The 1,153,433-nt window shown below is 36.9% G+C and overlaps 1 protein-coding gene, 1 non-coding gene and 1 pseudogene across 7 annotated transcripts; all 3 read left to right on the top strand.

The window, feature by feature from the left end:
- Positions 1–78,461: 78,461 nt before the first annotated feature.
- On the top strand, positions 78,462–78,652 carry LOC123810235. Its single transcript, XR_006784204.1, has one exon. It is a non-coding gene; the product is annotated as a U2 spliceosomal RNA (small nuclear RNA).
- Positions 78,653–240,870: 162,218 nt separating this feature from the next.
- On the top strand, positions 240,871–888,068 carry LRRC4C (leucine rich repeat containing 4C). Of its 6 annotated transcripts, XM_045825777.1 has the most exons (6): positions 240,871–240,931; positions 434,760–434,896; positions 694,258–694,352; positions 770,507–770,587; positions 810,885–810,958; positions 885,417–888,068. In XM_045825777.1, the coding sequence occupies exon 6, from the start codon at positions 885,459–885,461 to the stop codon at positions 887,379–887,381; it is 1,923 nt and encodes a 640-aa protein (XP_045681733.1). In that variant the 5' UTR covers positions 240,871–240,931; positions 434,760–434,896; positions 694,258–694,352; positions 770,507–770,587; positions 810,885–810,958; positions 885,417–885,458; the 3' UTR covers positions 887,382–888,068. The 6 variants fall into 6 exon arrangements, with proteins under 6 accessions (XP_045681733.1, XP_045681731.1, XP_045681735.1 ...); XM_045825775.1 differs by lacking the exon at positions 810,885–810,958; XM_045825779.1 differs by lacking the exons at positions 770,507–770,587; positions 810,885–810,958.
- LOC123810206 lies at positions 621,852–622,834 on the top strand (annotated as a pseudogene).
- Positions 888,069–1,153,433: the final 265,365 nt, after the last annotated feature.

The raw sequence follows: 1,153,433 nt of genomic DNA, 5'->3' as shown, positions 1-1,153,433 counted from the left end.
GTATGACCTTTACAAAGTGTCACAAGGTAATGTTATAAGTAGTGATTGGTGTGACCCTGTTCGCTCTACTGAAATTGCCCCACAGTTTTTATATATTTGAGTCAAGAGACTCGCATACTTTGTTATTCTGAATGCCTTTTTGAATATTCTTCTAAATCAGGTGAGGACAATTCCATTTTGTTAGTTCTACTCATTGTTGTGAAGTAACTATTCAAGAAATTCTGGAAATTATTGAAGAGCTTCTATGTACTCAGGTACCCATCTATGAACTCAAGATACAGGTGTGAACAGCAGAAAGTCAACATTATGTTCAAGTTTAATGAGGAAAGATATCTAGTGACTAGTAAGTGTAAAATATAATTAAAGGACAGTAAACCAGGATAAAGGGACCAGTAATGATTGGGCTGGGTGTGCTATTTTGTGTGTGGATCATGGAAAGCTTTTCTCATGAGGAAGCATTTGAATAGAGGCCTAATGGAAGCATGTGAGTGTTCTGAGGACAGAACATCCTATGCAATATAAGCAGCAAGTACATTTCAGGGCTGTTTAAGGATCAGTAATGAGCTTGGTATGAATCTAATATGTGTACTTGGGAGTTAGAAGTCGAAGCAGTGAAAGAGGTAGGAGGGTGCCCTAAGTGCTGATGTGTTATCTGGATTTCACTATGAATAGGACAGGAAGGCACAGATGTGTTGTGAAGAGAGGAATGATCTGATCTGAGTTAGGTTTTAAAAAGTTACTCTGACATTTATATTTGGAATAAAACCTAGGTGAAAGTAAGGAGAAGGGTTAGAAGCCCCTTGCAAAAACCCAAGTGTGAGAAGACAGTACCTTGGCAGGAAGGTAGCAGGGACAGTATGAAAGGTGAGCATATTCAGAATATATTTCGAATGCAAAACCAACAGTATTTGCTAATGGATTGAAAGCAGGGTGTGAGAAAGAAGAATAAAGGCTGAAAACAAGGTTTGGGCCTGGTGGGATAGAATTGCCCATTAATGAGAGAGAAGACTGCAATTTGGATTGAAAAAAGGTAGATATTGTGTGTTGGAGAAGCCTGAATTTCAAGATCCTTATTAGTATTTTCATTTGCCATTACTGAATAAAATTCTGGACTTCAGGGGTCACATTGAAACTAGAGATTCAAATTTGGTCATCAACATGTGGATGGAACTTAAGGCCATGTTATGGGGTGACAACACCAGGGAGTAAGTATAAGACCAAGAAGCTCTCTGTAGGTGGATCCTGAGATATTCCATCAAGACAAGTTGGATCAATAGGGGAGACCCACCTACTGAGAAGGAGTGGCATTTGTGGCTGAGGATACTCAATAGAAGGAACTAACTCTCTTAGAAGCTAAGTGAAGAAACCTTCAAAATGAAGATCAATGGTGATTTGTTAGAAATTATTTGTATTTGATCTGAGGGCAAAGATCAAGGGGTGGGTCCAGGGGAGCAGAGAGCAATGACATGTGCACTGCTGGATGAACAGTTCTTTCCAGGATTTTTCAGAAAGGAGGGAAGATAAATGCTATGTTTGTTGATAAGAAAGGTGAGACAAGAGAGCATTGGTTTATGTATTTAAGATAATGGTATGAAAACAGAGTTTTTTATTTTGTATGGAAGCTAAGTTCAAATACCTGGTGAAAATCTAGTTTTTACCCCAGTTATTTCTGTTACAACCCTCTTTCCCTTTCCCTTTGCCTTTGGGTAGGTTTTCACTGCAGTATATCCAGCTTGAATAGATTATATCCTAGTTTCTCACCTCCCCAGGAGTCTCCGATATCTTTGGACATTGAATTGGGCAACAAGAACCCAAAGAGCTTTCTGCCAAACAGAAAAATATGTCTCGTGCATTGTGATGTGATCTCTCTCAGCTTCAAAATGGGCCAGCTCAGAACTTCAAGTTGATTAAATTGGAATCAAATGGACTCATAATTCTGCACAGCAGCTTTCTGCACAATGGAGTTAAATTTACTACAACTCAGCCGAGGGTAGCACGTGCCATATAATTTTGTCGCCCATACCTCTTTGGGTGTTGATTTACTGGGATGTGGTTTGCTGTTGAGTGAAATACAAACAAATGTTCCCTTCTACAAAGTGAGCATAATGATGGCACTTTTCGCTCCTTCTCACACATGCACCCTCTCTTTGTCAAACTTTAGTACCACTTCTGAGACAATTAAGATAATTTGGCCATTTAAGTACTAACAGCCACAGCGGTCTTGGAACCACTTACTTTTTTAGTACTAAAATGCAGTATAAAAGAACATTCTTGCTTATTGGAATTTTAATGTCTTTTTATTGGGCTTGAACTATAAAGAGCATTGGAGTTGACTTTGTGTGTGTTCTTAAGTAGATATTGAAAAGCAGGAAGAAAGGAAAAAAGTTCTTTAAAAAGAATTCACTTCAAGTCACTCTAATTTTGAAGCCACCTTTGGGTTGTCTTTTGAAAACAGCATTTTGACTTGGACTCAGAGGCTTGTGGACACCCCGACAGGGAGTTTTTAGGAAGGAGGGAGAAGCTAAAGCAAAGAAAAAGGAGCAGCCTCTAGTCCTTTCAAATTAAGAGTCTTAACCAGAGGGAAGGTGGGAGGGGATAATGGAGGGAAAGTGTTGTCAAGGAACATGTATAAAGGACACAAGGACAAAGCCAAAGTGGGGTAGGATTGAGGGTGGGAGGTGGGGGTGGCTGGGGTTGGGGGGAGTGCTGGGGGGAAAATGGAGACAACCGTACTTGAACAACAATAAAAAAAGAGCTTTCTTTCTAAAGATAAAAAACTGGTTGTATTCATTTTGTGATTGCCATAAGTAATTAATATCACATATTCACGACACACAGCCTTTAACACTGTAGTTAGCTCATTGGAAGCCAGATGAGGTGTGTCCTGTGTTTTAGTTGTAATGAGGCTGTGATGGGGTGAGGAAAGTCAGCCTCCCTTCACCTTCAGGGTGGGCACATGTCCAAGTTTGGGATTTGCTGGGATGAGATTATTCTGGGAATGGACACTCTGAAAAGTTGCTTCGGAACATTCAACATTACTGCTTTATTAGGATAAGACATGAAAAAGCATCTTAGAATGATCTTAGAGTAGAAGTCTCCATCCTACGGTTTAATCTTAGCTGTGTCACTTACTAATTGGGCAAACTCTCTGAGCCTCAGCGGGTTTTTTTCCAGGAAAATGGAGATAATGATCAAAACCAAAACAACAATGATAGCAAACACCTGTAAGGCTAGAGTCAAGCACTGTTCTAAATTCTTTGTATTTACTACCTAACCTCATTCTCAACAACCCAGATAAGAAAATACTCATTTTATTCCCGTTTTGTGGATGAGAAAGCTGAGTAAGATCTCAGAATAGTAGGGGGCAGAGACTAGGTGTTAAACCAGGCAATGTGATTCTTTTACCACACTGTGATTCAACTACGGGTGGAGGGAGCTATGAGAAATAAATGAGACTGTGCAGACAAACCTCTTGCCATGTTTTAGTGCTTAATAAACATTAAATATTGTTGATGGAGTTGGGAGATCCCGTTAGCTTTTCTTTTCTATCAAAATTTAGCAGGCCAATGTAATAATAAACAGAAGTGTTACAATCTAGGAAGCAAAACGAAAAAACGTAAGACCATTATCTAAGAATTTTAGCTATAAAAAATATAATCCATACTGGGATGAAAAAATTGTAATTAAAACAGCATCAGACTATCTCCTCTGCTGTTTTCTTGCTCTTGATGAAATTGCAAGCTTCATTCTTTATCATTGCGCCTTTAAGTTCATAACTGCATTCAAAATCTTCACTGTCATTTAGCTTTGGTAGCTGTGTTGACCTCTCAGATGGCTTAAATCCACTTGTTGTTTCACTTTCTTTGACTTCATCAGAAGTAGCCATTACTTGCTAACTTTTGGAAAGATGTTTTCACAACCAGTAAGATGGGGTTCTATTTCTGTTACTCCTGGCACAAAGGATATTGCACGCTGTCTACCCATTTATATTCATGTTTACAAGTTTCCAGGAAAGTAAGGACATCAACTGCTTCACACTTTGTGTTCTTTTTTCCTTTTATTTGGTTTCTTTAAAAAAATAATATGGGCTTCTTGAAAATGTCATGCTAATGTGAAATAAAAAGCACTGAAGTCAAAATCACCCAATTTGGCCTATTTGTGTAATTATCCATTATCTTCTCATAACCTGACTGTAAACTGAGTGTGCCTAATTAAATAAGGTCCCCTTTAGCTTGGTGGACAGACAAATTTAAAGGAGCCATTATGTGATAGGAAGCCACCTGGAGGTATACTAGGAAATGTGATTTTAAATCTTAGATTTTATTATGTCTTTTTGTCAATCACTTAACAATCCCTGGACCTTTATAGCCTTCATTGTAAAATAGAGGCATTAATGCCTACCTTACAGTATTGTTATGAGGCACTAGATATGTAAATCATCAAAATTTGAGTTCAAATGCCAGTGGTCCAGCACTGGCAAAGCAGTTCTCCAAATTCTTTCAAAAACCCTGTCTATTTCTGGCTCACTGCTCCATCATCTCTAGGCTGTGCTTCTAATACTTTGTGACCCAAAAGGGTTGCTAGAACTCCAGCCATCACATTCACCATCATGCAGCATGTTGTAGAAAGGTTAAGAAAGACAGGTTCCCAAGTGGTGTTCAAGGTAATTTCATAGAAGCTATGTGCAACTAGTAACTTAGTCTTATGGCTACATATAACTGCAGGAAAGAGTGAGGGGAGAGTACCATTCACTTGGACAGTAACATTCCTAGCTAAAAACTAGACTCCTTACTGTGAAGAAAGGCAGCATGAGTGTCTGCTGCAGATGGCAATTACACCTGTGATTTTATCTTTTAACTTGAACTGAAAATAAAAAAAAATGAAAATCTTTACTGAAATGTGTTTCTATTTCAATGCTTTCTCTTTTAGCGTAAACAGGATAATGGATGTGGAAACTCTTAAAAGGAGTAAAATGACTAAATAATTGTAAAGAAGGATGTTTTTATTTCCTTTTTTATAGTGAGTGGCTTTGTAAGTGCCTGTGTATCAGGATATTAAAGAATCACTGAATCATGAGCTAAAGGATAATTTTACATAAGAGGGTCAAAGATATTTAGGAAATACAGCTAAGCAGAACATCAAAGGGAGCTGACATAAACTTTGATGGTTGAAATAGGCACTTTTTGAAACTGGTATAGAGTTATAAATTTATGGAATATGCTTTTTTTTCAGCAGACATGGATGGATCTATTTTGTTTTTTCACAAAACCAATCATTAAATTCATTGAGTATTGTATATAAGGAAAAACAAGATGGTTAACTGAGTATATAATGAAAAATAGCATTAAATAAGTACAATATATTGATATTTTACAAATATGTACTTGAAGATCTACAGAACAGCAGGTGATAGACCAGGTATAGCTTGTTCCCATACTTGGAATTGGCATGCTATATAAAAGCAATTTGTCTCAATACTTCATCTATAAAATATGAATAATCATAAGTTGCTACTTCCTATGATGATTTTATGGTCAAGAAGAAAGTAGTGAATATTGGATAAATAGACGATAGATAGATAGATAAATAGATATGACAGATAGATAATAAATGGATAGATATAGCATTAACAATTTATATATGTTTTGAAAATATTTATATAATGCTTAATAACTGAATATTGCTATAATTTTACTTTGTTCTTCACTTTATGCCTGACCAGTGAGTATGTAAGATATCTGGGTTTTTAACAAATGAATGTCTGAGCCTTGAGATTTTTCTGAATTTTATAGGTGTTGTATGTCTCTTGTAATCTTTGGACTTTCCTCCACAAATTGCTCAGCTGCCCCAGTGCATGCCTATACAATAAATATATGTGGGTGATTCTCTCAAAAACATTTTCAAAGGAAAGAGGAACGTATCTATAGAAAAAATTTGAATATGTTAGAAAGTGCATGAAAAATTTTGACTTGACCTAAAATAATGATTGTACCTTGGAGATAATAATTCAGTGTCTAAGGTTATTGGTGTGTGGGTAAGGAAAAAAGTAATCAAAACTGGAAAACCAAAGTGATGCCCTTGTTTTTATTCTAGTATTGTATCAGCCTGAACGTGCCATGGTCTTAGATGGAGTGGCTTGAAAAAGGCAAAATACTACATTTTAGAGAGTTAAGTCAGGACGGCTTCTAAGAGTGTCTCTGAAAGGGAGAAAGGATTATGCTTAGGCTTGGACAATTCATGAGAAATTTAGCAAAAGCGAATAATGAAGAAGAGGCACATTTAAACAACTCTTTCCTTGTTAGCCAAATGTAGGCATTCATGAGGCAGAACCAAAACAAAAGTTCGATAGGGATGTTAATTTGGAATATCTGGGAAATTCCTACATGTGGTTAAGAGACTCACTCTCTTTTTCACTACCTGTGGCCACGGTGGGCACAACTGAGAACCAGGGGCCATGTCTTCCTTTGGAAATGTCCTCCCCACAGACCAGGGAGAAGGAAGGAAGTAGAGAGAAACCAGGCTGGATTAAACTCATCTGAGTTCTTCCAAAAGAAAAGTGATACTTTTCTAAAAAGCCTAACCAACCATGATCAGCATCACCATGACCATCCTCTAGAGTGGTAAATCGGGCGTTGGCCTGAGACCTGTCTAACTTTTAGGTCCTATCCCTCATCAACTGTGATCCAGCCATGATTTCTGTCCTTAAAGTCCTGCCTCCCCAATGCTTTGTTGGTAATGCTTGTATGCAGGGTTGGGCAAAAGTAGGTTTACAGTTGTGAGTACACAAAACAGTTTATTCTTGTATCATTATTTATGAATTCTTTTATTATTTTCCATATGAACAACTGTAAATCTACTTTTGCCCAAGCCCTGTATTATACCTCTCTTGCTTTTTACTGCTCTCTCATATACCTCTACTTCTAACCTGGCCTCATCCCCAGACCCATCATTCTTTATTCACATTTCCCACACTCAGCATGGTACATGGTCATATTTAACAACAACCCCTCCTGGAAAGTGCTATCACTTCTACAATGGATGATCATTATGGGGAACATCTCTTGGAAGATTTGAACACAGGGATACGATGAGTTCTTGAGAAGTATCTATTGCTCCTGGGTTGCTGCACAAATCTACTAAAATTAAATAGGTATTTGAATAATGTTTTACTTTGGGAAAAACTGATTCTCCCATGTGTTTTCTCCTTTTAAGGAAACACCATTTAACACTATAAGGTACTTGGGAGAACCACTAATCCCATTTAGCAGCTTGAAAAGTAAATTGTACAAAAGGTAATTTATCCTCCTTGAAAAACAAGGCAATTATGCAACCTGGGCAAAGAGACCCAGTCTCATGACTTCTTCTAGTCCATGGCTCTCCACAGCAACACAGTGGGTCCTTTCTTCCCTGCCAATAGTTATGGAGTAATGCATATATGTTTGAGACTATTTCCAACCTAAAGAGAATCAAGTGTCATGTTTTACTATGGTATCTGAGAGGCTTAAACATTTTTTGGTGTGTTTTCCCTCCCAGTGTAATAGAAGTGCTCCCTTGTGGCAATTGTGCCACATATGTCCTATAAAATTTCTTACTCTCTCTCTCACAAAAGCAAAGTAGCATGCATCCCAATTACTAACCAAGGAGATCATCTCCATGCAGGGTCCTTCATGACCTCTACTGGTCTCAGTTAGGAATCCACTTACCCAAAACCATGGCCTAAAGAAATTCATTTTGGCTTCAAATGCTAGTATTCCCCAGAAGTGAAAAGACAGTCTTGCTTTATGCAAATTCTCACATATATAAATCAGAGGGCTTTAAAAAACAGTATTGTATTACACAATTAGAATAATATCCTCTTTCTCTTTTTTGTCCTTCTTTAATAATTACAGAAAAGAAAACACTCCCTCAGTAATCAGTGCGTTTTTAGACTGTATGTTCCTAAGTTGATTGATCTTTCTTACAGTCTGGTCTCCTCATGCATTTTATCATTGTGATAGGGGCTTTCTGCATTTCTCTGATTTCTTTCTATTTTCCCCAAACCATAGCATCAAGAATTAGATGCAGTAATGCTTGGGGATAGCTGCCATTACCTAAGACATCCTTCAGGCAGCAGAAGCTGATACAGCCTAATAACCTGCAAATCTCATGATATGCGAAAACCTAGTTTTCCATTTTTCTCCTTTGATTGTCCTGACAAAGGACTGATTTCAAGGACATTCCTTTGAAGCTGGAATAAATGTTTATAGTCTAAGCTTTGACACTTGATTTTTTTAAAACTAAAAACTTCCCCTTTAGTAACTTAACAGAGTAATAATTTTTATATGGACAGAATGAATTTATAATGGCCAGAAAGGGTAAAATTTTGTGAGGTAATGTGGTTTCAAAAAACATTAAGACAATTTCAGCAACTAGAATTGTGCCTAATAGTCATAAAGCAATAAAAGTTATTTGGTGAATTGGGTGAAAGAAGAAGAGATGAATAATTTTTTTCCTGGAAAGATTTATTTATGTATTTATTTACTTACTTATTTTTACTGTTATTCAAGTACAGCTGTCTCCATTTTCATCCCACTATGGCCCCCGGCTCCACCCATCCCCACCTTCCACCCTCAAACCTACCCCCCTTTGGCTGTCCATGTGGCCTTTCTGCATGTTCCTTGATGGACCTTCTCCCATTTCCCCCCATTATTCCTCTCCTCCCTCCTCTCTGGTTACTGTCAGTTTGTTCTTTATTTCGATTTTCTGGTTATCTTTTGCTTGATTGTTTGTTTTGTTGATTAGGTTCCACTTATAGGTGAGATCATATGGTATTTGCCTTTCACCACTGCCTGGCTTATTTCACTTAGCATAATGCCCTCCAGTTCCATCCATGCTGTCACGAAGGGTAGGAGTTCCTTCTTTATTTGTGCTGTGTAGTATTCCATTGTGTAAATGTACCACAGTTTTTTGATCCGCTCATTTACTGGTGGGTGTTTAGGTTGCCTCCAATACTTGGCTATTGTAAATTGTGTTGCTATGAACATTGGGGTACACAGGTTCTTCTGAATTGGTGTTTCAGGACTCTTAGGGTATAATCCCAGCAGTGGAATTGCTGGATCAAAAGGCAGTTCCACTTTTAGTTTTCTGAGGAAATTCTATATTGTTTTTCTTAGTGGCTGCACCAATCTGCATTCCCACCAACAATGTACTAGGGTTCCCTTTTCTCCATAACTTCTTCAGTGTTTGTTTTTTGTTGATTTGGTTATGATGGTCATTCTGACTGATGTGAAGTCAATCACCAACTTACACCATACACAGAAGTAAATTCAAGGTGGATAAAAGACTTAAATAAAAGTTGCAATACCATAAAAATCCTAGAGGACAATATAGGCAGGAAAATCTCAGGTATTCCATGCAGCAATATTTTTACCAATATGTTCCCTAGAGCAAGGGACATGAAGGAAAGAATAAACAAATTGGACCTCATCAAAAGAAAAAGCTTCTGCATGGCTAAAGAAAACAGCAATGAAATGAAAAGGAAACCAACTGTATGGGAAAATATACTTGCCAATGATACTTCAGGCAAAGGTTTGATCTCCAAAATATGTATGGAATTCACTGGATTCCACTCCAGAAAGACAAGCAACCCAATTAAAAAATGGGCAAAGGGCCTGAACAGACTCTTCTCCAAGGAGAACATACAGAGGGCCCAGAGACATATGAAAGGATGCTAAGCATCACTAGCCATTAAAGAGGTGCAAATTAAAACCACAATGAGATAGATAAATAATTTTTCATTCATTCACTCAATTAACAAATACATAGGGTCCTTTATGTACAAGATACTGTACTAGTTCTACTGTTCTAGGTTCTGGGGATACATCAAAGTAGAAAACACTAAAATTGTCTGACACTGGAGCTCACATTTTAGTGGGAAGGAAAGAAAAACAAATAATAAAAGTTAATTATAATTAATATGATGAGAACAACTAAAATAGAGTCAACAAGATGGAGTATACAGTGTATATATGAACTTTTAAAAAGGATGTCCAAGTCAGGTGGTGAGATTTGAGGAAGCCCTATTTCTGCTTGGGAGGAGAGATTCCATGTTTAAGGGATAGCCAGTTCAAAGGCATAGCAACAAAGCCACTGTGTTTGGAATGGAGTGAGAATGAGAAAAGAGGAGAGAGATAGGATAAATAGATGAGTTTTTGTAGACTATTAACAATAATGTAGCAAGTATTCTAAATAAAATAGAAAAAGCCTGAAGTATTTTGAAGGACAAGGTATCCTTTTCTAGGATGGGCCAGCAGGTTGAGAAGACATGACATCTCTAAGCCAAATATATATATTTGAAAAAACACATTATGAACAATAGAATTTTATCCCTGTAAGCAACATTATAGGTTAAGATCATATAATTCAGGTCTTCCATTTTATAGGTAAGAAAATGACTTAGAGAAAAGATGTGATTTGTTCAAGACCAGGCAGTTGAGTGCTATTGTTTTGTTTGTTTTTATGTTCAATATTGGATCATTATATGATGTGTAAAGAGTCATGGGGAGAAATTAAGTCCTGGGTACTAATTATTTTTAAGCCTGAATTTTTGTGGCATGATACCTCACTTCATACCTATATTTTAACTTGTCTAAAAGACAGAAGATAAAAATAAAGAATATTAGTTCATGGGCTCTTAAGTGAAGGAGACATGATACCCAGTGGCTGAAGTCTGGGTTTCTACTGGGGCTCAATTTTTAAGCCATGATGCATAACCTTTAAGTTGTAGCTAAGGCAGGTGGCTTGACCTCTCCAAAGTCAAATCTCCTGATCTGTGAAATATAGGTATTAATAGTAACATTCTTGTGAAGTTAGAATGAATTAGTGCTCAATAATCTAATCTAAGTTTTTATGTTATCTTAATTATCATTGGATATAGGCCAATCAAATAAACATTTGCTGACATTTATATGTTTCAGGCACTTGGACACAGACATGAAGAGATAGATGTTGTCTTTACTCTCAGAGGAGCCCAACCAGACAAAGGGATGTTGTATCCCCAGTATTCCAATGTACTCGCTGAAGTGTAATAAAAAGCTGCAGGGTGATCAGTGGCAGTGCAAAGAGAGAGAAGGACCATAATACATATATCAATGCATCATATACATTGTTTAAAGCAAAGTAGGGATTAGAAAATTTAATGAGGCAGAAAAGTAGTAAAGTTTGTAATTTCTTAGTGGGAAATAATATTTTGTTAAGAGAAAGAGTGACAGATGAACTAAACCATGAGTGATATTTATACACGTGGAATTAAGGAGGAATATTCAAGATGAAAAAGTACATTAGCAAGGAAATGGGGATGAGAAAATAAAAGTCTTATAAAAATCACACCAATAGTTTAAATGAACAGAAATACAGATTTCCACATCTCACCCCAAATATACGGACTTAGTTGGTATGGATTGGAATCAAAGAACGTAACATTTTTAACAAAGCATCACAATGATTGATACTGGTGACCCATGAAATGCTATTTATGAAAATCTAAACTAGAATGTAGAGTCCTTGAAGGGATTTCTTTAGAAAATCACATTGTAAAGGTAGGTTGAATTTGATTTGTGAGAAGCTTTCTAGCAGCTTTAACCAAAAGCTAATATTTAGGTAATTAACATTTTTTTCCAAAAGACAGTGAAGTGATAATTAGGAGAGAAAAAAACGTTGAAAGCTCTGTTGACACTTTGCTAGACTATAGAAATTAAAAAGAAAAATCACAGCGATTCAGGGCTAACACCTTCCCTTCATGCCATCAGCCTTCCTCAAAATGGTTGTGTTCCTCTGAGACATTGATGGTGCTTTTGTTTCTTGCAGGAAGATGTTTTGTGTCTTGGAGCCTGAGTGTCATGTGGCAGTTGCTACGGTAACTACTTTAAGGACTGTCATCGAGTTACTAAGTAAATAGTCCTGTAAGGCAGATGTCATAGTTGAGATGTAAATTAAGGTGGCCCTGTCCCTGACAGTTTTTCTATTCTGAATTCCACTGATTTCTGTATTTAATAGAGGACTCATTTTCCCTTGCAAAAATCTCACTTCCTTAACTGGAAGAACATCATTTGAATGCACAGTTGATGGTCCCATGTCTTACTTTACTTCTCCATACCTGGGAACTGATTCCAGAAAACCACTCTGAACTGACGATGGTAGATGATTAAGTTGGTGTACAGTAGCCAAATAAAAATTATTTTTGTTGGTTGAGTTGAGCAAATGGTAGTTCCTGATCTTGAAATCCTATAGATCAAAGTCTTCCTTATGGTACTGATATCTATGACTTCCATATCTATGACTTCCAAGTACTTATTAAGGCATCTGAGTAAACTACAAACTGCTGATTAGTAAGTGTTTTGGTCCAACCTCAGGAAACTTCTTTAGGTTCACCTTGGGGTATACATGAGTGACCATCTTTCTGAGCAAGCACTTTACTTTTTAGAACTGAACAGCCACAGTTGACACTTTACTCCCTAAATAGAAACCATGTGGGCCGCCTTCTATTTACTAAAATTGTGTTTGTGTTTCAGGTACTTGACAATAATGTTAATATCAAAATTATTGATGTTTAGCCTCAGTGAGCAGCTAGGCTGCAATGATTCATTTTGAAAGAGTGCAAGCTTCATGCGAACTGCTTTTCCTTCTACATTCTTTAATTTCTACTTCTGAATCAGGCCATAGATTTAGAAAACAATGTGTGTTTGCCTTTTCTATAAATGTATTTTTACAGTCTTACTGTAAGATTTTATATTTTTCTCTTTGTCAAAGGTCACTATAAGAAATAAACACATGAAGATTTGCCCTGGCTGGTGTGGTCAGTGGATTGAGTGTTGTCCTCTGAACCACAGGTTTGATTCCCAGTGAAGGCACATGTCTTGGGTTGTGGGCCAGGTCCCCTGCAGGGAGTGCATGAGAGGTAACCACATACATTGATGTTGCAGTCCCTCTCTTTCTCCCTCCCTTCTCCTCTCTAAAAATAAATAAATAAATAAATAAATAAAATCTTTTTAAAAATAAACACATGAAGATCAATTTACATCTTCAAAAAACTATAAAAAAATACCCATCATGATATACATTTATTTCTCCTACATAAAAAAACCCATGAAATAGTTGTTTTGGATTCTAATAACTAGAAGAAATTTAGCAGTATATAGAATTGGAGTTCATTTTTTATTAGTTCATGACAGTTTTTAACTTTTCACAGTTCCTTTTTCACTGTGTTCCTTTTTCATGCTTACTGAAAAGTTAAGAGTTTAGTTATCTGTAAGTGCAATAGATTTTCTTAGACTGTTTTTTCATTATTTGGTGGAATTAGCTTGCTTCTATTAGTTAAATTCAATTTGGCTGTGAGAAGCAAAGATCCAAGATATATTAAAACAAAAAGTAACCAAACTCCCTTATATGGAAACCAGGAGGTGGCAGTTCAGGCTGATGTGACAGTTTCTCCGCATCACCAGAGACCCAGGCTCTTTCCATCTTTCTGCTCTGACACTCCTAGTTCAAGACTTCCACACTTAAAGTCACTGCGTGGTTGCTAAATGAATGGTAAAGCCCAAGCTGGCCTGTGTTCCAGAATGAAGGGAGTAGAAGGGTGGAAAGTAAAAGACATATTTAAGCTAAGCCAGTCCCCATTTTTTATAGTGCTTTCCCAGAAATTTCATCCAGAAAATTTCATTCCTATTCCATTTGCTAGATCTTAAGGAAATAAGTGCAGGGGAGCCTGGGAAGTGTAGTCCAACACATTGACACACTAATTCCAGAATCCATTAAGAAGATACAAGAGGAGAAGAATTGCAGGACAGACAGACATTCTTTATCCTGACTCTACTGGTTTTACATTTGTACTTTCTTTTTATTTTCTTCCTGCTTTTGAAGCAGGTAGCATCTAAAAAAGAAAATTATTAGTTTACTAACTAATAGTACTAATAGCTCAAATGTGGTGAAGAACTGTGCTAAATATATTACCTAAATGTTTTCATCATTTCAGAAGCATGATGAGGTGGGTTCTATCTTTATCTTCATTTTGCCAATGAATAAGTTGATATATGAGCATTTAAATAACTTGGGGAGGTCACCCAGCCAATGCATAAGAAATATGGGTTCCTAACTCATATTTTTGGCTGATAGGCTCATCTGTTGATTAGTTTATATATTCTTCTGTTCTACTTACAGATGAGTTGATCTGTATTCCCTTACATCCTTAACTGGGAGAGACTTTTTTCCCATGATTGCGGAGCCAAAGTAAAACTTTTCAACATTTCTTCCACCTTTCTTTTACATTTCTCCATACTTGTTTCTTTATTTCATGTAAAAAAAATAGCTCTGGATAACTGGCAGAAAGATAGCCTGAATTGGACATACTGTAATATCATTTAACATATGTGGATTAATGCCTGTGAACCAATCATCTATAAACACTATTGAACACTATTGAACTATAATTAGTGTTCAATATCTGACCTCTCAACATATTGGAAACTCTCTGAGAACAGTGATGACATATGTATTTGTTACAGTTTTGGTTCCAGTTATTAATACAAGCTAACATTTATTTCATCCCTTCATTCATTTAATACAATTTCATTTTACACCTGTTAGGTTCCCAGCACTGCCCTGGGGGATGGTATCATAGCAATGAATAAAATCCCTGTCCTCATGGAGCTGTTTGTCTGCTGTGAGGGTGGGTAACAGGTGGGCTAAGGGCAAAAACCCATAAAGGTGTGTAATATTTCACAGGGTTATAATAATGAGAAAATGAAGGGAAGATAAAGAGAGGAAGTGCTAGGATGGAAAATGGAAGAGATGGCTACGGTTCCTCATTGTGCAGGTGATATTTGATGGAAGACCACAAGGACACAAAGGAGCAAGTCATGTGGATATCTGAGGAGAACATTCCCTGAAAAAGGAGCACTAAGTGCAGAGGCCCCGTGGGGATAGTATGCAAGGGTACACACTCAATAACACATACAAAGGCTATTGTCAAGGACACACTGATACATCGGGGTTACAAGTGCAGACCTTTGAGGGATAAAGAAGAAATCCAGGTGTGTGCTAATTTTTTCTAACCCAAGTCTTCACACAGACTCCAAATCTTATCTTAGAAATAATGTAAGTGGTGCAAAAGCTAAGAAGCAAATGGAAAGCAACTGAGCCTGTGAATCTAACTTTTTCAGGCTCATGTCCTCAGATGAGATTGCCCTCCTCACTAGGAGAATCCTCTTTTGCAATCAAGGGCAATGTGTCCTACTAATTTGGGCAAAGCAGATGAGCATCACCATGTTGGGGGCTTTACATAAAGTCATTATCTTAATAAGTACTTTTTAAAACCTTCCAAGTAAGGTAGTTTCTTCTCTCTTTTACGGATGGCTATGTGGAGATTCTTGTTCCAGGGCCCAAGAAAGTACTAGCCAGCAACATATTACAATTTCAAAGGTCTGATAGCTTGAAAATTAAATGTCCTCAAAATTAAGAGAGTGTTATATAGAATAATTTTCAGAAAAAATAATTTAAGACATAAAACATAGAGATTTCTTTTGTTGTGATATTTTTGAAGTTATTGGTAGCCAAATAAGAGGAAAAGAAAAAAGAAGGAAAATATAGATAGTATAAAAATATGGAATAGACTAAAGAAACACAAAAAAATTAAAATTATGAAGAACATCAAGGTGGGGTTTATAATGGACTTATCAAAGTTTATGCCTAGAGTTGAATATGATACAATGAAGTTACCATTGTATTAAATTACACATTGATTCATTTACCTATCATTCAGTACATATCTATTGAGCACCTGCTATGTATTAGGCAGTATTCTAAGAGGTAGAGATGCACAGTGCATAAAAACAAGCAAGGTTCCTGCTTTCATGGAGCATGAATTTTAGGAACATAACTAAGTCACAATATTGTTAGGCATGTTTTCTACTGAAAATAAAAACAAAGTAAGTGGATAAAAATTGATGAATAGTATTGTTTCTACTCCTCTTCCTCCCCTTCCTCTTTCTCCTTCTCCTTCCCCTTCTTCTCCTCCTCCTCCTGCTTCTCCTTCTTCCTCTTTTTCTTCTTCTAGCATAGACAGAGTACACTTTTCTGAAGAAATGATCTTTGAACAGACACTTGAGTAAACATAAGGGTAAACTGTGATAATCAGAAAAATACTTATGCAGAAGGAACAGTAAATTACAAGGACTCCAGGCAGGGCCATGGCAGGCATAGTATGTGTGTTTGGAAAGGTTGAAGTCTAACTAGTCAACTCTTTTTTTTTAACATCAAAATTCTCTAGAGAAAAGTTAGGGGGAAGCTCCAATTCATGGGGGAATAAATCACATCGGGCCTGTAATATTCAGCTGTAGTTATAACTCCAGATTATGGTGAGACCACAAAGATTATTTTACTGCTATTTATAAAGTTTTGTTTCTCTGTAAATATATTTTTCAAATTTTTATTAAATACCTACTATTTCCCAGGTAGTTTTATGGATTTGCAAATTTGTTAATTCTGTGTTTAGATAGTACAGTAATTAAATACTCATTCAGCTCTCAAGGGGGTTCGATCAAAAGAGTGAAAGATTCCATTTGAGTAGTTAAGAAACTCCACCAGGAGGCAGCACATCTGACTGCCATAGGAAAGAAAGATGATGTGAACCATCCACATAAGGATGATACCAGTATGAACTCCACTGATACCAAAGTCTTCCTGGAAGAGGAACAATTTAAGCTCTTGTGTAATGGGTCTACTTTCCAAACTTTGTTTCAGTAATTATAACACAGTTTGTAATCAATTTCCCAGGTATGTTTGTTGGTACATAGATAAGTGAGTACCTTTTTAGAAATTAATTGTAATGGGGAGGACTACAGCAATTTCTACATAGCAAATATCAAATTTAGAATTTCTTAATTTTACTTGCTTACTAAGTCACAATGTACAACCTTCTAGCAAAATATAGAAATAAAATTTCACACAATTGTTTTGTTTTCTTTGTGGTATCTGAAACTTCTAAAGCATAGCTTGTAATAACAGATGTCAAAGTATAGTGTGAATGTATGTAGTGAATAAAAGAAATAAAAGCCTTTTTGTGTTTTCAAATCAGAGTAGAGTCAGAGAACAAAGCCTTCATTTAATTTATCACTTTTACATAAAAATAATACACAGCTATTGAAGATAAATTTAAAATACTCAGATATCTAAACAAGTAGCATTACCCCTTACTGCTATCTAGCAACAATTGCTAACATTGTTGAATTAATGATTCTACTTACTTCTTTAGGTTTTTTGCACACATGACATCTTTTCTAGTAGGAGTGAAAAAAACTGCTGATGACATGTGTTAAATAGACATCTAAAGGAAGAACAGTTTAGACATATAATGATTTTTCTTTTATTTAGCTTTCATTTCCAAGGTTCATTGTAAACATAGACACTTGTTTTGACAATTGCCCAGGAGATTATATTTCCTTCAGGTTAAATGCAGAGTTGTTGAAATTCAAACATAAGCTCATTCAATGAAGCCTCTTATAATTGGCAGAAATACTGACTTAACTAAACATTTGCCCTGGCAAAATAAATTTGAGCAGGCAGCCAAGTCACAAAATTGCTAATTGTTCTTACTTGACTGAGTATTTTATTTGGCATTTGGTCTTTCACTATGCCTATATATATATAGGCATAGTATATATATATATGTGTGTGTGTGTATATATATATATATACATGGTCAATCTCATGTTCTTCCAATATTATTTAAACTTTAGCTCTCTGAATTATTCAAAAGTATAATTCACAAGTAAAATATCTAATGTTTCAGTTATTTAAAGTATAAATTATAATGAAATATATCAACGAACAAGTATATATATGTGTGTATATACACATACACACACATATACTTAGATAGTCTGTTGATGACTAAAATATGTCATTTGTTATGTACTCATTCAATAAACTAATATTTCTGGAATGCAGATGATAGCCTTAAACACAGGACTTTTGAGATATGGTTCCTATCTTAAATAAATGGCTCTCATCCAGGCATGACTATTCCCCACCACCATGCAAACATTTGACAATGTCTAGGTATATATTTGGTTGTCATGTCTGGTGGGGCCTGGGTGCTACTAATTCCTAGTTGTTAGGGGTCAGGAGTGCTGCTCAATATCCTGGAATGCACAGGACAGGGGCTCAACAATTACCTAGTTCAATATATCAGTTTCGCTGAGGTTGAGAAACCCCATCCTAAAATATTTCCCAACATAAGTGTGGGAGGCAGGCGTGCTATTATATCAATGGAATTAACATAATAATTACCAAGCATAACTATGTATGGTACATATCCAAAGGATGTCTACTTTCCCAGAAAAAAAAAACCCTGAAAGATCTGAGGAAGTGATGATGAGCTGGAAAGGGGGAGACAGGACAAGAAGAAAACACTTCAGAGAATGGCAACAGCTTGAGCAAAGACATAGAAACATCACACTTCAATGGCTTTGTAAGCTTAACTAAGCTGGAGTTCAAAGTGAGTGGTGTGGAGGCCTGTGAAGAATCAATCCGGTGTAGTAGCCAAAGACTCAATTATTAAGATTCAGTTTTGTAAGTTTGGACTCTATGCTGTGATCAGAAGAAATCCACTGGAAAGATCCACGGGATCATAGAGTATCAAATAGTTATTATTTTTTAATGAAATACTCTGGCAGCCAAAGAAAACCGGAACACAACAAAAATGGGTAGGTATGGATGTCAATTTGGCCAATAATTATATAGTGCAAATTGAAAATTCTGAAAGGCTTATCTGTCTCACTAAGAGTGGGGTGTGATGGTAGCTAATGGATAATGGTGATCTCAAAGAGGCTGAATAGATTTGCTTCTTTACTGAATGGTGGGGTGAGATATTAAATATAAATTTTGAATACTAGTTACATGAAACATTGGAAGTAAATTAGTCTGTTCAAGGAAAACACTAGAAGAAGACAGAAGACAGATACTCTGAAAATACTAATTTTTAATTATCAAGCCGAGCAAAAGAGATTAGCTTTTGGATGTTAGAACATGTAGTCAGAGACATAGTGGAGAAAAGGGTGACAGGAAGAGATGGAAAGAGGGTGAGGGGCATTCTGGTTGCTATTTACAATGAAGGTACTACAAAAGAAATTTCATTTTTACTGCAAATCAATTACATTATGAAAGAATTACTTTTAAAACACAGCGGTACCTCGGTACTTGTCAGCCTTAGAACTCGTCAAAGCTGGTACTCATCACATTCCGATGAGAAAAAAATGTTTCAGCATTGGGTGCTTGCACGCCGCTTGTCACACTTGCTAGAACTTGCATGAGTCACAATGCCGCCCTGCAAGAGAAAATGCTTCATCAATCACCGCTTGCTCACCACTCATTGGAACAAATTAATGATGAGTACTGGGATACCACTGTACTTATCTAGAGTAATCAATAACCAAGGAAGGGGACTCAGATTCCAGAATGCAGAACACAATTTCAGGTAAGATGGACAATCAGAGGCTCCACATCTCACAGAGTCACCAGAATTGGGAAACAGACGTCCAGTGCTGAACCTGACATATTAGTGCCTTCAGAGGGGAGACCAGGCCGCTGGCTCCATACACAAGGAGGCTGGTTGTGTACTACCTGTGCAATGCTGTCCTGCTATGTGCTAGAAAGTAGCACTAGGAAAACGCTGACCACTAGCCATTAGGGAAAATGAGTCATTTTTGAGAAACTGGCAATGTAAAACAGCTCTAAGCAAATCTGTACATTCCAAATTTGCATTACTTATGTGATGTGGGAATGGCAGGTTGAGAAATTAATGAAAATTCTAATATAAACTCAGTGAAGCTGGTGACAGCAATGAAGTTGCGGGTATGACATGACACTCTATGTGTGTGGCTGTAAATTTCAAAATACCCCTCTATTAGTCAGCTCAGGCTGCCATATCAGAATACCACAGACTAAGTGGCTTCAACAACAGAAATTTATTTTCTTACAGTTTTGGAGGTTGGAAGTTAAAGACCTATGTGCTATTATAGTTGCTTTACTGGTGAGGTGTCACTTTCTAGCTCACGGATGGTCACTTTCTTGCTGTGTCCTCACATGGTCTTTCCTCTGTGCACAAATACTCTCCTTGTGTCTCTCCCTCTTCTTTTATGTACACCAACCCCATTGGATTAGGGATTAAACTTTATATCATTTAAATTACCTCTTTAAAAATCCGTGTCCAAATACAGTCACATTGAGAATTAAGGCTTCAACATATGCATTTTAGGGAGATAATTCTGTCCATTCACGACCTGTATGGTGGCAATTTGAGTAAAACATTCAAATCACCTATGGAAACTCATCATAAGGGAGAATCAGAAAATACAACAAATAGAATTCACACCCTGTAATCAGAGACGGTGGAACCATCCAGAGGAGACATTAAAATATATGTGCTTAAAAGCTTATACTGAGAAAATAGTTTAAAAGATAAACAATGACTGCAGACATCAGATTCCGAGAAGGATCCTAAATCTTAGCTATGGAGCCTATGAGCTGTGTGATTTGGAGATTGTGAAGGAATACATTGGTAAAGATGTAGGTAAGCTAATGTACACATTAGTAACTTGGACATAAATCCGATAAATTCAATCAGATATGTAGTGTATGTGTAAAGATTTGAAGGAAATCAAATATACTTCAGAAAACATACAAGGGACATTTTAGAAAAAGGAGGATAGAAAGAAAAGAAAACTCCAATGGCTCAGAATTTTCCTGGAATGAAAAAAACATATCCATCTTCAGAATGATTGAGTATGCCACATCTTTGACAGGATGACAAAAAACAAGTCTACACCTAGCTATTTTGCAGTGAAACTTCAAAACTCACACAAACAGAAAAAAAATCTTAAACACAATCAAAGATTAAATATTTATTACAGTCCAAGGAATACAAATGGGAATTAGATGTCTGTCAGGATGGAGACATAAAGCCCAATGGAATGACACCTTTAGAGATTGCATAGAAAATGATTTTCACCCTAGAATCCTACACTTAGCCAAGTGAGAATTAATAAGTGAATATAAATTTTAAAAGTGCTCATAAAATATACTGTGAGAATTAGCAATTTACAGACTCTCACAAAAAAGACGTAGAGAGTGAAACCAGTTAAGAAGAAACCAAACTCCTCCCACACAAAATAAAGGTGATATGGTGAATAAATACTTTAATAAACATGTCAGTAAATTTAAGTGAATTTTGACTATAAAGATAACAGATGATAGATAGATAACAATTTACTAATTCATTGGTAATTTAAGACAAGGTATTTTACAAGGAAAAAATAAGACATTAATGTGGTATAGTAGAGGAAGACATTTAGTGTAAATATACTCTAAAGCCCTATTCTATTTGGGAGGAGTTAGACATATTACCTATAAACTCTTAATCATATATAGACATATACATATATATATATATATATATATATACACACACACACATATGAATGTGTGTATATATATATGCATTTCTCTGGGAGGGAAAGGGAGTAAAAGCAGGGGGGATTGCAAAGTGGGCTTCACCTCTTTTTTTATATTTAGTTCTGAAAAAATAAATTAGTCCAATAAAGTGAAATGTAAACATTTGTCACATCTGTGGACAGGCAAGATTTATTTATTGTAACCATTTGATATATTCCCATCTGAAATAATTAATTATATTAATAAGTTAAAAAATGAGTATTGGTGTCTACTAAAACTACTTTTTTATCCAGTCCCTCTTACTTCTATGTAACATGAGTAAAGTTATTCAATTTCTTTAGGTTTTACTTGCTTAAATTTTAAACATGTACAATACTACAAAATTCTCTACTTTCCACTTTTTTTTTAAACACTGTAAAGTGTATGACTCAGTACTTGGAGAAAATATGTGACCAATGTGTGGTAACTGGTGGAAATAAATAGGCAATAGCAGCATGAAATTAAAGGGGAAGAAAGTTTTTTAAAAGGGAAAAGTCTCATATTTTTCACATGCAGCAAAATGTTCAAATTACTGATATTGACTGTTAGATTTAAATCTGCTTGCAATTTTCCTGAGCAGTTGGGGGAGACTGGTGAGAGCAGAAGAATTTGGGCTTGAGTTGAAGAGGGAAGAGGACAGATAAGAAAATGTTTGCAGTATATTATTGGAAACAAGGAGACAAGGGAAAAAATCACCTGTTTATTTATAGAAGCAAGAGAGAAAACAGGAGTTTTAAAAATGGGAGACGACAAATGTGAACTATTTTAAATAGTTTAGTTGTGGAGGAAAATAGGTCAGTGACTACAGCTAGCTGGAGTGTGTGTGTGTGTGTGTGTGTGTGTGTGTGTGTGTGTGTGTGTGTGTAAAGATTTTGGCATGTTAACAGACTGAAGGGAGAGGTCTAGTAGAAAGGTGGGTGGTGAGAATATACAAACAAAGGTAGAAGTCTCATGGATCGAGGTCCTAGAAGAGATGGGTGGGGCTGGAATCAAGAACACAGATGAAAAGAGATGTCCTTAAGCAAGAGAATCACTTGTTCTGAGATTAGAAGGAAGTAGAATGTGTTGTCAATGATGTGTCTGCCTGTGAGGGTGGGACATTGAGGGAGTTTATGACTCTTTGCTTCAAATTTGTCTGTGAAAGATCTGTGGCAATGTCCTCCACAGAGAAAGGATGTGTAATTTTTTGTTGTTAGTGGTGGTGGTGTGTTTCTTCCCGATCAAGAACAAGGGCTCAGACGTAGACCTACTCTGTGAGGGGTGTTTCCTCGGATGGGAAAAATGAGTTCAAGCCCAACTGTCCTTCTCTAAAGAAGGGTTTTTTGTGTGTGAACAGTCACTGCTGAGACTTCAAGTCACCATACCTTTTCAGAAAGTCATGAAAGGTTCACAGAAGGGAATGATGTGTGAGAGTTACTGGCTAAGCCTTCTGGGAAATAAACAGGAACCAAGACTCCACATTTCCATGTCCTCTACAAAAACAGCTTTCCAAAAATAGATTCCTACAGTCACAGCTGAATGTCATGTTTCTATTATTGTGATGACATGAAATCATTAAACTACTGCCAGTAGTAAAAGTAGTCCTGTCTGGTTATAGAACCGCTCTGTGGCATTCAAAGAAAATTGCATTTTAAATGGCACACAGAGAGCAATGTCCTTCCAAGGGGCATGGCACGGACTGAGGTTGGGCTCCCACAGTAATTTATTCAGTGTCCTCCTTTGATGTTGCTGCTGTGTTCAAGTTCATAGTTCCGAACAGTTGTGTCTCATGGACTGGAGTGCATGAACCCAGGTCATAAGAAGGTTTCTCAGTTTTTCTGAGTCATCTCCTAGATTTTTATGTTTCCTATATTTAAAGTCACTGGAAAAATATTAAAAGGATTTAATATCAAGACTTGATTTCCCCTCTAAATCTCTCAAGGTTCTTTGTCTAGACTTGTCTTTATATCACATATATCATGTAACCAAGATGATGACTTCCTACTGTATGTCAGGCATGCTGTCTCTGTGAATCCTCACAGAGCCAAGTGAGGTAGATATTATGGCCATCGACCAACGACTACACTGACATTGCAAGAATGAACTCAATCTTTCCAAGATCAGTTCAAACTCAAATTCATATCTGAATAAAAAGGAAATTGAGATTTAGTTAATTTCATTTAAGGTGAATTGAATATCTCTTGTAAGCTGTGAGCCTATTTAAAAATGTACAAGAAAGTTTTGGCTTCCTCAGGCATTTAAATATCATCACTGTCCTGAACATAGCACATACCTTTTCCATGGCATCTCAGTCTGTTAAATTAATTAGTTTAATATATTTGAGTCCCCATTCTCTTTGATATAATGAGCTTTTTAAAAGTAATAAGAATGTTGAGCAAACCAGGACAAAAAAATGCCAGTAAAGTTATACAATGGGACTGACGACAGACCATTATATTGGAGGCAGTCACAGTGGTAGACATTTATGCTCCCCAATTTCCCATTGTATTTTGGGACAACACAGCAATGGTTACACTGGATTCCAGGAGGATTTTAAGAAACACATTAGGAAAGTGATCACCTGCCCTGGCATCATTAACATCTGGAATCCAACAACAATGTGTATGACATAGTCTCAGCTCCAAGTCCTGTTCTGCTAACTTGGACATCCATAGTTGAGAGAACTCACAAGCCTCTTTTCTGACAGGATCTGTATGCTGGTCTGTAAGCCTTAGGGTTGCAGCTCTTTGACATACTTGAGTACAGCTGAATCTGCTACCTCAGCATTGTACTAGAATTGATTGGTTAAACATTTTGCAGTAGCTCACTTCCACATGATCAGCAGGAGGCTAGCTCCTTCTTTGGGGGACTGGCATGGAGGGGATAAGTCTGGGATTTGCGAAACCTTACTTCTCATCCTGGCCTGATTTGTGTTTTTACGTCATTGTGGCGCTTAGTATAGTGTAGTACAGTATTTAACTGAAGGAAATAATGCATGGATGGACGAATGAATGAATGAATGAATGAATGATTGTGTATAAAAACAGTGTAGTCAGTTGAACTAATTTTTTTCTCACAGTGCCTCTCCATTCTGATCTGTCTTGATAAGGGCAAAGAGGTAGCAGTAATTAGAAGTCTGCTTCCCAGCTGAAGTCTAACTTTCTTCTCCATGATAAATCCATCTTCTCTTTGATCTGAAATTCAGACTCACTCAGTCATCAAATAATCCCTACCATATCAACAATGGAGTCACAGACTAGAGAATAAGGACTCTCTATATCTCTTGATAAAAGCTTTCAAGTTTATTTTTTAGTTCCTTTTCAGATGTGATAAAATCTTCCTTATTACTACTAAAAATCCCTTGGAATTAAATCTTAAATTTTAATAATAGCTAGCAATTTTAAATGTTCACAATGTACAGCTACTGGGACAAACACTTAGTACAGATTATCTCTTTAATCTTCACAGAAACCAATGAAGTGTTTACTGCCATTATCCCTATTTGATGGAGAGGATACTGAGGCTCACAGAGAATTAATAATTTGTCCAAGATCATCTAATGTCAAGTAATGAAGAGTGAATGACCTGAAAGCACACACACCAGCTGGGACCAGCCTTTTATTGAGGGGAAGACTTACAGAGACAGAGCAATAGCAGGTAAGCAACTTTCTTATTGCCAGGAGCACGGAAAATTGGCGAGCCAGATATCAGACTTGGGAGGACCCCCAAGTCTTGAGCTGTGGGGCTAATAAGCTGCATGGTTAGGGGAACATCAGGCCTTCCTCTAGGATGGCTTGGAGATGAGGTCAAAACTTTGCAGTCCTAAAATATTACAGTCCTATGATGTAGCCGAATTGTAGCTTCCAGTCCTGATCTTCAATCAGGACCCAGCGTTTATTACTGAGACCTCACCAGCCCATGCCTAGATGTGATGAGGGTCCAGGACCCAGGCTTTGTTTTTACAGTGGTATGTTGTTGGAGATTCTTGACCTTTAGCTCTATTCTGTCTCATCAGCATTCTGTCAAGATGTCTGCCTTAAGAACTTAGTTTGTGGCCAGTTTCCATATCTCTGGGTTTTCATTTCCAAATAATCCTGTTCTTTGAGGGGTGGGGAAGTAGCATCTGTCTCTGAGGATCTAGCCTACTGGGTATCCAGGTTAGGCAAATTAATCCTTGCCTATCACCTAGCCATTAAGCGGTCAAACCTTTATTTACGTACTGCAGTCTCATGCCAGAGTCTCCCCTGTCTTAAATTATTTGCAGTAATAACTTGATATATCTATCTATACGTGAATTTTAAGTAGCATTTATAGTTTCTACTACCTACTTTTACTGTCATGTAATATTGTCTGCATTCCTAGTTGACCATGTGAAACACTTAAGTACTATTCACCTATTTCTAGCCTGTATAACTCACCATTTTGATATTCTGCTTCATTAACCACCTAAAGAAGATATGTTGTTAACCATGGAATTGCTAGACTTATTCACTGGGTGCGTTTTGGAGGATAGACAGTGCAGAAACTCTATGAGGTAGGGTTTGTTAGAAGAAATAGTAAGGCCAAATTAAGACTTTATGACTTCTGTGCTGTGCATGCATATATTTAGGAGATCAAGACTCTCTAGTTGTCTCAATGAAAATCCACGTCACATCATACAAAAAACATATATACGTGGACCACACAGTGCTTATTGAAATTGGATTTCCTGGAACCCTCCAATCCTTCTTGATATGTCCTCAACTCTTTGAATGTCCTGGCTTCCTGTATCATGTTTTTGTTTGTGTTTTTTTAACTGGGATTAGCTCAATACTGGCAATTGCGGCGAATGAGGAAACCTTCTCTGAGTGCACCTCTAAAACCTCAAGTAGCCCCAGCAATCCCAATGCAGCAAAGTTTGGAAGGAGCAGAATGAGGAAAACACCTGATGTTTTCCTCTGTCGATATTTCCAGTCCAATGTTGTAGGCAGAATATTAAGCCCCAGCATGTGATAGTTCTTCTAGGCAACAGTCCTATGGCAAATAAATAGAAACTCCTTTAGACCATGAAAAAATGTAGCAGTTCTAAAGACACCTGCACCTTTATGTCAAAACACACATAAAAGCCTAACTGGATTTAAAGATTTCTTGAGTTTTTGTTGAAGGCAGTCTTCTGATTTTGACTCTGTAAACTTGCTTTGGTGCTCTTTTTTCTCTTTTCCTGGCCCTTAGTCCATTTGACTTCCTTCCCACTGACCCGCTCTCTGACTTTCTTTAGATAATGTGAAAATACTGACCTTACAGATGCCAAGAGTGAAAGGGATCTTCACCTTCTCTGAACTTCAAATAGAAACTCTCTTTTCTCATTCCCAGAGGGATCTTTGTAATCTTGTTATAAGTATTTCTGCTGTACTGTAATGTCTACAGACAAAAAAATAATGAGCAAAGCTTCTCATTAACTACATTTTAATGGGCTTTGTTAAAGTCAGTTCACCCCAGTCTCAAAGTGAAAACAATAACAAAATACTTGACTCAGTAAATGAAATAGGTATATAAAAGTTAAGATGATATTTGATCAAAATAATATAATAAAAACAATGTAGAATCTATCATTGTAGTTTCAACTTTTCAAATCTAATGGCTCTTTTGAACAAAAAGCTAAAGGACTCTATCTTTATAAGGTAGACATATACACAAAATAAAATCTATAAGAAAAGTTTGAAGATAATTTTAGAATGTATATGTAATGTATATGGATATGTATATAGACTTCACATTCAAACCCCTGAATTAACTCTGTTTATTACTTGCAATTAGGGTACCTATCACAAGACCGTACTGTTGAGTTACTGGGTTACAGGTGGGTCCAGACCATTATCCATTTTCATCTTTGTGGCAGCAAGGTAGGGTCAAAGGCAGACAAAACTTTATGGTTTTTCTTGTCCTGTTGTGAGAAAACATGACAATTTTCCCCATATAAGTCATAGAAATATGATTTTCTATGTTATCCTTACCATGAAATAATTTGAACACATTGCTAAAGAATTGTTCATTTACTCTTTCTGTAGATATTTATAGAATACCTCCTCTTAAGTATGAACTAGTGTGTTATTGGATATGGGTGTGGAATAAAGGTGACTAAAGTGTGTTATCTGACCTTGAGGAAATCATAGCCTATAAGGGGAGATAGATGCCCAGATAACTAAGTACACTACCATATGCCATCTATATCAACCTAAATGTGAGAGTCAGCCTGATTTTATTTGGAATGAGAAACAGGGTGAGAACACACACCACCGAAGTGATGTGTAACTGACTTTGAAGTTTAAATGGAGTTCACTAGGATGAATGTAGGTAGTATTATTGTTTTTCTGATAACAATTTTTCTGCTACAATGTCTTTAATGGTTATATACTATTACATGGTGTACATATAACAAAAAATAATTTAACTGTCTTATTTTTGGTCATTAAATTAGTTCCATTTTTGTTTTGGCAACTAGAAACAGCATTGACATAGATATTCTTATAGCTCAATCACAGTATTCTTAGAATACAGCTCTAGATGCGAAATTACTGGTTTGGAGAATCAGCACATTTTTCAAGATTAAATATATTTTTCAAGCTGGCATTTTTAAAGAGTAGGCCCTTGAGGTCAGACAAACTTGAATTCAAAATGTAAACATTCCTTTTGTGGGTTATTTGACCTTAGGCAAGATGCCTAACCCCCATGACTCTTAGTTTCTTCCTTTTTTAAAAACTGAGGATCATAATACATACCTTAAAATGCTGTTTTAAAAACCATAGTTGAGGTTAATATATACTTATTAGAGCTCCCTTATACTTTTGACAATAGGTACCAGTTAGTTGCTAAACCCTGGCATTAAAATGGAATCGAAGTATTCTAAATATTTTGGTTGTCATTAACTAATTTCTAACAGGAAATATGCACTGCCTAAATAACTGTGTGGTATAAATAGACTTAGCTTATCAAATGGCTCAAATTTCAAAAATTTTGACTTATTATTGATATACATAACCTCAAATTGCTGGACTGTGGTGAAAAATTTGGTCTGAAAATAGGAATGTTCTAGTACTTAGTGAAGAGACACAAACCAGGAATAAAAATCTTATTCTTCCAATTACCACCAATGTTATTCAATCTCTCAGACCTTGGTCATATCATCTGAAAAAGGAGCATCAGGTTACATTTTCTTTCTGTGTCAAACAATCAAATAAAGAATATAAATTTAAAAAAGATAAATAGATAGATGATAGATGTCTAAATCATTATTTTGACATAAACTATTATTATTGGTCTTTAAATCTACCCTGAATCTTTTCACTTATTGAGAAATATGAGGCATCACACCAAATTTACACTTCTCTCACGCTGCTCAATGCATTATGAGTTTTTCATAGTATATTTATGTATAGGGTGTTGACTTGAAAGATCTGGATTTATTTTTGAACTCCTGTCAGCACTCCATAATTACCATTGCCCAGAAGAGAAATGCTATTTTGCCTCCTGCGTCATCGACACAACTGTCAGCAAATAAGGAAGGCATCGTCTTTCCCATTATCACTGCTAATGTATGAAGCAGAAAAGAACAGCTGGGTGTTTACACACTGAGGTATTAGAAGAACTGGCATTCACTAAAAATCTGTTTTCAATTTCTACCTACCTCTTTTTTGCTTTAAGAATATATTTAAAGAAAAATGTCATTTTTATCCCAAAGCTTATATTCAAACTTCTAATTCAGTATTTTTGTTGATCTCAAAGTCATTTATCCCAATGTCATTTTTCCTCCTTCACATAAAAATGCAAAGTTAATTTTGAATACTTAGTGGCTATTTTACTTATCTACCTTTACTACTGTATTTGCGCTGTGTCCTGTGTTCCCTCAGGTGCTTCATTTCCAGTCTGGTCTCTAGTTTTGCTTAACCTTACAATGACAATGGGTAGAAACAATCTTTTAAAATGAAGAGTTGCAGTGGCTCAATCTTGCTGCAGTAAAAGGGCCATGCTATAGCTTAGCCATTGACTCTTTAAGAAAGTAAAAAATCTGTAAACTACCCCTGGCTGGTGTGGCTCAGTGGATTGAGTGACAACCTGTGATCCCAAAAGTCACTGGTTTGACTCCCAGTCAGGGCACATGCCTGGGTTGTGGTCCAGGTCAGTGGCTGGGTGTGTGCAAGAGGCAATGGATCAAAGTATGTTCTGCACATCAATGTTTCTTTCCCTCTCTTTCTCCCTCCCATCCCCTGTTTCTAAAAATAAATACAGAAAGTCTTTTTTTTTTAAAAAAAAAAAGCTGTAGCCTACATAGTTATGGAGTACTAAAATTAGATAGTATAAGGTAACATTGTTATGTAGGTGTTTTTGGTTTTTGTTTTGTTTTGTTTTGTTTTTTACTCACATGGTAGGATTGTGAAACAGGGCAGACACTTCTTAAAGCAGCTTGACAGTTTCTCAAAATATTAATATAAAGTTCCATGTGATCCTGAAATTCTGCTGGTAGGTATATACCCAAGAAAATTGGACATATATCTACACAAAAAAAACCCATGCATGAATATTTATTGCAGCATTGTTCTTAATAGCCCCGAAGTAAAAACAGTGTGTGCACATCTTATCAACTGCTAATGGATAAATGAGATATGTTATATTGATACATGGAAAACTGTTTGGTCACTAAAAAGAAACAAAGCACTGATAGGTGCTACAACACAGGTAGGCAGACTGAAAACGTGATGGACAGTAAAAGTAGCTAAACACAAGTGGCCACATATTATATTGTTCCACTTATAGGAGAAGTTCAAAACAGGAAAATGCACAGAAAGCAAGGTTGATTACTGGTTTCTAGGAGTGGGAGGTGAGGGAAACTTAGGAATGTTTCTTAATAGGTATGGGATTTTTTGAAGTGATGAAATGTTCTACAATTAGTTATTGGTGATCATTGCACAACTCTTTAAATATACTATAAAACCACTGAATTATGTACTTTAAAAGGGTGAATTTTGAGTATGTGATTTTTACCTCAATTAAACTTTTCTATAAAAAGTAGGGTAAAAATACATTAATAAAGAATAGAAATTGAGAAAGGTGGAAATCAAGGGGGAATTATGAGTAAACAATTTAGGATCATAAGCTTTTCATATTAAACATTCTTTAAGAACATTTCTATTTTTAATGACTTAAATAAGATACATAATTATACAGTTTGACAATTAGAGGAGGTATTTGTGGTCACTGACCCATTCTTGGTGTAGAGGTTCGTTTTCTAGGACCTAAGACCTGAATGTTACTCTAGGAATGAACTACAAACTGGTAGCCTGGTGATGCTAAAGGTTGTTGTCCTCTGCCCTGGGTCCCTGCAGCCTTTACAACTCCTTGCAGTACTCTCCTACAGTAACAGATCCAACTATGATTGAAGATGTCGTTCATGTACTCCTCATTTGGAGGAAAGTGTGGATGTCCAGTTTTTCTCATTGCAAACAGGTTTCAAGGCTTCTCCTAGCTAACTGTGGCAGGCAGGTAATTCACAGACTTGTAGACCACTAACTCTGACAGCCCAGGATGGTGAATTGGAAAACAGGTTAGTCTGAAAGCTTCATGTGTCTTTTTCCTAATGCAAAATTTAGTACACTTAAGGGTATTATAATGAGACCAAATCAAATTTATAGCAGAATGAACAAACGAGAATAACAAATGGGGGTCAAAATGTGCTTTCACAATTCTATATTGCACCGGTTAGATCTACAGTGAAGGGACTTAATGCAAGTTGATGTGTGATTGCTCCAGTTTTAAAAGAATGCAATTCAATTTGTGTCTGGTTTCATTAAGGCTGTCGGGATAGCACTTGAGTAATTCAAAGAGAAGAGACACGTAAAGGGTACTGAGAGTGTGTATGGAAGTGTATATTTATCCCGCACTTTGCTGTTATAATATGCATGGGTCTATAAACTGTCCAACATGCTACACCTGTTACAATTTCATCTTATATAACTGAGATCTAGCAACTTTGCCACTCAACAAAGTAATGCGATCACTCCACATCTGAAGCACTAGAACCATTTGCCATGTGACACATTCCCTGTGTGGTAGAAAGATGAGGGAGTAGACTTAGACCTACAGTCCTGTGATCTGCTGGTTGGTGATGGATGCTTAAACAAAATTGAAATGTGTGTGCTGGCACTTTCTCTGTCAGGGTTTTTCTCTTTAGCCTCACAGCTGTTTATAAAAGGAATATGTTTTTATGAGAAAGGTCCCAGTTGGGGATTAATGCCCAGTCCCTACATGGTTTTACATAAAATAACAGCCATGATCAATGGACTTGATATGTTACCAAGTCATTTTATGGAGCAATTCACACGTATCCTGTCATAATCCTATGAAATATTTATATTATATAGTTTACAAAACATGGAAATTGAGAATCAGAGTGGTTTTAACTTTAATAACCAATGTGTAGAAACAAGAATTGAAAAAGAAAGAATACCAGCCCTGGCTGGTGTGACTCAGTGGATTGAGGGTGGGCCTGTGAATCAAAGGGCTGCTGGTTGATTCCCTGTCGGGGCACATGCCTGGTTTGTGGGCCAGGTCCCCAGTGGGGGGCACATGAGAGGCAACCACACATGGATGCTTCTCTCCCTCTCTTTCTCCTTCCTTTCTCTTCTCTCTAAAAATAAATCAATAAAACCTTTTAAAAAAGAAAGAATACCAAATAACATTTATAAAGCCCCTATTCTAGAACTATTTGAGAAGATTCTAGGGTGTTAACACTTTCAATTCTCCAGAAATCATAAGAAGTAGACTTTATTATCCTTACTCACGGAGAAGAAAGTTAAAGGTCCCAGGTCATAAGTGTAGTTCTTAGCTGATTTTCATTTCAGTACAGTAGATTTTAGAGCTTACATTTTTACTTTAGACTACATATTTTAAACACAATCAGGATATTGGGATGATATTAGGCTTTCACTTTCGTTACGAAAATGGAATCACCACTTGTCTTGTAGACCTTGATTAATTTCTTAATACCATCTTCAACTTCACATTTTATTTGATCCACATATACATTCAAAAGGCTACAATTCACTCTTTGGTCAGGGCACTGGGAAAGCCCAAGATCAAAGATAATCTTGATTAGAAAAGATTGTGGAAAGAAAGGCTGTGCTGTCTTCAAGTGTTCAATATTGTTCCTAGACAGGACCACTTGTAACCCTCCCTGACTGTCCCCAAACACACTTTGGTCACACCTTTACTTAGAGTAAAGACATGGAAAGATAAAGATGAGGTGGCTTTCTAGCAACTAGAAAGACATATGGTCTCCACAACATCTGCTAGAGGATGACAGGGAGGTAAGCACACAGTCTGGTTCTTATTTATTATGGAGCAATAAATAATGTTGTAAGCCTCATTATTACAATTCTATCCCCAGTCCTTTCTAAATGCTGCTCCTTCCTGTTGTTTAACAGTGTATATAAATGATAGGCCATGAGACTCAGCTTCTTTCCAGAGTATTGGAAGCTCTTTCTTTTTAGTATTGACTTCATTCTGAGGCTGTCTTTCCTAAGGGCAGAGAAACAAATGCCAACAGCTCCTAGACCTAGAACCTTTCTACTCACATTCAGGTACTGCACATTTTTACCAGGTGGCAGCCCACACAACCACAGTGAGCAAAAGATGTATTAGTTTGTTAGAGCTGCCATAGGAAATTGTCACAGACTAGGAGGCTTAAACAACAGAAACATTTTCTCAGTTTTGCAAAGCCTCAATTATCTAAATTTTACATGTCAAAGTGGTGGGACCTGGGACCATCAGAGGACATAGGGAAATAGCAACATAACCCAAAACTGGTGGTTAAGGTCTCAGTACAAACACTGGGAAAGCTGTGAGCAAAGTTCTAGGTAGTCAAGGTGATGCTGAGCTTTCAAAGGATGCTGCCAGGGCCCTGCTAGACAATGAAGGAAGCCCTCTTGGTGCCTACTCCAGTTCTGTTGGAATATTAGATTTTTTTGTGATTAATTGTAAGACTCTGCAAGCCCCAGTGGTTGGAAATTTTCAGAACACCCAACAAATGTGTCTTGAATTGAGGCTGCCTCTGAGAAACAGCTTTCTCTAAAACACTGAGCAGTTCATTTTGGCATTTCCGTCCATCTTCTTCTGCATGTGTATTAGAAAAAAAACAGACCTGTAGAAATGTTGACTCAGAGTTGAGAATGGTTAAAAGATACATCTTTTGTTCATCCTCTTTTAGAGATGTTCCTTTATTCTCTTTTCAAGTGTGTGGGAAGCCCTGGCACTCTAATCTTTAGCGTTTTGATGAAAGTGCCATAAAAAGCTTTTCTATGTTTTGTGTAAATTCTTCCCTTAATTGGAGGTTTGAAGGGGGTTAATGATGGCTATTTTCCTGGGTTTGTTTAAAATATGCCTCTCGGTGTAGAATCGCTGGCTAGCTAAGTAGGTTTATTCTTAAATTGCTTAGTGGTTAAGCCCATGGGTTCAGAGCTAACCTGCCTAGTTTGAAATTTTGCCTTGGACATTTACTAGTTTAACTTCTCTAACATTCTGATTACTCATCTGCAAAATGAGGATAATAATAGAATGTACTTCGTAGAATCACTGTGAAAATTCAGTTGGCTAATGCCTGAAAACACTTAGAACCCACAGCAAGCATCTCTGAGCGTTAGGGTTCCTGAAGCTTATCTTAAGGCTCCTTTGCCAAACCCACTTAGAGAGGCACCCTTTTGAAGTCCACAAGGAAGAAAATTTACCTCTAAGCCACTGGTCTGGGTTTGAGTCCTGATTTGCAATTAGAAGATAAGTAATTTTAGACAATGATCACTAGTAGCTACTGTTAACTTCTGTGTGCAGTAGCGAAGATATCAGGTCTCCTCTGTCCTTTTGGTGTAATTAAATGAGATAAACTCTCACTCATCTGCTGCTATCTGTGTTTAAGCCTCTCTCACCCCTTGCCTTCAGGGTGAAGGTAGCTTTGCAATTGGTCTCATGGCTTCCATCCTGACCCATTTACAACTCATTCACTATGCAACTGTCTAAATCATTTAAAATATAAATTGAATGATGATACTTTCTTGTTTAATATGTTCATTGATTTTTATTATTTTTGTAATAAATGCCAATCTTGCAACCCTGGTCTACCTGGCCCTGCACAAGCAATTTATGCCTAAGTCTCCAGGCTTATCTCAAACACTCCCTACTCCCTCATTCACTATGGACCAGTCACACTTGTTATTTTTATGTTTCTGGAAGCTCTTTCCTACCTCAGGGCCTCTGCATGTTTATACTAAAAAAAATCTTGTGATCTATAAAGTACTGGTGATCCTTTTCAAGCACTGCATCTCTACTCAAAGTTGTATCCTCACAAAGGCCTTTTCTTACCATCTGAAGAAGGCAGCCTTCCAGGGTGATCTGTGTCATATCTCATCTCTTCTGTGTATGTCATCATACCTAATAATTACCTTATTTATTTGTTTACTTGTAATACAGTCTTTCTCTTCCCTGACACTTGCAGGTGGACTTGTCTAAATTGGTCATTCTCCTGTTCCACAGTAGCTGTCACATACTAAGTTCAATGAATACCATTGGAAGGAAGGAAAAAAAAAGAATAAAAATCAAGAATGATAGCACATAAAAGTGTCCAATATATTTAGCACTGTTAAAGAAAAATCATGTTATACACCTTAAATATATGATGTTTGTCAATCATATTGCATTAAAGCTGGAAAAACCAAAAGAAGAAGACAAAAAGTAGAGACAAAAGTTCAATACTGAACAGGAAAGTTTTACTGAAAATTAGATAATGCCATTCAGCACAGTCTTGATTCTGGGAGCAAGCTTTTGGGATGGAAAAACAGTATTTCATTTAAAGCCATGAGTCTGAGAACTCTCTTTCCCAGGAACAAATCAGTGTCTCTTTCCAAGGGGTGTTGCTTGACAGTGTTACAGAACAACAGGGGGTGCCCGAGGGTGATGTATGTACCTGAAAGGAACCCCCCAGGTTCGTTATGTCCGCCGCCAGAGGAATGATGTCTCAGTGCCAGAGATTTGTGAAAAGGAAAGGAAATGTTTATTTAATGCTATACAGACTTAAAGTAGTGACCTAATGTCTTCATCAAAATCCCAAAGTCCCTTAAAACACCCACAAACACACACAGTTCTTCCTTCCCCCCTTTACCCAGTCTGGGGTACTGTATCTCAGGAAAACAAATAGAAGTCCATGGCTCAGGCAGCCCCGGTTCTTCCCAGTAATCTGTCTCAGCTGGGAGGCCTCCCTGGGTTCCCGGCACCCTCAGCTGAGTTGCCAGGATCTCTGCTAAAGCCAGGTGGTGGTTCTCCCTTCTAAAGCTGCGGAGGTCGCCACTCTGGCAAAGCCATGTGGTTCTCTCTCCCAGGGCCGAGGGAGTCCCCACTCAGCCAAAACCACATGGTTCTCTCTCCACTGCCCCAGCCGCGTGGTCCTCTCTGCACAATGACTGCGGGAATCTCCGCTCAGCAAAGCCGTGTGGTTCTCCCCTCAATGGCTGCCGCATCTGGGTTTAAATCCCTGAGCCAATCTTCCTCTGCAGCTCCATTTCCGACTCCTCCTACAATCAGTTACACCTGCCAGCACTCATCTCCTTCCAGTTTTACCAGGCTTCCATCGTGAGTCTGGGCAGGCATAGCTCCATGTCATGGAGCCAATCTTCTCCAAGCTCCAATGCAGGCGTTGTAACTCAAGGGACCTGCCTCCCAGTTACGTCTTGGTGGGGAAGTTACTTCCATTCCCCTGGCTCAGAGGATGGCCACAGCTATTTAACATATCTATGCAACCAGGTAAAGGTCATAGATGTGTTAACAGCTCTCAAAGGCCCTGCTCCATTTGTCCCTTCCCCCAACCCACACCTGTGGAGGGGGGAGGTGGAGGACATCCTAATATTTCCTGAACACCTTGAGTTCTGGACCCCATTCCAAATCCCTATTTGGGGTCCCCCTCTTGGCTGCACCCTGTTACAGCAGGATATCTCTAGACTTGTCCATTAGGTAAGTGCTGGGCTGGCTGGAGGTTTTCCACTGTGTATAAGGATGTGGGCACCACCCTAGCTTCTGCCACAGCCATGCTGCATGCAGAAATTAAATGTTCCAGGCAGGATATGGTACCCAGTCAGGTCTTCCCTGGTCTCAGTCAGCTTGCTGGCCTAGTAGGATTTGACTGGACCATTTTTGCTTTATACCTTCTATCGTTCCCTCTATTACCGTGCAGCAAAATGTCTATGTGAACCATCTTCATCTCGTGTGCTCTGCATCATGGCACTTCTATTTCTAGAAGGCCAGGATAGTACTTTCGTTCCAAATCTGTTCTTGAAGACTCTTGTCTCACTGAAATTGCTTTTCCTGTCTCTACCAGCTGGACACTAAAAAACATTATCGCAAGAGGACCTATTTTAGTTTTGCCATCCATCATCTGGAACAAAAATATGCATGGGGCTGTTTCAGAGAGAGAAAGGAAGAGAGAAAGGGAAGGGGAAAGAAAACGTATCTGGTGAAGTGCCTCCTGTTTCTCATAAACGTCACCGGTCAGTGACTTCTCCAAAAGACGTCCTCCCACAGGCTGTCTTGAAGGACAGGCATTTGGGGCTCTGAAGGTTGTGTATACAGATATATTCTCAGCATTACAGATACTCATATTCAACTCTGATCGCTTACCTAATTCCAGGTGTCATTCTAAGATCTCCTCATATATTAGTCTGTCATGGTGTTGAAAGTGACCCATGAATTTGTAGGGATGAGATGTTAATCTGATAATCTGGCTTCAGATGACTTATTTTTAACCATTATAATCAATTCCCCTTCATGACTGTAATTTGGTTGTTTGCCTGTTTCTGCGAGCATGTAGGGTACAGGGATTCTCACACATACCAAAATTAAAAATTGTAATTTTATTTTAAAAGTATTCATCATATAGAACCAATGGCTTCCAAAAAAATGCTTCCTGTTTGCTTCAAAGCAAAAATTTCAGTCTTGTAATTATAATTCTACATCTAACTCTATCCAGTGTTTGAATCCTGGTTACCAAAGCAACTGCCTTTTCCTCAGCCTCTTACATGGGATTTGCAAAATGAAACGGTTTATACTGAAAATGTTCTAGATTTTTTTTATGGGGCTCTCAAGTACATGTGCATCTCCGAATGAAGTCTGTGTAGAGTAGTCACCCCTTTTGTCTATCCAAGTTTCTATCTGCACCCTGTTCCTAGGAAGGCAGGAGGAAAGGAAGATAAAACAGTGCCCGTTGGCTGAGTTGAAGGAGTTTCTGAAGAAATAAAGCCTTCCATGATGTGCTCAGTTATAAGGTGCTGATAAAAGAGATCGGTTTCCAAAGACTGTAGATCAAAATATTATAACATCATATCCTTGGATACATTGTCTATGTGTGCATGTATGTATGTATTACAAGCCTCTGAGAGGTATAGATAAGTAGTTGTTTCGGGGAAAATTGTTGTTATAACAAAGAGTCTCCATTTCAAAGTCCCAAGTATTTAAGTAGAAGCTCCAGCAAATAACACTGGGACAAAAGTGTTTCTGTCTCAACTCTGCTATTTACAAGCTGAAGGACATTAAGTGAGTCACTAGGCCTCATTTGAAGATTATTAAGAAAATGTAAAGGAAATGGTTTTAGTGTCATGCCTGATGGATAGAGGACACTTAGTAAGTGAAAGTTAAAATGCAAGGTGATTTTCATACAAACAATACAGCAATCCTTAGTTTCAGGGTCAAACTTGGGACAGAGCAGCAGAATTAACTCCCCAATTAACTGGTGTGCCAGTACTAATGCCACACGGAGGGACAACACAGAGATGATGGGGAATCCTAATCATTCCCGGTAATCCTCCCTGCATTGGCTCTGTGCACCAAACAGCAAACAATTGAGTCAGTGTCATGAGAAGACCACTTTGGACCAGCCAATCCCATCTTTAAACTTAGCATTGAAGCCTTTTCATCAACCTGTTCATGCTGACTTGATCAGATTAGTTAGGAGGTGGGAAGGTCATGAAGTATTGGACACTATTGTCCCTTCAGGGAGAAGAGTTGGTGTGTCCAAGACAAGGACATACATAAACACAGTCTAGAGGTAGCCCAAGATGCTAGGGTGCCAAGAATGGGTTAAGGAGGCTTTCATGAGGATAGGGTATCAAAGGTAATTTTTCCCTACTTTGGTCTGAAAGTGTTACATCTCACATTTTGCTAGAATTTGGGGTGGGGGGTTGTGCATGTGTAGATGGAGCAGCCAAAAGCATCCTGGGGGCTTGAAGAAACTGAATTTAAAACCAAAACAGCAAATGCACAAAGGCAAACAAACCCAACATGGTTCATGTTTGTATAAAACACTTTTGAATAATTAACAATTTTCAAGTAAACTTGCCAGTACTAAAATCTTTCAAAAAAAAAAAACACAGCACCTTGATATCTGTTTCATGAAATATTTATCAAAATTTTAAAGTTGAAAAATATTAGTTAGGATACCAAGGAAAAGGTTTTAGGTCTTGGAATTTGTAAACAGGTAAATGTTTGGTGGGGATGGGAAGGTTCTTCACAGATTCTTAGGAAGAGACCATTTCTACATCAGAAAAAAAACAGCTTAGATACCATTTTCAAAACTATGGGTTAGCATTATATTCTAAAAGTCTGTTCTAAAAGATTATTTTTCCCCATGGAATAAATACATCTTTTCCTCCCAGAGAAGTAAAATTAGAACCAAGAGGAACAAAGGTTTTGAGAACCTGGTGGAATGGGCATTTCCCATCACGACCTGAAGGGTTAAGCCTGGAGCTGCCACTAGGTGTCACATCGGGATCACTTTTGGGAACACAGGCTCCCTAACTGGTTCTAAACAAGAGGCACCTTCTTGGTTAATTTCCATCCACTACTATTCAGTTTCTTTAAATAGAGACTTTTACTCTGTACATGTCAAATTTTCAGAGTCTTTTGATTTGTCTTACAGGTATTTACAGCCATTTAAACTTTTCACCCCACAACACAGGCCTAGCAGAAGGGAGATTTGGAAAAAGGGAAGTTTGATTTAATGGCACCACGTTGTAGGGGGAGAGAGGTCTCTCTTAGTCTTGTACCCCCATAATCTCCTCTGGTTTCCCCATTCTAGGACAGCTGAAATGAACATGCAGTCTGCCAAATAAAAACTCGGACAAGAATGCAATTGATTGCCACCCAAAATGAGTTCCATATATGGAAATTCTAGAGCTTGCCCTGCTTTTCTGCATCCCAGCACCTCCTCCTCCTCCAATCCCTAGCCCCTTCCCTGTGTGATCTTCCTAACTGAGGTCCCCAGCATTCTTCTCCCTGGATCAGTTGGTTAGCTTAGAAATATTTTTTAAGTAAAATGGTCCAAATTGGAGTGCTAATCATTGCTAACTCCAGAAAGATTGTGATTTGAAAGATGACACTTTAAGAGGGTGATGTTTTGACCGTAAAGAATAATACTTCAGCATAGCTGAAACAGATGGTGGTGAAGGAAAAGGGATGGTAGGAAATCAAGGGGATGGCGATTTCTCATTCCTTGAAATATTTTACAAGGCTACTTATTCCGTTATAGGTAAAGCAAGCCCTGTCTGTGGGTAGGCAGAGATGTTTAATAATTTTTGTAAGCTTTATTTTTTCAGGATTAGATAGGTTAATCCTACCTGAATAAAACAAAATAAGACAAGAAAGTGTGTGGAAAACAAACACAAACAAACAAACAACCTGTTCCTGGAAGAGATATAATCTCTGACAGAGCAAATGAAAGCAAAGTCCTGAGAAAAATGCAACACCTGATAAAATCCCAGATACTCCAGTATAATAAAGCAGCACAAGTTGCTAGGTTTTGGAAACTTGTAGAAAGCTTCATCGTACTATAAATGGAATGTCTTTTTGCTCCCTGGGAATTTTCTGACTTTTAACACATTTCAGAATAATTCATTCATACCTTCTTTCCTTCAGCATTATTTAGAGTACCTATGAATTGTCACCATTATTCTAGGAATTAAAGATATAACAACCAACTAGATCAGGATTCAGTGTCCCACCTCCATGAAGTTTACGTTCAAATAGGCAAAGCAAACATCATAGATTTGAAAAAATAACTTATTTAAAAAATTAGAAGTCTATGAAGAGAGAGCAGGATTAAACACTCTCCAGTCTCACAGGAGACAATGTGGCTTTTATATAACATTTTGTAGAAGGGGATAGGACAATGGAATAAGCAAGCAATTTTAGGCTCACTAGGCTGTATAATCTTGAACAGTTTATAGATACTTGGTTTACTCATCTTTCAAATGGGAATGATGCTGAGGGTTGAGGCATGCATGTCTTTTATCTGAGCACTCCAGGAAGGACTGCTGAGAATGTGACTTGGTAGCCACAATGTGAATTCTGAGGAGCCAGCCACAAGATCTGTGAACATGCTTTGCAGAGTGAAGCCCCAATGAGTATAAAATGTTTGCCCCCGGAATTATCTTGGTGGGTTACAGAGAAGTCATTGTGCCTGAAGTTTCATAAGCACATAGTGGAGAGAGGGAAGATGAGTTCTCTGGGATCTTATAAGAAATTCTATAATATGCTTTGACTGAAAATTTCTAGCATAGATTGCAGCCAGAACAAATGTTCAAGAAACCTACCTAGAAAGTTCCCACTCTACCTGCAATAAAATTCAAACTTCTTACATTAGCCTACAAAATCCTATTAATTTTTACATCCTAAGATAAAGTCTTGCCCATGGAAGTACCCAGAAATGTTTTGTTAAAATAGTTTGCAAACCTATTCAGAAGAGGAATCATGTTATATAAACTTTGCTAGTTGCCCTAAATCCTTTCCCAGACGCCTCTGTTCTTGTTGGTAGAACCTACCTCCCACTACAATGGTTGAAATAACCAGCTCTTTAGTTAGCTACCTGACTCCCTTGCTGCTAAACCTTGGCAGATAACCCAGTTCTGGCTAATGAGGAAAGCAAGAATGTAGAAGAAAGTTTTTTTTTTTTCTAATAAGGAGGCACACCATAAGCCTGCCCATCCCTTCCCATTTTTGATCGTGGTAGTGTAAAGGTGAGCTGCTTTGAGCCGCTGTAGTCAGTCGTTTTTTATTATTAAGGGAGAAACCACCAAAAGCTGAGGGCAGTGAAAATATGGAAAAACTCTAGGTCTATGAAGACATACTTTAACCATCAAATAAACTTGGGAATGACCATCTCTTGACTTACTGTTTTGAAAATTACCAAGTGCCTTACTGTTCAAACCATTGTTTTGAGAATTTTTGTACTTTTACATAATATATGATGTCTGATCCAGGTGTATTTTATTTTGCTATGAAGCTAGTGTAATGTAAAGATAAAAAATACCCTACACTCAGTAAACATTGGTTGAGAAAATGTATCAAGACTTAGTTCTTCAATAAGTAAAGGATCTTAGAATGATGAATATATTTTATGTCCAGAAATCAGGTAGCAACTAAGGCACATAGAGTGGAAGAATAGTATAAATTTAATAATTCAAATATCCATTACCAAAATTGTTTACTGTCATTTCATTATTTTCAGTGTAGGTTCTCATAAATGGATTGTATGTTTTAAGTTAGTGTGTATTTTAAATACCATTCAACATTTTTTCCCCCACAGAAAGTTTGATTCCTTTCTTTCTCAGTTGGAAACAAAAAGAATGGCCTTGAGCTGAAGATGACAGTGATTATAACAGCAGCAGAGGTGGTGGTGGAGATGGTGGTGAATTTACTGTTGTTAATATCGACTCTCCTTTTTGAGCATCCACAATATGCCAGGCATTGTGATGAGGCCTTTGCTTGTCATATGTCACTGTTTTTCCATGAAATAGGTATTGTTATCCCAATCCTGTTCAAACTAAGACCTAGAATGACCATGTGAATTTCTTATTTTGGTCGTTTGATGGGAATAAATCATGGGAGAAGTCACTTGGTAAGGCCAGGAGAAAAATGAGAATCTGAAATGATTGAGAAGAACTCACCACCTACTAGGGCAAATGGTATAGCAGAAAGTGTCTATTGCTGATAAAAAGAAATTTCATCTCCATCTGAAGCAAAAATTCTATGTATATCTTGCTAGTAAGGAGTTTAGGGGGCACCCTACATAGTTCCCTTAAAACAGGTCCTGATTAATGTTTATGAATATTTCTGAGAATAACAGCATACCTGCAAATCCTTTAGAGAACTGAACGCAATGTGTAGGACAAACACATAGATTTTCTTTTCTTATTATTTTCCAGAAGTTATTATTATTTTTTTAGAATGGTACCAGCTGGGTTTCACAGACCAATAAAATGATAAGCCTATCTCTCCAAATGTCAGGATCTACCTCAGGCATTTCTTAGAAATAGAAAGATCCAAATCTGGGCTTTATCTGCTAAAGGGCTTATTTTCTAAAATAGCGTTGTCTTTTATTGTATCCATGAAGAATACTGGTATGTACAGAGTTCTGTAGATGAATCCACTGCCAAACAACAACAAAAATCCTACTTTCTTGTAGTTATATTACTTGAAGTTAAGTATAACTATAATTTGTTTGCTCGGTCAGCAAAATGGTACTTGTATGCATAGAACCTCCTTGATTAAGATACGTAGTTCATCTTCTTATTCTTGAAGTTTAGGCCAGGGAAATAACAGAAGGAATTTTAAGCTGAGGAATAAAAGACTTTAATGTGCATCTTGCTTTTAATCCCTTGGATTGGCTCAAGAAGATAAAGTTGTTTTTATCTTTTCATGAGACATTTAAATTCCTACCTGCAGAAAACGGGATAGAAGTGTATAAAAACTGTTACCATTGAATGACTAATCTTATCTTGTCATTAAATGGATTGTCATTCCCTGGTGAGGCTGAGTTACAATTTCGAAGAAAATCTTCAGATGTGTCGGACAATCACGAGAAGGTGTGCAGTCCATGGATCCATGCATTCATCCTTACATTTATGTATGCGTTCATTCACTCACTATAGAACCGACCAAACCTGAGACCTTCTAGTGAGTGCTGGGTCATTGCTGGTGAACACATATTCATTTCCCCTCTATTTAACAACATGGTCTTGATCTTCCTATGCCCCCCACTATGGCCTAACAATAGACTTTGATGAACGCAACTTGAAAATTGCAGATTGGCCCTGTGTAAATTTACAATCTAGGTGCTTATCATCACACTACTATTCTGTTGCTGAGTATCTTTGGATAAACATTTAATGTTTTTATTTCTCATCTAGAAAATGAAAGAGTCTAGTTCAGTTAATTTCTAACAAATTTTGTTTTGTTTTGTTTGTGTGCTTGTTTTTTTTAATGCTATTCTTTCTGTCTTCTCTTTAAAAGTTAGATGGTAGCTAAAGGTGTGTTTATTTCTTTGAATAAAATATCCCAGATCATCAAGGGACATGTACAACACATGTCACCTGAGGGAGACATGCATTACATTAAAAGCCGTTCATATGGGCTTCAGGTCGAGGTGCTGGTACACTGAGTAGCACATTTTGAAAGTATTCAAGCTGGCATTTGCAAATATCATAAAGTTCATATAGAGCAAATGCAACAGATGTTACTTTGAAAGCTCAGGATAAAAAGGCTGGTGTAAATGAGAAAACCAGGACACCTAGGATAACTCAAATAAAAAAAATTGAGTAAATTTGTGACAGAAAAGTAAATATATATACAGATACACAATTCCCTAATATCCATGGAAAGAAACTTATTATTCCTTTGGTGGATTTTATAGGTAAGTAATAGAGAAGAGGTTGGTGGCATGAGTTTGAGAAGAGAGAATAATTTCCCTCATTTTTATGTCCTCAAATTCCATCTAAATTCTGATGTTTAGCTGAAATTGTTATTACCACAAGACATCTTGGAACCACTTACCCTAAAGAAAATATTTGTGTCTGACATGAATTTGTTATAGTTTTAGTTTATATTGGTGTTATTTTACTCCTTCAATGAGATACTTCACCCACTTAATATGAAAAGTGTTTTCATTCATCTTATTTCTACTGCTGTACCCAGGATAATACTTTGTATATAGCAGATAATTAGTAAAAAATTGATTAGCTGTCCTAGGTAGACTGTTGGCAGAATTACAGCCTCCACAAGATATTACTTATGGTAATTATTGTAAATTATTTATCAATAATCTTTCCATGTATATCATTTGATCACCATGGATACATTATTCAAATACCATTTTTAGTGAACAGCTTGAGGTATATATTTCATAGCTGTATTTAAATGGGATATTATGGGAACTTTATTTTCTAAAATTTACCTTTCTTTCTATGCTTCTTCTGTTATCCTTTTACTTTTTTTTATACTTTAACCTAGGGTAGAATCTTTACATAGTAAAAGCTTATTGTTAGAAAGCTGGAAGAAGCATCTGAGATCTTCCCTTTGAAGCAGATGATTAACTGCTCATCAAAGATAGGCATTTCTTTTCCATAGTACAAATTGTTGGTAGAAATGGCTGCTCTGCTTAGAAGTATTTTTCAGCCTTTCTTGAATCTTATTGGCCATGCACCTCATTTCCGCTAACAGAATTTGAGCAGAACTCATGGATGTCACACCTTGATTGAAATGATTAAGAAGTGTGAGGGCTTCCACTTCTTCTTTACTCTTTTGAAGCCCTGAGAGGTGGCAGAAATACAGAATAATAGGAATTGTATAACTGAGCCATGTGTGAAACTATAACCACCAGATACCCTAACCGTCAATTAGGTGAACAAGATATAAACTTCTTATTTTGGTAAGCCACTGAGAGTCTTGGGAATTCTCTGTCATAGAGGCAAGCTTCATCTTTATCTAGTTTATGGACTTATGAAAAGGCTAGGAAACTGAACCCTGGAGATGTTAGCTGGTTTAAATAAGTCACAAGATGCTGGGAAAACTGGGATTAGAATTTAGAACTTCTGGGATTACTCATTCTCAGGGCCTCCAATAAGTAAAGAAAGAAAAAACAGATGAGGGAAAATTTTTAAAAGAGGTCAAAGACTGAAAAAGGGTCAAAACCTATCTCACCAATGAATTTTTATTTACAAGGAGCCCTTGAACAAAATGAAGGTGAGACTCTTTTCCCCTCTCTTCCTCCTCAAAGGGAGTAAGTCCTCTGCTGGTGAAATTAGGTTGGATGAAGAGGACTAGCATGGTATCTACTATATGTGATAAATTACCTACTCTGATTCTGCATGTACTCCAACTTAAAGAAAGATATGAGAGGAAGCTTAAAGAGATTTACTGATTTTTTAAAAGGCTTGTTTTTCTCACATTTTTAAACAACTCCCTTACCTCGTGGTCCATCCAAGACCTCCTTCCATCCAATATATGTAATTTCTCTTTCTGATGTTTTCTGATAATTCTGCATTTGACTTCATGGACATATTACATAGGTATGTGTCTCTAAGACTATGTGTATCTCTATCACCTTGCTATTGGTAAGATTTATGTGCTAATTTTTTTTGGGGGAGGGGATATTTTCAACCAGAGAAGTTTCCTGTTTTAAAGACAGAGATGCATCTATGTATCTTCTGACTGGACTTTTCCCCAATGTATCAGGAATTTCTGAAACATGCTCTGTGTGACAGCCATAGAGAGAATCGGCATTCTGTGCAGTTACTAGTTCAGATCTTTTGAATGGCTCCATCTATGTAGACTAATTAAGGGTGACTTTTTCAATGGCTAGATTGCGATTACTTATTGGTTTATGTTTTGTCAAGCCAGCATTTGCGAAAAGACCATGCCAAGTTCTGACAAGATCATTTTAGATAGTGTTTACAATGGCAAGCAGGTTGCAAAGGACACGTCCACGCAATATAATTTGTTTTGTTAAACCAAAGAGAAAAAAATTGATGGAGGACTGATACCTGGGGAAATAAAATTGGGAGAGGAGAGATAGAAGGCCCAAAAGTAAAAACAGAAGAGCAAAAGAAAAACTAGGCTTGAAATACATCTTTGCTCACTTCACAGTAGTGTGATGAGGAAAATATCTGAACAAGTGAAGCATCCATTATTGTTTTGTGTGTTTGTCTTAATGTACTCCTTTAGCGATCTCTGAAAAATCAGAATCCCTGGCTGCAGAGGTGTGATTAGCCCCTTGTCCTCCACAGGCGTTGGGCTCAGCACATTTGATAAACCTGCCATTACAGCAAAAGGCATATTTCACCTTTGTATTGCTTATCTGTTGTTGCATAGCAACGTTACTGGAAATGTAGTGACTCAAAACCACACACATTTATTATGTATATTTTTTGCGAGTTAGGAGTTCAGAATGTTTTAACTGGATCCTCTGCTTCAGATCTATCTCATGAGGCTGCAGTAAAGGTCTTGGTTGGGGTTGTTGTCTCATATGTGACCCGACTGAAGAAGGGTTCAGGGCACCTCACTGGTGCCCACAGGTTGTTGGCACCACTGAGGACATTGTGGACTGTGGGGCAGAGGGCTTCAGGTTTTTGCTGGCTGTGGATCTGAGAGCAGCCCTTAATCTTTGTCGCATGAGTCTCCTTAAAGCCAGCAAGGGAGGGCGTCTCCTAGTTAGATTGCCATGATAATCTCATGTCATATAGTTACGTACACTCTGTCACCTTTGCTCTGTTCTGTGGGTTAGAAACAAGTCACGTGTTTTGTCTACATTCGAGAGGATTACATAGGACCTAAAAAAGAGAAGACGAAGATCATGGAATTTACTTCGTTATAATCATAATCACATAATCTCAACACTTCCTTGATGAAAGTATGTCCCAACAGGTCCAGAGAGATAAACTAATTAACCAGATGCCATTCATTGGAGTAACAATAACACCAGGACAAGAATCCGGGATTTCTTAGGATGTTTTAAGCCACTTTTTCTCTTTTTAAAATTTATTAGATAATAACCACTGCAAAAAAGGGTTTGGGATAAGAGGTGCTCATGTTTTCATTCAATAAGTATGCCTTGAATGCCTATTATGTGCCAGACACTATTCCAGTGCTGTTGATAAAGCAATAAAAACAACAAGTCCCTGATTTTCTAGAGCTTACGTGAAAGCGAGAGGAGAGAACAATGAACCAATAAAAAATATTAATGTGTAGAAAGTCAGGTGCTGTGAAGGTAAGCAAATCAAGGTAAAGGGCTACAGGGTCACAGGGTCGTGTTATTTCAGATGGATGACCATGGAAGCCTACTGATAAATTGATTTTGGAGTAAAAACATGAGTGACGTGAATGAAGCCCCATGTCTCTGTCTGGAGCCCAGGGGGAAAACTCCTGAAAAGGATCTGAGTTAGGTATGGATACAGTCATAGACATCAAGCAGATTTTACCTCTCTTAGAGTTGCATATGCCATTGGGGTTAACATCTTCCTCTGATATAGAAGTTAGATGTAATTTCCAAGGTCAGACAGCAAGAAGATGCTGTAGTGTGTCTGGTCTTGTGTCCAAAATCAAGTTCTGTGCCCCAGACAAGGGATGACTTCTTTTAAGCTGCAGAACCTTTTTTTTTTTTTTCCAAATATATTTGATGGATCAATAAATAAAATGGATAAAAGTGGAACTTCTGTGCTTGATACAGAGGCAGGCGGGAGATGTCCAAGACTCATCTCGTCTACCCATTCCAAATCTCCCTGGCTTGAATGCAGTAGCCCCTTCAGGCTGAACCTACAAAGCTCAGCTTACAAAAAGCACCCTGCTAGACCTCCTCTGGGTCCACCCACTCATTAGCATGACCAGATGTCTTTGCTAGTGAGTTCTTTCTAAGGCTCTCTTACTCACAATTTGACAGGGTCACTACAATGTTTGGCTGCCATGATAGGAACTGGTGTTCTCTTTTCTTTTCTCTCCCATTTCAGGATGGTCAATAGGCTGAAAGACAGTTGGACTTAGCGAAATTGGCAGGAGGGTGGAAGGCACTGTGTTCCCTCAGACAAAGAGACTTCTGCTGCAATTATTCAAGTCTCAGGCCAGTAAAAGAGCAAGGAAAGTTCCTTTTGGCATAAATAAAGTAGGAAACCCACAAGAGGCTCTTTGCACTCAATGTAGATTATCTTCCACTCAATGTAAATTATAGAAAATTTCAGTAAACTGTGGATCTGGGGAACTTTGGTTTAGCTATGTCTCCCCTAATTTTAAATAAAAAGAACGTGTGGGGCCAAATGCAAACTAATATTCTTGAAATGAACACAGCACTATTAAGATAAATTTCTACAGAATGCAGAAGAAAAATACTTTGCCCTTAAGGAAAAAAATAACCAGAAAAAAAAAAAAAGAATCCAGGGAGGGGCGAAGACAGATTACCACAGTCAATTACTAATACGGATGAGCCAAGGCCAGCTGATGCTATCACACTTCATCATTCAAATTCTCATTATTGGGATACACAGCAGTGTGTTACTGCAGCAGTACTCTCCTTACTGTGGCAAGAGGCGTTAATTTCTAAGGAGCTGAGCAAGTGACAGTGAGCTTCCGAAAGGGGCTCGGTGCTCAATGATTGGATTGTAATTATTCTGAAAGGGTTTTCATCATCATTACCCAACATTCTGCAGAGGCAGCATGTTTGAAAATAAACCATGGCCCAGCTAGCACCACACCGTTTCAGATTTAAACACCGAGCCTCTGGTTTGCTGATGTATTTTTGTGTATGAGAGTACAGACGAACACAAATGTACTCATTCAAGCATACATCATTTTAAAGTTGTTTAGCCAATGCATCTGCATTTGTGAAGACTAGGAAATCTATGTGAACGGTTCACAGGCCATGATGAATGCAAGGGTGGAGAACATTCATTCATTCCTTGTTTCATTCATTCCTGCAATCTTCATATGTTAATCATCTGGCACTGTTCTCTTACAACAATAAACACGATGAATGAAACCCTGCCCAGAAGGCAGGTCTGAGTTTTTCCAGGGGATGTATGAATTTTTCTTGTGTTTACACCCGAAAAGGACAAGCTAATTGTCTGTTTACTTTGCCAGTTTGCTTTAATTACAAGGCTTTCAAGGCCATTAGCAGATGAAGCAGTTTACATTTCACAAGTAGGTTTGAATTTCACCTCCCTGGCCCTTCACCCCTCTTCCCCTCCACATGGGGCAACAGGGTTAAAAAAAAATCTCTCTCCACTTTTAGGAAAGAAAAATAAATCAAGTGCTCTAGACAAATTCTCAGTAGTGTATCACATCACACAGCTAGTTCTAAACGTCAGTTTTTGCAAGTATATGTAACACGTGTTTATGTATGGTTTAACTGTTTCCTGCTTTTCGGTTGTTTGTGGCCTAATTATAGGACACTGAATACAAGAACTGGCTAACTGCAGTACTAGGTAAATTGCCAAGAAGAATTCAGGTGGGCGAGGCAAGCATTAAATACTGGAGCCATTCTGAGAAGGGGCGCATCAGGGTGGAGAGCTGCTTTGTGAGAATACAGAATGGAGTGGGGGCTAGCCAGGTAGAATTGAACTCCACTGAAGTTTGCGGGAAAGTGTTCGTCTAGGAGTTGATTTTGTAGTTATGTTACAGAACACAACAAGGGGGGCCTGGGACGATATACTATTATTGAAAGAAGGCCCCGGGTCCGTTATGTCCACCGCCCTAGGAAAGACGTCTCTCAATGCCAGAGATTCATGAAAAGGAAAGGAAATGTTTATTTAATGGTATACTAACTTAAAGTAGTGACCTAAAGTCTTTATCAAAATCTTAAAGTCCCTAAAAACACCCACAAACACACAGTCTTTCCTTCCTTCCCCCTTTGCCCAGTCCAGAGTACCGTATCTCAGGAAAGGAAATAGAAGTCCATGGCTCAGGCAGTCCTCTGGTTCTTAGTTAGTCCTCCATCTCAACTGGGAGACCTCCCTGGGTACCCGGCACCCTCAGCTGAGTCGCCGGGATCTCTGCTAAAACCAGGTGGTGGTTCCCCCTTCTAAAGCTGCGGGGGTTCCCACTCTGGCACAGGCACGTGGTCCTCTCTCCCAGGGCCACGGGAGTCTCCACTCTGTCAAGGCCACATGGTTCTCCCTCCTCAGGGCTGTGCATGGCTCTCCTTCTCAAGGCAGCATGGTTCTCCGTCCTAAAGCACCATGGTTCTCTCTTCAGGGCTGCGGGAAGGGAGAGTCCTCACTCTGCTAAAGCCGCATGGTTCTCTCTCTCAAGGCTGCACATGGTTCACCTCCTCAGCACTGCGTATGGCTCTCCTTCTCAGGGCTGCACATGGTTCTCCACTCTGTTAAAGACGCATAGTTCTCTCTTTCAATGGCCACCAAGTCTGGGTTTTAAATCCCCGTGGCCAATCTTCCTCTGCAGCCTCATTTCCATCTCCTCCCACACTTGGCTTCACTTGCCAGAATTCATATCCTTCCAGCTTTACTGGGCTGCCATCTTGAGTCTGGGCAGGTGTGGCCCCATGTCCTGGAGACAATCTTCTCCGAGCTCCTACTCAGGCGCTGTAGCTTGGGGGGATCTGCCCCCAGTCACGTCTTGGTGGGGAAGTTACTTCCATTCCCCTGGCTCAGAGATGATCACAGCTATTTAACATATCCATGCAACCAGCCAAAAGGCTATAGATATGTTAAATGACCATGCCAGAGCTTAGCTGCAAGGCTGTTGCTATGCAAAACAGCTCTCAATGGTCCTGCTCCATTTGTCCCTTCCCCCAACCCACACCGTGGGGGGTGGGGTGGGTGGAGACATCTTAAAATCTCCTGGACACCTTAAGTTCTGGACCCCATTTCAAATGCCCATTTGGGGTACCCCCTCTTGGCTGCACCCTGTAACAGTTACCCATTTCACCTTGACCTCCACTCCCTACTTTTATCTTCTTCTCATTCTAATTTCAGAAGATACCCATGTGCCTATACATCTTCTTCATCTACCACCACCATGGCCTAGCCGATGTCTTAATTAAAATAGCTTCTTAATGGACATCTTTCCCTTTAACCTTTCTCTCCTTAGTCTGTCTGCTGCAATCCTAATGTCGCAGCCAATTTTTAAAATGTAAATAAGATCCCATTATTCTTTCATTTGAACCTTCCCCTGACACAGGAATCCAATCTACTTATGGGGGCTGGCAGTCATTGACCTGGGGCTGTACCCGGCTCTTCAAACACAGTTCCTGTCACCTCTCCTCTATCCATTCCAGCTGCCCTGGACTTCTCTCGTTCCCATAACTCAGAATGTCTTTCCATAATCAGAGCCATTGTCACTGCTGGATAACGTTAAATTTAAAATGTGTGCATAATGATACTTGAGTACATCATGGGATCGGAATTGCTAAGCACATTTTGAATTCTTAGACAGTAGAAAATTGTGTCTACATTGCACACAGCAAGGAGTTTTTGAAGATGTGACAAATGACTCAGCTGACTTACCCAACTTCTAATTAAAAATTTTAGAGAGCCTTACAGTGTACTGTCACTTTCATAATATTTTCAACCCTAAAATCTGTTATTATCAATAATGCACACATGGTGACACTGTGGTCCAGAAAGATTAAGTTGCTTATCCAAGATCATGCGCTTGAGGTAGTGGCAGGGTCAGAATTCAGTCTATGGATTTCTGACTTGAGGATCTGGGAATTTCTCACTTGAGTCCACATTACAGATTTTAGAGAAAAGTTTTAGTTTTAGTTTTAGTTTTTATGTGATATGAAATTACAAAGATACTCAACTTGCTCTGTCTCTAGTAAGATTTCACCTCCAAATCTCAGGATTTGGGGTCTTTTTTGAGTATTATAAGATTGGATGAGTAAGAAATTTCTTTAGCAGTTCCTTTTACATAAGAATTGTGATGGTTGTGAGTTGGTGGGAGGATATGCGTGGAGAAGTTGGCCCCTTACTCTCTATGAGATGCTATTTCTGTCTCTTTGGTCTATGAGTATCATTGCTTTAAACATTAGTTTACATTGATTTTCAACAAGACTCATTACGTGGTCATTTTATTCTGAACTACCTAAAAGAAGTACATCAGAAGTAAATGTTAAACAGTTGGAGCTGTGAACTAAGATTCAAAATGATTATACCTATACTAAAATCGTCACTGTAAACTCTTTTGATAAGTTTTAATAGCCACTAGAATGTTTTTTTTCAGGCAATAGCTCAAAAGGGGAAGAACATTTAAGTAAAAGGCTTTTCTTTTTAAGATTTTATTTATTGATTTTTAGAGAGAGGGAAAGGGAGGGAGAAAGGGAGAAAAACATCAAAGAGTGGTTGCCTCTCATGCTCCCCCTACTGAGGACCTGGCCTGCCCAGGCATGTGCCCTGCCTGAGAATTGAACAAATGACCCTTTGGCTCACAGGCCGGTGCTCAATCCATTGAGGCACACTAGCCAGGGCTATTTTTCTTTAAAAGACACTCATTAATGTATGCTAGATGATCTAGTCTACAGACTAAATAAAAATCCAATAGAACTAAACCTGCTGTTGGACATTAGCAAAGTAGCAAAGTGATAGTGCTTGGTTAGCGTTATGTATTTACCTCATTAGTGGAAGATGTTCTTGGAGGATTAGGGAAGAGGATCAGAGTAGGATAGCTCATTTGTGAGTCTGGGCTCAAGCAGAACTGCTATGGGTATTAAGAATTGACTCTTTTGTTCTACCACTAATTTACTGCAATACTCTGAGGGTATTCATGAATACTGGGAATTGATTCTCAGCATTTAATTGATAAGCTCAATGTCTTCTTTTCTAACTCATTAGGTTAATATCAAGAATGCTTTCCTAAAACAGCCCAGCAGAGCTTGGAGATCTTACATGTCAGCAGTTGGTTCTTGAGTGTAGGGGAATTTCTTCTCTGAGGTCTAGTTAGTGAGACCAGTGATAGTTCAGGGTAACAGTGGAGCATTAAGAATGTAATTTTGTGTGCATTTGGCTTTTATTTTCTGGGAGATCTAGTTTTTTCAGAGATCACTCTTTTCAATATGCATTAGATTTCCCTTCCTCCAGATTGAGTGTTTATAAAACAAATCTCCGAAAAGTCTTCTAATGCTCTTTTTTGCAAGGTCGTGTGTATGCAGCTGTGGGGGAGAAGGTGAGAGTGGAAATCTGAAGACTTACACCAATGGGCAATAAGAAGATATAATATCTTGCTTTCATATAGCCAAGCCAAAGCAGAAACGATTTTTAATGAAAGGGGTTAAGTTATTTGATTCACTGAATGGAAAATATTTTGCTCTGTAGCTGTTGGTATTTTGTAATTTATTAACAACCAACACAGTTAAAAGCTCTTTTCCTCAAAGATGAGGGCTAATAACAATCTGAAAGAGAACGTGCATTGTTGGTGGTTACCAGCTTATAAGGATGTTGAGCAGAGGACTAACTGTTATTTTTTTTCTCATCACCCTAAGTTTATCCAACTTGCAGATGTGGATTATTGCACCACTTTAGCACTAACTATTATTGGACAGCCTTGATTATTGACTCTTTGTCGTGGATATTTTCTGATAGCAAAATCTGTATTGCAATAAGGATAATATTTAGCCCTTGACTAAGGGATCTGTATGTGGGTGGTGTTCCTGTGGAACATGGGGAAATAGAGATGCAATGCTGTGAGACACCGGCTCAGCTGTTGATTGACTTTAATCAGGTCATAGGTACTGGTGGTCACCTTTAAGACTCAGTAAATGACATAATGAATTAAGAACTGCAAGCACTAACACACATATATGTACCCACCCAAATTCAAGTTTTACTCGTAATTTCTTTGGACAGGGAAAGTGGAAGCAGTTGATCTCACTTCCTAGTTCAATTTAAATGTGAGTTGGCCATTTTCTGCTAGGGACCTCAGCATTTAAAGTTCCTTTCTCTGGAGGAGAGGAGGAAAACAGCAAGTTTACACATGATGTCTATTGAATTAAAAAAGTGGTTTTGACTTGCATTGCTGTTAAAGTTACTGTTATTTTGGCTTGTGTCAAATTCTTCACTCAAAAATTACCCCTCTTGATGCCAAGAATAACCTGGGTGGCAAGCTGGGTTATCTTCAATTGATTTAGGAGCACCTGCAGTGCCATGATTTGGCCACTTCCTCCTTTTCTGGGTCTATTTTCTGCCCCCACTTTGCTCAAGCTCTCGTCTTTCAGTTCTTAGATCTCTCTACAGCATTATTGCATGCTTCCTCCCTGCCTGCGGATTCTTACTCAACCCTTAGGTCTCCACTTCAGTGTCACTTCCTTGAGGAAGCCTTTCTTGACACTGCCAACTAGGTTGGGTGTATCTTTCCTAGGTAGATATGCTTGTGCCACAGCTGCTTTCATTTTTCCTATATGGCTCTTAGCAGTGTCTCAATTTAAAAATTGATGTTCATTTTTTTCATTGACTGTGATGTCCAGAAGGAAGGAAAACATGGCTGTGTTGCTACAACCACACAGCAGTGCCAAAGATATAGTAGATGCTCAATAAATAATTATTCAGCAAATGAATGGATGGTGCCCGGACCGTCAACTTAATACCACAGTTGTGGCTGGAGCTCAGTTCTCTAGATTTTAGAAGTCATTCTTTGCATTGAAGGCCACTATTGCATCCTTGCTTCCTGGCAAGACTTCCTACTTTGGTGAGAATTCAAAATGGTTTGTGGTTGTACCAAAAGGGATGTTAAGTGAAGCAGGAACTAAGTCTATCAGTTTTAAGTGAATTTGAAAAAAAAGACAGATAGGAAAGGAATCCAGATGTTGGGAACGAGGTATGAAACTGTTGTCAGGGGTGAACTAGATAGTTAATGAGAAGAAAAGGACAAAATGACTGAAAGCAACCAAAGTCCACTTGGCATTTGCAGATCAGGCCCTCAGGTCAGAAGTATACTGTTTTGGTGGAAAGGTGATTATAAAGTATACGAAGTGCCCATTATAGCTTTAGCCAAGTCACATGACCTCTTTGTCCTCAGTTCTCAATGTTGGAATTTGAGTGTAAGATTACACCAACTCTGAAATCTTCTCCATCTGCAAACCCTGAATTTATTTCTTGAATGGTTTAGCAGCTCACACAAAGGCCTAGATGTCAAGGCCATAACCACAGGTAAGAAGAAAGAGCTTTGGGGAATTCTTATTTCCTACATGTTCGTGTTTTCATGATCTCTCCCTCATTCCTCATGTCCCATGATCGCAAATTCATGTCTTAATTCCAGCTGGACCAGTGGTGTCCAAATTCGTCAGTACAGATCTGTGGATCACTTAGGCAGCTTGCTAAAATGCAGATCCCTGGCCCTTACTTTTGAATAATCCAGTTTGGAAAGTCTGATGTGGGGCCCCATGTATCTGAACATTATGAAACTCCCTGGTAAATCTACAACCATTATCTTATGGGTCAGCATTTAAGAAATACTGACCTTTTTCTTTATATCAAAGGACATTTGAATCAGTTTAACTCTACTCTTATGAGGGGTCAGCAGTCAAAGTGTGTTGGATTATATCCAGGAAATATTCCAGTTTAATAGGCCAATATATTGGTTGCTACTTTTATGCATCAGTGGCACAATGGGCCTGGTTGACACTGGAAGAGTTAATAGAGGACCATGTAATGCACTAAATATGAAACAGCGTGTCTTACAGAAATGCAGACTTTACACAAGGTCCCCTGGCTTATTCCCAACTTGAGGTACATATGGCTTCTTAAGCTACACTCATTCCCACCCCTCACATTTGGCTGTGGCAGTTGTCAAAGTGTTTTTCTTTATTTCTTGTTATGTTACTGTTTGTTATTAAACAGTGACTGCATTTTCCCCCAGACATGACTGTGTTTTAGTGGTGGGCAATGTAACTGCTTATATATAATTGTTAAAGCACTTTGCAATACTTCTGGAGAAATGTGGCTATAGAAATGGAAGTCATTATCGTTGAGCTTAATTAGAATTTCTGGTTTGAGTTTGAGGGCTTGGGATGGAACCCACTTCTGATTGCAGGGAAATCAACATTTCACATCATTAGTGAACTGACTCATCTACATTAAGGCCCTGATTCTGAATCTTGTTCACTTAAGTGTTAAAGTATCATCCATCCAGAGGTGGAGGCAGGGAGGGCGGCACACATGTGCAGGGAGATGAGAAAATGGAGCACTGAGTCTCATTATGTTGGCTTATGATGCTATGTATGATCATACAATGCCTTACCAGGTCAGTTGGTGTTATACTATTGTCCCCTCTAAGGTACTAAAACAAATACCAAACTGGACTGCTCAGGAGTCATAAGTAAGGAAAGCAAGATCTCCGTTCTTTCTCAAAAGGAGTGCATGTTGAACTTGTCTTTGGTCGGTTAACAAAAACACTTCTCCACAACAACAGTTTACATGTCACTCCCAGGTTAGCACCTATAATAAACACAAACTACTCTTTTACTATACTACTCTCTCAGGCAGCCACACCACCCCTTTCTTATAAGTCAAATATTCCAGACAGTGCTCCTGCCCAGGGGACTTGCTGTCTTCTCTGCCTAAAATCTCTTCCCTAGGATAAGGATGGCTCACTTCAGCTCCTCCTTCAGTCCTGGACCAGTTGCCACTGGGGCCTCCCCTTGACTATAGTACTTAGAAGGCACTTTGATCACCCGCCTCCAGCATCTCCCAGCTCCTTTCTTCACTTGTTTAATCTTCATGGTATTTATTACTGTTGGACATAAACTTTACTTATTTATTGATTTATTATCAATTTCACCCCTAAAGCACAAGAGCAGGGATTTCGGCTTGTATTCATTCACTGCTGGTGAGTGGATTCAGTATCTAAATACATTTTTGAGCGCTGGCTGGGTGTCTCCATTGCCTGAAATGTCCTCCTGTACACCAAAAGGTTGCAGGTTCAATTCTTGGTGAGGGCACATACCCAGGTTTTGGGTCCATCCCTGGTAGGGGGTGTAACGAGAGGCAGTAAATCAATGTTTCTCTCTCACAGTGATATTTCTCTCTCTCCCTTCCACTCTCTTTAAAATCGATAAACATATTCTCAAGTGAAAATTTATAAATAAATAAATAAATTCATACCTGATTTGAAGTCACTCCACGAATTTGCTGGATGAATGGATGTATGACTGATGAAGGAACCAGTATAATAAATAAAAGTGAATGCAAAATAATCAACAGGGATTTATCATCAGAAATAAGAGGAAAGCTCCTCTTTAATTGACCTTAACTTTAATTTAAATTTTAATCTAAAGATATTTATCTTTAGATGGTTCTCCTTTTTAGCATCTTATAAAGACCTAGAAAAAGCTTCTTTTTTGTCTAAATATTATCTTGACATCAAGGTGTCTCCTGGCTTTTCCACAAGTCTACTTCTGAAATTACCCAGACTTAAAAAAATAAAAAAAAAAATTAACTGGGCAGGAAATGGCATGTAATCATTTCTAAAATATTTTGTAAATGCCCATTTTGTGTGAGATTTCCATGCAGGCTATGAGAATGCTAGGACATCTAGTTATGAACATTACCTCTCTGCTCTCGTTCCTTGAACATTTAGGTGGGAAAGATTCACAATCGGTAAGTGGGAAGAGAAAATTCCAGCATATTCTAGGAGTGCATAGAATGAGCATTTAACTTTAAAATATGGAAATGCTTCTCATACTGAAACTGGAATGGGGACAGGCTGAGAGGAGTAAAGAGGATCCCAGCAGAAGGGGCATATGTGGGCTGGCAGCGATTGCTGTACATTCAGAGACCAAGAGAAGAACAGAGTTGTGAGAGCTTCAGGTAAAAAGACAAAAAAGTCAAGGTAAGAAGCTGCAGAGGTCTGGGCTTTTAGAATTGTGCTGAAGTGTTTGGATTTTACTCTACCAGCAATAAAAAGCTGTAATAGTCCTTAATGCATTCACCAATATTCTGCTTCTCTTCTTCAGCATTTGGAAAGATTGCATTTCTCCATTCCCTTTGAAGCCAGGGGTGCACTGAATTGCTCTGGTCAATTAAATGTGCTTTACACCCAGGCAGAGCCATACTTATCATTCTCTCTACTGCTCAACGGATCCGGTGACCCCTGAGGCCCCACCAGGCCTGGATCCTTGAGTGCCAATGACAAGCAGGGCACCCCTGCTGACCTACATTAAACTTGTCGTTTGCCTGCAAAATAATGTTGTATTTGATTAAGCCACTGACATTTGGGAATTGTTTGTTTCTACAAAATCATTAGACATTTGGAAATGACAAAAAATTAACAGATGTAGAGTATAGTGAAATGGGTGTTTCAATGATTATTTTGGCTACAGTGAGAAAAATGTGATAGAATAAAAAAAATTAACAGAGACCTCCAGACCAGTTTTGAGGCTGCTACAGTAATCTAAGTGAGAGAAGTTATAGGAATCACGTATATTTTATAAGTATCAGCTAAAAGAAGAGTAGCTAGAAACATGACCTCAGGCATCCGTAGTGGGAATAGAGAAAAACGGGGAGATGCAGAGTATGTACGAGCAGTAAAACCAATAAAATTCGGTGGCTGATAATTTATAAGGATATGAAAGATGAGAAAAACATTAATGAAATTCTCAAGTTTCTGGTTTGTATAAATGCAAGGCCTCAGCAGTATACAGACCATTAAAGAAAGAATATAGTCTTTGGGATGATGAGAGATAATTAGTTCAGTTTCAGACATGTTGTCTTTGAGCTGACTGTCCAAAATCCATTGTAGGTACAGATAGACAATTGCTTCACATTGGAGCGCCAGAGATAGATCTAAACCAAAGATACAGAACTGTGAAGCATTAGGCTATAGATATAGAATGTAGATGGTAATTTAAACCATAGTTATAGATGGGATCACCCTGGGAGTGGGTATTCTCTGACAAAAATACAATTGAACATAATGCAGAATGACCCTGTTTATTTGGTAAGAAAATGCATTATGAAAGAAAACTGCCCGATCACGTAATCTTGAAAAGAAAAGCAGATAAAAAAAACATGCCAGATAGATTTTATTCCAGAGAACCAACACAAGATTTGGGAGTCCAGAATAATACCTCCACTTTGATTTATTATTCTTCTTACATCAGTGCCAGTCACTTACAGAGAAATTTTACATTCAATCTCTAATGATAGAAAATTTAATGATCTACTGTTTTTAAGCTGTGACTTCTGCAAAGGAGTGTATTTGCATCTTTATTTCATTCTGTCAATTGAATCAGTAGCCAGGAAATAAAGTCTAGAATTTTAACTGGAAGTAGACTCTTCTTCTCACTTAATTATTTTGAAAAGACCTTAAGCAATAAGCTTATCCATAGTGCATAGCTCATACATAAGTAACTTGACAAATTCAGCCCACAAAATTAGTTCAATTATGATGTTGCAGCTGTGATAAGTTCAGTTGCCTGTTCATTCAGAACCATTTCTGCGTGTTTGTGTGTGCCTACCATAAGCATAGAAAAATATTCAATGTGATTTTGTCATTGTTGAGGAATAAATTATATTGATGTGACAATCAAGTATACTGCAGTTTATAAAGCAATGGCCAATTTTCATGGCAACCAATTATTTGTATATATTTGGGCATGCAAAAATGTTGATGTCAAAGAAATGTTTATCTAAAAATATGAATTTTAAAATGTGGATATTTTCTGAGAATAAACTTTTTTCATGTTATTTGTTTATATTGGTTTTGGCTCATTTCATAAGACTATGGAAAGGACCTCTGGCATGATAATGAAATAACATGTAAGCATTCAACATTAGGTCATGCGCTGAGATGAGAAAGAGATGCATTCTGTCTTGAGAAAGCAGGAGGTTCTGTGCTTTATGGTGATTCTCAACTTGAATTCTGAAGGATGAATGTGAGCTGCCTAGACACACAAAGGAACACAATTATTTCAGGTAGAAATTTCACATAGAAATGCAGGAGATCTAAAATACAATAGGGTCTGTCCATAAAGCTGATGGTTAAAGTGAATATGGAAGAGTACTAAGTGATGAGACTGGAAATGTTACTGTTTGACAAAATTTCAGGTTAGCTTTAATTTAAACTTAAATTGATCCGTTCCCTCCAGAGTAGGGATTGTGCAATTGATAGGTGTGAAATCCATAGCTTTTACATTTCAAGTTAATTATGTTTCATAGTCCAGAAAGAGATGTGGGTTAGTCCTATACAATCATCACTTAGTAAAAAGAAGCCTTTTTCTGATTCTACATTAATTTGCATTATCAACATTTCTTTCAGAATGAGCTGAGTTTTCCAATTGTCCTGATAGATCATTTAAAATTATTTCAAAAAGGTGCCCTGGAGACTATTCCACCCTGTAGAAGTTGTAAGAACTGCACGTATCTTACACATGTAAGATAGTAGAATGCTTTTTTGAGAAAACCCATAGGAACGGCACCCCAAGTATCTGCCACTAACTAGCTGGGAGAACTAGGGTTTCTAGGCCCGTGTTGTCATCCCCATCTTAGTCTCTTTCTAAAATGCAGAAGTTGAAATAAACTGTACTTAGGGCCCCTTCTGCTTCTTTGCTACATCATCTTATGATTTTACTATTTGTATATTGAATCCCTTTATCATTCTATATTTTGTGTTAGATTCAAGGAATGTGATATCGAAGAAAAAAATACAGCAGAATTAGTCCTCATGGACATGAAGCTTACAACCTGGTTGGAGGAGAAAGATTTTAATGAGATAAACACTGAAATAATCTGGTAACGGGAAATGAGATAAGAGCTGGGAAAGAATAATGGCAACCACTGGGGCTATGAGAGCACACAGCAGGATGAGTCGATGTTGTCAGTGCAGGGACCGAGGGACTGACACGCTAAGCACCGAGGCTTGTCAGGGAGGCCCTCTCTGGAGAAGTGACCTTTGCAGGAAAGGGATGGGCACGAACCTTCTCCGAATGGCATTGTGATTGTGGCTGTTCCTGAGGAGTCAGCAACTTCCTCCAAAGCATATGGCCTTGTGGTTTCTAAAGGTCAGGAAAGCAAATTACAGGGCAATATTTTATGAGTTTGCCGGAGTTGCACAACATAAGATGTGGCAGATATTTTATTTCGCATCCTGAAAATTGATGTGACGGACTTCAGACTTTCTTGATTAAGAACATGAATGCAAAATTGCCTTTTTTTTTTGTAGCTTGGCACATGGAGTATTTCTCTAAATTATTTTTTCCAGATAGTGGGTAAGGCTGTGTACCAGGTCTACCCCTCCTTGGTTAACACCAAGCTAATTTGAGCCACCTCAAAATAATTGCACTTATTCATATCTCGTATCTACTCTGCCTGGTTTGTCAACTGCCTTTTAGCTCCATGGGGCAGGCCTGGACAAGGTTTAGGCAGTTTATTGTCTCTCAAGAGGGTGTCAGTCAGAATTGGACAGTGAGATGAAATGTCTTAACGGCTTTTCCCAGAAGCTGGCCTGGTGATCATTCAATGGATTTCAGAATGACATAAATGAGAACAAGAATGCAGCACACAGGTGGCCTTCCTGTGATAATCAAGACCAGAAACATTTAGATGGATTCATTTACTAATTTTAACTAGGTAAACCCCCCAACTTAAATCTCAACGAGAAATATTTTCTGTCAGTTTTGTTTAGAACTTTTTGCTGTGTGGATTTTGATATACTTGCCGATCATGCAAGTAAATATAGCTAGTATATAAGTGAGTTTGGAAATTAAGCCTAAAAGCTGAGACTTGCTATCAATTTAAGGAGTCAGGACTGTATATTGTATTTGAAATTATAAGGATGGTTGAGAACAACCATGTGAAGTGAATTCTTCATCATATTTGTTTCAGAAATGATCCCACTTTTGAGTTAGTGTGCCTGTTTTTCAACAGGAAGAGTTACCTTATTAAATTAAAAGAAAAATGTCTTCTTTCTGTTTGATCATTTATGAATGAACTGAAAAAAATTCTCAAGTATTTTCTGGTGTTTAATTTTCCATTAAAACTGAATTGTGAGTTTCCTATGTTCATTTTAGTATGAAATTGAAATGAGGACACTGATCTCTGTAGTATTTACTTACTGTTGTTACATAAAAAATAATAAAGCTTACTTTTCAGTTGCTAACTGAGATCTCTTTGCAGACAATTGTCTTGTATCATTTATTGTTATATTTTCAGTCTATTCAGTGTTGAAGGTAATTTATTTTTAATGAAAAATAATGCCAAATGATTTTTTTCACCATGCTATTTAATGGACCAGAAAGAATCATGGTAAATAAAATATTATGCAGCCAAATATTCTAATTGCAAAGTCTACCTTAATTCCCTTATTAACTTATATTCTGTGTGCCTGCCTAGCATGTGTTATAGATTTGCCATGTGAGGCAGATATGTAATTGTGTGACCGCATATAGCACAAGCCCCTGGTGTTTTAAGATACCTAAGTACCCAATTCCTGTGGATTGATGTGCAATTACATGTGGAAGAACTAAGTGAAATTGCTGTAGTCATGAAATATAACTCTTTGAAGAAAAGGCCAACTCGAGCAATTTTCTAGGCTAGGTTATAATTTGAGACATTTTTTAATTGCTTGCTCTCAATGCTTGAAGGGTGTTAAAGAATTAAGAAGAAATGTCATAAGGAATATATTGAAATCTTTTATATTCTCTTAATCTGGAGACTGTTGGAGAATATTTATAAGTAGGGCTTAGAAACGTTTTGAGGGAGTTTTAAGAACTTTCAAGACGATCTAAATTTGAGTTGTAGCTTTGATTTTTATACCCTGTGTAACTAACTCTGAGCAAGTTAGTTACCATCTCAGAGTTCATTATCTTGTTTGTAAAATAGAGATAATAATACTAGTTCATAATATTCATGTGAGGATTGGTGCTTATGTATGTGAAATACCAGCACAGAATTTTGTTATATGTCTCAGCTTTCACTCAAGGGTGGTGTGGGAATGGGAATGATGAGAAGTGTTTTAACTTCTATGATAGCCATTGGCTTTTGTCCTAAACTGAGATTTCCCTACTTTAGACAACTATTAGAGGGTATTTCTGCCAATGGTAGAAATGAACTACCCCACTGAACCATAGCTAATTAAAAGTAGATCTTAGTGATTTTCTTTTTTTTTAAGATTTTATTTTTATTTATTTTTAGAGAGGGAGGGAAGGGAGATAGAGAGAGAGAAACATCAATGTGCGGTTGCTGGGGGTCATGGCCTGCGACCCAGGCATGTACCCTGACTGGGAATTGAACCTGTGATGCTTTGGTTCACAGCCTGAACTCAATCCACTGAGCTACGCCAGCCAGGGCAGTGATTTTCTTAGTCATTTCAGTTCTGAATCTAAAAAGCTTTGATGTCTAATTGAACATTCAATCTTTGAAGCACTTTAAATTTGAATTCCTGTATTTCTGGATCAAATGACAACAAATTTTAAGAGCTGATCCTACCTTCAGCTTACATTTAGTTGATGATAGTTCCCAAAGTTAATGTTATCATTAATCTGACGTTGGAGATTAGAAACAATTCATAGATGAAAAATTTCCTTTTGGAACAAATTGGGAATTCCCACTGCATAAATTCAGCCATAAACACTTAAACATGGAGAAAGATAATGGTAGAGAGCCTAAATGTTGAAAACAGGCATCTTGGTGAAGTCTGCCCTTTACTGCTCATCAGATGTAAGCTATTAGCAGAGTTACTTAAACTAGCTGTGATTTTTGCTATGGCATCTTTTTTTAAAAAATAGAGTTGTATAGTTAAATTCTCTAAACTTTGTGGAGAACTTAGAACAGTGCCTTGCATCTAAGCAGTCAATAAGTGCTAAGGCACCATTAAATGTGAGTATGTTATCCACAGACTGAAAGGATCATCAGTATCTGTCAGGGCCACCGTCCCAACCACAGGATACTTAATTTGCATTTTTAACAGGTAGTAAATTTCTGGTATGGAGAGTAATAGCTGAGAAATTATCTCCTGCTGATTAGACAGTCAAATTACTTGAATCACCTCTCCAGATCCCACTCAGGACATAATTAGTGTTTATTTCTATTTTGCTATTTAGTATGCAAATTCACTGTAGGAGACCATTACAACTGGGGAGTGTATGCCTCATGGTATTTTATTTGTGGTCACTGGGATGAAAGATGGGCTGGTAGTTGGAAGCTCTTGCTTAGTTTAATTTGGTGACACTAGTCTGTACTTTGGCCAAATTATCAGCACAATTACATTAGTTTTATCATTACTGTTAATTAGTTGTGGTTGTCCACAAAGTGTTTCCATTTGTGGAGTTGATTAGGTGATGAAGTGGTTCCCACAGTCTAATTGGTTTAAGCCACACTGGACAAAGGTTTAGAGTCAACAGACTCTAGGGAGGAGTGGTGTGAATAGGTGATAGATTAAGTATTTTTGATTTTCTGCTACATTACTTGATCAGGAAATGTGCTGACCTGCTGGTGCCTGGAGGCAGCCCATGTTCTCTCTTCAATGAATGAGATGTCCAAACGGGAAGGCATCAGTCAGCAGGTACCCCTGCTCAAAGGAATTAGCAGGATAATTGACCTTCTGTGTGGGATTGTTGTGCTGGGAAAGGGTTCTGTCTTCAACCCAAACATGACAACTTTGTACACATGGTTATTTAAAAGATCCAGTCAAATGTTGGGCAACATAAAATGACATTGCTATTGAAGTGTTTTTGTAACATATTTTTTCTAAAAAAATATGGCACCCATCCATCCATCCATCCATCCATTCAGGCAAAATATACCACCTTGGTTTTGCTGCATCTGTTGCATAGTGGTAAAAGTCATGGCATTGCATTAAAATATATCAATTAAGTATTTGTCGTTAGTAAGCAATTGATAAATGCTGGGCATGACACTTAACCATTCTAAACTACAAATCCCTTGGGGGTGGAGTGTAGGTAACATTGGACATCATGCTGCATTAAAGATGAGTTGCAATCACGTCTGTAAAAATGCCTAGCCTAAGGGAAGCATCTTACAATATTGGTTTGCCCTCATTGTTCTGACATGATGTGGCCCATATTTAATTAACTCAATCAGGCTAATATTGATTACATCCCTCAAGCTGTGCTTAAAGCTGGGAAAACAGTGCCCAATAAGACAGACATGATTCTAATCCCGTAGGGTTAGCAAATTACTATGAAAACAAAAGGATGAAGGAAAAACATGCTGGGTAAGCATATTGCAAGGAGACTCTGGCCCACTGTTCAGGGATAGCTTTCTTGAAGTATTTTCAGTCTGGGATATGAAACCTGAGTAGGGGATTTAGCCAAGAAAGAGATGGGGCAGGTTCAGGAAAAAGAGCATTTCTAGTGGAAGGCCCAAATTATAGGTACCTCTGAGTAGGTGAATTTATCAAAAATAAAAATCTCATTTTACTTTATGGTGGCATAAACATGTGCCAATAACAATTCCATGTGCCTTGGGCTGGACACTAAAGCATGAAGTTTGAATGTAGGATTATAAGCGGTTCCGGGGCCAAGAAAGGCCCATTAAGCAGAAACATTGCCATGATAAATAAACTAAGTATCTTCACTATGCATTTGCTCCAACTGAAGGATAGCAATGCAACCTACTCTAGGGACTAGGGAAAATACAGTTAAACATGTATAACTTCATCACCAGGCTTTGGGGACCAAACAGATTTATTAAATGTTTTCTATGTGCCAGCATCTGTGCTAAACACTTTATGTGCATCAACTCATTCTATTTCATGAGGCAAGAACTGTCATTTTGCTTATTTTTGGGATTCATAAATGCAGACTCAAAGTCCATTTATTATTTGTCCTTTGTAACAATCTAGAACTGGATACAAACCCAGAGAGACTTTAGAAACTTGACCATTAACCATTAAGCTAGCTAAAACTACTAGATGTCCAGTGTCCTACAGGTTTGAGCTGAACTGAACTGGGTTAAACATCACAGGGAGAGGAGGACCATTTTTTAGTTTCCATAGAAATTCCAGGTGATGAATGGGAAGTAGCCTGGGCAATGAAGCAAAGATTTCAGAAGGTATGTGACATGGTACGAGTTATTGAAGTTCTCTGAGCAGCCTCAGGTTCTTTTGAAGTGGTAATATTAATAATTTTTACCCCCATCTGTAGGTTATGAGAATGAAATAAGATATTGCATGAAACATATTGAGTACATAACCAGCCACAAAGAGAATATCTCTTCCCATGTCTACCCAACCATTTGAGTTTTCTGAGAGAAGACTCTGTGAGATCCTTCTGAGGGCAATATCCCTGAATGACTATTAAAACTGTGGTGAATGCTGAGGGGGCTCAGCAAATAATACTCCTCTTTTCTGAGCAGGTTCTGAAGTAATTGAACAGTAAGTCAAAAATAAGTTAAAGTGCAGGCATTTGGGAGAATAAAATAATGCCTTTATTGGTGATTAAAGACAGGATTGGGGGACATATCTTAGTTGGAGAACCAGAAGGGAATGCTAAATGAACCCTATATTGGCAGACTTACTGTCCCGTCAAAGGCAAGGCTGGGTGGGCGGGACTTAACCCATGGAGGAGCTATTCTACCTTGAAGAGAAGTGTCTGCAGAAGTATGAAAGTATGCACTTTAGAGAAATTTATGTAGCATGTGAAAATAAATATCACAACATTTTTCAAAATTCTACTAATGACCTCTTTTAGAGGATGTAACAGCAGTACTCTGGAAAACAATCAAAAGCAAGCAAGAAGCAGTCTCTGTGATCAGATCATTTTTGCAAAATCTTTGCTGTAAGATTTCTCACATCTTTACTATATTAAAGTTTTAATTTCGTGTTTCATGTAAAACACATGAAACACGTGGTATACTATTGCTTTACAGCACTGCCGCTTCATTTAGATGGCCTATAGCCTGTGAAAGCAATACGCATAAACCTGCAATCATGATTTCTTCCCGCTCCTTGCAAACCAACGTGAATAAGCCTTTATTTCCTCCATCTCAATCGATGGAAGCAGCAGTAGGTGTTGCGCAAGGATGATACCTGCATCACCTTCCTCTCAACTTTCTGCCTTTCCCTCTCCCCAGTCCACGTGGTTGGCTACCATACTACCTAAAAAGGAAACTGAACTTCCCTTCGTAAATGCAATAATCCTTTCTGCAGTCCAGACCCTTCAAATGTCTCTCCACTTCTAGAATTTCCTCCTCTCTGTTCTTATAGCAATCTGTACAAACTTTTATTAGAGCACTTAGCAAACTGTATGATAGTCATTTGAGTGTCTGTATCCTTTGCTACACAGTGAATTCTGAAGAGGGAAAATACCATGTATCTTTTTTTTTTTATTCTTACCATAGAGCCAGCAATGTCCTGGCTCTATTTAATGATGTTAAATAAGTGTATAAAGATACAAATGACATTCACATTTTTTCAAGCCTTTTAAGACTGATTGGAGATAAATGAGTGGATCTCTGTTTGGACCTGTGGCCATTATTCCTCAGATTGGCAACTCTTATTTGGAATTTTCCAGTTTAAATTGCTAAAGATTGTGAATAAATTGGTGGAAATCTATATTGAACAAATATATTCTTTTACCACAATGTGTTCTATACCTTAATTTATATTTTGATGAATGCTATTATAAAAGTCTCACAATAAGTACATAAGGAAATATTTGAAATGTGAAAATTCTAGTTGTATATTAATGAAAAGAGAAACTTCCAGAAAATATAGACACAGTACAATTCTATTTCCATAAAACAAAAACATGGGTGCACACAGAAATGAGGAGTAAAAAGACTAGAAAGTATCCTGAAACACGGGTGCCCCTGAGTAGAAAGCAATGGAGAAGGTGGGACAGACATCTGAGTCGGTCTTCTATTTCTTTAAATTTTGCTGTGACCCTGAGCACCTGGGCCAATCGATTCGTTCCCTTCTTCAGCTCCCTAATTTGCTCATCAGCCTTGTCCATTCTGCTGTCCACACAGCTATTGAGCTTTTAATTGCAGCAACAACTGTGCTTCTAATTCTAATATTTCCCTTTTTTAAATTTTTTATAAAAGCCACTTCTTGTCTTATGAATATGAGCAGCCTCTTCAGTATCTGAGAATACGATTTTAGTCCTTTCAAAATCTTGTGTTTGCTCTATTAACTGTGTGGTCTTGCATATCGTATTTGTTCCCGGGCATTGAGTTTGATAACTTTCATGGCGGTGCTTTTTTTTTCAAATATTTGGTAATTCTAGATTGCCTACTCATCTTTAGATTGGAAAAGAGCTGCTCTCCGATGCTGATGAACTGGTTGTCCTCTGGTAGTGTTGTGAAGGCCTGAATGTGGGAGGGAAGAATGAATGACAGCTTTTGTTCTGCATGAGGGGGTCCTTTTCTATTGAAGGTCCCTTCTCTTCTCCCACTCACTGCTTTAGGTGGAGGCAAAGATGTCAGTCACCCCTTCTTTGTGTGCTTTTCAGAATACCTCAAAATTCTTTCCTTTTTAATTTTTTATAAAAATTTTATTTGTTCATTTTTAGAGAGGGGAAGGGAGGTAGAAAGAGAAGAAGAGAAATATCGATGTGTGGTTGCCTCCCATGTGCCCCCAACTGGGGACCTGGCCCAGGGCCCACAACCCAGGCATGTGTCCTAGACTGGGAATTGAACCAGTGACTCTTTGGTTTGCAGCACGGAACTCAGTCCACTCAGCCATACCAGCCAGGGTTCAGAATTCTTTCTAAATGATATAGCATGGCATGATAACTAAGAACAGGGGCTCTGGATTTAGGCAGAGTAGAATAGAATCCTGGATCTGTTTCTCACTGACTATGTCAACTTGAGCAAGTTGCTTATATTATCAGTGCCTCTACTTCCTTACCTGTAAATGGGGTAAAAATAATGGTGTCCTTCTCATTGGCTTGTTGTGGGCAAAAATGTGTTGTTAACTCATGTCAAAAGTACCTGGCACACAGCAACCACTCAGAAAAGACTAGGTATTGTTATTCAAATCCTCTTAAGAAAAAAAAATGTTTTCTTTCATTTGAAGAGATTTTAGAATTAGGCCTAGTTGTCTGGGTAAAGTCTACCCACTTGAGGCAATTTTCTTTTAATTGAATGTTTTAATTCTCATTAGCTGCATGTGGAACAAAGCATGCATATATTTCAACATTATATCAAAGCCCAGTTAGACAATGAATAAAGCAGTGTGCTCGGTTTCCCTTCTGCTGGGATGATGATTATGCCTGCCCTGTGATTACATAAACACAAAGCTTTGCAAGATAAGTGGACTCTTCTGATACAAGATTATAGAAGGCCAAACATAATTTTTTGTTACCTCTGCCAATAGTAGCTTTAAGGACAGCCTATCCTGCTTAGGAAAACATCACACAGCTTGGTACAGATATTAACATACAAATATTGGGCTGGCCAAAATGTTTGTTTAGTTTTTTTCTGTACAATGCCTCTAGTAGTGTTTAGTTGTCTTTAATTTTATTCAAAACAATTTTGTTTGATTGCATTGTGACTCTGTCATATCAGTGTGTGTTTAAAAAAAACCATCAAAATTGGTGAATTTTTATGCAGCATTTTATTACTGAAAACAGAAGAAGATACACAACATTTTCAGCATATTATGCTTTATTATTTCAAGAAAAGTAAAAATGCAACCAAAACATAGGTAAAAAGACTTGTGCAGTCTATGGAGAAGGTGTTGTGACTGATCAAACATGTCAAACGTGGCTTGCAAAGTTTCTTGGCACTATTGACATTTTGACCAAAATTCTTTGCCATGGGGCTGTCTTATACCTTGGCAGATAGCAACACCACTGGCCTCTACCCACTGGAAGCCAATAGTGGGAGATAGCCTGCATACTCAAAATATCCAAATCAATAAAGTTATTATTGAAAATTAAAAATGTGTCTTTTATTTAATGGGGAAAAAATTCAGACTTTTTGGCCAACCAAATATTTGTGTTTAATCAATTTGATGTGGCTATTCTTTGTTGTTTCCACATAGCCTTTTTGATCTGCCTTCTTCTGTTTCACTAATATCCTTTTATTCTGCAATCTTCCTCCTCTCTTCCTGCAGTTCAAACTGACCTCCTAGCTGATCTGTGAACTTGTTGGCTTCCTTCCTGTGTAAGGTCTTTGATTTTGTCCTTTTCTGCCTGGATTACACACCCCAGATCCCTGCCTTGCTAAATTACCTCAGCTCTTCAAGCCTTGACTCAAATTTCACCTTCTCCGTAAAGCCCAGTCTGATGACCTTATTGATACTGCAACAGTGGCCCTGACTTCTCTTTCTATTTCTTGCCATAGTTTTGTGTTTTTCAAAAGCCTGTCACCCCATCACACACTAGATAATTCTGTTATTTATTGGGTTTATTGTAATAGAAGCTGTACAGAGGCAGGGCATCTGCTTGTTAGCTTGTTTACATACTCTTAGGGCCTGAAACAGTGGCTGGCCCATGGTGAAGTGTTCACTGAATGATTTGTAAATGACAGAATAAACATACTGAATAATAATCTACTCACTCATACCAAGGATAAACTTATTAATCTATTTGTGGAAGAGGACCATCAAAGTTGACAGTGGTGCCCACTCTACCATCACATTGTGAGATAATAAAGGGATTGAACCATTTTGCTTGCTTCTTTTTTTTTTATTTTAATCTTTGTTCAAGTACAGTTTTCTCCCTTTTACTCCCATTCCCATTCCAGCCTGTTTGCTTCTAATAAGAAAAAATATTTATTCTCTATTCAAACTTATTGGCAAGAGAATTAGTGACACATTACAGTTAAGGTGACAGTACTGTCCTTTTCTGGTCCATTTCCTGGGGTCATGTTGGGTAATTGTGTCCTCTTCCAGCTTAAAAACATCAGGAGCTCTTCCATCCCACAATCCCAGTGATGCTGGGCAGACAGGCATAGGCTTTCTTCCTTCTATTGCTGTGATCTTTCCTAACACGTCTGTTTATTTTTGCTTTGCGTAGATGGATCTGTGGGTTTTACAAAGACTCAATTCAAATAATTAAATCCTACATAAGGCTGAATAAGAAAACAGAAAAATCTGTCCACAAAATGCTAAAATCCTTCCTCTGACTCAGAATCTTGCTCTTCTCAGTCTTTGAGTCATCACGTGGAAGATAGCTCTATTTGTTTAATTCCAAATTTATGGTGCCTTTTTCTGAAATGTGTATGTACAAGAGGGAAGAATTTATTGGGGGAGAAAGATCAGGTTTTAATTTGGAAAACCATAAAAAACTTAAATGGTTTTCTCAACTTAGGATGAGAGAGTGAAAGAGAGTTCACTAGTCACTTATATTGGGTATTATATCTTAAATATTTTATTATTTTTATTAACAATATCGGTAAGTAGTGCCTAGTATAAGAATAACAAGAACAGGGAAAGAGGACAGAAAGTTGTGTGGTGGTCTACTTTAGCTGTATGAAGAAGGAATACCTCTCATGTTTCACTACTCCGAAAGATCTAAACTGACTAAAAAACAAAACATCATTTGAGAAGTAAGAGCAAAAACACTGTTTTTAGTAATTTTATGGAAAAGTTAAGGGTCCCCTATATTTGAGTCAGGCAACCCTATAAATCTTCATCAGCCTCCTTTAATGCCCTACAAGTGAACTAAGTTGAAAATAGCACACTTACTATGCAATGAAGTTTTCAGATAAAATGGCATTCCGGTAACCATATAATCTGTGTAAAATATGTTATTGATAGAGGACTTAAAGTGGAGTCTCCCAGCCCCATTGGCAGTGTGGTTGCAACATCTAGGCTCATAGTGATTAGAAATTCTGGGGCTATGACTGCCCAGAAAGTGTACTTTAAGGTGTATCCTGCAAAGATCTTGGCAGGAACCAAGCAAAGAATCCCATCCAGGGATGGTTGCCATTGGTGTAGGAACTAAGTTTCTAGAGCTTGTGCTGGCCCACAATTCAAGTTTAGGGAAATAAAAACATTTGCACCTCAGACTCACCACACTGGAATTGACATTCTGGACTTTCAAATACAGTTTTTAACACAAATAAAAATGATTATTGTCACTCTATCTTAACCCCACTTCATTATATTCTTTTCAAACTATAGAACCGCTCTTCTTACCTGCTCTTGGTCCAGGATGAGTTTCTCAGTATACCAGCCATTAAATAGATAATCGTGCCATTCTATCTAGTTGTCATCTAACTGAAAATTCTAGAACATTCTTCATTCCAAACTTTTATAGTCTATTTTTCCCGAACCTTTGGGATGCTTCTTCCATAGGGAAGCTGGTCCCAGTGAACAGCTAAAAGCATGTCATTCAATTATATGTTGAAGTATATCTTAAGATGATAATGGCCTGCTTCTTTTTTGTCAATATGATCAATTTGCTCTATAATGTATACAGTTTTGAATGTCTGAATGTTTACCATAACATCATTAGCATCGTCTCTTCCAGAAAGAAGCATGATTTTAAATTCATTTTATATGGAGCTATGCACATACACAACATTATTCTTTTGAAAAGACTTTTTGGAAACTTTATGATTCAATTTACTTTAATTCACCAATGATTTTCTGAACACATACTCTCAACCACCCACTGTGCAATGTCCTAGGGAAAGAAAAATGAGTAAAAATTGGTCTTCTTACCAAGGAATGATAGATTTAAAAATGGAATGTAGTATAAAGTAATAAGAACCATAAAGAAATTAAGTACAAAAATTGTACCTGGTATAGGAAGATGAGACAAGCAAGCTTCTTTTTTCCTCGTCTTCCACATCTAGCACAGTGTCTGATATATAACAATTACTACAGAATTATGAATAAGTTTTGAAGGTAAGGTTTAGCTTGATAGATGTATTAGTTTCCTATGGCTGCTGTAACAAATGACCACGAACTTGGTGGCTTAATATAGCAGAAGTTTATTCACACAGTTATGGAGGCCAAAACTTCAAAATCCATCTGTTTATGCTAAAATCACCATGCTGCCAGAGGGGCACTGTCTCCAAAGGCTGTAGGGGACAACCTGTTCCTTACCTCTTCCATCTTTTGGTGGCTGTTGGTCTTACTGGACTTGTGGCCATGTTAAAGTAATCTCTGTTTTCAAAATTGCTTGCTTATTCCTCTTCTGTATGTGTGTCAAATCTGTCTCTACACCTCTTTTATAAGGGTACTTGTGGTGTCATTCAGGATTTATGTAGATAAACCAGGATAATCTCATCTCAAATCAATTTACTTAATCACACCTGCAAAGAGTCTTTTTCAAAACATTTATGATTTCCAGGGATTAAGATCTGATACTTTTGGGGCCACTAGTCAGCCTACTAAAATGGAGAAAGAAGAAAAGCCTCATTATATAGGTCAAAGGGCCTGTTATTGTGCTAGGCATGATGTTAGCATGAACAATAAAAACTATGCCACAAAATATCATTTTTAGTTAATTAATTTAGTGATGAAGGTGAGTGGTTAAACACAATGGTCTTCCTAACCTAGGACAATCCTATAGCACTTGGTTCCTAGAAATTCATTCTATACTACTTCTAAATCTTTCATAGATTCACTTTAGTACTCAATATCCAAAGTTGCTCAGAGTTTCTGTTTCAATTAAGTGATGAAATCTTTCTCTGTGCTTCAAACTTATTTATTTCTTTTATTAAATGTTGTTTAGTTATGGTTGTTCTCATCCCCCCACCCCTTACTCTCCCCACCCAGCATGCAGTCCTCTGCTCTCACCACTGTCTTTGTCCATGTGTCCTTTATACATGTTCCTTGACTCTTCCCTTTCTTTCACCCATTTTCCCCCTTCCTCCTCCCCTCTGGTCACTGTCAGTTTGTTTCTTGTTTCCATATCTCTGTTTCTATTTTGCTCACTTGTTTGTTTTGTTGATTAGGTTCCCTTATAGGTAAGATCATATGGTATTTGTCTTTCACCACCTGGCCTATTTCACTTAGCATAATACTGTCCAATTTCATCCATGCTGTCACAAATGGTAGGAGTTCCTTCTTTATTTATGCGGTGTAGTATTCCATTGTGTAAATGTACCACAGTTTTTTGATCCACTCATTTACTGATGGACATTTAGCCTGTTTCAACCCTTGTCTATTGCAAAAAATGCTGCTATGAACATTCATTCATTCATACATGTATTCAGTACATATTTATTGAGTCAACAATATGAGCCATGTACTATGTTCTAGGGATGCAAAAATGAAAAAAAAATGACTGTCTAGCTCAGTTGAATGTGCATGCACTTAAAATCTAGTAAATTGAAAATGTGCAATGTGATATGGTAGCTCCAGGTTTGGTGTAATTAAATAGTGCTGTTATGCCAATGACAGTTTTCATCAGAATCTCTAAGGTTAGTGGAGTTTATGAAGTGGCAAGGAGCAGGAAGGAGTCCCAGACAGTTGAAGCACCATGAGAAATGTGCAGTTACCAAGAATAATGAATTTGAGAAGCTACAATTAGCTTGACTCACCTAGAGTAGAAAATTGAATCGCCGATGGAAGATTAAGATGGAGAGGCTGGCATGAGAGGACCATGGAAAACTTTATTTTTCATAGATAGGAACGAATCTTGAATGTTAGAGGCTAAGACAAACCTAATCTTACTACCTCGTTTTACTGATTGGATAGTGGGCAGCGACTTTTCACAGACTGTGCATTTTATAGAGCTACTTTTGACTTTGGTCATTTTCATCTAATTGTGTATAATATTATCCATTTATGAACCACAAGGGCATTAGTTTCATATTGGAATGTTAAATTATGGAAATTTCTTGAAATATTCTCTCTCATATTTGAAAATACTTAGTGGCACAAATGTGTGCATTTTAGAGGTGAATTACCATGTGTACATTTTGTAGATGACTTTTATAGCATTTTTCCTATGCTAACTAGACCTGGGTTCATAAAGCTGTACTTTCTCCTGTGGTGGCTGAAGATATTACTAATGCCTCCCACTGATTCAGGAGTTGAATTTCTCTCATGGCTCTGTGGGCCATCAGCCTATCAAGGACTTCAGAGAAAATAACGGTTGAGATTTGGGTTTTATAGACTGGATGGAGAATCAGCATGAGACAGCAGTCTGGTGTGGGCAGTGATTTGCTATAAGCCTGGGTTTAAATCTGAGTTCTAACATTTGTCACCTCTGTGGCTTTGGAGAAATTATCTCATCTCTCTGAGCATCAGCTCCTTATCTGCAAAGGAGGCTGAGAATGCAGTATGTTTCATCAGCAACTATTCATATAGATATGGAGAGAGTATAGGGAATTGACAAGGGCTAGTGACCTCAACACTCTTTTCCTACCTGGGGGCCTGGAGGGTAAGTGAGTGTGATGGTTATCTGGACCCGTAGTCAAAGAGAACTATGTGGAAAGCACTGGCTAAGTAGATATTCTGCCTAGGAATTCGGCCAGACATGATCCCTGAAGGAATGCAGCCAGGAACATAAATGCCCTGACCTTTTTCTCCTCCTTTCTTTATCTGATGTCCTGCCAGTTTCCCCCACTGACTGAAGCCAGTCAAAAGCCAGTGGACAAAAGAGCTCAAGTCCATGTGAGTTGACACGTAAGGGTGAGGGAAGGTGAAGAGTGACGACTGTATCTGGGCAAACGGAAGCCTCATCCCACGTAGTACCAACTGCTTCTGGGAACCTATGAGAATTAAAAAAGGTAGTTCATGTAAAATATTTTGTATGGGACTTAACATGTTAGCCATTACAAAAATAAGATAAACATAGTTTTCCTTTTCCTTCTAATTTTATTATTTTAAAAAATAGCTGTTAGCATAATTCAGTCTTTGTTAATGTTTAGATTTGTATTTATCTATGTAGATATTAGTTGGGGGTCTTTATTAGAGCCCGAATATGACATTCTTGTGGCAACTGTGCAATGGTTGTTTACAGAGCATGGCGTGGAGAACCAGAGGGACCAGGGTGTGAAGTTGGAGTCCCATCATTTCACGTTTGGGAGACCTTTACAGATTGATTAGCTTCCCTCAGCCGTAATTTTCTGTTGTGAAGGCAGGAGGCAGACCCTCATTCCCTTAGGAGTTTGCTGTGGGGTTCCCCTAGTGCACACTTGCACACCTCACAAATTCCCACCCCGGGTGCTCCCTGAATTGTCCATTTCCTTCCTCCCGTGAATGCCCTGTCCTGGGCAGTTCATTGTGACTCAGGTTATAAGGCAAGAAGATATTTCTAGATTGCCTTCAATGCTGTGCATTCCACCTAAAACCTGAAACGCCTGCTGTGTGTTATCTACCTTTTACATAATTAACCGCAGTGAGGATCCTGCAGCCAGAATTTAGCTGACAATTTGATTTCTGATGAACTAAGTTGAGGAGCAACTAGTTCAACTCTTAACAGAGGGGTCTCCTGTGGAGTTAATGGGTAGCAGAAATTTGTTCAATCAGCAGACATATCTCAGAGACCCAAACTGCAAAGAAATCTTTTATTAGAAGTTGTGTATATGAGCCCTAATGATGGCAGTAAACAAGCACTAAGTTGTCTGCATTGTGTGTGTGTCTGTGTGGGGAGGGGGAGGAGGGCTTCTGGACAGATCGCCATGAAAATATAAATTATGCTTGTGCCTTGGTGGTTGGATTAAGGAATATTTCTATATATTATTTTCCTTATTTGAATTTCCTCTCCCTTTCTTCCTTTCCCTTCCCTTCTCTTCCCTTCTCTCTCTCTCTCCTTTCCTCCCTCCACCTTTTCTCTCTCTCCTTCTGAATATTTTATTTATTTAATAAGGGAAATTATAATAAAATCATTCTACTTTAAATTTTGTTTTAGTGTGAAAAAATAAATCAGAGGACAGGCTCAAGAAACAACAGAAGAAATATAGATTGCACCTGGAGAAAAAAAGTCTCTAATTAAAAAAAAATTGAGATTTACATGAGATAACATAGGAAAACATGTTTCTTCCATGAGAACATGACATAACATCATTTTCTAAGAAACAAAGACTTCTTTTGAGAACTAACTATAAGCTTGGTCCTAGAGTTAAAGTTCAAGCAGGCAGTCAGATTTAGAAACAAATATTTAAATTGTACTACCAATTTTTGCAACTACATAGACTAGGATGGAAAAGAAAATGGTGATTACTTTTTCCTGGGCATGCCAATGGGAAATGGCATTTTGGGGGGAATTGAAATGCAGGTCTGATTTTGGCGGTGACAGGAAAGGAAAGATACTGTAGTTGGAAGGAAGGTCCCAAGCAAAGGCTTGATTGCACCTGGTCAATGATACACTGAATATACACGCAACATCTGTTATGAAATTGATTACTTCTGACTTTTAAAAACTTGTATAAACAAATGTATTTTTCAAGGGTGTTTTACATGTAGCCTTTTAGGAATGGAAGACAGCAAGTTAACATCTCCTCTGTTGAAAAGAGGGTGTAGAGATACAAAATTATATGGCCTTGATGAAAAGTTTAATGACCTAATCTTAGCTCAATAAAGAAGAATCTCTGTGGTCAGGGTGCTGTGCCAGCTACCCTTCACTTCTCTTTTCTGATTTTCCCCTTTGTTTTTGATACCCCTTCATCCAAGAAGCACCAAACGAATGAAATCTGTAGAATGAGGCCAACCTGGCAAAACTCTGTCTTCTCCTCGCCTCTACCCATCCTGCATGTCCTCAGGCAGCTGGGCTCCTTCACGTACAGATTCCTTGAACTGGAATCAATCTCACCTTTCCCAGGACTACGCTGTAACAACATCAGATAATGGGGTTTTCTTTTTCCCCCACCAATCAGATATTTGCCTGCATATGCTTTAGGTAGAGGCCCAGGACTTGTGCTAGTTGTGTCAGAGAGAGATGCTGATCTAGCTCATGCTGTGATGTTATAACCACAGGGATGACAGTAACATCAGCTAGCATAATTATTATGTGCCAGGCCCTGGATTGAGCATTTTGTACAGAATGCCTCATTCAATCTTGCAATTCCCCATTTTATAGATGAGGAATATCTCAGCTATGGTTAGATACTAGTAAGTGATGGGACTGGAATTCAAACACCAATTTGATGAGCTTTTACATGGTGTGTGCTCAGAGGCCAGAGAGCTTGTCTGGGACTGCGTTCTGTTTTTATTTCTTGCGTAGCATACTGATGGTATAAAAATACATAAAATAAAATACCCAGTGAGGTCATTTCTGTTTTTAAGTTTGCATATAATTTTCCAGAATAAGGTGTCATAGACACATCGCTTCTTGGCCTTTTGGCTAAGGTCAAGTGTAGTATCTATTCTTGTCAGTTTAATATCTGATACGTCCTGTATCTGAGGGCATTATATTAAATGGATATTTGGAGCTCGGAAATGGAATAGCAGCTTGCTCCATTCACTCTGCACATCGACCTGGTATGGTAGTACTTCCAGGAATGGTACACCCCCTTGGGGTGTAAGAAAAAAAGGTGTCACAAATGTTACTGGTTATTAAGAATTAAGTCCATACTTCATCCTCCATGCCTCAAAATCAAGTTGGGTATTTAATGCAATTTGTATTTCATTAATGACAAGTAATCTTGAGCATCTTTCTTGTGTTTTTTTTTCTTAACAATCTGTATAGCTTCTTCAGTGAAGTGCCTAATTAGTGTTCTTTGAGTGTCCAAGTGTTTGTTGTGTCTAAAATTTCAATATTCCAAAGCCAATATGTTTTTGTAGGTTTAAACACTAAAAGATCTACTATAAGCATATCTCTGGTACACAAGGCTTTACTTCTCTAATTGTCTCCCAGACCCGGGAGACAGAATAGTCTAAATGGAGCACAGGTTGTATCCCAAGCATGCGACTGTTCTGTCAATTTCACTGGCCAAATGCTGGCCCATGGTGAACATACAGCTAGCAGACCTTTGCTTTGTAGGTAGCTGCATGCACTTCTGACACTGCTGAGGGCATTTTTCTTCATGAGAGCCCCTCTGAGGAATCTGAATGCTCTGGGATTTGTCCTCACCATTCAACAAATGAGGACATCATTTAAGGAATTACTGAAAAGCAGGATATATCTTGGTAAAAATTTTAAAAAAAGGAATAACTTGAGGATGAAAAACACCTAAAAGATAACAACACACTGATTTCTACAAATATGCATTGCAAATTTATTCCCAGTGGGAGAATTACAAGGTAATTGTTTTGACATTGAAATTACCCAAGTTCTGTTAAACACAATAAAGTAAGTATTTGGATGGGACCACACTATCTTCAGTTTGATGAACCCATTTTCTACCATAGATGAGCAGGAGTTTTAAAGTTGGCAGAACTGTCTTATGGGAGTTTCACTTCACAGATGAGATTGTTTCTAGAGAGACTAACTTGCTCTGTGGCCTTGGGCTTGTCTAATAATGCCTGGCTATCTTTCTTTATTTGTTTCTTTGATTTTCCCCTGGATAGTACACTCTTTCAAATGCATCACTTGGAAAAAAAAGTATCTGTTCACAAGACTGGCTCCTCCACTCTGGAAGGACACATTTTTGGGGAGAGGAGATATATTCCAGGATCATATCTTGTTCCATACTAGGTCTTGATTAAATATTTAAGTAGATGAACAGAAGAAATACAATGATCAAGTTTCTTAACTACATCATTTCTTTGCTCCCCTAAACAGTACAAAGAATTAGAGCCTGGTAGAATTATTGGGTTCATGGCTCTTCTTTTTAGCAGCACATACCCTGCTGAAAAGGAATTCTAGATCTTGTCCGAGAAATGTTCACTAGGGTGTATAGCAAAAGGTTGCCTGCCGTGAAAAGGGAATGAGTTAGTGTCATCCCAGAGCAGTCTGGTCAATTAAGCACATGACTTCAGGGGGGACTGATGGAGCTCTTAACCTTGAAAGTTGATTAGAAAATATTATGTTTGGTGGTTAAATTAATGCAGAGGAAAGTTAAATGACCCAGGCTAAGACTAACAATGAGTATATTCTTCATTCATTTAATGAATATTTAATACCACGCCACTATTTTCTGGACGGTGGGGATATATATAAAGAGATACAAAATAGAATCTCTGATTTATAAAAGGTCATATTCTATGAAGGAGGACAGACTCATAAACTCTTAATTATAATAGTTATATTTTTATAATGTTAGGTTTTCCAGTCTTGTCCTATATGAAGGAGGAGGTAGTTTGTTTGTTTGTTTGAGAAGGATACAGTAGTCCCCCTGTATGTGTGGTCTTACTTTTTACAGTTTGTTATTCAGAGTCAACCAGGGTCTGAAAATGTGAAATGAAAAATTTAAGAAACAGTTCACAAATTTTGAATTGCATGCCATTTTGTGTAGTGTGATGAAAATTCATATCATATGGCTCCACTCTACCCAGGACCTGAATTATCCCTTTGTCCAGTGTATCCACACTGGGCATGGCTCCCCACATGGCAGTCACTTAGTAGTCCTTCTTGGTTTTCAGATCAACCATCATGGTATCACAATGTTTGTGCTCAAGTACCCTTAGTTTACTTAATAATGGTCTTAAAGCACAAGAGTGGTGATGTTGGCTTGGGTATGCCAAAGAGAAGCCACAAAGTGCTTCCTTTAAGTGCAAATGTACATTTTTAGTCACGCTTAGTGACTGGATACATTATGAGAAATCCGTCATTAGGTGATTTTATCATTGTGTGAACATCATTGTGGTATAGCCTACTACTGTAATTGTATGTGCTGTACTTTTATATGATTGGCAGCATGGTATGCTTATTTATACCACCATCACCACAACTATATGAGTAATTCACTGTGCAGTGCTGTTCCGAGGGCTATATCACCACCATCTGATAAGAAATTTTTCAGCTTCCTTATAATCTTTTGGGACCACTGTCATATATGTGGCCCACTGTTGACCAAAACATCATTGTACTATACATGACCATATGGAAAAAAATTGTAGTGTATACAGGGTACAACAGTGTTGGTTTCAGGACTTCTGTATATATTTAGAGAATACTCTCAAGTAATGTGTTATTTGACCTTTGAGGATGTGCAGAAATTTTCCAGTAAATAAGAAGAGAAGAAGCCTTCCTTCACGATTAAACATTCAGATCTTTTGCAGTCATTTAAATTTTTCTAAATTATATGGTCCTCGGGAAAACCAAAGTGATATACTGAAATGTTCATGTAACACCAACTGTGTGCCAAAAACTGTCATAGGCAAAAGTCATACAGTGATCAAGGTGCTATTCCCGTATTCATAGTCAAATGTACATTTCAAAAGGAGAGGCAGTCATGGATAGAAAGAATTACTGTAAAAGGGTCAATGGTAAAGAGCCCAATAATAATCACTTTAGGCTCTGTGGGTCACCATACCGTGCCTATGGAGACTACTTGACTCTGTCATTGCAGCATGAAAGAAGTTGTAGACAGTATGTAAATTAATGGATGTGACTTTGTTCCAGTATAACATTATTTACAAAAACAAGCAACAGATGAGATTTGAACCATAGACTATAATTTGTCAGTTTTCAAAACTGACATGATAGAGGCTGGAATAAAGGAAAACTGGATTATTAATTATCAGTAGTTTACAAAACAAATACATAATGGATAAGCAGAACTGGTGACTGTTGCCAACCTGAATACAGAGATAAACCAAGGCAAGCTGAAGTTACCAGAAGTTGGGTTTATTTGGCAATAGCAGAGAAATTGTGTGGTTCTAGAAATGAATGCTGCAGCGAGTTACAGGCAAGTGGGCTGCATTTATGGGCCAGGGTTTCAAGGAGGGGGATGCTCAGCCTGAATCCAGAGACTACGTTCATTGGGGAGAGATTCTTGGTGGGTGTTCAGTGGTCAGGAGGAAGGTCTTGGTCTTCTGTAAATCAGACATTCTGTAAGTTGGTCTCTCAGTTCTCAAGTCCCATTCCTCTAAAGTTGCCTGCATGAGAGTCTCCATTTCACATTCTCCGATTCCATTTGAGATTGAAATCCCTTCGCAGCTTTATTAGTAAAGACATTCAAATGAATTTGTGGTATTATATTTACCCTTTTGGTGAAAAGGTTCAAGAGTGTATCAGTGTCATAAATTGACCAAAGTGTCTGTACATGTGCAATTTTTTCTTGAGAACCATCTGTCCAGTTGTAAACAAAACTTTAAAAGGTAACATGCACGGAATTTTTTTGCTATGACTGTACACTTTGATCAATACATAATTTTTTTCCCCTTTAGGCCTGATTATGTGGAAAATATTGTTATCTCTGTTTTACAAAAGAAGACTTTGAGTTTCCAACTTGCTAAGTAGGTCACTTAGAGACATCAGGGACAGACCTTGAACCTAGGCATTCTCCCTCCAGTCTTAGCCTTCAACCTACTGTAACTCACTAGCCCCATGCTAGCAAAACTTAATATATGCAGTCTTTTTTTATCACAGAAATTAAGACAAAGACACCTGTTTTAAGTGGAAATTATGACTCTCCTTGAATGTACAGCAATGAGGAATTGGGTAACTAGGGAATAACCCATCCAAACAATTAAATATAATGCAGCTTTGAAAATGGTGAGTAGAGTTATGGGTATAGACATGAAAAGATGACTGTTGACAGGTTGTATAAAAGATCAGGCTATATATCAATTTATATTGTATGTCATCACATGTGCATAAAATACTAATGCATTGATACATTGAAAAGATTTGAGAATATGCAAGAAATTCATAACATTGGCTACCCATTGGGTGTGGGAGTACATATTTGACTCCACCCATGTTTGTATACATGTAAGGAAACATGCCTGAATGATTTTTTTTTACTAGTTTAGACAGTCCTGTTTAGAGGGATACAATTATGAATAAGCACTTTGTTTCCCATTGTACATTATTTCCTTGGACTGTGAACTGGTGTTGGGAATGATTTTTTTCTCTGTTCAATCACATTTCAATGGCCATTTGCTGCTTTGGGGCTACCCTGGAAAGCGATCACCATGTACCCTTGCTCACAGCCATTTTATTCCCCTCTGAAAGCTACCGCAGAGCAGTCTGAACATTATACTCTGTCTTGGGCAGCTCCAGTTTATGGTTGCATTCACTTCTGCTCAACATCATTTCCATCTTTCCCTGTGCTCCAGTGAGATACAGCAGGGGTGATAGAGTTGAAATGTCCCTGAATATTCTCTGGTTTGGAAACAGTGATTATTTGCAAATGACGTTGAACAAATGGCATCTTTTTTTTGGTTTTTTAATTCTTGCAAATACTAGAAAATGTGCTTATTTAACTCAAAAAATGTTTTGAACAACTTAATAATTCCCTTGACAATGCTAAAAATGAGGCATGGAAGCTGACTTTATCCAGGGTGTGACAGAATGAACTAATAATGCAATGCATGCCAGCCACAGAAACTTGTCTTGCCTCTCAATTAGTGTTTCTCTCTTTTATTTTTTTAATTTAATTTCTTCAATGACATTTTACATTTAATGTCCTTTTGTATTAATTTCAGGTGTACAGAATAGTGTTTAGACAATCATATGCTTTATCAAGTGTCCCCTTGATATTTCTAGTACCAACTGGCACCGTACATAGTTATTACTGTATTATTACTTCTTAACTTCAGGGGCATATTTGAAACAACTGGAAAGCTTTTAAAGAATTCAGATGGTTCCATATCCAGAGAGTATAATTTTATTAGTCTGGGGTGGGCTCCACTAATAATGGCATGAATGGCTTGAAGGTTTCCCAGGTAATTGTAACGTGTAGTTGAGACTGAGAGCTACTGTTCAAACTCCTTTATTGTAAGGATTACCTTTTACATGAGATATTTTCCAGAAAAAATTTTCCAGCTTGCTGAGGGGCCTGTCTCTCATCTTCAGCCCCAGAAATATCACGGAGGTGATGTTATCACCTGTTATCAGGATTTACCATGTCTGTCACTTTAGTTAGGGTTTAACAAAGTGTTGAAAAAGCTTTGTATGTCAGTAGATATTTGCAGCATTTCCTTTTTTTTTAAATTTACTTATTTATCAGCCCCCGCTTAGTCCCCTCAAAACTGAAGGTCACAGAGAAACAACTATCACCACATACAAAGTAGTTGGCATTCAGAATCCTTAAATTGAAGTTCCTATTAATTATGGCCTACTTATCATTAAAAAGAATGCTTCCTGTTGCTCAGAGGCCGCATGCACTCTCTTGTTTTTAGTTTTGCTTCAATTTTACTACTTTTGTCAAAGTTTAGAATCAGAGTTACTGAAACCTGTTATATTGTGCATTGGCTTCAGAGACGTTATGGTGGTATTTTTCATAGAATGGCAACTTTCCTTCCTTCTCTTGTACTTTTCCCCTATCTCTTCTGCCCTGACAGCAAAATTAAAAGGCTGAGGTCAGAATAAGAAAGGAATATGTCTTATATTTTCTGTAACGCAAACATATAATTTATCCTTATGAAAAAGTTCTATTTTATTATTCTACCAATAATCAGAACATATTTCCTGGCTTTTGAAACGAATGACACAAACACTGCTTTTTGGCACTACAAATGTGGAAATGCTCTTGTTTTTGCTAAACTACAATATATTAGTATAAGTCATTACCATAGCCTCTTAGCACTTTGACAAGTGCATGCTTTTAACACAAAACAACTCCAGCTCTCCAACTTGAATTTTAATGTCTCTCTTTTATATCAAAACACAGAACGCTTTGATTGATTTCCATTTATGAGCCTTTTTTTGTTACCAGAGGTAATCTAGAGTTTATCAGCAAGGCCCACTCAATCTCTCTGCACTTCATCTTTGTGAGTATGCATGAAGCCTGACAGTACATCACAGCCTCTTCCCAAAGAGTGGGATGTCTCTGTCCCATTGTTACAGGTACAGTCAGTGAGTTCACGAGAGCAGCACATACCCAGTAACCACTAGACTTGGTTTCTCAAGAACAGCTCCCAGACCAGCAGCACCAGCCTCCCCTGGGAACTTGTTAGAAATGCAAATTCTTGGGCCTCACCCCAGACATAATGAATCAAAAAGTCAGCGAATGGGACAGAGCAACTTTGTTTTTAACGAGTCCTCCAACTGACTCCACTACTGTGTGAAGTTTGTGCACTGCTCTCCTCTAGACTGGAAGCTCCCTGAAGGCAGGGGTCATGCCTGCCCCATCACCCCTGTATCCCTGGGATCTAGTAGAAAGAGAAATTGGTGAGTAAGTGGAAGAATCTACTATGCTAGAGCAGGACCTGAAACCCTATTACCTGACAGATGACAAATGCCTGCTGATACCTGAAGGATATATGATGGCAAGAAATGAGAATGAGCTACTTTGGGGCTTTCATGAATGTTAGTTTTGTAGGTATACCAAGGAATAATGTAGGGTCTCCAATGTGTTGCCAAATGCTTTTATCTCGTGCATATCTTGCCTTGAACTATATCATTTAAAGAATGATTTGTACGAGATATTTATACCTACACCAATGCTTAAGAACTAGTATTTGACCTAATATTAGACATTAGTCACGATTGGTGAGTTAACCTACTTTCCAATAGTGTAACCGATCCTGTAGAGATGTATAAAGTTGATGCCATTTAGCTGATTGATACAAACAATGGAAGTCCTAGGTTAACATGACTTTCAAAGCTTTTTAAAAAGTGCAGTTGGAGTCTTTGTTTAAGTGAAATTTTACTCAGAAGTGCTATACATCTAATAGTTAAAATAGAGGCTTAAAGCAAGGTGAAGATACTCAGCAGTCTCCTCCCCATTTGGCTGATTGGAGACTTCATGTGGTGGTGGTTGGCAGTCTGGGGCCATTACAGCTCCAGGAAAACACCTTCTGACCGGTGCGGTTTTAACTGACATTGATGCAATGCTTTATATATTGCAGAACAATGTTGGCTTTGAAATCACTTTAAGTCTTATTGATAATACTGATATGTCTACTTTTAGAAATCTGAGTATCATAGACATTATCTCTGAAACTTGCCCTCCTGTGACCCTCCCTGCCCAAATAATAAAAATATTTCTCTTTTTTGCCTAAAGTTTTCTAGTCCACAGACTATTTTATTCCTTAGCAAGTTCATCTGTCTCAAATAAAAAGTGAATCCCAACATAGGTCTCTTTAGGCTTCATGGGAGAGGTTATTGTGAGGGAGGGGCGAAGACTGTTGACGTGGGGAGAGGCGGGCCTTTGCGGAAGGGGGAAAGCTCAGGCTGTGTGATGTGGAAGCATCTCCGAGTCAGGCCGGGGTAAACAAGGCTGTACAGAACTAGGTGTGGGGTGGTGTGATCGATGAGACAGACAGGCAGAGGTGGCCTGATCAGACAGTAAATCAGGACATGTTTTACCCCAAAGTGGGCTTATTCTTGAGTGCTGCCGTTAACGAAAGCCTGTGTGCTGGACCAGGCTGAAGGCGGGGCGGTGTTCAGGGATTTCCACGAAGGAAAAAACCTCAACCAAAGTGTAGTTAACAGATTATGTTCTGATTCATCAGTAGAGACCAAACAGTTCAGCTAATCATTTATGAGGCAAAAAAAATGGGAATTTGGAGAGTCTGTGTCTGACCTTGTCATAGGTTGACTTGGGGGAACACTTAATTCTTATAGCAGCCATGCGGTGAATGGCGGTTCTTTATAGTAAAGTGTTTCTCAGAACACAAAAAAGGTGGGAGGTAGGATTTCCTAGCCGCTGGTTTCCAAGATCACAGGGCTGAGATAAAATTTAACAATTTTTATGTGTGTGTGTGCATGTGTGTGTGCATGTATTCTTAATTACTCTTCAATCAGTGAGAGTAATGAGATTTTTTCCCCAGTTTATTGACAAAGAAACTGAATGTCAAAAGGATGAAACGATGCTTGCCATTACAATGCACAGTCAAATTAGATCTTTGTTTCTGAATGTGGGGTGGATTTCTCGCTGCTGTCACATGACAGAAGATCAGGGAGAAGGCCAAAGGGCCGTCTTACAGATCCGGAGACTGGAATTGCAGAGGTCAGAAAGCACTCTCCTGGAACAAGGTAGTTTGAACTGTGGCCCTAGCTCACTGCACCACCTTCAGTCCCCCCAGAAGAAGGCTGTCACCCAGTTCCCCACTCTCTCCAAAGCACAGCAGCTTTGTTTTGATGGAAAAATAGAGATTCTTACTAAAATGTTATCAAAAGAAAGGGATCCAAATGCTTAATTTTTTTTAACAAGTATTAACCTAAAGCTTCACTCTGACCCGGAACATTTTCTGGACTGACTTGAGGATTCTGCTGGCTGGATTCCTAGGTGCTGGCAACTTAATGGACCTTAGGGTGCTTGAATAACGTACTTATCACAACCTAGTTTTCTAGGTGTGCTTTTTAGTTTTCTCTGAAACTTATGCTTTCTCACCTGCCTATTTTTCTCTAGCCTCCTTAAGATGATCATCATATACATAAATCTCCATCATTCTGTTTTGTTCATAGCCAATTATATTATATAGCTCTCTCCCACCTGGGTCAGAAGGGTCTAGAGTATTATGTCACAGGGAACAAATGCCACATTTTGAATACAGATTTGAACAAGTGTATCATAGAAAGGCACAGCTTAATTGCTAAAATTTGCATTGCTTGCAAGTACTTTGCTGTAAATTAGTTCTACCTCTGTGACCGCTATTCTGATTGTTTTTCTTAACTTAAAAGGTAAAGTTAATTCTAGCTATAAAATCTTGTTTATGAAATTATTTTCTGCTTATTTTTAGAAATTAATTTTAAGTACTCACACAGATAGGGAAGTAGCACTTCATACGTGGATTTTAACATATCTGCATTTTAGGAAGAAAAATGCTGCTGTTCCACACTCCTTTCTTAAAACAAAATAAGCAAACAAACGGGTTCCGAATAGCTTCTGAACATACTCACCAATGGAAGGATTGATTGGTTTACACCTAACAGGGCTTTTAGGGGAAAGCAAAGTGTTCCCGAGATTTAGAAGCTCTCTCTGAAACTGTTCTTTGTTTTGTTTTAAAAAGAAGTTTAATTACAAAGGAAAGCTTCAGTCCTCCCTTGGGGACCAGTATTTCTATAATGAGAATAGTCTTTTCATGTTGTAATTCTTGTATAGACAAAGAATGCTTGTGTTTGAAGCCCACTGGAACTGACTGAAATGCACATATCCCCAGTGGGTTTTCAGAATACCTATTTAGGAAGGAAGATTGATATAGTCCCGAGAGCTGGCATCTGGTACAATTGGATATTTATAGATTAGGCTACACAGAGGTCTTTTAAAAATGACTTCCAGAGATTGCCTTATACATATTTTGTTTATAGGAATATCATGAATCTCAGATATGATTTTCATGTCAGGTTTAACTAACTTCTCTTTTAATGTCCAGGTCAGATTTTGCAAAATGTTTCATTTTTATATGATGTCAGTCCACCCTGCTTCCCTCACCCATCACCTACTGCCACCTTACACAGCAGGCTTAGGGACTTCACTGATTCTCATCTGCAGTAACTATACTGCTGGCCACTCACAAATATTGGGTTGGCCATAAAGTTCCTCCATTTTTTTCCTGTAGGATGGCTCTAGTAGCGCTCAGTTGTCTTTAACATCACTCAAAAATAATTTTGTTAGATTGTATTGTGACAGCTGTCATATAAGTGTGCATTTAAAAAAAAACATCAAAATTGGTGAGTTTTTGTGTAATTATTTTAATACTGAGGATGGAAGAAATAAGCAACATTTCTGGCATATTATGCTTTATCATTTCAAGAAAGGTAAAAATGCAACTGAAACACAAAGAAAAGATTTATGCAGTGTATAGAGAAGGTGCTATGATGGATCGAAAGTGTCAAAAGTGGTTTGCAACATTTCATGCTGCAGATCTCTCACTGCAAAATGCTCCATAGTCAGGTAGACCAGTTGAAGTTGATAGTGATCACATTGAGACATTAATTGAGAAAAATGAACATTATACCACGTGGGAGATAGCTGACATACTCAAAATATCCAAATCAACAAATTTATTGGTGAAAATGAAAAATGTGTCTTTTATTTTATGGAAAAAAAACACATGAACTTTTTGGCCAACTGTATGCATTTTTTTCCAGTGGTGTTCCACCACCATCAATCAGTACCTGAAGCAATTGCAGCTCCTGTATCCAACCACCTGAAGACGTTAAAACTTTCCTGGACATTTGAAGATAAGCCTTTGTTCAAAGCAATTACTATAAGGGGCCAGAGAGTTCACCATAGGCTAGTACCCAATGTATAGATTGCATTTCTCCAAATACAAACTTGTAAGCCCCCTTGAGTTTTGGGGAATAATTTAACTTCTAATATTAGAAATGATTTGTGGAGTTCAATGCACAAAACATAAAAACATGAAAGAATGAGTGAGATATGGTAAGTCATTTCTAGAGTTTGGATATAATGCTTTCATTTGATTAGCTATTTTGCTTCTCCAGGGGCAAGCTCAGGGAAACTGAGAGTAAAGGACAGCTTTTATCTGCCATGGCCCTTCTCACCTCCACGTGCATCCAGAAACCAGAGGCAGCTCCCCCTACTTCTGATAACCATTTGGCATAATTTCTGCTCCAGATTGATGGATTCGCTTATTTTTTTTTAAGTTCTTCCATTCCCCAGCATATGATATTTTACACTTTTGGTTGAAATGTTTGAAGGCTGACAATATTGGCAAACCAAAGTGTTGGTGGGTACCTAGTTTGCTTTATTTATTTTGTTTCCTCCTGTTTTCATGAGTAAGTGTTTATCTACACAGTTCTAGTTATACATTCTGGTTGTGATTGGTTTAAATCTCAAAATGCCCATCCACTTGCACCCTTTCTTTATGTTGTTAATGACAGGGATACACTCTCTCCAGCCATTCCAGGACTCACATGAACTCATCCTCTCCCCAGCATCTGCAGAGATGAACAGAAAATGCTTTATAGACAAATGAATTATTAGCGAGAAAACTGTTTTTGTGTTGTGGAGGTTAAAAAAGATGACCATATAATATAAAATATTACCATTTCCCCAAAATACATGCTATTAGTGTGATATTAGTCTTAAGTAAAGATGCTGTCATTCTCCTTATCTACCCTGTTGTTTAAATATATAAGGTGGTTAAAAAAGGAATTTTAATTTGTGATGGTACATCTAAAGACCACTTTAAGGCTGTCAATTCAAGTCAGATAATATATTTGGAGTGTGACACAAACTGAACCCAGCCAATGCCACACTCAAACTTAGAGCATTGGCTCACGGCAGAGGTGGCTGACATCAAAGAAGCAACATTTCCTGGGAGGCCGTGGGTAAGTGCAGATTCTTAGGCTCAGGAAGTGAGCTGAGCTGGCAGTTGGGTTGTGGAGGAGAAAGAAGTATGCAAAATCGGAAACAGATTTTGGACCAAGGTTGCCTTGGTTCAGAAAGAAATGGGCTGATGTAGGGTGAAATGAATCTGAAACCAAAGTCTCCTGAACTCCAGAGAATGTCAATAGACTTTCAAGTTAATTACTCTTGTATCAGACTTTAAATTTGAGCAACTGTTGTTAGAAAGACAACATTAAAACACAGGGCTGAAAATGCCCTACGTAACTCTCACACCTTTCAAGTATGCCTCCTGCCTTCAGATGCAGTCCAGATTCTTGACATATCCTCTGTCATACCCTTTAGAACTCATGTACTCCCTGTCTTTCTGGCTGGATTTCTGGCATTTGCCATCCTTTTTTTTTATCTGTACAACAGAGACCAGGAATTTCTTTCTTTTTTTAAAGATTTATTTATTTATTTTTAGAGAGAGAAGGGAGGGAGAAAGAGAGAGAGAGAAACGTCAGTGTGTGGTTGCTGGGGGTCATGGCCTGCAACCCAGGCATGTGCCCTGGCTGGGAATCGAACCTGCGACACTTTGGTTCGCAGCCCGCACTCAATTCACTGAGCTACGCCAGTCAGGGCTAAGACCAGGAATTTCTACCTCTGATCCTGTGCACATATTGTTTCCTTTTCCTGGACCACTCTAGAACACCCCTAAAGCCCCCACATAGGAGCATATTTCCAGTACTTGTCCTAGAAGCAAGGAAACCAGAAGCCATATTGTTTATTTATTTATTTGTTTACCCTTGTGGGTTTTCCTCATTAGAATCTAACTCCATAAAAGCAAAAGAGTTTGTGCTGTTCTTTGCTATATATGCACTTCCTAGGACACTACCTGGTACATAAGCAGGTGCTTTATAAGTATTTGTTGAATAAGTGAATGCATAGGTTAATGGATTAATTGGTCAATCAATAAATGAGAGAATTGATAGGTGGATGGATGGATGAGTGTTGTGTAATTAATAAGTAGCTAGATATATAGATAGATAGATAAATAGAGATAGATACAGATATCAATTGAAGCCTTAAAATTGCCACTGATTCAAAGAGCATGAATTCATAAAATCAAATCTAATTCTCCTTGATATGTGGTTGATATTTTATCCAGAATGTTTTCTGGCTTTTTATATAAAAATTGTTCTATTGCTAGAGCTTTAAGATGTACTAAATGTGTGACAAATTAAAACTCTGCTGGTTTAATTCTATTGCAAGGCAAGACAACCATTCAGAAAGCAGTAAACTAGCGGAAGGCATATATGCTAGCACTTTTATTGAGCATCTATTTTATGCCAGGCATTGCTTAAGGGATTTAATGAATCTAGCTCCTCCTTGTCATCATGAAGCATGTGCTGTTATTCCACTTTTATGTAACATTTATGTATGTATGACCTATATGGATCATTAGCATAGTAGCACTGGGACTGAATCCCAGAAAGTTCGTCTGATGTAAACACACTTCAAGTTCTTGACTTGCATATATCAGACTAATTAAAGGAACAGCTAATTAACAACTATGCTTGTTAATTCTTTTTTATCTTACCACATACCATGGATATTCTCAAATGTCTCTTTCTCTTCTTTTTAGCTCTTCGTCACTCTCATTTCTAAATTTCATCCTCTTCGTCTAGAATTTCTGTTTCTTATGGTTTTGTCCCCCCTCTTTCTTAAACGCAAAGGCTCAAAAGAAACTGCTATAGGTAAGATTTTGCAAGATTAGAGAGACTGTTCAGCAGATTTGAAGAAAGAAGAAGCTATTTTTTTTCTTCTTTACAGAGAGAGGAAGAAACTTGTTTAAGTCAATGAGCCGTGGAGTATGAGTGCAGTGAGGGGTGTATACGCGTGTGTTGGCAGAATTGTTTTCCATGGTGTCTCTCAATGAGTTATTGATTTATTGATTTTCATAATGAGATCATTTTATCCCCATCTCATCAGCTTTCAAATGATAGTCGTGCATTACTGAGAGGAATGGACTGGGGTGTTCATGGTGGGTTGTTGTTGTTGTTGTTGTTGTTGTTGTTATTGCTTTGGTAGATAATCTTTCTCTTTATATCCAACTGTTATGGGTTGAATTTAGTAGCCCCCCAAATATATGTTGAAGTGTTAATCCCCATTTTCTCAGAATGTGATCTTATTTTGGAATAGGGTCATTGCAGAAGTAGCTAGTTTGGATGAGATTATACTGTAGTAGGGTAGGGACTTAATTCCATAACTGGTGACCTTGTCCAGGGAAGCAGGAAAGGATCCACCCTTAGAGGCATAAGAGCATAGCCCTGCCAATATCTTGCCTTTGGACTTCTGGCCTCCAGAATTATGACTCAATAGATGTTCGTTGTTTTAAAACAGTCAGTTTTTGGTGCTTTGTTAAAGCAGCCCTAGAAAACAAATATACCATATTTTAAGACCAATTACTTTGGGGCATTACTAACAGTTCCAGGAGAAGATCCTAAAATAGACTCTAAGATGAACACATTCAAGAGGACTCTAAATATTTCTCAAGAAAATCAAGGAACTTTTAGCGAACTTGAAGGTGCTATTGATGTTGGTTCCTCATCTGCTTCCTTCCTGCCTATCTGTTCTGTACGTTCTTCGGAAACCACTCCCCAACCCCTATTCCAACCCCCACCTGCAGAGGCTAGTTGTGAGCCTCAGAAGGGTAGTGCTGCAGTGGAAGAGGGAGCTCAGAGGAGAAAATATATCAGCTAAGTGTTATTGAGATGGCTTTAATCTCTGGAAACCTTCACCCTCTTTGTCCCAGGTCACATCTAAGAAGTGAAAAGTCTTTGCTCTCATGAAAGTTCAGTCCTCTTTCTTATCTCCCAGGGGCTCTGTGATTAAATAGAAGATATCTAAAATTATTTTAGGCTGTCACCTACCTAAAGGGAAAAGATAGTATTGTTGTCTTCCGAGGAAGTACATTAAAAATTGAGATTTTAATCTTGTATTTAGCTTTTCTCTGTTGATCTAATCTTTGGATTAGAAGTTGAAAGTTAGGCAGCTTGTACTTTGAAAATAAATCGTCGGCATTCTCATTTGTATTTCAGGATCTAGTGCTGTGATTTGCACTATCCTCCTACCCACATTGTCTTTTTTGGTATTTCCTAATAGCTATTAATAGAGTAATTGCTTAATAAAAGGAGATTAATTTAATTTATGCAAATCGAGTAATCCCCTTAAAAATAACAAGATACATTTTATTTCATTGTGATCATAAAATTAAAACATGGTCTTGGTAGGAAATTAGAATAAAATAAATAATGAAGGAAACAAACTACACACAATCATTCTACATATTTGTCTTTTCTTTTTCACCTATTTTTTCCTTCAAGGTTTAATAGTTGTGCCTAAACTGGAGTTTTTATTTTCTGCCTTATTTTTTTTACTTGTCATTTTTATAATTTTTCTCCTATTACATGAAATACTCTTTGTAAGCATCATCTTTAATGACTGCATACTATACTTTCATTAGAATATATCATAATTTATGAAAATTTTGCCCATTTTTAGCAAATTTCTTTCAATATAAACTTAAGACAAAATTTTAAAAAATTAGAAATTACTCATTCTAAATATATTCAGCTATAAATTAAGATATATGAGGAATGAACACCTATGTTCAAACTATGTCCATTTGTTGGTAATATTCTGTATAAGCCCTATCATTATTCCTTCTTTCTCTAAGCCTCAGGTTCCTCAGGTAACTAGCCTGGAGATATGATGATACACTCATTTTTCCTTCTTCCTGCTAAACTCTATGGAGGGTACCAAGGTAATTCAGTAATAACATCTATGTTTCAAACACAACAAAATATGCAAGGTAATAACTACAACTTAAAGGCCAACATCCTGACAGTGACCAGAGGGGAGGAGGGAGAGTGATAAAGGGGGAAAGCAGGGGAAGGGACAAATCGAGGAACATGTATAGAAGACCCATGGGCATGGACAATGGGGTGAAGATTGATAGAGTGGGTGGGGTGGGCAGGGCAGAGAAGAGCAACAGGGAAAAATGTGGAACAATTGTAATTGAAAAACAATAAAAAAGAAGAAAACATTATCCTACAAAATTCACATATACAAATATTACTGTAGATTAAATAGTTCAGGTAGAAGCATTAGGGAACTGAACAGGGAAAAGGAGGAATCTGAGTTGGAATTTAAGATTAATTTGCTAAACTTCTTTTCAATTTGAACAGGCTGGGTAGAGAAAGGACTGTGGGAAGCAAAGGTCAGAACTATTATTCTGTATGGAGAATAGCAAGTACATTGTATCTCCTTCAATAAACTTCAAGTTGTTGAATAACTGATACCCTTCTGATTTCTGTAAGGTATTGTTAATGCTCAAGGCATATTGACCTTTGAGCTTCTAAGTCACTTTATAACACATTCATCTATTTTTGTTTCTATAAATCAATGGTATGCTTAACAGGAGTCACTTGGTTTTCTTCCTAAAAACTACTGATACCAATGGTTCTTGTTTTTGTAAATATATAGTAACTTATAAGTGTGTTGGCCTAGCTAAAGAAATATAAGTGAAAAAAGAAAGATGTTTATTTTTTCTGTGCATGCTAAATTAATGCATTGAAAAGGCACAATATAGATGAGTTATTTAAAAATTACAACAGAATTAGTGGTTGGAAAAGAGTCAAATATAAACATTTGGAGGAATATTTTAAAATATAAAAGGACTGTGCATTCAAATTGTTTCAGAAGTATGTCTAAGAACTTACTCCACTCTAGGAAAATTACAACTGGAAAAAGTATGTAATTTATGCAGTTGGTGAATCCATACTAAAAATAAAAATCACCCATGCTTTGCATGAAATGATTGAAAAATGAATACATATTTGTACATTAGACGTTAGATCAAAATGTTTAAAATTTGTGTATAATTTTAATTGAACTAATTTTTAATTAATTTCCCAATCAAGGATGAAAAGTAAATACACAGAGTAAAGGAAATGATTGGATCATGTAAGGATTTGAATTCCAAACCAAGAAGTTTGAACTTTGGGGAATATTTGGAAGACATTGGCTGATATAAGGAAGAGTACTGGCCTGACCAGTAGTGCCATCCTACATGTTGAACAATCTGACAGCCTTGCTGAAGGTGAATTGGAAACACTAGAGTTGGGGAGCATAGGAGAGAGATAAAGCAGGACAAGTAACTTTGTAATGGCCTGAATTTTTGGTATTGAGAATGAGAACAAGAATTAATATTTTTCAGGTGGGACATAGGACTTGACAATTCCTTAAATGTCATGTCAATGAGATGATACCAAAGTTTTAGTCTGGAATAACTGAATGGATGAAAGTCACATAGGAACACTAGAAAAAAAAGTAGGAAGGGCAGTGTTGAGGCACTGAAAGTTGAGTTTTATTTTGGATTTGTTCAATGGAGAGTTTGAATTGCATGCTTCGTTCCTGTTCCCAATCAAAGGCATCTTATCTCCTATGGACAGCAAGCAACTAGAGACAAAATCCATAGCTTGGTAATTGGGACTCATTTACAAGAAGGAGATCATTGAAGTCTTAGGATGAAAGATACAGTCAAAATGGTTTGAGCCAAGTGATCTCAACCTCACAGAAGTTAAGGTTAAGTTGGAACAGTAAGTTAAATATTACATAAAGAGAAAAATTCTGTGATTGAAGACAACTAGAATGTTATTGGTGACCTTTTATCTTTGGGTTAATATAATGAATGATGGGGTCTTCAAGAAGCCAAAGAGAGAGTCTGTTGGAAGGTCGTGAAATGTAGTCAGTGAATAGGAATTTGCCTTAAAAACTAAAAATAAAATAGAAGTAATGATTTGAGAAGGGAATGTTTTAAGAGTAGGAAAGTTCTCAAAAGTATTGTATTGAAAATAAAACTGCAATTGAAGAACTCCCTGTATGTTTGCTCAAGAAATATATTATTCAATTACAATAAAGCACATTTATGCATTAACTAACTTTGAAGTAGTTAGTTAATGTCATGTTATTAAGGTAGTCCATTGGAACAGTATCTTTTAAAATAATTAGATAGATTGAGCTAGGCTCATCAATAAATATTTGCATATGTATATTCAGGACAAAATATAACATGAAAAGAAAAATATAAGGTAAAAGAATATTACCAGATTTGGAGAAGCAATGCTGTCTAGAGGAATACAATATTTTCTAAATTGTTGAATATGTACCATAGAGTTATTACTCGGGACAGAAATAAATTTAATTTTAAATAACAAATAATAGTGGGACACAGAATTACAAAGAAATTCCATTTTGTATTCTGTTTCGTTTCATCTGATCATTTGAAGGAGAAAGTTCCAGTTTGGTGTTAATAAGCCTTCAGCTAGATAACCTCTTTTTATACTAAAAAAGAATGGGTCACTGCCACAGAGCATTTGAGAGTCAATGACATTCAGCAGCAAGAATTTAATAATTTGCTTTAAATTAAATCAATTTTATAGTTATCTTTTATGTACAGAAAATTATATAAATTTTCCAAACACTATAAGATAGTGTCACATTTAAAATGTTTAAATTAAGCGAATGAGGTAATTAAATAAATATTTAGTGGGTGACAGCACTGATGATCGGGATATAGCCTCACAGTAGCAAAAATACTACCAAAATACACGTGCTTGGGGAACATTGGCTTAGAAAAACATTTTAATCTGGGAATTAGAAAACATTTGATCTGCCAACAGTGAATTTGTCATTTTTAGAGAAAGTTATCATTATTTGGAACTTTAGTTTTTATTTGTCAAATAGAAGTACTCATTAAATATGTGAGAAGATCCCATGAACTAATCCAAGGACTAACTGCACAGTTCTCAGCATCAGGTCTCTCAAAGCATCACACATTTGTCAGCATTCCCACTTGTCATGAGAGCTGTGATTTGTCCAAGAAAAACCCATTCTAGGAGAGAATCTCGTCTATTGACTTAACTATTTATTGAGTTCTATGTGGTCTGCATTTTTCTGTCTTTTGAGAAATATACAGACCTGTTCTCTTACAGTTTATAATGTCATGTAAATAAAAATCTAGTTTAATTCAGTTATTAAAACCTATAGATGGAAGTTTTATTCAGATTCATCATATTACTATGCCCAATTAATTTATTTTGGCTGCTAGACAAGTTTAGTACTACCAAATGGAAAGAGATTTTATATTGAATATAAAACACACTTCAAAATTCTCCACTTCCAAGATGTTGTAATTATTTAATTCATCTATGATAACAAGCCTTCATCCCAAGAGATTTCAAATTCAGCAACACAGTCATCTGAATTGTTATCCCCTAACTCATCATGTTGGACTCCCCTAAATTCAGCCAAATTAAATATAAGGTTCCCCTTTTAGCTGTTGTAATAATCAGTGACATAAATAATACAGTCTGCCCATTAGAGGACCTAAGTAGAACATATTTTTGATGTGAGAATTAGGGAGTAAAGGTAACAGATTTTGGGCAGGCCAACAGTGGAATCTTAGCCTGGCATTGGTAGTAGGTAGGACACAGGATAGTAGGTAATATCATGGGGCTACATGATCTGGTCTCACTTATATAATTGGTGCCTATGCCAAGATGCCTAGAATGGCTCTCTCACCCCATGTTATTTCTTCTCAAACTACTTTAGCTGACAGTAGAATCCTTCCAGAAGGCAACCATCCTATGCTAACATTTATCAAACCTCTTCTTGTTTCATGTTTGCTGGTGTTACATGGACTGAAGTTAGTTACATGCCTGCCCAAAGCAGGAATCAGTGTGGGAAGGGCTCCACAAGGGCTTAGATGCTAAGAAGTACGGTTCTTTTGGAACCATTACTACTACATTCTACTATAAATAACTTTCTATCCACATTGACTTTTTTTGACCCACATTGAAAATACATTGAACATGATTCAAGACTCCACAGTCCCATCCAACCATGGCATCAACCTCAGTGTTCACAAGGTTGTAACTTGCTTCAGGTCCAGATGTGGAATGTATCTCTGGTGCAACCGCTTTTGATACGGAAACCTGTGAAAAGGGTTTACTAGGTATCACCTCAGATCTTATTGAGGTCTCACAAAGAGTTTTACTAACTCATTCTTGATCCTGAAGCCATTTCCTAATCTGAGGTTTTTGGGGGGAGATGGTGGAGAGACTAGGGAGTTGACACGTTTTTATTACTATTATTACTATCAAGTAAGTCATGGTTATTTTATATATTTTCTACATTCTGATTTCAAGTAAAATATTTTTTTCATTTTTTATTTCTCTTTTTGTTTTTATATCTTATCATACACAGCTCACAAATGGCAAATGGCACTTTCAATATTCTGTTTCAAAATCTCCTTAACCATATATGCAAATTAATTTGGCATATTTTCCATTATGCGAGTTACTGCAAGTGACAGGTTTGTCAAGAGTTATAACCATCCTTTTTTCACTTTCCAATAGTAGTTTCTTTAGTTCACTTAATATTTCAACTAAAAAGTCTCCTTGCTGCCTATAGTGGGTTGAATTGTGTTCTCATACAACGTCATGTTGGCCACATTCTATTGGACAAATTGACTCATGAGGACATGCCAGATAAAGTTTATGAAAACAGATTTCACCTGGATAAGAGGAGTTACAAAATAATATGGCTGGATTTTCTAATCTACCACATTTTTATTATATGGTTGTTATAATAATGAGATGAGTATGTGTGAAAAGTACTTGGTTGTCTTTAAAAAGCATACCATTCTAGTTTCTTGATTCCTTTTATGTAATAATAATGCTTGGGGTTGTTTTAGATAAAAAAAATTGTTGTTGCCAAAAGCTAAAGTTGAAAAATTATATTACTACTGAGTTTACTGATTATCTCTTGCTGTTAATAAATGAAGGATATGAAGGATATTTTTGGACACCATGATTTTTTAAAAAATATGCTTCATATAATTAAATCTTAGATATTGTTATTCCAAGACTGAACGTGGGCTTTTGTCAATAATTTTATAGCAGTTATCATCAGAAGATGTATCTGGTCTCTCTGACTGGCAAGTCAGACTCTAATGGTCAGAATCTGGAGACAGCTGCCCCCAGGGAGATCTTTGTTCATTTTGATCGCCATGGAGCAATTCTGGGCTATGGTTTAGAGTGATTTGTTTTCCCCGTGTCCTTGAGACAGTGCCTTATTTTCCCTGTGCCCCTGTGTCCCGCGTCCCAAATTTTTGAAAAATGTCATGCTGAGTGAAAAGGGTAATAAATGGAGCATTTTAAAATAAATTTTAACACTGAAATTGCATTTTTATTCATAAACACTCAGTGCAAAATAGAACACCTAGCATTGATGTTAATGACTAAATGTCTGTGTTTATATATAGAATATTACATTTGTAAAAACATTTTAAAAGAAGCAGAGTAGACTTTCAGCATAGAAGAGCTTGTTGTCAGATATTTCCACTTCTGGGCAGATGTCTCTAGCTTTGGTTATGCTCATGGTGAATTAGTAAATGCTGCAGAATGGAGGAAAGATAGTTTCCTAGCCCACTGGTACTGTGGCATGGTGCATGTATAACAGAATTATAGGGTTTATAGAACTTTGTTTATATGTTCTACTGAAAAGTAGTTAGGATGGGTAAGAAGTTTGCTTTAGGAGGAGGGGGATAGAGTTCTAGGCAAGATGTTCTACTTATTAGACATATGAGTATCATAGGCCAGCATCTCTAATGCCTCAGTTGCTTCACCTCTAAGTTTTTTGCTAACCAGAGCCAGAATGATCAATGTAATTCCCAGCACAGCATTTTAAAGTACTAGGGGAAAGTGAAAGTGATCGCAGGTTGGTCAGGTCCATGAGGAAACATAGAAAACATATTACACAGGAGAAATTTGAGGACACTCAGGGAAGATGAAAAAGAATAAATTTGGTCTGTTTTCTTCTGAGGACAAAGCTAGAACCAGTGGTAGAATTTTTAAAAAACATATTATTATAGCTAAGTATAAGAAAAATGTTTATAAATCTAAAGTTGCTTGAGAACAAGAAAAGATGACGTGCTGGGTGAAGAGTTGACTGTCCTAAGGCACTAAAAGAGAAGCTCTATGACCTTTGCCAGCATTTACATTGTTGTGTTGGAGTTTTGATTGGAATTCCTACAGGCCTTCTGACTATTCAATATACTTATGGCTATTTACTTAAGATTGCTATAAAATACTTAGTATGTCCAAAGCATCGTTTTCTGAAACCCATGATATCCTGATTTTAAGAGATGTTGCTCCATTAAAAATACATTTTCCCTTTAAAAGACAATTGGGAAACCCCACCTAGTATAACTCATCTTAGAGGATGACAATGAATATTGGTAGGTTAAAAACTGTTCTTCTAAAGATACCAGTTAAATATGCTTGGCCTGATTTTAACTTACCAGTTTATGAACTTATTTGTTTGTTTGTTTGTTTGTTTGTTTATTGTATCTATCATCAACTTGTGAAACTGATGATTGGTACAAGAAACCAATTTTCTAAATAAATGACCCAAGTTCTTTTTTTTTAATATATAAAATGTATCTTATAAGTTGATATTTGAAGCCATTGCTTATTCTCAAACATAAGACAGGTTGTAGAATTCATTTCATTTAACCTAGCTTCCTGGGATTACAGTGGGGTTGAGAAAAAAATCAGGTGCTAAGATTGCCAATCCTCCTCAGCCTCATTCCAGCTGTTAGTAATGGCTGCAAAGAAACTTGAGAGTAGACTTGCTTCTCAACAGAACCAATAGACCCTAGCTGGGTAGCATATTGGTATTTTTCACCCTACTATATATTAAGGGTACCATGTAACTATATATATGTATATACAGTTATACTACTATATATACTTATATAACCATTCATATATATGTATGTGTATGTATGTATGCATACATATATACAGGTACATGTGCATATATATGTATATATGGGGGTATATAGACACACACACATATATAATGGTATATGTAGGTATATACAGTGGTATAACTATATATACATATACACATTTATGCCAGCAAAAGATCATGTTGTTCCCCTAACTTTTCAGTGGGTTTTTCTAGGTTGAGACTGTTTCCTGCTGTTGCTGACCCCTCCTTTGCTATTTGGTCCTCAGGCAGACTCCTCTTGTTGGCTACTTAGAGCCGTAAATCACTGACCTACTTGGACTTGATTTCTGCCTCCCTTATCTAGGTTGACATATTTGCTCTATGACTCTGCTAACATCTTATTTTCTTAATGTTTTCTCCTCTATTGTTCCCTGTAGCGTGTGGCTAATTCCCTCATGGCAATGTGTTCCAGCCCCATTCTGTGATCTGATCAACAGGGTCAGATAAAGTGGTCACAGTAATGAAGACCCTCATTACAAACACACCTCTAGTTACTCAGTTGTGTTGGCTTATGTTCATTTCTCCATGTGATTACATTCTAGATTTAATTACCTAACCTTTAGTAGTAAGCCTTTAATTGTGTAGTAACGGTTACTGAATAATGAAGAATTGCACAAAGAATCATTCAAAATAAGTATTTTAGATGGAAAAGTACACGAACATATATGTGTTGAGAATTTGTCAGGGGGGCTGAGTATAGAAGCAGCCATTTTCAGAACGGAGAATGATGTAGTAGAGTATGTACTGCTTTTCACTCTTGACCCTTTGCAATGTGATTTTCACAGTATACACAAGTCATAACTTTGTGAAACTGTAAGTACAATAAGATCAAGGGCTGACTTTCAAATAACCAATGGATTCTGTAAAATCATGGGTCCTGCAACAAACAGATGGCACTCTAAAAAAGGTAACTGAAGGACGTTTTTCAAAGGGGACCCATATGAAGACTTCTGGGTTAAGAGCAGCCCAAATGGTGATGGGAAAAGTCCTCCAGGTTAGCAAAAGTAGGGAGCTGCTACTATCCTTAGACCTGATAAAGCAAAGATGGTAACCCTCTGTGAGCTGTAGCTTTAGGTGAGGCCAGTTAGCCTTATAGGGGCCATCATATTTATGAAGTAATATAGCCACTGCCAAACAGTGGCCAGGCAGGGAAGAGCATGAGGAGTGAATGCTTGGCTCTCTCTCCTTCTAACTTTCAATTTTGTGCCAGTACCTCCACTGTTCAGTCTCAACCAGAATCTAGGACGCAGTGGGGCCCAGATAAGATCATCCATGAAGATCTGCCATCTGAGTAGATGTGACTAAGATCAGTGGGGAATGAATCTGAAAAGGCAATCAAAAGATATCCAAGCATAACTCCCAGTACTTAATACCATGTCTGGAACTCAGTAGATACTTGTTGAATGGATGGATGGATGTCTGGGATGGCTGAAAGAATAGATAGATGAAAGAATGAAAAGATAACTGGAATTTACTTGTCATTTCTTATGAACATTTGTCATTTTTTGGCAGTTCCATTTCTGGACCCTTTTGTATGATGAATTTAGGGCTCCTTTTTCTATTACAAAAGCATGAAAGGCCAGATATTTGCTAAAAATTGTCTATCATAAGGCAACTCAGTCCACCTCATGATTTTGACTAAGCCTTTAAACCAGGAGGGGAAATCAGCACTAAATCCAGCATTGGCAGCATTATCCAAGGTGGAAGTAGTGGCAGCCGTACCAGCACCAGCTCCCAGTTTCCCAAGGCAGCACTGGTCTGTGTTGTTGAGCCCAATCTCCTTTTGGTCTCTGCTAATTTTCTAGACTTTCTTTCAGTCTCCTATTGATTCTGTCTGTTTCTTCATAGTCTTCCAATAGATTCCTTCTCTGCCTCAAGCAAACAGCACTTGTTTCCATTGTTTGTATAGAAACACAAAAAGAAAGACTTTTGTGTCTGCTCAAAGGGCCCAGAGATGCCATGTCAAAATTTATCTTCTTAAAACTCTGAAAAAGGATGCTGCTACTACTACATTTTTGAAAAGCTTTTATATAATCCTACACTGGGAGATTTCTAATCGCTAAAACTTAGAATGTAGCATTACAAAATGACACCAATATCTCCAGCCCACTTACACTGAACATTTATTTCAGTAATTGGTGTCTGTTAAGCATAATTGTGTTTGATCTGAGTGAGGTGAGATCGGCTTTTCAAGGGAGATTTAATATGACAGGCCTCACAGGAACCCCTGGGCTCACAATCCTGTAAGTCATGAAGACTGCCTCTGGTTGTACCTTTCTCCCCTAATGTGCATGTGCCCAAACCCAAAACCTTGAACTAAACCTTGAATTCATAAACTCTAAATGCTGACCTAGTCTCTTGAGGCCTTAGGGAGAGGCATTGGTGGCAATAAATTTGGGGAATTCTCTAACAGATTACGGAACAAGACAGCAGTTTTGCCATCTAAGTGGTTAAGGCAAACTTCCTTACCTAATGGGATTACCTTCATTTTAAAGAAATCACCCCATTGTCTAGCTCAAGTGTAGCAAACTCCCCTTTGTGCCTTCTTGTAGAAATAATTTAATTTCTTTAAGTATCTTCTCTACTCTCTAGCTATGTGACCTTAAAGTAGTTACTTATTCTCTTTGCAACTCATTTTTTTCTATCTGCAAAAGATAGTTATAGTAGCTATCTTATAATTGGAATGTAGGATTAAAATGACTTAATGTATGCAGTATACTTAAAATACTGCCTGACCATAATGAGTGTCCTATAAATGTTAACTAATAGATACGTGAATATGATCAGCAAATAACAACAAAAATACAATAAACAATACAGAACATAAAGAACCATTGACACTAATAAATGGTTAGAGTAACATAAACTATACACTTTCCTGGAGTTGAAGACCTCAACTCCATTGATTAAACAATTGATTAAACAATTCATAATGACCCTTATAAGTAAATAAACAGGTCAAAAGAAATAAACAGAGAACAAATACTCAGGAAAAGTACAACTATTCTTTGTGTAAAGATTAGATTTCTATTTATTTTTCAGAAGGCTTCATAAATAGGACACTGTATGATGTAATGAATAATGTCCTTGGCAATATCCTTACAATGAGTGATGAGTTCCACAGGGCTGTTTATTTCTTAACAACCCTCAAACTAGGTCAGTGGCATCACAATGAAGTCTGCTTCACTAAAAAGATGGTGTTCTGCTTCATACCAAGTAGAAGAAGTTCTGGATATGGAAAAGAGAAGGGAAGAAGCAGAGGTGGGAGATTGATTTCCCTTCTCAGAAGAGACAGAAGTTACTCCATGACTGGTGTAAGGACCACCAGACTGGGAAAGATGGAACTAAGTGCATGAACTGGGGCATGAATGAGTTGGTCACCATAACAGAAAATGGAAGGATTATAGGAACACATTAAATATGGCTGGTGGAGAAAGGGATGGACATTGACCAAAATCTACATAAGGAACAGATTCAGCCCTCAGCTCTTGGCTTTTGTAAGAAAGGAGCAAAACACAAACTTTGCATTGCTGTCTCTGACTTTGTTTCCCCACTCCCTGCTTTTAACTTTGGACTAGAGGCCTTTGAATGCTTGGAGTTAAGTCAGAAGCATGTTGGAGGCCTGACAAGTTTTGGGGGCTAAGGAAGTTGTCAAAACAAATGGCCTTCATAATACCAGAGGGAAACCGAGCTCTCCATCCCTCTCAGTACAACGAATGTGCACAATCAGCTAGAAAAACAGCTTTGTGTTTCAGCAGCCCTGTGGATTAGGGAGATATATTGGTCCAGTGAATTTCCAAGGACAGGCTTTTGAAATTTCTCTGCAGTTCTTTGGTTTTTGCATATAAGTCAGTTTCATTTTCCTGGGGCAATGCTTTTATGAGGTACACATCTACATTTAGTAAGGGAATGAGAATTTTAGTGGTGGTAATTTTTAAAATTATTGCCAAAATAGTTTCTTCCTTATCTTAGGTCAGTCACCTTTAGCATTTAAATGTTGACCTTTAACATATGAGAGTTTAGCTGTTATCAATATCTTTCACTATTAGAATGGGTTTTATGATTCATGGAGTCTTTAAATCTCCACTTTTATTTTAAATCCTAGCACTCTGATAATGAAAGTAAAATAAGTTAATGTGAATTTTACTTTAAGTCCTAATAAATACAGATATTTCTTCCACTTTTGAAGTATTTCTATTGGGCCACTTTGTTCATATTTTTAAATAATAATGATCATTGGAGAAGAGAGGCAAAAGAGTTGGTATGTGATGTGTCCTGATTTAATAATGTCACAGCAAGATACCCTATAACTCACTAATGTTTTTGACTTTCTGCCTTACTCAATATTTTTATTAGAAAATACAGTATAATCATGTTAAAGGAAACCAAGCTGACAATAAGATGCATAATCCTACCACCCTTAAAAAGCAATGTATTTTTTACTTGCATGCATAATTTGCATAATTTCCATCATGGTGTACAGACTGATATTTACATTCTACTATTTTCACTTAATATTATATCATAAAATATGCATGATTTTACTTAAACATTATCATTGCCACTTTAAAGCTGGCCTAGTATTTTGTTGTGTGATACCTAACATTTGTGTTGTGTTGTTAAGCATTTGCATCAATAAACCACTCTAGAACTCAAGTGGCTTAAGATAAAACCATATATTTAGTTCTTAATACTGAGGTCAACAATTTGAGCTGAGATTAGCTGGATAGTACTTTTGGCCTCAACTGGGCTCTCTTGAGCATCAGTAGTGAACTGCAGGTCAGCTAGATGACCCTGCTTTGGGGAGCTGGCTTGTTTTCAGCTAGAGTAATGGGGATGCTTGGACCACAAGTTCTTCGTCCTCCATCAGACTAAATATGGGCTTTTTCACATGGTGACTGTCAGGGTTCCAAAAGGGAGGACTGAGAACTTGGGTCGGAACTCTTCAAACTCATTTTCTTGGTTTTTTATTGACTAAAGCAAAACCTGTAGCCAGCCCAGATTCCCATGATTAGAGTACAATTTTATTTCTTGATGACAGAGCTGAAAAGTCACATTGCAGTAGGGAAGACTACTGAATGAAGAGATAGAAACTTGTGGAGATTTTGCCATATTAACTATTTCTATTGAAAACAGCTTAGTTAATGCTGTCATATCTTAGAACATTGCTGGACAAGTCTTAGATCCCTATGGCAAAAAGGGGAGGTTGAGAAGAGTCAGAGAGGAGACTGGCTCATCTCTGGGATGGGAGGATCCTAAAGGGGAACAGGCTACTCTCTGGCTTAGAAAATGAACGTGGAATGCAGGCAAACAGCGTCAGTAACATCTATAAGGAAAGGAGACAAGGCTCTGGTTAAAAAATCGTGATTCAGGAACACGGCTCACGTTACCAGGGAGAAGACTGACAAAGCCAGGAGCAGGACACAGGCCGAAAGGCCCTGGTTATTAGGCTAGTAATTCAGACTAGAACTTACGTTGAAACCTCCAGCAAAATGTGAAAGATGCAGAAAATCTTCTCCTTGTGAATTGCTGAGTGGCTTTTAGAAATGGTTTCTGACTGTGGTATAGTTTAGACAAAACCATTATCCCTCCAAATCATGCAGTAATGATGGAACACATGCCGCTTAATGTAAACACGCAGCCCTGTGCTGGGCAGACGTGATTAGGCTGTCGTCTTCCCCAACTGCAGCAGCCGGAGAAAAACAAATAAGTCAAGTCATCCTATTCATATTTATTAGGGGGCTTTGCAATGGGCCTGATGCCCTATTGCATTTGACATTTTTGCTTGTGTTCTTGGCTTATGAACTGAGGACAAATTTAAATGAATCTATTCATAACCTACAAAAAGACTGATTTTTATAAGGTGACATCACCCCAGCATCTCCTTTTTCCCTGTGTTTCACCAAACACACAAATTCATTAATTCTGAAATCATTAGCATGATTAGATCGTGTTTGCAAAATTTGAAAATACAATATGACAGAGCCTATGGGCTAATAAAACCTTCAGAAAATTCACTTGTTTGCCTTTTAATTTTGTGTTTGTGTACTAGATCCCAACATATGCTAATTCACATATGCACATTAAAAAATATATGCACACACACATACCCATATCTGTGTCTTTCTGTCCACATTAGTGGAAATGAGAGTGCAATGACAACTCGTAACAATCCCAAGTAAGCTGAGTGTACCCTGGCTCCCTTTTTATTTGGATTTAGAAAAATCAGCACCCATGCATTAATTCCCGGGCATGACTATTGCAAAAAACAGACTTTTACAATAGATGCATGTGATAATGTGTGAAAGTCAGGAAGGAACGACAATATGAGTTAACCTATAAAATCAGACTAGGTTCCCTGTCATTCCAGAGAGAAACAGCAGTGTATTTCTTTACAAAATTTCAGAGACAAGAAAAGGGTTTGCTCTATGCCCATCAGTTTGATCCAAAGCTATTACTCTAACATCCTTGATTTAATTATGGAATACAGCAACAGAGTGACAGGGAAAGAGATTAAAAGTCAGCGACCTTCCTGTAAACAATTCCAGGCTTCCCTGCCCACCTGAGAGACAGCATTGACCGTTAGAGAAACACATTCTCCTGGTTCATCCAGCTCTCAGCCTTCTTGTGTGGGTCTGTCAAGGAGATGCCAATTTCTGCCACAGTGCTGCTCTCCCAGAGATGGTGAGATTAGACACTGGTCAGCAAGGCTCAACTTGTTTCTGTCATTGAGAAATCAAAGTCAGGATGTGAAGAACTTACCTCATCAGATGCAGAGGTGACATCTTGATACATTAGCTTACCAAAGAGTTGGCAGGACCATGACGGCTCTTGGCTGTTGGCATCCCGGATTCATTTACTTCCCAAATAGTTAATGTGACGATTTAACCTTGTCTGATGAACTTCTACTTGTATATACATGCAAAGTTCATTGGGCATAAGAAGAGATAATAAGCATGGTATATCTAGTACTTTCAACCTCCTCTCTTGCTCGTCATCTCTCAACTTGCTTGTTACCAAGTCTCTTCTACTAGAGAAATCTTCTGCTATGAGAAATTTTGTATCCGATGCCAGACGGGATAACACTGAATTTGGGCACACTCCTAGGATTTGTTATGGGCAGAGAAATTTTCCATAAAATTGATCATGGCACATAGATTGTACATGGGTACTGATGGGTACTGTATATTTGTATAGAATCAGATATGCACGATCCACACAAGGAAAGGCTGCTGTAGTTGTGCTTCTAGGTAAAAGTCATGTGTATGCCACAGTCACTCTGTGGTCACTACAAGTTCCTCAGTGCCAAGCAAAATGGAGCAGCTTCTCTGTAACTTAACGTTTCAAAAATTCAAGGAGAAAAATTGGAGGCACTGGACTTTCATCCCTCTGGGCCCATTTTAAATACCCAGACATGTGTATTTGTATTGCTTTTCTTCTTCACTGAAGATGAACAAGACAATCAAATTTTGATAGGATAGAGCAAAACCTAAAGAAAGTGGCAGTGCAGAGAGAGTGTTGACTGAAAGCATCGTTGATGAGTCCCTCCCAGGGTCAGGCACACTGTTGTGTGCATCCGCCTTTTATATTTCCCTGGGACCTCACAACAACCATATCAGGTGTTTAATGATTAGTTTCGTTACTTAAACAGCTGCAAGGAGGCAGAGTAGAGGCATTGTGAAGAGTGTATATGGGCTCTGGAAATGATTTGTCTGCTCAGATCATGACACCAACTCTTACTAGCTGTGCAACTTTGGTCCAGTAATTTACATTATCAGCTCCTTGATTCCTTCATTTCTAGAATGTAGATAAAAATAATGCCTTCCTCCTATATTGGTGATGAGGTTTAAATGAGTCAAAACATTAATTTGTTAGCATAACACCTAGCACAGTTGTTCTCAATGTCCTAAACCATCAGCAACTGTGTCTCTGAGAACTTTTTTAGAAAGGCACTTTCTTGAGTCCTAACACAGACATACTGAATCAGAAACCCTGTGGGTGAGTGTCATTAATATGTTTTAACAAGCTTTCCAGTTATTCTGATGCTTGCTAACATTTTAGGACCACTGGGACCGAACACAGTAAGTACTCAAAATGCTCAGGAAAAAAAATGACTCATTCTTTAAAAAAAATAAACAATAGCAGCCGCAGCAATGACAACAACAGCAAAATAGTTCTGACCTTATATATTCAGTATTGAACCCTTCCCAATATTTGGATTCATATCAAGTGACTTAAGAGTCAAGAATAGATGAGATATTGACATGCAGCACTATGAAGAGATATTTTATGCAATGGGTTAATAAAACATGCAAGAAGTAATAATGAAACACTTTGAGCATAGCATTGTGCACGTAGAAAGCTGTAGATACCATGTGTGAATAATTTAATGTCCTCAGTTCTCAAAAAATTAGCTATGATTATTATTATTATTACTAAGCATGCCTTTTGTGCTTTATAAAAAATCAGTTAACCCTCCCAATAACCACATACAGAAAGCACTATTTATTACTGTCTTCATCTTGTTGATAGGGAAGCTGGAGATCAGAGAGACTGCAAAACAAGTCATACCTCCCTCAGGTGTTATGAGTTAGATCCAGAATTCCAACTGGAGAATCTAACTCCAGAGCTAACCAGTTACATGAAGATGGGTGCGTAGGACTGGTATATTTGAGTTACTCTGGAGCAATAAAGAAAACAGGTGTGTTAAGAAGAAACCTTGGAAAGATAAACTGCGAGGCTCTGGGAGAGTTTTCCCCAAGGAGAAGAGGGCATTGCTTTTTGTCTTTGATATGCCCTATTGTGGGGGAGGAAGAATTACAGGTCATACTCTCAAGGACCAGTCTTTAAGAAATAAGCAATGTTGGAGGAGAAAATAAAGCACACCCCAAAGTTGGAGCAAGGATGCCCTCCTCTGTCCTCATTATTCTTAAAGAGATGGAGGGAAGGGCTGCCCTGGCCGGGGTTTGGCAGAAGAGCTGCCGTGAAGGCAAGCGGGCTGTGGGAAGGTGTGACAAGCTGTTGGACCCTTTTAGCAAATCCCCTCCCTGGCCTCAGTTTTCTTAGCTATAAAATGTGCACGCTGAGCTTGATGATTAATAAGGTCTTTCCTTGTGTCATTATACACTTTTAAAATATACATTTTTAGGCAACAGGGTAAAGGTACAATATAAAATAGGAGATGTTTTGAGCTAGTAGAACAGACTCGCTAATATTTTGGGTTTGTCACTTGATTACGTCACAGCTCAATGCCCTTGAGGACCTTGAAGTTGTGACCCTGAGTCCAGAGCATTGTGGATTTGCTTTCAGTTTAATTTCTAGTTTAATTGTTTCTGTTTCCCAATAAAGCCTCTGTTACTTTTCTACACAATATATATGTAAACCATTTCTATTATGACAGTGTCTTCCAATTCATAATTGTTTAAATTGTTTGATTTGTGATTATGTGGGCTTGCCTGAAAAGAGCAGAGTGAGAGCATGAAGCCATTTTTCAGTCCTTGAAATCCATTAGTACATATATTTCACTCTGAATCCCAATCTCATCATTTTCTAACGTAATTTTCTCCAATTACATAGCAGAGAAGGACAAGGTAACGACATGACTAAAAATATCTTTTTGTGGGAATTGGAAAGGGATGAAGGAGGAGGCAGAAGGCACTAAGAAATGCCATAGAAAAATTAAAAACTTTAATTCATACTTACAAGAACAACTGCATTATCCAAAGAAAAGGGGAAATATCATGTAAAAAAATTGTGTTGCCAAGAAAGAGCTCTGAGGTCTAGTTCCTCTATATAATGCACACCTGTGTTTTCTGTTCTAATGTTTTCTGTTTTTAATGTGTTCTAATATGTATAGAACATGTATATTGAGGGTTCATATTTCTCCCCAACCTTGACAATATATTTTATCTGATTTTTGATTATAGCCATCTTAGTGGGCATTAAAGTTGCATCTCATTGTAGTTTAAATTTGCATTCTCTAATAATTTAATGATATTGAGACTATTTTCATGTGCTTAACAGCCATTTGTATATCTTTGACTCAAATCCATTGTCTAATTTTTAATTGGGTAATTTGACTTTTGATCAAGTAGAAATGTTTATTTACATATTCTGCATGTAAGCCTCTTATTGGATGTGTGATTTGCATATACTGTCTCCCATTCTATGGCCTGTCTTTTTACTATCCTTTGATTATCTTTTGAAGTACAAAAGTTACTAATTTTGATGGCTTTTAAGTTTTAAATGTTTTCTTATATTGCATGTGCTCTTGATTTCAGATCTAAGAAATCTTAGCCTGACCCAACGACACAAGGATTTGTTTCCATGTTTTCTTCCAGTGTTTTTTGCATTTTAGCATGTATGTTTAGCTATACAATCCATTTTAAATTAATATTTATATGTAGTTTGAAGTAAGGATCTAAATTCATCTTTTGAATGTGGCATCCGATTGTACCAACACCATTTGTGGTAATACCTATTTTTTCCCTATTAAAATGCCTTAGCAAATCCTCACAAATCAATTGACCATACATGCAAAGATTTATTTCTGAACTCTTAATTCCTTGCCTTGAATTATATCTAGCCTTATGCAATATCACACCGTCTTGATTACTATAGCTTTGTATTAAATTTTGAAAGTGGAAAAGTTAAGTCCTCTAACTTTGCTCTTTTTTAAAAAAAGATTGTTTTGGCTATTCTTTTATTCTGTTTTAAGGAACACTGCTTTATCCCTTAGGCAATGGAAAGCCATTATTTATAGGCTTGTCATTTCTGCCAGACTGTAAGCTTCTTTAAGGAGGGATGTTTGTCTTACTCACTCCTACATCATAGCAGGTAGCATGTTGTACGGCCTCAAAAGATGTTTGTTGAAGCCATAATATTTATATTATGCATAGTGACATTATGATACTCAGTGAAATTATTTCATAAAGGTTGATGAGATTTGATAGGCTGAAACAGAAATAGCACTGGATTGAAAGATGGAGAACCCTGATTCTAGTCCCTGATCTATGATAGACTATTATTTGACCTTGAGAAACTGAGGAGCTACTCTGAGATAATTTCTACATCTGTGAAGATTAAGTCACTGATAATTTTTTCCTAGGATGTAGGATATCTTTACCAATATTAGGAAAAATTATATTTTATGGACTAATTGTTATTCCCCAGGTAGTATATTAAGTGGATAAAAGAATGATAAGGAATAGGCCATGCTCAAGGAACTTGTGATTCAGATCAGGCTGTGGGATATATATATATATTTCATATATATGTATATATATACATTCAATGATTTATTTTTCAACTTTCATAAATATCATTATTATCAGTACTATACTTTCTTTTCTTTTATGCCTTACCTTTGATATAGTTTCCTTTGAAAGTGACGTTCAATTGAACAGAATTCTGCAGAATTCCAGTTATATCTGACAAGTCATCAGCACCTTTATTGTAACATACTTTGAGTTTTCTTTCTACTCAAGCTTCAGGCAGCAAGCTTAGGAATTTAGAAATATTAGCCTTCTTTGTTCCTGGGCCTTAACTTATGTGGCAGGGCAATTATCTCATATGCTGTACTGGAGATTTGGGAAATAAGCACAGGGTTGTTTAAATTCAGTGAGTTTATTTCCTCTGCCCTTTGGTCACATGCATTATATGCAATCTAAAAATGTTAGAGGAAGAGAGAAATGAGATGACTAGCCCAAATATAGGAGCTTATTCCCGAGATCATTTACTATTACAGCAACCAAAAAACAAACAAACAAACCAACCCCCAAACCCAGTTCTCAAAAATCTCAAGTAGGTGGCTCTACTTTTATCATTTGTATTATGATGTTTTAATGAGTATAAAAGTGATATTTTAGTACCAAGTTCCTGTGGTTCGTTAGAGACAATATATGTCTATAAGAGTTTGCAGATGACACAGAAATTGGTTACTTTTTAGTGAATTTTGAAAAACAAACCTCAGTGGGAGGTATTTAATTTTTCTTTTTTCAAAACAGTTATTGTTCTCCTGTGTACATTCAGCCACAAGGCAAGAGTTCTGGAGAGTGTAATTGACTAGAAATACAGGTTACAGCAATGAATCAATTTGTATTACCTGTGAAAGGAAACATGCAATAAGCAAAGTAAACATTTCATACTTAGACTTCATTAGATTCACCCTTAATGAGAGTAATGAATGTTTCTTCTTTCTGTAAAGGAGAGAGTAGAGAAGAGTATCAACATTGCCTTTTCAGTGAAGAGAAATTTGGTATGTTTAATTCAATTTATAGGTTTTGCCCTACGGGTTTTATACCAATATCAGGTCTTTTATTAAATTTAGTTTCTTCAGTCACTAGGGCACAAACAAAGATTCCCAATCAGTTTTATTAGAGACTCACAGAAGGTTAATTGATGTAAATGTTTAGTACTGAAATGTTTAGTCCCAAAACGTATAGTCCCAGGGTTTTACGGATGGATTTCAATATGTTTTGTACAAGTTAATAATTTTCCAGAATGCAATCCACCTGAGCTATGCTGTCTATCATTTTGTAGGTTAGCAAAACTTTTACCTATACAAAGAGCCATCAGAGAGTTCCATGCTATAACGTTAAAATGGAAAGAATCTGAAGGGTTATGGGATACCTGGCCAATAGAAGAATTGAGAAACAATCAGAGATGTTACATGCAGAATGACAGCAGTAATTTTCTCTAGAACTGCTAGAGACATTGTCATCATCGCATGCTTGTCCTGCCCGAGTAGACATTGGGTGTTTATTAGGGAAGGCAGGAAAGCAGAGAAGTAGCCCTGTGTGGTATCCACATCCTGAACCAAGGCTCACTCCGTTCAGCTTCATCCTCACTTCTAGAGCCTGTTGTGCTTCAGGAATGTTGGGAAAATGAGAACAGCTGTGGTAGCTTATCACAGGAAGGATTACAGTTTGGCAGCTACATGTTTTATTTTTTTAAAAATTTATTTTTTATTTTTAGAGAGGGAAATGGAGGGAGAAAGAGAGGGAGAAAAGAATCAGTGTGTGGCTGCCTTTCGCACACCCACCAGGCATGTGCCCTAGACTGGGAATCAAACCAGTAACTCTTGGGTTCACAGGCCGGCACTCAATCCGTTGAGCTACACCAGCCAGGAATGGCAGCTACATCTTGAGAGATCTCTCAAACTTCACACAGTAAAACACTGTTCGTACCATGGTGGTGTTCAAAGGTCTACCCTTAGTCACCACAGCGCATGATACTATGATAGTGACATTTTTGTCTAATTCATCTTTAGGATACTTAGTTTGTATACTGGGCCCATTAGATTGACACAATCAAGCATTCAAAGGACACAGTCTGTGGGAAGAACAGAGGTTATTCAATATATTAGAACTCAAACACAGGCCTGCTACCATTTCCTAGCCCAGTTTTCCTTGCTGTACAGGATGTTCTGTCTTTCCCAGTGGTGTTTAGGGTTCTTCAGTATGTCTCGATGTGTTATGTAGAGTGAAAATAAATCACAACACTACTCCTGGAACACCTGGGTGAGCATAGGTGTCCCTCCATACTTTCTGGGCCTGCAGGAGGCTTCTGAGAGGATCTGTCCAGTGTTTGGCCGCATAACCTGTCCTGTTCTTTAGGGAAAAAAATCATTATGCCTTAGTGGTTAGCAACTTGGAACTTGCCTTGGTTCTAAAACACTTACCCTTTTATATTCATCCTCTTTTTACAACTTTGAAGACCCCATAAGGTGTAAGAATAAAACTATCCTGGAAATTGTAGTCATGTTCCATCACCTGTATTCTTCTTGTGGTAGCCATGGTTATCCTCACACACACTAACTCGAATACATCATTCCTCTAGATAAAATCTTTTAATGGCCTCCTTTTGCCCCTGAAGAGAGTCAAAATCCCCAGGTGGATGTTACAGCATCTCTCTAAAATGTCTTCCTAGTTTGCCTCTCTCTTCCTCATCACATTCTTATTATATGTTCCAGGCAAGCAAAGTGGTCAGAAATTGTCTCCAGGCCTCTTATTCCTTTCCCCCAACCCTTTGTTCTGTTGTCTCTTTCTTCCTCCCTGCAAAGTTTTTATCCCTCTTAAAAAATGTTCATTATAAACACAATAGAACATGGACTAAATTGCTGATGAAACAAATGATCTTGGAAAAAATCATATAGTCTTGAAGATTACCCCTAGAATGCTCCCCATTCCCGTCTCATCCATTGCTGCTGATTAAAGTCTGACTGATGACTTGTCTCCTGGCTTTTCTGATGCGATTGATGGCTCTGAAGTGGTCTTTGTATCTGCTTCTGGATTACTTCATGCTTATTTGTTGCATGAGCACTTTTTCTCCTTTGAAAGGAAAGGATTTTCTCAAGATTTAATGGTGTTTGAATCATATTATCATTCTTGATGTAAATGGCCTGGGGTAATAAGGTGAAGAACCATAAAATGGGAAGGAATATTAATCATCTAATTTTCTAAAAAATAATTCTGTGCTTTGCATATTTATTGAAGCTAGTGTGCCCCTAGATATGTCATGAGGTCAATTAGAGTTAAGAGTTGATTTGAGTGACCACTAGAATGTTAATTCCATAAGGTCAATACCATTTCTCTTTTTATCTTTTTGTCCCTAATAGTTAATGAAGTGTGCTATATTTAGTAGGTTTTTTGATAAAAATTGAAACATTGATAGCAGGTAAATACATTTATAGACATTTGAGTTTTACAGTTGATTTATGGTGAATAAGAGAAGGTGCTTTTGAGATAGAAGGATGAGAGTAAGATCTGATGACTTGGATTTAAAAAAAAATGATTTGGTATTTTTTTCCTGAAAGAGGTGGTAAACCAATAAGGTTTTGGAGCATAAGTACAGCATAATCAAGCATAGATTTAAAAAGATCTTACTGAGTGCTGTCCAGTGAATTGGTCATAACAATGCCAGAATGGATGCAGCAAGACCCCATGAATAGATTTCTCTGGGGGAAAAATGAGGGAAATGGACAGAGAAGCATCTTTTGGCAGTGGAGTTGTGTAAATGGTGTTCAAAGGACCCAATGTTCTTAGGGGAGGCTAAAGAGAAATTATCGAAAAGCAGCACAACAGAGCAAGTACAACACATATTGTACCTTCAAGCATTTGTGGTGGAGGAGCGAGAGAGAGAGGGAGAGGAAAAAAAAACAGGTTCAAAGACACTGAGGATTCAAGGAAATTAACCATCAAGTAGTTGCTATGCTGCCACCATAAATGCGGTGGCATTTAGTTTGGCTATCAAGTTGCTGCTTCAAGTTGGGCTCATTCCCAAATAGGGTTATTACCTTCTGGAGTCACATTCAGGCATCACTGATGAGAAAAAAGAAATCAGCGTAGGTATTAGAGCTGCTTCTGGCTATCTGTGTGAGTTTTGGATAAATCTTCCAATTAACCTCTCTTTCCTGTAAAAGAATGATGGGAAAATGAAAAGCATAGATGTTCAGAATTTGATTGAGATGAAATAGGTTGACAAAGATGATTGCATACTTGAAAGCCACTTAGATAAATAAATAATTAATAATCACTGCTATCAACTGGTAACATAAATACCACCACTAATAATTCTTTATTCAGACCCATGCTATATTCTAGAAACAGACGCAATACTTTCCATACATTAGCACATTTGATGTGTATCAGAAATTTCAGAGAACTCTGGTCACATTGTTACCTACCTTTCTCAAATCTAGAATTAAAAAGATATTTTTGAAGTTATTTTCATGCTGATGAAAAGTGTATTTCATTATTGCAAGCACATGCCACAGGGCATCTCAATAAGCATCATTGTGATGGTGTGCTCTGATGCACTGCTCTACTAATTATAGGTCTGGCTGTCTGCATGTTTAGTAATTTTGTAGTTAGACTAAACAGCAGGATATTGGACTGTCTGAGTAATGCATGAATGCAACACCGGACATTACACTTGGTTATGAACCTGAGGGAGTAATTCAACATTGGCAGAATGAATGGATTAGGGCATTGTTCTCTTCCATCTTCCAACTATTATCCCTGATGAATCTCAGAGTGCATGGCTGTAGAGAGGACCCAAGACTATGCTCTGTGAACCCAGCCTGGCCACACCATAACCTTTTCAAGCTATTGCCTCCAGTGAGATGTGGCTTGTTGACTTTATAACTCTCTGTTGAGCGTTTATGACAATCAGTTTTGTCATGTTCAGCCCTGTCAATATATAACATTGATTTTGAGTGTCCTTGGCACAAAGCATTGAGTAGGCTCTGGGACAAATTCATAGAAAATAAATAATAGATCTTAGAGAGGAAAGCTTACTTTTGCATGGATTGCTTCCTCTGGGACTCATTCTTCTTGAATACTTCATGTTACTAGGATAACAGAGGACACTGATTGAGCTCAGAAATATAAATGTAATTAAAATATACATAGATACATACATATATATACATAAAAAGTAATGCATGTTTATTGAAGTTATAAATATGACTTCAATGTAAGCATGAAATTATAAAGAGAGAAGCCATGATAAACAACAAAAAGCAACAACAACACATAATTCCTTCCCTAACTCAGAAATGAACACTGTGAGATGCATACACCTTGATATATAATTCTTCCAGATGGTGTTCATTTCTCCTTCTCTCTCTTCTCTTTTTTCTCTCTCTCTCTCTCTTTAGTTCTCTCTCTCCCCTCTCCCTCTCTACCTACCTGCCTCCTTCTCTCTTATATCATGCATACCCCTTATACTTTACATGTTTTTATTTCTCCCTATATAACTAATTATGTATAGTCTAATTAGACTAAATTCTCAATGATATACTGCAAACATCTTCCTAAGCCAATTAGCCTACACTAGCTGTTTTAAGAGCTAAGTATTTTTCTTTTAAAAATAGGTATAAGAAAAAACTATTGTTAGATATTTAGCCCATCCATAAAACCTTTTGCTTTAGAATATAACATTCCATTTTCTTATTAAATTTTTCCAAAGCAGAGTATTAATTGCAAATATTTGTATCTACTAGCCCATGTATTTACATTTCCAGGGATCACATTTAAATGAACATTTATTGTACTGTTATTAATCATATTTCTAAAAACTAGAAATATATAATTTCTTTTAATATCCCTAGTGGCTTTGACAAAACATCTGATGTTGTTCTAACATAATTTACAGTCAGTTCAAATGATAGATGGATAATTGGAAGTTTATAAGAAATAGCTAAAAGTTTATGATCCAAAAGTTGTTAAGTTTTACTTCAGGTACACAACTAGGTATATGAGACACTGTATTAAGGAAAGAAACATTGAATCACATGACTCTTAGCCAGGCTTTTATGCACCATTATTTCTTAATCACTATATATTTAGCAATCTGAACTGCACTTACATTTGAAGAGAAGATTGCATGAGCAATGGTCCTCTGAGAACTAGACTATGTTACCTGGGATTAATGATGAGTTCCATGGTTAATGTGCTGAATTTCCTGACCGTGGTGAGGGTTGTCTTGCTCTTACTCACCCAGTCATTAACTGGGATAATGATGGATTTTGTGAAAGCATCATGCTGCCATGACAATAATTGGCAATTTTAAGAGTTATACTACTTCCTTTATCTTGATTCTTTTTTTTTGTACCTACCAATTTGTAATTTTAAAAAAATATTTTATTGATTATGCTATTACAGTTGTCCCATTACCTCCCTTAATTCCCCTCCACCCTGCACACCCTGTCCTACCCACATTCCCCCCTTTAGTCATGTCCATGTGTCATAAGTTCTTTAGCTTCTACATTTCCCATACTATTCTTGTCTTCCCTTGTCCATTTTCTACCTACCATTTATGCTGCTTATTTTCTGTACCTTTTCCCCCTCTGTCCCCCTCCCACTCCCCTGTTGATAACCCTCCATGTGATCTCCATTTCTGTGGTTCTGTTCCTGTTCTAGTTGTTTGCTTAGTTTCTTTTGGTTTTTGTTTTAGGTATGGTTGTTAATAATTGTGAGTTTGCTGTCATTTTACTATACATGCTTTTTATCTTCTTTTTCTTAGATAAGTCCCTTTAACATTTCATATTATAAGGGCTTGGTGATGATGAACTCCTTTAACTTGACCTTATCTGAGAAGCACTTTATCTTCCCTTCCATTCTAAATGAAACCTTTGCTGGATAGAGCAATCTGGGATGTAGGTCCTTGCCTTTCATGACTTGGAATATTTCTTTCAAGTCCCTTCTTGCCTGCAAGGTCTCTTTTGAGAAATCAGCTGACAGTCTGATGGGAACTCCTTTGTAGGTTACTGTCTCCTTGTCTCTTGCTGCTTCTAGGATTCTCTCCTTCATTTTTACCTTGGCTAATGTAATTATGATGTGCCTTGGTGTGTTCCTTCTTGCATCCAACTTCTTTGGGACTCTCTGAGCTTCCTGGACTTCCTGGAAGTCTATTCCCTTTGCCAGAATGGGGAAGTTCTCCTTTATTATTTGTTCAAATACATTTTCTACTTGTTGCTCTTCCTCTTCTCCTTCTGGTACCCCTATAATTCAGATGTTGGAATGTTTAAAGATGTCCTGGAGGTTCCTAAGCCTCTCCTCATTTTTTTGAATTCTTATTTCTTCATTCTTTTCTGATTGTATGTTTTTTTCTTCCTTCTGGTCCACTCCATTGATGTGAGAGCCAGCTTTCATTCCATTACTATTAGTTCCCTGTGCATTTTCTTCATTTCACTTATTGTAGCCTTCATTTTTCATCTAATTTGTGACCAAAATTAACCAATTCTGTGAGTATCCTGATCACCAGAGCTTTGAACTGTGCATCTCATAGGTTGGCTATCTCTAGGTCACTTAAAAGTACTGGTTGTGGGGCTTTCATTTCTATTTGCACCATCTTTTTTTTTTTTCCTTTGGTCTGGCCGCACCAGTTACGTATGAAGAGTGGAGCACCCCAGTTGTTGGGTTGTGATGTTGTATGTGGGGGCGGGGTCCAAGAGTGAGCAATACCGCTTGCACTGCTCCTCTCTCCGTTGGACCTCAGTCCCTTCCACTACTTCCCCTGAGCAAACTGGGCCCCTCTGGTGCCAATTCCCAGGTGGGTGGGCTTGTGTGCCCTGTGGGACTTTCCAGTGACCTCTCCTGTGAGGCTGGGGGTCTCGTCCTGAGCCTCAATCCCTACAGGTGTTTTCAATCAGCACCCCAAGGCTCTATTTTCCAGAGCTGGGGTCTTGGGTTGCTCACTGTGCCTTGCTTCACAATTCCCACCTCACTGGGTCTGCTGATTGCCACCCCTTGGCCTGCATCTGCCAGCTGCCACTTGCGTGTTCAGGGCCTGCCCACTGCAGTCTTGTATGGCCCAGATGCCCGGTCCCAATGCTCTCTGTTCTCCAAGTGGCCACCGAGCCTGGCTGCCTGACTCCGCTTCTTGTACTGGTCTGGATGAAAGCGTCTATTTTAATTTCTTGGTTGTCCGACTTCCATACAGTTCAGTTTTCTGTCAGTTCTGGTTGTTATTCTCTTTCTAAATTGTTGTTGTCTTTGGTTGTGCGAGGAGGCACAGTGTGTCTAACTACACCTCCATCTTGACCGGAAGTCGTATCTTGATTCTTTAGGCTACTAATCAAGTGGGCATTTGGAAAAATTACTTGTTTTTAGCTCCATTATTACAAATGCCATTTATTAGAATATGAACATGCAAGCCCACATATTTAAATACTTGTATATAGAAAGTGAACAAAAATCTACGTAAAAATCTATAGTGACTAGATCTAGGATGTAATTATTTCTTGTCTATGTAGGTTCCAAGGATGTTTTCAGAGAATATTAAATTCTTACAGACATGTGGGATTTTATGTCCAGCATATGGATACTTGTACAAAAGATGGTTGTATAACTACTTTCAAAGATGTGTGTTTATGAGACTGCTTTTGTAGAGAGCCAGATTGTGACACATAGCTTGGGAATAACATGAATCCTTTAAATAGTTTCCTATGTTTTTGTTATTCAAAATCCAAAAGAGATAAAAATGAAGTTGGTTTTTTATCTAGACTCTTCTGCTAATCGAGCCCTCGAACAAATGTTCGTTAGTATTGGGAATGATCTGTGTTGGGTGAACAGTCTCTACCAGAGTTAAACTTTAGTCACAGTTCATTTTCATATCTCATTTTCCTTTCTTCCTGTTTAAGTGTTACTGGTTTAGATTTGGGGGGGGGATAAGTTACCAGTGTCCTCTTCAAAATCACAGTCTAATTTTTTTCTACTCAGATTATTAACTTGGTGAGAGAGAATGATTCTTGAGCAAATTTTAAATCTGAAGATAATCCTACTACTTCAACATCCTGCAAACTATTTTCACTCTCCCAAAGAGGACACCTGGCAACTCTGTATGCAAAAACTGGTTTGAGTAAGTTGCCAACAGTGACTATGGAGCAGAACAATGACAATTACCATCCTTTACTGATGGTGTAGTGTATGCCAAAGCCCCTTATTAGGCATATTGCATTAAATCTCCTTTATTTTTTATCAGACTGCTGCCCCAGGAGGTAGGCATTAATGACCTCTTTTTAGGTGAAGAAACCAAACTCATAATTACTGAAGTATTCTCTTTAGACTCACACCTGGATCAACTCATTGCTTTGATATTTGCATGCTGGATGAGCTTGGTCAAATTACTTCTCTGGGCCTCAATTTCTCTGTTGCCAAAAGGACGATAGCATATATATCTCACAGGGTTTCTGTAGAGATAAAAAATAATGTTTCCAAAGCACAAATATTCACTAATTAGTTGTTATCATTACCCCAAATCATGCAAGTAGTTAGTGTTCAGGAATGGACTACAAATGTAAACTCATTAATTCATTATGGAGTCTCTATAAAGAAAAACTTAAAGATAGTGCACTGTGAGTATCCAGGAACACAGAGGATGCATGAAGGCACAGTGACTTAAATTCATGGAGATTTTTAATAATTGATAAAGCAAATGTAATTTTGATTAGATTGTGGGAATAATGAAGGTAAATTTGGTTATGTAAATGATTGTTCATTTGTATATTCTGCTTTTTATATCATCAAAGTTTTTTTTTAGATGATGAAACACTGTCTTTCAATGTCTTTGTTTTTCTAGTATACCTAACACAGTACTAGGATATTAAGTGCTTATTAAATAATTATGATCAAGAGTTTTTAAATGGGTCTCTCTGAACTACAGAAAGCCTATTGTGGAGAAGAGTTAGCATAACAATCTGAGACAGCTTTTCTTAGAAACACTACATATGAAGTTTACTCTTCACTATACCTAAACTTGAATTTGGAAAGACCATCCACCAGTCTCAGAATTGTAGACTGGCTCACTGTGCCTAAACTGTACATTGTGGTTTATGCTGAATACCTGCTTTTTTTCTGAGAGTCTGGAATTTCGGTGTGTGCCAGGGAGAGAGTGCCTAAGTTATCAGTCCACAATAAGAACCCTGGGCACTGTGGCTCTAAGGAGCCTCTGTGGTAGACAATGTGTCACATGTGCTGTCAGAATTAATTGCTATAGAAATTAAGCACATAGCGTATTCATAGAGAGAGGACTCTTGGAAGCCTGTCCCTCATTCCCTCTGGACTTGGTTTTAAAGACACCTCCTCTGTGCCTCGTGTGTCCTGGTTCAGGAATCACCAGACTTTGTAAAGCTGACCACTCACAGCAGCTGTGGCCTATACATTCGGCCTGTGTGGCAAACCTCCAGGGCATGGAAAAGGATAGGACTGGAGTGAGGTGGGCACAGTGGAGTGGGACGTGTGATTAAAAAAGCCAAAGAACAAAAGTTAGGAGGTGGAGAGCATAAATGAAGATAGAAGAAAGGAAAAGGTTATTAGTGCCTTGGAATGATTAAATAATTCTCTCTTCTCCCTCCAACTTGTTTCAGAAGCAATTAAGTAATAAAGCAAAGGCAGAATGTAGAAGCCAGATTACTATCTTTATTACTTTATTACTTATATAAAGTCTGTGTTTTATTTTATAAAGGCACAATTATAGAAGTCCCATTGGGTTTTCTGTTAGAATTAGACAGATTTACCTATTCCTCAAGATTATCTCTGGCTTCTTCTGTCACCACCTTCAGTTACTCTTATTGAGCTGCTTTCTAATACAAGGAAACAAAAGTAATGGAGAAGCATTATTTCTTACCATTGGAGATTATGGCAAATAGAATAATCTATAATCATTTCAAATGCTCTCCAATTACTAAGCATGATACAAGAAAGGTAGAGTCCAATAGTGTAAAAGCTCAATATTAGGAAGTTGCTACTGGTAAAATCCCTTCTGTGAGAACAGACCTATTCTTAAGATCAGTTGCTTCACAAGGAAGCCCAAGAGACTTCTAATGGAAGTTAGACATTTGAAGTCAGGGTACAGAAAAATATGTTAGTAAATTAGAATACTACAGACAGAAGCAAGGTTTGGGTATAGTTAGAGCATATGGATATTTTTGAACTACCCTGAATAGTTTGAAGTTACGCTGTTCACTTGCAACAATATCAGTGTACAGTCAGCCTTATTAATGAGATTATAGATTGAGCTGTTTTTCTAAAGATCCCAAGTAACAGTGACTTAAAATATGAGTCTATTTTTGATCTCACCTAATAGTCTAGAACAAGTAGAGCTGGGTCTATGATATCAGGAACCCAGGTTCTTTCTAATTTACTATTCCACCTTGCCTGGGGTATTGCCATCTATGAATAGTTAAAAAATGGCTCATCATTTCACGCACATTTTTGGCCGGCAGGAAAGAAGTAAGGTCCCCTCAGTTTAAGAACATTACCTATAAGTTAGAGATTTTATTTTTCTCACATCGGAATGTGATATTAGATGCATCTCTAACTGCAAGAGTGTCTGGGGTAAATCTTTCTCCTTCTCCTTCTCTTTCTCCTCCTTCTCCTCCTCCCCCTCCTCCTCCCCCTCCTCCTCCTTCTTCTTCTTCTTCTTCTTTCTCTTCTTCTTCTTCTTCTTCTTCTTCTTCTTCTTCTTCATCTTCTTCCTCTTCCTCTTCCTCTTCAGTTCTCCTTTTCCTCCTCCTCCTCCTCCTCCTCCTTCTTCTTCATTATTATTATTATTAAATTTTCTGGGAAGCCATGTATCTTGCTTCTAAAAGAGGGAGTCATTACTATAGAAGGGGAGAATTATTACTGGCGAGGGACCAGTGTTTGTTTACACATTCCATAACTTTAGCTATCTATACATCTGCATTTACCTTTCAAACTCTGTACAATTCAAACACATTCACCCACTAATAAAAAAAACCCTACACTCTCATCTAGGATATCCAATTTTATACAGCTCTCTTCAGTGTAATTCTGGATGTGATTTAGATTTTGCCACTTGCATTTGGAAGGCAGGAGTGAAATAGAGTCCCCACTGTCCATTCAGTAGCTCTGTGGGCATAGAGTATTCATTCTGTGGGTGAAGACTGCAGTAGGTACAAAATAGCTCTGGAGTCTACATCAGTAGCTCCACTTTAGTGAATTGTGGCAGCTTCCCTGGCTGTGGCTGTTTTATGATTATGGAATCTTCCCAATACCAGCAGCTTTCAATGATGGCAGCAATTGTGTGGTTCAGGAGGTAGCATCTATAGTAGGGACTTTAAAGTTTCAAAAGCAGTGTCCTCATTATTCAAGCTTCAGAAACTTCCTGGAGTCCAGATTCTGTGTTCTGGTTTTAAGAGTAATTTATTAAACCATAAACTAGACTATTTCTTCCACTTTTTCAATGATTCTATAAGTCATTTAACACCCAGTAATAACTCATTTCTGTTTAAACTAGCTCGTGTGAAGTCTGTTCTTGGCAACTGAAATCTTTTGACAAGTTAGTAGAGCCATCTAATAAATAAATCATTTCGCTTATTTACTCATTGATGTAAAATGCACTCTAGCAACTTATAGTCTCTTAATTGATAGCTGGCATTTACTGACTTAGTGAAATTTTTGCCCAAGTGCCTAGCATCAAAGAGTTCTTCCAACATTAGGATATTTTAAGTCACCAATCACTTCTATATTAAGAATGACTGTATCCTTCTTCTGTAGAAGAAAAAACTGAGTTTTAGAGAATTTAAGCAGATCCTAAGCATGTAAAACTTGTATGCAGTCCAGACAGCATTGTGAATCAGATGATTTGGCTTAACAATTACAGAACAAGAAAGACATTTATTAAAATTATCATTAAGCATACACTGAATTAACTGGGAGTCTGACAAGGATAATGAAAAAGTACAAGCGATTAGGACAGTGTAGAAACAGGTTGGAAGATGGATTGAAAACACTGGGTATGTTCATGGGTGCCACTGAAGTTTCTGTGGGTGGGTGTAGTAACTGAATTAGGTTTACAGTTTTGTAAAATCACTCTGCTGAGTAGAGAATGGTTTGAAGTATGAGTGTGTTCATAGCTGTGGAGACCAGATCATTAGATAGTACATGAGTAAAACTGGGATGGTCATGGTCTGGCTTTGGCAGTAGTGGGGAGAATGGACATAAACACAAAAATGCCGCTGATATGTTTGGGAGGGAGATTCGTGAAACAGTGATGATTAACTTAATATTGGAAATGAGAGGGAAAATCTAGTGGAGGGTGATGTGCGGATTTCTGATTTAAGAAAGTAATTAGGTCATGATGCCATTTATTTCATAGTCATGGAATCCAATTCAGAGATGCACACTCTAGATATAGGAATGGAAAAATAATGAAAAAGAAGTGGAATTCTACTAAGAACTCTGTCACTTTTGTGAGCAAACTTAGTGAGTTCCACAATACTGATTAAAAAAAAAAAAGACTGATCTCTATCTCCCTAAAATCATACTAATCTTGTTTGGCCTCATTCCATTTATTACCCATGGTCAATTTATAAGAATAACCCCATTTTTTCATTTTAATAATACTTTGTGAAGTTGCTCTTTCTTAGGGATGGGAATCAGAATAGCACATTTAACTACTTTGAACAGGTTTTTCTTTGGCTTAAAAATAGATCCTGAACCACAGATTAAAATCAACAGGCCTGTAAGAAACTACAAGTAAATTTTTAACTCCTCTCAATTAGAATATATAACTATGCTCGTTATTATTTAAATTGTATGTATTTAGATCAGTAATAAGTCAATTAAAATAAGACTGTTTTATAATTTAAATTGTTAAAGCATACTATATAAAACATGGCCTGAAATTTTTAAAAATTAAAGATTTGAAACCTCATAGAGCAATGCTTTGCCATATATTCTCACCAATAAGTCCAATGTCTTAAAGATGTTTGTCTATTTGGCAAACTACTCTTTTAGATATTAACTGCTTAGTTTTTCTGTTTTATTATCAAATAACACATTAGTGTCCCACAGAATTGTAATGAACATGATGGTTTTTTAATTAACATACCATAGTAATGTAATTTCAGCCAAAGCAAATAATTCATATTTTACTTAATGAATACAGCCTTATTATGGAACTTTTGTTCCCTAAAATATTGAAAATCAGACATAAGGCCTAAGTGTGCATATATGGTTCATATTGACACACTAGAAAATAAAATTGAAATATTTTTTTACTCCTTTAGTGGGGAATTTGGGGGTTGATATACAAAGATATGGAAACTGTTGATTTAGACAAAAATGTGGCATTGGATTAATTTATTTTTTAATGTTTTATTGTTTATGCTATTACAGTTGTCCTAATTTTTCCCCCTTTGCTGCCCTCCACCCAGCCTGCCCCCTAATTCCATGTCCAGGGGTCGTTCATATATGTTCTTTGACTAATCCCTTCACCTTCTTTCAAACAGTATCCTCCTCCCTCCTCCCCTCTTACAGCTCTCGGTCTATTCCACAATTCTATTCCTCTGGTCTTATTTTGCCCATTAGTTTATTTTGTTTATTAGGTTTCTCTTATAAGTGAGAACATATGATGTGTCTTTCACTGACTAACTTATTCCTTCTTGTTTTCTGCTGTGTAGTATTGTTGTGTGGTAAATGGGCCACAGTTTTTAATCCACTCATCTACTGATGGACACATAGGTTATTTCCAAATCTTGTTCACTGCTATGAACATAGGGGTGCATAAATGCTTTGAATTCGTGCTTCAGGATTCTAGGGTATATTTCCAGCAGTTGAACTGCTGGGTCAAACAGTAGTTCCAATTTTAATTTTTTGAGGCATTTCCATGCCGTTTCCACTGTTGCTGTGCCAGCTTACATTTCCACCAACAGTGCACTGGGGTTCCCTTTTCTCCACATTCTCACTAGCACTTGTTTTTTATGGTTTAATTTAAAAACAGAAACTATTTCTTTGAATATTTTATGAAAAAAATGAGTAGAGAGTTTAAGTTTTGTTTGGTGTGTCTTAAAAATATATTCTGGAAGCGTTTCTGGGTTGTTAGACATATCCAGTTTTATGGGTCCCTCTGTATCTCCAGCTAAGGTGTGGAAACCAAGGCAGAGACAGGGAAGTTCAGACATTCACAAGGAACAAACATGACTTCTTTAGCATCAGCCATGGTTCACCCCATCCAAAATCTGAGTACTTGCTACCATGGGGACAGTTGTGTTCTCAGGAGATACCCCAGAGAACAGTTCAAGGGTTGGCTTTATTACACAATGTCTTTATTTATCCAGGTCTTTAAAATATGGCTGTAACCCCAAAATGAGCATAAGAGAAGCATTAAGACAAATCCAGATTGGGGAACATTCTATAGGACACTTGGAAAGGACTCCTCAAAACTGCCAAAGCCTTGGAAAACAAGATTGCTCTAGCCCAAGACAGCTGCTGGAATCCCAGATATATTGTCATTGAAGACTTAAAGAAGCACAAAAGGTAGAACTGAAAGTAGCTGTCTCTCCAAGCTTATGTAAACTTTCTCTAAGAAGCCTCCCCAGAAATTATATAGCATCTAATTAGAACTCTGACTGGTCTAATCACATGGTCACATTTAATGGTAATGGAACTTGGGGAGTCATTTTGATTCAGTGACAACGTACACAGTAAAAAAAGAAAATCAAAATTCAGCTTTGTATCGAGATTGCTAGTTATCTAAATATTTCCCTTTAAGTTTGTTACCAGTATCATACTAAACAGAAGGAGGAGAGCTTAGAGTTACACTCTCTCAAGCCCATGCTTTGCTAATCCTCACTGAGTTCGATAAGGAGATGATCCTGGAAACATTTTTCAGACATCCAGGGACTCAGCCACCTCCAATCCTGGAGTATAATCACAAGAATGACTATGAGCAATGAAGACCACTCTGTGTTAGTCACACTGGTGAGCATGTCACAAAGCATGGCTTGGTTTGGTCCTCCTAACAACACTGTGTGATAAATCATATTGTCATCCAAAGTTGATAAATAGCTTACAGAGCTTAAGCAACTTTCACAGAAGCACATGGCTAGTAAGAGATAGAGTCAGGATTTTGATCAAGACCTGTGAGATTCTGAAGTTGAAACTCTTAAATACTATACTACCATGATATTTTATAGCTTCTTTTTTCTTAACTGGATAGTGACACTCACTTTCAGCAACTGACTGACAGCACAAGCTTCCATGTTTGAAAGCAACTTGGATCTCTGATAATATTCTAGGATCTTGAATTTTACTTGAGCTTCCTCAAAAAATGAATTTTAGCTTCTCCTGTTCCCCTGAACTTCAGAATTATTGTTTTTTGAGTATTTAGACTTTGAGATATTTGGCTCTTGCATTAGGAAAAAAAATGTGTGTGGGTATGTGTTCATGTGTGAAAATATGTGATTAGTACAGTCCAGTTTTCAACAATTATATAAAGGAATTATTCCTTTTAATTCCCATCAGGAAATGATAATTGATAATTCAGCATTGCACCTTAACTGGTGGTATCTATGAAACACTAAAGCTTACAATAATCCATTCACAATGGCTATTAGAAAATGCAAATTATTATATCTTTGCATTTATTCATGGTTAAGAATCATGATGAATTTATCTCAAATTATGTGTTTAATGCATATTTTAGAAAGATTTCTGATCAAGATGGAGACATACGTAGAAACGCTTTGCCTCTTAGCACAACTATAGAAAGAATTACAACCAGATCTCAAAGCTAATAGTACCCAGATCTGTCAGAAAATCAAGTGGTATGGAAGTCTGACAAACAAAGATTTAAAGAAGACATTCATCCATATGGGTAGGAGGGATGAAGTTGCAGAGATGGGAGGAGAGGCAGTGTGGCATGGAAAGGCAGCAGTAGCAGTGGCAGCAGAATGGATGGGAGGGATACTTTGGAAGCCAGTGATCCAAGCCCCAGACCAGACCACACAGCCCAGGGTTCCAATACCTGTAAGAGAGGTTCCCATTACCTCTGGCTGTAAAAATTGGAGGGGGATGGGGAGGCAGAAGAGACTGACAGATTTTCCCTGCTGAAAGGGCCAGAACAGTTTTGGAATATACACAAGCTCACCCATTCCAGGATCTAACACTGGAGCAGCAGCTGGAAGAGTACCAGTTGCACATGGGAAGGGGCTGAAGTGACTAGAAATGGAGCAAGTGCCAGGTGAAGCACCAGAAGCCAGGCAGTGGCATTGTCCTCTCTCACAGCCCTCCCAACATAGCCACAAAGCAGTGAAGCAGGTTGCTTCACCCTGGAAATTACCTAAGGCTCCGCCCCACACAATTAACACGTGTCTTTTTGACAATAGGCTGCACTATTAAGACAGAGAGTAAAAGCAGCTCTACCTAATACACAGAAACAAACAGGAAAGCTGCTAAATTGAGGAGACAAAGAAAAATGATCCAATTGAAAGAACAGAACAAACCCCCAGAGAAAAGAACTAATTGAAGATAGCCAATCCATCAGATACAGAGTTCAAAACACTGGTTATCAGGATGCTCAGAGAACTCCTTGAGTGCAGCAAAAAAATATAAAGGGATAAGTGAAGGTCACACTAAGTGAAATAAATAATAATCCACAGGAAACCAAAAGAGAAGAGAAAGAAGCTAGGATTCAAAGCAACAATTTGGAATATAAGGAAGAGATAAGCATTCAACCAGAACAAAAAGAAACAAGAATAGGCTGAAGAATCTTTGGGACATCTCCAAACATGCCAACATCTGAATCATAGGAATATCAGAACAAGAAGAGTAAGAACAAGAAATTGAAAACTTATTTGAAAAAATAAAGAAAACTTCCCTAATTTGGTGAAGGAAATAGACATACAAGTCCAGGAAACACAGAATCCCAAACAGGATGGATGTAAAAAGGACCACACCAAAACACATGATAATTAAAATGCTGAAGGTTAAATTAAAGAGAAAATCTTAAAGGCACTAAGGGAAAGGCAGAGAGTTACCTACAAAGGAGTACCCATAAGACTATCAGCTGATTTCTCAGAACAAATTTTGCAGGCAAGAAGGGACTGGCAAACAGTATTCGAAAGTTATAAAAAGCAAGGACCTCCAAACTAGATTACTCTATCCAGCAAAGCTATCCTTTAGAATGGCAGGGCAGATAAAGTGCTTCCCAGACAAGGTAAAGCTAAAGGAGTTCACCATCACCCAGCCATTATTATATGAAATGTTAAAGGAACTTATTTAAGAAAAAGATGAAAACTATGAACATTAAAAAGGCAACATTCACAACTATCAACAACTAAATCAAAAACAAACAAACAAAAAACAAAACTTAAGTAAACAACCAGAACAGGAACAGGATCATTTAGAGGATTATCATCTGGGAGGTGGAAAGGGAAGAATGGGGAAATGGAGCAAGGATTAAGAAACATAATTGGTAGGAACAAAATAGACAGGGGGAAGTTAAGAATAGTATAGGAAATGGAGAAGCCCAAGAACTTACACAAAGGACCCATGGACATGAACTAAGGTGGGTAATGCTGGAGGGAAGGAGAGTACCTGGTAGAGAGGGGCAAAGGGGGAAAAACTGGGACAACTGTAAGAGCATAGTGAATAAAATATACTCACTAAAAGAAAGACAATAAGCTTTGAAGAACTTTATCTGTGTTCAAGTGCCAATTTCCAGTTGGTTTACTTTGCATATTTTGAAAGTTATTGTTATCATTTTTCATTAAAATCACTCAGAATTTTTAATAGTTTAGAAAATGCTGGCTGTGATTTCCTTGGATTTTCTGGACAGTGATTTTACATTACTCTATCCCTGTCACCATAAATCCTACTTCAAGCAAATTTTAAAAACAAACAAACAAAAAACACATGGAATCATAGACTTACAAAATTTATTTTACATATCCTTTAGACAAAATGAACATAAAGATGGAAGTGATTGTTTTGGAGCCACACAACCTGCTTCCAGCCAACTTGGGCATAGAAATCTACTCTTTAAAGAAGTTTAGTAAATTTACTACTAATTAAATGGTTCTCCATATTTTGTGAATCTTGGGAGCTACAGAGTTCTCTGCAAATTTTTGGTTCTCATACCACAAGTATTATCTATAGACAGAGTAAAACATGTCTCACAATAAATATATTTCTGCCCCTTAAATGTTTGTAGAGCATGTTATTTTTCATTGTTTTTCAAAATGTTACTAAATTAATACTATATTTTAACTACAGTAAGACATTATCAACTCAAATGCACTATTTTTTGTACTTCTAGGAGAAGAAAAATGTGACCAATTATAATTTCATGATACCATGGATTGAAAGATGCATACTAATTTAGAGCTGTTAAAATGTGAGATGTGTCAATCTTAAAATAGATGAAATATAGCAATACCATTTTGTCTGTATCATTTTATTGTGATATGGATATAATACATCTCCAACTCTTTCTTCTACACCAAAACTTGGAACTACTAGATCACTTCATACTGTATTATTTGGCAGGACTTACCTCCCTGGTTATGACAAACTTATCTCATGGCACTATGGTGAACACTGTCTTCTGGAAATATCTAAAAAGAACACCCCAGAACACTGATGCGAAAGAATATATGCATCCCTATGTTCATTGCAGCACTGTTTAATATAGCCAAGATTTGGAAGCAGCCCAAGTCCCCATCAGTAGATGAGTGGATAAAAAAGCTGTGGTACATTCACACGATAGAATATTACTCGGCCGTAAAAAATAAGGAGCTCTTACCTTTGGAGATGGACCTAGGGAATATTATGCTCAGCGAAATAAGCCAGTCAGGGAAAGACAAATGCCATATGATTTCACTCGTATGTGGGATCTAATGAACAAAATAAACATACAAAAGATTACCTGAGCACGTGCATACAAAGTGCTTAGAAGGATGCATGGCACACAGCACACAATCACCATGAGTTCTCATCAACACCACCACCACCATTTCCACTCCTACCAGCACTACCTCAAGGGAGATAAACTTGGATAAAAAAGGCAAAGATTGGCTATGAAATCTATATCTTTTCAAAACCCCCAAGGCAATGATTTGGGCAGTCAAGTCTGAGAGACCCAGGATGAAGATGATGTGGCATTTACTTTTTTCCTTTTCCAGACATTCAGTGATAGTCAGGAGGGGTTGAAAGCTAAGAATGGACTTGTCATTCTCATTCTTGAGTAATGAATAGATATTTTGATTTACGTCTGGGCATATGGAAACACCTGACTCTTGAAAGTCACCAGCTTGAAAATTAAAGGAAAAGTGTTGCTAACTACTAGGCTAGCGATCCAAACCCTGGGGAGTTATGCATGCAAGTAAAATCCCTGGATGAATGTTGACTAATATTGGGACTTTATCTTTTAACTACTGTTTGCAGTGTAGTAGGTATGTTCCTAGGGAATTCTAACGAACTTAAAAAATTAAGTTTAGGATTGAAACAGGACAAGTTTGTTTTCATTTTAAGCTAGAAATAAATTAGGAGATTTGATTTTGGATTGTGTAACATTTACGTGGAAGAAGGCGGGAAAGGATCAGCAGTAGAAATAAAACAGTGACATTTAAGGATTTATATTTTCTAGGCACTATGTTTAACATTAATATATAGTATCTTTGTCACAATGACTTTAAGGAACATTAGGGAATCTGACCAGGATCTCACAGCCAGTAATCGGAAGAACGAGTGTTTGAAACCATATCTCTCTGACTCCGATTTTTTTTTTTCTTAATCGCTGCATAATGTAATGCCTGCTTTTAGTTCATGTTTTAGAAGCAAGGGTTAAGCCTCTCTTTGTTGTTTCTGGTTGCACTGTTTCCTGTTTTTGAGGTGATCCCTTGATAATGTTCTTTCTGTAACAATCCACAGAGTCCCAAAAGGTATTACCTCACGTTAAGCTGTGGTTTTCCTTTGGAAAATGCTATTCAACAACTAGCAAGTAATATGTAAGATATTGCTTTGCATACCTGAGAGGTCTGCACAAATAAACCATGGGCACATAAATCAAGAGTTTAAAATCTCGTGAACATCAGAAGTACATGAGAATAAGGAACCTTGCAAAAATATGAATAAAAGTACATATTTTATTCTCTCACATTTTCCCTGGGCATACATCCCACCATTTCAAAGTTGGAAGGTCCATAATCTTTCTTGCCATCTTGTTACAATGGGTAAGGAAAAAAATGGTATCCATTATCTTTCCTTTAGTATGAATTGTCCAAATTCTGGTATTCTAGTATCTCTACAATATCCATATTGCCTGTCCTAACAATGGTTTGGACACCTACTGATACCCTCATTTCTTGTTGAGGAGGCTATCTATTGCCCAAACAACAACAACAACAACAACAACATCAAAACATACCATTTTGGCATGTGGTGGTCCTGAAATAAATAAAACGTGTGAGTAGAAAGAGCGCACCTTCCTTCCCAGCTGTATCATTTAAAGTGACTCTGAAGATGAGGCAGCATTCCCTAGACTTGGCTGTGGTGTGCGTGAATGGGCAGCACAGTGCTGGGCTGGCTGATGAATGCAGGTAAATTGAGAAAGTCAGTGAAATGTTTGTGTTCTTGCTGTGTTCTTAATCTCATTTCATCTACAAGCTTAGTTTTTGATAAGAAAAGTGTTGATCACCATTTCCTCAATAATTTCCCACTTAACTGCTAGTGGATGGGTAAATTGCATTTGACAACTTTTTATAAAATATTTCTCTTCCTCACCTGCTTACAATTATAGGTTGAACAATAAAGTGACTAGTAGAAACAGATAAATAGCACTTTCTGTGTTAACTAGATTTTTTTTGTCAGATTTTGTCAAATCTTCAAGATTTTCTTCATGGACTGCTAAATAGCTAATGTGTTCAAAATTTGCTCAGAAGTGTCTTTATTTTAAGGAGATACTTAAGGAGAAGTATCTTTTACAACCTGGTGGGAAAAGGTGCCCTGATATCAGTAGGCCAGTGTAGCTTCTCCTTAATGCTTTGGTCCATTCTGATGCTTTAGACATGAGGTGTGGACATTTCACATACTGTGGGAAAAAACATATAATTTAGCACCAAACTGCTCATTGGTGAAAAGAGACTTTATTCTTCTTTCAAACATATTATCACTATAATAAACACCTAACCTAGCTATTTTTCGAGACCTCTGGTTCAAGGAGAAGATTTAATGGGAGAAAGGGGTGGAGAAGATCAGCAATAGGTCAAAGGGAAGAAAATACCAAGAAGAAACAGTATCAGAATATGAAAAGCAAAGAAGAAAGAGAGAAACATTAGCACAAAAGATAAACAGAGAAGGGACAAGTCATAGTGCACATAGACTTTGAAGCACACTCACTTGCTAGTTATATGACCTTGGATAAGTTATCTCATCTTATTTTCATTATTGAAAAATGTTCCTGATAATCCCTGATCATCTTCCATGTCATAGTGAGAATTCAATGGCATTTTATTTAAGTCATTTAAGCCAATGCCAGGCAAAGTGTCACTACTTAATAAGTAGAAATTCTTTATTTTACTCTCTGTAGGAAAAACAAAAGCGGTGTGAGAGTTGCAGCAATAGTTGGGAGTGCAGCAATAGCCAGACACTGCTGTCTCTGATAGCATTCAGGGTCAGCTCCACCAGATGCTGCTAACCCCTGAACCAGTCTCTATTTTCATGTTAACGTTGTTCCAACTGAGTATTTAGAAGCCAAGCAGGAGAATGGTGTGACCTGCCAGTCATCCTCCACATGCACAACTCCTCAGAGCTGTGTCTCCATCAGAGCTGATTTTACTGTATGTATTTATCTGAGCTCATGCAGTTTTGTGGCATTTCATTCTTCATGGACTTCCTGGGAGCTGATTTAAGGTGCACACATCAATCAGAGTCTAATCAAGCTCAAAGCCAGCAGCTTCTCAGGGGATGAGACAGGCAACCATTGAGATCAGTTCAATCAAGGTGGCCTTGGGTGCAGAGGCCCCCACCTGAAATAAATCTGGAGAGTGTCTTTCAAATTCAATGAGCACTGATGAAGCAGCCGCCCATGGGGAGACCCTGCCTGTACAGTATAAATACATCTATCCCAGAGCAGTCATAAATAACACTCTGGTTTTTATGCATAATTAACACTGAGTAGTAGCTAGGCTGAATTATAATGACACATTCCAAAGCTACTTTTGTATGTCTTAACTTCAGAATAAAAGAATATAAAATTATGATTATATGCTATTGTGTGTGTGTGTGTGTGTGTGTGTGTGTGTGTGTGTGAGAAAACATATGCATTTTGTTCATAGATGTATTTTATTCAGCACAGGACTATTAAATGTAACTATGTTTAGGGAAAGCACTGGGAATCAAAATGGATCAGTCTTTGGGATCTCATTATTTTATGCTGAGGTCTCTATAATAGATGAATAATAAGGTGAACCAAAATCAAAATTGTTCTTTGTTCTGTGGGACCTACAGACAGAAATGACTCTTCAAAAAAAAACACAAACAAACAAAAACACATGCTTTTTGAAGCTAGCGAATAACCTTGATTCTTGGATGTGGTACTATGAAGTGAAGACTGCTGGGTGAGGAGTCTTTGCTTCATCCTGACGGGCCATTTTCATTTAGTGTCTTCCTGTCTATGTAGAACAGAGGCAATGATCTCTCATCCTGTAGGTCCACTGGCTCCATTAGACCAATGCAGTTTTAAGTGCAGTCTCTGTCACATGTGATTGCTCACATGCATTCCTATTCTAAGGTCATTTGCCTGCTTTTTGTGACACATGAATTAACAATATATTTAATGTGTAATCACAACTTCCCCTTTAGAAATCTTGACTGATAGATTAAATAACTCGTATATAAATATGTACCTTTCCTATGACTCTCCACATAGTCTTGGAGTCTGACAACTTGACCATTATTTTCATTTTAGGAGACAGTTGCTATCTTCAGAAAATGTGGCTCTATTCAAAGTGACTAGAAGAGTATTCACCTGTTATCGCATCATAGACATTGCAACTAAGGTGTTATTAAGATGAAGCAGTAGAGGGCATCAGAAGGCATTCTGCTCAGACAACTAAAATATAAATTTTAGGAGGACTTAGCCATGCAAAAAGAAAAAAAAAATCAACAGGAAGGCCTATCAAGGTAAGTGTATATGTTAATGCAAAGTAATTTCTCTAATCGAAAGCTCAGATAAAAGCAGTGAATCAACTGATTACTGTTTTAGCCTGAATTGGAGATGGTGATCATTTCCTGGAAATGAGCAAGGTGTAGTAATAGAAAGAACTGTGATGTTTGGTCCGACGTCCCATGACTATCATTAACAGCTGTCTTTGCACTAGGCACTTATTCTCTATATTCCTCAGCTTCTCCCCCCAGCAAAAAGGAATGGAGATAGCTGGAACATGTCCCTTTAAAAATGTCTTGGTGATGTTGTTTGTAAATACTCCAGAGTAGTGCTTTTGAACATCAACTCACTCTTAGAATAAACTTCTGGCATCTTTTTGGATGTCGGACTAACAAAGCAGAGTTATAATCACAAACTCTGGACAATAGAAGTCACCATGGCTCCCATTGTAAGTTCTCTGTGGTGATGATGATGATAATGGTAAAGACCAGGTCAGTAACTTGAAAGGAAATGAACACCAACCCTGCCTCATTGGTGGGGAGTAGGAACAGCATGACCTTCTCAATATCTCTAGAGCTCTCATAGAATATCTCATAGGGTTGAGGTGAAAATTGCATTTTTCTAGTCACCTAGGTCTGAGCTCTCTCACTGTCTTTGTTCAGTTTAAGAATAGCTCACTGACAGAGATACAACATCTCTTCTTTGAGCTTACAGGTCCAAATATTGCAACACATATTTTTTCCCTTGTGTTCCACACAAACCATCCAGGTAAAGTCTTTTTTTTTTTTTGTATAGCAGACATTGTTGAAGATTTTTTAAATTTATTTCGAGCAAACAGTGCAGCAACACAATTGAAAATTAAATAGTAAACCTGCCTATTTCTTCAAGTCCTTGCACCTTATTTCTCCCCAAACTCAGGACTTTTGCATTCATGACTGGCCACTCTCTGTTTTGTCTCTCTGGAAGATACTGCTATTTCTAGAAAATACATGATGGAGTCTCCCAGAAACTCCAAAGCAACTTTTCTCACTGTGTTATATACAAAGCAATCTGACCCTCCCCAGAGGCTATGATCAGTTTCAGTTACAACAAGACCGTATCTATTATACATATCCAAATGCAGTAGGAAGAAATGAATTGAGAGAAATAATCTATGACCTTTAACATAATGGTGACATATGGGCCTTTAACATAATGGTAAAGATGTTGAATTTTGTTTTTTATCCAGTTGAGAAGCTTCTAGGGGGTTTTACATAGGGACAAAGAAATGATCCCTAATATATATTTTAGAAGTATCACTTTGTATGTTAAGTGAATTGACTGTGTGAGAGAAGAAGCAATGGAAGCAAGGAAACCAATTAAGAGGTTACTGCAATCATGCAGGCAAGATTTAAGCGTGGTTTGTACAAATGTGGTTATTAGTGATAGAGGTGGTGAGAAACATGAGATTTTAGAAATATATTGAGAATACAACCTACAATATTTTCCTATGGACCACAATAACATGTGAGAGGAGGAAAAGGCTTTTTGAGGGTTTTTAGCTCCATGTACTGGCAAGATGGCATTGCCAATGCCTCCAGTGGACATTGTTGGGGAAAGGCCAGGTGGGGCAATGGGTGAATTCAGAATTGGTTTTAAGATACACTGAGTTTCAGATGTGTATTAGATTTCCTGATACAGATGTTGAAAAGGAATTTGAAGATAGGAATTTAAAGTTCAGGAGATAGATTTAATTGCAGCGATCATATTTACCTAGATGCTATTTACAGCCACTAGTTTGGATGAGGCCATCTATGGAGAGGAGTATAGAGAAAAAAGAAAGGAGGTCCTCAAAAATAAATGCAGAGCACTTTGGTGTTTGGATATCAGGAGAAGAGGGTAGTAGGATGCTGAGATAGAGCAGCAAATATGTAGGAGAACCATGAGAGACTGGCGTTCCCAAAACCAAGTAGGTAAAGTGATTCAAGAAGATAAGGATAACTTACTGACTCAGAGGCTGCTAAAAGATTTGGTAAAATGATGACCCGGATTTAACCATTGAGTTGGTAATCTTGACAAGAGCAAGACTGGTATAATTGTTACAGGGTGCAGCCAAGAGTGGGGGACCCCAAATAGGCATTTGAAATGGAGTCCAGAACTCAAGGTGTCCAGGAAATTTTAGGATGTCCTCACCCCCGCCCTTCAGGTGTAAGTTGGGGGAAGGGACAAATGGAGCAGGGCCATAGAGAGCTGTTTTGCAAAGCAACAGCTTTGCAGCTAACCTCTGGCATGGTCATTTAACATATCTGTAACATTTAACTGGTTACATAGATATGTTAAATATCTGTGGCTATGCTCTGAGTCAGAGGAAAGGAAGTAACTTCCCACCAAGATGTAAATGGCAGGCAGGTCCCGCGAGTTACAGTGCCTGCGTGGGAGCTTGGAGAAGATTGGCTCCATGACGTGGGGCCACACCTGCTTAGACCCACAATGGCAGCCCAGTAAAGCTGGAAGGATGTGAGATTGATGGCATGTGTAGCCAAGTGTGGGAGGAGTCAGAAATGGGGCTGCAGAGGAAGGTTGGCATGGGGATTTAAAACCCAGACATGGCAGCCATTGCAAGGAAGAACCATGTGGTTTTGGCTGAGTGGGGACTCCCATGGCCCTGGGAGAGAGGACCATGCGGCTGGAACAGTGGAGAATCTCGTGCCTTTGCCAGAGTGGGGATCCCCGCAGCTTTAGAAGGGGGAACCACCTTCTAAACAGAGATCCCAGTGACACAGCTGATGGTGCCAGGAACCCAGGGAGGCCTACCAGCTGAGACGGATTACTGAGAAGAACCAGGGGCTGCCTGAGCCACGGACTTCCATTTCTTTTCCTGAGATACAGTACCCCAGACTGGGCAAAGGGGGAAGGAAGGACTATATGTGTTTGTGGGTGTTTTAAGGGACTTTGGGATTTTGATGAAGACATTAGGTCACTATGTTAAGTTTGTATAGCATTAAATAAACATTTCTTTTCCTTTTCATGAATCTCTGGCATTGAGAGACATCTTTCCTATAGGTGGCAGACATAATGAACCTGGGGGTTCCTTTCGGTAATAGTATATCGCTCCAGGACCCCCCAGACCCCTCTTTGTTCTGTAACATAATGGCAGAATTGAAAACCTGATTAGAGTGCATGCAAGACAGGATGTAAAAGAATCAAGGGCAGAAAATGCAAGTAGATACATGTTTGAAGGGCTTTTGCTGTAAAGAGGAAAAGAAATGGGATTGATAATAATTAAAATGAGATGTAGAATTATAAGATATTTTTAAAATTTGGAGTGCTAATTTTTTAATAGAACTTATTGATGATAGTTCAAAAGAAAGTAAAACTTTTTTGTTTGTTTTTTAATTAAAATGAACAATTACATGGAAGCCCTTAAATGGGTAGGAAATAATACTTTTTTTTGCAGTCATATTTGTGTTAGATGTAGGTAAAGTCAAAAAGAAAAGAGAAGCCCTGGCTGGTGTGGTTCAGTGGATTGAGCACAGGCCTGTGAACTAAAGGGTCACAGGTTCGATTCCCAGTCTAGAGCACATGCCTAGGTTGCAGGCCAGATTCCCAGTAGGGGGCATGTGAGACACAACCATACATTGATGTTTCTCTCCCTATCTTTCTCTCTCTCTCCCCCTCTCTAAAAATAAATAAATAAAATCTTTAAAAAAAAAGAAAAGAAAAAATGAGCGGTGCATTATAGAGGTTTAATAAAGGTTGGCTGTTAACATTATCTAGGGACTCACATGTATTATTTATTCACTTTCTAATAAATTCAATACAAAAGTATTTTCTTATGGGACATTAAAGCTGTTGAAAATATGTTGAGGAAGCTTATAAGCCACTGTGGAAAACAGTATGGAATTTCCTCAGAAAACTAAAAATGAAACTGCCTTTTGACCCTGCAATTCCACTGCTGGGATTATATCCTAACAACCCTGAAACATCAATCCAAAAGAACCTATGCACCCTAATGTTCATAGCAGCACAATTTACAATAGCCAAGAGCTGGAAGCAACCTAAGTGCCCGTCAGTAAATGAATGGATCAAAAAACTGGTACATTTACACAATGGAATACTATGTATCAGAGAGAAAGAAGGAGCTCCTACCCTTTGTGACAGCATGAATGGAAGTGGAGAGCATTATGCTAAGTGAAATAAGCCAGGTACTGGGGGATAAATACCATATGATCTCACCTTTAACTGGAACCTAATCAACAAAACAAATGAGCAAGCAAAATATAACCAGAGACATTGAAATTAAGAACAATCTGACAGTAACCAGAGGGGAGGTGGGAGGGGAAATGGGGAGGAAGGAGAAAGGGTTTTCAGGAACAACTATAAAGGACACATGGACAAAACTGAAGCGGGGAGTGGAAGCAGGGGAGGGAGATGGGGATGACTGGTGGCGGGGTAGTGGTGGGGGTTGAATGCAGACAACTCTACTTGAACAACAATAAAATCTTTTTTTAAAAGGACTATTGGCAATTGTCATTCTAGCTTTTGCTGCTGGTATTTGTTCTCTGGAGGAGAAAATGGAGAGAAAACAGCCTGGGGCAAAGTGACTCTTGAGCCTAATTACCTTTTGCATACTGGGTTCCCCATCACTTCACTGAAAACTGGTGGCGGGTGGAGCTGGGGGAAAGACTCAGATACTGAGCACTCAGCACATTTCTCTTCTCAAAGCCACACTTGGATCTGTGCAACTATTGCCCATTTCAGGAACCAGCCTCTATGCTATGGCTTTTTATGTGTTACTTTAATCTGCAGGCAGCCCTGCCTGAAATAAGCTTAACCTGCTATGTAGTGAGCTTGAAATCATGCTGCTCCATAACGAAGGTCCTTGCTGGTGGACACACAGAGTTGGTTGTTAAATTGCAGAGTTTTCAAGGACTTTCTATGAACTCCAGCTGTAATTCCAAACTAGTATTTCAATAAGTCAGACAGGACTTAGAATGGCCTATTTCCCCTGTTCTTTCTGGCAATTTTCTCTAAGTGCTGATTATTTTGTCAAGCCTTTTGAGCGCCACGCTCTGACAATAATATCTGCAGCCTCTGATGGACTGTGGTTAGGGCAGTAAGCGTTGGAAATGAAATGTCTTGTTTATTTAAGAAGAGAGTTGAAAGTGAAATAGGCTTTGATCTGCTTTGGGGAAGACTGAGTAAATGCTAAAGAGAAGTAATTAGGAGTCTATTTTAAAATGAAAAATCAAGTGCAGATAATCCCTATATGCACAGAATGGCAAGCCCAATGATTTCATTAGAACACATGTACACCAGAGAACTAAGGACCAACAATTCTGTAATCAGAGCACTTAACAAAAACAGTAACAATCCTGATAAAAATTCCTAGGGCATTTAAAATATGATTGATTTCTAGTCAATCAGTATTACAGGAACTATAGGATTTTGTGTTGACCATTTAGAATGTGAGGGTCCTTTGATTGAATGAAGGGTAAGGAAGAATTGAGGCTGTGAAGTTATGGAGACTAAGGAAAATGCACAGAACTTGAAGAGTCACACAGTGTACGCTGCCAAGCCAGGGTATGATGAAACTATGCCAAGAAGAAGCATGGAGTAAACAGGCCTCCCTAACATTATTATACTTCTCTGTACCTTGCTACCTTTGGCTCTGCTATTGTACCCTGTGAAATGTGAGCATCCAAGGGAAAAAATCACTCGTGAAGCAACACTACTTTTTTCTTATATTGTTATCATTTAGTAGTTATCAAACACAAAAATGCTACTTTACATTTCAAAGATATACTTTATATCAGAACTGAAGGTATATGACAATTTAGTGAAGGTTTAAAGGTAAGAGGGATTTGTTCTAAACCAGAAGAATGGAGTTTGGATATATAGAATAGATCAATCTCATATATCAAGGCCTAATGATCTTCCCAAACTAAGCTGCAGCATTGTCAATATGCATAACAAGAATTACGTTATAACATGTTAAGAACCTATCTTGATGAATTGGAAATAAAACAGTTTTTTTTTAAAGCCACCTCTCTGTGGGTTATTTTTTTTAAGATTTTACTTATTTATTTTTAGGGATGGAAGGGAGGGAGAGAGAGAGAGAGAAACATCAATGTGCGGTTGCTGGGGGTTATGGCCTGCAACCCAGGAATGTACCCTGGCTGGGAATCGAACCTGGGACACTTTGGTTCCCAGCCCGCGCTCAATCCACTGAGCTATGCCAGCCAGGGCAAAATAAAACAGTTTTAGGTGGTTTAAGCAACTGAGAATTATGAATTACTTCTTTTCCCATGGAGCATTCCTTAGGGACGAAGAGAAAGCATAGGATTTGAAAATCAGGCCCAATTGTGTACAAATAAGAAACCTGTTGTTTTTAAATGTGTAATATTGTGTCATCTCTGATTGTCCCCTTTACTCACCCCCTCCCCTCCCAAATGAATCCATCAACTTAAACAAATTGCTTTCCAAATTGCAATTAAAAATATCAACTCCAAATTCACTAAAAGTGGTTCCTTAACTGAGATTTTCTGTAGCTTTTCTATCTTCTTCAAAGTATCTTTATGTTGCTGCCCTATACCCATCCTGACAAATAAAATCACCCTGAAACATGTGCTTCATGTTTCTGAGAAGCCAGTTCATTTAATTCTATTTCATAGATTAGGAAATGGCCTTGATTAAAATAAGTAGAAAAATAACAATAGAAGGTCAAATGGTCAATTAGAAAGTAAAGAAGAAGATAAATTTAATCAGTTCACTGTAATTGATAGTTTGATGGTTGGTTATAAATTCAAACCACAGGTTTTAGGGCATTTGGACTGGAAATGGCACAGTTTCTCTGTGTCCTTGTCAATCAGCAGTATTGGCATTTTAGGCTAGTAAGGATCTTTGGGAAAGAGTGCACATTTGAGTATCCTCTAGAAATACCACTGGATGCTTTACAGTTTCAAAAACCTTTGACTTATCTGCTAAGGAACCAGTAAAGATCACATTCCTTGAGAACTCCCTTCTCTGAATGTCTTCTGTCTGATAGGGAGCAAGTTTTATGTTCTCTATTCAGTTTCTTACCTTCACTTCTGTTCAGTTGTATATCACTTTGTGAATGGTTATCACTTTGATTTGAACATCTTTCTCTGCAGGCAATTGCCATATTGTTTACTGCAAAAAAATATAAGAAGTAAGTAGCTTGCCCTTTTCCCCAGTGGAAAGTCATTGTGGGGGAATGGGTAACTGGGGGTGGTTGATAGGCATGTACATGGATGGGGAGGCGTGTACAGCAAATGAGGATCAGAAAATGTGGAGGAAAAGATTTGACTCAGATCTATGATTCAAAACCAGATTAACAATTCATACTTTTTATCACACATTTTTGTCTGATGACTATTGTAGTCTTAACTAACGAATAGTTCTAGTCACGCCAATATATGACTCAGTGAACAGTGAAAATGACTTAACATGACAATTAAGTTCTATAACTGGGATTACTGGAGCATTTTCCATTTTAGGAGAAAAGTCGAAATGATTGTATTAAAATCCTTTTAGTTCAAACACACCAATGGGTTTCTTTTTTTTTAAGTTCATTAAGACTGTGACTTTACCATTTTAAGTAGAAAAAACATAAAAAAAGAGACATATTAGTTCCTTTTAAAATCACCTGAAGATGGACTTTTACCTATTTGAATAACCCAGTACTTTCCAATCTGCAGCTTCTTCATGGCTTTCTTAATTTTTACTTATATTAGTTATCTATTACTGTGTAATAATATTACCACAAGCTTAGCAGTTAAAAAAAAACAAACAAACATATATTATCTCACTGTTTCTCTGAGACAGGATTCTAGACTTGGTTTAGCTGCATCTTCTGCTTCAGGGTTTCCCAAGGATGCATGCAGGGTGTCAGCCAGGTCCAGTGTTTCCCCTGGGTTTAACTAGGGGAAAATCCTCTTCCAGCTCACACGGTTCTTGATAGCCTACAGGGGGAGCACCTCAGCTCCTTGCCACATTGCAACGGGCCTATCCATTGCATCTGCTTGTTCCATCAGAGTCTGGAAGGGATAGTCTTCTAGCAAGAGGGATGTTTAATCTCACATAACAAAATCAGGGAAGTGACGACCCTCCCCTTTGTTATAATGTGTTGATTAGGAGCAAGTCACAAGTCTGGCCCATGTTCACAGGGAGGAAAGCGACACAAGGCGTGGGTACCTGCAGGCAAGGACAGTTGGGACTTATCTTACAGTCTTCTGCAACACTTACCCATGAAATGAGAATTAGTAACTCTTGCTTGGTTTATGGCTGTGATCCAACAGAGCCAAGACTATATAAAATAAGAATATATAAAATAAAAGCCGAGAATATATAAAATATATTGCCAAGAATATATAAAATAAAACTAAAAATAATATAATCATTATTTTTTAAAAAATCACCAAATGATTAAACACCAAAAATAAGAGCAAAAATCCTCAGAATAAAGATTATTCCTTTTTATTAAATGACCATATTTTTATTTAAAATTTTAGACTTTTTAAAAATTACAGAGCCATTCAGAGCCTCTCACCATTTCTCAGATTGGCATTTGGAAACACGAAATGAGATTGTGTTCTTTTAATAATTCAAGATAACATGCTTAACTCCTAAAAAGTTGTCTAGATTTACAACTTAAATAAGGAGCAAAGTGAATCTTTAAATGTGAAAATGAACAGAGGCCATTACAGCGAGCAGATGGAATAAATGACTGCATCAGATGTCAAAGAGAAATGAGCAGAAAGTAGGGCACTCAGCTTGGCTCCAAGGCCTTTGGCCATCAAGCTTCCTTATGCAGATGACAAGTTTGGATAAGAGAATGTGTGACTGTAACTGAAGAGAGATTTTTCCCCCCTCAGACTTGAACTCAAATAGATTTTAGTCATGAGGGCTTCTGTGAAGAATGCTTATCTTCCTTTTCATTGTCCAGAATTTTGAGCAATGCTTTTTAAACAGAGGGTTCTTCATATTTAGAGAGGGATATTTCTTCAGAGGTCTCTCATATCCTGCTTTATACCCTTTTAATCATTGTAATCATTGCGTTTCTCATGGTAGACACAAGGCAGGAAGGCTGGGGGTACTTAGGAACAATGGTTTGTCCCAGGCTTATGTGCTTTCTGATGACCTTACCCTATACAAAACAGAACCTAGGGGATTTAAATAGAGCTATAAGAGATAGGGATATTGAGTTCTCTAGGTGATTATGACTTCTTCTGTCTCTATGAAATCTGATAATCTCTTTAAAAATAAATTTGTTGAAGTATAATTAATATACAACAATCTTTCAAAGGCTATCTCATCCTTCTTTCTTTGCTCTTAATATATTATATTGGGTGATAGAGCATGCTTTGCTACTGCCCTAATGTTAAGAAAGAGGAGACATATTCAGTAATGGAGAGGCTAATTGTTCAGAGGGAATGAGAAGCACAACATAGAATTGAACAGAGCCCCAGGCAGGCAAGAGTAATACAGCTGGAGCAGCTCTTATGTGTTAAAAAGCAAAAGGAGAAGCACAGAATCAGAGTATCTCAAAGCCAGTCACCGGAAAAGATACTAAGAGAATAACATTCAGACAATTTCTTGTGAGCATGGTTTGGAAAGTTACAGAGGTCAGTTACAAAAATATAAAGAAGAACAGGACATTAGAATATCATCGATTTTTGTTCTACCCTAAGAGTCTCAGAGGGGTTGAGTTCCGGATGTGTCCTTTGATAAGCCCAAATTTTCTTAATACAAATAGTTGAATAAAATATGTAACTTCTACGGTAATTTAGAAGTTAGAGGGAAAATGAAATTACCTTTGTTATGTTTCTATATGAGTGGAAATCAGATTTGGTAAGACTAATAAAAAATGTATAAAGACTTGATAGTGTATTCATTGTTCGTTTCTTTGCAGTTCAAATATGCAAAGAAGTACAGCTAACGGAAGATGATCTAGATTAGTAAAATCATCAACATTTACGTGTTAACTGTCCCAAGAGATCTGTATAAAGCTGAACAATAGAGATTTTTGGAATTGAAGACGTAGCTGTTTTTTAAAAGCTCATAAAAACATGGTCAGAATGTATAATATTATGCAGGGGGCTGAATATCTTTTTTTTTTTCTTAATGAAAAATAGAGTTAGAGATTCCAACTCAGTCATCTGGGAGAAGCTCTAGAAAGTAAATTTATTACAGAATCCTAGGATATGTCTGATGCAGGTAGTCAAAGGGTCACACTCCAAGAGGCATTGTCTTAGAGAAAATATAGCCTTAAATTAGGCATGAGTTACTTCTCTGGTGGCAGGCCTCTCAGTGACCAGGGATTCTAGAATGTATTTTAAAAACTACCATGTACCAAGTGCTAGTTTACTTGGTATTTTTTATGTCTTTACATGTAAATGGACCTCACTGCAGCTGTTCACAACATATAATAGTATACCCAATTTAGAGCTGAGAAGCTGCAAACACTCAAGCTGAGGAAGGTTAGGTAAAATTTACATGGCGACAGAGCTATCGAGTGATAACATTGTGATTCAAAATTCATTCTGACAGATTTCAAACACTGTGTTCTCCCTCTACACTATGATGCCTCTTAGAATGACTCCCTTATTAACTAATATTAGTGCATTCTGAATTATTATCAGAGGAGATGGTAAAAGGAACCTCCTTTACGGGTAAGTGGTACCTCTAAATCAATGGAGCTTTTCTCATATATCCCATCTGCTGAGTTAACCATGCTTTTATTGGTCATTGATAAGTTCTATTCTATTCATTAAATGAAAGTCTATTGATTGCCAGCTATGCACCAAACATTATAGATACTTGACAGACCAGCAAGGCACACCTTCTGAAACCTTCCATAATTCATTTCTAGCCACTCTGTCCTAGAAAGCCACCATCCAGATCACTGAATTCCCAGCCTCCGTGCCTGGGATCCTGTACAAAGTCACAGAGGCATCATGCCAATGCCCAGAAGGGAGCATTTTCCCATTTTAATAAATGACACAGAAACTCTGTTACTTCTAAATTAAAAACTCATCTGAAATCTGTACATTTCTTCTTGGCTTTCCTTTCAGTTGTTCCATGGCACCATGGCTTCTCAGCTGAGTACAGTAAAATTCTATCACATTATCTCTGATTGTTTTTTTTTTTTCCACTTTTATCCAACCCATTTCCAGCAGAGTAGCATACTGACTTAACTAGTTATTTTTTCAAAGCCTAAATTTACTCTGAGTGTGTTATTACTTCTACCCGCCAACTCTTAGGACATGATTTATACTTCTTACAGTGGCCTACTGAGCCCTGTCTAATCTAGGACCTGACTTTTCAAACTCATTACAAATAAGTCTCTGCACTGTTCACAATGCTTCAGTCATTTTGGCTTCTTTATTTATGATCCAGCAAACAAAGGCCTTTCCTGTTTTCAAGGCTGTGGACCTATTTCCTCTGCCTCCAGGGCACCCTTCTCCCCACCCTTCTTCCTGGGTTCTCGTTCCCACTGAAACTTTCACTGCAGTATTTGTGGCAACTAGCACACTATCAGAGGGAAGGAACTCAATTAACATGTGTAGTGGGAAGGAATGAAAATTAAAGATGTTAAATTTTCACTATAAATCTATACTCATCACAATAATGATATCACAGAGCTTTCTGAGATGAATAAAAAAATACAAAATGTCTCCAGATTACATATTAATCATTATACAGGAAACATTAGAAATTTTCCAAAAACGCTGTTTCAAGATAAAAAAAAAATGAAAGAGGAATTAAAAGTAAACTGAAAGTCTTATTCCAAATATTTCCTCTTTTACAAATTTCCAGCATACTTTGCTAGGGTATTTAAATTGCAATTTATTCACAGATTCATTCTCTTACCTTTTCATGAGTACATTTGTTTTTATCTTAAAAGGAAAAGCTTAAGAAAAGGATTGATTCTGCTGCCAAGGATTTTTAACATGAAGTGGAAAAGTTGTGACGGACAAAAATAAGTCAGAGTACAAAGTTGAGAGGGGAATGAACGTACTGTCCAAGAGATCTATTGATAAAATGCTTTGGGAGATCTGAAAGGGGAGAAAGAAACGCTACAGAAGAGATAGGGGTTAGCTTTATGATTTGACCTCAAATGACAAAGAACTCAAAAAAACAAGGATGAATGTACCCCAAGTAAAAGGACACCATGAGAAAAGTTTACAAGGGATGAAACCTGTGCAAGCTGGCCTTTCCTGGAATATAGGAGTTCAAGGGAAATAGTGAAAAATATCAACAAATGAATACTATTATTATTATCATTTTTATCATACTTTCATTCTAACTTTGAGCTTGGTTATACACAGTCCTGATAAACATTACAAGAAGTTAGATTTTAATTCTCTGTGTAATAAAGGGTAATTAGTATTATTTTTGTGTAAAGAAATGGGGTTGCCAAAACTCTGCTTGGAAGGGAAAAACCTAGATAATCTCTTAATTAAAAGTATATTTTATTTTATTACTATTTGTCACTGAAATATAATTCCCTTCTATAATATTCACCATTTGTAATATGTACAGTTTGGTGGGTTTTAGTGTATTCACAACTACCACCACTATCTAATTCCAGAACATTCATCACCCTAAAAATAAACCCTATACCCTTTGAGCACATATTTCCCATTATTGCCCTCTCCCCCCAGTTCCTGAGGAACACTAATCCAGTCGATGGACATTTGTTTTTTTTCTACTTTTTGGCCAGCATGAATATTGTAGCTATGAGCATGTATGTGCAAGTTTTATATGAGCATATGCCTTCAGTACTTTAAGACGTAGGCCTAGGAGTGTTTGGTGGTCATTATGTAAAAAACAGGATGCATCCCATCCAAAATTTGATTTGCATATCGAGACCGATGATGCCACATACATTCCAACACAGTGTGAAAAGTTGTTTCATAATGAGCTTTCTCGAGAGAGCAGGGCAGACCTCCCCAGGTGGTCTAAAAATTGCTCTGAAGAGAAAGGAAACTGGTTCTCGTGTTTATTGTGATTAAGGGTGGGGCCAATGTGATGGTTCCCAGAGAAGGGAAGGAGGTTCATTTATTTGACTCTCCAAAGAGTGGCTAAGAGGGAATACCCAGGCTTTCTTGTAAGTCTGCCCAGATATGGGGTCCAAGGGGAGTAGACAGGGGTGATAAACACTTAAAGGTTGTCAGTAGTCAAACATTCAATGGAGTCAGATTCTTTATTACAGAGTAGAAGTGCTGGATGATACAGTGATTCTTCGTTCAGTGTTTTGAGGAACTGTCAAACTGTCTCCCACAGTGGCTTCACAGGTTTGCATTACATTACAGCAGCGTAGGGAAGTGCCAAGTTCTCCACATCCTCTCCATAACTATAGTTCTTACTGTCTGTTACTATATTATTATTATTATCATCACCATTATTGTCATCATTGTCTTAGTGGTATTAAGTGATATTTCATCATGGTTTTGATTTGAATCTTTTCATGTGCTATTGGCCTTTTGCATATCTTATTTGAAGAATCGTCTACTCAAAGCCTTTGCCAATTTTTAAATTAGGTTATTTGATTGTTGAGTGGTAAGAGTTCTTTATATATTCTGAATACAAGATCCTTATCAGTGATATGATTTGCAGATATTTTCTCCTAATCTGTGAGTTGCCTCTTCACTTTCTTTGTAATATCCTTGATGCCAAATAAGTTTTAGATTTTTATAAAGTCCTACTTACAATAAACTTACTTATTTTTTCCTGTGATTGCTTTTGCCTTTTGTGTCATATCCAAAAAACTGTTGCATAATCCAAGACCACTAAGATCCAAACCTAAATTTTATTCTAAAATTCTTAACTATTATATTAGCTTTTACAGTTTGGTCCTTTACACATTTAGAGTTATTTTTTCAAAGATTTTATTTATTTATTTTTAGAGAGAGGGTAAGGTGGGGAGAAAGAGAGAAAAACATCAATGTGTGGTTGCCTCTAGTGTGCCCCCTACTGGGGACCTGGCCCACAACCCAGGCATGAGCCCTGACTGGGAATTGAACCAGTGACCCTTTGCTTTGCAGTCTGGTGCTCAATCCACTGAGCCACACCAGCCAGTGCAGTTTTTTCTAAATTGTTTGAGTTAGGGTGTCCAAATTCAGTATTTTCTATGTGGACCTTCTACACCTAAGTAATCTTGATGTTCACAAGGATTATATCTTCATTTTATAAATACTACAATTCCTGTGGTAGTCCTTATTAACCATAGAATATAACTGACCCCTTAAGATCTGCCAAATGAAAGTCACTTAGACCTTTATTTTGTTTGTATTTATAGTCAAGAACTGTCATATTCTTAGACTATTTAGCTTTCTCTTTGATACAGTAATGGGGATGGGTAAGTCACTTTGTTTTCCAAGCCACTTTCTACCATGAAACTAAGTTTGTTATTTCATGAAAGTTACTGATCACAGCAGTGACCAGCAGAGAGTAACAAACTAGACTGAAGTACAGATGCTGGGGTGTAGTTAGTCTTACTCCCAGCTAACTGATTCACTGGTAGACAGTGGTTAGCCTCAAGATGTGCACAATTTAAATTATGTTGAAACAAGACTGGAAATAACTATAAGTCAGGGATCTATAGACTTGCTCTGGAATACTACAAACAATGACTGTCCTGTCCCTAATTGTCATCACATTTTTAACAAGAGTGATTTCTTTCATCTTTCTTTTTCTCTGCTCTAGAGAGTCAGACACTGCTTAAAATCAGTCACATAGCACATTTAATTTTTATGACCAAGAATTCTGTTTTCATACTCCCTCTGGATCCCCCAAATTCGAGTCAGAAAGGCATAATAAGTGGTTTCTCCACTTATTATCTGTGTGATTAGGTTGCTTAGTCCCACCAAGTATGTCCTTGTCTATAAAAAAAAAGGCATTCATACTTTCCTGGTAGAGTGATCGTGAGGAGGAAAGGAGATGAACTGTGGTGCAAAGCACCTAACCCAACAACTGGCACACAAAACACATTAGCTAGTGTAAAAATCATATTGCTATAAGGATAATATGTAATTGTTATTTTATTAGCACTTCCAAGAACAAATTAACCTTAAAGCTTTTTGAAATGAAGATGTTAACCAAAAATAGTGGCAGTTCAAATATTCATGCTAATAAAGCAGAACTAGTTTCCCTGCTCTTTTTGTTTCTACTCATTAGCTTCGGGTCTTTAGATCTTAGGAGTTAGAATGAAAAGGTACATGTCGTTATGAACATTTTAGGCTGATTACTTCCTTCTTATAAAAACAATAACCACAAATTGAGAAAGGTACTGTGAGTTTTGTGTGGACTTAAAGTTTACCCTGGAGGGGTAATATTTATGGAATATTACATTGTTCCCTGGAGGGGAAGATACCCACAGGGTGTTCTTTGACTCACCTTCAGCAAAGGCTCCTTTTTCACTGAGCCACGAAAATACTTTCCAGGTGCAACTCTGCACAACAAACAGCTGGGACTTCTCTACGTTATGCAGAGTTCACTAGTCCAGTCTGGACAGGGAATCCTTGGGACCCTCACATCACTGAGATGTTCAGTTATTGCCACCAAAGCTACGTGAACTCATCATTGGCCTTCTATCACCTGTTTAATGTCAAGGGAACACCTATCTTTACTTGAAGTCAGCAGGAACTCCCAATAAAAGAGGAACATTTGGGCATGACAGATTCAAAGCGCCAGCATCAACCCATCCTTCCGTCTCCATTGTCTGGATTACTCTATCCATTCAGTAGCAAATGTTGAGTAATGATAACTTTCTACTAACTTGCTTTCAAATGGTAGGTTATAAATATTCTCATGGGAGTGAAACAGCTTGGGGAAATGTGAAAGAAAGAAAAAAGAAAGTGTAGGTTTCTTCTGATGCCAGCCATTAAATATATCACATGGGCTTCCCCTTTAAGCATTTAAGATGCCTCGGTTTCCTCACCAACTAAATTAATGAAATTCAGTAGAAAGCTTGTAAGGTCTCTTACAACTCTAAATTTTGTATGTGAGTAATTAAGGAGAAACATCCTTTGTCTTAGCATAAAATTTATCAGATTAAATGACATCAGCATATAGTCTTGGCCAGTAAACACCAACCGAGGGGAATTACCAGTGATGAGTAATGATTTTCAAGAAGTCCTCATTGAGATGGATGACAGGAAGTATCTAGCTAAAGTTCAAGATAAATGACTGCTAATGAATTTAAAAGAGGGCTTAAAGTTACATATTCAAGAGAATACACGAGGCTTTAGGGGTTTTGCCTTGCCTACCCCATGCACTGAAAAACCTCTATAGCAGTGATACCCAAACCCACCCTCACCCCCAGGCCACACACCAGTACTTGTCTGTGCTTGTGAGGAACTGGGGCTGCACAGCAGGAGGTAAGCTTGAATGTAATGCACTAGAATCTTCCCCAAACCATCCCCCACCCCTACCTGGTACATGGAAAATTTATCTTCCAGGAAACCAGTCCCTGGTGCCAAAATGTTGGAGACCACTGCTTTTCTGCTTTAACTACAGTGAAAATATTCCAGAAGAAACTTGGAATAATACCACCACACTCAATCACACTAAATAACATAAAATTCAGAGGCAATTTAAATGTCTTTTAGCTCACAGTTAAATTAATTTCAGTGGGATGAATCCAGAAGACAGTTTTTCTATACCAGTGTGTCGGATAATTACATTCGAAGGAATTTGTTATGAAACTAGAAAATATTTACTTTTTTCCGAACTTCTGAAATCTATGGCACCCATTCAACACTTTATTAAATCCAAGCATGATTTGTACATGTGTATTGTCACCGTTTACACTTGTAAGCTAAGAAATTTGATTCTACTTTTATTCTCACGAGGACCTAGCCCAAGTCTAGTCAAAGGGGTATGACTCCAAAATCTATTAGTGATCACCTCCCACTAATTTGGAGCCAAGAAACCAGTCAAGACAAACATGGGACACCGGGAGAAAGATTATTTCAATTGTTCTGATTTCCTGAATTCTCCCTCCATGATAAACCATTGTCCAGATTACTCAGATGGATTCTTCAGCAAAAGTGTTCTCCTACATTCACACCAAAGATTCACTTTGTTTGTTTTAGGTACTGATACTGCTTCTTCCACCATTGTGACATGGTGCAAAGTTGTTCTTCAATTCTTCTCCCTGTTCCTAGAATGTATATAAAAATGTACCACTCAACATATAAAATGTTTAGCTCAAATGTTCCTGGGAACATGTGACACTCACAAAAGATCTCACCCACAGGATAGATGACAGTTTGCGGGTTATCAAAATGTATTTTTCTTTCTACTGGATGACATTGTATGTATGTGATATTGGAGTAGGGAGTTACCTGTATGTGTTGTGACTTTGGAAAGTCATTTACCCGATTATTTCAAGGTTCTCCTCCATCAAATGGGGATTTTAAAAGCTTATCTATTATTTTTGGTGGTTGTGAGGTTCAGGTGAGAAATAGGTAACATGCAGTTGATTATTTAGTGTATATTACGTTACCACTTTTATAATATGGTTGTAAACAAAAAAAGTTAGAGTTGATAGTTTATTGTTAGATAACTGTGGGTATTTTAGCTCGTTTGATCACTTGCTAACTGTGTGAACTTGGGTAATTGTCTCATTTCCTCTGAGACTGTTTCTGTATATGTAAAATGGACATAAGAATGACTAGGTAATTCTGAAAGTGAAACAGGGATGATGCATGCAAACCACTTAGCCTGATACAGAGTAAGGAGTGAAATATTACCTATTATTATTGACTTGGAAAGCAAGAGAAAATAAAAAGATGTCTATAAACTTCCTTATACAACAAGTTTGAAGCATAGGAGTGACATTTAATGTTTTCAATTAATGAAATGCCCTAGCCATATCCACATCTTGGGGGAACAGGAAAGAGCTGCTTGTAATTCACCTGTATATTCTTTCTGGGCATGCTGACACTTTGTCCAAGGTCATAAAGTGCAAGAACCAAGAGAGTTTGAGTGTCTATTCCTAGGGCCTGTCTATTTGAGGATCCAAGTCAAACTTAGAAAATTAAGTTCTCCCATGGCCATTTCAAGCACTGCTGAAACATAAGAAGAGACACTTCAATAGTTCAATATCACATTAACAGTTCAATATCATATCAACTGTTCAACATTATCAAATCAAACAGTCGAATTAAATCCCTTCCTTTGTACCCTTTCTCATTGTGGCAAAAAGGTCCATTTTATATCATCATTTTGGTTTTTTATAAGGCTTGCATAAAACAGAGAAGTAAAAAACAAACAAACAAACAAACAGACAAACAAAACAGGTGGCACTAGTCCGTTGGAATGGGAAGGTTTAAACCAGGGATTCCTTTGGTGTGGTAATTGTCTCTTGGCTGACAATTACCATGCATGCCAATTAGAGCAAGATAAATGTCTGTCTACGTGGTGAGAACTGAAAAATGGCTGCTCATTTACTATGCATCGTTAGTGTCCATAATTTGTCTGGAGTTTTTTATCTATTGTTTCACTCAGGGTAAAAACATCTAACAAAAAGAGGTATTCCTGAGAGTGACACAAATTAACATGTGAAATATGGGTCAGCATTCACCTCTGACTATTATTCCATCGCCCATTAGCAAACTGGAGATTTCATTACCCTGTGCATCTCCCTGAAGATTTAAGAGAAAAACGAGGAGGGTGAACCACAGAGAAATAGTATAGAGAGGGTGATGATGAAGGGAGCTGTAGGGAGGTGGGGAGACCAGAGCTGCGGCAAGGAAATGTGCATTAGACAGTGAATTATGCTTCAATTTTAATCTTTCCACCTACACTCCTTATGGTCTCTCCATGTGGCTCATTTTTGCTCTGACTTTTAAGTAACTTAAAATTATAAATTTTGTTTCGTAAAGTGACAGCGTTAGATGCCTGTAGAGGGACTCAGAGGTCAGACTGGGTAATTGTTGACCATGTCTGCGGACAGATACAGCCTTCAGATGAATCCTTGTTCTCTACAACTGCATCCTGTTCCCATTGAAGGTCTTTGCTTGTCCACAGGTATTGGCACTGCAGTTCAGGGCCTGAGTGTTTCAGAATCCCAGCAAGTTTGCTCTCTTTTAACAAAGATTTATCATCCTGGAACAAGTAGCCTGTCTTGTATCAAAAAAGGAAACATTCAAAGCACAGAAAGGTTAAAAAAACAAACTCTTAGAATTGCAAACCTTGTTAGTTGGAAAGGCACTGCAGCTCTTTATTTTCTTTTTTTTTCTTCAATTTAGGGATCTGGGCTAGAGAATTTGGGTACATAAATTCTTGTCAGCATATTTTGAATTGGGACATTCATTTTTTAACATAGTACAGTTACAGATGCCAACAAATTCGACCCACACAAATACCTAAAGTCACATATGTGTGAGAATATTGCATGTGACCATATCTGTGAGTATATACTGACATATTGTTGGCACATGTGAATGTTGGGTGCAAATGTGTAAGTGTGTGAGAATCTCTGTGTACACATTCAGGTAATTGTAAATGTGTAGGTGTGTGTATGTAGAAATGAGTGTGTGTATGTATCTGATCTGGGGTTTTAATTCAGCCACTTACTAACTGTGACTTTTCTCAACTTATAATGATAATATGACAATGTATTAATAATGCTTTGTGGAATCTACAGTGCTATACAATTCTGTTTTATTATTATAGATAGCTATATAAGATAAACAATTTTAAAGCTTTAAGAATGGAACAAACTGAGTCTTTCTATTATCTGAATGTGAGTGTACCTGTGTGAGTGTGTGTATATATACATATAAGAGCAAATTCAGTATATATGTGTATATATACACACACATATGTATATATGCATATATATATATATATATATATATGTCAGAATTTTTACATCCTTTCTGTTTTTCCTAATTCTTAAGTTTTTCTTTCCCAATAATTCTGAAAGGTATCTTTTTTTTAATTATTTGTTTTCAAAGATTTTATTTACTTATTTTTAGAGAGGCAAGGGAGGGAGAAGGAGAGAGAGAGAAACATCAATGTGCGGTTGCTGGGGGTCATGGCCTGCAACTCAGGCATGTACCCTGACTGAGAATCGAACCTGCGACACTTTGGTTCGCAGTGAAAGGTATCTTTAATCCCATTAAAAACGAGTTCCTTGGCCAATTTTTTTTACCCTCCTTCTCTATGTCCCCTTCAGCTTGGCACCAGTAACTGTAGCCATTCTTGCTAAGAACTTCCCATTATTATTTTGCAGTTTTGGAACAACATACTCTTCTCTGTTCAGAAAACTGGAAGAAGAGTTGCTTCTGCATATATGAAGGTGTTTCAAACAGGATGGTTCTCATTTCTCAAAACATTCAATGTCATATTCCAGACAGCACATCCCTTCTCAGCTATCTGTTTGAATTCTAAAACAAATTCCCTTTAACAGCAATCCTTTTAGTGAGTTAGAAGTTCTCCTAGTTTTAATGTATCTTTCTGGACCCAGGTGGTGTGAGTACATCAGCACAGAGCAGTTCTGGGCATGGGCAGCTTGCTCTAAAAAATTCAAAACAAACAAAAAGATTTTTAAATAAGGGAGAGGCTCCAGCTTCTCAGGAAAGTTCATCTTGCTTCATGGGTCATTAAATACCAAAGAAGGTTCTTGTATATTTAATCAGATGGAATACTTTGGATTGAGCTGAGTCAATATTAAACCCTTTGATTTCCTAAAATGTCACATTTTGTGTAAATTGGAGGTGTTTAGAAAGAAGATGGCAAGCTGTTCCTGTACTTTCAGTCTCAGGGTGGGAAACCTCTCATCACAAACCTGCAGTCTTTCTCTTCATTTGGACTCCTTTCTCTTGGCTGAGGTAGGAGTCAAGAGAACTGTTGCAGTGAAACGGGTTTTGGTCGAGAGCGGGTATTGAGTGCCATTCAGTTTTAAGCACAATGCGGGCTTAAGTCTGCATTTCTCTGAACCTGTGATTCATTCTTTGCTATATATAAAGGCTTTGTTAAAGTCAGTGTGTATGTGTGTGTGTGCACCTACATACAGAGTTTAAGACATTCTGGCTTTGAAGACCCGGAGAGATGTCAACACTGTACACAGCTGACAGTCAGTAAATGCTTGCTTATTGACTGACTGACCAGTCCCATGGTTCTTGTTTTTTTGTTGTTGTTAGTTTATTTTGGTTTGTTTTTTTTGGGGGGGGGATATACATGCTTTTGAAAATGTGATCAAACTACTTCTGAAAAAAAGCTACATCTGTGCAATACATAGTTATATATAAAATGCCCAGGAACTTAAGGATCTACTAAGGCCTGTTGTCGGTACATGGAGATACTGAACCTCTGAATACAACTCCCCAATCCAATTCAATTCCTTTTCCACACAAGCAGAAACTAAGGCCAAGAAGTCAAACGAGTACCAGAGGCCTGGTGTGAAATAATAAGAAATGGTGAGTCCTGTGGCAAGCAGAAGAGTGAATAACCCTTCTCAAAGTGCTTCTTTACTGCACTTGAGCCAACTGTTGGCAGGTGGGAAAGCAGGCCCAGTGCCATCAGAATTCCTGGCATATCAAGAGAGGTCCAAAACATACTTGTTTGAATGTAAAATGTGTTAATTTTAAATAGTGACAATAACTTCAGTTAGTTTAAAAACACTGGACTTTCCACAGAAAACCTACCCTAGCAGACTATTTCTCGTTATAAGCCAAAAGTTTCTCTTTCTTTTTTCTTTTTAATTAATTAATTTTTATTGTTTTTGTATTACCGTTGTCCCAATTTTCCCCACTTTGCTTTTTCCCCCAACCCGCACACTCCCCACTTCCGCAGTCCATCCCCACCCTGTCATCTCTGCCCGTGGGTCCTTTATGCAGGTTCCTTGACTAGACCCTGCCCCTTCTCTCTCTCTCTCAATTACTGTACTTTATATATGTTCAGATTGTTCCATTCATATTCCAAATATTTATAAAGCTTTATTATATTCAAAGCCCTGAGTCAAGTTCTGTAAAAAGTAGAAAGATGAATGCAAGAGTATTTGATCTCCCTGAACTTAACACAGAGATCTTAATACACCATAGAGAACAGGTGTTTGTGTAGAAACCACTTAGTAACATGGATGTTTGTGTAGATGTTTGTGTAGAAACCACTTAGTAACATGGGGAAGAGCAGTGATACCTGTGATGCTTTGCTGAATTTCTATTGAGCTAACCAAGTTGACCTGGCACGCAGCTAGACGATACCTCTGGTAAAGTTCATAATTGTTCCCAGTTTGTCTGGCCTGAAGTCTACATTAGATTGTTACTGATTTGGTGGTGGAACAGGGCAGGGACACATGTACCTGCCATCATATGAAACTCTATGGAGAGAGACTTGAGGGCAAAAAAGAGAATTGTCTTCAACCCCCATTCGTTCCTTTAACTGTACAACAGTATGGTGGTCCCCCACAGTAGCAAACAGAGAGATTCCCCTCTGGTCAGAATCTTCACAGTAATAGTGGTACATACCTGGATCATTCTGCAAATGAATATATCCAACTAGGGCATGTTTAATACTGACAATGTTTAAATTCAACTCTTCAGTGCCTGTCCTATGCATTATAACCAAAACGAGGATTTGCGAATGGGATTTCTTTGTGCAGAACGAACATATGTATAGGTGAATGTGTATGTGTGTATGTGTGTTTTTTTCTTCATGTTTCCAGTTCATGTGAGTAAATCCACACTTCTCTTTTTTTGCTGAGTTTAGAAACTTGAAGTAATACACAGCCTCTAGTGACAATCTTCAAATGTCCAGGTGGCCAAAGATAACTTAAATCCTCTATATTATCTCTTCATTTTGATTCTCTAGCATAGAACCAGCTCCCCCTCCCCCACCCTTGGAGACGACATGGTGGTGTCAGACTTAGCAGTAGGCAGCGGGAAGCTTCCAGCTGAAATTAGCAGGCTGGGGTGGGGGAGGGGGAAATACGAGAGAAACAAGACTAAGGAAATACCTCACCCAGAGATTTTAGAATCTGGTGGGAAATTAATACTGGGGATGTAAATGAGGTTAGGGAAATTAAAAGGATTAACTGGCTTACAGGGATTTATATAAAAATAAAGAGAAGATCACTGAAAACCTTTGGGATCTGCTCCGCCTCCACAGAATTAAAACTGGTTTTGTTCTGTGTGTGTGTGTGTGTGTGTGTGTGTGTGTGTGTGTGTGTGTGTGTTGTGTTTCTCTTGTTTTGCCTCTACTTCAGACTGGAAAGCACTGGGCCAGAAATCACCAATTGTTCCTGGAGCCTGCGTTTGTTCCTTCTTCTGTGTGCTGCCTCTGCCCAGAGGCTGACACCCGAACAAACTCCCTTGCCTGACTGCTCTGTTGTAATTTGCCTTGTTATTCATGGCGGCTGACTAGAATCCAAGGAAAGGGGCATTAACAGACTTCATCCCTTTTTAGATTTTCTAAAAATTAAAATTGCGGATGCCATATTAGAAATAATTATTTTATGTATAGCTCATCCCTGGTGGCTAGCTATTCTTTATTTGTGAACAAAAGGGTGAAGTTGAAGAATAATTGAGCTTTGGAATGTAGTATCTAAACAATGTTAAACCACCCAAACTTTAGGAAGTGGAGTGTAAGTGACAACCAGGAGAACCTTCAGCGCTTTCAGTGCTGAACCAGGATAGTCTCGGGTAAACCGGGGTGGAAGCCCAGTGACTGTTTTATCCCAGCGCAGGCCTTTCCCTTTCCCATCCCCCACGTGGTGGCTGTCTGTGCTCGGCACCTGCCCCAGTGCACCAGTGTCCAACTTCGCTTCTCTCCTCCATCTGCTCAGTGCGTCAGCTCACCTGAGACTCTAGTAATGCGGCTGACCATCTTTGGGTTTGACGCTTATTTCTTCAGTCCGTGTTCTATTTTTCAGACCAACTTCACTGTAACTAACCTCTGAAAAGGCCCCAGAATTCTTTTTTTTTTTTTTTCAGTATGTCTCGTGAGGACCTAAGCGTGCATAGCAACCCAGCTAAGTCTTGCTCTCATTCATCTACTGGCCCTGGGTTGACTGGATAATCATAAGAATACACCGCTGATTGGGGACAGAGACCAATAATTATGTCAAAAATAGATCCTTCTGTTTAGAAAAAAGGTGCTGGTAACAGGTCATGGTATCAAGGAAGGATGTGTATTTTGTTTCAGTACAATGACAGGGAATGGGTTTGACAAACTGACAATGTTTATGAAAAATGATGGTTATCTATGTATTGATTATGGCTGAATGGTGATAATTTAATGGTCTACTTTTAAATGAACTTTATAAATTTTCATAAATAATTAAAATGAGTAAAGTGAATGCATTAACCATAACTAACTTAGATTATAACCCAGAAATGAAAACTTATTGCAATATATTGTTACACTGTTTTTTTTTGTTTTGTTTTGTTTTTGCTTATTTGTTTGGTTACTAAATGGTAGGTGGCATCTATACTAGACTGAATGAAAAGATCTGGGTTTTTTCATGGGCCAGATATTTACAACATTTTCATATTTTTACTATAAAGTGGCATTGGATCTGCCAGACCTATTGATAAACTATATTTTTGGAAGTTATAGTGAACTATTTCAAGGATTCTATTAATAGCAGTTAATATGGCAAATTTTATGACACCTTATTTATCATAAGGAAAATTTTATAACAATGGTTTTAAGAAAACTAACTGTAGTCAGAGGTTTTAGTCAAACCCCTCTATTTTACACCCTTAAAAGTTTTCAAGGAATTGTCAGTTTAGAGTAAGATTTTCAAATCTGTTGATTATGCAAGAGTGGGGCAAGAGAGGGATTATGCAGAGTGGGCCAAAAATAGGTTTACAGTTGTGAGTACATGAAACACAGAGTTTATTCTTGTATTATTATTAACTATTGTATTATTTTCCATACAAACAACTATATACCTAATTTTGCCCCGCCCTGTATAGTTAGCTGGGTGTTAATTACATAACAGAGAATAAAAAATCTAGCAGCTTTAGCTGCTTCCCAGAACTATGATATATATTACTTCAATCTGAAGACTCAGCTGCACAGTCTAGACTCCATAAGGATCAAGACTTACTTATTTCATCCCTTGCTACCCCAAAAGGGGTACCAGAATTAATCTCCCTCAGAGGCTTGGGATTTTTAAATCTGTAGTGAACTCCTACGTACTCATAAGGCCATCAAGCTGTGGCTTTCTGCAAATCTCCCATTGTAATATATCTCATATGCCTGAGTTATGTGAGTTATGTTTAGACCCTGGATCCCTGCTGGAAGGAACTAGACACCTTCTGTGAATTCCAGTTTAACTGGGATTCTGACAACCTACCTGACTTTGAACTATTTTGCCCACAAGAAGATTTTCTGAAATCATGAGATTTTTCTTTAAGCTGACCAAAGTCAGCTTTTTCTAACCAAAGTAATGATGGTGCAATGTACCAGTATCACCTTTGCCCAGAGAAGGCTTCTGACATGTTTCCAAATAACCAGAACAATCTCCTTAGATATGGATATCACCCTAATTTTTGCTGCCTTTTCTGGAACCTGGCTTCATGGATGACTACTGGACTTCTAAAGTGAAGTGCATCTCTTTAGCCAGTTGAGATTTGAATCCGTTTTACCTGGTTTTAGCTTTTTCCCCTCTTCCCAATGCACTTAGTGAGTGCCCAGCACGTCCATTACTGAGCTCATTTAGATTATGAAGATAGACCTGGAATGACTTATTTTGTGTCAGGCTGCCGTGATTGGCAGAGGAGTACATCCAGAGGGCCTGAGTGATGATGTCAGACCTATAATTTGTTAGCTGTGTAAACTTGTCAAGTTATTTAAACTCTAAGCTGCTTTTTTCTCATGTTTGAATAATCATCCCTGGGAAGTTTGCTTTATAAATTAAAAGAACTTCCATACATAAGTGGTCCTTTGTAATCTCTAAAGCCTTCAATATTTTCTTATTTATTTAGCAAGGATGTAGTGGGTTCCCATGATAGTGAAGGCCACTGACTTTTGCTTGCGACACAAAGATGAAGTGACAGGCTCACAGCCCAGGAATTCCGCTGTCCCGAGTAAAAGCAGCATGCAGGCAGGGGTGTTGGTAGTCGGCAGCTCCTGGAGTACCTGTGGACATTCCTGGGTCCTTGGTCTCATCAGACACACTGTACAAATACCTACTGATTCATTTCAAGAGCATCGACTTTAGGTAGAAAGGCCTTCAGTGTTAAACAGTCTTGTGAAGAGTAGTGACATGCTTTCTGAAAAGTTACTTGGTCTGGGCTGTATCTTGGAAAAACTTCTGCTTTGACAGTTTATATCAGTGTATATTAACATTTTCTTTAGGAGGCCTGAAGTGATACAAGAAGAAGGCAAGAGAGCAGCATAGGGTTTTCAAAGTCAGGAAAAGTTTGAGAATGCAAATGTATTTTATAAGTGTGTTCAAACCTAATAGCTTCTCTCATATGTAACAAGAGTTTTAGAACATATATAACAATATATGAGTTTTTATATAGATGTTTATATAAATATATATATGAGTATATATCCCCAGAAATGTCCTCTCTGTCTCTCTCTATCACTCTGAGGTCAACCTTGTTCAAAGTACTCATATGTTCCTGGCTAGTGTAGCTCAGTGGATTGAGTGTGGGCTGCGAACCAAAGTGTCACAGGTTCGATTCCCAGTCAGGGCACATGCCTGGGTTGCAGGCCATGGCCCCCAGCAACCACACATTGATGTTTCTCTCTCTCTTTCTCCCTCCCTTCCCTCTCTAAAAATAAATAAATAAAATCTTTAAAAAAAAGTACTCATATGTAAAAAAATAATTTAAGCAAGACATTTATCATGAAAATGTATATGATAATGCAGAACTGGGTTTTATATAAGGGGGGTTAATGGTTTAGTACCTCAATCTATGCCTTCTTGGTATTTGTGGTGGGATTTGATAGTAAGAAAGAAAAAGGGATTGTCACCTTAACATGTTCTATGGCTTTTGGTTGGAGATTTACACAGCATTTTTGGTATCATGAAAAACTTCCTCCTGCAATTCTGTCTAAGCTTTTGATACAGCAAAAGAAGGTCAGTCCCTAAGGGTATTATTGAGGGTTAAGATAGAGGCCTAAACATGATCAAATGTAATATTTCAGAAGTCTTGAAGATTTCTTTTGAGGCTGCTTGCCCTGAATGACTCTCCTATTTCTCCCATAGGTTCAATATTTTAACTCAGTTCTCTTGAGGAATAAGCTGCATTCCTAGCACAGCTTGGCATGCAAAAATAATAAATTGAAAGCTTATAGAAGGTGCATCCTACTGTTTTCTGCACAACTCTGCCTTTTTCACTAATGTGCTTTCCGTATTTTAAATTAACAATATTAGCAAAAATTAATTATGTACATTTTACACCTCTTATAATACATGGCAATTTTAAGAGACTTAATGAGCATTGAGTTGCAAAAAATACATACCAAGTTATATTTCTTGAAATTACTCCCTTTATACCCTCCCTCCCTTCCAAGTCCCCAGATTTTCTTCTGAGCTCGGCAAATTCCTACTTGTCCTCAAGAATATATCTCTTCCAGGAACCTGTCTCATCCCTTTCTTCCCACCAAGCTTGGGTTCACCCCTGCATTCCCAGAGCACCCCGTCCACACTTCCATTATTTACTGTTTTGTTTATTCACTCAAATGTTCTTTGTACAAACATACATTGAATGTTTACAATGATCTGGAATTTTGTATATTGAAATTACTTGTTTACAGTAGCCTGCCCAACTGTTTTATAAATGTCGCAGATGCACAGATCAGGTTTGATTTACCTTCTAATCCCCAGGTACCAAACCAATTCCAGAGACAGTAGATATTTAATAAATGTTTGCTGTACTGAGCCACTGATAGAAGCTGTGGGGTAGTCTTCCCAGAGCTAATCTAATTACGAGGGTAAATGAGCCAAGGTACTGTGTGTTACTATTAAATCATTTGATCATTACGATTTGTAAATATAGTTATATTCAAAATTGTCTTGTGTGTTTTTTCTGAATAGGAAGCACACTTGTCGCAGAAAGCTACAGCTAAAAAATGGTAGTAGCCTAAGTGAAAACACTGAAGGCAGTGCTCTCAGGCCTGCATTTGTTGGGGAATATACCTCCTCCAAATCTAGTTTGCATGACCGTTTGATAGGCCCACACAGTGTTTTAAAGGACATAAAAGTAGGCAGGTGTTACGCTTACATGAGCATCCAAGCAGCTTACGGCCATCGACGGCCATACATGCAGCCTGCCTGTGCTAAGCGTATACTCCCCCAGGTATTTGAGTTTGAGGCTTCTGCTCCGTGGTACACAGAAATGCTGCCACATCTGCCACCCGCTGCTTCATCAACACAGCTATTCAATGGTGATATACTTTGCTGGCTTGGCCAATGTTGTACTGCCAAAAATAGGCTTTTGTGTCAATGGTATGAATCATTTCTAAGTTCATATTTCTTTAAGGTTAAAGAGATATTACAATGGTAAAGTATATCTTAGCAGTATATTTTATAATCTCATACATCAATAAAACACATATACCTGAATATACATATATAATGTGTGATGCTGATTCTCATAATGTGATACATTATAATTTTCTCTCATAATCTTGTGTCAACTCCAAATCTTTTCTATTCGCATTAGCAGAAGTTATTTTTAATCTCATACAAATCAATTTTTGTGAAACGATTACTTATTTCAGATCAAAAGATCAGGTGATATAAAAGTACACGTAGAAAAGGAAAAAAGCATTCCAAACAGAAGGGACCACATGAACAAAGATTCAGGAGGGCAGAGTAATTTGGCCTCTCAGCAACTGGGATGTGGAAAGAGATTGGAGTTAAGGACCCATTAAAAAGACTTTGAACAGCACGATGAAGAGTTTGCTGATCATCTGTCTTAAATAATAAACATACTTTGGGAATGGGAGTTAACATTTTGGAGGATAAAGTAGGGTGAGACTAAAGTTGAGGAGACAAGGGAGAGGAACTGCAGTAATACTGGGGGTGGGGGCTGGATTGGCAGTAAAAGTAGAACAAATGGACTCAATTTGTGAAACCATTCATTCCTTTGCAGATAAAATGGGGGGTGTGGAAATATAAAGTCATTTTTTCTAAAGTCTCTTTTGAAAGAAAAATTTCAAAATCTTGGCTCCATCTCCTCACAGATGTTTGTTGATTTTTTTTTAAAAGATAATTACATTGGTATTTGGTTATTTGGATATGCTGAATATAGTTACCAGGTTAGTGAGAAAACACTTAAATATCTATAGTTCCATCACAAAAATAGCTTATCTAGAAAACAGATGGTTCTCCTATTTTAAAGACTGGCATTCCTAAGAGGAATTACTTTTGGTTAAAAGTACGTGAATTCATTCATCACTATACAACATCTCCTTTGTGCTAAGTAGTGTTTTAGAGCGTTTTTAGGCATTAGGCATATAGCAGGGATTAGGAAATTTTCTTTCCCTCATGCACCCTGTATTTTAGATATGGATTTTCAGTATTAACTTCCAATGTGTCCTCTTGCTTTGAAACTAACATTTTAATCTTTATACACTGTAAACGAAGAATGTCACTGCAGTGGCACCTGCATGTAAGGGCAGCAGCAAGCTAAACTAAATAACACCAAACTGTTTCAATTCACTCTTGAGTGACTGTGAAAGAATAAGAAAAAGCCCAATGTCTAGGTTATTAAAGGAGAACATGTGAAAACCCCATGGCCCTCAGAATTATGCAAATTGAGTTAACAATATTTTAATTAATTGTACTGAATGTGACAGTCTGAAATCTTATCCTATCCTTAGGAAAATGCTTAGTATCTTTCCTTGATTGTCTGTTTTGATAAAATAGTTGATTTCCTAAAAGCAAGTTATAAATAAGTAGCATAAATAAATAATTAATAATAAGTATTTGGAAAAGGGTATAATCATTGTGAACATATACAAAGAACTCAGCATTCACATTATTATAATGATTCAACTCATCTTTCTAACCTTTCTTTGTTTGGCTACCTTATTAGTTGTCTGTGTGGTAGGACATGTGAGTGCATTATTTCATAATCTTCTGAGTGCAAAGTTTTGGATTGTTTTTTAATTAGCATTTTAATTGCTCATCAAAGTAATTGAAGACAGAGTCAGAAAATGGAGCATTTTCTAATCCCTTTGGTATGAGTCAATGATAAGTTTTCCCAAGGTCAAGTGCCTTCTGGTTGTACTAATGGAAGGTTGCACTCTGTTTTAGACCCCCTGGCATATGATATGGAATTGCTGGGGCTGGCATCTTTGAGAGCAAGGGATTTCTCTTCCTTCTTCCTTCTTGACTCTTTGCTTTATTCAAAAAAAAAAAAAAAAGGAGGGGGAGGAGGGACTTTATTATTTTACAATTAAAAGATAGCAGACATATAAAATATCACCTGTGATTAGGGTTAAGTCAGATTAGACATTTTCTACCTTAGTTGAGATGTGAACCTGTTGGACCAATGCTGGGCTGTTTGTGAACAAGAGAGATATTTGATAGGGTATTTATTTATTTATTTAGAAAATATATACTGAGTGCCTTCCACGTTGCAAACACTAGGCTGGCAAGGGGCAAGATAAAAGTTATACCTATCAAAGAAAAGAGTAATAATTTTTCTTATTTTATACATGACACAGGGAACTATTCCCACCTTCCACTAAAGTGGAGTATAAACAAATGAAAGATGCGTCTGCCAAATGGTGCTTAGGGGCAAATGCTGTGTGGTACAGGGGCTAAGTGCACAGCCTCTGCCGTGAGGCTGCCGAGGTGCCAGGATTACCATCTACTTGCTGTGTGTGCTCCCTGTGCTCAGTGTCCTCAGTGATGTGATGGGGATTGAGAGATGTGTCTCCGAAGCCCATGGTGAGGATTTGGTAAATTACTGTTTGTAAAGTGTTTAGAACCATATCCATAACATTTCAGTAATTCATTTTACTATTCTTATCTTGACAATGATCACACGATTAGCCCGGATTGATACCCATAGCATGAAGACCAAGATTTCATGGCAAAATTGGTGTTGCTGTTAAAAAGTAAACATGCTTCTCTTAGCTCTGAAAATATGCCCCTGATCATTGTTGCTGATTTGAGCTGCGTAGCTACTCCTTTACAAGGATGTGAAAATTTTCTTATTCATAGATCCATGCCTGCCTTCTGGTGAATGTGACAGTGTATCTTTACACAGAGCTTTAAGAAAACCGGTATGCCAGTATCCAGATTTAGACAGTGAATAAATTAGGCTAGTTTGGCTTTCTGGAAGAACTGTCTACTTTACCAAAAGTGAGTGATGAGAATGAAGGTCACAACAAAACAGTGAAGTGTTACAGAATTGATCCAAACCCAACTGAAAAAATATTAATTCCTTGGATAATTTTGATTGTGTCAATTCAAGTTAAGCACTTTACAGAGTAACAGGAGATAACTGATGAATGAGCGAACAGTCAGTGTGTCCCAAATAGCAGATATGTTTTTGGGGCAACACAACACACTATTCCTGTATCTTTTCTGTCTCTTTTAATTCCAGTCTTTCTGCTGTTCAGGTCAACAATCTTCTCCCCCTACATGCAACCCTAAAAACAAGTACAATATTTTTCAATATGGACAATTGGTAGTCTCTTAATCCTGTGTTTTCACTTTTTTATTATTTGTAAATTGCTGTCTGAATTAAGTCTGCTTGCTATGCCAGCATAGTTTTATGGCTATGATTAGCCACAAATGTTGGCGAGGATGTGGAGAAAAGGGAACCCTTAGTGCACTGTTGGTGGGAATGCAAACTGGTATAGTCACTGTGGAAAACTGTATGGAATTTCCTTAAAAAATTAAAAGTAGAACTATTTTTTGACCCACTGACTCCTTCATTGGGAATATATGCTAAGAGCCCTAAAACACCAATTCAAAAGAATCTGTTCACCGCTATGTTCATAGCAGCACTATATACAATAGGCAAGTGTTGTAAACAGCCTAAATGCCCATCAGTAGATGAATGGATTAAAAAACGGTGGTACATGTACACAGTGGAATACCACACAGCAGAAAGAAAAAAAAAAGGAATTCCTATCCTTTGCAACAGCATAGATAGAACTGGTGACTATTATACTAACTAAAATAAACCAGTTGGTAAAAGACAAATATCATATGATTTCACTTATAAAAGGAATCTAATGAAAAAACAAAACAACTAACAAGCAAAACATAACCAGAGACACAGAAACAGGGAAGAGCCTGACCGCAGCCAGAGGAAGGGGGAGGGGAATAGTGCAAAGAAGGGGAAAGGATCACTCCAAGAACATGTACAAATGACCCATGGACATGGACAGTGGTTTGGAGATCGACTATGAAACCAGGGGGTGGACTGGGCAGAGGAGGGCAAAGAGGAAAAATTGAGACAACTGCAGTAGAATAAACAAGTATAAAAAATAAAGATAAATTTAAAAAGAAAAAAATATTCCTCTGGCTCTTTTCTCCAACCTCATCACTCTCCCTGAACAACTTATGCCTAGAAATTCTAGAGTTGCTTTGCTTAGAATTTGGTTGAGGTGGTAAAATACCTACAGGAATGTTCTCCTAGCCCATAATATTTTCTTGTTATATCTTCATTTAGTTTTTCAACTGTTATAATTTTAATAGAACTCTCTTCATCCCACTTAGATCTTTTACCCTGGATGTGATTTCAGCTGATATTACTACCCTTCTTTCCTTTTGGTTCAAGTCTCCTTCATATTCTCACTTTCAGTTATTAATCTTAATGTATCACTTTGGGGTGAGTGTCATATAAACTGCCTACTAGTTGGATAGTGGTTTGAGCAATATGATAATCTTTGTTTCCGGATAGGAGAGCTTTTCTCTATTTAAATTTGTTGATAGTATTGATAAATTTAGTTTATACTTGTCAATTTTTAAATTTTTAATTACAGAGCCAGTAAAAAGTGGAAAGGGATTTAACTCTGTGTCTCTTATTCTTCAAGGTAGTTCTCTCTTTCCTCTATTTATTTTATCTTCAATACATCAAGTGTGTTTTAAGTTTTATATACTTAGACTGTAGTATAAAGGTATGCGAGTTTGGATTCATCAGGTTTCCCACCCAGATTTTTACATACAGACATGTGAGCCACAGTAATTTCTTGATAGGAAATGCACTGGCGCTGACCCCTGACCCACAGAGAAATTGTGGTTACCCATGCCTAGCAGTTTGTATACTCTGGCAAAGGAACACTGTCCTCATTTTGATGCGCTTATAGCTTCTAAAATGTTTTCCTGGGTCATTAGGTTGATGAAGGAGAAAGAGTTTCATTTCTGTTTTTAAAGTCACAATAAAATATCCCTCCAGTTGTTTTGTTAAAGTAATGTCATCCCCGCTCAACTTTTGAAATGTTCATTTTTTTCAGACCAAAGCCACATCAGTGTGGCCATCGACAGGTTATGTACATACAAAACATGTTGTCTTCTCTGATGGAAAGGGGATATGTACTATTATACCTGGGTTTTTTTCTTGGTGCTAGTAAGTGGCCTAATGACTTGATGTAGATCAAATTCATGTGACGATGTAGTACCATCCAAGGCTTGACAAGTGTTTGGAATACAGCCCACAGAGTATCGTGAACCTCTTTGTATCCCTTAGAACACTTAATCAGCTAACTCAAAATTCTGGACAAACTACAGATATCCTCTCTTACCTGTGATCTGGTTATTTCTGGGGAACTCATAATTTTTCTTAGATTAAGGATTGACTTTGTTATAAGGATAACAATCTAAAACTCTCAGCACCTAATATCGGATAATGTCCATCCAATATTCAGCTTCTCCATATCCTACTTGTGTGTACCACATATCCTAATTAAATACATATATATTATACATATATATACACATACATATGTATTCAGAAAGGAGGATTGTTTCAGTTATGTTAGATATACTAATATACTTAATAAAATGCTATACTAATAAAATTCTAAGCTCATAAAATAGAAGTTCATACAAGTCCTCAGGAAGGCATTCCTGTGGAGAGCTAAGATAACATAAAGTGACTATTGATTCAGTCTATATGGATTGTCTAAGCATATACTATGTACTCAGCACCAAACTAGTGCTGTGGATATATTGAAAAAGAAAGAGTTGATTTTTTTTAAGCTTTTCAATTAAAAATATTGATGCAAGCAAACCTTTATGAGTGAACATATGCAACTTTTGCATAAAAGATTATGTGTTCATAATGTGATTATGATTTTGTCACAAAATTTATTACATATTGGGGAGAGGGAACATGCCACCATTAGGTATAAACAATATAGAGAAGAGATCTATTCAGAAAGAAGACACATTCCTGAGGTCTCTCACCTAGAAACAGATTCTGTACCTCAGGCAGAAAGCAAGGCCTTTAAGGTGTAGACCTTGGTATGTACAATGTAGAAATCTGAGTTTATCTGAACCACAGTGTTATCTTCCTGTCTGGAAAGAGTACCAGAGTACCTGCTTAGCATGTCTTGAGATACAGTTACTATATCTGGAGTGGTGGCTATAGGATAAATCTGAGTTATAGAGTAGAAAACTTCAGATTTTGTGTACTAACTTCTATCAACCAACTATTAAAAATATTTAAATATTGTATTTCCTTTGAGCTTAGTAATGTCTTTTAAAATAGTTCATTCTGCCTCAGCAATGTTAAGGCCATCTAGGATAGGGTTATGTTGGTTTGTTTGTTTTTCTTTTTGTTTACATTATGACTACGGGGAAAAAGAACACTCTAGAACCAAAATGGAGGTGGCAGTGAGCTGGAGTAAGAAAACCTCAAGAGTCAAGCTTCCCATGTTTTTTGGAGATTTCCTTTCCAGGAATTAAAGCTGGAGATTACAAATGAAATTTTGTTAATCAACACACACACACACACACACACACACACACACACACACACTAGGAAACATATAAAGAATGGATCTGGATTTCACAGCTTACAATTTATTATGAGGGACAAAAGGCAAATAAATAAGTCAACAGATATTTAATTATAAATTAAAAATAAATGCTACAAAGGAAAAGTTCAGAGAGTAATGCAAATCAGCCTAATTTATTTTAGGGGATCAAATAATTAGTCTCAGAGAAAAAATGACACTTCAGCTGAGCCCTGAGAGATGAGTGGGGTTTTAGCAAGGCAGAGAACGGAGATCGTAAACAACCCACGTGAAGGATGTGAGGCGGGAAAGATGCAGTGCCTTTGAGTCACTGGAGAAAGCCCATGTAGCTGGGGAGTCCCCAGATAAGGGAAGAGTGTCATGAGCTGGAGATGGCGGAATGGCAGGTGTATTTTTTCCCCGTGGCTGCCATAACAAAGTACTACCAACTAGGTGGTTTTCAACAATAGAAATTTATTCGCTTGTATTGGTGGCTGGAACTCTGAGATTAAAGTGTTGGCTGGGCCAGGCTTTATCTCCAAGTTTTGGGTAGTAGCTGGAAATCCTGGACATTACTTGACTTGCAGCTACAGAACTCCAGCCTCTGCCTTTCTTCCCTTTGTGCGTCTTCACATGGTGTTGTCTCTCTGTGTGTGTCTGTTTCTGTGTCTTTTCTCCTTTTATGAAGGAAGGCACCATTCACATGGGATTAAGGAACTATCCTACTTCAGTGTGACCTCATTTTAATATACATCTTAATTATATCTGCAAAGACCCTGTTTCCAAATAAGATCACAATCACAGATACCAGGGATTATTACTTCAATAATTTGGGGAAGTGGGGAGTGGACAAAATTCAACAGCAGCAGGGTTGATAGGCTCTGTAAAAAAGTTGTCTTATTCTATGGTGAGCCATTGTAGTGGTTTAAACAGGTGCCTGGCACGATCTGACTTATTTTAGATTGTATAATTCCATTTACATGGCATTATAGAGAGAACAAAATTATAAGGACAAAAATCAGTCCTGCAGTTGCCAATGACTAGGGGTAGGGGTCAAGAGTCAACTATAAAGGGGCACTAGAAAATTTGGGGAACAGACAGAAATATTTCATATCTTAATTGTGATGTGTTTTTCAGCATTTATAGATGTGCAGATCTGAAAAGGTCAACTCGTATTGTATATAAAGAATATCTCAATATCAAACAATGAAAATGGATACAGATTGAACCTTGCTCTGGTAGTCTGGTTAAGACAAGGCTGTGCTTAGATTAAGGTGGTGCTATGTTCTTGGCACTGCCATGCAGAGCCTCAGGAATCAGGTGTTCATTTGTGAGGTCCTTCATGGGATAGCTTGCTGAAAATAGCTTTTGGTTACAAGGGAGGTGAAAGGAGATGTTCAGAAGCTGAAGGACCTCATAGGTCCAGAGGAGGGCCTATGTGCAGGTCAGAGGGTGCTGGTTTCACAGAAGAGATGAAACAAATTGCACAGCTTTCCCAAGGGTCCTTACTGTTTAGGATGATTAAAGAGAAGGAAAGTGAAGATGCTTCAGAAGGAAAGAAGCTAGATGAATGAAGCAAGTCACTGTCCCATGTGGAGTGAAGGTCAGTCCGTTGGGGTATATACAGGAGAACTGGGGACTACAGGTCGTAGGGATTCACTCTTCCCCTCCCAGAAGTTGTCAAGGAAGAGCTACCGAAACCTGCACTCCCACAGCTGTGCTTTTGCCATGTGAACTCTCCAAGAAAGACTAATGATGATCTGGAAGTGTTTAATTGACAATGAGGAGGAGGAAATTTGCAAAAACAAGGTGTTGTGGAAGAAGTGAATCTTATCTCTTTTTTAATCTTATCATGCTCACTTCTGTTTATTGATGTATTTTATTTAGGGCAAGAAAACATTTTCTAACTTTTTCTGTTAAGTTAAAAAAATACTTTTTTTTCTATTTCCAGTCTTGCTGATAAGGAAAAATAATCAGTTAATATACTTTCAAGATATTTTACTGCCATTGGTCCATGAAATAGACTACACTCTAACAGGGGACAATGTTGGACCAATGGAATAAGATATAATTTTTTAAGATAATTTATATGAATAAAAATATTTTATAGATACATTAATAGTCACACTAACTCTAGAGGTTGGCATAGCAAAACTCCAGAGTTTAATTCCAGCCCTATGAATTAATGTGATCTTATACAAGTCTGTATAACTTTCTTAGATAAGATATCCCCCTCTATATTCATCATGTGTAATATATTATATATATATGTATATATATATATATTATCTAATTAATAAGTTTTGGTATTGAATTTATTCTACAAAGACCACTTCATAACATCTGACACTTTCACTTCATAAATCCCTACTTCCCTTTTTACTTGCCTTTTCTCGGTCTCTTCACAAGACAATATAAGAGCCATAAGAAGACTTACTGAGCCATAAGAAACACTGAGGTCAGATATTAAATAAATATCTACCTCTTCCTTCAGTCAGTAGTAAGTAGGTTAACAAAGGATGAAATTTCTGAGAGGCGTGATTTCCTCGCTAGCTCTTCCTTGGAAACAATCAAAGGCTTTGCCTTAGATCCAAGTGAAAATAAAGGCTTTCCAAACTTAAATTGAATGAAACTCTTGTTCTTACCCAATCAAATAAAAAAAAATAGAAAGCTAGGTTATCAATAGTTGGGAAGAGGGAGCAAAGCCTAGGAGAGCATCCTCACCCAAATGTTTGTGAAGATACTTTACTTTGGACATTGCCTGCAGCTCCAAAATATAGAGACATTCATGAATAATGGAATGGGAGCATGAGAAAGAACTTTTCTTTATTTTTATTCTTATTCTCCATAAGAAGTGAATGTTCCCAGGATAAGGAAGAGTGAATGGCTCTCTTGATTTTGAGTTTTGACTCAGTTATCAACTGATCCTGTCTCTGCAGCAAAAAGAGTAGACAGCTTTATTCATTCACTCCTTTGATTGATCTAATCTAAATAAATTCTCTGAGTTTTGGGCATTGCTACAAATCTTTCTTCTTCCTTCAAACATGGTGATGTCTTATTGGCATGTGTAATTACATGACACCTTGTGATTCTCTTGCTGGAGAACCTCAAGGTCAAGGGTGTTCTCTGGAAGAAAGTGAATACATACTCCTGGTAATTCTCATATCCTACAACACATACTCCTGAGGGGACAACACATACTCCTGGTAATTCTCATATCCTACAAAAAGCTGAGTGAGCTCCACCAGGGAAGCTATGGATTTAACACTCTGATTCTCCAGGCTGAAAACCTCTCTGTGTGTTTACTCATCATAGAGCGAATAGACAAAGCATGGCCTCTGTATCCTCAAGGCTGAGCTGGACTTGCATCACCTGATTCTCTGCTGGGATAACGCTCTAATAATTCCTCCTGAGCATCATGTTGTTATAAAATGTACATTGTAAAAGCACTACATACCTGTTTGTACCAAGATCAAAACTGGGAAGACATTTGTTCATGGGAATATTTTTTATTTGTGGTTGAAGAATTAAGTCCAGTTCTGCTTCTCATTTTCTTTCCTTCTCTTGTAGTTACACACTATATACGATATGCTAATTTACAAATACATGCTTTCCCATTCTCACGTGCACTACTGCTAGTGGGCTGTTTTTTCCCCCCCTGGTAGAGCCACTTTTGAGTCATTTATACAGTTTTCCAGAGAACACCATCTTGACTCTTACCTAACATGATTTGAGGTACAGAAACGTGTCTCTGATGTCTCCTAATTCTTTAGGAGAAACTTCCCTGAGATGATTGGTATGAGTTCATAGTTTTTTTCCCCCTGTACTAAGATATATGTGTGTGTTTTTTAGATCTTTTTTTATGTAAATGATTTTGCATCTACTTTCCCCTCCTCTCTTTGAAAATACAGACTATGTTTGCACTGCACTTACAGATGCCTGAATTTTTATAAAGAGAAGGAGACTCATGCCCCAATCCCCATTCAGCTGGAACCATTCTAGGGGAAAGTTCCAGGAGAAGGAAGAATGTACAAGTTTTTTTCTTATTACTTTTCATGTCCTACCTTGCCCTACTGTAGAAAAACATACATGACTATTGTGAGTATTTAGCACCTGCTTAAGTCTTATTTCAGTGGCCAATTTCTCTAAAGTATTCTGCTGCACTAATGATTTTAAATTTGCAATAGAATCTACCCCACTGACATCTTGATATTTTTTAATCTAAATAATCTCAATAATATCTTGAACCACTCTCTTAAAATAAATCTGCATGTCCTCATTAACATAAATACCAAAAGATTGACTAAAAATGTCTTTCAGCAGTGTTATTATTACTGTCACTTTTATTGATGGCAGATAACATAATTTATCTATTATAGTGCAATAGTGGAAAAAATATTAGTATTCTTAATCCAAATAGAACCAGTGGAGTCTTGACATGTTCATTTTGTATTAGCTATTAGGAAAAATAGAGAAAAATTAAATTAGAGCAATAATTAACTGTTCAAACATTAATAGTTTCTCTGGCTTCCCAAGCTAGTTTTTTTGTTGTTGTTGTTGTTTTTAGTGTATTGTGCCACAGGATGGCATTTATTTGGCCCCAAGTCACTTAAGGTTTTCCCACTTTAGTAGAATAAGTTGTTCCTGGGCTTGTGGCAGATGGTACGCTGGACCTTGAGTCAAAGAATGTCCAGAGAAGCTTTGGCTCTGCCAAGTGCTGGCTGTGTAGGTCCATTGGTTTCCTCACCTGTAAGATGGATGTCATCCTCTTCCCAGGGAAACAACTTGTTCCAGTTTCCCCAGGGCTTTCACTGCTTTTGACCCTGAAAGTCCCACTGACAGGTCTGACTTCTTTCAGTTTCAAGCAAACCAGGTTGTTTGTTCATCTCCTTTAACCTTTGCCCTGCTTCACAGACTTGTGATAGTCTCTACACATGGAAGCAATTAAAGATATATTGGCAATAAATATTTTGATGAATATCATGGGGGCTTTCAAGATCATCTTCTAACAGAAACAAATATGTTTTCTACCACAGTATATTATCTAAATAAAAATGCAGAACTGTGGACCCAGACAAGAAGCTAGGGTAGGTAAAATAGTTTCAGCTATGGTCAGTGACAGGGATGTACCACCCTCCATTGCTTTCCAGCTGAGGCAGGTTCTCTTTGCTGTAGAGGTTGAGGTTCCTCTGAGACAGCTAGACCTGAGTTGCAATTTCTGGTCACCCATTTACAAGTTGCAAAACATTGAGAAATTTACTTAAAATGTATAAATTGTAGTATATCGTTTGTAAAATTCAGGGATTTTGAAAGATTATGTAAGTCAATGTCTAGTGAGTGGATGACACAGTGCTAGCCTCATAGATTAACTTTATCAAAAAGATGCCTGTCCAGCTTTTATTATAATTAGTAACTGGAAGAACACTGAGTCAGTGACCAACATTCATATGAATTAAGCATTGAAACTTGTGGCCCAATAGAAGTCAAGTCACAGAAAATAAAAAGGATAAGATTTGAAAATAAATGCATTTTCTTTTTTTCTTTAAATATTTTATTGTAACTTTTTTCATTACCATTTTTCCCCTTAGACCCTTTTACACCTCTATCCACTTTCTTCTCCCCTGCAGTCACCACACTGTTGTCTGTGAAAAAAAAAAAAAAGAAAATAGGTACATTTCAAAGGTAAGTTAAGTAACAGGTTGAAAGAAATGGAGTGAATACAAAGAAAAACTAGATGCTAAAAATAAATCCAGGGATGCAGTTAAGAGATAGTTCAGTAGCTCAGTTGCTGGACACTGAAGGGGTTAACTGCTGTTTCAGCTGAGTTTCATTGAGCAGTTCTGCATGTGTTTTTGGTCCGCATAGGAACTTTGGGACTCTATACCTATAAAATACTTTCATCTGCCTTGTTTTACTTGATGTCAAAACAAATCTGAGAGTTATGCATTAGTTTCAGGTGCAAAGTTGAGGCTGCTAGAGATTAATGACCCACCTAGGGAGTTTAGCTTGCAAATGGTGAAGTCTAGATTGAAACCTAGGCTTTGTGACTCTATAACTAATGGCCACTATGTCATAGGGGGCACAGAGTCAATTTGTTGCATATGTCCAGCTTTTCTGACATGCTAGCAATATACCCATGATATACAATATTTCAATAATAAATGGACTCCCTGTCTTGAAAGATAGAGTAACAGCAATTCCTATTTTTTCTTTCTTAAGATAGCACCCTTTATGGATATTTCATTGCTAGTAAAAATCACAAAAATAAAAAATAACAAATAAGATTAACTTTGCAGAACCAACTTAATAATTTATACTAGACTGAAGGGTTCAACCGGCCACAGAATACTAGGACAATTAACATTTATATTTTGTTGACCATTACCAAAGATGCACTATATGTTTGTTCAGTTTTCTTAGTTCTGAAGAATGCCTAATCTGGGAGTTTCAGATAAACTTTTAAAAAATCAATATTCCAGTGAACAATGGCATTACTCCCAACAGGTTATTTCATAGGTTTGTACCTTTGAAATAGAACAGATGGCTATTCTATTAGGAGTGTATACCAGTATACTTCCTATGCCCCAGAGAGGTCATGCCACTCACTCAGGAAAGTAACAACCAGAGAGAAGACTAAAATCCTGGGCTTTTACTATTCATCTTGTGTTAGTTCCATGATTCCATTCCCTCCTTCCAGACCCAATACTTTTGATCCTCCCATATGAAGAAGTAGGAGCATCCAAGACTAATTTGGCAACTTTATCTTTCATTCCCAAGAGTCACCATGTTCCTGTATTTGCAGTAAGTTCATGGGGTCTCTACACGAGGTGGTGGTGGCATTCACAGCCACAGCCAGGGTGCTGACAGCAATGGGAAGTGGGCTTCTCAGCCTTAGTGGAGGAGTAAAGTCTTCATGAAGTGATCACCCTTTGTCTACTTTCTGATCTCTCTCAATGATAGGATTTTGCATGCCTTCATTGACAGCCTGGCCTTAACAAAAATCTAGCCAACATACCTTAAAAATGGTTGTTAAGCCCCTTTTGAAGAACTTGTCAGGCAAAGCTTTGTTACCTAGCAAGTCCCCTCTGGCTACATCTTTTGTTGCCAAACCAACTCCAGTTCTTGCTCTATTTACCCAAAATTACCCAATGATTTTGCCTGTGTAAAAGCATTATGAGTTCAATACTTGAATGCTTGGTACATTTGCACTGCTTATTTTAAGGTGCTATTTTGTAAAATGATTTTTTTTAAAACTCTGAATAGAGGAAACACAGATTATACATCTAGCCTAATGGACAAAGTACCTGAAAGACTAAGGGGGCTAGAAAGGGAACAGGTGACTAAGGAGCATCAAGTGGGTTTCGGGACTGTCTTAGTTTCCTAGGACTGGTGTAATGAAGCACAGATTGTTAGGTGGCTTAAAATAACAGAAATGTTATTATTTCACAAGTCTGGAGTTATAAATGCAAAACCAAGGTTTCAGGAGGTCCATGCTCCCTCTGACAATTCAGAGGGATGGGAGATCCTTGGCCTCTTTTAGCTTCTGGTGTTGGCTGACAACCCGTGGCATTTCTTGGCTCGCAGATGCATCTCTCCTATCACATGCCTGTCCTCTTTCTGTGTCTTCACATTGTCTCCCCTCGTTGCATGTCTGTTTCTGTGTCGAAAAGTCTCCTATTTGCATTTAACGTGATTATCTTTGTTAAGATCCGTTTTCCCAGACAAGGTCATATTTGAGATACTGTGTTAGGACTTCAACATATATTGAAACTATAGTAAGAATAAACTGGAGAGTTTATAACATCTCTAAAAGGGTGGCAGTGATTCAATGCTAGCCAATTGCTTTAATTTTAAAGGGAAATTATTTTTAAAGAGATGTTGGAAATCTGAGGATTTTATGGAAAATATCTGCCAGTTACTCACCTTATTTTGTTATAACTAAACCAAGCATGTGTGAAGGTCTGCCTGAGATTCTGCAAGCACCCGGCATCTCTGATTGCCCTACTCTGTCCATTTCTGTGTGAGAATGTGGCCTCAGTGGGTTGCATAATTCACCTGTGGCCACACACCTGTTAGTGGGAGAGCGAAGCTCATAACATTCTTCTTTTAATTTTGTTTTCTTTGGACAAAACAGCAGTATATCTAATCAAGTCCTACTTTTTTAGTGATCAAACAATCTCCTTTCTTCATTCATTTACATCAAGTCCTGTCTGTTTAGAGATATTTTTAGATGAACTCTTTCTTCAATTTTCCTAATTTTGATAGATAATGATATACAAAGTGAAAAGTATCTATTTGAAATTTTATATATATATAGTTGTTATATGTATAAAATCAGAAAAAAGCTATTTAGCTTTCCAAATATGTGCCAGTCCAATAAATAAAAATACACTTTGTTTTTGCTTTGTTTTTTGCTATTTTTTTCTCTTTTTAAACTTGGGCTCATATTGCCTATGAAGTTTAAACTGCACTTTATGTTGAAATTTTCTCGTCTCTAAATATAATTTAATTGAAGAAGACACAAGTACACGAGGTAATGTACAAAAGGCAAACAATCCCCAGAATATTCTGTGGTTACTGTGAAGAGAACTTGGGACTGATCAAGGAAGCTAGCCTACAAACCTCAAATACAGGTGGATAAGGACAAACCATTGACAGTTACAAAACTCCTGTGGTATTGGATGAAGGAAAGGGTGATAACAGCATCTCAGAGAGTGGCCCTAAGAATTGGAAAACCACTTGACTTCAGCAAAGGCCCCTCCTTGGAAAGATGATGGGCCAATCTGAGAAGAGCAGCTGCAACAGAGAGGGTAATCTGCTAGATGCATGTGTGAGTGAGTGCAAGGACCAGGATGGAGCAGTCTGGGCTGTAAATTCTAAAATTTCAACACATCAAAGTAGCTCTCACTAGATTCAATCTGTTATCAGATTGCTGTGTATTTGCAGTAAATTTTCTGTGCACTAAAAGCAGGAGTTGAGGCCAGAGAGATAGTCAGGGGCCAGATAATGTAAAGCTTGGTAGGTCAGTTAAAGGGGATTTCATTCCAAATGTGATGGGACAGCATTACGGGATTTTAGGCAAGGAGTGACTTATGTATAATAACATCATTCTTCCTCATGTGCGCTGTATAGATTGTAGGGAAAGCAAAGTAGAAAAAGGCTTATAAAGCAAATGACTAGGGAAGAGGCTAATGGCATCAACTGTTATCACTGGAAAGAGACCAAGGTGGCCTATTTTTAGGCACGTTTGGGTGGTTTAGTGGGTAGAACTTGAAGGCTGATTGGAAATGGAGTAGGAAAAGGATAAGATGAAAATTCTGGGCTAAGTAACTACATATATAGTGATGGTAATTAATAGAATGATAAAGTCATAAGAGTAGCTTTGGGGAAGGTAAAAATTCAAGTGTTCTGGAATTGTAATGTTTAAGATGGATACAGATCTAGGGTTCAAGGAAGAGATCAAGACTTTATCTAAATTTTAGAGTCATCAACATATAGATGGGATAGATAAGCTATTTTTATACAAAATGGAGATCTGGTTAAATAATGTGTTGCAGTCAGTTATTTTTAAAAATATTTTATTTATTTATTTTTAGAGAAGGGAAGGGAGGGAAAGAGAAAGGGAAACATAATGTGTGGTTGCTGGGGACCTGGCCAGCAACCCAGGCATGTGCCCTGACTGGGAATGGAACTGGTCACCTTTTGGTTCACAGTCTGGTGCTCAGTCCACTGAACCACACCACCCAGGGTGGAGTTAGTTTTTTAATACATAATCTATTTGGTAAGCTTTACATTAAAATACCTTTATTATACATCATTTATTTAATGACAAAGTGATTTCCATTGTATCTACCGATGGGCGTTTATCTGACTTCAGTGGCCATCTTGGTTTACATATCTGTGCACACATGTGGGTATTTATAAGGGAAATTCCTAGAAGTGGGATTGCTGCATTCAAGCATATGTGCATTTAAAATATTGATAGATATTGCCAAGTACTCCCAATGACAACATATAAGAATGCCTGTCTCCTCGAACCCTCGCCAGATTTCATAATCTTTGCCCAAAAAAGAACTATTTTTTGTTGTTTAATTTGCATTTCACAGAAAAATTAGTGACATTGAGCATCTTCCCATATGGTTTTAAGCTACTTGAATCTCTTTCTGTGAACTGAAATACCTGTCTTATCTTTGTCTATTTTTCCTCTGAGCTGTTTTATTTTTTCTGAAATAGTTTCCTTTATCTGTTGTACACAGTATAAATATTTTCCAGCTTTTTACTTGTTTTTGAACTTTGGCATTTTTTGACAGCAGTATTTTTCAAACATGTTTGTTTTTTCAATAGAAGTTTATAACTTGAGTGATCATAGTCATATATTCAGAATGACAACACTAGAGATGAAGTTATGAAAGTGGTAGGAGTTAATATATTACAATTCTCATTCTGCTGCATATTTGCTGGGTGCCATGGGGACAATCATTTAACCATATGCCTTAGTTTCCTCCTTGTAAAGTAGAAATCAGAATCTCTGTCTTAACTTCAAGAATTTACTTTGGAAGAAATCTATGAATAAATATAATCACTCTCTTTTGGGCTTTAACTACTCTCAACATAGGAATTTATTCATGCAAGGTAGATTCAACAACATATTGAATCCACAATATTTCAAAGATACTAAGAATTTTCAGAATGTCATGTAACCTTTAAAGTTCTTCTTTCCCTAGTCCTTTTCCTTTTTAATCTTCTTTCTTCTCTTCCTTCTTTTTGTCCTCTTCTCTCTCTCTCTCTCTCTCCCCCCCTCTCTCCCTCTCTCTCTCTCTCTCTTTTGATATATGTGACAAGTGTTCTGGTTGCATTATTCAGGAGACAACAACAGTGCACACCAATCTGTATAAATTTTGTAAAACTATGAAGAAAAAGTGCTTAGTGATCACTGAAGTTCTGTCCTCTTTTATCTTTTTTATCTGACACCTGCTTGATAGGTAAATGCACCAATCAATTAAGCTATTTCACTTGGAGTCACCAACACAAATTAATAGAAAAGGGATGTGTTCCTAACTCCCTGTGAAGTAGTCAAACTATGTAATGGAAAGAATGTTTACCTGACAGTTGGCACATCTGAGAGCCAGGTCAGACACTCTTATTAATTGGCTTTACAGTAGTGAGTGATGACTGTGTTATCTTATAAAATAAAAGTTATAGCATTTACTTGTTTAAAACTTAATAAGAAAAAATGTGGCTGTTTCAAATAATAAAGCATTAGTAAGTGAATAAATATAAAATTGGAATCATGAATGGCAGAATCAGTCATAGCCTCATCGTCTGTGAAAACAAAATATGGCAACACCACTAAGTTTTGCAGAGTTCTTAAAAGCATCTTTGTGAAATGCAGTTTGAAGAAATTTCATCTGAATTATCGTTTCTTAATTTCTGCTTAAATGTTAAATTCTGGGACTAGTTGCTACAAATAACTGTAGGAAGGAAGGGAAAAAAGGAGGGAAGGAGGAAACATGAAAGGGAGGGTAGAAGGAAGGAAGGAAGGAAGGAAGGAAGGAAGGAAGGAAGGAAGGAAGGAAGGAAGGAAGGAAGAAAAGGAAAGGAAAGAAGGGAGAAAATGAACAGAAAGATTTCACAGCCTAGTCCCTACCCTAAAGGGACCAGAAAATATTATAAAAATGTTTTCTTTCTTACCTCATACCAGATAATGTATTCATACAATGCTCACAGTAAACAATTAAATCCAAACACCACAACAGGGGAAGAGAAGTGTCAGCCAGATTTCTGGCACTTATTTTGAAGTTTCTTGTTATTTGACTTCACAACCCAAAATTCTGTAGAAAACAAGCCTTACCAAAAAAGATAAGAAATAGTTAATTTCTCTAACACTTTTTCAACCTTTTCTTTCTTATTTTATTGTAATTTATCTTTTAGAGAGAGGGGAAGGGAAGGAGAAAGATAGGGAGAAAAACATCAATGTGAGAGAGAAATATCAATCACTTGCCTCACATAGGTGCCCTGACTGGGGACCGAACACACAACCCAGGAATGTACCCTAACCTGGAATCGAACCAGCAACTTTTGCTTTGTGGGTCAATGCACAACTAGCTGAGCCACACTGCTCAGGGCTTCCTATACATTTTAACCCTCTTTTAGCATCCATGATTGTTAGGATTCCATGGGTTCAACAGTATTGTAGTGTGATACTCCAGGGCCTCAATTCATGAGTCTGATATTCTGCTGAATTTTTCAAGAATTATACTAGGTAATTACAGTGAACATTGATATTTTACATTCATTCATTCACTCATTGTCTATTTATAATATGCTAACTCCTATGCTATGCAGTCCATGGTGATATGAAAATGAATAAGGCATGGTCCCTTGTTTAAATGAAGATCCTGTTAATAAAAAGAGATAGGTAAATATGTAAATTTTTTCACACTTGGGGTAATCAATTTAATATGTTGGCTGTTGGTGAATTTATCATTGTTTTTGCCTATTTCAAGAATCGATGTCAGTAGGAGTCTTAAGCTTTTCACATCTTTTTCTGGCATATGACAGGGCAGAGCATAAAAGGAACATTTTGCTGATAATGCACAGGCACTTTCTGCCAAATAAAAAAAAATGACGTTGCATTAGCAAATGTCTAGGAAAGACAGAGGTGGGAATAACATGATGACTAGCAATAGAAACAGGTGTCATTAAGCTTAGTATTATTAACATTTTTGGCTATAGGTTTGAAAGCACCTGAAGCTAAGAGTAAGTGTGAGGACCCAGAAAAGGGGACATTTATGTGAAGAGTTCCTGCCCTATTCATTGTTTAGCTAGTTTAATGTGTCCACTTCCAAAGACCTATTTACTATAGAGGTCGGCAAGAGGTGCTTCATGCTCTTTATAACCATTGTCTCTCCCAGACAACTCCCTGTTTGTGAAGCAACTGTCTATTTCTCTTGTCTTAGTCCTTGACTTCATTTCCTGCCCATAAGTATATTGGTGTCCCTATTTACTTGGTTTTGAAATGTGACCTCTTGAGTTGTCAATCTTCCAAGGACTTGCCTCATATTCATCCTAGTTTATCCTCCCACTTAGAAACCTCACATGTAAAATACCCTGAGGTAAGGTGTCTCTCAGAGCCAGGCAGGTGTGTTTGGGCCTCTACAAAATAAAGTATATTTTGATTTCCAAGGGCACAATGAATAGTGCCCAATAAGTAATATTTTAAACTATTTATGAAAGCATACCAGATGACCTCATGATGTTTCTTCCCTCTCTTGAATCTATTCACAGATCTGAAAATGTAGAAACAATTGTCCTTTGTGTTTTTTTCTGTATTTTTGTGTGTTAAGCGAAGCATATCAGAAGAACAGGATATGGACAAAATCTTGCCTTTTTATCTTGTCAACCCCTCAACTCTGTTGGTTGACATAATCACAAATGGATCTCAAATAACCTTCTTGTAGCCTCCATGTCTTTATTCCCCAAGAAGTCTGTGAATGTAGCAATTCCAAACGAGTCAAAGTCAAACTATACAATTCTAGGTATCTTTTACTTTGCTTTCTTTATGTGAATACCGTCTCTCATGCAATTAGCATGCTATTTGAAATCTAGTCCTACCTACCTACATGGCTATTCTCTATTTTGTCTTTTTGCTTTAACCAAGAACATGTCTTATTTTACATGTATACTTACTTTTTTGCTTTTATTAAATTGAATGCTGATAATTCCCTTTGAAAATGTCATTTTAAAATTATTAGAATATTAAGGAAATATGTTAAGAAACTATAACCTGTCTTTAAACTGGTGTAATGGTACTTGTATTTATGCAGGTAACATTTCTCACATTAAAAATTAAAGAACTTCATTGATGAAAGATCATCTCTTGCATACTATTTTCTTTCATATTTATCATTTTCCATTTTTATTACAGAAGTAATATGTCTACAAATAAAAGTTTGTCAAAAAGATTATAAGTGAATTACTCAACTCCAAAACCTAATATAACATCTCAAATTAACATTTTGAAGTATCTGCTTTAAATTTTATAAGCATAAAGGGCATATTCTTTTATCTTGCTTTTTTTCTTCTTAAGACATATCCTGAGCATTTCCCCATACTATAAGGTAATCATCATGAACATTGAGTTTTGTGTTTTTATACCTCTTTTATAATTATAAATAGTCATGAGATTTACTTTATACATTGATCACTATGGCTTATCCATGCATTGAAATACTGAAGGATGTAATTATTAGAAACTAGTAGAATAAATTGTTTAGCATGAATGAAATAAAAATACCAGTGCTTGCAGTCTGGCCTTAATTTGGTGATTTGTAGCTCTTTCTCTCTACCTACCATGTAATGAGAAGCTTTTAATGAAGTTGGCAACAGAAACAGAGACGCAAGTCTATGACTGGTAATGCTGTCTGATGACTGTCCAGACCTACAGCCTGGTGTTTGGAAACTGGCCTCCCTTGAGGTTTGTTCCAATTTTATTAGAAGCTGCTCAGCGAAGGCTTAATAAAGGCAGGCAGATCCAGTGGCAAGATGAATGACAGGCAATCTGAAAGCAGCACCGGGAAAGACCTGTGGCAGCCCTGTGTTAACACAATGACCTTATGTTTATTAGGATAAAGAACCACTAGCAAGGTACAGCCAACCAAATCAGTTACATCTATATGTGGGTTTATGTATAACTTATATGCATATTTCTCCTTACCCCTAGGACTCTGTCTATTCAGAGCTTCTATTATTTAAATTGAGATGGTTTTCTAGGTACGAATTGCTAATTTACTTGTTTGCAATATTTAAGTCCAAAGTACATACAGGAAAATACAGTCCATGTGCACAGTGACATTTCAGTCAATAAGTGACCACATTTATGAGATGATCCCTTAAGATTATAACTGAGTTGAAAAATTTCTATTGACTACTGATGTCATAGCCATCCTAACAGTTAGAGTGCAACACATTACTTGCATGTTCATGGTGATGCTGGTGTGAACTAACCCACTCACTGAGCTGCCAATCATAAAAGTATAGCAATGCAATTATGTACATTCTGTAATACTTGATAATAATAATTAATGACTACGCTACGTAGTCATTATGTATTGACTACGGTCAATGTATTTACTATACCATACTTTTTATCATTATTTTGGAGTGTACTCTTTCTATTTATAAAAAATGTTTGCTGGAAACAGCAAGCTGTGTTACACCAGCAGCAGCCTCATACATCTCGTGTTTACAGTGTCTCTTGATTGCATCATTTTCTCTGGTGCTTGATTTGATCTTGTGTTTTTATTTGTTGTTTTGTGCAGTAGCATGCTGTATAGGCTCATAACTCAGAAGCAATAGGCAACACCATATAGCCTAGGTGTATGGTAGGCCAGACCATCTAGGTGTGTATAAGTGTATTCTCTGATGATTGTACAATGACACAATCACCTAACATACATTTCCCAGAACATATCCCCATTGTCAAGCAGAGTATGGCTATAGTTCAAAAGACAATTAGAATAAACCTCTACAGGTCTTCAAAGAATATGTAAAACTATCTGCTTATGGGAAAAAGACTAAAAAAAAAAAGAGGGAAAATTGCCTAACTCCCATGTCAAATGTATGCACATGTAAATAAAAGGCATGTTTATATCAGGATCACAAATATTTAGTCTTCTTAGGACTACTGGATCTTCAAAAAACATGCTAAAGATGATCAGAAGAGAGCTGAGCTTTTTGACTGGCAGGAAGATGTGTGAAGCTGCAAAAGGTCAGAGTAGGATGCAAATATGCCCCTGCCTAATATGTGCCAGAGATGAAAAGTAGCCAAGCTAACCTATGCTAAGTCATCTCCTCAATAATCAAGGTCTTTTCCAGAAATCTAATTCCATTTGATGAATATATTGGGTCAAGGAAGGGTTGCATTAAAATTCAGAAGATATTTGCATTGTGGGTGCATTTTTTTAATTATGTAGAGTCCTCTTACCTTGTCAGACAAAACATTAGACTAGATTTAAGACCGACCAGGAACGGGGAGGTAAGTTGAGAGACTTTCAAATGTGAAAATCTCTGGAGAGTCTGAAACTCTATTATGTTTCTTTTTGAACCTCATTTATCACCAACATACTTATTTGTATGTCTTAACAAATTAAAAGGTTATCCAAGTAGAGTGTAGAAGGAAAACAAGATGATGCATAAAAGGATTTGGTTAGAAATTAAATTGACATATGGCAATGGATTTTCTTCCTGCAGTATGTCAAGAAACAAGCCATGTGGCTGAGGATTCGCTTCAGTGAGAAGAAGCCAGCATGGCCACTGGAAAAATCTATGTTCCGAAAGCCAACAGATTGAGTTTTGTTCTAGCTCAAAAATGTACTACCTGTACAACCTTGTTCAGGGCCTCTGAATATCAATGTTATTAATTGGAACTTATCTTTTATTTAATCAATCAAAAATACATATTGGGCACCTCCTTAGTACCAGGCATTATTCCAACTACTGTAAATTCAGCAAGGCAAGAGGTCTGTCCCCCACAGAGTTTATCATCTAACACTTTTAGGATTATTAAGCTGATTGAGTGAGAGCATGTATTTAAATCTTTTAGCATAGTGCTTGCTGTAGTGTAAGTACTCAATAAATGTCCATTTCTCTCCTATTTATCCAATATACTACTTTGTGAACATTCGTGCATAAGAATAGTAAGCCAACCTAGTGGGACTTTGGCATGTGTTGATTTAATCTTTCTCTGCCAAATGTAGACTTATTAAACAACAGATAAGCTTAGTCCTTTGGTTTTCAATATAATATTCTCTACCTATTGATCACAAACTCAAATCCCTGTAGTGGCCAGGCAGAGAGGGAATGAGTGACTCCAGGTGCCATAAAATGTTTAAAACAGGCTGTGTGGTGGGGGTTGTACATCCAGCAGGATTCAGTTTAAGTCTATAGGGGCTTTTAGCCAAGTGTTGCTATGTGGATAAATGTGTCCAGTATTGCCATATCTCCTAATTTTGCAAGCAAAGTAGGAAATCCAGTTGATTATGTAAAATTTCCAGATTGGGTGGTATAGGAAACTGATTAATACACACACAGAAACATTCATGGAGTATAGCAATTCTGCACACACCTATTAAGATAAATTGATGGGCCATACGTTTGTAACCTCTGCTCTAATAGATATTTTGCTCCTATATTCACCTACAGAATTGGTAAGTATTAAACCCAGATTATGTCAGATCAACACCTTTCCTCTGAGTCCTCCAGAGTTTCTTCATTTCCTACATTAGCTGATGTTCACATCTGGTGAACATCACAATCACTTCCGGAACTTCTTCAAAACATACATTTCTAGAATTCATCCCCCCCACCGCACCTACTAATTAGAATCTCTAGAAATGTAGCAAAATAATATCAACTGTCAAAACACTTTTCCAGATGATTCTGATGATGAGTCAGGCATGGGGACTATGGATGTACAGAATGGAGGATGATTCTTTTAACATGCAAAGTCCTTCAGACACTTATCTTTTATATTTTGTAGCTTGTATTAAGCTACAAAATATAAAATGCTCTGTCAACCTTCCTTTCCAGCCATGAAGGTATCATCATCACTTTCATGCCTGATGCGCCTGCCTGTTGAGCCTACATTATCACACTTCTGCTTTCTCTTACAGAAAACCTTTATTCACATTTCAATCATGAGTTCCAGTGTTCCATCTTCTCCAATGCCTTCTGCATTCTGCTAGGAAAACTTGGGTGTTTCTTCTTGTGCACTTCCAAAAAACTCTGGACGTACCTGAATTAATGATTCTTGTCATGATGCACTTTCATTGTATTTTCCCCATATGTGGCTTCTCACTACATATTGTCTTATTTAGCTTGAGCTGTTATAATAAATACCATAGATTGGGAGCTTCACAAAGATACATTTCTCACATTTATAAAGGCTGGGGGGTCCAAGATCAAGGGTGCCAACAGATTCAGTGACTATTGATGCCCAGCTTCCTGGTTTGCATATGGCCATTTTCTCATTGTGTCCTCATGTTTCCCATATGTCTATTTTCGTAAAACATTAATTCCATTCATGAGGGCTCAATCCTCATGACCTATTTTCTTTCTATAGGCCCCATATCTCAATGCCATAACATTAGGGATTAGAGCTTCGACATATGAATTGGGGCACAAGCATTCAGTGTTCAGTGCATTCAGTGCATGGCAGGTTTCTAGTCATTACTTGATGAAAAAATGGAAATATTCATTTGAATATAGATTTGCAAGCATAATAAATTTTGTGTGCTCATCACTGAGTTCTCATTTTATCCACCTGTAGGAGGATGTTCCATTAAGGAAAAAAAATGAATCAGAACTGATCCATTAGGTACTTAATGTGCAGGGATTGCATTTTTGAATTTTGAATTTGCACATTAGTATTTGAATTAAGTGTAAAGCAAAAAATTTATTTTACAAATAATTTTTAAAAATCCTGCTATCCCTATAGAAAGACATGATTTTGGAAATGGTACAAATTACAAAGTGCCCATGGTAATGCTATACTTTTTTTTAAATGTCCACCTCTTTGTCAAATTTCTGTTCCCAGCGGAAGTTCCCCCTGCTTAAGAGCTAGAAATCTCTATGGAGGCAAGGACTAGACAGTGGCAGAGAGGTGTGCAGAGAATCCTGTGCAGCAAAACTAACAGCAGGAGACATTAACAGTCAGTAACAGTAGCCGGGTACTCAGACAGCTTTATTGATGTGTCATCAGGCTGCGAAGCGAAGGCACCACAGCAGGGGGACAAGGACTTGTTCTCTGTGTCCATCGATCTGCAGTCTCCCATAGAAAACTCCACATATGTCTGAACGTCTTGAGTGGTTTTATTGATGCAGCATCTGCCAGCTGAGCAGGGAATTGGAGTCACCACATTTATCTTTCATGTCATGTTGGCCCTGTCATTTTAGAATTTAATATATACATAGATGATGCAGGAAAGGAGAGATAGTGAATATCTCGCCATATCACTTTGGGTGGGTGGCTATGGAAAATGACAAAATCCCAGATAGTCAAAGCAGTATTAAATCTGCCCAAAGTATATTATATATGGCTGATATTATGAAATTTCTTCAGTCCTTTGTTACTGAAATCCTCTATTGCAGCAGGTGATGATTCTTGACCCAGAGAACTAGTCAGTGGAGCAAAACTGTCATTCAGAAAGATGATACAGAAAGCTGATAAAAGTTTAAGACATGTCTAGTTTGTGAGTAGGGACATTCATGGGGCAGATTGAATTAGGGCATGTCAGTAGATCATAAAATTGTAGGCCTAGGATAAACTTTAAAAGGTTATGCAGTCCATTTTTCTATATCTAAGCTGAAAAATCCTTACATTGGATAGAAAAAAAATTTAGTTTTCAATTTCTTTTCTGTAGTGTATTTGACCATTAAATTATCAGTTATTTCATACTGTATGCTCATAATGTATGCTCAGGTATGATACTAGAAAGAATGTTCTAAAAACTTTATCATAGTTTAATAGGAAGAAAGAAAGCCTTTACTCAGGGTATTTGGGGAGCTCAAAAAAACACTGACCCAAGACTGATTCGGAGTTAGTAGAAGTGTGGGAAACCTTAGCGAAGGCTTTTTGGAGGTTAATAACTACAGGTTTGTAAATTACTCTGTATTTTACAATGAATGTGTCTCAGTAAATCTTTGAAACTATTGATCACAGTGGAATAGCCCTTCATATTTTCATTTCAATGTTTTCTTAAACCTCAGATATGCACATCATTCCTTGCCCTCTCTTAGGAAACTTACTTCCTTATAGATTACAAGGAAAAAAACAAACAAACCTTTTTTTTTGTCTTTTGCCCATCTCTAGATATTAGTCAAACTATGATCTTCCTTTCATGACTAAGTTATCTGTGATGATTATACACATTCCCATCACTCCTGAACCTATCAATACCTGGCTTCTGTCCCACTGATTCTCTGAAATAGCTCAGACCAAGATTGCTTAGGGACTCCAAGGAGCTTTGAGTTCTTATCTAATCTTACTTGTCCACAGCCTATGGAATCCTTGACTACTCTCTACCTTAGGAAGCCTTCTATTCCTGTGGCTTTTGAAACATCTCTCTCCTCATTCTACCACTGCTGTGTCCTTTACTATATCTTGTAGTTTTCTTTCTCTTCACCTGCATTACAAGTGATGGGGATGCCTGCAGTTTTAGTTTTATCCTTGCTTCTTATCTCTCTGTTTTACTCCCACAATATATAGTGTTCTGGGTCTTCAGCTATCCTTAATATTCTGGTAACTCATAAATTTCTGTCTCCAACACAGATATCTTTGTAGAGCTAAGGGTTTTCACCAACTGTATGTTGCATAGCTCCACTTGTATATATTTCAAATCTTTGCAACTCACCCTCCTGGCCAACCCCTTCTCCTGTTTCCTGTCCATCCATAGAATGACACACCCACTCATATTCTGTTTGTCAGACTTCACTGTTTTCTCTCTTTCATAAACCCAATCACATTCCTATTGATTTTACCTCTTTGATGATCACCTACAGCTGAGCAGTATCCATGACTATTTCTGAAGGACTGACAAGTTTTTAAAAGGTTGTGTGTAATCTTCAGATAGCTAGAATCACAAAGAACTGCTAGGCTAGAACCATGCCTGGTGCAAGGGTGGAGAGGCTAGGGACCATTGTCATCAACTGTGTAGAGTAGGGAATGACTCTAACCCAACCTCATAACTTGTTATTATTCTTTCTATACCTATGCATGTCTATGATGCCAACTGGCAACAAGAAAACAAATTTTATTGGTCACCCCAAAATATTTTATTTTGTTGTAACAATCAACATAGTCTGCATTTTTAAAAGAATTTTTTCAGATGTATGCTCTGGCCTGCAAACTAAAGAGTTGTCAGTCAATTCCCAGTCAGGGCACATGCCTGGGTTGCAGGCTAGCTCCTTAGTGGGGGGTGCATGAGAGGCAACCAAACAGTGATGTTTCTCTCCCTCTCTTCCTCCTTTTTGCTCTCCCTAGAAATGAATAAATAAAAATTTACACAAATATTTTTTCAGGGTTATAAATACAAAGAAAATTATTTCTGACTTCCAGTCAAGATGGAGGCATAGGTAAATACAGCTTGCCTCCTCATACAACCATAGCAAAAATTACAACTAAATTACAAAACTAGAACCCAGAATCATCAGAAAATTGAGCTGTTTGGAAGTCCAAAAACCAAGGAATTAAAGACATAACATTCATCCAGATAGATAGAAGGGACAGAGAGGCAGAGATGCATATGGGCGGTCCCACACCCACTAGTAGTGGATACAAATTGGGAAGGATACCTTAGGAGCAAGGTACCCTAGCCCCAACCAGGCCATGCAGCCCAAGGTCCCAGTGCCAGGAAGATAAGTTCCCACAATTTCTGGATGTAAAAACCAGTGGGTGTTGGGTTAGCAGAAGAAACAGGGGAAAAAAACAGGGATTCTCAGGTATCTCCTCTTAAAAGGTCTGCAACAGTCTTAGGACTGATGCAGATTCACTCTCTCTGTGCTCCAGCACTGGAGCAGTGGCTAGAAGAGCAGCAGTTGCATATGGAGAGAAACTGAATTGTCTGGAGTCAGGGCGAGTGCCAGGGGACAGCTGGCCCCCACCCCAGACAAAACTCCAGAGACCAGGCAGTGGCCATTGTCCCTTCTCTGAGCCTTCTCCCAGACAGAGCCACAGAGCAGTGACACTATATCTGAGACTCCACTCCAACAACCTGGTTCACACAGGTTGTCCTGCCCTGGTGATTATCTAAGGCTCTGCCTCATCCAACTTATGGGCATGCTTTTCTACAATAGGCCACACTACTAATACAGGGAGTCAAAGAAGCTCTACCTAATACATAGAAACAAACACAGGGAGGCTGCCAAAATGAGGAGACAAAGAAATATGACCCAAATGAAAGAACAGAAATAACACCAGAAAAAGAACTAAACAAAATGGAGATAAGCAATCTGTCAGATGCAGAGTTCAAAACTCTGGTCATTAGGATGCTCAAAGAACTCATTGGGTACTTCAACAACATAAAAAAGATCCAGGAAGAAATGAAGGCTACATTAAGTAAAATACAGAAAAATGTACAGGGAATCAACAGTAAAGTGGATAAAGCCAAGAATCAAATAAGTTATTTGGAACATAAAGAAGAAAACAAAAACATTCAATCAGAACAGCAAGAGAAAAAAAGAATCTAAAGAAAACAAGGATAGGGTAAGGAGACTCTGGGACAACTTCAAATGTACCAACATTTCAATCATAAGAGTGCCAGGAGAAGAGAAAGAGCAAGAAATTGAAAACTTATTTGAAAAAAATAATGACAGAAAACTTCCCTAATTTGGTCAAGGAAATAGACATAAAAGTCCATGAAACACAGAGAGTCCCAAACAAGATGGACACAAAAAGGACCATATCAAGATACATCATAATTAAAATGCTAAAGATGAAGATAATGAGAGGATCTTAAAAGCAGCAAAAGAACAGCACATAGTTATCTACAAAGGAATTCCCATAAGACTGTCATCTGCTTTCACAAAAAACTTTAAAGGCTGGAAGGGACTGGCAAGTAGTATTCAAAGTAATGAAAAGCAAGGACCTACAACCTAGATTACTCTATCCATCAACACTATCATTTAGAATGGAAGGGCAGGTAAAGTGCTTCCTAGACGAGGAAAAGCTAAAGGAGTTCATCATCACCAAGCCATTTTCTGTGAAATGTTAAAGGGACTTATTTAAGGAAAAGAAGATCAGTACGATGAACATTAAAGTGGCAATAAATTCACAATTATTAACAATTGAATCTAAAAAACAGACTAAGCAAACAGGCAGAACAGAAACTCAATCATAAATCTGGAGATTATTTGGAGGGTTATCGGTTGAGATGCTGAAGGGGGAGAATGGGGAAAAGCTGCAGAGATGAAGAAGTACAAATTGGTGGGTACAGAATAGACAGGAGCGTGTTAAGAACAGTATAGAAAATGGAGTAGCCCAACAACTTATATGCAGACCTATGGACATGAACTAAGTGTGGAATTGCCAGAGGGAATGGGGGGTATTGGGTGGAAGGAGGCAAAGAAAGGAGAATTGGGACAACAGATCTAGCATAATCAATAAAACATATTTAAACAAAGAAAGAGAAAATTATTTCTACCATGAGAATCTCAAGAACTGTGGAATTAGGGAATAAATTAATTTGGAAAATAAGGTTTCCTCAGACTTCCTCATACCCTGTTACAAAGATAGCTAATAATCATATGTAAGTTGACTTTGCTCTGATTAGGGTAGTGCTTTGAACAGGAACTATAGCTTGCTATACAAGTCATGTGGAGAGAAGGGAGTGGTTACTACAAGATGAATTTGGAGATATAAGCTGAGCAAGGATTGTAGAAGGTCCCCGTAGACCAAACAATGGCTTGGGATTTGTTCTAAATGAAATGAAAAGTCTCTAAGCTTTTAAAAACTGGGCCATAATGTATTTCTTTTTTTTAAAGATTTTATTTATTTATTTCTAGAGAGGGAAGGGAGGGAGATAGAGATAGAGATAGAGATAGAGAGAGAGAGAGAGAGAGAGAGAGAGAGAGAGAGAGAGAGAAACATCAGTGTGCGGTTGCTGGGGGTTATGGCCTGCAACCCAGGCATGTATCCTGACTGGGAATCGAACCCGTGACACTTTGGTTCACTGCCTGTGCTCATCCACTGAGCTACGCCAGCCAGGGCTCATAATGTATTTCTATCTACTATGAGAATTATGTTTTTATATAAACAAAATAAAAAACAAAAGAAAAAACAAGGATCAACATATAACTATATCTAAAATTAGGTAGTAATAGACATGAAAAGAAATGAAAAATTTTGAAATACATTTTGAAGTTAGTATTACCACGCTTTTTGATGGAATGGGTGTGATTAGAAAGGATCAAAGATGCCTCCTACATTCAGCAAATGATTGGATAACAGTACTACTTTTCTGAAATCAGTAAGATGGAAGAGAAACAGACTTTTGAGAAGAATCAAGAGTTCTGATTTGTCTGTGTTAATAAGGTGGAGATGCCAGTAAGATTGCTAAGTAAAGTAAGCACCTGTACATACAGGCCCAAAATTGTATTAGTAGTTGTATTGGGATGGCCAAAAAGTGCATTTGGTTTTTTTTTCCTTAAGATGGCTCTAGTAGCACTTAGCTGTCTTTAACTTCATTTGAAACAATTTTGTTAGATTGTATTGTGAGAGCTGTCACAACACCATGCTTTAAAAAAAAACTGATAAAAATTAGTGAGTTTTTGTGTAGCCATATTAATATTGAAGATGGAAGACAATAAGCAACATTTTTGGCATATTATGCTTTAGTATTTCAAGAAAAATAAAAACACAATGGATGTGCAAAGACAGATTTGTACAGTATATGGAGAAGGCACTGTGACTGAGCCAACGTGCCAAAAGTGGTTTGCGAAGTTTCGTGCTGCAGATTTCTCACTGGACGATGCGCTGCAGTTGGGTAGACCAGTTGAAGTTGAGTGCAATCAAATAGAGACTCTAATTGAGAACAATCAATGTTACACCATGCAGGAGACAGCTGACATATTCAAAATATCCAAATCAATAAAGTTATTGGTGAAAATGAAAAAAAAGTGTCTTTTAGTTTATGGAAAAAATGTATGAACTTTTTGGCCAACCCAATATTTCATAGGACGAGTAACCTAGATTGTGTGGGGATTCCCTCTGGGCTGACCTACCTCCTCTGAGATAGAGACCTCAAACCCAAACCTGACAAGCCAATGTGGATGCATTTCAGAATTCTTGGCACAGTCGCATCTGGCTGCTCCATGTTCTAGTCGCATCTGGCTGCTCCATGTTCTAGTCTACCTGCTTGTGCAGCTTTGGCAATCAAGAGAAAAAATAATCAATATTCAGATGCATGCCATAAGTTGTATTTCTAGAGTGTTTCTTTTTCTTTCTTTTAAAGATTTTATTTATTTATTTTTAGGAAAGGAAGAGAGGGAGAGAGAGAGAGAGAGAAACATTAATGTGCAGTTGCTGGGGGTCATGGCCTGCAACCCAGGCATGTGCCCTGACTGGGAATTGAACCTGCGACACTTTGGTTCGCAGCCCACACTCAATCCACTGAGCTATGCCAGCCAGGGTTCTAGAGTGTTTCTGAATGATGTTAGAATGGCATCAGGAAAGGGTCCCAGATCACAAGTATGTTCTGTGATAGTCCTTTCTGAACTTCACTACTGGTCTTTTGTGGTGGATGTCTTGGTAAAGAAGACATATTTTCTGGTAGAGACAGGTTTCCGGTTTTATTGGCTATGTTTGCAAAATTAGGGTGGAGGAAAAGGAGAAGGACATGGTGCTTAAAAGTTGAAGCTCATTGGGGAAGAATGGCTGGTGAAATTGTATGATAAAGAGAAAAGTAATAGAGAGAGAAGAGTTAAAGAGAAAGCGAAGGGAATTTGGTGAAATTCCAAGTTGGGGTGAAAGGTTTAATATTTTGACCTCTAAAGATTACTTTGTAATTATTAGGTGGAAAATTCAGTTGTTATGAAATGTAATTATTGCTTCCTAAGGGATGAGGATTTGGAGAGTGCAGATGGAGGGAAAAACACCCCAGTCTGCAGGAAACATTGCCAACAGGGGAAATTATATAATATACGTACATTGCCACAGTTTGCAACTATGGGTAGGATCAATGCCCAAGTCTAAATGGTAGACCTCCAAGCCAGAAAATCTGAAAGGCTCTCCCTCATCCTATGTTAATTGCAGATTAACATATCTCTCACAGAAGGAAGCTCCCACTTTTTCAACCTTCCCCACAACTACAGTGCAGCCAATGTGTTTACGCTTCAGGGTGGAGTGTTGCCAACTCTCTACCAGGGGACTGGCTGGGTTGCCAAATGGCTAGCAATGTCACATTGCACCTCAATGGTAGTTAATAAAAATGCTGAGGAGGGAGCACTTTCTTTGCAGTGGAGTAAAGTTCCATGCTGTGTTTGTGAATTTCAGGGAAGAAGAACCTTACCTGGACATTGGTGAGATTTTATAATTCTGAAATGCAGTAATTGTGACAAAGTATGTGTGGGGCAAATCAATAATTTTCCAGAAAAACTGAGTAACACTCCACTACACATTGAACCTTTTAAAAAACAATTACTTTCCAATGGTTTAGAGAGAAAAGGAGCCAAAAGCAATGCTCCATCCAGATCCTGTTATCTGCCACAGGGGACAGTAATAGCTTTTATAAATGCTGAGGCCCAGTGTTTCCTACTATTAGGATCACTTTGAGTTTCATATCCAGCTCGTGCACAGACTTCCTGCCCTATCATCTTCAGATGGTTGTTCATCTGATGCTTTTACATGGTCTCACCACTGCTCTCTAGGCTTCCAGTGTCACATTCTTGACTTGGGATTCACAGTTAAATGAACCAAAAATACAGAGTCATTACTTTCTGCCTTTTTATCTCCAGTGGCTTGTGTAACACTGTTTTTTGTTTGTTTGATATTTACAATAGAAATATTAGATGTCAACAAGGAAAAAAGATATGAATAATATTGTGAAGATCTCTGAAGGGGAAAAAACATTCAAACCTGAAATTTTCAACTGTGATTCCCATTGTCAAAAACAAGGGAACAAAAGCAATCAATGGAAAATCTAATAAGTTTTTGTTCTTCAGCCTTTTCATTAAGAAGGGTTGGGTATTTCTTAAATTACTTTTTGTCATAAACAATGACTTTGATGGGTATTTTAACATTTTCACACAATCAACAACTCATCTGGAACTTGTATTAATCCCCAAATTATTATGTGTAAATTATGTGTAATCTATGGCCAGGGTCAAATGTAAGAACTGATAGGGACATCTGATATTATCTAACTCAAGTGTTCTATTTGATAATTCAGCAAGCTTAAAACCAGAAAGAAATTATGCACGCCCAATATTTCCAAGTTCAATGTAAGCAGAGCAGGAGGTGCTTACGTCCAAAGCCAACATTTCCTGCAACAGTCCAGTTAAAGATGGTACTGCAAGTACCCCATAAACTCATATACATAAATTGTAACTTGGACTCAGAAATACTTAGTCAACTAGAATTTTTTTACTTTTGTTTTGTTTGCCAGAGTCCTCTATTAAGTATGTAAGATCTCATTCTAGCTTCCAACGTGGACAGTTTGTGAGCAATTAGAGCAGGAAGTTGTAATTTGCAGGAGCCAACACGGCCCCCCTGAGAAGCTATGATAGTACATTCACGTTGGAGTTCGCTTCTCCATGGTTCCTCTATTGGCAGGTTAGGAGAAAATTGTGTTCACAGTAAGTCTGTAGTTTAGAAAGACATTTAGTGAAAAATCTTTCAATATCCTTATGAATAAGATAGAAACATAAATGATAGATGAGAGTATTAATTGATAGATGCAAAGTATATTTTAAAGTTAATGTTATAACAGTCTTACTGCTCTTAAAGCATGTTTTAAAGAGGAGGAATTAGCTTTCTTCTGTATGATTTCAGAGCATGGTACCAGAACCAATAAGTCAAAGTCAATGATATAACTTGATTGGTCATAAAATATAATAAAATTTGCCCTGTCTGGTGTGACTCAGTGGATTGAGTGTCAGCCTGAAAACCAAAGGGTCACTGGTTCAATTCCCAGCCAGGGCACATGCCTGGGTCACAGGCCAGATCCCCAGTGTGAGGTGTACAAGAAGCAACCACATACTGATGTTTCTCTCCCTCTCTTCCTCTCTCCCTTCCCCTCTCTCTAGAAATAAATAAATAAAATCTTTAAAAAATTTAAAAACATATAATAACATTTCATAATATAACATTCTGGTGAATTATCTGTCACCAGAAGTATGCAGTCAAAGAGATAAACCCCTCCCCCGCAAAAGAGATATAAACCTATATATGATAGAAATTAGAATAATCTAATACAAGAATTCTCAGAACATTTTCTGTCAAGACTTCTTACAATTCTTTAAAATTACTGAAGATCTAAGGAAAGCTTTTGCTTATGTGCATTATATCTATCAACCAAGTGCAACTTAGAAAGTTTTAAATTGTTAATTTTAAAATAATAATAGTATACTTATATGTTAACTAGCTTTATGAAAATATGTATTTTTTGTTGAAACTTAGTGAGAACAGTGACCATATTTTATGTTTTTCTGGTTTAATAGAAGGGGGTAGGTTCTCATGTCTGCTTCTCATTCAGTCTGTTGAGATGTATGGTTTTCTCTGAGGCTTAAAAAATAAACACTTCACACAGGTATGTAGTTTGAAAGGTGGCAGCGATGGTGGTATTTTAATTGTTTTTTCAGGTGATTGTGAATATGTGAACAATCAACAAAGTTTCTTAAAGGGTAACTGCACTGTGGATGTTGAAACCATAGCAACTGAGCTTCTCATATCTGCCGCATTATGAGGCATTGACTGGTCTAGCTTACACTTGGATCTTTTACCCATGCGCGATTTTGTAACTTCTTGGATTGATGTCATTTGGAAAATACAGGTTGACTGAGCTATACAGATCCTCTAAATATTGACAAATTTTGTTATACAATATCAAAAAACACTTTAATATCATCTATCTAATCAAAAATATTTAAATATTGGAAGCTGTCAAGCATAGTGATGGGCAGTCTTTCAAAATTCTGATATTTGCCTAAAAATTCAAGTTATTGACTCATAAATAGTTTCAGATGTTGTTGTTTTAGTTGATGTTGTTTGATGTGGTGGGCTCACTTTGTTAATTTTGGAGAAAATGTTTTGTTAAGTAGCCACATCTGAAAAACTAGTTTCCCAGTTGCTTTTTCAAATGAAAATGGGTGCTGTGAAAAAGCATCTAATTCAGCTTACAATTGTGCAAGTGTTTTTACTCGACACAATGTACTTTATGTAAAAGAAGCACTCTCTTTGTATTTCATTTTTATCACACATAATACTTAAAATGTGTTAATCAAAAGTCAAGATTAAATAAAATTAATAATATCTGCTGCTTCATTAAGGGTGATCTTAAGTGAAATGGACATGGTATGTGAGTTTGAAATACAATGACACTAATTTAGCATATTGCTGAGGCCTTGGTTCCTGCTAAGCATCATCATTCTTACCCACAATTGCTTTTCCCCATCAGTGAAAATGTCAACTCAGTGAAAAAAGCTAATAATGCCTTACTATCCTTATAAATATACTTTTGACCTTGTGAAGTCCTGAGATGGTCTAAGACACCCCCAGTGTTCCACAAACCACATTTGAGAACCACTAATCTAGTGATTAATGGCACAGAGTCCAGATTAGACTACTTTGTTTTGAATTTTGGATCCACTATTTATAAGTTGTCTGACCTTGGGCAACATACATATTTCTGAGTCAGTTTTCTCATCTGTGGAGTGGGGACAGTCATAATAACTATCACACAGGGTTGTGTGAGCAGTTAGGAAAAAATGTTACAGCCCAAGCAGCACATCTTGACTGTACCTGATACACTTTGACATATGTCACCACTATAGTGATAATGACCCAGTTGTTTCATTATAAAAGAGAGTTAGGCTGTGTGGTTTTGACTCGTTAGAAGACAAAATAAATTATCTTTAAAATACTCAGTGCTGAGATTCTATGATTATGTTTGACTTGTGAAAGTTCTCACCGCCATCATCACAAAATTAATATGTAGCGGATACTGTGAGGTGGGGGTTAAATCTCTCCCACCCAAAGAAAGTCAACCCAGATAAACACACCAACTGGAAAAAAGAAGTAGCCAGCATGATGTGGAAGAGCAATTGCAAACCTACCCCTTCCAACCAGTGCGCTGTGTAGAAAAGCCTCCTGTACAAAGTCTAGTGCCGGACTTTTGTCCTGTTCCTAACCTTTTGCAGTGTTCATGAGGGCTGCGAAACCTGAATACCTGGGTTTGAATTCCAGTGGGCTCCTTACTACCAGTGTGGCTGTGAGCATTTACTTAAACACTCTGAACCTCAGCTTCCTCACCTGAAAAAGGAGGAAAACATTTGCATTTATTTCATGAAACAGGTGTGAAGATGCACCTTTATCAAGTGCCTAAACAGTGCCTAGTACAGAGTAGATGTTCAAGAAAATTTCTCTATTTCCTTTGTCCAAAAACCCACCAACAAACTTTAAAATCCTAATGGGCAATACATATAATTCACATTTTTGTGTGCTAGCCTAGGCTTGAGATTTCAAAGGTAAATGAATTCATTATATGTCCTTTGAGATTTTTAATGTCAAAACGTAAAGTTGGCTTTAGAAGAATTGTCAGTGTAGATTGCACAACTACCTGACAGATATGGAAGAAAAAAAGGTGATATTAAAATATTTACCAGTAAAGCAAGAGTACTGATCGTAAAAGTATGCTGGTCCTGAGGGGAGCAGGGACCTGAAACCTCAGTAGGCATTTACCATCCTCTAGTTGGTTCACAGGGGATTTAGCCAAGTAGAATGACCACAGCAGTTTCTCTGGACTCATTCTGGCTATATGCCTATCAGATAGTTCATTTCAGAAGGAATGATAAGCAAGCTCTGAATGGCTGCCAATTGGTTTGTTTTGTTTCTTCTTGATACTAGGAAGGGAATCATTTCCAGAGTGAAGTGAAGAAGTTCAGGGAATTGAGCACAGGAATTATATTCCCAGCTTCTCATGAACTTGTAACAGGCCAAGTAACTTAAAGAACCAGCCTATATTATCTATCACCAAAGACAAAGAGTGCACCCCTGGTGCAACTAACGTTTATAACTCAGAGCCAAACTATCTATTTCATTGTGAAGCTGGGATTATGAGAGTGAGGAAAAAACACCATAACTGAAAATGACAAAATATCATCTTACTCCATTTAACTATAGTTGGGGAGGCTTTGGATCATCAAAGCTAACGTAAAATAAAAGAAGAGAAAAACTGCTGTGCTCCTGTGAGCAGACACTGCAGGAGCAATGTATCTATGGAGCCACCAGCTGAACTAGATCCTCTCCTGTCACTCATCAGAAGCCTTGGGAGGTCTCCTCCATTGCAAAATCCCCTAAGCATTTATCCTCACAGAGGCAGAAAGAGTTCAGCTGCGTTTTTATTTTTGTTTTGTTTGTTGCTGTTCTTATTGTTTTTTTTTTCCTTTTTAATCCCACAAGGAGTCAGAGGTATTGGCATTTAGCAAATCCTCTTTTAATTTGCTCACTGAGAAAATTCAATTGAGACATCATTAAAAGAAAAGAGAATGGCCAGGCACCATTTGTCGAGTCTGTCTTTGAGCTATCACTGCATTTCAAGGGATTAAGTGATGGACAAGATTACATTTTCTTCTTTCTGCCTAAGCTTCTGTAAAAGAACACACAATTCTTTTTTTTTAAACTAAAAACCTAGAAAAAAGATACATCTTTGTCTGTATCTCTCTATAAATTACCTATTACCCATGTGTACCCGCGGAGACCTTCTCTCAGCAGTAGATGGCCAATTAAGCAACACCCTAGCTCTATTCTCAGAGATGACTCAGTTTGGAAACCCCTAGGGAAAATAAGAGTCATGAATGAAGGATGCCAGTTAAAAAAATAAGGATTTCTGAAAAGAGACTGGAAAACAGGCAGAGCAAAAATTGCAACAAATTCTGAAGCCAAGAGGTGAGAGTGAGTCAAAATTCAGACTTTGCTGGTTTTATGCAAGGACTGAAACTCTGGAGTTTCTGTTCACTTACACATAAAATCAGAATAATACTACTTTACAGGTGTTTTATAATTAAATATTCGATTAATATCAAGAGTTTGGCAATGTAAAGACATGTCCTGACACTTGGCTTCTCTTTCTTCACATGGACATGGTTAGGTTCAGACGCTTTTGTCACCGGGCCACCAGGGCTGGAATCTCACATCTGCCGCCTCCCACATGCCTGACGTGGGAGACGGTACTGCACTTCTTCAAATCTCCGTTTGCTCGGATGTAGCTTACTGTATCCTACATAAGAGGGTTTTTGTGAGAACTAAATATAGTACTGGGCAAAAAGTGCTTGCAGAGTTCCAAGGAAAGAACCAGCACTGCATCAATACAGCTCATGTTGTCACTATCTACTTAGGAAGCCGGAGGCAAGCGCTGGTGTGGCTTTTACATCACAAGTATTTCTGAAAAATTGACAACTTTCTAGTTTTTGTATTTTTAAATTTTGTATTTTTGTCCTTGTATTTTGATCAGTAATGTAATTTATAATTAAGGCTGTTCAAAGGAGCTATTAAATATTGCTCTATAAATAGTATAAGCATATATATGTATAATATATATGTTATATATGATATAATACTGTATCATATATAATCAGATGTGATATATGTAATATATTATAATACATAATAGTATATATAATCTTATATATCAGTATAAACATGTCATATATTATATATTTTATATATATAAATTAATTAATTGCAAATACCCCTGCTCTCAAGGCTACTGAAAATGATTACAATTAAACTCTAGTGATTGTTCTTGTTTTTTTGTGGTGGGGTATTAAAGATGGAGAATTGTTTTTTTTATGTCTGTGAATTATACAATAGTTTTCTTTTATATTCATATATTATCCCTATAGTTTCTTTACCATGTCTGCAGCCTCAATTCTATTTCTATTTAATTTGAACTTGTCATCTTTCTCTTCTATTTAATTTCTATTTTGTTTTTCTGTTTAATTTCTATTTAATTTAATTTAATTTAATTTATTTTCATTGTTGTTCAAGTACAGTTGTCTCCATTTTCCTGCCACCACTTTCGCATGCCCCACTCATCCCCACTGCCCACCATCAGTCCTTCCCCACTTTGGCTTTGTCCATGGATCCTTTATACACGTTCTTTGATAACCTTTTGCCTTCTTTTTCTCGTTATTCCCCTCCCCCAGTCCACTCTGGTTACTGCCAGTTTATTCTTTATTTCAATGTCTCTGGTTATAACTTGCTTGCTTGTTTGTTTTGTTGATTAGGACATATAAGTGCAATGAACTTGTCATCTTTTAAGTCATGGTTCAGGCATTTTTTTCTTGAAGTGTTTTCCCCCATCCTACCAAGCATAGCTAGTTTCTCTCTCCTCACTATGTCCAGAGCACTTTGAATCAAACCTCTCGTGTGCCACACCATTTGATCCCATTTTTATTTTAAAGCAATTTGAAATTTACAGAAAAGTTGCAAGTGCAATTTGGAGAACTTCCACATTCTTTTAACCATATTTACTAATTTTATTCATTTTGTTACATTAGTTTTATAGTTTGTGTGTGTGCATAACATGCATATTAGTATTTATTATGAAAAACATATATATATTTAATTATATGAGAATATATTACATTTATCGTGCTTCTTTAGTGCTTGATTCAAAACTATAGTAGTTATCAATTTTAAGATACTTAATGTTGACACAATAATATTATTTTATCTGCAAAAATATTTTTGTCTAATTGTTCCAAAAATGTCATTTATAGTTTATTTTTTAACTTCAGTATTGTATACATTCCAGGATCATGAACAAAAATTGCATTCAGTTGTCATGTCTTTTTGGTCTCTCATATTGGTTTTTAATAGTTTACTTTTGAGTCTTCTCAATTATACATGATTTTCAAAAGCAAGATAATTGTGTATTTTATTATAATTCTTTCACCTCCTAGCATGGTAAATGGTACATAGAATGTACTTACTATGTGTTCATCATGAAGGAAAAAATAAATAAACCAGAAAGACTGGAACAAAAATCGATTTGAACAGATTTGACAGATCTTCACTAAAACAGCAACATTATCCACCAGAACCACAACAATAAACAAACAAAATAATACTACAGAAGATCTTTGGGGTTCCATGAAGAAACATGCTGGGGCATTTGTGAATCATCCCAGCTTTTTATTCTTCCTTTTCTCTCATTAGATGCATATCAGAAGATGGGACTACAAGTGGAGAACAACACGTACACAGGTGAAGTACAGGACGTTGGTTGGCCTCAGGTGCCTGCTGGATAACTCCTGCACCCCTGAGCATTAGCCATATTTATATTCAGGGCCTTCGGAGTGGTGTTTGAAAATTACAGCTGCAACTGTTCAAATGTTAGGTGTTACAAATCTGTTTTATGAAGTTTAATTAAAGAAGATTGCACAAGATATATGAGAATGTCTCAAAGTATTTTGTTGGAATTAGCTGGAAGCATAGCTGTGAGAACCAAGAAGAATGCATGCATTGATATTTGAGCAACATTTAAAAAACTGGAAAGAGAGAAAGGAAGCACAGAGGAAAGAGAGAATGAGACGAGGATGACAACAACTCAGGTTATGACCAGTAATGGGCAGGAACACAAGCTAGATGGAGGCATGTGTTGAGTACAGTTACGAGTCCTCTTAGGTTTCACAGTGGGGTTTAGAATGGTGCCTGGGGATAGAGGAGGGCTAAGCTGTCCAGCATTGATGTGATAAGCAACACTGAGTTATTAAAGGTTTTAAATAGGTGTTTAAAGGTTTTAAATAGGTGATAGGAGTTATTAAAGGTTTTAAATAGGTGATAAGAATGGTGCTTCAATTAAATAGAGGTGAATCTATCTTCTAGGAAGATGTAGTTCATTGCTATTTTATAAAACATAAGATGGGATAAAAATGGTATTTTGAACCCTTACATCAATATTCCATAGTTCATTTACATGGCTGTGATACTGTCCTTCTAATTGATATTTCATAACTATTAAAACTTAAGAAAAGATGGTTTGGGATTATATGTTTAATGGTAAATTGGTTAAGATTGTTGAGATTTTTTTTTACATCCCAAAGCTGAATATCTGCCAAACTACAGGAAAAGAAAGAGAAAAAAAGCATCCTTGTCTTTGTTACCATAGTTACAATGAAGTGCTTTCTCCCCCCACCCCCATTAACTGAAAAACAAAACAACAAAAACAAAAAGGGAGATAAATTTATCTTGTAGTCAGCAATAACTTGGGGGAAGAAAATGCAATAGATTTAGAACTGTGTGAATTTTAATGACTGGCTCATTCTTTCTGAAATGTGTACAAAAAAGGGGAAAAGTGTGTATTTTAAAATACAATAGTGAGGACACAGAATATTATTGTTTTCTTGCTAAATAAGCCCATTAGGGAAGAATCCTGAGAACTATTAGCAGGACACAAGCACCCCTTGCATTGTCCCCCTCACTGTCTTGCTCTTTTGTCCTGAGAAAGCAGGCAAGGCTAGGATCCCATTAATGAGTGTCAGCAAAATCAGATGGATATTTCCAGATTTTAGACCATCCATTGTCACAACAATTTGATATGGTTTTCTAGGTCAGACATTGCCTAATTATCACACCAACTCATTTCTTTGTTGGAGTAGGGGAGTAGTAGGTCTCAACCAGCCTTTCCAATGAGAGCTGGTGATTCTGTCTGTTCTCCCATGGTTTTTGTTATTATCCAACTGATACACAGATAGCCACCTCATTTAGTCCTTCTAACTTCTTACAAGGTAAAATTCAGTATCCCATCCTCTTTTGTCATTCACCCTTCTTTCATTACTCTGACCATATATACACACTGCATTTGAGCTCAGGAGAACTGAAGACCAGCTTATTCAACTGGAACCTGCTTATATACAAGGTCTGGCACAAGTAATGCCCCTGTTTTATTACATTTTTTTAGTAAAAAATCATAAGCATGTAATTCTGTAACTTAACAATATCACACTCAAGCACATTATATGACACTTCAGGTGAAATGCTCAAATTGCTGTCCATGTTGTGCAAGACACTCATGCACCCCTACCAACCACACTCAAGCAGACATTTGTTCTGCCAGGCCCTATATATGCTATGTCCCTTCATTTCTTTCTCTCTTATGCATCAATGTAATTTTGTTAGGACTGAACATATTATGTCCCAGTAATGTCATTGAATATCTTCTTCTCCATTAGGTGGTGAGCTTCTTTATGAGACAATACTTTCCAATAATGTAACCACTTGCCACATGTGATTCTTTAAGTTAGAATTTATATAATAAAATTAAGTTTTCTTCAGTCACACTAGCCACATTTCACATGGTCAATAGTCACATGTAGCTAGTGGTTACCATATGGGGATGAAATTATGTAGAATATTTCTATTATTCCAGAAATTACACTAGGATGATTCTGACCTAGACTTTTACTACTTAAAAGGTGGTCTACCAACCAGCAGTATCAGCTCCTACTAAAAATGCAGAATTTTGAACCCTACCCACAAAACTGATCTGCAAATGATGATGTTGACTGAGACATTTGTATGCACATTGAAGTGTGTAAACCACTTATCTAGGTATAGTTAAAGTATGCAGCCAGTGCTTTTGAATGAATAATAAATTAAATGGATACCCTATTTATTTTTACATACAAGGAAAAAAAAGAAGTTCTTTGAGTCCTGTGATTCAGGATTTGATTGATTTGAGAGAAAGAGAGAGGGAAGGTGGCAAGGAGAGAGAGATAAAGAAATTTTGATTTGTCATTCCACCTATTGATGCATTCATTGGTTTATTCTTGTATGTGCCCTGACCGGGGATGGAACCTGCAACCTTGGCATATTGGTGTGACATTCTACTCAAATGAGCTACCCCACCAGGGCCCATGGTTCAATTTTAGATTAGCACCACCAATTTCTACTTAGCATCCTTATTTCCCTTTCAATGCCACTGTGTTTTTTTAGTGTAAATAAACAGAGGATTAGGCTACTTGAAATATATAGTTGATGTATGGCTGAATGAAGTATTTTACACTTCTCAGCCACTGTTTCGGGGTTCTTATTCATGAAAATATATGAGCATGTCTCCATACTCTCTATCTACTATTTCTTAGCTATTGGTTCTAGGAGTGACAGTCACAGCGATGTTTCCAGGTGCCTAAAGAGAAATACTGAATGATTTATCCAGAAATATTCGTGGGAAGTTAGTCATTGAAACTGACTAACCTCCACTGTGAGGAACTGAAATTTGCTTGAATAGAGAACTGCAGGGTATATCATTTTTTTCCTCTTAAGTGGAAAAAGACATGTCAGGGAAAACTTTTGTTCCTTTGAAAATATTACAGATATTAACATCTAATGCTTTGTTGTATAAATACTTTGCTAAGCTGAATGGACTGCCTTTAAATAGATCATCAGGGGAAAATCCTTGATACCTATCTGTATTGATATTATCACCTTGGTTGATAGAATAGTATAGCTTACAGATGTTTTTAAATTAATTGTTGTTTTTGTACTACTTGATCTATCTCCTTTTGCTTGGGTGGGTACATTGGGTTTATGTGCGTTATTATTGGAGTTTCTAGGTGATGGCCCATTTCCTATATTTTAAGGGAAGATCCCCAAATAGTATTTTGAATATGCATGTGTGTGCATATATGTATGTATAAGTCATTTACTGCGCTGGAAAAATTTTGTGTCTGGACATTATCCTTGTCCCACCCAGAGCTGAAGAGTTGAGAGAGATGATGAGGCAGTAGAGCAGAGAGGCACAAATAAAAAATTCTCCTGCAGAAAGTAGGAATTAATGTAGATGCTTGTCACATATAAGTTTATTAAACCACAAATATTAGAAGATGGTTTTAGTCTCAGCTCGCCTAGCCACTAGCTATGTGAGTGACCTCAGCCATGTCATTTAACCTCTTTTGGCCTTTATTTCCTCAGATGTAAAATGGACATTATAATACTTTCTCATGGGATTGTTATAATAACTACATAATTTAGTATAAGTTAGATGCTTTGTTTCTGACTGATATGAGTGTTCTTATTTATTATTTAGGCTGTGTTCAGTCTGAGCGCAAAGCTCACACTCTAATAGGGGTTGCCCAATCTAGGCATTTACATAAACTTGAAGACGTTCTTTAAATGAGCACCTTTTGAATATGTCAAAGAAACTATAAAGTATGAATAACCCCTTGTTGTATAAAGAAGACTATAAACTGCTTACTATGGTTTAATAGTTAGGGATCTATCATAAACTATTATGATATATACTGTATTTTGCCATGTATAATGTGTACTTTTTTACCCAAGTTTTTGAGGGAAAAATAAGGATAAGCATTATACATGGGCATAGTGATTACATACCATGGATATAATAATCCCACATATAATGTGCACAAAAATTTGGGTGTGCATCAGACATGGTGAAATACAGTAAATGATTAGGCTCTTAGTCTGTTTCATCCTCATGTGGGGACTGGCCGTAACCCATGACTACTCTGATGTAAGGAAGTCCCAGTTCTTTATCCATCTAGATACAATTATTTGCCTAGTTTTTGTTTGTCTGATGTTTACTTAAGTTCTTTTATAAATTCTGAGTTCTTGTGTATATGCCTCAGAAACAACTGCACAGTCCAAGCTAGGGACTCTCACTTTCTGTTCTGCTCCAGAATGCCCAATTAATATTACTGTTTCTAAAACTGCTCTCACCTCAATTCATTATGGACACCTTTTTTATTTTTCTTTTAAATTTACTCTTCAAGTTGCCTTGTTTTTTTTTCTGCAGCGAATGGAGATAAATAAATACCCCTTTGACAGGAACATGTTCTTCCAGCCCAGGAGAACATTTCTCTTTCACCTTTGGCCAAGTCAAGACATTTCCTGTGTGCTTCTGTTAAATGCCCCTTGTCCAAAGGAACTGGTGTCATTCTCATTTCAATATTAGGAAGGTAGCAAACTGTTCCAGTCACAATGACATATATGCAAAAATACATCATTGTATTATCATCGGCTACTTGAATGAATGGCTCTGTGAGCTGAATTCAGGTCTGTGAGAGCTACAGCACAGCCCTTCATTTCAACCAGATGGGACTTTCCTTTGTGAACATGATATTCAAATGCCACCTACCCCAGCTCTGGAATTGTGAGGAAACTAGTGAGAACAGCAAAATTTTCCTGTCACTAAGGAATCGTATAAAAGGCTTTATTGATTTCCTTACAATGGGAAGATGTCATGTTTCTCCAAAGAGAAGAAGCAGGTAAATATAAAAATGACTAGAATCTTTACAGCAAAAAATACAAAGACCATCCAACACTGCTGTTTTAAAGATTAGGAGGGAGGAATGGATATTTAAAAATTGAATTCCATGTGGATCTATGCAAGCAACATACTTTCTTGTGAAACACAGAAAATGGCAAAATTGTTTATTGTGATTTCAAGAGAGAAACTTTCCATCTGTCTTTGCTTTTACATCATACATGGTTACGATCTGTCAGAGACTTTTACTGTCAGTAAAAGTTGGTAAGGATGTATTCAGTCTTCCCAAACTTTCATTCACAGTGAGGATACTTAAAATCCTACTTCCAAGATATAGAAGACCATAGAATGTTCATGGATGTCATTAATTAGCATGTGGTCTACACTGGAAAAGGAACAGAGGCACCTCTGTAATTTGAACTAAGATCTAGTTTGCCAAAATCCTGTATTCTTACTAAAAGGAATTTTAATTAATGTAGTTGTTGTACATGCATTTTATCACTCATTCATCAATTACATATATGTGTGTATAGTCAATGTAGTTAACTTATATATGAGCACACATACAAATATATTTATATGCAGGTGATGGCTCAGGAAGAATGTGAAGAGTGTCTCTGAGTAAGTAACTAAGCTGAGAACTAAAGACGAAGGTTAATCAAGCCAAGACTTAGGGGTCAGAGGAGAGAATGTGCAGATTATTCCAGGAAGAAGAAACACAATATTAAAAGATTAGAGATGTGATTAAGTATAGTGAAATAAACAAAGAATGGCTGAAATCAGGGAGTGAAAGGAAAGAGGAGCATGAGATAAGGTTATAGCAGAGTTTATCAGCTTCAGCACTATTGACATTTTAGGCCAAGTAATCCTTTCTTTTGAGAAAGCTGCCCTATGTATATAAAACATTCAGCAGTATCCCTGGCCTCTATGTATTAGAAACCAGCAGCATTCTCTTGTCCATTTATAACAATCAGAAATGTCTCCAAACATTGTCAAATGCCCTGTGAGTTGCAAAATCTACATCCAATTAACAACTAGAGGAGAAGATCAAAGAAAAAACAAAACCTTACCCTTGTTTGCCTTATCATAAACCTTGCTAGGAATTTAAAGGTTTATTTTTGGAAAATGGAACACCATGTAGGGTTTGAAGTCGGAGGGTGATAAGATTTGTACTGAAGAAAATTGCCCTGATTACACTGTGAGCCTGCGAATTGTTGAAAGATAAGAGGGGATTTGGGGATCAGCAGGGAGATCAGTGCAGTAAGACATGAAAGAAACTACGGTGACTCAGACCAGAGTGGTGGGGAGAGAGAAATGGAGAGAAGAGGGCTATCTGGGTCATGGGTAGAAAAGGCTGAGTTCAGTGAGAGATGCAATGTAGGCATTGGGACAGGAAGGAGTTAGGTGTCCATTCCCGTATTTCAGGTCAGATTTCAGTGTTGGTCTTTTATTTCTGCACCTTTGTCCTGTGTGCCTTTCATAAGCTTTCTGCCTTGTGTCTTTCCACAGTCCTTCCATCACATCCTCTGTATTTACGTGGGTCTCTCACTTGGGCAGTCAGCAGAGATATTAGCATTTACTGAAATAATAAACACTTGGAGTTTTTAAAAATAGATGTTTTTATCAGGAGAACAATAGTTGAGTTGCATTTGGGATTTGTGAGGGACTTATGAGATGGCCAAATGGAGTGACAGAGCAGCGATAGGATGTCGGGTGGACTGACAGTGGAGGAATGGAAGCATTGTCTTATAGGACCTTAACTCATTGACAAGGGAAAAGCTTTTACAATTTCAGATACAATATAGACATGGTGCTCCCTTACTTACTACGCAGAAACCCCTTGATAGAGAAAGAATGAAAAGAAATCTTTTACTGAACACTCTATAAATATACTGGGAAAGCACAAATTGAGTAGTAGATATTTGACTTGAAAACTAGTGGTATGCAAACTTAGACTTGTTTACAAGAATCAGTGCCATCCTGATTACTATGTGATCTAGGGCACATGTTTATTAGAGATGATTTCTCTTATGGTTACCCAATCATTTCTTCTGAAGTCTGTCTTCTCTGCTCTATTTTATCATGCCATTAATTTAATAATTGGAGAAATAAAACACTGTAAGTCTCTGCCAAACCACAGAAAATTACATTTTATTGGATGTTGAACACCCTATCAATTGGATTCTGAAAACCGTATTTGGCATCGCTAGCTTGATTAATGTCTTTCTCCATGTTCTGAGGCTGTGCTGCCCCTTGTTTCTGCTGTGAACTGCCTCTGATAACCACCTGCACCAGGTTGGTTGTGGGCATATTAGAGGTGGTGTGTGCAACATGAATGCCTTGCTGACCTGCCCAGTCACTGAAAATACCCTCAAGCTTGGGTCTGCTTATTCTTGGAATCATGGTTTGTTCATATTCAAGGACCCCACTGCTGTTCTATGAGTGATTCTATGAGTGAATGGAAAATCTATCCAGACTCAATTCCTCCAATAGCCAAAGTGAAATCAGGAAAGTAGCAGACCTAACATTAATAAGTCAAGTTAGTTCACCTCCTGGAACCAAATAAATACAATTCTTCAAACTGCTTTATCTGAAGAACTGTGGAAATGACATGTGAGAGGTGATGGCATCACTTTCGGTAAACAAATGCATGTGGGATATCACATGATGAAAGGCACATGAATAAATATGATCTGAGCCAAAGAGCATATGATTAATTGGCTGGATGGCAGGGATCTTTATGAATAAATGTGTAATGATTGTTTTCACTGTTCCCATTCAAGTTCATGTGTAGTTTCACAGTTCCCAGAATGTGAGTATCCCTTCAAAAACCTAGAGTGTCTCAGACACCTCTATACCTTTTAGTAGCAGTAGTGGAAATACGACGTATTACCTTAGGTTCAGCTGGACAAATGTTGAAGTATTTGGACATTCTCTGTGCTCACAGGTAACTTAGAATTCTATAGGTGACATAGTCTATATAACCTCTTGAATCTGTCTGCTTGCACTGAGTTCTAACTAACTACGTACACTCCTTGGGCCTCAGTTTCCTCATCTGTAAAATAGAGATGATGATGATGATGACAAGAATCCTATTCCATAAAGTTGGGACGATTAACTGGGTTTCTGTAAGTGAAGAATACCTACCACACAGAAAACGCTATATTGGAATTTGCTGTTGTGGGTGAGTAGCAGCAAAACTAACATACTCAGCTATAAGACAGTTCAATGGGCGTTTCACCCAGGCATTTTCTCATGAGGCAGAGAGCCAGAGAAATACTTGAAACCTAGTCTTGAAACTAACAGACTATCACATCTGCTCCATTTTAGTGATCAAAGCAAATCCCCTGGCCAAACCTAGTCAGAGTATAGGCAGGTCACCGCCCCCCCTTCCCCCCACCACCGCCACACACACACATAGTAGAAAAGCACTGCAAAATTAAACTAAGGCAAAGAAGCAGGCTTCTTACTGCTATCTACCCTGTGCCTTTATGTAGAACACTAGGAGGTATATTGAGTTTCTCTTGGGATTATATAAAGTATGTAAATGCATATGTGTCTGTGGGAAGGTTCTGGGTAGAATGGGGAAAATCTCATTACTTTCTCCCATGCAGTTGTGACATCATCCATAGAGTAGAAATCAAATCTTGTGTCTGCTTTGTTTAATGTTTGTATTTACAATAATGTATTGTAGATATTGATGTAGCAATAGCAAATAATCTGACATTCTAACTCTCCACATGTAATGATTAAAGAAACATTGAAGAATCAGAGGCTCTCCTAGGCTCCAGCACTTTCCAAAGATGATGTAACTAGATTCTGAGTCATCTGAAATTAAGTCACTGAAGTCTTCTCCCCCTTGTACCTGACCATGCTCACAGTAATGGTAGGAGGCCCTGCTATTTTCATGACATTGTTGAGAAAACCTATAAGTGGTTGAATATTTAGGCTCTTCTCTCTGAATCTGACCCTCTTACAGGACCTTTTTTGTCCTTAACTTAATCAAATCTACAAGGTCCTGTTCACCCTGAAAGTAAAATATAAACATGTTTTGGGAATCAGGACAAAGACACCTTTTCATTATTTTACTTACTATAGACAAGATAATGAATATTTTAGACTTCGCAGGTCAGACCATTTCTGTGGCAACAACTTCACTTTGATGTAGGTGATATGTAAATAAATGAGCATGGCTGAATTCCAATAAAATTTTATTTACAAAAGCAGGTACTTGTCAGTGTTCGACCCAATGGGCTATATGTTGACAGCTCTTTCCTAGACATACAATCTTATATGGATGTTCTTTTCAAATTATTTTAAATTTAATGAATTAAAAGAGATAGCGGGTAGAGGGTGAGAGAGAGAGAGAGAAAGAAAGTGAGAGAGAATATCCTCTCTTTATTGTTCCACTTAGTTATGCATTCATTTGTTGTTTCTTATATGTTCCCTGACCAGAAATTGAACCTGCAATCTTAGTGTATTGGAATGAGGCTCCAACATGCTGAGCCACCCAGCCAGTGCCAGATATTCTTGAAATATATTTCTTATAATGTTTTACTAAAAGATAGATAGATAGATAGATAGATAGATAGATAGATAGATAGATAGATAGATAAAGGGTTTAGAGGAAGTCCTTAAAAATTTTGCATATGGTGTTCTAAAAAAAATCTTACAAAATAGAAATTTTTCTCACTCTTTCCACAACTAAATCCTATCCTCAGTATGAGATAAACATCCATTCTGCAAGTCTACCTCTTGTCATCGACCCCATATAGATGCAATCATGCAAATGGAACCTTGAGAATTACTATTGACTTCCTTTTATATTCCATACAATGTAGAAGTATTATAAGAATATTAATATCTACTGATATAAGACCACTTGGGCATTTTTCAAAAGTCTTAAAAGTTACAAGAAAGAAGAAATTCCCTGGCTGGTGTAGCTCAGTGGATTGAGGGCAGGCTGTGAACCAAAGTGTCACAGGTTCGATTCCCAGTCAGGCAATGACCCCCAGCAACCGCACATTGATGTTTCTCTCTCTTTCTCCCTCCCTCCCTTCCCTCTCTAAAAATAAATAAATAAAATCTGTAAAAAAATTTAAAAAAAAGAAAGAAGAAATTATAAAATTAATATTAACATGTTTGTTTTCCTTCAATCTCTCAAACCCTGAAACCTAACAGTTTGGAACATAGAGGATAGACATTATGGAAGAAATGTTTGCAGCTCATCTTCTTGTCTCCTTGTAATACAATGGAGTCTCAATGTTTCAAACAAAGTAAAACAACTCTGTCACCTGGGCTCATCATCTTTTGATTCTTGCCATGTGAATAGATTCATGATCTGACATTTGCTATTCTAGTCACAATAGCTTTTGTCTCTGCAATTCAATTTTCACTGTCTCATGAATATAATACCTGCTCCATTATTAGAAGATTTGTAATAACTTATACAGCTGAACCTTTTCCAGATTTCCTGTTCATCTTAATCGTTCCACCCTTCCATCTGAGTATAGAGGATGGCCTTGCAAAAAGGCAAGTACATCCAATGTACGCTCATCAAGTCTGTTTTCTACCACTGTGTGCGAGAGTTACAAGTGGAATTTAGACAGAGAAATGGGAAGCAATACTCAAAGAACATGTGTCATTAGAACTCTTTGGGGAACTGTCCCCGTGGCAGGGTTATTACCTGACTTTCCCTGGAATCCCCAGACTTCTTTTTTCATTGCAGGAGCACCATCTAACACCTCGTAAACCAGGGCCACATCCTAGCAAGCTCCCCATCTCTTCCTCTTTCAAAATCTGTACTTCTTTCAAGTAAACAGCTATGTTTCAGAATGTAATTTGAGAGACACTCCACATCTCAGCAAAATGCGAGCAAATGAGATGTACCATGAGCTCAGTGAATATGTACAAATTCTCTGCCTGGTGTCACCGACATCTTTAGCTTTCTCCTATGCTAGAACATGCCCCATCACACAGATATTGCAAAGACAATATGGCACTTAATTTTCAGATACAGGTAATAGGGGACCAATCATCTCATATAACTTGAGGCCAAATTATGTTCTCAATACATAAAATAATCTCTTGGTTTTCCCACAGAATTGTTTCAGAGGTATTGAACAGTAATAACAGAATTGTAATTTTATACCTGTCTAGTTCATTATCATTTTACTGGAAAACACTTATTTCCTGTATATAAAATTACAAAATAAAAATAAAAGTAGTAAGTGTCGAATAAATGCACATATTAAGTTCAAATTTGTAATTCTGTTAGAACAAAATTTGAAATTAGCATTGATATCTAATTATTTGTTTTATGTTGATTGTATATCAAAAAGGAAATCTGAATTCACCTAGATTAGAGTTCGGTGGTGAAATTTTTAAAATATTTTGTAATGCAATTTTAAGATACATTTTTGTCATTGACATTCAAGTATAGTTGTCTCAATTTTCCCCTGTCCCACCCAAACCCACCTCCCACTCTCAGTCCTCCTCCCCTTGGCTTTGTCCATGTGTCCTTTATATGTGTTCCTTGATGACCCTTCCCTTATTTCCCCCCATTATCCCCTCTGGATACTGTCAATTTGTTCTTTATTTCAATGTCTCTGGTTATATTTTGCTCGCTTGTTTGTTTTGTTGATTAGGTTCCACTTAATTGAGATCATATGGTTTATGTTTTTCATCATTTTAAGATACTTTTTCATAGATATAATAATATAGAAGAGCTTTCAATCAGAACAAGAGAAAAATCCCCCTTTCTTTCTCCCTTCATTCCTCCATTTCTTTCTTCTTTCCTTCCCTCTTTTCTTCCTTCTTCCATTCTTCCTTCCATCCTTTTAAGCCTTCTATTACTCAGCACATCCTATGGATTGCCTACTAGGCACCAGCATTTTTAATAATTTAAAGTAGAATTATAATCATGTAACATTTGATAATTATTTGTGTTTTTAATTAAAAGTCAATGGTTGAAAAATGTACCTAAAACTGAAAATGCAGCCTAAAATGTCTGTCAGATGGGATCAGTGTGGATAGTTGTGTGTTTACTTGTTCTTGCATAACTCGCGCTGACGCCATTACAAGCAATCGCAGAGCAGATGCGCTTAAACCTTCTCAGTGTTGATTGAACATGACACACTTCCATCGGAGTGCTGTGCTCACTCGTAATTTTATGTGAACAGACTTGCTCAGGAATGATTTGAAAAATAAAGACAAATGCAGTGTAACAACTTTGAAAATTGAAAACTCCTGTTAAAAATGCCTAGATCGTATTTAACTATAGACACCAAAATGATAGGAGCCATTTTATTAAAAACTTGGCATTAAATATAACTATGTGAATTGATTTGCAATACATTTTAATGCTGAATATTATTAATTAAATAGATTATTTTGTTAATTTTTGTAATGTAGGACTACCAACCATTTTGGTTTGCCTGGGACTATAGGACTGGGTTGAGGGAGGGAGGTTGGCAGGCTGTTCATTTCAGGGTCGTGGAACTTTCAGTGATAAATGTGGGAAGTTCTGAGAAAACCAGGCAAGTTGGTCACCTTAGTTATTCCACTATACCAGGTAGTTCTATGAGAAAAGGTTTTACAGATCCATGTACTCAGTGCTATGTCCTAAAAAAAAGCAAAAACAAAACCCTGCAATTAATTGCAACAAGTTCACCCAGTCCATTGAGTTTCAGTTCTGTCTATAAATTATATTTCAGGAGAATTTTAAAAACATGGATGTGCAGGCCCACCAAAGGCCCGTCACATCCGAGTCAATACATTTTAAAAGCTCCCAGGTGAAGCTAACGTGCCACAGAGCCGAGCAGCACTCCTCCCGGGCTCCTCCCAATGCCAGTCCACACTGTCAGGCTCAGCTTGGCTCTAGTTCGCAGGCAAAGCACAGCAGTGTGCAAGAATAATCCCCGTCCAGGAACGGGACCTACTCCTGTTGTGTCATTTGTGATCCTGTTGTGTCATTTGCCCAAAACCATGTGAATGAGGTCCCGGTTTCTTTATAATGACTTGTTTCTCTCCTCTGCAGGCCCTCTCCTTGTAGCAATCCTGCATGTCCATATAAGATCCAAGTTCAGCAAACTGTTGTATTAACTAAGAATTCAAAATTTGAGATTTTGGGATTAAAAGAATTAGACTAACTTTCTAGAGAATGCAGATTGTGACTTGTTTTATCTTTTTTTTTCATAACATGAAATATTTTATTTTATTTTATTATTTTATTTTATTTTTTATTTTAATTGTTGTTGCAGTACAATTTTCTCTTTTACTCCCATCCCAACCCACCCTGAAATAGAAAACAGTCTGACAGTGTTCAGAGGGGACAGGAGAGGCAATTTCAGGGGAATTTCAGGGGAAAAGGGGAAGGGTTTACAGGAACAAGTATAAAGGACACGTGGATAAAGAATTGTTTTATCTTTTAACTCCCAGTGCCAAGCACTCAATATTTAATTTATTTGTCAAATCATAGACTCTGTCCTCTTCTGATTTTCCCTGACCAAAAAAATGAGGGGCTTCACCCACGAAGTTCATTTATGTTTTCAACATTCATCAAATATTTATTGTTATTTGCTCTTTGGTCCAGCCTTTGCAAAATGCACTTATAGGGATATTAAAAATATAACCAAGCAATGGTTTCAATGTGATAAATGCTCTAATTTGTCAGAGTAGCTCTTTCTTGATTACTATCATATTTTATATTGTATCAATTATGTTCCACACACTTTTCTGAACACTTATAAAAATCTGTTTTTTTTCTCATTACTAACATGCCTCAGGGAATATTATTATCATCCCCATTTTACAGTTGAAGAAAGAGGGAGCATAAAGAAGTTAATAAAATTGTCAAGGCCACAAAGCTAGTAACTGGGAGGACTGGATTTCAAATACAGACAATCTCATGGACCACGCTCTCAATCATTCCCTTATACCCTCTCCTGTCAGGATGGAAGTTGGCAGAAAACCACATAGAAACCCACCCCATGGCTTTACATTAGAAAAGGAAATGTAGCTGTGTAACATTCCCTCTCCCAGCAGGTTTAAAGATTCTTCCTGGTGAGTAGGAGCAGGGAAGTAAGCCCAGACTTGGGCACTCATGCAGTACACTCTAGAACCACCTCTTCTGTCATTATATTTAGAAAATCACAGTTTGGTGATTGTAGAAGGATTCATATACGTGCTATAGCCCTAATTCCTCATTTACCAGATGAGAAAACAGAATTTTAAGTGAATCAGGAAATAGCTCAGAAAATAGAGCTAACCATTATGAACCTTGAAAAGGAAAATAGGAGGTGGGAGAGAGAAAGACTCAGGCAATAGAATATAGCTATGAGACAGATAGTCTCATGTGTCCTGATGGGATACTTTCAGAAAGAGCTGGAACTCATCTGCTGCTCCCAAGTGTTCCTAGAGAACTACGATGTAGAAAGTGTGGTACTAGCCCACCTGTTTTCTCTAATTCCCATGCAGCTTGCACCGTTTTTCCTGTCTTCTTCCAACATCTACATCTGTTTTTTGCAAGTCTGTTAAAAACAAAGTTTACTGCCACTATATGCATAAAAAGCCAATATGCATGCCGTAATCTCCGCCTTTAGATTTATCAAGAATGTGAAGTATTAGAACAGTGGTGGGCTCCATCTAGACATAGAGAAAGAAGGGTCTTCTTCCAGATTCTGTGCCATGCTTTGTCTCTTGGGACAGAGTCAGCTCCGCGTGTGCCCAGAATTTGTGTGTATGTGTGTGTGTGTGAAAACTTTTTTTAAGAATTAATTTATTTAAATTTTTTTCGATTATAGTTTACATTCAACATTATTTGGTATTGCTTTCAGGTTCAAAATTTTTATATGTTTACTGAAGAGTGTTTCTATTAGATTTTGCCTCTGAATTGTGTTTCTTTATTGGGAGACAATAAATCAGACTAAGGTATCTGGCAGGTGTCCTGCTCTTTTTTATAATTAAAGCCCACTTTTCTTATCCTTGTCCTAGAACAAAGTCTTCTGTGCATATGAAGAGAGTAAACCATTTCTCTGAGGTCAGGGTGAGCATGGGGTGGGAGCAGAGAGAGCCCGTACTGTTGGGGCAGAAAGAAAAGGGCACTAGTACAAAATGATTTGCTCTAAGAGTGCAGAAGGACTAACATAGGGAAGAGATAAATCAAGAGTTTTGCTGATGTTCAGGTAGACATGCATGACCCTATATGGCATGTAACATGGTGCTGTATCTCTCATAATAATTTTTAAAAATTTTACTTTTTTCTTATTTTTCCACCAAAACTTTGTGAGTCATAAAAATGTAGCATTATTCCTTGATAGTGATGAGGAATTTAGATCTATTTGCTAGTTATCTCATTTAAGGTCCCTCGGCAAATACACAGCAGCTTTTGTATTAAACAGTGCCAAACTTTTCTGAATATCGAACAGGGGCTGCCAGAAGTTAATATTCTCTATTGCAGGCAAATTGCAATGCTCACTATAAGCATTAACTCTCAAGTAGAATGTTTGCTAATAATTTGGAAGATATTTTTTCTTAAAAACTCTGGACAAAACGTTGGTTAGCATGTAAGTACAAGAGCTATTTTGGTCCCCAGGAATGAAATGAGGAATTTAGAGGGCTATTGAGTTTGCTGGATTTTCACAGTGGATCAGCAGAAGTTATTTGTTCCAGGATACCAGCCGCTTGTACTCTGTTCCAGGGCTCTCGGTTCAAGAGCTCTGAGCTCTAGTTTTTCATCTATAATCCGGTCCTTTCTGAGTGAGGCACACAGGAATATAATGAAAGCCAAAAAGGCTAGTTGGCTTCAGGGCTGTATCAATATAACCTCAGATTCTAATTTGGAGAGGACTGCATCAGAGCATGTGAATGAGGATTGCACAGTGTTCACCTCAAATTCGATTCACTGAGCAAAACAATTGTTCTCCCATGTGTGGAACAAATGGGTTTTCGAAAGTGAAGCAGAAGTGTTAATCAAGGTGTTGTAAGGGGAGTCACAATAAAATGAAGAGCTTCCTGGGGTGCTGAGCCCTTTCCTCTACCTATCAATACTTGTGTCTGGATCTGACAAAGCAAAAGAGGGTCTCTGTTGAATTACAGTTGTCAGTTTCCAATGTGTTTTGAGTAACTTTTTGTAAACAGAAAGAACATTCTATAAGTTTAAGCAGCATCCATATATCTGAGGACAGGGTCTTGGCCCAGCTACTCAGAATCCTGACTTCCTGCACTAGTTGTAGGTTGTGACTAGGGTCAAGGGGATCGTGATGAAGAGATGTTTATTTCCCATTCCACATCTTCTAAAAAGTACATTTTTAACCCCTGTGATGAGAACAATACAATATCACATCTTGGAAAAAGGAAACTCTTAAATGAATGTGAAAATCGTCTCTCAGAATGCCTTATATTTTCTCCTACAAAAAGCAGCATTTGATTTTTAAAGTATTCTCTTTCAGTCTCTTGTTATGTCTCTCCACATATAGTCACATATCCCATTCGATGTGGATGAGTTTGTTTTCTTTTTAAAAATCCAATCTTTCATGAGCTAGTTTCTATGTCCATGAAAATCATCTCCAAAACAGGACTTCCCATTTTTTGAAATATGAATGTAACCAAAATTAAAATGTCAGGGCCACTTACCTTTTGATAAACTGCATTTGCAGTGGTTTCATGTTGTCCACCCAGCCCGTGTTCTGAAGGGGAAGTGGGTGAAAAGTCTCACTGACTAGCAGGCAGGGGGTGGTGAAAAGCAGGCAATGCGATCCCTGTGTTTTTCCCCAAGTTCCCTGAGCCCAACCTCTGGAGATAAAGCTGAGGAAATGGTGAAAAACAAAACAGGATTTCTGTGATTTCTGCTTTTGTCCATGAAGCTCCAGACAGTCCAGACTCCAATTCATCTCCAATGTTTTTTAAGCTGAGAAAGAAATAGCAAGTGGTGGTGCCAAGCTACAGCCAGTAGTTGAGCTTTGTAGAGGAAGCCCAGGTGACACTCCTGCTAGCTCTCTAGGGTCACTTTATCATTGCATCAACCACAGGGTGACAAAACCCTGTATTTTACGTGATTGAATTAGCTGGGCTGTTTTGCTACAATGAGGCAGGCTTCATGATACTTGAAATAGCCTCAATTTAATCAGAAATTGGACTTTCAGCAAAGTAATGCCATAGTATTAACATTCTCATTATACCAAGAAGCCAAGGTCGTAGTGCTACTGCAGTAAGAATGCCCTTCAGATACTTAGGGGGAAAAGTGGCCCCCATATGTTGACCCAAATGATTAGAATCATGCAAATGCCTCATGTGTGATTTACAGAGAGTTTCAAAGTGATATAGAAACCAAAATAATTATAACTTTTTAAGGCTTTCTTATATACTAATTTCCAAAGTAATGCAACAAATGTGATTATGAGGAGTTCCTTGATCACATCTTCAGTGGTAGAGTTGTTGTATTTCGAGACTTATAAGACAACCCCTAAGTTGTTTCTTGTGTAAGCAAGAGATGTAAACTTTATCTAAATTTGCATAGAGGCATGGTTGGTGCCAATGGGGCCCTGTGCATTGTAGAGAAGTCTGTACATGATTGCTTGAGCAAGAGCAAGGAGAAATGAAAGCCCCTTGCAGCAACTGCCAGAAGAGCTGTACTGCTGTTGCCTTAATGTCAAAGGGACAGGAAATGTGTTAGTTTCTCACATGTGTTATTAGGCTTCTTTATAATTAATGTTTACCTGTTTTTGTGTGGATCTCTGATTGTTCCATAAGGTGAATTCCTAGGACTTTTGATCACATGAGACCTGAGACTCATATAAGACACATTAGCATGCAGCCTTCCCCTGTGACATAATGAAATAAATTACAAAACTATAAGAGAGTTTAAATTATTAAACTATGTGTTATCCTCAGGTTAGCCTTGATTGTTATTAAAGAATAAGAAAGAATTGTATTGAAATTACCAGGCATGCTCAAAAAATTTTGACTATATCTGGACGGTTCCAGACATTTAGGAGGTTCCTTACCACCTTTCTATAGGTATTATTTATGCCATAGTTCCTGAGTCAGTCAAAAAAGATAATATCCTTGTAGGTTTAGCCAATTGGTTCATTTTTATCTAATAGACATCAGTTAAGTATTCCCCATACCCTGTAGTATGGGTGGGATGTTGAAAGCCTAAAGATAGCTGGTGAGTAGTAGTGACACATTTTGGAAGTGTAAAATCCAGTGGGGGGAAATGTGCCTGTGAAATTACACACAGTCTTGAATTTTTATTAAGGTGACAAGATAAATGATAATGGGATATATTCAGAGGTTCAGAGAAGATGTGGATTGCTATGAGTTACAAGGATCAAGAAGAACTTTCTTAAGGAAATGAGCTTTAACTTGGACCCAAGGGGTAGGTGGTACATACTTTTATCCCTATGTATCCTGGAAGAGTCAGGAAAAGGGAAAACCTTGGTAGTAGATTGTAAAACTCTACACAGTGATTGGCTTTTGGAATATGCAGACCAAATGATTTGTTTTCTGTATTTTCTTTATTTCCATAAAACTCTATTTTCTAAATATAGCCCCTCTCTTGGGAGCTTTTTTAATTAACTGTGTTTTGAAAATCAGATACTGTCTCATGTAAAACAAAAATCATTACACTTTAGAAAAAAATCTTAGAATTATTTTGCTTCAGAAAGACCTCATTAGTAACTTTGTAGTATATTGGTACTGTTGTATACAGGACATTATATTTACCCTGCAATTAAGGAGCTGATTTTGCAACTGTATAGGAGTAAAGGCATGTGAGAGATACACAGTTGGACAAGAGGAAATCATATTTGTGTGTGTGCATGTGACTGTGTGTGCATGCATTTGTGGTTGGGGGTAGAAAGAAAGAGGTATATGTCAGACACAGAAGGAATTATGCTTAGATACCTTAAATAAACCATTGACATACAAGTACAAGAAGAAATTTAACAATTACTTATGACCAACTTCTGTGTACTTTCAATGGCTCTTAGGATCATGGGCAATAGGTGTCCCTCTTAAAGCTTATTGGACTGCTGTCCATGTGCTCGGCTTCCCCTAGTCATCAGTGCATCCAGTGGGCTTCATGTTAAGGCAGTCTCAATAAGTTAGTTATAAAATTTATATTTGCCCTGGCTGGTGTAGCTCAGTGAGTTGAGTGTGGGTGTGAAAACCAAAAGGATGCTGGTTTGATTCCCAGTCAGGGAACATGCCTGGGTTGCAGGCCAGGTCCCCAGTCAGGGGGGACGTGAGGGGCAACAACACATTGATGTTTCTCCCCCTCTCTTTCTCCCTCCCTTCCTCTCTCTCTAAAAAAATAAAATCTTTTTAAAAATTTTTATTGGATTGCTGAAGGGATATCCCTCATTTAAGCAAAATCTCAATTCTAGAAAAAGTGAAAACAACACATTTAAAAAGGCAAGAGAGCCAGAAGAAGTGCAAAAGTGAGAGAATCTCTAAGTCAGCACCTATTTCATAATAAATATTAATATGAAATAACGGGGAAGGAAAACTAAGTTTCTTTTTTTAAGTCTTTTTTTAAAGATTTTATTTATTTATTTTTAGAGAAGAAAGGGAGGGAGAAAGAGAGAGAGAGAGAAACATCAATGTGCGGTTGCTGGGGGTCATGGCCTGCAACCCAGGCATGTACCCTGGCTGGAAATCGAACCTGCTACACTTTGGTTCACAGCCTGCGCTCAATCCACTGAGCTACGCCAGCCAGGAGGAAAACTAAGTTTCAAAACCAGTCTCCAAAGCCAGTCTACATGCTTCCTATGTTCCCAAAATAAAACCTAAAAAAAAATGTCCTCTGTAGACAAAGTCTTGCAGTTTCAACAGACTGGTCTTTGGAGACACGAGCTTGGAGCCAGTTCTTCCTCTGTGATCACTGTCTCCTGTGTATGTACATTATATTGTCACTTGAATTACTAATTTCACCATTCTTAAAATCAGAACAGTATTGTCCACCTTAAAATAGTATTAAAAGAATGAGAAGAGTAGCATGTAAAATGTCCTGGCCAATATATGAATCTCACATGTACATTAAATTAACAATTGCTAACTTTATTAAGTAATTTGTGATAAAAAACCATAATGTTTTACTGGTATGAGCTCATTTAGTCATAACAGCAAATCTTGACATATTACTTCCATACCCATTTCACATTTATAAAATTGAGGCATGGAGACATTGAATATCTTCCCCAGGGTCATAGAGCCAGGAAGTAACAGAGCCAGAATTCATAAAGCAGTTTAGTCTCTGCAGTTTGCCTACAAAGACTAAACTCCCAGATACTCAGCTCTACTCAATAAACAGTGATTATCACTTGTTATTATTACTACTTCTAGCCTTGCTCTCATGCTGGGGTATTGTCACATCTGATCCTTTTCTTAATAATATCTTAAAAAAAAACCCTTAATGTAGCATCTTATTTTAGGATTATCACCTTTCAATGATTACTTGTTTATAAGGGACTCCCTTAGACCATGAGTTGCACACAGTTATGGATATTGTCCAAATTCTCCAGGGATTTAAGGTCCAAGTTAAAAATATTTAAATGTTGACATATTAATTTTTCTATAACTCTAGGCAACAAAACAAATATGTGTGCAATTTACGTATGTAATAAAATCTGTGTAAACACATGCTGGTGACCTACTTTCTTTTCAGCCTGTTTTGTTTCTTAAATCTGCACTATCTTTTTACATCAGAAAACGTCTTTTTTTTCCCCTCACCCTTAGTTTCCCACTTTCTGTCAGACTAAACTAATAATCACAGTAGAATGTTGCTCATGTCACACGATATGTGTTTCAGCATTGAACCCAATTGTCTTATTCTAGGCAATGTGTCTCAATGTAATATCCATTTCTTTATCTGAGAAGAGTTTTGGAAAATGTCTTCCCTCTTTTTGTTGCTTTCTATGTGAGAGCTTAGAAGAAATAACATAATGAAATCCCCTGTCAAAATTTCTAGGACATCAATGCACAGTTTACTTCCCTTTGTCTGTCCTCCAGATTTTGCTATATATTATGATGGACTCACTTCTATGAAGAAGAGTGCTGGGTTATTTCCATCACATTCTCTTTGCTGCACCTAATAGTTCACCCCACTGGACGGATATGCACACTAGGAGCTTCTCTGGGCTTATCCTGTACAGATGCGTGCATATATTCATCCAAAATATTAAACAGCCTTTAAAAAGAATGTGGTAGTTCTATATGTTCTGACATGAAAAGATGCTCAAGATATATTAAGTAAGAAAAAAGTTGAAAAACAATATGTTTACGAGGATCTAATTTTTTCAAGAAAAAAAGTAAAACAACTCCATGTGTATGTGTGTCTATAGAAAGATTCTGGAAGGTTGTATTCTAAAATGTTAATACTAGTTACCTCTGAGAAATAAACTAACTTGGATATGAGGGCAATGAAGGACATGGTGAAGCATTCTTTGTTATTTATACACTTTTGTATTGTTTGGTCTTATATACTTTTTAAAAATATTATTCAGTTGTGTGTTTTATAGTATTTCTATCATAATTAAAAATAAACAATTCATATCCTAGCTATGTGTACACATAGGATTCTATGTGTGTACAAAGACCAATGGGACATTTCTGAACTTGGTGATATCATAATCGAATAGAATAAGACAAGCGAAAACCATAATTATAATACAAAAGAAAACATAATCAGTTCTACAAGAAAAGTTCACATATATTAGAGATCAGGAAAAAAATCCATTGCATTGTGAGTATAAGGATGTACTTATACTGCAAATAAACAAATGGCATCTGACTGGGGAGAAAAAGCTTTTAACAGGCAGAGTTGTTTAACTGAAGGATTGGGTCTCCTCTCCTTTCTGTTGTCCGTACCTAGAGTGTGGTAGAGTCAGTTATGAGAAAGAGGAAAGAAGGAAGAAACATATGAAATATAATGGAAAAATCATCAGGTTAAACAGGTTCAGAGCTGTTCAGGATATAGAGATTATCTCATTTCATGCTCTGATGCTCTCCAGAAGAGCATAGATTCCAGTGTGATGCCCCATCATGGATAGGGCACCTAGGAGGATACCTCATCACAGTGCCACCCAGACGCTTCAATTTCATCCTCTTTAATAACTATAAAGTTAATGATCTACCTCAACCCTCATTTTAGCGAGGAAAAAACATTTTAGGAACAGTGAAAATTTTCCTCTGGTATAGATACCTATTCGTATATTTTACTAAAACCTAGTATTCTGAGTTCTTAAACTCTTAGTAGTTTTTTTTTCTCTTCAACAATAAGAGTCAAACAAAAGAAAGAGTTTTTTCAGGTATAGGGCTTAAAGTGTATTTACATATGAGGTGTATTAAGAAATAGCAAACAGCTCAGATTGAATAGAATACATGACTTATATTGGGGAGTCCAAATAGAAAATTTAAGCTTTACCTTAAAGCTATGTAAGAAGATGAAAACAATGAGAAGTATAACCATCTAGGTGCTTCACGGGTGTTAGAAAGAATGACCAAAATCAAGTAAAAGAGATCAGATATAACCTCCTACCGAAAACAGTATTTAAAGTATACCAAATACATGATATAACAGTGTTCGAGATATTGGTCTTTAAGCAACAAAAGGCAGTGATTATTGAGAGACAATGAGAGTTAGTTGAGAGAACCAAGCATGAACTCTATAATTGTCCTAGCTTCCTGCCTGCTGTGATTTTGCAGAGTCTGGTATGAAGAGGGGGCATTCATGCAAAGAGCTGAGACGCAGGGAGAGGAAGAGGACCCAAGTTCTAAGGAACCAGGTGTCAGAGAGAAGAGTGCTCAGTGAGAGGCAAAGACACAGACAGAGAAAATGAGAGAAGAATACCACAAGGACGTGCAGAGGCACCTCTTAAACTTCTCAGCTGACCTGTGAGTGCATGTGAAGAAACTACTGTGGCTGGGGGAAATCATCCTAAGGAAGAGACAGAATGATACTTGGTACTCACCATTGGTTAGGAATAGTTTGGTTCCCACCAGCCAGAGTAAAAAGCTCATAATTCATGGGGCACTATGTGGAGTACACCAAATGGACCTGACTCCACAGGGGCAAAAGTAGCCCCAAATTACACACTGCTCTGTTACCAGCAAGTAGAAATTAAAAGCAAAGTTTGAAAGGATCATATAATTTCTGAAGGACTTCACTGCACCCCAGAACAAAGAAAAAATAGAATTTATTTTAATTTCCTAAGTAACTAGCATTCCTTTCTCCATTTTTTATCATCAAGGTTATATTGTCAATTTATGCATCATGTTATAATTTAAATCTAAATATTTTTATGAACAAAATTGATTAGAAACCAAAAAGTTAACATAGAAATAGTCATAAATGATGGAGATATAGTTTCTCTGGCTCCAGTTTCACAACTCACCTAATAAAAACCATTTGTTTATACTATTTGCCTTTACTTCCAACATAATTAATTGATAAAGAGCTTGCTCTGATAAAAAAAATGCTCAGGCTGAAAGTTGTCTGAACTCTTCCTTGGGGCTTACTTGGAGGTAAAAATGATGCGGCTTTGGCTGCTTGATAAATCTGTCCCTTAAGTACATAAATGTTTGAGAAGAACAAACTCCTTTCCCCATGGAGAGATTTCTTAATATACCCATTGATCCAGACATTAAAAATCTGTGGCCATTGCTGATTCCACTTTAACAACAAAATTTGTCTTGAAAGTATTTCTAAAAGAATTTATATTCACCTCCATGCCTGTAACTGCTACGTGCTTGATGAATTTTAAACTTGGGTCCGGAGGAACTCTGAGGCATACTGTGAATTAAAGGGTAAGATTGTGTTCAACTGCTTATTATTTGTATGGGTTCATACAGTTTATTAAAAGGTCTTGATTTAATTCCTGTAGTAATTGGCCAGAATAAATTGGTATAAAATTAAGAAATAGTGGGTGCTTTCTTGGTTGATTTGGTAGGGTCCAGTGAGCAGAGAAGAGACACGACCAGGGTGAACACAGCCGAGGAGATCATGTGCATTCCAACAGACCAAATGAGCGTTCGTGCGCCGATCAGCTTCCGTAGCGGCTTTGAGAATACACACTCTCAGATAAATAGAAAAGATGCAGAAGTCTATATTTTTAAAATTGACCTTTTTGGGGGGTTGATAAGCATTAGTCAAAAGTCAAGGGTTGTTGAATGTTAATATTTGAACCGAGGTGACCAAGAACAGAGATATAGTCTTGACTTATGCTCCAGACTATCCACAATGGTCTTTCCTGGAGCTTAATCTCAGGGAAAAAATCATAAGGGTGTTAGATCAAACCTATCAGGTGTTTGCAGAATCATTAAGGGCTAGAGAGCTGGCCGCTCTGGCAATCTCTCTCTGTGCTGCTGATCTTACTAGAGCTGCAGGGGAAAGGGAGCCGCCTGGGCACTCCCCCAGGAGAAAGCTTTGAAGAGACAGGGGTCCTAGCTAAATCATCCAGAGGAGGCTTCTGTTAATAGAGTCAGCAAACATCAAGCCATTTAGCTGTGAGTTTCTTCATGCCAGAAGCAATTTCTTTGCCTCTTTCACAATGAAGTTGGGAGGAAATACATCTGTAGTTTGCCAGTTTTGCAGACTTATGTTTCTGTATTGGGTGTGAACCCCTCACAGGGGAGGTCAACCAAATTATTGGTGAAAGTAAAAATTTCATAATTGATAAATGAGGATAGAATATCTTCTCCTTGAGCTGTATGGTCCAAATGTATTACAGAGGCATCTGTGAATGCTAAATGATTCTATTTTTAAAATATAGATATTAATAGTGAAAGCTTAAACTCTCTCTCAGCTAGTAATACAATATTCCTTTTGTTTACTAGTAGAATTATCTTCTGATAATGGTTGGTTTTGAAAACCATTTTTTTTCAAGTCATCCAAGGGAAACTAGTATTTATGGAGTAGCTAATAAGAGCTAGACAGAATCATGGGTGTTTATATTCAGCATTTAAGGCGACCTTAAAATCATGTTCTTTTATCTAAACTTGCTGAAATTAAGTATTTTGCCCAATGAAAATATGTCTGGCAGTAGAGATGAGGAAGTGGGAGGCCCACGTGGGTCACAACGTATGCCCAAGCTCTGTAGCCCTGAGCCAATAGGTCAATTTTTCCTGCATTTGGATCATCTGTATCAAGGCTGCTCTTTGTTAGGAAAGAAATGTATTCCTCGTTAGAATGAGGAGACTAATGTACATGAACATTCCAAAGAACTTTCCAGATGAGGAGATGGTTTTGAAAACACTGCCTTCATCATTTCCATATACCCCTTCACCATTTTCCAACTGAAGCCAGTTTCCAGTGGTGGAGCACAGCTTATATCAGAATCTGTGTGATGTCTGCAAGGTCCCATTTAATGGGAACTGAATGAAATGTATCTTGGGGCAAACCAGGAAACTTTGTTTAAATGGTTCCTAACTCTGCTTTAAAGCTTCCTAATAATACAAGGAAACCCAACCATAGCCAACAAGTGAGTTCTTAAGATTGCATTTTCTTTGGCAGGTAAATGGTTTTCCTTTGTGCTGGAATGGAGGGTAATGGAGAGTAATGGTTAAGAATATGGGCTTTGAAGTCAGGCAACTGAGAATTGTAACCCAGTACAGTCATTTGTGTGACAGTGAGCTGGTTACTTAATGGCTTCAAGCATCAGTTGGCTCCTCTGAGTTCAGGGGGAGAAAATGATCTGCCTGCAGAGATGCTGTGAGAGCAGAACATTACAAGTTTGTGAGGCACTTAGCACAGCACCTAGTACTTAGCTGTTGAGCATTTCCTACTTTTGAGGAGAGAGCTAAGGCTTCACACCTATCACCTCATAGGGAACAACTTCATGAGGTAGGTGTGCTTTTGTTGGCATTTTACACTTAAGGAAACCGAGGATTATAGAAATTTATATAAAACATGGTGGCGGTCACACACTTAGGCCAGGATATGAATTGTAGGTTTCTATCTCCAGTCAGCACCTGAGCCCCAGAGCATGCCCCTATTCATTTTCCACTTGTGATCCCTGTGGCACTACTATGAAGTAAGTAGGTACGTAATTCTCAACATAATAAATTAGTAGTGCAGGCTCTGAGGAGTTAAATGACTTGCTTATGAGCACATGGTTGGTAAGTGGTGCAGCTCGTATTAGGACCAAGGTCTGCATATTGCTATCTTGTCTTTACTAGCAGTGTCCACCTCTTCTTTACCTGTAGAGATTCTTCCTCTAAATGTGCTCTATACCTCAGGTCTCGTTCTACAATGCACATCCCACCCTGTCTCTGCCCACGATTAATCCCTCAGTGACTCCACATCACCTACAGAGTAAAGCCAAACGTCTTGGTAGAACTTGCCTGACTCTGCTTGAACTGAATCCTGCTTCCTTTCTAGTCTCACCTCTTGGTGCACTGCCTGCCAGTACCCTTAGTCACATCCTCTAGCCTAATGCACTATTTGTAACTCCTCATTCTTGCCATGTTAGTCTTCATCTCTTCACGTTTGTTCACACATGGAATACGTGTGCCCATCCCATCCACTATGTGACTTCCTAATCATCTTTCAGAACACTTTCTAAAATCCTGGTCGACAAGTAAAACTGACCACTTCCATGGTGTGACCATCCAAGTATGCCACTGGTGTTGCCACTGGAACCATAATGGATTGACAGCTTTAGCTGTCGTTTTCAGTATCCACCAGGGCTTTTGCTGATAGTCTGTCTTTCCATTGGGCTGCTCCCATCAATGACCACTACTAGCAGAGACCCATTGCTGTGAAACACAGGACTTGTCTAATGGAGAACTGCAGTGCAGGGACTTCCCATTGACCTAGCTCAACCTTTCTTAAGATGGTGCTGTCATTTCAAGTTCTTCCGTCCGAACTTATGACCTTCAATCCTCCTTCACACCTGTCAGACTTCTATTGTACTCTGAAAGCTTTCCTTTCTTTCTCTTGATCTCTCCACCTTTACCATGTGCAGGTATTTCCCCAAATAAATTTTTGAATGTCTATTGCCATCTTGGTATCTGCTTCTTGATGAAACTGAACTCATACAGCTGTGTGATGCACTTCTCTCTTCTGTACCATCACAAATCAATATTGTGTTCATTATTTTATTTGCCTCTTTCCTAATTATATTATGAGGTCATTAAAATCAGAAAAATCATATTACTTATTTTATTTTAGCACTTAGCATATTACTTGGTAATTGGTGGATATTTAGTGAGCATTTGGATAAATGAGTGCTAAGAGTGTGATCTTATCTAACATGAGTTTATTTAGGTCAAAACAAGTGAAACTATGTATTTATTTCTCAGCTAACACTGGCAATCAGTCCGAAGCTACCTGGAGGTTAGCTTAAGGTCACTAATGCTCGGTTAGGCTTGTGTTTCAGAGTGTCTCCATTTAGTTTCTACATGCCCAAAATATTTTCTTGAGTTCAAATGAGTTTTTATGCTTATGAACTTAATTCGACTAAACTTGAAATCTCGTGAATATCTCTCATCACTAAATGAAGCAGTCTTGATTAATCACTCTAAGCATTTCAAAATAATCTGTCAGTTAACCTATATTTAACATACACATGTGTAAAGTCTATATGAGAGTACTCATTAGTAGGGAAGCATATTCTTGGAGAGCCATAGAATCCAACAGTAATTCTTAATATTTCGAGCGAGAATTAGGGTATAGATTGTTTCTATTTGTTACTGCTAATTTCATTACAAACCTGTTCTGAGCCATACAATAATAGAATTTACTAGATTTTCTTTTTTTAAGTTACATCTTGCTCATATTTTTATTTTTGCTAAAGAGTAAAAATAACTAAATACAGTCATATCTTAGTACTCATCAACTTCAGAACTCATCAAACGCTGTAGTCATCACATTTTGATGAGAAAAAAATGTTTCAGCACTTAGTGTTTGCTGGGGACTCATCGCACTTGCTAGAACATGTATGAATCATAGCATACACTGCCCCACAAGACAAAATGTTTCATCACCTGTTGCTTATTCAGTACTCATCAGTTTTGGCACTCATCACAAGTTCTGGAACAAATTAATGTCAAGTACCAAGGTATCATTTATAACTGAATTTCATCTTCACACAAATTATGCTGGTTTGGCCACCTAACTTTGAAATCTTATGTCACTGATTGACTCCAGACAGTTTGGGGTTTTTTTATTCAATTTTTAACACTTGGGTTTTCTGGTAGAAGTTTTGTTATATGTGACATCTTATATATGGTTTGTGTTGTTCTTGTGCCTTTGGTAATGAGTGACTATTAGGTGCATGAAAATTTATTCATTAAAAATGCTTCTATCCCTATTCCAAAAGAGATGCTAAGGATCAAAGCAGTAAAACCACAGACGGACCATTGCACAACTAGTAACTCGATCATCAGTGACTGGAACCAGATCTGCCTGATTTGTGCACTACCTAATCTTAGTTTAGTTGCCTATTGTTTTAAATATAATGTTTGAACATTAATCAGTGAAAATTTTTAATATGAAGTTAAAAGCATGCAATACTCCTCTGAGAACCCTGCCATTTATTCTATAAGCAACATGGAGCCATTTGGGTTTTTAAACAGAGGACAATAGTATAATTTGACATGTTATTAAAAAATGTGAAAAGTAGACAATGTGAACCATGTACAGGATCGTAGATAAGACTAGTAAAAGGGAGACTAGGAAGCTAGTTATTGACAAAGTCTAAGCAGGAAGTGACTAGACTCTGATCCAAGGAAGTAGGGAAGGGTATAAACAGAAGGGGGGATTGGAAAACCTCAGTGGCTCAGTGATATATGAATGGTGGGCCTTTGATCAAACTACTTAGCTATCATGCATCTGTTTATTCCACAGTAAAGTACCATGAATTTTACCATGAACTTCCTCTAAAAATAGTCTATTTTCATGTCCTTATATAGTATATACTATAAGTCTAGGCCCTTTCATAATTTACTTATACATGCAGACCTCATTTTATTGTGTGTTTCACTTATTATGCTTCACGGATATTTCACTTTTTATAACTTGAAGGTAAGACCATCCACCAGCAAAAATATTATGACTTGCTGAAGGCTCAGATAATGGTTAGCATTTGTTAGCAATAAAGTCCTTTTTTCTTTTGGTCTCTACTGGGCACCCCTAAGCCCAGCACACATAGCAGCCCTATGCAGATTGTTTGTAGCTTACATTGTGTGTGCTGGACAGAACACAGGTGGTGGCTGATCTTAGACATGCCAACAGCAATCAAGGATCAAACTACAAGGAGAGGGCACTCATAGCCCACATTGTGGGCACACCTTTAGTACCCAGTTTGGGTCAGGGAGGGGCTGTGCCACTGGATCCTACAGGACGCCTACTACATTAGGCCACACTGTCAAGCCTGGGAGACATAGCAGGTCTACCTAATACATAGGAACAAATGCAGGGAGGCTGCCAAAATGAGGAGGCAAAGAAACATGGCCCAAAAGAAAAAAAACAGAACAAAATTCCAGAAAAAGAACTAAATAAAATGACAGACAAGCAACCTAGGGGATGCAGAGTTCAAAACACTGGTTATAAGGATGCTCCAGCAACTTAGTGAGGGCCTCAACATCATAAAAGAGATCGTCAGAAATGAAGCATACACTAATTTAAACAAAGAACACTTTATAAAGAACCAATAGTAGGGTGTATAAAACTGAGAATAAAATACTTTTTATATAAGCTATGTACGTTGCTTTTTTAGACATAATGCTATTGCATAGTTAATAGATTACAGGGTAGTGTAAACATAACTTTGTGCTGGAAAACCAAAAAATTCATGTGCCCAATTTATTGCCATTCACTTCATTGTGGTGGTCTGGAACAAAACATGGAATGTCTCTGAGATACGCTGGTATACTTCTCACAACAACTCCATTAAGTAATCATTATTCCTGTTTTACAGAGGAGGAAACCGAGGTGCAGTGAGGTCAAGTAAAAAGTGATAGAACTGTGGTAACATAAGATTAAAATAATAGCATGTATTATATGTCAGACACATAGTCTCTGCTGTATGAATGACTATAATTTGTCACCTGGTTTAATATCCTTGAGAGGTAGAACGAAATCTGACTCATATTTATAAAAAGGTAATCTAGAACATGCTGTGAGTTAACCTTTGTTTGGATCCTCACGGACATAGTACAGGTACTGTCTTTTGTGCTAGGGATACGGTGGTGAATTTAGTAAGTCCTGCCTCTGTGACATCTTCCTTCTGCTAGAACAGATGTTCCAATGACGAGGTGATTGAGTGAAGGGAGAAGAGTTGGAAAACTATGTCTAAATTGTTTTCTGCAATGTATTATTTTTTTCTGAAAACATTTGCTCAGAAAGCTGCCATGGGGACAAGACTCTCCAACCTTTCTTTACTTTTATCAGTGAGGACAAGGAAAGCAAATTTGTTTCAGATTCTTTCTTGAGCCCTTTCCTTTTTCATAGAGTTAACTTGAAACTCTTGACTGTGGTAGCCGAACACTAAACTGATTTCTGTTTTTCTGTTAAATCCTTAGCTCTTAATGTAATGCCTAAAACAAAGAGTATTTAAATAAGTTGTACTGAATTAATTAATGAGTGAATGAGTAAATAAAGTCATTTTTCATTTTTTAGGCTATTCATTTCTTACATACCGTAAGATAATTTTTGAGGGAAAACTAAAGTATTTAAGAATTATTAACTGGCATGTGTGCTAAGATTGATGGGTGTGCAAAGAAGATACAACAATTTTAAAGGGGTTCTTAAAAGCCACTGATAACAAGCATTAAGGACAAACTTTTTGGCTATATTTATGTGAATCCCAAAACTATAGCATCTCTTTGAATTTCAGAAGTGTCATTATGCCATGTATTATTAAATATTATATGATGTTTTCAAAATTTATATCACAATAAATTTTGTGAAAATATTAATAGTTCAATATAAATGTATCACTCAATCTTATACTATGTCCAACAAATCATGAGAAAATTGTCCTGTGTTCTTCCATCTCATCCTTATGTGTGGACATAATGCAGCATATACACAATTACACAATACATGTTATTTTGAAATTTTCCCTTTTTACTTGATGTTATTCCATAAGGCGGTTTATACAGCACCGTGTAATTATATGATCATCTTTTCAATACGGTGGCGGTATTTTCCCTGCTTGTCCAACCCCGTGCAGACACCCACTGACTCACCCCGGGCAGAGCTATGGGATTTCATCAATTCTGGATTGTGTCTAAAACATTTGCAAGATAGTACCATCACACTGTAGCATGTTATAGTTGGAGAAAACTTGCCATTTTTACAATTAAATAATTATCTCCACTTAAGGATGAAGACACAGACAGGGAGGGGGCCGTGGGGAGCAGGCTAGCCAGTGAGAAGGACGTGGTGTGCCAGGTGGAAGTTCTTCGGCTGTGCTACTGATCACATGATCTTAGACTAGTGCTGAACTCCTTTCAGCCTCAATTTTCTCGTCTGCCTCACTTACGTTGTACTTTTAGGAGCATCCTGTTTGCCTACTAAGGGGCCTTCCCTGGCTCAAACTAACCAATGGCACCTCCCAGCCAGTCTATATATTACAGAATCAAAATAAAGCAAGTAATGCACTTATGATAATATTAAGCACAGTACACACGTTCAACCCATGCTACCTACTGCTGTGATCGTGATTATGATGGTAACGATTTGTCCCAAGTCTCTCCCTGGTGTGTGACGGGCATGTCCTAAAACTGTTCCTTGGTTTGATGTCACGCAGAGTGAATTATCTCTGATTTCCTCATCCTTTTCCTGGAACTTTTTTCTGCGACAGTTCAGAATCTTTGTAGTACTTTTGTCCAAATGCAGAGAGGTCAGAGGGAGACTAGTTTTCCCCCGCTGCCAAAACACCTTTATCAGAAGGACATGGATTGTCAGAGCTAGAGGAGGATGTGGGCCTGTTCCTTCATCTTCTCCCCCTTCCGCCAAAGCAAGACCGATACTGATAGAACATTCCCAAGCAATTCTTTTTTAAGTGACTCAAGCAGTGCCTCTTGTAATTAGATGATATTTGTCATAACTATTTTATTGGTTCTTGGTAATCACAGAGTGAATTACCGCTATTACTCTCCAACATTCCAATGAATCAGTTCACAGAGGGCTAGAAAGAAGAGTGAATTACAGAGGAGATTGAGTGCTTTCTAAGTAATTAGTTAACTATAACTACACAGGACCTAAAGAATGTTATCATAGTATCAGTTACTCTGTTTTTTTAGCACATTATTAGGCTTCCAGATACTCCCTGAACTTCCTCAGTTAGGTATAAGAGTGACTGGCTCTTTGGCACTCTGCTTATCGCCAAATGATATATTCTAGGGAGTGATGTACAACATAATGCCTATAATTAACAATACTGATTGTATATTTGAAAGTGGCTAAGGTAGTATATTCTAGAAGTTCTCATTACAAGAAAACAGCTGTAACAATGTGAGATGATAGGCGTTAACTAAACTTACTGTGGTAATCATTTTTAATAGATACATATATGAAATTATGTTGTACAACTTAAACCTATGTAATATTACATGTCAGTAAAATCTCAATAAAACTGAGGAAGATAGAGGAGAATTTTAAATACAACTTTTTTGTGTGTCACAAAGCCACCTAGGTTGGCATGTCATTTTCACCACTTATAAACTGTGTGTCCTTGTGCAAATTACTTAACCCCTCTATGCCTCTGTCTCCACTTTTAGATGGTAATAATCATAGTTGCACCCAGGGTTGTTTGCAAACTAAATGAACTGATATAGGTAATTACTAATATTAGTATCTGATGTTCTCAAATAGGTTAGATATTATAGTTGTCATTATTAACTTTATGCCATCTTATATGATATTTTCCTTGCTCTGTAAATTAGGCAAATATAAATAGACTATTTTTAGGTGTTACTAATAGTGAATACGGTAGAATCTGGCCTACTTTACAGTTAAAAAAAACAACACTTCTGAGTTCACCACAAATTAGCTTTTATGATCTAAGTTGATCTCTGAAAATCACTGAAACTAAATCCTTGTAAATTGTAATATAATACACAGTTTGTATTAGTATTGAAGTAAGACTTGACTGTGTTGTATAATATTCAAGTTGCTGTGCGTCATTTAGTAACTTTTGACATTCAAAACATAATTTGCTAATTGTCCCATTTTATTTAGGTTTTTACTTGCTTAATGGGCTAGGAGAACAATTTAGAAAAATCTCAAAGTGAAAGACATAATCTATTTAGTGGATTAAATGCTTCAAAAGAAGGAGGAGAGAACAGGGATAGTCAGTGCAAGTCGTAGGGCGCCCACTTTTAAGTAGGGCAGACAGGGAAGCCTTCACTGAAAAAAAAAGAATAAATTTGAGTAAAGACTAGAGGTTCACCTGGATTAGCAGGACAACATTTCAAGGAGAGGGAACCACAGAAGCAAACCCCAGGGTGTGAGGCACGCCCAGGATTTTAGAGCAGCAGCCAGGAAGGCTTTGTGGTATGAGCAGAGTGAATATGGGAGGGACGTCTGAGAACAGAGACCAGATCATGTGGGATTTTAACAAGCCTTTTAGTGATCTTGGCTTTTATTAGAATGAGATGAAAGTCACTGGAAGGTTTTGAGTGAGACATAATCTGATTCACCTTTTAATAGAATCACTCTGGTTTCTACTTGGAGAATAGACCAAAGAAAGGGATAGAATAAAGTGGGATTCCATTGCAATAAATTTAACAGAACTTGTAGCAGCTGAGACCAATATTTTAGAAGTAGAGAAGGAAAGAGTGCTCATATTTTAGATACCTTTTGGATATATTGCAAAGTTAACACCAGTCAGATTTGGTAATGTATTTGCTATGGGGTATGGGAGAAAGAGCAGATCCAAGATGACTCCACATTTTGGGGGATAAGAAAAAGTAGGATAAAGTTTCCCTTGTATTAGAAGAAGTTGTAGGAGGAGAAAATTGGTGGTGGGAGGAAGCTCAGTTTAGGATATGCTGATTTTAAACTGCTAATTAGCATTCTAAGTGGGACTATAAAGTCGACAGTGGCTTACAAATTTTGCGCCTCATACAGAGGTCTGGGACAAAATAAAAGATTGTCAGTCTCAGGTGTATAGATGATATTTAAAGTCATAAGCCTGGATTAGCTCTCAAAGGGAGTTAGTCTAATAGAAAAGAAAAGATGTTTACAATATGAATCGTGGTACATTGTATTATGACAAGGCTGGGAAAATGAGAAAACTTCAGAAAAGACTACATGTAATCAACTGAGGGCAGAAAAGTAGAGAGAATGATTCTCTGGAAGCCAAATAAGAAAAGGATTTTCACTGAAAAGGAATATCAGATTGGTATAGTTAAAAGCCTGACTGTAGCATTACTAAATGGCTGATTGACTTCAAGATAGAGCAAGAAGCAATTGTACATTATATTTAAATGACCATTATGTGGATAGGGTAGATGGTGAATTGAGGGGGGGGGGAAATTAAAAAGCTCTCACAGCTAAAACATTCTTCCTCTCTTCAGAGCTCAAAGGCAGGGAGATAGAATTAAAAATACTGGTTATAAGTCTCATAATAAATGGCAAGCAATAGTCTGTGGGGATATAGTAGATGAGATAGAGATGAATTTTGTTAGCTTCAGGGGAACAAAAGGTCACATTTGAGCTGGGTATTAAAGAATGACTTACAAGTGTGTTGGCTGGCAAATGGGAATGGACAAAAGGATGGTGATATTTCAGGCAGATAAGATGGCATGAGCAATGCCACAGAGGCATGAAAAGGCGAGCATGTTCGGGAATGAGGAATATGATCATTGGACTAAAATAGAGTGTGCAAAGAAAAATGAAGGTATAATAGCAGTTGATACTCTATAAAAGAGCCTTGATCTACAGTCCAATAGGAAGAAAAATTTGATAAAGAGATATTTGTCCAGAACCAATATTATGATTACTGTCATCTTTTAAAAAGCCTTCTGTGTTCTTGGAACAGTCTCACAGATGACATACTATAAAATGAATATGTACTTGGAGAAATTTATAGAAATATAAATTATTCCCTCTAGGTTATTCTATGAGGTAGATTTTAATTACAAATAATTTTGCTTGAGTTATTTTCTCTCTTCCTTAAGTGTAACGTCATGCTTAATTTCCACTCTTTCCTAGAAATGGTTCTCTGTCTTGCCAGGCTGCAAGATCATCCGGTGAAAGTGGGACCAAATAAACTGGGAACACTGACCCACTGAATGCATGTGAGTACCACATTAATATCTTTTGCTAAAAAGGAAAAAAAAAATTGTCTCATATGTGACTTAAAGAGCCTTGGAGTAGACTGTGGATTAATATGGTAATTGCTGGAACCTTGTCGTGGGCAAGCTCTCTCTGGGGAGAATGAAGTTTGTGTGTGCACCTGGCTCTATTATTTCTCCTTGAAGCACACACATTGCAATTCTGCCTGGAACTACTGTGTCTCTGTTGGCTGTTTGCTGCTGGTAAAACCTTGAAAGCCTGCTTTCTGACCGCAGCTGTGTATATTCCTACTTATTCCACTCCATCACTCCTGCTGAACTCATTATTTATCCTCCCGTGTTCTTTCTCTACCATTCTAATCTACCAGATGCCACATTTAGTGTTATTTGCCTCCTTGAATTCAAAGTTAACCAGTTGCACTGGATTCCCTCTAACCTCCTTGTTCCCGTTAAGCTTTATCCCCTACCATGCTTACCTCGCCAATTGCCAAGTTCATGTATTTTTGTGTAATTATTTGATTGTTTTGTGTATGTATCACTAGCTCAAATGCTCCATGCAGGCAAGGACCATGCCGGTTTGCTGACAGATTGAAGATATTCAACATTTTCATGTGTGATCCTTCCTGGTCCTTAGTGGAATTTGGCCACTTAAAATGTCCCAGTCCTTCCATGGTTGTTCAAAATATCTATTCTTCTTGAATTTAAATCTTCCCTAGACTTCCTCAGTTTCAAATGAAACAACTTTCTGCTTTCTAGAAAAGATGAGGCTATTTGATGTGAATAACACTGATTTTTTTCTTCTTTAGATCTCAAAATAGATCTATCGATGCTCTATTTCCTGTTTGTCAAAATATTAGATTTTAATCCTTACACTTTATATTTCTTTATCAACTTTATTAAATTAGTTAGTCATTTCTGATTTACATTTCTCCATTTTCCTAATTTGCCTCACACAGGTAAAACCAAGCATGCTTATGTTGACCTTATCCTGAAAAAATCAGCCAATTAAAATAACAAAACAAGCCTTCTTTATCTCCCTATTCTGTTTTTTTCTCCTTCTTAGCCTCCTTTTATCCATTTCACATCCTTTATAGAACTATCAATGTACTTTGCCAATTTATGGCAATGTATGATAATTCTGCAAGGGAAAGGGCTTGTTTTTATTTTGTTTAGTATACTGTGCTTTTAGTACCTAGCACAGTATCTAAAATGGTATGGGCTGAATAATTAAATGAGTTAATTTTCATTACCATTTCACTTCCCACTATTTACCCAAGTGTTACAATTTTGCTTTAAGCACTGCTTCAATTATGCTCACCAAGGTTACTAACTATAATAGCTCCCTCCTCTGTTATTCAACCCATAGCCACATTTCGAATTCTCTTATATCCCATAACATAATCTATCTTAATTTTATATGTGCCTCATCATTTTATCAGAGTCTCCACCCCTAGAGGTCAGGGCCATTAACAGGCTTATTCCCTTAACCTCCATAACTCTTCTTGTTTTTAATTTTATTAGTGTATATTTGTCATAAAATAGTATATTACTTTCAGCTGTACAACATATTGATTCAACCTCTATACAACTTACAATGTGGTCACACAGTAAGTCTAGTAACCATGTATCACTATCAAAGGTATTCTGATATTATTGGCTGTATTCTCTGTGATATACATTACATCCCCTTGGTTTATTTATTTTATAGTTTCAAGTCTGTACCTCTTATTTCCCTTCACCTTTTTCACTCCACCCTCCATTCCCTCTCCTGCAGCTGGCAACAATGAGTGTGTTCTCTGTAGTTATGCATCTATTTTGTTTGATTTTCTAGATTACACATATAAGTGAAATCATAAGGTATGTGTCTCACTGTCTGACAGATTTGACTTAGCATAATATCTTCTAGGTCCATCCATATTATTGCAAATGACAATAGTTCATTCTTTTTTGTTGGGAAATATTCCTCTGTATGTGTGTGTCTGACATCTTCTTTATTCATCAATATAAATGGATACTTTGGTTGCTTCCATATCTTGGCTGTTGGAAATAATGCTTCAGTGAAGACAGGGATGCAAATATTTCTTTTCAAATTGTATTAGTGTTTTTGTTTTCTTTGGATAAATACCAGAAAGTGAAATTGCTGGGTCATGTGGTAGTTCTATTTTTAATTTTTTGAGTAATCTCCATACTATTTTACATAGTGCTTGCACCAATTTACAATCCCACCAACAGTGTAGGAAAGTTTCACTTTGTTCACTTTTTTGATAATAGTCCTTTTGACAGGTATGAGCTAATATCTCAATGTGGTTTTTGATTTGCATTTCCCTGATAGTGATGTTAAGCATCTTTTCACATGTCTGCTGGTCATCTGTATGTCATTTTTTGAAAAGTGTTTACTCAGGTCCTGTATTTTTCAAATCAGATTTTTTTATGTTGATTTGTGAGTTTCTTATGTTTTGGATATCTATTATCAGATACATTATTTGAGAATCTCTCCTCTCATTTAGTAGGTTGTCTTTGTGTTTTATTGAAAGTTTCCTGTGCTGTGTAGATGCTTTTCAGTGTGATGCAGTCCCATTTGTTCATTTTTACATTGTTCACCATGCCGGAGGAGTCAGAGCCACAAAGATATTGCTAAAACTGATGTCAAAGTGTTTACTGACTTATTTTCTTCTGGGAATTTTTTGTATGTTTCAGGCCTCACAGTTAAGTCTTTAGTGCATTTTTCTGTCTATTTTTATATGATGTAAGAAAGTTGTCCAGTTTCTTTTTCTTCATTTCTTTGCATATATCTGTCCAGTTTTTCCAATATGCTTATTCAAGAGACTGTCATTTCCCCACATTATATTACTGCTTCTTTTGTGGTAGATTCATTTGACCATATAAGCGAGGTTTATTTCTGGGCTCTCTATTTTGTTCTATGGATTTGCATGCCTGTTTTTGTGCCAGTACCATACTGTTTTGATTATTGGAGCCTACAACTCTTTACAAAGGCTTACTAATGGGTGATTATTAATGAGTTGAATTAATACTTTTAAGTACCGAAGGTCCTCTAAGTTTGCTCTGATCACATAGTATTACCATTAATAAAATAGTTTGTCCCTGAAATTAAAGTGTAAAAATGATAGGATAGTATTTTATAAAAGATTTTAAATCATTTAAGTAATTATATAAAAACCCTATGCTGAATAGATTATTACCTATATGCTTTGTATTTATGATTCTTTTATTTAAATCAGAATATCTATCCACATGTATCTTATACATACATTAAAGAAAGTGTAACTACTCAGGAAAATAATAGCCATTGATTAAACTCTTTTTAAGAAAATAAAATCCTTTCTGAGGTCCTTTATATGCACCCAGTAAATGCCCATCAAAATGTATAGAAAATCTGTAAAAACTGTTTTAGGAACCTGAATACACACCTAGGAATTATTCTACACTCACTTTTCCTCTATCTTAACTTGTGCCTTTCCAAAATAGGTTCTGATTTTATCCTTCTTCCTCTAATTCATTTGGATCAGCAGCCTGATTTGAGTATATTTTCTCCACGTATGATATTCAAAGAGTCTTTTGGTACACTGTTTCCAGCATCACCCATGGGCAGCACACCGAAACCCATGGACTGACTTTCCCAATCATACAACTTGCTCAGGCCTCTGGGATCACTTATGTTCAGTGAAGAGAGATCAGGCCACTCCAGAGTGACGTTTGGTAGCTTGTGGACCAAATGACTTATTGTTAAGTAAATGTTTCTGTTTCTTCTGTTAATTGTTACTTTAAATGGAGAAAAGTATTTATTTAGGAAAATGATGGTATACTTAATTGGCTTTACTCACAGAAGAATCTCTTGAATGTGACCCATGTGCAGACATAAAATTTAAAATTTTTAAATTTTATTGCTTGTATGATGCTCACTTATGTCATTGCTGTTTATCAGGGGCATCTGTCTGCAAAATTTAAATGATTCCCAAAGCCATAACATTTAAAAAATCTAGAATTGGTAACAGTTCATAGAGAGCCAGAAAGGCTCATGGATGTTCATTATTTTAGGAGGTCTCTCAGTTTTTAATGCAGTAAGTTGGATGCCTGTATGGTCTGTGCTTCTTCTATAATCAGCTTGGCATATTCAGCCAGTCTCTGTAACTGTAAATTTATGTGATATATCAGAGGCACTAACTAAAGGGACCCCAAATTCAGTTGCATTCATTTTGTGAGCTCCATTTAATTATTCAGTTGGGTATCCTTCATTTATTCCTTTTATGTTGCCTTCTGTCCTGGGGGCTGACCTGTTAAGGCTAGGCCAGTGGGCAGCAGTCCTTTCTTTGGCCAATGAGATCCCCAGCAAAAGGTAACGAGAAAGAGTAATGATGATATTCCATCCCTAGGATTCCTCTCTGCAAGTTCTTCTGAGGCTGGCTGGCTCCCTCAGCCAAAGGTCTGTTTATTTTTTTTTTCAAAGTTACCTTTATGTATGAAACGTGAAGACACTATCTGTATAAATAGTTTCCCCCACACACCCTTCTCCCTTCTGACCTATCAATAATGACTCACTTTTTCTTACTAGCTCAAAATCCTACTCCCAGGTTCCTCCACACCTGGTATCTCTTTGTAAATAGCCCCATTTTAAATATATACACTCCTCAAATTATCTTAATCTGGGTGTGCCAACTATTTCCTGCCAGAACTCTGGTACAGTGTCTTTCTGTGAGACCCCTTAATTAGCCTCATATAGACTACAACTTTGCAAAATGATCACTCATAGTGCAAAGCAACAAATTCACTTTAAGCATTTAGATCATAGGCATGAACTACTTGTTAATACAGAATGAAGTCTTAGGAAAATAAGGTAAAATATTACACTTACAATGCTTCTGGTTTCTTTCCATACATTTAGATTGGCCCCCACAGCATATTTAGGAATTAAATTATTAGAAGGTGGCATCACTTTCTGTGTACTTCTTTTTCTATAAAGAAACAGCACTAAAATCTGATTTGTATACTGAATCTCTCAGTATATACTAAAGCAGTATTGAATCTTTCAGGATATACAAATCAAACTTTCACCCATTTAATTTTTTTAGAAGGTGTTAGAAGTTAATTGACTATTAGGGCAGAAGTTAAACTATTTTAGACTTTGATAAAGGGATTGATTTGTATAGGTAGCCATATTTACCAAAAGAAGTATAGCTACATTGGTATTGTTGGCATTCAATAAGTCAAGGATTTTTAAAAATGCATTATTTTTATTAATATATTTTTAAAGAAGAGATGTTTAAAAGGAACAGAATTAGATGTCTTCCATCAAAGAAGACCTCAAATGACAAATATGATCCAAATTCAATTACATAAATTAGCCTTGCAACATTTTTTAAATGTCTATGTTAAAGAGAGATACAGTTCTTAATATTAAACCTAATGCTATAGATAATTACCCACCAAACATTTTTGCACAGCATTTGGGTATTTGAAATTTATTTGCTTCTATGAAATTATAGAAGAAATTATAGCTCTATATGAAAGCTTAAGAAATTGAGGAATAAAAGTTTTTTTCTTTTCTTTAATTTTATTTTAATCATTCAAGTACAGTTTTCTGTCCTTTACTCCCCTCTCTCCTCACCTCCCTCCCATTTCCACCCAGGAATAAAGTTTTAATTCTAACCGATAGCCATTGTGATTTTAGTTTATTTTCCCCTATTTTCTTATATAGTTTTAATCTTAGTATACTGTGTGTGCACCCATAGGCCAAGGATTTTTCCAAATTTCTACAGTTTTATAAAAATTATATTTAGATATCTTTAAGAAAGATATTTGCCACAGAGAAAATGTTTAATAAATGTTAGGTATTATTTGATGAACTAGATATTTAATTCAGGTTTAAAGAGAGATTATTTCAAATACAATTGCATTTTTGATATGCACCTACTTCTGTATCATTAATTAGCAAATATCATCAGTTTTAAGTATAATTTTTTTCCAAAAATTTCCAACTCTAAAACTAAAGTTATTCTTATAATAGATAATAGTGCAAAGTAGCTTAATTGTTAGCATGTTTTCTTTTTATGTGATGAATAAAATATACATGTGATGTATAAAATGGTACGGAGTGCATGATACCTTAATATTTTTATTTCTGGGACTAGATGATCAGACACTGGAGACTGTGTGTGTGTGTGAATAGGATTCTGAAGAACTGTCAGACCTCATCACTTAACATGCCATCTAGAAGTCCCTGTTATTTTAAATGAGGAAAGTTGCTACCACAGCCATAAAATTTAGGTAGCAAAACAAAGAAAGCCATTGATTTTACTACTTGAGTTATAGGTCTTAAAAGAAATATATTTATTTAATTTTCCTTTTACTTTTAAATGTTTGAAGTCATGTATATTTGGGTCTACTTATAGAAAAAATGTTTCTCCTTGATTTCTTAGAAAAAAGCATGAAAAATAAATGAAAAGTTCTGCCCGCCCTGAGACATTTTCTCTCTAAGATGAGTGCATAGCGGTCTGAAATGCAACCTCTCCTCCCTGTCATTAGACAAAAATCAACTTCTGTGTGAAACATTAAAGCAAACTGCAGCCTGTCAAAAGAATGCCACTGAGTTCTTCCCACTTACAGGCAAAAAAAAATATTCAGTTACAATAACAGAAATTACATTATAATCTATATGCTTTTTGCTATTAATCCACTTTTGACTGTCTGAAAAGGCTTTAATAACATGTTATGGAAATCATCTATTCAACAAGTAATACCAAAGAGAGAAGAGCTGAAATCCTTTCACTTCTAATTCATCCTCTACAGAATTGACATATATTTTGCTTTCCTGCTACTCTGCAAAGAACCTAACATTTCTTTGTGTATGCAAGATGTATTTCTTGGCAACTTAAAAAAAATCATCTGTGATTCTTATTGGTAACAGCAATGTAATTAACCATCAACGAATACAGATTTTCTTACCGCTAGTGAAGACTAGGTGTTGGATGATACCCTTTAGTGGTCAACACCTGCCGCATTACTGACATAAGCTAGGTTTTATTAGCTTTGCTTACCTTTCTTACCATTTTCTGAAGTATCAGAAATGCACGCTCATTTTGGAAGTATCAGAGAATACAGAAACATCCTCAAGAATCTAAACCCTCATGGTGCTTCCTTGCCAAACATAATCTTTATTATCACTGAAACATGTTTACTAAGATATTTTCTCTGTGCATATAATCTCAATTTTTATTCTACTACCTATTACTTTTTTTTTCTTAACAAGCATGTATGTAAAATTTTTAAAGGTTAGTTTGGTATTTTCTGAAGACTTTATCTTGATTTATTTAACTAATACTCTAAGGCTACAAGTATATAGTGTTCAATTTATATTGTTTGAAATAATGCCAGGATGAACAAGCTCATACCTTTTTTTGTAGCTATCCTCCACTCTTTTTGTAGAATCAGTTCCCCTAAATAAAATATTGGAGTAATAGACACACGTAATTTGACTGTTTTACATCCCTGTTAAATTCAGAAAGTTGTTATCCAGCGAAGAAGGAGAGCGATTCAGTTTTTATTTTTTTAATATTTACTAATCTGATGGATGCTTTCTTAGTCCATTTGGGCTGCTGTAATGAAACACCATAGACTGGGTGACTTAGCAAGCGTTTATTTCTCACAGATTTTTTCTGCAAAATCCAAGATCAAGGCACCGGAAGATTTGGTGTTCGGTGATCACCTGCTTCTTGCTCCATGGACAGCATCTCCTTGCTGTGCTCTTGCATGGAGCACAGTGTGAGGATGCTCTCTGGCTCTCTTTTATGAGGGTATTGATGCCAATTGTGAGGGCTCCAACCTCACGACCTAAGCCACTCCCAAAGTCCCCACTTCCAAACACCATTACATTGGGGTTAGTCTGCAACATCTAAATTTTAAGGTGTCAAAGCATTCCGTCTATAGCAAGTGACAATGCTCCTCTCAGATTACTTTGATTTATTTGTCATTAATTAACATTAATAGTTTTCATGTGTTTATTGTCTATGTGTATTTTTCCTTTTGTTAAGTGCCCATTTATGTCCTTATCTGGGTCTTGTTTATTGAGGACAGAGAAAGAGGAGAGAACATAATGTACAATGTACAGGGTTAGAGAGAGGAAAGAAAGAAGATATTCTCCCCAGAAAGCATCACTGCCTGCTGGAAGTAATCTCTCCCCCTGGAGACTTGTGATGAATTTGGCATTTGTACTGAATACCAAAGCAAACAGGCAATTTAACAAAACTCCTTTCTGACTGGTTCTTGGCATTTATGTTGATTAAAGGAAAAATGACTTAGATTTTGACTTCTGTCTTTTTAACCACCTGTTAGCAGGTGGTATCAGCACTGTTAAAACAGTAAAGATTAGGATCTCTCTACATTAAAATAAGCACTCAAAGAAATAAAAAACATTTATTGACTAGACTAGCTACAGTGTTTTAGTGGTGAATTAAGAATTTACTAACATTATATTCTTTTTTGTTAATAGACATGTAATTTTTGTTTCAGAATATATTTTATGCATCTTTATTTTCACAGTGCCTAGAATAATGTCTGGCATATAGTAGATATTTAATAAATGCCGAATTGTCTCCGGTTTACAGATAATTAAAACTAGCGATCAAAGAAAGTAATTTTTACAATGGTCACACAGCTAGAAAGGGATAGTCTCAGGATTTGGTATCTGTCTGTCTAACCCCAAAATCTATACTTGAAATATTTCATAGAACATGTCTTCCTTAGACAACTTCCTTTTGTTACACATTCTATCAGCAAAATGGACTGGTTTATACTGTGGAACAAATAACCAGCTACCTCGGTGGCTTAAAATAGCAAGGACTCCTTCTCATGCATACCATGTAACAATTGCTGGTAATCCAGGAGTCCTTCTCTTTATTGTCCTAGCTTCAGAACCCAGGATGAAGCAGTAGATATTATACCCTGAACCATTAATGGTTACCAAGGCTGAGGAACAAAGAGAGAGTTTGCTAAACCTTGTCTTGGCTCATTCAAGCTCCAGCTAAAAGTGACATGCGATACATCTGCTCACAATTCACTGGTCCAAAGATCACCTAATTACTTGGGTGTCACGAAACTCCATGGGGGCTTGAGGGTGGGAAAGCCAACCTGGGTGGCTCCGTGGTGTTCACAACAGTTTGAAAAGTGAAAGAGGGCTGCACAGAAGAGCAGAGTCAGATGGAGATGGTGCACAGGAGCAAAAACCAAAAGGCTAAATATTAAACATTTTTTTGTATCAGCTTTACTGGGCCACAATATATCTACTTGCTCAAACTTATTCTGGATGTTTCTGTGTCGGTAATTTGTAGATGAGATTAATATTTCAATCAGTGGACTTTGAGTAAAGCAGGTCACCCTCTGTAATGTGGGCAGCTGTCACCCAGTCAGTTGAAGGAGCAAAGTATGGCCTCGCCTGAGCAAGAAGGAATTGTACCCACAGTGTGTCTTTAGGTCAACTGCTACTCCTCTTGAAGGTCTAGTCTGCTCCTTAAAATAGATGTTAATGTATAGATAGAGAGAGAGAGAGAGAGATAGCAAAGAATATTCTTCATTTTAAAAAGATCTTTTTTAAATAGGTAAAAGATGATATCCATGGGCATTAGTCCAACTTTTAATGTAAGTGCAATCCTTAGGCAGACAGAGTAACAAGGTTAGAAAGAGAAGGATAAAATTCACATGGCCCAACAGGACCACAAATATACACCCACACACAAACACACACACACCCCATGTTGTTCATGCTTCTCTGGAGAACCCTGAGTAATATAGACTCTCATTGACATGCAGAGCACACTTCCTCTCTAGAAGGAAAAACCCAGAGAGGGCATCCAGTTGCTGAGTCCAGCTCAGTGTCTCAAACCCTAAAACAGGCCCTGTAGTCTCTTCAGCAGTCTGGCTATTGCTCTTCTTGGCCTAGAGACCTACAAATCAAAAAGCAAATTATGTCTCCCTCTCACGGTTTGTAAGTAATGATCAAACATTGACTGGAAGAAGCACTTCCTGGGGATTGGGTATGTTCCTGATTAGAAACCGCTCTACGGAGCGGTTCCATGTTCATGGATTCCCTGTACATTTTCTCTCAGTTTATCCTTTGGGGAGAGTCTTTTCTTCATCCTCTTCCTCAGCCACATCTCACACATACCTTCGAGAATATGCTCTCCTAGGAGGGATGAGCAGCTGTTACGACACATTTTTTGCCCAAGGCAAAATGTATCTTTTTCAAATTTCAAGCATTCAGAATCTTTTTCTCAAAAACTTAGCTGACTCCTTGTCTATAAGACCCTGGTAGAATGTATGTTAGCTACAACAGTGTTCCTTTGTAAGGTCGGTTTCTTTGCTTTTGATACATTTCTTTGGTTCCTGTTGAGAGGATGTATTTCACAATACCATGCATTCTTTCCTGTAAGTCAGCCTTCCGACCCAGCTCGGCTCCTCTGACCTGGGCCTTAAGAACCAGAAGTGCTGGGCTGGCCTATACAACCACAGGCCTTACAGGTGATGCCGGGACCAAGAATTAACAGTGAGTCAACACAGGTGACTATGCTATTAACTCAGGTTTCATTCATAAAGATTCAGTCCAAATTCATACGAACCTAGTAACAATAAGAATCACTCAGAACCAATCAGTAAGTACATCACACAAGAGAATTGGGAGATAACAAAACCAAGGCCCAAGAGTCCAGATCAGATCCAGGTCTGGGAGGCAACAGAAGGTGGTCATCATCTTGCAAGGCAGAGTCAGAGGGACAGAAGCTCAGGCGGAACATGCAGGACATCTCAAAGTGACTCACTCTCCAGATGCTTTGACCATGGTCTGAAGTCCTCTGCTTTTATGCTTCATTCAGTTGCAATGTCATGTTGATTTTGCACAATTTCTCATAAACACGTTTGTCTTAATTTGAGTAAGCACATATTTATTTCCTCTGCCTCAATAGACACATGTCGTGTACCTCAGCTCTGCTAGGCGCATGTTTACATGAGTTCTGATAGACATATATTGTTTTACATCAGCTTTGATAGACAACCATTGTTTTATATCTACATCAGTCTCTGAGATCAGCACATGCTACCTGCCATGCTGTACTGAGAATGCTCTAAATATGACTTCGGGTCCTGCTGTCCACAGTTCCCTATTCAAATTACTTCTTTTTCTATCTGGGCTGAATAATGGACTCTTAGGGCCTATTGTGTTTCAGTGGGATCGCTACACCCTTTGTCTCTTGTTTCACAGCCAATGTGTCTAATTGAAATGATTGACTATGCAGCTGGACCCTTACTCTGAGACACCGTAATCCCTCAGGGCTTTTAACAATGGCTGTGATGGTCACACTTTTGATTATATCTTTACTATAGCCTTGGTTTTTAATGAACTTTGTCCCCCAAAATTCTCCTTGTTTTATTATTTTATGCTGCAAGTCTCTGAATTCATAGACTCTCTTTATTCTCTTTAATTACTAATTATAAGCTAGCTAATTATTTTCTGAGCTCATTTCAATTTTTCCTAGTGCTTTGCTAAACATACACAACATAGAGAATTAACATCCTATGTACTAAAGACATACGTTTATTAGTTCTGTGGAATGATTGCCAACCTGTAAGAAGTGAAATCTTCACCAAATGCTTTTCAGTTAAGACAGGTTACCATCTTCTTCGTCTCCTATTATAATTTCTTCACTATTTGTGTCCATTAAGTCAAAATCACTCATTTTAAGTCATGATATGACAGCATTCTTCCTTTGTGTCAATTTGTTTATGAGTCAAAATAGGCTAGTAAAAATCAATTATAACATATCAGTGCCTTAAAATAACAAAGGTATATTTTTTACCTGCACTATGCATCCAGTGTAGATCAGCTCTATACTGTCTCATTATTAGGACTGAAAGCAAATGAAGATTTCATCTTTATGCCTTACAGATGCTAATGGACATAGAGTTAAACAGTAACATGAAAATTATACACTGACTATTAAATCCTTAACCAAAAAGTGACTTGTAACTTCCCCTCACATGTTATTGGACGAAGTTTGTGCATGCATTCATACACATATCCACACTTAACTTCAGAGGGGTAGGAAAGTGTTCCTCCCCATCTGAAACCTATTACATACCCGAGAAGGGAAATAGAACATTGTGGGGAGAATACTAATGATGTCCACATTCTTTTAACTCATTAATACTTTATTTTTGAGAAGAATTGCAGAGTCTAATCCCCAAGAGGGCAACACCATTCATCTCTTATTGATTACTATATCTTTGGCTGAAGGCATGCAAATACGCAGGTACTCAATAAATATCCACTTAATGACACAGGTGTAACAAAATTTTCTTAATACTTATAGAAAGATGCATGACATTTCAGTGTTGTAGAGTTCACTTTACCCATGCCATCAAACACAGTCTCTGAGATATCAATGTCTTTGAATTGCATTGCATTGCAAAATTTATAGAGCTTTTTCTCTTGTATATTTCCTTTCTCTATGCAATGAAAGTTTTGAGTTATGGCCAACTTCCCAGAGAAGAGTATACAATTATTGACAAACTGGATGTATTTTAAATAAGCACAGACTGCAGACTAGATGGAGGGGGTGGTATATGGCATTGGGGTGTACTTTTGATGATGAATCACATCCTTTACCAGAAATTCATTTTAAATGATCTTGTCAAGAGAATTAATGAGCTGCCAGAAACTATCCTAAAGCAATAGCCATAAAAACTCACCAAGTTCAGGATTTTTGTTCACCAACAGCAACTTTATTCTTCCTCTATTTCTCACTCTTCAAATGGGTTGTAACCATTGATCATACAACTCTACAAAGATAATAGTTGTAGTTGAAGAAATAACTTATTCAATGTTAGGACAGGTGAGGAAAAAAGCCAACCATTTTCTGGGGGACAAACATATTCTCATTAAGTGCTACATTAAATTATCAGTAAAATGGTACTCATTTTCTCTCATCCAAAATATGAATACTTGTATGGTACAGTGTAGCCACGGGGAGGGAGAATGAGAGGGCAGAATAAAGAAGGAAGAGGGAGAAACAGAAGAGACTGTTATTATTCTTGTGGAGTATCACACATATCTTTCCTTCACTAACAATAAAACTTCTTGGACATGCTAAACTAGTTTGCAAAGTATTTGATAACTAAGAGTTCCCCAGATGTTGAATTTGTTGTACCAATAAGACATTGTGCTATATATCGCCAGGAAGCAGGAAACAGTGAATATGTTTACATGAAATAGCACAGAATAGAGGATTCCAAAAACACAGCTCGGGCTTATTAGGAACGTATAACCTGTTACATTATCTTCCATTTAGCACTGGTACTAATTTGCAGGGATCCAAATTATATTTTCCATTGCTAATGTAGCAAATTAACACAGATTTACTGGCTTAAAACAATCAACTTGATATGTTACAATTCTGTAGAAGAAAGTCTGACACAGATGTCTCTGGGCTACAATGAAGGTTTCTGGAAGACTACCTTCCCTCCTGGAGGCTTTCAGGAGGGTCCATTTCTTGCCAGTTAGAATTTAGTTAATTGCCATTGTAGGACAGAGATCCCTGTTTCCTTGCTGTCTGTCAACTGAGGGTCATTCTCAGCTTCTAAAAGCCACCATATTCTTTGACTCAGGACTTCTTCCAATCTCTCTAACCCATCCTTCTGCAGTTCTCTTACACTCATAAGGACTCGTTTGATTCCATTGGGCCTACCTGGATAATCCAGGGTCATCGCCTCATCTCAAGATCCTTTAGCTTTAGTCGTATCCACAAAATACATAATGTAACCTATTCACAGCTTCTGGAAATTAGGACATGGACATTTTGGCGGGGACCACATTATTGTGCCTGCTACACAGATCTCAGTGTGATCTCCATGTGTGGGCCTCTCTGAGATAAATGAGTGAATGGAATCATCAGAGCTTCCTGTTAGAAGTAAACATGAGACTAGCAAGTCTTGGACGTGGAGAAACCTAAATGTGGTTTACCCTGTCAACACGGGGGAAATATTGTATGCCGTCCTCACTGTAGAAGTATTGAACATTTACCACGCTTAGCCCAACACTATTCCTAGCTGAGACCCCATAAACCAATGCATTAAGGAATATGCAACCATGATGCTATCTCATTAGTTTAGGAATATAAAAGTACAATGTTTTGTGGACCTGTAAGTAAAAACAATGCACTTTAATTAAAATCTTTACTATGTTGTGATTCTGAATGTGTGGCCATATCTGCTGAATGTGTGCTGCAAATATAAATAAAATGTGGATGTGTGATTAAACTTGACTGAAGTGGAATTAATTAACACAGAGAAAAGAAAAATCAAGCAGTATTTAAAAGGTGTGCTAATTTTGATAAGGTGGTAATGTAGGAATGATAATTAGAAATGTTGTGTGCATTCTTGGGTGTTGAAGTGATCCCAGCACATTCTTGCTTCCAGGATACTAATTTCTGTTCGATATAAAGACACATTGTCTAATAATAGCAGTCTGAAAATAGATGGTACTCGGTCAGGATATCATGACCTTCCTGTCACGAGAGGTCATCAAACTGTGGCTGATGAACTTTTAGTAGGAGTGTCATGAATAGGTTTCAAGCACTACAGAGATGGATTTTATGTAAATTTTGGTAACGTGGCTCTGTTTTCTTAGTCCAATTTGCCAATTCATAGTCTGACAATATCTTTTCTAGCTTTTTATGTCTTGCAAAAATGTAAAAATTAATCCCCAAAATGTATGAAATAAACTAATTGCCATAGTTGAAAAGAGATAATATTAACATTAAATCTGTAGTTTCCTATACAATAATGATAATTATTATTATTATTCAGGCATTTCTTTGGTGATCACTATACACTCTTCACTTGTTAATATTTGCTTTATATAAAGTATTATCCCAGCACTGTGCTTGGCTTTGAGGAAACAGGCAGGCCCAGACCTCATAGAGTTTATGGATTTGGAGGGAGACAGATGGTAAACTAATGAGCAAGTAAACAAAATCAATAATCACAGATTATGTTATAATGGAGAAAAGCAGGATGATGGTTTAAAAAGAATAGCAGGAAGAGCAATTCAAATAAAGTGATGAGAAAGAACTTTCAAAGGGGTTGACATTTAAACTTAAAGTGTAAGAAGGGACCAGGTTCTTTACATAACCTGATGAGTTATTAATCCTTTCAATAACCCAATGAGTTCACAGCTATTGTCTTAATTCATGGAGGAAGAAACTGAGGATTGACGGAGATTTACCTCATGAGATTAAACACTAGAGAGTGGTGACGTTTGGGCAGGGTCTCAAATCTATAATATCCCTGAACCGGACAGAGCTGGAATCCATGACCTTTAGTTCTTAGGTTCCTAAAAAGTCTGCCTTTTTGTGACTGAAACTCAGTACTCACAGGCAGAGTGGTTTTGCACAGGGCCTCGCTGGTTTTGATTTTTTTTTTTTTGCCTGTGGGATAGTGAATTCATGGCTAATTTCAAGAATGCTAAATTTTAATGAAGGCGTTGGAGTCAGAAATATACGACTCAGAAATATACCCTAAAGCAGATGGAGCAAGTTATAATTTTTATTTTAGACATGGATGATGGTGGACACACAGACATGTGGAAAGGCAATCAATTACCCAGTATTCTCTGGTGCCACTTTGGTGTTATCGATACATCATAATTACATGACTCTAATAAAAGTCATTTAGGGACCCAGGAGGAATATAGCTGCTAAAGACCAGCAATATTTTTCCCCTCAGGTTTAACTCATCCCTGAGAGTGAACTTAATGTCAGGGAGCAAATCTTCATGAGGAGCAGACCTATGTAGTTGCCCCAGCTACCTGCCACCATGTAACATTTGGGGAAGCTACTTTGTTTCTCTGAAACTCAGTTTCTTCTTCATGCTCAAAGATTTTCTGACATAGATAGTGACAAATCCGTTAAAGCCAATATCATCTCCATATTTAAAAAGTGAACAGAAACAGGAGTTGTGAATTTAAGAGTCAAGAATCAGCCACGAATTGGACTTTAGGAAAGAATGCCATCTTCAGAGAGGGCTGCTTAAAGAGAATGTAATATACCTGATAGATGCCCAGGGTGTGAGAGAATCATCAATGTTAATATAGATGGTTCTAGAAAATATCATTAATGTAAATTTCTCCCAAAGCAGGAAAAATAGGTCAATTTGTTAACTTCTTTCAGTTTTTTTGTTTATTGATTGATTTTTTTATAGAATGTGAAAAAGAGAGAAACCTGTTTGTTGTTCCACTTACTTATGCATTCATTGGTAGATTCTTGCATGTGTCCTGACTGGGGAACTTAACCCTCAACATTTGTGTATTGGGGTGACATTCTGACCAACGGAACTACCTAGCCAGGGATTGAACTTCTACTTTTGAATGTTTGCTGACAATTCTTTAAATCTTGTTATGCCTTATGTCAGCACCATGTATTTATTTGGCAAACATCACCCTCTCTTTTTTAATTCAGAACACACACACACACATAAATACATGCACACTAGCATTACTTTAAGCTTGATAATGCTATACATCTACCACTGATACATGCATCATTACAATAAAAATTTGCAGAAATGTATTTCACTATAGAGAACAAAAGAGCTTATTCTCATGCATAAGCTCATTGGGCATTCTTACTGAAGGAAAGATCTTTACAAAGGGCTCCTGATCTACAAGTCATAGAAGATTAATGTGATCTTCATGTACTCAACATATTGATATTAAATTATTTCTATCAGACTGGCATTTTTCTAGACATGGGGAATTCAAAATAGACATAAGACATTGTGGCTGTGTTCAATAGATAGGGTTTTGATATGCAAAAAATGTTAAGACCACACAGTTTTTGTTACTGCAATGGCATTGAACAGTGCAAATATTGAGCATCTACTTGTGTGTAACTGTAAGGCAAGAGTTTTACACCTGTTATTCAAGACTATTGCATTTCACAATGCCAAGAAGCACTTCCTATCTTGTATGTCATGTAAATGTGACTGACCCCTTGAATTGTGCAATGTGATGGTTATTATTTATCTTGCTTAATTACCACAAAATCAAATACATAGTTAATGTTGTCCCTTTTTGTTTTTTAAAATTCTTTTATTGTTCTTCAAGTACTGTTGTCTACATCTGTCCCCTACCACTCCCCCCATCCCTCCCCTGATTCCACTTCTCTTGCTTTTGTCCATGTGTCTTTTATAGTTGTTCCTGAAAACTGTTCCCTCTTGTCCACCCATTATCCCCTCCCACCTCCCTTCTTGTTACTGTCAGATTGTCCTTAATTTCAATGTTATTATCCCCTTTTCTAAGATGAGAAGAGTGAGTCTCAAAAACATTAAAATAACAGTTTTTAAATGGCCGAGTTGGGCTGAGATTTAAATCTGAATGATACTAAAACCCCATCATTCACAATTTAAGTACACCAAGGTTCTTTTACAAGTGGAAATGATGCAGCAGAGGCCATTTATAACTTTCTCTTATGAAAACCACGCTGCCTTGCCTCTGCTCTCAGCTATAGGTATAAACACATGCACTAGTCCCAACCACTTTTGAAAAGATGAACATTCACAAGATGGGGGGCAATGTTGAAATTTTTCTTAACTTTCTACTTCTAGAGAGCTACTCAGAAAGTCTCTCAGGAGTAACATACCTCAGTCACAGCTATGTATTTCTGTCTTTTTTTTCTAGCCATATTATGGAAGAAAGAAAAAAAAAGTCTGATGACAGGATTAGATATGCCATTCCAAAACTTTAGAATTTACAAAGGAAAAGTTTGCCTCCTATTGCATTTGCTAGAGGCACATGCAAGATTGATTTTTTGTGTGTGAAACATTACACTTATCAATCCTTGTTTATTTTTTCTAGTATCAGAAAAAGAGAATTTTTCTGTGACTATATTAAGTTTATATAAATATATTTTTAATGATGAAAAACATCAATAGATGTGGATGGGTAGAGGTTACAAGGATCTAAACCACATTAAAAAATACAGAGAACTAGATTTCAGTGTCATGAATCATAATTTTGTTATATTCTAGAATTGGAGATTGAGTATACAGCACCAGTCATGCTATATCCAAATTCTCAGAGATGTCCACCTACACAATTTACACTCTGGAAGATAACCAACAGTTCATTCATCCTAAACTTCTTTTTAATGTTTAATACCTAATGGAGAAAAGCTTTGATATACCAAGAATAAGAGGTGATAATGATGATCCTTCAAGGAAAAATACCTGATTTAAATACAGATTAAAGTAAAGAATATGTGTTAGTAAAAGGTTGATGTAGTTATTGAGGAGGGGAAAAAGAACACCAGCCTAATTTGTCCAAGAGGCTAGTTCCTTCTCTGACACAATCATGTTATTTTGTTTCAAGATCATACTTTTGCCTTTATGATGCTACTATCATTACCTTTATACCACAGAGAAGGTGGATGCAAATATTCTAGTTTGTGTGAACAAACTGGACAAGTGCTATTGGAGTGTTATTACTATTCCTGGGAAACATCTCAAAGCAGGTACTGTCAAGAAGGGTTTGTCTAGAAATAATTGCATGGGTCTCAGAGTTTGCAAACTGAAAACACACGTAGGCAAAAACCAGAGGTGTTACAAGAAACAAGGAGAAATCATTAGTATTTATAATGGAGCCGAATCTCAGGAGAGAAAAGAGATTTGCATTCTTAGTTATTTGATTGGTCCATTAAGAGTAGTCAACTACTAGCCCTGGCTGGCGTAGCTTAGTGGATTGAGCGCAGGCTGGGAACCAAAGTGTCCCAGGTTCGATTCCCAGCCAGGGTACATTCCTGGGTTGCAGGCCATAACCCCCAGCAACTGCACATTGATGTTTCTGATGTCTCTCTCTCTCTCTCTCTCTCTCTCTCTCCCCCTCCCTTCCCTCTCTAAAAATAAATAAATAAAATATTTTTAAAAATCTTAAAAAAAAGAGTAGTCAGCTACTATAGGTAATTATGATGATATGTTTTAGGAGGTTGTCAAGAGAGGTATCAGGCAGTCTGGTCACAGAATGGTTTTCTTTGAGGCCTTAGGCTTGATGGGAAAGCAAGCACGAATGCACCATCCTGATGATAATCTATATAATGTCTAATACAGGACTGATCAGTTACAGAAAGTCTAAAGATTCAAACGTCAAATATATATTAATTGGTTTTCTTCTAGCTTTAAGTTTTGTTAATAATTAAGCAGTAAGGCTGGGAAGAGGTTCCCTCATTTTTTTCCCTAAATTCACTCTTTCCTCAGTACTATGGTGAGACAGTAGAAGCTCTGTGATTAGATAGGTAAATATTTTAATTCTCTTAAGTCTATTAAATACAATAAATCATGATATAGGTCAAGAAAATATTGGGAAAATACTGTATTATATTTAGCTTTCCTCTAAGGTATGGCTTAATTAAATTTAGTCTACTATAGTTACCTAAATTGATCTACTGTTGATTTAATGTACAGATTTCAGGTTACTTGAAAATATACATATATATATTATTTCTTTCTGAATTAAAATGAACATGGCTTAGTAAAGCCTAGCTTTACCCTTTCTTCAAAGGATTGCTTTGCTCTTTTAGACCTCATATTAAATCATATTAAGACATTTTCCTTGAATTTCTTCATATGTGTTGTGTTTTCATAACAGAATATATATATATATATATATATATATATATATATATTAAATAATAGCTATAGACCTTTTTCATCTATATCATCCTCTGTTGGAGTTCCTCCTGCTTTCTCAAGCTCTCCCCATTCTCTTGGGTAAAGTATTAAATAAAGGAGATGCTCCATATGTATTCATTGAATTGATTCATGTTGTCTACTATCTCCTGGAGCACATAGCGCAGTGTAGATCATGCAGAAGGAAGACAATAAATTCTTATTGATCAATGATAGATGCATTCTAAACCAATGTGTGAAAATCTTATCCTCAGTAGAATTGCATCAATATTCTTATCAGATTGTATAACAACAATGTTTTTTTTTATCAGATCTTATTTTGACTGTTAATGTTCTTTGGGTAAAAAATAATTTGATTCCTGTTTTAAACTATATAAAACGAAGGAAATAAGAAATAAAGGAAAATCCTCATGGTTTCTTAAATAAAGAGATGCACAGTTGTCTATTAAATCTTCTGATCTTAATCAAGGCAGGCAGGCAAAGTGGACAGAGGATGTTATCTGAGATCCTAAAAACCCGATAGCCATTTGAGCACTTACCTTTCAGTATCTTTGTGAATTCAGGCAAACCATCAACCCTTTGGAGTTTTAGTTGTCTGTTCTGAATAAATAGTATGATACTTATACGTGTTATACAACATGTTTTTGAGAATTTAATAAACTACCATATGTAAAAGTACTGAAAAGAATGCCTCTCAAAGAAAGGTCAGAAAGTGTCGGTTCCCAGAATTGTTTTTGCCCTTCTGCATCTGAATAATATGATTGGGCAAAAAAAGATGGTAGCTCATTGAAATAGTATGCATGGGGCCAATCTAAACATTTTATTACTAGAAAAGGGCTGTGCTATGTTTGAAATTTCTGTGGACACACCACCCTAAATATATGAGGTCTGTCCAAAAAAAGTCCAGCCATTGTTAATATGACAAGAACGGTTTGTGTGACATTGATATAACCTGACATCAAAGAGAGTGGATTGGAATGTGCACGTGTGAACAATGATGACTTCACTGTGGTAGTCAGTGGGGACAGTAGATACCATTGAGTGAGCCTATGTACAGAGTGGCTGTCACATTCAAAATACCTGAACAAGTAGAGCAATGAATTTGTATTAAATTTTTGCATTAATCTTGAACATTGCTCTGTGGAAACTATTCAGATGATTCAGAAGGTCACAGCTATGGGAACTTCATCATGACAACACACCTGCTCATGCATTACATCTCATGGAGAGTTTCTTGGTGAAATTTTAAATCCCCTGGGTGACACAGCCCACTGCAACCCAGATTTGGTGCCTTGTGACTTCTCTGGATTTTCCCAAAACTAAAATCACCTTTGAAAGGAAAGAGGTTTCAGGCTGTCAATGAGAGATTCAGGACAATATGAAGGGGCAGATGATGGCAATTGGGAGAACTGTGTGAGGTTCCAAGGTGCCTACTTTGAAGGGGACTGAGGTGCTATTGTCCTATGCACTATGTTTCTTTTAGCTTGTATCTTCTTCAAAAAATATCTCTATTTTTCATAGTCCATGGCTGGATACCTTCTGGGCAGACCTCATAAGAATAGAGGCATTAGAAAGTTTCCATTATGTTAAACGCCTGGTTGCTGTGTTTTGTATTGTTGCTTTTTATTTTTTCATAACCTATTCTTTTCATTATTTTTCATCCTTTTAAATGTGCTCTGTATGATCATTGTATGAAAGTGAATTGCATGTTGACTTCAAATATTGTTTGTTGAAGTCTATACTGACGTAATTTTAGTGAAAGCTATAATTCATCAACTCATTTAAAACTACAACCTAGGCATGAGCTGATATGGCTCAGTGGATTGAGAGCTGGCCTGTGAACCAAAGGACTGCCAGTTTGATTCCCAGTCAGGGCACATGCCTGGGTTGCAGGCCAGGTCCCCAGTATGGAGTGTGCAGACTCAACTACATATTGATGTTCTCCCCCTCTTTCTCCCTCTAAAAATAAATAAACACTATCTTTAAAATTAAAACACAACCTAAACTATAAAATGAATAGAATTTTCCATAATGAAAAATTGATTCAAAAGTTGATAATGTCTGAAAAGCTGACCCACAGTAGAGAACATACTCATTTAAGCAGGAAAGAAAGAATGTTCAAACACCACCCTCAAAGCTTCAATGGTGACATTATAGGAATGTCTACATTAAAGTAGTACTATAATATAAGAAAAAGATACCTAAAAAATGTTAGTTACTCTACATGCTATCTCATTTTGCATTAAATGCTAATATGATTATAATTTCAAAAGCCAAATTACACTTTATTCTGCCTCTCTCACATCCTAGTTGTGTGTTCTCCAAATGGCATGGTTAATGCTCCCCTAATACCCACCACAGAACTGTGCTAGGAGTTCCATGAATGTCTGTTGAATCAGATTAGCACATTAACATGTAAATTGTTATACTGTAAAGTTTACAGCCTGTAAATATTATTTTAAAATGTAGGTTTACACAAATTCGTGTATTTTTTAGACAATGGATAAATTAAAGCCAAATCAGTCTCTAATTTATATGCATTTCCACAAACTCATTTTAATAGTTGGAAATGTTATCACTGATCAACAGTTTGAATAGGACACCAAGATGACATTATTGACTTGGAAATTTATGATTTTTGAGAAAATTGCCCAGAAGTTTATTTAGTTCTCAAATAATATTTTTCCCAGATGAATTTTCTTTGGAGATTTTCCTTACAGGTACTAATTCACCACTTTTTGAGTCCTGTTGTTTGTTGACTGTAATGTGTTTAGTTTGACAGACACTCCTAGGTGCCTCTCCAATAAATGAAACTGGACTTGTGAGTCCAATGATGACAAGCGACAAAAACAGTTTAACAATTTATCTCTTTGCCAAGATATTGTTTTTTGAATAAGTATTTTCCATTCAAAAAAGAGAACATGGGTCTGCTGGCCAGGTAGCTCAGTTGGTTTTAGCATCATTCCAATACCCCAGGGTTGCAGGTTCTAACCCTAGTCGGGGCACACAGAAGAATCAACTAATGGATGCATAAATAATTGGAACAATAAAGCAATGTTTCTCTCTTACTCTTCCTTCCATTCTTCTCTCTATCTGAAATCAATTTAAAAAAAAGCAAAGAAAGAAAACTTGCTCTGGGTCTGTGAAATTGCAACTATGTGTACCTTTTCTTTTGAGAAGGTAATATAAATTTGTTTTATTTCACTTAGCGTAATGCTTTCCAGTTGCATCCATGCTGTTGCAAAGGGTAGGAGCTTCTTCTTTCTTTCTGCTGCATAGAATTCCATTGTGTAAATATACCATATTGTTTTTTATGATCTCACTTTTAACAGGAACCTAAACAACAAAATAAGCAAAATATAACCAAAGACACTGAAATAGAGAACAGACTGACTGTTCAAAGGGGAGAGGAGAGGGAATTTCAGGGGAATTTCAGGGGAAAAGGGGAAGGGTTTACAGGAACAAGTATAAAGGACGCATGGATAAAAACTAGGGGCAGGTGGAAATGGGAGGGAGGAGGGATGGGCTGGGTGGGTGGGTTGAGATGGGAGTAAAAGATAGAAAACTGTACTGCAACAATTAAAATAAAATTCAAAAAAATAAAAGTGGTGAAAGCAGAAAAAAAGATGATAATGCCAAATACGTTGTTAAATGTAGTATTCTTAAATACACAAATTTTGTCAAGCAAAAAAAAAGAAGGTAATATAAATTTGTGAAAGGAGTTATTCTCTTTCTTTGTCAATTTAAAGTGAAATTAGACAGGCTTCTTAACCATTTCCTCCACTATCCTTTTCCTTCTTTTACTTGGATTTTAAAAAATCTACACACCTTCATATAAAATCTCAGGGAGCAACATCAAAAATGATGTTTAACAAGTTCTAGTGCCTATTCAACATGAAAAAAAAATGCTTTGTTTTTTTCTGATGTAGTACCTTAACTTGAAGTGTTGTGACTGATAAAAGATAAAACAACACCTATATTTAACATTTCATAACATCTAATCCCAGTTTCCTCTATCTACCCTAAAAATTACAAGATATTATAATTATTTCACAAGATGAGATTAAAGATATTTTTGACCAATTTTCAAAGAAACAACAAAACAATAATACAATGAATCCTTATAACAAATTTAACTAAATGATTTAGAGAAGCAGCAATTAATTGACATTTATGAACTTAAAAATTGTATGGAAGACCCACAATGCAATTTCCAATCAGTCAAGATATTATGCAATATATTCCTGTTGGGAATAAAGAAAAAAGAAGACTCAACTCAGTATAAAAAGAAACTGAATAGAGGAAAGAAATTGTATTTTAAAGGCCACAAAGTTCCACGGTGTTCATTTGACGAAGTCTTTGTTTTGTTGTCACCAAGTTTCATTCTGTTTCTATAATTACAATACACTGAGCCATTATCTTTAATTGTAAAGCTACGCAACCCCTTATTAAACTAAAAAGAAGATAGTAGCTGTGCATAATAAAGAACATGCGAACTCCAATAGCCTGTTTTGATTTCAGAATGATTTTGACACTTCATTTTCTTCCCTGCTTTTGGTAAGTCACTTGAAGGAAAAAAATGCTAAGGATACTCTTTGGTAACTTCCTCATTGCATCATGGTTAGCAGAGACTCTATCTGAAGACAACCTGTTTCTGCATGTCTAGTGAGAGCGGAAAGTAACTCCATCTCTTCTTGCTCAGTGACTAGAGTTTCTTTCACCCAAAGACCTTGAACTGCCTTATAAATGGCATCATTTAATTCTGAAAGGATGATTAAATTGGTAAGGTAGAGGTCACTGATATATTTGCTGACCTCCGTATTTGTCTGCCTGGAAACAAGCCTTCCCCTTTCTCAACAACATACACACAGACCACTGCCACCACTGTCCCAACCTGTCCAGCCTCAGCTTTTATACTGTGCATTTACACTCTGTGTTTCCAGGTTTGGTGCTAGGCACCTGCTTTAGCAAAGCTGGTTTTTTTTTATGGTTGTTGTTCCTCTACTTATTCCATATAACAAAAGTTACCACTCCTTTCTCTAATGTTTTTATAATATAATGTTTATAACTCTGTTTGGACTATATTTTTTCTGCCTTATAAAATATTAACATGACTGTTACCCCTAAAAGATTGTAAGCTCCTTGAATATAAATAATAATAATGGTTTTACCCTTTATCTTCCCTTTTCTATGTGTGAATAATATATACATATAGAACACACACAAATAAAAATGTCTATTACATATGCACACACATATAGCATATAAACATATTTGCATGTATGATCATATGCTATATACATGGACTTTTGAGAGAAAGAGGGAATGCATTTTCTTATATATTAGCCCTGAAAAGCTAATACAATTATTCCAATTGCCACATAATTGATCCTATTTCTGTGACAATGTTGTATTAGATTAAATTGTAAATTTTATATATTTTTAAATTAACACTGTAACACAAGCAACTGAGTTCAAGCCCTCTTCCTTTCTTCCTGAAAAGAAAAATACACCATTTGAATCAATCCACTTGGTAGAATTTTTCAATATTAGGTAGGGTTCACCCTGCAGATACTTGGGTGGTCAGAATTGTATTGCTTTCATTCATTCTTCTCTCCATGTACCCCATCTCTTCATTTTGACAAGCATGAATCCATTTTTCTCCTTCTCCTTCCACATTTAGAATTCATACTGAGAATTTACTGAGAGTCACCATCAAGCAATAACTTGCTGTTTGGAAAAAATGGAAGAGGTGTGCTTCAACCCTAACAACCTTTTGAAAAAGGCCACATTAAATAATTGCACAATTTTACTTTCAGTGTATCAAAACACTCCTGCATGGCCTTCATGGATGTTTAGAAATATCACATTTGAATGTGCACACTTCCCGAAGAGAATGAAAAGCTGAAGTGCCAATTTGTTTTTGCCAACATGCCGGCTACATGGCCCTGATATTTTACGGTTAGCCTTTGGGATTATATTTCATTCTGTGCATTCCATTACATTTTAGGTGTACTGTACTGCACAGTTCACATCACTCCCACACGTTCAAGAGGATGACCTAGACGAGTGTATGTTTCATTGTCATTAATGCATTCACACTGTTTGCAGATTCTGCATGTGTAGGTGTCGTTAGACTGTTCTTATGAGGATAAAAGATTGAGGTGATCTGAGAAATTTGTGACATATTTCAGTGCCTCTGAAAAAATGTTTTGCTTAGAGACACCATTTTTCATAAAAGAAAATTTAAAATATGTTATTATTTAAGAACCACCTCACACAAAGCAGAAAGCCTGCCTATTTCCTGGGGGAATTCTATAGATCCTTCAAATACAGTACCATACAAAGGCTACATACATTTTTACAGATATAGAAAATTCATAATGTCTTAATTCTTTTTTTATGATGCAATTGTAACATTGATACTAAAACCTGATATATAGTATAGGCCTGTGAATTAACCTCATTTACAAAAATGTATGTAAAAAGTCTAAATAAAATAGTAGCAGTGCATTTCAATAGAATATGAAGATAATTATACACAATAACCCAATAGTATTTATTACAGGAATGCAGTGTTCAATACTAGAACATCTTCTAAGGCAATTCACCATATAATCTATCTACCAAGGAAAATTACATGAATATTTCTATAAATCTTGAAAAATACTTCAACAAAATTAAACACCCATTTCCCACAAACACACTCAATAATAAAAAAAAATAGTTGTATATTTTCTTAACCAAGTGAGACATAAATACCTCACTACTAGTGCTATCATCTTCCTTACTGGAAAAATTCTAGAGTTATGCACAGTAAATTCAAGAATCAGGCAGCTATACCGACTATTTCCACATCTATTTGACAACGGATAGAAGATATTACCTATTGGATTTAAGGTAATACAAATAAAAGTGTAAAATTGAAAAACAAAATAAACTATTTGTAAAAGATATAATAGGGTAGCGAGAAAATCCTGGGGAATCAATGTTAAAAATAACTGAAACAATGTAATAATTCAATAGGACAGTAAGATATAAAATTAATATATGCAATTCTATCCAGCAGAAAGAAAGAAGGAGCCCCTACCCTTTGCAACAGCATGGATGGAGCTGGAAAGCATTATGCTAAGCAAAATAAGCCTGGCAGTGAAAGACAAATACCATATGATCTCACCTTTAACAGGAACCTAATTAACAAAACAAAGAAACAAGCAAAATATAGTCAAAGACACTGAAATAAAGGACAGGCTGACAATGACCAGAGGGGAAAGGGGAGGGAATTTCAGGGGAGAATAGGAAGGCTTTACAAGAACAAATATGAAGGACACATGGACAAAAACTAGGGGGCGGGTGGAAATGGGAAGGAGGTGGGGAGGGATGGGTGGGTGGGCTGGAATGGGAGTAAAGGACAGAAAACTGTACTTGAACAACAATTAAAATAAAATTTTAAAAATTAATATACAAAGTTAATTGCTTTATTTATCAATTGACTATTGTTGCATAACAAACCACCCCCTCAAAAAACAAGTATACTTGAAGAAGTGTACAGATATCTATTATTATTGGCTAAAATTTCTTCAAGTCAGAAGTATACTTGTTCTTCCCAAGTTAATGCACAAATGACCTAATCCCAACAAAAGACCAAAAACGATTTAGCTAGTTTCAGGTGAATTGATGCTAAAGCTCATAAAAATATGCACATATAACTCAGAAAAATATTAAGAAGAGTGATAATGGATGCATGAATAAATATGAAAGATGCAATAGAAAAAAATCTAGAAATAAACCCAGTGGATATGATTTGTATTTTATATAAAGTGGCATCTCAGACCGCTGAAATTTTTCATTTATTTTATTATTTTATTTTTATTGTATTTATTGGGGTGACACTGGTTAATACAATTATATAAGTTTCAGGTGTACAAATTCCATAATACATCATCTGTATATTGTATTGTGTATTCACTGCCCCAAGATAAGTCCCCTTCCCTCGCCATTTATCCCTTATGCACCCTCTTCTACTCACCTCGCCCCTCTTTCCCGTTGGTGATCACCATACTGTTTGTGTCTGTGAGGTTGGTTTTTCTTAATTCCTTCACCATTTCCACACAGTCCTGCATGACCGCTTCCCTCTGACAACTGTCAGTCAATTCTTTGTATCTATGAGTCAGTTTCTATTTTGTTTTTTTTTTCTTTTATTCATTAGATTCAATTTATCAATGAAATCATATGGCATTTGTCTCTTTCTGACTGGCTTATTTCACTTAGTGTAATATCCTCTAGGCCCATCCATGCTGTAGTAGAGGGTAAGATTTTCTTTTTTATGACCAAGTAATATTCTACTTTGTAAATGTACCATGGCCATTTTATCTACTCATCTACTTTTAAATAAAAGACACATTTGGATTTATGCTTTTTTATACATAAGAGTGAAAACCAAATGTTTCAGATATTTTGCATTGTTATTCATTTTTAAATCCATCACATAAAGACTAGAAGCAAACATTTGAATTTATTTGTAAATTTGCTGTAGAGGAAGGTTTAACTGATTCAAAATCTGAATTCAAAATATTTTAAATTGGTTACATTTGACTGCATAGTATAAAAATTTTGCAGACGAATGCTAACAAATCAAAGAACCCATAATAAACATGAATAAAACATTTATAAATAATATGACAGATAAATAGCTAAAAATCCCTAATGTAGACCACTATTTTTTTGAAGAATGAAGAAGATGAAAGCTCAGAAAATGGGCAAAAGATATAATTAATCATTTCACACAAAACAGATATAAAAATTGCCCTTAGATGAAAAAATAGACAACTCCATTCATAATAAGAGATATGCAAATTAAAATATACTGAAATATATTTCTCACCTCTTTAAAAATGTGAAAGCTTGAGAAGACACTCTGTTATTATGGCTGTGAGAAAATTAGTCACTTCATATATTTCTAGTAAGAATGTTAAATAACATCCATATTGGAAAGAGTTTGCCACAATCTTACCACACTATGTATGTAGTTGTTTGACCCAGCATTCCTACTTCTAAGGGTTTGCCTTGAAAATATAACTCAAAAATGTGAGAAAATATTGCATGCGTTTGTTAATGCAGAATTTTTTATAGTAGCAAAATATTGAAACAACTTAAATTCACATCAAATGGAGTTCTATATAGCAAGTCCCATTCTCTTCTCAAATAAATATGGATAATATCCATTAAGTAATAAATGGTGATTCCTAGTATATCTTGTTAAGTGGCAAAGCAAACCCAAACTATTATATATAAAAACTCTCATACTGTACATGACATATACACACAATTATATATTTATATAATGTCTATATACATATTCCAGTATAGTAACCTGTCTATATAGGTGTGTGCATTATCTTCATGTGAAAAGAACATTTACTTATCAAAAAGTTAGAAACCATGAGCCAGAAATTAATTGTTGGTTTTCTGCAAGAGATAGCCTGTTATGAGGTCCAAAAGTTAGGAAAGAAGATGAGAGTTCTCCCTAAGTGTATTTTTTATATAATTTTGAGTTTTTCTTTTAATATTTTTTACTCATTTAGAAATAAACAATAGTGGAATAAAAAAAACCACTAAAGTTGAAATAAATAAAAGCCAAAGTCTAACTCTATCAAATACATAGCAAAAGACAATGAAAAATTGAATACAATATTCTGTACACTTTCAGTGGGATTATTATCTAAGTATAAAAATAAAAACACCTTATTTATCAGGTTGTTGTTGGGCCTGAAGTAGCTATTCCAAAGTATTTTGTATACAGAATAGATTTGGTATATATTAGTGTTATACTGGAGAAAGGGTTATAGAAATATGAAATGGTATAAAGTAGAGAAGAAATCCCAGAATTACTATGAACTCATGATCTAAAGTATCTTTTTTATTCTTTATATACCCATTTCCTTAATTTGGTCTAACTAAACATCTTAAAAATCAATGATCCTTGTGTGGGGGGCTCCCCCTGCAAAGCCCCCTGTCCACCAGGGATGAGAATAAGTGTACCAAGACATGATCTGCTTGGGAAGGAAATGTGGCCCATCTCTCAAAGGAGAAGAGCCTTGAGCCTATTCCTCCATGAGCTTTTATTGGGTTCAATTTGCATAGGAAGACAGGCAAAGCTCATCAATCATTGTCAGACATTAAGGATCCAACAATAGATAATATTCAAAGAACTATGAGGGCTTATTCTGAGTCGGGGTCAGACATAGAGAGCCATCAAAGGGCCATAAAACTTTGGGAAACAAACTCATTTTATGCTTGGACCCTCATCATTTAAATGCAGGGTATTAGCAAAGCAGGTTTCACAGGATTTTATGCATTCTTTCTTAGGCCTGATTACCCCAGGGGACCTGCCCTTTCCACACAGGGCCACACTCACCTCTGGCATTGTTTCAGGCTTAAGTCAGGTGGGGGATGCAGCCAAGAGATTAGGAGACTTCTTACAGACAGAATGAGGACTCAGACTGTGTCAAAGCTGAGGAGCAAGGTCCATCACCCCTTTTCTACAGTCCCCTAAGTCCTTACCTGATGGCCCCTTCCTGACCATGCCTGTCTTAGGTCATCCCTCCCTTGAGGAATCTTACCCATCATTGGCTAACCAGTCATCCACCCAGGGCCAAGCAGGATGAAGTAAAAGGGGCAGAGGCAGTGCACCTGCCTGGAAGATAAGCTTTGTCTCCTTAGAGGCTTTTGGTCCCCAGGTCTTTTACTCAGCCTTAGCCATGGGGGGTTATAGCTTCTGAAACCAGGCAGGGTGGTTCCCAACAGATCCTCAGTAAGAATTAGAAAATTATTGCCAAAATTTTGGTTTCTAAATTTTGTCTCCTACTAGAAGGACCCATTAGTCTTTAGAGAAATGTTTCATTCCATCGATGAGTCACGTAAGTACAAGTTGAGGCTGCAACTTTTTGACCCACAAAATAAAGGAGTGTTGAAATTAATGAGCACATTTCAAAACAACACAAGCAAAGCTTAGACTGTCTTAACTGGCCAAATTATAGACAATTTATATATTAAAACAAATAATGGAAACACATAATTTGAAAACAATCCATGAGTCTATATGGATTCTAACATTTTTTAAATGTATGTGAAAGGAAATCTCCTATTAACAGAAGAATGATGACAGCTACTTTATAGACAAAATGAAAGAAATAGAGAGTGGATGTTACATCCATAATAGTAATAATTAATTCAGGCAAGAATTCTTAATGGATGCCAAAACCATGTGACACAAGACTGCTAAGCTACAAGCAATTCACACAATCTCAGGGTATTTCACCTACATGCATACATTTTTCTTTTTTAACTACAAAGAGAAGAAAGTATCTTTAAAATAAAGAAAATCTGCTGTCCAGGACTATGTCACTAATACTAAATTCAACCTTATGCTCTATTTGAGGAGAATTAGATAATTCTACTTCCTTGGCTTGAAAAGCAAGAGTCAGTTTCACCCAACAATCATCAAAAGCAAAAATACCATCCTCAGCTTCCTTATCTTTGCTTTTATTTGGGGTAGGGTTTTAGGATTGGAAAAAAGTGGCTTCTTTTTCTACAGTGCCAAGAAAACAATGATCTGAATAAATGGGAATGGATTGAAATTGTGCCCTTGGGAAGTATTTTATTCCTATGAGCATGATTTCTTTGGGCAGAGAGCCTAATGATTCTCTGTCAGCCAAGGGGACCAGAAAACTCAATGGGATTTGGTGCAGAAAGAAAAAGATCTGTCATGCTGGTGTCATTGACTAGCCACACCCACAATGCACATCATTAATCCCCGATAATCAAGTTGGGGGTCTGGTGAAGTGTTCTGAATATCTCCCTCCTTATCCCTCCCCAAAATTGAGCATTCTTATTCTGTTGAGATATTTTACCAGTTTTAACATCTTCCTCATGTTATGTTCAAAAAATTAATTTAGAACACATTTAAAAATAAAATAAAATGGAAAACATACTTAAGCCAAATAATCAAAGCATCACCAGCAATGTGAGAAGTAGACATTTTGTTTTTCAGTCTTGTAATTTCTCCTGATCCTAAATTTGTTTCCATCTTTTTCCTGTGGTAGTGTTTATTCCTGAGAATAAGACTTTACTAATGAATTGTTGGAGCTTCTCTTTAAAAAAAAAAAGAAAACTGCTATATATGCAATTCCCATGCAGTCTTCTTGCACTTCTGTTACATATAGTTCTCCTACACCGGAAGACGCTTCATTAAGACCCAGATTTATAAAGAACACAAGTCTATGTTAGGAAGAGCCTAATTTGGTCTATAATAATCAGAAGGGATCTGAATTAGAATCATCCTAGCTGTTTTACAAAATAGACCCAGAAATTCATGGCTCAACAAGACAAGCTTAACTCTCAAGAAATAGTACATCATAAATATTCATGCTGAGAACTTCTAGGGATGTGGTTTCATGTGCTTTTAGCTGGTTGCAGAAAGAGAGGCACAGAGGGTCATTGCATGAAGGTTTCCATGGGTCAGGCATTGTTCCAATTTGCATTCCATTGAGGAAAACTTGGTCCTTTGGCCATTCCTAGTGTGAGGGAGGGTGACAAAAGTAATATCACAGTGCAGGCAAAGAAAAAGGGAACTGATTTGGGGATACCTCTGGCAGTCTCTGAAACAGGTTCCCTCACTCAGTCCAGATCTGTAAATGACAGTACTGGGAATATATTCTTTTCAAAATAAGAGACAAAGATGTCCTGACTTTTGAAATGGCTACATCCATATTCTGTAATGAAAATTCCATATACTTGATTCTATGTGAGTGAATATAAGAAACCATAAAGAATACAGAGTGTGATCTGTTATCCATTTTCAGGAACTCCTTAAAATAAATGAATTTCCATCTTAAAACATGTATTTAAGGAAAGAAGCTAATTCCGAAATGTCTCCTGTGCAGGCAACACAGTTCTTGTGCGGCAACGATGGGTCTGCACTTACAATGGCCACTGTTTGTTTCAGGGTCCTAACTGTTGATCTTTTAAAAATCATGCATTTGGGACAAGCAATTGGTTACATATTTTAAAATATTAAATGAAGCCTATAATTATTAACACTGATAGAATTTATACCATAAACATTAACTCTGAACCACTGATAGACATTATCTTGCCGTTTTCACAATCTACCACCAAGGTCTGCCTAGTGGAATTCCAAGTTTTCTATTAATTATAAACTAGACCTCAAAATATATCACTAATTTCTCCTTTTTTCCCTTATTTTGTAAAGCATGAACTCAGATCCATTTAATGTGAAACTCAAAATTAGATTCCTTTTGCCTATATAACATTTTCCCTACTTTTGTATATATCACATACAGCTAATCTTCAGCAATCTGACCCATTCTCCTTTATTAAATATTTGAAGTCAACTTATATCTCACAGAAACAACAATTCTTTTTTGTTAGGAATATTCCATAAGCTTATGCAATATTTAGTTAAATTCTCTAATTATAATAAAGGCAAAACTGCATTGAAAGGTTTAAGGAATCGAGCAGAATGTATTTTTGCGCTGTGTGCCACTCAGCTGTGGAAGCAGAAGTGCAAAGTCTGCCATAGACTTGCCTGTCCACCAGAAAAATGGTCAACAAGCTGTGGATATCACTCAGTCCATCTTTACAGGGAAATCAGGGAGTTCTGATTATCCTGGCCATTCAGTTAGACCCAGGTCAGTTAAGAGAAAAGAGGCTGTAATTCACGGACTTTGGCTCTTTGCCAGGAGTGACAGCTACATACTGCCATTCTTCCATCTCTAGCAGTGTTTCCTCTGAAAGGTAAGCTTTGTTATGTAATCTCTGAACATGGAATAAGGGTTTTTTTCATTTTGGATAGGAAAAGTCATTTCTTGTAGAAGTCTAGAAGTAAATTCTTGATTCACACAATGTTTTGGCACTCACTGTGAGTTTTCAACTTTCTTCCTGAAAGAGTACACTGAAATATTTATTGTTTAAGCTATGAATTCCTACTCTTAATTGGATGGCATTAGAGTTTATGATGAATTAATTTAATGAACAGAACCATTATTATGTGCTTGTTTCAACTCATTCATGGTTCAGTGAATTCTCTTTTTATTTTTCCCAGGATTTCTAAACTCAAAAAAAAAAAAAGTCCCTTGTTTGCCAAAGTTGATGCTTGATCCTTCTGTTTTTAAAGTCATTTAGAAATAAAAATATGGATGGCACCCAGCTGTGCTTTATATTTTTCACCTGAACTCACACCACTCTTCTCAGGATACTGAGCATTATCCCCAACTATCTAAGAACATTTCAAGTATTCCTTCTGGAAAACCTTGGTAGAGGGGAAACACTGACACACAACTTGAAATGCATTTAGTGACCTGTTTACTAGATAGCCTCCCCAAAGTCTCCTTTTGTCATAAATACATGTATTTTGGGCTGTTAGAAATTTTTTTATGTTAAAAATTTCCTCAACTTTCTGTGGCCACAATTATGGTTTCTCTTCCTCCATAATTTTCTGAATACTTTAAATGCTTGCCTTTCCTTCATTAAAGTCCTAAACTTTCTCATTGGAATTAAATGCACCTGCCCCACTTCTGCGATCTCAGTGAAGTCGGAGGTATACATTACATGCACCTCCCGCTGTGCCCTGCACAAAGCCTTATACCCTGAAATGAGCATCTGTGTGTATTCCTCTGCTATTTTAAAATAATACATTCTTTTGCTGTATGTTGTTATTTTACTATATATACCATCATTATATATGTATGTATATATAAATATATACACAAGTATAATTTTGCTCTATGTAGATATGAAAGAAGGAAAATGCCAAAATTTAGAATTCCCAGGAAGCAGCTCTCTTAAGTTCCCATGTGCTTTAAAATATAGCTTAAAAATATGAATATTTTCTGTTTGTACAGACGTCACTTTCTATTATTTGTTATATTCCCAAGTTATCTGAAATTTGTGAAAGGACTTAGAAATGTTAATTGTATAATCCACTGGACTTGAATACACCCATACTAATTACAACTCTGGTTTATCAGTGAGATGTGATTATTCTCCCTCATAAAGAGCTCAAGTAATTCTTGAAATGATTTATTTCAAGGTGATGCTAAGAGTGTTCCGTTTTTGCTTAGAATGGCTATTTATAGTTTGTTCAATTGATTCCTAGAGTGTGCAGGGCAAAGGATCCCTTTATCCTGTTATCCCATGGAGCTAAGGGTATGGTCTGTGCTGAGCTACAGCAAACTTTAAAGCTGATGAAACTTCTAAGAAAAACCCTATATTATGATTAGTGATGGACCCAATCCTGTGAAGTGACTAGAGGTGAAGAAATCACAAAAGGTTTCAAGCTTGGAGTTGGATGAAAGAATGCAGGGGATGAACTGTGTATTTAAGGTTTATCTGAACCCCCTTGGTGGCTGGAATTGGGTCTGAAATCTTGTTAGGACACACCTTCTTGGGAGATTTTGTGCCTTTTCTTATTTCACTCAGGTCAGATGAGAGGAGAGAACAGTTCGCTGGTTCAAAAGCACCAAGGGAAAAATGACTGAAATTGCAGATATAGCATCCGGGATTGGAGTGCTGGGTTCAGATGTCAGGACCACTCCAAAGACTATGGGATGATTTGGGCCTAATTAATAGCAGATAGCAATATCTAAAAGTCATTTTATAAGCTGTGAAGTTGGTTAAATGTGATTATAACAGTGAAGACTACAGAGTGTAGCCAATGGACAGATGAATATCGCTTTTACAGGACAGAAAAAAAAAGAATAAAAGATGAGACACATTGTTTGTAGTGGCTTGGGTTCAGGAAAAAAAATAACACAAAGCTGTGTGTCTTGTATATATTTTATTTCTAAATGTCTTTAAAAATAGAAGAAAGAAACATTGACTTTGTTAAGCTCAGATCTCCAAGGCACTCAGAACCCCTGGGGTAACTGCGGTGCTTTGTCCAAGTTTATCTAAGAGGGTATTCCTTTATGAGTGAAAATTTTTAATATCCACCATTATCATGATGCCTCTGTGATTATCATTGAATGTTATTATTTTGCTTTGTTGTTATTTATTTATTCACTTATTCATGTCATATAGGTTTCAAGTGTACATTTCTATGATTCATGATCTGTGTGTTGCATTGTGTCCCCACCACCCAATATTGTATTTTAAATATTCTTAGGGAGGATTTTTTAATCTATTATGTTACAGTAAAGTATATAGATTATAGAAGACTTCATAACTCAAATTTGGTCAGAAATGGTGACCAGCATACCCAATTCTAGGGTATAATTAAATTTAGGGTTACATTTTATTATTTAATTATCCCAAGTTATCAATTCAACATTTCTCCCTTGAAAATTTTATTTCTTTTCCACCAAAAAGTTCTGCTAAGTGCTTCAAGGGATGCAGAGGTGATCAAGACACAAATCCTGCACCAAGAATATTAGAAAACAGTTATATAGTCTATCAACAAATATTTATTATTAAATTTCTACATTGCAAAAGGAACTAATTGACCTAGAGAGATGATCACGAGCAAGATGGACAAGATACTTACACTTATGAAGATTACTTTCTAATAGATGGCTCACTAAGATACAAACATTAATAATGATTATGCCAAGCAGAGTATAATATATGCCAGAGTTGTGAAGGTCTAAAAAGGGTCTTATCTCAGTGGAAGTACATGCAAATATTTCAAAAAGTGCTGGGGCTTGAAGTATGGATGTTGTGAGGATGGGTTCAGAAAACAGATAAAATTTCAAGGAGTACCCATTGACAGAAATTGTAAAAGAAGTTAACATGTTCTTTTTTGTTTGGGTGGAGGACTTGAACATCAGTAGGGTAAAGAGTTTAAGGAGTTTGCACACAGCTTCGTTGTTGAGAAATACTGAAATTGTGGGGTGCAGAAAGTCCCTGGACCAGAGCCAAGCATTAGGAAGTTTCTTATGAAACCCCATAATGAAATCTTTTGCTAATATTTTATAAATTTATTTTCTTTTCTCCTTTCAGAAAAATGCAAATAATACATTTCAGTATTATCTCTGTAAAATGATTATGCTGCAGCTGTAATAGATTTATCCATTGTGTACACTGTCTGCCACTGATAAGACTCTTAAAAAGAACTATATACCATAGGTCTCTCAGAAACTGCGGAAACTGTGTCATTCTTAGCTATCTTTTTAATTGATAAATCTCCAATAATGGGGTACTGATTTGGGAGATATTTATAATATTATTAAATCAATTCATTTGTTACCAAAGTTTTGGAAATATTCATTGAGATGTTTTCCATCTTTGGATTAAAAGACTAAACTGAGTCTGAGGTGAAATTATGGATTTTGAGTAGAAACTATCTAACAATTTTAACACTAGAGAAATTGGCAAGGAAAAATTTGACTTGACAAGCGTCTATGAATTTCTTAATGAATTAAACCAACCATAACTTGTGAATGATTTCATGGACATTAATTGGTCAGATAATGTGCAGATTTGTTATCTCGGGGTTATCCAAAAACCACATATATATTCTTAGAAAATTCACTGAGCATGTTTGATATTATTATCAAGAAACAGGGAAGTTTGTAATTATGTGCTTGGATATGCAAGCTATTAAGCAAAAGATGCATATACCCTTGTGTGTATTACAATATGCAACTAAAATACTTTGCTTGTCCTTTCAGAATCAAATTGATACTTTTGCACTGGAAATCATATAGGTTACAGTCTTTTAGCATTACAACATTGTTCCTTGGTTCTAAACTAGTAAACTTATAATGGACTCAGCTGAAAGATGTGTAAAACCAGGGGTCTTATTCATCCCTAATTTTGCACCTGAGAATAACCAATCTAGTAAACTTCCAATAAATATCTCTTTAAACAATAAAAACAATACCTCCTGGATTCTACTGAAGTGTTCCCTTAAATTTACTCCCACTTTTTCTCTTATTGTTGTGGCAGCTTGAGAAGAAAGCTTGCTGTAGATTTGAATTAATTGAGATGCAAATCCTGGTCCCTCTTCTCCTTATAATTTTTGACCTTGGGAATATTTCTGAATTTCTCTTTTGTTGGCACTTTTTTTTAGTAAAAAATTATTTGAGCCAAAAGAGTATATACAACTGGAAGCAAATTCTCAACAGACTGAGATAAATGCTTCTTTTGCTCTTATTTTAAAAATTGAGAGTAAGTTACCTAACTTTCAGGGTAGTTTTGAGGATTAAGTATGTTCTAATTTTTAAAATTTCTGTTATTTTCATAAGGAATACCTCTGTTAATTATATTAACCATACATATTAACAAAAAACAAAACAAACAAAAAACCCACAGTCACATAAACTCACCAAAGGTAACAATTTTTCATATTTTTGTATACATAGATGCAGATAAATAGTTGCACACTGATGTACATACAAACAGATTTGTCATTCTTAAAAATAGAAGTATACCGTAATACTACCTTGCAACCTTTTATTTACTTTAAATAATATATCATGAGCATCTTTCCTTGATAAAAAATTTTCTTTCATCAAACCAAACTTTGTTTTTAAAGATGGTGTAGTGTATGCATGTATGTTCCAGAATATATCTTACCCTTTTCTTGAACATTTGGATTTAATGCTGCAATGAACATGCTTTTACTGAAACCTCTGTACACGTTTTAAGTCATTTCATTAGCATAAGCTTCTACAAGCAGAATAGTTGGGTTATATTGTACACTGAATTGTATAGCTTTTGATAGGTATTGCCAAATTGTTCTTGAAGAAGACAGAACTTTGTGTAACAAAATATTTGGTAGTTTTATTAATAATGCTTCATTGCCTTAAATAAAGATATTTAACATGCCAATTTAGTACAAAATTCCTGACAGAGTATAAATTAAAGGCAGATACGCTTTTGGGCATGCAAACTGCACTTGCCCTGCGGGACCATTGCTGTTTCACAAACCTGTACCTCAAAAGTTGTGAGTGCACATACAAGAGCCTTCAAATATCTGGAGAATATATTTCATCATACTCATTTACCATAGCATGCCTTAAATGTTTGAGATTTGATTCATCAGGGACAATTTCCATATTTCAATGAGAAAATGACCACATGTTTTTTATTACCACAAAAGGAAAGTGTTCTTTTCAATTCTTCTTATGAAAATGAACATGTTGTGTATATGCTCTTTAGTTTCCTTGATGGAACAACATTCTCAAATACAAGAGAATTGTTTTTCTGCAAAGAACTGTTTTTGAGTTACATGAAATGGATTAAACATTCTCCTTTTATCCCACATTAGCTGCAAATATGGAGTATTTTCACATTTGGACTCTACAATGCAATAGACTCAATATTATTATTTAGATGTAAAATTTAGATACCTCAAAATATACTTTTCATCTATGGAAACAAATAACCAGTGTTCAGAAAACAAAACAAAAATGAAAAAAAAACATATAATTCAGCATCAAGCATAAATTTTATCATAGATTGTTATTGATAACCTTCATGCATGTATGTGTCTATGTATCAGAAAACAGCTCTTAAATTATAATCATATCTATTTTCAGAGTACATGAGTGCATTTATTGGAGTGTTTCAGAACCACAGAATTTTCACAAGTTATCAGTCTTTTCATTTAATCAACTAACAGAATTTAAAAATGAAATGGTATTCATGTTTGTTTGAAATCCAGTGGAGACTCAGTGATACGGGTTCTGAGTACTAAAAGTTCCGTCTCTTTGTAAAAATAGATACTTTCTTTAAAGAGAACATCCAAATTTTATGTTTGATGTTTAACATGTTAACAATGAAGAAGAAACATGGAAAGCCAGTATAAAAAATAAATTTTATTATATTGATAGTAAAGTTTTTAGGCAGTACCTTAATGAAGAACCACAAAGGAGGTAGAATGCAAACCAAGCTATACAAATAAGTACAACATCATTAACTTTCTTAGAGAATTGGCAAAGATGACATTATTAACTCAGACTTTGCAAGTGCTTTGATAATGCTTTGCATATACAAAACAGATATTATGTTAAATCCTATGACACTTTATAATCTTGGCAATGTATTGCACTCTAGCCTAGGTTATGTTGTGGCTCAAAATGAATTCCAGTATCTTAGTGTTTTTAACAAAACTATGTTTTTTATCTCCCTGTTACAAATTCAAAATGGGTCATTATGCTCCCTGCTCCACACCTCATTCAAATATTCAGTATTTTTTGTTAACTGGAAGTTCAGTCTAAAAACTTGGTTATATTAAGGTTTAACAGCTTAGCAAAAAATATTTTATAAATGGTGCTCTATAATTCATGTTACAGCATATCAGGAAGCAGAACCGTTCACCCTCCTTTAGGTGATGTTAAATTTCATCATTGGGTCAACAGAGCTAGTCTAATCTTTCCACTTTTGTAAATGGTTATGGAATCAACTGGTAATTATCATATAAATCAATTATCTCATTATGGTTTACAAAGTAGAGTTTTTTTTCTAATTCTCTATATTTAATGATTTGAAGACTTTTTAAAAGAAGAAATCCTCATGAACTATTGAATATTTTTCAGTTTTATTGAATTTTGACATAAAACATTTTGTAAATTTAAGGTGTACAATGTTGGTTGCTTGATACACACACATATATGTGTGTGTGTTTGAGTATATATGAAGGGATAAAGAAAATGTACCTGTGAGTGTGTATACACATACACAGAGAAATATTACTCAGCCATGAGAGAGAAAGAAATTGTGCCATTTGTGGCAACAACCTCATAAAAATAAAGAGTAGAATGATATTGCCAGGGGCTGGGAAGGGGAAGAAATGAGGGACATGTTGCTTGAGGACTACATGCTTCCAGCTCTAAGGTCATCGTGCTCTGAGGATCTAATGTAGGGCATGGTGACTACAGTTAACAATACAATATTATACATTTGAAAGTTCCTAAGAGAGTAGATTTTAAGTGTCAGCACACACTCACACAGAGGTAATTACGTGAGGTGATGGAAGTGTTCCTAACTAGGGCTCTTTAAATACCAAGAAAGTGGTTCTTACAGAGCCAAGGAAGACTAATTCCTTAATCCTTTCCCTGTTATTGCCAGTTTTTAGAATAAGAACTTGGTGCCCTAGTTACCTATAATGGTAATATTTTTTTCATGTTTGTGTATTTGTACTTTGGAGAGAAGGGTCAAAAGAGAGAGAAAAAGAATAATGTGCATGAATTAAACAAGGCTATTTATGTACATTTTGGGTTACTTTTTAACATTTCTTTACTTAGGATAGAACTCATGGCATTCTCTTTTTTTTTTATTCCTTTCTAACTTTCAGAAATTTTCTGCTCATATTTAAATGCATATTTTTATTGACATAAAATAGAAAATGTTGAGTACCTTTAGTAATTCATTAGAATCAGGACATAATTTTTAAAATTAGCAGTAAAGGCTAAGCTAATAGACTAATGACTAGAAATGCATGTTGTTATAGAACCATGCTTAATCTACTCATTACTACAAATGAAGTTTATATTAAAATGCATAATTAGTTCATGATATGCCTTTTATGAACCCATAGAACAGTTATACAGAAGATGTAGAAGATGATATGTATTCCAAGATTGTGCTTTCAGGAGATTCTATATGGACACTATAGGTGTCAATGCAATACATTTAAAAATTGGTGTATAATATGAAACTTGTAAAATTAAACTGGTTTCCACATTTGATTCACTCCATCTCTTTTATGTAAATTAACACTTATCTTTATAAAGTTATAAGAATCAGACGTAATAGTCCTAAGCACCTGTCTCAGAGCAAAGAGCTTTTAAACCAATTCAAACACTTTTTAAATTAAGTACCATACTTATCAGCCTAACATAAATATGTAGGGGTTCTTGGAAAATTGTTTTTCTATTTCCAAATATTTGCTTTTCAGTTTCTGTATACCATCATTGCTTATAGCCTCTTACATTCACTGTGTAGCCCCTAAAAGGAAAATAAAAAGTGTCATGTGGTAAAGTGGACCTTTGCAGCATTTACCTTTCTTAGGTCTATTTAAACATTTCTCTGGAGTTGAGATGTAGACATTCAAATGAAATCTGGCCACTTGATTATTTATCAAATGTTCAAGCCAATCACTCTTCCAATTTACAGTTGAGTCTGATGCAAGTGGTCTAGCTGAGGAAGGGCAGCAAATAGATGGATTTAGTTTCTGGCATCACCTGGGCTGTCATCGCAGATGGAAATAGTGAGAAGTAGACATTGTTAAGATTCTTTATATTAATCAAAAAGCAGGGTCTGTCTAAAACATGACTGTGCCTTTGCTCCTTAATTTTTTAAATGAAAGTCTCATGTTCCCTGTTCTTCTAGGACAAAAGAAAAGAAAATTAAACATAATAATTGTTATATAAAAATGATAGATGTGAGGTTCATGGGCCGAAGCCACCTCTGTTACTGGACAGAAGTGGGCCTGGAGTGGGTCTCCCTCAGGCCAGCCTGCAGTGTGTGGGTTCTTGACTTCATGGAGAAAAGATTTCACAACACAAGTACAGGTGATTTTAAGAGTATTTTTTTATTAAGGCTGGGGGCAGTCAAACAAAGGAAGAAGCACTTAGGGTAGAAGTAACAGGAGAGAACCTAGGTAGTGCTCTGCTTTGGTTCCCTAGAAACATTATAGGAAAGAAGTGAGCCAAGGCAGGGCTGCTGTTAGCTCACAGGGAAGTCAGAACAAAGGGAGGACCTGGAGACAGGATCAGGCATAAGTCTGGTTGAGCTGCTGCTGCCCACTGCTCCCCTGGCTGCAAGTCTCCTTGAAACCCTCAAGCAGCGGTGTCCAACATGCAATCTGCAGGCTGCATGCAGCCCAGGAACACAGCCCAGCACAAAATCATGCATTTACTTAAAACTTTATGAGATTTTTTTCTGTGATTACATGTCACGATGTATTTAATGTGTGACCCAGGACAATTCTTCTTCTTCCAGGGTGGCCCAGAGATGCCCAAAGGTTGGACACCCCTGCTAGAGTTTAGGATGGAGTAAAAAGGGCCCTGTCCAGGAAGGGGCGTGGGCATGCTCTAGAGCAAGTCCACACTGAGTCTTTATACTGAGGGCTTTTATCTTTTTTTTTTCCTGTGGGGGAGAATCTTAGCACAGGGTTTCAGCAGAATATCCATCAGCTTTCCAGGGGCATTTATAATATGCTGATGTGTCCAAAGGAGCACATTGAGGGGGATTGGAAATATTCTTTGTTCTGCTATACTATTTTACTTTTATCCTAGGTCTGTCTGGCTTTTAGTGGGGTTTTTGTTATGTGTTCCCCTGACTTCATCTGTTCTTGGGTTTAGCTGGCACAATGACATTAATTGTATCTCTGTTCTCTGTTTCACAGGCCAGGGATATTTAAGGTATGTGTTCTTTGGTTAGGGAGCAGAGGCATAAACTGTTTGCTCTCTGAGTGTCCTCGGTTAGGGGAGATAAGGTCTTGCGATTCGCCAGCTGGCTGTAGGTTACTTAGACTGTTAGGCCTTGTTTAATTTTCTTGTCACAGTTTCCCTCTTCCACTTGCACAGGAATTTTCCTGGCTTCTTACTATCCTGTCACACCTCCACGGAATTATTCTAGGGCTAAAAGATATTGAGAACGTGACTCTCACCACTGAAATCTCTGGCAGCAGTCTGGACTCCAAATGAAGGAAAATCAATATCCACTCCATTTATTCAATGAATAAATAATTGATGTAATTTAGATAAATCAATATAAGTGCAAAATTTATTATTGATTTGTTCATTGCTCTATCTCCTGACACAGTTTTCAAGTTTGTACAAGGAGTGATGCACTACTCAAATTTTTTTTCCATTTTATGTCCACATTTTACGGTAGCAAATTTTATATCCAGATACCATCAGCTCTTCAGTAACGAGTGTAGGCAAGGCCCATTAATGTCCTCCCAGCCAAAGACCTCTACGTTCCACCTTGTGCAACCATCCAAAACATAGGGTGATTCTGAGAACATTGATATCCTTGGGGAATTTCAGGAATTTCTTATTGATGGGAAATCAGTACAAGCTTTGATGAATAAGTTCTTAACATGACACCTAGTCTCATGTTAAGATGACAAACGTAGTCTCATAGCTGATGATAAACCATATTTGTTGAGTGAATGTGTTGATGAATGCTGTGTACTCTTGCCATGAAGACTCAGCCTTTTGGAATTACCTTTTGAGCACTTCAAGTACTTAAGAAACTACTTATAGCATTTTTGATATCTTTCTTCTCAGTAAGATACCAATTAATAACATGAAATCTGCGGAGTTTGCTATTGTTGCTGTCTGTTTGACAGTGGGGCTGCTTATAATTCCATTTGGAATTTAAATGTACCTCTAAGATAATTATAGAGCTCATTCATGAGAGGATGCAAATAATAAAGCAGCTTTTGCCACATCCCAAATAAAAGCCACAGGATCCTTGGCCTCTGAGGCTAAGTAAGCATGACTTGGATAAGAGGACTAGGGCTGCTACCTATCACACTGGGCATGGCCTTGTCATTCTGTAACAATGCTTCTATCAGCTGCCCACATCTCACAACTTAGATCTTGCATGTCTTTCTGCTTGTCAAGCCCACATTTACTTTCCCTAAGGAAAAAAAAAACCTTAGCAACTAAAAAAGAATGTCATTGTCCATGTTTTAGTAATTTTAAACTTAGCAATTATATCCACTACTCAACAGTGCATTCATGTGTTTGGAGTGGTCTCTAGTAATGAATTTATTTATGAAATAAAAATAAGCCAAGACATAAATACTTTGATATATTTAAAAGAGATTTTTTAATCACAAAATTTAGAAGCAATTCAATTAATATCTATAGTTTATCCAGGAATCTAAAAATTGCATGGTATTATATGTGTTATCTAAATATAAATTATCAGAATTAAATTTTATCTGCAAACATAATTACATAATTAAAATTGTGCCTATCACAACTCATGTCCAAAAGTTTAGAAGTATCTGCATAGTAATAACTACTTCTAACATACTCCACTATTGTATCTATAGAAATTTTCTTTCATAATGCTAGTTTATGGTCCACATGTATATATCAGTCTTGTGATTTTATTTTGTAGACAAACTTGTAACTCAAACTATTTCTTCTCCATTGACTAGTGAGAAGTCATTTGAGTTGTTGATCTGGGTTTGCACTGGGCAAGGCATCCATGAATTTTGAATCTTTCTATATTAAAGGGTTTATATTAATTTTTCTTTCTTTAACTATAAAATTATAGATATATGATGATGGAAACCTTCTAGGAGGTCAGTCTGGCTTACATACACATTATTCTTAATATGATCCTGACTAGTCACCTCTGGGAGTGAGCCACTGAAATCAGGTTCACTGGATAAAACACTGCACCTCCCTGGTCATAGTTGGTTATAGGAGGGTATACACAGATTTGAGATTAGGAAGTTGCATTTCTTTTTCAAAAATTTAGAGTTTTGTCTCAGAGAATTTTGTTAACCTCTTCTACATAGTTAAACTAAGAAGTGTTACAAAACAACAACACAGTAAGTGATTGTCGTTAGCAATGTGCAAGGCAACACAGAGGCAGCTAATAGAAGATATGGGAATGAAAGTGATCCCCAAAATAGACCAAGATGGCATACACCCAATGAGAATGAGATTGAGAACATAGCCCCCTAGTTCCAAAAGTTTTCAGTATCATTCCTATACCTGAGAAGCATGGATCACAGATAAATAAATGCCTATAATATGATAAACTCCATTTTATGGAAACAAGCTTCAAAGGATTTCTATAATATGCAGCTCAAAGGATATTTTCTCACAACTGTTTAAGTATTGCACACCTTAGAGATTCTATGTGAAGAATTCAGAGAAACACTGTAAGATAGTATCCCCACTAGCACCCCAGCTCTATTCTATTTGGAGAAGAAGGAGGAGGAAGATGAGATGAAGAAGGGTGTGGAAGCCTGTGTGGGTACTAGATGATTGCATTATACGGGGTTAAGTGCCAAAATAACATTGTTAAATTTTACAAGTGAGGACAGAGTTTAGCACATTGGGATGCAGTTCACAGGAAAGATGGTGCCTGAAGAGTTTTAGATGAGTAGGACACCAGTCAGCAGAGAGCATGAGCAAGGAGTTCCAAGAAGAGAGGCAATAGAGTGAAAAAAAATACAGAAATGGGCAGGGAGATAGAATCATACTGGGACATAAGCTGGAAAGCTAGAGTAAAGTCAGAATGTAAAGGCCTTGAATTTTAACCTACTGTGTTTGTTCTTTATCCATGGGCCATATGTAGTGTGATCATTATGTCCAAGTTTGCCAGGAACTGTTCTGATTTATAATTGCCACCTTGACTTTATTCTCAAGAATGGTGTGATTTTGTGTTACTGAATCAAAGAAGATTCCACTGTCTGCCGCCACCATAAGGCAAACTCAAGAGCCAGAGGCTGGTGAGGAAGGAAAGAGGTTTTTTTATTTTATTTTTTTTAATTTTTTTATTTAGATTCTGCATGGTCTGGAAGAATTGTGAACTCTTATCTCAAATGCCCTCTCTGAAAAAACCAGAAGAAACCCAGCTGTCTTCAGCAAGCCCAAAAGCCCAAGCACAAAAGACAGTGTCCAGATTTCTTGTTCCTATTAAAGTACATCCTTTGGGACACTTAGGCAGCTGCTGAGCAGTCATCCAGGTAGCTTAGCTTATTCCCTGCTGCTGTTCAGCTTTAGGCTCCCTCATGTTCCTGGGGTGGGGCTGGCACCACCATTAGCCTTGTGCTTCTTGGGCCACAAGTTCCCATGAATGCACTGGCCAGTGCCTTCTCCAGATGGACAAGGAAGTATTTCTTTGTTCTCCTGTGTCTATATCACCTTGAGTGTGGGATGGACCAGGTGCTTTCTCACTGTTTGGATAGGTCCACTTCCCAACCAATCCCTCTCTCCCCTAGCTAGACTGACAGGCCTCTTTGGTCCAACACCTCCACCTTTGCTGCCATGGTCCCACTACCAGTCTGGCACTGGAAAGGGATAGGAAGGGCTTTACCCTCTTATCCAAGGATCTTACTAGTCTTGTGCATGTTCAGCATAAGAAATTCCTCCTGCCACCATCTTTCCCAGGGGTGGAGGAGCATGCGCTCAGTTGCCCAGGCAATGCCAGCACTGCCTTGCCATAGGCCATAGCCCCAGTTGGTTCACAGTCTCCCATGATGGGCCCCTCCAGCTTCCCCAACCTCAGACTGCTCACAGCAGTCTAGACGGACTGTCTATGGGTATGAGTTGGTCACTATGCCCATAGGGAATCATTAAAGGGTTTTGGCTAGAAAATAAAATGAATAAAGTCACATTGCAATTCTGGGGACTTTATCATTAAAAATATCAGATTTTATATCATATTTGAGTTGTATTAGATACCAAAAAAATATAACATGGGGAACCTTAGCAAAATACCACAAAGTGCTTAAATTATTACATTTAGAATATAAAAGAACTTTATTTTGTGATCTTTTTGTTCTAAAGGTTTTGCCGCATAAGAAAACTCCAACTGCCATTACAAATCTGAAATAAATAATCCTCAAATGTGAAAGTAAGTACATAGAAAGTCACACAAAACGAGTATAAATGGTGCAGGGTGAAAATGGCCTCAATAGCATGAATCAGAGGAACACGACATAACAACCCTACCCCTACCTTCTCTCTTGGGAAGGAAAAACACATGCCACTTTTGGTTGGTCTTTATTTCTCTGACCCAAAGCACCAAAACCAATTTGCCTTACCCTTAAATGAATGGCAAAGAAAAAGTATTTGTGTATGAGTTGCCAATGGCCTGAGAAATGGAACATGTGCCCAAAGTTCTAGTTATATAGGATTTACAATAACTGACGGGAAATGTGTTCTGTTTAACTGCATTTAGTAAGATTATAAAATCAGAGAAAGGGCAGTGCTTTTTTTTCCATTTATAAGAACCATTTAAATATAATAAAGCACTGAGATGTATTTTATTTTTGGTCATTCCAAACCATGTGATATAATACGTACTGGATCAGACTCTTTGTATTAAGAGGTTACAGTATTATTTACAGATGAGGAGACTATGTCTCAAAAAGACGGTATGATATTTTCCAAGTCCATGTAACTGGGCCAAGTTTATGAACTCAGGCTCTCATAACGCAGGAATATTGCTTATTTTCTGGTCCTGTGCAAGGACTTCACTGTATCTTACTTCTTACTCTTTTCCTTAATACTTAGTGTCAAATTTTCCCTAATACTTACTTTTCTCTTTCATCTTGGTTTACAAAAAATGTACTTACTTTATTTGCACTTATGTCTAAGTAAACATATTATTTCTGTCAATTATAAATGTAGACAATAAATCATAGGTGCATTGCAGTTTCAGTAAATTCTTCACTTAAAAATCAATTTTTAAATCACATTAGAGTATCAGATACCACCAAATATAATTTATACTCATCACTACTTTGAAGTTATTATTATTAGAATTCCTACTAGTTGTTATTTAATGTATTCATGAAGATACACATATATTCTTATATCAAAAATTTTAATATATGATCACAGTATAGCAATATTGATTACTTCTTCTGTAATGCTATGTATTGTATTTTTTAACATTAATCTGAGAAGAGGCTAATAGGTATCAACAGATTTCCAAAGGAAGCTATTGCATAAAATGTCAAACTCTTCCCACAATATCTGTTCAGTTAGTTGCTGCTGTATGGTGAATCGCCCCAGAATTTAACAGCTTAAAGCAACAGCAATTGTTTCATTATTCTTTCTTTTTTAAAATTTTATTTATTTATTTTTAGAGAGGGAAGGGAGGGAGATAGAGAGAGAGAAACATCAATGTGTGGTTGGGGGGGGGCGTGGCCTGCAACCCAGGCATGTACCCTGACTGGGAATCGAACCTGTGACACTTTGGTTCGCAGCCCAACAAGTATAGAATCTTATACTCCTGTTATCCCCTCACATTCAAAGTGAAGCAGAAATTCTACAGCAAACCTTCTCTGAACATTCATGCCCCCTTCCTCCTGCAGGCAGTTAATTTCCTGGGGGAGGATATGTGTGCATGCTACTATTTACCTTCATATTTCTTTGGTTTGTGAGTTTATTTAAAAGATTCTAGTACTTATTTGTACTGACTTTACTGTGAGTTCTCTGAGGACAGGATCAGAGATTTCCCTTCTGTTTCCCCCACATGACTCATTACTAGTTGCACATTAATACTCAAATAATGTTTGTGGAATGAACACCTGCTCTTTCAAATTCATTCTGCTATTGCCTATTAGAACAGGGAGGCTGTCATTGAGTCAATACCAAGGCAATGCAAGATGTGAAGCAAACAACTAGTCCTGGGGTAGCCAGACCTCCATTTGCCGGTTCCTTTCAAAGTTGAAAATGAGTTCAGAGAGACAACCCTAGCTCAACAGAACCAAATGACATCACTGACTCTTAAATATTCTGTATGAATAACAACACTCCTGCCTCAAAACCAAAGTCAGAGGCACTGCACAACAATGCTGAAGACTTGAGAACATGATTTGTCCAAAGGAGACTAAGAGGCTTGGATTAATCAGGTGAAATTTTGAACCATGGTTTCAGGGACCAATTACACAAGATTATTTTTAAATGCAAGCATTTAAGTCGTGCAGCTTTCTGACACAACATCAAATGACATGTTAGAAAGGACCAAAAAGTTTATAAGAGAATGATTTCAAACCCTGGTGAAGCAGAGAGAATTAAAGCTTGGAGAGAATCAAACATGTTCATATTAATTTTAAAAGGGAAAACTTTGTATAATCTTTGAAACATGAAACTAGCTATTACACAAGTTTTTGTTGGTTTTTATTATAATGCAAAATCATGGCAGTCTGGCTCACTAAAACATAAAGCCAGGAAATCCATAGCATTTACTGTTTACTAATAAGAATCAAAAAGAGACCTCTGCCATGAAGAGATTCAGGTAGGTAAGCTATTTGTTAGGTTCTAATATATACCATCAGAATCTGAAACAAGCATCTGTGGTTATATAGAGTTCAAGGTGCACCACACAGTTGAGAAAGGCTTGTTCACAAAATTGGCAGGGGTGTCAGTTTGGAAACAGGGTTTGACTTATACTCACCACTGATGAATAACAGCAGATTGTTCATGAGACCAAGATGCACTACAGGACTGGCCTAGAGAAAATGGGAGTGTGTGTAATGCCCCTTCTTTAACCAATTAAATGTGGGCTCCTACAAGCAGTGTTCATTTTTGCTGAAAGAATGATTACAGTGTGCATTTTGATCCATTATTTGGGAATTTTTGACCTCTGACTCAATGCTACCAACAGATCAGAAGTATGAAGTTTGAATGCCAAAGAGTCCTCATTTGTAAACTGTATTAAGTAATGGTATGGCCCTGACCAGATAGTTCAGTTGGTGAGACGTGATCCCTTTACACCAAGGTTGCGAGTTCAATTCCTAGTTAGGGCACATACAAGAATCAAGCAATGAATGAATAAATAAGTTGAGCAACAAAAATAGAAGTTTCTCTCTCTCTCACTCTCCCACTCGCTCTAAAATCAGTTTAAAAATGTATTGGTTTTATCTTCTTTAGAAATAGACCGGTTAGGAGTAAAACATTTTTGAGTAAAAGATGTAATGTTGAGAATATTTGTTTTGTGTAAATATTTTTCATGGTTCTTAGGAATTTCTGAGTAGAATTATTTATCATTTAATTGTATTGTTATGAACTACAAAAATAAGCTTTGTATAAATTCTGTCATTTTATAATAAGCATATGTTTATTATACTAGATATTAGGCTGAATATGAAAGGACTTCTACATGGATTACATTTTATAGAAATATCCCAGTGACTCCTCATTGCTATTTATTTAATAAATGGATTAGTTCTGAGAGAAAATGGAATCATGCTTTATATACTGCATCTTTGTTTTCTGAGCACACACCTAGAGAAAGACAGCAGTGGTTTTCCCAGGTTCCACCAGCAGGCCATACCCAGTCCCTTCACCAGTCATGGTGGCTTGTGGTTGGAGGAAACAGATAGCCCGGTCCCATGGCAAACCCAGTGAACCAGAATCTCTGAACATCAGATCTGTGCATCTACACTTTTCAAAACTTCCCGAGTGGTTCTAACAAGCTGCCAGGTCAGAGCACCCCGGAAAGCGTGCACAGGCCTTTTACTTCTGAATTTCAGTACTTCCTCCACAATTGCAGCATTTGCAGTAGCTGCTCTTCTGATAGGGAAGGAAAAAAGCGATGTGAAGGACATCATTTCCCACAATATGGGAGGCTCGATGCGACATTGAAGCTGAGGAATCATCCCCCAGCCTTGTTCTTCCCAGAGTAGAGAACGTGTGCTCTCGTTTTTCACGGGCCGTTTAGACAGGGCAGCTCACGGGGTCTGAGTCTGCGCCAGCGAGACAGAGAAGTATCTTTCCTCGCCCAAAATGATGAATGGTGGGATGTGAAGTGTTATTGGGAAAATGCATCAAATCCTTACATATTTGTTTAAATGAAGCTGTGGCAAAATTATGTACAGAAAAAAAAACCCTGTGCGGCTGGATCCTCAGCTCTGAGATTTATTTTGTTTTAAGTGTGGGAGAAGGAGGAGAAAACCCCAGTGCAATAAATGTCTTTATCAACCTGTACAGAGCTGTCAGGAGACTCTTGAAAAGAACCATATTCTCATTTTATCTCTTTTCTGTATGCTTTTACTTCCTGATCTTAAATAATGGCCAAGCGGCCTGTCCCATCACTGGTGCTGACAGGTCCTTCTGCAGGGAATCCCAATAGCACACTGAAGAGCACTATAATGTACATCATATTCTGCCCTGTGTGCCAGTGGTGCACACTCGTTATTATGATATGGTTTTCACAAATATTCTCTTCAACAATGGGACGTTATTGCCTTGGATACTTACCATAAGAAACATGAAAATGTGAAGCATGAAATATTTTTGTTTGACGTGCATATAATTTTTAATGAGACTTCGATGAATACAAAAACTTTAAAAGGATTTAGCATTAAGTTCTCTTGCAAACTGTACAGGAAATAAACTCGCAGAGAGGAGAAAAATGAAGTTAACTAGAAGTGTGAACAGATAATATTAGCTTAATTGTCTAGTTTGTGCTATATAGTAGACCAACAATGGATTAATGTTCTGGAAGGTAGAAAGTCACTCATGATTTTGGGTGTAAAATCCAGTATTTTTCTTTTTTCAATTCTTGTTTTATTTGTTTTCAAAAAGTAAAGTTCCTTTTTTAAAAGGCAGCTACACTTGATGGACCTGGTTTCCCCAAAGTGTGCCAGATGCTTTACTCCTTGCAGTCCCTGGTTCTCTCCTGAGTGCAATGGTAGAGGTAGAAAACAAGTGTTTGATTGCAAATTGTGGTACAGCTATTCTGTTCTGTGATACAGAACCATCTTTAAGCTTCTAAAGCTACCACCTGAGAGACTCCATCTGGTGGTATGGCACTTTTGGATCCAGAAATCCTGAACATCCAGATTTCAAACTATTGTTGCATGCCAGCACATAGATGGAGTGTAGCCATAACTGAGGCAGACACTAGAAGCGGGCTTGTAGCAGTTCATACAATTAGCACATACAGTGGGTTATGCTAGTCTTAATTGTTATTATTTGTATTATCCTTATTTTTCACACGTAGAAACTAAGACTTATTTGTTGTAAGCCACTTGCTTAACAACTGCTCTTATGTAGGTAATAAAATTTGAAAACTCCTGAACATGAGGATATAACTGGTCATATAAACTGTCAATTGCTTTTAATTCTCAATAATATACTGTCTGAAAATTCATACTGAAATATTTTTTCTCATCTGCATCATTACCACAAATGGAAAGATTAACTTATAGCAAATAATAAATAGCCTGATGATGAAGTTTTGTTTTAAAATTAGGGATTTCAGTTCTGGTTTGTAATCTCTAGTGAACTGAAAACATTGAAAAAAATGTGATTCTCACTTAGGATTCTCCAAGTGAGATGCTTGGTGAAATCAAAGTGAGATAGTTAAGCAAAATGTATGTATTTTCCTTGAACATTCAGAAAATGTGTTTTACCTTTTTTACTTGTCTGCATAGAGAATAGAATATAAACTTCATGACATAGTATATAGGCCCCTCTTGATCCTCACTCTATCCCCAAAGCTCACAGAGTAGCTGGCATTTTGTATAGTTTCAATATTTATTTTGGGGTAAATAAAAGCATGTAATTTACCAGATCCAATATACGTATAAGTATACAATGAAATATTGAAGTGGTAGTCTGTAGGAAGAGCCATCGTAACGGCCTGGAGCACAAAATGGCTCCAAATTACCAAACAGAGTACGCAGAAAAATGCCTGGAATGTAGTAGAGACTCAAAAACCACAGGAATAGCCCTGGCTGGCATAGCTCAGTGGATTGAGCACAGGTTCAATGCCCAGTCAGGGCACATGCCTAGGCTGCAGGCCATGGCCCCCAGCAACCGCACATTGATAATTCATTCTCTCTCTCTCTCTCTCCCTTCCCTCTCTCAAAATAAATAAGTAAAATCTTTAAAAAAAAACTGGTAATTTAACATGTAAAAAAAATCACAGGAATAGTAGGAAATTCTTACCATCATGGACAATTTCCTTTGACTTTTTGTAAGTGAACCAATAATGAGCTTGCAAACTTTTTTTGTAAATATGGAATTCAGTTGTTTGTGGTTAACATATATTCTAGATTCTTAGGCAAGTAGGGAAAATACATGTCTGCTGTGCTTTTTAAATTTTCAGCCAATGGTACATATGCCAGGGACATACCATATTTCACACTGTAACACCTACTTACCACACAGGACCCTTAAAATAGTGGCCATCTCTGATTAAGACTGTTGAATGTCAAGTTATTATAAGAAACAAATGAGAAAGTAGATCTGGAATTATTTTAAAAGCTATAAAACACTCTGCAGATTAAAGGACTATGAGTTATCTTTTTATGTAACTTTATCTTTCTCTACTTGCTTTATTGTTCACATTTGAGAATGGGAGCTCCTTGTCCCAATGTTCATTAGACAGTGCCTGATATATGATAGATCTTCAATAGTAACAGTAGTAGATATCATCATTGTTTTTGAAAGAAATAGTAATTTCAATGTACAATTTGGGGATCTCTAATTAATTTGCCTTACCTTTTTATTTCCTAAAAAACTTTGGGTTGTGCTTGCTTTCAGTAGTCCCACAATATGCTCAGAAATAATATTTTTTGAAGTCCTTCCCATCTCAGTTTATTTTGTTCTTAAATGGGAATAGCCCACATCCCAACAGGTGTGTCTTCATGACTGAGTGAGATGTGTTTGAAAGGGATCCTAGATTCTCAAGAGTCATTCAAATGTGTTTTGCAACCCTAAGTAAGCTAATTACAAATATCATGTCTACAAAACCAAAATAATTTCTTAGAGAATGACAAAAGTTATCTTCTTCATTATGGCTTACATAATTCTTTACAGGGAGAAAGGGAGAAGATGACCCAGAAAAACAGTCTCTTTAATATCATTATTAGTACTCTGATAGTTTTGATTTGATTTTTTTCTTTTAAAAAGCATGAATCATTTCTAGCCTTTTTAATTGCAACTTTGATTATATATGATGAAGCACAGACGTAATCTCAAGAGATGATCTAACACTTAATATTTCATGTGCTGGCTTGGAATAGGAAGTAGCCTCTTTATTTGCTTTCAAGAAAGTGGGTAGTTGTGGCTTGTCCCCAAAGATTGGAAAAGAGGGAGAAAGGGAAATTTCACTCCCCTATAGTGGTGATTTGGATTCAAGTCAGCAGAGCTAAATCTTCTAAAGTTTATAAAGAAAATGCCCATCTGAGTTTGATGTTGATTCATCTTAAAATGGTGTGTTAGCAATGTGTGCGTGTAGCTGACTTTTCTGCCATAGGAAGAACACAAACACGGCTCTCCAACTGCTTCTTCTGAAGATGAAGTTTTGATGTTCTGATTTGTTCCTCCCACTAATGTAGTCAGAGTAAAATTTTAAAGATGCCTTCTTTAATAGTTGAAACATAAGCCCAGTGATTATAGTGATCAAAGCCATCTTTCTTGTTCCTTTTCCAGAGTTATTTTGCTAAGGAGTAGCTTAATGGGATTTTATCCACTCCTCTCTCTCCACCCCGATGATAATCTTCATAAATATTTGAAGCCACCCCAATGAATACAGTTTAAATGAAAACTATGTGCTTGCAATTCCTCATAAGCTTCCTTACAACAAAATGATTCTTCCCAAGTGCTTCCTATACACAAATTCTGGAGCTTTCTCTAGATCTTTTTGGAGTTTGAAAAACAGTCAAGAAAGGACGTTCACTTCATTTCTGTGTGTGGGTTTCTTTCACTGGATCATGCAAAATGGTGAAGTTACCTGGGTTTTGTGAACCATTTCCCTGGTGCATTGCTATAGCAACATTACCTAACGAGCATGGCTGATGGGGCCAGGCAAGCTGAGGTGTGCATCAGGTGCACCTGTCACAGATGCAGACCTCTGCAAGACTGGCTTTCAAGTCCAAATTGCAGATTGGATATGCTCGTCACTTTGCATTAGTTTCCTGTTTAAATTCAGCTGTTGTCGTTTCAGTCTTAGCATTATATGCATTCAGTTGGAAGGCCATGAATAAAATTTCAGTCCCAGAAAATCCTCTCTGTTAACATAATGTAAAGAAGTAACTTTGGTATGGTAAAATAAACTCTACACCAAGTAACATCACACTGACAATAAAACCTGCCTCTTCGTTCCCCAAATGGATTCATTGGAACCTTTGAGTAGTTCATATTACTAATCAGAAAAATGAATGTGTCCTTTAAGTCTAGAATAGTAGTAGTGATACTAACAATTACAAAAGGTATCAGTTCTTACAAGTTTCTCATTCAACCCTCATAGTCAGTCTTACCCAGAGGTAATATTATTGCAAGTTTATAAGTGAGGAAATGAGACCTGTAAGGGTTTGACTAACTTGGCCAAATTTTCAGGGTGAGCAGTAGGTCAAGGATTCAAACTCTCGTCTTTCTTGCTCCAAAGCCACATCCATCTCTTTTACTACATTGAAGGCATATATACAGCACAGTGATTAAAGTGGCTATATTTTATTCTACCCTTATAATATGTCAAAAGCTGGCTTGGGTTAATGAACAAGACAAGTGCAGTCTCCAGCCTCAGTTGCCTTACAGTCTAACTGAACAAGAGCTAAACGTATGATTAAAGTGTCATTTAAATTTTGAAAGGAAAAGAATAGGGTACTTCTCTGGCCTCAGAGAGCAGATGAATGAAGCATATTTTATGAGGGAGCATGTGTAGTCAAGACTGAAAGTTGAATAGTGGAATTTCACCAACTGCAGATTGGGGAGAGGGGAGTGAGGTAAGGAGGGAAGGAAATCCAAGCAAAAAGAATGGCAAAGAACCAGAGTCAAGAAAACACACAGGTTTTTAAAGAAAATAAAAGCTAGCCTGTGAGGCTACAGAAATGAGGGTGAGGGAGATGATGAGATATAAAACATTAGAGAGACACAGGGGTCATATTGCAGAGCTCTTTATAAGATTATCATCATGCTAGATGCTGTTGTACAAATAATAATCATCATGTTGACCTTTACAACAATGGTACAAGTCAGATGTTATCATGCCATTTTATCAATAGAGAAGCTGGGGCTCACAAAACTGAGGTCACCAAAATCCCACTGGCTTGACTCCACAGCCCGTGATCAGAAGTGCACCCCACACTGTTGACATAGCTTTTCACTTAGCTACACCAGTAAGCAGTGACAGAGCATCAGGTTATCCTCCTGCTTGGTCTCGAGGGCAAATGTGGAGGATGACCCCAACCACATGTCCAGTCAATTCATTTCATGAGAAAAGGTAGAATCATGAAATCTTAATTATGCCATACTTGAAAATGGACATGATTTTTGTGAAACTTTGCAGTGAAGGACATCAGGAACATTTAATGCTTTACCCATTTTTATCCAACTTTGTAAATTTGACATTTTCTACTTTTCTGGCCTTTTTGAGTTGTTAAAAGGAAATCACTTTTCTGTATTTCTTTCCCTCTGTTAGAGGAAAAGAAAGCCAACTGTATTTGCATTTAGGAAAAAAAATGAAGAAGAAAGATAAAGACTACATTTCTTACTACTTTTTTTTCTTTTAGAATTGAGTTATCTTGGGCTTTCAACCAGAAAACTTGGGCTGCTCTGTTATTGATCTGTGTGTTCTATATAAAGATCAGACCATATGCATCTGTCCAAACTGGCAGGGATTCATTTATAGTCTTTGCCTTCATACTTTTATTTGTTGCTTACTGCTACAGTCTCACACACATAATTTAATAGACTAAATCTCCATATTTCATCCAGTAGATTTTAAAAAGTATAGTTATTCCAAATCCATATTTAGCATAATATAATATCTTATGATCTGCCTAGATAGCTTTTGCTTCTCTGGTGAAATGGTTATGCCTCTAATCATGCATTTTAAATTAACCCTATAAATTACTAAGATTCTGTGCCTAATGGAAGCGTGTGTGTGTATGTGTGAGGGCAGTTTCCTCACATCACCAAGCAATTCTTGAACATTAGCTGGATGTCCTACAATTCAACTGACACTATCTACTCAGCGATAGCATCAGAGCCCATGGTTAAGGGCTCAGTGCTACAAGGCTGCCCCCTGCACCCTAGCTTCAGACACCAAACTTAAGTTCCAGTTGTCACCTGTGCTTCTGACCAACAGGCTATATAGGTCTGAGCTTGGTTCCAAGGATTCCCCTTTGGGATCAATTAATTAGTAAGAGGGGCTCAGAGAAATATTTTACTTACTAGATCACTGGTTGTTTTATAAAAGAATACGTAATTCTGAAATATCCCGATGGGAGAGATATATAGGGCAAGGCATGAGGAAAGCACACGGAGCTTCCATGCTCTTTCTGAATGTTGCTCTGACTAAATCCACCTGTGTTTCACCCTACAGGAAGCTCTCTGAACTCTGTCCTTAAGTTTCTATGGACACTTTATTACATAGGCACCATTGATTAAATCATTGGCCATTGGTGATTGAACTCAATTTCTATTTGCTCTCCCCTTCCAGGAGGAGGGTGTTGGATTGAGCACTCTAATCCTATAATCACTTGGCTCCCCAGTCCAGCTCCCTCCATCCTGTGGTTTTCTAGGGGCTTTCCAAAGTCATCTCATTATCTTATAAAAGACATCTTTAGGGTCACCTGGGAAATTCAGAGCTGCAGTGCCTGAAAAGGGGCTGAAGACCAAATATACTCTTCTTATTATATATCACAATGTCACAATTACTCTGTGACATTGTGATATATAATTTTTTTTCTGTTGGTAAGGAACAAAATTTAATCAAGAAAATTTGAACACTTAATTAACTTTATTAAGTGATTCGTAAATCAGGCACCATTTTATCTAGCAACTAGAAGGTAGTTCCATGGGGTTATAAAAATAGAAGGGTTTTACAGGAACAAGGGTGGGTAAAAGACATATTACAAAAAAAAGAAGAAAGAAAGAAAGAAAGAAGGAAAGAAAGAAAATGAAAGAAAGAGAAAGGATTATTTTAAGGCCAGATCGTCTTTTGTGGGGAAGTAAATGGCAAGGGTTTTATTTATCTTGCATATTGCCTCTCCTTTGGGGGTAGGGGTGGAATGGAGAAGGCTCAAATGACAAAGCACCTCATTGGTGTTGACCAGAAAGTTACAGACTGGTAAGATTGTATGTCTGAGAGAGGCAGAAACAGCGATTAGGACAAGTATTAAATCTAGGTTCTGGCATGGGCTTTCACACAAATCATGCCATTTTTGGCCCGTGGTTTTCTTTTTAATACAAATCACTACGTAATCTTTTGTTTGCACTTTGTATAGAAAAATATTCATGTTCCACCTGTCCATGTAAGAAATTCCCAAACCTGTAGAGAATCTTTATGAGTTTATTTGAGCCAATCTGATGACAATCGCTGGAAAGCAAAATCTCAATGCATTGAGAAAATGGCAGTTTTATAGCTTATTTTATACATTAGAATCAAAGGGAAGACATAAGGGGATTACAATAAATTCATGGATGATAGTCATGGAGGTGGGAGAAAGCAAAGCAAGGGGGATCTCTGAGGTTGGATAAAGAGTATTTCTTTTACACTGTTGGGTACAGGATAGTTAACAATGAACATTTACGACAGATACAGATATTGTTTAGGGAACAAGATAGTATGAGGGGTTCTGTGGTCTCCTGCTCTGGTGGGATGTTGTGTCCTTAGGGGTCTAAAAGAAGGCGATCACTCTGCCATTCCGATGGTATTTTATTGTAGATGCAAAAGACAATAGACAGACTCAGGTAATTTAAAGATTGACCCTTGTCAAGGAAGATTCCTGCTTAGGACGTGACTACTTACCATGACTGGCTTTTAGTTAACAAGTTTCCATTTCAGACAACCCTATAGGGTTACTTTAGTTCTATGAGTCAGTGAGGCCCATCCTGCGGGACATTTCTCTCTGGTATTCTTTATTTCTTTAGATTCAAACAAAGGTGTGTGTTTTCCTCAGAAGCAGCCCACTGACTGGGAATTTGGGAATGATTTTTAGTTTTTTGTTGCTGTTGTTTGGGGTTTTTGTTTGTTATTTTTTTTTGTTTAAAAAAGTGACTTGAACCAGATCAGATGGTAGTTTAAACAGCGACAGCTCACTTGTCCTCTAGCATAATACTGTATAATGTGTATTTTATATATGAAAGTGCACAGATACTGAGTATAGAGAATATGAAACACTTGTTGAAAAGTCAAGAACCTGGAAGTAAGAACCAGTGACATATCTTAATCCAAGAACAAAGACATCTCCTTTGCAGAGCTGAATAATGATTGGTGTCTTCCTAGAATAGCATCTAAAAATTTGGAGCCATGCCTTTGCCTCCTTTGAAAGAGGATCATGCTCTATTAGAAATGTGTGTCCTGGACACAAAGTAGAAGGTGAGCCTCGTGTTATTCAGTCTTGACTTAGCTGCCTGAGGTTCGCCTGATTCAGGGGCCGGCACGCTTTTTCTGTGAAGAACCTGATAGTAAATATTTTAGGTGCTCTGGGCCATACATTCTCTGTTGAAACTACCCAGTCCTTCCATTGTCATGCTAAAACAGCCAAGTGCGATGACACACAAATATGCAGTCTATGTCCCAACAAAACTTCACTTACAAAACCAGGTAGCAGGCCAGAGGTGGACCATAGGCTATACACAATTAGCTCGCCCCCGGTTTGAATAGTATATCACGTGGCTTCATTTGAGTGAAATGTCTATCATGATTTCTGAGAATACAAGACCTCTTTCCTGGCCTGATAGTTGTTGGCAATCTTGTATGACTGAGCATTGCAGGAAAGAAGAGAGTTTATGACATCCTGTACTTTGCACTCTGTGGATCTTCAGGTAAGTGAACTGAAGCAGCAATTGTACATATTATGGTATAAATTAGTACCTGTCACATGCATTGTTTTCATGATTTTTTCCTCATTATAATTATTTCCATTAAATTAAACAAGTTTGCATTTCTATGTGACTTTAATCTACATTCCATTTTTGATAGGAGGAGAACATGTGATAGTTGCTGAAACATTTGGCTAGATTCATAAAAAAATTAGTTACAAGTACATGAGCACAACTCAAGCTAAGATAAGAAGAGAAAAATATAATGATATCATAATATTTTTTGAAAAATTAGAAGTTATACCTGGCCTTTATGACTAATTTTAACCAGACATTTTATGAACAATAAAACTTATTACCATCTTTGACCTGTGCTTATATTTGTGCACTTGCTTTGTTTTTCACTCTTTGGAAGACTAATTTCTTCCTTTTCTTTAATCCACTTGAAGAGAAATATGGTTGCTCCAAGCCTCTGAACTTGGAGTTTTAGCCTCAGAGAAAGATCACCTCCTCCTTGCTTCTACTTTAACATCTAGGAATGGACTCGTGGGGGTAAGGAAAGGACTGTGCTGATGCACTTTGGGGAACAACCCTGACCCAGACAGCTGTTTACGGGTGGCAGTTACACAAATCCTTGCACCTGGATGGCCCATGGGGCTGTGAGACAGGTTCCCAGAAAAGAGATTTTGTACAAGAAGTGTTTAAGTGCCTTGTTTACTGGCTTAGTGTTGTGGGTGTATGTTCATGATATAGTCTTTCCTTTAAGTCAGCTGGGCAACTGCTCAGCTAGCTACCTACTGAGCAACCTGGCATCAAGGAATAAACAAGAGTCACACAAGGTAACTATACTATTCACTCAGCTTTTATTGAATGCAGGTTCACTCAAAGTAGAACGTCAACATACATTAATATCCTACTTGCACTCTAACAGTCTAAGAGAAATACAACACACACACATACACACACACACAGAGTGATCAATGGGGAATAACAAACATGAATCTCAGAGTCTCAGTCTGTAGGTCCAGGAGATAGCAGGATGGGCAAGGGAGCAACTAGAATCTTGCAAGGAAGAACTTCCGGAGCCAGGTGGGCAGCAGGACAGATGAAATCCTCCATCCAGCAATGCAGAGCCCTGGCAGCTGATGTGAAGGGAGATCAGCGTGGCCTCTGTAGCATTCTGGTGTGTGGAGCTCAGCTGTCTCAGTAGTGGTCAGGAACCTGCCTCAGTTACACCTTGAAAGTGGTGGACTCCACCCTCTGGGTCTCTTGATAAGTGCCTTGGCACCCCTGACAGCAGGTGGGGAATTTCCCCAGAGTCCTATCTATGGGTAGTCCCATTCTGTCCCCTGAGGACAGCATGGCTGTCCTCATCATGTGTGCAGACATGTGTGTCTCCTTGCCAGATGTGTCTAGAGTGACTTCGGTGGTTTCCTTCTTGAACCAAGTGTCGAGGCTGACTGGCAGCCACTTTTGTTGACATAAGTGACTCCATTTTTGTTTCATATACTTCATGCTGTCTTGACTGAACCAGTGCCATTTTATTGGCCCTGCTCTCCACACTTAGAGACTGTCTTGTCTTTTAAATTCCTCTTTGGCATAATATTTTAGTTTCTCTCTTTCCTTGGAAAATTTCTTGACAGTTGGGTAATTCTCAGGCAGCTGGCATCTGCATGTTTGCAAACATCATGTGACATTCTTGGTAAGCCGACCATGGGCAGAAATGAATTAGTCGGTGCTGTTGTTGGGCCAGAGAGCCTTAGGCTGAAAGGTTACTCAAGTGAGGGCAGTGTAATAGAATGCGAAGAACCTGAATAGCACTGCTTGCCCTTTTGTGCTCTGTTTAAGCTACATAATAATTCTGTCTTCTTCCCCGCACTGTGATAACCTTCAGTGCCTACATCTCAGAATCCACTGAAAGTTGCAAGGGATGATACAAAATCATGTGTTCTCTGTTGAAGGACCCAAAAGTGCAAACGACCTTATCTCAGAACAAATTGCTTGTTCTGCAGCCAGATTACAAAATTTTCCTGTGTATATGAGCTGAACTCCTACTTAATCGCCGCCCTTCAGCAGTGTATAGTGTGTTTGGAGGAGAACATTGGCTCACAATGGAGGAGCTGAGGAGGTTTCTGTGGCTTTTCTCCCCATGTTCCTCCAGAATCAGCACCCCAGGAGATAGGAAATGGTGGTTCTAAGTGACAGCATTAGGACATAAACATTCAGAAGTCTTATCCTTCTTTGATGTCTTTTTATTCCTAAGCACATTTGAGTCTAGAGAGCTTTGTCTTAGAAGAGAATACCGCCGACAAATTGCTTTCAGAGTGACATAGCTGGGGGAAATGGGCGTTGTCCACCCTTGTGTTTCTGTCACCAAGTTGTTTGGAACTCAGTACAGTGATACCAAGGTTAATATTTAAAATAACAAGTGGTTATAAAAGTAACAAAAAGACATTTGGATTTGTTTTTAAATTTCTTTAATAAACAATTTCTATTTTCTGAAAATATCCTGAACAAATGACTCTGCCTCTTACAAATAGCTGGGTTACATGCAATTCAGCTTTCATGTATTTGTGAAATCCATTCTTTTAAAATTAAGAGCCTAGAACTTTTAAAATCACTTTGATTATTTCTTGCAAAAAATTGTAGAACTACCCTTTATTTTTTTTTATTGGAATGGTAACTTAGTAATATAATAGAGAAGAACATGTGTCAATGATTTGGAAACCATATCTGTTTATATCCAATGACATTCTCCTGTAACTTAGATGAGACCCAAAATCATGAACTTGGGTAAGGAAAGAGCATTGTCTTACCCCACCCACCCATGTCCTATAGCCCTTCACAAGACTGCCGTGCCTTCTGGGACATATTGTCTCACAGCTTCTCTTGTTGCTTTTATATATTCACAGTGGGCTCTTGACCACATCCTGGGATCTTACTCCTTCAGAGCCCCTCCCTTCTTTGTCCCTGCCCCATTTCCCAGACTTTCCCTTGACCTCCACAACAATGCAAGTTTTTGTAGTAGAGTTTAACTGAACATTGAGATTTTTGCATAATAAAGAGAAGAGCAATACATTTCACACTGGATACAAATTTGTAGTTCATTTTAAAGACTTACCTATGATTTCATGCTAAAGAGGTAGAATGTGCGGGAATTATATGGGCAGTAATGTGCATTCTTGGGCATATTCTTGGGCAAGAGAGAGAGTTGACCATGTGGCTTTGGTCCAGAAGAATCAATATTTTTAAAATCTATTTTAAATGTGCTTCTGGAATTGGCATAGAAATTTCTTCTGGGCTGACATTTCTTCTTTAGGCCCCAGCTTGACCACCTTGGTGCCAACCTCTATCCTCCTCTGTATATCCAAGGATTGCAAAATGTATTTTACTTTAAGGTAACTTTGCTTTCCTTTTTCTACCTTTACCCACCTCAAGTACGCTCCGAGAATATTTTTTATATAATTGAAATGAACCGTGAAAGTGTTATAACATATGAAAACCTTACTTTCCCATAAGGGTTTTTCTAGCACTTTAGAGGAACACCTTTGTTTACATCCTACATAAAAATGTCTAAATATAGATATAATTCTAAGACATGCCACATTTTTTAAAAATAAGGTGAAATTTGTATCACCTGAAATTAAACAGGTAAAATTGAATGACTCAGTGGCATTTAACACATTCACAGTGTTGCACAACCATCACCTCTACCTAGTTACAAAACGTTCTGATGATCCAAAAATAATATCCCATGCACATTAAGAAGTCACTTCATGTTACAGGATGAAGTACATCCCCACAAGAAAAGATATGTCAAAGTCCTAACCTCCAGCACCTCAGAATGCAGCCGTGTTTGAATATCTGGCCGCTGCGGACAGCATGACTTAAACTCAGCAGAGGTCCTACTCCAGCATGAATGGTAAAGAAGAGGGCGGTGTGTGTTTCTGTACAATACATACCCAGGCCCAGCCTCTTGCTGTCATTGATCCTGGAAAAATAGGACAGGATTTACATAAGTGGGTTAAGATGACATTGTACTATCTCCACATAAACAATCAACTTCTTTAGTGCTCCTGTTTTCAAGCCGACCGCTAGTGCATGGACACTTTTCCAATGCCAAGTGCTTTAGAAAACTTCTGTCCAATAGATCTTTCTGTAATGATGAAATGTGGTATCTTCTAGTCACATGTTACTATTGAGTGGTTGAGATGTGGCTAGTTTAACTAGAACTGAATTTTGAATTAAATTTTATTTAATTTAAATTTAAATAGCCACATCTGGCTATTAGCTAACACAATAAACAATGTGTCTTTAGACTTTTGCTACGTCTACTAAAATGTATCTGCCCGTGTAAGCTGGCCTCTTCAAGGTCCCAGAGTAGTTAACTGTGTGTATTCATAAAATAAAATCCACATTTTGGTTTTATAGGTAGTAACATGTTAGTAAGTTCATCTTTCCTTCAGTGTGGTGCCAGTACCTTCATTTAGACTAAAATACATTGTCCAAAACACATTATACCAATATAACATTTTAAATTATATTGTAAAGCTTTGTGTCATATAAAATTTGAACAAATAAATAACCTAAATAACAGAAAACCTGAGTTTTAGTTCTAGTCTGTCAGAAAAATCAAACAAACAAGCAAAAACAAACCACTTCTCCAGCCCTTGTTTTAAAGCCTCCTCTGTAAAGGTGTGTGAAGTGAAGGGTTTGCTCTTTGGATAATTAATTAGATGTCTCCAATTTGAGTGTACTCTTTCTTTTTTCTTTTTTCTCTTCTATAGTCATCATATGGGGTACACCTTTAGTCCTCATCCTAGGAGACGCCCGTTCCCCAAATCTGTCACGTCTCTGGGACAGTGGAAACACTGACGTGTGGCTCTCGGTGCTGCTCAAATGGGACGGCTGTTCTCTGCGTTCCGTCCCCGCACTGAGCGAAGGGAGACAAGTTTGTGCTGATCACATACTCTCCTGAACATCGCAGGATGGAACAATTTCATTGAAACATTATGAAAAATCGTTCATGTTTTGTTTTGTTTACTCCCATAAGCAAAAGCAAAAAAAAAAAAAATATGTTGTTTTTGGAGTGTCAGTGCCAGGAATGTTCCATCTTAAGCATTTTAATTCTATTAGGGGACACATGTTTAGTGAAGGCCATCAGCAGAAAATCTTTCCTAAAGAGAATAAGTATTAAATTATACATGTAAAAACAATCCATGCTAACTCCAGAAGAACAAGACAGAATGCCTTTTTAAAATGTTGTATTTTCTGGACTAAGGAAATGTGGCTGACTCTCTTGCCCGAGAATGCATATTTCAACAGATCTAATTCCTGCACAACATTTTAGATTTTTAGCATCGAGTCGTAGGCAAGGCTTCGAGATGGACTGCAAATCTGTATCTAGTTAACAGAAACATTTCCACAAAAGAACATTCTCTCATGAAACTCTCCATCCAGCCTGTTTCAGAAACAGATGGATGTCTTGACTGCTCACATTGTCATAGGATTTTAAGAATTCATACCTTACAGACTTTATGAAGTTCCCTTTTAGCCAAAGTTTTAACACATAGGAAGGGGTGGCTCCCATGTATTTTCAAATAAAGGTTTCCATATAAAGTGGAGGTATGAGAGTCTTATGTGACTGAAATATTTAGCAGAGGAAGAAAAAATAATACTTAAATAAAGTAAAAAATTAAAATGTCTTTGTTCCTACACCTTTTCTTGCCTAAAAATAAACAAATGATAACATGAAATAATGCAATATAAAATATACTATAGCAACATAATATTGTAAAGTTAAGAAAATGGTAAATAATATAATGACAATCCAAGCTTGCATTATTACATTTGTGAAGTGGGTGTCATAACTATAGATTCTGTCATTAATTTAAACTTCCTATCAATATAACATTTTACAAATATAACTTACAAAGTGTATTATTTGTTTTACTTTTTTAAAATTAATTTATTTTTAGAGTGAGGTATTTTAATTCAAAAAAATTATTTATTTATTTTTAGAGAGAGGGGAAGAGAGGGAAAAAGAGAGGGAGAGAAACATCACTGTGTAGTTGCCTCTTGCATGACCCCCCACTGGGGACCTGGCCTGCAACCCAGGCATGTGCCCTGACCAGGAATCAAACCAACAACCCTTTGATTCACAGCCTGTGCTCAATCCACTGAGCTACACCAGCCAAGGTTGGTTGGTTTGTTTTAAGGAAGTTTTCATTCTAAGAAGTTCTCAGCCAAAACAGGAAGACATATGTATGGTGGCCGTACCCAACTTATAGCCTCAGTTTCATAAATGGGTAGTTAATTGCAAAATGCCTTTTGAAAAGCACGCAAGCTAGCACCATTTCCTATGGGGACACTCCGTGCCAAAACACATAAAAATAAAGGTTGGATGAGTTCGTATTTCATGGAAATGTTAAAACTTTACTTCCTTCGCCTTGGTTAGCTTCAAGCTTGAAACAACCTAAAACACACATCCCAAAAAGGCTTCCAGCAAGAGTGTGTGTGATAAGTGGGTCAGGCCTCTGCAACCCACTGCTTGTGGCTAGTGACTCGATTAATATGATGTGATAATGCAAACCAAAAATTGGCTCTTCACTGTGCCCTTTTGGCTACTATTTTAAAGGCAAGGGAGGCATAATGGATGAATAAGAGACCTAATAAGAAAACATTTCATTGGCTTTTTCATTATAGTGAAAACATCTCAGTGGAGAAACAAAACTCATTTACTAAATTCACCAGAATGGAGATGTGATTGTTGGAACGGTTTAGGTATTTTATTAGTACCATTTTGCACTAATCTTTTTTTTGAAATCTAAGGACAAGGAAGAAGAGAAATATTTTCATAATAGAGTCAGAGGAAACAGAAAATGGTCATTATTTCTAGACATTTCAGGTTATGAATTTCATTCTGACAGTCATATTGAGCAGAGAAATTAAGTATCAGCTACTAAAAAGAAATTAACTCCCAAATCGTAATTACACCACTAACTCTAGTTAGGATACCAATAGGGAAAATAATTTTCTAAATATTTGTCTCAGAATGTGTCTCTTTTAAATTCAGCCAGTTCAGCTCTTGCCTTCAAATGTGCAATTGATCTATAGTTGTTTTTATCAAGGCTGATACACTAAAGCACCCATGTGACTGCCCAGTCAACGTAAAAACACAGAAAATATATAAATTGAATTTTTAGTTGATTAGACTTTTCACTAACTAGTTCAATGTTTGTTTATACACAATATTTACAATGTTTAAAAAATTTTAGGTTAGCTAAGTGCTGCAACAAAGCTACACTGGGAAAATGAAAAACGCATTTTATGAAGAGTGTGATGCTCATTTCTAGCTAAGCACATCCATAACTGATTGTAATGAAAAACAGAGATCTGGAAACTCGCCATTATGAATAGCATGGGTGAATACTCATTGAAGAAGACCTCAGCCAAACTCACTTGTCCAGACGGGCTCAGTAACTAGGCGGGTCGGTAGCAGGACGCCACTTGAAAGCATGGGAATGCAGCTCTGGTACACACCAGGCCCTTCTCTTTTCAACCACTGCAGCTGCGAGGCCTCCACACAGGTTGGCTGTCCTTGGCAGTGCTGTAAGGACCTGGAATGATGGGAAAACCCCTGCTCCTGTTGGAACCTCTTCTGCAGCCCTTCCTGGTCAGACAACTGAGGTTAAGCATTAGTGATGGATTTGAAAATGCTAGTGCTTGTTGGATCCAGAATAAAAACAAACAAACAAATAAACAAACAACAGTTCTACCCGTTGGCTGCCCTTTAATCCAGTACTGATGAGGGGATAACAGCTGCTATTGCCTGGGAACATTCCTCTTTCCTTTACGTCAATTGGTTCCAATAAGGTAGAGTTTGAGAACTGGAGTAGTTTGGATGTTAGAGGTGGTGTATGGAGACACTGAGTGAGGAGATTGCTCTTGAGGAATGAAGAAAACAGCAGAGTGACAAGCAGGGGCAAGTCGGCACCAAATAGACAGGTGCATCCTGTTGCTGCACAGAATGACCTTAATTGGTTTTACTCAAGCTGTGGCACAGAGTATCCTCAGCTATCCTCGATCTTCTCTCCTCCGGTCAATGTTGAGTTGGTGGTGTAGGCGTGCACTGAACTAACTAGCCCGGGAAAGAATGTTCAAATAATTGAAATGAGTCTTCCACACCTTCCCCCCATTTCTTTTCCCCCACCAAGCTACCACCTGTCTCCTACACCTGGTTGATGCCCTGCCCTCAAACTTTCTTTCATGACATCTGACTCACTCTGAGTTCTAAAGTTAGCTTTCCTTGCTCAGTGTCACAACTCACCCTGTTCAGTCCTTTGATCACTGATGGCCAAGAGGAAAAAATTGGCTTAGTTATATTAATTCTACATGAGTTCCCCCCCCTTCATTAAGTTTTATTTATAAGCCCTCAGAATTTGTGAGTCCTTTTCTAAAACTTCCTAAGCCTTTTATTTTTACATCAAACTTGGATAACTCAAAATGATAGAAATTTGATTTGAATAAAAAGGGAAATAGTAGCCAATCAAAATTTATTTACCATTTCAAGGAAATCAGATGCAATGATATATCACCAGATGGTAAATGGATTAGTGTTACCTCTAATGGTGTTTACTATTTTCAACTCAGTGATATTTGAAATTTTTATGTTATTTGGATTTCCAACTATTTCAGTTATTGCAACAATTTATCAAGCAGAGCTCTAAAATTTGCTTTTTATATTCTATTCCTTCCAATGCTGATTTACAAGAGTGCTGAAAAATCAGTGTTACAGTTAAAGGAGGAAGTGTAGAGTAGATTACACCATCAAATGCCTGGTGCTAAAATAAAGAAATAGAAAATAGCTTTGGTAGGATGAAGTCTGGTGATTTGGGAGATGTGCTGAGTAATAAATAAAAACACAATATCACTGTGCATCTATCTTTTGATATATGTTTAAATTAGTTTTTCTCTTACAAGAGAGCTTGCTGTCTTAATGTTATTGTGCTGATTATTGCCACTGTAATGTTATCCTGAGAGTTTTATTATTGAGTATTATAGACCCTTTCTTCACTTTAAATGTTGACAGAGGTGATACAGGTACTTATATATTAGGTTTTTGGCACTTTTTGAAAATTCAATTTAATTTCTATGCATGTTGCTTTTATACTTTTCTTATTGCCTGTGGTCAATTACTTTCATTCTTATTTTATGGCTATTACAGAAAAATGTCAAAATAGTTTGTGTGGAATGTGGTAATTATACTAAACAGTAAGTTTTAACAACCTTGTGCCAATTTTTAGCTATTTTTGTTAAGATAGTAATTCCAAAATATTGAGTTGTTATATTTCAATATGTTTCTCGATATGCTTTGACTATAGAGATGACTAGGCTCATGGACTTGATGTGAAATGTGAAAGAAAGATAAGTTTTGATGGTTGATGTTAGTTGTTGTTTTGTCTAAGCTCCTTGAAAGAACAAAATCACCATTTACTGAAATGGTCATTATTGGTTTGGGAAAGAGGAAAATGAATCACAGCATATTTGTTTTAGGATATCATAAAATATTTCTCTATCTACTCTACCAACTGTCAAGACCAATCATGATTGTCAAAACATTCCAACCTTTCTGATAGTGGGCTAAAATTATTTTTAAGTGGACTGGGCAATAGATGCCATCAACCTAATTTCTCATCCACAGTGAGCACATGCCCACACTTCCTTCATTCTACTTGGTGAGGCAGTTAATTGTGAGTCATTGCTTTAGCCTTTAACAGTTGTGGAAATAAGTTAACAACAAGGACCCTTTCCACATCCAGACAATTAATAGCCATAAAAAATCAAGAATTATGAATACCCTTCTTGGGGAATTCAACTGCTTTTCGCCTCTTAGCCAGTTTACTTCATCTTAAATGATGACATGTGCTAACTCTAAGCTGAAAGAGGTTTGAAATAGGGAATGAATGATTATAGCAAATTATATCTTACATCTGAAAGTTAAATACACAATAGAGAAACTTTGGTAAAAATATGTAAAAAAAAGGGCAAAATTTAGAGGCAATGCTGAACTTGTTTATTTGACTGGGAAAATATAAAAATGCCAAACAATCATATTACATAAAAATGTGGCAAAATTGGTGGTGTCACCTGCCCATTTGTCCTTTTCTACCGACATACTTTCAGGGCATATGTAAGTCAACTCTTACAGCACATTCTCATTCCTATATCCTCCTTTAAAATGTTGAAGAAAGATTTTTTTCTCATCATCAGTTAGGAATCAATAGTTGATTGGGTTAAGGGAGAGGCACTTATTCTTTTGTAATAAATGCAATATCAGGTTAATAAACATATATTACCTCTGGGAGTTTTCACCGACATTACATTATATTATATTTCCAATGTCAAACAATTGAAATAAGAAATCCCAAAAACAAAACAAAAAAACCCCCACTAAATCCTTTTAAGGTTTAATGCTACTCACATGTTTCTAATTGTTTTTATCTTACATAAACAAACAAACTTTTTGGACTAAGAGAGCAGACTTTATGTGCACAGCAGTTCTAGAAAAGGAATTTACGTCCATTGCTTACATAAAGAATAAAAATGGGATCATGGGGAATGTTTGCCTTAGCAGAGCTGAGTTGTTAAACACTTAGATGAATGAATGGATCAAATAAAATTTTGCATATCAATTTTCCATGGTTTGAATGGCCAGATCACAGAAGGAATATTCTGAGACACAAAACATTTTCATCGGGGTTGAAAATATTGAGAAAGAACTTAAAATGCCAACCAAATTTTTAACAGTTGTTTCAATTAGCCAAAACCATCTGAAAAGCTATTTAAAAACAAGAAAATAAAAACAGGTGCAAATACTCCTGTCAGACAGTTCCATTTTAGAATTCTAGAACCACTATGCATTGAGAAAGATAAAAGGAGCTAGAATTTCTAGTTCATTTGGAGCCGGCTAAAACATGACAGACAATACTAGCAGGTTTATCTACTGCTGTAGTGTCCTTTTAAAAATAAATCCTAAAAGCAGACAATCTCTGAGGTTATTTTGACACTTGGTGTATTTTATTAGATGCATCATTTTTGATAGTATTGTTTTCTTTGTTTGTTTACAAGTCTAAAATATATTCTCTCACAAACAGCAAACGAACAGCTGTGCCCATGAGTGTCTATATATGTTTAGCAATCCTTGGTCATTTTCCCCTCTTTTTTTTTAAAGATCTCATTTATTTATTTTTAGATGGAGGGGAAGGAGAAAGAGAGGGAGAGAAACATCAGTCGGTTGCCTCTCACACGCCCACAACCAGGGACCTGTCCTGTAACCCAGGCATGTGCCCTGACCTGACAAGGAATTGAACCAGTGACCCCTTGGTTTACAGGATGATGCCCAACCCACTGAGCCACACCAGTCAGGGTTTTCCTTCTTGAATGTTAGAAAATTCCATAGTTTTGATCATTTTTATAGTATACCTGGTTTTTTTTTTGGCTATAAAATAGATAAAAAGATTTCTTCAGTTTTGGCTGTTACCCTTCCCATAATAATAAATGGAATCATTACTGTACTGATAGAAGGAACAGTTACAGCATGATTTATACTAGATATAAAACATCATCAGTAGTAACTACATAGCATTATAGAATTTCTTGAACACCATAAACAAAGTTGTTTATTTAATATAGTAAAGATTGACTTTGTATAACTACAGGGTCAAAATTTGAGGCCTGAAGTGAGGCTTTGAAATAACTAATAGAGTTTATCGGATTTCTACTTACACCTGCCTACACACGTGAGCAGGCATCAAATAAAGAAGACTATGTGAATTCCTAATGTCAGAGACAAATTGTATCAATTCAGGACAATTAAATGTACACTGACTACTAAAGAGTGGATTTAATTTTTATACTAAAAGGTATAAATACAACTCTACTTGAACTTCTTTCTTTAACATTTTAGGATATGGAAGTTGGGAAAACCAAGGGATTGTTCCAGGTCATACAGCTAGCGAGATGTCAGACAGACTATAAAACCATGCTTGTGATGATGAGAAATTGGGTGGATATAAAGAAATGGGGATGAGATGATGATGAACATAATGTTGCTGGATGAAAACATAATAACAATAATAGCCATCTGTGGAACTTTTTAAATAATGTATCTCAGTTACTCCTAAGGTGTATTTTATTCCCCTTATTTTCATACAGAGGGAGGGAAAAATCAGTATATCTTGCCCTAGGACAAGTAGCTAGTAAACATTGGAGCTGGCAGTCAATTTTTAGTCTGAATCCAAAGTTAATAGCTTCTAAAATAGTTTATTATTATTTTAATGACTATGAGACACATTCCTATCCTACCTAAGGGTTGTATTGTAAAATAAGTTTTCCTAGAACTATGAAGTGGATTTCTATCTTATGAACAACTGACCTACAGAGAACATGAAGTAGTATTTTCAAAAGAGTCTTCAATGTTCTTCCAATAATGCATAAATCAATTCTAGAACTTTGTTCCCTTATGTATTTTATTATTGGCATGCAATATAATTTCGGAGCTTATGGTGTACCTAACACCTCTCTATAGATGCGTAATCTGCTCCCATGTAATGAGTTAGCCCTTCGGTCAACTATAATTAATACTATAAAAACATCTGCATTTTCACATCAAGCTTTGCCCTTCACAGGGCGTGAGACTGAATCCTTTTTCTCAGGGAGGAAGCCGTGAGAACATGAATTCATTTACCCTTGTGGAATGGACCTGCATCTGAGAAAAGGTTGTTCAGGGTGGGAGTGCAAATACATGCCCCTGACGACATGACTCTGTGGAGTCATTAAAGGACTAAGTAGCTAGTCATGTGGCTCTCTGTCCCTACAGAGAGTGTGCTGTTTCTGCGGTAATGTTTCCTTTTTGGGTTGCTCCATTTTTCTTTTTTGACCAAACAGAAACTGGAATTAAGTTGCAGAGACATGCTTACCAATGTTGTAAGTGAAGGGCTATGAATATGAAATATGTTGGATGACAAATTTAAGAACCAAAAATACCTTCACCAAAGGGAGCAATGGACCAAATCTAACAGGATGAAATGGAATAAGAATACTCACTGGCAAATTTAATTGCCATTATATTTTTACTACTTATTGCTGATATAAGGGAAAGCTATTGACAGTTTTTATGATTTAATCTGGCCAATATACCATTATTTCTCTTAATTCTAAGTTTTTAGTGAACACTTTGGTGTTTTCTAAATATACAACCTTATAATCTTCAAATGCTAATATTTTATGCCTTCCTGTATCTATAATTTTCACTTGTATTTCATGCATTATTTTTTATTGTCTGGAACTTTCAGATCAATAATAAAATATAGGGATAATACAATGAGAATCTGGCTTATTTTCTCACAAGTAAATTTCTAAAGCTGAGTTTTCTTTGTCCTTAGTAAGTTCCCTTGTTATGTCCTTGTTGTGGTCATTTCTGGCATTAAAAATAGCCACCACATATATTCAGAGAGGTGGTCTAGAGATTTCTACAGACCACAGACCAGTAACCATCTGTGAATTTAAGATCAGTCCTTAAAAACCTTAAGTACAGAAATTAAATGCAGGTGTTTAGAAATTTTACAGCAATTTGAACAATTTTATAACCGTTGAGTCTAATAACAAAACATGTTGTCTTGCACCTTGTATGGCTTTTTTGTCTTATTCTTTTAGTAGTTCATTCTTATAATATTTTATAGAAATAAATTAGTAGTTCTTGATAGTTTAAAAAGTACTGCTATATAAAAGAAAGGAATATGGAGATGGTGGTTGAGCTAAATGAAGTTTATGTTTATGTTTGCTTTAAGTTTCAATATTTTCAACATATAAATAGTCTTACCAAAAACTAAAGGAAAAGCTTTACTGTTCTAAGACATAGTAGGCTACATTCTAATTAAGCAATCAATGTTTCAAAAATAGAGTTAGAAAGGACGTATGCATGTTCAAATTTCAGAATCTTAGGCTGTGTTGCTCAAACTTTTTTTTTAAGTTTTCTTTGCCTGTGTTTGTTGACCTTATTTTTCAGTCCAAACTCAAAACTCACAACACCCAAGATGGAATGTCAATATTTAGATAGAGATGTTGAGGGCCAAATACATGGGACTGTGTTTTACTGAAAGGCTGTTTAACTTGATTCTTATTCCAGGAATCTTGTTCATTTCAATGACCTTCAGGGGATGTGAAGGACAGGATAGTAGAGACAGCTTTGTGTAGTATTTAGCTTGCATCCACAATTAGGCCATCTCAGTAACAAAGAAGCATTTATAAAATCACTTACTTTTATCCTTTGAATGCATGACATATATGATGAATGACTTTTAGTAAAGCTTTATGAATATATTATAAATAATAAATGTACCAATCAAAGAAACTTATTTTCAATACGATCTGCCAAAAGTAAAAAATAATTAATAGCAAACAGAAGAAATGGATTCCAATCTTGGTTGTTACTAACTTGCTTTTGATGTATGACACTGGCCTTCACTATTAATGAGATTATAGCAGGGATCCTAGGTTCTCCCCATTCCAACTAGTATTTTGAGATCTCAGTTGTGGGATTTCTTAATGAAAAATGATGACTCTAAAATCTTTTCATTCATGGTGGTAACTGTTATATCTCCAAGTGCCTAGAAGAAAATCTGACATATTAAAAATTATCTGAAATTGTGTTCAGTTATACTACCAAAGTAGGTATACTGCATCAATTCTAGATGATTAACCTGTTGTTTTTTATATTTTAAATTTATGTTTTTAACAATTTAAAATCTTTATGTATTTTATAACAGTATATTTTTAAACCTAAACATATTTTACAACAAATTCAATAATATTATAAATAATAAACATTTAATATATTTTATTTTAAAATATGAGTTTAAAATTTAATATCTAATTACTTTTTTATTTGTTTTAATAACCAAGAATTGCCTTAATGTATGTAAATGGTAGACGAGGGGCAGAAAGACAGCTGTACCATTTATGTCTGCTCAGGCACCTCTCAGTGGAATCTGATTCAAAACCTCATCTAATTCTTACCTAGTTATTAAAGGATTATATCATAATACAAATATTTGAATCCTTCCTCTTACCAGGGGATTGTGAGATTCAATTTTATATTTTATGCATTTATCAGAAAGCAAAAGTAGTATTATAAACATTCATCTTATGCTTAGAAATTATTACCTAGAACCCAACAAAAAGTCTCCGTGGGTGAGATACAAGGCTCCAGATGCCGGTGTGCTGAGTCATGTCTTGCTCACAAGTTTCTGTCACTGCTGCCCATTGTCTAGGATGGGATGTCTGCTCTCTGGAGATAGAATCAGTGGTTGAGGTTCTCTTAATAGAGTGAGATAAAAGGCATGTTTGGGACAATATTGGTGATTCCAACCAGTGTGTGTGTGTGTGTGTGTGTGTGTCAGGCTGGACATTTTAATTTTTTTCTCAACAGCCGTTTCACTGCATCAGATAAATTGACAACAACCAGAATAATTTCATCTTGTTTGTCATAGGTTAGTTCTAGGGTAGAGGGGATTAGCAAAAGAAATGTCTTGTTCTTGGGAGCCAAGGGAAGTTAGTGATGCAACAAAGAATATACAATAGATCAAAGTGGCATTAGTGACCAGCCTACAAATCAAGGCAAATTAGCCTTATTTAAATCTGCTCAGGTTGTCTTAACAAAATGCCATAATCTGGGTGGCTTGTACAACAGAAATTGTTTTCTCACAGTTCTGGAGGCTAGAAGTCCAAAGTCAGGGTGCTAGCATGGCCTCTGGTAAGAGCTCTTTCCTGACTTACAGGCTTTCTGTTTGTGTCATCGCATGGCTGGGAGAGTTCAGGGGCAAGCTCGGGTATCTCTTCTTGTGAGGACACTAACCTCCTCATGAGAGATCCGCCCTCATGGTCTTATCCAAACCTCATTAAACTCCCAAAGGCCTCATTTCCAAATACTATCTCAGTGGGGGGAGAGCTTTAGTACATGAATTTCAGGAGGACACAATTCAGTCCATATCAAGCCTCATAATGGGGACGTCAGCATGAAAGTTAGAGGAGACTCCTACATCAATGAGTTCTGAACCCTGCCAAGGTGTGATCTCCTTCTTATGTGAACCATCACATATCCCTTTTCTTTTATCCTCATTTGATTTGGGTTTTCTTTTATTTTCAGTTAAGTACTTACTACTACTGATGACCTCAGTATGGAATGTCTAAACTACCAGAGGGCTGCCACTCTAAATTGGCCCTTGCCACTTACACTGGTCTGGGCTCGGCATGAGCAATTTCTCTTCTCAGAAACCTTGAACCAGCGAAAGGAGTGGGGGAAATCCACCAGCAGCTGGACTTTGGACATCAAGGACAGTCAGGAGTTCATGGATTTTACTGCAGCTTTGCTTAGCTTCTAAAGCAGGTGTGGGGACACAATGGGGTATCAATTGGTATTATCGACAAAGTATTGGAAATTGGAAAAAGTGCCCTCTGAATTAACTGCCCTTAACATTTTTGACATGCTATTCCACATTTTATTAGGGAGTATTCCTCTACATTTGAATCCACTATTAAATAAATACTTGTATTTAACATATACAAGTGTTTAAATAAATACTTGTATTTTCATTCCATGAAAAGCCACTTTTAGTCTTAGCAAAAGCACCTCTGCTGTTTTTTCCCCCTTAATATTCCAATCATACAGTAGTTCTTGTTTGTATATGTTAAATCCACTAAACATACAATTTCATCCACTGCATGTCTTGTGAGCAAACAGCTGTTCATCCTTCATGATCCCACACAACTGTTAGCTCTTCAGTAAAGTCTTCTTTGAAAGAGATTTGACCCCACACATTTCTAGAAGCAAAAACATTTGATTTTCTTGGTTTTTGAAGTCATTTTGGGAAACCTCAAAAATTACCTTCCCGGGTCTGTATTAGTACTTTATCTCTATTTCTCCTTGTAATACAGAGTGAGGTCTTTTGCATAGAGATTACACCATTTTTATTTTTGCAGCCCCAGCACTGGGCACAGTGATTGATAGATCTTTGGCTCAGCATCACTATATGTTTTTTTCTGATTATATGGAGAATGATCAATGATTTGATGAATAACAGGACCAGCAAAAATAGTCTTTTTTCTATTTTGTTTAGCTCAGATCAAAATAATCTTGATATTGTTCAAATGCCCTTAATCTTGCAAAATGAATATTCTTCAAATTCTTTGCACAATTTTCCAAACATTCCAAAATGCTTGGAGTTAAATATCATCCAATAAAATAATCTGAGCAGCTTTAAGCTATATTCAGGAATGAATCTGTGGCATAGTCTTGGAGTTACTATGTTGCCAAAGAAACTACTAATGTACCTAAGCAACTCTGTAACTTCATGTTGCTCTGCAGAGCATTCCAGAATGTTCCTGCTCTGCAGTTTCCAGGGGCTGTAAACCTTCCTGTCTCCATAGCAAGAATAAAAATTAAATCCAAAGTTTCATCTTGCTTTATAGTTATCTGCCCATGCCACTGAAATATTCATATAACTTGATGATCTGATATTTTTAAAACCAGCATTTCTTTTCCACCCCCAATATCACAGATAGTAATGCCTAAATGTGTTCTGTTTATTATACTGCTTTTCACTCTATATCTCATATACAATAAGATATCAATTCAGATATCTCATTGATCATGACATGATCTTGTGCACAGAAACCAATTGTGATATAAACAAGACTGAGACTTTTGGTAGGAGAACAAACAGGAGAAAGTGTTTAATTTCAATCAAGAGTTTTGTTTAGGCATTGATGTATTTAGAAAGTGTGGTATAGCCAGAAAAATTCAGCTTTATTAAGTATAAAATGGCATATATGCTAGAAAACAGTTTTAATTATTAGTCTAGTATATTTTTGTAGATATTTAGATTTATATCTTATGTATAGATTTATGGTAATTTTGATGACAGTTGGTGTTGGAAAATAGGAAGAATCAGAACTTTGTCATGTTAAGGACTTTAGTAATACAAAGTCTGGCACAAATAATGCCCCTTTTTTAATTGCAAAATCATAAGCATGTAATTCTGTAACATAGCAAAATCACACTTGAGCACACAATATGACATTTTAGGGGAAGTCTTCAAATTAAAACTGTAAGTATTACACCCATATTATTACCCTACCAACCACACTAAAGCAGGCCTTACGCCTTACCTCCACTGGACCCTGTATGCCATAAGCACAGTTTAAAGACCAAATGTCTAGTTCTAACTATCCATTTGTAAAATGACTTTATAAAATGAATTTGTAAAACTATTCATTTTACCAATGAATAGTTTATAAGACACCTGGAGGGTATAGATATCTTGCTGTAGGCTAGTCAAGTAGGTGTTGGCAGACCAGAAAAGAAAAACAAACTAAGCCTTCTAGGGTATTTTTTTCCTATTAGTAGTTTTCTGAGTTTATAGGACAATATTCGTTTGCATAAAATTTTTCCGTATCTAGACCATTTAAGGTCTAAACACCTGAATGTTTCCATGGAAAATGTAAATCTAAGATTAAAACACAACTCAAAATTCTACAGTGTTTAAAATATATTTAAACAATTTGCTCCTATGGCATGTCAGTTTGTTTCCATTAGGCTAGAGACTTTGGAATATTTCTGACATTAGCCAACTAATACATATTCTTTATAGAAATCAAGAAAATAGTTAAGATAGTCTTTTGCATTATGATTGCATAATACTGATATAAATTTACTATCTTTGCTATGGTAAGAAAAATAATGGTGTAATTTATATAGTCCAATAAAAATATACAGTATTTATGCGTGTATGTGTGTATATAATACATGCATTATAGACTATGTCTTTATCTTTTCTCTAGAGTGTGTGTGTGTGTCTATACACAAAATAAAGAGAGACACAAACATACAAACTCTTTCAATCCTAATTTTGGCTATATGCAAATTTTCTCTTAGGCACTGCATTTAGAAACATATATGAATTAATACAATTATGGGAATCTACTATATTGCTAGATCTCTAAATTTTTGGAGCTTTTAAAGGAAATGTAATGCTTTTTACCTTTGTTGAGTACCAATACATCTTCCCTGGAAAAGGTCATGCTTCTTTGTCAAGGAAGTGATAGATCTTACCTTACTTAACCCTTCAAATGTAGTACTTACTTTATTCAGTTGATAGATGAAATACGTGAAAACCTCTCTAGTGTGCCCTTTGGAACCAGGGCAGTTAATAATGTGATATTTGGGTACCTGTACACATACACACACACATTTCATTACACAAATAAAAGAAAGAAGGAAAAAATTAGACAGTTTATTTCTCCAGTTTAAAACATCCTCAGATCATTTATCAGCCTTCTTTACTGTGAGAATTTTTATTACTTCTCTCTGGGGAACTGTAAACTGGAATTTGCATGTAGATTCATATTTATAACTATATTATGCAGATTTTAGTATTATTATGTTTTACTTAATCTTCAAGAGTCAATGTATGTCTGTCTAGAAGATGATTACACAGATTTTAGTTTTTGCTTCTGGCCTTGGGCTCAAAAATTTTCTTTTTATCTTTCCCTTTAACCTATTTAGCAATTGCACCTGGTCTCACTTTTACAGATACGTGTATTAATAAATAACATACCTGTATGGGAACTGTACACATGATACTCCATTGGCAGTTCAGGCCTTGGCCTTCCCTCAAGAATATAAATCAGTATAGCCCCATGTTTCATAATCTAAGATAAATAAAAAATGCATTTATTAGCCTAGAATGGATTTAAGCAAATAGGTTCAGCAACTAGTCTCCTACACATGCTCAATGGAATATTCAGATTGCAGCAACCTTAAATACTTGAATTAAAGCAAAACTAGGTTTTTTTGTGGGGCTTGAGCAAGTCCATGCATTTAAATATTGCTTTTGAGTTAATCAAGAGATAGTAACTTTATTGTATATTGTGTTATATCTCTGAATAATCAAGTCACATGAAGCTGCTACATACATTTTTAATAAAATAATAGTTTTTAGGGTGTCCTAAGAAGAGTATCATTTTTCAGCTCTAATAAGGGTTTTTGTTTCTGTCACTGGTATTGTTATTGTTTTGTTTTTAACAAAAGGGGATTAAAAAGTAGGTATTCAAATCATCTTAAAACTCTTGTTTTCTATATATGGAGGAATATTTTAGTTATTGAATGAAACCCTCTAAGTTCAAATCTTTTTGTGAACTATAGCCAGCCTCTTACAGTATATGAGAATAGATGGCCACAGTTAAAATATCAGAGAAACTAAAATTTCCTGTTGTGTCCCCAACCTCCCAATTGGTATGAAGGCTGGTCAGATGGTTAATAATCATCTTAACAATGGGATATAGTGGAAACATAATTGATATGGAGAGTTCCAGTCATTCAGTATCTCAGGCAGCTCAATATCATTAGACTTCCAATAATATATATTAGGTGTTTCAAAGTAAAAGACCTGTCATGTGTCCTTAGGGGAAATCCCTCTCATTGCAGTTTGATGCTTCTGCTTCCCCTTCTGCCTCAGAAGTAGCTACAGCTCATCAGAACTCTAGTCACAGTGATTGGAGAAATCTTTGTAGTGACTCTAGTCACAGTGATTGGAGTCCTCTAGGTTGAATTGATGTCCAATGTTGCTCTTACTGCCATTATTAATGGGACTTTGGGTAGAAAGACAGGAGGAAGGAATAGCTTGACTGAATGAAGCATTGACTACTTACTGACTGCAAAGAACTGTATCTTCAGGGAGGAAGTTCAATTTCATGATTTAGTAAGCAATTGAGAGAGAGCAGGCTGGCTAAATAGAAAAGGATGGTTTGCCCTTTAATCAGCAGTTAATTCTACTCGGGAGGGAAGATGACTGTCTCTCCTCCCCTTTATTTTATTTTTTAATAATTTTTATTGTTATTCTATAACAGTTGTCCTAATTTTCCCCCTTTGCCCTCCTCTGCCCATCCCACTTTCCACACCCACAGTCAATTTCCATAACATTGTCCATGTCCGCGGGCCATTCATACATGATATTTTCCTATTCCCTTCCCCTTCTTTCCACCATTATCTCCCTCCCCCCAACCCTCTGGTCACTTTCAGTCTGTTCCATGTTTCCATGCCTGTGGTTCTGTTTTGTTCATTAGATTCCTCTTAAAGGTGAGATTATATGATATTTGTCTTTCACTGACTGGCTTATTTCACTTGGCATATTGCTCTCCAGTTCCATCCATGCTCTCATGAAGGGTGGGAGTTCTTGCTTTCTTTCTGCTGTGTAGTATTCCATTGTATAAATGTATAATAGTTTTATGATGCACTTATTTATCGATCAGCATTTAGGCTGTTTCCAGCACTTGGCTGTCGTAAACAGTGCTGCTATGAACACAGAGGTGCATAAGTTCTTTTGAAGTTGTGATTCAAGATTCTTCAGGTGTATTTCCAGCAGTGGAAATCTTCTCCTGGTTATGTGCTTTGTGGACTACATAAGGGTGTGTGACATAGACAGGACTTCTCGTCAATTCAACATTTTATTTTATTCTTCTGTAGCCATTGAATATGTATGGGGCCCAAATAAAACAAAATAATATGAAGGAGGTACATTAAGTAAAAGAAAAAAGGGTGTGGTTTAAATGTTTTCTTATTTAATTTTTTTACAAAAATACAACTGGCTTTTTTCATTCCAGGAATAAACTTCTGGCCTTTCACAGCTTTGCGGTATCCATTCAACATGTGTCCATGCTAAGTGGACTCTGGTAGACTCTTTAACAGGGACATGGTGTGTCTCTTGTCAGGAGAGGAAAGGAAACACTCCCATGTATTATTCTACTATGCTCTAAAGGAAATGGAGGTGGAATAAATAAAAGCCAGGTCAAAGCCATCTATGTGTTGCGACATACACTTCAATTTCTGTGCCCTTTAGGATGATTATACATTATACTAAATAGCACTTAATTATTTAAAGTGATTTTTACCTATTGTCATAGCCGGTAGGTGACTGCCTCCTTGCTATGACTGCCAGGTTCTTTTGTCTCACAGAGGAAGGAGTGACTTCAGCAGGCAATGTGAGATGGCAGAACTTAATCTGACAGGGAGAAGGAAGGGGGCCTGTATTAATCATCCACATCTTGGTAGCTTACACAGTGACAGCCATTCCTTTTTATTGCCGAATGGCATTTAATGTTAGTTGTTTTCCAGTTTGGTCAACCACAGACTCAGAGAGTAGTTCTAAAGAAACTGAAATTGGGCAGTTTCCTTTAAGAGATGAGGTGATAAACTATTTATTCTTTTTTGATCATCCATTAGTCATCCATATCTGGGTGGCCTGGCACAGTGAGAGCTTTCGTTTTAGACCTTGAAGTTTTAGTTTGAGCACCCCTACAAACCACTGAGACTCTGATTGTATTCCCTACTCCCACATAGAGCCCTAAGCAAACACCTATCTGTTTTGTGCCTATAAATTTGCCTTTTCTGTGCATCTCGCATAAAATGCAATCATACAATACGTAATCTTTTGCATCAGCTTATTTCATTTAGTATAATATTTTTGTAGTCCATCCCTGTCGTAACATGTATCAGTATTCTATTCCTTTTATTGCTGAATGGTATTTTATTTTATGGTTATACCACATTTTGTTTATCAAATTTTCATGAGATGAGTTTCAGATTGTATCTAGTTTGGGGTGTTTTGAATAATGCTGTTATAAATATCAGGTACATATCTTTTTATAAACATATTTTTATTTCTTTTATATTTTTTTAAAGATTTTATTTATTTTTAGACAGAGGGAAAGTGAGGGAGAGAGGGAGCTAAGTATCAATGTGGGGTTGCCTCATGCGCGCCCCCTACTGGAGACCTGGTCTGAAACCCAATCAAATCTGCAGCCCTTTGGTTTGTAGGCCAGGCACTCAATCCACTGACCACACCAGCCAGGGCTGGATTCTTAGTAGTAGAGATGCTAGGCCACTTGGTCTAAGTTTATATTTAACACAATAACTGCCCATTTTCTAAAGTAGCTGTATCATTTTTCATTCCTAACAGCAATGTATGATCATTCGAGTTTCTCAATATGTTTATCAACATTTGGTGTTTTATCTTTTATTGTTAAAAGGTGTGCTATGATATCTCCTTGAGGTTTTAAATGATATTTCCCTAATGACTAAAGATGTTAAATATCTTTTTAAATGTTCCTATTAGCTATTCATATGTCTTCCTTAGTAATATGTCCATTCAAATTCCTTTCTAATTTTGAGAGTTTTGTTCATCTCATCTTCTTTTTGAGTTGTAAGTGTTCTGCATCCACATTCTTTATCAGATACGGGATTATGCAAACGTACTCTCCCACTGTGTTGCTTGCCTTTTTATTTTCTGATTGGCATCTTTTGAATTACAATAGTTTTAAGTTTTAATTACATCCATTTATCATTTGTTTTTACATTATTGACTCTGCTTTTGTGAGAACAAATATTATTTGTTTTCCAGTTTGGTCAACCACAGACTCAGAGAGCAATTCTAAAGAAACTGAGTTTGGGAAGTTTCCTTTAAGAGATGAAGTAACGAACTATTATTCTTTTTTGATCATCCATTAGTTATCCATATCTGGGTGGCTTGGCACAGTGAGAGCTTTTGTTTTATACACTGAGGATTAGTCTGAGCGCCCCTACAAACCACTGAGACTTTATATTCCTCACTCCCACATAGAGCCCAATCCAAGGTACGTAAGAACACTTGCCCAATCCAAGGTAATGAAGAGTTCCATCTACTTTTTTCTTCTTAAACTTTTAATAGTGCTATTCTTATATTTAGGTTTGTGAATGATTTTGTATTAATTTTTCTATATTATATTTGCTGTGGGGACACACAATTATCCCAGAACTAGCTGCCAAAAGTCTCAGATTTCTCCATTCAGTGGTCTGGGTACATGACCTGATAGCTGTGTCAAAACATAATTAACGATAAATATAAGGATTTACTTTTGAATTATCAGTTCTGTAATAATTGATTGTTATGCCTATCTTGGCAACACCACTAACTTGTTTATGGTAACTTTATATCATTTTGAAGTCTGGTGGTGGAAGACCTGTAATTCTGTTATTTTAAAAACTGTTTACCTCATCTAAGGCCCTTTCCATTTTTCATAAAAACATGGGAGCAGCCCTAGCTGGTGTGGCCTAGTGGATTGAGCTCCGGACTGCAAAGCAGAGGGTCGCTGGTTTGATTCCCTGTCAGGGCGCATAGCCTGGGTTGCGGGCAGGGTTCCCAGTGTGGGGAGTGCAAGAGGCAGCCATCTCTCCCTATCTCCCTCCCTTCCCCTCTGTCTAAAAACCTTTAAAAAAACATGGGAGCAGTTTGTCAATTTCTCAAACAATTAGAGTTTTTATAGAAATTGTATTGAATTTATAGATCCATTTGAGGAGAATTGCCATTTTTAAACTATTAAATTGTGGAATATATTTCCATTTATTTAAGACCTTTAATTTTTCTCAGCAGCATTTTATACAAAGTCTTGTACTTTTGTGATAGATTTATTTGCCAGTATTTTATTCTTTTAAAAGATATTATTAAAGGTATTACTATTATTTGCTTAATTTCATTTTTGACTTTTTGGTGCTAGGAGTTGGATGTACAATTTATTTTTATACATTGATCTTATGTTTTGTGAAGTTGCTTTATCTGTTTGATGATCGTAATGTATTTCATTGTGGGATCCTTGGGATTTTTCTCTATATAGGTTCTTTTCTTTCCTGCTAATAAAGCAGATGTACTTGTCCATTTCCAATATGTCTTACTTTGTTGGCACTGGAGCATTGGACAGCTCCTTCATTTTAGAATTTTTTTAATGTTTCATCGGAAATGAATCGTTAGTCTTTCCAGAACTTGAATATTTTCATGTGAGGTTCATGATATATGTTGGCATTATCAACATGTATTATATCTTTCTATTCCATCTTGTGACCTTTCACCGTATAGAAGGAACATGGTTATCCCTGGACAATATGACACTGATGAACTGACATGCCATGCAAATGGATGAAGTTGTATTTTTAACTAACCAGTGATTGCTCTAGGAAAGTTACAAGTACAACTCTTTCAAAATTTATGGATGTGCTTTCTTAATCCAGTGTGTAAGCTATTGATTTAGGTCTATCTTTGGTAACTGATAATTACTATAAAATTTGTCATCATTTCAAATATGGAATTATAATAAAAATGGAAGGCATATAGAATATTGGTCTTAAAAATTAATATGAAATATGTCTTTGTACTTGATCCTAGAAAGTAAACCCTGTTTTTCCTCTTTTATAGAATTTGAATAAAACTAGGAGACAAGCAGTAAAGCTAATTCTTTTCAATTAAAGTGGGAACAATTGTCATTGTGCTTAATGCTATTAAGCACCTTCCAGTTAAAAATTACTAAACTTTTATATATCTGAGCTCATTTAATATATTCAGTAACTTTGCATAGCAGGCTATAACAGATATGATTTCTCAAGCATCTGCTCACACTTTGAGCCAAGGACTGTGTACATAAAGGTGGAAGGGAAAGGCTTCAGTTATACAAACTTGTTGTCACTGGGGAGAAGAGAACACTGAATAACATCTCAGTGAGTTGAGTACCATGAGAGAGGTTTTCATGGGTGTTATGCACATAGCAGAGGGAGATTATGGTAACCTTGGTTTCTTTCTTTTTTTAATTTTATTGTTTTTCAAATTCAATTGTCTACATTTTCCCCCCACAACTCCCCCCTGCCCCAGCCATCCCCACCTCCACCCCCTGATTCCAACCCTGCTTGTTTTTGTCCACGTGTCCTTTCTAGTTGTTTCTGAAAACCCTCCCCCTTTCTCCTCCCATTATCCCCTCCCACTTCCCCTCTGGTCACTGTCAGATTGTTCTTAATTTCAATGTCTCTTAGCCTTGGTTTCTTGAGCAGTATGGTGCTAGGATAGAATCCACATGGGTAAGATGGGTAAAAAAGATGAAAGAATGAGAAAGGTAGCATTTGCATACTACCTATCAGTTAGGTATTGATCAAGTTGCTTTATGTAGATATTTTCAAAGCCTTTAAGAAAAACAAATGAGCAAAACCAAATCCTGATGCCTATGTGGCATAATCAACTTCATGAGCACAAAGATTTGCTGATAGCAATGTGTAGTATGCTGTCTAAAGGGCATAGACATAGAGACCAGAACTAACAGTAAAGTATTATTATTATTATAGTAATAAAGAGAGGAAAGCTGAAGACTGGACCTAAGATATCCTAAGATACTAGCAGTGGAAATAGAGAAAAAGGCTATGATTCCAAGCATTTTAGACTTAGCATTGGTAAAAGTTGGAGAGTTAAACTGAATTTGCCATATAAGGTGAAGGTAAGATCAATGATTCCCAGGTTTCTGACTTGAACAAATTAGTGGAAAGTGCTTTTTATTTACTAAACAAAAGAATTCGGGAGGAGAAAAATTTAGGTGGGAATTCATTAATATCAGGGAAGAGATACTAGATCTCCTCAAGGAAATGCTAAAGGCTGCAATAAACCATTCGATCCTTGCATCAAAGGCTAGTTCTACTTAGACAAGTAGAGTGAACCCTGCCAGAACAACCCTAAGGAAGCAATGCATCTTATCCAGCAGGGTCTTTGAGATCCAAGTATTCTGGTCAGTTGGAAGAAATTGAAAAATTATCTGTACTCTCACTTATATAAAGAACCAGGCCTTGGAGAACTGTGGTCTCAGACAGTGTATTTTTTTCTTTCATTACTGTGAAAAAGAGTAATTGAGGAAAGGGATATTTCAGATACCTGCCACCTGGATTTCCCTTCAGTTAGATAAATATTGTGTCACTTTTCTGCTTAGTGCAGATACACTGGCAGGCAGGTTTTCTGAATGAGGCAAAAGCTTGATCGGGTTGACTGTTCTAGCTCTAGATGGCCATTTATTATACTACTACAATTTATTTTAGAACACAGACAGCTGCCATTATGCTAATCTTGCATTAAGCTGCCTGTTGTACACAAGGCTCAGAGAAAAAGGAAACAGGGGTTTATCAGCTTCTGCATTGTGGTCCACCCAGTGTTACCTGCCTTTCCCTTAACAGAAGTTATCATAAAGGGGCTCATTTATTCCACTTGCATGTAGAGAGACATTTAAAGACCTTTGCAATCAACTCTGGATATAATATATTTTGCAAGAAGTTAGACTATAAAAAATGTCAAAGTGCCCAATAGAAACTAGTTCTGATGGATGTCTCAACTTTAAAGTCATTTCCAAGTTGTTTTCTAAGTCTAGGAATTTCCTAAGTATCTGCAATTAAATGGTCTCCTAAAACTTACCTTAACAATTAAAATTTTCTGTTTAGAGATATTACCTATATGGCCCTATTCCATCCATGAGGATGATGCTAACAATGGTGACTCTATATAAATGAGCTCAAGAGCGTAGTAAGTTTGACTAACATATGTACTGTATATGAATTAGATGTGAATCCAATCGCTACCATTGTGAACATTTTTCTTGCATGCAACATAACACCCACTCCTCAAATTTCCAAAAAAAAAAGGCAAGAACTTCAGGCAGAGCATTCTGTGAGGAGCCTCCTGCTATCTGTTGTGAATCTGTGACAAGAAAGGACATCTGGTTGTGGTTTTCACATTTGCATTCAGGCAACTTCTACTGTGTTTGCTGCTCTCTGATCTCAATGGAGAGCTGAGAGTGAAATCTGGGCAATCTGTTGGCACACAGATGCAGAGTGATTACGATATTTTTGCTTTTACATTCTAGTTTATCCCTGTCACCTCTAGTGGCCTAGAGATAAGGACCTGCCATTTGCATTCCCCAAAGGAGCAGATGAAAATCAGTATGTGTAAAACTCGTCAAGTGGCAGCAAGCCTCAACTTTGATCCCTTAGAGCTTTACTTACCGCTTCACCAGATGGACCCAAGTCTCTCATTTAGATCGAGTGGGCGACTCCTTGACTTCCACTGTTACTTATTTGGTGAAATTATATTAAATAGTTTTGATGGTTTGTGTGGGAAGCAGCCTATATTCTAAAAAGGTAGATATTTAATTATTAGTTTCACTGCTGGGAAATAAAACTGTAAGTCGTTTCTCTATTAGGACACATGTAATCAAAAAGTGCTGGTAAGTCAGACTTTTATAATGAGCTCATTTTCCTGATGTTTATCTGACAACCAGGTGGACTCTCAGGTCAGCCAGCGCTGAGCTGATAGCATTCCCATTGAAGCTGACAGAACAGTAGCGACAGGAGTCAGTTTTAATGAGACTGGCACTCCTTGGGAAGGACAATGGCCATAAATTCTCAGCTCTGGGAAGAAGAGGCAAAAAGAAAGCCACACAAAAAAAAATAAAAGAATTATGGGCGACAGAATAAGGTGGACTCCCATGAAGAGTCATCAGAGCTCTTCTGCAAAAAACATCCAAGAACTGCAAGGACATGAATTTTTGACCCCCAAAGACAAACAGACGGAGTGTATGTTAAATGTGATTAGGGAAGTGGGGTCAGTATGGGGTGTAAAATGAGGAAGAAGGAGATGCCCTATGGATTCTATGTTCATTGGAGTGACCTAGCCACTTAGGTCAGACTCTGATATGGTATCCTATCCATCCACTTCGAAATGATGACATCTTGAGCAAATGCTTTGGGAAATTCTAAGGGATTTTTAAATTTAAGTAATGTTTTTCAAGAAGTTTGCATAAAAATATACTATATCTGAACATAGTGTGGTACATTAAATGTATATTATGTATAATATACTATATTCTCTCTCTGTAGAATTGAGTCTTGTTCTATACTTTCTGTTTCCTTTCCTACTTCATTTCCTTCTCTCTCTCTCTCTTCCTCTTTCTCTCTTTTACCCAAACATTTTGTAGAGAACAGCCTCCTCCACAGATGTGTTGCAAACAAATAAGTAATTGAAGGCTTCTCTTGCCCTTTGGTGCTTTAATCTTTGATCATCCCCATGTTGGTGATTAGTTTCCCATTATTTGCAGGAGCTGCTTTTATGATGAGCAATGATTAAACTGTGAGCTGGGAAGTTTGCCATCGGAGTCGCATCCTTCCTATATAGTAGTACCTTATCACCTTCATATTTTTGTGGCTTAGATCACAGAGCAAAGATATTTATTTTCTTTCCCAAATACAGGTGCTCAGAAACTTGCTTGTGGAAAGTAGTAAGAATTTTATAACATTTTAACATTGAAAACCAAAACCAGTTGTGCTGAGGGCTTATTTTCTTTACTCAACCCTAGTTCCTAAGATATTATCATTATTTTATTATTATTCTCATTGTTATTGTTATTATTAGTGCTGGTATTTATTCAGTACTCTTTACCTATTGATATATTAAAAATGTATTAACTAACTTCATTTTATAGATGAAAAGACTGAGCTAGAGATCGAGTCAGAGGCCTAAGTCACATAACTAGTAAGGTTTTGTCAAACCAGGAGAGAAACCTGGTTTTGTGTGCTTCCAAAACCCATGCACTTTCCATTATATTCAATAACTGCAAGTTAGAATTAATAACACAAGTGAGCATCCCCTGTTCTACTACATTTGACATTTATTGAATCTAGTACACTTTGGGAGGTTATGACATATGCTAAAAAATACAAACAATTAAATGCTAAACTGGGCTATTCTTATAATGTGGGAAGTAGGGATAAAAAGTGAAATAAGAAAGAAAAGGTGCATGAATGTTGAAATTAAACTTCCTCAATAATTATTACTGTCCTCTGAAGGGGCCATAGCATTTACAAGTGCTCCTATATATGTGATCTTCTTGGAATTCTAACAAAGTGGGTATTACGTGACCCACCTTGTATACAGGGACTTTGAAATCTAAGGGGGATAAGGAGCCAGCCTAAAGTAGATGGCCAGTAAAGTTTTCACCCAAAATCTATTTGGTATTTTTATACATGTGCTGACTATACTTTGAGGAAACTGTTGTGAACTGGATAGTCAAAGATCCTGAACTCACAGAACTCACATTCCTGTAAGCAAGGATGGTTTGACAATTATTAAATATAATAAGCTTGAAATATTATAAGCATGGCTATTTTGGATCGCCTTAGCTGCTATGAAGGAAATGAAGTAAGGTCTTGGAACAGTGACTAGACCTAGAGGTACATGAAGGAGAAGAGGGTCTGGTGTGGTAGACAGTGGACTTGGGGAAGGCATCTTTTGGAAAATCACATTTTGAGTGAGATTTGGGGGCAAAAAAGTACCATGAAAAAAAGTTTGGGATAGCACCTTTCGGATGAAGGAAGATCACGTTCAAATACCCAGAGGAATGAATCAGAGGGCCAAGCTCAAGGAGCTAAGAGAAATCCATGTGTTTAGAAAATAGAGAACACAATTGAAAAAGGTGACAGAGGTCCAATTACGTAGGGCCTCCAGCAACACGAGAAGAGTTTAGAGTTTATTCTGTTTGTTTGATTCGGTTTGTCTTATTGTTTTCACCTTATTGTATTCTGTTTGTTATATGTATTAAATGGAAGACATTAGAGAATTAAGCAAGAATATGTTATCTCATTTGAATTTATAGCGAGATTCCTCTGGATTATAAAGGAGCGTGTAGAAACACAGGGAGATCATTTAGGTGGCCTTGGTAGCGATCCAGACAAACACTGATGGTAACTTGGACTAGAATGGTTACAGTGTAATTAAAGAGAGCTGGGTAGATATACAAGCTTTGTCACAAATAACACCCCCTTTTTAGGGCAAAACCTTTTATTACAAAATCATAAGCATGTAATTCTGTAACATAACAATATCACAGTCAAGCACACCCTATGACATTTTAGGTAAAATGTTCAAATTAAAACTATAAATTATTACACCCATATTTTTACCCTACCAACCACATTCAAGCAGGTGTTACTTCTGCCAGTTCCTGTATTTTCAAAATATAACTCTAAAGACATGTTGATTGATTGGGCATGGGAATAATGGAAATTGAACAATGAAGAATTACGTGGGTTTGGTGTAAGCTATGAGATACATGGTACAATTCACAGAGATGGAGAAGATGAGGGAAGCAGTCAACCATCAGAATGAGAAGTGAGAACGAGGAATGCCATGTGGGATACACTTACTTTGAAATGCTTACTAGACATTCAATGAAAAATACTGTCATTAGTTAATGAGTCTAACCCCAGAGAGAGAGCAGGGCTAAAGACAGAAATTTTGGAGTCATTAGCATATAGATATTATTTAAAACTATGAAAAAAATGAGATTTTCTTGGATAAGAGAATACATAAAGAACGATGAGGACTTGGTACCAAAATGTAAGTAAATAAATGGATAAAATATATATTTTACAGTAAAAATTATTTAACAAAAACTACAGTAGTGGAGGGAAATAAATAGGACTTAAAGATGAGGAGATATAGAGATTTTAAAAAGGTATAAAAAAGAAAACCACAGTAAGACAAAAATAACGAACAAGCACATGAAAGAGAGCAACACTGAGAAATACAGGTAACTGTGAAAATGAAATCCAGCAGAGGAAACGGAGAGTGCAAAGGTCCTAAAGTAGGATCTTCCCAGACCAAATTTAGAAAGTATTTCAGGGAGGCAAGAGAGAGAGAGATGTGTCAGATGCCTCCAGTAGGTTTGCTGTGTGGAGCAAGGTCATTCTTGATTTTGACAAGAACAGTTCAGTAGAGTGATGGGGAAGAAAGCCTGGTTGGAGTGCATATAAGAGAGAAAGGGAGGGAACTCATTGTTGATAGAGGATACAAAATATTCTTTTGAGGAGTTTTGTTATAAAGGGAAGCAGAGAAATGGGTGGTAGCTAGAGGGCAATGGAGTCCAGGGAAGAACTTTTCAAAGAGAGAACTATAAAGGTGTGTTTGCACAGCAACAGGGAATTCTCCAGCAGAGAAGGTAGAGTTGATGGAAAGGAGAGAAAGAATTGTTTAAGTGATGTTCCTGAAGAGGTGAGAGGGGCTGGGAAGTAACACAAAGTAGTTTGGTGTTAGGCACATAGATGGGTCAACATAGCCACACATGTGTATGTCTGGGATCGAAGCTTGGAAAATTCTCTCTGATTGATCCTCTGCAGTGAAAGAGGAAATATGTTTATAGCCAAAAGGTTGAAAAAGATTTTAGAAATCTGATGAGAGAAGACAAGGTCTGAGTCATCTAGTAAGTGGAAGGACTAGAAATTTAAGGTTGCCAGAAAACACTGAGTCCCCATTGAAGCTAGTGGAGTCGGCGTGGATCCATGAATTTTTCCAGCTCTGATCAGTTGTTCATGGTGGGGGGGTGGTGGTGTGTGTTGGAGGGCCATAGAATATTCCTTCCTTTATGAAAGCTTTGGAGATAGAGGAAAAGGCACGAGCAATGAAACAAAAATTACAGAATGTTCACTAAGTGGTATAATCTAATTACAAGTTCCCAAACAACATCTTTTCTTTCAATGCCTTTTCTTTATACTATTGATGAAAAAAATTGTTTCCAGGCTGCAGCCACTGTTTCTGTGGAGTTTGTACATTCTCTCTATGTCTGTGTGGGCTTTCTTGGTACACCAGCCCCCTCCTCCAGCCCAAAGATGTACATGTTAGCTGTACTGGCTTGGCTATATTGTCCCAGTATGAATGAGCATGAGTGTGGGTATGAGAGGCCCTGGGATAGAAACGCCTTCTGTCTAGGATGGGTTCCCACCTTGTACCTTGAGTTGCCAAGAGAGGCTCCAGCCACCCTTGACCCTGAACTGAAATAAGCAAGCTAGAAAATAACTTTCTTCCTTGTTTTTCTTAATCTTTTCTTAAATGTATATATCATTCCCATTTATTTCAATATTTAATATTAGAAGAGTTTTAGGTCTTTATTCAGAAGTTTGGGTATGATTTTGTGACCACAATGTGCTGTAGGGACCTAACGCTTGTTTATGTCTATTAGCCTGTGGTAAAATTGGTTTTGTTCTGTGCTGTTGCACTTGAAGTCTCAGTTTCCAAGAACACATCCATAATGTTAAGTGAGGGCTTACTGTATGTAGTGTAGATGCAGTAGCAGTTCAGAACTGAGAGCAAGAACTCAGGCTGACTTGGGTGGTGGGTAAGAAAAGAGTGCACATAGCAATAAATGGTTCAAACATTAATAAGCAAGTAGGGGTTGGGAATATATATTTCTGAAAAGGCAAATACATTCAGCCTCTCATAATTGTCATTACCATTTTTTTCAAAACCAAGATAGAAAGTAGAATCTTTAGTAATCTAGAAATAGTCAAAGCAAAGATATATACACACAATTGATACTATTGCAATGTAAAATATTATTATATAATTTATAATATACAAGGTGATATATAGTATAACATAATTTTATTACTTTGATTACTTTTATTTCATTGATGATAACTTAGTGAGCCCTGTGGTAGGGTTTTGAAATGATCACCTCTCATTCTCACAAACAAATGAGCACAGCCACTATGGTTATTCTCCCCATTTTATGAATGAGGAAATCACTTCATAAGGCTATGAAGTCCATGATCATAGAACTAGGAATTAGCAGAAGTGTGATGCAGACCCAGATATGTGTGATACCTGTGTTCTCTCAGGTAATCAAAAACAATGCCACAATGCACAGTGTTGGAGCCACTTGCACCCCAATGGAGTCAGGACCAGAAATTTTTATCAATATCTTTGAATGAGGGATCTAGAAATATAATATCTAAAATACAGCTTTCCCTTAAGGCCTATTCAAATAGAGTAACATTTTGTTTCTTGCCATACACATGTACAAGTTTTCCAAAGTTGAAAGGTGAATGTTGAATTACCCTGAACATGCTCTATCTGACAACCAGAGATTCAAAAGGAGCAATGAAACTCAGGGCAGGGACCTGCGGTCCTTACTAGTTTGATAGTGTTTACAACTTCAGAAGACAACTCTGTTTGGTTTTCTGCATGGAGATTTTAATTCTGTCACAGAGAGGGATGGCACTGTCTTTAGGGCTCCTGTCCCATCAGAGAAAACTTTGGAGGACACATCTTACTTGTTTCTTATACAACAAGGTCAAGGATGGAGTTATTTCTCAGAGTCTATCCCATAAATATTGAGAGAGGGATCAGAGAAGATAAAATACAGAAACAAATGCTGTGTTCACAGTTTGTTTATGTCTCTCTGTCTGAACAGATAGACTCTTATGGTCATGGGTTTTGGGGTGATCCAGGGGTCAGGAGCTATTCCTTGTGTCCCGTCACAGGACAAGTAACACCAGCAGCAGGTTATGGTTCAACAATCAAATGTCCTGTTTTGTTCAAGACACACTGAAAAGCACTTCTGACAGATTGTCATTATTGTCAATTTGCCATTATATGGGAGGAAGCTCTGTGAGGGTGGGGAACAATTACTGAACAGGCTTGAAGGGGGTCCCCAGAAACTGAGCAGTATGTTTAGAAAACAACCCCATCAAAAGAGAGGGAAATAAGTCAAACAGGAAAAAAAAGAATCATATGGTTATATTTATATTTGAGATATAAAACTGAAAGCAACAGATGAGCAAACAAGAAAAACAAACAAAAACTCACAGAACACACAACAGTGCTGCGGTTACCAGAGGCAATGGGAAGGGGTAGCAAGGGGTAAGAGGGGTCAAATACATGGTGACAGAAGGTGTATACTTGAAACTTATATCATCTTATGAACCAATGTCACCTGAATCAATTTAATTAAGAATAAAAAAGCGTTCATTTGGGTCATTAAAAGTGTAATGTAGACAGGGTTATCTTTCATGAAGTAAAGAAAAAAAAAGACAAGTTGTTTATCCCACCCACCTAAAACAATACACAAGTTTGCTCGTCTTATTTTTCTAAAATGGACACTGCTGAAGGAAATTTTCAATGTAAGGCTGTCTTCACTCTGCCTCCCCGTGTGCATGCGGAGCACACCTGGCTCCCTCCCTCACTGAGCTATGCTTCCCAAAAATGACGATCAGCCTAGAGTTAGATATAGCAATCAGATGCACACATTCCTGGACTAAAGCGAAGTGAAATGACCTTAGTCAAAATGCATACAAATATGTGACTCATACATAATTATATTATGATTTTGTCAAAATTATATAAAACAGCTGCAACATTGCAACATTTATGATCTCACCTGCTTTTTCAGGACCTCGTAAGTGCTCCATTAAGAGACAGAGTGTATTTCCACTCTCCTTGGAAAGAAGCAGGTCTTTGTGACTGCCTTAATACCTAGACTGCAATGGGAGTGATGCTGTGTGATTTCTGAGACTACATTAAAATAGGTGATGCGGCTTCTGCTTGCCTCTATTTTAGAATATGTGCCACAGGAAACTGAGCTGATGTGCAAGAGAATTAGCTTCCCTGAATCTTCCATGCTGGAGAGTTCAGCGATAAAGATGATAGAGCTAGACCTGGGGCTGGGGCTGGGGCTAGAGCTAGAGGGAGATTCAAATGGAGATAGAGATGGAGACAGAGGTGGAGGTGGAGGTAGAGATGAGATGGAGATGAAGATGAAGACAGAGATGGAGATAAAGTAGAAGATGAAGATGGGGGTGGAGATGGAGATAGAGAGAGAGAGACCCAAAGAACCCTGACTGGTCTGCCCACCTCCAGCCATTTGAGTTTTTCTATCCCAGGCTCCAGACATTTGTGCCTATGACCCTGAGAAATAGATGATCTCAACCTGTTTTTAAGCCACCACACCTATTAAAAAATGGAACAAAATAAACCTTTTGAAAATGCAACTTCATGAGCAAAATGCAAGTTTTTTTAATTATTAAATTTGGGGGTGCCTTGTTGCAGACTAGTAGATAATAAGAACAAGTGGTATATGTTTTTCTCTTATTAATATAAATATGAGGAACTCTATGCATCTAGATTATCACTCTGAAATACTGGTGGTGAGTGAGACATTAGGAACTTTTGTCTAGGGTACTGATTTTCCCCACAGTCCAGTTCTCATAGTTAAGTAGCAAAAACAGAATAACATGAAATGTGCTGACTCCTAAAACTATGTTCTTTCCTTAAGAACATCGTGAAACTCTATTTACTTATTGAAAGAGCCATTGCTAAGTAAATAGAATGAACCTGACAATCTTAACAGCTCCATACATTTGGCATCTCTGGACTGACTTAACAGAAGTGTTACTAAACTGAAATTAAGTATTATTTGCCTGAGAATTAGAATCATGACAACTGTACCTAAGGTTTTTATCCAGTTGATATGAGGAAGTGGAAGTGAGGAAGTGAACAAGAATCCCTAGCCCATGTATCATGGGAAGGTGATGTCAGTGGAGGTTGAGGGTGGAAATAATGTCTTACTATCTTCTTGCCCCAGAAATGAGTAATTAGTTCACCCAGGATCTTAGTTTCATCTGTGCACATGTCTATCACTCAAATATTTACAGTTACAGAATTGCATTCAAGTAGATTATTGTTTAAGATGTTTTTATGTACAAGAAACTGCAAAACCAAGCCAATCTGGTTTAAGAGAAAAATGGCTCTTAAATTGAAAACTCCGGAGGTATTATCTGACTCTAAGTGAATGGCTGATCCACTTCTGAGCTTGTCTGTGGGTTTGTTCTGTTCTCAGCCAACATTTCCCACTGAGCTGTCCCAAGGCAGCTACCACATGAAGGAGGAAAGTGTTCCCGGCTGCATGGTCTCAACGGAGGACAGATTCTACACTCCTCACTCCACTGGGGATTATTATTACCAGAAGGGGAATTAGATCCTGGGTGGCCAGACCTGGAAATGTTGACTTCCAAAAGCCATTTAGAAACCCATCTATTCCAATATCTAGAAAAACTAGCACTACTTAGTGAGTTAACTGTGCATTTTATGGATTAGTCTAAATATTTTTTTTAACCAGTACAATGCAGTGCTAATCAATTATGGGAGGTTTTAGCTACATAAGAGTTTTCACACTTTCATAGCCTTAAGAGAGAAAGAAAAAAAATAACTTTGAGTCACCTGGAATATTCCCAGTGTTCTCTGTTGTACTGTAAAATCTTTGGATCAAGCAGAGTAACAGTTTCGAGAGGTTTGAGGATCAACTAGCTTGTGATTTATCCAACTGTAAAGCTAAACTGGTTTAACTGGGTAAGAATAATAATAATAATAATAATACATGTTCAGGGGAAAAGGTACACAATGGAGGAATAAAGGGAATATTTTCCTCTGTTCCAGTGGGTTCAGAGAATGCTTATTAGCCAAGTGACTGATGTATTATTTTGAGTGGTGTCATTAAACATGTGAAGAACAAGGCTGGTTATGAAACTACTTCATTTAGGTGGTACACATCCAGGAAAGTGAGGAGATTAAACAATATTTAGGTCATTGGAAAGTCAAGTTTCTTGAAGCATAGTTTTAAACCAAAGTTTTAGAAATATTCTTGTTCTACTCAAATGTTTCTTATTCTACTGAATATCTTTGAATTTCAATTCAGGTCAAGGATGAGCTCAGTATAGACACACTCATCAAATTTATAAGCAAATGGAACCCATTAGAGTGTAGTATTTTTAGCAAAATTAGGGGAAAAAACATAAGGAAGGAAATTATAAGGAAATTCATGTAATAGTTAAAATTAAGTTTTGATCAGTTACCTGGTTATTTGAGGTGACAAAAATAATACCCATATAGGTTATCTATAATTATTTCTAAAATAGGAATTCAGAGGTAGGAGGGAAATTCCTATGGATTTAGCTGAGAAAGTGTTTTATGCTTAGCATAATAAAACCCAACCTGACTGGGTCTGTGTTTTTGTTTGTCTAGTAGTTTATTTTTAGTTAAAGTGCAAGATGTCACGTTTAAACCAAATTTGGGGGTTTTTAAACTCAGGTTTACCCTTATAGCAGTGTTGTGAATTTAGGACACATTTTAAAAAACTTTCTGTATCTCCATTTCCTCATATATAAAATGATGTTGATGATATCAACCTTTGAGGATTGCTAATGGATTAAATGTGTTAATACATGTGACGTGTTTTCAGTAGGGTCTGCCATATAGTAAATATCACAGAAATACTTATCTGGTAGTTTGGCTGGTTATAGAATTTTAAGATGGAAACCATTGTCCTCTTCCTTCAGAATTTTGAAGACAGTGACTCATTTTTACTAGAGTTTAGTATTTCATTGAATTCCAGTATCATTATAATTCTGAGTTATTTTTGTATTCCCTGCCTCTTCTCTTTCTAAGTTTTTAAAGACTTTTCTTTCCCCCTCCAAGATTTTGAAATTCTCAAAAATGTTCCTTAGAATAAAAAGCTTTCATGCAACCACTGTGATAGGTACTGTGAGTATCCATTACAAACTGGTATTAATGTGCTTTATTTCTGAGAAATTGAATTATTACTTTATTTTCTTTCCTTAATGTTTATTCTTCATACTTTGCTACTGCTATGATTTGGATATGATTTTTTCAGGATTAATTCTTAAAATTCTCTTCTTCCTTCCATTTTCTATCTCTTTTCTATTTATTCTCTCCCAAAAGTTTATTTAACTATATTATATGATTCTCAATACATGCAAGATTCTTAGAAAGTTTCTGGTACACAGTCAGGGCCAAAGAAATACCCAATAGGTTTTCCCCCTTCCTCCTCCTCCTCTTTTTATTTTTCCTGCTGTTGCAGAGTATAATATTTCATCTTCTTTATTACTACTACTTTCAAAGCAGTATGTACAATTTCTTGGTTTTGATGAAGTGCTCTGGTTTCAGTAGCCTGTCTCTGCATCTAGTGTATGTGAACTTCTGTTCTCAGTCCAGGGGAATATTAAACAATCTAAAAGTGAAACGAAAAGGGTTTTTGAAACTATTATTTATTAAACACCCACTCTATAATAGAGTCTGTGAAATTGGCTTTCTCTTAAAGCATTGAAACAGGCATAATAACCTTATATGATAACTTTAGCCTTATTTAATTTTTTATATAATAACAACTGGAAAGTTCAGGGGGATTGCAAAATTTAGCAATAATTTTGAAATGGGATTTGAACTAATATTTCACCCTCAGAAACCCATGCTTTAATTTCTCCACAATGATGCTTTGACATGAACATAAATTCTAAGGAGGGCTGATGGTACAGCAATGAAAAACCTAGCTCATCAGTAGTATCTGAGACACACCAGACTGATGTGTGCAATGCACATACCCTGAGCAACTACTGTGTACTTGTCCCATAGCAGAGACAGTCCCCTGATGTGTGCAGGTGGCTCGAGTGCTGAAATGTTGTGATGTCCTGGGCTTCACCAGCACAGCTCTGACAATAGAATGTAGCAGATGATTTCTCCTAGCTGGAATTCTCACCAGGGAAGAACAAAAAGAGGATACAAGCTTATTTTTTTTTTTACTCAGGTACAGAGATTTTTCATTCTGTGAGCACAGAGGAAAATGAATGTCATGGTAAAAAAAAAAAAGCCTTGTGGATGTATAGTCTGTATTAGTCCTCCCTGTAGCCAATGATGCATTTGAAATATATTTTCCTCCATGTGGAGGGAGTGACATGTTTTAATGCAAATACTCCCTTCTCAACCTCCCAATAACTTGCCATTAAATGAAATAATATATATGTGTATGATTAATTCAAGCATGCCGTGATTTGCAACTGAAGAGTTTTCATTTATTTGCCCATTTTTTTCATTCTATTTGCTCCATAAATTTTATGTTGGACAAAATGAAATTACATATTTTCAACTGTTTGTGAACTCAGAAATGGTAATTTCATGTGGTTCGAAATAAAATTTATTAAATTCTGAAAGAAATGATTGTGAGAGATTAAAAACTGTAGTAGATCATATGAACAAGAAGACTATCCATGTTTCCATTTATACAACAGATCTTTGTGCGGCCCCTTTCTGCCTTGGACTCAGAATACAGTGGCGATTAAAATAGACAGAGGCCATGACTACATGGAGGCTTGGGTTGTTGTTGTTTTTCTCTTTTGAAAAATCAAAATAAACTCACACTGTGTTGTAGGAAAGAGGTAATTGCCACAAAGTGGTATTGGAGTTTGAAAGAGAATGCTATGTCTTTCTAAGGGAATTCAAAGGGGGTTATCATATGGAGAAGGTGGTTTTCAGCTGGTCCTTGGATTATTGGTTAGGATTTAGTGAGGGAGAAGACACCAGATGGAGAGAACTGTAAATATGCCTAGATAGGTGTTTGATTCTTATGGGACATATTTATGAGTCTTGCACAAAAATTGTTTCCAATTGGTTGGGGAGGCCAAATGCAAACAATTTTAATGCAAGGGAGAGGAATGTGTGAGTTGACTACATGTCTACATGCATTTGCTTTTCTTTATGGGAGAGGGGTGATTCATTGTGACCATGAAAACAAAACAAAAAAAAGTTTCTCAGTCAAGGTTTCTCCTTACTTGCTTGAACAGTGTAACTTACATGAATAGATAATAAAGAAAAATATCTCCTTTTTCTTTTAATTAAATTTATTGGGGTGACATTGGTTAATAAGATTATGTAGGTTTCAAGTGTCCAATGCTACAATACATAACCTGTATATTGCGTTATGTGCCCACCACCCAAAGTCAAATCATCTTCCGTTACCACATATTTGATTGCCTTCACTCTCTATTACCCACCCTGACTCACCTTCCCTCTAATAACCACCATACTGTTGTCTGTGTCTATGAATTCTTGCTTGTTTTTCTTGTTTGTTCATTTGTTGCTTTCAGGTTTATATTCCACACATGAGTGAAATCATATGATTCTTACATTTTTCTGTCTTCTTTTGCTTAGCATGATATTCTCAAGATTCATCCATATTTTCACAGATGATAGTATTTAATATTTTCAAATGGCTGAATAGTATTGTATTGTATACAAATGTCTAACAGATATATGAAAAGATGTTCAACTTCACTAGGTATGAAGAAAACACAAATCAAAACTACAATGGGAAAGGATCTCTAAAGTGAAGAAAAACTAGTAGGCGAGGCATGGCAGGAAAGAAGCTCAGGGCGTATTTCAGAGAAAAGCCATGGTTTGATGGCCCTGCAGCTCATAAAGGATAGACCTGAAGCTACTCACTGCTGTCGGACTAAAGAAAAGAGAGCTTTAATAGCCACATGGAGCGATTTGTATTATATTCAGTGGGGCATACCTGAAAATTTTCTGAAAGAAGGCTCCTTTGCCTTAGAACTAGAGGAAGGTATACTGACCCGATTATCCTTCCCATGTATTAAAATGCAATGGCACAGAGTATGACATAGTAGAATGACAAGTGAACTTGGAGTTAGAAGAGATGGGCAAATTGATCAATGCCTCCAAAGCTTAATTTCCTCAAACTCTAAAACAGAAAGTTGATTTCTGACCTTGTCTAGTTCACAAGGCTGGTGTCAAGAATATGTACAAGATAAATTATATTCTCTCTCTGAGGTGAATGTGAACATCTGATTGTGAGGCGGTAATTCATGGGAGTAGATTTAGGAAAGCATGGATGTCATTGCCGTAAAGGCCTCTTAGTGATGATGCAGTTACTGACCAGCTTCACAGAGTATAGGCCTTGATCCAGGATATAACACCGATGGCCTCAGTGGGATCTCTCCCTTAAACCATAAATGCTCTTCTGTCTGAATGTTGTCTTCAAAACTTCCCCTATAGGAAAGAATCTCAGACAGGGAAACAAAGTAGCCGTACTCTGGCAAGACTTTTCTTAGTATTTAATATGGACTTTCTGAATAGTTTCTTAGTCATTGCACCATACAGACAGAGAAGATGAGACACCCTTATAGTCAATGGACAAGAGAGAGAGGAAGAAATGGGACCCATAAAACCTCAATGCAATTAATGACAAAAATGCTGGTCTAGAAATCTAGAGGACTTAATAGTTAGTATACTTCTAATTTCAAATTTCGGCTTTCCCATTCTTTCTTAGCTACATATTTGGAGTATTTACTTATGCCATTGTTTTTAGAAAGTTTAACATAAGAAAACCACACTTAATCAAGACTGTGTTTTAATCAAACTCTTAATTTTGCAGAAACTACCATCATTTTGCAAAGGCAATATAAGACTCAGAGGGTTTAAATGTTGTGCCTAAAGACACTCGGGGAAGTAAGTAGCTATACTAGGATTCCAATCTAGGTCACTGTGACTACAAAGTTAATTATCTTTTAATTCTACTATGATGTTCCTTGTCTTGAAAACAAATGGATAACATTGAACTTCCCTGACAGTGTTTTAATCCACATTTATAATCACAAAACAATGTTAAGATGTGAAACTAAATATCACAGATTTGCTTCTGATAAGACAAGGTAGTCAGAAAAGTGTAGAGTTAAAATATCCATTAATAGGACATCTATGAAATGAATTATAGTAATTCTATAAAGTGAAATATCATATAGTCTTTAAAAACAGTGAAGTAATACCATATGTATTGATAAACAAAGGTTTATAGGATTTATTGCTAAGTATAATCAAAACAAAATAAAGCGAACAATGTGATTTTATTTTATCCCCCCAAATTATATAACACTATATTTTTTTATAAGCATATAAAATGTCTAGGAGGATGTAAACAAAATTGCTAATACCAGTGATTTCTGGGGATGGGGAAAGAGGGACTTTTGTTGTGCATCTATTGTCTAACTATTGATTTTATTACATACACAGCATTACTTTTATTTTTTAAGGATTAAAATTAGATAATATAAATAAAGATAGCCACAGCTATCTAAGAACAGCCACAGCTTCCAAATCTCATGTTTGCAATCAGAAAATGAACTTGCTTTGAACAAGTCCAACATACCATTTCTCAGCAAGGTTCCCCTGTGGCCCAAATTCAGGACAATTGTGTGTGTATAAAAATGTATGTACATGCAATGTTACTTTCAGAGTGACAGCTGGATGGGGGAAAGTGGTCAAAGGCTGACCCACAGCATATGGCCTCACAGGTTTCTTGCTTCCAGCACACATTGCATTCTTGGCAAGGTCAAAGGCAGGTACAAAAGTGATTCATTAATGTCTGTAGTGCATTGCACTAGATGTGCCCTGCAAGTCAGTATCTTGTCCATGCAGAACTGTGCTCCAGCCTTTGTTTAAAGAACAAAGACTCTTTCACATAAGGAACTTTACAACTGCATGTGTAGGGTACAGATTGTTGATCCAATAGAAATCCCATTGTTCAGCTTCACGTTGCAATTTTTTTTGAAAAAGACATTTGCAATTAATAAGAGTATCTCTAACTGAGCTTTACTCCTACACATTTTTAGGAATTTAGCTAAATAAAAATGGTAATGTTCTAATTTGTTATTTGTCGTTTAGATGAAGTGTGGTGTTGCATAATGCATTGCTGCTAGCGAGCAAATACTGAACCTCTGTCTCCAAGAAGCTTATCATCATCTAAACACATTTTTCTTTTTGGTCAAGCTAAATAGTAATTCAGCTCTAACAGTTTATTTATAGGTAATTTTAATATTAGTGGTAGAATCAAGATTAAATACCAATGTCCTGAAAAAATTCGTAATAACCTCTTAGAGCGGTATAAGGTAATTTTTATCCTTTGCTCACCTTTTATGTGTCTTTTATAGGTGAGGCCTGGAAAATTGGCGATGTTTTGATTCCACATCAAAGTTATTTTAGTCTTTATGATAAAATATTCTCTTTTTGTTTTCTTTTCCTGGTCTGCTAACTGTAGGTAATGTCCAAGGCTCATAGATCTGCTGTAGGTGTCTCTATGTTTTCATGAAGCTGTCCCCAATCTTTTTGGCACCTGGGATCAGTTTTATGGAGGGGAAGGGGACAAGAGGCAGAGCTCAGGTGAGCTTTGCTCCTAGCCCAGGGGTTTCGGGACCCCTGCTTTAGTGGGTTTCATGTGTGAACCCAATTCTCAATGATTTACAAATTTACCTATCCACCTGAACTTCCCCCCTTTCTCTAGGACCTTGCTATACCACCTGTAGAGGATGGATTTGTGAGCCATTTCCCTGATAAGGAATATATCAGTGTTCTGCTTGTGCCAGCTTAAAAACACAGGGCATTAATGCAGAAAGCTTGCATATCTGGAAAAAGAAAGTTTATTTTTTAACATTATTTTTCACATTAAAGATCTCATTTAGAAAAAAAGCCTGGCCAGCCCCATGTGATACAGAAAGGTAATAGAGAAGAATGGAAACTAGTAGGAGTATTTTTAAAGTACATTTGACTCTTACACAGCATGGGTTTGAACTGCACCAATCTACTTCTATGTGGATTTTTAAAATAAATATACAGTCAGCCTTTGGTGTCCTTGGGTTTCACATCCACTGATTCAACTGTCAATCAAAAACAGCATTTTCTATCCACAGTTGGGAATCTGCAGATACAGAGGACTGACTGTGTACATTTTTCTATGCTATTTTATATAAAGGGCTTAAGCATCTGCAGATTTTGGTGTTGGAAGGGAACCCCAGGACCAATCCCCTGTGGACACTAAGGGATGACTGTAATTAACTGTTTGGGGAATAAAACTTTATATGTGACCTTTGTACTGTGCAGAGGGTCAGTGTCACTAACCTTAGCATTGTTTGAGGGTTAACTGTATGTTCCAGATACTATATTTCTAATTATATAATAATTTATCTTCTTAATAGACAATGTAGAAAGGACTTAAAGCACAAAGAAATTGGAAAAGACCTGTATTCTCAGCATTCAAATATATTCAATTCCATAATATTTTGTCATATTCCCTTTTAAATGTATACCACACATCTGGTTAAGATCATGAACTTTATTTGCAGAAACTCTGGTTCAAATCACAACTCTGTCACTTTATAAGTGTATAAATTTGGGGAATCTATTTAATTGCTCTGTGCCTCAGTTTCTTTATTTGTAAAAGGATAATAGTGGCACTGACATATTTGTTTTTTTTAATGAATATTAAATAACTCAGTACATGTACAACTTTTCAAATCGTGGCTGGTTACATTAGTGCAGTTTGTTGTTGTTGATAATGATGATGATAACATATAATACACTAATGGTTTGAAAATACTATGCTACTTTTCTTCCAACTGCCTAATTAACAATATTTAACAACTGTCACTATATATTTGAACTGAGTTTTATTTGTAGACTCTAATAAAGCTTAGTGAAGAGTGTACTTTAATTGCTTTTTTGAGCTCCTGAAACTTTTAAACAGCAATAACAAGTGTATTATTTCTTAAGTGTTTTTGAGAAGTACTTTACTATTGGGCATTTTTCAAACTTGAGAAAGGTAAAATATCTAATAATTCAAATATTCTTAAACCTCTTCTTTTGAATTTGAAAACAAAAAGGTCATTTTTTGATCATTAAGCTTATTTTCCCATCAGCCTACATGTCTTCTTACCTTACAAATTTAACATTATTGTTGAGAAATGAATTTAACAATAAAGGACAATCTTGGCATGTTAATTCTTTGAATTCTTAACAGCATCCCTATTGATTTTATAATTATTTGGAAGGAGAACAATCATGAAGCATGCCATATGACCCCCTACCACAAAATCAAATGTGGGAATGGGGCCCAGGCTGAAATATTTTTGGTCACATGCTGGCAAAGAAACAAAAGTTGTACTTTATTGCATAACGCTTGATTCTTACAGGTACCTAAGTACAAACTCTAAAAATGCTTACAGATTAGAACTATTTGATGGAGTAATGGAAAAAAAAGGTGAGCTCACCAAAGTCACTGAAGGGAGGGTGCAGAGCCTTTTCATCAGATAGAACAAAACTCATGAGGCTACATAGCCTTATTTTCATGATCTGAATGATCATACTCTGAGTAGCCAGTTTAATATCCAAGAGACTGTGCTGAACCTGATCCATTCTCTGCCTCAGAAGGAAGAGTAGGCTCTTTAATATGCAAAGTTCATCCTTCTGTATGGAGCATCATTATTTTCCTTCTTCCACTCCCATCCCACCACCAGATCTCAGTGAATTAACAGATGACTTCATGGAATTTAGTTGTCTTTCATAAATAAGAGAGAAATTGCCTGAATAATCATGCTCTAAATAATCTTTTAACTAGAACATAACTCTTCTGTTGGTTCTCAAACTTTAGCACAAGCAATATTTCTTATCCTGAGTGTTTTTGATAGTGATTACGAAGCTCTATGGAAGAGAGAGCAGACTTGTGTATAGAGTGAAAAATTTGTGTGTATGGGGTGACACATTTTGAGCAGCCCTGTCCCTTGTTCATCACCTTTCCTATATTTTCAGAATAAACACTTCTTGTACTCCCAAGGCATAAAAAAAAATATCTTGGGAAGAAAATCAGCGATTCAACAGAATAATTTCATAACTTTTTAATTTTGAGACAGACAAAATACTTGCTACAGAAGACTGTTGTAACATCATTAGATTTTATTACTAACACCATTCAGTGCTCTCCTAGGCCAAGCAGTTTTGCTTCATTACCCAAAAGTAGCCATATATATTTTATTCCCTTATACCAGGGTGTTCATGCAACAAGAACCTCTGGAGGTGACAAGAGAAGATTTTTAAATAATGCTCATCCAAAACATGGAAGATGAAAGGCGTCACAGCCTTTCATCAAATAGCTCATATTAGGGTAATATTCCAAACAAATCTGGACCTCTGATTAAATACCTTGAGGCTTTGTCTTCCTGCAATTCTAAGGACCATCAATAGAAGCGTTGTGGTACAGTCTTATTAGACTCACTGGAGCTGTAATTAACCATTGGAGAGAAACAAAAATTCTAAAAATCCATTATGATTAATTTTCTCAGGATGTCTTGAAAACTTTATAGGAGGCATTAGTAGTCTGCCGATTTATAATTAACAAATCACAAACACTAATGTGTTTTCCCAACAGGGACTATTTAAAAGGAAAGCTTTGTTGATGTGGGATTCAAATACATAGGCTCAAGGCTCTGAAAGATGTGTTTTACAGAGGTTTCAGGACAATGAGGTGTGTTCTAATGAGTTGTTCTTGTCATTGCTCCTATTTTAAGTGGTCATAAGGGAAAATCACTTTGGCTTCCTCTGGTGGAGGCAGCGGGGTTAATGGAGGACTTAGGCTGTGTGTTCACCTCAGAGAGAATTATGCAACCAGTACAAACACAGCAGAAAGGAGTTAGCTCTTTAGTTAAGTGCTGGAATTCATTTCCTAAGATGTTCATCTTTGGAACTTTGAGATCACCTAGCCAATCAAAATTGAACTTAAAGTGGATAAATTGAACTAGGTAACTACCATATAAATCATCAATGTATTTAAACTGACAGATAATATGGTGTTAGTGTCTACCTAGGACGATAAGAAAATAAAATCATACTTTGCAACAATTCTAATTTGCAAAAAGGAAGTTATTGGGCACAAACTGCGATTGTACATAGGCCCTCCCTCTAGTCTTCTCCAGACCACTTCTAGAATATTCTTTTAGGTAAAAACCTAGTGTCATCAGTCCACACCATGGACCCCTTCAATGACAACCACTCATTTCTTTAGTATGTAGTGAGAGCCACTGTAATCTTGTCACTCTTAAAGGTATATCTTTTTAATCTCTTCTATTTCATAGTGTTACTCTGATATTGTAAGTTATTTAATAAGGGATTAAGAAAAAAAAACTCATAGACAGACAGCAGTGGGACGATTACCAGAGGGAAAGGGTGGGGGGTGGTAGAAGAGGGTAAAGAGGGGATAACCGGTGATGGAAGGAGGCATGACGAATGGTGGTGAACACACCATACAGATGATGTATTATAGAATTGTGTACCTGAAACCTATGTAATTTTATAAAGCAATGTCACCCCAAAACATTGCATTTAAAAAAGGTTTAAATTAGGTTTCATAATCAAATCTTTATAAATTGCCAAAATGACTTCTGGATCAAGATGACAGATTGAGCACATGCTGTTTCTTTTTAGGTATTTACATTAAAAGGACAGTAAAAATGAGAAATAAATCAGAGAGTGTGCCATGAACAATTCGGGGATTTTAAAGAATTCTCTAAGAAAGTAGATAGGGTCACCATGATGGGGAAACCAGAACAGAGAAAACTGCCACTATGGGTATGCAAAGGAGAAGGTTGCTGTGGACCAGTTCTTTCCCACATAGATGGAGAGTCCTCCAGCTTGACATCAGCAAGTATAAAGGGCAGAAGTGGCCAGTGGGGATAGACATTTGTATAATTAACCAAAGGACCACTGAATAGAAAAAGAGAGGAGCGGACTTTTTGACAATCCAAGTGGAGTCACTGTCATCCATGACAGTTATGCCAAGTGCTGTGTCAAGACTGCGGTAATGTGGTGTAACAAGACCCCAACAAATATTTCTGTGTATTTCTTGGGAGGCATCTGGAATGCCTCAACCACAAGTCTGGATACTTGGATAAGGACTTGGACACACATATGAGTGGGATGCACCTCCATTGCTGGCTGTAAGAACTCAGAGCTCCAACTACCCAATGCTGGAGCCTGGCTGTACCATGGATCATGCTTGGAGCCCTGCCTGGCTTCCATTCCACCAGACACAAGCCACCACTGCAGCCATGTGCACTGAGATCAATGCCTGCCTCTCTGCCTGTGGACACCACCAGTGATCAGGACTTTATGCCTGATGCTTGCTCTGCTCACTTCAATTGTATTATCCCCCCCCTCTATGTGTAACTTGCATGTCCAAATATTGGCTTATTGGGGATGTATTCCCTAATAAACCTAGCACTGCGGAGAGATACAGACATGTTAAAAGAAGCTTCCTTACTCACGACGATTACACACTCAACAGTAAGGTGAGTCAGGTCTTTCCTCACTTCCTTTCTTCTTCTAATCCATTTTATTACTCCACTTGACAGCCAAGAGAGCAATATATTGCAAAAGATTTTGCCTTCCAGGGAAAATATTTTGATTTCCCTAAAGACTTTGAGGTCTATGGAGGGGTAGGCATTTGTTTCTTAGTGTCCATGCTTTCACGTGAGAAAGACGCCAAGCAGGGACTGAGGCATGGTATAGAGGGAAACTCCCTGAGTCTCTTCAGTAAAAGCCTCCTTATTCTTACATGGAAGTGATGGCCTCATATTGTCTGCCTGATCCTACCAGCAATATCAATACCAAAATTTCTACTTAAGAGAAACATGGTGCCATCCTAGGTCAAGGAAGGAACCAAGGAACCTTGACTCAGCCACAATTCCCTAAAAATTCCACCAGTTATGACACCAATCGTTTGCCTATTGCATATGTTTTTTTGCACAGGGGTATGCTAATGGTGATTCAGAAAGTTGTTCTCTATTTACATCACCTTAGTAAGCACGCTTTGCCTTTGGCTTGTGTGTTTACTTGTGGTAGCTAAGAACAAGCTAATAAATGTTATGGGGTAGGGAAAAATTACCCCAAACCACCCCCCCGTTGATCCTTTTTCTCTCTACCAGTGCTGACAGGTAACAAAATTCAACTCCACTTTCACAAATTTTTTGGTCAGTTTTTCTATTAAAGGCAGAAGCCTTCTGAGGTAGGTATTAGCTTTTGCTATTAACAAACAACTGAAAAATCTCAGAGGCATATAGTGTGCATTTATATCTCACTTACACATCAGCACTTACACATTTGCACATTGGCTGGAGTATCTCATTAGTTACAAGGTAAATAAGCATCAACTGTGGTTGCTCTGAACCTCAAGTCTATTATGGAGCCGAATGACTGCGGCTACTTGGAGTATTTTATTGTGATGATTGCAGAAGCTAGGAGAGCAAGTCCAACTTGCACAAGCCTACTTCAAGCATTTGCTCAAAATCCCATTGGCCAAGGCAAATTACAAGACAAAATGCAAAGTTAAAAATTGGTAAAGTTTACTCAGCACACCATGAGGCCATGACAAGGATGTAAATGCATAAAACATTTCCAGGGGAGGCAATATTTGTGGCCAATAATTGAACTGATCATAGAGAAAAAGACCAGAACTTACAACTAAAACCATACCAGCTTCTAGAAAAAGTCCATTTGGTCATTCATCCTTCATGTAAATTTATATGCATCAATAAGCATTTAAAAAAACAATCATAGAAAAATGAAAAGACAAAAATGATATATTTTGGTAGAGAGTCATTGTATTCTGTAAGGCTGAAAAAAACAAATTATCAACCCTGATTTCCAGTGGGTTTCTTTCTTCTTAACTCCTGTTCTTTCCATCAATATCCACTGGTCCTCTACTATGCATGGAGCAGTGTGAAATGCAGGATGGTAATGCAGGATGGAGGGGTTTGTATAAGGTTGAGGTGAAATACGCATTTTTCTAGATGCACCAGCCAATTGTAAGGAAAGAACCTGGTAAACCATTTGAGGTTAGAAGACAAGTACCTGAATAGAATTTGAAGCTGTTTTCTTAGGAACAGTTAAACTTTTACTGCCCCAAGTCATTTGAGAAGACATTCTTTTCTCCATTCCACCAGAGGGTAGTGGAGCTTCCATCAAAGCATTTGCTTTTCATCTCATGTGAAGATCACTTGACAAATTGATAAATCTGTGCCCAGTGTGCAAATCAATTTTTAAAGAGAAATGTATGGTGACAAGAAAACATTTTAATTTGCATATTATAAAAAAGAGAAAATGGTGATTGAATGTGGGAGGCAGGGTAGGCAGGGCAGGGGAGGACAATGGGGGAAAATGGGGACAACTGTAACTGAACAATAAAATAATTTTTTAAAAAAAGAGAAAATGGTGATTACAGATTATTTCTCTAGTAACCTGTACCCAGAAATTCCATTCCAGGGATATCAATGATATCTCTGATAATGCCATCTAGTGATATCACTTCTCTTAAAGTCAAAGAGAACTGTTAAATAATTCATTAAATAAACCAACTGATAAATAATTTATGCTAATTGGAAACTAATGAAAAGATCTTGCAAAATATGAGACTGGAAGTTTAAAAGTTGAAGGACATGCTGTAAGTACAGGAACACGATGGGGCTGAAATTCATACTCAGTATTTCTTGTTACTCATAAATCTTGCTTGACATTAGCAGAATTCGGCCTGTGATTCATTGATGTGAATTCATTCCTGGGCACCATTTCTTATCTTTTCCAGACAGAAATGTGTTAATTAACATAACAACATAGATTGTATAACTGTGTGATAATTATAAAAATGTAGGCGATTTCACTAACTTCTAAGTGTTCAGATACATTATCATTGCAATTAATGGTCACACATATTATTTTGAAGCTTGGCAGGGGTTTTTAAAATATTTTTTATGCAAGCTGAAGGGGTTTTCTGCATCACAAATATCACATTTTTTCCCTCCCTTCCTCCTTCCTTCTACCTTACTGCCTTTCTATTTTCTCCATCCCACCTTTGGCTTATTCTTCATAATTTATTAAATTCTTAAAACACTTAGTAAACCTTAAAAATCAAGCACTGTTTCATTCTCTATAAATAGCCTAAAGATCAGTGATGTTTTAAACACTATCCAAGAGCCTTTAGTTATGGAATATTCCTTATACCTGTCATATATAGTAGATTCCTGCATGCACCATTATAGACTGAACCTTTCAGATTAATTCACTTTATTTAAAACCAATGCATGTATTTCAATAACAAAAGTAATTTGATCTGCATATAATCAAAACAAGAACAGAGAGAGGCAAAATGAGAGTGGCCATGAACCTCAGTAAATCTCTCTTAATACAGTGCTAGAAAACATTACTATTATTGCTTAATTAATTACAGAAAGAAAAAATGAGACCCTAGTCATTTTATCACTACCTCTTATTGACAGTCTTGATTTTGCTTCTGAGCACTACAGCAATCTCATGAGAGGTAGGGCAGATTTCATCAGAGAAGACATGTATTCCCTTAGTCCCCTGACCCATTTTATGAAAGGGTTCAACTCTTCAACCTGCCCTAGGGTAAACCCGGGCAGTTGCTTAGTGACTGCTCACCAGCTGATCAAAGGTTTTAGATGAGATTTGAAGGCGGTGCTTCACTATTTCTGAATTATTTGTGAAATGTGAAAGTAGAAATTGTGAATGAGTGAGATAGAAACTGAAGAGAATGTGATATTAAATGAATATGAAGCATAGAATTAAGCTTTAGAAAAATAGATATGTTTTGGTTCATCTTTAACTGGTTAGAATATTGGTAAACATTTCTTTAAACTAAAAGCTAACTCTCAATGAATCTTCTGACAAAATATGTAAGTTAGTTTTTTAAAACAGCATTATCTGCCCCATGAATGTGGTACTAGTAACTCACTTGTAAGACATTTCTGTCAAGAAGTCTTAATATCCTCTTTAATAAAATAATTCTAGGACTCATCTTTCAGAATTATCTTTAGAATTGATTTACAAAATGCATGAAAACATGTCTTGTTACCCTAAAATTGGAACATATTCTACACTCAAATGCATTTGCCCAACTTGAGTCTTATTTTCTTTATCCATCTTTCTTAAATTGTATTCCAAACTGAAATAATCTTTTAATGTGATAATAAAAACAATAACATCAAATTCTGAATATCCTTTTCACACAGAATTCCAAAAATGTTGTAACCAGAAGTAAAATTTCTGAGAAAAATTATAATTTCCACCCATAATTATATTAAGAAAAGAAAAATAAGGTAGTGGTCATTTGGACAAGTAATGTCTTAAAAAATCATTCAATAACTTGGAAACTCACACTTTCTTTGTAGAATTATACTTATGATGTCATTCCTGTTATAGAGTACTTTGTCTAGCCATTTAAAATTTGGTGCCATTTCAGCAAAGCTCATTATTATAAATGGCAGAAATTTTAAGGGGTGTTGATTAATCAACAACACTGCTTATGATTTTGAAAAAGTCAGGTAGTTTGAGGACAATTGTCTACATTGTAATGAAATTGCTATGTTAATATCTAAAATTAATTCCTGGTAAAAACAAATGAGAGGTCAAACCCAACCAAATGCATAAATATATGTGTCTGTCTGTGTAAAGTCTTTTCTATAATTGGCAACACTGAAATCCAGTTATTTTCAATCATATGTAATGAATAGGAATAATATCCTCCAAGTCTATAAAAGATGCACAAGTTCTATTAATAGAATTTGTCATAGGAAACGCAAGTTGTAAAGACTCTAACCACACTGGCTTTCCCAATTTAGTTGTTTGCCCAAACTAAGCCTTCTTGAACTGATTCTTGTGCCAATTACTAATTGCAATAGGATACTCTAGAGGAAGACAGACAATAAGAGGTGGGAGTTGATAAATTTAGATTCCGCTGAGCATTTTAGTTTTTTTTTTAGTCATTTTGCCCTTGCTAATAAAGATGCTATAAATGTTTTAAAAAGTGTGTGGGGTGAATTGTGGTCCAGGGAAGAGTAGGAGGTAATGTCATATTCATTCTCGTCTGTCTGTACGTGAGAGCAGCCAGGACAAGGCTTGGGCAGAAGTCAGAATGAATGTAGCACCGTGCACTCAAAGCTGCATCAGGAGGCAGTAGTCATTTTTCTCAGTGAGTCAGTCTTAAAACAGAGGGCTTGGAAAAAAATGGTATTGTGATGTGCTAAAAGGTATCTGCTAGTAAATATGCCAAAAACATAATTAAGGAAAATGAAAGTTGTTATTAATGAAACAAATTGAGATGCTGACAGTGAGGAAAGAGATTTGGGAGGCTGTTATTTGGAAGCAAAATCAGTAATACCCACTTTAAATAAAAAGAAAAAAAATGGTTAGGTAGGCAGGCTTTGGGCTGGAATAAATGAAAGTAAAGGATTGTAAATCAATAATGCAATAAAGGGGGCAGAAAGCTAATGGTTCTTTTGTTTCAAATTGTAAATGGCATTTCTGTGTTCCACTGTGAGCCTTAAGTGAAGGCCTTGTTAATTACAGCATCGCCAGCCTGCCATTTCCCTTCCCTGTACAACAATTTCTACTTTGCCAAGCCTTGGCTTTATTTACTCTGCATTTGGGTACCTTCAGGTGTGAATTAAGAGCTATATAGCTATTCTAGCATAAGAAGAACCAGTTTCTCAAGACATGATTTTCATTTTTGATGATTAGGGTGGATAGATTAGAAGAAACACATAAAAGGGACAGTTAATCAGTTAGAAATATTGGCAAGAAGTAAAGACCAAAATATTTAAACGTATTTTGTTACACTGAATATCTCAGTCATTACCTTTTGTGTTTCTATGTGTAGGAAATACGATGACAAATCTGAAAATAATTCTTATATTAGAGGTGAGGGACTATTTTTGGAACATACACTGAATCTTCTGATAAAGGCTAAGCAGCCAACTCAAAACAAAATTAGAGAATACAGACTCCCATGCTTGAATGGGCTGTTCTCAAATGAAGGCTTGAGGTGCTCCCTGAACCCATCATAATGAGCCAATCATCAATTGGCAATTGGTTGATATAATTTTCTATACATTTGTGTATTTCAAATAGTACATATGTATATATATTTCCATTTACAATCTGTCTGCAGCTTTCATTGTCTCCCTTTTTTTCCTTCTTCCCTCCCTTTCCACTCTCTAGACTCCCCCCACCTCCATGAAATTTAACTGGCAATCTGTATATTCATTAGCCTTTCTTATGTTACAAAAAGAGATAGCCTCTAATCAATTTCCAATTTGCTAGCACTCTGATTTTATTGAGTGTTCTTTTACTCTATTACACATTTTAAGAACTCTATATGAGGTTTAATTTCAAGGAACAGTCTCCAAATGCCATTTGTTATCATGGTGTTTAAGAACAGGGCTGTGGTGATGACCTTCTTTAAATCTATTTTATATATTTAAAATTGGTCAGACACAAAGACTTACCCCACCCCTGTATGTCATTTATCATTAATGTGACTTGATCATCTTCCTTCACATATTCTGTTTTTCATATTCAATAGGTTTCATCCTCTGAAACTCTCCTGTTAGAAAATTACTTTACAGTAATCAAATCTCTTACACTTCTCAAGATTTTTTTTTATGGAGTAGAAATGCTTTGTCATCTTAGAAATTAGATGAGAAAATTGGAATGTGTTGTGTAAAATGAGGGCATTCATTTACCATTGTATTTTTCTGAATTTCTCTTTATTCATATGTATGGTGTTCTACAAAGGAGTCTTCAGTGACATAAATGCATTCAAAACATTGACATTTCTAGGATGGGAATAAAATAGTGTGTTATACTAGGAGTTATCGGGAGGCAGAAAATAATTTTTATGTAAGCAAATACCACATATCTTGCCAAAGAATACTCAAGGTACCTTTTATTTGATGGATATGTATGTTTTGATTTTTTTTTTCAGAGTCAGCACATTATAACAGGAAGTATATCTAAGGAAGTACATCTTAAGGAAGCCTTATTTTAAACATTAGGAACCTGAGTGACTCGGCTAATACAGATTGATGTTGAAATGCCTAACTCTTAAGCTTACACTGTTTTCATTGTATCTTACTAAAGCCCATGGTATTGCCATGATAGAGTGGTATAACCATTTATAATTTTGAATGGATTATTTTTCTCAATCAGATGTTGCATAGCAACTAACTCTAAAGTGGCAGGTGGGAGTCGTGGTGCAAAGAAAGCATAATAACTGTTCACTTTCTAGCTATAAGTTGATTACCTTTTTTTTTTTTTTTTAATTAACACATTCCATTTCATTAACACCTCTGGGTCACTCTTAAAATATTGAACGTCCCTACTCTGAAGAGTCTAAAGCCATATAAATAATTTAGTAATAAGAATGATGATGATGATAACACTTGCAATTTATATAGCACTTCTGTGCATATATGGTCTCATTTGATTTTCACTGTAACTTAAGGAGGTAGGGTAGGAAAGCAATTCAAACACATTGATTTCTGAAAAAAGAAGCGATCTTCGAGTCATATTAGTAATTTAGTAAACTTAACAATATTGGTAAATAGCTGTGATATGTCTACTATCTATGTACTTATTGACCCTGCCTAGGTCTTCTGCTATATCAGAGGTGTCAAACTCATTTTCATTGGGAGCCACATCAGCCTTGCAGTTGCTTTCAAAGGGCTGAATGTAATTTTAGGACTGTATAAGTGTAACTACTCCTTAACTAGGGGCAAGCAGCTCAGTGCTGCCACTAGGTAGATATAAGGTGCCAGGCAAGATGAAACAAGGTGGAGGGCCAGATTCAGCCCTCAGGCCTTGTGTTTGCCACATATGTGCTATATCATATTATCTTCCTTTGATTTACTTGATGCAAGCTTAAAGCTTAATGTATTGTATTAAGCTTAAAGCTTAATACATTATATGTATATTAACTCCAAATTTATATTCAGTTGAAAATAGTGATTCACATATAATATTCAAAAGGATTTACCATTCACTTTAGCCAATGGCCATTTAGTGCTAGCCAATTGCTAGCACTTTCATAATATCTTTATCATTGTCTCCATGTAAATATCTATGATATCTTTTACAAATTGGTTTACTCTACCCAAAACCAGTATATCTTTACCGTATTAGGAAACTTCCTATTTCTAGATCAATAATTCTACATCATAATATTCTCCATGAAATTTTGTTTTCATACAACTAAGATAAATGGAAATCTTTGAACTCTCTTGTGCTTTACAAGAGACTTTATAAACATCGTGAACTTGAAAATATTCTGAAGAGTAGGTAATCAAAGAGTTAAGGAAGTATAATGACACTTTTATTTTAACTTATTTTTGGTTTTCCTACTTTATTTTTTTTGTATATATCCAAGGTTTATTCCTTTTTTAAATTTTATTTTAATCATTGTTCAAGTACATGTTCTGTCCTTTACTGCTATCCCAGCCCACCCACCCATCCCTCCTCATCTCCCTCCTATTTCCACTCCCCCCTAGTTTTTGTCAATGTGTACTTTATGTTTGTTCCTGTAAACCCTTCCCATTCTCCTCTGAAATTCCCCTGAAATTAACTTAATGTGCAAGTAATGCAAGTGAAATGTATAATGTAAGTCATTGTATTTAGGAAAGTCTATAATTTATTCTCTTTCTTTGCATAGTAACTGAATCATTTTACTAAGTTAAAATTATTGTTTTTCTGAAATTTCTGAGATCTTGAATAAAATAATAGTAAGGTGCCTATAAATTGTCTTTGTTAACATCCCTTATGTTCTTTGAAAGATTTTATGAATTTTTGCATGTGGATTTTGTATATTTATTGGTATATGTGTTACTTAAAAGGTATTATACTATATTGTTTTGGATATTTTGAATTATATTTTTTCTTTTCATTGCCATTTCTAAATGGTTATTTCATACAGTTCACATATATTTTGCATAAAGATTAGTTCTTTATGTACCATGGTTTGCACAACTCATTCTTGGATCAGAGCAGATGGGATGGACATGGATCTAAATATAGGCAGCGCTTACTGGCTCTCACCCCTTCCAGAGGCACTTTGAAGGAACCTAACACATATCAACATCTAAGTACTCACAGTATACACAGACACACATTATTAACTATATTTAAAGATAAAGTAATCAGATGGCCATCCTTCTATGACTGTCTTTCCTTGTCTTTCTGTCTGTTAATATGAAAAGATTTGTAGATTAAGAAGTGTTTACCCTAGACTAAGTCTCCATGAATGTAAGTTCCTCATCTCATCTCAAAAATGCAAAGTTTAGTGTGGAATCAAGAGTGAGTTTTAAAAGAGGTTAGCGTAGAGATCCAACAATGAGAGGAAATTAGGAGAAAAAAGAACAGCAGAATGAAACAGAGGCTGGAGCAGCCTCAAAATATCTATATTTTAGGCTACAGATATGTAGTCAGGCTACCCTTGCAAATCTACCTCTCATATACCCCTCTTTGACAAAGACCGATGAGTCCTAAATTATGTATCTAACTCAAACAAATATCTTATTTTTCCTCAAAATACATTAGACTTGTTTTTAGCCATGTTAGTATACACTACAGCAGAGGAAAACAGAGAGAGGAGTATCAAAAGTGGATTCATAAAACTAACAATATTCTCAGGAGCCATATTTGTGTGTGAAAAAAATTGTGAATATAGTGTCCTTTCTTTTCCTTTTACAAGAAATCACAGGATCAAACCTTTGCTTGCTCAACCAACATGTTTTATTTCTTATATGTTTGATATTTTAATCTTTGTTAGACCCAGGACAAGGAGCAGAATATATGTAACATGCATAGATCCACTAACACATTTATCTCTTTCTTTTAAGTGTATCACCCTAAAATAAAATAACTTTAAAATTTCCAAATAAAATTTGCAATTAGATGCACATGTCCTCCATTCCATCTCTGTTGCTAAGTTGATTTTAAGAAGAATTGAGATTTCTGCTCTGGCCATAATGAAATGATTGGAATAGGTGTATCTTCTTATCCTAAACAATAAAGAATGGGGTAAAAATTATAAGACAGCTTTTAAAGACATTGAACAACAGGAAATATAAGACTGTGGCCTATGAAAAGGGAAAAACAAGATGATTTCTGTGAGCACTTTGGATTCACTTCCTAGATGGTCACATAAATAGATCACATCAATCTTGCTGAGCTGAGAAGATGAAGATGGGTATTTGCCATGGTTGAGATTGTTTGAATTTGTAGGGTGGAGAATTGGCAATGAGGCAGTTATGCAGAAAAAGAAGGCCAAAATATGATGGGGAGTTGCCTTGCATCTGTTGAAGAATATTAAGCCAACATGAGCAGAAAGGAACTGTATGAAGCCAGGCAAAGAGAGGGCCCTGGCCAGGTAGTTCTGTTGGTTAGAGCATTGTCCTGCTATGCCAAGGTTGTAGGTTTGATCCCTGGTCAGGGTACATGCAACAATCAACCAATGAAACCATAAATAAGTAAAACAACGTATCTCTCTTTCTCTCTCAAAATTAATGAAATCAATAAATTTAAAAGTGAAATAAAAACAAATACTGATGATGTCAAGAGTTCATGAGAATATGAAACAATGCTGATGTAAATATAAAATGGCTCAACCACATTGGGAAAAAATGGGGACAGTTTCTGTAAAGTTAAACATCTATTTAACATACAGGCCAAACATATCAAACCTAGGTATTTATGCAAAAAAAATGAAAACATATGTCCACATAAAGACTCACATAAATCTTTATAGCAACTTCATAATAGCCTTAAGCTGGGAATAACCCAAATATCCACCAGCAGGTAAATGGACAAGCAAATTACTATATATTCTTATTATGGAATGCTATTCATCAGTAAAAGGAACAAACTATTGCTATGTGCAGTGATATGAATGTATCTCCATAGTAGGCATAAAACCATGTGGTTTTATTGCCATGGACTTTATTCACATATATAAGGTAAGTCTAATCTTAGCAAGAAACTGGCAAATCTTAGTTGCCTGGGGTCAGAAATTAAGTAGGTAATTATCTGCAAAGGTACATGAGAGAACATTATGTTTTTGGTTTTACTTTTGAAATGAGAAGATATTCTATATCTTGATTGCAGTAACAGTTACATGGAGGCATGCATTTATCAAGACTCATCAAACTGTACACAGAAATTATGTACTTTAATGATTTATAACAATAACTTTGATTTAAAGAATATAAAACCTATTTAAATTCTGGTCAAAAAATAGAAAAAGGTGTTGCTTTCCCAATGGAAATAATTTTTGCCTGTAAGAAAAAAGAAATGATTAATCTCTGGTAGTTTCATATTTTGATTTTTGTTCCAAACTAAGGAAATGATTCTTGGAATATTATGAGTGGCATAGGATATTTAACTCTAAAGAAAATGTTCTGCATGTGCAAACGCATGTTAATCTTATCATTCCCTAAAGAAAAGTTTGGGCTAAAGAAGAGTAGTAGGGACTGCATAATTTTCTCATTCATATAGCTTTTGAACCACATCTTAATTAATCTGTCTTGATCATAAAGGAGAGCACAAAGAATAAGAAGGAACCAGTGATAACTCTATTGTGCTACCTAAATGCCAACTCTCCACTGTCTCAGTCTTTCAGATCTTTACAAATCATAAAAATTACATAAGGGACCCTAAATCCATATAGTTGTATTGATTGTGTCAAGATTGTACAGTGTTTTGAGTCAGAGTATCTGGTTTACCAGATGACTGAGTGATTGATTCTACCTGCAGTCTTACTAGAAAGAAAGAAATGGTTCACATGAGGTGATTAAGGTACAGTTAGGTTCCCATAGAAGTTTATTACTTACTTTAGCTCATTGTGTAATGCTGCAAGGCATGACAAGCCGGGCTGTTAAATATGATTGTTATGGTTCCCCATACGCCAAGTTATAAGCCAATGTCAACACGAATTCCAAAGAGAGGTAGCCTTCTGGGGTTCTTCCCTGCTTTCTCCTCTAATTGCAGAAGGAATAGACAACAAGGTATACTTACCTCTTGGAAAATGTCTCTCTATGCTCTAGAGGAATTCTACAATGACAATGATCCATCACCATTGGTTTAGTCACTGGATGTTCTGAGCACGTATTGGTAACATACATGACAATTGAGCAAAGTTTTCATGTATAAAAAATTGTTGGGAACCGCCCTGACTGGTATCAGAAGCTGAAAACCCCGCCTAGCTAAGGCTAAGGGAACGCCCTTGGAACCGTAAGCCGGCAAGGAGACAAAAGCTTGTCTTCCTGGCAGGAATGCTGCTTCTGCTGCTTTATTCATGACTGAACCCCCCAAAAGCTTGGTCGGTTAGCCAAAGATGGGTAAGATTCCCCACGGGGGAACGACCTAAGCCAGGCATGATCACTTTGGGAGGCCCCCCCAAAAGAAGGACTTGGGGGGCTGCAGCAAAAGGGGGTGATGGACCCTCGCTCCTTGGCTTTGACATAGCCTGAGTTCTCAGCGTCTGGGAGAAAATCTCCTTATCTCTTGGTTACCTTAGTTCCCTTGCTCCACCTAAGCCTAAAACAATGACAGGGTGGTGCAGCTCGGTACTGAGAAGTGCGGATTTCCCTAGGGGTGATCAGGCCTAAGAAAGAATATGTAAATTACTGTGAAACCTTCTTTGTTTAGAATGCTCTCAGTTGAATGAGAAGGGTCTTAGGAGGAAGTTAGTTTGTTCCTCAGTCTTACAGCTCTTTGACCCCCCAACTCAATAGACTGGCAGAGTTCTTTGTTTTCTATAGTTCCTTACTTCCCCTAATGAGTACTGTACTTTACCTGAATTATTATGCAAAATGAGCCTAATAAAAGCAGGTATGGACGGTAAATCAGCGCGCTCCTCACTAGAAGGGGTGGCCATTTCGTCCCTACTTCTCCACAGAAACTAGTTTGTCTCTGTGCATGTTTTTTCTCGCGTGTTTATCGTCGAGCCATCCACAGCGTTCCGTGGTCACTGCTGGCCGGTGACCCACGCGCAACAAAAAATAAATAAAATGGTCAAACATTCCAAGTTTCTAAGAGCCTACTCAATATCAAGGATAAGAAGTTCTCTACAAATGATCCCAACACTTACCCCAGGGTGAGTGTATTTTATACCTGGAACTAACTCAGTGCAAAGGAAAACAGAACCATGACAATCTTTCCTGATTCTGTATCTTAACATATGACAACTGACCAAAAACAACAATAAAAACAAAACAAATGAATAAACAAAACCCTGGCCCTTTATTATGCCTTGAAAGAGTGTATTTGAAAATTCTCACTAGCCTGTTGCTATATGAAATTGCAACTCAGGTTTTCATGTGAAAACAAGTAAGTGTATTTTGCTGAGTGTCTGATGCAATGTGATATATCTTCAGCAGAGTCTAGAGAAACTGGTCAATTCATTGTCTTCAGAAAGAGGTCTAGGACCATATTTTTTAGGAGTTAAATATATTTAATCTGAAAAGGGAAATTCATTGGCTCACTAAAATAAAACATTTTGGGGGTTCTGCATTCAGATATGGCATATTGTCTTTTTTAGAAATCCATGTGTAACCAATTTTGACATCAGTTTTGACAAAGCTGATGTGACCATCAGTAACCAGTTTTAACAAAGCTGGTGTTGTCTATCTGTGAAGATTCATTCAGCTGAACCTCCCCACCTTTGCCCCATATATCAAATGAGGAAACTGATTAAGTAGTTTTTTCAAGGCAAAACAGCTAATCACAAGCTTCTGCCACATTGTAGGTAGTGTGATAAATGGTTCCCATCCATTTTCCCATTTAACCCAGTAAAATTATGATGCTGTTATGGGCAACATTGCAATTTTAAAGATGAAGACACATGCTTCAAACTGTGGCATAAATTGCCAAAGGATATGGAGCTAATACATGGCAAAGCATGAATTTGATGCAAAGTTTATCTGAATCCAGACCATGTGCTGGCAAGTATAACATGTGCTGCACTGTAGCTCCTGTCAGTTAGTGGCAGAGCCAGAACTACAACTAAACATGATCATAGGCATATACCCATGTGGCCTGTCAAATTACCTACATCTCAAATTTATTTCTCCAGTTAATGAAGATATTTAAATTCATTAACCCCCTAAACCAGGAACTTTATTGCCATCCCTATAAGAGGGAACAGGACCCCAAGCCATCTCGTGAACAATTAATACATAAATCCAAAGACTCAGTCATTGATAAAGCCAACAACCCTTGAAGCAGGCATCATTTTTTAAGCCAGTTACTCAGTAGAACATAGCTCCTTGGAGGCAAGCATTCTATAGAATTTATCTGCAGCTCCAGAGTGCCTTTGCATAGTAGGGAATAGAAAAGATGCCAGGACATGTTTGCTGAAGAAATAGTGAATGATGTTTATTCTCTCAGCTCAGGCTTGACTTTGCAGATGTATTTCCCAACATGAACTTGCAACAGTACTGGACTGAAGCATCTTTCAGTGCCATTCTCGGATGTCACCAGCAGCACAGAACAACACATCCTTACTCTCAGAGGCCTTAGATGTAAAAACATTTCAGGTTTCAGAGGCACACAATAATGAAAGTGTCTTGTCAAGGAGTGTTTTATCTTTGAGGCTTTGAGGAAGGCACTTTTTCTGTCTCTAACTCCTTGACCTAGAGTGTAGTACCTCCAACAGGTGTGCTACTATCATTTGGGGCAGGGAAATTCTTTGTGTGGGAATACTCTGTAGCTTGCAGGAGGTTTAACATTCCTGGAGCCTGCCCTCTTATGCCCAGAGCCCTTGCTGCCCTAGTCATTGTGAAAAACAAAGAGTGCCCTGGGAAACAAAGAGAAGCTTCTAGTAGAAGGCAGAGGAAAGCTAAGAAAGAAGTAGCATAAATTAAGCTCAAAGAGTGTGCTTTCATTCATCTTGATAGCTCAGAGAACAGAAAGAGGATGGAGAGGTGCTCTGACAAAAAAGTACAGAAAAAGCAGTGGATTCTCTGAGTGTAATTTCTAGCAATACATGGACTTCCTGACAAGTATCAAAATATAGTAAGTATCAGATAATGCACACATGCCATCCACATCCTGTTTACCCTTATTTCTAAACCCAAAGTTTTCATGTATAAAAAAGAAATAAAATGGTCAAACATTCCAAGTTTCTAAGAGCCTACTCAATATCAAGGATAAGAATTTCTCTACAAATCACCCCAACATTTACCCTAGTGTGAGGGTTTTTTATACATGGAACTCAGTGTAAAGGAAAACAGAAACACAGCAATCTTTCTTGATTCTTCATCTCGTTAGCCAGAGAGAGATTTTAGAGGAACTAAGAAGGCACAGATTGATGTCTGAATGTTTCATCATTGAATGTATGTTTCATCATGGAATGAATGTCAAGCTCATTGTAAACGATTTTAAAGAATTAGATTGAATGAAGGGTGCAGATTGAATGAAGGGTGACCGATTTCATGTTGTTAGAACTCTTTCATGCAAAGAAGAGTTTTAGAAGTAATGCTGTGTGTGTGTACATACACACACACAGCATTACTTCTAAAACTCTTCTGTGGCATTTGCTGCTTCTATCATACAAAGGATGCTACTACACCCATAGAGAAGGATGCTAAGAGGTGCCTCTGTGGCATGTGCATTCTTGGTACCCAACTATGACAAACTCTAAGAAAACATGAAGAGCCTGATGGAAGGAAATGGACATAAAACTGAAGCCTAGACCTTACTCTTGTATGAACCATATGCACATTGATTTTCAAATGGTTAGAATGAGAAGTGCTAATGTTTAATTCGGCTTCTAAATGATGTCAGTGGAAACATGAAAAAAAGAAAAGAAAACATGTCTTCCTTAGGATGCTTCATTAAATCTCTTATTAACAAAGCCAACAGTTTGTCATTTGAGGAGGTTTCATTTGACCAGTTTAACTTTTGAGATAAATGACTTGTCAACCTTTGAAAAACGACAGCTTTGAAATATTATTCAAATACCAATAAGTCTTTTGCATATGGAGAAAATGCCCAGTCCCAGGTTCACTGGAGCAGAACACTCCAGTGCAGGCTTTGAAGACCTTTGAAGTCCCTTGCAGTCTGAAAAAGAAAGCAAAAGTAGATTTTGCTCCAAAAAGAAAATTAAGTTAATGAAATGCTGCGTAATAAATGAAGTTACACACCAGGTTTACTAGAGAGGTGAATCATTTTTAGTTAGCATAGCAGCAGACTATATAAAAAATACTTTAGGAGTGTTAAAGTTTCTTGTAAAAAATTTCTAGCCCTAGATAATGTTTTAGTTTCTCAGGCTGCCATAGGGGCTTTAACAATAGGAATTTGTTTTGTCACAGTTCTGGAGGCTGGAAGTCCCAGATCAGGTTGCAGGGAAGGTTGGTTTCTTCTGAGGACCATAAGGGACAATATATTCCACCTCACTCTTACTTGACTTGCAGAGGGCTACCCTCTTGCTGCCTCTTCACATGGTTGTCCCTCTGTCCATACAGCCCTGGTGTCTCTCTGGGTGTCCAAATTTCCTCTTATAATGACACCAGTCTGATTGGATTAGGGTCCCCCTCAAGGGCCCCATTTTAACTTAATCACCGCTTTTAAAGGCCCTATCTCTAAATACAGTCACATTCTGTGATACTGGACCTTAGGGCATTAACATATGAGTTACGTTGGGAGCTGGGGGGACAATTCAGCTACTAACAAGTAATTTTGAGATACTTCTTAGAATTCTGGGGGTTTGGTTTATTTTTGCTTGTTTTGTTTTTGCCACATCATTGCAAAATAAAGGGTCCTAAAACTGGCATAGTCTGTTTCTCCATAGCAGCTTCTCAACTTCAGCACTATGGACATTGGGACTGAGTAGTTCTTTGTAGTTAAGAGTTCTTTTCTGCATTACAGCTTCAGCAGCATTTACAGCTTCTGCCTACTAGATGCCAGTAGCTCCCCCTGCAATTATAACTAGTTATGTTGTCACCAGACATTGCCAAATGTTCTATGGGGTGCAAAATCTTCCCAAGCTGAGAACCATGGCCTTAAAATAAAGTAAATAAAAAATGGAGCAACAGTAGTGATGGAGTTGAGTCTGAGTGGACCTTCTTGGGACTTTTTTTCTGAGAAATGCTTATCACCCTTAGAGCAAGACTGGCCAGGGTTTGCATGCTGGCTCTAATAAATCAATGGTAGCCATATGGTTTTAGGTCAGTTTCTCCTAACACTTAGATGTTTCTGTGTCTTAGTTTTATTTTTGTAAAGTGGTGATGATAGTACACACAAGGATTCTTGTGATAATAAATAAAGAACTCGCACAATTCTTCCTATTTGCAATGGAAGGCGTTTGTTGTAGTAGCAGCAGTTATAGTGAAATCCTGATCTGTTAATAGAATGGCCTCAGTTCTAAAATGTGCGATGACCCAGGACTGAGCTGAACTTTACCTTGCAAACTCAACAGACACACCATTTGAAGATACCTGAGAATAGGGTGCTGCTTGAAAATCCACGAATAAATGTTAGTCTCGTAAATAAACTCCTAAAATCTGCATGCAATTTTTAAAGAATGTGCGAGCATGTGTATTTTCCTGAGGAAAGGACCATACATTTTTTTTTTAATATTTTATTTATTTATTTTTAGGGAGGGAAGGGAGGGAGTGGGAGAGAGAGAGAGAGAGAGATCAATGTGCGGTTGCTGGGGGTTATGGCCTGCAACCCAGGAATGTACCCTGGCTGGGAATCGAACCTGGGACACTTTGGTTCCCAGCCCGCGCTCAATCCACTGAGCTACGCCAGCCAGGGCTAGGACCATACATTTTAATCATGGTCACCAAGAGTCCTATATAACATAAAAAATATAAAGAAGTGCTGCTTCACATATAATAATGAATCAAAATATTAAACTAAAAAGCTGGTCTTCTTGGGGAAAATTTTGAACATGATAAACCACTAGCTAATGTAGTTATAAAAAAAGGATATGATATACATAAATAAATACACAAAATAAGAAATTAAAGCAGAAAAATTTATATAAAACAGAAGAAATTAAAGAACAACTCCTAAAAGACTGCTTTGTTCTTCTCTACGCTAATAAATAAATGTCCATTATAAAATTACATATTATTATTATTATTATTATAATCATAAGATGCATGATGCTTTAGCTCTGATCCCTGGTCCTCTCTATTCTCATCCTGTGACAACATGTGGCTCTAGGAAAGCCAGATGGCCTCCAGACCTGGGGCTGCAGCCTCGATCCCTCAACAGGTGCCTGGAAACTTCTCCCCATCCCAGGGTGTCCTGAGCCCCAGGAAAAGGGCCCAATAGCCTGTAATTCCTTGAGGTCAACTAGTCTGGGCAATGGCATTTTAGTAGCTTGTATAGAGCATCTGCCTGTCTGCCTGTCTGTTTTCCTATCATGTATCTATCAAGACTGTGTGTTTAAAAGAAGGTGATTTGCTTGCTCCTTCTCAGATGCAAATAGTGCAGCCATCTCAATTGAGAATGACATCATGCTTAGTAGAGCTCACTAGAAGTGTGCCCATTAAAATATTAGAATCAGGATTACGACAGCCTGCCCTTTATCACCAACCATGTTTAGCCCAGCCAACAAAATTAAAGAAAAATATATGAATTATGCAAATTGGGAAAACCGGGAAGGAATATATAAATGATCACTTTGTGCAAATGATAAGATTGTTTATGTGGGAACCCCAAGAAGGTCAACTGGAAGACTCTTGCGAATGATAATTCAGTAATTTAGTTATTTAAATTTAATATGCAGCATGTATACATATTTATAAATGTACACAACACAATTATAAAATATGATGGCTATAGCCCATTACAATAGCAAATGGAAAATTTTTAAATTATAGTAAATACTAGTAATATAAAGTATATGGACCTATATGTTTAAAACATAGATAAATTTTTTATATAAGGTCATATAAAAAGACTGAATAGTTCAGGTGGCAGAAAGGCACTTACTTTGCATTTTATACAACTCTACAATGTTGAGTTTTGTATCATGTATGTAAATTGCCTTTTAAAATTACATAGCTAAAATATATTTTTAAATAATCATTCATTTTTATTAATAATAGCAGTATTCACAATATCCAGAATTACACTTTCCTTCCAGGCACAACAATAAGTTTGAGAATGACTCAAACCACACAGTGGAATTAGAACCACATATAATTTAAGTAGAATTAGTGTAAGCAAAATTATATATAATAAACAATAAATAATATGTATTCCACTTCTTAAACACACATTTTCTCCCTGGTAAAGAATTGTAAAAAATTCCTGGTAAAAATTTATTCAGAAATCGTCTCTTCTAGGGTGGATTCTTTCAGCCTACATTCTCTAAATCGCCATCTGTTGTCTGTTCCAACCAGACGTTATTTCATGTTAATTTAGTCCTTGTTTGAATCATAGCCCTTATTAATATGTTTAAAACTGTATTCAGTTTCTTTTAAGGTTCACGTTAAGTCAACAGCATCTATCAAAAACAGTCACAGTATACTCATATCAATACATTTTGTGCATTTGCCTTCCAAATATTCTTTGAATTTCTCCTCCTATTTCTCATCTCTCTGTTCTGAAGACCACTCAGTCCTCATTTGAGGGAAAGATGTTCCACTATTTCTCTGTTCCCTCCATGCTAGGAAATAAAAGATAGCTTAGCCTTTTTAGAGAAGAGTCGTTTTGTGCTTGGGGAATGCACAGAAGAAGAATAACCTGCCACACATACATATGAGCACTGTGACACTTTCTGTCTAACGCCATTAAATTTTTATCAGGATCAAAAACACCTGAACAGTTTTCCTCCTTATTCTTTCCAGGTGCAATATGGTACTGGCCACAGCAGTATGTTACCATTTTCTTATTGTTTTCCTATTTATTATCTTATGCAATGGCTTACTTTTCACAAACTTTTAGGTTAGGAGAACACTGGGATTCTGAGCAATGATGCCTCTATTTATGTAACAGAACACTGTAGTTGGTCATCACTGTGTCTAGATATCTAAGTTATTTTTATCATTAAGAGAGAAAGTCAGTGCTAAGCATCTTCAGCAAAATTAGTAGGCAATAGAGCAGAATGGTTAAAAACATAGACTCTGGAGTCAAATATTCTTGGGTTTGGGGCATGGCTTTGCCATTGATTAGTTATATGACTTTGGAAATTTAGTAAGTACTGTAATTGTCAGTTAACTCAAAATGTATTGGAGATCAGAATGACAGTTTATAGAGTTGTTTATTTGTCCATCCAAAAAATGGTAAGGGTCAATAATGTGAGAAACAGTATGGGTACGGTGGTAAGTCAAAGTGGGGGTTTCAAGTCCAGCTGAGGAGACAGAGTTTGTTCAAATGATAACACTGATAAGTAAGAGGAACATGACTGCAGTTACAATGACATAGAGTTCTGCTGCCAGAGCGTCCAGCGCATGCTGTTTCTGGGTCTTCACACTTATTGCTGCTGCTGTGTGCAATCTTTTTCCCTCAAAAAATCCCCATGAGTCATCATCCCTTCTTAATTCCCATCTGTCTTCAAATGTCACTTATTATAGAATCCTTCCCTGACCTATTTTTCTAAAGTAGCCCCTGCACTCATTTATCTCGCCTTTATCCTGCTCTGTTTTTATCCATAGCACTGAATCCATCCACCCGACACTGAATATGTATTTATCATGTATGGTGTGCCTTCCATTATCAGAACATAAGCTTTATGAAAGTCAGAACCTCATCTGTTGTGGTACCTTTATATCCCACACTGAGAGAAGTGCCTGGCACAAAGTACAAAAAATAATAAATATATAAATAAATAGATTAATTAATTAATAGCAGAGAGATTTGGAGTTAGTGCAGACTTCCCCGAGGAAGTGATGCTTGTCAGAGCAGAAGAATAAATAGAAACTAAGTATGCAAAGCTGTGTAGGAGGAGCATTCCAGATAGAGGACAGCAGCTACCAAGGCTTGGAAGATAGAAATGTATATGTTAGGCTACAGGTCCAGAGCAAGGTTAGTGTGGCTGCAGCCAATCAAGTGGGGGGGACTCTAAGGCCAAATGAGAGGAGGAGCTAGACCCTCCTGGATCTTGAAGGTCATTTTAGGAGATTTTGTTTATATACCAGTAACAAGGAGCCTTTAAACGTTTGAAAAAGGAAGGGTATGGGGACAGGCAAAGATGTGGTCAGATTTTTAAGTTTGAAACAGCTCACTTTCATTGAGATTGGAGGGTGTGCTAGGCAGGATATCGACCCTCTAAGGATGCCCAGGTCTGCATCCCCAGCACCTGTAAATGCGTCAGGTCACAAGGAAGGAGGTACAGGGAAGGAATGCTCGTGGCCTCCAAAGGCTGGAATAGGCAAGGATGTGCCTTTCCTTCAGAAAAGAAGGCAGCCCTGCCAGCACCTTGGTTTTAGCCCAGTGAGATCCATGTTGGACCTCTGATCTCGAGAACTGTAAGATAATAAACGAGTAATTTTCTAAGCCAATAGCTCTTGAGAAATTGTTACAAGAGCAACAGGGCACTAATACAGAAGGGGTAACAAAAGCAATTCTCTTAAGAATTATGAGAGATTTTATACATAAAACACTTGGTGAAGTGCCTGATCCTCGTGAACATTCATTGAGATAACGTAAACATAACATCCTGTTATGTTAGTTGTTGGCATAATTTTTAAGGTTGTTGACCTCACTAGAAATTCATGTTTATTAGTTCTAAGGAGCTACACCTGATATAGCTCCTATACTGAAACGTAATTAATCAATATTTTAATCATTATGAATTCTTATCAAAGAACCTAATGAACCTCAAGTGACCTTCAAGACCTAGTCCCTTTCCACGTCACAGGCGGCAGATTCAGATGAGCTGTGCAGAACACAAAATGCACAAGAGCCATTTTGCACCCCTCCTTCCTGATGTTGCTGTAACATTTGCAGTGCTGGGCTCTGTGGCAGACACACAGGAGGCGGTAAGGGAGGGAACAGGCGCCTCTGCACTCAGACATTGTAAAAAAGTCAGAATAATGATGATTTTTATACGACTTCCTCACAAAGAGACCCAAAATTAAAAACAAATGGTGTTCACTCAAATGTAGAACAATATAGCACTAGCCAATAGACAGACAACTGTCACAGAGTGGAACAGAAAATAACTGATCCCAAGTACTAAAACATTAAAATACTGCATTAATAGATATGCAAAAGCACTTTCTGTTTACCCCGAGGATTATAACTATCAGCTGTAAAAATAATTAGGCGCATGTGATGGCAAATGATGGCTTTCTTAGTTTCTCTGGGGCGCTTGAACTGCCCAGTCTATTAGGATATGCCATCCACTTGCTATTTTTCCTTTTTGATGACACTGGCTTACATACCTAATCATTATTTAACAGATCCTAGTGCACAGTGTTATAGAATGAAGGGCCATTGGTCTCTTCTGACAAAGGAGCTTTCCTTAATCACGAGGAAACCAAGCTTTAATTAGAAAATGGTAATGAATTTGGAGAAGAAAACAATATTCTAAGCCTTTCTACTTGTGTTTATTATCCCTCTGGAAATGGGAAGAACTAATCCTATTTTCAGCTGCAAAAGTCTCCATTCTTAGGAGTCGGACTCTACTAGGTGCTATTTATTTAAAAAAAAATCTCAGCGATGCCTCAAAGATGCCTTTGAAAACCACTCAGTATAGTGACTAATCTGATATGATTTCAAAGCTAGAGAGAAACATTATCATAGAAACAAGATCTTGGCTGATTTGAATTTCTTCTGTTCCTGCTGCTTATCTCTTCCTTGTGAAGTGATAATGTCCCTTTATGACTTTAGTCTTTTTCTGCTTTACCAAATGTATTGTTAGGAATAAAATGTGGTGATTCTAGCTAGGAATAACAAGGGCAGATGGAATTCTAAACTACAAAGATTCCATATTCCTACATGAGAACAGCTTTCTATATTCCCTTTAGAGTTCTATTTGAAATTCTATCATTAAACCTGATAAAACCAAAGTTTGTAATAAAGAGAAAAATTCTTATTTGATTTGGTAATCAGTGAAGTTTTTTAGAGGGCAATTATCAGATCATTCTAAACTGTGATTAGATTAAAAAGACATTTTATTAACAAAATTTCTTTGAAAAATCTTTGTTAGGGGTCAGACAGAAAATCCTGTGTTATTTTTGCTCTTATCATAATATATTGCAAAGTTTGTAAGGCAGTACAGGAGTGAGCAAGAGTAGGTTTATAGTTAACACAATGTAATACAATAATTAATAAATAGTAATACAAGAATGAACTCTGTGCTTCGTATACTTGCAACTGTAAATCTACTTTTGCACACCCTTGTTCTTGCCCTGTGCTGAAGAGAAAGTCATGGATTAATAAGTAGCTGCATAACAAGATGTCTGTTGGCTTTTCATAAACATAAAAGATAGGAAGGGATATATCTACTCAAACTTTTACCTAAATGGGTTGTGCATGGAGAGCATTAAAAGCTGGTACCTGAATCTAGCTGGAAAGTATGCTGAGGTCCTGTATTATAATGAAGTTGACCCATGTAAATTGTCAGTCGGGCACCCATTGGATTTCTAGAGTAATATGGAATCTAGAAGGCCTCGAGTTATGATGTGTTTTTAAAAAATGAAAACAAAAACTAGAGGGGTGTGTATGTGTGTGCGTGTGTGTGTTGAGGTAGATGCACATACAACGTCCATAATACCTGTTTAAGTGTGCTTGGTAGGATAATAATAAGAATGTAATAATTTATAGTTTTAATTCAAACATTTCACCTAAAATGTCATATGGTGTGCTTCAGTGTGATATTGTGTTAAAGAATTACATGCTAATGCTTTTGTAATAAAAGACTTTGTAGCCCTGGCTGGCATAGCTCAGTGGATTGAGCGTGGGCTGCAAACCAAAGTGTGGCACGTTCGATTCCCAGTCAGGGTACATGCCTGGGTTGCAGGCCATGACCCCCAGCAACCACACATTGATGTTTCTCTCTCTCTCTCTCTTTCTCCCTCCATTCCCTCTCTAAAAATAAATAAATAAAATCTTTTAAAAAATAAATAAAAGACTTTGTGATAAAAAGGGGCATTGTTTGTGTCAGACCCTGTATATTTTCTGCATATTCATTCAATGGGAGTGACTCAAGTATTGAGGGCATTGTTTGGACAAACACTATTTACCTCTACAAATATGTTAATATGCAATCTTGGTTCTTTTCCCTTCCCTTAATTGTTTAGGATTCTATGTGTTGGGTTCTTTTATTACTTCTAAGACTGCATGGACAGCCTATCGGATCTTTTGGATCTGACTTGATTTTATCAGCTAGAAAGGTCGTCAGCACAATCCATTTACATGGCTGTTAAATAACAGCCCAAAGATCAGTGATGAAGTGCTGATGGCGATGGCCTTAAGAAAAATGTCAGCTGCTATTCACTTCATGCCCAGGGAGGCATCCATTCTTTACCTCTGAAGACAAATTTGTCTTAATTTTTAAAAGACTTTTGAGTGAGAACATTTATTAATGGCCCACAATTTTGTGTCTTCAAATTATATATCCCTTGCCTCTGTGACAGCCTGAGTGTTTCCTGAACCTTTTCCAATAATCTTCCCAAACTAAGCTTGGACTTCCCGGTGACTGACCCAGACTCTCCACACAGGGTTGTCCTTAGAGATGACCCAATTAACTTTGAGATATTTTGTGAATTGTAAAAGAAAGAGTTTTTTCTTCTTTTTCCAATTCCAAGAAAAACTTGGGTCCCTAATTATTAGTAATATTTAGTCATGTAGTGTAATTCACTCATGCAATGAGATTAAGTAGAGCAGTGAGTGTTTAATTTCTTCTCGAATTGAAGTGGCATTAGTGTAGGAGCTGGTAGCTAACTGTTAGTTTCTGTTACATCTCTTCTCCAGGTGAATTTACCAGCACCTGTAGCTGATGGTAAAGTATATTTATTTCCTTGGAAGTAAGTGTGTATTATTGCTGATTTTCCTGTGGATGAGGTTTGGGACAGGGGAAAGAAAAAAGGAAAAAAAAAGCTTGACCTCTTAATATCTGCAAATAAAGTGAAGACTATCTGGGAGACATAGTCTAAGAATGATATTAGTTCAATGTCTTTTATTATTCCATAGTACATTGTCACTGCCAAATGTAGTTTTTTTTCTTCTCAAAAAGGGTTTGAGAATGGTGGACTCCAAGTCCTTTAACTCTAAGATGGAATCAGAAATTTCTTTGTTTTTATATAGCTGACTACATTTTAATTTTTTAGGTCACTACATTTTTAAAAATTATTATTTTTGATAGTTGCTATAACTAATTATCTGATTTTCTGTCCATTGGTAGTTTCCCCACAACTGCACTAAATCAGTTCTAATAATATTTTCATCAGAATTATACTGATGGAGAAATACTGATGGGGAAATTACTGATGGGGAAATTTATGGACCTCTTCTTACTACTTAATAGTTCCTATTTCTCATATGATTATTCTTGCAAAACCACCTATGCTAAGTTATTTCCTCAAAATCTGTTAAGGATTTCAGACCTGAACATAATTCTTTTTTTACTAAGATTTTATTTATTTATTTTTAGAGAGAGGGGAAGGGAGGCAGAGAGAGAGGGAAAGAAACAATGATGTGTGAGAGAAACATCAACCAGTTGCTTCTCGCATGCCCCCAAGCTGGGGCCAGGACCAGGACTGCAACCCAGGCACGTGCACTGACTGGAAATTGAACCTATGACCTTTTGCTTTGTGGGTTGATGCCCAATGCACTGAGCCACACCAGTCAGTGTTCTGGTATAATTCTTAATCTTCTCCTGTAGTAAACCCCAAGAAGACTGGTTTTACTACTTGCTGAATAAATTTAGATACATTTTGGGGTCTTGGGTTCACAGTATGAATGGGAAATTGACACTTGAAATAGGTAGATGTTAACTTTTCAATAGCTAAGTATTTATATGGTCAAATTTTATTTATTTGTTTATTTATTTATAGTGGGCAAGGGTAAGAGACAGTATTAGAACTGAGACTTATAAAGCTGGAATAAAGAATTTGAGCTTTCTAGTCTGTGCCTGAAATATAGGAGTCTTATCTTTGACTATTTGCCTCGTAGGTGAGAAGAGCTAGTGTATGGTATAGGAAACTCACAATGGACAAGCTAAGCCTACACATCCCTTTGGTCAGAGATGCAGGTTATGTGCATCTATGTGTCAGTTCTAACTTCTGGGTCCAAAAATCAACTTTAAGAGAGAAAATTGTTACAGTTATGTATTTTTTAAAAATAATTCTGAGAACAATGTAAGGTTATGTGTTAGATAATACATAATAACAAAATCTACATCCCTAATTCCTGTCAGAGCCAGGCAGGCCTAGATTCATATGTTTTTTGTCAACAGTTACTGTCTATGGAGCTTCGGCAAAGTAGATATTCCTTTAAGTTTCCCCACCTTTAAAATAGGAACCAAAGTATTTAGCCTATAATAGTTAATCCGAAGATTAAATAGAGTAAAAAGGCCTTAACCTAACAAATGATCAGCAAGTGGTTAAAGTAATCCATAAAGAGAGGTAGTAGAGCTAGACCAAGTGGTGGTTACTTTGCATAAATTATTTAATATTCAAAACAACCCTGGATGTTAGGTGTCTTAAACTCCCAGTTTTGTGGCATTGTTAACTTAAAAAGATTAAGTAACCTGTTAGTATTTATAGTCACTACAGTGAAAGTGATAGTGATGGTGAAGGTGACTCAGACTATGGACAAGGCAGGAATCAGACCAGGTCTTTCATTATGTGTGATCTCTTTCTCCTCACATGCTTTCTGTGGGTGTGTGATCTCCCACAGATCCGAGTCTCAGCACATAGGAGGAGCAAACTCAATGGTGGCTGGATGAGCTTGCAGTAGATTTCACTTTTGAGAGACTGACACTGAGTCAGAAAAGCCAATAATAGAAAATGAACTAGAGAGGCTATCCATTCATAAAGAAAATCAGGACTGAAGCCACTGTGTTTGCAGAGGCTTGCATTTTAGAGGCAAGTATTTACTCTTCTGGAAGTTTTTCATCCAGTTATTTTCCTCCTTGAGTAAGCTACAATTTGAGTTTGTTGAAAGATTATTTATTTCCTTCCAGTAAAATGTGAGAGCCATATTTATATTTGAAAATGGTTGCACAAACTTTTTAGTATTTTTTTTACCTTAGGGGACTTTTACTCAGGCTTTAACTGTAAGAATGCATTTTTTAATTTAACAGAAGAAACCCAATTATAGCAATTTCTATTAAAAGTAAGCATTAATATTTTATTGTACTGGATTGTTTTGCTTTACATAGAAAGGTGTCCCAAGAGTACATTTCTTGGTATTTAGAACTTCTTCATAAAATGTCAGCATCAACAACTAAGGATATTCAATGTTGAGGTATAGTTGTCAGAAAAAAAATATCCATTTGGGGAGTAATGAAGCTCCTTTCATTCAATTAAATTCAATTTTTTAAGAAGACTGTTTACTTTGGTTAACTATGGCGCATTAATGAGACATCATTTTCTTCCATAGCCCTGTGGTCCCGCATAACACACTTTTGCTGTAGCTTCCAAAGCTGTTTTGTCTCTAGCGTATTATAGTGGAATGGATTCTGTGGTTTGTCTGGTTTTAATTGTGACCAATATATTTTCCACTTAAGTAGATGAAAGAGAAATGCATAGAAGGCAAAGAAATAAAGAAAGAATGATGGGATATGGGGAGTGAAAATGAATGTAATACTAAGCAGAAATTTATTGATTTCATTTTAGGAAGAGACTGTGACAAATCTAAATGAAGACACTTAAAGTGAAGCCAACACTCAATTGTCCACCACCATTTAAATGCTTATGACAATTCATAGCATAAGACAGATGAATTTCATCTTCCAAATATTATAACAAAGTCTAAAATCAAACAAAATATGTGTAAGTCTGCTGTGATGCACAAAAGAAAAATGGACTAGAAGTTAGGGCACCTAGATCCGTGTTCTACTTTTAAAAATTATTTTTATGGGTGAACTTATCCAAGCCATGCATTTTTCTCTCAGTTTTTTTAAATTTAAAAATGATGGGAAGTGATATATATGCCTTCCATAGTCTCTTCTATCTCAATTTTTTTTTTGATGGGAAAGGTGATACATTTATTTTGGTGCATGTCAAGTTTGAAGTATCTGTGAAACATTTAAAGAGATATTTCTTTCTTTTTTTGTTTTTGCTTTGTTTTTATATATTTTTTCTGTAAGCCTATATTTCTATGGAAATATATTTAATATTTCTTTATTTCTTGAGAATATATTGATATTTCATCTTATACATAATATTGGGTTGGCCAAAAAATTTGTTTGGCTATTGCCATGAGATGGCTCCAATAACACTTAGTTATCTTTAACTTCATTTGAAACAATTTTGTTAGGTTTTGTGCATGATAGCTATAATGTCAGCATGCATTAAAAAAAAACACCAAAATTGGTCATTTTTGTGTAGCCATATTTATACTGAAGATGGAATATACAACATTTTCAGCATATTATGCTTTATTATTTCAAAAAAGTTAAAAATGCAAGTGAAACACAGAAATGCAAGTGAAACAAGAGATTTTCACATTGTATGGAGAAGGTGTTGTGACTGATTGAATGTGTCAAAAATGGTTTGCCAAGTTTCACACTGGAGACTTCTTGCTGAACAATGCTCCATGATCAGGTAGACCAGTTGAAGTTCATAGTGATCGAATTGAGACATTAATTGAGAACACCAGATTTAGTCGACATACTCGAAATACCCAAATCCAAAAGTTATTGATGAAAATGAAAAATTATATCTTTTATTTTATGGAAAAAACATGTGGACCTTTCGACAAGCTCAATATTTGTAGTTCTATAATATAAGTAACAAATGGTGAAAGTGGTGGAAGAGATAGTCCTTATTTAAGGAAAATTGTAGCACCTACAGCTGGCATAATTCCCTAAGGCTAAAGTCATATTCTACATCTCTCTGTAGCTGCCAATTCTATTTTTCTCTATTTTACAATCAAGTTCATAGATAACTGAAAGATTGTTATTAGATTAATAAGGTAGGCTTCCTGTAACACCTCATTTTCTTGCCTTAGTCACACATTGCTTAAATTTGGCACCATAATCCCCTTTTAAAATAGTCCTATTTCATTGATCTACTCATTGAGTCTTTAATGAACAGTTACCATAAAATAAATATTGTGCTAACTGCTGAGTATGTATTGCTGGGAAAAAAATACCTCAAAGTTGGTCATAGTATGCCTAGAAGGTAGAGAATAACAGGAAACAAAAAGTTCGTTCATAATTACAAATTTGGATTTCATAGACATAAAGAAAGGGGAAGAATTAAATCAAGGACAGGGATGAACTGTTTAGATAGAGCCATCAGGTTGGTGGTATTAAAACTGACTTGAAGGGTGATATGGAATCAGCCAAGGGAAGAAGAGCAAAGGGAAAGAGAGGAACCCACAGAGCAGATTAGAGCATGTGGCATGATGAGAAGAGTGGCCTACGATGAGGCTGGGCAAGCAGAGAGATGACAGAGGCAGGACGTTGGAGACTGTGCAGTTTCCTCTTTTTTCCCAAAGCCCAGAAGGAAATTGTTGAAGAATAATAAGTAGAAGAATTATATGATATCACCCTTTCAGAAAACAACAAAAAGCAAATCTGTACTGTGGTCCTTAGGGCATCCTTCTAAGTTGCCATATAGTTTTGTCCACCTTATTGAGAAGAAAACTAGAGTTTAAGAGAGTTAAATAGTCAGACCAAAGTTCCCACAATGGCAAAGTGGGGGAGCCAAGAAATTCAGCAGATAGCTTTGACTCAGAAGCCAGTACCCTTGCAACTATGCCTCTCGGCCTCTGTCATGTGCCAGTTTCATCGTAGAATGGTTGAGGGTGTGGACTTATCTCATAACAAAGAATCACAAATGGAGAGCAAGTTGCAAAGGGATATGATGGGCAGGAATAACCTCCATAGGAAGTAGGTTTTGAAGAGTCCAAGGTATAATGCTAGTGGATTTTCAGGGAGTTCGTTTTGTGACACATCAGAGAGAAAACCACTTGGCCTCAGGCATTGACCAGAGACCAGCAAGCAGTGAGTGACAGACAGAATGCAGGCTGTGGAATACAGATTTTATGGAACGATCATTCTGGTCCCTGATGTTGTGTAGGGCAAGGCCAGAAACAGAAAACATGGAGTTGGGCAATATTGGAAGTGTGAGGCTGAAATGATAAGGCCAGAAGAGTAGTTGGAAATGGCCTGTACTGAGGTGGGGTTTTTTTTACAGTAAAGAGGGAAGGAATAAAAATGCATCACATGTGTTAGTCTTGTCTTGACACTAGAAGGCCAACTGGCTAGCTTCTTTTGCCTTTTATTTGGTCTTCAACACTTTTATTTTGGCCTAGTGAATCGCTAAAATGTTTCTACGAGATTAGATATTGCAAAAAATGCTAGTTTGTATTAACATACATTAACGTAAATTTAAATGAATGAAGAATAATTATTTTAGGACCAGCTAAACCTACTTTAAGTGCTGTTTTTCTTATTTTAGAAGTAATATATGTACATGATTATCAAATAGTACAAAAGGCACAAACTTTTGAAACATAATAAAAGTGTCTGATGCAGAACCCTTCCCTGCCCTCACACACACATTTACATGTACACTCTCTAGAAGTAGCTGCTGTCAGCAGTGTTTCAGTGTCTTCTGTGAATTTTCTGTGGTTATAAAAAGATATAGAGAAACACACACACTGAGCTAACCATGGTGTCCTCATCTCCTCTACCATTCTTTGAGAGCACAGTGTGAGCCACAATGTGACCAAGATTCCAGTCTTCCTTATTTTCTTGTATGGATCTATTCTGCTGGTGGCCATAAGGGATTCATTCTACCTCTATAGGGTATGTAGCCACAATGGCACCAATGAGGAAAAGAAGGGAAGTGAAACTATGGGAGTATATTGGCAAGGATGAGGGTAAAGCAACTGCTCTTGTGCCCCTGACCATGTGAATGATTATCTTACACATTTGTCAATCACTTCCTAGAGATCTCTGTCAAAAACAGAATCCTGTGGTTTCTTCACTGGATGTGATTACAGAGAGAAATGGATTCTCCTTATAGAGGGTCAAATCCCTCCCTTGCTATAATGAATAGTCTCATCTCCTGTGGTCAAGTATCCCTTTCAAGTAGGGGAGCTGCTGATTTAAATTATTTTAATTTAAACTAAAATGAATTCTTCTTGCATCCCTTGAGATATCACCCATGAAAATATGATTACACCCCTTTGCTCATGAATAGTACCTATACATCATACTATGAATCACAGATATTTTATTTTATGAATTAAACATGAAGCTTATTATTCATGATTGAACTATTCCTTTGGAGGAAAAAGGGATAGATTATAATTCTATACTGTTCTGAGATCTCTATCAGATGACATAAGATGATCACTTCCTTTGCTCTAAACAAAGGTCATAAGCAAATTTCAGCTGCTTGGAAGATGAAGATAAAGTGATCTCAGATCTCCTAGAGCCATGCCCTCTCCCCCTCGTCTGAAATCCCCGGTTTATATAATCCCTATGTCTCACTTGGCCCCTTAGGCATTCTCTTGTACTGCTAACTATCTTTTTTTATTAATTTATATCACTTAAGAAACCTAAAGGCGAAAATCAAGTGTATTAATTTTTCAAACTTTTTTTTCAGAAGTTAATGATGCCTACACAATAGGGATCAAACCAGAGCTATTTTGGTAATTCTTTCATCTCCCTGATAGCTTTGGTCAGCCCTAGGGAACCACAGTCCTTTCTGATTGTTTGAATGTGGTTTCCTAAGAATGAAATAAAGGAAACAGGTCTGTGACTGAAAGAATCAAATAGAGGTTATCTTTATAAGACCGTAGCATAACGAAGCTCGCCTGGATTTTGTAATTCTGGCGTGTGATCTTTTATGACATTAGGCAATAACATAGCTCCACAACTAATGAAAAAAGGAGGTGAAAGTAGGTAAAGGGCAGAGGAGTGAAAAGAAATGTGAGCCTTGTGAGAACGGGCCCCAATCTAAGCGTGGAAACAGAGGGATAAGCAGGGCACAGATTAGAAAGAGCAAAGCTGAAATGAAAGGTGAATCCAAGAACAAACCACTCACTTTCCAGTATTGCTTCAGAACTTACAATTGTTTATTTATTTATGTTTGATTATAGGAAGGGAGGTGAATAGTTTTCAAAACAAAATTTTGATTCCGAATGCAATTTAAATGTGATCTCACTAGCCATTTTGAATGAGATTATCTTCATTGGCGCAGGGAAAGATTGTAAAGGCCACAGAGTGTCCACAAAGCTCTACCACTGACACCAATAATTGTGATATAAAGGGTTATCGTGATTCCCTAATGACAGTGTACAAATGTAATTTCTTACTGCAAATGTTCTTTTATAATTCTCTGTTGGAGGATGGGGAGCAAAATAAAAACATGGTGGTTTGCACGGACAAACATAATTTTGCTCACTTTAATTATTGCAACCAATCTTGGTATATTCTCAGTAGCAGAATATTCACCATCCAAAAGAAGCTTTGATTTCCTCAGTAATACTCATGACAGATGGAATCAAATTGCTCATTCTGTGTCTCTTTGGAAAATGACAGACCTCACATTAATGTATTTAGGTGTAAATCTATGATTTAATGGGAGCAAAACTTTCCTTGAGAAAAGACTAGTTTTATTATAGAACTTTTCTAACTTTAAAAATATTTTAAGTTGATTTTAACTATTGTCTGCTACTGAACAATTAACCTCTATCTTCTCCCCCTGGAAGACTAGAATTAAAAATATTTATGGTTTGCAGTAACACATTCACATTTAAGGCAAAATGTTGCCAATTGGTGTTTTTCTCCTCTTTTTCAAAAGATGATTACATGTTCACAATTTACAAGGTATTGTACACATTTCAGCAGGAAATTGTAAGCCTTTATCTTTTGACAGCAAGAAGGAATTACTGCCCTTTTTAAAATAGCCTCCCTATTTTGTCCAAATAAATGATTCATGCTGGAGACTTCATGATGTCTTTTGTTGGTTTCTGCGAATTTCAACACAGGCAGTCAAAAGGGAAAAGAAGTAATGCATTTCTGAAAATTTCAGAAAATTATAGGTTTTCTATGGGAAGGAGGATGCATTCAAGTATCTTTAGTTCTGGTGTCTTCTTCCTTCTGTGCCTTATTAATGCAAGGCTTACATCCAGGGAAAGAAAATAAATGAGCAGGTAGGAAATTCTGTCTTTCTCTCTCTAGTGACTGCTCAGTGCTGGTCAGTTTTCTAACCCTGAGACCAGTAAAGAAAAATGTGGGAAGCGGCCAGTTGACCAACACCTACCACTGGTATCAAAAATCTCCTGCTAGTCTGATTTCTTCCAGAAGTTCTGAACTAGTTTTTCTGGCTAACTAATAAAATTTTTTAAAAAATCATTAAGTTTGTGTAGTAACATTATTTTTGGTGCTATTTTACTTATAGTTCATTTGACTCCTTCATCTCTTAGAAATAGTTGGCAGGTGACTTACATGTCCTCGGATTTTGAGAATGGTTATACCCTCACATATAACAAGCCCCTCCAGAGCCACAGCTAATCAACCAGTAAGCAGTGGTAGAAGTTTGCAGTACTTTTGCTCATGATGAAATTCTGGCACTTTGCCTCTATCTCTTGTTTACCCAGTACCCCAGGGTTTCTCAGGCTCAGCACTATTGATGTTTTGGTGTAGATAATGATTTATTGTGGAGGGCTGTCTTGTACATTGTGGGAAGTTTGGAAGCATCCCTGGCTTCTACACATAAGATGCCTGTAATAACCCCCTCATTTTCAGCAACTAAAAATCTCTCCAAAAATCGCCACATGTTCCCTAGAGAACAAAATCACCCCTGACTGACAACCATTGCCCTAGCTCATGTTCACATACCAGTGTATTTCAGAAACAACTACACAGGAATGCCCCATCTTCTATGGTATCGGGGAGAGGGGAGGCAAATGGTGAAGGTATGGATAAACACACATTCTCTCTTGCCTAATCTGAACATGTAAGTTGCTGAGCTATTGTACATTTAACACGCACACAGACACACACATTTGCACATATGCATCTAGTTTTTAAAATCTCAGTGTCTGTCCTATGTCACTTATGGTAAACAGAGTAGTGATTTTTTATATCAATTACTAGAAGTTTTTTACCCTTGCATTTTCAGAAATTTACATACCTCCATATCTTACATAACTGGGAAGCCAGTTGTTTTCACAGCAATTAGTGGCTGTATTTAGACAGAATTTTGTTTGAATTTTCCTTTGCTATTTAGTTCCATGTCCCATTAGAACCTTACTTGAAAAACTGAGTCAATAACAACAACAGTAACATAATAATAATAACAACAACAATAGTATGATCATATGATTGAGAAGAAAATAATAGATAAACACATGAAAGTGTACAGCACAGTGACTGGCACTTAATCTATACTAAAACAACACAAATGAAAAATTACTTTCAAGTGTTTAAATCATGAAGTGTAAGCACCAAAAAGGGTAATTTTCTACTCCTCAAACCTCTTCCTCAAATATGTACTTTATTTTTTATTTTTTAAAGATTTTATTTATTTATTTATTTATTTATTTATTTATTTATAGAGAGAGAAGGGAGGGAGATAGAGAGAGAGAGAGAAACATCAATGTGTGGTTGCTGGGGGTCATGGCCTGCAACCCATGCATGTACCCTGACTGGGAATCGAACCTGCGACACTTTGGTTCTCAGCCCGTGCTCAATCCACTGAACTATGCCAGCCAGGGCTCAAATATATATTTTAAAGAGTCATCAGGAAGTAATGAAAAAGGCTTGAAGCTCTAGGACTTCAAAAGACTTCAAAAGACTAGAGATGGACTTCTAGCCCTGATTCTATTTTGGTGTAACAATTTTAAAAAAACTGTCGACTGAGGAGGCATTTTGGGGTGGATGGACAGCTTCAGCCTCCAAGTTCACTGTGGCTCAACCTGAGGTCGCAGACAAGGCTGAGGTCTGCGACGGCCCTCTCTGCCCATACAACAATTTGCCCTTAGAGCCTGGTCTGCAGCCCCCACGGCTCAGGCCACGGAAAGGGAAAGAACAACCACTGAGTGATCTTAAGCTGCTCTTCCACAAACTCTTAAACAAAATGGAAATAAGGTTGACAGAAAATAAAGTTTCTAAAAAAATGAGCCACAGTTTTCTTGAAAAAGATAAATAAACACATAAATTTGAAAATACTTATAAATTCTGAAGCATGGCAAAAATGCATGGCTCTGTTTTTATGATGGATAAGTAATCCAGAAAGACAAACAAACAGATGGATGCGTCCCCACTGAGTATCACGTTCGTTCATATGAATGCCAAGTAATTTACAAACTTGTAAGTCCACAGAGAACTACAGAGAAACTAGCAATGCCGGTAATCAAAATACAGAGGCTGTGAACAAGTTGGAATGTTCCAGGGTCAGAACAAAGCTGCTAAAAGGGTCAGCCCTGCAGAAAAAGGGCAAGATAATGGTTCATTTCTCAGTGTGATTGACAGCAACCTTCAATATCGAGCTGCTCAAGCAGGTCCCTGGCTCCCTGTCAGTCGGCACAGGCAAGCATCAGAATCCTCATTCTTATTCTAGTGTCTGTGCCTACAATTCTGTAAACAGCGGTCCCCATCCCCTCTCTGCACCTACAGGGGACTCATTCTCTTTAGAATAAAAAGGTTAATGGGTTTGGCAAATTCTCAGGAAGAAGTGGGCAGTGGAGGGTTGCTTTTTCAATACAGTTTTTAAGCAGTTATGAAGTGTAGTGTTGAGACTCTTAGGAATCCATGACCTATTGGATATGGCACATTACGGCTTTTCTGGAGATGCTGACTTTAATATCTCTGCCTGGGTGGGGGCAGTGGCATAAGCACTGCTGCTGGCATCCATCCAGTTCCTTTCAGCTCATGGCAAACATCTGCCGTGACCCCCTGCCCGGAGGCCCAAATGTGGATCAGAGCGCTTTTATAGGACCTGCAGCAAGAATTGCTGGCATGGAAAATTGCTTCCTTGATGATTGATTCTGATAGGAAAACTGATGCTATGAAGTTTTCTTTTTTCAATTAATCGTTATTTTTAACATCACGTAGATATAAGCGAATATTCATAATCACAGTACTACAAAAGTTTATGTATCTACCACTGTCTGCCAAGGGTGTTACCCATGGGCCCATACGTATCCTCCCCGTACTTAGATAACTGCTGTTCTACATTTTGTGTTTATCATTCCCTCTCTTTCTTTTTGAAGGTGTGACTGCATGTATTTGGATGTCATTTGAATGTTTTGCATGTTTTTGCATTTTATGAAAATAGGCTCATACTATATGCTTTCTTTTAGGATTGTTCTTTTAATTCACCGTAATGTTCCTGAAATACATGTATATTGTTGCAACCCATTTATTTTCTCTGCTGCATTTTATTCCATTCTATTGTGTCATTTCATTTTATTTTTTAAATTGTTGTTCAAGTACAGTTTTCTGCCTTTTACTTCCATCCCAGCCTATCCACCCAGCCCTCCCCTCCTCCCTCCCATTTCTAGCCTCCCTTGTTTTTGTCCATGTGTCCTTTATACTTGTTCCTGTAAACACTTTTCTATTCCATTCTATTCTTAATGGCTTTGCAGCATTTCCAGTTCTTGCCACTATAGACTGTGCTTATGCACACAGTCGTCCATCGCACCTAGTGCTCACACAGAATGCCTGAGTGATGCGGTAGGTGCATATTCAATAGTTCTACAAAATATGGAAATGCCTTTCCAAACTAGTGCTGCTATTTTTCACTCCCAACCACTGTGGAGATTTTGTTGCTGCTATATGCATAAATACATCTATGTGTGTGTGTGTTTGCCAATATTTGGTATCATGTGGCTTTTTCAAAAATAATGTGCCAGTCTGATGTATTGAAATGGTATCTTATTAAGGCCCTGAATTAAAATTCCCTGATTGCTGATGAGTAAATACTATTTTTTAAGCTTAGTTTTTAAGTGATTTTCCTTATCAGTGAAAAGCCTGTTTAATTCTTTGCCCATTTTTTTTACTTGGGGTTTGTTTCATATTCTTTATATATTTTGGAAAAATAACTTTGACAATAATATTTGTTCTATTCTTTTCACTGTATTTTAATACTTTTGATGGATTATCATGATTTGGAAATAGCTGAATTAATCCACTTTCTCCTTTATAGTTCATGCTTTATGTGTGCATGTGAGTGCTGCTAAGAAATGCTTTGCTACTCATGGTCATTAGGTATCATTCTATAAAATTCTCTAAACATTTTAAAGTGTATCTTTTAAATATCAATCTTTCTATGTGGAATTGATGTTTTCCATAGTGTAAGGTCATGGCAGATTATTATTATTTTAATATGAATAAATAATTTTCCTAGATACCTCTATTTAAAATTCTATTTTTTCCATGGAAAAATTATAGCTCCATAATGATGAATCAAGTTTCCTTAAATACATATATTAGTTTCTGTCTCTCTATGCTGTTCCGGGGATCCATTTTTATATTCTCCTACTGGTACACACCTTTTCACTCACTGTAGTTTCATAATCATTTGCCTCAGTCCCTTGCTCCCCCCACATCAGTTTGTTCATTTTAGGCATTATTTAATTATTTTTGATCATCTGGTCTTTTAAAACCTTGAGGAGCTTGGCAAAGCAAAGATACCACAACAAAGACGATATAAATCACTTAGTTTTTGCTGTGTAACTAACACCACCAGGCTCTTAATATATAACCATTTGTTTTTCTCCCAATTTTGTGGTTTGCCAAAGGGAACTGGGCTCAGTTGGATGGTGCTTCTGGTCTGATCCAGGACTGGCTGCTGTTAGATAAGTAAGACATAGTAATACAAATTTTATTAACAAACTCAGAGTTAAGTCCGTACAATGTAAGAAAATACCCTGAAACTTAGAAGCTTAAAAGTAATAAATACTTACTTTCCCTCATAAGGTTATGGTCAGGAATTTGGAAGTGGCTTAGGTGGGTGGTCAGGCTGCAGCCCCAGTGTTGCCAGAGGGCAATCATCTGACCGTGTGACTGGAGCAGCCAGATTTGCTTCCACAGTGGCTCGTGCACAAGGCGAGCCAGGTGGTGCTGGCTGTGGACCATTGTTGAGATCGTCAGCATGTGGCTCCTTCCATAGGGCTACATAGCAGTTCTCATGATATGGCATCTGGCTTCCCCAGAGCAATCAATGCAAGAGAGAACACGGTGAAAGCTGGCATATCTTTCATGAGCAAACTGTGGAGTTACATTCTATCACTTCTACAACATCTTACTGGTTATCCTGGTCAGCTCTGTTCAACAGAGGGGGGCACTGAAGAAGGGCATGGATACTAGGAGGTAAGAATCATCGAGAGCAATCTTGGAGACTGTTTTCTACAGGTTTTGTTGTTGTTGAGATATACATTACAGTATATCTACATATTATTGCAAACAAAATGTCTTTGGATTTTAAAATGCAACTATATTTAAAGGCAGATTTATATGAGGGAGGAAGGAAACCAGAAAACTAAGTTTATATTTTTAAATATCATACTCAGAGTATAGCTTTAAAATAATCCCTATTATAGAGCAACTTCTCTGAAAATAAGTTTTGGCATGTTATGTATTTTAATCCTCATCACTACACTTCCCCTTCTAAGTAGGTATTAATAGTCTCAGTTTAAAGTTGAATTAACAAATTTAGAGCGCTCCTGGTACTTGTTCAGATGTAGAAAGCTACAAAGTGGCAGAGATGGGCTTCTAACATTGCCATACTAGTCCACATCTTATACTCCTTCCAGGTAACCAACTGCCCAGTGGATAGGTAAGAGGACTTTATTGGCATTGCCAGATAAAAATATTGGCAGTAATTCTCTCTAGGTACAAATTTCCTAAAGGACATTCTATTTAAATTTCAAACAAATGGCAGAACCGCAAAATATGCTTAAAGTCATTCAGTTAAGAACTCTCTTGTTCGTCAACAATGCAGAAGGAATTCTTTTAGATCAAAAATGTAAAACACACGCACACACACACACACACACAAAACAAAGCAAAATGTTCAATTGAAATAAATGCAAATATCTGATGGGAGACTTTCTACTTTTTCACTAATGTATTTTCAAATATATCTAATACTCACAATGCAAATGATTCTAGTCTGGAGTCTATAGTGCCTCGAGAATCTCTCTCTAAGGGAGTCATGAGATGGTGGCCTCGTCTTGCTGGGCTCCCTCTTCCTTCTCTATAATTTTCCTTTTATTTTCCACACTGTAATAGTAAATTCTTTACAGCCAGTTTAACATATTAATTACACAAGTGGGATAATATTGATCAAATGAAACATTCCTGTAAATATGATCTCTTTGTGATTTCCTTTTTCCCTAGGAAGAGCTTGGTGTGAAAACCATCTTCCTGTTGCTTTAAAAGTTGTGTTAGAGTTCGCCCTGGTTTTAGCAGACAGTATCTTCACAATAAGTGGTACCTAAAAAGAGACCCCAAAACATGCCAGGTACTCAAAAGTTCTTCTTCATTATTGTTTCTTACTCTTCACAAGTTCATTTGGCTACAGAAGCTCAGGTTTAATACTTTTTTTCAAAAAAATCTTTTGCAGTGCTTGGTTTTGACCGTTAGCTCTTTAAGGCTCCTATGCATGAATAACACAAATGTGTTCTCAGTGGGGCACTGGAAAAATCCAGTAAGTGAAAATCAAAGTGTTTTAGGTCAAAAAAAAAATACAAACCTCAAAGTGTTGTTTGAACTAAAATTAGAATGCAGTATATCTAAAATAATGTTAGCAACTGAGAAAATATTTACAATGGCTTGAGATGCATGCCTTTTCAGGACATGTCTATTAAATAAAGCAAGCGAAATGTGCAGCATTTATCTTTGATATCACAGCAAACTTTAAGTCAGTAACTTCATCAAACCTCCTTGGAAATCCCTTCATAATTTCAAGTGACAACAATTTATCCTTCCCTTTAGACCTCCTGAGTTATTAGATGTAGTTTTTTGTACAATTACCACATGGCTCTGCAAGGAACTTTGTGTTTTACTTTTAGGGTTTTAACTTTTATTGCAAATGTTAATGCAACATTAAAATTCAGCATCGAAGTTCCCAGGAGCAAGGAAATGCAAAGGGCAACGTCCTCCTAATGTGATTAATTTGCTATTCTATCTCAGGCTTCTCATTAGGACACATATTATGTTTCCAACTTATAAATTTAAGAGAAATTAAGCTGTTTTTTCTTTATGATTTTACTTAAAGGGGAGAATATCTTTAGTTACCATCCATGATAAAATGGCAGTGTTTTGTTTGTTTGCTCATTTTTTAACTGTGTCCACAAATTATATTTTCTTTCCCACCTCACAGAGCTCCCCAATTTCTTTATTCAGGTCATGTCTATATAGTAGCAACCAAACTAATTTAAAAGTTAAGAGTCCAGCTAAACATTTTCTTTTAAGTTCATAAAATAGCACATAAGTCAACCTACATGCTGTTAACAAAAATTCTACCTATTTCTCATCAATGCTAAGCTATGCCTCTATAAAAGTCTTTCTCCCGTTTCTGCAGTATAACTTATAATAACCGATTTATAGTTTTTAAAATACTTATTATTCTAAAATTTGACCAATACCTGTGGAAGATATGATAGCCCTGCTTTGGGTCTGAGTAAGCAAAAATTATGGTCGTGGACATATTGATAGATGTTAAACAAAGCTGAGGTTCAAACTTGGGATCACCTGAATAGTTGTGACACCTTGGATAACTTACTTTTTATCTTGAATTTCTCATCACCAAAATAGGAATACCGTCAAATTTAACAAACTGGTTTATTATGGTGGTTAAATTGTTAAATATGTATGTGTGTAAAGGCACTTTGGTATTCATACATATGTAAATTTTATATTAATATTGTTCTAAACTATGAAATTTAATGTTCATATCAAGTATTTGGAATTATTTAATCTTTAACTTATTTTCTCTTCAAAAATACATAAATTCCTAATGAGTGGAATTTATGTTTTAGCACTTCAGCCTAAATATTCTTTCAGAAATCATGATAACATATATGAATGACTCATAGGTGTACACACACATATATGTATATACTTATAGAAATAATTAAATATATTTTACTTTTTAAAATAATGTGGTTCCCTGGGGAATAGTATATATAGTAATATTACAGATAAAAACAACTATCATTTATTGAGCAATTACGACGTGCCAGGTACTAGCCTAGGTGCTTGACATATATTATTTTATTTAATTCTTACCACATTCCCAGGGCATAGAAATTATTTATATCTCTAGTTTTCTTTTTTTTTAAGATTTTATTTTTTTATTTATTTTTAGAGAGGGGAAGGGAGGGAGAAAGAGAGAGAGAGAGACATTAATGTGCCGTTGCATCTCACGTGGCCCCCACTGGGGACCTGGCCTGCAACCCAGGCATGTGCCCTGACTGGGAATTGAACCTGTGACCCTTTGGTTCACAGCCCATGCTCAATCCACTGAGCTACACCAGCCAGGGCTAATATCTTTAATTTTCAATTGAGAAAAGTAAGACTCAGGGAGATCATTGCCCAAGATTACACAGTCAAAAAGCATCAGGCTAAGTCTTCCAGGTTTCTGGCTCATCACTGATGTCCTCTGTAACTGTCATACTCTGCAGATTTCTCAAGGTATTAGACTGAAGCCCAGCATCGCTGGAGGTGAGGTTTTAGGAAGAGTTCTGTAATTCAATTACCAAAGAGTCAAATGTGAGTCACATGTTATGAACTTGAGTAAGAAGTATAATCTCTTCTTTATTTATTCGTAATTTCTTTGATTTGAGGAACCACTCACTGAAATTCTCAAATATAAAAAAAACAGGAGTAACTGAGAATATAAATATCAGATACATTTTCTATGTAATTATTCTTTAAAGGTTCAGCTCTTCATAAGCTGTTAAGAGTAATTGCTAAACACACAATGTCAACAAAATAAAGCAGAATTAGAGAAAAATAAAATATCGACATCAGAAAACAATTGGGTCCTTGTCGCCTGATTATGAACCCTTATCAATTATTACTTAATTTAGAAGCAGCTCACCACCAGACTTGAATAAAACATATTCTGAGTCCACATAAACTATTTAGGACTTGTTTTGCCTTGTTTGGCTATTAAACTTGGAGTCTGCCTTAAATTACATGATTTGTGTTCTAATAAATTAATGCTGTAATTATCTTGATCACTCTCAAAGCATGTAAGACTGTAAAACACCCCAACTCTTGACTAAAAGAGAAACAACTCTTCTTTTTCTTCTTACTCCTCACTATTTTGTCTTACACTTTCTCCCCTTTTTTGTTGCTCCCATCTCCTGCTCAACACTCTCCTATTCCTCTTCTTACTAGTATTCTACATGTGACCAATAATGGACAGGTAAGGAAGTAAAACTAGAAACATCATTTCATTAATCATATTGCTCCTTGCCAGATTGTTTGATCATATGTTATTCTTCTATACAAAAAAAGCAGAACTGAACACAAATTCGATTCCTTCTTTTCCTCTTTCTCTCTCTTCTTTTTATATAAATAAAGGGGTATTTCACAGCTACATGCCCACTTACTCAAATCTAGACTTTGCTGGTAAAGTTAGACTAAGGTTTCTGAAACTTGGTGTTACTGCGTTTGTGGCCAGATGATGATTTGTTGTGAGAGCCTGTCTCGTACACTGTAGAATATTTAGTCACATCCCTGACCTCTACTAGATGCCTGTGGGTACCATCTTCCCCTGAGTTGTGATAACTCAAAATGTCTCCAGACATTGCCAAATATCCCTGGGATTTAAAATGATCCCCTATTAAGAACCACCATGTTAGACACTTTAAAAAATTTATATCACATTTTTATTTTTTATTACCATTTTAAATTTTTCCATTGTATATTTTCCCACTGCCTTTTAATCCCCTTATGCCACCCCCTGACCCCCATAATCACCACATTGTTGTCCATGTCCCTTAGTCCTTTTTCCTTTTTGCTCAATCCCTCTACCCCCTAGCATCCCCTCCCACCTTAGCTGTCATCCTGCTCTCCATCTATTAGTCTGTTTCTATTTTGCTTGTTAGTTCAGTTTATTCATTAGATTCCACATATGAGTGAAGTTATGTGGTATTTGTCTTTCTGTGACTGGGTTATTTCACTTAGCATAGTGTTCTTCAGGTCTATCCATGGTATCGTAAAAGGTTATTTTCTTCTTTCCATTGTGTAAAAGTCCCATAGTTATTTTAACCACTCGTCTACTGATGGACACTTGGGCTGCTTCCATATCTTGTAAATAATGCTGCAGTGAACATAGGGGTGCTTATGTTCTTTCAGATTAGTGTTTTGGGTTCCTTTGGATATATTCCCAGAAGTGGGATTACTGGGTCAAAAGGCAGATCCATTTTTAATTATTTTAGATATCTCCATACTGCTTTCCACAGTGACTGCACCAATCTTCATTCCCCCAAACAGTACCTGAGGGTTGGCCTTTCCCCACACCCTCTCCAACACTTGCTGTTTGTTGATTTATTGATGGTAGCCATTCTTGCAGGTGTGAGATGGTATCTCATTGTGGTTTTAATTTGCATTTCTCTGAAGATTAGTGGCATTGAGCATCTTTTCATGTCTTCTGGCCATCTGTACATCCTCTTTGGAAAAGTGTCTGTTCAGGTCCTTTGCCCATTTTTTAATTGGGTTGTTTGGTTTTTGGATGGTGGGTTTTCTAAGGTCTTTATAAATTGTGGGCACTTTCATTTATATTTTCGAAAACAACTGATATTTATTAAGTACCAAAAACTGTATGATAAGCATATTCATACATTATTGTATTTAATCTTAATAATGGCTGTGTTAGGCAAGTAGCATTAGGTCTTACTTCAAACCAAGGTAATTGAGTTAAGAGATTAAGTTGCTCAAGATTGTTTAATGTTGATAGCTTAAAGATTTGAACCTAGGTCAGTGTGTGTGTGTTTTTTTAAGTTTATACAGGTTTCATACATTTTTAATTTTAAAAAATGTTTAATTTTTTTATTGTGGTTCAAGTACAGTTGTCTCCATTTTCCCCTCACCACTCCCCCCTCGGACCCCAGCCATCCCCACTTCCCAACCTTGATCCTACCCCTGTGGGTAATTTTTATATTCCTTCAGTTAATTCAGAATTTGCTGATGTTCTCATCACATTTTAAAAGACAGATTTGTAAAATTCTTTCTGCACAGGGCCCAGAGATAATGAAATCAATGTTAAGAAACTTTCATTTGAAAGATGGACATACACAAATAGGCAGCTACAGAAATGGGGGTACATAGAGGAAAGAGGGAACTGCTGGAGATGATAGCCTTGGTGCTGATATTGTTTGAAGATGTAAGAGTGCATAGAGTGATTGAAGAAAGCTATAATTGCAAGTCAGCTGAATGTAGTGGTTTCAATTAAGGAGATGCTTATACTAATATGTTGCAAAGGGCATTAGTCTAGGAAAGATGCAAAGAAGGAGATGTTAAAGATGGAGAAAGGTCATATATAAACCATTGTGAAATATTTTGCTGTGATATAACAGTCATCATCACCATCATCATCATCATCATCATCATCATCATCATCACCTCACCCATAGCACTTGCTATGTGACAGAAGTAGAATAAGAGTATTTACCTGTATTATTTTATTCAGTCTTCATAGCCCTTGTCTGGGTATATTATCTCTGTGCACAGTCTAGAGCCTGGCCCTCTGGTCCACAGGGCAGCTCTGTGACCTGTTAACTTTGTGCTCTTTGGATCAATTGTTTAACCACTCTGCTTCCATTTTTTCATCTGTTGCTTGATAATTGTGATGATTAAAGGAGTTAGAACATATAAAGTTCCTGTTACATAGTGCGGATATAGTATGTGTCATCTATTATTACATGTAAGTTGTGTTAAAATATTTATATACTTTATTAAATGGTTTGAGCTCTTGAAAGCCTCATAGAATCCATTATGGAATATTACAAAATAGTAAGGATATACATTTTTTAAAGATAAGATCACACACCTACATATCATAGTGTGTGGTGACTTGATGGTCCTTACTGAATAGTAGGTAGACAGGTTTAGCAAATAGAGTATGTATGGCATAGAAGTAAAGTATCAAAAAATACAGTCAACCAATATTTAAGTGTCTTTAATAATTTGGCTATAATACTAGCTTCTACGTAATGTGGAATAAAGGTAGCCAGTTGCAAATCCTATCTTCAGAAAGTGAGACAGAAAAACATAGGATGGTATTTTAAAAAGGCAATAATTCATTTCAACTTATTTTAGCTGCCTACTACTTATTAGACATTAGAATGCATATGTAGCATTCTAAATTTGAATAAGTTGTATTTTGTGCCCTCAAGAAGTTTAAGCTGTGTTGAGGATAATCAAATTAATGTGAGCAAAGAATTTTAAAATGAGAGAAAATATCATTCATCAAAAGGAGTTCCCTGATAATATAAATATAATACCGTACATATTTTTATTAGAGAGAAGGAACTTAATTGTGGATGAGAAAAATAAATGTTCCTAATGAGCAACAGATAGCAGGCAAATAACAAAAATAAAACACAAACAATAAAGCAATAACTATGTGGGATATTCATATGTAAAATACGTTCAACCACACAAATAAATAAGTGCAAATTAAAGTAGCAACAAGATTTCATTTTGCACCAATCAGCTTGATCAAGAATAAATTATGTTGGCCCTGGCCAAGTTGCTCTGTTGGTTAGAGCATCATCCCAATACATCAAGGTTATAAGTTCAGTCTTCTCCAGTTAGGGCACATACAAGAAGCAACCAATGAATGCATAAATAAGTGGAACAACAAATCAATCTCTTTCTCTCTCAAATCAATCAATAAAAAAAGAATACAGTCATCCCTCATTATATCACAGTTCACTTACTGTGGCTTCACTGTATTGCAGTTTTTTTAAAAAAAATCTAATTCTGTATCATGGAGTTTTTGCTATATCAAGTGAGGGATCACTGTAAATTATACTGATGAATATATTCAAAAATGGGTACCATCTTGTTGTTAGAAGAGAATGAGTTGGTCTAATCTTTCTGCAGAAGACTTTTTATATAACTTGCATAAACAAAAGCAAACATTTGCAATTAAAAACAGAGAGATAAATGAAGGAAGAAAAAGTTGAAACAGAAAGCAAAGAAAGAAGAGAGGTCACTTAATGGTCTCCAAAAGTTAAGTTTTTTAAAGTTTGGTAAGACAGTTTGTTCTTCACATGGTATCTAAATCAATTATTTAATTGAGTTAATTGATGCCTTGGGAAATAATCAAAGACATTGTTTTTGTGCTGAATAGACACATCCCTGTTTTGTTTTATATTACATTTTATTTTTGTCTCGATATCCTTTTTTGATAAAGTAACCAGAACAGTAAAACAACAATCTTGAGATATATATGGATTTCAACAAATTTTAAAATTCTCAATGGCATAATATGCTTCTTTCTGTGACAGCTTTTAAATAATAGTAAGATGTTTTGCAAAAATAGATGTAGTGTAGTTTTATATTTGAGGTATGGCTATTGAAATATAATTTATTTTTAAAAAAGATTTAGGTGTATTCTTTTTACCAATTATTTCAATTCTGTAAATAATATAGTTATTTTATCTAAAATCCCTTAAGTGATTTTTTATTTCCAATTGTGGATTCATAGTTACTTCAGAAACTGAAATTATGTAGTATATTTTTTTGTGAAGAGACAAACAAGAAAATATTTTCATATTTAAAAGGATAAATGCTTTTTAAAATTTCTATTTGGTTTATTTAAATAACAAATGATTAAATGGAGTGATTCTTTCATACAGTTTTGCAATACTGAATAATTTAGATTGAGGAGTATTTTTCTCCTTGAAAATATTAATTTCACATTTCCAGGAGAGTGAACTTTCTTGAAAAAGAACAATAAAATTGTAATGTTCATATATACATGGGAAATATAGGCCTATAAAAACATAAACACTCATACCAAAAGGTATCTTCTACATTGCATGGAAATGCCCATATGTTTACAATCACATAACTACAGATTAAAGTCTTTAGACTTCCAGGGAAAACAACAATAGTACAAAGTGTTTTAACTCTTTTCTCTACCTTCATCAGACAGGCTGCAGACCTGTTATTGTATATTTTGCATGTTGCTCACCATTAACACCTATTGAGAAAATAAAAAAGGCAGAGCGTCTTTGAGTCTCTTTTAAGCTTTTCTTTTCCATGGTGTGTCACATTAATTCTGCCCTACAGGGAAATAATGAAAGAACCTTAATAGAATACCGTGGTTCGGAAAGGAAACATGACAGCAGTACATTACTGCAAATTGTATTTAATGAGCTTCTTAGCACTGGGAGAGTGACTCTTTGAAACAGAAGCTATTTCAATTGAGATCATTTTGATGATAATTAAATCATTTTACATTTACCACAGGGACACATTTAATCTTAATTAGACACTTTTACGGGGAGGTGAAGCCACATGATTTATATTTTCTTGATCATATAGTGTGAAAGATTCATAATGTAAAGGATTAAAAAACAATATGGCTGTTCTTTCAGGGGAAAATGAATGTGCATATTCTCAGTTATTATGAGCATGCTCTGAGCGGAGCAATGTCAGTGACTTAATGTCGTCATCAACACATGCATATCTGTAAATGGTTAAAAGAAACTAAAATATGATTATTTTATCTTTTATTCTGTGGCTTTTTCTTAAATGCTGAAATTGTACTTTGTGTAAAGGATTATCAAATTAGGGGACAAAACTGCAAATCAAAATGAATTTATTACATGGCTCCTTGTTTTGGTAGAAAGTGTACTTGAATTGGATTCACAAGATAATTCAAGCACTAATTTTGTTGTTTGCTAGCTTTTTAATGTCGGACGAGTAACTTAATCTCCCTGGAATACATTTTATTTCCCCTAAACCAGTACTAATTATCTACCTTTTAGAGTTAGTATGGTAATTACATAAGATAAGACTGTGAAATTACATTGCAAACTTGAGACTGATATATAACTTTAACTTAGTGTTAATGAAAAGACATTGTGATTGTTACATTTCCATAATTTATGCTACATGGTGCTGAGATTTCATCTCTTTAAACATTCTTACTTCACACACCACGTGCCTGTATGAAGGTAAGTGAATAATACAATAAAAGGAAAAGAACAATGAAAACCAATGTATGTTTCTACCATTGGAGTTTTCCCAACCATGAAATATCCAAAGACTGTCTCATGTTTAAACAAAATGACATGACAGGAAGGTGAATGGCTCAAGGGATTTCTTGAGGATTAATCTGTGTGTGTTTGGCATTAGACACTAGCTGTGAGTCTAAGCAAAGTTATCTTCAATCACAGAAGACATTCAACCATTTCCCAGGAACTGAAACATTTGAAAAGCACACCTCCTGTGAATTTCACGTGGGAAAGTGGCTGCTCAAGGAATACCATGGAGCGTAACCAATAGGAGATATTGAATAATGCTATGAATTTTAAAGCCAGTTTAACAAAACCAATTTTTGCCTAAAGTAGCTTTAAAAAAAAACAGATTTTTCAAACTATATATTTTTAAATTATCTCTTTGAAAACAGATTTTTCAAACTACATTTTTAGAAATCTTATCTTTATGTATGTTTCATATGGGACTCTCTGTTTTTATCCTTAGGCACATCAATAAGATATCGTAACAGTGGTAGATCTGTTGTGAATACCCTACAAACCAAAATAGTTGCATTGTTTAGTGAATGTGGCAGACTCTGGCCAGTAGAGTCCACCTGTTGTGACTGAAGACGAGAACAAATGCACAGGTGACAGCAGTCCTGTGGAGAAAAAGGGGATGGCACGGCTACTGTCTCAAGGGGAGAGTGCCTCTGAGTGCCTTGACCATTCCCTCAAGAGGAGAGCGCCTGACCCTTGCCTAGACAGGCTTTTATTGTTTTTCTTGGGTCTTACATCAAAGAAGGATTTATTATCTACTACATAGAATACTATTGTCTACATTTTAGGTACAATCAAGGAAATGAAAATAACATGCAGAAGGGAAAGGCAGTGAGCTGATTAGCTCTGTCCTTGGGTGAATTCACACAGGCTTTGGAAATTACCTTGAAGATAGACAATCAACATCTCCTGTTTTAGACTAGGATGAGGGATTTTTAGCAAGAGCAAGCCATAACAGTCGGGATGCATTTTCTAGGCCTGATTCCCACAGGAAAACTCGGTTTGAAGGTCTGGCTCCTGCTCACCACTTTGCTTCTGTAGGTTTTTCATACAAAGCTGAGTCACATTTGCCAGACTGAAACAAACCAGTCTCCTACATGTGAACTGTTATTTATGCAAGTGGATATAATTCTGTCACTGTTTCTTAGAATAACCTTTATGTAGATAGTCATTGCATGTCAGTTTATATTTCCTTGTTGTATCACTAACATCTAGCACATAATTGCTCTTATTATTTGAATAAATAGATAATCATACCCCTAAATAAGGGGTATTATTGCTAAGGCATTAAATGGATACGCTTGTACAGCTTCCACCATTTTCTATTTACTTAAGTCAGAGAGAAGCAGCATGGTACTGGGGAAAATGTACTAGATTAGGCTGGATTCTAACTTCCCTCATTTGCTTACTACATGCCTTTGAGCAAATTATAGAACCTCTCTTAGTTTTGGTATCTTCATAAGCAAAAGGCTGAATAAGATAAACTGTGTTTCTTTCAACTTACATGATTTAAAAATATTGTTATGTTTTCTACAAGATGTCTGGGCGCTTTCTCTTCTGGGCTGAGTCAATTTTTGTTTAGCCATTTGGTGTGTTTTACCAGAGATGATTTGACCTTTCTGGATAATTTTGAAATAGATCTATAGCTTTGGAAAGAATAAAGACAATTTACCATGTATTTCCTATAAGTCTTTAGTGCAAGATCCTCTTGGAAATGTTTCAAAACTCTTCAAACTTCTGGAGGTTATAATGAATAGAGTTAAAGTAGGAAAATCAGGGCTTTAGTTTCATTCTGTCTGCTGAGCTATGGGTACACTGGCGAGGAATGGGTGAATTAGGGGGGATTGTATGGTTAGAGGACTCACCCATATAAAATCCGTCTTTAGTATTCTTTCATCCAATTTCCTCTTAGTGTTGTCATTTTTTCTTTCTTCCTTCTTTCCAAGAACTTTCCCTTTCTCTTCTTTTCCTTCTCTCCCTTTTCCCATTCTTCTCTTTTGAAAATAAGATATGTGTGGGAGAAGAAGGACAATGTGTCAGGCAGAATTGGTGAAGATTAAACAAGGGAAATAATACAAGGAAGGAATGATCTCCTTGAGCTCTGCCTTGAATGGAATAGGATTCTTCTCCAAAGCCAAGAGCTGAGAGAATACAGAAGAAATAAAAGTAAGTGAGAAACTTAGGAAGGAATTTCAACCTCATGAAAACTACTAATGAGATAACGTTTTGTTACTGTCAGAAGAGCAAAGCTTTTAGAATAATAATAAATGCTGTAAAGAGAAAGGTGAAAAGGGTATCCCCTTGTGTTATGCTGCACGACCATAGGGAAAGCAATTTTTTAAAAAAATAGTTTTGATATTCTTAAACATGTTATTATGAATATAACTTTTAAACATCACAGACAAGGACAAATGTCTAGTTCAAGAGTATTTCAAAGGCTTTTTAATAATAGCAAGAAAGGTGGAAATAACTAAGGTCAAAAGTAGGAGATCTGTTAAATATAATTGTACCTCCATATGACAGAATGTCATACAGTCATTAAAATTATATTTCTAAACAATGTGTAAAGGGGAATATGGTCACTAAGTTATTGAAAGAGAAAAAACATAGTCAAGTGTGATTCAGAGGTTATTAAATATATTTAGGATTAGAAAATGAGAGAAAATACGTTGCATCATTAATCATCAAAGCATTTTTATTAACTGACTTTTTCTCCATTGCTTATTTTAATATTCTCATATTTTCTATATAAAATCATTGAAAGAAATTACTATTAGAGAATTACATGTTCCTTAGTTATAAGATAATAATTTACATTCAAGTAATGCTTTATAGTCTGAAAAGCATTTTCACCTATACCATTTGATTGGAATCTGAAAATAACCAGTCTCCTTCAAAGGACAGTCTGCTCTGTGACATTCAAGTCATTTCCTAAGACTTAGTTTAATGCCACTCTTTCATGAAGTCTTTGCTCAACCTGCCACTTACTGCTGTTTAGATAATGTTTTACTCATTTGTGTTTCATCAAAGCATGTGCCATACACATGTTTATTCAGTGCATAAATAAAGAAATGAGGATCCCAATGCTATATACTGAATGTCCTGTCCCCCTGCCCTAAATTTGTATGTTAAAGTGTGATCTCCAATTGGAGGCAGGGCCTTTGAGAGATTGTTAGGTCCTTCAGATGGAGCCCTCATGAATGGAATTAGAGTTCTTATAAAAGTTATGCAACAGAGTGCTAGCTTTCTGCCATGTAAAGTTATAAGGAGAAGACACGAGAAGTAGGCCCAGGTCCCTTGAATCTGCTGGTCCATTGATCTTAGACTTCCCAGCCTCTAGAACAGTGAGAAATGATGTGTGTTGTTTAGGTCACCCAGTCTATGGCATTTTTGTTATAGCAGCCCAAACTGACTAAGACATCAATAACAAAAATGCATCATAGGCAAGTTACAAGATAGTTACTATTCTTTTCACTTTATAGAGGATATATTGAGGCTCAAAAAGTTTTAGTTACTTCCCCAAATGTCAGAATCCTGAGAATCCAAACTAAAATACAATTTCATTGATTCCAAACTTAGCACTTTTTTAAATATTCTAAAACCTGGAACCATGGGGCCATGAGAATTGATAAGAAGTAAAAGAATCATCAAGTCTCTTTCCAGGTTTGTCATAGTCTGAAAAAAAGTACTGTTTTTTGAATTTGATTAATTTATACAAACATTTGGAATTACTCTCCATGTGTAGAAATGAAAGATAGTTGAGGGTAGAAATTTGCTCCTTTTCTTAGAATGCTTGTGGAAAAGAAACTAATAGAAAAAGGTGAATAGATAATAAACATAAATACAGTGGGGGTTGCGGCAAAATCACAGCCCTCCAAAGATGTGCATGTCCTAATCCCTGGAACCTATGAATACATTTACCCTACACGGACAAAGGGACTTTGAAGATGTGATTAAGTTAAGGTCTTTGAGATAGGAGGATTATTCTGGATTGTCCAAGTATGCCCAGTGAAATCCTGAATTTCCTTGTAAGTGAAAGAGAGAAGGAGGCCAGGGGGACAGTTAGAGAAGGAAATGTGATGACAGAAATAAAGGTGAGAATGATATAACTGCTGGCCTTGAAAATGGAAGGGGACCATGATCCAAGAATGTGGGAAGTTTCTAGAAATGAACAGGCAATGAGCTTGATCTCCCCATAAAGCTTCCAGAAAGGAATGAAGCCCTGCTGACCCCATGAAGGTAGCCCCATGGGACCCATTTCACATTTCTGACACTTAGAACTATAAGATAATAAATTTATGATGTTTGTAACCATGACATTTGTGGTAATTTCTGACAGCAGCAATAGGAAACTAATAAAGGGTTGTTCCTTTTTCACTCAGTCTTTTTTCCTTTGTTCCATTACCCTAGATTTGGCACACTAGTGCTGGTGACACAATGACAATCAAAAGCAGAGCTGTCTCTGCTTTCAGTGAATAGATAATCTGGCAGAGGAAGACAGTAAACATGCAAAAGTACATGAATATTTCAGGGACAAGAGTGCTGTAGAAATAGTGAAAGTGAAAGTAGATGGTCAGATAAGACTGAATAGAATCATTGGATGATTAAATCAATACATGGAGCCAGCATATGCAAAATGCCCACTCTTACTTGGTGTCTCATCAGGATATTTCAGCAAAGTGGACGATTTCCTTCATAAAGCTTACTTAGCATTTTGTTCTTTTCTTTTCATTGCATTAGAGTTAGTCAGTGAGTTCTAATGTATAATATTTAATCATACACTATGCATCTAGCACACAATATCTGCACAATATATATTTGGGAATGAAGAATTATTGGAACCAAGAGGTAGGAATACAATTAGGGAAGAAAAATACATAGAGAATAAGCAGGAAAGTCTAGAAAGATAAAAGAACCTAAGGAAAAGAAGAAGGGGGCTAAGAAAATGATGAAAGAGTGCAAGAAAGGCTGATGTTCAAGAGCAAATCTTCATGGGCAAACTCAATACATAGAATTCTCATAAAAAAGCCAGTGTGCTTCCAGTCAAGATGGAGTTGTAAGTAGACACACTTCACCTCCTTGCATAACCATAAGAAGGATCATAACTACTCCCAAAATAAAATCATCCAGAACTGCCAGAAAATTGAACTGTGTGGAAGTCCAACAACCAAGGATTTAAAAAAGCCATTTTCATCCAGACAGGTAGGAGGGGTAGAGACAGGGATCCGAGACACAAAGGACACAGCACGGCCCCAGCGAGGTGGCAGTGGAGAAACAGCGGCGGTGGCAACTGTGGCAACTGCAGCAACTGGAGGAAGGGGAAGTCCCACATTCACATGTGGTAGATAAAAATTTGGAAGGACACTCTGGGAGGGAGCAATCCTAGCCCCAAGCCAGACCGCACAGCCCAGAGTCCCAGTGCTAGAAAAGTAAAGCTTCATAACTTCTGGCTATAAAAAAACAGTAGAGATTGGGCTAGTGGATAAAACTGCTTGTCTCTCAGGAGAGTCCATTTAAAGGGCCCATGTGTTATAGAATGCACACAAACCCATCTGTTCAGGGTACCACCACTGGGGAGCAGCAAGAAGGGTGCCCATCACATATGAGAAGGGATTGAAGTGACTGGAAAGAGGGCGAGTGCTAATCAAGCCCTCAGCAGTCACAGAGTGACATTGGCCCCTCTCTGATCGCCCCCCACATACAGAGTCACAAAATGGTGAAGTAGGTTGTCCCACTCTGGTGAATACCTAGGATCCACCCCATGCAACTTAACAGTTGTTGTAAGACAGGGAGCAAAGGTGCTCTACCTAATACCAAGAAACAAACACAAGGAGACAAAGACTTAGGGCCCAAAGGAAAGAACAGAACAAAACCCCCAGAAAAGAACTAAGCAAAACAGGGATAGCCAACCTTTGAGATGCTGAGTTCAAAACACTGGTGCTGATCAGGATGCTCAGAGAATTCAATGAAGATGAAGAAGGCATAAGGGAAGAAATGAAGGCTACATCAAGTGAAATAAAAAAATCCTCAGGGACCAACAGTGAAGGTAAGTTCAAATTTGAAGCCAGGGTTCAAATCAATGATTTGGAATGTAAGGTAGAAATAAACAACCAGAGCACAATAAAGAAACAAGAATTAAAAAAAAAATAAGGAAAGAATAAAAGATTCTGGGACACGTTCAAAAAAGTCAATATCTGAATCACAGGGATACCAGAAGGACAAGAGGAAGAACAAGAAATTGAAAACTTATTTGAAAAAACAATGAAAGAAAACTTTCCTATTTTGATAAAGGAAATAGACATAAAAGTATAGGAAGAACAGAGTCCCAAACAAATTGGACCCAAAGAGGACTACACTAAGACACATCATAATTAAAATGCCAAAGGTTAAAGATAAAGAGAGACTCTTAAAAGCAGCAAGAGAAAAGCAGAAAGTTACCTACAAAGGAGTTCACATAAGTCTCTCAGCTGATTTCTCAAAAGAAACTTTGCAGATTAGAAGGGACTGGTAAAAGTATTCAAAGTGATAAAAAGCAAGGACTTACAACCGAGATTACTCCATCCAGCAAAACTATCCTTTAGAATGAAAGGGCAGATAAAGTGCTTCCCAGACAAGGTAAAGCTAACAGTGTTCATCTTCACCATGTCATTATTATATGAGATGTTAAAGGGACTTGTTTAAGGAAAAGAAGAATATCAAAACTCTGAACAGTAAAATAACAACCCATAACTATCAACAACTGAATCTAAAAACCAAAACAAACTAAGCAAACAACTAGGACAGAAATAGAATCATAGATATTCACATCATTTGGAGGGTTATCAGGAGGAAAAAGTTCAGGGATTAAGAAACATAATTGGTAGGTACAAAATAGACAGGGGGATATTAAGAGTGGTATTGGAAGTGGAGAAGCCAAAGAACTTACATTCATGACCCATGGACATGAACTAAGGTGGGAGATTGTTGGAGGGAAGAGGAGTCCTGGGCAGAAGAGAGCAAAGAGGGGAAAATGGGACAACTGTATAGCATAATCGATTAAATATAATTTTAAAAAGAAGCCAGTCTATCCCAGAACATGCAGTGTGATTCTTATGTGGTGACCCTCCTGTGCCATCACGCAGAGGCGCGGAAATTCGTGTTTTATTGGCTGCTGGGACTAGCTGTCTCTTTAAAACAGACTGTCCCCATTAGCCTAAGACACCTTGTTGTCTTGTGGCTGCTGGAACTTGACATCTATAGTGTCTCTGTGTAGCTATGGGAGTCAATAAAAGAAAAACAACAACACAATTCTGTGGCATTTTACAGGTAATATGTACGGGTGTGTAAAACACGAAGGCAGCATTTAGCTGCTATTACCTCTCTAGCAAACAGAAACTCGGTCTCTCTAAATTATACTCATCAGTGGACTGTAATTGATTGCTACTCTCAAATCATTTATTTTAGAAAACTCAATAAAAGAAAGTGATGAAAATGTGCCTGATGATTTCCACAGAGAGTAAGAATGAAAGAGCTAGGAAGGAAAGCAGCCTCAATCATAGTCACTACTTGTTTTCTTAAACACTGCCCCAGTCCTGGATGGGAGATTGTTCCTTTTTCATGGGCATTCCCAGAACTAATGGGTGCAGCAAATTTCCCTGCTGTTGTGTTTATCTCATTCTTGCTTTTATTGGCTTTGATAAAGGCCTATTGGTATTAAAGATTACAAACGGGTTATTCTGGTTCAATTATTTCCAGCTACAACATTCTATCACCAAAAAGAGCTTCAGAAAGTAACAGCTAGTATGCATTGCTTTCCATCTCCCAGGTAGCAAATGCAATTGTTTTGTTTTTCACAGTCTCGAAATGACTGGATATCAGCAGCTTACACCCTGCAGGGCAAATCAAGATGCTGCATAAAGTGTTCGGAATTGCTATGCTGGCACTGATAGCAGAATGGTAATAACAGAATGCTGGACACAATAGGGCTTTTGATAATGTCAACCGCTTATTCCCAGGTGGAGGATAGGCTGTGTAATTGTGTCATTCCATCCCCCCCTTTTATTTTCCCTCCTCTTTTTTGACCTGCAAATTTTTTTTAGGACAAAGTAACTCCTCCTTCCTTGCCACAGACAGACTGTGAGGCAATAGCTAGCTCTGCCACTGTATCTCAGGTTATGTGGCTCAAAGATACCTCTCTCCAATAGTTTGTCTTCTCAAAAGGTTTCATGCTTATATGGCTCATCTTTTCTTCTAAGTCTTTGCAATAACCTACTAGATGCATTTAGCAACTAACAAACACCTTGATTGTGTATCTTTAAGGGGGGGAGAGGAGAGCAATATTGAGAAATTCCATAGATAATTCACATACCTATAGACACACACAGGCTTTGCTTTCTTTAGTTGTGTCCCATGCTTGGCAAGCTTTTCACTCTATTCAGCCATCTTTAGCTCAAGAATTGCTGCCTTAGAAAACAAATCTGTTCTTGCAAACACTGTACAAACAGCATGCTAATCACTCTATACAACTATTCATGTTTTTACCATTCTCTCTGCCCAAACTTTGAGATGGGATGAGTTTCATCAGCCGTCTAGATTCGTTTATATGCCACTTCCTTATAAACTTAGGTGAACAATTTAACCAGCTTTTCTCTAACGCCACACAACCAACTTGTCTAATCTTTTAACTGAGGTATCAATATGTGTGAGTGTGTTTGTCTGTGTGGCAGAAACCAACAACAATCGTGACCCTTCCCATAAAAATCTGCTACAAGATTGCCTAAAGACATTATTTGTCTGGGTCATTGGCTATGATGTTATAGAGGACTTCCAATTTTACTTTCTCTATTAATCCCACAGTTGTGCCATGTATAAGACATTTGCCTTCATTGATTCTCCACAGAAAGCTTGTATTACTACCTTTTTATGTATCATATTCATAGATAAGGTCATTTACATAGTGTGGATGCATTTGAAATGGAAGCAATCATGTGGTGAGCTCATGAGAAGAGCATCAGCCTCTTCATGGAATCCAAATAGGAGCCAAATTAACACATTTGGGTTAATTAATCCAAATTAATTTTGTTTCATTAATTCATGTAAATAGCAACAATTAGCAAGATAAAGAAGCTCACAAAATGCAGTTTGTAGTGTTGCTTGGAGTGATTCATCTGCAGAGAATTCCCTTAATTTCCTAAGATGGTACAGCCCTCATTCCATAAACAAAGGGAATTCTTCAAGGCCTACTATTGAGAAATGGTTTCTGCCCTGAAGAGCTTTTCCTTCTACCTCCCCATCCTCTACCAATTCAAAGTTTCTCTTTTTCTTTGCCCTGTTTCCACTTTTGTTGTTACATTTTTATATTCTAAGTTCTTGAACTGTGACCTGTGTATTTCAGATAAAGAGAACAACAAAGGTTTAACTTTCAAAATCATATGAAATCAGCTAGAAATCGCCCACCTCTGTGCTGTAAGAACTGGTGGCGATGTGAAGAGAGAAGAGACACTCTGTGTTTGTCTGCTTTTGTCCTTCCACCCTTCTGCCTAGAGATTGAATACCTCCACTGACATTGTCAACAAAGCTATTATTCCACTCATTGGTCAATACATGTTTATTTTCTGCTGAATGCCTGGGGAAATGATGCATTGTATGCCTATCTCTCCCTTGGGTTCATTGTTTCAGGAACAATAATGCTGAATCTGTATTATGCACATACCTGATGATAAGGCTGGGGAGTGGGGGACTAAATCATAACTCACCTGCATGGAAACTCACATAAAAGATGAAAATAGAAATGATAAGCATCTGTTTTCTAAAAAAGAGAGGGCTGGCCACTTCAATCTTCTAAGAAAAGTAAATTTGTGGCTTTTCTTTATGAAAACCTCTGCCTGCCTATGGAGTCACTGTTGAAACGGAAGACTCAAATGCAATAGACTTCCAATCAGAAAGCCATCCCTTTAATGTGCCCGTTTCTTTTTTTAATGGATATTCTCAGCCTCTGGACTAAGGAAAAAGTTTACTTGAAATAAATACATGTATATTTTGGGAGAGCTCTGCATGATGTCAATTAAAGTTTTTTGCTAAAGTATAAATATTTGATGTTTTGTATATATATTTTTTAACTAATTCAAGTTCTTCTCCAGACTTGTAACTGGAGGCAGACCTGTAACCTAAGTTTACCCATTCCAGTCACTTTCTTTGAAGGTCTTCCTCTAAGATCCCCACCTCAGATGAGAAGTAATTAACCTCATAACACACTGATTGTTTCTTCCTTGTGTGCTTCCTCTGTACACTGGTGTATACTTATTGCCGTATCCTCTAGCACAGTTGTTTGTACGTTGCCTTCACTTTCATGAATGTTCATGAATGCCTGAAGGCATCATCACACCTAACTCACGTAGTTGCTGGGAAGGTCAAGGGAAATGAGCTAAGGAGTAAAGGAGAGATAGTAAGAGGTGTACTGATAAAGCATATTCATCTTTTGAACAACTGGGGGTCAATTAAACTGGGGACACACTGTGAGACACTGAGGTATAGTCTACAGAACTGTTCTTGTGAGGTGTGGAAGACCAAGACTTCAGTTCCTCTTGGACTGAGTGATGCTAACTCCCATGCACTTCTCGCTTGCATCTCTTACAAACTAGAGGCTCTCTGAATGACCAGAGAACATCTCCAGTCAGAGGGAGATAGGAAGTAACAGGTGTTCTTGTGAGTTGTCTGCAGGTGACCTCTGGGGTAACCCTAGGAGTGACAACCATGGCAAGGCAGTGTCTGCTACACAAATTCTTAACTTGGAAAAAAAAATGCTGGTTAAGATATTTGTTTTAGCTTCGTGTCTTTATCAAAATTAGTGATATTGTAAAAGGCAAAAGTTAAACTGGAGAAAATATAAATGACAAAGGATTTTATCTTTCATGTATAAATTATGCATAAGGAAAAAATGAACAAGAAAAAAAAGCTGGTAGAGAAATAGGTAGAAATCATGAAAGCTAATTCATAAAAGATAGAATGAAAATGGTAAAAACACTCACTAGGAAGGAGGTGTTCTTGTTTCATTCACCTAAGAAAATTTATTAAACTTAGACTTAGCTTTTTAGATATTCTGCCAAGAGTTCAGTGAAAGGGGACTTTTCATACCCTTCTGATGGATACAGCATTTTGGTAAACAGTTTAATTGTTTATATCAAGGGCTTTAAAGTTGTTTAAAGCCCTTTGATTAAGTTAATCCACTTCTAAAAATTCATCCTGTGGAAAAGAATGGAACTATAGGAAAAAATGCACATTTTGCTTAAAACACTTGAATTAGTTTAAAACAGTAACTAACCTACATAGATAATATCATGCAGATGCTTAAATATATTGTAGACCCATACAAATTATATTATGCAAGCCCTCTGAAAGTTTTTCAATAGCATGGAGTATTGTTAGTCTCACTTGTTTGAAAGACACAAAGTTTTGTGCAGAATGCATAAAACCTGTCATACAACAGTGAGGGCTTGGAATGCTTTAGTCACTATGGTAAATCCTTTTATACATGTTGACTTCATCCTTTCAAGGATGTACTATTCTTATCAACTGTGTTTTACAGATAAATGAACTGGGGCCAATGAGACACTAAGTATACTGTCCAAGATTACAGCTATTAAATGATGGACCCGGGATTCACACCCAGGGAACATGGGTGCACATGCTGGAAAACTCTCAACAAGTTATTGACTACTTTTCAAAGGAGACTCCTGAGAGGAGAAGCTGAACTAGGAATACTGCTAGGCCCTGGCCAACAAAAGCGACTTGTAACCCTCTCTCTGCCTTTTATTCTCTCTCCCTCCCTTCTTCCTTTCCTCCTATTCTCAGTCTCCATGAGTCTGTACTACAGGGTACCAGAAATTATACGGTCAAGATAACATTTGCTAAGTACCCACTCCAGTTCAATTCACTGGCCACTCCAAAGTAAAGTCAATCTAGAACTCTCTGAGCTAAGAACTTCCTTCTAAGAGAAATCATGGTTATTATTACTTATACTATTTACTAATGATATATAATGCTCAATGATAAATATGATATTTCTAACCATTTATATTCATCTTTTCTTATATTATAATGAAGCACATAGAGCAGAAACTAAAATCCTATCATTTTTGATTGAACAGACTTACAGTAACATATTGCTCACAAATAAAATTGATCCGACTGATTTGGGTTCAATTCCCATTCTACTGCCTACTGGCTGACTTTGGCAGGTTACTGAGCTTCTCTAAATCTCCTATAAAATGAGAAATTCAGTGTCCAAACACCATTGGTTATTGTGAGGTGTAAAGAAGATGATGTGGCAATTTTAGAAGCAACACTATGTTTTTACACATCTGAGAAGATGCTGTAATCGCTACTACAATGTTAGTAAAGAATAAGCTCTCCATGATCCATTGCTATTGTTATCACTTCTAAAGATAGAAAAGAATGACTTGCTTCCTTTTAGCTCTTGTGATATTGCAGAGCTGGCCCTATAAGAAAAGACTCAGTGCCCACCAGCAAGAAGTGTGGTTAGACAAGAACCTTCAGTTATTAATTCCTTCAGGATGTTCCTCTACCAAAGTCACACTCTTCTTGGGCAAACTCTAGCCCGTGGCTATGCAAGTCAAAAGTAGCTGACATTAGCTCTTCTCAGAGAAGCCCCTGGAAAAGAACTGAGCAAGGCTATATTACTAGGTTACCAGGAGTCATACCCATCCATGGTAGGGATTCCTCCAATGGGTAGCTTTTTTCCAGAGGTCTTATTAAACTAGAAGAGACTTTGTCAGGTCCAGGTCCAGATCTGATGATAGCCTGCAGTGCCAGTCTTGCTTTGGACGTTGTTCTTTCTCAGCTGACTCTCCTAACTGCATTTCAGCATGTGTTCTCACTAGTTCACTGCTTAATGCAGCTGGTGAAGACTGGGTTAAGACCAAGGTTTCTTGAAACCCTTGACATTGGTACCATTGACAATGACCCAGTTGACATACTGTGTTGTAAATTGTGTTCTATGCATTCAAGGATCTTCAGCAATATCCTTGACCTCCATCCAGTAGATACTAGTAGAACTCCCACCCCAAGCTGTGACAATTAAAACTGTCTCCAGATATTGCTTGATATCCCCAGTTGAGGCCCCCTGCAGACATGCCTCCTATATAGTCTTCAGTGTCATCTCTTATAAAAAGTTTTGTACACACTCTACTTCCCTGACCTCCTCACTGAGCTGAATTGCATTCTGTGTTTACATAACACCCGTCCTTTGGCTGCTGCAATCAGAGCTCTGAGCCAGCTCTGTTACTGTCACCTACTCGTCTGATTTTACCCTTTGCCTTGTGAGCTGCTGAGTACAATGGCCTGATGCTTTCAATATGTGGTGCCTAATTCCTGAGTTCTGAACTTTGTAAATATTTTCGGATTGAAAGAGTGACTGGTTAAAGAAATAAAAACTGCCAGGTCACTACCCAGAAAATAATTATACAGGGAAAGAGAAGATTTTTTTTTGTCCTTGCTCTTTAGGAGTTTCTTGTGTTCTTTACCCTAACCTTGGGTATGGTTATAGGCAAAGTTAACAGAAGTGTCCTGAAACATTTCTATCAAATCAAATATGTCTGCAAAGGTTCAAGCTGGGCATTCAGTTTCATACTTACCTAAATGTGATCTGTGCAATGTGGGCAGCTCTGTGAGATAACATCTAACCCTACCAGTAGCTCATTTTCACTTGTGCTCTAAGACTTAAAAACCTGATTATGGAGTAATGAATCTGTAATGCTGCACAGGGAAATCTATTGAATTACTGAAAAATGATTCAAACTCTTTTCATAAACCTCATTCTATTCATTGCTAGGCATTATGAAACAATAGTGATTACAATATCCTCAAGAAAAATAATCTGTAAAACAAGACTATTCTTATTTAAATATTGTTTATCCAGGTACTTATTATAATAAGATAATGATCTTACTCTGAATTAGCTGTTGAGTGAGATGTTCTGGTTGTTTGTAAAGTTTAATTCTATACAAAAAAAGTAATCTTGGGATGTAGTCACTGTAACACCTAATGAATAAATATGAAGCTTATTTTCAAGTCATTTACACATTAGGAGATTTAAGTTTTAGCCCTCATTATTGTATTACATTCAATATAAAATTATATGCAGGCTTTGCCTTAATAAGTGAAATAATTTGCATGCATCAATCACAGCAAGAAAGACAAGGTTTAACTTTTCTCATATATTAATACTGATGTGCAATTTGATTTTTAGCTTGAAAAGGCAAAGAGTATTTATTTGGTTCAATTAGTGCAGATCTCATTGCTTGAAGAGCAATGTGTATTAATCAAGCATTATTTATTAAGCAATGATATTTACTTAGCACTGTGCTGAATGTTGGAGCATAGGGGTTATAAATAATTTTAAAATATAATCATGACTGTTAGAGACATTACAGTCTCATTGAAAAGAGGCTGGATACATATAGTTATATGTGTATGTGTGTGTGTGTGTATATATATATATATATATATATATATATATATATATATATATGACAAATTCTGAGATGTTCTAAATTAAATTACAGTGGCAAGAGAGTGAGACAAGAATGGTTAACCAGTAAATAGCTGTGGGTGAACTAACAAAAGATTGCTCATATTACTGAATGCATGTTGGGACTTTGAATCAACCTCCAGGGGACATTAGCAGACTACTAGACACCTTCACATCCTGAATATGTATAAAGTTCCCAGAACATTCTGTGTAACCATTCAAAAGTAGTATTTCTTCCTTATAGATTGCACCTACCAAAGAACAACAGTCCCCTTCTCATCTTTTTCCACCCCCTTATCTATAGGCAATGCAAATTCTTCTAAAACAACTTACATCTGTCTTCCCCCAAATGTAGTGTATAAAAGCACCATCCATCAACTCTAGATTGGCAGACATGGCTACCTTTTCCCCCTAATGCTGCTGCTGGTGGTTTAGACTTCATGCCCTTGGACCTTTCCTGGTTAGCATATGGCTCATATCTATGAGAAATGATCTATCTATATAACAAGATATAGATATATATGTGCTAATTAAGAGGTTTGGAAAGGGACATGATCCAATGGCACAATGATTTTGGAGTCCTGGATTGAATTCTAGCTCCATCATTCCCAGCTATGCGACCTTGGGCATGTTATACCAAATTTCTAGCCCAGTGGTTCTCAAACTGCTGCTCATCAAAATTGCCTGATGTAACTTTTAAAAGCCCCAACACCCAGACATCAGGGTTTCTGAAGATGCAGATTTTAAGATAATTTCAATGAGCACCCAAGACTGAGAATGACTAGTCTGGTTCACTAGCTGTCACCTTTAATGTGAACACCAACTGCCCCTCTGCACTAGGGAAAGGGCAGATTCTCACTCAGGGGGCCTGGAATGGGGCCGGGGATTCTGGGTGTCTCACAGCCTCCCAGGTGCAGCCATTGCTGATGATCTGGGGGCCACACTGTCAGCTTCGGTCTTCATTTTTGTCATCTTTAGAAGGAAAACAACTCTTGGAGGGTTGATGTAAAGACACTTGCAAACACATGGCATATGTGATCTCATAACAGCTATGGTCATAATACTGATTTTAACTCAAATTTCCTCATATATTCACAGAATTAGGGAGAGTCATCTCTTTCTAAGATGGGTTATATATGATTTTTACATTTTTTATTTTAAACATATTTCCCTCTTAATTTGGCAGAGACTAGGCATCGTTCTCAGCCCTGAAATGGATGCAGACAGTTCAGCCCACATCTATCTTCCACCAGCTCCACTGTTACCCAGCCCAGCTCCGTATCAGAATTACCTGGGAAATCTTCACAGCATTCCTAATCCCTGGGCCACCCGGACAAATTCGTCTGCATCACTGGGGGTGATTTCACTCCCTCACTTCTCATCTCATTCTCTGTATCCCATTTAGTTGGTCTCTTATTCAACGAGTATGCATTGATTGAGTTTTTACTACCTCTCAGCATTGTATTGGGCAGTGGCACTGACACAGATATGAGTGATAAATAGCAAAGATATATCAATATCTTGGTACTAATCACTTTACAATGTTTACAACAAATCTGTAGGGTAGATACTTTAATGTTATACCTTTTTGATGGGGAAGCTGAGACTCAGAAAAGTCTTAAAACCTATTCAGGTTCCCAGGTTAATGAGTGAGAATTCAACCACCACAATCTTAGTCACAGAGCCATGCTCTCTGGGAAGTTATTGTAGAGTGTGTGATGAGTGAGACTGAGAAAGAAGGTAGTACAAAGGACGGTGGGAACATAAAAGTAGCTTTACTTTTGGAATATGTTGGTCACAATCCCCTCATCCTGTATTTCTTTCCTTCTTCTTCTTTTTTTTAATGATAGATTTAACAGTTCACACACTGTAAAAAAACCTTAATTTAAGGCCAAGGATCATATTTTCTGGTTATTATGATTTTTCACTAAACCATTTTTATTTACTCCAGTACAAAGCAAGACTGAAATGAAAGTGTAATTTTTCCCTTGCACTTAAATCCAGTCATTTTTTTATTTCCCAAGAGTTTCACATAATTCTAGCAACTTCCTTCTCTCTTCCATAGTATGTTCAATCTTTGAGGGCAAGGAGTAGCCAATAGTTCTTCATTTTATTTAGAATATCCCAAAGAATATGTGCTGTCAACTCAATTATCAGGGAATGGGATAGTGATTTTACAAGCAGTTGGCCATGAAAGAGTGTCTAAAGCATAAGGTGAAAGTGTAATGCGATGGGAAGGTACTCCTTAATGCCATGCTGTTGGTGTGAGGCCTGCAGTAAGAACCACACTGGACAAAATTTCATGAGATGATATACTCTTCCTTTATTCAGTTACCCACAGTCAACTACAGTCCAAAAATATTAAATGGAAAATTGCAGAAATAAATATTCATAAGGTTTCAGTTATGCACTGTACTGAGTAGCATGATGAAATCTTTCTCCATCTTACTCCATCTTGCCCAGATGTGAGATTACCCCTTGGCCAACCTACCTTTGACCACACTGTATATGCTACCTGCCCATTACTCACTTGGTAGCCATCTCAGTTTTAGATCAACTGTCCTGGTATCACAGTGCTTGTGTTTAGTAAGCCTTAAAAAAGCCTAACACCTCATCTCATCACAGAGTCATTGTATCACCTCACATTGTCACAAGGAGAAGGATGATGACTGCAGTACAATGAGATATTTTGAGAAAGGGAGAAATAGGGATAGAAATAGAGTGAGATACAAATAGAGATAAAGAGATCACAATTGCATAAATCTTATTGCAGTATATAGTTATAATTGTTCTATTTTATTCATGAGTTGCTGTTAATCTCTTACTGTACCTAATTTATAAATTAAACATTCTCATAGGTAGTTATATATAGGGAAAATATAGTGTATATAGGGTTATGTACTATCCTCTGTTTCAGGCATCTATTGTGGGTTTGGGAACATATCTGTCCCCTGTGGATAAGGGAGAACTTCTGTAATGTTTCTATGGAAGATGTTTATTCATTCCTTTAGTAAAGATTTATTGAATACCTTGCTCTGTGTCCAGTGAAAGCTAGTGCTACTTTTCCCCCTCACATGAGGATATTTTTTGCATTGTTTTTAGAGAGAGAATAAGGGAGAGAGAGAGAGACATTAATTAGTTGTCTCCCATACATGCCTGGACTGGAGATTGCACATGCCCAGATTGGGAATCAAAGCCACAAACTTGCAGCTATGGGATGGTGCTCCAACCAACTGAGGTACACAAGCCAGGGCCTATTGAGGTATTTTTATGCTCAGTCTTCATTTCCATCAACTCTCCCTCCACTCTTTGAACTATGTAATTAGGCTACTTTCAAACAAATATGGCTTCAAACCCTGCCTTACTGTCAGATGGCCAGCCCAAAGACTTTTCTCATGCAGAATGAGAAGCACTATATCCTGTGCTTCCTTTACTACGTAAGTTATTGTATTACAACAAATAGAAACATATAAGACCCTTTCATGTGGAAAGTACTGTATATTGGGGCAAATAGTTATACAAGGATTGGTTAGTAATGCTTGCAACTTGATTATTTTTTGAAAGTATACACAGGCATGGTGTATTTATGTACTCCTGTACTGGTTGTGTTGAATGATGTCTCTTCTGGTGAGACCCATGTCTATTTTGATTTGTAGGTGCCCTTGCTCTACTGGAGAGTAAATGTTTTCATTATCTCTTCTGTTAGGCTGCTCTGGGTGTTCAGAGAAGCGTCAGTTGGGGTTTTTAGGCACTACTGCTTCTTCTCCCCTTCTACACTGAACATGAAAATATGGGTAATTTTTTCATAGTTTCATAGGTCAATTCCTGCCTGCAGTCCAATTCTGTGACCACATAGCACACAAGGCTACTGAACCCTTGAAATATGACTTGTTCACATTGAAATATGCTGTCACTATAAACTGCACAGTGTATTTTGAAGGTTTAGTAGATTTAAAATATCTCATTAATGAGATTTTACATTGTATATATACTATTCTGGATATATTGGGTAAAATAAAATATGTCATTAGAATGTATTGCTTTTGTTTCTTTTCACCTTTTTTTAATGTGACTACAAGTAAATTTGAAATCACACATGTGGCTCACCTCATATTTATATCTTAAAACAAGGTTTTAGGCATTAGATTTGATAACAATTATGTTTCAACTCATTTTGTAGTTTTGCACAGTGAGGTCCAGCAATGGGAAATGAGTTACCCAAGAAAACAGATTAGGGTTGTATTTGAAATAAGTTTGTCCTGAATTTGGCTACAAAATGCTTCCTCTCACCTTCAACATTGCTTTCCAGGTTAACCCTTAAGGTCATCAAATGAAAATATATTAATATAAAAACTCTTGGAAGCCCTGGCTGGCGTAGCTCAGTGGATTGAGCGCGGGCTGGGAACCAAAGTGTCCCAGGTTCGATTCCCAGCCAGGGTACATGCCTGGGTTGCAGGTCATAACCCCCAGCAACCACACATTGATGTTTCTCTCTCTCTCTCTATCTCCCTCCCTTCCCTCTCTAAAAATAAATAAATAAAATCTTTAAAAAAAAAACAAAAAAAATAAACTCTTGGAGATATGAAACAAGAGCTCTTGAACATTGATCATAAAATGCTATTTAAGGGAAAAGAAAACTAAAATCATGGATTTTATCTGCTTCTTTTCTCTTATCAAGGGTTTCAGGGAATAGACCTATCCAATATAAACCCTTTTCATTTCTTATGGAAAAACAAACTTTAGACATTTAACAATTGAGTAGTTATAAGGTTATGTAAATGAAAAAAACAGACAGTCAGGTAATCTAAAACTGCAGATAACTCCAAATTCAGTTGTATGTTTGTGATTTCATATTTTTTGTGAGAATGAGGTAAGTTTTCCTTTTAATTATTTATTATATATTTATAATTCAAATAAAATTGTATGTTCTAAACTCATATTCACTCACCACTAAGTATGGGACTATCAGCATGTTTAGTGCTGATGTTACAGGGTGCAGCCAAGAGGGGGGGACCCCAAATGGGCATTTGAAATGGGGTCCAGAACTTAAGGTTCCAGGAGATTTTAAGATGTCTTCCCCCGCCCCCAGGTTGGGGGTTGGGGGAAGGGACAACTGGAGCAGGGCCTTTGAGAGCTGTTTTGCATAGCAACAGCCTTGCAGCTAAGCTCTGGCGTGGTCATTTAACATATCTATAGCCTTTGGCTGGTCGCTTAGATATGCTAAATAGCTGTGATCATCTCTGAGCCAGGGGAATGGAAGTAACTTCCCCATCAAGATGTGACTGGGGGGCAGGTCCCCCGAGTTACAGCACCTGCGTGGGAGCTGGGAGAAGATTGGCTCCAGAACTTGGGGCCACACCTGCCCAGACTCATGATGGCAGCCCAGTAAAGCTGGAAGGATACGAGTTCTGGCGTGTGAAGCCAAGTGTGGGAGGAGTCAGAAATGAGGATGCAGAGGAAGATTGGCCACAGGGATTTAAAACCCAGACTTGGCGGCCTTTGAAAGGAGAGAACCATGTGGCTGTGGAGGTGCAGAGAGGATCACGGCCACTGGAGAGAGAGCCACACAGCTTTAGCAGAGTGAAGACTCCGGCATCCCTGAGGGGGAGAACCATGTGCAGCCCTGAAAGAGAGAACCATGTGCAGCCCTGAAAGGGGGAACCATGCGGCAGCCCTGAGAGAGGGAGAACCACGCAGCCTGGACAGAGTGGGGACTCTCCCTTCCCGTGGCCCTGGGAGAGAGGACCACGTGCCTTTACCAGAGTGGGGACCCCCCGCAGCTTTAGAAGGGGAACCGCCACCTGGTTTTAGCAGAGATCCCGGAGACTCAGCGGAGGGTGCCGGGAACCCAGGGAGGTCTCCCAGTCGAGATGGAGGACTAACTGGGAAGAACTAGAGGACTGCCTGAGCCATGGACTTCTATTTCCTTTCCTGAGATACGGTACTCTGGACTGGGCAAAGGGGGAAGGAAGGAAGGACTGTCTGTTTGTGGGTGTTTTAAGGGACTTTGGGATTTTGGTGAAGACATTAGGTCACTACTTTAAGTTTGTATAGCATTAAATAAACATTTCCTTTCCTTTTCACGCATCTCTGGCATTGAGAGATGTCTTTCCTCTGGCAGCGGACATAACGGACCCGGGGCCTTCTTTCAGTAATAGAATATCGTCCCAGGACCTCCCTTGTTTGTTCTGTAACACTGATACATAAGAAAAATATTGAAACATGGTATATAAATAATAAAATTAGTGTGATTTTGTTTATAGCATGCTTACTTAAATAAAACAACATAGAATGCATAAATTTAAAACCAATGTTGGGGTCAAAAATGAAAAGGAAGTGATCATTTAGAAATACCATGGGAAACTATTTAAAAGAATTGAAGACTACTATGTGAGGAATTGTGCTCTTCTGTGATTAGCAGAACCCACCCTTGTCCCAGGATAGTGCTTACATCTCCTGATGTTTCCCATTACCATAAAGGTTGCTCTGAGTTCCATGAAATCATCAGGGACACAGACGTCTTCTAATTCTCCATTTCATCATTCCTGGGCCTTGTGCCGTATCCTTATGATCTAAGATAACAGGTGAAACTCTAGATATCAAAGCTGTGTTTCAGAAAACGGATTGGAGGATGCATAAAGAGTTATATTGCTTTTCCTTTCAAGAAATGTTCTTGAAATCTCACAGGACAACTCCACTTAAATCTCCTTAGCCATAAAGTCATGTGGACACATTTTGGGGCACAAAGATGGGAAAGTGTGTGTGTGTGTGTGTGTGTGTGTGTGTGTGTGTGTTTTAATTGAGCAGCAGAAACACTGCAAAGTATTGGTATGTTTGTTAAGGAATATGATAAAGTAGATTGTGCAGTTAGCCACTAGCAGACCATGCTATAATCTATACATTTGCTTCCCAAATATCTCCGCATATACTTCCTCCCCCAAACTCAACATGGTATATATCTAGTTAATTTATCCACACATATTCTAGGAAGTTTGAGTGATGGGTAGTTCTTTCCCACAGAATCAGATATGATTTTATGGGTTCTGAAAACCAATGGGTGAAAATCGTTATGTATTAGATGCTAACACATCCAATATATTAAAACTAAGAGGAAAGAGAAATCAAACTCCCTCTTCAGAAAAGGACAAAATATAAAACTCAAGAGTAGTTACGCGTGCATCACACTGACCAGATCTACTGAGCGGGGAATACGGAAAGACCCCGGCTCTCGTTCTGTCCTTCAGGATGTCTCCGTCAGCCATGAATCTCCATGTCCACATTTTAAGGGGAAATTAGAAAATAGGTTCATCTTCAGGGGCTGTATCTATGCAGACAAGGTTGAGATAACAGAAAATGCTTTTTAAGATTAATAGTCGTAGGCTTAATATTATTTTGGTAACATATTCCCCTAAGGTTTGTTAATTATTTGACCTGTGTGTAGGTAACCATACCCCATGATCTTGTGCAAGGTGATTAAACAACATTTTGCAAGGCACTCAGAGTCTGGGAACCACGTGAAACTGGCACCGACTGGGTGAGTGCAGTCTGAAGAAAGGCCTTGAGAAGAGCCCTGAGAGTCGTGATGTATTGTTCATAAATAAAAAGCTGACATGTAGCAGGGAGGAATACTTGTGTAGCGATGTTTCACAAGGCAAATTAACATCTAGTCAAAAGAAATGATAGGAAGGCAGGCATGGATGAAATTTGAAAGAAACAAAAGTAGGACAAAACAAACACCCTTTCCAATAATGGGAGCTGCCTTACACCTCGGGGTCTGCGTGGCGAGCTCCCTTTACTAGGTCTCAGGGCTACCATGGAGGGATTTTTCGTGTAGATGGTGAAATTTGCTAATCCCTGGGCTTCCATCTAACCCTGCCTTCTATGTTTCTATGATTTTATAAAACCAAAGACAAGGACTGGACAAGTATCGATTCAGAAGAACCCAGCGAGGCATGAAGCAACTACAGAAACTTATCAAACTGTCTTACAACCTGCCATGAAAGATTCATGCTACTCCCTTAAGAGCAGCACAAAAGTTATGACTGTTAAATCTTCATCTTCTCGGTGGCTGCTTGATCTACCTGCCTTCCTGACTCAAGGTTTAGGGGGCCGTTCGATCTACTTTGAATTCCGACACAGCAGAATTGTCATGAAATTAAAGTTCTAAGTTGCATTTCGTTCTTTAGGAAATATATTAATGTTCTATAGGAAATGTGCTTTTCTTTTTAAGTGTATATTTAGTGAGTTCTGAGTTTTGTGTCAGTGAGATGGAGGCACACTTGTTTTTAGTGACGTCTAAATCCATGTTACAATATTTTAAAGCTTTGTCATTTTATTGCTTTGACTATTCACACAAATAATGTGTGCTTTCTGTCCACATTTACCCTCATATTCAGAAATTTTGATTGAATTTTTTTGTTAAGGATATCCTACTATAAACATTTTTAAATTTAAAAAATCTGATTTTCAGTATGGTTTGTGGGGTATTCAAAAATGCCAATGCATCTAAGGAAAGAGAACAAATTTTTTTCCATTCAGTAAATAGTCATTGAATTCTTCTATAGCTACTTGGTGTTAGGTGCTGAACTTGGCATTGATGATAAAATGGTGAGAAGTCAGACACAGCCCGTTTGTAAGGTACACATACCTCCACAGCTGAGGAGTAACATGAAATAAATTGTGAAAATGCTGTGGCAGGGGAAGACAAGGATACTTGGGGAGAGAAACTAACCTGGATTTAGTAAATTAGAGGATCTGAGGTGTGAACTGTGAGAAACAAGAAAACAATGAGAAAACCATGGTAACTGGCTTTATCGATATTCTACTATCCTGTCTCTGTCCTAATGTAACGTCCCTGACTATAGCGGATCTGTTCCGTTCTCCCTCACCCCACCCGCAGAGCTTAAGTCATAAAATTTTTAGAGGATTTCTTTAAGGAAGAAAGAAACCATAAAATTATATGTACAAAATTAGATACAAAGTCAAGTAGTTATTTCAAATGAGAAAAGTAAATGAAAGAAAATATGCAAATTCTTTAGAGATTCGGATTCTTTTCTTCTGAATCCTTTGTAGGCCATTTCCAGCAGTGCTTTTGTAGATACGCTTCGTGATTGCAACTGGCTTTCACTCCCTCCCTGGAGCACCCTATGACTCTCAGTAACTTTCAACATTGGCAAGGTACTTTGTGAGTGAGTTGGCTTGATGCTTTATTAAATATAAGGTAAACCCATTTACCAGAGACCCCAAGTCAGAGCAATGCTGAGTAGAAAAGTCCTGCCTTGTATGTGTTACTACTTTTGGGAATTGCTGTAAAGTTTTAGTAAAATTCCTACTTCCATGACCAGATTATGGGGCAGATCATGACAGATTTGAGTTTAAATTCTTGTTCTGCCCGTGATTCGCTGGGCAAGGTTGGACATGTGACTTAACCTCTTTGAGTCTCAGTTTTTCATCTATGAAATGGAGATAATGACAATACCCACAATTTAACGTTCTGCTAAAAATTAAATCAGCATTAAAATCCCGTCATATTTGCCACTATCATGTTTTTAGATACGTTATCACTGAAGTTCATGGAGAAGGTCAAGGCTTGCAAATATTAAGTTATAACTAAATAAGTATGCACAGAATTTATAAACAAGTACTGTAATCATACTTAAATTTAGATATGCATCATAGTTAACAAAGTATCTTCATGTCTACTGTATCATCTGATCTCACCTGATTTTTTTCTGCCAGGAGTGCTATCACCTGGAACTCTGTAGCGATTTAGTATCAGCATCTATTTTGACTGGACAGTGTCCTTGCCATACAAGTTGTTGAATATTATTAATTTTATTCTTTAGATTTTACTATTATCTTATACTTAAAAAATATTTTAATGTGTTTTTAAACTGCAATTGAAAATGACTTGCCCAAATACTCACAGGTCTTAAGGAAGGAGAGTTGCACTGATGGAAAATGAGCTTTTCAACAAGTCCAGTGCTCATTCCTGATACATGATACCAGCACTCTTTTTTTTTTAAAGATTTTATTTATTATTTATTTTCAAAGAGGGAAGGGAGGGAGAAAGAGAGACAGAAACATCAATGTGCGGTTGCTGGGGGTCATAGCCTGCAACCCAGGCTATGTACCCTGACTGGGAATCGAACCTACGACACTTTGGTTCACAGCCCGCACTCAATCCACTGAGCTACACCAGCCAGGGATACCAGCACTCTTTTGACATTTAGCCTAACCTCAGATCATCTTGGAATTAACAATGAAAGTAAACTCAGGTAGGTAGGGCTAATTCATAGTTAGTCACAATGACATTGCCTATGCTTTGGTCACTTACATGGAATCCCCAAGTGAAGAAATGATGACTTTTTATACCAAAGGACAAATCTTCATTATGAATGAGGGGACACTGAAGCATAGAAGAAAATCCTTATCCAGTGGAGGTGACTGTGTACCACAGATTTGGTGTCACAATTTAATATAGTGGTCTCAGTTCCTCAGAAAACATAGTACATTGTGTGTAGATTTGAAGTGACTTTTTTGTTGTTGGTTATTTGTTGTCATCTGGGAGAAAAGTTGCTCCTGGAAAAAGAAACAAACACATCTTATTGTTGCTGATGAAAATGAAGACCACTGGAAAATATTGTTGTTGGCAACAATTAAAGTTATTATCAAGGGAATGAACTGTCCTTGTGACCATGAGAATATGATGTGGTTGGTTGGGTTTTATTATAAGAGAAGAGCTATCATACCCAATGTTTCTTTAATCAACTCAGTGTTAAGTGAGAGTATCCTGGGGAGAGCTGTAAGATTTCCAAACATAGTTAGACAAGTAAGTTTATCTAGCAGAGATTCAGACTACACATAAGCATTTATAGGGCAGAAAAGCACCAGTAGCAAATTATATTCCCTCATCAAAGTGCCAAGTGGTGCAGCCCAATCAGAGTATGAAGTGTGATGCTCCAGTTTGGGGTTATTCTTAGAACTATTGAGAGTACAAAGGCCGATTGAAACACAATAAAGGGTGTTGTTTATTGGATAGCTCAGGAGTGCTGATGAAAGGTCAATTCTTACGCCAAGGCAGTTAGTTACACAGAACAGAGCAGTAATAGGACTTGAGGTGGGGCGAGCGGGGAGAAGGGTAGTGCTGAAAGTGGGGGAACAAAAAAAATATTCCCCAAGCTTTCCATTGAAAACCACTATCTTAAGATTCCCAAACCCAGATCCTTTGACCTGAAATTTAGAAGCAAGCATGACTGAGCAAAAAAAGAAAAAGGACTCAGGGACATGGACAACAGTGTGGTGATTGCTGGGTGGAGAGGGGTACAAGGAGACTAAATGGTAATGGAAAAATATATAATAACAATTATATATTTTAAAAATTCAAAAAAAAAGCAAATGAAAATGAGTCCCAAAATTCTTTGACTTTGAAGGTAAGACTGCAAACTATTTGCTTCCTTTCTTCTAACTTTTTGGTTTATTATTACAATAATAAAAGGAAAATTCTTTGTCTCTGGCAGGCTGCCTTAGGAACTCCAAAAAAACACATTCAAGCCCAGTACATAGTAATTAGTTGTTTTGAATTTCTGTGATTCACATGGTGATTAGAAGAAAGGGAAAAAATGTGCACTTGTTCATTCATGTATTTTTTCAACAATATAATACATAAGCTTCCAGGGAATCTATAAGAAAATGGTTTGACCCCATTTGAAAGGAGGACAATCCAGAATGAAGCACCTTTTCAGAATTTATATTTGCCTTTAAAAACACGGGCGCCGTAAGGTCTCAAGCCAGAGGTACAGAGGTTAGTGCATGAAACCAAGGATCAAACTGAGGCCCAGGCTCTCATCAGTTACCGTGGGTGCCTCTGTTCCTGTTACTCCTCTTTGAAGACGAAAAACAAAAATCAGTTCATCTAGCCCCACAGTTTCTACAACTTTTCTTCACAGTACTTTGGCTTTAGAAGCGAAAGGATGAAAGAAAAACTCTCCACTCTCTATTCCTTTGGGCCCTTATTTTTAAAATATAAAAGAGATCAAACTTTAATTTATCACTGAGAGTTCTCCAAGGTTCAGTTTCTCCTTTCCTTACCTATATTTTCCTCTCTCATTATAGATTGATGAGAGTGAGCAACAGAGCTTTACTCGGATATTGGTATAAAAATAGCAGAAAAAACGAGAATTTTGCACAATAGGAGTTGGGATGGAGGAGAAGCTTTGGTTTTAGAGACAAGAAAAACAAGTATAAGAAGTGCTCTTTTCCTCCCAAACTTTTTCGTAGCCAATATTTGTGCTTAAGACCATTAATAATGTGTAAGTCTCTTCTCTCTCTCTCTCTCTCCCTCTCTCTCTTTCTCTCTCTTTCAGGAAAGCAAATGACTACACACTGGTTGAGGACATATGCTTGGAAAGATGGCCAATGTTAGAATTATTTATCAAGAACAACCATTTCACCATTTTTTAAAATTTGCTCTCTGAAGCTACAGCAAATATTAGGTGTGATTTACTATAAAAGAAAGTGGGAGGATCTGCAGTCACCTTTAGATGCCAGATGTCATTTACACATATGTGTGGAACTAAACAGATGTTAAGGATTAGATCACTGCCAGCAGAATCACCTGGGAATATTTTAAAAATTAGTGTGCCTCAAACTCTGATCATTTCGCTGGTGTGATCCAGACCTGTGTTTTTACTTAAAAAAAAGAAAAAGAAATAAGGTCATTGTAATGCCCACTCAGAACCAGAACCACAGATAACCCAACTTTTTCACGGATGGGTAACTGTTTTAGCTACCTACTGCTGTATGACAAGTCGCCCAAGCTTAGGTGCTTAGCAGAACATGCATTGGTTATCTCACAGCCCTGTGGATCAGAAGTCCAGGTACAACTTAACTGGTTCCTCAGTTCATTTTCCAGCGAGACTGCATTGACTGGGTTCCATTGATTTCAAGCTCAGAATCTTCTTCCAAACTTATGGTCGTTGGCAGAATTCCTTGGGATGTCAGGACTGAGGTACCAATTTCCCCCAGCTGACAGTGAAGGTAGCCCTCTGCTTTTAGAGGGTACCACAGCTCCCTGCCAGAAGGCCCTTCCACGAGGCTTCTCACAGACTACCTTACAAATATAACAGCTCATGCCTTTAAGTGCAGCTGGAGAATCTCTTGCTACAAACAGCTAAGAAACAATCTTCCTTCATGTAATAATCACAGAGCAACTGTTCTGTCTCCTTTGTCAGATCCTATGACTAGAAGCAAGACTGATCCTGTTCATACCCAAGGGAAGTAGATTATACAAAGACTTGATCATTTGGGGTCACCTCATTGTTTATCCACCACAAGAGTCTAAGTTTCAAGGAGCTCAACTGACCAATTGTGTTTATATAACTAATGGGCAGAATGTGGGTTTTCTTACTAGTTTTAGGTGGTCTTTCAATAGAAAGCACGAGTAAGAACAAAATTTTTGTTTTAAATATAGCATAAGGGTATAATGCTGACATAGTGAACATGTGTTTTTGCATTTGAACTTATATGTGGGGTATAAAAATGATGTTTTATAATATTTTATTAAACAAAATGGAAAACACTTTACTAGAATTCAAAGCATCAACTTCACTAAACTACAGAAACAAAATGACTTTTTGTTGTCTGAGTTCTTTGGGGTTATTTGTTCCTTGCTTTTTAATGGCTAAAGTAGACTGTTCTTTGTGGTGTGGGCCCAGCTCCCACTTGAAGATGCCCAGGACCCATGCCCACAGATAGGTTCTCCCATGGGGAATCAGGCCTGCAATGTACCTAGGCCACTATGTGTCTTGCTTTTTGCTAAAACTCTCTCACCCTGAATTAAGGACATTTACTGCAAAGCAACTTCCTAAAAACCATACTAAACCTTCCAAGGATGAGTGTAACCAGTTCAACCACTTTCGCCTTTTCATTTGCAAATATCCCTCTTCTGTGATGTGATTAGCAGCATTGGCTCCTTTGTTTTCTGTATAAAACAACCACCTAAATTGAGCCTGTGCATAGTTAATGAGGACCTTCTTGTAATGTGCCCAGTAAGACAATAAAATCTCATTGGAGCAAGGGCTAAGGCTTTTGCTCCCCTTGAGAGAAAAGCCATGCCGTCCTTTTCCCCCCACCAGATTCTGTAATCCGTGTGAATATTTCATTTCATCCATAATGATGGGGATGCCACAAGCCAGGGACCACATCAAATGGCTTGGGAGAATTTGCCTATAAAATGATTACATTTGATTTTTGTTTGGGTTGAGCGAATGGAGAGGTGGGTGGTAGTGCTTATTGGAGAGTATTTTATTTACTACCAATTCAGTTTATTTAATGGGTATTTGTTTATTCAAGTTTCCTATGGATCCTTTAGCCAGTGTTGTTATTTAATATATTTCTTAAAATTATCCTTTAATAGACTTTCCAATATTTTGGCATTCAATATTTCACTGTACTCTATAATAATGTTTAAATATTAATTATGTCTTTACTTATAACCCATTTTCATTCAATCTGCTATTGTTACTGTTGTTTCTATGAACTTTTTCAAATGTTTCTTTTCATCATTTATTTTTTTATGGCATCAGTTTACTCTTGGTGACATCACTGTGATTCGTTTATCATTGTTGCTTTTTTCTTCAATGTCTGCATTCATCCCAAACTTTTATTTTTAATTTCTTTTTACATTCTCTTTTTAAAAATCTACTTTTTAAAGTTAAAGGGAAAACTTCCTCGTATGTAACAATCAGTAGACATTCCAAAAGATGCATATGAGTAAGTGAAAAAGAAGAGTCACCATTTATTTAGTATGTATCACATGTCAGAAGTAGTGCTTTTTACTTTCTGTAGGTTGTGTCACTTAATACTGACAACAATCCCTTTGGTGAAATGCTATTGTTATCCCCTTTTACAGATGAAGAAACAACTCTGAAAATAACTGTCTCAAGGTGACAAAGTCAGTGATTGCCATCCTGGATTTAAACTAAGGCCATATGGCTTTTAATGAGTACAGATAATCATAATGTTCTTTTGCCTTTCAAAGAATACATGAATGAAAAAGTAGCTATAATGTCCCTTGGAGTCACACTTATTCTGAAAATCTAACTGAAACAGTTGTGAAATGTGGCATCATCTTATGCCCTGCACATCTTATTTTGATGCTTTTTGAGGCAGGTAAACTTTAACACCTACTAGAGGAGCATAAACATGTTTAAACCTAAATTTTGTTTCCAAACATATTAGGAAATAGATTGTGAGAATGAATGAAAGAAAGATGTATACTGACATCAGTTCCTTTTCTGAAATCAGTATATTAACATGCTTCTTATTGAGTTATATGAATTGCGATTATTTATTATACCTCTGATTGAAGACACCAGATAGGATGCTGTCATTATAAATATAATAATTCAGTTCTTGATTGTCAAAATTTCATTGAGATTTGAAATGCTGATGACACAAATGCAATAAAGAATGCTTTATTCATTTATATCCAGCAAAACAATATTAGAAGATGATACATTCCCTCTTCCTTATGGTTAGCAATTTGGGTCTCATGATTCTATATTACATTTATTATTTGTTGGTATATAATTTGCAAAGATTTTGTTTTTAGCATTAGTGTCACTGCTTTGGCTTTCACAATAAATTATGCATTCACACTCAGATGGTGAAACCATATACTTGGGGAAATAATCACAGTAAGTGGCACACAGACACGGTCGGTTTGGGAAGGAGGCTGGTCAGATGTGCAGATGAGAGCACATATTGATATTGAACCCATGGGAGCATAGGTTCCCATGTGTCTTCTGGATAGGTTCCCATGTGTCTTCCCAGGTGTCTTCTGGATTCTAAGAATCAGGAGAGAATCATGGTGTCTTCATTCCACTTAACTCTTTTTTTAAAAAATTTATTTAATCTTCATTGTATTTTTTCCAGTACCTCTTTGTCTGTGATACAGTCTGCAAAATCAACTGCAATCATGTGGCAAAATGCACAATTGGAAATAGAGAGTTGAGCCCTTGTTAGAATGGATCCCTAAGATAGACCTGCTGCAGAAGGGGAAGGAGATGAGCAGGTTTCTAACAATTTATGAGCCATAATATTTAAATATTATGCTGCAGCCTTAAATGCAGCCCAGATCAAGCCTGGATGGTGAGCAGAGGTGGAGGGTAGGTATTATAAATGCTACTAGAGTTCTGAGGCCACATTTGCTCACTGTTCGATTCTAAAAACCCTGCCCTTCCTAGTGTATACCGGACACATGTAAGGAAGACTTAATATTTGTCCTGGCTTGACATCTACTACAAAATAAATTCCTTTATTTTCATGATATACTTTAGTTTTCTTCAGGAAGTGTCAGCCCTTTGATTCAGGCGATGGAAAGGCAATAGTGATTGAATGCATCTACAAAAATGTCAACTTGTATCCTCCTTCCACATCAAAAATCTTTATCACTGAATATACCTTAACCTTGCTCTTTGCCCTTAACCAATTATATTAATATCATACATATAATTGGTTACAGGCTAAATGGGAGTTTCCTCATTTCCTCTAGATGGAACATCATTCTCTTTGCAGCATCTTACTCTGTGGTGAACATATTCACATTTAAACACATAGAGGTGTTTCTACAAGGAAAGTGCAGCTTGGACTAAACATTAAACTAACCATTTTCAAAGTAAAAATGTCTGTGGTGTAAGTGAAAAAGAACTTACAAACTAGTGTAAGGTCTGGGTTTTAACCCTTGTTAAACAAGTTATTAGCTGTATAGTCTTGGTCATGCCTTGCAACTTCACTAAATATCAGTTCCCACATGTTTAAAAATGGTGCATTCTGATCTCACCTTTAACTGGAACCCAATCAACAAAAGAAAAAAGCAAGCAAAATATAACCAGAGACATTGAAATTAAGAACAATCTGACACTGACTGGAGGGGAGGTGGGAGGGGATAATGGGGGAATCTAGGGGGAGGGTTTTCAGGAGCAGCTGTAAAGGACACAAGGACAAAACCAAATGGGGGAAGCAATGCAGGGAGGAGGCTTTGGCTGGGGTGGTGGGGGAAGTGGCGGGGAATAAACGCAGACAACTGTAATTGAAACAACAAGAAAATAATCTTTTTTAAAAATCAACAAAATATAAATAAATAAAAATGATGCATTCTAAGTAGATCTTCTTAAATTGTCTTGAGGATTATATGAGAAATATTTTTTTATGCTGTTCTGGCTGCTCACAGGTAGCCAAACAGAACTTGTTAAATGACAAAATAAAGTGTCGCAGGTTCGATTCCCAGTCAGGGCACATGCCTGGGTTGCAGGCCATGACCCCAGCAACCGCACGTTGATGTTTCTCTCTCTCTCTATCTCCCTCCCCTCCCTCTCTAAAAATAAATTAAAAAAATAAAATCTTAAAAAATATAAATAAATAAAAAACTGACAAAATAAAAAGCAGAAATATTTAAAATGCACAAAAGTGAGAGATTATGATTAATTAAAATTTTAAGTTTCTGTAGAATGTTTCATCAATTCATTGTAAATGTAAGTGGCAATTCAACACCGCTCAATTCCCCATCCTCCCTAGAGGCATCCTGTTTTCCTGGCAGAAGTTCAACAAATTTGGTGGCCTCATGATATGTGGATTATATTTTAACAAAGGGATCCACTGTTCACCAAGTACCTTACCTCTGACTCTAGAGGGAAATAACACTTTTAGGTGGAAACCTGCAATACATTTGGACATCTGCATAATGGCTGAAATTAGCATAGGTTTACATAATACACAACCCCATTAGAATTTTGATGCCTTAGAAAGGAACAGAGGTATTACATTTTCTGAACGAAAGTCTCTGGAGGGTGTGAAGGCCTGAAACAAAATGAACCCAAGGTGAGGGGCATGTTTTGAATGGATGAAAAGACATTAAACACTGAGTTCATCAAAAAACAAATGTGTTTAACTAACAAAAAAGTGGCCCTTTGCTGCTTATGTCCTACAGCCCTTTTATCCTTTGAAGGATGTTAATAACAGGTGGCCTCTGTCCATTCTGCTTGTTGAGAGGTGATGTAGTATAAGCCTATTTATAGAGAAACATCTATGACCATAGGTTCCTCATAGAATTACTTGTGTGGAGGGAGAGGAGGAGCATCAGGGAAAGTGATAAGACAAAATAGGAGAAGAAGTAAGGGAGAGTAGAGGAGGGGACAGAAGGTATAAGCCAGGTGGCGAAAGACAAATACCATATGATCTTACCTTTAACAGGCATCTAATCAACAAAACAAACAAACAGGCAAAATATAACCAAAGACACCAAAATTGAGAACAGGCTAACAGTGACCAGAAAAGAGAGGGGAGGGAATTTCAGGGGAAGGGGGGAAGGGTTTGAAGGAACTACTATAAAGGACACACGGACAATAACAAGGGGTGTGGAGAGGGGAGGGAGGTGGGGAGGGCTGGGGGATGGGCTGGGATGGTGAAGAAAAGAAAAAAAAATGGGATGAGGTGGGCAAAAATAAACAAGTAAATAAACAGAGAATATGCTAGATTGTATGGTTTAACAGTCACATGGTTCAAAAAGTTTCTATACCATGGCACTCTAATTGGACCAAAAGTAATGTACTCTGCCAGAGATTCTGAGATCTGCCCAGATTTTCAGCCACACTTCTTACATGGGGATAGTAAGAAATAGCTCCTGTCCTCCTATTGGTACTGCCAGTGGGAGCTTGTACCTGAATTTGTGAGCAAAAGGTAACTTAAGTGCCAAGCTGACCAGGGCTGTGGGTTTCTATATAACCCTTCACACTCCATGGGCAACAGTAGAACATGGGACAGTGATTCCCCAGATGTTCACCACCAAAGACTGCTCTAGTGTTTTCTTTGTATCACACAAACCCCATAATTTCAATTTTTTTCCCAACTGAACAGAGTCCATGGATTTAATAATACTTAGTGTGTTTCCATATTCTTATTAATCAGTCAGCTATATCCTGCTTTTGTCATTCCAGACTGATATTATGAAACATGATTTCCTCCCGGAGTTGATTTAAATACAACCGTAAAGACACTTAACCTTTAGATCGCCTTTGTCTTATGGTGGATGATGGCAGTCGACTTCCTTTTTGAAATATTAAAAATGGCTCATTGGTACCAGTTAAGTAGGAAATTAATAAACATATAATATCATAATATTAAAGTAGAAAGGGAAATGGATTCCGACAGAAACCTCAGATGAGCTGATGAACAATAACCAGGTGAGTGAGGTCGAAGCCAGCCTCTAGGGCCTTCTGATAGTTCGGAGCGAGTTGTAATGATTTGCCCCTCGCCCGTCTCCCTGAATTTGACTGGTGTGTGGCCCACTGCCTACACTGCTAGTCCCAGATAAGTGAAAAAGCCAGTAGACCGTAGAAGCAATGGCAGATGAGTCAGGTCCTGCTCCGAGCAGAACAAGTGACTCCAGGGACTTCCCCTGTTTCCCAGGGCTCTGCTTTTCCACCCCAAAAATGATGAGACGGGCTGTGTGATCCTGTTATCTCTTTCTACAGTAAAGTGCTGTGATTGTTTTTTGAACATTGCTTTTCCTGAGCCTCGTTTTCCTTATCTGTAAAAAATGGGAAGGATGCCTACCTCACAAAGTGACTCTAAGGACTAACAGATAGCAGCTGAATATCTCTCCCAACACTCATCTACTTGATTCCTGAATTTAGTTATCAAGAGTTCACAGAATGAGTTCACATAGTGAGTGGTATAACACAGAATCTCTTTGAGTTCAGCATTTCATATAGCGTGTGGTGAGTTTTGAATAGCAATGGTTTATTAAAAGTTCTTAGGTCCTGGGTATCTATAGAAGCACCTTGCATATAAGCAACACTCAATAAAAGTTTGCTCTGGTCTCCTTGACCTTGACGATAGGGACAGCCTTGTTCAACTTTGCATCCCTAGCATCTAGCACAGTGCCTAACAGTCAGCAATACTCAGCGAATGTTTGTGGCACTGCTGAGCCTTGCGTCCTTGGCTTTAAAATGTACTTAACAATATCTACCTGCCATAGGGATTTTGTAAAGAATGGTAAAAGATTGTTTCAGAAAAGGTAAGATTATAACTCTCATACAGATATAAAATAAATAGTTGGTAAAGGTTTTACATAGCTCATTAATTTATGAGATAACCAGGAGTATTATAATCAGTTACAAGAAAAATCTAAAATAAATACACACTTCATAAAGCAGGATTATTGAAATTAATATGTAAATTGAGGGAAAACTAGCTTCTCCCACAATAGAGAGGGAAATCAATTGGACCTCTACTGGACAAAATAAAATTTGTAGAGTTGTAAATTCTTACAATTTGTAGAGTTGTAAATTCTATAAAATTCTTCTGTGGAATTAGAATCATATAAACTAGACAATGTACAGTTTTCCATTCAAGCACTGATTTCCCCCCATATAAATACATTAGATAATCATGTAAATCGATGAGTTGGTGCCTTGTACATAGGAGACTTCCAATAAATGGTTATTTGTAAAAATTGTAACAATGGAACAGTAGCAATGGAAGAGATTAAATGTTTTGGAGATACTTAATAACTCAAATCAGAATTGGAACTCTAACGTTTGCTTGGTGTGTTGCCTAGGTTTGGTATTCATCCTTCCATGTAATACCAAAGGCTTCTCCCCTCCTTTTAAAAACTATTAGCTCCACTTTTATTTTAAACATGTACTAGATGAGTGTGCAACTTGCTGAACATACCCATTTTTCTCTGAAGTTACCTGTTATTGTAAAGGGGATTCCTAGAATAACACAAAATGACAACGAGTAAAACTAAGAAAGAGACAATTTTGACAAAGGCTGTTCACTTATAAACATTTGTCCAGAAGCCTTCTCTGCCATCATGTCTCTTTAAGCAAGATTTCAAAGGTATTGGAAAGAGGAGTATGTTTTGTGGAGTAAAATGAGGAAATACTGGGATTGTATCTAATTGGCAAGTATTCTATTAAGATATCGTATTAATATATTTTCAAAGCTGGGAAAACTTTTGAACTTGCTCATTAAGATGAGCAGAGGGTTTTCTGTGGCTGACCACTTTCTTGAACAAGCAAGAGTCCCTGGGGAGCTTTGATGCTGTCACAAGGATCCTGTTGGTTGGGAGGAGAGGACTACTATGGTGAATGGTTTCTTAATATAAACCAGTTAAGCCCTGGCTGGTGTGGCTCAGTGGATTGAGCACGGGCCTGTGAACCAGAGGGTCACTGGTTTGATTCCCGGTTGGGGCACATGCCTGGGTTGTGGGCCAGATCCCCAGTAGGGGACACATGAGAGGCAACCACACATTGGTGTTTCTCTCCCTCTCTTTCTCCTTCCATTCCTCCATCTTTAAAAATAAATAAATTAAAAAATCTAAAAAATATATTAAAAAGGAAGTTTTCAAATATATAAAAAATAGAAACCAGTTAATATAAGAAAATGTAAAACACATACGGTGGTTTAGATACACATGAAATGATTTTGTTGAATTTAGTTCAAAGAGTCCCATCAATCCAAAACAGATGTGAAATTCCAGACAAATGCAGATGATGGGGAAACAAAAAATTATGTGGTTAAGGAATTTGACCATAATTATGATATGATATATCATGAAATGAAACTTATTATCAATCTTTCCTTGGAATTTACCACAGCTCAAGTCCTAAGTCACACTTTCTGTCTTAGGACAGATTGAGTGTGCAAAATGTTTTAATATTAATTATTTAAATTAAACAAAATGATAATCTATGGTCTACTACCACAGCTGAGTAAGCAAATTATAAGAACAGCAGATTCAGCTTAGCTGGTCTTAAAACCTGACCTCCCCAATTTATACAATTTTCTCCTATGATCTGAAGCTAATAAAAGCATCTGTCAGACAGAAGGCTATAGGTAATAAGTACTTAGAAAGGTTGTACTGATTGAATAAGATTATGTATGTGTACATGCAACTATCATAGCCCCAAGCCCATGGTAACTTCTCAATTGCCAAATTGCTTTCTACCTTCTCAGGGGATAAAATAACAAGCAAATTTTAATCAAATCTATTACAGCAAGTCTGTTATTAATAAACTTTCATGAAGCCTGTCTATTCACCTGGACTTCTACTAGGTGTAATTGCAGAGGCAAAACCCCATTAACATTCAACATAGTTTTTAACAGAGAAAAGCTCTCTATCACTTTCTATTTTACCAATAATAACAATGGTCAAATATTTTCTAGTGCAAGTAATGGAAATTAAAATCTAATTGATCAACCAACATTTACTGAGCATTTTGTCTCCCTAAGTATATCCTTTTATTCTTTCGTTTTGTTTATTGGGGTGGCATTGGTTAATGAGGTTATAAAGGTTTCAAGTGTATGTTTCTAGGACACGTGATCTGTGTATTGCATTGGATGCCCCACCCCCAAAGTCAAATCATCTTTCATCACCATATATTTGTATCCTTTTGTTCTGTTTCACACAGGAGTTACAGGCGTACGGACGTATCTCGATTGCCAATATGGAAACATCCTGAAACTACTTTGGAGTCTCAGTCTCAATAAATTGGCTGGATTCAAGTTTAGCAAACAGGGAAACTGGTCCATGGACAATTTGCCACAGGTAAGTGAGACATAGAATGCTTCCAAGATTCATTGACTGTGGGGTAGTTAATTACATTTCAGATGATTTTAATATTCTTTCAGTACAGCTGACAGTTTCTCTCCTCTCCCATACGTACCCAGGTGGATGCCAACATATGGCTAAATGTCTGGCCATTTCATCTTTTTCATTTGGGCTTCAGACAGTTACAAATGGAGGAAGCAGGGGGAAAAGGTATCCACCTCATAAAACTTTTACTAGTGGTGATTTATGCAGAAGGGCGGGAGTCAAACTGTTCCTGGAACAGATGTTTCTTTGCACTGCCCCAGGAGCTGAAAGAGCGGCAGATTGACCTGCCCGGGGTTCAGAATGAAACAAGCAGATGCATAGTGATGCCCTTCTGCTTTTTGAAACTGGGGCAGCAGTTTGGTCATTAATGCGTAACAAAGTGTTTGGGAAAGGTAGCCAGCTGGTGAGATTGGAAAGCTTGATGTGGTGACAGCATGGAGATATTTTCTGTTGGGCTACTGTGAAAGTTGAACTTGGCTGAATGAACCAGTGGGAAAGAATGCAAGTCTGCATGACTCAAACAAGTGGCTGTTTGTGAGCTGGGGGCCCGAGCTGTAGCATCTTCTGTAGCTAAATGTGCCACCAACCAGTCAAGGCCACCAGAGCCTACAGAGAGCACCTGCCCAGCTCTCCGAAGTGAAGGTAATCTGTTCATTCTTCTGTGGGGTTTTCACTGTGTTGAGGAGAAAAGAAAAAATAAACACATCAAATTACAGTGGTCTTAATCTCTGGCAAAGGAGACATTTATACTTGCCATTTTTAATTGACAAGTATTTAATTAAATACTTGAATCATTGATGTTGTTTTAGTGTTATGAGAACCTCGGGACTATGGCAGGTGAAATTTCTCATACATTTTTCTCTTAATATTTACTCCTCCCTGGGTTGCATGTTTAACAGCTATCTCTCCTGAATTCCTAACGCAACAGCTTCAGGAAGATGACAACTTTATCACAGTATGTAGATGGAGCTAAATTGAAGACATGTTGTATGTGTTCAGGAAGACCCCTTTGTTTTGAGAGGCACACAAGGACCTAGATATGGAGGTGTTTTTTGTAGCATGTAATGGGCTCTCTCAAGATGAGGAGGCAATGGTAATGTAAAGAAAATGTACCAGCCCTCAAAACAAACATGAAACAACAAAGAAAAAAAAACCTTAAAGGTGTTTTTTTTTTTTTTTTAAGTGTATGTATCCCACTTTCTTGCCTTTAGTCTTAGTACTTCTGTCCATACAGAATGGAGCATACTGTTTTCTTGAGTTAGGCTCCTTTGCTTAGGAAAAGAAAGACGCATGTAAGTAACCCAAGTGAAAAGAGAATTATCCTGGTAACCAATGTGGGCTGGAACTGGAACAAAATTCAAAAACAAGACAAAAATATATTATTTTTGTACCGTTCTCATGAACAACGGGGAACTTAACTCTCCATGACTCTACTTCTCCTTATTCCATTTTTTCTCCCTCTCTCTTTTTTCACTCAACGTGATTCTCAGGAGATTGGTTTGAGTTATTGGGTGCACAATAGTTTCTTCATTCTGTTTCAATTGAGTAGAATCTTTTCGTAAGGATATGCAACAGTTTGTTTAATCTCTGGCCTGTTAAAAGATTTCTTGATACTTTTGTTATTTGGGACTATTATTTAAAAAGTTGCTATAAGCATTCATAAACAGATTTTTGTGTGGACATAAGATTTAAACTCATTTCCTAGAAGTGCAATTGCTAGAAAAATTCTGGTTGCCTATTTGGGTTTTTTTATCTTGCTTTATTCAGATATAATTGACATGTAACTTAGTATAAGTTTAAGGTATACCATGTGATGATTCAATGCATGTGTACATGATGAAATGTTTACCTCAATGTGGTTAGTTAACACATGCTTTATCTCACATTATTGCCTTTTGTGGTGGTTGTTGTTATGGTGACAACATTTAAGATCTGCTCTCCTAGCAACCTTCAACTATACAATTCAGTCTTGTTAATGGTGGCCATAATGCTATACATTAGATTCCCCAGAACTTATTCATCTTATAGCAGAATTTTTGTACCTTCTGACCAATGTCTCGCTGTTACTCTTGCCCCCCAGCCCCTGGTAACAATCAGTCTACAGTGCCCCCCCCCCACGCCCCTTATCAGCAGTTTTACTTTCTGTTATTTCAATTACCCATGGTCAATGATGGCCCAACAATACTAAATAGAAAATTCCAGAAATAAATGATTGATAAGTTTTAAATGCCTGCCATTCTGAGTAGCATGTTGAAATCTTGGGCTGTCCCAGCGCACCATGCACGAAATGTGAATCGTCCCTTTGTCGGGTAGATCCACACGGTATATGCGACCCTCCCATTAGTCACTTAGCCCTCTCTGTTAGCAGGTCGGCTATTGTGGTATCACTGTGCTTGTGTTTTAAATAACTCTTATTTTACTTCATAATGGTGCCAAAGCACAAGAGTAGTGAGGCTGGTAATTCAGGCATGCCAGGGAGAAGCCTAAAATGTTTCCTTTAAGTTCCAGGTGAGTCCAGTACGATAAGATTATTTTGAGAGAGACCACATATGTATAACTTTTATTACAGCATATCATTCTATTTTTCCATTTCATTATTACTTATTGTAATCTCTTACTCTGTCTACTTTAAAAATTAAACATTATCATAAGTACGTATGTATAGAAAAAACAGTATAATATGGTTTCAGACATACACTGGAAGTGTTGAAGTGTGTCACCCTTAATAAAGGGGGACTAGTGCACTATCGATTCCTGAGTTCAACATTTTTAGATTCCACATTAAAGTGAGATCAGGTAGTATTTGTCTTTCTGTCTGACTTATCTTACTTAACGTGATGTCCTCAACGTCGATGCCTGTTGTAGCAAACGGCAAGATTTTCTTTTTGTTAGGACAAAATAATATTTTACTGTACTTATATAATAACATAAATAACATATATTTTATAATATATATCCTGTTTTCTTTATTCATTAGTCTATTGACATTTAGGTTGTTTTCATGTCTCAGTTATTGTGAATAATATGGCAATAAACTGGGAGTGCAGAACATCGCTTGAGATAGTGATTTTATTTCTTTTATATAAATAGCCAAAGGTGGAATTGTTAGATTATATAGTAGCTCTAGTTTTAATTCTTTAGGAGTCTCCTTACTATTTTCCACAGTGGCCTCACCAATTTATAACCCCATCAGCAGTACACAGGGGTTCCCTTTTCTCGGTATCTCACCAGCATTTCCTATCTCTTATCTTTTTAATAATAGTCATTCTAACAGGTGTAAAATGACATCATATTGTGGCTTTGGTTTGCAACAGGAAAGCTGGAAAGAGTTTCCCTTACTGGGAAAGGGAGAGTCGGGGGAGCCACCAGCTTCCTCAGTCTTTAGGGACACTGCATGAAGGACACTCTTCTGTTTCAGCCCACCCAGAGACTGTCAAAGCTGAGATGTACGGAGACAGCCAGGAACAAAGAGGAAGGGCAGAGGCCACCAGGATTAGCTATGCAGTGGGAGCGACCACAGTTCCCAGTGTTTGCTCTGCAGAGGGCCATGCCAGATGTTGCCACTAAAGAAAGCAGGACAGCTACATCAGACCCCTTATAGGTAGATTTCGGTGGTTTTAGCCCCTCTGGTTTTTGCAGATACCAGTCCTCTGAGTCCCACCACACTGTCACCTGGCCCTGGCAGCTCAGAATGCAAACTGGCAGCCAGCCCCCACCTCTGTGACTGTGCAAGTGCAAAATACCATCCGAGTCCCATTTGTTGGTTTTAGTTATTGTTGCATAGCTTTTGGTGTCACATCCAAAAAATCATTGTCAAGACTAATGTCAAAAGCTTTATCCCTGTTTATCTTGTGGTTTTAATGTTTATTTCACAAAAAAAGAGTGATATTTAACATCATTGTTTATGTGTATTTACCAGATTTATATCTTCACTGAAATCTCTTTTCATGTCTTCGGCCATTTTTTAAATGGATTTTGGTGGGTTTTTTTTTGGTTGTTTTGTTGTGTTTTGTTCTGTTTCACTGTAGAGTTTTGAGAAATTTTTATATATTCTATGTGCTAGTCTTGTTACCAAACAGTAATTGAGGTTCTACTACCAGCTGTACAAAAGGCACACTCTGGAGGCAGATGACTGGTGAAAAGAGGAAAGGGGTCGTTTCCTTAAAGGCTGCATAATTTTGGAAGAATGGCAGGCTTCAGCCTCGGAGCCCATTTCCTCTAAAACACCCAAAGAAAAAAACCCTGCCACTTTTTGCCAGATTAGTTCAAAGCTACACCTGGAATTTCTTCTCCCATTTCAAAATACCATACTTTGGGAAACATAGGCAGCTTTAGCTGGTCCCCAGTCACAGTCCAGCGTCAGGTGTCTTTTGGAGTCTATGTGTGTGCCACTGTCCTACTCCCTGCATGCTATATGTTGCTTTTTCCTTTGCTCCCGTTTGCCCTCCCAGTGCCTGTGCCTGGTCCTTCTGGCTGTCTGCTCACCAGTGTATCCCTTAGCCAACTGAGCAAGACAGCACTGTGCCAGTTGCCCCTGACACAGCCACTTCTTGGGCTGGGAGGGGTTAGGATTGCTGCCAGACATGCAGTCTCCAGGACTTGCTGGTCTGGCAGTACTCCAGTCCCCAGCCCGTGCCCCTGATAGGGAAAGTGAGGTGAAGGAAAAGGGATAAAGGGCCAAGACTCTGCCTGCCCTTTTCTTAAATGCCTGCCCTTTCCTTTGGGCCCCAAATCCTTTGTGCCCTGGAAGCATCCCACTTTTCTAGCCAATCCCAGCTAGACTGGTAGGTCTGCCCCTCCCCTTGCCTATGTCGCAGAAGTGGGTGGGAGTGTTTCTGGCCACAGGCAGAGTCTCTGCCCAGGGTGGGGTGTCACATCCTCATTTGTTCATGCTTCACCCAGGGCTATGGATATCTACCACACACAGGCTGCTATTTCAGTCCAGCTGCTTCCTGCACTTCCTGGCTCCTCCCTTCTCCAGGGCTTTGGTGGGGGGTCCCTCCCTACTCCCCAGCAATCTTACCAGATAAACCCCTGCGACCATCCTTAACAGACATGTAGTTTGCAAATGCTTTTTCCCATTCTGTAGCTTGTGTTTTCAACCTCTTAACAAGAGTTCATAGAGCAAGAGTTTTTCATTGATAAAGCCCCATTAATCAATGTTTCCCTTTAGGATCTTGCTGTAAGTATCCAGTCTAAGAACTCTTCCCATGATCCTAACCCCAAACATTTTCTTGTATGTTTTTTTCTAAAAGTTTTATAGTTTTATGTATTATAGTTAAGCGTATAATTCATTTTGAGTTGTTTTTTCTATACGAAGAAACTTAAGTCAAAGTTCTTTTTTTTTTTGCATGTGGATGTCAAGGTCATCTTGGTTTTGACTTCTATTGATTGTCTTTTCTATTCCATTTTATGTCTTCCCAGTTGTTGGTGCCATGAGTAATTAGTGACTAATATCTGGACATTTGGGGGATTATATATGAGATTCTATATCTTATTCAAACCTCCAGTTTTAGCTGGCTTTTCTGATACTGGCCCAGTAGGGGAAGTGGAGGTAGAATTACATCAGGTAAAGTTCATGTTCCTCGGTTGACATACAAGTAGTTGGGTGCTCCTTTTGACTATTGAGTATGGACAGGAGTTCCAGCTCCCACCAGACTTTCACTGATTCCTGCTCAGCTGGGAGGCTTAGGGGAGCCGTGTAACTGCTACCCACTTAGATACCGCTGATACCATGGGGGACAAGAGGCCTCATTGCTGCTATGTGGTCCTGAACACCCTGACTCTCCATAAAGCCAACTCTGATACCATGTCAGCATGTAGTGGGGACATCCCTCTGTTACTGCTGAGCGCAAGTGGCTGTCCAGGATCCATGTCATCCCCATTGACAATGGTGGAGGGTGGACTTGTTGCTAAAGTCCTGGTTTCCAAAGGGCCTTGTCTGATAAAATTCTGATAGGGAATTTGGGGGTCCCCCTCATAGCTTGATGATGGTGAAAGCCTAGGTCTCTGCTTTGCTGGCCTGTGTGGGAATGGGGCCACAATTTTTTCCATGATGTCTAGCTAGATGGGAGTAATTTCCATAGTTTGCTATCTTCCTAAACTGTGTTTTCCTTGTCCTTTGAGCAAGGAGAACAGGCTTTAGTTGTGGTTTTAGAGTTTTTGTTTGTTTGTTTACTTGTTTTTGTCTGTACCTTGCAGCATATCTGGGTTTCTGGCCTCTTCTATATCAAGTCTGGGACATATGAGGCAAAAAGAAAATAGGAACTCCCTACCACCTCATCAATTGGATCTAAGCTTCCTAGATATACAATTTGCCTTTTTACCTTTCTAGGTTTTTTTATTTTATATATATATATATATATATAACTTCCCTTTCAAAGGTAATTTTTGTTATGGGAAAAGCCAGAAGTCACAAAGTGCCAAATCTAAGATGTAGTGGGGCTGAGTCACTGGGGGATTTGATGTTTTGCTAAAAAACTCTGCATGAGATGTGGTGCATGAGTAAGCACATTGTTGTGGAAGCTGCCAGTCACCAGTTGCCCATAGCTGTGACCTTCTGAATCATCCAAATAATTTCCACACAGGAATGAATGTTCAAGCTTAATGCAAAATTTGATGCAAATTTGTTGCTCTACTCAGTCATTTTGAATGCAATGGCCACAGTACATGTGCTCATTCAACAATGTCAACCACCCCCACTGACTAGTACAGTGAAGTTGTCATTGTTCACACATATGCATTCCAGTCCACTTTCTTTGGCTGCCAGGCTACATGGATGTTGTACAAGCTGTTCTCATTATATTAACAATGACTGAACTTTTCCTGGACAGAATATTTTACATATTTATATATATATATATGTAACAGACCATTATATACACACACACAATTACATAATGCCCAGGTCTGAAATTATACTTAATGGGATGAATAGGGATAAGAAAATCTACTCTATCCTCCTGGAATTAAAATGTGCCTTGGAAGCATTTTTGAAAATATTTTGATGGTCTATTTTATTGCTAAAGTCTAAAAGTGATACTTAATGTAGAGCCATAAAGCAGTAAATACTAAAAGAAAACAAAGCAACAAAAAAAGTCCAACTTTTCACTAAGTCCATTGCTCTGTGGGTAGAAATAGACACAAACCCATCTCAAAGAGATGATTGTTTCACATAATAGTGACTAAAAAATAATTATTGAATGAAGAAATAATTTCTGAATTAATACATTTAACAAACCGTCTCCTTTGTATTAAATACTGGTATAGGCAATGAGAAGAGCCTATTTACATGATACAGACCGAACTACCAAAGTACATGGAAACATTACCAGTGCTAACATAGAAAGACTACTGTCCTACAATATGAAAGGTAGAGTGTTGTCTTTTACCTCCTCGGAGCAAGGCAGAGTCTTGTCTGTCTTGTCTGCTGCCAGTGCCTGATGTAGCACATTACTCACTGTACACAACTTCCTGTAGAGGTTTAGCAGAAGCAGGGAGAGCGTTATAGCTGCTGGGAAGTGATCTATCTCATTTTCTTCAAAAATTCTGAAGAAAAGGAGTTCTGCAATATTTCTAGGTAAAGTATTTTCACATTTCATATTTTTTGGATCAAGGTAGAGAATTTGTTATGTAAATCCTATCCCTACAAATGAGCAGAGGTATTTATTGTTTTGGACTTGGTAGCAGCGGGGAAAAATTAAGAATAATTCTTCGCACATAAACTTTTGCACATTTAAGATCAAGTGCCCCTTTTATCTCATCATATGTGCTCTGACCTCAAACGTCAACCACAATAGCAGGATGTTTTGCCACACATGTAGATAGACTGATGATCTATGAGTCCAATGTCAATCCTCCCCGTCCTATCACATGCAAAATAATACATGCATACATGCATACACACATACATACAAACATATAATGAATAAATGAAATAGCCACATTTGTTAGCAAGATGATGTTTTTAATGATTTTATTTATTTTTAGACAGAGGGGAAGGGAGGAAGAAAGAAAGGAAGAGATACATCAGTGTGAGAGAGAAATACATATCATTTGTATGTGCCCCAACTGGGGACCAAACCCACAACCTATGCATGTGCCCTGACTGGGAATCAAACCTGTGACCTTTGGCTTTGTGGAAGGTTGCCCAACCCACTGAACCACACTGGTCAGGGCATGATGATTTAACATCACTGTCCTTTAAGATAGGTATTAATTCTCTATGTAAATGTAGCCCAAGGAGGGTCTCTGAATTTTATCAATTTATATCAAGTCTGTAAGGCTGGGGATCATATAAATAATGGCTTTCCAATTACCTCTTGGAGGGATTTTATCCACAAATACAGAAAGCCTTTGACTGAAAGTCAGAATCATAGCTAACCAACTCTTCAGTACTTCACTCCTGGAGCGGAGGATGCCAGGCTAAGAGAAACTAGCAAGAACCCTGGTGGAGAGCACCAGAGCCCTTGCTGCTAAGAACCCTGATGGAGCAGGAACACCATGTTTACTGAAAGGCCAGGGCCCTGCTCACAAAAGCTGGAGAGTTCTGCTCATTGCAGGCAGTTGGAAAGAGATATCTCTTACCTACATCATAGATACTTCGAGGATATCAACTTTGAGTATTTAAAAAGTCAGGGTATGCTGAGGGGGATTTCTAGTAATGAATATTTACAGGAGCAATTTTTGTTTTTAAAACATCCTGGTTTTTATTAAGTTGGTTTTATCATAAAAGGCTTGCTCTTTTGGTGAAAAGCTTTCCTTAAGTGTCTAGTGCTGTAAAATATACAGAAAGTGAAGTTTGAAATAGACTGAGTTCTACCTTATACAAGTCTCAGTGGAGAATAAGGATAGTACATTGAAATAGATTATATTTATACTTGGAACACTTTGTTTCATGGTATTGAAATTTAATGGAAATTGAATTTAATAAGTTTTCTATACAGAAGATCAGAATCAACAGTCATACTCTTAAAACTTTCAGGAATTTGAAACCTTGTGGCAGAATGTTATCTGTCATTTGAACACCAGAGTCGCCACATGTTGAGATGGTCAGGGTGCCATGCAGTGATCAACACAGAAAACAGTCGATGCTAACATACAGCTCTGGATTTTAGAGATTCCAATGTTACTAGATTTAGTAATTGCCTTGTATTATGTTATTTCTTTTAAGATATATGTTATTATATTCATATTTAAATGAATATGGCTTCATTTTTTCCACATTTTTATTGTTATTCAAGTACATTTGTCTCCATTTCCTCCCCTGCATCCAGCCATCCCAACTTCCCTCCCTTGATCCTACCCCTCCTTGATTTTGTCCCTGTGTCCTTTATACATGTTTCTGAAAACCCTTCATCCTTTACCCTCATTATCTCCTCCTACCTCCGCTCTAGTTACTGTCAGTTTGTTCTCAATTTCAACATCTCTGTTTATATTTTGCTTGCTTGTTTATTTTGTTTATTAGGTTCCACTTGTGGTCAGATCATATGGTATTTGTTTCACTGCCTAGCTTATTTCACTTAGTATAATGCTCTCCAGTTCCATCCATGCTGTTGCAAAGGGTAGGAGCTCCTTCTTTCTTTCTGCCGCATAGTATTCCATTATGTAAATGTACCATAGTTTTTTGATCCATTCATTTATTGATGAGCACTTAGGTTGCTTCCAGCACTTGACTATTTACCTGGCAATTCCACTGCTGGGATTATACCCTAAGAATCCTGAAACACCAATTCAAAAGAACCTATGTATCCCAATGTTCACAGCAGCACAATTTACAATAGCCCAGTGTTGGAAGCAACATATTTAAATTTCTTTTAAAAGTACATCTCCATATTATCATAAACAGAGCCATTATTAGAAACTCAGAAACAAAACAAGATAACACTTTGTTAAGGAAGGGAGAGTAAAGACATTAAAAAGATATGTGTACACAAGTGGCAGTTACTTATTATAATCATCCTTAATGTGTTTTTGCAGTTTTTCTGACTGTATAATACACAATTTAGCCAGTTTTTCTCAGCTTCCTTCAGATGACCTAGCTGAGGGCTGAGAGGTGATAGGTATGAATTGCAGAGAATGTAATCAGAGTGACTGTGTCTTCTTGCTATATTCCAGTTTGTCAAACATTAAATTACAGAAGTTTTCAGGCAATTTGAAGCACCTTTAGAGAGAAAAATCAATTCATTTCCTATCAGCCTCTTATCCTGGCTGTGCCACTAGGTAAAAACAATTGGCAGCACCTCGATTTTCTCAACTTATTTTTTTTCCAGTGACAAATGTGCTAAATATCATGGGAATTCCTTATGCTTGATTTCTCACATTTTACATCTTTACGCACCATATTCATGTTGCAAGTATAATGACATATCTCTGCAGTAGAGCAAAATGTTTCACAGTGCACATTTATCGTTAGAGAAACCAAACCATAAACCAGAAATTTCAAGGCACTAAAACAATTTGAGACAAGCATTCTATTCAACCAAATGGTATGCATCAATTTCAGAGAGCAACTCCTAAATTGAGTGCCCTGCACAGAGAAAGCACACCACTAACATATTGTTGAATGAATGGTTGTTTATTTCATGCATTTGGAAATAACAAGGTAGAACCATCGCTACACTGGAAAATCAGCTCTCTGAGGGGGAAAAAACAGCTCTGATTTGTAGAGTTTTCCTGTTTCTGTGGTATAAATACTCCCCCTATGGCTCATTGCAATTATCAATGTGATGTCACTGAACACAGGTGGGAAGAGATGTACAGAATATTCTCTTGCAGGCTGGTGCAGGCTGGGTCTAGTACCCTGCAGGTTAAGAACTTTTGACTTGCTTTCATGCGATTTGGGAAAAGAAAATCATGCTGCCTGATTTCCTGTTGGTTAATTAGTCGACTTGATATGGGTAATAACAAAGTGTTACTTTTTTCAGGTAGGTTATTAGCAGGAAGAAAAGTTGCAAGAATGCCTCCTCAGGAGTCCCCATGCTTTTGCCAGCAAATAAAAGTCAAGGGAGGCTTTGAGGATTTTCCTGAAGTTGAAAAAGAAATCTCTTTAACAAGGACCACCTCCTTCAGGGTCTGGGTGCTGTTAAGTATGCCTTGAAGAATCCTTCTTAGTCACTGCAAGCTCAACAACTGAATAGAAAAGCCTTAGGCAAAACACTATTTTAGCAACAAGATATATGAAGTCTTAGAACTATAAAAAATTTCCAACCCCCCATTTGAAGTCAAGAAGTTTAGTGCATTTGAGAATGAAAGATACCTTGAGAACAGTTAAACTACAATTGGAAGAATCATTCATTATAGAACTTTTATGCACCAAAGTCTGAGCAGAGCTTTTTCACTTACTTGATATTTTTAGCTTAATTCATGTGCCTTTACTGTGTGTGATAAAAGTAGAAATTCTTCTATTTGATACAGATTACAATGGCATCACACAGATTATTAAAAATAATATTTTAATAACAATAGCAATCACTATTTGTTTACTATTGACTATCTCCTAGACATTTCACACTTACCAGTTCACTTAATACTCAACATTATTTGTATTTTATAGATGAGTTAAATGAGACTGGTACTGAGAGAATGCTATGCATGAGGTCAAGAACTAAGAAATTATAAAGGAAGAATTGGATAACAAGTCAAGTTTGCTCCAGATTCATTGCTTAGCATATATTAATTCCCCAAATATTTACTGAGCACCCACGATGAGCCAAACCCTATTTTGGCTTTGGAGATACAGCAGAAAACTACTCAAACACAAATTCTCATGCTGGCCCTCATCAATCTATAATTTAGTGGGCAGAGACCATCAATAAACAACCAAGTAAAACAAAATAATAAATATATGCTATGTCAAATAGGTTCTATAAAAATATAAAGTAGGAAAGAAACAAATAGTACTAACATGGGAATGCCTTGAAATTTTAAACTGATAGAGGAGGCATCACTGAGAAGGTAAGAGGGACCAAAAGAAGGTGAGAGGTTAAGATATGCAAATAACTGGGAGCAAAGAGGTTCAGATCCAGGAAACAAGTGAAGGGGCCTTGAAGTGAAAGCATGCTTAGTGCTTTGGAGGAATCTCAAAGCCTATAATAAGTAGCTAAACAGAACTAAGCGAGGGAGAAAGTGATGAGAGTCGAGGTCCTTAAAGTGGGAAGAGTGGAGTAGGATGCCAGATCCTTTTGGCTTCTGTGTTGACTAGAGACTGAATGGAGATGACGGTGAAAGATTTGAACATAATTAGCAGGCTATTGCAAAAATCCACATGGAAAATAAATTCCATGCACCACAACAGCAGAGGTGCAAGTGTTCAAGAACTGGTTGGATTCTGAATGTATTTTGAGCAGATACAATTTGTGGGATGATTAAAAATAGGAGGTATTATAAAAAAGAGGTTCATGTAAGATTTTTGGTCTGGGTAAAGAGAAGCTTGGAATTTCCATTACTGAGATGGAAAATGTGCTAAGTTTAAGCTGGAATAGAGGTTAAGTACAAGCTAATATTATCTATGTCAAAGTATAATTATACATTTCAATAAGCTAATCTTTGTAAAAGCACCATAAGTGTTGGTTGGTTCTTTTTCTTCATTCTGTTCTCAGAGTAATAAAATCATGTCAAGAGTAAGACATAGAGGCTGGCTATAATAAAAGTGATGAATTGTGGGCAACTTTTTTCATATATGGAGAATAAGTATTTTGGTTCATTTGACTTAAAAATTAACAGAGGCTGATGTATATTTGTGGTGACAGTTTCTCAGGATAGAAGTAAGGGTCAAGAAGGAAGAGTCAAGAGAGATGAAGAAGGTATGGGGTTGGCCCCACTGAAGTCATTTTAAAGGTCTGCAGAGTTGTTAAGAACAGAAATCAAAGAATCTGGCTGACTTGAGGAGTAATTATCTCTGGATGTGAACCGCCCTACTCTGGGTGTCCAGACACCAATGTCAAACGTACGGTCAAGGAGGCAATGATTGTTCTATCTCAGGCGCTAGTGTGACATTGTTAATAGAAGGTATTAAAGGTCCATCAGAATAAAAAAGATGGTTGTACCTCTCAACAGAACTCTGAGGGTGCTTGCTGAAAAGGGAGGTTATAGCAAAGCACCTTGACCAAGAAGACAGAGTGAATGTGTGTTTTCTAAGCAATGCCAGATACTCCAGAGATTCCCAGAAACAACTGTGGACAATTTCATGAAGAAAGTGAGTCTTCCACTCTGAACAAGTTAGGAAGTATCTCATCTGGCCATTCATGAGGTCTCATTTCCACTCTCTGGTTTGAGATACTGTATGTTCTATAAGACAGCCATCTTCCCAAGCAATTCCTGCTAGATGGTAACCTGCCCATCCAGAGTCATTCAGGATCTTTGTGTGCACTTTGAAAGTTAAATCTCAGTATCGCCTCTCTATCCTGAGCTTGCTTTTTTCGTGTGGCATTTTGTGACTTTTTTTGTGTGGCATTTTATGACCTTTGTGGCTTTAGAGATTTAGGTGGTTTCTTTTACTTCCTGAGATGAATATAACCCTTTATATTCACAATCAATTCTAAGATGGTGTTTTCCTATTTCTAATTCTATTTTCTCTTCTTGTAAAAACTATTTGGTGCTACCAGTTCGCCTTCTCTTACCCATGAGTCATACTCCCTGGGCTAAGGGCCTCATACTCCTGCCAGGCAGGTTACTTCCTGCTTCCATGTGCCACTTTTCTGCAGTGGCTGGAGATGTGCTGGTCACAGGCTGTTGAGATAGACATCCTGTGGGAGAGCACCTCCTCCTTGGCCTCACCCACACAACTTACTGGGCCATGAGTGTCAGGTATTGATCATTGTGCTTGATCTGGGAGCGAGTCCACCCTAGACTCTACTAGGCTTCCCCAGCTTCAGAAGAGTCAAGTCTGGTGGCTTATCTGTGCCAAGGCACACCAGACACGGCACATTGTCTTTTTCTCACACCTGCTTTTTACTCACGTATTGTCCCTTTTTCCAGAATTGCCTTCTCCCCACTCTTCATTTTTAAAATCAGCCTTTTCTTCAATACTGGGGCAAATATAATTTATATGAAGCTTCTCCTGATTGTCCACTAGTGAATATGAGCTCCTTGGACTGTCAATGCATTTTGGTGGACATGTCTTATAGTCTCCTTAAATACATTAATTTATAATGTGTTTGAGAACACATTCTTTTTCTCCTACTTGAAAGTGGGCTCCTTAAATAAGGCTTGAACAATGTGTCACTTAGCTCTCCAAAGCCTGAGTATCCCTACAGTAGTTGAGAAATTTCATGTGACCCACAGACCAGAAGCCTGGGATATATGGGGAAAGGCTTAAGCAAAATCTTCTTGCAGACAACTAGCTCTAATTATAATTGCGGTTTAAATGTATTTCAGTAACCTACACCCAGTTAGGGCACTAGAGCTCAGGGTTATAAATTTTATCACTGATCACCAGGATGAAACAGGCAAAATAAGAAAGGACTGGTAAACATTAGCAGGCTGTTAAAGCTATCAGTTTGACTTCTTTTATTACTATTTTATTTTCTGGGGTAGGGTTGTTGGGAATATCTTTTCAAGACTGCCTGAGGCTATGAGGAAAAGTCTTTGAGTTAAAGACAAAAGCTTTTCAATTTGATAATGTGTCTTAAAATTAACCAGGCACCCTCCCCACTTTTTCTTTAAATTAGTTGATGTAAAATCAAATGAATCTAACACAATAGAAACCAGATGCAATTGTTAGCCACAAACATTAAAATAAAGCCCTTATATTTTAATTATGTTTTATTTATTTGCTATTATAGTTGTCTTGAATTTTCCCCCTTTGCCTGACTCCATTCACATAGCACCCCCCACTCCCTCATGCAATCCTCACACCATTATTCACGTGCATGGTTCATGACATAAGTTCTTTGTTTGATCCATTTCCTACACTGTACTTCACATCCCCATAGCTATTCTGTAACTACCAGTTTGTACCTTTTAATCCCCTCACCTCTTCAATCATTCTCCCATACCCTGCTCCCCTGTATGGCAGCCATCAACTTATTTCTAAAGCAGACTATCTCTGAATGTTGGCACAAACATGATAGTTTTGAGAGTTAAGAGAAAGTTGCATTTATTCCATTATAGAGAACTAATAAGACTTACATATCTGACCCAGGTGGTTTTTTCATAGATTATTTGAGAAAAAAAAACATGTTTATTACCATCTCTGAACTCTGAAAACAACTTTTTTTTATCTATAATAAACTTAAGATGCTTTGATAAATATATGAGGTCTGCCCAGAAAGTATCCAGCCATGTAACATGAAAAATAGAGACATTTATTAAAGAAGATACAAGATACAAGAAGCATGGCACTTAGGACAATGATGCCTCAGTCCCCTTCAAAGTAGACACCTTGGGACCTCACACAGTTCTCCCAATCACCATCAGCTGTCCCATCCTGTTTTCCTGAGTCTCACTGAAGATCTGAAATCTCTTCCCTTCCGAAGGTGATTTTAGTTTTGGGAAAAGCCAGAAGTCACAGGGCACCAAATCTGAGCTATAGAGGGGCTGAGTCAACTGGGGGATTTGATGTTTTGCCAAAAATCTCTCCATAAGATTTAATGCATGAGTGGGCACGTTGTCATGATGAAGCTGGCAATCACCAGTTGCCTACAGCTGTGGCCTTCTGAATCATCCAAATGGTTTCCCTGGAGGAATGTTCAAACTTAGTGTGAAATTTGATGCAGACTCATTGCTCTACTTGCTCAGTCATGGTGAATGTGGTGGCCACACGGTACACAGGCTCACTCAACAGTGTCTACTGCCCCCACTGACTAATACAGTGAAGTCATCATTGTTCATGCATGCACATTCCAGTCCACTCTCTTTGCCTGCCAGGTTACATTGATGTCATGCAACTGTTCTCATTATATTAACACTGGCTGGACTTTTTCCAGACAGACTATATATGTAAAGTTGTAATATTTTCAAAGGTAAGAAATCAAGCTACTTTCAGCATTAAAAAATAAACACACATTCAGTGGCCTTTAGGTTAGAATCACTTAGAATTAGGAAAGATACTGCTTTCTGACATTATCTACCCTTGACTCATCAGACATTCATTCTGAACCTTTCACCTGGTACTAACGTTGTCACTGGCCCTGAAATCTAAGAAAAAAGTAAACAAATTAAAAACACCAAAAACCTGGCAGTTCATTGTGAGCAATAAAAGGTTTTTAGTGTGTGGCTATGGCCTGGCACTCTATTCTACCTACTACTGTATACAGGAAAGGAGAGGGGAACATGCATTTATAGATGACACTATTTACCCAACTTTGCACCCACTTCATTTAGTCTACAAAGTGGCCTCTTAATTTAGAATTTCTTATCTATTTATTTATTTAGTCTTTATAACTTCATTGATTTCATGCCTTTAATATGCTCATGTCAAAGCAAAATCCATCATTAAGGAAGTATTAACATAAGTCAAATTTTCTCATAACTTTATATCCCTAAAATATTGTATATAAGGGATTAATATACAATATTGTATATTAACCTTGCATATTAAAAATTATATACTATTTGTCTATTATTATATATTATTCTGTTAGAATGAGAAGAACCCTCACATTTAGACTAGGAGACTAAAGCTTATACATGTAATTTGGCCAAACCATTATTTACATCTTTACAAAACTCATGGGAGGGGTGTGTGTTGAGGGGGGTGCATTTTCACTCCTTTTGCATTTTATAGGCATTTTACATTCTATGGATAAAATGGCTTCTTTTTTCTTCTTGTCAACATTCTATGGGCCCTACCCGATTATTCATTCATTTGTTCAGCCATATATTTATTCTACCACTTATTAAAAATAAATATGAGTAAGCATGGGAAAAGAAGTAAGCATTAGAAGAAGAAAAAAAAAGTAAAGTGGTTGAGAAAAGGGAGTTAAGTAGCCTTGGTAAAGATAAAGACAGTGAATTTCATTTAGGGAAGAAGAAGCTGAGTCTGGGTTAAATCAAACTTCCTTTCTAAACTGTGCTCTTAAGCATTGCACGATGCTTCTTCCTTCTGATGAGCTTGTTTAATTGATATGTTCCCCTGAAGGTTTTCATTGCAAAAGTAGCTTCAGTGCTCAGGTCCTCCAGAATCTCATCTGCAGGGGGAAAGCAACACTTGCCAAGAACCCCACAGCCTACTGGGTATTGAATTCATGGATAAATAAGGTGAAATCCCTGACTTTGTGGTATCCAAATCCAGTAAAGGGAGATCCTCCATGGCACTTGTCTATGAGGTTTTGCAATATCTTCTTCAAATTACGTGACTCACTGTTGCTTTACAGCATTGAAGGCCATGTCTAAAATGCATACTATCTTTCTGTTCATGTCCCCACTTCCTTGTTCTATTCCTGTATTTCTTTCATCTCCATTTTGCATAGCTGGGCTAATCCTAATACCTCCAAAATACAGATATGCAGGGATCACTGCAAAGACAAGCATCCAGGAACAGTCTCATCAACCTACTTTCTTCTTCACCCCAGTAAATTTTCTGAAGCATTAGTCAAGTTTCCTGGATCACAAATGCTTCTGTGAATTATTCTTCATTTGTGCTCTTTGAGGTATTCTTTTTACCAATTCAGTAATATGTCTGGAGTCCAAATGATCACACAAAATATTTCACTTTGGAGTCTGGGCCAGCTTTTCAAAAAAAAATGCCTAATTTTAAATTCATCCTCTAATACAGAGCCATAATTTTCTTGAACACATATCCATTTAACAAATATATATTTAAGAAGCATGTGGGAGTGAGGAGAGTAGTGTAATTTGATCGGCAGTGTTGGGGTACAGATCTAGGGCTGCCACTTACTCTGTAACCCTGGCCAAGTCTCTCAGTTTCTCTGAACCTCAATTTTCTCTTTGAGAGAATGTTGTCATTTGTACCTACCTCAAGTGTTTGCTATGAACATTAAATAAAGCAATATTTGCTCAGAGGCTTTGCTGATAGTTTTGTGTTATACAGTAATTGTGAATTATAATTATAACATGTCACACTTTATGCCAGTAGGATCATTGCAAGCCTCTGAAGACCAAAGAAATTACAATGGGGTCAAATATTCTTTACATGTGTAACATAACTGGCAAACAATAGAAGACAGGTACGGTCAAGTGATTATACAATATTTCCAGAATGCTATTCCATGTGGGCATTTTTATACCTCTACTTTACCAATGCTGCAGAATTATATCCTTAACACTCACACAATCCTTTGTGTGTTAGGGAAACATCAGAATGAAGTGAGGGGAAAAGAGAGGCGATGGAGGAACAGCTAAAACCTTTCTGAATCTTCCCCATTTGTAAATAACTTACAGTATTGGGGGAAAGAGCCACAAAGAATTCCTAGGGTAAAGCCATTAGCCTTCCCATTTTGCAGCCATATGCCAGTCACTATATTGAGCTGTCACATATTGAAATTGCTAGTGTGACATCTTCATCAGTTTCAAACTGACTGCTGCCCAGAACAGCTCAGGCGGTTACTGGGGCACCATGCTAGCTCCATCCTCCATCTCCCCGGCAGCTTAGGAGAATCCGAGTTCTCCACGCTGCACACAGCTCCTGTGTGAGCTAACTTTCATGGGGATCAGCCAGCACTTGGCACACGCAAATAACCCAATCAGTCTCATCTCCATTTTTAACTGTGGTAAGAGCCTGGGAAAGAGCATCAGAGAGTCTGCTCATTTCAGAGAGTGAACGCCAAAGCTGCCTTCTTCCAGCCGTGGAAGTGCACATCAGACGTTCAGGGGACGGATAAGGAAAGTCAGAAAACTCTCCCATCATTCTCTAAAGGAAGTCGAGTGAATTCTTTTATCTGCTTTTAAAGGGCTTATATTTAATTTTGTATGTCATTATTACTTCACCTTGAGAAATTACACACAGAAATGGAGTTTCTTTTAAATATCTCTGTTTCAAGAAGCACAGAAAGTGTACCTCCAGGGAAAATGAACTTATTCATGAGTGGGCTGGGAAGGTAAAAAGCACATTTCATATCGTAAAACTCTCTGTCTGTTACAAAGTGGAATAGCTCGTAATTGCGGGAAGCTGTGGGGAATGTTAAGATCATGGATGCTTCAGTCACTGTAGCCAGAGGCCACTTTAGCTCTGAAAGGCAAGCAGCCAAAGAATGAAATTCGGTTGTATTTTGGTGCTAGTGTCTGCTGGCAATTGAATTATATTGATATTTTATTGTGTAGCAACTCTGAAGTCAGAATCCCAGCATAACCACTTCTGTGTGTATGACCTCAGATGATTTAACCTTTGTCAGATGTAATATTATGAACTACAATAATAATAATTGTGAACTATGCAGTAATGAGATAATGTACTTCATATATTATCACCCTGGTTTGGTAAAGTAACTATATGAAATATTTAGCTCAGTGTTTGCTGTGTAATAGGATCTAAATGAACATCAGTGAATGGCAAAAGTGGTGGTAGTGGAAACCCAACTATGAATCAAACAAGAAGAGGGGAGGTGGAAGGGGATAATGGGGGAACAAGTGGGAAAGGTTTTCAGGAACATGTATAAAGGACACATGGACAAAGCCAAAGGGGGGTGGAATCAAGGGTGGGGAGTGGGGATGGCTGGGTTGCAGGGAAGTGGTGGTGGGGGGAAATGGAGACAACTGTACTTAACAATAAAAAAATGTTAAAAAAAAAGCAAGGGGATGTATTAAAGTTCTGGGTCTCCACAGCATATCTCATCTTAGTGTATGTATTTTTCCCACTGTGATTCTTATACTTATCCCTTTTTGAGAAATGGTCATAAGATTTTCTTAAATATGGTTTTGACTTTGTCTAAATATAAGAACTTTTATAAGAAGAATGCATCATAAAATTCACCAAGTCTACAATGAAATCTTACTACAAAATGAATCTTACTACAATATTGGTGATTTCAGTATTGAGGAAATATTTGAGAGAGAAAAACTAATTTGATATTTGATATATTCCTGTCTAATATTTTAACTACATTTTAAATATACTCTATATCCATATCTATTTATATATCACTGTGGATTATATAATATACAGTCTACATCTGTACAAACAGATAAAGATGTCTGAATACAATAGAATTAAAGGCAAATTGTGCCCTACTATTAACATCGATCATCTAAACTGCTGTGAGTGGTAGACGATGCGGGCTGACATGGACAGAATCAATGAAGCCAATGCCATTCCATTTGCATGTGGGTGAGAAATCTGCACGCTGTCAAATGCCTACACTCAGTTTTCTCAACTGAAGCTGCGGTGACGCAGGTGAGGGACTTAACAAGTAAGTGTATGTGACTTTGAATGAATCCTTTCTTGTCATCAGATAAAGTGTATTTCCTGAACTGTATGTCTTTGGGGGACTAGCATTCTCTTCCTTTATGAAAGTAACTTCAACCTATACAAACATGTCTTAGCTGGGAGCTAAAAGGCTGAGGATCAGGCAGGGTGTATGGAAAGATACCTGGTAAAAACCTTATTATATGAAAGATCTAGCCTGGGCATTTACGGGATATTTGATTGAGGGAATCAGTATCTCTTCCTTTAAACATGTGGTTAGAAGGCTTACAAAGGAGCCAGTGGACCTTTTAAAATAATATTCATGACAAAAAGGAATAGCTACCCAAAGCAATTTGTTTTCAATAGGTGAATGGTCAACTGTTGATAACAGTGTTTGAATTATGGATTGGTATTATCAGCAAACTCAAATCAGAACCAATTTTTACTCTCATAAAAATCAACTTTTATTATTTTTCTTTTCTAAAGTTAATAACAAGGGACAAAAATGATTTAATTATAACTTGCTAAAGGGTATGTAATAAGCTGATCAAAAGATGAGAGCTCAGATTTTTTATTTGTGTTTTTACCACAAATAAAGGCCAGAATTTATTTAGGTATCAAGTGAAATAAAAGTGGAATTTCTTATTGAGGAAATGCATATTTTTTCTACTTTATAGAAACACAGTTAAGTACAGAAATTAACCATTGTATTAATTTAATACTCAGATTTTCAGACTCCATCACACATAATGAAAATATCTCGAATTCGTTGAAGAATTCTCTAACTTCTGATTAGAACTAGAAATTTTTTCCTTCCTTACTAGGAAGGTGAAAAAACAGCAATAAAAACACATTGGCCTTGTAAAGACATTTGACATTTTCAAGTGTATTTTCTCCTACTTTTTGGTTAGATCTGCAATGGATTGCTGAAAATACGTAAACTTAACACTTGAAAATTTACATCGCGCCTCAACAAATATTGTCTAGCAATATCACTGTGAGGTCAGTAGCTACCCCTAATTTATGCATAAGAAAAAACAAGTGTGATTAACTGATTTTCACAGGGGACTTTTACCCTGAAAAAGGCCAAGTTGGGTCTTGTCTTTGGACTCTGTGTCCTATGATCTTTTTCTAATATCACACAGTGTCTTTTACATGATTATGGTAAAAACTAGATGGTTGAAAAAAACTATTTCCAGTATAAAATCTTGCAGTTGCTCTAGGGCTTTATGATTTTCCAGTGCATTATGTCCATTAGCCAATTTGATGCTTAACATGATGGATAGGTTAGGAATCTCGGTTTTATGTATTAAAAATAAGATCAGGCAGGGTACCAAATAGCTCCTAAGGACCAGGTTGAACACCATTACAAAAGCACATGCAATACATAACACTAAGTCCAGTGCAGCTTCTGTGATAGCAACTGAGACTGAAGCTTTTCTATAAAAGGAAGTTTTGATAGTAATGAACAAGAATTTAAATGTAGAGAAACATATCTTCATGTTTGAGCTTCATAGTATGTAAGTGCTGCAGTGGAAGAATAGAGGCAGAGAAGAAACTGTATTGTCTCCACTATGTGTTCTCCCTAGGGAGGCAATCAGAGGCTGACTCTAATCTACCCTAAACACCAAAGGGCAGACTCTTTTTCCTGTGCCATCTGGAAGGAGGTCTTAGCATTAGAGCAGAGCTTCCTCCTCAGGCAAATGAAGCTCACAATGTAGTTTTGTCCCCTGAGCAGCTTAGGCAGAATTTTATTTCCTAAGCACGGAACCCTTTAAAAATTATGTTTTGCAGAATGAGGCATACTTCATTCCACTGAAGATTCACTTCATTCCAAAGTCAGGCACTCATTTCCACAATGCTTGATGAACGCATACTAAAGACATTTAACTGTGGACTCCCATAGTTTCCAATTTTGAAAATCATAATCTGTGCTTTAATATCAAGCTATTCCTCCTGCCTCATTTAATTAATGATGTCTCTCTCTCGCTTTCTCTTTCACTCTCTCTCTCCCTCCTCTCCTCCTCCGCTACTCCCCATATTCCTCTCCCTTTCCTTCTCTATCATTCTGTGTTATTATAGGAATTCCTTTTAGGATAAAATGGAACCCTAAAGGGCAATGTATGCATTTGTTTAGCAATTTGCACACCCATCCTAGAATATGGCAAATAAAAACAGTAGAGCTGAAACTTGTTTGTTTGCTTTTTTTTTTTAAGGAAACTGAGTTACATGGGGGATGAACGACTAAGAAACAGAAAGTGGTGTTAGATCTATGAGGCTTAAATGAAAAGAGTGAAAATATGGAATTGAGAAAGGGGAAATCATTCTTGTTACATAATAAAGAACATATATAATTTTTTATCTTTTGAAAATTGCAGGTATGTATGTATCATTCATGCTGATGTGGCATGTAGATATGGAGTACCTAGACTGAGTTAGGATAGAAGAATTATTCTGCTGAGAAGGCTTCAGGTGGAAAGTGATCCCAAATTGCTGTGCTTTAAACAGAATGATTCTGACACAACAAGAGGAGGAATTGTGTGTGTGCATCTGGGTAGTGCATATCAGGACAATATGTGGAATGTAATGAGAATGGGGCAAAGACTGTAGAAGACACATTTTAATGATTGCAAGTTTCATTGTTTCCTTCTTATAGGGCTGGGTGCCTGGTGCAGGGACTGGGCAACCATGTAAAGAGATTGCACAGCACTGGGCAAAGAGGAGACTTCATTCATTCATTCCTACATTCATTCATGCATTTATTTATTTGTCAAATGCTTATTGAAAAACTATAATATATCAAGCATATCTATAGGTACTGGGGATACCATAGCCAACAGATGTTCTACTGGAACTTATCTTTGTGTAGGTAAAGACAGAAATACATAAGATAAATTAAGGAAACGCAGAGTGTTTTAATGTCTATAAGTGCTAAAGAAAATAATGAAGAAGAGGAAGGTGGCAAGTGTCTCACAATTACAACTTTAGATAGAATGACCAGGAAAGGTGTCACTGAGAGGAGGCCATTTAGGTAGAAACAAGAGAAAGGTGACAAAGGAAGCCAAGAGGATATCACGGCAATGAGCATGCCAGCAGAGGGAGTGACAGTTCTGAGGAACAGAAGAAGGATGCTGGGTAAGAACACAGTGAATGAAGAGGAGTGTATCAGAGGATGAGTCCAGGGAGGGCATGGGCATGGCAAATGGTAGAGAGAGGAGAAGACCAAGTAAGGTTGTGAGCTCCACTGAAAAGAACTTACCACTTTTATTCGGAGTGAAAAATAAAACCATTGAATAATTTTGGGTAGAGAGCAAAAACAATTCAACTTATGACTTAATAGGATCACTTTTGGCTGCTTGTCTAAGATAAGAGTGGATAAGAGAAAATGAAGAAGAATCAGAAAAAGTACATAAGACAATTTTGAGATGACCCACATAAAAAAGATGATGAGTTAGGATGAAATCGGTAGAGGTGGTGATGCTGACCATATTCTGGATAGTTTTTGAAAATAAAGATGACTGGATTTAATTTACACAGAGTAGCAAGTCATTTTTGCTCAGCTACTTTATTTGGAATATGACAAAGAAGGAACTTAGGAAAATATGAGAAATTTTGTGACAGTAAATTATATGATATACAGTGGCTCAAACTGATATGGAATATTTTGAAAAAAACATACTATAACAAAACTTTGCAAAAAGCTATTTTAAATTGAGAATTAGGTATAAAATAAGATAATGATTAAGAGCATGGGCTATATCAATAGATACAGCTATATCAAAGTAGGAGCCATGACAATTATTAAACACGTGACCGACCATAGGTGCCTTATTTAAAGTGCTCTGGAAGAAGGACAATAATACTACCAATATCACAGAATTATTTGCAACATAGTATGATCTGAGTTGCTTATTGTAAAGTTTGGACTATAGCAAATGCTGACTAAATATTATATATTTTTGAAGGTTATTTTGTCCTCAGAAATGTGTTGGGTTTAGCAGTAATATGTCAATATAAAGGTCTTTTATTAGAATATAAATGTACTGGGCTTGAAATTAAAAGATCTAAGTTCAAATATGGTGGTCATTTATTCAGCCATGTGGTTTACAGATTGTAAGACATTCAGGTCTCATGGTTTTAGTTCAATGTGTTTCCTATTATGCTACTATTTCTCAGGGACACTGGTATCCCAAAGTCTAAAACATTGAATAACTAGGTGATCCTATAATAAGATAACTTAGCTAAATTTATTCTTTGCTAAGCAGGGATCATTTGTTCTGACCAAAGCAATCAGAGTCACTTTTTGGCACAGAGTTGGTGTCTGTGAATCTTGTTGGCACAATCATTAAAGAGCCAAACCAAAGACTCAGTGTGTCAACTAAAATACCACTTGGGACACATCAAGATTGATTTTCTATTACTGAACTAAAACTGATGTTCCCAGGGTTATTTTTTAGGACAGGATTCTTGACATATAGTTCAGTACCAAATATGGGGATTTTTCTTTGACCACAGACTGCTACAAACTATCAAAAAAATATTTTCTTTTTTTAAAATTTTTATTGTTGTTCAATTACAGTTGTCCCATTTCCCACCATTAATCTCCATCACCCTGCCCACCCTCCCTCCCACATTCAATTCTCCCTCCCTGCCATTGTCTTTGTCCATGGGTCCTTTATACATATTCCTTGATGATCCTTCCCCTTCTTTCCTCCATTATTCCCTTCCTCCCTCCCCTCTGGCTACTGTCAGTTTCTTCTTTATTTCCATGTCTCTGGTTCTATTTTTTTCTTTGTTTGTTTTATTGATTAGGTTCCACTTATAGGTGAGATCATATGGTATTTGTTTTTCACTGCCTGGCTTATTTCACTTAGCATAATGCTCTCCAGTTCCATCCATGCTGTCATGAAGGATAGGAGTGAGTTCCTTCTTCCTTTCTGCTGCCCTGTGTTCCATTGTGTAAATGTATGACAGTTTCTTGATAAACTCATTCATTGATGGAACTTAGGCTATTTTCAGCACTAGGCTGTTGTAAATTGTGCTGCTGTGAACATTGGTGTGCATACATTCTTTTGAATTGGGGTTTCAGGATTCTTAGAGTATAATCCCAGCAGTGGAACTGCCAGGTGAAAAGGCAGTTCCATTTTTAGTTTGTTCACAAAATTCCATACTATTTTTAACAGTGGCTGCACCAGTCTGCATTCCCACCAACAATGTACTAGGGTTCCTTTTTTCTACAACCTCACCAACACTTTGTTGTTTGTTGATTTGTTTGTGATAGCCATTATGACCAGTATGAAGTGGCATCTCATTATGTATGAAGTGGTATCTCATTGTGGTTTTAATTTGCATCTCTCTGGTGGCTAGTGATGTTGAGCTTCTTTTCATATGTCTCTGGGTCTTCTTATGTCCTCCTTGGAGAAGTATCTGTTCAGGTTCTTTGCCTATTTTTTAATTGGATTATTTATCTTACTGGTGTGGAATATTTTGAAATCAAACCTTTGTTCAAGTTGTCATTGGCAAATATATTTTCCCATATGGTTGGGTTGATAACCTTTTAATTTTGCTGATGATTTCTTTAGCCATGCAGAAGCTTTTTAGTTTGATGAAGTCTCATTTGTTTATTCTTTCCTTTATGTCCCGTGCTCTAGTGATGGGAGACCAAGTCAACCAGGGTCTAATTCAGAGGTACTCATTAAGGCAACTTCATCCTAACCAAGTTGTATAACCTTCTCCATATCTCAAGTAAGCTGAGGTTGAACAGATACCTTACAGTGCATTCAGAATAGGAATTGGGAAACTGCTTGATCATAGAACATTCTTCTTTTTGTTAACAGATAGGACACACTGACCACAGTAGTATCCAGCTTCATGAGGTACTTTTTTAAAATGAATAAATGAATGAATAAATGCATTTACATTTGAATATTCAAGTGTAATATTCTGATGTCTTGAAATGTATTGGGTTGGCCAAAAAGTTCATTTGGTTTTTGTTCCATAAGTCACATTTAGTTGTCTTTAACTTTATTTGAAATAATTTTGTTAGATTGTACTGTAACAACTGCCATATCACTGTGTATTTAAAAAACTCCTCAAAATTGGTGAATATTTGCATAGTTATTCTAATATTGAAGTTGGAAGAAAACACATGGCATTTTTGACCTGCAAGGTCTGACCAGAAGGTATCCAGCCATGAAATGTGAAAAATAGAGACATTTATTGAAGAAGATACAAGAAACAATGACACCTCAGTCACCTTCAAAGTAGGCATGTTGGAACCTCACACAGTTCTTCTAATTGCCATCAGCTGCCCCATGGTATTTTCCTGAATCTCACTGAAAATCTGAAGTCTCTTCCCTCTCAAAGGTGATTTTAGTTCTGGGAAAAGCCAGAAGTCACAGTGTACCAAGTCTGGCCTGTAGTGAGGCCTTATCACCTGGGGGATTTGAGATTTCCACCCCAAAAATCTCCACAACACTTGATGCATAAGTGGGCATGTTGTCATGATGACTGACAATCGCTAGTTACCCATAGCCGTGGCCTTCTGAATCATCCAAGTAGTTTCCATAAAGGAACATTCAATCTTAACACAAAATTTGATGCAGATGTGTTGCTCTACTCACTCAGTTATTTTGAATACAATGGCCACACAGTACACATGCTCACCCAGTGGTGGCTACCATCCCCACTAACTAGTGCAGTGAAGTTGTCATTGTTTACACATGTGCATTCCAGTCCACCCTCCTTGGCTGCCAGGTTGCATCAATGATGCACAACCCATTCTGGTTAATAAACAATGGCTGGACTTTTTCCAGAAAGACCTCATATTATGCTTTATTATTTCAAGAAAGATAAAAATGCTACTGAAACACAAAAAAGATACATGCAGGAGAGAAGGTGAGTGCTGTGACTGAAAGTGTCAAAGGTGGTTTGTGAAGTTTTGCGCTGGAGATTTCTCACTAGATGATGCTGCGTGGCTGGGAGGACCTATTGAAGTTGATAGGGATCAAATCAAGACATTAAGTGAAAATAATCAAAGTTATACCACATGGGATGTAGCCAACATATTCAAAATATCTAAATCAATAAAGTTATTGGTAAAAATGAAAAATGTTTCTTGTATGGGAGAAACTAAATGACTTTTTGTCCAACTCAATAGAAAACAATATTCTTCCCTTCCAGAGGATGCTCTCTTTTCACACATTTTCTCTCCACACACACATACATACACACATGATTTTAAAAACAAAATAAGATGAATTTTCAATTTCTTAAAATTTTTACCATTTAGGAACAGTTGTTTTTAAGTTGCTAAATTTTATAATATAAAGAACAGCTTTATGTTTTTTATCCTTTCTGTGGGGATGAGAGCAGGGTTTCAATGCTGTCATTGAAAAATAAAAGCTCCCAGGAGATAATGCTTTCCCATATGTCCCCTGTGCAGTCTCCAGGGAAAAAGTGGCCTCCTATTATGAAGAGATAACACTTGTGTGCTACTCACGTTTAGCTTGTTATCCAGAAGCCAAGAGAGAATGGCATATGAATAGGTTTTTTTGAGTATGTGGAACATTCATGTAACCTTCAATTAGCAGAAGAAATTAATTTTGTTAATCTGATATCAAAGCTTTGGCACTTGGCACCGATGCAAATAAAGATGGTGAACTCCAAAATAATATCACTGTATGAATCATTGGAGTTACTTTAGGCATTCCAAACTTTGGTTAGAACCTAAATAACAGCCAAGAAAATGAGTGTAAAATCAAGAAATTTATTCTCATGGCTGGGTAATTAAGCAAAGAAAACTAGGTCAATGAGTGTCCCTATTGCTGGAATCGACTCAAGAAAATCATTTGAAGTAACTGAGAGACAATGGTTTATATCTCTCAGCATTTTCTGAACTGTCTTCCTCTATAACTCCTTTTCTATGAATTGGTCGATAGATGTGCTTCTTGAAAATTTTTTTTTGCACTTTTAATTTTTTTCAATTGCCATTTACATTTAATATTATTCTGTATTAGTTTCAGGTGTACAACATAGTGGTTAGACAATCATATGCTTTGCAAAGTGTTCTCCTTTATATTTCCAGTACCAATTGGTACCATACATAATTATTAGAATATTATTGACTGTATCCCCTATGCTGAACTTTACATCCCCATGACTATTTAGTAACTACCAATCTGCACTTCACCTTCTCCACCTGTCCCCCAAATCCTCTCCCCTCTGGCAAAACCAGTACATTCTGTGTATTTCTGAGTCTGTTTCTGTTTTGTTTGTTCATTTATATTTCTGTTTAGATTCCCCATATAAGTGAAATAGATGCCTTCTTAAAAAAATGGTTTTGGAAATAAAAGAAGAGTTGCAACCTGTTAGTTAAATGATATCTATGATTATTTTTAACTGCAAAGCATCTATGAGTCTCCACTAGACTGCATAATATCACAGCATATATAATAAATTTAACAGTGAAAACTTGTGGTATTTTGTTTCTCCTTTATACCTCTTAATATTAGAGAAAATCTGTTCCTATTAGATAATTTGGGAAAGTTGATCTCCATGATAGTAAAACAGACTGTTAATTTAGTTACCTCAATAACATTATGCTTGTCCAGAATGATTGAATTTTATTAGATGGATGTAACTGGCAGCCTTATATAGATATTACCTCAATGTATCCTTCAGAGGGGATGGATTTTCTTTAAGGGAACAGATTTTGTTCAAAATTTTTAGGAAGTATTTCCTGTGCTTGATGACTACTGCTTATTGAAAAGTTTCTACAATCCAGATACCATGCTAAGCATTTCACTGGTGTCCACTTAGATAATGCTTTTTTTCTTAATGATTAAAACAACTTGTTAAAGTAGACACAATTGTTTTTACCATGAGATTACTTGCTAGTTAACAAGACCCTGCAGGTCTTTAGATCCTGAGAAAGAGTATAAAGTTCCTGCAGCCAGAATTTAGTGATATAAAATAGATGTGTAACTAAACAATTGCACAAGTAAGTAAATAAAATAACTCCCAACAAACTCACCCTCACCCTATCATGTTGAAAAATTGAATACAGGAATTAGTAAATGGTGATTGTGTGGGTAGATTTTTTAAAAGGTGAGTTTTAGCAGACATCTTCCTAAAAGGGAGTTTATGATTGTTGTGACCTTATAATTGAAATAGTAAACATAATCGCTGCTAGAGTTTTATTTGCCATGACAAAAGTATTTGTTAGCTAAGCATATTACACATGCTCTATGATGTAGATACCATGTTTTAGAGGTTACAGAGAGAAGAGGAGGGAAGCTAAGTACTTTGCGCAGTCTCACCTTTAGAGAGCAGTGGAACTTGGACTCAAACCCAGTGCTCTCCTCTACTCTGTATATTGGCTCCTTTAGAACAAAGTTTAAACAAAAAGCAGCTGGGTTAATTAATTCAGATAATTCTCTAAAGTACAGTTTTGGAATTGAATTACAATGGAGGGAAAAAAAACAGCCCCTCTATGTTCAGAAGCTATCCAAAAGAGCAAATCTGGAATGCCGCTTGCCTTCCCCACTGATCTCTCTCACTCTGTCTCCCTTCATGGCCAAGGTGAAAGTCTTGTTGTTGTAGGCGTGGAGTATATGCGAGACAGAGGCAGAAGGAAGGAACCTAAATTCATGTGAACTGGTCCTATGTATGCTGTTGTGATTCTCCATAGAATCCTTTGTGTAGAATCTTATCCTCATATCCACTGTCATTATGGGTCATACATTCATTCTGTTTTGGTTGCTTACATGGAACTGTGACCAAATAAAACTCTTTCCAATTGGGGAAGTTGCTTTGATCATATAAATTTGAAGTTGAAATTCATAAAACTACAGTTTTATTAAAATTTTAAGTTTTATTTAAAAAAGTTCTGCATGAAAACAATGCTTAATGTTATAAGAAATCTATTTAAGTAGATGTTGAAATTTGTATTAGGATGAAGAAAAACCACTGGATTGGAAGCCATGACAGATTGGTTGTAGTTACTTTGTCACTAAATATTAGTATGGACTTAGATCAAATTGCCTACACATCCTTAGCCTTATGATCCCTGAGAACCCAAGCTCTTGAACTAGCCTGCTTGGGTTCAAATTCCAGTTCTCCATCTAAGCTTTGTGGCCTGGGGTCAAATCTTTAATTTCTCTGTGGTTCAGAATCATGATCCGAATAATAATTCATTTAATAATTGTTATCTGAAAAATAGAGTACCTCTCTCATAAAGATTTTATGCAGGTTAATTGAGTTAATACATGAAAGTCTCTCAGAATACATAACAGTGATTGAGAGATATTAAGCACTCGATAATGCTAATAATTATCATTCTAAATTCATTGAACTATTTTAACTGTGTGAAGACACTGAGCAAGGAACTGGAGATAGTAAAACAGGATAAGACAAGCTTCTTCCCTCATGATGCTTATAGTTCAGCATATAACATGTAAACAAATACAGTCATGATTATATGCAATGTAAAGCAAACGTTAATAAAAATGTGTCATGATACAGAAGTAATTTGGATGAGAAAGTGATTTGCCCCTAAGATTTTGTAACAGATTTGCATAGCAGAAAAGGATTTAAGTTAATGATAGGTAGACAATGGGAGATAGGCATTGGGTTAACAGTAAATGAACAGCAGGTGCAGAGTCATCTGGTATGAAGCTGCGTGATATGTCTAGACAGCTAGAGGTAGTGAGCATTGCTGATGTAGGGGTGGTGGTGAATGGTAAGGAAGGTTAGAGGTATAAACAAGGGCTAGATACAAATCAACTGTATGTTATATTTGTATTTCCCTGATGATTAGTAATATTGAGGACCTTTCCATATACCTTTTGGCCATATATGTCTTCCTTTGAATAGTGTGTATTCAAGCCCTTTGCCCATTTTAATTGAATTATTTATTTATTTATTTATTGTTATTGAGTTGTAGGAGTGCCTTATATATTTTGAATATTAACCTGTTATCAGATATATGATTTACAAATATGTTCCTGTGTCCCCCCTCCATTCTCTGGATTGTCTTTTATTCTGTTGACGGTTTTGTTCACTATGCAAAAGCTTCATAGTGTGAGGCAGCCTCACTTGCCCAATTTGGCTTGTGATGCTTTTGCTTTTTGTGTCAGATCCAAGACATCATTGCCAAAACCAACATCATGAAGTTTTCTCCCAATGTTTACTTTTAGGAGTTTTATTGTTTCCGGTCTTACATTTAAGTCTTCAATCCACTTTCTGTTGATTTTGCATATAAGATTTTTGTGTATGAGATGAGGGATAAGATAACATTTTACTTTTATTCTTTTGTATGTAGCTATCCAGGTTATCTCTCCCGCATTGTGTACCCTTGACAATGATCATGTGACTGCATATGCTTGGGCTTATACTGGGCTCCCTGTTCTGTTCCATCAGCAAGTTTTTATGCATTACGATTCCATTTTAATTATTGTAGTTTTCTAATATGTTTTGAAGTCAGGATATGTGAGGTCTCTATCTTTCTTGCTTCTCTCAATCTCTTTTTGGCTACTTGGAGTCCTGGTCATTCATATGAATTTTAGAATTTTTTTTCTGTTTTCTCTCTGCAAAAAAAAAAATTCCATTGAGATTTTTATAGTAATTACTTTAAATCTGTAGAGTACTTTGGGTATCATGAACATTTTACATTATTGAGTTTACATCAACATGGAATGTCTTTTCATTTATTTGTGTTCTTTAATTTCTTTCACCCAAGTTTTTTTTAAATTTTTCAGTGTACTTTTATTTTGCATTTTTGTTTAAGGGAGAATATCTATCAATCCCCAAAAGGAGAAAGTCACAGGAGAAAATGATTACCTTTTTGGAAATCCATCATATTGAAAACTTCCTTAGATAATAAACTTTCAGATAATATTTACCTTTGCAAGAAGTAGCTTTGTTAAATATGTTGATTACTTTAATATTTAAATTTAAATTTTAGGAGGAGGTTTTATGCTTAGATAAATGTTTCTTGCTCTCATTTTCTATATGTGAGTGTGTGTGTATGTGTGTGTTTCTACCAATGAGCTGTAACATACAAACTTGCATATGTTGATTATGCTTTATGATGACCCAAGATCAATACATAAGGATACAAAGAGCTTTTAGTCAAGCATTATGTAGAACTTCTAGCACCTGTGTTAAATAGGCAGAGACTTCTTACAATTTAAATTATTTTATCAAACTTTTGGATAGCACATGTGATTATATATTTTTCTATAACTTTAATATCTTCTTATAACAGCTCTTTTCCATTTCAATCTCCAGTTTATTCTGAGCTGTTGTAGCTTGGGAATCTGCTAATCACTTGACCGAAGTGTGTGTCTAAATTACAAATAAATCAGTTCTCAGTGAGTGCTTGATGGCCTCTTCTGTGCTATAAAGTAAATAAACTCAGTGAAATCCCTTTATGCCATACACAGGTTTTTTTTTAACTTTTTGCCATATTCTAGAGAATTGGGGTAGCCCCAAATCTCTGTACACTATCCATATTCGCTTACAAGTCTGCACTGACATTTAGCCACCGTCTGCTTTGTACATGAGCTTTGCTTTTCTCATAAACTCTGTTAAGATCTGTATTGAATTTTCTATATTAGCATTCCAAGTTTGTGTCTGCACACCTTATATGTAGTGTTGCTGGGAATTAAACTCACTTGAATATTAAGACAGGAGCCAAAACAATCATAAGATGTGACTGAAGTGCAGGAAGCAAGTCTTGGCAGTAAGTAGTTTTTTTCTTGCCTGCTTTGGCATGTACTTACCAGCCCACTTCAACTCACACATCATTCTTGAAATGGTAATTCTTCTGGTAAGTATCAAAGTCATTGCTGGTATAATTTTTGGAGGAAAAATTATGCCTCCACAGTTTGATGTTACCGTAATGGCATATTTGGTGTTTGAATAACTGCATCCGCATTGCTGCTAGTCTTTGTCCTTGGACTCAATTCCTCTCCCTTCTATTTTCTTGTCGTGTGCCTATGTTCTATTCCCTTTAGTCAGAGTGGCTTTGGTGTCTCAGGTGCAACATCTCCCAATAGTAAGGAGGTGCTATGTTTGTCTTTTGCCATTGTTCTTTTAAGGTTTTCCTTTCTTTTTATCCTCTGTATGAATATCTCTTCCTGGGAAGATATAGTATGGAGGTGTGTCTCAACAAAGCCACATACATGAATTTCTTGGAGGCATGTCCAAAATAATATCAAGAGTCATTATTAGAAACAGATATATGGTGAGGCTAATAAAAGTAAGCTTCAAACTCCTTACTTACAGTGTGCCTTCCCAGACCCAACACTGCATTTTGATTTTATGTTATTTTGCTTAAAGACCCCTGATTTGGAATAAACTATAATTATTACAAGATCTAGTTTAGACTGTGTGGATGGACATTGCCCTGAAGACCATTGATGACTTCTCTTTCTCTTTCCCTTTCCTCCTTTATTTTAACTCGCCATTTCCTTAATTTTTCATTTTCTTTTCTCCATCTCTTCTCATTTTCTTTCTTTTTTTTTCTTAACATCTTTCTTATATTTTTTATTTTATGATAATTTAGAACATTTTTTCTCTTTGTATTACCATGGTTACCATCAGTGCATTTATCATTTGAGTAAAAATAGCCAACCCTCGGGAGACTAGCACTCATTTTCACTTTTGTTCTTTTCTCATGAACACAATTTGCACACGTTGATTTCCACCCCTATCAAAGCTGTACAGAACACACATCTCCAACTGGGATTTCAAATGAGTTTCTCAAGGCAGAAACCACAATATTTGTACCTGTTAAAATATTTTGTGAAACCAGCAGGGTAAAAACAAACAAAACTCTGTTCAAAGTTGTTGGAAGTTACTTCACTTAGTAGATATTCTTACCTTTCTTGATGTATGAGAAAGACATGTAAGCCTTACAATTTTATCTTCCAACCTAAAATTGGCCATAGTACAAAAAGATAATTTTTTAATTATTTGAACAAGATATATTCTCATGCATGTATTCTTGACCATAAAAAATGTCAATGTAATTATAAATAGAATGTCAAGTAATTCACAACACATCAGAAAACATTTAAGTATCTTCTGTTAATTAGCACCATGATGGATTAGACCCAAATTTATACATGAATTAATTTTTGGTGATATATTAAATGACAAAATGATGATGATGATGATGATGATGATGATGTAAATGCTGATAAAATGAAAATAGAGTTACTAGCGCAAAATAATTAGATGTGCAATTGAGTGATTTCTCAATGTGATTGATCATCAGAAATAACCTAGCCATATTTTTTGTTTATTTTAATAGTAGTTCATGAGCTTTACTCCAGATATATTGAATCAGAACCTGTAGAGTTGCAGGCATAGGACTTGTACTTTAAAAAATATCCACATGTAATTACGGTGACCAACTAGGTTAAAGAATTGCTAATGGAGAGAATATAAATTATGGGCCTTTAAAAGAAGAAGAAATAGCTTTAGGTTCACATGGCCATGAAGGAAGAAATATTTGGCCAGGGAAAGATTGATAGAACTTGCATAAGCATCAACTATTAAGAAGGGAATTTTCAGCAAGAGAAAAGAAAATAGTAAATATCTGAAGGCAAAAGTTAAAATCATCATGGAATAGTAAAAGGACTAAATTGATAAGAAGTAATGACAGTTGGTGAGAAACAGAAGATAAAGCTAGAGCATCAGATAAAGTCTAGATTGTGGAGGACCTTGAAGACAGTAAAGGGAAACATGAAGGGTTTACTTAGTGGGACATCATTGCTTGTTCTAGAGTAGGGTGTACTATCATGAAAGTATCAATTTGGAAAGATGCATCTATAAGAGTGCAGAGGCTGGGTTGGAGAGAAACTAATACTGAAATTAAAGTCTAATTAATAATAGTAAAAATCTAAGTTGCATTTCTATATGAAATAGTAACTGGTTTTAATCATGACACTTTCATTACCTTTGCAAATGATTTGCTACATTATGCTGATATACATAAAATTGTAATGATTTGTTTCTACAAATATAATCAAACCAAACATGATATTGCCATACACTGACTATACCAAGAAAAGGTGTTTCATTTGCTGCATTCAAATTTCTCATTTGTGAGTGATAGACTACCAAAATTATAGTAAAGTATCTGGTCAAATGTGGCCCTGGGGAATACAAAGAGATAGGCGATCTCTGGTTTAGAAGTTTGATCAGGAAGATTGGTAGTGGAGCTATTGCTCTGTAAATTCAAAGAGGTTAACTAATACAATGGTCCTCAACAGAGGCAGGCCAAAAGTTCTAGGGGTGTACTCTCTTAGTGTAGAGAGTCAGAGATGCTATCTATGTGATGGATAGTCCTGCTAACAAATAGTTGATTACCAAAATGCCAGTATTATCAGAAACACTTAGTAATGAAGTGGTTTTGAATATGGACTTGGAGTGAAGCCAACCTGGTATTGAGTTCAAGGTCTACTATAATTTCCTGTGTGACTTTGGGCAACTGACTTAACTCTCTGTAAGTCTCAGTAAATTCATTTGTTAACGGAAGCCAAAACATAATACTTATACACAGAGCTCTTGTGAGAACCGAACAAGATAATGTCTCTAAATGGTTTGGCATAATGCCTGGGATATAGAGAAGAATTATCACTGTTAGTAGCCATTGGGTAGCTGTGAAGTCCCTAAGTTGAGCTCACATTTTCCAGTATTCCTGGCTGTTCAGATTTCTTCCAAGTTGATTCTACTCTAAATAGCAAACTACAATAGATGCAAAGTTAGAGCTTATAACACCAATTATTGAATAGCATCAGTGTTTATCCTTGTACTGTGTTAGAACATACTGGCCCCATTTTTCACTTGTCACCAAGACTGTGCCTCTAGAAAATCCTAAGAGTTGAAACTCCTTGACCTCATCTCTGTTGGACATGCACTCTAGCTAATCACCTACCATTGTCTCCTTTGTGCTCAAAGAAAGGCATAGGCCACGGTAGGCAAGAAGTTTCATTTTATTGGAATTTCATCCCTGAATCTTCATGTATTCTTCTATCCTGATAAACTCAGCTTGTTTTTGTGGAAATTCTAAAGTACTTTTTATATCCAAATTCCACCCTTCATTTATTCATTCTTCTGACAACTATCTGTAGGATAACAACTATATGCTAGATATCATCCCAGGCACCTTAGTGTAGCTGAGGATACAGCTTTGTAATAGACAGAATGAATGTCCTCATCTAGCATTCATTCTAATGTAGGAAGGAGACAATGGACACGATGCCCAGTAAATAGATATTGTGGGGTATTTTACAGGGGTGAAAACATGGTAAAAAATGACACAGTGTACTTTAATGAAGAATAATAAGATAGTTGTGGGGAAGTAAAGTATTCAGGAAGGCCTCTCTGAGAGGACGTTTATTTGAAAACCTGAACAGCCAACAAAAATGAAAATGTTGGGGTGGAGAAGGGAAAGTGTTCCAGGTAAAGGTTCTAAGTACTGAAAAATCAAGAAACAGGAAAGGAAAAGAAAAGAAAAGAGAAAAGGAAAGCCAGCACTGCCATTAAACAATAGTACACAGCACAATCAGTAAGTAGACAAGGTCAAAAATGTAGGCAACAACCCATTCCAAAGCCTGGAGCTGATCCAATGTAAAGCAAACTTTGCCATCTCCTCTGAGCTCTCTCCTCAGCATGGTCCTGCTTAGCTTTCTGAGGGTGAGCAAATCTCCCATGTTTTAATATTACACTCAGTATCTCTCCAGCATCCCAAACCCACAAGTCTGGAGCAAAGTGGACTGTAGAGTTCTGTGGTCATGTCATTGTACCCATCTTTCCTTGGTGCTAGAACAGGCACCTTGTAACTCTCCCTGAGCCAAGCAAAATTAGAGTTACATGAGAAGATATGCCTCTAACTGAGATAAGACCTGTATACAATTGGAAAAAAATAATTAAAAAATCTAGTTTATAACAAAAAAGGCATATCAATGTATAATAAAGTTCTTAAAGGAAACAGATGTGTGGGATTAATCAGGAAAAGCTGTCTAAATATGTGTTGAAAGAAACAGGAGAATTTGGACTCACCTGATGATAGAATAGAACATTTCATGTTGGCCTTCATAATAATAACACAGCTCATTTTGATCTTTCCTTTCTTACCTGGCACTTAACAGCCAACATGTTTTGAGTGCTTACTAAGCATCATGCTCAATGCATTGACAGTGTCTGCATAACAGAATGCTTTGGGACACGTCTACCCAAAGTGAGATGATTTTAAGTGGTAGTTGAAAAATACATCACATGTCAGTATTTTCACTGATACATCCCCTAGATCAATGTATATAAAGGAAAGAATAAACAAATGGTTCTACAACAAACTAAAAAGCTTCTGCATGGCTAAAGAAAACATCGGCAAAATGAAAAGGGAACCAATTATATGGGAAAATATATTTGCCAATGGTACCTCAGACAAGGATTTGATCTCTAAAATATATAACAAACTCACATGACTCCACACCAGAAAGGCAAGCAATCCAATTAAAAATTGGGCAAAAGACCTGAACAGACACTTCTCCAAGGAGGACATACAGAGGGACCATAGACACAGGAAAAAATGCTCAACATCACTAGCTATTAGGGAGATGCAAATTAAAACCACAATGAGATACCACTTCACACTGGTCAGAATGGCCATCATAAACAAATCAACAAACAAGTGTTGGAAAGGATGTGGAGAAAAGGGAACCCTAGTGGACTGTTGGTAGGAATGCAGACTGGTACAGCCACTGTGGAAAACAGTATCCTCAAAAAACTAAGGATGGAACTGTCTTTTGATTTAGCAATCCCACTGCTGGAACTATACCCTAAGAATACTGAATAACCAATTCAGAAGAACCTGTGCACACCAATGTTCATAGCAGCGTTATTTACAATAGCCAAATGCTAGAAACAGCCTAAGTGCTAAAAACAGTCTAAGTGCCCATCAGTGCATAAGTCAATCAAAAAAGTGTGGTACATTTACACAATGGAATACTATTCAGCAGAAAGAAAGAAGGAAAGAACCCCTACCCTTCATGACAGCATGGATGGGACTGGAGAACATTATGCCATGTGAAATAAGCCAGGCAATGAAAGACAAATACCATATGATCTCAACTGTAAGTGGAACCTAATAAACAAAACAAACCAATGAGAAAAATAGAACCAGAGACTTGGAAATAAAGAACAAACTAACAGCGCCTATAGGGGAGTGCGGGTAATGGGGGAAAGAAGGAGAAGAGTAAGCAAAGGAACATGAACAGAGGACTCATGGGACTGGACAATGGGAAGGTTGACTGTGGGAGGGGGGCAAGACAGGGCAGAGGTGAGCAATGGGGAAAAATGTAGGGCAACTGTAACTGAACAGTAATAAACACACACACACACACACACACACACACACACACACACATGCACCCATGTTTTTCCACGGACGAAAAATATCTTTAAGTTTTCTTCTGGTTTGGTGTAAGCCCTAATGTGATTGATTAGAAGAAATGTGGATAAGCACAGGTGCTTCAGAAATCTTTTTATTTATTTTTTGGCTTATGAGAAGAGAATAAAAGCAGTGCTTTTGCTCTTTTAGTTGCAGCAAGATATATCCACTTAACATCACTAAAAATAACTAGACTTTCAAATGTCTCATGTGGCTTGTTTTCCCTTAGGGATAGTTTCTCTGCTACTTCAGAGGGAAATTTTTAAAAAGCACCTATGAGTGACAAATGATAATGGATTGCATTCTGAAACAGGCATCCAAGCAAATGGAAAAGGCTTTCAAACTTTAATTGATCAAGCCTCACAGCAGTCACCTGGACTTCATGCTTGCTTATGGGCTTGGTGGTAATAAAGCCCTTTCAGGGACACAGATATGCAAACTTTTGGCAAATTTTCTTCCAGTTATTGGGCCCTCAGTGACTGCAATCTCTTTTTATTATTGTATTATTATTGGACTGACTACTAAGTCAATGTGTACAAAAGGCAGTCAGCCAGGGACCAGGCAGAGTGAATGAACTTGCCTGATTCAACTTTCCTGAATCCCTGTCTAGTAACTTACCTTCCTCCCTTCTGTACTAACCCTTGTTCTGCATGTTCTTTTGGTCAATAGGTCTTGAATTGAACTTGAACCTATAGCAATGGATTTCTTCCTTACTGCTGGATCACTTCTGCTACATATGTGACTGCAGTTTATGCAAATTTAATATCTGGGTCTTAAGAATAAGGTTGGTTGGTAGAAGAGTCAGGGTGGATCTATGGCAAGACAATGGAGATTATAGAACTGTGAAGTAACATTAGATAAAGCTCCCAGGATATGTGTCTTAAGTATTTTGCTGTTGGGGTAGAAAGACTGAACGAAGGATTTAGAGTCTAATCAGATCTAGGTGGGAATCCAGCCACTTCTGCTGACCTGTGTGATCTTAGACAAGTCAATTCACCCATCTGAAGCTTAGTTTCTTGACTAATACAGTGTAGATAATAGAAGATAATGAATTTAAGAACATAAAGTACCAAGAAGAAGAAAGGCTTATTACCAAGTGCTAATTATTCTATGAATACCCTGGGTCCAGTTGTAGAACTTCTCTAAATATGGTAAGAATGGAGATGATTATGACTCCAGATATCGTGGTTTTCCTGTGCATATATGTAGCAGTACGAATCTCAATCCACAAATATGGCCAACAAAATCATGTTTCTATTTTTTAATTACATTTCTATTTGTTAAGAATAAAAGAACTATGTGATTTCTATACTTTTCAATAGATAACCTAATTTTGAATCTCATTTTTGTAGGAATAGTAGATATATTGAACTTGCACATTTTTAGGAGCCACTCCCTAGGTTTTTGCCGTGGGTTCTGGGCCTTTGTGTCATGTCAAGATATTGTCCCCTTCTTTGACAGTCATGGTTTAATCACTCCACAATGCTGAAACTTGCCTTTTTCCCAAATCCATGATCCATTCAAGTTTGGTGGCACTGTGCAGTTTCTGGGTGTCATTGGGAACACAGGTCTCTTTGGTGAGGACGGCATCTGTATCTGGGGCTGTATGTACTCTGCAGGCATCTCGCTAGCTCTCTGAGTTGCAGTAAAGGCTCTGAGCTCTGCAGGCACTATTCCAGAGCCACATTCTTCCTCAGCTTCTCTATGGCTACTCTGCTTCCGTGAAGAAACACCCTGTCTTCCCCTTCTACCTCTTCCAGAACCCCTCAGTATTTATCTTAAATCTTGGATTACTGGGGAGGAAAAAGCAGCAAGACACATAGGTATTTCTGCCTTCTGTCTCTTGACAGATAGTAAGGTACAGAGTTAGCCATTTGAATAAGGGGAGAGAAAAAGACAAATCAGAGAAAAAAACCCTGATATCTTAATATTTAAAAACATACTGACTTCCTTTATTATTAAAGTGTCACATAGATTATGCATCAAAGAATGTTTCTGTGGGTAAAGAAGGTCAAGGACTGTTTAAAGAAGAGGAAAAAGAAGAGAATGAGGAGGAGATTGAATGCAAAAATGTTGGGGACCAAGGATGTGGGTTCAGATAAGAAACACTGACATGTTCCTGATACTGGACTCGCCACTGGGCTTTCAGTTCCCTGCTTTGGGGTAATTCTAAGACCAAGTCCCTCCTCTAAGAGTTGAGAATTCTCTATTCAATCCTTCTCTAATATTTTCATATTATATTAAGCCAGTCCTGAAACATCTAGGTAACACCCTATCGCCTGAATGCTTACTGACCACCCTTTATTGGTGAATTTCTAAAATAATGCCTACTGCATAATTTTAAAATTTGAGATATTTATTCTTGGTTTAGCTTAGTAAAAACGTGTCTCTCTTTTTCGAACATTGTAAATACAATTTTCTGTGGCCTGGAGTTCAATCCATCACTGTGATCCTAGGGAAAAAATAGAAACAAATTATGCATGGCTAATTAAAAAAGAATAAATAAATTCCAATAAATCCATATGGTAGCAAACTATACAGCCATTAAAATTCACTATGTAAAAGAATAAAGTTAAATCTATTACAATCCATCTTTGTTATATGTCTCTATCTGGTATATATGTGTATTACAACTAAATATTTTGTAACACTCAACTGAGTGTTAAAGAATTTTCTTTCTTTTTTCTTATTTTTTATTGCTGGATGTGCCTATAAAATATGAATTAATATTAGAAAATGGGAGATACATTGTATGTTATTGTGATAATTGCTTGATACATGTTTAGATGACTGTAGTCACCAGAAGTTGTCCTGAATCAGGGGTGTCAGTCACAGTGTGAAAAACCTGTGTGCACATCCCAGGTTTGTGAAATACCAGGAGTGTGATCTCAGCTAAGGTACTTAACCTCTTTTTATCGTAAAAAATGAGAAGATTGCTTTCTACCTTGCATTTTTAAGATTAAATAAGAGGATACACATAAAATGTGTATATATAATCAACCACCTGATACTTCAGCCATAAACATTTTTAATCCTTCCTTCCTCTTCATTGTTAATTAGGGAGGTCGCATAGAGCAGTAGAAAGAGCACAGAGTCTGCAATCAGAGAAACGTGAAAGCAAATTAAAGCTTTGTAAATATTTGGCATGCCCTAGGACCAGGTCACTAGTATCTCTGAGCTCTTGTTTCCTCATCTATAAAATGAGAATAATAGCACTACCCACTCTTAGGGAAGTCCTGAGGATTATATAAGATGATGTGCACAGAGAACCCAAAGTAATACAGGACTGAGCATGTAGTAAGGGTTCAATAAATATTAGCTCCCTCTATCTTCCCTGGCCATTTAAGAAGCTAACCTTTAAATGAAGAATGCTTAGTCTTCTACAGGAGTTGCAAGGATAAATGGGCTCATAGGGTGAGTCAGGGCAACCGGAGTTAGAGAGGCTTTGTTGGAAAAGAAAGAGGGTTACGAGTTAGGATGTTGCAGGTGACATATTTGAGCTCCCAGAGCTTCAGCCACATGGTTACTGATTTTGCACATTGCAACAATATGATCTACATATTTCAAAAAAGATTTTTCTTCTAAAATTATCTTTTCTTGCTTTATTTCAGTCACATTTAAATTATTTTAAAGTTTTAAATAACTCTAAAGGATATTGTGAGATTTTCATTTAAATTAAAAGAAAGCATAGGCTTTAAAATGTGAAAAAAAGCTGAGTTTTTGATTTTCATATTCAGGGGGAAGAAATTTTAGAAGACAGAACACATCCCTAAGCAATTTTTAGTATCCTATATGTAGGAAGCACCTGTTCAGAAAAGTCTTTAAATATCATATCTGATTCTCATTTTGCAGATGGGGAAACTGAGGCATAGAACAGGTCATTGTTTCATCCAGAGACAACTGAATGCGAGAACTAAACTCTAGACGTCTGGGTAGCAGAATGTTCTCATCATTACACATCTCTGTCTCTGTGCTTTTCTCTCTATTTGTCTGTTGTTCATTTGACATATATAAATATATATTTACATGTATACTCACATCAGATACAGATGAGGGTTTAGAGGTTATTTTGTATATATGATTGAGGACTTGTGTCCTATGATACCCCTTGTGCGTATGTGCAAGCATGCGAGGGTATGTAAGATACAGAGAGAGAAAAACAAACTCTCCTGTCTATGAGAGGGTATTAGCTCACACCCTCTCTTCAAAACTGTTTAAGCCAAGGTAGCTTTGAAAACTGTACATTTTTATTCCCGGCCATGTAATTATCCCCATGCCGGGTCCCTCTAAAACAATCTCTTCCTTTGTTTGACAGATTTGCATAGTGTCTCTGTGGCTTCTCTCTGCGCCTGTCCTGAATGTTCAGACTGTGAATAATAAAGCCTGAGAGGCTGTGCTGGCTTGCAGTTGCCAGTTGAAAAATTGTAATTTGTATTGATTAGCAAATTCCCCCTCTTCAACGGCCTATCGCAAAGCCCCACTGGAGTCAAGAGTTTCTGCTATATTATTCCAAGGGCACTCTTGAGAGAAAGAATGTGTTTTCAGTAAGATTAAGCCCTCCATCTCAAAGAAGAGGAAGCATATCCTAAAGCGTTGCTTAAAATAGTCAGCATTCTCTCAACCAAAGACGAGATATGCCAGGAAGAGCTGGCTTGTTTTTTCATAGGTTACAGGACTGCTATTTGCCTTTCTCTGGATCAGACCATAGAAGCTATCTTCAGTCTCCCAGAGGGAGACAGAAGGCTGAGGGGCCTAATCCACTGGGAGGAAAGAGATTGCCCAGTTGGAGTTTACAACACCTGGCTGTTAGTCCCCTGTCTGCTATTTATTGAGAGTGATTTAAAGCAAGTTACTGAAACTTCCTTTGTAGGTTTGTCATGTGTAAAAAGACAGGGCTTCCTAGTATGGTATGGAAAGGACACAGAGTAGCCCTGATTCCTCTTCCCACAGGTCTTTTGCCCACAGGTTTTGCTTTCCTTGGAATGTGCAGTGGTCCGCAAGGTGAGTTTCCCAGACCAGCATCATAAGCAACACTGAGCATACAGAAATGTGTGACTTATGCACATTCTCAGGTCTATCACAGCTGTATCCATTAGCGACTGGGAAAGGGACTCAGCAGTCTCATCTTTTAGTCCTCCCTCCAGGTGACTCCCTGTGTGCAACACTGGTGAAACACTGCCCTGGTAACTCCAGTTTATCCCCTCCTGGAGAAAACCTCCTCTGCCCTCTCCCACTAGATCAAATGTCCCCATCATGGGTCAGTTGCCATTTACAATTAATTGCATGAGTATTTAATTGCTGCATAAGGCCAGGGCTATGCCTGTGTTGGTTCATCATTGTACCCTTGTGCAGCAAGGCACCTGCCACATAGTAGGCGTGCAATAAACATTTGTCATTTAGATAAAAGTTAATAGCCTTGAACAAATTACTTAAACTTGCTGAGATTCAATTTACTTCTTTTTAAAATGGGCACAACAAAGCATACCTTGGGAGATGGTGAGCTAAGAAATTATAAATTTAAGTCTCAGTCAGTAAACCTAATGTCTTAAATTTTTTTAATTCCATACACACACACACATGCATTTGTATACTTATGTATAAATATACATGCATATATTTTTTTATTTTTACTGGAAACCCTATTTTGTTTCTGGGTATCAGATTTAGTTTGAGTCTTCCTTGTGTTTTCTTCCCAACTCTGGGCTGAACCACCACTCTACTAGTATATATTACGGAGAGCCTTGGTGACTCAGAATGCATCTGGAAGGTAGCTAATCCTCCAAATTTAGGACACTCAGTGACCTGCTGAAATGCTTATATTCTCATCCCACATTATAGCCCTGAGAAACCTGGCTCTCTATGCCTTTCTATGATTTATTTGTTAGAAACCTGTCTGCAAAGGCCATATAATGCTATCTGCCTCTACCCAATTGTCCCCATTCTGTTCTGAGGTCTCTCCTGCACCCCATGGCACTGCCAGGATGTCAGCCAGCCTCTGCTTTACAACCCTGAAGCCTCTCTACGCCCATCCCCCATCACTCATATCCTTTCGGCCCACAGGAATCTCTTCTTCACTGCAGGCGAATCTTCCTCCATGTTTCAGCCTAATGCCTCTAGATTCTCTCTCTTTTACTTTTGGCCAGTGCATTTTCTAACAATATTTTTTTTTTCCAGTTTGGGACATAAGCTTTTTGAAACAGAAGCCTGGAAAATGAGCAAGTGTTTCTATTTTTTTACCCTGATTTCATCCTCTACCTAAGACAGTCAGTTTACTGGTCAGTTTTCCTTACCTACCTGAGGTGGGAAAAATACTGTCATCAAACTAAAATAGTAGGCTTTTATACCCATGTTTCTCACATGGGGACAACTTTATCCTCCTGATGACATTTGGTAATCTCTGGAGACATTTTCATTATCACCACTTAGGGGTATGGTCCTAAGGGGTATGGTCCTTAGGGGTATGGTCACAGTGGCTTCTGCCAAGTAGAGGTCAGTGATGTTGCCAAACACCGTACCATGCACAAGACTGCCACCGCCACAGTTACCAGGTCCAAAGTTTCAACATTGTCCGGGCCAGGTTGAAAAACCCTGCTCCACACAAAGCTACACAATAAGTACTGTGAAGAAGGACACAAAGCTGGTGTTTAATCAGTGATTTTTTACTTTAATTCTTGGTTTCTCCCATCTCTGATATCCCTACAACCTTAGCATGTTGGAGAGACTTTGGAAGCTTTGTTCTGTCACAGACTTTAGCACAAAGCACGAGTCTTAGCCTGCAGCCACATTCCTAGTGAGCAGATCTACATGCCACATGTCTAAGTTGCTTTTCTGCCCTAAAAGCCACACATTTAATTACTTTTATTTGTCCCCATTGCATATTAATTTCTTAGAAAAAGTGAGGCTAAAGTCTGACTTGACTTCGATGTATTCACTATTACATGAGAAAGGAGAAGTTAATATGGTACAGGTTTAGAATATGGTGCCATTGGCTAGACAGCTGAGTACAGAGTGCTAAGGAAGCGGGGCAGAGGAGCAGACCGAATAGCAGGTGAACGTGCTAGGGGCAAGGACACAGTGAGGTTTAGTTAGTGAGATGATGCTGAGTTAAGGTAAGTAGGAATTCTCAATGAGGAAAAGGAGGAGTGGAATATGTCAGGCAAGGGGGATATATCAAGGTGTGTCCAAGACACAAAGATGAGAAAGATGGTTAAAGGTTGTCTGGGCAGGCCACAACATTTGTTGAAGTCAGGGCAAAATGAAACACAGAGTCTTTTATTTGAAAAGCAGGAAAGGGTTACCATGAAACATATTAAAAGGTAAAATGACTTTTTCTTTTTTCTCCAGTCTTTCTCTTTTGACCTTTCCTAGTATTTTGTATTTGCTATTCATGATTACAGCAAGTATGGTATAAGTTAGAATTGAATGGGTAAAATTAAAGAGTGAGTAAGAGGAAACTCGTGATTTAAGTTGTCTGGGATGAAGTCGTCTGGCACAGGCGAGAACCCTTGTGGCTGAAGGTCACAGGACAGGTGTTTGGAAGGAGAAGATATAAAACTGAACCAGGGGAGAAATAGGTACCAGAAAAAAGGTTGCTAGACAATATTAAAAAAAAAAACCCTCTAGGCATCGGGTTAATCATGTCTGTGAATGAAATTGGTGATTTATTTTTTCTTTTAAATAAAATAGTTTAAGTATAGCAAAAGTCATTGTTTAGTGTTATCTGTTGCCTGCAACACATATGTAACAACTAATGTACTAATAATCTGATATTATAGTGTTGCAATTGTAAAATCATTAAAATCAGTTTGAAAGTAGAACAGAATTTTAAAACCTTGTATTAAAATATTATTTTACATATTTCCTTTTAATATATATAGATCAGAAGTAATATTTTTGTGCTATAGAAACATTATACTTTTAATGATTTTTTACCTTTTTTAAAAAATTTAATATTACCTATAAATATTTTCTGTCTAGCTGCCTGATCTCAATCTTAATTTTTTTATGGCTATATGATAACTCATAGAAGAGAAGCATTCTGATTTTCCTCACTGTGGGATAACCGGGTTTATTTTCTTGGCATTCCTGAATATATATATATATACAATTTCAGGAAACCTCAATATTTCACCCATATAATTTTAACCTTCTTGTTGATATTTAGGCACCATTTTACAGTCGTTTTTGCTTTGGAGCTACCTGAGTGACACATCATACTTAAAACTTAAAAACAAACCAGAATTAACATACACTATTGTCAATAAAATTGAAACATAACAAAACAAATAAATAAAAGTATAATCTCCAACCCTGCTAAGAACACGTTAGGTTTAAAATGTAAAGAAAATGAACTCAGCTGCTGGCTAGTATTTGAAGACAAATGCATTAATGAAAATCACCAATATTATTAGAAACATTTCAAAGGAGATAGCGTGGTCCAATGGCCGGAAGGTGTTTTAATCATCAATTTTACAAAAGAGAACTCCAGTGTCATAGAAAACAAATTACCACAATTTACCCTGAGTTATAGTTCACTGGTGCTTCCAGAGTTGAGCACACTGATATTTGATGGGGCAATTTTCTCTTGGTGTAATTAGCCAGTGTGGACTTGTTAAAGCACATTTGCCATGCCCCAAAGATTATAGTTTCAGGGAGGAGACTGAAAAGGATTGAAAGGAATGCAAACAACAAGACCAGGCTTGATGAATGAAGGAGGTAAACAATTTAGGAAAAAATACCAATATTGCTTGCTTACCCAATTACTCACTGAAACAAGTGTCTTTTAGTACAAGGTCATGTTTAAGTGGCAATAATGCATCTGAAATAGTTCATTTAACAAAAAGAAGCAGTATTATTGAGCCCAAGGTAGCTATCAAAACTTGTTTAACTACTTCAGAGCAAAACATTGAGAGGCGAGAGTTTAAAGTGAATGTCCATTTATCTAAGACTTCACCAAAGGAAAATCCTGTGTATCTAAGCTGAGATGCTTTGATTGGACTCTTACTGATGTCATACAATGCTGCTGTCATACAGCAGCATTTTCTTTGAAGCACTAAGCTATTCAAGGTTAGAAAATTGAAATTTGTCTTTTAGTGGGGAATTTACATTTGCGTTTCATTGTATAGATGAAATGTGTCATCAGTTTATTCTATGAAGAAAGTTGGTGTGTTTATTTATTTATTTTTGGTTATGGGTACTTATTACAAAAACGGATAAGATAAAGTGTATTGCTGATTTGTTTTGAGAATGGAAAACTTCAGGTAATGAATGAATGCACATATTTCATTTTCAGAGGACAGCTGGTGAAATTCAGTGGGTTGCAATAATTTTAAATTATTTTTTATATTCCCTTCCCTTTCTTTGACCTTGAAAAATGGAAGAGCAGTAATATAAATTACTAAGTTTGATGGTACTAAATTTAAGGAGCAGTTAGAATTTTCCTGTTTAATAGAGGAACACTGGAAACTTTCAGGAACATCGTCCATGAATAAAGAAGACATTATTCCGAGCTCAGGTGCACCGACAGATCTCTACCTCGGTTTTCTAATGTTTTGTCCCAGGGTTTGCCATGATCCTAAGAACATTTAGATAATTATAAATATATAAACATTTACATAAGTATTATTTTATTTTCTCCTTAGGGGAAAAATAAAGATGGACTTGGGTCAAAATATTAAATCCTAAGTGAAGTTTCTGTTTACTCGTCTGCTGGCAACGCCAAAGCCAGAAAACAGCATATTTTTTTTGCTTGGAAGAGCTAGGTCTTAGCAGACCTTTCTTTTCCTTTTTCTCCAGCTTTAGTGAGATATGTTTGACATGACCATAAAGTTGAAGGGGTACCAGAGTTTTCTGATAGGATGTATTGTAGAATGATTACCACCGTAGTGTCCGCTGGCAACTTTATCACATCCTATCATGACCATTTTTTATGTGTGATGAGAACACGTAAGATTTATTTTCTTAGCAACTTTCAAATTAGCAGTTGTTAATCTGCACAGCTGTTCTATCCTTGTGGTCATTGTACTAAAAACCTTGGCTTGGCTTCTTTTATTTCTGCAGTTAAAACAGTGGACACATGTCCAGGGTCATATTTCTTTGGTCATTTGTTTAACTGCTCAGAGGCAGGAAAATAAAAAATAAATAGGAAAAAATGAAATAAAATGAGGGAAACTATAAGCTTTCCTTTGTGTTTGCTATTTTTTATGTGATTTATCAGGTTAATTTTAGAAGCAGAAAAATGTAACATTAGTTAAAGTGGAGGGAATGCAGCCACAGTTTACTGTCTACCCACCTGCATTATCCAGTTTCCTGCTGTGTGAAGGTTTCCCATCTACTGTTTCTGAGAGTGGTGTAGCTTAAAAATACTTGCTAATTCCCAGAAATATGTCATTCTTATGATTACTGTTTGCCATTGATGAAACAATTCTGTCTTCTGAATAAGAACTCTCAGCCTATTTTACTCAGCCTTAGGTCTAACAGGAAACCAAATGTTTCATTTTTATAAATAAAATCCAACTAGCATGGATTAAATTCACAGAGCCAGTTAAAGGTAAACTTCAGGTTAAAACTCAAATATTTCCCCATCTAGTTATATGCTGTTTCCAATGCCTAAATTTTTCTTCTGGTAAGATGACTTTGGAGTCCTGTTTCTGTACAAATAGAGTGATGGGCACATCTCGGCTTGCCTGGGACTTCACTAGTTTTAGCACTGAATGCAAATCTCAGTTCCCAGGAAACCCCTTAGTCCCAGGGAAACCTGGATGGTTGGTTACACCATGGCATATACTTCATTTTCTTGCTTTCTCTTGCTCACACATACACTGGTGGGCTGGAAACCTGAGATTTCCGTAAGCTGTATTGTGTTTGCTCACTTTCTTTCATACCCTGTGCTAAAAAGGGCTGACTGTATGGCCCTGAAATATGGACAAAAGAGGCATCTTCCTTGGTCTCATTCTTTGGAGGAGACTGCTGTGACCCTCCATTGCCTGTGCCCCAGACCATGGGGTGATTAGTCTTGTAGCCAACAGGTTGTGCCCACAGAGAGATCATGCCCCCTTTCTACACAACTCCAGCTACCAGACACCTTGGAGATCACATGCCTCCTTCTAAGGTGTGCACAGACCTCTTCACCACCATGTGAGCAAATCCACTGTCAAGGTGGCCAAGGGCAGCTATTGTAAGACCTGGTGAGGAGCATGTGGAAGGAGCTTGTGCACACATTGCCCAGTGATGTGGATAGGGGCTCGGATCAAAAGAAAGGGGAGGGTGAAGCCAGGAATTGGAGCCATAGCTTCACCCTGCCCTATCCTGAGTTCCTGCCCTGATTTCTAAGGCTTTGGAGAATTCTAAACTCTAAACCTGGCCTTCTAGATTAATATGAAGGGGCATGTGTCAAGATGGGAGGCTTCATATATTCTATTCCACAGTTGGTTAGCTTGATTTATAATTTAAAAATATTTATCCATATGGTGTTTGTGTTTGTGTTTGTACAGTTGTCTCAGGCTCAGCAACCCTTACGAGAGGGCCTGCCTGCGGCCTTCCTCAGGCCAGGTGTGTGCCTGGTGTCACGCCTAGATGCATGAGGAAATGCTGGCTCTCTAAGCAACAATCAGATACACTGCCGATGTGTGCATATTCATTATGCTTGCTCTTTATGTCAAGCTTTCAGGGTCCATTTTGTTCTCCTTTGGAGCCCGACTCCATTATCCCAGCTTGCCAATAGCTTCAAACAATTGGAGTCATCAGGAGATTTGGTCGGCTCTCGGGTTAACTCCGTTATTGAAAGTAAATAAAAAGTCTCTTCTTGAGACAGGTGCAAATGGAGGGAGTTGTCACTGTGAGATGGATGCGGCGGCATTGGTTGAACTGAATTTATCTGGGAAGAATGATTTTTTCCGACATAGTACAAGTGCAAACACTATATATTTTAAATATATTTTATGTTTTATATCATACTTGTTTCTCTCTCTCTCTCTCTCTCTCTCACACACACACACACACACACACACACACTCACTTTTCAACTGTACACATTGCTACTTCATTAAATTACTGAGCTACTTTAACACAGTAGCCGCATTTCAGACAGGGGAGCACTAAAAACCTAACAAATAGCAGTAGCCACTCTTCACTGAGCATGGAAAATGTATCAACTTTGAGCTAAATTGATTACATCCATTTTCACAGCTAAGTCTTACAACAGCATGATGTCTGTTTGGTTCCATTATATAAGGGAGAAAACTTTGGCATCAGAGTGTATCTTACCCAGGTAACATCATTAGTATGTAGCAATATGTGCTCTGTCAAACCATTAGTTAATTAATTCATCCAGGAAATATTGATTGCCTACCATCCATTGGCTTGTGCCAGATTCCCTAATGTACTGGGTAAATGGACAATGAAAACAATTTTTTATGAAACTTACTCTCATCTGGAAGGCTTAGAATTTAGGAGGAAATCAGAAGAAGGGCACCAAACTCAATCTTGAGTGGACCAAATAGCGGAAAAGTTTTCGAGTAGAATCAAAGCTGGAGCTGAGTCTCACAGAAGAAATATGTAATATTGAAGATTGATGGAGTGAGGACAGGTGTGTCAGATGAAGGGAACAGCGTATGCAAAGTCATGGAAGCATGGATGTTTCTGTAAAGTGATTTCTAGAATGGGAATTGCTTTCCTGTGGTCAGAAGGGCCATGGAGGAAGGACAGATGAAGGCAGAGCATTTAAAAGAAGAGAATGTAAAGAAACATCCCCCTGATCTTAAAAATACCAGTGGACTTTGGTCTTTGTAGCTTCATAGATATAGAGATCATCACCTCAGGAAGAACTCCTGAAAGCTTTCTGTTCTCTATAATATCTTAAAGATGAAGAACAAAAACCTGGATATGCTCATAGTTAAGTGACTTGCTCAGTCTCAGAACTAAAAAAAAAAAACAAAAAAACTAGTAGAATGTTATTCTTTTGAATCCTCAATCCCGATGCTCAAGGCTCTAGGAGTCACCCTTGATGTTATTGTTTTGTTTTCCTTTAACTGACCTAGCAAACACTTTCAGTTATGATTTAATGAATATTTTCTCATTGCAGACTGGATATTAGTGAACATATTTTTGTAGAAGACCAAATGAATGTGGATAGACTGGGATGGGGGCAGTTACTCATTTGCAAAAAGATTTATAGCCATTTCATTTTCAATAGTCATCTCACTTTTTTAATGTAAAATACTATTATAATGACAACTATTATTTGCATCTAGAGTGTGTTTTTTGAAAGGTGATCAAACTCATGTTAAAGTTGAGATCTTTCAGATTTTCTCACTCTGTATCATTCCCATCTCAGCCAATCTGGTCTCAATTTTAGGACCAAGTCCAGCTCTATATGGAAGGAATCGAGTGTCAACATTTTAGATAGGCATCCCAATTTCAATCGCCAGGCTTTTGTCTTGTTCCCCAAACCATGAGGCTGCCTTCTATTTGGATAGGGACCTCATATTATTACCTGGCTCTGCCTTTCTCTTTCCAGTCTTCTCCAACTATGTGTTGAGCTCTAAACTCCAGCCTGTAACTGAACTCCATTTTTTATCTATGATAGTGTTGTTTCATCCACCTTTATGTATTTCTAAGCACGTATACTCACAAATGAGCCCTTTCCACCTTCTGGGACATAACAGAATTCTCCCTTAAATGCCTCTGATATGCACCAACATACTGACCTATCATCTGCTCTTACTCTTTCTCTCAGATTGTGTTCATCTGGATGAGCAGGGATTAACTCTGACACCTTTAAATTACTATCTCTGAAAAAATATTTGTATTTCCCATTAGAACTTAACTGCTTCAGGAATGCCTTATGTTGAATCAGGTAACATTCTTTTTATAATGTAGGACGTGGTAGTCCTTTGTTAAGGATTGAAATAATGGAGTGGTGGAGACTAAGAAAAGACCAAGGAGGTTGTGTGGTGAGATTCCTTCAGGAGGAAATACAATTCCAGGCAGTAGAGGTCAAGGGCAGCCCACGTTTTGGTGAAGTAGTCAGTTGTATCCAGGGAAAATTCACTTATTTGAGGAACACAATGGACAACTGCTCTGGAGATAGGTTCTTTTTGCCAAGTGAGTTGGAAAGCCTAGGAAAATCCCTTTTTATTCTTCAAATTGGGCTTCTGCATTTGCCCAGCTCTCATTCTTCATAAAGAAAAGTTGCCAAAGAAACCTGAAATCCGTGTTGTGGGAAAACATTCTAAGCCATGGGAAATATTCGAAGATCTGTAATTGTCAGAGAGAAAAGATGGGAGGACAATATAATGGAAAATTTAGGATTAGATGTTGTTTTATTTAGAAAGAGGCTCTGAACTATTTCTGATTTTAAATAAAGCAGGACTGTGTATGAAGACATCATTCAGCCGGGTGTCAAGAGCCCTGTGTTCCAGGCACATTTCTTATTATAACTGGCTCTAGAATGTGCCCTTGACCAAGTCAGCTGAGGTATCTCTCCTAGCTTGACCAGCTAGATATTAAAGGGAATTAAGAGTTTTATTTTTATAGCCCTATTTACCTTGGAAATTCTGTTCTATGAGGGAACATAAATATTCTCAATAAACACTATTAGTCAACAGTGCCTGTCATAATATGCACAAAGGCAATGTGCCTAAAATACTTTTAAAAACAGTTTGTGGGTATTGAACATTAGTATGCATTTTAGTTTTTACTTTTGTAATTCAAGCATATGCAACTCAATGTAGTACAAACATTAATTGAAGCATAACCATTTTCTCACTAAAAGCCTTATTTCCATCCTCACCTTCCTGTAGTCTTTTTTTCTGCCCAGCAGCTGGGATGATCTTCCGAAAGCCTAAGTAAGATGATTATATTCTATTCTTTGATACTATCCTCCTTGAATTCCTCTTGGGACAACATCCAAGCATCTTGTTGTGGCCTCTATAGTCATCTCTACAAACAGAGCCCTGCCACCCACTCTGATCTTGTCGCCTACCACGTGTTACCTCTCCACTACGTTCAAACCACAAGACCCTCTTCCAACCCTTCAGATGCCTCTTATCTATATAATTCTAAACCATCCCTTATTTAGGGTTACTGCACATGCTGGTTTTCCTGCCTTGGATTTCTTCTCTGAGATCCTGGCACCACTGGTTCCTCCACATCATCCAGGTCTCAGCTGCATCTCTTTGCAGAGACCTTCTCCAACCAACCCAGCTAACATACTGCCCATTGCTGAGTCAGTATGACTTTAACTTGATTCCTCGTTTTCTTTCTACAAATCATCCATTTCTACCTCATATTTTTGGCTTGATCATAACTGTTTGTTTTCTCTCATCAGAATGTGGACCCCATGGTGGCAGGAACTTTATCTTGTTCACTGAGGTATATATCTTGTGTTTAGGGTAAAGTTCTGCATATGGTTGTCATTCCCAGAATATTCATTAAATGAATGGATGTGTTTCCTTTAAAGGAAATTCAGCCCTAGTCATCTAGTTCACATCCTGTATATACTATTTATAGAAGCCATAATTAAATATCTTATTTTATACCATTAACACAGTTTTGCTCTAATCTTGTTATATATTCATGCGGCTACTTAGGTACAAAAGACATAAATGTAGAAACAGTATTTACATGCTGGACATCATAATATATAGTTTTGTAATAGTGAAAAGGGTATCAAAATAAAACTCTATAGGATGTCGTGCATTAATACATTTGTAGATTTTTCTTGTCTTTAAAAAACAATTCTTGAATCTATTTCTTCTTAATTTCTTTCTTTTGTGTTTAATAAATCAGAGATTTTAGTGCATGCTACTCTTTTCTTGTATATTCAATATTCACAATGGCTGATGATACATCAAAGAATCCATTTAAATATTTGGGATCTTAGAAGGCAAAAGGGATAAGAGCGCCTTTAGAGCAGACATTATAAAGAAAAAGGATCAGATTCCAGAAAGATACAGTGTGAAAGAAAATAAATACATAGCATATATTGAGCCACTGTGATGGAATTAACAGCACCTCTGTATCATGAATGAACATGTAATTTCCCCCAAACAGAATACTTGTTAGGGACTTTCTTCACTCTTTACATGGTGGTGGCATTACAGCTGTACAAATACAAAATATAAACTCTTCAGATTGAGTGACATATACAACCTCTTTACTTACTAGAAGTACAACCAGCCTGTCATTATAGTACACCTGCACCACCAGTGGCAGCAGCATCACTCTGCCTGGCCATGCTTGGCCACTTAGCTCAGTGAAAGTCTTCCATGTCAAACAGGCTTTGGGTTGGGCACTGCTAGGTCTTCCAGCCACAGAATTCTAGCCTTTTCTGCCATACTGAGTTTGGTCTCATCTAATTTTAGTTTGTCAGTATTGATTTTTCCTCAATATTCAAGTGGCATTTATTTAATCCAAAACTTGGAGAACTTCAAAGATGCATAGAAAAATAATTCACGTCTGATGACACCACTCAGATATTGTACTATTTTGGTACATGTTTTTCTAGTACTCATGTGTATGGCTATATGTGGATATATCTACTTAGAGTGTATGTGTACATCTATACATGTGTATATGTTTGTATAGTTTGTATATGTTTGTAATAACAATATATTCATTTTATATATGAACATATTTGAATCAGTAATGTTTAAATTAATGCATTATTTACATATACATAGTTTATAAAATATCATATTTGCATGAGAAGCCCGTCTTCATCAGTAGAGTGGTTGGACTCACAGTGATCATTTTCTTTGTTCCAGCCATTGTGCTAGAAACTTCATGTATATTATATCATTTAATCCTCACACATCCCTGTAGAGTAGGTATTGTTATTCCCGTTTTACAGTCAAGTATTACAGTCAGGAAAAGATATACAGATGTATACATATTCACATAGAAACATTTATATACACATATAGTGACTCAGAAGTTTCCCTAAATTTGGTCATATCGCCTTTAAGAGTTAATACATGAACTCAGGAAAGAATTTTCAGTCTCTTGTAATAAATATTGTTTTGGAAATCTGTATAAGTTAGGGAATAATAGACTGTCAGAACTGTTTAGGTAGGACACTAAATTTCTTCTGACTTAATTCTGTTGTAACAGGGTGCAACCGAGAGGGGAACCCCAAATAGGGATTTGTAATAGGATCCAGAAGAGCTTGGAGATAATTGGCTCCACACCACAGGGCACACCTGCCCAGAATGCTGGCAGCTGTAGCCAGTTGTGGGAAGAGCCAGAAATGGGGCTGCAGAAGAAGATTGGCTCTGGGATTTAAACCCAGCGAGACAGCCATTTGGCGTCTCTTTTTGGGATCGGGCATCTCTCTTTTGGGACTACGTCTCTCTCTTTGAGACCATGCATCTGTTTAAGACCACGCGGCTTCAGTGTCTTGGGACCATTCGGCTTGGGTGAGAGTCAGGACCATGAGGCTTTGGAAGTGCTCCCTTTTGCCACGTGGACGGTGCAGGGAGGACTGTGTGCATTTGTGGGGAACTTTAGTTTGTGTTATTTCAAATGAATAATAAATTCCTTTCCTTCTCACTGAATCTCAGGTATTGAGAGATCTGTTTCTTTTGGCAGCAGACATAATGAACCTGGGGGGTTCCTTTTGGTAATAGTATATCACCCTTAGGCCCCCCCTTGTTGCTCTGTAACACTATTATTCTGCAGAAGAGAAAGTTGGGCTCAGATAATCATGTGCACATATCAGTTTCAGCACCAGAGTTTAAATCCAGGCTAAGCCATAACATCATTTGTTCATTAATTGTTTCTTTAATGATTATTTAGTCCCTACTATGGGCTGAACAATCTGTAAAGGCCCACACACATCAGTAGACCAAATTAGCTGTTCTCCCTGAGATAAACTCAACAGTTCATCATCCCTGAGATAGACTCATTTTTATGCATTAAGTCTGAATAAATGTATATTTCTCTAGCAAGATAATTTAGTTGATAGTTTAGTTCCTTTCAACCTCTCTCTTATGTCATATGATGACAGTGTCTCATAGTTGACTGCATGGATTATATGCCTGTACAATAGGCATGGATTGATTTCTTCCTTTCTATGTATGTGATTCTAGAGTGAGGATAGTTTTCTGTTCTCCTCGCTGCGTGGCAAATACTGGGTTTTCAGTGTGGGCCAGAAAGAGTTTCTTCCCATGTTAATCAAACCCTTCAAATTCTAGCCATGACTCCAATCGTATCAAGCAAGTCAGACTGGGGTAAGTGCTGAAATAAAGATGATACTGCTTATGTATTGATTTGTAAAAGAATTATGCCCAAATTTAGTGGTTTAAAACTACAAAAATGTATTATTTCATGATATCTGTGAACCAGAAGTCCAGGGATGGCTTAGCTGGCTCCTCTGGCTCAGGGGCTCTTACTGTCCTGGAATCATGGTGTCAGCTAGGACTACAGTCCTAGCAAGGCTTAGCTGGGGAGGAACCACATCCAAACTCACTCATGTGTTTGTGCCTTGTGTGCAGTAGAATGGAGGCCTCAGGCCCTCTCAGGAAGATAGTAAAGATATCAGATCCTTTTCCTGTTGCTGTCTCCCTAGGATGACTCATAACAGCAGTTTTATTCTTCCAGAGATAGGGTTCTGGCAGAAAGAGTCAGTGGTGGCTAGCAAGATGGAAAGTGCATTATTTTTATAATGTAGTCTCAGAAGTAACATCCCACCACTTCTGCTGTATTCTATTTATTTGGAGCAAATCACTAGGTCTCACACACTTTCAAGTGGAGGGGATTACACAGGGACAGAAATACTGGAATTGGGGATCCTGGGGAGCCATCTAAGTAGTTGCCTTGCACAGAAATAAACCAAAGAGAAAGAATGGATTATTATGACTAGGGATTTCCACACCATCTTCACTGAAAATATAGTATTTGAACTTGACTTTGAAGAATATAACCTTAAGGTGAAGAGGGATAGCACAAGAAAGCAAAAAGGAGGGAAAAGGTGCCAGACTAAAAAAGGCACACAGGAATCCAAGTTCGGGGACTCATTCATATTCAAATGACATTGCAGAGAGACTACCACATGCCAGAGACATAGTCTGTTAGGGCAATGCACAGGACAAACCCAATGTCTTATCTGACTCTCAAATAAGACAGACCATTGTTCTAAGAAAGACCATTAACCCAGTGTTCTTACTACTGCTAAATGATGCTACAACATTTTTCTAAACCTGTAACTGTATATCAAACTTCCTTATAGGATCCTGGGACTAGAGACTATTATAAGAATTTCATGCAGCTTATCTCATTTTATGGAAAAAGAATAAACTTCAGTATCAGAATTACCTGAATTCCCATTTGGGCCACTTATCAGCCCTTTTCCCAAGTCATTAACCTTGCTAAATCCAACTGCCCATAGCTGTAAAATGGAGCAATTATAATTACAACAAGCTGCTGTTGGAGGGATTAAAGATACAGCATTTGTGAAAACATTTTAACACCCAGTATGTAACACACATTCAATATGCTTTGCCTCACTTGCCTGTCTTTTCTTCTGTACTTCTTTGCCTCTCTTTTCCCCACATCCATTTAGAAATTCTCATTATACAGAAACAAAAGGTGATTACCCTGTTTTTAAATGCCTGTAAAAGGAAGTTAGCCACTTTTGCATCATTCTAAAGCTTTGACATGTTTGTTCTCCTTAAACCTTAAGCAAAGGTTTAAGAACTTTAAAATTAGGACAAAATTAACTCCATTTTAATTCCATTATGCTTAGTTAATATAGTGTACATCATACATACTCATTAGATGCTTCTTAATTGAGTTATTTTTCACCTTGTAATCAAAACTAACATAATTCCTCTGAAAGGTAAAACTAACACACCACTAATTGTACAAAATCGAGAGAACTATAATGAGTACTAAGCAAACAGATGGTTAGTTTAAATGAATTAAGGTACTGTGTGTTTTTATCTTAAGAAAGACGTTAATACCTGGGCTAATTATAGATACAGCACTGCCTGACACATTGTAATTTGTGCTTCTATTCTGATTTCCTTTTTATTTAAAGAAATTAGGTCCCTTTGCATGAGGAGTTCCATGCAAACTCTGGCTAAACTTAATTCCAATATTTTAAAATGCTAGCTTTAATCTGCACCTGCCTAAGAGGGAAAAATGATATTGCTGCTTGAGTTCATTAGCAATAAAAGAAACAAATGATATAGCAAAAAGTAGATGCATACACATATTTCCCTTGTTTAGACCTTTTTTCATGTACAAAGAACATTTCTCCATCATTGTTCAATGTAAAGATCATATAACATCACCTAATTGTTACAGATTTTGATTTCTGTCTTTTTTAAAGATTTTATTTACTTATTTTTAGGGAGGGAAGGGAAGGAGAAAGAGAGAGAGAGAGAAACATCAATGTGTGGTTGCTGGCGGCCGTAGCCTGCAACCCAGGCATGTGCCCTGACTGGGAATCAAACCTGCGATGCTTTGGTTCACAGCCCAAGCTCAATCCACTGAGCTATGCCAGCCAGGGCTTGATTTCTATCTTAATCTGATATACATAATAGAAACTTAATATTCAACATATAAATATTAGAAATTGTTGATCTTATGGGAGGAATCCTAAATGTCTAAGCAGTTTTGATGTACAGCTAATATGAAAAGTGATTGGTGTCACATAATTATGTGCAGAATTAATTAGATATTGAACCAACCAGTTGAATATCCAGCATACAAACCTCAGATGTAGCTTTTTTCTACTTAATTTCATTTCTCTCTTTTTTTAGTAAAAGTGGTCAAAAATTGGAGAAAAATATGTGATATTAGTAAAAGAAAATACCTTAGGGAAATTTGAAAAGGCAGTTAATTTAGGAAGATAAATAAATAGAAGAGATACTATGTAATTTTAACTGAAATATCAATCATAGTCAAGTAACTTAAGAGTCTTATAAAAGTTTCTATGATATGAATTTGAAAATATTTGAAGTTTCATTGGGCATTTCTAAAAAATTTAAGAGTGTTTGCCCTACCTGGTGTAGTTCAGTGGATTGGGTGTGGTCCTGTGAACCAAAGGGTCGCCAATTGGATTCCCAGTCAGGGTACATGCCTGGGTTGCTGGCCAGGTCCCCAGTAGGGCACTCGTGAGAGGCAACCACACATTTATGTGTCTCTCCCTCTCTTTATCCTTCCTTTTCCTTCTCTCTAAAACTAAATAAATAAAACCTTTAAAAAAGATTTAAGAGTTTTCATAGATTCCAAATTTATAGGAACTTTCTTTTTCCTCTATGGTCAGAAATGTAACAAAAAAGCAAGGACTTTTTATATAAAACAGATTTTTATGGGACTTGGAAAACTGTTTTGTTCATTAAGGTGGTATATCTGTTTGGGAAATCCAAGAAATGTATGGCAAGGTAGAATCCAATTCACAAGACATTTATTATAGAGAAACATCTCTGAAGGAGAATGGGAGAGATAAAGGTAGGAGCCTTCAGACAGTAAAATAGATCCTACATCTATGAAAGGAGTGAGGGGAAAAGGGATTAGGCAGGAAGAACCCCAACGGCAGTAGCTCTGTGAGAACATCTCAGACAGGCTGTTGGGCTGCTGCAGAAGACTTCCCTTCAATGAGGACTATATTTGGCAGGAATGAGCTAACTCCAGTACCCTCTTCAAACTCAGTCACTGAGAAAGAGCAATGTTGGGACAGTGTGAATTTCTTGTAAAATCTACAATGGGTCCTGAACTCATAGCCCTAGAGGCTGTTGGCTAACTGCAGACTATTCACAGCAGGTTTTCATGAAAGGCGACCTGAGTGGTCCACTCCTGAGGCAGCCATAGCCTGTTCCTTGTATAATATAGACCTGCTTCTCCAGCCACATTAGGGGAGCAACCCCTTCATGGTTGCAGTGGGCTTCCCCTCCTCAGAGGAGAATATACTGTAGTTCACAGCAGTTACAATTTCAGGGTAGCAAATGCTATTAATACATCCCTCCTATACTATCTATTTTATATTCTCCTCATCCTCAGCTATCACATAGCAGATACTGGTGACTTATTAGGTGGTGTGACCCACACCCAAACTGAGTGGTCTAAGCTTCTAGAATCCATACTTGTCCTAGGCTATTTTTGTTGCACATGTCCATTTGTAGTTAAAGGTGGGCAAGGAATATCTGGAGGCACTCAGTGGGTCACTTGGGTTCCATACATATTCCTCTGTACCTGTATACTATAGCAGCAGCCATACTTCCTCTTACCAACAAGGGTCAAATACCCCACCTGACAAATTGGTGACTTGTCTTCTTGTCTGCACAATGAGTCCAAGTGTGTTGGGGATAACTCATAAGTTAAGAGACCTTTCTTTGTCCCATGGACACAAATGTTCCCTTATAGGGACTGTAACTCTTAACCAGAAGAGCCTAACATTTAGAGGATACTGTTGCGATCACCAACCGGCAGTGACTGAGGAACACTGTGGATGGCTCGTTGAAACACGAGAAGAACATTCACAGAGACAACCAGGTCCTGTGGGGAAATAGGGATGGAACGGCCACTCTCTCTGGTGGAGAGCACCTTGGCCACCCTTCCTAGGGGAGAGTGCACACCATTCTCCTGCCCAAGCAGGCTTTTTATTGGGTTTGTTTGCATAACAATTCAGGTAAAGCTCATTAATCATTGCCAGGAAGTAAGGATCAAACAATAGATAACAAAGAACTCTGAGGGCCTATTTTGAGTCAGGGTCAGATAGCTAAAGAGCTGTAAAAACTTTAAATAACAAACTTACTTCTTCCTTGGACCTTATCATTCAACTGAGAGCATTCTAAACAAAGCAGGTTTCACAGGATTTTACATATTCTTTCTTAGGCCTGATCACCTGGGAAACCCGCCCTTTCCAGCACAGGGCTGCACCACCCTCTGTCATTGTTTCAGGCTTAGGTGGAGCAAGGGAAGTAAGGCAGCCAAGAGATTAGGAGATTTTCTAGCAGACAATGAGGACTCAGGCTATGTCAAAGCTGAGGGGCGAGGGTCCATTACCCCCTTTTACTGTAGCCCCTCAAAGTCCTTCCTTGGGGGCCTCCCATGTGATCATGCCTGTCTTAGATCATTCCCCCCTTGGGGAAACTTACCCCTCATTGGCTAACCGACCAAGCATTGGGGACCAGTTATGGATGAAGTAAAAAGAGCAGAAGCTGCGATCTTGCCAGGGAGATAAGCTTTTGTCTCCTTGCTGGCTTATGGTCCAAGGTCGTTCCCTCAGCCTTAGCCTTGGTGGGGGTTACAGCTTCTGATACCAGGCAGGGTGGTTCCCAACAGGATATGAAGGGAAAAATACAAAGGCCTTCCCATAGGTTGTTGGGAATGATGGTAAATGGGTCCACAGAATCATTCAGTTGTTATTTCTGAGCTAAGAGTCTATAGTTTGGGTTGATCTACCTGGCAGGTGGTACAACCCTTGCACTCTCCTGACTATTAGTAAGCCCAGTCCTTTGTCCACATCTCCAACCATGAGCCTTTCCCACCAGAGAAAAGCCACCACTGAACTTCTTAATAATTTGAGTGTTCCTTTTGCCAGTGCATATCCAATAGTCTGGGTCAGTGATGTGTTCTCTGGGCCTTCCTGTAGAGGAGAGTCCTCTGGTGGGTGTTCTGGACTCACATAATACATTTGCTCCAGCATGCCTACAAACATGAGTTTTTTCACTCTCTTCTTTTCTGTTTTACAAGGTAATCTAGGCACTCAAACTTCACTCAGCATTGGCCATTACATTTTCTAGGCTTCTAAGGGCCACCCTATCAGTGAATTTGCTTATTATCCAGGGTCCTTGCCAGGACATTAAATCCTCTGTCCTAAGGAAATTCTCCCACATCTACAAATTCAGTTATATGTCCTGGCCCGATTTGATAAATCACCCTCAAAATCCAATCCTAAGTATTCTCTGGCTCTTGGGGATATGTATTAGCTAATTCCTACAGCTTCCTTGGAGTACAATCTCTTTTCTTAGTTTTCGGGCCAATTTACACTGAAATGTACCCCATAGTTACTAACTTGGCAGATGAAATGAAGCAGCAGCAGCTCCTAAGAGCAGCACCTACTGCCTTGAGGAGGCTGAGAGCTCTGTAGCATCTTCTTGCACAGGGGAAGCAATTAGGGGAAGTCCTCACTGATAGGCGTGGGTCATGTCTTCAGGCTTGGAGGGTTCAAAAGACTCTGCAAAGCCAGATCCCTCAACAGCTTTTTCTCCAGATGTCCATGTTCCATGTTTCAGAGTTCAAGATTATCCAAATCTGTATGACAGATCTGCCAGGAGTGAGCATGTGTTTGTCTCAGGAGCTATGTGCCTTCAACTATGCACACTTGTATTTGCTATGGGCTATGTCTGCTCTTCCACTGCAGGAAATAAGGACTTCTTTGTGTGTGCCTCACATTTAGCCTTTAACTGTTTCTTAAACACTCTTACTTTCTCATTATCCCCCTGCCTGGTCTCCATAAAATTTAATAGCGGTCAACCCACTCTACCATCCTTATAGGCATTGTTATTCCCACACATTTTCAGAGTTTGAATCATCTCATGTTCAAGGGCATCATCCTCTACCAGGTTGTTTTCTAGGTTACCACTAGTGCACTCTTTGGCCATGGGTCCACAGCATTGGGTCAGGGACTCTCCTTGTCCTGTATTCCACATTATACATGGTCCTTCCTGCCAGCTGGGTAGGGAGTGATGAAATCTAGAAACCTCATTACACCACCTGCTTTCTCAGACCACACTCTATACCAGCAGTGTCTGTTTGGGTCATCTAAGGAGCTGAAACCAAAAGAAAATTGGATGTACAAGATATTTATTGGTAGAAGTGCCTATGAGTGATAAAGAAAGGGGACAGGAATAGATAGAAAGAGCTTTCCAACCACAAAGTGAACCTGAAAAGAGAAAGCAAGGGAAGGAATAATGATTGAGTAGAAAGAGCCTGAGAAGAAACACCACACTAAAAAAACCCGAGTCAGGTGGAGAGACCTCAAGCAAAAATAGCCCAGTTGAGGAGGTACAAGTTGGACAGGAACAGTTCACCTTTAACATATCCACTTAGCCCAGCCATTGGCATGGGGCAGTCCTGAAAAAACAATGTCAATGTGAATTCTGAAGAAGGTGTCCTCTAGTCTACTAGTTTGATATAATGGAAAAAAAGAAGTACAAGATCTAGTCTAGAGTAAGATAAATATGAGTTTTTATCCCAGCTCACATTCACTAGAGTTGTGATCAGCACAAGTTACTTAATATTTATGGGGATCTATTTCCTGATATATAATACAAAGACAATATTACCTTGTTCAAAGTTTGTAATTACTCATTATGAAGTTTATAAAATTACACAGTATGATGACTGATATATATTAGGTTTTGAAAATGTCATTGCCCACCCTTTCATCAAATTTCTCTCCTCTCTAGTCTATTTTAATTTACCCTGCATTTTAAGTAGGAGTAATAATAGTGTTTTTCAAAGACTCAAATCTTAAAAAAATTATAATTGCATTTTTTGGTCAACATTAGAAAATTTAGTTTCTTCAAGCTGATAATTAAAACAACGTACCAATTAGAAGTTTTAACAGTTATTATGGAGTATGTACACTTTGCTTTGGCAATTTAATTTTTGAATTTTTAGAAAAGATTTTATTTATTTATTCTTAGAGAGGGAAGGGAGGAAGAAAGAGAGAGAGAGAAACATCAATGTGTGGTTGCTGGGTCTCATGGCCCAGCAATCCAGGGTACAACCCAGGCATGTACCTTGACTGGGAGTCAAACCTGCGACACTTTGGTTCGCAGCCTGTGCTCAGTCCACTGAGCTACACCAGCCAGGGCTAAATTTTTTATATTCTTACCTTTTTAGATAAATATTTTATAGTTTGGAAATCTCTACACCTCTAGTCCTGGCAGAAGACATATAAATCAAGTATACTCTCTATACTACCCATGTATGTGATATTTCCTTTAAGTTTATTTTATACTTTCAGTATAATACCTAATAACAATGTCTATTAAAACATGTCTGCTGTCTCAGGACTATAAAATCATTGCTCAGTGTACTCTGTTATGGGTAGCAGATTACAAGTATTCTTCAATTGCAGCTCCATTAAAGATTATATGAAGAAAATCTTCACTAATGGCTACCAAACAACTAATACTCACTTTAAATCAATACTTTATTAAATCATTTGTGTGTATATGCTTTTGTGCTTTTGTTACCTATATAATGGTATGTTTAACCTTCTTTAGGGGGTGTAACAGACAATTAAAAAGCAAAAAAACAAAAAACAAGCAAACCAACAAAACACATTAACCTCAGAACAAAGAACAAAGATAATTCATCAGTGACCAAGTAGATACCAGATAATGTAAGGATATTGCTGGCAGAAGCGTTAGAGGTCACATAGTCTAACCACCTTATTTCGTACATGTGCTGAGAGGCTAAGTCATTGCCGAAGGTGACTCAGGGAGGTAGTAGTGGGGCTTGGACACAAAGACACACCTTCCACCCCCAGACAGAGAAGCTTTTCCCTGTATGAATCTGGTATATGTGTAGTAAGAATACCACATCTTATGAGCCAACGTGAGCCATCTGGAATACACAGGAGGAACAGAGACCCTTTCCCTTATTTTCCCAAGTTTAATGGATATCAGGTTCTGTGATAACAGTCCTTCAGGAAGACAAAGTTATCTAAGTATTTCAATATGTTATACTGGCAAAAGAAAAAAGAAAAAGCATTGGATATTTATTGATCTTTTGTCCTTAAAAAGAATCATATGTACCTAAGCTCATGTTCTTCTTAAAGTAGCTCTCTGAAGTGATATGTTTAATTTTCCTTCTTTTTAAAAAATAATTAATTTATTAATTACAATTAGTTATTATATCATTACAATAAATAATATATAATAAGGTCAGCATTAATAATTTGATTTAATTTCTTTGCCCATTATTATGAAATGTTTGTCATACAGAAATCTGTGTCCCTGAATGAGCCAACTAGATAGAAATTAATCTGTCTACAGAGCATCACTAACAACAAACTAGTGAAGGTCTGAGTAGATTTATGAAGCAAAAATGGATGTTTATCAGTTCAGTGGACATCTGATAATATTGAATGGCTTTATATAAATCTCTTCACTTTCTTCGTAAAGGATATTTACAAAATTCTTCTATGGGTATTATTTATATATGTGGCAAGTGAGGGCCTTTGCGTGTGTGTCTGTGTCCATGGGTTATACATATATGTTCTTTGACTAACCCCTTCACCTTCTTTTACCTAGCCCTCCTCCCCTCTGACAGCTGCCAGTCCATTCCATGTGTTCATGCCTCATTTTCCTTCTTAACTGGTATGACAATCAAGGCTCAGAGGATTAAATGGCTTGTTCAAGTGTTTATAAATCCATTTTATAAAGTAATTTATAAATATCTTATTTTTTATATTGTGTGGGTTTTATATACAGGGTCTGGCAGAAGTAATGCCTACTTGAGTGTGGTTGGTAAGGTAATAATATGGATGTAATACTTTATAGTTTTAATTTGAACATTTCACCTAAAATGTCTTATGGTGTGCTTGAGTGTGATGTTTCAGAATTACATGTTTTTATTTTGATATAAGAAGGGGTGTTATTTGTGCTAGACCCTATATTTATATATTATTAAATACTTTACATGTATATTATAAATATTTTTTGTATTGTAAAATATAGTTTATAAATGGAGATTATCTGTAACTTCAAAACTCTGACTCCTTCAGCACTTCTCAAAGAGAGTATTTGGTTGATGGACACTGATTCAGGCTGGAGCAATCACCTTTGAACTTTCACAATGAATGGTGTCATATATAACCACATACGCAACAAATGGTAGAATTATAGCTCAAGCACAGGTCTTCTGATTCCAAAGCTCCTTCCTTTTTCTCAAAATCACTCCTCTTATTTTCTCCCTTAAATTTCTGTTAGTAAGTTTTCCAAATGCATTTCTACCCTAAATATCATCATATAAATGAAACAGGAAAAGTATGAAAAAGTTAAACTTTTATTATGGACCCACCCACACCCATATGCACCCCTACATATACCACTGCCTGGTTAGGTAAGCTAATGGATCATTCTGTTCCATTCTTAGCATGATGCTGCTCTAGGAAACCAACAAGTATTTAATTGATTTCAGAATTCCTCCCGTGGTTATGATGGGTCTTAGGGTCACAATGTTTACTTCTGTGCATGTATAAATTTTGTCATGGGGTCTGATATTCGCTCTATGTGTTCATTTGTTCTACAGTATCATTTCATATAGAATTACTCTGAGGATAGGATTTTCTGCTAAATGGTAATAGACACCTGAAGGTTGAGAACAATTCTATAAGTAGTCACCTAGAATATTCCCAGAACATAGCTCTTCAGACAGGCTAAAAGAATTGGAAGGAAGACTGCAAAGTGGACTCTTAATTGTGGATCTGACTCATACTTTGCTCTTGCTGTATGAGGGCGTCAAGGTGTCCAGAAGATAATTCTTCCATTGAGGCAGCCGTAAACTCTGATGTGGATAATCCAGGAATAAGCTGAAGATGTTTGGCTGATATCTATATATTTATTTAATTTTACTTCCACTCCAATCCATTTTAAATTTGTGTCTGTCTAAGGTAAGAGGAAGCAAAGGTCCGCCTTCATGGACACAATTAGTTAAGATAAGAAAGGTAAATCATTGTTTATTTGTTTTACATTTACCATAGTAATTTTTATGTTGTTTCATACTACATTATTCTTTAACTATTTGTTTACCTTTTCTGCCCTGACCCAGAATATTATTTTTAGGTAGATACTTAATATTCAGAAGTTAACACATTTTTTTCACCACAGCTACATTCTTTTCTTCTTGTGATTTTAACAAAAAATGCACATATTTTTAAGTCCAAAAAATTAGAACAGTAAGGAGTGACTGTGTACCTTTGGGAGCAGGAATTACATAATGATGACAGAATTAATCAAAATGAGAGAACCAAGAAGAGAAAGATGCTTAGGGAGATAGTAGAAGTTTCCTTAATGAATGGATTTTTCTTAACCTTGAATTATTTTCCTTCTACGGGGAAAAACAGACCATAAAAGTACTGGCTTTGGATATTTTAACTGCAGCATGTGGTTAGCGCTGCTGATATAGCCATAAAATAAGACAACATCTAAATGAAGCTAACATACCTTTCAGAATTACTCTGCATGTTGACACTCTTACTTCAGCAATAACTGGACAGAGTTTAAGTAGGATTTGTCCAATTATCTAGTCTCCAAAATAGTAAATTAAAAGGCTTCAATATTTAAAACATTTGTTATCATCTTAAACATTTGTTATTCATTCAGTACATTCATTTTAATTCCAACTCCTAATAAGTTGTGTGCTTTTCATTTAGCATTCTATTCTATTTGAATCTTGAAACCTGTATTTTTGAGCAATAATTGCAGTTCAAAACAATTATGATCGTTGGTGTACAAAGACAGATCTTTTCATGAATAATTCAAGTATACAGAGTGAATCATTTTTATAGTGGGATAGGATTAATCTTGGTGGTGTTACTGTACCATATTCTGTGGGTTTAATTATTATTAATCTGGATAAATTTTAACTTTAAAAATGCTAATTCTGTTCACCCGGTCTCCTGGCTCATTAATCTCTTCAATAGTGCCACTTAGGATAAAACGGTTCATCAAACAATAGTGATTCAATCATAAATATGTGGAAGTGGAATAGCAGCCACAGTAAAGGCTCACAGGATTTCAACCGTTTTTCACTTCTCAGCATTCTTCATTTTTAATAATGTCAGTCATTGTTGGAGATTTTTCTACTTCATTAAAATATAATTAGCCATTAATGTGACTTTTATTTTTCTCATACACATGCACAGACATGATGTGTGTACACACACACACACACACCCCTCTTCAGAGATCACAGAAATGTCAGAGAGTTTCACCTTTCCTCACCTAGAGAGTGAGCATAATGCCTGCCCCACGCACTTCAAAGAGTGCTTGAGATAGATGGTTCTTTAAAAAAAAAAAAGAATTTATTTATTTATTTTTAGAGAGGGAAGGGAGGGAGAAAGAAAGAGAGAGACAGAGAGAAACATCAATGTGTGGTTGCTGGGGGCCGTGGCCTGCAACCCAGGCATGTGCCCTGGCTGGGAATTGAACCTGTGATGCCTGGTTCGCAGCCCGCACTCAATCCACTGAGCTACACCAGCCAGGGAGACAGATGGTTCTTGAAATAATAAAGTGTAATAATAATGTAAGCTGGTATGATTATTGTTATTGTTAGGAACTGCTTTGTTTCCAAATCACAAAGACAAATTTTTCAGTTCAATGGCACTTTTTGCATATGATAATCTTATGTTCCAGATGCTGTGTGTTTGTGCTTTATGCACAACATGCAAAATCTTCACTGTAACCCTTCCAGATCATTGCCATTATCTGTATTTTACATGTGAGAAAATCTGCAAAACCAAGTGACCTACTCAAAATCGAGGAAGTCCTGGGGCCAAGATTCAAGCCAGGTCTGCTCCTAAGTCCTTGTTCTTTCCACTGTTCTTGCTGCATATTCCTTTTGCTGGGACCTCATAGATTCTAATATTTGCAATTGGTTCTCATGTAAAAAATACATAAAATTAATGCACACTTTTTGTTATTGAATTGAAACTAAAAATAACCATGATTTTATTTTAATCTTAGTATGTGCTAAAGGCATTACATAAATCATATCAGTTAACTGTCATTTTTTGTTTTGATTTTTTAAATTTTGTTTTGTTTTGTTTCATTTTATAGATGTGGAGACAGGAAAAATAACGACATATGTTGCCTCAAATTATCTGTAGGCTAATAGGATGTGGCAGAAACGGACTTCTAATTCTGACCTATTTGACTCTGAAACTTTTTTAATCACTGTATATGAAAGTGTTTCATGAAATGGGACATACTTTGCAAATTCTTCGGTTATTATACCACTTTCATTTTTGGTCTTTTGTCCATTGTCATTAGCCATCAACTTGAACTCTGGAGGTGGCTATCATCTCTTTTGTGCACATTATTTTATCCTAATTTTTTGGCCATGGTCACACTGCTAACTCCTTATGACTAAATGTGACAGCCCCAGAGAGCTGACTGGTCGTTCTTCCACAAAGCCCAGTACTTGGAGAGCCAATGATTTACAATCAGCAGCCAGCACAGAAACAGGAGGATCAATTGGACTGTAGCATCCATTGAGATGTGTATAAAACCCACTTTCACATGTGATTTATGTCATTAGGGGCAAACAGCTGATCATTTTTCTGAGGCTATGAACCAGACTTTTTAGGCCAGTGAATGAAAATGTCGCAGGATTTATTCCTATCTCTAACTCTGTCTCTTTCTCCAACTCCTCTCTAGTATTTTTAGGCTCACTAAGGGAAAAATCTATGGCTTCAGATTTATCATAACAAAGAGAAATTGGAGGAAAGCTAGAACCATCTGTTGCCTGTAAATTAAATGTTTTGATCAGTGACCCCAATAGGATATATACTCCAGAAAGCGTGGCATATTATATAAAAGAACATTATTTCTTGCTATGATTAAAATATGCCAGACTTGGAACTTCCTCTTTTAACTGTTAGTTCTCTGTTTTATTTTTGTCTTTAGAAGTATCAGAATAAGATGAAGCCAGGGATGTAGATAGAATTCCTTTTTTTTCTTTTTTAACTGTTGTTCAAGTATGGGTGTGTCCATTTGTCCACCACCACTTTCCCTTGCGCCACCCACCCCCACCTCCCACCTTCAGTCCTTCTCCCCTTTGGCTTTGTCTGTGGGTCCTTTATACATACATGTTCCTTGATGACCCTTTCCCTTCTTTCTCCCGTTACCCACCTCCCCTCTGGCTATTGTCAGTTTGGTTTTTATTTCAGTGTCTCTGGTTTTATTTTGCTTGCTTCTTTGTTTTGTTGTTTAGGTTCCACTTAAGGGAGACAGCTAACAAGAGAGAAAAAATGATTTATTCATCTCATTTTTGATCGGGTCAAAGTGAATATTTTACCCTTTTTGGTCCTTATAAAAGTTTTTAAAATGCTATTTTAAATAAGTGCATCTCAAGGTCTAAATTTTTTAAAGCATGATTCCTTGTTATTGCATTGCTTTCCTGAGGGTTTATACTTCATTGCCAGAAGCATTACCTGTTGCTTCCCTAAATTTTTCATAGAAGAAGACATTGCCCCATTTCTTTAAAGTTGTAAATTAATCTGCTAAAAGCCCCTTGTTTCTTCTTCAGAAATATCTACATCTGAGTGCTAGCGGGAAAAGTTTATAGAGCATGCATCATGCAACGGGAAGAATATGATGCTGGTCTTTGAATCCAGAGGAAGAACTGAATAATATTATGTTTGATTTGAGATACGTAATTCCTGAAGATATCAGGAAGAGCATTTTTCACACAAGTATACATTTTGTTGACATCACTGACACAGAATTAGATTAGCAAGATTAAAACGACAATACAAAAGTAACATGCACTCACTAGCCAGGGCTGTTCCTTTCTCCCTTCACAGGAGTCAGTCACCTACCCAGACTGGAATGTAGTAGATTTGAGATAAACAAAGGTGACATACATTTTTCTACAATTTTGTGCTTTTTTAACTTGCGATTTTGACTCTTTGTTGGTTGCACTGTATGTTGATCACCCCACCCTCTGGAAATGCACCATCCCTACTCCCAAAACAAACTTGGGGTGCCTTCACTTCTTTGCTTTTCTTATTCTGTCTCCCATTATTATAATTAGACCTTTTTTTATCTATTTTCCTTTTTACTGTTTTTCTATTTCTCTCAAGATAGGCTCTTCCATTCTCCGTAGGGGTCCTTATTTCATGCACTTATACTGTTGTGATACAACATTAAAAATTTGTGTGTGATTGGGAGGGGGATCTAGAAAATTCAACATTTTTCTGTAAAATCAAAGAAATACACATTCCCTTAAGAGAATTTAGAAAACACAAAAATGACATTTAAAAAATTCTTGTAATTCTCCCACCCAGAGTTAACCTTTGCTGCCATATGTGTAGATTTTTGTTTGTGAAAATGTCTGGATGTAGTTCTAGCAATTTGGTGCAGATATTTATGTTGGTTTGAGTTTAAATGTAGGTTATATGCAGTGGCATTTACATGTTCAACAGCCAGCTCTCAGGGGACAAAATGTATGCATATGTATACATATGCATATATTTTATGAAACTTTCTGATGTAAAGGATATTTAACATGCAATTTATAAATAACAGTAAAATATAACATACTCTTTATTGTAAAATTTTATGTGGCCAATTGATTCTCACAGAAGGCTTTTGTTGATTTTTGCTGAAGTCTTGCATTTACAGCCAACCTGTCGTTGCAAATGACAAATGAGTGTTTATACAATGTGAATATTTATTAACCTTTTAATTAATATTAGCATATAAGACAAAAGTGGAAGAACAGAGACATAGTGAAACTTCACTAGTTTGTAAATGAAATGAGAGGCTTTGTTGAATTAGATAATGATGTTCAAATATTGGAAGAATAATTCTCAATTTGTTGTTTTATCAACAATGTAATTTCTACGGACACGAGACTCTAAGTGTAATCTGCATTATTAACATTTTCTTCATCACTTTAATTATTCATTCTCTATGGGGTTTTAAAATAGCCCTAGGAGGGCAAAAACTCCTTTTGAGTTGGGGTAAAAAAAATGTTGCTCTTTTATGTATAAAGCATAGATATGCATACAGTACCTAAAGAGTAATATATCTGCTATTTAAATATTTTATGTGGAGGGGATAGTTAAGACAATAATATCTGAAAGCGCTTCTTAGGGTGGTGGAAACAAAAAATGTGAAGAAACACTTATATTTAGACCCAATCAACAAAACAAGGTATAAAGCCCTGATTTGTAGCATTTGCTGGTTTCTGTGGTATAAATGCTCCCATCATGGCCAATTTCAAGCTACCTATGCCGTAGCACTGAACATGGAGTTGGGACAACAGGCAGGTAGCAGACCATTATATTTTCCCTCCACGGAAGCATAATAGGTATAAGGAAACTCAAAAGTTTTAAGTATTTTAACCTACTTTATTAAAGTGGATGTTTAAAGATTTATTTATTTATTTTATTTATTTTTTTTTTAGGGAGGGAAGGGATGGGGAGAGAGAGAGAGAGGGAGAGGGAGAGAGAGAGAGAAACATCAATGTGCGGTTGCTGGGGGTTATGGCCTGCAACCCAGGAATGTACCCTGGCTGGAAATCGAACCTGGGACACTTTGGTTCCCAGCTTGCGCTCAATCCACTGAGCTATGCCAGCCAGGGCTAAAAGTGGATGTTTATATAATTTTGTTTTATTAAAGACTTTATCTAAATAACCAGCTCTCCTGGCTGGCGTAGCTCAGTGGATTGAGCTCGGGCTGCGAACCAAAGTGTCGCAGGTTTGATTCCCAGTCAGGGTACAAGCCTGGGTTGCAGGCCATAACCCCCAGCAACCGCACATTGATGTTTCTCTCTCTCTTTCTCCCTCCCTTCCCTCTCTAAAAAATGAATAAATAAAATCCTAAATAACCAGCTCTCTCTCAAAAATTCCTGAAAATTTAGCTGTCATCTTTCATGAGCAGACGTGAGCCTGCTCCTACATACAATAAGATGGTAAATGTAAAATCATCTGGGGGCTGCCTCGTAGCCCCCCAAAGAGACAGCATTTCTTCCACCCGATTAAAAGGATGCCTAGAGATGGCCCAACTGTTTCTGTTAGTTAACTGACATAATATATACTTTGTGTACATCTTTAATTTTTTAAAAATTGTATATACTTCTAGAATTAGGCTTATTGGGTTTAAGGTATAAACCCAGTTTTGAAATTGACAACTAATATAAAATTATTTCTACTAAAGTGACTTTAAATTACACTCTTTCTAGTGGGGTAGGAGATTCCTATTTCACTACATACTGTACTTTTCAAAAATGTTACCATAGGAAAATAATGGGATCTCATTGTTGATTGAAAAACCAATGAAAAAGTAAAAATTTTCCTGTGCCCATTGGAGATTTTATTGTACCAAACAATAAAGCCACATGAAAGATAATGAAAACCTTAGTTCCAAATATTTAAGGGTTATTTGAAAGATACCTAAATGTGTTGTTCCTTTATGCTTTAAGTGTTTAGGTCTTTCATATTGTAAGAGATGTTATTTATAAATCACTGATCCATTTCTAGTGGCAGAATTCTCTCTGCCAGTATAGAAAATATCATGCTTACTAACAGTTTTATAAGCCATGTTGTTTTTTATGATAGTGATAATAGAGAAAAACATACTGCCAGAGTCTGTTTCAATTAAAATTGTGCCATATCAGGAATCCAGAGCGATATTAAAAGTTGTCCTGGATTTGATGTATATGAAAATGCTATTTGAATATAAAGATTTTTAAATGTATTCCCCTAAAAATATTGAAACACATTTTCACTTCCAAGTATTTTATATGTAGTTATATGCATTTAAAAATCTCTTTAAGATCTGACATTATAATATTTTTATTTTTATTTTTTCAGGACTAAAGTAGATTATTGAGTGTCAGGAACTTTGTTGAGTGGTGTATCAGGACTCAGATGAGACACACAGTATTTAGTCAAAGTCACGCTATTATTTTAGAACAATTGCAAAACATTATTTAGTGTTATTGGTCCAAGTTGATATAATTTTAAGGCAAAAAACAACTGCTGATATAATATATACCCTTCATCATCATTTTATAGATGTGCAGATGAAGTAGACAGACAAAAAATGTCTTGCTGAAATTCAAACTTCTGTTTGGGATGATGATATATCTTGGGTGTGTGTTTCTTGACTCCTGAATTCTCCTTTTAGCCATTCAACCATGGATCTGCTTTTAATACAAGTTCTAGAACCAAGTAATACATTTGAATTTTCATAGGAAACTTTCTATGGAATGAATATATGAAGCCCTCATGAATGAGGTTAATGCACTCATCAGAAAAAGCATGAGAGAGTTTGCTCTCTCAGCCACTTGAGAATACGGCAAGCAGACATCCATCTTCAAACGAGTCAGAAGGCCAGGAACCAAATCAGCTGACACCGTAATCATGGACTTTTCAGTCTTCAGAAAATAAATTTCTACTGGTTAAGCCACTCAAATGGACTAAGAGAGACTCTAGTGTTTTAAACTGGGTATGGCATGGATATAAGAATTCAGAGGCTGAGCTAGATCAGAGAGGAAGAAAGCATGGCAAGGGAGAGGTGTGGTGAGCTCTGTGAGCCCCCCTGTATGGCAGATGACTGACCATTCAAAATGCCAGGAAAGAAGTGCAGGTTTGTTTCTTCTTGCTTCTTTTGCACTAACTAGTATGTACAGAATCAATCAGTTAACTCTCTCCAACATGGGAGTGGTACCTCTTTGTGAGTAAATATTCATTGAAGCAGATTTTCCCCAACTTCAACCATAATTGGGAGCATGTTAGGCCTCCCACTCAAAAGTTAGAGTTGCAGGCTGTGTAGTATGAACAACCCCCCGGTGGTCCTTACTGTGCAAACAAATCAAGGGTGATGCCAGTGAGCTTGTGCCCAAAAGGCAGCCTGTGAGTCACTGCTGGGTTGTGATATACTGTCAATAATACTTGCTGTTTGAGAAGCTGGGTTGACGGATGCAAACGACATTGTTCAGGTTTATGAAGGTCAGTTAGTCTTCATCTATCTGTCTCTCTGTACTACCTGCTTCTCTACTTATGAAAATAAGACTTTCAGTTAGTTTGGAGGCTGGCAGGACATTAAAGAGCCTTTTGTTGTGTTGTGTTTACAACACATAGTTTTTTTGTGTCCTTTTCTTAAGAATGATCCTTATGAGACCGATATGAAGGTGTAGAAACACAAATAACTTTTAGATACATCAGAGTATCCATAGCAGAGACAGAATGTTCTGAGATGGGATGAATTTAAGGCGAAATCTAGATAAGCTTCCACATCAAAAGAGAGCAGGATTGTTTTGAGGAGAGAGACAGTCATGCGATCAAGGGCTAAGAATTAAAAATCTGTCTCGGTCTCGTTATTAAATTATGTGATTAATAATATTGAATAATACATATTAACTAATTTATAGTGAATAAACTTGTTGACCTCTCCCTGTATAATTTCCACATCAGATCCCTTGATATCTGTAACCTACTAGCTTTATAGGCATGTCAGTATTATTATTCAATTAAAGTTCTAGGTGTCTTGGGGAGACATGAGGAGAAGGTGATAATTATGTTTAAAACATGGCCATTCCATTGTTATTATCAAATTGAAAGCATGTCTGTTTAATTTTGTCAGTGAACATTTTCATATACATATTTCATCAATAATGAGAGTTTATACTCTGATGTAATTTTCTACAGTATTATTAGCATCTAAGTATTACCTAATGATATTCCAGCCTATAATTATGCAATGCAATAGATTCAACACTGTTTAAAGGTTTCTCCCCCATATATTTTTACTTTTTTTTCTCTCAATATTTAGTTCACTAAACTCCTGGAATTAAATTTATGAGTTGATGCTATCTCCATGAAGTCATTAGGACTTCACAAGCTACTATTTACAAAGTACTGATTATCATATGGAGAAATTGATAAGCTTACAAATTCTCCCAGAACTAAGAACTCGGTACTCTTATTTCCTAGCATGATTAATTAACTGTTGATGAGCTCTGCTTCCAGAATGTCAAGTTAGTTTTTCTTATGCATATAACTGAACACCAGCTGCCTATAAGCTCTGTAAGTCCTGTGGTTGGACTTGTAGGTCCTGTGGCTGGACTCCCAGATGGGATGGCATTGCTGCCTCTTTCCATGTATAACCAACCAATTTATGGCAGTGCCTACTTTCTGTACCTGTTCCTACCATGGGGGAAAGAGGAAAGGTGGCTTACCCTGTTTGCACTTCTGCTGTTTGCACACCTGATTGTCTCAAACCCAACCAAGGTGCCATTGCATTTGATGTGAGAAGAGCCATGGCACCTTAAAGTACTATTTTAGACAGAGTGTGCTAATCAAACTATATCCTCTCCTGATTGTATTAAAAACACCCTGCCCTGTCTAATGATGGATAATGAGGGAAGGAAAGACTTGCTTTGATTAGGACAAACATGATTCAAACAATAGGTATTCACTCAACCCATAGGGCATACAGAAGGAACACTTGATTCGGATACTGTTGGCTCAAGGAATTCTCTCTGACAGTGGTCAGCTTTGTGACTCTGCAGAGGACATTTAACTCGCTGAGATTCAGGTCCTTGTGGGGTCAGGCAATGCACACATACATATGGCCTACCCGCACTCACCTCATTTATTGCAAAAGGTTGTGGTAAAATGCAAATGAAAAAGCTAAAGTGCTTGGTTCCCATGAACTACTGTAACAAATTGAGTTACCCCACATACTCTCCTATACAGATCACGGCCCCCTTGCTCTCCCTTGATCTTGTCAGGATGCTCCCTCCAAATTGCCCCTGGATTAGTTTGAGAGGGATGTTATAATAAACTGGCTCATTTAACAGCAGAAGTGTCTTCAACAACAGCTCTGGGGTCTGGAAGTCTGATGTCAAGGTGTTATCAAGGTTGATTCCTTCTGAGCGCTGTGAAGGAAAGATGTGTCCCAGGCCTTTTCATCTGGCTTATACAACAGATAGCTGTCTCCCACCATGTCTCTTCAATTTCTTCCCTCTATGTGTCGGTCTCTGTGTCCAGATTTCCTCTTTTCATATTATATTGAGGTCCATACTAAAGATCTCATTTTAACTTGATTACCTCTATAAAGGTCCTATCACCAAATAAGATCGCAATCTGAAGTACTGTTAGGACACTGACATGTCAAGGGACGCGATTCAGTGCATAACAGTCCCCAAAGAGCAACATGACCCACTCACTTCTTCCAGGCCTTTCCTCTTCAGTGAATCCCTCTCTGGTCACCCCACTTAAAAATGCACCCCTCTTTCCAGGCACACATGCTCCTCCTCCCTCTTCCCTGCTTTCATTTAGTCAACAGCACTTCCCACCACAGACACACTGTTTATTTCACTGGTTTACCTTGTTTATTGTCTGACTCATTCCACTCAATAAAAAGCCTTATGGAAGTAAGAACAGTGTTTTTCCTTGCTCTTTCCTATTTTTCAATCACTGGAACTATATGTGCCACATAGTAGATGCTCAATAAATGTTTGCCGTGTGAGGTGCAAAGAAGACAATGTGGCGCTGCCCTCTGGCGACCCAAGTTTTGAACCACATCATCTTCCCTCTCAGCACCTGAGTGGGGGAGAGCACACAACATACCTGTAACAATTGGATTAAACCACCCTCTATGCCCCACAGCACACTTACATTCACCATGTTATTCAGGTACATCTCTCAGTTGTAAAAGGAGAAGCAACAGAGATTTTAGGCCACAAGCAATTTCATATTGGAAATAGTAATTTAGGTAGCATCAAAGGCAAGAGAATGAAAGTTAGGGGGTCAGACAGCAGGTGGTGGTGGAAAGATGCCAGGGCATTTCTCAGCTCCCGTGAGTTCCCCGGGGACTCAGAGATACTCTCAGCTCCCTGCTTATAAGCCTTAAACACCATGCTGGAATCACTCAGTAATAGGGACTCATTAAAATAATTATGTTTCCCCATCCAGAATTTGGCTGAAGATCACTTTTGCTTTAGCCTTTCAGTGCCATGATTTTAGAAAGAAATCTCAGGCAGGATTTTTTTTTCCCCTAGCAAATGAAGCTCATAAAGGTGCCAGCAACAAAATAAATCAGTTATCTGGTGCTCTCAGCTGAATATAGCTGCTGTTATTGTTGGCTGATATGCCTCTGGGGAAAAGACATTTCAGAAAGGACTAAATCCACATGTAGTGTTGCTATAATAAAGTAACATTTAGGGGAAAAAATCAACTTCAGGAACACTAGATTAAGGCTGGAAGCTAATTTACAAGGAAGGCTGTGCAAAATCCATTAGTTCAATGCCATCTATCTGTAATGGACTCAAGTACTGCCAAGGCTAGGTGCGAATTCAAACTATTGCCATTTTTGGTGCAGGCTGCGCGGCATGCCAGCAAGAGCTTGCGCTTGTGGCTCTCACAAGTGCAGCTCCGCTCTTCACGAAATCTGCGATGTTGGTCAAGTGTCAGTCTTTCTACACTTGTTTTTCTTTCCCATCATTAAAATGGAGCTAATGATACCCTCTCCAAATGTATGAGCAGAGGTTAAATTGAATTCCTTGGAGAGAATTCAAAGTCGGTTCTATTTCTGTCATTCTGGTCATCGGTGCTACAAATCTTTCATTTCTTTAGCCTCACCGCTAATGGCTCATTTTTTTTTTTTCATTTCAGCACAAATGTGTTGCAACTATTTCTTTCTATGGGCTGAGTGACCATGAACATGCTAGCTAAGTTCCCTAAGGCTCATTTTTCTCATCTGCACAATGGGAGGTCAATGACAATGATAAGGAGGATAAGAGCTAACAACGAGGAGTGCCTGCCACGGTTGAGGCACTGTGCTAAGTGTCATCACAACTCTGTAGAGCTGGTCCTGTGTTGATCCTGTTTTGCACATGAGGAAACTGGCTTCCAGAGGTTTAGTAACTGGCCCCCTATAGTACAGACAGAAGGTGGTACAAATGTAAAATAACTAGCAGGGTATCTGGTAGAGATTCAATGAGATTATTATTATTACAATATTTAATATTATCAACATCATGACCCTCTCTTCCTGCCATCCATAATCTCTACCCTGGGTGTTCTCTGTGAGAACAGGGAGTACAACACAAGTATATTGTTTATTATTAAGTAGAATGCTTTAACGTCAGTCAATAAGTGCATAAAGAAAGAAAAAAAATAAAGAGAAAGAGGAAGGAAGGAAGGGAGGGAGGGAAGAAGGGAGGGAGGGAGGGAGGGAGGGAAGGAAAGAAATGATAAAGTGCATGAATATTGCTTCCTCATACATCTGCCCTCATATCTCTAACCTGTTGACAGTTGCAAAAGCACTGTTAATGTGTGACATGCCAGACCTATTAACAATCATGGTTTTGGGTGGGAGCATGCAATTCTCCCATGTGCCTGCATGGATAAATGTTACAAGACAAGATGCTCTGTTGCTGTAATTACTGCCAAAGTTCTCAACACACAGCTTCAGTCGGCAAGCACCTGCATGAACCCTGAAATATTTTGACATGATCACGTTGACCAGGGCTCTTTACATAGAGATTCTAAACTGCCACTTACAGAACAGCATCTCTCACTTTATTATCAGGCACTGAAAAATAGCTTTGTGAAGTATGAGGGAGACTATTGTTTTTCCCATGTGTCTCCGTTTATACTTAATATATTTCTTAGGAAGTTCCAACATAGCAATGGGGGGTCATCCTGCTGCCAGCATTCCTGAAAGAATAGGCTAAAATGTATTTGTGTCTTGTCTGAACCGCAAAATCTGTGTTCCCTTCACTCATACTTTCTCCTCTGGTGTTTAATTTTCTTTCTTTTATTTCCTATACTCTCATGTTTTGAATGTGAGCGATGTTTTGGATTTAAAAAAAAACTCAGTGGATATTCAATATACACAACAATTTTCAGATGACAAAGAAACACTTGACAATAATGAGAAAGTTGGTTTTATCTTTATTATTTTCATGTATTTATTTAGCTTTTTATTCCTACCATCTTTTAATACGCATTCACTTAGTGCATACTATTATGTCAAGCCCTGTGCTTAAATTACTGGTGGTCTAATGGGGAAAAGGGGAGAACACACACATACATGATTAAAACATGGTAAGATAATTATCATAACAGATATATGTATAATGTGCTGTGAAAATACAGGAGAGGAAATGCCTTCCTCTGTTTGGGAAACCACAGAGGCTTCAGAGAGGAGGTGCTATTCGGGGTTGGTCTTGAAGTCTAGAAGGGGATTAAATGGCAGGAGGAAGGGCAAGAGCCTTATGAGCAGAGCAAATGTCGTGGAATATTAAACCAACAGGTCCAGGGGATAGCCCGAGAGGTACACGGAAGGTATATTGGCATGGGAAGGGAAAGCAAATAGATGAGGTTAGAGAGAGTGAATTGATGAACATCTAATAGTTTTTAGATTCTAACCATGCACTAACACTTTATAGAGAGAAAGGGAAGGATGGGAAAAGAAAAAATAAAACTCCTAAATAGATGGAAAGGTAGATTTACAACATAACATGCACACACATATATGCTCGTGTATACATATGTGATCATATCTTAAAATTCTAGTTTATCTATACTCTAACAGGAAAACAACATATCTAAGTAACTAATAGATTCTGTGTGGCATGATTTGGTGATGCTGTGCAGTTAGAGACTTTGTCTCCTTAATGTGATAATGAAGGAGTTGGTTCCCCAAGATATAATGTCAAGTATATTTCCCTGTAGCCTAATTGTTTGGAAATTAGTAGTGTATATTTTGGCTGAGTATATATACCTGCGAAGCTTTGCAATCCATGAAGCATGTGCAGGGGGTCTGTGAAGAACCTGTGTGGGGTCAATCATTTTCAAGCATGTGGCATGAAAGGAAAGAAAATTGTCCCGAGTGAGAAGGAAATCATCATAATTTCAAGTATCTTGGAGCTTCTCTTCTTAAACCTGAATTGCTACTCTGAGATTCCAATTGTCTTATCTTCCTCTGACCTGAAATGAAACAAAACGAACAAACAAAACACCCACTATCAATGATCAGGCATCTGAAATCCCATCTTCCTTCCTTTGGGACAAGTGCGGGTGTCCTCCAATTAGTACAATACAAAAGAATAATTACTGTAAGAAAGGATAAATATTGTGTTGTTTAATTTAGCCTAGTATGGAACTTCAGATGCCTTTTAAGTTGTCTCCTTCAGGAAAGATGATGTGATAGTTTGCTTAAAAGAAGTGCATGAACTTGAGGCAAGTAGGCAACATGGATTTCCTTTGTTTATCACCGTCTCTCTCCCTATCTATGCTGGGAACATGGTTATTTTTTTTTCCTTCAGAAAACTCTCCTTTGAATGCCAGTGATGTATAGTTTTGGAAGGCAGAATGGTGACTTTCTTTCCCACTTTCTATAGAAATATATTCACATATTTTAATATAATTGAATAGACTTCCAAAATATCACTGCTGACAAGACTCCTTTTAAAATTACTCAACAGGGAATCATAGCTTTGTCATTAAACCCAAAGCCACAAGCCATCTTAATACTTAAAATGTCAAACTCATTCTGTTTTTCCTCTTGCTTCAGCTGCTATCATGTGACGTAACAAGAGCATGGTCTACCCTAGGCCATTCTATATTATTTTTCATGATAAAGAAATGAAGGACTTAGTTTTAGTCCTTGTTTTTCTGCCATCATTCTGTCTTTTGGGGGGAATCTATACCCACCCTCTTGATTCAGGTTTTGTGAATATTAGAGATTTATTTATTTCAGTTTAGTGAATGGTTTCTGAAGTTCTGTGTGCATGGCTACCTTTTGTGAATAAGCAAACACAGGGATTATAAGATAGACAATGGCCTTCAAGGAGTGTACAGTTTGGGGGAGCATACAGTTTGGCATAAACAGAGGCAAAAAGATTTCCATTCAAACACCCATCACTCTAAGCCAGAGGCTGCAAACTGGCTACTTTGGCCTTTGTACTGTTTGGCCCTCACAGAAGTTGTTACATTAGTTGTTGGCATTAACAATCACTAAATTTTAAAACAAAGTAGAAAAATGGTTGCCAAAAATTGGGGGTTACTGTTTAGCATTATAGTTTCCCTTTTGAGCCCTTATACGAAATTCCCGTCACTTTGTCATGTCACCCAATTGTCCCTATACCAATTCGAGATTGCAAGCCTTTGTATAGGGAATATGGTTTTGTGTGGACAGTGAGATCACAAAGGACAGGGCAAGACCTATGGGTGTGTGAGTGATCAGGGAAGTTTTTCAATAAAAATGATGCTTGAACTGACCCTGAAAAGAAGGATGGGATTTGAACTGAAGGAGGATCACACACAGGTAAGTTTGGATATGCCTAGGAGACACACCTTGGCTGGGCAGTAGGAAGGAACAGTTCTGTGGAGAGAACTAAGAAGTAAAATTGACAGGAAAGGAAGGGGCAAGATTTGCAGAGAGTTCTGCATGACTGACCAACAAGTTTTGATTTTATCCTGGAGATCACAAAGTAGATTAAGATGATATTCTCAGATTATTATGGTGCCTATGGTATACCAGATGACCTATTATAATAAAAACTAAAGAAACTACTACTTAAGTTTTTGGAAGTTTCTATTTACAGGAACTTGGAAGTCTCTGTGTAAGTATATATAAACAAGTATATAACAAAATGATCAGTTCAAATATATACATTAGTTTATGATGTGTAAAGAAAAAATTCAAAATTCAAAGAACAAAGAGGCAATAAAGTATGAGAGTGAAAAAAAATATGGTCAGTCACTTGTGTTGCTCTGTGAGAGGAAGAGGAAGAGGATTTGAATTGCTGTGTCAGGTCTGGAGACTAGGCCTTGGTTCATCCGTTTAGAATGTGACCCCCAGACATCTGCATAAAACCAGACCCTCAAAGGGAACTATGAGAATGAATTCACCTACTGGCCAGAAGTTTGTCTGTCTTAACCTATGTTCTAGGAGGAGGGTCACAGTGGGGAAAGGGAAGGGCAGAGAGAGATTAGAGAGATAGATATTCCCCTGTGAACGTAGGGTCTTCTTATGCATACTCCCAAGCTAAGTAATTTTTATAAAAAACTTTCCCAGCTATTATTACCTCTGTTATAAACAAATGGAGAATCTACAATGTGAGCTTTTAAAGAATCACTATAGATTAAAAGCAATATAAAATACACTCATAATCTAAAACTACAAATCATAGTAAGAGCAAATGTCTTCAGATTCTTAAAGCACTAGGGCCAAGGCTTTGAGAACTTTAGCTAACAGAATATTTTGGATAGAAAATGAAAGAAAAACAACAATGTTTGAAAGGATTAGCATATTCTAAAAGCCAGTCATAGAATTATGGGCAGAATCACAGTGAGCTCCCTTGTTTAAAGATCATACTTTTCCCATCCAAGTACTAGCCTGACCCAACTCTGGAAAATGGACACAACTGTACTTGAACAACAATTAAAAAAAAAAAAGCAAAAACCCCAAAGCAAGAGAAAGAAGTTAGTTACTGGAAGGTTGCCACATTGGGGTTGTGGGGGTGTAGAATGGGTGAAGAGATGAGGGGATTAAGAAGTACAAATAATACAGAATAGTCATGGGGAAGTAAACTACAGTATAGGAATTGGAATAGCCAAGGAACTTATATGCATGACCCATGGACATGAACAATGGTGGGAGGATTGCCTGAGGGAGTAGGGGGCACTAAGTGGAGAGGGGCGAAGAGGGGGAAAATGAGGACAACTGTAATAGCATAATCAGCAAAATATAATTTGAAAAAGATCACCATTCTTCATAGGGGAAGGAAGTGTGGAGAGTAAATGATTTGCTCACAATGATGCCAGTTTTAAGAGACTTAGAATAGTGAGCACAATACAATACACAGGTGATATATTATAGAATGTGTACACTTGAAACCTATATAATTTTATTAGCCTAAGTCACTCCTATAAATTCAACACAAATATTAAAAAATAAATAAATGCAAGAATAAAATGTAGGATTTAAGTCCTGACTGTAACACCAGTCTTAGAACAGTCGTGTACAGAAACACAGTTAGGAAGAAAGAAGAAACAAAGGTGAATTCAATGTTATTTGGTGACTGTCATCAATAGTCACAAAAAAAAACTAAGTAGAGGATATGATTTATAGCAACTGTTTTCACAGAATGAGGGAAGTGATGTTAGGGGAAAATGCAGTGTTGATTTTCCTGTCCATAGCATTCTTAGCTTTTATGTATTTATCTGACACTCACTAAGCAGCTATTACAGAGAAAATGTCAAAGTTGGACAATGTCATAGATGAAAGATGACTGAGTGAGTCATTTTGAAAATATGCAATTTAGTGAAGAGAATAAGTAGATACACAAATAATGGGGAGATAACCAATAGGGACAGAGAATATGCTGTGGCATCGGCTAGGAACACAGCTGGCCAGCTCTTCCTCCCAACAGAACATTGGGCTTATTATGAAGAGGGTCATCTCCCACCTTGCACCTGAGGCAGGACCTTTTGTTCTGCTAAAGACGACATGTGAGATGAGTTTCTTAAATTGGTCTTGTTCATCTTTCTAAATCTGAAAAGATGGCTTTTACCACCTTTTATGAAAGAGCCCACATATTTAAAACAGACAAAACATCAATCAAGCCATTAACCTTAGGTTATAAATTACTGACATTCAGCAAAACCATAATTATTGCCACTTTTAAAAAAGTTTCTGTGTCTTGTTCCCACTAGGGGGTAGAAGATCTCTTCAGAAAGGCATTACTTAGTTAAAACCTGTAATATTGTTGGTTTCTGACTCTGTAGGTGCTTTGTTGAGGACACTAATATCAGGAACAAAGTTGTAAACTCACAATATGGACCAGCTTAATGTGGGCTTTGGGGATAATCACCGTCAACACATCAGATTTGACACGTGGTATCTAGTACAAGTGCTAAAGCCCACCCTCCCCTATTATAGAAGATAAAGGGGCTTTATTATGGAAGAGAAATTCTTCAGAAAGGGTATGTTCCACTTGCCTCCCACTCAAAAGTGTTTGAATCTATTTGAACCTATTATTGCTAAGATCTTGGAGAAGCTTAAATCTAGAGTCCTGGATGAAGTAGAAATATAAATATATTTATATATATAATATATATTTTACATATACATATATCTACATATATACAACATTTTAAATATATATTAGAAGAAAAGACTACATATGTATTAGATTTATATGTATAAATATATTATACCTATATTTTTTTAATAGTGAGGATTGGAATTGTCAAACTGAATTTGGAAGGAATACTCTTTCCTAACCCAAATTTCAGAACTCCATAGGTAGAGGTATTAGGACACCAGGGAACAGTGATCAGCTTTTATCCCCATTCAGGTCTCTCTCCAATTTATAAAATATTTGGTCAAGGTCTACAATAGTCCTGACAAAGGAGCTTCAGAGAAGTCTTTTGAAAGGGAAAGCTTGGCTGTTAGGGTTTGGAAAATAAGAAGCCAGGGGTGAGGTTGACAGGTTGTATATGGGGAAACAGACAGACCTGACAGTTTATTTTTAAGCATTTCAAACTTTGGCGGATCAATTTTCTGAAAGGGTTTCCTTCTGATTGTTCTTTTGAAAGTAAGAACTGCCAGGGCTACAACAGAAAGTTGACACCTATTCAGTTCAGCACTTAGAAAAAGCTAAGAGGGAAAAGAAAGGCTTTCAATTCTTGTCCTCTCTATTTATTGTGGTGCTCAAAGCAGTGAATAGTGGAGTTGGTGCTGAAAAGCATTTCCATTATATTTGCTGCAAAGTCTCTGGGAGTCTCAGTGAGCAGGGAGAGTCAGGAAGTGAAACTTTTTCCAGTGGGAGAGTGTGAAGGTGCATTCTCACAGCAAACTGAGCTGACATGTGTGGTTTGGGCCTCAATCTACATGATCAGAAAATTAAAATTAAACTTTTTAGGTTACTGCTCTACTATAATATGACCACCACATGTTATTATATATTATTTTTTCAGAACGTATTATGCATTTTCTGGTTACATTTTATCTTTCAAGAATAAAATTTGTGCCCTAACTGGTGTAGCTCAGTGGATTTAGGGTGGGCCTGCGAACCAAAGCGTCACCAGCTCAATTCCCAGTCAGGGCACCTGCCTGGGTTTCGGGCCAGGTCCCCAGTAGGGGGCGTGCGAGAGGCAACCACACACTGATGTTTCTTTCCCTCTCTTTCTCCTCCCCTTCCCCTCTCTCTAAAAATAAATAAATAAAATCTTTTTAAAAAATTAGAAAAAAAATTGTAAGGTATCTACTTTTCCCTGAGATTACTTTTCCATGAGATTAATTTAGAATTTGATTTGGCCATTTATAATTACTCTTCATCACCATGTATATTACATGACAGATGTTTTCAGATTATGAGATTATATGTCCATGTTCTTTGCCAGATTGTAAACGAATGAAAAAAGCACTTGATATTTTGTGTAGAGTGCCCAGGATGGTGTTTTGCAGGCTTTCTTTCTAAATCTGAAAAGATGGCTTTTACCACCTTTCTCAGGCTATTATAGGCTATTATAATTCTCAGTAAATATTTAATGAATTGGATCTTTTTAATTGGTCCCATCCTTTTTTTTTTACACTTTTTTGTGTATTCCAATTGAGCACACATGTGGAGTACGATGGTAAGATAGACGTGGGGATTTTTACAACTGATGAAAGGATGGAGTTTCCAACTTACTTAATCAACATTTATTTAACAGAGGCAATGCTAGGTTCTGAAGTTTTAGAGATAAATGAGACGATCCATGCCCTTTAGGATTCCAGGAGACAAAAGGGACCTAAGAATAGATAGAGATCAATATCAAGTACCAAACATCGAAGAGAGAACTTACCACGTCCAAGCAACACTAGACAAACTAAAGCATGTGCGAGCGACAATTTACTTTGACAGTGTGGAAAAGCATCCTTGGGTCCTGAAAAATGACTCACTGGTGAGAGCTCTGGTTAATTTATGTCACATGAGCAGTAACATGTTTCTCAATGGGATCCTTGGAGCAGAAGAATGCTATTCCAATTCAATTGGCAAAAGCCTATACTTCTTTAAGGATTTGTGGAGAGACTAAAATTGAGATCAAAATAACAAGTATGGCTGCTTAAAGGTCCACCCAGAGTGATGACAGCAGCTGTTCTTAGACTCGGCTGCCCATTGGAATCACAGGGAGAGCATTAAAAAAATTTTTTCCTGTCTGTATCTCAGGCCAATTAAACCAGAGTCTCAGGGAATTGGACCTAGTTTATATGAACTACCTTGATGAGTGCAAAGTAGGACCAAGTTTGAGAACAGATGGGTTAATGCCATGTGTCTCAGGCTATGACAGGCTACCAGTCCCCTGAGGGTCTTGCTGAAATATAGAGTGTGATTCTGATTCTGAGTCTGAGATGGGCCCTGAGATCCTGCATTTCTAACAGACTTCCAGCTGATGCCTGTGATGCTTTGGAGTGGAAAGGAAATCACCTAGGAATTAGAAAAATTTCTGCTTTTCCAATCTCTGCCCAGAGACTTGAAGATAAAGTGGTTGGAATTGTCCTATAGTTTTTGTATAATAGCTTTCTTTCTTTTTTCCCCCTCTCCTTTCCTAAGGAACTGATCTATATAACATAGGATTTGGGGGATTTGATATTAGGAGCTGAGAGGGTCTGGTCATGCCCTATTAAAAACATTAACATCTGAGATATGTTTTGGGAGACATGGGTGGACTTGGAGGTCAAACTTCCTTCATTTAGACATGAGTGCTTTAGATTATTGTGAGTTTTTGAGGTTATACAGTCTTTGTGAAAAGGCTTCACTAAGTTAATTTTGATTTGGACTTCCCCTGATTTTCATCTCCTGCAACTTCCATCTATACTTTGGGATTTAGAACTATAAAGGGGCAACCATCATGGTCTTTCTGGTGTCAGGCTGCAGGAGTTCAAATCTTGCCTCAACAGCATTCTAACAAAAATACCCAGCCTCACATTTTCTTTTCAATGGAGATAAAAGTTAAGACCTGTTACCTACTGCTGTGAGGACTGAACAAGGTGGCAGTTATAGTCATTGAGAATAGAGCATGGCTGTCATCAAAGCTGGATGGAATGTAATCATTGCCAGTCTCACTTTTATCGAGACAGAATTCAAAAGAAATCATCTCAGCCTTCCCTAAAATAAGCAGTCATTTTGAGAATTAAAAGATATGACCATTCTTTTTAATAATGGTTATACATTTGCTTGCTGCCATTTATCTCTCATGACTAATATTTGCAGCTCATAATTTGTGAAGGTTTATTCATATATTAAACACATACATCTTAAGCACCTACTACATGGTACTTATTGTTCTAGATGCTGGTGTTAAAGCAGGGAACAAAATAGGCCAGACGTCCAGCTGTCATGAAGCCACCCTCTAGAAGAGCTAAAAGAAGAGGTGACCACCCTGAGAAGAGGCGGCTAACGATGGGCAGGAAAAGTAGAGTATGTTGTATGTTGTGTGATGGTAATTACTATGGAAAAAAACCCTTAAAATAGGGGAGGACAGCAAGAAGTGCCAGAGGAGGGTGACGTGGGTTAACAGCACTGAACATGGTGGTCCGGGAAGGCTGGAGAAGATGACACTGTGCACCTGCAGGAGGAGAGCAGGAGAGCCTTGCAGAGATCGGAGGGAAGAGCATTCCAGGAAGAGAGATGAGCAAGTGCAAAGATTCTGAGGTGGCAAGGCTTTTGAAAGGCTATTATATAAAAGAATGCTATTATGTAAACCAGGAAGTAACATGACCACCCTTGAGTGAATGAGGGGGAACCTATACAATAGCAGATGGGTTAAAGCAGAGGTCCTCAGACTGACACACATGCCAGTCTGTAAAGGAGGGCTTGTGAAAATGCAGACTGCTGGGCCCCATGCCTAGAGTTCCTGATTCATGAGATCTGGCGAGTGAAAGGGTCAGACCAAGTCTCCAACCCCTAGACTGCTAATGGCCCCATCGGGCCAGTTTCCAGCCCTCTGGACTGCCTATGACTCAGTTGTCCTGACTCACTTGGTAGCCCCAGGCCTAACTGAAACTCTCTTCCCACCGAGCACAATGGACATCTGGTGCCAGCCACAATAGCCATAGACGATGGCCAGACTGACCCTCCTGTACCTGGGAACAGTCGGCACTTTACCTAACCCATTGTCCTGACTCATATCCTGGAACCCTGAGGCACCCACCTGGAAGAAAGAAAGACTAACCTGTCCCTTATCCCCTCACAAAGCCCATGCTTTTTCTTTTAAAACCCTGCTCCTGCCTTCCCCCGGAACTGAAGTGGACCAGGACTCAGCCTGCCTCTCAGAGCAGAATCAAATAAAGGCACTTGGATCAGATCACCCTGTTCCTCCCACCTCTATTTCTCATGCATTTCTAACAGGGAGGGGCCTGAGAATTGCTTTTCCAACAAGTTCCCGGATGACGGGGTGGGGGGTTCCAGGTGGGAGTGGGGGCAGTGCAGTAAGTGGAACATCACAGTGAGAACTAGTAGCTTAGAATGAGAATTAGGGGCAGATGGATCATACTAGGTTTTATAAGACCTTATAAGGATTTTGGGTTTTACTCTAAATGAAAAGCACAACGACTAGCAATAGCTTAACTGGATGCACAGGTTATACATAGTCCTCCTGACAAACACACAAGGGTTAGATGCCATGGCTTCCTTGTGATTTCTGGGGGACGGTGTTGCTTCCATGTATATGGAAGTTTTCAAGCATTTCAACTCATTTGGTAAGACATATTTCACCTTATCATGAATATTCTGTGTATTTATGTTGTAGCTTATTTACTTGACTGATAAAATGAGCTAATACCAACATCAAATATAACAGTAAATTAGTTCAGTCTGATTTAAACCCAAAGTCCACCTAGTACAAATATAAAGCAGGTTATTCAACAACAGGTAATTTGTTTAAAAAATTTTTTTCATACAATTATGTTGGCATCCCATAGACAGGGTTTGGCATTTGGTTTGTCCCTTTTTGAATATTTCCTTGGGTGATGCAGATAAATGATACTACTATTGTCATGACTTTGTTAGACGTTCATACTATTTTCGGCATAATACCATATTCAGAAGGATAGCCTTTCTTAAGAACAGGAAAAAATAAACAAATCAGCATTGCCTGATCAAAGTGTTCTTTGGCTTCATGTTGTAATATGTTAAAGTGGTAGGCTCCATGACATTTCTGTGAAGTCTTATTTTACATGGCCTTGTTGAGTGCAAGGTTTATAAAATCACATATATAAAGGACACCCCTCATGAATAATATGATTCCAGCCAGCAGATCAAGGTAGCCACTGTAGTTGATAAATCTCTTTGGACTATTGCACTCCAGTTTTTCCTGTTTGTTTTTTTCTATTTATGTTTTCCAGGTAAAAATTGTGGACCTAATTTGTTGGTTTCTTTAATCTTCATTTTGAATTTCTCGCTTGTCTAAGCAGAACCTATTTTCCACTACATGTACGCACTCACTTGATGCTCATAATAAACTTTGGAAGCAGGTGTGATTATCATTCTCATTTTGCGGTTGAGGGGACATAGTCTCAGAGAGGTGGAGTCTTGTGTCTTTGCCCACATGGTTAAAGATGAGAAGCCAGGATTCACTCAAGTTTCCTGGGTTTTCTATGCATTCTGTCTCCCAGCAACAGCCTACAGAGAGGGAAGGTTCCATGATTGCTATATCCTGCCCTATATCCCAAATGCTCACATGTGATTAATATTAATGTAGCTTCTCTGACTAAGCCTTTCTGAAATGAGAGTGTGAATCCTATACAACAGCTATGAACCTGAGCAGGAAGGCCAGACAGATAGTGGGGAAAGAAAAAAGGCCAAAATGTTGAATTTTAGTAAAATCTGAAACCTTTCACATTATGAAATGTTTGTAATTATGAATGATTCTAATTCTTAGCACTTCCTTTTTAATATGCCCAGTCTGACATGTACAGCCAAATGTCTACAGTTTTAAATTGCTCTCCTAAAAACCAGTAGTTTCAGGATATCAAAAACAGGATATTAACAGTTTTGGTTTAAATAAAAAATGCAATGTGTTTTGATAATGGAGCCTTATTTTAGGCAACTAAAACAGAATTGCAAGCAGACATCCAAGAGATCAGGTTCTGCAATGTCAAGCTAAACCTTTTCTTTAGAGAAGTTTCGGAATATGATAACATGGGGTTACTCGAAAAACAAAGTCTAAAGAATTTCATGGTTGGATTCATCCTCTACTGTGTCAATCCTCTGTTGTTTTATTTTTACCCAGTGAAATGCAGTATTTTCCAAAGCAGTGGCTTTCTTTTGCACTGTTAACTCTACAGAAAATCTAAGTGCATTCATTTATTTATGCATTCAACACTTATTTATTCTGATGAATAATCGTACCACTTCGATTCCCCCTTACTTGACCTCTTAACAGTAGTCACCATTTATAGTTTTTCCCTTTTAACTCTGTCTCTTACCTTCTATGTTCCGTTTGTCTCCTAGCTTTTATTCTACCTGTCTGAGCACTCCTTTTCTGTCTTCTTTACTTAATCCTCTTGCACTACCATGCCGTTCACTGTTGAAGTTCCTCACGGTTCAGTCTGCAAATTTCTACATTTCTCATGTAATTTATATTTTCCCTGTGCAGTTTGATTCCTCTCCATGGACAGATAGCTTATGAATATATGTATTTTAGCCCTGACTTCTCTTTGTGCTGTAGACTTATATCTTGAACTATCTATTCATAACCCATTCAGATGGTTCAGTGGGACTTCATATTTAATTTTTTTTCCCCAAAGAGTAACTCATAATTTTCTTTCCATACACTTGGAACTCAGAAGTGTCTTCAGAGACTATGATACTACCATCAACACATGTGTGCAAGCCTGGGACTGGGGGTTGTGACCACTCCCTCCTTCGCCTCCCCCCTGTATTAAATCCGTCAGCAGATCCCAGTGATTTAACCCGCCAACCATCCCTGTGCTGTCCATATTTTCCATTTCTCCATCACTGCCCTCTGTTCATATCAACATTCCTGATTAAATACCTTAAGCTAGTTATTTCTTAAAGATACACATATCATAGCTTTCAAGAATGTACTTTGTTTACTTCTGCTTTTAATTTCAAGTTATATATTCCTTTAATTTTTAAGTAAATGTTTTATTAAAGTATAGCATGTTACAGAAAAGTGCACAAACTTTAGGTATAAGGTCTCAGAATCAAGAAACAAAACGTTCCCTGTACCCAGAAGTGTCCTGTCTCCCTCCTTTGGCCACTGCCCCACAAGGGTGACCACTTTCTTGACCTCTCCCACCACACATTAGTTTTGTCTGTTTTTCACCTCTATATAAATGGACACATGCAGTGTATTTCTGGATTCTTTTGTCCAGAACTAAGTTGCCTCCACTACACTGAAATATTTCTTTTGTCATACATAAGCTGACTACTAGGTATGGGTTATTTCTGTACTAGCCCTTCTGTCCCATCGATCTACTTATTTTTGTACTATAACAAACCACACATTATCATGTATACTAATGCACTATTTATGCTGTTGTCTTATAGTGGTCATTGTAGGAATACACCCCACTTTTAGAATTCTATCTGCACACTGTTGATGAAAAGTTGGGTTGTTTGCAGTTTTGACCATTACAAATAATTCTGCTATGAGTGTTCTTGTATGTGTGCTTTGGTGACTATACCTATGCCATACTATGGGATATAAATGTAGATATGGGGCATGCATACAATCTGCTTTAGTAGATATTTCTGATATTTTCCAAAATTCATTATGAATTTACATTTCCACCAGCAGCATCATTGGAGAGGCTCAGTATTTCAGTGTCACAGCTCTCAGTATTTTCTCTTGCTTGTCTGTTTGTTTTTTAAAACAGTTGATATGGAGTAATATCAAATCGGGTTTTAATTTTTATTTCCTTTGTGACTAATGAAGTTAAGTGTTTTCATTGGTTTATTGGTCTTTGGGATATCCTCTCTCTCTAATTCCTATCCGTGCTTTTTGCTCATTTATTTCTATTGTATTGTAGACAAGTTCACATGGATTAGAGGGTTGTCTGTCACCTGTGTTCTCACATATCCTGACTGTGAGTCCTCTGTGGATAATACATATTACAAATATATTTTCCCAATCTGTGCCTTTCCTCTTCACTCTCTTAGTTGGATTTTTGTGGATAACAGTTATTTTAATAGTTTTTTATTGCATGTTTCCATTACCACTTATCCCCCTTATATCCCATCCTTTTAACCCCACACCCTCCTGCCAGCACCACACTGTTGTATTCTTATTTATCACAATTTTTGTGGTTAGTCTTTTCTGTGTCCTACTTGTTTATACTTGCCCCAATAAAGTAATACTCTATTTTTTTTCTAAAATTTGTGTTATTTTACCTGTTTTGAGTCACTGGGTTAACAGTGATATAGTTTGTGGAGATAAAGTCATTTGGAGGTAAGGGAACAGCAAGAATATTTTGGGGGAGAACCCAAAAGTCATGTTTAGATGTGATAAGTTTGAGAGATCTGTGGGACATTCATGTGAAGATGATATTAGGTATTTAAATATTTGAATATGAAGAAAGGATGGGGCTAATTGTAAATTTTGGAGAGAGCTATGTAACATTCATATTGAATTGATGACAATTAATAGATGCATTTATGGAGAGAATGGAGAGCAGCAGGAGATCCTAGAGCCAGCTACAACATCAAAGTCAGGGTTAGGTTATAGGAGTTCAGTTCAACCACTCTTCAAGAATTTACATGTCACTGTAATGAATAGAGCTGGTGGCTCATTTAAATGCTCTTTCTTTTCATTTGAGGTATGCTGGGCTTCAACTTTGCAAACTAATGTGGAATATGATTCATTTGTATTATCTTATCTAAAAGTATACATGTCACTAATACCTCTGAACATCGGAAGGAGAATTCCACCAGTAACGAACTATTGTATTCTAGTTCTATTAGATCTTGATGATAACCATCTTTAAAAGAAATATAAATGTTTAGAGTCTTTTTCTCGAAGTAATATAAATACTTTACGGTCAGGGGGACAATAATGGGTGAGTAGAACAGAGGTAGACTTAGGAGTAAACAATATGGTTTAACTCATTCTCAGCTGGTAAAGAACATGAGAGGAATGAGAAACCCAGTCAGTTCCTGGCACCTGTTTCTATATCAAACACATGAGCAATTTTCTGATACGGGGTTCCTGATAACTTTCCTGTTGTTCTCTCTTACATCTCTGATCCTCTCCCATTCAATAAGAAAGGAATCTTTGCTAGGTAAGTACCATTCTCTATTCACCTACCCAAATAAGAGATTTGGAAAAGATAATGCCAGCCTGCAGTTCAAAATTTGGACCTATAAAATCAGACAATTTATGGAGCCTTAGATGAACCCAGCTAATGCTCACGTCTGCCTGTATCTTGCATGAGCAGTCTGATGTTTTATCCAGTCTTAGCTTACTCAAAATGAACATTGTCTCAGTTAATTTTTAATTAAACAGTAAACACTTTCTTTTTACTACGAGAAATGATCACTCTGTTCTGTACTTTCTGTCAGAACAACAGCATTTCTCTGCATTTAAGCGCAGGAATCTTGAACATGGTGCATGTCCATCTCCTAGATTACATAAGGCATGCACATAGACCAAGAGCCCTGAGTGCAAGCAGGCACTCTTTGCTTTGTTTTTGCTCTTACCGGCTCTGTTTACTGTCTACTTACTCTGCCCTGATGATATTATCATGAGTTCATATCAAAATGCTGAAGGCACCTCTGAGAGAGAAACACTGTATGTCAACACATTCCATCATTTTCTGCTCCATGCCCCAAAGCGGCTCCTAAGAATTTCGTTTTCTGTGGAAATATTTCAAGTGAAATTTTCTTCATGAGTCCACCCATTACAATAAATCACAGAAGTCGGAAGGGTTCAGTGTGATACAAAGCGCCTAGTAATGTAGGATAATTATAAACTTAACAGAATGGAGGAAGGAACACAGTTTAAAATTAAAAAAATGAAAGGCCTGTTGTCTGTAATGTTTCCTTTGAAACTATAGTTAAGAATTTTTGGCAAAATGAAGTAACAGGGTGACAAGTTTGATATGACACAGAGCATTGCTCCAGTGAATTATTTCACATTGTCTATAGTTCTTTAGCATTTTTACATACATGGGCATCATTATTTTATAAATCCTTCAAACAAAAAAAGTGAAATAGAAACTTATGTCTATTTTATAGATAAAGAAACCAAACTTGAGGAGTTATAGGTCTTATAAGTGAAAGTTGGATTCAATTTAGATATTAACTTTTTATCTAATAGTCTTTCCTCAACATTCTTCAGCTGCTTCCAGCATTTTCAAATATTAATGATGATTTATGGCTTTATGATATGACTTCTATTAATTCTAATCAAATATGTTCATCTGTGTCTAGTTACTTGGATTGCTTTATGAAGAAGTTTATGCAATGAGTTGGAAGTTTCATTGGCATTCTGATAAATTAAATGAATTCCAAATATTAAAAAGAAACACTATTTCCTGAATATGCAGTATTTTTTTTTCTGAAAGGAGTACTATAAAACAATGTGCCTGGATATCTGCCATAATCTTAAATATTATTGTTATTTAGTTAAATATTATTGCTGCTTGGAGAAGTCTGTCTTGGTGCTGTGATATGCTTGTCAAACCAGAAACTTCTCAAAGAAGCATTTAACTCATTCGTGTCCTTTCATTGTATTTCTCTACTGATCATTAACATTAAGCCAATGCAACTTCACCTTTCCAATTCTTCAACTCTTTCTTTGATTTCTTTTTCTCTGAATCACTCTTTGTTCTGCAATAGAATTTTATTCTATGCTAAAATACGTCTTTCCTCTCATACCCTGGTTCACCTCACCGTCATTTCTCACTTGGAAAATTCCACCATCTTCCGTTCTGACCTTCCTGTTTGTGTATATCCTATCCCACTCCCAGTAATTTTCCAATGGTTAGTCCAAAGGACCTGAGGGAGGTGCCCACCTGTCCAAGTTAACCTTAGGGCATTTTCCACCTGGCTCAACAATCTCAAACCATTCTGTTACTGGTGTTTTTCTACCTTGCCAAATCTGATTCTTCCTCTTCCATCTGTCTGAATAGCTCACTTCCATATATTTGTATAACTTGCTCTTTAGATTCCCTGAGGAATCAGTACAAATGCATGTTTTCAGAAGAGGCCTTGCTTGCCTATTTGAACCAAAATGGTGTCTTTTAATTAGTCACTAATTTATTACCTTATTTATTCCCTGAAAATACCACAATGGGGAAAAATGTCCTGTTTACATCATAATTTTCTGTTTCTTATATTATGCATTTCATGAGAACAGTGACTATATATGTCTTTTCACTGCCTACACACCAGTGTTTGTCACATAATATACACTCAGTAATTATTTGATAAATGCTTATTTGATAAAGGAATAAATGAATGAAATAAATGAGTGAATGAATGAATGAGGAGCAACTAACCAAAGCATTAAAACATTCAAAAGAGTCAAAGCAGACTCTTCTTTATCACTTGCTTTTTTCATTAAGAATCATTAAATGACTCATCATCTTTCCTATTACAATGCTTCATGTCTCATGGACCCTTCTTTTTAAATTTAATTATATCAGAATTGCAAACTATGCAGATATTTTGTCAATTTTTCCTTTCTGAGTTGCTTTTTATCAGAGCTGGCATGATTACTTTTGAACATTGATTGCCCTTTCAGCTTTCATAGTGAACCAAAGTTTCATTATTCTCCAAATGAAGAAAATTTATTTTTTCTGCACTTTACTAATGGTTACAGGCTTTGTTAATGCTTGTGGTCTCCTTGTCTCTGCTGTTTATGCATTTATATCTTTATAGAAACAATGAATCTGGCTTGAATATTTCTGCTTTTAAATAGTAAAGTTTAGTAACAGCAATTAATATTGCTTTAAAAAATCTCGATAACTTCTATCCCTGCCTTCAATTTGTATTATCAAAGTACCAAATTCCCAAGAATATCATCCAATAATAAAGCAAAATATCTAGTGCTACTACAAAGTCAATATGATATTAGTTAGAGAAAACATACAAGAGAAAAATGAGGAACACCATCATATTCTAAACACATTATGTCTTAGGTGCACTGCACTCATAACATCTAACCCTAGCAATAGTCAGCCCGATTAAGAAGGCATTATTGTGTCCTCCAATGGTAATTAATGTATATTACATTTCAATGGTGCATATGTGTATGGGCCACAAGTTAGTAAAAGCATTACCCAAGGTTTAATCTAAAATCAGCCTGATTTCCTGGTCCCAGGAATTTCTACTTTGTCAGGCTTCCCTTGGAAGTAGAACTCATATGTGAAGATGGGTAGATACTCATAGTCCTATGTCAGGTGGTCTGACTGGGATTCCTAGGACGTGGGAGTGATCCTTGCAATGGCAGAGAAGCTTGGAGAGGAACTGGCCCAGCTCTGCCTTCCCAGATATATTATATGATATTGTGAAATTTCTGTTGCCCCCTTATTTTGTAGGAACAAAAGTTCCTCCAAATGTTATTAATCTCCCGTCCTATTTGACAGTCTGTTTTCCCAAATTGATGCCTTCCAGGGTAGGCACTATCAAACAGAACCCTGGGAAAGTGGCTTATTTGACCCTTTTGCTGTCCCCTTCTCTCTGAGATAGCATTAAATCTAAATTGAGATACAATATGGGGCTATCATACTGTGCTTCAATTATTTCACATACACATTCGGATATTGTAATTTCTGCTGATCACTAATGCATGTCCAATACTGTCATAATGTGTGCTCTGCAGAGAGGCATCCTAAAATTTCCTGAGGTAACACATTATTTCATTAAACTTGAGACCTGAATCTCGCTCTTCAGAGGAAGTCAAGCCAGAGCCAGTGTGAACAAGTTCCAGGAATGGACCATTATGCAGCCATGTCTATACTGGTCAGTGATGTGCAGCAATTACCAGTCTCTCAACCTGGCCTGCTTAAAGGAAAATAGCCTGCTCTGTACTGTGCTCTGGACAGTGTGGACTTTCAATAACTAGTGCAGAGTATCTGCTTGGCACTTTATGACAAATCGCCCTGTGTGATACACTTTGTGTAGAGCTGAGGGGTAATTAAAATGTGGCTGAATGGTCTAATGCCACTTCAACCATTTCTTACATTAAAATTTTATTTTCAGCTTTATTTTAGAGGTACTTTTATGCAGAATCGAAATTGGGTTGGATTCTCAAAAAGGCTTATGTCCTTAACTGAATACCTCTGTTTCACTCCTTGCATGGGTCCCTGTCTGTTTCAGGAAGTAAAAAGAAATATTCCCCAGCTGTACCTGGCTTATTTAAACTCTGTCAGTATTAGTTATGAGAAACGCCACCATCTTCTTTCTAGAACTTAATAAGGGAGACAGGAAGTGGCTATTCACTAATCAAATATATAGATACTTTTTCAATGTCTACCAATGCTAAGCAGAGGCACTTGTCCTGTTTTAATTTTTGTATTTAATTAGTTTAGCAATCTTGTTCTTAAATTAGAGACCTGTAGCATAGTTGGAAAATAATGCACTTGAGAGAAAGCTGGAATAAGATTTCTTCCTGAATTAGCAGAGTTACTTGGGATAAGTCCTTCATCCTTAGAATTGGCAGAAATTATAAGAATTTCTTAATTTGCAAGCTGAAACTTATTGTCCCTCAAGGTTAAATTTATCTCTCAAGGTTAAATATGATTACCTAAATAAAATGCATGGAACATTTTTCAACACAGTGACAGTAGCTATTGTTATAAATTAATATTATACAAATAAACACTACTATCATAATAGAAATAATTTGATTTCTCAAATATGTTATAAAATGGGAAATACTTCCTTATCTCTTTTCTTCAGCAAAAGATTCTTCACATGTAACTGTGAATATATTCTTAAACCAGTTTTCTCTTTAATAATCTCAAGTTATGAATGAAGAGGGTCTGAGTGAATAAGGTTTTGTTTCATATGTGCCATCATAAATAAAAGGAATTTTAGCTACAGGTACAGAGGTACATAAATTTAGCATTGCACTTAATTCTAACATTAGATCATTTAAATATCATACACATTAAAGGCCCTTTCTTTGGCTGTCCTACTTCATGAAGTCTGATTGGTTCATTCCAAATATAACTGGCAATACTTAAGGCAGATAAAAGAACAGCTGTCTCCCAATAGGGGTCGGAAACCCTACTGTCTCTGAAAACACTGATGCACAAAATATGAGTTACTTTATTCCTGGAAGACATCATAGGTAATTATTTATTTATTTTAGCCTAAGAAGTCTTATAGTCTAGTATATATAAACAGACTGAACAAAATTAGACAAGTACAATTAAAAGTAGGAAAAACAAGCCCACTTCATGAAGTCAAATGTTCTCCGAAAAGATCAGTCATGTCAGCATGCTTCATGGGATAAAAATGTTTAACATGAAACACACAAATATTATGGCACTTCAAAACTTGAGCTAACAAGATTTTCATAGTAAGGTTGGACAACATAATTACCATTCCCATACAGAAAGTTATTATTTCCTGGCTCTGTATTTAAACTATTTTGAACATTTCTTGCCATTTTCATCAATTCTTACAATAAATCAAAGTTCACTGAGTTTTCTTCTGGCAACTGTATATCAGCAACAGCTGTTCTTTTATAATTAAAGAAAAATATGCTTGGTATCGCAAAGTGTCTCCTCTATTCTTGACATGGGGGAAAGGGAAAGAAGACCTGGTTAATTAACATGCTTATGCTTACATGTTAGTTACATTTTACAACACAGTTTTATTCACTACAGGACTTAGATGTCAACCGAAGTTGAAAAGAGTTTTGTTTTTAGAACATAAAATAGCAATATCTGAACCTAGAATAAACTAGAAGATGTTATGAACTCCATAAGAAAATGAAAGCATATCTATCTCATGGTTGATAGGCACTCCCCAGACTATTTATGGGAATAAGGGTATGGATGTTTTAGTACCAAGGTTTTGGTATGTCCACTGAGAACAGGTGGGGTAGGGGGATTTATAAAACCCTAGTCTTAACATTAAGAATTTAATTAGTTGGATAAATTTTTAAATTGTGACTTCTTTCTCTATGTTTCAGCAATTTAGTTTTCAAATACTAACTTTCTGGATTTTTAGGCATTTGTATTATTTTTACTATTTTATTGTTTTTGTGTCCAAATTTTGAGAAAGGGAGGGATGGATGGAGGCGGGAGAAGAGAGAGAGAAAATACATAGAATACAAGTAAGGATGCTGGCAATTATGAGTAGACACAGTATGGGAAAAGAGAAGTCACAGTTAATAAGGAAAGAAGAATTGAACTAAATTTACTGAGGACTAATAATCTTTGTAATAATAGCAGTTACCACTTCTTAAATGTTGGCTACATGCCAGTTACTCTATGCAGTACTTTCAATGCCTTTTGTCAAGTAATTCTCATAAACACACTATAAAGTGATATTATGTTTATATGCATTTTACAAATAAAAAAAATGATGCTTCAATATAGCAAATAACTTGCTCAAGGCCATAGAGGTAATAACTAGAACAGCTGGGAACTGAGCCAGGATTGATTTGTTTCCAAAGTGTGTCTCAAACCACAAGGCTGTACTGAACTGGACTAAGCCCGTGGGGTGCATCATCTCATCGGCTTATTGCAACACATTAGACCTATGCTACTATGCTCTTTACTTTGTTCTTAGGTACAGCTACTGAAGTTCAGGGAGGCTGATGAAATTATGTTGAGTTCACCCAGCAGTGCAACGGTTTGAACCCAAACCCGTGCCCCTCTTTGCACTGAGGAGCACTTCTATTTGGAGTATGTAAATTCATCAGGATGTTGAGGGCTTAAGCTTAAACAGAACCAAGTAAAGGAAAATCAAGGTTTCACCGTTGGCCTCCTTGGAGATCCCAAGGTGATTCGGAGCAGGGGTGATGGCTCAAAGAACTGGCATTTTAAAGGGACTCAAGTTTGGCTCCTTGTCTTGGCCTGCCTTTTAAGATATTCTTTACTTCATTTGATTGGTTTCGATCACCCTTTCCTGTGAGTTGTTTTGGATCCAGAATCTCTTTTATTTGAGTAAGAAAAAGAAAATAGAAGCCAGAAAACTGATTAGAAAAGAAATGAAAGCAATTCTGCCAGAGCCTGGCTGTCGTGAATGCAGTGCTCCTAAGACGTATGAGATGGGGAAGACACTCACCTCTCACCTGGAGGGGTGACATCAAGTCATCTCAGAGACATTCTCTTTAATCTACTCCCCACCTTGCAGCCGGAGGGATCTTTTCAAAATGCAAGACTGATCCTGTCATCCTCCTACTTTTGAACCCTTCTGGTACCTTCCCATTGCTCTAAATGAAGACAAAGCCAGACTTCTATCTACCTTACCAGCCAGCTTTATATCATGCTGCCCCACATACTTTTTCAGCTACAACTTCCCTGCCCTTTCTTTTAGTGTGTGATACTTATGTCTTGTGTCTGTGCTATATTCTCTGGCTGGAATGCTTATTCCATGCAGCTTACTGTTATCCACACTTCCCATCAGCTCTACCAGCTTTATTTCCCTGAGAAGCCTCCTTAATTGGTATAAATTACCATCTGAGAGCAATAGTACGTTTTCCTTGGAACAGTTGTTATAGTGGAATGTTTCTTCACTGATGTTTGTATTGCCCTGTAAGCTATAGGCTTGTTAAAGGTAGCACGCTCATCTGAGTTTACTCCGTAGTATGGCTAGCTCTAGCCTCGTGCTGAACACACAGCATACACAGCATTGTGGTAGCTGATTTCCAGCCCGGACTCAAAGAACCCTGCCTCGTGGATTCATGCTCTGGGCTAGTCTGCTCCCCTTGCTGAATGTGAGCTGGCCCTGTGACTCACTTTATCATTAGAAAAGTAAGAAATAACATCGCACTGGTGCTGCGACTGAACCTTAAAGGGGCTTAGTGATGATCAGTTTTGTGCTTTTGAGGAAGACACATTTCACGTAAAAGTCAGAAACTCTTTTAGAGAAACCCTGTGGAGAATTTACAGTCCATGAGGAGAAAAGAGGCTCTGAGACTAGAAGAAGAAGGAGAGAGGCCCAGCTCTCCCAATGTCTCAGTGAAGCCTCCAGTGACTTTGGCCTCAGCCCCCATCTGATCACATCTAGATAAAATGCTCCAAGTGCGATTAGAGAAAGAACTTCCCATTTATGCCCAAGCAACCCATGGACCTATGGGATACAAGGAAATTGTTATTATTTTAAGCTGCTAATTGTTGTTCCTTATTATACCAATAGATAACGAAGAAACACATGATACAAAATTGTAGTATTTGTGGGTTAATCTAATTTTCTCACGATTGAATTGTTGGTACTTGGGATGTAGGGAAATGTATCACGGTAAGACCTATAAGGGTTTTCTTCTCTTCTGGACCCTTCATGGTCATTAATTGCAAAAGTCTGCTCACGTGGTGGATATGAAAACAAAATAACAACAAACAAAAACATATGTAACTTAAATTAACTCTTGCCTCATTAGGCTGTGCATACTTAAAGAATCAATTTAATATGTATTATCAAATTTTATGTTTTAATGACAAAATTGCTGATGGCAGGGTCTTACCCCTTCTAAATATTCCCCCTCTCCTTGGTGTTTCTGGGAGTCTCCAGAGGTTTTTTTCATATGTGCCCACAGGGAAGTCCCTGGACTATTCTCCCATCATGCATTTTTGCAGTATCTATTATTTTCCAAGGGGGCAAGTTTTTGTTTAGACTCAGTGGAGTCTCTGATCACATATGAGAACTCTAGCTTAAGGGGCCTTTTATTTAAAAAAAAAAAAGAAAGAAAAAGAAACACATCTGTTTACTTTTGTTCTGTTTTGTTTTGTTTCTATTATATTTGGCTGAGGGCGAGGTACTTAGCTCATTGAACGTCAATTTACTTATCTCTGAAATCATATATTGAATATACAGGATTTTTATTAGATTTACATAGATGTTTTATGTGAATTCTCCATTATATAGTAAAATTGAGTTAAATGATCTTTATTACAGAGATTTTATTGCAAGTGCATTTGTTTGAAAATCAGCTAGGTCTATTTTAGTGGCATTGTTAACTTAAATAAGTTATTTAACCTATCTAACTTCATTGTGTATTTTTAAAGCAAAATTGTTGGCAAAACTGAATCATATTATACATACATTGCTTAACCTTTTAATTTAATAATATTCCATGTACATTTTCTAATTTCCTGAAAAATTATCTTTAATGACTACATGGAACACCATAATTATTTAGCCAGTCTCTTGTTGTTGGCTATTATATTATTTCTAATTTGTCACTATCTTATAATTATGCTAGGATGACATACTCATATTGTACATTATTTCCTCAAGATATGTTCTTAGAAAGAGGAATTACTTGTTCCACAGTTCTGGTTATTTTAAAACATGTTAACATATATTTCCAAGTTTCTTTCCAAAGAGAAAACCAATTCTACTCCTCCACAACACTGGATTTATCAAGGTTGTTTTTTTTTTTAATTTTTGTCTGTTAGAGAAACCAAAAACAGTTTTCTCATTTTAAGTGAATACCTACAATTTTTAAAACTCATGATTATTACTTATGGAAATGGTTCTCTGCTTTAAGCCAACACTTGAACAATAATAATTACCTTGAATGTATACCTTTTGACAACATTTGCACATTTATTATTTCACATAATATCCCCCAGTAGCCCCGGAAGATAAATAGTGGGCCAATAGTCTTTAAAGTATGTCATGAAGAATAACAATTAGTTCTATGCGCATTCATACACAGACCTCTCACTTTCAAATGAGGGTGAATTCCTTCAGTATGACCTGCCACTCTGAGTTGATAAGAAAAAAAGAATTTGTTCCCTAGGACTAATCCTTTCTGGGTAAAAATGACAAAGCATTATTTCATTCTGACATTGTGTGTAGATAAGCTAGCTGCTGACTAGACAGTTTATTGCTTCTCAGGCTAAGGTTTTTTTGATAGACTTCCATAAATTCAATTATAATGTGCCACACAGTACTCTATTATTAATGTTATTTTTAGTTAAATCTAGGCATTGTTTTAGCCAATCCTCTGTCTAACTCTGTTTCTTTGTGTTCTATGTGATTTTTATTATAACAGCGATACATTATAATAAAAATCAAAAATTAATTAAATGACAGAAAATGCACAAAATAAGAGTCACCTATTCCCCTTCCTTGTGCTTTACATCCATCATCACAAGAAACCACCAGAGCAGTATGGTGTTAATCCTTTTGTTTTTCCTAAGCATATTTTAAGCACAATTGGGCTCAATCTGTACCTATTATTCTATTAGATCCCTTTTTTCATTTGTTATTGTACAGTATTCCATGTTGCTTCAGAGTGTTTCATTGCAGGGATATAAGAATTTCAATCTGGCCCATTATTGATCAACATTTATATATTTTTAGTAGTTATTCCCAATATTAAAACATCTTTATACATCTGTATATTTTTAGATTAACTTTCTAAAAGTGGATTGTTAAATAATCTAAACTGCAAAAATGGAATCAAAGTTGATTTGTATCTACAATTTTGACAAGCATTATCATATTCCTTTTCAAAAGCATATTTCCAACATATTTATCAATAGCTTCTTAGACTGTCTATACCCACACTCTCACCATCACTGGGTATTTTTATTTTTTGTTCATCTCAATGGTAAAAAAAGTTCAGTTTTAATATGTTTTAAATTAACATGAGGTTGATCATCTCTTTATGTATTTAGAGTTATTTGGATTTTATTTTTAGAAAACTACTGCTTTACACAAACTGCCTGCATTTCTGTTCAGTTTTTTGGCTTTTCGTCCTGGTTTATAAGCTTTCTTTGCATACATCTAAAACAGGTGTTTTGTCTGATCACGTGTTATGTGGCTTTCCCAGTTTTTATCTTCCTTTTAATCTATGTATATAATTTTGCTATTGAAAAATGTTATCATTTTATTTTAAAGACTTTTGATCTTTTGGCCAAGCCTTAAAGGTAATCTTTATTCCATACTGTTTTAGTCATATCCTATTGCAATAACTTTTCTTATTTCCATTATCCGATTTTGAGTCTTGATTTAACTAGATTTTATTGTCAACACTAAGAATATATGTTTAGGTGCATCCATTCCATATGACTAACATATGGGTGTGTTTGCATGTATATTTTATACTTCCTCCAATTATTATAGAAGCTGATTTTTCTACTATTATTCATTAAATAATACTAAATAACGTATTAAAATTTTATGGGTTTCAAATGACATCTTTATCTTATACATTTAAATTAATTTATAAGTGTCTTGTAGTTTTTAAGTGTGTTTCGCTGTCAGTTTATTCTTGTGGAATATTCTTCTGCTTTAAATTACTATAATAGTCTGAGGGAGATACTTTATATCTGGTAGAACAAATTTCATCCAATTTCTTTTCTTATTTTTTTCGTGGCTATCCTTATGTTATTCTTTCATGTAAATATGAGAATTGTGTTTTTTTTTCCCAAGTGAGAGCACAAACATGGCAGTTTGATGAAGAATTTCACAGTAGAGCATTGGTACAGCGGCGGGGGAGAGAGCAGGTGCTATTTCCTTTGGCCATGTTCCCATTGGCTGTGGAAACTGATAAATCATTTAAATTTTAGCAACTTGCTTTATCTAATTGTTTACAGTTTTATTCATTAGTAGCTCTTTCACTCATCAGAGAGAATTTTCATGTAATGAAATGGGCTAATTCAGTTTACTGAAACTGTGTGAAGGGAGTAAAAAGAGAAATTTTCATTCAGTACTTGAAGATTTTTGCTCAGATGAAAAGGCACGCAGCTGCTTATGCTCTGTTGCCTCTTGAATTCTCAAAGAAACTAGGAAGGCAAAGAAATGACTTACACAGGGAGACTGGGGAGTCGGAGCATGCAATGCCTTCCACTTCATCTTATCATTATAAGTTGAATTAACTTGAATTAACTGGTACGAGGAAGCCCATTTAAAAAAATTAGAGACACTAAATGCAAGTAAAAATGAAGAACATAGTAAATGTATGACTATCTTCACAAACATAGGACATTTCTAACTTACGTATAGTTTAAGCTCTAAAAGTTCCATCTAACTCTGTGGTTTAATCCTTGCCTGTATTTGTTCACTATATAACAGTATGTTAAAAATGAGGTTTCCTGGAAAAGTCCAAGATAGATTAGATGCAATATTTCAGTGACACTTCCCCATATGTAGATTTTCAAAGGAAATTAGGGAAAAGTTTCAAGTCTTTTGGAATTTCAATCAGATAAACTATGTAGGAAAAGGGGTCAGAATGCGAAGGAAATGAGAGTTTGGAAATGAGCTTGCATCGAAGTGAGCTATTGTGAGGCTTTGAGTTCCACTTCCTCTTCCAGAGGACAGTAAAGGTTTACTCTTTTCCACTCCAAGCCTAGTAAGGTGGGTTTCAGGAGGATCTTCCAGACAATACTGCAATGTGCATCCTGCATTTGGGGGCCTGATGCCTGATTTATAACTGGGAAAGGGAAAGTCAGCTCTCAGAAGGGTTTGACTCCTAACCTGGAAATCTTAACGACAAAAAAAGGCTATTTATTTCTAGGTCAGACCAAGAGGATGCCCCCTATTAAGGTAGGTGTTTATTCCCAGAGTTCGTGGCACACAAGGAGGCAAGAGGGCTTGTAGGAGCCACAGCAAGAGGTTGTCTGAGACCTTGTCCATTAGGAGTCAGGAGACCTGAGCAGAAAGAGGCCAAAGGTCTATTGCTGTAAGGGAAAGAGGAGGAAGGAAATAGAAGGGGGCAGGATAGTGTTGCATCTGTTCAGGCAAATGCAAAATGTAGGAAGTCAACAGTTAAACCCGAGAAGCCAGCAAGAAGCTCTACATCAGAGAAAAATGTAAGCCAGGCTCACCCAGAGCCTCCACCTGCCTCATGACAAAAACCACCAGCCACCACCAGCTGAGTAAAAACTGACCTACCTTCCCTGTTTTCCTTCTCTCTGCCCAGTTCTCCCAGTTCCCAAACCTGACCAATTAACTCAGCAGTTAGAAAGTGGAGAAAATAAAAATACACAGGGGGAAAAATATACTTTCCTTCTCCCACTGCAAGACTCCAGCCCAAAGTTGGTCCAGACTGTAGAGAGAGAGAAAAAAGACACAATTTTCTTTTATGCAAACTCAAATGTGAAACTTTAATTAATATTTTGGACTAAAAATGCCAACACTGTGTTGCTTAAAGTGATCCCAGGGCTGCTATTATCTAAAAAAGGAGACAGAAAAGTCATGAACCTTGTCATGGTTTTTCCCAGGGAAAGGGGGCATTTATGTCCTCTAAATAAAACATAAGATGACAGAAAGAAATGTTTTAGTAACAATACATTTTTCTCAGTCAGTTGTCAGTCCAGCAGCAAATAAAGGAAGAGTATGAAATTATAATTTAATACTTATTTTAGCCCCAAATAGTTATTTCAACCTCTAATGTAGCTGAAATATGGGGGTGTCCTGGTCATATACCTTCCTTCTTCAAGCTCATTGCTGCCAAATCTCAAACCTTGAATCTTGAGCCTTTCTCTCACTCAACTGGGTCTCCTGTAGATTCAAAGTCTTTAGACCAAGATCTGAGCCCTGTAGTTCTGCATTCTGACCACTTGGAAAACAGACCCTTGACACACCTTGTTCATCCGAGCCTGTATGAGGACTGAGTACAGATCATTATGACTGTTTCTCCATCAACAGTCTCCTCAATGGCAACAACCTGACCACCCATTACATGCTTCTATCCCCCAGTGACTCTCTCTCAGAAGGGTTTGTATATGGAATATTTCTATTTCTTCAAACTCACAGCAGTTATATTTATATAGCTATTGTCCCATCCATTCATTCATTTATCCTTTTCTTAATTACCCACTTAATATTTATAGGGTATTTTACAACATGCCAGATGGTGAAAGTTCCAACAAGCCCCCAAAATTTATTCTAAGATACTAAATGGGAAGTTTTAAGTCTTGCGATAGTGGCCAAAATTAATAGATGAGCACTTTTCACCCATCTTCATCATTTAGATAGATAAACGAGGAAGAAGATCATAAGGGCACTTTCTTTGGAGAGGACAGGGTTTACTGCCAAACGGTCTCTAAAAAGTGAGTTGACAGATGGTAATCTGGAGCGTGTACCGAAGCACGGAATGTTGAAAAAAAAATATCCACTGTGATAGATGGAATGTTTGTGTCCCCTCAAAGTCATGTGTTGAAATCTGCTCCTCCATGTGGCATTAATAAAAGGTGAGACCTTTGAGAGGTAATTAGGTCCTCAGTGTGGAGCCCTCACCAATGGGATGAGTGTGCTTACAAGAGAGTCCTCAGGGAGGAGCCTCAGTCTCTTTCTGCCCTGTGGGGACACGATGAGAAAATGGCCATGTGTGAACCAGGGGGTGAGCTCTCACCAGGCACTGGCTCTGACAGTGCCTTGAACTCAGACTTCCTAGCTTCCAGAACTATGCATAATAAATGTTTATTGTGTAAACCACCTATTCTGTGGTACTGTGATATAACAGCCTGAGCTTACCAAGGTATCCATACAACAATCACAAAAGAGACCACAAAATTCTCAGGAGAGAAAAACCCAGGATTTGGAAATCCACTTTTTCTATGGCATTGAATCTGAATTATAACTAAACCCATGAAATAAGAACTTTTTAAACCCCCCTTTTCTAATTTTCACTCTTTACTGTATCTAACCCTTAAGTGGATAGAATTAGAAATGTGAGGGTGTTCATGGAAGAGAGTAGACAAACAACATGCTAATTCATCCCCTTCAACCTTTCAGGCCCAGGTCGTGCCAAGAATTGTGACAGGAAGTAGAGAACTTTCAATTTAATTTTAAAAATCAAAGTTTTGAAAATAGATAGTATTGGGGTTTGTGGTACCTGATAATGTTCCTAGGAAATATAGTAAAATTCTTTTAGGATTTCACAGTAACATTTTAAATTGATTTTTAACATTTTAATTAAATTAATTAACATTAATTTTACAGTGCAGCCTTTTTAGCAAATTAGTTGTACATTATTTTTAGGAGTTCAGTGGCTATGAAGGCAGAGAGGCAGTATATAAATTAAAATGCAATTCATTTATTCAACCAATATTTATTGACTATGTACTACATGTTAGGCATTTTTCCAGTTATTGGGAATATAGCCCTAGCACTGTGTTAGCTGCTTTAATATAGGTTTAAGAAAAGGTACTTTGAGCCCTGGCTGGCATATCAGAGTGGATTGAGTGCAGGCCTATGAACCAAAGGGTCACTGATTTGATTCCCGGTCGGCACACATGCCTGGGTTTCAGGCCCGGTTTCCAGTTTGGGACACTCAAGAGGCAACCACGCATTGATGTTTCTCTCCTTCTCTTTTTCCTTTCCTTCCCCTCTATCTAAAAAAATAAATAAAATATTTTAAAGAATTTTAAAAAAGAAAAGGTGCTTTGAAATTGAAGAAGTAGTTAGGTTTGTTGGAAGACTTCATTGAGGTAATGTTTTTATGTATATTGACAGAAGTAGAAGTTTGCCAAGGTAGGAACCACCAGTCAGCAGAAACACTGTGTGCAGACAAAGGGGAAAGGTTGAAACAGCATGGTAGCCATGTGCTAAGAGTCAGCACAGTGTCTTGGGGAAAACAAGGATATTGAGTCAGAAAAGATCTAAGTTTAAGTCGAGGTGATACCTCAGCATCTGAGTAACAGCTGATAATTTGTGAGCCTCTTTGTGCTGCATTTCCCATGCCTCCCAAGTTTTCCTCAACTATGAGAGCTCGTGAGTAAAACATACCTCACCTGGCATTACGCTCATGCTTCCTCTTCTCTCAGGTCACTGCTATGTCACCCCTTGATACGTCCGAAGCTGTCGAGGCCATTGGTGGTGCTCTGATCTCTCCTACCATGTACTCGTTGAAGTCAGGGAGAATGCTTCTAGGGAAGCCAGGGAGAAGTGACAGGTTTCCTTATGGGAGAACATTTCCATCCGAAAATTCACATTTCTTTTCCCTCAGTGGGAATTTTTCACCTTTATTTTAGATTAAGAAAAGGATCACCCTCCAACCAGGCAGAGAAGCAAACTAAGTCATGATTAAGGAGTGAACATTGTCATAGACTGTTCATATACTTTTAGCCATAAAGCAGAGCTACATATGTACAGAGGTGCATGTATACATGTAAAAAAATACTACCATTTCTTTGTTGAACAATGTTTGTGATCTATCACACTCTGGGCTACATATTAGATACTTTATCTTATTTCAGTCTTCCACTAGTCTCGTGAAGTATTGTGATCCATACCTATGTCTACGTTGCTGATCTGAGTGGTGAAGTGAATGATCCACCATCACACACATAATAATTCACATACACTATGTGTATTTTACCCACTATGCAGCACTGCTTTTTGTCTAAATTATTCTTTATTATAGTCATTTCCACCTAATTCCCAGAATCTTATGCCAATCTGGGGGATCTGAGCATGATTCCCCTCCCACCATGAAACAATCAATTATACCTTCTCTGATTTCCACCTAGCATCCCTGCCTTGGTTCATATACTTTCACAAATTTCGGAGACCAACCCTGTTGTTAGTCCTAGGGCCTGACTCCTCAATGGATCCGCTCATTTCACTTTCCATGTGTTTCCTTGACCTTTATTTAAATAGGTCTTAGATGCTCTCTTGACAAGTGTGGTTATATCTATAACATTATCTCCATCATCATCCTTATTTTGAGTAGAAAGTAGAACATCTTTTATGGTTCTTTTATTGATGTCAATGATGTAGAAGCATGTGAGAATCAGTCACTTAAAAAGTAAGTCTACAGTTTGTTTCTTACTCATAGAAGGACCTGTGCACTGTAGGGGATATATTCTTTGCAGTGGTCAATTACACAGTCATTTTTATTGGAAGCCTTACTCCAGAAGCCAGGTGTGTGATGCGCTGGTTCCGTCCAGTTAATATGACACTTGTTGAACAGGATGCTTGAAAATGCAAATGCATTTTCTTACTCTGTCAGTATGTTCTTTTTCTGGTGCCATATGGAGATTGTATTAGTTTAGTCTAGGGGGTTGACAGGTTATTTCTTTGGACAGCAGAGCCAGGACATGCTGTTCATTTAAGTACTGTCAGTTTTGGCATCAAATCTGCACAGCCTCTGCCAAGGCTGACATCCCACTCTCCCCTCCTCTCTCCAGTGGGGACGCTCCCCTGCACACCCCACTGAAAATCATTCTTTCTGTTGTGCCTGGTGTTTGTTAGTTCCTTTGAGGCAGGCAACAATTTCTAAATCTTTAGTCACTACGGCAGCACCTATCACCAAATTAGTAATGTAGAATTCAAAGTCCACTGACCACATGGATGGAGAGAACAAAGAATTATAACCTTCTACCACCTCAAAGTTTTGACAGTTGTTTAAATACACTCTATAGGGTGATTGGCTTTTTTACTATCATTGAGTTCTAAAGGCCACTTTTCTGACAAATCCCACTTTGCACAGTAGGTATGATCCAAAGTCTTCTTGTACACATGAATTTCATATGACTAGCATCATATTATAAATATCCCTGAAGGGCTTAAGTATACCAAGGCATTACCATCATTGTTTTGAACATAAGCATCATTTCTGCAACACCTATTTTATGGTTAGTATTTGCATTTATTCTAGTTAATTCTTACCACATCATTGTTATTTAGTGATTGTTACCATTCTCCTTATGAGAAAACCAAGGGACAAATATATTTAATCTTCCAAGTCCTTAAACCTAAGAATGAATAGGATTTTTTAATCAAAGTTTGCTCATGATAAGAATCAAAAACTTTCTTTCTCATCACAGATTTTCAATATTAAAATTTTAACAAAGAAATTATTTTAAATTGCATAACTCTATGTAATACAAAATATCACTAAAATTGCAACTTACATGCTCTTTTAAATTTTTTGTAGCATTTATGGGCAGTGAGAGTTGTGTGGGAGGGAGGACAGACCAAAAGATATTTTTAATGTGGATATTACATTTGGGCCACTACTCTCGAATTCATCCAGTCCAATTCCCATATGGTATAAATTCTAATTTTGTGGTTCAGAGAGGATCACTCATTTGCCTAAATCCAGGTTTTATGTAGAGGTCAACTCTAGGGCCTAAACTGAATTGTTCTGACTCATTGTGCAAAAGTAGAGTAGTCCAAATGCTTTGACTTTGAACTCCCTTCTGGGTAGTCTTGGTAACAACTCAAATACCCATACAAAGTCAGTCTTGCTAAAAAAAAAAAAAAAAAAGATTAATCACATAAATAAAATTTATATTTTGTTTTGTCAGTTAATTTTAAGTAAAGTTTAGAATACTAAAAGGCTAATGCACTTTTATTACAAGTATATTTTCTTACAAAATAAAAGGCAAAACCAGAAATAATGGATATAAATCAAAATCTTAAGAGGATGTTTTTAAAGTTTGCGTTTAGTTTTCATAAGGGAAACCTTCAATCTACCACTAAAGAAAAAAAAAAAACAGATTGACCTGTGGACTTATGCAAGGTCAAATCCCTTGATCTTCATTTTTCAAACACCTTGGGAGAAGGAGGGGCCAAAATACTAAGAGAGACTTTTTGTGACTTCTAACGATTTCTGGTTTAATGATCCCAGACAGCTAAGAGACCAACCAAGTCTGGATGGGGTCAAATGGCGGATATGACGCAGATGGCAATCACATTGTCATGGCCCTTCAATCCACCCAGAAAGTCCAGCCCTAGGGTTTGTGAGAGAGATGTAATGTCTCGTAGCACAGAACAGGAATTTTGCCTCCACAAAGTCAATGAGGCTGTAGCATTTCTAGCTTCTTCACTTTGAACTTTACTTTTTAGGTTTGCCATTATCAAAGATATTCCCCTCACCTTCACAATGAAGAAGCAAATATGACTTGAAGGTATTAAGGTCTCAGTGAAGATTACCTGCTAAAGTTTCATTTGATACATTTTTTTTCGCGTTATGGAGAATGGTTCATCAGTTTTAACCATTTAGAGCAACTGTTTGACCATACTTCTTTTTCTTTCCATTGTCATCCCTGCACAATCTCACTTTTAAATGTATGGTTCAATAGCAAAATCTGAACAGTAGATGGTTTTTGAGGAGAATAATGGTCTCTGGGACTCATGAGAGGCACCAAGATAAACACAATTGGCTTAGCACTTTTGTCTCCAGACAATAGCCATCAATTTCCAGAGCAATTTTGGAATTGGTCAGAAGTCTGAGCTTTAGGGATCTTCTAGTGAAGTTGAAACAGACAGAAGATAAATACATATGACTTTAATCTCAATCACAATTTTTTACCATGAGGCAAAGGGCAATTGGATTAACATGGACCTGAGCATTGACATACATAAACACACTGTCTTGAGATTTGAGATATGCTTTTTCCTCCTCAGAAGAGATTCACTTTAATCATTCTCACTGTCACTGATGAATCTTTCTCACATCCCTCGGGTGTATATGGAGGCAGAAAATTGAAATCCTTTTGCTTTTTTGTTGTACATATTTCCTCTGGTACACTCTTAAAAAGAAAAGTGAATTTGAGTATTTGTTGAGAACAAAAAGAACATGAAAGAGGATTGGCCACAATCAATGTGAAGTGTTAAAAATTATATCATCTCTTTATGTGATAATTTAAAAAAGCTCCTGGTCAGACCAAAGGAAATTAATGGGAATAAATTATACCCATGCCCATAGAACTATGTGAGCAAATCTAAAATAATTCATATAGGCCAAGGAGGTAAAAGTGGAGTCATTTTTCTTTCTTTTTTTCCCTTCATTTCTTGCTTCTTGTCATTTAAGTTTTTGGGTTTGGGTTTTAGAATTTTATACAAACTAAGTCCAAATTCTGTTTGTCAAAATAGTACAGTAACCATTAGTAGAAATCAGATCCCATTCCAGTATAGAATCTGGGGGATTATTTTACCCAGTTTCTTAATTCAAGCACTCTAGCAACAACAATTAAGAGATAAGAGGTAGAAGCTTTCTAATTAGAGGTAGTCCTGCGTGCTCTCATTTTTAATGAACTATCACAGTGTTCTTAGCCATTCTCCCCCTCCCACACTTGTCTTAATGGCATCTTTCTAAGCCTTGATCTAAGCCTTATTTTAGGGAAAGAACTTAACCTGTAATCTCTCAAATTTATTTCAATCTTCCTTTGTTTTACTGTATTTGATTAAGTGAATTCTGTGTCATTCCTAAGATACTGGCATTCTATTCTACTCAAAGTATATTTGTTTGAATATGACATTTTTAAATTACTGCCCTCTATATATCATTTTTCAAAGATGGAAGGATTTAGGAAAGATATTTGGTCACAGGGAAACAAATAAACTTTTATTACTGTTTTCTTGTCTATCCATTTTGATGTTTCACACATAAAAAGTGCTAATTGTGTTTATAAATACTTATAGAAGCACATTTAACCTGAACTTTGAACTCTCCATTAAACTTTGATGTAAACTGTGCACATTAATGATTCAAATAATCTATAGTGTGCAATATGCAGGAATTCCAGGATTAGAAAATCGCTCTTACTACTAATAATTTTCCAAGTGATTTATTATATTAATAACACTAATTCATCCTCTCCCAGGCCTTGTGCTGAGCTTTTATATAGATTTTATTTAATCTCAGTAATTCTAAGACAGAGGTACTGTTATTTTCTCTAATTTATAGATGAAAAATTGAATTCTAACAAGGTTTAGCATAATGTTCAAGCAACAGAATTGAGATTCAAACACATGTTCTAATTGCAAATTTCACTCACTTATTTACAGCAATAAAGTGTTTCACACAGTGGTTTGCTGTGCAGCATGGCATCCAGGCAAAGAGATGTGCAGTACATTCCTGGAAACTTGTGACTATTTTGAAAGTAGAAGGACTAATGCCTATCTTCTCAGAAAAGCAGAGATCTCTGTCTCATATATGAAAAATTTATCATCCTCTTTACCAATGTGTATTATTTATTAACTGATTATATCTATGTAAGTGCTATAAATTTGAATTGATGCTTCTGTTTAGTAGATATATGGCCATCATTTAGTACATATATGGCCATGTATGGCCATGTATGGCCATATATGTTTTTATATAAATATAAATTTATATTTATATAAAATAAGATCATAGAAAACCACCTTTACAAAGTGATTTATGCAAGTCCCCTAATTCTGTACCCAGTATGAAAATAACACGCATCAACTCCTGTCTCTCAACATCATCACTATTTTCTACAATATCTTGAATTGCAATTTCTAGATATATTAACCAGACAATTTCAAACACATAAAAGATTATACACACACACACACGCACACGCGCACACACACACACACACACACACACACATACATATATATATATATATTTCAAAAATTATTTGTTTTCTGATTTTGAGAGCAATGCATGTGCTTTGTAGAATGTTTAGAAATTAAAGGGTGCATTATAAAGTACAAGTAAGAATAACTTGTGTACTGTGAGAAATGGAGAGCCCACTTGATACAAGTGATGTAAGATACCTTTTTAGAGAAATTAAAAAGCTTTCAGTGGGCCCAATATCAGGGAGCCCTTATCACCCCTAGACTTGCAAGGAGATGTGATAACAGTGATATAAAATGGGCTGCTTGATACAAGCCTTGGTCTTCCCTGGGTGAATACAGCCAAGCCACCATGTCCTACCAGTGATGGAGGAAACTAATACCCCAATGTGACCCTTTCACTACCTCTGAAAGTCCTGCCAGGACCTGCCATTGCCTGAGCCCAAAAAGAAGCCAGAAAGTAAGGGAACCAAGTATAGGAAAATGTAAGGTCAGTCTCTCAGGATTTAGAATAGGATGGGGAAGGGTAAAGAGTAGATCTAGGGAGGCTAAGAGAAGCCAGTCAGTCCCCAGAATAACTTGGTCTTTATAATAGTAACACAATATTTCATCTTGGTACACTTAATAACTTTACTCGCTATTGCTAAGAATTAGGCTCAGATTTATTTCTGATGTCTTTATGAATCACAATGTAAAGCACTTTTGTAATTTGCTATTTGAATGAGATATTGATACTTTTTCTTTTCATAATTCATAATTAAGTATCTAAGACTTTCTCTGTATTCCAGCATAACTTGTCTGAACCACTAAAACAACATGGATACACACTAGTCACCCTGGCTGGCTTCTTACCTTTATTCAGTTAATCTGAAAATTTCCCAACCATCTTTAGGAATAAATTCACAGTCACTTTAATCATCAGTTGAACTTTTGTTTTATTTCTTTTTCATTAGAGTTTTTGTGTTCTTATGCCCAACACATGATGTGATTGTACTGATTATTTTTTTTTATTTTAAATATCAGAAATGAAATCCAGGCTAGTTTATTTGTTTGTTTGTTTGTTTTTATTGTTCAAGTACAGTTGTCTCCATTTTGACCCCACCACGTCCCCCTGCCCCAGCCATCCCTGCCTCCCACCTTTGAACCTACCTACCTACCCTCTTTGACATTGTCTATATGTCCTACATACATGTTCCTTGACAGCAATTCCCCCTTTCTATCCCCTATTATCCTTCTTCCCCCTCCTCTCTGGTTGCTGTCAGTTTATTCTTTATTTTAATGCCTCTGGTTGTATTTTGCTTGCTTGTTTATTTTGTTGATTAGGCTCCATTTACAGGTGAGATCATGCGGTATTTGTCTTTCAACACCTGGCTTATTTCACTTAGCATAATGCTCTCCAGTTCCATCCATGCTGTCAAAAATAGGAGTCCTTTCTTCCTTTCTGCTGTGTAGTAGTCCACTGTGTAAATGTACCACAGTTTTTTGATCCACTCATTTACTGGTGGGCACTTAGGTTGCTTCCATCACTTGGCTATTGTAAATTGTGCTTCTATGAACAATGGGGTACAAAAGTTCTTTTGAGTCAGTGTTTCAGGATTCTTAGGATATAAGCCCAGTATTGGGAGTCCTAGAGGAGAACATAGGAAAGAAAATCTCAGATATTCTGCACAGCTATATTTTCACCAATATGTCCCCTAGAGTAATGGACATAAGGGAAAGGATCAACAAATGGGTCCTCATCAAAATAAAAAACATCTGCACAGCTAAAGAAAACAGCATTAAAATGAAAAGAGAACCAACCATTTGGGAATCTAAGCTAGTTTAAACAAAAGACTTTATTGACTTGAATATCTTTAGATTATACAAGTATAATTAGGAACAAGGCATAGCTGAATCTGGGAGCTCAAAACTAATATCATAATTAGTATTTTTTCTCATGTGATGTTTATAAGTAAAGATAGATCTATCTAAATCTACAATCTATTACATATTTGATTATCTATCCACTAATGTTCATAGCTATATTTGTAACTACATGGATAGAAATATTTGTTATGCCTATATTTATATCTGCATTTACACATTGCCTCTATTTTCTACTGTCTGGCTTTTATTAAAGTGAGCATTCTTCATATACAGAAGTTGCAAAGATGACTGTTGGCAGTTACAGATGATAATCTAAATATCAGCAACCTGGCAGAAAGAGAAGACCTTCAGTATTTATAGCAAAAGACTCTATGATGATTCTTATGGCCCATCTTGGACCATTTCATCATCACTGGTTAAGTCACTACAAACAGAGAGGAAATACATATGAGACACATGTAACAGCTGTTGAAGCTTTGCTTTTGTATGTTTATCTGCATATTTTGTGGTATTTTTGTGAGGTACACACTAGGTTTTTATGTCACAACTCTACTACATAGAAGAATCTCTTAGAGGAGAGAGAATGTCAGTCTGGGAGAAAATGGATTACTTGTTTGAAACCAACCTAGTCGATAGCCAAGATGCAGGAAGAAAAGATAAGAATCATTTACTAAAAGACAGATAATAACTTGTATTGTGGCTTATTTACTAGAAAAAAATTAAAAGAAACCAAAGAAAATTAAAAAAACTGTAAGAAAAGTATCTTTGAAATAAAACATTTTCTCCAAAAAAGTCTTCCAAATAAAATTAAAAGTCAATAAATCACATTAACCATGGGAGCTGGAAGCAAAGTGGTCTTTCATAGTTATAATTTATATTTCTTTAAAAACCTACTGTAAATGAATCTTAACCATTAACCAATCATTAAAGTAATAAAGGTTTCTAGAAATGCAATATAAACAATATTAAAGCTCTGACACAGTAGTTGAGTGCTGAATGTGTAAATGAAAATATAATTCAAGTCAACAAATCTTTCAAATCAATGAAATAAAACTATGGTCTTGCTTGTTTGTAAACACATTCAATGATGTGTGTAGAAAGTTGCTTCCTAATCTCCCAAATTTTCTATCTGAATTTTCTAGTTCCATCTCTTTAAAGATTGACTCTAGACCACAGTGGTAAGGCACTATAGTCTCTAAACCTCATGAATTGTGTCAATCCAATATATAAGTCTATCTACTTTGGGTTGCATTCAAAGGAGCCCTCTGAATTAGGAAAATGTGGGTTGTAATATGAGGTGGTGGGAAGAGTTCTAAGACAGCTCCCAAGATTCCTGCCTCCTTGTGTACTCTCCCCCTATAAACCCCTGCATTTCAGTGTGGGTGGGATGATGAAGATGATAGGATATCACACTCATGACAGGATAAATTATATAGCAAAGCTGAAAGAATGTTTCAGATGTAATTAAAGTCTCTAATAATTTAACTTTTCATCATTCAAAGGAAGCAAATGCCAGCCAGACCTGACCATAATAAGGTAACCTTAATCAGGTGATCCCTTTGAAAGATGGTCTAGAGGTGACAGGGAAGAGGCAGCATCAGAGTACTCTTAGCCTTGGAGCTGTAACCCAGCCATGCTATGGAGAGGCTAACTCTAGGGATTCGAAGTCTCACTGCTATGATAAGAAATGAAGTCTGCCAAGAAATAGTGAGGTTAGAAGAGGACCCAGAGCCTCAAATGAAATTGCAACTCTAGCCATCTCCTTGATTGCAGCCTTGTTAGACCCTGAGCAGGACTAAAATAAGGTGTGTCCAGATTCCAGATCTGTGGAAACTGTAAGGTAATGCACTGTTAATCTAAGCTGCTAAATTTGTGGTAATTTGTTACCCAGCAATAGAAAACTAACAATCATGGCTTCTTCACATTTTGAAAATAGAAAGTTACTTACCATTCCCACATCTAAATTTTCCCATTCTGAAAATAGTCTGTATTGAGATAAGTGGCGCAATCACTCAGGGGCTATCTGTACTTCTAAAAGAAAGTCATCCTATTCATGAGATTCTCCTAAAAAGCAAAAATTCCCCTTCTATGTTTGTTTTGCATTTCTCAAATGCTATTTTTTATAATCCTGAAAGTCACTGCATTCTAAATCATGGTTCCATGCTAAAGCACAGTCTTGTGTAAGGAACTTGGAAATGAAGAGATGGATCCTGCTCAGGAGTTCCATCCTTATTATTTCTAACTTTGGTATCTTTACCAGTACAGAAGGAGAAGCATCTTCCCCAGGTGCCACAGTACAACCCACTCCTCAGCCTCAAGGTGTAACAGAGGGTTAGCTAAGTAATTATGAACAGAAATTTTCAAAAGGAGATAGGCACGACATACATTCATCTACTACAAGGTCAATTTATAGATTATCCTGAGACATCCAGAATTTCATTAGAGAAGCCCAGCTTGAAATTGTGTCATGTCCAATGTCACTAATGTAAGGTGATGTCTTTGGGTGCAGGAGTGGTGAAAAGACAGATGAGTGCTTTATCTAATAATAACTCAAAGATCAATGTGAGCTTGGCCAAGGTACTGCTGAAAAAAATTCACAAGTATTTGAGTAAACTCTAACTTCTGGGACCAAATAATTTATGTAAAAACACTACATCTCATTTTTATTTATACATTTTATTTGTTTACATGTTTATACATATGTAGACTTATTTGTATATATAAATATATATTTATGCATTTTATTTACTCGACACATTCATTGAATACTTAGTATATGCCAGACACTGAAACAAAAATGGCATAATGACAAAGGAGAACTCATTTTCTATAAGGCAATTGGGAGGACAAAGTGGGTATTTACAGCAAAATATTTCTATTAGACTATGATTTTAAAGGCCTGTGTACATACTTATATTTTTAGTACCCATGGCTCCTTAATAGAGGTTCAGATACCCACTGAGTGCTTAATAAATATACATTAAATGAATGAATTCTGTCACTACTTGTCACAGCAGAAATCACAAAATATGGCCAATAGAATTATCCTAGTTCTCTGCCTTATCACATATCTTCAAACAATCAAACAGTAAAAGGAAGCTGACATATTAGACTTTCATAGCAGGATGTGAAAAAGCAAATGATACAAAAAGTACATGTTGCTGAAGAATAAACCAAGTCCCATGTACTGTGAGTTTTCCATTATTTCTGGGAGAGGTGGTAGCTTTGATCTTTGAATAACACATATTTTGGGATGCTTAATATGTTCCAGGTGCTATCTAGCAACTACAGACACAGAAAAAAAAAGCTCTGCCCTCAAGGATTAAACTCATATATAAACAAAAACAGACCAGCATTGTAAAGGTGAATGTATAACATATTTTGCAAGGATTATATAAGAGGCCCCCCAAACCCAGGGAGTTTGTATGTGTGTGGGCAGAGAGAAGGGACAGTGGAGGGGGTCAAGAGAAGATTGCCAGAAGTGGCAATATCTCCAGTGAGTTTTGAAAAGTGAATAGGAGTTAGTAAAAGCGGGAAGGGCATTTCAGGCAGAGAGAGACATTAAAATATGGAGATCATGAAAACACTGAAGAGAATGAACTTTAAAAAGAGCAAAGCTCAAGCAGGAAAGCCTGTTAGAGGTTTCTACCTGATAAAGGCAGAAAATTACAAGGACCTGGGCCAACACAATGCAGTAGGATGCGATCAATGCAATTGGATTGGGCAGAAATCAACTAAGGAAGAGACATAGGACCTGGTGGCTGCAAACGTGGTACAATAGCACAACAGAGGAGAAAAGGACTGTTCCTGGTCATTTCCTCAGTTACACTGTGTAACTGGCTGGGCCAGGAATTTAACCCAGGTCTGTCTGAGTCCCAGATTTTTGGTGTTGTCTTCTATTATAGCATATTCTTTTTTTTAATAAAGGAAGAACATTTACAGGCCATAAGATTATTCAAAATTATATCATACTTCCTTGTACTCTTTATTAAAAAATAATAAAAGAGAAATCTTCATAACACCACTGAGAGCCATAAGAGCATTCAAGCCAGAGAGGGCTGACCACTGGACATAAGTCAGCCAGGGAAGCTGAGTGAGTCTAGGTGAGCATGTGGGTGAGAAGGTGGAAAGATGGAGGTAGGCGGAAACTCAAGTTAAAGATTCAAAACACAGAAAGATAGAAAGACCAGGAAACAAAAAGTCCAAAACAAATCCAAAATATAAAAGTCCAAGCTATGACCCAGAGGAATCCATTTAGGATTCAGTTATTTAGAAATCCAATAGGCAAGGCAACACTGAGAGGAGTCAACAGCAGAAAGACATTTTGTTACCAGGAGCTAGAGGGTCTTGGGTAACAAGTTCAACTCTGGGACAAATAAAATGCTAGATAAGCTACAAATCACTGTTAAATAAGAAAAAAAAAAACACATTTTAGGAGAATAAGCATACCATAGTCTAAGCAAAGCTGGTAGTAGCAAGGTTGATTCACTGTTGACCTATAAATAAATTGCTGACAGAAGACTTGTACTTTCGCCATGAGAAGGGGTGGTCTCGTGATCTGAGTAAGGGTCACATGCCTAAGGAGGTTTAATTGACTCTGCTGTACAAGTTACAGGTTTACAAGGACAAGGTGCCAGGAAGGTCATTGCAGATATTTTCCTCTTTATTTCTTGCCCGGTGATCTTAAATGACTTAAGCCAGAAGAGTTGGAATTGCAGCTGCCAAGTGCTTGCACACATGCAAATTGTTTGTCCTCTTTCAGTTAATATCATTTCTCAACTCAACGATATTTTTACAGCTCCTTGGCAGTCCTATGTGGCTGAAATTCTTCGTAGCCTTTAAAATCAGAGTGGCTTTATAAAAGCCAGTTTAACATTGACTTGTTATTTGACTATGGATAGGTACTTAAAATGTTGAAATTTGCTTTATTCACCCATAATGTGGTTATTGATAATAATACACACACCTAACAATGTTGTGAGTTTCAGATTATATACCTCATAGGAATTTTTAGAAAAATACAAAACACTAACAAAAATGGTTGATACATAAATTGGTAAGTAAATAATATTAAAATATATAATTGGCCCATAAATTAATATAATTTTTGTCTTATAATAATAAATTCTTGCACTTGGGCACTCACTACATGTTTGAAAATCTATAAAACAAACAAAAAATCTGTACCATTTAAACTTTATGAACAGAATTAAAGTTAAGTGGGTCACTTAAATATTTTCTTGCTATAGTTTTTTGAGTTTTATTGCTAGTTTTTCCTTAATAATGAAAATCAATTTTTCCCAATTGAGCAGGTAGGTTTAATAATGTTTCACCAGTTGACCTTCATTCCAAAATTTTCTACAAGGTAACAGATTGCATTTTGCACGCATTTTGAAATTTCTTTCCTAACTTTCTCCCTAACTTTCTGGGAGTCAAATTCTAGCTAACCTTGCTATTAATGGTGCTTCTAGGTTCTCTTCATCTATCAGAAGGCACTGTAATTAATGCTTGGTAAGGTTTTCAACCTGCTGGATTTGATCTGTAGCTCCTGGTAAGAGTTTGTGACCAATATGTCTGTTAATAGTACAAATTACAAATAGAAATCTATGAATTATAAAAAGAAGATACCTCATATGTACTGGGTATCCTAAGTACACTTAACTCCAAGGTCAATTCTTCATTTTCAGAAATGGTGAGTCATAGTGGTTTAAAGCATAGACCAGGGCTATCTTGTGATGGATTTTTCCACTCCAGAGACCATGGGTTCTTAAGCTGTATGGGCCACTGTTTTGGCATCCTGATATAGGGAACTAGCAAAGTCTCCACATAATTGGGTTGTTCAGGTTAATTGAAATACTGTATGATCAAGTACCAGAACAGAGAATGCAATCTGGGCATGTTAGTTGTCGCTGTTGCTGAGTGTACCAGGAAATGTAGAACTCTTTGTTCCTGCTATAGAACTTACCTTCAAATTAGATCTTAATTTGGGTCTCTTAACCAGATTGTACAACACCACAAGCCAGTTGGGATGCTATCAATGTGAAATAAATGCAAGTGTGAAACTGGCTAATTGCTTTTTACGTGTGGAAATGGGTATTGTATTAGTTTCTTGTGGCCACTGTAAACAAATTACCACCAACTTCAGGGGTTAAAACAACAGAAATGTTTTTATGTTAGAATTCTGAGGCCAAAAATCCATTCTCATTTTCACTGAACTGATACAAAACTGTTGATCAGGCTGCACTTTTTTTGAGACTCCAGGGTAGAGTCTGGTCCTTGCTTCTTTCAGCTTCTGGTGCCGGCCAGCATTCTTTGGCTTGTGGCCATATCCCTCTAGTCTCTGCCACTGTGGTCACAATTATTTCTCCTCTTCATTAATCATTCTGTGTCTCCCTTGTTATAAGAATGCATATGATTTCACTTAATGTTTACCTGGGTAATCCAGCATGATGTCCCACCTCAAAAATTTTTAATGTAATAATAATAATAATATCAAAGTCTTTTTTGTCTTACAAGGTAACATTCATAGATTTCAGACATTAGGATGTGGATATCATATGAGGATCATTAACCAGTTTATAATAGATAGCCATAATATTATTTCTCATATAACTACAACCAGAATCTGGACAGAAAAATTTTTTATAAATGCTAAATTTTTAGAATTAGGTTAAACTGGGAATAACAGAAACCTTTAAATGATAGTGACTTAAACAGAAAGATTTTATTTTTCTCTCATTGCTGTATGTATAACAGGACAAAATTAACACACAGAAGGGAATCAGACATCATCAGTCTTCCTATTGCATGATCCTTGGCATCTCACTGATGACACAGAATGGTAGCTAAATGCTTACTTCAGACATTGTGTTTATGTTCCAGTTGGCACAAAACAAGCGAAGAAGGAATGAAAGAGATTTTGGGGGTGGTCCACTACATAACTCTGCTTACTATAACTGGCTTCCCTAATTTGCAAAGGAGACTTTCAGTGGGGCACAACTTCTAAGTTCTAACACCAAATGATAGAGAGGATGAATATTATTTATATATCTAACCAATGCCAAATTAACCAGGTAGTTATTGTAATATGAAAATCACCTAAACGAGATTTAATTTCTTAGAAATTTCTCTCAAAATCTCTAGAGAAGTTTACATTAGCAGCAATCATGATAAGCCTTTTATTATGAAAATATACATACACTGAAAAAATTTTACAGTATGGAAAGAGTAGTAATAGTGATCTATATACTCACCATTATAATGAACACTTAGCCGTATTTGTTTTATCACTCTATTTATCAGTCTATTTACTTATCTTTCTATTTAATCTATCTAAACTTTTCAACCAGTTGAAAAGTTAATATTTGGCTGCACATATCAGGATAGTTTGCCCCAAATACTTCAGAAAGTTTCCTCTAAAAATAATAATATTCTCCACCCTGATATCATCACACCAAAAAGAAAAGTTTCATAAATGAGAAAAATGAAGCTCAATGTAGATTTAAAAAAAAAAAGAAAAAAAAAGCTTACACATGTTACATAGCTGGCAAGGGACGATTCCAGGATTTTTACTTCACAGGTATTTGACATGGAATTCCCCCTTGATTTTTTCCTCCAGATTAGATAAACTCAGAACATGAACCATTTTTTTAAAAAGCTTTGCATCTCTGTTTTAGTAAGAGTGGTTTTCCTTGCAGTCCTTGAGTTTGCTTTATTCCTTGTCCCTGTTTTCAATTTAATTGCTTTTTGGATATGTTATTAATTCTCTTCAAGAAAAAGCAATTTAAACAGAACAAATATTTGTTTATAGTCAGACACATACATCCAGTAGAAGGAAGGAATAATAAAGGTCATCTTTTCAATGCTTTTGTGATAAGATGCAGAAAATAAGGTTCTCCAAGATCACAATTAAAAAGGAAGCAGGGCTGACTGCAAATCTCCAACATCACAGAACTGGGTTCTTCCCAATACGGAAAACTGGTATGGTTACCTGTTATCTACTCTCTTCACTAATCATTTTTCATTTAAAAAATTTTGCAAGAAAACAAACTTTGAGGGTTTTTTTTAAAGAAAAAAGAAAAGTCAGCATCCATTACATGTGGACACACCCCACAAGAGATTCAAGGATGACAGCCTTGGATTTGCTCATGAGACCATGTGTGAACAAAGAGTATTTATCTAACAGCTTACCTTACTCTAATGTACTCCCTTTATTTTAATATAAATAACTTGTACTATATTCTTCCCTGTTACATACATACTATCTCAATTTGGTCTATACTAGTCCTTCTCTATCATATTGCCATTTTTTACAGCACTCAAAACAATCTGTATTGTCAGATTGTATAATTAGCATATTGGCCCTCTCCCTTCTCTCTGTAACTTCCAGGAAGACAGGTACTTTGCTTTGTTCCTAAGGTATCACATTCCTAAAAGAAGCCAGCAGACAGAAGATCCTTCTGAAGACTAGATGGACAACTAAATACTTTTTAGAGAAAAATGAATGAATGGTTGAATGAAAGACATTTGTATGCCATGTTCTAATGATTATGTTGAATAGCGTTACTAAACTAACAGGATTATAATGCGATGCTTTCTCTAAGAAATTCGAGGGAAAACAAATTCATATTTTTATAACACAGCCCATTCTGTGTCTCTGTCCCTCCTACCTGTCTGGATGGGTGTGGTTTCTTTAATTCTGTAGTTCTTAGACTTCTATTCAACTTGCTTTTGATGGTTCTGAGTGATGGTTGTTGATTGTTTAGTTGTAATTTTGATGTGGTTGTGTAAGGAGGTGAGCTGTGTTTACCCAAGCTGCCACCTTGACCCCACAAAACTTTGCAGGCTAGAAGGAAATGGTAAGAAATATTCAAAGTCATGAATAGCAGAGACCTGTAGCAGGATTGCTCTACCCCACAAAGATTTCATATAGAATCAGAGGGCAGACGAAGAGTTCCCCAGACAAGAAAAAATTAAATGAGTTTATCATCAGCAAACCATTATTATATGAAATGTTAAAGTAAACTATTTAATAAAAAGCAGATCAAAATTATGGACAATAATGTGGCAATAAATATATATCTATCAACAGTTGAATCTAAAAACCAAACTAAGCAAACAAGAACAGAGACAGAATCATGGATATAGAGATCATTTTGATGGTTGCCACATGGGAGGGAGGTGTGGGGGAATGAGTAAATAGGTGAGGGGATTAAAAAGTATGAAGAGGTAGTTACAGAATAGCCATGAGGATGCAAAGTACAGTATAGGAATTGGAGTAGCCAAAGAACTTATACCTATGCCCCATGAACATGAACAATGGTATGTGGTTTGCCTGAGGGATTGGTGGGTGCTGGGTGGAGGGGAGCAAAGGGGGAAAATGTGGGACAACTGTAATAGCATAATCGATAAAATATAATTAAAAAAAAAACAAAATAGAAAACAATAATTTTAAGGAATGCAGACTGGTATAGCCACTATGGAAAACAGTATGGAATTTCCTCAAAAAACTAAAAATGGAACTGCCTTTTGACCTAGCAATTCCACTGCTACACCCTAAGAATCCTGAAACACCTAGTCAAAAGAACCTATGCATACCAATGTTCATTGCAGCACAATTTACAATAGCCAAGTGCTGGAAGCAACCTAAGTGCCCATCAGTAAACGTGTGGATCAAAAACTATGGTTCATTTACACAATGTGATACTACTTATCAGAAAGAAAGAAGGAGCTTCTTCCCTTCACAACAGCATGGATGGAACTGGAGAGCATTATGCTAAGTGAATATACCAGAATGTAAAAGACAGATACCATATGATCTCATCTATAAGTGGAACCTGATCAACAAAATAAAAAAAAAGCAAGCAAAATATAACCAGAGACATTGAAATAAAGGACAAATGGACAGTAAACAGAGGGGAGGGGAGAGGGGGATAACGGGAAAGAAGGATAAGGGTCAACAAGGAACATATATAAAGGACCCATCAACAAACCAAAGGGGGGTAGGATTGAGGGTGGGAGGTGGGGGGGGTGAGGCAGGGGAAAGCAGTAGGGGGAAAATAGAGACAACTGTGCTTGAACAAAAATGAAAAAGACAAAAAAAAGAGAAACAAATATGGATGTGAGAGTAATAATCATTTCTTTTAATAAAGCAAACAGTAAAGAAACATATTTTAAAAGTTAATAATGTTCTCTTTCTACTAGGCAATGGAGTTCTTTTACTTTGAAGTCACCAACATTGCCTGAGTGGAGTATGACCTTCCAAAGCTGTATTGATATTTTAAAAGCTTTGTTGCACCAATTCCCTCCCACACTCCCACCTCACCTTTGATACACTTCTTACAATGAAAACAAGGGAAAAAGAAACATTTTAAATTAGTCCTTTGTCTAAGGAAATCTGTTTTTACCCAATGATATTTCTTTACCCTTTTGAATAAGTTCTCATCAGATTCCTCCCTGCCCCAAAGCTAAACATTAAACTAATGGGGGAGGAGGGAATGGAGACAATTGTAACTTGAACAACAATAAAAAAGAGAGAGAGAGAGAGCAAAACATTTACTAAATTAACCAGATTTGGGGAAAAGTCTTTTCTTGTAATTTCTCCAGACTTGTTCTCTGGAAACCATGCCTGACCAAAACACTGAGCCTCCGACACACGAACCCAAATGTGGCAAGGAGCCCTTTGCTTGAGTTGAGGCTTCTGGAGCCATCCAACAGGGAGACATTGGCAGAGCCACTTTTCTTCCTGGGGTCCATAGTATAACGTTTCTCAGCTAAAAGGAGGACTTAAAATGCCTGTTCTGAGAACTTGACTCCTTTTAGTTTAGACCAATCTTTAGATTTGGGGGGCTTTATTTTAATTTAAGCACATTAAAGAAATTACGGACTTTTAGAACAAAGGAGAAGTTCAGAGTCTGACACCCCTGCATTTTAAATGTGGAACAAGGGAAAGTGAGACAAAGTAACTTCTCAGTCTCACAGTGGCAAACAGACCAAAATCCATGTATCCAGATAGATCCTAAAACTTCCATTCTTTCCATGACCCTTGTGTTGGTAAAAGTAATTGCTAAGGACTTCAAAGGATGGGTTTCTTGTGTGAACTTTCATAATTATGTGGAGACTAGGACAAGGAAACAAACAAATAAAAATCAAATAGCAATCCATATGAAAGAGGGGAAGAAACTGAAAGTGTTTGTTTTAAAAAGCGAGGAAATAAATAGTTGGAGGGATTGACTTATAACGGAAACAATCCAAAGGAGGATAACAATGAAACCAACTGGACTATTCTGAGAACAAAGACAGGTACCTGGTGTGTCACCACTAAGGAGAGAACATTGCTGAGAAGAGGCAGGTCATGGCCCCAGCGTCCCTCTCCTGCTTGGTTTCTCCCAGAGAGGAAGTAGTAAGCAGCTTGTTCTTAGTTAAGCAGTTTGACTTTCTCCCTCAACATGGACAGATTGAATCGAATCTGCTCAATTGAATCTTCGAGCAGAAAGTGCATCACATTCTCCATTTCCACTTAAAAGTACATATATCATTTTGATTTTACTTCTTAAAATTTTTATTGAATTTATTGGGGTGACTAGTTAATAAAATTATATAGGTTTCAGATGTACAATTCTATAATACATCATCTGTATATTGTATTGTGTGTTCACTGCCCAAAGTCAAGTCTCCTTCCATCACCATTTATGCCCCCTTTTTCCTCTTCTACCTCCCCCCACCCGTACCCTTGTCTGTGTCTGAGATTTTTTTTTGTTTAATTCATTTTTTTAATTTTTTGTTTAATGTTTTCTGCCTAATGCCTCTTGATTTTTGATGACTAAGAATTCTACAATCAAAGCTAAAAGGGGCTTTCAGTGGCATCCATTTCAACCTAGTCCTTTTATAAATAAATCCCAGAAAATTAATGGAACAAGCTGGAGAAAATGAAAGTAATGCGTGAGCAGAATGGGCTATTCATTTGCCAGATGGATAAATCAGACTGCTATGGCCTTAGACCCTGAACCAAACTGACTTATTGCTGAAATTTAAAAGGATAGAGATGAAAAAGCATCAACCCATTTTTTTTAATACTGTGTGTTCCATAGCGGCATAAACTTGTTGAACTCTCTGGTACATATTAATGAAGTTAACCTTGAGACAGGATAAATTAAGAAACATTCTGTAAGATGTTTGTCTAAGATGCAAAGAGTTTAAATAAGCTGTTACATGTATTCTGCCTCCTCTAAGTCCAATCTTTACCTATTAGAATACAGCTTAATAAACTACGGGCCTTTAAAAAAGGATGCCTCTGACAAACTGAGCTGGGATTGCACCTGAAGATCTTTCCCCAGAGTGTTTGTGTCTTCTTTTCTTTTTCTAATACTTGGCTTCATTTATGAGATTGGGATGAGATAATATTATGTTTTAGAGAATTAGATAGACAGGTACAACCATACATGTATGCTATAGTTTATAATTACAGTGTGGGTGGAAAGAGCAGTGAACACAAGCACACACATCTTGGCTATCGGTTCCTGTGATAGTTACCTTCATGTTTTACCTGCTTAGGTTACAGGGACCAGTTAACGGTCAGAGATCCATCTAGATGTTGTTGTGAAGGTATTTTTTTAGATGAGATTAGTATTTAAGTTGGTTATCTTTGAGTGAAGCAGATTAACATCCATGATGTTGATGGTCCTCATCCAATCAAAGTCTCTGAGAGAAAATATTGAGGTCCCCATGAAGGAAGGGATTCTGTTTCAGACTGCCTTCAGATGAAACTCAAGACTATAACATCAACTCCTACAGAATTTCCAGCCTGCTGGCCTGCACTGAAGATTACAGACTTGCTAGGCTACACACTTAATTGTGGGAGCTAATTCCTTAAAACAAATTCTCTCTCTCTCTGTCTCTCTCTCACAGAGTTCCCAAAATTTAACTATATACTAAGAATAGCACATAAGTGGCTACAAAATGCAGGAGTGAAGTATCTCCTCCTAATTATCGATGCCCATTAAACCTGGATCTAAGCTGTCAGGATCCACAGATGTTCCTAGTGCAAAGGTATACTCATATGCTTGCTTACCTCAAATTTGCACGGCCTTATCATATCTAACCTCCAGGGAATTCTTTTATGTTCCTGCAAAAACATCATATAAAAAAATGCAGGGAAAGCCCTGGCTGGCGTAGCTCAGTGGATTGAGCGTGGGCTGTGAACTAAAGTGTCGCAGGTTCGATTCCCAGTCAGGGTACATGCCTGGGTTGCAGGCCATGACCTCCAGCAACCTCACATTGATGTTTCTCTCTCTCTCTATCTCCCTCCCTTCCCTCTCTAAAAATAAATAAATAAAATCTTTAAAAAAGTCATTTAAAAAATACAGGGAATATTGCATGTAGAGAAGGTATTTCAGCACTGTTGAAATTCTGACAGAATTTGGAAAATATCATTATTATACTAGTGTGTGTGTGTTTATACTTCCCCCTAATACTCTATTCATGTCTGTATAACAGCATGCTTGCAAACATCTAATTATCTTACTGCTCGAAACAAATTAAGACCACATGCTAAATGGGGTGCATATCAGAGTCACCATCGAAGCCACTATGCCTTGGTTTCCAGTATTTTTTTTCTGAAGAAAGCTAAATAAATTTTTTTATTTTAATTTTAATTTTTTATTGTTGTTATTCCCTTACATTTGCCCCAACTTTTATCCTTCACCCTCCTCCACCCAGCCCAACCCCCCCACACCCACAGTTAATTCCTACACTGTTGCCCATGTCCATGGGTCATTCATACTTGTTCTTAGATAAGTCCCTTCACATTCTTTTCACCATTACCCTCCCACCCAACCCCTGTGGCTGCTGTCAGTATGTTTCATGTTTCCATAATTCTGGTTCTATTTTGGTTAGTTTATTTTGTTCATTAAGTTCCTCTTACAATGAGCTTATATGGTATTTGTAGTTCACTGTTTGGCTTATTTCACTTAGCACAATATACTCCAGTTCCATCTATGCTGTCAGAAAAGGTAGGTGTTCCTTTTTTCTGCTGCAAAATATTCCATGTTGTAAATGTAATGCAGTTTTTTGATCCATTCATTTACTGATGGGCACTTAGGCTGTTTCCAACACTTGGCTATTGTTCATAGTACTGCTATGAACAAAGGTTGCATAAATTCTTTTGAATTGGTGTTTCAGGAGTTTTAGGGTATATTTCCAGCAGTGGAATTGCTGGGTCAAAAGTCATTTCCATTTTTAATTGTTCGAGGAAATTCCATACTGTTTTTCACGGTGGCTGCATGGCTGCACCAATCTGCATTCCCACCAACAGTGAACTAGGATTCCCTTTTTTCTATATTCTCTTCAGCACTTGTTTGTTGATTAATGATGGCCATTCTGACAAGTATGTGGAGATATCTTGTGATTTTAATTTATGCCTCTCTGATGGCTAGTGATGTTGAACATCTTTTCATATGTCTATGGTCCATCTGCATGTCCTCCTTGGAGAAGTGTGTATTCAAGTCCTTCACCCATTTTTTTTATTGGATTGTTTGTCTTCTTGGTGTTGGGTCCTGTGAGTTCTTTATATATTTTGGAGATTAAACCCTTATCTGTTGTATCATTGGCAAATATGTTGTCCCATACATTTGATTCCCTTTTTATTTTGATGATGCCATGCAGACGCTTTTAAGTTTGATGTAGTCCCATTTGTTTATTTTTTCCTTTATTTCCCTTGCTCCCTTATGATATCATGACTCATATTAAGTCTTTTATCCATTTGAAGGTTTATTCTGGTGTATGGTGTAAGTTGATGGTCTAGTTTCTTTCTTTCTTTTTTTTGCAATTTATTTTTTAAATATATTTTATTGATTAAGCTATTATAGTTGTCCCATTACCCCCCCTTATTTCCCTCCACCCTGCACACCCTCTCACACCCACATTCCCCCCCTTTAGTTCATGTCCATGTGTCATAAGTTCTTTAGCTTCTACATTTCCCATACTATTCTTGCCCTCCCCTTGTCTATTTTCTACCTACCATCTATGCTACTTATTCTCTATACCTTTACCCCCTTTCTCCTCCTCCCACTCCCCTGTTGCTAACCCTCCATGTGATCTCCATTTCTGTGGTTCTGTTCCTGTTCTAGTTGTTTGCTTAGTTTGTTTTTGTTTTTTGTTTTAGGTGTGGTTGTTAATAATTGTGAGTTTGCTGTCATTTTACTATACATGTTTTTTATGTTCTTTTTCTTAGGTAAGTCCCTTTAACATTTCATAAAATAAGGGCTTGGTGATGATGCACTCCTTTAACTTGACCTTATCTGAGAAGCACTTTATCTGCCCTCCCATTCTAAATGAAAGCTTATCTGGATAGAGCAATCTGGGATGTAGGTCCTTGCCTTTCATGACTTGGAATATTTCTTTCCAGCCCCTTCTTGCCTGCAAGATCTCTTTTGAGAAATCAGCTGACAGTCTGGTGAGAACTCCTTTGTAGGTTACTGTCCCCTTATTTCTTGCTGCTTCTAGGATTCTCTCCTTCATTTTTACCTTGGCTAATGTAATTATGATGTGCCTTGGTGTGTTCCTTCTTGGGTCCAACTTCTTTGGGACTCTCTGAGCTTCCTGGACTTCCTAGAAGTCTATTTCCTTTGCCAGAATGGGGAAGTTCTCCTTTATTATTTGTTTAAATAAGTTTTCCACTTGTTGCTCTTCCTCTTCTCCTTCTGGTACCCCTATAATTTGGATGTTGGAATGTTTAAAGATATCCTGGAGGTTCCTAAGCCTCTCTTTATTTTTTTGAGCTCTTATTTCTTCATTCTTTTCTGATTATATGTTTTTTTCTTCCTTCTGGTCCACTCCATTGATGTGAGACCCAGCTTTCATTCCATCACTGTTGGTTCCCTGTGCATTTTTCTTCATTTCACTTATTGAAGCCTCCATTTTTTTCATCTAATTTGTGACCAGAATCAACCAATTTTGTGAGCATCCTGATCACCAGTGCTTTGAACTGTGCATCTGATAGGTTGGCTATCTCTTGGTTGCTTAAAAGTACTGGTTATGTGTGAGGTTTTCAATTCTGTTTGAGCCATCTTTTTTTTTCCCCCTTTGGTCTGGTCTCACCTGTTACATATGAGGGGAGAGCCTTAGATGTTCACCAGGGCAGGGCATCCCAGTTGCTGGGTTGTGATGTTGTATGTGGGGGCGGGGTCTGAGAGGGAAAAATGGTGCTTGCTCCACTCTCCGTGGGACCTCAGTTCCTTCTGCCACTTTCCCCGATCAAACTGGGCCCCTCTGATACCAATTCCTGTGTGGGTGGGCTTGTGCACACCGTGGGACTTTCCAGCGTCCTCTCCTGTGAGGCTGGGAGTCTCTCCCTGTGCCTCAACCCCCACAGGTGTTTTCAATCAGTGCCCCAAGGCTCTATTTCCCAGCACTGGGATCCTGGGTTGCGCACTGTGCCTTGCTTCACAATTCCCTCCTCGCTGGGTCTGCTAGTTGCCACCCCCTGGCCAGGGTCTGCCAGCTGCCGCTTGTGCATTCAGGGTCTGCCCACTGCAGTTTTGCATGCCCCAGTTGCCCAGTCCCAATGCTCTCTTGCTCTCCCAGTCTCGACCGGAGCCCGGTTGCCCTACTCCATCCCTCCTACCAGTCTGGATGAATGTGTCTATTTTAAACTCCTTGGTTGTCCGACTTCCATACAGTTCAATTTTCTGTCAGTTCTGGTTGTTATTCTGTTTCTAAACTGTTGTTGTCCCTATCTTGGTTGTGCGAGGATGCACAGTGTGTCTACCTATGCCTCCATCTTAGCCAGGAGTTTCTTTCTCTCCTCTCCCCTCCCCTCCCCTCCCCCCTCCCCCCTCCCCTCCCCTCCCCTTCCCTCTCCTCTCCTCTTCTCTTTTTCTTTTCTTTTGGTATGTACTGGCCCAGTTCTCACAACGCCATTAATTGAAGAGACTATTTTTACTCCATTGCATGATTATGTCTCTCTTGTCAAATATTAATTGACCATAGAGACAGGGGTTTATTTCTGGTCTCTATCTGTTCCATTGACTCATGTTTCTGTTCTTATGACTACCAGGCTATTTTGATTACAGTGGCCTTCTAGTACAGTTTCATATCAGATACTGTGACCCCTCCAACTTTATTCTTCATTCTCAAGATTGCTGAGGCTATTTGAGGTCTTTTTTTTTTTTCATTTCCAAGTAATTTTTGTAGTACTTGTTCTACATCAGTGAAACATTCATTGATATTTTAATAGGAATTGCACTGGATCTTTAGATTGCTTTGGGGAGTATGGGCATTTTAATGATGTTAATTTTCCAATCAATGAACTCGGTACATGCTTCCATTTATTTATAACTTCCTTAATTTCTTTCTTCAGTGTTCTATAGTTTTCCAAGTACAAGTCTTTCACCTCCTAGGTTAAATTTTTCCTAGATACTTTATTATTTCTGTTGCTGTAGTAAACGGGATTTTCCTAGTTTCTCTTTCTGACAGTTCATTGTTGGTGCATAAAAATGCCATCAAATTTTAATATTGATTTTGTTTCCTACAACTTTGTCAAATTCATTTAAGAGGTAGATAGATTTTTGATGTAGACTATAGGGTTTTCTTTGTACACTATCATGTTGTCTGCAAATAATAACAAGTGTTGCTTCCTCCTTTCCAATTTGAATGCCTTTTATTTCTTTTTATTATCTGATCATTGTGGCTAAATCTTTCATTACTATATTGAATAAGAGCGGTGAAGGCAGACACTCCTGTCTTCTTCCTTACCTGAAAAGAAAAGCTTTCAGTTTTTGACCATTGAGTATGATGTTGGATGTACGTCTCTTGTATATGGCCTTTGTTATGTTGAGATATGGTCGCTTAATACCCACTTTGCTGAATGTTTTTATCATAAATGGGTGCTGGATTTTGCTAAATGTTTTTTCAACATCTATTGGTATGATCATCTGGTTTTGGTCCTTCATTTTGCTTATGTACTGTATTACATTTATTGATTTGTGTATATTGAACCATCCTTGCATCTGTGAAATAAATCCCACTTGATCATATAACACTTCATCATGTTGTATGATATTTTTAACATATTGCCAGATCCAGATTCCTAATATTTTGTTGAGGATTTTAACATCTATGTTCATCAGAGATATTGACCTGTAACTTTATTTATTTGTTGTGTCTTTACCTGCTTAGGGAATTAAGATAATACTGGCTTTGTAAAAAGAGTTTAGAAGTCGTCCCTCTTCTTGAATTTTTTGGAGTAGTTTGAGGAGGATAGGAGGTAGTTCTTTGAATGTTTGGTAAAAATCACCTGTGAGGTCATCTGGTCCAGCACTTTCTTGTGCTGGGAGTTTTTATTACTACTGCTATTTCACTAGTTGTTATCAGTCTATTCAGGCTTTCTGCTTCTTCTTGATTTCATTATAGAAGATTGTACATTTCTATAAATTTATCCATTTCACCCAGATTGTCAAATTTCTTGGCATGTAGTGGTTCATGGTGATTTCTTACAATCCTATGTATTCCTGTGGTATCAATTGCTTTTTCTCTTTTGTTTCTGATTTTATATATTTGGGTCCTCTCTATCTTTCTCTTTTTTTTGATAAGTCTAGTTAAAGGATTTGTCAATTTTGTTTATCATTTTAAAGAAACAATTCCTGGATTTATTTGTTCTTTCTACTGCTTTTTAATCTCTTTGTCATTTAATTCTGTTCTAATCTTGATTATTTCCTTCTTTCTGCTTGTTCTGGGCTTGTTTTTCCTTTAGTTCTTTTAGATATAGGGTTAGGTTGTTTATTTGAAAATTTTCTATCTTCTGTTGGTAGTACTGCATTGCTATGAACTACCCTCTCAGAACTGCCTTAACTGTGTCCCATAGGTTTTGAGTTATTGTGTGTTTATTTGCATTTGTTTCCAGATACTTTTTGATTTCTTCCTTATCTCATTGTTAATCCACTCATTATTTAATAACATATTATTCAGTGTCCATGTATTTGAATGTTTTTGAGTTTTTTCCTTGAGGTCAGTTACTAGTTTCAAGCCACTGTCATCCAAGAAGATGTTTGGTATGATTTCAAATTTCTTGAATTTGTTTGGGGCTTGTTTTGTGCCCTACCATGTGGTCTATCTTTGAAAATGATCCGCATGCATTTGAAAAGAATGTATATTTTGTTTTTTTTTGGGGGGGTGAAATGCTCTGTAATGTAATTAAGTCCATTTGATCTAAGGTGTAGTTCCATGCCACAATATCCTTCTTGATTTTTTGTTTGGATAATCTATCGATTGTTGACAGTAGGGTGTTAAAATCCCCACAATGATTGTATTACTGTCAATCTCCTTCTTAAAGTCCTCCAAGATTTTCTTCATATATGTATGCTCTCCTATGTTGGGTGCATATATGTTTACAAGAGTTATATCCTCTTGTTGGACAATTACCATAAATATTACATAGTGACTTTTTTTGTCTTTTGTCATGGCCTTTGTTTTAAAGTCTATTTTGCCTGATATAAGTATTGCCACTACAGTTTTTTTTTACATGTCTATTTGCTTGAAATATTTTTTCCATCTCTTCACTTTCAGTCTGTGTAGAGCTTTTGTTCTGAGGTGGGTCTCTTGTAGACAGAATATATGCAGGTCATGTTTTCTTATCCACTGATAGTATACTATATCAATAGTGCCCTATGTCTTTTGTTTGGAGCATTTAATTCATTTATACTTTAGGTTATTATTCATAGGTATTTATTCATTGCCTTTTCCCCCCCTTTGTGCCTGTGTTCTTCTCTCGCTCTCTCTTTCTCTCTCCCTCTCTCTTTTTCTTCATCTTCTAAAAGCAGTGCCTTTAGCTTCTCTTGCAATGCTGGTTTGGTGGAGATGTACTCTTTTAGCTTTTTTTTGTTGGGGGGGGAGTCCAGGATGCTCCTTATTTTACCTTCCATTTTAAATGAGAGCTTTGATGGGCACATTAGTCTTGGTTGCAGTCTTTTGCTTTTCATTACTTGGAATATTTTGTGCCATTCCCTTCTGGCTTATAGTGTTTCTGCTGAGAAATCAGCTGCTAGCCTTATTGGAGCTCCCCTGTATATTGCTATCCATTTCTCCCTTGCTGCCTGTAAGATTCTCTTTCTCTTTAAATTTTGCCATTTTAATTATGATGTGTCTTAGAGTGGGCCTCTTTGGGTTCATCTTGTTTGGGGCCTTTTATGCTTCTTGAACTTGTGTAAACTTTTCCCTCACCAAGTTAAGGAAGTTTTCTGTCATTATTTTTTTCAAACAGGTTTTCTGTCTCTTGCTCCTTTTCTTCTTCTTCTTCTGGTATCCCCATAATACAAATATTGTTACCTTACATGTTGCGCTTCAGCTCCCTTAAACTAGCTTTATTTTTTAAGTCATTTTTTGTTTTGTTGCTGTGACTGGGTGTTTTTTCCTACATTGGCTCCAACTTGCTGATTCAGTCCTCTGTTTTATCATGCCTGCTTTTAATTCCTTTAGTGTATACTTCATTTCAGATATTCTATTCTTCATTTCTTCCTGATTCTTATTCATTGTTTCTATGTCCTTTTTCATTCTGATGTAGTTCCCGCTAAGTTCTTTGTAGTTTCTTTAACATCCTTACAACCATTTGAACTCTATGCCTGATAGATTGCTTGTCTTAATTTTATTTAGCACTTGCTCTGGGGATTCCTCCTTTCCTTTTGATTGGGGGTTATTTATTCATCTCCCTATTTTAGGTGACTCATTTTGTCTGTTTTTGTGTATTAGATTGATCTGCTTTGACTATCTTCATTGGGTGACTTTCTATTGTAGGAAGTCTGTGGGACTTAGTAGTGCAGTCTCCTTAAATTCTTGACCTGGATGCTGTAGAGATGACCTTTATATAGTATATGTGCATTCTGTTGTAATTGGGTTTTGGTTGTTGTTGGCTCATTTTTTGGTGGGTTCTCCCCTCTGTCTGGCTGACTGAGAGTCACAACCCCACCACATCTTGTGTACTATTGCACAGGAACTGCCAGAACAAAATGAAACAACCCAGCAAACAAAACTTACACCAACAAAAATAACCCCCAACCACTACTGTGATATCAACAATAAATGAGCTAAAATTAATAAATGTGGAAAAAGAATAATAATATTATTTAAAAGGATAAAAAAGTGTGAGGTGACTAATGGGAAGAAAAATGATTTTGAAAGGGTAGGGAGGAAAAATAATAAATGTAGAGAATAGAAACAAGGTGAAAAAAGGAGAAAATAAAATTTATAAACAAAATGAAATAGGGAAGGATTAGGGCAAATTGGAGTAAGAGAAGAAAGAACAGAATATGAGGTATGAAAAACAATTGTGAAAAAGTAGAAACAAAAGTGAACAATAACAACCCCTGGAGCATTATCCATGACGAATGAGCAAAGATTATTAAAGGTGGAAAGAGAAAAATGATATTATAAAAAAGAAAAAAGAAAGAAAAGAGAAAAAGCAGATTCTAAGATGTCTAAAGGAAAGAAAAATTATTTTGAGGGAATAGAAGGAGGAAAAATAATAAGCGTAATGGTTAGAAACCAGGCAAGAAAGGGAGAAAATAAAATTTGAATAGTTTTCCCATGTTTAAAGCTCATTTTTCCTTTCCCCTCCCACTTATATATATTTGCTATGCTATAGTATGAGCTTCCATATTTTCATAACATTGTACTTATATTAATGAAATATAGATTCATATGAAATTATTTTTATCCTAGTCTAGTTCAGAATAACAATAAGGATTGAAAAGAAGAAATCTGTACAGAGATGAAACAAAACAGAGAATGGTATTAAGAAAGATGTTTTAAGACAGAATAGAAGAAAAAGTATAAACCTCTTCAATTTATTCTGAGACTTTGCACATTTTATATAAGAAACCTACTTCTAACTCTCCATTAATTCTCAACCCAGCTTCACAAAAGCTGTATCAGCATCCACAGCCAACCTCAAGACAGGGATCAAGAGGTTCTAGCAATTCAGCAATCCCTCTCCTCTCCAAAAGACAGACAGCTATCTCTCTTCAGTGATGGCAGTGTGGATGGGTCTTTTCCTTGAAAGAGAATTGAAGCTTATGTGAATCAAGTTAAACATTCCTGCCTCATCAAACAAAGGCACAGTTTATGAAAATGTAAATGACCATATATTCATTTGGTAAATTAAACCTGACACTCTCAGACCCATGACTTAAAAGCACTGTGGTTCAAACTGAAATGAGCAAAACATGTTTTAAGGGAGAGGAAGACAGTAAGAAAAGAGTAAGATGCGAAATAAAAATTGCTCGAATATAAATTTCCAAAAGGAAATAGAGAATACACTGGTCCTAATGCATTTGATCAAGTAACTCTGTTTACTGAGCATTTTGAAGGTTAGTTTAGAGATTGTACAGTCTCTTTAAAAGAAAGAAAGAAGAATCTGAAACCTACACCTTCAACATGTGTAAAATCAAGTCACCTGGACTCTTTGCTGTTTTCGAACTTTAAAAGCAAATCAGTCTTTCTAACTGTCCCCAAATAATTAAGATATAAGCACATAAAGTGTTCTTTGCCCCACTCCCTCCTCTTTTTCCCTGGGTATTTCATATGATTGTTTCTGAACAGATTTTTGAATAAATCCTTAAGTTATGGATGTAAAAGATTTTTAGTTTCACCTTCTATTGGTGTTATCAATATTTAATCATAGGAATTCCTTGAATAATATCATCATCAAAGTGAATTATTGAAAGGACTTCAGTGTGCATGATTTGCAATTGCCTCACTGTTTTTAAAATTAGTAGAGAATATTCAGAGATTATAAACATGTGAACTAAAAATCTCACTGTAACTATTCTTCTTCCCCCCTCCTTCCCTTCCTCCCTCTCTGCTTCCCCTGTTTCTTTCTCTCTTTCTTTAATTTGGCCTTCCTTCCTTCCTTCCTTCCTTCCTTCCTTCCTTCCTTCATTCCTTCCTTCCTTCCTTCCTTCCTTCCTTCCTTCCTTCCTTCCTTCCTTTTCCTCCTTTAAGTTCATATCCATGCTCATTATAAAACTCATGTCTAAATTTCAGGCTTTACTCTTTATTTCATAGATACCTTTCTAATGATGAGTCCGCACTTGTTATTTTCTTTTAAAAATTATCTCCACCTAATAGAAATCTTGTGTACAACTACACACAGAAATAATTTAAAATAGTTCAATGGGATCGTGCAAAATGGAGAAAGTGTCTATGCTCTATACACTAAGATAAGAGTCTAAATTAAGGGTTATTTCACTGAGTTACCATACAATTTTGAGAAGTAAGCTGAATTACTTTTAATTATTTGTTGAACACTATATGTTGGAAACTCTACTAAGCACTTTACTTGCATTAACATTTCATCCTCACAGTAACTTTTTGAAGCAGTTTCTTTTATTATCTTCATTTTACAAATGAAGAAACCAAGGCTCTGAGAAGTTATCTCTTGCCCAAGGCCACACAGCTGGTAAATGGAAGATCTAAGATTCAAAGCTAGACAGCTGAGCAAAAGACAATGCTTGACTACATCTTACCATTTATAGCAGAGGTAGCATTCAGCCCCAGATTGGTCGCAATTAAAGCCCATATGCCACAAATAGTGTCCGTTTGAACAAGCCGTTTAATCCTTGGGGTGGGGGGGGGGGTGTCAAGAAACTCATAAACAAAGATGGGATTTTTTGCTTGTTTGCTTGTTTCTTTGATTTTTGTTTTATTTTATCTTTATTTTTATTGTTGACACTTTTACAGATGTCCCCATTTTCCTCCCCTTTGCCCATCTCCACCCAGCCCCCTATGCCCCTCCCCTCTGGCCATCACCACACTGCTGACTGTGTTTATGTGTTATGCATATGCTATGTTTTTTGGCTAACCCCTTCACCTTCTTTCATCCGGAAACTCCCCCTCTGACAGCTGTCAGTCTGTTCCACGTATCCATGTAGCTGTAAAAAAAGAAGGAAATCTTACCTTGTGTGTGATAGCTTGAATGGACCTAGAGATCATTATGCTAAGTGAATCAAGCCAATCAAAGAAAGACAAATACCGTATGATCTCACTTCTATGTGGAATCCAGTGAACAAAATAAAATGATGAACAAAATAGCAAGGATTTTTCTGAAAGGGAATCAATGCCAAATATAATCTATAGGGGGAAAAGTTTATAATCAATCATTTAGGCACAGAAATATTGTTTTGGAAAACTCTGTTTACCTTAGGTATATTTACCTTGGAAATAGCATTTGAGTTTGCTGTTAGTGGAATGGAATTGGAGACAAGTCATCTTACTATTCTTTTCATATTTGGAGGAAATATACTTGGTTTATTGGTTACCTCATTACCGTTGTTTCCAGAATAAGGCTTTCTACATTTATTCAGTCCATCAGTCAGTAAAAATGTCAAAGTGCCTGCCCTTGTACAACATCTGTTCTAGTGCGTGTCAGTAGTTGAAAAGGTCTGGAGACTTTATTTTATTGTATCCTTCAAAGGTGATGAAATTTTAATAAACTCATTGTTGCTTACCTCGCTTTATTGCTGATGTATTTAAAGTGTGGCATGCCTGCTGGCTTTATTTAGGTTTTGGTTGAAGCAGAAGGTATGTAAGAAAGCCCATTCAAATCACCCAGAATTCTTTCTCGGCTGATAAACATATTTTTTTTTCTGGATACTACTTAAGAAATTTCACTGAAGTCCTTTCCTTTCCACTGCTTTTATTACCCAAGGGCATAACATGTTTTCCCACTATTTTAATTCTGTCAGTATCATGAGCTTATTTTAATTTCAAGCATAGGCACTTTTTTACCTCAACCTTGTCTTATTCTCCTCTTCCCTCCAGATATTAGCTTTTATAGTAGAGCAACTAAGATGTAGCACAGTGTCTGATGTATAGTATTTGCTCAAATAATAAAAAGAAAGAAGGAAATACATTTCAGGTAGCTGTAGTTGCTTTCATTGAGCCTACTGACCACTTCTGGGGGTGAAAGTAGGATTGAACTTTCTGATGAAGAGTAAGCCGCCCAGATATTCCAATTGTTGAAATGATTGCTACAATTGTCTTGCTGCTTTCTTTTCTTAGCTCTTTTCTCCTGTGAAAGTGCATTGCTGCTGAAAGGAACTTGATTGTCTGCCAGAGAAAGGGAAGGCCTTTTATCTATCGCCCATCCTCAGTAGCCTTTGCAGGCTTAGTGCAAACTTCATGGTGCATCTTGGATGTGATTCAACTTTCACCTGGTACTAAGGACTCAGGAGGTGAGAGGGTAGTCAGGACACATGCAGGTGCCTGGTCTCTCTCTGTAGTATCAACAACAGGGACCTCTGGCTTTGAAGGCTTTGTGTGGTGGACATCAGTCTATGGAAGCAAAATTCTTAGTCTGACTCCCAATTGAGCTTTGTGAGTCATCATTTTTCTTGTCTCATGATGGTTCTATTTGTCTCTCATGTATCTGCTCTAAATTAAAGAATGAAAAGAGGCAGTTTTCTAGCTTAGATTGATTGACCCTACAATTCAATCATTAAATGTTTTGAAACTAGGTCTGAATTTGAAGGTGTCAGCAAATTCACAGGAGGCCACACTTTGTGTGATTCTGAAGTTATTTTCAGTTACAGATCAGAACATGGCAGTGTTTGTAATATCATTTAATGATGCATAATGCTTCCTTTTGTCGTTTTCCACTTCTGATTGAGATGGGCATCCTTAAGCCGTCTGACAGATTCCTGAGACAATCACCACTGCTGACAATCACCACTCCAGCAGATGAGAAGGAGTAAAATGATGCCACAAATGAGTGCCAATGAAAGTGATAGATCTTTAAAATAAATCACATATGTCTTCCAAATTAGATGTAATTGGAATGTACTCATCACATTTTGAATTTGGACTCAGTAGTAACAGGAAGTTAGTACTAAAACACTGATTAAGAGAATTTATAAAATAGGAACCAGAAATAGTGTATATGTACATATGTCGAGGGAAAGGAGTCATAAAACATATTCAATGGCTGGTTATTCCAAATCTGGAAATAATTAGTATGAAGAGTATAAAACATTTATACTTTGAACACCTGAATTTGTGTGTGTGTTTTGACCTATATGCAAGTGTGTGTGTGTGTGCGTGAGCTTATCTAGGCCATTTCATCTCCTTACCTTTAAATTTCCAAACAGTAGACTAAAAAACTATAACCACAATTAGAAAGAAATCCTATAACACAATTTGCATGCAAAAACATGGAAGTAAATTCATATCTTATTTTTTATATTTTGAAGTCAAGTAAAGGTGAATATATTAGAATATAGTAACAGTTCAATAAGGTTGATATCCCATTGGATTTTGGGGATTTTCTAATTATGAATTCTATATACTTTAGTCTTTGGGGAGATTGTTGAAATTGATATGTATAGAAGAAAATCAATTTAGACTAGAAGAGCTATTTATTTTTATTTAATTTAGCCATAGACATTGCCTGAGCATGGTGGGTAAACCAAAGTCTTGGAGAGAAAGTAGGAAGAGAAGATGGAAAAGGGAATAGGGAAACTTTATGGATAATGACAAGGAGAAGAAAGAATGATAAATGGTTACAATGGCAAGACTACATGTTATATGACAAAATGTAGTAGGATGTAATTTTAGAAGATTGGCTTTGAACACATTATGAACAGCCTTGGTAGTCATTGAAGAAGTCTAATGTTATTCAGCAGGCATATTAGCTTGTGTTGAATATTTACATAATTGATAAAATACCCAGAATTATAACGGTTTAAAAAATAGAGCAGTTTGCTTCTTTTGCATGTAAACATAGATAGACCATGGCTACTAATGAGGATTCTGTTGTCATCAGGGATAGAATTTCATCATCCTCAACATATGGCTTCCAACTTTTTATCTTTTAGGGTTGCTTCCATTTCAGCGATAAAATCTCCCACCCAGCCTCTTATAAAGGAATTAAATGGAGGGCATTCTCTGTCTTTTAAACATCGTTTCCAGAAATTTGCACAGCCACTCTCATTTACATTCTTTTAGTCCAAACATGGATGGCTACATCTATTGGCAAACAGGAAGATGGGTAATTTTTATTCTATCCAGCTCCAAGGCTAGGTAAAACTCATGAGCTACATTGCTATAGAAGAAAAGGAGAATGACTACTTCAAAAATATAGAGTGATTTCTGAAATAAGACTCCAGATAAATTTTTCTATTTTATATTTTATAGTGTCATTTTGTAATATAAAAAATAGACTTAATCTAAAGGAGAAATCCATCAGGAAGGAGAATAGGTAAGGTCCTCTTGGAATAGTTCTTTAGTTAATAATTAATGCCTAATATATGACAATAGAGATAGAAGTCTCTATGGATTAAAGTTTTATTGAAGAAGTAAGAATAAAATTTGGTGATTCTCAAACTGCCGAATATAAAAGACCTGAAGTTAATTCTCACTCTTAGTTTCCTATGCAGGACATGATCATGTACCTAAGGCAATGACCATGGAAGGAGAATCACTTGGAAAAGTTGAACTGGGAAATGCCTAAGAGACTTTCATATAAGCTAAATGTTCAGTACTTGAGCTGAAAAGATAAATGCTTATGTGTCTTGTCTGGGAGGAGATCCTAAATCTAGTAACAACCAGCAGTCAGTTGAGCACATGAATTGTTTCCTTCTTTCTTTTTAATATAAATAGGTGCCTTCATCATACAGTTAGTACCCTTTTATCTCTTAAGTATATATTTATGTAATGGGTGTTCTTTCTTCATGAGTGTATCATCCTATAGTTTTCTTTTTACAATCTCATCAATTGTTTTTCCTTCATTTGTAGCAACATGTGATTTACTTTATTATGCTAGGTTTTTTATTCCTTTTACAAATTTTCTGTAGTATATCTTCAGGTAACATCCATTTCAGAAAGAGACAGGAAAGCTCAATATTTAGAGTTATTGACTTTTTAAAATGTTATATTTTTGGTTAGTAGATTTAGAGACTTATATTCAAAATAATATTTTGAATTTTGAAAACAGTGTGCCATTGTCTCCTGCCATCCTAAGTATCCTTTAAATTTTTTAAATGTATCATTGTTTTTACAAGGCTATGTGGCCTTTCCTTCTCTCCTGTGCCCCACACACATTCTCTTTAAAAGCTTTTTAAATTATCTTTCCAATAATAATATATCTTTTTTTTCAAAGATTTTATTTATTTATTTTTAGAGAGGGAAGGGAGAGAGAGAGAGAGAGAGAGAGAGAGAGAGAGAGAGAGAGAGAGAGAGAGAGAGAAACATCAATGTGTGGTTGCTGGGGGTCGTGGCCTGCAAGCTAGGGATGTGCCCTGACTGGGAATTGAACCTGCGATGCCTGGTTTGCAGCCCGAGCTCAATCCACTGAGCTATGCCAGCCAGGGCCCAACACTAATATTTCTTCAACATAAGTCTGAGTACAGATTTTCTTTTATTGATACTATTGGACACTGGAGAAAATATTTCAATCTTGAAGACTAGAGATCTTCTTTAACTTGAGGGAACTTTATTATTATTATTTTCCCCTCTGCTGTCTCTATTTTTTTTAATTGTGAAACTCCACTTAGATATCTTTTGGAACCTCTAAAGCTATACTTTCTCAAAATTAACGTCTCACATATTTTCTATCACTTTGTTCTTTTTGCTCTATATTCTGAAAGGATTCCTTGATGTTTATGTTTCAAGTATCCTCTTAGGTAATCAAGTTCAGGATTCTATCCAAATGTAGCTGATTTTCAACAGGAACTTGAAAGGCCAGAAGGGAAGGGCACAAATATGCAAAGTAGGCAAAGACTTACAACCAGGATTACTCTACCTAGTCGGGCTATCCTTGAGAATTATAGGATCCATGAAGAGTTTCCCAGACAAGAGACATTGAAATAAAGAACAAACTGACAGTAGCCAGAGGGGGCAGGAAGGGGGTAACAGGGGAAAGAAAGGAAAGGGTTGTCAAGGTACATGTATAAAGAACCCATGGACAAAGCCAAAGGAAGGGAGGATTGAGGGTGGGAAGTGAAGGTGGGTGGGGTAGGGGAAAGTTGTGGCAGGAAAATGGAGACAACTGTACATGAACAACAATAAAAATAACAAAATAATAAAAAAAGAAAAAAAATAAGAGTTTCTCAGACAAGAAAAAGCTAAAGGAGTTCCTCACAGCCACACCAGTGTTATAAGAAAAGTTAAAGGGATCTTTTTAAGTAGAAAAGAAAACAACCTAAGACACTGAAATAGAGAACAGGCTGACAGTGACCAGAGGGGAGAGAGGAGAGGGAGTTTCAGGGGAATTTCAGGGGAAAAAAGGAAGGGTATACTGGAACAAGTATAAAGGACACATGGACAAAAACTAGGGGGGTGGAAATGGGAGGGAGGTGGGGAGGGATGGGTGGGTGGGCTGGGATGGGAGTAAAGGACAGAGAACTGTACTTGAACAATGATTAAAATAAAATTTAAAAAATATATCAAAAATAGGAGTAAGAAAATATAGGCAATACAATGTTTTTGCTGACAAAGGCAAACAGAAAAATCAGTGGATGAATGATATAAAGTCAGTGCAAGGGTTAAAAGACAAAGTAGAAAAATTTTGTGATGATCATAATTTGGATTCACAGGACCTCTCACTTTTTAAAATAGCATTATGGCTTTTAATAAATTGCTACAATATGCATATACATAATATTCATGTAAATTTAACTTCCTCCTTGGTTAATACTATTTTTTAATCTGGAGAGTTTTCTTTAGATTTAATGTTAGAAAAACATTACTATGTTTTTTACAAATTTCTTGTAATCCTTAGTTAATGATTTATATGCCATTAAAGGAAGGTTTATGCACATTAATATACATGGTGTGTATTTTTTTCTGCACTCCAGTAATCCTTTTTCTGCAGGTTGTGTCTCAAATAAGAGGAGGTCATAGGACAGTAGAATAAAAGCAAAAGATATAGGTCTCAGAAGTGTCTCCTTAGGTATTGAGAACAAGGAATTAGCAGAGATGGGCAATTCCACATATCCTATTTGGAGCATTCACCATGCATCAATCTCAATGCTTCCTTTACATACTAATATGGCCATTAATATTCATCTCCATACAGTTTAAAATTCACAGATAAAATGAACTGGCCAGCACAGAGATGAAAAAGTATGCTCAGAATACAGTTCTGCACTATTTATTTCAATTACAGGTCTGAGGTAAGAGTACCAATGTCACCAATACAAAGGGTTGCAAAGAGACATTTAAAGGAGAGCCTCATACAAGGTTTTGATGAATTCAGGAGGCAACAGTATCTGCAAAAGGAGAATGTGCCTGGGGAAAGGTAATAGAATGGACCTTTTTCTCTCTCTCATGGGAGTACAAAATGAAATAAGGACTCAGGGAAGAGAGAATAAGGACAGATGAACAATTCAAGCATAGAATATTAAGTACATCAGAAATAGGAATCCAGTCTCTCCCCATTTCACCTTCCCTTCCTTTCTTAGGGAATCTCACACCTATCATTGAAATAAATAGGGTGGAAGTATGCTTAGGGAGTATTACATAAGTCTGGTCATGTTGCCCAGCTTCCTGCCTCCAGGCAGAATTCTAGTTAAATAATTCTGGACAGATGGATGCCTATCCTTGGGGAGCAGGGACACAGGCAGGAGTGAGGATGGCTACAGAAGTACCCTGTCAGCCTGCTTCCATCTGGAACTAGTGACACCTCATTTTCCACAAAGACAGTAACCATGCTGTTTAAATGACGCTCAGTGTGATTTCATTGTGGGAGGCTGGCTTCAGGAGCATTCTGTTTTCCATATGGTCCAAGTACATTACATTTTAGAGCATGAACTTGTCACCTGGATTCATTTTGGGGGTGAAATAATTTTCTACAAGTGTGGACAACAGGTTAAAGGCAGCTGTGTTCTGTTTTCAATGTTGGGATACACATGACAGATGACATTCCCATGAATAATACACCCAAGGCTTTGTGCTATTTCTGCCTTGCCTGTTCCATTTAAGAGGATAGTGAATAACATCACACTCTACCCCTCCAATTTTGGAATCATTTGAAAATTGAAAGAGTAACTAAACATCAACTTTTCTACTGATAAAAGTAAATTAGGGAATAAACGCATGGGATGTTTAATTCTCACTACTGCACAGCAGTGCTCAAGCCTCATCCTTGGACCAACTCACACAAGGAGGAGGAATCCCTAAGTAGACATGTGGTTGGAAAGTTAAAAGAGAAATATTTCTTCATTACATTGAGCTCCAATAGCAGGGTTAGTTAGGGATGAATATTTACGTAGGTATATAGAAGACAAACAGAAGTCTTGACCCAAGATAAAAAAAAAAATTCCATACACTGTCAGGGCAGGAACTCCAAAAGGGAGAACCAACAAGAAGTTGAATTGCCCAAGTTTGTTCTCCCTTTGTTACCTTTTAGATAAATTGCTCTTTGCTAGAAAGGATGAATCTAATAATCTCTTCCCAGCAATTCCAAAATGATGTATGTTCTTACTCTAAATGCAAGAGTAGACATGCTAAAAGAAAAAGAGATATATGTTCCTCACTTTAACTGTCTGTAATTGAATGTATAGCTCTCTCACATTAGAAAAGATGGTAGAGCACAAGTGAGATGACAAGATTGTACAGATGTCACTAAATGTTGTATTACCTAAAATAGTATTTTAACTATGAAGAGTTACATATGCACATTATAGTAACATGCCATTGCTGTTAGTGACAAATCACTCACTGATCTAAGCAAAAATAACTTTGCAAGTAATCACATAACAATTGTATTGGTAAAACGCTAGGGAAGTATTCACCAAAGAAAACAAGATTGAAGAAAAGAAAATATTAGAGATGCAAGACCCAACACATTTCATTCATCCTCTTTTCTAACTCAGTTCATTGGAGAGCAGCCATGAAGTCTTCACTCTTTACTTTTAATATTTTTAACATCTTCATTGAGATATAATTCACATGTCATAAAACTCATTTAAAATGTACCATTCAATTTTTAGTATATTTATAAAGCCTTGAAACCATCACCACTATGTCAATTTAGAACATTTTCATCACCCCAAAATGAATTTATATATCAATTAGCAGTCATTCCCCAATGATTCTCCAGCCTAGGGTAAACCCGTTCTACCTACTTTCTCTACAGATTTCTCAATTTTGAACATTTCATATAATGTGTAGGTGGAAACCTTTTTATTTGTTCCTGGATTTGGTTTTCTAGTATTTTATGGAAGTCTTTATTCATCTTTATTCATAAAGAATATTAATCTATAGTTTTCCTTTCTTGGAATCTTTTTTCCAGGTTTTGCTGTTAGGATAATATCACATTAATCTTAATTAACAACCAAACTATTTAACATGTATATCCAAGTCAATGGCTTAAAAGTTTATTTACATCAGTAATGTGTCTTTAATCAGTACCAAGCATGAAGATCATATATATTAACTAAGCAAACATAGCTTTAGACATGAAGAGTGAGAGGAGAAATAAGTGTATTCTAGGAATGGGTCTTCTCAATGACCTTTGTCTTACTCTGAACACATATAATAACAAAGGCTTGCTATAATAACAACACATTGTATTTATTTATTCCTGATGATGAATTCAATTATGGAAACATTAAAAAATACTACCCAATTTAAAGACTATTCTCTAAGGATAATTATCCAGAAGTTATTGAAAACCCAAGGTAACTGCCAAAGTGGAGATTGAAGTTGAACTTCACCTTCCTTGTGTCTCTCAGATTGAATTGTGACAGTTTGCCCCTTAGATGAAAGTATATTTAGCCAGATAATTAGCATTCATTGAACTTCATTGCTATTTTGCTCTCTCTTCTCAAGAGCACCTACTATATTTTTACTCAAATGTTTAATTTCATGACAATGCTGCTTCCTTTTACTAGGGATACCATTAAAAGAATAAAAAGCCAAAGATGTTATTCCCCATCTATGCCTAGAGTGGAGAATGTGTTCATGGAAATAGAAACATAATTGCAATTCATAAGTGACTGGCTGTGAAGCTAGTTGTCAAAACTTGATTCTACTACTAACTAAACAAGGGAGTCTGGAAAATTTCTTTAAATTATGGGAACTCAGTTTTTCCTCTTTTAAAAGAAAAAGTTTAGATGAAGTAATCACTAAAATTCCTGTTTAAGAATTTTTTTAAACTCTCTGGTAGTAAATGGGAATTTTAAAAAAAGGATTTATCTGCTTATTTTTGCTATAAAAACTAACTAAATTCTCCTAAAAATACAAACAGCCTGGACTTCTTTGTTGTGTTTGTTTGGTTATTGGTTTTGCTGTTGCTGTTTGCTTTTTTAGCTAAGTGAGTAGCAAAACATACAAAAAACATTTCAAGAATTGGAATAATTAGAACCAAATGTTTTAGAGGTGATGAGAAAGATTAAGACCAAAGGCTTCTAAATTTGGAGTAAAATGTTTCTTGCCTCTTGTGGATTACTCTAGGAGCATCCCAATCATTGAAGTAGGGCCTTGTAGAACTGGGATGGCCATAGCTTGGGAGGAGTTTCCAGATGTGTTTATTACCACTGTGTGGCTCTCTCTAATAGGCCAGCTCATACAATAAAAGCATGGAGATGGATCCCCCTTCTCCACTGCTGATGGGGCTGAAGTTTATGCAGAAGCCTTCACTTGGAGGCAGAAAGTGTCTCTCAATTCCATTTTTAAATGTTTGCAGTACCTCCATACTGCCTTCCACAGTGGCTGCACCAGTCTGCATTCCCACCAACAGGGCACAAGGGCTCCCTTTCTCCACATTCTCGCCAGCACTTGTTGTTTGTTGCTTTATTGATGACAGCCATTCTGACAGGTATGACATGATATCTCATTGTGGTTTTAATTTGTGGATAAAAAAGCTGTGATACAGTTACAAAGTGGAATGTTACTTAGCCACTAAAAAAGAAAGCTTACTCTTGCAACAGTATGGATGGACCGGGCGAGCATTATGCTAAATGAAATAAGCCAGTCACTGAAAAACAAGTACCATATGGTTTCCCTCATATGTGGAATCTAATACACAAAATGAACTAAGAGGGAAAATACAGACAGACTCATAGATAGAGAGCAGGCTGACTATTGTCAGGGATGAGCTTGGGAACTGGGTGGGGAGTAAAGGTATTAAGCAAAAATAGAAAAAAGAGGTAGACAAACTCATGGACATGGACAACAGTGTGGTGATTGCCAGGGGAAGGGGAAGGGATGGGGGGAGGTGGAGAGGGGATGGAGGGAGGTTGAGAGGGGATGGGGGGATTAAAGGTGATGGAGAGACTTGATTGGGGTGGTGAACACACAATATACTATACAGATGATGTGTTGTGGAGTTGTGCACCTGAATCCTGTATAATTTTGTTAACCAGTATCACCCCACTAAATTCAATAAAAAGGAAAAAAATAAAAACAAACCAAACACATATAGGCAAACAAAAACCAAGAAGATGAGATGGTATAGAGTCATTCTTTTCTTTTTTTTTATATCATCTATAAAACTGATACTGGATAGGACTACTTCAATCCTGTTAAGTGCAACATAATCATTAATAAAAAAAATACTTACTGAAGAATCATTAAGTAAGACAATCCTAACTCTTACAATTCTAAAATCACTATAATATTAACAATTGAAAATCTTAAGACAGGGGTTAGGAGAACAGGTTTTGCTTCATTCCAGGTTCTAACACTTATTACTTGTGTACTTTGAAAAACTTATGTAAACCCTTTGGTCGTTAGTTTTATCACCCACAAAAAGTAGGTTATGATATAACCTGCCTTGTAGCCTTGAAAGGAGGACTAGATTAATATAAAGCATTTCAAAAGTTCCTGGAACACTCACTAAATATTAAATAATATTATTTATATTTTATCTCTGTTAAGGCCTCGCTGACTGATTTTTTCACCATAAGGCTTTAAGTAAAATTTGTTATATTGGACAAAATTTAGCTGATAATCTTTGTTAGGAGACTAACTAGTTTATAATATAAATTTTTAACATATTGGAAAAAATGAACCATACCAATGTATCATTTAATGGTGAAGAGGGATTAATAATGCAAAGAGTATACTTCCTCTCAAAATGAGACTGATGCTGAAAAGATGACTGACCCAGCACTGTGCTAGAACACTTTTTTTGTTTTCCTACTATTTGTTGTTACCTTAGCATTGTGCGCCTCTCTCATAAGGGTTCATTCAGAGTGAAATGGTAACACTTCAACTAATATTTAGTGAGTTGCCACAGAGTGATGAAGGTCTCCTCAGGGTACTCCACTGGGGATGGCCAAATGGCCACCGGAGCAGTCAAACATTGGGAGAGTTTTTGGCATATGGTGGGATCTGACTGTGAAAATGTTGGTGCCCAGTTTGAAAACATTTCCCCAGATGATACACGAATAACTGAAAGATGAATCTCATCCGTGATGTTATTCTGCAAGACAACAAAGTTGGCATAGGATTTTGCCCGTTCAAAAGCCTAACACTTCTTCCCAGAAACAATAATTTACTACAGATCTCTGTTCCTGATACTAGTAAGAGTAATCCCCTACTGCAGGGACCAATTTGGGGTGATGCCTTGTTTCTTGTCTCAGTTGCGTGATCTTTCCCAACTGCTGGGAAAAATTTCTATGGTGCCAGAACAGAAAGGTATAATTTCCTCATACAGTAGGCCATTACTGTTCTTTCCCTCAACTATAAAAGCACACAAAGTACAGACAACAGCCAGATGCGTGATTGCTCAGCAGGGCAAACCAGCCCTTCTTGTGCGTCTTGGGCTGACAATCTCAAAAATACGTATCAAGAAATTAATTGTATAGCAAGAAGTAATTTCAAATGGGATCATTTTGAACACATAGAACAATTGATATTGGAGTTTATGACCAGAGTCATTCTTGTGTTCTACATCCGTGTCCATTCTTTGAAAGCATGTTACTTTTTTAGATCTCAGAATGTTGCATCTATTGAGTGAGGTTTCAGACACATTATAGGCTGTTTGAGCTAAAGTATGTTTTATTGTCACTCTTTTCTAAGTTGATACTTAAGACCAGAGAAATGACAAAGCCTTAACAAGGTCACACAGTGCATTATCAGCAAAACTGATATTGAAATACAAATGTGCTCAATAAAAATTCAGTATTATATCTGTTGCTCAAAGCTTATTTGATCTCCACAGTCACCTTTAGGTCTAAAATTCACAGAATATCCTTCAATTCTGTTTCCCTGGAACACCATATTTGATCCCTTGAGACAGTGTTTAAAAGGTCAAGTTTTTAACTGAAACTTTCCCAGTACCTTTAACCATAGAGAGTGGATTTCTTCCCTTTGCTTCTATAGTATTTGATTCTTATCTCTAACATTGCATTTATCTTATCACACTTCAATTATTTATATATCAGTCTATCTCCAGCTACACCTAGAGCACTTTTGCTGTCTACATATCTGAGGGTATTTTCAGTACCTTATTTGTTAGTTGGTGCTCAAAAATGTTTTCTGAATGAATGACTAAATGAAGGGCTCACCTGGAACGTATACTTGGTATTTTCCCAGCTTTCCTTTGAGTCAAGTTTATAAACTCAACAAGTTCATAATGTGCCACTTTGTACTTTTGTAATGACTCTATCAATAAAGGAGTATTAGATAATTCATCCTTTTATGAAACACAATGGGCCACTCTACTTTATAAAGAAAATTGATCTACCATAACTTTTACACAGCACTTTCAATTTCTGGAAAATTCGTACATTCGTTGTCTCATTTCATCTTTACAACAACCCTGTAATATAGTTGGGAAAGATATTATTACAGCCTTCTCACAGATGAGTTCAATAAGACTCAGATAATTAAAAGGATACAATTTTGAATTGAGGGTTTTTGACTCCAAAATTAGTTCTTGTTCAATCCTAACATGATACCCTTTTTTAAACATTTGAACTCTCCAGAAAGCTAAATCTTCAGCTGAGCCAGTTTTCTAAATCAGCTAAGGCTCATTGGGTTGCAACTGATAGAAACTCAGCTCAACCTGCCTTAAGCAAAATAGTTTATTTTGTCACAAAAAATACATAAGTCAAGGATAACTTGAGGGGCCCTTAGTTCTGTCAGTGCAGACCAAGGTATCAAAAACAATCTTTTTTGCTTTCCTCATTTTTTGGAGCAATTCTTCTCTGAGTTGGCTTTAAACTCAAGTAGTGGTTTTCCCTTGGGTTTTCAAAATAACTGTGAACAGTCACAGAGTTATTGCAATTTTGCAACCCAAGCAGTGGTGTTTGAGCAAATATCTAAGACCTGACATTCAACAGCCTAACCTGGGTCTTGTGTGTATCACTGACACAGTCATGGCAGATAGCAAACAAACAGGTTGTGTGACTGATGGCAACTGGTTGAGGGACTGATTTCCTGGAGCCTGCTCTCACATCAAACCTGACACAATGCCCTACAGTAACAGTATGAGAAGACTGCTTCCTCAGCAAAAACACGAGTGCTATTTCCTGGAGAAGTGGGGATGGATTCTTGGGCTAATTAGAACAACAACTTCTACTACAGTGTCTTTGAGGTCTTCAGACATGATTAGAGGTGATCCTCCTGACTTTCTTTCACAACACCTTTTGAGGGGCAGACCATTTTAAAGAAATTTAAGAAATAGTGGGTTTAGTAACTTAAATGTAAAGTGAAACGATCACCTTGTTCAAAAAAATTTGAACAAACCTATCTTATATATTTGCTGTGATTTATAAAAACAATAAAAAAAACATACTGGCTGAGAGATTGAGATATGCACAAGAGGAACCGATTCCCATCAGCCTGGTGTTTCTTCAACATAACTGTCGGCTGACTTGTACAGCATCTATTATTTTTAGCTATAAAAAAGGTGAAGAGAACACAGCTGGATTTTTGGATCACAGCAAGAGCTATAATATAATCACCATTTATTAATATCTTTTTATTACTCTATATGAATAAATAATACCCCTCCATAGAAAAAAATCTTTTATCACTTGAAAAAGTGAAGGAGGTGGATTGGGATACCATCAATAAAGAATGAATATGGAAATGTTTCCATGTCTTTCAAATTACTTTTCAAGAATACAATAGGCCCTGACCAGTGTGGCTCTGTGGTTGGAGTGTCATTCCGTACACCAAAAGGTTGGGGGTTTCATTCCTAGTCAGGGCACATGCCTAGGTTGTGGATAAGATCCCTGGTCATGGTTCATGTGTGAGGCTATCAATCAATGTTTCTCTCTAACATCTCTCTCTCTCTCTCTCTCTCTCTCTCTCGAAAATTTGTATATTCGTTGTTTCATTTGATCTTTACAACAACCCTGTAACATCAATATCTCTCTCTCTCCCCCTCTCTCTCTGTCCCCCCATCCCCTTACTCTCTCACTAAAATCAGTAAACATATTTTTGAAAAAAAAAAGTTAAAAAGAGCACAATAGAATTTGAAAGGTATGAGGTAGTTGGAAATTCACTGAAGGTAGAATATTGTCCTGGCCTTTTCTTAATCATTACCTAGACTGAAGCTGAAGATGAAGCTCCATATCAATATCCTGCTTTAATTATAGTTTGGTGGCAAGTTCCTTCTAGATGTGATGGGATTTTTTGTTTAAGCAGATGTTTGTAGAAAAAAAAGACTGAAGTAAAATTTTTGTGATTTGGAATCACACAGATATGACGCGATTGTTTCATTCGTTAAAACAAATTTGCTCAGCACTTATTCTACACCAGACAATGTTTTAGGTGCTGGGAGAACAGCCGAGAACATAAGATACAACATCCCCGCTCTCATGCAAGTTACCTTCCAGTACAGGGCTCAGAAACCCTTTTTCCGTAAAGATCCATATAAATAATTTTGACTGTAGAGCAGATAGTCTTTGGTACAACAATTCAGTTCTGTCACTGCAGTGCTGAAGCAGCCATCAATTATGCATAGCAAATAGGTGTGCTTGTGAAAAAAAAACTACTTAAAGTAATGTTTAGCAGAACATATTTGGGCTACGACCACTGTTCCCTAACACATGGCCGAGTGGGCTGCTGGTCGAAGCTGTTATTGATTCTTGCAAATTTGTTGTTGCAATTTTAAATGTTATTAATGGTAGTGATTTCACATAGCTATTACAAGGATAAATGGAATAATGCATACCACAGGCCTTAATACTCCTGGTGGGAACTTAATAAATATCATTTAATTCTGAGCCTAATTCCCCAATGTTATAAATTCAGAAACCAGTAGTACACTAGGGAGTCCCCTAACAAGCTCACTCAATGGTTATTTACCACTGCATTGTTTTCAGTTTCCTAGCTCTTTCTGATCTGTGAATAAAAAGGTAATAATGTATAAAATAACCCTGTAGACTGGAAGAACTAGGATCATTTTGATCCCAATTTGACTTCCAAAGTATATGAATAAAGATGATCAAAAAGTGGATATTTACTTTGATTGTGAATATGGCCTTGGCAAAAGTAAAATAAAACAAAGTGTTGAATTCTCTTTTATTTAAAAAATTATTATAAGTAGTGAGAACAATGATTTAAGAAAATTGCCAATTTGGGCAAGGAATATATGCATGCGTTTGGATCTGGGTCCATCTCAGTGTGAAGACTGTGGAGCACACAAAGGTATATAAAATATTTCCCATATCTTCCAGAGTCTTCTTCCCATCTGGGTGAATAGACAAGACGTTGTCAGCACATTCAATGTGTTTACTGAGTGCTCACTCTTAGCCAGGTTTGTTCTTGACACTGAGGATAAAGCAGTGCATAAAAAGACAAATATCCCTGCTTTCCTGGAGCCCAAGTTTGAGTGAAGAGATGTAGATGACTAAGGGAAAACACAAGTAAAATAAAGAGCATGCATTTGGAGAAGAATAAAGGAGCCTTTAAAATTTGGGAGAATTTTTTTGAAGTGGGATGGTGGTCATAGTCTTTTCTTTGTTTTAGTTTTTGTTTTGTTTTGTTTTGTTTTAAAGGACAGTTAAGGAAGGACTTACTAAGAAGGGTGTTTGAGAAAATGCCTGCAGAAAATGAGTGAGGCTTGGGGGCATCTTGGGGAAGAGCATATCAGGTCCTGACGTGGGGCCATGCCTGGATTCAGGAAACAGCAGACAAGCCAATGCATCAGGAGGATCAGGGTGAGCTAAGGGGAGAGTAGCCAAAGGTCAGGTCAATATGCAGTGAAGCCTGAGGAGGGTGGGACCTTAGGAGACACTCAGTAGGGCTTTGCCTTCTACTCCCAAGGAAACGGGAAGTCCTTGGTGTCCTGAGCAGAGGAGAGACAGGCTCTGACATACACATGAAAGGAATCACTGTGGAATCTCTGTGGAAAATAGACTGTGGGGGAATGGTAGAGAGATCTGTGGTTGCTATGTGAATGTGTGAAACAATCATGCAAGCTATCCTCGTTCTTGTCTCGGACTACTTCATTTAGGGGGAGAAAAAGTAGGATCCTTGGATAATGAGCACCCACTCACAATTCTGGTTTCCATTATTGATTAGGAGAACATGATTTGTTGTTTCAAAAAATGAAAAACAACTACCAGCAAAGTTAAACTCTACCCAGAAACATAACAAAAAAGATTAACATTGCCTCCTAACCACACCAGCTGCTCATCCCAGAATGTCCCTGGGGTGGAAGGGGGCAGCCCTACCCTGACTCCAGAACTGCAGATTCCACATTTCCTCTGCCTTCCTTTACAGCCCTAGCAGCATCTCAGTGAGGCTTTCTCTCAGGGAGCACTTCCTCTGGAGCTGGACAGCCAGAACCCTATAACCTCACCTAGGAAGTCCAGCTGCAGCTGAAGCCTCCTCAGCAGGGCACATGCTGACAGAGCTCTTCTTCCCTGCGCTGGGCTCTGGCAGTCTGAAATTTCTGCTGCCACTGCCTCCTGCTCAGCTGGCATGTTACTGTTTGGGTAGCCTCTTCCCAATCAAGTGTTGAAGGCTCATCTCAGATACATATTCATTCTGTATAGCTCTATGGGGCCACGGGCATTTGGGTTAGAGTGTTCCCTCCAGGGCATGTAAACCAGACTGAAAATATAGGGCATGAGAAGTGCCAGTTGGACAGTTTCTGTTCATCTGACTTTTGCCATCCCTGTGTACATAGACAGGGGCATTTTCCAGGAGGTCTGCTTCCTCTCTAGCCAAGAAGTTCACCTTCTTTGATCCTCAGACCTCACTCTGACTTCCTTAGAATGACTCTCTTTTCAGACAGACTCATGTTTTACATTCTTATTACAAGTTGAATGAGTGAATGAGTGAATGAATACTTCAAGCTCTTTGAAAAACCCTCCCAGGAGCTTCCCAAAGCTTTCTGTTTATGCTTAATTATGATCATTGTTTAGTGTCTTAAATACATGAAAATACCTAATTTTTGTCCATGGTGGCAATGCAGATTAGAATACATTTAATTCTGAGTGACCAATATATAAGCTTTGAATGTAATTATGACATGCAGATATTCTGAGGAGAAAATGAAGCTGTAAATTTTTCTTTAGGTAGTATTATAACTTAGGCTAAATAATGAAAGATGGATAAAGTTTCATTAGTCAGAGGAAAAGATTTTCATATGATAAGGAAAAAAGGAACAAATTCTGATGTAAGGATGATCTTGGCTTATTTGGGGTAATGGGAGCAGGGAGGATGCATATCTAATTGTAACTATTGCTGGGGAACTGATAGAGGTAATGATGAGTGAGCAAGGTAAAAATGTGTGTGTGTGTGTGTGTGTGTGTGTGTGAATCTTTGGATGTTTTCTCACCTGTTCTCCCATTCCAATCTCTTCATTCCCACAGTGTCTCCACACTGAATTATATGAGCCAAGACAATGGTTGGGTTAACCATTAAATACTTGCTTACGTAGACATAATATAATTCCCGATGCCTATTATCTGTTCTCACTACTTCTGCACTTATAGTGTAGTTTTCCACTGAGTGGCATAGTGATCTTTGCAGATTATAAATCAGACCCAGTGACTCTGCTCATATTCCTCTAATCACTTGCTATTTCATGCAAAGGAGATGCCAACACCCTCATCATAGCCCTTACATGAAAGGTTTATACTTTATCCTGTAAGCACTGGGAGCTTATAGGAAATATAACTAATTATATTTAATACTGGGGTAATGATAAATGAGCTAGGTGAAGTCAAAATTTATATGAATCTTTGGGTGTGTTCTCCTCTGCTCTCCCATTCCAATCTCCTCATCCCCACAGTGCCCCCCACACTAACTTCTGTGAACCAAGGCAATGATTGGGTTAACCATTTCATACTTACATTGCATACATATTATAATTGTTGATACCTAGTATCGGTAGGAATGTCTACTAAACCATTGCAGATAGAAATACGTGCATAATCTCATTGTTTCCCCCATCTTTTCTGCTGAACTCTCTCAAGAAAAGCACCAATGTCAATTCAAAAGGCTTACATTTTTAAAACAGTTAAAATGAAAGTCTCAACATCCCAGAGTTTGACCAAATGCCTGGTGCTGTCATGGTTTGGGTGGTTAGGTGCATATGAGGGATGTCTACCCATACACTATTCTGAAAATGGAATCCAGGCACCCACAGCCTGAGCAACATATGCTTCTAGTTGGCTGCCTGATTACCCTGACTGGGCCCATTAATACAAAGCATAAACGAAGCCTGGATGAATGGAGTTGGCCATTTTGTTGCAACATATGGTGGTAGCGGCCCAGATATTTTTATCTTACTGCTACCCAGATGTTTAGCTATCCTGACACTCAGCTTTCTCTGGCAGGCAAGGTGGTAGAGAATGTCCTAGTAAATTCTGGGCAGAAGCATGTCGTGTTTTTGTTTTTTCAGCACTTTGCAAAAATCAGTTAGCAATCAATTAGTAAGGATTCTAAGGTATCTTTAAAATATTGTTACATTTTTAAATGAATGAATAAATCTGAATTATTTTTTTTATTTTCTTTCATAGACCTCTCTGGAAATTCTCACAACTCAAGTAGAATAAAACTTAGGCATCCAAAGCATGCCTTTTACTGAAAAAGTGCAGTTAAACCAGATACAATAGTTCAGCCAGTATTGTTCAGGTGGTCTTCTTATTTTCCTATTTAGCTACACAGTGCTGGTTGTACAACTCTATTATGTCTGGCAATAATTTTGAAGAACAACGTATGCGCGGAAAACATTGTTTTGCGGGTGCAGCAGAAAAGATAAGTGCACGTCTGGCATTCTTTCCCCAGCAGATGGGGTCCTTAAGTTTGTGTTGAAAATCATGGGTTACCACTGCCTTTAAGACCCCTTCGGAGTTTCTGTTTCTGACTCTTAGTATTCACAAAAGACTGTGCTCAGACCCCTCCACACAACGAATGCTGAGCAATCATGAGCCTTGCCATATTTGGAGCCCTTCAAGGAGAAGATGCCTTGGCTTCCGCTGTTTTTGCCTCATTGGCAAGGTTACCAGTTATCACACTCTTCCAGATAGCCAGAGAATAGAGCCTGCCCTCCCAGAAGCCCTTGTCAAAGCTGTAGGGTAGCTGAGAAATTATTTAAGCATTCTCCTAGTAGGAAAGAGAACAGTGCTGAGTATAATAATAGCTTGTTATGTGTGCCTGGAGTAGTTTATCCCAAGATTCTTATGTGCTTTACCAACATTCTATCCACTAATCCTAAGTGGCAGGCATTATTATTAACATTTTATAGGTGGGGGACCATGAGAGTACTGGGCAATCTGAGGGCTGAAAGTCTAAACAAATAATCCTAATGTCCTACTTGATAGTTTTGCTGAATTTCTACCTAAACTGCCAGATAGGTAAAATGAGGAAAGAAGAAAAGTAGCTGTTCAGACTACTATTTTCATATAGCTTGAACACCATTTTTCTGCCTATTTTTCTTAATTTTGGGATTATTTAATTGAGCATTTATTCAAGTTCTTCAAAGACCCTCATCCTCAAATTCCCTGAGCCAAGTATAGTTTTGACAAAGCCAGTCATTTTTTTCCTCTTGGAAATACTTTATTTTCTTTTTTTTTAGGACACTTCACTTTCTCGGTGTTTTTTCTGATCTCACTAATTACTCCTTATCTGCTTCCTCATATTCCCAACCTTTATTTAAGTCTTTGGACCACTTCTCTTCTTTATACACATGCTCTGTTGGAAATTTTATAATCTTATAAATGTATAATCTTGAAATTATACACGTGTGTATGTATGTGTGTGTTTCCTAACATGTTTCATCATTTCCTACCTCTCCTGTGGGGTGTCTACAGCTCAGAGGCAAATGCTGACCAGGGAGCCTATGACAATGAATACAGCACCAAAGTTAGCAACTATGTGATTTTTTCTATCTTTCAACTTCTTCTAACTCTTCCTCCTCAGCCCACCCAATTTTGTGGGAAGTCAGAAAGTAAAGATTTATGAGCCCTTATACTCCTTACCTGAATTACTCCTAAAGGCTCTGAAATAGTCCCCCTGGCATTTTTATTCTTCCACCAAACAACCTTCTCACCCCCATGCCATATATCACATCACCAATTTACAGCTTAACATACTCCCATGTTTGCATCTTCTGAAGTGTGACATCAAGCAAGGTTTTCCATTGCTGTGTTATGTATAATACACAATAATATTTACATACAATATATTACTTATATAATAAAATGTAAAATGTTTAGATTGGCATAATGTCAAAATAGATTATATCCACAACACAACCCTTACAAACAGTCAGGAAACTATAACTACCTTTATCATGTATGCTATTTACATAGTAAGTGTAAAAGAAAGACAGAAAGATATATGCAGTATTATTCCATTTTGGTGTCAGGTGGGTATGAGTATGTGTTTAGTAAAGTGATTTACACGATTACCTCTATATTTTATTTTATCCATTGTGCTATCCTAAATTTTCTCCAAGGAACACTTATTATTTATTACATAAAACAAAAGTGATTTACGGTAATTTAGGATACAAATTAAGTTTATTGATTCTGTATTCAATGCTAATGTGGGCCCATTTCTTGATCTAAGAGAAGTATATCTCTTGGTAAAATAATAAATCTTTGAAATACACTCTTGTTTATGTTGCTCATTGTTTGGGACCATCAATCTGTCAAGAGATCTTCTGACAGAAAGAACATAGAGAATTCTCTTCCATTTACCATGTGAATAGCTAGGTCCATCAAGGTATAGTCAGTCAAGGGATAATCATAAGATTAAGGAGTTCAGACAGAAAGCAAGGGTTAGATTCTGAGAAAACATGGAGATACCCACACATTCTTTATGTGGAAAATGCCAATTCATACTGAACACCCTGAAACCGTAATGAAAACAGTTTCAGCAGTTGGACAGGTCCTGTCATTTTTTTTCTGTAATTCCTACATAATAACAGGGAGATTTTAAACAGCAAACCCCTGGCTTGTCAGTATGTTGTTGTAGCACTGTGCCAAGAACCAAAGGGAAAGACTAGTGCATATTACACAGCTGCTTTCTCCAAGACACTTTGACAAGGAAGAATTTTTATTGAATCCAGTGCTTAGGTATGTGTTAACAGTATGCATTGAGTGGTCAGTGCAGGGAAGAGATAGTTGTGGGCTGGATGGTCAGAGAGATATTGGAAATTCAGTTGTATCTTAAAAGACAGATGCCTCAATGTAAAGAGAGTATTCTGGGCAGGATAGACAACAAAGGGAATGCCAAAAAGGCTGAAATTGAATAGCATATATGGATGAATGAGTTAATACAGAATACACCTGACAAATTATCAGTGTTGTGCAGCAGAGTAAAATTGTGTCAGTTGATACCCCATCCCAGCAAGGTCTGAGTTGTTGATAGAACCACTGTTCTCATCCATTTGGAACTGGGGTAACAAATAAGAAGTGGAGGTAATCCCTGGCTAGTGTGGCTCAGTGGTGCCACTCAATAGTGCTAGCCTGCAAATTAAAGGATCACTGGTTTGATTCCCAGTCAGGACATGTTCTTGGGTTGTGAGCCAGGTCCCCAATAGGGGCCACGTGAGAGGCAACCACACATTGATGTTTATTCCCTCTCTTTCTCCCTCCCTTCCACTGTCTAAAAATGAATAAATAAAATCTTTTTTTAAAAAAGAAGTTGACATGACTTTTTTCCCTTGAAGATTTGCCCATACTTCCTTGTACCTAGCCTGCAGGCATCAGCTGTGGCCATTCTACCACACTTCAAGTTATATTAGCCTAGTGATGATGGTCTCAGCCCTATGCAGTAGAAAGATCCTAAGTTGCAAGCCTAACTCTGTAACTTTTTGGTGCTGTAACATTGTAAAACAGGCATCACATGCCCAAAATTCAGTGTTCCTATCTGTAAAATGGGAACAACAGGTCTGATAGTGGTATTATCATGAGAAGAAGGCATATGAAGTATTTAATGCAGTTCTTGGGACACAGAAGTTATTCAATATATGGAAGATGACAACATGTTTTACTATATATTTAATACTTGGTGGGTTTTTGACACCAAAGTTAAGAAAAAGGAGACAAGGAGGAAGGAAAAGGGAGAAGTATAGGAGGAGATGGAGGTAGAAGAGGTGAAAGAATGCTACATCAGGCATATCTGAGGGTGTTTGTCTAGCCATGCGGCACTGGAAAATCCCAAAATACTTTATGGTAAGAATTCCTGATTGTTATTTTTAAGGTAACATTACATATTGTTGAGGGGGGGGAGAGAGAAAGAAAGGGGGAGGGATTTACAGCAGTGGAAGACAAGAATTGTAGCAATCTGAGCTCCAATTTAAAAGCTATTTCTGAAGATAAGTAGGCAGGAATTTCTGCTCTGACCAGCCAACTTTAGTAAGAGGCTCTCATTTGCCACTTTCAGAGAACTACAAGACTCCATAGTCCCTAATCCCTAAGAGGGCAGTGACATTCATACAAAAGGAGCTGAAATGGGTTTATCTGCCCATGTGAATCCTGGCCTTCTTATTACTCATTGTGTCCATTGTAGTACCTAGTGTTGCTTGAAAACTGTAGATTATTGTAAATGATCTTTCACTGTGCTTCAAATTGTACAGCTTTTCCATGAGAAAAAGCATTTTTCTAGGACATTGATAATCCTTCATCAACCTTCTCCCAGAGCCTCCCTATTTGTACATTTCTTTCCTTCTGAGATTTCTTCAGTGACCCTGTACCACATAGTAGATTTTGTGCAAATCCTTCTGATGTGAAAAATGAGAAAAATCTTTTTGCAATATTTTTGAAGTTTTGATTGATGTAAAACACAATAAAAGCACAGCTGGTGTTGGAGATACCAAGCTCTGCTTTTTGGCTCAGCATGGAAGAGAAGGGGGGATAGCACAGTTTATTTGCTCTTGAATTTGAAAGCAAAGCCAAGGTGAAGCAGGGTGCCATTTGTAAAAATACTTTGGAGCAACAACTGTGCTTTGAAACTAATGAGAATAATGTTTAGATTAATAGTTTAGGTCATATTTCATGTATTTTATTTAACGCCATGGAAAAAGAGCAAAGGTGGAAAGTTGGCATACCCTTCAACAATCTGTACACATCACTAATCAAAGGACACATTTTAATGATCTTGCAAAAATTCAATACATGCTAGCCAAAATCTTCTACAACTCATTCAATTTCTTCTACACAATTTTCCATCATCTTTTAAAACTTGGAACAAATTACTTTTTTTCAAATATCTGTTTACAAGAGATTCTTAAACCTTTATAAAGGGATAGGGTCATAGAGCACTTACAGAATATGAAAAAAACCTTATATCAGTCTTTGAGAATTTCACATAACCTTACACACACACACACACACACACATTTTGAAGTTGATTCAAAGAGGTTTACAAATCCATGATAATTTCTTAATAAATGCCAGACTAAGAGTCCCTATTCTACATCAAGTCAAACATGAATGAAAATGAGCACGCCTACACCTCAGAATGAATGAAAACATTAAATAAGTAAAAGTGATTTAAGAATTCACAACTCTTTAATTATTAGTAGCAACTGTTTTGTTATTGTTATTATTGTCTTCACTTCTTAAATATTATTTTTCAAGAATGGGGAAGACAGAGTTTTGAAGAACAGAAATATATTCAGTTTCATAAAAATAAAACCACCCATGTTTTCTTCAATTATTTAGGACACATTAACAGGTGCTTGCAGGTTTTATCTTACTTAGAAAAAATGAATTTATAAAATTATATTCCAAATGTGTCTTTAAAATGCAGTTTTTTTAAAAAAAAGTAGTGACTTATCAGATGTCAATCCACTTAACAATTTTTAAATATACTTGTTTAATAGTAAAAAAAATGGGCTTTTTCATAGCATACTTGTCATTATTAAAGAAATGTCTTTAATATAAATAAATGAAAAATTCTACTCAGGTAATGTGTGGGGGGATGAGACACAAGTTTTAGAGATCTTTAGCTCAAATATTTTTTTTATTTATTAGTGGAATTCAATATTCTTATAAAATGCCTATCGCAGATAAATAGTAGGGTTGATAAAGTCCCACTATGCTTAGTCTTACAAGTGGACATACCTTCAACTGGTGAACATTCCATGTATTTGATTCTATGCCATCGTGTGGTTCAGGAATTTTTACATAGCCTGCTGAGATGATGTTGGATTTCTTCTCCTGAATTCCTTATCTACTTCATTCCTATACATCCCTGTGATTTCACAAAATACTTCATGAGTTCTAGTAAGACCAAGCTTATCTTGATCTATAACCCAACACATATACTGGCACAATGGTACATTTTGTGCTTCTAAAACCTGATTGACAGCACTATACATATCACCAATCCCTGGCTGAGAGTTAATAAACTATGACCAAAGCCCATTAATTCTGCCCATAGAACTTTTAAAGCCAAGGCCCTCTAAAGCACTCTCTATTTCCTCTGTCTTTTCCCACTACTGGTCTCATGACTCTACCAGAGATTATGTAGACAAGCTCTGTGACATAAGTAAAGTGTGAAATGGCTAGTGGCTCTAGCAGTATGTACTATCTTGCACTGGAACCCACCAGGGCCCACCCTCACACCTGTTTCTGTCTCAACAGCACCACTCTCCATAATTTCTTCATCTCCTATAATATAACACAAATTTCTGGAGTCTTTATGGAATTATAGTTTACATAAAGTCTTTATCAGTATCATTCTTTTTAGAAAATATATTTTATTGATTATGCTATTACAGTTGTCCCATTACCCCCCTTCATTCCCCTCCACCCTGTACACCCTCTCCCACCCACATTCCCCCCTTTAGTTCATGTCCATGTGTCATAAGTTCTTTAGCTTCTACATTTCCCATACTACTCTTGCCCTCCCCCTGTCTATTTTCTACCTACCATCTATGCTACTTATTCTCCATACCTTTTCCCCCTTCTCCTCCTCCCACTCCCCTGTTGCTAACCCTCCACGTGATCTCCATTTCTGTAGTTCTGTTTCTGTTCTAGTTGTTTGCTTAGTTTGTTTTCGGTGTGGTTGTTAATAATTGTGAGTTTGATGTCATTTTACTATACATGTTTTTTTTATCTTCTTTTTCTTAGGTAAGTCCCTTTAACATTTCATAAAATAAGGGCTTGGTGATAATGAACTACTTGAACCTGACCTTATCTAAGAAGCACTTTATCTGCCCTTCCATTCTAAATGAAAGCTTATCTGGATAGAGCAATCTGGGACGTAGGTCCTTGCCTTTCATGACTTGGAAAACTTCTTTCCAGCCCCTTCTTGCCTGCAAGATCTCTTTTGAGAAATCAGCTGACAGTCTGATTTCTTGCTGCTTCTAGGATTCTCTCTTTCATTTTTACCTTGGCTAATGTAATTATGATGTGCCTTGGTGTGTTCCTCCTTGGGTCCAACTTCTTTGGGACTCTCTGAGCTTCCTGGACTTCCTGGAAGTCTATTTCCTTTGCCAGAATGGGGGAGTTCTCCTTCATTATTTATTCAAACAAATTTTCCACTTGTTGCTCTTCCTCTTCTCCTTCTGGTACCCCTGTAATTCGGATGTTGGAATGTTCAAAGATGCCCTGGAGGTTCCAAAGCCTCTCCTCATTTTTTAAGCTCTTATTTCTTTATTCTTTTCTGATTGTATGTTGTTTTCTTCCTTCTGGTCCACTCCATTGATGTGAGACCCAGCTTTCTTTCCATCACTGTTGGTTCTGTGTTTATTTTTCTTCATTTCACTTATTGTAGCCTTTATTTTTTTCATGTAATTTGTGACCAAAGTCAGCCAATTCTGTGAGCATCCTGATCACCAGTGTCTTGAACTGTGCATCTGATAGGTTGGCTATCTCTTGGTCGCTTAAAAGTATTGGTCTGAGGCTTTCATTTGTTCTTCTGTTTAAGCCATCCTCTTTTTTTTTTTTGTCTTGTCCCATCTGTTACATATGAGGGGTGGAGCCTTAGGCGTTCACCAGGGTGGGACAACCCAGTCACTGAGAGGTAACAATGGCACTTGCTCCACTCTCCTTAGGACTTCAGTCCCTTCTGCTGCTTCCCCCAAGAAAACTGGGCCTTTCTGGTGCTAATTCCCATGTGGGTGAGCTTGTGCACCCAGTGGGTCTTTCCAACGACCTCTCCTGTGGGGTTGGGAGTCTCCCTATGCTTCAACCCCCACAGGTGGTTTTCAATCAGTGCCCCGAGGCTCTATTTCCCAGCGCTGGGACCCTGGGAAAGCCTGGTCAGCCAGCCACCTTGCGTGCAGTGCCTTGCTTTACAATCACCGCCTTGCTGGGTCTGCTGGTTGCCACCCCTCGGCCAGGGTCTGCCAGCCACCACTTGAGCACCCAGGGTCCGCCTTCTGTCTTGTGCTCCTGGGATGCCTTACACCAGTCCCAACTCCAAGACCCCTCTCTGCCCAGCTGCCTGACTCCACCCCTCCTAGCGGTCCAGATGAATGTGTCTGTTTTAACTCCTTGGTTGTCTGACTTCCATACAGTTCAATTTTCTGTCCGTTCTGGTTGTTATTCTATTTCTAAATTGTTGTTGTCCCTATCTTGGTTGTGCGAGGAGGCACAGTGTGTCTACCTATGCCTCCATCTTCAAAAGCCTCAGTATCATTCTTGATAAGTCATTTACATCAGTTTGAATGAGTTTATTGTCTACAATATCTTTCTGGCAATAACGTCTTTTTTTCTGCCATGGTGCTTCCAATCTGAGCCCCCTAGATCACCATCCCCTTGGTACTGGCAATGCTTTGGAGCAATGAATACAGAGTAGTGTGAGCAAAGTTGGCTACTTAGTCTTGATCTCACTGTTCATTAGGCAGAGCAGTCAAACCTAGGATGGTGACTGGATTAGCAAAGGTGATGGCATGATTTCTCAGGGCTTCTCAGAACCTTCTACCAACTGAAGAACATCACTCATTAGAAACAGGAGGAAGATAATATGAAGAGGAATGAAGTTGCCTGGAACCATGGAATGGGAGATCAGGAAGGTGCTCTTAAAAATCATTTCATCAAAACTGTATTTTAACCATTTTTATTTCATGGCATCCAAGATAGCTCAATTCACTTGTCCAAGGTCACTTGGTTATAAAGTTAGCCTTCATCTCAAGGTCTTGTGCTTAAAAGAAATGTTTACAGACAAAACAGAACTAACTGTAGTTCTAAACTTTAGATGTCCTTGGTCTCAGCTACTAGGAAGCCAGAGGAGGCACATTCAGAATCACTCTGAACACTTTCATCCTCATTTGCAAGAGGAAACCTGCAAGTGTATGTGACTGTCTTCATAATTGCACTGGTTTCCCACAGTTCTCTTGCTCTGAAGCCTGCTAGAGCCTTCACCATTGAGGTAGTTCTTTTTATTCAATATTAGAGATTTAAATGATTTAAAAAATTAAAAGGCAAGTAGCTTACTCATGAAACATTTATTCCTTACTTCAAGTCCTTCACCATATATAAAAGTAAAATTTCTTAACACCAATTTAAGCTCAAGCACCTTTTCTCACATTTGCAGATGAATTTTTTTTCCTTGTTACTCTTTGACCACCACTGACCACTGAAAAACACTTTCTGTATAAAGTGATGGACAATCAATGATTAGGCTCAAAGCTAGGAATTCTGATACTGACATTTATTTAGCTTAATGACATGTTAAGTAACTTGTACTTAAGAGAAAGTAACTGAAAGAACAGGGATTTTCTGCTCATGTTGGAAGTAGGAGATATGTTTCTCAACTCTCCAAGTGATGAATATGAAGGCATCTTCCAGGAAACACTTATAAATGCTGCCACTTTCTATCAATTCACCTCCAGCTGGATGGTAAAATCTCACAATAGCTCATAAATTATTTTGTGAAATCATGTTATATGAGAAATTAGAGTGACTTAGAGATTAACTATTTCAAATTGACTCTTTTTACAGAAGAGGAAACTGAGACTCAATGGGGATACTTTATTTGCCAAAGCCATATAACAAGTCTATAGCAGAATTATAACAGCTCTTTCATCATTCCTAGCCAACTCATCCAATCTACTACCCTTCCATAATCAGAAAAGTCCTGTGTGTTACCTCAGGGAATTGGGATTATCTAATCCAAGCCTGAAAATTAACATCCTTTGGGTAGGAATATAGCAGCAATTCAGAAACAACCAATTTTTGAGAGATGTATACTCTTTTTGGAGGCAGACAGGGTTGGTATTCATTAGGATTCTTATTGATTTTAATTTTATTTTCTAGAAGGGAGCAATTCCTGGAAAGAAAAGTCCTTGTGACCCAGAAGGAGTTATAATATATTTTAGTGATGTTTGGCTTATCAGAACATCTTTATTAGATTTTTTTTGAATCAGATAATTTTTGAGATCAGAATGGAGAGTTTACTATGTAGGTTTACAACTGATCATTCTGTCTGAGAATTTGCAATCCAACTTTCCTTAAAATATTGGTGAAGAGTTCCTTCCTACAATATTTTCTTCCATTCCAGTTGTTCATCTTTTCCCAGCCTTTAGCCTTCCTTCTATATTACTATGAGTATTAAATATAACTTCTGTATTCTCTCTCTTATACATGCCACTTTTTGCTATATAGTATGGTGTTTTTACTTAAATATTGCAGATGGTTATTTTAAAAATAAATTATTAGTAGATTTTTGAAACTCTAGTAGAGAGCAATAGACACAGTAGTCAGAAACAACTGGAAGGTATTAAAAGGAAGGAAAAAAACTTGACCCAGAGAAGCATAATCTGGAACCAGAAATGGAAGAGATTTAAGTTAGTATAGGTCAGACACAGAAGGAAGGCCTTTTTAAAAACTAAAAAGTAAGTGGAAGAAATTTAAGTTATTCCTTTTATATGTCATATTCATTTATTCATTCATCTATTCAACAAATATTTTTTTAAACAACTGCTATGCACCAGACACTATGCATAGTACTCAGGATACTCAATGAACAAAATCTATAGGATTCAATCTTTTAAGAAGGTCCTATTGTACAGGAGGGAGAGAGACAACAAATTACATGCCTAAAATAATTCAAGTATATAGTTTATACTTGCTAAGGGAAAATGTACTGAGGGATTAGTTTCTGCAGAACTACTGTCAGTCAGGGTAAGCCTCCTTGAGAAGATGCCATTTGAGCAAACACCTGATTGGAAGTGAGGGAGATAGGCATGTGGATGTCCAGGGAAAGAGCTTCCCAAGTAGAGCACTCTCATTACACATTTCTCAAGGTGTGAAAACAGAGGATGTTATGGAGAGAAAAAGGGACTGAATGAAAGTGAAGGAGGGAAGACTTGGTGAAGATGAGATCACCGAAGTAATTGTGGCATCCATTGCAGAGGCAGACTACATCTGACTTAGTCTTGTTACCACCAGCAACTATCATAGAGTTAATGCTCAGTGTATGATAGAAGAATGACTGAATATACAAGTGAAAGTATGGCTAGAATTTAATAACCTTTCCTACCATTGAAGAGTAAGGGTGAGGGTGATACCTGCTACCCAGGATGGCTAAATATAGGTACGTATGTTAACATGATAATGAATTGGGTTTGTTTTAAATGTTTTTGATGTGAGAGATCAAGCAATAATTTAAATCTAGTATTGTATATAATGAGACAATATAATTAATGTCACTATGTCTGAATTGGTTGATTTATTTCAGGTTTATTTCATTTTTCTCTCCACTCTTCTCACTTGTTCCTTCTTTTATTGCTCTCTTCCCTTCAACTTCCATTTCTCTTCATTCTGACCTCACCCTGAGCTAGTCTGAGCTTGTGGAACTGACAATCTATAGCAGTGGTTCACTTAGGTTTAAAGAGTTTTAGATTAACAGCAGCAAGGTAGAAAGACCTGCACTGCATGCCACTGAACCCCTGTGAAGCTAAGAGCAAGTACACAAGCAACCTTCTCTCTAATCATCAAAAATATCCCATCTCTTTCTCCTTGTCAGTGTGTTCTTGGAGGAGTGTGCAAGTCTCCCTGCTGGCTAAACACATATAAAGGCTGATCCTTTTAGTAGTTAATTTATCTGCCATTAACTTCACTAAGCAACTAGTCCAAATGTAATAGCATCATGAATAAGAAAGAGAAATGGTACATTTTACTAGAGCTCTCAGGATCTTAAATACTCGTATGATTTAACACTTCCACACCACAAGGTATGTATAGGTGAGACTTCTTCATTTCTCCCATGAATATAGGGTTTATGGTGATCTTGGAGGGAACTGGCATTTTTTTTTACAACTTAATATTTACCTTGATAACATTTGGGCTGTCAATACTCTGATCTCTCCCTCCACACTTTCACCTGCAAGAAGAAGCAAAAACCAAAATATACCCAGACCATCTGCTTTCTAAGATGACTTTTTGGCATTTATTTTTATTGGATTAATGCTTGGTCATTGTGAAAAATACACACTGTATACAAGAATAAAACAAAATGCAAATTCCCCGACTCCAAGTTCCCCATTCCTCAAAGGTTATCAGTGTTAGCAGTTTAAAGTGAATTCTCCAATTTTGTCTATGCTTAATCAAGTATAGTACATTTATAATTTTTAAAATAATGCATTTGAACCAGACAAACTGGGCTGCCTTATTCTCTTGACATCATTCCATGTGGTTGTATGTAAATCTTCATTCTTTCCAGTGATTAACCAGTATTACTAGGTAGGTTACTGTGTATTTAACTGGTAACTTTTTGATGTTCTTTTCACTTTATCATGGTTGAAAACAATGCAAGAAATTCCTGTGCATACATATTTGTATGCATAGAAATCTATTTGATGATGATTGAAATATATTGAAAGTGCTTTTAAAAGTACTTCATATTTCTTTAAAAACAAAATATATAGAGGAAATCTACAAGAAAAGAGCTGAAAAACATTCCTTATTTCATGCAATACCCCCACGATATAGGTCCTGACTAGAAGGTGGATCATGTTTAATTCTTCTCCTTCTTGGAAAAGATACAAATTACAATAAGATACAATTATTTAAAGTGCTTTAATATGCAGTAATAAAACATGAAAATATAGTTCTTCAATTCGAAGTTTCATTTAGAACCCTACCTTTATCAGAAGACTCTGGTTAACTCATGCTCCACTCAAGTACCAGTCTTGAAAGAAACTACAGGTTTCTCAGAGCAGCTGTGCCACATTTTGTTAAGGCCACTTACATTTCATTGATCTGTGCAAAGATTAATTAAAATGATTTGCACCCCTCTGTATGGCAAAGATGTATTTTACCTTGCCTGGGTTGCAAGGCCCTCCAGAATATGTTGTTACATGCTTTTATCCAGTGGTTTGCTGATAAATGTTTAACAATTGGCTTTCCTCCCCACTTAAATATATATGATATACTTATATCATATATATTTATATATTTACATGATATAAATATATACATATACACATTAAATATATACATATACACAATAAATTTTATTGACACAATGCATATGCAGCATGGAATTTATAATTATTAATACCATATGCAATACACTTTGTTCCAAATAGCTAACTGATTCTCATACAATGCTCTCATTGATTTTAGCAGAACTTTATATTCATAGCCAATCTGTTTGCAATGCATGCTAATGTAGTTCCAACATGAATGTTGGTTAATATTTTAGTATATTAAGAAGTAAGTACAAAAGGGAAGCAATGAAACAAGGCTATCAAGGTGGTGTAACTAAACACGGAATTAGGAAGAAATGCAAAGTATCATACCATTATGTAGTATTTCTGTCATACATTACAAGTGACATAGATAAAAGTAAAAAGCAGTAAAATAACTTCGAAGTGAGGAGTATTGAATTTGTTTTGCTTTTGCTTTTAATTGAAAATTTATATATTTTAATTTTTAATAATGGCTGTTGAATAACTGACTCACAAAATTCTTAAAAGTTTGGTAACTATGCAAGTGGCTCCAGCTCACTACTAGTTAATATCTTGTCACTTCCCAAAGGGTAAAATCTACATTCAGAACTGCCTCTCAATGATTCTCAAGGTTAATGGACAATAAGAATTTTAGGTTCCAGTCATGCAAAGATTTAATGGAGTTTGCATTTTTGACAAAATGAATCTAATGGGCTGAGCTTTTTAAAAGTACAAGAAAAGATTACCTACTTTGCATAAATCTTGAGATTCTATCAAGATCCTCTTACCGAAATGATTATTTTAGAATAATCAAATTAAAATCATTAGTAAAGGAAGATAATATCCCATGGTAAAACATGCTGTACCTTCTAACAAGAAACCAACCTTGAACCTGACAATGTGTTCAGACAGAAAATAATTCTTTAAGTTTAAAGCTATTTCAAAATCTTAGATTTCTTGTTCTAGGCTTAGGGAAATGTAAAATAATTAATTCCTTCTTCCAAGAAATACATTTCAAATAATGAGATCATTATAGTGTCTCGTTCTTGTCTCTTCAATTATTTGGGGGACAAGGAGCACCTTTTCTCACCTGTGTCTTTGGAGCACTTTGTTTCCTTCTTGTGATGATTATTATGTGTACTGTAAGTTCCTTTACTGCCTACTACTCACTACTCATTTCACCTGTAAATGCTGTACTTTTCTTCAATTAGAACTCTGTGAACAAATTATATGTGTGTGTGCGTGTGTGGATTGACTATCCAATTGAAATAAGATTAGTATTAACTGGGCAGAATTTACCTGAGAGGCTAGAGAGAGTATCCACTACAGGGCTAGGACGATCGCTGAAGCGGTGGCCTTGCATCGGTGTAATGTGATCTCACCTCGATGAGGAAGATGACTTTGCAGATTCTCCACACCATTTTGCTTTTTATGTTTGCATTTAATGGTATAACATCCTATGACAATTATCATTATTTTTGTTTCAATTTTCCCTCTGAAGCAGCTTTGACACAGATCAGTGCCTCTCAGTGTCGTTTTTTATGGAGCTGCAACATCAGAAACTGACAGCTGGAAATCTTAATTGGTCCAGTGACAGAAAATATAATGACTGCTCACAGTGACTTATTTTATCTGACCTTGTGTTTAATTCAAAGGTAAACTTTTATCTCACTCCTGGAAAACACAAAGTTGTGGGGTGATGAGTACGGCAGATGGGCCAGAGAAAGGCCTTTCTTTGGGGGGAAAAAGTGCTACTGGTTTGGGGGCAATTATTAAATTAGGGTTTAAGTGGTGATCTCAAATAATGGATACCAATGGTCTCCTTGCCTATTTGAACTGCCAACCTTTCTGCTGTGCCTGTCACACAAATGGCAGCAGGCACCAAATACAGCATGGAAGGTTGCCCACAAGTGACTGGCTGGAGGCCCTATCACAAAGGCCACCAGACAGCTGTCAAACAGACTGGCATTTGATCATTACTAACTTGGTCTGGAGCCCAGTGATTTTGACCCAGAGGCAAAATGTTTCCTATAATACCACACAAATTGCCAATCCTCCTGGTCCTGGAGAGAAAGCTGCTTCTAGAATAAGAATATTGGATTTGTCCTACTGAGCTCAGTTATTAAACTAAGTTTTCAAGTATGTTCTATTGGCAGTTAAAAACTGATATATTAACAAAGTATTAAACCCCCCAAATCTTTTATTTACCTTGGGCAAAGATGTAGCATAGAAAAGGAAGTGACCTGATACAGTAAATTAAAAATAAAAATGCTGGAGTTAGGTGAAAAAGACATCTCAGTGCTTTATTTCCAAAGTTTGCCTAATTCACTTGGAAATCATGACTATTAGACTGTGCATATATAAATCTTGATAACCTCAAGCCTCCCTTAGAGTTTTGATTGATGATGATGAAGATGAGGGTGATGGTGATAATGGTGATAACGATTGTAGTATTAATGGTGGTGAAATGAATGTTATTTTTTAAATTTTCTACAAATATATTTTTAATGTTTTATTCATATATCAATAATACTATTGGGCCCTGGCCAGTGTGGCACAGTTAGCTGGAGCATCAATCCACAGACTAAAAGGTTCAACTCCCAGTGAAGGGCACATACCCAGGTTGTGGGTTTGATGCCTGTTTGGGGCACTTATGAGAAGGCAACCAATCAGTGATGTTTCTCACATCAATGTTTCTCTCTCTCTCCTTCTCTCTCTCTCTCTCAAGACAGAGAAAACAATGAAAAAAAAAGACAGGTGAAAATTAAAAAAGACCATATATAGTATATATCAAGGCTATATAGTACATAGATAGTAAAAAGCTTAGATTTTAGACTTTAACATTTAAACAAATAAAGTAAAATAAAGACCTGGCTTGGGATTCTGACTCCAACACTCAAAAGCTATCAAACCATAGTTTCATCTCTAAAGAAACTACTACATGGGTCTGTTGAAAGGGTTGAGGTAAGTCATGAGAAGCAATTAGTACAGTGCCCAACACAAAATTAATAGTCAATAGACTTCAGCTTGTTTACGTTCCTTTCAATTCAGTAAGTGCTGAGCTAGTGTGCTCCTCAGTAACTCATTCACCAGACTGCAATTAAGGGGGCGGGGGATAATGGGAGGAAAATGGGGAAGGGTTTTCAGGAACATGTACAAAGGACACATGGACAAAACCAAAGAGGGGTAGGATCAAGGGTGGGGAGTGGGGATGGCTGGGGTGTAGGGGAATGGGGTGGGGAGAAGACAACTGTACTTGAACAATTAAATTTTTTAAAAAAGGAATGCTTCATTCAGCATGTTTCTCCACCAGATGCATCATTGTGTTAGTCCAAGGCTCCCAAGAAGCAGACACCTAGACAGAATTTTCTAAAAATTAAGTCCTTTGAAAGAAAATGGAGACAGAATTGAGAGAAAAGCTAGTGGAACCATCAGACCAGGAAGCATCTCTGATCCCAACTGAAGGAGAAAAGAAAGGGAGGTTGACTGGAAGTATCCTAGATCACCAAGCAGACTAAGGAAGATGAGCAAGGCTGGCTGGGGGTCCTCAAAATAGAGGCAGCCGTCAGAGGAGTCCCTTGTCTTATAGAGACAAGCCTACTATGCTTCATCATTGGCTGGAAGCAGCTTGAGTGGTAGCATAACCTTAGTACAAATGTGGCTGTTGGGAACCACCCTGCCTGGTATCAGAAGCTGTAACCACTCCCCTCCCCCAAGGCTAAGGCTGAGGGAATGACCTTGGACCATAAGCCACCAAGGAGACAAAAGCTTATCTCCCTGGCAGGAGCACCACTTCTGCTTCTTTTACTTCACCCTGCCTGGCCCCCAATGCTTGGTCAGTTAGCCAATGATGGGTAAGATTCCCCAAGGGGGGAATGATCTAAGACAGGCACGATCACATGGGAGGCCCCCTAGGAAGGACTTTGGGGGCTACAGTGAAAGGGGGTAATGGACCCTCACCCCTCGGCTTTGACATAGCCTGAGTCCTCATTGTCTGCGAGAAAATCTCCTAATCTCTTGGCTGCCTTACTTCCCTTGCTCCAACTAAGCCTGAAACAATGACAGGGTGGTGCAGCCCTGTCTGGAAAGGGCGGGTTTCCCAGGTGATCAGGCCTAAGAAAGAATATGTAAAATCCTGTGAAACCTGCTTTGTTTAGAATGCTCTCAATGAAATGATAAGGGTCCAAGGAAGAAATAAGTTTGTTCCTCAAAGTTTTTACAGCTCTTTGGCTATCTGACCCTGGCTCAGAATAGGCCCTCAGAGGTCCTTGTTATTTGATCCTTACTTCCTGGCAATGAGTAATGAGCTTTACCTGAATTCTTATGAAAACAAACCCAATAAAAGCCTGCTCAGGCAGGAGAATGGCACGCTCTCCCCTAGGGAGGGTGGCCGAGATGTTCTCCACTAGAGAGAGTGGCCATTCTGTCCCTATTTCCCCACAGGACCTGATTGTCTCTGTGTATGTTTTTCTTGTGTTTCGACTAGCCATCCAGAGCGTTCCACAGTCACTGCCAGTCAGTGGCCGAGTCATGTGGCAATTCATTTCAGATTACCACATCTGGGTTCCTTCAGTTAAGCTCTCTGAAGTAGGAGGTAGGAGACACATTCTCATAGACTCCACAATTGTCTTGCCTTTAAAAACTGTGATTGTACTTTAACTGTAATTAACTTGTTTATTCCTTCCATTTAAAAACAAATCAATTTACAGTATTTGCTTGACTGCTCCAGGTGTTGGCTAGTGTTAACTGTTCAGTTGTTCACATCCTTCTGATAATTTATATTCTTCATAAGCACTTAACATGTAAAATTTGTCTTCTTTGATTGCTTATCCTTCCCAAGTGCTAGACTCATCAGAAGTTCCCCAAACATCTGGACCTAATGCCTCATTTCTTTATCCTTATGTGATGTTCACATCCTATAAAATATGGCTGCTGCTGTACCTTCTTGTAGGAGCACAGTGTCCATCTTGCCTCCATGGGACATGCCTCCTGAACCCTGTGTAAAGCCAAAGGCCATCATTATTTCTGTCCTGTCCCCCTTGATCACATGCTTGCATCTGTGTTCATGGGACTGGTTTTTACTAGTGGAAGTCACCGACCTTCTTTGTGTAGGAAGTTCTACAGCTGTCTGTCTTTGTTTCTTTGCCAAGGGAAAGTCAAAGTGGGGAAACTAGTCAAATGAGTCACATATCAGAATTTGTTCTGAAGAATATTGGCCTTATTACTCTTCATTATGGTAGCATTGGCTCTGTTTGATACCTGAGTCATGATTTTTGAATATATTTTATTGATTATGCTATTATAGTTGTCCTATTCTCTCTCCTCTTTATTCCCCTCTGCCCTGCAACTCCTCCCACCAGCTTCACACCCCCACTTAGTTCATGTCCATGGGTCATACATTTAAGTTCTTTGGCTTCTCCATTCCCTATACTATTCTTAACCTCCTCCTGTCTATTTTACACCTACCATTTATGATTTTTATTCCATGTACCTTATCTCCTATTCTACTCCTCCCCCTGCCCACTGATAACCCCCCATATGATCTCCATTTCTGTGATTCTGTTCCTGTTCTAATTGTTTGCTTAGTTTGTTTTTGTTTTTGTTTTTAGATTCAGTTGTTGATAGTTGGGTTTGCTATCATTTTATTATTCATACTTTTGACCATCTTCTTTTTTTTTAGATAAGTCTCTTTAACAATTCATATAATAAGGGTTTGATGATGATGAACTCCTTTAACTTCACTTTATGGGAAGTACTTTATGTGCCCTCCTATTCTAAATTATAGCTTTGCTGGATAGAGTGATTTTGGATATAGGTCCTTGCCTTTCATGACTTCAAATACTTCTTTCCAGCCCCTTCTTGCCTGAAAGGTTTCTTTTGAGAGTCTTATGGGAACTCCTTTGTAGGTAACTGTCTCCATTTCTCTTGCTGCTTTGAAAATTCTCTCCTAATGTTTAACCTTGGATAATGTAATTATGATGTGCCCTGGTGTGTAATTTCTTGAGGACTCTCTGAGCTTCCTGAACTTCCTGGAAGTCTATTTCCTTTGCCCGATTGGGGAAGTTCTCCTTCATTATTTTTTCAAATAAGCTTTTGATTTCTTGCTCTTTTTCTTCTCCTTCTGGCACCCCTATGATTTGGATATTGGAAACTTTAAAGTTCTCCAGAGGTTCCTAAGCCTATCCTCATTTTTTTTTTTTTTTTGGAATTCTTGTGTCTTCATTCTGTTCTGGTGGGATGTTTACTTCTTTCTTCTGTTCCAAATCATTGATTTGAGTCCTGTTTTCTCTCCCTTCATGGTTGGCTCCCTTCATATTTTTCTTTATTTTACTTTGCATAGCCTTCACTTCTTCCTCTATTTTGCAACCATACTCAGCCATTTCTGTGAGCATCTTGATTACCAGTGTTTTGAGCTCTGCATCTGATAAGTTATCTGTCTCTTTATCACTTAGTTGTATTTTTCCCAGAGCTTTGATCTGTCCTTTCATTTTGGCCATATTTTTTTGTTTCAATGCTCCTGTTAAGCTGTAAGGGGCAGAGCCTTAGGTATTCATCAGGTTGTGGGAACGCACATCACTTTGTTGTGGCAGTGTATGTGGGGGAGGGTTACAAAAGGGAACAATGTCACTTGCTCGGCTCTCAACCAGCTTTCAGTCACTTCCACATTACCCAATAAGCAACTTGGACCCTTCTGGTGCTGATTCCCAGGTGGGTGGGCTTGTGTGTATTCTAGGACCCTGTGGGTCTCTCCAACAAACTTTCTTGTGAGTCTGGGAGTTTCTCCCATTACCTCACCCCCCACAGATTTTTACAGCCAGAGGTTTTGAGGCTTTATTTCTCTGTGCTGGAACCCTGGGTTTCACAGTCTTTCTTTCTCCCCAGTTGTTCCTCCCAGTTTATATGCATGGGAATGTGGAACTTCCCAGTCCACCAGCCTTGTCATATGTCTTCTCTGCCCTGGCTGCCCAGTTCCACCCCTCCTACTCATCTGGATAAATATTTCTTCTTTAGCTCCTCAGTTGTCAGATTTCTATATAGTTCAATTTTCTGGTAGTTCTGGTTGTTGTTTTTTTAATTTTGTTATTGTCCTTCTTTTGGTAGTGTGAGGAGGTAAAATGTATCTACCTACACCTCTGTCTTGGCCAGAATCAGTCCATGTGTTTTTGTTTTTGTTTCTTTTTTTTGAGTGGGGCTGATACCACTGAGCCATGATTGAAAGCATAAATAGACTTGATATTTACTATCTTTAAGTAGCAGACTAACTATAACCCATGGTTTACTGCCTCAAGGTCTTCCTTCTTTCAGAGATAGAGATCATTCTCCATTTCATCATTTCAGTAGGAGGATCCTTACAGGCATATTGTACACCATTTAGAAAGGCTCACTAAAATAATGAATTAATGATTCAATGAATGAATGAGTGAGTGAGTGAATAATGGAGAGAACTTGTTTGAGGAGTTTGGTGCATCAGGATTTTATGTGTCAGATTGTGTGTTTCCTCTCTATGTGAAAGAGAAACTTCATGCATCAAGTTCTATTATTGCCAAACAATTTACAGAATAATAAAACCATAATGTGTGAGAACTGGAAAGAACCTCACACATCCCCTGTTCTATTGCAATGAAAAAGCTGAGAACTGAAGAGAAGTGACTTGCCCAAGGTAGTATAGCTAATAAAGGCAAAGTCTATACCCTGCTTTTCTGTCTTTTGTCTTTCAACTAAACCACCTTCTTTTCCTTTTTTACTTTTTATAGTTCATGAAAAAACATTACTTGCTCCCAAAGTAAACAAAAATCCTATCTATATACTTCAAAATCCATGTGAAGGCATGAAGACACAGGAATTTTTTCAAGTGAGACTCATCCAAGTCATTTATTCTTTCACTTAACAAATGCTGATAGTTTATTTTATGATCGTCATTGATCTGTGTGCCAAGAATCAGGTGCACAAAGACAGATCATGTCCCTTCCCTCCTGGAGCTTGCATTCTACTTTATGTTCAGAAATAGTGTTTTATCAATGGCTCTGTCAGTCACTGGCTTTATGACCTGGGACAAATTTCCTAATCTATCTGAGCCTCATATTTCCTTGTCTAAATAACAAAGTGAGCACATTGCACTTTAATTTGTTGCTGGAGAGTCACAAAAGCAATGTCAGTAAGTCACTGAGCAGAGTAGCAGACACAAAATAATAACGTGACCTAGGATGACTTTTGTTATAATCAATTCTATCAGTTACTTTCATTTCAACCCTATCATTTTTCTCTTCTAACAGATGCATCATGGTGCAAATGTAAGCTCTGCCCCATGCAATTCCTTTCCTGGTTATTAACTTCCCATCATGCTTTATTTCTGTTCCACAAGCACCCCAAACTCCTCTCTTTAGTGTCTTTGTAACTGACCCCATGGCTGAATATCCATCCCACCCATCCCCCACCTACCCCTCCTAGCTGCCTTTATTACCTGCTTCATTCATTCTCATTTTTTCTGTGACTTTAATTATCAATTGGCAAGAAGTCCTCACCTAACTACCCAAGCTCAGTCAGATCTTCTTAATAAAATCTTACAGCAGGTACATTTACATGATTTGTGGAGTCAGGCACAAAATCAAACTATGGAAACCCTTATTCAAAAATCAAAACAAAAGCATCATTAAAGGTACTAGATTACAAAGATTTTACCTTCTTTTTCTGCCTCTCTTGACTTGTCAGAGTGTTTTTATTAATTATGTTATACTCTAAGTAAATAAGTTTTATTTTAATTATTAGCATTAATTATATAAATTATAGAATGAAAGTTTATTACATTTTAATAATTATCTTTGTAGCATAAAATGCCAGATTTAATTCCAAAGATGAGTTTAGCATGCAGACAAAAATAGAAATTATGTGATTCTTGATTGTAGCTCTTACATGCATGGGTATTTCCTTCTTGCCAGAACAGTGGAACTGTTACAAAAAGACAAATTTAGATGTTTTTATTTCAATTCTTGATCTGTGTACCTTCCACCATGTTCTGTACTTTCAGCTTAGTGATGGATAAAGAAGGACTGAAAGGAAAAGGGACTTTGGGTTCCCTTATCTTCAGCTTCAAAGCCATTGTATTTAGCATAGGTGACTGGGTAATACAGAGAAGTGCAGGAGTAAGAAAGGATGTGTTGGCTTTCTTGGTTGCTCAGGTTTGTTTCAGTATCTTTAGCCTCATTCTGCATTCAAAGTTCTGGGTAGAAAAGAAAGTGTTGCCTTTGGGGGTTGTTGGTATGCTTGCATACTCGTTCTTAGATGGAACATACTTATAATCCCTAAGTATCACTGAACTCCCACCTATCATGAGGCCACCAGAATTGGGGCAACCAGGAATTGTGATGCTCATATTGTGCTATCTCCTTGGCTCTTGCACATGGTCCATTATATTGCACTTAATTACAACTCACAGTTTCAAACATAAAATTATCAAGAATTTCAAGACAGTAATGGGAGAGCATTAGAGGAAGACAGAGGCCTTACTGAGAATGAGTTTTCATGAGACTTCTCAGATCCTGTGCCTATGAAGCTAGGCCTGCTGACAGCATCCTGTGCTTTTAAACCGAATTCCTTATAGCATCTGTGATATTAGTCATGAAATTATTTAACATATGCCAAGCCATTAAATGCATGAGGACAATGATTTTAAGATTTCTCACTCAGTAAACATTTTCAAGTACATGAATAGATAAATGAAATACATTGATAGGAAGACCAGTAATCTGAAATCTTCATGACCAGGTTTCAAAGAATGACTTGAAACTGTGTCTTCCTCTCCTCCTTGGGTTAGGTTTCACTTTCTAATTTTGTATGCTCTGCTTGATCAAACCTTAGCTAAAAAAAGAATCCATGCTATTACTACCCATTGTAAAATGAAATTCCTCCTTTTTCCTGTGTGCATACGTGTGTGCATACCCACATGCTTTAACGAATACTCCACTCCCATGCATACAAAAGAAGCTGCCCATTTCATTAATAATAGATTTTCACATTGCTGAGTTTCCAAAAGGGAATGTTTCTTCTGCTTTCACAGGTTTTATTTTAGTATCTGCCCAAAGTGAAATAAAATTTCATTTAACTATGTCAAAACCAATAGTGACTCACTGCTATTTGCTTTCTTTTGTATAAATTTTAATGCATTTTTAATTCCACCCCACTGGTTGGTAAACCAACCATTACTGCTGCTCTATAATGCATTTCAATCATTTCTAATAAATCCAGACTTTAAGATGGTTTATCATTATCTCTGTAAGCTACTGGAAATGATTCTCTCCCTGAACTGCTGGGTCCTGCAGCACTCTAGCTAATGAAAGTAGATTTGGGCACACAATTCAAATAAACAAAACTGCTGAGTTATTTTTTTAGCCATCTATTGTGTTCCACAAAATCTATAATTTCACATTCTGGCCTTCTTTGCAGAAGTTACTCTTGTAAGTGACAATCCTCTGGTCCCCTGTGATTGTGCTTCCTTTCTTTTACATGATTAAAAAAATCCATCTAATTATGTAAGTCTAGAATTTCCATAAACTTTAAATGGAGACTATTTTAAGCACAATTACCCTTTCATTATTTTTTAGCCATAAAAGAATAGACATATACTATATAAAATGTTGGTATATAATCATCTATAAAAGTCAAATGAATGAATAAATTTAGATCCAATATTTATATAGTACAGAAATTTAACACCATATGGTGAGAAATATATATAATTCTTAGATTTGAGACTGGATTTTGGTCAATACTTCTGCCACTGGTATGATCTGATATGGATTCAAAGGTATTTGGGGCACATTATAGCAAGACTATAGTGATGAATAAGGCTAACATAATTCCTCTCCTCAGGGAACTTATAGTCAGGATCAGTGACTTGAATAGTAACTTTTCCACCATGAGTCCCCCTGGCTTTAAAATAATATTCATTTAACCTCACAAATATCTTCTGTGTATTTAATAGAGATTGTCCAGGGTTATAAGAAGTACAAAGATAAATCTTAGCTAGCTCTTGATTTTAAGATACTTATAGTGTATAAATATCATTTTTGGATGGAGAATATATGAAACACTACAGGAAGATTTAGTTAATATGCCATGGCAATGAGAAGTAAAAAATATTTCCAATGAGTGAAATCAAGGCTTCCTGGGGCAGATCATGTGCAAAGTAGGTCTTAGGAGATGAAGAAGATTCATATGTGTTGAAGATGAGGGAGAAATGAGAATTCTAAGCAGAGAGGATAAAAGAAGACTTGAGGAAGGAAAGACTGGGCAAGTATGGAATACGGTCCTATGTGGCTAGGTACAGCGTGGGTGGATGCTGCGTGTGTCCTACACTCCTTTCCGTGAAATGGCCTGGTCTGGTGAAGTCCTCATGTATGAGGAGGCTTAGTCCAAATATCACCTTCTCAAGGCAGCTTTCTGTACTTCTCCCCAATATACCTTTTCAAAAGAACATGTCACTCCTGCTATGGACCACAGCTTGGCACTGGTGTGCTCTAACACGGTAATTTATTTATAATTCTGTTAGTCTTACCAGATTTCAAGCTCGTTAGAGATGAGTACAATGTCTGGCTTTTTAATCCTCTTTATTGTATAGAGGTGTTCTAGCTAAATAGACGTTGAGTTGAGTTAGAATCGTGAAAAGGTGGGATTACAAAAATGGATTAGAACCACTTATGGGGGGTCTTAAATGCCAGATTTAGAAACTTAAAACCCTTTGAGCTTTTCTTTTTGAAGATAGCTAATAATTTTTGTTCTGGGCACTACTTTAACCACTGTGTATAATCTATTTTATATGGTCTTCAGAAGAACCTAATGACATAGGCAGTATTATTCCCATGTTGAAGTAAGGAACCTGTGGCCTAGTGTTTCAGTGACTAGCCCAGAATCAGGGTGAATTGATGGTGGAGCCAGCATTTGAGCCCTGGTAACTTGACTCCAGAAAAAATATTTTTAACTATGGTGGATAACTGTGCAGAAAAAATAACTTTGCAGAAATATCCAAGGTGAATCAGGAAAAAGAAGGCTAAGTCAAGGACCTCTACCTGTAGACAATTGCAATAGGAAAGGTGAAACAAGGGCTTGTGTTATGTTGGTGGAGGTAAAATTTTTTGAAAAAAGAAGAAATGTACTTTTTGATTATTAAAAGACTTGATAAATTATTCCATGTAGGGAGAAAAGAAGGGATAGCTTTTGAGAGGTTTTTTTGAGCCCATGTCAATGCAAAGACAAAAATGTTATTCAAAAATGAGGAAAACCAGGGAAGAAGAAATTTCAACAGGGGAGTTGATTATTCTGTGCTCAATAAAATCATACAAGTCTGAGCGTGACATCCTTTTGTGATTTCTATTCCTTACAAAAACGTCACTGTTGATAACACACTTTATGATGTGCCATTGTTATCACTTCTATTCTGTCTTTGCAGAGATATTTTTTCAAGTTGAAATTATGACTTATTTTGGAAAATACGCAGCATAGGTAACAGTAGTTTTTGTTAGAGTTTTAGAAGGAAAGCTAGAATTTTCACTAAAATATTCTTTAAAAGTAAATAGATCATCTTTGCAAAACTTAATTTTTATCAATTGTTCCTCAGTGGATAACCAAAACACATTTATTTGAAGAAATGAGAATTCTTGTTCATTTCAATCTTGATAAAGTTACTCTACTTCAGTAATGGGAACAATATTGAATGTGACCTCACAGGGTTGCTGTGGCTGTTAGGTTATAAATGAAATCTTTGCACAACATATATCATGTAGTAAGCCCATAAAAATATTAACTATTCTTGTAATATTAGTATTTTCAGTTTTTATTTTCACTGAATTTCCTCATAGTCTGTGCTATACTGGAGAAATATGAAAGTACTTAAGTTTATTGAGAAGTAACATATAACCATTGTTTTAGAACCATGGTTATAATAATCAAACTATTATTTTTTAGACCCTGCAGCAGTTAACATCTTAAACCATCTTATGCTTTGAGATGGTGAAAATAGGAACTGATTTGGATACTTTTTATATTCAAGTTATAGATGCTACACTGCCCCCATAGTACTCTGGTTTTGATTGTGAAAACAGGAAGGAAATGGAGAATAATATAATATTGAAAAAGAAGGATGTATATTCCAGAACAGTGGATCATCAACATTCTTAGATACTGTAGCACATGGAAATGTGGTGTTATCTGAGACAACCAAATGAAATTTTTTTATGACATACATTTTGATGTGTTTAGTTCTAAAAATCTGGGAACAAATGTTCTACTTTAAAACATTACTGTGCAAATTAAACATACTGTAAAATCACAGTTCTGTAAGAACAAGCTCACAAAAACCAGTGCTTGACAATCCAGAATGTTCAACATGGTGGCGGCCGTAAAATGCTTTGGTAGAGCCGTGATACATCGAAAGTGTATCCTTCCCAAGATGGCTTATCAGACACCTCTTCATCCTGGTTCTGCATGCATTCAGGTGCCCCACAGACATTCTGCTGCTGCTGCTAAGAAGTCTGAAAATAAAACAAACAAATAAAATAGGTACCAAAGAAAAAGCATCAAGTGAAAACAAAGATGAGATAGAAAAAATAAAGTCATATCCCTTTATAGAAGATGAACCCAAGGGTGATATCTATTTTAAAACGCTTAAACCCAAGGCAGATATAAGAAATGGAGAAAGCTATTCATTTACTTAAATTTTTTTTAAATATTGGACTTTATGAATCCAGCACAAGGTGTTTATCTTGATTTGACACTGGATATGGCACTAAGGAAGCAGAAAAATGTGGAGCCATTTGCCAGTGTTCTCAGGTTGCCAGACCCATTCATTTCAGAAATCACTAAAGTTGCTGTATTTGCAGGGAGTGCATCAGGGATTAAAATAGCAGAAGAAAATGGAGCTGTGTTTGAGGGAGGAACTAATCTCATTCAGAAGATTTCAGATGATGAAATTCAATCAGATTTTTATGTAGCCATTCCAGAAATAATGCCCGAGCTTAATCCTTTAAAAAAGAAACTGAAGGAAAGATTTCCAAAGCTTACTCTAAATTCCATTGACTGTGACATCCCCAAAATGCTTGAGTTATTTAAAACTGGGCATGAAATTAAGGAGAAGAAAGGGAGAACTTTCTCAAGATCAAAATACCAACACTGAATATGTCAAGTGACGAGATAGCTGCCAATCTGCAAGCTGTTATGAACGAAGTTTGTAGGCACAGACCGCTGGATTTGGGACCCCTCGTGGTATGAGATGTCCTTGGTAGTTTGGTAAGTGAAGGTTTATTACTAAAGATTGAGCCATTGTTGCCTAAAGAAGTAGAAGCCAAAGAAAATAACAAAGATGCTGCCTGAAACTATAGTATTGTGAAGTTTTTTTACATGGATTAAGAAGTAACAGAAAATTATAAAGCTATAATTTTTTTTATAAAAAACAATGCTTGAACTAAGAAGGGCTAACTGATTTTTTTTTTGAGTTCTTCTAGTAACAATTTTGCTACATGTTTTATTACCTTTTATGATCATGGTGTTTTAACCATAATAATTCAGAAAAAAATATATAACAAAAATAATATAAACTTAAGTCAATATAATTAATAATTCTTTTTTTCTCTTTAAAATTGGAATAGGGACATTGGTTTTTTGTAGCAGGAGAATGTAAATCTATTTGTCCACCATCAGTGTTCAATGCGAGCAGAGCCAAATCACATCACACAAGTACGAAAGGAAAAGAGAAGCCCCACTTAAGTGCAAGACAGACTTATGTGGCTTTAATTGCAACACTTTAAAAAAGATATAGAGGTAACATTTTCCCTTGGGTATAATAAGAATCAATGATGAGCTGTAGCTGCCAAAAAAGCTAATTGGGCTTAGATTACATTAACACCCAAATTATCTCTAGCGCAAAAGAGGTAACATTTCTTCTCTGCAATGGAGAAACAACACCTAGATGACTGGATTCAATTCAGAATTTAGAACTTTAACGTGGGTAGAAATGAGCAAGGGCACTTTTGGGATTTTGTCACCAATACCATGAACAATATCCACACTGCAAAGTGCCTCATTTCTATATCCTGATAGCCAAGACCCCCAAAGCTAGTCCACCACCCTTGACTCAGAACTTTACCCAGCAGGAGAGGGGGAAAACAAAGGAACAGGACAGAAAGCATGAACTCAATTAAATGTAAACATGCTGTTAGTAGCTGAAGATCTGACTGAACACGAGATTTATCATCTATACCTGCAGTGCTCAGTGTGGCAGTGACCAGTCAGAGGTGGTTACTAAGTACTTGAAATATGGCTAGTCATTTATGGAGAGGAACTAAAGCTATAAAACACACACTAAATTTTAAAGAGCTAATGTGGAAAAAAAGAATGTCAACTATTGCTCTTATAATCTTTGTATCAATTATATGTTGAGATAATATTTCAGGCATTTTGGTCTAAATAAATTATTAAAATTAATTTTACCTGTTTCTGTAGTTTTTAATGTGGTTGCTAACATTTTTAATATACATATGCACCTTACATTATGTTTCTAGTGGACATTTTTCTAGACTCGGGTTCAGCACCTGTTTCTGTAAAGAGCTAATATTAAATATTTTGAACTACTCAATTCTATCATACTAGTGTGAGAGGAGCCCCAGGCAAAATGTGAAGAAATTAATGTTATTGTAGTCCAATACAACCTGATTTATCAACATAAATTTAAATGCCAATAGTTTTCATGTATCACAAAATATTTTTTTCTTTTGATTTGTTCTTAACAATGTAATGCAAAAGCTATTCTTTGGCATATAAAAACAGGCTGCTCATGTGCCACAGGTTAATTTGCCAACTACTGTTCTATACCTTCCTCTGCATTTATTAACATTGGTCTTTAAGAAAACAATTTAATCTGTATCATCATCTGGAAATTGTGATATCAATAGCTCAGTCATAGAGACCTCCCCACCTTAGAAGTTTCAAGTGAAATGACATGTAAATAACTTTACAACTTGATAAAAAGGAACAATAAAATTGGCCAAGAATAAAATGAAATGCTCCTAAAAATAGCAGATTTCCTAATATTGGAAGTGTTTAAACGTAGGGAAATTTCTAGAAAAAGATTCTGTAGAAGAAAATTAGACACTAAATGTCTAATTTAATCAAATGCTTAATAACTCATTTCCAAACCTGAAATGCAGGTTTTTGTTTTGTTATATGTGAATTTGATTTTACTTGAGATGTTTTGGGAGAAAAATTAAACAAAAGATCTCAGGTTTTGACATATCTCACAGAAATAATGTTTATTATATTAAAATTATCACTTTATCAAAGAGCTTTTAATAAGAAATAGATATGATTGATGGCATTTCTTTTTTTCTTCTTATTTTTTTTATTTTATTTTAATCATTGTTCAAGTGCATTTTCTGTCCATTACTCCCATCCCAGCCCACCCACCCATCCCTCCCCACCTCCCTCTCATTTCCAACCCCCCCTAGTTTTTGTCCTTGTGGCCTTTATACTTGTTCCTGTAAACCCTTCCCCTTTTCCCCTGAAATTCCCTCCCCTCTCTCCTCTGGCCACGGTCAGCCTGTTCACTATTTCAGTGTCTTAGGTTATATTTTGCTTGTTTGTTTGTTTTGTTGATTAGGTTCCTGTTAAAGGTGAGATCATAAGATATTAAGCTGATGGCATTTCTTTTCATTCTGGTGATAGAATATGGTAAGGTTTTAACACAGGAAATTAGATTATTGGAAGTAAATTGGTATAATTCTTCCTTTTACCTATTAGTACATGTACTATTACACACGATCTGCAATTTATCTGAACATGTAACCAGTGATTGGAAATAAGTTGATAATTAATATTTTAAGATGCACATGCCCAATGTTTTTATCCTCCTTGTCAATTCCTCTTATGTTCTTCAACTGAGTTATAACAATAGAATGAGTGGTACAATAACACTGAGTTTACCTTTCCTTGGTTACTAAATTGTTCTCAATCACTAATGGATAGTTTTTACTGATTGAATTTGTATGTGAATTGGTTTAAATTGCAGGACCGTATTTCAAATACAAAAGTATGTCAAGCTATTAATTTTATGTTGTTGTTGTAGGTTTGAATGATGTCAGTAGTTGAAGCTAGAGCAAAAGATTAAATTAATTTCTGCTTTTGTCTTACCTCATCTTTTCTCTGTCTAATGTGTCTGTTACATTTGTCCTCATTCCAATGAGAAAAACTCATCAGAATGAATGACCAGTCCTCATTAAACTGATGATTTTCAGGGACATTTCCTTTGATTCCATGCAGTGAAACATTACCTTCCTGAACAATGAGTTTAGCAGTAAGAAATCCATAACTGACTACACACCAACCAAATCAATCAGTTCATCTTATGTCAAGGTCAAAAAGGTGAAAAGTAGAGTATCTTCTTGTTCTGACAAATAAATCAAACATGAGCTACATGCTTGGCCCCATGTATGAGGAGCAAGTATTTTCAGCAGATGCTCTGCTTTCTTAAATCCACATGAACTGCACACTTACAACTTTGTTTTAGAGGCTAGAAGACATAAGGCAACTTATATTTTTTAAATTAAAAAATCAATCCTATGCAAATGTTTTTAAAGACGAGATGGTAAGTTTCTCTCAAAATTTCTCCAGAGAGTAAAGTGGCAGTTACAAAACAATCTTAATCCTTAAAGCTTTTGTGAAAACTTAACTGGAAAGCAGGACAAATAAACCTTGGCAAACAAGCCCCAAGGGAATATATGGAGTCCACATTCATCATCCTCAGTGTATCTCTTGTTACACACAAAGTTGTCTTAGAAAGAGGGAGAAGCAGCTCACATTGATTGTCTGCATCTGTCTGGAGACAGACCTTCAAATGGGTCAATTACGGTATTTCACATTTCTTGTTGCTAGTCTGGGCATGTAATTGTTGTCCTAAGTAATAGGCAGAAGTATGTCTTATATAGGTAACATTTGTATCTCTGGTTGTATGTAAATCAAAATTGGAAGTATTTGGTTCCAATTCATAATATTTTAGAAAAGGTGCTTTGTTAGATTGTGTTATGTGATTATAAATGTAACATATGCATAACCTAGATTCTTTGGAAAATACTGAAATAAACAAAGTAAAAATATCTTTTATAGCCACACTGCCCAGATAACTACTACTCATTTTAACTATATTTTCTTCCAGTATTTCTTCATAAGGAAAACTTTTGCATTATTTTATTCAGTTAATATATAGGGTCTGGCACAAATAACACCCCTTTTTATTACAAAATATTTTATTATAATACATAAGCATATAATTCTGTAGTATAACAATATCACGCTCATATGATATTGTTAGTAAATGTTCAAATTAAAACTATAAATTATTACACCCATACTATTATTACCCTACCAACTTCACTCAAGCAAGCATTACTTCTGCTTGACCCTGTATATAATGCCAATACTTACCAAACATTATTATGTCATTTGGAAATATGATAGTGAATGAAAGAGACATTGTTTTTTGCAATTGCAAAATGTATCATTTAGTCAAAGACAAACTAATGCAAAAACAAGTGATTTGTGCTATAATAGAATGAGTCAGACTATAATAGTCACACATGAGGGGGAAAATAGCCCAGAGTTGGGGGAAAGAAGAGAAGGCTTTATAGAAGAGCTACAGTCTAAGCTTAGGCTTAAGACTGGGTAGCATTTAGTCTGATGAAGAGGGAGAAAGAAAATGGAAAAACATTGACTGAGAGAAGCATTCAGGTAAAACACTGGGGGATATCCCAGGAAGTAAATAGCAGATAATTATAGCTTCAGAGGGCAAAGAGGAGATTTGAAAAAAGAGAGACTGAGACAGTGACAGAGCCATACTCCAGTAATCCATGGAAGTGGTACATATTAAGTAGGCTACAAACTAGAAAACCCTAAAAACAGATCTCATATACAGAATCTCAAATAAGATGGAAGCTTGTTTCTCTTTCATGTAACCATACCAAGAAAGGCAAGGGTTCTAGTGAGGTTAGGCAGCTCCATTCTACCAGATCATCCAGAGATCCAAGGCCCTTTCCTCTTGTGGCTCGCTCATTCCCTAGGGTACTGTCTACATGATCATATGGTCCAATTTAGCTCACCTACACCACTGATCTAGCTTCCCTTACAGGCACAAGAGAGGAAGTAGACAACATACAATTTCCTGTTAAGGAAGTGGCATGGAATTGTATGCATTCCATTGTTGAGAACTTGACCACATGAACATCTTGGAAGATGTCATCTCCAGTTGGGAGGACCAAATGCCATAATTTAAATTTTGGAAGGCAGATTCTGTACTAAAAAGAAAAACAGCAGTGTATTTGTCTCACCATGATATAAAGTCTGACTTGTATTTTAAGGACAATGGAAGGCCATTAATAATTTAAACAAGGGGATATTATTGTCAGATAGGAATTGTAGGACATACTCTTGGCTATAGAGTAGAAGATGGATGCTAACAGGGATGAAGAGAAAACTACCAGATGGAAAACTGTGTGACAAAAAAAAATCAGGCAAGAGATAATTGTATCATGGGCTGGGATAGAGGCAGCAAAATTATGAGGAAAGAAGCAGCACATTTATGAGTCAGAATAAGTCAGTTATGAAGTAGAGTAGGGGCTGGATGCTTAGTTTAATGAGGAGGGTAATGGTGAGAGAGAGTGAAGAGTCAAGGTGTCTGTAATGGGTTGGATGTTACCATTCACTGATTGTATCTGTAGACTTTATACTATTTTAGAGATCATCACAAAATCTACTGGCTTAAAATACCAACTCTTTCATTAACTCATGAATGTGTGGGCAGAGCTCAGCTAAGCCTCTTTTGCACATTTCAGTTGGACTCAGGCATTTTAGACCATTTGTGGATTGGCTAGGTTTCTAGGGATGACTGTAGCAAGAACATCTCTGCCTCAATTTTTTTCATCACCTGGGAGATTAGCTTGGGCCTATTCCCTTGAGTCCAGGAGATTCCAAATGTACAAAAATGAAAATGCCCCTATGCACAAGCAAGTTTCAAGTTTCTGTGTCCTGTATGCATTAGTCTCATTGAGCAACACAAGGCACTTGGTCACACTCAGTGTGGGAAGTAGCCATAAAAATCTCAAGGACCATTATTACAAGAATCTGTTAACCTGATACAGGAAACTATGCACACAGTACAGTGGAAAAAAATTCACTACACTTGAAATTTTGAGATAGGGAGTGTAAAAGTTTCTTTCTGGGAACCAATTCTATACAATTTTGAGCACCACTGCACTTCCTGGGATTTCATTTTCTGCATCCCTGGAGACTGACCTTCATTAGCCTCAATGTCCTTTGCCCTCAAAGATATAGGAAACTAATTGATTAGTGTTTTGTTTCTGGTAGTATTTTGAAACTTGGACACTCATCTCTGCTTTCTTTCAAATAAAAGAGGAAAATAAAACAATTGGAGTAGTTCGTGTCTTTGTTCTATTTGATTTTTCTCTTCTATTCATCTGTGATTCCACAACCTGGCACTGGTTGTCCAATTGTGATGGCCCACCTTGTCTTTATGTTGATTTTCATTTGTTTATAGAAACCAGTGTGTCAGCACTAGTCAGAAAATAATCTTATTCTGTATTCCTTTTATTCTTGAAAAAATCCTACATAAATGACAGTTTTGAAACACGTTCCTTACTATTCCTCACAGTCATACCAAAGATGATTGTTGTCTAGATTATATTTGTGACCTGTCTAGTAACTTGAACTATAAATATTTAACTAGATAACTTAGTTTGTCTAACATGAGCATTTTAATCCCTGCCTAATTATGATATCAGCTACTGTGGAGACACATGTGGTATCACTGTTCAACTTACACTGTGTACCACAGGTCAAGGAACTATATAAAAGTCTATGATGTGGATATAGAGCTAGAGTAAAATCACTCATTTTATAGGAGGACAAGAAAATGTAGGCATACTGGTTAAGATATATGGTGAGAAGACCATACAAATTATAATTCACACCCAAGTTCAACTTCATCATAAAAATCAGTCTGGGCTAGGGTAATATTTCACCCAAAAGAATGATAGATTAATTATCTTTAATAGGCAAGAAGTTGCATAAATACTTTCTGTCAGGACCATTGTAAGTAGAATGGAGGTGATGTGGTATGGTGGAAATGGCCTTCTTATCACCTATGTGCCTTCTACCAGCTGTTATGACAAACCCCTCCCTCTCTTTGACCTTGAACTTAGGCCATGATAGTTCCTTGAAAGCATGTTAGTTCCTTCATTTCTTCCTTGTGTGTACATCAGCTTTCTGACACATTTGGAATGGTCTTGGGTTGATTATTGTTCTGTGAAGGATACATATAAATAAGTGAGCAGACTTTTGTTATCTATTTTGTTAAAGTGAAGACGGCTTTATGCTCCAAATTTGACAATCATCCAAGTGAACCTATGTGTCTTCCGGGAAAATTGATACCTAGAATATTAAACTGGGTAACAAGATACAGGTTCTAGTTCAATTTTTTCATTAGCAAACTCTGTAGTCCTGGCTCTCAGTTTCCTCTTCTAAAATGTAAATAAAATATATATGCCTGGCCAAATTTTCAGGATAGTTAAAAGATTTAAATAAGTCATTTTTTAAAACAACAAATACAAACTATCCTATAAAACATTAGTTATTTAACCATCGAGAATAAATATTTTTCAAACATATGGTATATGTAACGCCACATTTCATTACATCGACAAGTAGAGGCAAAAGAGGCTTTAGTGTAAACACATAGTGAAATCCAGTTTCCCAGTGGAGTCTTAGAAAATAAATCCCTTCAGGACTAAATATTAAAAAAGAACACCAGACCTTATGATTGTTCAGTATCTTCTTCTCAAATGCTTGTCTGAGGTTTTACCCCAAGAGTTTAAGTTCTGTAGGCACCAAAACTCCATCATCTATTGTTTAGTTACATGAGTTTTCTTCACTCTCCCCCTCCTTCTTCATTTTCTATGTTTTCTTTAGACCCTCTTCTCTCTGAGGGCCATAAAGATAGAACTATTTATTTCTAAAGAAATGTGATATTTCATTCATATATATATATATATATATATATATTCATATTCCATATAGACAGATGCAGATATCCAATCCAACAAGAAATACACACCCACACACAATGGCTGTAGTTTCTTATGAATTATCAGATTGTGGATTGACACATGCACTCCTCATACACTGAAGAATATTTTACACCCTATTCATTGCATTATGCTTTCTCTTCCTGCCAAAAAATGTGCATGTGCATCTGGCTATAGAGGGTAAAACACACCATGTGGAGTATTCCTCAGTGAGAAGAAATGGGATTCTGTCTTGCTTTAGATTTGATAAGCTACTGATTTGTGGAGTTTCATTTTGACTTCATTACTGGGCAACCAGAATGAATTGACAGAAAGCAATCAACACACGATACACCCACTGGAACCTCTAATATGAAATGTTGACTGCTTCAGTCAACACAGAGAATTAGCAAAGGTACTCAAAAGGTAAGTGATAGCCAAAATCAGCCACATGGCTCCAAGGACCACATCCTGCATGCCTATTAGGGAATTTGGAGTAGACACAGGATGACAGACTGCTTTGTCAATATAACATTTCAGGTAAATGCTCTGTCTGTGCTGTGTTTTCCAAGCAAACACAGATGTTTGTGGTAAGATAAGAATTTACTGTGTGTGTGTGTGTGTGTGTGTGTGTGTGTGTGTGTTCTGGGGAAAAGGAGGAAAAGGGAGAGAGTAAGAGAGGGCAAGGGAGAGGGAAAGAGATATTGGCTGGATATTGAAGCCAGGATATGAGAAATACTTCAAGAACAACAATTTTTTAAGTAAATAAATCTAATCCTTCTCACCATGTGGATTGTTTCCTGTGCTACAGTATGCATCTGAAAGAGAAAATATAGACTCAGACTTCTGGGAATTCATTGATCCATGCCTTGAAACAAGCAATGATCAGTTGTTCGTTTAACAAATATTTATTGAGCACTTGCTATGTGCAGGCACTCTGTGCTAAGTAATGGAGGCATAAGATTTAAAAAGTAATCTTCCCCTTTGTGACACCATGGATGGACCTTGAGCACATCATGCTAAGTGATCTAAGTCAGACAGGGAAAGACAGGGAAATACAGAAACTAAATTATATCACTTTTATGTGAAATATAAAAAAGTGAAACCTGTAAAAAGCAGAGAGTAAAATGGTGGTTACCAAGAGAGGGAGGAAGGGGATAAGATTGATGGAGTTTGATGGTACAAACATGTACCGAGTAATACATAAGACATAGAGATAATGCACAGTATAATAAATATAGTAATAATATTGTTCTATAATTACATAATGTAATAAATGTAACTACTCGTACATTGATAATTATATAAGTCTACAAATGCATTGAGTATAATGTGCTGTACACCTTAAACTTACACAATGTTACATGTCAAATGTATTCAATTAAAAAAATAGACATCATACCTATTCTCCTGGAATTAATCATTTGGATAGGAAAAAATGAAATTAAGAAATCTGAGCCACTATAGTGTTGGACAGACATATACACCCCTATTAGAGTTCCTAATCCAGATTTTGACATCAGTGAAGATTTTAGAAGAAAGTGAATCCAAACCAAGTCCTAGGAGTTTGCCTGAGAAGTGGGGGAAACCTGGTTACTCTTTGCAGTTAAAGCTACACCAGTCGTCATATAATGGCAAGAAAGCATGAAACATTTTAACATGCCATGAAGATTCAGAATGTCTGCAGGTTCATTAGTGCTGGGGACAGGGAAGAATGCCATAGATGGAACTGCTGAGGTAGGCAGGGCACACATTCCAAGTGACAGTGATATTGGCTTTTATCCAGAGAGTCATGAGGAGACATTGAAGGGTTTTACCGGTGAAATTGCATGATCAGATAAACTATAGTATAAAGTCTAAAAATTGCTCTGAGTAGCTACACACACGCACACCCTTTAAATGCAATTTTAAAATAGTTCTGGGAACACAAAGGTGGGAGGAAACAAGGATTTAGACAATTTGTGAAATATTTGTAGAAAATGAAACTTTTATTCTAACTCGAATTTCGAAGTCTTGGCACTAGACCATGCTGCAGCCAATGCTTTGGGAACAACCCAGTGATGGGAAACCTCTGCTCATACCTTAGGTGCTTGGTGTGGCTTTCCATGCCGTGTACTCTCCTACATCCAAGGCAATTACAAGGCACTCAGGAAATCTCATTTTTCTCTCTAAGTGCTTCCTCTCCACCTGCTGAGGGAGATACCCCAGTACATTTGCTGTTCTCTGTAAAAATGTGGAAAAATTGGATGCAGTGCATCTGGAGATTATCTCCAGCTATTAATAGTTTCCTTGCAATGAACTTTAAGGAGGTTTTTGGGGATTCCCAGCACGAGTCTTAATTGTATCCTTAGTAGCCACATATTGTTAGAAGTCGGAAATGTCTTCCGCATGTCCGTGTGTTGTACATTTGAAGAGATGAAATGCCCCTTCTGGGTGTTTTCTGGTGGTTGCATAGACTCCGTGCCCCAGGTCCACCAGCTATTAGTTTTGTGACATGAAGGTTTCATTACCAGTGAAAAATTAATGGACAGAGATAGCCATTAGCATATGATATTACCCTTGTAGCTCGTAATGTAAATTGTTGCTTGTTTCTGTTAACCCCCTTCCCTTCCTGCCTACTGTTCTCTGAATACCCTCCAATTTAGTATATGGTTCTCCTTCAGAAATTTCATTCCTTTGGCTGTATGTTAGGATGTAATTTCAATAAGAAAAATACATTTTTCGAGGGAAGTGGGGAGGGTTGGGTGGGTGGGCTGGAATCGGAGTAAAGGGGAGAAAGCTGTACTTGAACAATGAATAAAATAAAATTAAAATAAAAAAATACATTTTTCAACCTATATACTAATTGGAGAGTTACCTGTAAGAATAAATATTCAGAAGCAATTGTTCAGAGAGTGAATTTGCTTAGGAATTGATATTTTATGCATCCATGAAATGTTCGCAACCAATGTCAACAGAGATGAAGGCAACATTGTTGTTGATTTGTTGAGATGATTGATTACTGAACCATTTTTAAAATCACCCTGATTTTTATAATACCATTTATGTATTAAATTTTATATTAATTATGTGATGTCTGGGGCCAAGTACTCATGTGCTTGTCATCTCCCTTCAGCTGAGTGTTGGCCCACATGCTGAAGTTCAGTTAAGCCCTCTGTAGCTGGTCCTTGGCTTGGCTGATGCTCTTCTCTCCATGGCATGTGATACTTACATTATTATAGGTAATAAGTCAGAGGATGGACTCCATCAGAAATAAGAACACAAAAATAGCCATAATTACAGCTACAACTGTTTATTATTAGATATGACACTGTTATTTTTATTCACTTGCCCGACAGAGGTCTAGTGAGCATTTACATGATACAACAACAAAACTTTATTGAACACTTAGTTTTACTGCACCAAGGCACTGGAGTACAGTGGTGACCCAAATAAACATAGTTTCTAAACTCACAGAGCTTATATTCTAATGGGTGAAATAAATAATAGACAAATAAAAAAGTAACTTTATTTCAGCTTATGCTATGCACTATAAATGTAATAAAAATGAGAATTCATAGTTTGGCTTATCATCTTCTCAATACTTTCTCATGCATAGTATTATTTTTTCTTTTATATAGAATTGTAATATACTCTTTATATTGTTAAACTATCTTTTTTCCTCCATTTACCAAGATATTATAAATGTCTTTCTAAAGAAAAACTAAGCTTCTACAGCATCTTACAATCAACCCATGGTCTATAATTGCATTAAAGCACCACAATTATTCAAAAATAATATTTTTGGAAATTCAGGCTATTTCTATTTTTCCTATTATCAGCAGCCTTTTGATAATCATTCTCACAATTATATCTACCCATGCATCTTAATTATTGCATCATTGTATTTTCCAAAAGAAAAAAAATAGTAACATAAGTGATCTCTTCCTACAAATTAAAAAATGGTCTTCTGGAAAAATTGCATTATTCCCCACTAGAAATATACAGAATCCTTATATCTTGCCACACTAGTATTTAAATTTTATTTTTAATTTTAATTCTTTAACATTCTTTCTCTCTTGTCTGACATGTCAAGCTATTATCCTTTCCTTACCCAGTCCACATGCTTCTTGTTCTCAGCCTGCTGCTGTCAGATGTCATTTGGACATTGGTCCAGCCAGACACAACTGTGCTTTATAGTGTGGAGGATCAGGGATTATCCCCAGCCCTTTGTCCTCATGAATGAAGCTTTCCGATCTGAAACATGAATTTTACCCTCCCACTACTTCCTCGCTTTCCCATTTGTCAACAGTTGTCCTTGAACAAAAAAAGATAGAGGGGACAAAGGAGATTTTATTTAAAATGTTGTTTAATATTTATAAAGAGATAAAGATATTGGTGCAAAGGGTTTTATTACCCAGAGCTGTAAATTTCATTAGTGTCTAAGTTTTTAAAAAGTTATTTTTTTCATGTTACCACAGAGCTCTTTTACTTTTTTTCACTTTTACTTAACTTCAAAATTGATGTCTAGGATGACTGCCAATAATATTATATCATCCCATATGTTTTGCTTAATTACACTATTTCCTGAATTCATTTCTTGAAGTTAAATTTTTTCTCCACCTCATCATCAAAACATTATGAACACTCTCTGTCACATTGAAATTAGAAGATAAAACCTCTTTCAAAATTCCATCTATTTAAAATGTTTCCAGAGTTTGGTTAGAGGGTGATAAATCATCCTAATCACTTAATCTGTGTTATAAATCACAGGATATCAGAATCTTATGGTACATGGGATTGAGTTAATCTAACTGGCAAACCCAATAAATTCCTAGGAAGGTTTAGATGTTTTCCAGATTTTAACTATCTGTTGAATTTACAGAATGGTAAAGCTCTGGTTAGTTTTTTCCCAATATATTTGTGTTGATTCTATGCATAATATATGTATCAATATATGAAAAACACCTGCATCTTATTAATACTTGTATTATTCAGAACATTAAAATGCATCATAACTCAAATGAAAGGCCCTCTAGGAAACCTTATATTTCTTTTTTATTTTTGCATATTCGACAAACCATAAATGATCTTGAGGTCACTGGAATGCATTTGCATACAGATTATTAAAATTATGTGTCAAAAGGCAAGTGAAAGATTTACTAACAAAATTATGGGACACTTTTTTCCTTTAATTTTTTTGTATTGCTTTTTACTAAACTAAAGGATAATCACCTATGTAGAACCAAGCTGTAATATAAAAAATAGATGTCCAATTTTACTCATGTATTTCTCCATTAAATAGTCTGTACCTTCTCAAATATTTTGAAATAAATCAGCACTTTTGCCTTTATAGAATTTATCTAATTCCTCCCTCTCACTATCCCTTACACATCTCTGCTCTTTTAATCTGAGTAATTAATAGGACCCTTCTGAAGGAATAATGATAGTTGCAGAGCTATGAACAAATCTTTATTATAAATATAAAAATGGAAGGGTCATTATGTATAAGAGGAGTAGAAGTATCACATTTTGTTAGGAGTACAGTGTATGATAAAGAGAATAGGGAAGGAACTTATAAAAGCGAGTGTGCTCAATGAAATCATTCAGAAATTTTAAAAGGAAGGCCCTTGAAGTGTATTAATCAACAAGAAAAAAATCAGAGCAGAATCAGGAGCAATTCTTGTGTGTTAGGATGAGAAACTCCTCTGTGGACTTGGCTGTGCTTCAGGACAGCTGTGTAGACCGTGTGTGAACAAAGAGCTGCTTCCATCAGAACATGAGACAAGATCCACATTCCTGGGCCCTCGCTAAGGTCAAGTGGGCACAATGCCTAGGCATAGGTCCCTGCAATATTCATTTTAATAAGAATATCAGAGAGCTCTTAAGCAATTGAAAATTTCAAACAAATAGATTTGAATCTCATTTGTAGAAAACGTAGCCTCGGAACAACTAAGCACTATCTCCAAGATTATATACATCTATGTGACCTGTTGAAACTCCTAAACAGGTCTTTGATTCCCTGTCATCTGCTCTTCTAGGATGTTAGGCTGGATATATATTCAGATATTTTGGTTTTGATGTTGAATTCCAGTTCTTCTTATTTGTGCCATCTAGTTAGAATAGGCGATATATGTGAAAGTATCTGATACGGGAACTAGTACCCAGAAGAGATGAGGTACCCAGAAGTTACTAGAAGAAACTGAGTGACTAAGCAGTCCCCCGTAGCACAAAATGTCACAAAGTAGGGGCTGAGGGTTACTCTCAGACTTCATGTTTGTAATTTCAAATAAGCAAGGTCAAATGATACTCACCAAATGTCTATGCAGAGGAAGGCTCTCTTGGAGTATAAGATATCTGAATTAAATAAAAGGATCCCCTGACTATATGGATGTTGACCTTAAACATATCACTGAAGAAGAGCATGAGGTTGTTTTCTTTAAAAGATAATAGTGGATTTTATTCATGTCTACAAAATCATTTTAAGTCTCAAACAAAACAAAACAAAACAAAACAAACAAAAAAACAAACACTGGGTCTTTTAAGGCCAAGAGTTGGATTGCTTATAAAGGCTTAAGGTGATCATTGAGACCAACAAGATATATGAGAGATTACAAAAAACAACAGACACAATATAAAACTGCATTTCACAAAATCCTAGTTTTCTGTGTAGTGCATACTCCTCTGACTTTGAGTAACAGTAAAACCCTTTTGAGAGCTTAGAAAGATTGCCAAAATCTAATACATCATTATTTCCCTCTGCCATTCCCACTCTTCCCTTTGCTGTCTCTTCTCTGCGTCTCTTCTATTCTCCTCCTGCTGTGTATTGCCTGGTTACAAAGTCAAGAGGGTGGGCCATAAATCACAGAGTTACCTTTTGGGTTGTTCGAGGTTAGCAGAGTGGATAAAGGGGGTCACCTTGTGGGTTGGTCCAGTTGGTTATTGTATCTGAGAATATCAAAAAAGGACTGAACAGGGATCTAAAGTCAGCTATTGACAAACTGTTTAGAAAAGCATCTATCTATGATGGAGGAACACAAATATGTAAGTCTCAGAAAGAGATTTATATCCTACTTTCCCAGCTCTTCAGCTCCTAGCCATCTCTACATTACTCATTTGTCCTTGCCCTTGTAGATAACTCTTAACTGAAGGTCAATGGCTTGCCTTGTTCCCTTAGGAAGAAAAGGTTATTCTGCCAGGAAGATTCATTATCTGTGTATAAACAAGAGCTGTGTTCTTCCTCTAGCAGAGTGAGATGCAACTGAGCACAGAAGACTTGGTTTTTAACATTTTTGTCTTCCAGGGTCTTTATGTCCTCAAAACTTCTGTAAGTCTGAAGCAATGGGGTGCTCAAACACCTCACTGCAGTCATTCCATACATTGCATACATATTCACAACCCTACCTATGCAAGATAATTAATTTTTTTCTTACTTCCCTTTTATCTCTTCTGTCTCTCCATCTTACCCCACCTTGATTCTTTTCCTGCTCTTCATGGTCTTGTCTTTTACAGAACAATGTACGATACAAATTCACATTAGGTTGCTGATCCAGTCTTTCCTCTTTCCTCAGAGTTGTGTGTGAATCTTGATCCTTCTGTGTTATAACTGTACCGAAATAACATACAATTTTAGTTTCCTTTCAGTTTGCTTGGAAAATCCCTCATCAAATCCCATAAAATCTCTTGTTCATGAAGCTTTGGTTTGGGCATAGAAGGCTGAGCCCTGAGCTCATGTAATTCCAATCCTTTGTGACACAGAGTAGAATTCATCAAAGGGCCGTAGCATCCTGTCATGTGAATCAGCATTGCAATTCTCTTTTCCCTTGGTTGTGATGTTACTCTTTGGGTCTTATTTGTTATTTTTGGAGAGTCACAATCAGTGTTCACATATTTTGAAATACTCTGCTATTCTTACCATTGCTGTCTTCTTTTACTCCAAATAATTAGTACATAGTTTCTTTCTTCCTGGATTTGATTCTGTCTGTTTGTTCATTCGAAAGAATACCAGTGCTGAAAGATTTGTGGTAGGATCACAGCAAAGTGTATTTTTAATGTGTCAACATTTATTTCAGTTTCCTCATTAATCTTCAATGTCTCTTAAAACATTCTGTTTTTCTAATTTGGATTTTTTTAAAGCAAAATATTATTGAATTCACCACTTCAATCTAAAATGATTTGTAATAAAATTAGCATTATATGTAAGACATTGTATGGAAGGTACTAAAACACTCACATAATTTATACAATTTAAGTTTCCTTTTATCTTGGAAATATCCCCACCCCTACTGAACCGATTATGCATAGAAACTATGAGGGCTGCCATAGTTGGACACTGGATTCCTCCTTTCCATTGCATTCTTTTCTTTTCTTTGTCTTAGCTCCTTATAGCAAGTCTGCATGCTCTCCAAGGACTTTGTTCTCTGCTCTGACAGGCCTTTATACCTGCTTTTATTTTACTCAAGTATCTTGTGGCTGTGGTGGGATACTTATTGATATTTGCTTTCCATTCCTCATGTCTAAGTTCTGCAAGACAAAGACTAAATCTTGGTCCTCTAGCCCAGTCTGGGGCACTCAATCTCAGATATTTTGGGAGCACTGAGCAAATTGCTTGAATATTGGAATTGTGTTAAAGACAAATAGCTTATTTTTATCTCCCAGTAGAGCACTGTACGTAGTAGGTCTTCAACAAATACCTCCTTAGGTCAATAACATAATTAATGGGTCATCTAGCATACAATAGGTGCTTTCAAATATTAGCTGTTTCTTTATATTCATGGATATACATCAGGTAGTTTAGATAGATTTTAGGTTGTGAGAACTGATTCTTTTCATGTTTCCTGTTCACAGGGAATCTAGCCTTAAAGAGATAAATAGAAGTTTAGAATATTACAAACAACTTGTGAGCTGGGGAATCAACAGATCAGAAGTCTATTTTGGATTCAGTTAATTTAGTTTAACACTCAAGATACAGCTGAATTCCTCATTTTATTTAAAGTGACATACTTGATGCTTCTGTAACTGTCTCGTACAGCTAAACACTGACAGAAGTGTGATGTCTAAATTAATGCCAGCCATACTAATCAAAGGTGATTTGCTTTACTGTTTAAGCAGAGATTATTCATGGCAAGAGCTGATGTGTTTTGATTTTCAACATGTCAGCTATAAGATCAGAGTGGATATTTTAGCCTTGTGATAACTCCCTATAAATAGAGGCATAAACTATAAATGCACATTGATGCAATTATAAATTGCCATTTGGTATCCTTTGATTCCAGCAAAATATAATGACCCTACATTAGAACACTGTGCTAGGGATGGCCTTTGTCTCAAAAACTCTATAAACCATCAATTCTTGGTGCAAATATTCTTTTTCTCTTTTTCTCTCATCCTATTGTAAAAAAAAAAAAAACAACAACAAAAATACCCCTCAACATGAATGTCTGAATATGAATCTTTTCTAATTGTATATCTGTCCCAGCCACATATGACAAGGTTCTGCTGTGGAGCTAAGATGTGAGCATGAGTGAAGCAGAGAGCCTAGCAGTGTAATTCAACTGGATAGGTTTTCTCGGGTGAGCCTGCTCTCTGGAAGTCCATATTCATGATATTATCCAGTAAAGAAGAGAGGTGCTTATTACCATTTTGGGCCTCGGATAAGATATTACTCCATCTGGAGTAAAGTCCCCTCTCTGTTGCTAGCAAAAAAGCTTGGAAAAGTGAATTAACCTCTTTGTTTCCACATATTTAAAATGGAAATGCAGGGATAAAAATTATAAGATTTTTCCCCTTTTTTGAGGCATATATGAGATAATTTATATGCTTTTGGTACATGAGAAAAGAAAAAACATATTCCCCCTACTCATTCCTTCATGAGTTCTTGATGACTAAACCACCCCCATATTCAAAGCAAATTAGAGTGATGCAGAGGTGGCATGTGATGTGGGATCCGTGGTGCCCTGCTCTGCTCTCAATGCCATTTGCAAGTCATTGTCAAGGGCTTTTCCTCTGTGCCTGAAAATATCTCTATCTCTTTGCTTTCTGGTGGCCACAGGAACTTCTTTCGTGTTTCATGTGCCTGCTGGGATCTCTGTTGCAGCTCCCTTTTCAGAACCCTCCTGCAGCTCTGAATTCTCCCCTGAATACCTTCAGCTTACTAAATAATAAATGACCCATTATTTATTTTCCTCTCACTCACACCCAGAAGTTAGTACTCAAAGTACATCTCAAGGAAAAGGAAAAAACAAAAACAAAACACTGCAGCTCTTCTCCATTCTCATAAGCTAAGAAATTGAAGAGCAGTACTAGAATGTATATCAGACAAGTGAACACACGAATAGCAATACAAAATAAACATGGAATAACTGTTTGTCCCTTAGGAAATGGGGAGAGGCTGAAATCTGGACTCTGCAGGACCTCGTCCTTTGACTTCGGGACATGTCTGAGTACAGACAGAATTGACCCAAAGCCAAACATGCAAATGAGATCAGTGGCACAGGTAACAGTCTCAAGCTGATTCAATGTGCGCGCTAAATTCATGTGGACGATTTGCAGATTCAGCTTGCCTCCCATCTGGCTCAGTTAGCAATAACATTTAGTATGCTAATAATGTTATGTTAATGGTATGTTAATGCAGGTATTGGAATTCGGTACCTGGGCGTTCCTTGACTGGTCCATTACACACAGGGATTTTATGTCACTAAAACCATAAAATAGCCAGCAATGACCTCAGGCTCTTCATGAATTCTTTCTTCCACAAGGCATTTAGCCTCTCCTGTGATTCTGCATGAAAGCTCAGAGGTTTGGGAAGGATGGTCAGGAAGAGGGTCTTTAAAGTTTTCTTCCCTCTAAGCATAACCTGAATGTCCAGCTTCTAGGCACAGGTAATAGCTTTTGTAGCTGGCCCCATCAGCCCATAACACTTTTATAGTGTACTTATAGGTGCCATGAGCTCAATAAAACCAGGGCAATTGAACTTGACATAACTTCTTCTTTCAAAGAGGTATCACATTTTGAAAAGCCCCAAGGAACTACCCATGAATCAAGAGACAAGCAGTCTGATAAGACATCTAACCTGCGCCTCCTTTCACCTACTTCTATAGCAGAGAATGTGTCTAATTGGGGAGAACAGTCTCTCTTTAAATGAAGGTTAAATAATTCTGCAACACTCAGGTAGAATCAGATCATTCCTAAGCCACTTTTCTCAATGCATTATTTTACTATATATAAAATCAGATCAAGGGTTGAGGAGGTTTATTAGGGGATAAAAAATACTTTTATGGGCTACCATATTTCATCCTTGAATCAATCATGCTGTAATGAGCACCAAGTACAGGAGGTGAAGTGAGATGGAATGTTTGAGGCGAAAGGAAATCTCAGTGGAAATTAACTGGGCCTCCAAAGAGCCTTTAAAAAAACAAAATGCTGCCAACAGCAAGCCAGTCCAACTGAATATTTGAAGGTCAGCATTCAACAAGGACAACAAATACAAATATTATACTAACCATTAACAAAGCTACTTTGCAAAAAGAGAGAATGTATTCAGTCACCTTGAACTGCTACAGTTCCTCCCAGTAAAAACCTCTCCTAATTTGCACCCCCATACCTTTTTCTGACACATACATTATCTCTCTGACCCAAATATGATCATAGCCCTGGGAAAACTGTCACCTTCACAAACATAAGTTTGCTTTAATATCTATAACAATCACTATAATCTGCCCCCTTCCCCCCAATTAAAGGAGTAAATAAGGAGTTAGAAATTGAAACAACATAAGGGAAAAAAATAATGAATCCTTTTCAAACAATCAAGTCTGTCTTTTGAAGAGTTAATCATGGGTGCTGTGGATACAGAGTGAAAGGAACACATGAGTGTGTCTAACATTAGGTCACTGTTTTGTAATTCTTGCCAAGAAAGTGCCAGAAGGAAGTGACAAAAGTCACAGAAAAACCATGGGTATCTGAATCGAATTCTTATCTCTTTTAATGAGTAACCTTATTAGGAAGTTGGGATATTTTATTAGAAGAAATGACTCATTCAAATCCACACCAGCAATTCCTGTCATTTAAGTATTATTAGATGCTTTTTATATCATATGTATTACACATATATAAACTAATATAAAATAAAAGTTGGGAGAGATAGTAAGAATAAAAAAAGGCAAATTTCATGTGCTTTCACTTCTCAAACTCTATTTCATATAATATAATTCTGAAACAAAGAGTATGCAAATAATGATATCCAAGATACCTCAGATATTGCTGGGTAATAAAGTACATTTTTCTTAATTGAAAATTGAATCTGTAAGTCACTAGACACAGATATATATATATATACATATATATCATGCTATATATATATATATATATATATATATATAGCATGATAATATAGAAGAGTTTAATTAACCCAGATGGAACTTAAGAGCTTTCAAGAATGAACAACCCAAGGAAGTAACACACATTAGAATTATATGTGTGGGTTTTCCAATTGAAAGTGTAACTGCTAAGGCACTGCTGGTAAAAAACACTTTGGAATTATTACTGCATATTTTTTATTACATTTATATAATATTTTTTATTTCAAAAAGCCTAAAGTGTTCTATTAAGACTTTGCAACATCTGATGTAATAAAAGTAAAAGTGATGAAAACTAGGAGAGAATGAGATGGGGAAAAAGAAATGAAAGAAGGGATAATAGTAGCAAATAATCGTTAATACAAATGTCCTTTTGAGTCCTTACCAGCCTATCAGAAGTAGTAGCAGGAAAGAAAATAAGTAATTTTATTGTCTTATTATTTAACTTTTACAATGCTCCTGTATGGTGGGTATTCTTGTCTCTATATTATAGATAAGAGGAAGCTCTGTGAGGATCAATGCCTTTGAAACAGAGTCCTATGAGGCAAAAGCTGTCATTTTAGAAAGTGAAGTGAAACCTGCACTGAAAATATTGGGAAGAAATAAATAACTAGAGGTAAGTAGATAGGGTACCGATAGAAGTATTTCAAACCACAGAGACCAAATCTGTAAAAATCCTAGCAAGAGTTTGTCAACAAATATGGTCAACAAAACAATGTTCTACAGACCAAAAATGGTAAATACATATCCCAATCTTTAAGAAAGAAGATGCCAAGGAGTTCAGGAACTACAGGACCATTGATCTTATTTCCCACTCAAGTAAAGTGATAAAACAAAGGCTTCTACCTTATCTGTAATGAAAAAATGCCAGATATTCAAGCTGGATTCAGAAAACGAAGAGGCAGTCAAGATCTAATTGTGAGCATCCGTGGGATACTGGGAGCTCCAAAGAATTTCAGGCCAGTCTCTGTTTTATAAACTCCAGGGAACATTTGACCATGTCTATTGTAAGAAGCTATGTGTTGTTCTGAGAGAAATGGATTTTCTTCAGCACTTGATTGAACTGATGGGTAATATTAACCTGTGTTGTGGCAGGAAGCCACTGATGGGATAGAATATGGAAACGCAGAATACTTTTCTCTATGTAAATGTGTCAGACAGGGGTACATTTTATCTCCCTGTTACTTTAACCTGCACAAAGATCATATACAAAAAACTGGGCTAAATCCAGAGGAATGAGGAGTGAAAATGGGTGGAAGAAATATCAATAACATAAGATATGCAGGTGACACTATCTTGCTCACAGAGAGTAGCAATGATTTGAAATGACTTCTGAGAAAAGTGAAAGAAGAAAGTGCCAACACAGGACTACATTTGAACATGTGGAAGAAGACTCATGACTGCAGTAGATATACCAAACTTTAACATAGGCAATGAAGACACTGGCCATTAAATATTTTGTTTACTCTAATTCAGTCATCAATTCAAATGAAGACTGCAACTGAGAAATCAATAGAAAGCCAAGGCTCAGAGGAAAAACAATGGAAGAATTAGGAAGAATTACCAAGAGCAAAGATGTGTCATTAAAGACCAAGGCTAAGACCATCTGCATCCTCATATTCCTAATTACTGGAATCATTTCACTATGAATGTGAAAGTTGGACAATGAAGAAGGCTCCTAGGAAAACACTTGATTCATTTTATACATGGTGTTGGAGGAGAGCTCTGTGGATACCCTGGACCACCAGAAGGTGAACGAGTAGGACCTACAGCAAATTAAACCTGAAAAATCACTGGAGGCAAACATGACAAAACTGAAGCCATCTTACTTTGAGCACATCATGAGAATGCAGGGATCTTTGGAAAAGACTACAATGATGGGAAAATAGAATCCAGCAGGAAAAAAAAGAAGAACAAATACAAGATGGTTTTATTATATTTAAAAAGCCTCAAGCAAAGGTTGACAGGAGCTGAGCAGGACTACTGAGGACAGGACATTGTGGATGTCATTCATTCATAGGGTCACTAAGAGTCAGAGCCAACTCAAAGCACCTAACACACATTGTATTAAATGAAGTCAGTCAAAGTCAAACTGCTGCTCAGTGGAAGTGCTAGAGTTTGACATAGGTCAGTCTGATTCTGAAGCTCAAGAAGTTTCAATTATATTCTCCTCACTCCAGCTGGATTTTTCAAGGGATTGTCAAATGCTAGACCTAAATGTTGAGAACATCTTAGGGGATATTTGGATATCCTTTCTTACTTCCATTTGACATAATTCACGCCTATAGTTTTTCAATTTTCTAAATGTCCCTGAATCTTAATCCCTTTGACATATGTTCAGAATGACTTGAGTTAGATAGCTAGAACTTGAAAGTTCTAAAGGAAACTCCCTAAATAGATTTAAAAAAAGTTTTCTCTATTTTAATCAGTGTTTGGTTATAAAGTTCTCCTTGAGATGCCTTGATTTTTTCCCAAATAAAAATAATGAATCGTGGTTCTCTTAAACTTCCATCTCAGAGTCTGAAAGAAAACATTTCAGGCATCAACGTGAAGTGACAAGAATACACACCTGTTGTCCACATAAGCATGTATTAGGAACCCGTGTCTGTGGAAACCTCTTTCTGCCTCTGAGAATAATTTTGAGCATACTACTAAAAGCATTTATACTGAAGTATTGTTGGACAGATGCTATGATTAATCTATGTAATGCTACCAGGTTTGGGAAATACACCTAATTAATACACAAATATTCAAAAGAAAGTGGTGATAGTTTGTTTTTAAGATTCTATTAACTTTATGGGATTTGTCACTTGTGGCTTACTTTTGCCTTGGGAATTTTCAGAATTCATTAAAAGGTTCCCAGTGGAAATCTAGTAGGTAATAAATTACTCAGAGTCATATTGTTTATAGAAAAATATAATAAACCTGTCAGGAATGGATTTCTAATTTGATTAAAACAATCCCTTGTGACAAAAGAAAAAGAGAAAATGAGGAATGTTGAGAATATACTAATTGAAATGGTCTGACTCTAGAGAGATCAACATGTGAGAGCTGAAAGAAAAGGTCAAGCACAGGAAGTCTATTTCTCCAATGGTTTGGAGTTAATCCAATTTTAGGACACTCTTAATATTTCTACCAGATAGTATCCTGATTGAAGAGCATACTGAGAACGATTTGAGCTTTGGATCCACCAGACATGAATTTGAATCCTGGCTCTGCTCTATTTCTTTCTTTCTATTTTTTACTTATATGTTTTTCCATTACCATTTAGTCCCTTTATAACCTCCCCTCTGCCACAGTCACCACACTGTTGTCCACGTCCATGAGTCCTTTTTCTTTTTTGCTCAATTCCTCCACCTCCTAACCTCCCCCACCTTAGCTGTCATCCTGATCTCCATCTATAAGTCTGTCTCTATTTTGCTTGTTAGTTCAGTTTGTTCATTAGATTTCACATATGAGTGAAATCATGTGTTTTTTATCTTTCTATGATTGGCTTATTTCACTTAGTATAATGTTTTCCAGGCCCATCCATATTGTTGCAAAGAGTAAAATTTTCTTCTTTTTTATGGCAGAGTAGTATTCCATTGTGTAAATATGCCATAGTTGTGTCATCCACTCATCTACTGATGGACAGTTGAGCTGCAATGAACATAGGGATGCTTATGTTCTTCTGAATTAGTGTTTTGGGTTCCTTTGGATATATTCCCAGAAGTGGGATCACTGTGTCACAAGGCAGATCAATTTGTAATTGTTTGAGGTATCACCATACTGCTTTCCTCAGTGGCTGCATCAGTCTTCATTCCCATCAACAGTGCAAAAAATTTCCCTTTCTCTACATCTTCACCAGCATATTTTGTTTGATTTTTGTTTTTGTTTTGAAATTTTTATTTATTTATTTTTAGAGAGAGGGAAAAGGAAGGAGAAAAAGAGGGAGAAAAATATCAATGAGTGGTTGCTTTTGCGTGCTTCCCACGGGGCACCTGGCCCAAAACACAGGCATGTGCCCTGACTGGGAATCAAACTGGCAACCCTTTGTTTCGCATCCCAAACTCAATCCACTGTGTTACAACAGCCAGGGATGTTGTTTGTTGATTTATTGATGATAGTGCTTCTGACAGATATGAGATAACATCACACTGTGTGTTTTTTAAAAGATTTTATTTATTTATTTTTAGAGAGGTGAAGGGAGGGAGAAAGAGAAGGAAATATCAATGTGTGGTTTATTCTTGTATGTCCTCGATTGGGGACCTGGCCAGCAACCCAAACATCTGTCCTAGGCTGGGAATTGAACCGGCGACCCTTTGATTCTCAGGCCGGCACTCAATCCACTGAGCGACACCAGCTAGGGCTCATTGTGGTTTTAATTTGCATTTCTTTGATGATTAGTGATGTTGAGCATTTTTTCACCTGTCTATTGGCCATCTGTATGACAACTTTGGAGAAGTGTCTATTCAGGCCCTTTGCTCATTTTTTAATTGGGTTGTTTATCCTTTTGATGTTGAATTTGGTAAGTTTTTTATACATTTTGGATATTAACCCCTTATCAGACTTATGGACAAATATGGCCTACCATTCTTTGGGTTGTCTTTTTATTTTGTAGATATTTCCCTTTGCTGTGTAAATACTTTTTAATTCGATGTAGTCTCATTTGTTCATTTTTTTCTTTTGTTTCCCTTGTCTGGGGAGATACATCAGATAAAATATTGATTGCTATGAGCTATGTCCAAGATCTTGCTGCCAATGTTTTCTTCTAGGATTTTTATGGTTTCTGGTCTAACATTTAAGTTTTTAATCCATTTCAAATTTTTTTTCGTGTGTGTGGTGTCAGAAGGTGGTCTAGTTTCATTTTTATGCATGTATCTGTCCAATTTTCCCAACACCCTTCACCTAAGAGACTATCTTTAGCCCATTGTATGTGCTTATTTCCTCTGTCAAATATTAATTGATTATAAAGGTTGGGTTTATTTCTGGACTTTGTATTCTGTTCCATTGATCTATGTGTCTGTTTTTGTGCCAGTACCATGCTATTTTGATTAGTATGGCCTGATAGTATAGTTTGTTGTTATGTAGTGTAATTCCTCCAACTTTGTTTTTTTTTTTCTCAGGACCATTGTTGTTATGCAAGGCCTTTTCTGGTTCCATATCAATTTTTGAAATATTCGTTCTGGTTATGTGACATACGTTATTGGAATCTTGGTAGGAATTGTGCTGAATCTATAGATTGCTTTGGGTAGTTTGGACATTTTAATGACATTAATTCTTTCTATTCATGAACATCTTATGTACTTCCAGTTATTTGTATCTTCTTCAATTTCTTTCTTCAGTGTCATAATTTTCTGAGTATAGGTCTTTTATGTTCTCAGTTAGTTTTATTCCTAGGTATTTTATTCTTTATGTAGCAATTGTGAATGGGATTGTTTTCTTAATTTCCCTTTCTGTTACTTCATTATTGGCATATGAAAATGCAACTAATTTCGGGATATTGATTTTTTTATCATCCTTCTTTGCTGCATTCATTTATCAGTTCAAGTATTTCTTGGTGGAATCTTTGGGATTCTACATATAGTATCATGTCATCTGCAAATAATGACAGTTTTACTACTTCCCGTCCAATTTTGATCCTTTTATTCCTTCTTGTTGTGTGATTGCTGTGGCTAGGACTTCTAATACCATGTTGAATAAGAGAGATGAAAGAGGACATCCCTGTCTTGTTCCCCATCTTAAGAGGAAGGCTCATACTTTTTCTCATTGAGTGTGATGCTGGCAGTGGGTTTGTCATATATGCCTTTATTATCTTTAAGTATGCTCTCTCAATTCCCACTTTGCTGAGAGTTTTTATCAAATGGGTGTTAGGTTTTATCAAATGCTTTTTCTGCATCTATAGACATGATCATGTGGTTTTTATCCTTCATATCACTTTTCTCTACTATTTCACCTGTCTAAACTCATTTCTTAAGTTATATAGTAAGGATAATAATAGTACATACATGATAGAGCAAGATAGGAACAGGTATAATTTATATTGTTTACCAGTAATTTTTAGCTATAGGTATATGTAATATTTTTAAGCAAGATTTCAATGCACTCCCTCCCTTAGCCTAATTTTGATCCTAAAATTTCCTGTTTCCATAGCCATCATCTCTACATTCCCATCCCTACTAGATAGTGGAGGTATTCCTAGGAGATTCCCTTATCATATAACAATTCTAAGAACACACAGTAGCTGAGATCCACTTTGTCCAAATGCTGTGGTGGTTCATTTGGAGGCTTTAGTAATTTGTTTTCTAAAATTGTAGCATAAGAATCAGGAGCTGGCCATCGCATAATGAGTGATTTCTAAACATATATTTTTCAAGCCAGTGGTACCTTTATCCAGTATCCCAACGCCCCATGGCTAAATTTCTGCAGAGCAACTGGATTCAGTATTATACTTGGCCAATGATATAATGGTAGCATCAGTACCAAAAGAGAGCTGTCAGTGGCATAGAGATGGCTTTGTCATCAGCAAACAAGGACAGACTCAAGCTTCCAAGCTCAGAGAAAGCTCCCTTTTCAATACACAGCATATTTCTATGAGCTCTGGATGCACAAGTTATGCCCCAAAGACTGAGATTTGCTTACTTTTGTTATCTGTTGTCATGAAATACTTGTTAGGACATGAAATTATCCAGCCAGTTTTTAAAACTAGAGACAATATTTATTTGACAGTGATAAGAAATGCTAAAGTTGACAGCAGATTTCAACATGCTAAATCTCTCTATACTTGTGCTAAATATACCAATGCACTAAATTTTACCTGGCTGCAGTTTTTCTACAGCAGAATTATGAAATAGAATTTAAAGACAGACCCAATTGGCTAATGACAAATTTATGGTTGTATTTGCCAAATCAATTATCAGCCTCAGTTGTCCTCATTGTTTCTTTCTAGTCTCTTAATTTATTTTTCCATTTTAAAATCAGCTTCAAATATCCTAGCACATTACTAAGTGGTTAATGCTTTCCCCAGCAGAGATTAATTCTTCTCTCAAATCAAATTAATCCATTGATTCAGCCTAGTGGATGCTCATTCTTTTAACCACGGGATGAAATGTGTATTGTACAATCATCCATAGCCATGAGATACTTAGACAATGCTTAAATGGTTGTCAGGGAAACAAAATGAATATTTAGTCTGCTGCAATATCGAGCTATGTGCATGCACACACACACAATAGTTGTCAATCAGTTTGTAAAATGTGTGTCAGGTAAAAAGAAGATCTTTTTTTTCTCTTCAAGGGTGTTACTAATTATGTGTGTGGGTATAAGCGTGTGCATATGTACATGAACACAAATTTTATTTGCATTAAATTCTCAATATGCTTTCTGTTCATAGCGATAATATTTCGTTTTAATAGCATTTTCACCATAGATCCCATTTATTCTAACAAATATTCTATGATATATATAGCAGATACAATTATTAAAATATGTTTATCCAATGTAATCTCAGCAGTGACACTTACAGATTAAAAGAGACAGGAAGTGTGGCAGATATTTTACATGTTTTAATCATTCCAAAAGGCAACAGCCCTATGGTGTAGGTACTATTATCTCTGTTTACATATAGAAAAACTAACCATAGAAATAAAGCAACTTGTCTATGAACACACAAGTATTATACCCATGTATTAAGAGCCAAAAACACGAAAATTAACTTTTGTGTCCAGTTCTTTCTCTGACTGAAATCTTCAACCATTATGTTATACTCCTGTTCCACAGATCTGGCTTCCCTGATATTTTTCTTTTTTCTAGATATTCATCTGTATCTCCTTCAAACATGATAAAGATTTAACAATGCATTTCTGAAAGCCAGACCAGGAGCAAAGTATCCGATAGATTTGAAACATTCACATTGCACTAAAACCACTACGAGTGCCCCGCCTGATTACTACCTAGAGTTGAATCTTCTGGTTCTAGTTTTCTCTGTCAACAATGCTGGTTTCACTGTTTGTTTGTTTGTTTGTTTGTCTGTTTTGGAAAACTCCTACTCACAAGTTTTAATTGAAGCATAGCCTCTTTTTTGAAGACTATTCTAACTTCCTGAGACAAATAGTTTATTTTTCCCTTATGTGACCCCTGTATCCTGCACATGGCTTCACTGAAATGTGTTTTCACATTTATTTTCCTTTGAGTCTGTAAATTTTAAGGAAAATGAGAGGACATTTTTAAATTTGCATATCATAGTGGTTCTCAAATTTCAACATGCCTTGTAGTTATGTGGCACTCTTAAACATACAGATCACTGAGTTCTGCCCCCAAAGATTCTGACTCAGTAGGTGTGTGGTGCCCAGAAGTGTGTATTTCTGAGAAGTTCAGAGTTGACGTTGATTGATTCTGCTGGCCTAGACCACAATTTTAGAACCACCATGTATCAGCTGACTCATTAAAAAATGTTATATGAACACTTTCTTCTAGATGGCCCTTTATTCCTCAGAACAAGTTGCTAATAAGTTTTCAGTGTGAAGAGTGATGAACTAGTAACCACCAGTTTTTGTCTTCCCCTCCAATCTTCCTAACCAGTCATTTCCAACTGAAATTAGGAAGTTGAAAGGCAGACTTTAAGCTTTGAAAGAAAACAGAAACTTCAGACTTCGATGCCTTTTGCTGTGAGTCATTCGGCGTTTTGGTGGTATGTCAAAAATACAAAAACTAATTTGTTTGCATTGTTTTGATGGGGTACATATCACACAATAGAATTTTAAACATTTTATAAAAGCCATTAGATTTAAGATAGTTGTCTGGCCTATATGAAATCAAGTTATTGGGTGTTCTTCAATAAAATAATGTCACAGTTTGTATAATAATTGGATTGGTATGTTGTATTTAAATGATCAAAATGACTTGTTGGGTAGATGCATGTAGACCCAGTAGCATGTTGCCCCCCTCAAACTTTGTTTTAGGGTTTCCTACAACTTCCACAGCCATCTCCGTATATCTTCAAGGTACCACAGTTCTTCACATTTATCTTCTCTCTTGTTCAAATTGGTTTTTAGGGAAGGTTCTAATGTTAGCCATTTTTACGTTACTATGACTTGAACACAAATTTACCTTCCTTGGTATTTGAAGTTTAACTTCTCATCTATAATAGTTGAATAATAGCTTTCCTACCTGTTAACTATCTCACAGTAAAGAAATGATCAACACACATGCACATATACACAAATATATTTTATTTCTAACTCCATGTATTTGTGAATCCAAATTCCATATCAGACCTTTCTTGAATTCTGAAAAAGTAACTGTGACAAAGACGATTTAGAATTACTATAGCATAAACATGGTTTGTATATCTGTTTGTTACTTCTGTGTCCTCTCACAATTAAGGAATATTATCAGACTCTAACTCCAAATTATAAGGGTCATTTTTGGCTGCCTAAGATCCAAAGTTCAGTATTTCTAGGTGTCTTGAATCCATCTATTTCCTGGTATATGATCTGAGTTGATATGCTTTGTCATTGGTTGTCTAGATTTAAAGTTGGATACCCTACTGAGTGAATCCAGAGTATAACGCTCAAAAGCCTAACTGGCCCACAGTAGAAAAAACTCCTTTTATTGCTATTTAGTGAGTTTATTATGTGTCATAGAAATTCTAAGCCACTACATCAGGTTTTCGTAACTTTCTATGACAGTCAAGTTTTTCAACCACAGGGCATTCTGCACTGGATCACCTTTTGTTTTGGGGATCTGTTCTCTGCATTGTAGGGTGTTTGGTAGCATCACTGGCCTCTACCCACTACATGCCAGTAGCACTTTCCCAAGTGCAACAACTGAAAATGTTTCCATATAGTGATGATTTTGCCCTGAGAGGACAAAGTTGTCCTGGCTGAGAACTACTCTACTAAAGAATAGTGTGCCCTATTGTTTTCTTTCTTCTTAGAAAGCTTCCAGATTCTTTTTACAATATATCTATTTCCACCCCCTGGAAACCTTTAGAAATGCATATCAGAATTTCTCCCAGAATAAAAAAAAAAAATTCCAGTTTGTGAGTTATTTCAATACAAAAAATGACAAAGGTTAGATTCAAATCACCAAAATAAGAATAAAGACTATGAAAATAATCAAAATTAGTGTATCTCCTTATTCCCCATCCATCCCAAAATGTAACAATATTTAATCTGATACTTCAGTTTAAGAGAAAAATTATGTGTATGGTCCACAGAGAAATGACCACAAACATTAAGAAACAAGTAACCCAAAGATAGGTGGGGAAAATATTGTTGATGGAATAATTTAATCAAATATTCAGAAAGAGCCTATAATAATGATACACACTGGATAGCACACTAGTATCATCCTTATCCAATAATGAGCTACATCTTTTTCAACTCTTTAGTGGGTGACCTGGAGAGATACCTGACAAGAGTAAGAGCCTCTGGTGAATAATGACGGTGTGCCATTAGACTCTGCTCAGAATTCTCAAATCAAGGCTGCATCACTGACCTCAATGGTCTTCAACTCAAGCCCCAAAGCCAGGATTTGAACAACCTCTTCTCTTTTCCTTTCTTGGGTCTTCTCACTGGCTTATATTCCCATTGGCTTCTCTCATACTACTTCATGTATGTAACACACACAAATGGTGAGGGTTTGTAGATATTATTTTGGAAATAAGGTCTGCTAATAATTATAATTAAACCATATTCAGCCAGTGGTCATAGTACTTACATTTTAAGAGGAAAACCATGAGCAGACCAACGTGATATATGAGCTGGGGAGACTGACCTTTTTAAGCATGTAGTTGTCCTGTTCCTCAGGAAATCTCATTTTCTCCTGTGGGTCCTTCTTTAGCTACATATTTGTATTGCCAACCAGCCTAAGGATGCAGACCATTGTGCGGGTAAAAGATACATTACATTGAACTTTCTCCCACCACCCCAAATACACATACAAATGCACACACCCCAAATACACATACAAATGCACACTCTGGGTGCCAAGGAACACTTGCAAACTCTCCAGCTCACTTCCAAGTTAGTAACTTCACCAGTCCCTACATGCAAAGCAATGAGCTGCAGCATCTGGTCGCAAAGCTTTTTAATCTTTCTGGGAGTTTATTGGTTCAAACCCATGACTAACAATCATATAAAAAATATGGCAAAACCAGATGTGTTTAAACTCCTGTAGTGTTTTGAAGCTGGAGTGCATTTCTCACCAGTTTCTCAAGTTTTCTCATGCTCCAAGGAAATTCAAACAGATTTCTTCTCTCCCTTGCTGTATTCCTTACTGTGTTTCCATATATAGGCAGCAGAGAATCAGATCTTTAAGATATGTACTAAGTTTCTTGACCTGGAAAACTTCTAAAAAGTTACTGTGCTTGAGGTTGTTGACTACAGCCCCATTTCAGCCTAGAAAAGGCTGACAAGAGGAGTTATGAAGAGATACTATATTAGTTTAATCTTGATTTTTTTAATCTTTCAAAACATGACTCTAAAGATAAGGCATATTTGTGAAAATAGATATGAGGAGTAAAAATGAGAACACATACCGTTAATATCCTTGTTATAATTCCAATAATTGTTTCATATCTCTCTTTCCTACATTAAAAGTAGTTGTTGATAATAATAGTTATACTCTTCAAACTTCCTGGACTGTCTTAAAAAACATTAAATAAGTTAAATCATTCAACTGTAATGGGATACAGATAATTACTTGTATTCTTCCCATTGTAAAGGTACCTGAGGTGCCTAGAGGTTAACTGACTTGAATAATGGTCATAGCTAGGAAGACTGAGGTTTGAAACCAGGCTCCCTAGCCATTGAGATTATTCATTCAACTCCCTGCTTTTCTGCCTGTCTACTCCAAATGGCTCATCAATTTGGCAAGTTCAGGAACTGTCCGTCTCTATGTGTCCATGTGGGTCTGCCCATCTATGTGCTGTTATGCTTGGTCAAGTGAGAAATCAGATTTATTCCAGACACTTCACAGAATTGTGGAGTGGTCACAATTACACACTTTGTTTTAAAATAATTAAACTTTATGAGAAGTCCTTGTATATTTCCAGGCTTGACTTTTCATACCCACCTGCCTCTAGCCTACTCGTATGCTACCCCAGGAAGCTGAAATGAGTGTATTTTATGACTGTAGATCTGGTACGTTTTACCAGGAAAAGACAAAGTTGTGAGGCTAACTTCGTAGCATATGTTTATTTCATTCAAATACTGTGCGGTGTCAGGGATGGTTGTCGATTTGTACTTTGTCATTTTTCCTCCTTAGCATTTAAAGAAACTGTTCATTTTCCACCTTGGTTAGATTGCCAAAATAACTAAAACCTTACCTATTTGGAGTGTGCAGCTTCTATTTCATTTCTATAGAGTATTTTATTGTAATTACTGCTGTTGAGGAAGAGATATTGGAATGTGTTTTCCAGTGTTATTTTCCCTCCTCTAAGATGGCACATTGGTAATAAACTAAAAATTGTGTTACCATGTATGACTATGGAGCCTTAAAGTTAATATTTAATAACTCAGCCAGCTATATGGCTTAGGAACCAATCTGTTACCTGATTCCATTACCAGAAAATTCTAGTTCACTGGAAAATATCTTAAAAATCTCAGGAAAGCCATACAGATAATTCCTACAATTTTTCAAAAATTAACATATAAAGAATATAGAGAGTTTACACATGGAGAGTTGATTGCCTGCTGTGGGACTTCCAACCTTTCAGCTCTGCCTCCTTGAAGAAATTGGAGAAGTGATCTCAAAGTTTTGGGGTTTTATTTTTCCCCCATCATTAAACTTCTAAGGATGTTAAAAGTCATTACCTGATGATGAATGAGGCACTTAGAAAGGTAAATATTGCCCCCTGACTAATAACACAGTAGCATTTCTTATGGAATGGTGAGAATTCTTGGAGAGATTTAACAGATTCCCCCCTTTCTGATTTCATTTCTGATTGCTAGGGTTGCTGGGTATGAAATAAACTCTTACGTAAAGAAGCTACCTGGAATTTCAGAGTAAAACTTAATAAGAATTAAAAGCACGTGGTAAAAATTCTTAAACCTTTACGCTTCCAGAATCTTTGTTTTTGTTAATATCTCCTTTATTTTCCTGGCACATATTAAATATCTAAAATATTATAGATAGTAAATGTTTATATGATCTGAATTTGTTGGGGAAACAGTATGGAGTGTTCTCAAAAAATTACGAGTAGAGTTACCATATGACCAAGCAATCCTTTTCCTGGGTATTTCCCCCCAAAATTAGTGTCCTTCATAAGTTTATTAGGATTTATATTTTCTTCTTTTGGAAAGTATTAAATTCATTATCTACATTCTAGTCTTTTTTTCTATTGATTTGGAAAAGTTTTTATCATAATCTGCATATTATCAATTATATGTGTTTCAAATGTCTCCTGCCATTTTACTACATAATTTTTACTAAATGGTAGCTTTTTATGTTTCTTTTTAAATAGAAAGAACTTCATTTTAATGATCAAATTAATCAAGTTTTCCTTTACAATTAATGTTTCTTGTGCCTAGTTTAATGAGATATCATTGCCTAATCCCAAGGTCTAAAAATGTTTTCTGTATTATCTTACATACTCTTTACCATTTTGCCTTTCAAATGTCAGTCTCTTTTTACATAAAATTGCTTCCAGTGTGTGGTGCGAGGTAGAGATTAATATTTAACTTTGTACATATGAACAGCCAATTGTCTTTGCACCCCCTGTTTTAAAAGAACCTGTGTATTGCTTAGAAAGTTCAGGCATGTGTATGAGGAAAACTACACCATTACCAGAATGGTAGTCCCCTGTTGACAAATAATAGTTTTACAGCTATTGCACCAGACATAATTGGCTAGTATATTCAGTCTACTTGATAATATTTTTTTAAAATTTTATTTTAATTGTTGTTGCAGTACAATTTTCTATCTTTTACTCCCATCCCAACCCACCTGCCCAGCCCTGATAATAATTTTTAAAAATATGAAATTCTCTGGCTTAAACCCATTCCATTATGGGTCAGAAAGGAGTCTCTGCTAAAATTGGTCAAATGTCCCTACTTAATCACTCAGGTGCCATGTGATCAGGAAATCAGAAATGGTGATTGAGGAGATCTAATAAAAAATAGTCTTCCTTTCGGGTCACCAAATACACAGCTTACTGTGGCTATAGCAACATATTATTCTTTTTTCTCTCTCTCCCTGCAAGGGAGACAATGCAAAAATCCCATCCAGACATATGGCATCAAGCACAAAGTCCAGGGTTACTGGCATGGTAGACTGGACACCTCCACTCCAAGCTCCACTATCCTCCCACTCACCAAATAGGCCCCAGCCCTAATCTCTGAAACCCGTGAACATATGTTGCATGGTAAAAGAGACTTCACAGATGTAACTAAGGTTGCAAATATTAAAATAAAGGACTTATCCTGGATTATCTGAATGGATCCAGTCTTATCTCAGAAACCCTCAGTAGTATAGAGATTTCTCCAGATAGAAGCAGGAGGGTTAGGGTCCAGGGAAGGTTTGAGTGATTCTCTGCCTGGTGCCCAAAACCTGTCAGGAATTCCTAAACTCACATTAGACAGACACTGAGAAAGCCCCTGATGCCCTTTGATTAGGCCCCAGTGTTATTGTCCGATTGAAGTATTGACTCTGCTTTCCAGAGTCCTTCCTTCTCTTTTTTTCCCCGTGGCCACATCAGAAATGGGCATTGAAGAATTTAACCACCTTTGGAAATGTGTTGTTTCTCAGCTTGTCACCTGCTGGTTGAGTCTTACATGTTTATTTATGTCTCAGTCACAGACCTTTTGAGTCGAGACTTGTAGATTTTTTTTTTTTTGATAGTACACATATGGTAGAAAACTATTTGGCTCTGTGAAACAAAAAACACACCCATGGTTCTTTTCAGTGCATATATCCTAGAGTTCTAGACATGCTTCTAAGACATACTTCTTTATTTTAATGCTTCTTAATCCCATATTCCTCCCTCTCCCACTTTTTTGCTCTCTACCCACCCTAACCTACCTAATTGTGAATTCTATGAGCCTGTCTGGCTTAAGTGAAAAATCAATCTTTTTCTGAGCCATTTGATCAGTTGGGAGCCTCACACTTGGTGTCCTTCTTCTGATCCATCTTTGCCTCAGTGTTCTTATAGTGCTTTGCATATACATCTATTCTAGAAGTGACTATATTTTTCACTTTCTTGCAAATGTCTCTGAGTCATCAAAGGCAGATACTTTGTCTTATTCAGCTTGTATGTTCAGCTTCTAGCACACAGGCTGACAAATAGCTGTTGGCTCACTAGGCTGTAGTCAACCCATAATAGTATTTGAAAAAGTTGATATATCCAAGTGCCTATTAAACTCAGAGGGGCCTCACTTGAAAAAACAAAAATAAATAAAATAAAAAGGAATCCTAGTCTATAATCATTTACAATCTGGTTAGGGATTTAGGCAATTGGGAAGCTGTAGCAAATGAATTGATCCTTAAAATAATATATGGTAGCTTGGGCCGAAGCTGCAAAGTCCATGCCTCTGAATCTGAAGGAAATATTGTCCTGCCAATAGCATTGTCAAAAGTGTACAAAAAGCAGTGTCTGGACCTTCCCGACTCACAAAGAACCGTATCCTTAACCAACAAAAGACATGGCAAAAGCATATATTACCCCAGCTGGAAAAGCTTGAATAGAAGTAAACTGCAGTTTATAATATTAGGGAATTGCTTGCAATTTTAAAAAATGGACAGGTTCAGATATAATTGTCTATGAAATTTTTTAACTAGAAAGTGAGCACTATAAAAGCTCATAATCCAGTGCTTCAGTTTTGTGGGAAGAGTGACTATACTGGAGCATTTTCTAATTTTTTTTCATTGATGCCTTTTTGATCTAGCAAGCAACACTTATATAAAAATGAGTGTCTCTATGTCTGAGGATTGTGTTTAGACAAGATTCTTCAAAAAGTCATTGTACAGTGGCAATTAAATATGACTCATTCCATGTTAAAACTCTGCAGAGGACTTGCTAAAATGAGCTTACAAAAGATCCATTTTAAACGATGGGCCTGTAAAAATCTGGAGTAACTTAAATGAATGGAAACCATTTTTATTTTAAAGTTTTTATTTTCAGGTTTTTTAAAATAATTTTATTTTGGAAAGAAGTTCCCATCTCTTGGAAATTAAATTGTCAACATGGAGAAAATACTATGCTTCTTGCTCCCTTATAAACCCCATGCCAGGATGATTTTGCTGAAACATTAAACAGCTTTGTTTCACTGCTTGATAAAGAGGGCGGACTGACAAAAGACATCTCAGTATGTTGCTTTGACTTTGTGTTCCTGAGTTGTTGTTTTTTAAAAAGATTTTATTTATTTATCCCTAGAGAGAGAGGAAGGGAGGGAGAATGAGAGGGAGAGAGACATTAATGTGTGAGAGAAACATCGACTGGTTGCCTCTCACACATGCCCCACATTACTGGGGACCTGGCCCACAACACAGGCATGTGCCCTGACTGGGAATGGAACTGACCACCTTTCACTTTATGGGATGATGCCCAACCAACTGAGCTAGGGCCCAGGTCAGGCCCTTGAGTTATCATAGGTTGAGGACCCTGAGTCTTGACAGGTTTGTTTTGCGGCCCTTACTTGACCTTTATGTTCTTAGTGCATTTTGTTAAGGTTATTTACAATATGTAGTAAGTAAACACATTTTTGTTGTTATTATTATTGTTTATTTTTTCTGTCTTTGCCAATCTAACTTCTGATGATTGATTAAGCTATAAAAATTGCTCAGAAAACTGGCTTCTGATTATCTGTCTCTCTATTTTAAACTAATTTATTCTGCTTCTTCCTACAAAAAAATTGGAGACAACCTGATCAATAAGGAGTGCTCATATGACATTTGACAAGTCTGCTACTTTTTTCTTTTTCTATTTGCTATGTACATCCTGCTTTAAATTAAATTTTTGGAAATAATGTTTAGGTATCTGTTATATCTGTTTAACCATTCTCATACTTTTTTAAAATAGCACACAATAAAATGAAATTATAAGAGAAAGGAAAATAATAAAAAAGAAGAAGCTTTTGCCCTTAAAGTTTAATCGCTTTTGGCAGTAAAATAGAAAGGCCATTGACTCCATTGCAGGTGACAGAGCAGTTCCATATAAACACCATGTGGAGTCAACTGGTTTTCACCTTGGTGACAGGCTTGTGTCCTGACTGTGACTATGCTACTGTACCTATAGGCACAAACTTAGAACATAATAGTTATCAATTGTTTTCTGTTGCATGAATGCAGCAAACAACAAATAGTCCCTCTGTTTTCCTTTTATTATGCATTAACCATTATCTTATTTCATTAACCATTTTATGAGCTTCATATATTTGCTAAGACAGTGTAGATACTTATTTACAATATCTAATTAATCTTACAATGTCCCTTGAGGTAGGCATATTATCACACTATCACAGATTAGGGAGCTGAGTCTCTGAGGGATTTAAAGAATGGCTGAAGGTGATATAACCATTAAATGATAGAACATAAATTTGAAACCTGGTTTGTCTGCAAAGGCCACAGAACAGCTATATTATTCACATTGGCACAATAAAGTCAGACTTAACTTTGTGGAACAAAATGTCACATCATGGTAAGCTCTTGTTTGCATAGGACTTTCTTACACTAGTTTATGAAAAAAGTATAATAATAATAAAAGGAATTATATTATAAGAATGCATAATCATATTCTAAAACCCAAGTGCAAATATGCAATCATGCCTCAAAGGGAAGCCAAAATCAGGAATTGGGAGACCCCCAAGAACTGAGATTGTTCTCTTATGAAGCTTGTAACATGTAAACACGTGTAAAAATGTCCCTCTGTTAAGTGCATTGAGGGAGAAGTTCACGGTATTATGAGAACAATCTGATTCAAGCCTGCACAGAATATCTCCTGTGCCATGATGTACACCCTGAGGAGTCATTAAGTAGAATTAAAAGAAGAGCACTCCAAGTCAAAGTCCTCTTACCTTTCTGGGCTCTATCAAAAGTTACTACCTCCAAAAGATTTCTGATCTTCCCAATGGAAATTGCATCTCTACCATTATTTTCTCACACTTTGTTGTGCTTTCACTTCATGTCACTTTAGTACAGTTTACAATTATGTGTGTGTGATGATTTTTTAAGTATTTCTTTTTCTTACTCTACCACATACTGAATATAAATATCTGGGCCACTTTTGAGAACATGCCTGCTTTGAGCCAATCAACTGACTGCAGTCAAGATTCATGAATAAAAACACAGCTGCCAAGGTGATCAGTGGTATGCGGGGGTGAAAAGGGCAGTTCGGTGATCATTTGAAAGTTTTAATATTTGTTTAGCTCTCACTGTGTGGAAGGTATTGCACTAAAGAGTGGGAATACAGATGTAAACACAGACAAAACTCACCTTTTATAAAGCTCACAATCTAGTAGGAGGAGCCAGATAATAACCGAGTACCTTTGTCACTCACTCATATTCTAGAAGATAAGTGCTATGGGGACCAGGGAAAAGAAAGAAAACAAGTTGCCATTTTAGGTAAGAATGACAAGGAAGGCCTTCTTGAACATATAACATTTTACCAAGAGGTTGAAGGAGGTAAGGACACAAGATATATGGGTATCCATAGTCTCAGAAAAAAAAAAAAAGGTGGTTCATGATGTTGAAAGACACTCAGAGAAATGGGTTTACAACACTGTGGCTTCTACCCTTCCCACTTCTCATGCTGCCCCTTCCAGCAGTGATACTTCACTTTTCTCTCCTGCTCTTACCCATATTGCCAGCACGGCCCCAGTGCGTTTCAGTGTAGCAAGACAGGAAAAATGATGGCAATATTTCAAAAATATTAATGCAACATCAACGTGTTGACATTATACAATTTAGAGTCTTCTATGATGATCTGAATGTGGATTATCAATTAATCACTTTTTTCCATCAAAGGAATTAGACAAGATGGAAAAGTGGGTGTGTATGAACTAGTTTGGGTCTATGTTGTTATAAACCAGTAGAAGTAAATAGTCAAACTCTAAGTATAGTACTGGTTAATTTGTGTTTTCATAAATTCATTCTTTTATTCTTTAAGTAAAAAGGTAAATTGATATCTGCAATCAACTCTGTGCTAAGCACTAAAAATGCACTCAAAATGAGGCAGAAGTGGTTGCTACATAAATGGAGATAGAATATATAGTGAGGGTGCAGGTAATAAATAAACATTTGTAGTATAAATTTCATGTCCATGCCTTGGTTCCCAGGCCAGTTTAGAATCTCCTTCTGAAAAAGCTGTGTAGCTCTCTGTCTCAGAAAAGGAGCTAGCACAGTGATCAGAGTGGGCATTAACTCAATTCACATTGCCAATATGCAATGATAGAGCTGGCATTGACATTAGACCCATCTAGTCTACCTACCCGCTCCAAGTTTTACAATACTGAGAAATGTAAATAGGCTTGCATAAGATCAGAGACCTTATGGTTAGTTGCAGTGTTTGAACTTGAAATGAGAACATCTGGGTGCTGTTTCCAGCATATTACCCCATCATATCTGTCTGCTTTCTCTTTCTCCTCCTCATTAAAATAGCAGAGCGGAGAAATGTGTGTGAATGTGCATAATTTATGCACATACACACTCACACACTAGATTTAAGTAACCCCTGTCTGTTGCAAAAGTTTCATTTATATGCATAACATGGGTAAATATTATTCTTTTAAAGTTTTTTCTCTGTTGTTTAATCAGCTGGATACATATCCTTGCAAAACCCTCAGTTTATTATCATCCATCCTACAAATTCCATCCTGAATCTCAACTTCTTTACAAAGCCAGTACTGAAACCCTAGCTGGCAATATGCACCTAAAAATTTAAGCCGATTCTGTTTTGAGTTGCATTGAACCTAGTATATTGAACATAATAAACATTCAGTAATTAATTCTGAGTTAAATATGGATTCAATTTATTACCCAATTAGACATAATTTTCCTAAAGGCAGGAATCATATTATGATAGTTTATTTTTGCTACGGTTTATGGTAAAATTCTGAGAACATAGGCACATACAAGAGTTTGTAACTGGAAAAAACCTTAAAAATAATCTGATTTAGTCTCCTCATTTTATAGAAGATAAACATGTTATTTTTTAAATAAAATAAGGTCTTTTTTAGATAGTGGTATTAATTGGTAGTGTTGAAATTAAAATCCTAGTCTCATAATCTTCTGATATACGATATTGAATTCCTGAAGTGATATTCAGTAAAAATTTGTTGAAATAAACTTAACTTTATAGTGTGTGCATTAGAATACATATGTATGTATACACATACATATATAAAATATATATTCCCATTTAAATGAATTTGAAATAGTATGTATCAGCTTACAAATAATAAGTAAAGTGGAGTTCAGTCTATACCTCATGCAACCCACTCAGGAACTTTAAATAGAATAAATATTTGAAAAAATCATGGTGACAATGAAGTTAATTGTTCTCACCATGTTAAGATTGGCATTTTTGTTCTGTGTCATGAATATCTGACAATCATCAGCCTGAGTCACCATCCATGACATTTTCTTCTTCTCTTAACATACTACTGTAAAAAAAAAAAAAGGTCCCTTCTTCTTTCTTTGGTTAATACATCACTGTGCTCTGAAAATCCCCTCTGCAACTTCCCAGGCTCGGCTTCAGTTTTCTTTTAGAACCCCTGTGATAGGGGCTTGCCAAGAAATTAGGGAGAAATTGTACAGAGTAAAAAAACCACAGAATTTAATGAAGGCCAACGCCTTTCTTTTAAATGTGAGAAATGGAGGCACAGAATGAAGAAGCAATTCCTCTAAGATTACATAGTTTGAAGGAAAATTGGCAAAAGAAATCAGGCCCCTGACTTCAACTTTTTTAACATAAGCAACAGAAATGTATTGCACATATTTCTGGAGTCTGAAAATTCAAGATCAGGGAGGCAGTGTACTCAGGTTCTGGTGAGAGCCCTCTTCTGGGTGGCAGATGGCCAACTTCCTGTACTCCCACACAGCAGGAGGAGAGACCTCTAGGCTCTTCATTGCCTTGTAAGGGCACTAATTCATCATGAGGACTTAACCCCCTATGACCTCATCCAAATCTAATTGCCTCCCAAAGGTCCCATCTTCAAATATTACCATGCTTGAGATCAGGCTTTAACATAAAAATTTAGAATTTAGACTGGCAGTGGAGGTGGTGGGGAGCGGGGCGGGGTGGGGGGAGTCCAAACATTCAGTACACAGCACTTTGTTTCATATAAGTTCTTCACTTTTATTTGTGAATGTTTTTAACTTTTGTGGATGCATAAAATGTTTAGAACTGAATCATATTTTTAAATATTTTGTTTAAATCTTGAGAGTAGCTTAATTTTCAGCAAGTGCCACTTTATTTTTTTAACCCCCAGTCAATAGACTCTCTTATTTTTCTCTAAACTATTGTATCAGATTGGGAGAGACTATTCTATGTCTACTAGTCAGACATTCTTTTAATCCTGACTCTGATTTTCAACAAGACAAGTTTCAGACGGCACAAAGCATTCATGGAAAATAGATGGGGGTAAGTCTGGTCAAGAGGTTGATTCAGAGTGTTTGCAGTCTTTACTGCTTGTTAAAGACCCTAGATTATATCCTGTAGTCAGTGGGAAACCAAGAGATTTTGAAGAGGGAAGATGTTCTCACCCTGTAACATAAGAGGATTAATCTAGCCACAAAACAGAGATAGGAAGACTGGAGACCAGGATGCCTACAGGGTGTATAGCTTATTCAAGGCATAGGATAGGGACCAGAATTAGTACTGTGATGTTTTGCATACACATCCCAATTAAATTAAGAGATGAGCTTAATTGACAAGCAGTGAAATTAACACTGAGTCCCCACTGCAAATAATGGACAGGCTTGGGGAAAAATGTTATCTTTCCAGAGGAAGCTGAACTCACACTTCTGGGAAGTTCAAAATGAAGCAGACAACTTATTTCCCAAGCAACCAGGATATGACATGCACTTCCACACCTGGACCTGTTCCCCAGGGCAGAGGCTTGCTCTGTCTGTGCCCAGAAGATGTGATGTTGGGTTTACACAATGTGCCAGCTTGTGATTCTAACAATGGCCACTTGGTGATGCTGAGCTTTTGAGATGAGCACACATCTCTAGGCCACTTCTTCAGTAATGAATCACTTCTTTTGTATCACTCTCCAACACCTTTTCTTAAAGCTATTTGGCACATTACATGGGGGGAAAACACCCCCTTTACTTTGTCTCCCTAAACATTTCATTGGATTGACTTTCTGTTGTTGTTAAACAGAAAGAGATGAATTAAACTAGGTCTTTAAACTGATGAAAATTATTGGCATGAGGCAAGTTAAACATTTACTGTTGTATGGGAAGAATCATGAGCAAGGGAATTAGTAGAAATTCAAACCAGCCACCAACTCATATTTGGGTGCTTTTAATAACAAAAATAAAATTGCTTCTTTGGTGTCTTCCTAAGGCCAAATCTCAAAAGATGATCATTATTTGCAAAAGGGAGAGAGAAGTACAGAGTATTTTCTAAAAGGTAATGAAAACAAAGTTTTATGGAAACAGAATGAGGCCTAGTGACTGTCTGTAGGTGCACAGGCATTTTTGGAAAGGATTGGGTGGTAAGCATACAAGGAGATCTGTCCGTGGGAGCACACCAGTAACCTATATTAAGCAGGCATCCTAGTATAGGAGAGAGAAGGTTATATTTAAAGTTGGGAGAGGAGAGCTTAAGTTCCTAAATTTTGATCACCTACATGATCCTGAGCTAATCACCTCTCCTCTCAAACTTTACTTCCCCTGTCTTTAAAATGGAAGGATGGAGCCCTGGCTGGCATAGCTCAGTGGATTGAGCGCAGGCTGCGAACCAAAGTGTCGCAGGTTCAATTCCCAGTCAGGGTACATGCCTGGGTTGCAGGCCATGACCCCCAGCAACCGCACATTGATGTTTCTCTCTCTCTCTCCCTCCCTTCCCTCTCTAAAAATAAATAAATAAAATCTTTTTAAAAAATGGAAGGATGGGATTAAATTTGAGCAAAGGTCCCTTTCACTTCCAGTTTATTGTGATTCCTTGTTTCATACCCAGGACATTTAGCCCTTAACCTGCAAAAGGAAAGGCCAGCGTTGTGGGTTGTAGAGAACTCAGGGGCAGACTTGCTGAATATGGATACACTGCAAATGTGACTCCATCACTCCGTGCCTATCAGAGAGAAAGAGACAGGTTTTCCATTTGGGATAAGATATGCATTTGTTAAGAAACTCTATTTTTTTCTGGTTAATGGAGTTTTTCAGAAGGAAATAAATGATTTGGGTCTATTAATGAAGCAGGAGCAACAACCGCACATTTTTGAGAGCCCCATTAAGTGTGTTCTGTTTCTTGCACTGTCTCTGTTCATTTGGGTGAGAACTGAAGTGCACATTAAAAGGCTGAATTAAGTGAAGGGCTAAATGAACCAATTAATTCTCTTTTCTCCAACACAATAGAGGTGCCAAGCAGAATGCAGAGTAGCCTGAAGTTGACCCTTACATATCTCTTATTTTGACTTCCTCTGAAAGACACAAAATTCATGTCCCTGCTCACCTCCAGAGTCAGAGCTATATAGTTATGGAAAGTAAAGGGGCTTCGATGATAAGATATAATTATATTTTAATGAAGTAGCAGTCACACTGAATGTATGACTTTCTCCCAGTCCCTGATCTTTGGCCCAACATTGGTCTTTAATATTTTCCTTTAATACCACATAACTTGAATACCACATAAAAAGTTTCAGTATAAACCTTAAAGTTTTTTATAATACTTTCACCTCTAAAGACATTTGATATATTCCTATATTTCTTGATAATTTTTCATGAATTTAAGAGAAAGTAAAGTATATGGTTTGCATTATACCCACAGATTTTGGATTCAAGCTGAGCTGATATTTAATAGCAACTTTGTGACCTTGAACAGTTACTTTTTTTTACATTTACTGATACTTAGAGAGAGAGGGAGAGAGAGAGAGACAGATAGAAAGAGAGACAGAAACAGAGAAACATCAATTTGTTGATTCTTGTATGTGCCCTGGCTGGGGATCAAACCTGCAACCTTGGTGTACTGGGACACTCTAACTGAGCTACTCCACTAGGGCCCTTGAACAAGTTACTTAACATCTCTGAGCTTCAGTTTCTTCATCTTGAGAATGGTACAATAATAATCCTTCCTTAGAGTGTTGCTGTGATTACTGCATAAGATAATTCATTTCAAATAATTAACCAAATGTCAAGTACATAGTAAACATGCAGGAAATAGAAGTTGTCATCATTTCCTTCCCCATTCTTGGGACTACATAATACCATGGCTTCCTCATGGTATACAGTAATAAATAATTTATCTTAAAGACAATAGAACTATCCTGGGGGAGGAAGAAGCCACACAGCTGATATAGGCATTTTGCTATGTGTTACTTTACCAGGATTCTCTACTCTTAGGCACAGTGGGATATGATCCCTGATGACCCAGGCAGGAGAACAACTGGGTGTGTCCTGCTCCTCAAGTCCCAACTCGCCTTTGCAGCCAGACACTGAAGTGCCTTCTATTTCATTCATCTCCCCTGAAATTGGACAAATATAACACCTCTCTCATAGAACAATGGTGAGGAAAAATGAGTTCATGAATGTATCTTATTCAAACAAACAAACAAAAACAAATATTTTATATAATGCAAACTATATTCCAGAAACTCTTCTATGTGTTTAGAGTACTTATTTAATCATCGTAACAACATGGGTGTCCTGGAGTTGTCTCATTCTGGATCATGAGAGCTAGTTGTTAAATACTCAAAAATTTTGTGAGCTCTTTGTTGATAACTTCTAATAGGTGTTGTTATGAGTCTTTATATGATGGAAGTTGGCAGACATAGGCAACACTGAACAATCCTGTAAGGCAAGCACTATTATTATCTACCCTATTTTACAGCTAAGACACTGCAAAAATAAGCAACTTGTCTAAAAGCCATGGTGATTGTTAGAGCTGATACTCAAACCCCTGCTATCTGAATTCTAAGTTTATGAACTTGAACTCTGTATTATGAAGCTTTGCACTTTAAACACTACATATAGTGTAGTGTTTCTTTTCCTCAATAATATACTGCTCAATAATGTTAGTTATTATTAACAGTGAGAAAGCATTTCCCTCATTGCTTTTTCTCTCGTCCCCCACATTTCTCACGTAACCTCAGGTGTCGACTTTGGATGTGCAGAAAGAAACTACAATGACTACTACTACTGCTACTACTACTTTATTATTATTATTATTATTATTATTATTTATTATTATTATTATTATTCCTATAACACATTGAAATCATCAGAAGGAACTGCAGAGTTGGATCAAGTCTCTTTGTACTGCAGGAAGCAGTACAGCTGTGTATATAGTTGTCTGCAGTGTGGAGAGCAGGGGTGAACATGCCATTTACGTGAATGTCCCCTTCCCTGCTGCACATGAAAAGAAGTCTATCAGGAGAAAGAGTGACTGTGACAGAGGGCCTCTACCTCACCTCCTTTCACCTCTGCAGAAGGTCGCTGTGTCTAAGCTCCCAGAAATACATTGGTCCAGATAACTCATTTTTTTCTTGAGTTTACACCAATTAATTGTGGTTTTGGATTTAAATGGGCCACTGGTGAGCTGGCGAGGGTGGGGGCACCTGTAGGAAAATCAACATGCTAAGTCTGATTCTTCATGAGTGAAATGTGAATAGCGATAATACTATTTTCATGGCTTGAGGTGGTACCTGAAGCTGATAATTCAATGTAAGACTCCTAAACTAGGAAGTAATAGACAAATATCAAGGCAGTGCTGTTAGCAGAGACCATGGATGCTACACTCCTTGGAAGTCTTCATTCTCTTTCTGAAGTCAAGAATCAGATACAATATTAACAATAGTCACTGAGAACTTATGTGCCAGACACTGCAAAGGGCTGGGGACTTAGAGATGTCCCACAAGTATCCTTGACTTTAAGGTACTTAGGGACTATAAAGTGAAATAATTACATATAGATAACTTTAATAGATACTTGAGCAACTCAGAATATGGAATGAGTTATTCTTCTGTAAAGTGTTAGGTGTTATCAAAGAGGAAGAGACAGAGGACTCATGGTCACAGACAATGAGGGACATTGACTGTGGGAGTGGGGGGACAGGGTTGGGGTGAGCAATGGAGAAAAGGCAGGACAATTGTAACTGAACAATAATAAGATTTAAAATAAGTGCCTAATATAGAAGGTAATATGGGCATTCTAGATAAAGACTAGCTAAGCCTAAATCCAGAAAGTTAAAAATGCCAAGCTCATAGAGGGAGGCAATCTGGCATGAATAATAGACTGTACAGTTCTGGCTGGAGCCATAAAATGGCTAACTTTGAACTTCTGACCCCACATCACATTATCTCTGAATTCCACCTTGCCTTATTAAGGATGTCTTTTTTATTTCCAAAGTATAAAAAGATGGACATATTCAAGATCTGGTAATACCAAGTTTTTATGTACAGTGAAGCCTTTAATTTCCTCTCTGTATTTTTTTTAATTACAACATAATGCATGTATACATCCTCACCATTAAAATATTCAAGCATACACAATACAAAGAAAACACGAAAATCTCCACGTTGTCCTCACAGTTTCTCTCCCAAAGCCTGCTACGGTTAACCCTTGATGAGCATTCTCCCAGGGCTGTTCAGACTCCAGCACATATCTGTAGGCACTTAGGGCCTACACAAAGATTCCCTCTTACCTTTAATCTCTTTCATTTCTTTCACTTAAATGTATTTTCTACAACTTGCTTTTTTTACTTAAACAATTTATATTGTGATATATTTGAATAGCAAATGCAGGTCTATAGTATAGTTTTCAGATATTATTTTATTATCATCATTAGAAAAATACCCCATAAACACATCAAGACATTCAGATGGTACCCAAAAAAGTCTAAAATGAACATCTCTTTTCCAACTTTTTCCCAACTTCACACTTTCCAATGTAACTATTATGTAAAATTGTTCCTTAAAAAATTTCCAATTAGTATACATATTTCTGTAGTTATCTATCTATATGTACGTATGTGTGTATGGATAAAATGTTATATACATATATAAAAGATTTAGTCAAATAAGAGTATTATAGACAGACTGTGCTGTATCATGCCTTTAAAAAACTAAGAAATAGAACTTAGAGATTTTTAGCTATCACTTCACATAAATAACAATATTTGTTTTAATGATTAATAGTATTCTCATAATATGGTTGCCAAATACTTTGTTTAACTAGTCTCTTGTTGATAAATTTAGGTTAACTTTTGATTTTTTTCTATCACAGATATTACTGAATTATGTGCCCCTCTATACACAAAACATTATTCTTAGGCAAATTTGTCAAACTATATATATATAAGCCAAGTTCTATTCATATGCATTTTTAGCAATAGTGAGCCAGTTTATCTCTGCATTCCTTACCTCTGTAGCAGGTACTCATTCTTTCAAAGACCATTTTATGAACACCAATCAAGTTTCAGGCACTCTTCTAGGTAAGCTATGGGGTGGCAACTAAGAAATATTACTGCTAAACTTACGGAGCTCACATTATACTTAGCAAAATGTAGGTAATAAAGACAAGTATGTGTTCAATCTGTAACTGACTGTGCACAGTCACTGCCTTTGGCAGGGGGTGTAGAAAGGGGTAAAGGAAGTCGAATATGTGGTGACAGAATGAGAACTTGAAACCTATAGAATTGTATTAACCATGCCACCCCAGTAAATGTGATAAGCTTTAAAAATAAGTGCATAAATGAAGGTGGATAAAAGGATAGATGGTGGATAAATGGAAGAGAGGTACAGATGAGAGATAGATGAGAGATAGATAGAAAAGGCAAATTATATCATAGAATTACCAACATGTAGTGTAGACAGGAAAATAAAATATACAGTAACTGGGAGAAAGGAGCCACCTTAAATCCAACTGTTTTCTCTGAAAACATGCCTTTAACTACAGCTATAACTTAAAATAAAATTACAAAATTGGTGATAAAGCCAATGTTCCATTATTATTTATTTCTTTAAAATAGTCACCCTGAATAACTTTTCATAAGTTTTGAACCAATTTTTGTTTATTTTTCCATCAAATGGTTGCCCCTCTTCTTCATTTCTGTTGAATATTTCACTAACTTATGAGGTATAGGCTTTTACATTTTTAAATGATTAAATTTAATTTTTAAGACACAAATTTGCTCAAAACTCGTGTACTAATATGCTGTGAATAATACTGAAGATGGTTAATTTTGCACAATACTACTCTTGAATAATTTTTCAACCATATGGATTATATACAGACAAGACTTTCTGTGTTTTCTTTAGAATGATTTAATTATCTTTTTTTAAAAAGAATACCAGTAATATAATCAGTGTCAAAATCCAAAGCTTAACACTGAACTATCATTTACAAAGAAAACCTCAGAAAAGACTCTGTATTAAGGGTCAATTATTCACTGTCGTTTCTACATTTCCAGGCACAGGGCACATCAATTTGCATTTCTTATTACAGTTGAACCTCAGCCCTGCCTCTCATTCAGGCAAAGGAAGGATGAGAGATGAAGTGTGATATCAACTGTGATGACTGCCTTTGCTTCTGCCTTTTGAACTCTGAAAGAAGATAAGGCAACAAATTAGTATAACTTTAAAAGACTGTATAGTTCATATATTGTAAGTGAGGAAATAAATGAGAGACATCACACATTAATGGGCTTTTAGGGTTTTCAACAGCTGAGTTTCCATTCAACAGCCTTGGGGGTTAGAAAACCAGCAGACAACTCACAATGGAGCTTTGGCAATTTCAAGGTTTCCTGAGTTTGTTTTCTGCTGTGCCTACCACAGAATGTTGTATATCCAACAGGAAGCTACGGATTTGTGAGCTGATCCCTACTGGTACACTTGAGCTTCCAATCTCTCATGACAGATAAGTCACCATATGGGCTAAAATTTTGGCTTTTGAATTTTAGTTTGTTTTCTTTCTTTACTCCACAGAATTTATGAATGAGAAATCTTATGTACCTGTAGCGAAGTGGAGCCAGAATAAACAGACCTGAGAGATAACTCTACAATGCAGGGACACTATGATATTATATAGGCTTGGTTAACTTCTCTGATCCACAATTTCTAAAATTATAGATCATAAAATTTTGTAAAATAATAACAAAATTCTTATATTATGATGTTGGGAGAATTAAAGGAGAGTGTTGCAATGTACACATCAGCATGCCTGCACATAGTATGCAATCAAAAGCAATCAGTAAAGGGGAAAAGGGGAAGGCTTTACAGGAACAAGTATAAAGGATATATGGACAATAACAAGGTGGGGTAGAAACGGGAGGGAGGTAGGAAAGGCTGGGGGGTTGGGCTGGGATGGGAATAAAAGGCAGAAAACTATACTTGAACAACAATTAAAATTTAAAAAGCAATAAGATATGTGTGTGTGTTTCTATATGTTGCATCTTGTATCTTCTTCACTAAATGTCTCCTTTCTCATATGGCTGAATACTTTCTGGACATACTTCCAGCCATGTAATGTGAAGAATACAGACATTTATTGAAGAAGATAAAGAAACATTGTATGTAGAACAGTGACTCCTCAGTCCTCTTCAAAGTGGGTACTTTGGGACCACACAGTTCTCCCAGTCACCATCAGGTGCCCTATCGTATTTTCCTGAATCTCATCAATGGTCTGAAATCTCTTCCCTACCAAAGGTGATTTTAGTTTGGGTAAAAGCCAGAAGTTGCAGGGCACAAAATCTGGGCTGTGGAGGAGCTGAGTCACCTAGATGATTTTATGTTTTTCCAAAAAACTCTGCATGAGACGTGATGCATGAACAGGCACATTGTCGTGATGAAGCTGCCAATCACCAATTGCCCACAGCTGTGGCCTTCTGAATCATCCAAATAGTTTCTGTGGAGGAATATTCAAGCTCAATGCAAAATTTGATGCAGATTTTTTGCTCTACTTGATCAGTCATTTTGAATGCAACGGCCACACAGTGCACATGCTCACTCAACAGCATAAACTGCCCCCCATAACTAGTATAGTGAAGTGCTCATTGTTCATATATGTCCACTCCATTCCAGTCCACTCTCTTTGGCTGCCAGGTTACAACAATGTCACACAAACTATTCTCAGCATACTAACAATGGTAGGACTTTTTCTGGACAGAACCTGTATATCCTTCCAATTGTTTCTACATCCCTATCCTAATTTACTTTACCCCTAATACACAGACATTCTTATTCACTGTATTTAGAAGAGAGCAGTTTTCAACAATGTAGGTGAGTGAAAGCAGGTGTATGAGTACATCCTAATGCAACGGTTATTTTCCTAAGTTTTCTCTGTTTCCTGTAGTAATATAATGCAAACATTACTAACAAACACTTGACCTCTCTACTGGTTCAAGGGCGAAGTTCTCATGTTTCATTGATGGGAACAAAAGAGAAATAAGAGTTCCATGTGCATAATTTCTTTTACCTATTAGTTTATAGCTTGAAATATAGTATGCAAGATAGAAATAACCATGTGCCTGGGCAGGATGGGAAGAAGGAGGATGTGTAGAGTTATTTAGAAAATTTAGAATAAAATAGAGCAATAGAAAATATAAACTATTTTAAGAAAAGTGTTTCTCAGATAAAATGTCCAGTTATTCATTTTATAACACTATAAGGATGAGTGACAAAAGCCATATACACCTTCAATCTTTAGATTTTTACTCTGTTGGAACTATTTATGTCAAATTTCCAAAAATATGCCAGTATTCTTTTAGGTCCAAGTATTAAAATCACCTTTAAATTTTATAATGGTCCAAAACCACAAAGATATCCACTACTATTGCTCTTTAGAAAAATTTTTTTTACAAATAGGAGGAGAAAAATTAATAGAATTACAATTGAGCTGGCCACCTAGTATGCTTCCAATATTACAAGTCATTCTTTATGGTAAATATAAGCTTTTCCACAAAACCATCCTGTATCACTGATGATCTCATTTATGTTGGGGCCTGTGATTTAAGAAAAAAAAGATTCAGTAAACTAAATGTGTTTAATCAGTAAAATTAAAAAAAACACACACATTGTGTACCTATTATATACAAGATGCTGCTCTAGGCTCCTGGAAGTAAGACAGAGAATAAAATGGTCAAGGTAATGGCCCTGCCAGACTCATATTCTAAATGTTACAAATTTTAAATCACATTAATTCACGTAACATCCCAATGAAGTAGGCTGATTTTTTTCTCATTACAAGATAAAAACATAGGCCAATGTACATGAAGTACTTTTTTGGAGTTGAAGGTGTTTTCTTTATTTTAAAACCCATGCTATTTTCATTTTATCTCATATTGTGGAAAACTGAGGTGGAACAACCACTATAGATTGTCCAAAGAAAATATAGCTTATCTGACACAACCTTCTTTTCTGGCACAAAGAAATTGCTGATGGCAAGGTGGAACGTTCTGTCAATCCTGAACCAATCTAAAGTCTCCGACTCCTACAGAGTTAGATAATACATTCCCGGAAGGACTCCAGTGTGCAAAAGCACTACTTGTTACACTCGGACTGTGAAGCATACCTTAATAAAGAGGAGGAAAAGGTGTGAATACACCCTCTGGTTCTTTGTAACTGGTTATTCACATTGAAACAAAAAATATGAAAAGGCTGAACACAAGCATCCAACAAAACAGCATTTATCTAGGACATTCTGGAGGCCCCTCAATGAATGAGTGAGTCATAGCTCTGCTCTACTGCACACATGTAACATCAGGAACCTCTTTCTATCCTTATAATCTAGTGACCAGAAATAAATGGTACCAAGCTTTTTTCTATAAGGCTCCACCAAAATTTATTTTCAATGAAGATGATCTGGAGAAAGTTTAGGTGATATTATTTCCCTAGTCATTTTCATTAAAAAAATTTATTCCTCCAATGGTTTCATCATGAAATATTGTGAACAGAAGATCTCTGAAGAATGAGATGAGTGTGGGTGTACAAGCGGAGTGGTACTTCTTATATCCTTTTCAGTTATGATTTTGATCATATTGGTTGCTGCTTGTGGATAATGTCAGATTAACATTTATTTAAAACTCTTGTGTTCTAGAAGTGAGTAGCATGTACTCAGCAAAATTCTAGTTCTATAAAATGTTGTATAAAAGTAAAAAAAAGAGAGAGGAGGAACTTCTATAGTCAATTAAGTTTGATAAATACTTCACATATTATCTCATCTCATGGCAACTCATGAAGCATAAAATCATGTTAAGTTCTCTGAACTGCCTTATAAAAATGAGATCTGATTAACATATTTTGTTCAATGAATCCAAACTGTATTTTCCTAGTGAGCTTTTTTACATCAAATGATTGAATCCCTTTAGAACATATTCTTTGGAAACCTGAACTAAATTATTATGATAGAAGTCAAGCTAACTTTCCAAATAACCATACAGTTGTATTTTCCATAGTTTCATGTAGTCAATAGTCAAGTTGCACTAGTCTGTTTAAATAGAATTTTTAAAAACATTTTTAAAAGTATTAATGACACTAATAGGTGATATCATATGGTATTTTTCTTTCACCATCTGGCTTATTTCACTTAGAATTACCTATAAGCAGAAGCTAATCAGCAAAACAAACAAGCAAGAAAAATATAATCAGAGACACTGAAATAAAGAACAAACTGGCAGTAACCAGAGGGGAGGGAGGAAGGGATAACAGGGGGAAAGTGGGAGGGTCATAAAGGAACATGTATAAAGGACCCATGGACAAAACCAAAGAGGGGTAGGAATGAAGATGGGAGGCAGCGGTGGGTGGTGCAGGGGAGATCATAGGGGGAAAAATGGAGACAACTGTACTTGAACAACAGTAAAATTTTTAAAAAATAAAATAAATAAAAATAAAAATATCAGCCCTGGCTGGTATGGTGGTGCAGTGGATTGAGCACTGGACAGTGAAGCAAAGGGTCACCAGTTCTATTTGCAGTCAGGGTACATGACTGGGTTGCAGGCCAGGTCCCCAGTAAGAGGCATGCAAGAGGCAGCCACACACTGATGTGTCTCTCCCTCTTTCTCTCTCCCTCCCCCTCTCTCTTAAAATAAATAAATAAAATCTTTAAAAATGTAATTAAAAATATCAATTGCAGAAATATGGAGTGAATGTAATAAGGTTTAAGGGTAGAAAATATGAAACAAGATTTCCATAGTATGATGAATTATGCAGCAGTGCGATGTCCATCTTTAGGAAGGTAGGAGTTGTGGATCACACGTGGATGAGGATATTTAATTCTGGCTGAATTTAAGAATGATGTCAAACTCAAGTGTTGCTGGGGGAGGAATAAATAAGATGGTGAATGATCTAGAAATTTTGTGTCGAATGGACAAAAAATGTAAGAATCAAAAACTTTGATTTGAGTAGACTTGGACTGCCATTTTGTTGTTTTCAAAACTACTTTAATAACTTCATAAGTTATGTCTCAGCTTTCATTCTTCCCCTAATCCAGCCTTAAACAGGAGCTAAATTGATTATTTCCTAATGTTAGTTACATTGCGTCATCTCCCTACTAAAAATCTTCTAATAAAACCCACAATCCTTACCATACTGTGAAATATTAGTCTGTCCCTGGTTGTCACTGAACTCAATTCCCAGACAAATTCAGCCCACACTAGTTTTAACTGAAGTTTTGAGAACTACAAGCACATTTCTATGTGAGTCTTCACTCCTATGATTCCTTTCATCTGGGGTGCTCTTTCAACGGTTATGCATTTGTCTCTCTTTGCTTCATTTACTCAAGTCTTGTTTCAGATGTTCCCTTCTCGATGAGGACTCCCCTCACCAGTCTTCTCCATGCTGCTCCCTTTTCCTACTTATTTTACCAAGAACTTACCATTAACTAATATGATGTTGTACATTTATTTGTTTACTTATTCTCTCCATATTAATAGAAGTAATACTAAATGCTATAAGACATAGTCTTGCAATTTTAGCAGCATAATACAGTAGAAGATAGTTTACCTATTTGTACAAAGTTTGAATGTCAGTGGCAGTGGGGAGGTAGGATGGCGGTCTGACCCACACTGTCATTCGGGGGGAAATGACATCTTTGACCTGTGGCTTTAAAGCTCATCCTGGCATCTTGTAGAGCTAGCAGGCAATACAGAGAGAACAGATGGCATGTGGAAAATATGTACGAGTCATACCTGAAAATGGTACACATCACTTCCTCTCACAATACTTTTGCTATATCTCAGTCCGGTGAACAGCCATCACTTTAGGGAAGATTGAGATACGTAGTTCAGGTGTCTGTCAAGAAGGAAGAATAGAACCCATCACAAAAAAAAAACTGTGTAACTTGGTTATGGTGGATGTTAACTAGACTTATTGTGGAGATCTTTTCGCATGTATACATAGATTGAATCATGTTGTACACCTGAAGCTAGTGTAATGTTATATGTCAATTATTTCTCTAATTAATTAATTAATTAATTTTAAATAAAAGGGGAGAGTAAAGAATGGTGAATAATTACATAGGTTTTGTCACATTGCAAAAAAATTCATAACGCAGGGATTTTGGTTTTATTAACATTATATGCCCATTACCTAGAAAAGTGTCTGGTACTCAGTAGATGCTCAACTAGAGATCATATTCATAAAAGGCTTAATACGTGCCAGGCATGGGTCTGAGTGCTTTACATAAAACCTTACAAAGTATCCTTATACAGTAGGTGTTATTGTCACAGTTCACAGAGGAAGACTGTGGAAAACTTCCTACAGACATAGAGATAGTAAGAGGTGGAGCAGAGATTTGAATTCAGTTTGTCTGGATCCAAAAATTATGTTCCTGGTTGCTTCATACAATGCTACTCTACTATGTACTGAATGAATTACTATATAAGTAAAACATTTAAAAAATTTAGCAAGTCCATTCTGTTTGTGATGAGCCCCTTCACAACAGTTAAGGTCTTCCTGTTGTATCACAGGCAGGATGGTCACACATAAAGGGATGTAAAGGGATCCCTACCTGGGTGAGCATCTGGACTAGGCACATCCAACAATTATCCTAAGGACAAATCTAAGATTTTCTGCTTCCCCATCTTGGTCACATAATACATTCACATCCTGTAGCAAAGTAAATAAAATTAGAATCTATTCCATTTTTATTTAATCTTAATACTCTATTTTCTAAAGCCCTGGCTCTTTCATTGGGGATAATGCTTGAAAAGCCCTGTAATAAGAAAGTTAACCTCTGTCTTACAGCCTAATGAAGAGAGGACTTAGGTGCAGGAGAAATGTTAAGCTTAAATCCCAATTCAGAAATCTGTTTTTGTGATCTTCCTTTAAATATCCTCCCCCCCACCCCCACATCCTCCTCAATATAATATGGACACACATAACCTAAACCTTCTGGCACAGACACAGGTCACATCCTGACTTCGGTGTTCAAGGCAGTGTGTTCTGAACCTGAAAAAAGTGGAACAGAGGAAACAAGGGCAATCACTGGTGAGACTCCACAATGTGTAAAACCTTCCAGCTTGGAAAGGCCCTGGATTTCTTGTTTCTATATCTTTAGTATAAATTATGATATTTATAAGTGAAAAATCTATAGTTACCCAGTTATTTTTAAAGTTTTAAGTACATTGGATTTTTGAGGATCAATTAGATACAGGTTACCTAATCAACAATTCTTAGAGAATATTGATAAAAATGAGGTGAATGATATCAGTGATTTCAATGATTTCCAGTGGCCAAATCACTGTTATCCTGTTTGCTGTTGTTTTTGTTTCTTGCTTTATTGTTTTTTCTCTCATAATTTTGCTTGGGATATGGCATGTGGAAGGATTATGAATTGCTGAATTATATGTCACTGAGATCAAGCTGTTTGAAAGTCTTGGGTCTGCAAAGGGATATGATTCTTTCAAAATTGGAGGGAAAGGAAAAGTAGGTTCACTGGTAATTCCAAGGGGGTTCCAGAGCCATGGTATAATTACCGTTTAGGAAAAGGGCCATAACACTGAAGAGTGAGCTCAAGGTATTAGAACTTTTTGACAATACTTTCAGATTAGGTTTTCCTAAGTTATAGCTGGTGATCTATAGCAGAGAAGAGCTTAAAATTTTAAAATGTAAAGGAAGGAATGAAGGTAAGGAGGGAGGGAAGAAGGAAGAGAGATAAAAAAAATAAAGTAAAATTTGAGTTAGAAAATCTCAGTTATGTTTATGCTTTATTATACCTCCCTCTTTGTTGACTGACTGGCTTACATTTATATTGAATCAATGGACACAGAGGGCCAACTGTACACATTTCTCTAAGCCATGTTATATAAGAGACTTGAGCATCCACAGATATTATCTGCACATAATCCTGGAACTGATCCCCCATGGATACGAAGGGGAAACTGAAGTTTGGGGGTAATCAAAAATTATATACGAATTTTCAGTTCTATGGGGATCCACACCCCTATACCCCACATTTTTCAAGGGTCAACTGTATATATTCTGGTGACTGCCTATTTTGCTTAATGCTCTGTTCATTATTGTGTTAATAATTCTTGGGTTCTTGCAAGTACCCACAAAACAATTATGAGTGCGCATTCGCAATGAGATAGCATGTAGATAGCATAATAAAACGTAATTACCTTCCTCCTCTACTCACACTTGGTGGTGTATTACTGTGAAGCACTGATATAAGCTCTTCTTAAAATGTTTTATTGTGTCCTCAACTTGTTTTCCTGAACTCCAGGCTACTGCCCTTAGGGGTAACAGTACCCAGTGGCATGCTTTTCTTGACAGTGTCTTCTGAAACCATTATTAAAAGTTTCACTGAAATGGTTCAACTGTGTCTTTGGTAATAAGCAAATGTTCCCAGTAGACACAAACTTCATATTTAGACATCAAGCAACAGTCTTACCCAAAAAACTTTTAAAAGCATGATAGGCTCCCCTCAGTGTAAAATGAACAGGCTCCCAATGGCTTTCTCTCTATGTACATATGAAAACAGAAAAAGCACAAATACCAGGATAGGTTTTTCCTTACAGCTTCAGCACTAAGTTAGCAGTAACTACATCAGCTAAGCAAGTTTTTTCCCTTATTTATTTTATAATTATATATATGTGTATACATATGTATACATATGTATGTATATACAATGAAATAATATGAATGAATACATAACAATGATTCATCAGAATAATTCTATTTACCTACTAAAAACAAATGAGCCTTAGGAGTAATAGTTGCCTTGTATATTGTTCTATGTTAGCCAAAGGAGAAGGCCACGAAAATTGTTTTATAAGTGGAATATTTTTGATGGTCTTCACTCTCTATATCTATTTTGATTTCAATATGTAGAACTCCTCACACATTTGGGTTTCCTTAGATACTAGCATAGGCCTTTGTTCGCCTATTCATTCAGTCATCTATAAATTCATTTCACTCAATAAATAGTTGTAAGTGATAAACATGATCCCTGTTTATTAAATAACCCACAGTTTCTTATAGTAAAGGAATGCAAACAAATGTTATAATATGGTTTCCTGGCTTACTGACGTGTGGGTGGTGTAATGAGAATTAAGGGAGAAGACACTTGCTTTTGACTAGCAGATAGACGACAATGGGGATGGTGCTAAAATTAGAAAAACAGTCAGAGTTGCCAGGTAGACACAGCAGAACATGAAGAATCATGATAGAAGATGATGTTTTCATCACTCTTACTTTGCAGTTGAACAAAACCAAAGCTGCTATGAAATGCTATAGTAAGATGATATTTCATTGTGCTTTTGATTTTCATTTCTCAGGTGATTATTGATGTTGAGCAACTTTTCATGTACCTCCTGGTCATTTATATGTCTGTTTAGTTTCTTGCCCATTTTTAACTGGATAATTTTATTTTACATTTTTTATTGATGTTCAAATATAGTTGTCTCCATTTTCCCACCACCACTTTCCCCCACCCTACCCATGCCCACTTCCCACCTAAACCCCACCCCCCTTCCCTTAGTCCATGGGTCCCTCATACATGTTCATTTATGTCCCTTTCCCTTCCTTCTCATGTTATTTCCCTTTCCTCTCCCCTCTGGTTACTGTCAGTTTGTTGTTGATTTCAATGTCTCTGGCTATATTTTGCTTGCCAGTTTCATTATTACTATTATTGTCATTATTATTATTATTATTATATTATTATTATTCTGCTAGTAAGTTGTAAGAGTTCCTTATATATATTATATATCAACTCCTTATCTGTATATGGTTTGCAAATATTTTCTCTCATTTCATAGTTTGTCTTTTAATTCTGTTGATTGTTTATTTTGCTGTATAGAAGCTTTTTATTTTAACGTAGTCCCACTTGTTTCTTTTTGCTTTTGATGCTTTTACTTTTAGTGTCATTTAAAAAAAAATTATTGCCAAGGCCAAGGTCAAATAACTTTTTTCTATGTGTTCTTCTAGAAGTGTTATGGTTTCAGTTCTTATATAAGATATATAAGAACTTTTAAGCTTTTAATTTGTTTCAAGTTAACTTTTGTGATAGATGTAAGATAGGATGTGAGCTATCTGCATGTAAGTATCTAGTTTTGCCAACACCATTTATTACAAAGACTTCCTTTTCCTCACTGTGTGTTCATGGACCCCTGTTTTTCTGCCAGTATCATACTGTTTTGATTACCATAGCTTTTAAATATAGTTTAGAATCAGGAAGTGTGATGCTTCCAGCTTTGTTCTTCTTTCCCAAGATTGCTTTGTCTACTTGAGGTCTCTTGCGGTTCCATAGTATTTTAAGATTTTCTTTTATTTCTGTGAAAACACTGCTATTAGAATTTTATATATTTGTATAGGAATTGCATTGACTCCATATATGGCTTTACACCTAGTATATGTCTAGGATACTAATATATGTCTAGTATAGATATTTTAATGATATTAATTCTTCTCACTTATGCATATGTGACTTTTTAATCTGTTTTTTTTTATTTCTTTCACCAGTGTCTTAAAGTTTTCAGTGTAAAGACCTTTCAACTCCTTATTTCAATGTATTCCTAAGCATTTTATTGTTTTTGATGCTATTTAAATTAGATTTTTTTTATTTCTTCAAGTATTTCATTGCTATTCAACTTACTTTAGTAGGGTGATTTTGTATCCTGCAACTTTACCGAATTCATTTATTAGTTCCAAAAGCTTTTTGGTGTAATGCTTAGGATATTCTACATATAAATCATGCCATCTGCAAATAAAGACAATTTTTCTTTTTTCTTTCCAAATTGGAAGATTTTTATTACTTTTAATTTCCTAACTTTAATTTCTTTTAACTGTTCTGGCTAAAGACATCAGATACTAAGTTGAATAGAACTGGCCAGAGTGGGCATCCTTGTTTTGTGCTTGATCTTAGAGTGAAAACTGCCCGTTTCTCACCATTGAGTGTGATGCTAGCTGTGGATTTCTCTTATTTGGCCTTTATTGTGTTGAAGTATTTCCTTCTATACCCAGTTTGTTGAGAACTTTTATCATGAAATGGTATTAGATTTTTAAACATTTTTTGCATCTCTTGAAAGGATCATATAATTCTTATCCTTCATTCTATTGACATGATATATCATGTGTATTGGTTTTTGTATGTTGAACCATCCTTACAACCCATGGGTAAATCCTGCTTGCTCACAGTGTATGATTCTTCTTTTTCCCTTTTTTTCATTGTTGTTCAAGTGCCTCAATCCTTCCCTCCTTTGTCTTTGCCCATGAGTCCCTTATACATGTTCCTTGACAACCCTTCCCTTTTTTAATGTACTATTGAATGTAGATCACTAGAATTTTGTTGAGGATTTTTGCATCTATATTCATCAGGGATATTGGCCTGTAATTTTCTTTTCTTATAATGCCTTTATGTGCCTTTGGTATCAGTGTAATGTTGGGGCACAAGATGATTTGGGGAGTGTTTCCTCCTATTCAGTTTTTTGGACAAGTTTGAGAAAGATTCACATTAATTCTTTTTTAAATGGTTGATGAAACTCACCAATAAAGCCATTTGGTCCTGGGCTTTATTGTTGTTGGGGGCGGTTTTTGATTACTGTTTCAATTTCTTTAATCATTATTTGATATGTTCACATGTTCTATTTCTTCATGCTTCAGACTGGAGAGGTTATATTTTCCTAGAAATCTATCCATGTTTTTCTAGATTATCCATTTGTCAGCATATAATTATTCATAGTAACTTGTCATGATCATTTGTCCTCCTGTAGCATTGGTTGTAATGTCTCCACCATGTTTCCTGGAAGACCGGCCTGGTCTTTGACAATGGCTGGAGGGACTGGCCCCCAGTGTAGGGTCCTGGATCTCCAGGGGCACAAATAGGTCTCCTGCTGGCAGACTGACTGACTGTGGCTGTGAGGAAGCTCGATTCTTCTACAGGGTCTTTTCAGGATCTCTGGGGTACAAATAGGAGGTCCTTTTGCCTAGTTCCTGATCCAGTTTTCCAGCTCATGGGAACAGCTAGGCAATGCCTATTACATGGCTTTTTCAGGATCCTGGGGGTTCAGATGGAGATCTGATAGTTCAGATGGACCCCTGTCGGGCTGCAATGCCAGCAATAATGATAATGAACTACAGCTGGGACAGGCTGATGACGCTTGATGACAAGGCCCTTTCCAAATGACTAAGTTTGGTGGGCTCACCTCCAGGTAATCCCATGCTGTGGCCAAGAGGAGTTGAAGCTTGTTTCTGGGCCACTTCAGGGTCCATAGTGGAGACTGAAATCTGTATGAAGATGATCTGATGCCTGGGTGGCCGTGTCTCCTTCTGGGTCTCTTGGCATAGGGTGCTGGTGGCAGGCCCAAAGACAAACAGAGCTATAGTCAAATTCTCAGGGGTCTGGGGCTATTGATATTTTTGTGGCCAGGACTATGGTCAGTCAGTCATTTTCCTGGTTGCAAGTCTGATATTCTCAGTCTTGAACTTCACTGGGGTTTCACCACCTCCTACCTGTGTCTCATAGTTCCCACAAAGACATCTTTATCTGTGGGTGGATGCCAAATTATTATTTTTGAGAGGGGGATGTGTGCAAGGGACATCTTAATTGGCCATTTTGCTGACATTGCTCCTCATATCTTGATTTCGACCTTCTGGCCTCCAGGAGAACTAAAGAACATATGTACATTGTTTAAAGCCACCCCATTTTGGTACTCTGTTACATCACTCCTAGGAAACTAATACACTGATGAAGTGTATTTAATTTAGAAAACCCATATACTTAGAGAAAATTTAACAGAAGAAAGCTGCTTCTCCTGTATTAATTACTCTGCAAGTTATGGCTCTTGGGTCAATGCTAGTAATTCCATCTCAAACTCTACCACATAAACAACTAAAATTCACATATATTCATAATTCAACTGACTCTTCTTAAATTAATACCAAAGTGGCTTAATTCATTGGATTTGGAGAATGATACTATAAGAAGTGAGGAATTTGCCAAGTGTCTATGCATTATACTTGAATACTCAAATGACAATAAACTCACTACCTTTAAAGGTGATTTTTTTCCACCCTTAGACAGTTTTCATGGCCTAGACTTGTTTTTCCATCTTGAGCTGAAATTTCATTTTGGGCTCTTGTCATCATCACTTTGGGCTCTTGCTCTATGTCTTGAGGAACACCAGTTTTAATTGCCCTTTTCCAGAACAAGACAGAAACACTGGCCACTGTCCTCCACACTCTGCCTTCTGCAGACTCTACACCATTGTATTCTTAGAGCATGGATCATGTGACATGGTTTCAGCTCACAGCTCTGGTCCATTCACTCCCCTCATCTTCTTTACTTTAGCCATGTGCACTGACATTTCAGCTCTACGCTTTTTGCTACTAGTCAGTCAATACAATGTCAGGCTCTGTTCTCCCGTGACTTCACTGCATGGCTACGTTGGCCAAGGAAAACAAAGTTTAATTAAATCTTAATGTTGTACCAAGCTTCCACAGGACTGCTATTTTCACATCCTAGTGCTATTAGCAGAATACGTAATGAGAGCATATGGGGTAATGAATCAGCTCTGCTTACAAAGAGGAGCATTCTGTCACTCACTCCTTCACCTGTCACAAAGCTTACTTTTTGGCTCACCACAGAGGCCTTAGTTTTTCTCACAGACAAATAGAAATACTTGTGACAGTGTTTGTTCTTTTCAAATTACTAAAGTAGCATCATAATAATCTTAAAATAGGTTGGTATATCTGAAAGAAAAAATGAAATATTTCATGAAGATAGTACTGGGGATCTTTCCCCACCTGCTGCTATGACCCAGTTACCTCCTTCACATTTATGAATTGTCTATATTAAAAACTACTAGTCTTGTGAGCACTCCAAAACCTGAATAATGCATATGATATTTCTTATTTGAGCTGATAAAATTTTTCTCCTGTTTTTTATTTTTATTTTTTATTCTTGTTTATTCCATTACAACTGTCCTATTTTTTCCTCCTCTGCCTTCCTCTCCTGTTTTAATTTATGACAGAAATAGTCATCATAATTATTAATCTATGGGGAAAAAACTAAAAAGTGATACCACCCAGAAATCCCTGAATCATTAATTTTTTCCAACCTGGACATAAATTCTGAGGAAATGTCCTGTACCTCAATTGTTAAATGTCCAATAAGAGTTAATAGTGGACTATTACTGGCTGCCTTTGAGAAATACAAAAGAAAATAGGACTCTGTGGTTTGATATATATACATCAACTTGTCAACTGCTTTAATTGTCTCCAATAGCTGAAGACAAATATTAAATGAAAAACCTCATGACATGTCCATTTCTTTTACTGTATCATTGGACTGATAATGAAGTAAATTTTTTCTCTCTGGCAATTCTCCTCTTGATTTCTTAACCATAGTCACTACAAATAGTAATAATAATAAGCTGTGCTTTATTTTGCGATAAAAACCCAAATACCCTAGAAGACATTATGGACGCCAAGCTTTGGGCTTCCATGTTGCATAAGAACAATTTAAAGTGGCTACTCCACTTTGGGAGAAAACGCTGTGGCACAGAATGTTTAGAGGTCTCATTTCAAAACTAGATGGGCCATGGAAAAGTAAAAAAGTGAATTTGGGTGTAAATGTCCTCCTTTCAGTTTTCCCTATGCAAATGAAATTTTTCTAAAATATATGTGAGAGTATTTCAGGTTGCATAGTCTATATGCTTAGCCATATCTATATTACATGCCTGTTAACATATGTAAAGATCATGAAGTTATTTATACATAATGAGTGATCCCATTATTTTTTTTATTTTATTGTTGTTCAGTTATAGTTGTTCACATTTTTCCCTCATTACTCTCCCCTGTCCTGCCCACCCCCACCTGCCACATTCCATCCTTCCCCCGCCCATTGTCCTTGTCCATGGGTCCTTTATACATGTTCCCTGACTTGGCCTTTCCCCTTATTTCCCCGCTTTTATCCCCCTCCCCTCTCCCTTCTGGTCACTGTCAGTTTGTTTTTTATTTCCATGTCTCTGGTTCTATTTTACTCACATGTTTGTTTTGTCGATTAGGTTCTACTTATAGGTGAGATCATGTGGTATTTGTCTTTCACTGTTTGGCTTATTTCACTTAGCATAATACTCTCTGGTTCCATCCATGCTGTTGTGAAGGGGAGGAGCTCCTTCTTTCTTTCTGCTGCATAGTATTCCGTTGTGTAAATGTACCAGAGTTTTTTGATCCACTCATTTACTGATGATCCCATTCTTAAAAAAAAAATCTTAAGTACATTCACAGTTAGGTATTGGAAGTACTAAATAAAATTAAAATTTTATTTTCTAAGTGATGTAAAATTTTAACAAATAAAACTTAAAAATAATTGACAATTATTTCTTTAACCATTAATTTTTGCAATTGTCCCAGAATATAGAGTGTAATGATGTCAGTTTTCTGAATTGTACTTGAGATTTTTTTTTGATGTTTAATAGACTAAAGACTAGAAGATGTACTAGCAAAAGAAGAATTATATAACACTCATCTTTAATACCTGGCCCAGTGCATGGCTAACTTATAGTAAAGGTTTATTAAAAGAATCTCTGACTGACAGATGGACTGACTCACTGACTAAATCAATGACTATGAAAACATGTTCATACACTGAACTAAAAGCTAAGAATTATAATGAAGCTCCTTAACTTTTGATGAATATTCTCTTTTTAATGATGGCAGATAAAAATAGAAGGCTTTTTTTGATTGTCAATTTTCTATAAGAGAAAAAAAGGCTCAACATATGTGAAATAAACCTGGTCTACAGACACTGAGATTCCCCATTTTGACATTCCTATATTTGCATGGAAAAGTGGTCTAAGTGAGTGAGGCAGGTCACATGCCCAAAGGCATGTGCCCTTTGGGCACTCAATAGTCTCTGTCGAAAGCCCTCTGTGGGACTCAGCAGCTTTCTGCATGGATCCCTGGGAAGTCCACACATTGCCAGAGGCACGCTAACAGTGAGACTGAACCTCCACCCTCCAACACAGACCTTCTGTAGCAGCACCAGTCAGCATTGAAGGTGTCCCAACAGCTGTTCCAAACCTGGTAGTCTTTCCTTGTTCTATTTTCCACTTCTGAGTCACAAGCAAATCCTATTGGGATGTCTTCCAAAATACATCTCGAAGTCCATTCATATTTCTTTCATCCGTCTCCATCATTGTTCTGAACCTTCATCACTCATGCCTGGACTTCTGCAATATTTCTCAACTTTCCTCCCTGCACTCAATCTTACCCTTATAATCCATTTTCTATGCATCAGTTAATATATTCTTTAGAAAGTACAAAACAGATTAGTGGCACTCTCTTCTTATATCTTAGAAGAGTCCTATTACCCTGAGAAATAAATCTAAAAATGTTACCAGGAGTCCCTGACAACTTGTCATCGCAAGTCCCTGAATTCCTTGGTTCTTGCCTACCCCTTCAATTTCAATGTCTAACACTACCTTTCTTATTTTCCTTAGCACATTCAAGATTCAACAGTTTCCTCTTTCTTGGACATGGTAAATGTTGCAAAGCGACCTAAGCCACTCTGATACTTCACCACACATAATTAGTAGGCCTGTCTTGGTAGACTATAGTAGGCAAAGAAGCCTAAGCTGGGTAAGCATTAGTTATAAATACCCTGAGGATTGGGTAATAATAGTAAAGCAGAGTCACAGACCTAATTTTCCAAACACACACATGGCAATTAGACGTACATGCTAACGTTAGTAAGCACAAAATACTTTAAACAAAAACTTGTTCTGAAAATGCAATGGAATTACATTTTTTTTGTTATTTGAGGTGCTCTAAATGCCATTTTCAGCAGACAACATTCCAGAGGCAGAATTAGTACAGCCTTCTAGTAGGATCAGCCAATGAAGTGTTCTTCTAACTCATGGCCAGACAGAGAACTGTTTACGGGTCAGGCCTCAGGTGTTTTCTCTAACCTAAGGATATAAACTTTATACCTCACTAAAGTCTTTACCTGTATTAATATAAATGTGAGAAGTATCTCAAAAATATGTAGGTCAATAAACATATTTTAAATAGCTGTAATTTTTCTATAAAGGCCCCCCTTTTATCATTTATAACATTAAATCTCAAGATATATACTTGTCAATAAATACAGTTTACTAGTTTCTAGTAACTGTGATTATTAGCTAATTATCTGGTACTGATCAAGACGTTGAAAATAAGTGATGGTAGGTATCTCTGGAGAATGACTTTTTTTATATAATCCTAGCAGCTTACTTTTGTATTTTGGATTCTTGATTGACACAAGTGACCCTTCTTTCCTGGAGTCAAAATTAGTAGCTGGAACTTGCATAATGTCATATTATCTACACTGAAGTAATATCAGTAAGTTGAAGAAAGTGTAACATTATTTCAGGAATTATGCACGTGTCGTTGCTGGCCCTTTCTAACAAAGAGCATAAACACCTTTCCTAAAGCTCTTTACATGTCTGCCTCTTTCTCTGATGTCAAGCATCTGGTAGTGGACTTCTAGCCAAAGAATTGTTAAAATTCAACAGAAGGAAAACAAACAACCCCATTAAAAATAGGCCATAGCCTTGAACAGACATCTCACCCAAGAAGATATACAGATGGCAAATACACATATGAAAAAGATGTTCTACATCACATCCTATCAGGGAATTGCCATTTAAAACAACAGAAGGATACCACTGCACACCGATCAGAATGGCCAAAATTAAAATCACTGACAGAACCAAGTGCTGACAAGGATGTGGAACAACAGGATCTCTCATTGCTGGTGGAAATGCAAAACAATACAGCTACTTTGGAAGACATTTAGGTGGTATCTTACAAAACAAAACACACTTATCATATGCTCCAGCAATCTCTCTCCTCAGTATTTACCCAAAGATGTTTAAAACTTATGTCTACACAAAGCTTTCACATAGACATTTATTGCAACTTTATTCATAATTGCCAAATTTGGGAATAACTACAATGTCCTTCAGTGGGCGAGTGGATAAATACACTGGGCAATGGACTATTAGTTAGTGTTTAAAAAGAAAAAGAGCTATTGAAGCATAAAAAGACATGGAAGAACCTTAAATGCATATGACTAAGTGAACGAAGCCTACAAGGAGTTTGGATTTTATGGAACTTGGAATCTATTCCAACTATGTTGCATCCTGGAGAAGGCAAAACTACAAAGACGGTAAAAAGACTAGTGGTTACCAGGGGTGAAGGATGAGGGACGGCTGTGTAGGTAGAGTGCAGAGAATTTTAGGACTTTGAAACTACAAGGTCCGGCACAAATAACACCCCTTTTTATTGCAAGATCTTTTATTTCAAAATCATAAGCACGTAATTCTGCAACATCACAATATCACACTCAAACATACTATATGACACTTTAGGTGAAATGTTCAAATTAAAACTATAAATTATTACACCCAAATTACTACTCTACCAACCACACTCAAGCAGGCCTTACTTCTGCTGGACCCTGTATTTTGTCTGATACTACAATGGTATATGGATGTCCTTTTACATTTGCCAAAACTAATAGACTGTACAACACCAAGAGCAAAGCCTAATGTAAACTATGAACTTTGGGTGATGATAGAGTGTCAGTGTAGATGCATTAGTTGTAACAAATGTCCCTCTGTGGTGTGGGATGTTCATAGCTGGGAGGTTTTGCATGTGTGAGAACAGGAGATAAATGGGAGTTCTCTGTGCCTTCCTCTCAGGTGTGCTGTGAACCTGAAACATCTGTATTAAAAGGGGTTTATTAACCTTGGCTGGCATAGCTCAGTGGATTGAGCGCAGGCTGCGAACCAAAGTGTCGGAGGTTCGATTCCCAGTCATGGTACATGCCTGGGTTGCAGGCCATGACCCCCAGCAACTGCACATTTATGTTTCTCTCTCTCTTTCTCCCTCCCTTCCCTCTCCAAAAAATAAATAAATAAAATCTTTAAAAAAAGGGCTTATTAAAATAAGCCAACAAAAATACATCAGAACCTCTGCATCTGCATCAGTTTAAGGATAGTGTCCAAACTCCTTGGCATGGCATACAAGATCTTTCATGAACTTTTCCCTGTCTAACCATGCATGTCTAACCATGCGTAATAATGTGTTATACCCAGACTTGTTTGTGTGCATGTTCATGTACACGCACACACCCTTGCCCCACCTCTCACACTCGAATCATTCAGAACTTTTTGTTTGTTGAACAAATGTGCCAGGTGCTTTCATAGACTTCCCTGTCTGATGGTGAGGTGTCTGCTCTTTTGATTGACTAATGCCAGCTTGTCTTTCAAGCCTCATTTCTTAGAAAGCTGTTCTTGATTCTCTTCCAATCTTATTCAGTGCCTCTGATTGCACCTAGTATGTACCTTCTCTTATCATGAAACATGTCGTGTTATTCTATAATTGCTTATATAGGTGATTGTATCCTTCAATGCATTATGAGCTCCTTGAAATAGAATCTGCATAGTTTTAGCACAGTTCTGTGTCCATAGTGGGTGCCCTTGAATTATTTGTTGGCTAAGGTTAATGGGGAAAAAACAGAGAAAGCACTCATCCTAGAGCATTCCCAGGCCTAGGGAAAGTGTGTGCCGTTGCTGGAAGCATTTTACATCCCTGCCGGATAGAGCCAACTTCATTCCCTGGTGATGTCAATATGGCACCATTCACCAGCCTGAAAATCCTCTGGCACTAAAAACACGTAAATTCTGGAAGCTGTTGATGAGACTGAGTAGGTGAGTCAATAGACTCTGTTCCAAGTTGGCAAGAAGGGACATAGTCCTAAACATCTAAAGCTCTATAATTCACATTGAGCTTCTCATTAACTTAAATGTTAATGTAAATTTAAAACATGTTGTATTGATCTGAAACTATTTTGTATGCATATTGCATACTGAGCTCTCTAACAACAGAATCCAGTGGACATTTCTTCACATCAACTTATGATTAAGGAAAAATGAGGCGTTCTCTCTTTTCTCCCTTTTGGTCATGTAAAATCATTGGTTTGAGTGACAAGGTCAAACTATGAAGAAACTACATGAACCTCAGCTCGGGAGTACAATTGAATTGGATAGTATTGAGTGGAAAGATCAATTTCTGAATGCGCTCTTTCTGAGTATTGCAAATATAATTTCAATTATGTATAGAGATTAGTGTCTTTCCTATTTCACTGATGGGAAACCTAAAGTCTCCATTACCTGCTGGTGACCTCACTCTATTTTGTTAGTTTCAGTCAGAATCTCCTTTTGAGGGGATTTATATTTCCTTATCTAAAAAGTAAACACAGTTTTCAAAGAATATCTCCTTATTTTAGGCTCATATAAAAGAAATTAGGGTGATGACGATAATGATGATGGAGATGATCTATTTGGAAATGTTTGCTCATAGTTACTAACTCTTGCCATTTTTGCACATACTTGCTAACTCTTGCTAGACTCTGATGCAAAGTCTTATAAAATGTTCTCGCTTTATTCCCAAAGCAGCACAGGGTGGGGGGAGTTGTTGTCATTATCCCAGTTCACAGACTAGGATACTGTCCCACGGAAGGATGAAGCAACCTCCCTGAAGTTCTCCAGTCAGAAAGAGATGTTGCTGACCTGGGACCCAGGATGGTCTGAGTCCAAGCCCTTTCATAATCACTATGCTCTCTGGGTCTTAAATAACACAATGCAACTAACATATGCAAGCCTAGAGTAGTGCATTTCTTTTTTAGGACATGCACATACACATACAAATGAGGATCTGCAGCTACTATTGAGAAGCTGGGTGGATGGGTGAAATCCGGAAACCTGTTTCTAGTTCATGATCACCTTGTATCCTTCCCGGTACACACTGCAAAAATTGAACTAATGGACAGGTCAGGCCTCTCCCAGCCCCACATTCTACAAAGCTGCACAATGATATGCTTCACTTTGTTCCAACCGACAAACCCTCCCCTTGGTATTTCTCTGCACCGTGACCCACCACAGTGCTTCTCCACGCGCGCTGCCCCTGCGGCAGCGGCAGCCCACCTCGTCCAGTTCTCACGGAGTAAGCATCCTGCTGCCAACACATGTCTTTGAAACACATTAAATACCAAGCAAAAAAACTCAGACTAAAAGGTGAAGAGAAGCAGCATTTTGTTTCCCCAAACGTGGAAGTGAAGTACAAGAAACAGCCCTGGAGAGAAATCAGACAAAGCCTTGACATATCAAAGGATGAATATTAAACAATGCATTCAGAAGCTCTGATAAATGTAAGCCGGAGAGAACTTACTGAAATGGAGTATTTGCTAGCGGAGGTGTAGCCGACAACCTTTGTTGTGCCAGATGCACAGTATAGCAAGAAGTGATGTCGGCCCTGTGATCACACACAGCTAACTCTGCCGGGTAGTACCTCTTCCTGGCAAATCAATTCGTGCCTCAGTTTCTTCACCTATAAAAGGGGAATCATGGTTCAAAATTCTCATAGGGTAATTATGGAGCTTAAAATTAATATAAGGAATTTATTCCAGTGTTATAAACATGCTTGAAACATTGCCTCCATTATTCTGATAACAACAACAAAAAAATCATGTGTTGTAAAGTTGTTTTTTGTGAGAGGTCATGTCAGCTAGCACTCGACTCTCAAATTTAGGAATTGTTACTGTTTTTGAAAGACAATTACATATAAAACACCAATTAGATATGAATATTTCACCCATAATTACTTCCCCCCCTTGGAAAGTGACTGAGGGGGATAAAGAAAGTCACGATAAAATGCCAACTTCTACAATCTGTTTTCTAATTTGCCCACAGTCTCCCTGGTTCTTTCAGAATCCCAGCTTCTTCCCCTCTGCATCAGGAGGGTGCAAGGTAGTGGCTGAACCACTGGTCATCAGGCCACAGAGGGTTATGAACTCTGAGTTAAATTCAAATTCTGTTCAGCTTCATGAGATACACAATTGACTTCTTCATATCAGTAGGAAAAGGATTGGTTGCAATCACCTGAGTGTAACTTACTGACAAGTAATTCACTGCCCATCAGTGACAGAAGCCAGTGATTGGGTTCATTAAATAAATTTATAAAAAATTAGGCTTTACCTAAACATGAGTTTTGTTACCACAAATTCTCCCCGAACATTCTACCTACCTCAAACCACATCCTTAGAAGAAAATTGTGATGGAATCTGAAAGATGAAAGAGGTCTCAAATGCAATTTTGTACAAAATCCTTAATTTTATATATGGAGAGATTAAGACTCAGAGAGGTTTGACACTTGCCCGAAATTGCCTGGCTAATTATGATAAGGTTGTGAATTGAATCCAGGGTTGATTCTCAATCCAATACCTGGATTTACTTATTTGTCTGATGTTATATCCACCTGAAAAATCTGGAAATTACAATGTATATTTTCTAGGGGTTTTTTTGTCCACCTAGGGTTGAAATAAACTGATTATTATCTGTATTTCTATTGTTTTGAGCTCTGATAGAGGGATGAGTTAATGACAAAAAGTCTCCCAAATGTATGTAGAAAAAGTTACATGTAGATTAAAACAATTCTCCAATTAAATACATATGACACGTTTCAATAATATAGTACAATAAGCATTGACAAAAGAATACTAGCAAATCTAGAGATGGATAAACTATGTGTGTATGTTTGTATACAGGTATATAGATTTCTATCTATTTATATTAGAAAGATGAATATCACAATATTACATCATTTCAAATCACTAAATTCTACTGAGGGAGTGTGGCAGGTAAGAATGTCTTGCACAAATTTGTTTTAATTGTACATATAGTATGATTTAAACATATGTTTGTGTTGTTTTACACCAGGTGTAAAAGAAATATCATCTTCAGAAATCCAGAACTCTTCAACTTCTCTGGGTTTCCTCAGGAAGATCAGGACCTATTGGAGAAATTTTGATAAGGTAAGTTCTGAGTACCACTAACCTGTTTGCTGGGGGCTTCCATTCTAGCTGCCCAAGTTGAGAAAAAAAGTGAGATTTAATAGATCAAAACAACAGACAAATGGAGAGCCAAGTACCACTTTTATTAATAATGCTGTTAATATCTGAGAATAATGTTTGTATAGCAAAAAAAAAAAAAAGCCGTCCTGTTATTTAACCCCAGAGTTAGATAGATTTACCCATCTAGTCCAAGGAAGTGCTGGGCAACTGTCAACTTCCACAACACAGCAGCTGCCCTATAGAATTTCCAGTGTGGAGTAGCAGACTTGACTGCACTGCTAACAGCCTGCCCACAAGATGGAAGTGACCAGAATGGGTTAAACCACAACTGACAAAGTCTTGCTCCCAAGTTCACCAATCAAATAAACAACTGTCATGACCAAGGAGAGGAGGGAGTAAATGGAAGGGGGTAAAGGCCAGAAAAAACAATGTAATGGGGTGTACTTCACATGGGAAAATGGAAATAGGGAATAAGCATTCTTCTCTAAAAACACTGAAGAATAGGAGTGACCTGCCAACAAAAAAGGTTCTTTAGAGGTTGCATCCGGATTTTCTTAACCTAGTAAAGCACACTAAGAGAATTCCTCTTGGCTGATGGAGACAGCCACAGCATTCTGATTTCTTCTGCTTTAAGACTCAAGCCAGATTCTAGACAGAATTTTTGCCAACTGCCTGTTACAAGTTGTGTATTTTCAGTGACAATGAATGTGTCTGTATTGTCATAGAGCAGATGACTATGGCAGACCACTAGTGTGTGTGCTTTTAGCTGTTTTTAAAAAGCCATTAGATACAGTGATTTTTAATTTTCAGGCATGCTATTCAATTACTCTGTAAAGAGTTTGTGGAGCTAATATCTTATCTCAGCAGTAAGTGAGATTAGTTAATTCTTCAGTGTACTTGTCTCAATGGAAATCTGTAATTGTGAGTTAATAAATCATCTATGTCACTTGGATTTATTTGTTGGCAAAAATAAAACCAGAGAAAGAAAGCTTATTAAAGTGTAGAATAAAGAATAAAATAATAGACCTGGTGCAGAAAAATGAACCAAGTCAAGCATCTATAGATGGCCTTGATAGCACAACCTGCTTAATATTTTCAGCCGAATGATGCCTCTAGAGTAAATGAAACCTGTTCCCTTTCATGTTTGTGTTTCTTTATCTGAGATTCAAGATCACACAAGAAAAAATTTTTATTTATTTTAGTCATTTGATTTGGTCAAGATTGGCGATTTGCCCTCACCTTGTTTATACTGGAATAGCAAAGGAAAAAATATAATAAATTGGGAAATTTTATCTTCTATAATGGAAGGGTAATCATCTGAATTTATCACTACACCATGAATGCATATCATGGAGGGAAATTAATCATCAACAATGAGATAGAGCTACCATCAGAAAGGAGGGGTCTATATTTGATATTATTTAATTCTCACCACCTTGTTGCTTGTATGGTATATTACCTGTTAATATTGAATAATCCACAAAAATGTGTGGATGACAGTGATTTTTAGAAAGTTGATCATTAGCAAAGATCTCTTGAATATATCTTCAAAGAATGTCAAAAGACTACTAAATTGATCAACTCTTTAAATTTGACACTCAAAGCTTATACTTCTATAACTTATCATGTTTGCATGAAAGTGTATTTAAGTCTATAAATGTCCTGATCTCATCTTGTGTTCCCTTTGAAAGAGACTATTTCTTGTCACTAAACCTCTGCCCCTGCCTGGAATGTGAACTTCAGATATTTAAAAGAGGAGCATTATTTTTCCTATTTATTGTATTCAAGTATGGAATGGTAACACGTTAGATTTAAAATATTCTTATAGTTATGTTTAACCCCAAAATGTCATTGTGTTGTAATCTTGGTAATGAGTGCCTAAAACTGAGCTGGGACTAGTGAAATCATGTAAGAGGAATGGAAAGGAAAATGCAGTCATTAAGAGGTGATCTCGCCCCGGCTGATGTAGCTCAGTAAATTGAGCGTGAGCTGCGAACCAAAGCATTGCAGGTTTGATTCCCAGTTAGGGCACATGCCTGGGTTGCAGGCCACGGCCCCCAGCAACCACACATTGATGTCTCTCTCTCTCTCTTTCTCCCTCCCTTCCCTCTCTAAAAAAAATAAAAATAAATTTTAAAAAAGAGGTGATCTCAGGAAGGAGCATGTAGAGTGAACCAAAGACATTTCTGGGCCAAGAGAGAAGATATGGAAGGGTGGGAGTCAGGAAGTATGACCACAAATACCTAAGTTGGGGAAATTGCTTGGCATGTCTACTGATGGTCAGTGAGCTGTGAATTGGAGAGAAATGGCTCAAACATGTAATCTGTTTTCAGCTCTATAATTTGGAGCCATGGTGTTCTTCTGCTGGGATGCCAGACGAGACACCAGCTATGATGAGATCCTGGGGAATGTAAAACCCATTCAGTAGAGAGAAATCAACTAGTCTCAAAATGAAAAATACTATACTGAAAGAGAAAGGAGGCATAGTAAGGAAATAAAAAGACTGGGACTTCCCTGGGGAACCAAGCCTAATAACATTTCCTAAAACAATGACTTTTGAAGAGGGATAAAGGGACCCTAGATCAGTAGGGCTTCCTCCTCCAGGAAGAAACCACTGCAAACTCTAATTTAAGACCTTAACTTGAGATTTCAGAGTTCCTGCAGATAAAGATCAACCAAAGATGTTCAACTGAACATTTAGTAAATGTTAGTTGAATAAATGATTGAATGAATAATTAGGTTAATTATGAATACGTGAGCCCATTTTTCAAAATAGACCTGTTTGCCTTTCTATTTCTGAATGAGTTAATGACAGTTTGTCTCATTTCCTATACACACACAACTTTATAACACCATTTTTTCACATATTAGAAAAACAAATAAAAAAATAAATAAATAAAACATCTAATGAGAAAGCTTTATCCATCCCTGACAGATCTATTCCAAAGAATTTATCTCAGAAGTTCAAAGCTATCTGGTTTCTTGGAACCAGCAACTCACAGCATCATAAAACGAGATCATCCAGGAAGCATTCTAACTTTATTTTTGTTCTGTGTTTTATAAACTTTCTAATTGTATTTAGAATCAGCTAGTAAAATGAATGGAAGACAGGCTCTATGGGAGTGTTCGCATATTCATGGAAATTTTCCAAGCACCTTTGGCAAAAACATCGTAGGGAAGATCAGAATTGGGATGTTCCTTTGAAAACCTTCACAGCTCTTCCCTTTCTGTTGTGAGTGAGCATAAGCGATGGCATGTCAATTTTTCCCATTTGGAATTGTTATCCTAATATGAATTGGCTCTATCAGTACTTAAGGTTGTTTCTGACTTCTTGCTAAAGGGACTCAGAGTTATTGCCATGTCAAAGGGTGGTTAAATGAACAGAGAAACAGAATGGGACAAGTAAGGTTCCAAACAGCTTTGCCAGGTCTGTGATTCGTATACAAAAAGCAGACATCTACATGGTTAAATTGCAGTGGCTGTTCCTTTATGACTGACATTTTTATTTAGGAACAGATAGAGTTCCACTTATTTCTGGAAATATATCTATAAATTAGATCCCCCAGTGTCTGAAATGAGATAGAGGTAATTTCGAGTGAAACAATATTATTGTCCCAACCAAAGGAGAACTAAAGAGACATTTGCTGTTATCACATCCATGGGAATTTCTTATAAAAAAATTATATATAGCTTTTTCCAGTTTGGCTTGTCTCTGAAATGGAGCTATATTGGTAGTGACTAAAATAGTTATTAGATCTGATTCATAGAGTTCTTGGTAATAGAAAAAAAATGCCCACATTCCCATGACTCAGGCCCTGGTTAACAAACCTTTATGCTGTAAATCTGGTGTGGCTCTAGTCAGCGACATCTCAAACCCTATGGGATACCTCCTCCTTGCTCTTTAAATTAAAAATTGAATTAAAATACACAGTCATGGCAAGAGTATAGAGAAAGAGCAATTGTATAAACTACTATTGAGAGTGTAACATGGGGTAACCCTTTCTCAAACCACTATGGCATGTTACCAAAAAATCTTTACAATGTGCCTGCCCCTGACCTAGCATTTCCTTCTCTAATATTTGTCTTAAAGATATTTGCCTATTGGTATAGTCATTGCTGTGTAGTATTTTATACAGTCATTACTGTATGGTGTTTTGTACAGTTATTGCTGTATGGTGTTCTATATAGTTAATGCTGTATGGTATTTTGTACAGTCATTACTGTATAGTGTTTGTATAGTCATTACTGTATGGTATTTTGTAGTCATTGCTGTATAGTGTTTGTACAGTCATTACTGTATGGTATTTTGTACAGTCATTGCTGTGTGGTGTTTTATACAGCCATTACTGTATGGTGTTTTGTACAGCCATTGCTGTATAGTGTTTGTACAGTCATTACTGTATGGTGATTTATTACACCAATTGGCCATATCATACCAAGTCTTTTATTTTCAGGTATTTAGTTTATTTCTCATATATTGCAACTATTTACAATCCTACAGTGATTATCCATGTGCACATATCTTCATTCATTTGTCTACTGATTTCTTTAAGATAAACATTAGAGAAGGAAATGTTAAGGACAAACTGACAGTAGCCAGAGGGGAAGAGGGGGGGATAATGGGAGGAAAAGAGAGAAGAGTTTTCAGGGACATCTGTAAAGGACACATGGGTAAAACCAAAATAGAGACAATTGTACTTGAAAAACAATTTTAAAAAGCTAAAAAAAACCCCTCAATTTACAATCATTAGTAATGATGCTGTTGCTCGGAATGTACTCCTGTGGAAATATGTTCATAACATATTATAAATTTTAAAACCTAGTTAGAGAAGTCCTGACCAGTTTGGCTCAGTTGATTGGGTGTCATTCCACAAAGGAAAGTGTTGCCAGTGCCATTGTTGGTCAGGACACAAGCATGGGTTGTGGGGTTGGTCCCTAGTTGGGGCACGTGCAAGAGGAAACCAACTGATGTTTCTCTCTCACATAAATGTTTCTCTCCCTCTTTTTCTCCCCTCTCCCCTCTCCCCCCTCTCTAAAAAAATAAATAAAATTTTAAAACCTGGTTATAGGAAATTATGTAAGTGTGATTATCAATAATTTATATATTACATATGTTATGCATTTACATGTGTAAAAAATGAGGAATGAAATTATGACTTTTCTTTTTATATATTTTATTTCTTTTTGCTTTTTTATTTTAATTGTTGTTCAAGGACAGTTTTCTACCTTTTACTCCAATCCCAGCCCACCCCCCAGCCCTCCCCACCTCCCTTTCTTTTCCATCCCCCCTTGTTTTTGTCCATGTGTCCTTTATAGTTGTTCCTGTAAGCCCTCCCCCTTTTATTGTTTAAAACACAAAATAAATACACATTTAAGTATGTAAACTGAGAAAATAAAATAATTACAAACTAAAAGTTCTTCAAAGGAAAATAGATGACCCATCTCCCTGCTTTAAAAGATGTACCCACATACTACCTTTTTTGTTTCAAGGGCAAAAGTCATGTTTACTTAACTGTACACCATTGATCCCTATCATAGATATTCAAATGTTTGTCTAATTTACATATATATGAATGTTCACTATATAATTCACCAATAAACCACATTTTTAAAACTATGTTAATTAAAACAATGAGGTACAATTTTACAACCAAATTAGCATTTTTCCAAAACAAGAACACCCACTGTTTTTTAAGAGAAAGATTTGGCATGGAAATATTCATACTATTAGACCCTTTTCCCAATCCTAGAGTTTTTAAAATATATTTTATTGATTATACTATTACACTTATCCAAATTTTCCCCTTTTACTCTCCTTTTCCCAGTACCCCCATTCCCTCCAGCAATACCCCCCAGTTAGTTCATGTGCATGGGCTGTACACGTATGTCCTTTGTCTACTCTGTTTCCTATACTGTTCTTAACATCCCCCTGTTTATTTTGTACCTACTGTTTTGTACTTCATCCCTGCACTATTTCCCCTATTCTACCCCTCCCACCTCCCAGCTGATAACCCTCCAAATATTCTCCATAGCTATGGTTCTATTCTTGTTCTGCTTGTTTCCTTAGTTTGATGTTTAGATTCAGGTGTTGATAGCTGTGAATTTGTTGTCATTTTAATGTTCATGGTTTTGATATTCTTTTTCTTATATAGTTCCCTTTAACATTTCTGGCCCTGGCTAGTGTGGCTCAGTGTATTGAGTGCTAGACTGCGAACCAAAGGGTCACCAGTTTGATTCCCAGTCAGGGCACATGCCTGGGTCGCAGGCCAGATTCCCAGTAGGGGATACAAGAAAGGCAACCACACACTGATGTTTCTCTCCCTCTCTTTCTCCTCTCTCTAAAAAAATAAATTAAAAAAATAAAAATTAAAAAAAACATTTCATATAATAATGACTTGGTGATGAGGAACTCCTTTAGCTTTACCCTGTCTGGGAGCACTTTATTTATCCTTCAATTCCAAATGATGGCTTTGGTGGTTAGAGTAATCTAGGATGTAGGTCCCTGCTTTTCATCACTTTGAATACTTCTTGCCAATCTCTTCTAGCCTCCAAAGTTTCTTTTGAGAAATCAGCTAACAGTCTTGTGGGAATTCCTTTGTAGGTAACTCTGTCCTTTTCTCTTGCTGCTTTTAAGATTCTCTCCTTAAATTTAACTTTTGGCATTTTGATTATGATGTGTCTTGGTGTGTTCCTCTTTGGGTCCAACCTGTTTGGGACTCTCTCTCTATGTTTCCTGGATTTGCATGTCTATTCCCTTCACCAAATTAGGGAGCTTTTCTTTCATTATTTTTTTGTGTAAGTTTTCAATTTCTTTCTCCTCTTCGTCTCCTTATAGCACCCTTACAATTCAGATGGTGGTACGTTGGCAGATGTCTTAGAAGTTCCTTATTCTACCCTGGTTTCTTTTTAATTCTTTTTTCTTCTTGCTGTTTTGAGTGAATGCTTTTTTCTTCCTTATGTTCCAAATTATTGATTTGATTCTTGGCTGCATCCCCTCCACTGTTGGTTCCCCATAGATATTTCTTTATTTCACTGAATGCAACCTTCATTTATCCTGGGTCTTTTTTTATTCTGTTGCAGTACCCAATGAGTCCGCTGAGCATCTGGTAACCAGTGTTTTGGACTCTGCATCAAATAGGTTACTTATCTCCATTTCATTTAGTTATTTTTCTGGAGTTTTTATCTGTTCCTTCATTTGGGCCATTTTTCTTTGTATCTTCAATTTGGCAGCTTCCCTGTGTTTGTTTCTGTGTATTCAGTAGAGCTGCTTTGACTCCTTGTCTTAGTAGTATGGCCTATTGTAGAAAAAGCACCCATAAATTATATACAGCAGAGCCTTAGGGAATTGCCAGGGTGGGGCAACACATTTCACCTCTTTGTAGCTCTGTGTGAGGGGGAGCTCGGAGAGGGGATAATGCTGCTGCCTGGCCTCTGGAGATTTGCTCAAGAGGAAGCTGTCTCCCAGCATTCACCCAGATGCCAATCACTTCACTTTCTCCCATATGCCACTTGTGCCCTTCCTGGTGCTGAATCGCAGAGTGGGTGAGTCTTTGTAAGTCCTGAGACCTTTGTGGACACTTTAAAAGGAATCTCATGAGAATCCTGTGGTTTCATCTTCCACTCCAAACCCCACTGGTTTTTAGAGCCAGAAATTATGAAGGCTTATCTTCCTGGTGCTAGAACTCTGGGCTAGGTGGTCCAGTCTGGAACTGGAATCACTCATTCCCAAAGTATCCCTCCCAATTTATATCCACCACATGTGAATGTGGGACCACCCTGTCCCTTACCTCTCCACGCCTCTCTGTGCCTCTGCACATCTCCACATTTCTCCATGTCTCTTCCCCTTCTACCTGTCTGGATGAATGTGGCTTCTTTAAATCCTTGGTTGTAGGACTCCCATACAGCTTAGTTTTTTTTAATTAATTTGAGTGATATTTGTTTTATAGTCTAGTTGTAATTTTTGCTGTAGTTGTGTGAGGAGGCAGTGTGTTTACGTAGCCCTCCATCTTGACCAGAAGTCCCTACACACTACCTTTTTATAATCGATGTTGTTTTCACTCCAGAAGGAGGTCTTGAAGGAGGTGCACCTGTGAACCTATCATGTTTTGCTGAGAATGGGGCTGAGCTGTGACTCCTATTGTCCTAGTTTATAACAGTGATACTATCTCTTAAAGGGCTGAGACCTCTAAACAATATGGTAAAAAGCATGGGGGAGAGTTTTTAGACTAGTTGACCATTTATAAATAGGACAGTCTATTTATAGCACAAGGACAAGTCTCTCATTTATAAACAAAAAAATGGGGAGATATAATTGCCAGAGCTAGGGACTGAAAAGAGACATTGAAGGTGGATGAAAGGAAAAGACTATAATATTTGTCCTGCTCAGCAGCAAAGTAAAGCCAACATTACTTGTATTGTGGTAAGTTCTTGGAATTCAGTGAAAGGAGTGCATGAGTTTCAGAGTGATTCCAGTGACAGTCACGATTCTGCAATCCTATAGTGTACAAAGGAAAGGGCTTAAGGGAAGGAACCAAGGTATTGCTTGGGAGACTTTGAGCCATTGTACAACTGCTCTCAAGTCTTTGAAAGAAAATAAATACTGAAGTCACTGCCCTTCAGGCTACATGCCCTTCCTGTGCATGTAGTTGGACCTAAGCCTCTTCACATGAATATCTCAGTGACTCCTCACCATACCCCTTTTACCTTCACTTTACAGATAAAGACACTGAAGAGGTTGAAGCTAAGTAACTTGTTTGAGGTAATTCACAGTGAAAGAAGGTGGGTATGAGATGAAAATCTGTGTAGTACAATTGAAATCTTCTTAAGCATTGGAAGCTCTTTTATTCAGTATGGAGTAGAATATATTATAATGCTTACTTAGACTGACTTTTTTAAAGTAACAATAATAATTTTAAAATATTGATATCAGATATAATCAAACAAAAAGCTCACAGGACTCAGAATTTCAATATTTCATATTTTTTATAACAAAATAGGGGAGTGAGTGAGTTAGAACCCCACTGTTCATCTTTAGTTTTCTTCTTTCACCCTAACCCAATGAACATATCCAGGGTAAATAATAAGATATGAATGAACTCCATACCTTTAAAAGGGAAAGGTGTCTAAAAGAATACATCATTGTATCATAGTATCATATCTAAAAGGGGAAAGCACACTCTAAGTATGTTGTGTTTGTCATGTGGTAACCATTTGGAAACAGGTGAAATGAAAATTACCTACTAAGTTCCAGCCATTCCATAACAGTTTCGGGTGAGAATGCTTAATAATAAAATAACCAACAAAGCAAGCTATTTGCAGTTTCATTTGCACATGATCTTGTTTTCTCTCTGTGCGAGATGTTCCTTCAACACTGGCACTGTCATCATTGAACATTCTTACTCATTCAATAAATGTTCACTAAACATATACATCATGCCACAGAGTAAGGCACAGGGAGTTCCCCAGGTGAACAAATGTCCTCTTCTGTGGAGAGAAGCAAGGACACACCCTAGGAGGTTAATATCTTAATAGAATCTGGTAGGGAGGAGAGGAACAGATGCACATTAACATAAAGATATATGCGCTTGCCCACATATACACATATGCTATCTTGCCACACTGTAGGAGAGAAATATCAATCACACTGAAGATATTAACAGAATGTCTGGGTGTTTTCCGCCTTGATGGCAGAAGATTTCATGGATAAGTAGAGTTCCAAAAAGTTTGGCTAAAAATGACAGAATAAAGTATGGTGGCACAGAATATGGAGATATTTTCTAGTTTGGCAGAGATAATGTCACAAAGGATCTGAGGAGTTCTCAGTTTCTTTAAGGAATGCGAGAAAACAGGTCAGTCGAACTCTTTAGTGGAGTATTGAATATCAGAACTGATGTGTGTGTTTTTCAGAATATTTCTCATTAGAGTCTAAATGAAACAAAATACCCCCTCCAGATACTTTTTTCAGAATCTACAGTCTTTGTATACAAGATTGAATGTAACTATTGTACTTAATTCTAATAAATAAAAGTAAACCAAAATCCTTTTTAAAGCTTTGGCTTTAGATCAAATTGGGTTAAAGCTGCTGCTTTGCTTTATACTTTTTAAACTTTGAAAAGTTACTTACTTCTATTACCTTTAAGTCCTTCATAAAAGGAGGATTATTGAGTCAATGCATGTAAAAATTTAACACACTATCTGGCAAGGAGTGCATGTTCATTAATTGTGAGCTAGGCTATTATCAATAACACCTATTTACTGTTTCATTAAGAAGCCTGTAACACGAGAAAAAACAACAAAGAGACTTCTGGTGAAGGTAGAGGTGTAGGTAATCACAGCTTACCTTCTTGTACAACCGCAGCAAAATTACAGCTAAACTACAGAACAAATATCACTCAGAAATGTCAGAAAACTGAGCTGTATGGAAGTGTGACAACTAAGAAATTGAAGAAACCACATTCATCCAGATGGGTAGGAGATGCAGAGAGGCAGGGGTGCAGAGACACAGAATGTCCAAAACCCACATGTAGTAGATATAAAATGGTGGGATATCTCAGGGATCCCAGCCCCACACCAGATCACCCAGCCCTACACCAGACCTCCCAGTCCAGTATCGTGAAGATAAGCCTCCATGACTTCTGGCTGTGAAACCAGGAGGGCTTGGATTGGTAGAAGAAACTTTGGGATTTTCTGGCATCTCCTCTTGGAGAGCCCTGCACGTAGACTTACTCGAATTCATTCCATCTGGGCTCCAGCAGCAGGACAGCACCTTGAAGGGCACAGGTGGCATAGTGGGAGGGACTGAAGTGCCCGGTATCAGGCCAGAGGCTGGGGCACAGCTTCTTCCCAGACAGAACTGCAGACAGTGGCCAATGTTCCTTTTCTGAGCCCTACCCCACAGCGAGCCAAGTGCAGTGGCACCATATGTGAGTGTCCGACAACCTGGCTAACAAGGTGAGCCCAGCCCCGACAATTACCTAGGGCTCTGCCCCATCCAACTTATGGACCCATCCAGGCTGCTAACAGTGGCTTTTTCATATGAATGGACAGACTAGGCACAGGCTTAAGACCTTCCTAAATCCCCTCAAACAAACAATAGTTGAGTTGAGCCGCTGCACTTCTTGCTGAGTGGCCCCAGTCCTGGCACTAGCAGCAGCCACCTGCAAATCACTTTATAGCTTTTATCAAGGGGCCCCAGACATAACACAGGTGGTGGGTGACCTTGGCCTGCACCACCTGGGGAACCCCAGAGACTGCACACCCAGTGGACAATTATAGACCATGTTCATGGAGGTGGTTACAGAACAACTTCCATGAGCCCCATAGGGAAGTGGTTGCAGACTAGTAGTCACAACCAGTCCTACCAACTCTCTGGGATAGGTAAATTCCCATTGACTTGCAGACAGCAATAAAGACTCAACTACAAGGGGAGGGAGTACTTAGCCTGCACAGAGGGTCCACCTTGAGTACCCAGCAAAGGGGATAAGGGAGGTTATGCCAGTGGACCTTAGAAGACACCTACTACATTAGCCCACACTACCAATGCACAAAGTCAAAGCAGCTCTACCTAATACATAGAAACAATCCCAGGGAGGCTGCCAAAATGAGGATACAAAGAATATGGCCCAAATGAAAGAACAGAACAGAACTCCAGAAAAAAAATTCAAAACAAAATGGAGATAAGTAAACCAGCAGATGCACAATTCAAAACATTGGTTATAAGGATGCTCAAAGAACTCAGTGGGTATTTCAACAACATAAAAATGATCCAATCAGAAATGAAAAAGGCACTAATTGAAATGAAGAACAAGTTACAGAGAATCAATAGCTGAGTGGGTAAAGCCGAGAATCAAATCAATGATTTGGAGCATAAGGAAGCAAAAGACATCCAATCAGTATAGCAAGAAGAAAAAAGAATCCAAAAAATTGAGGACAGTATAAAGATTCTCTGGGACAAATTCAAGCATTCCAACATTCACATTATAGGGATGCCAAAAGGAAAAGAAGAAGAAGAAATTGGAAACTTATTTGAAAAAATAATTAAAAATAACTTCCCAAATTTGGTGAAGGAAGTAGACATACAAGTCCAGGAAGCACAGAGAGTCCCAAACAAGTTGGACCCAAAGAAGCCCACACCAAGACACCTCATAATCAAAATACCAAAAATTAAAGTTAAGAGAATCTTAAAAGTAGCAAGAGAAAAGCAGAGAATTGCTTACAAAGGCATTCCCATAAGACTGTCAGCTGATTTCTCAAAACAAATTTTTCAGGTTAGAAGGGACTGGCCAAAAGCATTCAAAGTGATGAAAAGCAAAGATTTATACCCTAGATTGTTCTATCTAGCAAAGCTATCATAAAATCGAAAGACAAATAAAGTGCTTCCCAGAAATGGTAAAGCTAAAGGAGTTCATCATCACCATCCCATTATTATATGAAATATTAAAGGGGCTTATTTAAGAAAAAGATCAAAACTATGAACATTTAAATAGCAATAAATACATAAATAGCAACAATTGAATTTAAACAAACAAATAAACAAACAAACTAAGCAAGCAAGCAGAACAGGAAAAAACAAACAAACTAAGCAAGCAAGCAGAACAGAAACAGAATCCTAGATATGGAAATCGTTGTGATGGTGACCAGATGGGAGAGTTGTCCTGGAGAATGGGGGGGAAGTGAAGGGATTAAGAAGTACAAATTGGTAGTTACGCAATAGACAGGGGATCAAAGAACTTATATACATGACCCATGGACATGAGCAAAGAAGGGGGATCACTGGGGGGAGGGAGGGTGCTGGGTGGAGGGGAATAAGGGGGGGGGAAACTGGGACAACTGTAATAGCATAATCAATAAAATAAAAAATATATAACATGAAAGTCATGCACACACTGATTGATACACTGTAACATGCAATCGGGGTTTTCTTCAACAAAATGAGTTTATTGGGCTATCACTATATCCTAGAAATTACAGCATGCAATGTGTTAAGAAGAGATAGAGTTCTAAGTGATAGAGTTCTAACAGTGATCGAGTCCAACAGTGATAGTGTAGAATCCTGCCTGCCCAGGTATCAGCGTCTGTGAGGACCCATTTTCAACTAACCACAGTGACTAGCTGGGGGTCCTGATTTGTTCTTTATTTATCTATCAACTCCTAAGGAAAGCAGGGATCTCTAAAGCATTCTTTGGTCAACAGGAAATATTTCAAAATGCCTCTAGTACAATGTCCTATTGAAGCATTTTTATACTTTAAAAATGCATTCCTGTTAATAAAATACCTTTACCTGCATGAACATCACTTCTCACCCTGGCTGGTGAGGTTAGCCCAAGGCTGTAAGGAGAAATGGAGGGCTGGGGAGATGTTTGGAGGAAACTGGCATGTCAAGGAGTTTAATGGACTTGCTCATGCTAACCAGGCTAGTGAGAAGCAGAAATTTCTTCTACGTTAGTGTGTCTCCGTAGACAATGCATGAGTCACCCGTTTACTCTGAACCCTAGGCAGGGCCATCCCTAGGAGGAATATGAGTCTCTGGCATACAATTTTCAGCTTCCTTCCAAACCCCTCATTCCCTTCTCTAGACAACTATACGTTCCTGCTTCTTCTAGGTACCTGCACAGCCATGGGGATCATACCTCTGCCCCTTCCTTCTCCCTTGGCTATAGACAAACACAGTCTATCAGGCCATAATAATAAGTTGAATAAAATGTAGCATATCCACACAGAGTAATATTATTTTGCAATCGAAAGGAATGAAATGCTGGTGTGTCCTTTAACATAAATGGACATTAAAAATGTTATGCTTCATAAAAGAAACCAGACACAAAACATCACATATGGTATGATTTCATTTACAGGAAATGCTGAATATGAATGATGTGGATATGCTTCCACATCAATTTGAATACAAAGCAGCAAATCTATAGAAACAGAAAGGAAATTAGCAGTGGCTTAAGGCAGGGTAAGGAGAATGGGGAATGACCACTAGTGGGTGGGGCATTTCTTTTTGAGGCGAACAGAATATTCTAAAACAAGAGTGTGGTATGGGTACACAACTGTGAATACACTAAAACCACTGATTTGTACACTTAAATTAGTGAATTGCACAGCGTGTGGATCTTATCTCAATAAAACTGCTGAAAAATAATGATAGGAGTGGCAAAAATTGTGTTTGCATGTGACAAATATTTTGCATATATTAACTTTGCCTATATTAATATTTCATATCTATTTAACCCTGAAAGCAACCCTATGAGGCTGGTACTATTTTTATTCTAATGTTTTACATGATCAAACTAGGGAAGAAAAGTTAATGTTCTTTTCCTTCCTTTTATAAGGAGATTGTGATTACACTGGGCCTAGCTAGATAATCCAGGATAATCTCTCCATCGCAAAACCTTGAGTCATTCACACCTGCAAGGTCCCATTTTCCACATAAAGTAACATATCCACAGGTCTGAGGATTAGGATGTGGACATCTTTGGGAGGCCATCATTCAACCTAATGTAGTCACCATGGTATTAAGTGGTAATGCTGAGTCTTTAATTCATGTTTCCCAAATAGGAGATCAAAATCTTTTCTACTTTATCATAACCATGTCACAAAATAGTGGCTGTGGATAAACTTGTCTAGATTTTCACTCCTTAGAGAGCAGGAAATTGCACCTATGATAGCAAATAAGTCTGTGGGGGCAGGGCTGCATTTTCTAAGACAAAAGGTAGAATAAGGGAGAAAAGTTCATTTTCCCTTGGAACTTGCATCATTCCCACTGGCAGTTGCCGGCTTGGCCCTCACTCTTGGTGAATAAAGCAATGATGTAGATGTGCTTGCATTTCTTTTGTTCGATAAATTCTGTTTCTAGCAAAAGAATACAGATTCCATCAATAGGAAAAATCACTTAATAGTTTTCAAATGACAACTATAATTCTTTCTCAGCTGCTTCTACATGTGCAAAGAGAAGCAGAGAACTAAGGCAGTAGCACAAATAATTTAAACAATAAACCCCTACTGGCTCAATTATCTGATTATTTCAACAAGTGAATTTTACTGTTTTTTATTCTCTCACGTTTTTTAGTTTAACATAACATTCATAAACATTGCCTTTTAATAAGCCATGTATTTCTTTTGTGTCCCAAACTTAATTTAACAAACACTTAATGAGCAACTAATAGATACCACAAACTGTGCTCACTTCTATAGTAGCTAAAGGCAGGACACAAAAGAATTTCCCTCTCATGGAGCTTTTAGTCCCAGCACAAGAGATGACACAATAACACCAATAACTACACAATATGGCAGAATGTAAAGGTTGTGAGTGAAGTACAAAACATTATGGTACAAGTATTTAGAGGGGGGAAATACTTACTCTGTTGGGAAGACTCATGGGGAATTTTTGGTAGGAGAAGCATTCTGGAGGACAGGTTAGTATTTGCGAGGCTGAAAGAGGGCAGCAGAGCTGTTGCAGTGGAATTAACCACAAAGTAAGGAGGCAGGGAAACCAAGGATGGTCTTGGGAGCCAGGAGTCCTCCAGTTACGCTGGGGAACAGGGAGCACATACAATGGTCCAAGAACTAAGGGACCGAAAAGGATGTTTACACCCAGAATATAAAAGTTTCTAATATTCATCCTAATACTAGTTTTCAACATGTCTGCTGTGAGGGGTTAATTAAGCAATGTCTGGAGACACTTCAGTCTTCAAAGGTGGGTGGGAGGGATATAGGGGGGAGGAAGGGAGAGAAGGGGAGACTGCCATCTAGTGGGTAGAGGCCAGGGATGCGGCTCAACATCCTACAATGCATAGAACATCCCCCCCAAAGAAATATCTGAGCCAAGATGCCAACTATGCCACAGATAAGACACCCTGCAATAATATTATAAGGCTGTGTTTTATGTTCTTTTTGTTACAGATGAAGAAACTGGGGTCTTTTGAGATTACAACCCTTGCCCAACATACTAAATGACCGAGCAAGGTTAGGGACATATTTTAGAGAGTGAGGAACGTGGATATGATCAATGAGATTCTCTGAAATTGGACGTGTCAGTATTTGAGCTGCAGCTAAATGATTATGCATGTCAAGTGCTTGGTACCGTGCCTGCCATATGGTTAGCACTCAATGGATGTTCCTTGCTGCTTTGAATGGTGTTTCCAGCGCTGCATCAGCTGTGAGTGGGATCCACGGAAGGAGGGAGAGACCAGGGACTGAGAGATGGTCTGGGACTAGGGCAGAGTGTTCAGAGTCCGAGCTGGAGGGAAAGCATGTGGAGAGTACGGAAAGGGACGCATGAAAATGGGACTCACAGAGGAAGTACAGTGCCTGATGAGTGGCTGGATGGGTGGGTGTGTCCAGGGGAAGTTCTGAAGATGACTCTGGTTTTGAACCTGAGAAGTCACTACTGCAAAGTGAACGCCTGTCAGGGATTTATTATGCTTCCTTAAAATAGGCGCACTGAGACCCAGAAAGGTGAAGCCGTTAGTTTAAGCTCACACCACATTTTAAGATTTATTTAGACACTTAAAGAGAAGATAAGTCTGACCTTTTCAAAGATACAACTAATGCAGGAAAGAAAGGACAAAATGACATTTTCTTTGATATGCTTCCAAAAAACAATTTTAACATTCATTTTGCCATGTATTTGTATAGGTGAAGTAACTTGAACTGCTAGCCAGGCATGATGGCTGAATCAGATAGCCAGGAAAACTTTCCCAAAGAGTGAGGTTCTGCTTTCTTCATCACATTTGCTGCATTATTAAGGGAAAGCCAAAAAAAAAAAAAAAGAGGACCTGGTTGGCCAGCTAACAACATGTGGAAGAGAAGATAGGACCCAAAGTAACTGAAAGCTGGATTTAATATATTTATTAATAATAGAAAATAATACTAATACTTAATGAGTGCTCATTAGAAGCCAGCATCTAATCTGTGCTACTTCACATGCATTATTTCATTTCAATTCTCATAACTGTGTGGGAGAGATATGACCAGTAATAAATAAAGTCTTTGAGACATAGAGCAGTTAAGTGACCGCTCCAAGGTCACACAGCTAGGAGGGAGTGGAGCCAATATTAAAACCCAGTTTTGGACTCAAGTGTCTAAGTTTTAGCCACCACATGTATGGTGAAAAGTCAGTACACAAATTCTTCCCTCTCTTTTTGTACTTGACAAGATGTGAATAAGAGTGGATACATTGTCATCATTTAATTGAGCCCTACCTAAGGGTGACAGTAGAATAGTTGCGAAGGAACAGCAGGCCTCCTTTTCAGCCCTCAACTTTGACTTTTTCCAAATGCTGTATTTGGCTTCTACCTCTAACTTTTACGTTTTTAGCTCTTTTGTCAAAAATTTGAACTCAGCGATTCCCAGTCAGGGCACACGCCTGGGTTGTGGTCCATGCCTCCAGTAGGGGAGGTATGAGAGGCAACCACACATTGATGTTTCTCTCCCTCTTTCTTCTCCTCTTCCCCTCTTCTCTCTCAAAAAATAAATAAAATAAAATAAATTTTGAACTCAGAATCTTTTCCGTGAATTCAGAGTAGAGAACAGGGCCATGAACAAGAACAGCAACACCCCTGCACTCAGTAACAAGACATTCATGCAGAGGTAGGCAACTCCACAAATTGTTTTTTTTAAAAAAATAGACAAATAATTGTGCACAAGATTAAACTACGTTGATGTGATAAGCATCGGGCTACTTCAGCTGCTTGGAAAGGATGGCTTGTCTTAGAAGATCAGAAAGATCAGTGCCTGCAAAGGGGGAAATATGCCAGGCTTAGGGAACAGCAGTTGCCAAGACCCTATTGTCACACAGAAAGAAGCTAAGGTGCAAGAGCAAATGATGTAAGACAGGTGGAAGAATGGCTGCCAGCAGGCTGATGCCAGGAACAGTAGGACTTTATAAGTCAATATAAGGAAGTTTCTGGTGCAATGAGATGCCTTTGGGTGGATCTTAATCCTGGTTTCCCCAGGGGCTACTGTTCAAATGGTCTGCTTTGGGGGCAGATCCCCAAAAAGAAAACCAACAACAACAAAAAGAAGTATGTAATTTTTCCTTGATTTTATCAGTTAATATTTCAGATAAATATAAGAGGCTAGGGAGCCCAAAGCTCTTCCAGTAGCTTCATTTGTATCTGAAAGGCACATTTTTGACACTTCAATCAATCAGTGGGCGCCATTAATCTGCATATTGTGTTACAAGAAGCTGCCTTTCTTCTTGATTTTCCTTCTCTTTTTGTTCTTCTCAGGAAATTAATTCATGTCATTTCCATTTGAAATCCTGTAGCATTTCCCTGCGCAGGCACTTAGAGACCCCCTTCTGTGACTTGAAGCTTAGTTTGTGGCATTGCTTGTCAGCAGCACCTGAAGGGAAGAGAATCTGAACCGCCAGGCCCCTCAGGACCCTGAAGTTACACATGAAAAATGCCTTGACACAGGTCTGCATGTGGGGTCCTCCAAAAATAGTCGGCTTTGATGAGTGATGCTGGCAATTTGGTTTATAACGGGGTTTTTTTCAATGTTGTATTTTGCTGTGAAAGGAACATTTGAGCAAAGGTTCGTAAGATGTCATCAATTTCACTTTAGAATTTTGCTTTCTAAAAAGGCTGTCCTTGAAACTTAGGGAGCGTTTTCCACAGTTGTAGTCTGAGACAACTGATTTGTTTTATGAAAGGTTGAATAATGTCAATCACACCATTCTGTTGATCTGCATGAGAGCACTTCTCCAGGCAGACATATTCTGATAAAAGCATAAATTTAAGAGTGCAAAGGGCCCTCAAAGGTGATGATGAGTCTAGCAGGTCCAAGAGTTGATACCTTCAATGTCATTAAAATGAAGAAATAGCCCTGGTTGGTGTGGCTCAGTGGATTGACTATCGGCCTGCAAACCATGGCTGCTGGTTTGGTTTCCAGACAGGACACATGCCTGGGTTTGGGGCCAGGTCCCCAGTAGGAGATGCGTTGAGAGGCAACCACACACTGATGTTTCTCTCCCTCTCTTTCTCTCTCCTGCCCCCTCTGTCTAAAAATAAATAAATAAAATCTTTTAAAAAAACAAATAAATAAAATGAAGAAATATACAGTGGCTCAATAGAGTGTTTCTGATTTTTATTGCACCCGATATTTACACTTTAAAACATTACTAAATAAAGATAAGAAAGGATTTGCAGCTGTAAAAATATAGGAAAGAATTTATCAGAAATTGAAGATTTCCACTTTTCTTTTTCAACCAGTTAATAGGACAAAGCCACTACATTGCCCTTGCTCATCTCATTTTGCTACAGTGCGCCAATGGACATTTAACTGAGGACAATGTGTGGGAACTGCTTCTCTAATCTGAGCCTGACTTAAGACCCAACCATAACTTGCAGCTTACGCTTGAGTGACTCCAGTGACAGCTTTACAAGGCGGTCTGTTCCCTGTTTGAAGAGCTTAATTTTCAGGAAGTACTTTGTTGCTTTGATTGGAAGTTATCTATAGATTGCAAATAGAATGTCACATGTGTACACACAAACACACATAATGAAAATAAGGAGCCCTGGCTGGCGTAGCTCAGTGGATTGAGTGTGGGCTGTGAACCAAAGTGTCACAGGTTCGATTCCCAGTCAGGGTACATGTCTGGGTTGCAGGTCATGACCCCCAGCAACCACACATTGATGTTTCTCTCTCTTTCTCCCTCCCTTCCCTCTCCAAAAAATAAAAATAAAATCTTTAAAAAAAAAACCCAGAGATTTGGCTGTAGTTAAAAACAATGTATTTATACTTAAATTAAAAAAAAGAAAATAAGAACAAACAACAACCATGTAAATTAATAAAACCTTATAGATTTGAGCACTTGGCATTTCTTACACTGGCCTCCCTCTCTCCAACCCAAAGCTGCTGCGTTTGTTTGGATCCTCATAACCACCCGTAGTTTCCTAACTGCTCTCCTAGGTCTAATTGTTCCTCTTCTCCTCCACTCCATCTGCAAATTGCCCCTTGTAATATCTTCTCAAAATCCCAAACTTATCATGTTACATCTTAGCTTAATATCGCTTTAATGATGTCCTATTGCCTTTTGGACAAATTCTTCAAAAAAAAAATACTCAATCTGGCTTTATATAAGCAGGTTCATTTCTTGGCATTTCATCTCCTTCCCTGCTACACACTCTCCTTAAATTCCAGGCCTAAAGTATTTGCAGTTCTCCTAACATACAATGAATAGTTTTCGAATTCATATTCAGGTCTATGCAGTGCTCCATGTTCTGTCCTGAGATCAAGCATATCCCCTTTCTGAGTATACACCAAGCCTTTCTAAAAATCTAAGCATCTGTGAAAAATAGTGAAAAGTTGCTAATGCTTTGTCCAGATGTGGTATACAGAACACATTGAAATTGGTACCTGATAAAAAATCGTTAAATACATGAATGGGTTGGATTGGACAGAACTAAATTAAGTGGCACCTATGTACAATTTTTTGCCTTAGTGTCTTTCTTTCTGGAGAAGGGCAACACCTAACATGGAGGCCTTGGGCTTATGTAAAGAAGAATGGAAAAGGAAAAGACACCGAAAAGCGGGGTGGGCCTCTTCAAGGATAAGCTTTGTTCCAATGTAATTTTGTCAACTCTTAACCCTGGAGGTAAAACAAATACAATTGAGAATAGAAGAAGTGAGAAAATGCAGTGACCTTTTCATGCAGTTGCTAAAATCAATAAGAACAATAACAAAAAAATGAGGAATCATTAATGAGAATTAAAGTAAGAAATCAAATTTCAGTGCGGCATAATTCTTTTCTGTATTCTTTGAGTATGTTTTTTTACAACTTTATTGAGATATAGTTGATGCATACCACCGTGTAAGTTTAACCTTCAACTTACAGTGTGATGATACGATATATTGTATCGTATATATTGTAAAATGATTTACACAGTCTGGTTAGTTGTCACCTCATCACCTGTCATGATTATCATTGTGTGTGTGTGTCTGTGTGTAGTGAGAACATTTAAAAGCTACTCTCTTAGGAACTTTCAGATATATGATACAGTCTTGATAACCATAGTCACCATATTGTACACTGGATCCCTGGAACTTGTTGATCGTTTAACTGGAGTTTGTATGCTTTAGCCAAACTCTCCCCATTTTTCCTGTCCCTCATCCCCTGGCAACCACCATGCTGCTCTTTATTTCTATGAGTTTGGCTTTTTTTTCACATATATGTCAAGATCATACAATGTTTGTCTTTGCCTGTCTGATTTATTTCACTTGGGATAATGCCTTCAAGATCCAATCATGTTGTCACAAATTTTCTTTTTCTCTTTTTTTCATGGCTGAAATATACATGACTAAATACCTATATGTTTTCCTTTTCTATTAATTCGCTGGTGGATACTTACATTGTTTCTACATCTTGGCTATTGTGAATAATGCTGCAGTGATCAGGGATGTAGAGATATCTTTTCAAGATCCTAAACTCACATTCTTCAGATAAATACCCAGAAGTGGAATTGCTAGATCATATGGTCAATTTCTTTTTAATTAAAAAAAATGCCCAATCTGTTCTTCATAGTGGCTGTGCATTCCCATCCGCAGTGCACTACCAGAGTTCCCTTTTCTCCACATCCTTGCCTATACTTATCTCTTGTCTTTTTGATAATAGCCATTCTGAGAGGTGTGAGATGATACCTCATTGTGGTTTTGATGAGCATTTCCCTATGGATTAGTGATGCTGAACATCTTTTCATTGCTCCTATTGGCCATTTGCATGTCTTCGGTAAAACCTCTATTCGGGTCATCTGCAATGTGGCATAATTGTTATACTACTGAAAATGTGAACTTCCATAAAAATCCTTAAAATTTTAATAAAATCCTTTTCAGGATGATAATCAACTGAAGGTTGTAGTAAAACGTCAAACACTCAGTCACTTAAAAGTCACCATTGTTCACGCTGTTCACCAGGACCTCACCTCCAGGATGTGCTTTATGATCTTCATCTGCCACATGAATATGTGTGAATATCTCATTCCCCTATAAACCCCACACAGTTGCTGATGGGTTAAACAGATCTTTTCAGTAAAGCAAAACATTCCCAAGCTCCTCTTGTTTTGAAAGTTGATTCCCAATAGTACTTCTTTGTGTATGCCTTCTTTTAGGTATTTAAAGGATGATTTCATTCAAGCAATAAAGGCATGTTCATGTTCTTTGTAAATACAATAGATTTTTTTTTTTGCAATCTGAAGCATCTCCTCCTAGACAGTCATTTACTTCCCTCAAAAATGCTGTGCATGTTAGAAATCTGGACATTTAAAAATGCAGATTGTCTAGCATTATTTGAATCATGTGCTACTAAATCAGCTGGAGGCCTAAAATCACAGATGTGCTAATGCATCTTCAAAGTGAAGAGAACTGGATTTTGAAATCTATGCACTTCATTTCCTGAAAACACAATGGTAATATGGTGGGGAAAACAAGGTTATCGTTTCTTGGATCTGCCCTGCATAGCTAATGCTGAAATACAGTGACATTCCTTAGGAATTGTTTAGTACCAAGTGCTGATTTAGCTAGATAAAATGCAGCTGTCTTCCCAAATTACACAACTGGATCCACACCATCTACTAATTCCTGGTGGAATTTTAAAGATACCTTTATGGGCAATTTTCTCCTCGGTGCAAGGAATCCTAATTTAGGCAGTACAAACACATACCGTGTAGTTTATCTGCACAAATACCATCTCCCATAAAAGCATGTGATAAAGGAGATTATGCTGTAGAAGTGCTTGAGTCGCCATTTAAAAAGGATTTCTAAAATGTAATAGGGTCTAAATTGATTCAAAATTAGGTGCCAAATTGTCATACAATTGTTTCCATCATCATTTTTATGACTTTAAGTCACTCTGAGAATTTGTCATGTTGCAGATTGGGTCTCATAAAGGAGGAACCCTTCCCCAAAATGCTCCCCCTGGCTGATTCTATTTCTTACTAGATGTCATTAGGATTGATGTCCTCCTAGAAAGAACATTTTAAGATAACTTTTAAAATCTAGATGCTCTTATCTCTACATGACATTCATAGTCTGCTCACCTCTCTCATAGCTTAGATTTAACTAAGCTTTAGCTCTGCTAATCTTTGGGCCACAAGTTATATTTCTTAAGAATTCACTTTATTTTCTGTCCTCTGGCTACAGAACATACAAGCCTGTATCCACCAATGGTACACTAACATTCATGAAGTTCTTAACACATCTGTGTTTCTTGTTTGTGAAGTCCTCTGGGATTGTCCCACACAGAGGTAGCTTCTATCTCCTCCACTTCCCCAGCTCTTGACACTTACCTGGAGCAACGCTGAGCATATTGTGTCACCATTGCCTGCAATTGTCATACTTACTCACTTTCCTTCCCTAACCAAGTGAGCAGGTCATTCATCCATGAATCAAAATTCATAAGGAAGCCAAAGGGCTAGGCACTATGCTAAATGACATGGACGCCAATAAGCATTAACACAACCAGTTCTGCGGCAAATTCACTGGTAATGTATTTCCCCCCAATCATCTGTAAGTCTACTTTATTTTTCTCATTTATTTCTAAAATCTGTGTCTAAGAAGTCTCCATGTATTAAGAATATGCTTTCTTTTTATTCTATACTTTGCCACTAATTTTCCCAGTGTTGTGGTTTTTTGCTGTTGTACATAACAAACATATATTTTGATTTGTGCTTCTTCCATTAAATTTTCTCACAGCGTTTCTTTTCTTTTGAAGCTGACTAGTCCTAGAGAGGGGATGACATGGGTAAAAAGAAAGACTAATGACAAAGAGTCCATAGAGGAACCTGAGAGGGGCCTCGGGAAAGAAACACAGTAGAGATCATTGGTCAGGTGTGTGAGCCATTGAATTAGCATCAGCATGTGATCAGGAAAATGTGGGTAGCAGAGGAGTTAGGGATAACTTCCATCATACCTGGCACATAATGAGAGGCTTATATTCATCTGTTGAAATAAATAAGTTATTAATTGAATGATCCCTTGAGAATTTTTTTTTTGTAAACCCCAGTAATCATTGAGGAAATTCGTTCTGTGTAAGAGGGACAGGCTGTGGCTAATGGCAAAGATCATGCTAATTCTTTATTCTCTTTTGTCATAACATACAGTGTCCTCCCATTCTGGGTGGAATGACCTGCCTCATTCCTCGACAATGGGCTCAACTAAGTGATTTGTTTAAGCCAACGGGGCATCCGCAGATATGATTTACACAGGAGCTAGAAGAAGTAATCATGCCTTTCTACTTGCTCTCTTTGATTTCTTCTGTCGCCAGGACGTTTGCTTGGGCCAAGCTGATGACGAGAGAGAGACCCATAGAACAGACCTGAGTTGCCCTGATTTCCTAGCTAAGATCATTTTACATCAGACAACAGTGAGGCCAGTCAAGGTCAAAAGACCTACTTCACGAATCTCTGACTGACCTGTAGGCTCATGAGGAATAGTGAATGAGAGCTGTTTTCAGCTGCCAAGTTTTGGGATAGTTTATTACACAGCTAAGCGATACACGTATAATTCTCTGATTAAATTATTCTATTTGCTGTGATATTTATTAGTTTTTCTATTTAGTAATGACAGTAAGTATCTCAATTTTCTAATATTTTGTGTGTCACAATGAAAAAAAATTCAGTAAGGGACAAAAGATGTAGGTTCTTTCATTTCCTGATGTCATAATAGACATTTATTCATTCAACTATGTGCACAGTATTAGAAATTCCACACACCAAAAAAATGCTGATGAAATTAATCATGGTTTTGGGGAAAATAAACACATGAGCAAATCATTACCATCTGTCATTGACCAAAACATCAATGCGTGACTGCAATGGGGTGGGGTCTGGGTAGAAAGATAGCCACTGGAGAGGAGATACACATGTTACCAACAAACCAACCAAAAAAATCCCCAGAAATTTGTAAATCTACTTGACTTTAGTATCTTTATCTGTATTTCAAGGATAGAAATCGTTCAGGTATAGATTTCAGGATAGATTTCTTTGAGGATATCTTCTAGCCCTAGAATACAACATTCTTGGAGTATTGTTTAACATAACACATGTGGTGAGTTCCCACTAAATATGGCATTTTGTCATTAAAGTAGTTTTCCAGAGAAGTTGTTCTGAAGACGTTAATTCACATGCCATTCATTATGTGTGACAACAGAGGGGAATTTGATAGGATTATCCCACAGGATATTCTGGTCCCTGATTAACAGTATTGAAAGCGGAAAAAAAAAATTGTAACATAAAGACTCATCTTAAGTATGCATTGTGCTTGAATAGAGGAGCCCACAGCCTGTTAATTAAAATAAGGAAACACACTAGACACATCCATTATTTTCTTATTTTTAAGTGATGCTACTGAATTCATTCTTTTTGCTATTTTGTATTTGTGATTATAAGATGCTGTCCTCTGCTGTTTGCTAAAGATTATACCAGGTAGAATCACCAGCACACAGTGAAATAACGTGATAGTTCTGTTTCAGCACCCACATGCGTACAAGTCAGGACAGTGGAACAAACAGAATTCTTTGTGCCCACAGAACAAACCCGCCAGTGCCCCTCTTCTCCCGAGTCATCTCGTTTTAATGACATTTGTCCTGTCCTTGCTTTATGGTAATTAGATGGGCTAATTGGAAGTGTGACAACGTAATCAATTCATTACTCATTAGGTCATTATTTCTTCTAAAAGAGCTTTTATTAAAAATTTTACTTGAATGCATACCCTGTTATTGTAGACAGTACCTGACATCTTGAACAGAATAAATACATTTATGTTGTTATTTAACAACAAGTTAATTTGCATGTGTATTTGTACGACAGCTTATTTGCTGCAATTCTCTTTGAGTAAAGTCATTTGGTGACAGATGTGACAACTCCATTGCCCCACAGGGGTACAGACTCACCTCTGGAATCCAGAGTTGATGACGACAGCCTGCATGCTCATGACTGTCTTAGATGTATGCCCCCCCCCCACCTTCCCCAAACCTAGAAGTTATAGGGAAATTGGAGGGATTGGAATGGAGAGATTTGCATTCAAAACTTGTCTGTCATCTACCAAGTATGTGTGGCTTTTGCTTCACTTTCCCCATCTTCAAAATCTCTCAGGGGGCTGTTTTGAATTTTAGATAAAGTGATGTGTATGATAATTCAGCAAAAGACCCACCCATAAGGATGCCCAATAATCACCGATTGAGTCTGAAGGAAAAATAAAAGCAAAATGACTAATTCAAAGCCCTACATTGTGAATGGGCAGCTGAGGTGAGGAAAGAAATTGGAGCTGCTGAATGGAAAGATAAACAGAAAAGGGAAGCCTTTTCTTTTTCATTTTGACTAAATAGCACTGATCCTTCCCTACCGCTTTGTTTAATAGATTAATTCATTCTGAAAGCCTTTAAAGATGTCTGGTAAGTAGCTTATAATCAGCTGTGAAAAACAAATCATTGGCCTTTCTCTTGCTGTCAAAGTCCCTAGAAAGAAAAATTTTATTTCAAATGGCTTCTAGCTTACTTCAGAATTAGAGGGTAGACTCCCTTGTATCTTTCTAGAGCTTCCAGTGAGTACACTTTATGATGGCTTATTAGTTGATAAATTGTTATTGATATACTAGGGTAAGAGTGTTAATAGACAAATTAAAATTATAGTCAACTGCCCATCAATGTTTTAAATCAAGCAATACAGCATTCATTTAAGAATAGAAATGATATTACCCCTCAACAAATTCACAATTTGATGCAATTCATAACTACATGAAAGCTCTCCAAATAGATGAAGAAATTATAACAAATCAAAATCCCTGTGTAAAGAAAAGGCTTCCTCTTGCAGGTACTGGTATCTGAAATACATATTAGAGTATGTTTATAAGACCCAGATAATGTATTGGTGTAATACTTTTTAAATTTTATTTCTAGCTTTAAATGAGGAAATATGTATGTCCTATAAAGAGAACAGGGAAAGAAAAAAGAACATTTGGTGTGAACTTGGATATACCTCTAATGTTCACTTAGTAAGTTTTCCTCCTTTTTGTTGAATGCTACTTCTCGTGATAATTTGTCATATAAACTCAAATGGTAAGGATGTATTGTGCTTGAACAGAGTAACCTACAGCCTCTTTAAAAGTGTTTTTAAACCAAGTACGTATTCTGATCTCTGAAAAATAAATTGTCGAAGACATTGTTAATTTATGCAGCTTGAAACAGAGATATTTCTTTGCCTTCTCCCCCAACATATATAATCTTTTATTGTATGAAACATATTTTATTCTCTTCGTATATCAATGTTACATAGCTGAATGTCATAAAATAAGTAGCTTTAGCTTACAGAAAGGGCCTTAGGACAAGTATGTAGTGGAGAAAGAAACCAGCATAAATACATTATTAATAATATTAATAAGAAGACCCAGTGGAATCGAAATGTGCCACCAGCCTCACCCCTGCCTCCTCCTAACATGACTTGTTTGAAAAACCCACAGCCAGGAGTCAGGGATGTTGCAATTGAGTTGTCAAACTGTCCTGGATGTCTTGTACAAACTGAACAGGCCAATTTACTTCAACAGTTGCATAAGCTAAAGGCTCCTATCTTGCCTTCTGGGCTTCCCCCCTGGAGAGATTTTCGTGCCGGACAACAGGCTCCCTCCCTAGCAGCTGCAAGTCCTAGATTCCTTTTGATAAGTCTATCCTAGGTAATAACAGTACTGTGTTACCATTACTTTGTGACCAGCCTACTTGGCTAGGCAGGGGAGAAGCTCTTGCCCTGCAATAGGAAAGCAACAGCTTTGTGTGTTTGGTGAGATTTCTGAATCCTAGTGGTAATTTGATTTCATTGTCTTCATTGTAGCTCCAGCCCCTGGCTTTCAGGATGAAAACAGGCAGGCTTTTTATTGGGGGGGGGGGGGGGGGGGCAGGGAAAGACAACTTCTCCCCTACAGGCCCCGAGTTTCTTTGCTATTACTAACCCAGGAGCGTGGGGGTTGCTTTGAAACGCAGCTGTTCTGACTCTGCCCTCCAGGTGGCAGCGGTGCCCCACCGCAGAGGCTCCAATCCCCTCGTCCCCGACTTCAAGTGTTAATGCAATTGACCAATCAGTGCTAAGATGATGGGAGGTAATTGGGTAATTGTATTTTACTGATCGCAAGAAGAGAGAGAGAGGAAGGAAAGAGGGGCAGAGGAGGGAAGGGGACTGCGGTCCGAGAGAAGATTTGGGAGCTAGGACCCTAAGCGTCGGGACGCGGCAGTGGCTGAGGGAAAGCGTAGACTCAGTAGCTGCTGCCGGCACTAGGAGCATTTATTTATTTGGGGGAAAAGAACGGAGAGAGGCGCGAGAGGGAGGGAAGAGAGTTCAAGCCGAAGTGGATGGACGGGGACCGGGGTTCTGCCGCTCTGGGAGCCGAGGGTCGGGCGCTGGCACTAAGGTCGGCGCCGAGTAGCTGCGCTCCCGAGAACCGTCTCCTCGCTGTGGACTAGCCGGCGTCGGGAAGGTCTGCGCCAAAAGGAACCAACTTGTGGCTCCCAAGTGTACCCGACGCAGCTGGAAATGAGATCAAAACTGCAGTTTCAGTCCAGGAGGATAAGAAGAGCCAGCGATTAGGGATTTATTTTTCATCCCATTTCCCGTTTTCTTTCCACGTTATTTTTTAATTTGCCTAACACCCTGTTGGTCCCCGCACTTCGCCCTGCTCATTTGAAATAAAAGCCCAGTTTGAAGTTTTTTCACCGCGGCGCCCCCGGACCTGCTGCCCGCTGATGGAAGAAAAGGGAACCCGAGGGCTGGCAGGGGCCACCGGCGCGGGATCGCGTCACGCGTCTCCCCCGTGATCCCGGGCCTGCTCCGGGAGTTCTGCAACACCTGGAGGAACTGGACCGGGTGCCGGGGTGGGGGCGGGGACAGAGGAAGCGAAAGCCACCCCGAACCTTAAAGGGGGGGGAATGGGTTTCTTCTTGACAGCTGACGGAGCCTTGAAATTTTTCTCCACTACCTCCGCCCCCGCCCCCACCCCCCGCACTCCATTTAACGTGAGATTATGAAATTGCAGAGGCGGTGGAGGAAAGGAGACAGGATATAACAGGGAGTTTGGAGGGAGAGGGGAAGGTGCCTGGCCGGGTGGCTGAAATCAAAAATCCAATTGCGCACTGGATTGTGATGAGAAATCTAATCAGATCTTTGGAGAAGGGGCCGGCCAGAAGGGTGCCTAGTGGGGGGAGTTGATCCCCAAATTCTTCCAAAGGGGTTGGGGGCTAGGGAGAAGAATTGACGATGTAAAAGGACACTTTTTTTTTTGGTGGCGTGGTGGTTGGGTGCCTTGCAAAAATGAAGGATGCGGGACGCAGCTCTCTTTTGGAACAGAACGCAGTGGATTGTGCAAGAGAGCAGGAAGAACGAACCTTTTTCTTGTGAGACCTGGATCTTAACACAAACGTGTATATGTGCACACTGGGAGTATTGAAAAATGAAATAGATCAGTGTCAGGCCCTCGGGAGTTGGTGGGCTCTGACATAAATAAATAATAATAAAACAGCTGCCCCCCCTCTCCCCAAAAGGATGATTGGAAATGGAGAACCGAGAAGCCACAAGGAGAAAGTATGTTCATTTTTTTTCTATAAAGGAGAAAGTAAGCCAAGGAGATATTTTTGGAATGAAAAGTTTGGGGCTTTTTTAGGAAAGTAAAGACCCGATATGGTGGTGTTTTCGAGGAAATTAATAATACATCTGCAAAGAAATTTTGGAGAAGAAAAGTTGACCGCGGCAGAATGAGGCATTGATTGGGGGAGAGAACCCAGCAGAGCACAGTTGGATTTGTGCCTGTGTTGACTAAAATTGATGGATAATTGCAGCTGGATTTTTCATCAACCTCTTTTTTTTCCTTTTTTTTTTCCCCCTTTTTGGTGTCAAGATCATGCGTTTTTGCTTGTTCTTAACCACCTGGATTTCCATCTGGATGTTGCTGTAATCAGTCAGAAATACAGTGAGTGATCTATATTTTCTTATCTACTGGTAAAGAAAAAGGTCCATTAATTTAACATTCCTAGTCCCACTATCCCCTCACCTTCATGAGTGTGGCTTTTAAAGACATCACTCTAGGGGGCCAGAGAAATAAGAGCGAAGGTGGCCCACGCATTTGCTCTGTCAGCCTGTGCTCAGGATAAGCTGGTTTGCTTTAATGATGCAGGTTGTCTGCATCCTGGCCAAACGCCTTTGCAAAATGTTCATCGGGGAGGGAAAAAAATCTCAGGGAAGCCACTGCAGTGTGGGGTGCCTGTGTATGTGATTGACACTCTGAATGCATTTAAGTTGCATGTCAGCCCCAGAGTTGGATGCACAAATGTTTAGCCATTGGAAATCGAAAGGGCCTAATTTAAATTTCATTATCCAACCTGACACTGCAGATCAACGGAATGTATTAACCTGAAAGTATGATAATAAAGCCAGCAGATGAAGGATGGCTTCTGGCTCCTGGTGGACTGAGGGAGGGGGTGTGGGTTTAGGGGAGGAAGAGGTAGAGAGAGGTGCCTACACTTCCTCCAGTCTCTCCTGCATACACCTGCTCAAATGTGGTCTCCAGATTACCTAGATTCTTGCCAGTGCTAAGAGTGAGAGGAGGACCCACTTCTCTTCAACTCCACCTCCTTCTAAATAACCATTTCTCTGGATAACAGAGAGGCTGTACTTACATTGTAGATGACTTGGGCAGTTGGCTTGGGTTTTGCCAGAAACCTTCCGGGACAGAGCTATTGAGAGAAAGGCAGGAATGGAGTATCCCGTGTGGTAACTTAGGCAGAGGAGATAAAGAAAAGGTCTGTGTTGAACACCAGTGCTTCTGTGCTTCTCATGTGACAGCTTTGTCTTGGGGGAAAGAGGCCAATTAAGAAACATTAGAAGGGGTTGAAAATGCTTAGGGAGCCTGAGGGCCTAGAGGATCGACCCCTCTTTCCCTCTCCTTCCTGCTGGGATCATGGAGCTGGGTTCTTCCTTCTTTCTTTCTCTCTCTCTCTTTCTTTCAACAGAACTCTGTCTCTTCATCTTCTGTATTCCTTTCTGGGGCCTTGCATCAGAATCATAGACTCACATAACTTTACAGCCAGAAGACTTCTCAGAGATCTCATGCCAATAAAAAAGGAAACCCAGGCCCAGAGGAGCTGTAATTCTTTGGGCAAGGGCCAAACCTTATGAGACAGGTGACTCACACAGGCCCAGAACAAGCAGACTAAAGTCAGTTTGGGATCCAAACTGGGAAGCAATCGGCCATACATGGTGTGGCTACTTCTGTCCCTACAGGTGCCATTTTCATCCAGAAGAGTCAAGGAAAGTAACTACCCTGAGAGTTTGAAATAAACTGCCATCCTGGACTTCAAGGCTAGCCCAACTCCAGCATTCACATCCCTTTTGAGTTGTTGTGTTTTTTTGTTGTTTTGTTTTTTAATGGCAGAGCTCAGAAAACCCTAGTTTTAATATTATTAAAAAAAAAAAAAGACCCACAACTCTGGCATATCCTGAGGAGATGAAAGGCAGCACTCCCCCGGATCCCTCTTGGTGCTGGGCACATTTAATCCAGTGAGTGGTGGTCCCTAGAGAGTCGTGAAAGAATCATGGAGTCAGATTTATATTAGGGAGGTGATAATAGAAACCAGAAACACCCTGCTAAAAGCATCTGAGCCTGTTTTTTCCCTCACATCATCTATTCTTATCCTTTTCATTACTCCTTAACTAAACTAGCCTACAGCTGAACACTTCTCTGATTTATTTTTCTGGACACATGTTTCCTGTTGGGATATAGATCAGGCGGTACGTTTACCAACTCTTGAAAAGAATCGTGCAGGGCTTTCCCCTGCCTCATGAGATCTCTGTAGGCATCTGCATATCTTATCCTTGCTTGCAGTTTTTTTGTTGGGTTGGTTGGTTGGTTGGTTGTTTTGATCTCAGTGAAGTTACCACTGTGGTCATAGATGGAATCCAGTTAAGCTCCCACTCAGTAGTAACTCAGCACAACTGACGAAAGAGAAGAAAATGAAAAAAAAAACGTACCTTGACGTTTTCACTGCAAACACCGTTCAGCTGTGGGTTTCGTGGGAAGCCCAGCCTTGCAATCAGCTTGGCTCTGCCAATCAGGAGAGGTTGTTTTTCCTTTCTTTTTCCTTTCTTTATTTGGACATTAAACTGTCTTTACAGCTACTCTGATTAAACCTCAAAGTGCCTACCTCTCCTTCACTTTGTCACCCTCTCTGTACCTCCCACATTCACATACACATGCAACGTTTTCTGAATGAGAGGAGGGAAGGATTTGGGGGAGGGGAGGATGAGAGGTGGAAGGGATGAATGTCTTCAAAATTCCGGGCCAAAATGTTTCCTCCCACCCACCTCCACTTAGCCATGTTCCTCAGATCTGGAGATGATGGAGCATCCAAGGATATCATCGTTTTTCATCTGGTGAATCACTCATTTCCCCAGCACTTCATTTTGGGACACACTGCCCAGTTTAGGATTAGCTCCTCTGGCTTGGCAGACACAGTTGGCTCTGCATTTTAGGCAACTTGTTCATGGACTGCTGAAAGGATGATGGCCATGGGAGGCCTGGAAACTTGCCTCATGAGCTTATTTCAAAGGCCAAAGTTGGTGCCTACTGAGTAACAGTCATGAGTCCGTAGTTGTATACTGGGATTCTGGACCACGGGCCCAGAAACAGCTGGGTTTTGCAAGTTTTGAAGTTCCCTTTTAAATATCTTTCCCTCTCATTCATTTGACAGCTGTATCCTTTGGGCCACACCTTTCATTTCCCTGGCCCTCTGTTTTCTCATCTGTGGGATGGGAAAATTAACAACACATTAGAATTCAGCTCATTTGAATTGTTTGGTGAACTCCATGTAATGTTATGCAAAGCCCCAGGCATAATAGGCCCTCTAAAGAGGGCTGTTTGTTATGGTTCTAGGATTAATTTGGATTAACTTCCTGGGTATGAAATACAGGCTGCCAAACACTTTACCAGTTCTAGTGGCTACAACTGACCTTACAGGAGTTGCCAGATCTTCTTTTCAGATCTTAGCAGGACAGGCTGGCTGCGATGTATCATTTCAGATTGAAATGCTGCTGCAAACTAGAAACTCAAAGTCAAGATTTTCTCCTTAAAGCATAGAAAAAGAAATCTCAGCAAAGACTTAAATGAGAAGTGATGCTCTTATTGTGTTGATATTATTTTGGCCTAAGTTGCATATGACAGATCTTATATATTAAACGGATAATGTTAGCTGCCTATTACATTGTCTGGACCTGGAATACACAAAATAAGCACCGATTTCTTAGGCAATAATACAATTCAAGTTAGATGGCGTAAAATTCCATTGCTAATATTGAGACTCCAATTTCACAATTTGGATTCATGGTCTATCCGGTTATAATGAATCTTGTGTTAAACATCTTCACTTTGTGATACAATAAAGTCCTGGTAGTTTTTGGAATCAAGACTTTACATGTAGCTGTAAGTATCATGTTGTTTGCACGTGCAGATCTTCCAACACCAACTCGATGATGGTTTTCTGAGGCAGCTGGTCATGGTCTTTGCCCATAATTTCATTCTCTACAACAGCAGCTCATTTCTTCAATATGGTTCCAGAGACCTGTCCCCACTTCGAAGGGAAAAGAGTCCTACTATTGTAATTGTGTTTATTCTTAATGCCATGTCTGTAGGTTATAACTGGATGGTCAGAGTGAGGAGTTGCCCATTGGATATTTATCCTACTCCTACTTGCTTTAATTTTGGAGAAGCATCCTAAAGTTAGCCATCTTCACTGATCTTAAAGGAGACATCATCCATGGAAGAAGTTCGTATTGTATGATAAATTTCACTTTTTTTGTGTGCTTCCTAAATGTCACTGAGAAATTTGGTGAACTTGGACTCTGGCTTTGAGTACTCAGCTTTCCACTGGGTCATGTGTGTTGCATGCACCATTTAACATCTCTGAGCCTCTGTGCTTATCTGTCAGATAGAGGTTATAAACAACCACATGGATGAAATCAGATTGCATATGTCGGGCACAGCAGGCACTCAATGATGTACATTTAAATGGGGTATCTCTGGTTTTAGTTTAGGTAATGCACAGTTTGCAAAAAAATTAATATGGCCTTGTTTGAAGGATGCTATTAATCTAAAATCATGTTGGTATAGAGTAACAAAGAAAAAATGCATAGATAAGATTAAAGTTGAAGTAATGCAAATAGATGCAACCATTTTTGCCATTTTTGGTAAGGTCCTACACTTTTAAAACCTTTGGAAGTGCTTTATTGAATGTTATTCCCTCAGGAAAGATTGAAATAAACTTTGTGAACTGTGGAAAATATACTCTGTGTCCATATAAAGTTTCGTTAGATTGTCAAGTATTTTACAATACAGGTATACAAAAAATTAATGATTTGTAGATGGTACCTTGGAAAACTCTCCAAGGGGATCAAGAATCTCTTGCATCCTCCTTTAAAATGACTTTGCTAGAGAAATGTCAATTCAACAGTTGAAAGTTCGTTGGGCAGATCTCGTGGGTAAGACAGTGTGCGTGGAACACTCTCTGAGGGCAAGGATTGCACCTGTTCCCCGGCATGTCCTCAGCCCCTCAGACAAATGCCTGAGGAGTAGTGTACCGGAGATAAATATTCCTTGACTGACTAATTGAGCTCACTTTAAGAGGCATTTCCTCCAAAAGACTCAAATGCAGGTACATACCTATGCAACTTATAGAAGCCTAATGAGAAATACTAATAAGTATATGGACACTGCGTGTGTGTATGTACAAATATGACATCACACACAGATATTAAGCGCCATTGAATGGTTTCCTTACGTTGGAGAAGCTGAGGCCTGAAATTCAGGTGAGGCAGTGTATTTATTTATTTGTTATTCTGGATACAGTCAGTAATAGACTGGATCGATTTCTACAAGTCGCCTCACCTCTCTTAGGTTAGTCTTACCTTCTTCTCTGTTAAACAAAAGCAAAAACTAAGATGTCTTCAAGCACTAGGATTTTAGGACTCTGCATTCACAACTGACTCTCTAGGAATGGAAGATTCCTAGGAATTAAAAATATAAAATTCTTGATCTCAGGATACTAGTTTTTAAAATGGGGAGGAGAACAGCAGCGTTCTGAGAGCAAAGCAGAATTGGTATTACAATGGCTGGTAGATAAAGGAACAGGTGAAAGAAATCTCTAGAGGGTTTGTAGAGGAAATATGATGAGATTTGCAATAGACAAACACTGGATTCCACTTTGTTTACCACCTGTCAGCTGGGGATCCTAAGTGGGCCAACTAACCTTGCTATGCCTTAGTTTCCTCAACTGTAAAACTGGACACCACTTTTCTTGAAGTTTTGGGAACATTAACATGTCCAAGTGTTGGCCGTGTGATCAGTACCCAGTTAATGATAGCTCACCTCTCATGGAGGTCTTTGGTTACTTTCCACAGAAATGGGAACATATAACCGAACGTCTGTGAGTGTGTTATGCTTTATAGTTACTGAGTACGTAGATGAAAATCTTTCGCTGATTCTGCTATCAAAGTTGATGACGCTATTTTTGATAATGTTTTCCAATGTCAATCAGAGTTATAATGAAACTTTAAAAAGATGAAAAACTTAATAAGATGCATAAACTTTTATTTCATCTTTGGCATAAGCTGATGGCAGCTTTCTGTGCCTGTGAAAGCTTTCAACACTTACGGAGGTTACGGGTATAATTTTGTAACAGCAATAGGAACTACCATTTAGGGAGCACTTGATATGCACCAAGTGCTATGTTGAAAATATAACATACAGTTTTTCTCTTTAACCCTCACTTAAGGAATTGAAACCCAAAGTGGCTGAGTGTCTAAGACTATGCGGCAACTAAGTGGTGGAACTGGAAGTAGAAACTACATTTCTTTGGACTTTAGAAATGAGGTCAAATCAGTAAATTCAAACTTGTTGACTTGGTAACATATAAACGTGATCTCTCACTGTCATCTAACCTGGTACTCAATGTGAACGTTTTAACTGAGATGAAGAAACCTGCAGTCTCCCTTTCCCCTGGTTTCTGAAGTGAACGTTGTCACCAGATGCTTAGGTCGCATATACCTTGCCTATTTTTGCCAGTCTGCAGTAATATCCAAGTGTGGAACAAACCGTTTCTGAGAAAGATGGGAGATACTGTCCTAACTCAGTCAATGTAACAGACAGAAAGGCTGTGCAAAATTCTGTGAGATCACCTGGAAACTCAGAACTGTGTGAGAAATATGCTTGTTGCTATAAGTAGGGAGTGCAGTTCCAATATCCCACACACCCAATGAGTTTGATCTCCGTCCATGCCGTGTTTGATCTCTCTGTAGAGAGAGAGCATTGCCGCTGCTGGTTTTTTGGAAACTCTTCCACATCATTGAGGGGCTGCCTGCTCTCACTTCCTGTGTGTTCATTTTACTTCATCCTCCTCCTGCTCTCTCCTTGCACGTTGAGGGGCTTCTCCTTTGAGTCTGTTCTGGCCACAGTCTCACTACATTCTTGAGAGATGTCAGCTGGGCTTGTTTTGTGAGATGGCGCTCAAATCCTTGGCCTCAACCACATGCATATGTTGAAGACTCCTGAGTCTCCATGGTCACCAAGATCCCACCTCCTTAACTGGTCTGTAGGCTTTGCAAACCTAACACAAGTTCAACTGATCCTTTTCCCTCCAGGAGGCTATGCAGTTTCAGCTCCAACGACATCACTGTCTCCTTCATCTTCCTCATATCCAACCACTCATCAAATCTGTGTGCTATCTTAAGCTCAGCTTTTTTTGTCTCTCAGTCCAGATTCTATCATTACTGTTCTAGATATCTTTTTAACTTTCTTACCTTTCTGATGATGCCAGCTTTTCTTCAGTGTAGTCTGTTCTTCATTCTTCCTTCAGAAGGAAGATCCTAATAAATAACACTCAAATCCCCTTCTCTATATTCTATAATTATATTTATGGAATAAAATCTAGATTCTTCTCTTGATAATATGGTCTGGCCAACCTATTCGTATTCTCTCGTCTGCTGCCATTCTGAATGTTTTGTTTTTCTGAAGATATTCCAGGATACTTTTGGTGCAAAATTTGTGAGAGTTACTCTCTTTGTCTACGACATACTCTTTATATGTCAAAGTTCAGAGCAAGTTACCTCTTCTGGGAAAATCTCCTGGGCACCCTTGGTCCACTGAGTCACCCTGTCCTCTGTACACTAACGTTTTATTCATACATGTGTGACAGTTCTTATCATCATTTTATCTACTTATTTGGCAAAAAATCTGCTTTAGTGCGACTCAAGGATCAGATTCTCACCTAGTCATCTCCTACATTTAACAAAGCTCACAGGGATTTTCAATATATTTTAGGTGAACCAATAAACGAGTAGACTGGTATACATCTTTAGGGTGAAGAGGTTTCTTCAATACAGTTTATGGTGTAGGCCATTATTTTTTTCAATATTTTTATCACTAAGATCACCTTTTACTATTTTTTTTCTCTAGGGACCCATGTTTCAAAACCATTTTGCCTAATAAATACATTGACCTTTGTACCTTCATGGTCTGCTCATTGAAAACACATATGTGCCAATCATTACTTTTGAAATGCACTGGATGAACATTTTTAACCTGAGATGATATACATTGAGCCAAAAGAAAAAATGTTTTAATTACTTTATGCAATTGTGTGAGAACACACATGATTTCTAGTTGGCCTTTTGAAATATCGATAATAGTTCTGTAAATATATTTTAGTGCTAATTGGATGCTCGAATGTGTACCTGCTAATGGCTCACTCTGAGTTTTACAGTGCACACTCCTCAGTGACATTGTTCAAAGGGTATTGTTTGCTGCAGCCCCTACGAGCCGGGGTCCTCATCAGCTGCACAGGACCCACGCCATGCAGAATGGTCTCTTACAGTTGTTCCCAAAAAAGAAGGTTCCCCCAGAAGTTGTGCATTGCACAGCTGGACAGTTATGTAAAGTGGGTCTTCCTAGTCGTGAATGAATATCAAAAAAAGACTATGAATTTTAAATTTGAGTTGCCCAAATATGGAAACATGCAATGAGAGAATAAAAATGACGTCCTTAATAAAAGTGTCTGCATTTAGAAATTTGGTGAGCTGCAGTCGCTTTTCACAATATGTAAACATCTGGCTTTATGAAGCCAGATACACATTTCCAGGAGGTGGTCAGGCTTTGTGCTTCAGAAGGATGCTTCTTCCTTCCTCTCATAGAAAGCAGCAGAAGACACTGGATTAGATGAAACAAAGTGCTAAACGCTAAGGTACTATTTAATGATGGTTTAATTTCATTCTTCAGTCTTTGAATGTAAATGCCTTGACTATGTTGTATTGGAACATTTGTTTTAGTCTTTTTTAATAAAGTTATTCTACTTTTAGATGATCTCTTTCCACTTTAGCAATTACTATGATTAATCGAATAATAGTATTAGTAAAACAGAGAACATTCACACTAATGCTTCACAGTGCTTTTTAAATATAGCTGTCCCTTTGGATCCTCTCAACAATATTTTGGTCTCAGAACATCCGAAGAAGCATTCCCTGATTACTACATCCCTTGTGATAAAGCATCAGGAGCTAGGGAGGTGTGCAGGGAAGTTTTATTTAGAAGAGCCAGTGCTGAGTGTGGTCTCTGGTTCTTGACAAACTGCGAACTGCTGAGACAATACTGTTTTCTTGGCTGGGGTCCATTTGTTTCATCTCATCGATTTGAACCAAGTCAGTGTAGGGGATGTAGGAGAATTTAGCCACTTGATTATGTTTCTTTATTTGTTGCTTTGATAGGTATCTATGATGGGGGGCTGGCTTTCATAGGTTAAGAAAGAATAAGGTCTTTTTTCTTATGATGATTAATGCTGTCCTATAATTACTAAAATCAATGGTTATTGTAAATGTGGACTTGCCAAGAACCATTTGATTTGACTGATTTATGGTGCTTTAATAGCTAGCCTATTTTCCATAGAGATGACCTTTCTGTTTATAATTTTTTGAGCCTAAGAAACACTGTACTAAAAAATTCAATCCCAGGACAATAGACATGTTTTCTTTGAACCAATGACTTGATAATTACGTTGGGAAGTTCAGTAACTAAAAAATGGGTTTTTAAAGAAAGATGCATGAAATTTGAAAATGTAAAGATGTGCCTCTCTTAAATGGCTTACAGTCGAATCTGAGTCAGATCTCAGAACATGCTGATTCAACCTTGAAAGATAGACAGAGAGAGAGAAAGAGAGAGAGAGCAAGGAATAGAGAGGGTGAGAGAGATTGTGATGCGCGTGGCTGTTCTAATCTGGGCAAGAAGAATGCTGACAGCTTAGTTACAGGATGTCTGGTGAGAATCACCTCTGCAGGGCCCAGAGCACGTGTGTGGATGAATTAATTTAAATGCATTATAGGGAGTGGTCCAGGGGACTCCAATTTCTGCTAACTGAAAAGGCGGAAAGTCAGAAGCCACCATAAAACGGTTAACATCTACACAGTGGCATTGAGGAAGGCAAGAGTGGAACTATGAAGGCTTTCTCTGTATTGTTTGAACGTTGCCATGGCGATAGTTCCCAGCAGAAGTTACATGTTTTTCAATTCCCCAAAGCAGCCAGCAGCCTTTCCCTCTCCTTTTCACTCTCCCTCCGACCCTCCCTAGCCTCTTCAGTCCTTAGTTCTTGTCTCCCCATGCCTTTCCTCCTTCTGTTCTTTCTTTTGTCCTCAATTTCCCAACTTGTTCCCCAGTAACAACAACAATATTCCAGCTCCACTAGATTGCATTCAGGCAGAAAGTGAGTCAGACATATAGCCTTCTATCTGGTTTCTTATTCCCCTGCCTGTTTATGTATTAAAGACCTAATTAGAAGGAAGCTGTGGATGGAAGCAGGGTTGGGGCTTTTCCTTGTTGGTAGGACACAGAACATATTATGATATTTGGTGTTGTGGTGATATGTTAATTGGATCGCTCCAGGCAAGTGTAGAGCAGCAGTCTCTGACAATTAGGAAGAACAATGACTTTACTATGAAGGAGCCCTCTCTCTTAACCAGTGGAAGGATTAGCATGCACTGCAGGTCTCTGAAAGGTTCCTGTAAACCCTGAGAGAGAGCGCTGCAGTTGGAAATGCCTCCTGTCTCTTTAAGGTGGCTGCCTCTCCTTTCGCTTATTTTACTAGCAAGGACAGAGAAGTGAGGGGACAGTGAGAGATCTGGTTTAGTGGGTGGAGGGGGGAACCCTATCACAGACCTGGGCCATAGGATATATTGTGGGCTGTCAGGAAGAAATCTTTGCCTACTTAATGCACGTGGCCAGTGAATTGTGAAATGGGTCTCATTAGAGCCTTTCATATCCCGGCATGTGCCAAAGTGCTTTGCCGGCACAGCGCCATCACTTCAGGTCCAACCCTGCTGCTGTTTGCTGCAGCCAAGAAGGGACAGAGGCTCCGTCTGTATTAAAGCCTCCAGTCCCATCGCTGTCTATCCACTGTTCATTGTGAGGCACCCCTGGGCCTTTCAGCCCAGCCAGCAATGAGGCACAAGACATCTCCTAGGTGTTTGTACAGAGGAAATAGGAAGGATTTTTAGCATCATGGATAGGTTTGAGGCAGCCAGTGGGTGCTGACACCCAGAGATCCCATTTCTTTTTCCTAGGGCTGGCATCAGCGCAGTCCCTAGGCTACAAATCTGCTCTGATACTTAACTGAAAGAGGGGAGGGTTGGGTAGTTCAGAGCCAAATAACTCATCAGAGACCTTTGTGTTGTTAGATACAGAGGGATTCTGTTTTTTCCCTCAGATTCATATACTAGAAATGTTAGCATCACATTTTATCTCCCAAAGTGTATCCGCAGCAGCAATAATAATAGTTGCTGTATGCAGAGTGCTCTGTGTCAGGTGATTTGCATGTCTGTGACATAGAACTCCCAGTGATTCGTCAAGGCCGATGATATAAAAACACAGAAGCCAAGTTGAATGAGTCCATCTCTCTTTAAATCTGCAGCTTTGGGTAATTTTGCTAACTCTTGAACCTCAACTGTCTTACCTACAACATGAAAGTAAATATAATACAGGGCTGTGGTGAGTTAGATGTGGGATAATACATGTACAAACTTTTTAGCAGAAGGCTTGCGCAAGGAAAATACTCTGGCTATTATTTGTAAAAATATAAGGGGCATTGTCATACAACATTATTCATGAGGCATGTGCCTCAGGCAGAATGATTTTAAAAATAATTTAGGGCAGATTATTTAATGGAAAGAGACAAAAGCATTAGAAGATTGAGCTTCTGAATTTGAAATAGTGAAATTCCTGGTATTTTTGGTACAACTCTCCAATTTGGAAGTTAGAGCAGGCAGGATCGTTGAAATAAACTTCTGTGGCATTCATGCTGGATACATAATTTTCATCCATCCATATTAAGTTTTCTTGTGTTCCCAATCTTCAAGGCACTGTATCAGTTGCGATGGCTTAGATCGGAAATACGAGAACAAAATCTAACTAGGTTAAGCAAAGAAAGAAAATCTACTGACACGTTCAATTGAAAAGTCCCCCAGTTCATGCAATTCAGGTGTGTTTTGATGTTAGCAATGTCAGAGGGACTTCTGCTCTCTTTTCTGCAATTCTCTTGGCTTACTCTTCGTCCTTGGGCCATTCCCATCCTCAGATTAGTGTTTTGCATCCCCTCACCCTCCCACTAAAGACAGATGAACACTTTTGTCCCATTATTCCCAGAAAGCATCCTGAGATCTAAGCTGAACGGACTAGCTTAGCTCATACACCCACTCATGGATCAGCCACTGGATTCAAAGAATGGATGTGGTGCTCAAATGCATCAGAATCCAGTGTCCATTGAGAGACGAGAGGAATTAGGTGCTGGAGAGATGATCTCAATTAAACGCCTTAGGTCGAATGATGGGAAGTGGGAAGGATAAGTTATGTTTCACATTCGCAACTCGCTACAAGGGTTAATTTTGTTTTTACTTCTCTGTAGTGCTCCATTGCATGTAGGTATTAAAGTTTTAATAACCATCTAAGGAGTCTTGTTCTTCCTGCAAAGCATCTGGCTGTAGCTATCAATTTTTCAAAGGAACAACTTGAGCTGCATTCACGCTATTTTTGCATTGCTCCTCTCATCTCCTAGGGATGGGTTCTTGTTTTTGAAAGAGAATTTACAGGCACTTCTGGAAGTAAGGACACAAACACAAAAACAAAACAATCTTCTTCCATCAATAAAAGTCCACTGGAGAAATGTTCTAAACTATCTGGAGCACGCGCACTGCTGGTCATCCACACAGCTATGGGTGTGCTTCTGTCCAGCTTTGATTTCTTCTAATTTGTCACTGCAAAGATCTCGGCAGCGACATTGCCCATCCTTGAACTCCCCATTCTGCCTACCTAGGGATGGTGGTCCAGGGAATATGGCATGATGGCCTTTGCTTCTTTATAGGCTCAGTGGAGGCAATAATGATCTGGGCTTTGGACCCAAATATTTATTAAGTAGATCTATTCAAAGCACATGACTGCTTGCCAAGTTCAGGACTTGGAATTATGTTTTGGTCATCTTTCCCCTTTGTATACCATATTGTGCGCAGTATAGATTCTCTCTTCATGCTTAGGTAGTGACATGCTTTCAATTGAAGCTCAAATCAAATTCAGATTTTTTTCATAAAAGCTCTTGTAGAGCAAACTACTGATGCAGTAGTTTGTGCCAGGAAAGTGAGAACAATGAAGGATTCTTTTTTGACCACCAATTACATGGTAGGAACTGTAGTGGGTTATTTTACATATTTTTATCTCATTGTGCCCTTAAAAACTGCAGTAATAATAGAAAAATATCAATCATAAGTAATATTTATCGAGTGATTAATACATGTAGACACTGTTCTAAATGCTTTAGCTTTGTAATTCACAAGGAAATAATTGAATTCACAAGGAAATAATCACTTTTTTTTAAAACATGAGGAAAGGGAAGCTTAGATATGTTTGATGACTTACCCATGTCACAGAGCTAGTAAAGGACAGGATTCCGCTTTGAACGGACCCACCTTGTGTTTTTTATACGGTGCTTCCTCTCACATGAGATTACTGGGGAATAAAAAAACAACCTTAAATTTGAAATAAAAAAAAAACCAAAGACCTGTAATTCTTCCCTGTAACCTCAACTGCTTTTTAATGATTTTACTTTTCTCTCCCCTTTTCCCCGGGTTTCTCAACTTTGACTGTCTATCACAGTAGTTTTCAGCCTCTGGTTTGGCACACGGCGGCTGCCCAGCCACAGCTCTGGATATTTGAAAGTAAAGCTTTTCTGCACCATTTATTTTAAATATAATTATTTGAGATTACCACAAATAAACCACAAGAGTGTTTGGGGAGGGCTTGTTGTTTGCTGTTGGTTAGGGAGAGGGAAGAAAGGTTTCACATCCCAGTGGTTTCCTGGCAACTGAACTTTCAAAACCTCTACAGATCCTAGTAGTGGGCGGGCCTTCTTCCTGACCACGCAATGATGCCAGCAGTCGAATGCATAGCTGCCTGAGGCAGTGCCACATATTTGTTGTCTCAGTTGTAACCATCAGAATGCCTCTCCATACACAGAAAAGGAACATCGGGCCTTTTCCTCCATCACTCCTAAGACTCTTTACTCTTCCCCACCAGGGGTATTTCAGAAAGGTAGAAGGGGGCTATAGCTCTCAGACACTGTGTGTTTGCTGCCTTTTCCAAAAAGCTACTAAACAAAATTGCTGTTGTCAGCTCATCTGGGCATTGGGCCAGGTAGGAGGCAGTGACCCAAATCAATTCCCTTATTCCTTCAGCATATCACCCTTGCTTTTCCTTATAAGATGGACATTGCAGGGGTGGGGAAAGCAGACACAACATACTACAATCCAGGTTCTATGAACACCAATGCTTGCTTGCTTAGATGCACATGTAAACACATACATACATACAGATATGGTCCCCACTAGCTTATCTAAGTGTCCTTAATCACACATGACTTCTGATGGGCCTTCTAGAGACGTGTGCCATTTGTCTTTCTCCTCCATTCAAGATGCAAAGAGAAAGAACTGTATACTTGGCCATAATCTATAGATTCAGGGCTTGCTTTGACAGCTGAGAATTCTTCTTACTGCCTACTGTACATTTGACCTGATATCTTCCATTCAAAGAATATCAAGTGACTTTAGTATCAGTCATGGCTTTTTATCCCCCAATCTGAGGTTTTTAAAAAACAAACAGAAGTTTGGTGCTACTCACTGTTTTCTAATATCTGAACTACTGCTTCATGGCCCTTGGGGCTGGCAAGACAGAGTAGCTTCTTGCTTCATATCATCTATGGAATACACTGCTTTCCTACCTGAATTCAGGCTTTTAGTACTTACCGTGTTGTGCAGGCACCCTCAATATGGTTTCTATAGGCCATACCCCTTGAGGAAGATCATGTTACCATCTTTCCTATAAGTCAGGGCACACCTCACCTTCAAGAGAAGGTTGCCCAGCTGAGTCTATACCTGGCAGTGGCAAGGAATGAGGTGAGAGCTACAAGAGCTGTTGCACAAACTCAGCTTTTGTTAAATGCATGTTCACATGAGATAGAATATCAATGTAATGGTGATTACATCAACGCCCTGTTCTCTATAATATCACACACAGTTAACACACAACAATCAATGGGGGATTAACAAACCTGAGCTCCAGAGTCTCAATCCCAGTCATGACATCAGTGAATGGGTGCCTTGGTCTGGCTGGAGTGGTGCCTTGGTGGCATGGAAGTTCCTGAGCTCATTGGAGCAGAGCCTCTGTCAGAACATGGTCCAGAGTAGCCTGGTGCAATGTCTGGTGGTGGGAGATTTGCTGTCTTGGTGGTGGATTTGAAGTCCAGCTCAATTAGATCCAAATTCTTGGCATGATTGAGCCAAATGATTGAGTTGGGAAATTCTGTGGTTCAGGGCCAAGAGCCCCCAGTGCTCTATCAGTAGGTGTGCCTTGTCTGCAGACATGTCTGTGTACCGATATCTTGGATACACTGCCCTGGCATGCATTGGGCAGGGTGCTTGGCGTGACTTAGGTAGTTTCTTCTTGAGCCAAAGTGTCATGGCTGACTGGCAGCCAACTTGGTTGACATGAGTGACACCATTTTGTTGTATGTACTTTATCCTTTCTTGATTGGATCAATGCCATTTTATTGGTCCTGCTCTCCACACATATCCAGATAACTATAATCACACCCTGATGTGCTCTTCTCCGTCCAGTCCACCTTTATCACCAATTATGTATCTTTCAGAGGCCTCGCTTCTATGCTAGCAAACCCTCACTTGGAGGATAAATGCTGGACCCTAAAATCTGGTGCTCCTGCAGTAGGACTTTCCATATAAGAGCTTCGTCTTCTCTCAACTCCAGTTTGTATTTCTTGGTCGTGCTACATTGTTTTCCATTTTCTCTGTCTTGCTTTGTGTGAATAATTGTTCTATATGCCTATTATTTGACTCCTCACCTAAAGGAAAGGCTCCCCGAGGGCAGCCCTCTGACCCACATGTCTGAGAGCTCCTCTCCACGACTTGAGCATGGGAGATGCTTTATATGTACTTCGTAATTGAAAAACATGCTTTGCTTTACAAGCTTCCAACTACTGATCTTTTTTTCAAAGCAGTGTTTGTTTTTAATTCTGTTTTTATTAACTTCTTTAAATAGAAGGCAACCTACTCCACCTAGCAGTGCACCATCTATGAAATACAAAATTGATCTCTTTTGCTGAGTTTGCTACGGGGTCTCTTTAGAGAGCTGCTACTTGAAGAGCCGTTATTCAGAGCTCCAAGTTTCTTGTGACTCTTTGCTTAGCAGGGATGTAGCACTCCCTAGTCAAAGCAACATGCTTCTATGGTTAAATGCTTGTCTTCTTTAAGGGCAACCTGCTTCTGGGTCCTGCAGTGCTGGCATAAGGGAGATATTTCCCAAGGGACCCACCTGCTCATGAATACACGTTTCTTTTTCTAGCTCCATGGCCTCTGAAAGTTATGAGGACACTAATGAAGTTGTTACTCCCAGTCTTTTAAATCTCCTGCCCCTGGTTGCATATCATTCTAATATGTAGCATTGGTTCCTGAAGCTAATGCACAAAATTGGCAGGTGTCCTGATGAAGTTTGCAATAATAAATGGAGGAAACAAAGTACAATGTTGTGAGTTCCTCACAAAATTATATTTATATGTTTTTTAGAAACCGAATTTTTTTCCCTTGTTATTAGGGTCAAGATGTACTTTTTGTAAAGGTAAATGATTAGGCTGGTATATGGCATTTTAAAGAATTTAAAGAATTATGGCAAGATAAGTTATAGATATGCATACAGGAGTGGACAAAGTAGGTTTACAGTTGTGAGTACATGGAACAGTTTATTCCTGTATTATTATTTATTAATCATGGTATTATTGTTCATACAAACAATTGTAGGCCTGCTTTTGCCCTCCAATATATATATGCACATATGTATATAAATATGCCAGTGATTGCTTTCCTTATAGTATATATATGTGTGTATATATGTGTATATACACGTGTGTGTGTATATATATACAGACACCTGCCCACCATGTCTGTAATTTAACTCCAGTGGTTCAGTGGTCCAGAACACTGCCATAAGGTATAAACATCAGAGCTCCGAAAAAACCTTGAGCTGGTGGCTGTGAGTCAAATAGGGAAAGTGCAGGCTGCACCTACTCCCCTCGCACCATAGCTTCCTCAGCAGCACCATTGTCAGGCCGTCTCCCACTGCTGAACGCTGTCGTCAAAGGTAACGTTGCAATGCTCATCTCTGGCCACAGAGCTCAAGCAAGTTCCCTCCCCTTTCTCAGCCTTCTGGGTCTGGGAAATGAAAAGTTTGATTTAGAGACTCTGCTGTGATCCTTTTAGCTCTCTCCTTCTAAAGTCTAAGGCATTTTATGGAATTATTCACAGGTACAGGGCTATATGTGTCAGAGAGAATAGAAATTCATTTTTCTTATTCCCCTTCTCAGATACTCTGGATGGCTTATTTCGTTTTTCTTCATATACTTGGCCTCCTCTGTCTTCTTTTTCATTGTGCCTGTCAAATTTATTTCTTTCCTCTCCTGTCTCTATCTAGCCAAGTCCTTCTCCACTTTACAGTTGCGCTGTGTGTGTGTGTGTGTGTGTGTGTGTGTGTGTGTGGCTATTCCGCAGGGTAAGCACTTCATTTCAGACTTGCTTCCACTAATTAACTACAAAATTAAGTAGGTGAATTCATTGATTCAGCACTTGGTTTGAAGTTTATATTAACTCATTAAAAGAGAAGCCCTAGATGTGGCCAGAGGCTTGATGGGAATCTTTCCCTGCCCCCAAATCTCCTTTGACTTCCCACACTGGAGAGCTATCTTGCTGATTCTCAGAAGTATTCATGTGTGTAGGGATCAGCCAAGCAACCCCCCCACCCCCCCACCCTGCCAAAGCTACATCACACAGGAATTCCATACTTTGTGACTATGGAAAGAATCATTTCTTTGTTCTTTTCCTCCTTCCCCAGCTTTCTGGCCAGGACTTCATTTCTACTTTTGGACACCTGCTGAGATTTCAGTGATATCTATTCTATGTCAGAAACCTGAATAGCGCCTGCCCACCTGACCCCCAGTTTCATGAGGAAAGTAGGTCTGCAGACCTGGTTAAAATGTTCACCTCATTTCCATCAGAAAGAACTCAGGTAGAAAGCTGTAATAGGGTTCCCTACCCAACATCAGAACCACCAACTAGTTTTCTGAAAAAGTATTGACTTAAAACCTATCTTTGTTTCCAACAATCGTATCTTGTTTCATTCTTCTTTACCACGTAATAACCACAGTGAATGACAGGTGTGATGGCCATTTGTCACAAAACTGTTTACCCTTTTTTTTATATTTTTCCCATTTCTGTAGGGATTTGTAGCTTCTTTTAAATCCCTACAAATAGCAACTAGCTGATAAAATGTTTTATAATAAAACAGAGTGGAACATGGTTTGTAAAAGAATAGAATCCATCACAAAGGAGGCTTTTCTTGGAGCCCATTCAAGCAGTTCAGTTACTTGTCTAAAGTAATTGGATTAAAAGAAAAATGCACTAAATATATGTTCTCTGATTCTCTATACCTTTCCGATTTGTGCACCTGTTAAAATCCTTAAACTAAGTCTCCTTGTCTTAAGACAGCTCATTTTCTTTTTTCCATGCATTAAACTGTATGCACTGCTTGTTAGCATAAATTGACCTTGTCTTCCATTGCAGCAGTAGAAGTAACCTCTATTGTTCTCCCCCCAGCACGTAATACACACATCTACCATGGCACTGGTCACATATTTAGTAGGTATATACTTACTATCTATCTTCCCCACATCATTCTGAGATTTTTCTATGCAGGGAACCAGCCTTAATGATCTTTGTGTGTGGGGGGGGAGGGGGGCGGCTCTGCCCACAGGGCCCCCCTGCCGGTTGCCAGGGATGAGAATACGTCTACCAAGACATGATCTGCTTGGGGAGGAAATGTGGCTGATTTCTCACAGGAGAAGGGCCAGGAGCCTGTTCCTCAATGGGCTTTTATTGTGTTCATTTACAGAAGAATTCAGGTAAAGATCATTAATCATTGCCAGGCAGTAAGTATCAAACAATAGATAACAAAGAACTCTGAGGGCCTATTTTGAGTCAGGGTCAGATAGCTAAAGAGCTGTAAAACTTTAAAAAACAAACTTCTTGCTTTGGATCCTTATCACTTAATTGAGAGCATTCTAAACAAAGCAGATTTCACAGGATTTTACATATTCTTTTTTAGGCCTGATCACCCAGGGAACACGCCCTTTCCAGCACAGGGCTGCACCACCCTCTGTCCTTGTTTCAGGCTTAGGTCAGGAAGGGGAAGTAAGGCAGCCAAGAGATTAGGGGAACTTCTCACAGACAGAATGAGGACTCAGGCTATGTTCTCAGGCTGAGGAGGGAGAGTCCATCACCCCCTTTTGCTGTAGCCCCCAAAGTCCTTCCCTGGGGGGCTCCCACATGATCATGCCTTTCTTAGATCATTCCCCACTTTGAGGAATCTTACCCGTCATTGGCTAACCGACCAAGCATTGGGGGCCAGTTATGGATAAAGTAAAAGGAGCAGAAGCAGTGCTCCTGCTAGGGAGATAAGCTTTTGTCTCCTTGGTGGCTTACTGTCCAAGGTCACCCCCTCAGTCTTAGCATGGTTACAGCTTCTGAAACCAGGCAGGGCGGTTCCCAACATTTGTGTCCTTGTTTCATACATCAATATTGGAAGAAAACAAATGAAATGGGGGACACTTAAATCCTGGAAATTGTTTAAAGCAAGATTTAATTCCTGCAGTAATAATACAATTTGACTTTGGTTAAAGTTTTCTTTTTCAAAATTCAATATAATAATTATTGTGTCTAATAGTGCTATTAAATTCACTCTATACATTTGTGTTTTAAAACACTGCTTTGGGTTTTAAAACATATATATACATAATTTTAAAATGAGATTAAATTCAATATAACTCAAGGAATTAGTTTCAACCAAGTTAGTCATTAATCTGTAATTACTTAAGATTTTTTTTCCAAAATAATCAGTAAGCTCTACTTTTTAGAGTGTAACCATCTTATATTTGTAAATGTATTCCAAGAGAGACAGATGATAGAGACAGAGAGAAGAAACCTAAAATCATATTGGCTTGTCTTAGGTGGACCAAACCAAATTGATAATTATTAAAATTATATTTTAACATCCTATAGTATAAACATAAACATGCAAGTGTTTCCTAGTACTTTACAATCAAATTCAGAAAAGCTCTCATTTAACAATATTTTAAATGCATATATGTGTATGTGTATATATGTATATTTAACATATACATATGTATGCATATATACATACACATATATAAATATGTAGTATGTATGTATCCATACATATAGATATATATATTTGTTGGTAAATCATAATTTAGAAGTCTGGGCTCTACTGCTAGTGCTTTTTCTGTACATGATATTATAATGTAAAAGTATTATAATGTTATATAACATAAATAGAATGTGGGAGATTAGAGGGTAATGAAGGGTTATTTTACATTTGCACAAGAAAGATATTTCTCATTATAAAAAAGGATATATTTAATGCTTGTAGTTGGAATTAAGTATAATTGTTGTTCCTTCAATAATTTGTACAAAATATTTTAAAATCACATTGCTTTGTAAGCACAATACTATTGTTTTGACTATTTGTAGTGAAGATGATGGCCCAACTAAAAAGTTAGAAGTAAAAAATAAAAAAGCGTGTGTTACAGAAATGTGCGCATTGCTTTCCATTCAAGAGCTTGCTGCTAAATTTTTGGTCCTGACATCTTTCTACAGTTGGCCATAGTAACTGATTAAAGTAAAATAGAGTTTTACAAAGTAATCTTGGATAATTTGGGCCAGCTTTTATGTAGTCAGTAATTGTATAATTGTAGATTCAAGGAAAACGCATGCATTCCACAAAGTAAGATGTATGTCTAAGAGTGGAGAAGCTAGTATATACAGATTATCAATTTTGAGTCACAGAATTTGAATTTGTGAACACACAACCCATCCTAAAAGATAAATTATCATTCAGGAATCCTTTTTTTTTTCAGTTGAGGTTGTAGTATATTTGGTGTCTTTCCAGTGTGAGAAAAAGAGAACAAATCATAGGTTTCCAGTCTGTTCATGGAATCTGAATAATTTAATTAATACCTTGATAATAAGACTTGCTTTCCTCCAAGATGATTTTTGGGTGAGACTTTGAATCAAAGAAAGATGTTTCACTGAAGTGATTATTCATTAGCAACCATATTATTATTATTATTATCATTAGTCACTACTACTACTACTACTGTTGGATGCACTAATAGTTGAACAGGCCCAAGAGCAATTGGTTTTTCACTTGGGTCTTATGTACCTCACAAATGTAATAAAAACTGTGGGACATTTACATTCCCCCTCTACACATACTAGTTTCAGTTACCTCAGGAAGTTCACGTAATCACTTCCACGGATCTTGGTTAAAAGGTGGATGATTTTAAGAATGGGCTTACATGGATCATCTACAAAGCCACAGCTCACAGTTGTCTTCTTAAATATTTATAATAGGCTTTGGTTTTTGAATCAGACATGGATGTACCAAGGAAGGCTTGAGCCCATTATGTTTCCAGATACTCATTGTATCTTGTTTTTTTTTTTTTTTGAGTGTACAGAATTGAATTCATAGTATGCTATACTTTGTGGATACTTTTTTTTTTGCTTTTTTTTCAAGGCCATTGGAGAAAAATGTTAACTGTAAAATAGCCACCAGACAGCTTTTTTTTCCTCATAGAAATATCAAAGTATTTTCCCATTACAGGTTCCATTATTTCCATGTAACTTCTGTTTAATGAAATCTCTAAACTTCCTGGAGCTTCTCAATGTATCTGTGTTAATTTATATTCAGTTTGGAGGAGGCCCATTGTAACATGAAGACATGGATTGATGTGTCGTGCTCAGGGCTTTTAATGATATTTTATAGCAATGAACCTGAGATACAACCTTTTGGAATATGCTTTAATGCTAGCCTGACTGCAATTATATTAATAACTAAATGAGTGGAGATTAAGCTCGTGGCCTGCAAACTGTGATTCATTCCTAGTTTGTCAGATCATAGAATGCAATAAAATAAAATGCTGTCTTATGATTCTCTGAGCCTGGGATGCAGTTATGAATGAGTCCATTGATGTCCACAATGGGTACCCATATGTGTCAGCCACAAAAGCCCTTCCCTGTGAAATCTCCATGTCCTTTCATTCACATCGACTCGTTGGAGTTTTACATTTAGAGTTGATGGAAGTGAAGAATGAATGTGTCATGTCCCAGTGAAGAATTTAGGGTTGAGATAATTACTGTTTTAGTAGCTTGAGGAGGCAGGGATGATCCCAAGTTCACATTCACTGAAGCCAGAGCCATGTTCTTGCATATTTTACATAAAATACTTGCTATGTGGCATGGTAGCCATTACCAATATATGCTAGTTATAAAATCTTGCCCATTACATACATCTTTAGAATTAGTAAGGGAAGAAAATTTAACTTTTATTCACAACCTTTGTGTCTATAATTTAGGGAAATTCATTTAACCCTCCTAAAGCTCTCTTCCCTGATCTGTAAAATCCAGCGTCTCTGCTGTGTCTCCCACATTTTGTTTCGTTGAAAGACTGGAACAGATGGTGAAACAGGAGAAACAACAAAATTTTTATATATGACATGCTTAAGGGTTATAGTTTGCTGGAAAGGCCGAGGTCTCCTAGGGACTGGTTTTGGAACAAGCAAGTTAGTTTCTTTTCCTTAGGTAGACTATATATCCGGGTTGAACTGGGTGTGGGGATGTTGATGCAAATTATTTTGGGATACCCAACATGTATCCAACCCTTTAGTGTATGAAAGAGTCTAAGGATTTTTAAAAGGCTTCTCAAATTGAGGGTTTACAACTCTGTGGCAACACCTGGCTCCAAGGTCATTAGGCTCAGCCTTTTCCCAATAGCCACCTTACTGAGGAAAGGAAAATAGAAAAAGCATTAGAGCTGGCTTACCCAGATTGTTTGTACACACCACTGTGATCAAAATCACCAGATATGCATGATAACTCTCAACTTTGTTCTGCCTTTAAACAGTCAATGATCTCGTTAGCTGCAGCTGTAGACCCAGTGGTAGCGGAAATCTTTGTTTATTGAATTTCCAGCTTCCAATCAACTGTGCAAGGAGCAACTGTGTGAAAATAAGTCAATAGACCCCTTCTTCCTCTCTTTACCTCGGCCTCATCATGAGAAGAATTGGGTTCATAGGTTGGTTGCAAAAGTGGAATAAAACAGAAGAGAACATTTCTCTGTTTAAAAAGAGAGAAGAAATTGTATTATGGACTGAACTGTGTCCTTCAAAATTTACATTTGGAGGTTTTGACCCCTGTTTTGACATCAGAATATACCTGTATTTGTAGAGTGTGTCTCTAAAGAGGTAATTAAGTTAACATGAGATCTTTAGGGTGGGCTCTAATCCCAAATGACTGGTGACCTTAGAAAAATATGAAATTTGAACAGACATGCAGACAAAAAGAGGAAATTCTGTCTGAGAAAATAGTGAGAATGTGGCTATCTTCAGTTTAAGGAGAGAGACCTCTGAAGAAGACAAACTTGCAGACACATTGATCTTGCACTTCTAGCCCACGGAACTGTGAGAAAATACATTTTTGTCATTTAAGCTGCCCAGACTGCATTGTATTGTAATGGCAGCCCAAGAGGACAGTGTTTCCCTTAAAAGGGAATGGAGAGCTATGGCTTTAATAATGGACAAAATGACCTAATGTGTGTATCCACCTAAAGGAATGCATTCCCTCATCTTCACCTTCAGGGAGCCTAGACCTTCAACTTGGCTATTCACTAGAATAGGAGACAGAGGATGCAAGAGTTTCTTCTTCAGGGGAACCCTTCAATTAACCCTAGAAGCCCCGCATGCAGGTTAGTTTCATATGTCCTGGGTAATACAACCACCTTCCATTCTGCAGAATAGAGTTTAAGAAGAAATTCCAAGTTTTAAAAGAGAATTCATTAGCCAGATGTCCCAGGGACTGTCTCAAATACAAGGATTTCCTCAGACCCTCTTTTACCTTCCTAAAACTTACTATTCAGGGATCATTTTTACTCTTGGAATGGGGCAGGGGTAAGAAATGTACATCTCTTGGAATACACAAAACTAAGGCTTTGTGTCAACAGACTATTCAATATTGTTGTAACTTTATTTTCTGTGTAGTATTCACTGAAACAGATCTTGGGTTACATACAGGAGAAAGAAAGGGTGGAATTTTATTAGTTTGCTTTTGTTGTTGTTGTAGGGTAGTGATGAAGGGCAGCTGGAGTGGTATGGTGGGATAATTAAGAGCAAGACTGAAGTAAGAAATTTTGAGTCTTGTCATGGTTGTATGCCATCACTCTGAGTTTTTTTTAGAACTCACATTTCCTAACTATTGCTTTCATCACCACTCATAAAGATAGTAGCAAGTAGATACAATAATAGTCACTGTAAATAGGTATAAAAATAAAGCCCACTTTATTCTGTTATCATTAAGTGAAAAAAAAAGTATTCACCTAGACTACTATTTGGCACTTGGTAAGAAATCAATATGTTTGTTACTATTATTCTTTATAATATTTATTTTCAACACTTACTTGTAGTAAACACTTTTTAGGCTAAGCAGACGTTTTATGTTGACTTGGCTGCTAGGCGCCATGGCTGTTCTCTCTCATGAGAAATATCACATTTGTAGCATGAGGAGTACAGCTGGGACAAGACTGTGCAAACTCTCTATGATAGCAACGCCAGCTGTAGATTTTAAATAAATTCAAAATAATCCTATATGAGGCTTGTACGTGAAGGTTCTATCTAAAACATGGACCCTTGAAGTACCATTATTAGTTTTATCCTTCAGAAGGTGAAAGCCAGCTGTATTTAAAACAGCTTTGTAAGTGTTGGAAACAATAGGACTTGGTAAAAGGAGGGACTTCAGTGATTCTCCCACGAGTCTCTAAGCCAGAGGTTCCCAATCCCTGTGATGCATCAGGATCTCCTGCATTAATGTAAAGTTATCAGTACAGGAGCTTCCCTTGCTATTTCAGACTATCTAGGGATGGGACCTGGATGTGAGCATATTTCCGAAAGCTCTGTGCATGATCCTGAACTACATACAACCTGTGTTGATGATCATGGTTCTAAATAGACTCTCCAGATGAGTCCCAAAGGGTCATGTGTTAACAATATTTTTTAACCTTTTCTTTGCCAGTGTCACAGTTTAATGTTATATACATTTGAATCTGGTCTCTGAAAATCATGGAGTTTTCCTAAACAATGTTTATTGATTTATTTTCAGCATCTCTGCATATTCTCGTTTTGAAAATGTACAATACTGTAATGTGATTTAATGATGAGTTTTAAAGTTCTATATAAAATCATAAAAATACAAAACCTTATATAATTTCTTCCTAATATAAACTCAGAATCACAGAAAAAACAGTTTGCTTTCTACTCAGTGTAGGAAGCATAATGATTTTCTCAAGCCTTCTTAGATTGAAGGTCTATGATACATCGTGAACCCATGACCCTTTTGTAACTCCTTTGAAGTGTCTTTTGCCACAGTAGTTAATGGCATTATTGTCTCACTGTGAAAAGGCATGTACTAAGTGGTTTGACAATTCACCAACAAAGTAGAAAGCACTGTTTGTGTTCAAAGGACCTCTCCATGTGATAGGATAGGGCTTAGGATAAGACCTCATTCTCTCCCAGAAAGGTATTCTTGCACTTTCCTGTACTACATGGAAAATTGGGGATGTATAACGGTGCAGGGATTTTTCCTAAGGAGCTACATGCCACTTCTTAAAAGATCAGAGTTTCCTTCTTTTTATTGGCTGGCTGTCCATATATAATTTCATCTCCAGATGAAAGAGGATGGAAGAGGAACACAGAAGTCAATGAAGATTTGAAATAGGGAGTTTATGGAGCAGAAAGCCAATAATTACAAATAGTTAAATATGTTCCTGGAGATAGTGGGGAATCTGTCACAGTTTCTAGTATACGAGCATAACATTGTTTTTATGAACTTCAGTCTATTCTTCCCCACCTTCTTTTTAGTTTATAGTTCTATTCCCATTGAAGACAAACTTAATACAGATGCTCCTCAACTTACAATAGGGTTACATCGTAGTAAACCCATCATATGGTAACTTGAAAATATCCTGAGTCCAAAATGAATTTAATGCACCTAACTTACCAAACATCACAGTTTAGCCTACCCTACCTTAAAATTAATCAGGGCACTTACAGTAGCCTGCAGGTAGGAAAACCTTCTTACCACCACTTCCCAGCATTATAAGAGAGTGTCGTACTACGTATCACTCTGTTGGGAAGAGACCAAAATTCAATATTTGAAGTATAGATTCTCTAGATGTATATCACTTTCACACCATCATGAAGTTAAAAAATCATAAGTGAACTGTTGTAAGTCAGAGACTACCTATACTTGAAAATTCAGACATGAACATGTTATACCTTAAGGTATAATTTTTACTTTTATACAAAAAGTTTCCTACCAGGTCCTATTAAGTACTTCATTTAAACACAGTAACTTCATTAAAAAAGTATTTGCACTTGACTACATGAAATCAGCTCTAATGTATAAAATAAAGTACTACTCACTGATATTATAGAATAATTCAGTTATAATAACTTAGTAAATTAAGAAGTTTTCATTAAAGACTTAATAGGAAACAAGATGGCATATTGCCATTGAGTGAATAAATGGAGATGGATATATTCTTTGAGTTAAGTATTGTGTTCTGAGAACACAAAACTAGTTCCAAGAAATAGTTACCCCACTCCACAGTGATAGTATATTCTGAAGAAAAGAATTGTTAATAGAAGCAAGTACATGACATTGAAGATCAGAAAGGGAAGGTTTCAGGGTGAAGGTAGCACATAAATAGCAGCCCATGGTAGCAGAATAAGAATGATATGTGTTTCTGTTGGCTAGAGAGGAAATGGTTCATGCTCTAAAATTCAACATTCCAAAATTAATTTTATATCGACCAGTGTAAGGCAATGGAAAGTACATGAATATTAAATCCAAAGCAATCTCAGGCTAAATCTTGTCTTTATTATTTACCAAGTAGATTCCACTGGGCAAGACACAAATACTGTTTTAGTTTTTTTTCTTTGTGTTTAAATGGGGTTTAAACACTTACATTTGAGAGCTGTTGTAAGGAATTCATGAGATACCTATGACAGAATTCAATAAATGTCCGTTCCTTCCATTCCCATTCGTAGTACTTTGAGCAATACTGTGTTCACTGTAGTGCATGATAGACTTGCCAAAGACTTTAGATGGTGCCTTGGGAACTGTTGGAATAGAGCTCGACTGACTGTAGCAGTGTAAGTTTATTATTATTTTTTTTACAAAAACACTTTGGAAAATGTGCTTCACATTTTTACTGAAATATTGTATTAACCATTCCAAAAATGTAGAAATGAACTATCTATATATGTTTAAAAGCTGTCCAATTCTTCTTTTTCAATTGCCAAACAAATAAATTATGTTTAGATTTGCCCTTGCCCCCACAGTAGCTCAAATCACCATGAACTGAGTAGACTCCTAGTGGGTGGATTTTAATGGTTTATTTATGTATTCATATAATCTTTCCATCAAATGCAGACTGCATACAATGCCTGAGTTGAATTTTATTGATTTTTTTTTCTTGCTCCAAACTCTGCTGTTTAGATTTTAATCCTTGACAATGCATTGGTGCCAAAGGGCACCATTAGTGCTGTAAGGAGTTGAATTTTGCTGAAATGTTCAATACCTACTGCATCTATCCTCCAGAAAAGAAAACAATCATACCTTCTTCATTGGTTGTGACTTCATTTGAAGTGTGGTTTTTAATTTGAGACACTTTGGGGTTGCAAAAGGAGATAACAGGATATACAAGCAGAACAAAAACAGAACCATAGAAACAGAGAGTATTTTGATGATTGCCAGATGGGAGAGGGGTTGGGAAGATGGTCAACAAAGGTGAAGGGATTAAGAAATACAAATGGGTTGTTAAGGAATTGTCATGGGGATGTAAAGTACAGTAAAGTGAATAGAGCAGCCCAAGTACGTGTATGCATGACCCATGGACATGGGTAATGGTATGGGGATTGCTTGAGGGAATGGGGGGCTGCATAAAAGGGTGCAAAGAGGAGAAATTGGGACAACTGTCATAGCATAAACTATAAACTATCATTTCAATTTAAAAAAGAAAGCAGGGAAAATTGAAGCCCTTTATTAATATCTAAATCTGTGATGTTCAGTTTGAAGAGTGTTCCCTAACGTTACATATATTCTCAAAGCACATTTAAATTACTTCAACAGGTGCAATAATAAAATGACACCAAAAAGCAGGAGGCAAAGTAATGAGATCAATTATGCCAAAAGGATAATGAAAAACAGACCTACTCAAGAAAGAGTCTACTCAAGAAAAAAAGTCATGGGAGCAGACATTTATAGCACAGTGGAAGAAATATTGATGGGATGTCGCACAAAGCACTGTGGGAAAATGGAAGGAGGAAGCATTCATTGTGCTAGATTTGCAAGGGGTTGAGGAAAAGAACAGAAGACGTTCTTTAAATCTATGTTGCCTTCAAAGCAACATATTTTCCAGTTGTTCCTAGAACAACAGCAACAAAAACCCACTTGGATGGCCCTTTTAAATACGTGGCATGACACCCTGACCTTCAGCTATTTAATTCAGTGTTGTAAAGTGGTATGGGACAATGTGTTTCTGTGTTTCCCTGAAGTAGCCTATTAGTCATACCATATATGTAGCAGTGGAGGGCTGGTGTATGTTTCAAATCTGTGCATTTCCAAAGAGGTGTACAGACAGAAGCAACGGGCTGTCTGGAAGATGTGGAAAGTGCCCCCTGCCCCAACTCTTCCTCAGACCGGTTGGGGAATGAAAGCAGACTCTGAAATAGCAAGCACTATTCTCCCTGAAGACAAAATTCCTCTTCTTGGCAGTTTTGCCCAGGAGAAGCTCTGAAAGGAAAGGAAGAAGTATAGTATAGCGACTCTCATCCAAATGAGGTAGCAGGATCAGCTCTTCAAAAAAAAACCCCTAGGGTGGGGCTGAAGTAGGTTTGTATTTGCACATGGGTGAAAAAAGGAGTTTATTCTTGTATTATTATTATCAATTAATTATTGAATTATTTTTATACCAACAACTGTAAACCTTAAAAAATGATGGTTCAAAGCACGCCAGCTAACAGAAAATTCAGCCTAAAGAATATGCAGGAGTTTCTTTGTGGGCCCTTATTTTTCCTCGTGCACTATGTTTTATGGGGTGACTAAGTCTCAACAAATTTAAAGCATTCACCAAGTTAAAGTCAAAGCCATTTTTTAATCGCAATTTTAAATGGAGAACAGCTTTAAACATTGGGGAACGGGGGGAAAATCTCTTTAACTTAGAAGGAGTTTTAAGTGTTGGTAAAGGACGTGGTTCTAGCACATAGCTCTGCCTTTTCAGTCTCTGCTCCCTGGAGGAAAGAACAAAGGAAAGAGCATGGTCTTTGGAGGCACACAGTGCTCTCTGCTTTCAAATACCAGCTCTTTCCCTTTACTGAGTTGGTAGCTGATGCTTAATGACAGCTTACTGTATGTCAAGCACAGTTCTAAGTTCTTTACACATAGGAACTCAGTAAGACATAGACCAAGCTGTTGTAAGGCAGAGATCTGAAGTCCAATGAGTCAAGCGAGATGTAGATATTATTTTTCTCTCATGTTCACAACAAAGAGGTAGATGAACTGGGCAGTGGGGGTGTGTCTCTACCAGGTTGTCCCAGGACCCAGGTTTCTTCTTTGGGGTCGTTCTCCATCCCAAGTGGTTTAATCTTCCTCTGTGTGCCGTTGGCTCTCCAAAACCATGGCCACATTCAGACTGTAGGACCAGCATCATTCACAAATGTGACCCCGACGTAGCATATATCATCCATGGTTACATTTTGTCATCCAGAGCTTAGTCACAGGAACAGCCTTGTCTGTCATGGAGGCGGAGGAGCCTGGGCTCTGCCCAGGTGGCCATGACTTTTGCCAAGATGTGGGGCATGGGGCCACTGTATTGAGTGATTCCTGAGATGGCCATTTCTCTAGGTCACAACTGGAAAGGTCACTCCTGAGGTTGGGCAGCAGAGCAGGGCTGCTTGGAAGGCACTACAAGGAAGAAGGGGGGAAGGATTATGGGGAGAAAATAAGCAATTTCTACCATGATGTATTAATTTCTTTAACCCTCAGAATAACCTTCCAGTGTGATCTTCAGCTTTACAGACAACTCAGTTGCAAAATTCAGTCTTACAGAACCCATGCCCTTAATAACTGCTGTATTTCTTCTCTGCCTCAGAAACTAATATTGTTCAGTAATTAGGTGCAGGAAGTACATCAGCATTATTAAGAACCTACTACATTCAAGGAGCTGTGCAGTATCTTGTCTTGTTTCATTTATTTGCATGTGTGTGAGTGTTTGTGTGTGTCTTTTTTTTTTTTTTTTCCAGTAGGGGTTTGGGTGGCTGGAGTAATTGAGCATATGTTGGAGATTCCAGCCTCTGGCCAAAAAAAGGCCCTTTCTTCAGCTTTCTCACTGTATGGAACTTTTATTTCTAGTATGTGGGAATAGTTTCTGTTTGCAAGATATATTTCCCATACTGAACCTGACTGTTTGTTTCATACCTTTCCCATATCTCAGAACTTTTTAAACTCATCTTTATCTTCCAGATTTATCATCTTGCTAAATGTTGGTTAAGCAAGGTGCAAGTGGTTTCTATAAACTTCAGGTGAAGTTGCAGACAATTTGCTACCCCGCTCAAGAATGCCCCAGACTGCCCTCTCCCCAGCACTGGGCAATGTATCAGCCACAAACAAATGGTATCCTCTTCTGATATGGCCTAACCCTTAACTACTTATGTTGGGAGTACTTTATTATGGGAGAGAGAAAAACTTCAGTACATTTTGATTTTTCTTCTCTTTTACCAGTAACATTTAGTGTTCTCTGTTCTTTTTAAATTAATTACATGCTATTTTTAAAAGAGTCCTCAGTGTGTATATGCATGCATTTTGCATTTTTGGTTATCTTGCTTAAAGAGGCAGAATTCATTTTAAAAATAAGGATATATGGAGAGAAGTGAGGAGGTAACTGTCAATGGTTTGGGCAGTTTGGTTACATCAGCACTGCCCTTTGATGCTTGTCCCTGTCATGTTTCAGGAAAGTTCCTTGGACAAGTATTCCTTTTATTTCTATATTCTTTCACCTCCATGGAAAGTAGGACACTTGTGGGGGATGGGTACTTTACAAGTGCAGGAAATGCAGCCTGCTTCCCTAGCAACTGGCTCTGATCCACGACTTGTAAACTGTGAGGCCTTGGGTAAGTCACTGAACTCTCTGTCTCTTGGTTCAGACCTCATTGGCAAAAGAAGATAACAAAGTGGAACTCAGAGAGTTATTGTGAGGATTAAAGAAGTAAATGGATGTAGCACTGCCTGGCACGTGGTTAGCCACTGATACAGTTTAGCTATTCGTTATCATTTTCTTCGTTGTCCTGTTCCTGTGAACTTGGTTAATAATTGTTCTGTTATTCCTGTGACGACACACCGGCTGCCGCACATATTGGTTTGTTGACATAGAGAAGTTCATCCGCAGCAGGTGAATTATTCCCTCCTGGTTTCTGCTTTATCTACTGCAGTGTGAGATGGACAGCAGGGTTTTAAATAAAGAGTAGTTTGAAGAACCCAGACATTTTTATTCTTTCTATTCAGAGAATATGTAGGCTACTGTCAGATGTAATCGTAGGCTTAAAGATAAGTTTAAACACTTACGATAGAAGGAAAAACATGTTGAGATTGTTACTGTTTTCTGTGTCTGCTTGGTAACTTAATTGGCTGCAATATATGATTGAATATTTTCTCTATAAGAAGCTTTTTGCGTCTTATAAAAATATAGGAATTGCTCCTACTGACCTTAATTTCTAGTTGGGGAAATGGCTGAAACACACGTTAAATATATACATATATAAATGTAAAGTACACATTATAATTGGGTAATTTAAATAATTTCCCCTCTCCAGTTGCATATTGAGAAAACTGAGAAACTAATATGAGTTAAAATAATTGTGGTGATTAGGCAGAGATTGTTTTGAGGTGGATTTTTTATTTCACAAACTCCTAGGTATCGGTGAGGAAAAGTTCATACAAGTATCTGAGCATTTAGAATGCTTTCACTTCCAAACCTGAGGACTGAAAAGTTGGATTCATCACTACAGAAGACTCTCCCCATTGTATTTGTACTTTGAATGAGTGATTCCTCTAGACACTATGAAGCATGATGCAGAGGAATCACAGTGCTCAACTCTCCTATTTTAGGAGATGAGGACATTGCTGGAATATCTTACATAGAGCAGTCCAGTGGGTATTTCCAGAATTCTTAAATGGTTAACTTTAATACAGAATCTATCTGTTGGTGTTCTACCCAGGGCCTGCTGTAGCTTTAACAATAGGTATCTCTCCTGGCTTTTAAAATGTAAGGGAATTTATTTTCCATAGAACCAGAAGTTCAGAGGGAGACTGCTTCTGTTTCCCTCACTGGTTCAACAGCAGTATCAAGGACACATATCTTCCCATCATTTTGCTCCACTATTCTTCACTTGTCAGCTTTATCTTTAGTCAAGCTCCCGTTTGGCCACAAGAGATCATGACAGTTGTAGGCATCATATCTGGAAATGACATAGGCCAGGACAAAAGAGTTTGTCTCTTCCTCGAGTCTTTTAAGAGTAAGGAAAACTTCCCCAGAAAGCTTCACTAAACCTCTCTTTGTGTTTTATTGGCTATACGTGTATGTTCCAAACAATCAGTAGTAAAGGAAATGAGGCAACCGTAATTACCTCTGATAAGTCAGGATGCATTCTTTGAGGCTGCTGGGAGAGCTGCATGAATGAGGATAGACACCTGGGGTTTACTTGGGAACTAGAAAGGATGGGGATAAGGATGTATGCATTTAGGCATGAACAGTATCTATCATGCTGGGCATATAGCAAAATACTCTCATGTTCTTATTTTTGTGATGCAAAAAAAAAAAAGGGAAGGAAGGAAGGAAGGAAGGAAGGAAGGAAGGAAGGAAGGAAAAATACCTGCATGATATATTTTGTTTAGTCTTCACTAGTCATCCAATAGAACCTGTCTATGTTTCTCTCAATTCGAGGTATAGCACAATAAACATATCATTAAACCAAGCATTAGAATTATATTGTCAGAAACTGATTAGAATTGGGTGGCCACTGTTTCTTTCTTGGCAAGGGGTCAACTCATTGCAGTAATGTATGAAATAGCTCTTCACAATAGAAGAGCCAACAAACAATGTCCCTTGGAAATAACACTCTTAAACAGTGTCCAAATTAATGGAAAGTGCCTACACTAATGCAATAAAACATAAGGGCTTTGGCAGGAGGTGACTGGCAGAAACACTGATGGCTTGATACATCTGTCTCCTGAAGACATAAATGAATTTCTCCTATAAAAGGAAAGAAATAGCTGTGGCTGAAGCTAAAGCACCGGTCTAAAGAAAATGACTTCCTGCCTTCTGCCAGTGCACCTAGACCCCATTTCTCGACCTGATCTTTGTGCCTACTAAATTCAGATTCTGGTTCCAAAGATAAGATAGAATCTCCATTTGCAGTCATGAATACTTCATTATTTAGTATTCAGTAAAAAAAATTATGATAAAGAAATATTGTATCTTCCTTCATAATTCATAAGGATTCAGGAGTGATGATTATATAGTTAATTGATGGGTTATTTTAAATATTGGTTCATTGATTCACTGATTCATTTATTCATGAGTTTATATAATGACTTAAACATATCTGTTCTTTTCTAGACACAGTTTTGTGCTGGGCTCATCATGGTTTGCAGGGGCCAAGGTCCTGAGTTCAGGTTACATGTAGGGCACTGAAGGAAATGAAAGAATCCACACTATGAAGCCCACAAAGATCTCCTGCACATAGTTCCTCCCTAACACTCCTCACAACCATGTAGGACATTTATCATTACCATCAGTTCCAGGAGCAGAAAATGGAGGCCTAGACATTAAATCACCTGTTCAACATGATACTAATTGTTGGTGGTGATCTTGGCATTGAACCCATAACTATTATTCTAACCCAGGGATTATTCTACCATGAATTGGATTGTGTTCTACCCTAATCACAAATTTACCCTTTTCTCTAGATATCTGGATGCCTTTAATAGCAATTCTGTGTCATTATTTCTTGATATCTCTCTTCAGAATTTGTGTGTGTAGGTCCAAACCAATCTAGCCTAACTAAAAGAGGCATACATCTCAAAGTTGCAGTAGACCAGTGGTAGTACTAGAAACCTGTGCATTCACAAATATTAGACTTACCTTTAAGAAATGAATAAATGGACTCTGAGTGAAAGCCTCTCAACTGCTTTAGAAGTAAAATATATGAAATTGGTGAGACTGTTACTGTTATTCTCATTTTATAGATAAGACAACTGAGACTTTTAGAGATTAAGGAACAAGTCATAGGTCTCTCACCTAGAAAGTATCATAGCTGGGATGCAAAATAGGATTTGTCTGATTCTATACAAACATACACACCAGTCTACTTCTTTGCTTGGTATTTAGCCCAAAACACCTAATAAACAAGCATATAAACAAACAATAGGAAATTGTTTTGGGGAGTTCTGGTATATCTCTGGTTTCTAATTTTGCCTTTGCAAAGTCAAACATATTCTAGAAACATAAAATCTTTTATTACTCCTATTGAATTATTTAGTCTAGAAGTAGCTTTATATAATTGAACATAAAAGTATAGATTGAGAATCTAAGTAAATGATAACTTTGGAATTAAGCACAAAATGCTTCTACAACCACAAAAACGATATTTAGGAATAGCTACTATCTGTATATGTGCCAAGTGGCATTTTTTTACATTTAAGGATTAAGTGAAATTTTTCTAAGCCAAAGTTTTTTCTCTCCAGTGTCTCAGACATCTCTAATATTTCAGCCAGGCATCATTAATGTGTTTATGCAAATACTTCATTTAGTAGCAAAGAGGCACTTAAGGTATGGAGAGATGAGGTCTAAACTTTCCTATTTAGGAAAAAGGAGATACTGATATTTTGTCTAGTGACAGATCTATATAAAAGTGCTTTGGTAAACATATTATTTATGTAAATAAACATAAAACATGCCATATATTTTAATATATGAATTGCATAGAGCTTTTGACTGCTTTACTTTTATTTCTGATATGTTCTCTACTTTGACAGTATGGGAGTTTTTTATTCTGTGTATTAAGGGTCATAGGGACAAATAGAATCGATCCTAGGACCACATTTATAAGCTGGGCCATTTTATCTTTGCCATCCTGTGGGTTTCAAACCATCTCTGCACCATACAGAAATCATATTTAAAAGCAAAATGTGGTATTTTTAGAAAGGACTTTTTATGTTTTGCCTTCTCTTGGAAGCCTAAATCAATTCTTGACCTGTTCACACCCTGTCAGGATAAAATAGAGTTTTTCTGTCCTGACCTGGAGCTATGAAGTATGTGGCAAGATCGTTGGGGGTGCTCTGTGTGTGTGTGTGTGTGTGTGTGTGTGTGTGTGTGTGTGTGTGTGTGTACATGATTGCTTGAACTGATTGGCAGTAACACCACCATCACAAGGAAATGATTATGTTTTCTGCTTTAACCAGTGCTTTCTTTCACCTGTCTCTTTCTTTGTCTTTGGATTGCATGAAAAAGATAGATTATGTAGAGATGATAGTCAAATGCATGATAGATAGGTATAGAAAGATAATAGGTTGAATATAATTATAAATGATTCAGTGATGCTCAGGGAAACTGAGTCCATGTAGCTGATTAGAAGCAATGTTCAAATGCTTAAGATGCCTCCTAACCTTGACCTCCAATGGGGAACTTCCACAACACATGTATTAATACAGAGGCCCAAGATTACAGGAGAACAGCAATAAATGACTCGTGTGTCAAAGCATCCTAAGGGCTGAAATCTGTATTAGTCATGACTTAAGCTTTTTTAAATTAACATAACTTACTGGTGCCCAGCAATTTCTTTCAACTGAAGTCAGAGAAAAGGAGACCTACTGGTGTAAAAGGAGGAGGTGAAAGTGATTTTGTTGTTTCTTTCTTATCTCAGGTTTACAGGCCCCTCAACCTCTGAATGGAACTGTCCTGTAAATGCACATTTCTTTGCATCTCAGTTACTTTTGTTTTCATTCTGCACACCTTTGGGCACGGGGCTCAGGGCAGTGCAGGGAGGGTTGGAGTGTGGAGGATTGGAAATATCCAATCCTGGTCATAGGTATGTATCTGAATGTGGCTCACGTTTAGAGGAGGAATGGGTGCAACAGAATCTGCTGTGTACTCTGAGGGGCTTGCTGTTTGTTATCAGAGGAGAATCTTGGAGCAAATTTTTCCTCACCCACTGAGTCATTAAATGACATCACATAATTTCTTAGTTATCCTAGTATTTAATTACTTCCTCTTTATAGGAGCAGGAATAATTGCTATCTCATGGTAGTATAATGATAAAGTATAATTCATGTAGCTAAAACCAAAAAGAGGCAAGCAATAAAATGGGGTCAGTGAAATTATAGTCTTCTATAATTTATAGATCACGCATATTGGTTCAGAGTGACCTCCTTTCTGACTGTTGAGGAAGAGCTAGTTTTATCTTGGGACTTCTTGCTTGAAAAACTCTTTTAGACTTATCAAATGCACTGCTACTGCTTATAGTATCCCAGTGAGAATGCCAGATTTTCATGGATTTGAAACTAGCTAAGCCTGAAAAGACAAATCTGTCTCACTGTTAACATTTTAATTAAAACCTCAGCTCAGGAAATAAGTGAAGATATGCAGGGCCAGTTCACTCCTGAGGTGAGGCAAAGTCTTTCGTCACAAGTTGGTATTAAAATCACAGTGGTTCCGGTTATCAGTTCAAACAAATGGCTAACCAGTCTGCAGAAATCAGCCAAGTCAGATGTGGTTAAATTGTTCTGCACTAGATCGGGAAGAGGTGAGTATCTTAGCCGCCTGACAGGCAATATCATACTGTCCCTGCTTCTGTCTTGAGTCAAGTCCCTCTGCTTTTGAAATTTCAAAACAAGCATTCCTTTTTCATGAATGAGTCTTTGAGGAAAATAAAAGCCAGAGATTCAGTGCATATTTTGGTGAACAGAGCATTTTAAGATGGTCTATTTATAAATATCACATTACTTTCATTTAGTTTTCTGAATGCATTCTCCAGCAAAGGCCATGTGTGTATGTGTATGCATATACACATATATACAATATATTTCATATATATTGTGTTGGCCAAAAAGTTCATTGGGTTTTTTTCCATAGTGTTTAGTTGGCTTTAACTTCACCAGAACAATTTTGTTAGACTGTATTGTGACAGCTGTCACATCAGCATGAATTTCAAAAAAAAAGCTTATCAAAATTGGTGAATTTTTGTGTAGCCATTTTAATATTAAAAATGGATGAAATACACAGCATTTTTGGCATATTCTGCTTTATTATTTCAAGAAAGGTAAAAACAATTAAAATGCAAAAAAAAATGTGTGCAGTGCATGGAGAAGGTACTGTGACTGATTGAATGTGTCAAAAGTGGTTTGTGAAGTTTCATGCTGGAGATTTCTCGCTGGAAGATGCTCCACAGTTGGGTAGACCAGTTGAAATTGATAGCAAATAAATTGAGACATTAACTGCAAACAATCAGTACCATGTGGCAGATAGCCGACATACTCAAAATATCCAAATCAATAAAGTTATTGGTGAAAATGAAAAATGTGCATTTTATTTTATGGAAAAACTAAAACTTTTTGGCCAACGCAATATGTAATTATATATAATTTGATTTTTTTTGCTATCTTAAATGCAGAGAAAATAGTATATATTATTTTGCTCTGACATCCAGTGACTTTTGATCTCTCTTTGAATCCACAGTATAATTTAGCAGTCACTTTTGTTTCACTTGTAAAGTGTGAATTTAGTGCATTTTATAATACAGTATGTAGTTATTAGGGAATGAGATTATTTTACTTCTAACCAAAGGGTTTATTAACTGCTGTGGGGACAAAACTCTTGGGTATATAGGATGAAAGGAAGCTATCACTGCTCTGTGGTTCCTGTGGTCTAAAGCAGTGGTTGTTAACTGGGCCCTTCTGTCTGGGGACACTTGACAGTATCTAACGTCACAGTTGGTTGTCATAAAGGAAGAGGTGATGGTACTGGCATCCAGTGAGTACAGATGCTGCTAATGAACAGGACAGTTCTGGTAAAAAAATAATAATTATATAGCCCCCCCAAATCACTGGTCCTGATGATAAACCTTGTCTGTAGGCTGAGAAACATACAGGGCCCTGTGCAAATAATGTCCCTTTTTTTCATTACAAAGTCTTCTATTACAAAATCATAAGCATGTAATTCTGTAACGATATCACACTCAAGCACACCATATGACATTTTAGGTGAAACGTTCAGATTCAAACTATAGATTATTACACCCATATTATTACCCTACCAAGCACACTCAAGCAGGTGTTACTCCTGCCAGACCCTGTATAATGTATTGTGATAAGAGCTATTTTAGGAACCCAATTAAAGTGCTGCAGCACCTCAAATAAGGAAAACTCGGAGTGGTGAAGTGTTGAAAAGCTGTGTGCAGGCAGTGGCAATAGGGCTTGGCCAAGAAGAATGAGCCTGGTTTAACCTAGGTGAGGATGGGAAAGCAAGAACTAGGAGAGAACATTCTGGGTAGAAGTTCAAAGATGAGTGAAACATAGAAAACTATTCCTGATGTGTGGCTTTTAATGTAGGCAGTTACTACTGAGGTTATATACAAATTGGATTAATAACCCAACTCTATATGGGAGCTGTTTTGTAATATATATTTTAAACTGTATATATAAAAACTTTCTAAGAGACAGAAAATCATGTTCTGCTAGCAGGAGGAAGTTTTCCTAGCTCCTTAGCTTCAGTTTTCCCACAGTGCAGTCAGTATGTCTACAGATTGCTAATGCTTCCTCTCTTCCAGACCCTTCTAGAACTGTAATTCTGGGAAAGGACTTTGCACAGCTTAGAGCCATTTGGGAGATAATGTAACCCCCACATCTGGACAACCCAGAATATTAAGACTTTCAGCAGGCTCTCTGACAAAAAACAAATAAGCAAATAAACAAACAAATAAAACAGGGAGTAAGTCAGTATTTCTTTTTCTTTTTTTAAATAGCTTTTATTTATTTATTTTTAGAGAGGGAAGAGAGGGGGAGAGAGAGAGAAACATCAATGTGCGGTTGCTGGGGGTCATGGCCTGCAACCCAAGCCATGTACCCTGACTGGGAATTGAACCTGAGACACTTTGGTTTGCAGCCCGCGCTCAATCCACTGAGCTACGCCAGCCAGGGCCAGTATTTCTTTCTTAATACTGCTCATGGTTCTGTGCTGTGCCCAATGTATAGACAGAATCTGTCAGTCCCACCTCAAGAACATACTCATTGTGTGACTTTTGGAAAGTGGTAGAATCTCTTTTTGCTTCCATTTTCTTCTTTTTAAAATGGGTATAATCATATGTATATTATAAGATTGTTTGAAGATTAAATACCATGCTATTTTTAGACTGACATGTAATTAGGTATCAACATTAGTTCTCTTTATGTCCCCCATTGTGGTCCCACAGCATGGGAATGTGTTTAAAGACCACTCTTGTGTTTCAGGAGACCCTGTAAGCAAGATTCTGGCCTTCTGGGAAAATGTGAAGTGCTGTGGGCACATAATGAGGTCAAGAAACATTCAGTTAACGAAATTAAACAAGTGTGGTACACTCAATGGGCACACAGAAAATGTCTTTTGAAATGTTGATGTTGATGGCAAACATGGTGAATTAAAAAGGTTCACATTTAACTTAGAGGAGAGAGAGGGAAAAGAGAGAGAGAGAAGAGAAGAGGAAGGAGTTACAGGACTGGGGAGGGGGGTGGTTTGAAAGCAAGCAAGGTAAGTTTACATTAAAGAAAAATTCATCTCCTGAGTGATTAAAAGACAGCCAGAAACTCCACTTGTGGAAATCACTTTACCCCCTACTGAGCAGTTAGTATTATTCCTCTAGCTGTGTTTTTGAACCTGCCAAGATTCCTGATAGGTGATGGCAGGAATAGTAAATAAATTACTTTCTGCTTTCTATGAGCATAAATTTTAGGAGATTTATATATATATAAATACATACATTACATATACCATATATGCAATATATATATTTACATATATAATATACTATATATATTATATATAATATATATTATATAAAAGGTATATATATCACACATATATATACCTTTTATTTCTAATGTTTATATTTTACTTAAAATTTCATTGGGTAGTGAATTTTACTCTTAAAGAATTGGGATCTATAGTCTAAAAAAGATGGAAATGAAAGTATGATACTTCTACTTATAGCCTCCTATATAGAAAGTGATTTGAGGGTTCAAACTAGAACAATTAAGCTATCAGAAGACATATTTCAGGGGTTTTTTAGTTAGCATCTTTCTTTCTGGTACAAACATTAAGGGTGAAGGAAACCACATGCTTCTGTTCATATTTCTCCTACTAATAGGAGATGAGATGACTTTCATCGCAGTTAAGTTAGAAGAATGAATCTGTCATATATATCACTTCAAAGAAGTGTCCCAATGAAATGTCAATGTATCATTTTTCACATCCCTTAATTGCCATGGAGATTAAGTACTAAATCAAAAATCTGCAGAGTTAACCAAATACAAAGTAATATTAAGTATTTGGGGTCTCCAAAAAGGTTTACCAATTCTTTCATTGTCTTTTCCACATTTCCCTAACAACTGATGAAAAAGTTAGCAATTTTCTTACTTAATAATCTATTTTACACCTTGGCTGGGGTGGCTCAGTGGATTGAGTGCTGGCCTGTGAACCTGAGCATCACCAGTTTGATTCCCAGTCAGGGCACATGCCTGGGTTGTGGGCCAGGTCCCCAGGAAGGGGCATGTTAGGGACAACCACACAGTGATGTTTCTCTCCCTCTCTTTCTCATTCCCATCCCATCTCTCTAAAACTAAATAAATCTATGTCATATATATGAGAATTTTAATATAAAAGAACAGTCTTCAGACCTCTAAAATGGAATTTATAATAATAATATAATTAAAATAGTTAAAATGGTATCTATAAAAATAATGTCTATAGTGAATGCTAAGCTCCAATCACAGTGAATGGTAGAAGTAGTAGTTTACTTAATAATGAAAACAAACCCTATGAAAAGATAGTTTTATTATCCATATTCAATAAATGAGAAAAATAACCCTTAATATAGGTTAAAATGTGATTGAATTCATGTAGCCAGCAAGGCTGATGAAATTGATTTGATTGTTCAGCAAATCTGTAATTTTTAAAAATAAAGCACTGTAGCTTCAAATGAAATGGAATAAAGTAAGATAGAATAGGAAAAATAATATAGGAAAAGATATAGCAGAATGTAATGAAGTAGAGTAGAAGGGAATGGCCTAAAGAGTGGAGTGGCATGGCATGGCATGGAGTGGCATGGAATGGCATGGAATAGAATAGAATAGAATAGAATAGAATAGAATAGAATAGAATAGAATAGAATAGAATAGAATAGAATAGAATGATCACACATTGTAAGGTTTGATTGGTAAAACATTGCTTCCAGTTTTGAGAGTGGGTGACAGAAAAAGAGATGAGAAAGAGAGAGAGGGTGGGGGAGGAAGTGAGAGAGGGACAAAAAGGTGTTGCATTGCATAATGAAAGCCTGATGGAGAGATTTGATACAGAAAAAATAAAAACAGTTTGAAGCAACTGCACTAAAGAATACTCTGCCTCACTTCACTCTCATATTGCTACTGCACAATCCAAACCAAATCAATATAATTTTACTTTGTGTGCTCCTGGTTGATGCTTGTATTATTTCAAGGTCTGGAGGAATGAATATGTGCGGCATGTCAGACAGTTCCTTTGGGTTACATATGGAGAAACAGAAGACTGAATAGATTGACACCCACTCCAAGATGGCACAGCTAATTAGTGGAGCATTTGGGACTAGAATATGGGCATCCTACTACTGTTAGGTGTTGTGCTTTTCATTATTTTTGCTTGTTTCTTTTTCCTTTTTATCCTAGGAGTTGAGGATATAAAGCCTCAGAAATAACACGTCATAAGCTGTCAATACCTACTTACGGGCTAGTATATCTGTAACATATGTGGGCCTTTGCAGTGCAATCGAGTTACAGCAGTGACTATGGATTACATACACACCTTTTGGTATAGGACTACATTTAATGCATAGCTCTGTTCTTGTTGTCTTGGGCTTGTATTATAGAAGAGACAATATATTTATTTATTAATAATATAGTAGTATATGTAAAAGGTTAAAAAGCCAAAAGATGTTTCAAGTGAAATATGCAGTTTATTACATTGATCAGGGGAGGGAGAGGCAACTTTGACTTAGGTGAAAAACAAGTAAGGGGACCATGAAAGAGATAGCACTGGTGACCTTCTTAGGTGGCCTCAAGATATGCCAAGATTGATGAATATCTGATCGCTTCTGAAAAGATTAATGAGTCCATAGAAAAAAAACCGGGGATGTTGCAACAAAAGTTACAGATAAGAAAGCTGAAGAATAAACTGCTCAACTGTTAGATGAGTCTTTAGGGGCCTATTGATACTATAATGTAACGTTGGGCTACTTGTTCAAAAGCTGTTCATTGGAAGAAGTGTAGTTATTCCAAAAGCATGTGTTAGGAAATCCAGGTGCAGTGGACTACACCAATATCTCTAGTATAATATAAATGGAAGTAATTCATATTTTAAGGTCAAATTCTACCTCTTTCTTGAAGCCCACTTAAAAGTCTGCTCACACTGAAATTTATTTTTTAAGAATCTCTCTAACATATAAATTGCTACATTACACTTAGCACTTAAATATTATCCTGAATTTTAAAGAAATATATTTTATTTATTTTTAGAGAGAGGGAAAGGGAGAGATAAAGAGGAGAGAAACATGGATGTGCGAGAGATACATAGATCGGTTGCTTCTTGCACGCCCCCCCAACAAGGGACCTGCCTGCAACCCAGGCATGCTCCCTAACTGGGCATCAAGCTGGCAGCCTTTGGCTCACAGACTGGTACTCAATCCACTGAGCCACATCATCCAGGGTTGTCCTGACTCTTTAGAACAAATTTCTTGTTTATACATCTCAACCAACTGCTTAAATAGATTGTAAACTTTTAGCTGTTCTTGGGTATTTCTAATCACATTCCCAGTTCCCTGCACATGCTACATGATAAATACAGATTGGGTGATTGGTTAACAGATGCAGTGTTATTTTAGTATGGCTAGGAAATTATTAAATTAACCTGACACATTCCCTTGCTTTCTTATGGTTTTAGCTACATTCTACCAATTACTATAACTATTTATGTATTTGGTACATTCCCAACTGGCTTTTAAAATGCTGTGGCACATAGCAACTCTTATGTACACTCACCTCAACACACTGTACCAAACACGGTGCCTGCACCTCATAGATTTCAAATGAATAGCTGTCAAATGGAAATTTAACACATTTTTTAAGTAAGCATGGTATAGGTAGGTAGCCTAGCAAGGATGAGCACATGGAGGTCTCGCAATAAACCTATAAGCCAAATGAATAAATGACTCATGAACTCTAACTTTTGCTATTAAGTAGCTGTGAGACAAGGCCAAATTACTTCCCATTTGGGGCACTTCATCTTCTCCTCAGTAGCATAAGGCATTTTGATTTTGATTTTAAGAATGTCTTTCTAACTACTTTTGAGACTCTAATATGTTTCAGGACCTCCATGAAGAATGAGGTTGTTTCTTATCCAATGATTGATATTTAAACGCTTTCACTTATATGGGACCTAAGATATTCTTTATAAATAAAGAGCTCTACTGCTAAAACTGTTTGAAAAATTTCGGTGTAAATCACATTGTGGAATTTTGCTTATCTCAAAACAGTTTGTACACATACCATTTGAAACCCATGTTGCTGTTACCTTACCATACAAGAACTGGACAAGAGGCCCTGCAGTTCCAGAAGCCACATTCACATGACCTTGACATTAATTTTATGGGAATAGTGGAGGCAACATTCATTAACTTTAAAGGCATATAATAGTTTCTAGACTACAGAGAGAGAGATGTATGTTCATCTCTCATGCGTGCAATGAGCTTTAAAGAATAATAGTTTTTAACATACTGGAATCAAATATATTTGTTTTTTCTCTTTTCCTCACTTCATATTCTTTCTAGTTAAGAGAGCAGAACTCTGAAAACATGTTACTGAACTGCTTCATTCATTGATAGTGGTTTGGATTTGTTTCCCTCTCCCCAGACAATTTGCATGGCAGGTTGGATAAAATTTTGTTCTTTGTTTGGTCTATTAGAATGTTGAGATCACTACTGATTGGTGCTTATTAAAACACTATAAAATCAAAGTGACTAAGTCTGAGACATTCATCTATGGCTTGGCAATCACAACAATATAATAGTAAATACTAGTAGTAAAAATAATAATAATGAAGAGGCCTATTTAATTCTATTTGTTGGTTACTAGTGCCAATGATTTAAATACACAAACTAATGTATTCCTCATGACCACCTCTAGGCTAGGTTTCATTATTATAAGAAAGGAAATGAACACCTTTCCCAAGGTTAATAGTATGTGATGAGTCAAGATTCATTGAACTTGTAATCTAATAGGCATGAAAATAAAAGGACACAGATATCACACAGGTAGAATAAACTGAGTGCTGTAAGAGAGACATACACAAGTGTCATGTTCTCTAAGATTGTCCATCTGTGTCTTGACTGGCTCATTATACACTCCATGTTCACAATACTGCTTTTGTCTAGAATTTCAGGGTTGGCAGATCCTTAGAGCTTCTCTAGTACTTTCCCCCATCGCCAGGATCTCTGCCTATAGCATCTGTGAGCGCTGGTCACAGAGTCCTGTTACTGCACACCTCCCGCACTAAACACACGCCCTGCAGGCAGGGAATGTCTGCTGCTCTGTTCCTGTAGGTGGCAGTTGAAACAAACTGGGTTTCCCTGTACCTTCCATTCTTGGTTTTGCCTAATATAGCCTATTAAAATTTTATGATTGTCCTTTTCCAACAACCTAATTCTTCTCTGAGGCCACTGTTTGGCTCTCTTCCCTCTCCCCATGCCTTCTTTTGGGGTTAACATCATAGTGTGTCTGTGAGGTTAAAACTATGCAATTATGTAAGCTGTTTAGGAGCATGCCTAACACATAAAAAGTACTTTATATAGATTATAATAATCATGGTACTAATAATAACATATTTGTTACTTACTGTATCAGACACTTTATAGAATTTTTCTGCTCTTGGTTGATCAGATTTTATATATAATTGTTTAGATATAGATACTAGTTTTCCTTAAATATGTACAGCTAAAAGGACACAATTCTTCAGGTTCATCTGTATATACTATTAAAATGATCCCAACTAATTGAATTCTGGTTTAATTATTAATTTAATTATTAGGGACATTGGCAGTGTCCACTTGTATGTACATGAAATCTGGGTTCTGCCTCACTGAGTCATATACTTAAATATCCTACTAAAAACCTAGACAACTTCTGGACTTTCTGATTGCTCATTAGAAAACAGTAATAATGAAAGATGAGAAAGAGAGGGGTGGAAATTTTTACAATAAATAAATAGAAGCCATTTGAGAGATACTACCCTTTATAAGAGTGATAAGTAAATGTGGTTGAAGTCTGACTAATGATCATAAGCAGCTCTTCCATTTCCAGGTTGAATCCTCCTTTTTTCCTAAGTACACCAACTCTTTGTTTATTAACCTAAAAATAGTGTAATAAACTATAAAGGTTTCACTATAGACAAGCCCAGGCAACTAATTAAAAGATGCTAAAATAGGCAGCTCCCTGGAGCCTACAGTAGCTTTTAAGGTTGATTTTGAATGACTTGTCCAGGCAGGGAGTCTTCTAGGAGGAAATGCATCTTTGTCTAGGGTTAGGTCAAGGGCTGAACTGACTCCCAGGTCTCCAGTGAACCTCCAGGAGAAATGCCTGAGGCACTGCATGGATGGAGGAAGTCCCCAGATTCTCTCCAAAGAGGGAGGAGAAGATTGACTATCACTCTAGACTGATATTCAATTGCAGCAAACAGTATGCCAATGGCTATTCTCTCTGCTTTGCTCATCTGTGGTGGGTATCATTGACCTATGCAACTGTGAATGCTCAAGTTCAAATACAGTATCAACAAGCCAGAACCCCAGTTGTGCCAAGTGCCAGTTATGTGTCTTTTCATCTTTTTGCATGCTGCTTTGGAAGAACAGTGTTCTAGGATATGGCTCCTAGTTATGCAGAATGATGACATTTCCAGGCTGTATGGAATCTTGTGTCATCTGGTCCAATCACCTCATTTTGCAGATCAAGAAACTGAGGCTGAGAGAGAAGGGACTTGCCCAGAGTCACTCAGCTAGTCAGTGGCAGACAACAGTGGACACTGCGGTAAGTGGTGTGGTCACTTTTTGGCTTCTCTTTCCAATCTATAAAATGGAAATGAGAGATAGGTCTACACAACCTCTCTAAAATTCCTCTCTATTCTAATATTTAATTTTGGATTCTTAAATTTCAGTGTGATTTACATTTTGTAATCATCAAGAATCTTTTCTGAAAATAATGCATTTATCTGCCTAAATAATAGTGTTTGAGCATTTTGATGAAGACTAAAGTTCTAATTAATAATTTTGCACTGTGTACAGGTACCTCTGTATATGGCATAGATTTAAAGATTTTGAAAACACACCTGGTTTTGAATACGGTTGATAATTTACTATATTATATCCTAACAATACAAACAATTTTTTAATAAAAACTATAGTGGATGCTTCATTATTGTTTATTGCCTCATGTTGTTCTGCTCATTGATGGAAAGTTCAGGTCTCAAGGATGAGTAAAGATTCTGGAGAAAGACTGCGGTACAGGACAGACCTGCCCACATTGATTTTAGTTAGTTGAAAACCCCATTGCTTTTAAGCAAAGATTGGATTTTTTTCCCTCTCATTTCTTCAGCAGGCACATTTTAGACAAACCAACAGCAAATCCATTAGGCAATGGCAGCTGTAACAGCTTTCATCAAGCATGTGCATGTTTAGGGTCTCTATGGGGTAACCTGGGTTGTAAGGGCAAAGGAGTCAAGGGTAACTTGGACTTGGGGTTTCAAGCCATTGTCTCCATGGAGTTTGAGGGGCATTTAGGAGGAGCAAGGAACTTAATATTTTATTTATTTAAACTCATCAGATGTGAGTCTTTGTAGTCTTGTAAAATTCTGACTTACAAGTATTAATATCCATTTTCCTTATTAAACATGTGAATTTAATTTTTTTGAAGTCCGTTTTATAATGCAGAGAATTCTGAGGTTGGAGAGGTCATTGGTTATAGGAAGAAGCCTTTTCATTGTGTGCAAGAAGAAGCATCTTTATACCACTGGGAACGAAGATTCTCAGACATTTAATACCTAAATGACACTTGACAAGTCATGTGTGATGATGTTTACAAGGATATCAAAAGGATCAAATGACATAATGCATATGAAAGAAATGTGTACAGTCTAAAACATAACAGGAATCTTTTTATACTGCCTATTAAAGCAAATGGATAGGTGTATAGGAAACAGCGAGGGGTAGAGTAGGAGAGGGTGTGAGAAGCAAATACAGTAATTTTCCAATAAAATCACAGCTTAGAGCAAAGAGACTACTGGGATGCAAGTGAAATATTGCTGCTAGAATATTCAATATCCATGTCTGGATATTGTTAAAATGCAAATTCTGAGTCAGTAGATTCAGGGTGAGGTCTGCGAGTCTGCATTTCTAAAAAGCTCCCAGGTGATATTGATGCTGCTGGTCTCCAACATTTTGGGCATAAATTCTTATGTCCTCAGATGAACCAATATAACCAAAAGTCAGCTAAGTATCTTACCAGGGAAGGAATCAATTTGTCCACATATTTGTTGGGATGCCTATATCAAGGAATACCACCCAGCCTGGTTATGCCTACCCCTCTCCCTTATCACATAATAAACTTTCTGCACTTTCTGGTTTTATTAGTAAGTGTTGCAAAAGCATTCTGTTTGCATCGGTGGGAGCTTCTGGCTGAAAGATGACAGCAAGAGAGGGGTTTATATACAACAGAATCAGAAATGAACAAGACCTAGGGAACAAACACATTGCGAAGGCAGTTGAGTTTTTTCTTGTTCCTTTTACGGTTTTAGCAAATAGAGGTTTTGCATCTTGCCTTAAGCATTTTAGACATGTGATTGGTTGTCTTAACTCTCCCCTTCCCCTTGGCACATTGCATATTTACATTGACTTGGATAACTCACTTTCCTAATATAAATATAAACAGGAAGAAACCATGTGAGATGTTTCCTCTTTTTATAATTTCAATTCAATTCAACACACACACACACACACACGCTAAGTACTAGGTTACAAAACAGTGGACTAAGCACTGAGAGATTCATAAGGATTGTTAAAATAGTTTCCAAGTATTCTCAGTTCACTTTCAGAGGATATAGGCATAATAACCAAATACAAGACAGTTTGGGCTTTAAAAACCTACTAGATCTGGAATAACATGTTAGAGATCTGATAGAAATATAAATTAGTTCTGCTGGGAGGGGAGTTAGGAAGATGTCATCCATGCAGGAGAATTTAGAACGTGGTCATTTGTACATGGAGGCCAGAAGACAGCTTAAGGCAAAGTGGGCTATGGTAAATTTACAAAGGACAGCAAAAGCAAAGAGGCACAGATTAGCGTAATTCAGCTAACACAGTGTTGAGATTAAAATATCATTCTTTGGATTCAGGCTAAAGTTTAGAGTTTGTGTGGGATTGTTGGCGGTAAGGAGGCCTCATAAGGGTGGCATTTCAGCTGCAGCTTCTGACAAACCACAGTTTTTCTCATTTGGCCTAGTTCCCTGGAATCTGCAGGAGAAAAAGATCACCTTTTATATGCAGCCACCTCCTTTAGCATATGGAACACAACATTGCAGAAGGTACATGAATCAGAGAGGGCAGAGAGAAAAATGATTCCAAATCAACCTAAAAATGTATTTCCATATTAACTCATTTACTCATTAGGTGCTCCTTCGTTACAACTCTGGCACTCAAATGTGATAAAGTATTTGTTTATTTCTCTAACTTATGTGAGGTTAAATTCCTTTTCAAAGACATTTTTGCAATGATGGTTATTTAGGAGTACTGGCTGGTCATAGGGGAGAAGCCCTTTATATTCCTTCTTCTTTTTTTAAAATTTAATTTCTTTTTTAAAGATTTTATTTATGTATTTTTAGAAAGGGGAAGAGAGGAAAACATTAATGTGTGGTTGCCTCTTTGCCCCCTACTGGGGACCTGGCCTGCAACCCAGGCGTGTGCCCCAGACCGGGAGTTGAACTGGTGACCTTTTGACTCACAGACCAGCACTTAATCCACTGAGTCACGCCAGCCAGGGCTATATTTCTTCTTTTTTTTGATGTGCTGGTATTAGGCATCTTAAAAAAAGATGATTCTGCAACTGTCATCTGATTGCTAACCTCCCCAGCTGGTGCCATTGCCTGGATAGGATAGAGCTGATTACGTGGAGACACTGAAGTCAATGCAGTCTGATGTTCAACTTGTTACAGAACCCCAGCCTATCCCATTCTGGAACAGCTGTGGGATCTCATTGCCCAATGCCAAGAAGTAGGACTTCCAGTGCCAGAGTCTGGTGAAAAGGAAAGGGATTGTTTATTTTAAATTTATGCAGATTTAGCATAATGGTGGAATTCTGCCATTAAGTCCCACTCCCTTTAAAATGCCCACAGACACACAGTCTTGCCTCCCTTTGCCAAACCAGTCCAGTTTCAGAATATGCCAGTCAGAGGTACCGTCTTTCAGAAAACCAGAAGTCTGCAGCCCAGCATTCCCGGTCACAGTTCAGCATTTCAGGCATCTCCCACTAACCCATGCTTGGCTGGGCAGGTCCCCACAATCCCATCAGCCATGCTGCCATGTTCTCCCAGGCAGGTTTCCCAATGGGTTTCCTCTTTCTTCCTCCAGCTCTTAATCTAAAGCTGCATGGCATCTCCTTACTCCAAACCACGTGGCACCTTGTTACACACCAGACCTCATGGCAGGCCAGTAGGGGCCCTTCTACCCCTTTCAAACCACATGGCTGCCCCATCATGGCTAGCTGCCCTAATTTTAAATGCTGACTGGGGGCTTCCTACATGACCTCATACTCGGCACTATACAGACTGAAGGTCACATAGACCTTTACCCAGGTGGCAGCAAAGCTTCCCTTCAGGAAGGACACAGCTATCAATTTGCCATTGGCATGAAACGTATCTTAAGCCATCCTCTACTTCCCTTCCCCTAACCATGGGCTGTGGGGGAACATGTTCTATATTGGGGTCCTTGCGCTTTGGACCCCATTTCAAAATGTATACAGAAATGGCCATGGCTGCTATAGCTCAGTGGATTGAGGGAGGGCCTGCGAACCAAAGGGTTACTGGTTCAATTCCCAATCAGGGCACATGCCTGGGTCACAGGCCAGGTCCCCAGTAGGGGGTGTGCAAGACACAACCACACATTGATGTTTCTCTCCTTCTTTCTCCTTCCCTTCCCCTCTATCTAAAAATAAATAAGTACAATATTTTTTAAAAAAGCGTATACAGAAATGAGGACAACCAAAGAGCACTAGCCATTATCAAAGGGTGTTATCCAAGAACAAGTTTGGAGTCACAGTCAGGAGGTAGAATAATTTCAAAATTCAAAGTTGATCAGGAACATATCAGGAAACAGTGGGTAGAACCGTACCCACTTAAATTCACTATGGGGTGTCTGTTCTTACCAGATATTGACTCTGTTTGGCTGAGACTGGCTCACAGGCACAAGAAAGTACTCGAAAATACCAATCCATCTCATTCATTGCCCACCCTTGAAAGGGAACTCTTCAGAGCACAGATGGACAAGGTGAAGCATGTGCTGCTATATAAACTTAGAATCCTTTTGCATTCCGCTCAGTTTTTCTTAAACTCCACTCAGCTGCGGCTGCTCACTAGTCACTTTATGTCCTTTTGTCATTTGTTCTGTCAGTGCTTATTCTTCTTTAACTTCCCGTCTCTCCTTCTTATGCTCCAGTGTTGGCGGTATTAGATACTATTATTTTGACCCTGGTGGCATGGCAAATTCCAGGTAACAACCAAACTTCAAGGGCATAGATATTTCATACTGAGAGGTGTTTTGATGCTCTTCTAGCATTCATCCCCTTTGTTTTTCAGTTTGAACAGATAAACAAATAAACCAGGCACTGGAAGGAGATATGGGGGTGGGTCCACTAGAGAGATCTGAGATTAAGAGAAAGGGGATGAGGAAATGGAAGTAACATTTATTGGGTGCCAGCATACAGCCAACACTTTGCTGGGTTATTTATATACTTTGTGCTACTGAATCTTGGCCATGACCTCATGTTAGGGACACTCACTGGGCCCCTTTCACCAGGAAAAGAGAGCATGAGAGGGATTCCAAGGAGAGATCACAGTCTTGCAGACACTCACCAGCAGAGCTCAGGCTGGAGAATCTGCATCTCTGACTGGTCTCTCTCACTAAGCTAAAAACAGAGATAATGGAAGCTGTACTCAAGTGGCATTCTTCCTTTTTCGCAAAGTAGCTTGAACTATGCCAAGATAGACAATTTAGATAAAAGGCAGAAAAGGGATGAGGGCTGAGTAAAAGTTATAGATCTGCTTCCTTCCAAACAGATTGCTCTCTTCATTGGCTTTGAACCTAACATAGGTGTGCTGCTTCGTGGCGGTAATAGTCCTTTTACATTAATGTGATCGGTCTGTTCCTCAGTCAGCAATATGGGGAGTCATGCTGGTTAGACCCTCAGCTGTTTGGTGGGTTGATATATAGTCTGTGCATGCTTACTATGCAGAAGTTGGTTTTTTAGATAAATAAAGATGACTGTGCTTTTCTCTTACAGACCACATCTAAACTTAGATGTTACTAGCAAATGATGTTCTCAGCTCTGCCCATTTATTCTTTAAGGAGTTACATTTTAAGCATATACTACATGCTAGAAACTGAGTTAAGAGCTATATTAGTCAGGCTTGTCTAAACTCTGCTATGATCACAGGCCACCCCTGAAATCTCAGTGGATTGACACCTTAAAGGTTTATTGTTTATGCATGCAAAGTCTCCCATGGGGCCTGGAATGCTGTTTTGGGGGGCAGACTGTCAAGAGACATGACAGTCTGCCTCTGTCGCCTGGCTTTGCCTTCTCCACACGTGGTGACTTCCAGATTTCTTATAATGGGGACGGGATGGCTGCAAGTGCCTCAGGTGATTTTCTCTGTCCCTTTCAAAAGTGACACACCTGTAGTCTCTATACAATCCATGTTTCTGAAATCCTGTGGCCCCACCTAACACTGAGGGCAGTGTTGGGAGGGTGCTGGGCAGTGTAGTCTTTTCTATGCCAGTGAAAGAAAATATTAACAGATACTGGTGAGTGCTGTTGTTGTATTACAAGTTCTGGGGAGAGAGAAGACTAAATTGCTGAAGTTATCTCCTTCTATCAGAGCTATGCAGTCATATGAGAAAAACAGTAATTACAGGCACATATTTAAGGCTATATTACAATTTGGCAGGGCCTATAGCTCCTTAAGCCAGCAACCACTGTTCTGTTTAGAAATTCCTTTTTCATCTGCAAAAGGTGCTTGAGATTTAAAAATGCCTTGTATTCTCTTATGTTCATGCTGCCTACTAAATTTTCTTAACTAGAGGCCAAGATGTTTTAAAAACTAAGCCTGAGTCTTAGAACTTGTGTTTTTGAACCAGTTGGCCTTGTGTTAATTGTTTCACAGAATGAAGAAAACTGTGCTTGACTACTCTAAGTGATGAAGTGCAGAATGAAGCCATTTTCTTTGTCGGACATTTGTTTTTTATGTGTCTCAGCATTAATGACCGGCATGGTCAAATACAGAGACAGTTCTCTTGCAAAGTATGTGCAATTGGAGAGAGATATACCTTGTGGAAAAATAAGAGTGGAAACTAATTAACTAACTACCTACAAACCTAACAAAGGTCATACACATAAGCTTAGGCTTCAAAGCATGAACAGGTCAATGAAGCTGGGTTGAAGATCATATATATTGCTAGAGGCCAGATACTATATGTGTGTACATGTGTATGTGGTACATCATTTTTGTTAAAATTGTTTTACCTTAAAAATAATCAGTGAAGAACTGAAAGTTTAGTGTCATGTGGATTTGTAAGGAATAGAAGAATAAAAATTTGTACTATTTTTGAAAAGCTTTTCTTAGAGCAAAAACAATTTTTACTACTTCCGTGTTATTTATAACTGTAATGTGACTTATCCAGAGACTTAAGTATTTGTGCTTTCATTATAAAATATTTTTTCCTCAACAACTGCTCCCCGTGCCTCAATTTTCAAATTTATTCACTTTACGTTATATCCATGTAACAGATTTGCTTCGGCACTCGGATGTATTTTATGGCCTCCAAGTAAATGTTTTCAGTGAACACAGAGAGGCCGTATGATGGCTTCGGAGATTCTGAAGATAAACTAGACAGGAAACCTATGAAAATTACACACATAATAGTACTAGGAATAATAGAATCATGAGCATTAATTGGGCATTCATTATGATTCAAGTATTGGAATAAATGGCTCATAAGGATCTTTTCTGTGTATTTATTAGAGGCAAGCACTGTCATTAGCCCCACTTTATTTATTTTTTAAAGATTTTATTTATTTATATTTAGAGAAGGAAGGGAGGGAGAAAGAGAGAGAGAGAAACATTAATGTGCAGTTGCTGGAGGTTATGGCCTGCAACCCAGGCATGTACCCTGGCTTGGAATCGAACTTGCGACACTTTGGTTCGCAGCCCACACTCAATCCACTGAGCTACGCCTGCCAGGGTTTAGCCCCACTTACTTTAACAAATGGCTTAGAGAGATGTTAAATAAATCTTCCAATATCACATGACCAGAAGGTATCTGTCTGTCTGACCTATTTAAAATTGGCCAACTCTTGTTCTTGTACAAGGTATTTGGATGGTCTCTAAATGTGTGAATAATTTATGAAACCACAATATAGGCAAAGGAAACTTTAGCCCAAACTGTGTGTTTTCACCTGCACGAAGAAGGTATATTTTAACAAAAGCACAGTTAGCAGAACAAAGTTTGGACATAGAGATTAAGCAGTAGAAATATGATGAATTTTTATCCAGAAGTCCCCAAGGGAAAAATCCACTATCTAGTGCAGTGGTTCTCAGTTAAGGAGCAATTGTGCCTCTCCACCCAGGGGACATTTAGAAAAGTCTGTAGACATTTTGGTTGTCATGACAGGGAGGAAGGCTGTTACTGGCATCTCATGGGTAGAGGCTAGATGTGTGCTGAGCTTCCCATAATGCATATGGTAGTCCCAAGCATTATCCAAACAAAAAGGTAAACAATGCCAAGGCTGGCCTTGTGTAAAAGAGCTTTCTGTTATTAGGTAAGGGAAAGTGTGGAATCAAGAGTTCAATCTTTGAACCCAGTATCTGTGTTCAGTTCTAGTTCTCCTGTCTAACTTGGAGCATTTAAGCTACATCTTAACTTAGTTACTTACAAATTGGAAACTGTGATGATGCTTACCTTACAAGGTTGATTTGAAGAGTAAATGAATGTATACAAATAAGTTAGCATAGTCCCCCACATTCATAGATGATCAATAATTTTAGTTGAGAAAATGATAAATATCAGTTAAGCAAAGTTAGTATTTTCTCTTGAGACCCTCAAAGACTGTTGTTGGTGGATGTTAACAAGTGAAATCTGCTTCTAGAGAAGGCAGCTTTATTTTAAATCTTGTTTTCTCTACTTTTTAACTGTATGGCTCTGAGCAAGTGCCTTAGAACCCTCTGTGCCCTCATGCCCTCGTGTATAAGATCAGTAAGGGCAGTAAAAGTAGCAAGTCTGTTTTAGAGTTTCTTGAGGCTTAAATGAGGGTATGAATGCAAAATGCTTAGAAGAGTGTCTACCACTTAGAAGGAGATAGTTGTTAGCTCTTATTAATCATTTATTTAATAGTGATAGATAAGCCATAACATATAAATTAATTTTCTAAGTAGATGAACCTTACCTCTTGAAGTGCCAGCCTTTTGTTTTCTTTTAAAAATTAGAGTAATGGAAATAGCTCTAAAGTTATATTTAAAAATACCTTGCTTAATTAAAAATTTGTGGTAAGTTTTCAACATTTCATTTTTCACTCAGGATTTTTGTCATACTGTTGTTTCTTGTACTTGATTATGATACATGAAGTTTTAAAAGCTATTAAAGATAATTTATCTTACTCTAGGCTGCTGGGTTGTTTCATTCTTTTGTCTTCTTTTAAAAAATATTGTTTTTTTATTTCTTCCTATCAAAATATCAGTTGTATGACTCTTGCAATCTCTATTTTGCCTTTAAAAATATCTGCATTTGGTTAGTTGATCAATATTTATTAAACATACTATGTGTCATGCTCTCTAAAGTATATTAGCAACCAAAAGAAACAACCCTACTTGAAACTTAGCATTTATCAGAGGTAAACATTGAAGACATAAGGCCAGTTAAATAAATATATACTTTAAATATGATACTATGACTGGGAAGTATAGGTCACTGTACTTAAATTAAGGACAAACCTCTCTAATGTGGGACATTGATCGTTAATTGGCAATCTGAAAAGTGAGTTGACATTAGCAAGTGAAGGAAAATAAGTGTTACAAGCAGATGCAAGAGCATGCACAACAATCCTGATTCTGAACAGGATGCGGGATTAAATGAAGGAATTTTTATTTATTTATTTTTAATGATATGTTATTGATTATGCTATTACAGGTGCCCTGATTTTCTGCCTTTGCTCCCCTCCACCTAACACCCCACACTCCCTCAGGCAATCCCCCACCATTTTTCATGTCCATGCATCATGCTTATAAGTTTTTTTTGGCTACTCCATTTCCTATATCATACTTTACATCCCATGGCTGTTCTGTAACTACCTCTTTGTACATCTTAATCCCCTTACCTGTTCACCTACTCCCACACACCTCCCTCCTATCTGGCAAACATCAAAATGATCTCTATATCCATGATTCCACCTCTGTTCTTGTTTGCTCAGTTTGTTTTTTAGATTCAATTGTTTACAGATGTGTATTCTTTGCTATTTTATTGTTCATAGTTTTGATCTTCTTTTTCTTAAATAAGTCCCTTTAACATTTCATATAATAAGGTTTGCTGATGATATATTTAGTTTCTTCTTGTCTGGGAAGCTCTTTATCTGCCCTTTGATTCTAAATGATAGCTTCATTGGGTAGAGCAGTCTTGGCTGTACGTCACTGTTTTTCATGACTTTGAATATTTCTTGACAATCCCTTCTAGGTTTCTTTTGAGGAATTAGCTAACAGTCTATGGGAACTCCTTTGTTGGTAACTAACTTCTTTTCTCTTGCTGCTTTTAAGATACTCTCTTTATATTTAACATTTGGCATTTTAATTATGATGTGTCTTGGAGCGGGCCTCTTTGCATACGTCTTATTTGGGACCCTCTGAACTTCCTGGACATGCATATCTATTCCTTTACCAAATTAGGGAAGATTTATTTCATTATTTTTTTCAGATAGATTTCCAATTTCCTGCTCTTTTTCTTTTCTGTCTGGCACCCCCATGATGCAAATGTTGGACCTTTTGAAGTTGTCACAAAAGCTGCTTATACTATCCTCATTTTTCTGGATCCTTTTTTCTTCTTGTTCTGATCGGTTGTTTTTTGCTTCTTTATCATTGATTTAAATCTCAGCTTCATCTACTCTACTGTTGTTTCCCTATAAATTGTTCTTTATTTCAATTAGTGTATCCTTTGTTTCTGACTGGATCTTTTTTATGCTGCTGAGGTTGTCGCTAAGTTCCTTGAGCATCCCTATAACCAGTGTTTTGAACTCAGCATCTGACAGATTTCTTATCTCCCCTTTGTTCAGTTCTTTTTTAGAGTTTTGATCTGTTCTTCATTTGGGTCATATTCCTTTGTTTCCTCAGTTTGACAGCCTCCCTGTGTTTGTTTCTATGTATTAGGTGGAGATGAACTGACTCTGTGTCTTGGTAGTGTGGCCTAATATAGTAGCTGTCCTGTAGGGTCCAGTGGTATAGCCACCTTTATCACCCAAGCTGGGTACTTGAGGTATACCTCAAGATCAGTGGGTGGGATTTACCCAGGCCAGTCATCTGCAAGGATTAGCTATGAAAACTTTCCATCAACCTCCACTCCCATGGAGGATCAGCTGTGCCAGGGCAGGGTGGTGGTGCACCAATGTTGTCTATAGCTGTCTACTGGGTGCACTGGCCCTGGGGCTTCCTGGGTGATGCAAGCCTAGGTTAGCCCCTACCTGTGTTTTGCCTAGGGTCACCTTTCCTGAGCTATAGAGCGATCTGAGATGGCTGCTAATTGTGCTGGGCTTAGAGATTCCCATGTGAAACCAAGCTGTGAACCTAGGCTGGCTGGTGTTAGTGTCAGGCCTGGGGCCCACTGAGACCAACTTTTGCTTGTTTGATAGGATTTAAGAAGTTGTGCAGCATGGGCCAAGACCATCCATTCATTCATATGGAAAAGCAGCTGGATGAGCCTATAAGTTTGTTGCGATGGAGTATATGGGGATCTCCAAGGTGGGTCAAATAATGGTAGCAAAGTTGATGGAGTTTCAGATATGGCACCACCTTGCTAGTTCTGTGCCTCTGTAGGAGGAGAGTTTAGAAAAGGGACAATGGCCTCTGCTCCACTTGATACCAGATACTTCAGTTTCTCCCTATATTCTACTGGTACCATTCAAGCTGCTACTCTAGTGCTGGAGCTCAGAAGGAGTGAGTCTGAGTAGGTGAGTCCATGTGTGGGTGGGTTCTTTAAGAGGACCTGCTTGGGAGTCCAGAAGTTTCCTCCACTGACTCAATCCCCACTGGATTTTATAGCCAGAAGTTGTGGGGACTTATCTTCCTGGCACTGGAACCCTGGGCCGGAGTCCGTTGTATGGGACTAGGACTTCTTTCTCCCAAGATATCAGATCTGAGTTTTTATCCGAAACATGTGGGTGTGGAACAAGCCCATTCTACATTTGTAACCCTTTGAATAAAGGAATTTTTAAAAGTCCAGGATGGCTAAAGACAATAAAGGAAATCTAGGTTTAAGGTATCATTGATGAGTCTAGAAAGATAGCCAGGGTCTCAATCATATATGGTCTTTTAAAAGATTGTCATGTAAAAGATTGACTTTATCCAATAGACCATGGTAAGCTCTTGGAAAGGTTCAGCTTGTTGTTGATATGGCTGATTTTCATGTGAAGGATGGCTTGGACATAGGAAGGAATGGAGGTAGAGACACCAGTTAGAAAGCTACTGCAGCAGACCAGGCTAGATGTGATGAAAACAGTTGAAATTGTATCTCTATTAGAAGTAAACACTCCCTGAGGAATACAACTGAAAACATTTCCAATATTTAGCTTATGAACTTGGAAAGATTTACTTTGGATATTTTAGCTTGTTTGCCTTCTACCTTGTTCTTGGACACATTCCTGAGGATTACACTGATGAATAATCAATTTCCAAAAGAGTGAAAATATAAATGTATGGCAATAATAAAACTGAAATTGTATTTGTGTAATACTTGAACACTCTCTATTATTGCATTTAACCAGAATATTTTCGAGCAAGTGATTTTTACCCTCATTACCCCTACAAGACTGTGTAAGTGGATGTACCTCAATTTATTGGCAATAGGAAATTTCTACCTCAGTTAGCCGTGATGCATAATAGGAATTTCATTAGTCTCATCTTACAGAGAAAGCTGAAACTGAGTAGAAGTGATCTTCCATTTTGTTCTTTGCATTATAGATGAAAGATAAAAATGTAGACTCATCAGTTCTCATTTTTAATCACTAGTATCTCGGTAGAAAATATAAAACATTAGATATTTCAATAAGGAGAAAGTTACCTAAATTCTATGTGTAAAATATGTGCCATATGGCACGTAAACTGTGTGCATAGTAAATATGTGCATGTGTATACACAGCCATATTGTATAGGGCCTTGAATGTCGTATTTATCAACTGAACATTCTGTTTTTTTTTCTGCTTAAACCCTTTATCTTTTTCACCCAGCCCCTCAATCCCCTTTCCTTCTGACAGCTGTCAGTCTATTCTTGGTATCTATGAGTCTGTTTCTGTTTTGATTGTTAGTTTATTTCATTAGATTCCACATGTGAGTGAAATCATATGATACTTATCTGGCTTATTTCACGTATCACAATACCAGCCAGGTCCATTCATACTGTTGCAAAACATACGATTTTCTTCTTTTTTTAGTAGCCAAGTAGTGTTATCTTTCGTTGTGTAAATGTACCACAGATTTTATTCACTCATCTACTGATGGACTCTTGGGCCACTTCCATATCTTGGCTATTGTACATAATACTACAATGAATGTACAAGTGCATATAGTCTTTCATATTACTGTTTTGGGTTTCCTCAGGTGAATTTCCAGAAGTGGAATTGCTAGGTCATAAGGCAGTTCCATGTTTAATTTTCCGGGTTAACTCCATACTTCTTTCCACAGTGGCTGCACCAGGATGCATTTCCACTAGCAGTGCATGCAAGTTCCCTTTTCTCCACACCCTCACCAACACTTGCTGTTTGTTGATTTATTGATTGTAAGTATTCTGACCGGTGTGAAGTGATGTCTTATTGTGCTTTCAGTTTTCATCTCTCTGATGATTAGCGATATTGAGCATCTTTTTATATGTCTATTGGCCATCTGTATGTCCTCTTTGGAGAAGTGTCCATTCAGGCCCTTTGCTTATTCTTTAATTGAATTGTTTTTTTTTTTATGGGTTTTTTTTTTAGTGTTGAGTTTGATAACTTCCTTCTATATTTTGGATATTAACCCTTTATTAGCTGTATCATTAGTGAATATGTTCTCCCATTCAGTGGAATGTCTTTTTATTTTGTTAATGGTTTTCTTTTCTGTGCAAAACCTTGTAGTTTGATATAGTCCCATTTGTTTATTTTTTCTTTTGTTTCCCTTGCCAAAGAGATATATGAGGAAAAAAAATATTGCTATGAGAGATGTCCCAGATTTTACTGCCCATGTTTTCTTCTAGAATTTTTATGGTTTCAAGTGTAACTTTTAAATCTTTAATCCATATCAGTTTATTCTTGTGTACAATGTTAAAAGGTAGTCTAGTTTCTTTTTTTTTGCATGTATCTGTCTAATTTTCCCAACACCATTTATTGAATAGACCATATTTACTCCATTGCATATTCTCACTTCTTTTGTCAAATATTAACTGACCATAAAGATGTGAGTGTATTTCGAGGCTCTCCATTGATATACATGTCTGTTTTTATGCCAGTACCATGCTGCTTGTATTACTATGGTCTTGTAGTATAGTTTGATATCAGGTGGCATGATTCCTCCAGCTCAGTTCTTCTTTCTTAAGACTGCTTTGGCCATTTGAGGTCTTCTGTGATGCCATATACATTTTTGGAATATTTGTTCTAGTTCTATGAAATACACCATTGGTCTCCTGATAAGGATTGCATGGAGTTTATGGATTCAATGCTTTAGGTAGTATGGACATTTTAATTATATTAATTTAGAAAAATAATGATCATGGTATATGCTTCCACTTATTTGTATCTTCTTCAGTTCCTTTCTTCAGTGTCTTATAATTTTATAAGCTCAAGTCTTTAACATTCTTGGTTACATTTATTTGTAGGGTGTTTTTTTTTATGCAGTTGTAAATGGGACTGTTTTCTTGGTCTCCCTTTCTGATAGTTCATTATTGATGTATAAAAGTGCAATTGATTTCTGAAGATTTATTTTAAGCAGATATCCTTGTCTTCTTCCTGACTTTTGGGAAAACACTTGTAGTTTCTGCTCATTGAGTATGATGTTGGCTGTGGATTTGTCATATATGGCCTTTATTCTGTTAAGTTATGTTCCCTCTATATCCATTTTGCTGATAGTTTTTTATCATACATGTGTGCTGGATTTTATAAATGCTTTTTCTACATCTATTGATATGAGTATGTAGTTTTTAACTTTTACTTTGTTTATACAATGTATCATATTTATTGATTTGTGCATATAGTACCAACCTTGAAACTCTGAAAGAGTTTCCCACTTGGTCATGGTATATAATCTTTTTATTGTATTACTGGATCCATTTAGCTATTATTTTCTTCAGTATTTTAGAATCTATTTTCATTGGGATTATGGGTGAACACTCTACTTTTAAAATCTATAAAACCTATTCAATGATCTATACATATCTACTTCTAAAATATTTTTCTAAAATTGCTATAATAATTGCTTTTTCATAGAGTGACTGGGAGAATTAAATTAGACCATTAAGACATGTAATTGATTTACCTAACACATAATAAATATTTAATGAAATTTAAATATTTGTATGGAATTTAAATATAATTTTATTATCACAAACTGATTCTATGGCTCATTATAAATGCATATATGTTGATGATTTGATATAAAATTATATACACATATACAAATGTATATATTTGCACTTAGTATATAAGCTATCAATTAGAACAAAAATGGTTGCACAGTGATATTCAAAATGATATATAGCTTTACAGCCACCTTTGGCAAAATTAGTTTACTTTTACTTCTGTTTTTTGTTATTTCTGTCCTGGGAAGTTACCATAAATCAGAAGTTGAACATTACCCTAAAGGTAAGATTTCACATGAGTTGTGATTCTGGTGCACTTTCTATATCCTGCTTTCTCTCATTTACTCATTTATTCCTTTATTCATTATTTAAACAATATTTACTTGATCTCTACTCTGTGCCAGCCACTACAATCTACCCTTAAGAATCTTGTAGTCTTCTAAGGGAACAAACATGAAAAAGCAATGCAATGATGTGGACAACATGCAGCACATCCTTTCAAAGTAAGGAGTATACCCCTCTCCTAGATGACATGTGGTTAATTATTATGAACATGTCTTTCTACCATTAAACCAAATGGAGAATAGAAATTAAATAGATATAATTTAAAGGAGAATTTCTGTCTAAACATCTATTTTTTTTTCCATCCTCTTGTCTTCATTTACCACCTACATGCTGAAGACATCCGAATGATTATCAGTAATTGCTACCCCTTTCTCATACCCTGGAATCCTATTTCCATCTGACTTTTTGCAGTCTGTAGGTAGATGTTCTATATCCATCTCAAATTCATATTCCTAAAGCAAATTCATTATGTTTCTGCCTCCCACAGAAATCATTTCTCCTCCTCTATGTGTAGTCCTTGTTAAATGGATCACCACCCACAATATCATCCCAAAAGAAGTCTTGAGTCCCAGTCCATGCTCAGTGCCTACCCACAACCCACACCAATTGGTCATCAAATCCTTCCTATCCCCTGCCAAATTTTTTCTACTCCCTTCTAGGTAAATACACATAGCCCTTATGCCCCAAATTAGTAGGATAAAAAGGCATTTTCATGTTGCTAAGCAGCAGCAATTCAAAAAAAGCTCATAAAATTAAGTCAGTGACTTGGTTATTAAGTGCTATCACTACAGTGAATGGAAAATGTTCCTCTTTAACTTGGAATAGTAATTTTAAATTCTGTTGACCTATAACTTCAAAAATGCCCTTGTATCTGTCTCCACATTGATGTACTTGCTGAAATTACTTTTTCCTCCTATTACTGATAATTTTATGCTTCCAAAGGCATTACCAGCTCTGAAATCAGAATCCTTTTCAAATGTCCTATTGCTCAGGAAATGGATGGGAGATGCATACTGCAGTACATGTTAATACAGAAGTGCATTTTCATTGCTATTAGTCATTGAAAAGAAATGATTGACGTAACAAAAGTGAAGGCTACCACAGTGGGTCTTGATTATTTCCTGAGTATTCCTGAAATTTTCTTCTGGTTCACACTCCTAAAGAGTCATTTATTAATTCATAAATGTAAGTGCAAAAGTGTGTGGAACATAGTAAGCCCAGAAGAAGTGGTGCATCCCATTTTCCCTCGTAAGGTATATAATTTTTAAAGTATCACTGAGCCTCTAGATCCCTAAACTGCCCTAAACCTAAGAAGAAGAAACACAATAGTTTTCATTTTCATTTTTAATATTTTTAAAAATAGATTTATATACTGGTAAATTTGTGGTTTGGGGTTAATATTAACCCTATGTAAAATGAAAAGTTTAGATATATCTTTAAAATATGAAGTTTTAAATGGAATAGTATAGTAACTCCAGAAGAAAAGGCTCCTTGAAAGGAAAGATAGAGTAGACAGATATTCCTTGAAGAGATAGAAAAAGAAGATTACATTTGCTTTAAATATTTCTTAAGTCAATAGATTATTTCTTTCTGAGCTCCCAACTGATGATTCTTCTTTTCTTCTGAAAGAATGGAAACTTAGAATGATGTACCTTACTATTTTACATCTTTTTTTGTCCTGTGCATCCTGATCAGGCATAAAGCCTAGCACTGTTAGCAAACAATGGTGTCCTTGCTATCTCCCTGTTGACTGGTCCTCAGCTAAAATTAGCTTTGCTGAGCAAATAGATTTGTGCAGCCATCCTAAGCAGATCATTTCCCAGAATGCCATGGGAAACACTGGCATTGGAACTTATTTCATCCTTTATCAATGTTTTTTAAATTGAATTTATTGGGTTATTTTGGATAATAAAATTATATAGGTTTCAGGTGTACAATTCTATAATATATCATCTATATATTGCATTGTGTATTCACTACCTCAAGTCAAGTCTCCTTCCATAACCATTTATCCCCCCTTCACCTTGTCTTACCTCCCCCCACCCTCCATTCCCTCTAATAATCACCGTACTGTGGTACATTTACATAATAGAATACTACTCAACCACACAAAAAGAAGAAACGCTTACCCTTTGTGACAGCATGAATAGGCCTGGAGAGTATTACGCTAGGTGAAATAATATAAAGATGAGTACCACATGGTATAACTTATATGTGAAATCTAATGAAGAAATTAAACAACAAACAAAATAGAAACACATTCATAGATACAGAGAACAGACTGACAGCAGTCAGAGGGGAGTAAATAGGGAGAAGGGATTAAGTGTAAGAAAGAAAAAAAGAGAGAAAGGAAGGAAGGAAGGAGGAGGGAAGGTGGGAGGAAGGGGGAAGGAAGGAAGGGAGGAAGGAAGGGAGGGATGGATGGATGGGGGAGGGAGGGATAGAGGGAGGAAGGCATAGAGAAAGGTAAAGGGATTAAGCAAAAAAAAGAAGAAAGAAAATAAAAAATACTCATTGACAAACAAGAGTACCAATATGTTTTCATACTTACAAAACGGAGAAAGGAAACACTGGACCAAAGGTAAAGCTACTGATTCACCAACATAAACCCCTTAAGTATAGACAAAAGTTATGCATGTGAAGGGATGATTTGTGAATATCATCACACAAATAAAGGTCATTGTTAGCAGTTGCTTATCAATCATGGTGAAGTGCTTTAGTAAAATAGTAGACTAATAATTGTATTCCACTTATTCTGCTTCCTATAACCTAGATAAATGTGGAATTATGTATATAGTGTAGTTTTCAGCATGAAAGTGGAGGGAAAGTTTATTACCTGTTTTCTCACTTTTTCTGAGAGATTCTGTTTTACTTTGAAGGTAGAGTCTTGTAAAAAGGCTGCAGGTCACAATGTATGTGGTAGTTTTCTTGGGAGGAATTCCAAAGTATAGGCCATTCTTCTTTGTCCAGAAGCCACACATACTTGGGCAAATATATGGATGAACATTCACTTAGAGTATGCCCCACAAGAAGAAGGCAATGCTTCATGCTTGGAGATTGCTTGATAAATATCACTTTTTCTGATACTGCTTAGTTGAGAGTGGCTAATAGGACCCTACTTAGGGAATTGAAAGAGATGAGAAATGGATGAACAGTGTGAGATAGATATGGGTTAATGGAATGAGAAAGAGCTTTGGCTGGGGGGTAGGGACTCTGAAGCCAGAAAGACCTGCATTTGAATCTTGGCCATCTCTTCTTAACTACTGACTACTGCTCTCAGCCTCAGTTTACTCCTTTGCAAAACAGCAATCATACACCTATGACACAGATTGCTCTCTGGATTCATTGGGGTAACATATGACTCATCATTCTCTTTACCTTGCGGACAGCAGGTCTACCCTGAGGGGTAATTATTTTTTCCTTATTGTAGAATAGCTTTAAACAATTTTTAAAATTAAAATACATGTGCTACTTCAGCTTTCTTATTTCTCAAATAACCATGCCTAGAACCTATGTTATTCTGCAGTACTTTCTTTTTTTCCTTTTCCGGTATTCTTTTATAGTCTTCTCTTTTTAGCACCCGTTGTCTCTAAAGTTTATATAACCCTCTGCTCTCAATAAGGAATGATTGACTGAAGAATCCTGGGGAGTTATCCTGCATCCCAGTGAGAAGTTGCAAACCTTCTGTTACCCTAAGACTTTACCCATCTCTCCTCCTTCTCCCTCTTTTCCTTCCAGATAATAAACAAACCTATGCCATGCTTCAGCTCTTTTGAGTTTTAAATCCAGATATGTACAAACATATTTGCGGGGGAGGTGGTGAGGGATGCTGTCAGTGGTGAACTCATCGACCTAATTCTAACTTTGCAGAGAAGATGTATTTGGGGAAGAGAAACTAGAGATGTGAGCAGGCCAAAAGCTGTCATCATCATAACTGTCTTCTTCAAGGGAGCATCAGCTGCTTACCTAGATTGAGAGAGATAAATACAGGATGAGTTTTTAGAGTTGACATTCCATTAGGTAATGGTGGATGAGGAGAGAGAATTGATTTACCATTTATTTAAATTATTCTCAGTTTTAAAACCAAGCTTATCTGCCAGAGATTCCTACAATAAAACTTCATACTTCTTCATTCCAGCTTCCCCGTCCAGTTCATTTGCACAGTGTATCCTCTGCCTAGCCTCTATTCCAGAGAGGCTACTCTTCTTGTGAGTTGCTAGGTTCTCAGTGCACTGTGTTTCAAAGTTAATATCATGCCATAGCACCATATGCACGATGACAGAAAATAACAGCCTTTGAGGTCTCACTATTCCAGGGGGGCAGGGCAGGGGAAGGGGATGTGAGACTTAATTAATGAATGATGTAAGATCCTCCGCAATCCTGAGATAAAAAAACTATAAAATCAGAGAACTGCTATTTCCTTAGTCCTAAATAGGTACCTGCCATGTTAACAGGGATTGAAATAGCTATTCAAATGTAAAATGTGCACCGTGCACAGGTGTGTGTGTGTGTGTGTGTGTGTGTGTGTGTGTGTGTAAATAATGAACTACATTTAGTCCTGGAAGGGACTTTAGGCTGGCCCTTCATGTTATATCTTTAAAAACTGAGGCCCAGACATGATTTTTCTCCAAATCATAGTAAATGCAACATACAAGCCTGCCTCACTGTAGATGTTCTGGATAGAAACTATGGAATACAACCAAGAACTAAAGAGAAATAGTCTGTGATGAACTTAAACCTTTTCCAAGTATAAGCAGGATTATTGCTGTTCTATGAAATATTGTAAATGACTTTTCATCCCATTGGGCATAGGGCAAGATACAGTTTTAAAGCCACCTCTATGCTTGGGAAATATTACTGGCAACAATCCATGTTATTTGGCAAGGCAGCAACCACCTCCCACCAGTGACTGGAGTTTAATGTATTATTGCGGTTGTATGGAAGCATTGTTGAAAATCACTCATAGGAAGTACATAGAGGCTTTCTGTGTAGCAGGCCAAAAGCAAGATCCAAAAGTGATACATTGGCATAATTCGATCTAGCCTAAAATTGTTTCTGCAGAATAGGATAGTAGTCTGAGTTATAATAGAATGAATTCTGGACTTCGAATCAGGTAACTTGAGATGAAAGACCCAAACCAACATTCCCCTTAATAACAATATGATTTGTGGCAAGTCACTGAGCCTCTCTGAGCCTCAAGGTACATTTTTCCAAACTAAACTTATAATTTCTAGATCATGTAGTTTTGGGGAGATGTATCTAAGATAATTTAGGTAGAGTTATCTGCTTTGAATAGGGCTAATAACCTGTCTATAGTATAATAAAATATCAGCTAGAGGTGTAATATTTTTAATATAAATCTAAAGAAGGATGTTAGTAGTGATTAAGGTGCATGTTTAGGGTTTGTGATGTACAAGTCAACACTCCAGAGACCAACAACAGAGAAGAAAGTGTTTATACAACGAATCAGGACACCTCTATGTGCCACTAGTTACATAGCTTCCCTTTGATGTCACACTTCTAGACGCTGCCATTTATTACCACACAAAACAATAGGTGGCTAGTAGCTCTGGAAAAAGATGAAACAAAGAGCACTAGAAGCTACCGTGTTAGAAACTTCACTTTTGTAGAAAAATTTCACCTGTCTTGTAGCTTCACTTACATATGTTTGTTCCTGTTTAAATTTTATTTTGGCATCAGAGTTGACTTAATCAATTAATTCAAAGTCTTCAAGGAGCCATGCTCTTCTCTATTTCCCACTTCTTTTCCCCCAGTGGAATTCAGGCTGGTGCATGGAAAAAGTTTTAGATACTAAATAGTCTGTGTCTGTTTCTCTAAGAATAATGCATTTATGCCATTGTTGCAGGTACCTTCAACTACGCAACTCATGGTTTTATTTAAGAGTTATAGGAATTCATTTCCACAATGGCTTTTATTGGTCCTTTACATTTTATAATGACTTCAAGTTCTAGTCAACACTAGTGGCCTGTACACAGATCCTTGTAGGTTATTGTGGTAATTCCATTTCATTTGAAAGAGATGATCAACCTCCATCTGTCTGGCATTGTCTAGGTGGGTTTCTGCCTGACAGAAGATGATGAGAGGTAAACAAAATAGCCTTTGGATTGTGTTTGAACTGTATGAAGCCATGGAAGTAAAATAGGTAAAAGTAAATGAATGGATTTCATGAGTCTTCCTGCATTGTTGATGACAATGAACATTCAGATAACTTGCCAATCCATTCAATGGTTATTTATTGTCACATTGTTTCTAGATATTGGAGAGACAAAATGGGTTAAAATATGCTCTCTGTATGAGGTAGTTTCAAGTTTTGGGGGCCTAGGACCTGGGGAGGTAATTATATTATAGTTGTAGACACAACGCGAATACAATGGCAGACTAATTGTTCTGTTAAATTTTCCTAACTGAATTTGGGGTGGAATCATTTCTGAGAATATTTCCCAAAAGGGTTATGCTCAAACTAAGGCTTAAGAAGTAGAAATTAGCCAGGAGAGAAAAACTGAAGAGAGTATGAGCTCTTAGCTTCTGCCCCACAGCATTTTTATCTGTCACTCCAGTACTGGTGGACCATAGAACATGCCTCCACGTGGCCCTTTCAATAACAACTGTGAGAACATAGCAAAGAACGAGGCTGACTCTATCACTAGAATTAAGAGAAATGTAGCAAAGCACACTGGTATGGGGTACTTCTCAATGGGGAACCTGTCTTGGAATGCAAATGATAGTAATTTATTGAATACTTCATGCAGGCTAAGGATTTTACACATGTTATTCTATTTAATCTCAATAACAAATCTATAAATAAAATTATGATTATTATTTCAAATTATGGAGGTTAATCAATGAATGAAGGCTTATAGGAAAGAGTAGGTTATTTTAGATAGATTGAAGGTAGATAGATAGATAGATAGATAGATAGATAGATAGACAGGCAGATAGACAGACAGACAGAAAGAAAGAAAAAGAGTCAGACTAAGAATCTGATTTACTTGAGTCCAAAAATCATGATCTTTGGACTGTGTTGCCTTGTCTTTATGAATTACATTTGTCATATTGCATTTATTATGGGCACCACAAGTGCTGAAAAGTTTAAATTGGTGAAAGCTACAAAAGCCAGGCAAATAATGAAAAGAATTGTATTTTGGGGCATATACAAATATATTAGAGATTATTAAATAAAGCCTAAGTAATAGGGAGGCAATTTATTCACACATATAATGCTAAATGGAACTGGAATTATATATAACCCAGATCAACATTATATAATGATTTTAATGAATGTGGAGGCTATTGAGTATCTGACAACCTCTGTAGAATAAAAATCTATTGGATTTTGAAAGTCATCTCATGGGAAATATTGGAAACTGAAACACTTGAGGGATGTAAAGCTAAATCGGATAAAACACACCTCTAATCTCCAATATGATCTCTGGTTGTAAAATGTATGCACAAACACACACACTATTCAAAAGTACTTTTAATTTCTGCAAGTTGCATGTCTCAGTTTATTTAAATAATGGTTTTAATCTTAGAACAGAAAACTTTTAAAAAATTAATTTACAGGAGAAACTAAAACAGTGTAGGATAAGTTGTAGAAACTGAAGACTCCTTACAGCGGTAAGGAAAACATGCAGTCATTTGCAAATAATTAGTTTTGCAAAGACATATGTGAACGGAAGGTCTTGGAAAGGAGGCAAAGAATTAATTTCCCGAAAGGCACTGCAGATAAAATTGTGGTTGGCACATTTCATTCTGCAGATAACCTCTTATTGGTATCTTGTCTGTTCTCTTAGGTGACATTTGGAAATAGTGGTGCTCTAATGATTGTCCAATCATGCAAATGAGAAAGACACCTTTCAGACATTGCACTCTGGACAGACACTCTGAGCTCAACCTTGGTCTGGTTCCTTCTTAGGAAGCTATAAAAAGAATTAGCAGAAGTAATTTCCTAGACCTCTACTGAGTGGGTGTTTTGGGCTCTTTATCCTGCCCGGGCCACCTGGATTCTTCTTATTCAACATGGAAAGGAAGATTATGGTATTAAAAGGAGCCATCTAATTGGCCTGGTATTTTTCTGTTTGTTTGTTCTAAATCTGAGTCACACTAGCAATTGTGTTCTCTTGCTCTGTGCCTACTTTAAGTGCTAATGTCCTATCATGTGTGTGTGTGTGTGTACACACACATCATGCACATACACATATATATATACACATGTCTGTATCCTTTTCTCATATATATATATATGCATATATATGATATACAGTAAATGATTATGATATACAGCATGCATAAACACACACACACGTGATTCCTTTATGTATATCATCTCTTGCATCCCAGGCAGTCCAGGCCTCAATTGCTTCTCTGATGACAGGATAGCTTACAATACTATCTTTGCCATTTTAACTAGTACCTATTGGACTCAGTGAAATCTATCTTGATCTCCCCATTACAAAAATAAAAAAGGATAGATTCATTATCCTGCCACTCAAAGTACTTTTTAATATGGAAACAGTCTATATATCTAGCTTTGTCTTATATTTTCTTTGCTATATTTCTTAACCTTTTCCTCTATATACGAGGTCTGTCTGGAAAAAAGTCCAGCCATTATTAATATAATGAGAACGGTTTGTGCAACATCCATGTAACCTGGCAGCCAAGGAGAGTGGGCTGGAATGCCCATGTGTGAATAATTGTGACTTTACTGTTCTAGTCAGTGGGACAGTAGATGCTGTTGAGTGAGTATGTGTACTGTGTGGCCATAGCATTCAAAATGGCTGAGTGTATAGAGCAATGATCTGCATCAAACTTTGTGTTAAGCCTGAACATCCCTCCGTGGAAACTACTGGGATGATTCAGAAGGCAGCAGCTCTGGGCAACTGATGATTGGCCGCTTCATCACAACAATACAACCACTCACGCATCACAGCTTGTATAGAGTTTCTTGGTGAAACATCAAATCACCCAGGTGACTCAGCCCCACTACAGCCCAGATTTGGTGCCCTGTGACTTCTGGCTTTCGCCCATACTAAAATCACCTTTGGAAGGGAAGGTATTTCAGACTGTCAGATTCAGGAAAATATGACGGGGCAGATGATGGTGAATGGGAGAATTGTGTGAGGTCCCAAGGTGCCTACTTTGAAGGGGACTGAGGTGTCATTTCTTTGTGTACAATGTTTCTTGTATATTCCTCTGTAAATATCTCTATTTTTCATATTACATGTCTGGATACCTTCTGTACAGACCTCATATATGCTTTTGCTCCAATAAGGCTGGTGACTGACTACTCACTGTTGCTGAAAATTGGTTCATACTTGGCCACTTTCCAGCTTTTGCTCAAAGTGCTTCCTCTACTTTTACCACCATCTCTTGTACTCGTTGTGTTCCAGCTGCTCTGTTTACATTATCTACCTATTGAAACTCTGCTGTGTGTGTGTGTGTGTGTGTGTGTGTGTGTGTGTGTAGTTGTATTCCATAAAAAAAGAATGAAATCCTACCATCGTACCATTTGTGATAACATGGGTGGACTTTGAGAGCTTCTGCTAAGTAAAATAAGTCAGACAAAGAAATACTGTGTGATCTTCCTTATGTGTAGAATCTAAAACAAAAAACAAAGGCCCTAGCTCATAGACACAGCAGACTGATGGTGCCAGAGGTAGGGGTTGTCGGGTGGAGAAATGGTTAAAGAGAGTCAAAAGGTACAAATTTTCAGTTATAGAATAAATATGTCATGGTGCTGTAATATACAGCAGAGTGACTATCGTTAATATATATGTATTGCATCTTTGAAAGTTGCTAAGACAGTAAATCTTAAATGTTTTCAATACCAGAAAAAATATGCTGTTAGTATCATGACAGATGTTAGCAAGATTTGCTGTAGTGTACGCTTCACTATATATGCAAATATCAAATATTATGTTGTACACTTGAAACTAATATAATGTTGCATGTCAATTATACCGCAGTAAAAAAAGAAACATACAAATCATTACAGGTCAGGGGCATTAAAAACAAATTAAGAATAATCAAATATATGAATGCCAAGGACTACTGTAGTGCTAAGAGAGGCAGTGCTGAAAGTCAAGTACATTACATAGTGCCTTACAGAATTAAAAACAGAAATGGAAATAGATGGAAAAAAAAGGAACATGTTTGTCGAAATGTTAACTAGGATTGTAGTTGGATTATAAGATTTTGTGTTGTTTTCCTTTTAAATATTTGTGTAATTTTGACATTCCATCAGACTTCATTCTGTTATAGTTAGAAAAAATATGATAAAAATAAACTCAGGTCTTCAAAAGTTAAAAAAATTGAATAAATAGCTACAGTTCTAAAGCATTTTTAGTTTGATTTCATTTGAAAGCTGTTGATTTGGCCAATAATATGAATTCTTAATACATATCAAATGATTCTGTACAGTATCAACAATGATGAGTTCAAATTTCAGAAGTAATTTGTATTCCTTGTAAGGTTACCCACAGAAGGTAGTGATCGCTCACATCTTTGCCTTCATTCTAATGGGTATAATTAAAAATAAAAGTGATTTTTACAAGGCAAATACATATCTCTAGTATAAAATCAAGTAGAGTGACTGATGGCCTCTATCCATCAGTGATCTGTAAGTGTCTGCCACGATATTGGTATGGAAAGCTTATTCCAATGAAATGTTGGACTAAGTGATGCAAATGTTTCCTTATTTCTTTTGAAATGAATAGTTGTTTGAATTCATTCATTCAACCGGTATGTATTGAGTACCTGCTTTAGATCAAGGACTACTGTAGGCTCTGGGAATGGACAAAAATTGTGGCCCTTTTGGAGTCCACAAGTTAGGCTCTGTATGTGCAGGTTGGCAAAGGGGTGTATGGAAGTAAACAAATATATCAAGTATATGCATGTCTAAGGAAACACTGTCCCATAGAAATTTCCTCAGCAGCAGAAATGTTCTATGGCTATACTTTCCAGTATGGTAGCCACTGGCCACATGTGGCTTTTGAACATTTGAAATGTACCTAGTATGAATAAAGATTGACTTATTTATCTATTTATTTATGTTTTAATTATTTTTTTGTTGTTCAATTACAGTTGTCTGCATTTCCTTCTCACCATTCGCCCCCACCCCAGCCAAACCCACGTCCCTCCCTTGCTCCCATCCTCCCCTTGGTTTTGTCTATGTGTCCTTTACAGTAGTTCCTGAAAACGCTTCTCCTCATTGTCCCCTCCCCCTCCCCTCTGGTTATTGTTAGATTGTTCATAGCAACACAATTTACAATAGCTAAGTGCTGGAAGCAACCTAAGTGTGCATTAGTAAATGAATGAATCAAAAAACGATGGTACATTTACACAATGGAATACTACTCAGCAGAGAGAAAGAAGGAGCTCCTATCCTTTGCAATATCATGGATGGAACTGGAGGGCATTATGCTAAGCGAAATACACCAAGCGGTGAGGCACAAATACTGTATGATCTCACCTTTAACTGGAACATAATCAACAAAATAAAAAAGATTGACATTTTAAATCTTATTTCATTGTAACTAATTTAAGTTTAAACTTAAATAGCCACATGGGAGTAATGGCTGCCATTTTGGAGAGGCAAAGTCTACTACACAGCTGTAACAATTCATGAGGACTGATACATGGGGGCGGGCAGGGCACAGAGGCATGGCCACAATTATAAACAGAATGGTTAGAAAAGACACCTTGAGGAGGCATCATTTGGGTAAATAACTTTAAAAAATAAGGTGAAAGAGCAATCTATATAGATATTTAGAGGGAAATTTTCCAGGCAGAGGAAGTAGGAGGTGCAGAAACCTTGAGGTGAGAGATGCCTGGCTAGCAAGGGGGATGGCCTGGAAGCCAGGGAGGATGCAGCAGAGTGAGCGTGCGGCAAAATGAGGACAGAAAGGCTGTGGCCGTGGTGAGGAGTCAGGGACTCTACCATAGGTTTAGTTAATTCACATATGTCTGTATCACTTAATTTACTTAATTATATATACTATTAACATTAACTAAGTGTGTATACACACACACAAGCATCTATTTATCAATATATATGCAAACCTGTATATTTATATTTAAAGGTAGTGTTAAGGTTTAAGACTCAAATACCACAAGAGCCTATTTGTTCACTAAAGCCCTTTGTTGACGTGGAGGTCAGCTACAGTATTTTTCCAGCCATATTTAAGTTTCCTAAGTGAATGTAGAATTTTAACTGTTCTGTGATTCTGACTTGCATTTCCCCACTGTACTAAGGAGCATTTATGAGCACAACCCTCTTTAGTTCTCTCCTTGCCCCAGCAACCTCACTGTTTTCAGTTCCTGGGATTGAGTTTATCTATCAAATTCAAATGTAGTTGAAATATAGTAAGAAAAAGAACATGCCAATTTTTATAGGCAGATAATTCTGTAATACTAATGAGATTTATAGATCATGGCACAGAAGGAGATATGAATGCACAGCAATTTTAGAAGAAAGAGCATTAGTCATATGTAACTGTACAGGATGTTAAGGAAATTGCAGGTATTCAGATTTCTCTTGAATTTCATCTCACTAAAATAGACCTGTCATATGTTAATTCATCTTGACACATATTGACACTTAGCTGCCATATAATAGACTTTTATCCTAGATTTTGGCTTTACCTATGATTTTAAAGAAACTTGATTAGTTTGTAGAGAGAGTTATAATGCCCACTTTTTAAAGTTTAGTTTTCAATAAAAAATGTATACATACAGCCATATCTTTCTTTAATTAAATTTTAATATTTTGGTATTGTTGTCTTCTTAATTTACTTTCTTCTTTTATTAATTTAATCAGCTAATTATCTTGTTAAATAGTTTGTATATAAAGAGACATGGGAGAGGATAGGAGAAGGTATTAACATTATTTGAGTGCCCACTAGATGCCACGTTTGGTAAAAATAATGATGTTATCTGCTATTTTTCAGGGTCATTTAAAACACTTATTAAAAGAAGAAAACAAGGAAGAATGGCTGTTACCATTATTGCCTTGTACTATGCCCTGTACATGCATTATTTCATTTAATTTGTATAGCAGACTTGCAAGGTAGTTAGTATGGCTTTCATTTTAAGGATAAGGAAATTAGAAAGATACAGAAATTTACCTAAACAGACATGCATTTCTAATACATGATAATACCAGGACTCGACCCACAGTTTTGGGGGGTTTTTTGTTCTTTTTTTTTTTACTCTAAAGTCCGTCTTCCTACCATCATAATGTCCCTCTCAGTTATAATTTACAAATACCTGAAAAATAATATTTTCATGCCCTGGCTTTGCTATTTATATGCTGTATTTAGTGTTTCTTACTAAGGTTACTTACTCTTGATGAGCCTTAGATTTCTTGTCAATAAAATGGGGATATTAATAAGATATAAAATATCTTATTAAGTGATTGTGGTTATTATATGAGATAATCCATATAAACAAGCAACAAAGTGCTTCAAACAGAATAATCACTCAATAAATGTTAACTATCATTTATCATTTTACTTCAAGTTTCCACATACGTAAGTAGGAAATGGAAGAAATTATCTGGCATGTTAACTCCATGTGTTGTCATACAATAGATATATTCTAACTCTTATTATGTTCCTTCAGTCTTTCCAACCACACCGCTTTTAAATTTTGATCTTCCATAATTTACAGATTATGTGCAACCAGATACTATTATTAATGAGCTTAAAGGAAAATTGATTAACCTCCTAATGACTTCCTTCCCCAGAACTGAAATGGAGCCTGGATTTCCTCAGATGTTCTGTGATTGCTGCTGCCTGCCTGTAATTAGTTATTTTCAGAAAGACTGACTTTGACATCTCTTCCAGCCCTGTACTCCCCACCTCCTGCACCTAAGAATTTGAAGTTTTCCCATTACTCTGATGACTTGTTACAAACTCTGTTCCTCTTGGTGCAGAACATTGAGAGGTGTGTTGATGATGCCATTTGTTTTCATGGTCACTTTTTGTTTCATAACTGGGGAAATTCACAGAAAGATTTTATGCTCTTCTAGTTTCTGGGAATCCCCTGGGTCTTTCTCTTCCAGTTCTATGTTCTTTCTGGGCTGTCCTTGCTCCCTTGACTTCCAAATTCCGCTTCTTTGTTTTGTTTTAGAAGATAACTAGCCTGTTCTAATCAAATGATCCATTTGGTATCAGGAAAGCCTTGTCTGTCTCCTAGAAAAAAAGTGTCCATTTGGACAAAAAGAAAAACCCTGGATTGTGCCACCTTGTACCTCCAAGTCTGAGGCTTGACTCACAAAACAGAAGGGATAATCAGGGAGAGGATAAAGAAAATCAGTCTTTTTGAGCTGGCTAACTTTGTAAAACAAACAAGCAGGCATTTTAGTTCTGAAGACATGAGAGCTAAAAGAATAGCCAGCTTCTGTCACCCATCTTCCACAAAAGAAATGGTCAAGTTCATCTTCATTAAGTATTAGCAAATATGAAAGTCTCAGTACAGCTCTAAAGTCATAGTAGAAATCTATAGGTTTTGCAGTTACATATTTAAGCAAAAGGAAGGAAGGAAGGAAGGAAGGAAGAAGGGAAAGGAGGGAGGGAGGGAGGAAGGAAGGAAGGAAGGAAGGAAGGAAGGAAGGAAAGGAGGGAGGGAGGGAGGGAGGAAGGAAAAAGAGAAAGAAAGAAAGAAAGAAAGAAAGAAAGAAAGAAAGAAAGAAAGAAAGAAAGAAAAAAGAAAAAGAGGAAGGGAGGAAGGGAGGAAGAAAAGAAAAGAAAGAAAATAAAAGAAAAAGAAATGCAAGAGGAAAGGGGAAGGGGTGAAGACTTATATTTGCTTTAACAATTAATAGTTTACCCAAAGCAGTTTATGATGAGAATGGCACCCTAAGATGATATATAAAAAGGATCACTGTTTGAACAATAATTGTTTAAATCTTTTTAATACTACATAAAAACACATGCAACTACATGAGAATACTTGCAACTAAATAAGAGGGGAAATTCCCCTTCTTATTTTTCTTATTTGCTTATTTGTTCACACACACACACACACACACACACACACACACACAAAGATTAATCTCATTACCAGCTTTGAACAAAGAAAGCCATGTTCCTCAACTCACAGACCTTTTTCCTCTTTGCTTTCTTGAATGCTCTGCACATTTCCCTCTCAGTCCTCTGGCCTCTGGGCTTGCCAAAGAGTGCCTATTCTTTGAGCTCCCTCATTCGGCTTTTTGCCTTCCTAAGCAGTTCTTAATTCTTTCCTTTGTTTCTCTCTTGAATCAGTCCTGAGCTCGGTCCTTTCCCAGACTGTCTTAGTGTTTTTCACTCCATGGGGAAATTTCCATGGGCCTCCTCATATTCATGCAATCAAGGCCAGGGGCAGGTCTTTTTATTTCTTGGACCCAGCAGGGGTTTCCTGCCTGTTTTTGTATGTCATTTTCTGAGTTAATTGGACTAATCAATCTAATGAATTTTCCTGAAGTTGCTCAACAGCCACTGTAGCTCTGAGAGCTATCCGGACTACAGTCTACAGCATGGAGTAAGACAGGTCTGAGTTTAAATTCCCTTCATTCCAACTAACAGTCTGTGTGGGGCTTAAATTTCTTTTTTATGATTTTCTAGGTGTGTGAGTCTGAGCAAATACTTACATTCTCTCTGAGCTCCTCCTTTTCTCATTAGAGATTATATTTGAGACTATATTGTTATCTTTCATGTAGATTGAAGTATTATTAAGTATGTAAAATATATTACAGAAAACTTGGCACATATTAGATGCTCGGTGTAGCAATCAGTAGGAAATACATTAAAATTTTAATTTATTAATGCTTTAATCTCACTCTGTCACTTGATATGAGACCTGCCCCTGCTCACAGCAACCTGAGTAGGGGGATTACGTACCAGAATATCATGATTTATGACAGGAAGAAGACCTTGGGGATGCCTGTTCCAACTAACAATGCTCTTATTGTTTTGCCTACTAGGAAAGGGATTTTCCATAATTTGAAAGAATCTACTTAATATCCTTAGCTACTGAATAGCAGAGCTAAAATGCCTGGCCTCTTGACTCCAATCTGGCGTCCTTTCCCCTGACACAAGTTCCCCACAAATGTATGCCCACAGATAATGCTCATACATCATAACCTCACGGGTGCTGGCAACACCAAGTTTTGTCACATGAGCCAACGTGCCATTCCTTGTGCTCTTACTCAAAAAAGATCAAAATGCAAATGAGTGGGAATCCTTCCTAGGCACAACCTTGAATATCTTCTGATTGTAAGAATTAAGACATTATTTACGGACTTTGCTACTCTAATATTTATTATAAAAAATTACATGAGACTCTCCTTAAAATATCAATCCACTGGTCTTCTGTAAAAACAAGTCAAGAGTTGTTTGTTCTAGTGTGAGTTTTGCCTTTAAGTGTTTTTGTACATTCAGCTTTTGACAAAAGGGCAGGATAGGAAGCAAATGAAGGTGTTGCTGGTATCCTGATACCGAGATGTATCTTATCCAAACCCAGTCTCTGTGGCTTGTGCCTTGTTTTCTGGTTTCCTTTAATTGGTGGTATTTCTACTTAGCCATTTCACTAGAATGTCTCAGTGATTACTCCCCAAGTTATTGTTTCTTCACATGCTGCCGTGAAGTAGTCACATAGCTTGATCACTAAGTATGTGCAGTCTAAATTTTCCTACTTGGATTTCAGTGTAGCTTCCAGTGTTGACTGGATATGGAGTCTTGAGTAAATTATTCAGCATCTCTGCACCTTAGTTTCCTCATCTGAAAAAGTGAAGATCATAATAGTATCCACTTCATAGGGCTGCCATGATGTTTATATCATATATGTAAAGAACATGTATTTTATCTGCATTTAATAAATATGAAGAACTTAATAGAATACCATACTTAGTTGCTATCATTAAAAGCATTGACAAGTATTATCTTTTTGCTGGGAGCTCCACTCGAACTGTACAGACTGGAAGAGATCTCATGATTCATTTAGTAATTCCTGAACATTTAGCTTCCTAGTAGCATCAGAGATTTTTTCATGCTCTCACAGTCCTTGTATTTCCCTTGTGTTTATCTTGCCTACGCCATGTACAAGTTGTCTGTTTTTACAAACTACTAGAAGTCCCCCAAATGAGCATCCAATTACCCTGAGTGCTTTGCTCCTAAATCCACAATAACAAGCATTTAGTTTGTTTTTCATAGCTGTTGTGCTTAATTAATATTTATGCAGAGCTTAGTGAAATCATGAAAATTAGCAGATGTCCTTACCTAAACAAGTGGTGAACATACCAACAATCACGATAAGAACAGTAATGCTACAACAGTACCTATTTTGGATTACTCCAACTCATTACTGAGTCTGGTAAGCAGAGTGTCCTATCTGGTGACTACCCAATCTGGTACATGCCTTGTCAGGCAAATAAACATGCCTCTGAGGATATTTTAAGATGTTAACATGAGGTAAGAACTTTATATAAATGGCAGCGGCACCAGCATACATGGTTTATTCTGTTCCATGGAAAATTCTGGACATATAGTAGTCCCCCTTATCCATGGTTCCCCTTTCTGTGGTTTCAGGTACCTGTAGTCAAAGGCCATTTGAAAATACTAAATGGATAGTGTTCCAGAAACAAACAGTTCATATATTTCAAATTGTGTGCCATTCTGAGGAACGTGATGGAATCTCTCCCCATCCCTCTCCATTCTGCCTGCGATGCAAATCATCCCTTTGTCCAGTGTCTCCACGCTTGTGTTCCAGTAGCCCTCATTTTGCTTAAAAATTACTCCAAAATTCAAGAGTAGTGATGTTAGCTATTCTGATATGCCAAAGAGAAACCATAAAGTGCACATAAGTATAGGAGGAAAAAACAGTCTGGTAAGGTCTGGGACTATCCGTGGTTTCAGGCATTCACCAGGAGCCTGAGAACACATCCTCAGATAAAGGTGAACTACTGTAGAGTGCAGAGTTGATATGATAGTTATTAAAAGTTATAAGGGATGCAGGCTTCTTCTATGCCTCTGTTCTAGTACTCTAACATAAAGTTTTAAGTTTTAAGGTCATAACATGAAGCACAATGGCTGCCAACTCTCCAGCTATTGTGTCTACATTCCAGGAAACAGAAAGGCAAAATGGAGGAAGGACATTATGAAGTTATTTATACTCTGAATTTACTTCTTTAAAGCATCATTCTTGAAACTATCGTAGGACTCTTTGACTTATATTCCATGTGGTCAGAACTTAGTGATATGACTATACCTAGGGACAAAAGATTCTAGGGAATGCAGTCGTTTATTTTGGGGCTCTGTATAGGTCCCAAACTAAAACTAGGATTTTAGAGGAAGAAAGGAAAAATGGCCTTTGGATGGGCAATTAGCCAATTAAATTCTGACCTTTTATTTTAATTTGGTATTTTGTTGCTTCTCCTTGGTACTTTAATTTCTTAGATATATTTACTTCCTATGAAGCATTTTTTTGCAAATTTATTTGAATTCTCTTTATAATTAGTGATTTCTCGTGTTTGTTTTTAAGTTTATTAACATTTAGTACTTGCTTTTAAAAATATCCCAAAAACTTCCTAAGTACATATGCCAAAGAATACAATTTATTTTTTGATTCAGTTTAGTTAACAAAATTTTACTATGTACCTTCTATGTGCCAGGCAATGATTTAGGTACAGGGAATAAAAGAGTAAGCAACACAAAATATCAGCCAACATGGGGCTTACTATTGATGAGGGAAGATAAAAGATAAGCAAATCTATAATATAATGTCAGACTGTGGTAAATAAAGCATAGTAAGGGAGAGTAGGAGTAAGAGAGCTGGAGGAGGAGGAGTACTGTCTTTGACGAGGTGTTCAGGGGAGGATTTACAGCAGAGAAGACAGTAGTAAGAGTGCCCTCAAGGGAAAGTGCTTGAAGAAACTTCTCCCTGTTGTGCTCCCGAAATGCAAGGAGGGCCAGGCAGCTGGACTTCAGGGACTGAGAGTTTTAGGAGTTAAGTTCAACAGGGAGAGAGATCTGGGAGATCTGAGTGCACCAAAGGGGGAGATGATCCCAGTACCTTAAAGAGTGAAGCTAGCATGGTATCTGCAGCCAAAGCAAAACAGAAAATGAAATAACCATTGCCATGTTTGAGTGTCTTCTTTTTCTCTTCTTCAGTTCACCGAGTGTTTAATGATCGCCTACCATGTGGGAGACTCTTCCATTAGGTCCAGAAGATAAAACATGAATATGGAATGTTCTCTGTTGTCATGATGCTTACTTTCTAAAGACTTTGGATCAGCTCAGAAAGTCTTGAGCCCTAAACTTTATAGCTGTGTATCCAGGAGATTTCTTTCTTTTTTCCCCTTTCATGTTCTCTTCTCCTTATTGGAATCTTTATGTACAAAATAAGCCTTGAACACCATAGCTTTATTCTATTTGTCCCCTGTCTTGAAGGCATGCAGAAATCTTAATACTCCATTCTATTCTTGATCTGTCTTGTCTCTTTTCCTAAAGGATCCTGCATTGTGTAAGTTGTACAGAGCTTTTCACATACCACTTCCTTCAACTCGCATGTCCTTCCTCCCTTCTCTGACAAAGTCTAATTCTTCCTTCATGGTGTCTCCTTTGAAAAGATTTCCCTACTTCTTTCCCACAGAGCTAATTGTTTTGATCTGTATTCAACCCGATACTTCTCTTGTATATTAGGCATCATGGTGTATTATCATGATTACGTGCCCATATTCTTCTTTCCCACTGGAATACAGGTTTCTTAAGAATTGAATGCAGTGCTTATTTACTGTGGAAACTCTGCTATCTAGCAAATTTCCTGGCACATATTTAGTGTTTAAATATGTTTGTTGCATTTAAAAAGTGCCCCATTAAAGACAAGACTAAGGTTAATTCTGCACTGTAGAGTAGAGAAAATGCACAGAATGGGTTTTGGTTATGTAATCTCTTTCCTCGAAAAATCATTACTTGAAAGGAAGCTCTCAGCCTTTATCACAAGTTATGTCTAAGTGAAATACGTGTTTTCACATTCCAATTAAATTGGGAACATCATCTACTATTTATATCATCGGAAGCATCTAGTGGCCTCACACTCCTGCATAGTTCTTAAATTGAATTGACTTAGATTTTATCTATGTTATGATGGACAGTAGGCTCACCAGTCTGCTGTGAAACAGCCACCTTGGGGGAAACATAAATCCTAGAACAATCTTATGTTTATGAATGTGTAAGCTTATTTACTAGACCACAAGCTCTTCACTAGACTGTGAACTCCTTCAAGACAGGGAATTACTGTATTTATTCTCGCATGTCCTGTTCAAGTTGTTGGGATCAAGGTGCGTAATCCCCTACCTGAATTTCTTAGGGGACAGTGGTGTGCTGGTCAATGTTTAACAACTGGTTCTCAGAAAACACACACAGACACATACATGTACAAACATAGAAAAGCCCTGATTTGTAGCTCTCTTATTTTCTTCTGTAAATACTCCCACGTTGGATAATCAGTCTACCAAACAGAAATCACTGAGTATGAAGTTGGGAAGAGATTCATACTATTGGCTAAAACAAAAGCTGACTGAAGCACTCAGTGCACTATCACTAGTTGTCTAAATGGATTTAAAAATTCAGATGTTTTCTGATTTGAAGAAGCTAATATGTGAATATAGTATATATTATGCCTTCAGAGGTATGTGGGGTAATAGTTGTAATAAAATACACTGATATTTCTGCATTAAAATAAACAGTTGATGACACTAAGAGACATATAAATGCCAAATATATAAAATAATAGATTTCAGTTTTCAGAGCTTTTTTTTATAGTTACATAGAAAGTATTAAGACTCTGTCCATATTTTAAAAAAGATACTTCAGTGGAAAGCTATTCATGTGCTAGAGCACACCTATCCATGTTGTTCCATCCTAGTCCTGTTCATTGTCTTTAAGCTACTTTGCCCCTCTATAAATTATAGGTAGCTGATGGAAATGCAAATTCTATCTTGGCCAGCAGAATTTCAATTACTTTCCCTCTCCCAGTGGAAAAATTAGTTTGTCTTCATTTGCAAGTTAGCTCAACATTCCTGTACCACATGTAATTTTGTAGTGTTTTGACTTTGACTCTGAACTGGTTTAACAACTTCTTGGCTTTCTTGTATTATAATTGACCATAATTAATTCTGTAAACATGTGTATATTTTTATATGTGCATGAGAGTCATGATTTTACATTTTTGAGTGTTTCCTTTGACACACTATGGGATAACATTAGACATGTTCTAGGCAGCTTCTGAGAGCAGAACAGGGATCGGTGTTGAAACATAGGAAAGGTTTCAGAGTCCAGTAGCATTTTCATGCATGAAGAGCCAGGTGACGTTGGTGTGGGCTTCCCTGGGAGTTTGATTCCCAACACGGGAGTGCTCCACGGAGATGCAGTGCCTCTGACGGCCATATGGAGAAGTTGCTCTGGGACTGGATGAAATGCTTATCTTTAAATTTTGGTTAAGCCTAAGTCATTTTCTGTGGTTCCAGCTTCTTCTCCCTTGAGTATGACTCAGAGGGCATAGAAACGCTCAATGCATCACTAGTTACCTAAGATGACCAGGAGCTTGCGTAAATCCAGATAAAGTTAGGCCTTATTGGTATCTGTATGACTAAGGAATTCATTAAAGTTCTCTTTCAGGAAATCAAGGATGTTTTAATTATAAGAAAAGTAACTTGAAAATCCCTTGACTCTCTCATTCAGTGAAGTCATGAGTCCTGGCTTTATGGGTGATTGTTCCATAGTCACAATTTCCCACAGCCTAGAAATCAACTCCACCTGTGTTTATGTTCCCTTACAGAGTGTTTTTTTTTTTTTTTTAAACACAGCCAAATTCAAGCCCTAAGGCTCAGAGCTCCATGTCATGGTCCTGGGAAAACTGACCCAGGAGAAGTTTCCTTTAGATATTTAAATGATATGTAATATTAGGCTTATCTATGTGGACCCCAAAGGCAGAACTAGAGTCGGTTGGTAGAATTGCTAATGGGAGAATTGTCAGGGGTGAACAAGGAAAGAATGGCTGCCCATAAGTTGCTGGGACCCTTGCTCTTTGTCACAAAGCTCCAAGCATGGGCAGGATGAACACATGAAGGCAGAGATTGTTCCGGCCAAAGTTAAACAGGCAAGGAAGACTATTCAAGGCTGTTGCAGTAAGGGTCAGAGGCTGCAATCAAGTGTCAACTTAACTCCACTGAGAAAGAGGACTTAAGGCTTTTATTAAGGGCTTGAGTGAGCTGTTCCGGAGGTAGGGGCAAGTCATAGCTTTATCTAAAAGAAAAATAAACTTCACATGTCTCTAGGTCAAGGGGTAGTTCTGCAACTTAGAACAAGGTGCCCACCAAAGTTAGGCTTCTACCCTCCTGATGAAATTTGGAAAAGGGGGCACCATCTTCTTTGCTAATGTCATTTCAAAGAGACAGTTTCCAGGTCCTGGAGAAGGATGTTTCTGAGTGACAAGACTGGCAAGACGTTTTTAAAAAATTTTGTGCATCAAAGCATCAGAGAAGATATTTATAATTACAAGTTTTCTAAAGTAAATGCTGTAAAAACTAGGTGATGAGGGTTCTAGAGTCAGGAAGAAAAGCCCGTCTAAAGGGTAATCATGCTGAGGGAATGGTTAAGGCCATGTGGGTCAAACACATGTCATGGATGACATACCTGGAGGTCATGTGTGAACTTTGTGGTTAGAAAGGATCTCTATTACGATACTTTATGAACCTGAAATTTCCTGTGTCCTCAGCTTAGCTTCAAAATCCGGGAAAGAGGGTTTCATGAGGAATTCCACTCATTTAGATAAACGGCATGGAGTCAGCCCCTCCACACTGGGTAGATGAACTGCCCGCCTTTGTAATGACGGAGCTCTAAGGGGTCTAAAGCCTAACTAACATGCGAGCTCCCATTTCCACGCGAGATGCTGTTCCATGACAGTTCCTTTCCCTTCCTTGTGGTTTCTGCATGGCGTTCCTTCATGAGCTCCAATTATTTTTCATTTTCTATTTGTAGAACCCAGACACTTAAATTGTCATCTCTTTGCAGTTGCAGTAACCAACATGAGGGGGAAACATGTGGTGTGGTGCCTCTAATATAAAATTACTAACGTCTACTTTTAGCAACAAAGTATCTTATTTGCTTAGGGAAACCCAGGAATTAGGGAGCTAATTAAATCTAGTCAGTACCCCTCCCCCCATTTTTTTCACCTGAATGGAGGAAAATTGTATAAACCACCTGTATGCTACGAACACCACCTGTATGCTATATATAGTCTTGATAGTATGAGGAAAAGAATCTATCACTAGATTGTGTATTCTTCTCTCTCTTTTTTTAAGATTTTATTTATTTATTTTTAGAGAGAGAAGGGAGGGAGATAGAGAGAGAGAGAGAGAGAAACATCAATGTGCAGTTGCTGAGGGTCATGGCCTGCAACCCAGGCATGTACCCTGACTGGGAATCGAACCTGTGGCGGCAATTTGGTTTGGAGCCCGAGCTCAATCCACTGAGCTACGCCAGTCAGGGGAGTGTGTATTCTTCTCTTGAAAGGCTTTTCGGATATTGTGTGAAGCTTTTGTTTTTATGATACTGTGTAGTTCTTCATTGTATATTAATGTTAATGGAGTCGATGCCCCAAAACTTACAACAGATTCATGTCATTTCAGACTGACTGGAATTGAGGATGGGTGAACTCCAGCCATTTAAGGGAGCCACACATAAAAATACCCAGCACAGAGGAGTGATTGAATTTGCTGATGGAGTCTGCTCAAGGCTTGCTAATTTAGAGAGGCATTTTCAAATATTACAATGACTAGGATTTCCCTGGGGAGTTCACTTGGGCACAGCACATGAATCAGTGTTTAAATGATATTATTTTTAGAATGATTTGCAAAGAAGGATAAACAAGTAAATAGATGATTTCATAATTAATACTGTAAGTACAAATTATTTAAGACCCATTTGTCTTTGTGAGAGAAGCAGCTGAGCCCCCTTCTGTGTCCTGCCCTGCAGGCGGTGAGGTGAAGGGAAATGGTCCCAGAGAAAAGCAGTGAATTTGACTAACAGCTTCCCCAAGAAATGGTCAGGATTTGATCACTGCTGGTCAAAGCTTTGCCCCTTCCCTTCAGGCATGTACCCCTGCAGGCTGGTTTCCAACTGCTCCTCTTCTGGTCCCATAATTGGAATTGATGAATGACCATCATAAAGGAACTGGGGACATTTGTCAAATGCTGTCTTGCTCATAGAGTCAGAAATGGACCCACCATATCGGTGAAAATTAAGCCTATGAAGAGTTTTAGAATTTGGAGCTTCTGAGTTTAACCCAGCTTATGCATTTCACACAAAGAGAAATGAGGCCCACATTGGGGCAGTGACCTGGCTGTGGTAGTATAATTTTGGGCGCACAGAGACAGAGTGATGATCTGGATGTCCTCTCTCTGTCTGGCTTTGCCACCATCTGATGCCATTTCTTTGTGATTGAGTAATTTTCTCAAGGTTAGGGGCTCAGTTGGGGCTGATGTGTGATGGGGACACAGTTGCTAACCAGTTATCCTTTTCAGAATGCTGCCCTCCTTGGACAGCCTCCCTCTGGCCTGTGTACTGGGGAGTCCCTTTTGATGTAATCAGCTAGGTACCCTCAGAGGAAGGCTGTCCTGGTTCTGTATTGAATAAGCATTTCCCACGCATTGTTTTCCTTAAGAAGCCCAACCATCCTATGACTACTGAGCTCTATTGGACATGAGCAAGTGGGAGCCAGAAGTGTTCACACACCTTTCCCGAAATGACACAGCTCAGGAGTGTGGGAACTGGGATTGGAACAAAGATCTCTGTTGATTCTAGCACCTCCATCCTTAGCCAATATTCTGTGCTAATTTGGCCTCATTATCACCCTCATCTGAACAGCTCCTGTAACTGAGTGCAAGGAATGATTCAAACTCTTTGGAGTGAGGGACACCTGAGGTTGCGTTTTCTGCCTGGTAAGCTCTTCCCTCTCTTTCCACCCTCCCCCCCGCCCATGTCAGTGTTTCAGCCTAAGCTTGATCCTTCTCCCCCGACTCACCCCCATGTCACCAAGGGGCACAAACCCCTGTCCTAAAATCATTGCTCCCTCAGGAACTGACATTTCTCTATTCCTAGTTAAGAATGCTTAAAACAGTTGTTGTTCAAAGCGGGCATCTGAATGTCTGTGGGGTTCCTTGGGTCATTCTCACACCTGGCTTGTGTGGGCTCTGTGGGCTTCACTGACTGACCCTTTGAGAAGGAAACCTGAGGCACATGGGTAGAGCTGTTGAAATAGAAAGCGTTCACTCTTACTGCTGAGGGGCAAAATAGAAAGCCTCTCTCTTCTAGTCTGTTTGGGAAGATAAAGTAAAAGGCTTCATTTCTTTGAAATAGAAGGAAAGAATTGTTTACCTTTATTGCTGTACCTAGTAAGAGGGATGGATGCATTTCCTTTTACAAAGGAAAAAATTAGTTTAAAAAAACAACGAGCAAGTCGGAGGAAGAGTGAGATGATGAGGAGAGAAGCAAGAGCTCTGTGGATTGATGCTTTCAAATATCTCATTTGCAAACTGAACTCTAAAGAAGATGAGCTTGGTCCTCCCTCAACTCCCATGGCCAAGTGCGAGGTCCAAGGCTGAGGCTGACAGATTCAGGCAGTTTGGTGGGTCCTTTCTGCCTTGTGTGCCCTTGGGATGGGATGCGACAGGATGAGATGCGATGGGATGGTGTGCAGTGTGCCCACACTTTTGCATACCTGGAATCAAGACCTTTCTCTACCTGGTTTTGTCTGTCTGTCTGTCTCTCTCTCTCTGCCTCTCTCTCCCTCCCTCTCCTACACACACGTGCACATGTGCTTGCATTACATAAATACACTGCACTCTTACCCAACACGTTGCATAAAGGTCTGTTCAGCCAGTGACTTCACAGAGGGCACACTTTCTCAGGACTGGCTGTGGTTTGTTTTGTGGGGGAACCAAGAGAAAGTCCTGACCTGGGGGAGGACAGATTTAGTGCTCAAGGGTCATCTGGCCAATCCAGCTCCCCCAGGGTATTTGTTTATACTTATCCAAATTGTGAAATTCTACAAAACTAGAACTGTGCTATTTGCAAACCTAGGATTCTTATTTTCAAAAGCAATAAGAGTTTTAATTATCAAGCAGGGGACATTGGGCCACAGAGGTCATTGGTTCTGAATTCAAATTCCATCACCTGCATTTCTGTGTGGCCTTAGGCCAATTACTCTGTCCAAATTTGCTTTCAATTTTCTAGGAAAATAGTACCTACTCCATGGGGTCCTCTAGGAGAACATCTGAGGCTGATTCTCGTATGCTGCAGTTCCTGTACTTTCTGCAAGAAAATTTCTCACAAGGGAAACTATTTGGGAAATGAAATTAACAACAGATGAAAAAAAAGTCAGATTTTGGCTATCTTAAAGGGATAGTATATAATTAAACTCTAGAATATCCTTGTAAAATGACCAGTCATTTCTACCCCACTAGTTAAGCTATTATCTTGCCTGGTCTTTCTGGTGAAATCTAATCACTCCCTCAAGCTGAATTAAAGAGGAAAAAGGGAATCCTTTCAAAATTAAAGTCTAGTGAGTCACTTTGTAGCTCAAAACCAATGGCTCATTTCAATCAGGGAAGAACCTGATTCTTGATACGCAAGGCTCTATGCAGTCTGATGCCACCTCCCCCAAGAACCATAATAAAAGTGACCCTTTTGCCCTTAACTTTCAATTCCTTACCTTCATTTGCTTTTCCTGCTTCAAAACTTTTGTACTTGTCTTTCAGCTGCCCAAACATTTATCTTCGATATCCCTGTTGGGGAGTATATCCCCAATGTATACTCCCTCACCTCCTTCTGGGGAGATCATTGCAGAAGGCAATCCTGTCCAGTTTGTAATTTTGTAATCATCATTTATGAGAGTGTCCATTTCTGACCTTGTGGCCCATCTGAAGTCCCCTTTGGCTCTGTTTGTTACCCTGGCACCAACCAGCCTCTATTTAGAAAGCTTGCTGAATAAGCAGGCTGGCAGAATGTAAATACATGTAGAATTATTCCATATTTCAGAACCAGAAAGGCCCATGGACACGGGTGGGTGGATATGCTAAATAAAACCTGGCATGAATCTTAACCTAGAATTGGAATTTAAAACCGAAGTTTATTTGAGCTTCAAAATGAACTTCCTTTATCTCTCTCCAAGGAATAGATAAATAATATATAAAAATCGATTGCATTTGATGGTGCATCACATGCTGTCTAGGGATATTTGCATTCATATTATAAGAATACTTGTGGAGGATCTGTATATCTCATATCAATTGTTAATTAGTAAGGAAGGTAACTGAATGGATGAGCTTAGATCTCCGTTCAGGCAAGTGTGTAATGGGACTGTGGTGGATCTCTGCTGAAAATAGATGGCTGTAGATTTACGTAGAGTCAGACCTTACTCTTTTCACAGTGAGTATGTAGGTAAACGGTGTGTAGTGTGTATGAGTGTGTCTATCTCTGTACTCATTTGTCTGTGTACTTATAAGCAACCAAAGCACAGGAATATTTAATAAAACATTATGTTTTAAGTAATGTTATAAAACATTAACACCTGCTTCTTCCTCTCTCCTTCCCTTCCTTTCTTCTCTCCCAACTATTCATTCAGTGAGTAAGGGGGTACCTGCCATAAAAAGCCCTCACCCTATCACCTCTGCCGCTGCCACTTTCTCTGGAACATGAACTTTCCCCCACTTACCCCACTTTATTGAAAGTGCTGATAAAGTAATCAGCTCCCTCTTATTAAATACAAGCCCTGTAAGAACAGTGATCATGTCATGTTGCATTTTGAAGAAATGGCATAGCACCTATATTTAACATGGTATGTAATATGGGCTTACTAATACTTGCTTGACGGATGGCCCCCGTGCTAACTAGATGAGAAGCGCTATGCTGGTCCCTAAAAGACCTTTATTATCAGAAAGAGCCTTGGTCTCCCAGGAGCTTGCAATTTTGTGGTGCAGATAAAACATATTATCCAAGCATCGAATGCAATAAACATGTTACAAGAAACAACACGATTGCCGTAATCGGTATCGTTGCAATAGCCAGAGCCTGTGGGCTGTTCCACCGAGGATGACAGGGTAGAACTAAAATGGAAAGAAAGGGGGCAATGTGGCAGGACAGCGAGTGTCCTGTGAGGCTCCATCCCGCCAATGCAGTGGGTCCCTGCAAAGAATTAGTGGTAAGAACATTTGGCTTAAAGGGTCCAAAGTTGTAAATGTGAGTTGAGCTGCAGGGCTCACATTCCAGCAGCTGCAGGGAAGCCTTCATCATTTCTGAGCAATGAAAGGACATGATGGAGCCACCTTTTTAATGAGATTAATATCTGGCCACTGAGGGCAGTGTGGATTATCTGTTGGCAAATAAAGTATATTTTTTGTGTGAACCTGTAAATTGATATGATAGGTGAGTGCCAGTCTAGTTAATTATAATCTGCCATCGGTCAGATAAGCAGGTAAATGAAGGGGGCTAATCTTGAGGTTAGCACAATTTATGGAGGCTCGAGCTCAAGTGCTACATGTGAGAGAATTATTAGTGCCGGAAGCTTCAGTGTACACAACATTAATTTTTCAAGCAGAAATAAACTTCTCCTTTAATCTCATAGTTTGTGTTTCTAAGTGAGGCTAATAGAATATAGAGTACCTTGTTTGAGATTAGTTATTTTGTTTTTGTTGGGGGTGAGGCATGTTTTGAACCCCTTCAATATCCCAATAGTGTTGAGATACCCATTAAACACAGTTTGACACATTAGAAAAAATGCAGACTCCACAGGTGGCTATCTGTATGTTAGTGACAGCCCGGTCTTTACTGGTAATCTTGGGTAAGTCATGACTGTAGCTCAATTTGCTATAATTAGTGCCATTGTAGGATCATTATAAGGACTGCATATGTAGACTAATTAGCCCTTTTAACATGATAACAATGGTTAATATGCACCAACTCTGTGCTAGACACTGTGCTCAGACTTCAAGTTCATTATCTCAGCTAACTGAATGGATACTTTAGCAAAGTCTTAGATCTACTTCATCCCTGTGAGAAATGATCCCCATGATGAGAATTGTATGTGTTGCTGTTTTTTTTCCTGAGCCATTGTGTCCATGGGTGCCTGTGTGGAAATGGATGTGTGTGTTGTGTGGAAGGGAGGGAAATGAAAGATGACTAAATGCTTCAAGGTAGGTTACAGGTGAAGGGACAGCTAAGAGGTTCATTGCTGATCAAGCGATGGGCCAGTTTACATGACGCAATAGATTTTGATTTTGGGTTTCCCATTTATTTCTTTGTTCAGCCCCAAAAGATGCTGGCTGGTTTTTGTCACTGTCCACCAGGTTTGAGACTGGCTTCCCTAATTGGATCATACATGCTGTAGAATTAATCTCTTCCCTGAGGGTTTTGTTACTTTATGTCCCAGATTTTCATTTTGTCTGTATTATCCCTGTTTCTCCCTTCTTGTCTGTGCTACACCTTTACTCAGCTTTTCTCGTTAAAGCATTAGTCCACTTGCCTGCTGAATTCTTACCCATACTGAGTTCAAAGCTCCTGCTAGACATAGTTTAGTTAGCAATGTATTCCAAATTTCTTGAAGTGGGGAGGGAAAATGCTTTCTGAAAAGCTTTGGGATTCTTTAAGATTTGTTACCCATGATTCAGGAAAAGTGTCATTGGCAGCCAAAATATAAATTTGCTTTTACATAGGACACTATATAGCTTTTTACTGAAGTATATTGGGAATTTCATTTGTGCTGATTTTTTGACAAATTGCTCAGCTTCATGAATGCTTCATATCTCCCCATTCTAGCCTTGTTCGTTGTCTCTCAGAGGAGGACTACTCAAATGCCCTTTGTGGCGTGGGATTCAAGGAAATCTTACAACTTTTTACTTAATTATTCTGGGAATATTTCACATATCAATATGCTCAACATCTTTTATATTTATAATAGTGTCCATAGTGTTCTCATAAACCATACATAACTGATCCACAGAGTTCTATAACTTATGGAATTTTAGACCAAAAATCAAGCACAACTTTAGGGAATGTGTGAACTATGAATGGCAAATAAGCTTCACTCTGAATGCCAACTCTGATTGATACGCTGTTTATCTAAGTTGCTTTGATGAGGATGACTTTTGACTCCACCCAGCTTACATGATCGATTAATGATGGCTGCCATGTGACCGGAGAAAGAATTTCTGCAGTCATGCAAGGGACTTTATAGCTGCCCCCATTTGAAAGAAAACACTGAGGCAGAGAGAATTTGTATGACTGGCACATTTAGAGTGTGGAGTACATGTTTGTTTAGACTGCACATGTGAAATGGTAGAACATATATTTTGAAAGTAGAATTCAATTCCGGAAGTTGGAAAAAAGTAGGGAAGTAATTCGTTGATAAAGACTTTTATACTTGAGCCTCCTCACTGTCAGCTGGGTGGGTGGTTATGTTTCTGGGAGGTGCTCAAGCACCTGGCCTCCGTGTGACATTAACCTGGGTTGGAATTCTGACTTCCACCTCTTTGAGCTCCCTTTTTCTCAACTCTGAAATTACATATTGGGTTGGTTGATTGGATGTATGTTGATTTACATGTTCAGCTGCTTGGTGTTAAAGCTTAACAACAGGAGTAGCTGTTGTTATCCCACGCTAGATCAGAACACTAATGAAAGACATCATGGATTTGCAAACAGTGCAAGCTCCCTTTGATGTACGTCTTTCCTTCATGGAAATGGGACAGGAGTGGCTTTTGAAAATCTTTTGGGAAAAATGACTTAAAAGTGAAGCATAGTGTTTCTATTAATATCACATTTTGTTTTTATTCTCCAGTACCCAGATGCTGAATCCTTACTGTCTGAATAACATCCCCAGGTGAAATCTTCCCATGTTTTAGTGATTTCATTAGTATCCTATCCCTGTTTCCTTCAAGAATCTTCACTTATATTAAAAATCTGTGTTCAAAGCCTGTCTAAACAAGAAGGTGACTTTTCAGGTTCACGTTCTAATTGATAGTACAAACTGGTAATTAAATACATCTGTGTCTATCAAACCATCTCTAGAATTAAGCAGTTCAGCTGTGCTCCAGTGAGCCACATGACAGAGCTGATCAGTAATGGCAGAAAGATAGAATTTGTCCTTTGTCCAATGGTTCCCAAATCTGGCAGAACCTCAGAATCTCCTTGAGGAACTTATAAACATTATTTCATTTTTCTTTCTTCCCCACCCCCAAAACTAATGCTCTAAAAATTTGAATTAAGATAGAAATAAGACCATGAGGTCAAATGAGAGTTTCAGGTAGATGGCCTAAACCTGAGGCCCCAGCGGGAATAGAGACCTGGCTACCATCCAGAAGGGGAAAAGCAGGCAGGCTAGATTTGTCGACACACAGTCATATTCCGCCATTACATAATAAATTTTCCCTGATGCAAGAGCATTTAAGAGATTGAAAGAAAGCCTTCAGGACTGTTTGAGGTAATTGAATGCCAAAATGTATTCCCTGGAGAAGTTATGACTCAATAGGGCATCAGAGACTTGCACAGGTTTGCAAGCAGGAAGCCGCTGTGCCAGTGGTTGCATCCCCTCCATGTGCTGCCATCGAGGTCCATTTGGAAGCCTCTTTCCAGGAATGAAGACTGCAATTTGCATTTGGTGTCAGATGTAAATATTTATCTCTATAAAATATTTTTCCCTGTTTTAGGATAGTAGCTGCCTAGTTTATAGAGCACAGAAAGGAAATTTCAGTGTCATCTGCACTAATTTTGAACTGAGCAATTGCTGCTATAATTTAAATCTTTTGTGCTCAAATCTATCAAAACCATAAAAATGGTAATAAAAGTATATGTGAATAGAAACGTTCACAGTGGTAGAGTGATACAAACTCAATACAAGAAAATATCTTTAAGCCCATGCAAAAAAGAAAAACAGTTTGGTATTTCTCTTTATATTTTTGGTAATAGAACCTCTAGGAACAAACATCTATCTTGATTTTTACTAAACATTGCATCCTTTGATGCCACATATATTATGTTCATGTAGGTCTTCTGTAGTCAAATCTATAAGGAAAGTTATTGAAATATATAGAGAGGTATAGGATGAATCTTTTTGCCAATACAATTTGGCATTTTAAGACCCAAAGAATATCAGAATTTCAGTTTGCTTTTTATAACCAAGACCTTTGCATTTTAAAAAAGTAACTCAAGGTTCAAGAGCAGAAGCAATACTATTTGATTCTTGGTGATAGTTCATCTTTGCCGTTTTGTTCCTGACAAAATTGCCTTCTTAGAGCTTCTGGCTAGATTTTGTGTCTTCTTTCAGTGTTCACTTTAAAAGAGTTATCTAATTAGTTATTTTACATTTGGCTGTGGACAGTAGGTCTTTAAACCTGAGCACTGCACCCCAAAAGAAGATTCTTGACTATTCTTTCTTCTTTCATTCTCTCCCTCTCTTTTCTCTCCCTCTCTCCCTCCCTCCCTCCCTCCCTCCCTCCCTCTCCCTCTCTCTCTCTCTCTCTCTCTCTCTCTCTCTCTCTCTCTCCCTCTCTCTCTCTCTCTCTCTCCCCCCACTTTTTTCCTCCCTCCCTCATGCATTTTTCCCCTAAAGGCTGATTTCTGAAGTGAGAGGTGGAATGTTACATCTGTTCTCTACAGGGTATTGATTGTAAAACTCCTTCATCTATGAAAGTCATTTGGAATCCTCTCTCCACCCAAGTGATGGAGAAACTGATTTTATGCTCCAGGAGGTGGCAGCATGCTATAGGAAGGGCAAAGGGAATAAGGGAATGATCCAAACATCTGACTTGTAAAAGGCCCTTGAGTTTTCCTTGCCTCACCTTCCTCCTGTGCAGACACCAAAGGAGGCTGGGCTGGTTCCTCTCCAGGGGGCTTCTCGGTGGTGTCAGTATCTAAGGTGCTTGAAACTGGCTGCTCCTTTCAGATGGGAGGCAGCTTTGTGGGCAGAGAAGGGGATGGGAGATGGTATTGCACTTCGCTCGGTTTGATATCCCGCAAGTTGGAACTGGCCTTAAGGGGGCTGCCCGTCCAAACACTCACACACAAAACAGATGAATAGAAATGCAGGACTCTTAACATCTGTAGTGAAAAACATTGATTCAACTGCTCAAAAAAAAATAATCCTCCCGAAAAGCATTTCACCTTGAAGTGTTCTCATCTGCAGGAGAGTATGCCCCTGCTACTCTGGAGCTGTGCTAAGAGTTCACATGTAATTTTGCATTTGGCACAGAGCCAGCTGGCAGAGCCAAGAGAGAAGTCAGAGTTCAGGCTTCCTTAGGTATCCCCCACCTCTTCCACTGCTGAGTGGCTGGAATCTTTTTCCTCAGACAGGGAGACACGATCCGATTTGAGCCTCAGGCGGTCACTGTGGCTCCTTTGTGGGCTTCCGTGCTTGGCAGAAGATTGCTATATCTTGACTGAAATGTGTCAGTGCAGCTGTAGCTGCCACCCCCCTGGCACAGCCCTGCCACTCTCGAGCCACAGAGGGCATCCTGAATAAAATGCTTCCTGACAGAGGGGCCCCAGCCACACAGAGAGATCAAGTGGCAGCCTGCATAAGGGTGAGAGGATTTGCTTAAGAGGAGACACTAAATCTGTCCATCAGCATCTTTCCCTCATGGAGCCTGGAGACCAAAATGGTGGAAATGTCAGAGAGAGATGAGCATTGGGGGAACCCACCTTTCCCAGCAGTGATGTTCATCCATTGCATGGGCTTGCAGGGATCTGCTGTAAAATGTGGCTGCCCCACAGCCCAGGGCAGTGTGCATTTAGCAGAGCAAAGCTCGCATTGACCATGTCTTCAGAAGAAGAAAATTTAAAGATGAGGGTCACTCAGAGACTGAGGCATCATAGAATCTGTGTGATAGTGCAGAGAGGACATCCAGTTTCCAAGGCCTCCAGCTGCACTAGGGACTCTAAGAAAAACCTTTGTGCTTTGTATTTCATGGGCTTAATAATACCTAATTCAGGAAGATTTGGTCTGGGAAGGAGATGGAAGGAAGAACGGACACCCTTGTCACTGTCCTATTCTTCATCCATCCAGTGTATCTGTGTCTTTCTTCTCCCTGGTGTCCTTGCTGGGAGAAAAAAAAAATAAAAAGAAAGCCTACAATCCAAAAACAGGAGATTCAGGAGAAATGCCTAGATTCTCAGAGAAATAAGAACAGCATCAAGCAAAACTGTGAAATAGGATACATCTAGTTTACAACATCTTGGACTCCCTGTTTTGTGTCTTTGATTGTTAAATGGGGCATCCATTCATTTATTCAGACACCCATGAGTTCATTCAACAAATTGTTGTTGAGTATCTGCTTTGGGCGAGACCCCATGTAGAGGAACCTAGAATAGTGAAGGAGAAACAACCAGGTCACTGCTTCCTAGAGGTTCTTTACAAACAAATAAATATACAAGCAAGTTAAATTCAGATTTCAGGAAGTGCCACATAAGAAATAAATGTGCTGGTATAGTAACTAATAACTGGGAGCAGCAGGGAGAAGGGAGGATGCTTGGCATGTGGAGGGTGGAGAAGGCTTCTCTGAAGACAGGAGAGGACTGAGGAGAATGAGCTACCCAGGGAAGGGGGAGGGAAAGGGGGAGAACATTGCAGGCCCCTAGGTATTATCATGCTCTCAGATACGGAGGGAACTGTGCTTCTGATGAGCACCCTTACTCAGGACCTGAGGTGCCCGATTTTGTCTCCCTTACTTTCTAACTATGTTACCTTGGGCAGATTTCTTCACCTCTCACACGTGCTGTTTCTTTGTCTGAAAAATGGGGATGATAGAAGCTATAAGCTACACATTGAAGGTTATTTCTGTATCAGATGAAAAATTGGCACAATGCCTGGTACTTTGTAGATGCTTAACAGATCTTAGTTGTCTTTTTCACTTCACCACATTTTAATTCAAATTCCTAACTAGAGTATCAGTTGCTGTTTTTCCCAGAGACGGTAGCATGAAGGGTGAGATAGTGCCATGCTGGTTCTCTGCTTGAGGAAGGTTGAGGCTGTGTGGGGTGACACAGAATCCTTTCTTGGGCTCTTGAAGTCAAGTTTTGTTGACAATGGTCTACAATTTATGTTAAGCCCTGGCAGCTGGAAGTTATGGTTTTCAGCCCCACCATCCTTTGTCTTTGGGTAATTAAGTTCAAGGTCCCATGTTTAAGTCCCATGCTTGCTTGGGAAAATGGCAGTACTGACAGTGAGCCTTTTTCCTGTAGCAGCTTCCCAGCCTCCTTGCTACGTCCCTTTCTCCACCTCCACAAACCCCACTGCTCCTCCTAAAATCACCCACCCTGTGTCCCGCCACTGTCCTTGGCTGCCCCTCAATCCAGGTGTTCACTGACAACAGATTCCTACTGATAGTTTCCCCAATAAGGTTTTATGTTTGCCATAGAACTGGTTTAAAACCCACTTTGCACACTTTATTTAAATGTTATTGTGTGATGAAGTCCCTTCTGAGATGAGTTGGAATTTGTGAAAAAGAAGGCAACCTGTGAGCACAGGCTGTCCCAACAAGAAGACAATGAGAAATAATTGACCCTTCCTAACTGAAGATTCTCGGCCATGAGAGTATATATCCTCCCTCTACAGATGAAGTTGTCAGTTATCTGATCATTCCTGCCCCTTCTCTTCTTTTGAGGCAGGAAACAGGTGTGAGTTGTGTGCATGTGTGTGTGTATGTGTACATTCAATGAAACTCTAGCGTTAGCTGCGATCAACCTCTTCCTGAAAATCGGGATGAGATATTATGGACTCCACCCCTCAGCACTTTTGGAAGCCCGATGCCCTTTCTAAGACTACCACAAATTCTTATGGAGTTTGCATTGCTGATATATTCTGGCTCCCTATTTCCATTTGTGTGGTATTCTCTACTCATTTTCCCAAGATTATTTATTTGTTTCTTTCTGGCTTGAGTCCAGATATTGACCACAGTCCTTTCTTGATTCCCCTCTTCCCCACCTGCTCCCACTCACAGAGACAATTTGTGTAGACAATTCTATTAGCCATTAAGGAGTAAAAATAATAATAAGATACATTTGAAATCTCAATATATAACATTATTCCTCCTAAAGAGCCCCTCACTTCTTCCTACTTACAGAGTCCTGAGCTTCCTTCTTGATCCTATGAACTGACTTCGCTCCATTGTCACACATCAGCAATTCTTACTGTGTCTCTATAGTTTATCTTCCAACCCAGGATGCTTTTGGAAGGACAACAGATGTATCCAAGAACTGTCCCAGGGTTGCACTGTCACCCAAACAGCATACATATAGCCAAGCACCCAACTTAGCACCTGATTTTTGCCTCTGGTTCTCCTTGTTACTGATATGCTTTAGCCATGATCCAGGTCCTACCTTATTCTTAAATCTAAGCTCTGTCTTCCATTAGCGATCTATATTATTGCAGTTTTCAGAACCTTCCAGCATTCAACTCTTGACCCTTCTCAAGGCCTTGGGCTTGAAATGCCAATATCACTACCTCCATCCTCTTTTAGAGTGATATCCAACCCCAAGCATATCCACAAGATCTGACATCTAGCCCCAGACTCAGGATGGGAGGGTAGTGGGGTGAGGATCAGGAAGGGAGCTGGCTTTCACTGAACATTCCTGTGTTCAAAATGCAAGCACTTCAAACAGCATGTTTCTTTTTTTCTCTCATTATCTCCCAACCTTTCCATGAACAAAAAAGAGCTGTGCAGAGTTTCTGATTGGTTTTATAATGAGATCATTATCCTAGCTGGCTCACGTTCCGGGAGCCACTTTCCAGGCCATAAAATGCAATAGAGATCTGAAGGTCTTGACAGAACACACCTGAACAGTAGAGGGCCTCTCAGTAATGGACTCCCTTCCCTCCCTCTCTAGACGGCAGGTGGTGTGAGGTGACTGGTTATTACAAGAAAAGCATTCTAATCTACAGACTCAGACATTGGGTATATTTCTGGGGGTGTGAGAAAAGAAAAGAAAAACTGAATGTATCTTGGGTTTTTTCCCCTTCAAACAGGGATGCCATGTAATTTCATTATTGATAATTACAAAGAAAAAGGCACTGAAATGCAAAAATTAATGTCCAATTTGCCTTTTAATGGCCTGAGGCAAATCTGATGGCTATTGCAATCCAATGAAATGACTATTTTAAAAGAGAAAAGAACACTTTGATTAAATTTCTTCTGCCCTTACCCCAGTCTGTGTATCCTTGTTTTTCCTGGGTTGTTACCAAATTTGCAGAGTGCATTAAAAATGAATTAATATTTTAACATTTTAACTTCTAATTACAAAGCTAACATCCCTATTCCTAGGTAGCAGCATGTGGTAGTTAAAAGCTCAGCTTCTGAAAGCAGACCACCTGGTTTCACATAGCTGCTGTCAGTCAGTGAGCTTCTTAAGCTCTCTATGCCTCATTTTTCTTATCTGAAAATGGACACAGTAATAGTACCTACCTCCTAGCAAATACATGTAAATGTTGTGAATGCATATAAAGTTCTTACAACAGCACATGGCAAGGGTTCAGTAAATGTTAGCTACAAATAAATTTTTAGAAAATGATGAAAATACTGAGACAGAGAAAGAGAAAAAACAAACACGTGAACAAACAGTTCACCTATCCACCCAGACCTGACCACACTTAACATTTGGGATGTCTTCATGTTGGACATTTGTATTTGTGTGGACATTGTATACCTGTATCATGCTATAAACAAGACTGCATATCTCTTTTTTAACTAAAAATTGTCACTGAGCATTTTGCATGCAATGAAAATTATTTTTATTTTTATTTTTTACAAGATTTTATTTATTTATTTTAGAGAGTGTAAAGGAGGAAGAAAGAGAGGGAGAGAAACATCAATGTGTGGTCGCCTCTTACATGCCCCCTAACAGGGACCTGGCCCGTAACCCAGGCATGTGCCCTGACTGGAAATTGAACCAGCAACCCTTTAATTCGCAAGCAGGAACTCAATCCACTGAGTGATACCATCTAGGGATGAAAATTATTTTTATACTTTTAGGTTGTATAAAATTCTAAAATAATAACTTAAAAAATGATTTACTCTTGCCTCGATTGGTGTGGCTCAGCTGGCTGGCCATCATCCTGGAAAGTAAAAGGTGTCTGGCTTGATTCCTGGTCAGGGTGCATGCCTAGCTGTCAGGTCTCCATTTAGGGCGTGTGCAAGAGGCAACTGATTGACATTTGTCTCTCACATCGATGGTTCTCTCCCTCTCTTTCTCCTTCCCTTCCCCCCTCTCTAAAAAAATTAAGCAAAAAGTGATTTATTCTGTGGTCGTTTTTACAACTATTTTAATTAAGTGAAAAGTAAGCCTTAAATTGGGAGGGTAAAACAGGCAGAAATTCAGTCAAGTTTTTTTTTTTTTAACTTCTGTGCATCCTGAAGAAGCCAGAGGTAATATTTTTTCCATCCCTCTCTCTCTCTCTTTTAATCTTTTGTTTCCTTCGGTGATGGGTGATGAGGGCAGGGTGGTGTGTGAGATTTATATCTAGGAGTTTAAGCCAGAATGGATGGAGCAGTGGGGAGAAGAGAGGAACATACTTTAGGAAGATGGACATAATAATATCTATCTCATAATACTGTTATGAGGGTTAAATTAAATAAGTCTGGCATGTAATGTGCTTAGCATGGTAAGTGTTTAATAAATTGTAATTAGTATTGTTATTATTAATAATTTTTACTTATTGCTTTAGAGAGTATACTTTAAGTACCTCCAAATTAATAGGCAGAAATAAATTTAAACATTTTGGCTTGCTTCATTCTGACTCAGATAGCCCTTCTAATGAGAGAGAGAGAAAGAGAGAGAGAGAGAGAAAGAGAGAGGGAGGGAGAGAAACATCAAGGAACAGAATTCCTCAGTGATTGCCATCCCCTTACATGAACCGGTATTTCAGTCACTCTCATTTCTTGTCTACCACTTTGAGATATGAGAGAGGACAGGCCTGACCACAGGGGCCAGCAGAATCTGAGTCTTAGGGTGGGCAATTCTTGCTTACTAGCCCTGGGATACCCCTGGCCCTGATGGGGCACAGCTCCATCCCCCTCCCTCCTCTTTCCTATTGGCCATTTAAGTGCCTCCCTGTCTTTCTCATCTGGTTCCCTATTAAGCTCTCTCCTCGTGGTTGGTTAAGAATACACCAGAAATAGACTTACTAACTATTCAGTTACCCACGTTATCTTGCTATGTTGCTATCAAACAAAAGTGAACTAGCCTAGCTCTCAGCAAGTGTGTAGAAGTGTGTGGTGAGATAACAAGTCCAGTGTCACTTAGGTTTACCTGACATCCAAGATTGTCATCTATATAAAACATCCATCACAAAGTGTGTTGCTTAAATGGAGCATGAACCCTAACTTACCTTACTTTCCCATGTTTGTAGCTGAGCCCATGAATATGAGAAACAGAGGTGAGCCCAAGAAAAGTTAAATCAGGGAATTATTTGCAACATGCCTCATCTTCAAGAGAAGTATAGAATTTTAACCGCAAATTCACTGGAGGGAGAAGAGGAAAATTCCCAGTAACTTTCTTTTTTATTGTTTCTCTCCCCCTCCTTCTTTTTTCTCTCAAGAGATATTACGTTTAGTGTCATGTGTGACACTCTCAAATAGGGGAAGGGAGGTAGAGCAGAAGGACCTTTCTATACTATCCTGTGCAGGAAGGGTGGTAGCAGGAGCACAATGAACCGTCTTAGTTTGAAGCACAGAGAACATAGTTTCCAGGTTGACCATGACTACAAAGAACCTTAAAAAATTACTCAAAAGGCATTATTTGCCAATTGATATTGGCAAATTATTTGACAATTGATATTGTCAGTACTACTGTTTCAGGATGTGTGGGGATAAAATTATTTGGTTAAATATGTTTGATACTTGTGATGTGTCATATTCCCTTGTGGGAATATTAATTCAAGCATATTTTTCTTGGATGATGGTCATAATGGTTTAGCAAAACCCAAATATAGTCCTCATCCCTTTTCCCTTCCTTCTTTTTCCCTTCCTCCTTTTTCCCTTCTTTTTCCTTAGGAGCACAGACTTCCTGTTGACAAAGCTGGGTTGTAGCTATAACCCATGTCACCTTAGGTACATTACTTCATCATCCTCAGTTCCCTGAACTGCAAAGTGGGGGTAATAATAATACCTATCCTGTAGGTGTGTTGTATGGGTTTAACTAACTAATAAGGTCAAAGAACTTAGCATGATGTTTTGTAGATAATAAACACTCAATAAATATGTCATAATTCTTATTTCTTTCTTTAGTTAAAATTAAATTGCCTTTATGTTCCAATAGCTCAGATACCAACTCAGACATATTAATGACCCTGGGAAAGAAACCCCACAGTAAAGCAATATGCGAAACTTTCTTTCCCTACACAGGCAAAGTTTATTTACCTGGACTCTTCCCTCCGCTCCTTTCCTCTTCTATCATCCGTTCTCTCTCCTTCCTGTTCTCCCTCCCTCCTTCCTTTCCTTTTTTCCTTTTTTCTTTCTCTAATAGCAGACCAATGTCTCTGTTTTATGAAACAGCAAATTAGAGATCTTTGCCCTAGGCCTCCTTGCTCTTTCCCATTAGCAGTCATCCTTTAGCCCTGGAAGCCTATTGCTTTGCTCTTTGCCTTGTCTTTGCTTACTTACATGTACATTGCATTGCTGAAGCTATCCTGCTAGATAGCTTCATGGAAGGCAGATACGTGAATCTGACAGGAACATGGTACTGAGGAGCATGTAGTCTAAGGAGACAAGATAAGAGATATACACAATTCTGCAAAAGTCAAGGTGGAAAAGGAGAAATCTCATTTCAGAGTTATAGATAAAGGGCTATGGGTATGATAAAAAGGGAACATATACCTCTTGCCTTTTTTCTCTCAGTGACTAAGAAATTACTATAGGAAATTGTATAATTTTATTTTTCAGGCATGGGCATGCTGAAAGTACTCAAGGGCTTCTGTTATTTGTTCAGAATAAATAGAGTATTGTATAAAGTGACTATTAAGCCAGGAGTAAATACCCCTTGACAGGGTTTCCATTGAGTTAGTGGAGAGCTATGCCCATCTCAGACCTAACTCAATTCTTCAGTGCTAATGCTATAAAATTAAAAACATGAAAAGTGAAAATCAAACGTGTCAGAATGTCATTTTCACTAAAAGCTATGAACTTGTGTGTACTTATGTCTTCTAGCAAACAGACACACACAGGCTCTACACACAAACACAAACTGTAATGGATTCAGCCAAAGAAGCCACCACTTGTGGGTTACCAGAGGGGCCGTGACACATTAGGAAGAACTGCTCTAGGTAAGAGTTGAGGAAAGAGGAAATTAAAAGTGGGATGAGAGGAAAGCAGGACTAGTTGTATTCCAAAAGGAGATCACCCCCAGAAATGGGCTCATTTACGTAGTACCTTTCTGAGAATAACCAAAGGCATAACCAAAATAGATTTCTGGTTATGCTGCCAGAATCCTTCCCACCCAACGTATGCCTCCTCTTACTGTAAGCCAGAGGGTCTGAAAGGTAGAGCATTGGGAGGGAGGAGTAGAAAGATACATTTCTGCTTCTAAACAAAAGGTGGAAATTTCTGAGCAAATAATCATATTCAGTTATTCATTGTCATGTCATCAAATAAGTGAAAATATTTCTTTCCATTTGTCCATGTGTGCAGATGTGACTGGGATTATGTTACAGTACATGATTTTTAGTGTTAAAAAATATTTAAGAACTAATGTCTTAGCTGACTTGACAATTATGTTATTTGGACCATACATAAGAAGTCAAATTTTAACAAGTTTTAGGAATCAAATGTACTTTTACTTTAATTGTGTTTTTCATAGTTCTTTTTTTTTCAAATTTTAGGTAATGGAAAACGGTTTGGTGTGATTATCTATTTAATTAGTTACAGTTTATTTTTAAGGTGCCCTTCTTACAGAAATTGTGTCGAATATGAGTTAACTAAGATTGTGATACATTATCTCTCTATCCATCCATCATCCATCCATCCATTCATCTACCTACCTTTCTATCATCTATCTTGATTTTTATACACACAAACCCACAGAGGGATTCTCAACATTGTTACTAGGTAGATGTAGCTAAAAAGATTAGTCTTTTCCATTCTGCTATTATATCTAATTACATCTGAAACTTCAAATTCTGAGGCTCTATGTTCTAGTTTTACCTGGTAATGCTGTGGAGTCCTGTTTCCTTCTGCTACAGGTGTACCATGTTCACTCTGTGATCATACCACTGACATGTCCAGGGCACCTGCAGGATGTACAGATCTTGATCTTTGAGCCTGTGGCCCTGCCCTTAAGGAGTGCTCAGTCTCCAGTGAGAAGCTGAGAAAGTAAGCAGGTGCTTATAGTACAATGGGATAAGTTGCAGAACAAAGCAAGGCAGGCCAAGAAACTTGCATTGTTTGAACACTTTCTTCCAGGTCTGCTACTTTGCTACATATTTTACTAAGGTTACTTAACTTAATGGTCATTGTGGCTATAGGTGGTAAATATTATTTTTACTTTATTGATGAGAAAACTAAGCCTTAAATGATTTATGTGTATCATGGGGGCCTCAAGAGGAAAATGAACAGCTGGCATATTCAAATTAGTACAAGGGGATGGTTTTTCAGAGGTATGCGTGGTTTGCCAAACCACAAGGTTTGGTGCAGTTAGGAACCTGGCCCTAGAAATAGAATTGCTGTCACTGTCCCTAGGCCTGGAAAGACAACAGAAGGGAGAGGTTTTGGGTCCTCAGAAGGAAGGAGTCATATAGACACAGTCACCTTAAGAGCAATGCCATTTGTTTGAAGGCCACAGAGAACCTAGCTGATCTCACAGGAATGGAACCAGGGGAATATGAGGGGGACCCCCCAAAAATGGAATTATCTTCTGGAGGACAGACCATGGCAGTATAGACTTCCACAGCTAGGTGAGTGTTCTAGAAACCCATCTGTTTCAGTGTACCAGCTGATGTTGTGACAGCCCGTGTTCAGCTTCTGTAAATATTTTTGGAAGATTCTTTCAATGCATTTACCCATTTCATGATGGGTGATTTATGAGTGCACCTGCCTACATCACACTGAGCTGTTTTTGGCCAAAAAACACCATGACCACCATACCCCACCCTCCCTACTCACTCTATTTCTTCCTGAAAAAAGTCCTCAAAGGGAAAGGTTTTGCCAACGTAGAAAAGGTGAAACAAAATACAGGAGAAGCATTAAAAATCATCAAAATCAGTGAGTTCAAAAACTGTTTCGAGTGGTGGAAAGAACATCTCAATATGTTTATTGCATCAAAAGCAGAGTACTTTGAAGGTGACTGAAATTTAAACATGTAAGAATAAATGCACAATTTTTTATAAATAAATTCTGTTTTGGACAGCCCCCCCTTCTGTATGTCTTGCCTGCTCTCCCCTCCTCCCTTCAAGGCTCCTGCCTGTGTCCCCTATTGGATGAAGCCCATACCCATCTAGAGGACAAAGAAGCCCATTGATTCAGTAGTAACAGGCCCTTGCCCGACCAGGGCAGAAAGAGGGTCTGGGGGGACAAACATAAAACATGTGGGACATTTTGACATTTGCAGCAGACTTGATGGTAGTTTAAGAACAGAATAATTCATCAGTCCCAGATGTATTCTAGAACGCTGCCTGCTTACTTTTACCTTAAGCAGCAAATGGCCATGCCTGCTCTAGTGGCTTCCCGGTGGCTATAGTTTTGTCACATTACCTGACCATGGGCTGCAGTGTTTCTAGTCTTTCCATAGAGTCACCTCCGTGTTGCATTCTCCCTTCTGCTCGTCATTTCACAACTGCTCTCTCATTTCTCTTTTAAAATATCCAGCTTAGGTGGGAAGAACTGGCACAAACTCTCTCGCCAAATGTGTTTTTCAAGTGAATTAATTAACATTTCCATATTCTTGGGAAGCTCATTTACTCTCCTCTGTTCTTTTCCTGCCATTGGGGAGCGCAACATCCTCCTGACTTGCTGGCCTATTTGATTCATGCTGCTTGTGATGTCAATAATAAAGTACTGATTTCTCAGTACATAGAACCTTAAGCTCTTATCAGAATGTTACCATTTATCATAGCCTTCGTTTCTAATAACCACCTTGTAAGATTGGCCAGTTGGATGTAGCTTCTACTGTTTTATATTTACTAAAATCAAAATCCTTATTCAAATACCTTAACATTCAATGCAATTCAGCAACTGTCAATAAGGCACCTACTGTGTGCCAAGCTGACTTCTGGACTTAAACACTTAGGGTACATCAGTGGAGAAAAATACAGACAAAGATCCCATTCTTATCAAGTGAGGGAAAATAGAAAACAAATCACACACAGAAAGGAAAGTAAATTATAGACTATGGTTGAGTGAGCTAAGTGCTATGTAAGAAGAAAAAAAGTAGAACTGGGCAAAGGAGAATAGTGGTGGGAAAAGATAAAGTATGAAATTTGAACAAATTGCCTAGGGAGGACCTTATAAGAAAGTGATATGTAAGCAAAGACCGAAATGAGGTGAGGAAATAAACTTCATAGATATGGGAGAAGATGGTTCCAAGCGGAGAGAATGGGCAGGAGCATGCCTGGTTTGTTCAGGGAGTGCCAAGGAGTCCAGTGTGAGTGGGAGGGAAATAGTGGGGGGAAGCTGGAATTAATGATCGGGAAAGTAAGACACAGTTATTGTATGCAGGTGTTCAAACCATTGGAAGGACAATGGTTTTTTCCCTAAGTGAGATCAGCAGCCAGTGGTGGGCTTTGATCAAAGAAGTCTTGATTTAACTTATATTTTAAGTACATTTCCTCTCTCTCTCTCTCTCTCTCTCTCTCTCTCTCTCTCTCTCTCTCTTCTCTTTCTCTTTCCCTCTCTCTCTCTCTAGAGTAGACTATAGCAAGACAAAGGTCAAAACTGGGAGACATTAAATGATAAAATATATGTTTTAAGAGCAATTTTAAAAATAGAAGAATCAAGATAGAATATAAAGTTATCCTTTAAAACTCAATATAATCCTGTTATTCCCCTGCTTAAATATCTGTGCATTTCCCTTCAACTACTTCTCAAACATTGATTCATTCATTCAGCTAGTTATTGAAAAAGGTTCCTAAAGAGCTACCACATGCCAGAGAGACACTGTGCCTGATGCTGTTAATGAAATGGTGAACAGAACACATCCTACCTGCACTCAGTGAGCTGACATTATAGGGGGAGAGACAGTCCAAAGGTGTTCAAGTTCCTTTGCTATGTAATACCCCTCAGTTTAATATCTTCATTCTGCACATGCAATCTTACTACATCACTGGACATTCTCAAAACATGCCAAACCTACACTTTAAAACCAGGTGACTTTGACCATACTTTTCTTACTGTAAATATCGTTGCCTCACCCCCACCCTTCTTTTCCACCAGGGAAAACCTTGTCAATTATTATGCATCTCATTCTTTTTTGAACTCTTCAAACAATGTATCCTGCTGGCATAGCTCTCATATTGATGGGAAGTTTGCATGTAATGGACAACTAACACCCCAGAATCTAGCTCATGGCAGCTGAATTCAGGTACATAGTGGTGACAGGAGAAGGAGTTTTGAGAGTTAAAAATGAATTTGATGACTAAGGGATGTGTTGGGGGAGTAAAGGTCTTAAAACAGGGGCTGACATGCTGCAAACTGTGAATCTATGGGGAATAGACCTTGTGTTCAGGAAGCTTTAAGTGGGGCTTTCAGACTGGTTAGGTCCTTGAAGCTCATCAAGGACAAATGTTTGCATTTAGAATGTTTGTAGCAGTACTACAGGGTCAGAATATGGGTATTCAGATGGTGAGAAATTGCCATCACTTTGTGGAGGAAGAGGTTGGTCTCAGGTTTGAGGTTGCCTTGATGAGACAGTCTCTACCATCCTGTGAAAAATGAGTCTCTGGAGTGGAATGAGATCCAAGATGGGGAGGAGTAAGTGGAAGCTACACTAACCTCCTCCCAGGACTGATCTGGAATTACAACTCAGTTGTAGAGAAATCATCCAGCATAACGAAGTAAACACTAGCTGGAGAGAAGCCTTATAGCCACAGACAGGCAGAAGAAACCACTTCACCACAACATGACTTGTAGGGAGTGTGGAGGAGATGCAAGAGGGCTGGCTGGGCCCCCACAGCAGCAGCTGAAGTGCCGGAGGGACATGTCACTGGCTGGGGAATTCCCCTGGAGAACTATGGGGTCTAAACCCCAAGTTATAGCACTGGAACCAGAAAGGAATCCAGGTAACATCCAGCTGTGAAAAACAGCAGGATTTCTCTCTGCTGGGAAGAGACAGCTGGAGATGCAGGCAGCCTCTTAAAGGACCAAAGCACAAAAATTCATTTGTAGCCACTTACCCTTGATGCTGACAAAGGGAGGGCAGAGTAGACTAGAGATGCTTGAGGAGAGTCTGGGGTTGGTGGTTTTGTGGAGAGAACTGAGGGAATAGCCTCCAGGATCCCTGTGCTGAATCACTCCCCGTACTGCAGTAGCAGTTACTCTCAGGCAGAGTAGTCCTCTCTGAATGGCATTGGCCTGAGAGGAAACAATACCTCCTTCTCCAGGAATTACTCTGCCCCACACTGTGGTGTTTAAGATAGGCTGCTGATCACAGCTTGCTTAGATTAACAACTGATCCCCTTGATGGTTGTGTAGTTTAACAGCTAAGGCAGAAAATACAAGGTGACCAAAATGGGAAAACAAAGAAACAGACCCCAAATGAAAAAAGAAGAACCAGATGAAACAGAAGCAAGCAATCCATCAGATTGAGGGTTTAGAGTAATGATTATAAGGATAGTCAACAACATAAAAAAAGACATGAAAACCACAACAAAGGACAAGTCAGATATAAAGTATACAATATCTGAAATAAATAATACACTGGAAGAAATAAACAGTAGGATAAGTCGAGCAGAGGATCAAATCAGTGATTTGGAAGACAAGGTAGAAAAAACACCCAGCAGAGTAACTATAAGAAAAAATGATGTTAAAAAAATGAGAACTTAAGAAACATTTTGAACATGAAGTGTCACAACATCTGTACCATAGGAATACTAGAAGGAGAAGAGAGTAAGCAAGGGATTGAGAACCTATTTGAAGAAGTAATGACTGAAAACTTCCCTAATCTGGTGAAAGGAAAGTCACACAAGCTCAGGAAGCTCAGAAAGTCCCAAATAAGTTAGAGCCAAAGAAGCCTGTACCAAGACACATCATAATTAAAATGAAAATCTTAAAGACAGGAGAGAATCCTAAAAGCCACAAGAGAAAAGCAGGGAGTTACCAATTAGACTGCCATTTGATTACTCAACAGAAATATTTCAGGCCAGAAGGGAGTGGCATGAAATCTTCAAGATAGTGAAATGCAAGGACCTACAACCAAAACCACTTTACCCAGCAAGAATACCATTTAAAATCAAAGGAGAAATAAGGTGCTCCCCAGACAAGAAAAAGTTAAAGGAGATTGTTAACACCAAACCAGTACTGCAACAAATGTTAAAGGGCCTGCTTTAAGAAGAAGAAGAAGAAGAAAAATAAGACAAAGAAAAAAAAAAGAAGAAAACAGTCTAACAATAAAATGGCACTACATACGTAGCTATCAATAGTCACTGTAAATATAAATGGTTTAAATTCTCTGACCAAAAGTCAGAGGGCAGCTGAATGGGTAAGAAAACAAGACCCACATATATGCTGCCTCCAAGAGACCTATCTTAGATCGAAAGATACAACAAAGACTAAAAGTAAAGAGTTGGGTGTAACCCTAGTAAACCTTTATACACCCAACATAGGAGCACCTAAATATGTAAAGCAAATCTTGATGAACATCAAGGGAGAGATTGACAGAAATATAGTCATAGTTGGGGATTTTAACACCCCATTGACTTCAATGGATAGATCTTCCAGGCAGAAAATCAATAAGGAGACAGTAACCTTAAATGACACACTATATCAAATGGAATTATTTGATATCTTAAGAGCAGTTTGCCCCAAGCAGCTAAATATATGTACTTTTTAAGTACACATGGAGTGTTTTCTAAGATCAACCACATGATAGGACACAAAACAAGTCTCAATAAATTTAAGAAGATTGAAATCATATCAGATATCTTCTCTGACCACAATAGTATGAAACTAGAAATCAATCACAAGAGGAACACTGAAAGACACAAAAAGACATGGAAGCTAAATATCATGTTATTAAACAATGAATGACTTAACAATGAGATCAAGGAAGAAATCAAAAGATAACTCGAAACTAATGAAATTGAGGACAGAGCACCCCAAAATCTGTGGGACACTAGGAAACCAATCCTAAGAGGGAAATTCATATATTACAGGCCTATCTCAAAAATTCAAGAAAAAACTCAAACAATCTAACTTCACACTTAAAGGAACTTGAAATGGAACGACAAACAAAGCCCAAAGTGAGTACAAGGGAAGGAAATAATAAAGATTAGAGCAGAAATAAATGAAATAGAGTCTAAAAAATTGATACAAAGATCAATGAATCCAAGAGCTGGTTCTTTGAAAAGATAAGCGAGACTGGCAAACCTTTAATCAGACCCTAATAAATAAAATCAGAAAGTAAATAAGAGAAATAATAACTGAAACCAAAGAAATACAAAGGATTGTAAGAAAATATTATGAACAGTTACATACCAGTAAACAGGACAACCTGGACAAAATTGATAAATTCCTAGAAACATACAATCTTCAAAGCAAATCAGAAAGAATCAGAGAATCTGAATGCAGATTATACCTAATGAAATTGAAGCAGCAATCAAAAATGTCCCAACAAACAAAAGCCCTGGACCAGATGGCTTCATAAGTGAATTTTACCAAACATTTAGAGAAGAACTAACACCTCTCCTCCTCAAAAAAATTCATATAATTCAAGTGGAAGGAAGACTCCCAAATTTGTTTTATGAGAACAGCATTATCCTAATTCCAAAACCAGATAAAGATACTACAACAAAAATAACAGGCCAGTATCACTGATGAACATAGATGCTAAAATCTTCAACAAAATGTTAGCAAACCAAATACAGCAATGCATCAGAAAGATCATACACCATGATCAAGTGGGATTTATTCTGGGAATGCAAGTTTGGTACAACATTCACGATCAATATATGTGATTCACCACATAAATAAAATGAAGGATAAAAACCACATGATCATATCAATACATTCAGGAAAATGCTTTTGGATAAATTTCAGCACCCATTTGTAACCAAAACTCTCAGCAAAGTGGGAATAGAGAGAACATTCCTAAACATAATAAAGGCCATTTATTACAAACCCACTGCCATCATCCTACTCAAAAGGCAAAAACTGCAAGTGTTTCCTTTAAGATCAGGAACAAGACAGGGTTGTCCACTTTTACCTCTCTTATTCAACATGGTACTGAAAGTCCTAGCCACAGCAATCAGACAATAAGAAGAAATAAAAGACATCCAACTTGGAATGGAAGATGTAAAACTATCTTTATTTGCATGTATCTTACCATGTGAATGATACTGTACATGGAGAACCCCAAAGATTCCACCAAGTAACTACTAGATCTCATAAACGAATTCAGCAAAGTAGGCGGGATACAGAATTAGTATCCAGAAATCAGTTGCATTTTTATATACCAATAATTAACTAACAGAAAGGGAAATTAAGAAAATAATTTCATTCACAGTTGATTCAAAAAGAATAAAATACCTAGGACTAAGCCTAACCAAGGATGTAAAAGACCTGTACTCACAAAATTATAAGACATTGAAGAAAGAAATTGAAGAAGATACAAATAAGTAGAAGCACATACCATATTAATGGATAGGATGAATTAACATTATTAAAATGTCCATATTACCCAAAGCAATCTACAGATTCAGTGCAATTCCTGTCATGATTCCAATGATGTATTTAATGGAATTAGAACAAATATTTCAAAAATTTCTGTGGAACTACAGTTGGCCCCACATACCAACAGTGATCCTAAGAAAGAAGAACAAAGTAGGAGGAATAACACTATCTAATATCAAACTATACTATAAGGCCATAGTAATCAAAACACCCTGGTACTGGCATAAAACAGATACATAGACCAATGGAACAGAATAGAGAGCCCATAAATAAATCCACATCTTTATAGTCAATCAATATTCAACAGAGGAAGCAAGCACATACAATGGGCTAAAGATAGTTTATTCAATAAATGCTGTTGGCAAAATGGATAGATATGCACAGAAAAATGAAACTAGACCACCTTCTTACAGTACATACAAGAATAAATTCAACATGGATCAAAGACTTAAATGTTTGACCAGAAACCATAAAAATCCTAGAGGAAAACATAAACAGCAAAATCTTGGACATTGTTATAGCAATTTTTTATTGGATATATCTCCTCAGGCAAGAGAAACAAAAGAAAAAAATAAACAGAACTACATCAAACTAAAAAGCTTTTGCACAGCAAAGGAAATCATCAACAAAATAAAAAGATAACACATAGAATGGGAGAACATATTCACTAGTATATCTGATAAAGGGTTAATATCCAAAATTTATAGAGTACTTACAAAACTCAACACCAAAACAGACAAATACCCCAATTAAAAAATGGGCAAAGGACTTGAATAGACACTTCTCCAAAGAGAATATACAAATGGTCAACAGTCGTATGAAAATATGCTCAGTGTCACTAACCATCAGAGAAATGCAAATTAAATCCACAATGAAATACCATCTCACACCTGTCAAAAAGGCTATCATCAATAAATCAACAAACACCAAGTGCTAGGCAGGATGTGGAGAAAGTGGAACACTTTTTCACTGTTGGTAGGAATGCAGACTGGTGCAGTCACTGTGGAAAGTAGTATGGAGATACCTCAAAAATTGGAAATTGATCTGCCTTGTGACCCAACATTCCCACTTCTGGAAATACCTCCAAAGGAACTCAAAACACTAATTTGAAAGAACATAAGCACCCCTATGTTCACTGCAGCATTATTTACAGTCTCCAAGATATGGCAGCAGCCCATGTCCATCAGTAAATAAATAGATAAAACAACTGTGGGACATTTACACACTGGAATTCTACTCAGCTGTAAAAGAAAATTTTAACCTTTGCAACAGAATGGATGGACCTGGAGAACAACATATGTTAAGTGAAATAAGCCAGTCAGAGAAAGACAAATACCATATGATCTCACTTATAGGTTGAATCTAATGAACAAGCTAAACTAACAAGCAAAACAGACTAATACATAGAGAGCAGATGACAGACAGGTAGTTAGGAGAGGGAGGTTAAGGGGTGGAGGGGTTGAGCAAAAAGGAAAAGGGACTCAGGGACATGGACAACAGTGTGGTGATTGCTGGGAGTTGAAAGGTAAAGGGGAACTAAATGATAATGGGAAAAAATACAATAAATATTAAAATTTTAAAAACGAGCCTCTGCTTTTGGAATGCTTCCCTCTGTGGCCTGTCAGCTTGCATTTGGACAGTGTCTTGTTTGGGCAGGAAAATTCAGCTCTGACTTTGACTAAGTGGAAGACTCCCCAAGACAAATCAGGACATGATCTTTGTTTTCTTTGCAAGCCTAAATGTTAAGACAGCAAAGCAACAATTAACTTCCTTTTACCAATTTTGCTATGAATTTTGAAATTATTTAGCATATCTAGGCAACTTTCTGAATTTTCATGTAACGGTTAATTTAGTCAGGGGCATTAAGGCCCTTGCTTTGCAGGCAAACAGCATGATTTAAGTTCAACACCATCAAATCTATATGCAACTCCAGCTTTATGGCATTAATACTGGAGGTGGGCAAGGTGGAATTCTCTGACATGTGGTAAGCTGAAGTTTTCTCTACCTGGAAATGGTCAGGACCGGATATATTTGTGCAGCGTCTCTTTCTAACTGTATTCTATACCATCAGTCTCTCCATCTCACTTTTTACATCACTAAGGCAGCAAGTTATAACAAGAGGAAGGGAGATTTGAGGTTGAAAATTGTAGATATAGTACCAGCCTGATCCCAGAATAGCTCTGTGACTTTAATCAAAGCATTTGATCTCAGTTCCTTCTACTTTGAGGTGGAAATATTACTTAGGATAATTCAACCTGGCCTTTGGGAGGATCAAGTAAGCTAATGTGTAGGAAAATATTTTATAAATATAATGCAATAAAAACACTCATTGGTTATTGTTATGGCTTGTATTTTGTCCTTTGTCTTTAGGAACAGTATTATCATATATGATCAGATCCTAGACTGCTGTTATGGTTACAGCATAAAAAGAAAATTAGACACTCATGGGACTCTTTCTATGCCTCCTTCATATACATGGCTTTATGCAAAAAGATAAAAACATTTCTCACACATACTCAAACACACACACATACACACATGGCCACTTTCCACAGTCCCCCCTTCAGTGTCATCCTTAGCCTTCTAACAGGCATTGGTGACAATTTTAGAAGGATTATCTCCTGTTTCTTCAGAATTCTAAGACAAATCCATTCTTCTAGTATTAAAGAGCAACCCTGGGAATATGGCTTCTACATGTTGAAGTAACTCCTGGTCTTTAATTTCACTTACATCAACACATCTTAGGTCAATAATCAAGGACAAAAGGTGATAAAAGTAGGATTACATTGTGCCCTAGTCCATTCATGTGTGTGAGTTAAATAATAGATGTCAGGTTTGTATTCCTCACACACTAGAAGACATTAACCTTGTCAGTGGATTTTGTGACCAGAGAACTCTTAAAATAACACAATCGACCTTTATTGCATTTTTACTGTGTATCATGCAGTGTAAACATCAAGTTTACACTTGCAAACATCACATCTTAATCTTCCAACAAACACTTTAAGGTAGGTACCACTCTTCCCCAACTTTGGGGGGAGGGTTTGCAAAAACTAAGGCTTAAGAAAAGAAGACCACTTATACATGGCCATGCTTTTTGTAGGTACAGGACCTGAACTGGAGTTCTCTGACTTCAGGACCTATGCTTTTAATTACAATACCTTACTGCCTCCAAATGAAAGAGAGGTACCATTTCACCCATGATAGTACCTCGTACCTTGGTTTAGAAATACCTGTGGTTAAGTTTCCCATCATCAACATTTGACCCAAACCATGACACATATATGGAGAGGATGGCAGAGATGATTTCCTGTTTTCACCATGTCCCCCTGTCAAAAAATCGTCCCCTTTTCTCCTCTTCCTATGGAATGTCACTGATGTTCTGTAAGCATAATCATCTGGGCACTACATTCAGAAGTTTTGGTTCCATACTAATCCATAGACCTTTATACACAGTCACAATTAATTGTACTCCTGAGAAAGATTTGGTTTAAAGGATGTGTGGAATAGAAAAAGCAAACAAATAAGAAAACACAACAACTAGCAATAAATGATTGCAGGTATTCTTTTTCTGTAGAGCTTGACCTTTGCTTTCCTTGAATTCAGCCAGTCATTAACTTACTGCACATTGAGCATGGACTCTTTGCCAGACACTTGCCTAGAACCAGGTGATAGGGCATCTAACCAGATATGAAGGGGGCCTCTAAGACTGAAAACGGCAGTAAACCAAATAAATGATTGCGACTGTGACAAGTGCTACAAAGAAAAGGCCCACACAGTGTATTATTTTCCTAGGCCTACCATAACAAACTACTACAAACTGGGTGGCTTAGAACAGCACAATTTTTTTTCTCATAGTTCTGGATGCTAGAAGTCTAAAGTCAAGGTGCAGGCAGGCCGTGCTCTCTCTAGCCTTTCTAAGGAAGAATCCTTCCTTGTCTTCTCTGGCTTCTCATGCTTCCTGCCAGTCCTTGGTGCTCTGGGCTTGTAACTGCATCACTCTAGTTGCGTGGCTTTCTCCTCCTCGTCTGTCTTCACATCACCTTTCTTCTGCCCTTGTCTGTTTTTGTCCAAATTTCCCCTTTTGCCAGTATACCCATCATTTCATATTGAGGCCCACTCTAAGGACCTCATTGTAAATGGATTGTCTTTATAGATTCTATTTCCAAGGAAGGTTACCCTTAACTTCCGTTCCTTTTTTTCTAGGTAGTCACTTCCATACTCAAAAAGTTCTATTCTTTTTTTTTAAGATTTTATTTATTTATTTTTAGAGAGGGAACGGAGACAGAGAGAGAGGGAGAGAGAGAAACATCAATGCGCGGTTGCTGGGGGTCATAGCCTGCAACCTAGGCATGTGCCCTGACTGGGAATCGAACCTGCTACACTTTGGTTTATAGCCCACGCTCAATCCACTGAGCTACTCCAGCCAGGGCTAAAAAGTTCTATTCTTGAATATATGTATGAAATAAAATACCAATAACACATAAAAATAACTTCTTTTAACTTCTGTTAACACGTGCTTATCCTATGTCAAGTATAGTATAAGTTATTTTAATGAATTGCCTTTTAATTAGTAAGTCTAGCGAAAAGAAAAAAAAACAGTGCCCTATGCACAGATCTCTAGATCAGGGGTCCCCAAACCCCAGGCTGTGGACCCCTACCAGTCAGTGACCTGCTGGAAACCATGCAGTGAGTGAATCTCACCTGAACCCTGCCTCCTGCGATTCTACTTATTACTAGAATTTTTCTTTGTAACTTTTTGCCTACTTCATAAAGTTTTCATGTGTTAATCTTTTAAAGCCAAGTTGAATGCTGAATTTCTGAGTGATTTTATTTTATGCATTAAATAAATAATACCAATATGTAAACCAAAAGGATGAAAAAAAGTGTAGAAATCTGTTTCTGATCAAGCTTGATTGTCAGTTACAATAGCTATCAAACTCTAAAAAACAAATTACTCCCTAAAGGTTATTTTAGCATAATTTGCAGTTTGCAGTGTTTAATGGCTTTTACAAATAGTCTCTTTAGTGTGAAACATTGTTAGAGATCTTACCTGAAAAGTCTGATTCAGCCTTTCCCAAAATAAGCTTTGGGGAGCAAACACAGAGGTAAATGCTTCAGATAAAGAGCATTGATCCCACTTTCTCTCTACAGATGACGCAAATCCTCCACCCTGGGAAAGTGTAGTTTATTACCATATAAATGTTCTGAGAAGTTCTGTGAGAAAGGATCTCTTTTACTTTCACGCACGGTGCCCAAATTTTCCGTTTGCAGTCGCAGACATCCTGCTTAGACTATACATACTGCACTGTGAGCGAAAAAACACTCGCGTTTTATTTCTTGCTCATGGCTTGGGAAGATAAAGTGAGCCTGACATTTCCATGGGCAGAAGTGTAAATTCACAGGTAAACTCCCACTTGGTGGCCAGTGAGAATGTCTCTTTTCTCATACCTTGGATTTCTAATTTCTTAGCAACAAAAAGTCCTTGCAGTAGACCTTGGATTTCTCACAGCACCGGACCACCCTAGGATACATGGCATAGCTTTTGTTTGCACCCCAGAGGTATTTCTGGCAATGTCCTCCATCCTCTATTTCACTTTGTCTTTCATTGTTCTTTTTCTTCCCTTGCTCCCTACTGATTTCTACTTTTTCTTCTGTCTTCCTCTCAATGTAGCTTCACCATGAGGCATCTTTGCCTTTAGTTCACTGTGTGGTAAGTAACTTACTTTCACCCAAGACATGATTTTGAGGCCTTGATTTAAAATAGACATTGCAGATGTTTTCACTAAGTGAGCCTTTTAAAGCATCTTCTTGGGTACACAAGGTTCTCTGCGTTTGTGTTTACCCCTAGAACAGAGTTAGCATCCAAATTAATGTGCAGCTATGACTGCCCTGGAACAAAGCAGGGATTGTGTGATGACTCACTGGGCGAACTGCTTTTACTTCCTTTTAACAATGTACATGTGTGTGTTGGGTTACAGGAGGGTATACACAAATATTCAAAGCAGAAGCCCACTCACACATACCACCATGTTAGGTGGAGTTTTAGCAGTATTGTCACACACAGCCAAAATAGGACTCTGTGTTTAATAATACCTCACATTCGGGCTTTATCTGAGACCACTATATGTATCATATTATCTGTATTATATTATTTATTGTAACACCGTGGCAGCATTACTATTGTGTCCTATACACAAAAACTGAATGTGTCTCATAACTAAAGTGTCACCTTAGCTTGTGTCTGCAAAAGGGAAGGACAATTAGTAAGTTTCCAAATTAGCCTTCCAATAACCCATCAGTAATCAACGCTCATCAGGGGTTTGTTAGAAACAAAACGACCTGCCTTTCTATATAATTAGGGTCTATAAGGGAATGGCGTGAAGTGTGAATTTCATCAGTGATGTTGACTTTTTTGTTCTTTTTTTTTTTTTTCACGTGGGAGACTAGACTTGGTCAAGAGGTTTTAGGGTAAGATTCATAGTAGATAACATTATAAGTCTTCACAACAGAAAGATAAACAGAATCTGAGCAGACAAACAGGGTCCTCTTTTCTCCAGCTGTAAACAGCACACGGCACAGCCTTTATCAGATCAAAGTATTACACTGCACACCATACACATGCGTTCATATGACTACCAACACTCAAAACGTGCACACTTCTGTGGTAAGTAACCAAGTAATTCAATCAATTCATCTCAAATCATCTTCCTATTTTAGGATTGACTCTCCCCACCTTTCAAATATTTGTATACCCAAGCTCTATATCATGTGCTGCACAGAGTTTTAAAATAATATATATGTATGTTAATATCCTGTATGTTCTCATGTGCCAAAATTTTAATCATATAATGCTGACACTTTTCTGTAGAAAAAACTGTCCACCAGATGACTAGCAAATGAACTAGTTAACAGGATACATAAACCCTTTCAGAATATCAGGTCCTACTTAAGGTCCTACTTAAAAGCTGTGTATGTCTTAAAAAAAGATCTCTCAATATTATATATTGCTAGGACCTTATGTTCACACGTGTAAATGTATATACCAGTAAATATATGTAAATCTATGGGGCTGCATGCTCATTAATCTTTGTAGCTATTATGAATTAAAATGTTCCATGGCAAAGTTATTTTGTAGAAGTCAAAGGTTAGAATTCACTTATGCAAAAATTGAAAAGGAAACACCGAAGTAAATCTGGGTCCTAGGGTCGTGTCACCTCGCTTAAGGGTAATGTGAAGGTGGTGGCTTTCAATTAAAATGGAACTGCTGTGTCGTGGCAGTACAGATCTGATTTTGCCTACTTGCCCTGCTCAGAAATTATAAATTTAAAAGACATAATTAACAGAAAATTAAAGATTCTCCTTCATTCTGAATTCCATGAAAGATTCCCTGCTCTTTTCCTCTCCCAGCCCCAGCCCCAGCTTCTGAGCTGGCGTGGAGCTTTTTAAGTTGCGTTTTACACCACAGGAATCAGGGCCATTAATTAGCAAGGCAGAGCTCTGATCATTAACGCTGATATGGGGTTTCTTTCTCTGCCCCACAGGACCCTTCCCAGAGGGGGAGCATTTGGTTGAGTAGAAGGCAAGGAAACATTGGTCCTCCATGCCTCTGGCTGTAGTAAGCTCAAAGGGGGGCTCCTGCCTCCTGTGGAGATTTTCAGGGTCCTTTCCTGCTATTGAATGTGATCGATCTACACCATTGTGAAGTGAGTTCCTTGATTTTCAGCCTCGGGAGGTTTGGACTGACCCCAAACTAGAGCAAAACGGAAAGAATCCCTCTCTAGTCAGCCCAAAGCTAGGTCTGCCATTTTGGCCACTGTACATTCCAACCCAGAACCCCTTTGCTTTCCACTCTTTGTCACATGAAACCCAATCCAAATGGCTCTCCCCAAAATGTTAGTCTTTTAATGAACTTGCACATCTTGCCACTGTCCCCCTAAATAGCCCTTCTTTCAATACCATTTAGTCTGTATTTGATTTTGCCGGGAGCCTTGAAATAAGCTCTGCCCTTCAGCAAAACGAGCTGTCTCTCCAGTCCAGTTCTCTCTTTTGTTTCCTTATTGATTTCAAGTTCTCTCCCCTTGGGAAAGAATATTATGTAAAAGTGGGTTTGCAGTTAAATGGTCCCCACCTCAAGAAACGGCCCTTTGTTCCCAAGTTCGGGCTGGCAGCAGTGTTTTGTCTCACCCTATGCTGTTCACCCTTTATTTTCCCTGTACTGCTCTCCCACCACCCTCTGGAGCCCTTTTCGTCCTGGAACACCACTACCAGTGACTTCCGTGGGCAAACATGCCCCAAATTAGAAAATGGGGAACTAGCAAGGGCTTCCTTCCGCCGGAGCCATTTAAAAAAATGTTCCGTAGTGCCTTGTATTAGTGACTAATTTTCACGTTGACACATTTATCCAAACATAACATCACATGTTTACAAACAGCTTAGCTGGAGTTAATTAAATCAAGGGGTTTAAAAATAGCTATTAATTATTAGCCTCATCCCATTATTTTGGGAATATGCAAATGAGCAATATTTTCCATTCCCTGCCTTCACTGATACGCAGTGCTACCACCCACTACATCTGCTCTGATGTTATGGAGAAAAATGGTTGAAACGGAGTCCGTACACAGCAGTTTTCCCTGTTCGGGAAACAATTTGAAGAATTCTAGGTCATCTACTGGGTATAAAGCTGTAGGGCTTCTGGCAAATGGCCAGGAGTGATAAGGCCAGTGGTTGGCATTGCTGATGAAAATACAGTGGGAGTACTTTAACTGTGCTGTGGGATTTCCCTGTTGAAATGCCTCTTCATTCATGTGGAATCACTGAAGTCGAAGGGGTCATAATGCAGGATTTGTTGAAGGCATTCAGTGAGCCTAGGATGCTGCTATGGGACCTTATGTTATAGATACCCTGTATCAGTAACTCCGATCCCTTTTGTCTGTGACCCATCATAAAAGTATACTTATATCTCAATGCAATTATAAACACACAAATTAATAACCCAACTATAAACAATTTCCAGTGTACAATACACTCTGATACCTTCCATTCTATTCTCTTTATTTTATTTAATACATTGATTCCATGGCCAGCTAGCTGTCATTACCTAGTTTGAAAGCCCGTTTTTTATAGGGTTGCAGTGGCTGCAGCTTACTTGGATCATGTTCGTATGTCTTACCCTGTTTGATCAGCACAGCTGTCTGAGGACATTTTAAAATTTATATTAATATTTAATACCCTAAGGAGAAAAGTACACACATCAGAAGCACACGCCCATGACATTCCACAGATTGAGCACACTCGATAACCAGTGCCCACCATGGGAAGCTGACAGAGGCCCTCGCCTCGGGTGCCCCCGTGCCCCCTCCTAGGACAATCACTCTTCCAAGGGCCTGGGTTACCTTTGCCTATTTAGATTACATTTGCTTGTTTGCATACTCTACATAAATCTTATAAAACTCTTTTGTATCTAGTTTATTTTATTCACGTTATATGTGTGAGATTCGTTCATGTTGTTGTGAGACTATAGATCACTCATTTTCATTTGTACATAGTATCCTGTTTGGTGCATATGCTACCACTACACATTCAGTTGTCGGTGGTCATTGGAACATTGCTAGTTTGGGCCGGTAAGAACGGAATAGTGATGCTGTAAACATTCTAACACGTGCCTTTGGTAAACACATGTGCACATTTGTGCTGGTCATAGCTACCTAGGACTGAACTAGTTGGGTCACAGAGCATGAATCTATTCAGCTTTTAGTAAGACAACAAAACAGGTTTCCAGAGTGCTTAACCAGTGTATGCTCCCACCATCAGTGGGATGGTTTTCATCTTATGCTCAAATTCTTTGTTCTTACAGAAAAGGAAAAATGAGGCTCAGCACTGAAGCGGGTTACCAAAGTCACAGAGCTAATACATCACAAAATTAAAACTAACACTGGGTTGCAGAGTCATAGCCAGCGGTGTATGATTGTTTGTTATTTTACCTCTGTTCTTTATTAATACATGTAATGGCTTTTGATGTGGTTTATTTGTCCTTTATCTACCTTCTTCAAACCCCTCAGAAATGTAGACACATAAGCACATACACACAGCCTGCCCCCAGTGTAGACACACACATACACAAACATAAAGGTATACACACAGAGGCACACAGAGACACACAGAAACACAGGCACATATACATACAGACATATAGATATGTGTACAGTACACATAAACGCACATACTGCTATGGACAGAGATACATGCAGACTCACCCACCCATGCACATCAAGACATACACAAGTACCATGGTACATGCACCTAGTTGTATGTCATAGTTTTTCATATTCTTTCATACTTTTGCCAACAACAGAATAAATTCCTTATGGTTATATTTGTATGATATATGGTTTCTCAATAAGTACCTGTGTACATACTTACTTTGAGGGTGACTTTATTTTTATAATTTTAAGGTTTCTGGAGAAATACATTATACCCTACTTTGGTAACACGCCCAAAGCTTAATTACTAGATGGGTATTGTTCTTTATACAACATTACTGGACATACCTATGTCCACCTAATTCACAGACTATAATGTCTAATCAAGGGGTCTTCTTTCTGGCAAAGAATATTTCCTATTCAGGTCCTGCTGAATTATTTAGGGGAGATACTTTTGTCAGTGATTGAAATGTGGGCCCTATAAATCCAGGAAACAAGTTAGGAAAATATTTTGGTTTCTATTGCTATGTAACAATATCTGTAATTGTATTAGCTTAAATGACATACATTTAATATCTCAGTTTCTGTAGAAAGTGTTCTGGACACAATTTCACTGGGTCCTCAGCTCAAGGTTTCAAATGGCTGCCATGAAGACATTGGCTGGACTCAAGGTGAAGCTTGGGGTTTTTTTCTAAGCTTAAGTAATTACTGGCAGAATTCAATTCCTTGTAGCCTAGGACTAAGGTTCTGGCTTTCTTGTGGGCTGTCAGCCAGGCCGCATACTCAGCACCTAGAGGCCACTTGTTGTCCCTTGCCTTGTGGCCCTCTCACAACAATGTGGCAGTTCAGTTCTTTGTGGCCGACAGGAGAACCTGTTGCTGACAGTGTCCCAAGACAGATCTTATGGAACATCACCTGTTCATCGGAGTGACCTCTCATCACCTTTCCTATATAATTCACTCCACTCAAGATAGCAACTATCCCACTGCTTGTGTCATTTCTATTGGTTAGAAGCAAGTTGCAGGTCCCACCTAATATCCAAAGGTTGGGAAGAATATACAATGGTGTGGCAAGGGGTGAGAATCGTGCCTACTGCAATTGAGAAACTTATTTTACGTGGTCGTTCTCACTGTGTACCCATAATACTGTTATGTTACTACAGATCAATTTCTATTCATTGGATATATTGACTCTAGCAACAAGTTACAGTCCAATTCATATATCACATGTTGAATTTCAAAATATATGCATATTCACATGTACATAAATACAAATATGTAAGTCACTCTTTTCAATTTCACCTCCTACCATAAGAATGGAATCAGCCACAGTTTAGTCTATGTACTAGCTACCTTGCTACCAAATCACTTTATAATGTAGATACTTTACAAGCCAGTGATTTCTTTAACAGGGAGTTTATATTACCTTACTCTCACCTCCAATGTGAATAAAAAGAGATTCAGAACATTGCAGAAGGTGGTGACTCCTTTTGAAATGCAGCATCCTTTGTCATAAACCCTCTGAAAGATAGCCAATCTTTATTAAGATCAAACCTTCAAAGTAGTGTGAAACTACCATCCTCTCCAGGCTGTATTATAAAATTTGGTTCAGAATAGATCTAAAACTTTTCATGGGTATAGCTATTCTTGCACATAGTAAGGTGAACTGGGCATGGACACTGTGCTTTCTGGGAAACATGCCAAGCAGTGACTTAAGGAGACCACTATAAGGATTTTTCTTGCTTAGCTTTCTGACAAATGTCACGCCTGCTTAATCAAGGCTAGGTGCAATACGGTTGCTGCCCTTTAACAAACTATAATGGAAGACAAAAAAAACAAGAGATAGGTAGTAGATGTGATCAGAGGGATAATGGAACTTGTGGATGAAGTGATATGGCAAATGAGAACATCTCATCCAAAGAGGCTAAGAATGAGTTGGGAGTTAAATCCTATTTCATGAAAAAGATCACAGTAAAGGCCATCTGAGCCTTCCTTTCTGAGTGGTGCTCAGAAGTTCAAGTTAAAGTGCCTTATCTTTGGATTTGACAGGAAACCTGGCTCTGCTTCTTAACAGCTTTGAACAAGTTACTTAACTTTATTAGGCCATCATTTTCTCATCATTGCATGGTTGTGAATGATACAACTTACCTAAAGAGTTTGTTATAGTGTTTGACCCTACCAAACACAACAACACAAGGACATAAGCAGAAGAAATTGTGGCCACAAAGATGAAAAAAACATTGTAAGTTTCTTCAAGTTCCTCTATCTAATGGGGGGTGGGCATGCTACCCAGGAAAAAAGCATAATTACAGAGCACTCTGCCAACTCCTAGAATAAGGGCAAGAAGTCTCAGCCTTCAAGAGAAGTCAGAGCTAATCAAGCAGGTGCTTCCTTGCTCTCCCTTTTACCCTGGGCCTACATGAAGCAATTTATTTATCTATTGTATCTGTGTCTCTTTATCTAATCGTGTACCAAAAATTATTAGACTCCATTTTCCTTTAACATTTCTACCAAAGAAAAATGGCAAAAGGGAAGCAAAGGTGAAGAGTGTTTTCAGCTCTGATGCTTATGAGCTAATCAAGGTCAAACCGATTGAGTTCCTGGAGCAGAGACAACAAATCTGGGGCTGGAAATGACTTCTGGTTCAGTAATGGTTGAATGGGTAGTCTTTTTTTTTTCTCTGAACCAGTTTTCCAGACAATAAAGTAACAATGGCCATGAGTAAGAAGTTAAAGAATTGGAACAATGAATATGATCCATTGTCCACTAGCACTTGTTCATGAATATTTAAAGAACTGACTTCTTACACAAAGTATAGTCTTTATAGAGTTTCCCTGGTCTTCAGGGACAGAAAAAATGTTAGGGAAAACGTACTGTGTTTTCTGCTTCTGCTCTTCATTTATCTTCTTTACCCTCAGCAGTGGTTTCAGGATCATAAGTCAACAGTGAGGAAAAGGACAAAATCTTTATGTTTGTCACAGCATCACTTACTTCTGTCCTCTTCTGTAGATGTGGACAGAACATAGAATATGTGGCAATATTTGAAAATCAGACGGTATGATGGCATAAGAGTTAGAACAAAAGATCTCTAGTTAGGGTAAGGTTTATACACATTACTTAGGCAATTATTATTTGTTTTTTATTGATTAATAATGCTTTTAAATTGTATTTCTCTTGACTTGCCATCCTTTAAAGACCACCATGAACCTCTATTTGTTACAAACATTAAGTTGGAATAAGTAAACAAATTGGCTATTTTTCAAGCTTTTAACCAGTCAGATCAGCTGACTGCATTTTATTTCATGGAACCAGATGTTCCAAACACTCTAATAAAAACAGTCATGAAAGGGGAAATATTGGGCAAACAATAAAGATAAACAACCAAACAAAAGGCCAAAATACCAATGGCAACCCTGCATTTGGTAAAACAATATCATAAATTCTTTGTGGTCTAATATTTTACTTAAAAAAATGAGAACTCTAACACCCATTGAAGCTAGCTAAGTAGGACACTACAGAAATGGGAAAAATCCCTTTCCATGCCTTGTTTTTCACTAAAAATACTTGCTGTTTTGTATTTTCCTAAGCCCTGTGTCTTACCGTGTAGACACCTTTTCGCAGCTCAACACACAAACACGGGTTGTCCTGTGATCCCGTTCTCCCAGAGCCTGAAAGTAGTTCTGCCCTGAGTGATATTGTCTCCAGAATATATGACAGGACTAATAGACTCTAGTTTTTCAATAACCTCTAATGTACCCTTCTCTTGTCAGCTCTTTTAGAAGTAAAAGAAACTTTAAAAATATTTAAACATTGGAAACTGTTGCTGATTAAAAAATAATTTTTAGGGTTCAATTTGGGGATTGATTAACTTAACATTCTCAAGTTAATAGTTTAACTGGTGTCTTCATTATCAATCACAATGTAAAACATAGCGAGACAGAAATCAGATTCACATTTGAAATTCGGGCAGAATATATACATGGAATTTCTATATTTATGTAATACAAGGCACTGTGGTAGGTAATTGAAACATGCATAGTAAATAATTTTCAAAAATTTGAACTGATATTAATATCAAGCTTCCTGCCATCCCAAATCCAGGACCAGTTATTGGTGGCAAGCCTGAAGGCACAGACCAGAATATGTGCATGGCTGTTTTTTTCTCTGTTGTAACCTAGCTTTCTCTTCCTCTTCCTCTCTCATCTCCCTACTCCTGGTTCTGATCTTCTTTGATTATGGTTAGGGAAAATAAGTAAGAGGTGGGAAGGATAACTATTATTGACATTAGTATCTTTGAGTTTGCCAGACATTTGAAATTGATTTTTCTTATGGTGGCTTCCATGTGCACATGTCCTTTAATGAATCACCCCCCCATTCTACCCTTATTAGGCCTTGGACATCACTTAGTCTCTCCACAGCTCCTCAACATCCAGAAGTTCTTTCAGATTCTCTCTGGTAAGCTATTTACTTCTGGAGGCAACCCTCTTGCACAGGATTGGAAATATCTTCAAGGCTCTTTTCAGAGACTCATATGTGTGATGAAGATCTGGTGTTTTGCCCTTGAAATTTTTCAAATGGGATTTATACACCATCCTTCTGTGTCTACTCTGTCATGAAGCTCTATCTTTAGTCTTGTGATAGAAGGCAGGAATGCTTCTGCAGTCTTTTGGGGGGGGATGGGTGGTTGTAAGTCATAGCCCACTAACAATTCTCTCAAAAAGCCTCCTCTATGAGCCCTGGCTGGCATAGCTCAGTGGATTGAGCGTGGGCTGGGAACCAAAGTGCCCCAGGTTCAATTTCCAGCCAGGGTACATTCCTGGGTTGCAGGCCATAACCCCCAGCAACCGCACATTAATGTCCCTCTCTCTCTCTCTCTCCTTTTCCCTCTCTTCTCTCTCTCTCTCTCTCCCTCCCTCCCTTCCCTCCCTAAAAATAAATAAATAAAATCTTTAAAAAAAAAGCCTCCTCTAATTGTCTTCCTGAAGCCCCTCCCTACCAAGGTGAAGGTTAAGATGTAAAACTACCCACCATGTTCCTCAGGAGTAAAACTCATAGGATAACTCTCTCCAGAGGAATATTCATGAACTTTCTCTGGTTCATTGATGTCTTGGCTGTGTCTAAAAGATTATGAGCTATGTGACCACTTAGGATTGCCTTCATTGTTAACTGTCACCTCCAGGGACTGGGTTCCTGGCCCAAACCTCCATTTCAATGTTCTCTCATTCATGTAATAACACATAGAGGTGTCATTTAGGTAGTGACTTTATGACAATATAAAAGAGTTCTTAATTTTTTTATTCAATAATTATTTGAGTGACTTATGTGCCAGGCATTATTCTAGGCTCAGGAAACAAGAGTGAACAAGTTACATAAAACATTCTTCTACTCATGAAGCTAGTAGTAATTTGAAGGTAGAAATTATGGTTTAAAAGAGAGAAAAATAAACAAAATAATGTCATTTCAGAGAAAAGAGATGAGTCACAATGTGCAGATGGGTATGGAGTCCTTTTATGGAAATTTGTGAAGAACAATCTGTGAGAAAGTGGCATTTATACCGGAGTTACTCAAAATTATTGAGAATAAAAGTATGTGTATTTTATTAGACATAAGCACATCTGGAGAACTATGAATGATATGCAATGGGAAATTTCATATACATTTATGATTCTTCCTTCCTTCCTTAAGAAATGGATAGAAATTGTCATCTCTCCTAGGGAATGTTTCCCGATCTGATCCAATCAGGCTCCCCATCGTCCTCTTCGGTGGGTCTCACCCAGCTGGCCTGCACTGTGACCTTGTATCAGGGCTCTTATTACATTTGTAGATTATTCTTAGTCTGTGCTAATGAGATCGCTCAGAGTTCGCTTTGAGTATCACATCTTAATCACTTGATTTCTGCAGATGTTTTCTTTCTCCAAATAAACTCTTCAGAATGCCTGCTGCTCAGTGCTCATTAACCAGAGAATGGCTTCTCTAACTCCAGTTTAAACATTCTCTTCAATGTCTGTGACTTCTGTTCTGATCAGGATTCTTCAAGCAGTAGCAAAAGGAGGAGGATTTTAGACTCTTCAGTGTGAAAAAAAATCAATAACCAAATTTCCACCTACAAGGGGATTTTCCCTTTATATAGAAGTACAGACTTTACTCCCTCACAATATGACAGAATTAAGATCCACCCTAACTCCACCATCTGTCAGATTCCCACTTAATCATTTCATGCTCAGTCAGGTTTAGGTGACTTGAAGATAGCAAAATATACAGTTAATAAGTAAATGAGTTGGTAAAGAGATGGATATTCATCAACTAGGGAGATCTTTTTTCTTATACTTTTTTCCTACTTTTAACCTGCAATTGATTTGATATAGGCTTCATGATGAAGACAGCAGCCCTTATTTAGACATAGCCAACATAAGAGCCAAAAGTCAGCAAAAACATCTACAGCATTTTTCCACTTGCTGATGGATATTAGGTTGGTGACCTGTCTTTCTACAGGATTGCCACTTTGATGGATTGCATTAAAGATCTTTTGGACACAAATATGTTCTAATCCAGAGCCAGAGAGCAGCAGCTCCTCTCTTCACTGTTGCCAAATTTCACATGCCAGGGAATGTATTTTCTTGGTGTATTTTAAGCTTGCTGGACTAAGGCTGATTCTATATACTATTGGGTTTTGAGATACCAAATGCTCAAATTCACTTTGCTATTAAGGGGCCAAACAATAAATTATATACCATAACTGATAAATTGAAAAAATATAGATGCAGATAAATGTAGTTTTAGATGTTGAAATCATTTTGAAAAAAGTGAGCTTATTTTAAAATAAGCTTGACAGGCACTTAACCAGAAGAAATACTATGCAGGTACTCTGGAATGTCTTAGGGGACAGGCTCATAAGGGAACAGGCTGATGTCGAGGAATATGATAAGGATCTCATGTCAAGTTTTTCTCTCCCAGAATCCAAGAGTATATCATAGGCTGCCAGCCACACTTTCACTCAATAGCTGCTCAGTTTGGCCTTTATCAAGGGACTTCACTTTGCAAACTACGCCATACTGCCTTTCCTTTGACTCTACCTTCAGGGGACTGTGCAGATTATTTTAAGGCTCCCTTCTTCATCAGAATTTCAGTCTAATGAGGGAGGTAAATCATACTTGACTTGAAATGATAATTTCTCCAAAAGACATAACCATGAGAATTGGTATTATTTCATTTAAGTTAATCTCTTTGTTATTCAGAAGAGGTTCCTAAAGTAGAAAGAATCTATAAACTGTAAATGTGTAGAGGTTTAAGTACAGAACCCATGCAGGTCACTGTGACAATAATTGTATGTAAAATTAGACTCTGAAACTTTGTTAGACTTGTTCCCAGGGAGTTTTATTCACCTTGACCTGAAGAAAATGCAGAAATCCCTGACATTTCCAGGGTATAGCCAAATCACTTAGGTTTTGCTTGGATGCCCCAGGGAACTGCATTGGAATGGAAAAACACTGGAGTAGCCTTATTTTAAAACAAGATTGGCAACTGAGCAGGGCAGACTCTTGAAGTAAAGTTAGAGGAGGCACAACCAGCCATGGGAATGAGGACAAGGGCCAGACTAACAGAGGTGGTACTATTTTCAAACTTCTAAGAATAGCAAGGTAAGTGGAGATGATCCCTTGACACAAATACTCTTGCAGGCATATGGAGCATGGCAGTGAGGGAAGTTCAGGAGCAGATGGTATTTGGACAGCTGCATTGGTAGGTGGCAGATGGCAGTTTTTTGGTTTCTCTTATCATCATCCCTATACGTAATCCCAAAGCGAATATTCTTGATTCCCCCTCCAGAACAAATCCTTAATTTTCTAATTCTCTGTATTCTTACTGCTGCCATTCAAGATCAAGCCATTTCTCCTGCACTATTGATCTACTCTGGATCCCTTGAAGTAGTTTTCACATATAGCCAGAGTGATAGTTGAAAAGTCAAAATCAGAGTATATTTTTCTCCAGTATAAAATTCTGCAAAAGCTTGCCATTGCATATAAAATAAAATATGAAGACATTGTTTTCCCTGGCCTACCAGACTTAACTCTCTGTAGTGGGTTGAATGATGAATCCCTAAAAAATATGTCCACATGCTATCTAACCTACAAAATGTGGATGAAACCCTATTTGGGAAAATTAGCTTTGTATATGTAATTAAAGTTGAGAATCTTCAGATGAGATCATCCTGAATTATCCAGATGGACCTAAATATAAAGCGTTCTTATGAGAGACACCAATAGGAAAGACACATGGAGAGGGGAAGAAGGCCATGTGAAGGCTGAGGCAGAGGATGGAGTTATGTAGTCCCAAACCAAGGAAAACCTGGAGCTATCAGAGCTAGAAGAGGGAAAGAAGAATTCTCCCCTAATGTTTCGGAGAGTCCTACCAACATCTCAATTTCAGACTTGTGATCTCCATTACTAGGAGAGAATGTATTTCCATTGTCTTAAGCCGTTAAATTTGTGATAATTGTTCTGGACACCAAAGGCAATGAAGATATTCTCCATTCATATATTCTATTCTTCTGCTTGCCTACTTTGGTTTTACAAGACTAACCTATTTTTTTGTCTTTGTTTGTCTGGACCGCCACAACAAAATACCACAGATTGGGTAGCTTCTCAGCATCAAAAATTTATCTCTCAGGGTTCTGGAGGCTGGAAATCAGAGATCAGGGTGCCAGCTCAGTCAAGTGAGGGCCCTCTCCCAGGCTGTAGACTCCTCAGCGCGTGCTCACATCGAGGAAGGTGCTTGGCTTCTCTCAGAGGTTCCTCTTATGAAGGGAATAATCCTCTTCACGAGGGCTCCACACTTATGATCAATCACCTCCCGAAGGCCCCACCTCCTAATACCATCACATTGGGCCCTAGAATTTAACGTGAATTTTGGAGGGACACAGGCATTTACGCAATTGACTCCTTCAGACTCAGAGCCTTTATATTAGCTGCTCTGTCTTCCTGGAATATTTTTCTCCTACATCTTTTTGTCTGAGTTCTTTCTTGTCATTTTTGAACTTCAATGTCTCTTTTTCAGAGGGGTCTTCCTGGACCAAATCAATGTAATATTCCCTGAATCATCACTCTTTTATTTTGATTTTAATACTTATCTGTACCTGCTATTTTCTGGTTTATTTATTGTTTGTCTAGCCCATTAAAGGGAAGGCCCATGCTCCATTTTGCACTGTCTGACTCATTGCAGAATCCTAAGTGTCTGGAATAGCCCTGGTATTTAGTAAGAATGCAATTAATGCTAATAAGATTCATGTCAGAAAGGAGAAAGGCTCTCAGTGTTGGAAGGCATTATGGTGGTAATATTGGTATTTAGAAAATTAGAGAAAAAGACATGTCCTAAGTCATTGAGAGCCTGAGATATTGGGTATGTTATAATGAGAAAGATTTAGACTCAAAGAAGAGGACAGAAATTCCATAAGAGATGACAAATAGATATGCAGTCATAATCTTAGGGCCAAAATAATAACATTTCCCAAAGGAGTACAGAGTATAGGGTTTAAGGTATTGGAGCCTAAGATGAGAGCTAAATCTGAAGCAATGATATCATGAGCCTAGAGAGGATGGCCATGATTTGTTCTGCCTGTAGGTGGAGGTCCATTGCTCACTTATTTTTCCATTGGGGAAAAAGTCAGGCACGGACAATATGAGGCAAGGATGACAACTCTCAGCTGCTTTGGCAAGGACAAGATTTGGCTTTCTGACAATCTAGACATAAAAGTTTTCTAGTAAATCAGACTTGGGGGACTAGATTCTTCCCAACAGGGCCAGGTTTTGATTTGAGTTGAATAACGTAAAATGAGACTGCTGGCTACCGTGTTAGAACCTAGAAGAGGCCATATCCAATGGCTGGCTGACATTGAGTCCCACATTATCTCACTGGGAGGACTGGGCAGGGAGAGCATCGCTGGTGGTGCCAGAATTCAGCCTTTCATACCCTGCCCACCTTACTGGTAATTTAAGATGCTTAATGAAGACATATTTAGTTGAACTAAGAAATTAAGGAATGCATATCATTTGAAGATATTCAATATCATCTGAGAATAAAGTAAACCAGGAGGACTATCTGTTAGATAACTAGGAGGTCTGGAAAACCACTCTGTTAGAAGCACCATCTCAGTGAATTTTCCACAGGTTGAAAAGTGACCTCATGCAGTATCCTTGGTGGAGGTGGCAGGGGATTGTGGCTTTCTCATAACATTAGCTTAACAACAGCAGCCAGAGATCCGTAGGAATCTCATTTTGAGGCTTGCTGCAATTTTAGAGATCTCAGAGATAAGGTCTTTTGAGTTATCCTCTCATGGGGTGTGTAGCTTGTCTCCTAGAGGTTATGTCAGCATTTTTCATCCCCTCTGACTTCCCCACAGGTTCTCGGCTGTTATTGTCAGCTGTGTATTTTGAAAGTGAAATACAGTCAGATTGAAGGAAAGGCCTACTGTATGTTTGTTTCTGAGGGCACAAATGTGGAATAAATATATATAATGCATGGCAGCTGATATTTTGTGCTATTTATCTTCATCTGTGAGGACAGATAAGTCACTTAGGACTGTGCCAGTCCTGATTCATTCTTCATCACTACACTCATGAAGATAAATGCCACAGTTACACAGACCACAGCTCCCATGTGCTCTTTCAGACCAGAGATTTAGGTCGGGTAGAACAGGAGGTCGACCTGGTGTCATTAGTTGAAAATCAAGGACACTTTGCATGTAACATCTCCTACTCTCTCATGTCTTGATTGCCAGTGTTAAACTAGGGTACCATTAACAGCTAAAGAGGTATTTAAGTAGCATATATTTTTTCCTCCATGTCTATATTCAGATATTCACTTCATTTTAATTAAAATAATGTTTATTTCCTGTGTATGCCCAGCACAGCCTTCTGTAGTGACACTGTACTGATTAATAGGATGTGGTCTTAGCCCTCACCAGGTGGTAACTGGCATAATGAAGAGAATACCATGAAAACAAATGATAAGCAAGTGCTTAAGTCTTTCCTGGGCATGTGAGATGACAAAGGAGCAAGTCAGAATAGAACTATTGAGAAGTAGTAATGTTTGAGCAGCTATATTAGAAGAAAACATCATTCACACCTTAGCTTTCCATGATTTACAAATGCCTGTACTATTGTATTTTAAGTCTATGCCTGAGCAAATGGGTGACTTCTGTCTTCTGTGCTTGTGGACCCTGCTATAAGTAGTCAATAGACAAGACCCCTTTTAACCCAGCACTGAATGTACTTATTTTGGTTTCATTTTATTTTTCCCCCCACATCACTCTGTTGTACTGAAAACCAGGCAGAGGAATATAAAATTAACTCACATAGGAACAATGACATGTAAACCAAGTACAGAAAAGTTGAATCTAAATAAACAATTTAAAAATACAAGTAGCTCAACAGGACCCCTAACTTCCCCGGGGTGGGTTCTACATGTGAAATAAACAACATATCACATAATCAGATGTTTAACTTCAACAGGGTGACATGATTAATTTTCAGTTACAAATTTCAAAACAGTATTGATTAAAACTTGGCTGCTTAGGTTGTGATTGTTTATCCTTCTAGAAACCCCCAGGTCTGATATTCTAAAGGCAGATCTAGTTATAGGGATTTGGGTGTTGTCTTTTACCGGTGACCTAACAAACTTGACATTGCTCTTCGGTCCCTTAGTGGTTTACATGCTGCTTCCATATACAGCACTGGCATCCCATTAAGAAGTTGATTTTTTTTAACATTTATTTTATTTTTTAATTTTTTTTTATTTTTAGAGAGGGAAGGGAGGGAGATAGAGAGAGAAACATCAATGTGCGGTTGCTGGGAGTCATGGCCTGCAACCCAGGCATGTACCCTGACTAGGAATCGCACCTGCAACATTTTGGTTTGCAGCGTGCGCTCAAGCCACTGAACTATGCCAGCCAGGGCTAAGAAGTTGATTTTTTAAAATATTTTTAAAAATTGTTTAGTTACAGTTGACATACAATATTATATTGGGTTGACCAAAAATTTCGTTCCATACGGTAGCTCTAGTAGTCCTTAGTTGCCTTTAACTTCGTTCAAAACAATTTTGTTAGATTGTCTGTGAGAGCTGTCATATCAGTGTGCATTTATAAAAAAACTTCTCAGATAGGTGAATTTGTGTGCAGCCATTTTAATATTGAAGATGGAAGAAAATGTACTACATTTTCAGCATATTATGCTTTATTATTTCAGGACAGGTAACCATGAAACTGAAACACAAAATGAAAGATTTGTGCAGTTTATGGAGCAGGTGCTGTGACTGATTGAACGTGTCAAAAGTAGTTTGAGAAGCTTCTTGGTACTATCGACATTTTGGCCAAATAATTCTTTGCTGTGGGGCTGTCTTTTTGTTTATTTGTTTTTAGAAAGTGTTTTTTTAAAGATTTTATTGATTTTATTTATTTGTTTTTAGAAAGAGGGAAAGGGAGGGAGAAAGAGAGGGAGAGAAACATCAATGTGTGGTTGCCTCTCACGTGGCCCCCACTGGGGACCTGACCTGCAACCCAGGCATGTGCCCTGACTGAGAATTGAACGAGTGACCTTTTGGTTTGCAGCCCAAGCTTAATCCACTGAATTACACCATCTAGGGTGGGGCTGTCTTATGCATTGGGAGATGTTTAGCAGCACTCTTGGCCCCCACCCACTATAAGCCAATAGTGCGAGATAGCCAACATACTCAAAATATCCAAATCAACAAAATTACTGATGAAAATGAAAAATGTGTCTTTTATTTTATGGAAAAAACTAAGTGGACTTTTTGGTCAGCCCAGTATTAGTTTCAGGTGTCCAACATAGTGATTCAACATTTATATAACTTACGAAGTGATGACCCTGATAAATCTAGTATCCACCTGACACCATACATTGTTATTAGAATATTATTGACTATATCCCTTAATGCTATACTTTACATCACCATGACTATTCAGTAACTACCAATCTGTACCTCTCAATCCCTTCACCTTTTCATCCATCTCCCTAACCCCCATCCCATCTGGCAACCATCAAAATGTTCTCTGTATCCATGAGTTTGTTACTGTTTTATTTAGATTCCACATATGTGTAAAATCATACTGGTTTCATTTTTAATTCTCCTTCTACAAATTGAATTTTTGAAGTTATAGGAATTTCCATTGAAATAAAATTATTGGTTCTTTTTCCTTTGATTGGTACCTAAAACTTTATATAACTGGTAGCAAACTGAAAAGGATTACCATAAATTCCAGAATTTGATTGGTAAACTGGACATTTCCAAAATCATTGCTTCTCTTTGAAAACTGTTATTTTTAACTATGTGAATTGTTGATATCCACAGTTTTTGAGAGGAAACAGCAATTTTATAAGGTTTGCTTAATCATATTGATGCATTGTATAATTCACATTTAGGTTGACTTTCAGTTGTTTTTTCTTTCTGTGCATAACCAAGTAAACTATTTTACTTACTTATCAAAAAAAATGTTTATTGAGTTGAGGAGAGGCTGGGTGGAGGGGCCAAAGGGAGGGAAAATGGAGTACATCTGTAATAGGGTCACCTCATGTACATGCACATAGGATGGAAAGGTGCCTGTCCCAATACAGCGTGTAGTCTGAGTCATGCAGAAAGACACACGAGTAGTACAATGTGGTTGACTAACCCAAAGGTTGATAATTTCTCGATATTTTTTTTTGCATTCTTTCCATATGAAAGTAACAGTGAAATGTCTTAAAAGGAGCACATTAAAAAAGTGAGTCCCTCCATATGCAGAGAACTTTGGAAGGATTTGTAGCCTAAGTACCTCCTTCTCTCTTCCTTTACATGTTCATGTTAAAAGATCACATATGGGCAAAGCAGTAGCCTGGGACTCCAAAGATTTAACTTCTTGCATTAACAGTTATCAAATGTAGTAAGTAGTTTTTTTAACTTAATCACATCATTTAACTTCCTTATTCTTTAACCTTCTCACCTGCAAAATGGAAAACTATAATCTCTTCTGCAAAAGTCCTGTAATTATGATGGTCAGATAAAACAATGTATGTGAGAAGAATTCTAATCTGTGATGTGTACGTTCCCATGTCCAGGCACTATCATGTATTTGAGGATGAGTAGCACATGTAACACCAGATAGTCATTTTATAAAAGTGGGTGAATTGTTTTGCCACTCTCCAATTATTTAGATCAGTGCTTAATAAACAATAAATAGAACTCTCAGATAATAAAAATTATTTCTTTTTTGGAGAGCTTACAATATGCCACTCTAATTAGTTTATGGGCATCACCTCATTTCATGTAGAGAATTACCTTCTGCCCTTGGCTCTGTTATTTTCACCCTCACTTTACAGATGAGGGAATCGAAGTCTAAAACTATTATGGAACTTCCCCAAGTTACAAAGTTACTACATCTAATGAAGGAATTTACCCACCTCTGTGTGCAGTCTGATGTATTGACCTAGGATTCATCATCATCTCCATTTTTGTGCTTCTCCTTTCACCCCATTTTCTCTAAAATAAAAGCCCCCAGAGAGGCTCTCAACCTCTCTAGCTTTAGTTTCTTCATGTATATAGTGGGGCCACTGATGTGCTCTATCAGTAAACCAATTATATAAACCCCATGTCCTGGGACTTCATATTGTCAGGGGAGACAGAAAATGCATGCATACATAAATGTGCATTATCTCTAGTTATGAGATATGTAAGAAAGAGAAATAAAGCAGAATAAAGGGTTAGAGAATGATGGGGACAAGGGACAGTTATATTTTAGGCAGAATAGCTGAGGAAAACCTCCCTGAGCAGGTGACCTGGAGGAAGTGAAGGAGCCAAACTTACAGATATTTGGATGACAAGTGGTACCGTGTTCATGTGCATGCATAGGTATAGATCTGCATGGGTGAAGAACATTTTAAGCAGAAGAAACAGCAAGTCTAAGTTTCCTGAGGAAGTAGTTTCCTGAGGAAGAATATAAACATATTATATATATGTTGAATGGCTTTTCATATCACTCAGAGTGATATTAAAGGGCTTCCAGTGGCCCAAGAGGCCATTTGTATCTTTGTTCTGCATTTATAGTACTTATCTTATTCTGCCGCCACTGCCATTCTTGTTCACTCCACTGTTACCACACTGGTTTCTTGCTGTTTCTACAATATATCAAGCACATGTATTTATATACATATTTATATAGAGAGAATATATATATTAGATAGAATATATGTTAGATAGATTACATTAGATATTCTATATTTTTATAGAATAAAATATAGAATATATATATTTTATACAAAATATATTATAAATATATTTTATATTTTGTATATGTAGAATATACATATACAATATGTGTGTGTGTGTGTGTATTCTGCATTGCTGGCTGTAGATACATGTTTGGCAGTCTTTAGTTTGTAGGTGGAATCCAAAGCTACTATAGGAGGTGCATTCTAAGCTTAAGTGGTTCAAGAGATAAGGCAGAACTAATGATGGAGGCTGAGCATACTGACCAATGAGGTAAAAGGAGAATTGAGAGTGATTTCCTAAGAGCCAAGTGCAGGAAGGACAGAGTGGTCACTATGTCTAATGCTGATATTTGTTGCCTGATAGGAGAAATGAAAATTGGCTACATGATTTAGCAGTGGACCTAAGTTTCCATTCCCCCCACCTCTACTTTACCCTCTCCTCACACACTTAATGTTACCCATTGCCTTGTTCTCACATTATTATAAATCCCAGGTACATTGGTGGTTATTGAAACTCTGAGATTTGGGGAAACTTTTTATAAGATTGAGCTACAAGGTTTTTTTACAACTGATGACAAAAAGTCCATAGATGATTTCAGAAATACATTTTAATCTTATTCAGTTTTACTTATGTAATATTGATGATATTCACTCATGGCATATTGCTTTGAAGTTTAAGAAACATTTTTCCTTACATTATCTGTTTCAGACAAAACCATCTACCACAGTAAAACACTCAGCTCTGCAGCTTACACCATCAGACTCCACCACCTGCTAACACCTCCCTGAAGGAGTCAACCTCAGACCCACACAATCACACCTCCTCATTCCTTGAAGATTTTAACACCTGCCTCCCTGTGTTCTCTCCAATCCTACTCCTGCAAGAATTCTTGGTGATTTCAATATATATGCCAGTCCCTGATCTTGATTACTAATTGCATGGGCTTTTTCCATCTGCTCTTGTTCAGGGTTTCCTTTTTTTTTTTTAAGTTTGCACCCACTGAATGTCTAAGCTGTAAAGATCTGTATTTGTTGGAATTAACCATTGTTTAGTTTACTTTGTTATGCTTTGCAAAATGCCAACTCTACCTCTTCATGTTTCTTTGTTTCAAGTACTTCGTGGTCCTCAATCTCAGATTCTGCCATTGCCACAAGAGTGTTAGGAGGGGAGTAGAGTTAGGATGAAGGAGGGGTAGGAGGAAGAGATGTTAGAATCTTTCTTGGTTTTAGATGTGGGAGGGGGGAACCCCATTGGAGATTGCAGCAAAAACCTAGGTCAAACTCTTAGCATGCCATTTAACTTCAATAATTCAGAGTGTTCTATTTAACTCTTTCTTAGCCATACTCCAAATCAATTATGTCATTTGATCTTCAGAAGTGGTTTGATCAAGTCACTGGAACAGAGATGAAATGGGGCTTGCTTTAGGTCATGCATCTGATAAGTCAGAACCAAGTATAGACTACAGGTCTTCTGAAACCAAATGCATTTTTTATTGGCATTAAACAATGCATTGTTCAAAATGGCCTGTGGTTAAAATAGCTGCTTTGGCTTTCTTCCCAGGAGAGTGTTAAAATACAGTGGTTATTCAATAAATATTGTCACCAGTTGTCTGTGGTGATGGTGATGGTGACAGATAGAGAAATGTGCTGAATTGTTCCAAGGGATGCCTCTTTTTTTTTTTTTAAGATTGTCAAACACATTGCCTGGTTACAGCATGGAGACCACAATGGAGAGCTAGGTGGGTGATGATTCATGCTAAATCTTTCCCACAATATGCTGAACACCACAGCATCAGCTAATCTGAAGTGGCTCATTATACACTGTCAACTCCAATAACAGCAATGACTGGCTTTGCTAGCATTAGCAACTTGTGGTTCACCCAGCTACTGCAAACCACCATGGATTCCAAAAAATAGGTTGCAGTATTGTGGAAAAGGCATATTCAGAGTCATATTTGCCAATATCTTGTATGTTTCTCTTTGCCAGTTTAGAAACAATCTTCATGCTCCCAGCTTGATACCAGAATGGCTGTCCTTGGGATCCCTTTCTCTTGCGAGTGCATCCTCCTCCAGTCATATTTAAGGGTGAAAGATTTTATGACAGGAGTGGTGGCTCATGGGCAGAACTGGATTAGTGGCTCTCCTGTGGGAATATTTCTGAAAGTGCCCCCTCATCATACCCTCCACCTGCCAATCATGCCAGATGCACAAACACACTTACCTTACCACTGTAGCCCGGCAGCCATGGTTGGCATTTCTACCCATAGAGAGAAGGTAGAGAGGCAGCAGGCGGAAGCACAGACTTCTTGCTCTGTGACTTATGATCAGTGGTCTTTTGTCACCATTAAATTGTCATCTCCTTGAAGCCAGGATCCTGGATTTATTTTAGTCTAGTACCTATGAGCTGGAGTTGCCCTTCCATGAATATTTACAACAAAATTCATGCATTCCCTTCTAAAAAGTCCATAATTAAGTGGGGGGGTGGGATTTAATCTTTTTGCCTCCCTTGTCCCTGGAACAATGCTTAACACATAGTAGGTGGACACTGCATGTTTGCTTAGTGAAGGAACAAATATTTGAATGAGTTCATCGATCTGATGGTTCCTTGTGGCCAAATTAAATGCTAAGCAAGCCTTTTGCAATTATCAGTGACAGAGAAATGATGACTGCTAGTCATATTTTTTCAGGCCACCAGGAATAGTGCCCTGAAAGTCGTCATTTATTTTAGGAGACAGCAGCTAATCTGAAGCTATTTTCTTTATTTTTATATTCAAATGTCTATAAAACAGGAAAACACCAGAGACCTATTCATTGCTCACAAATGATCTATGGGGTAATAATGAGCCTGCTTTTTCAGCTGTGCTGCACTTTGGTGCTATCCTGGGTTTAATTGAAAATATGTGTGACCTTGGTTTGCTCGCAGGGATGGAGGTGGTCTATTTGGCATGAGGCCTCTGAAGTATTCTCTTTTAACAAAAGTCAGTTAGCTAATTTGGGGTTCACCTGCGGAAAATAATGTGTAAAGTCCTGTAGAATCAAGATGCATATTATTTGCATGCAACTCACAGGAAGCTAATAGTTTTCAAAAAAAAAAAGAGAGAGATTAACTTTTTATTTTGCCATACCTATTCTTTGAATTCTAAATGCTATCAGTATGATGATAGTACTGTCCCTAACAGTCTCATGTTTCATCATAATTAAATAAACAGCTTGTGAATTGCAGTCCAAAAAATGTCTTTGTTCCACTCTTAACTTAAGGGGTTTCCATAGAAACCGTGGGCAGCAAGTTTAACTGACATTTATTGGACTTGAGGCTATATGCAGCATTGATATCTCTCTGTTTTTTTTCCTCTCAGACACTCCGTGTATGTCTCCTTTTCTTCCTTTAACCCTCACAATCCTCTCCCCACCTCAGACCTCTCCTCCTTGTTTTCCTCCTCCCCTTCTCTTATGAGCAATGAGGAAGTAATTTGGACTCAGTTAGATTTAACAAATGCAATAATACTAAAATGAGCTCTGAGACTTAAGTGTAATTGTGTTATTAGCTGGAAATGTTTTTCTTCAAAAACAAAAGAATTGAGAGTGAAGTTTACTCAAATAGCACATGCTGGCAAGAAGAAATGCAGTGGAAAATTCTACATATCACAGTCCACATTCATACCCCGACTATGGTTTTCCCTTGATTTAGTCAACCCAGCCTGGTGTTTTTCTCTTCAGTCATAATTTTCAGTCTTCTCAATGGGGCATGAAGTCATTGTGCCGATTATATTCCAAGAGAGAAAGATGAGTTTATTTTGGAAAGAAAACACATGCTGTATGTTGTGTACCTATGGTGTGGCAGATATTTTGCCGTGGACTTTCATTTAGGTTGCCTTATGAATCCCACAAAATTAATTGCCAGGCAGGAAAATTAATCTGGAGCTGGTGATTTGAAGTTCAGGTCCCACAACCAGTTGGCTGTAAAGCTTTGGGTGGAGTGTGTAAATGCTGTGTCTTGGTTTCTCAAAGACACAGTGAATATAAGCACTTCTAAGAAATGGGGTTTTATTAAGATTAGAGATGATAATATAGCCAGTGCTCACTAGTGGTAATATTTCTCTCCATCCCCTTAGAAACAAAAATGAGTTGCCAAAAGAGTAAGTCATTTACCCAAAGCCAGAACATGTAGGCACACACTGCATTGGTTAAAAGGGGTGGATTTAGACACACGCAGGATCAAGGACCGATGGTACATTTTGGGTAAATGATAAACTAACAGAGCATCTAGTTCAGGGGTGTCAAACTACTCCTTAATTGTTAAGGAGTAGAAATTACATTCGGCCCTTTGAAGGTAGTAACCACAAGGCTCATGTGACCCCCAGTGAAAATGAGTTTGACACCCCTGATACAGTTGAAGGATCATGCAGTTGTTATGAGGATTAAGTAAAATTGTATATGTAAAGTACTCAGAGAGTATATGCTGGCTAGAAAGCCATATTTTTTGCTGTCTCCCTCCCTCTCCCACCTTTCTGGATTGTTTTGTTTTTAGTATGGGTTCGAAGTAACCACAATTGATCTTCAAAATCTATCTAATATTTATAGTTTAAAAGTATCTCACAATTCATAAACTATTTCAAGGTACCATGATAACAATGACAAAGGAAAGACAGATAATTTCACACTTATTTTACAAATTAGCATAAAGGGGATTCAGAATTGTTACTGACAAGATCTCCCTATAGGGAATGAGGAAGTTGAGGTTTCTTTCACTTTTAATTTAATTTTTTAATTTAATGTTTATTGTATTTTTTCCATTACATTTAGTCCTCTCGTACCTCCTCCCTCCCCAGCAATCTCCACTGTCGTCCATGTCCATGGGTCCCTTTTCCTCTTTGCTCAATCCCTCCACCCCCTAAATGGCCCACCCCCCTAGCTGCCATCCTGCTCTCCATCTACCTAGGGTTTTTTAAATAATTAAAACTCTGAAAGTCTATTGTTCTTATTTGGATCCTATGTTTTTGAGTTTTAAGGCTGAAATCCAACAGATTTTAAGTCATATATCTAATAATGGTGAGAGGAAGAAAATTTTGTCAGGAAGGGGGAAAAGAATAAGGAAGGGTTAGTTGCAAAATCTGTCTCTCACAGACCTGTTTCCAGGTTCTTCTCTCAGGATACCAAGGGACATGTAGAATTATAATGGTTGATCTCAGGAGCAGATGAGGCATTAATTTCGTACAGCAATATTTTAGTGTTTCAGGTTGGGAAAAAAGGGTGGGTTGGGGAAAAAAATCTCAAGTCAGGTATCAGTCACAAACATTGGTGAATTAAAAAAAAAGATTATACAGCTAGGACAAGAGTGTGGCAGGGCATGATTGCTGGAGAGTGTGATAATTAACACACACATAAACACACATACATGGGAATACCCACATACATACAGGTACATGGATAAAGGATTAACCAGAATGAGCATGCCTTTAAATGATAATCAATTTATGGTCCCAAAGAGCTCATACTATGAAGTAAAGTATTAGCTCTACCATTTTTATTTGTTATGTTTATTCTTGCTTTATTACTAGAATATGCATTCTGCATTGTCTTTGAAAGAATCCCTGTAAGCCCCTTTCTTCATTTTGTATTAGTTTAGTTAAAACTAAGTAATATAATCCCTAAAGCCACTTAGCCAGACACACAGGAATACTAGTATGTCACAATGTGCTGAAGGCATATGAACAGGTAATGTGTAGCAGGCAACCCCTCTGTGTTGCAGAAATCACTCTTTTGCTCAGGATTCTTCACATATGTTATGGGACATGTGGCACCTTTGTAAATTAGTGTCTTAAACATTTTCTTATAGCTTAGAGGAAACAAATTGTAAATAGCAATTTTAATGTCTTTCTTCCATACCCTAATGGATCATCTTGGTACATTTGAGGCTGAAGAGAATAGAATCTTTCTGAACGCTGTAGAGCTGGATCAACACACTTCTTTTGTAGAGGACCAAAGAGTAAATATTTCATAGGCTTTGTGAGCCATCTAGTCTTCCACAACTACACAATTCTGCTTTACTGTGGAAGCAGCTATAGATAATACACATACGGATGGGTGTGTATTCCAATAAAACTTTATTGACAAAAATAGGTCATGGGCTGGACTTTGCTTGTGGGCAGTTGTTTGCCAACCATTGATCTTAGAATTTTGCCTGTATCTCTATCCACCTTCCATTTCTGTTCACATGGTACTTATAGCTTAAAAGATGGTACTTGGGTAGGTAGGAGTGACAGTCATATCATACTCTACTCTCATTTTGTGCATTTTACTTTTTGTTATACTTACTTTTGATTAAACATGATCTATTCAGTGTTTTTTTTTCCGCACAGAAAGAGCACACATCCCGTCTGCACTTTACAGAAGGGTACAGAAAGTTTAGGTGGCTTGCATTAATGTCACCTAGCATCTGTAATATCCACCTATCAATCTGTATTTTAGGTAAAATGACACCTATAGGGTCATCCTTGTGTTTTTTCCATTGGATTATTCTTTCTAAAATGCATCATTTAGAGAATCAACAAAGATAGTAGGAGAAGTAATCAAGAGGTAATTTTCATTATCCAAACCAAGGAAAAAATAGTTGACTAATGGCTTAAATAGGGACATAAACAGGCTACCCTACATCCTTATCCCATTAATATACCATAGGGGACAAAGTTCCTTATTGCTTTCCACATGTATTGCTGATTTGTTTTTCATAATTTATTTTTTGATATAATGTTTTATAGACAAATGAATACAGTAAATAGAGAGTTCTTGCTTTGCATGGTACTATCTTAACTGAAGCCTGTTCATATTGAAACTGAGTCCTCATTTTGCAAGGTTCCATGGTAACTGAGTGCAAATCTGTTATTTAAAAAAAAAACAAAAAACTGTGCAAAAAAGAAGACCTGGTTGCAATATGCATGAACTATGGTTAACACTGGCACTAGGCAAACGAGGACTGCCTTAAGCAAATAAATAAGAATCCAATTTCCAAATGTCTGCATTGGCCATATAATTCCCTCCTTTGTAGTCATTAAGAGGAAACAAAGAAATCACTGATTATGTTCAATTCCATTATCTGACATGTGATCACCAAGGGTTCCTCATTATGCAATGTTAACAGTGTTGAGGCTACTTGAAAGCAGTTCCAGTTCTAATTAGGAGGTCATCCCTGCTATCTGCGTTCTGATTAAATGATGTTGCCTGGAAATCACAGTAAGAGTCTACTCTGTTTCCTCCCCTTGCTCAGATCTCGTAAACACAGACTCAATTAAAGACAGTTTCCTTATCAGGTTTTTATGGATCATTTTGGTGAATTTATTAAACTCTTAAGTCATGCTGAACACTGGAAGGCAGTAGCTCCGAGGTTGTCAGTGGGAGACAGGACTTGATGAGCAAGACTAACTCTGATGTTTTAGGGAGTCAAATAAATACAAGTGAGAGCCTCCAATGATGGGTCCGGGGTCTAGGGAGCTGGTAAAGGATGAAGAAGTCTCACAGAGGGAGGACTGTAGAATGGAGATATAGAAATCATGATGCCATATCAATCTGTATTTTAGGTAAAATGCAAAGCCTGGTCCATGCCCTCCTCATTGTGTACTTCAATTATTGAAATAATTTCCTAGTTGACCTTTAGGTCTTACTGTGCACTCTTTCCTATCTATTCTCCATATTATTGCAAATCTGCTTTTCCTTAAACAATCTTCTCATTGTCCTATTCCCTTCCAGAAGGAGAAACATCAAATCTCTACAACCCATTCCATAACTTAGTACAGAATCTAAATTCTTTGGCCTATTTGTAAAAATCTGCTGCTACTTTCCTTATCATACCTTCTGTCCCGCTGGTTATTACTATATGTTCCTAACAGAAGGCAGCTTGTGTCTCTCTCTGCCCTCTACTCATGTTTACTTCCATACACTTCCCACCCACTGCATGCCTGCTTTCCCATAAACTCCCTTCTCCTCTTTCTGCTTCCTCTTAGTGTATCCTCCTAAAACTGTTCATGTTTCTCTAGCTCTTTCTGCTCTATTGTAGTTCCTTGTTTACTTGCTTATAAATCCTACTACACTGTGAGATTTATGGGAGAAACTTGGCCCTAAGGGTCAAGAGCTGAGCACTGTGCTTGACACTTAGTAGGCACTCAGCAATTTTTTTTAAAAATATTTTATTTATTTATTTTTAGAGAGGAGGAAGAGAGGGAGAAAGCAAGGGAGAGAAACATCAGTGCATGGTTGCCTCTCGTGTGCTCCCTACTGGGGACCTGGCCTGCAACCTAGTTAGGTGCCCTGATAAAATTGAACTGGTGACCCTTTGGTTCACAGGCCAGCACTCAATCCACTGAGCCACACCAGCCAGGGCTCAGCACATTTTATTAATGGGATAATTTTCTGTGTTCTTCCCTTTCTTGGAAAGTTAGATCTTTCGCTTATCCAAAGTACATATCCTACTAAATCTCATGTCCCCATAGCCTTCACTAACTGTTCAAAACTTCCTGGTTCCCCTTGAACGCCAGACTACTTATATTTATTCACATCGTCATGTCCACACTCATTCAGTGTGACACTTGGCGTTGGTTTGTGCCTCTGCTGCTTATGTTAGGCTCGTCTCAGCACAGTGTTTCAAATGATCAGTGAAGGGGAGTTACTGGCCAAAAGTTTCCTCATAGGTAAAGTTCACACAGTGTTGGTGAACATACTTAGAATTACACAATATTAGAGCTGAAGTGACTTTAGAGATTCCTTTTCTCAGCATCCTCTATAAAACGACCCTTAGCTATGTTTAGTGCTTTTTGGTTGCTGCCTAGGAAATTAGGACTTTGCACAGTTTAATAATAAACAGGAAGGATAGTAGTTGGTAAAACATTGGAAGGTAGTTTTAAAATCTGAATGGCCTTGTGCATGTGGTATTTATTCTCTTCAGATTCCTTGCAAGGCAATTTAAATTGCATTACTCATTACAAAAATCCATATGCCTTTTGGGGTGCTACTGTCGACTTGTTTGTTTTCAACCTATAATGGCAATGATGATCTCGCACAGGGCATTCTCTAAGGATTAATGAATGGATGGGGGTTAATGGCTATCAACTCCTCCCAGCTAGTCATCAATCCCAAGGAAACATGGGAAGCCAAGTCATTGACTACATTATCAGCTTCTGAAATCCTTCTCTGCTTGTCTTGCCAAGGACATATATTTAAGACGGGCTTATTATATTTTCAGAGGATTCTTTAGTTACCTGCCTGGTCATTAACACAGACAGGAAAATATGTAAGGGTTAATAGTAATTAATAAATATTTGTAAAAAGAAAAATAAAAGAATAACCTTTAGCCTCATAGACTGACAGAAGATTGTCATGAGGAGAAAAATAATTTTCCATATTTTGATCAAATGTAATTTGAGATGTTTAGCCTCTTTTATTTGCTGTCCTTTAACTCCCTTGTTCCAAACTCAGATTCCCTAGAAAATTATTCTGTTGTGCATGTCAAGTGGCTAAAACACATGTCTAGTTTCTGTAATTTAACTTAATCTAACATTAGATTTTTTTTTGGGGGGGGTGGTTATAAGGATTTTGGTTGTAGTTGTTTTAATGGAATATAAATTTTCTCTTTATTCTTGATATACACTTCATCTTTACAAATATTAATGAGCATGGTATTCTCTCCTTTGTCAATCATTATTACCCAAAATATTGTAAGAGATGGATAAACATTAACAATTCAATTGCACACTATCTCAGTGCATTTTCCCTTGAGGAATAAACTGCAGCAAATGAAGAAAAGTTGAGGGATAGAGAAGTTCCATTTCTTTTTGTTGAGGAAGCTCAGGACCCATTTCATCATGTAGCATCCTGATTCTTACATTGACACTGATTCCTTAAAGAAATGACATGGGGTAACATATTTTCACCTGAGTACCAGCGTTTAAAAGATGTGCCAAGGACCATTGTCACCAGGGAAGACTTCATTCCAGAACCTTTCACAATGGACATTTGTCTTGAAGAATTTACTAAAACCTGAGTCTAGTCCTTAGTTGTTTCCTTTCAGAAATATGATTTTGGTAGCTCCTCATGAGAAAGTATTCATGCTTACTAAACACAGAAAAAATGGATATTTAGAGAAGAATGCCAATTTGCTAATTTATAGCTAGAACTACAACAGACACTTCAAAGTCTTCAGTCTGTCAAATCTTTTCATGTAGAACTTAAGTTTTTTGCAGTCATAAATCTCTTAGAGACTGTGATGATAAAACTAATTAATAATTCTTCTTATAAAATACACAATCACATTCATACAAAATTTTGCATATGCTTTCAAGAGATTCACAAAGTACCCATAACCCATTCCTGAACTTCTAAGGAACCCATGGATTGAACTATGCATTTTTATGACAAAGCAAATTATAATGAAATAAGATGGTTGATGAAAAATCAAGCTAAGAAATCTTAATTGTATGATCCAAATTGCTTTAGCATCAGTTTATAATAGTCTTGTGTAGTAATCATTCTCTATAATTATTCAGTTGTCAGCAGTAGACAAATAACAATAACAAAAACAATGACAAGCATTTATATGGGATACATAGGGGGCATTGTTCTTCTTAATTCATTAACTCATGTTTCCTCATAGCAATAGAGTATGTAAATCAGAATATCAATCTCTAGGAAGTTGCACAGATGGGCACTACACGCATTTGTATCTCCAATTTCTTTTTAAAAAACTCTCTATATTCCACGAATGTCTACTTAGTTATGTAAGTAGTTGGCAGTCTATAGTAATTGATATTTCTAGAGTCTATTTTCTTTTTTTTTGAAATATTTATTCTTTCATTTAATATATAAATATTTAGTATATATATATGATATGCCAGGTACTGTGTGTGGTATTTAGCAAATAGTTTATTGCTGGTAAAGATAAATTTTTACCCTAACCTATTGTTTTCAATAGCCCATTTGCATGGTGATTTTTGGTAATCTACTTTTTCACAATGTTAATTTATTTATAAGCTTTTGTTTGTTTGTTGGGAGTGTGGAGAAGAAGTAGTTATTGAGCCTCCTCTTTGCCATTTATAGTGAGTTGTATATAATTTTTATTTTTTTGGTTCACATACGGACCTTGATATATTGTTTGTTATTTCAAAATGAGCTCATTACCCTTGCTCCTGACTAGCAATTGGAATGTGGGCTACATTCAGTAATGCAATTCAGCAAATATTTACTGAATGCCTAGATATCATTCTGTTACTGTCCTTAGGAAGTGTATCATTAGATAGGTCGAATGCATTTCCAAACATTTAGATTCAAACACAGATTAGAAAAGTGCTATCATCTTGACATTATAGACACTTAGGGAAAAGATGTATTAATATTGGCCAGTGAGACCAAGGAAGGTCTAGTAGAGATTGTCATTGCAAAATTGGCTCTGACATCAGGTAAAATTGTGAAAGAAAAATCAGAGTACATCATTCCAGGCCATGGGAGAAACAGGAGCAAGGCTCTGAAGAAGTAAAGTAAGGGTATATTTTTAGAATCCGAAACAGACTGCAGCCTGACTATATTATGGAGAACAGTGGGAAATGAGACTGGTACAAAGCAATGGACTGCAGCATCATGGTGTCTCGCATGTCATACCAAGTCAGTGGTTTTACCAGAGCAAATCCCCCTTCCCCTGTAACAGCTGGTCATTCTAGAGACTGTGGATTGCCACAACTGGAGGTGCTACTGGCATCTAGTGGGTAGAGGCAGTAAGGGATTTAGGCTTTCTTCTGTGAGCACTGGGGAGCAGTGGGTGGGCTATGTTTTCCAGAACTGTGACTGTCTACACTAAACTGTGTGTTAGAACACTAACTCCGCATGTATTACTTTAAAGACCACCTCCCACCCCACCCCCCAGAAAGTACAAAAAAAGCAGAAAAGAAACAAAAAACAACTTTGCCATAAAGATGTTGTGTATTAACCATTTGCTGGCCCTGGACCTGAGAAAAAGAAGAAAGAACAAAAAAGATAAAAAGAAGAGGGCAGAAGTTTTTATGTGTTGATAGGGCTCCAGACTCAAAAATGTTACTGCAAAGGAGAATTCAGGCATTGTTACTAACAGGCACATTTCTGATAATTGGAACAGTCTGATTTCATTTCCTGAAGAATGAAATAGCAAGCGGTGTGTGGAGCTTGAGGTTTTAAGCTTTATTCTTGGGTGATGCATTTCACTAAACCAACACAGCAAGCAGCTCTCCCAAAAACACAAATGTGTCTCTGAACACCTTAAATCCCACTCACCCTTTAATTTGAAAAACAAGTCAGTCATCTGTATTTCATTTGTCCGTAAATAATCAACCTCAAAATGTGAATGTGATGAAACAGATTCATAAGCAGCCAGACACTTCAGGCCAGGTATGTGATCTCTCCTGTATCATGTGAGGCTAAGTGAGCAGGAAGAAATGAATTCATTCTATTTTAGCTTTGCCAAGTTGTTGGCTATATTTCTGTGTCTGCTTTTTAACGTGAAGTAGATTTTACTTCTTGTTGCTAAGACGAAGTTGGAGCTGCCACTGCCTTCCCCAATTCCTCGCCTATTCCAAGTTGTTCCTTTAGATTATGGTTGAAGGATCGGGAGATCTTTTTCACTCGTGGCTTTTCTAATTAATGGTTCCAATGAGCTCCAGAAACAGCAGTGCAATGATGAATTTTAAAGGGCATTTGGAGATGATTTGATTCTCTGCCTATAAGAATTCTTGTTCTCTGCTCTAAGCATCACATTCAATGGAGTGAATGGAAAGCTGAATCAAACCTTCCTCATTCTGAACCACACGTGAAGAAGCAAATTGTGAAAACAGCTTTTGCATCATCCACAGGAAATTTTAAGGCAATCTTGTTATTTTTAGGCACATACAGCAGAGGGCATTGTTTGGCCAAACTTAAAACAGGGCTGCTATAATAGAGGAAGAGATAGAAACTCTGTAAAAAAACAAAACCAAAAAACCCAAAGAGAGCAAGGAGACAACAAAATGACCTTTATATTGCTTTGTTCTCCTCAGCTTTTCCTTGTAGAAAGGACCTCTATGAAAAAAACTAACAACTGAACAAGTATTGGTCCAGAAATAAATGAAATTTCTGCTGTATGAGTTGAATTCTACTAGATGCCAGGGATCCATTAGTGTATTTGACATCATTTAGGTCTTCAGTGAATTTATAGCTTTCACTATCTACAAGCTGCTTCTGTCTGTTTAAACACCTGCTAATTCATTTATTCATGCATTGAACACATGTTTGATGAGGTTTTTTTTCCCCCCTTAGGTGAATACCACTGAATAGGGGAGACAAGTCTCAGCCTCTTGGAACATAACATTTCACTTGAGACAGGCAGTGAGAAAATAAACATTAGGTATATGAGAAAATATCAAATAATGATAAATACTCTGGTGAAAATTAAATATGGTGATGTGATTGATGGTAATAAAGGGGCTACTTAGACTGGCTGAACGGGTAAGAACTCCTGGAGAAGGTAACATTTAAGAGAGCCCTCAATGGCAAGGAGACCAGCCATGCAGAAATCAAAGAACGTGTACTGCTCACAGAGGGACCATAGAGCAAAGGTTTTGGTGGGACGGGGTGGGAGGCGGGAAGCCTGGAGTGTGTGAGGAATGAAGGAAGGCCAGTGTGGTTGCAGAGAGCAGGGGGATAGGAAGTTGAAAGGCATTACAGGCAGGCAGGTTTTGGACAATCATTTGTTAGAGGCCTAAAGACTTGAATTTTGCTCTAAAATGCTATAGAACTAACAGGAACATTTTGACTGAAGAATGGCATGAACATATGTATATTTTCAATCTTCACTCTAAATGCTGTGTGAGGAATTGATTGTGGTAAGGCAGCTGCAAACATAGAGAAATGCAAAAGTGTATTTCAGGGGTCCAAGTTAGACTGGAAGATAATTTGGTCTAGTAAAGGACAATGAAGAAAAGTAGATGGATCCAGTTATATATTAGTAGTAGAGACAAATTAATAGTGTTATGCTGAGTGTAAATAAAGACAAAGAAAAATTAAGGAAGAGTCCTACATTTTTACTTGGAGCAACTATATAATAGTGGCATTTATGGAGTTTCAGGGGCAGGTTTGGGATTCACTCTCAGTATTTGCAGTGCCATTTAGTGGATATAATCCTCTCGATATCTATTTACTAATGTTATTGTCATCACTCCCACCCACAGATGGTGCAGCTGGGAGAAAGCCAATTTGTCACTGACCCCTGCAGTTCAGAGACCTCAAAATGAGGTCCTTCTGTCCAGTGTAATGCATACCAATTGAACGAGACTGTTTTTGGTAAAGCAGATCATAAAATTTATTCTTAATCAAAGAATGAAGATATGGGCACCAGATGAGCAAGCCCTAAGATCTCTTCTCTATGATTTTGGGAAGTCAGGAAAGTCTTAAAGGGTTGGGGGAGGGTAGGTGGGCTCAGGAAAAGGGGAGAGAGTTCTTGGAACTGCAGGAGAGTACCTGCAGTTTCCAAGTGGGCTTGGAAAATGACTGGCCATACATATCGTGTCCCATTCTAATATTAAATCGCTAATCCTGGGCATGGTTTTTAGCATACTAAAGAAGAAAAGTTTATCAAAAGGTGACCTGGAAAGGGGTTTCAAGTGCCCTTTGGATCTTTCCAGTGCAAAACAGTTTCTTATTTGTGGTCCTTGGGTTGTTTAGCTGGTTCCTGCTGCAAACTTAGCTAGCCCTGGATTTTTTGCCTTTTTATTTTTATTTTTAATGAGTTCAGCCTGCTTTGTCAGAAGATATGTTAGAGAGAGTACAAAAAAAATTAGTAACAGTTTAAAGGTTAACTAATGATGTAGTAGCACAACCTGGTGACAATTTTAACAAAGATCAAACAGGCAATAATCCTAAGCCAACCCTCGAACCCTATTCACTTTATCCTAAATCTGGTTTCTGTTAGTTTAGGTTTTGCTAATGTAGATTGGTGGGGGGTGGGAGGGGACGGCTTTTTATGCTTCAGCATTGTGTCAAGTTGGAAAGTACAGGTGTCATCAGAGAGCCAAAACTGACTGTGTATAGTAGTCCTTTGTGAGAGATAATGCCTTCCAGCCTTGCAGATCAGAATCTCCAAAATACCCTATTTGTTCTGCACACAGTGATTTTTGTTAGCATGCTCTTTTTTTTTCCTAAAAGATTTTATTTATTTCTTTTTAGAGAAAGGGGAAGGGAGGGAGAGAAACATAAATATGCAGTTGCCTCTCACATGCCCCCTCCTGAGGACCTGGCCCTCAGCCAGGCATGTGCCCTGAATGGGGATCGAACCAGTGACCCTTTGCTTCGCAGTCCAGCATGTAATCCACTGAGCCACACCAGCCAGGGCTAGTATGTTCTTTTTAAAATTATTTTATTTATATTGTACACCTGAACCTAATACACTGATTTTTTTTAATGAGACCATATACAGAAGTTAATTTGCCTTCAATGGTATTTCATACAATATAGAACTTCAGCAAGGCTGATTAATTTGGACCTATAAACTTACCCATAGTTAGATCCTCATTGAAGATCAGTTCCATTCAGTTCTAAAGTAACGCGAGGGATGTTGATTATTAAAGTCATCTGACTTTTCCTTCAACCCGTCTTCTCTCTCCCATTTATTTTACATATAAAGACAGTGTCTTCCTGAAATAATGCTCTCATCATGTCCTTTCCTGCTTCAGAACTCAGAGTTTCTTCCTAAGTCTGTTTATTGACGCAAATCCAAGTTCTTGCACCAGGCATGCAGTGCTCCTCAACTGGGTCAACTTAACTATCTAAATTCTGCAGCGTAAGCCCTCTGCTTCCATTAAGTCAGCGTTCCCATTATTTCATGCTCCTGCCGCTCTCCTTTTACAAGTAGTCTCTTCCCTCCTCCACTACCACCCGCCCTCTTAAAACTTCCTGTGATTATCTATGTCTATTTTGACTTCCGACAATGCTTTATAGCATTTAGATATTGAATACATTGATTTTCATTAATGCCTAAATATATACATGTGTACTTATTATTTTATATGTACCCATACATTTATGTTATAGCTCCAACAAGGTGATGAAATTCTAGAAAGCCTTGTCAGTTTAGCTCTTTTATAATTCTTATTTTTATTTTTATATTCTCCAGAACGTAACAATGTGTTGACCACATGTTTTTTTCTTCCTACTCTTCTTTTTCTTATCCATCATTCTCTCTACTCACTTCTTCTTCTCATCTAATGGTGTCACCTCTAAATATTAAACATATGTATTATTTTTTTTTAGATTTTATTTATTTATTTTTAGAGAGGGAAGGGAGGGAGAAAGAGAGAGAGAGAAACATCAATATGCGGTTGCTGGGGGTCATGGCCTGCAACCCAGGCATGTACCCTGACTGGGAATCGAACCTGCGACACTTTGGTTTGCAGCCCGCACTCAATCCACTGAGCTATGCCAGCCAGGGCCCAACGTATGTATTCTTTTACTAGAAGTCACATAAGTCTTCTAGAAAAAGATGAAAATGCAGATCCAGATTTCCCTAAATCTCAATTTCTTAAAACCCCAATATTTTACAGAAACATTGTAACATCAGTGTGGCTTTTGCCTTGACAAACAAAGATTCTGCTCCTGCCTTGACAGGATGTGTCCCTGGTTTACAGCCCGTTAAATGCTGCATCGCTTCCACTACATTTGCCTAGAAGGGCAGCCCTGGGCCTTTACAAAAAAAAAAAATGTTGTTTTCTCTGAAAACCTGCAGAACCACATACTCCTGCATTAAGGGGTGGAGAAAGCTCAACAGATTTGCAAAATTGACTTTCAAATGAGGAGAAAAAGAATTGTATTAGGAAGTATTTGTATGATAAATTTGATTTGGAGAGGTAATATTTAATTTGCTGCTTTTTCTTTTCCTGTAAATTCTAGCATTTTTTTTTAATTTAAAGAAAGCCTTGACTAATGTGGCTCAGTGTGTTGGGTGTTGTCCTCCAAACCAAGAAAAGTCAGCAGTTTGATTCGATTCTAGTCAGGGCACGTGCCAGGGCTGTGGGACGGCTGTTCGGTTGGGGCATGTGAGAGGCAACCAATTGATGTTTCTCTTTTCCTTCCACTCTCACTAAAAATAAATAAATAAATAAATAAATAATATCCTTTAAAATAAAATAAAATTTAATTTAATTTTAAAAAGATATCCAAAGAAATGACTACAGCAGAAAGGCTCCTTAGCATAATGAGGATGAACCTCACTTCTTGCCTTAGAAGCAAATCATGTTGCTTCAGAGTACTTTGTTTCTTTGATTGATCTCAGATTTATAATGGTATAAAAATCTGAATTTTTCTACTGTCTTATTTGTCTCTACTTTGCTTTTGGTTAGAGGAAAAGGGAATGGCAAAAGTAGAAGAGACAGGAGAGAGAGGGAGACGGAGAAAAGAGAATGCGAATGAAAGTATGAGGATAGTTTGGCTCTAAGGAATCAGAAAACAGTAACTGTACTGTAAGGAATTGATTATATTACATAATAAGAAAACACAGAGGAAAGACAATTACAGGATTCATTAATTCAGCTGCTTATTGCAATATCAGGAATGCAATTCCTTCCCTCATTTCATTTTTCTTCTTTGGCATCTATCAGCTTTGTCCTCAGGGTGCCTCTTCCCTTGGCCACAAAACAGCTGCAGAAACTACAGAAAGCTTATACTCATAAGCATATCCAGAAACAAGATAAAGAACTACTTCTTTCCCATGTTTTTCTTCTGATTTGTGGGAGAAAAAAAAATCCCAGAACCCTTTCAGCTGATTTCCCCTCATATTTCATTGTCCACATTGGGTCACATGCCCAGACCTAACCAGTCTCTGCCAATAGGAATGAATGGTACAGCCAAAGTTTGTTTTAAAAGCATTCAGCAAACTATAGTCCAAAAGGCAGCCCACTTGTTTTTGTGTGTCCTATGAGCTAAGAATGTTTTTGAATGTTTAAATAGTCAAAAAATTAATACTATTTTGAGATGTTAAAATTATGAAATTCAAATTTGTATTTCAAATTTCAGTGCCCATACATAGTTGAATTAGAACACGGCCATATCCATTCATTTACCTTTGCTTCTAGCTACTTTCAAGCTATAATGGCAGAGTTGAGTAGTTGCAACAAGAGACCATATGGCCTGCAAAACCTGAAGTATTTACTATCTGGAACTTTACAGAACTAGTATGCCTAGTCTTAGCTCAAACCAAATTCTGTTCACCCATCACATATTTAGGAGTGTCTGAGAGAGAAGTGGTGAAGATGAAGCCAGAATTTATTGTGAATTGAAAGTTTGATTTGAGGGTGATTTTCCAGTGTGAGAACTTGATTAGGATCACATAAGGGTTATGTATGATACAGCAGTCCAGGATTAGTGAAAACAGCAAGATGAGGTGATAGATTCAAAGAATCTTAGATCACAGACCTCCATTAATGCTTTCCATGAGAGAGGTGATGGATCTTTGGGCAAGTTCTCATAAGGACAATGAAACAAACCATTTCCTTGGGCAGGAGAGTTCCAGAAGGGGATGGAGATGCTTATAGAGACAGTGGAAGAACAAAGGCATGTGGCTGTCCGTGGTAAGGTATAAATGGAAGGTCTCAGTGTCAGGGCTGAGAACGGTAACCGGTGTAAGTGCTCGGTGTCTAGGGAGGTTTGTTGCTGTTACATGAGTGTGAGTGTGTATGTCTGTTAGGGGGAGGACAATTGGGTGGCTGTGTTTAACTAAATTTATCTTTCTCCCACCTTACTTTCAAACTAGTTCCAATGTCTAGACAGTTTATGCTGACTTAGCAATGATTCTGTGCTAACTAAAGCATCCCCATTAGCTACTCTCCCTTACTCAGTTTCTTCTGTATGCCTCAGTGCAGTGGAGCATGCATGGGTAGGGAAAGAAGTCAACATATACTCTGGGACTAGGCTAAAAGTATTATAGTTTAATTCAAAACCTGTACAGATCTATTTGTAAATAAATGCTGTCAGATGACATTGTAATGGAGAATGCATACCTTTAAATTGATTTCCTTTTGATGTGATAAAAACATCTTATGAAAGAGATGTTGAAGCATGGCTTTTGATATAAACTAACATAATTTATATTTTAAAGTAGAAAACCTTTTGTTGATGGTAGTTTATTTGATTCAGTGCACGTACCAAGCATTATTTGCTGTAGGTTATAAATCAGCCTTGAATCAGTTATAATTCATAAATTGTTACTTATGACTGATTTATGGGAACTCTCATTAATTGCAATAGCAAAAAGATCCTGAAGTGAGCAAGAAGTAGCAAATAAAACAGCCTGGGATTTGAAAAGGACAGACATATATACTCTACAATTAATAGCAATGTATCATGTTTGCGTATTTTTTATTGATAGCATGTTCTCAATCATGCCAGTTAATCCTACAACTTTGAATGATAGGCAATATTATAACTCCTGTCTTATACAAGAAAAAGAAACTGAGTGCCCCACCATTTTATTTTTCATATGCATTAAATGTTTATTATACAGGGTCTGGCAGAAGTAAGGCCTGCTTGAGTGTGGTTGGTAAGGTAATAATATGGGTGTAATAATTTATAGTTTTAATTTGAACATTTCACCTAAAATTTCATATGGTGTGCTTGAGTGCGATATTGTTATGTTACAGAATTGCATGCTTATGATTTTGTAGTAAAAGATTTTGTAATAGAAAGGGGGTGTTATTTGTCCTAGACCCTGAATATTGCTTATTATGAGCCAGTAACATTACATATATTATGTGACAACTCTAATGAGAGTCTTTTGAGTGGATAACACTGTAGTTTCCCTTTCCCAGACGAGGATGGTGAAGTATAGACAGGTGAATTTTTTCAATTATACTGTCATCGAGGTATAAACAGGTGTATGAAATCAGCGAGTCTCACACCAGAGACTTCTCTCTTGGTCACTGGACATAATTGTTTTTACAGCTTCATATTTTAATGAGGAAAAAGGTAGCAAATGGTAGAGTAAGGACTTATCTTTTTCACTTCTATGCTGTTTCCCATCAATCGGTTATTTAATCCATGTTGCCAGAGACCCTAGGATTCTAAGGGGAGTCATGGGGTAGGAGGTAGGCACAGAAATGGACAAGAAGGGCCTCGGGACCCCACCCCTAAAAATGTCAATCAGTTAACGTATCAGGGACTTTATGTGCTGTTGTTCTTGGTTTTGTTTTTGTTTTTAAATTCCCAATTACATTAAGAAGTGTGTGTTGAGGAGAAAGGACACCAAGTCACACAAATGAAAAATGTTTGATGGTCATGATTACTGGAAATTTAAATAACTTTCTTCCTTTTTTTTTTAATGTAAACCTGAAAAAGTTTTTAAGGTCATGTTTAAGTTTATAGTGAAGGATCAAACTCAAGGAGTGAAACCTACCAATTACATTATTAAAAGGCCATCAAAGGATTAATATGATGTGTGGGTCCCTAATACTTAGCAATTAGTTGTTCTAAAATATAGATTTTTATTATTATTCAAGTATGGTGAGACCCACAGATCAGGAGACGACTGCCATTATAGAGATGTTTTTGTTGGTGGTGCTGTTTATTTGATTTTTACTCACAGTGCCCAGGAGAAGAGGGCATGCCTTGGCACACAGGGGCCTCATGCGGAAGTGCCAAGGTTGGTTAAGAGCAAAGGAAGGATGTGAGCAAGTGCCTTTATTGTGTGGTTTGAGGGAAGGCAAGGTAAACAGGCTTAGGATAGGATTGGCTAATATGAATCATTTCAGTGGGTGCTGCCACTGAAATTATTCAGTGGGGGACATGGGAGCTATCTCTAGTTGCCTGGTATCTAGCCCTAGAATGATTAGGGTAGAGGGCTTTTGGCCTGAGTGTAAGGGACCTATGAGAACCCAGTAAAGGACATGGTTGAGGTATGGGATTTCAGATTGGATGGTTTGGGGGCATGAATGATACATTGGTACGTATCACTTGCACATGTGCAAAGAGTTGTCATTAGATATTAACTTTTGCACATTTTCAACAGCCAGTTTATTTAGTGTCTATAGCAAGTCAAAGGCTGTGTTGGCAACAGGCTAAGAAGACACCATCAGACATGGCCTGTGCACTCACAGAGTTCACAGGCAAGGGCAGGAAACACATCCAGGAATGAATGCCTATAGTACTGGATGGTTTGAAAAGTCAACCTAGAGCCACAATAGCCCTGAGCATGGAAGCAAGTCTATCTACCTGGTGAGAAAAGAAATACTAACTCAGAACCTACCCGCCAACTTTCTTTGCTTCCATAGTAAAGGAGACATAAACAAGCCTCTGAATCCAGAAAATTCTATGACTTTACACTTCACTTTCTTGAGACTCTTTTCCCTTTTGGTAGCTCTGTGAATGTGAATGTATGTTTAATGATTGCTAACGACAGCTGCCTTTTATGAGTAAGGTGTCTTCTATTTTGAGACAAGAAAGCCTCTTCTCCATCTTGTGTACTCTGTGAAAATGCAATTCTTTAGAAATGCTAATTTACCTTGAGAACCTCACCACCAGCAGAAGTATGTCCTAAAAAAGAGTCAGCCCTTCTCTCCTCAAGCCCTCAGGCGGTAGGCATGGAAGTGATGGTCAAGAAGCCGGACCTATTTCTGGCATTGACTTCTCTCTAAGGCTCACTTGGAACAATAGGAAGATCATTTTCATTGTTCTCCTTGCTACCAGTTTCTTCTGGAGCTTTTCCTCTCCTGTATTAGTTCAACATCACCATTCTTAAAAACAAAGCTCATGATAGCATTCCATTCTAAAAGCAGAACGTGTCACCTGTGGTATAAATCAGTGATTCCTAAGTCTGACATAATAACTCTTGACAGTCAGACCTGAAATCACCCCAGCTCCCTTCCCATTCTCTATTCTCTTCCCTGGGTTTTTCTGCTCCACTGCCACAGGGAACTTTCCACTGTTCCCTGGAGGTACTGTGTCCTTGTCTTCACTTAGACTGGTCTCTCTGAAATGCCCTTCTCTTCATTCTTGACCAACTCCTTCCACAAAACAGAAATCAAATAGCCTTTCTCTTTGAAAATTCCTAATTCACCAGCATGGATTGAGTTGCTCTGACCTCAGTGCCCTTGTGTCAGTGTAGCCTGGTCTCAAAAACCCACATCATATGTTCAATATTGCAGTTCATCTGCTTGTCTATATTTCATCTTTTGAATTGTAATTCGTTTGGGGGTAAGGTTTATGTTCTTTTATTTGGTGTGCCCAGTACTTAGTGAAATGTCTGGCCAAGGACAACAGCAAAAACAGAAATAATAATAACAATAATGTCTAACATTTATTGAGTTCTTACAATGTGGGAAGCATTATTCTAAGCCCTTCATGTACATGAACTAATTTTGTTCTCACCACAACACTAAGGGGAATTTAATATTATCATTTCCGTTTTGCAAGGGGGGAGATTGAACCACGGAGATGATAAGTTAACTTCCCCAAGGCAACACATAGTAAGTACTTCTGAATTGGAATGTGGTCAGCTACTCCACCCCTTCCTCCCCTCCTTTTTTTCTTTCCAAGAGATTCATAGAAGAGTCACTGTTTATTGAGATGAGAGATTTGGGAGAAGTCATTACACAGGAGCCCAATCCATGGTAAGCCAGTAGGGTGGGGCATGTACTGGGCAACACAAGTTCCTTTGGAGTGCCTCCTTGCACTGGAAGAGATGCAGAAAGTGAGTTATTTTATCTGTCTTAAAATCTACTTAAAATCAGTAAGAGTAGGCACACAAGGCATATTATAGTCCTGTTATACTAAAATCCTTTCTATAAAATAACATCATGCTTTATGGCAAGTGATTTAATTTGTGGTATGTCTGCCTATAGGTAGCTGTCCACTATATTATGAGTTTTGGTATATGACAATCTCTAGAAATTTATGTACATTTGTGTATGTCATTATTTCAGTGTATTTTCATAGGTAGTATAATTTAAGTTGCCAGTGTTTATAGCTGTCACCCCAAAGGAAAGATATTTTTAAAATTTTAATTATAAGAGATATATATCATATATACAGGGTCCGGCAGAAGTAACACCTGCTTGAGTGTGGTTGGTAGGGTAATAATATGAGTATAATAATATATTGTATTAATTTGAACATTTAACTTAAAATGTTATATGGTGTGCTTGAGTATGATATTGTTATGTTACAGAATTACATGCTTATAATTTTGTAATAAAATATCTTATAATAAAAAGGAGCATTATCTATGCTGGGCCCTGTATATGGCCTTCATTCTCACAGCAACCTTTTGATGGAGTATTTGAGATCATATGCTCCTGGACCAATCAGATGAACATCTGAGCCCAGGCTCTGTAGTTATGAACCATGTGAATTCATGCATAGTGCTCCTATGATAAATTTCTTCATCGCGGGAATATAACAGTTCCTACATCAGAGAAATGCAGGATTAGAAAGGATTGTGATTGCATGGGGCCCCATTTTCAGAAGGGTCCACACTTGGCTTAATGCTCTGTTGTTACTGATTTGAAATTCTTAATAATTTTTAACAAGGCATCTCACGTTGTCATTTTGCACAGAGGCCCATAAATTATGTAGCCATTGCTACATAGGGTTGTTTGCGAAGTCAATAGCTCCTGGTGCCTGGCACATAGAGTGAGTCCAGATAAAACATCAGCTATTACTAATTTTGCAAGGAGACTTTTTGTTTGTTGGGTAGGGCCCCCAAATTCTATGTTCTGAACTTTTCAAATCGGTTCAGGACGATGAATCTCATGGTGAAGTACATCTCATATGTCCTCATGCGTCTAGGACACACTGGTCAGTTATCACTCTATTACGACCCCCCACCTCATTCTTCCATTTCTCTGTGATTGCACATCTGATGGAATATGGGCTGTGGATGGCTGCTAATTTGAAGTGCAGTATCATTTTTCTAAAAATATTAGACTTGTCACTCTATAATGGACACTAGATTTGTTGTTTTCCTAGTCTGGGAAATGACGGCTTTAGCTGAGATGTACTATGTCACACTGTCCCAGAAAGACATTTTGGAAGAGACCTAATACTCTTTTTTGCTCTTATTGTATTGCAGACTATTTGAACTCCAGAAGGACCAACACCAGATAAATTATGAATGTTGAACAAGATGACCTTACATCCACAGCAGATAATGATAGGTCCTAGGTTTAACAGGGCCCTATTTGACCCCCTGCTTGTGGTGCTCCTGGCTCTTCAACTTCTTGTGGTGGCTGGTCTGGTGCGGGCTCAAACCTGCCCTTCCGTCTGCTCCTGCAGCAACCAGTTCAGCAAGGTGATTTGTGTTCGGAAAAACCTACGCGAAGTTCCTGATGGCATTTCCACCAACACTCGGTTGCTGAACCTTCATGAGAACCAAATCCAGATCATCAAAGTGAACAGCTTCAAGCACTTGAGGCACCTGGAAATCCTCCAGTTGAGTCGGAATCATATTAGAACAATTGAAATCGGGGCCTTCAATGGTCTTGCGAACCTCAACACTCTGGAACTCTTTGACAATCGTCTTACTACCATCCCGAATGGAGCTTTTGTATATTTGTCTAAACTGAAGGAGCTCTGGTTGCGAAACAACCCCATTGAAAGCATCCCTTCTTATGCTTTTAACAGAATCCCTTCTTTGCGCCGGCTAGACTTAGGGGAACTGAAAAGGCTTTCATACATCTCAGAAGGTGCCTTTGAAGGTCTGTCCAACTTGAGGTATTTGAACCTTGCCATGTGCAACCTCCGGGAAATCCCTAACCTCACACCACTCATAAAACTAGATGAGCTGGATCTTTCTGGGAATCATTTGTCTGCCATCAGGCCTGGCTCTTTCCAGGGGTTGATGCACCTTCAAAAACTGTGGATGATACAGTCCCAGATTCAAGTGATTGAAAGGAATGCCTTTGATAACCTCCAGTCGCTAGTGGAGATCAACCTGGCACACAACAATCTCACATTACTGCCTCATGATCTCTTCACACCCTTGCATCATTTAGAGCGGATACACCTACATCACAACCCGTGGAACTGTAACTGTGACATACTGTGGCTCAGCTGGTGGATAAAAGACATGGCCCCCTCCAACACAGCTTGTTGTGCCCGATGTAACACTCCTCCCAATCTGAAAGGGAGGTACATTGGGGAGCTTGACCAGAACTATTTCACATGCTATGCTCCTGTGATTGTGGAGCCCCCAGCAGACCTCAATGTCACTGAGGGCATGGCTGCTGAGCTGAAATGTCGGGCCTCCACATCCCTGACCTCTGTATCTTGGATTACTCCCAATGGAACAGTCATGACACATGGGGCATACAAAGTGAGGATAGCGGTGCTCAGCGATGGCACGTTAAATTTCACAAATGTGACCGTGCAAGATACAGGCATGTACACATGTATGGTGAGTAATTCTGTTGGAAATACCACCGCTTCTGCCACCCTGAATGTTACTGCAGCAACCACCACTCCTTTTACTTACTTTTCAACCGTCACAGTAGAGACTATGGAACCTTCTCAGGATGAGGCACGGACCACAGATAACAACGTGGGTCCCACTCCAGTGATTGACTGGGAAACCACCAACGTGACCACCTCTCTCACGCCACAGAGCACAAGGTCAACAGAAAAAACATTCACCATCCCAGTGACTGATATGAACAGTGGGATCCCAGGAATTGATGAGGTCATGAAGACTACCAAAATCATCATTGGCTGTTTTGTGGCCATCACACTCATGGCTGCAGTGATGCTGGTCATTTTCTACAAGATGAGGAAGCAGCACCATAGGCAAAACCACCACGCCCCAACAAGGACTGTTGAAATCATTAATGTGGATGATGAGATTACGGGAGACACACCCATGGAAAGCCACCTGCCCATGCCTGCTATCGAGCATGAGCACCTAAATCACTATAACTCTTACAAATCTCCCTTCAACCACACAACAACAGTTAACACGATAAATTCAATACACAGTTCAGTGCATGAACCGTTATTGATCCGAATGAACTCTAAAGACAATGTACAAGAGACTCAAATCTAAAACATTTACAGAGTTACAGAAAACAATAAAAAAAGACAGTTTATTAAAAATGACACAAGTGACTGGGCTAAATCTACTGTTTCAAAAAAGTGTCTTTACAAAAAAAATCAAAAAAGAAAAGAAATTTATTTATTAAAAATTCTATTGTGATCTAAAGCAGACAAAATGATGTGTATTCCTCAGAACCTGTTTTTGCTGCACTTATTTACTATTTCCCCACATCTCGTCCCTGCCTTCCCCAATTGCCATATTTTTCATAGGAGATCTCAATTCCCTAAGAAACTGGTCTAGGAAATTTTATAAGAATTCTGTTACACTTTGAGATTTTTATGGTGAATTCTAGTGGTGAGATCCAGTCTATTTTGTCTTTCTTTTTTTTCCTCGTTTCTTTTATTTTCCCCCTCTTGCCCTTATAAACTAGTCCAATGGGGAATGCAATATTAGAAATAGATTTTTAAGAGAGAGCAAGGAAAATAATGCAAGATCTTATATTTTTCATGTAATGACCTGTTCTGTATTTATGATGAGGACCATTCAATGGCAAAGGAAAAAAAAAAGTAAGCAAACAACAGATTAATTTACATAAATCTATAAAACCCATGATCTTTTAAACAACTCTAGAACCTGAATTTGTAGTTCAAAAGCTAAAAATAAGATGATAAATAAAATATTGTTGGTTTTTCTGTACCTGGACACAATTCATTTGTAGTGTGGCTCAAATGTGAGAAACTTAAAGGTAATTTGATTTTCTACTTTCTGACACAGAAAATATTACAGTATTTTTCAATCACAGCATCAATCTCTATGGGGTCTTGTTTCATTAGTTGTCTTGAGGTTTGGATCTATATATTCAAAGATGCTGTGATGTATTTTCCCCTCTCATTAGGGTCACCCTTTGTAGAATGGTCAGATTAAAAACAGTGATTTTGTGAAGTAAATTTAATTCAACTTAAAAGAAACTCTCAGTATAATTTATTCACTGTCTCATATAATTCTGCTGGCTAGACGAAGTATGATCCTTGAATGCCAAGATATTCTAAACCACCCAAGTTGAAAAATCATTTTTGGTGCTGAACCTCAGCAAATTTAATTCTATTCAACAATAACTATTAAGGACCTACAATGTGTTAAACTCTGATTTTAGTGTACATACACAGTTGAGAAGACCTGGTTCCTGCCCTTGATCGCTCATGATTTATATAACATATGATTAAAAATACCAGTTCGTTATTGGGAGAAGGCTCTAATTTTACTGTTATATGAAAGACTATAAATTGTGACCATAGAGTATCAAAATATCAGGTTACTGTTATTATAGAAACCTTCTCAATTCATGTTTTCTTTCATCCTTTTGGAAAAGCTGACTCTCTTTTTCTGAGTGCAGATTTTGGAGTTTAAAGAAGTGTAAGTAAATAATTTTTGTGAACAGATGGATGCATACCAAGAGGTAGCAATGCTACTATAGTGGTAATGCACTAAAGGTACTTGAAAACATACATCATGTTCCAAGTGAAAAAAATAACTTGTGGGTTATTGGCACCATGGCATTCTCCTAATATTTTAATATAATATGTGTATGATGACTTCTGTCTTTTTGGAGAGGAAAATGAAACCCATAGGTGAAACAAGGGTTGGCTGAGGCAGAGCAAACCTCAGCTCCTAATGGATGAGTTGTTTGGTGAGCTGTTTGATACTCACACTTAACTCAGCAGGATGGACCTCACACCAGGGTTTTGTAATCTCCAACTGAAAAACCAATCATGACTAACACAGTAGGTCACAGAACTAGGATTCCATAGCAAATGAATGAGATCACACAAGGATCTCGCCTCTATCTTTTGATCACCAATTCTCTAGCGGCTTTTTCTTCCCTTCTTCCCTACATTCCCTACTTTCTGTGGCAGGAAAATGATTCACATTTGTTTTTACTACGTGTGGAGAAGATCAGAAAAAAAATGGAAAATACATATTGGCTGTGATTTGTCAAGCTTTTCAGTATCAGATGTCTTCGTATATTCTCAAGCTGTACATCAGAAAGCAAACAACAAGCAAACAAACAAACAGCCCACTGAGGAATATCAGGCATATGCTAGTACAAAAAGAGTTGTATAAATCAAGGGAGGAAAATCCTTCCTTCTCTACTTGGTTTGTGCTTAATAGATCTCTGTCTCTGCTGACTCTAAACTTTCTTTCATCCTGAGTTAGATCCGGCATACAATTCCCCTTGACTAGGAGGGGCGGCTGAACAGTTAGAGAAATTCTACTGAATAGAAGGAAAGGTGAACTTGAACTAAACATTTAAGTAAGAAAATAAAGTATACAGTTCAATTCCATGGGAGATTATAGTTGCCTTAATGAATATATTTTAGAATATATGTGTACACACACATAGGTGTGCACGCACACACACACATGGATAAACGACTGGTTAAGCCAAATGACTTTCATAGTAAATTTAGAAATGCTATTGACAAAAGGTTATCATATCAGATTTTGGGGTTGAAGGGTAGGGTGCTATAAAGGCATGATGTAAAGGACACTAAAATGCTAGATGTTTATGAGTTGCAGTGTCTGTATTTGCTCTGCATAATGTACTTGGCTTTTGGCCCCCTCAGTACAGTAGCTGTACTGAACCATAGAGACAATCACACACTGTGTTTTGACTTTTATACATCTGGTGCATCCTTATAGTAAAACATAATTCTATGTCAATGGCTCTTTTTATTCTATCCAAAAGCAACCCAGTGATAATATTCTGTAATGCTTATGCACCCAAAATGTGCTATTTACAAGTAACCAAATTAAGGTAGCCTAATGATAACTTAATTGTGTATATATATGCATATGTATACATATATACACATATTATATTATTATATTATATTATATTATATCATATTATATTATATTATATTATATTATATTATATTTATTCTATATATTTCCTACTAATGGTATATGGTTTGTTTTGGGGATACATCAAGGATTCCTTAAAAAGAAGATTTGCCAATTTTTTGCTATCCTTTTATACCTGGCTATGACTTCAATCTTCTAAATTCTTTTGAACATGTCCATTTATGTACATTGTTAACATATGAGCAGCATTTGGCATAGCTCACACACATGCACCCTAATATAGCTTAATCATTTCCACTCATATTCTGAATATCATGGAATCAAATATCACCTTTTCCTCAGGTTGAAGTAGGTCATTTGACCTTGAAATATTGATTAATGTTTTTATGAGAAAGAAAATTTTGCTAGTCCATAACTACTGTTAGGCCTTATAATCAGAGCTAAAAATCAGGATATCCTTTGAGACCTGCATCCCACGAAATTCTGAATATAGGTCTGCTAGGAAATAACTTGGTAATGGAATGCTTATTTGCACAGGAGAACGAAAAGAAAGAAGGTATTTTTGGAACAGAAATTACTAGAATGTGAATAAATATTAAGTGAAATATCCCAGTGTATACAAGGTTTCCAAGGTAAATATTGATCACAGTGGGGAAAAAATCTGAATCTTTATTTTTTTTGGAATAATATTCAAGATAATTAGATGAGCGGAGGAGTCCAATAAGTGCTTATGAGTACAGGGTAATGCTCCGAAGTAATGCAGTTTTTACATATGTTCAGTTGTTTAGTTGGTGCTTCAGTTTACTTGTTTTTATAAGGACATAAAAATAATTATATCATTAAATATCATAGACCTGTGAATTCACAAGTGGAGTCATACCCTTCTAGAAAGCCATTAGCCTGTTTCTCATAAAATATAGTAGCACAAAGTCAAATTTCTTATAAAAGCATCTCCCCCGACTATGTGTACATCATTATATTTTATTAGAATGTATTTTTGTACAAAAAATACTTTAGATAAAAATTAGTCTAAAAAATTGCCTTAAAAATCAAGGTACCATTTACTCTTTCTCTTTTTCCATAAGAAAAAAAAATATGAATTTCTAAAACTTCTGTATCAGATAGAAACCAGCTGTGACATTGCCGTCTGCTTATGCTCTATCAGGATACAAAATAAGGTAACATCTGGCTCTGTATGAAGGAAAAAATAAAGAAATCTCCTAGAATTACTGAACGCACTCTGTCAATTAAAACCCAAATTTGTATAATGAATGAACCATTTTACTACACATACCGGTTCATGTTATTTTTTTTCTTCAAGTGCTACCAACACAACATTTCTGAGATTTCAATCTTTCCTAACATTGTTTGAGAAATATACCCACATTATATAAAAATTTTATAGCATTACCTTTTATAAAAGTGTTCAGCAGCAGGAAGAAAAACTAGTGTTTGTTTTGCTTCTGCCCAGATAAAAAGAAAAAGAAAAACAAGAGGGAGTGCAATTGCTGCAAGACAGACAATAAATGAAGCAAATATTTTATTAAGAGCACGTGATATAGAAAGATATTTTGTTCTGTAATTTTGTCATGTGCAGTAAGCAAGAACACTCATATATATCCTGTGCATGATATAGAAAGGAAAGACCTATAAAATTCCAGACCATGAAAGCTCATCTTTCAATGGTTGGTCCAATAATTTAATTTCATTTTCCAGGTTATCAATTCCACACTTTATTATAGATTTGATGCTGAACTGCTGGAATTGAACCTGTTCAAGTGGCATCAATTCTGTTTTTATTTGGTTGACAGAAGTAGTGAGTACATGGCTTATTACCCCAAAGAAAGGGAAGATTTCATGTTTTTTTGAAGTCAGAGGGGCTGTCTTCATGGGGGCAGTAGAATTCATTCTGATTTGTGGCAGAATGACAACTTGGCAGAATATCCACCTGTGTAGGCCCCAACATACCATGATGGAGACCCACTAGGGAAATCCCTAGCCTTTATTATGTTTGTATGTCAGTAAGACTTCTGAATGACAATTGATAAATCTCCTTACTTCGCAGCCCTTAATTCCACATTAAAAGTTAAAAATAAAGCAGAGCTCAAAAATTGCTCTTTAAGCACCCTTGCTAGTTTTGTAAAGTGACTTGTTCTCTTAGAGAAATAAATCCAGCTTAAGACACATAAAAATAGTTATATTTTATGGTACATATTTTTATGGTAGCTACTATACATTTTAAATCAAATAATTTGTAATACTAGGGAAATCGTGTCTGTTTGTTTTTTGACTAAGAGACTCATTAGGAATAAAATTAACCTTAACAAAAATTGTAAAATGCCTCAAAAGTCAAACACTGAAATAGATTTCCAAGTCCTGTGGAAAATAATTTTAAAAAATAAAGTTCTATTTTAAAAAAAAGTTAAGTTTTACAAATGAAAGAGAGATGTAATAAAGTTTCTCTTTCCAGCAGCCCCCAAGCAGACTAACCTGTGTTTATAAAGATATTTCTCAACATGAATGGACTGTTAAAGAATAAACTTCAGTTAATTTTGACCACAAAAATATCAAGTACCTATGTATTCTCATCTGAAGTTTTTTCAAGGATTGTCCAAACAAGTGACTCTTAAAAACATTAATGCCAGCTTTTACATGCTCAATTGCATTTTGTTTTTCAGTCCATATCCAGCTACGGTCATTTTATTCTTGGCTTTCATTTCTCAGCATGATTTCAGATTTTGCAGAAGAAATTTAAAATCAGAATCTGTCACTGCTACACAAAATTTAGTTATGCAATCTGGACTTCAACTCTAACAACATTAAGGGCAACTCGTAAAGGTAAATAAATTATTTTGTAGACATTATAAGAGTAGTGCCTCTTTTTATTTTTACATTTTTTACATTATTTTACTTTTTACCATGTAAGACATCTAATATTTTTATTATGATTAGTATAACTTTTACCTTCAAGAAAAGTGAAAATAAATAATTTCACAGTACTGAAAAATGCTTTGAAAGCTACAGAATACATACATAGATTATATATAATTTATTATATAATAAAATTTATCAAAGTTTATGAACACAAACTTGTTACCATACTTTTTATCAATGACAAATAACAAAATATATAGGTTATTCATCAGAAAGCTATGCTAATTAGATAAAAGTCATGTTTATTAGCTAATATGTTTTAATTTATTGTCCTTACCATTAAACTCATGTAAAACTTAATTTGTAATAAATCCTGAGAGTGATTTGTAATAGTCATTTGAGGGCTGTTTTAGTAATCAGAGTAAGCACTGATGTTACAAAGTAAAACTATACAGATTAGTGTCAGAAATAGACTGTATCCTTGAAAATTAGTGTGACACTATTAGGTATTCCTAAGATAATTCAAAAATTTTTAAAAATATGCTTTATAGTGTAGCAAGAGTATCCTCCTGTTTTCTCATTGTTGAGCTTTGAAAGAATGGTAGGTGAATGTATTTTAGTTAGTATATCTAATTTTCCTTGGATAGTGCAGTTGTTTGTATGGAAAGCTATTAATATTTTAAAGCTGTAAACATAGAATAGAAAGAGAAAAATACTGGAGAAGAAAAAACTGTAAGCCATAAAAGTGCAAAAATAAGGTTATTTTTGTGTTAGAATGGACTCATTCATAGAGTGAATATAATTTGAGCAACGTAACTTAATTCTGGGACAGTTCAAGGCTCCAGATATACAACAGCAAACAAAACAAAGTCATGCCCAATGTGACAAGGTGAACAATTCGCCTTCATTTGCCCAAGTTTTCCTGGTCTCAGAACTGAACATTCTGTGTCCCAGAAACTTCTTAGTTCAGGGCAAACCAGGAGAGTCGGTCACCCTCCTGCTAACCCTGTCTTCTGATAATTGTCACCTTGATTTGATGATTTCTATTTATGTGCTTCTCTATTGCTAATGGCAATCCCAGATAACATTGGCCACATGTAAGCGCTTTCTCAGTTGAGCAAGGTCAAAACAAGAACATATGCTGGAAATATTAAATTCCCTAGAATAATTTCTAGATGGTGCTCTGTAGAGTACAACAGAAGTACAGCAAGCACAGTTCACCCTCACAGAGGGGTTGTGGTCTGGGGATACCAATAATCACATTATTATAAAATATCATTTGCAGGACATCAGCCCTCATCGTCTCTACTCTTCACAAAGTCCTATCAGGTAGGTATTATTATCTCCATTTTAGGGATGATGAAATCAAGAGTAAATTCTTCCTACTGTACCAAGAAAAAAGAAAAAGAAAGAAAACCAAGGGTGAAAGAAGAGAATTGGAGCTTTCAGATTACTATTGCAAGACTTAATTTAGTAATTGCATTTATTATTCAGAATAGAAAACTGTTAAAACTGTCCTGAGAATATTTCATCTTTTTTGTTTTATTGGGTGCTGTTCTCCTGAAAAACAGTGTTCTTTTGGGGGATGTACTTTGATAATTGATGTTAATCTTATTTGTTCCTTCGAATTTACTAATGAAATTGATAGTCCAACACCTTTGAAGCACTAGTTGCTCAATATGGCAGTGTTTGAAATACTGGCTTACATTGAATTTCACCGAGACACTTCAAATGGATCAGCTACTATTACATTATGGATCAGCTAGTATTACACAATGAAAATAAATCAATCAACACTATTTTAATCATAATCAGTTTTAGGTATTTTATTTTTATGGTTGCATTGTGATTCATTGTATATTCCAATCAAATATCATTGATAAACATATTTCTATGTAGTTAAAGGATCATATTCCAGTCTCTTTCCATTAAAAAAAAACCCTCTTTACTTAACCCTAGTAGTACCTTAGCATCTCATTATGAAAACTGTTTTCATGAAGCCAATAAAATCATCTAATTTATCATTCTTAGAATACAACATCCTATTAAAAGCTGCCTATACTGTATCAGAGGTAAACACTTGGCAATAGTTTTTTACTTGCTGAGTAGCTACAAGAGAGAAACAACATAAGACATACTCTCTCTCCAAAGCTAGAGATTTAACTTGAAAATTAAAGACTCAAATTAATAATGCTAAATAAAAGTGCTTAATTACCTTAATCACTTACTCCTGACAAAGTTAAGACTCTATGCTTCAATTTTTGTTACTTGTCATATTTAGTGAAAGCATTACCATTGATGAATAATGAAGTCAACCAAAGTGAAGATATAAGAAAACTAGATGACTACATGATAAAATTAACAAGTTCATATAAACCAGCACTAAAATGCAGTAGAAAAGTTGTCTCTCCATGTAAAGCATGAGTGACAGATTTGAGAATAGGTCTCTAGTCATAGACATTTTCATATGGCATGCGCAGTTAGTTTTCAATCTTTGATTCTATTTTTCCATCCTAACCTACATACATTTATTCATTCACTCATGAAAAACTCATCAAATGCTTGCTTTATGCCAACAATGAGCAAAGTTGTCAGCTGTACAAATAAGGACATAGTTTTTGCTTTCAGAGTACTGTATTTCAAGTACAATAGGATACATTGAATGGAAGAGGCAATGCACATTATGTAAGCAGAGAGAAGGGCAACAGACCTGGTCTGTGTGGTCAATGGTGAGGAAATCAGACTTGCTTCTTACATAAAGTGATGCCTGCCTGGGTTGAGCCCTAATAGATGAATATGAGTTAGCCAGGTGGAAGGAGAGACTACATTACATGTTGCAGCACAATATACATCAAAATTGAGGAATAAGCAACATCCTATATGATGGGACTGCAAATGGTTTAATGTTGCCACAGCAAGACATGAACTTTGGAAGTTGGTAAAGACCAATTTAAGACAATTAAAGACCTTAGAGAGCATGTTGACCCCATTGAATTTAACTTATAGATGATAATGAAGTATTAACATTTTCTAAGTAGTTAAGTGGCATCATCAGATTTCAGCTTTGGATAGGTCAGTTGCATAGCAGAAGAAGCAAAATTTAAGGTCATCGAGCCTGGGGCACAGAGAAACTCATTTTGAAGTGTGTTTAACTACTGCAGTGAAGAGAAGTTAGTGGAAATTATAGTCAGGATGTGTTGAAAGGTCCAATTTTTGAAAAAAGCTGAATTCACTATACTTGGTGTCTCAATGGATGTTGGAAAGAGGAGATAGAATCAAAATTTATTTGTTAACTAGTGGAAATACGAAATTGAGTGGGGGTTAAAAGGATATGTTTATTAGTTGGCAGCTGAGATAGAACAGGCTGTTCTGGGTGGAGTCTGGGGAGGAAGGTGTTGCCTTCACTAAGTTTTAGATATATGGAGTTTGAGTGCTGTCAAAAACCAGACTCTGTGCATTTACTAAAGCAAAAGAAAAAGAAGAGTTTACTGCAAGGATCTTGTCATGCAAGCCAGGAAATCCCGGCTGTAGGAGCAGTAATTTCCGAGTTGCTCATAGACAAAGGAATTTTTATGGAGTACATGTGGATGCCATTTTGTTTTATTAGTTCATTAGCTGCTTAGTGGTGTTCCTTATTTGGATCCGAGAGCTGAGTCAAGGGAACAAGGAAGTACTGAGAGGATGTGAACAGACACGGTGTGTGAGGATTGGCTGGTGCCCTGGTGTCCTCTGCCGATTTCTGAGAATAGCTGTCAATTGCTGTAAGGTTAGATTACATTTTCCTTATGCGCCACTGTTGACCATTTCCATTCTGTTCCTGACTTAAGTAACTCCATTATAGTTCGGTTCTGCAACACCTATGAGAAATCTATTTAGATTTGTCCAGCAGGAATGTTTTCTGGACCAGCAATATGAGTCCTGCCACCAGCAACATAAAATTTCTGGTAAAAACTGAGAGAGTGGGTGGGACCACCCAGTATGCAAAATGGGGAGTCCAGTAGGCAAAGGATAGGAGCATGAGAAATAACAACATTTGATAGGTATGGAGAGGAAGAGAAAAACCATTTGTTCAAAATCCTTTAAAGATGTATTGACTGAGGCTTTACCATATGCCAGGCCCTATGCTAGACCCCGGTGACATCACTTTGAAGATGAGTCCCAGGCTAAAAAGGGAAAACCAATGATACAGATTATTTCATTGTAACTGTGATGAGTGCTATAAATTAAAATTGCAGGATTAGATAATTAGAATATAAAACAGGGGAATTTCTTCTAGTTTGGGAGGTTTCTTTAAAGCAGTGGCTTTTCAAGGGTTCCAAGAAGAATGAATTACTCTAAGGTGAAGAAGGATAGAAGCAGAGACAGGTGCAAGCAAAGAACTTTTGAAACAGAGTAACTGCGTGGGTTAAGTTCCTGATGTTTGAAGAAGCAAATGAAAAAGAGAAGAAAACCAAGGGAAGGTTTATGATAGACAGATGAACAGAGTTTTGGAAAAAACATGAATCCAATAATCTAAGAAATTTTATAATAGTTTTCACTAATTTGGCAATTGGTTGGTGAGTGATAGCATTAGCAAGAACAGTTTTAGGAAATGATTGTATTTGTTTGTGGGGGTGCAGTGAAAAGAGAAAAAAGAGGCTGCATCACAGTGGCAGGGTATAAGCAGAGGCAAAGATAGATGGCTTTGGAAGATCCCGAAAAGAAAACTAGTAGTAGAGTGTGGTGGCGAGTGATGTTTAACCAGAAGGAGGAGCTAGAGAATGGGGAAGTTGCTAGTCTAAGGAATTTAGACTTTATACGCAAAAAGGTAGTCATCTATGGACCAACATTTACATCACAATGATTAATTTATAAGAGTGAAATGGGAAGTCAGTAAAATTATGAATCCCAATGTACCTTAGCTTGAAGAAATGTCAGGAAAGTTACTTAGATTTTTAAAAATTGTAAATTTCTGATCTATATGACATGAGTGGCACACTATTAGTGGCAGATAAAGAGCATTTTCTGGGGAATGGTGGACTCATGATCGTTGTACAAAATCCTCACTTAATGCCATGATAGGTTCTGTAACTTAAGCAAAACAACGTATAACAAACCTTAGGATACTTGATATAAATGAAATTTAAGTTCCTAAGGCATTCCCGTGAACATTATAAGAAAATGATGTTGAATGAAAAAATGTCATTTGAGGACCTGCTGTATTTAGACTGGCTAATAATTTATAATTGTTTCAAAGAGCAGGAAATAAATACTTTCAATCAGTTTCATGAGTGCCTAATTAACCTATTTAAGGAAGGTCTTTCATCCCTTGATATACAGTGAAGTAATAAAATTTGCATTTAATGAATGAACAATGAATCATGAAATTTAAAATACCACAGAGTCCATTACAGGAATGAAATTAGGTTATCACCTATTAAATAACCTATTAATTGATGCTATAATAGCTTAGAGCAAAAGATTACAGCTGCAGTTTTCCAAATGCAGTCACGTAAGAACTACAATGAATGGAAGGAATGCAGGTTTTTAAACTCATGAGTGGAACATAGACAATAAATTCAAGGAAAGTAGTGGAAGCTTCAGTATGGAATCGATAAAACCTTTAGATGCCAGATGACAGGTAACCACATTCCTGTGAACACCAAGACATAGGTAAGAAGTGAAGCTATAGTTCTCTTCTATCTCAAGGGTTGCTCTTTAACGTTTACTAGCAGCACATATATTATTGCTCCAAGGATCTGAAAGCTTTTCAAAAGTTTTAATATTGGTTCCAAGAGAAATGATATTAAATTGGTAAGTAAATAACAGTGATATCTGATTTATTTTTCCATAAAGTATTATTCAAAGGCTGTCCACTCATTCTGGCATAACAAAATCTGGCATGATATTTTTATTACACACTAGTAAATAACTTTTGTATTAATAAGCAACATTTCTAAACCATTTAATAAAGGACACTTGGAACTACTGCCTTGATGACTGGGTTGACCATGCTTAGGGTACATATCAGAGCAACATGTTTCTATGCTAACCATTAGGCAATGAAAAGAAAAAGAAAATCAAGAGTCATGAACAGGTAACCTGGGCCAAGACGATAACTGTTAGAATTGTGGACACAATAAAAGCAAAAAAGAAAAAGGAGTTTTTAAAGAGACATGGGGGCCTCATTAATTCAGTCTACAAACCACTAGTGGTTTAGACTCTCTATTACTTTCTTTATGGTTCTTTGTTGGATGCTTTTTAGCACAGCATCCATGGAAGTCACATCATTTCACTCCATACCTTCCTAGCATGTCACAAAATGGAAAATGTAGTGTAGAATCTAGATAGACTCCCTGCTTGTAAGTGATGGTCTTTATTTTTAATATTTCTACATTAAAATTCATCGAACATCTAAACTCTCTTTGTGTCCAAGGAATCAAATATATGTATTGAGTTTTTCTTTCACCCTTCATCTCTTTATTCATTTGGTTCTAAAAACAGGACCACAAACATGTTTGCAAAACAAATGGTTTTTGTTTTTCTTTATTTTATTTTATACCTGGAAATTTTTGTTCACCTGTTCTATGGCTATGGAAATTGCCCTGCATTTTAAAATAATTGTTTTATATGCTTCCTTTAAGCATTTGGCACTAACACTATGTTATTTAGCTACACTTTCCTTGGATCAAGTAACATCCCATTACATTACCCATTTGTCATCATGTTCCAGCAATAAGAAGTTTTGGAATAAATATAGCCCAAAGGATAAGGGTAGAATATCATCAAACCATTGCATCTGTTCTGATTCCAACTAGTTTTTAATTTCAAATGTTTTTATTTTCTGAATAGCTACCCAATCACTAATTACAATGTTTTAGCTTTTGTTTTGGGTTTCACATTTCCATTAACAAGAAAAAATTTACTTCTTTTAATATATATAGCTCTAATATATGTGCAAATGGATGTGCACATATGTATGTGTTGGTGTAAATGTGTGTGTTTCTTTCTCATACTTACACTTTCCTTTCTGATCTGGAGTGAGACTAGCTACTGTTGCACCATGAGGCCCTAGTATTCTCCTTTCTTTTGCTCCTAATGGACACAAATTTCATTAGTTTTTCCTGAGTGTGTAAAAAAATAGTTTTTCTCTCCTATTAGGTCTGTAGCTTAAAACTTCAACACAGGAGAGGGCCAGATTACACGCTTTTTATCCCTTTATTAATTTGTTCATTTGCTTCTGACAAGTCAAAAATATCAAAGATATAATGGTACTGATTTTAAAGCCACATTATTTATTTAATATATTTTCCTTCATTTTTATTTTTCTTCTGAGAGAAGCAGTCCTTTTCCAGTATGCCATTTGTGCATCCAAATCACTGTTAATAATAATTACTATTAATTGTAATCTTAGTGAAATTATAATAGCCAACATTTTTGAATTCCCAACTCTGACCACTCTTAGGTTAATACATTTAATTCTACATTTCTCAACTTTCCCAATTGCCCCCAATATTAAGGCTAAGCATTATGGTTTTGTTTGTTTGTATGTTTTGCTTTGTTTTGTCTGAGGAAAGTAAAGGATGAGTTTGAAGATTCCATTCAAGATAAAGAAAGTTGGGAGCAGATCTGCACAACCTGTTTTATTCCTTTTTCCCAATGCCTACTCTTGAGGAATAGGAACTTTACCACTATTCTTATTGCTTACATAAAAGACTGCTTTATTAAATCTTATTTGATAAATAAGTCTCTCAAAGAAGGAACTGAAGAAAGCGGTTAATAAATCTGTCATTTAATTTCAGTCAGCCTCTCCTAGGTCCACAAAAGGGAACATACCTCACAAAGGTTAATCACCCCTAAAAAGTCTGTTCCTAAAGTATTGCTTTCTTGGAAAAATGTTTCAGAGACCTGAAACTGAGACCTTGCAAATGCAGCCTTGAAGAAACCCATTAGGGATGTAAAAGGAATAGGTGTAAAAAGCAAAGTTTATCATTTTGCAAGTTTGATGTCAAGTCCTCCTCTCTTCCTGATACTTCTCATGACTAGCTTACTGAACAGAGTTTAGTGGATATGGGCCCTTGGGACTTCCCCTAGTGGACTCAGTCATTTTTCTGCCAAGCAGTGTTTCAATCTGAAGCCTTTTTTTTTTAAGATTTTATTTATTTATTTTTAGAGAGGGAAGGGAGGGAGATAGAGAGAGAGAGAGAAACACCAATGTGAGGTTGCTGGGGGTCATGACCTGCAACCCAGGCATGCACCCTGACTGGGAATCGAACCTGCGACACTTTGGTTCGCAGCCCGCGCTCAATCCACTGAGCTACACCAGCCAGGGCTAAATCTGAAGCCTTTTAAAAAATGGTCAACATGATGCAGTTTAGATTGAGTGCATTTTTCTATATAATTTGTAGGTCTTGAGTAATGAAAAATTTGATTATGTTATACTGAAACACAAAGGTGTCATACATGAAGATGCAATGAATTTTAAAGTAAAAGGGGTACACCAATTATCAAACACTATAGAATTATGTCCGTGAATTAAAAAAAGTGCTTGCAAAACTCAGCTACTTTTGTTTCATGGCTTCAAACCCTTATTTATAATGTGTAGGTAATTTTGCCCAAATACGCTTCCTACTCTTTACAGAGCTTTGCTCTAAAACCCCTTTTCAAGAGGTGAGAAGAAACCTTGCAGACCCAGACTTATATTAAATGAGGGCTCTTTCTTTCAGGTTTCTTTTTAGCATTTTTCCACCCCTATAATTTTTCTTAAGTATGCTAGCAGAAAACCTTCGAAATTTCAGATCAGTGGACCAGAAGCCAATAGATACATCAGAAATCTTGCAAATTATATAGAATCAGCCTCCAGATCAGCTACATGGTTCCAAGAGCCAGAATATCACTTTCAAAAAGATTATTTGAACCATGCCAGCCAACTACTACTTTCCTGTCAATGACCAATGCTAGCAAATAAGCTTTTACTGGAACACAGCCATGCCCACTGGTTTAGGCATTCCTTGTTTATGATTGCCTTTACGCCACAGTGGCAGATTGAGTCATTGTAACTGGGACCATATGTCACAAAATATTTACTTTTTGACCTTTACAGATAGTTTGCCAGCCTCTGGTATAGAGTATAGAAATTAGCCTCTGCAATCACTTATATGGTATTAAATGATCTTTAATAGTTTGACTTTGGGATCCCGTATCTTCATTTTTTTTAAACTACCTTCTTTGCATTATTCAATTTTACACTGCCCATTAGTATATTTTAGGTAGAAACAGCATGCTATTTATAAATATGTAAAGTTCACATTATATACTCTCCCACAACTTAAAATATCGTCCTTGAAATTCCTCAGCGCTTCCTTGGTTGCAGAATTTATTACCACCTTTAATATGTTTTATTGCATCGCAGCAAATTGATAAGCATCTCATTATCAGAAGAAAACTAACCAGTGAGTATTGATCAAGAAGGAATTTCTTTTTGTATAAAAAAGAATAATATTGATGCTTCTTCAATGAGAGCATTCCCTAGAAACTTGTACATTATCATAAGTTGGGAGCTTATATGTTGATTAGATGAATCATTTAAATGCTGTTTCTGAAGAAATATATATTTTGCTGTGTTGATTTTTTTTTAGCTAGACTTATTAGGGAAATATAGTAAGGCCTAAAAATAAAAAAAAACAGGTGTTCAAGAATTATGACAAATGTAAATGGCTTGATTATTTCTCTGTGGTAGATGATTTGTTTTATTGTCTGAAATAACACAGCCATGTTGCATTCTACTTCCATCTTTAGCTACATCAAAGAGAAGACAGAAGAATAAATTAAGCTGGTTCCAAATACATTTTGGATAATAATTGTAGAGAATTTGAAAGTTGGCAGGCCCCCTGAAATGTGCTCTAAATTCACTGAAACTAATAAATAATATTTTGAGGGTTCTGACTTGACATATATTTCAACTTTCAATCTTTATTCCAAGTGCTTTTGAACAAGTTTCATATCCCCATTTAGAATAATGAGCAATAAGGACGATTTGCTTTGCCTAGGAATCCAAGAGTATAGGAAAGAAAAAAAGCCCTTACCCAGATAATTTTCCCATAAAGATTCCAGGCATAGCCTTTACTTACCACTTTAATGTCTCAATCAACCTTCCTCAGTTCTGACTCTATATTAGGAGAACCTTGAAAGATTTTTTTTAAACAGTGATATGCAAGCTCTAAGCATATTTCAGAGATTTTGATTGAACTGATCTAAAGTGGAGTCAAAGCTCAATATTTTTTAAGGATCCCCTTGTAATCCTAACACACCCTACAGTTGAAATGGCTGGTATAAGCCCTGGCTGGCGTAGCTCAGTGGATTGAGCGCGGGCTGCGAACCAAAGTGTCGCAGGTTCAATTCCTAGTCAGGGTACATGCCTGGGTTGCAGGCCATAACCCCCAGCAACTGCACACTGATGTTTCTCTCTCTCTCTCGCTTAATCTCCCTCCCTTCCTTCTCTAAAAATAAAATAAATTTTAAAAAAGAAATGGCTGGTATAAATGTTTTAGTAGTAACCACAAGCATATTGGTCCTAGAGAGTGACAAACCCAATAGACAGACTGTCAGTAGAGGCAAAGCATAAAGTTTCTGATGGAGATTGAAATAGACTTGAAATAGCAACGCAATACATGAAAACTAGTTTCTAACACTGAGGGACTGGAATTTACTTCCCAGATCAAAAATAATACCTTACATGTATATGATATTCCATTTACCGCATAATTTTTAAACTTAACTGATTTTACTGATGGCTCAATAAATGTAAATGTATATTAATATAATCTGGCTATTAATGCAGAACATAGTAGTCAGGGGTCAACTACATACTTTTATCGTAAGAAAGACTTTAAGTAGCTATCATAATTGTTAAGGCTAAACACGGTTTAGATAGATGATACCTGGGGTGTAGGAATAAGAAAAAAGTTATGATTTTCCACTAGTGGACATCGCCAAAAATGAAAGTCATATGCCTCTTCTAGAATAAGAAAGATAAAAGCCTCATTGAAGACAGGAAGCTGAATTTCATAGATAACCAGTCAAATGGTTCTCCTATCGTATGTCCCTCCTGGGACAGCAGAAGATACGTGGAGTGTGGCAGAATGAAAAAGAGCTTTACCTCCAGCATTAGCAATATAGTCTAACTTGTGATTCAGCTCCTGGGTATGTCTAGTAAAACCTAGTGAAAATAATGTCTCATGGTGATTGTAGTTTAAGGATGAAAATGCCTCAAAATAGCTTTATTCTTTCACAAATATAATTAAATAAATTTTAGCACCTCATTTTTTATTGTCATTTCTCATTAGAAAATTAACCTGTAAGCTGAAAGTCATGTATGCACTCCCATATCAGGATGGGGTATGGCACCTAGACAAGTATTAATAAAATTAATCAAGTCTCATTTTTATTAACAATTAACTATGACACTGATTAACATATGCATTTTAGAACAGACAGAATTCTCATGTTGTTTTCTTCAAGCTGTACAAGAGTACTTTTTGGCGCACTAACATAGGAGAACCCAGAGGAAGACCCCACAGGAGCCACGTGGAACCGGATCTGTCACAGATGTTTTTTCAGGAAATTGCTTGACTTAAGCTGAATGCGATGACTATTTTGAAATCATTCTGTGTAAGAACACAGTCAAGCCAAAGATAACAATTGGTGTCGATGCCACTGCGCAGTGATTGTTTTTCAGATATTTTGTTTACAGGGGAGGGGCGTTGAGGGTGGGCGGGTGAGAGGAGAAGACTGGCTCACCAGAGTAAATAAGCAGATCCAGTACGAAAGCAATGACTTCGCTTCCTCAGGCTCTTTTCTAGAGGGGCGGGGGGACAACTTACTTTACCCTTTAGGAGAAAGAGATACCCATTGTTAACGCACTAGGTAGCCTATTTCACATGGTTACTAGATACATATGTTTTCCTCAATGGTAAGTATGGATGGAATAGGGTCTCAATAAACATGGCTGAATGGATAGATGGACAGATAGAGAACGGGTAGATGAATAAAAGTTGTGGCCCTTCCCTTCCATCCTTGCTTTCTATAAAAAAGGACTAAGGAAGGCCACACAGGGCTGTAGTTAGAAATACGTCTTTGAGGAAAATCAGAATGTCTCTCAGAAATTCTCCTTCTTGGAAGGGCTATAAATTTTCTCTTCTCCTCATTGAGGCTTATATTCCCTCAGTATTATGGTGCTTGAGTTACTTCAGCTTATATGTGTGTGTGAATAAAATGTTTTCCCATATAATAATTGTTATGAACTGAGTAGTTTTATGAAAATTAAATGGAGTAGTATGTTGCACAAAAAATTGAGCATTATGTGAGCCTGGCATAATGTAGGAGATTATAAAATTTTGATGAGTGGGTGAATGAATGAGTGAATGGATAAACCATGTAGATAAAATTAAATCAAGTGTGAGTTTCTGTTAATCCACACTAAGCCTAGAAATCCTGGTGAAGGGCGATTATTTACACGCTATGTCAGGAGTCATCAAACTATAGCTGTGGGCCAAATCCATCACCTCACCTTGTTCTTCTATTGCTCATGCCAATCAATACAAAATTTATGGAGATCTGTTTTTCTTCTGGATGTCCAAGTGCCTGTATAGTAGCCTCAAATTTACCTCATGACCCAGAAAGCCAAAAATATTTACTAGCTAATGTATATAGAAAAATTTTGCTCAACCCGTGTTGTACTATAAGCTCCATGAATGGTGGACCAAATTTGATATATATACCCTTATCTACTCAGCACCTGGCTGTCTGCCTGGCATATAGTTGACACTCATTCAATGACTATTTAATAGATAAATAAATAAATGTATGAATGCATTTTTTCTTCTTAAACCCACATGCACCAATCTTTAATAGAGAATTTATGTGTCATCAGAATTCTCAAAAACATACATTTTTACCCATATAGATAAAAGTTACTTAAAAACATGTTCAAAGTTTTCATGTGAGCTGTTCAAGACATTTCAGAAACATGCATGTAATGATGGGAAATTATTTTTTAATTGCCTCTAGAGACAGAATGCCCTCCATTTCCTGGTTGAGATACTAGCAGTGTGTACTTTCACACATAGGTGTTGAATGGAAGATGATTTTAAAGAACAGAAAAGCCTTCTTAGGCACAGAGTTTACCAGGGAGCACTTGCTTTTGCTGGCCCTTCCTTTTGCTCTTGAAAAATTTCAGGTGGAAAGAATCGCTATCCAGTTATGCTAATGAACCACGTAAGAGGCTTCACTTTATGTAGTAGTCACGGTCTGGTAAGATTTTCTTTTAATACACTTCTCTGGGCTATAAGAGCTGTGTGATATAAAGATAAACAAATTCAAGACTCTTACTATCAATAGAGCAAATTCCATTTTATTGTATGTGTTCTTTATTGCTATTTATCAGATCTATCATCCTCCATTTTCATATTTCTTTCCCTCTTTTATGTAGTTTAAAAATTTTCTTTTTTGATTTATTTCTTCTGGCATTCAATATGAATCACTTTGAATCATTTTTTGAAGCCGGTAAGATAATCATAATTGCTTTATAGGTATACATATAAATAGTAGGTATATACTTGCTGTATATATAGCAATTATGATATATATAGCAATTATATATAGCAAATATATATAATATATAAAATGCTTATAATCTTCCTCCTGAGCCATATTTGAGTTAAAGAATATGATTTATCCCCTAAGCCAAATAATCAGTGTAGATTTATTTACAGCTAATCCCACCACAATATACGTGGGGTTCTGGTTAAGAATACTAATTCACATGCCATATATCTAAATAGTTAAAAGTTGTAAATTAAGCTAATAAACCAGTAAATAAAATATGTTCCATCTCCCTGCATTGACAAATGTTCCTTTGTTCCACCCTGGAAGGCAGGTGTGAATTTAACTTCCTTGGGCACTCAGAAGGTTGTGGCTCAGGAAAAGTCAGGGTGAAGCCCCCCTACCTTCCCTCCAACCTCTGTGTTGCAGTCAGCTCTTCTAGAGAGCACTGGGGCTATGGACCTCCCACCTCCACTGCAGGGCCCCTTGCCATTCTTTAGGTCTTGGGGTGTGCCGTACTCCACATTAAATTGGCCCAGGAATGTTTGAGTAGAGAAGGCTGGGGTTCTAGGTAATTGGACTGTGGGTTAAAATGTGGGTATAGGCTCTGATGGGCAAGTTCTCTTCATCTTGTGGTTTCCACACTCCATGGGAAGGCATAACAAAAAGGCCAGGTGTGCTCTTTAAATCCATGGGAACGTGGCACTCTCTCCTCTCAAAGGTGTTGTCATGTAATATAATGGAAAGAACACTGATATTGAAGTCAACCATAGGTGCAAACCTCAGCTTTGCTTTTTATTAAAACTCTGACCTTGTTCAAGTCCCTTGTCTGCCTATTGTCCTATGAGTTTGTTGTGAGATATAAATAAGGCAATGGATGCAAATAATTAGCACAGTGCTCTTTGTCCAGTAGACATTTAAAATGTTAGGTCTTTTTGCTATTATGCAATTAATAAGTATTTATTAAATGGCTATAAAATGCCCCACCTTGTGCCTGATGCAAAATAGTACACAAAGTAGTATAAAGAATTATTTGGTAGCTTTTTTGGGGGGGAAAAATCATATGTAGAGTGCTTACAATGTTCTATACTAAGCATTTCATTGGAAAGACCTCAGATTAACCCTATTAGCTAAGGGCATTTCTATCCCCACTTTACAGAGGAGCAGACAAGGTGGGTACATCCTTGAGTAAATTAGAAAGCAGTCATGCATTGCTTATCGAAGGGGATATGTTCTGATCAATGGTCATTAGGATATTTCGTAGTTGCACAAACATAGAGTGAACTTACACAAGCAAAATGGCATAGCCTACTATTGCAACTTATGTGCTGTCGTATTATGTCTGGCAGCACAATATGTTGGTCTACACCAGTGTCATCATGAACTTGTAGTGGAATCCCAGCAGCTGGCTTTTCTTTTTGTAATCCAAGTGCCTGACTTAAGCTTCCATGGCCTTGCCCAGTGACCCACTTCAAACAGTGGATGTTACTTCAAAGAAGACGATTTCAAATAAACACAGTCCCAGCCACACAACTAGATAAAAAGCCAGGCCACTTCCTTCCACTGAGGTTCCTTTGTTTTGGAGATCTTGATTTCAGTAAATGACCATTTGGATTACTTGTTTTATTTATTTATTTATTTTATTCCTGTCTCTAAATACTCCAAAGTTTTAAATTCATGGATAAGGAGTAAACCTTTGCAACCTAGCCCCCAATTCAGGCAGAAACCCAGGCATCGCACCCCACCCATGCTGCAACCTTACCGATAGCTCCTGGTATGCCTTGTACACTCCAGAGCCTGAAAGTAACAGACTCTTTTTGCTTCAAAGTTTGTGAATGGATTTTGCTGAAGGTAGTCATGCAATCTTAATAAGAACCCTAAGGACTGATCCAGTTGTAACATCGGTTTAGAAAGGGTCGATGTCTGTGGGAAGCTCAATGGGGCTCAGGTGAGTGCTCTCATGCATTTCTATTGATCGGCTAAAACTGGTAAAAAACAGTAATGCCTTGCACGATGACCTTACAATGGCTACAGTGTCACCAGGCCATAGGAAATATTCAGTTCATTATAATCTTACAGGACCACCTTCACGTGTGTCATATGGCATTGATCAGACTGTCATTATATGATGTATGACTATAATAGAGGTGGGACTAAAATCCAGGTATAATTCCATATTCCATGCTTCTAGCTATTTATAACCTCAAGGAGTCTAGTAGAATAGAACAACTGTAAAACAAGTCACTAACAAAGCATTTAATAATTATTATTAGATTTAGTATAGCAAAACTGAGTTATCAATTCTTAGCATAGTGGCGATTATAGAGGTTTGTTTAAAGGCAATATTTTCAACTTACAAGAGGGGAACCCCCCTAAAAAACAGAATTATCTTCTGGAAGGCAGGCCACTTGTAGTGCAGGCTTCCCCCACTAGGTGAGTGTTCTAGGAGCCAGTCTGTATTAGTGTACTAACTGATACTATTATGTGTTCAGCCTCAGTGAATTTTTTCTGAAGACTGTTTCAACACGTTTACCTATTTCCTTTTGGATGATTTATGAGCAGATCAGCCCACACGGCACTGAGTGTTTAGCAATTTTTGACCAAAAATGGCATCACTCTTATGCTCCACCCTCTCCCCCACCCCATCCATTCACTTGATCTTGTGCTGAGAAAATTTTTTTTGTTTCCCTGGATGAAAAAAGTCTTCAAAGGGAAACGTTTTGCCAGTGTGGAAGAGGAGAAACAAAAAGTTGCAGAAGCACTAAGAGGCATTCAAATCAATGAGTTCAAAAACGGTTTTGATCAGTGGAAAAAATATCTTGATAGGTGTATTGCATCCAGTGGGGAGTACTTTGAAGGTGACTGAAGTTTAAACATGTAAAAATAAAAACAACACATTTTTATAAAGAAATTCCTTTTTTTAGAGGGGCTCCCACCTCGTAAAATATATTCTTTTCCAGAATGGATTATTTCCCCTAGTCTAATTAGTACACAACTGTTGTAAAGACCTCTTCTAAAGTCCTTAACCTTTCAAGTAGGGTGTTGAACCCAGGTTTAGCTATACAAAGACACAGTATGAAGAAACTACATCCAGCACTGCCATTTAATTGTGAACTCTACTGATTATAACCTAGAAGGTAGTTCTTAAAAAGTAGGTTTCAATGCCCCACCTAGGTACAATGAATTAGATTCTTCTGGAAATCTAAATTTTAATAAACATTCCAATACAAAGATCCTGCTTGATCTTTGACCTATACGTCTTTCTCTGATTTAATTGGCTTATGAAGGAGCCGACTGACTTTTTAAAAATATTTTTCCAGGTGCTTTTAAAAATTGCAAGCTCCTGGCAAGAGGAATGTTTCTCTTTAGAACAGAAGGATCTCAGGTAGAATAATGTTTAAAGTACAAAAATGTCCTGAATCTGTTGAGCCATTCAATTCATTAAGGCTTAATTGTTTGGGGGCATAAAGAAGAAAGGAAGAGCCTGCCTGCTTTCACGTAACATGAGGCTGAAGGAAGAGATCTGTGGACAACTAACAGGTAACAAAATGAAAATAAATTGAAGAAATGGGAAATACACATTTTCCCTGTGTTCATGGAGGGAAGCATTTATCTTTTAAAAGGGGTGATAGCATGTTAGGCCATTACAAACATAAAGCTCTAAGGATAAAAGCTTAAGACAAAGAAACAGTAGTGATATTCTAATATTTAATACATTTTTCAATGGATCTGTTGATTATTCACTGTAATGACGTCAATTTTTTGTAAGTGTTATTTTACCGATCACACAGCTTTACTCGCATTCCTCTGTAAGACTAACAGCAGGGAGCTTAAATTAGGAGGCTGCTTCAGTTTTTATGATGTTGTGAATGGTAAGTTCTTCAACAACCTCAGGTTTCAAGACTGTAAGTTTTTAAATCCTTGCATTTGACTGGTTTCATCTGCTTGCTTCTCAATTGATACCTAGTTTAGATTGGTATCTGGCTGAGTTGGGACACGTTTGATCTTAGAATAAGGGTCCAATAATAAATAAATATCCCATGGAGCCTTTTAGGTTTTATCTAGGTGAAAAATATCTTTTATACTCAGGATTCTTTGATGTATGTCTTTTGATGTGCCAAATACTCAGAACAGGAGAAAGTCTTAACAAATCAGCCAGTCCACTTTGGGCTTTGCGGAGGTGAAGAGCTAAATGACACATGCAAATCAAGATTCTATTTTTCCCTCTATTATACTCTAAAATCACATAAATCAACTACTAAACAATTGGTTTTAGATTTCTTATAACGTAGTCTTTTTTCTATATCATACAACTCACTTTTATACATTTTATGATGGCTAAAACAATAATCACTTTTAATTTTTTACCTGTACTTTACATTTAAAAAATAATTACAAAATAATAATGAATATACATATAGACTGGGGTGTACCAAGCATGGATATGTAATCGTAAAGAATACAGAGTCATGGTCTAGTGAGGGCTGTTAATGTCTATATTAGGAAAAGGACATAGAAAAGGCTTCTGTTTCACCCTGAGGGGACAGCCAAGTCTGGAGAAAATACTTAAATAATAATAAATAAAGATAAAATGGTGGCCATATTGAATATTGTAATGGGGATGTAAAGAAGGGGATAGATTTAAGAGATTATCTGGTCTTCAAAAATCTATAGCATTGACTACATTCTAGGTGTGCAAGAGAAAAGAAAATTAATGATGAAACTGAGTTTCTGACTTGGGGAAATTACTCCAATGTAGTTCCATCCACTGGTTTAAAGAACAGAGAAAAAGGAGTGGGCATGGATGGCAGGGAAGGTGAAAGAAGCCCTTGGGTTTGTTTAAATTTGAAGAACTGAGATAGTAACTGAAAAAGACCAGTTAAACACTTGGAAATGTGGTCTGGGGCTCGAAAGGGAAAACTGGTCTCCTAGTAGGAATGTGCAAGTCTCCATCATAATGGTGCTAATTGGTGCCACTGGAGTGGATGAGATTTCTGACAGCACAGTCACCTCCAGGCAGAGGCATGCCAGCAGAGACTATTTCTACAACGGCAGGTAAAAGTTGATGTATCGTGAGAAGTAACAAGAGAGGAGGCTGGTACAGGACCCAGGTTACACAGAGCTTTGAAATCAGTCATAAGTTTTGGACCTATTCATTTATGCATTGTGGACATTTTTGCATTTATTTAATTACATGTATATTTTAGATAAGTAGTGCAGAGTGTGTGTGGTTTGCATGTGTGTGTTTGTGGATTATTGTGGGGGGAATCTCTGCGTGCATGCTCCTGTAGGCAAAAAAGCCAAGTAAAAGGCAAACTTTCAGGCAAGAGACATTGAAGACTCCAAGGTTAGTGATTATTGGGGATAGTGGGGAACACTAGTAGACGAATCTCCTGCATTTGACTAAGTGGATATGTCTCCTTTGGGTAGTGACAACAAGGAAGGAATAATGCTTAGGAGCTGGGTTACAGAGGTGGAACAAAGCAGCCACAAGTGAGGCATTCCCTCATTTAGAAAACTACCTCAAACTTTTGTCCTCTTTGATGATACAAATGTCTGAGTAATCTCTCTGTAACTTTGGTTTTCTAATTATTGACTGTTCCACCCAAAGTGGTCCTTTTCAATATACAACCTATGACTAGGTTTGGAGCAAATAGTTGCAAATGCAGTGATTAAGTAGTATCACAATTAAAACATTTTTCCTTTGGGTTCGCAAAGACAAAATTGCAATTTAAAAATGCATAATTATATTGGAATGTAATAAAACAAAACATTTGTCTCCTTTGGATTTTTGGTTGTTGTTGCTTTAAGCAAAATCCCAGTAATATAAACATCACAGCAATATGGTCAGTTCCTGGGGCAATTTCTAAGAAAAGAGGTAGAGATAATCCAACAGGACCAACCACATTCAGGGATTTTAGGTTTGGTAACGTGGGAATGGCTATTACTTCAAATAAATGAATGCAATGATTGTGGAAAGACACAGTTTTGATCAAGGAAATTGAGAGTGCTTCTGCCCAAGTTTTTATTTCTCAAAAGTGTCATGCTCTCTTTTTAAATTTTTTTGTATTTTTGATTTTTGAAACAATTTCATTTAAAAAAGACAAAATTAGAGCAAGGGATTCTCATATACTCTTTACCCAACTTTTCAAAAGGATATAATTTTATATAAATGCAAAGATCAAAAATTTATAAAATTAGCATTAATGCAATACTATTACAAACTGTGTCAATTATCCCAGTAAACTCTTTTTGAATGTGGACCCAGTTTAGGATCTCATATTCAATTGTTTTCACATCTCCTTCATCTTTTATTTTTTATAATCCCAGAGAATTCCTCAGTTTTTCTTTATCTTTCAAGAACTCTATATTCTTGACTGGCCACATTTTCTTTAAAAATGTCCTCAATTTGGGTCTGATGTTTTCTCATGATTAAATTTAAGTTATACATTTTTTGGCAAAACATACTACAGAATGATCTGTGCCCTTAAATGTTAGGGCTCCTGGGGGTTCTCATTTATTAATCATCATTCTCTTTGCCATCAGATTTTTTTAATGGAGAAATAGACTTTGAATTTAAAACATATACCTTATTATTTATAAAGCTAAGATAGATAATAGACCTCAGGGTCGAGTCCTCTCTCTCCTAAATTGAGCTACTCACTCAGGCAAAGGCAGAGCTGGGAGACAAACCTGCAAGACTTCCCTTGCTGAGGTAGAGATGGTTCAATATAAACTTACTCTCTGGAGCAAACTCTAAGCCTTTACATTTGCCCAGTAAAACCCAGGGGACAATGTACTTCCCACCATGGTAGTCATCAGGCATGTTCACCAAATACATTTCATTTTGCTTTTAGGCACATGGTAAAGTTGCACCTTTCTGCCCCATGAGTTTAGATATAGCCTTGTGATTTCTTTAGCAAATGACATGTAAGAAGAAGTATTATGTGACCTTTCTTAAAGGAATACTCCTTATCTTCTGCCACAGAGGTGGTAACCACTGGGTCAGCCTGGGTCTCTGAGTGTGGGAAGTGTAGAAGAGAACTACCAGCTGCTCTGAAGCAGTCCTGTGGGATGATTGAAAACTAAACCTCTGATGGTTTAAACCTCTGAGGTTCAAGGTGAGGTCAGGGGGTGGATTGTAATGTAATATGGCTGAGACTATGCTGAAAAACAGAAGTCTTTACCGTCTCATCAGCAAAATAAATCAATTCCCAGCCTATGGCAAGTAGTTTTCTTCCCAACAAAGGGAAGGAAAGTACTGATACAAGTTCTAATTTTATAGGACAGCAGGGATGGCAGGGACTTTGTACAAGAGAAGTTAATTCCTTCCCCAGAAGACAATAGTAATGCACAGTAATAATTATATTATAAGAACCAAAATAGCATAAGTGGCAACTCACATCATAGAGTGCCTATTATGTACCGGTAATGGAGAGGCACTTTATATAAATTATCTCTTTTAATTTTCACAAGAACCTTATGAGACAGCTATCATTATTTGGTAGTTTGGTTCATGAAGAGCTGAGGCTTAAATATGTTAACTCTCTTATCTGATGACTCAGATAATAAGAAGTGAAACCGGAATTCAAATCTAGTTGACTGCACAGACTAAGCTTCTATCCACTGTGCTATATACTTTTTAAAAAAATTATATAGATTTGATGTAAAACACATGTGTTATTAATTTTGGACTTTTTAGCTTTTCTATAAAAATGTTATAAAAGAAATAAAGATGATTGTCCAGAACCCTTGCATATGGAATTTCTATGAAATATTAAATAATGTATTTGTTTCCTAGGGTTACTATAACAAATTACCACAAACTAAGTGGCTTAAAACAAGAGGAATTTACACTCTTACATATGTGGAGGCTGGAAGTCCAAAGTCATGCTCTTAGCAGTGTCATGGTCCCCTGAAGTTTCCAGGGAATAATCCTAGCTTCTGGTGGCTTCCAATGACCCTTGGTACTCCTTGGCATGTATCTATCTGCATCACTCCAATCCCTGCCTCTGTCTTTACATGACCTTCTTCTCTCTGTCTTTTATTTCCTTCCTTCTTTTATAAAAATACTGCCATTCAGATTTAAGGCTCACCCAATAATTCCAGCTGTTATTACTCTTATTTTGATATCAGACACTATCTTCCGGAGCTTCTGCTTGTGGACAAAGTAGCCCTTGAGGAGGGAATTATTTTATGACTCATAGTAGGTTGAATAGTCTCCCCTAAAACTTAAGTCTAGCTAGAACCTCTGAATGTGGCCTTATTTGTAGATAGGGTCTTTGCAGATGTAAAAGAAATGTTATTGAATTATCTCCTCTGAAATGGAATTATTATTTGTTTATTTTAGGTATTTGAATAGCATCTTTTGCTTTGAGTCATTTTTAGGGTGACTTGAGCTGTCTCAAATGGCATTATAAAAACATGCTAAGATTCTTTAAAATTTTCAAAATATATAATTGCAGTGTTAGAAGAGTGAGAAGACCATGTTTCGGGTGGACAGGGTTTAAGATTGTAAGGTCTTCCAAGTAGAGGAAGGGGACCATGAACTTGAATGTCAGGTTTATATCAATGTTTTCATTAACTTGTAACTGAAACTTAGTATAGTATTTCTTTAATACATTTTGGCTATCAATGTTGATAACAAACCTACAATTAATGATCTCTGAATTTGGGCAATAAATCATAGAAGTGTTAGTAGTACCTGTCATTTGTCAACTATATAACCAACATATTTTTATAGGACTATTGTAGTAGTCATAGATAACTCACCAAAACATTCATGTTCATCACTACTTCAAATTTAACAGCTATTTTGAGACTTCAGGCTGTATCTCATTTTTTAATGTACTCATTAAAACTTTTTTTTTGTACTCATATAAAAATTTAGATTGTTTTACATCACAAATGTGTTTTAAATATTTGATTAACTGAGCCTCCCTGGTGAAATATATATAGGATCCAGCATAAATAACATCCCTCTTTTATTGCAAAATCTTTTACTACAAAACCATAAACATGTAATTCTGTAACATAACAATATCACACTCAAGCACACCATATGACATTATAGGTAAAATGTTCAAATTAAAACAATGAATTATCACACCCATATTATTACCTTACCAACCACACTCAAGCAGGCCTTACTTCTGCCTGACCCTGTATATATATCACTCAGAATTTTCAGAATGAGATTAAAACAGTTATAGAAAGTGAAATTTTAAAAGATTGGAAACAATTAGTTGACTTTTGAAATGTCTAATTATATCCTTGTTTATATTTCTGGTTTCAATTTATTTCCATATGCATATAGTGAATGCTTACTCTCACTATGTATGGTAGCCCATGCAAGATGCCAGAAAGGATACAAATATGGATAAAGCACAGTGTTTTTCCCTAATTGGAAATGGGAAAATACTAACAAAAGATTATGTATATTCAACAAAAGTAGGACACACAATTTTTTTTAAAGGACTGTGTTTCCAAAAGAATATGTGAGATTACTGGGTAGAGTTTTCACAAGCAGGAGAGTTAAGGGAGGGTATTTCAAATAGAGAATGTATTGTGAGCATATCACTGACATTTTGGAAAGCTGGGAGACTTTGGCCACAGCTTGGTCTGCGTTTTTGACAGCACCTTGGAGAAACCTGTTAGAAAGATAGCTCAAAAATATCTAGGAGGACTTGAATGCAAAGACAAGAATGTCATCCTGAATGTGGTAAATATTGAAGAGTTGGAAAGTATTTGAACAGGTTATTGTAGGAGTTATAATTTAGAAAGATTAATCTGGGTGCAAGATAATGCCTTGTGGAGAGAGAAGGCAGTAGACCAGTGAGAGAGCAATTATAATGACAAAGTAAAAAGGTTACAAAGGCCTGCATCAAGGTAATATAGTTGAGAATGGACAAAACATGAAGGACACTCAGAATGTAGAATCTTTGTGATTTTTGGTAAGTGATTACATACTGGAAGTGCAGAAGGAGGAATCAAATCTGTGTGACTTGTGCTGTTAATAAGCATTTCAAAGGAAAGATGACAAATTCTATTGTGGACCTGATAGGTTTATGGTATAACTAGCCCTTGGGCAAGATATTCAAATGGAGAAGTCAAGCAGTCAGTTAGAAAGCAAGGTCTGAGTTTTGGAAAAGGAGCTGATGTCAAGGAAGAGAGAAGCAGAAGTCCAAAGAAGTATACTTTGAATTAATAATTAAAAGAATCAGGCTTTCAACTTGATTAAAGTGTTGTAGAGTCTTGGTTTTTCTTCAGTTTGCTATGATTTCTATTTATATATTTGTGATCCCTTCACAGCTTGTATTAGGTTTAATAAGGACTAATATTGCATTATTTCCAGTACAACCAGAGTTAGGAGGTATCCTGACCAGAAAATCTCTGGCTAGGCATTTTCCAGTCCAATTTGCGAACCAAGAAGTTCTGCTCTGCTTTCTAAACTTTAGGTGCTCATCCTAGCAAGTTGAGCTAGATATACTGCCCGTTAATCTTCATACCCAACTCAGCTGTTCTTTCTTCCTTACAGCAAAATGATTTAGGGTAGTAATATGAAAGGAAATGAACTAACATGATATAAAAAATGGTGCATAACTTGGAACGTTAACTAAGTTCGAAGTTGCTGCTGATTACTTTCCTATCTCATTCTTTATTTGCAAATGCCACTGACTCATGGCCACTGAGTTCTCATTATATTATTGCATCATTAATCATTATAGGAATCCCAATACAGCTCTAGAATAAATACAGGCCTGCTTTATCTTTCACTTGTGTCTTGCAATGTCTCTCCTTTCCTTCATTATCATATTGGAACTTGCATTTAAATAGCCACTTGTTTTTGAAATATTTTCAAAGTGTTTTATGATCACTGATGTGAGGCTCTTTGGGGAGAAAAGCAACAAATGCTTGGCATTGTATGAGGAGGTGAATTTAGAGATGGCAGTAAAAAACCTCATATCATTGTGAATGGGGAAGATTTAGTATGAAATCATGGCTGTGTTCAACAAGACGGTGAAAGCGCAATATGTCAATGGAAAATGAAATTTAATATTAAATGATGTCTCCTGGTCACATATGCATTTTAAATATAAGGAAATTAGTGCTTTACAAATCTGACCTAACAAAGCAAATAAGTTACCACGGACAATATTTAGTCAACGAATATTTATTGAGAGTGTGTATGTACTGGGTACTATGTTAGGTACTTGTGATATACTGCAAACAAAACAGTCAAAGATCATTTTTATTATGGAAAGGCAGACACTAAACTATAAACAAAGTGAATAAACATGCTATATATGAAAGGGTAATAAATACCTTAAGGAGAAATGTATAGCAGAGTAAAGGGGAGTCCATCATGCAGTGAGGGCAGAAAAGTTGTAGTTTTAAATGAGTTAATCAGGATACGTCTCATAGAGAAGATGAGATCTGATGACAAGCTAAAAAGAGAGGAGTTAGCTCTGTAAACAGGGTAGTTACTGTTGGGGATTGGTATAGCATGTCAGGAAGTGAATAACCAATCAAATGTACCTGTATAAAGACCCATTCATTATGAATTACACACTGAGAATAGTGAATTCTTTAATAGAAGAATTTCCTATATTTAAGCTCTTTTACTTTAGAACAGTAGTTGGTAAACAATACCCATGAACTAATTCTGATCCACTGTCCATTGTTGTAAATAAAGTTTTATTGGCACATAGCCATACTCCTTTGTTTACCTATTGTCTGCTGCTTTCATGCTACTACAGCAAGGTTGAGTATGAACACAGAACATTTGGTCTACAAAGCCTAAAATATTTACTATGTGACCAATTCTAAAACAGTTTTTCAACTCCTATTCTAGGATACTCCAAATATCATGGCATTAATGAATCAAAACCACTTTTAGATCCTTGAGGACAAACAATATGTCTTAAGTAAGATATCATATATTTTTTAACAATATTTGAGGCCTTTCTTCATTAATATGTGTGACTTTGAGGAACTTACTTAACTTTGTCAATCTCGGTTTTGTTTTATAGTACATACTTCATGAAGTTGAAGGAATTAAATGAGATGGTGCATTTAGTATGCCAGTGCAGAGATAATTTGAATCATGTAATAAAATTTTCGAATCTCAGTACAATTCAACTATGGGTATTTGTTTTATATTACTGTTATAGCAAATTACCACAGACTTAATGATTTAAAACAATATCCTTGTGATTATATTGAACCCACCAGGATTACACAGTATAACTCATTATTTCAAAGTCAACTGATTAGCAGCCTCTATTCCATCTGCTGACTTGATTCTACTTTGCCATATAACCTGACATGTCTTTAGGTTCTGGGGATTAGGACTTAGATGTCTTTGGAAGACCATTATTTTGCCCATACACTAAAGGCCACAAAGTTTCTTGCCCAAAGCCATGCATATAGTCTCATGTAGAATCAAGATTAGAACCTATGTTTCTTGGCATTTACCAAATGTTGAATGAACTTTCAATTTTTTTGCATCCTGCTTTCAGTAGTGGAAGGCATTTGCTTAATTTGACTTAAGACACTGAAGCTATGCTACATCAATACAGAGTATTTTTTTTGTCAAAAAATTATTTTAAGGCTGTCAGCTATCAGGACCTGGTTAATGTCTACAGAGATGGTACAGTCAAAAAAAGAAAGATGTTTACAAATGCTGTAAGATTTCTATTATAAGCTTTGACTTAAATAAGCTTTCTTTATTAAGTTCTAAACAAGGGTTAGGTGAGACAGCACAGGACAGAGAATCAAGGTGAAAGAAGCAAAACTGTATCTCTTCTGAACACATACAAATGTTTCCCTCCAGAACAGTGGGTATCTTCCAAGTGGTGGCAAAGGCTGCCAGTTGCCTGCCTTCCATGCCCATTTCTTCTTATGTAGCAATATGCATCCCCCCTGAGCACACAACTGCTCATCCACACCAGAATGTAGTCTCCCATGCACCTCCATGTGGCCGTGTAACTAGGTTTTGTCCAAGAGGATATGAGCAAAAGAGATGTGCAACTTTGAGTCACAGCCCTAAAAGAAAGAGGTGGACTTCTCCCCTTCCCTGTTACTTTTTACATTGGTTCTACTACAAGTCTGGGTAAGCAGTATCATTAAACCACGATCTGTGTACCGTGTGTCAAAGAAGGCAAAGACTAAAAGATAATAGAAAGCTGCAGGCTTGATCTCTTTTACTGTCTCTGACAGCCTTGAATTACTATGGAAGATAAAAATAAACTTTCATATTATATCAGCCATTTCATTTTTGGTTCTCTTATTATAGAGGCCGGGTCAGCATCCTTACTAATGCAAGGCTAACCCATCCTCTTGGTAACTGTAACTGTTTCCTCAAATACAATTCTAAGTTTGTATCATCAACAAATCAGTGTTCATGTCTAGAAAGTAGAAAGTAAGTTAAAATGGATGCCAGCATGTAAAGACAAAAAAAAAAAAAAAAAAAAAGAAATTGTTGCTTGGAAGTGTTAGATTCTTTTGGTGGTGAGTAGCTTTCTAAAAGGAAAGGGGCCCTTGCTATTGTTTGTATTTAAAAAGGGAGAGGGAAAAAAAGATAGCAAGGTTTTGTGAACATTTTCATCCATTTTAGTTTTATAATTAGCTCTAAAAGCTATAAAAGTGGGCCAGATAGAGGAATTAAGGTGATTCATAATTTCATAAAGATTTGCAGTTTGGAGCCCATTCCTGACGATGCTGAAAATACAGTCAAAGAAGAACGTGCTCACGTGGTTTTAGTTGCTGTAGAACTACTAAGCTCCATAGGAAAATAATTTAAGAAGTGTATCTATGCTTTAATGGATAGCGTATTGCACTGGTTGAGGTTTCTGGGCTAGTTCTGGATTCAGGAAGTCCTGGATGTCCGTCCCAGCTTCACCATCAGTCCCAGGTGCTTTACCTCTGAGCCCGTTTCTTAACCTGTCAAATGTAAAAATTAGTTGTTAGAACTGGTATCCATATCAGCAGTTTGAACATGTGTTTATTCACTGAAATCCAAATTTGGCCATCTATCAGACTACCTGAGGAACTTCAAAATAAATTCAAATTCCTCTCTAAGAAGTTTTGATTTAGTAAGTCTGGGTTAGGCCCCTGAATTTACATTTTTCCAAATTCAAGATTTGAGAAGTTATTGCAATCCCCTTGACTCCATCTAGGATTTGGTAGCCTCTTGTTTAAATACCAACCCAGATAGTGCTTCACATTAGTAATAATAATAATAATAATAATAATAATAATGGCATGCATTGCATTTTATGCAACACTTAGACCATTCTTTTCTTTCATGAATACCCTTGAAGTTTATATCATCCTCATTTTGCAAAAAGAGTATTATAATTATTCTTTATTTATTCACTAAAATAAATCTTTTATATATTTGGTATTTTTAAAGACATATGTAATATTTAAAATAGATTTTTTAAAAAAGAAGCAATCCCCCTTGGGAATATTTCATTTTTTTCATTAAAAAAGCTTTTTTTCACTGATAGGAACTCTGAAATGTTAAGAAACCTAATTTTGTGTTTACTGCTCATCAGAAGTCCTTTAAGTCAGTGTGGATTTCTTACACTTCCAGCCTGAACACGAAGAAAGAGTATGAAAGTGAACATCCAGTGTCAGTTGGAAATGTGGAAGAAACCAGAGCTCTTTCTGAACTCAAACCAGCAAAATCATGGAGGGTTCATGTGTTGGGTGTGCCACAGCAAGTCTGTTTCAGAGTATTCTTACCATTTCTATTTTAAATAGAAAGTCAAATTCTAAAGAGGCATTTAGAATACACAGAATGAGAGATCTTTTTCAGGGTAATTTGAAACCTCATGCCTTGAGTGAAAGAGAAGCAGCATATTGTTCTTAAGGTTTCAGGACCAAAGAATGTATTTCCCAAATTGTAAACATCTTTTTTAAAAATTGTCATACATTTTTAAAATACATATCCTTAAAAACCCTGTATTCACAAGTCAAGAAGTGAAAACTGTAGTAATTTGAAATGGTGCATTGTAAAGCACTGTGGTGTCACAAATCAAACCTACCCAAGACTAACCCCAGCCCTCAGTCCAGCTAGTCTCAGACCCCTGCAAGTTAATCCATAATTACTCTTGGTCATGGCTGCCAGGAGCAGGTTTGGACATTTGCACATCTAGCAATTTAAAAGACTGAATCCTAGAGGTCACTCTACTACTTCAAAAGGTCCTTGTCCAACCAAAATACCTTTAGGACTTCTTTACTCTAGGACAGTATTAGCCAGGATTCTCAAGAAAAGCAGAACCAATAGGAAAAAATTATACATATATAATGAGAATTGGCTCGTGTAATTACAGAGGCTGAGAAATGCTACAATATGCTGTCTGCTAGCTGCAGACCAAGGAAAGCATAATTCACCCCAAGGTCAAAGGGCTAAGAATTAGGAACTCTAATGTCTAAGACAAGGAGAACATTGGATGTCCCAGCTTAAAAGGAGAGAGAGAATTTGTTCCTTCTCTACCCATTTCTTCCATTTGGGGCCCTCAAGAGATTGAATAATGCCCACCAGTCTTTGTGAGGCCGCAAGGGCATTTTCTTAACTCAGTCTAGTGATTCAAATGCTAATCTTTCCTAAAAGCACCCTCATTGACACACCCAGAAATAAAGTTTACCAGCTATCTGGGCATTTCTTAGCTCAGTGAAGTTAACAAATACAACCATCCATCACAAATACAAAATTCCACAAGTTTGATTGGCCATGTTCAAACTAACTAATCTATGGATGTTTCTGCAATTTCTGCTTCTTAGCCACTAGCCCCAAACCTATCCCACCTACTGTACCTTCTAATGTGCAATTAACTGTGTGATTTTCACCTTGACAGGAGACTTGCTGGATCTGAATCTCTCAGTAATTCAACTCTCTTGTTGCTGCCCTTAGGGAGTCCAGGCTTTATAGATAGCCTGATCACCAATAAAGCTTTGCTGCTTGCTTGTTTCTGACCCAAGGTCTTGCTGGTCTCTAGTCAGTCTAGTTAACTCTTTAGGCTTCATTCTGCCCATCTTCCTGCCCACCTTATCTTGATCAAATTAGGTGGTGTGATCCTTGGTCTTTCTTTTATTTTCTCTTCTTTATGGATGTAAAAAGGTTTGAATGCAAAATCTAGGTGAACAGATTTGGCTAAAGGAAAGTTCAAATCCAGTTTTACACTCTAAATGAATTCTTTCTGAACACCTGGAATGTTGGTATTTGATGAAAGGTTATTTTTCAACCACTTATGTGCAGTTAAAGCTGAGAATTCACAATTACTCTTGGTATTAAAATATAAAGAAAACCCACAATTTTATGAATTTCCTGGGTCATATAACTTTGCACCTAGCTTAACAATGTAATATAGCTAGCACATTAAATTGCAAAGCTGCTGGTTCTTTTTAATTTTCTTCTGAAAATTAGATACTCTAACCTAGCCAACCATAAGTTGACTCTTTCTCCGATGCTCAGAAAAGGTTTATTGACACTGAATAGGCCCAAGGGTGAAACTAAATGAACACTAAAGAGGAGATAAAATTTCTGTGTTTTTCGCTGAATGGGATGTGTGGTCTTGGCTAAGTCTGTCAGTTGCATCATCTGTACAATGAGTATATTGATTTAAAAAATACTTTATTAATCTGAAGCTCAGAGAGTTCCAAAGATGTCATATGCAAGGGAGCACACACCAAGGCACATCATAATTACATTACCCAAGATTAAAGATAAGGAGAGAATATTAAAAGGAGCAACAGAAAAGGAGACAGTTACCTGCAATGTGTTCCCGTAAGACTATCAGCTGATTTCTCAAAAGAAGCCTTGCAGGCAAGAAGGAGCTAGAAAGAAGTATTCGAAGTCATGAAAGGCAAGGACCTACATCCAAGATTACTCTATCCAGCAAAGCTATCATTTAGAATGGAAGGGCAGATAAAGTGCTTCCCAGACAAGGTAAAAAAGGAATTCATCATCACTAAGCTCTTATTATATAAAATCTTAAAGGGACTTATCTAAGAACAAGAAGAAGATCAAAACTATGAACAATAAAATGACAACAAACAACTATTGACAACTGAACCTAAAAAACAAAAACAAATACAAAAATAAATTAAGCAAACAACTACAACAGGAACAGAATCACAGAAATGGAAATCGTATGGAGAGTTATCAGTGGAGAGAGGGGAGGGGGAGAATAGGAGAAAAGGTACAGGAAATAAGTAGCATAAATGGCAGATACAAAATAGACAGGGGGAAATTAAGAATGGTATAGGAAATGGAGACATCAAAGAACTCATATGTATGACCCATGGACATGAACTAAGGGGAAGAAAATGCTGGAGGGAGGGGGGCTGCAGGATGGAGGGGGATAAAGGGGAGAAAAAATGGGATAACTGTAATAGCATAGTCAGTAAAATATAGTTAAAAATACCTTATTAATCTGAAAGCAAGATTCTAGGTAAAAATAAAAGTTGATAGGAAAACTAGCACTTGTGACAATACTGTGAAAATGTATATAATGAATAATGAGCAAAATATTTTATCCCTAAAAATGTATTTTTTAGAGGATCTTACCCTATAATAAAGGATACATCATTGAAACAGTGGCCTCTTCCCCCATGTACATTAAGGAGTAGAAAATAGAAGAAAATATGTGAATTTGTGAATATTTTTGTAAATATCCTCATTGAGATAATCCCTGTCCCTTTTCCATCTTTTCCCTTCAGTTTCTGGAGGTGATTCCACAGTTTCCAGCTAACCTCCTTGGTTTTGTACCGCTGCTGATTCTGAGTGATTGACAGATAGGTCTGGAACATTAGAAAGGAGAGACTCAATTTGCGTTGGGAAGGGGATTAAAAAACAGACTGGATTTTGAAAATTTTGAAGAATAAAAAGAGGAAAGCAGGCCCTGGCTGGCGTAGCTCAGTGGATTGAGCGTGGGCTGTGAACCAAAGTATCTCAGGTTCGATTCCCAGTCAGAGTACATGCATGGGTTGCAGGCCATGACCCTCAGCAACTGCACATTGATGTTTCTCTCTCTCCCTCTATCTCCCTCCCTTCCCTCTCTAAAAATAAATAAATAAATAAAATCTTAAAAAAAAAAAAAAGAGGAAAGCAAAGGGAAGATCTACATAGGGTGGGGTTTGAGATACCATGTGATTAGGAGCGGACTCTGTAAAAGCTGAAAAAAGAGGCTGCAAGCTCACTCTGTGTGAGAGTTGCTGAGACAGGAGAGTGGAGGATTTTATAAAATATGTCCATGAATTATAAACCTTCTCTCTTTGATTTTGCTTGAGACAGTATAGTAAAGATTTAAATTATTTTTTATCTATGATTAAATTTGATTTCCAGATTGTATTTTTTTGTAACATGACTGTGACTACATAATAGTCCAGATTTCATTCAGATCATACTTATAAAAAATTCTGCTTTGTTTTGGAATGAATTCAAGAAATCTTTTATTGCTTGCACCCAGAGGAACCCTACTTAATACAGTGTTGGTCTATTAAGGCCCAGTTTATGTACTCATCTGGATAAACAGATAATGCTTTATGCAGATGAAAGGGAGAATACTAGGTACATTTACTGACAATATATTGTTATTATAGTAATTGTTGAGAAATAATAGAGATAGTTCCAGGTTTCTTCTGGTATATAATATTAGAATAGCTAGATCTGGACAGGTCTATAGGAATTATCTAGTTCAACCTCAGAGGTTAAAAAAAAGATTTCTCCCCAAGATTGTTTCATAGGGAAGATGAGAAAAAAAGGAGGCTGGTGCTCAGTCTTCATCTTTTTCCAATTTGTCATACTGTGTCGTCTTTCCCTCTCCTGAAACATTAAAATTTGCAATTATCTTGGATTTACACTAAGACATATGCTCAGGAATATTGGAAAGGTAAAGTCATCCTTTTGAGAAACATTTCAGACAATTTGTTTTGTTTTTATTTTTGTCATCCAATAGATATATGTCTTTTTTAAAATTATTTTGTTGTTGTTCAAGTACAGTTGTCTACATTTATCCTCTCCACTCCCCCTACCCCAGCCATCCCCATCTCCCCACTCTGCTTGCACCCCCCACCTTGGTTTTGTCCGTGTGTCCTTTATAGTTGTTCATGAAAACCTTCCCCCCCCCGCCCCCCCCTTTCCCTCTATTATCCCCTCCAGGTTCCCCTCTGGTTATTGTCAAATTGTTCTTAATTTCAATGTCTCTGATTAAATTTTGCTTGCTCATTTGTTTTGTTGATTAGGTTCCACTTAAAGGTGAGGTCATATGGGGTTTGTCCCTCACCACCTGGCTTATTTCACTTAGCATAATGCTCTCCAGATCCACCCATGCTGTTACAAAGGATAGGAGTTCCTTCTTTCTTTCTGCTGAGTAGTATCCATTCATTTACTGATGGGAATTTAGGTTGCTTCCAGCTCTTGGCTTGGAAGAAATGAATTCAAGCCACTATATGCTGGAGGAAGTACCACTTAGTACCTGGATTCAGGTCATGGCATCGTTTTCAGAGATGACCAGCAACAAGGGCTGCTTCATGCCTTTCAAGAGCCACTGGCTGCTACAGGTTAGCAACTATTGATGAAAGTTCTAAAATTTTCCAAGAAAACTGGATATTGTAATAAATATAAACATTGAAATCTTCTTCACAGCTCATTAAGTATGTTCCCAGTAATTATGCTGTTAGCTGAATAATTGCTTGAAAGTAGAATTCCCTCTCAGAAGAGCAAAAAATATTATTTTCCCTGAATTCTCCTTGGACAGGTTGAAATTTTGAAACTTATACAGCAAGGGCTTATAACCCTAAATGATGGAGGCATAAAATATCCCATGCCCCTGGCTGGTGTAGCTCAGTGGATTGAGCGTCCCAGTGTCCCAGGTTTGATTCCCAGCCAGGGTACATGCCTGGGTTGCAGGCCATAACCCCCAGCAACCGCACATTGATGTTTCTCTCTCTCTCTCTCTCTATCTCCCTCCCTTCCCTCTCTAAAAATAAATAAATAAAATCTTAAAAAATATATATCCCATGCCTTTGGTCACTATTCCAGATTTTCAACAGTCCCAATTAGAATTATTCCTTCAGCAGAACATGTGTAGATTTTTGTACTTGGCAATCGTAGTAAAAAAACCCATGACCCATTTAATTCCAAAGTATACTGATATTGAAGGATAGAACAAGGAATAGCACTTTTACAAATGTGACCTTCTTTTTCTCATTTGTCCCCCAACCTGAAAAAATTTTTTCTCAAAGATCTTCTCTGGAAATGTGAAGTATAAAAAGCATGGACCTTCTCTCACTTTCTATTCATTACTAAAAGTTAGTAATGAATAGAAAATATGGGTTTTAAAACATGCTTTGTTAGATTTCATTATATTTTGCAACCATTGTAAGAATACTCAGCTCTTGAACAAATTATGTATGGTTACAATACTGGCTGAGTCAAAAGTCTTGTGTGACAAACACAGGAACTCTGGTAAATACATTAAGCATAATGACTCAGCCTTGAACTAAAAATTTAGCATCTTCAGTGCATAAAATGCTACATTGTGTCCAATGTGGGCTGCTGGAAAGACAATTTCTTTAAGCTGTATGATCTAGGTGGGGACCATCAGCCCACATCAAGATACATGCATGCAACTCAAAAATATAATCTGGTGTTTATCAGCAGGGAAATAATCATAGAATTGGATTGATCTTTGAAGAATTTCTGGAGGTGATCAGCTAGAAGAATACAGTTGTCCCTTTGCATCTACCTGGCATTGGCTCCAGGCCCCCTGCCCCCCACAGATACCAAAATACATGGATGCTCAAGTCCTTTATATAAAATGACATAATATTTACATATAACCTATGCAATTCTCCTGTGTACTTTACATTATCTCTAGATGAGTTATACCTAATGCAATATAAGTGCTTTGTAAATAGTTATTTCCTTATACTGTGCAGACACAACCATCGTAGACCTAGCTGCATAATACACACCAGCAATGACATAATATTATTTTTTTGAATATTTTGATCTGTGGTTGGTTGAATCTGAGGATTTGGAAACCGCAGATGTGCAGGGCTAACTGTCCATGACAGAACCTCCACAAATGTGAGAGCTGTTGCAACAAGACCAGCTCCAACAGGTAACCTCCAAAGCATTTCTCCAGAATAACACAGACACTTTGAGGTTTTTTGGCCTTAGTTTAATCAAGGTACCAGTTGATAACATCCTCTTAGTTTATGCCTTTTTAAAAATGTTTTACAATATGTGTAACGAGTTGGCAGGCATGAAATTTAGGGAGATACATTGCTATTTGTAATCCTTCTCTTTCAATAGTCTTAGAAATCACACGGTGAACTGAACTTCTTTCCTTTAGAAATGTGAATACCCTGAGGGCCTAGTCGGTTTCAAGGCTTTTGCAGAAAGCTGCCTTATTTGGTTTTCTTTGAAATTAACAGAGTCATTAAAATAGCAATGATTATAGCTGCTTGGTGAATTGGCACTAAAAAATAGTGCAGCCTGTAAGCTTTTCTCTAAAATTCACATGCACATAACTATGTGGCTGTAGAGATGTCAATGGAGTGTGGTTACAGTGGATAAAAGCTGACCAGTTATTTTTCTCCTTATGTAGCTTTAGCTTGTTTGTATACTGGAGTAAAAATACTTTGTTTTAATTAAAAAATGCACACAAGACAAATTTTACCTGCTTTTGTACTGATGTTTGTTAATATAATAAAAGTCTCAAAATGTGCTATTCCTCCAAATTTGAAAAAAAAGCACAATTCCTACAATAACATGGTGTTCTGTGATCACAAAACTGTATCTCTTTTGCATAGGACTTTGAATTCTGAGTAGAGGTTGTTTTCTTACACTGGATATGATTCTTCTTCCATAGAAAACTAAGGAATGTTATCTTAAGTATAGCCTTATTATTTCCAACACTTCCTACACACCAGGACAAAAATACTGTTGGGTTAGAATTCCAGATTCAATTCTCATGCTATTTTTGTCTGCAACCACAAAATGGTGTGTGTGGGGAGGAGGATGAGGTGGCACAGAAATTATTCACATACAGGAACTCTGGGCTAGGGATTTCACTGGGAGTCGGGGTAGAGGACAGGACAGAAGGCATTGAGGGATTTCACCGGTGCATTTGAATGTCACTGGGTCAGTCAGGGGAGGGCAAGAAGAGGCACTTTTGACAGGGACCAGCCTTATCACACTGATATACCTGGGCAACTGGGCCAGCGCTTGCACTCATTGTGAGAATATTAAGGTATCAGGAAATGATGAAATTTAAAAACTTAAAAGGCATGATCATAGTGAATTCAAATATTAAAACTCAGCAGAGAAAGCTTTAAAGTCAATGCCAGTGTCATCACTTTAAGGATTCTCAAACCAGATACAAATCATCGAACGTTTATTTGGCTAGTCCACTTACGCTGTGTGACGGGGGAAGCATTCTTTATTAAGTTACTTTCAGCTCAGCATTGCGATTGGTTGAATATAAATCAGGCAAGGAAATTAGTCTGAAAAAGATATAGTAGTCTGATAAATCTCTTTGATCCAAACATCTGGAGATTCATATGGCTGGTGGTCTCGCATCCCCTTCCCTTGGCGCTGCTGTCAGAACTATTTCATCATTACTTCCTTTTCCCCATAATTTTCAGTGATCAAATGCCAGTAGATATTCTTGTATCTTATCCTTATGTCAACTTTCCTAATTTCAAAACATTTTCACAGCACAATATGGTTTCCAAGTTTGTGCCCTTAAATTCTTATTCTTGTGTGGGTATCATGGAAATATGCATATGCTGGAATTTTATGCAAAGGCAGCATATGATTGGGGGCTATTACTGTGCCTATTTATAGAAAAAAATTAAAAATAGATCATTTGAATGCATAAAAGTTAAAATTTTATTTATTTATTTGTATTCATTGAATTTATTGGGATGACATTGGTTAATAAAATTATACAGGCTTCAGGTATACAATTGTATAGTACATCATCTGCATATCGTATTGTGTGTTCACCACTCCAAGTCAAATCTCCTTTCATTACCATTTATCCCCCTTTACCCTCTTCAGCCTCCCATCCCTCCTTTCCCTCTGGTTATCACCATGCTCTTTGTGTCTATGAGGGGTTCTTTTGTTTGTTTGCTTAATCTCTTTTTTTTTTTAAGATTTTATTTATTAATTTTCAGAGAGGGAAAGGAGGGAGAAAGAGAGAGAGAGAGAGAAACATCAATGTGCGGTTGCTGGGGGTCATGGCCTGCAACCCAGGCATGTACCCTGACTGGGAATCGAACCTGCGACACTTTGGTTCGCAGTCCGCGCTCAATCCACTGAGCTACACCAGCCAGGGCTTGTTTGCTTAATCTCTTTACCTTTATCATCCAGCCCATCAGTCTGTCCTCTGTATCTATGAGTCTGTTCTATTTTGTTTGTTAGTTTATTTTGTTCTTTAGATTCCACATATCAGTGAAATCATATAGTTCTTGTTGTTCTCTGAGTGGCTTGTTTTATTTAGCATAATGCTCTCCAGGTCCATCAATGCTGACACAAAAGGTAAGATTTCCTTAGTTTGTACAGCTGCCTAATATTCCATCGTGAAAATGTACCACAGCTTTTTTATCTACTCATCTACTAATAGACACTTGGGCTGCTCCCGAGTCTTGGCTATTGTAAATAACTCTGTAATGAACATAAGGGTGCATATATTCTTTTGGACTAGTGTTTCAGGTTTCTTTGGATATATTCCCAGAAGTCTAATTGCTGAGTCATAAGGCAGTTCCATTTTTTAATTTTTTGAGGTGACCCCATACTGTTTCTCTCAGTGCCTGCACCAGTCTGCATTCCCACCAACAGGGCATTACGGTTCCCTTTTCTTCACATCCTTGCCAACACTTATTTGTTGATTTATTGACGATAGCCATTCTGACAGGTGTGAAGTGACAGGTCCTTGTGGTTTGAATTTGCATCTCTCTGATGATTAGTGATAGCCAAGATTTGGAAGCAGCCCAAGTGTCCATCAGTAGATGAGTAGATTAAAAAAAAACAACAACTATAGTACATATACACGAAAAAATGCTACTGGAGTGCAAAATAAAGAAGGACACCTTACCTTTTGTGACAGCAATGATGGACCTGGAGTGTCTTATCCTAAGTGAAATAAGCCAGTCTGAGAAAGACAAGTACCATATGATTTCATTGATACGTAAAATCTAGTGAACAAAATATATTAACAAAATAGAAACAGTCTCATAGATACAGACTGACAGCTGTCAGAGGAGTGTGGGTTTGGGAGGCTTGATGAAAAAAGTGAAGGAATTGAGAAAAAAAAAGAAAAAACGCCACTCATAAACACAGACAACAGTATAGTGATTACCGAAAGGAAAATGGGGGTGGAGTGGAGGAGGTAGAAGATGGTAAAGGGGATCAATAATGGTAGAAGGAGACTTGACTCTGGGTGGTGAACACATAATACAATGTGCAAATGTATTATAGAATTTTATACCTGAAACCTATATAATTTTATTAACCAAAGTCACCCTAAGAAACTCAAATAAAATTGTACAGAACATTTCTGAAAAATAAGTGTATTTTGTTGCACTCCACTGAATTTTTGTAGGTGTTTCTTAGGCAACAATACTGGGGTAGTAATGTCATCCAATTTACTACATTAAACCAAAAAAGGATATTTTGTATATTAAGATGTTGGGCAAGAACTGTTACCTAGTCTCTAAAATTCTAAGTGTCTAGTAATTCATATTTATAGTTATTCAAGTCCTCAGATATAATTTTATATATATATATATATATATATATATGTGTGTGTGTGTGTGTGTGTGAAGCAGCTGAACAAAGACATAAAACCATGGAGGCTAGTGTGTATGTGTGTGTGTGTTTAAAATTCTTCACTGTATAGGACCTACATCAGATACCTCCTTGTAAATAAGTATAGTACAAAGAAAGAACTTTCACTTATTCTTAACCTAAAAGATTTAAGAATAGCTCACCATCAATTTATTGCTTAGATTATATAATAATGCCATTCAAGATAAGACAGTGATGCAAATATTGAAAAATATACACATTAGCTGTATAATGTGTAAAAATGTACACATTAGCTGACATTTGGTAAAATTTCAATTTAATGTGATTTGGGTAATGATTCTAGATTCAGGTAATATCCTGATAATTCGTTTAAACATTTTTTATAGCAGAGTGGCAAATAGGTTTAGAGTATTAAAAAATGCAGTCATGTATTAAAACAAGGATTAAAACAAGGCATTAAAGGGGGAAAATTAGTCACTTTCTTCTCCTGAAATTTTGCATGATGAGAGAGTGCAGAACGCTTCACACCCAATGTGAATACAAAATGTATGAGTGTCTGTACTCAGGAAAGTAACTAAAATAATGCCTTACATTTATTAATAGAATGCCAGCTGTGTTAAAAACAGAGCGGTAGAGGTAGTGGAGCACAAGTTCATTTTGTCAGGACGTGAGTTTTAAATATACCTGCCATTTTAGCACTGGGGAATTAAAATTAAGTCAGGTCTGTGCGAAAAGCAGTTTAGGTCTATATATTGGCAAACTAATAAACACACTTAAAACAGACTTGAAAAGTGATATGCTGGCCATTAATGAAGAGCATTAAGGTGAAGGCTGCAAAAACCAGGACATGTATAGTAAGGTAACATCCAGAAAAGAGCCCTCAAAATAATAATGGTTAAGAAAAATAGAAGTCTGTGAATAGGTGAGAGACTCTACTTTAAGGGTAGTAGAGATAAGAAATGAGAATTTTGATCAAGTACCAAACATGTCATTAGAATTCTTTGCTTATTTTTAGCATCACCTCCTCTATCCATCCCATTGACCCCACCGATCCCACCATCTCCTCTGCTCCTTGGGTATTCCTCACATGACTACCATAGAACTTCCCATAGTGCACTGTTACTACATATTTTCATTCCTGTCTTCTTCACAAGATAGTAAAATCTCTGGGTGCAATGGTCTTTTATGAAACGATGGTGTATCCTCAGTTCCTTACATAGGGCTTTGTTCATATGAAGGCGCTCAATAAGTGTTTGTTCTGAATGGATGAGTTCTGGGTAGACAAACAGAAGTGGTGCATCTAGGCTCTAGGGTGCTGCAGCATAGCGGAGGGAAAGGGAGGCACGATAATGGTTGAGGCACCTCTGGTTACTAACATTTGAGAAAAGGTGGGTTAGGTATCCAGGCATGGCAGAAAGAAAATACGAGATAGCAGCATCCAGGAAATATTGGGCCATAATATTACATAATACGTAACTTCTGCTTAAGAAGTACACAGTGTCAGAGCACTAGCCATCAAATAGAACACACTCAAGTAATTTAAAACTTGGGTATAATAACCTCCTTCTATTTAGTTGAAAGTTTTATAAAGAAAATTAATTTCATAGGAAAAGTATTTTAATAAGTCATTGCCATCATATTCCTGTGACTGAGTATTTAAAGCTTCATGCCATGCCGATTTAGCTTTTTAAACGTAGTACAATGCCATCTTGCTCACAGGACTTATTTGGACTCCTTTTGGGAGGACTGTGAGTCATTAGAAACACAACTTCCCATCTAGGTCTGAGGTCTTCTGTCTTTGGCAGAACAAGGGGATGGGACGCGCACGGATCTTATCATCCTCCAAATGCCAGCCTTTCATTCCCCAAGCAACTTCAAATAATTTTTTGCTTTCAGTGAGAAAGCATACACTTTTCTTCTTTTTGTTTTAGACATAAAGAATATTTCTCCTATAAGTATAACATACCTTTCAATTAATTTATCAAATATTTAATCACGCCAGTTTTGAGAATTAGAAAACAAAGAAAACTCTATGAGTTAAAAATTTATGGTAAGCCCACGGGTAAATGCCCTCAACTCTGACATTCAACCATTTGTAAAATGACAATAATAATACTGCCTTTATCAGAGGTTGTGAGAATGGAAGGAAATCTTAAGAAATGTTACTAAATGCTTGCTGTATGAAAGGCATCAGGCAATGTAAGCTCCCTTTTCATTGAACGCTTTTCCTTTTCTTCCCAATCTTCCAACTTGGAAAATAAAATTTAGCATTGGGTTTTTTGCCAGAAAGCTTCTCACACATTACTACTGACCAGATCAGGTGGCTAAGAAAAGCCAATCACTTTTAGGCTGAGTGCTAATTTATTTAGTCAGCGATTATTTACATGTCCTTGAGTGTGGCATTGGTCTGTGAAGTCATTGGGAATTCATAATTTTGACTATTCTGAAGGTTGATAGTGAGGATAAACATAGACTTTAATTTAAAGGTCATCAATGTTAAAAGTAAACAAGCATTTAATAGCATGCTTCTGCTCTTCAACTGATAAATTAGAAGCCAGTTCACAAGTGAAACATGAAAATACTGACGGCATCGTGAACTTGGCTGGCAGAAACCCTAAATCTATTGGCATACACTTGCTGCTTTTATCCATTATCAGCTCAAGACACTCTCACACCAACTGCATGGAGATAAAAGGCTGAATATCTTATTACCAGTTCCCTTGAGCCCCATGGCCAAATCTTTTTGTAATTGGAGCTTCATTACCTTGAAAGAAGTGCATCAGTTTTATAAGGTTACAAATAAAAAGAAGATTTAGATCTTTCCTTGTGTGAAACTGGCCTATAGATTGAAATCTAAACAATTGTCACTGCTCCAGCTTTGTAAATGGAGTGTACTATTTCTTTAAGGGAACACACAATGCCGTGCAAGCCTGAGCCCCTGGTTTGTATTGGCTGATCAGAATAAGACAAAATAAGCAAAGCCATTTAAATTTCTCACTGATGAAGAATAACTACTTACCTGGGCATGTGATACTGAAGGGCCTTATAACTTCTATTAAATACAAATATTTTTTTTCTTATTGCTCTCAGTGATTTTAACAGGTAAGACCACTAATATTCAAGCTTTAGAAATAAAGTTTTAAATCTTAGACATGCCATATTTTAGCATAAAATTTGCCCACAGTGCTTAAATAACTTTAGGTGCACCATACTTCCTAGAATCACTGCAACTCTCCTCAGAGCAAATTTAAGAGCTAGAAAATAGGTAGCATCTAGTGTTTAGCTGTGAGGTGCTGTGAGATCCTGTGTGTTATCATCCTAGGGCCAAGCAATAGACTGGGCAGATTACCTGTGTAGACCAAAGGTTCTCTTAACACCCTTTTCAGCTTCACAAAAGTAATTATGGTTTTCCCTCCTCATGATAGAAGTGATCAAATAAATTGTCTGTGTATTAGTTTACATGACTATCTCTTTAAGATATTTAGCAGCTAACTGCTAAATGGGAATGATTTGGCAGAGGAAGTTGAGTTTGCAATTTGAGGTAGGAGAATAACATTAGTAATAATAGTAATAATGTCCACAGACTATATCAGTTGGTTTTCATGTTGCCTAAGACATACGACCCAGAAAACTTGATTCCATGCTGAGCTAGCTACATAAAGCAAAGACATACTTCTTTCTAGAATAAGTTATAAGTAAAATGGATGTTGGAAAATAAGTGATTGCTTAATATGATTTTCCCTTATTTCATAAACTAAGCCATGATATAACGCTGCCAAGATGGTGATAATCTTGTAAAGAACAGATATGCTTTTAATCTTTATTGAATTATTTGCTCTCAAATTGTGTATTTTATTTCATTTACTCTTGTAGCATTTTCTTCTGATAGTTTTATACCTGTGTGTCCATATAATAAAATTTGATACTTTACTGTATATGGCCTTCCTCTTTAAGATTTTAGAAGTATATAGGTGTATCTGATACAGAGAGATGTGATCTTACCACCGGGGAGAAGTAGAGATGGGCCATAGGAGGACATTGCCCAAGGCAATGGTGGAAAAAGAGAGGCCCCCTAGGTACCAATCAACGTTCCTATTGCAAGGAAGAGGGTCATTGAAGAAAGGAGGGCCTGAAGTTCAAAATTCAAAGTAGATATGAAAACTCTCATCAAGAAATGATGTCCTGCTGACAACACACTCTTCTCTAATGCTAATGGGAATCAAGCACTAGATAAACCACACACAGATAAAATAGGCCCTGCTTGAGGAGGACTCAAATCCTGCTGCTGTGGTTGATGCTGAGTGGGAAAGCTGGACCTACACTCCAGAAGCAGGTTTGAAATTTTTCTTCTGGAAAAGAACAGCGACCCCCAGTGCAAAGTGACAATGTTCCTTACTCTATTTATGTGCTTAAATATCTAGGGACTCTTAGCTGCCAGATACTGAGTTAGAATATGGTCCTCCCCATTGTGAGAAAACAAACAAACAAACCAACAAGGGTTGAAAGTGAGTTACAGTTATTTCTGAATGAGTGAAGGTATACAGAAGCTTTGTGGGAGTTGCAGAGGATGTGTAGACAGTTGTGAAAGCTATAGGAGGTTGTGAAAGTTTTAAATCTGAAAGAAAGGAAAACTTAGCTCAGGCACAGGTACATTTTGCTTGCTTCATTCTTTGCTTACCTTATGATCTTGGCTTGAACTTTGTTGTTTTGTGTAAATTGGGAGTCCTCTGTCCCTACTGTTTGGCCATTGAGACCTAGTAGAGGTCATCTGTGAGACCAGGTAGGGAAAATGCCTCTGCTATTTGGGACCTAGGAAGGGTCATTTGGTGTTGGGTATAGCCTGGCTGGGGGCCAGGGAGCATGCCTCTTCTAAAAGACCAGTGGACAGACTGGTAGGTGAGACAGTGCCTCTACCATTGGGGCTTTGTGCCATTGAATGCTGGTAGGTGTACCAGCTAGGGGTGAGAGCTCATGTCTCTGCCAGGAGATCAGTGGATGTACTGGTAGGCAAGAGAATGCCTCTGCCATTGGGACTTTGGGCCATTTGGGACCTGAGAAAAGTCATCTGGGTGACTGGTTAGTGTGACTGGTAGGTATGAGGCAAGATTCTAAAACTGATTCTAGCCTGCCCCCTTCTCTTTTGGAAGCCTGTCTTTGCTTTGGATTTTGCTTTACTTTGGTTTTAGAAAGAAATTGAGGTTTCCAAAAGAGAGTTAGAACTTCACATCAGCCCTGGCTGGTGTAGCTCAGTGGATTGAGCACGGGCCTGTGAACCAAAGGGTCGCTGGTTTGATTCCCAGTCAGGGCACATGCTTGGGTTGCAGGCCAGGTCTCCAATGGGGAATGTGCAAGAGGCAACCACACATTAATGTTTCTCTCCCTTTCTTTCTTTCTCCCCCTGCCTCTCTAAAAATAAATAAATAAAATCTTTAAAAAAAAAAAGAACTTCACATCAAGTGGAAAGTAAACACGAAAGGTATAAGGCATGGAAATGCAATCTTGGTTGATTCTAGGAGGTCAAGGATTTTCCTTCATGCTTTGTATTTTTCTCCCTACCTGATCCCTCCAGAATTTAACCAGTTTCCAATGGTAGTTCTGTTAACCAAGATTTTGACTGGAGTGTCATGCCTGAAAGAGGCGTGCCTGGATTCTGAGTGTTACAGAAAGCCTCGAGGAACTGAGGTTGACTTTCAAAGCTAGTGAAAGCCCACCGGAGAAGTGGCCAGGTGCCTTGTTGGTCATGTGGTTCATGGCAGCATTTCCAGGGAAATAACAAAGGTTGCTTTCCTGAAAGATGGCAAGAAGAAACCTTAAGACACGATGGGAACCTCAAGGGTTTGGGGAATAGGCAAAACTGTGTGGCAGTTGTGTGGCTTAACTTTTGTGTCCCAGACGTCTAAATTCAGGATAGATTCTGAAGAACTGATACATATCTTTATTCAAGTTCTTAAGAGTTTTAATAGGAGAAACTTACATACATGGACAAAGCAGCTGCTCCTAGTGGTGGCCACCAAGTAGAATCCACAGCCCTCCCAGGACAGGGACCCTTTTTGTAGGGGGTTAATAATAAAACCATATGGTGAGTAGTTATGTGGACCAACAGAAATAACAGTGCATTCTTAAGTTAACATATCACATCAGTTATCATGCTCCATACATTCTTTAACCTCTTCCTGGGGACATGATATTTATCTTTGTGTAGCATTCTGGTTTACTGGATAGTGAGTCAAGCCTGAGGCCATGGGGAGTTAAGCAGTCACAGAGAATTAAACAGAGCACCCAACGTTTCCTAGATGCCTTTGTTGCTGGAGCCATATTGCATCTACAGTGAATTCCCCTACATCAACCTAATGTAAGTAGTGGGAAAAAAGTAAAACTCAAGTTGTCTATAATTGAATAGCATAGACATTAAATTAGAAAAGGAGAGATAGAATTTGAATGAAGAGTGTCCCAGCAAACTATTTCTGACTCCCTTAGCTTATCAAAGTGCTGGATCTAGAAAGTATAGTTTATTACAAGTTTATTTCTTCATTCAACAAATTTTTACTAAACACCTTTTTAACTGAGTAAAGATAAAAGACTGAGTAAAACAGACATGATCCTTTTCCCTATGGAATTAAAAAATAAAGTGGCTAAGCAATAACGTACGCAACAGAAATAAACTGTAATTACAATTATTGTGAATTAAATATACAGACAGCTATGCATGAGTAAAATGGGGTGAACTAGCTCAGAAAATGTCTTTCATGGTAGGCAACTTCAAAACTAAAATGTGATGTGGCAAAAAAAGTGCCAGGCAGAGAGAATATATGCTAATCTATGAAATAAGCTAGCTATATTTAAGGAACTGGCGGGGGGGGGGGTGGAGATAGGTCAGTTGAGATACAGAACATAATTATTCTCAGAATGACATGAAAAAATCAGCAAAGTCAAATTGTATGAGGTTTTGAGGGGTAGTAAATATTTTTTTAAATTTTATCATAATTGAATTGGGTAGCCAATAACAGTTTTTCCCCCCTGGAAAATTACCATAATCAATTTGTTGCTGAAATTGTTTTAAAGTGATTACTTTAGTCTCTGTGTGAAGAATGTTTAGATAAGGGCAAGGGTTAGCGACTCGAGTTAGAAAGCCATTTCAATAGCTCAATCAAGAGACAGTTTTAGCTTGGACAATTGACACTGCTAATGGAGAGAGACTGACATGTTTAGACCTTTTGCCAAGAGTTAGCATTGATGGAAATTTCTGATACAGTAGTTTCCACTTATCTGCAGTTTTACTTTCTTTTTTTTCTATAAGTTTTCTTTAAAGATTTTATTTATTTATTTTTAGAGAGGGAAGGGAGGGAGATAGAGAGAGAGAGAGAAACATCAATGTGCGTTTGCTGGAGGTCATGGCCTGCAACCCAGGCATGTACCCTGGCTGGGAATCGAACCTGCGACACTTTGGTTCACAGCCCGAGCTTAATCCACTGAGCTACACCAGCCAGGGCTTGCAGTTTTACTTTCCGTGGTTTCAGTTAGCTGTGGTCAGCCATGGTCTGAAATAGTAAATGGAAAATCTCAGACAGAAACAATTGATAAGTTTGAAATTACACTCTGTTCTGAGTAGCATGATGAGGTCTCATTCTGTCCTGCTCATCTCACCCAAATGTGAATCATCCCTGGGTCCAATGTCCCCACGTGAGTATGCGGCATTGCAGACTGGTATTCAAATAATCCTCACATTACTGAATAATGGCCCCGAAGCACACCAGTAGTGATGCTGGCATTTCGGCTATGCCAACAAGAAGCCATAAAGCACTTTCTTTAAGTGAAAAAGTGAGTGCAGTCAATCAGCCTTGAATAACAGTATTACCGTCAACGTTGTCTCATAATATTGATGAGGAAAAAAAATCATTTCCTGATAAGGCCACTGTTTGTGTGGAGTTTGCATGTTTCCTTATTTCTGGATGGAATTTTTCCAGGTACTGCAGCTTCCTCCCACACCTCAGAGACATGCAAGTTAGCTTGTCTAACTTGTCCCAGTCTGAGTGACTATGGGTGTGTGTGAGTGGCTCTGTGGTAGAAAGGTGTCTGGTCCGGGGTGGACCCTACCTTGTGTCCTGAACTGTTGGCAGAGGCTCTGACCACCTGAGACCCTGAACTGAAATTACTAAGTCAAAATCTTCTCACTTAATTTTAAACTCAGAGATGGTAAAAAAAAAAAAATGGTTAAAACAACCTCAGGTATATTTGGGAAACAAGAACAGAAGAAAAGCTCACCATTCTTTCTGACCAGAACCCAGTGATAGACTTAGCAAACAGACTTGAGTAGATATCATCCCATATCAACTAGGCCCTGCCAGGTAAAGCCCTTCTCAATGGATGTCAGCAAAGGGTGTTTCTGTAGCAAACACACACTACCTATCAATTCCTGGATCATGTATAAGAGCCCTTTCATAAATTGCATCGATATCTAGTATGTATACTGGAGTAAAACACAGTAGAAATAAAGAAACCAAATTTCAATTAATTTGGCCAAGTTTTGCTACACATTAGAACCTTATTATATATCCACATTAATTTTAAGTGTTATTTTTAGGTAATATTTACATTTAGCCTTTCTCTGCTTTTTTTTAACCACAAAATCTATTGAAATTGACAATTTAATGACCATCTATTAAAGAAACAGCAAGAGAGTTTGATGAATAAACTGTCCTTTAGATCACCTTTAAGACTGTATCCCATCAGGCAATAAAATCTTCCAGTTCAATTTCCTTTAATAGAACTAACTTTTCCCTTGAATGAAATTCTCTTTATTTGCTGATTGGGGAAGACAGCTAATTTTAATAGCGATTGTCCCTCCATGATGAGCCTACGTTTGCAGATTACCTAGGAAATATGAATTTCAGGAGGAAGAAAGTCATTAGCAATAGAGGTATTTAGAAGAAGTAAAAGGATAAAATGTACATTTAGCACAAAGCAGCAATCTCTTTACTCATAGCTCCAGGGTTCTCAGGATACATTAAAAGCTCTTACTAGGTAAATGTTTCCAAACAAAATAAGCTAAATGAATAAAAAGGTAAATATGGTTCATTCCAAAAACACTTACTTAGTGTTGCTTGAAAATTGAAGGGGAAAAAATGGTCCCGTTCCAATTCCTTTCCAAATATGGTAAACTCCAAAGTCTTTCCACTGTATCAAATCAGTATGTGTTCTTTTTTTAAAAGATTTTATTTATTTATTTTTAGAGAGGGAAGGGAGGGAGAAAGAGAGAGAGAGAGAAACATCAATGTGTGGTTGCTGGGGGTCATGGCCTGAAACCCAGGCATGTACCCTGACTGGGAATCGAACCTGCGGCACTTTGGTTCGCAGCCCATGCTCAATCCACTGAGCTATGCCAGCCAGGAGTATCAAATCAGTATGTGTTCTAATGTAGTTTGAGTTTTATAGTATTAAAGTCAAACACTGCTTTTAAAACTTTGCAGAGTCAGCCATCAAGGAACATGCAGAAAGGACACATGGACAGAGTCAAAGGGGGTGGGTTTGAGGGTGGGAGGTGGGGATGGGGTGGGGCGAGAGGGCATGGTGGGGTGAAAATGGAGAAAAATATACTTGAACAACAATTAAAACCCCCCTGCAGTGTAACAAATGTTACATTTCTATTATTTTACTTCCACCTACTTATGGGGCAGAGAAGTGTCCTGTAAATTTTTATTTCGGTGTAGTCCGAAAGTCTCCCTTTTCACTCGAAGAGATGAGCTGTTTTCCCATACAATGGTCAGAGATTTGATGATAAAAATCTAGGGATCAGTCAGGATTAATTTGTCTTATTTCCAAAGAGTACAATAATATGCGTTTACTTTTACACCTCTCAGAACCAAGCACAGAATGTTTTTGAATGACTCAAACCTTTTCTGTAAAATGCTCCTAGTTGAGTGGAGAGATGTCCAGTGCAACAGCCAGTCCCTGCTGCTGATTTAGAAAATAAACAAAAATAGAGAAAGTAAACATATCCAATTATCTTCTAGCACAGATATAATTACCATTATTATATGTGTATATGTTCCATAATTTTTCCATGCAATTATGCAGATGTTTCCCCAAGTGTGAAAATACTGTCTAAATTTTTTATTGATTGCTTTTTAACCTATTCTCCATTGATTAAAGTGTGCTTCCATGTCACACGTTTTAATAGTATTCACCTATATGGGTCTATTAAATTTATTTAACTGTCCTTGAAGTGTTGGACTTTTCATACTACCAAAGTTTTGCTAGTGTAAAAGAAAATAATACCTGAACATTACTAAGGATGTACTTTTGCATATTTAATCATTTCCTTAGGATAAGTACCATGAGAGAGAATTTCTGGGGCAAATGTTTGGCACAGGTTCAGGGCCTACAAAACATACAACCAAGTTTCTCTTTTCTATTCATTTTTATTGACGTGAAGACAAATTGTGTTGTTTTCTTTTTTCTTTATTTTTGTTATCAAGTCCCATAATGTTATTCTTGTTTTATATATATATTTTTAAGTTTTTAGTTTGTAAATGTTTTTCTATTAGGTACTTTTTGGTTTATTATGTCAGAGTTATTTATATTAAAAATATTCCCAGCCTTTATCCTTTCTTTTAAATTGGTAGTAAAAAGGGCTGTATACAAGGACCAGAGAAGTGTCTAGAATAGGAAACCATCCCCTAGTCAATATCCAACAAGGAATGGACACCTCAGTCCTCCAAACGCAAGGAACAGAATGTAACCAGTAATCTGAATGCTTAGGAGCTTATCCTCCCCTAGATTCTCCAGATAAGAATCCAGTCATACTGACACCTCAATTTTAGCCTTCCTGGAAACTGATCAGAAGAATTATCCAAGCCCACCCAGACTTCTGACCTATACAGGAACTCATAAATAAAGGGGCATTGCTTTTATACCACCAAATTCATGGCAATTTGTTACTCAACATCAAAAAATTAATATTACTCTGTAATGGCAACAGTGGTGGTTGACTCTGAATTTCCTCTTTTCAGTTTTGGCTCCTATAAAGTATTATGCTTAATCTTGATTTTGGTAGTCATTTAGGGCTAGATAAACTTATCATATTTAGGAAGTGTCCATTATTCCTAATTTAACCAGGACTTTTAGTAATAAGAAGCTTACATGTTATCAAGTGCTTTCTCAGCATCGTTTATAAAGTTTATGTCTTTTATTTTGCTTTGAAATGTTTATGTGATGAATTATATCAAAATATAATGCTATATTTTCCAATATAGCATTCATGAAATAAACCCTCGTGAGCCCATACATTAATTCTTTATTTCAATTATGGGCCATTATTTTAGTCAAGATTTTTACATTGTCATATAGAGAGTATGGTCATGTAATGTTTTGTTTCTTTCATTTTCTGCTATTATTTTTCTTATTTAAGTTTCAGGGTTATGCCAGGCTCATTACATGTATTGGAAAACTTCCCATCATTTTTACTTGTCATGTGAATTACTTGTTTCTAAATATTTGAAAAAAAAATTAGCTATAAAAGTCATTTTGGACTGAAAACACTTAAGCAATAATTATTTTAAAATGTGTTCATTTGCCAAAGTAATGGCCCTATTTTCAGTGCATCCTCAGGACTTAGGTATGTGCAGAGGCATGTAAATCAGTCCTGGGTGGGAGGTAAGAGGAGAGCAATGGCTTGGATGAGGAGCTAATGCTGCAGTTTAGAAGGTAAGGAGGACATAACTAGGCAAACAGGGTAGGAGAGGGAATTTCAGGAAGAACAGCATTTATAACACCACAGGAATATGAGAAAGTATACTGTTTGCCTACTAGATGCTTGTTTCATATTCACTGTGTGCTTTGTTCTAAATATATTAAATAAGTTTTTTATTGCCCCACATATCTTACATGAAAAATGAAGCTCATGAAAGTTAATCCATTTGTATAAAGTTACTAGTAAGTGAAACAATAAAATCCAAACCTATCTTATACCAAAGTATGCAATTTTTCTTCTTCCATATATTGACAGTGGAAATAAAATGAAATTTCCAAACTCTGAAGATAGCCAAGAGGGTTAAAAATATGGAAAAACAGAACTGATTGTGTTGCATCTCATTCCATTGCTATAATACAATAATGTTGATTGTTATAGGATATTAACTTTATTAGATTTATATTGACATTTCTATTTGTTAAGAAGTTTTGCAATATTTTTAATTTAATTCTCCTGACAAATATGTGATACCTCCTCTATACAAACCCAGGAAAGCCTTTCTCAAGGACCTGGCAGATGTCCCTTTGAAATGTAAACATCAATAAAGATAAATACCCTGGCTTCCAGTCTCTGTGAGAGGGTAGGAACTTTGATAAGGGGCCATTGGCATATACAGATAGTATAATCACATTAACAAAGGTTCTCCCCTAAAGTTATTCAGTACTTTTCCATTTAACTACCTGGAGCATTTAAAACCCTTTCAGCCATTTTTCTTGCTTTTCTGCTGAGTTCAACCTCTCTCCTCTATTACAATGTCTTGACCTCTTCTACAGGTCTTGAATAAAGTCTTCCTTGCCATTTTTAATGTGTTCATTACAATTCTTTTACAATAGATATTAGAATTATATCTTGCTTATATAGCATTAAGTAGCTCAGCTGAGATTATGGTTTCTCCACTACATCAAAATTGTTTGGAATGTCTATGTATATGTGTATGAATGAGTTAAGCCTTTTTTATTACAAAATATACTATTGTTCAATAAACACTGACAGTTTGAAATGACTTCTGTAGCTGATCTTCAGCTCTGGTTTGAAATGTTATACAGTATGGGTGGTATAGATGACAAATGGTCTGAACCTTAATGTATACACATTATCATTCAAAGATTTTATAATTGTCAATGCAGTTATTTCCATTATACTACGTGATTAGCACGTATATAGATAAACACAAGTGCTCCTTTATTTTCCATACTTAAAGAATATTGTGAACACCCAACTTGAAAATATGGATCCGCACTTTCATTTTTGGATAGCTCTGCTTGCATCCTCGGACAAGCCCCTTCTCACTCTGGTAAAAGTCACAAGTATAATATATGCTTCCTATCTTTCTGATGAATTTCAGTTACATTTTAAATCACTTTGAAATAGACATTTCTATATAAAATAAAATGGCAATAATTACTTGGTCAATGGAAATCCAACTCCATGAGATTTTAAAATTGTTCCCATAGTGGTTTAGGTAAAATTTGAAGTCAGAATTACAAAAAAAAAAAGTGTCAGTATTTTACCAAAAATAATGTATTTAACTTTTAAAAATCAAAACATCCTATTTCCTCACAAATCCATTTAATACATAGCCTCAAACAAATAAAATATTCTAAGTTCGATTTATTTTTCATCTCGTATTTCAGTAACATTACTGGTGTTAGGTTACACTGGTGTGTAACTGATAGTTAAGGGATAGAACAAATGGAAAATCTGAGCAGTTATATTCTACCACAGACTTAGGGAAGTCAATGGAGCTTTTATAAACAAAGATTGTTGAACATGCAGTCTCTATAAATTTATAATAGCTTTGGAATATATATTTAATAATGTATTAGGCATCATTCTGAGTCAGGTGACAGAAAACTAGTTCAACTAGCTGTGAAAAGGGTATGTGACACGAACTTCAAAAGGAGATGGGGTGAGAGTCATTTGCATTCATGACTAGATGCAGAAACACCAAAGTCATTAGGCCTCTTGGTTTTGTGTTGGATCGTGCTTATTCTATTATTTTCTTTCTTTGTCTTTTTCTTCACTTCTCTCTGTTTTGACTGTATTCTCTTAGACCAGCTGTCCCTGCAAATCTAAGATCATGGTCACAGTGCTGTCTCTGGTTTTTATACAGTATAGCCTTATATAAACAAAAAGAGAACACTTTTCTACCAGTTTACTCTGATTGCTGTAGATTGAGCCAGGTATCTAACCCTAAAACATGAATGAGATGTGAGGGATGGGTTATCTTAACTCTTACCTTCGATATGAAGAGAGTCAAAGAGATAGCATTGGAGAGCTCTGCCCCAACAGAACAGGAAGGAAGTATTGGACAGACAAAACTACTGCTATATGCTACAGATTTTCCATACTAATGTGTTCATTTGAAATCATTAGGTATCAACAAAAGAAAAATGGCCCAGTAGATCTGTATTTTTCCATGTTTATGATAGTATTTTCAGACTAGATTTGTTTTATTTAGTCTAAAGTCTGTCTTCAGAATGATACTTCCTTTTGAAGAATAGTAACTGATTATCATGAAAATGGATTATACAAACAAAATACACATTCTGTTTTCAGATTTGCAAATGTGTTTTATAATAATACAATTCAACACAGGAATCTAGAGCAGCTTATTTCCAGGTAGAGGTGGATAATTTTTTTCTGATATAAATCAGAAACCTTGTGTACATGAACATAATTGAAGTAGCCATTACTGTTCATTTTCCTTTATCTGTATGCTAAATTTTGTTAGTGGCATTTGTTTTTTAGCAAGGTCTACCTATTAATCATGTTTGATAAGGCCTAGTATAGCATACTGTACACCTGGCTAAACCATAAGATTTAAAAAATTAAGGAACAATGCCTTATTTATCTTTGTTTTCCAATCCCTGTCTAAGTAACTTGCACATAGCAAGCTCTCTATCTATGTTTATGGAAATGAATTAGTAGTTGGGGATTAATATATTACTGGTCGATAAATAAATATATAATTTCTCAACTCAGAGAAATCACTGAGAACCTGCTGATCAGCAAATTTGTAGTCCTTCATTTTCCAAAACATAAGTGTTGAATAGCTCCGTCCTGTGTAGCTAGAGACATATTACTCTGTACTACTTTTCCCATCTTTCTCTCATTCATGCCCTCATTTTTTAAAATATTTTATTTATTTTTTAGAGATGGGGAAGGGTGGGAGAATGAGAGGGAGAGAAATATCCATCAGTTGCCCCTTACACTCACCCAGACTAGAGACTCCAGGGACCAAACCCACAACCCAGGCATGTGCGCTGATTGGGAATCATACCTGTAAAGCTTCGCTTTGTGGAATAATGCCCAACCAGCTGAGCCACACTGATCAGAACATCTGTCATTTTCTTTAAACATAGTCCATGATTTTTTGTGTCTTGCCATCAGTGGCTCTTATGGTAACATCTTCCTAATTATTTCATGAAGTCAATGTATGTATCTCATGTCTCCTCAAGAACAAGTTCTGATAGCCACCCCTATTTTCTTCCTCTTCTAGGCCCTGTCTGCAGCTCCTCCTCTGAGGATTACTGCTGTTACCTTGAATATGAGCAGGTAAATTGCTTCTGCAGCTGAATGTTGTTTGGCATGGATTCCTCTTAGGCCTCTCTGCAGCTTTTGTTCATTATCACAGTAGCCATCTACCATGGGGCTGATCTGATACAGAGTCGGCTGCCACACAACTTCCAGAGTCCTTGAGGTCCCAGAGTGGCCTTGTGTCTTACAGAGTCATTTGCTGCAGCTACATGGCTTTCCAGGTAGACATGAAGGACGCTCTTTTTCTTCCTCTTAGCTACATTACTTTCACCTGGCTCTAGCCCTGCTTTGTCCCCAGTTTCTTACAATAATTTTAAGAGAGCTGTTATTTAAGTTGGAGTTTTAGAACTCATGTACTCCAAGCTAATCTAGAGGACTCGATTTGAGCTCAGAGTCTATAATCAGAATAAGTCATAGCAATAAGGACAATACTACCCTCAGAGCTGTTGAGAGCTCTGGACTTCCTGCTGCGTCAGGGAGAGCACATTCGTAATTATAGGAGAAAGAGTTAAAGCCATGTTATCCTGCTATGTTACTATCTAAATCTGGATAATTCTTGCAATAATGAGTGACTTCCTTTTTACCATTGTCTCTCTGATTATCTTCCCACCCACCCCTACCCTACCCATTTGAAGCCTCATTCTCTGGCTTTTTTCTACCAAATCTCAAAATATTTGCTTACCTGACCTGAAGGCATTGATTTGGGTCAATATGATATTATGGCTGAACTGTGCTGCCACCCCCTCAAATTCCTGGCTCTTCTCTTGTTGATCTTTACTTTTATGTATTTTGGAGTTAGTTCAGGACAATATAGTGTTTGCTAAAATCATAACATTTTGTTCTTTATTTTATTTATGTAAGCATTGTATTGTTCTTTATTTTGTTTATTTGACCCTTGTCTCTGCAACAGACATACAAATCCTATGCCTTCTATTTTTTTCATCATCTCCAGGTAACAGATACATGTTTTATAATGCCCATAATATTTACCTCTAAAAAGAAATATGTTAAGAATAGCTTTTGTTCTGTGTTCTGATATGCTATTAATATATACTAGGGGAGACTCAACCACCCCTCTGAACTTATTTATAAAATGTTGCATATTTAATCTGACATGTTTAAACTTTAGCCCCCTTCAAAGTACACTTCATTTGATGCAATACACCTATTGACACTTTTTTCCACTGCTCAAAACAGTTTTTGGACTCTCTGATTTTGATACCTTTCAGTGCTTCTGCAATTTTTTTGTTTCACGTTTTCCACATCAGCAAAAGATTTCCCTTTGAGGACTTTTTTCTTCCGGAGAAACAAAAAATGTCATTCTCAGGTTGAGATTGGGTGAATAGGAAGGGTGGGGCACAGGGGTCATGCCATTTTTGGTCAAAAACTTCTGAACACTCAGTATAGTATGGGCAGATGCACTGGTAAATCACTTATTGTGAAATGGGCAAGTGCGCTGAATCTTCAAAAGAAATTCACTGAAGCCGAACACAGCCTCTCACAACAACACCAGGTGGTACACTGATACAGATGGGTTCCTAGAACACTCACCTGGCAGGGAAGCCTATGTTACAAGGGACCTGCCATCCAGAAGATAATTCTTGGGTTTTTTGGGGTCCCCATCATACTTCAATTTATGTTTCTACTAATTAGATATATACTGAAATACAAGGTGTGGCAGAAATAACATTCCCTTTTTATTACATCATAAGCATATAATTCTGTAACATAACAATATCACACTCAAGCACACCATATGACACTTTAGGTGAAACGTTCAGATTAAAATGATAAATTATTACACCCATATTATTACTCTACCAACTACACTCAAGCAGGTGTTACTTCTGCCAGACCCTGTATATTAAAGTTTTTCTTTATGTAAGTCACTGAAAGAAGAAATATTAGTATAATGTTATTAAACGTTTTGAAAATCTCTTTAATATTTTAAAAATAAAAAGAGTTAAATATAAAATATAAAGTATGATAAAATATTTAAATATTTTATTAGCATAAAATATGAAGTAAAATGATTATTAAATAAAATAAAAATATAGGCACAGTTAAATCATTGACTATACCATATCAATGTCCAATAGTTTGTTCCAAGTCCTTTTGGATTTCTCAAAATATTTAATATTGTACATATGCTCTTATCTGCATTCAGAAGTTTGACTAATCTTTAAGAGAGCCTGCAAATGAACAATTTGATATACACATATTTTTGCCAAAATAATTTGTGCATAGGTTAAGTGGCTTACCCAATTAAATACCTCCATGTGCCTATTTATAAACCTAAAATTGGCATAAATAAAATTAACCTAACAGTCACCTTTAGCTTTAAGTCACATTTACATTAGATTAGAAGAGAAAGCCTTCTCAGTTTGTTTCTTTATGCACGACAGTGTCCTCTGCATGAGATGGTGTTATGTACCGCAGACCAGAGTATTTGGATCAGTGATGTCTTCCATTAATACACAGAAGGTCATGTCAGTGCCCAGGAGATGCCTATGGCAGATGTTTTGCCTAATCATTATTGGATCCAATCACCGTTAATCATTAAAATTGCAAGTGTTGAGAGGAAACAGCAGATTTTTCTACATAGCCTATTGAAGTCATTCTTCTTGTCCATTAACTCTTATGAGGTCATGATGCTAATGCTGTCCCAAGAGGACCATGCATCTTTCTTTCCATGCACTGTGTGCTTCTGGTTTGGATCTCAGAGCCTGGTTTGGATTGCAGCCTGCATTGGTATGTCACACTCTTCACTAATAGAAACATTGCCATTTATTATAACAGAAAATGAAGGGCAGTCCCCAGAATGGGAAAATAAGTAATGCGTTCAGTTTGATCATGACATCAAAAAGCATTATCTTTAAGAGATCTATGGATCTGGCCCAGGACTAAGCTGCCTACTTGTGCCTTCAGTGCAACTCCTTAAAAATATTGTCTAAAATTTTAATTTGAATGGCTTAGAGATCTTCTCCCTAGCTCTTGTATGAGCTTGACAGAAGAGCTCTTTGAAAACATGGAAAGAGGTTTTATGTCCCTTAATATTATAAATATATTGATAAAACATACAAGAAAGTATCAATAAGCACAGATTGGAGAATTGAGGTCATTTTCTTAATTGGCCCAGATCGAAGGGAAGAAATGTTTGAGTCTCAATTCGTCCTAACTGGATCTTGAAGTAGATGGGTAAAGGAGTCTGAATGCAGTTTTGATGTGTGAGGATGCAGGGACTCCCCTGCCACTCTTGCACACACATCACCACCAAGCAAACATTTACTGGACACCAAGTGGGTGTCCTACAATCCACCTCATTTCTGACACTACTTACCTGGAGAGAACATCAGATACTACAGGTTAAGGGCTCAGTGCCACAAGACTTCCCTCGACTTCAGATGTTAATCACAAACCCAGTTGTCTCCCACACTCCTGACTGGTGGACTATAGATCAGATGTTCCAAGGTCCCCTTCCTGAGTTTGGCTAATATGTTAGAGCTCAGAGAACTTGTTTACTCACTAGATTACCATTTTGTTACGCAGGATATTAAAAGATACAAATCAAAAACCAGAGGAAGACATTCATGGGCCAAGGTCCAGAACAAAGGAGATTCTATCCACCTGAGGCCTGGCAAAGTGGCACGTGGAAATGTTCTGGTTCCCCAACCTGGAAGCTCTCCAAATTCTGTCCTTTTGAATTTTGGTGGAGGCTTCATTACATATGAATGATTGATTAATTTATTAGCCATTTGGCCATCAGTTCAATCTATAGCACCTATCACTCCCTGCAGGTGGAGGGGTTTGACTGAAAGTTCTAACCCTCTTGTCACAGGCTTGGTTCCCCTGGCAACTAGCCCCCCTTTTTAGTTGCTAGAGCAGCACTCCAAAGGTCACACCCTTAATATAACAAAAGACACCTTTATGTATCTCACCACTTAGGAAATTCCAAGGGATTTAGAAGTTCTGGATTTGGGTATCTGCTAGGGTCCCAATTCTCCTTGGATACTAAGGGATGACTATCTATCTATCTATCTATCTATCTATCTATCTATCTATCTATCTATCTATCTATCTAGATATATCTTCTTATAAATCACAATATTTTAGAGGACATCACCAAAAGATTATACAATGGCTGACTTAATTTTTCCTCTGTAGGTGCAATCTAACCAACTCAACTTCAGTCAATTATTAGTTAGCTACTACCTTCCAAATCAACATTTTCATTTCTCTTGATCATTTCTACTATTGCTATGTAGGTTCATGCAAATAAGCAAATATTTCATGACCACCAATAATTTGTAAGCCTGTACTGGGGCTATAGGTGATACATAAATATAGAAAAAATACAAATAGTCTTTTAGAATATTAAAAAATAGTATATATAAAATATGAACAGTAACAAATATAGGCAAAATGTGCTATATATTGTAAGGTGAGTTATAAGCAAATTAATATTCAGGTGTGGCAGAGTTCCATGTTTACTACAGAATGGGATCTAAATGTCTCTGAAGGCCATTTAAAGCCATTCTAATGTGCTCCTCAGCACAATTTATTTCGCTTGGGCTTTATCTTTTGGTAGGTTTATACCCTAGTTCCTGTTTACCAGATTACATACTGTTCTGCCATCAAATCTCCATCTTTTTTTTCCCATTTAAGAAAATTTCTTTTCACTTGGACGGCCTTTACCTTTAATACTAGTAGTCATGAAATGCAGTTTTGAAGGTTAGTAAGAATGACAAAGCAATGATGGAATTTTAAGAGAGGAAGATCGAAGATGATTTTGAAGGAATTATTAAGCAAAATTTTAAAAAATAAGATTAAAATAAGAAGGAGGGGGAGATATTAGCTTAAAGGTTTGGGGGGAAATAACATATTCATTATCTGATGTGATGATGTTGAGGTGTCATCCTGTTATTCATGTGGGAAATATTCAAATATACACTGAAAATGTGTATCTGGAGCTCCGGGGGAAATACTGGGCCTAACAAATTATATATAGTAAGCATTGTCTTAGACACTCACTTTGAAACAAGAGAGAGAATCAAAAGAAGCATAGAAGGAGAAGCACAGGAAGGTAGTCTTAGAGCTAGGACTTCCTACAGTTAATGGCAATTGGAGGAATACAATGCTGTAAAGAACACTTAGCTGGGAACTTAGAGAAAGAAAGAGCTGTAAAGGAAAGTTTAAAGAAGCAAGGGCTTTTTACTGGTGGCAACTACTGGAAAGTCAAAGATCAAGCATTTAGAAAAGGACCTTGGCATGGAAATGAAATCATTCAGTGACTCCTTCCTCCTTTCCTCCCTCCCTCCCTCCCTCCCTCCTCCCTCCCTCCTTCCTTCCCTCCTTCCCTCCTTCCCTCCTTCCTTCCTTCCTTCCTTCCTTCCTTCCTTCCTTCCTTCCTTCCTTCCTTCCTTCCTTCCTTCCTTCCTTCCTTTCTCTTTCTTTCTTTCTTTCTTTCTTTCTTTCTTTCTTTCTTTCTTTCTTTCTTCTTTTCTTCCTTTCTTCCTTTCACCTGCAGTAAAAAGTAGCCACAATGATTTCTGAGACATTGGTATTAACTAATTGGTAAAATAAGGCAGAATTTACTTTTAAGAATTTACTTTCTATATAAAAGTTGAAGAAATCATTCAATAACAAGATGGTTCAGATTTCAAAATTGAAGGTTAGACCCTCTGCCAGTGAAAAGATGATGTCTCACTTCATTGCAGTGGTCTGGAACCAAACCTACAATATCTTCAAGGTATGCCTTTATTATAGAACTCTTTCTTTTTTCTTTTTTTTTGGCCACCAACCCTTTCTTTCTACTTCTCTTTTTCAGCCTCATTTCTAGGTAAATGCTGCTTCAGCTAGTTTCTGCTGTGTCTGCATGGGCTTGGTGCCTCAGTTGACCTCCTTATCATTGCTACTGAATACTGTGTTTGAGATTCTGGTTTCCCAGAGAGAGAATGCTGAAAAGACTGGTGCAAAGATCTGCATCTTTCAAAAAATCCATATTATTTTGTTTTTATATTTTTACTTTTTAATTCAATTAATTGGGGTGACATTGGTTAATAAGATTATATAGGTTTCAAGCATACAATTCTGAAATTCATTTTAGTTGAATACTTCCTTTGTGCTACATTATTGGACCTGTGTATTTATTTTTCTGAAGACTGCTAGTGACATCAGAGTCCTTTAAATGTCAAAGCTAAGCCATGGCTATGGTGAGGTTGCAGAAAGAAGGCACACTTGCATTTTCATGGAGCACTTTGTTAGAGAGAAATGAAAGCAGAACAACCTTGAAGACTAAAGTTTAAACCCACAGATTTGTTGCCAGTTCAGGATTCCCTGTGAAGTTGTCTAGAGACCATTATGAGTGATAACCTACTGTGCTCAGAATCAGAGTCACATACCCTCTTTTTAGTAAAGATGGATAGGTTGGTTATCTCTGTTTTACTTAGTTCTTTTTCTGGGGTTTTGTTCTGCTCTTTCATTTGGCCCAGATTTCTTTGTCTCCTCAATTTGGCAACCTCCCTGTGTTTGTTTCTGTATATTAGGTATAGCAGCTTTGACTCTCTGTTTTAGTAGCATGGCCTAGTACAGAAAAGGCACCTGTAAATTGTGTGAGGCAGAGTTTTAGGTAACCACCAGGGTGGAGCAACCTGCTTCAATGCTTTGTGGCTTTCTATGAAAGGGGGGCTCAGAGAGGAGACAGTGTTGCTATCTGGCTTCTGGAGGTTTGCCCAACACTTGCCCTGTTTCCAGTCACTTCATTTACTCCTTGTATGCAGCAGGTGCCCTTCTAGCTGGTTCCCTGTTGCTGAATCCCAGAGGGGGTGGGTCTATGTACATTCTAAATCTTTGTGGGTCCCTTAAGTATAGTCTCCTGGTATGGCAGTTTCTCCTGCCACCCCAACCCAACCTGGTTTCTGTAGCCATAAATTATGGGGATCTCTCTTCCCAGTGCTGGAACTCTGGGCTGTGTGGTCTAGCCTGGGGCTGGGGTCATTTGCTCCCAAGGTATTCCTTTTGATTTTTATATACCACATGTGAATGTGGGACAACCCATTCTGGTGCTGCCCCTGCTTCTCCACACCACAGGGAGTCTCCACCCCTCCTATCTGTCTAGATGAATGTGGCTTCTTTAAATCCTTGGTTGTTGAACTTCCATGTAGGTAAATTTTCTGATGGTTCTGGGTGTTATTTGTTTTGAGGTCTAGTTGTGATTCTTTTCATAGTTGTGCAAAGAGGTGAAGCATATTTATCTATGCCTCCATTTTTACTGTAAATCCTCACATCGATTATCTTTTAACACGTAATATTTTTGAAATTAGGCAAACATGTACAGTTTTCCAATAGCTTAAGTATCTAAAACTTGAATATTACTTGCTAGTCTCTAAGTTAGCCCCATTGAGAGGCATGGAATCTAATGCAGCAGATAGATCTTAAGAATATAATCATATCTGCTGCTATAAAGATGATGCATTATCATTGCATGTGAAATCACTGTCACAAATATAGAAAGTGACTTAAGCATATAATTCATTTTATATACTTCTGAATATCAATTATCACCCATTTTCACTTATCATGTAGAATATACTTTTATTGCTTTTTCAGTCTTTAGTGAGAATTGTTAGCAGGATGGTGGTGTGACATCCTTAGATGATCCATTTCCATTCTAGTCACCATATGGGGTTTGTCATCCAAGTGTGGGTTGAATAGGATGGGGATAGAAAAATAAGTTACTCTTTTCATCTAACATACAAAAAACTGATAAAATATTTCTTCCTTTTACCACTTTAATCTCCCTTGTATATATCTGGTATATAATGATTTGGATCATACTTGAATTTGTGGCAAGGTAGTTAATGTTATGGAGATTCAGGAAAAATGAGATTGCCTCCTACTTCAGTTGCCATTGTAGTTGCTAGGGCCAGAGATTTATTATAAACAAGGTGTAGGGACAAAATTGTTCAGTGAGCTGAACTGAAGCAAGTTCCTCAAATTACTTTAAGTTTTTTTCAACATGATGAAAATTTACATTTCAAACATGTGATGAAACATTTTTGTCTTCTATCAAGCAGTTCCAAAAATTAAAGAAAAAAAAACCCTTTACCTGTATTTTTATTTGCATTATATATTTTTAAAAATATGTTAGTGTTGTTGGTATTCATTTCATTACTTACAAATTGGAGAAAATTAAAGAGACAGAATCAGAAGTGCTTGGAAAATTATATAATAAAATTATCATTTTACTATATTATCTTAATTTGTACAAGGTTTCTGAAGCTTAGCGCTATTGACATTTGGACCAGATGAAATTTTGTGTGTGGGGGTGAGGGTGGAAGAGGAGGGCTGTCCTGTTCCTTGTAGGATGTTTAGTAACATCCTTATCCACTACCCACCAGTAACATCCTTACCCACTACCCACCAGTAACATCCTTACCCACCAGATGTCAGCAGCAACCTCCTCCATCAGTTGTAACCATCAAAAATGTACCTAGCTATTACCAAATGGGCTCTGAAGGACAAATCATCTAACATTGTAAACCACTGGTTTAGAGCTTACCAGTTTTTTAAAGTATTTCACTATACATCATCTTATCCTAACATCATATGAACCCTAGAACTAAGTGATGTATTTTAGATATGAGGAAAATGAATCATAGGGAATTTAAGTAAATTACTCAATGGTACAACTATGATTGAGATTTATCTTTATTTTCAATAGTGTTTTTTTCCCTTGACTAGTGGTTTTCAAAAATTGATGTGCATCAGAGCTAACTGGAAGGCTGTCTATAACAAAAAATCTTGGGTCCCATCCCAGACTATCTGATTCACAAGGTCTAGATTGGAGCTCAATAGTTTACATTTCTAACTAACTCTTGGATAATACTAAGGCTGCTGTCTCAAGGACCACACTTGGAAACTTGCTAGATTAGACTAATAAAATGTAGCATGCTTGAGAATTTAATGTGTCCCATATACCTTCCAAAAGTGTAACTATTACTCTGACCATAGGTAATTTGCAGAATTTGAATCTCCTATATTTGTGTTGAGGATTGTGACAAGAGGTTATGATGAATTTGTGACAACGGGTGACAAGGGTGACTCTAAAAGTTATTACTTGGAGGTCCAGAAGTCAATTTCATGTTCCATTAAAATGCTTCTCTTGTGATCTTTTTTCACAAAAATGAAAGGTTGAATTGGATCACTACCAATTTTGTAGACAAGTCAAGCTAAAACTTTGAGAAACTTACTTCAGCAATCCCTTGCATTTTAATTGCCTTGTCTAAGACATAAAGTTTTTTTTAACATAGATGATTAATTCAACAATTTATGTTCCATTATTACTATTACATTTTAATGCATTTACATTAAGGTGAAAAGATCAATAACTTTTCTTTACAAATACCTGCATAACCAAGTTTTTACATACTGGCAGTCAATTTCAAGTACTGACAGTAGGATCTCAAGATCTTTTGAATTGTCTTACTATCCCGCTGAGAAATTTAATTTTTTACTTCTTTATATGCATATAATCTGCCTAATATTATTAATTCCCTACTCTTTCGTTCAGTATTACATGTCTTCAAATTCTGTTCTCAAGTTCTTACTATATTTCAGAATTTACCCTACTATTCATATTAATGTGTCAATCAGAACAGAGTCTAAAACTTAATTACATAAAACTGATAAAGATCTAGAGATTTTTTTTCATTCTCTTTTCAGTTGACAAAAATGAATGTGTAGTTTAGCTGAAGAAAATAGCTTCATCCTTTGGCAACATAAAAACATTACTTCTTATTTGATCAATTCAGCTGGAGAAGATTTTTGTCACCTGTGTATAACATTGGAAATAATTATATTGGTTATGTAAATCCTCATCAGCTTTTGTGAGTTATTTAGCTATAGCAAGAAAAGATCAAATCATTTGATGAGAAATGAAGTAATGGCAAAAAAAGCTTGAGATTCTCAGTTTTTTGTTTGCTTTTACTGTGACTCATAGTCTGTGATTTCTTTTTTTTTCTCTAACAAAGGCTGTATCTGAGCAAGGGGTCTCTGAGCAATGAGGTGATAGAAACTGCATGAAAATCACTGCCATAATTTCCTGAAGATAAATGCAAATTGTTAGCTACTTATCTAAATCATCCTTTATCTCTCTAATGCAGACTGCTACAGTTAGCCACAATGCCTCTCAGTTTCAGGAAAGCATTGCCTAGGAAAATGGCAGATTGCACAAGTGAGAAATAGAAAATAATAATAAAATCCTCTATTGTCTTCTTTATAGTTATTGGAACTGCATTCAGGCAAAAGCTTATCATATCAATATTGAGATAAACATGATGTAAGAGCATTGGGGAACACTGGAGATGTAGCACAAGGAAACCAGCTACTCTGGATTATTAGAGCCTTGCTTTGCCACTTATAGGCCATGGCCTACAACAAGTTGTTTGACTTCTGAGTCTTATGTCATAATTTTCTCATCTATAAAATGTGGACAACAGTAGCACTTATATCATATCTATTGTGTTATATGTCAGGAAGCTTTATAGTACCTTGTAATACACAATATATTATCAACAAGTAAACATTATTATTGTTCAGTAAGCAAGTATAGTCTCAACAAATATACATTTTTATTTCTCAGGCAGCAATTTTTATCAAGTTTTTCTTATCCTGTTTCCTCATTGCACAGGGTTCATAATTTATCAATGATAAAATAAATTAATTTGGATTTACAGATACATCATTCTTTCATATATAATTTTTATACTAGGATTTAATTTATTTCAACCAGTCTTTCTCAATTGTATACTATAAGCCTCCATAAAACTATAAATATTCAAACAAATAAAGAAAGCTTGAGACCACGATGAAAAATTATTAAATATGTTTAAGTTTAAAGAAATATTCTTATCCATAAAATGGTAGTCATAAAACTTGATTTATGTATCTTGCAGTTATATTGTGGACAGTAATATAAGGTTATTGCTCTATTAACTCATTCAAGATCAAATTTCCAGTGTCAAAATAATGGGCACTGATGTACATAATCATAATTTAAATCATACCACCAAAGACTTATTAAATGTAAAAGAATGGAACTGAGAATGTGTAGCAATCATCTCAGAAAACTCACTCAAAAGATAATTTTTTAACTATATGACAGATAATATTTGGATATTACTTCAAGCTTAGCCAAAGATGAACATCATTAAATAAGGTGGTCTCAGCATATTAGCAGCTCTCACAATAGATGCCCTGCAGCATTTTGATGGCAGGCACTATGGATAAACAACAAGGGGTATTAGAAAAGAAGAATTGGGTCAATAGTTCTGCATTATCATTCTGAAACATGGGTCCTGGTTTTAGTCACCAATATCAATTTTCTATCTAGTGTTAACCAAAGTGCTTTCATTTGTCATTGTTGTAGAGTCAAGAGATGACATGGAAAAGCTGTATACAAATAGAATTGAGAAAGAAATAAATTTCTCCTCTAGAAGTATTTAAAGTTAAATTATTCAATACCATGTGGGCAAAATAAAATGCTTTCAATGGTCAGATTCTGGACACAGAAGATGGCGGAGTAAGATGCACCAGGAGTCTATCTTCCTATCTAGATAACCATTGCCTTGGAAAAATCTTCCTGATATAAATACTTTGGAACTCTGCAGTCTATTAAAGGCTTGGATTGTAAAATATGGTTAATTTTGGTCAATGTCAGCTTTTAGCACAGTAGCAGCTACCAATCCCCTATCCTCAGCCAGTTGGCAGGCAGCTAGGCTTTGTTCCTGCCAGTCTATACAGAGGTTTCAGGAGCCAGGGCACACAAAAAGAAACTGTGCTCTGATTATTGATGGCTTCTTTTGACTTCTGAAGTGCAATGAAGCAGATGACTATGACTTTTGTACCTTTCCACTTTATGATTAGCCCCTTCTGCTCTGACTGAAGAGATTTAAAGGGCAAGCACCCTTCACCCTTTTCCATTTTTATCATTTTCCCCCTTTTGAGAACCAGATAGTAAATACTAGGACATTCAAAAGCAAATGCATATATGAGGAAAATTAAAAAGTGACCACATGCCCTGGCCAGCTTGTCTCACTTGGTTGGATCATTGTCCCTTACACCAAATGTGGGTTTGATCCAGTTGGGGCACACATGGGAGGCAACAAATCAATGTTTCTCTCTCACATTGATGTCTTTCTCTATATATATTTCCCTTCTTCTCTCTCTAAAATCAATAAAAAATATTGACTGTAGATTCCTGCATTTTATGACTTTGAATATTTCTTGCCAATCCCTTCTAGTTTGCAAAGTTTCTTTTGAGAAATCAGTCTTTCCTAAGACTGTCAGTCTTAGGAAACTCAGCTGTAGGAAACTAACTGCTTTTCTCTTGCTGCTTTTAAGATTCTCTCCTTATCTTTAACCTTTGGCATTTTAACTATGATGTGTCTTGGAGTGAGCCTCTTTGCTTCCATCTTGCTTGGGACTCTCTGTGTTTCTTGGACTTGCATGTCTGTTTTCTTCAAAATTAGGGAAGTTTTCTTATATTATTTTTCCAAGTAGATTTCCAATTTCTTGATCATGAAGTATTTGTCTTTCTATGTACAGCTTAGTTCACGTAGCCTAGTGTCCTCCGAGTTTATTCATTAATGTTGCAAATGACAGGATTTCATTTTTTGTTAAGGCTAAGTAATAATTTCATTACATATAATGCAAATATATATAAAATACATTTTTATGCACAAGGTATATATAAAGGAAAAGTTTATATGCACTTAAGTTGGATACTTAGATTCTTTCTATATCTTAGCTATTGTGAATAACTGTAGTGAACATGGGGCTATAGATATGTATCTCTTTAAGATACTAATTTCATCTCTCAGAAGTGAGACTGCATTCATATGAGACTGCAGTTCTATTTATAATTTTTTTAAGAACTTCCATATTGTTTTCTATAATGAAGCTACCAATTTACATTCCCACCAACAGTATACAAGGGTTGCCTTTTCTGCACATCCTCACCAACACTTATGATTGGACTTTTTGATAATGGCCATCCTAATGGGTGTGCAGTGATATCTCATTGTGCTTTTGGTTTGCATTTCTCTGATGGCTAGTGATGTTGAACATTGGTTCATAAACCTTTGGACAACTTGCATGTCTTCTTTGGAAAAATGTCTACTTAGGTCATTAGCCCAATTTTAATCAGGTTATTATTATTACTTGCTATTAAAAATTAATGGGGAAAGGCTAGTTTCTTTAATAAGTGATGTTGGGAAAGTTGGCTATCCACATGCAAAATGATAAACTTGGCATTAACCATACATCATATGCAAAAACCAACTCAAAATGGATTAAACACATGACTCCAAACTGTACATTTCCCAGAAGAAAACACTTGGGAAAACTACTTGATTTTTTGGACTTGACACTGAAAGCACAGGCAACAGAAGCCAAAATAAATAAGTGGGACTGCATCAAACTAAAAGTTTCTGCTTAGTAAAGGAAACAATCATTAAAATAAAAAGGCAACCTATGGAATGGGAGAAAATATTTGCAAACCATGTATTTTGTAAAGGGTTACTATCTAGTTTGACTACTTTAATTAACTATTTTTTGTGATGTTGGTAATGTCCTAAAGACTCCAGTAAAATGAAACAACTCAGTGATCAAATCCAGTGCACTGTTGGGTAAAACAAAATAGGCAAATGTATGGACAGATGCATTTTGAAATAAAACATTGCAGGAACCAAGTTGTTCTGATCATTTGAGCATTGGGTTATTAATATAGTTTTCCAAGTAATTACACTGTTCTTGGTGTGCATTTATCCTAAAGCACAAGTTATAATTTTGTCTCTGGAATTAACATCCTACAGCTTGATTTACAAGATCTGTTTCCTACCTCCACTAACATAGGCGGCAACTGATAAGTGTTACTCATCAACAAATGCATCCTGTTATTATATCTCACTAAATGTGTATAATTAAAAGCTGTTGGCTACTAAATTTTATATATATATTAGCAGATAATTAGAATTGAGAAGCCAAAGCTTTGGAATAGCCTTTTTGCCACTTATCAATATGGCCTTTGTTTAATCTCCAAATGTTTACATTAAAATTCAAACATCAAAATTTACATAACTCACAGTATCAACAAACCAGGTGAAATATTTCTCCAACCTGTACTTTCTAGGCTCATCTAGCATCAGGTAGACTCAAATATTTAACAATTTCATGTAATATTCTACCAAATTCTAGTTTAAACATCCACTAATGGAATTTATCTCGAAACTTTCTATATTTTAATCTAACTTAGAAATTCTAGTTTAAACATCAACTAATGGAATGTAACTTGAAACTTTCCATATCTTAAAGTAACTTAGAAATTAGTTCCAGTTGTTAAGTCTTGCAAAATATTAGTGCCATAAAGTAATATTGGAGACATTTCATCAGCATTCTTCTGTAAAACAATTCTTACTGATTTATCTTGAAAACTGAAGTGCACCTGAAGATACAGTTGAGGCTTAGGGTAGCTGAAGAATTTGGGTGGTCATCTAGGGAAGCTTGAGATAGGGTTCTTAAATGTTTTTTGTAAATATCTTGAGAACTCTCTTGGCTGCTTTATCACATAATGTACTGAAAATTTTAGACATACTTTAATAATCAAAGAAAGTAAGCTAATAGAGCATTATTTTGAAGATAGATAAGTTAGTTTGTAAGCATTTCTCCCTCTCTCTCTCTCTCCATGTGTATGTTGCATATTGTCAGCCTAACACCATTTTATTAGTTTGATAAGGCCATTTGCAAAACAAGTTCAATATGTACAATGGCTCAGTCACAGAATATGTTTTGTTTCTTGTGTTATCCTAAAAATAAAAAGTCAAAGTGAGAAAAGTAAGCATTTATTTGAGATCACAGAATAGCAATGTGGAGGCTCAGATTCAGACAAAAACAATTAGTTCTGATTTCAGGTAAAAGCAGGGGGTAGTTTATGAGAAAAAGGGAAGGGGAAATTATACTAATAGAAGAAAGCAAATTCTATTGGTGTTAAAAAAAAAATAAGTTACTCTTACCTGAATATGGCTGGTTCCTGATTCTCCCCCTGGCCCCAAGAAAAATGTCCATAATCTTCAGTCCCTGTGGTTGGAATATCTGTTTTCCTGTTACCTTTACAAGTAATTGTTTATAAGAAATGTTTCCTTGGCCTAAATTAAAGGTTAATTTTCCCTGCTTCAAACACTTCAAAGTCAAGGCAGTTTCTCTGGAATGGCTGCTCTGGCTTCATTTTAAAATGACTGCACTTATGTCAATCTTTCACACTTGCTTGTGTAATGTCCAAGATTTATGATCCTTGCAAACTAGTCTTCTTCCAGGGGCAATTCAAGAATGGCGATCTCTTCCATCTTGTGCTTTTGCTTACTAGAGCTTGTAACTTCCATAGTTATTGTGCTCATTTGTCTCAAGATGGCAGAAAGGAGAGTTTGGAGGTCCACACCTGTAAGTTTTTTAATGGCCTAGTGGTGAAAGTCATTAATATGACTTTTCCTCATATTCCATTGGCCAGAATTTAGACACCTGGCATTATGGGTTAAATTGTGTTCCCCGCATGATTCATATGTTGAAGTCTTAAACCCAAGTGCCTTAGCATATGACCTTCATAGAGGTAATTAAGTTAAAAGTGAGGTTATTAGCATGGCTTGAAATTCAATAGTATTGGTGTCCTTATAAAACAGAAGAAATTCAGACAGAAGGACATACATAGAGTGAAAAGCATATGAAAACACATAAAGGGAAGCTGGAAATCTACAAGTGAAAGAGAGAGGCCTGAAGCAGGTTCGGTCCTCACTGTCCTCAGGAAGGAATGACTCTGTCAACACCTTACTTTTCAACTTCTAGCTTCCAGATAATAAACTTACGTTATTTAGGCATCTCGTTTGTGGTACTTTGTTGCAGTACTCTCACAAACTAATATACCCAGCTACAGCTAACTGCAAAGGAAAGTTTGGAATCGTGGTCCCACTGGATGTCCAGAAAGAAGAGAAAATTGATAAAAATTTAGCTGGCCACTCCATTCTATTTGCTAACTGTTTTAACAACAATGACAAACAGATCCTCAGAAGGTTGATTTGCAAAATTTTCAAATATTGATTTTAACAATCAGTTGTTTTCTATCTAATTATACTGTCTTTTGATTACTAATGTCAGTTAAATAATTGTGCCCAGGTAGTAATAAGGATATTGTACAGAAAAGTTAGTAGAACTAAATATATACATACCCAGCTCTACTATTATTGGGTTTCTTAATTCTCAGACCTCAGTTTTTGTATCTATTAAAAAAAAGATTGCAACATAATTTCTGAGGATTCTAATTTTATTATTGTTAAGTTAAATAATTTGACATTTCTCTTAATTATCAGCCTGATTCTCAATCTTTCAAGTGAATACAGTCTGCAGATTTGTAACATGTATATCTAATTGTATGTCTTGTATCCAATTTATTTTTCCTGGGTATCTCCATACAAATTCCTCAAACTGATCCTTTCCTATTCCTCATCTTGGTTAATGTCAAGACCATTTGCCTGCTTTGCTGAAGCTAGAAACATTGGGGGTACACTGAATATTTCCTTATTCTTTATCATTGACTTCTAATTTATTACTAAATTCCATCATTTTTCTGTTTTAATTATCACTGAAATCCATCCATCTCCCTATTTCTACTTCTTTAGTGTGCACGTTTAATATCTCTTTGAAGGATTGCTGCAATGCCCTTAATCACTTTTCCTTCCTGTTTCATTCATCTCTAGCCCATCCTCCATGTCTTGTAGCAGAGAAAATGCTGTGTGTTCTTCCACTATTTCCTCTTTCTGGGCACACAGGTAGGTAGACTGGGGACAAAACAATCAGTTCTGGCCAATGGAATGTGGCCAGAGTGGTATTAGGCTTAGTCCTTAAAACACTTTCTGCTTTATTGCATAGTTTTCTCTTCTTTTATATAGTCATTTTGGGAGCTTTGTGATGGGCAAAGCACAGAAATAGCATAACCAAAGCTCTAGTGCTCAATGCATTTTCTATAATATAAATCTGTTCATGGTGTTATAATTCTTATGGTTTTTTATTATCAGTAGTATAAGAAATGAATTTCTTAATTTAAAATGTAAATTTCTTTAAAAATCTGGCCCCAAATTATTTTTCCAGCCTGTTGTTTCCTACTTTGAGTCTTGTAATTCATGAATCCTAAACTTCTTTTCCAGACACACTGCTCTTTGCCTTTTTGTGTGTTATTGTTTCTAAGATTCCCTCAACTCTTCCGTCCTATTTGTCACTCAAGGCTTAACTCAAGTGCAAGTAGATATTCTGGGCAAAGTCATAAAGATTTTTCTTGGGATTCACACATTTGCCTTTTCTTACCTTTGTTCATCACTGGACATATATATCTTGGTATTATCTGCTAACATGTTTTTTTCCCCATTAGATTATTAGTCGTCTGAGGCCAGGGACTTGATGCACTCTTCTGAGATGCCCAAGTGTCTACACTGGCCCATGTGAGGGTGGCAATAATAAATATTTGTTGAATGAATGTTACATGAGTAGCAGATATGTCAGCATGAAAAAATGTGGAGAGAATGTAAATTGACTGCTGATGAACCTCAGATATTTTTTCTAGGTTATTTAAAGTTCCCTATTTCTTGCCACAGTAGCTGGCCATATTGTATATTTTAATTAACTTTTAGTTCTCATGGGATACTCAGAAGTGAGCAGATACTTTGGTAAATACCATCAATATGGAGCATCTGGTTCTCTAAGGTTCAAGTCCCATGTTCAATTCCTATGTAATTGTTCAGTCTAGTCAGACCCTATCCCTTGTCAATGGCAGGAGAGATTAGCTCTCCAGATTGTCTCTTGCTACTTGGCATTTGCATGCTTCCCCAGACAATGGACTTTCATTATACATTTAAGAACACTCTCAAAATCAACTGTGCAGTCAGAGACTGCTTGTCACTCTCTTGCCTGTTTCCTTTGCTGTCCCATTAGCCTACTTGAGTGTCTGCAGAGAGTTGAGACTGTTTATCAAAAGGGGAGCAGGAATTTGGACTCCTGAGTCATTCAGTATTTACTGTCCCAGAAAATCCCAGAAGTCTTCAAAGGTTAGGTCCAAAGCTGAGAGTGATAAAAAAAATTATCCTGCTTGGAGAGGTAAAGGCACCAAGGTCATAAAGAAAATGATTGGTGGAAATATTTTTACCTGAGATAAAATAATAGAGCAGCAATATGGTGGAGAGAAAGGAAGGGTTTCTTTTTATTATTATTTTTCAAGACTGGAGCAGCATTGTAGGGGATATTAATATCCCTCAGCTGTACACGATTCTTAAGTAGCTCTGGGAATTGGAAAGTCTGCAATTTATAACCTCTCTCCTCTGTTCTTATAAGCAATTTAACCAAGCTCCTGTTAGCAAACCTCTAAAGCAACAAAAATCCTAGGCGAGATTTTAAAGCCCATAGTAAAGATAATACAATTCTCCTGCATAAAAACAAAACATTATTAATGCTGTACTGCTGCTGAAGTCTCCTTTCAAGCCTATGTGACTTTCTGTATTAAATGAGCCCACGAATGCTGGAATGAGCCAAGCTAGGATGTCATTTATCACTAGCCATTTGGGGTGCAGCAACCATAGAGCCAGCCCTCAGCATGACCCTTACAATAGCTCACCCTCTGTGTGTGCAGGGATTTTTATCTGTAGGCATGCTGATTTTTTTTTAAGGATTTAAATGTATTTTCCTGACATGGTTCATGGCTCCTGTCCCCAGGTGCTTGTCCTCTGAAGTGAGAGCCTGCTTCCGCAATGCACCTTGTAGCAGATCATACCCCTTCAGCCATTTGTAGCCCTAGTTCCTTTTCAACTCTTAAGTCTTCATGTATGACCAGTTTATTTGGATAATTCATTATCAGTTGAGTCACTAATTTTGCATTTTGCAAAAAGATGAATTTAGATCATTACCACATACTGTTGACAAAAATGAACACAAAATTGATTAAACATATAAATGTGAGGATTAATACTATAAGCCTTGTAGAAGAAAATATAAGAGGAAATCTACATGAACTTGTGTTAGGCAGAGTTCTTATATATGGCACCCAAGACACTATCTATACAAATTTATCATATGAATAATTATACTTCACCACCATTAAAAACTTAAGTGCTTCAGCTCTGGCTGGTGCAGCTCCATAAATTGAGTGCTGGCCTGCGAACCAGAGGGTCACTGGTTTGATTCCCAGTCAGGGCACATGCCTAGGTTATAGGCCAGGTCCCCAGTAGGGGGTGTGTGAGAGTCAACCACATGTTGATGTTTCTCTTCCTCTCTTTTTCCTTCCCTTCCCCTCATTCTAAACATAAATAAATAAAATCTTTAAAACAAAACTTTAATGCTTCAAAAGTTATCATTAAGAAAATTTAAAAAGATAAGCCACAGTGTGGGAAAAAGAATTCATATATCATCTATCTGGTAAATGATTTGTATCCTGAATATGTAAAAACTTTTTACAACTCAGTAATGAAAAAATAACCCAGTTTTTTTTAAAAATGAGCAAAGAAAAATATAGGTGGCAAATATGCCCATGAAAGAATATGCAGCATCATTAATCATTAAGAAATACAAATTAAAATCAGAATGAAATAACATTAAACACTCACTAGAGTGACAATAATAAAAAAATAGATGATCACATATGTTAATGAGGATGTAGAAAATCTGCAACCATTATACATTGAGAGTAGGAATGTAAAATGTATAGTCATTTTGGAAAACAGTTTGGCAATTTCTTACAACATTAAAAATGTATTTACTCTATGGCCAATAATTTCAGTCTTAGGAATCTACCCCAGAGAAATTTGTTCACACAAATTTCCATATGTAAATGCACATAGAAATGTTATTCATATTAGCCACAAATCAATTTTTAAAAGGTCCATTAACTGATGAGTAGAAAAACAAAATGTGGTGTATTCAAGCAATGAAATTCTGTTCAGCAATAAAACAAGGTAACAAATGCTGTTGGATCAGCCCCAACAACATTGTGCTAAATGAAAGAAGCCAGATACCAAAGGCTGCAGTATCTAATAATTCCATGTGCATGAACTTCTCAGGAAACAAAAATGTATAAAGACAGAAAGAAGATCAGTGGTTGCTTGGGGCTTATTCAGGAACAGAGATTTCCAATGCACATGAGGGATGTTTCTAGAATACCCAGAAAGGGTTCTAAACATGGATTGTGGGGGTGGTAGCATAGCTCTATGCATTTGAATGAACATTTAAAAGAGAAACACAATAATAACATTAGAGACAAACATAAAGCTATCTTAAACTCTTACTTCCAAATCATATTGCAGATTGGTATAAAATAACACTTTTTGCAAGCCTTCTATAAGATGGTGCATTATGAACTGTTACTGAATTCTCAAATTGTGTATCTCATCTTATTAGATTATGAATTACTCCTGAGATGTTAAATATCATGCCCAATGTAATACCATAATGGTGAAGATAGTGTAAGAGGGGGACCCAAGACAACCCGGAATTTATTTATGTAAAAAATGTGTATTTATTCTTACATGTTTAAACTGTAGTCACATACGAAGTACTCCTCGTTTGATGGACACATTTGTTGAGACATTTTTTCCACAGCTCAAAACTCTTCTGCACTCATTGATTTTGATGCCTTTTAATGCTTCTGCCATTTTTTGCTTCACATCTTCCACATCTGGCAAACCATTTCCCTTTGAAGACATTTTTTCTTCCTGGGAAAAAAGCAAACAACAACAAAAAAAGTAGCTTGAGGCAAGATTGGGTGAACAAGGAGGATGGGGCACAGGGGTCATGCTATTTTTGGACAAAAACTGCTGAAGTCTCAGAGCAATGTAGGCAGGTATTCTTGTAAACCAACCATCACAAATGGGGAAATGTGTTGAAAGAGCCTTCCAAAAATATTCACTGAAGGTGAACACAGCCTCTCACAACAATGCCAGCTGGTACACTGATACAAAACAATTCTAGAACACTCACTTAGCGGTGAGAGCCTGTACTAAAAGGGGCCTGCCATCCAGAAGATAATTCCGTTTTTTTGGAGTCTTCCCTTGTATGAACCGAGACATCTGTTGCTCCTGTGTCTGTGTGTGTGTGTGCGCACAGGCGTGTGCAATTCCCGCTGTCTCCCTCTGTAATACATATGCCTCAGCAACACTGCCATGCATCTGAAATACTAAGTTTTAATATTGCAGTTTATCTTTCTTTTGACCTATGTGTATTTTCTAAAACTTTTGACCAATTAATCTTTCAAAGGGAATTTTTTTTTCCTTAAATCAAACTGTGTTTGGTACTTGTTAAAACTCCATCCATGGGGCCCAATGGACAGAGGCTAGCGGACTGACATGGAATAATGGGCTGCAGATTTAGATTTGAAATCAGATATATAATTATAATCTCAGATTTCCCATTTTCTAGCACTGTGGATTTAGAAGTTTATTAATTGAGTTCTCTGAATTTCGGTTTCTCCTTGCTAAAAAAAACAAAGGGGAAAATAATTCATCTCACTTTGGAGTTTGTACAAATTAGAGTGTCATGTGAAGATGATAAACACAGTGCCTATAAGCACTCATTAGTATTGAGTCTATTTTGTTTCTTTTTTCATCGGTTTACAAGGAGCTTATGCAAAGCCAGAGACCTCACATAACTTCAAATAAGAAATTGCTTTAATTGTGAACTTTAGTTGTTTTGTTCCCTTAAATATAAGCAACCTTCTTGTTTACATCTGTTCTGATATTTTAAATTTCAGTTATTATCATGGACTCAGTAAATCTACCCTCTTGAGCACTCTCTCGAGTTTGTTTCCAGATGGCTGTTTCCCAACGGAAAAACAGTGATTCCTAACAGGATGATCCATCGTCACCTCAGAAGAACACATTAATTGTTCTTATCTCTCCCTTGACAATTCAAGAATTGGATACATTTTCAAGGGACTGTTAGGGGAAAATCAACTCACATAAAGTCTCAAATTTTAACCGATGCTTATCATCTCTACTCACCCATGCATACACCATGTATGTCCTCATAAATTTTAGTGCATAGTTACCATGGGTAGCAAAACTTAACCAGATTGTTTAAAACACACCACATCAGCTCCATCTTCAGAGTAGTCTCTTTTGGTAAGCCAGTTTTCTTAGACTTACTGCCACTTTCTCTCTCCTCATTTTCAAGTGCTGAAGTCATGTGTTGCTAATAACTTGCATCCTCTCAGTTGCAGAGCATGGCCAAAAATTTTCAAAGAATCTGTTCATTTTCTCTCCACTATGTTTTAGATAAGTTTGTTCTTTGTGCCCATAGCTCTATATTCTAAAATTTATTTCTCTAATAAATAATTGGCTATTCTGTTTCCAAGACCTCTCAGAGTGTCTGTTTTAACATCTGGTCACTTCTCACTCACCTGCTCTCTTCCTCTTCTCCTTTTCTTGCTCACCTCCTCACCTGCACTCTCTTGTACCCTTCAACCGTACTATACTTGGTATAAAATAGATCATTTTCATCTTGAGACCACCATGCTATATTGATTCTCCAACAGATAGAGTCCAAAGGTTAGCTTGACATTATTCAGGTAGCTTTCCTCTCCTCCCCACCCCTGTTCTCCCTCCACTCCAGGCCACCTGGTGTTTACTCTAGACTACTCTCATCTCCATGCTGTTCCCACACACCCTTCTTGTATTAGCTGTGTATTGGTATAGTAACAAATTGCCGGGAACTCAGCAACATAAAACAAGAAGACATTTATTATCCTATGTGTGGCATGGGTCAGGCGTCTGGGCACAGTTAGCTGATCCTTTTCTCAGATCTCACAGGCTGCTTGCAGACGTTAGCAGGGCTGCCATCCTTATCTGAGAGTCTGCATTCTTTTCTAATCTTGTGGTTACTGGCAGGTTGAATTTCCTTGCAGCTGTATGACCCTTTTCTTTCTAGCTGTTGATAGGGGGTTGCTCTGAGCTTCTAGGAGATACTCTTCAGAAGTTTACAAGACAGCTATTTGCTTTCTTCCTCAGAACCAGCTGGAGTAGATGCCTCTCTGACTTCTGCCCTAAGCAAAAGAAAAATCTGTTTGTAAAAGTGTCACTGGATTGGGTCAGGCCAACTCTGATAATTTGCAGTAGTTCAAGGTCATTTGAAGGATTTTAATTACATCTGCAAAATCCCTTCATAGAGGTACCTTGATTAGTATTAGATTGGTCAAATGGGAAGGGAATCTGCAAAAGCATCTTTAGAATTCTGCTTGTCATGCTCCCCCTGGCCCATCCAGCTTCTGCACAACCCTCAAAGCTCCTCTCCAACACCATCAACCCCTTGTTGCTTTCTCTAAATTATCTATTTCCATGATAAACTTACAGGCTGTATATAGTTTTACTGTTGTTTTTTACTTTTATCAGTATTCATAAATATGCTTTATTTGTTTGTGAGTATGTGACTCATCCAACTACCAGTGCACAAATGCAAACAACATATTAATGCTCCCAAATTTGATTTTAATATGCTTGAAGGTACAGAACATTAAAAAATTATCTTTGGCATAAAACAAATCTCTTGACTATTTTATGCCACACTCCCAGGCAAGAAGAACTCACCACCTTTAGAATAGTGCTATGTTTACAGGGCTCTTTTCTTGGGGTGACAGAGGATCTGTGAAGCAGTACTACTTAGGCTGAAAGCTCACTGTAATTTTCCCTCACTTACAAACAGCAAATCTTGGAGCCACCATTGTAGGATACTAATGAAGTTAGACTGTGAATAAATTGGGTTGGAGACAATTAGGCAGCACTTTCTAGTGGCTTTTCTCCAAATATTGCCATAAGATTTTAGTCCAAATTATCAAGTTTTTTACTTGGTAAGTACTCATTCAGAAGAGGTCCACTTAAGAAATTATTTTCTGAAGAGGTGGAGAGATCCTATGCTCATTTTTACTTGTTCTTGAACTAAGACTTGAGGGCTAAGGCACTTACAGATTATTTCCTCACTTTAGAAGGGAGAGGGAAGGTTAAGATGAATAATCTTTATTAATAGAAAATTTTTTCTATATTTTAGATTGTCAGAATCCATAGATTTGTGCCCATACCGATGGAACATTGAAACACAGATCTCCCTTCAGAGTGAAGGCAAACATTTTCTACCACTCATCAGGTTGCATGATAGCAAAAACTAAGCTTTAACATTAGATGGGGAATAAATGTTTTAAACATGTGTATTGTTAAACATACGCACAGGTCAGGCTCCCCCAAATTTTAAATGTTCAGATTTCTCTTTTTGGGGAAGATTAAGCTCCCTCAGTGCAGCTCTGGTAATGATGGAATAATTCCTGGCATCGCTGTGATTAAACTGGGTATATTAATGTAAGCGGTGATGAATTAGATGCACAGCAGAATTCTTGATGGGTGTGAACTAATGAGTAATCTTAATTAGAGGTAAAATCTGCCCATTATTTTTGTGATATAAATAAACTTTCACATTATGAATTACCAGGAAAAAGACAATGTGTGGTGCAGTGACGCATTAGTCAAAGACTCAGCATTAGTGAACTAAGTGTAGTTATTTTGGAAAAGGAGAAAAAGACAAAAGACCAACCTACCAGCAGCTGACTACCTCAATTTACTTAAATATGAATATCTCATACATGTATTAGTTGGTGATGTCTTATTATAGAGTTCATGACCTAGGTTAATATTGCAGTTTTTCTATAGCTATAATTCTTTTATAAATTGATATTTAGTTTTACAAATTGATATATAATATCTGTAATATTAGATAACTGCCCATTCAAACCCAATCACACAACAAAAGTAAATCTGAAAAATAGACATTGAATATCTCCTCTTCCTCCTCCTCCTATGGTGAATGTTGCATGTTAGCCAATTATTGGGAAATTAATTCATCATTTCTTGGGGTGAAACACCTATTTGTTCCAGTAAGTAAAGGTACAAAGTAGGAGGATCAGTAGTAATAATTTGTGATACTGGAAATGATAACTTCATTATTTATCTGTGTTTTGTTCTACTTGAATCATTTGGCATTAAGTATCAGCCCTACAACTGACTTGGTAGGGCATCTTGAGGACATTAATAAGAGAATGGTGACCTTGCTCAGTGTCCTGTCCTTTGAACTGAGCATGTGTGGCAAGAGTACACTCACTAGATCTTAATATTTACACAACTTGGTGATATATTGCATAGAACAATTAAAAATGTGAAAAGTTTTCCCTTAAAAGAATTACATGTAAGCTCATGTAGTATTTCTAACAGCTCCAACAAAGTTTAACAAAGAGGAAACTAAAGCTCAATTGAGGACCTAAATCTTCAAATATTAAATATTATGTAGGTTGTAAAAGACTCTTTGATTCCAAAGAGTTTTTGCCTCTCAGCACATCACAAAAGCATCTTCATAAATAACCCAATGAAAAGCCAGAGAAATGCTCTGTTTCCCCTTTGATGCTCTTGGTAAACCAAAATAGAAAAGAGAATAATAGATTTTAATCCAAGGACTGTTTTTATTTGATGCCTGAATGAATTTTAGGACTCTGCAACACTCTTAGAGGTCACCCCCAAAGGCATTTGTAATCATGCTCATTGGGGGAAACGATTCTTGTCAAGAATTCACAATGTATACACTTTAACTTAACTTTACATACCATGGCAGGTCCAACTTCCAATAATTAACTTTAATTGGCCTTTCTACTAATAAAAATAGTCTGTTCTTATACTGTGAAAGTATTCTGGAAAAGAAATCAAATGCACTTGAGAGAAACAAAAGAAAGTCTGGCTGTGCAATTATGAAAGAAAATTAGCGAAACCATTTCCAGTGTGAGCCCTACTGTTGATGGCACCCCTGAGATAGTGGGGGGCCTGTCATGCTCTCTTGGACCCATGGTGGTAGCTTTAGGTCATTGGTATGTGCTTCAAATTTGTTTAGAGTGAGAGATTTTGCACAATATTTAATGAGCCTAAGTTTTCAACAAGGGCACAGTCAGATGGATGCCCTAGAAATGGAAATTTTAGTTATAATCAGATGCTAAATTATTTTTGTGTGGGTTGTCTTATTATTTTGAAAATTTTTCTTAATATATTCTGGAAAGAATGATCCTCAGAAAGTAAATACTTCTAATTTCCACTCAGTTTAGCATCCAAAAAATTGGATTCTTTATTTTTATTAGTTTTGTTTAAAAAGAGACATAAGTGAATACATATATGGAATCATTTGTAATTAAAAACTTTACTCATATAATAACATTCCCTAGTTAAGTTTTAAAACTCAGGTTAAATGCTCTAACAGAATAAAGAGATACATACCAATAGAATATAAATGATAATCATAATATCAATAAACTTAAGACAGTAAAATAGAGTAGAACATGTGTTTGAAATTAGAAAAAAGTGTTTAAATTTACTGTGTAAACCTGTAAAAATGGATTAATTTTGCTTTAATTCAAGATTTTATTTATTCTTAGAGAGAAGGGGAGGGAGGGAGAAAAACATCAATGTAGAAGTACCGACTGGTTGCCTCTTGTATGTACCCCGACTGGGGACCAAACCCACAACCCAGGCATGTGCCTTGACCAGGATTTGAACAAGTGACCTTTCATCTCTTGGAATGACTCCCAACCAACTGAGCAACAATGGTCAGAGCTTCATTTTTTCTTGATCTGGGTTTCTTTGTTGGTAAAAACAGAATTAATATCTATGTCACTTTGTTGTTTTAAAGAATAAAAGAAAAAGAAAATCTATGTATATCATATTTAATACAGTAGATATAGTTCTTATTAGGTACTTAAGAAATGGTAACCTACATTTGGTAGTATATTTAGTAGCTAAGAGATTAGATGACTTTAATTTTTTACATGAAACAACTTTCTCAGTGATAGATTCATATATTTATTCCAAAAATACTCTATACATTCCACATGTTATATACTTCAATCTTCATAATCACTATAGAAATGAAAGCACAGAGAGACTGTCATTTTTCCAGGGATCACACAGCTAAGGTATAATGTGGCAGGACTACTTTATCTCATGCTGGATCTTGGTCCCTGAAGGACACCTTGCTACATTTCCAGTCTAATCTCCATTCCCGCTTTGGGTGGATTTTTTTTATCCTCTAACTATTAAACCCCTTACTATTCCTCAAACATACCATATAATTTTCATCACTTTTTACTCACATCCTGAAATGTTCTCTCCACTTTTGTTTGCCAATTACATCACCCGTTTTCTCTCAATCTTGTTTACATCTGCCTCTCCTTTGAATTCTTTCAGTAAACCACCAGGCAAAATTGATGACTTCTTTTGTGTTTCCATAGCCCCTTGTATGTGTTTCTTGAAATGTTAGCCAATAATAAACATATCTAACCACTTTTTTAGAACTATGTGTCTGATGTAAACATTTAGGTACTTACTCAGTGAAGGCTCACAAAGTCCTTATGAGTTAGGTACTGTTATTATCCCACTTTTGTAAACACACAGTGAGGTACACTTGTCTAAGTCCACTCCACTCCCTTCTTCTATTTTATTCTCATGATATATCTTTTTCACCCATTTACGTTCACCCTCTGCATGTTTAATATTTAAAGTTTGTCACTTGTGGAAAGCAGATAGTTGATTTTTGCTTATTGATCCATTCTGGACATCTCTGCTTTTTAATTGGAATTGTTATTAAAAAAATAAACAGATGTTATTGCTGTGATAGTTGTTCATGGAACACACTGCCACATGAGCAGGGAAACTAGAAAGGCAGGGAAGGTGTCACATGGGAGAGGATATTGACTTTACCCTTGAAGAGCCAGTGAAGAAGTTTGCATGTGAAAAATGGAAGTAGCATCGCTGATAAGGGAAATATCATGTGCAAAGAGAGAAAATCCAAGCAGTCATGAAGGCATAGTGCGAAAGAAATATTTTGCTGAAGTACCTTTTTAATGCATTTTTCTACAGGAGTAGTTTACCCCTGCTACTAAGAGGCTGAGCATAGTTGTCATAGTTATGCCAGATTAACCCCAAGTATGATGATAATAGATAGGTAGGTAGGTAGGTAGGTAGATAGATAGATAGATAGATAGATAGATAGATAATGGATAGAGAGATAGATGATAGATATCCTGGCAGAGGCATTAATAATCAGGCCAGCTTTGAGCACATCCATTCGGTTAGATTTACCAAATCTCTCTTGTGAGGATTAGAACTTGGAAAAATGGACATTAGTATTGGAAATTGTGACGAAACAAGAAAAGTATTTGATGAGGGAAAAAAAGCAAAAACTACAGATGTATGTAGTTGTTTGATCTTTATTTACAGAGACCAATATATTCCTTTCAACATCATCTCCATTTAGTAGCATGGCACTATTTACTCCAGCCATTCAGATCTACTACTAGGTTAACTGCAGAGATGTTTTGAAGATTCTTATGTTACATTTTTGGCTCCGCTAGGAGGATAGTGAAGATTATAGTTTATAGAATCATGGCAAAGATGGTATAAGTGAATAAAAAAATCAATCAATCAATCAACTCAATTCTTTGCATTTTCTCTGCACTATTGTGGGGTTATATAATGAATAGAGAGGTAGACAAACATAGGTTTACAGCTATTATACAGGTAAATAATGTAATATTTAATAAATAATAATAAATGAAGTCTGTGTTTTACAAACTGTAAACCTATGTTTGCCCACCCCTGTATTTAATCATATCTCATCGATGTGGGGAAATAGCAGGGTGATATGAACTGAGAGGGAAATGGATATTAATGTATTGAATGTAATTGTTTTTATGTGCTATATAAAGTCTCATGTACAGTTATGAAATTCAATAAACAATGCCAATACTAGCTTAAAATATTCAGTAACAATTGTCCCATTTGAAGCTGGGATTGACTGTGTTTTCATGTTAGTGAGAAATAATACAATTCCAAAAGAGCTTAACAAGAATGGGAAACATTACAAGTCAAAGTTGTGAAAAAAAAGGCCATTTTCCTTATATTGCAAAAATAAGTTAAAAATGTTGAATTATGCCAAAGACTTGAATGCATCATAACATATCTCAGTGGCTGAAAGCTGATTCAAAATAAATGGAGATAATTAACAGATTGGAGATCTGCATGCAACAGGTAATTGGATTATCAATGCATAATTAGTTTCCATGGACCTTTTTACTATCTGCACATCTGCAATATTTCTTTCTTGTCATTTTGTTCTCTGAAAGAATGTCCTCAAAACTCAGTTAATTCCCCATATGATCTGTGTAATTAAGTTACTTTGAAAAGATGGGTATTGCGTTTTTATCCTTAAACAACATCCAAAGCCCTCATTTTAATTACAAATGACACTTTATTTCCGCTGCTTCTGTACTGGTCCTATGAGAAAAATAAGACTTTTTCATTCTCGAAGGAGCACAAACCCAAGTTTAATAACTTTGATCTTTTAAAATATTGACAATATGGGTCTCTTTGTTAGTCATGGCAGTTCTACATTTAAGATTTCAAGTAACTTTTCATCAGATTTCTAAATGAAAGTCAAGTTGCCCCCTTTCTAATGAGTATGAAGACTACTTCCTTGTGTTGTTGGGGAGAGAAGCTGGTGACTTTCAAGACTGCTGTAAAGATTCTGTATAATTCATCTAAAGCATATAGCAAACTTGTCCATACAGGAAAATAACACAATGAAATGAAGGTGACTAATCTCTCAGGCCCAAAGTCACAGAAATGGAAAACAAGAGTGGGCCAGTTTTTGTAGCCTTTTGTGAGAGGGTCAATGTGTGAGAGGGAGAGAAGCACCATTTACAATTCTAAGCCTTAGTTTCCATACCCATGTATTCTGTGAAGAGCATGCACTTGGTCTCCTATCCTGTTCTACCTCTTATTAGCTGTATAGTATTAAATAAATTACTAAACACCTTGACTCAGTGCCTTCACCTCTAAGTGGGGGATAATATTAATCCCAGTACAACTAGATTTGCTGAAATAATGAAAGGATTGATAAGGCTTTAGTGTCTCCTGGCACGTGGCAATCACTGTATTCCCATGTATTATCTCAGTCAACACTGAGGATGCAGTGTGTCAACTCAGGGTCGGATGAAGTTGTGAGAGTCACCCAGAATTCAACCAGATGTTATTGAGATATTTGGAGTTGTGTCCCTACAAGATTGGTAAAATATAAAAAGAATGGAAACTTCTATCAAGTGCTATGGTCTCAGGAATTAGATCTAAGACATTTAAATATAAGAGTAAAGAGGTAAAAATTTGATGCATGAAATAGAAGTCTGGATGGGGGTTGCTGATATCAGTGAGGAGAATAATTAATCTGATGCTCTTTAACTTGAAACTAGATATAAATGATATTATATCCCAACAATAGCCCTAAAATGCATCGTGACAAAGATGGCAGGTCATTATACAACCTCATCTTGCAAAAATGATTTCCAAACATCTTTGAGATGGCATTTTTTTCCTAAGTGGGTGTACATCTTTTAAATACAAGGAACTGTACAAAAATAGATGTGTTGATGGACTTAAAACTATAATGTTAATGTTTCTTTTAAGAAATTTTCACATTTTACGTATTTGTATTATTTGAGAGAATTTAGTTTTTTGGTATAAAATAAGTCTCATCAGTTTCAATTTAAAGTATGTAATGAATGGATTCAGAAATGTGATTTTTAAAATAAATATATAAGGTTTTAAAATAAGCTATTAGAACATTTTAAGATAATGACATCATATTTATTAATATACTTTTTGATTCATGAAAATTGCTTTTAACCACATTTTTAGAATGTTTGATAGCTAAAAAATTGAAATATCAAATAAGAAATTGAACATGTTAAATTTATAAAAATGACTTGGGTCATTTGAAATACAGGGTCTGGCACAGATAATCCCCCTTTCTTATTTCCAAGTCTTTTATTATAAGATTATAAGCATGTAATTCTGTAATATGATAATATCACACTCAAGCACACCATATGACATTTTAGGTAAAATGTTCAAATTAAAACTATAAATTATTACACCTGTATTATTACCCTACCAAACATATTCAAGCAGGCATTACTTCTACCAGACCCTGTATTTAAGGGCCTTTAATTAATTAACCAGTAAAAATCATCCCAAAAATAACTGTTGAAATTCTCTTTTTTAGTAAAACATAGTTTAATAACTACACTAAGTACCATATTTTCAAATTTGTATAAAGTGAACTTTAATATGTAAAACTAAAGAATCTTTTAGATGATCTCTTTTTAGGGGAGAAATCTTCAAGAAAATGTGTGTGTATCATATTTAACAATCGTAGTATTCAAACTACTTGGATAATTTGTTATCATCAACATCCTTCTATTTTTTCTTTTATATTGTGATTTTTTTTTTGCGCAAATTCAAACCACATTTGAAGATCCACTAGGGCCCAGAGAATTATGAATTGAATGACTGAAAAGGCTTAGTTGGTTGTCATTTTTTGAGAAGGGATAATATACATATTTGGAGTTCCCTCTAGAGTCTCAGAAGACAAGTATTACAGTTGGAGGTTGAGTACCCTTGGTGACTGGAGCCTTCTTGCATGGGAAGGATCCCCAGAGAAAGGAGGTGATTAAGGGTAAAGCTATATAGCACTTTGGGGAAAAGACAGTTGTTATCCAAGAATGAGAAAATTTGGAACCTTCTAAACTTTCTACTTAAAGAAGTTTTTCTTTAAGAAGAAAATTTGGAGAAAATTTGGAACCTCGTAAACTTTCTACATAAAGAAATTTTTCTTTATGTTTTTCAAGACAAAATCATGCCTTTAAAAATCTTCTCCAGTTTAAATGAAGTGTCTTTGTATCTGGGATTTTAACAGTTTCTGGCCTTACTGATTGCCTTAGCAGAAACAAAGATTCTCATCTGTACACATGAGAGGTGTTTCTGAGGTTTCAGTGAGCCCAAGGGGAGTGGGATAGGAAGAAGGGGAAAGGCAGGAAAAAACATTTACTGAAAATATAGCAGGTGTTTTAATTTCATCATTGTGTGGCCCCCGAGTAACTTAATTACCCTGATGGAATTATCCCTGTTTGAACAATTAAAAATAGAACAACCAAAAAAACCTGAGGTTTTGACTAAGGTCACTCAGTAGTTAGTAAGTTGCCTGTCAAACCCAGGTCTGATGCCAAAATCTTCATTCTTTCTAAAAACATCAAAGAGAAATGAAACCTAGTGATAAAGTCAGAATGATTTTCAACCAAATGATTTTTATTTCAGATTTCTCTGATGCTCTTTTTTAACTTTATAAGAAAATATCTTTATTTGACCTTTATAATTGAATTTATCATAAGAAATCCACTTGCTTATGCCTGAAAGATATATTATATTCTCTGTATATTAGGTTTAACATCTCATTCACTTACAGAAATCATTTTTTATTCTTAATTTATTTTTCGTATATGCTATTTTCCATTCCATTTTTGCCATGTGTTATTAAATAGTACAAGAACTTTTCTTAATGATTTTGGAAAATATATGGAATCAATGCCCTTGGTCAAATGTATGTGTTCTCACTGGAGGAGTAATGTTAATGTCAAGTGTATGTGTTTTTCCCCTAAGGATCTGTTTTAATGACCCTATCTTTAGGTAATCCATGACTTGGAACACAAACTAAAGTGAATTGCTTTGCCTCACACCATTGTAACAATCCATTCAGCCAGGCCAGTAGGAGAATCCGATTAATGATGTTTGCATTGATTGGGTGTGGATCTAAATTACTGTAATGGAAATGTCTCTGTGGTTTCAAATATTTTTTTCTACTGGCATTTAAAAAGTAGCATAGCTGTTTTCTTAATGTATTACTAACTGGTTTTGGGACGAGAGGTGATTATAGTTACTTGTTCCATTTCTTACTTGGTACCAGTTATTTTGCTAAATATATTACAAGCATTTTCTTGATAGGATCTGGGGGTATTCATTTTAAAACACAAACATGTTTATTTGTGTTTTCTTCCAAGCAAAAGTTTTATCCTATGTTTAATCCTAATGCTAGTACCAGAATGTAAAGTAGAGGTTTTTGATGATGATTTTCTTAAAATAGCTATTTCATTCCTACTTTTACTTCTGTAGGATTCCTGGTAATAAAAGGAGATTAAGTTATAAGAGGAGGAATGGGGGTTTCACTGACAGAAAGAGCCTCGGGTAGCACTTGAGTCTCTGAGGTAGTTTTGGGATTAGAAAATTGTCAATTGATTTGCCATTCTGTTGAGGTGACTTTCTGGAAACACTTTAGCTCCTGTGGGTGAAGCAAGAGTTCTAAAGGTGTGTTCTTACCCTACTTCTAGGTGCAACTGTTAAAAATCTTGATAGGAGATAACTGTTGATTTATATGGAGTTGATCAAGGACCTCTTTATGACAACCTGACACTCTCTACCACCTTTTCTTCCCCCTTTAGCCCTTGCTTTGGATAAGATGAGGGTACACACAACCATGTGAATGGTAGATTCACTACTTTCTGCAAGGAGACACTCTGTCCATTATTTTTCAGTCTTCTAGCATTTGTTCTTTCACTGAACAATTTCTTTTGTGACTATTCTGTGTCATGCATATTGACATGATGAGAAACAGTTCACATCTTACAACAAATTATTTTTTCATGTGTTCCATTAGACCAGAAGTTAACTTTCAAACATTTTTACTTCTAAGGCTGTGCCATAGAGACAATGTTTTGTTGGTGCAATTTCTATAATCAGTTTCTGTTTTGAAACATGCAAATTAGAAAAAGCTTAAGGAGTGATCCCAGAATTTTTGGTTGAGTAGAAGCTTTAGGGACTATAAAACAATCCAGCTGCTCTGAACATCAGTGGATTGCATCAATGTCAGTTTCCTGGTGGTGATGCTGTCCCGTAGTTATGAAAGATGTTACTGTTGGGGAAACTGCATGAAGGATGTACAGGAGGAGTTCTGTATTATTACTGATGGCTGCATGTGAATCCACATTATCTCAAAATAAAAAGTTACTTAAAAAAAGAAAAAAACTACTATAAAGTTTATGTGTGTGTAAGAAGTACACAAAGAATCAAATGTTCAATTCATAATGTGTACAGAAAGAGGATGATAGGGTGGGGAATTTAGACATATTTATAAAGTTTTAATTATTTAAAAGAAAAAAGATATGATAAATGCATCAAAATATTAACACATTAAATATGGCTAGTATATTAAAAAAAGAAATGTAATGATACTTTCCTTCTTGCACAGAAGTTGTCTTGGTGACTTAATTGTTCTTCCTCTAGCTGAAAGGGGTACTAAGTGTTGGAGATGAAAATAGACCTCAATTATAGCAAATATATTGGCTTTAGTAATTTCCAATATTTAATAAATAATTTATTTAATAAAAAACTTAAATAAATGCCAATATTTAATCTTTCAGTGAGAAAAAGATGATGTAAATTATGTTGAGTCAAAAATATTAGTTTCTCTGCTTTGGCCTAACTGGCATAGCTCAGTGGATTGAACGCGGGCTGCAAACCAAAGTGTCGCAGGTTCGATTCCCAGTCAGGGTACATGCCTGGATTGCAGGCCATGACCCCCAGCAACTGCACATTGATGTTTCTCTCTCTCTCTCTTTCTCCCTCCCTTCCCTCTCTAAAAAATAAATAAATAAAATCTTTAAAAAATATTGGTTTCTCTGCTTTTTAAATATTACAAAGGCTGGTATGTTAAGGCCTTAAAGGTGTCTTCAGTTGCAAAAGCCTTAAACACAGTTTCTAGTTAGGGCTGTTAAGCCAGTTCAAATTGAGTGTTCTTATAGAATTAAAAGATGGAATTTTTCCCCCCTAGGGACACACAATTTGTGATATCCAAGTGACTAACTTTGAGCTAACTTGTCTTTCCTTTCACATGGGTACTATTTATTCCTTAGTAAATGTTTAGCAAAGCAACTGAGGAGTTATCTAACATATTTTTTGGTGGAGCTGCATGTTTGGCACCTTGTACCCAGCTATAGTTTGTAAACTTGCAGAACTGAAGTTAAAAGTATGCCATGATTGTATTTATATCCACCTTTATATATCTAGTATACCAATGTGTTAGAAAATGAGTCATTTCAATTTATAAGCTGGCTGATTTTATCCAATAAAAGAAATATTTAGATGGTAAGAACTGGTTCAACGTAGAAAAAAGTATGAAATTTATAATCCTAGTCTTGATATGTTAAAGTAATAAATACATAATGATTCTGTCAGGACCCAGGGCAGGCTGCCCAAAAATGTCTCACATATTGATTACTTTGAATTCAAGTTACTTGACAAGCCGCCTATGCCAGAAGGGCACCTTGACCCTCCCGTGTCTTCCTGAATACAGGAAATAAATCTCCCCTTGAAAGGTGCCCTTTCTGTTCCAGGGGCGCTAAGAGAAACAACCTTATCCCTAGAGCTAAGAGGTCCGGGGCTGAGGGTCTGTGTAAATAGAACCTGCTGCCTCTGTATTCATTTATTACCCAAGCCCAAACTTTGCTGGGATTCTTCATTAATGAATACCCAAGCCTTGCTTAGATTCATTTCTAAGGAACACAAACTTTTTTCCTTGTTCTGTTGATTTTTCACAAATGTATTGTTTGTCTAAACAGTATAAAACACTGACTGGTTCATCTGAGCATCATTTATGATTCTCTCATGTGCCTGTATTAAATTGTTTTTCTCTCCTGTTAATCAGGTTTTGTGTCAATTTTATTATTAGTTCAGCCATAAGAGTGTAAGAAAGAGGTTGCTTTAGGAAAAAAACAAAACTCATAGACACAGACAACAGTGTCACCAGAGGGAAAGAGGTGTGGCACAGGGAGGTAGAAGAGGGTACGCGGCAGGGGGGAATGGGAATGGAAGACTTGACTTGGGGTGAACACATAATATGATATACAGATGATGTATTATAGATCATATACCTGAAACCTATAGAATATTACTGAGAAATGTCACCCCAATGCATTTAATACAAATAAAAAGGTGGAGGTTCTCCCACTCCCCAACAATGGAAACTGGGGTCATCACTAGTCTCTTCTTCATGGTAACATTCATTTTCTACAAAACTGCGGGAGACCCTATCCACAAAAACTGCATTTATTATTTTTTCTCCCCTTTTAACTATGTGTTGATTTTTCTTCTCTGTTGCCTTGAGTTAGGCCTTGCACAAGTATCTGCCAAAATATTTAATAATTTCTGAGGACACCAATGGCTTTCTTAATTTTCTGTGTAGGGATAAGACATGAGCTTTAAGTTTGAAGAATGCCTTTGAGCTCTAAGTAATAGTTCAGGATTTGATAGATACACAGATATTGTAAGAGAAATATAAACCAACTTGTAATTTTTTACTACCAAAATACTTTGTCAGTGCAGAAAGAAGGGGTAGACACACTGTTATATATATTGGAAACATTTATTAAAAAGAGAAGTACTAAGAAGAAAATTTTCTTTTTTCTTTTGCTGGAGAGAAAACATTTTCTTTCTACCTTTCTAGATTCTGACTGGTCTAATAATCAAATTAACATTAGATAGGTTAAAAGGAGAAAAAAAAACAAATTTAATTATGTATATACAGGGGTCCCATAAACATAAGAGATCCATAGGAATTCAAGTAATTTCTGGCTTTTATGTCATCTTGAACTAAGTAAGGAGAATCAGGTAAGAGTTTGGGGCTTCAAAGGGGAGGACACATTGTCAGGAAGATGGGAAGAGCAAATGTTTAGCAAACTCATGTTCACTATGCCATGTAGAAACAATGGGATGCAGAAAGGAGTTTCATCTCCAGGTTCTGCTGAGCTCTTCCCATGCTTACCACACCTGGACCGTATTCTTTGTAGTTCTCTCCAGTGATGGTTCTCTTCCTAGACAGGGTCCATGAAAGCATTTTAGGCAGTGAAGGGGGAGGTTTAAAAAAAGTTCTTCCTGAACTTTTAGGGTCTTGATTATATTCAGCTCAATATAGTACACATGCCAAAGGGGCACATTCTGGGAAGACTTGGTTTGACTTAACCCCTTCACTGTCAAAGCACTCAAAGAGAGGATCACTTTCTTTAGAAGTTCATGAGAGAAGAATAAACAATGCAACATCTAACAAACAGAGGAAGGAAGTGATGATAAGAAAAAATGTGTTATTACTCAATTCAAAGAGAAATTTGAAAGTATTAATAAGAAAGTCTCCCTGGAAAGCTAAACCTTATTAATAATAACAGGTTGACAGAATGATTTAGTGTTTTTATTCAATTACATTTGAAAATATCAAAAGGATAATATCTTATACTAGTTTATGTTTTTGTAATTCTTTTGTGTTTCTGTGTTTTCTTTCACTTCTCTTTGATATACAAGAACAGAGATTATTAGAATATGTGAACTCTTACTGAGTCATATGGGTAGATTACTGATGCATTCGAATGCCTTTCATCTCAAAAACATATCTTTTAGATATTCAGCCTACAGGAGGATATGTCTTATCACTTGTCTTCAATGCAACTGGACAAAATCATTTGTTCCTATGTATTCTCTTGATAGCAACCAAGAATGTTCATATCACATTTGTTAAAGAATAATTGTCAGAAACAGGTAAAATCATGAATCTCATACAGAGATCAAACAAATGTGATTAAGATTGAACTTACATCCTTATTAAAGGGAGCTGATAAAATATGACTAGTTAAAAAAAAAAGAATGCCAAGAACAGACTCATTTAAAAATCAGGGGCAAAGAAGGGGAAGGGTTGTCGAGGAACATGAGTAAAGGACCCACTGACAGAGATAACAGACTGAGGAAGGTGGAGTGGGTAGGGTGAGGGAGAGTAATGGGGAAAATGGGGACAGCAATAAAAAAAGGAGCAACAATAAAAAAAGGAACTTTAAAACGAATGTGCAAATGAGGGCAAACTGGCTTTTAACACAGTGCAACAGAGAAGTCAATTTAAAATTTACCAGACAAAATTTATTCTCATGACTTGAAACAAGAATTATTATGTATTGCCATGGATTTTTTTTATAACTTAAAGAGTTATTTATAACTTGTAAATAGCTTAGAGGCAATGAAAGACTAGAATCAGATAACAAGGAAAAAATGTAGGTATGTGGTTAAAATACATAGTTCCTACTGGAGGTATCCAGTAATTTTTATACTTATTCCAAATTGTTTTACACACTGTAAAGTTATGTTTGCTAGACTGGCTGTCTACCCCTCTGATGATTTTTTCTGCATATTTGTATGTCTTTCTTCTAGCCAGGCATTGAGCTTCTCTGGGACAAAAACCATGCTTTGAATTATTTTTATCTCTTTGCTATTCGCAGTATAAAAATAAATACAAAATAGTTACTTCTTGAATAGCTAGTGGAATGAAATGATAATGCAGGGTATTATTGGTAAACCACAGTGAAAATTTAACATTCCTGGTGTGTTGTTCAATAACACACACACACACACACACACACACACACAAATGTTCTTGGAAGCCTAGGGAAGAATAATGCTTGTATCATTGGGTGTAACTGTTTGATTAGCAGCAACACTGTCAGCGTTGCTTCATGTCCTTAATTTACACTCTTACAGATTTTTATTAGTGACAGTTCTTTTAACCTCATTTTAGCCTAAGCATTAAAACTAACAAACAAATATATTAAAACCAACAACAGCAAAAGCATGTGTAGGACTTTAAGCCAGACTAATCTGTATTCAAATCAAACTCTATTATTTCACCCCTTTGGGACTGTGTAACCAATAGAGAGAGATAATTAACTTTTCTGAGACTTAGTTTCCTCATTATTTAAATTGAGATAATCATACTGTAACCCAGGATTGCTATGAAGATTAACCACCAATAAAAAACTTAGCCTAGTGAGGAATGCATAAATATTATTTTCCTTTTCTTCTCTTTTTGTGTTTTAATTTAAAGCAAATAAAAATAAATCAAAATGAAGTCTCAAACTCTTCTGGACAAAATCTGAGATTAGAAATTAATCTAAATGCTTATAAAATAGATTTTAAAAATGCTTGAATCATTTTAGTTTATTAGATTATTTTGGTTTACAAAGATACTAATTTGAAGACTAAAAATATATTTTAGAGTTAGGACAACTTTTAAAAATCACTATCTTGTTCCCTAATAGTTAGAAAAAAACCCAATTTAATAAAGAGCTTTTATGTCTTTTCACCTGTTAGAAGAAACACTGTCATAATGCATGTGGAATGCAAGTGTTTAGCCCCCTAACATACTCTGTATGTGTGTCTATCCATCTGTCTCTCATTTTAGTAAAGGGGATTTTGGTCATCCAATTTAGAAAACAGATTAGCTATTGTATTTGTGTTCTAGAATAGAAATTTTACTTAAAACAAAACCTTCAATTTATATACAGAGTTGGTCTAATACTCTCATATTCATTTTATACAAGAAAATAAAAAGATAAAGACCAAGGTCTTGAAAGGCCTAACTATATGCAAGGAGCAGTATATGACCTTTTCTTTGCCACACATATATTTGCTCCCTCTTGGATTTTATATGCTCTTCATTTACAGTTCAGAGTGGGCCTTTTACCTACCAAAACAAACAGATAGCATGGAAGCTACATATTTTAATATAATTCTAAATCATACTATTCTGTCAGAACCATACAGAAAGAGAAACAAATTTTGCCCTCTTTGTTTGCTGGTAGTGTTATGGCAACTACACAATTACATTTTTTTTCTTGAAAATAAAACAAAATAAAGCATTTAGAGCAACTTAAATTAATGCACCATTTATCTGTCATTACTTGTCAGAAGTTTTGTCACCTTACTGTCTCCAACATTGTCTACTATTTAAACAAACAAACAAACCAAAAGAGATTTTTTAAAAAACACAAAACATGCCCTCTGAAAAGTGTCTGAATAATGAGAAATTAAATGCTAAAATCCCAACTGACATACTTAGAGATTCCTGGGCTTCTGTGGATATTTTAAGTCACATGTGGGACACATGATTCTACAGTAGAGGGTTTTTCAGAGACTTAAATATCCCCTGTAAGATCCAACACAGGGAAACATATCTTCCCATTTTACTGTGCCAATTCTAATCCTCAGGGTTTGGAGCCCAGAATTCAACAGACTGTATCATGAGTAATCCAACATTTAGGAACCTCTCCTATGGAAGCTGAAGTTACAAGGCGGAGGCCACGTACTGGAGAGAGCTGATGATGCTCATATGACCAGACTTCTAGATGATTTTGATTTATGGGCTGCTCAGATGTAAACCAAATTCTACTTCCTACTCGTTAGTGATAATTAACAATTAATGGAGCAGGAGAGAAGTCAATCTTAGAAGATTTCTTTCTTTTCATTTCACAAGATAAAGATATTTTATTTTTTTATTGTTGTTCAAGTACAGTTGTCTCCGTTTTCCTGCCACCACTTTCCCCTGCCCCCCCCCACCCCCCACCTCCCACCTTCAGTCCTTCACCCCTTTGGCTTTTTCCATGAGTCCTTCATACATATTCTTGATGACCCTTCCCCTTCTTTTCCCAGTTATCCCCCTCCTCCCTCCCCCTGTTTACTGTCAGTTTATTCTCTATTTCAGTGTCTATGGTTATATTTTGCTCATTTGTTGGTTTTGTTAATTCAGTTCCACTTATAGGTGAGATCATATGGTATTTGTTTATCACCACCTGGCTTATTTCACTCAGCATAATGCTTTTCTGTTCCATCCATGCTGTTGCAAAGGGTAGGAGCTCCTTCTTTCTTTCTGCTGCATAATATTCCATTTTGTAAATGTACCACACTTTTTTGATCCACTCATTTACTGGTGGGCATCTCTGTTGCCTTCAACACTTGGCTATTATAAATTTTGCTATGAACATTGGGATACATAGGTTCTTTTGAATTGGTGTTTCAGGATTCTTGGGGTATAATCCCAGCAGTGGAATTGCTGGATCAAAAGGCAGTTCCGTGTTTAGTTCTCTGAGGAAATTTCATACTGTTTCCCACATAGACTGCACCAGTCTGCATCCCCACCAACAATGTAGTAGGGTTCCCTTTTCTCTAGAACCCCGCCAGCACTTGTTGTTTGTTGATGTGGTTATGATAGCCATTCTGATTGGTGTGAAGTGGTATCTCATTATGGTTTTAATTTGCATCTCTCTGATGGCTAGTGATACTAAGCATTCTTTTTATATATCTCTGGGCCTTCTGTATGTCTTCCTTTGGAGGAGTGTCTGTTCAGGTCCTTTGCCCAATTTGTAATTGGATTGTTTGTCTTCCTGGAGTGGAGTTATGTGAGTTCTTTATATATTTTGGAGATCAAACCCTTGTCCAAGGTATCATTGGCAAATATATTTTCCCATTCAGTTGGTTCCCTTTTCATTTTATTGCTGTTTTCACTAGCCATGCAGAAGCTTTTGATTTTGATGAAGTCCCATTGGTTTATTCTTTCCTTTATGTCCCTTTCTTTAGCAGACCTATTCAGTGAAATATCTGAGATTTTCCTGCCTATGTTCTCCTCTTTCTTTTATAAAAGATCTGATTATAGTTCATGTTTTCCCTTTAGAAAATTTACCCACACTAAAATTATGTTTTATACAGAAATTGAAAAGAGTCTAGATTTCTGAATTAGTTATATTTCATAGCAATAAACTACAAAATATGAAGACTAATGTCATGGAAAGTATAATTTGGAATGCAGAAAACTTTGCATTACCCCCCTTTTTAAAGGATGAAATGCAATCTGGGTGTATAGTGATTATGAACAAAAGTCATGGTGAAAGATGAACATAGATTTGAACTGTGAGTCTAGCTGTAGGACTCAGTTTGTCCAAAATGGAATTCCTCACCCTGCCCCTACTTTGCTCCTTACCCAATATTTTTTATGCTAAGGAAAGATTATTGCCCCCAGTTCTTCAGACCACATATTTTGAATCTTTTCTTAATATTTTCCTAACTATTAATTGCCTAACAACTACTTTGGCTATGGCTTCTACCATCTAAATATTGTTACAAACTGTTTACTCCCCTTTTTGTTCTACTCCTCATCATTCTGTTCTAAACTATAAGCATCACACGTGTGTCTTGCAGACAAATTGTAATTGACTTCTCTGCCTTAAGACTTTGTTGTTGTTTTTTAAAAAATAATTCTCAATCGAGTAGCCAAATTGGTCTTTAAAGTCTGAATTTATCAATCCAACTCACTCTACTTCTGCCCACACCAAAAAACAAAAAAAAGAGAAAAAAAGAAAAAAAATCACATACTCTCACACATACAAAACTTCTTAGACAGATTCTTCTTAAAGAGAAATTCTCAAATATATAGTGTGGATTACTGTTCTTTAAATAATCTGGCTTTTGTCTCTCCAGCCTCTGGAATCACTATATTGAAGCTCATATATCCACCCTTTAACCAACTGGCTTTAAAAGAATAGAGTTTTTGTGTCAACATTCCCATCAAAAGTCCAGACACTCATTCTGATGGGATGTATTAGTTTAGTTTAATGTGGTTTGTGTAGTTGAGTATGTAATTCCCTTTCTGAAAGTATGTGTTTTTTTAAACCAAAATTGTGAACATTCTGGGAAAGAATGGCTTGGATAGTAAAAGACAACCCACAAGTGTCCATTAGAATATTATTTTTAGAATTTTAAGATGCATAAAGACCATCAAGATGTTGTTAAAATCAGAATCTACCTGATCATCTGCATTTCTAACAAGTTCCCCAGTGATGTGGAACCACAGGGCCACAGATCTCTGAGTAGTAAGACATAAGAGTGTTTTACTTTCATGTGTATCAGATAAAGTGAGTTATTAGAACCTTGGTTCTTAGGTCAGAGATGCTAGGATTCCAATCCTAAGTCAGATTTTTACTTTTTGTCTGGCTTTGGCTGAAGTTACTTAAAATTCTGAAGCCTAAGTTTTCACATCTTTTAAACAATAGTACCTACCTGAAAAGGATGCTCTGAATACTGAATGTAATTATATATTTTTATTGTTTCATATAAACTTGAAAGCCACTAATAAAAGTAACCCCACATGGGTTCAAAATTGCTACATGATTATTGATTACTATTGGAGTACTATGCAGCAGTAAGAAAAAAGGAAATACTATGTTTTGCAATGGCATGGATGAACCTGGAGAATATTAAGTGAAATAAACCAGTCAATGAAATAGATACCACATGATCTCACTTATATGTGGAGTCTAATCAACAAAATAAACTGATGAACAAAATAGAAACAGAAGCATAGATACATGGGAACAGAAGACATCTGTCAGAGGGGAAACAGGGAGACTGGATAAAAGATGGTTATAGCATTAGCCAAAGAACATTTATGCATAATCCATGGGCATGGACAACAATATGAGGACTGGCGGAGGAGGGGAGTGGGTGAGGTTGGATAGAGGTGGGCAAAGGGAGAAAAAGCAGGGATAATTGCAATAACAATTGTAAAAATAAAATAAAATAAAATAAAGTAAAATAAAATAAAATAAAATAAAAATCTTAACCTCCAAAAAAGAATTAGTATAATATTTTTTAATAAAGCATATTTTAGATACTGGCCAGTTGAAAGAAATATATTTATTCATTTTTGTTGTATATGCTTAGTGTTCACTGAAAGAAGATACATGTATAAAATCTAAATTGCACTTAGACACTAAGTTTTAACTTGCTTTGGGAAATTTAATTCTGACTTGAACTTTATGAGAAAAGAAGGTTGTGTTAGTTTTGCCTAGTTTGTCCAATTGGAGTAGATGACTGACAGAGTGAACGTGGAATGTTATATTTTTTTCTGTGACTACTATTTCTGGTTGAAAGAAAATAACTTAGGGCTTTATTAAATGAACTCATTTGCATGTGGCTACATATACAGAAAAAAAAAGCATGGGCAGGGAATGGGTGAGGTGTGCTTTTAGTCAAATTTGAGGGGACTTGGAGAAAAAGAGTGACTGCAACCTTATGGTGAAGATGCCAAGAAACCTAACTGCCCTCTTTCTTTTAAATTAGGAGACAATATGCTTCAATATTATGGCCCTTGAGAATTATAATATTTTGCTTTCAAATGATTGTGCAAGAACCAATACATCCCATTTTATGTTACAACTCAATGCTAAATTTATAAAACATACAAATGAAATGGTAAGTATAGATATATCATAAACTGGAATGAATATTTAAAATATACTATCTGGAGTAATATTTCTTAATTTTTCATGAAGAGAGTTAATGTTTCATGAAAAGTGAATGTAATGGATCTGATATGAAATTCAACCACAATCTTAATTAAAAAGAAGGAAGGAGAAGAAGAGGAAAAGGAAGGAGAAGAAGAAGAGGAAGAAGAAAAAGAAGGAGAAGGGAGAGAAGGAAAGGGAGAAGGAGAAAAAGAAGGAAGATAGGAAGAAGGAGGAGGAAGAGGAAGAAGAAGAGAGGAGAAGGAGAAAGAGAAGAAGAAGGAGAAGGAGAAGCAGAAGCAGAAGAAGAAGAAGAAGAAGAGGAGGAGGAGGAGGAGGAAGAAGAAGAAGAAAAAGGACATCTATTCAAGGTCTGATGGTACTTGCCTATTGAATTTCATTTAAGATTGATTTTCATGCAACTGAGTTTAGGGTGAGTATAGTAGAGAGTTTGAAGACAGTGAGCAGTGAGATGTTCTGGACTAATCCTGTCTCTATCAGTTAAACTATAGAAACAAATTGAGAAAGAAATAGAAGCTTTATGCAGGAACTGTAAGATGGGGGGTTAAAATGAGAGTAGTATGAGTATAATGGGGATTAGGGTGGGTGAACCCAAAGTCACATTGTGTCATAAGAGAAAGAAAATTAGATCTATTAATTTGTCTGCAAGAAGCACCCATTTCTAATTAGGTTTTCTCCCCTGTTTCAAATGTTGCCTTTTTATCATTTATCTGTACAGCACATGAGAAATATTTCTACAAAGGAAAATATGATAAAGATAAGGTAGAACTTTTAGGTAACATCATCTTTCTTTACTTTGGGACAGTGACTTTGCCCCTAGGGGATACTTGGCATTTTTGGTTGTCACATGGGGACGTGCTATTGACATGTATTGGATAGAGGACAGATATGCTGTTAAATATCTTACAATGCACAGGACAATTACCCACATAAAAAAACAAATGGTCCCACCTAGAATGTTAATGGTGCTGAGGTTCAGAACTTCTACTTTAAGATTAAAAAGCTCTCACTGCTTGTTTTATTTATTTAACAGAAATAAAATGTGACTTTACCTTCTGTTGGTATACCATTTATGTCTTTTTGTCTTTTTAATTACCCGCTAAATCAGGACAGCCAAGTTACTTTTTTTCTTTCTATATCTACTTATCTTTAAAACATTCAACTTGCTTATTATAAATTACCCAAATTGAGATAAAAGGTTGAACTTTCTCAGAAGCTATTTGAGGCAAGCCTTTAGATTTGACATTTTGTAGGGAAGGTGGATATATCATTAATCTTAGAATCAAAATGACTGAGCATTAATCCCATCATTAAATTTCTTATCTGTGAAACCCACCTACTTGGAACTACTATATAGGTTTACTGTATGGATTAAGTGAAATATATAATTCATATAAAGCACTTAGAATAGTACCTAGCATAAGGTAAGTACTAAGTAACTACCCATAATAGCCTTGATCGTAGGCTCTATTTATCCTGAAACTCCTCAACATCTGTGCCATTATATGGATTTGGGCTGGCAAATTGAGTTCTTTCCATTTGTCAGCCCAAGGGGGGAGCATTATGATTCTTATGGGGGAGATTAGCTGGGGATCATACAGTAATAGTGGATTTTATGAGTATAAATGCAACCAATGGATTTGCTAGATTACCTGGAATTTTATGTAGCTAAGGATTGCTGAAAATTATTTGCCAAGTTATAATAATAAAATTAGAATATATTCCATGTAATTTTCCTTATTAGACTAGTTTTTGACTCTGTTGTAGAATATACTTCATCCTCTTTATACTTGGCTGCCTTCTTAGATTTTTATCTGAGTGTAGCTATGCTTTTCATATCTATATCTGATATTACATCAATACATTGATATAAAAACCAATGCTGTTTTTGCACAACAATCACCATTTATTCAACAAATGGCATTGTGCTTGGTGTTGTGAATGAAGAGCCAAGTAAGGCACACTCTAACCTTGAAGCATACATATGTTTGAGAGACAGATACAGAAAAGTTGCAGTAAAATGTGGACAATGGTATACTAGACACATGAAATAAGTACTGCTATCCAAATGAACCATTTTTGAACTACATTTAAGTAAATGAATAAAATAGGCAATGATTTTAGGAATTCAAAAATTATAGAGGTAAGATGAACTCCTGTTTCATTTTAAGGGGAAAAAAATGTTTATCTTCATCCAAGGACATTTTTTTTTCATTGATTCTAGAGAGAGGGGAAGAGAAAGAGGATGGGAGAGAAGCATTGATGTGAGAGAAACATCAATCAGTTGCCTCCTGTAGGCACCTAGACAAGGGATGATATATACCCAAACCGGGTATCACACCCACAACCTGGGTATGTGCCCTGACCAAGAATGGAAACCACAGTCTTTCAGTTATAGGATGATGCTCCATCCAACTGAGCCACACCAGCCAGGGCCTGTTTCACTTTTGTTCAATTTTTTCCTAAATTCAGCCAGTGGTGGTCAGGCTCATAGGACTGGGGATTGATTTACTTAAGTGTATCCATTTGTCATTTTACTCTCTATATTTTAATTATCAAAGATAAAAGTGACACAGTAATTACAGAAGTTTGTTGTAACATCACCCACAACCAGAAAAAAAAAGCCATTTAGTTTGAGTACATGAAATTATAAATATCTAAGATGGGAGAGTGAAGCTCTAGTTTTCCTTTGTTACATAAACACAACCTTGAAGGTAGTAGATTCAGTTCTGCGTGAATCATCTTAAGGGTTATAAACACATCGAGGGTAGTGAAAATAGCCAACAGAATATAATGAACTCTAATAAAATAATATGTAAATAGTTTAGAAAACTAAGCCTAAATAGCCCAGCTGTAACAGTAATAAGTCTTGTGGGGCAATTTAATAATTGTTTTCCAATATTATAAGAGGGATTAGACCATGAAATATGTTGTATAATACAAGCAAAAATGTTAGAATTCTTGGATAAAGTATTATTTCATCCTTTATAGGAATGTATCTTCACCAACTGAAGTAGGATTTTAAAAAATTAATTAAAAAATATGAAGTGAGTTATTTTAGGATACAGAGAATTCTTCATTCAGGGTGCTTGTCCACAGGACTGAACACAGGTGATGGGGTAACTGTGAAGGTATTCAAACATCATCTGGGTAATAATGAATTACTTGTATTTCCAACACTAAGAAATTATTATTTTAAAATGGAAAATTAGATTAATTTTTACTCGACTAACAACATTACTAATGAAAGTTAGGAATGCATTAAATGTTGTATACTATTATGGGTGGCATTAAAGTAGAGAGAAATAAAATTATACCATTTGTGACCCTTGGTCTGTCAGAGAAACGAGATGGCTATCTCATGAGGCTATTATAGTCAGCAAAAAATTTAAATAATGACAATTAAAGGTTGTCTGGCTTTCCTAACTAATGAAAGTTCAACATCTTCTAATTATATTGGTGGCACAGTACAGTTGCAAAATGTAACTTAATAGTTCCAATACAGTACTGTAATGAGTCTTTTCATTTTAGCTGTAAGCTGTGTGCCTTAAACCTCTTGTATGTATGAATTATGCCATTGCCAAAAGACAAAGAACTCAATGGTTTTGACATGGTAGAGCAAAGTGGCTGCTTAGGGAACAAAATATTTCAAAATTCTATTTATTTCAGCAATCCTTTATTACTGTTTGCTCTGTACCACTATGCTAGATGAGAGAAGGCATCAGACTTGCTCTCAAGGTGCTCACTGTCTAGTGAGAGAGGAAGATGTATTAAAATATCTACTTCAGAATGATAAGGTGTGTTAATGAAATTATGCACAAAAGGCCATGGATGCATGCAGATGAGATCTGCTAGACCTCCTGGTGGGTGGTGATGACAGTGGTGAAGGAGAAGATCAGGAAGCTAAGAAGAGTAAGTCACACTTGAGCTGCATTCTAAAATAATATATAATCAGATTGAGCCTTATAAATCCTATAGAGTAGGCACTGCAAACACAATGAACCATATGAATTAAGGCATGTGAGAGCATGCCACAGTCGATGTGATTAGGCATTGGATGTCTACATTAGCAAAGACCTGGAAGTGAAACTGAAAAATGTAATGGAATTGTGAGCAATTGAGATTAGATCCATTAAAGATCTTATACTTATCTTCCTTAATCACTTTTCTCCAGAGCTCGCCTACTTCCCAGTAAATTAAGATCATTCTTCATTACTCTTTTGGGGCTATTAATCCTTTATCCTGATATATTAAAAACAAATCAAACAAGTCTGCTCCTTTGAGATGCATGCCATTCTGCAATATTAAATTTTCCACCTACCCACCTAACTATGCACAGCTTCTGTCTTCTAGATTTCATTCTCCACAATTTATCAAAGACCTCAGCACCTGCTCATGCTATTTGACTAAAGCACATGTAATTTTGATTGATTTCAAGTCTGTGTGGATGATAATCCTCCCAAGAGTTTGGCTTCTCATTTTTCTTGATGTCTCAACTCTTAAAAGACTTTTTTTTTCTCTTTCTTCACTTCAGCCAGGCATCTTCAGATCCCTGCGTTTTAAGGAATTAAAGATCTTACTTATTGTAGTTTTTATACTTGCAAAGACATTACTTCAAGTGTTCTAAATTCTGACCACAAGCTTCTCTTTTCCCAGATGGCAAGCTTGATTATTTTCAACACAACTCTTTATCTTCATTTCTGACCTTATGCTCTTCTTTCTTCTTTTTAATCCATCAGCTCTAAATTCCTTCATTTTCCAATCTACTCAGTACACTTTAGTCCATTATTTTAAAAACACATTTGTCCATTCTCTAAATATTTTAGGTTATTGTTCCTACAGAGGCATTGACAGAGTAGTTGAATTAATCAAATCAACTGAATATTTGAATTATCCAGTCTTTTCTTATTGTGAGAGAGTTTGGCTCAGTATGATATCTACCACTACTTTGATGAGACAGAGAGAGAGAGAGATTTATCAGTCTTCCTATGGAGAGTATTCCATTTTGAAGTTGCTACTGTAGTGTAGGTTGGGACAATTAGATTTTAATACAGTTGGAAGAATAAAAATGAACTGAAACTTTTTGAAATGTGAGTCTCACATTTGGACATAGAAACTGCAGACATATCTTTATTTTTTTATACACAGATGGACCTTTGTAAATAGTACATACCATATACCTGAAAGAGTAATTTGTTTCTGGCCATGTCTTATTAAACTTCTAGCTATTATTTTCCCTACAAAAACCTGCATAGTATAGACTTACCTTCTAATCATCTTTCATATCCATACATTTCTTACTATCTCCACTGCAGTTATCCTAGACCAAATTGTAAACATGATGAGACTATAATAGTCTCCCTGCTTCTACCTTTCCCTTCTTCCCTCTTCCTAATTTATGCAGACACTGTAATTGAGGTTATATTTTCCAGATGCAAATCTTTTCCTTTTACTCTTTAAACATTTTAGTTTCTACCTGTTGATCTTTGGGTAAAGGTCTGAATCCCTCAAATAGGCTAAATGCTCATGGTCTGGTCCCTAAGTTGTTCTTTATTTTCAATACCTAGGCACCCTTTCTTTCTCTTGTATCTACCTCTAGCTTCTTTCCCAGACTTTGGATGCCCTATTTCCTCTTCTGTTACCTTCATGGACTCTGTTTTGCTCCAGAGGGCTTAGAAAACATCAACTTTGCTCATGATTATATCCTCTTTGCTTATTATAGTTCTTGGCACATAGAAGTACAGATGTCTCTTCATATACTGAAAGAAGACCAAAAGAACTATGTCAACATATGCAATTAACATTTATTGTTGTATAGTATATTTTGTTGTTCTTAAGTGAACCTCTCCCACACACATTTTTATTACTTATAAAAAATTGGGATGTATCTTACCATGGAAGTTGCTTCCTGCCAGGTAGTTTTTCACAGTACAGTTGTCCAGGAAAGCACTGTGCGAGTGTGCTTTTGCAGATGGCATGATGTTTGCCTATAACTTCTTGAGGTTTTAGTCAGCAAACCCTCAGTAGACCATTCAAAGACAGAATATGAATCCTGATTATTGTCTCAAGACTTTCTGTTAAAGTGTTTGTAGCAAAAGTTACAGAATGGGTTTCAGTGGCTTGAGAGATAATCTCAGAGCTAACACTGGAACACTCTTTGAAGAAAAGGTTTATGTGGCAACATTATCCACTTCATAGGTTTGTTTTTCTTTGGGAAATCATTAAATCTATATAGCTACATAGAACATTAGAGATTGTTTAGTCCAGTTGTGTTATATTGAGGATAAATTTTAAATGATCATTAAAAAGGGTTACCTCACTATTTTCAAGGAGCTAGTTACAGACCTGAGAGATTGTTCTGTCTTCTCTGTTGAATCCATGTTGAGTTGTTTTGTCTTAATATTATGTGAAAGAACTCTATCTCAGAAATCTGCTTTTGTACTAGAAAGATCTGGCTTCTTAAACAGAAGGTTCTAAAAGTGTACCAAGATGGTAAGAAATTCCTGAAGCCTATTTTTTCCTCTCTGTTCCTGATACTTGCCTAACTGCCATGTGCTATGGGGCTTATGATGCAAATGAGTTCTCTACAAAATATGGATACTAAAAATATGGCTTTTTGGAAAACCTTCTCATTCACCTTCACCACCAAAAGAAAGGAAAAAAAATGCCACAATTAGCAGCTCTCTCACAAAGAATTCTTTATACTTCGTATTAATTCACTCTGAGCTTCTCATAAATAATAGAAGAATGCACTAAGAAGTTTTTTGATTTTTTTATATAAGTTCAGGGTCAACTTTATATTTTTTTAGCTTCATTATAGTCACTTAACAGGGATTTAGATTAGGTTGGCAAGCTGAGAGGTACTTAAGGAAATGTGTGTGTGTGTTTTTTCTTTACTCCCTACTGGTTCCAATTCTAGAATGAAATGCCTGTGATACTGACATGCCTGATGACTGGACAATTGTTGGCACTTAATAAGTATCTGCTAAAATAAAAATCAAAGTTAAAAAAGGATTATCTTCCTTCAGTCAGGGATTGAGAGTCTGTTTATAGTCTGTGGAGAGCCAAATATTAGCACCAAAATGAGCCCTTCAAAAGGTTTTTGCTGAGGACTATATTTCTGGTGCCTGTTTTCTTTAATATCACTTCTCTGTCTTTTCTACCACTGACTCAATGGGTTGAACAGGAGAAGAAACCCATGGTGTCAAGAAGCTGAGAGAGTCTGACTCCACAGCAATTCCAAACAAGCTAAACATGGGCGGTAACACGAGGCCATTTCTCCTTTTTGTACCCATTTTTTTTGCCTCTTGCTCTGTATTTTTCCCCTGTCTTCAGATTAAAAATAACTCTTAAAAATTTATCAGCTTGCATTGTATTTCTTTTCTGAATGGCCCTAGAATTCCTACTGGAAGTTTCAGAATAAAAATTAAACTGAATTCTTTATTATTATGGTTACGTGCAGTGGGCCTAGTGGAGTTGATTACTGTAGGAAAGAGGTGGATTCTTGGAACCTATTAATGTATCTAGAGAGAAAGCAATGGAGATCTGTGGGGCAGAAGGATTCACTGAATCCCAGCCCACCGGGTTAAGCGGATGAACTTGTATTTAGGTTTGTGCTCAGTGGTAGGAATTATTGAAGACCAATCTGCTACTTTATCTGAAAGTAGAGAAACTCCTAATCTTGAATCTGAATGGACTAGCATGAACTGAGGAAGAAGGGAGTCACTGAATTTTATTTTTAATCTTTCAGACCAAAATGCAATGACATTTGGAAAGTCGAGTGCCGAACACATATATCCTTCTTAGAAGAGCTGGCCAATCTAAGGGGGTTTTATTAGAATGTGGTGACATTCAGGTGATTTGTTATGAAAATCCTGTGGATTGTCTTATAGAAGTGTACTAAGTACAATCAATGTCTCCCATAAAAACAATGTAATACAATAATACTTGATTTTACTACTGAATGCTCTGCTTGGTTGTTAAGTAGGCATTATGTTTTCCTTCCCAGTTTCAATTTCTTCTGTTCTTGGTATTTCTCTGCTGTTCATCAGATGTCCATAGATGCCCTGAGCATCCTCATGTTTTGAAAAAAGTGACTTCAACATTGGTACTATGGAGCACATGGCTGAGACCTAAGCTATCAGTGAAGTATCAGCTTTTTGATTTTTAATGGAATTTATTGGGGTAACACTGGCTAAAAATGTGTATAGTCTCAGGTGTACAATTCTATAACAATCATTTGTATATTATATTGTCTGTTCACCACCCAAGTCACGTCTCCTTCCATCACCATTTATCTTCCCTTTATCCTCTTCTACCTCCCTCCTCCCACCCATATTGTTGTTTGTGTCTGAGTTTTTTGTTAATTTGTGTTGCTTAATTCCTCCACCTTTTTTATTGATACAAAAATAAATAAGTACCCCAGTGAAGGCTAATGAGATACAAGTCATTTATGGTGAATTTCGTAGGACTCTTCTTCACTTTTCAAACATTTCTTCTTTCTATGAACTTAGAGGAGGGACAGATAGCCAGAGACTTTTCAACAGTCTTCTTGTGACCCAAGGGAATGCTTTTCTTAGACTGATGCTGGTACCTGACATAGATGGCAGAGCACAGGGGCTAAAAATTAAGAAATTGAATATTGACTAAATGGATCAAATTATGACACATGACCTACTTCTGGCATCTGCAATTGTAAGACAATAAATCCTTTTCTAAAATTATTTTTTACTTTAATTTTATTATTTGCACTATTATAGATGTCCTTATTCTCCTCCCGCCTTTGCCCACCTCCCTTGCCCTCACCCCTTCTTCCCTTCGGCAATGCCCGCACTGTGTCTGTGTCTATGGGTTATGCATACATACGTTTTGGCTGACCCTTTCGCCAAGGAGGTTTGAGTTGAGTTTTCTGTTACAGGCTTCATAAAACCCTAATAGCTAGACTATATGTCTAAAATATTTAACATAGCTAAATAGAAATGAGGCATATTGATAGAACATTTTTCAAAAGATACTGCTGACCTTCTTTTGTGGATTTAAGAATCATAATCTGAGCTCCATTGTTCAGTGCATGTCTTTACGACCTGTATACCTATTTAGTATAAAAACAAAACTCTCTAAACTCAACACAAACATTAATTAGGAGCAATGATCCTTCTACACATTCTATTGTATCATTAGGCATAATATACAGTTAAGAGTATTATATTTTCAGACCCCTCTAGAAAGTCTATAAATAAATAGAAGTGTCCCCTTCATCCGCAAACACAAGCTAATTTCAATTGTAGGAGCAAGTTTTGTAATCTGTGTTCTTCCCCATGACATATCTGCTTCGTATCCCTTTTGATTTTCTGCTACAATGTTTTAACATACAGGTCTCTCAAAACTCTTTTGGCAGGAGGGGCAATTAGGGTGTGAGCCGTTTTCATAAGAATGTGGGACAGAAGACCTGGACTGTACTTTGGTGCAGGTTCCAGTGGAAGGACACGAGCAGACCGTGCAGAGGCAGTCGGACCCCTGTGCTCCTGTCAGCACCCCAGTCAGCTTGCACAAGGGCCTTCTCCAGACTGGCACCTTTGCTAGATGCCAACTAACACTTTTCCCCCAAATCAAAATCAAACAAGATTCATCATTCCCAGGTTGTCTGACGATTTTTTCTCCTCCCTTTTCTATCCTTTTTATCGGTGTTTTTTCCTTTGTCCTGTAAGAATAGTCCAAAGGCATTCTTCCACATATGTGTAGAAACTTTCACATCCAAATAATGTCTCTGACTAATACATCCAAATTATTATTTAATGACTAAATAGTTTTGAGTTATTTTTTACAGGTCTAAGCTAAAACCATATTTCAAGTTTTTCTGACAGTGCTCTGCAACATGAATTGCTAAGAGTCCTCTATACCATTGGGCTAAATATTTAAAATCTTACTATGACAGTAGCATATCTTATGTTGCTGTTTCTCAGATACTTAGTGATGTACAATCCTTTGAAGCTATCTAATATTATGAAAAAATTGCACATGCACACTGGTCTGCCTAGGCCATATTCACTTGATTCACGCCCCATACTGCTGGCCCCTCTGCCATAATGATTGTTCCAAAGCTCTTTATTGTGCTTATTGGGATTTTCTATTCATCTTTATCATTGATTTCTAATTTGACTTCATTGTGACCTGAGAACAGACATTGCACAATTAATATTCTTTTAAATTTGTTTAGGTGTGTTGCATAGCTTAGAATGAGGTATTGATGACTGCTGTGTATGAACTTGAAAAGAATGTCTTCTGCTGCTGTTGGATAAAGTGGTCTACAGATGTCCAGTATCTCCGGTTTGTTGATGATGTTTTGCGGTTCAACTATGCCTTTCCCAATTTCCTGCAAGCTGAATCTGTCCATTTCTGGTAGAAGGGTGCTGAAATCTTCAGTGTGAAAGTGGATCCATCTATTTCTCTCTGCAATCCTAAGAGTTGTTGACTTATGAAACTTGATGTTCTGTTTTTAGGCTCACACACATTAAGGACTGCTATGTTTTCTTAGAGATTTGACCCCCTTTTATTATGTAATGACTTTCTCTCACCCTGATAACTTTGATGATTTGAAGTCTGCTCTGTCTCAACTTAACATAACTACCCTGCAACTCTTTTGGTGTTAGCATGGCATAATTTTCTTCATCCATTTACTTCTAATCTTATGTGTCTTTTCATTTAAACTGGGTTTCTTGTAAACACATAGGCCTTGTTTTCTTTTTTTAAATCTACTCTGGCAATTGTTCTTTTAATTCATATATTTAGTCCATTGATATTGAAAGCAATTATTTGATTACTAATCTATTGGATTAAGATCTGCCCTTTTTGTTACTGTTTTATCTTTTTTGCACTTTTTCTTTATTTGTATTCTTTTTGTCTTCCCCCATTTTTCTGACTTCTCTGGTTTTAATTGAGCTTTTTATTATTGCCGCTCCTTTCTTCACAAATCAATTATATTTAAAAAACTACTTATATATTTTTTATTTTTATTTTTTGGTTCCCAGCAGTGATCTTTGTGTTTGTTTGTTTTTATTGTTGTTCTATTACAGTTGTCCCAGTTTCCCCTCATTGCTCCCCTCATCCTGCCTACCCCCCAACTCCAACAGTCAATCCTCACCCTGTTGTCCATGTCCATCAGCCATTTATAGTTTTTCTTTAACTAGGCCATTCCCCTTCTCTTCTCCCTTATCACCCTTCCCCCCCTTCACTAGTCCCTGTCATTCTGTTCCTTGCTTCCATGCCTCTGGTTCTGTGTTTCTTGCTAGTTTGTTTTGCCCGTTAGGTTCCACTTACAGGTGAGATCATATGGTATTTGTCTTTCACCACTTGATTTATTTCACTTAGCATAACACTCTTCAGTTCCATTCATGCTGTTGCAAGGGGTAGGTGGATACCTTAGAATTTGCAATATAACATTACAACTAATCCAAGTCCATTTTAAAATAACACTATACTGCTTCCTGTGTAATATGAATGAGTCCCTTATAATAACAATGCAATCGGATTTCTTCCCTCCCATTTCTCATATCCTTCATTCATCCATTTTCCTTATATGTAAGCAAATATAAACACATATATAATCTATGAATAACAATAAGTAGTTGACTACACTTATGAGTGTTGACTATATTCATATGTTCATAATATATGAATAAGAATAAGTAGTGACTACAACTTATCTGGTATATCAACTTAGAATAATAAAAGAATTTAAGCCTCGCATATTCTTCAGTGCTTGTTCTTTCATTATGTAGGTTCAAGTTTCTGACCTATATATTATCTTTCTCTCTAAATAAGTTATTTTAACATTTCTTAAAAGGTAGGTTTACTGGCCACAAGTTTCCCCATTTTTTGTTTACCTGAGGAAGTTTTGATCCCCGTTCATCTTTGAAGGACAATTTCACAAAGTACAGAATTCTAGGGTGGTGGGGTTTGTTTTCTTTCAACACTGTAAATATTTTACTCTATTGTCTTCCTGCTTTATGGTTTCTGAGGAGAATTTCTGTGTACCCCTTATCACTGTCACTCCCTATATAATGTATTTTTCCCTCTAGTTTCTTCAGGAATTTAAAAAAAATTCTTTACTTTTCTGTCATTTGAAAATAGTATGCCCAGGTGTTATTTTTTTTTTGTGGGGATGGGTGTAATTTATCCTGCTTGGGGTTCTCTGAGCTTCCTAGACATATGCTTTAGCTATGTTGTCTGACATTAATTTGGGGAAATACTTTATCATTATTATATCAAATATTTCTTCTGTTCATTACTCTCTTTTTCTTCTGGTATTCCTATTATGCAAATGTTATATGTTTTGTGTTTGTTCTGCAGTTTGTAAAGCCTCTCCTCTGTTTTTATTTTCATTCTTTATTTTCTTTGCTTTTCAGTTTTGGAAGCTGCTATTAAGATATTCCCAAGATCAGAGATTCTTTTCTCAACCATGTTCAGTCTACTCATAAACCCATCAAAGGTATTCTTCATGTCTGTTACATGCATTTTTGACATCTAGCATTTCTTTTTTATTCTTTCTTTAGATTTCCTTCTTTCCACTTGCATTGATCATTTGTTATTGCATGTTATGTATGTTTTTCATCCAAGCCTTTAGCATAATAATCATAGTTGTTTTAAATTCTTGGTCTAATAATTCCAACATTCTTGCCTTGTCTGGTCTGATGCTTCGATGCTTGCTTCCTCTCTTAAAAAAAAATATATATATATATATTAATCTTTCATTTTTCACTTTGGTGTGCCTTGTAAGTATTTTTAATAACTGGACCAGTACTAGGTAAAATATCTCTTGCAAATATGCCTTTAGTAATTTGATATTAGGGGAGGAGAAAGAAATCAATAGTCCTGAGTCTCAGTCTTTCAGTGAGCCTATGCCTCTGGACTTGAATTCACAAGTATTTCCCTTATATGGAATAGAATGGATAGAGTGAGCTGGAGTTGGGTATTTTCAGTCTCTCATGTGGAAGACAGTAGTTGGGATATACTTGAATGTAGCTGGAAATTTCTCTTCCCCGCGTCTGATATCCATTATAATACCCCAGAAGATTAGGCTCTGGTTAAGTACTTTCTCTTGAGGAAATGCCTTGTTAAGAACACCAGAATATCCTGGTGTATTTTGGAATGGTTCTTTTTCCCCTTCCCTTGCCAGAAGGATGAGGTTTCTTTGTTTTGCTCTCTGGTATTTACTGTGAGTACTTACTTAGTGGATGTCCTGAAAGTAAAACTCACAATATTGTGCCTCCTCCCACCCCACAACACACAAGTGGAACCCTTTGGAGTTTTTAAGTCTCGGAGCTGTCCACATCAGGCCTCCAGTAATTGATCAATGAGAATTGAGGTTTTTCTACCCCAGCACTGGTTCCCATGATGATTTCTTCTCCTGAATCTCTTCTCAGGTAAGTCACAACAGCCTGTATTGGCTTGTCTGTCTGTCCAATCTTGGGGTCAGTAGTTAGGATGGAATAGTGATTTCCAAGCTTCTTACACACAAAACTAGAAACTGGACATCTTTGCTTAACTTGTTCTAAGTTCTTTCATCTGCCAAATAGAACTATTAAGACTCTCTACCTCACAGGTTGTTTTGACTCTAAAATGTTTACTGATAACTTAATGTATTCCCAAATCTTCTAGAAACTTGGGATAAGGAAATGTAAAGATGAAATGTAAAAAGCTTGTTATGCAAAAGTGTGAGTTAGTACATTATTTTAATGTTTAAACCCAAAGAATAGATGTGGTAGCCATTAATGGACAGAAATTTATATAATTTACATAATTATAGCATTTCTTAGCATAATTATAGCATAATTTAGCATTTCTCTCATTATCATATATTTTCATGAAATTTACATTTGGTTCTTGACCACTTTCAGTATACTTTCATTTTTATTATCTATGTGGTCATTGGCCATTTGAAAATTTAAGTAAATTGATGATCCTCAGTTAAATATGTAAATTAAATTTATAATGTACAGTATAAAGAAAAAATCTTCTGAGGAACTGATATAAAAATATTCATGCTATAGGTAATTATTTTATATTTGATTAACACCTTCAATACAGTGAAAGTATAGACCAGCTTTATTTAAGAAAAAATAGAACACTTTAAATATTATAAATTATGTGTTAGGGAAATGTATACTTTTGTTTTCTCTCCATATACATATTCAGAGCATACTGAACATTAACATACTGTTACTGCTTCAGAAAAAATATTGAATTTCTATTATTTTTCATTATTAAATGAGCCTGAATATTTGAGTAAGATCTATCATATCAGCATGTTAGTTTTTCATTTTTTGAGACCTTGACTTAGGTCACACTGAAGGGAATGAATTAAAATCAGAACATCATTTGGGATAGATAGGACCTCATCTTGCAAAAATCTAATCAATGCTCCCTGCCTCTCAGGATGTACTTGATTATTCATTACTTACTGCTAACAGATGGCTGTCCATGGTCCTCAATTGGGAGGCTTATCCATTCCCCAGAGGCCTTATGTTCCCAGGCAAAACTACTGTCCTATTTGGGATCATGTCATCTTAGTGCCAGAGAAACTGGGTCAGCAAAGCCAGAAATCTATGCATCAGAGTTTAGTTGCATTGTCAGTTGGTCCAAATAAAATGCATGTTTGGAGATCCAGAGGTTGCAGCTATAATTACTCTTACTTACAAAACTTAAAGTCAAAAAATAAATTGCCTAGAGTGAAGAAAATCACTATATTTAGGACAGTATTTTTAAGGGTACTGTTTCTGAGGCAATTTGGCAGGTACTACAGAAATGTATTTAGGAAGAAGGGACTTTCAAAAATTAAAATTTGAGTGATAGAATGCAATATTATTAATTTCAAAGGAAGGGGTTTTCTCTGAAATAATTATAGAAATTATTTAGCAATGGAATAGGTAATCTTGTCAAATGAGGCTGTGCACACACATATAAGCTTACAAATGAAAAAAAATGAATATCAGGATTGACCCTGTGTCAATGGTTTTCACAGAGCAATGGCAATGACAATGATATACATTCAGAGGACAGTTTTTCAGTGACTTTAATGTTAATTATTTCATTTAATCCCCAGAATACTTTTCAATTGGTTTCTTTAGTCTTCAACTTTTCAGATAAGAGATATTATATGAATTTTCAAGATCACATAGTTCATAAATGTTTGAGCTGGAACTGAAATTCACATCTTTGAATTCCAGCCCTGGTCTTGTTTCATGAAATTTCAGAATCAAAAATCCATTTTTTTTCACTGGAAATGTATTTTATGTTCCCTTGGGAAAATGGCTGTGATATTTTACTGTCTCTTCCACAACTCGCTTTGAGGGAATTTATACCAGAGAAGAAACAGTATAAAAATTCATGAAGACCCAGGGATAGTTTCCTACAATAAAAGGAATGTTCACACATTTGTTCATATTAGAGAGAAATCATAAAATATTGCAGAAAAGGGAAATGAGGAAAGTCACAAATAACTTTTTCACAGGTGCTTACCCATCTTCATTCCTGCCTTTATACCTTTACTTCCTTTCACTTCTTTGGGATTTTCTGGCTGTCTGAGGAAGAAAAATATTATCTGATTCTTTCTACTAATACAGAATTCTTAGTGATCTAATAAATAATCTCTCTATAATCCTGAGAAAATAAAACTATATAAAATGTGTATTAAAAAGAAAACCAAAAAATGAAATAAAACCCATGCAGTTCAGGGAAGGTGAGCATCTGAATATTAAATAAAAAGAATATTCATAGTAACTATTAGCATTTGGGAGTTTGGCAACTGCATAATTAAAATATAATTTAAACATTTTTATTTTTCTACATTGCTCAAGTTTGTTCTCTGTACATCTTAATAAATTTACAAGAGAAAACTAATAATCTCACTGAAAAAGTACAAGTAGAAAGAGAACAACTTAGTTCTTCCTATGCCTGAGATGTCATAGAGAGGGTGCTCGGAAAAAATATATATATTTTCATTTATATTTGTTCCTCCTGTATTGACATAGAAGTCAAAAGGCAAATTGGATTGCATTTTTAATTTAACTGGTATGCCTATTTGAAAATTTTCAAGAACCACTTACTTTTAATCATTTCCTCTTATCTGAGCACTGAACAAATGCTTTTTAAAAAATATGTTTAAATAAATTTGTATCCTTATTCTATTACAGTTGTCCCAATTAGTCCCCCTTTGTTCTTCTTCATCCATCCTACCCACGCTCTCACAGTCAATTCCCAAACTGTTGTCGACGTCTGTGGATCATTCATAAATGTTCTCTGTCTAGCCCCTTCCCCTTCTTTCCACCATTATCCTCCTCCCCTTTCTCCTCTGGTCACTTTCAGTCTGTTTCAAGTTTCCATGCCTATGGTTCTATTTTGTTCATTTGTTTTTCAACATCTTTCTACAGAGAGCATAAGGCTGATGTTTTCTAAAAAGTAAATGAAGGCGTTTGACTTTTGGAGGGTTTTCTTCCCTTAGCCAATGCAAAGAAAGGTTTAAAAATACAAAGTAATTCTACAGATAAGATTCAGTGAGAATAGTAATTTAGGAAATGTGCCCAAGCAGAATCTGATCAATATCACCCAATCTCCTGTGAACATAGTTTTAAATATTACTTGCTATTCCTTCTAGAGTTAGATTATCGATTGCAAAAATTGCTCCCAAACCTCCATTCTGAATAACTACCCTCTTCCTTGTTTGGCTTTTTCCCTCGTGCCATGAAAATTACAGCATGTTAATCACTAGGATATAAAATAAGAGGAACAGAAACAGTGGGTTCTGCCTTTCCTGGGCATTTCACATTTTTGCAAAGACAAACACTTGTCTACAATTACTTTTGTCTGAGGGCTGTGTTTTTGGAAGCCTTTTCAAGTGAGAAATACTAGGTAAGTTTTTTTGTTTTGTTTTGTTCATTTTCCTTACCACATCTCATTGGGTTGTCAGTGATACACACCAGCATTCATCCCTCTGATGTCTTCATGCCTATTTTCATTTGTTTATCCTTACCCCACGTCCAAAACTATAATGGTGAGAAATATGAAGTCACATTGTGCCTGTAGTTAGAAAATGCTACAGTAACCCATTATGGTTATTTTGATCATTAGTTAATGTTTCAACTTAAAATCAAGTGCTTAAAATCAGTAATTATTCATATGATTGACTCAAATTAAACTTAGTTTTATATATTTTTGCTGATGTTACAAGGATAAATTGAGCCATATTTTATTTTAACTAAAGTAAAATTCATCTTGTTTTAGTGATTCTAAAAACATAATGTAACAGAAACACAGCCACTACCTTTTAAAAGTAAGTCGAGGAATATAAGTAAGAACATATAAGAATTGAAATTCTACTTATGATCAAGGTTATCTAAATTGTCAAAAGAACCAGACAGCATTAACCTGGACCAGAATAGATCCTTAAAAAATAAAAGTATCTTCTAGAACTTTATTAAAAATGTGGGTCATAGATCCAAGTGCAAATGAGTCTGAATATTATCCCAATATTACTGGTTGGGTAATTTTGGCCAAAACATTTAGACTACTACAAGATTTATTCTCATTCTTTGTACACTATAAATTTAATGCTCACTGATGAAGTTATTAAGATAACTAGGTAATTTGTTTCTTGTAAACTGATTAGCAGAATGTATGACATACAGTGAACATTCAATAAATATTGATTATTTTTATAAGATTGTTATTGAATATTCCATAGCACCTGTTGGTTACTTCAATGAGGGGCTACTCTACTTCTATATCTGTTGAATTTATATCAATATCTGATAGATAATAAGTGTTTATAGAATGAATGAAAAATGATTATTACATGGAAAAAATAATGAGGAAAAGGTCATTTATAGTACAGCTTTAGTACAGCTGTCTTCTTTGTCTATCTTAAATATTTTTCAAACCTAACAAAGTCTACTTGAATTGGCATAAAAATATTTTCAGTTTTTAAGTACTGATTAGCAGCCTTGATTTTGCTGCAGCCTAGGGTGTTACTAATTTTTGTAAGGTCTATGGTTGCCAACTCTTAATCTTTTATAACACTGCCAGGCCCTTTAGGACCTTTTCCCATACTGTTTTGATTCCATGGATGAATTCAGCTAGGTAATGAGATGGAGTTAGATTTGCTGGATGACTCCCCAAGGTTTCCTGAGAAAGAGCAGTGTGGTGCCCTTGAGACGCAGTGAAGGAAGAAAGAGACAAGGCACCAGGAGAGCAGAAATGCAGCTCCTTTCCAGACTGCTCTACTATTGAACTGTGTTTTTATCACACCAGTCTAGTTAACTAGAGATGGAGTATCTGGTATCCAGAAAATTCAATTAGTTTCAAATAGTATATAGCATACGACATTATTATAGCATTTTCTGTCCCCTCACCCCCAGGTCCACCCTCACCTTTCAGAATCAAGGAAGTCACTTTCAGGGGGATTCATAAATTTCTGCTAATACCTCATTTGCCTTCCTTTTAATGACAAAGTTCTGCTTGGGAAATATGTAGTAATGAAAAATATCCTCAGTCTTGTTCGGGATCCTCATGGAAGCAACTTGACCCAGTCAAAGTAAAAGGGAAAAAATAGAGGGCAACACATATAAGTCAGATTTAGTCATTATTTCTGAGAATTGATTTCATCATTCCAAGTTTAGGTAGTACTTGCAAATAAGTCTTTCAAAAATCTCCTTATAAATAACAATCAAGTAAACAGTTAAATTGCAGACCTCACAAGTATAACTTTGTATGGGAAGTAACAGACATGTGTCCTGATGTGTCAGTGGTTTCATATTCAAGTCCCAGTGATGGAAACATGAATTATGAATCAGTACACACAACTTTGATGAAACTGAAAGTAGTGTATTCTAAAAACTGATAACTCAAAAAGTGACCCAGTAAGGACTCATAATGAAAGTTTTTTACTAAATATCAATATTAAATTAGCAATATTGCTTAACTGCTATGCTACTTTATGTGATATGTGATTTCATATATTAGTACAATGAAATTAATAAACTAACTTAAATGCATAATTTTGTCTACTTATGCTTTTCAACAAGTGTTGTACAAACATGTCAACCAATTAAGCAAATACTCACACTGTCTATGTGGAGATTGTCTTATATTATCTTATAAGCAAATACTCGTACTATCTATGTAAAAATTGTCTTATATTGTGTCTTATGTTACCGTCAGGCTCTAACATAGGGTTATTATTTTCCATTGCTGCCTTCATCCTTGAGCTTTCTTTAGAGTGACCCAATTGCTTTACTTTTGGTTGGTTAGTGTATGCGTGTGTGTGTGTGTGTGTGTGTGTGTGTGTGTGTGTGTGAAGTCCAGGAGTAGAGAAGATAGTTTGAAATGTTCATGACAAAAAAACTGACTTGATTTCCAGCTAAATTTTGAATTCCTTCCTACCTATATATTTTTCCATTTATTTTTTTGGTCTTTTATAAAATATTTTATTTATTTATTTTTAGAGAGGGGAAGGGAGGGAGAAAGAGAGGGAAACATTGATGTGTGGTTGCCTCTCGAATGCCTTCTATTAGGGACCTGACCTGAAACCCAGGCCTGTGCCCTGACTGGGAATCAATCTGGTGACCCTTTGGTTCGCAGGCCGGCTCTTAGTCCAAGGGCCATGCCAGCCAAGGTTCTTTGGTCTTTAAATTTAATTTCTCCATATGAAACTCCATCCATTGCTTACCCAACAGAATTTATAAACTCAGGTGTGTGTTTGTGAGTGTGTGTATATGCATACAAAATTTGGGGTGGAAGATTATAAATGTCTAATAAACCACGTATCTTTTGCCCTCAAATAAGAAGCCAAGGGATGTGTTGTGAAATGAAACAAGGAGTTTCACAAATATCAAAAAGAGAGAAATAGATACCTTTGCTAAATCATGATCTAAGCGTTTCAAACCAAAGAACAACTTCTGTTAGAACTGTGCTCTGTGATGAAGGGCCAGGGTGGATTTGTATATTTAATACAGTCTCTGGCAGTTCGTTGTGATAAAATAATTTTTTCTGGTTTTGAGAGAATATTTTTATTCATTTGGAAAATCCTGTACCAGACTTGTCATGAAACTGCAAATCTGAAACATATTATTTTAAATAATGAGGCAACTCTGAGCATGGAAAACAAAGTGCATTCAAATTGAGGCAGAATATATTGGTGATGTGGAAGCCATTAAATCCACATTGTTTTAAAGAGGCTTTATTTACATGGCTTATCCAGCATTAACTGTGTACTTCCAATAGTGATTATAGATAAGTCATCACTGACATATCTTCTGCTAAAATCTTTATTGTGTGATGAGCCATATTGCATAATCACCAAAAGGCATGTGAATAAACATGTCTATTGCTAATTAGACCTGGTGATTTGACAATAAAATTGAAAACGTTATCCTTTTACTTGATATTATGCTTGATTGTCTTCCGTGGCCATTAGTCTAAACTACTGGAGTCCAATAGTTAGGCTGGGTTCATTGGATGCTAGGCCATTCAATGAATTGCTAGTAATTACATGTAAAACACCTTAGATAACATTTCTTGTTACTCATTAAAACTTGGCACCTTTGCATTTTCTGTCACTTAGGTGTGTGATTTATTACATTTTAATGGCTTAAACACATGGATATTTTGCTTTGTCTGGTTTCTAAATAAGAATGTTAACTCTTTGAAGGTTATTTTAAAAATAATTCTCAGTCATACAGGAATTTACTTGGATCCTCTACAAATCAAAAGATAAAACAATTATTTCAGTATATATGAGGTCTGTCCAGAAAAAGTCCAGCCATTTTTAATATAGCAAGAACAGTTTGCATGACATCAATGTAATTTGGCAGTAAAGAAGAGCGGATGAAATGCTCATGTGTGAACAATCACAACTTCACTGTATTAGTCAGTGGGGGTGGTAGATACTGTTGAGTGAGCATGTGTACTGTGTGGCCATCACATTCAAGATGACTGAGTGAGTAGAGCAACGAATCTGCATCAGATTTTGCATTAAGTTTCAATATTCCTCCACAGAAACTATTCAAATGATTCAGATGGCCACAACTATGGGAAAATGGTTGGCATCTTCATCTCGACAATGTGCCTGCTCATGCATCACATCTTGTGCAGAGTTTTTTTTGCAAAACATGAAATCAGCTAGGTGACTCAGCTTCCCTACAGCCTAGATTTGGTGCCCTGTGACTTCTGGCTTTTCCCAAAGTTAAAATCACCTTTGAAAAGGAAGAGATTTCAGACCATCAATGAGATTCAGGAAAACACAATGAGGCAGCTGATGGAAACTGGGAGATGTGTGAGGTCCCAAGGTGTCTACTTTGAAGGAGGCTGAGGCATCACTGTCCTGTGTATACTGTTTCTTGTGTCTTGTATCTTCTCCAAAAAACATCTCTATTTTTCATATTATATGGCTGGATACCTTCTGGACAGACCTTGTATATCCTTCTCCCAAATATACCTGAACCATCATGGTAACTTTGCACTGACTCTAGACAAATGTAATTAAGTAGATATTTACATTGGATATTAAAGTATATAATTATTTCCATGGAAACCTCCTAATAATTATTTTAGAAAAATAAAAACTGCCAAATCCCAGTTTAATTATTTTTTGTGTGTAATGATTTTTTAACTTATGATTCAATTTGTATATGTGTGAAATAAAGAGTGACTCTTTGCTCTTAGGAAGCTCATTAAATTGGGTGATTCTATGAATAAAGGTATTTTTTGGTAAAAAATTGCTTTTTAATTTAAAGTGAAGTTGGCATTTTTAATATCTACCTTAAAAAGGAACATTGACTTAGCATGCCAAATAAGTGAGGAATTTTCTTATAAGTTCTGCTTTTAAAAATAAAATAAATGGTATTTTTCACATAGGTTTTTGGAAGAGGTATTATAGATTGAATATTTCCATTCCAGAAAAAAGAAAAAGCATGAATTTTCATTTCCTACCTTTGGCAACAAATTCAAGCATCAATTCAATATATGATTCTAACATTATCATTGATTATTTTACATGACTTTATGTGCAGAAAGTTTAATGTGGCCACTACATATAGAAAACCATTTTCTAAAATGGGGCATATAAATAAAAAATAGGTAAAGATTGTAGATAGGAATGTTTTAAGTGTTTTATTATTTGTAATATATGAATAGTTCTAAATTTACTTTTCTTTTCATTTTATTATTGTTGTTCAATTACAATTGTCCCCATTTTCCCCCATTACTCTCCCCTGCCCTACCAACTCCCATACCTCCACATTCAATCCTCCTCCTCATTGTTTTGTCCATGGGTCCTTCTCACATGTTCCTTGACTTGACCTTTCCCCTTCTTTCCCTTGTTATTCCCCTCCGCTCTGGTCAGTTTATGTCAGTTTATTCTTTATTTCCATGTCTCTGGTTCTGTTTTGTTCACTTGTTTGTTTTGTTGATTAGGTTCCACTTACCAATGAGATCATAAAACCATTACTTTATTCTCTTTTGTTTTGAATCAACATACTTTCACCCTATGAATCACTCTGTTAGTCACATGCTCACCCCTGGTTTCCTTCAAACACATATTTAGTAGCCCTGGAATCAGGAAAAGCGCATTTGTTGTATAAGTTCTACATTGCCCATAACTACTGTGAAAATGAGAAACTGGTTTCTTTCTAGTGAGGAAAACAGGAAATAAAGTACATTAAGTAAAATTTATAGCGGCTAAGGTAGTGATGAGTATCAAGGAGAAACTTAACAGCAGTAAAAGAAGATAGGATGTATGTGCATGTATATGTGTTGGAGGGAGTTAATGTTGGTGTTTTTGACAGACTATCCAGGGAAGGTATCACTGGGAGGATAAGTGAAGATGACAGGAGAGAATAAGGTGTCCATGAAGACATTTGCAGAATATCTGTCTAGACAGAGGGACTACAGCTGTTCAAAGGCACAGCTCATAGTCATAAGTTGGCGTATACCTGGAGTGTTTGAAGACCACCAAAGAGACTAGAAAGAATGGAGGAAATGGAGAAGAGATGAGGTCAGAAATGTCACAGTAGCCCTGCCTTAGCAGCCCTTGTGAATACATTAAAAATTTGGTGTTTCCCCTATGTGAAATGAGAACCTTGGAAAATTTTTAAGCAGAGGAGTGACATATTTCAATGTCTGCTTTCTGTGTCCAGAATAGTCTGAACAAAGTTGAAGAAGGAGACCCATGACAAAGAAATAAATTCCTTATTGTCATCTTGACAGATGACTGTGACTTGGATGAGTGGTGTAATGGTAGAGGCAGTGAGAAAAGACCAGGTTTAGGTGTTTTGTTTTTTTTTTCACCATAGAACACAAAGGATTTGCTGATAAATCCGCTGTGGGGTACAAAAGAAAGAGTGGATTCAAGTATTCTCTTAGTGTTTTTGCCTAATAAATGAAAATAATTGAGATGCTATTAACTGGGATAGGGATAACAGTGGAAGGAGCTGAATTGAGGGGTGAGTTGAGCATATTAGAAGCTCAGTTTTGGAGAAGTGGAGGTTGGGATGCCTATTAGATGTCCAACTGGAGATGATGATTAGACTCTTGACTTCATGTGTCTGCAGTGGGGTCCTCAGCCAATAGAAGGTATGACATCTTGATTTCACTTGTTTTGCCTTCACTTTGGTAAAACACTGAGGATCAATATTGGGGTGTAGGAATTGCCTTAGATGTAGTATGATGTAAACTTAGGTGTGATATCTTTCAACCAATTTAACCTATAGTCATCGGTCAGTTATACAAGCTCAGGGTTAAGGATTTGTTTAATGATTTGTTTTTATTTCTTATTTTGATGACAGATCACAATACTGATAGTTTTGAATTTGCACAACTATTATATATCTTTATGACCTTTCTTCCACAGTTACACTGGTTCCCACTCACATGGGTATGGAGTTTGGAGAAAATGATGATTCAGGAAACTACCTGATCTTGATTTTAGTTTAGACCTTTGGCCAGAGATGCAATAATAGACATCCACTCTCAGCAAATTCATAAGCAATTACCCTAAACTTTGGATAAAAACTCTGATTAGTGGTATTTTACTCTGCACATTTCTCTCTCAAGGGTGACAGTAGTAGGAACAGGATTTAGAGTTTCTAACCCTGCCTACACTCTGGCACCAATAATTGGAGGCACTGTGGATAGTAGGGTAATTCGCAAAAAACCTTTTCGCTCTCTCCTCTTCCCTCAATGTTCTTTCCCTTAGGAGCTCCATCTATGAGAGCCACAAAGCAAGATGCATGAGGCAGTTACTCAGATTCTTTAAGCCCTAGAGATGGTTCTTGCCTACACTTGGCCTGCATTTGGCACAAGAAGCATCATAATTTTCTCCTATGATGAACTTTTCTTATTAGTTGGCACAAGTGCTCTCCATGGGAATAGGAAATTGTTGGGTCAGCATTGTTCAGAATAATTATGTTACTCCAATCCACTAGCTGTCAGTTCTGTAAAAATTCAAAGACACATAAATACTATGCAAATAAATACTCTGGGGAAATATTTAGATGTCATATACTTTAATTTCTAATTGAAAGGATTAGAAAGTGGACAGGTATAACCCACAATAGAGAGTGAGGAGATAGATGTGTGTGTGTGATATACATTTTGTTTTTTTGTGTTTTTTTTTTCTGCCCTAGGTTATGTGAAAGGCTTTGCAATCAGAATGTCATTTGTTATGACTGGGTTTCAAAGATTTAATCTCAGCTCAACACCAAGTGAGAAATGCTGCTGTTCTAATATGATAATTTGTTAATTGAGAATACTGGCAGTTTTCAGTTCTTTAGCTCTATAAGATATTTGTTGTTTCTGTGAAAAGATAGTTATACTGACAATATTTCTATTTATGTCGCAGGAACAGTAGACCCTTGACATTATGTGGGGCGAGTCTAACCATTTAGTTTCTGTTCTTGAGAAACAGATACTAAGATGAGCTCTTGTTCAGGTTCACTGCCTAGCTACCTGCTGCCTGGTAGAGGCTGCAGAACAGCATATGCAATTCAAAATCACACTTGACCTGTACTGTCTCATTTAATCCTAACCACTCAGAGTTGTATAAAGTATATTTTTATTATAAAGAAGTACATGTCATGGGTGCAGGTGTTTCTGGCTAAAATACAAAACCTCAATTGTTAACCATATGAATGTTAAGTTGTTTACTGTGTGTGCATGTGTATAGATTCCCCTGCTATCTAAAAGTAGCCAAAATTCTTTTTTTGGATTTATTTTGGTTAGTGAACATAGGTACTAATATAGATTGTTTGACACAGCAAAGTGGCAAAAAAGAACTTTCAAAAAGCAAGGGATACTTTTATTTGGCAAAGATACCTTGTTTGTATGCTATTTGTATATTTTTATAAGTTATTTTTGGTGTATCGTGTCTTTAGCCTCTTTTTTGGGAGACCCAGTGTTGCTGTGGGATCCTTCTATTTCTTGTGGTTGCTCACCCATTTGTTCAAAATGATTCATTTCCTCAGCAATTTCTATAAGGAGCTTTGAGTTCTGGAATCTTTCTTGTTTTAAAGGTTGCATTTTGCACAAGTCCTATTATAGAATGAAGCAGGATGAAGTAAGTAGGTTTTCCTTCCTGGGATTCATAAAGAGGGTATTTATCTTCCAGCCATCCAGGATGAGAGTTGGTCCTTGACTTCTTGCTGAAGTACTATGCATGATTGGTTCCTTAGATACTTCTCACTGAGCTTTTAATTCTGTAACTTAAAATTCCCAGTTTCTGAAGACTGGCTATTTCAACTGTACTGACATTCTTTTTCAGAAAGTATACAAAGTTATTCTTGAGTTTCATACCACTTAAAATAAGTTATATGAGACATCCAGTTTGTCTACTGCCTGGGATCTTCCTGACTTGTTATTAACTAAATTTACTTAATGACAACTGAAGAAGATATTAAAAATGAATTGTATTTGCCAATGTTAAAAATGAATTAAAATACAAGCAAACCTAAATAGCATATTACAGTAGCTTTATGTATATGATCATAAGAATGATCATTTTTAATAATTATTTTCTTAAATATGATTGTTACTGACAGGCAATATTCTGTCAAACGTATTTGAGCTATGCAACAAACTCTTAGTATTTCTGCAAAACAAGAAAACAGCTAGCTTATAATGTTTGATATGAATCAACAGCAGGCATGCTTACTTTTCTGATTGTTTTGTTCTTAATGACATTAAAATTGAAGTATAACAAACTTATGTGATATTGTTTTTGTTTGTTTGTTTTTGTTTTCCAATGGCATATGACATCAAAAGTTGAAGTTCAGAGAAATGAATATCTACAAATCATTACAGCATGCTCCATAATTTAAAGATAATAATCAATGAAGTGATATTTATATCAAACACATAGGAAAGTAATAACTGAGCATTTTCCACATTTAATAGAATTATTTGAATTTTTCACTAAAGGAAGGTTCAAATGTAAAAAATTAATGGATTCGATACTCATTTCTTTCATAAAAATGTAATTTAAATTTAGTTATATCTCTATGGAATTGGCTACTGATGAGTGACTGAAATTAAATTGTAAAATTTTAGCATCACTCAATTTATTTTAGATAAAATAAAATGAATACCCTGGGATTGCTTTAAAATATCTTCTTTTATTCCTATTAATATATTTCTTAAAATATGATTTGTCCAGTATGAATATGATTAAAACAAACATTAAGAAACTTAAGATATGCATTATTGCCTGTGAGTAGTGTTGTAAGGATGTGTACACTGCCTTGGAGGAGAGTGGGCAGATTTAATGAAGCTTCTTCTCATCTTTCAGTAATGCTGTCTACTTCTTAATTTCTATCTACATTCTGGTTTCTCACACCTTCTAGTGGATTTGTACAAAATATTCCCATATCATATGATAAAACCTTAATATAGGAACTTTTCACATAGCATCACCATAAATCTCTCAAGATTGGAGGATGCAGAGTGAAGTCCTGCCATCAGGTCTTTGCTTTATCCCCAAAACCCAAAGTACAAAATTAGGTACTTTGGCCCTAAGTTGAACATGATTAAATACTCCTGGGTATCAGTTCTCACAGGGAAGTGAATGTTTCCTAACACATTTAGGTATAGTAATAATAGGTAATTTCTTTCCATTTTTCACTCACTTCCTTTATTTCTTGACTTCACAGTACCCTCTTCTCAAGTGAGTGGAACATATTTCCCTAAACCACTGATGTTGTCTTGGCCCCATTACATGCTCTGACCAATGAGGAGTCAGTGGATTTGATGTGAACAGAAGCTTCAAACGTGCTTATGTGGTTTGACCAGCTCACATTTGCTCTTGCAATCTATCACAGTGAGAATATGGTCCAGTAGCTGCTGGTCCAAGGAAAATGGGGGAACATTTGGAACAGACCTGAACACAACCCAGAACCTGGAGCTAAGTCCAGATGAGCTTAGCTGAGCTCTGGAGAGCTACAGCCAACTCACAAATGAGTGTGGAAAACCACACATATGTTTGTTAATGGCAGCATATATTTTGGAGTGCTTTCATGCAGCATTATTGCAGCAATAGATAATATAGTAGCTCCTAAAGTTACAAAAAATTAATATCTTACACTTCTTGGTTTCCTATGTCTATCATTTTAAGTCTTTTACCCTAAAAGTCTTCTATTTCAACAGGGTAAGATGAAGGACTCATTACAGATGTTTCACATGAGTTTACACATTGTAATCTAATGTAATATTAACTTCTTCAGAAGCAACAGCAGCTGGTCCTCTGTTGTTCATTCCCTGGCATGATAGATAAGGAGCAATGGTGTTTTTATAGCAAGTTTGTTTGGACATTTTAATGGTAGTAATTCAAATGTCTTACTAGACCTCGCAGGTTTCCTGTGAACCCTAATATATTTTATAAATGTCTTAGATGCTTAAAGGTTGCTGGAGTGATTCTATTGTTTATAGCTAAGAACCCTGACATTGGCAACTAGTAAGCAATCTCCCTTTCTTCTTCCTCTTTCTCACTTTTTCTCTGTCTCTGTCTCCCCCCACCCCTCTTTCTTCCTCTCTCTCTCTCTCTTCCTCTTATAGATTCTCTGTAGGATGATAATATATTCTTGTCTCATAATTTTCTTGCCTAGATGGCTTTTGTTTTGTTCCAGTTATCAATGGGCTTGCTTCTCTTAACACAAAGTATTGTATGCAATGACATATGTTGCTCCTTTGATAATCGCCATACCTTTAGGATTTAACATCAGCATCTTCATTATACAATGTGCTCCTTTGTTTTCGCTGCACTAGTTGTATCATGAAACTTCTTTTGGTCACGTTGACATAATCTTTAGTTCCGTGAAGCAGTGCTTCTCAAATATCTCCATTGAAGGATCATTTAGAAAACTTTTTTTCTACTGCATTATGACATCTTGTAAAATGTAAGAATGGATTACTAGAAAAATAAAATAAAAAAACAGACATCTACAATGGAAGTTCATGTATTTTTATTATCAGACTAAACAGAAATATAATTACATCTGAAAAATACAATGAAAACAAATAGGGTGAAAACATAATTTAAAAACTGTACACATTGGTTTCTGTGTGTGTGTATAAATGAGTGATCAAGAAAATTTTCATTAAGCTCGTAAATTTGCATGTTATATAATATTAATATAAACAAAATGGAGATTTTGTATATTAAATGCTTGAATAAACAACACATATATTGATATTTAAACCCTGACTGTACTAAATGAATTTCTTGTCACTTGTTAATTTATACAATCCCAGGTGAATTTGGATTATGAATAAAATTTTTCTTCTGATATCCTATAGTATATAAGTTTATTAATCTTATAAGTAAATTGATCATTAAAAAGACTATATTTATGTTTTAGTAATTCTTCTTTTCCACAAGCCTGCAGATATGCTGTGGCTCTACTAATATAAACTAGGTTCAGTTAACCTTGGTACTATAACCTGATGTATTTTCAGTTCTTCTCCACATATCTTCATGTTCTTGGACTGGCAGCTACTACAGGTAAGTACACAACAGAGTGATAGAAATGATGAACAATTTAGAGCTCTACTCAAATCAGAAGCACTTATATCCTGTTGCTCAAAGCAAATTCCATGGCCAACTGCAGCATCAATAAAGCATGCACACATATTCCACTTACTCTAGACAAAGAATTGTGAAGTCCCATTTAAAGGGTGTTGATGCCAGAAGTGTCTGGGGACAATTATTCAGTCTATTACATCTACTTTCATTAGCATCCATTTACTTCAGGGCTGAGACACAATTATTGCTTAAGCCAGTACGAATCAGGGTAAAAGCATAATAATTCTTGACTGAAGTCTTAATCATAGTCATAGTGGTAGAACTTTACAATATCCCTTCCTCTGGTCTCCCTAGGGATATCTATGAATCTGTTTTTATTCATTCTACATAATGTGAGGATGATATACACCCAGCCAGTAGAAGTCACGTGAGAACAGAATATAGATAGAAATCAAGGTGAAGTCAAAGTGCAGAACAGAAATGAAGTAGTCTTGAAGAGATGTGACCGCTTTCTTTCAAGCCAAGCCAAATAGCCATAATTGACTTCAAAAGGAATTGCCCTGATCCTCTTTATAAATCTCTCAGAGAAAGAGAACATTATCTTGAAAGACCACATTATTTTAGTTCATTTAGAAAAAAATGCATAGTCACTTCAGTGTCTCTATTATCGTGAACTATAGTAGAACTGCTATATTTTAATATATAGTACCTAAAACTTTAGTAGTAATATAGCAAAGTTTCTGAATTTGATGCTGATCGTATTATGGGTAAATGGGAGAATGTCCTTGTGTGTGGAAAATATACAGTAATGTTATGGGTACAGGGGGCATCATGTTGGCAATTCATTCTCTGTAGATTCAGGAATAAAAATAGTTTGTCAACATTTCTTGTGACCTTTCCATAAGGTTAAGAAATGTTTCAAAAAAAATGTTTTTAACTACACAAGTACCAAAATGTTATATACTTAAGAATAAATGTAGTGAAAGGCCTTAATTTTTTATGTACAAATAATAAACTTTTATTAAGACTCAAAATTAAATAGATATACCATGTTCATAGATACTAACTAGTAATATTTAAAGATGTCAATTATCCTGAAATGAATCTATTTCTTAAATGGATTTCAATATATTTAGTAACAATTTTTAGTAGAAATTGCCAAGTTGATTCAAAACTGCACATGGAAGAGCAGAAGGCTTAGAATGGCAAAAATTCTCTACAAAAATAACTTGGGGAACTATTTTTATGATACAGCAAGGCACATTATAATGCTTTAAATGGAGAGTTCTGAAATAGACTCATGTACATGCTGATACTTGGTATAAAGCAGATTTGGCACTCAGGTTAGTGGGGAAAGGATCTGTTTTTCTAAATAGTATTATGATAACTGGTTATACAGTCAGATTAATTTTTCTCAACAGGAAATTTTAGTATCTTTTCAATTTACTTTCTTCTGAAAATCATGAGGCTGTCCTTTAGAGTGAATTTATTTCAATTCATTGTGTTGGATGTGTGGTAAACATGTTCAAAATGAGAACTAATACAATTTATTCAGTCTAGACAATTTTCTTGATAATTCTTTGGTAATTTCCTACTCTTCATTTTTTTTTCTGATGTATTTCAGGCATACCCATTACTCAGATATTGGTCATTTTGTACTGATCATCTAATTTTGTTTTAATATCTTCTATTTTTAAAAGATTGCACTTTTATTATTCTTAATGGACAATTTTTATAATTGTTTTTTCTTACCCATGTATGGTTTTTAGTTTCTTTTATATTTTTAAATTTTGAGGGCTGGTTTTGTTCCCTGAATATCTCTTTTCATGCATGCTGTTCTTTCATATGCACAATATGTCCTTGCTTCTCTTTGCAGAAATTATAGTTCCTTTTTGCACTTTCTTTCTCCCTGCTTTGTCCCCACTTATTCCAAAATTCTTTTACAAATTTATTTTGTTTTTCTTATATCCTGATAGAAAATTTCCTCATATATTTATTGATATTTGGCTGCAGCATAAAATTAAGAAGGGAAGCTCTTTGAAGCTGATAGGAAGTTCTATGAGTTATTATTGTTATCAGTTCCCTGGTGGGTTTCATTCTGTATGATCTGATGGGGGGATTTTATTTGGGGACCCAAACTATTAAGAACTGTATGTGTATGTTTGTGAACATATAATTTTATTTGTGTATACATATGTATACAAATTTTTTTTCTGTCTGGGAAGAATCTTTCATCTTTTGGCTGTATATTGTAAGCTTCTCTCCCATTGAACTGGGCCCTGAGTAGGGGGATAATAAAAGTGTGTAACACATATATAGTATTTACTTTTTGCCAAGCACTAGAATGTTTGCTTTACTTATTTAATGTTTATATCAATCCAACAACTATGATCATACCCATTTTCTAGATGAAGAAGCTGCGGCAAAGAAGAAGACAAACTTGCCTAAATTCACAGAGCTAATTAAATGCAAAGCTAGGATTCCAGCTCAAAAACTGTGTTCTAAGTGTCACACATTGGTTTTCTTATAAAGGCATAGATTTAATGCCCCAACCCTGCTTTCTTTCTGATGAAGCTGCCTCCTGTGTCCAGTGTTCCTTCCGTTCAAAATATTTATTGTTGACTCTTTCCACATAATATACATTCAGTCTTTCTCTAGTGCAGGAAAATGGCCGTTGCCAGACTGAATCAGGTGGCTAAAGATCAGAGTGTCCGAAACCTTCTTAAACAGATTTTCAAACTATCCTCCTATTGTTAGCTCCCTCTAACTGCATTTATAGAGATCTGTAGTTCGGCAAATCCTTCCACATTTCTAGGATAATGCAATGTAAAGCAGGTGGTTATTTTTCTCTGGCTATCTTAAGTTTCAGCTTTCTCTGGTCTGCTAAATGTGTTACCATGATCCATCTGTTTTACATTTCCATATTTTTTTCTTTGCCTCTTTAATTGTCCTTATATGCTCTTTATTTTTTTTTTAAATCACTACTCTTGTTTCTGTTAAAATTTAGGAGAAAACTAAGGTATCTATACATGCTGTTCCCCCATATTTAATAACACCCCACCTTTACCTATTTCCCTTGATAAAATTTACTTGTGACTCATGTCATATTTATAGATGGTGGATTTCATAGCTGAAAATCATACACAGGATAAAAATGTTCCCTTTTATCATCTGAATTTTCTGGATTTTAGTGTGTTGAGGTACATAGCCATTCAGACAGCTGATCCTGGAGGTTAGATGAAAATATCCTCTGCCACTTCAGTCGGGGGCTTTCTGTTGTACAGGGTTCGCCAGATGTGGATCTAAGTTGAAGACAAAGGAAGGAGAATGACTTTCTCAGGTTCTACTCAAAAAAGCAGGAGTTAGAAGCTTTGGGAAGATAAGCACTGACGCAGCGTTTATTTGCCTATTAAAAGTCCATCCATGTTAAAGATCCCATGGACTGAAGGCTATATGCATTAAATCTATCTTTCTGGTTTTCAGAGCTCGCTCCAAGCATTTCTCCTTTCCTGAGAAGTTATTTTTCTGACCTTATAAACTCCTGCTATAGGCTTTATAAAATACAAATCATATATATATATGATTATGCATTTCTATATATGTGTGTGTGTGACTTTTTTCTCTTTCTAGCAAACTTTTTAACAATTGGAGACAACTCTCATAGCAAGGTGACTTGGAAGGCTGAATATAAATAACTCGATCCTGAGCTGCTGCATTAATTGGAGAGATGGAAAGTGGGAAAGTGAATTTCGGTCCTGTTAGATTTTGTTATGAAGCAACCTTTCTCCTCAACAGTCATCTTAATTTAATTACCACATTTTTCCATTCCTGGCTGAATTTGTGACAACGGCAGCTTTATGTGTCTCTCTTAATAGCGATGGAGCTGAGCTCCTACTTGCAGCGTCAGGGTCAGAGAAGCGTTGCTGAAGAGCCTCAGTACATCGCTGGAGTGGAAGACCTTTTCCAGTTAATATACTTAGGGGAAGTGTGAACTGCTCCCCACCCTCCCCTCCATCCCCACAACACAGCATCCTGCTGGCTCTTAACTGTGTTGGGAAATACTAACGCTCATTTAAGGAAACAGTTGGGAGAACATATAAGGAGGGGGGAAGGGCATGGAGCTTTAATGCCACTGAAGAGGAGAACAAATGTTAAGTTCCTTGCAATACTTGAGACATCAATTCAATCAAAAATTGGAAAGAGTCATATGGGAGTAAGCACAGTCAGGAAGAGGAATGAGTCTTCTGAAATGAATGGAAACACCACAGTGCAACCCATGCCCCTGTTTTTCATAGGCCCAGGGAAGTGACTGAATGAGGAATATGAATGGCGAGCATTCCTTCTTATTTTTAGCTTGTGTTATTGACACAGCTTTATATGCGGTTCATCTCTGGTCAGGGTAGGATCTGAAAGCACTTCCAATCCATGAGATTCAACATTTCAGCCCCAACCTGTGTCTTCCACAGGATAGCTAGAAATAATCATGGTGATTATGTAATGTTTGAGTTTTTATTAAAATAAGGATTCTTTCATTTGTGCTTAAAATAAAATAATTGCAATTAGTTGATCATAAATGTAAACACTGAATGGACAAATAACAGAGCCCTAAAAGATTTCCATTGGCCAGTCCCGGAGATTGAAGTGGGGTGAACAGTAGGGGGATGAATAGTGAAGAGAGACTAAAATTCAGGAAGCAATAAAAACCCAAAAATATACATATGCTTATAAAACTTCACCAACTGCATTACCAAATCGCTTTATTAAATAAAGATGTTATTACAAAATAATTGTGATTATGACAGTCAATGAAAAAAAGTAAACCAACTAAAATTGTGTTAAAATATATATATCAGCCCTGGCTGGTGTAGCTCAGTGGATTGAGTGCGGGCTGAGAACCAAAGTGTCGCAGGTTCGATTCCCAGTCAGGGCACATGCCTGGGTTGCAGGCCATGGCCCCCAGCAACTGTACATTGATGTTTCTCTCTCTCTCTTTCTCCCTCCCTTCCTTCTCTAAAGATAAATAAATAAAATCTTTAATATATATATATATATATATATCAAACAGCAGAATTAGAAACTATAGTTTGTTTTATTTTAGAATAGAGGATAATTCTGTTTTCTAAACGTACATATAAATAACTTTGGAAAGTAATAGGGTAAAATGCATGCGAGAAAATTAGTGAGATAGCTGTCACATAATAGGCATTTCTATTTGTCAGAATTCTTTTTGCTGCAATTGACAGAAAGCTCAAAAGGTGTTAAAACAACAACAACAAATGTACTGCCTGATATAACTGAAAATCCCATTGTTGATCCATAGTAATTTGGAGTTAAATTCTTTGACCAGGATACATTGACTATGCTGTTTGGGGAGATAAAGTCAGGTGCCCACCACTGAAGGAAGGGGGTCGAGTCTAGGCCTTTTGAATCATTGACTTGCCAATAAATGGAACGGGGGTTTTCCCAAAGGAAAGTCAAGAGGCTATCACCAAAGTAAGAGAGGCTGGATAGCAGAGAGAGAAAATACCTGATGTTACTATCAGCAATCAAGTAATGCTAAATGAATGAATGGCAAAGCTATGAGTGTGGTGAAAAGAAAATAGTGAGAACAAGTGCACGGACAAATTCAGAAAACTGAGGGGAAATTAACATTTTGCCATACATCAAATGTGCACTGTACTGCCCCCCTTTATTTTTATCTTTAACATTAAAAGTGTTTTTTTAAATCCATTTAGATACATGTGGTTTTACAGTAGAGATAGCAATGTACAAGAATTTCTGATGTTTGTATGTATGAGGATATCTTGTTTCCTGTGAACCATTAGTGCTTAGGAATGGAGCTATCAAAATCAAATCATTTCTAGATGGAACCAGACTCTCGGTCTTGTTTGTCTCTTTGTATGCTTTTGGTTTATTCTCTTTTTTTCTCCTTTTTTTTTTCTTCATAAAAGACTGAGGATCTCCTTACCTGTACATATCATGTAATATTTTCTCTTTTGTGGAGTAGGACTTAGGGAAAAGGGAATTATCTAACTGTTCACAAAGAGTGCACAAAACTGCTATGATGTTTTCTGTAGGACCCTGGATGATAAAGTGAATAGCATATCATCCGGGTCAAATTGTAACTGGGATTGTGATTCTTCGTTGCATCTCAGGATCGCCAGTATGGAGCAGCCACATGGATTTCAGTGGTAGCTCTGTTTCCACTTTTTACTAGAGGCATACATAAAAATTATATTCATTTTGAGTGGATCTTGCTAAAAATGATAAAATGAAACAAATGAAAATGAAATAATTCTAAGAGGCTCCAGGGACAATGAAATCCTTGTGGAAAAGGACTTCTGTAAATGAGAAATGAGTGTATCCTAAGAAAACTATGGTTTTCATTAAATTTGAGGATTTAAAGCATTGTAAATATCTTAAAGAAAACAAGGAGTGTCCTAGAGCAAGAGGGAGGCTTTACAAATATGACTGTACCTGAATTTCCTCAAATACTGACAGGAGAATGCAAACAGAGCAGTAGAGGAAAAATAATTAAAGAAACAATATAGTAAAAACAGATTCTCTGATAAATATTTTATTCATTTGATTTATATACTTACCTATATTATATGTATGTATACATTCATATCTATACCTATATTAAACTATACTTACCTATCATCTCTCTCTCCCTCCGTCTCTATCATCTCTACCTTTATAACTGTATACATCTCTCCATATCTCTACTGATACCAGTAGAGTGTGAGCTCCTTGCCTGCAGGGATATTACCTGTCTTGTTCACGTCTGTATTTTTAGGATCTGAAACAGTGCCAAGCATATAACCATAATACCAAATAAGTATTCTAAAATAAAAATATTAATTTATTAGTCAATTAATTAAATATTTGGGTAAAGATTTTTGAAATACTTAGTTTAACTCAGTTTTCTCATTTTTTTTCTGGCATCTACTTAGGAATGCTAGATAAAGGAATTAGCGCTTTCCTTGGCCTCCAGTGGTTACCAAAACAAGGACACTTTTCCTTCATTTTTAGGTTATATAATTTATTAATCAATTTTAGATTCCTAGCCTATAATCAATGCAAGCTTCTTTGGCATATTAATACTTTGTCATAGGAAATATGAGGGGAATACTATCTATTTAATTTTTGAGAAAATGTGTGATGCTTTCATCGTAAGCATTACTTTTTAAAAAATAAAGTCGTATATTTCATTTATAAAATGCCAATTCCTAATTGAGTTACATTTTATGTAGAACCTGCTTTGAGAAGAACTAAGCTATTCCTATTTCTTCATATTGTGATCTAGAAGTCAAGCGAGAAATTTGGTAAAGTGTGATCTGAACCTCATTCTGACAAAGCTCAGGTTTCTTTAGCTACACAATGCACCTGTGTACTTGTGAGAAAATGTTACCTCTAAGACAACAACGCAAAGAACAAAGGAGTCAAGTATTTGAATGCTTCTAGTGTTCACCAAGTAAAACAGGAGAATTTAAAAATAATAACCACATCAAAGTTCTAAATTATACTCCTTTACTCTGTCAACAATTGAAGCAAACTCAAAGCAATTGCTGATGAAAGACTGTCATCTTGCTGATAGAATTCGCTTAATAATACACACCTTAGTTTGGATCTGAATCATAGTAACTATTTTTTTTGAGACTTTGAAGTAAATTATATGGGGATGTGGAAGTGGGATAGTCAGAAACAATATATCACCACATACATTTTTCCCCATATCTTTCTAATGTAAGAGTGGTAGCATATAACCCTTTTGTATTATTACTTTGTCTCTAGAATATTTGCTTCTCTTTTATTATAAAATTTTTCAGATCTCTGAATAATAATTTTATATTCCACCAATAATTGTAATGTCTAATATAGGTTGAAAAAATCCTTTAATTTTATCTAGTACAGACTATTGAATTAAAGTACAAAAGATAGCATTAACAATGTAAGATATTTTTGGTGAGAAAACAAGAAAATATTCTGCAGTTGGCTTTTGCCTTGTCCAAGAGAACACAGTTCTGATGCATGAAGACACACTTTCTTATAATCAGTGTCTATGACCCAGCTCCATTGCAGCAATTGCTATGAATGAAAAATGGCCATTACCCTATGACTCATTCACACTTTGCCTTTCTAATAAGAAATATCAGAAAAGATTCTAATTCATATCAAAATATGAAACTTGGTAGATATGCCAGGTTTTTTTGGCTCCTTGAATAAATGGGTTCTTTGTGGTTACAAGTCAACAATTCTCACTGCGAATCTTACATATACAAGCTACTTTGCCAAATGAACATAGTAAATCTTATAAAATGTATTAAAGTATTGGTTTTTAGAGAGTTTGCCATTTAGCTGAAAAATAATTGACATACACTCGGAAGATGATACAGCCTATTTAGATTGCATTCTTAATTATTAATGTGAATAATAAATACAATAGGAAAAGCTGGCACTGAGTGTAGATGCCGCTCTGCCATGTACCATTGGCATCATTTTTGTAAATCAGCACCTTCATCTGCAAACAGTTATCTTAATAAAACCTGAGGGTGCTGCAGATAGAAATTATACTCTGCATAGTAAAAAATAATTATCCAGAGCTATTTCTCCTTTTCCCTTTCCTACTATCTACTTTAAAACCCTGCTGGGAACATAATTTCTATATATGTCATTTCATTTTTCTAAAACTACATACTTACTTTGTTTTAAATATGTTTGTTACTGATCACTTCTATGAATGTGTCCTGCACTGGACTTTAAACAGTTTGGGTATACTTCACTGGGTTATAGTCAAAGTTATATCAATGCTACTTTATTAAGTTCCAATACTGAGGGTATGGATGGACAAATATTTAACTGAACTTCTGGAAATCAGAGTTAGACCGAGGCAAGGTAGTTTCTGAATCATGAAATAGAGGATGGAAGACAGGTAACCATGGAAAATCTTCTACTGGATATTAATTTACATCAAAATCACCTGATGGTCAGTGTCTTAATAACCTCTACTTCCAAATATTCTGGTGGAGAATTTTAGTTTGTTTTAGGTTAGAGGTTAAATTCTGTGTCTGTAACTGTATCTTAGCTGTGGTATCTTTGTTTCATACAAAGAAAGTGTGTCATAGCTTATTGAATGAGATTTATTCTCAAATATGACACTCTAGATAAGATGTTGCTTACACAATTTGCCTAATAATGAGTCAATATGTCTTGAAAAAAAGCTGAATAGTTTTTTAATCAAACTTATGTAAATGTACACACTGCCATGCAAATGTAAAGAGATTCAGCAAAGTATTTGTCAATTCTAAGGGGTGATTGAAACCAAGTTTCATTCAAAATGGTTCATTGCAGTTTGGAAAAGCATAGCCCTCTATATTAAGAGTGAAGGACTTTTTGCTGCCCTAATTTCTTTGCACTGCTTTAACAAAATATCATAGATGGGTGGCTTAGTAACAATAGAATTTTATTTCTTGCAGTTCTATAGCTTAGGAAGTCCAAGATAAAAGCACTAACAATTTCTGTGTCTGCTGAGGACCTGCTTTCTGATTCACAGACAGCTGTGTTCTCTGTGTGTGCTCACATAGAGGAAGGGGCAAGGGAACTCTCTGGAGCCTATTTTATAAGGAAATTAACCCCATTTATGAGGACTCCACATTCACTACCTAATCATCTTCCAAAGGTCCACCTCCAAATACTATCACATTGGGCATTAGAATTTAACACAAATATTTAGTCTATCACATTCATATACATGAAATTAAAACAAGAAGATCATAATAATATTTCAAACAAATAACTACAATTAAATTTTTCTCACAATTTTGTTTTATCATGTGCAATTTTTTTCTATCTATGGATCTTGGGTAGGAAGTAGGTCTTTCATGAAGAGGGTTGGCTTCCAGAAAGAAAAGACTTCTGGAAATACTAACTCAGCCCATTGATATTATATGAACATTTTCTAAGCATTACCAGCTTGCAAGATTCTTCTAATCATCTAGTCATTGAAGCACCAATAATTTAGAGTATCTGGTGCAGTCTTTTCAACAGGTTTCTTTTTTATTGACGATACACAATCAAACCTATAGTTTGGGTGCTGGGCAGTGGCAGTGAGCCACAGGTCCCAGTCAAGCATGTGATCACAGGGTAAGCAATTGATACTCTGTAGTGTCCTTTGTTTTCAGTTCTTTTTTTTTGTATTGTGTCCTAAGCACATTTCAAGTAGGTTAGTTGGTAGGTGAGTTGTATTGAATGCATCTTTCCATTTACAATATTTTTAACTGACAATGAATTTATTGGGACATAACCCCAATATAAGGTGAGTAGCATGTGTACTTTTCCTTCAAATGGAATGCCTTGATTATCCTCCGAAGTTACTCTAATACACCCATAGTGTGTTAATCTCATCTGAGTAAAAGAAGGGAGGATACAAAAAGTGGCTTGAGGAAAATTTTTGTGGTTAGAAGGGGATAGTAAAATAGTAGAAATTAGACCAATTTTTTAAATGGGAAAAAATCTGAACATAAAACATTAGGATAAAAATAGGTTATCTCTACAAAGTGACCTTCTCTCCTACCTGCCCCTTTAAAGCTTCACCTTTTGAATAGGTACCCTGTTCTCTCAGAAAAGTACATGACACAGATCTCTAAGCTTTCTCCTCCTACACTGTAATTACATTTTATTTTCTCAAGCCTTTAATTAAGTCTTATATACTTGTATGTTTTAAGTAATGGTCTTATGAAAAATAGAGATATAGGACAGTAAATAAAGTGTGTTTTGACCTATAGTAACCTTGATATCAGCATGGTGCCAATAGCAGAGGGGAAGGGACTTGAGGCAGCATGGGAGAGGTTGCATTCCCTGGGTAAACAAGCTGGCACAGCATGAGATGGCAGATTCCCGGCCCTCAGGCAGAGACAGGGCAGGAAGAAGTCATTGCACAGAACATGAGGGAGGCTAGCACGGATGAGTGACAAAGGGAAAAAGCTCTCTTACCCCTCCCAGTTCCAGGCTGAAGGTCCATGGGACACAGATGCATGTGTACCTAAAGGTCAACATGGTGGCAGGGCAAGGTGCTGACCTGTCAGTGTAGCCTGGGAAAAGGGCAGGATTGGCTGGGAGAGCTGAACCCTTCTGGAGTGCATGGAAATTTGTGACAAGAGATATAAACAGAGGGAAGGCAGAGACTTGTTCATTCCCTTCCTCTGGGATCTGTGGCCCATCTGGGCTGGTGCTGTGGTGAACCAGTGGGCCCTGGACTGTATGGCCAGGCAGTGGGCTCCAGGTTCCACAGACAAAGCCCCTGTACAATTAGCTGAAGTGGTTAGCAGTGGCCCTGGGCCCCAGGCACAAGAGGCCATGGAATGGGGATGGCAGTACCAGTGCATACACTCAGATTCTAGGGACTCTGAAGCCAGAGAGCCATCCACCTAGCAGCCCCACACTCTGAAGGACCGATGGGAATGAATCAAGGCATGGTTTTAGGTTTCAGTCTTTTGGGGAACAGATTTTTTTTTCTGTTTTGCAGGAGAGATTGGCCTGGAGTCAGGGAGTTTCCTATTCCCCCAAATTGTCCAACATTTTAATAAAGACATCTTTTCTTCCCCCACTAACCTGTGTATTTGGAATACGCCTGTGTTTGGCAGTGGGCTGTGAACTGCACTTTTGATCGTTAACAACCTCTTCCACGGTACCGGTCAGAAGAATTCTGAGTCCTATTGAGGAAACAGGGATCAGGGGTTCCAAACAGTGCTCTGAACTTAAAGGAACTCCTCAAGGCTTTGTAAACATTAGAAGATAAGAAGAACATCCCCAAGAGACAACTCAAGAGGAGACTAAAAGTCTACTTTTCCTTCTATGTTACAGGGCTGACCATTGTGAGTAATGGAATAGAAGCTTATAGAAGTTACCTTAAAAGTAAAGAAACTGAACATTAGCATGTGTAACCATAAGTGTGGTGCTAGTGGGAGCAATGCCAGATAGAGTCTGAGATCTTTCAAATACAAGTACGATCGTCTTTTCATTGGACTGTTTTTCCTGGAAGGAACTTGATGGGGAGACAGCCCTGACAGGTTCCATGTAAGCAGTGAAGAAGACACTCCACCTTCCACAAAGGAGAAGAAGCCCCAAGAGCCCGGGTTCAAGATTTCACTCTATCCCTAATAGTTATGGGAATTTAGGCAAGCCACTTCACTATTCTTAGCCTTTGTTATCAATGAAATGATTATGAAATATCTTCTTGGAGCATTGTTGTGAGCTGAAATTATGATTTGTGACCCTAAAGTACTAATAACATAAATATTCTCTAAGTCTAAAGTATTGGTAATATGCATGCAAGAAAAATATTATCTCCAATCTTTATGCAAATCTGATTTTCTTCCCATTCTTTAGTTGAATTTACCCTGGTTGGCTTAGTCATTCATTCAACGAATGCTATCCTCATTAGTAGAATATATTTTGCTTTATATCTCCTTCTCTCCTTTCCCCCACATTTAAATCTGCCATAGTAGAAATGTAATGTTTGTTCAATGAATAAGTGATTGAAATAAAGACAGAATTAATTAGTGCCACATTTTTTCCTGATTCTTTGCTTGGTGCTTAAAATGAGATGAATAAGAAATGTCTCTTGCCCCATCGACTTCATTATTTTCTGCCTTGATTATATGAGCTTCTAATCATTGCATTCCAACTTTCCTGTTCATCACCAAATGAGATTCTTTTACGTAAGAAACACACCTATATAGAGCAGCTCGCATTTGATGCATATTTAATCAGCCCAGTGAATTGTAGTCTGTGTTTATGTCTTGTCATATTGTGGTACCATATTAGATGATAAATGCAAGCCTAGTGTGCTTATCAGGCTACGTTTTTTAAAGTGACATATGTTTTCAATCATGTGTTCATTTTGAACACATCTTGTTTTAAATGTGGCCACAAATGAGGAATCTTAGCAAAATTAAATAAGCATTTTCCTGTTTGGGTTCTCCTAATCCATAACACGATGTGACTTTAGAGATTCTCCTTCAATTTTTCTGTATATATCCACAAAGGGTGCATGGCCGCTGTAAGCCATGCAGAGTATTATCTTCTTCCTGTTGATGCCTGTGTGAGGGTGAGGAGAAAGGACAGTTAAAAAGTAATAAGGAATAAAAGGTCCTTTTCTCATTCAGATGATGTTTTAAACTTCAATGCATTTCTAAAGGCCACTCTGCAGAGAGAAAAAGGGCCCTATCATGTGTAAGTCTGCATGTGAAAACAGGCTTTCTGGGGCTGCTTAAACCATGATTGATTCTCACATCACTTCTCATAGCCTCTCATTTTTTTCTTTATCTTATTACCTGTTTCCTCTCACCCAGTGCTGGTTTATTCTGTTGTGTGACTACCATTTCAAATGAAGACATATCAAAAAAACACAGCAGTTGATTACCTTGAAATTTTAATTTTGTGAAAACTTAGTTTTATTTTTCTGTATAAAACAACACACTAGTCCTTTCTATAATGACAAGATTAAATACTAAACTATCTTTAAAAAAAACTTATTTAGCAACTTTAACATCTCCAAACCAACTTAAGTTATCTTATCTAGTTTCATCCTATATGGATAAGTTTACCATTTGCTTATTTACAGTTACTCTAATCTTCAATGTAAACAGAGTCTACCTTCAATGAGAACATAAGTTCCTAGAAATATGCCATCCTCCTTTTTTTTTAAAGTTTTAACTCCTGGTTTTTAACTCCTGGTTGTTAGTTCCTATACTTATCTTATCATCAGGTTTTATTAAACAACTACTATGTACCAGGAATGGTACTTGTAACTCAGAAAATACAAATATGAACAGGATAACAATAAGGTTTCTTTTCTTCCCTTAAGGGTGTAATATAGAAGTTTCTAACATACAGTCTTCATGGAAAAGCTTTCTCTTGTATTTTGGGAATTATCTGTAAGACATAAATTGTGGGTGAGGGTGCATGGGTACATTTTTGATAGAAAATACACTTTCTAAAGATAAGTCATTTAAAGATCTCCATCTGTTAAACTATAAGGCAATTTTAAGCCTTTCTCTGTTCTGCTTTATTTTTCTCTACATCCCCCTTCTCATTCTCTTTAGTAGGTCCACTATTACCCAACTTACTTAAAATAAAATCCACTCCCCTTTGAAATAAGCATCCCTAAAAATTATAAAGCAAAACAATCATTTAAGTTACATGTAAATTGTCTTAAATTATTGCACCAAATGAAGAATTAATCACAAGAAATTCTACGGAATCTCAGTAATTAGTGAGGGTCTGTAGCACCTGTGCTGTGACCTGTTATATATCTTTTCTCCATCCTGGCAGATGTGACAGGGAAGTTCCAATTCAGCAGGGATAGCCAAGAAAACAGGGCTTGTGTTCCTCCAGGTGACCCTCAAGGACTATGGTATTTTCTAGTGAGAGGCAGCTGCTGGCATTTGTCATTCTACCCTTCCCACCCAGCATTTCCTATCTGCCCCAGTTCTGCATTCCAGAGGTCAAATTCAAAGCACCTATGGCAGAAAGGTCAGAGGCTTTCTTTCTCCACCCAGAGCCCACTCATAGTGCAGCAGGCTGAAAATACTATGTCCCTGATTGCCCTAACCCAGCTTGTTCATAGGAAGAAGGCTGCACACCAGGATATGCAAGCTGGGAATGTAACAGGGAATATCAGGGTCCCCCAAAATGGGGAAGCTTCCCCCACTAACATGGTTGGGGCAAGAGGAAGTGGAGCAGGGCTATTGAGAGTTACTTTGCATATCTAAAGAAATTAGTCAGTGTTTTAGTAATGTTAAGTTGCTGTGTCTGCCATGCTCCAAGCCAGGGAGATGGGCATGACTTAACTTGTGATGTAGCCAGAGGGGCTTGCTGGGCCTAGGAGGCTTGGAGGCAACTCCCAGATCAGGAAGCCATGTCTGCCCAGACTAACAATGGCAGCCAAGAAGAGCAGAAGAGACCAGAATACTGGCAGGTGTAACCCAGTGTGAGAGGAGTCAGAAATGGGGTTATGGAGGAAGATTCATGCTGGGATTTAAACCCAAGTGCAAGGCAGCCATTGTGCTCTGAACCATGTGGTGTGGAGAGCAGAGAAGGGTCTTGACCACATGGTTTGAAAGAATGCAAAACGACCCCCACCAACCCACCATGAGGATGGAGTGTTGGATTAAGAGCAGAAGCTGGGGAAAGAAGGGGATACGTTATCAGAGAATATGTGTAAAGAATCCATGGAGAAAAACAACAGGGGTGGGCAGGAAGATTGAATGTGGGAGGTGGGGGTAGGTAGGGTAGGGGGAAAGTAATGGGAGGAATATGGAAACAACTGTAATTGAACAACAATAAAAAAAAAAAAGGAAAAAAATGAGCAGAAGCCTGGCCAAGCACGGACAACTGGAAGATGCTGGAATACAGGCAGGGATCTGCCCAGCTAAGCTACAGACTTCAATTCCTTTTCCTGAGAGACAGTACCTCTGACTGGCCTGGTTTGGCCAGGGGAGGCAAGGCTGTGTGTTTGTGGGTGTTGTTTTTTGTTTCTAAAGAACATGGAATTTAATGGCAGAATTCCAGCATTATTCTATTGCTGTATAACTTTTGAATAAATAGTTCATTTCCTTTCCTTTCCATAAGGCTCTAGCATTGGGAGTCAGGGTTCTTATTGGCAGTGGGCAATAGAACCCAGAGCAATAGACCCCAGTGGTTGTGTTACAAGAAGGCTGGAGGCTACTGCCATGACTGAGTGCCTTGCTCATAAAGGGGGGAGGTTATTCCTGGAGAGGTGAGCCACTGGCTTGTCTCAGAGATTTTGCCCACAGGGAAAGTCACACCATGGGAAAAAAACAGTGCTCTAGAGCTCTTCCCCAAGCAAAGGATTTTACTTAAAACAGGGCATGGAAGAAGTTCAAGACAAATGATAATCTTGAAAACAACGAAAATTTTGTTGTGAGCCTAAGAGGAGACTGTAACTCCTTGAGAGCAAAAATCTACACTATAAGCTAGCTGGTTTACCAGAGATAACCCAAAAAAGAGGCAGCTAAAAAAAGCTTCTAAGATTTCAGAAAAAAAAAAAACCCTCAAATTTGCTGTGAGACTACACCTGCAAAGGGGAACCATAAAGCCTGTACAGTGAGTGTGACCCTGCTGATACCTTGATTTTGAATGTCTGCCCTACAGAATGTGAGAGGTTAAGTTTCTTTTACTTTAAGCCACTGAGTTTGTGGTAAATTGATATGATAGTTCGAGGAAACTAATATAAACTGTATGCCAACAAAATAAATAACTTTGATGAAATAGACACATTTCTAGAAAAAAAACATTCTACTGAAATTCAAGAAATAGAGAATCTGAACTTACCTATAACAAGTAAAAAGATTGAAATAATAAACAAAATACTCCATGCACACCTACAAAACTGGCCATACTCAGCTGACTTCTGTGGTGAAGTCAGCCAAATATTTAAATAAGACTTAATGCTTTTTCCACAAATTGTTGCAAGAAATAAAAGGGAACAGTTTTCAACTTGTTCTATAAGGCAAGTACTATTTTCATACTAAGTCAAAAAATGATATCACATGAAAACTATAGAATAATATCTTTATGATTACAGATGCAAAAATCCTCAACAAAATACTAGCAAACAATCTAGAAACATATATAAGGATTATATATCATGTGCAAGTGGGAATGAGTCCAGGAATTCAAGATTGGTACAACTCGTGATAATTTATTAAAGAAATGTACCATATCAAAAGAATGAAAGACAAATACCATATGAAAATCTCAGTAGGTGAAGAAGAAACATTAATAAATTCAATACCCTTTTATGATAAAAACAATCTGGGAATAGAAATAAATCTCCTCAGTCAAATCAAGGGTATCTATGAAAACACATATATAGCATCATATTTAATGATAAAAAACTTAAAGCACTTTCTTACAATCAGGTTTAGGACAAAGATGTCCACTCTTACCACTTTTATTCCGCATTGTCCTACAGCCTCTATCTGGGGCAATTAGGCAAGAAAAAAAAATGCATCCAGATAAGAAAGGAAGAGTAAGATGTTTGTAAACGGCATGATCTTATACATATAACATCCTAAGGAATTCACTACAATATTAAATTAGTAAGAATTTGAAGATGAGTATGTATAAAGGATTCCTCTTAATTTGTACTCCATGCCTTTTCCCAAGACAATCTTTTCTCACTCTTCTCTCACTTAATCAAATACAGCATTCCACAGAGTAGATTTAGGAAAAAGTCTCAATGTTATTCTGATTTCTTCTTTATTTCCCATGTAACATATCTAACCCATTAACAAATGTTGTAAAGTCTACTTCCCAAATGTACTCGTATCCTAAAGCTGCCCTTTTCTGTCTATTTTCACCCCTAACTTCCTAAGCTAAATCAACACAGTAACTTTCTAGTTGGTCTGTATGTATCCTGTTCTGTCAAAAGTCTTCAGAATGATTTGTTAACATATAAATAAGATCATGTTGCTCCCTTGCTTAAAAATCCCCAGTGACTTCCTAATATATTTCAACAGCTAATCCTTTGCTTCAGTCTTGCAAAGTCATACATGATCTTGTGTCTTTCTCCCTCCCTGGCTTTGTTATATCATATCATTTATTGTCATGTCAAATCACACCACCGTCTACCTCTCTCCTTTCTTATTTTCTTCCTTGTTGACTCTGCTAGTCTTTTGATTCATTCAATCCATAGGCTCAGGTCATATACATACATGAATTACGACAACTCATACTTTTCAGTCTAGCTCAGTATCACTGCAAAGCTTGCAGAGCCCCTCCTGAGTTCACTTGCAGAAATAATTCGAGTTGTTTGGAAAGTTCTCCAATACACATACAAATTTTGGCAGTCATCAATATGACAGAACAGTTTCCAGGTGACCCTCAATTTGAAGATCTAAGCAGTTTCTGGAGGTATTTTTTGTCTTTCTTTTTATAGTGCTGTTTACGAAAAGAAAACATTGGTAGAAATACTTCATCCTGGTGTACATCCAATTTCTGTCTGTTTCTCTTGGCTTCAGTAAATGATTTTCACATAAAGAAAGGGACATTGAAATTCTGATCTGGAATCCTGCATTCCTTTCTGATGCTGATATTGATGAGTCTGGGTGCTGAAGTTCTTGAAGGGAATACACACAGGCTATTGACTTATGAAAAAATATGGCATTTATTTCAGATTACTGTTTATATTACAGTATAATAGACCTTTTTTTTTGACTTGGAGGAAGGCAAGGAAAGGTACCATAATCAGATGCCGCTTAAAGTTAGTTTCTACACTGAAAACATGTTACAAATATCAGTGCCATAATTTTGACAGGTTATATTCAGTCACTCAGAACTATTTAAATTAAATTTGTTCACCTTTGAGTAATTCTCTAGCTACTTTTGAGAAGATGGCAGATCCATGTGGTTTAACGTAATGTAGTTATGTCAAATTTGAAGAAGAACTTGGCAACAGAAATCTGCAGAGAAACTATATATTTTGAGAAACTGATTTATCAGTTTCAGAAACACTTGAAAAGAGTAAAGACACTTGATGGGATTTTAGAATTTCAAATACACAATTATTTGTGGGATATAATGAGGAATATCCCAATATTAATTAGAAAATACATGGATTGAATAATAAAATAATTTCCCTTCATGTGCTCATCTGTACTTTAATTCCCAGCTTTATTGTATAAAAATACAATATACAATTGTACAAAGACAATTACAGCAAGATAAAAAAACCAAAGGTGAAAAAATTTAAGAGGTATAAGGCCATTTACTTCTGTTATAATAATTTCACATTTGATTCAGATTTTAACAGGAACAGAAGCTCCTCGAGGAATGTTGGACAATAAAATTATATAAAAGTTTGATTAAATTATTGATAATTCCACTATTAACATTTCCAGATTAACATTTTGTTACATTGAAAACTTTTTTGTTAGATAAGTAATAGATGAATAGAGAATAATGTGAATTGTTATAGAATTGGCTTTAACTTGTCACCCTACAAATGTATTAATATATCTTTTTAAAGACTCTCTAAGAATAAACATTTTTCTTCTCAAAACATGGTAGCCACTAGTTCATGAGAAGTCTATGATTTCATAGAATTCATTATTTTCCTGGCATGATAGCTTTAGTAAATAGGCTTAACTTTTAGCAATGTCAACAAAGTAACTTTCTAATACTCTCACAGGCTCATACCACCACATAAAACTCATTTGCTAGCTTCACTCATTAATTGTATTCTAGTTTATCCTGCAAATATGGCTGATGGAAAGAAGGATGAGTGTTGGGAACCGTCCTGCCTAGTTTCAGGAGCTGTAACCTCACTGAACAGGTGAAAAGGTCCCATGGCTGGGGGACCTTGGGACCATAAGCCACTAAGGAGACAAACCTATCCTCCTGGCAGGGGCATAACCATTCCCCCTTTACTTCACCCGTGTGTCCCCTGGAGGATGGCTGGATAGTCAATGATGGGTAAGATTCCTTAAGGAAGGAACAACATTAAGACAGGCACAGTCGTGAAGGTGCCATCAGGGAAGGACCTAAGGGATTATGGAGGAGGGACAAAAGACCCTCACCTCTCAGCTTTGTCATAGCCTGAGTCCTCATTCTATCTGTAAAAAGTCTCCTAATTTCTTCGCTGCCTTGCTTTCCCCACTTGATTCAGGCCTGAAACAATGTCAAAGTGGGGTGCAACCCTGTGCAAGGATGGCAGTTTCTGGGGGTGATCAGGCCTGAGAAAGAATGCACAAAATCCTGTGAAACCTGTTTACTAAGAATTCCTTCAATTTAAATGTTAAGGGTCCAAGCACAAAATAAGTTTGTTTCCCTAGGTTTTATAGCTGATTGTTGTCACCCTAGCTACCAGAACCTGACTCTAAAGGACCCCCGTGATCCCTGAAATGTTATCCGTGAACCATATCTCCTTTCTTTGATATTCATCCCTATGCAAGCTAAACTCAATGAAAGCCCATTGAGAGAGAGGCTTAAGGCTCTTTTCTGAGAGACTGGCCACCTTTCCTCCCAAGCAGATCATGTCTTGGTAGATTTATTCTCATCTGTAGCAGCCGGGAGAGCTCTGCTGGATGGAGCTCTCCCACAGATGAGGAGACGTTGATAGAAATTACAGAGCCAAACAAGACCCTGAGGAGAGAGTTCTTTTTCTAAAGAGACTATGGATTTTTCTGTTTTGTTTTGTTTTTTTAATTTTATTGTATTTTTCCCATTACCATTTCACCCCATTTTACCCCCAGAGACTGTGGAGTTTTAAATCAGTTTGTATATCTCTAAACATGGAAGAGGACATACTTCAACTCTGGGATGAGAGTTTAAATGTGGTCTTATTATGTGGGGACCCCCTCCTAAAAGGTTTCCTTTTTATTTTAAAGTTGTTTGATTTATTTCTAGGCATATTTTTTCTTTTTTTTTAGTTTTCCCCCAAGTAATATATAATGTTTACTACAATTTATTTAAGTTGAACTTGAGGTAATTTAGGGACTATGCTGGGAAAGGAAGGGCGATTTTCCCCTGGTGTTCTGTTGCTAGAATAAAACTTTACAGCTGCAAAGAAATACACAGGTGATTTTCTGCTTTAGAACTTAGAATAAGGAGAAATTAAAAAAAATGGATGCAAGAGGTGGGCCTTTAAGCCTGCAGATTACACTCAAGATTTTATTTTTGGAACTACCCGTCAAATGTCCTATTGGTTACTATTAGTAACAGGACACTATAAACTAGATTGTGGAATATTCCATGTTAAGATAATAGATGGAACTGTCTAGGTTACTTTTATTTTAGCTTTAAAACACATCAAATCAACACTAATTGTATTTATAGTACTGGAATGGAATCACTCCAGCATACTAACTTAATTTATTTCTTATGTCAATAACATTTCATTGCTTGGACTTATACCAATCATAAAAGAAAACCAGAACAGTCATTATTTATAATAAATCATTTACAAAGCAATCTAACATGTACAGTCATGTGTTTCTTTCTATAGTTTATACTAAGCTTTAATTATTAATCCAATTGCATCTTGGGTTTTGAGTCCTTAAACCCACAGTACTAATGATTTCTGAACTTGCATAAGTGATTTCAAATGGACAATAGAAACTATAGGTACATTTTTAGAAGATTTTATTTACTTATTTTTAGATAGAGGAGAAATGAGGGAGAAAAAAAGGGAAAGAAACATCAATGTGTGGTTGCCTTTTACATGCCCCTAGCCAGGGACCTGGCCTGCAGCCCAAGCTTAAGCCCTGACTGGGAATCAAACCAGTCACCCTTTGGTTCATAGGCTGGCACTCAATCCACTGGGCCACACTGGCCAGGGATATAAGTACATTTTGATCATGCTCAGTTTTAAGCTCTCTCATTCTTGATGTATCAAAAAGATTTTTTTCTTCTATTTTTACAAAAATTTTTAAAATTTATCTTTTCTTTTGTTATTGAGTCTCAGGATTAATTAATTTAATCTCAGTATTCCTACTAGTCTTAAGATAAGAACTATGCTTGAGTTAGTTCTGTGAGGTTTGAAAGAAACAAAAATTGGATATATTGTCATTTAAAATTTCACTAGCCTGAGACTGGACCCAAAGGTTAGAAACACATTTTCCATCTTTCAGTAATTGTTTGAATGGGTACATAAAGAATATTTTAGTGACTAAAAAATTACAGTGTACTTTCTATTGCAAAATATGTATGCAAATTATAAAGCATGATAAATTATTTAAGTTTTAGATATAAGTAAAATGTAAAGAGCATGACCTTTAAATATCTTGCTGAGTAATTATTTAAATCACCCCCAAAATTACTTAAATTTTACGAGAATTTAGCTTTTTTGATGACTATTTGTTATTTTGGGCTTAGACTTCAGAAGTAACATGTTAACCTATAGATGTATAGGGTAGAAATAATTACTTTAAAGTAGAAATTATAACCTGAAGGATTACAGCTTTATTATCCTGTGCTCTGTTCGCTGGGTTAGTCTAATTTAGTACATTACTTCTGAATGCCTTCCCAAGTGGACTATAGATTCTGTTCCCAACATGTCCTTTGAACACGCTTATTAATTAATAAGCTGACTAAGTTTGACATTATTTAATCACTATTGTAATTTTTTTGAAATTTCATTTTGACAGTTTTGAAGAACCTGACAAAAGTTCAATGACTCATCTGCCAGAACGGGTTCATCAGCTTGTCTGAGAACTGCAGCTGGAGGGCCATTTAAACCCAGGCAAATGTTTCAGAGCCCCTGAAACGATGCTTGCACTCCTCTAGAACTTCACTTTTGCTGACTCTGTTTCTCTAGGTTGGTTTCTTTCTTGTAATTTGGGGATTTGATTTATTTTTTCCGATCATGTATTGTGGAGGATACCATCCAGCAGTATCCATCTCAGCTGCGGATGTTCATCGAAACATGCTAAAAACATACACAGAGACAACCAGGTCCTGTGGGGGAATAGGAACAGAAGGGCCAGTCCTCATGACGGGAGTGCCTTGGCCACCCTCTCTCCTGGAGGGCGCCATGGCCACTCCCTCTCGTGGAGAGCACCCCAGGTCCATACCCAAGCAGATTTTTATTAAGAAAACAGACTTAGTTTGTGGCAGAAAAGATCAAAAGATGTAAACAATTTACAAAGGTGGGGACAGCACTCCTGCTGAGATTCTGAGCAAGGTCTGTGGTCTTTAACATATGAAAGAGGTACAGGTTCCAAACGTTTCCTGCCTGTGCTTTTAACTTCCAAGATAATAACATCCTCCAGCAAACAGATCTCACAGGATCTTGCATATTCTATGTCCCAGGCCTGATTACCCCGGGGATCCGCCATTTCTGGTCTGGGCTGTTTCACCCCTGCAGACCTGAGAAGACAAAGGCAGCCAGGGGACTTGGATTTCTTAAGGGCTCAGGCATTGGCAAAATTGGTGATTGACGTTGATCACCCCATTATTTCCACAGCCCTGTGAGTCTTGTCCCTGTCATTCCTTAGTGAACACGTCTGTCTTAGATTCATTCTCTATCCAAGAGAATTGTTACCCATCATTGACTGCCATTCAAGCATGAAAAGGAATGAGGCATATGAACAGGCTGCATTCATGCCAGGGAAATAAGTTTTGTCTCCTTCGTGGCTCCTGGTCCGGAGGTCTTTCACTCAGCCTAACCCACACAGGGGGTTACAGCTTCCTGAGACCAGGCAGGGTGGTCCTCAACAATGTATGTTATTATGTTGGTTTCTTGTCTAACTAATGATCATGCCCATGTCCTTTTCCATAGCAGTGCACAGGGGCTTGGGAATCTGTATCTTATCCTGGGCCCCTAGGTTGACTTCCCTGCATAGCAAAGAGCATGCCCTGTGAATATGACAAGTTGATCTGTGTACAGATGATGATCTAGGTCATCCTGGTGGCAGCAAAAATTGTATTCTAGCTTCCGGTTTGTGACTTTTTGGGGGTCTCAGGAAAGTGGGTGGTGGGATATGTTCTTCGTGGGGTAAGAAATGAAAAAGAATCAAGTGTTTTAGTATACTTCATTTTAGGCAATTTGGGATATTCACTGCCCACTGGAAAGGAGACTAGCTCTTTAAGATTTGGAACTGAGACTTTGTATGCTTTTGTGTTTACTTAGACCTGTGCTAAATCTGGAAGCTTTTTGTAGGCTGTCTATAAATAGAAAGGCCTTTATTATTTTGTTTTATACTTATGAAGTTTGAAAATTTATTTTAATTTTAAATTTTATGTAGTTTTATTTTGAGTTTATTAACATTATTTTTATTTTATTATATTTTCTTATATAAATGTGAAATATGTATCTACATTTAAATAAATTAAATTAAGATATCTTAAAATAATATAACTCCATTCTAATTGGTTTGTATAAGAAGGCATATACTTAAATTATTCCAATACTTCCAGAAGATAAACTAGATTTTTAATACTTTTATTGTGCTAGATAGATATTTCTCAAAAGTATGCTTCAATGTCATCTATGGGCTCTTTTCATGAGTATCTAGGAGACCAGAACTATTTTTATGATAATATTAAGACATGCTTTTCAAACTGTCATATTTTTTATGGGAGCATAGTGGATCTGTCCAGAGGCTGCAAACTATTTTATGATATTATTGCTCAGACAGCTAATGGATTTTTAATGGTAGTAGTTTTTGTGTACAAATATATGCATATTTAGAAACTAACACAGTATGTGCTCAGCTGTACTATTAATCTCTTACTGCCTATTCCTGCTATTATCTCTATAACCTTATTATCGTCTACTGTTAACTAAAAGGATGACAAATAGAAAAATGGATAGTTATTCCATTAGGTATCTGAACAATAATGTCATGAAATATTATGAAATGGTTTCCTAATAGTAAGAGTTTTCTGATGAAATCGTGATATTCACTAATACATTTTTATATTGTATTATGAATTTCATTTACATTAAGAGGACCTATATAATTCAGTGAATCAATATTTTCCAAATGACTAATGAAAGATCTTATAAAAGCAAGCATGGATAAAAGATCTTTTCAAAAGATAGGCAAATATATTAATGGGTTTTAAAGAAACAGATTGTGAAAAATTTACCAATGTGGTTTTAAATTCCACATTGCAAATAAGCTTTAGGAATAATGTTGTGTTTTGGGAATAGTGTCAAATAAAAATATCTACAATGATCCAAAAGTCTATTTAAATACTCTGCTTTCCCAACTACATATCTGGTGAAAATAAATATTATATATAAAGTTCAACAATAAACAAATTAGGTACAGAAACATCTATTTCATTATGTCAGATATTAAAGACATATACATAATATAAAAATGATACTATTCTTCCCATAATTTTTTTGGAAAATTAAGGTTTTAAATAAATCATATTCTAGGTGTCAATATCATTTATTATTACTTGGGGATTTATTACTGATCTTTTAAAATAAATTAATGTTAAAAATGATCATTTAAAAATGCCTAATAGAGTAAATCTAGAGAGATAAACCCTCCAAAAACACTTTAAGATTTTCAGAAATTTTTAGACACTGTAAAGAGTTCTTAGAACAAAAGTTTGAGAATTACTGCTGTTTTAGCCATTTGAGAGAGAGGGAGAGAGGCTCACAGAAATGCTAGCTCAGAACCATTTTACATAAGATTGCAAGTTTATATTACTAATGGAATCCCTGGGTGAATCAGACTGGTTTATAATTTTTGTTAAAACCAAGGGAAAGAAATTCACCAGTCAAAAAGCACTGTAGGGTAAACCCAGTGGATGGAGTTTATTTGCTTGGTTAGTCTCAAGAAGAAAAAGATAATACTAGGCTTTTTTACATTATCCAATCGAAGATTCCTTAAAGAAATTTTGAGACACAAATTAATTCTCTTGCTTTAGAATGTACTCAATAGTGTATGCTGAAAGAGTTTTAAATTATTAATTAATACGTCTTGTAGCCCTATATCAACAATTAAGTCAAAGCCTATTGGGACTATCATTTTTGTGTGTGTGTGTGATCAAGAAAATTTTTTAGAGATTATGTTAGTGAATTCAGGGTCCATTAAGAAAAAAGTATTTACAGCTTGGAAGTAAAACAAAAGTGTGGACATTATAGTCTTTCAAGTTCATACTTATACTTCCACAAAAAAATTATTTACCAATCTAGAAAAATATACCTGTGGTTGATGTTGCTATTAAATACAGGCTTGCGCACTGATAAATTACGTGTTGACTTACAGATCTTTTCCAAGAGAATTGAAAATTATTTATGTCTAGTAGGAAAATAACCCAGAAAGTTAGGTATTATCCTGTAGGTCATTAATCATTTCTGTTTCTGAGTTCACGGTTTTAGAATGCCTTTCACGATGTAGTTACAATCATTCTTCCTCTAATTCCCATTTGAACCAGGTTTGCCATCCAATCAGTTTCTGCCTTCATTAGTGAGTTGAATAAAACTTTAGTCATATGTTCATTGGATATGTATATGAAAATCATGTTTTTAACCTTAAAAAATTAACACTTTTTAAAAATTTGAGTTTATTTTTCCTGTGAAAAATGTTCAATTGCTTTATCACCTATGGGTGCTGTGATATACTGGAGTGTGCAACTCTCATCTCCAAAGAGCTGCTCGTACTGATCCCCAATTTCACATTCACACCTGCAGTATCCCTAGCTAGAAAAGCAGTCATGGTAGAAATATTTATACTACAATAATATGTATAAGCTAAAAATCATAATTTTAATTATTTTTGTAGAGTGAACCTACCAGCGTAACTTTTTTATGCATGTAACTTAAAGCTGCATTCCTTATTTTACTTGATTTTTTAAAAAATTCAAAATGGTCCTCTTGTACTTTTCTTTTTCTTTTTTTTAAGTTTTTTTAAGATTTTATTTATTCATTTTTAGAGAGGGAAGGGAGGGAGAAGGAGAGAGAGAGAGAAACATCAATGTGCGGTTTCTGGGGGCTATGGCCTGCAACCCAGGCACGTGCCCTGACTGGGAATTGAACCTGCGATGCTTTGGTTCGCAGCCTGCACTTAATCCACTGAGCTATGCCAGCCAGGGCAACTTTTCTTTTTTACTAAACATGTTTTTTTAGAGTTATCTTTAGCATTGCACCTAGCTGTAATTCACTCTTTTATACTGTTCTACTATGCCTATATATAAATATTTTGTTTATCCATTTTCTTACTAATGAACTTTTATGTTGCTTCAAGTTTATGTTATTACAAACATTATTTCATAGCTATGCCCACCAATGTGCATTTTCATGAAATGTCAGTTTCAACCTTATCCATTTTATACTAGCTTTTAAATTATTTGTGGGCTATATACACATTTATTATATATATATTTAACATCTCTGTGTATACATTTTATAAATATGTATGCTTTTTATCATTTTTTAATTGTTCTAATACAGTTGTATATTTTTATATCTAAATTATATGTTGTATACGGGTCTGTCCAAGAAGGTATCCAGCCATGCAGTAAGATAAGTAGAGATATTTATTGAAGAAGACACAAGATTAAAAAAAACTTTAAAACCACGACACCTTAGCCCCCTTCAAATTAGGCACCTTGGGTCTTACATAGTTCTCGTAGTTGCCATCAGCTGCCCTATCATATTTTCCTGAATCTCATTAATGATCTGAAATCTCTTCTCTTTCTAAGGTGATTTTTGTTTTGGGAAAAGGCAGAAGTCACAGGGCATCAAATCTGGGCTATGGGGGGCTGAGTCACCTGGGTGATTTGATGTTTCACCAAAAAACCCTGGGTGAGATGTGATGCATGTGGCTCAGTCATTTCGAATACAATGGCCACACAGTACACATACTCACTCAGTGGTGTCTACCACCCCCACTGACTAGTACAGTGAAGCTGTCATTGTTTATGCATGTTCTTTCCAGTCCACTCTCCTTGGCTACCAGGTCACATCGATATTGCACATATCATTGTTATATTAACAATGGCTGGATGTTATCTGGACAGGCATCATATATATTATACATTATATATTTTTATATATACAATATCCACATATACACACACATATGTCCACATATAGTCTGTGATCTATATTTGTTGTAAATAATTTCTCCCATTCTGTGGCTTACATTTTTATTATTTTCATCTTCTTAACAGGGTCTTTTAATTCAAGTTCTTAAATTTAATGTAGGCTAGCTTATCATCTTTTCCCATTAGATTTAAAAAGTCTCTTTGTGTGTCTTTTGTTTAAAAAATTGGTTTTGCCTACTGTAAAAGTCAAAAATATATTTTACTAAATAGTCTCATAAAATAAATAGAATTGTTTTACTTTAACATTATTATTTAACACGTATTTAGAAAAGTTACCACAGCTTAATTTTTCCAAAAATCTGAAGTAGGAGTAGGTTTTATTTTTTCCTATATGGGTAATTCAGCAGCCTTTATTTAGAACATGTTATTTCCTTTTCACTCTGCAGCAGCAATACATTCAAGGGCCCACGTTTATGTGTTTGTGTCTGAGCTCCTTATTCTGTACCATTTGCCCAGCTCCCTATTGTATGCTCTGCCATATTGTCATATTTGTGGTAGGTTTTTAATTAATATCAACATTAAGTAAGGCAAATCTTTTCATGTTATCTACTTTCTTTAAGAAAGTTCTTCCTGGGCATTTATATTCTAAAATCAATTTTAGTTTTATCTTGTCAAATTCTTCCAGATTTCTATTAGATTTTTATTAAAATTGAACTAAATCTAAATTTGGGAGAAAATTTCAAATCCAAAAAACTGCCTTCCAACTGCCTTCCAATAAATATGATAAATATCACATTTTATAAAGCTGACAGCTTTATGGGTTTCTGCGTAGAACCCTTTCACATCATTTGTCAAATTTATTCCAGGTTTATGTTTTTTTTTACTACAATAAATGGTACATTTTTACCTTTTATTTTGCATTTGTTTTGGGTACCATAATGGAAATTACATTTTTTAGAAATTTGCTTCATATTATCTCCAAACAAAAATAAATATAGAGAATATTAAAGTTTCTGTTTCCCTAAATCAAACTGTACTTTAGAGGTTAGCATAAATGTTATTTAAAATAATTTTGGAAATCATTTTAAACTCTCACAAGACCTTCCAATTTTAAGTTTGCTGGTGAAATAAATACTAGGATATAAAAAATTAACATTTAACATGCTGTGCAGGATATTTGGCTTAGGTGCTATTCATTTTTGTACAATAAAACTGAAAGAATGTGAAAAACAACTTGTTGTTCTACTGTTTTTGTTTAAATCAACCAGTTTAATGGGATTTTCAATCAAGCAATTACACTGATGTGCATTTGCTATATTTTTGAGATGAGAAACACTAGAGTATGTTATGAAGGAAATAAATTTAAGTATTACTCTGTACATAAAACTTGAGATGTTTATAAAACATTAAAAAGGAAATTTCACATAGTTTAATACTCAGATAATCTTGGCAAGAGATACGAATTGGGGAGTTACTGGCGTATGGATGCTACTTAAATCCGGGGCCATGGGTGAGATCACTGAAAATAGATGTAATTTTCACCAGTCCTCTCACATATTTCCCTACCTCATTGTCAGTATTTCCACACAGTTAATGCAACTATCATTCACTAATGTCATCCAGTTCATCTAGGTATCTAATTGTTAATTACCACTGAATTTAACAAAATTGCTAGGGGACAGCTACAAAACATGTTCTGTTAAAAGGCATTTGCTGAAATCTCTGAGCTGTAATAAACATTAAATGCTTACTGGTGTACTAATAAAGGTCTAGTTTTACTAAAATAATTTAATTTTCTTTCCCCAGAAAGAGTTTAATAAACATTTGGATTAAATTGGTAGCTTAAAGCACTCAGTATAATCAGGGTTGCAATAGGAAATGTAATTGTGACTCTCAGGAGTGAAAGTGAACAGTGATCAGTGATCAGGAAGGAAAGAGAATATATGTGTAAAAAAAGAGAAGCCACCGGTGCTGAATAAACAGTCCCTATGTGGTCAGGAGTTAGCATTGTAAAATCAAAATTCACAATGCATTAGTGTTGGTGGCATTTTTCCTCCTACTTGGTTTCACATGCATAGATGAATTGCACAGGAGCCAAGCAAAAGTGGCTAATAGTTTTTATTCCATTTAGGGGAGGGAGGAAAAAACATTTTGTAAATATGATTTCTCCAATTCAGTTCCCCATTGAACCAGAATTTAGTCACTTATGAATGGGAATGTACAGGCAACCGTCGTGGGAGTAAGTAAGATATCACATACACCACACTAAAGAGTCAGCACAGTCACGACACTGTAATTTTGATTCAGGAGCATTTGGAATGTGGAGATCTGAATTTGGCAAGATGTGCAGGCTGCTTATTACAAATGACACAGGCTGTGCACAAGTGCATAAGGCTGTGTTTGACTTTTTGAGAAGCTTTGACAAGTCTTGAAAAGTTCTGGAGGGTATATGCTCCAAAAATACTTCAGACATCTTTTTGTGTATGTTTGAGGACCATAGGGATTTTAGGGAGAAACAAGTGAACTACGTGGATGAGATGGAGTGTACTAGAGGGAGTTGCTGAACAAATATCCTTTCTACAGGCAAGACTCTGCATTATGTGAGAATTATTTATTGAATGCTTCTTTTATGGTAACTAATTCATTACTTGCCATACTTCATGAATCAATTCAGCAACCCTTAAAATAGATAATATAATTGATTTTATTTTAGAGATGAAGAAACCTGAGGCTCAAAATCACACTTGAATTTGAACTGAGGCCTAGTAGACCCTAAGGCCTACATTTTTTACCATCCTGATAAAATGTATATTTTGGCAAGTCTAGGGTAGAAAGTGCAGAGAATTTGGTTAAGCAATACCTGACTTTAATTTTTTAAAATCTCTCATCCTTTGAATACTCTTTACTTATGTGACAAAACTGAAATTCTTTAAGTAGTTCCAACCTAATCAATCACACAAGGCCTTAAACACAGAGGCAGAAGAGTAAGTCAGGGAAATTTGAAGTGGGAAAAGATCTTGATGTGCAATTGCTAACTTTGAGGATAAAAAGAACAACCTTAGGAAAAATGCACTTGGCCTTGAGGAGCAGAGCAGAGAGCCCTACTCCTACCTGTTGGCCCCCTAAGCTAGCAAGTAGGAAAATAGGGGCCTTAGTCCACCTGATGCAAGGAGCTGAATTCTTCCAACAACATAAATGGACATGGAAGCGGATTCTTCTCTAGATGCTCTAGAAAGGACTAGCCCATCCAGACCTTTAAATTTGCTCTGGTGTGACTCTGATCTGAAAATGCTGTTGAGCCTACCTGGATTGATGACCTGCAGAAACTGTGAGATTAAAAATTCATGTTGTTCTGAAATGCTAAATCTGTGATAGTTTCTATGCAGCCTAAGAAAGTAGTACAGTAAGAGAACATTCAATATGCAGCAACCTCATTTTCTTGTTTCTGATAATCAGATGAGGCAATTTTAAAGTCTTCTCTTTGAAACCAAGGATAAAATGGGCTCTCAACAGACTTTCAGTTGTATACAATAAAGATGTCAAAGTAAAGTTTTATTTTTAGTGTTTTAAGTGGTCCTCAGTATCTATACCATTTTGAAATCCTATTTCCAATATTGAAATGATAACAAACCTCAGATGAACATTGTGACATTTCCACTGAATGGTGTTTATATTGTGAGGAGGGGGCCAAAGATGTCACTTTGCACCTTTTGACTTTAAAATCAATTGACAAATCATGGACATGCTTCTCCCATGTCCACAAGAAATCTCTCCCATTGAAAGTGGGTACTGTGTATTAAAACTGAGTAAAAAAAATAATGTTATGGAAAAAAATAATTGGGTAGTTGTCCACCTTTGGGACAAACCACATTGATTATGATATTAAAAATTCAATGGTTTGTGTCCAAGTCTCTCCATGGTTTAATACAGAACCAAACATGTATGTGTGCATGTACACACTCACATGCATACAACTTGAAATATTTTAAGGTAACTATTCCTTTTTACAAATAGATATATGTGTTTTAATCTTGATATGTACTAACCAAAATGTTAATATAAGAAGAAAGATTTGACTAAATGGCTTACTTTAATAAAAATAAAGTTAATTTCATATGGAAGCTATTAGAGCCCAGCCATATTTCAGAGATGCTTTGGGAATGGTTACTGACAAAGGATCTCCAATTAGGTGAATAGGAAATAAGCACAAGTGAAAAATATTAGTTTTAACATGAATGAGCCCTAAGGAATTATGGCTATAATAAGCTTCAGACTTAATGACACTTCTTTATCTCTAGTAAGCATGCATTAAAAATAATTTCATTTATTTTTTTAATTTTTTTTTGCTTCATAAAGTTTTATACCCAGTGTAGCCTACTGACTTCCTTGGAGAGAATGACTCAAATAATTGAAAAATTGAGTAACAGACTATTCTGGTCATGGCCCAGCAGCATCCATTATTCTTATATTCATAACAAACACACCCAACTCAAGAAAGTATTCATTTACTCTGCCCATATTCCAGGAGGATTATGCCTTGGAACTAGAAAAAAGGAAAATAGGCTATTTTTTCGTTTTGCTTAAAAATGTGTGGATGTGTGAGCAAGTTTGAAAGTTTTCAATAAATTAATCTAAAATATTTCACATTTATATAGCTCTTGCTTCACTGGGTACCCAGCACATATTAAACACTGCTTCAATTATGGCTGTCTTTAAAGCAAGCATATAGATGTAAATAATATTACTTATGATCATAATAACCAATGGCCTCATTATATGTTTTGGACATATATAGAATATATTTATTTTATTTCTATTGTTCATTGTTGTTCAGTTACAGTTGTCCCACCTATTTCCCCATGGCTCTCCCCTGCTCGTCACACCCCACTCCCCCAGTCAGTCCTCCCTTCCCATGATCCATGCCCACGAGTCCTCTATTTGATTTAATCTTTCATTTAATCTTGACCACAACTCTGGGTAACAGAACCAGTATTAAACTTGGATACAGAATCTTAGAGAGGATAAGTGTGTTTGTCTAAGATATGAACATATTTCAGAGCCCAGATTCATAATAAATTTGGTGAATGAATGAATGAGCATTGACCTAATCTCTTCAGGATTCCTCTCCTAAATTCTATTATAATTGGAATGTTATTGGGGTCTATGGAATATATTTTTCTAAAACAGATAAACAATGTTACTAATGTAATTTTTATTATTTTTTCTATGTTAATCGCATGAGTAGGGACCATGAGATTACTTTTATACATTTTTATAAGTCTTTCCAATTACCTCTCATTTCTTTTACTATCCAATTTTTGCTTACTTAATTCCTAACTCCTTTAAAAATTAAGACAGATTCTCATTAATTACACTCCCTATATTGCCATTCTGCTAAGTATCATTATGACTCTCCATTTCCTTATGCATTATATGGAAATCTCAGCATATTTCTTTAAATTCTTCACTCATAAAATAGGAATAGAAAGAAATTATCTAAACTATTCAAATCATACTATTAGAAATAACACTCTGAAATGAGATGGTATATATTTTGTTTTCATATTTTATGTCTTAAACTTTGTTATTTTTATGTATAATAATAATTTAACAAATATTCAATATTATTATTAATTCTTGAAAGGTCAGTGACTTCTAGTTTAATGGTTTTCATAAGTAAAACCATTCAAGCTAATCAACTCAATGAGTCTTAATTAACATAATGAATACTTTACTTAATGCTAACACATTGGTTTAAATTGCATTTATTATGTTGAGTAGAAATTCTAAGGATTATGCGTCACAAACATATGCATATTTGTATATTTGTGTTTGCACGTGATGAAAAAATGAGTTCCATTGTTAAATATATTTTAAAATTTGAGGGGATGCACAACATTAAATAATCTTTGTTGAGTAATTTATCACAGTAATTAGTACACATCATGACTCTCTAAAAAAGTGCTTTTAGATAGATTTGCATATATACAATCTATGTAGAAGTTAAATGAATTTTAACTATAGCAATATATTTATCAGTATGTATGATTTTCCATGTACATAATTTAGGATTATTTATAAACTAGAGTAAACATTACAAGTTAAACCATGTTTAAATATACATGACTTTTCAAAATGCAGTCATAAATATGATTTTATATCTACTTATTTTGTCTGTTTCTATAAACATTATGGTTAATTCCAAAGGACTGCTGATACATAAATTACATGATGTAGCTTAATATTAGCCTGAGACATCAAGCTCATGTGAAATATTGGTAGAATGACAATTTTCACCATAGGTTGCCCTAAATTTATATTTTTAGCACTTATATGCCAGATTTCCTTAGGGTCATTTAATAAAAATTAAAAAAGACTTTTTATAAATACAATTATCAAAAATATGAAATATACAATTAACACTACAATGAAGTTCTGTATGTTTTACTCAGCTTCAACAACTCTAAACATTTTGCTAAGCTGTTTTTTTGTATCCCTCTCTCTCAATCCTTTTTTCTTCTCTAATGCTGGAATATTTTCAAACGATCCAGACAGTTTGTTATTTCATATTTTCATATATTTCATTCTGTCCTAAAGTCATAAAAATTGATATGGACTTCTCTTTTGTTTGTTAACCAACATGATATCAATTTAAAAAATTAATACTAATTACTTCATACCATCTAACATCAGTCCCATATTTAAATGATCTCACTTGATTTTATTTTACATTTACTTGGTTCACATCAGTTTCCAAACAAGGTTCAAACATTATGTTTGGTTAATATGTTTCTTAAGTCTTTTTTATTCTATCAATGATTGTGTTTGTCCCACTAGCTTTTAAGTTTTTATTTTTTTGAGAAATATATTTGTTTATAGACTCTCTCATATTTTATTTTGGACTCATTGCTTCTTGATTGTATTTTTGAACTGTTACTTTTTCCTTCAATTTCTGGTAGACTCCTTGTTTGATCCAGAGACTTGGTTAGATTCAGAACCTGATCTTCAGGCTGGGATATCTCACACATGGCCACGTGTACCTCCTTACATCACTTCATGAAGCACATATTGATTGATTGTCTCCATTTGTGATGTTGAGACTGTGCTGGCTTCAGGAGGTGCCTTCCTGTTTTGCCACCACCCTCGCCACTCCCTCTCCAACATTTTATGTACAGTCCTAGTCCCATAGAGGACAGTCCTTGTGGCCAAGTGGCCTTCTAAAGTTTTGAATCATGGCTCTGAAAACTTGGGCGATTATTTTTTTTTCTAGTATGGAATGGGGATAAAAATAGTCTACTAGTATCTCATTAGGGCTTTGGTGTGGTGTTCTTTGCAAAATACTCAGACAGTGGCTGGCATGCAGAAGGTCTTTATAAGTATTTGTTTACTCATTATTACCATTATTATACTCCAGTGCTTTGTCAATTCCAAGGACTGCCACATTGTAATATACATAGTCTTCCTTTTCTGTAACTCATCACTCCCAACTCTATCACTAATCACAGCTTTGGTAAAGCCTGTCAAAATCCACATTGAAAGTCTAGCAACTTTGGGGAAAGAGGATTTAGATTAGTGGCCTTGGTAGGGTGACTGCAGAAACAACTCAAGACACATAAGATGCAAATGAAAAATGACTATCAATAATTCAAAAAGCAGAGAAGGAACGCTAGAAATATAAGAATATATATGAGCCCTGGCTGGCGTAGTTCAGTGGATTGAGCACAGGCTGCAAACCAAAGTGTCACAGGTTCAATTCCCAGTCAGGGTACATGCCTGGGTTGCGGGCCATGACCCCCAGCAACCGTACATTGATGTTTCTCTCTCTCTCTCTCTATCTCTTTCCTTTCCTTCTCTAAAAATAAATAAATAAAATTTTAAAAAAAGGACAAAATAAAATTCTAAAAAAAAAAGAATATATATGAGACCCTAATAATCTCTAGAATTATTGGGAACAAATAGTCTTCCCATAACATATGGGGTTATGATTTGAGTGTTAATAGTTAAATCTTAAACTTTAAAGATAGAGCTGGGCATACTGGAGAAAAGTTAATACAAGTGGTATTGCTCAGTGTAAAGTTTTAATCCTGTAATTGACTGAATGTTTGTGTACACCAGCTCCACTTCCAATTTTTCTTAAAGCGTGAAGCCCCAATGTGATAATATTAGGAGGTTGGGCCTTTGGGAAGTGATTAAGTCATGAGAGAGGAGGCCCCATAAATGGGATTAGTGTTTTTATAAAAGAGACCCCACAGGGCTCTCTGACTCCTGAAAACCTGTGAGGACACAGAGAGACCTCTGTTTGTGAAGCAGAAATCTGGTTGTGAACGAGACAGTGAATCTGCTGTCAACTTGGCACCTTGATCTTGGACTTCCCAGCCTCCAGAACTGTGACAAATGTTTGTTGTTTAAGTCACTCAGTCTATGGTACTTTTGTTATAGCAGCTGGAACAAACTAAGACAAAGTTCTTACTTTTTATGAAAACAAGATAGTTGGCTTTTCCAAAGTTAACACTGTGCAGCATCCCTGGTGAAAATAATTATAGCTTGCTACAACCAAGTAGATTGAAAATGGACCAAAAATTGTTTCTAAGAAGTTCCAATTTTACGAGAGGAAGAACAAAGTATAGTGTTGTGTTTGCTGGAGGGTTTCTTCTTGTTCAGTTATGATCCAGTGATTTATGAACATGTTACTAATCTTCTGTTTAAACTTCAAAAAAATGAAAGATGAGTAAACACGAGCAAGTTATATATAGTGTTTACTTACCTTTCTGAAGTGCAAGTTAGCCTTTATAAATAGAAATGTCTGGATTTCTGCCAAGTGTTCAGTGTGTTTACTTCACCCTACTTCATTTAATCTTCAGGACAATATCATGAGAATGATAGATGAGGAAACTGTGCTCAGTGTAGATAGAATTTGGCAGGTTCACATAGCTGGTCTTGTCACCAACAAAGCCTATTTAAAGCAAAGATTCCTGAATTTGTTTTCAGTGTTTTTAGTACGTGCTTTCATTATGCTTCCACTAAACTTGAAAATAATGACTGGTAAATGATCAAAATAAGAATATCAGAAAGTGACCAAAATGTAAATAAATAAACAGGAAATTAAAATATTAAAACATGTGGTCAAATAAGATTTTCTGTTTGTTTTTAATACCTTACATGAACATAATTATTAACCATATAGTCTTTTTATTAGTAAAGAAATATAGGCCTACACAGCACATATTTACTTTAATATTTTAAAATTTGAAATATTTTTCATTTCATTCAAATAGCAAACATGTGATACAAATATCCCATAAAGTATTTTAATATTGTATAAATAGAAAATATTTTAATTAGTAATTATATTAATTACAATTTAAATATATGACATGACTTCTTATGAAAATTGTGCTATATATTTATACTTCATTATATGTAACAGGGTGTCTGCAGCTTTATTCTGATTGGCTTATATGTGTACATTTAACATTGCCAATATTTGTTCCTATCTAAGACAGGAAAATGACCTCTAGAACTTTTCCTCCTTCCTGTATTCCCTGACATGTCTGTTTCTCTTGTGTAGCTCTGTCATGCTTTGAAGGCACATCTGTCAATTGCAATCTGACCTGAAGAAGTTGGAGTACATGCTTTCTTTTTGATTTGCTATATTACGAGTAGGCAGACTGAATTGCACTTCAGTAATACTTTGGAACTAGGCCATAAACAAGACTTTTTTGAGTTACCTTATGGTTGTTCCCAAATTCTGATAAAACTGGCCAGTAGAGCAGAGATCATCAATTCCCTGTTTTCCTAATTTCAGGTGGAATTAGAGGATTCTTTAGCAATTTAGCAATTTCTCTACATGCAACAGAATAGTGTTAGTACTGTAGGAAATTTAAACGAAACTATAATACAGACTTCCTGCCCCAAAGAAGTTTGTATTTTAAGGGAGAAAACAGGTGTTAAACTGTGTATACAGCAATGTGAGTTAAACCACAGCTTTCTCACCATTCAGGCTATGACCATTGCCCAGTGAATGGAAAAGATAAAATGTAGAAGCAGAGAAATATATAATGCATCTCTTATTAAGTCTTATGCCCAAAACATAAAACGAAAGATTTTTTATTTTTCCAGGTGAAATCTGAAAAGCCACTTCCTAGTACCTAGTATGATGATTTGCTCTTAGAAAGCTTTTGAAATATATTGGAACTTAAATAGAGAGCAATCTGCTATCTACACATTTAAGTAACGAAATTGCTCCCAGAGGCTGAAAGCTGGAACTTTACATCATATCATCAACTCTTCACAACATCTCTGAAATTAGTGGTATTAACTCTATTTCATTGATGCAGTAATTAGAGGTTCAAGAGCCTCGTTGTTTTTCCCAGTTCCTCCAGACAGCAAGCCAAATAAGAACCCAGATAACTTGGACTTGAGCATTTATGCTCATTCTACTAAAACATTCAGTGTTGTCTACTAAAGCATTCAGTGTTGTTACCAAAACTATCCGTTTTTTATTTAAATGGATAGGCGTCATTCAACTACTTTTTAGATGCTGCGATATACTGAATGTCTCTGTAAAGCCTATCTACATAGCCTTCAGTAGGGACACCTTAAAGAGACAGAATTCAAGGTTCTCCCTCTGATTTTTAAAAAGCTAAAATAGGAGCTGGAGGACCTGGAGGGCTTTCCTTATTTGGAACCAATCTTTTTTTCTATGCCGTTATAGAGAAAACACTTACCAGAGAAATAAGATATAACCTCAATTGAAGTAGTGTTTTTACTTGATGGCATATTAAGGAGCATATGATAACATGCAGGGGTTATGCATTAATATTAATAAAGGGCAGAAACACACTGAACTTTGTTGCCATTTGCCCATCTCCTGCATCATGCGGGCATCCTGAGGATCTGAGTGTGGGCACAGGTCTGGCCTCCTTCCCCACTGCCTGCCTGCCTGCCTGCCCATCTGAACACTTTACTTCATTCTCTTTCCTCCTTCTTTTACTCTTTTTCACTACCTCACTCCTTTTTCTCTCATGCTTTCTTTCCCACGTTTCTTCAATATCATCCCTTCTTCTCTCTTTTTCTCCATTTTGTCTTCTTCTCTTTTAAAATTTCCCCCCACAATATCCCCTTTTAAAGTTACAGTATATTCCTTTTTTTAACTCAACAGTCAAAAATAGTAATTTTCTAAAGCTGTTTCTCTGCTATTTCTATTTTTTACTTGGACCATTTTAAAAATGTATCCATTTACTTATCTATTCATGCTTATGAGTTTAATATATGACAAAGCAAACATTAAAAATCAATATTGGCCCTGGCCAGTGTGGCTCAGTGAGTTGAGTGCCAGCCTGCGAATGAAAGGATCGCTAGTTCAATTCCCAGTCAGGACACATGCCTGGGCTGCAGGCCATGTCCCCAGTAGGGGGCACGCAAGAGGCAACCACGTATTGATGTTCCTCTTCCTCTCTTTCTCCCTTTCCTTCTCTCTAAAAATAAACAAATTAAAAAAATCAATATTGAAATAATAAAGAACCAGTACTTGTCATTAGAAAAGCTATTTGGTAAATAATGAAGTTTTCTTCTCTCCAGTGACCAATTGCCTATTGGTTGTCTCCCCATCTTCAGATATTTTTCCTTCTCTGGTAACTAACCTTCCCCTGGTTCTTTGATATAAAATCTGATCCTCAGAGAATAGCCTGCTTGGGCCACTTGTAAATATTCCTGTGGTGGATCATTTGATGGAAACAGCTGCATTCAAAAGAAAAGTTTCTGAAAAGGCAGATATGAGGGGGGAAGAAAAACCTTATAGCAATCACTTTCTCTACTCTGATTATGCCAACATTTATTTTATGTTGCTGATTGTTCTATAGTAAAAACTGCCATCAATGAACAATGCTTTCTATTCTTAGCACATTTAGAAGTTATGTAAATTAAAAGAGGAGACAAGAATATTTGGATGCACTTGAGTATATCTCAGTGTAATGACCACAGTTGTCCTATTTATCTCTTCAGACTGTCAGTATCAGATGCTTCCAATGGAGAGTCCAGATTAAAAAGGCAAATGAATCGTAAATAAACTTGCTCATCCTTTCTGCAGATGACTGTCTAGGCTTTTGCGTTAGACTTTTTTTGAAATATACATGTCTGGGGGAAGATAATATGGGCCTTGGAAAGGATAATGATTTGCAAATGCATCCATTTATAATAGTAAGAGAGAGACTGTAAGTATTGAGGCTTTTAAATTTCATTTGGAACCTGAAATACAGGATTTTCTGTATACAGGTTTGGTGCTATCAAAAAGCCATGAAAACAGCATACGAAAAAGACAGTGGCTTGAGATATAAGTACATTTTGCAGGTCCAAAAGGAAATATTTCTTGTGGTAACATGAAGTTTTATCTCCTGTTAATAAAAGTATATTTTGGTACTAGTTTAATCTTGCCTAATTTATATCATTAAATAGAGCATCAAACACAAAAGTATGATAAGAGCTATTGCGTGGTAAACAATGTTTACTACCTACCCAAAAGTTCCCACACTTCTCTGATATAACTTCTTCAAATATCTGCACATAATGCCTGAGATGCTGCAGTTATCTCCTCATTATGAGGATAACTATTAATGGCATGTTTAGTGTGGCAATGTGAAAAGATAGAAAGCTCTAGGGGTCTTAATGAGCTTCTGAATTAACTTTGGAGCTGATAATTTTTCTACTTTACCATGAATCCATTGTATTCCTGTGGTCCCAGAGAATACAAGGTCTATCCAGAATGTATCCAGTCATGTAATATGAAAAATAGGGACATTTTTTGAAGACAATACAAGATACAAAAAAATGTTTTACATAGGACAATGATGTCTCAGTTCCCTTCAAAGTAGACACCTTGGGACCTTACACAATTCTCCCAGTCCCCGTCAGCTGCCCCATTGTATTTTGCTGAATCTCATCAATTATCTGAAATCTCTTCCTTTTCAAAGTTAGATTTAGCTTGGGGAAAAGCCAAAAGTTGCAGAGCACCAAATCTGGGTTGTAGGGGGCTGAGTCACCTGGCTGATTTGATGTTTCACCAAAAAACTCTGTATGAGATGTCATACATGAGCAGGTGTGTTGTTGTGGCAAAGCTGCCAATCACCGGTTGCCCACAGCTGCGGTCCACTGAATCACCCAAATAGTTTCCACGGAGGAATGTTCAAGCTTAAAGCAAAATTTGATGTAGATCTGTTGCTGTACTCAGTCATCCTGAATGAAATGACCACAAAGTACACATGCTCACTCAATGGCATCTACCCCCTGACTAACTAGTAGAGTGAAATCGTCACTGTTCACACATGTACATTCCAGCCCACTCTCCTTGTCTGCCCAGTTACATTGATGCTGCTCAAACAGTTCTCACTATACTAACAATGGCTGAACTTTTTCTAGACAGACCTCATATTTTATTTTTGTAGCAGAAACATGAAACAAATGATTGACTTTTCACAGTTAATATGACAATGACTTTTAATGATTCATGCCTCATTCCCTTGCATGATGTCTCAGTTCTTGTTGTTATATAGAAGCGTTTAGAACAATTTTAACTTTTCTGAGATACTGGCAGAATCAAGATCCTGTTGCCTATGCAAGAACCCTCTATAACACGTCCTCATAGGAACCTCTACTCCTTCCTTGGCTCACTTTTCCTAATCCCTCACCCCTGACTTTCAAGAGTGCTTTCCAAATTGTCTACTTGCAACCAATGTTCTTGTATTAGATTATGCTTTTTAGGTAGACCCCAACTAATATACGTCTTGTCAAACATATTTAATATCATAATTTTAAGAATTTTGGACTTGCAGCAAAGATGGAGGCCTAGGTAGATACACTTTGCTTCCTCGCACAAACAAATAAATAGGACAACAACCATTTTAAAAACAAAAACAACCAGAACTGTATGGAACTCCAACTAAGGAGTTAAAAAAGAAACATTCGTCTAAAACTGGTAGGATATGCAGAGACGGGCAGCCAAGGCAGAGAAGATGTGTGGCTAGGCCACAATTGGTGAACTGGGTGGTCCCACATTCACGGTGGATAGGCTGGAAGAGACAACTGGGGAGCAAGACACACGGTGGAACCCAGGGTTCCAGCGCAGGGAAACAAAGCCTCAAAACCTCTGGCTGTAAAATCTGTGGCATTTGCGGTGGCAGGAGAAACTCCCAGTCTCACAAGAGTGTCTGCTGCTGAGACCCACAGGATCCTAGAATGTACACAAGCCCACCCACCCAGGAATCAGCACCTGAAAGGGCACAATGCACTTGTGCAAAGTGAGGAAAGCGACTGAAAGAAGAGTGAGAGCTGAGCAAGCCACATTCTTCCCTCTCTGATCCTTCTCCCACATACAGTGTCACAGTGCAGCGACATGGAGTCGCCTGTCCTGGTGAAGACCTAAGGCTCTGCCACCCCTTACAACATTACAGATCCACTAAGACAAGGAAATATGGCCTGAATGAAAGACCACATAAAAACTCCAGAAAAAGAACTAAGTGATGAGGAGATAATCAACTACCAGATGCACAACTCAAAACACTGGTAATCAGGATGCTCACAGAAATGATTATGGACACAAAATAGAGGAAGAGGACAGGCTATGCAAAGTGAGGTAAAGAAAAAATATACAGGGAACCAACAGTGAAAGGAAAGAAAACAGGACTCAAGTCATTGGTTTGGAGCAGAAGGAAGAGATAAACATTCAACCAGAACAGAATGAAGAAAAAGAAATTCAAAGAAATTAGGAGAGGCCTAGGAACCCCTAGGACAATTTCAAAAGTTCCAACATCCAAATCATAGGGGTGCCAGAAGGAGAAGAGGAGAAGCAATAAATTTAAAACTTATTTGAAATAATAATGAAGGGAAACTTCCCCAATCTGGCAAAGGAAATAGACTTCCTGGAAGTCCAGGAAGCTCAGAGAATCCCAAAGAAATTGGACCCAAGGAAGCACACACCAAGGCACATCATAATTTCATTAGCCAAGATTAAAGATAAGGAGAGAACCTTAAAAGCAGCAAGAGAAAAGGAGAGAGTTACCTGCAAAGGAGTTTCCATAAGACTATCATCTGATTTCTCAAAAGAAACCTTACAGGCCAGAAAGGGCTGGAAAGAAGTATTGAAAGTAATGAAAGGCAAGGACCTACATCCAAAATTACTCTATCCAGCAAAGCTGTCATTTAGAATGGAAGGGCAGATAAAGCACGTCCCAGATAAGGTCAAGCTAAGGGAATTCATTATCACCAAGCCCTTATTATATGAAATGTTAAAGGGACTTAACTAAGAAAAAAAGAAGATAAAAACTATGAACAGTAAAATGACAATGAACTCACAACTATCAACAACTGAATCTAAAAATAACAAAATCAGAAACAAACTAAGCAAACAACTAGAACAAGAACAGAATCACAGAAATGGGGATCACATGGAGACTTATCAGCAGGGAAAGGGAGGGGGGAGAATGGGAGAAAGAATGCAAAGGATAAGAAACATGAGTGGTAGGTACAAAATAGACAGGGGGAGGTGAAGAATAGCATAGGAAATGGAGAAGCTAAAGAACTTATATGTACGACCCATGGACATGAACTAAAGAGAGGGATACTGGTGGGAAAGGGGGTGCAGGGCAGAGGGGAATAAAGAGGAGAAAAAAATTGGAACTGTAATAGCATAATCAATAAAATATACTTAAAATTTTTTAAGGGTTTCAATTATATAATTTTCACACTAATTAGAAACAGTCAACTAGAAAAGATTTGATTTTGCTTGGTTAAACTAACTGGTTGCAGATTAACTTTTGTTTAGGTTTACAAATTTTGCACTGTCTGGTGGAGAGGGTGAGCTTGGATGGGGGAAGCCAATGCAAAAAAGCTGATACTGAGTAAAATTAGATTGTAGATATCTGAGTCTTTTCAGTATAATTAATTGAAAAGCCTAGAGTTCTCTTATGTAAGGAAAACGTAGTTTTAGTTTAATCATGATGTGCAAGTTTGAAAGTATATTCTACATTCCGCTCATCTCATTTCTACCACTAAATTCCCCACTTCACAAACCCCCCATGCCTTACAGACAATATTCTGTATGTAGTATTACACATATGAGGTTTGTTTAATTAGCTATTATTGTCATAGCATATCTAATTACTACACATAGACACTGTAAAAGTTCTAAAGTCATGAAGTAAAATTTTACTATAGAATGGCTTAGTCGATTTTATATTTTAACTATTCTTTTATAACCAATAATAAATGAGAAAACAAGGCATCTAATACAAAAAATGGTTAGGTATTAAAGTAAAATATTGCACATTTTTGTCAACTGTATTTTACAAAAAAAAAATGACATATGCATGCAATTCCAAGGAAATTCCTGTGGTCATAATGCACTCTTCTCCCTCATGGTAACTTTTTTATAGAACTATGAATGCTTTATTGTATGTGTATTAAAGTGTATGCTTATGGGAGGTAGGTGCAAAGTCTGATTAATCTTTGCCGCACTCACTGTATATGTGCATACTGCTTTACATAAATACTTTATAATCTATACCCCCCACACACTGAATTTCAGATTCATATTTCCAAATGCCTACTTTGCATCTGCACTTAGATGACAATTCAAGCTGACCATTCCTGTATCCAAACTCTTGATTTTTCCCTAAACAAAATTCCAATTATCCCCTCTTCTTAATAAATGTAAATGCCATGTTTTGTTTGCTAAGTTCAAAGACTTGGATATTTATTCTTGATAACTCCATTTCTATCATCGAAAACATTTACGTTTGTAAAAGAGATCAACTTTATTAGCTTTACTTTCACAATCGATCTGAAATTGGATCACTTCTTACCATCCCCACACTCAGCATACCCTCATCCAAGCCACCATTGTGTCATTGACATTTGGAATTTGCCATTTCTTTAGTCTTTTTTGCCCACTCTTCCTCCTTTTCTGTGTAGAATTGCTATCAGAGCTCCCTGGCTCACAAGGTCAAAGTTTACCTGGTCATTAATGACCTGGGCCTCTGTTCTCTTATTTTGTCTGCTGGTACCCTCTTCCTCGTTTACTCTGTCATAGGAACTTTACCCGTTTACTGTTCTTTAGATCTGCCAAGAATACTCTGGCCTCAGGACTGTTACACTTGCCATTCCTTCTGAGTGATTTGTTCTTCCTTTAAATGTCTTATGGCTTGGTCCCTATATTATTTTTTAGGGCTGTCATAACAATATACCACAGATTAGATGGCTTAAACAATAGAAATTTATTTTTTCACAGCTCCGGAAGCTGAAAGTTTGAGATCAAGATATCAACATAGTTGTTGTTTTTTTCAGGGACGGGGGGCAGGGGGAACTCTCTCCTTGGCTTCTGAGCAGTTACCTTCTCACTATGCCCTCACATGGCATGTATACTCCTGATGTCTCTCCTTCTTCTTATAAGGATATTGGTTCCATTGAATTAAAACCTGATCCTTGTAGTTTCATTTAACCTTAAGGCCCCTATCTCCAATATAGTCACACAGATCTTAGGGGGTCAACCTATGAGTTTTGGGAGAATATACTTCAGTCCATAACATTCTCTTATTCTCTTTATGCCTCACTCTAGAAATGAGGGCCTTTCTGATAAGCCTTTGAAAATTGTACTCTTACTATCAGCACCTACTTACTCCCATCCCTTATTCATCTTCTTATAATAATTACTACCACCTGCCCATAATAAACTTATTATTTATTATTTGCCTCTCTCATTAGGATATAAGGTCCTTGAGATCAAGGAGTTGTTTTTTTTCCTGAGTTATTTTATATCTTAGGCATTGATGCCTGGCATCAAATAGTTTCTCAATATATAATTGTTAAAGAAAGTAAATTAACTATTTCAATAGACAATGTAAAGTTGTGTACCATAGGGATTCCAGTAAGAAATATATGGGATATTCAGAGAGATTTAACTGATGTGAGATTAATATAACTTTTTAGAGTGGGGCAAGCAAGTTAAAGAAACCAACAAATGATGGTGAGGCACCAAGGACATAGCCAAACACTCTGTCTCTCTCTAGATCTGAAAGATAAAAGCAAAGGACAGTTGTAACTGGAGACAAGGACACGGGCTAGCTCAATGGATCCATAACTGTGGTGAGAGGACACTTTGCTAGCTAAAGTGAAGCAAGGGGGTGAGGGAAGCACAAATAGGTATCTCTGTTTTCTTCCTCTTAGGTACCATACATTGACCTAAAGGAATAGGACACTAGAGAACAAGGGAATACAAATGGTGCAGAGTGTAGAGGTCAGCCTCCTGAGGGACTGAGCATGGCTGCAAAGTGAAGAAAAGGGGTCTGCTTTGAGAGGGAAAGGGGGAAATGAAAACTAGGTGACACAAGGGGTTAAGATTTTTGAAGTTATTACTTTGTCTTCCTACTTTTTTCATTTTGTCTCCATGTCCTTCTCCCCAGTAATCTTGAGACCTACAACTAGGTGGCGAGTAATAGTCGAAAGAACAAGAAAGGGATAAGAAACCATCCCAGAGATGGCGATGTGTATTTCTTAAATAGAGGGATCACTGAAAGCCAGGAGCTTTTCTTCTTATTCACTATGGAACTCTGGGAGGTAATATTGCTGCACTAAGGGGTTTAGTGGTATGGATCATGTATTAGTTGAAAACTAAATGGCATAACATTGTCAAATGAAAAGAGAGCCTGAGTTTAGCTTCCTTCCATTTTCAGAGATTATGGATGCAACTGTTTTCTTTTAGAAACGATTGTGACACAGGAGTTACATCAAGACCTGGCATAAGAAGTGGGCAGAAGACCATAGGGGAGCTCACAAGAGGGATACTGTGGGCCTCATAGGCAAGGGCTGACATGTTGACTACCGGGATAGGAGCTATGGATGTCGCTTCTAGACCCACAGTCAAATGAGAGTTAAAATGGAGCCCAATCAGCCCAAGAGGCCCTCCCAGACCAAGGTGATAGAACAAAACCCCGTATGACATTAGTTTAACTGATGCCAAAAGAGGACCCAATTATGAACCAGTCACACTGTAGGAGTCCTCAATCTAAAGACCTAACTCAGTATTAAGACCCTCTGCATTGCAGCCCATGTGTATAGTAAGCCCGTTCATAACAGCAGACACCACCTTGATACAGAAGGGGCAAAGCAGGACGTCTGAAATACAACTTGTTTATCCCAAAGACAATGTTCTCCTAAAAGTATATCCCAAATTATAAAACTAAACTGAGATGACAAGACTTGATACCCCCTATCAAAAATAATTAACTTTAATTCTTTTTTATTCTTCTTACTCAGTGATAAAATGGTGTAAAAGTGGTACCCATGAGGACGATGTTTTAGGGAATAAATAATTATGTTTTTTCTGTACTTGAGTGTCCTATGCATAACTCTATGATTCCAGAAAAGCTAGAAATTCTATGTAATGTTGAAGATCATATATATGTTTTGAAGTATATGCATGTTTCAACTGGTTCAGGCTCAACTATGTATGAAGTTCACTCTTGCTTCTGTCAGATCATTGATTTGACATTGATCTGATTTGATTATATTTAGATAGATGATATCAGCTCTAATATTGAGGAAGTAGACAATGCAAAGTAATTAGTCATAAAGCTCTTTTGTAAGCCTCCAATATAATGAACTCTGGGAAAATTAGCTCGTAAGCATAATATCTCCCATTTTAATTTGATTTCTGTGCTCCAGAATTAGGAAAGCCATTAGCAAGATCCGTTGTTATTTTGCCCAATATAATTACAGGGTCAGCAATTTGATCTTGCCTTGATGACAAAACAATTATCTATGGCATCCCCTTTCCCATTTAGGGAAAATAAAAGCCTACGCTTCCTAAGATTTCTTTTCTAATTAAGTAGAGTTAGTCCTGGTTTTGCAGGGATGGAATGAGCTAAGTACAAATGTCAGAACTGAAGCTCAGTGTGAGGATAAAGAATATCCCAGGAAGGAGGAATCACAACCATAGCAATTGTGAGTCTCTGCTCTCACATTATGACCCTCCAAGTCTCTGCATCAGCCATCAGGTTTTCCTTTCATCTCCAGTGAGTGTGGCCATTTACTCTCGCCTCCCATCTGGCCTCTGTCTGCACTGTGATCTCCCCAGCTATCCTGTTGCATGTCTGGTCCTTTCACAATTCCCCATTCCTTCAGTGACTTGATTCGAGAGTTATTTTTTAAATGGAATTTCTCTAGAAAACTAAGAAAATAGAAATTAGTACAAAATGTTATTGCACTTTAAAAATTCACAGGTTTATAGTGCAGAGATTTCTTAACTGAAAGCAAAATGAAGTCCTAGGAAGCTCTGCTTGGATGGCGCATTTTGCCAACTCTGCAGACCACTATCTTCCCTTTTAATCTTGCATTTACAGGAAAAAGGCTTCTGAAGTAGTCACCCGGTACCTATTGTATTTTAGGGCCGGTATATTTATCAGTTATTACAAAAACTGAGTTTCCACAGACAGAGGTTTTGGGGTGTCAGAAAACCTGGTTATAGATGTCAGCTGTATGACTTTGAGCAAATGGCTTAACTTTGCTGACTGTGTTTCTACCTTTGTGACAGGACATTTTCATACCAACTTCATAAACAGTGAAATAATAAATTAGGGTAAGCACTTAGCATGGTGCCTACATAATGAAAGCTCAACAAATGAGGATTGTTTTTATTATTTAGTTTTAATTGAATTCCTAATTTTCTTCTGGAGAAGAAATTCTCTATGGGATTTTTGTTCTTTGTGAGGAGTGTTTGAAGTAAGGGAGAGCAGAATAGGCCATTCCAGAATGCGCCGCTTTAGCTGGTGGATTGTTTTGGGCTGAAGCTGATAGGGGCCCAGCAGATTCAGGGAGAGCTTTTCCCCATTCCTGACTCAGGAAGAGAGCTATTAGAGGTCAGCTTTGTAACAGGACAAAGTAACTCCATTTGGCAATGGTGGCAATCAAGAGTAGAAGGGCTGTTTATTTTCACTTGAAAAAAAAATCAAATAGAGATCAACTATTTCAATGGAAAAGCCAATAAAAACATGAAGTTTCAAAAAAAACCGCTTTGTTTTCTTTACTGGCATAAGTATTTAACAGAACTACTTAACATTATTAAAAGACGCTGTAGCACATACACATAACAGCGACACACAGACATTTAGCATGCCCCACATCTTCAGTGAATTTTAAGCCATCTGTAGCTGATTACTTCCACGTTAATGTCAATAGCATGAAGGTTTGCAGTTCTTAGATAGGAAACTATTAATCCCTCTGCTGTTTCTCCCATATTTGCCTGTTTCTCCTTACACATTTTTTTGGTGAGCTGCCAAGCTACTCTGGGCAACATTTTACTATGGGCTAAGATCTCTGTGGCATACAGATTATGTCCACATGTAATGTTCTTCCTTGTACCTCCTGCAGAAAGCCCAAAAAAGATGGAGGCTCGGGAAATGTTACTTGCACTTTGCAACTGTGAATGGGTATACAAATTTAGACGACAATCTAAATTGCAGATTGTGCCTTCTTCTAGTCATAGGAGAGTCACCTGTGAATCACGCCATTTGTCGTGCAAAGGAAGCATGGGAGCTAGGAATATTATTAATCTTTAAACAAAGGCCTGATAATATTATATCTGTGGCAACCTACAGATAGTTTTGTGTTCTCTTTGTTGCCTACATGTACAATGGCAGGCACAGAATTAATGATATGTTCCTGTATTAGTTTCCTAGGGACGGCATTGCCAATTTCCACAAATGGGTGGCTTAAAGCAAGAAACAAATGTTATTGTCTGAAGTTTTGGAGGCTATCAGCAAAAAATCCAGGTGTCAGCAGGGCCATGTTCCCTCATAGGAACTGTAGGGAAAATTCTCCACTTCTTTCTAGACTCTGGTGGTTTTCTACAGTCCTTGGAGTTCCATGGCTTGCAGATGCCAATCTCTGCCTCTTTTGTCACTTGACATTCTCCCCAGTGTCTCTGTGTCTCTTGAAGGACACCAGTCATGTTGGGTTGGAGGCTTTCCGTCCTGCACTCTGACTTCCTCTTAGGTAGTTATGCCCTCTTTTCCAAGGAAGTCATATTGTGAATGACTGAGAATTAAGGCTTCAAAAAACTTTTGAGAGTACACAATTCAACTTATAATAGTTCCCCTAAAAGTAAATCTTAATTTTATTTTTAGTGCTCATGTTTAGAGCATATTTTCTTCCCATTACCGAAATTGCAATGGTCAGAGCAAATTATAGATAGGTGCAGTTATGTGTACTTTGGTATTTCCAGAATATATAATGATTTCAACACCTAGGACTAAGAAGCTCCTTTCTTATGTACTTCCATTTTATTTTTTGTCTTTCTTTGTCCTTTACAAAAGGGCAAAGAATGCACAAGTATATCCCCAAATGATTGGATTTTTCTGCAAATTGCTTCCAGGTGCTCATATAACTTTATCTCCATTTTCAAATAGAAGAAGACAAAATAGATTCAATGTCACTGAAGAGCAAAATCATGAGGAGCTTAAATGGTTTTGGTTTTAGCTTTCTTTTCCACTTGAAATATTGCTTGCTTATTCTTCTCCAGTTTACATTTACTAACTCTTACAACTTTACACCAATAGTATACGGTGAGACTCAATACATTTTTTATTTTCCAGTTGCCAGCATAGCACATGGCTCACAATAAGTACTGCAGAAGTGTTGATTGACTTCACTGTGGAGATTTCAATTATTTTAAATTCACTTGATGATACCTAGAAGTATCACGACTTCCAAAGCATGTTTTGGTAAAGACTACTTCAGAAGAGGCTAGTCATAAGTACATAAAGTAAGTAGTTTAAAATCTGTTTAAATCCTATTTTCTTATTGTAGATGTAAATGGTACTTTAGGAGTTTGGAATGAATATACTCCTTCCTAAATGCAACACATAATTTTTAATTTGTTTGTCATTCCTTTACCTCTGTTGCTCATAGGAAATGCAAAGATAAATATCATTCAAGACAAACCATCACCAAGCCACACAGACCAAATTCTATCTTTGTGTGTGTGTGTGTGTTTCATATTTTAGGAGATAACCACAAGAAGAGAGACAAAAATAAACCAGCTACAAATAATTCTGCATAACTCCATTGTCCTCTTAACTATGGGCTATATTCTATATGATACAAATAATGTATCCATACATGGATTTACCTTGTCTACATTTAGAGCCTTCATTAAGTGACAGTATTGCTTGGCTTCAGTCAAAATTAAGAAAAAATTCTCAAATTAATAACATCAGAATTAATGAGATAATATTATTTCTCATTTTAATAGTCTTTTAATTCATTTGGATAAATGTTTAGCTTATTGGGTGATGTGTTGAAGTTACATGGAAAATATTTACAGCCTTCACGTGAATATCAAGATATTTTAAAGTTGCCTATAACTGAAGCTCAACTTAATTAACTTTGACTTAGAAAGGAGTTTTTCAAAAACTTTTCACCCAGAAAATGGCACTACCTTCAAGGACATTAGAAAAGCAGAAAAAAATTGTCATTTGAATAACTTTCTCTATTCCTCCATAAACCTGAATTTTTGGACCTCCCTGCCCTCTCTCTCTGTTTTATTCTGTTTTATTGTTCTTTTTATACCATGGGGATCTAGAAGGTGTGGTGGCTATTATGAGCTGAGAAAGTTGAGGCATGCCTCTTTATTTAGCAAGGTTGCAGTGAAAAAGGTTCCCTCTATCTGAGTCTGCACATGGAATCCCAGAGGAGGGATCTGTTTGGCTTCCTCACCTTCCCAATTCCACATCTGTATTTACTTCCTTAAGCAATGAAAATGCTGGTTTCCAAAAATATTAGTATATACACTTATTTGCTTTATTCTACAATATATAAATAATAACTTTTGAAACACACTACCAATCACTACAAACCTATAGATCAATACAGAGATTTTAAAAAAAATCCTTCTGCCTTTAGAATATATTCCTTGAAATGTAAAATGTTTAAAAGTTATCTGAAATAATTATTTGGTCTGTGTTTTCATGCTTTAAATTTGATATTAAGTTTTATAATTTCTGTTTGTAGTTAAATTTAGCATTTGTTTTTCAATTTTGCTTATTTTATATTTGAATATACAAAGCATGGCTTGAAATTCAAACTATTTCTTTAAAGTATATCTGGAAAAGTTACACTCCTATTTCTATTCCCACCCTCTAAGTCATGTACCCTTTGTAAGAAACACTTTCATTTGTTTTTGGTTGAAATTTGTTGGGGTTTTTTTTTGCAAAAATAAACATAAGCATCACACGTGCATTCTTATTTTTCCTTCTGTCTCATGAAAAAGGAGCCTTTATGTAATATTTAATGGCTCATTTTGATTGTTTCACTGAATTGCACTAATTGAATGCAACATAGTATATTCAGTCCAGTCTCTTACAAGTGACCTGTATGTGGTTTCCAATATTTCACTTTTCCAAATAATTCCACTATGAATAGGTGAAAGCATTTATATTATTTTATATTGGTGGGAGTGTAGCTCCATGACAGTTTCTCATCAGTGCAATACAGTATCTTTATAACTTCTCTTAAGCGCTGTTCTCATAAGGCAAACATATTTTAGTTTTGATGGAAATTATCAAATTCCCCTCAGAGGGAGTTGCACCAGCTTGCTTTCTGACAACCAAAGTGAAATAACTATTTCTTTAGAAATTTCCTTAAAACGTTTACTGTTATTTAAAAATTTTTGTCAAGCTGTTGCTACTGTGAAAATACCTTTCTGAAGTTTTATTTTTCATCTCATCTACTAAGGAGTAAATTTGATGATCTTTTCACATGTTTATGAGGTATTCGTCTACTTCAGCAGAGTACTTTCCTTGAAAGATATTTTGGTTTATTCTTCCTTTTTTATTTTGATCAAATTTAACATTGCAGAAAAGTTGCACAAATAATACAGAGCATGCACGTACAGTCTTCACGCAACTTCCCTTAATGTAATACCTCCTATATCCATAATACACCAATCAAAACCAGTAAATTGGCATTTATTAAACTATATACTGTATTTAAATGTTATCAGTTTTACACACACACACACAATTTTTATTTCTGAGATCCTATTTGGATCTCTTTGATTTAGAGAACAGTTTATATATTAAGGAGACAGCTCTTTTTCTCTGATGTGAATTGCCAATATATTCTCCAAATTTGTCATTCGTCCCTGTTTTCTCTCTCTGGAACAGATTCTTCGTTGCACTCCATTCCAGTTTTGTGTGCCTAGCTATTTGTGAGCTAGAGTCTTATAATTCCCTGTCATAACATTCTCAGCACGTCCTTCATAGCATTTATCAGCAGACTTCTATAATTGTTTATTTACTTGCTTTTTTTCTCTCTCCTCACTCAACTCTAAAAATCATGAGCACAGGAGCTGTGTTTAGTCATTACCACACAGCCAAACTCCTGGAAGTGTTCCTAACACATATTAACTTCTTAACATTATCTATAGAGTTCATTAAGTAGATCATTAAGGAACCATGCCAGAAAAGAGATTATTGAAGAAGAGTATTTACTTTAGAACAGAGGAGATTAAATACATATATGATAGACATTTTCAAGTAATTAAAAAATGATCATGTAGAAAAATGAGATTTCTTGTATGTAACTCCAGAAGCCAGCCAGAATGGCAAAAATCAGCTAATTTTTTTCCAAAATAAAAAAAATGTATATTCCTAATTTTTTCCTAAAATTAGAAAAAATAAATATAAAAAAATAAAAATATCCAAAAAGAGCCTTTCAACAATGGAAGTGTCTTCTGAGCCATGGGATATTTTACTTTTTAAAAAAAGTGGATTTCAGTCTAACAGAGAGGTTGGAGAGGAAGTTCATACATAAAATTGATTTGACTAAATAAATTCTACTAAGTATATTCTCAAAGCTAAGATTATTTAAAGCCATGAAAAGAAACTTAAAGGATAAATATTAATTTAACTACTATTTTACAAGCAAGAAATAATTCAGTATTAGACCAAATGAATGAACTCAAGTGGTGAACTTTTTGCAATTAATCAGCTAAGAGAGAACATACTTTGGGTAATAAATATTTCTGGTTACTGGAAAATACTATATTTGAAATATTTTCCCCTGCATTTTCTTATGGATGATCCTGAGCTGCATGAATCCTGGCCTAATCTGATACTCTCATTACAAAATGTAATGATTTGCATGTGCTATCATTCTCTCTTTTGTCAGATAGATAACACCATCTTTGAGTATATTAGACTAAAACTGGAATTCAGAAATTTATATATGAACTTACAAAAATGTTAAAAACTGAGCCCTAATGCCTGCAATAAACATTCTGCATTGGGATATCTTCAGGCAACTGGGCAGTACTTGCAGTGAATGAAGTAATGAGCAGTCCTGAAGAATTAACACTTATTTTAACATTTAAACTCTAGATCCTTGGAATGAACTTCAGGAGATAATGCATCTTACTAATCATTCCAATGTTGCCATGGCATCCTAAAGTCCCCTCAAAGATATTTCATTCAAAGACTAACCTGTTTTTAACTCTTATTTTACTCATTGGCTTATGAGAAATTTTGTTGTGATATTTAATTTAGTGCTGATTTGAAAGATATACATACACTAAACATAACAAGCTATAACACATATGGCAAGAGGATCCCAAGTCTGGGGAAAGGCAGTGGAAGTGAATTATTAAATCAACAATTTTGAAATCTAGGGTCTCTTTGCATATGGCTGGCTACCAGGTTACCAGGGCCAGGCTGCAAGGACCAGGCAGATACTCTGCAATCACCATATGCTCAATGATATTCTGCAATTTCTTAATCTGTTCTATATTTCTTTAGCTCTTTGCATTTGCCCCAGAGAATGAGTTTGAAACTGCACCTGCACAGTTTGATGTTTATAAAAATGGCAATTATGATGATGTACCATTAAAGTAAAACTTTGCTGGATAGAAATTAAAGAGTGAAAACAATGATCTGCTAAAAACTATTATTTTGTCAGGCATTTTATTCATCAAAATTGCAATTAATTTCTTCCTCTCCATTGTCATTGTGGTTGAAACAAAGACCAGTAATCTCACATCTGGTTACAGATTTAAAAGGAGAACACTTCCTTCTTTCACAAAGCTCTGTTAAGTATTGTGTTTACATTGTTAAAAGGAGATAGTTAAAATTCTCTAGTGTTCCATGTTTTATATTTATTGTGATTTGGGCTCTGGAAAATTTGCAATCCAAGTATGGAAGCAGTGTTTGATTAAAAATAAACGTCTTAAAACAGCCTCCTCCGCTTTCCAGTTGCTTTGAAATGCCTGCTATATTAAGATTTAAAAAAAATAATGCCAGAGTATTGTTAGCACTCACTTTACATTTTATATGAAGTAATGGCCATTTTTTGTACATAAATAAAACCCAGAGTTTGCAAGGGTTAGCACTTAGTTTGTCATCTTGCTGGCAACCCAGCCCTTCATTATGAATGAATCACCTTACTATGTAAATTCTTTCATGTTCTTTGCTTTCCTTCCTTTACCATTTGCTTTTCTCATTCATTGTCTCTCCCATCTTATCCTCTAGCCACTACCCTAATGTTAGTACACAAAGAACAAGGATTTACATAGGATCCTTCATCTCAAATAGTTAAGAGTTTGATATTATAGCCGTGGTGGCTCCTTGACTTTCTGTTTCTTCTCATTGTCCTTAAACTAGGCAATTATATTAGTGGATGATGGATGCCATAATAATGGAACCACACATAGGGTAGCTTAAGAAAATAGAAATTTATTTTCCCACAGTTCTGCAGGCTAGAACTCCAAGATCAAGGCATCACAGCATTGGTTTCTACTGACACCTCTCTCCTTGGCTTGTACATGACTGTTTTTTCCTGGTGTCTTCTCATGGTGATATCTCTGTGTGTATTTGTGTCCAAACCTCCTCTTGCTGAACATATGAATATTGGGGGACACATTTCAGCCCTTAAGAGCTATTTGTATTTCCTGGTATTATTTCTCTTTATTCTCAGCTTTAACTAGAGTTCCTTTTCTTCATCTCTCCTTGCAACAGTTCCTTGGTATGTTGTTTTCATTGTTCCTCAAAGATGACTCACCATTAGAATGGGGATTGTAGACCCAATTCTACGTCAGTTTACATCACATTCAAATAATATGAACTGAATAATGTATTCAAATGCCTATTAAGTATGTTTTGTCTGCCAAGCCCTGCCTTAGGTACTGAAGATACAACAGTAAACAAGACAGACAGTGCTCCCTACTGATAAAAACATACAGTCATTTGATGAAGAGACATATACTAAAGAAAGAAATAAAAATTAAATTGGTCAATTGAGGAAAGTTATGAAGGAAATCGATGATGTTATATAAAAAATAACCTTGGTTAGAGAAGAGGATGTGAAAACTTTAAATAGTTGCTCAGAAAGACATTTCTGAGGAGTGATCTTTGAGCTAAAATATGAAAGACCAAAAGAAACTAAGCACACCAAATATTGGGTAAAAGATTCACAAGAGGAGAGAGCAGTAAGAGCAAAGGTCTCGATGCTCTAAAGAGGCTGGTGTGTTCAAAGGACAGAAAGCAGGTCAGAGTGTCTGGAACACAGAAAGCAGAGCGATGGCCAAGGTGAAGTTGAAGAGAGGGGCAGCTCCAGATCCTGCAGAACCTTGTAATCTTGAGAAGTCTGCCTTTGATGAAAAGCCTCTATACTTTAGTTTCTATACACAACTTTTAGATTCCTCATAATCTGATACTTTTCTCAGGATAGCTCCCCTGAGTCCTTTCAGATATTCATCATTGAAAAGCATTCCAAAAAAACACCAAAATTTAGTAACCCTTTTATTTTTGTATTGCTAATTAAAATCATGCCTTTAAGCTGACTACCACCATTGAGGGAATTTTTTGTGTGTGCTTAGCTTTATCTGCCCATGTCACCCACAATATTCTTTATGTTTCTCTGTATGGTGCTAATTTTGAATAACTGTCAGATGTCATTTCATAAATGAATTGAATAATGACAGCATATACTAATTATTGACAATATGCTAGACACATTCTTAAAAACTCAGAATCCAGAGTTGGACATGAGATACTTCCCTTTTACAACAGCATTTAACAGAAGGCAACTAGACATAAAAATAAATTAACTTATGTTGATGGGTATGATTGAAGATTTTAATTCTACAGAGGAAATACCTAAACAAGCTAGGTGTTCAGAAGAAAGAAGGTTGAGATGCCTAGGTTTTTTTTATAAAAACACTGTTACCTAGTTTGCCAACTAAGTAAGAGAAGGAAAAGTCTTGTGGGTAAAATAGAGTGGGTTACATATTGTACCTGAGTCATTTTCTTTAGCTCATTGTATAATCAGAAATAACAGGTTTATGGTACCTTATTACATTGGTGGTCATGGGTCAACTTCAGTATGCTTCACGAAACTACTTGCACACAGCTTCATGATCCATGACCTTGTACATCAGAAGGCAGTTCTGTTTCTCATACTATAGATCAACTTGTCCAACAGAGACTCAGAAGAACAGTGGTGTAAACAAGGCTAGATTGTGTTTCTCTCAAGTAACAGTCATAAGGTGAGCATTTGAGGTTTAATGTATAACACTGTAGTGTAGAAAACTGCACTTCTATATCGTGGCTGGGCCAGCACTAGAGTCTTGTCTTCATCCATGTGAATCAACATAGCCTACCACATAATGTGCATGTTCGCCAGGCGGCAGTGGGGGGAGGTAATAAATGAGAAGAGCATGCCTCTTCTCTTTTAGGGTTGAAAATACCAGAATTTGCTACTTCCACTCATTCCGTTTGCCAAATCTGAGTCATATGACTGAATTTAAGTATCAGAAAGCCGAGAGTCTTTATTTAGAATGGCCAAGTGCTAAAGGAAATGGTTGAAGACAGATATTGCAAATGAGGAGAACTCTATCAATGCAGCAAACTCTAAGAGTATTGTAGAGGGCTGGGTTTGAATGTTTCATATTGTGACTATGGGCAAGGTATTAGATATTTGGGATTATCACTAAATTGCATCTTAAAATGTCATTTACTTTTATGATTTCTCTCAGGACATGGGAAAAAACATAACAGAGATTTTGTCTCTTGAAAAGCCCTTAGTAAATATTAGTTACTCAGATTATTCTAAATCAAAATATTAATGTTGGTGTCATGGATCATATATTCATATATTTACCCTTCCTAGCCTTGGACCATTATGACCACTTTATTGGTACTAATGGTTCATTTTATGTACAAGAAAAGTCACTTTATCCCTTTGGAATTTTGTTTCTTCCTCTATAAAAAAAAAGCATTAATATTAGTCAATAAATTCCCTTCTAATTTCTCAAATCAATTGTTGCATTGTACACTTATTTTAGAATTGTGGTAAGTGTTTAGTGGCCAATATAGTTTCTTGTCACCTGAAGAACCCATCATGGTGCTAATGCTTGAATTCATTTGTTCTCTCAAGAGGGCTGTCAAGCCTGAACTATATGTTAAACATACAAAGTTCAATATAGCAAAATAAAACCCACAATTTTCAACTTTTCTGTGTCTACCACAGAGCAAGTACACCGTCTATTATACTAGACAGTAATTTCTCTGGATTTCTAGAAAAGGAGAAATTAATATTTTACATTTTGGAGTAGTGGAAAAGAAAAGGTTTAAAGTCTAAACCTGAGATTTAATCCCTCAGATGTTACTTATCTTTTATATAAAAATAGGAAAGTTATTTTGTCTTTTTGAATATTAGCTTATTCAATTGAAATAGGGATGTAAAAATCTTGTCTGCCTGATTTTCAGGTGTAAAGGAAATAATGTATGGAAATGGTTGTAAATCATAGAGAACTGGTGAAAATAAGAAGTACTTATTATCAAAAATTGCAATAAGTAGCCATTCTGTGGTAATGTTACTTTAGATAGCAAGGGGGCATTCAAGCTACAAGCTGTCATATCTTCTCTTGCCTTTTTCTCGAAAGGTAATAAGGACAGAGTTGCCTTAGTGCTCTTGGATTTGAGCCTCTAAATCTTGGTATCTATTCTTTCTGCAGGTTCAAGTGCTTTTCCCAAGTCAAAGAAAGAGTATGTCACTGACTTAAATTTCATATGGCTGAAACCACTATATTTGTATTATTTTATTTTATTTTTTTAAATGCTATGCCTTTTAATGATTCTATCAATTCACATCACAATTTTATTTTCCAGAGAATGTTGATACCTGCAAAGCCCATTGTAATATAAAATACAGGTGAATGGCTTATTTCATAGCACTATGGAAAAGTAAACATGTCAGTTGAACTTGAAAAAAAGCAGGTGGCAAGGTACAGTAAGTTTGAAATTAATTCATATAGAGTCAAAGTGCAAATAAACAAAAGGTAATAATAATAACAGAAAGCTATAAACTACATAATAAATTTGAAAAAATTCCAATATCATGCTTATGCATTCAGCAAAACCAAATACTTCCCTGGCTATGAGCAAACAACAGGAAAGATGGGAAAAGTGTATGAATGATCATAGATACTATCTTGAACTTATTATTATTATTATTATAATGAATCTACTGGTCTTAAGTTATAGGTTATTATAAGGCAAATTTATATCTAAAATGTTGGTGGAGTAACCCAAAATCTACTTTTTATTAGTTCTGTGGCTTCAGTCTTGTTATTATGTTTTTATTATTTTCTTGGAATATGGTAAACCAGATTACATCTGTCAGTCATTCCACATGATATGTTTTAATTATGCCAGTGAATTAGAGTCAAAGAAAAGGTTTTAGGGTTACAGGTGTCCAGCAATCACTGGTATTAGTGATGACAGCAGCCACTGCAGAAATGGACAGAAATCAGAAAATAAGTCAGAAGATAAAGAGGGAGCTTAATGTTTTGTAAAATGTTGTACACATTATTAGTATTGCCACTCAGCTCCTTTAATACATCCTCTGTAATACATATCTCAAACCTCAAGCAAGAATCTGTTCTCCAAATCCTGCCTCCCACCAAAAGGTAACATTTACATTTTCTTAGGGAAGGAAGAAAATAGGTGAGCCAAAGGAGATAGAAAGAATACAATGAGGAGATAGACAAACAAATCTTTCATTTGCTTCTACCATCCCCCTTTTCATAACTGTAGTTTTAGAACAGTTTATGGTTCACAGCAAAATGTGGAGAAAGGTACAGATATTTCATATACCACCTGTCTCCACACATGCATAGCCTACCCATTAATAGCATCTGCTACCAGAATGGAATATTTGTTACAAATGATAAGCCTACATTGACACATTGTAATCACCCAAAGTCCATAGTTTACACAGCAGTTTACTCTTGATGTTGTATGTTCTATGGATTTGGAGAAAAATTATAATGACACATATTTATCATTATGGCATCATAGTGTGGTTTTACTGCCCTCAAACTCTCTATGCTCTGCCTATTCTTCCTCCCATACCCATGTCAACCACCCACTTTTTAATTGTCTATCATAGTTTAGTCATTTCCAAAAAGTCATATAGTTGGAAACATATAACTATTTCAGATTGTCTCTTTCACTTAATAATATTTTTATGGTTTCTCTCTGTCCTTTTGTGTTTTGATAGCTCATTTCTATTTAGAGCTAAATAATAATATTTCATTGTCTGGATGTTCCACAGTTTAATTATCCTACTTTCTCCTACTGAAGGGCATCTTGGCTGCTTCCAAGATTTGGCAAGTAAATAAAGCTGCTATGCACACCCTTTGGTTATTTAACTCCTTTGGTTAAATACCAAAAGACACAATAGCTACATTATATGGTAAGACCATGTTTAGTTTCATTAAAAAAATTGTCAAACTGTCTCCTAAGGAGGCTGTACTATTTTGCATTCCCACCAGCAATGAATTAAGAATTCCCATTGCTCCACCCCCTTGTCAGCATTTGGCTTGTTTGCATTCCAGATTTTGGCCATTCTAATATGCTTGTAGTGGTATCTCATTGTTGCTTTCATTTGCATTTCTCTGACAACATATAACCATGGGGCATCTTTTTATATGTTTATTTCCAGTCGGTATATCCTTTTTGGTTGTGTGTCTCCAGAGGTCATTGGTCCTTTTTTTATATTGGATTTTTAATGTTATTGTTGAGTTTTAAGTGTTCTTTGTCTTAGATGACAGTCTTGGATGACAGCCTTTTATCAAATATGATTTTTTGTGCATATTTTCCCCAAGCCTACAGCTTGTCTTCTCATTCTCTTGACATTCTCTTTTGAAGAGAAAAACTTTTTTGTTTCAATGAAGTCCAGCTTATTGATTATTTCTTTCACGAAACATGCCTTTGATGTATCTGTAAGGTTATTGTCATATCCAAGGTCATTTAAGTTTTTTCTTGTGCTATCTTTTAGTAGTTTTATAGCGTTGCATTTTGCATTTAGGTATGTATTCCATAGTGAGTTAAATTTTTTGAAGGTTATAAGATTTGTGTTTAGAGTTTATTTTTTGACCTATAGATTACTAGTTGTTCCAGAACAATTTGTTTAAAAGACAATTTTTGCTCCATTGTATTGCCTGTGCTCCTTTGCCAAAGATAATTTGACTATACTTATGTCTTATGTTATGTCTATTTGTGGGCACTCTATTTTGTTCAATTGATATATCTGTCTCTTCTTTTGCCAATAACACACTGTCTTGACTACTGTAGCATCATAGGAAATCTTAAACTCACGTAGTGTTAGTCTCCTGACTTTCTCCTTCAAGATCGTGTTGGCTCTTCTGGATCTTTCCTCTCTCTATATAAGTTTTAGTATAAGTTTGTTGATATGTACAAACTAATTTACTCAAATATTGATTGATATTACATTGAATCTATAAATAACATTGGGAAGAACTGATATTTTGAAAATATTGAGTCTTTCCTATCCATGAGCATGGAATATTTCTGCATTTATTTAATTTCTTTTTAAATTCATTCATCAGAGTTTTATAGTTTTCCACATATAAAATTTGTACTTATTTTGTTAGATTCACAACTAACAGTTTCATTTTATTGATTTGATATATGGTGTTTACTAGATATAGGCCTACTGAAATTGTCTACTTCTTCTTCTGTGAGTTTTGGCAAAATCTGTCTTTCAATGAATTCGTTCATTTTATCTTGTGGGTTTAGAGTTGTTCATTTCAGTCATTTATTACTGTTTAATGTTCATAAACCTGCAGTGATGTCTCCTTTTCCATTTCAGATTTTAGTAGATAATGTTCTGTTTCCTTTTCTGTTGAGTTAGCCTGGTTACAGACAAACCAATTTTACTAATCTTTTCAAAAAATCAAATAATAATTTTATTGGTTTTTCTCTACTGATGTCCTTCTTTTAATTTCATTGTTTCTTATTCTATTTTTTCTGCTTACTTTGGATTGAATTTGCTCTTCAGTTTCTAGTTATTTAAGGTGGAAACTTAGGTTAGTAATTATAGATTTTTATTTTTTATAATGAGGCCCCCTCCCCCCTCCAAATGGAATTATCTTCTGGAGGGTGGGCCCCTTGTAGTACAGGCTTCCCCTGCTAGGTGAGTGTTTTAGCAACCCATCTGTATCAGTGTACCAGCTGGTGGTGTTGTGAGAGGCTGCATTCAGCTTCAGTAAATTTTTTTGAACGACTCAGTTGTTTGCCCATTTCCTGATGGGTGATTTACAGTCACATCCACCCACACTGCAATGCACTGAGTGTTCAGCAGTTTTTGACCAAAAATGGCATGACCTCCATGCCCGTCCTTCCGTATTTACCTGATTTTTCTGGAAGCAACTTTTTTTTTTGAATGAAAAAAGTCCTCAAAGATAAATGTTTTGCTGATGTGGAAGAGGAAGAAAAACAAAAACAGAAACAAAAATGGCAGAAGCATTAAAAGGCATCAAAATTAATGAGTTAAAAAACTGTTTTGAGCAGTGGAAAACTGTCTTGATAGACATTTCATCAAATGGAGGGTCCTTTGAAGGTGACTGAAGTTTAAACAATAAAGAATAAATACACAATTATTTATAAAACAATTTTTTTTAGTTTCCCTCTGTATGCATTTAGTGACATAATTTTTTCTTTAAGTACTGCATCCCATGAAAATTTGAATAGGTGTGTTTTCCTTTTCACTTAGTTAAAAGTATTTTGAAATTTATCTTGAGACTAAATTTACAAATATTTAGTTCAAATTATTTTTGAAATTATCTTGGACAAATCTTTTCTCTCTGTCTGTCTTTAAATTGTGCTTTTTACTTTTTGGTTGGCCATATTTTTTTCTTCATAGCTATACAGGATGTACAGGGTAAAAAAAAAAAAACTGCTATGAGTAGGTCATTAGTATCGTGATAATGAAGTGTTGGGGTGGGGGGTGTGGAGCGTTCCAAAGTCCTATAATTTGGTCCCGGTCTTTTAGTGAACCTATTTGTCTGGATTATGAACTTCATAATAGTTTCTTAGTTTTCATTTTCACCCTTTGATGGGACAGGGTGGCTAGAGTGCTCTGGAATTGGGAAGTTCCCTTCCTCCAGGTCAGTTAGGTTCTGATAAAACCCCAGGAAATTAGGCTCCAGTTAATTAGTTTCTCCTGATGGAAGGCCTTATTAAGAATACAATGCTGTGGTGTATTTCAAAATGGTTCCCCTTCTCCGCTCTACGTCAGAAACAGGAGAGGATTTTTGCTTGGTATTTACTTTGAGAACCTGGTCAAGTTCCCCCAAGTCAGCTCTCAGACTTGTCTGCATGGAGAATCTGGCAATCTGTCAATTGGCACTGAATGCATTTTCCTACTCTGGAGCTGCTTTCTGAAATAGTTTCCTCCAGTGAGTCTCTGTTCCGGTAAGCCTCAATTCACTGTATTTCCTTGTTTGTCTCTTTCATCTGAGGAACAATGGTTCACCCTGTGTCTTCTCTTTTCTTAAGGATTCTAAACAAGTTGCTGATTTTTCAGTCCCTTCAGCTTTTTATTTCTCATTAGGACAGAGTGGTGACTTCAAGACTCTTTACATGGGAAATAAGACACCAAAAATTTTAGATTTTTTTTTTTTATTGTTGTTGGTTTTTTCTTGGCTGTAGAGGAAAAGAAATTTTGAGCATATGGAACTCTGAGCTTGGTAGATGTAACCCTTCCCACAGAGTTAAATTCATATATTGAGTTTATAATTTAAGTTGTTGTTTCTGCTTTTCCACTTCCCTAGTGGTAAACATCGACTAGGAGTCACTGCTGTCTAACTACAAAATTCTGAATCCCCATGTCATTGTAAGAAGCTTAGGCTGGTAATACATCACTTGTTGTTAATACAGTAATTAGCAATTATAAGACTTTCAATTTCACTGACCTTCTAAATGTGGAAAACCTTTTATGGAGAAGGACTAAAATAACTATTTCTTAATTTTTTTTATTTTGTTAATTTATTCCTTTCTCTTCTCAGCTTCTATTATATTGATTCTTAGGTTGGATTATCAGTCTCTAAAATCCAAATCTGCAAAATATGTTTTTATCAGAAGCAAAAGAGAGTCACTTAACATTTTATGTTCAATTCAGTGGAAATACTTTTGCAAACATCTTATTTGGATATTTATGAGGTAGTGTGTCCCAATGAGGAAATTCATTGTGTATCAATTAGAGTATCTTAACCTCTCTCTTCTTCCCCCATTAGGATTAAGTGGATGACACATGTACATACGTAAGGTTATTCTTCTTCAAAGCTCATTATCTCTTTCTTAATGCTTGGGAATTATGATCCTAATGGCTTTCTTGCTGCACTTAATGAATGATTTTTCATGCTCTACCTGTTTCTGTCCAATTCTTTTTTAAAAAGAGAAAAGTATTTCAGGACAGCCTTAGATATACATGTAGTGATTCTCCATTAGTAGAGATTGGCAGTGTGAAGTACTCTAGTTTAAGAATATTATGCCTATCAGCCAAAGGGCACCACTCAAGCTAATGGAGTCTTCATTTCCTGTAATCACTATTCTACCCTTTGCGTATAAACAAAGGACAAGTACCAAAGAACTACTTTAGAGAAAAAAAATGGTTAAGAAAAAATGACCATGGAATAATCTTTCCATATATATCTGGGTATGTAAGACTTTTGATATCCCCTCAGTATTACCTCTCTTAATATGGTTTTTTTCTGGTTCACATTAGGATGTTTATGCTATTTAAGGAAATTTACCTTCAGAAGTAGACATTGTTTTTTAATGTAATGCAAAGTACACAAATAAAAAGGAACCTAAATAAAACTTAAAAATTTGTATTTTTTCTTTTTTCTGTTTGAGATATATTTTAAAATCAGTATTATGAAATATGTTAAAATATTTATTATGAAATATTTTTATTAAAATATGTTCATAAAATTTTGGAATATTCTTTTTTTGTACACGTTTTAAAAGTTGTAGCTTGGCTAGGGAGACTTTATCATCAAATGCTACTAGTAAAATTCTTCATGGGGTCAGCAAGAGAATTTGGTTGGACTTTCTTTTGATTATTAAGAGATAAATTACTAGCTATTGTTTAGTCTTTGTGGGATAGAAATTTATTCCAAATCTGAATTTTTTAACATTTTGCCTCTTTTACCTTTTTATCTTTTCCCAGTGAAGTAAGAAATAGAAAGGTTCTAGGATCATAAAAACAAAGTCAAAGTAGAAGCTAGGATAAAGATCAAACACAAGTCAGAAGAGATCTTGTCAAATTTTGCAATGAACAGATGAGGCAAAAAAAGCTTAGAATCTTGGACTCACTTCCCTAATTTCCCCAAATCTCATGCTTCCTGATTTCGAGTTCTTCATTGTGCTGACACATTCCAGGCTATCTGTAGATATCATTGTAATAAAAAAGTCACTCTTTCCAAATAAGTATATATGTGTATATGTATGGATTTATTCATTTATTTTTTCTGCATTATTCTAAAAGTTGATCACCAGTTGCTAAAAATTACTTGACATTTAATTATATACAAATAGAGTTCCAGAAGAAAAAAAAGTTGAAAGTATTTAAAAAATAGAAAAAAATATTTATTCACATTCTGGGCATGGGAAATATACAGGTAAGTAACAGAGTTTAGTTAAAAATATTACAAATTATACCTACATATTAGCTCCCCTAAAAAAGTTTTCTATAATTATCATTTTAACCATCTTAATATTCAAGCATCTTTTTACTCTTTTTTAAATAAGGCCTTATAATATTTTCTATCAGGGAAAGATCAGGAAAATCTATAGTTGAAAGTGGTTTCTAATTAAGTATATTCTTCTTAAATGAGATAGTGAAACTATTATGAATTGAGGAAATTACTCTAACTTATCAGCAGCTTTACTTAAATGGCAAGATTCCTGAAGAGAAAATCAAAGGAGGACAAAACTAGCCTCAGAAAACATTGCCATATATGTTGTGGAAGAAATAGTTTTTCTAATTGAATTTATTGGAGTGACATTGGTTCACAAAACCATACAGACTTCCATTTTAAAGCTCAACAGTGTACATCGTCTGTACGCTTCATCATGTGTATGTCCAAAGCAAAGTCTCTTTCAGTCCCCATTTATCCCCCCTCTTTTCCCACCTCTACCTAACATGTGGGTTAAGGGTAACTTTGCCTTATTATCTCTCTTAAACTCTTAAAGTGAATTAAATCCTAATGAATCATCTTCCATATATGATAATTTGTGAATGATAACATACAACTTTTATGACCACACTTTCGGTGTGAGGGTTATCTTATTTGTCTTTGTCTTGATATTTATTTCAAGTATTTGCTTGAACTTAAACATGAGAAGGTGTTTTGTGCTGTTTAGGTCAATAATTAGTCGTTATGTTATTTCATGAAGAAATTCAAATATAAAATGTGGTGTACCAGAGAAATCATTGGCTTTGCAGGAAGACATGGCTTTGTGAACTTATGAGCAGGTAGGGATTTACTTCTTGAGTGGTCACTGCAACGTGAACTGGGACAGCTGAATGTTCGGGTCTGGCAGATAAATGTAGATAAATGCATGTGTCATTTGGACAATTAATTGGAAGAAGACAGGTGACATTCAAATCGGCTCTTGTCCTCAATTTTGATAGAGTTTGCCAAATAAAATGTGCTTGCCTCGTCAAAACATGAGTGTCCAACAATGGTCACACAGCTTGGGTAAAAATCTGCACCACAGGATTCTTTCTAACACACTGGTTTTACATTAATGGCATGTACAATATGTTTTATGTTTTGTTATTGAATATCTGACAATATTCTTGGTTCATGAAGAAGTAGATTTGGCTTAGAGAAGTTTCATTGTGTTTGGCCCCAAGATGTGAATGGCAGAGTTGAAATCGGAAAGAGTGGCTTTCTACAAAGAGTATATTTAAAACATGAGGGACCAATGGTGATTACAGGTCTTTCAATAAAGTTTCATTGGTCTTTCAGGTCTTACATGTCTTTCAATATCCTTTTATTACTTTACATCCAAAGCACATGACAGACTTGAAAAGTCTTTTAAAATTCCCACTTGCTAGAAGCCCTGAATTGTTTTCTGAAGTCTCAAAAGTATTTCCTCTTTTTTTTTTTTTTTTGCTTTTGTTCAAGTACTGTTTTCCACTGATGGCTACATGAATACGTAGTAACTCAATCAAATTTCCTAGGATTGAAGAAGAAAAATATATGTCCCTCATGTTTTGATTTTCTGTGAATAATCTTTGACAAGTAGAAATAGTATGTAAATAACAGTTATTGGTGAATGTTGGGCTTTAACATTTCATACTTGTTTGGTGATATAAATTGTCGTGAAAAGAAATCCCATAGTATATTTGTATGATCATGAAGAGAACAAAACAAATAAAAAAAATAGTATTGTAGGGCTGGGGATATTATCAATACAAGATTTTACTATAACTTTAAATATTCTGTTTGCACACTTGCCTTCTTTTTGTTCTTCCAAACTGCCAAAATTATTCCCCAAACCAGAGCCTTTAAATAGGGTTTTCTCTCAACCTGGACTGACCTTCCTCCAGATCCTCATGTAATTAACTCCTTTGTGTCACCTCCTCAGAACCTCCCTTGTTTACTCTTTTTAAAAAGCCACCTAGCTACTTTGTATTGCTTTGTTATATACATTTCATAAAAGGTATTCCCATATTCTGTGACTCATATGGTTTTTAAATCCTCTTCCAGTGGAATGTAATATATATAACAGACATTTTTATTTGTTCAACACATTTTTATTAACTAACATTATTCTAAGCATGAGGAATATAGTATTAAAATGTCAAACACATAAGTTCTAATAAATACATAAGCTATAAACTCAGGTAGAACTTAATTAGTGCAGATCTGGGTTAGATTATGATAAATAAAAGAAATAGGTTCAAGTTTTATAAACCTGTATCAAAGATGAGTTATTAAAAGTATTTAATTTCTATCTCCAATAAAATAATTAGCTTTAATATTATCTATGTATATGATATAACAATGAATGAGAATATGAAAAGAGAATGAAAGAGAATGAATGATATAAAACTGAATAAATAAGGAGCTCCATAACATATCCAGTTAGTAATAGCTTCCCTATACTCTCCCTGCTATACCAATGTGTTAATTAATAAGTGGCCTTCAATTGGTTATAAGTTCTTGGGAAGAGAACCATGACATCTCATCAAGGTATCTGTAGCATTTTCACAGTGTTGGTACAAGCAAGCAACCAATAAATATTTCTTTACTGACCATGTTGTGAATGCATTTGGGTATTGATTGCTTTGTTCATAAATCTTGATTCATTTATTCAACCAACACAGTTTATTTCATAATCATCAAGCAGTATTCTAGACACTAAGATTTTATCATTATGCATTTTCACCTCGGCCTTTTCTTCTCTGAGGTAGCATTAAAAAAGCTACAACACTAAGAGCTCTGCACACCCTTCTCCTCCTCCAAATAAACAAACCAAAAATGTGAAAAAGAGAGATCGGTAATACTAATGGAACGTCATTGTTTGAGCTTTGCTTTTCTTTAATTTGAAAGCCTGCTACTCAATCAATGAAATTAATGATGGAGAAATTGAGAATCAATTAGAGGAAATGCATTCTTTGCCTTGTGTGTAGTCAGGAATGGAATTCTCTGAGGCCGAGGAGATCAAGTCAGATAATGTGGTTGGATATGAAAATAGAAGAGAGAGCTCTATCTTTATTCATAGCACTTATAGTTATCACTCTATTGATCAAACAAAGGGGAAATTCGTCTCTTGCTTCTAGGCATTTGGATATGTTGATGGTTTGCAAAGATAAATGTGTGATATTTTGATCTTCTGTGAGATTGACTGTTGAGTGTGGAAACAGGAGCAGGTTGATATATGGAATTGATCCTCATACTTCCAGAAAAGCTAGAGATCAGATACCTAAACTGAACGTATGTGGCCAGTAGAATGATCCAAATCATATTATTGGAGACCTTTAAAAATGAGCAATGAAACAATTATTGAAATAGAAATGAATTGAAAGACAAAGCTTGTTTAGATGGTACATTATTTCCTGTAGAATAACACTTTTTTAACAGAAAAACAGGAAAAATGTTTAATGAGGATTGATTCTGTGCTAGATACATTTTAAATGGTCTTTGTCCTAATGATTTCAGGAAATAATAGAGGGAAATGCTAGTTGAGAGCAAAGCGTTCATTAGCAAATATCACATGCTCTCTATATTGGTACAATATTTTAATATTCAAAATATTGCATGAAAGTGTTACATTTTCTTAAGATAAAAATAACTAAAGAAATGTGATTTGAGTGAAACCAATAAATAAACTGATGTTTCTTTGATAACTATGTTTATGTTTAAATTTCACAACATCATTTTGTAAAAGATGAAACTGAAGCTCCTGCTAGATAAACAATTCGGCTGTAACATGCACAGTAAAAGAGGGGAAAAGGTTCTGAGAATCTGTGGAATAAAATGACTATTGTCTTCTTATCTTCTATTTAGAAGCTGCCCTGGGCCATTACTGTACTACAAAGGGATTTAATTTGAACATTTCAAATGTGCTTTTAATAGAAAAGCCTGTTTTCAAAAAAGGAAATAATCATTTGAGAGTAAGATTTAATTTAAATATTATCCTGCAAACATTCTAATATTATTTGCTATAAACAGAATTCTACAAAACATTCATTTACATTGCATCTCACTGCTCATTCTAGTGCCTCAAGCTTTCTGCAGAGCAGTTTCAGCATCCAGAACCAGGAGACACTGTCCATACGAGAGAAGAAGGCATGTTAGGTAGCAAATAGACACACCGAGGTCTGTCCAGAAAGAGTACAGCCATTGTTGATATAATGAGAACAGTTTAAGCAGCATCATGTAAAGTGGTGGCCAACGAGAGTGGACTGGAATGTGCGCATGTGGGAACAATGACGACTTCACTGTGCTAGTTAGTGGGAGCGGTAGATAACATTGAGTGAGCTTGTGTATTGTGTGGCTGTCACATTCGAAATGACTGAGAGAGTAGAATAACAAGTCTGCATCAAATTTTGTGTTAAGCTTGAATATTCCTCTGTGGAAACTGTTCAGGTAATTCAGAAGGTCACAGCAGCTCTGGGCAACTGGTGATTGGCAGCTTCATTAAAACAATGTCCCCTCTCATGCATCATGAAAAAAAATGTTTGATGAAGAGAATTTTTTAGCAAAACATGAAATGACTCAGGTGACTCAGCTCCCTCTCTAGCCTAGATTTGGCACCCTGCAACTTCTGGTTTTTCCCCAACCTAAAATCATGGAAAGGGAAGAGATTTCAGACAGTCAATGACATTCAGGAAAATATGATGGGGCAGCTGATGTCAATTGGGAGAACTGTGTGAAGTCCCAAGTTGCCTCCTTGGAAAGAGACCAAGGAGCCATTGTCCTATGTACAATGTTTCTTGTATCTTGTTTCTTCTTCCATAAATGTCTCTATTTTTCATATTATGTGGTTGGATATCTTCTGGACTCACCTTGTACATATTGAATGGGAGAAGTATTTTAAAAGAGTTATCAAAAACCTCTTTTCTTGTTTTAAGTTTATGTAATAAATAGGCACAAATTTGTCAGATCCTCAAGAAAATTATCCAGACACAGGTAGTTATATAGAATTTATAGCTTGAATTCATTACTATAGCTATTTCAGATGTATTTATTCAGGCAACAAATATTTATGGAACTTATTATAGGTGTCATGCACTGTTTCAGTCAGTTTCTATCCTCATGAAACTTTCAGTCTAGTTGAAGAAACAGATTTTGTTTTCAAATAATCACGTCACCAACAACAAAAAGGTATTAACTGTGTTTCATTTTAAGAAAAATAAATAAAGTTCAAAGGTGGCATATTAACAGGTAACCCCTAATCTGAGGAGTCTAAAAGAGCCTTCCTACAAAAATGTGTTTTGAGTTGACAGGTGGAGAATGTGTATGGAAAGTGGGCATGGGAGAAAAATGTGGGTAGTGCATTTAAGGCAGAATGAAAACAAACTCAAAGAAAATGAAATAGAAGGAAAAAAATGTAAAAGGCCAGTGAAAATGTAGGGGATTGAGAGAGAAGCTATAACTGAGACTTCCCTTATTGCCAAAGCAACCTCCATATTTCAGTCTCCTACATCAATTCATATTTATTTCTTGCTATGTACCATGAGTGCTGCAGCCTGGCTGTGACTGTGTTAGGTTCTAACTCAGTTCTCATGGCATCTTCTGGGATCACTATGGGTTTGACTTGGTTCTGCACAGCTTCCCATTTTGGTACATGAGAACCCTGGCTGTTCTCATGGAGGGAAAATACATTCGACTTACAGAACAACATGGTAAAGGGGAAGAGCAAATAGAAAATTGTGAACAAATGATACAGCCTTCCACTGGCTTCTTTGCAATTGCAAGTATATGCTTTCTTTCCTGTTAGCAAAATACATCCATATCTTACCCAGGGGACCCAGGAAGTTCAATCACATATCTGACTCAAAGTAGAGGACTTCATGATCAATCTAAAATTGGTGTTGAGTTTGAGACATCTGAGCTTAAAATGCCCAACACAGAAATGCAGGGGTAGAATGGGTACAACACTCTCTGTGAACATTTCATTTGGAAAGGGAAAAACAGCAATGGCTCTAATCATTTCTGAAATCATTCAGACAAATGCTGTGAAGTCTTTTATTCTACAATAGCAAACTCTCCTCTGCAAAAATAGTTTGAACATCCTTAAAAATAAAAGGAGCTATTTGGTTCCAATCGTTTCCATATGCCAATAGCAACATCAACAATTCCTTTTAGCTATATTCCCCTCTCTCAGTCTTAATAAAAGGGCACTTTGAACTTATTAGACTTCCATACAACCATATGCTTGATGTCTCTTTTGAGGCATTTTGTCTAACAATTAAGATTTATTGGTGACCAACTTAATGCAACCAGACGTTAAGTTGGCCTTTGCCCAGAGTCTGAGTTTTAATTGGAGAATCTTTTACAAAACAAATATAAGAAAAGTTTCTTTTTTTACACTAAAACCTCCTCCCCCATGGACTTTCCAGTTTTCTTTCTTTTTTGTTTCATCTCTGGTTATAAAAAGCCCAATTAATGTATTCAAGTACACTTAATAATCTACAATTCATCACCCAATGCCACAGATTCATTAGGTACATTTTTTCTTCCAGTTTATTAGTAATGATAGCTTCATCAAATATTTTATTACTGCAAATTCTGGGGAGAAATTTTCATCCTCATAGCTTGTTATCTGCCACCTATCCTTAAAGTGACTATATATACACATACATACATATATACATCATATATACAAAATTTTATGTTATGACAACCTCTACTTTTAGGTTGCAATTTATATATCAGTTAACTTTTGCTAGGTTATGTTGTATAATAATCTACTTCAAAAATCTCGGTTACAAAAACATTTATTTCTAATTCATGTTACAGAAGAGTACAAGTCAGCTATCATTTCCCTGAGCTCAGCCGGTGTCTGCAGGGCTCTGCTGAGCTCAGCTGGCCTCATCTGGGCTCTTGTTAATGTCACATGTCTTTCCATTCTGGAATACAGTGTAATGGGGATCACCTATTATGAGCTGCTCTTCTCATAGGAAAGTTCTAGAGAAAGATGGTTTCTACCAAGCCATTCAACTATTTTTATATTTCTACTCAGATATAACAGATCTTACAAGCAAAAGCTGTAACATGGCCAAACTCAAAATTAATGGGCAAAAGAACATGGCAACATTATGGAGGGAACAAATAATTATGAACAAATAATATAATACAACCCAGAACCCACAGAATCAAAATTTTAGGAAAGAACAAAGGATTTGAAATCATATAAACCTAATTTCAAGAGTTGATTCTGTTCTGTACAAGGTGTGGAATATTGAGAAATGTCATAATATTTATGAAACTTGTTCATAATCTGTAAGGAAGAAATAAAAATTTATTCTCCTGGATATTTGGTGAATTAAAAACTAAAAAAGACAAATACAACTTGGAACATAATGCTTTGCACAGAGTGGATGTTAAGCATTTGTTAAGTAGGGTTCATTTACTTTTTTATTCATGGCAGAAAAAACTGGAGTAACAAAGGCTTACTCTATTTTTATTTATAGCTAATTTAACAAAAAGGATCTTTAATAATTTACCTTAAAAAAGCCTATATGCAGGAAAACAGAAGGTTTCAAACAGAACTTGGGGTTTTTGGAAACTGATTTTCAGCTAACCTAACTAGATGGTTTCATTTCCTAGACTTAGTGATAAGCCTATAATTAAGGAAAATTTATTTTATATATGTATAAATTCTGCAGGAAGACATGGTGATTGATGTGAGGGGCATAACATTTAGTCTCTTAAATGTACCTTAAATACCTTATAGAATTGATGATATTCTCAAAAGGCTAGCAAAAATAATGTCAAGTTAATTAAATTTAGAAAGAATATTTTATATCTTGGGCCCTTGATTCTAGTGAAATTGTAATTTATGTCATTATTCTTACTTTGGCTTTAATGATCTTTTCGAAATCCCAGATTTTTTAATTCTAAATTGAATTTCAAACATTCTAAATATTACAGATCAAAATGAATCTTTATAGTTTTCACTTATGTACTACTTAAACTAAATGTTTTTAAGATCTCAGAAAACTCCTGGGCAATCCCTTTTAGAATTAGAATTGCTCAGTTACAGAAAAAAAATAAGCAAATGCCTTCCCCCCACCAAACACACAAAACTCAAAATCTCTGGAACTTATCCATACAAAGAGAACCCCCTCCAAAGCAAATCATTTACTGAAAAAAAAAAAAAGGAAAACAATGAACAATTATTTGACAAATATAACTAAGATTTTGATTAAATACCTAATAGTAACCTTCTTCAACATCACAGAAAACAAAATAAAGCAAAAACATCTCATCAATGTTGGAGGATTATTGTCTTAGTCTTTTTTATTTTTTAAAAAATTATGTATTTTTAGAGGGAGAATAAGGGAGAAACACATCAATCTCTTCCACGTATTTATGCATTCATTACTTGATTTTTTAAAATTATTTATTGATGAGAGGGAGAAGGAGAGGGAGAGGGAGGCTGACTTGTTGTTCCACACCTACCTGGCCAGGGCCTATTTTCCTAATTTTTTAAAAATTTTTTTAAAATTTAGATTATTTATTTATTTATTTATTAGAGAGGGAAGGGAGGGAGAAAGAGAGAGAGAAACATCAATGTGCGGTTGCTGGGGGTCATGGCCTGCAACCCAGGCATGTACCCTGACTGGGAATCGAATCTGCGACACTTTGGTTCGCGGCCCGCGCTCAATCCACTGAGCTATGCCAGCCAGGGCCCTAATTTTATTAAAAACTAGTGGGTGCTCATTTAAAGACCTTAAATTTTAATTACAAGATTATTTTCATAAAAACTTTTACTACATCCCTGATGAGAATTATGACGTCACGTGTAAACATTGTGTCATAAACACTTTGGCAGTTTCTGTGACACAAAGGTATATACCAAACAACACTAAAATCGTGGTGGCTTATAATCATAACTTTGCTTTTCCTTTTGCTCATCTTACATTTTGATTGGAGGCTCTGCTTTGCTTCTTTGTCTTCAGAGTTGAGGATGGAAGAGCAGCAGAGAGAAAAGGGAAGATAGCAGACTACTTCATAGCTATTAAAAATTCTATTTGAAAATGGCCTGTGTCACATGTACTCATATTTTATTTAACAAAACAAGTCATATGACCAACCTGGAAGTATATGGGGTAGGGATATAAAGTCCTTCTAAAGAGGGGGTTGGTGTGTACCATGAAGAGATAAAGTGAGTATAGTTATATATAAATAATAAAATTAATCACAAACATTTGTCAGAAGGTAAACATTTTCACTCACTTGATTTCCATTTCCAGTGATTGTGCATTTTTATCTATACTGCGTGCAATTGAGAATGTATGCATGCGTGATGAGAAAGTGTATCAGGGAAGAGATAAACATGTATATATTTCAGTGAAAATGTTAGAGACTTGAAATGTCACAGTGCTGTAATGCGATACGAAAACTATCCTGACAGAATGATTGCTTTATTTTCTGCTTTTGTATAGAGAGAAATAAACCAATAATCTTTCAGAGTCTTGTGACTCTGAACAAGTTTGCATTAATTAGTGTTTCCCTCAGGCTCCAGTTTGCCTCTCTGTAATGAAGTGAAAAATGAGACGTTTGACTGTGTCAGGAAGTCATTTAGCTGGAGGATGTCACATAATTGGTTTGATGTGCTTCTATTCAGTCATGTCGTGTATAAAGGGGTGTGGTCATTTTATGGGATTACAAAATTACAGGATTGAAATCTAGGACAGAAAAGCATGAGCTTTGACATTCCTGCCATATGAAGCAGATCTTTGGAAGAATCTCTCCAAGTTTATTGTGATCCTATATGCTCAAAGTAACAGAGAAACTAAAGTTGCCTAGATAGCTATGGAGTTAACGTTAACCACCATTGTCAATTTTTAAAGATATCTTTCTGAACTGCATTACTATATGTTCCACTGTCCATTTGCATGAAATTTCTTATGAGGTTTTGTATGTTTGTGGATATATGGGACACTCACCAAAGCAGAGAATACAGTCACATTTGAGTTTGTTTTATTTAAACATATTTGACAGTAATACACACCATTTAAAACATAGCAAACTCTGTGTGGGCTATGTGCTATCTGGACAAATAAAAAAAGTTAAAATCATGCTATGATATAAGAAACTGATGAAAATTTTTGAGAATACCCAAGCAATATCATATAGTCATAAAACTTCAAAGCAGAAAAGACACTAAGAATTCTTACAGCACTATATTTCATTTTATAAATAGTATCCTAAGAGAAATGAGGTGATTTGTGTGCCTGATTTAAACAAAATTAGTGGCATAAGTGAGATTATTCACTTATTCATAAATCCGCTTATTTACTTATGTAAGCAGTCATATATACATTCAATGACACCCAGATATTAACTACATATAATATATCTGATACAGTTATAGGTGTTTAGGATATCACTCTTAGAGACATAGAGCCTCTGGCATTTTGAAGGTTACAGTGTAATAAAAAATATTTAAACTTCTTAGAAATTGTTGATTATAGCAAAGGAGAATTAAAGGATATTATTACAAAGAGAGAGAGAGAGAGAATAGAATAAAACTCAGCAATGATTATTCTTAGTCCAGTGTTTATTCTAAAACATCAGTGGGTTTTGTGACTCATTTTTATAGTTCTCAATTTGGCCTTTTTCTGGTAAAAATGTCATCTGATCTTAATCATATTTACATGTGTATATTCATCTTTTCATCAACCAGTCTCCTTTTTAAGGGACCTTTAAGCTAGTTTCAATTTTTCGGTATTATTGAATAATACCTCAGTGTGCATCCTATGTGTAACTCCTCGCAGTATGCACAAACACATTGCATGGGTAGACCATGATGTACAAATGCTGGGTATAAACACGCACAATACATTTTAAATTCTAACTGAAACCGTCCAAACCTTTGAAGACGCTGCACCAATTTATATTCTCACATTGTCACACACTTGCCAATAGTTGATATCATTATGCATTTAATTTTTGCCACTCTCATATGTGAAAAATGGTTTCTCATTATTTTAATGTGCATATCTCTGATTTCTAATTATTTTGAGTGTCTGATTAAATCCATTAGTTGCATTGATTTTGATTTTATTGCTTTGTTCTTTTATTGATCTTGACACTTAAAAACCCCTCAATTTTGGCTACATCACTTCACTTCCCCCATTGTCATTCTAGAAAAGCACTTACATTTTCTCACATGGATTATTGCAGTTTCCTAACTGGTGTCCTGTGTTCACTGAGACCAACATCACCCTTTGATTGATTTACCACATGTAGCTAGAAGGCCTTTTTTGAAACGCAAATTGAGCATAGCATACCTCTTCCTCGGCTTTAATCATTTTGACAGTTGCATATTGCTTCTAAGATCAAGACCACTGTCATAGGCCTGAACAAAAGATACTATTGGAACTTGTCCCAGACTTTCTCTAAAGCTTCATACTCTCTTGTAGCCACACAGGCTTTCTTTACCTTTTGCGGCGTGCCATGTCCCTTCACACCACAGTGCCTTTGGACATACTCCTGTCTTTCGCGTGCCTGCCCTTTCACCTTCACCTGGTTAACACCCACTCACCCTTAGACCTCAGACTGGTCATAACTTCCTTAGGAAACTCTTCTGAATTCCCCAACTAAGTGAAACTATACCATCAAATGTTCTTCTTGTGACACCTACTTATGCTTTGTTTATATATTTTATTGTCTACTTCTTTAGTATCTGGCTTCCTTAGTAGATTTGAAGTTGACTGAGTTAAGAAATGGTATTGCTTTGGCAGAATGGCTCAATTGGTTGGAATGCTGACCCATACAGAAAAAGGTGTTCTGTCCTCTGTTAGGGCACATATGTAGGTTGCAGGTTCATTCTCTGGTCAGGAATAGTGTGGGGGGCAACCAGTGGATGTTTCTATCTCACATCAATGTCTCTCTCTTTCTCTCTTTGTCTCTCCCTTCCCTTTCCCCTCTCTCTAAAATCCATAAACATATCTTCAGGCAAGTATGAAAATAAAATAAAATAAAGTAAAATAAAATAAAATAAAATAAAATACATCTGTTTTTGGTAACCATTGCACTTTTTTAGCCAGTATTTTTTAGTGCCTGGCATATATAATATGTTCGTGATTGAATCAATGAACAAATGAGTGTGTCTCAATTAATACAGCCCTTCTACATCTTAAGGCTCTTATTCTAGGTTCTCAGTTATTTACATAATTTATTTGAAATTTTTCTATATTCTAACATATACATTGAGGGCATATAATTTTCCTGTGTGTTCTGTTTTGGACATATTACGTGGTTGTTGAGAAGCAGTGTTCTCGAACTTATTTCTAAGTTTCTAGCTACTATTTTTCTTTCCTCTTTAATAATGACAGTAATCTATGTGGAAACATTTAATTTTCTAAGTGGATGGATTTTTTAAGCTCTCTTTTTGTTGTCATTTCTGAATCAATTGTATTTAGTCAGATAATATAGAATGTGTGACATGATGTTGATTTTTCTGTTCCTAATAGTGAAATGGTGGGATTTGGAGAATGATTCACAAATAGTTGAAATAGCATATTCTCTATTTTTGGATAGAAATTTCATACCTAATAATCCTTATTAATTGGAGTATTCAAAATCTTGTGTTCATTAAATGTGTTAATATTCTTAAGAAGATTTTATGCCTTTTCTCTGATAAGTCTTTTTTTTGTGTGTGGTTGATGAGGATATTATTTTCCTATGGTACTTGGAAAAGGATGTTGGAAAATGGGGAGGGGACAGATTGAATGTGGGTTGTGGGGGTGTGTAGGGTAGGGGGAGAATAATGGGGAAAATGGGGGCAACTCTAATTGAAATAAAAAATAAAAAATATTTTTTTTTCTTTCTATTTCCCATCTCTATTAAAAACTTCCTAAGTGTCAGCTGGGAATTTATCAGTGACCTAAAGGGAAAGTAATTGCTCTTATGGAACTTGCATTTCAGTGAGGAGCACACAAGCTAGTGCAAACTGCAGGTGGCATTGTAGCCCTTGCCTTGAACTTTTGCATCACTAGTTCAGCTTTAAACATTCTTATATTTTTATTTTTTTAAAAATTTTTAGTGTTTTACCTTATTATTTGTTATTGTTGTTCAAGTACAGTTGTGTCTGTTTTCCTCCTTCCACTCCCCCCCCCCACTTATCCCCACCTACCACCCTTGATTCTTTCCCCCTTTGGCTTTGTCCATGGGTTCTTTAAATGTGCTCCCTGAAGACCCTTCCCCTTCTTTCCCCTGTTATCCCCCTCCCCCTCACCTCTGGTTACTGTCAGTTTGTTCTTTATTTCAACGTCTTTGGTTATAATTTGCTTGCTTGTTTGCAGATGATACCTCAGAGAAGGGTTTGTTCTCCAAAATACATAAAGAGCTCATACGACTCCACTCTAGGAATACAAACAATCTAATTAAAAAATGGTCAAAGGACCTGAACAGACACTTCTCCAAGGAGGAAAACAGAGGACCCAGAGACATATGAAAGAATGCTCAGCATCACTAGCCATCAGAGAGATACAAATTAAATCCACAATGAGACACTACTTCACACTGATGAGAATGGCCATCATAAACAAATCAACAAACAACAAATGCTAGTGAGATTGTATAGAAAAGGGAATTCTACTACACTGTTGGTGGGAATGCAGACTCGTGCAGCCAATGTGGAAAATAGTATGGAATTTCCTCAAAAAATTAAAAATGGAACTGCATTATGACCCAGCGATTCCACTGCTGGGATTATACACTAAGAACCCTGCAACACCAGTTCAAAAGAATCTGTGTACCCCAATGTTCATAGCAGCACAATTTACAATAAGCAAGTTCTGGAGGCCACCCAAGTGCCCATCGGTAAATGCATATATTAAAAAACTGTAGTACATTTACACAATGGAATACTATGCAGCAGAAAGAAAGAAGGAGCTCCTATCCTTTGTGACAGCATAGATGGATCTAGAGGGCATTATGCTAAGTGAAATAAGTTAGGCAGCAAAAGACAAATACCATATGACCTCACCTGTAAGTTGAACCTCATCAACAATACAAAGCTTTAAGCTTTTTAAAATTAAAGTCACTTCTCCATGTGTTATTTATTTTGCTTGTTAAATTGATTTATTTCTTTAAAATTGTTAGACTTCCTTCAAAGTTTAATGATTGTTGATGATATGCTAATTATTGATACTGAATATCCATCTGTGTGTTCCTCTTTTTTTGTCCCGAGTGTTGATTATTAGAACTTGGCTTCTTGGTGAAGAGAGAGAGTAAAGACAGGGTGTGCCCATCATTTGTCTTCTATGAATGGGGCTACACCATTCTAATGCTCTTTGGCTGAGCTACTGCCCTGTCTCTCTGACTCTATTACAGCAGGGAGAGATCTCTTTTATCTACTGCTGAAGTCAAGCAGAACATAGTTTCATTTATTTTCAATGCAACTTTCCTAGCAATCATGCTGCCATTGACTCCAGGGACCTCTGAAACTTATTATTTCATTATTAATTAACTCTAAATGGAGAATTTTGCTACCATCCCTTTGCCACCCTCCTCTACTGCAAATAAATTGGGTTATGTTTATTCAATAATTTTTACTGTGAATCTGATTATTCTTTGGTGATTTTTTAAAATATTATAAGTCTTCATTATTTTCTAGCAGTGCCCAGCACAAATGATACCCCTTTTTTATTACAAAATCTTTTATTACAAAGTCATAAACTTGTAATTCAGTAACATAACAATATCACACTCAAGCATACCATATCACATTTTAGGTGAAATGTTCAAATTAAAACTATAAATTATTACACTCATATTAGCTCTACCAACCACACTCAAGCAAGCCTTACTTCTGCTGGACCCTGTATATGTAACATATTTTAAAATTTGTTATAGAAAAATAATGCTGTAAGATAAATATGCTTAGTAAATGCTCAGTACATTATGTTGCTTATATTTGAGTTAGACCCTTTATGATTATATTACAGGCAGTTTGTCAAAATGTATGAAATTATAAATTTCCAGTGCCCCTGATAAAATAGTGTTTTTGTAATTTATCTTAAGATAGACCAAATGATTTAAGTACAATAGACAAATCTCAGAGCTAAATTTCTGATAATATATTTTATTATAGCCAAAGAGTAAAAACTTATTACAGTGTCAAAATCATATTCTTTCATAATTGTTAATATGTCAAGTATTCAGAATACACTATAGTTAATAGTAGTTATGATCCTGTTCCCTGGCTGGTGTGGCTCAGTGGATTGAGTGTGGGCCTGCAAACCAAAGGGTCGCTTATTCGATCCCCTGTCAGGGCACATGAGTGGGTTGCAGGCCTGGTCTCCAGTTGGGGGCGTGCGAGAGGAAACCACACATCAATGTTTCTCTTCCTCCTTTTCCCTCCTTTCTCCTCTCTCTAAAATAAATAATTAAAATCTTTAAAAGAATAGTTATGATTCTAATGTTATAAAAATAAAATTTATATGTATATTAAACTATAGAAAAAACTGAAGTGTAATATATATATATATAATTTTTCCCAAATTGTACATAATAAACATGTATTGATTTTTAATAATTAGGCAGAAATGCTGATATTTATAAACATTTTTAATATTCATCATACCTGACATTTGCTTCCAAGTCAATATTAAAAGGGTCTTAAAGAATGTTATAGCCAACTATTTGGTATATATATTTGACCAATAAATAGGTTCATGATGGACAAATTAAACAATACACAAATATTGAATATTAAAAGTAGCCTTAGTTATCTATCTTTCATATATTGATTGGTCCAAGGGCATGTTCTCAAACCATTGAGAAAGATTTCTTCTTTATAATCTATCAATTTGATCTCACCTATAAGTGGAACCTTATCAATAAAACAAACAAGCAAGTAAAATACAGCCAGAGACATTGAAATCTAGAACAATCTGATAGTAATCAGAGAGGAGGAGGGAGAGGGATAATAGGGGTTGATGGGGGGGCATCAAGTAACATGTATGAGGGACACATGAACAGAGCCAAAGGGGGTGGGTTTCAGGGCTAGAGACAGGGATGGGTAGGACATGGGGGCATGGTGGGGTGAAAATAGAGACAAACGTACTGGAACAACAATTTATAAAAAAAGAAATCAAGAAGAGTGAGCATAATCAGAAATATACATATATGTTATTTATTTACTAAATTGGAAAATCCCTTGGAGATTATGCAATTAAACACTTCTCAAAATAACCAAATAAGCAAAACAACCTATTTTCTATGGTCTTTTTCTAGGGAAAAAGTTCTGATAATGTTCTTTATGCCATCTGTCTGGAGTTAGAGCTAACTCTATACTATCACAATAGCTAAATATTCACAGAAGCTACCTAAATCACTTCAAGACAAAATTATTTGTTCTAATCTATTTATAAAGCGGGTCAGGCATACATAAAAATCTGATAACTGGAAGAGATCTATTTGCTTGCTATATGAGAGAGCTCTGCTATTTTAAATATTTATTTCCTTTAGGATTCTTCTAGAGATTCCAAGTTCACTCGCATTTGCTATGTTCCTGCAATGCTGATAATTGTAAGATTAATGTACAATATCAGCAAATGTTTTATCACAACAATAAACTTTTCATTCTCTCTAAGTGAACATTTTATTGAGTAATATATAAGAAAAGAACTTCAACATTTTACCCTTAGGAGAACTGAGGAAAGAGAAGTCTTTCCAAACTTTACTGTGTAAACCAAATAATATGAGTCATATTTAGAACAAGCATTAAAACATTATGGTCCAATCACACTCTAAGTATCAAGGACTGTGTTTAGGATTTGCAAGTTGAAAAATAGTTTAAATAAAAAAAAAGACCCAAAGCAAAATTAAGCAACACACAAAATTTCATTAACATGGGAGTTGAATTTGAGACATCACCCATTAATCTAGATCATTTACTCAGAATAAATCCTGTTTCACCGAAATCATTTTTATTGTAACTTTAAATGTTTCTTAGCCTTTTGTTTAAGCATATGGTTGAAATATGTGATCCCTTCTCTGCCCTTCATTTACTTTTTATGTACAATAGTAGACATAATAACAGTGAAAATTTTATAGGTGATTCAGTATAGGAAACAACTCTGAATCCTGCTATGTAAAAACATGAAAATGATGAAGATAAATAAAACCTAATTAAAATTTACCATCTTTGGAATCTTAGAAAACTCATCTAATGTTATTTTTTATTTATTTTTATTTTATAGAAAAAGACACAGGTTTTGATGTTACACTTGTTAACAGTATGTTGTGTTGTCAATTAATAAAGCTTCATTCTCAGGGTTAAAGTGGCGATTATTTATCTAAGACAGCACCAAGCATACAATACAGAGTATATAGTAATTTTTTTTTCTATGTGTGATTAGAGTTTCCTGAAAGGAAAAGTAGGGCTGCAATGATGAGTGAACAAAAGGAAATCCATGACAACATAGATTTCTCATAATTTGTGGAGGCAAATATTCAGAGAGTCTACCCAAAGGATGGAAAGGGGGTCTCAACTGATATATTGAAGCAGAATAATGAGTCTGCTGTCCATGGTCTTGCAGATGTTTAGTCTCAGAAAGAAAATCTGCTAAAACTGATTGGTAACATTTGGTTTGTATATAGAATTGGCTCCATGGCTCCACCCACGCAGAGTATTTTTCGTTCTCAAACAACCATTTTCTATGAACACTTTTCTTTCTTAACATATGTTTCTCTAAAATTAAGTTGAAAGTATTATGACCAGTTCACCTTTAAATGAAGGTTTAGGCTGAAATTTATTTGAATATAAATAATTACAGAGAAAGTTTGAATTTTTGCTGAAGATGGTAAAATTATTTTTAAGATGGGTTACTGAATTATGCTCAATATATTGAGCTTTCACAATTAAGTCTATTAAAAAAAAGTTCCTCTCCCATTCTTAAAAAAGAATAGGTTTAACAAGAAATAAAATTAACTTTATTCACCCTTTGAATTACGCTGAATGAGTTCTTTAATAACCTAATTGTTAGTTTTAAATAACAAAAATTAATCTGAATTATCATATTATGTAACTTGATTTCATTTTTATTGAAACCTTGAAGCAAGGTATTCTTTTGCATATTTCCACCTGCTAATTACCATACAGGGAAACAGAGTTCTATTCTATAGACATAAAGACAACTTTAGGTGAGATATCATGCTCAGGAATTTCTAATGAACCTTTAGAGTTGCCAGATGAGAATATGAAAGATTTAATTCATATTTTACTGTTACATGGAGGGAGAGCCTCATATAACAATGATCAGACAGACCTGTCCCTGTCATGTGGGATTCCCATCCTGGCCAGACCTATGTGGAGTGAGCTAATGTCTTATGTATGCTGGCAACAAGACTACCACATCGACTGTATATGTATTTATTTAATTTTACTGAAAATGCTGTGAAGATAGATATTATGTTTATAAGATAGATATTATGTTCCTACTTTACACTCTCACTAGTTCAGTAAGACTAAAAAATAAGTGAAAGATTAGGTTATTAGTAAAGTTTTAAAGTCAATTTAACTCAACTCCCTAAACCATGTAGTGAATGTCAGTAAGAATAAGAGCCCATGGGGCATTGTGTGCTTTTGTTGTTGTTTGTTCCTTCACTCTCCCTATTGTCAGCATGAACCTAGAGAAGTTGTTCCTTCCCCTTCTCTGGCTGATTAAATTAATGCTAAAGTCAATGTTTGTTGGACACCCAGGCAGATAATGATTCAGATGGGTCTTAGGACATCTACTTTTTATCATTTAAACCCTCATAAAAACTTATTTTGAATTTAATCTTTTATGAGGACACTATACTATATGGATGTGTGTATTTAGACATTTACCCAAAGTTCTTCTTTCTGCTTTCAGAGGTTTCAATGTGGCCTCGTAGTCTCCAAAAATAGCTATAAACTTGTTTCCAAAACAAAAAGTGAGGCACAGAAAAACAGATAGAAGATATTGCCCTGAAGTTAAAAAAAAATGCATGATAAAATCTAAGGTGGACATGTTCCTTTTTTTGAGGAAGTCCTTATAGCTCCTAAAAAGACAACTAGCCAGGTTGAGTATTTTGAATAAAAATGGACTTATGATTCATTTTGTGCCATAACTTGAGATAAACGTAACCCTTTTAATTGCTTCCTTTTAGGTGCTATGTTCTAATAACTAATATCATTAATCAAAGTTTACTTTCTCAAATAAAAGCATCAGAAATATTTTTCCTATGCAAATAAAACTTTTCACGAGCCATTTCTTACCTATGGATAAGGAACTAAATTTGCATCCTATGAAATATGTATTTTCTATAATATTAACTAACCATGTCGTATACATTTTTTACTTTTAACATTAATTTTCATGTTTTAAAAAGATATTATTTATTTACTTTTTAGAGAGAGAGTAATGGATGGAGAAAAAGAGGGAAAGAAATATCAATGTGTGAGAGATACATGGATGCCTCTTGCATGCCCCCAACCAGGGCCCTGGGCCGCAACCCAGGTGTGTGTCCTGACCAGGAACTGAACTAGTGACCTGTCATTTCATAGGCTGGTGCTCAGTCCACTGAGCCACACTTGTCAGGGCTAATTTTCATATTATTTTAAAATTATGTATTTATAATAACTTTAAAATGATTAAACATTTTGACCCACAATTCTTACACTTCCATTTAAAAATATTTCAACATGTTTATCCAATTGTAACTAATTTTGTACATATTTAATGTGATTATAATAATAGCAATATTTGGTCTAGTTTTCAATTAATTTCCTTATTTGCTACATTTTAAATAATAACTTCACAATTACTGAGCATTTCAGCATCTGTCTCCCAGTCACCCTTTATGTGCATTTTCTGCTATTAACTAAATGATTTCTGCAACTACCAGATGTGCCATCTAATAAAGCAGACTTAAAAGGTCCTCATCTTTTCAACAACAGTAACATTCACTTTCACCATACCCTAGATGATGGAAGTGGTACAGGTATTGTCAAAAGTAGGGAGGATGAGAGGTGAGCAATTTGTAATTTTCAATAGTCTTTATGTTCAACTACCTCCCAGCTATGGCCCCAGCTGACTACATGAACAAGCCCTTCTGTGATTATTCAAACCCAGCCCAAATCAGCAGAACCCCTCAGCCAACCTATTATGAGGGGAAAAAAGTGATTATTGAATTTAGCATAACATTAGCTTTTGACCATCAGAACTTTATTCATAATTTTATCATGAAAACATTTCACAGGCACTTCAGAGTACCTTAAATTCAGTTTTTCTAAACTTGAAGTTATTATTCATTTTCTTAATCCTCTACCTTGTAAATTTGAAAATTTCCATTGCGTTATTCATTTTGGCGAATTGCATAAAAACCTATGCAATTTCCCATGTCCAAAACATGGTTCTCTTCTTTTCTTCCCTTTAATTAACTTCCAACTTATAAATTTTCACCAATTCCTGTCAATTCTACATTTTATTTATTTTCAAAATCCATTGTTTTCTATGCCCACTCTGGAAATTCTATAGTTTAGTTCCTAAAAATATCTTCCAATTTTTTTTAAAGTAGGTTTAGAATTATCTTTCCTTTGGTAGTATTTTTCTTGTTAATAAAATATAACTCACTTTGATACCACAATATTCTTTCTAAAATGCAAATTTGATCCGGTTATTTCCCTGCTCAAATCCCTTCATTTTCTCTCTGGAAGAGAGTTGACACTGATTGGTATGAGATAAAAAGCCCATTGGAGTATGACTTACATCTTCCTGTGCCTAGGGAAGTCTATTCTAGAAGCCATATCTGTACGCTTTTGTATAGAAGTCCTCTTCCTCCTGGCAGGACTTTCTAGCCAGTACCTACAAAGCCAGCTATTTCTGAGTCTTCTAGATTCTTCAGGCCTCACTCTCTCTTAAATGAGGTAGGTTGATGCAGACACTGGCCCACAGTGTCTGTGGTGTTATGGATGAGATGCAAGATAAATTCACATGGACTACCGAGTCCTGTGGAGGAAAAGGGACAGCACAGCTACTCTCTCAAGGGGCGAGAGCCTCTCTCAAGAGGAGAGCATGCCGACCCTTGCCTTGACAGCTTTTTATTGGGTTTCAATTTGTACAGGAATACAGGTAAAGTTCATTAATCATTGTCAGGCAGTAAGGATCAAACAATGGATAGCATACAAAGAACTACAAGGGTCTATTCTGAGTCCTGCTTGGACCCTTATCATATAATTGAGAACATTCTTAGCAAAGCAGGTTTCATGGGATTTTACATATTCTTTCTCAGGCCTGATCACCTGGGGAATCCGCCCTTTTCAGCACAGGGCTGCACTGCCCTCTGTCATTGTTTCAGGCTTAAGTCAGGCAGGGAAAGTAAGGCAGCCAAGAGATTAGGAGACTTCTCACAGACAGAATGAGGACTCAGGCTATGTCAAAGCCGAGGGGCGAGGGTTCATCACCCCCTTTTGCTATAGCCCCCCAAGTCCTTCCCTGGGGCCTCCATGTGATCATGCTTGTCTTAAGTCATTGCCCCTTGTTGCGCGTGGGTCACCGGCCAGCAGTGACCATGGAACGCTGTGGATGGCTCGACGATAAACACGCGAGAAAAAACATGCACAGAGACAAACTAGTTTCTGTGGAGAAGTAGGGACGAAATGGCCACCCCCTCTAGTGAGGAGCGCGCCGATTTACAGTCCATACCTGCTTTTATTGGGCTCATTTTGCATAATAATTCAGGTAAAGTACAGTACTCATTAGGGGGAAGTAAGGAACCATAGAAAACAAAGAACTCTGCCGGTCTATTGAGTTGGGGGGTCAAAGAGCTGTAAGACTGAGGAACAAAATAACTTCCTCCTAAGACCCTTCTCATTCAACTGAGAGCATTCTAAACAAAGGAGGTTTCACAGTAATTTACATGTTCTTTCTTAGGCCTGATCATCCTGGGGAATCCGCACTTCTCAGTACCGAGCTGCACCACCCTGTCATTGTTTCAGGCTTAGGTGGAGCAAGGGAACTAAGGCAACTGGGAGACAAGGAGGTTTTTTTCCCAGACGCTGAGAACTCAGGCTATGTCAAAGCTGAGGAGCGAGGGTCCATCATCCCCCTTTTGCTGCAGCCCCCCAAGTCCTTCTTTTGGGGGGGGCCTCCCAAAGTGATCGTGCCTGTCTTAGGTCGTTCCCCCCATGGGGAATCTTACCCATCTTTGGCTAACCGACCAAGCTTTTTGGAGTTCAGTCATGAATAAAGCAGCAGAAGCAGCATTCCTGCCAGGAAGACAAGCTTTTGTCTCCTTGCTGGCTCACGGTTCCAAGGGCATTCCCTTAGCTTTAGCCTAGGCGGGGGTTTCAGCTTCTGATACCAGTCAGGGCGGTTCCCAACAGCCCCTTGGGGAATCTTACCCCTTATTAGCTAACTGATCAAGCATTGGGGGCCAGGCAGGGTGAAGTAAAAGGAGCAGAAGCTGCACCCCTCCCAGGGAGATAAGCTTTGTCTCTTTAGAGGCTTCTGGTCTGAAGGTTGCTCACTCAGCCTTAGCCTTGGTGGGGGTTATAGCTCCTGAAACCAGGCAGGGTGGTTCCCAACAGTAGTTTCTGTAATTTGTGTTGTTACAATACTTTAAACACACCTCAATTTTAGAATGTATTAATTGTTTCATCAAATATTTATATATTTTACTTTATAGATAAACTGATGGTGGGTAACAACAGGAAATAATTATAAGAAATAGTACAGTTTCCCCATAATTTGGAGAAGGATCTTTTTTCCTCTCTTGAATTATGTCTTAGGATAATTTCTGGGAGTGACATTGCAATAGTATGAATAGATTGTACCCCAAACTAATGATAACTAAAAAACCCAACCCTTTCTCATCATTTAAAACCTTCTTTTCCATAAATGAGTAGGCAATTATATATTAAATATTTTTTAAATTTTAAAATCTTACCACTTGGTTCTAATAATTGGGGGAAAAAAACCTCTTTAAAGTTTTCCTGAATTGAGAGACACCCCAGAAAGTTGTTTGCACTAGACAACACATTGTGTTCCTCTAAGGTCTGAGATTCATTAACTTTGCATTTCTTGAAAGCCACAGAAATAGATAAGAAAAGCCCCTACAAATGTAATAACCTATATAAATCATAAACTTTTAAAATCATTTTTATTTTTTAATTACAGTTGACATACAATATTATATACACCTATTATATACACAGTTTCAGGTATACACCTAGTGATTATTGTTATATAACTTACTAAGTGATCATCCTGATAAATCTCACAGCCATCTGACACCCCATGTAGTTATTAGAATATTATTGACTGTATCCCCTAGGCTGTACTTCATACCTCCATGATTAAGAAGTAAAAGCTCTTAACTTTTAATCAGAACAAATGTTCCTTAATTCATGTTCCAAGACTTCGGGAAGTTCCTAGAATCAAAATTCTTCTCAGTTTCCATTAATTTTATTGGAATGTATGTATTAGGTAAATACCAAAAACTTGTGTTTTACCTGCAGGTACAACTGTTGTATGTATGTATATGTATGTATGTTTATATGTACTGGGGCCCTGTCTGTGGTTTCTGTGAAATTGCATGTGACATTCAGAGTGGCCTCAGAGAAGAGCTGGCAGTGTTTCAGTGAGCACGAGGGATTATTAACAGATTGCCGAGTTGTGGAACACCAGCACGTTCACAGAAGCTAGAAAACAGTGCTGCATCAATATGAATTGCATTGATGGGTCACCTATAACTATTTGAGTTCACCTCTCATTGAGTTTTTTTTTCATTCTGACAAGACTTTTTAACTTTTTTCTTTTTTTTGGACTGTCCACTGCTTTTTGAAAAAGGATCATAGCAGCAGTTTCTTGGTGCGTAGTCTCAGAGTGTTTTGTAAAAGCTTGTGTGATAATTATTTTGAATTTTATAAATATAGTATACTTGTACCTGATTGGGGTCTAAGCCATAAACTCACTAAAGGACTTTGATTATTAAACTGTTGCCCTGAGCTATGTTTGAAATTAGGTATAATCAATAAATACTTGTAACCTTCTTTAATTTAGTTATCCATTTAAAAGATATTTACTGAGTAGAGATTAATACCAGGATAATGTGCTAGATGCTCTTCAGATGATAAAGAAGAGAAGCACTCAGGTATGACTTCTAACAGTCGTTCAGATATTTGCGATTAGAAGATGAGCATGCTATACTAGCAAACATCACCTGATGCAATGAAAGTCTTGCAGTGAGTAATACAAAAAGGCATACTGATAGTAAGAAATGAAAAGTAATAAATATGTGTTCTGAAATTAGGCTTCATTATTTTTTCCAAGTTATCTATCTATCTATGAGGGAAGAGAGCACTATTCATTTTTTTTGCTCAACTTCAGTTTTTTTGACTTTTATTACCATAATTCCCTCTGCAATGGCTTCCATTTCTCAGAAGGTCAGCCTAGAAGATGTTGCTTTCTTCCCAAGAAGCCCTTTGACTTTAACTAATTAGCAAGACAAATAAAGCATGCAAAGCAAAAATGTGTTGTATACAGGGCAAGAGACATGTCAGATGGCAATGTTCAAAGTAAGAGCAATTCAACTAAGAATGTAAACTCTAACTGCTGTATTAGTCCTGAGACAATCAGCTGACTTCTTTCTACTTTCCACTCTTTCCTCACCTACTTGCTATAAAATAACAATGATCTTCTTTTAAATAATTTGTGTACAAATGGTGCAAAATATAATTTTATTTTTATTTCTTTATTTAAATTATTTTCTTGTTGTTCAATTACAGTCGTCTGCATTTACCCCTGACCACTTCCCCCACCAATCCCCATCCCAGACATCTGCACCTCCCTCCCTTGCTTCCATCCTCCCTTGGTTTTGTCCATGTGTCCTTTATAGTAGTTCCTGAAAACCCTTCTCCCCTTCCCCACATTTTCCCATTTTTTAAACTAAAAATTAGAGAAACAATACAGCTTTAGTAGAAATCAATCATATTCTGATTTTCTTTTCATTGTATCTAAAGAGGATGAAAGCCTACCTGTATCAGAGTTGGGCTAAAACAAACTGCTCTGGTTTCCTGAATAGAAAGACAAAAATGTCCTTTTGCCCAGTTTGGCCAGTCAGAACTCTATGAACGAAATGGTGTTTATTTTGAAAGAGGGCAATGGATTGACTTTTTAATAGTCTTTTAGTCAAAGGGACCTTGTAAGAAGGAGCAAAACTATAGGATTTTAACAAAGAAATGGAAAAAAATAGAAACAAGAGTATAAGCTATGAGGAGATAGAAAGAATTAAAACCCTCAATGGGGAAAAGAGAAGAAAAGTATTTCTTGTGTGTGGTTTGAGGGATAAGAGCAATTTTATTTATATTTTTATTTTTTTAAAGATTTTATTTATTTTTAAAGAGAGTGTAAGGGAGAGAGAAAGAGAGAGAGAAACATCAGTGTGTGGTTGCTTCTTGTGCACCCCCAACTGGGGACCTGGTCCTTCCCAGACTTAAGACTTGACTGGAAATCGAACCAGCGACCCTTTGGTTCACAGGTCAGCACTCAATCCACTTAGCCACACCAGCCAGGACCAATTTTGATAAAACATGTATGCACAAAAATGACTTCTTTTTCAATTAAGCACTAGCTTTTATCTGCAGGGACTTTTAAAAAAATCACAATTATTTACCACAGAACATTTTGTCTTTTGAATACTAAGAGATTGATATGAATTTAACTGCTGCCATTTGTATTAGTTAAACACTTAATATTTAATATTTGTGTGACTATATATACTAACATTTTTAGGGAAGAATTTTCCACTCTCATATATTATATCACATATTACATAGGTTATGAGTAATTCTTTTCCATATCCATGTTAATGCCACCACAGCAATAATAAAATTACTTTTGTCAGATGGATTTAACACTGGTAAAAATTTACACACTACTGGTAGACTCTTAGGCAATTCAGAAAATGAAAAATAAAACCTTGATTTTGATCTTGATGTTCAGAACTCAATATAGCTGTTTATTGTCAACTTGATCTTTTATAGGTAAGTTGAGAAAAACACAATGATTTTTGAATCACTAAAATGGAAACAAGGAAAGATGAGATACCTCCTTGTTGTAAATTGGTAGGGGTCCTGTTTTTACTCCATTCTGCCTTCTCCCCATTGTATCATCTTACCACTTACAGTAATTCATGTATGAGCAGAGACAGAACCCAACTGTGGTGGTTTACAGGGGAAGCTTTAGAGATATCATGTAGAAATATAGTGATTGTGTTAGCTTTTCAGCTCTGTACTCTCATGTATTTCAAAGTTCAATGCATTTACTCTAAGATCTTTCTTTCAAACAAAGATCTTTCACATGACAGACACACCTCAAATAAATGCTTCCTTTTTCTTTTCTTTCTCTTATTTTGCATGCAGCAAAAATTTGTTGGAATTCTTAGTTATAGCAAGGGATACAAAAATGAATAATGGATTAATACTAATGAATATTTCTTAAGGATTTAACACTGATTATTTTTGTACTTTATATATATTTTATAGAGAAATTTTTCAACTATACTTCACACATACAAATAGGCTCTGCATGTTTAATGTCTTCCATCCTGTTGAAACATATGGCAAGTTGACGCAGGTGATGACAGGGGTCACTTGGCAGAGAGAGTGTTAGCGTCATCAAATCTCAGATCTAGGAGAGGGATATAGGGCACATGCAGCCTGGCCCTCATTTTACAGATGAACACGTATTAAGCAAAGAATTGCCATGATAAAAATAGCATTTATTGAGGAAGATTTTTCCTCCCTACTCTGCTAGTTCTTCCAAATACTTCAAGCCTCTTAGAATTTTCCTGTATTGGTTCTGTTAGTATTATATTAAAGGTAACATATTAATCTCAATTGTCTATTTATCTGGGTATAGGAATTGCTGGGCAGCCACAGTCAGGGGTGGGGGCCGGTATAGGAACATACCGGAAGTGCCTAAGCACTTGGGGCAGCCACCAATTACAGACCATGTTTCTGAGGCTGTGATTTCTCAGCTGCTCAGACCTTCACCCCAGCAGGACGCAGTCAGCTCTGGCCTATGTCCAGGTACTAGGGGCCATGTCTGCAGGCTCCACTATGGCAAGCAACTAACAGGCCTAATTGAGTTGCTGCCCTCCTGGCAAAGGGCCCAAGCTTGGGCTTGAGGAGATGCTGGTCCCCCAGAAGATGTCCATAGGCTCCTGAAGTGCTGGCTGACCACCTGGTACTGCCTGTCCAGACTAGATGCTGGGGCTGTAGGAGCAGGGTGAAGTGGTCTGGGATATACCGCAGATACAATGAAAAACTATACTGAAGACTCACTAGCAGAAGATGAATCATCTCAAGCGCCACAGGGGACTGGGTCCTCATGGCAGAGGGGTTGGCTTGCAACATGGAAGCTTCCTGGTTAAAATCTGGAGCTGGGCCCATAACGTAGAGAGCAAGAGAGGGAAGAAAAAGGCAGACCTCTCCAGATTAGTAGGTGGTAGTTTTAATAAGCCAGGGAGTGTTCTTATAGACTTGTCTTGGGTGACAACAAGATGAGTACATTTCTGGACCTGCCATCAGGATCTTAAAAGTTTATACAGAGTCATTAACTGGATTCAGCTATGTATTCAGTCCAGATGGTCTCGACCCCTTACTCTCTCAAGGCCATGTCCTTAGAAATGGGTTTGGCTGTCGGAATGGTGGGTGAAACCTGCATGCCAAGCACAAGGGAAGGAGTAGGGAGCCTCTGGTTGCTCAGGTTCAGCTCTAGAGTCAACCAGCAATCATGCAAGTTGACCCTAGAGCTCCATGACATTCTCCAACATTCCACCCCTTGGTGACCAGCCCTTACAATCTTATACACCTACCTCTTTTGCAATGTTCCCTGAGGTGTCAGCAAGGGGTTTCACCAGCACTGAGGTGGCTTGTTTGGTGACTACGTGGCTGCAGTAGAGGCAGGTGCCACAGAAAATATATAGGGACATACAAGAGAAAATACAGATTAAGATGATTCCCAAAATAAGTAATTCCCTCCCACACTAAGAGGTCTATATTCTAAAACATTAATTTATTCTGTTCCCTCAGGGGGGATTCAGATCACTTAGGGCATTTACTTGGGTCCTCATGTGATTTAATAAAGACAATGCATTTGCTTTCTCATCAGGTACAAACATACAACATTCTGTTTAGATAATGACACAGGTATCTCCTTTCAAGGAGTAATAATGGCCAAGGCCATTTGTTTTTGGAGGTGAGCTTTCTCATGAGAAACATTTCAGTGTTCAGCAAAGACAGGTTTTGTCACCTATCATTTAAGGTTTGCTGGGTCAATTTAATAAGGTCTTCTATATGTTCCCTAATGTCCTCCAGGCCAATGGAGTAAAAAAGACTGGTCAAATGGTTATACCAGTGAAAAATAGAATGTGACTGCCTGGCCTTGAGGAGGGGGAGCTTTGAAGGTTTAGGAATCTCTCCTGGTTGTGTGTACCATACCTGTTGTCCAGGAAAGCATTGTCAGGCATGAGGAGATAGACTGGGGGGTGGGATATGACAGACCTGGACCCCCCACCTTCTCACATATTTTAATGATGGGTGTACCATTCCAGGTATAATGTGTTTCCACGGGACCAGCTTGCAACAGGATGGTGGGAATCCCAGTGGGGATTAAGTAGTTCTCCTTTACTGGGGGTGCAAAGTAACACTCATCCTGGTTGGACATCCTATTGCAAATTATGATAGGTAACTCCTTCTCCAGGCTTGGTAGGGCTTGGTGTTATCAGCTGCATAGCACGGCAATCCATGATGCATCAGGGCAATGGCTGTCTTCCTTACCTTTACGGTGCCGGTGTCTTGTCAGGGGTCCTCAGGCTGGCATATGGGGCAACAGGCCCTACTGGTTGAACTTTTGGGTGTTTTACAGCCTGAGACAGGACTTTAGTCCACCCAGCAAAAGTGGTTTTGCCTGTTAATAATTTAATTTGCTTCTTTATTATTCCATTCTCTTTTCTATCATCCTACTGCTTACAGATGGGACCTCCATTCAATGCCATGTTCTTTTGCCCAGTCTTGTATATTGGGACCTTTTAAATGTGACCCCCTGATCATTGTTTATTTGATCAGAGTATTTGTACAGGCTTTGCTAATGAACTAATGGAGGCAAATTGTTTGTGAGGTGACCAAAGAAAGAGTGAGCATGCAAAGAAGGCATGGTTAGAACCCTCACTTGGAAGGAGCAGGCCAATATAATCAACTCGCCCATCCCTTACCAGTTGGGAACTCAGGATACCAGTTGGGAAACAGGATAGTTTTTCCTGTTTCTTGATGACCTCCCAGGTACTTTATATTGTTTGATAGTTACCATTCTTCAAGGGGGTAGTAGACTTACTGGTTCCTTATTGGAATTTCCCTTTAGCACTGATTCCAGAGGCAGGATTCACCAATAGAGGTTTGCAGAATTTGACACCGTGGAATATCAATGCACTATATTTTCTCTGGTATTAAAGAGAGGGAGAAAAAGAAAACCTTTTGCTTTTATGGAAGAGAACACCCAATTTCCAGTGTCAAAGGCAACTTCCTGACCATAACCATTTGCCCTTTGTGGCCTTCCATGGCCCTAAGAGGGGTAGAAAACTACTGAGAGCAAAAATGAATGACAGTGCATTTGGCTCCAGTATGACCAAGAGCCACCAATTTTGTTACTTTCCAGGGAACCAGTGAATGGTGAGCTCAACCTGAGGCCTCTGGTCATCTCCAACAGCCTTTACCTGGAGGCAATCTTACCTGCATCTTGTACCAGGAGCATGGAGGCTCCTAGACCAAATAAAACTGTATCCCTGAGATCCCTACTAGAACAGGTAGGACATCGGGGATCCTGAGGGAAGGTGGCGCAGGTTTTAAGGCCTTCCACAGGCCAACCAGTAAAACATTCAGTCGCCAGTGTGTTTTCAGGTAGGGTCTGGGCAGCAATGAGGTCAACCACATTGGCTTGCAGGCCCCTTTTACTGTACCCTTTACATCCTTTCTCTTCTTTCTCAAACATTTGCTTTTTCTTGAAGTGATAATAATTTCATATTTTTACATATGTTGTAATGTTCCATGTAATTATTATTAAGATTTTCCTCAGTCTTCTTTCAGAGATCTCAAATGTCTCAGTGTTGAGAAATGCAAAGATAAACATAAAAATCTATCAGTTTCTCTTCTTTCTTTCTATTTTTTAAAGCTTTTTAGGCAATGCCCCCTAGGCTGTTACCCTTTTTTGCACCTGTCTTGTGTAGGACTCTGTGCTTTCTGAATGCTGTCATTCCACCTTTTTGATTGACTATTTTATTTTGCTGAAGTAAGATCTCAAATAGCTACATAAGAATGTGTTCTACTATTGAACAGAACATTAATCAGGAGAGCCCTGAAAGGTAGTAAAACATAACAAAACTCAACCAAACTATTGCTCAGTGCAATGCAGACTGAAGTACCATTGCACAGTTCAAATTGACACAAAGTTAAAAACGGTACTACCAAGTGCTAGACACATACACAACTGATGGGCGTACCAGAGGGTAAATTTATTTTTGTAAGCAATTTGCCATTATCTAGAAAATTTAGAATGTAGTGATTATGACACAAATTGAGAGCGCACGGGAAATAAATTCTCAGCATGTCCATGAAGGAAGTAATAGGTGATCAAATTGGGGTACATGTTTAGATTGTTACATATGTATACTATATAACAGTTAAAACTAGCAGGCAAGATTTAACTGTATCAGTATGAAAAATCTGAAGATATGTTTGATTAAAAAAGCAAGTTGCAGAGGATCCATCGTGTATATCACTCATATAAATTAAATAACATGGGAAGTAATATCATTTTTAGATATATTATATATGATAGATTATACATATACAAACATACATTTTTATACTATATTTTGCTACTATACACCATGTGTTTTATATTTATACAATATTTGTAATGAGCCATATATTTTTACTTCAATAGTCTGAAGTTGTTATTTCTCCTCCAGACAGCATCATATTTTAAATACAAAGTAACCAATTTTTCATGTCTATTTTTGTTTAAAGTTTAATTTTAATATATTCTGGACACATAGCCCTGGCTGGCGTAGCTCAGTGGATTGAGCACAGGCTGCAAACCAAAGCATCGCAGGTTCAATTCCCAGCCAGGGCACATGCCTGGGTTGCAGGCCATGACCCCCAGCAACCGCACATGGATGTTTCTCTCTCTCTCTCTTTCTCTCTCTCCCTCCCTTCCCTCTCTAAAAATAAATAAATAAAATCTTTTAAAAAATCACATATAAAAAACATTCTGGACACAAAGATTAGCTATGGTTTCAGTTTATAGTTAACTAATTAATTACATTTACAATATATTCTGTCAGTCTCTGTTCACAATTTTTACTAGTGTCTCTTCCCTCTCCTCTGAGTTCACATTTGCTGAACAATTAACTTTAATAGTTTATTCACTCTGTAAGTTGTGAACTCTCTTAGACTTTCTATATCTGAAAATACCTTCATTTTGTCATCACTCTTGGATGATAATTTCATTTTCTATTAAACTCTAGATTGTCAGAGATTTTATCAGCATTTTGAAAATATGCTCTATTAGCTTCTGAAATATATTGTTGTTTAAAAAATAGCAAGTCAGGCCAGTTAAATTTTTATTTTATTCATTGATGTTCTGAAGTATGTTCATGATACACCCAGGTGTTAATATTTTTCACATTCAATATTCAATGTTTACTTAATTTAAAGATCCATGAATAATTCTTCAATTCTATGTCTTCAAGATTTATGCATAAACATTTCTGCATTTATTTAAGTGTTCACCTGAGGACATGCTCATTGATTTTACAGAGAGGGGAAGGAAGAAAGAAAGAGAGAAGAGAAACATCAGTGTGATAGAGTAACACTGATCAGTTGCCTCTCATATATACCTGATAGGGGACCAAACCCATGACCTAGGCATGTGCTCTGATGGGGAATGGACACCTCAACCTTTCAGTTTGCGGGATAATGCTCCACCAACTGAGCCACACTGGCCAGGGCAGTTTTATACATTGTTTAAACCCACATGTGTGAAGGCATTGATCTGCATACCATTTATTTCTAATCTTCTTTTATATTTTTTAGATTTTTTCTCCATAATACATTCTCAGTGAATTGGCATTGCATGCAATTTTACTCTTTTTCTCATTAATGAAATTCCATGTAGTTTTTATTCTATTTCACTTTTATTCAAATTATTGCACTTTTATCTTAAAATTAATTTCTTTTCTCCCTACACTTTCTTGAATCAGTTATGCCTGTTTTGATTTCATAATTTTTTACTCTTTTTATCCCTAGTTGCCTGTAAGTTAATAACCATTCCAACAACAATAGAAAAATAACATAAAACTTTAATCTATTGGTGCTTTAATAAAGAAATAAGTCTTATGACAGCTTAGGGAATAAAAATGAAGACCCTTTGATGAAACACAAATGTCAGTGTTATTTTTGAGTATGTGTTTTGTGCAGGGATTTAATAAAGCACCGTGAGAATTTACTGGTTTTTATCATTAGCATTTGCCCAATCTGATGTATCCTCTTTCTTTGTCCTCATCTCTGTGAAGGGAATGTCCCTTTTCAAGCTGTTGCTGGGATTTTATGATGCTGAACTAGTGTTCTAGAAGAGATATAGTGATAAAATTGTGAACTGGAAAGAGAAAAAGAAGAAGGTACTAGCAAAGGGGGAAAAATGTCTAGAGAAGTTGAGATTATGCATATGACAACAAGCTGGGGAAAACAGAGAGACCGAAAAGCTCACAGGCTACTGGGACCAGGGAATTTCAGGAGTTTGGCTCATGAGATGTTCAAAGAGAATTGGGGAGACAATGAATGAGAATTTATAAATGTTTGTTCAAGGTTACAACTGAAATCCTATTTAATCATTTACAATGCAGATAAATAATGGACTTAACTCTTCATTTACTTTTGTCTGTGAACTGAGTTTTAAATGTACCTGGGATGTGAGTAGAATTTTAAATGTACCTTATAGTGGGCCACAGGAGCCCTAGTTATTATCAGGGTTATATTTTAAGCATTCCTTATCACTATGGTAGCTTAGAGTATTATGGTTTAATCATTTCTTGCTTAACATTATACTGGCTCCTTATGATGCAAAGGAAATGCTGAAATAATAGAACCGTTAATGATTTTGATTTTCATCTGAGGTTATTTTGAGCATCATTCTCTATCTGTCTATCTATCTATCCACATTTTTAATTAACTCCAAACTTATACAGTCATGGAGAGTTTATCCTGAGTGACACAGAAATGTTTCTGTCCTAGTTAAATGGAATTTAAGTATAAATTGTGGTAAAAACTTATCTTCCACCAACTGCTCATCATAGGATCTTTGTTGATTGTGGATGTATGGTCAAGGTAGATAGATTCCACTCTCTCTATTAGAATATGTGCTAAAACTGTGATCAAGGTGGTGAAAGTAGCTAAAGCAATGAAATGAGAGAGGAAAAAAAAGGCAGAGTAGGATGGCGATTGGGAATATCTACCAGGGTTTGGTGATCTGGGATGGCTTCTCAGACAAGATGACTTTCAAACTGACCAGAATGATAAAAGGAAGCCAGCACTGAGACAATAGGAGAAAAATGTTTCAGGAATAAAAGACCATGTATTCAAAGAAAAGGAGGAGTTTGTTGTACCAGAAGAACTAAAAAGAAGCTCATGTAGTTAAAGTGTAGAAACAATAGGGTAGACCGGCAGGTAATTAACTTGGAGGTGAGAAAGCACATGCTTGTGCAGTGTCTCATAGGGTAAGTTTAGAATTTAAGAATATGTATTATAATAACCTTAAGTGTACCAAGAAGTCATTGGAAGATTTTTCATAAATATAACTTTTACTATGTAGAAATTAATTAAAGCCTGTTATTGTTGTAAAAAGCACTGAATAACCTGTAACTTGAAACTTTTGCATACAAATTCTGGCTTCAGTTGAATAATTAAGTCATTTAATTGTGACAATATTAATTTTCTTCATTTTCAAAGTGAGGGATTACATTGAATTGTCCCTGATTTCTTGTGACAGGAAAGATGGGTGAAGTTGGCCAGTAATTTGCTTATCTGATGATGCACGTTCTTAAGACCAGAGCAGCCCTGAAAGATCCACTTACTCTTTCTCTTTCAAAGAGATGTTTCTCAGGTCTGCTCTTTCTTGGGTGGTCACCCCAAAAAGTGTTCGGTATTTATGCTAACTTGTTAACAAACAGCTACCTAAAGCAACAAACTATTTACACAATTTACACTTTCTATCAATAGAAAAAAGTAAATAATTATTTGTTGCAGTTAGTAAAGGAGGTTCAAATTAAGACTATATGAAATAGGTAGATTATTCTTAAGGTTACTTTGAATTGAGTTTGATGTAGAGGCATTTTCTGTAACCATTCTTTCTCCTATATCCATTTATGGCACCAACATTTAGATATTGCATCTTGGATTTAGCATCTTAAAAATGCTAATTGAGGCTTTAAATTAGTACAGGTGCAGGGGAAAGCAAGTGCCTAGTTATTTTCCAGCTTTGCTGGAATCTAATAAAAACAGTAAACCTACACTGAGGAATATGCAAATATATTTTTATAAAGTTTTAGAGATTCAAAAACTCTTTGAAATCTTTATATGGGCCTTACATATGGGGTGAAAAAGAACCAATAATAGGGACCTTCCATGTACAATCTGTAATGTTCAAAACTGTGCTTCTGCTCTAAATGTAATAGTTCTAATTAAAGTAAAGGTAATTCAATTATTTTCCTTAATACCATAACTGTAAAAATATCAAAAGCATTTCTATGAGGAAATATGTGGGAACAGAAAAAGAATTTACATCTAATCTAGGACAATCTGACAACCCAGAAGTGTTCATACAGCTCATTTCTTTGCTACCATATTGACTAAAAAAAAATACCCAAAACACCTTGTTTTACACCTGGCTAAAACTGATTGAAATATACAGTCATGAATCTCTCAGTGGTTCTCCCCCTTCTCTTTCTTCTCCTTCTCCTTCTGACATGGTGATAAGTTTCTATGCAGTTCTAGTTCTTTAAAATTGATGTAACTACTATGCAAAATCTGTTTAGGAATGCAGAAATCAAAGAGATAGACTACATTTTTTTTCTCCCAAGATAAATGAGTGTATTTACAACTGTACCTGTTTTTCATATTCATCACTGCAATCTTTTATGCACAGGTAAGCCATCATATTTTTAGGTGTGTAATTTGAAAGATATAATATTGAAGGCATTTAGATTTGCAGTGAAGTATGGTAAGGTAGCAATAGACTGCCAGCAGTTTTTTTTTCCAGGAAAAAGGAATTAAACATAAAAAGTACTACAGTTTACAGTTATGCATTTGTTCACACATTGTAATTTTTCAAACAGCTCACTGGGGTAGTAGTTATTGCCTATTGACTTTGGGCATGCAATGTAAACTCTCTGAGTTTCAGTATCCTCATCTGAAAAATGAGGGCAATCACACCTCAGTGGGTTGTTCAAAAGATTATAATGAGGTAACAAATCTCTTGCTGACCAACAGATGCCTGTGCCCATTAGTGCGCCTCATGATCACCATGCAGCCAGGAACCAGAGAGAAATTTGGACTATTGGACTCAAAGTCTTCTATAGAGACCAAACTGAGATAGTTTCAGAGTGTATAAATGATGAGCTATATGTGGGCAGACAATAAAAGCAGGCAATAGTGAAGTCAAAGCAGACTCAGCTTCACCTGCTCTTAAGGACACCTGTCTAATATGACACCTGGGATTTATAGGAGCTCAAAGAGCAGTGTCCCCATGTTGACAACCTTCAAGTGTCTTTAGGGAATGGAGGTTGTTTGTAGACATAAATGTAACAGAAAGTCAGGTTAGAGATAGAGCTCCAGATAAAGTAAAGAACACTCAGTAACATGCATGCTATACCATCTGAAAATGTTTCATTTAGAGCCAAGGTTTTCAAATATCTAAGACATCAGTTATTTAATATATCTTATATCACTCATATCTCATTTGGACTTTAGGATGAGTAGTATTTAAGATAGTCAGTTGTAGAATGATTTAATAGCACACTCGGCAATAGGTTCAGAGTATTTTATTCTACTTCACACATTTTAGACATATTCTCTTAATCAGATTCATGTTATTCTCTTTCACTACATTTTAAACTTTTGTCTGTGACTTGTCGGGACATGATATTAATGTTAAAGGAATAGAGGACTTCTTAATTATGAAATGGCATGCTTTGTGTTTCCTATAAAATAACAAAATAAATAAATAGTATTGAGACAGATCTCCAGTAAAGAATCCACTCACTGTGACACTTCTGTTTCCACAAAGAATCTGTTCATGTTTGATCATGATACAGAATGAGAAATGCTAGTTGTAGTACTTCACGTGAGATCTCTGGACTCAGGATTGCATCTAGCTCGATCCTTTACCACCTTCGAGTTTAGGTAAATAATTGAACTCTATATACCCGTTTACTCAATTTTAAAGAGGGAAAAAATACCTCTTTGCGGAGTTTTGGTGTAGATTTGACATAATGTATGCAAAGTGTTCAGCATAGAGTAATCCAGTAAATAGCAGTCACTCCTATTATTGCTATTCTCTTTATTGCTGTTTGGTAGTACACAGAAACACCACTGAGGAAAGGGAGGGAGAAAGAGAGAGAGAAACATCAATGTGTTGTTGCTGAGGGCCATGGCCTGCAACCCAGGCATGTACCCTGACTGGGAATCGAACCTGTGGTGCTTTGGTTTACAGCCCGCGCTCAATCCACTGAGCTACACCAGCCACGGCTTTATAATTTTTAATGAGACAAGACCCCTCTGGTCAGGAAACTTACATTCATACAGGAAGTAAACACGCTGCAATTAAGTAAAGAAGATGATTTCAAACAGCAATAAGTTTTGTACAGAAAGTAAAGCAGAAGGAGGCAAATGAGGACTGACTGGAGGGATGGGCAGGACCCATGTAGAGAGGGACAAAAAACATGTCCTGCAGAAGAACACTTAACTGATGCTGAGTCTCAGTTACATCAGTACATTAATTAAACCAGCTACTCAGGAAAACAAAATCTGGAGACCATATTTATTTGTATATATTCCTGTCCTCGACATCTGCATGTAGTTCACACCTAGACAGTTTTATCCAAAATATTTTTCACATCCATTAATCTCTCTCAACGTCACCACCACGACTACCCTAAAACTTCACCATGATTTTTACCCTAGACTTCACCACCATTTTCATCTACAAATGTTATCCCCCTCAACCTATTCTCATGACTATAGAAATGGTACATTCTCAGTCAATTTTTGGTTGTTTTTTCCCCTCTGAGATGCCTGTTCATGTCTTTTGTCTGTTTTTCCTATCAGTTCATAGGGATGTTTCTAATCATTGTAGATACTAATGTGTTATCAGTTATATGTGTTGTAAATATCTTTTCTTCTTTTATTGTATTTTATTTCATTACCATTTATCCCCTTTTTACCCCCTTCTCCCAACCTGTGGTCTGTCTATTTTCTTTTATGCATTTTTTAAAGAAATATGACTTCTTAACTTAAAATAAGAGAGTTGTATTTATCCCTCTTTCATATTGCAATATAACGCTCACTGTGTCTTTTTCAAAAAATCTTCCCTCTCTTTAGGTTATACAGAGAATATTTATGCCATATGAAATTGATGTTTTTGTGTGACAAGATATAAGAGCTTATTCCATATTTTTCCCAGCACCATGTACTGAGTAATTAGCTTATCCTTTTTCATGTCACAATGTGAACTCTTGTCATATTTCAAATTGTATATTGGCCATAACTATTGTACATGTCAACTCATCGGAGCAGAGTAAGGACTTTATGTTTTAAATGTGCCTGAATTAGGGAAGGGTTCCACACAGAATAACGTCCAGCACAGAGGTCCATAGCCTAATCCCTGGAACCTGTGAATGTCACCTTACATGACCATAAGAGACTGGCAGATGTGATTAAGTTAAAGCTGTTGAAATGAGGAGATTATTGTGGATTATTTGGGTGGGCCTGTGGCATTCACAATGGTTATTATATGGGAGCAAGAGAGGCAAAGTCAGTAAAAGGAGATTTTACCAAGGAAGCATGTGTTAGATGATGTGTTCTAAAGACGGAGGAAGAGAACATAAGCCAAGGAATGCAGGAGGCCTCAACAAACTGGAAAAGGCAAGGAAATGGATTCTCCCATGGAGCATCCAGAAGGAATGCAACTGACCTTCCAACGTCTTCACATACAGGTCACTGAGATACAGTTACAGCGCGAAAAATGTTCTCTCCCTAATATAGCATTCACTTGTGCCCTGGCTGGTGTGGTCAGTGGATTGAGAACTGGCCTGTGAAAGGAAAAGGATGCCAGTTTGATTCCCAGTCAGAGCACATGCCTGGGTTGCGGGCCAGGTCCTCAGTTCGGGGCGTGCAAGAGGCAACCAATGGATGTATCTCTCACACATCAACATTACTCTCCCTCTCCCTTCCTTTTCCTCTCTCTAAAAATAAATAAGTAAAATCTTAAAAAAAATAAAATTCACTTGTCTATCTTGTTGCACTCTTCCAAAAATCTTTTAATTAATTATATTAGTCTAAATTCTGAAACAAGCATCCTTTAAGTTACAATACCTTAACACAATAAACATTTGTTTTTGTTACATCCTGGCCCGAATGAATCAGCATGGGTCTCTTACTCTGCTGAGTCACTGATGAACCCATTCCATTAAGTCTCTTAAGGATCAGGACTCCTTCCTTTGACTCATTCTGGAAACCAGGAACCTGCAGACTTGGTCTATTGGTCTGCCATCTTCTGACTCGGGATCATTTGCCTCTACTGGCTAATGAAAACAGAGAGAACACAGGGAATCATTCTAGCTAGAAGTTTTAAAGATCAGCCTGAGGTTTTTATTGCTTGAATTTAATCTAATGGACCACCTAGTTATACAGGAGCTTTATTACAGGAAGAAGAAGAGAAAATGGATATTGGTGAACATAAGCATTTCCTGCCCAAACTGCTTCTCTTACATAAGAAAATGTAAGAATACATTTTATCTTCTTTTACTCAGACCAAATTAGAGCTATGAAATCTTCCAGACTGTACCTTAGACTATGGGTACACATAAAAAAATAAATAGTTTTCACTTTCAAGATAAGTAGAGTATGAGGAGGGAGATAGACATACAAACAGAAAAAAAAACACAATATCAGAAGATAGGGCCAATATGGGGGCTATAGAAATATAAATGTAATGTACCCACTCCTCACTGAAGGGCATTAGGGAAAGTTTTCTGGCTGGGATTACCTTTGAGCAGAATCTTCATGGGAAAGAGAGTTAGCCAGTGACGGGGGCTGACAGGGAAAGGGTACATGCAGAAGCTTAGGACTGCATACATCTTTCTCCTTCCCCGGGGGATTGCTTTGGAGTGGTCAAAACACGTGCTGTCAATCTTGGGAGGACACGAAGCAGGAGTCTGACCACTAGGAGACTTGTGCCTTGTGTGTGTGTGTATCTATTTCAAGAATTTGTACTTTGTTTTGAATCCACGCATGCTACCTAAATCAGAGAAAATCCCCCATTTTTAAAAAATAAAGACTACAAAATTAGGGCATAAGTGTGAGATGATTTTTTTTTTGATTAAGGGAAAAGGATTGATGAATTCTTTCTTTACTTTGTACCCAAATGGAACTTTTGTTCTCTGCTGAGCTTGAATCCAGTCTCTTGGATAATCCTTCCTTGACCTCTTCATATCAAGCAGGGGTGAGTGAAGAACAAACTAGTAGAAAATTTGCATGAAAGCCTAAGGCAAAGGCAGGTACAATGGAACACTCTGAGGAACTGCTGTGACGAGACACTGTGTTTGGATGATGCTGTCAGGGAGTCTGGCAGTGAAAATAAAGCTGATTTCTGTAGCCAATACTTAGTTCCCTCATTGTTCTATCAATGGAAATGATGAACACTCCACACCCTTGTACCCTCTCCCACCTTTGCCCTTGGAACAGCTTGAGGGTACTTGGAAATCTTCATCTGTACCACAGAGAAGCCAATTTCTTTCATAACTATTTCAGATGCTGGGGTAATTAGAAAGTTTGCCAATAAAGCAGACTCTGTATCCACAGTGGGTGGCAATGGAAGTGATATTTGTTTCCTGTGCAGGTAAAATGGTGAAGCACAAACAAGACAGGTGTCAGATTCAGTTGAAAGTGGAATAACTAATAAGCACTAACTAGCCAAGTAATCTTTCTTAGCTAAACATTCCACAGTTTCTCAAATAGAAATTGTGGGTGATGGTACTTTTCTTGTCAAGTTTTTTGTGGATTAATGGTGGTGTTATATGAAAAATATTTGGTGCACAGCAGTTAGTGGGTGTCCATTTGCCTTAATAAGTTGTGTTATTTCCTTAAGTCTATATGCCTGATCCAGAACCTAACTTTTTAAAATAGTTTCCACAAGTAAGACAATGAGTAAAATTTAGTAGGACAACAAACATAGTTTGTAACTCTCATGTAAGGTGATTTCTTGAAAGGAATTGAAAGTGGGTCTAGTAGAGAGCTGAATAGGGCAATGACATATAGTTTGTTTAAAAATTGTGGAAATAAAATTGTGGCAAGTTGACTTTGAGTAAAATGGACAATGATAACCAACCACTAAACATTATTCACCTCTTTTACCCACTTTTGTTCTTGCAGAAAAATAAAACTCGAGGAAAATAATCCCATTTACCAGCCACAGAAGACAAATGGTAGTTGGCCTTAGCATGAATAATGATTCCACTCACCTCAGCTACTGTATGGTTAGGCTGTGTGTGTGGGTCAGTGTGCAGTCTAGTTTTAGTCAACTGATGTAAAAGTGGATCTTTGGCATTTAGTCGGAAGCACAAACTTCTGGGAAGCTTTTTGAAGCTGGTTATGAAGAAAATCAGAAGAAAGTTTCTATTCCTTTCTTTCTATACTGAACATGGTTCAATAAGGTGTGTTCTGCATGGAGCTTCTCAGTTGTATTCTAACCGTGCAGTGACAAGCTGATAAACAAAAACAACAACAATATTATGCTAACACATAGGCAATGGCAAAGAGTAAAGAAAGATTGCAGACATTTGAATATATTTTTTGAGTGCTTATGTAAAACATGTCCTCTTAACTTGAGCCATTATTATTTGGGCACTCTGTTACTTACAGCTAACTGTGCCCTAAATTGGTAAAACTACAGCTGGAGGAAGGAGCTGAATACCACCAGCGTTAGAGAAGAACAGGCTGCCATGAAAACAGCACAAACCTTTTAAGCACTTAATTATTTTTCCTTATATTCATTCATTGAATAAATATTTTTAAAACATGTACTCTATTAAAAAGCACTTTTCAAAAACAATTTACCAACTCTCAAATCCTTTATTCTGTACTTTTATAAAGTACAGAAATGTTTAAAATAAATGAAATTTCATGAAAGAAGCATTGTGCATCTGTTAGACACAGTGCTGAGTGTGGGTGTACATTATTGGGGGAAAGGAATGAATTTTATTAACTATATAGGATATTCAAGGCAGTGTCTTATTATTTAAAATCACAAGGTTCATGTCAAAAAGACCTAGATTTAAAATCCAGCTTTTGAATTTCCAAACCATGTGACTTTGAACAAGTTAGTTATTTTCTCTAAGCATTAGTTTCTTCGTTTGGAAATACGAATCATACCTACCTCATTGGATAGCTATGAAGATCAAATTAAACAAAATTGCGTAAAACATTTAGAGTACTTTTGATGAGTAGTAAGTGCTGAAAATATAGTAGCAATATTTACTATTTATTGAGTTGTAAAATATTTATTAAATAGCTAATATATGCCCGTGTTCTAGTTATTGGGACTAAAAGTAAACAAGACAGAAAAAAATCAAATCTTTCTCTCATGCAGCTTAAATTCTAGTAAGAGTAGGTATTGAAATAATTCACTAAATATTGGTTACACCAAAATTTAAGAAAAATTTGGTGTTCAAGATGTTTAATGTCCAATTGAAAGAGAGGGAGGCAAACTAGTAAATGTTAAGTACAAGGATCTGCAATAATCACTTGATTTACATTCTCTCCAAGGCTAAGAGAGTTAAATAATTCTCCAAGGTATTATTTCCAGGATTAATAGATTATCTTCCACAACCAAGGTATTTCCCAAGTGGAACAGACAAATATGCAGGAATTTCACAAATAAGTAGTGTACCAGTCCACAAAATGCTTCATAACTCCATCCCACCTTATTCTAAGGCACTATAGAGAAGGCAAATTAAAATGAACACTCTCTACTTTTATCTAGCATGCATTGTTATCCTTCATGCAACTGGGAATATTTGTGAAGGTAATTAGCCAATCCGTTTTATAACCAGGTTTAACCACTTAGGTCTGGAAGGATAAGTAAGTATAATTCAGACTTTTGCCATAAACCTAAAGTGAAATGTATCCCAAAAAAGCTCTGGTTGTTTTCAATAACATTTCTTTCCTTTAACACATCTTTGGCCATCTATTATAGTTTGCTGTAAAACTAAGTTTGTTGCCGTCCTGTAAAGTGGAAGGAAACTCCACTTTGACAGGCATGCCAGTTCAATGCACACTTAGTGTAGCTGCATTAGTGCGTGGGCAGGATTCCTATAGACCTTAGTATTTGGTCAATTACAGTTCTAATGTGCCATCATCAGCGATTCATTCACCTTAGAGTTGAATTCATATATGGGTTAGAAACTGAATTTGTTCAGATAGGTGAAAATACATAGAATATTTTAATTCTCTAATATCTGGAGCATATCTACCCCTAAAGCACTATTTAAATACAAATTCACCATTCCTTTATTAGAAAGAAAACTAAATAAATAAAGTTGAGATTCTTAGGGAAATGAATGTTGCATCAATTCATTGCTATATCAGATAACACAATAAGCCTGTATGAGCATGTGGCAGGATTATGTGACCCAACGTGAATGATGACATATATCTTACTTAATCCATTTTATTGCTCCTGCTGAGCACTGGCCTAATTATTTATAGTATAATTACCAGGAAATACTATTATGCTGTGAATAGGTTTTCACTCTTGCCATGCCTCAAAGTCTTATGTTTTACTGCTTTTCCCAGATATTATTTACTATGTGCCATGTATCATCAGCGATGACCCATTCTGATCTGTAAGACAGTTTTATAGACAGCTACACTTTCTTTCTCAAATTACTTCTCCCATGCGAAAATATTTAAATGGAATATATTGAAAATAAAAGTGTAAATCAAAAGAGATTAATGTGGAGTTAAGAAAATGAGAGTTAAATTTAAAGGGTTTGTACTAAAAAGAAAGTATTATTCTTTTCAATCAGCAGTAACTGGGGGAGGATTCAGTGCTTGCTCTTAGGCCTAATCACAAATGCTTTTTGCTCCTTAAACACACACACTCACACACACATTCACAGTCTTGGTCTTAAATAATTATTAGAGTATTTCTTCTATATTTAATTAGATCTCTATATTGTTGCCTATTAAGATAAAAAGTCAACACTATTTGCTTTTTCTACTGCAAAGGATTTTTTAATTGAAATGCATTGTTCTACAAATGACTTGTTCTTATACTAGAAAGGATTGAAGATTTAACAGGACAGAATCTCATGTTACCATTTAAACTTATACATATATATGTGTATATATATATAATTATATTATATATATACAAAATATTACCACTTATATGTTTAGCTTAAATAAGCATTTCAGAATTCTTTTCCCAATCAGACCATATATAACAACCCCAAACTCTGGTGTGTTTCTCACTAAATAATTTGCTCAGATAATGTATGACTTTTGCCTAAGCTACTCCCTTATCATCACCCAGCTGCCACCCCCATGCATTGGCCAAAGGATCTTGGTGTGCGATGGGACCTTTCCCTGAATCTGCTAGACATGAATGAGCTCTAGGAGGGTTACCTACTGTACAGTCAAGTTCATCACTGTTTCCCCGAAGACACTGTGTCTGACACAAGTGGGAGCTTAGAAACTGACTGATTAGAAATGGCAACAGGATCAAATTGTCTTGGATTGTCCTAGACATGAGGGATCTTTCACTGAGAGAGAGTAGGGAATAGCAGGGTAAACTCTAGGTACCTGAAAAAAAGCTCTCTCATATCTTTGATCCCTTACCACCTATGAGAACTTGAGCAAGTCACCTAAATTCTCCAACACACGAGTGTAATTCATATTTCAAAGGGTTTTAACAGTCAAATAAATATGCATTTGGATATTCTTAGCATATTCCATGGAACAGATTATTTAATAATACAATTTACATTTTGGCATTGTGCATATACATTCAATAAATCTTTTTTTCCATTTTTATTGTGAAGACTTCAAATATCCCATATTTTCTTTCTGTCTCAGTTTTTATGATTTTATTTCTCTTTTACATGCTTCAGAGAATATTTTCAAATGTCTTTTACCTTCTTCCAGTATATAACCTCTCTCTTTTCTGCTTTTATTCCCCTAATTGTTCTTTTTTCTATTTAATCTGAGGCTTTCTGTTTTTCTTCTCAGTTAGTATATCCCAACAGCATGCATTACTCATTATAAATATAATGCATATCATGCAGGAACCACAAATTTGCTTTGTTAGAGCTGCTTATTAACCAGCACAATGTAATTGTTTGATCCCAGGTCCTTCATATGCATATTTCCTAAACAAAAAGACTATAGTTGTTTCCCTTCCTGCATGTTTTTTCCATTTACTCATTCAGAAATAAGTTTTTATGGACATTCTATCCTGTCCTTAGTTGTATGTTATAAGAAAAATGACCAGAGGAGCAGATTTTAGAAGATTCCAAAAATAAAATAAATCATTATTAATATTCCCTTCTTCATTTGATAAGAAGTATCAAGTTCTTAAACCTTTTTGAAATTTGAACTTACAGAACTTGAGAGATCTTTGCGAAGCAGTTGTGTTTTTGTTTTTGAATTGGTATCTTCTCATTGTACCTGCCTGTCATTGAAAGTATCGTTTTTGTTTGCTTCCTGTAAAACGACAGACTGAAAGAAGAGAAATGGTGAAATTAATGGAGAGTTCCAACATACCTTGGCAGTAAAGTAGGTCTGTCACCAAGTCATAATTTTATTGTTCTCTCTGCAGTTTGAAGTCTGTCCAATAGACAGAAAAATTGCAATCATAACCTTGTGAAGAATAACAGTGGAATAATTGCAAAGAGAAAAACTTTCTGTTCTCACTGGTAAGCTAAGTGACTTCATGCTCCTGAAAGGGTCAGGGGCTTGCAGATAAAACATGAGGCAGCTCAAATAATAATCTAATGTGCAGCTGCGGCCCTGATTTCTATTCCAGTTTCAATTCAATTGTTACTTCCTCAGAGAGATCTCCTCTCTGAATACCCTAGGTAAAGTAGCCACCAATTTTAAGCACTCTCTGTGGCATTTCTTCTCAGCAGTAAACAACATTTTTGTTTACCTTACTGTGTCCCCACATGGAATATGAAGGTCACGAGCGTGGACACGCAGACCCGTGCTCAAATTTTTTTCCTTTACTGTGTCCCCATGTGGGATATGAAGGACATGACCGTGGACATTCAGACCCTTGCTCGAGTTGCATCCCCTGAACCTGGAACATAGCTTACGGCCCTTGGCTGGTAATCAGTCCGTATTCCCTGAATAAATAGATAAATAAACTGACATGAAAAAAGATAACTTTGAAATTAAGCATTTGTCATTATTTAAGTTTAAAATTGAGGAAAACAAACCATGATAGAGAAAATATGTTTCTTAAGCTTACACAGTAAAGATTATGTGTCTTGATTCCCAAACCAGTGTACTTCAGCTCAGAAAAAAAAAAAAATCCCACCATTGAGGTAGACAGAAAATGTGCAAATGGATTAACTTTGGACACAGGTCAGGTGCTGCCCTCCCTTCATAGAGACTGAGCACCTGCACTGTGGACGGTTTACCATGAGAGATGGCAGATGCAGTGGCCCCTCCATGAAAATCTTTGTTTTTCTTTGTGCTGCTGTACAGGGACAGTGAAGTTAGATTAACTACAAGATTGAGTTTAGAGGAACTAAAATAGTTAAAAAGAAACAAAAGAAGGAAGTGTACTGATTAATGGTGATGACAATTACAAAAATGAAATCTCCCTTTTATTTTCTGCTCAATTGATATATGTCCTATGTTTCCATTGAAATCAAAAGCAAAGAAAACAAGAAAGCAAGAGAGAGACAGAGAGAGAGAGAGAAGAGAAAAAATAAAAAGAAAATACTTAACTTTTCCCACCAAGGGGTTCTTGATTAATAATACCTGACTTGACACTCTCTTTCTTTTCTAACCAGAATGTTGCTTTTCAGGTTCTTTTCATGTAAGAGTTTATCTTGTCTACCAGATTAGAAACTCAGAAAGGACAGGTCATTCTGGCTTTGTTTATTTATTTATTTTGTATCTCCTGTTGCAACACCTAGTATTGTATTGTATACAAAATGCAAAATGCACTTATTAATAATTAATTCTCTGTATTGATAATAAATGTGTATTGGTAAAAAGTGAACACCAAAAAAAAAAAAAAGTGAACATCAGTAATAGAATCATGATTTCTCTGAATTGCACCAAACACAGAAGCCAAAAAAGTAAGTACAGCTTAATAAGAAAATGAGTAAAATTGTATAATTTAAATATACCATAACCAGAATTGATGAATGAAGAAACCCAATTAATCTCCAGACATAAAGAGATGTTCATATTCATTAGTATTAAAATGTGATAGCATTTTCACCTTTCAGATTAGTGATTAAAATTAAAATGATTGCAAATATTCTTTGTTTAAAAGGTTGTAGACACATAGGCATTGTATCTATGTGTATCTATATTACATAGTGTAATATATACAAAAGTTACACATTTTCTGAAGAATGGTCTGCTTAAGCAACCCTGGTTCTACAAATTTACTATATGGAAGCAATTAGGAAATTGTGGAGACATGTATGCAAACAATATCATTGTAGCAAGGAATTATTTATAATAATAAAGTATTAAAATATATAAAAGGATAAAAAACAAATAAACCTACATGAATATAAACATTAGTAGATTCATAAAAAAGCATGCAACCATTGAATCCTGCTAAATAGAATGTATGTCTTTGCTTAGAAAGATAAACTGACATGTGTTACAGATATATCAATGACTAAGTAATTTTGTAGAATAATATTGTAACAATTATTATTTCTTTGTGGTAAGATTAATTAACCAGTCCCATATGATAGTATATAAATCTTCATATTTCTAATTTCTAAAAACAGAATGAACAAAGTCAATCAATAATATTCCCATTTTGGGGTAAAATGGGAATAGACAACCTACTATAAAATAAAGCCCTTTAATATTGTTGATAAATAAAAGTGAAATAAACAAACAGGACCAAAAAACATGAATACTGCTAGAATTTTTTGCAAATGCACTTTTGTCCTCAATGCCAAAGTTATTGCAAAACTGCTAAAATATATATTTTTAAAATTTCATTTGTAGTTTTAGAGCAATAGTGTCTTTCTTTAATCTAGAATATTTGGGAGCTACAAAATACACTAAATTTTCAAAGCAGCCAAATAAATATGGTTATTATTAAATCACAGCATATACTATTTGTGCCTCTCTATGTTGGCCCTTGTTTCCATTTGTTGGGAACCGCCCTGACTGGTATCAGAAGCTGAAACCCCCGCCTAGCTAAGGCTAAGGGAATGCCCTTGGAACCGTGAGCTGGCAAGGAGACAAAAGCTTATCTTCCTGGCAGGAACGCTGTTTCTGCTGCTGAACCCCAAAAAAGCTTGGTCGGTTAGCCAAAGACGGGTAAGATTCCCCACGGGGGGGAACAACCCAAGCCAGGCACGATCACTTTGGGAGGCCCCCCAAAAGAAGGACTTGGGGGGCTGCAGCAAAAGGGGGTGATGGACCCTCACTCCTCGGCTTTGACAAAGTCTGAGTTCTCAGCGCCTGGAAGAAAATCTCCTTATCTCTCGGTGGCTTTAGTTCCCGCGCTCCACCTAAGCCTGAAACAATGACGGGGGTAGTACAGCTCGGTACTGGGAAGTGCGGATTTCCCGGGGTGATCAGGCCTAAGAAAGAACATGTAAATTACTGTGAAACCTTCTTTGTTCAAGAATGCTCTCAGTTGAATGAGGAGGGTCTTAGGAGGAAGCTAGTTTGTTCCTCAGCCTTACAGCTCTTTGACCCCCAACTCAATAGACCGGCAGAGTTCTTTGTTTTCTATATTCCTTACTTCCCCTAATGAGTATTGTACGTTACCTGAGTTATTATGCAAAATGAGCCTAATAAAAGCAGGTATGGACGGTGGATCGGGGCGCTCCCCACTAGGGGGGGTGGCCATTCTGTCCCTACTTCCCCACAGAAACTAGTCTGTCTCTGTGCATGTTGTTATTTCTCGCGTGTTTATTGTCGAGCCATCCACAGCGTTCCTTGGTCACTGCTAGCCGGTGACCCACGCGCAACATCCATTTAACTAGACCTGTGTGATTTTCATTGAAAACAAATTATTGTTCATTCATTCAAAGGGCAATGAGCAATTAGAACATAATTGATCCAACTGAGCATCTGATTTCAGCCTTGTGCTGAGAAAATGGTCTCGAAATAATGTCTTTTCCATTAGCAATTTCTCCTAACTCAGAAGAACATTTTCTTGAATGTAAGAGTGGTATTGATCAGAATGGGAGTGAAATACTATCACTAACATTTCAATTCTAACTTATGTTTACATTTTTAGTACATTCCAAATGTTATGCATTTTTTAAATCTTACTATACTTGATTGTAGTTGAAATTTAATATTTTGATAAGACAGATTTTCTTCATTTCATTAGACATTTATTAAATTTCTGATAAACTTAGGAAACACAATGTTAAATAAGGCAAATAACTCCCATTACTATTAAAGAACAAATAACAGTTTAATAAGAAATTGCAGTAATTTACTAGAGATAAGTGGGGAGAGAGCAGTGGGCTCTTGAAGTAGGGAAGAATCAACATGGGCAGGCCACAGGTTCAAAAAATAAGGAACCCTTCAGCAAACACTTGAGTTTTAGAAACTACCAGTCATTGAGTGTCTTCTAGGTGGAAGATGTGCTATTCAATTATCTCAAATCCTCACAATGTTTGATAGTTAGGCATTATCGTTAATTTTGTTGAGAAGGAAACTAAAACTCAAACAAGTGATGGAATTTGCTAAAGCTTAGAGCTTCTATGTTAAAGCCAGAATTTGAACTCAGAAATCTCACTTGTAAAACAAAAGAGGGCAAATCAATGGCCACAAAGTCATTTCAGAGAGAGGTTAACAGTTGCATGGAAATGTGGAAGCATGAAAATGTGGGAGCACAATAAAATTGTCTGGAGCATGACATACATTAGGAGAGCTGAAGAAACCAGGTTTGGACAGTGGCACAGGGAGAAATCATGGTGGAAGTGTTGTATGCTAAGGCTTTGGAGTTTTTAAATCAGTAATGAGAAACTATTACAAGAATTAAGCAATAGAGCCCTGGCTGGCGTAGCTCAGTGGATTGAGCGTGGGCTGCGAACCAAAGTGTCGCAGGTTTGATTCCCAGTCAGGGTACATGCCTGGGTTGCAGGCTATGACCTTCAGCAACTGCACATTGATGTTTCTCTCTCTCTCTCTCTTTCTCCCTCCTTTCCCTCTCTAAAAATAAATAAATAAAATAAATAAATAAAATCTTTAAAAAACAAAACAAAGGCTTTCTTATAAAAAAGAATTGAGCAATAGAAAACAGATAGATTAGAGATTAGAATTCCTGGTAAAATCTGAAAGGAGCTAACATGATAAGCTACTATTAAGAAGTATAACATGGTCCTGACCTGGTAGCTCAGTTGGTAAGGGTGTCATCCCCATGTGCCCGGGTTGCAGGTTTCATCTCTAGTTGGAACACGTGTGGGAGGAAAGCAGTAAATGCATGGGCAGGTAGAGAAGCAAATCGATCTCTCTATCCCCCTAAAATTAACAAATGAAAAATATATGTATAAGAAGGATAACATGGAATAAAAGAGAGACATTATAAGTTTTAAAAGGACATAGGAAAAGGGGAAGGTAAAAGATGTACAATGAAAAGATGGGTGAGAATAAAACCATTCCAAAATTTCCCTTAGGCTAATGTCAAGTAAAACTAATGTATGCATCATTTGCGTGCATTACGTTCAAAATGGTCCTCCATCATTTTCATTTAAACTCAAATTTTCCAGTTGTATTAAGTCAAATCTAATGAAATAGAATAATATACGTATCTGTGGTTGCATAGTGCGTTGTGCTAAATGCTGGTAGGCCATTAAAGAGGAAAGATGAGTGTCAATTTTACCATGATTTCTCCAAGCCTCTGTGTGTTCTATTCTAGTGTAAAATGGGCTTTATAACACATTTTAACTGGTTGCTCCATATTATTCAAAACTGTTAAACAAACATTTATTGAAAAGGCAACATGTGCTAGAGAGGGGATTCACAGTTGCTTAAGAAATGTGCCCTACTTTGAAAGATTTCACATTCTCTCAAGTAGCAGGCTTATAAATGAGTCAATTATAGCATAAAGTGAAGAGCTAAGTAATAAATGTTTGTATAGAAAGAGTGGTAGATAGAGCAGAGGATGTATTTAGTAGTTTGCACTTCCTAGGAGCAACAAAGGAGCTGCAGAGAAGAGAAGGTACTTCTGCCGCATTAGGTTTTGAAGAATGGGAAGGAACCAGAAATGAAAGCTCCCTGAATGTTCAAGGTGAGAAACGCTCTAAAGGAAACATTAGTACCACTCTTTGAACAGGCAAAAGATATGGAAGTATTATGATCAAAAGTGATTGTGAGACATAAAGCTGAAGAGAGAAATAAAGAACATAAATGTCTTACTATAAAGTTTAGTCTTTAATGTTGTTAGAGAGGAAATCCCTACCTATTAACAGAACAATTACTAAGAACAGACAAAATGTTGCTATTAAGCATTTCAGAAAAGAGTCTAGGCATTGAACCATGAGATCCAGGGACTACAAATTTTCCCAGCCTTTTGTTCTAGGAAAGCAAAATCTCTTACAGTTGGTAATTAGCTGGTGATACCCTGGATGGTCAGGTAAGCACTGGTCTGGTTAGAGGTAGTCTTCTGCAGACATGGTGCATCCACTGCAGGACTCTGGTACAAGACCCTGTGACATCAGTAAAAGCTTGAATCAAGGTGACGACACCCAGTCAAGTATATGTTGGTTTAAAGGGATTTAGTGGTTAGGTCAGGCATATTTAATACATGCCATTGTGGTAACAGAGTTATCAATGTCTTTAGTAAGAAGAGAGACATCACATTTTGGGTCTAGAATAATTGGGTCTAACATTTTGGTTTGAGGGATTAATAGGTAAAGAGGCAAGATGATAATTAAGGTAGTGGAAACTATGCTAGGAAATATATAGAAGTAGAGGTTTTAGGAGTTAATGACAGATTCAGTATTGAATTTTGGGAATGATAAAAGGAAGAAATATTCCATTTTGCCACTATGAAGTTTCCATTGCTTGGAATAGGGTAATATGAGAGAGTAAAAATAGATGATATCAGAGAAGGGGATATAATTTGGAAGATTGGGTTAATGTACTCTCAGGGTATATAATAAGTATATCTTTCAGACAGAATGTATAATTTCTAAGTATTAAATGAAGGATTAAGGCTAAAAATAAGTAGTTTGTCATCAGGAACATAATGTTGTAATGAAAACTGTGTAAGTGTTTGGATAAAATGTGTAAGAGAATATAACTTCAGAAGGGAAGCAAAAGGCTAATGGCTGATCAATGGAGAATAGTAATTTTATGGAAATAAGGTTACAATTCAGTGGAAAACAGAGTCATCAGAGAGGTAGAGAAGAACCACAGAGGGGAAGGGGACTAGAAACCAAGGGAACAGAGAGAGAGAGTGAGCAATTAAGAACAAATGTCAGAGAAAAGTCGAAGGTAAAGAAAAAAAAGGGAAAAGATCAATACATTTCCAATTAGGTGGTCAGTGGAGACTACATGAAGAGCTGTTGGAGTGCAGAAAGCAATGGCCTTGTCTGTGAGATAAAGGTCAGGAAAAGCAGATATATATGAAGGTTGACTAGGAAGGGATGAAACACTGGGAGTACTACTCCTAAAAGAACAAAAGTTTCTTGCAGATATTTGCAGAATGAAAGAGACATTAGCAGTCTTAGAGGCCAAAAGGGTAGAGCCTACCAAGAGAAAGAAGCAGACAATGCAGGAGAGAGTTGAAGCAGTGTTTATAGTGATGGCCAAAAGCACAGCAAGGTGTAATTACTTTGGATAAGAGGATGAAGACCGTTAATACAGAGGTAAAGGGATAAGGATTTGTGAAGACATAGATTTGTGGGTTTGTCTATTTGTGGTTGTCCATTTTCACTGTAATTTCAAGGACAATTTATAGTCTACAAATACATGGACAAAGTTAGGTTGGTAAAAATGTAGAATAGCTGTTGAAGTGACTGGTAAGAAGAGCTGAATGCCAACATGAGAAATGATTTTCAAGTGGGAACGAGTCACATCTGAGATTAGTGTGTACTTGTGGAATTCATCTATTAATATGTAGTGGTTCCATTTCATGAATCTCTATATTGTGGAAAGAGGGATGGAGCTGGTTGAATTTAATGAAGGTTTGAAATTTTCAGTGGGGTACAGTGAAAAAGCAATGACATTCAGTGTCTATAGTTCTGGTTAGAAAGTAGTGAAATTATAGTTGAAATCAAAGTTGGGAAGAGGAAGAAGCAAGATAAAAATGGTGCTGACAAAGAGGAAAACAAAAGAGTGGGCCATGTTTGAAGATCAGCTTTGAAAGGACCAGGGGAGAAAAGTAGAGAGAAGGAGGGAAGCAGAAAGAATGAGAGAGACAGAGACAGAGATGGAGAGAGATGTGTCTGGAAGGTTCAATAACTAGTGATAAAAATGATGTATTAGAATTTATTTCATAGGTGAATCATAATAATTCTGAGATCATACGCTTGTTTTGAGAATTAGTAAATTGAAGCAGAGTTGACCATTGAAATTGAGAATACAAGAGATATGGTATTTAGGACTTAGAATGACTCCAAATACATGCTGAAGTATCAGATTGTGACAGAATTGGAGATGAAGGGAAATTAAATTTAGGTGTCAACAAAACTCAAGGAATGTGAGGACTCACCAAAAATAACTGGAGGCAATGACAATGTGATATAGTAAGTGGATTTTATGTGGTCTTAATGGAGAGAATTTATGTGCAAAGGCAGAAGAGTGATTATCAGGATGTGGAATTGGGGAGCCATGATATTACTGAGTTTCTGTGCCTGTTATTTGCAGAAAGGTGTTAGGGAATGGGAGGAAAGGCATCTGCCATTGGAAAGAGATAAAAGGTTACTTCTGTGAAGCTAGGTTGAAACAAAGCATCCTATGAAGATGTGAAGAATGGTTTAAACGCACAATGGGAAATCTTGGGGCAGGATCAGAGTGGGAGGAGGAGAAAGATGGGAGAAGGGGAACAGAGTGCATGTGGGATGGCTGTAAAAGAAAGGTCACCAACGACCCAAGAGATTTGTATAACCATCTGAGTCTGGTCTTGACAGAATGCAAAAATATGCATAATTAACAATTATCTAAGTTCTAAATGTTTATCTTATATAATATTGTTTTAATGTAGTGGACATAAGTAAGGGTCCCGCCTGGTGTCTGAATTTGAGATGTTCGTATAATTCCAAGTTAATTCTTAGTATTAAACTTAACTGAAGGATCGCCACTAAAGATGTATTTAGCATCACTAATTTAGTTTCTACTATGGCACATTATTTTGATGGCAACAAGAAAGATTTAACAAAGGGCTTTCTCTTTGCAAATGGCTGATTTCAGGCTGCAGCAGGTATGGGCTAGGATGACCTTGAACTGTGCTGTTATGCCAGACAGGAAGGAAGCATTCTGAAAGGGGATGAGAGCAGGCCACAGGAGCCTGGAGCAACATGAAAGGGTTGCTTTTGGAAAATCTTAACCTCTTTGAACACCAAATGAATGAAGGGCAATAATGAATTAGAAGTCACTCACAAAACATGAGTCTATTAGTTTATAAAAACAGTAAAGAGATCAAGGAAGAAATGGAGGAGGGAGGGATCTTCCTTACAGTCAAATACCAAATATTGACACTAACTGGTAAATTGGGAGGGGTTGGAAGATTTGGATATCTTCTTTTTCATCTATCATTCAAACATTGGTTCAGTCAAGAGTCATCAATAAATGCTAAATTTAGTGAAACCTAATCAACAAAACAAACAAGCAAGCAAAATATAACCAGAGATATTAAAATAAAGAACAAACTGACAGAAACCAGAGGGGCAGGGAGAGGGAGATAATGGGGGAACAAAGGGGAAGCATCATCAAGGGACGTGTATAAAGGACCCATGGACAAAGCCAAAGCCGGGAGGGACTGAGGGTGGGAGGTGGGGTGGGTGGGGGGAAAGTGGAGACAACTGTGCTTGAACAGCAATGAAAAAAAAATGTAGGAGAGAAGAGGTTTTGATAAAAAGCAGGGTATTTGCATGGTTTTAAAGTATTTTCCTAGACTCTTTACTAAAGAAATTAAAAAGTAGTGATGGTAGTGGAAAAATTGAACATTAAGTGATTAAAATTAACAAAAATAATAGGCAAATCCTAAGAGAAAAACTCAAATTGAGGGATGTTTTGCAACATACCTACTGGCACTCTTCAACACTGACCAAGTCATGAAAACAAGGGAAGACCGACAAACTGGCACAGATCAGTGCAGGTTAAGGTGACATGGTGACAAAATGCAACGTGCTCTCCTGGATTTGGCTCCTGGAACAGAAAAGACATGAGTGTAAAACTTGGTGACATACTAATGAAGCCTGCAGTTTATTGAATAGTAAAGTATTGAAGTTTATGTCTTTATTTGGGGAGAAAAGTGTATGAGACCTCTCTGTACTATCATTGAGACATTTCTATAAATCTAGAATTGTTCCAAACAAAGCACATTAAGGAGATGGGAGGAGAAGAGCAGGTAGACCTTGCATGCCTTCTGATGTGGTACCCTGAGAAGAACACAGTCTCTCTCATGCAGTATTCCAACTGGGAATGTATGTCTCAACCTGACCATGAAGAAGCATCAGACAAACTGAAAATTCAGAACACTGTATTACAAGAAAAAGATACTGAATTATTTAGAGTTGTCTGACAGATCTGATACTGTCAGTCATAAGACAAAGAAATGCTGAGGGCATTCTCATGATTAAAGGAGATCGAAAGACATGGCAATTAAATGCAGTATAGAATCTGACACTGGATTCCGTGTTAGAAGAAAAGCAGTGCTCAGAAGGGCATTTGTGGTTCAATTGAAAAAAATTTGTAGTGTGGATGATAGGCAAAGAACCATATTTAAATTTAACTAAGGTGACAACTGTGCTGTGTTTATGTAACAGAAAATCCTCTTCTAAAAAATACTTGCTAGAGTATTTAGAGGTAAAAAATCAGGATGTGTACACCTCAATGCCAAAAGCTTCAGAAAAATAAGCATCCATAGAATACACGGGGTTTGCAGTTGTGAGTACATGAAACAGTATAAATGGGTTTAGCATGTGCCTAATCTCTTACTAGGATTTATGGTGGGCACTTAGCAAAGGTTTAAGGAACAGCGAACCCTCAGATAGCCACAATACTGCTTTTCTCTCTGTCCTTCTTGAAGAAGAACAAAGATAAACATGTATTTATGTGTGTAATCTAAATGAAAAAAATACATTTTCATCCCCTATTTCTCTAAGAAAATTCCTATATAAGCAGTTGGTACATTTTCCATTTCAGTAACTGTTCTGTAATGGAATTTTAAAAAGCTGAAGCAGAAATTTAGGCCTTTTTTATAGCTCCCTTAGTTCTCAAGGTATCTGCTTATCAAACTGCTTTTCAAAGTGACGAGTTAAACAGTAGCAAGGAAGTGACTGGCAGAAACAAAGCTTTTAGTGTTCAGACAGAATATGGGATTGTGAACCTTGCTGTGGCCCACATGTTAGCACAGAGCCAGGAGTTGGGGGGATGCTTTACATCCCTGGGCAAATCCTTTTACAGCTCCACGCAATGATTAATGGATGGGTGAGCTGAAGTATTCAATGTTGTCTTAATTAATATTTATGCTATATTCTAGGGCCTTTGCAGAAACATCTCTACAGCAATAAAAATGTCTGTTTTATGTTGAAGAAAAGACATAACATAAGGAAAGTTAAGTTGAAGGGAAATGATTCTCTTTTTCTCTCACAGTGATTATTGGTTTACTGCAGACAGAGTTTAGTGAATGGCAGTGGGTAAGAAGCACCGTTTGGCATATTACCATTGATACTACAATGGTACTGGGGGAATTGGGAAAACTCAAAGATGATTTCAAAAGAATCACAAAGGTGGGTCATGACAGGGAAACACTGAAATAGATGAAGAAGAAGAATAAAATAAGAAAAATAGAGGAAATGCTTAACAGTATTCTAGTATATATTGGCTATAAAATCCAGATGATGGGAACTAGATAAGTTTGACTTTTAATAAGGATAGAAAAAGAAAAAAATGAGAGTATCCATTAGGCTCCATGTTTGACTAACTGAGACTAGGACACTGAAAAAAAAAGTGAGTTTAATCAAACATAAATTTCATTGTTTGTTTTTTCTACTCCCAAATAAGTGCAGTGTTCAGTGAGGCTTAACAAGAACAGGATCATTGCCTTCTATCTATCTCTTCTAGAATCCTTTGTGTTCATTTTTCGTATCGAAGTTCACCTTATGGTACAAAATTACTGCGGGACTGTAGCTATCTATACTGAATTTGAGCTGAAAAATAAAAGAAAGTGGAAAAAGTTTAAAAAGTCTGTATCTGAAACTTTCCCTCAATTATTTTTGCTTATGTTTGGCAAACTACCCCATTTTTAGGTGAAATAGATGTATTTGTTAGATATAGTTTTTTTCTAAAAATAATGGCCATTGTTGATTTAAAAGTATGAAAAACAGATATTGGGTAGAGGACCATAGCACTGCCATACTAACGCCTGCGTGATGTGAGTTAAAGACCTTGAGAACACTTTCAAATAGCTTGAGATAATATGAAAAAATAAGGGGGAACCCCCAAAATGGAATTTATTTATAAAAAATGTGTATTCTTATATTTAAACTTCAGTCACCTTCAAAGTACTCTCCATTTGATGTAGTGCACCTATTGAGACGTTTGTTCCACTACTCAAAACAGTTTTTGAACTTGTTGATTTTTATGCTTTTTGATGCCTTAGGTGCTTCTGCCATTTTTTGTTTCACCTCTTCCACATCAGCAAAACACTTCCCTTCGAGGGATTTTTTTTCATTCTGGGAAACAAATAAAATAAAAAGTTGCTTGGTGTAAGACAGTTGAATAGAGAGGGTGGGCCACAGGGGTCATGCTGTTTTGGGTCAAAAACTGCTGAACACTAAGCATGGTGTGGGCCCATAAATCACCCATCATGAAATGGGCGAACATGTTGAAAGAGTCTGAAAATAAATTGCCAAAGCCAAATGCAGTCTCATAACACCAGCTGGTACACTGATACAGATGGGTTCCTACAACACTCAGTTAGCACGAGAAGCCTGTATGTACTACAAGAGGCCTGCCCTCCAGAAGATAATTTTTTTTTCTATGGGGTCGATCCCCTTGGTGTAGAGTTACAGAAATAATGGAACAAAGCAAAAGATGGAGCTCCTTTGACTTTATGTACTTCTGGTAATGCTCTAACTTTTCATCATTCTCTGATGATTTGCATGATCCTCCTGAAGGACATACAAATTACATGTAGTAAAAATACCATTTACCTCAAAGATAGTCAGCGTTTCACTTTTTTTTACATACAAATGTGATTTTAGAAGTGTGGGATGGCTCTTAATCCAAAGAATCTCTTTTTACCTACCATCTTATCTTCTAACATTTCAACCATTTTTTAGCCACCATCAGAACACAGGTAATGTTTCCATTTGGGTACTCATTTTTTGAATTTAAATATTCTCCTGAACTATAGATGCAACTTCAGGAACTATTAACTGGGTCCTGGAGTAAAAAGTGAGGACTATAATGATGTTTAAAAAGTGTCCTTTGACCTCAAGGAATGTGCTGGACAGTAATAAATATGAATAAGTTCACCAAAAAATTAAGTAAAATATCATAAGTGCTATACTTTTAAAAGTTCCAGGAGTAGAGAGGAAGAGTGTCAGAGATGGAGTCAGTAGTTCAAAAACCTGAGAATATTTTCTCTGTATTAACCTAAAATTAAAAAAAAAAACAAAACAAATGTGAGGCAACAATTGTGTATTTGGGATCAAAGAATTGGAATTCTGGAAGCACAGAATCAAGATGAAGGCAATGTGTTTTTTTTTTTAGGAAAAAAAGAAAGAATTATGTGAAAAAAAACAATTCCTATTGGTGCTAACAATCTGAGCTGTTTTGTCTATACATGATTGGTTACTGATTCTGTCTTCAGACTGGTAGCTCATAATCATCAGTCCTTGTGATTAGGGTATACATTTTCTGCTGACTTTTACAAACAATTGTTTGCAATGTTGGTTTTAACCCCGTCCAGAAATTCAAGGAAAAACATGTGCAAGGCAAGTTCCTTTGAAATGGCAGCTCTGACTTCATTTTGAAGTGATTTCATTTATGCTATTTTTCACACATGGGAAAAGAATTAAGCAGTTAGCAGTTTTAACCATTTATAATAATGTCATGGGTCAGATATGTTGGTCCAGTTGGCTGAACTGAAAACACCACCTTGGAATTTTTATCATAGAGGAAGTTGGTGGGGAGGGACTTGGGAGTAATGTATACAATCTAGGTAAACTAGACCAGATCACAAATTTGAGGATCAATGAGACTTGGTTCAAGATTACCTTTACTTTTTTTTCTAAAATACCAATAAACAGTGTAACATAGATACATGGGAAAGGCTAAAGTTGAGTCTATGTGGCTTCCCTTTGATTCCTACGACTAGCTCACACCAGGACTGCCAAATGTTGATGGTCTTTGCAGTGCACATGGAATGATATATTTGCAAAAAGTAAACACCATTGCTTTTTTATACTCTTAGCAACTCAAGTAGCTAGAAATAACTTACTCCTCTGTTCAAGGCATTAATCCTCACATTCAGCAAGTCATGTCCCTTTAACCTTGAAACTTTCAAATGTCGATACATAGGAAACCTCCCCTTATTTCTACCAATAAACTAGGGCTGAGGTCTTAACATTTATTTCACACAGCATAACATGTAGCAAAAAGATGGAAAAAGCATATGATTAGATACATGAAAGAGCTCAAGAGGGAGTCCTGAAAGTTCACAAACTTCTAAGTCTGACTCTGATCCCAAGAATGTGTAATTGTGCAATTAAGTAAAAAGGCATCCCACACTTAATGGCACAATTGTCATGTGAAGTGAATATATCAGGACAAGTAGAAACCACAAATTAAGAGGTAGTTTTAAAAATAAGAATGTAATAAGTATTCATTTCTAATTTCAGCATGGAAACCTCATATTCTTCCAAAAGATTAAGTGTGGCTTGTTCAGCTAAACTAATACAAAATTGTACATGAGAAAGATTAGAGATAATCAAAGGAGAGTAGTGAGAATAACTTATTCCCCACATCCAAGATAAGATAATGGTGTTGCCTATTTTTCTTTGCCCAAATTAAAAATAGCTTTTAGTTTTGTTTAGTCAATGGCACTCATTAAAATTTCATACAATATAGGAAAGCTCTAAAGAAGAGAGAATGTCTCAGATAGAAATGTTAAAATATTGTTGAGTATTAATAATACTCAGACATGCCTAGCTGGCGTAGCTCAGTGGATTGAGTGCGGGCTGTAAACCAAAGTGTCGCAGGTTCGATTCCTAGTCAGGGCACATGCCTGGGTTGCAGGCCATGACCCCCAGCAACCGCACATTGATGTTTCTCTTTCTCTTTCTCCCTCCCTTCCCTCTCTAATAAATAAATAAATAAAATCTTTAAAAAATTTTAAAAAATACTAAGACAATTATCCATATTTTATTACATCCTGCCATAATTTCTAAATACATGCACATGCATATACATGCACCATGCTATTTGATAGTTTCCTCAGTCAATTTTTTTGCTGTAAATATAATTTCATGTCAGTAAATACATATAGAAGTGGCTCTGAATTTTAATGACTATTTTGTTGTGTAAATATATCATATTATTCACTTCTCCATTATTTTAATTTAAATGTTTTCAATTTTTAAATATTATAATTATACTGAGTACATATTCTAGGAAAGCCATATAGTAAGTGTTTATTTGCATAAGTAAAAAAGCTCTGAACTTGTATCCAAACTGTTAGCATGGCTGGATGAGTGAAGGCTGGCCATCAGGAATTAGTCCTTGCAATTCTTAATCTAAGAGGACGATGACTTAGCATTTATAGACCATGAAACTTTTGGCCTAAGTAAAAGAACACTGAAGTTATCATCTTCAGAATTGGCAACGTGTTGCTGCTGTCTCACCGTTCATTCCCAATGCAGTCCTGCTGGGCTGTAATTCAAGTATCAGAGAGCTCTGGCTGAGGAGATGTGGACCAGAGCTTTGCTACACTGTAAGATTTGCATTGCTTTTATTCAAAAACACTCAATAGACATTGAATCTGTAAAAATAGTCTTATTTGGTGTTTCTAAACCTTTGACTTTATTGCTGAAATATTACCACTAGGATCCTTAAAAATGTGTAGTCATTTCATATAACATTATTTTTTTTTGGGGGGGGGTTATTTATTTTTATTTTTAGAGAGAGAGGAAGGAAGGAGAAAGAGAGGGACAGAAACATCAATGTGTGGTTGCCTCCCATGTGTCCCCCACTGGAGACTTAGCCCAAAACACAGGCATGTGCCCCGACCGAGAAATGAACCAGTGAACTCCTGGCTCGCAGGCCCACACTCAATCCACAGAGCCACACCACCCAGGGCTAACATTATTAATCATGACAATAAAATATGTAATTAGATAATATTATCCCATATTTTAGAGATGAGAAATCTAAAATATGAAAGGCAGAATACAGGGCTGAGGTAACCATACTCTAAAAGTTAAATCATTGCTGCTCAGAAGACCAGACGTTGGTCCGTTTCTACTACATCTTTTGTATAGAAAACTAACCTTAACTGAAAGTGTTTCCTATTTTAAGATCTCCTAGTTTTTGCTTCCTACTAAGGTTTTACTTTGTGTTTTACTTCTTGTCCATCTCAAGATTGAGCATTTGGATTGCTAATTTGTCTGCTAGTAAAAAAACAATAATTTTGAACATGAATAGACATTTCTCCAAAGGGGACATACAGATGGCCAATAGATGTATAAAAAGATACTCAACATCACTAATCAGAAATGCAGAAATGCAAACGAAAACCACCATGAGATGTCACCTCATACTTGTCAGAATGACTGTCATCAGTAAATCAGTGTTGGTGAGGCTGTGGAGAAAATGGAATGCTCATACACTGTTGGTGGGAATGCAGACTGGTGCAGCTGCTGTGGAGAACAGTATGGAATTTCCTTAAAAAATTAAAAATGGAACTGCCTTATGACCCACTGATTCCACTTCTAGGGATTATATGTAAGAATCCCCAAAACACTGATTTGTAAAAATATATACACCCCTATGTTCATTGCAGCATTATTTACAATAGTTAAGATATGAAAGCAGCCCAGTGTTCATCAATAAAGGAGTGGATTAAAAAATGGCAGAATATTACTCAACCATAAAAAATGAAACCTTACCATTTGAAAAAACACCAAGGGACCTTGGGGACATTATGCTAAGTGAAATGCCAGACTAAGAAAGACAATTGTCATAGGATTTCACTTATACGGGATGGGGCAAAAAATAGGTTTACAGTTGTTCTTATGAAAAATAATATAATAATTAATAAATAATAATATAAGAATAAAGTTTCACATACCCACAACTGTAACCTACTTTTGCCCCACCATGAGTGTGAAATCTAAAGAGCAAAGTAAATGAATAAACAAAACAGGACAGACTTAAAGATAGAGAGATCAGACTAATTGTTGCCAGAGGTTAAGGGCTTGGGGAGCTGGTTGGAAAACGTGAAGGAAGGGTTAAGGTCTACAGATTGGTGGTCACAAAGTAGTTATGGGGAAGTAAAATACAGCATAGGGAATACAGTCAATAATATTGTAATGACTATGTATGGTGCCGGGTAGGTACTCTCAAAAGCAGGGGATCGCTTTGTAAAGTATATGATCATCTATCCACTATGCTGTATATCTAAATCTATGCATAAAATAATACTGAATGCAAACTGTAAATAAAAATAAAATTTAAAAATGCAGTAATTGCAATTCTTAATTAAACAAAAAGTAAATTCTATTTTTCTAACTTTCCCACAGCTAAATCCTCAGCTCTGATTTAGAGGGACAATTTACATGCCACTTGTTTCTAAGGATGTTTCAGAATAGACTTTTCCATAAAAATAACCCCTGTATCACTGAAGAGGCTCAGGTGGAAGAGAGAAGAGTATGTTATTGGTTATGAAAGTGCTGAGGTTATGCACTGCCATTGGTTTTAAGATGAAAAATCTCATTTTTCTGTTCCAACCACATGTTATAAAGGAATTAGATGTCAAGGCTAGTCATTAAATCATGCTGAGACTTACTAATTTAGTAAGGATGTTATTTGCTGCACACTAAGACAGGTAATTAGGAACACTTCTTTGAGTAATTTTGAAATGTGACAACCCACTTGATAATCATCATCAGTGTATCTTTGGTCTCAGCAAATGGCAAAGAATCCCCTTGAGACGCACAATGTCACCCACTTCTATAGGCTGAGAACATGGCTTAATTATCTCTGACAAAATTGTACCATGTTCAATCAAAACTGAACACTTGATATATGTACTGGAATCTAAGCTGCTCGGTTTTTCTGCCAATTGCTCGACCCTAACTACACCACACTCACCTTGAGCTTAAACATGTAAGCCAATTTTGTCTTTTCAGCAAGTGCACACCTTCTGTCACCTATGCCTTATCATTTCTTCTCTTCCTTACAAACCCGTGTGAACAAATCAAAGCCAGGGCCTGGAGAGTGCCATGAAAGGCCTGTGATTACTTCCACCTGAGTAAGAGGCTAAGTCACGCCACTTGTCTTCCCAAACGTTCCATGAGGTTTCCACTTTTGCGCCCCTTTCCCTTTTCTCTTTTAAGAAACACGTACTCGATGGGATCTTCAAGACTCTCCACAATTCTTACTTGCTCGGTAAAACTACATCTGACCCTTCTTCACCCCACTCCCTGACCCCATGGCCTGCCCTTCCTAGCACTCGGGAAAGGGGACTTCCCAAAGCAGCCACCTTTCTCAGACCCATGATGATGCAGTACGCTCTGTTGTTTTGCTGTCCACTCTTCCCACTGGAATGTGAGGTCCCTGTGGTGTGGGGTTGCCTTAATAATCTTTTTCTAGTGCAGCGCCAAGTACAGTAAATGTTTAATTAATGTTAACCTGAAGTAGCAACAAAAGCACTAACCCTCTTAATGAACTGGCCACTTACATCCCCTTTTTATAGGATTTCAATAATTTTAAATTTATTGTGACTTGTTTTATGGCCTAATTTATTATCTATCTTACAGAATATTCCATATACACTGAGAAATATTTAGATTCTACTGTAGTGGGTGGAATATTTGTTAGGTGTCTATTAGAACTAGTTTGCTTATAGTATTCAAATTGATTTCCCTGCTGATCATCTGTCCAGTTGCTCTATTATTTACTGAAAGTGAGGTATTGAAGTTTGACTATTATTGTAGGATGTTTTTCCAATTAGTTCTGTTAGATTTCACTAAACGTGAAAACCTGAATTTTATGTCCTCTAACATCAGTAGAATGAAATTAGTACTTAATAATAAAAATGTGATTGAGCCTTTGCTGGTGTGGCTCAGTGGATTGAGTGCCAGCCTGTGAACCCAAGAGTAGCTGGCTCTGTTCTGAATCTAGGGCACATGCCTGGGTTGTGGGCCAGGTCCACAAATTTATTATTTCCATTTTACAGATAAGAAATCAAGATTCAGAGAGTTTAAGTGAATAGCCCAAGTTCGCCTATCTAGGGAGCAGTTTGCTTTGATTTCCTGGGGTCAGCATCTTTCTTAAAGAAGACAGACCAGGTAAGGGTTTGGTGGTCACAGAGGAATGAGGAATTAATGGCAGATATTTAGGACGCAATGATTTCAGAATGAATGTGGGGGGAAAATCTTTTCTTTAGGCAAAGTTAATCTTAGAAGGTAATCTATTTCTAGTTATGGCATTTCTGCCATTTTGCAGTAGTATTTTTGTAGAATATAAAAATGTCTATTTCAGTGCCATGCGAGCATAACTTTATATAGAATGTGAAAGTGTGGGGTGAGGGAGGAAACGCTTGCTGCTTCAGTTCTGCAGTGCTGGTGTGCTCTAAGTACGAGGCCTGTCCTCATAGATTAAAGGTGAAAAGGAAACTCGTTGTACAATGAGGAGGAAATACAGGTGGTTGTCTCATCAGCTGCACCTGCCCACACAGGTAGTTGTATCCACGGTCTGTTGTAGCATTCACATCTGGCACCTTCTATTGGTGCTTCCTGTAGAGGTATCAGGAGAGCCACAGTCATTCTCTTCTTTGGGTTCATCTCGTTCAGTGCATTGATGAGAGATTTAACTTTGACAAAATGTTGATTAAGGGGAATTGAGAGCAAATAACATGAAAAAATATTTCTACTCTCTATACGTTGTGAGAGCATAGTACATGGTGATGACTATACTTGGGACTTGGCTTTGTTTCCTGGCTCTCTGCCTCCCTGTGTGATTGTGGGCATGTTGCAGAATACCAGTCACAGCCTCTGTGACTTACTCTGGAAAATGGGAGAATTATGTTGAACTCAGGAGGATTGAGGAGAACCTGTGGTGTATTGATGCTTTCAGCTTTCAACAATTATCAGCTTCTCTGTTTAGTATTAAATCTATGACTTGGATCCTTCCTGATTACTCATGAGAAGGGTTAACTATGATACCAAATGGCCAGATACTTAGAGGTAGGAATTCTTTTCTTCCTTATCAGGTTATATAAGTGGGTACTGCCTTTCATTCTGATAGCACTAGTTTTCAGGTATATTCACTGAATGGTAATAACCATTATTATTTTTTTCTTTCTCATCTTCAACAGTTTCCTCAAGATATTCTTAACTAGCCCCAACCAGTGTGGCTGAGTTGGCTGGGTGTCATCCCACAAAGCGAAAGGTTGCCAGTTTGATTCCCTATCAGGGCATGTGCCTAGGTTGTGGTTTCAGTCCTTGGTCAGGAGAGTGTACTAAGAGAGGCAACAGATTGATGTTTCCCTCTCACATTGACTTTTCTCTCCCTCTTTTTCTCCCTCCCTTTCCCTCTGTCTAAAACTCAAGAAATTTAAAAAATCTTTAAAAAAGAAGATATTCTTAACTTAGTACAGTCATCCCTTGGTATCCTGGATTGGTTCCAGAACCCCTGTTGCTACCACAATCCATGGATGCTCAAGTCCTTTATATAAAATGATGCAGTATTTACATATGACCTACACATATCTATCTACCCATACATATGTGTATATATATGGTTTAAATCATTGCTAGATTATCTATCATATTTAATGCAATATAAATGCTATGTAAATTGTTGCTGTACTGTATTGTTTAGGGAATAATAACAAGAAAAATAAAGTCTGTATATGTCAGCACAGATGTAGCTGTTGTAGGCCTGGCGGCATATAGTACATGTCAGCAATGACATAACATGTTTTTGTCAAATATTTCTGATCCATAGTACAACACAGACTCAGACCTGGCTTTCCTGGAAGGCAAAATTTCCTGCTGGGGACTTGAAATATGTCAAAGCTTGAGTCTCATCATCTCTCCACTTAAATTATCTCTACTAGTTGCCTATGAAGGCATTTTTAGAAATACTCTGAGTGAATTTTGTGTTCATTACAATTCAAATGTCCCTTGACAGAATAATGCTTTGAACTGTGTTTTTTTTATATCTTAAGGGTAAGTGAATATCACCTTTTTTCCTGAAGTCAGCTTCTGAGTTCCTAACATAGAGGGTATTAGGACAGTGGTTAACTACCAATTCAAATAGAAATCAAGGCTAACAGAACAGGAAGTAAAAATCTGTTGAATTGTATATAAAAGCAACTCTTTTACAGCTCAATCAAAAAGTATATTATGAATAATTAGATGAGAAGAATACAACAATTCTATATTTCCTGTTGCATTTTGAAAATATGACAGCAAAAAGTTCTGAAACAATATACACTCCCTAAACTCAGTTAAGATGGAGAGGAAAGGGAAAAGAACATTCTGTTTCTTCCTTCATCAAATGCCTCAAATTATTGTGTTGAATCAGTGCTAATGTATTCCCATTTTCACCTTAATTCACTTCCTAAATTGCATTGTCAGACTGGTTTCACTCTTTGTCAATCTGTTTGGTGTTAGTGCTGGTTCTTGCGTACCTCCTGAAAGTTACCTATCTACAAAAATAAAGAAAATGAAAATGCATTTCACAGACAAATTATGGTTGGCTAAATAGGCAGTGGAAATATACTCTTAACATGCCTGTCTCCCCTAACAATGTTTTCTGGGAATGTTGTGTTCGTTTTAAAGCCCCAAGTGGATTTAAAAAAAAAACTTATGGAGTAAATATTAATGGAATAAAATGTGTTCTTTAAAATTTTTTGCTGATTTGTCAATAGATCTTTATTTTACGTGGCGTAAATGAGTCAGTTTATTCATCTCATGCTATAGATATTAACTTCTCTAATCACATTCTTCTTTTCCTGAAATACAGGGTCTGGCACAAATAATGTCCCTTTTTTATTACAAAATCTTTTATTACAAAATCATAAGCATGTAAGTCTGTAACATAACAACATCACAGTCAAGCACACCATACCACATTTCAGGTGAAATATTCAGAATAAAACTATAAATTATTACGCCCGTATTATTACCCTACCAACCACACTCACACAGGCATTGCTTCTGCCGGACCCTGTATGTAAAAATAGGTAGGACAGCTCCAGAGACTGGTTCTCTGCAGTCCTTACAGAAGGTGATGAACATATATAACTCTCTGATTAGTGGCTAAGTAGAGGTTTTTAATCTGCATTTTAAATTTTTGATAAGATAAAATAAGATAGAAAGGAAGACAGTTATGGCAGGCACATGCATGCCCTATTGGTGTGCACAGTCCTGTGTTTTTATAATGGAACACTAGGTCTCAGCCATCTAAGGCACATGCTGCCGATCAGATAAGAGCCTTCTGCAGTAACTAGTGAAAACATTCTTCAAGAGCCACAAAAGCCTGGACACCATGAGTGCAGTAGTGGATGCACGGAGTCTACGCCGCAGTGAGACCTCCTAGGCTCGGCTTAGAAAGAACACTATAATGTGCCCTCAGCAGCGTTCCTCCCCCGGCTGCACTCCTTTCTCATGCTCATCAGGCGGTGGGTCTGCTCTGAGTCTGCAGACTTTTTGAAGTCAGTTTAATGAGCTTTTGAGTCAGTTGATTCAGGACTGATAATTCTCCATTTCCATGATG

Source organism: Phyllostomus hastatus, unplaced genomic scaffold, assembly GCF_019186645.2.
Source record: "Phyllostomus hastatus isolate PE091 unplaced genomic scaffold, TTU_PhHast_1.1 phas_scaffold_585, whole genome shotgun sequence".
Taxonomy (NCBI): domain Eukaryota; kingdom Metazoa; phylum Chordata; class Mammalia; order Chiroptera; family Phyllostomidae; genus Phyllostomus; species Phyllostomus hastatus.
The sequence above is the reverse complement of the archived record's forward strand: the minus strand, read 5'-3'. Positions and strand labels throughout refer to the sequence as shown.

What these genes read in the sequence shown, in the direction of transcription:
- LRRC4C (XM_045825779.1), top strand. Translation starts at nt 885,459, where the DNA reads ATGTTGAACAAGATGACCTTACATCCACAGCAGATAATGATAGGTCCT.